General features: G+C 36.2%; 1 protein-coding gene, 2 long non-coding RNA genes, 2 other non-coding genes and 2 pseudogenes across 10 annotated transcripts; 3 read left to right on the top strand and 4 right to left on the bottom strand.

Moving 5' to 3' along the window:
• The first annotated feature begins 19,572 nt into the window (after positions 1 to 19,572).
• Positions 19,573 to 19,676, top strand: LOC114670196 (U6 spliceosomal RNA). Its single transcript, XR_003719679.1, has one exon. It is a non-coding gene; the product is annotated as a U6 spliceosomal RNA (small nuclear RNA).
• Positions 19,677 to 22,487: 2,811 nt separating this feature from the next.
• Positions 22,488 to 754,935, bottom strand: MALRD1 (MAM and LDL receptor class A domain containing 1). 5 transcript variants are annotated; one of them, XM_028826041.2, is made up of 40 exons: positions 754,596 to 754,935; positions 731,957 to 732,097; positions 711,582 to 711,676; positions 711,331 to 711,492; positions 699,047 to 699,143; positions 678,251 to 678,352; positions 677,208 to 677,354; positions 673,088 to 673,254; positions 667,489 to 667,581; positions 664,931 to 665,138; positions 655,452 to 655,598; positions 646,235 to 646,332; positions 635,590 to 635,763; positions 627,040 to 627,160; positions 600,135 to 600,287; positions 599,603 to 599,708; positions 598,764 to 599,131; positions 594,332 to 594,744; positions 541,005 to 541,092; positions 513,291 to 513,467; positions 510,344 to 510,506; positions 472,439 to 472,595; positions 468,686 to 468,796; positions 464,772 to 464,985; positions 440,103 to 440,350; positions 435,832 to 436,123; positions 404,206 to 404,451; positions 402,426 to 402,583; positions 340,144 to 340,327; positions 300,112 to 300,240; positions 292,809 to 292,970; positions 255,793 to 255,950; positions 229,825 to 230,026; positions 207,769 to 208,032; positions 195,154 to 195,279; positions 187,090 to 187,156; positions 113,761 to 113,840; positions 113,569 to 113,665; positions 79,344 to 79,419; positions 75,649 to 75,970 (listed from the first exon to the last, which is right to left on the bottom strand). In XM_028826041.2, the coding sequence occupies exons 1-40, from the start codon at positions 754,792 to 754,794 to the stop codon at positions 75,869 to 75,871; spliced, it is 6,492 nt and encodes a 2,163-aa protein (XP_028681874.2). In that variant the 5' UTR covers positions 754,795 to 754,935; the 3' UTR covers positions 75,649 to 75,868. The 5 variants fall into 5 exon arrangements, with proteins under 5 accessions (XP_077801610.1, XP_028681874.2, XP_077801607.1 ...); XM_077945484.1 differs by lacking the exons at positions 75,649 to 75,970; positions 79,344 to 79,419 and adding an exon at positions 22,488 to 22,540 and having other exon boundaries at positions 754,596 to 754,922; XM_077945481.1 differs by lacking the exon at positions 79,344 to 79,419 and having other exon boundaries at positions 754,596 to 754,922.
• LOC144330998 (uncharacterized) lies at positions 79,426 to 97,215 on the top strand. 2 transcript variants are annotated; one of them, XR_013397792.1, is made up of 4 exons: positions 79,426 to 81,363; positions 82,758 to 82,823; positions 91,318 to 91,409; positions 96,089 to 97,215. It is a non-coding gene; the product is annotated as an uncharacterized LOC144330998 (long non-coding RNA). The 2 variants fall into 2 exon arrangements; XR_013397791.1 differs by having other exon boundaries at positions 96,077 to 97,215.
• On the bottom strand, positions 204,750 to 204,963 carry LOC114670261 (small nucleolar RNA U3). Its single transcript, XR_003719734.1, has one exon. It is a non-coding gene; the product is annotated as a small nucleolar RNA U3 (small nucleolar RNA).
• On the top strand, positions 225,278 to 280,767 carry LOC114669902 (uncharacterized). Its single transcript, XR_003719186.2, has 5 exons — positions 225,278 to 225,425; positions 225,557 to 225,652; positions 228,184 to 228,311; positions 273,934 to 274,003; positions 280,208 to 280,767. It is a non-coding gene; the product is annotated as an uncharacterized LOC114669902 (long non-coding RNA).
• On the bottom strand, positions 301,759 to 315,638 carry LOC107000060 (non-histone chromosomal protein HMG-14 pseudogene; annotated as a pseudogene).
• Positions 749,949 to 752,581, bottom strand: LOC144330997 (ubiquitin-conjugating enzyme E2 variant 1 pseudogene; annotated as a pseudogene).
• Positions 754,936 to 861,840: the final 106,905 nt, after the last annotated feature.

Here is an 861,840-nt window from a genome sequence, read left to right as displayed (position 1 = left end):
TCCTCTCCCTCCTCATTTGGTAGGGCTAATTTTTGACCTCTGGTATGCAATTACAAGACTCGTTTGTTCATCTTGGCTGATCTGCTCTCAGAATAAACTGGAATTCTATTGTACTGTTGATGGGTAATTCCAGCTTTTTGTTCTTTAAAGTTTTAAGGAGAAAATTTTATCAATTCTGCATTTGAATTGAATAAACATCTTTTAAAAACTTACTTAACAGCTAACATAACTCTTTTTAATTGGAGCATTTCACATACAAGAATACTTTATGCCTTTTAGCCTCCTATAAATACTGCATGTACTATTTAGATGAAATTAACAATATAGGCACATTCATAATGAAACAATATCCTGCATTAACATGGCATACATGTTTATAGTCTCCTTTCTGAATCTGAATGAGCTACAGTGGTTTTGACCAGTAAATAGCAAAACATAAAAATGTAAAAAAAAAAAAAAAAAAGTAGAAAAGATGTTAATAAAATGGAACACTATATTCTCAAAAGGGGGTAGGAGCATTATGTTACCTTTATTTTTAAATGGCAACATTGTATCATAGAAACTTAAACCTTATTTCCAAATTGTGCTCAAAGATAGGTTAAATTCCTACATTTTGCAAATAAAGGAAAATGGGCAAGTGCTCAGCAAGCACTTAGTGAATTGAAAAATGAAATAAACATGTTAAAGAATATGCTGTACAATGCAGAGTGATGGGGCACCTGGAAAAGTTCTCAAGTGATTATTGCTTTGGACACAGTTGTCAGCCTTATAGCCTATCCAGATTTTGCTAAACTGATGGAAATATCTAAACTGCAGGAAATTTGACTCTCAAATATCAGCCCCAGGAGAAATTGTGCTTCTGCAGAGCCCCTAGTGGAGGCTGTTACTCCTGGCACAGATCACAGGGCTTCTTGTGTTGGAGGCAGGACTGCTCTGATTCCCACAGGCACCACCACTGCTAGTGTCCGCCAACATGACTTGTACTGAATTTCCTTTCCTCATCTTGCATTCATCCTGTTTTCTTTTGCCCTAGATTTCCAGTCTTTTTATTTCCATCTCTACAAAATTTTTATTGATATATAATTTACATAGCTTAAGATTCACCTTTTTTAAGTGTACACTATTCAGTGGTTTTTAGTATGCCCACAAGGTGGTAAAATCCAGACTACCATCTAATTCCAGAACATGTCATCACTCCAAAAAGAAACCCCATACCCGTTAACAATCACTGCCCATTCCCATTTCTCCTCAGCCCCTGGCAAACACTAATCTACTTTCTGTCTCTGGGAATTTGTTCCTTCTGGAGAGCTCACATAAATGGAATCATACAGTATATGGCCTTTTGTGTCTGATTTCTTTTGCTTAGGATGTTTTCAAATTCGCCCATGCTGTTGACTATATCTGTACTTTGTTCCTTTTTATTTCCAATAATATTCCATTGAATTATACTATGGAAAAATATGAAGTCCATCAGTTATTGGACATTTGGGTTGTTCCCACTTTTTGGCTATTACGAATAATGTGACTTTAAAAATCCAAGCACAATTTGTGTGAACATATGAGCAGTTTGGTAACTCTACAATTAACTTTGTGAGAAAATGACAAACTGTTTTCCACAGTGGTTGCACCTTTTTACTTTCCCAGCAATGCATGAGGGTTCCAGTGTCTCCTCATCCTTGCAAATACTTGTTAATTTTCATTTAAAAAAAAATTTCAGTGATCCCAGTTGGTGTGAAGTGGTATGACATTCTGGTTTTTATTTGCATTTCCCTGATGACTATTGATGGTAAGCATCTTTTCTTGGGCTTATTGCGCATTCGTGTATCTTCTCTGGAAAAGATTCTCTCTAAATCCTTTCTCATTTTTAATTGGATTGCCTTTTTATTGTTGAGTTGTACGAGTTCTCAACATAGTCTGGATGTTGGGTTCTTAAAATATGTAGGATTTGCAAACATTTTCTGAAAGAAATGAAATAATATGGGTTGTCTTTTCACTTTCTTGATAGTGTTCTTTGATGCACATTTTATTTTGTTTTGATAAAGCACAATGTATATATTTTTCTTTGGTTACTTCTACTATAGGTGTCATGTATAAGAAACCTATGCCTATTCCAACGTTGATTTATACCTATATTTTCTCCTAAGAATTTTGTAGTTTCGCTTTCATATTTAGATATTTGATCCATCTTATATAAATTTTGTATAAAATGTGAGGAAGGGAACAAAAATTATTCTTTTGCATATGGACATACAATTGTCTCAGCCACTTGTTGAAAAGATTGTTACTACATTGAATGATCTTGACATCATTGTTGAAAATCAGTTGGCCGTAGACATATAGGTTTCTTTCTGTACTCTCAATTCTATCCCATTAATATATATGTCTATCCTTATACCACACTGTTTTGGTTATTGTAGCTTTTTGGTAAGAGTTGAAACAAGGAAGTGTGAGTCCTCTTGCTATGTTCTTTTTGTCAAGATCGATTTAGCTAGTCTGAGTCCTTTGCATTTTCATATAAATTTTAGAATCCGATTGTCCATTTCTCCAAAAGAGGCTGTTGGAATTTTTATTGGGATTTAATTGAACCTCCAGATTAATTTTGGGACTGTTGCCATCTTGACAATAGGAAGTCTTCCAATCCATGCATATGAGATATTTTTCTATTAATCTTGCTCTTCTTTAATTAATTTCAATATTGTTATGTACTTTTGTAGCTTCAATGTACTAGCATTGCACTTGTTATATTTATTTCTAAATATTTTGTTCTTTTTGATGCTGTTATAAATGAAATCGTTTCCTTAATTCCACTTGTAGATTTCGAATGGCTCTCGTATTAGTTTGCTAGGGCTTCCACAACAAAACACCACTGACTGAGTGGTGTAAACACTCACATTTCTGGAGGCTAAGAGTCCCAGATCAGGGTGCCAGCAGTTTTGGTTTCTTCCGAGGCCTTACTTCTTGGCTTATAAATGGTCATGTTCTCACATGATCTTTTCTCTGTGTATACATCTTCCTTCGTGTCCAAATTTTCTTTTATCATAAGGACAGCAGTGAGATTGGATTAGGAACCACCATAATGGTCTCATTTTAACTTGAACACCTCTTTAAATGCTCAATTCCCAATTACAGGCACATTTTCGGGTTCTGGGAATTAGGTCTTTAACATATGAATTTGGAGGGGGAAAAATCCAGCATATACCAGCTAATAGATAGGAATACAACTGATTTTTGTTTATTAATTTTGCAAACTTGCCAAATGTATTTATTATGTCTAGTAGTTTTTTACAGGCGTAAGAATTCCTTAACGTTTTCTTTTAGGTATAAGATCTGCAAATATCTTTTTTTGTTTTTTTGTCTTCATTTCCCATATAGATAGATGCCTTTTGTTATATTTTCTTGCCAAATTACCCTGGTTAGAACCTCTGGTACAATGTTAAATGGAAGTGTTGACAGTAGTTGTCTTGTTCTTGATCCTACAGGGAAAGCTTTAACTCTTTCACCATTAAACATGCCATTAGCTGTGGAGTTTTCACTGATGACCTGTATCAGGTTGAGCGAGATTCCTTCCATTCCTAGTTTATGAGTATATTTATCATGAGTGGGTGTTGGATTCTGCCAATTTTTTTTCTGCATCAACTAATAAGATTGTGCATTTGTTTCTTTTATTCTATTGGTATGGTGTATTACATGGATCGATTTTAAGGTGTTGAACCAACTTTATACATCTTTTTTTTTTTTTTTTTTTTTTTTTTTTTTTTTTTTTTTGAGGCGGAGTCTCGCTCTGTCGCCCAGGCTGGAGTGCAGTGGCGCGATCTCGGCTCACTGCAAGCTCCGCCTCCCGGGTTCCCGCCATTCTCCTGCCTCAGCCTCCCGAGTAGCTGGGACTACAGGCGCCGCCACCACGCCCGGCTAATTTTTTTGTATTTTTAGTGGAGACGGGGTTTCATTGTGTTAGCCAGGATGGTCTCGATCTCCTGACCTCGTGATCCGCCCGTCTCGGCCTCCCAAAGTGCTGGGATTACAGGCTTGAGCCACCGCGCCCGGCCGAACCAACTTTATATACTCAAGAGAAATTCTACTTGGTCATGGATATGGTCTTTTTCTCAGATACTAAATTTAGCTTTCTAGCATTTTAACAAAATTCTGCATCCATATATATAAGGGGCATTAGTTTTTATTTGTCTTTTCTTGGGAAGTCTTTGCGTGGTTTTGGTATCAGGGTAATACTACCCTCATAGAATGAGTTAGGAAGTGTTCCTTCCTCTTTACTTTTTGGAAACAATATGTGTTAATTTATCTTTAATCTTTTTAATAGAATTCACCAGTGAAGCCATCTGGGTATGATTTTTTTGTGTGCGTGGAAACTTTTTTCATTATTAACTTACTGTTTCTCCTTTTTATCAGTCTAGTTAGATTTTCTATTACTGTTTGAGCCTGTTTTGATATTTTCTTTGTCAGGAATTTTCCATTTGTTATCTAATTTATTAGTATACAATTGTTTATCATATTCCCATATAATGGTTTTTATTTCTGAACGGTTGGTAGTAATGTCTACTTTTTCATTTCTGATAACTTGGGTGTTCTGTCTTTTTTCTTGTTAAACTAAAGTAAAGCTTTGTCAATTTTGTTAATCAAAATCTAACAGTTTTGTTAACATTCTTGATTGTTTTTCTATTCTCATTCTCTATTTCTTTTATTTCCACATTAATCTCTCTTGTTTACCTCCTATTTATTTTAGGTTAGCTTACATTTTTTTCTAGTTTCTTAAGGTGGAAAGTTAGGTCATTGATTTTAGATCTATTCTTTTTAAATGTAGGCATTTGTAGCTATAATTTTCTTTCAGAACACTGTTTTTGCTGCATCCCAAGTTTTGGTATATTGTGTTTTCATTTCATTAATCTCAAAATGTTTTCTAATTTCCCTTCTGATGTCTTCTTTTATCCATCAGTCATTTAGGAATGTGTTGTTTAATATCTACATATTAGTGAATATCATAAATTTTCTCTATTATTGATTTCTAACTTTAGTTCCTTTTGGTCTGAGAACGTATTTTGTATGATGTCAAACCTTTTACATTTATTGAGACTTGTTGTATTGACTAATATGTAGTCTATTTTGGAGAACATTCAGTGAGCACTTGAGAATAATATATTCTGTTGTTTTACAGACGTTCTACAGAAGTCCACAAATATAGAGAATGTTCTGCAGAGGTCTCTGGTCTAGATGGTTTATAGGTTTGTTCAAGTCTTCAGTAGTAGGTTTAATTTTGTGTTTACTTGTTCTAACCGCTATTTAATGTCTTCAACTATTATTTTTTAATTATCTTTTTATTTTTTCAATTATTTCAGTTTTTCTTTATGTCTTTTATGCTCCATTGTTAACTGCATATATGTTTATAATTGTGATATCTCCTCAGGTTGACTCATAATTATAAAAAGTTCTTTTGATCTCTGGTAACAATTTTTGTTTTAAAATCTTTTATTGTCAAATATTAGTATGGACTCTCCAGCTCTCTTGGTTACTCCTTAGATGGTGTATGTTTTCCTATTCTTTTAATTTTTTATGGGTGTCATTGAATCTAAATTTTGTCTCTTAGAGTTAGCATATAGATAAACTTTGCTTTAAAAAAATCTATTATGCAATATCTTTTAATTGGAAAATTTAATCAATTTAAATGTCATATAATTACTGATAAGGTAAGGTTCATATTTGCAATTTTCTTATCATTTTCTTTTTTGTTGTTGTTTTTTGATGGAGTCTTACTCTATCACCCAGGCTGGAGTGCAGTGGCACCATTTTGGCTCACTGCAACCTCCATCTTCCATGTTCAAGCGATTCTTCTGCCTCTGCCTCCTGAGTAGCGGTGATTACAGACGTACGCCACCACACCCAGATGATTTTTGTATTTTTAGTACAGACAGGGTTTCACCATGTTGGCCAGGCTGGTCTTGAACTCTTGACCTCAGGTGAATCACTTGCCTCAGCTTCCCAAAGTGCTGGGATTACAGGTGTGAGCCATCACGCCCGGCCAGTTTTCTGTATGTATTTTTCCCCCTTATTTCTGACTTATTTAGTGTTTAATAGATATATCGTCTAGAGTACCATTTTAATTCTTGTGTTATTTCTTTTCTTTTATATTTTATTGTCCTAGCAGTTGTCCTGTGAATTATAATTAATATCTTAATTTATAATGATCTAATTTTAATTAATGCAAAATTAATTTTAATAGCATACAAAAATTTTGCTCCTATATAGCTTTGTTATCCCCCGCATGCTGTTTTTGGCATAAATTACATGTTTATACATTGTGCACCCATCAACGTAGATTTATAATATTGCTTTATGCAGTTGTCTTTTAAAGTCAGGAGAAAAAATTACAAAAAAAACCCCACAAAACCTTATACTGTCTTTTATGTTTACGTATGTAGTTGTTTTTACTGGTGCTTTTTAGAAAAAAAAGAAAATTCATGTGAATTAGAGTTACTATCTAGTATTCTTTCATTTTAGCCTGAGAACTCCTTTTAGTATTTCTTGTCAGGCAGGTTTTCCAGCAATGAACTCCTTTGGTTTTTGTTTATCTGGGAATGTTTTATCTTCACCTTTATTTTTGAAAAATAGTTTTGCCTGCTATAGAATTCTTGGTTGACAAAGTTCTGTGTTGTTATGTTTTCTAGCACTTTGCATATATCATTTCAATGCCTTTTGGTCTCCAATATTTCTGATGAGAAATTCAATATCAGTCTTATTGAGAATTCTGTTTATGTGATGAATCATTTCTCGCAGTACTTTCAAGATTCTTTCTTTTCCTTCAACAGCTTATTATGATATATCTAGGTGTGGATTTCTTTGATATTTTTCCTAGTTGGAGTTTGTTGAGTTTCTTGGGTGCATAACTTAATCATTTTCATCAAATACAATAAATTTTTCCAACTACTTCCTCAGCTATTTTTCTATCTCTTCTCTTTGTTCTCTCATTCTGGAATTCTGTTTTGTATCCATCAGTGCACTCGATGTTGTCCCACCATTCTCTGATATCTGTTCATTTTTCCTTAATTTTTTCTTCTTTTTGTCTCTCAGAAAAAATAATCTCAGTTGACTGTATTGAAGTTTACTGATTCTTTCTTCTGACTGTTTAGATAATCTGGTGAACCCCTCTAGTAAATTTTTCATTTCAGTTATTATATTTTTCAAACCAGAATTCCTTTTTGGTTCATTTTTATAATGCCATTTATGAGCATGAATTCTCATGCTTAAAAAAAACTTATTTACACATGGTTTATTGCAGGTTTTTGAACATATTTGAACTAGTTTGTTTAAATTTTTGTCTAGTGAAACCAACATATGAGCTTCTTCAGAGATAGTCTCTATTGATTGAATTTTCCCTGTGCATAGGCCAAATATTCTTACTTTTGTGCATGTCTCATAATGTTTTGTTGGAAACTGGACATTTTAAATCATACTGTGTGACAACTTTATAAATCAGACTCTCTTCCCTCACCAGGGTTTGTTGTTATTGCTGCTTGATATAGCCATTGTTTATCTAGTAAATTTTCTGAACTAATTTCATAAAGTCTGTATTCTTTGTTAAAAGTGGCCTCTTAAGTCTCTATTTGGTTAGCCAAGGGGTCAGCTAATTGTTAGACAGAAGTTTCCACACACACAAAAAAAATGGATTGAAAAATTATTTCAGTCTATGCCAAGGGGCTGTGTGTGCCTGTTGGGGTTAGCCTTCAACACTCAGCCTGGCAGTCCGCAAATCTGCTTTAAGCCTTCACTTTCTGCTGATGGTCAGCCAGAAGTGAGTCCTTACAGGCTTATAAGGTCTTTCTGTAGCCTTATGCATGCACGTGGCCTTCTACAGTCCAGAAATACATTGTAGATTCTCAAAACTCATCTAGATTTCTCATTCTTCAGTTTCTCCTTTTAAACTTTTTGGTTAGTCTATTATTTGCCCCATCAATTATCAATCTCCATAGGCAACCACAAAGGTAAAACTCTTGCTTATAATTGTTTCTGACAAATGCCCCCACACTCACCTGCCATATGGCTTTTAGTACTGGGAAACTGCCAAGTTACCTTCTAAGTGGGTCTTTCTGGAATCTGTCAGGCAGGTCTAATAAGGACAGATATTCGGAAATGACTCCAGCTCTGTTTTCTAATTCCAATAGCTAGCAAGGTGCACCAAGAATGCAGACTGTTATTTTTTATGGTTGCCACTGAGTTGAAGAGCAAGACATAGAACTAGAGCATGATAAAATTCCATAAAACTCCCAGGTTTTTGTTGAGTATCTATTTTTTATTGAATAAACATTTTCTGGGTTCCTTCAAGCATTTGGTTAATTTCTAGAATCCTGAAAAAGATGATTCTGTTACCTTTGCCAGTTGCTTTTCTAGAGGAGAAAATTTTTGAGATCCTTATTCTAACATTTTTACTGATGTCACTCCTGCACCTTTTTAAATAGTCTGAAAACTTTAGAGATTAAGGATGTTTATAAAAAATAAATGTGAAATAATTAAAGTATAACAAGAAGATATAGTACATGAAGTTATAATATCTGGTTTAACTTTAACATTAAAGTAAGTTAAGTCTTTCAAAATAGGTGGGGATAGAATAGCATCACATTTGTATATTCTTTTGACTTAAGAATATTTGTTAAGAGATTTAAAAAATACACTAGTTCCCCCCTACCTTTTTATGCATTTTGGTTTGAAAATGTTAATATATGTCATAATAGAAAATATTTATATCTTTAAACTCATTAACCTTATACTGCCTGCTCCTACACAATGCAGGACTGCAAACTACTGCTCAGCATCCCTTTGCATAATTTTTAACTAAATAAGTATTAACTTTTAATCTGTAAGATAAAAATGAGTTACATCAGGCCAGGCACAGTAGCTCATACCTGTGATCCGATCACTTTGGGAGACAGGTGGGAGGATCACTGAGTCTAAGAGGTCTAGACCAGCCTGGGCAACATGGCATTACTTTGTCTCTACAACAGTAAAAAAAAATAGCCAGCCTAATTTTCTGTGTGGTGGCATATACTTTAAGTCCAGCTCGAGCCTGGGAGGCTGAGGCTGCAGTGAGCCAAGATTGTGCCACTGCATTCCATTCCAGCCTGAGTGGCAGAGCAAAATCCTGTCTCCGAAAAAAAAAAAAAAAAAAAAAAAAAAGCAGCATGAGTAGCATAGATGAAAGTTGACTTCTGAGTTATTAGAAATCTTAGCAAATAGTTCAAATAAATATATTCATTTTCTCACTTGACTTATCAATGTATTCTCATAAAAAATTAAAATCTTTTATTAATCAATCCAGTCTCAACAAGTAAACAGATGAAGAGCATGTTATCATATTTTGAACATTTCTTAAAAGAGGTAGATTGACCTTAAAGACATTTCTTTATATACAGATGTTCACTAAAATGACTCATTAAAGTGATTTGTTGTAATAGCTCTTTTAACACTAATGGATATTGACCTCAGCCCATTATTTTGTGCTTCTCCATACTCTTTCTGGTTGGATTTTAGCATGTTTCCAAAGTGATCCTAAGATCTTAAATGTACTAAAGATGTTTCAAGTTCTCTAACTTCCTTTTATTGTGGTGAAATATGCATAACATAACATTTAGCATCCTAACCATTTTTAAGTGTCTAATTTCATGGTATTAAGAACTTTCGCATTGGATCAGGTGTGGTGGCTCACACCTGTAATCTCAGCAATTTGGGAAGCCAAGGAGGGCAGATCACTTGAGGCCAGGAGTCTGAGACCAGCCTGGTCAACACAGTAAGAACCCTGTCCCTACTAAAAATACAAAAATTGGCCAGGTGTGCTGGTGTGCACCTGTAGTCGCAGCTACTCAGGAGGTTGAGGCAGGAGAATCACTTGAGCCCAGGAGGTGGAGGTTGCAGTGAGCCAAGATCACACCACTGCACTGCTGCCTGGGTGAAAGGGCAAGACTCCATCTCAGAAACCAACATCATTCTCTACCTTCAAAACATTTTCATTATCCCAAAGTGAAACTCTGTGTTCATTACGCAATAATTCCCCATTCCACATTCCCCCATCCATTCATAACCCCTATTTTACTTTTCATCTTTATGAATTTGACTAGGCTAGGTACCTCATATAAATGAAATCATATAATGTTTGTTCTTTGGGGTCTGGCTTATTTCACTTAGTATAATGTCCTCAACATTCATCCATGTTGTGCCATGTATCCAATTTCATTCCTTTTTAAGACTGAATAATATTCCATTGTTTGTACATAACACATTTTGTTTATCCATTCATCCATTGACAGACATTTGTCTGACCTCCTTTCTTGAGACGATTTTCAACAAAAACGATGGCATATAATTAGTTCATATGTTCAAGCCAAACTAAGTTGGAAAAGAAAATTATGCTAGCAAGTGAAGAAGAAAACACATTCCATATAAATCCCTTAGGCCACATTCATATTTCAAGGTACCATATCTACATGACTAGAATGCAGATACATTTGAGTTATTTATCTGTTTACCTGTATATGAACCATTCAACACTGACTGCTGGCTGAAAATTAACTTTTACTTGCTCTTTTATTTCATGTTAATAAACTTGGTGTAACAATCTCTATTCTCAACATTAAGATTTGTAAAACATATACTCTAGAAGTCTTAAGTACTACTTAATAATATATTCTTTATAGCAATGGTTTTGCAATATACCAATTTTAAATTTTTAAAAGACAAATTAGTCCTGTTTGTTTGCTTTGTAGTCTTGTCACTCTGGTTTCATTCTTGTTCTAACCTACCCTTCTATCGTCACTTGCTTCAGAATTTTCCTGGCAATCTGGTTTTACCCCCTAAAACTCTCCTTTGCATCCTCAAATATTACTACTTTGTTTCTTAAGATATTGCACTTCCATTTCTATTTTATTTTTCTTTTATCCTCAACTAAGACAATACCATAGAATTAATTTGCTATAAACATATTATTGCAATGAAGGAAATTGAATATCAACATGATTGCAGATATGAACCATTTAAATGTGAGAAATGTTACTGGATTATCACAACTTATCCACTTTTATTAAGGAATAAAGGCTAAATCTCACATGGGATGTGGATAATTAAAATCAACATACACAAGAGTCAAGATTGCTCATGTAATGTGATGTGAAAGCTTCAGAAGGCAAGAAAAGGGTGTGGTGAAAACTCTTTCTGCTGTGTATACAGTCACTGGAAACTTGATGGCTTCAGCAAGTTTCTGCACACTCACATCAACAGGTTAATATCAACCCAGTCATCTCAGGATTCTTCACTGTGCCTATTTTTTCGCCTGGATAAAAAGATAAACCTGAATTTTTTTTTTTTTGAGGTAGGATCTCTCTCTGTTGCCCAGCCTGGAAAATAGTGGCACGATCTTGGTTCACTACAGCCTTGACCTTCTGGGCTCAAGCAATCCTCCCACCTCAGCCCCCTAAGTAGCTGGGACCACAGGCACACACCACTACACCCAGCTAATTTTTGTATTTTTGTAGAGACAGTGCTTCACTATGCTGCCCAGGCTGGTAAACCCAGAATTTTATAGAAAATCATATTTACTTCACACGTGATGCTTAGCAAATCTGAATGTATATTTCTAAATTTAAAAACAATATAATGTTCCCTCTTGTTCTGATAAATGAATAATTTATTAAATAATTAGATAAACAGTGTTATACTAGAAGAGAATTCATAGACAAATATTTGGGAGATCCGTTTAGAATAAGCTAATAAACAACCCCTCATTTTAATGGAACAAGTTGAACATATCTTTCACATTGAGTTGATGCTGATGGCACAGGCAAGTCAGGCGGAAGACTTCTTTTCACAGTGTATCAAACCAGATAGGACTAACTAGCGTCTTTCAAAAGAGAAATATACAAAATCTTGGATCAGAAGACATTATGCTCCAAAGGTCCACACCTGTCATTTTTAATTTTTAAACTGCAACCTGTATTCCCATTAGCAAATATGTTGTGATAAATGTTATGAAGTATGTCAACACCAAAGTAAGTTGCCAGGACAGTCAAAAATATGTTTTTGGTTCATAATAGTACTGAAATTGTACTTATAGCAGAAAAAATGACAAAAGTAAAACATATAACCATTAGTTATATACATGGTTATATACGTATAACCATATACCATATAACATACATACATAATAATATCCTATAAGTTAACTACAAACAAAAAAGGATGGGAGATATTTCAGAGAAATACATATGATAATATTACATTGATCTAATAATAATATGAAAAGCCATGTGAGCAAAAAAAGTAATATGTAACTTTCAAGTAATATGTTATTGTACACTTTGACCTTTCCTATAGCTTCGTATTGAGTTTGTCAGGGCCAAGTACTTTAGAAGTTACAGAATTTGGCCACCAATGCTTTTTTCCAGTAGAACATAAGTATTATTTAATCATGACTAATTCACTGAAATACGTATGCACTATTTATTGAAATCCTGCAAAAGATGAAGGAACAGTGAAACTCAGGTATTCTCTGACCTACTTAAAATGACAGACAAATCACAGTGTAATTTGTGTATTAAAAGGCAAATGAAAGCTTTAGAATCTCTTAAGAGCATCCAAGAAATTTTAATGAATGCTAATGTGCTATTGTTAATGAATGCTTTTTGCACATAACTGGAAAAGTCTATTCGTTTCTTTTAATACTTAGAGGATTCCATTTATTATTAAAGAATTCAATACTCCCATTTTTTTCTAGCGCTACAGAATATGTGGTCTGACATATTTTACTATCTGTGTGCAATCTCTCCTTCTGGTTTAATTTTAGTTGTCCTGATTAAATCATCCATCATTTTTAGGATGATTTTTCTCCTTATTGGTTTTTGGGACCGTCTCACTAGCTTTAGCTGTTTGCAAGTTTCTCTTTCTGATATGTCACTTTGAAAATAGTTCAGTGACTTTCTTATTTAAAATTTTTCGAATAGCATTTTAGTTTCAGTTCATTTTTCTATTTATTATTCTTTATGCTTTTCCTGTCTTTTCAGTAGTCAATATGACTTGGGTTTTGAAATTTTGAATTTCTATCTCGATTTGGGGCCTTCAATAAAATAAACAGATCCCCCAAATAAAAAACATCATCTCTATATTTTCATTATACAACTTGTAAATATTCCATAACCTCTAAATCCTGTGGCAATGAGAGAGAAAAGCTTTCTAATATATTGGATTAAGATGATCATGTTAGTTACTTACTGTATGTTAGGGACTGGAGAGTTGAGGTTTGGCTCTGTGTCTCCACTCAAATCTCATCTCTAACTGTAACCCCCACGTGTCAGAGGAGGGCCCTGGTGGGAGGTGATTGGTTCATGGGGTCAGATTTCCTCCTTGCTGTTCTTGTGATAGTTAGTGAGTTCTCATGAGATCTGATGGTTTAAAAGTGTGGCACCTCCCCCTGCGCTCTCTCTTTCCTGACGCCATGTAAAACGTGCTTCCTCTTTGTCTTCTGCCACGATTGTAAGTTTCCTAAAATCTTTCCAGCCATGCAGAACTGTGAATCAATTAAACCCGTTTTCTTTCTAAATCAACCAGTCTCAGGTTGTTCTTTAACAGTAGTGTGAAAATGGGCTACTACAAGAGTGTTTTGTATTCATCCCCAAAGACCATTAAACTTTCTATTTTGTGTAGTAGGGAAAGCAAAAAGATATATTGCTTAGGGACCTGAGAATTCACTTTTAAACTTACTTGATGAAGGCCAACCAAGATCAAAAGTCTAGGCAAGAAATGCTTGCACTACAGTACAGAGTGCATACACTATCCTTGGTCATATCTGAACATGAAGACAGAGGATGTGTAAGAGGAGTAGGAGCAAAGAACTCCATGCTTGAGTGGGAGGAAGTTCATTGAAAGATAAAAATCAAGAGGTAACATTTAAAAGACTCTGAAGATCTGTGAGAAGCTATAACAACTGAGCATACTCTGGATAGATACATATATTAGCAAATGATGATCAGAGATAACTGACATGTAGTTCTGGAGACAGCACCAAAGAATGATTCCTGATACAGGACAGGGAGAAATATAGAGATAATATAATGAGAGGATAGACACAGAGTTACAACCACATAATGATCCCTCTCTTGGTTCCAAGTGATACCCGAGAGTCCTCACATCATTAACCTCAAGCCTTGTGTAGCCAATTTTATAAACTCTAAAATTAGATCCAAGATTAATAATGGCCACTTGACTTGGTATCTGCATTTTTATTTGATGTTCATTGGTATCTGAATTTTATTTATTTATTTTTGAGATGGGGTCTCACTCTGTCACCCAGGATGGATTACAGTGGTACTATCATGGCTCACTGCAACCTTGACTTCCCAGGCTTAAGCGATCTTCCCACCTTTGCCTCCCAAGTAGTTGGGACCACAAGTGTGTGCCACTATGCCTGGCTAATTTTTATTTGTCTTTATTTTTTGTAGAGACAGGATTTCACTATGTTGCCCAGGCTAGTCTTGAACTCCTGGGCTCAAGTGACCCTCTTCCCTCAGCCTCCTGAAGTGCTGGGATTATAGGTGTGAGCCACCATGCCTGGTCCTGAGATTTTTACATAAATGTGATTCTTAACAGGATGAACTTGTCATTATTTCCTGCAAATCTGATGATATTTTAGGAAAAGGACTCTGATCATCTGAGTGTTCTTCCTGCCCACCACACAAATGAAAAGCATCCACTGAGACCACAGCATGACAGTAGAGAAAGAGTTTAACTGATGTGAGGCTGGCCCCTGAGGAAGAATTGAAGTTATTACTCAAATCAGTCTCCCCAAAGGCTCAGAGGTTAGAGTGTTTATGGATAATTTGGTGGGTAGGGGCTAGGGAATAGGTGCTGCTGATTGGTTGGGGATGGATTCATAGGGGTGTGGAAAACCATCCTTGCGCACTGAGTCTGCCTCTGGGTGGGGCCACAGGATCAGTTGAGTCATGAGTCAGGAGTCCTGGTGGGGTCAGTCTGAAAGATATCTCTGAAAACCAATCTTAGGTTCTACAATAGTGACTTTCTCTATATGAGCAACTGGGAAACTCACACATCTTGTGACCTCTGGCCACAGAAGCCCTGAGCAATAAAAGATTATAGAAACTATGCCTAGCTTATCATAATTCAGGTACCTCTCATAATCCTATTCTTGTGGCCTTTTATTAGTCTTCCAAAGGTGGTTGTAGGCCCCTGAACAAAAAGGGGATTAGTTTTAGGGAGGGACCATTATAATTCTTGCTTTCAAGTAAAACTATAAACTAGATTCCTCCCAAAGTTAGCTTGGCCCATGCCCAGGAATGATCAAGGACAGCTTGGAGGTCAGAAGCAAGATGGAGTCAACTATGTCAGATTTCTCCTACTGTCATCATTTTGTAAAGGTAGTTTCAAGGATATGTAGATAGAAAAACAAATGATGTTATAGTTTTGCTTTTGAGAAAGAAAGGAAGTCTATTTTTAAAAATACAAACTACAATATAAAATCTCTGTTAATGGGAATATTAAAAAGATAGTTATTCCTTTTTGTTTGTTTTGTTTTGAGGCCGTGTCTTACTCTGCAGACCAGGCTGGAGTGCGGTGGCACAATCATAGCCCACTGAAGCTTTGACTTTTGTGCTCAAGCGATTCTCCCTGCTCAGTCTCCCAAGTAGCTGGCTAACACACACACACACACACACACACACACACACACACACACACACACACACACATATATATTTTGGTAAAGTTGGTAGTCTCACCCAACTGTCATGGCTCACTGCAACCTTGACCTCCCAGGCTCAAGCGATCTTTCCACCTTAGCCTCCCAAGTAGTTGGGACCACAAGTGTGTGCCACCATGCCTGGCTAATTTTTATTTATCTTTAGTTTTTGTAGAGACAAGATTTCACTGTGTTGCCCAGGTTGGTCTCGAACTCCTGGACTCAAGTGATCCTCCTTCCCTGGCCTCCCAAAGTGCTAGGATTACAGGCCACCATGCCCTGCCAAGAAAGACAGTTATTCTTAATGGGGCTGTGGTGTAGCTGCCATACCCTAGAAGTGGGGTGTATGAGAAAGGAATTAGATTTTTATGCTTATTAAAAGAGACCATTAAATAGCACACAAAATACCAATCATGTATAATGGCTAATCAGTGCCGTTACACAACTGCTTGCAGGAGTCAGCATTTAAGTAGCTTTGAATGACTCAGTATCAAATTGGGGATGGGACTAATTTAGTGACTCCGTAAGGACTGCCATTATGGGCAGTTCCATTCGCTGTCAATCATTAGTTTAAAAAGAAGCCTCATGGACTGGGTGCAGTGGCTCACCCCTGTAATCCCAGGGGTGATTTGGGAGGCCAAGGTGGGTGGATCACCTGAGGTCAGGAGTTCAAGACCAGCTTGGCCAACATAGTGAAACTCCGTCTCTACTAAAAATACAAAAAATTAGCTGGGCATGGCAGGAGGGCCCTGTAATCCCAGCTACCAGGAGGCTGAGACAGTAGAATTGCTTGAACAATTGCGATGGAGGTTGTGATGAGCTGAGATTGTGCCATTGCACTCCAGCCTGGGCAATAAGAGCGAAACTCCGTCAAAACAAAACAAAAAATCCTCACTTAATATACAATAGAGATCCTCCGGTATTACATCGAAATGTACTATAAGAAAGCTTTATAGAGTAAACCTTAGATAAATCTGACATTAGCCCCTAAAGCAATGCTGCTTGGAGGTCCCTCCTTCCACTGCCTCTACCAGTATCACCAGATAGTCTTGTTTCAGATGCAGACTTCTGAACCACACCCGGCCTGGTGATTCTGATTCAGTGAGTCTGACTCTGGGCGGAACGTGGGAAAGTAATTTTTTAACAAGCTTTTTAGGTGATTAAATTATGCAAGTCATCCCAACACCACACATCCAAAAGAACCCTAGGTTGAAGACATCACAATAAATTTCCATTATACACGTGTATATGAATGCATTTTTTATACTCTCTCTCTAATGTTAATGACGAATGAGGATAATCTTAAAAGAAAATGTACTTCTATAAAATAACAATGAATAATATTTATTATTTTTATTTTTCGTAGAGATGGGATTGCCCAGGCTGGTCTTGAAGTCCTGGCCTCAAGTTTTCTTTCTACCTCAAACTCTCCAGTAGCTGGGATTATAGGAGCAAACCACTGTGCCTGGCTAATGAATGATTTTTTTTTTTTTAACACTTCACTAGTGTCTACATTTTTTGTTTTGTTTTGGTTTGAGATGGAGTCTCACTGTTGCCTAGGCTGGAGTACAGTGGTGTGATCTCAGCTCACTGCAACCTCTGCTTCCTGGGTTCAAGCCATTTTCCTGCCTCAGTCTCCCGAGTAGCTGGGACCACAGGCATGCGCCACCACACTTGGCTAATTTTTTGTAGTTTTAGTAGTGACAGGGTTTCACCATGTTGGCCAGGCTGGTCTCGAACTCCTGACCTCAGGTGATCTGCTGGCCTCGGCCTCCCAAAGTGCTGGGACTATAGGCATGAGTCACTGTGCCCGGCATAAGTGTCTATATTTCTGAAGTGGGTTTTATTTGGATTAGAAAGGAAGAAGCATACATTAAAAATTAAATATGAAGCACATTCCCCTAAGATGAAACCTGTTTATATAATGAATTGTTACTCAGAATTTAGGAAGGACAGTAACAGGTAAGTTGAAGACCAGCCCATCTTATTTAATGGCTCCTCCTTGATTATGTTTACATGTTACCAGTCAAAGCTTAAATCCTTTTGATTCTAAAACAATAGTTTCTCCTATAGGGCTTTTTAGAGGTATTTATGGAAACTTTCTTCTTCCTTGCTTCCTTGCTTCATTTATCAGAATAAGTAAAACATACCTATAGAGGGAGGTGCATTATTCATATGGTCATTATTTTAAACAGGGATATAATTGATGTCTTGGCAAACTAGCCCTTTAATTACACATAAAATCTCTCATTGCTTATACATACATATAATGACATCTATTATTTGATTATTTATTTTAGCTTTAAATAACTTTTTAAATTATTGAAAGCAATGAAAAAACACATTATTCATGGCTTTATCTGAGAAAATAGTACAGACTGTAAGAAATAAATACTTTGTGTTTCAAGAGTTCACTGTTACCCAAATACTAATTTTTAGCTTTGTGATGTATGCTTTTGGTTACGTAAAATACTTTATAGGAATTAATTCCAAATATGTATCATTTAAACGGCAGTAAATTTATATCTTGTTGTTTTTGTGTAAGCTGTATTATCTAAATCTTGTGTTAGAATATTTATTTATTTTATTTTTATTTTTTATTTTTTGAGATGGAGTCTTGCTCTGTTGCCCAGGCTGAAGTGCAGTGGTACAATCTCGGCTCACTGCAGCCTCACCTCCCGGGTTCAAGCAATTCTGCTTCAGCCTCCTGAGTAGCTGGGATTACAGCCGCATGCCACCATGCCCAGTTACCATTTTTTTTTTTTTTTTTTTAGTAGAGACGGGGTTTCACCATGCTGGCTAGGCTGGTCTCGAACTCCTGACCTTGTGATCCACCCACCTTTGCCTCCCAAAGTGCTGGAGTGAGCCACCACACCCGGCCTATTTATTTATTTTTTAAGACAGGGTCTCACTCTGTCACCCAGGCTGGAATGCAGTACCATGATCTTGACTCACTGCAACTTCCACCTCTTGGCCTCCAGTAATCCTCCCACCTCAGCCTCCCTAGTAGCTTGGACTACAGGTGCACACCACCACACTTGGCTAGTTTTTTTTTTTTTTTTTTTCAGTAGAGACAGGGTTTCACCATGTTGCCAAGGCTGGAGAATATTTAGATTGATGAGGGTCTGAGACTTGTTCTTCCAAATGAATCAACATAGTAGTTCAATAGAAACTGATACTGTTATAAATACAGTTTGGAATGTAAAACTTATCAAACAGTTACAGACCTTGAGAAAATCTTATATTTGATTTTTTTTTTTTTTTAATTTGGGGATTCCGTTAGGTCAACTTCTAGTTTTGTAATATTCTACAATTGGAATGAATCCTCATCATCATAACAGAGCTGTGTTCTGCCTAAGTAGAGAGTTCATCCAAATTATGATCAAGCTTGACAGAAGAACCTCTTCTCAAATCAGATTGTGAAGTAGGCACTATGACACTCGAATAAAACAGTGGAGTTACAGTAAAGGGAACAATATCCTCTTTATTGCCTTTTCTTCACAGTTCAGAACACAGACCAGTCTGGCTAATTCGGGAATGGTGACAGTAATGGTTTGTAAATGCATAATTAGAAGATTTTAAAAATTTTAACATTTCATACTTTAAATGTGAGGTAAAATCAACAGTGAAAATGAAATGCCTATCCAGCAAAAATAGCTCCAATTGGCTCATTATTCAATTCTGCGTTCTCTTTCTCATTCAAAAGGCCCGTATTTGCCTTTTCTTGTCTATGAAGATATTTTGGAGTCTAAAAGGATTGTTGTCATAAACAAGCTATAATGTATAACCTTGGCTACTTTCTTCAAGGGTGTTTTTAAGAATAAAATAAAACCCTGGTGCTTGCTTCATTAATATAGACACTAAAATTAGAACAGTGCAGAGATCAGCACTGTCCCTGTGCAAGGGTGGTTCACACATTTGTGAATCATTCCATATTTTTCAGTCTTTGTATTGGAGGAGATGAGAGTATGGAGAGAGGATGGAAAAGGGGATTCAATGGTACTTGATCTCTATCACGAATATTTTACTTATATTAATAAAAGTTCATCTTCACGTATGAATCGAAGTGTTAGTTGTATGTTGCTCTCTACTGTCTTTGTGTTTAAATATTTAAAAAATTTTACAGCAGTCATTTCATTTCCAGGTTTTTATTTCTTCTAATTTTATTTATTTATTTATTTATTTATTTATTTATTTAATTTATTTATTTAGAGACAGAGTCTCAGTGTGTTGCCCAGGCTGGAGTGTGGTGGCCTGATTACAACTCACCGCAGGCTTAGCCTCCCAAGCTCAAGTGATCATCCTACCTCAGCCTCCTGAGAAGCTGGACCACAGATGTGTGCCACCACACACAGTTAATTTTTGTATTTTTTGTAGAGACGGGGTTTCACCATGTTGCCTAGGCTGGTCTCAAACTCTTGGGCTCAAGCAAGTCTGCCTGCCTCATCCTCCCAAAGTGCTGGGATGACAGATATGAGCCATTGTTCCAAGCCATTTCCAGTTTTTTAATCTAAAGAAAAGAAATCAGAAGTGTATGCTAACATGTATGCATAAGGATATTCACTTCAGCACTATTTATAATAGAAAAAGATGGAAACAAGCTAAAGTTGAACAACACAGAAATGGTTAATTATAGCAAAGTTATGTGATTATTATGTATTTATTTGGAAATCTTACTTTCATTATGTTTCTTATTGCTGCTGTGATATATTACCACAGGTCTGGCATGGTGACTCACACCTGTAATCCCAGTTCTTTGGGAGGCCGAGGCAGAAGGATTGCTTGAAGCTGGGGAATTGGAGTCCAGCCTGAGTAACATAGCAAAAGCCTATCTCTACAAAAACACACACACACACACACACACACACACACACACACACACACACACACACACAAATAAAAAGCTAGCTGGGCATGGTGGCATGAGCCTGTAGTCCTAGCTTCTTGAAAGCCTAAGGTAGGAAGATTGCTTGAGCCCAGGAGTTCAAGACTGCAGCGAGCTATGAGTGTGCTACCGCACTCCAACCTGCAGGACAGAGCGAGACACTGTCTCTAAAATAAAGAAATAAACACAAACTTTGTGTCTTAAAACAACACGAATTTGTTACCTTACTAGTCTGGTGGGAGGGCAGAAGTCCAAAATGGGTCTCCAGGGAAAAAGAAAGAGATTGGCAGGGCTGCGTTTCTTCTCGGGGGAATACTTTTCCTGACTTTTCTCAGCTTCTGGAGGCTTCCTGCATCTATTGGCTCATGGCCTGAACCTTGCATAGCTCCAGCCTTTTGCTTTTATCGTTACACTTTCTTCTACTGACTCTGATTCTTCTCCCTCTCTCTTGTGATTATATCATGCCTATCCAAATAATCCAGAATCATCCATCTCCAGGTGCTTAAATTAATGTCTTCAAAGTCCCTTCCACCATGTAAAGTAAGATATTCATAGGTTCTGGGAATAAAGATGTGGTCAACAAACCAGTGGGAAATTAGGATATCTCTTCAACTTTTATATCATTGGATATAAATGTGGATGCAATTGGATGCAATTCACTACAAAGCAAATTAGCCCCTCTTAAAAGTTGTAGTCTTATTAACTTTTATTTTTAAGTTGTGTAAAGTATAAACCTCTGTTTGAAGTGCATCCTTCAGTGTGTAACATGAATTCTTGACCCAGATATCAGGTGACTTCAGTCTCACATGTATATATCATGCAGGCTGGCAGTTTTCCATTCATTTTGTTGGACAACACCCAGATATCTACTTTTAGAAATTAAGCAAGCAGGGAAATGAATCATTTATAAGTAAAGGTCTTAATCTGCCTGACTGGCACTTTCTTCTCTTTTCCATGTATCAAGGACACTTAAGTGTTAGAAGGAACAATCTGATGCTGTATCATTCCAGATATCTTTTAAATCAGAGTGTATGTAGTACACACCAAATGATTGGCATGCAAGTTTCTGGTTTCAACCACGAGATTAACAAAGCCTGGATGAGATTAACAGAGACTGGAGAATCTATCATTTACTCTTCCATTTCACTTGATTTTCTTTAGTTATGCTACATGTTTTGTTTTTTTTCTATTACAGAAAATAGTCTATTGAAATTAACAAGTGTAACTATTAACACTATAATTTAAAGATTCATTAAAAAGCAAAATTTAAAGAAATTCAACCACATGAGTATAATAATCAATCATGCCCTTTTGGTGGTTTAAAATGCTATTAGAGCCTTTCCCTTCACATTTTGTGAGAAAATACAAGTCCTGATTTCTCCTCAAATACCAATGAGATAAGTGAAAACAATGTAATCTTTCAAAAGGCAGCCATTATTTTATGTATTTGTGCTCTGTGAAAACCTATTAATCTTTCAAAAAATTATTTGGTGGACTTTTTAAAAATAAAATTTGGAAAGTCATCTGATTTTTGGAAAGGTTGGTAAAGCCTGTCTCATTCTATCATCAACTATGATTTTATTACTTTCAGATATAATTTCCAATTATAATCCCAAGCCAATAACATGAGAGCTATTAACGCACAATTAACTATACATCAGATAAATTTCTTTTCTTTTTTACTTAAAATATTCTATAGTGTCATATGGAAACTGTGTATTGCTTTGAAACCAGAAATGTTAAATTCTGTATTTTTAAATCCCAAATCATTGATAACTCTAAATAACTGTTAAATTGTTGTAATTTCTGTTGTTTTTTCCTATGTTTCTAGTTTCAATTAAAAGACGAGATCGAAATTTTACTTATTACCTGTGTCTTGGAGCTTGTCACCCACACCCTCTGAGTATCACATTTCTCCTCTGTAAAGCAAAAATAACAATCCCTTCCTTAGTTCAGAAGGTGGTTGTAAAAAATAAAATAATATAAAACTACATAGTTAACTCTACTGCAACTATAAATGCAGTATTATTTTCTATTGGAAATATTAAGTAGTTAGATAAGCATCCCAAATTTATTATTTTAGGCACTTGAAACCTTAGGCTTGGAATGTTACAATGAGTAAGTTATACCTCTTCCTACCACTCTTTCTCCATTTTGTCACCAAAATTATTTTCTCAGAGATGTTATGCTCTTCACTAGAGTCAGCCTCCTTAGACTCTGTCTTTCAAAGCTGTCTTCGATATTGCCCACATTTCTTGGATCTTCTCCAGTAGCCCTGAAACTTGATGACTTGCTCTTCACCCAAGTCATCAAGTTTAAACCTGTATTCTTTCTGCCTCTGTTAACTTGCTCATGTAATTCACTTTAATGGAAGTACACAGTCAACCTCTTATGGTGTCTTCACTTCTTGTCCTATCCATTACTGAATATGTAACCCTGTCGCTTCTGAGAGAAACCCTAGTACAGAATGTGCTCCTTCCTCTATATATGCCCACTGCTTTTAAAAATACCAACAGTTTTCAGGCCCATAGTTTGCTTTCTGGAGCTCACACTTTTATCATTTAATAAGGTTGGTACTAAGCTCAAGATGTTTTCAAATTGCCCTTATATCTTACAGTGTAGAATCAACAGACGAACCATAAATAAAAACAATCATGAAAGAGGATGAAAAAAGAAAAAGAGTGGAGGCAGTTTTGAGGTGTTGGGAAAAGAAATCACTATCCAGGTCAGAGGACTAAAAAATATTTGGAGGAGAAGAAAAAAAAATATATATATATAAACAATAAAATAAACAAAGAAATGAAACAATTCAAATTCTTCCCTTGGCTGTTGATTCTTGTTTGTTTTAATGGTTCCCCTGTGTTTTCCTCTAAGGATTTAAAGACCTTTTTAAAGTTGGATCAGTGGGAAGAAGGAGACATTCAGCATTTCTTACTGCTTAATTTTGAGATGTAAATTCTTTGAATTTCACTGTTTCTGAACATTTTCTCCTTTCAGTTAGTAAGGATAAGGAGAGTGGTCATGATTCAGTACCATTTTAGTATCTCTGAGTTATGAGAAAATGGAGAAACATTTTGTTCAATGTCTTATTTTTAAGGAAGAGATCTGCTTTCACAATTAATTTATTCACTGTCTTAATTATTTGAGCTTTTGTCACTGATACCCAAGGCTCTTCTGTTAAACATTTATGAATTTATTAACACTTTCTTAAAAATCAGATAAAAATATGAAGTGACAGTCAATTTTGCTTTTAATTTTCAAGATTTTCTTGAGGGGACAATCTTCAATTTCATTTAATTGTACCCATGTTTTAAATGTAAAAATAATTTAATCCAGTGTAATAGAAAATATGAACATTATATGAACAAAATATGAACATCATGATAATAACTACCATTTATTTAGTATCTACTATATGTCAGGTGCTCTATATACATATATCTGATTCTTACAAAAATCTGAAGTGATCAGTATCTTAATAGACATTTTATAAATATGGAACCCAACTTTTTAAGTGAATATGTTGCTCAGCTGATCAATGACAGAGTCACGTTTTTAATCCAGTGCGAACACACATACACATTTTCGACTGTGCCATACTGAACTAGCCAAGCATTTTAAAAATTATCAAATGTCTTCAAACTCTCTGTAGCATTTGTAAAAATGAGACAAAAGAAAACATATAGGTTCCAAAACCTCTAATTATTTAAAATTCATAGTAGCGATCAACTCTTTTATCCTGTGGTATGCCATGCCTGCAGATACCTCTAGGTGTCACTAGCAAGCCTAATGCATAAGTAGAGAATATACAGAAAAACAAGGAGACAGAAGAAAAGAAAAAAAATGAGAGAAATAAAAGAGAGGATACCACCACCAGTTGGCTATCAGAGACCCCTGTTGGATAGATATACTTTCATATCAAATGCATTTTTGAAAATGTGTGTGAAAGTCTCATGCACATCAATCAGATAATAGTCAAATATGGGAAGAGTGTCTCTTCCCAGAGAGTTTAAAGAAAAAATAAAAAAGCAACCTCTTTTTGTTACACTTAATCCTCCATGATAAAATTCCAACACTCTATACATATTAAAGTTGTTTTTTTGTTTGTTTGTTTTAATTTAACAACCAAATACAGGGTAGACCTGCTTAAATCTAATCAGAATCTGGGTAAGATACATTTTTAAAACCTTAAAAGTTTTCTACTGCTATTTAAAATGTATTAGGTTTATGAGAGCCATAGTTCTTGTCAGCCAAGTCAGCATGTTTTATTTTTCAGTTTTCATATTTTTTTGTCAAGTGTTAAGGACAAAAATGAAATAAGATTAAAATAATTATAAAACCTCTGGTGCACATAAATGGTGATGTCATCAAAATTGAATAGCCTAAGAAGAGTTCTTTTTCGTGATAGCTTAAAATGTGTGTCTGTTGCTTATGAAAGTCTGAAATCAGAATTCTGAAGGTCGTATAAAGGACAGAGATGTATAATTTGTGAAAATTAAACTTCTATGGAAGATGAACACATTTAGAAAAAGGTAACTGCCTATAATTATCTACATTTTGTCTCCTTGGTTCAATGTCTCTGAGGCCATCTGGTGTTCCTTTAACTATAATGTATCAAAAACAAGACTGCATTTCAAAATCTGAAGTAGTGAAAAGTTCACTTCATTAATTTTTTTTTGTGTGTGTGTCTACAAGGCAAATACCCTCTTCAGACACCATGGAAAAATGTAAGAATGGATCAGACTGAGTCTTCTCTCAAGGAATCCATGAGCAGGCAAAGATTTATTTGATATTGCTGAATTACACTGGAAGAGTGGGTGATAAGTCTTCAACAAATATTGGTTGAATGGGTGAATATGGTCTGAGAAGGAGAATATATGTTATACAGACATAGAAAGGAAGGAAAGAGAGAGAAAAAAAGAAAAAGGAAGGAAGGAAGGAAGGAAAGAAGGAAGGAAGGAAGGAAGGAAGGAAGAAGAAGGAGAGAGAATACTAAAATGAAAGGATTTACAGTTTACAGCCAGGAGGAACTTTAGCAGTTATGTAATAAATGAAAAACCATAGAAAATCTATGAAAAACCATAGATTATTAATAAGTGCTAATAAGTGATTGAATTGAGAATCATTTTTCCATTTCAATACAATGTTTTCCCAACGATGTAGTAAAATAAATATGTATTAAATAACCAAGGTGAACTGAGGCAGGATCAGGCTTTATAAAGGATACAGGAAAAATGTGACTAGATTTCTTTGCGTATTACCGTGATTATATAATAAATGGTAACTATCATTTATTAAGTAGTTCATGTCTAGAATTCTGAGGATGCCTCTTATTAATAAAACTATAGCTACAAATACTTCTCAAGAAGTAAATAGGAAAATAAGAGCAAAAAGAGTCAACATAATTTTATTTTCTTTATTTTATGTATTTATTTAACTTTTAGGTTCAGAGGTACATGTGCAGGTTTGTAACATAGGTAAACTGGTGTCATGCGGGTTTGGTATACAGATTATTTTGTCATGTAGATACTAAGCATAGTACTAGATAGTTACTTTTTTCAGGTCCTTTCCTTCCTCTCACCCTCCTCCCTCAAGTAGGACCCAGTGTGTGGTGTTCCCCTGTATGTGTCCGTGTGTTCTCATTATTTAGCTCCCACTTATAAGTGAGGACATGCAGTATTTGCTTTTCTATTCTTGCATTAGTTTGCTAAGGATGATGGCCTCCAGCTCCATCCATGTTCCTGCAAAGGACATGATCTCATTCCATAGCATTCCATAGTGTATATGTTCTATGTTTTCTTTTTCCAGTCTACCATTGATGGAAACTCATATTTCTTTCAGGTCTTTGCTATTGTGAATAGTGCTGCATTGAACATACAAGTGCATGTGTCTTTATGGTAGAACAATTTATATTCCTTTGGTTATATACTCAGTAAAGGAATTGCTGGGTAATATGGTAATTCTGTTTCTAGCTCTTTGAGGAATCTCCACACTGCTGTCCACAATGGCTGAATGAATTTATACTTCCACAAACAGTGTATAAGGGTTTCCTTTCCTCCACAACCTCACCAGCATCTTTGACTTTTTAATAATAGCCACTCTGAGTGATGTGAGATAGTATCTCATTGTGGTTTGATTTGCATTTCTCTAATGATCAGTGATACTGAGCTTTCTTTTTACGTGCTTATTGGCCGTTTGTATGTCTTCTTTTGAGAAGTGTCTGTTCATGTTCTTTGCCCACATTTTAATGGGGTTGTTTTTGCTTGAAAATTTGTGTAAGTTCCTTATATATTCAGGATATTAGACCTTTGTCAGAAGCATAGTTTGCAAAAATTTGTTTCCCATTCTGTAGGCTCTGTTTACTCTGTTGGTAGTTTCTTTTGCTGTGTGGAAGCTCTTTGGTTTAATTAGATTCCATTTGTGGTTTTTTTGCTTTTGTTGCAATTGTTTTTGGCATCTTCATCAGGAAATCTTTGCTCATTCCTATGTTCTGAATGGTATTTCCTGGGCTATCTACAAGGGTTTTTTATAGTTTTAGGTTTCAAACTTAAGTCTTTAATCCATCTTGAGTTGATTTTTGTATATGGTATCAAAAAGGGGTTCAGTTTCAATTTTCTGCATGTGGCTAGCCAATTATCTCGGCACCATTTATCAAATAGGGATTCATTTTCCCATTGCTTGTTTTTGTCAGTTTTGTCAAAGATCAGATGGTCGTAGGTGTGCAGTTTTATTTCTGGGCCCTCTCTTCTGTTCCATTGGTCAATGTGTCTGCTTTTCTCCCAGTACCATGATGTTTTGGTTACTGTAGCCCTGTAGTACACTTTGAAGTCGGGTAACGTAATGCCTCCAGTTTTGTTCTTTTGCTTAGAATTGTCTTGGCTATTCAGGCTCTTTTGTTGGTTTCATATGAATTTTTAAATAGTTTTTTTCTAGTTTTGTGAAGAATGCCATTGGTAGTTTGATGGGAGTATCACTGAATCTGTTCATTCCCTTGGACAATATGGCCTTTTTTAACATTACTGATTCTTCCTATCCATGAGCATTTGTTTGTGACATCTCTGTTTTATTTTTTGAGCAGTGTTTTATATTTTTCATTTAAGGGATTTTCACTTCCCTGGTTAGCTGTGTTCCTAGGTATTTTATTCTTTTTGTAGCAACTGTGAATGAGATTTCATTACTGATTTGCCTCTGGACTTGGATGTTGGTGTATTGGAATTTTGTTGATTTTTGTACCTTGATTTTGTATTCTGAAACTTTGCTGAAGTTGTTTGTCAGCTAAAGGAGCTTTTGGGCAGAGACTATGGGGTTTTCCAGATATAGGATTATGTCCTCTGCAAACAGGGATAGTTTGTCTTCCTGTCTTCCCATTTGGATGCCTATCAAAGTAATTTTAAATAGCACCATAACATTGCTAGACTTTGCCACCCTTTACATAACATTTGTCTGGGTTCTTTTCAATAAACAGCTTACTAAACATCTTTCAATGTATGAGGCATTTATTCTTTAAGATAAATTAAGGCTATTAAATGTTTCTTTTTAACTTCAGTTGTACCTTATCTCTAGTGTTCTTTGGAGGTCTTAAAGATTTTCAGCTTTGATTTCCAAATGGTGCCTTTCCCTGAGGCTGTTATCCTGTAGAAAAGGCAGATTAATCCAGCATATATCAAATAAGCTGCTCATTTTCCCTGAAGTAAGCTGAACAGCATTGCTGAGTTAGACCAAGTGCTGGAAAATACTTGCCTAGTATCTAGACAGCGATTGCATGCATACTTGGGAACTTACTTCAGAGACTGGTGGTTTTCTTTGTTATTTGTTTTTATGTTTTTTAAAATTCTTTTCTTATTTTTATGTTAGATTTGCTTTTAGGGTAAATAATAATAAAACATGAACTAAGATGGAGAAATATTTGCTGTAAGATCAAGCAAGAACTTGAATGTTTGCTTTTGTTGCAATCATTTTTGGTATCTTCATCAGGAAATCTTTGCTCATTCCTATGTCCTGAATGGTATTGCCTTGAATACCTGAATGGTATTGCCTTGAATACCTGAATGGTATTATCATTCCAATACCCTAATAGTATTGTTATGTTACTTCACATAACAGCTGCACAAGGGACTCACTCACTATCACAAGAACAGCAAGGAGGAAATCCACCGCGATGATCCAATCACCTCCCACCAGGTCCCTCCTCCAATTCGACATGAGATTTAGGCAGGGACACAAATCCAAACCATAATATATGGCTAAATGGAATTATCTGTAACACCTGCCATCACAGTCTTAATCAGTGGTACAAGAACAGTCTTAGAACTCTTTGTTTCAATTGGCCATTTAAGTTTAATAGTAAAAAACTGGGTAATGGTAACAACGCATCACAAAATCTTTAGAAGAAAAGAAGAATGTTTTGTGGACTATTTTGGCATTTTCTGCATGGGGCAGTTTTAAGTTATTAGTTTTTAAAGTGAGTAATTTTTAATGGAAACAACTTGATCAAAACTCTGCCACAGAATTTTGAGACCCATTATAACAACATTTAATGAGAAAAAAATCATGTAGTAATCACTCACACTTAACTTATGTACCTTTTCTAGAACTTAAAAAGTCTGGATTAGAATATAGATAGCTATGTTTATTTCTTAGCTCTCATTTCAGAATCATAAGTTCCTCAAAGTTATAATGTGTGTTGATTTGTCTGTTACCTGATGTTCCTACACTATATATTAAGTATTCTAGGTGCTGCTGCAAAATATTAGTTGACATTACTAATTGATTAACTTCAGACTTAATAATTATACATGGCAAATTATTTAATGTAGTCACTAAATTAAACCTTTTTAACATTCAAGAGCAATCCATGTTTGCTAAAGAATACTGAGAATATTTAGAATAGAGTATAAGCCATAATAAGAAATCAAAATTGTTCATAGGCTCACAAATAAGAGATGCATTTGTTCATTCAGCATTGTTCACCACCACCAGGGTTTAGGCTGGTCCCCTTCCCATTGGGTACAGAGCTCAGACAAGCCCTACATTCACAATGCCTACGTTCCCGTGGTGGGAGACAAACTGCAAACAAAACGAGCAAACAAAACCATAAAACTTGGAAGGAGCATGTTCTGGGGCAAAGATCATGAAGTGGGAAAGAATTTGATGTATGTGAAGCTTTTGTAGCTGGAGCAGAGGATGAGAGTGGAACGAACGTGTAGATGTTCAAGAGGGCCAGTGTTAGGAAGTTGAGTTTTTACTGTAAGTACAAAAGGAAGCCATTGAAAGCTTTTAGATAGTGAAATAATGTGGCATTATTGGAAGGAAATAAACCCCCCAAACAGGAAGGCAAAACCAAACCAAACCAAACCATACTGATTGCTATAAGGATGGCGGGGGAGCAAAACTGGATCAAAAGAGCTCCAACAGGACAGGAAGCGGGTGCAATAGTGCGTCTCTCTAAGAGATGATGCAGGCTTATATTAAGGGGATAGCAGAGGAGGAGAGAAGATGATAGAGTCGAGATGTATTTGGGAAATACAAGAAGACTTGCTGATAGACTGGAAGGGGGTAGGAGGAGTGAAGAATGACCCTGGGATTTTTTACTGGAACACTAAGTGGACAATAGTTTATTTCCTGAGATGGCAAGGGCTGAGGGAGAGTTAGTGTGGCAGAGACGTGTGCTTGTCACGCATTACCAATACTCCCTTTCTTTTCTGGTGTCAGGATTCAGAATTTATTAAGGATGCGAGTGGATCCAGCCAAAATCCACTGCTGCCTTCCCTTTCTTGAAGCTAGGTATGTGGCCTTCAGCTGGGTTATGGCCAATGAGATACACATACTCAGAAGTATTATGTGAGATTTCTAGAACAGTGTTGGAGACTACGTGATGTGACCCTTTTGTATTAAAGCTAAGCATACGTTTATCTGAAAACATAGCACATCTTTTCTTAGATAAATTCCTAGCAAAAATGCATACATATGTTTACCACGAGGCATGTCCCAGAATATTTAAAATAGCACTATTTCTATAAGTTCAAATTAGAAACAGGCCAAAATGTCCATGAAAAAGTAGAATGGATAAGCAATTTTTGGTATATTCATTCACAATGAAATCTGCTGCGAAATGCCGTGAGACGAATGAATTTCACAAATACAATGTTAAACAAAAAGCAAGATACAAAAGAATATATATTATTTCATTTACAAAGGATAGTAACTAACATATGATGTAGGAAGTCAAAGAGTAGATAGCAATGGGAAGGAGGTGGGGTTGATGATTGGGAGAAGCCACTGGGGGAGGTTTTAGGGGGTGCTGGTGATGGTCAATGTTTTTATATGAGTGCTGTTTCGTAAGTTGTCATTCACTTGGCAGAGTGTCAAATATAATAGGCATTCATTAAAGATGTGTGTTGAATAAACTTGTTGAATTTAAGGTGAAAAGGAGTTTTATCAGTGAGAAAATAGCTGTTGTATTATTGCAGTGCTCCATAATAATTTATACTTCTACTGAAACCAAAATAACAAATGTGGTTAGGTTGTGCTTCACATATTCTTTTTAAAGCAAGAAAATATTTGTCGACTGTATATATTTTCCACATTTTGAATATTTAAATTAGCAAATTCCTAATTTCTGGAAAATTTCTTATTCAGATTATTTCTTCCCTGATAATTGTAGATTAACTAGGTAATGGGGGTGAAAACATGTACATTGGTCACTAAATTCATTTCTTGTGGTAATATCCAAGACAAAATGATTTTCATTAAATTTCAGAAATGCAATGTTAAAGTTAACGCTAGAAGTTTTAGAAAGTGCCAGGAGAGAAAAATAGGAAAGCTTAAAAATGTCCCTAAAATGATAAGGCTTTCAACTCCACACTAATAGATTCTGAAGAATAAATTGGAATGCTCAGGAACTGTTACATGACAAATGAGAGTACAAATATTTTCTTTTTCTAAATGTGCTAAGAAAAACAAACAAACAGAAAGATAAATACTTCCTGAAGAATAACTAAGCCATAGAAATTCAGAACATTTCAAATTTATGAGATATTAAAGCCAGGAAGTATTGCACATGAAATAAATTCTAATAATCTTAGAAAAAAATTATAATAATCTTTTGTTTCTATGGTAAAGGAAGGTGATGGATTTCAAAGGCAAAGAAAAAAACAAGTTTGCACTTTCATGTTCTTCTTTCCTATAACTAGATTTCAGATTTTCTACTTGCAGAAAAGGAGTGAATTCCCTTTTGTATTATAAGATTAAGGAAGAAGGAAATCATTTGAACTCTTGATTATACTTTGAAGTGGACTCTGATTGTAATAATACTTTATAAACATTCAAACATCCCCCAAAGGCTATTAATAAGTAGTTATCTTAGATTTAACAACAAACAAAAAGCCCCTAATGTTTCCTAACTACAGATTACATTTCCAGCTCCATTTAGCCAGCCCCACAAGGGTGCTCCTATTTGGAGGAACCAGGGGAGACAGCAAATAATTTAATTCAGTGTAATCCATTCAACTCATTGAAAAACTACTCAAAGCATGGGCCTTATCAATGGGTATCTATAGTGTCATCGATACTGTTATTATTTACTATGGGATGTACATTATGAGAGGCAGCTGGAACTTATAGTTCAGAATGCAAATTCTAGAGTCAGATAGAGTTTAAATGCTGCCTTCACTTTTAAGCTGTGAATTTGGGTAAATTGTTCAACTACTGAGGGCCTCAAAGTCATTAACTGAGAAATGGGAATAACAGAGTCATATGTCACTTCTTGATGGGGATATATTCTGAAATATGTATGGATAGGTGATTTCGTTGTTGACAAACATCCTTGGGTGTACTTACACAAACCTAGATGGTAGAGCCTCCTACACATCCAGGCCATAAGGAATGAATAGTCTGTTGCTTCTAGGCTGCAATATTGCACAGCATGTTACTGGACTGAATGCTATAGGCAATTGTAACAATTGTAACACACTGGTAAGTATTCATGTATCTAAACATAGAAAGGAGACAGTAAAAGCATAGTATATAAGAAATAGTATACCTATATAGGGCAGTGACCATGAAAGGAGCTTGCAGAATTGGAAGTTGCACTGGGTGAGTCGTGAGTGGGTGGTGAGTGATGGCCTAGGACATTACTGTACACTACTTAGACCTTATAAACACTGTATACCCAAACTACATTCTTCAAAAATATTTTTCTTTCCTCATTAATAAATTAACCTTAGCTTACTGTAATGTTTTACTGTATAAACATTTGATTTCTAACTTTTTGGCTCCTTTGTAAAAACACTTAGCTTTAAAACACAAATACATTGTACGACTGTCCAAAAATGTTTTATGATATCCTTATTCTACAAGCTTTTCTTTTTCTTTTTAAAATTTCTCATTTTTAATTTTTTAACTTTTGAAACACTTTTGTTGAAAATTAAGACACAAACACACATATTAGTCTAGGTCAATACAGGGTTGGAATCGCCAATTTCACTGTCTTCCACCTCCACATCCTGTCCCACTTAGAAGGTCCTTGGGGGTAATAATATGTATAGCACTGTCATCTCCTATATAAACAATGCCTTCTCCTGGAATGCTCCCTGAAATATATGCCTGAAACTGTTTTACAGTTAACTTTTTTAAAGTAAGTAGAAAGAGTACACTCTATAATAACAATAAAAAGTATAGTATAGTAAATGCATAAACCAGTAATAACATTGTTTGTTATCACTAGCAAGTATTATGTATTATACACAGTTACGCTATATGTGCTATACTTTTATATTACTGTCAGCACAATAGGCTTGTTTACACCAGCATCACCACAAACATGTGAGTAATGTGTTTCACAATGACATTAGGATAGCTACAGTGTCACTAAACCACAGGAAGTTTTCAGCTTCATTATAATATTATGAGATCACTTTCATTTACGCAGTTTGTCTTTGACCAAAACATTGTTGGGGAGCACATGACTGTCTATTTATCTCATGGAACTATGAAGATTAATGAGTTACATGGTAAAAATGGACTTATTATCTAGCACCTAGTAAGTTCTAACAAATGTTAATTATCATCATTGTCACTTTTCTTGCTATTATTGTGTAACCCAGAGAATAGGAAAGGTCAGAGACTTACGAACTTTGTCCCAAGGAAGAGGGACGCACGAGTCATAATTGAATTGATCCAAGTAATCACAGCATCCCCTAGGGCTTCTGTGAGAGCAGAGTGTGGAAGAAAGAATCAGTCACCAAAATAGCTTTCTCTATTGCTTCCTGGTCTAAGCGGGAGTCGTCCACCACCACTGGGGCAGTTACAGCTCTTCCTATGGATGGTGGGAAAAGACATGGGAAGCCCCACTATCTGCTGAACCAATCACCGTGAGGCTGAGAGATAAGACCTTGAAGCTAGGTGATGTGAGAGGCATGATGATGGCTGAGCAATGGGTAGAGGACCCAGGTGAGGACAGCGAGGGGAAAATGGGACTCCTGCTTAGTCTGCCATACCTCTAACAACTTTAAGGAGCTCTTTTTTTTATTGTTTGTTTGTTTTTGATACAGAGTCTCACTCTGTCACCCAGGCTGGAGTGCAATGGCACTATCTCAGCTCATTACCATCTCCTCCTCTTGGGTTCAAGTGATTCTTCTGCCTCAGCTTCCTGAGTAGTTAGGATTACCTTCCAAAGACAACCTCCAAATATTATCACATTGGAAAGTAGGTTTTCAACATATGAATTTTGAAGCAAAACATTTAGTCCATTCCATGTATGTATATGTGTGTGTGTGCGCGCATATGTGTGTGTATGTATATATATATGTGTGTGTGTATATCTGGTTTCTTTTGCTAGGTAGGGTAGTGAGGGAGGCATAAGTAAACATAATGTGTTCTTATGTTTTTGATAATGGTAAATTAATTCAACTTTCTAAGCTCTCCCCTCTTTTTTATTTGTCTAAACATAGAATTTGTTTTGCCCAATGAGTCAGTTGTGACGGGCCTGTCAAACACAGGAATAGACTGTTGCCAAATAGCCTCCAAAAAGCAAGTGCTGCTTTACAATATGAATGCATGCCAGCACAAATGCTCCTCTATCAAAGCACTGAGCCAATATTTCCTAAAACCTATAGTAGACTATATGTTTTACATCAAGTTTATAACAAAACAACAATAATGAAGAACCCCAAATGCATTCTCTGTAAGGCAGCATGCTTAGCCTTGCTGTGGATAGAAAGACATGCAAAGACCCTACTCTCTAGGTACACAGTAAGAAAGTAGAAACACTGGGGAATGAGAGATGTATTCATTCCTGCCATGCAAACCTGTGAATGTGAGGCATTCATTTACCCCCTCTCGGTGAGCCCCAGTTTCCCATACATTCTCAATTCCCAGGATTGAACTGAGACAATGTGGAGGCTGTTCTTACTCTTGAAATTCTTGAAATCAATCTGACTAGAATGTATGCACAAGAAACTTAGCCAATAATGTCTAAATATAAGGGAGGTTAAGTATGCAGTGAGTATTACCGCTACCGTAAGAGTTCAGGGCAAAGAAATCACTGAAGGCTGAGAGGTGGAGGAGAGGCTTCCTGGAGAAGGGAGGACTTCACTGGAAGCTTCAAGATAGAGTAAGAGATGGATACACAGTGAAGACAGGACAGGGAGTTTTATTCGGTTGACATGGCAGTAGGATTGTGGGTGATAAAGATGGAGGGTAATGACATGAGGAGAAAGTTTTGTTGAAAATTAAAAAACACAAGATAAGTTTGGGAAAATATGCTGAAACTTGGCTATGCTTCACTCATTTCCTACTTTTCTGTGAAAAATCTCAAACAAAGAAATATATGATGCCTTGTGAGATGAACTCATTCTGGCAACGTTATTAGTTGCTTATTTTTAAAACTTTCTAATTGTGTTATATGTTTAATAAATTATGAAACTGAGAACAATAATCTTTTATGACATTTTCTAGTTTTTAATTATTTTCTTAAAGCAAATAAACAATAAATTTGTATAAAAAACCCTTTATCATCAAGAATAATGTTAAATATCACATGAAAAAATAACAAATATTGATTTTGTAATATATATAATTGGTCTAGATGTCAGCAAATATTTATTTGGAATCTGCTATGTGTCAGGCTGTGTGGCAGGTGCTGGGACAGATACATATCAAAATGCTTTCTGAATGGAGTGAGAAATAATTTTTCAAACCAAGAGTGAATGGAATACGGAAGAAGTTTTGAAACCAACAAAACTCAGTCAATAATATAATGTAAGTAGGTCTTTCTGATAAATGAAGAGTGATTCGATTTATATGTACTTTATTCCAAAGAAACCTGACAAATATTTTTTGCCTTGATTTATTAACATTGATCGACTGATACATAACTATTAATTTCATTCAACAAACATATTTTTACAATATCAATACAGAATATTTAAATTAGATTGATTATTCTTAGCTTGTAGAGGTGACCAAATTTATCATATAATTATTTCAAAATATCAATTTAGTAGAAAGAAGGAAATAAAAACTCTGGAAGTGCCCAAAATGCCTACGAGCTCTGTTTCCTTAACTACCAAATAAAAAGTTAGTGACAGAATGATGACATTACTCCCTGGGAGAAAATTTTACAATGCCATGAATTTGGCAGGGCATATCCTGATCTATCAATTTTCAGACTTAATATGGTTTGATTGTGTGTCTACTCCAAATCTCATGCTGAAATATGATCCCTAGTGTTGGAGGTGGGGCCTCGTGGGAGGCACTGGAATATGGGAGCAGATCCCTTATGAATGGCTTGGTGCCATCCCCCTGGTAATGAGTGAGCTCATTCTCTGAGTTCATGCAGGATTCTGAATGTTTAAAAGTGTGGCCGGGTGCAGTGGCTCATGCCTGTAATTCCAGCACTTTGGAAGGCTGAGGTGGTCAGATCACATGACGTCGGGAGTTCCAGACCAGCTTGACCAACGTGGAGAAACCCCGTCTCTACTAAAAATACAAAAAGTAGCTGGACATGGTGGCGCATGCCTGCTATCCCAGCTACTCGGGAGGCTGAGGCAGAAGAATCACTTGAACCCTGGAGGCAGAGGTTGCGGTGAGCCGAGATCGTGCCATTGCACCCCAGCCTGGGCAACAAGAGTGAAACTCGGTCTCAAAAAGTAAATAAATAAATAAATAAAGTGTATGGAACCTCCCACTTCTCTCTCTTGCCATGTGACATGCAGGGTCTCCTTCGCCTCCTGCCATGACTGTAAGCTTCCAGAGTACCTCATCAGAAGCAGATGCTGGCACTATACTTTGTGTACAGTCTGCAAAACCATGAGCCAAAGTAAAACCTCTTTTCTTCATAAATGACCCAGCCTCAAGTATTCCTTGATAGCAATGAAAAAACAGACTAACAGAGTGTTTTGAATTTTCCTTGAAGAAACAAGCTACAGCAGCAGGCACACACAAGGTCAACTGCATAGTTGCTTTTCAGGGAATAATTTGTTAAAGCAGATAGACTCAGATAGTGACACAAACCATGACACAAGCTTTTCACTTGTTATATAAGTCCCTTTCCTTATTCAATTCTCCGAGATTTTGCTTCTGTAATTTCCCTGAGTCTATAAAATACCCATCAGTTTCCTCCTACAAATGACTAAATAGTCATATTTTAATTTTTTAAGCAAAGCGTTTAATGTTAGCATTAACAATGGTGGTTATTTGTGGGGTGTGGCTCAAATGAGATTAAGAAGATGGAAGAAAGGAGTGAAGACTTGGAAGTTGGGGACAGAGACAGGAGATATCTCACTGTATATATTTTAATGCTTTCTGGTATCTGAAGCACATAATTGTAGCCCCTTGACAAAAATACAAGTAAGTGCCTAACAATAACAACAACAAAACACCAAATACCTACCCCTGGCAACAATAACGCATCTGGAAAGAACAAAATTTACTCTTCAATATGTATGGGGATTATTAGTGTTAAGTTATAGTAACCAGAAGTTGCTAGTGATATATAGGTAAATTAGGTAAGATATTTCAACTGTGAACTTTTTCCTGTAAAATATACAACCTACACAACATTTTAAATATTTCTAATGGCTGGATGCAGCAGTAATTCCAGCACTTTGGGAGGCCAAGGCGGGTGGATCACTTGAGTTTAGGAGTTCAAGACCAGCCTGGGCAACATGGCAAAACCACATCTCTACTGAAATATCAAATTTTGCTGGGTGTGGTGGTGCACACCTGTAATCCCAGCTACTCAAGAGACTGAGGCACGAGAATTGCTTGAACCCGGGAGGCAAAGGTTGTAGTGAGCAAAGATCATGCTACTACACTCCAGCCTGGGCAACAGAACCAGACCTTGCCAAAAACAAACAAACAAAACAAAACAAAACAAAACAAAAAGAAAGAAAGAAAATGGAAAAATGTGCTTATGTTTTAAAATATTTATTAATTGACATGCTTACACCATTAGCCATCTTCCCAAGCCCCAAATACCTCAAATCATATTACTGCCACTCTACATGTGTGGGAAGGATATCAGTCTAATTACTCACAGCTTGAGCTAAGGTTAAATATTGCATGCTATTAGTCAAGTATGATTTTACATATGATAATTAACAAAGAAAGCCAACATTTCTCAAGTATTTTCTATTAAAAGGAAAGCTTTCTTTCAATTCTTTCTAAAAGTAAAGAAGAGAGGAGTTTTACTCATTTTCATATTACATGCTGCTTTTCTAGTAACGAAAACATTTTAAGTACTTTTGCCATTCCTGGGTTCTAAGAAGAGTGGTAAATAAAAAACACTGAATGATTGTGGCTGCTCTAATGCCTTAGATCTCCAGAAAGTCTTCCATAGGCAACTTCAAATACATTGTATTTAGAGTACTATAGTACTATCCTTATTTTACACACAAGTCAACAAAGGCTGAAGAGGCTAAGGGAGTTATCCACAATCACAGAGTTAGTGGGGAAGTATGTTCTCTGAGAAATCCTCAATCAGGCACTTTGCTGATGACATCTGACTACAGGGTGGAAAGAATGAACTATGACAATGTGGAAATGTATATGCCTCCACAGGGTTAATCAGTGATATTATGATTTGAGAGGCTTTATGCTACAGACTGTATGCTTGGGTCCCCTCCACATTTATATGTCTAAACCTAACCCTGAATGCAATGGTATTTGGACATGGGGCTTTGGGGAGATGATTAGGTAATGAGGGTGAAGCCCTCATGAATGGGATTAGTGCCTTTATGAAAGCAACCCCATAGAGCTGCCTTACCCCTTCTACCATATGAGGACATAGCAAGAAGAAGGTCATCTGCAAACCAGAAACAGGACCTCAATATCTACCAAATATGCCAGAGCCTTGATCTTGGACTTCACAGCCTCCAGAACTGTGAGAAATACATGTCTGTTGTTTATAAGCTACTCATTCTAGGATATTGTATTATAGCAGTCTAAATGGGCCAAAAAACTTTTCTACTTAAATATGTATCTTCCCAGAGCTTGGATTCCACTGAACCTTGTGGCTGGAATGCCTTCTCCTCAGTCATTGTTTTCCATTAGGCACCATAGGAATACTGCATAAAGAACATGAGTTCTCCAAGAGTGCAAGAAAGTGTTGGAAAATGGGGAAGCTATATTGTATTACATATATTTTAAAAATCATAAAATTGAGTTGATAAACATTTAATGTCTACAAAGTGTACATTATAGTATCTTGTCAAATGTAATTCAACTCATATGATCATGCATAAATGGGCACATTTTAAATATGTTTCATGTCATTAAGTACTTCAAAGAATGTCAGAGGCTCTGAGGGACTTAAAAGAATGCCACCTCTTACCCTGGCCTGCCTGGAGACAGCTCTACATTGGTCAAATGCCAGCTCAAGTTCACTTCCTCTGAGAGGCTGTTTACTAATCTGCATTTCTGTTTCCTCTAGGCTAAAAGTTAAGCATGTATTTCTCTGTGTTGTGATGATAATTTATTCGTATTATGACTTCGGTCATTTATTGTGGTTTTTGTTGTTTGCTTGTTTTGGGGTGTGCTCTAAAATACTGCCTGGATTTTCAGTTTATCCAGAACAGGGACCAGGTATTACTCATCTCTTTATTCCCAGCAGCAAAAACAGTACAGGTAAGATAGTAGGTGACCCACAGTCATTTACTGGATTAAATTCCATTTCTGTTCAGATGCCAGAGCACCTAAAATTATACCTAAATAATTATACTTTTTTGGAGTTTACCTATCCTTATCACAAAATGCACATAATCTTGAGTATTATATTGGAGGGTTTTTCCTGCATCTTTTGCATACCTTACTATTTTACCTAGGAGTGCATAGACACAGAATATTAGAATCATATTTGATCGTTTAATTTTACTCAAAGGATGATGGATAAACTGAAACTTCCTCTCTCCCCCATTTACTTTTTCTATTTCTTCTCTTGATTATAATAAAATGTTTTCTCCTCATTCCTTCCAATTTGGACCTATCATAAAGGTTTTTACCAAGAATCAGTTTTCTTGAGGGTTATTTATCTCAAAACTTTGAAGATTTAAGATTTTCTTTCAAATAAAACCTTTTCATAATTTACTGTTAATTCTAATATATTCATGTTCTCTTTTAGTGAATAGGAAAAAAACAAGCGACAGAGAATGCTTATCCTCATATTTAATATTTTTACATTTACCAATTCTTCATTAATTACAGCTATATGCTACAGATGTCCAGCATAAACTGGATCATTTAATGCATAATTGCTCTTCTTAGATGAACTCAAGACCTATTGCTATTATTTTCCATGGACTGCAGCAATTATGTGCCTGAACAGAATTAAGTTCCCATCTTCTCATGTCATGGGACATTGTCTCATGGAATGTAAGAAAGAAATAGAAACTAACTGGAGGAGAAAGTGTTCTTATCACAGCCGAAGTGGTACTTTCATGAATGTTTTGAGGTTCCTGAAAGGAGGAAAACTGCAGATATCACCATTAACTCATGTAAAACACAAATTTTATTTTGCAGAAACTGATGGTTCACATGATAGTAATATTGTCACTAGACTAGTAAGTTTTCAAGAAATGCATCATGGACTTGGTAACAAAATATTGTTCATATGCTTAAACTTTCTTCGATTAACAAAAAAAACCTAAGAAAAAATTTAGAGTGTTGAACAGATGAAAGAGTCGAAGGAAGAAAAGTCTATAGCATATATTTTTGCTTCATTTTGAATTTTATTTTTCATATTGACATATAGCTAACAAGATGTGTTAGTTTTTCCATAAGGATAACTATTATTTACGACAGCACTGAGTGTGTGGGGGCTGAATTTTTGGCAACAACAGTAACCTTTTTACAATTTGATTGGTTTTATGTCATAACAGCATTAGAATTCCAACACAGACTTTTGAAAAAAACAATATCACCTATATTTCCAAATTATTTAATTGAATCGTTCACCTAACACCTTCATTTACTTGTTGGTTTTGATCTCTTGTCTCCTTGAAGGCGGTTTTTGAATGGTAATAACAAACTGCTAATGTGCTTTCGAGCCAAAAAAGTTACATGTCAGAGCTGCCTTGCAAAGGCCCTCTTTCATAGAGCTATTTTATTGAGGTCTAAGGTAAGTTTCAGAATAGGAGGATGAATGTGGAGCCCATTGAGTGGCAGGTTTGATATGACAGAGTTGTAGGCTACAAGCCAGAAGCCAGACTTGAGCGTTCAGTTCCATAACTACACTTTGTGATTGACTTTAGGCAGGCAAATCATAAATTGTATAAAAGTGGGGTGAACATACCTCATTCAAAGAATGGCTTTGAATATGATGAGATGATACATAAGAAAGCACTTGAAAAGTGCAAAAGACAAAACAAATCTCAAACTCTATTTAGATTTTCTCCTGCTCTGCTACCTTAAAGGATCAAGCTTGACCTAAGGCTGAAGTATTCTGTTAAACCACAAAACTGTACCAAGAAGCACTTCTTTGGATTTAACTTTAAACACATTACAGGTTGAGTGTCCCTGATTTGAAAATCCAAAATTGGAAATGCTCCCAAATCTGAAACATTTTTGGTGTTGACATGATGCTCGACCCTAATTTGATATCCAAATTACAGATGCTCAACTCGTAAGTATAAATCAAATATTCCCAAATCAGAAAATAACCTGAAATCTGAAACATTTCTGGTACCTAGCATTTCAAATAAGTGATACTCAACCTGTATGTACTCTGTTTGGTTCATTTAATTAATCTCTATTAATACAAATCAGACTTCATTAACAAATAGCATCAATACTTAGATGGGGAGAATACCTTCCAGTGTTCTGTTACATAGTATGGTGACTAAGAACAATGTATTGTTATGTTTCAAGATGGGTAGAAAAGACGATCTTGAAAGTATCATCACAAAGAAATGATAAAGGTTTGAAGTGGCGGATATCCTAACTACCCTGATTTGATCACTATACATTGTACACATGTATTGAAACATCACCCTGTACCCTATGAACATGAACAATTATCATATATCAATTACAAACAAAATAAATAGCATCATAGCTGTCATTTATTGAAGAACTGTCCACTTGTAATTTAATCACCCACTAAAAGTTCTGTGAAGTAGCTCATATTACTTGTACTTTAAAAATGAAAGTAAAAGAACTTGTTTAAGAAAACCAGAATGTAGGGCGGGTGCAGTGGCTCACACCTGTAATCCCAGCACGTTGGGAGGCCAAGGCAGGCAGGTCACCTGAGGTCAGGAGTTCAAGGCCAGCCTGGCCAACATGGTGAAATTCTGTCTTTACTGAAAATACAAAAATTAGCCGGTGTGATGGCGCATGCCTGTAATTCCAGATGCTTGGGAAGCTGAGGCAGGAGAATTGCTTGAACTCAGGAGGCAGAGGTTGCAGTGAGCTGAGATCACACCACTGCATTCCAGCCTGGGTGACAGAGTAAGACTCTGAAAAAAAAAAAAAAAGACAAAGAAAAAGAAGAAAGAAAGAAAGAGGAAAGAGAAAGAAGGAAAGAAAGAGACAGAGAGAGAGAAAGAAAGGAAAAAAGAAAGAAGAAAGAAAGAAAACAAACTAGAATGTAAATTCAGGTCTGCCTGTTCTCACTTTCACACTTGCACATTGGTCTAGAACCGCAGATCCATGTTACCTACAATATATTACAGTCCTCACTGGAATATCTAGATTACCCAAATTTAACATGTTGAATTCTGAATTCATTATTTTCCTTCCGAGATGAGATTATCTGCCTTATATTAATAATTTAGTTAATTATTATAACACTACCTACTTAGACTTGCAAGCCAGAAACCTACAGTAGTTTTACGTTCTCTTTCTCTAAACCACCGTGGCCAAATAGTCAAAAAAAAAAAAAAAAAAAAAAAGCCAATTCTACCATAAAAGTAGGTTTCAACATCTTCTACCCACACAGCCACATTTTTAGTCCAAATTCAAATAATTGTTGGTTGATATGATAGCCTTTACATTGGTCTCCTTGCTACCAGTTATTCTCTATCCAAAAGCACCTGTCACATTGTAACTCCTTATCAAGACACAGCATCCTTTATTAAGGTGCCTTGATCTCTGTTTCCGGTTTCATTTTCGCCATATTTTGTATCCAATCCTCGGACACATGAAACTTGTGTAGAAAGTGTTTGTTCTAGCTTCTACTTCCATGGGCTTCCCCAATATTTCTTGCCTTTGAAACTCTCTTCCATTCTTCAGACTTAGCTTTTCCTAGCTCCTTTATTAAGTCTTTCTGTAGTTATCTTTCTACATGCATGTGTCTCCTGGTAAACTGACATCTCCTGGAAGGTAAGACTCAGGATTTAGTCCCCCATCCCTGAAAACTACAGTATTATCATATATAGAAGTGCTTAATAATTTTTTTGTGAAATAAATGATTGAATTAATAGTCTACATCTGAATACACAGGAAATTCAAAAGGTTATCAAAACCATAATTTATTTTAATAAGGTCTGGACATATTTATACTCAGTAATATTGTATAGACATAAAAAATGTTAACTTTAAATAATGAGATTCAGAAAATATGATTAAGTATAGAGTGTATTCCAGCTCAAAGCTTGAGGATAGCCACCTGGTAACACAGATTCGTTTCCCTGAATATATACTCCAATTAGCAGCAGTTCCAATCAGATTTTTAAAGAAAAAATAAGCCATTCCTAAGTTGTTTTCCAAGAATTTACCTTAAAATAACATCAGCTCTTGATTGACTGTAGATTGTTTTTGGTGTCACAATTTCCAGGAACATGAAGGTAATGGAGGAGGCAGCTAGTCAGGAACAAAATGCCCTTTAACAATTGCCCTAGCATTAGTGTGGTAGATGTGGAGTGGAATGTGACTGAAACCATGAGTAATGCCCCACCCAGGAAATGAACGCTGATTGAAAGTCTTGTTGCCATTGGCCAGACTACCAGGTGGCCCATTACTCAAGATAACCATCACAACCAGGTAAGCGACCTGCAGCCCCTACCCCTCACCCGCTTTGCCTAGTAGAGCCTGCATACCCTATCCCTGTTGTTGCCGCGGGAAAAAGAGGTCCTAATCCAGACTCCAAGATAGGATGCTTGGATCGTGTGCAGGAAGGAATGCAAGGCGAGTTACAGAGTGCAGTGAGAGAGTTTATTGAAAGCTACTCAGTTACATAGGAGGGTGTTCTCAGAAAGCAAGAGGAGGAATGCAACATCTGTGTTTTAAGTTTTTCTTATATAGGGGTCTTATCTATGTAAAAGCTAAGCTAAATTGTGTCTGCATGTGGGTGGGCTGGCAGAATGACAGAATTTATTACTTGATTTAAAGAAAGTTATCCTTGGCATTTTAGTGCATAAGCACAAAGCATAAGTATTATCACTTAAAAAGTGCATATTGTTAGGTAATATTGGAACATCTGGGTGTTTTGTTGTCCCAGGTGTTTATCCTTGCAGGCATTATTAAGCTGCATCCTCAGCCTTAAACATCCTATGACCGTGGGTAGTGGCTGGCAAGGAATGTGTCTTGATAGTTTTAAGATGGAGTTGATTTTTAAAAACGTGTTACTCGGCCGGTCGCGGTGACTCACGCCTGTAAACCCAGCACTTTGGGAGACCAAGGCAGGTGGATCACGATACCCGGAGACAGAGACCATCCTGGCTAACACGATGAAACCCCATCTCTACTAAAAATACAAAAAATTAGCTGGGCGTGGCGGCGCATGCCTGCAGTTCCAGCTACTCCGGCGGCTGAGGCAGGAGAAACGCTTGAACCCGGGAAGCGGAGGTTGCAGTGAGCCCAGATCGCGCCACCGCACTCCGCACTCCAGCCTGGGCGACAGAGCCAGACTCCATCTCAAAAATAAATAAAACAACAACAATAATAATAAAAATAAAACAACGTGTCACTCTGGCTTTCCTATGCTCCCGTTTTCCTAGCAAAGTCAATTCCTGCACTTTGCCTAAACAGGCTTTTTGTTTGTTTGTTTGTTTGTTTGTTTGACAGAGTCTCGCTCTGTCCCCAGGCTGTAGTACAGTGGTGCGATCTCGGCTCACTGCAACCTCCGCCTCCCAGGTTCAAGCGATTCTCCTGCCCCAGCCTCCCGAGCAGATGGGATTACAGGCACGTGCCACCACGCCCTGCTAATTTTTGTATTTTTAGCGGAGACGGGGTTTCACCATGTTGGCCAGGCTGGTCTCAATCTCCTGACCTCGTGATCCGCCCGCCTCGGCCTTCAAAGTGCTGGGATTAGGGGCATGAGCCACCGCGCCTGGCCCCTACTGGCTTTTTAAGGAGCCGGCCAGAGGATCCTTGCACCTCTGCTGTTTCCCTTGCACTGGAGCACAAGCCCTGAAATAACGCCTCATCTGGGAAATCAGCTTGGCCCATGTACATTTCCATTACATAAGGACCCAAGGGCCTGGTGTCTGTAACAAAAGCAGGTAAGAAATTAGGTGATGGACTTCCAGCGTGGCAGCATGAGGAGCCATGCTCCCCTGTTCCCTACTGAAATGGGTGAAAACTACAAGAAATAACAACCGTGTAAAACCTCTAGAAATGATCCCAAGGACAAAGTGCAAATGAACATCTATTCAAGAACATCTCTGAAAATTCTGCAATAAAGGCAAGTATTTATAGTACTTGAACCCAGACCAGTTCCTTTCGACTCCCTGTCATCTCAGTGAGGCTGACTCCACACTGCTGCCTCCAAGAACGCTGGGCTGCCTCTCCTCCCAGCTGGCAATTGGAGGGCTTTCCTCCCAGGAGGAGCAGGGCATCCTTGCTTTCCATTCCTGATCCCAACCACCAGCTGCTGAGGCAAAGTTCTGTGTGAGTGCAGTGGAGGAGTGGGGATACCCTTCTGCCTAGCCATCACTCCTGGGTCAGAGACTCTAACTTGGGTGCGTTCTGCTGAAATACTGGGGCCCTGCTCACTCTTGCTCTCATTCACTGAGTACTGGGATCCTAGAGCAGGGATGTCACTCACAGAGACTGCCATCCTCTCCGCCCATAATTCCAGAACCTTAGTTCAGAGATTTTGCCTGAGTGAAAACAAGCCAAAAAACAGATAACATCTGATTTATTTATTTATTTATTTACTGAGATGGAGTCTTGTTCTGTCACCCAGGCTGGAGTACAGTGGCGCGATCTCAGCTCACTGCCGCCTCTGCCTCCCAGACTCTAGCAATTCTCCTGACTCAGCCTCCGGAGTAGACTAACTGGGATTACAGGCACGCACCACCATGCTGGGCTAATTTTTGTATTTTTAGGAGAGGTGGGGTTTCACCATGTTGGCCAGGCTGGTCTCGAACTCCTGACCTCAGGTGATCCGCCTGCCTCAGCCTCCCAAAGTGCTGGGATTACAGGCTTGAGCCACTGTGCCCGGCCCACCTCATTTATTTTTAAGGAACTGACTTCATTTGCAACAGAGAGAAGAAATTCAATCCCAGATGCGCTGTCAAGAATAATGGCAGTTGTGGCCAGGTGGATTGCTTGAGTCCAGAAGTTCAAGGCCAGCCTGGAAAACATAGTGAGACCCCCATCCCTACAAAAAAAATTTTAGAAAATTAGCCGGGTGTGATGGTGCACACCCATAGGCTGAGCTACTCAGGACGCTGAGGCAGGAGGATCGCTCGAGCTCAGGATTTTGAGGTTGCAGTGAGTTGTGATTCTGCCCTTGCCCTCCAGATTGGGTGACAGAGTGAGATCTTGGATCTAAAACAAACAAACAAACAAAAGATAGTCTAAACTATAGGACAACAAGTTTGAAGGAGAGAACCAGGGAATCTGGAAAGAGTCTCCCTGGAGTCTGCCTGAGGTCTGAGCAAAAATCAGTCACTTCAGTAACTATTCTGTCAGAGAAGCCACAATTTGATTGGATTAGTTCATGGAACAATTTCTGTCATAGGGCATTGTTAAAGACAATAGAACAATCTGCCAGTAATTGGTGGAGTTTAATAGCTAAGAGTGGTCAGTGGAAGAGATGAAAATAGTCCTACTAGTACCACTGTCATTCTAGGGCGACTACAGGCACACCTGAAGCTATACCTTGCAGAGGAAAAACATCAAAAGCTAACACCAGAGATGAAGAGACACAGATTTTGCTGAAATAATTCACTTAGGCAAATAATAACAAGTCCTCCCTGGGGTTGGGTAGTACTCAGAATTTCTGAGTAGTCTTTTAAATTAATTAATATATACATTAAATATCTATATATAGGTAATTATATATACTATGGAAAATTTTCAACAAAAAAATTGTGAGGCATACAAAAAAAATTAGGCAATAGAAACTGCATGTGAGAGACACCAGATGTTAGATTTTTCAGAAAAAGACTTTGAAGTAGCCATTATAAGCATGTTCACAGAGCTAAAGCAACAAAAAATAAAGGAGTAAAGAAAGAATAATAACAACATTAAGTCAAATATACAATATCAATAGAGACAGAAATTTTAGAAAACAAATGAAAATTCTAAGTAATTACTAAATTTAAAAAATTCACCAGAAGGGCTCAACATTAGATTTGGATCTCGCAGAAGAAACAATAAGGAAGTAGAAGACAGATCAATAAAAGTTATGTAAGCTGAAAAACAGAAATAAAAAGAATGAATATAAAGACTAAAGAAAAGTGACAAATGCTTCAGAGAAATGTGGGACATCATTAAGCATATCAATATATGTGTAATGGGAGTACCAAAGGAGAGGAGAGAAAAGAACGGAAAAAGAATAGGCCAAAAATCAATAGCTGAAGCGTCCCAAATGTATTGAAAAACAGTATCGTACCCATCCAGAAAGCTCAATGCATTTTACATAGGATAAACTCAAAGAGAACCACAAATGTACAAATCATAGTAAAAATGTTGACAGGTGAAGACAAGGAAAACATCTTGTGGGCAGTAAGAAAAAAATTACTCAGTATTTAAAAGGGAGCCCTAATAATATTGCTAAGCCCCAAAACAAGCCTCAATAACTTTAAAAGGATAGAAATAATGCAAAATACGTTCTCTGACTACAATGAAATGAAATTAGAAATCAATAGCATTCAAAAAATTGGTAACTCATAAATATGTGGAAATTAAATGCACTCCTGAATCATCAGTGGGTCAAAGAAGAAATCAAAAGACAAACCAGAAAATACTTTGAGATAAAAGAAAATGAACACACACCATGTCAAAACTTACTAGATGCAATTGAAGCACTGCCTAGAGGCCAATTTATTGCAGTAAATGCCAATCACATAAAGGAAGAAAATATCTTAAATCAATGACCTAATCTTCTACCTTTTGATGCTGGAAAAGGAAGTGCAAACTAAACATAAAGCAAGCAGAATGGAGAATATAATGAATACTAGAAAAGAAATTAATGAATTAGTGGATAGGAAAATAATAGAGAAAACTCAGTGAAACCAAAAGCTGGTTCTTTAAAAGAATAACAAAATTGGCAAGTCTTAAGCTAGATTTACCACAGAAAAGAGAGAGGACTCAAGTCACTTGAATCAGAAATTTAAAAAGGAACATTACTATGGACCCTATAGGAATAAAAAGGATTTTAAATGAACGCCATATACAATTGTATGCCAACAAATCAGGCAGCTTAGAAAAAAATGGACTAATTCCTGGAAATGTATAAATGACTAAAACTGACTCCAGACAAAAACAGACCATCTGACTAAACCCGTGATAAGCGGCTAGACTGAAGGAGAAATAACAATAATAATAAACTACCCACAAAGAAAAGGCCAGGCCTAGAGGGCTTCACCACTAAATCTTACCAAATATTATATTTAAAGAATAATTGAAACCAATTATTTATAAACCCTTTCAAAAAAAATGGAAGAGAAGGGAATACTTCCCAACTCTTTTTATGAGACTTCTATTACCTTGATACCAAAATTAGACAAAGATATCATAAGAAAAGTATAGCTTCATATATCTTATAAATACAGGCACAAATTTCCTTAACCAAGAAAACATAAGAATAAAATAAATCTTTATGACCTTGCATTTGGCAATGGATTCTTAGGCATGATACCAAAAACATGAACAACAAAACAAAAATTAGATAAATTAGACTCCAACAAAGTTAAGAAAAACAAAAAAGCTTTTGCGCTTCCAAGGACACCATCTAAAAAGTGAAAAGACAACCCTCAGAATGGCAGAAAATATTTGCAAATCATATATCTGATAAAGGACTTCCATCCAGACTATATAAAAACTTTTCCAATTCAAAAATTAAAAAAAAAATTTAAAAATGAACAAAGGATCTGAATAGACACTTTTGTAAGGAAGGCATACAAATGCCTAATAAGCACATGAAAAGATTCTTGACATTATTAGTCATCAGGAAAATGCAAATAAATATCACAAGTTACCACTTCCTAACCACTAGGATGGCTAGAATCCTAAGTCTGATACTATCAAGTGTTGGTGAAAATGCAGATAAATCAGAACCTTCATACACTACTGGTAAGAATGTATGATCATGCAGCTGCTTTGGAAAACAGTCTAGCAGTTGCTCAAATAATTAAATATGGTGTTAAAAAATAACTCAGCAATTCCACTGCTAGATTTCCCCCCAAATAAATAAAAACATATGTCTACATAGAAACTTGTATAAGGATATTTATAGAAACACTACTTGGAACAGCCAAAAGGTGGGAACAAACTAAATTTGCATCAACTGATGAACAGATAAATCAAAAGGTTGTATAGAAATACAATGAAATATACTCAGCCATAAAAAGGGAACATAGTACTGATACGTTCCACAACACAGATGAACCACAAAAATAGCATGCTAAGTGCTAGAAGCCAGTCACAACATACCACCTATTATACAATTGTATTTATATGAAACTCCAAAACAAGGACATTTGTAGAGACAAAGTAGATTGGTAGTTGCCTTGGGCTGGGGTGACAGCTTGGGTGAGGATGATAGCTTGAAAACTATGAGGTTTTTGAGAGGAAAAAATGTTCTAACATTGACTATAGTGATGGTTGTACAGAAATCTGTGAATATGTTAAAAACCATTGAATAATTGTACACTTTAAATAAGTGAATTGGTATGGTATATGAATTGTATCTCAATAAAGTTTTGTGGTTTTTTGTTTTGTTTTGTTTGGAGACAGAGTTTTGCTCACTGCAACCTCCGCCTCCTGGGTTCAAGTGATTCTCCTGCCTCAGCCTCCAGAGTAGTAGGGATTACAGGCGCCTGCCACTGCGCCCTGCTAATTTTTGTATTTTTAGTAGAGATGGGGTTTCACTATGTTGGCCAGGCTGGTCTGAAACTCCTGACCTCAGGTGATCTGCCCACCTCGGCCTCCCAAAATGGTGAGATTACAGGCATAAGCCACCGCACCCGGCCAATAAATTTGTTTTAAAAAAGAAGAAATCAGGCAAAACTTGAACAATTTTTAAAAGGCCAAGCATGAGTTAACATGTGAGCTGGTAGAAGGTGGAAGCCTCAGGCAAAAGTTGCATTCACAATTACTTTTCCATAGGCTTCTGTCAGGTGCTCACAAAGACGTCTGGAGGCAGAGCAAGAAACTGGAGATTTCCCTTTGACAGCAACGAGGGTAATTGCCTGCTGGTGGTGGACAAGCTTGGAGTACTACCACTTCGATGGTCTCTGCTGCAATGTAGAAGGCTTAACTCACTGGAACAGGGGCAGCAATTCAGCTCTTTGTCCACACACCAGGAGCTCAGCTGAAAATCCATGTCCTCTGGGGAAGAGGAAAAATGAAACCCATCTGCCTGTAGAAGGGTAGGTAAACCTCTTGTATCTCAGGACACAGACAAAGGTTTATTGCTGCTAGAGAAGTGGGGTCAAAGGGAATGTACTGGTTTGAGAAGGTTGTCATAACAAACTACTGCAGACTGGGTGGCTTAAATAACAGAAATTTATGTTTTCAGAGTTCTAGAGGAAGTCCAAGATCAATCGGCAGGTTTGATTTTCTCTGAGGTCTATCTCCTTAGCCTGAAAACAGCCACCTTGTGTGTTCTCACATGGCCACATCTGCCCAGGTGCACATCCCCGGGGTCTCTATGAGTCCAAATTTCATTTCCTTATAAGGGTACCTGTCAGATTGCATTAAGGCCCATCCTAACAACCTCATTTTAAGTTAATGGACTCTTCAAAGGCTCTGTCTCCAAATACAGCAGCATTCTGGTTACGGCTTTGACATACTAATTTTGGGTAAGACAAAATTCAGTTCTTAACAGGATAGAAACAGTAACTCCCAATCCTTAGAAAGACCAGAAAACTGTCTTGCCTGGGATCCTAAATCAATACCCGGAAGAGATCTATCAATGCTGGGTTAGAGGCAGAGAACTCTCTCCTCCTTAAGACCAGTGCCACAGTGAGGACACCCGGGAGTGCTGAAGTTCCACCCCTGAAGGCCAGTCACACACACAGGCCAGAAGGAGACCCACCCCCGAGGGCCAAGAAGGAGACCACAGAACTCCCTCCATTGCTGCTCCCACCCTAAATCTAGCACCTTGTGGGGATAGAAAGTGAAGCGAGACTCAGTTTTTCAGCTTAGACATGTAGGTGTTGCTGAACATAAGGGTGGAGTGTGAGCACAGAATAAAACCTCGAGTGCCTTAGTCTGTACTTAAAGTTCAAAATAACAATATCTAATTGCTAGAAGATTTGAAGTCTGTGGTAAACTAAAGAGTATGAGAACAGAAACAAAGATGTAAGCTTCTGATTAAAATATCTCAAACCCAGGCACTAAAATCATGACTAAAGAAGAGGTATATGCTCGTTTGTACACATAAATACTATTTACTTTGGTCTCTGCTGTTCTGTGTATGATATCTAGCATTCTCTAAAAATCGACCAGGGTCAGGTGCTATGGTGGCATGCACCTATAATCCAAGCACTTTGGGAGGCTGAGGTGGGAGGATCGCTTGAGCCCAGGAGTTGGAGGCTGCAGCAAACCATCATTGTGCCACTGCACTCCTGTCTGGATGACAGAATGAGACCCAGTCTCTTAGAATAAATAAATAAATAAATAAATAAATAAATAAATAAATAAATAAAGCAAGCTATTTATCAGACAGATTAAAAAAAAAAAAACAACAAGGAAAACAATACGTCATGAGGAGATAAAGTAATCAAAAGGTCCAGTTTTGAAGTGACCGAGATGTTGAAATTGTCTGATAGAGAATTTTACATAAGCATAATTCACAGGAAGCTTGTGGAAAAGTAAACACGTATGAGAAGAAGGGGAATTTCAGCAGACAAGAAGAAATCATTTCTAAAAAGTACAATGAAGACATTAAAAATAAAATGTAGAATATCAGAGGTGAAAAAGTCCTGCACTGGGCTCATCAGCTGGCTAAGTGTAGCTGAGAAAATAATAAATAAACTTGAATATGGGTCAGTAGAAATGATCCAGACTGAAGCTCAAAGATAAAAACTGTAAAAACAAACCCAAAACAGACTGAGCTCCCAGGAGCTTCAGCCCAGTATCAAATGGTCTAACATATATGAAATTGGAGAGAATGGAACAGAATAAACATATGCAGAGAAAACAGCCAGACATTTTTTCTTTTTCTTTTTTTTTTTTTCTAGACACTAGAAAAGGCAAGAATTGTTTTCGGAAATTTTTCAAAATTAATGGAAAAAATATAAGCCACAGATCTATGAAGCTCAAAAGAGCCCTAAGCAGGGTAAATTCCTGAAAACACACCTATACACATCATGATCAATCAGCTAAAAACGAGTGATAAACAGAACAATATAGAAAGCAAGCAGAAAAAAATATAAATATTACAAAGAGAGAAACAAAGATAATAATTTCATTAGATTTCTTAGAAACTCTTTGTAACTCCTCCAAAAATTAGTGATATCTTTAAAGTAATGCAAGAAATCTTGCAGCATGATTTTACACTAAGCAAAAAAAAATCTTTAAAAAGTTAATATGAAATTAAAAGTTGATTAGCAAATAAAGGTTTAGAGGATTTGTTGGCATTAGCCCTTTGTTTATTAAGGAAGTTCTTTATTCTTTAGACAGAGGAATATGACATCAGATTGAAAATTAGAAACTATTCAAAGAAACAGTGTGCCTGGAAGGGTAAAAATAACGGTAAAATATAAAATATGTTTTTCCATGTTTTGAATTGCTTTAAAAGATAATAATGTAGAAATAGTAACAATGCATTGTAGAGTTTTGACATATACAGATGCAAAAGTATACAAAAAACAGCACACAGGAAAAGAGGGAGAAGATAGAAAAATACTGTTGTAAGGCCCTTATGCTATACATAAAATGACATTTGAAAGTTTACTGTGATAAGTTACTGATGTATAGCATAAACATCTACATCAATCACTTAAAAATAATGTAACATTTTACCTATAGTGGAGTATAAGAAATCCTTAAAATAAAAGTATAACAGTTGTTTAAATCAATCTTGATAATAATTAGTGATCTGCTGCTCTCATAAAACCTTTGCTATCAGTTGAAAATGTAAATATGTTTTAATGTAAGTCTTTAATTCTAAAACCAATACATTTATCTTTTTACATGCTGTAGTCTTTCTGCAAATTCAAACATAAAATAACTAAGATTAGCTGGGCACGGTGGTCATGCCTGTAGTCTCAGCTACTTAGTAGACTGATGCAGGAGGATCACTGGAGCCCAGCCCAGGAGTAAGTTCAGCCTGGCAAACATAGCAAGAGGCTGTCTCAAAACAAACAAACAAACAAACAAACAAAAACACTCACACGAATAAAAATCCCCTCCGATTTTTATAGTAAAGGATCTTGTGGAACAAGTCAACAATATTTTGTTAGCAAGTAATAAGATGCATTCTTCTCCTTTCCTCTCCTTATCATGGTAGAAAAAATAATGAACTTGCATTATAAAATCCCTTTCCAAGGCATTATATTTCTAAATATGCCACTGAAAATATATAGACAGTGTAAAAACCTTCAGCAAAAAGGAATTTTATTTGTGGAGCTTTTAATGGGAAGAAAGGACATTGTTTATTTGGTCCTAATGCGTTTTACTCCACTTTAATTCATACTGATACTTTAGATCCAAAAGACATCAAGATAATATAATATTTATCTTTTTAGTTCCCATCAAACACATTTAGTTCCAATAAAACATAAAAGTTGAGCTTTTAATTGTAATATCAGCTTTGATAATTTTTCAGCTTCCAAATTACAGTTATTGCTGTGATGTGATTCATAGACACCCATCAAACACTGGCTCCTTTCTTGCACTAATTGATCTAGATTCATTCTGTTCTTTGGCTTGGTGGTGGTTTTATGCTCTGCATGGAAATAAATACTGGCCAGGCTGGTTTTCAGAGATCTTTTTCCATCATTCTTCCTTTCTTTTCAGTTCTGCCTCTAGATGCTGCAGTAGATCAAAGCATCTCAAAAACAGCAATGTGCTCATTGTCTTTTGAGTCATGGTATGATAGAGAGTGACGAAGAAGAACAAGAGTATTTGGAACAGCTACAATAGTATCTATTATGCATCAATCATAGAAGGATGAGCTGAACTGTGCAGAATTGATATGTGCCTATTGTAGAAGCTTTTTCTGTAATGTCAGAAAGAAATAATCATTTGGAACTAGGATTTTTGGGGAGAAGACAGCCTCTGTTGGATGAGCATTTTCAGTGTGGTAGGTGGTTCTGCAATTAATGTAAGACACATCAAATGAGCAATTCAATTTCAAAGAATTGGTTTTAATTACTTTGGCAACACTAAATGACCAAGCATTGAAATGTATAATACCAAGCACTGGTTGGCAGTCTTTTGAATCAGAAATGGTCTATTTTCATATTTGTGTCTTGCAAGCATCTTAACTGTGGAAAAATGCAAATGTTTCGGCAAACTACAAATGGGCATCTGCCAAACAGGTATCAGGAGAAAAAATTCTAGTGCTCTCGAAAATTTTAAAATTTGCTTTCAGAAATTTCTAGATCACAGAAATCCTGTTTGGCACACACATAATTTGTCTTGTCTCTTATATGTAGGGCACAGGCGACTGCATTGTTTTCCTCTGTTAACATTTACAATTTTAAATAAAAGTGTTCCCTACCTTATTCCATTTAATTATATGATATAATATCTCTGAATCTGATATACTCCATCAAATGTTCTTCAAGAAGTGAAATTCCAAGGTCCTTTTTCTAATCAAAATTTTCTAGCAGAATTTATTTTGTAGAAAAATGTACAAATTTAAGAAAAACTGGTGGATTTTTGTAGTTTTCTGAAGCTACCAAAAAATACTTTTTCTAATAGGCACATTATTAGAATGAAACCTGACCGATTTTAGCGACTTGAAAGGTGACTAAAAAGAAAAAAAAAAGTCTCATACGAGAAGTTGATCTTAACTTATAGACTAAGGAATCTATAAGTTCCTTACTATTTTTTACATGTAAGGGAAAGATCTGCCCCCAGACTCTCACATGGGATTCTTCCCAAGAAACAGAGCTCCCAGGACCCAAGAACTGTGCAGGCACAGAGAGGGCGACCTAAGAATTTGCTACCAGGGACGCTGAGACACTTGGCTTGTCTGGGCAGGTGCGGAGAGGTGATGTCTTTCCATCATGGCCACAATTAGACTGGACTAAAGAGGGTAGCAAAAGAAAGGACTTAAGCCTCAATTTCATGATTTGACACAGACCAGAACCAATCTCTCTCTCTCTCTCGCGCGCGCGCTACACATATGTACATACACATAGACATATATCTCTATCTCTATTTCTGTCTCTCTATATTGTCCTTGAAAAGGCTACACTTTTATCAGCACTTTGTTCTACCATCACTACAAAGTTCTCTGTTAAACTGCACATTTTCTGGACTAAAGGAGTTTTCCTTTTGCAGCCTGTAATGTGTACAGACATGGGATAGAATTATATATGGGTTTGAATGTGTTACTTATATACCTGGACAGAATTAATGTCATTTAAATGAATGCATTTCCTTCTTTCTTTAGCTGAGAAATCATTACTAATTTTCAGGCACACTGACATAAATTATTATCATTTTTGATATTAATGTGATTATAGTGTCGAGTTCTATCACAAGCCTGCTTTAATTTGACATTAAATACCCTCTACTTCTTGAAATTTGTTTCCATGAGCAGATTAATAATGAATAGTATTGTGACATGTATTTTAATGTGTTTCAAGATTTGTACAGTTCAGTACTTTACACATTTGCATCGGCAGCAAAAGTAAGGTCCTATAAATTGATTTGTGAGGAATAACATATCACCTCCTCAGAATCTCTCACCATAGAATGTTTATAAGGAAAGTCAAAGTAAAGTGGAATTGTGCTTATTGGAGTCTACCAGACCAAATGAATGCAAAATTTACCAAGTAAATATTTATTGTGATCCTTCATGATTTATTTTAAAAGCAAGTTTAATAACTTTGCTAATTCAGTGATAACCTTTCATGAGTTTTATTTTTAAGGTATTTTTATCATTCTGCTCTTACAGTCTGTTCTCAAAGCATGTAATGCCTTCTGTATTAGTCAAGGGTTTTCTAGAGGGACAGAACTAGTAGTATATATGTATATATGAAAGGGCATTTATTAAGGAGAATTAGCTCACATGATCACAAGGTAAAGTCTCACAATAGGCCGTCTGCAAGTTGAGGAGCAGGGAAGTTGTGGGTCAGTACAAGTTCCAAAACTTCAAAAGTAGGAAAGCCAACAGTGCAGGCTTCAGTCTGTGGCCAAAGGTCTGAGAGCCCCTGGCAAACCACTGGTTCAAGAGTCCAAAAGCTAAAGAACTTGGGTCTAATGTTCGAGGGCAGGAAGTACCCAGCACAGGAGAAAGATGAAGACTCAAGTCTCCTTCATTCCACTTTCCTCTGCCTGCTTTATTCTAGCCATACTGATAGCTATAAGATGGTGCCCACCCAGATTGAGGGTGGCTCTGCCTCTCCCAGTCCAACGACTCAAATGATAATCTCCTTTGGCAACACCCTCACAGACATATCCAGGAACAATACCTTGCATCCTTCAATCCAATCAAGTTGACAGTATTAACCATCTTGCCTTCTGAAAATCTATCAATATAATATTTTTGGCTGGGCATGGTAGCTCATGCCTATAATCCCAGCACTTTGGGAAGCTGAGGCTGGAGAATCACTTGAGCTCAGGAGTTTGAGACCAGTCTGGACAATGTAGTGAGATGTTGTCTTTACAAAACAATTTTAAAAATAGCTAGGTGTGGTGGCACATGCCTGAAGTCCCAGCCTCTTGGGAAACTGAGATGGGAGGATCACTTGAGCCTAGGAGGTTAAGGTTGCACTAGGAGTGATAATGCCACTGCAGTTTGGCCTGGGTGAAAGAGTGAGACCATCTCAAAAAAAAAAGAAAAAAAAAATCAAAAAATTTTTTGTTACTTTAATAATATTTTTTTCTGAAAAACTTATCTTTTGAATGATTATGATTAATCCTGAATAACAGGCAATATGCAGAAGTATCTGTAAAGAAGACATGGAAGAATTATTGGAAACCTGAAGGGATATATTTCCTAACACATTCCTTGTCTGCATTCTTATTCTGTTATATTCTCAGCCAATTCATAATATATTTCCCACACATATTATCTATGCACTAATAATGGCAAAAGTGGCAGGTTCTTATAACAGTACTATTATGAACTGAATGTCTGTGTACACACAAAATTCAAATGTTGAGGCCCTAACCTCAATGTGATGGTATTTGATATGAGGCCTTTCAGAGATTAATTAAGATTAAAATGAGGTCACGAAGGTCGAACCCTCATGATAGGATTAGTGCACTTATAAGAAGAGAAACCAGGCTGGGCACAGTGGCTCATCTGTAATCCCAGCACTTTGGGAAGCCAAGGCGGGTGGATCATTTGAGGTCGGGAGTTTGAGACCAGCATTGTCAATATGATGAAACCCCATCTCTACTAAAAATACAAAAATTAGCTGGGTGTGGTAGTGCATGCCTGTGATCCTAGCTACTTGGGAGGCTGAGGTAGGAGAATCTCTTGAACTTGGGAGGCAGAGGTTGCAGTGAGCCAAGATTGTGCCACTGCACTCCAGCCTGGGCAAAAGAGCAAGACTCCATCTCAAAAATAAATAAATAAATAAATAAATAAATAAATAAATAAATACAGAAGAGACAACAGCGAGGTTGCTTGAGTGTACACAAAAAAGAGGTCATATAAGGACAAATGGAGATTGCAGCCACCTCCAAGACAGGAGGCCTCACAAAGAAACTTGCCTTGTTGGCCCCTTGATTTTGGACTTCCCAGCCTCGAGAAGTTTGAGAAATAAATGTCTGCTTTTTAAGCAACCCAGTTGAGGATACATTGTTACAGCAGCCAGAACTAAGAAAAGCACCAACTTATGTTGCTTAAGTTGGTATTCTTTGGTTGTTTAGCAACAGAAATTAACCTTAATATCTTAAGCAAGCAAAAAAGACACACTGAAAGGATACCAGGGAGCTCTCGGAATTAAAGAGAAAAGTAAAACAACCAGAATCCGTGAAGAATATGATGTAGGTTTGCTTTGCATATCGCCATATCAGGAGTAAGGTCATCATGTTTCCAGGCATTTCTCTCAGGTGCTTCAGCCTTGTTCACTTCATAACCACTTTCCATTCTATGTCTTTGTTTAAGATGCAAATTCCCATTAGAGAGAACTTCATTACCTACTTGGATTGGCAACATTTATTTCATAATTTTTATATCAATTTCTATAAGTAACATCTGTCAAAATTATATTTTCTTTGCTGTATTCCAGTTTTTTGACATAATAATGCAGGTATCACAATTGAAAAAGGAGAACAATGGTACAGAATTGTTTAAATCGCATGTAAATATCCTTCTTCTTCTTCTTCTTCTTCTTCTTCTTTTTTTTTTTTTTTTTTTGAGACAGAGTCTCACCCTGTTCCCCAGGCTGGAGCGCAATGGCACAATCTGGGTTCACTACAACCTCCAACCCCTGGGTTCAAGTGATTCTTATGCTTCAGCCTTCCAAATAGCTGGGACTAAAGGTGAGTACCAGCATGCCCAGCTAATTTTTGTATTTTTAGTAGAGACTGGGTTTCACCATGTTGGCCAGGCTGGTCTCGAACTACTGGCCTCAAGTGATCCACCCACCTCGGCCTCCCAAAGTGCTGGGATAACAGGCATGAGCCACTGTGCCTGGCCAAATCACATGTACATATTTTTCTAGAAAATCTGAAATAATTTTCTTTGAAATCATCTTTGCTTTGTGATTTCTGAATGTCTGCCATAGTTATTACTCCATGTTTTCTGTTATCTGTTGCCTCAATTTTTTATTGACATTTCCCTAGAAAATCATTAATTTTATCTAGGTTTTCAAATTGATTAGCCTTCACTAGTACAAAGTACTTTTTACAGTTTCAAAATCTGGCCAGTATTTGTAAAGCTTTTCCTTATCCCACTCCCCTTCTTGATTTTCATATTTTCTTTATTTTATTGGACTGGTTGGTAGCTTATCTCTTTTATTACTGTTGAAGTGCATGGGTCTCATAATCAGTTTTAATATATGCCTGTGTGTTATAATTTGTCAAATTTCCCATTTGATCTTTTTTAGTCAGTTTTTAATGTGGTCCATAGGATTTTTTTCTTTTGCCATTTTTAATTGAATTAAATACATAATTAAATTATCCTTATATTTACTGGCAAAATAAATAAAGTGACAAATCTTCACGTGCATGCATCTTTGGTGACATCTCATAAAAAGATAACTCTTTGTCACCAATCCCCAAATATATTACACAATCAAACTGTTATTTTATCTCTTCTTATTAACAGTTGTCTCTGAGACGTATTTTAATTTTCCATCAGGTAAATTAAGTTTTGGTTTGGTTTCCACCTAGGCCATAATGATTTCCATTGCTTCTTGAAAAGAGAACATAATCAATTCAGTTTATGTTAATTTATTGATTTTTTAAAGATTCTTTTAATGATCAATTTTTATAAATATTTCATGGAGCTTGGAAAGATATGTTTTTGATAGGGTGTAGATTTTCATGTATTTCTAGACTACCCTTATTATTTATACCTCATACACTAAGTTTATGATGTATTTGATTTGCTAGTGACAGGGATAATTATGTTTAAACCTCTCCCTAGTATTGTTTTCTACTCAGAGGATTTTTTTCTTTATATATTTAAATACTATGTGATTTGGTAAAGTGGGTTCATGGTAGTTATGCTATCACTACTGATCATATTCTTTATAAGCATAATAAAAGCTCACAGTAACACTTAATGATATTTCCTTGGCTTCAGTTTTTTCAAATATTAATTTTCCTAATCAGAATTTGATTTTGCTGACATTAAAAAAAATATGACTTAGTTCACCACTCTACTTTCAACTTCACTTTACATTAGGTGTATGTTTTGTATACAGTAAGTGTTTTTTGTGTTTTTAACCAATAAATATTCTTTTTGCTTTTACTAAAATATCTATGGTATTTATAAATTTTATTATTTTCTTTACTGTCATTTTTAAGAGTTGAAATAAATCATGTGTAAAGACCTAAATGAAAGTATAAAAATTAGGTCTCACCAAATGCAGAATATCAAGAAAGATATTGAAATTATAAAAAAGAACTAAACTGCAATTATGCAGATGAAAAATACAGTAACTGAAATTTTAAAAAGATTACTAGAGGGTCTCAAAATCAGATTCCAGCATGCAGAAGAAAGAAGCAGTATATTTAAAGATCATACAATTCTCTAGTATGAGAAACAGAAAGAGAAATAAATGAAGGAAAATGAATAGACTTCAGAGATCTGTGGGAACTATGAAGTACACCAACAGCCACTTATGTGAGGCCCAGAAGAAAGAGGAAAAGTAAAAAGGCCAGAAAGTAAAAAGGCCAACATTTCTCAAATTTGATTTCAAAAAACTATACACATCCAAGAATCTCAAGAAAAACTCTTAGAAGAAAACAGTATAATCTTCTTGACCTTGCAATTGGCAAGAGTTTCTTAGATATAACATCTAACACACAACCAAGGGCCAAACATAAAGAAATCATACATCATAAAAATAAAAACAAATTGTACATCAAAGGATACAATTAAGGAAGCGAAAAGACAACCCACAGAATGGTAGAAAGTGTTTGCAAATCATCTATCTGATAAGGGTCTAGTATCTACAATATATAAAGAACACTTATAACTCAACCATTTAAAAATAAGTCCATGAAAAATGGCCAAAGTATTTGAGTAGACAGTTTGTTTTTGGAGCTCCCAGCTAAACTGAGGTTCTAGTACTAGAGAAGCTAGCAACTGTCCCCTAACAGAATATGAAGAAGAGCTAGATGTGGGTGTTTACTTTGTGCTATTCATGGGATACTTCTTTTACCTGGCAGGTGACCTGAAGCCTTGTTGTCCAACCTGTAACTAGGGGGCTGTCTCTCACATGGGAAACCTGTTTATACTGGCAGATGCCCTTGTGGCTCTTCTGCAATGTGTACAGCTTATGCTTCTCTGACGAAGGCTCTGGTGCTAGAAACCTGACCTTGTGTTCTCTTCTGGTGTCCCAGGGAAAGCTCAACCTGGAGCAACGCTTGGTCCTTTAGGTGGAAGGCACAAATTTAATACACCACCACAATAGGGAACAAGTTCAAAGGTTTTTACTTACAGATCCTGGTCAAGGAGGGGGCGATGAGTCAGAAGGGTGATCCTTAATCCCTGTATCATGTAGGCAGGAATGAAGAGTCAGGCAGAGAGAGAGTGAGCTCATGAGAGTATATATAAGGAAATAGGGTGTGGATCATTTTAAGTTTGTGGACAAATGTTTGAATAGTGCATTCAAAGGAAGTGGCAGGGAATCCCAGTCTCCTAGACAGAAAAGGCCTCCCTAAGTTCTCATCTCTGGCCACCAGCTTACATAATTTGGGTGTGGCCTAGACTGGACATTGTGTCAAGGGTAAATGAGTGCTGCTTCTGGTGTGAGAAAGTTAAACTTGTATTGAAAATTGATACAGGTGCAACATAAAAATTTAAGAATTCATTACACAGTTCTCCAAAGAAGATATACAAATGGCTAACAAGCACATGAAGAGATTCCCAATATTATTAATCATTAGAGAAATCCAACTTAAAACCACAAAATACAACTTTATCACCACTAGGGTGGCTATAATAAAAAAAATACAGATATTAACAAATCTTTGTGAGACTATGGAGAAACTGGAACCCTCATGCATTGCTGGTAAGAACGTAAATGATGCAATCAGTGTGGAAAATAGTATGGTGATATCTGAAGAAGTTAAAAAATATAACCCAGTAATTTTACTCCTTGATATATACACAAGATAACTGAAACTGAAACTATTTGCTCACACAAAAACTTATACATGAATGCCCATAGCAGACCTATTCATAATAGCTGAAAAGTGGAAATAATCCAGTTTATCAAAAACTGATGAATGTGCAAATAAAATGTGCCATATCTATACCATATAAATATATCCATATATCTATATATTATTCAACAATAAATAGCATTAAAGTACTAGAACATCCTACAACATTGATAATCTTGAAAACATTAGCTAAGTGAAAGAAACCAGACATAAAAAGTTCCATATAAATTCCCTTTTTTTCTGTGAATTCTGCAGAAAGGTAGATAATTTCATCTATATTAAGTATCTAGAATAGGAAAATCTACAAAGACGGAAAGTGGATTAGCGATTGTCAGGTAATGTGGGAAAGGGAGAATTGGGAATAAGGGCTCACAGATGTGGAATTTGTTTTTGAGGTAATAGAAACAGTTTCTGGGATTAGACTGTGGTAATAGATGCACGAGATGAGAATATATATAAAACTCACTGAATTTTATATTATATAGGAGCAATAAGGCTATTGTTTTTTGTAGGTTCTTGGATGATGATTCATTTAGACAGGACCCTGTTAATGGGGGTAAACCTCCTAGGGATAGTAGAGTTAGTGGAATTACAGGTGTCAACCACGCTAATTTGTTTCAGGCATGAGATAGTGACAGGGTTGTGGTGCTTATACTCAGGTTGAGCGCTAGAAATGTAGTTGTTGTTAAAGTAAATAATCAGGTTTAGGGTGGTAATATTTGTGTTACAAATTAGTACTGCTATTATTCAACCTATGTGAATGATTGAGGAGTAGGCCAGGATTTTATACAGTTGTGTTTCGTTAAGTCCCGCTCAACTGCCCACTATAATAGGATTCTGATAGATAGAAGGATGTTCATGTTTGTTGATGGGAAAATTTGAAACATAATCGAGATAGGGGCTAGTTTTTGTCATGTCAGGAGAAGTATACCAGACATTAGAGAGATTCCTTGGGTTACCTCTGGGACTCAGAAGTGAAAAGGGGCTATTCCTAGTTTTATTACTAGGGCCACTATTATTAAGGATGAGAATTGATTGACAGTGTTTAGAATTGTTCATTGTTTGGAAGCCAGGTTATTGGGAGGGATGCCTATCATGAGAATTACAGATGTGCTTGCTTGTGTAAGGAAATATTTAGTGGCTGCCTCTGTAGAGCAGGGATTTATTTTTTTAATTAAGATTGGAGTAAGGCTAGTTTGTTTATTTCTAGGCCTGTTCAGGTGAGAAATCAGTGTAAGCCTAGCATTGTGATGAGTTCCTGTGAAAATAGTAAGGGAAATACTAAATTGAGCTAAGGGATTAATTAGTGTGGGAAGGGTGTAACCAACATTTGCAGGGTATGGGCCCGATAGCTTATTTAGCTGACCTTGCTCTAGGACGTGGTGTAATAGGTAGCATGGAGAATTTTGGATTCTCAGGGGTAGATTCAATTTCTATAGAATGTAGGAATTATTTCAAAGTATTTCAAATCCTAGAAATAAGAGGATTTTAACCTCTATGGTTTACTCTATCAAAGTAATTCTTTTGTCAGACATAGTTCCTATGTTTGGGGTGGGATGCTGGAAATGAAGACAGGCACTGAGATACATCATATGCAAAAATGCTAGTGTAAGTGGTAGGTTCATTAAGATGGCAGAGCCCAGCAATTGCATAAAACCTAAGACTTAATAATCAGAAGTTCAACTCCTCTTCTTAACAATATGCCTATAATTAACCTTCTCCTTATCCCCACTCTTATTGTTATAGCGTTCCTTACACTCATTGAACGAAAAATCTTAGGCTATATACAACTACACAAAGGACCCAACATTGTAGGTCCCTATGGGCTGCTTCAACCATTCATTGATGCAATTAAACCTTTCACCAAATAACTTTTATGGCCTTCAATATCTACTATTACCCTTTATATTATTGCTCCAACCCTAGCCCTTTCTATTGCTCTCCTCTTACGAAGTCCCCTCCCTACGGAGGTTGAATTATGCTCCAAGGTTACCCCAACCAAATTTTTTAATGCAGGGATAGTAGGCTAGGGCCTCTAGGCTTGTTCGAGTTTTTATTTGCCTTAATGAATTAAACCTCCATACGCTCTTCTTATTTATTCATATCTGCCTCTTCACAGATAGGTCAATTTCACTGATTAAAAGTAAGAGACAGCTGAACCCGTGTGTGGCCATTCATATAAGTCCCTATTTAGGGAAGAAGTGATTATGCTACCTTTGCACAATCAGGATACCACGGCCATTGAACATATGTCACTGGGCAGGCAGTGCCTTCAATATCGGTAATGCTAGAGGTGATGTTTTTGGTAAACAGGCAGTGTAAGATTTGCTGAATTCCTTTTACTTTTTGTAATCTTTCCTTAGAGCATGGCTGTGTTGGGTTAACAGTGTAAATAATAGGGTGCTTATTATATCATTTATTAATATTAGGCTGTTAACTATCAGTGAGTTATTCCTGTCTGATGTAAGCTTATGCAATGGAGAATGTCTTCATGTTACTTGTATAATAGGCTAAATGGTAAATGTTATGGTATATGAATTATCTCAACTTAAAAAAATCAAAATACATAGTTTCATGAATTATCACATAAATCATGCTTGTGTAATAGCCTCTAAGTCAAAAAGTAGGTCATTGTCAAGATCTCTTTTTCATATGTTCTTTCATAATTTCACCACCTAGGCTTGCACACCTAAACATTATATTCCTAATATATATGTTTTTGCATCTACCCTCTTTCCTGAACATTGTGTTTGTAAGATTTGACACTGTTGCATGTACTGTAGTTTGTTCATTCTATTGTTCTATTTTATTACTATGCTACACTTTACTTAATGTATTACACACACACACACACACACACACACAATTGACAGATATTTGGATTTTCCTGTTTATAATAATGTAGTAATCATTATTCTTATATATGTATCTCAATCCACATATGTATGCAATTTTGTGTACTGGTTGCACATTTTATTGGAGATACATATATATAAAATTCCTGGACTCACATATGTATGGAATTCCTGAAGCAGGTGAATGGTAGGTTATGAGGTAGCCATATGCTCAGCTTTAGAAAATAATGACACATTTACACTCTTAGCAGCAGGTATGAAAGTCTAGTTGCTTCATTTCCTAGGTATCGTCAACAGTTTGTTGGCAGTATCCTTGGTATTTGCCAGTTGTCTTAGTCAACTAGAGTTACTGTAACAAAACACCATAGTCTGGTGGCTTAGACAACAGAAACGTATTTCTCACAGTTATGGAAGCTGGAATGTCTGAGATCAACGTGCTCACAGGGTAGGTTTCATTTTGAAAACTCCTCTTGGCTTTAGGGGCAGCTGCCATCTCATTGTGTGTTCATATGATCTATTTTTTTTTCACATGCATGGCATAATGGAGAGCGAGACAGAGAAACGGAGACAGAGAAAGAGAGAGAAAGACAGAAGCAGGCAGAAAGAGAAAGAGAGAAAGAGACAGAGAAGGACACAGAGAGAGGTTTCTCTGGGTTTCTCTCATGAGGCCACTAATCCCATCATGGTGGTCCCACTCTCATGACCTCAGCTAACATTAGTTACTTCACAAACACCCTATTTCCAAATGCTATCACACCAAAGGTTAGGACTTAACATATGAATCTGGGGAGGCATAGTCAGTCTATAACACTGACATTTAGTATTGTCAGTCTTCTTAAATTTTAGCCATTCAGATTGGCAAGTAGTAGTATGTATGAACCTAGTATCTAGTGCTATCTAGTTGTACATTTAATTTGGATTTGTCAGATAATTTACAAGGTTGGGATGTATTCATATGATTATTTGCTCATTTTGTTTTATGAATTTCATGTTCAAGTATCTTGCTAATTTTTCTGTTGCTTGTTTTTATGGATTTAGAGTTAAAAAAAAATGTTCTGGCTGGGTATGGTGGGTCATGCCTGTAATCCCGGCACTTTGAGAGGCCAAGGCGGGAGAATCACTTGAGACCATGAGTTTGAGACCAGCCTGAACTACATGCTGAAGTACTATCTCTCCAAAAAAAAAAAAATAAAATAAAATAAATAAAAAGCACACACCGGTAGTCCCAGCTACTCCGGAGGCTGAGGCAGGAGGATTGCGTAAGTCCAGGAGATTGAGGCTGCAGTAAGCCATCATTGCACCATTGCACTCAAGCCTGGATGACAGAGTAATAAAAATACATTCTTTGTATATGTATTTCACTAGTTTTATGTAGTTCACTGTTTTTCATCTCTTAATGGCATCTTTTGTTGAACAGAAGTGTCTAAATTTAATATTATCCAATTTATCAATCTTTTCTATTATGGTTAATTTTGTGCTCATTTACGAAGTCTTCCTCTTATGGAGATAATAATCATACTTTTGTATATATTATATTCTGGGTCATTCTAGGAGGTTTACTGTTATGTCTTTCACATTTAGATGGACAGATGCTCCTCCACTTATGATGGGGTTATATCCTGATAAACACATTGCAAATTGAAAATATCATAAGCCAAAAATGCATTCAACACATCTAACTTACCGAACCTCCTAGCTTGGCCTAGTCTACCCTAGACATTCTCAGAACACTTACATTAGCCTACAGTTGGACAAAATCATGTAACACAAAGCTCATTTTATAATAAATTATTTAATATTTCCTGTAATTTATTGAATACCATACAGAAAGTAAAAAACAATGGTTGTGTGGGTACTCAAAGTACAGTTTCTACTGAACATTCCTTTCATAGCATTTTAAAGTCAAAAAATCCTAAATGGAACCATCATAAATTGGGGAACATTTGTTCAATAAAACCCACCTAATTGATGTTCACATAAAGTAGGTGGGGGATGTCAAGTTTCACTAATTTTTCTGCATGGAAACAAAGCTTTAGGCCATCACTGAAAATGCCCTTTCTGCACTATTTTGCAGTTCCCCATTGGTTGGAAATCAGGTACCCCTCTATGTGGGTGTCTGTTTCTGGAATCTCTATCATTATAGATAGACAATATCACAATTTGAAAATTATTCTAACTTTATATATAATCTTCAATTAAGAATTCCTCACACCACATTCTTCAACACTTTCTTGGCTAATTTTAGGTCACTGCATTTCCATATAGATTTTAGAATCAGTTCCTCAGGTCTTTAATATCTGGCAGAAATTTGGTAAGAATTTAATTGAATTTTTACAGATCAATTTGAAAAAAATACATAGTACATGTCTCTATTTACATGTCCTCTTTAATATCTCTCATTAAAATTTTTAAGTTATATGTGTCTTTTGTAAAATTTATTCTAATGTATTTATTTTTAACTTATGATTTTACTTATTTTATATTTGTTTCAAGATCTATAGAAACTCAATTAAACATTATATATTAATTGTATAACAAACCTACTAAAGTCAATAATTAATTTATTGACCTTGAGATTGCTCTAAATTTTCTGTGTAACCAATCATACTATCTGTAAATAATTACAGTATTTTTTTTCCTTTTCAGTTCTTATATTTCTTTTTCATGTCTTATTTTCTCACTAAGATGTCCAATAAACAGTTAAAATATTTTGAAAGAAGTGTCAATAGTGGGTATATTTGGCTTATTCCTCACATCAAAGTGAAAGTTTTCAACATTTTACCATTAAATATAGCTGTGAGTTTTTTTGCAGATGCTTTTTATCATATTAATAATGTTAACGTCCCTTAATTTCCTAGTTTTCTAAAAATTTTTATTATGAACAGATGTATTTTACCAAATCTTTTCTCTGCACTTACTATAATTATCATGTACTTTTTTCTCATTCTGCTGATGTGTTGAGTTACACTGAGGTTTTAAGTTAAACCAAATTTGCATTCATGGAGTAAATATAAAAACAGTAATATATATTTGGTTATTCACATATATCGTATATTTATATTATAAATAACATGTATTTAGTACTTCATATATTACATAATATATAATATATGCACACACATAATGCTTCACATTTGTGTTTATATGTAACATTGGCCTAAAATTTTTCTTTCTTACAATGTCTTTGTCAGGGTTTGTATCAAAACTATGCTGTGCTCATGACATGTATTGGGAAGTATTACATCTTTTCCTATTCTTTGAAAGTACTTGTATAAGTTGGTCCGTTCTTAAATGTAATTAATTTAAATGTAATTAAATTAAATTAATTAAATGTGATTAGTTCTTAAAAGTTGCTAGTGAAACTTATGAACTTAGAGTTTGTTGAAGGAAGATTATTTAACATGAATCAATTACTTTGTTATAGGACTACTTAGCTCTTCTATTTCTTCTTATGCTTGTTTTAGAAAACTTGCATTTTCAAAAATTTATTTCCACTGAATTTTGATTATTTTTATCATAAAGCTTTTTAATAAACAACATTTTAATTATCCTTTTAGTGTTTGTAAGATCTGGGGTGATTATATCATTTTTATTTCTGACATTGGCTATTTGTACATTGTCTTATTTCTCTGATTTTTAAGAGTTTATTATTCATTTTATAATTTATTTTTACCAAAGGTTTATAAATTTTTGTTTCATCAAGGATTTATCACTCTTTTAATAAAACCAACATTTAATTTTGTTTACCGACTTCATTTTATATGTGTTTCTATTTTATTAATTTCTTAACTTGTATACTTGAAAAAACTCCAGTACTGATGAGAGAATAATTATGAGGCTGGCATCTAGAAGGTAGATGTTCTAGGAGGATAGATGGGTAATGGCCACATTATATACATTGTTTGTTATTCAGCTGTCATCTCACTTCCTCACTGCCTTCTCTTACTTCTTTCACCATAAAAATTCTTTATAAAGATTTGTTGAACAAATTAACAGCAAGGCAAGTTTTGTCACAGTGACTAAATCTTTAACCATTAGTTTATGGTTATTAATATATTAAATATTTACTTAATATTTTCAGTAAGAATCTGGATTAAAAAACTAGATTTGTCATGGCTTATCTATTAGGATGGCATTTCTTTTATTGGCCCTAAATTATATTATCCTAATTTACTGAGCAAATTTCTCAGTAACAAAACTCTGGACAGATATTATGAAGTTCCAAGGAAGTTACCTCTAAAAAAGCCAGACCAGGCCTAAATAAATAAGCAAAAATTTTTAAAATTAGGAAAACAAAAGGCTCTTTATTATTGCTTCTCCATTCCAGAGAAGAACACATGCTTTTTAGAGCACTTTACTTTCTCAGAATGTTTAATGACATGTATCACTGTGGATTTTTAAGTAGGTCCTAAATATTATAATCAATTATTTTTTGTTCATACGTACTCAAATTGATTCACAGATATAGAGTTCGTTAATTCAAGATATAGCTTGTACTTAGTTTCATTAAAATTTTACAAGTGGATGCTTGTAGAAAGTGGTGCCTTTCCACTTGTAATTAATTATTTAAAGAGTAGGTTCTTGAGTTTGATGATTATTTGCTTTAGGTACTAACCCTTGCATTGGTTTTCTAGACATATTAGCAATGAAATGCAAAGCATTTTGCAAGTTGACACAAAGAAAAGCAGAATAACATTAAGAATCGCAAAGCTGTCATTGGTTTAACATTGAAAATATACGTTGACGTTTGATTTTTTTTAAAAGGCCATTGGGGGAAAAAAAGCCCAGTCTTTTTATATTTCATGATGAATCTTCCCTGGTTTTTATTTATAAGAATGAAATTTAAGACTACTTATTGCAAAAAACATTCCCCTGGATATAGTAATTGGTTTATCTAAATGCATACCCTTAAAAGCCAAACACAATGCAGTTAGTATTTCAAGGAGAACGTGAATCTTCAGTTCTTAGTGTGATAAATATGAAAAATGATTGAAAATCAAGAAGCTAAAAAGGGAAAAGCAAATTCTTATGTAGTTTTTTCAATGTTCCATCTAAATATAAAAAGGAATATTCAAAGATGATGCGGGTATAATAGAATGACATAACACATTTATATTGTGAGAAAACATTATTAAAATGAACTTCATCACATAGGTTTGCTAGTTTGCTTTCAGTTCAATATACTTTGTATTATTTTAAATTTATTATCATGTGAAAATGGGCTGCATCTGGTTAAAGTACACATACTGGGAAATAATCTAAGTACCAATTAGATTAATAAAGATTACTGTACTATTTATAGTACATTATTTCAACCTTGTTCTAAGCCAATGCTCACCAAAGTAACTTATTGGGATGATGGCAGTGTTCTCTAGTTGCCGAATATAGTAGCTAATGGCACATTTAGCTACTGAGCACTTGGAATGTAGCTAGTGCATCTGAGGAACTACATTTTAGGTTTAATTTTATTGACATGTGGAATCTAATTAAACTAAAGAACTTCTGCACAGCAAAAGAAGCTATCAACAGAGTAAACAACCTGCAAATGGAGAAAATTTTTATAAATTATGCATCTGACAAAGGTCTAATATCCAGAATCTATAAGGAACTTAAACAAATTTACAAGAGAAAAACAAACAGCCCTATTAAAATGTAGCCAAAGGACAAGAACAGACTTCTCAAAAGAAGATATACATGCAGCCAACAAGCATATGAAAAATATGAAAAAAAAAAAAAAGCTTAACATTACTGATCATTAGAGAGATGCAAATCAAAACCACAATAAGATACCATCTCACAACAGTCAGAATGGCTATCATCAAAAAGTAAAAAAGTAACTGGCAAGATGTTGATGAGGTTGCAGCAAAAAAGGAATGCTTATACACTCTTGATAGGAGTGTAAATTATTTCAACCGTTGTGGAAAGCAATGTGGTGATTCCTCAAAGAACTAAAAATAGAACAACAATTTGACCCAGAAATACCATTATGAGGGATATACCCAAAGGAATATAAATTGTTATATCATGAAGGCACATGCACACATATGTTCACTGCAGCACTTTTCACAATAGCAAAGACACAGAACCAACCTAAACGCCTAGTAACGGTAGACTGGATAAAGAAAATGCGGTACATATACACCATGGAATAGTATGCAGCCCTAAAAAAGAATGGGATCATGTCCTTTGCAGGAACATGGGTAGAGCTAGAAGCCATTAACCTTAGCAAACTAACATGGGAACAGAAAACAGAATATGCTTAAGGGTATGCATATTATCACTTATAAGTGGGGGCTAAATGATGAGAACACATAGAGGGGAACAACAGACACTGGGGCCTAATGAAGGGTAGGGGGTAGGGGGAGGGAGAGGATCAAGAAAAATAACTAATGGGTACTAGGCTTAATACCTGGGTGACAAAATAATCTGTACAACAAACTCCCATGACACAAGTTTACTACATAATAACCCTGCACATGTACCCCCAAACATAAAAGTTTAAATATATATATATATTTTATTAATTTAAATTTCAAATTAAATAGCCACATGTGGCTAGTAACTACAATAGTATACAGTATGTTATTTATATTTACATGAGTTAAAATACATAAAATACTTAGAACAGTATTTGGCAGATAATCCATACTTACTTGTGTTTCTTGTTGTTATTGTTATATGATTTTGTGCTTAAAGTATGTTTTGGAAGATAGGTTATATAATTGTGGACACCGTGCACTGCCGGTTTTCCCTTCTTCCACCTTTGCCTATTTTTACAATCACAATGGTGCAAATTTGGACTTATGCCAAAAATTTTTCCAAAGACACATGATACAAAGAAAACTAAATTCTTCATTTCTGAATCTCATGTCAAATAAAGAAAACTGAACATGGGCACTGAACCTATTTTACATATTGGATAAGAAAAATCAGTTTTATTTTTTAGTTTCACAGAATTGCAATCTGTATTTATAACACCTTATTAACTACTTGCTTTAAGCAGTTTAGGGTGCATATAACTTGCACCTGAAGAAAAATTTAAATACCCTTAAGAGTACTCTCCTTTGGGTGTATACCTAGTAATGGGATTGCTGGGTCAAATGGTATTTCTGGTTCTAGATCTTTGAGGAATTGCCACACTGTCTTCCACAATGGTTGAACTAATTTACATTCCCACCAACAGGGTAAAAGCGTTCCCATTTCTCCATATCCTCTCCAGCATCTGTTGTTTCCCGGCTTTTTAATGATCACCATTCCAACTGCCCTGAGATGGTATCTCACTGTGGTTTTAATTTGCATTTCTCTAATGACCAGTGGTGATGAGCTTTTCTTCATGTTTGTTGGCCACATAAATGTCTTCTTTTGAGAAGTGTCTATTCATATCCTTCATCCACTTTTTGATGGGGTGGTTTTTTTCTTGTAAATTTGTTTAAGTTCCTTGTAGATTCTGGATATTAGCCCCTCGTCAGATGGATAGATTGCAAAAATTTTCTCCCATTCTGTAGGGTGTCTGTTCACTCTGATGATAGTTTCTTTTGTTGTGCAAAAGGTCTTTAGTTTAATTAGATTCCATTTGTCAATTATGGCTTTTGTTGCCATTGCTTTTGGTGTTTTAGTCATGAAGTCTTTGCCCATGCCCACATCCTGAATGGTATTGCCTAGGTTTTCTTCTAGGGTTTTTATGGTTTTAGGTCTAACATTAAAGTCTTTAATCCATCTTGAGTTAATTTTTGTATAAGGTGTTTAAGGAAGGGGTCCACTTTCAGTTTTCTGCCTATGGCTAGCCCATTTTCCCAACATCATTTATTAAATAGGGAATCCGTTCCATATTGCTTGTTTTTGTCAGGTTTGTCAAAGATCAGATGGTTGTAGATGTGTGGCGTTATTTCTGAGGCCTCTATTCTGTTCCATTGGCATATGTGTCTGTTTTGGTACAAGTACCATGCTGTTTTGGTCACTGTAGCCTTGTAGTATATTTTGAAGTCAGGTAGTGTGATGTCTCCAGCTTTATTCTTTTTGCTTAGGATTGTCTTGGCTATACAGGCTCTGTTTTGGTTCCACATGAAATTTAAAGTTTTTTTTTTCTACTTCTGTGAAGAAAGTCAATGGTAGCTGGATGGGGATAGTGTTTAATCTATAAATTATGTTGGGCAGTAATCATTCCACTATAAAGACACATGCCCACACATGTTTATTGTGGCACTATTCACAAAAGCAAAGACTTGGAACCAACCCAAATGCCAGTAATTGATTGACTGGATAAAGAAAATGTGGTACATATACACCATGGAATACTATGCAGCCATAAAAAGAACGAGTTCCTGTCCTTTGCAGGGACATGGATGAAGCTGGAAACCATCATTCTCAGCAAACTAACACAGGAACAGAAAACCAAACACAACATGTTCACACTCATAAGTGGGTGTTGAACAATGAGAACACATGAACACACGGAGGGAACATCACACACTGGGGCCTGTTGGGGGATGAGGGGCTAGGGGAAGGAGAGTGTTAGGACAAATACCTAACGCAGATGAGGGGATGAGGGGTTGATGGGTGCAGCAACTCACCATGGCACATGTATACCTATGTAACAAACCTGCATGTTCTGCACATGTATCCCAGAACTTAAAGTAGAATTTAAAAAAAAAAAAAAGAAAGAAAAAAAAAGAGTACTCTCATCTCTGTTCTTTGTTGATTTTCTGTCATTAACCTGTATTTGGGGTTCCTTATATGTCACAAATTCAATATCCCTGTGAAGCAGGCCAGTTGAAGTTGTAGAATAATCTTTATTATCTTTTGTGTAAGGAATTGAATTTTCCTACATTTTTCATGTAGTAGCCTCAAGAGTTCTTTACTGAGACCATAGCTGAATTTTAATTCTATTCTTTTTAAAAGAATACTGTATGCTTAAGCAAATATGCTAAATCTATGTGGATAATATTAGCAGTTTTAAGCTAAAACAAATGCAACTTTCAAAAGCGTCTATGTCCCACAATTCCAGGATTCAGACTGAGTCAAGGACAAGAATAACACCTGCTACTACTACTGACCTTTCCTCGTTTGAATATTTCTGGAATCAAAAACGTTAGTGTCAATATGAAAGCAGCAATTAGAAAAAGATAATACAGAGCAAAACAATAATGCATTCAAAAAATTAATTTAGATAAAATTTGAGATTTACTGCAAGATGATAAATACTATTTCCCCGCCAGTCTGTACTTTTACAAAAGACACTAATAGAATAATGAAACTTACACGGCATACAACTGACTTTCTATTCTGCTTAGAAATGTCCCAGATAATCGCGTGGTAGTGACTCCCAGCTTTTTCTCCTCTTCAACCCCTTGAGGGCAAGGGCTGGGCAGATTGCTAATCCATTCTATCTAAATCCCCTGAAGTGATTGCAGGGCACATTACTAGAGAGGAACATTCCTTTCCTTTAGATGCTGATTGCTGCCTAATAGATATAATCCCCTTCACCTTTCCTAACTTCAATTTCATTTAAGCACCTACAGTCATCTGCTTCACAAGGTGCCTCACAGATACTCTCAGCCCCAAGGGGTATAAGCGAAGGGTTCCAGCCAATCACGGTGGGTGGCCGCATTGCCTTCGAAGTAACTGGCTCAGCCTGAGCGCCACGTCTATGCTGGCCAATAAGAAGAGTGCTGTGGCGGGAAGTGCGTGGGGGAAGGGATTTTCCTCCTGGTCAAAAGTGAAAAGCAGAAAGAAATGGGCCTCTCTGTCTCCGAACTTTACTGCGAACACAACGATGCTGCAGCTCATTGTGCTGGAGCCCTCACCTAAGCTGTAGGGGAGCTAGCCTGAGAGCACAGGCTGGGAAGTGAAACTCAGCAACCAATAAGGTCCTTAATGGGGTCATGGAAGTGTTCCAGCGACCATTCTAACAGGGGCTCCATCTCCTAATTTCCTGGTTTGTGGGGTAATGATTGTCACACGATTCAAGACATTCGCTTGGGGGGTTTTCAGTTTCTTGCAGCTACAAGCTTCTTAACTCCTAGCTTTAGCATTATTTTTATGTCTGTAGAAAAGTATTAATTATTTGAAAAAGGCAAGAATAGGAGGATAATTTATCACATTTTTTTACAACATGCTGAAACAACTTATGATTATGTTGCCTTGGATTGCTGTGATTTGTCCATTTCTACCCGTATGTATACCAAGTCAGTTCACCTGTGTTTCCAAGCTGTACGGCAAAGAAAGAGCATTTTAAAACTTCTTTGTATTCAGAATCTGAAACAAATTGATTCATCATTTAAAAAAAGATAAAATCAAAGCAAAACAAGAAACTTGATTAAGTAGTAATTTTATTAAAATATTCAGATGTTCAGTGAAGATAAGGTACTGATTCTGATTCCATATAAACATTCTCTATATTCTGTAAGAAGATTCATTCATAAATGTTATAATTACACTGGCATTTAAATCCTTTCTCTTTTTACCATTGTAGAAGATGAGTTTCTATTAGATTGTGGAGACTTCAATTTTCTAGCAACTACACATTTTGGATCAGGCTTGGTCTTGATGCTGCTGTTTGAGATGATGTGACAGGGTGTCCAGGCTTCCTGATGTTGTGCCATATAATGGATTTGAGAAGGAATAGACAGAACTCTGAAGATGAAAAACACATTTGAAAGGGTAGGATTTTAGGCATTAAAATAAGAAACCTCTTTAAAGATCACGCAGAATGCAGCAAAGGTCCTAATGGATTTTCACTGGAGTAATAACTAGAACATCCTTGACTCTTCCTCCAGCACTTACAGCCCACACTGCTTGAGTTTCTGACACAAGCCTAGATTCCATGTATCCTGGGGTCCTCTGGACTTAGGCACCACTGCCTCACCTCTGGTGGGGTGGGGAAATGCAATGACCAATATTTTGACTACTTCTTTCTCTGATGCTGGTTTCACTAAGCCTTCTGTATTGAATATAGTTAGGTTAGACAAAACAAAACAAAACCAATGACTTTAAGTATACAAAGCCATTTTATGTAAGTTTAAATGCCATTTCATTTAAGTTTCCTGTAAACTATAATTATATATAATTATATAGTTTACAGGAAAACCTAAAGTTTGTGAAATTCTATAGGACAAGCAGTCTGGCTTCTTCAACAAATAATGTGCAAGAAAAAAAAATAAGAGAGAAAATAGAACCTAGAGATAAAAAGAGATTTAAGAGACATATCTACCCATTTGGATACATCTACCTTCTAAAATTTCCGATTTTTAAAATACAGCAACAACAACAAAACCCCCGTAGAAAACCCTTTACATTTTAATGAGGCAATTGGGGTAGGTTGAACAGTGAGTGAGTGATGGCCTCAAGACATTCTTGTTAAATGTTTAGGTATGATCCTGCCGTTATATTTTTAAAAGTCCTTGTCCTTTGAAGATACAACTGGAGTCTTTACGGTTGAAATTAAATGATATCTGAGATTTGTTTGAAAACCTTCTGGGGGGTGAGGAAATGGAGGGCAGTAGAGGTGAAACAGCAATGACCATGGGTTGGTGGTCCTTGAAGCTGGCTGATGGGTACATGGCAGTTGCTTACAATGAATATTGCCATGAATATTGGCATGAATTGCCAACGAATGTTGCCATGAATATTCTCTCCATTTCTGTATCAGAATGTGAGCGTTTTCTCCAAGAATTAAAAAAAAATAGTTTGAAAGATAGATTTAGAGAAGTCTGTCTTTCTGATGATAGGGAAAGTAGACCTAGTTTGATTAATACAAAGTCATTTGCTTCTGAAACAATCGAAATCAAAATAGCCACAAAGGCCAGGAGATGTGCCAGGATTTCTTCTTTAGCCATTCATAATGAAAGGAAAACAGAAAACGAAAAAGGAATTTTTCTTTTATCAAAATAGAAAATAAACATAAGTCACTTCCGAGGTGCTCTCCAGTCATCCATTACGCCACCACACTCACACACAGTGGAAACCATCTTGAAAGTAGACTGAAAGGTGGGTCTTTGATGGAGACCCCTCCTGTGCTTGCTGAGAAGTACAGATCTGAATGCAACAGAACCCATCTCCGTAGAAAGTAAAGAATCCATAACACCTACCGAGCCACTTTTTACTTACTACAAGTTTATGAGACACTAATATAAAAAATATAAAATTTAAAATATCTCACTTTAATTCCTTATCTCAGGTGTATCTTTCAGGCAGTAAAAGTTAAACTAAGTTGAGGATAAAAAATACTAAATGTTCTGACCAGGTACAGTGGCTCATGCCTGTAATCCCAGCACTTTGGGAGGCCAAGGATGGTGGATCACCTAAGGTCAGGAGTTCGACATCAGCCTGGCCAACATGGTGAAACCCTGTCTCACTAAAAATACAAAAATTAGCCAGGCGTGGTGACAGGCACCTGTAATCCCAGGTACTCAGGAGGCTGAGGCAGGGGAATCACTTGAACCCAGGAGGTGGAGGTTGCAGTGAGTCAAGATCATGCCATGGCACTCCAGCCTGGGAGACAAGAGTGAAACTCTGTCTCAAAAAATAATAATAATAAATTTTCTTTCTCTAGTAAAAATGAAAATATATTTATATTATACCATCCTAGTTTGTCAAAAAGATATATTACATTTGTTTTCTTAAATATGTATGTGTTTTTTATCCATGAAGTAGGTCTACCTTTTCATTTTTACTCTGTCTTACTTGTTGAATCATCTAAATTCATTTTCTCTGTGCTTTAGGAAATCGTTTACTTTCTGTTTTCATTCCTCCCAAAACAATACTAAAAGTGTGTATCATATCATTATTGATTAAAACGCAAAAATAAAAAAGTCAAGTGTTTTGTTAGGCTTCAACCACAGCACTCAAGGCTCTTAAACTACTAGAAACCACCTGACCTGATACCTTGCTACTCATTTTCATAACCAAGAGCAAGATAAAAAACTATGACCTATTTTCATAAAGAAAAAGAATAATTAAAACTTTAGCTTTATATAACACTCACTTTATAAGGAGTGAATTTTATATAGCTCTAAAATCAAATGTAATAAAACTTTTAGAGTTCAGAAGTGGTGTGTCATAACTAAATTTACTTTATATCCAGATGAAGTCTCATAACACTTACTTAAGAAAGGAATGGGAAAAATAAAAAGAAAGGAATGAGATGTTGATCAAAGAGTGCAAAGCTTTTGTGCAAGATGAATAAATTCTGGGGATCTAATGTATGACATGTGACTATAATACTGTGTGATATACTCAAAATTTGCTAAGAGAGATCCTCAATGTTTGCAGCGCGCACACACACACACACACACAGTTAACTATGTGAGGTGACAGATATTTTAAATAGTTTTGTTGTAGTAATCACTTCACAATGTATACTATAGTAAAATATAATGTATACTTTAAACATATAAAAGTTGTATTTGTCAACTATACCTAAAAATGACTTAAAAATTAAAAAAATCTAAAAAAGTAACAAGAAAGGTTTTCCTTGCCATTTTCTCCCTGCTTATACAAATAAGGGATAGCCCCAAAAAGGTCCAAGGAAGATGTAATACATTCTCACTTCTTTTTTCTCTTCTAAGTTATCAGGTAATGGCCCTCACTAGTCACTCTAAATTTAAACAGAACATAGAATGCTATCCTCTCTTTTGTTTTTGAAAATAAAATATGAAAGACATTCAATTAATAGTTACTATAAGTAACTGACTAATACTCTGTTGGTTAAACTGATATTTTCCAGATTTGTCAGCTCTTTTTGAGTATAAACAGTGACCACAATGCCATTTAACAGTGAACTGAACTTACAAGCAGACTGAAGCTGTCCTGAAATGGACAATTCTCATGGCATATTTGTAGAGACGGAAACTCCTTTCTACCCCCAACTGAAATAACTCCACTAAAACGTTTCTTTTAGTTATGACGTAGAAACATGTTCAAGCAACACTGGTTCAGTGTGTGTGTGTGTGTGTGTGTGTGTGTCTGCATTTCTGTGAAATGATACAGTTCACCCTTTGCCACTTACCTCTGTTTTCTCTGGGTCGCTCCAGTTCCCGTAAACTGGATTGACAAAGGCACAGTTACCACTTCCCTCGGTTTTCCTTAAAGCACACAGGCCATCAAAAAAATTAAAAAATAAAAAGTATTCACATTTACCATAGTACATTTTCAGGTTATTGTTTGTTAGAAACTTTTGAGACACGTTGTCTAGCCAGCACACTTATTTCCATGAATGTATTACCATGAGTAAAGTTAGCTTGTTTTTTATTTTTTTTTTGCAGGACACCAAGGCAACCACATTCATGAAAGCAAATGTAATTTGAACTCTGAGTATTTAGATCCAAATGAACCCAGGCAAGTAAAAGAAATGGCAAAAGTTAGTAGTCTGAATGTTGATTTCTTAAACTATTACTCAGTGCAAAGCGTCTAACATTTGAAAGAACAATGTAATATGAAGCTGTACTAGTGATAAAGAAAGGTCATCTTGAAGTCCTTGACACTGCAAAGTGCCAAACCACTACATCCTGAAGACTGTTTTCCATGACAATATCTGTCATAAAGATCTGTAGCACATGAGTCATAGTCCTTAACATTTTCATCAGCAAAGTTAAGTACAAGTGTTCTGAAAAGTTCTTTAGGGTAGTGTTTCATGAAAATCAAAAACAGCAAGCCCTTGGTAATATCCCATATCAGACTAGATGTGCATAATTCACTATAATTAACTGGGTTCCATATGATTATTTTCCTTTTATACTTAAGAATTAATAGACTTATTAGAAGACACACAGCCCTGGACTACTTGGTGACAACTGATGAAGAAAAAATGTCCATCATAGGAACAACAAAAAATAACCAAAAACTAAATACACACACACACAAACACACACACGAAAGGATCCTATACCTGCCTGTGTATACGTGCACACACACACACACACACACAATGGAGAATGGAAGACCAATTCCAGGATGATTTTTTTAAGGGTTTAATGACAAGAGTAACAAGTATATAATGTATGATAACTGTATAATACAATGTATAATGTATGTATAATATATATTTCTTGCCTAATCAGGACATAGTGAAAATTAATGTTTGTCAGTAATATAATTCTAAGTCCCAAAATAAAATGTACTAAAAAGGAGGCTCTTACTGATTGGATTTCTAAAAACAAACTGCCATAGGCATAACTGCCTATTGTCATCTACCAAACCACATGGTCCTTTTCAAAGAAACTGCAACATCAGTGAGCCTAACAGTCTAATCTGGCTAATTATGTTTGGCTGGCAATATATTTTCCCTGTGGATTCAGTGTCTTTTAAGCTTCCTGATCTCCACTGGCTTAAATATACAATAGATTAAATGTTTCACCCTCACTGCGGGTACATTTTGCTTATTGATGAATCGGGCCATTTGCATCTATTTTGTGGGTTATTCTTGAAAAAAGTCTGAACTGAGGCAACAAATATCTGTTAATTCCTTAAGCACTAATTGAATGCTTATTAGTTGCTCTGATTAATTTGAATAAGTTGTGTTTGACTCTTTGCCTTTACTTTGTTCAAGACTAGTATACGTTAAATTCTTGGAGTAGTAATCTTAGTACACAGCAGGGTTAGCGCATGAGCTGAGCCAGGGATGATCTTAGAGTTGAGACTGGGTAGGGAGTGAAATATAGTTTTGAAATGTATCAAAATACCAAAGCAGGAAAAATTGGACACGGAAGTAGGGATGATCAAAACAAAATAGAAATTAGGAACCAAGTAAAGATAAGACAGCCGCTGACACCAAGAGCTCAGAAAATTAATAGAGGCTGAAATCAGGCATGAAATCAGGAAGCAGGAGGAAACCCAAACCACAGGGCTAGACAGGACAGATGGCCAAAGGCCGAGCATGCAACCAGGAGCTGAAGGGACCAGCTTGGCCATCAGTCACAAGGATGTGAGGCAGAAGCAACACAAAAGATCTTGATATGAAGCAATTATTTTTGGCCTTAAACTGCTGGGACTCCAGATGACCCAGACCATGGTTGGCAGGCAGAAGCCAGGTAAATTTATGTAATTCTCAGCCCTCTTAATTCAATTATTGAAGCTGCTTGTCTTCTGAAAGGGTTTTAAGTCTGAAATAATTTTCCATTAAAATGAAAAAACAGCATTTGAAGGTGTCTGGCCTTCAAGATTTGGGTAACTACAAAGAAGGAAGATATTTAAGAGTAAGGATGTGGAGTTGTAATAAAAGAAGAAAGGGTTTCAGTGTGAGTATTGGGAGGTGAGCAATGGCAAATCCTTCCTACTGCAACTTTTGTTTTTTAGTAGTCTCAAATTGCTTTTATTTTTCCCAGATCAAAGATATATCTCCCATTCTTGAAAATCCCTGGATAATTAGACTTACATTTTAATGTCTTTCCTATTTATTTATAAGGTAAACTATTATACACACCGTCCACAGATTCTTCCATGAAGGAAATTGCTAATGTCACTCTACATATTTACTATTTCAAGTTCAATACTATGATTTTCCATCTTCATCACCTATGCCAATTTGATATTCAAATACAGGCAATTTTAGTTAGAATGGTGGATCCTTACATGAAGGAAATAAAATGTTTGTTTCATTATAAAGTTTTTGGCCAGTTCTGAAACTCAATGGTGTAATGAAGAGTCTTCATCAGGCCAAAAAAAAAAAAAAAAATGCAATGTTTGACTTACTGTATTTGTCAATATGCTGGTAGCTCTTAAGGAGGAGTTGATTTTTTTTTTCCCCCTACCAATGAATAAGTGAGTTGTAAGAATTGAGGTTCTAAAGAATATAACCACCTCTAGGAATAATGATGATAAAGGAATTGACTTAGAAATTTTGAGTAGAGGAAAGGAAATTGCATGGATCATATAAGTTTTTCTCCCTTGACTTATCATGCATTCACATAAATTAAGTTTATCTTAGATCCATTATGTGCAGATACCGTGTGAAGTGGAATTCTGAATGTGCGAAAAGAGACATATGTCAGTGCAAAACTAAGATAATTCTCATGGCAATTTCCAATTTTAATTTAGTGAGCATATTTATAGTTCTAATGCAATTCACTTATTAACTGACAACATTGTTTTAGTGTTGATAAAAGCATGGAAGTGTTTATAATAGTCTGAAATTATTACAAATGGGAAGGAAGAAAAGAAGAATAAAACAAAGACCAATCTATGTTACATCCAATACCAATAAACATGACTTTGAGGGGAATGTTTTACATTTTTATTTTTAACAGCTTTATGGAGCTATAAATCACATGCCATACAATTCACAAACTTAAAGATACAATTCAATGTTTTCAGTAATGTTACTTTTATTAATTTCTAATTAAGAGTGGTAACCTATATATCACATAAAATTTGCCATTTTAACCATTTCGAGTATACAACTCAATGCCATTAATTCCATTCACAGTGTTGTGCTACCATTACTACTATTTCCAAAATGTTTTTATCACTCTGAACTGAAACTCCATGGCCGGTAAGCATTAACACCCCATTCCCGTCCAACCAGTCCCAGGTAAACTCTGATCTACCTTCTGTCTTTATGAGACTCTAGGTACCTCATCTAAGTGGAATCATACAGTATTTGTCCTTTTATGTTTGGCTTATTTCACTTAGCATAATGTTTTCAAGATTCATCCATATTGTAGCATGTATCAGAACTTTAATCATTTTTATTGCTGAATAATATTCCATTGGATGTATATGCCACATTTTGTTTATTCATTCATCTGTTGATGGAAATTTGGGTAGTTTCCATCTTTTGGCTACTGTGACTAGTGCTATGGTGAACATTGCTGTATGAATATCTGCTTAAGTCTCTATTTTGATTCTTCGAGGTGTATAACTAGGAGTTGAATTGACGGAACACTTGGTAATTCTTTTTTAACTTTCAAGGAACTACCAACTGTTGATAGTGCTGCACCATTTTACATTCCCACCAACAATGTGAGGGTTTCTATTTCTCCTCATCCTCATTAACACTTGTTATTTTCAGTTTTTAAATTATTATTATTATTGCTATCTCAGTGGAAGTGAATGGTATCTAATTGTGGTACTGATTTTCATTTCCCTAATGACTAGTGATGTTGAACATCTTTTTATGTGCTTATTGACTATATGTAATCTTCTTTGAAAAAATGACTATTCTAGTCCTTTGCCCATTTTGAAATTGGGTTGTCTTTTTGTTCTTAAGTTGTATGGATTTTTATATATTCTGGATATTAAACTTTTATCAGTTACATAATTTTGAATATTTTCTACCATTTTGCAGATTGTTTTTTCACTCTCTTGATAATGTCTTTTGTTGCACAAAAGGTTTTGATTTTGATAAAGTCCAATTTACTTATTTATTTTTTGTTGTTGCTTGTGCTTTTGGTGTCATATTTAAGAAAGAATCAATTTCCAAATCCAAGATCATGAAGATTTACCACTATGTTTTCTTTTAAATGCGTTATGGCTTTAGCTCTTACATGTAGCTCTTTGATCCATTTTGAGCTAATTTCTGTATGTGGTGTGAAGTAGGGGTTCCATCTGCATTCTTTTGCATGTCAAAATCCAGTTGTCCCAATGTCATCTATTGAAGAGACTATTTGTTCCCCATTGGATGGACTTGGCATCTTTGTCAAACATTGATCATGATAGATGTATGGGTTTATATTTGAATTTACAATTCAATTCAATTCAATTCAATTCAGTTGATCTATATGTATGTTCTCATGCTTCATGCCAATACCACACAATTTTGTTTACTGTATTTTTGTAGTAAATTTTGAAATTAGGAAGTTTGAGTTCTCCAACATTGTTTTGGCTATCTGGTACCCTTGCAATTTATAAATTTGAGAAGAGGTTTTTCATTTTTGCAAAAATGGCTGTTGGAATTTTCTATAGAGATTGCCTTGAATATGTAGGTTGCTGTATTAGTCTGTTCTCATGCTGCTGTGAAGAAATACCTGAGCCTGGGTAATTTATAAAGGAAAGAGGTTTAATTGACTCACAGTTCCACAGGGCTGGGGAGGCCTCAGGTAACTTACAATCATGGCAGAAGGGGAAGCAAACATGCCCTTCTTCACACAGTGGCAGCAAGAAGTGCAGAGCAAAAGGGGGAAAAGCCTCTGATAAAGCCATCAGACTTTGTGACAACTTACTCACTATCATGAGAACAGCAGCATGAGGGTAAGCACCCCCATGATTAAATTACCTCCCACTAGGCCCCTCTCACGACTTGTGGGGATTATGGAAACTAGAATTCAGGATGAGATTTGGGTGGGGACACGGAGCCAAACCATATCAGTTGCTTTAGTTAGTATTAACATCTTGACAATATTGTCTTCCTTTCTATGAACTTAGTGTGTCTTTCCATTTAGTTAGGTCTTATTTAATTTCTTTCAATAATGCTTTGTGATTTTAAGTGTATAAATCTTTCACCTCACTGGTTAAATTTATTCCCAGGTATTTTATTCTTTTAGATGCTATTATCAATAGAACTGCCTTCAAGATTTCCTTTTCTGATTGTTCATTGCTAGTATGTAGCAATACAACTGATTTTTGAGTGTTGTTTTAATACCTTGTAACTTCTCTGAATTTGTTTATTTGCTCTAGTAGCTGTCTTGTGGATTCTTTGGGATTTCTTATATGTAGAATCATGCCATTTGTGAATACTGAATTTTACATCTTCTTTTCCAATTTGAATGCCTTTTACTTCCTTTTTTTCCCAGTTCCTCTGGCAAAAGTTTATTTTTGATAACCACATTTATCCCTAGCTAAGTGGGGCTATAAAACTTCCTTAATATAAACAATTTTAAAGCTAGTGTATAGGAAAATTATTATGGCAATGTTTGGACAGTTTCAGGGTAGAATCTGATTGCCACTTAAAGTGAACATCTTTAGACTAGCTAAGTGAATAAACCTTTATCTGGGTTGAAAGGAAACAAAGGTGACAGTGAGACTAGCTGTCACTCCAAATGCTGACGTGTCTAGGACAGAGTGACAGCACAATGTTCCTGCTGAGAGGCCTGTTCTTCAAAATGAACATCCTTTTATACACGTTGCAAGTTTGTTAATTTTTAACATACACTTTTATAATTTGTTTTACTGAGTATTTTCACTTTATTTACTAAATTGATTGCCATTTTTGGTGATAAATGAGTGATTTAATTTCTTTATGTTAACTACAGACATGTGTTTGTTTTTGTTTTTGATTTTCCCCCTAATTTACGAGTAAGTCACTTGGTGTGTCTGTAAAACTGCTCCTGCTGCTTAGTGAAATTCACCAAACACCAAGTTTCCACTACCATCTCATGGGAGTAACACTGTGACAATATGTTCATATTTAAAATTAGGTTTAGAAAATATTCAAAGAAAAATGAGCTCAAAACTTTAACTTTTTTTTATTTTTTATTTTTAGAGACAGAGTCTCACTCTGTTGCCCAGGCTTATATACAGTGGTGTGATCATAGCTCATTGCAGCCTTGAACTCCTGGGCCCAAGTGATCCTCCGGCCTCAGCCTCCTGAGTTGCTGGGACTATAGGTGCATGCCAACACACCTGGCTAATTTTTTAATTTTTTTGTAGAGATGGGGTCTTGCTATATTGTCCAGTCTGGTCTTGAACTCAAAATTCCTGACTTCAAGCAATGCTCTTGTCTTGGTCTCCTAATGCACTGGGATTAGGGTGTGAGCCACTGTGCCTGACATGAGCTCAAAATGTTAGCACAGATTTTTTAAGTGAAAGGGAATACCATTTCTGAGGGTCATGGATGATTGTTTCCGTCATATCTTGGTGGATTGTGCTATAAAACTTCAGTGTCGAAACCTGTCCACGTGAAAGTATGAAGAATCATACTGACTGAAATTAGGATAATTACAATGCAGGTGTCAAACGATGTTAATGGATAAACAAAATAATTTATCTATCAAAAGGTATTTTCCCTGTATTTCTTGTGAGGAGGCGTTGGTCCTCATGCTTCCATGAGGGAAATGATTTCTAAACATTGTTTGTAAGATGTCAGACAATATCCTAAAATCCGAGACACAATTGTCATGAGTTAAGTGCCTGAAAGGAATTGATGCTCTCCAATGTGGTAACTCACTCCTTCAGATGGTGGAAAGAGAATTTCTTAATGTTACTTATCATTTTTCTTATTTACTTATCGACATTCACCTAACATGTCTAGGACACATACTATGTGCCAAACGTTGCACTGGGTCCTAGACTTACAAAGTTGATTAGTATACGGCTCCTACCTCTAGAGCTTTTCAGAGGGTGGCAACTGCTGGTTTCTGTCCTTAGATGAAATGCCATGTTTATAAAGTGCTTATCACAAGTAGGTGCCTACCGATAGTTGAGTGCCATTCTCTTCAACTTCTTTCCTTATGCTTTCCTCCTTTTGTCATTTACATCTTCTTTTAAACTTCCTACTTCTTTCTCCTGACCCCCAAATTTGTGAAATGAAAGGACATTGGTATAAAGAACAATAATAAGGAGGTGTCAAAATTAATAATCACAGTACTACTTTGAACTTTTTCCACCTTTTTTTTTTTTTTTTAGAGACATGGTCTTGCTCTGTCACTTAGGCCATAATACAGTGGCATGATCCTAGCCCACAGCAGCCTCCAACTCCTGGGCTCAAGAGATCCTCCTGCCTCAGCCTCCTGACTAGCTGGGACTACAGGAATGTGCTATCACACCCAGCTAATTTTTTAATTTTTTGTAGAGATGACATCTCACTATGTTGCCCAGGCTAGTCTTGAACTTCTAGTTTCAAGCAATCATCCCACCTCAGCCTCTGAAGGTGCTGGGATTACAGGTGTGAGCCACCATGCCTAGCATTACTTTTAATTTAAATAAAATAGATTTATTAATTTAGAGCCTGGCAAGAACCTTTGCAATCATCTTGTCTCTGTCTTCTATTACAGATGAAGCAACTGAGATTCTCCCCTAACTAGACTCTTAAGTCCTCTGAGGGATAAGGAACATGTCTGGTTTCCTCATCTCTCTGTCACAGCACCTTGTGAAGGCCTGGAAGACAGTAGGAATCAACTGAGTGTTTGTAGAAAGAATGATGATAATTATCTATGGTCTAAAGGTTTAGTGATGAAATGAAGCCCACTAACTTCTCTCTGCTTATTTCCACCCTCAATGATATATTTCCTCAACCCCCACGGAGGAAAGACAATTCATTTTTTACTATTGTTCAATAGAGCCATGTTTGTATGTAGCTTCCTGTTCTGCTTAGCCCAAGACAGTAAGTGGGTCAGGAGTACCCTCTGCCCTCTGTTTTTGTTTTGTTTTGTTTTGTTTTTCTTTTTCCATTCCTTTTTCACCTGCTTAAGTGGCAGCCCAGAGTAGCTTGGAGGCTTCCCTGAAGATGAGCAGAGTACAGTAGATTAGGCATGGCCTTTCTATTTATTTCTACTATGGAGAAAATGAAAAAGTTATATGGCTGGAAAGAAAAATCACCTGAGTACTAATTTGTTATTTTACAATATTTGAAAAATAAAGACCTGTGTTCCTCCTATGTATTTCTTTTAAACAATGAGGGGTATGGAACATCTATGCATAAACATCAAGGTCTTCAAGTGAATTTTCAGGCTGTGAAGAGTTTGATTTGTTACTACTAGGGAGAGATGTTTCCTAACCATAAAAATGCATGTGACTTTTTTTTAAAGGCTGCATCTAAATTATGTAAGACAATAATTTCACTAGTGGAAATAGAATTCATTTATTCTGGAGTCATGCCTATTACATTTTATTTCGTTTAGTGTAATTAATGGTGAATCTGAGTTGTCCCAGGGAAGTAAATCTTAATTCTCCTCTTCCTACTTCCACCTCTCTCATTTTAAAGTCTTCAATTAGTTTTCCCCAAATGTTTCGAGTCTTAAGATTTAAGGAATTTGAAGCCTTTCCCAACGATCTAATCTTCCAGATAAAAGGAAAATACAATACAGCATTCCAATCAAAATAAAATATTCCTGGGTTTGTTTTTAATTATACCTATTTTTAATGTTCATTAAATATATTTCCCACTGCCAAGAAGAGATCTTTTTAGAAATGTTTGTTTCTTGACCAGGGTACTGTTTTCTTCTTCTTCTTCTTCTTCTTCTTCTTTTTTTTAACTTTGTCTCATCCTAAAAATCAATGAGCAATGTTCTTTAATTTTTTTTCTTCCCTGGCTTTATAACCTAAGGAAATAGGTTTTATGGTTTGTTTACTTGTTCATTTTTCACTTGCAGTAATCATGAGAGATTGGTGCCCTGTGTTTCCAATGTAACGCTCGGTCTCAAATGATTCAATGTATCATCTTTCTTTTCTCAAAACCTTAAAGTGTTATTTTACACCTGCTTTCTGATCATTTACAGTCCATTTTTTAGCCTGTTTGACTAGACTGGTTTTTTCAAGGAAAGTAATCATAAATTTTAATTTTAGGCACTATTTTGTCCTTTTTGTAATAAAGACTGATTTATAGCATTTTACAAAAACAATAGCACAGTAAAACAACAGAAAACAGATAAGAAGTAGGTAGGAAGTTGGAGAAAGGGAATCTGAGAACAGGAAAATAGAATTGAGGCAAAGGTAACAAGATGGACAGTTCATGAAATGGCTATCATCGGAGTATGTATATTTATTAGAGGCAGGACGCAACTTAAACTTTGAGATTCTAGAAATCAAATTTAAGCAGGACAATCAATTACGCAGGCTATAATTTCAAAAAGAAACAAACCAGATACTTAGAAGCACTTTTTCTCTAACTCAAGAGATAAAGTATTTATTGTGTGGATCCTGTTACTGCAATCTAATGTTACAAAGTAACACGTCCCTAACCATGTTATTTTAGGAAAATCAGCAAAGGGTTACACTAGGTTGTTTCAACGAATACTTTTCAAACATCAAGCTGAAACGATGCCAAGATGTGCTTCAGTAAAAGCTACCCAGAAAGTGTTGGCAAGGAGGGAGGGGAGATTTTATGGAGATCTTGAAGCACAACAATGCCTTAGAGAATTTGATTTTGGGGGCATTTTCATATATTCATGTTTATAATAAAAAAGTCAACACCAAGCTTATAATTTATAGTGCATCATTGCAGTGTAACACATTAGATCTGTTGTAGAAGTCTACAGGTAGAAAAATGACTTTGTGCACAAAGTCATAAGGTAATAGAAGAAATAAGTTGAGTCTATGAAGTCAACCTATTCTCATTGAGTGTACACTCCCATAAAATACGATGTTATCTGACTACTGCTGAGAGAGAGAGAGAGAGAGAGAGAGAGAGACAGAGAGAAAGAGAGAGAGAGAAATTAGAATGTAAATAGCAAACTATCTAATGGTCTCTATTCCTGTCAAATGATGATTTTTTTTTTTTTTTTAATAAACAATCTGGAGGAAAAGAAAGAAAAGAAGCCAATTTGAAAAAGCAACGATACATTAAGGGGAAATGTCTATGAGCTCACATTTTCATTCCAACTCCTTGTTCATTTCAGGAACAAACCGAACCAAATGTTTGGGTGAAAAAGTTCCGAAAGAACTGGGTTTGCAAACACAACCAGAAATGCCACAAAAGGCAGAGAAAAAGATTAATCACCCAGGGTCACAAAACCAAACAATTGGAACACCAAGTTTTGCTAAACTCATTCGCATGATACAGCAGCTGCTTTATTTTTCTTCCACTCTTTTCGGGCAGGAAATAAATATGCTGACCACAAAACCGTCACTGTTTAAGCAGTCTTGCTGTGGCAGAGCATTTTAATGGGAACATGCCCAGGAATATGGAGGCAATTAGTAGGAATAAAGCTGACCCAGGTTTCTGTAATTTAACCTTAAAGAAAACCCAGGCTGCCAATGGGAGCTCCGTCTTCACTCCACTTCTCAAGTGCAGTGTTAGCAAATTCACAACCACCTAATAGAAACCAGATGCCTAGCAGGAAAGTTCCTTTGGAAATATATTTGATAGTGTATATATATTTTATATATATGTATATATTTTTGGACAGTGTCTTGCTCTGCTGCCCAGGTTGGAGTGCAGTCGTGGGTTCACAGTTTGACCTCCTGGACTCAGGCAATCCTCCCTCCTCAGCCTCTTGGGTAGCTAGCACTACAGCCATGTACCACCATGACCAGCTAATTTTTTGTTTGTTTGTTTTGCCGAGATGAGCTTTTGCCGTGTTGCCTTGAGCTCCCGGACTCAAGCAATCCTCCTGCCTCGGCCTCACAAAGTGCAGGGATTACAGGCCTTAGACACAATGCCTGCCCTAACAGCACGTTTAAAAAATATGTCTTGACCTAGTAAAATTATTGGAGTCAGTCTTTAGGTAATAATTACAGAGAAAGACAAAAATGCATATAGAAAAAGGTTCATCACAAATTATCAATAATAATGAAAAATTAGATGCAAGCTCAATGTCTAATAGGAGAATGGTTAAATGACGATCTATGTACTTGACACATCAACCTTTTCAAGTCATACTTTAAAGAATATTTAGTGGTATAGGGCTATGATATGGTTTGGATATTTGTCCCCTTCAAATCTCATGATGAAATGCGATCCCTAATGTTGGAGGTAGAGCCTGGTGGGACCTGAGTGGATCATGGGGGCAGATCCCTCAGGAAAGGCTTAGCGCCACATCCCCTTGGTGATGAGTGAGTTCTTGCTCTGAGTTCATGCGATTTGGTTGTGTAAAAGTGTGTGGGGCCTCCTTCCAGTCTCTTTTGCTCTTGCTCTTGCCACATGATGTGCTTGCTCCTGCTTCGCCTTTTGCCATTAGTAAAAAAGCTCCCTGATTCCTCCCCAAGAGCTGAGTAGATGCTGGCACCAAGCTTCTTATACAGCTTGCAGAATTGTGAGTCAATTAAACCCCTTTTCTTTATAAATTATCCAGCCTCAGCTTCAAGTATTTCTATTTCTCCTTCTTTCTTCCTTCTTTCTTAAATAATTGATGAGGTTTTGTTTGTTTGTTTGTTTGTTTGCTATATTGCAGAATGAAATGGGTCAACAACTGACATACTGCATAAATCAGTGAACCAATATTTTCTAAATGTAACATGCATGATACTACAAAATCACACATAGGTAAGTGATCCATTCAAAGTGAAAAACAGACCAGTGAATTTTTAATGTAACAGTTCAAAAATTCTATGGATGTGGTTTCAGATTCTGCATTACAACTGCATTTGAAGAAACTACCCCATGTAAAGTTTTGGTGTAATAGAAAAGTATCAATAATTATCTCAAAAGCTAGTAAAATACACCTTCTGTATTTTTCCATTCTTGCATTGCTATGATGAAATACCTGAGACTGGGTAATTTATAAAGAGATGAGGTTTAATTGGCTCACAGTTCTGCAGGCTGTACAGGAAGCATAGTGGCTTCTGTTTCTGGGGATGACTAAGGAAATATACAGTCAGGTGGAAGCAAGCATGTCTCACATGGCTGGGGCAGGAGCAAGAGAGAGTGGGGGCAGGTGCCACACAGTTTTAAACAACCAGATCTCACAACAACTCACTCACTATCAGTAGAACAGCACTGGGGGGATGGTGCTAACCCATTAATGAAAACTCTGCCCCCATGATTCAATCACCTCCCACCAGGCCCCATCTCCAACAATGGGGATTACAATTTGAGCTGAAGTTTGGTGGGGACACAGATCCAAACCATATCACTTCCTTTTTAAAAATACGTATCTGTGTGAGGTTGAATGTGGTTCATATATTTCAACAAATCCAGATAACGGCTTTAATGCAGAAGTGGATATAAGAATCCCACACTAGCTCTCACGAAAGGTTTGTTTTAGTTGGAGTAGTGATATGATTTGGATGTCTTGTCCCCTTCAAATCTCATGTTGAAATGTGAGCTCCAGTGTTGGACAGTGGGCCTACTGGGAGGTTTGGGCCATGGGGTCAGATCCCCCGTGAAGGGCTGCTTAGTGCTACCTTTGCAGTAATGAGTTCTCACTCTATGAATTCATGAGAGATCTAGTTGTTTACAAGAGCATGGCACCTCCTCCCTCTCTCTCGATCACCCTTGTCATGTGATGCGCCAGATTCCCCTTTGCCTTCTGCCATGATTGTAAGTTTCCTGAGGCCTCACCATAAGCAGATGCTGGCATCATGCTGTTTGTACAGCTTGTGGAACCGTCAACCAAATAAACCTCTTTTCTTCATAAATTACCCACCCTCAGGTATTTCTTTATAGCAATGCAAATGGACTAATACAAGTAGCTTTGTTCTACTAAGCACTGCGGGTTCAAATATGAATAAATACTTATTTATTTGGCTAACATACACTTTTCCTTTGATAAATTTTTGCTAGTTACCTGTTGTGGAAATATTTTTTTCTCTCTCTTTCTTCAACAAATGTGATATCCCAAAGCCCCACAGTTGCTAAAGGTCACTTTTAAATAGAATGTTATATTTCTCATATATATATATATATATATATATATGAATGTTACATTTCATATATATATGAATGTTACATTTCATATATATGTATATATACACCATATACTTTAAATATACAAATATGTTTTCATAATAGGTTATAATGGATATCTTGTCACTTAAAAAGCTATTAATAAATATAATTGTATATATTTCTTAGTTTAATTTCATATATGGTAAGTCTTGATAGGTATAAACCACCTTAAGAAAACTCTTTGGGGTCTTCAATAAGTTTTAAAGGTGTGATGGTATGTTTAGACCAAAATGTTTGAGAATGGTCAGTATAGCGAAATAAGGAGAAATAAATTTCACAGCAATTTCAATTTTAAGAGGAAAGAGTGCATGTACATATTTATACATTGATAAAAGTTCAAAAGAAGATACATCAAAATGTTAACAGTATGTAACTCTGGGTGATGAGATTAACCAACATTTTAAATTCTTTTAAACCCGTGTAGTTGGATTTCCCAAGTTCTATTTATGTGTCAGTTGTGCATTGGAATCTCAGGGTAGGGGTGATAGTTTCACAATTTGGAAAGATCACAAGATGTGTCCCCAACTTGAGCTCCCCACCTCCACCCTGCCCACACACCTTGTAGGACATTTGCCTAAATAAAAGATGAGATCTGCACGCCTCATGATTTTCACGTTCCCTGTTTTGCTGATTCCCCTCTTTTATCATCTCTTCTCAAGCTACATCCTAGCCCTGCAGTACTACTCACCACTTTTTGGATGTGTCACATTGATACGGCAGGGGGACAGGGAAGAGCTGGGTAGAGAAGGGCAGGTCCCTGGCGAGGGCTCCACCCCCAGGACTGTGCCAACGGACCTAGGTGAGGACAGGCATTTCTGTGTTCTTGCCCAAATGTTGCATTTCCCAGACCATCCTGGCCTGCCAAGCCCCCATCCTGTGCCTATAAAAACCCCGAGACCCTAGCGGGCAGACATACAAGCAGCTGGATGTCGAGAGGAACACACTGGTGAAAGAATACCCAAACAGACGTCAGTCAGCAGAAGCCGGTAGACACTGGCAGGCCGACCAGCAGAACGAGGCGGAGTTTGGCCGGGGTGGTTGGAGGGGAGCCCGGCCACTGGGCAGCCTTACTCCAGGGGAAAACCACCTTCCCAATCCATTCCCTTCTGGTTCCATCATCTGAGAGCTACCACCACTCAATAAAAACACTTGCACCCATCCTCCAAGCCCAAGTGTGACCCGATTTTTTCCAGTACACCAGAGCAAGAATCCAGGAAACAGAAAGCCCTCTGTCTTTGCCATAAGGCAGAGGGTCTAATTGAGCTGGATAACACAAGCCGCCTACAGACAGCTAAACTGAAAGAGCATACTGTAACACACGCCCACTGGGGCGCTGTAAAAACTCAACCCCAGACACTGCTGTGGGGTCGGATCCCCACAACTTGCCTGTCTGCATGCTCCCCCTAGAGGTTTGAGCAGCAGGGCACCGACGGAGCGAGCCCCACACACCCACTGTACGCTCTGCAAGAGGGATAAGGGGACTTTTCCCACTTCAACATTTTTCTTAACTCTTGCATTTGCTTTTGAATGCCTTTCTCATTGGCCAGAACCTTTGCCAACTCTGGAGTCAGACTGACCACTTCTCTGCATGCCACTGTGCATTGTGCATTTTACCATGATGACGAGTAGTACTTTCTCTCCTTGCAATAAAATATTTTTCCAACTAGATTGCTCTATATGCAAACTCACTCTACTTTCCTTATTATATTCTCTTAGACATATAATCTCTTGGGTTGAAAATGAATTGCAATACCACTGTCTTTGTGATTGCCCTTAGCAACCACCTACCTAACAACTTGCTTCTTAAATATTTTTCAGACAATTAAAATTTGACAACCTATGTAAGAATCTGTCCAGAAAAATGGACTTAGTGGCATCAATTTATTTACATTCATGTCTCTTGAAGATTAACTTCCCATGGGCGGAGCCAAAGTCTTTATTTTCCCAGCTTGCTTAGGAAACATTATTTGAGCTCCAACTATATGCCTTATCCCCTACCACAGAGCTACTCAGAGTGTGGTTTATGTATGGTTTTGGTCTTATCTGGATATGGTTCCAGGATCAGATAAGTATAAGAATGGAGAATATATGTTTAGAAACATTCATAGCAATTTGACAGAGTAATTTTATGTCTGTTGATGATAAGAATAAGAAAGTTGGACTAGTATTTTTTGTCTTTTTATTTCCTGTTTCTTTTTTTGTGTGTGGTTTTAAGGACTGGAGAGTTTAACAGGCAAGAAAGAAGGAAGAGGGCAGAAGGAAGAAGACAGAGACAGAAGGAGGGGGGCTCCTCCAAAGCCAAAAGAGGAGACCCCCTCTTTATTTCTTTTTTCTAAGAATTCTTTTTTTATTATATTTTACAAAACATTGGTATATAATGGATTGGAAACAAAAACAAAAACAGAGCTGTTCCTTCAACACACATCATTTGAGTGGCTCTGTTCTATTGACACAGACATGAGTAAATATTGACTTACCTGGTTGACTTCTTTTTTTCATTCAACTTGGTTTTGCTAGCTATCTCTTCGAAAAATATTCTTTTATCTTCCTTTCCCCTTATGAATGTGATATCTCCAAGTTTCCACGGTTGGAAAGGTCCAGGTACTGTCTAACCTTCTCTGACCAGAAGGAAATATTTTTTCCTTACAAATTACTCTATATGAAAACTCACTATAATTTTCTTACTGGATTATTTTAGACACATAATCTGTTTAATTGAAAACTAATTCAATGCTGAAGTTAATTATCAGCTTTCATGATTTCCCTTAGCAATCACCTAGCAGCTTCCTTTTTCCTAAATATTTTTAGACGATTTAAACTTAATAGCCTTATGTAAGAATCTGTCTAGAAAAATGATCTTATTTCATTATGACTCCTGAATATCCACAAATTCCTTCACATATATCTCACTTTGGGTTTATTAATACATTTAAACTGTTCTGAATCTACGAACAATTTCAGCTTTCAGGACAATGGAAACATTGAAAAAGGCAATAAAACTGCATTTTCTTGTAGTTATTTTTAAATATCCTATTTAAAAACAAATTACAGGCATACAAAGATACAATTAGGATTTTGTTTGGTTTCTTAAAAGTGATCTTTCTCTATTAAACTCCTAGTCAATTGCCCACTATTTTTTCATCCATGACCTGTGTTCTGTTCACACTAACCATGCAATTCTGAAGCTGACTCAAGTGTTTCATAGAGCTGATGTTTATGGTTTCTTTGACTAAACATAGAAATTGATATTTGTCTTATTTGAGTTCCTTTCTCAGGAAACCAACCATCAGGCCTCCCAGATAGTATTGAGGACCTGAAACTCATCAGACGACTGGATCTGGACAGTGAGATGTCAGACCCCTCACCCATTACGATTTTCCAACTGACCACCTGCTCCCTGTTGACCAGCTCCTCTTCCTTACCCCTCTCTAATTCCTGTTTTCCCACAGATGGTTATATTTCTTCTTTGCTAATCCCTGATTTTAATTAGTCAGGGAGATGCATTTGAGGCTGATCTCCCAACTCCTTGGCTACAGTACCCCATTAAAACCTTCTTCCCTGGCAATACTTGTTGTCTCAGTGATTGGCTTTCTGCACAGCGAGCAGCAGGGCCTAGACCAAACCCCTGGTGTTTCAGAAACAATTCCCTATCACAGTCTGTGCCATACACATGTACACAGGCTGCTCTATTTTTGGGGATGGTCTTCTTTGACACTTGGTGGATTTCAATCCATGAGTCCAGGTTGGAGTGATACAGCACCTCTGCAGCAACCCTTTCTCAACCTTCCATAGTACCATTACCTTCAAACCAAAGACTGTCTCTCCTCTCCCAGTGCTTTCTATGAAGTGCCTGTATATGTTTGATATATGCTTACTGCAGTGCTGAGATTATTTGCTTTTATATATACCTCCGCCATTAGAGTATAAACTACTATTTATTCTTATATTCCTAGCCCCTAACACAGTGACTAGCAAATAATAAGGGCAGATGTTTGCCAAAAAAAAAATAGAATGAATTGCTAAGAGTTTCTGATTTATGTGTTTCTTTCTTTGAAAAGATGAAAATAAAGTGGTCTTTGAAGAACTTTGATTCATTAGTGAGCTTGAAAACCAAACACAAGAAACAGATTGTGGAAGTTGGAAGAGGGTCCCTAAGGATGCATGTAAGGAGAAATGATGTGACAGAAGATTTGAAAGTAAAAAAAGAGTCTATCAGGAAGATAAGAAAGCAATTATTAAACAAAAATTAAGATGCCGATCTCCCTCCCAAGTTTCTAACCTTCGGTAACATGATTGATTCACACTAGTCAAAGGTGCTGAATATATTTGCTGCATGCCATTGGAAAACTATATAACTTAAAACTAATAAAGCACCTCACTTCTCTTTACTGTCTTTCTTCATTTACCCAAGTCACCTCTTTTAAGAGCCATCTCTGATTTGGCTACAGCACATTCATCTACACTGATTGCTTGTACAAGGAAACAGTGCAACCCAGAAATGTCAGAAACTGAAAGGTTGTCTTCTTGCTGTGTAAGATTTACTGTGAACGGAGGGAGGATGCTGAAATATGCTACAACCGTCGCTCCAGGGACAACCTCTGCCAAACAGAGATATTATACTGACGAAATGATAATGGTGAAATAGCTGACAGACCAAATAATTAGAATATGGAGCCGTAATACAGTAAAGTAGTCTTCACATATTTTATACAGTTTGTATTGTTCTATAGATTGTTTGGAGTTTGTGTCCAATGAAAATGGATTAAGAACAACCTGGGATACTCAGCAATAACAACACACAAACACGTGTATACACACCAATGAAGCTTGCGTTATTCAATAAAAGTGTTCCTGATACATTGCATGTAAACTGATTTTGTATGGTCGAATAATATCTTAAATGACGAAGGAATTCATTAAATAAATATGAGATATTAGTTAAAATACATGTGAAATTTTAAATCATGTTCCATCAGTAAATACAATTATTACTTTTTAAAAAAGGGTTCATTATGCACTCATTTCTCTAAGAAAAATAATGCAAGAGTGACATCCTTATTAGTAAAATTGGTAAATAGGTTGTCAGCTGCCAGGCACTGCTTTTCAGGAACTTAGGGGCAGAATCTGTCACACATAGACATCCAAATTAAATAGTCTCAAGTGAGGGCAATATTGGAATGACTGAGCACAGTCCCTCTGCTTGTTTTGTTTTGTTTTGTTTTTCAGATAGGGTCTTGCTTTGTTGCCCAGCCTGGAGTGCAGTGGTGTGATCATGGTTCACTACAGCCTCCAACTCCTGGGCTCAAGCAATCTTCTCTCTCAGCTTCTGATTTTGCACCTGCCCAACATGTCATTTATAAAATTCCCACAATGTGTTAGGGAAGATGCAAGACATGCCAATGGTGTCCCTACTTTCCAGAGATTTTTCAGCAAATAGAATTACAACACATGAGCCCCAGACTTTGTTGTTTTAACCATCAGCCTGTTGTGTAGTTAAGACCAGCATACAGATAAAGTTGCCGAGTGTCTCATCTAATCGTGAATTGTAAATTAGGCATCTTTTTAATTTTTAAAATGAGCATTAAATCTTTCAGGGAGTTGTAATGCAAAGATAAGTGTAGAGCACTACTCAGTCAAATTAAAGACACCCTTATAGCTGAAAGATTTAACGCCGAGTTACACTGCAACTAGGGAATACTTAGGACCCAAAAGAACTAAGCTCAATATTCTGTTTAAATCATAGAATTTCAGAGCTGGGAAAGAACCGTAAAATAATTTATTATTTCCCATTATGTTGTTGGAGTGAATGGCTCATAAAAGATATTAACTTTAGGCAACACAAAGATTATAATTTTATAGTTAAATTTCATATTGAAAGTATAATGAAAAAAAATACATATTTAGACAGAATCTTGCTCTATCATCCAGGCTAGAGTGCAATGTCCAATCTCCAATCTTAGCTCACTACAACCTTCACCTCCTGGGTTCAAGCAATTCTCCTGCCTCAGGCCCCCAAGTGGCTGGGACTACAGGTGCGCGCCACCATGCCTGGCTCACTTTTGTATTTTTTTAGTACAGATGGGGTTTCACCATGTTATCCAGGTTGGTCTTGAACTCCTGGCCTCAAGTGGTCTTCCCACCTTGGCCTCCCAAAGTGCAGGGATTACAGGCATGAGCCACAGCGCCCAGTCATAATGGAAATATTTATAAATGGCACACCAAACCCATGACTTCATGAATATTTTTGCTTAGGAAAGAGCAAAGAAGTCAATTTAAAAAATGAGAGAGAAAAAAAAAAGGTGGATCCATGTTTCCATTTAAAAATAAATGTGGCTGGCTGGGTGTGGTGGCTCATGCCTGTAATCCCAGCACCTTGGGAGGCTGAGCCGGGCGGATCACCTGAAGTCAGGAGTTCCAAGACCATCTTGGCCAACATGGTGAAACCCCATCTCTACTAAAAATACAAAAATTAGCCGGGCATGGTGGCGGGAGCCTGTAGTCCCAGGTACTCGGGAGGCTGAGGCAGGAGAATGGCATGAACCTGGGAGGCGGAGCTTGCAGTGAGCCGAGATTGCGCCACTGCACTCCAGCCTGGGCGACAGAGCGAGGCTACGTCTCAAAATAAACAAAAATAAAAACTCAGTGTGACCCGGCATGCTGGCACAGGCATGTGATGATCCCAGTACTTTGGCAGGCCCCGGCGGGAGAATCACTCGAGCCCAGGAGTTTGAAACCAATTGGGACAATATAGCAAAACCATGTCTATACACACACACACACACACACACACACACACACACACACACACACACACAGAGCTGGGAGTGTTGGTATATGCCTGTGGTCCCAGCTATGAAGGAGGCTAAGGTGGGAGAATTGCTTGAGCCCTGGAGTTTGAAACCAATCTGGACAATATAGCAAGACCAAGTCTGTACAAAAAAAAAAATAGCTGGGAGTGTTGGTACAGGCCTGTGGTCCCAGCTATGAAGGAGGCTAAGGTGAGAGATTGCTCGAGCCTGGGAGGTTGAGGCTGCGGTGTGTCATGATTGTGCCCTTGCACTTTAGCATGGGCAGCAGAACAAGACCCTGTCTCAAAAAAAAAAAAAAAAAAAAAAAAAAAAAAAAAAAGGAAAGAAAAAGAAAAGAAAAGAAAAAGAAGGTAAAATTAAAAAAAAAAACATCATAACATCATATGTAGTCATGGTCTAAATTGTGAGGGTGGCCTATAAATGATAGAAGTTTGGATAAAACTGATTCATGCCAACTTCCTCATTCTATGCATAAGAAAATACACATTATAAAATAATTTCCTTCCCTACTGCCCAAATAAGCTTTCCTCTTCAGTTTTCAGATCTCAGCATTATCAGCTGTGCAGTCATCTAAGTATGATACTCCGGGATCATCTTTGATGCTTACTTTTTCATTTTTTTTCTCACTTCCTGTATTAAGTCAACCACTGCTGCTCAGGTTCAAGTCCTCATCATCTCTCATCTAAGTCTTTTGAACAGGCTTATGCCCTCTAGACTGAAAATCGCTTTCTCAATCTTTTAAAATCTATTCTCACGCTCTGTGTTCTTCTCTTAAACACAGACATGCTCTTGTCTTCTGCTTAGAACACTTGCCTTGTTCATATCAGTTAGGGCCCTAGCAGGAACCAGCTGACATACTTAAACTGGAAAATTTGAGATTTTTATGAAGTGGCAATTTACGAAGGTGTGGCCAGAATGAAGAGAAATCATAAGTGATGTGCATTGTGCTGGGCTAATAATATCAGGCCTGTTACCACCTTAAGCTGGAGGGAAGAAGAAAGAGAAGGAGAAGAAGGAAGAGGAGGAGGAGGAGGAAGAAGAAAGGAAGAGGAGGAGGAGGAAGAAGAAGAAAGGAGGAGGAGGAAGAAGAAAAGAGGAGGAGGAGAAGAAGGGAGGAGGAGGAGGAGAAGGGAGAAGTAGAAGAAAGGAGGAGGAGGAGGAAGAACAAAAGAGGAGGAGAAGGAGGAGGAGGAGGAGGAAGAGGAGGAGAAAGGGTTATTGGAAGTTGTCAGTGTAAGGGTATGCTGAGAAACCTGTCGCTCCAAGCAGCCAGCTAGAATTAGGTTGCAGGAAGGAATCCAGGGTTATGAATATCCAGTTCTCCCTCTTTTTCCTGTCTCAAGGTGCTCCAGTTTGGTTAAACATAAGGCAAATTCAGAAGACAGGGGCCCATTAATGCAATTCGTAAAAGCCAGCTCCTAGATCCAACTGCTATCCTTCTCTGTCTTGTTCAGTGGACAATGGGTGGAGGATGGATCTGAGAGGGAGACAGGAGACAACACTCGGCCTTTTTTTTTTTTTTTTCCTTTTTAACAATAAATTACAGGCGGTGGCTCATGCCTGTAATCCTAGCACTTTGGGAGGCTGAGGTGGGCAAATCACCTGAGGTCAGGAGTTCGAGACTAGCCTAGCCCACATGACAAAAACCCCGTCTCTACTAAAAATACAAAAGTTAGCCAGGCGTGGTGGCAGGCACCTGTAATCCCACCTACAAGGGAGGCTGGGGAGACTGAGGCAGGAGAATCACTTGAACCCGGGTCCGGGGGGGGTGGGGGCAGAGGGTGCAGTGAACTGAGATCATGCCACTTCACTTCACTCCAGCCTCTAGCCTGGGCAAAAGAGCGAAAGTCCATCTACATAAAATGAAATAAATGAAAATCTCTTTTGTTAGCTTTCAAACGCCTTAACCACGTCTCTACAACACACTTTTCTAAGTGTGATCTGTTTCCCCTCCCATACTCTCTGGCTGTGTTCATCGTTTTTGAAACCATAAGTTTCTGCATTTTCTTTTGTTTTCTTGAACTCCCTTTCCACATCTCTACCAGATTTCTCCATCCTTCAGATCTCAATCCAAGTGCTATCTCCTTTTACAGCCCTGTGAATTCATCCATCCGAATTGCTGGCTCTCCAGTATCCATTGCCTTCAAGTCATATATCAAGGTGCACCTCTAATTTGACTCTGAACAAGGAGGTCTAACTTTATGAAATCTCTGGAAAAAGGGTAAGGGGTAGAATGTTTTATGGGTGGAATAAATAATGACTGGCTTGAAAGAAATGCTTTCTTTCCTTTGAAGCCTCTCTTGTGGGCTTTTTTTTTTTTTTTTTTTTTCCCAACTATTGCAGGACATGAGAACAAGGTCTAGGTCTAGGGATTAAGGAAAAAAATCAGAGATCAGGCTGTTTAGGCTTCTCTTTTAAAATAGAAAAGAAGAAAAAAGAAGGAGGAGGAGGAGGAATAAGTGATGCAGGAGGAATAGGAAGAGGAGAAGGAGGAGGAGGAGGAGGAGGAGGAGGAGGAGGAGGAGGAGGAGGAGGAGGAGGATGAGGAAGAGGAGGAATCCCATTGGTGGCCTAACCCTGTTTTTAAGGGTAAGATCTCAAAATCCTGTTCTCAATTTCACTTTTCTGGCTCAAAGTTAACATTTAGCAGGATTGTCAGAGCATGGCCAATATATGCACAAGGGACTAGGATTTGGGAGTGAGGTTTGTGGATCTCAAACTGTGAGAACAGCTTTACTTCTTGTAGGCGAAGGCACATGTGGACACGTGGAGAGAGTAACAGTTTTGCAAGCATTATGAGATGTCCTCGGCCACTGTGCTAGTGAAATTCCAGTCTGCTAAGGCTAAGTATTTCTGGAACCAGGACAGGCTCACTTGTGACGCTGTAGCTGCAAAAGCAGCTGTATGCCTTGAGGCACAGAGTAAGCAAGATTTTGATTTTTGCTAAGGATTAATATTCATCAGTGGGTGCAGGCTAGGCCTATCTAGGATGTCAGGCTTGGATAGCAGCTAAACTTCTGCCTTTAAGGATTCACATTATCATACAATGTTTGCAGTGAGAAAGGGTATGATACAGAGAATATAATAATACAGGAATATATATTTCATTTGGGGCCAGAGCCAACCATTCAAGAATCTCAAACAATGTTCTGTACCTCCCATGGGTTAGCTCCTCCAAGATTTGGGATCCTAATCACCTCTCTTTCTTTCTTTTTTTGTAGAGACAGGGTTTTCTCATGTTGCCGTGGCTAGTCTTGAACTCCTGGGCTCAAGCCATCTGCCCTCCTCAGCCTCCCCAAGTGCTGGGATTACAGGCATGGGCCCCACTCCTGGCCGCTTTCTTTCCTTATCAGAAATATAAACAAGCATCATTCTCTTGATCATTCTTTCCTTCCATTTTACCCTCAAAGTTTTTTGGTTTACATTTCTATCATAACATTCATCAGAGTCAAACATATATTATAACTGAACATATTCAGACGAACCAGAAAGTGGAGGTATTATTTGCTGACACAAAGGAAGTCTTAATAAATGTTTGTGGAAGGGAATTATGAGACTTGCTCCAGATCACATTCACATCTTATAATTTCCTACTCAACACTCTTTCTACTGTTGCGTACTTACTGTGATGAACTGAACGTTTGTGTCCCCCCAAATTTATATACTGAAGCCCTATTAAAGCGATGGCATTATGAGGTGGGGCCCTTGGAAGTAATTTGGCTTACATGAGGCCACGAAGGTGGAGCCCTCATGCCCTTATAAGAAGGCAAAGAGACTCCAGATCTTTCTGTCTTTGCCATGTAATAATACAGTAAGAAGGTGGCTGTCTGCAAGCCACAGAGAGAGGGTCCTCACCAGAAACTGAATCTGCCAGTTCCTGGATCTTGGACTTTTTAGCCTCCAGAACTGTGAGAAATAAATGCTTGTTTATACCACCCAGTTTATGGTATTTTGTTTTAATAGCCCAAACTGACTTATGATTCTATGAAATTACTTAGAATATTTCCAGATCTAAACTTTTCAAACAACTTTTCACATGAATATATGTTATTTCTCAGCATAGCTAAAAAAATTCTGATTTTTAACCTTTGTTAGTTTATTTACTAAATTAGTACAGTGCTTCAAGGGGATGTGCCCCAATGCTAAATAGTAAACAGTTAATTATTGCAAATGTTTCCCCAGGCAAAGATGATACAGTCTGAAAAAGGAAAGCAATGGGCATAGTCAGGCTGCTGGTAAGGTAAGAATAAATGGCTTACTGTTTATTTTTACCCTTTATGTTTTAATATTTATTTATTTATTTATTTATTATTTATTTATTTATTTTTGAGTCAGAGTCTTGCTCTGTCACCTAGGCTGGAGTACAGTGGCGCAATCTCAGCTCACTGCACCCTCTGCTTCCTGTTCAAGTGGTTCTCCTGCCTCAGTCTTCTGAGTAGCTGGGATTACAGGGACCCTGGCTAATTATTGTATTTTTAGTAGAGATAGGGTTTCGCCATGTTGGCCAGGCTGGTCTTGAACTCCTGACCTCAAGTGATCCACCTGTCTTGGCCTCTCAAAGTGCTGGGATTACCAGTGTGAGCCACTGCACCAGGCCTATTTGTACCCTTTAATCGTGATTCACAGATATAGATCTGATGATTACATCTCTCTTCTTTTACTATGAACTCTTGAAGCCTGCTGTATTTCCTGCTTCCTTAAAGGTGTCACTAATGAAAATCTGGAGTATTTTGAACCACGAGGATAGATGTAGAAGACGGCTTTCAGAGATCTTTCACAATCACCTCTTTTTTGGCCCGTCCCGGCCACAAGAATGCCTTGGTATGTTTCCCTGAAGCTATGGTGTGCTGTGGCCCTTGCCGCATATACAGTTATCCTCTAGGCAATACTAGTTTGTTACAGGGACAGGAAGCAGAGGAAATATACCTGCAGAGAGAGAATCAATATAGACAAGCAGAAAGAAACAGAGATGAGAGGCAGATGAAGAATTCCTCTGGCTCAGGCCTTTCTGAGGCTCTACTCATTCATTCCCACCCTTGAGCTCTGTGAGACATCCTGTGTCTTCACCCTAAATTCTTTATTTTGAGCAAATCAGCTTGAGTTGCTTTTTTTCCCCGTAATCAAAGTGTCCTCACAAACACATTAGGTGGCAAGTAGCTAACAGAAGAGTCGCAGAATGTATAATAAAATCCAGGAAATCAAATCTCCAACAACAACTTTAAGAGGCTGGTTCCTGTGCTTAGCTTTGTCTGAGCACACCATGCTCCATTCCCTGTTTTTAAAAAGCAATGAAAAAATTTTTCTTTCAAGTTACTGAAGGCCTCTTATGCCACAGATTCTTTGTACAAAATCTAATGGAAAAATCTTAAGGTTAAGGTTAATGTTGAGAGGGTGACGGTTTCCTGCTTACATGAAGTTCTGTGTATCTCAAGGTTTGGGCATTATTTTCAAGGTAAGCCACGTTATTTCACTGAGCCATCCCTTGACCAAACATTTTAACTTACTTTAGGGCTTAAACGATTTCATGCAAAAAGACTGATTTTGAGGTTTAACTTGTAATAACATTATGTGGATGTAATCATTGGATAAGCAACGTTTTTGGTGATGCTTTCAAGTAGATAATCTTAAATAAAGTCTAGATAATCTTTGGCAATCATATATTAGATACAAATTATGCACACAATCCCAGATACTGGAAATATAAAAATAAGGATTAATGTGGAAATAGCTGTTACAACATGATGTCATCATTGCTATAACATTGTTGCTGAGGACAGCGCTCTGAGTGACTCACCCCGACAGGATGGCAGGAAATATTTGCCTGGTATCAAGTATATATGCGGTTGAATAGCTCTGCCAGGCAGAGGTCATGAATAGTCATATGCTTCTGGGGAATAGTGAGACTTTTCCCAGGAGTAGGGTGTGGAAGAATGGGAACAGTGAAAAATTAAACTTGCTGTATTATCACTTGAATATTTCATGAAATAATTTTGAAAAGCTATGCATCTCCTTTTGCATATCTAAGTTCATATTTAAGACTTTTATTATATGTTTACATTTCTAACATATTTTATGTACATGTGCTTTAAATTTAATAGCACGAAATTTTGAAGATGTAAATTGAGCTTCTTAAAACTAGAGAAATTGTTTTTCACTTAATCTAAAGGACAAAGCCAGTCAGGCTGTCTGTCCAGTCAATGAAATCAGAATTTTCTTTTGAGAAGTTTAACTTTATTGTCCAACTCAAATAGAAATGTTAAAGTATGTACTAGCACAATCATCTCTATTGATTGTGATTTGTAATTCTAAGGGGTGAGAAGGGAAAGGAGAGAAGAGGAGGGAGGAGGGAGGAGGGAGAAGGGAACAGGGAGAAAGGAGAAGGGAGAAGGTGAGGGAGGGAGAAGAGAAAGAGAAAAGAAGGAGGAAAAGGGGGAGGGAGAAGAAGAGAAGGGGAGGGGAGAGGAAGGGAGGGGAGGGAAAGGTGAAAGGGGAGGGGAGGGGAGGGGAGGGGAGAGGAGGGGAGGGGAGGGGAAAGGGAGGGAAGGGAAGGGAAATACAGAAACTTGGCAAAGGTTTATCTCCTGCTCCTTTTTCCATATTGCTTGTCTTGAATCTCATCTTTTGCTACTTAAGTTTATTTTTTGGGTGCTTCAGTCCCTGAGTGTCCCTCTGCTCCCTTCTTCCAGGGCATATTCCTCCATCTCCCCAATATAGTTTTGAGATAAGGAAAAGGACATTTGAGAAAGAGGAAATGACAAAGAAGGCACAGCAAGCTGGTACACATTCCTCAATTAGATCCCTTTCAGAAGATAATACATAACATTTGAGCATCCGCAAAATGATTCCCTAGAACTATCTGGGCCACATCCCCTTATGAGGTCACTGAGGCCTGAGAGTAAGGATCTGAGGATCTGAAGCCCTTGAGTAGAGTGAACCTTTGGGTCTGCCTAGCCATCTGCTGAGGCTGGTCTGCTTCCTTTGAGGGATTCCTTCTCTCTCTCTTTAATTTTTTTAAATTTTATTTTTAGAGAGATGGAGTCTTGCTTTGTCACCCAGGCTGGAGTGCAGTGGCACAATCACAGCTCACTGCAGCCTTGACCTCCCAGGCTCAAGCAGTCCTCTCACCTCTGCCTCCTGAATCGCTGGGACTACAGGCACGCACCACCACACCTGGCGAATTTTTGTATTTGTTTGTAGAGGTGGGGTTTTGCTATGCTGCCCAGGGTAGTCTTGAGCTAGAGATTCCCTCACCTTGGCCTCCAAAAGTGTTGGGATTACAGGTATGAGCCACTGTACCCGGCCTGAGGGAATCCTTCCCTTTTGAGTACAACTTGTAAGAACTTCATTATCTTGGTCTTAAGAGCAGGTGCGGAACAAATGACTCAAAAGGTCACTAATTTATAATCCTTTGGGTATATACCCAGTAATGGGATGGCTGGGTCATATGGTACATCTAGTTCTAGATCCTTAAGGAATCGCCATACTGTTTTCCATAATGGTTGAACTAGTTTACAATCCCACCAACAGTGTAAAAGTGTTCCTATTTCTCCACATCCTCTCCAGCACCTGTTGTTTCCTGACTTTTTAATGATCACCATTCTAACTGGTGTGAGATGGTATCTCACATGCACACGTATGTTTATTGCAGCACTATTCACAATAGCAAAGACTTGGAATCAACCCAAATGTCCATCAGTGACAGACTGGATTAAGAAAATGTGGCACATATACACCATGGAATACTATGCAGCCATCAAAAAGGATGAGTTTGTGTCCTTTGTAGGGACATGGATGCAGCTGGAAACCATCATTCTTAGCAAACTATCACAAGAACAGAAAACCAAACACCACATGTTCTCACTCATAGGTGGGAACTGAACAATGAGATCACTTGGACTCAGGAAGGGGAACATCACACACCGGGGCCTATCATGGGGAGGGGGGAGGGGGGAGGGATTGCATTGGGAGTTATACCTGATGTAAATGACGAGTTGATGGGTGCAGCACACCAACATAGCACAAGTATACATATGTAACAAACCTGCATGTTATGCACATGTACCCTACAACTTAAAGTATAATAATAATAAATAAATTAAAAAAAAAAAAAGGTCACTAAAACTGGCTAGTCTTGGGTGATAATTGTTTTCGGCAGTCATAGGGAAAAAAGCCTTTTGTTTGGAGATGAAGGACATCAGAAGAGAAGGTCTCCAGGAAGGTAATCAGAGGGTTAGAGATAGATATTATCTTGGACCTAACCCGCTTCTATTAGGTAGTAGAGACTAAGACTTGAGTCACTCATAGATCAAGTATCACAACAAAGTAGTTTAAAAACATGAAAGTGCTTCTATTTTTTTGCAATTATTCATTTCTTTCATATTTTATCAACCTCCTTTCTTCCTGGTCCAGTTCATCTGTCTTGGGCAAATTTCATAAATTTATGGTCACTTTTAATGATTAAAACTTAGTTCAATCCACTTTAAGGCTGTCAAATAAAACCAAAGTCCAACCTCTATTTGCCTCCTACCCTTTCCTCATGGCAGATGGCAGATTTGTACAAGGTTGCTGCCTGGAGCAAGGAAAGTTGGGAAGGTTATGTTTTGGCTCTGAAGCATGCCCCACTCCTTTGTCAAGGTTTGGCTGAACAGTGTAGACACAGAGAACAGATGGAAACAGGCTGGAATCTTCTTTGGTAACTTGTTACTTGTCAATAGTAGGGAGGGGTCTTCTATTGCAGTGGGTTAATGTAGTTCTGACTTCTTGGCTTGACTTTTCTGTTGTTGTGGCCTTCATGGTGACGTGTATGGGTTTCGTGTGTGTGTGTGTGTGTGTGTGTGTGTGTGTGTGTGTGTCTAAATCAATTTCACTTGGGACCCTTCTATCATTGGATGTCTTTTGATATACTATGATATATTGATCGTTTGGTTATTTGTTGCCACCCAAATCTCATGTTGAATTGTAATCCCCAGTGTTGGAGGTGGGGCGTGGTGGGAGATGTTTGTGTCATGGGAGCAGATCCCTCATGACTTGATGCTGTTCTTACTGTAGTGAGTGAGGTCTCACCAGATCTGGTCATTTAAAAGTGTGTGTCACTTCCCCCTACTCTCTCTCTCCTGCTCCTGTTTTCACCATGTGACATGCAAGCTCCTGCCTTGCCTTCTGCCATGAGTAAAAGCCTCCTGAAACCTCCCCAGAAGCAGATCCTGGTGCTATGCTTCCTGTGTAGCCTGCAGAACTGTTAGCCAATTAAACCTCTTTTAAAATAAATGACCCAGTTTCAGGTATGTCTTTGCAGCAATGCAACAATGGCCCAATACACCTTTTAAAGGAAAGGTAGCTGTGTCTACCTTCAGCTCAACCCTGCCCCTATTGCCCTCTCCAGGAAGGGCTTCACCTCACCTGAATGAGCACTGCCTGAACAACCCTACAATTTCAATTTATCTCTATTTTCCGTGTTTCCTCGAATGGACTGAAAGTAAACTCCAGCTTCCACATCTTCTGTGGATCTGCATAACTGAGACATAGTACAATTTCCTCCCTCCCTCCTTTCCCCACAGTACAGTTTCCTCCCTTCCCAGGTACATATTACACCATGGTCTTTATTATTATTATTATTATTATTATTATACTTTAAGTTCTGTGATACATCTGCAGAATGTGCAGGTTTTTTACACAGATATACATGTGCCATGGTGGTGTGCTGCACCCATCAACCATCTAGGTTTTAAGCCCCGCATGCATTAGGTATTTGTCCTAATGCTCTCCCTCTCCTTCCCCCCATCCCCCAACAGGCCCCAGTGTGTGATGTGTCCCTGCATCCATGTGTTCTCACTGTTCAACTCTCACTTATGGTGAGAACATGCGGTGTTTGGTTTTCTGTTCCTGTGTTAGTTTGCTAAGAATGATGTTTTCCAGCTTCATCCATGTCCCCGCAAAGGGCATGAACTCATTCTTTTTTTATGGCTGCATAGTATTCCATACCACAGTCTTTTTAAGACTTGCTGGGGCAGAATACTCCAGTGGCCATCTACTTTCAAAACATTAAGCCAACATTGTCTTTACACTCCTAGAAACGTTTTCTTTACACTCTACTCTGATGCAGCTCCAGGGAGTAGATTTTTGTAGATTTTGTACCTGTTTTCTAGCCATCATCAATCTAAACTATTGATTCTTTTGCAGCCTTTCCATCATTAATTTTGGGTAGTGCTGGTGATGGTATCTTCCTCACCTTCCCCATTTCTTCTCCCAGGAAAGAGGAAAAACTTCTCACCAAATATACTGCACTATTCCAAGACAATAACTTCAAAAACTCTCATCCTTCTTTCTTTCCAGTCATCTCTTTGTATAGACTGGGGAGAAGAAAGAGATGGTTCAACAGAGATGGTTCTGCTTCCTTTTGTGAGCCTCAGGGATTTGTGTCTGACCCCAATTATTGGTAGTCTTTGTATAGAACATGTGTTACTTGAACCTCTTATTTGAGGGGTGTAGCCAATTTCACTCAATTCCTTGTGATACTTGTGTATGAGGGATGGATACTATTAGAGTTCTGGTGTGTTTGGTAAGACAATAAAAATAGCTATATCTGAGCTTTACACCTCAAATAATGATGCTACCCTTTATTCCTCAGGCTTCAAAGGTAGATTCCAGGATATGGAAATTATAAGCACTAATATCTCATATGTTAAGGTCGAAGTAGTTCGAGAAATATTCAGCTGGAAAGTCTAACAAATGGTTGAAAGCATGGTATGGATCTGGAGCTTGGAAAAATATTTCAGTAAGAGAGAGACCTGACTTGAAGGCATTTACATCTAGATGTCACTTAAAATCTTGGAAATGAATGACATCTATGGAGAATGTGTAGAGGAGGAAGAAAAGTGGATGGAGAGGCAAACCCTGGGGAATCTAAATAAGTTACTGGAAGAAAATACTTAAAAAAACAGCGAGACAGAAGAAAATTTGAGGTTAAGAGAAGAAGGACAAAGAAATAGGGAAAGGGTAAATAGAAGTAGAGTCTGGCAAAGAAAGACGGTAAGAAGCAAAGAAAAAGGAATATGTAAAATTAAAGAAAATGAGAGAAATAGAAGAGAGCAAGAGAGGCGGCTCTGTCGGGCTTTGGCATAGTGACACCAATATTTGCATGAGGGTCCTCTCAATAATTTCCAATGACAGGCTGTTCAACATGAATCTGGAGAAATTGTGAAATTTAGAATTATTTTCGAACGCTCTTGCTGGTGGTATGAAAATGACAGCTTGCTTATATATCATGAAAGTTAACTTTTTGTGTCAACTTGGCTAGGCTATGATGCCCGATTGTTTGGTCAAACACTAGTCTAGAGGTTGCTGTGGAGGTAGTTTTCGGACGTGATTAACCATTATAATCAGTTGACTTTAAGTAAGGCAGATGGTCCTCCATAATGGGAGTGGCGGCGGGGGGCTCAAGCGCAGACTGGGATTTCCTTATAAAGAAAGGGTTCTGCCTCAAGACTGAGAAGCAAAAACTCTGTCAGAGTTTCCTGCCTGGTGTTTTGCCCTGCAGATTTTAGACTCAAGACTGGACCATCAACTCTTACTTGGATTTCTACTCTGCTGGTCTGCCTTACAGTTTTCAAGCTTGCCAGTCCCCACAATGGCATGAGACAAGTCCTTAAATCTCTCTCTCTCTCTCTTTCTCTTTCTCTTTCTCTCTCTGTCTCTATCTCTATATCCTATTTTTTTTTTTTAACGTTTCTCTGGAGAAGCCAGACAAATACATGTGTGTATTCTAGCACACAACTAGTATTTCACCTAGTGGTTTATGTATCTGCTTCTTTCTCTAGCTTAGAAACTTCTTAAAGTCTAGACTGCTTTTCATTCATGTTTGTGTTTATGTTGTCTAGCATATTGTAGGCTCACAAAAAATAATTACATAATTAATACTGAATAACATAGTCTTTTTTTTTTTTTTGAGTCTCACTTTGTCACCCAGGTTAAAGTGTGGTGGCGTGACCTCAGCTCAGTGCAATCTCTTCCTCCCAGGTTCAAATGATTCTCCTGTCTCAGTCTCCCAAGTAGTTGGGATTACAGGCATGTGCCACCACACCGGGCTATTTTTTGTTGTTGTTGTTGTTGTTGTATTTTGGGTAGAGATAAGGTTTCCTCATGTTGGCCAGGCTGGTCTTGAACTCCTGACCTCAAGTGATCTGCCCATCTTGACTTCCCAAAGTGCTGGGATTACAGTCATGAGCCACCGCGTCCGGACCAAGATAGTCTTAATAGATTACAAGTATCATTTTTTTTCCTTACGAACACCATAGTTCTATAATAACCTAGCTATAATTCCTGTTATCAAGATAGGTGTCTATTTATTCACATGATTGCAGGCTGGAGATCTGAAAATAATTCATGAGGAGGGATGTACAAATTGACACCAAGGAAAAAAGTGAAGAATCCTTTGCTCTGTGACATATTTGGTATTGCAGCAGATCTAAATTTCTGCACAAACTCAGGTGTTCAAGATATGATGCATTTCTTTAATTTCTAAAAATGCTATTAAATCTTTTAGTGAGCCCTTATCTTGCTGAGTTCATAAAAGCCAATCACATTCATTACTTGGTTTACTTGGAACCCATGCTAGGAATGAGAAAATGGGTAATGGGTAGAAAAGATCCAGGACCCTTGGTGGCACTGTTGATTGTGAGGGTCTCTGAGTCTTGCATGAGCCCAGCCTGCAGAGTTCCTTCATGCAGATGCAGTAGCTCTTGGCCCTGTTTTGCGCATGCTCAGTACATGGGGTGCTAGGGCTAAAACATTAGTGCTAAGAGTCCTGCCTCCCTATGTGATATGGTTTGGCTGTGTCTCCACCCATATCTCACCTTGAATTGTAATAATTCTCACGTGTCATTGGAGTGACTTGGTGGAAGGTAATTGAATCATGGGGGTGAGTCTTTCCCATGCTGTTCTCATGATGTGAATAGGTCTCACGAGAGCTAATGGTTTTATAAAGGGGAGTTCCCCTACACAAGCTGTCTTGCCTGCTGCCATGAAACATGCCTTTGGCGGCCAGGCACGGTGGCTCACGCCTGTAATCCCAGCACTTTGGGAGGCTGAGGCGGGTGGATTACAAGGTCAGGATTTTGAGACTAGCCTGGACAAGATGGTGAAACCCCGTCTCTACTAAAAATAAAATTAGCCAGGCAAGGTGGCAGGTGCCTGTAATCCCAGCTACTTGGGAGGCTGAGGCAGGAGAATCACTCGAACCTGGGAGGCGGAGGTTGCAGTGAGCCGAGATTATGCCACTGCACTCCAGCCTGAGCAACAGAGTGAGACTCCGTCTCAAAAAAAAAAAAAAGAAAGAAAGAAAAACATGCCTTTGCTTCTCTTTTGCCTTCCACCATGATTGTGAGGCCTCCCCAGTCATATGAAACTGTGAGTCCATTAAACTTCTTTCCTTTATAAATTATGCAGAAGTCTCAGTATGTCTTTATTAGCAGTGTGAGAACAGGCTAACACACTGTGTAAGCAAAGAAAGAATTTCCTTTGCTGTTCTGCTGTCTTCCCCAGGCACCACCAGAAGTGGCAAGTCTAGCCCCTCAAGTCTTTTTAGTCTGTGGATAATGTCATACACACACACACACACACACACACACACACACATATATATACACACACACACACATATATATGATAATGTCATATGTATATGATAATGTCACATATATATAGATGCCCTCAAAAAGGCTCCTAACATAATCTGAAAAGTAAATTTTAGGCTTTATACTAAAAAAAAGAAGAGCAATTTTTGTTAGGTAGCTCCTCCTTTCTGCCCAGAAAAATAAATCCATAAAGCATGAAAACAATAAAGTTTCCTGCATGTAATACGGAGTGACAGAAAAAAATAGCAAAGGAAATGTTGCAGAAAATTTTTCTGCTATGGTATATTTCATTTAACAACTAAAGGCATCACTTACCTTACTGGTACTTTTCTGTTTGCAAGAAAACACAAGACCGCAACTGTGATATGAGTCATCAGGAATGCTGATCCAATACCAAGGAGAGCCCATGTATCTGGAATTTTAAACCAATGAAAAAGATAAATATGCAGTGAAATATATTAGAGACCACCCAAACCAAGCCATTTGTTTAGTCATAATGTCACCTACTATTCTGAGCGTACGTGAAGTCTGTAGTAGGGGGATTAAACTTGATATGGCATCGATTTCCTTTCCATCCTTGTCCACATCTGGAAATGAGATAAAATGAAATAGTTGGAAAAAAGAAAAGTGAAAACATATTTGAACAGAACTGGCATGGGATAAAATGATGAATGTCAATAAATACCGAGATACTAGGAACATGGATAACTTCGATAAAAAATGAAAAATGTTAAGCCAAAGCAAAACCAAAATTGTTTTCATATTGTTGTGTAAGAGAATTTTCTTCAATATTCATCTTCTTGACTTTATAAGGTAGAAACATGGTTTCCCCATGGCTCTTTGTTTTTAAAAATTGACTCATTTTTCTCCAGTGTCCAATATTACTTTACTTTATCCATAATTTGCCTCAAATCCAAAGGGGGTGCATTTTTCTATAGTGAAGAGATTTAAGTTATTTCAGAACACTAATGGAGCAGATTCAAATTTTACATTACCATAAATACAAACCAGAGAACACATTTATTTCTCATTACAAAGAGATAATCCTTCAAGTGTTTAGACTTGGAAACAGGTTACTAATCTCATTTGATGTACTAATAAAATCTCAGATACTTACTACGGTTCCATTACCTTTGTTTTATTTAGGGATGTACATGATGAAACTTTTAACACTGGTGCGGACGGTCTTGAGAAAGTTAAGAATGAAAGAGTACCTTCTGCCTCTAAGGGAGATAAGGTTTATCGCTAAGCAGTAAATGTAATGAAATTTTTCTGGTAGTATCTGAAAGTTCATGTACACACACTTGTTTACCAGTAGTAACAGGATACAAATTACAAATTATAATGGGTCTGGTCAAATTTCCTGCCAACTTCACAGTACATGCTACAAAATAGGATGAAAACGTCGCTTTTGAATATGTATGTATAAAAACTGAGTGTTAGAAGCAATGCTTCTTCAACACAATGTATCGAATTTTCACTTAATCTCTCTTTTAAATTTGAAAATGTGTATGCTCAAAAGTATTTCCTTCACAAAAGCAATCAGCTTCTTTAAACATAAAAAGCTTAGACGTTCATAGAGGCCTATCAGAATGCCTTTCTTTCTTTAGCAAATATTATTTTAAAAGTAGAAATGGAAGACAATTTCATTGTTTTAATGTTTCTTCAATTCAAATTAAAATAAATTATAATTGTGGGAGATTGGGGTATTTCTCATTTTCCCTCACAATCCTTAAGATGCATTCCTTGTCAGTCCTCATCCGACCTTGTGAATCCTACCTGTCAATCTTTCGTACATGCACACACTGGTATGATCTAGATATGGGGACGTGTTTTCACTCTGAGTTAATTCAATTCCTTTAAATGTTGAAAGTGCCACTTTCCTGGCATCAGGGCTACAGTAATCATCTGAGACAAATAGTACACGTTTGAATGTGCCTATTGATAAATTTTAGTGGAAACTGTCTTGGAGTATCAGTTAAGAAAATAATGGAGAAACCCAAGACATATGGAGAAAGAATATGGATGCTGTCTGTCTATCTATCTATCTATCTATCTATCTATCTATCTATCTATCTGCCTACCTACCTACCTACCTATCATTCTTTCATTCTATCTTCTATCCACCTATCCGTGATCTATATTGCCTATTTATCTAAATGTATATTTATATTTATATATAAAACCTGGTGATGAACAAATAGAGTACTGAGTGGCCTTTTGATAGTTCTATGGGGAGTTCAACTAGACTGAAATAATTCTTACGGTAATTTTACAGAAAATATGCATAGAACGAGGGATAAAACAAAAAAAATAAAGACAGAAAATTTGTTCTTATGTTGATAAAAATTTGCCTATAAAAATAAAAATAACAGAAAGATTTGGTGAGAAATAAACCTTATCACCCATGTAGAGGCCCAGGATATTCTCCAATTCTGAACTTTGTAAAGACCCGCCCATTCTAGTGTTAGAAGTTTTATTATGTATGTTTCTAAATAAAACAAAGGTATTGGAATCTTCGAAGGGGTCTTCCTTCCAATAGCTATGGAAATATATACTACTAATTGACTGATTTTACCACAGAGCAGTTATGTTATAGAACAAATCAAACTAATATCATCGTATCAGCTAACATGAGAAAATAATAGGAAATAAACTACGGTAAGGGTCAAAAGTAGTTTCAAAATATGTTGAATTTTAGTCATTTTTGGCATACGAAAATACACTACCCCCCAAAACTTTCCACTTCAGTTGTTTTTGTGTATCAGCCTGCCATCTTGAAACAAAATGATTTCTATACATGTTTTCGAGAGAATTTACCTTCTACAAATTTTAATACATGTCAGTAAATTTTTAAATGGGAGTAGAGATTACTGAGATTTTAAACTTACATGGTGAAATCTATGATTCCAAAAATTTTAGTCAGTAAGTCTGAATATAAATGGATATGTTGCTACCTGAAGCAAAAATTGCAATCTCCATGCTAAAATTCCCAAATTATCCCCTCCTGTGTAACAAGTTTCCTTGTAAAATCACAGAACTGTCATGGGATAAAATGATGAATGTCAATAAATTTAATGAGATACCAGGAACACGGATAACTTTGATAAGAAACCAAAAACGTTAAGCCAAAGCAAAACCAAAATTAAATTGTATTATTTTCATATCATTGTGTAAGATAATTTTTTTCAATAGTCACCTTGTTGACTTTATAAGGTAGAAACATGGTTTCCACATGGTTCTTTGTTTTTAAAAATTGACTCATTTTGCATCAGTGTCCAATATTACTTTACTTTATTCATCATTTGCCTCAAATCCAAAAGGGAGTGCATTTTTCTACAGTAAAGAAAAATTTTCTATAGTGAAGAAAATTTCCCTTGTAAAATTGTCACTTGATGTTTATTACATTAAAAATAATATATACTTGAAGTGACAAGGAAATTACCCACAAATGTATGTTAAAACACAAACCATCATTCCCATATGCAATTCCATCCTCCCAAGGTAACTAAGGTATGTCTCCTTCTACTACTTTTACCTTCTCATAGAACACACACACGTACAGATACACAAACACATAGAGCTATCTATATATTGGTTTTGTATGTGTGTTTCCTATAATAGAAGCATATACTTCTCTCTGCACCTAGCTTTTTCTCTCAACGATGTATCACGCATTTCCTTAAGATCAGATATCTGTGCAAATAACTGTCACAGACATTTATGTTTAGAAATTATCATATTGTACATGTATACATAAATATGTATTTTTAGTTCAAACTTTTTATTGTTGTTGCTTTTCTTTCCTCTTCACCCCAGTATATAAAGGTGGAGGAGGAGGAGAAGGGAGAGACATTTGCTAGGTTGCAGAAAGAAGCAAGTGAGAATATTAAACACGCATTTTCATCTTTGTTAAACTAAACCTCCTCCATGGAATATCCAGTGTTCAGAGTAATTGTGGCAGTCTGATCCCTGGATTTCTTTAAAATCTCCCTGAAAGGGGTGAGATTCCAACCCTTCTAATGGCACGCGGAGAACAGCATTAATCACATGCGAGAATGGTGTGTTGAAGTTCCACCCATTCTTTGAACAACAGCAGTGAAAGAAATTTCTCTCCTGCCATCCCCCTGTGTACTGTGGGCTGGAAGCAAAAATAGAAAATCCTGTCTGCACTAACTAGAGCTTGGTGGACTCCCTTATCTTCCAAGCTAACCATAACTAACTAATAAGAATCATTAGGGTCGGACATGGTGGCTGAGGCCTGTAATTCCAGCACTTTTGGAGGCCAAGATGGGAGGATTACTTGAGGCCAGGAGTTTGAGATTAGTCTGGGCAACAGGGAGAGACCTCTTCTCTACAAAAATTTTAAAAATTAGCCGTGCAAGGTAGTGTGCCCCTGTAGTCCTAATTACTAAGGAGGTTAAAGTGAGAGAATTGCTTAAGCCCAAGAGTTGGAGGCTGCAGGGAGCTATGCACTGCATTCCAGCATGGGCAACAGAGCAAACCCTGTCTCAAAAAATAATGATATTAATAGGCCGGGCACAGTGGCTCATGCCTGTAATCCTAGCACTATGGGAGGCCAAGAGAGCAGATCATCTGAGGTCAGGAGTTCCAAGACCAGCCTGGCCAACTTGGCGAAACCCCGCCTCTACTAAAAATACAAAAATCAGCCGGGTATGGCAGTGGGCACCTGTAATCCCAGCAACTTGGGAGGCTGAGGCAGGAGAATTGTTTGAACCTGGGAGGTGGAGGTTGCAGTGACCCAAGATCACACCACTGCACTCTAGCCTGGGTGACAGAGTGAGATTCCATCTCCAAAAATAAAAATAAAAATGAAAATAAAAATAAGTAATAATAATAATTAAGGTGTTTTACAAAGAAAATACTACAGCGATTTTCTCCATTATTTTTCACATGGAATCTAGGTAGAGAAGCTTAGCTATCTCCCTCATCTATTTATTAGATTGGTGCGAAATTAATTGCAGTCATTGTTTCTAAAAGGAAGGGTCAAAGTGCAATTACTTTTGCACCAACCTCATATTTCTCAATAGTAAATCAGTAAGATTTGTATAACAAATGAAAAGTGAGAAAATGTCTAATCCTGAAGGGATAAAGCAAGTATTTGTTTTTAAGTGGTGTTTTGGGTATTTTTATAGTTGGTTGGGGTAAAGGGTGAAGGCTCCTGTAGAAAGAAATAGGACAGGGAGAGTGGATAAGCTAGGTGGAGGTAATTCAGTGGGTTTAGGCTAGGCTGATGCCAACCAGAGAAAACCAGTACAAGTAGGGATATTTTAGGCATAGCTGTGGGGAGCTGAGTGGCTGAGTCGTTTGGTGGGTGGGTATGGGAAATGCTGAACCATTGTCTGAGGCCAGAAAGAAGGATCCTAAAGGAATAGCACAGTGAGATTCACTTTAGGAGCCTGACAATTTCTTAAGGACTAGAATAGCCCCTTGCAGGTAATCTCTTTGCTATTTTATGACTACACAAGGCTGAATGCAAATATGATTCTGCCCCTTGTGTAATCCAAAAAGATTCATAAAGACCATAAACATTAAATAATACTTGTACTAAGACACATCCATCTAAATTAGAATGCTTGTTTGTTTTAACGTCAAGAAGAAAAAAAATGTTAGATGTGATGTAATTACTTTAGCAGTCATATTTTTATAGGGAATTATTAAAATCAGTTTTACTCATAAAATTAACAGTTAATCTTAACAGGAGGAAAAAAAAAAAAAACACTTGCTATTTTTTTTTTCAAAAAGCACTTGTAAGTAAAAAGCATCCCAAGAGGACCTGACATATTTTGAGCTTTTATGGGGCTCTACGTTTTACCACTTCTTTCACATGTCTAATATGTGTGAGTGTAACACTGCAGCATTTAAGCCTTATTTTTTGAACTCTGGAAATTTAAACTATTACCCAATGTATGTTGCACATGCTGTGGTCGCCTCCTTCAAATTCATTTAGCCTTCCATCCTCACTCCCTTCCCGCCACAAATTGTTTAGCAGTTCCATGATTTGGCTGGGATTGTTACAGTAGGTCACTAGTCAGATATTAACAGGGCAGAAGGCGGCACCCCTCCACCAGAAATGCCAGGTGGGTGACCATCAGGTGATGGTTAGGCAGTTATTAAGCTGCCTCTCTAAAATAATAATTGGCCACAGCCGAAGCAAAGGCAGTTTCCCAGTAGATAGAAACACCTGAAACTGGAGATCAGCAGCTTCCTAATAAGATTTCTGGAGTTGAGCAAATGGGCTCACACATGCACACTAAGAGGCAAAACGGCAGAGTTGAACTGGTATATGACCTTCCTCTAGGGATGTTGGACTGGTAAGAGAAGAACGCCTCAAGAGAGCATGCACACAGCTGCAGCAAACAGACCACGCACGGCCCCTCCGAAGTGTCGGTAGGCCCCCACACATGCAGACAGCCCACCCCAAGGGAGGAATCAGGGGAGATGGGATGCAAGACCCTGGAAGTATGCCAACATGTAAAACTTCAAGTTAAACGTCAAACTGTGCTCTTGATCTCTCAAGTTTCCCGCTCGGCCCTCTTCCAAGTATACGTTACTCCTTTTCATTCCTGTTCTAAAGTTCTAAAGTTTTTTAATCAATTTTCACTCCTGCTCTAAAACTTGCCTGTGTCTCTCCTCTGTCTCAGGCCCCTCGGTGGAACTCCTTCTTCTGAGAAGGCAAGAATGGAGGTTGCTGCAGACTCGTAAGAATTTGCTGCCTACGGTAACATACTTAAGTGCTGCATGACTCAGATACTCTCCACTGCTAACAGAACTGAACCCTCAACCCAGTTCCTAGGGTCATGCCATTTTTCTTGCTCGAATGTGGGCTCAGAACCACACCTATCACCGCACGGCACTGCTAATCCACGGGATTGGTTCATAGATAGACATGGATGTAGGTTTGTCCAGTAAGAATTCTGTCACAAAAGGGTACATTTCGATGGATAATTGTGGTAAGAGACCTCTTCTTCCCAGCTCTGATGTAAAAGAGGAAGCATGCAGCCCTCTTAATCTCAGGTACTCATCTGCTACCACTGTGCTACAATAAACAGCCAAGGGATAAAATCAACTAATAGGAAGACAGGGCCTCCAAAGTCATGAAGAAATAGCAGAATAACTTTGATGGCATTGCGAACTTTTCCATCAGTTCATGTTCCAAGCCTGCTCTGCATGTAGACATTTTAATTGTATAAGTCAATAAATTCCTGTATCATTTGAGCCAGTTTGAATCGGGTCTTTGATTACTAGCACACACACACATCTACACACAAACTTTAATTCTTCTACTTCTCCATTTTACTCCCTACAGCTCTTCTCATTAAATTAATAATCCTATGTTCATAAAATATTTACTGAATGTCTACTATGTACAAAGTACTCAACCAGATATGTTGGGGATATAAAGATGGATAAGCCATGGCTGAGAATTTGTAGAAGCATGAACTTAGAGAGAAAATGAAAAATACATGTAAAAATAACTAAGATGCAAAATAGAAAATAAAGTAAAGATAAAGAAAAGTTCTTAAAGAGAGCATCAAAGAATTGCTTCATGAATTTTTATTATTCCAGACCTAGAAAGTGAAAAATGTGCAATCTCACCTGGAAATTTATGGACCATATGATATATTAAATTATATGTATTCTAAAGAAGGAAGTGTTTATATATGTATACTGTATCTGTGCTTTGAAAATATTGGTTATCCAAGTATATAGAAATCCTATAACTGATTTTTTTTCTGGAGAGATGTGTCCAAATATGAGTTGTTAATAGGATCCTAGACTAACCTGCAGATTTACTAATTCTATATCATAGTATACTGATTCCATACCACGCTCAGTCTCTAATTTTGTAGTTTTGAAGGATGTGGAGAAAAATTCCTTCAGAAGCAGTATGTTTGGAATATATTCCAGATTCAATTTATATTTTAGTTTTATAGTATGTAGCCTTGTTTTTCTTTTTAGCAGGCTATGTTTATTTATTTATTTATTTGTTTGTTTGTTTTTAAGTTAGAATCTTGCTCTGTCGCCCAGGCTGGATTGTAATGGCACAATCTTGGCTCACTGCAACCTCCATCTCCCAGGTTCAAGGGATTCTCCTGCCTCAGCCATTTGAGTAGCTGAGACTACAGGCATGTGCCATCATGCCTAATTTTTGTATTTTTAGTAGAGACAGGGTTTCGCCATGTTGACCAGGCTGGCCTCAAAATCCTGGCCTCAAGTGATCCATCTGCCTCAGCCTCCCAAAGTGCTGGAATTACAGGCATGAGCCACCATGCCCAGCCATTAGCAGGCTTTTTTTTTTTTTTATAGCAACATAACTATGAAACTCATGTCTATCATGTTGAAAGGTGATGGTGTCATTCTTCATTTACATTATATGCTTTAGAAATTATATAAAGCCCACCCAATAAGAAATATTTATTGAGCACTCATGATGTGCTAAACAAGGTTCTAAATGCTTTCTAGATTTTTAATAATATGATAATGTTACAAAGTCAGGATTATTTCCCCATTTCATAGAGCAGAAGACGAAGTCACAGAGAGATTGAGCTGTAAATCACCAAAGGGTACAATCTGATGGAGATTTTCAACTTTGGCTCTGTTGACTACATGGTTTTGCTTCTTGTCATCTTTCTAAAGTTAAAATATGCAGACATAAAAAAGAAGAAGTTCATGTCCTTTGCAGGAACGTGGATGAAGCCGGAAACCATCATCCTCAGCAAACTAACACAGGAACAAAAAACCAAACATTGCACGTTCTCTCGTAAGTGGGAGTTGAATAATGAGAACACACTGACACAAGGAGGGGAACGTCACACACCGGGGCCTGTCGGTGGGTGGGGGACAAGGGGAGGGAAAGCATTAGAACAAATACCTAATGCCTGCTGGGCTTGAAACCTAGATGATGGGTTGATAGGTGCAGCAAACCACCACGGCACATGTATACCTATGTAATAATCCTGCGTGTTCTGCACATGTATCCCAGAACTTAAATAAAATAAAAGAATGCATAAAAATCATTTGTAATGCTAATTAACTTCACAATTTTTATCTGTTATGAGAGCAACACTCTCATAACATAATACATTGCTGGCTGTAAAGGTCTGAAAATGTCCGTTTATCACATTAAGCATCACCCTGCAAACATCTCAAGATATAGAGAGGCAGCTGTGATGCTGGAAAGAGAAAGGAATGCAGGACTCAGGGCACCTGGAGTTCAAGCTAGACTCTGCTGCTTTCTAGCTATGTGGCTTTGGGATAGTCAGGCAGATTCAGTTTCCTATTCACAAATGGCAATAAGTATCACTCTCAGAATGTGTATGAGAATTAAATATTACGATGCACATGAAAATACACTGTAGACTGTAAAGTGCTATGCCCAGCTGTTTGCTACACAATTTTTAGCTTTCTGCTATAAATTCTGGTTGTGGCTTTTCCCAGCTGACCTTAGGCCCACATTCCCTAACAGCCTGGTCTGTCAAGGAGCTGGATCTAGCAAGCACAGTCTCTGATCCCATTGTGAGCACTCGGTTAAGACTTAGAGTTAGAAAGTCATTGCCAGTTTCCGTTTTCATGGCTTACCAATTCTGTTATTTAGAAATCCTTCCTACCTCCCTCCCTTCCTCCCGCCCCTCCTCTCCCCTCCCCTCCTCTTCCTCCCCTCCCCTCCCCTCCCCTCTCCTCTCCTCTCCTCTCCTTTCCTTTCCTTTCCTTCCTCTCTCTCTTTCTCTCTTTCTTGAGATGGGGTTTCCCCATGTTGGCCAGGCTGGTCTTGAACACCTGGCCTCAAGTGATCTGCCTGCCTCGGCCTCCCAAAGTGCTGAGATTACAGGAGTGAGCCACTGTGCCCGGCCTCAAACCCATTTTGGTGTCTCAGTAGCCTGGAGACTTTTGATCCTGTTACACAGGAAAGGGAAGAATCAGCAGATGCTGAAGATGCTTAGTACCTGCCATGTGCATGACTGTTCCCCATGCCCAGGTGAAGTTTCTATCCCATCAGAAGGGCTCTAGGAGGGAGAAAGTACTGCTCTTCCAACTTAACCTGAAAGCTGCAGCTCAGACCGAGTGTTTTCTGGGCCATATGCTGAGCCTCTGTCAGCAGAAGGGAAAATTGAGGTAATCCTCAGCAAGCCATTCTCATTGTCATGGGTGAATTATATCGTAACAAAATGAGAAAGCAAGAAGTCACTAAATAATCTCTGAGCCACAAGGCACTAAAATTCCACTTTGAGTAGCAGTGATTAATTTGCTTGGACTAATTTCTTGCACATCTAATTAGCTCTGGCATGTTTCATAATATTTATAAGTATTAGGCAGAGCCCACCTGAAAGAGAGAGATAAACATCCCGCTCCATTCATGCATAAGAGCCTGCTTTCTTAACATGAAGAGGAGAAAGGAAAAAATAAAATATAATTGGACGCTTTCAGCCACAGCCAACCTAATCAAATATTTCCTAAATTCTAACAGGTCTTTTGCTATTAGTAGGTTATAACGAGGGAGTTTTGGAAATAACTTATTCCTGAGTGTGCTTGGTAACACCCATTCATTATACTAACGCCTGGAACAAAAACTTCTCCCACCCTTATTGTCATTGTGTGCCCATCTCAGCTCATTTGTCTCATTGTCAGAGAAAACAAATGAGGAACCTCAAGTTTTCTAAGCATGGGTTCACAATTAATTTGATTGGAACTGGCAGAGGGTTTACTCCAGTCTTTTAATCGACCTGAATTGTTCTAATAAGTCTAAAGTAAAAAAAAAAGTTTTATTTATAATTGTTCTAATAAGTCTAAAGTAAAATAAACTGCTAACACAGAGATAAAGTTATTTCAGAAATTAGCTGGGCATGGTGGTGCATACCTGTAGTGAAAGCTACAGCTAACGTGGGGAGGCCATCCTGAGACACAGAGGTAGCAGTGAGCTGAGACTGTGCCACTGCACTCCAACCTGGAGGTAGAGCAAGACACTGTCTCAAAAAAAAAAAAAAAAAAAAAAAAGTGACAGTTCCCTACAAAAACCTCATCCAAAGGTCAGTAGCCTTAAAGATCAAAGATAGAGAAAGTCATGAAGACGAGAAGGAATCAACGAAAAAATGCAGAAAACTCAAAAACCCAGAGTGCCTCTTCTCCTCCAAATGACTGCGACACCTCTCGGGCAAGGGCACAGAACTGGGCTGAGGCTGAGATAGATAAACTGACAGAAGTCGGCTTCATAAGGTGGGTAATAATGAACTTTGTTGAGCTAAAGGAGCATGTTCTAACCCGATGCAAAGAAGTTAAGAACCATGATGAAACATTACAGGAGGTGTTAACCAGAATAACCAGGTTAAAGACAAACATAAATGACCTGATGGAGCAGAAAAACACAACACAAGAACGTCGCAATGCAACTGCAAGTATGCATCTGACCAGGCAGACTAAAGAATTTCAGAGCGTAAAGACTATCTTGCTGAAATAAGGCAGGCAGACAAGATTAGAGAAAAAAAGAATGAAAAGGAATGAACAAAACCTCAGAGAACTATGGGATTATGCAAAAAGGCTGAACCCATAGCTGATTGGTGTACCTGAAAGAGATGAGGAAAATGGAACCAGGTTGGAAAACATACTTCAGGATATCATCCAGGAGAACTTCCCAAAACTAGTAAGACAGACCAACATTCAAATTCAGGAAATCAAGAGAACCCTAGTAAGATACTCCAGAAGAAGATCAGCCCCAAGACACACAATCAGATTCTCCAAGGTCAAAATGAAAGAAAAAATGTTAAGGGCAGCCAGAGAGAAAGGCCAGGTCATCTACAAAGAGAAGTCCATCAGACCAACAGCAGACCTCTCAGCAGAAACCCTACAAGCCAGAAGATAGTGGGGGGCCAATAGTCAACATTCTAAAAGAAAAGAATTTCCAACCCAGAATTTCATACCTGACCAAACTAAGCTTCATAAGCAAAAGAGAAATATTAATAAGATCCTTTACAGACAAGCAAATGCTAAGGGAATTCATTACCACCAGGCCTGCCTTGCAAGAGCTCCTGAAGGAAACGCTAAATATAGAAAGGAAAAACTGTTACAAGCCACTACAAAAACACACTGAAGTACAAAGACCAATGACACTATGAAACAACTACATCAACAAGTCTGCAAAATAACCAGCTAGCATCATGATGACAGGATCACATCCACACATAACAATATTAACCTTAAATGTAAATAGAATAAATGTCCCAATTAAAAGACACAGAATGGCAAGCTGGATAGAGTCAAGACCCATCAGTGTACTGTATTCAAGAGATCCATCTCATATCAAAGACACACATAGGCTCAAAATAAAGTATGGAGGCAAATTTACCAAGCAAATGGAAAGCAGAAAAAAGCAGGGGTTGCAATCCTAGTTTCTGAAAAGACACTTTAAACCAACAAAGATCAAAAAAGACAAAGAAGGGCATTACATAATGGTAAAGGGGCCAATTCAGGAAGAAGAGCTAAGTATCCTAAATATATATGCACCCAATACAGGAGCACCCAGATTCATAAAACAAGTTCTTAGAGGCCTACAAAGAGACTTTGACTCCCACACAATAATAGTGGAAGACTTCAACACCCAACTGTCAATGTTACACAGATCATTGAGACAGAAAATAAAGAAGGATATTCAGGACTTGAACTCAGCTCTGGATCAAGTGGACCTGATAGGTATCTGTAGAACTGTCCACTGCAAAACAACAGAATATACATTCTTCTTGGCACCACATGGTACTTACTCTAAAATTGGTCACATAATTGGAAGTAAAACTCCTCAGCAAATGCTAAAGAACTGAAATCATAACAAAGAGTCTCTCAGACCACAGCACAATCAAACTAGAACTCAAGATTAAGAAACTTACTCAAAACTACACAACCACATGGAAATTGAACAACCTGCTTCTGAATGATTCCTGGGTAAATAATGAAATTAAGGTAGATATCAAGAAGTTATTTGAAAACAGTGAGAACAAAGGGACAATGTACCAGAATCTCTGGGACACAGTTAAAGCAGTGTTAAGAGGGAAATTTGTAGCACTAAATCCCCACACTGAAAAGCTCAAAAGATCTCAAATCGACACCCTAACACCAAACTACAAGAACTAGAGAACCAAGAGGAAACAAAGCCCAAAGCTAGAAGAAGACAAGAAATAACCAAGATCAGGGTGGAACTGAAGGAGGCAGACATGAAAACCCTTCAAAAAATCAAAGAATCCAGGAGGCGTTTTTTGGAAAAAAAAAAAATAATAAAATAGACCACTAGCTAGACTAATAAAGAAGAAAAGAGAGAAGAATTAAATAGACACAATAAAAATAATAAATGGGATATCAGAACTGAACCCACAGAAATACAAACAACCATCAGAGAATAGGGTAAATACCTCTATGAAAATAAACTAGAAAATCTAGAAGAAATGGATAAATTCCTGGACAAATACACCCTCCCAAGACTGAACCAGAAAAAAGCTGAATCCCTGAAAAGACCAATAAAAAGTTCTGAAATGGAGTAAGTAATAAATAGCATACCAACAAATAAAAGCCCAGGACCAGGTGAATTTGCCACTGAATTCTACCAGAGGTACAAAGAGAAGCTGGTACCATTCCTTCTGAAATTATTCCATACAATTAAAAAGGAAGGATTCTTCCTTAACTCATTTTTGGGGCCAGCATCATCCTGATATCAAAACCTGGTAGAGATACAACAAAAAAAGAAAATATCAGAAAAATATCTCTGATGAACATTAATGCAAAAATTCTCAACAAAATAATGGCAAACTGAATCCGGCAGCACATCAAAAAGTTTATCTACCATGATCAAAGAGGCTTCAAACCCAGGATGCAAGGCTGGTTCAACATATGCAAATCAATAAGCATAATTCATCACATAAACAGAACCAAAGACAAAAATCACATAATCATGGATTGTCTCAATAGATGCAGAAAAGTCTTTCGATAAAATTCCACAACCCTTCATGTTAAAAACTCTCAATAAACTAGGTATTGATGGAATGTATCTCAAAATAATAAGAGCCATTTATGACAAACTCACAGCCAATATCATACTGAATGGGCAAAAGCTGGAAGCATTCCCTTTGAAAACCAGCATAAGACAAGGATGTCCTCTTTCATCACTCCTATTCAACATAGAATTGGAAGTTCTGGCCAGGGCAATCAGAGGAGAGAAAGAAATAAAGAGTATTCAAATAGGAAGATAAGAAGTTAAACTGTCTCTGTTTACAGATTACATAATCCTGTATCTAGAAAACCTTACCATCTCGGCCCAAAAGCTTCTTAAGCTGAAAAGCAACTTCAGCAAAGTCTCAGGATACAAAATCAATGTACAAAAATCACAAGCATTCCTATACACCAACAATAGACAAGCAGAGAGCCAAATCATGAATGGACTCCCATTCACAATTACAACAAAGAGAATAAAATACCTAGGAATACAACTAACAAGGGAAATGAAGAACCTCTTCAAGGAGAACTACAAACCTCTCCTCAAGGAAAGCAGAGAAGACACAAACAAATGGTAACACATGCCAGGCTCATGGATAGGAAGAATCAATATTGTGAAAATGGCCATATCACCCACAGTAATTTATAAATCAATGCTATTCCCATTAAACTACTATTGACATTCTTCATAGAATTAGAAAAAAAATACCTTAAAATTCATATAGAAACAAAAAAGAGCCAATATAGCCAAGACAATCCTAAGCTAAAAGAACAAAGCTGGAGGCATCACGCTACCTGGCTTCAAACTATACTACAAGGCTGCAGTAACCAAAATAGCATGGTACTAGTACAAAAACGGAAACATAGATCAATGGGACAGAATCTAGAACTCAGAAGTAAGATCACACATCTACAACCATCTGATTGTTGACAGACCTGACAAAAACTAGCAATGGGGAAAGGATTCCCTATTTAATAAATAGTGCTGGGATAACTGGCTAGCATATGCAGAAAATTGAAACTGGACCCCTTTCTTACACGTTATACAAAAATTAATTCAAGATGGAATAAAGACCTAAATGTAAAACCCAAAACTATAAAAACCCTAGAAGAAAATTTAGGCAATACCATTCAGCATATAAGCATGGGCAAAATATTTCATGATGAAAATGTCAAAAGCAATTGCAACAAAAGCAAACATTTACAAATGGGATCTAATTAAACTAATAGAGCTTCTGTACAGCAAAAGAAACTATCATCAGAGTGGACAGACAACCTACAGAATGGGAGAAAATTTTTGCAATCTATTCATCTGATAAATGTCTAATATCCAGAATCTAAAAGGAACTTAAACAAATTTACAAAAATAAACCCCAAACAACCCCATTAAAAAGTGGGCAAAGGACATGAAAAAACACTTCTCAAAAGAAGACATTTATGCAGCCAACAAACATATTAAAAAAAAGATTTGCATTTCTCTGAGATGCAGCTGGAATCCATCATTCTTAGCAAACTATCACAGGAACAGAAAACCAAACACCGCATGTTCTCACTCATAGGTGGGAACTGAACAATGAGATCACTCGGACTCAGGAAGGGGAACATCACACACTGGGGCCTGTCATGGGGAGGGGGGAGGGGGGAAGGGATTGCATTGGGAGTTATACCTGATGTAAATGACGAGTTGATGGGTGCAGCACAGCAACATGGCACAAGTATACATATGTAACAAACCTGCACGTTATGCACATGTACCCTACAACTTAAAGTATAATAAAAATAAATAAATTAAAAAAAAAAATAAAAAAAAAAAAAAAAAAGAAATAAAGATTTCAATAAAGGTAAATATACAAGCAATAAAAAAAAAAAAAAAAAAAAAAAAAAGATCAACATCACTGATCATTAGAGAAATGCAAATCAAAACCATAGTGAGATACCGTCTCACGGCAGTCAGAATGGCGGTTATTAAAAAGTCAAGAAACAACAGATGCTGTGAGGCTGTGGAGAAATGGGAATGCTTTTACACTGCTGGTGGGAATGTAAATTAGTACAACCCTATGGAAGGCATTGTGATGATTCCTCAAAGACCTAGAACTAGAAAGACCATTTCATCCAGCAATCCCATTATTGGGTATACACTTTGGTCTGGGGTACACACTTTGAGAACCACTGCCTTAAAACAGCCCTGTGAAAGATTGTTATTCCCAATTTACAGAGGAAATTGAAGTTCAGAGAGCAATAGCTTTGTAAGTAGTAAATTCAGGGCCTCTGAACTGCTTGTCTGCTTGTCATTGTACCATGTGAATATTAGTGAACTGCTTGTCTGCTTGCCATTGTACCATATTAGTGAAATAGTAAATTTATTTCAGTTCTTCATAAAAAGGCAATTTATATATTATCAAATTCTGTCCTTAGATTATAACTTGAAAATGCAAATCATGTGCTCTTGTGTGGTTTTTATTGCAATTTTCATTTGAATTGGTAGTCAAGTTGTACAGAATTGCAAATGTAGGAAGGAAGCACATTTCAACATTATTTCAAAATTATTACAGTACATTTGAAATAACTTGAATTACTTGAGTAGAAATGCAGCAGATAAAAAGCATTCTTCTTTTCCCTCTTTTTTCAAACAGGTTGATGATGTGATTCTATAGCTGAGATGATACTAAAAAAAATGTTTTAGTTAAAAAAAAAAGTCCTGAGGTTGATGTTTTGAGCTTTCTATTTCTCCTGCCTTTCCTTTTTTTCAAGCTGTTATGAAGTAATATTTCCCTGGAGTTGGAAAGAAAAAAAAGGAAGAAGAAATAGAGAGGAAACTAAATAATTCACAAACTGGGCAATTGAAAATGGATGCAAGTCAATAGAAACCAGTCTTGTTTTAAGATGAAGAAGGTGAAGGCATTAAATTTTTGCTGTGGAGTGTAGTGCTTCCAAGAAACAGGTTTTTGAAATTTTTCTTCTCTTTTCATAGGAAGTCTGAAAGATTTTTTCCTTTAAAATGTATATTCTGGCCTCTTATTTCCAGTAAGATCTTATTCATGTTTTCTATCACTTGAAATATACATAAAAGCACACAAATAAACAAAAATGGGAATGTTGAAATTAGAAAGAATAAGCAATGAATTGCTGGGCTCTGGAAGGAAGGAATTTCCACCAACTGCAGAATCTGTGAGGGGCCAGACTTGAGAATCTATGAGGCTCTAAGACTCTCTTTCACCTTTTGGGAAAACAAGGAGGTTCTCTACTTGGTGAACATAAAACAGGAAATTTTTCAATGGCTTTCCATCAAATGGAGATAAAAAGTGTAAACTCTGAACATGTTGGCCAGTGAGTAATCATTGAGTACCTTCTATTTGCTAGGCTTTGCACTAGGTCATAGACATCATATCCTATCAAACCATGTGCTTTCTGGCCTCTGAACTTACTCAGTGGAGATAAGGTTACGCCATTCCCTAAATATACTAAGCTTATCCTTTTCTTAGTGACTTCATGTTTGCTCTTTCCAGTGACAGATGCACTCTGCCCAAATCTTAGAATATCTTGCACTTTCATGGAATTGTGGTCTTAACTCTAATTACACCCTCTCAGAGATGTCTTAGTCAACAAGTCTAAGACATGCCACTGCCATCAGCTCCTCCCCATCTCTTTCTGACATCTGCTTACCTTAATTTTCTTTATTGCAATTTTTACTACCCAAACATTATGCACACACACATGCACCCAGACACATACATGCACACGCATATAAATTATGTATATATATTTAAAATATGTAAGTTTAATAAAAGTATTTAAATATTATGTACATATATTAAAAACAGATATATCAATAGAAATCTGAAAACCTGAACAAAATGAATGCTTTTAAAGAGATACTGTAAATAATAAAAAAGTAACAGAAACTGTAGAAATTCATGATAGTTCAATAATATTTATGATACTGAAAAAGTCTTACCACATGCTTCAATCTAGGCTATTTTGCTGTTTGTTCTTTCAAAGTTTCAGGAAAAGGTAATCTTCATGCTATACATTTGGAAAATAAGCCAATATTTGCCTGATAATAGAGCTCAAAAAATCTTATGCACAGAAGAAAATCTGAGAACAGTGCCAGTTATAGATGTCAACATCTTAATTAAATTACCGCAATCTGAATATAAGAGCATATAGTGCTGCAGCATTTAGTGAAAACTGCCTCTTCCCTCAGTATACAGTTCTAACCCATAAGGAAAAGGCAAATAATTTTTTTTTTTTTGCAACGGAGTCTCGCTCTGTTGCCCAGGCTGGAGTGCAGTGGCGTGATCTCGGCTCGCTGCAAGCTCCGCCTCACAGGTTCACGCCATTCTCCTGCCTCAGCCTCCCTAGTAGCTGGGACTACAGGTGCCCGCCACCACATCTGGCTAATTTTTTGTACTTTTTTTTTTTTTTTTTAGTAGAGACAGGGTTTCACCATGTTAGCCAGGATGGTCTCAATCTCCTGACCTCATGATCCACCCTCCTTGGCCACCCAAAGTGCTGGGATTACAGCTGTGAGCCACCACACCCGACCAAAGGCAAATAAATTTGTATAAAAAGCAGAGGGCCTTGTGGGAGAGAAGTAAAAATATAGCAGAAAATCTATTGTCCTAAGTTGTCAACAGACTACCTCCAATAAAATTTCCACCAAAGAGCACTGTACTTATGAATTTCTTCAAACTCTTAATGAATAAATATTCTTCATATTATATAAGCTCTTCTAAACACATAAAATGAGTAAAATCAAAACTATTTTCCTATTAATGAAAAATCTCCTAAGATATTTTCTGGCCTCCATCAATTTACTGGTGAATGATCTCAAAAATGTTCAATCAGGTTATATGTACTCTTTTAAAAAGATGAAGGTTAACTGATAGGTTTCAAAAAGATATATATCCGTCGGGTGCAGTGGCTCACACCTGTAATCCCAGCACTTTGGGAGATCGAGGCGGACAAATCACCTGAGGCCAGGAGTTCAAGTCCACCCTGGCCAACATGGCAAAACCCTTTCTCTACTAAAAATACAAAAATTAGCCGGGCATGGTGGTGGGCACCTGTAATCCCAGCTACTCGGGCAGCTGAGGCAGGAGAATCGTTTGAACCCAGGAGGCGGAGGTTGCAGTGAGCCAAGATTGTGCCACTACACTCCAGCCTGGGTGACAGAGAGAGACTGTCTCAAAAGAAAAAAAAAATACAAAAAAACCAAAAAGCTATATATCTCTGTTGCATCAATCAAATATAACACATCTACAAAATCATAGATCAGCCTCAAAGTTGATCTATGCAGTAGATCATCTCCTATAAAGGAGTCTAAAGAGCTGGCAGTAATATAATACTATATATATAGAGAGAGAGGTCTAAGAGCAATTCCACTGTTTATATATCTTTGTTGTTAGATGACTTAATGATCTTTGAAATCTTCACATCATTGGAAAAAATGAAGAATGATGGTCTTTAATGTGCAACACCTGTGAAGATGGGGCTGGAGATGACAGAGACGTGGACTCTCTGGAATAAGAATAAGGTGGCATGGCTAACAGTGGAAGAAAAATGAGTCTCCTAGGAACTATTCCATGTTGTAATAATCTCATAAGTTTTAAGGACAATAGGACATTTACCACCTGGCCTGTGGACACTCTAGTTGGTTAGGGCAGGAGAAAAATTGGAAAAAAGAAAGAATGAATGGAAAAAAAGGCAGAGCAAGAGATGATTGCCACCAAAGAAAGGTTGCCTTATCTTCTACTTAGGGTTCAGCAGTTTCTGTCACAATAAATCCTGGTACCAAGTGATTTTGCCCCATCCCATCTACAGAGCAACAGGAATTTTCTGTTAAATTAAAAATGTATAGAGTTTTCATTATTTCCTTAGTTTTCCACTACATTTTCCAGGAAACAAAGAGATACTAAAATTCTAACTTTTAGGCAATGGATACATAGAATGTATTGGTGGTGTTTGTACTGATAAATATTTACCTTTTTTTTTTTTTTTTTTGAGATGAAGTCTCACTCTGTCACCCAGACTGGAGCGCTGAAGTGCAGTGTTACCATCTCAGCTCACTCTATCCTCCGCCCCCTGGGTTCAAACGGTTCTCTTGCCTCATCCTACTCAGTTGCTGGGACTACAGGTGTGTGCCACCACACCTGGCTAATTTTTGTATTTTTAATAGAGGCAAGGTTTTGCCATGTTGGCCAGACTGGTCTCGAACTCCTAACCTCAGGTGATCCACCTACCTCAGCCTCTCAAAGTCTTGGGATTACAGGTGTGAGCCACCATGCCTGCCAATATTTAGCTATTTTTGTAGCATGTTATATTTACATATGTAACATACACACAGATTGATGCAAAATAATAAATGTATATCAGCATGGGATTCACATTCCATATTTACACTAAATAGAAGGGGTTTTAAAGTTTAGATCTTAAAAATCTATTCAAGTAGTCATCATACTGTACATTCCACAGTGTATACTATACATTTTATGCTAAAATATCTTTTAGAAAATCATTGTCTTATTGTGAAATAAAGATATTATAGTGGTCAAAATATTTATTGAAGGTTAGGTGCTATGTGTTAAGAATCAGGATAGCAGCACAAAAGATAAACTCCCTGACTTCATGAAGCTTACATTTTATTGATGGGGGTGTATGTGTATCGAGAAAGAAAATATGCGAAGGTGTAAGTAACTAGGTTCACGACAGAGTCACGGGGGTTGCACTGCCAGTGTGAGGACCAAGTTGGAAACAGCAATGTGGTCAACGCTTTCGAGAAGTTTTGTTATGAAATGAACAAGATGAATCTGTTGGAAGCTGGAATAGAAGTGAGGACAATTGAGGGTTGTTTTGTGTTTTTCTTGTTTTAGGGTAGCCATGTGAGCCTGCTTGTTGATAATTCAGCAGACAATTCAGTAGAGAGGCTAGTGTCTGAGAAAGAGAGCAAGAGCATAATGAAAATTCTTGGGAAGAGGAGGAGGAATGGGTTTCTGAGTGTTGGGAGGCAAAGGGTCCTTTCTGAGGGAAGACATGGATCACGACAACAGGTGAAGGCTGGCTGATGGATTTGCTGATGGAACAACTTGGGAACTCTTTGATAATGAATCCCTCAATAAAATTTATGGGTAAATAATTTGCAGAAATGTGGAGTGGGAGGATTGAGGGGAAGAGAAGAAAGCATACATTTGGAGTAATTTTTAACTTCCAGAAAGCATTCAAACCAGAAACATGTAGTGAAACTTTAAGGCAGTGCTGAATGCCTATTTAAGGTTATAACTAAGAGAGAGAGAGAGAGAGAGAGAGAGAGAGAGAGAGAGAGAGAGAGAGAGAGAGAGTGTGTGTGTGTGTGTGAGAGAGAGAGAGAGAAGACGGCATTATATTTTATTTTCATTTAATTATTTTATGCATATTGTTCAAAAATTCAAGTTGCACTGGAAGTCTTGAGCTCTGAAGACAAAAAATTTTGATTTGTTTCTTCTAGTGGGCACCTCTATTTTGATAAATCATATACATATAGGAGGTTCTTTATCTATTTCATTGTTAAAACTAAAATTTTTTCTATACTATATAACCAGCAGTTTCTTACTCACTCACTGCCTCCTAGCAGCCTCTCTCTACCACCTGATGTAATTAAATTCATATTCAGAGTTTATAACATTATTACTACATATATAGTATGGTTTACTGCTGAGTCAATAGTGTATGAGGATTAATGATCATTTATTTTTTAGTTTTTTTCTGGAGTTAATTATCTAATTTATTTTCATTTGCTCAGCTCTTTATGCTTTATGGCTAATTCCTAAACTCTCCAACAACTTCTCAACATAATTTTGTACTAGATTAAAGTACTAGATAAACTATGATTACCCTTTTCCTTTAGGAAAGGGAAACGTATAAAAGTTTTAGAAGAAGACTTCCAAAATCCCCTATCCCTTTGCTCCAGCCTGAATGGCTTGCTCTTGGGGTCCTCCCCTTAACAACCTGTGGGCCTTCTCTCAAACTTCAGCCCTGGGTCCCATATCCCATGTCTTCCTCTTCCTCAGCTTCCTCCCTCATTTTGCTAGTGATTCTTTCAGTGTTCATGAATCTTTTGATGTGGACAGTTATATTCACAGATAATCTTTATGGACAGTGCTGCCATCTCAGTTTCCCTGAAATTTCCCTATGGAGCACCTTGGCATAAATCTTTCCTAATTTATTGTACCTGGAAGTTAGAGACCTTCATTAATCTGGGGAAATTTTTGCATTATTTATTTTACCATTTTCTCCCTGATCTATTTTCTCTGTTCTCTCCTCCTGGAATTGCTACTATTTGGATATTGAACTTTCTGAATTGACCCTTAAATTTTCTTATTTTTTTCCATATTTTCCTTTTCTTTATACTCTTTTTTCTGGAGGAGAAGGGGTTGAATTTATATTCCAGTATTTTTGTCAATGTCTAAAATTTTTGAGTGTTGTATTTTAATTTCCTAAATCCCTTTTTTCCCTCTGGTCAATACTTTTTCACAGATACCAGGTATATTTTCTAACTCTCTGCACATATTAAATAGAATTAAATGTTTCTATTCAGATCTCTATATCATTTCTTTTTCATTGGGGTTATATTTTTTCTACCAGAATCTGTTGATGTATTAGTTTTATCTGGCTTTCTTATTAGTGGCGTCCTCCCACATTTGGTTATTCTCAGCTTTCTGGGTGCACTGATGAGTAAAGCCCTGAAAAAATGATCACAGGGTGTCTAGCATGGACTGGACTGGGTGATTGAAGGGCTGTGTTTTAGGTCATCAGCCTCCATTTCTTGGTGCATGCCCTATTATAGATTTTTCAAGGCTTCATTCTGGTGTCATTTCGCCTCCCCATTGAGAGATACTTCCATCTTTCACTCTGTGGTGGCAGTGGGAGTTTGGCATGGGGAAGATCTAAGAGTGGCTGCTGGTCTCCCAGGAACCAGGGAGGAAATGAGAATAGGTTTCTCTCCAGTAAACATGCAAATAGGCAATTCTTGGGTGCTATGGTTTGTATCGCCCTAAATTTATTTCTTGAAAACCTAATTACCAACTGGATTATATTCAGAGGTGGGGTCTTTGGGAGGTGTTGAGATCATGAGCGTAGAGCCCTCATTAATGGGATTAATGTCCTTATAAGAGGCCCCAGAGGACTGCCTTGCCCCTTCCATCATGTGAGGACACACAAAAAAGGCACCATCTATGAACCAGAGAATGCTCACAACAGACACTGAATCTGCCAGCACCTTGATCTTGGGCTTCCCAGCCTCCAGAACTATGAAAAATAAATCCTTCTATGATGTATCAGGTCATCATGGCATTACTCTAAAGAAATACCTGAGACTGGGTAATTTATAAAGAGAGGATTGGCTCACAGTTCTGCAGACTGTACAGAAAGCATGGTGCTGCATCTGCTCAGCTTCTGGTGAAACCTCAGGGAGCTTTCAGTCATGGCAGAAACCAAAGGGTAAGTCAGCACATCACACAGTGAAAGCAGGGGTAAGCAAGCAAGGGTAAGCAAGAGAGAAGGAGACAGTGGCAGGGAGGTGCCACATACTTTTAAATGACCAGCTCTTGTGAGAACTCACTCACTATTGTGAAGACTGCACCAAGCCACAAAGGTTCTATCCCCATGATCCAAACACCTTCCACCAGGCCCCAACTCTAGCATTGGGGATTACAATTCAACATGAGATTTGGGCAGGGACACAGATCCAAACTATATCATGTGGTATTTTGTTACAGCAGCACCAAAGGACTAAAACATTGGAACAGTGCCTCATAGCTGCCCTCTGCTAAGTAAGCTGTTACTGAATCCAAAGGCTTTTTTCTTTTCTTTTTAAAATAGAGATGAGATCTGCCTGTGTTGCTCAGGCTGGTCTCAAACTCCTGGCTTCAAGCGATCCTTCTGCCTCAGCCTCCCAAAGCACTAGGATTACAGGTGTGAGCCACAGAACCTGGCCTCAGTCCAAAGTTTTTGGCACAATTTTTCTAGAGAATAAATCTCCTTTATTGAGAGGCGGTGATGGGGGTGGGGCCTCATGGGGTGCAGCTGGAGTTTGGATATCAAAGAACTCCTTACAGGGTAGCAAGCAATTTTATGTCCAATTTAATGCTCCATTCTGCAGTGTGAGGTGCAGGTTACCACTAATTCCTCGGCCTCCTAGGGTGTCTGTAAAGTGAATGCATTTGCTCCTCCCTGATAGCTTCTTCTACAGATACAAAGGTTCCAGCTCTTCCACTCCAATAAGTCACTCCACCATCTACAGCTTATCTTCTAAAATGTTATTAACTTTCCTTGTTCATTCTTCACTGCCCTGCCCTTGTGGATTTATATGGCTTTATTCTTTTTTGTTGTTGTTTTGGTGAGTCTCGAAAGGGAGAAATGATAAAGGCTTATGCTACCAGCTACCTACCAGCATTTAAAATGTTCTCCATCTACTTTAGCTGCTCTAATGCAGTCATAGAAAAGACAGGTAGTTGGGTTCATTTGGAAGTCAAGTTTTTCCCAATAAACATGATTCAGGGAGAAAGGTAAAAAGAAATTGACAATATTTCCAAGAGAATACTCTCAATAATGGATCATGGAATTTAAGTTTGGTAAGAACGGAAGTAAAGGAAGATGAGGAAAATAACGAAATATGTAAAAACGGGTTTGAAGTCAATAGTTTGAGAATCTGAATAAGAACAGGGAATACTGCAGTTAAAGTACTAGACTGATTCCATAGTCTAAAAGTATACAGCACTATAGTCAGAAACAGGGATATCTGAAATGGAAATACTATAGCTGTAAGTGGTGACAACATCCAGAATATGACAAAAAGAATGAAAAGATCTGAAAGTATAGAAGAAAAGCTAATTAGGGAGAGGTCAGACAATTGAAAGGACCAAGAGCATTTGGAAGATAAACTCATGGATGGTTAGGTGACTAAGAATGATTACAGGAATGGAAATAAATACAGGTAAAAAATACAAATCTATAAATGTGAGGAGGCTGATGCCAGGAACTATGAGGAATAGCAAACAGGGTAGCCAGATGGCACATGCCTCAAAGAAGCTAGCGGCTTTGAAAGAAGAGGGAGGACAAAAGTTTTGGGGGAAGCAAGGAGGGATGAGGAGGACACCTGTTTCCCTCCTGGGTTTGAATGCTAACCATTTGACTTGTGAACACATAACCAGCTTGCACTGAGAGGGCCACAGCGAAAGCACTGTCCTCCAGGGACAGCCTGTTTTCTGTTAGGGCAAAGAATTAAAAAAAAAAAAAAAAACATTAGAGAAGATCTCAAGGCTACAGGACAGTTAGTTAACCACAGAGCCAGAGATCCAGGGGACACAAAGAAAGAGTTTGGGAAAATGGAGGGAGGACAGGATTAATTTAGATGAGCAAATGTACTCTATAAAATGGGATCAGAAATCCTGAATGGTAATTGATGGCTCTGAGAGCAAAAGCATAGAGAAGTTAATGTTTAAGTTAAAGCCCTGAATGCCCATGTTTTAGTAGAATTTCAGGGAAGCTGCTGTATCAGTAGTGTGAAATGGTGTGATGTCTTGTGGGAGGAAGGTGAAGGCGATCTGAGTTCTGTCACCCTAAAATGTGCCACTTTGGAAAAAGGATCACTTTGGGGCAATTGATAAAAAAACCACAGAGAATGAACTCTACCATTCCCTTTATCTGCCTGAAAACAGAACATAAATTCCCCTTACGAAGGTCCTACCCCCACTCAGCTTCCGGTATGAAGAATGGGAGAACGACCTTATCACCGTAGGAAAGATGGCACTGAAATGCTACGCAAAGGAACCTTATTAGCTAGCCATCATCTACCATTAGTTTCCCTCTATTTTTGTCCCACAACTTTCCACCCCAGAAGCTCAAAATCCATTTTTTTGTTTGTTTGTTTGTTTTGTCTTGTCACTTCTCTGTAAATGTATTGTTCTTTTGTTAGGATGTTATGTAAGCCTAAATTCTAACCACCTCTGAGTTACTCGTCATGGAGTTCTCCCATGTGTATGTATGTGTTAATAAACTTGTTTTTTTGTCTTATTACTCTATATTTTGTCAGTCTAATTTGCAGAGCCCTAGTCAATGAACCTAAGATGGGTAGAGGACAAAGTTATTTTCTTCTCTTACAAAAGGTATAAATACAATCAATCTTAATAAGTGCCTCTTGATCTGCTAAGATTCAAGGTAATTGGCCTTTGGCTTAAATATAAATTTTTGATGATAGGTGAATAATTAATATTATTTTACGATATTTCTAATGAAATGAAAAAATAATGGTCATGATAAAGAGTACAAAAAGAAGCACTCCAAGCACTCCAATGGTTAACAAACTGTATGATCCCACTTTTAAAGGTAAAGATATATAAACATATTAATTTTGGTTATTTCTGAGGTTTTGGGTTTAAACTAGATAAGCTTCTGAATTTTTAAATTTATAATAAATATATTAAAACAGCTCTTTTCAATACAGAAACAACACAAATTTAAAAAGTATATCAGAAATACAGGAATTACATCGTTTTTCTTCCTTAGCTGTGGGCCTCCATTTATTTAAAGAAAGATGTTGTTATTCTGTGAAGCCTTTAACTTAATAAACAAGCTTGCTTTTGACATATACAAAGGCCATTAAATTAAATTAACACTTGAAGCCAGCAATTTACAACTAGACTCATCACCAGAATTACTAGGAAAGCAATTAAAAAAAGAAGGAGAAAAAAAAAGAGATCTCCTGAGCCTGCCTGAGAATTACTGAATCAAAAATCCCTGGAGTGCATGATTATTCTGATGACTAGATAATATATAAAATTCTGAAACCACTGTCACAGGAAAGGTACAAAGCAAAAGAAATTACATTAGATCTAATAAATCATTAAATTAACAATCTAAATTAGCAGGTAGATGGAACTAGTCACCATGTTTCTTTATTTTCTTTTGTTTTATTTTATTTTATACTATGACACTACAGTCTTAGATGGTGCTAAGGCATTTCATTTTATTCTTGCAGATGATCACAAGAAAACCCTGGAGAAAATACGAAAGTCACCTATGGAAGACTCTGAAAGCAGAGAAGAGAAGGCAAATTGTTCAGGGACTTCAGGAATCAATGAACCATTTGGGGACGAATTCCCTCTTGTTTTTGCTTGTTTGTTTGCCTTTTCCTTGTTTCTTATATGTCCCTGCCTGGCCAGTAGAAAACGCCACAACCCAGAAACGTGTGTGGGTGCAGCCAATAAAAGTTCCCCAAAAGGCCTGTTCTGTCTAGCCGAGAAAACACTGGTCAAAGCTAGCTCAGCAGGACAGAACATTTTAACCATATCCACCTGTTGTCCAGACCAACATCAGGGAAGAAAACTCCCATTTCTCTACCCTAACAAGTGAATTATTCTGAAATGGTCTGAAAGCAGTTCACTTGTTTCCCAGATGAAGGGTTTGAAAGCCGGATGCTGTCTGTCTGAGGGTTGTGGTAGCTCTGTGGAAGCTGAGTGCAGCCCCTGTCATGCAACCTGGGTTCTGCTCTATCTTCTGACAACCCATTAAAAATTGTGCTCCAATTTCTCAAAGAACTAAAACTAGAACCACGATTTGATTCAGCACTCCCTCTACTGGCTATCTACCCAAAGGAAAAGAAGCCATTACATTAAAAAATACACCTGCATTTGTATGTTCATTGCAGCACTATTCAGAATAGCAAAGTCATGGATTCAACTTAAGTGTCTTTCAGTGGAGGACTGGATAAAGAAAATGTCATAGATATATACCATGGAACACTACTCAGCCATAAGAAAAAATGAAATCATGTCTTTTGCAGCAACATGGATGAACCTGGAGGCCATTATCCTCAGTGAAATAACTGAGAAAAAGAAAGTCAAATATCACACGGTCTCACTTATAAGTGGAAGCTAAATAATTTGTACACATGGGCATAGAGAGTGGAAAATAGGCACTGGAGACACAAAAATATGGAAGGATGGAAAAGGGGTGAGGGATGAAAAATTACCAATTGGGTACAAAGTCCATTATATGGGTGATGGTTAAACTAAAAGCCTAGACTTTGCCACTATGCAGTATATCCATGTAACAAAAGTGCACTTGTACTCCCTAAATCTATAAAAATAAATAAAATAAAATACAGAAATCCAGCAATTACAAAAAATCCCACTACAGGGCCACTCAAGCCATCCATGGATATGGTATACTCCTCTTCTGAGGGTCAACATTCCATGATTAATGAAAATCGGACTCTTCTCTTGAAGCTTTTTACCTTGGCTTATTCTAGAACAAATTCTTGGCCTCCTTGTCACACTATCCTGGTTGATCTCTGAGAGTTTTCAGATTTTTGATTCACTTTTCTTACTCTTATTGCTTTTGTTATGGAATTGGTATGGGTGATAGACCCAGTCACACCCTGATGAATCATAATCAGGATCATGTTTTCCAAAGTTATATACAGAAATGCACAAAATGGTGCAAAAACATGAGCAGTTGAAAATTTAAAAACCGAACTTTTCTCTTTCCTTGAATAATTGGATGACCTTGAGTAAATCATTAAAACTCTTAATATCTTGGTCTGCACACACCACTGTATATTCTTTACATCTTAGGAATGCTACAAATATATAATGTTTTAAGAGTGGGAGAGTATTTTGGATTCTTCAAAAAGAATGATAGTATATTAAACTCGACAATAGTATTTAATTTTGTTAAATAACAAATAGTGAATAAAAGAATTAGTTATCTCTTTGCTTTTTGTTTCTGCAACCTGCTGCTCTGTGATGAAATTAGTGTGCTTGTTAATCTCTTTTAAAGATCAGGTGAAGGAGAGCCTCAATGGAGACTTCCATCTTAAAGGTCCTTTAACTTCCATTCACGCTTTGATTTTGCTGTATGCATTTTGCTTCAAATAACAAGTTAATTTATGTGTATTCAATTATAAATACAAAATAGTGTTGGTATTGAACAGTACCCAGTCAATATCAAGAATACATTAAAAAAGTCTTATTCAATTATTTTTTTTCTTCCTAGGACTTAGAATAGTACATAATAATTATACTCTTTCATATTAAAATAGTCTCTGATTATATTAACAGATGCTACTTCTTTGGATATTTAAAAAATGAAGGAATATGTGTCATATTGAATCCCTTTATATTATTGGAAAATGAATTTAGAATCTCAGTTTTTGAACCTGAAGTACTTATTTTGTTCATCTTGGTGTTAGCCATGGTGTTTAATAGATGCATCATTTCTGACAATAGCAGTTAAGGCTGTTTTCCTTGGTTTGTTCTGTGTAATTATATTCTGTTAATTTTCATCTGTCATTTGTTTTCCTTTTCACCAAACAAAAATTCTTAAGTGTGTTACGAAGAATGATGTTAAAGTAACTGAAGTATCTACTACTTCTTTCTTCATGGAAAGATAACAGGCTGAACTTAGGGGAAACATAGTTAAACAAGGAAATTCAATTGTAAAATAAATTCTTTGAGGAACGATGAGAACTGTGGCTAACTAGATTTCTCTTTTATGAAAATGTAAGGAAGTGGAAAAACCTGCTAGAATTAATACCACTGGTATTTTGACACATGCTATTTTATTAGATTAGATACTTATGGGAGAAAATATTCCATGCTTTCAAGTGAAGACAGCTACTCTTTACTCTCAAAAGCAAGTCAAGTCAAAATAAAACAAAACTACTTTTCACATGGAGAAAGGTGAAGGTAGTGCATAAGGAACTTTGGGCATTTTAACATGGTGCCTGATGACTGTAAACATGCCTAGGACGCTGTTCTTCCACTCCCATTAAACTCATCATGCATATAGAGTGACTCATTAAAAGTGTATTTCTCCTCTCAGGCTCTAAGGTCCAGGCAGGCAGTAGTACCATCTGCCTTGGTCACTGCTTTGTCTACGGGTTTGGATAGGTTTGGTTTTTGGTCAATCAATTTACACATTTTGAATTAAATTGTGTTGATGTGACTGTATAACCCAGAATATCACAGAGAAAAAGAAGAAAACTTAAGATCAATATTGTCTGGCAGAAATTTCTCCAAATCATAAACCCGACAGATTAACACAAACATACCCAAGCTCTGACATATCATCTGTGTCACCAGACTTTAATCACAAGTTCAGAGTCAGTGCCTAGCAGAGAACAAAAAAGTCATTTTGTTTCTACAAGGGTGTGCTTTTATCTCTATGTCCTTTCCGTGGAATTAACCCCCAGAGAGAAACACAACCCAAAGGTATCGACTGGGGCACATGACGACTGTGTGATTTAGTTCTTACAGCTAAAGTCACTGTAAGTGGGGATGGAGTTAGGGAGAAATTCTCCTAATAGCTCAAGCTGTTCTCTGTATCTTAGAAAATTCACTACCTGTTACTTACCAGTTCAGCAAATCAGAGGACAAAATAGCACGGATAGGAAATTTTCTACCTCAGTAGAGTGTGGAGCTGAAAATGGAACATTCATCATTTGATTTGAGACGGGGCTTCAAATTACCCAGGAAGAAATGCAACAGGGACATGAGCACCTTATATATTTTATTTATTGACTTTATATAAAAACATGAGAAAATTAGGCCGGGCGCGGTGGCTCAAGCCTGTAATCCCAGCACTTTGGGAGGCCGAGACGGGCGGATCACGAGGTCAGGAGATCGAGACCATCCTGGCTAACACCGTGAAACCCCGTCTCTACTAAAAATACAAAAAACTAGCCGGGCGAGGTGGCGGGCGCCTGTAGTCCCAGCTACTCGGGAGGCTGAGGCAGGAGAATGGTGTAAACCTGGGAGGCGGAGCTTGCAGTGAGCTGAGATCCGGCCACTGTACTCCAACCTGGGCGACAGAGCAAGACTCCGTCTTAAAAAAAAAAAAAAAAAAAAAAAAGAGAAAATTAAATATGTAATCTTACAATTACGTTAGGAAAAGCTGAAAGGAACATTATCCTGAAGATCCAAACAATGTGTTATTATAAGAAGAAATGGCTTTTATGAGGCAGACAACTGGTGAAGAGAATGAAATTGATATGAACAGGAAAAATATATGGAATCCCATATTAAAATTTAAAATAATGGTTTAAAAATGTAAGGTTATCTATGTATCAGTGGTAATGAATATAGAAATAGGTATTTCAAAAAATAGTTGATTGATGAGGAGTAACTTAAGAATCTCATCGTGTAAGTAAGAAGATAAAGATAATGATTGACTTCCTTTGTGCCTCTGTTTCCTTATTTGTAAAATACACAAACATAATAGCACCCATCTCCTAGGGCTATTGTAAGTCGTAACTCATTTAACACATGTAAGTGCCTAGAACTGTACATATTACACACGCTATGAATATTTGCTATTATTACCAAAAACAATAATTTTATTAAGCTCCTAATATATGCAGTGTATAGTGCTAATTATTAGAAGTATAAAGGCTAAAGCAACTGATATATTGATAAAAGTTGTTCAGATAACTAGCAGAAGACTGAAATAGACAGGAAGAGCTCTCTGTCCTAAAATAACCCTGATGGCTAAAGAGCAAAAAGTAGGAAAATACACAGACTAGTCATTTTTTGGTCATGTGGTAAACAGGCAGCTTTCTGCTTTGCCAATTAAAACACTTATACAGATAACAAACCATTTGTTTTCCAAAGTAAATGTTTGGCTGAACTGATTTTTCATTTCTTTCTTAAAAAAATATCAAGATTATTTTTAATGGCATTCTTCTAGGAAAATTCATGCAGCAATGACTACTGTCTGAGGTAAACCATCCAGAGAAATCGAGCGTGGTTTTCAACTGTGGCCAATGGTACAGTGGAAAAGAAACAGTATGAAACTGGAGGTCATGCCAAGTACCACGGTAGGTAAATAGGAGACAGTAATAGAAATTCAAGCTGGCAGGGACCTTAATTGTTCTTCTTGTCCAAGTCCCTGCCTCTACTTTGATTTACACATAAGAAAACTAGAGATCAGAGAAGTGAATTAACTGGAGAGAAACAGCCCGGCTTTTGACAGAGCAGTTATTAGGCCGATAACTCTTGACCCTTACTTAATATAAAGCTCTCTCTAATATTCCAAACTGGGGTGTGTGTTTGTGCGTGTGTGTGTGTGTGTGTGTGTGCGCGTGTGTGGTGTGTTTTCCTAACCACTAGACTACCAGGGGTAAACTTTTTAGCTCTCTTTCAAAAGCTAAAATATCTTTGATGCTTGATATCTACAGAATAGAAGTTTCAAATAACTTCTATACACATCATTTTATTCAGATCTCAGAAGAGCCCTATGAACCACCCAAAGCAAACATTGTTACCACATTTTACAGATGAACATATCAATGTTTAAAGATACCTCAAAAGCAAAAATAGCAGAAGGCAAGATGTGTAGACTGAATGAATGTATAATGGAGATTCTTAATGCTTTATGACTTGTACATTTTGAAATTAGTGGGGTTTTTTTGGTTTGTTTTGAGATGGAGTTTCGCTCTGGTTGCCCAGGCTGGAGTGCAATGGCACGATCTCAGCTCACAGCAACCTCTGCCTTCTGGGTTCAAGTGATTCTCCTGCCTCAACCTCCCAAGTAGCTGGAATTACAGGCACCTGCCACCATGCCTGGCTAATTTTTGTATTTTTAGTAGAGACAGTGTTTCTCCATGTTGGTTAGGCTGGTCTCAAACTCCCAACCTCGGGTGATCCACCCGCCTCGGCCTCCCAAAGTGCTGGGATTACAGGCATGAGCTGTTGCACCTGGCCATAAATTAGTGGTGTATTTAACTAATTATTAGATGCATGTGTATATAATCTATATTGTTTGATTCTTCTTTTTTCATTCCTTTATTTTTGAAATAAACAACAAAAAAACCCTATGAGACTACAGTCAATAATAATTAACTGTTTATTTTAAAATAGCTAACAGAATATAATTGGTTGTTTATCTCAAAACATAAATGCTTGAGGTGATGGTTACCCAATTCTCCATGATGTGATTATTACTCATTCATGCTTGCACCAAAATATTTCATGTGTCCCATTTATATATGCCTAATATGTACCAACAGAAATTAAAATAAAAAAATTAAACATTAAGAAAAAGTCCCAACTCTGTAATTTACTGTGTTTGCAGTCCTTTCTCAGTGTGTAGGGAGGGTTCCCTCTTGACTGGGTTTCCTGACCCCAGATACAGAGGCCCTGATGTGGACCCCTGGGCTGGAGTGTGTTCTTCCTGGATTCTTCTGGAAAGTCACTCTGAGCTCTGAATTTTTAAGAAAGAGAAAGCAAAGACCTGAAGATTGAGTATGGAAGAATGCACATTGTTAGGATGTGGGAAAGGGGAGTTAATTCAACAAAGAATAAAAATTCAGTTCGTGTAAAGGCCAGATTGGTCTGCAAAGCAAAAGCTGAAGACAGGTCAGAGAGAGAAAAGACTGAATTAGCTAATTAGGGAGTGGGCGAGGAGTCTGAACATCTTTGCCAGTGCACCACAGTATCAAGGGTAAAGGAATGAAAAGACTGTGAGAGGATGAGGATAGCAGCTGTGATCTATAGATTGGAAAAATTTGGTGGATGGAAGGAAGGATACAAAACCATCATAATTTTGGCAAAATATTATTTGATCCATATCTACATTGGTGCAATGCATTGATTTAGTAGTAACTATGCCCTTAGATCCTCTAAATTAAAAATAAAGACACACCAGATCGATAGATAGCTCACAATAAAACTGCAAGTGCTTGTAAGCAGAGTGAAGAAAGGTATTACAGCAAACGAGATTGAGTGTGTCATAATGAAAAAAGCCCCAAAGTAAAATGCTTCATGAAGACAAGGTCAAGATCACTACTGGACAAGTTGATAGACACCCTAATGAATAAAAGGTTGTCTGCTCTAAAGTCATCATACCATTCATAAAGCAGGTATACAGCTGAGAAACGTTCCCAGAATGCCAAATTTGTATCTATTGGGAAAGTTTTTATAAGATTACATGGAGGCTGCAGAAAAATACACAGGGCAGAAGTTAATTTGAGTCAGACAGAAAAAAATAAATGTTTGCTGTGTGAAATATTGCCAGGGTTTCTTGGACCACAGTAGCAAAAGGAATACTGAGAATAATTGGTGGCCCTTCAGCAAGAAGTAATTGGCCCTTATTATTTTAAATTATATTTAATAAAGAAAAACATTTATAGAATTAGTAAATTGGAAAGTTTAGGTGAATGTATCTGATATTGTTCTCACAAAACACTAATTATAAGAGCAATATATAGTCTGTTGTAAATAACACCAAATAAAGCACTCTAAAATAATTGAACTTTCATAGATATTTTTCAAATATGAGTTTATAAGTGGTTAGCATAAATAAATTGAAGAATGGCTTGGAATCTCTAAACACCTCAAGCAGTATTAGGACTCACATATTTGGGTCAAGATATAAGATACTCTGCTTTTTGATAAGTTCTTAAAATGGTAGAGTTTTTCTTAGTACAAATAAACTGAAATAATTATAAATAGTTTCCAGAATTGAGCACTTACTATATACCTGGCATTGTTTTACCAATTTCACTCAGCTAATCCTTACACTTATACTCTGAGATGGGTTCCATTACTGTCTACAATTTATATATGAGAATATCAAAGAGAATGTGATTAACATGTCCAAGCTCCTGCAGCTAGACAGCATCAGAGCCAGCTACCAACTCAGACATTCTGTCCCCAAATTCCATACACTTAATCAGCTAGATGGCATCAGACCCAGATACTTACTCAGACACTCTGTCCCCAGATTCCATACACTCTACTGCCTGAAATCAATGAAGGTAAGTGTGCGGCCCTTTAGCGGAATAGAAATAAGTGGAAATTGGCAGAAGGTAAATTAGAGATGTGGTAATAATGGGTCTTTCTATTTGAGTCACTACCTGCCTTAAAACAAAATCTTTATTCTAGTGGTATTTTTTTTTCAACAATGAGTATGTCATATGTCTAGATATATCTCACAAAGCAATTATGTTATATCTCATGTATTAGAATTAGAATAATTGTGAATAAAATTATCTTATCTCCATAAATAAATATATACACATATATACACACACACATATATATGTACACACACACATATATATAACTTCCTGGGATCTCTACGCTCTTTGATGTCAAGAATATCTTCAGATCAACAATAATTACATTGAAGAAAGTAAGATCTGGAGGGCCAAATAATATGGATAAACTGGGGCCAGAAATGGTTTATACAATTACTTGTCTCTTCCTGCCATTCAGGCGTAGAAAGGACAAACTTCTAGAAACAGATCATTTTTCTCAAGTCTTACTGCAGAAATTTAAAGTCTCCAATTTGCATTTCATTTTCAAAATTAATTTAACCACAAGACTGTGGCAGAACAACAACAACAACAACAATGACAACAACAAAACGTATGCACGTTTCTTTTTGATCTCAAATGCAGTTTCTATACCGTTGCAGCTTTATTCTGTCTACAGATTCCTATTCTTCATGATTCTTATTCCATAGAACAGGGCAAAGTATTGACAAATTGCATCGCATTTGTTTCTAAAATGCATCTTCAGTCTCACATAATTCTGATTTATTTAAAGTTATTATTAATAGGGAATAATGTGGCACTTCTTTAATCCCTACTGAACTCAAATAGCTCAAATTTTCATAAGACTTTTATGCAGCAGGGCGGGTAGGAAGCTGAAAGAGTCCATAAATATGTAAGCATCCAGCCCCAGCACACACAGATGTGTCTATCTTTTACATTCCTTTCTTGTGTCTAATTCTCTTGGTAGCCACTTTCTGATTTCCCTTCTGTGCCTGGATATTTTCAGCTTCAATTTTCATTCTGTCTCATTTGTATTTTACAGTACTCAACAACAAAGGTAGTTTCTTTCGGGAACTTTGTTTCCTAAGCTCTTTTTACTTTAAGAACATTGGATTTCAGATTTAACTGAAAGTTATTTGTTCGCAATTGAGAGTAAGTGAAAGTAAAGAAAAGGTAGTCATTTATTACCAGCAAAGGTTTCCTTTCTCAAATATAGTCAGAACAAGCAACTGCACTATTTAATATGACTCTCCTTTTGGGTTCATCTATGTAGAGATATTGATAATGGTCATTTGTCCCAGCTGAAGTCAGACTTTATATTTGTTTCCATTGATGCTTACACTATAAATCATTAAAGCACTGATAAAATTAAACAGACATTCACATACAGGCTTGAATGATGACTGTGTTTGGTTAAATGTGTTCTGCTACACATCTTGTTAATAAGACATGCTAAAAAAAGCTCCACTTTTTTGATAACATTTTTTTCTTTCCCTTTTCTTAATCTTGGTTTAGTCTTTTATCCATCAAACTTGTTTGTTCCCACTGGATGGAGGATGCCAGGGGATGCATCATTCCTGCCAGGTAGACGGCAGTGCTTATGGGAGGTGATAAATCATTTTGCCATTTCAAAAAAAAAAAAATCACGATTCCATCTGCTCCCACAGGAGACAATATTATGCTGTAAAATAGCTATGACTGCCTATTTTTAATGTGGCACATGTCAGGAAGCTACTCGCTGTATTAATAACTCTGCTCTTTGTTAACAAACAGATTAATTAAAAAGTTAACACTCGTGATTACAGTTGCACTTGGATTTCACCCATCTGGGTGACTCTGGGTTGAGATCTAGAATCATTTCTTAGCAGCAAAGGAGTGCCCAAATTAGCTCTCCAACAAAGTCTCAAAAAATAGAGGAGGAAGACAAGACCCAATAGTGGAAAAATTACTGAAATGAATCACCATGGACCACCAAAGAATAACTTTGATATTACTCTGAAATTTACATAGACTATTCGGACATTGCCTCTGAGTTACCTGCTTAGAGGTAAGAAACAAAGTCTCCCAGAGGCAAGAAGAAAAAATTTAAAATGAACAAATGAAAACTTTAATACAAGAGGACATAGGAGCTTTAATCTCTTTCCCAAGGGTTTCTTTCTGCTACTATTTTTGTTTCACTTTAAAACCTATGGAACAACAATTTAGATCCAAGGAAACAAAAAATCTTGCTTTGGAAGGCTGAAGTGGGTGGACTGCTTGAGGCCAGGAGTTTGAGATCAGCCTGGGCAACATAGTGAGACCTCCCTCTTTCTAAAGAAATTCAAAAATTGGCTGAGTGTGGTGGTGCATGTCTGTACTCCCAGCTATTCAGGAGGCTAAGGTGCGACCATCACCTGAGCCCAGGATTTCGAGGCTGTAGTGAGCTATGATTGTGCCACTGCACTCCAGCCTGGGTGACAGAGTGAAATCCTGTCTTGAAAAAAGAAAAAAAAATTAATAAAGTGTAAAAGAGAAATCAGCAAGAGATGGAAACTGATCAGATGTTTCCAGCTGCTCAGGGATGAGAGAAAATGAATGGCTTCCCCAAACACTCAAGATTGCTGATTTGTACAATAGATTGCTAGGAATAATGGTCTCTGAATAAGAGAGGCAGATACATTAGAAGGTTTTGCAAGATGATGTTTAATTCAATCTTAGACATACCGATATATAAATTATGCCTATGGTGATTTCCCCTGGAGAGTTCTAAATGAATGTCTGGCACTTAGACAAGATTGTTGAGAAAGAAGTAACGTTGCATGGTGGCAGGGGCCAAAACTTTTGGTCAGACTGTCTTTGGTTTGAGTCTCTGTTCTACAACTTATAAGCTATATGATCTTGATAAGTTATTTAAATCTGTAAACCTCAGTTTCTTCAACTATAAAATGGGAACAATCTCACCCCTAAGGTTTATATAAAGAGTTAGTTAATGTATGCCAATCACAGGGTATACAATTTCCTGCTAAGCTGGTAGTTCTTAGGTGTTGGGGTTACAGGTGTGAGTCACTGCACCGGCCAGTTTAATCACCTCTGGACAAATCCTCCTTGCTTCAGTGCAGTATTGACCCACACTTGGGTCACAGAGCATCTCCCACAGCACACAGTGAATTTCATAACACTCAAATCCGAGAATATCTCTTCCCATTTCTCCGAGGATAAAGCTTATACTCTTTACAGTATCATACGCAAACTTTCATGATCTGGGTACTATCTACCTTTGGAATTTCACCTTCCATGCCTCTCATATGGGCCACATACTCGAGCACTACTAAACTACTCGCACTTTGAAAATTATGCTTTTGCACATTTGGCTCTTTCTTCTTAGAACATGTAATTCCTTGCCTATTTAGTAAGAATGAATTTATTGTTCAAGATTCACCTCAAGAGTGCTTTAAAAATAAAGTGGGAGGACAAACCAACCTTGTATGATAAAGTCGAATGCACCTGACACTTGCTTTTTTGGTTTCCACGTCAGCCAGGGTGTCAGCACATGACATAGGCTCTGCCAAGGACAGGCTCTCATCCTGGACTTGGAATTTGGATCTAGTGATGCATCATGGTCACCCTCGCTGGCCCTACTGGCAGTTTCATCAGTTGTCAGTTTCTGAGACAGTATCGTCACAAGGCTAGCCCTAGGTTCAAGTGGCAGCCACACTGGTGCCCCTTCTCCATCAGCTCTGTTGCATCAATTTGGCCCTTGTGCCTGGCTTCATAGACCCCAAGCCTTGTTCTCCAGACCTCCAAGTGTTTCTGTGGGTCATGCAACATTTAAAAACAAAAAACAAACAAACAAAAAAACACCTCATCAGCTGTATTTAAATTTGTCAGATTTATTTTTTTTGCTTGTAACTAACAGCCCTGACATCATGCCGAGACAGAATGAATCAAGCCCCACTCTCTGATCTCATGGCATTCTTTCTACAGTGCTTACATGTCTTTTATAGTGAGATGTTGTGCAACATCTCATTATATTGTGGCTCTGTTGCTCATCTGTCTCTCCCACTCTCTTAACCATCTGGGAGCTTGGATAGTTGCCTTCTTTATGTTTTTATCCACATCTGATCCCAGGTCCTTGTACATAACAATGCTCATTAAGTGTTGTTTGTTTTGTGTGAGGGAACTATTTAATGAATAACTGAATAATTGTGGTTTTGAAGTAGTCTGCTTTTTCACGTTATGCTTTTTCTCCTTCAAATAATGGCCTTCTTTTAAAAATAAGAATAATATGTAAGTAGGATGCATTGGCCTACCTTAAATCATTATTTAGAGTGTTGTCTAAAGACACATTGTTGAGGGATGAAACAATCCTCTTGCTTTTAATTTAGAAAGAAACATTAACTTTTTTGAAGTTAGATAAGAACTAGATCACCATAGCACACCCCAGCATATTCAAGGATGCTCCAGAACCAATCAATTTTACTAACTAATCTTCAGTTAATCAGAAATATCAATTTCCTAACCATGATAGTTAATTAAAATTTTACGGTAAGACAGTAACTAAATTCTTTGGACTTGTGGCCATTTAACATTTTTAAACAGAGAAAAAGAAGAGAAATGGTATTGTCTAAAAGATGCCATTATTGACTTAAAGTATTCCCTTTGGGTCAAGAGCAGAGACCATCTTTTGATATGGACAAGGGATTCTAGAGATAGTGGGGAAACTGGCTTTCTATTATCCACTCAGTGGGTTTGCAAACAACTCCTGATGCATTCTCTAATTTGCAGTACACTCTCCTGCTGTCAGCATTGACTGTCAGGCCAAAAGGACACCTATTCTCACTCTTAGTAGAAACTGCTGCTAAACTGCTCTAATGGGAGACAAAGGAGGCAGCTTGGAGAGCCTGAGCTGAATTCAAAGGTGCTTGAGAATTGGTTGGAAATCTGGAATGTTAAGATGTATTAAAATGCTATTACGGAGACATTAGTTGAGGCTGCAGTCTATTTTTATTGACTTTACACCTCCCTATTATTGAGAAACTCCCTATCTTCTACTTTACAAATGTAATAAACTCACAACAATATAATTCCATTTCCCCACCTCATCATGATTTTGCTATTATTATATCTCTTACTCTACATGTTTCCTATTTCCTACCTTACGATGTTACAGAAAACTTATTACAGATTTCCTATAAGCTGTTAGTTGTCTTTTAAGGAAAAATAAGGAAACACAACATAGTCTTCTAGATTTATTTCTTAATTGCCATTCTTGATGCCTTTTTTTCCCTCTAGATGCACGTTTCCATTTTGTATTATTTCTCTTCAGCCTGAATGTTATTTTTATGCATTTCTTATAGTAGACAGCTGCTGAGGACACATTTTCACAGTTTTTTTTCTATCTGAAGTTGAGCTGTATTTCATGTTTGCTTTCAGTGGTATTTTTATTGGACAATTCCTTTTTCCTTCATCACTGTAGACTATTCCAGATAGGATAATTTCTGTCTTCAAAGCCACTGAATCTTTATTCTGACATCTGTAATCTGCTAATCCTACTTAGGAAAATTTTCAGTCCAATTATTGACTTTTCAGTTCTAGAGTTTCCATTTTGTTCTTTTTTATAATTTCCATTTCTTTGCTAAGATTCCGTATCTATTTAAAAATCAAGACCATACTTTCCATTAATTCTTTGAGCATATGACAAAAACAAGGAATGGGGAAAAGACTCCCTATTCAATAAATGATGCTAGGATAACTGGCTAGTCATATGCAGAATATTGAAGCTGGAAACCTTACTTACACCATATATAAAAATCAACTCAAGATGGATTAAAGGCTTAAATGTAAAACAGAAAACTATAAAAACCCTGGAAGACAACCTAGGCAATACCATCCTGGACATAGGAACGGGCAAAGATTTCATGACAAAGACACCAAAAGCAATCACAACAAAAGCAAACATTGACCAATGGTATCTAAACTAAAGAGCTTCTGCACAGCAAAATAAACTATCCACAGACTAAACAGACAACCCACAAAATGGGAGAAAATATTTGCAAATTATGCATCTGACAAAGGTCTAATATCCAGAATCTATAAGGAACTTAAAGTTACAAGACAAAAACAACTCCATTAAAAAGTGGGCAAAGGACATGAACAGACACTTCTGAAAAGAAGACATACGTGTGGCCAAGAAGCGTATGAAAAGAAGCTCAATATCACTGATCATTAGAGAAAGGCAATCAAAACCACATGAGATACCATCTCATACCTATCCAAATGGTTATTATTAAAAAGTCAAAAAATAACAGATGCTAGCGAGGTTGCAGAGAAAAGGGAACACTTACACACTACTGGTGGGAGTATAAATTAGTTCAATTATTCTGGAAAGCACTATGGTGATTACTCAAAGAGCTAAAAGCAGAACTACCATTCAACCCAGCAATCCCATTACTGGGTGTATACCCAGAGGAATATGAAGCATTCTACCATAAAGACACATAAACATGAATGTTCATTGCAGCACTGTTCACAATAGCAGAGACATGGAATCCACCTAAATGCCCATCAATGACAGACTGGATAAAGAAAATGTGGAACATACCCACCATGGAATATTATGCAGCTGTAGAAAAGAACAAGATCATGTCTTTTGTGGGACCGTGGATGGAGCTGGAGGCTATCATCCTTAGCAAACTAACGCAGCAACAGAAAACCAAATACTACATGTTCTCACTTATAAGTGGGGGCTAAATCATAAGAACTTATGAACCCAAAGAAGGAAACAACAGACACTGGGGTCTACTTGAGGTGGGTGAGAGGAGAGAGAGGAGCAGGAAAGATAACTACTGGGTACTGGTCTTAACACCTGGGTGATGAGATAGTATGTACAACAAATCCCCATGACACGCATTTACCTATATTACAAACTTTCACATTTACTCCCCAAACTAAAGGTTTAAAACATGTTATAATGATAAAAAATAATTTTAGGATATATATAAAATGGATGCTAACTGCAATAATCAGATATTTTGGAGTTGGTTTGTATTGGCTGCTTTTTTCTTTGACTAAGGGTTTTCCTTTTTCTGGATCTCTGTAAGTTTGTATTCACTTGATCTGTAGGTTATATACTGGAGATATTTTGGTCATCTTCCTCTGAAGAGTGTTGATGTTTTTCTCTGGCAGACCTCAGTTCATTTATTGGTTGATTCTCTTGAAACTCGGGAAAGCACGGTTTTAAGCTATGATAGGGCTGATCTGTGAAAGCCTAAGGGGTTTTCCAAGCTCCTCTAACTTGGTGGACTCAAACTCCAAACTTTCTCTCCCTGGTGCATTTGTCAAGGTTTGATTTTAGGCTTTGTTGTGATGATCTACGGAATAGGCCTTATTCTGAGGTGTGATTCTTACTCTAAAGTAAGGCTCTTTCTTGTAACAAATTTTATGTGTCTTGAATGAATACCAGTGATGCAAAAAAATGTGTTAATAAGATCTTTCTACTTGGTCATGTTGGACTTCCAACGCTTGTCAGGACTGCTTGATCTCTAATATTTCTCTTTCATTTCTGGTCCCACAGCAGTTTCTCTCTGGTAACCCTTGAGGAGTTTTGCACTGTGCTTGTGGAACACGGCCTTTACATTCTTCTAGGCCTCTCTTTTATACAGGTTCCTTCTCCCTGAGTCCTGCTTTGCAAATTCCGGTAGCTCCACCTTCCCTAGTCATCATGCTCTGCTTGGACACTTACATTCTGTGCCACAATTGGGAAATTATCCCCAGGCAAAGAGTCCGCAAAATCATGGGACTTACCTCCTGAGTTTCCCTTCTCACAGGGATTGCTGTGTGGTGCAGCCCTTTTGTCCAATGTTGGAAAAGAGTGTGTCATGTATTTTGCCTAGTTTTATGGTTGTCGAAAACAAGATGGTTAAGTCTTATGTCAGTTATTCCACAACAGCTGGAAGCAAAAGTTTTAATATTTCATATTATTGATTTAATGACTTCATTTAGTCTATCTCCTGCCAATCTTTTTGATACATAAAATGTCAATATCCCTGGTTAAACCAGTTGGACAGTTCTTGCTCTATCCGTTGCACAATTTACTTAGGATCTCCCTCTATAACTTAGATTACCATATGTCCTGGTTTACCTGGGACAGTGTTGCTTAATTTGTCCTGGCTAAATTGTGACCCTTTCACATTCAAATGTGTTCCACTTTCCACTTTCAACTTTAGAAAACAAGTCACTGGTCACTTTACTCGTCTATTCTTATTCCTATTCAGGTGCAGCCCATTTGTAACAGTCACTTTCCTATGGAAAGCCTACTTGCCATGTACTCCCAAGGAGACTGGGCATGGTAAGCTCCTCTAGCTTGGTTTTCCTCTAACAGGCTGGCCTAATAGTGGCATGCTAGGAATATTCAAAATACAGTAGAAATGGCATACTTAACTGTGAGACATCAATTAGATTCAATGAGTTTGGAAAAACATTGCTATCTAAATATACATGCAGACAAAATAGGGCGTACACTGCAAATTTGTGTGACTTCTTCAAGATAAAACAGGGCACTCTGATGAAATGTCATGTTTGCAAGGAGCTGCTTCAAGCTGTACCCTCAGATTTCTCCAGGAAAGTGCATTCTTTTCTTCTTGATGCTAGGGCTCTATTGTTGAAACATATTTAAGAAACACTTCTAGGTCACCTGAGGACATTTTTCAAGTTTCATCCAGCTTTTTAAAGTGATCTCTGTCCCTTTCTCCTGTCTGCTCAATTACCTCTCATAGGTCTTTGACTACTCAGTGCTCAGCGGAGCTCAGTTAGGAGTTTTCAGTTGAGGATGACACCTCCAGCACATTTCATGTCTTAAACTACAATGCAACGCCTTCTGTCCCTCTCTTCTCTCACAAACAAGAGTGAAAGATTATATATGTTATCTCTCATTCGACACACAAAACAACTTTATAAAAATGATTATCATTAGCATTATATATATATTTTTAAAGCACAAATTTGCCAGACCCTGTTCTGAGTGTCAGGGATACAGATTTTTCATTTTAGTCAAATAATCAATTAACTTTGGTTAATTGAATAAATAATAGACACAGTCTTGTTCATGAACGCTTAAATGGAGTTTCTTTCTTGTTGCCCAGGTATTACATCCTATTGTTGAGAAACTAATAGAGTCTAACAGAAGAAACTTCAAGACCTACTTTAAACCTAATTTTTTTTTTTTTTTTTTTTGAGACACAGTCTCACTCTGTCTCCCAGACTGGAGTGCAGTGGTGCGATCTCGGCTCGCTGCAACCCCCACCTCCCAGGTTCAGGCGGTTCTCCTGCCTCAGTCTCCCAAGTAGCTGGGATTACAGGTGCGTGCCACTACACCCAGCTATTTTTTTTTGTATTTTAAGTAGAGATGGGGTTTTGCCATGTTGGCCAGGCTGGTCTTGAATTCCTGGCCTCAAGTGATCTGTCCCCATCGGCCTCTTGAAGTGCTACCATTATAGGCATGAGCCACTGGGCCGAGCCCTAAAATATTTTATGTTCTACAAATATTTTGGTCATTGGTTAACCAAAAGCTGGAAATGATGTAGTAGATCAGACAGTGTAGTGAGTTTTCCTATTAGTAACCCCAGCCAGCAGCCCCTACATGCCAGCACTCTTGCTAATGAACTGCTATAAAGGAAATGCTAACCTTTGGATAGTCTCAGAGAAAATAAACAAAAGAAGTAACAGTCTCATGTTTTAAAAAGAAAAGAAACATTTTTGAAAAAACGTTATCCATGTTTGTTATAAAAATAAATTGCTTTTTCTATTTCTACAAGCTACAAAACTTACATTTAGTCCACAAGAACAAAAACAAACATAAAGGCAAACCAGAATTTGTTTTCATAGGAAAACAGACAAGTTGTTAATTTACTCTTTAAAAATTAAAAAAAAAAATAATTCAACTCCTATCCATTTCTTATATACTGAATTCAGAGGTCTCGTCTAAGATTTTACGAGATATAATGACACTATTAAAATGAGAAAATAAGAAAAATGATCTGATAATGTCTTTGAATTCGAATTAATGTGATTTATTCCAAGTTTTAATCAGTACTAGATAATTGCTTCATTCTATTATCAAAACAAAATTAATTTTTACAGGATCTGTTACTTACTCCACATGGACAATAAATAGATTTGTGAACTATTGCTTTCTTATCTGCACTAAGAGGCTAGTTATGAGGGTTAAGAGTTACAGTAATATTACCTACAGGTAGAAAAATTTGGTTTACATTCCAATTTTGCTGCTTGTTAGCCACATGACTTTAGGAATGTATGTCTAATCCTCAAATTCATCATCTGAAAGCAACACTCTCATTATTTTCCTTAGAATTAAATGAGACAATGGTGCCTGATTCATAATATTAAAAAATGGTAATCATTTATATTATTAGATGATATATTATCTACTAACACATTTTTTTTCAGGTCTTATCATGGGATAAGATCTTCTTGGAAAGTCCTCATCTTTAAGACGGTCCTGATTTAAGTCCATTTCATGGTTTAGAATCAGATGCTATCTTGTATGGAAGGATAAAGTCATATAACCTTTACTTACATAAGCACAAACTGGCCCCCATCACTATGCATGATCTAAATGAAGTAACTGCTTCCTTTCATTCATGTCTAATGACCGTAAGCAAAGCATTTGGGGGCATAAGTTTCTTCTAGCAAAGTAGATTGATAAGGCAGTTGCAGTAAGAACCTTCTAAGCCTCCAGGCAACGTTAATGTCTCTTTCAAATGAAGGATGACGGGATTTCTTCACCAGATCAGGTATCTAAAATGAGTTCAGGAAGATAGTATCCCACAGAATTTCTGGTTCCTGTAGTTAGGGAACCTACACACCAATAAAGCATTGCCTTTGAATCTTATCCCTTCTTAACATCAAGAGTTTGAAGATGAGGAGTTTATCAGGGTTCCAGCAGAACACAGAGGACATAGTCAAGTTGGGTTTTTAAGGAGAGTCTATTGAAGGGAATTTTACAAAACACTGGAAAGGTTTAGGCAATGCAACAAAAGATGGAGCAGTATGTTAGGTCAAGCAGCAGTAAAAAGACGAAGAGGCAAGAGGAGAGAGCTTTGAAGAAACAGATCTCTAGCAGAGAGCTGCGTGCCGGAAGCTAGCTCTTATTAAAGCATAGTCTACAGTGGTGCAGAAGGAAGGGAGCTGGGGAAGATACTCTCATTCTCCCTCCACCCTCTGACCTTTGCCAATGCATCCCATTGGCTGAATTCAATTAGAAGCTAGAGGATAAGGGAGCCTCTTGATGCAGTCCAGGATGGCCAGCATCCCAGGCACAGAGTATGGGAGAAGAAAGGGAGGGAATAGACAGGAAAGGGGGAAACGCAATGCGTGCTTCAAGGAAGGGGACAGGATAGGCAGTGTTTCTCGACTTGACACTGTGTACTAATAAATACAATTCTATTTAAAACATTCTGGTGTCTACACTTTAATTTCATCTATTATTGGAGTAGTGTGGGAGCTCAAATCAGAATTAGTGCTGATTTTTCTACTCTAATGTCTTAATTAATATGAGCTCCTATTATAAAATTTTGTGGAAACTATTGAACATTTTAGTCAAATAATCAATTAACTTTGGTTAATTGAATAAATAATAAACCCAATCTTATTCATGAATGCATAAACAATTTTTTTTTTGAGATGTAGTTTCTTGTTGCCCATGCTGAAGTGCACTGACACAGTCTCGGCTCACTGCAACCTCAGCCTCCCAGGTTCAAGCAATTCTCCTTCCTCAGCCGCCTGTGTAGTTGGGATTACAGGCACCTGCCACCACACACGGCTATTTCTTTTTTTGGGGGTTTTTTTTTGGTATTTTTAGTAGAGACAGGGTTTCACCATGTTGGCCAGGCTGGTCGCGAACTCCTGACCTGAGGTGATCCACCCACCTCCGCCTCCCAAAGTGCTGGGATTACAGGCGTGAGCCACCGCGCCCGGCTTAAACAATTTTTATTTTACCCACATTACTACTTATTAATTACCATGCTAGTTGATATACAATATTTTTTTCTACAACAGAGAGAATATAAAAAAGAGATATGAAGACAAACGGGACTTGATCACTAGCCACAAGGATGTGATAAGATAGCAACGTTCAAACTAACTACAAAATTACTACAATTATTAAGTCATAGTGTGAATAAAGTTTAGTGAGAACCTGAAGAAGAAGGAATTTCTGGAGCCAATAGTAATAATCCCTTTGTTTGCTCATGCCTATCAGCATCTACTCCCTGAAACCTATTAGAAATATTCTCTCTCATGTCCTCCCTCTTACCTAACAACCTTATACCCACTACTAGTAAGATGCAATAATCTTTGACTCTTTCCCTCCAGGCTCTCAAACTTGAGGCATTTAATCAAGGACTTCAAATTTCAGAAGCCTCAGATCTCGTAGGAATGTTACCTGCGTTGAACTTGAGGATTTCTATGCAGAATGTGTTTCTTGTTGTTGTTTTTAGATCTTTCTAATTTGTTCCTAGCTTTAGAAGTAGGATGAATCCAGACGGATGGCAGGTATAGTTACTGTACTGCTAATTTTGATATTTTTCCCCCTGTGATTCTATTCAATATATTCTATCTTGTTTTGTATTATTTTGCTTTTCCTTTATCTTCCACTTTTACTGAGGAATGGGAAGTAGCAATGTAAGAGGGTCAACTATGCAGGCAGACTGTTTCAAGTAAAGAAATTTGACATTCTTGTTTGCTTTGGTTAGCTTTTCATAAGTACTTTCTGTACCTCTGAATGGATTTCAAAAGCAGGAGTACAGTCTCATTAAAAAAAGAAAATTTTAAAAATTACCCATTTGCTAATTCTCGAGATCATAGAGTTCAATACACCTTCACAGAAGAGTGATACAATTAACTACCAAGATTCATTAGGTTTTCTGGAATAGTCTGTCATCTGATTTCTACAATTCAAGCCAATATGTGGAGATGCATAAGCTAACAAGCAAAATATATGTTTTACTGAGATAACTCTTTGAAACTAAGCATGTTATGAACTTTTAATAAATTTAGTTTGGGGTTGAGTTTGTAATGTATCATTTGAAGACATTTTTTAGAAATGTCCTCCACATGATCAAGATTAGTTTTAATTTTGAGGCAAAGTATGCATTAATCTTTTTTTTCACTCAAAGACAATCTTTGACTCCTACTATTCTGAACTACTTGTTATTGCCAATAATAAAGGGACAGAGTTTAGATCTGTGGGTTGTAACACCACTTGGGTCATTTAACATACATGAGTGTTAAATTTACAATTTCACTCTGGGAAAGCTATGTCTAGTCATTGGGAAATATTTTGTAAAATGCATTTGTAATTAAATTTATGCTGCTTGTACCAGCCATTAAAAATCAACTAATGAGCTTGCATAAGGGAGAGGCAAACTCACATTAGATTATAAATTGAGAAACATAGCCACAATGCTAATTCCTTCCTAACAACGGCTCTTGACTCCAAGAATATAACAAATGGTTTCTGAAGGTCCTGTTTTTTTCTATAATTTATATGTTGCCTCCTATGATATGTAAAGAAGAACTAGAGTCTAACAAAGGGTTCTAAATGATGTCCAATATGGTACTGGGGAGAAGACATTTGTTCAATAAGTAAAACAAAATTATACATCTTTCTTAGGGCAGGTGTCTTTTGCTTGTATGAACCATATTTTTAAAATAAAGTATTACCCACTACTTTGTTTCCTTTTTGTATTTCAGAGTGTATCCTTTTTGGTTGCATGTAAAGCCTCTGTTTAGTGATCAAGGGGCAATGACTGGTATATACATAACTATTGCTTTATACTCTGACATGTACAGTTTATCTACAGTATCTTCAGTGTTGCATTATTATTTTATCCAAGAATAAGGTTTTGAATGCTAACTCTAGAATGTCACTATGTATCTAGCTGTTTTTCACATTCATCCTACCATATTTGCTGTCCAAAAAAAAAAAATTACCCATCATCATAGAAAGTATATTACATTAAATATACCTTTAGGGATGTTTTAACCTGATAAATGCATGCAATTGTCTTTTTCTCTTATTTAAGCCTATCTTTTTTTTCTGCCAAGGGACCATTAGTAGAAGTGAATGTCCAAGATAAATAAATGTACATGGCATTAAAATGATACTATGGGTAGAAAGCAATTCTTAGATGATTTCCTATTGGATATGAAAACTAATTTTTTCAAATACAGAACTCCATTATTCTAACGAATTATTTTATTTGCCTTTTAAAAAAATTTCATTAAACAAGAACTTAATATATCACTTCCACATTTCAGCTGTTTTGCTGTGTAATACCACAAATACAGTTATTTCTGGATTGGGTAGAAAGGGGAAAGGAGGAAACTAGATAAATAAGTTCAAAAAACGAAATTTAAAAAAAAAGAACCCTTTTAACCACAGGGTAATAGTGACCTAGAGAGACACAAATTAGAATTAGATGCTGCTGGATACCACATTTTACAAAATAGTCTAGTGCTAGGAAACTCCATAAAATACCTTACATAGGACAGGGTTAGGGTAGAAAGGAACACAAATAAATGTTATTTCAATTAGCAACTTTTTTGAAATTCCCCACAGACATTTATTTAGTTGAAAAAAAAAATGAAAACATACTTTCTTATCCTGGTTCTTCTTCTTTTCCAGGAATGAAAGTGCCTTTGGATGTTGCAATGGGACCGTAAGGAATGGCAGCCAGTGAGTAGAAGACAACAAAGGCCGGTTGTGGTGGCTCACTCCTGTAATCCCAGCACTTTGGGAGGCCGAGGTGGGTGGACTACCTGAGGTCAGGAGTTTGAGACCAGCCTGGCCAACATGGTGAACCCCGCCTCTACTAAAAATACAAACATTAGCTGGCTATAGTGGCGCACACCTGTAATCTGTAGGCTGAGGCAGGAGAATAGCTTGAACCCGCGAGGTGGAGGTTGCAGTGAGCCGAGATCGCGCCACTGCACTCCGGCCTGGGTAACAAGAGCGAAACTCTTTCTCAAGAAAAGTAAAATAAAAAAGATGACAACGAAGCATCCCTTTCCCCGACAGTGGGCCTCACAGTCAATGGGGAGTAACTGCATTTACTCCCTGTGCATTGCGGGGAAAAAAAGTGACTTGACCCATTTCAATGGAATCTGCACAGCTTTCCTGTGCACTTAACCACCATCTCTGCTCTCACCACTACCCCCAAAATCCCATATTTTCTAATATATGTGAAATATAGACACAAAGCCACACATTGACTCTTTAGGGCAATGGTAACTCTAGATTTAGCTAATGGTGACTGAAACTACATCTTGCCCTGTTGCATTAAAAACATTCACATTATCTGTATTCTGAAAATGATACTGTGCTTAGCTTCCCACCAGAGGTATTTATGTTGGAAATAGGATCAGAGCACATACTAACATTCAATTGCTATACATTTATACTCTTTTAATTTCCTCTCTCAATAAAATAATTTGTGTCTGTCATTTCTCACACTAATATGGTGGAAGGCTTGAGATGAACACTAATGGTTCCTGTGCGCTATAGGAATGGACCACTGAGATTTAAGTGACTCCTTCAGGGACACTGTGCAGAGTGAAACTCCAATTTTGAAGTGTTATTTTTGTTGCTAATTTCTCAAAATGTATGGTGTGAACTGAGGAAATGTTACCTTAAAGGGTATGGCATCTCCATGTGTGCTGGTTAGAGAATTATTTTACAGGATTCTTGTGGAGATCAAAGAGATGTGCCTATTTCATTTTAACTCCATCTCAGCCACTTGCCTAATCAAGATCCCTTAGAGATGACTATATCCTGCAGTGTTCTAGAGACAAATAATAAACTCATAAATTTCACCCATCTGTGTACAGCTGAGTCCTCCTTGATGATATAACGGATACTTTTTCTGAAATAAAAGTCCAGGATCAAGACTATTTTATTTTTCTTTGCTACACAACCACTTTTTGAAGGAGAAAAATGTTGCTCATTTTTAACCCTATATGTGTTTCTACATCTGAACTTTCGGACCATGCCGTACTTCCATTTCCTAATTTTTACTTTCAGTTTGGTTTTCTTTCTTAGGGAGCTCTGGTTGATTTCTTCCCCAACCTTCACCCCCCTCTCACCCCCAAACAACCCCTAGATAAAGCAAATTTTGAGAACTTAGTATTCATGAGGCTTCAATTACAAAAATAAAACGTAAAATAAAATAAAGTCAGGCTTCCTGTTATGATGGTTGCCCACATGACAAAAAGGAAGTTAAACTGTTTGCTGACATGTCTCTTATGGTTTGAATCAGAGCTCCCTTCTTAGGAGCCTTGCCAAATACCCAGCTTCCACAGACAATCTTCTGTGGGTGGTGACCTCACTGGAATCTGAGGGCAAAGGCTAAAATATATGCCATAATCATCGCAAACAAATCCCAGCTCTGGTGCAGGATTGCTTGACTCACATTCCTGAAGTAGCTGGAAATATGCTTTTTGGACAGTTTAATAGAACAGTAGGTCTCTTCTCTTAAAAACAACAGTTCTTCTAGATATTCCACTTCCTGCTTACAGTACTACCATTTTCCAAGTGATTAAGAAGGCTCAGCGTACTTTGATTTTTCTTTCTTCTTAATCATCCCTCACTCATACCCAATTAATTATTACATTTTAAAATCTCTTTTCTAAAATAAACCTTCTGCCACTCCCTTAATGCAGGATCACTTTACTTTTAGATGACTAATAGAGTGTCTGTCACTTTTATTATTATTTTCAATCTCCGTAAACAATCTCTCTACTTTCATTCCCACCTCCATTTGTTTTCTCTGTGTCTGTAACACACTTAACATGTTTATATAATTCATGGAAAGTAACAAAAAGGGGAAAAAAGTAGCCTCTGGCATGTGACCTTATTCACAGCCTTTGCTTAGATACTTACCTTATAAAACCTTGGCATTCCTTTTGTTGACAAATTAGCATGGACAGTTTTGCCATGGAGACCAAAATCTTTTTTTTTTTTTTTTTTTTGAGACTGAGTTTCTCTCTTGTTGCCCAGGCTAGAGCAGTGGCACAATCTCTGCTCACTGCAACCCCTGCCTCCTGGGTTCAAGCAACTCTCGTGCCTCAGCCTCCTGAGTAGCTGGGATTACAGGCGCCTGCCACCACACCTGGCTAATTCTTGCATTTTTAGTAGAGATGGGGTTTCACCATATTGGCCAGGTTGGTCTTGAACTCCTGACCTCAGGTGATCTGCCTGCCTTGGCCTCCCAAAGTGCTGGGATTACAGACATGAACCACCGCATCTGGCCTACCAAATTCTTAAATGTGCCACATAATGCTCTCTCTCTAGGATCACCTGGCTGCTCTTCAAGGAAGTGATCTCAAACCGGTTTTGGGAACTGCATCTACTTTCACTACTTCATATCAGTGCCCTGACTTAGCCCCAGGTATCCACTACGTCATGTAGCTGGATGTTGGCTAATGCATTTCTTTTTTCTACAAAGTGAACAAGACAATAACCTCTCCAAAAATAATTTTAATCATGTGGCTTATCTAGTTACACATCATCAGCAACTCCCCTCTCAAGTGGAATTCTGGAGCTGGGTCAGCATGGTATCCAGTTTTATCATGCGCACAAGGGCAAGCTTCTGAACCTCTCTATGACTAAATCACCTTACCTGGTGACAATTAATAAATTCGATTTTCTAATACTTTACTTTTAAGATTAATCTATACTTCCTTTGTAGTGTCCTTAATCATTGTTGATACCAACATTATCTCAAGTCTTATCAAATAGGTAGGATAGTTTTCTACCTCTTTTTTTTTGTTTGTTTCTGAGATAGGTGGCATGAAACTGCCATTATTGTTCCATTAAAATTTGGTAAAGTTAAGTTTTAAAACCATCAGATATGGGAGTTTGCTTTGCAATTATTTTGTTAGGTTGATATATGTATTTTCTTCACTTTTCTAAATGTATATTTCACATTAAAAGGTGAAGGAAAAAAATAAACTTATCAAGTCTTATTGGCCATTGAATAGGATGACTTTTTGGTTATCAATTTAATTTATTTAGGGTGACAGGTTTACTTTTATTTCATCCTAAGCCATTTCTGGTAATTTAAAATTTCCAGATAATTACCAATTTTGTATAGTTTTAAAATTTATTGACAAAATAATATAGTAATCTCACATTTAAAAAAAAAATCTACTCTGAATTAGTTTTATTTATTTATTTATTTATTTATTTATTTATTTATTTATTTTTTATGAGAAGGGGTCTCACTCTGTCGCCCAGGCTGGAGTGCAATGGCACAATCTTGACTCACTGCAACTTCTGCCTCCTGGGCTCAAGCGATTCTCCTGCCTCAGCCTCCTGAGTAGCTAGGATTACAGGCACATGCCACCACGCCTGGCTAAGTTTTGTATTTTTAGTAGAGACAGGGTTTCACCATGTTGCTCTGACTGGTCTTGAACTCCTGACCTCAGGTGATCCACCCACCACAGCCTCCCAAAGTGCTGGGATTACAGACGTGAGCCACTGCACCGGGCCTAAGTTTTATTCTTTATTCAATCCTAGAAATATATTTTTCTTGTAATTTGGTCAATTTTTACTATATATATTTATTTTGAGGCTGTATTGTTTTGTGTAGTTAAACTCATGAGGAATTTTTTTTAATCCACCTTTATTCATAAGAAAGATTGGTCTATACTTCTTTTGCTCTGTCCTTAAGCATTGTTGATACCAACATTATCCCAATTGTTTTGTTTATCTTCACGTTCCCTTTGGGGATAAACTTCTCTTTTTGCTTAAATACATACCAAGGAATTATTTGCTTTATTGGAAAGTCAATGAGTAGTAAATATTCCTAACTCTGTTTGGCTGACGATGTCTTTATGTCACCCTCCTGTCTTCATAGAACTAGTTTACTAGGGCATGAAATTCTAGCTTGACAATTACTTTGCCTTAGTATTTTCTTTCTGTTGTCTTCTGATATCTATTGTCCTAAGAGAATTCCATGGTCAAGGTAGTTGTTAAAACTATATAGGTAATTTGTATTACTTCTGTGAAGGCTTTTAAAATATTTTATTTTCCAAAAAATTAGATGGGTGTGGTGGTCGTGTCTGTAATCCTAGCTACTGAGAAGGCTGACGCAGGAGAACTGCTTAAACCCAGGAAGAGGAGGTTGCAGTGAGCCAAGATTGTGCATTGCACTCCAGCCTGGGTGACAGAGTGACACTCCGTTTCAAAAAAAAAAAAAAAAAATTAATACTAAATACAATAAAAAAATTAAATATTTTATTTTCCTTGTTTTCTTGCAATTTTACAATAATATGTCAAGGTGTGCATTTTTAGTTTATTTCAGTGTATGTTTTGCATGCATGTATATGAGAGAATTTTTGAGGTTATTTTATGCAAATTTTATGTAAATAAGAAATTCTGAGATATTTTATTCTTTCACTATGTTTAAAAAATATTTTAGCCAACACTTCTAGAAATCCTAACAGCTGTACCTTGTAGCTTTCCATCTATTCATCCATATATCACATATATCATTACTCTTCTTCTGTATTTTTAAATCATTTTTTCTTTCTGTGTTGTATTCTGAGTGAATTCCTTAATGATATCCTTCACTTTATTACTTCTCTCTTCGATTGTATTTAACTCATAATTGGATTTGATTTTAAATTTCCAGGGACTAGTTTTTACGCCTAATTTTTCTTTAATCAGCTGCTTTTGAACTTTTTATTTTAACTCTTTTTGTTTCTTATGAACTATTTTTCTTTAAGTTTTTGAGAATCATAAACACACTTATTTAAACACATTTTCAGCTGACTTACTCTTTTTATTTTATCAGGAGCATATTTTTCCAATTGCCGATTTCACTTTCTGTCTCTTTTACCACAAGATTTTCTCACTGTCTTGGAGTTCTATTTTTGAGCTTCTCTTGAATTGAAGTTTTCTCCCTTCTGATGTTTTTCTGTGCAGTGATTTTAGGGTTACTTTCCTTAGGTTTTCTTCCATTCTCCAGTTAAGTCTTTTGTTGTTTCAAGGCCCCTGTGCTGCCATCATCTTAGGGATTATTCCTATAGAAGGTCTGATCCAAGTACTAGTTGCAAGGCAGTCTGTGATCCTTGCTACGACAAATATTCAGTTCTGGAAAAGCTACAGATCAAGGCAAAACTGCACCATTTCTTCATACTAATTTCATGGGTATAGAACGTTGCTTGCACACCCAGTTTCATACGGTGAACCTCTATTTCACCAATCTGGAAGTACTTTTTGTTGATTCCTTTAGTGGAGTCAGATATCCAGACAATTTAGCTTTTTGTTGTTGTTGTTTTTCAAATAGGTCTCTGGAATCCAACTCTTCTTGCTAAGTTTTTATAGCGTTCTTACTTTTCATAGCATATGATTATTGTATAGCTGTGCAACCATGTTGAGGTCCCTGGTCTAGTTCACTCTGCTTGCTTTGCAGATGAGTATTATGGGAAAGACTGTTGTCTTTCCCATGTCTATTTTTTCCTTTCTTACCAACAGAATCCAGAACAATGCCAAACTGAAAATCTAAGTCTCCATATTCCACAAGCATGACTTATGGAATATAAATTAAAATAGAAATCCATTGTTTCTTCCATGATCTTTAAACCTGCTACACATGAATAACATTTCTACTAGATCTCACGACTTCCTTGATCAGTCTTGGGTAAATCAATAATGTGATGGGCACTCTAAGTCACAAAAATGGACCTAATTTTGGTGATTTAAATGCTCAGTCTTGTGTAACAACCAAAACCTCACATTTAGCAGCATTTCTTCCCCTCCAGAAGGTTGACCACCATCTGAGTAGGTGAGTTGACATTTTCATTCTTCTTCAGCTACTCCAGTCCCAGTGTCTTCTGCTCATCTGGCATTGGAGTCTGGGAAGGCAGCAGGAAAGGAGAGGAATAACTTTTTGATCTGAGCATACTTCCAGTTCTCTGGACCTGGCAGGTGTTTTAAGAAGAAACTGTGTGGCCGGGTGCAGTGGTTCACGTCTGTAATCCCTTTGGGAGGCCGAAGTGGGAGGATCATTTGAGGTCAGGAGTTCAAGACCAGCCTGGCCAACATGGCAAATCACCATCTCTACTAAAAATACAACAAAACTAGCTTGGCCTGGTGGCGCCCCCCTGTAGTCCCAACTACTCGGGAGGCTGAGGCAGAAGAATTGCTTGAACCCCAGAGATGGAGGCTGCAGTGAGCTGAGATCACCCCACTGCACTACAGCCTGGGTGACAGAGCAAGACTCTGTCAAAAAAAAAAAAAAGGGAAAGAAAAAAAGAAAGAAAGAAAGAAAGAGAAAGAGAAAGAGGAAGGGGAAGGGGAAGGGGAAGGGGAAGGGAAGGGAAAAGAAAAAGAAACTGTGGCCTATAACCATACTATCCTGAATGTGTTTGCGTGTCTGATCTCATCTGGTCTTGTCAAAGCTAAGCCAGGGTTGAGGGGTTGAGACTGGTTATTACCTAAATGGGAAGCTTCCTGGGAATACTGTGTGCTGTAGGCTTAAAAAAAAACCTGTAAGTTTTTTTTCACAAGGCTTTTTGGAGTTTCTTTACTTTGGGTTCTCCTCAACTTCTGACAAAACTATTTGGGGAAATCTTTTTGAAGCCACCAGGCTGGCATTACTAATATGGGTAGAATATTCTGTGTCTAGGATTTGTATATTTTTGACTCACTTCTAAGGGGAGACGTGGAGTTTCCAATGTTCTAGCTACTCTTGCTCTGCTTTGATATGATGGGTTGACAGCCACAGCAAATATTTTCAAATATCTCATGTGCTTGACAAACATTCCTATGAGCTTTTACTACTATAAGAAACATATCAATACTCTCTGGGAAGTCCCTTCGAAATGAATTACACTGTGCTTCTCCTTTGGGGGTGGTGTAGTGTGAAACTCACAACATGGCCAAGAAATCTTCAGAAGTCCCCTCTCTCTCTCTCTCTCTCTCTCTCTATCTATTTTTTTTTCTTTGAGACAGAATCTTGCTCTGTTGCCCAGGCTGCAGTGCAGTGGCACGATCTTGGCTCACTGTAACCTCCACCTCCCAGATTCAAGTGATCTCCAGTCTCAACCTCCAGAGTAGCTGTGATTACAGGTGCACATCACCACACCCAGCTAATTGTTGTATATTTAGTAGAGACAGGGTTTCACCATATTGGCCAGGCTGGTCTTGAACTCCTGACCTCAAGTGATCCACCTGCCTCAGCCTCCCAAAGTGCTGGGATTACAGGCATGAGACACCGAGCCTGGCCCAGAAGTCCACTCTCTTAACATTTATCTCTCAACACTTTTCATAGGCTCAATGTAGCACAAAAGGTCTAAAAATCACACTCTTATAATCTGGATAATCTCTTATTTATTGGTTACTGTACCTTAATCTAAACATCCACTTAACATTTTTTTTTCAGCCTATTTCTTAGGAAAATGAGACATATGTAAAAATTGTTGGGTGAGGCCTCTGGTTAAGCTCTTTTGGTTTTTCTGCCCTGCCTTTTTTTGGGTTTCTCTAGAAAGGGGTTAGGATGGAGTTCTGGGCCCAGCATGTAAGATTGGGAGAATCACAGATTTGTTTCTGATGTCCTTGAATAAGTGAAACAATATTGGTAACCATTTACCACTACAATTTTTGTTATCAAAAAAATCATAATTCCTTAGGTTTTTAAGCCAGATTTTTATTCCTAAAAACCGAATGTTCTTTATAACTTTTGCATATACTAAGATAGAGATAAAAAGATTCACCAACATCACGGTGCTGGCTCAGAGCCTCTTCTGTGCCCTATTCAGAGCCCTAGGAGAAAGGAATCTATGGGCTGCTTTCCTATCCATGTTGCCTGGTTGGCTGGCTTCCTGCTTCTCTTGGCCAATGGAAGACAGCAGCTGGAGATTGGAAGGTGGAAGGACAGGGAATGTGGAATACATTTTGCCTGCTTCCTCCAACTTCTTCACAATGGCAGTAACCAGGTTGTCCTCCAACTAAAGATTTTTCTTTGAAGCTCTACCACAGTGCCAGTTCTCATTAGAAGCTAGTTAACAAAGATCTACTCTTTGTCTCTTTAGATTTAGGCTTTCTACTGTCGCTAGTTTCCTGGAGCCTCAATATGTTGTTCTTTCAACCTTGCTCATACTTTCATTAAAGTAAGAGGCCACTTCATGAAAGTTTTCTTATTTGGGCCGTCTGAGTTGAATTCTCTTTCTACCAGGTTCCTGGCTGATACTACTATACAATTATTAAGTGCAGCAGCAAAAGAAACTATCAACAGAGTAAACAAACATCATATAGAATGGGAGAAAATCTTTGCAAACTAGGCATCTGACAAAGGTCTAATATCCAGCATCTATAAGGAACTTGAACAAATTTACAAGAAAAAACAACCCCATTAAGAAGTGGACAAAGGACATGAACACACTTTTCAAAAGAAGACATACACGCGGCCAACATGCAGATGAAGAAAAGCTCAATCACTGTTCATTAGATAAATGTAAATCAAAACCACAATGACATACCATCTCACACCAATCAGAATAGCTACTATTAAAAAGTCAAAAAATAACAGATGCTGGTGAGGTTGTGGAGAAAAAGTAACTCTTATACACTGTTGGTGAAAGTGTAAATTAGTTCAACCATTGTGGAAAGCAGTGTGATGATTCCTCAAAGAACTAAAAAGAGAGCTACCATTGGATCCAGCAATCCCATTACTGGATATGTACCCAAAGGAATAGAAATTGTCCTACCATAAAACACATGCATGTATATGTTCATTATAGCACTATTCACAATATCAAAGATATGAAATCAACTTAAATGCCAATCAATGGTAGACTGGATAAAGGAAATATGATACATATACATCATGAAATACTATGCAGCCATAAAAAACAAAGAGATTATGTCCTTTACAAGAACAGGGATGGAGCTGGAGGCCGTCATCCTTAGTAAACTAATGCAGGAACAAAAAACCACATGCCACCTGTTCTCACTTATAAGTGGGAGCTAAATGATGAGAACACATGGACACATAGAGCAGAACGACAAACACTGGAGCCTACTTGAAGGTGCAGGTTGGGAGGAGGAAAAGGATCAAAAAAAAAAAAAAAACTATTGGTTATCAGGCTTAGTACTGGGTGATGAAATAATCTGTCAAACAAATCTCCATGACACGAGTTTGCCTATATTACAAACCTCCACATGTACCCCTGAATCTAAAATAAGTTTTTCAAAGTGCAGTCAAGGCAGGTCTTTTAATTCCAAGGCCAGTCTTCCTTCCCTTGTATATCATGATGTTTCATATACTGTATAGCCAATGAATGACTAATTTAATTTTATGTATTATGATGTTTTGCCATAAAAACAAACCAAAAAATATAGGCAAATTCTTGTCGATATAAATATATGTTTGCTAGGGCAATTTATCCTAGTTAAATATATACTATAAATATATATTTACATATATAAAATGCCTTTCAAATATTCTTTTTATGTATATAACTTGTGTTCCCTTGACACCATAAAATCCATAAACAACAGGAAAAGACAATACATCATAATTTACATTACTATGGAGAAAATTCTTACAATATAATTTTTAATTCAACAAATGGAAAAGAATAATATATGTAAAGCCTTATTCTCATTACTGAAGTCTTTATTCAAACTAAACACTCTTATTCTAACACTGTAACAGGAAAATATTGCTTTTTGGTTTTTATCTACAGAAAGAAAAATGTAATTCTTAGAAAATGTTCTTGTTTCAAAGTTAGAATTCTCCCTATATATTCAGAAAGCATGCTATATTAGTCTTCAAAATTGTTAGATGGTAGTAGCACTAAAATGAAAAGACTTACTATGAAGTGATATTATATGTTTTCATTCTAGATGCCCAAGCAATAAATTTGAAAGAGATGTATTTTTTAATTCAATACCAAAGTGTATGTTTATATAACCATATATAAAAACTCTAACCACTGATCATGAATACTCGTAATTTAACCTTAAACTTGGGAACATAAACCAGTTTCATTATCTCCTTCTTTTGCCTGGTGGAAATAAGGAAAGTAAGTCTTTCTCTGAAAAATACAAAGGGATTCATGGCAGAATTACAGACAGAAGATTAGGGCAATGGCAAACATTAACTAGTGCTTTCAGAGGATAAGAAAAGTCCCACGGGGGTTTCAAAATTAAAATGCATTGAACTACTTAGATCTGTCAACATTTCTCTACTAAGAGGGATAAGTTCAAAAAGTTCTACCTCATTTGCTAGATTTTGCTTCTGTAAGGCAGAGATCAGCCACCTAGCAACAGCACAAAAGCTTCTACTCTGACATAGTTAAACTCATGCTGGCTGAGCAGGAAGAAAAGCTGTGTAGGATCAGAGCAGAGCTGGATGGCCTGCCGTTCCAGGGCCACTGGGGAGGCCTGGTTGGGGAAATTGTGAAATTCAGTCTGAGGAGTGACTTTTTGTCAGCATTCTTAGAAGCTCCAGTCTCTTGAGTGCCACCACTGAGCTGTGTCTCTTGCTTCTGTTCAGTAGAGTGCATTGGCCACATGCACACACATCACAGACAGCAAAGAAAGAAGAGGTGTCATTTTCAACCAACGGCTACCCCATGAAGCTTGGTCATGCACATACTAGGAAAACTGATAAAGTGAAAACTGTGTAGAAACATTTTCCTATGCAGCTACTTTAGGATGGGGGATGGAGTGAGTTTTTTGAATCTCCTGATTCTTACACTCTAGACAGCTATTTCTTGTTCTCTCTTTTAAAGCAAGTCCTCTGGCATTAGATACTGCCCCACAAATAACCCACTACTCTTCTCAGAGGACAGAAATATCTACTTAGCAGTCAGGTCATACTAGAGATCTTGGAAAATATCTGGATCACAAATCCCTGTCAGCAATGACCAGTGAACGGAATCTGGGCCATGCCTTTCCTTAGAGAATGCCCTCCCTGGTTGAGTCAACAGGTCATTCATTCGGGAGGTACCAACTGCGAAAGCTTACGGCTATCACCGGGAGCCTAAAAACCATTTAATAGCTAAGTGTACAAACATATCACGAGGATTTCTCTCTGGGAAAGGAGAGCAGAGAGGGGGAAATTAGGTATTACTGTGCTTTTCGTTTTTGTGAGTCTGTTGGCATATGTGATTGGAGTACAATCCAGCTCTGCAAATGAGGCAGGGAAGAAGGCTCGGTGAGCTTGGCAAGAGCAGTTTGTTGCTTCACCTTCAATCACATTCCTGGTCTGTCTTGCTTGCTTGGCTCTGCAGGAGGCAGAAAGTGTGTAATGCTTTCTGACAACATGGAAAGAAAAACTGAGGGACGGGCACATTCATCTGCAGGACACTTTGTTAGAAGCAGCCAACTGACTGCCTTTTACTGTAAGAGATGTTAGTTTTTTTAAAACATAAAAACTATTTTTTTCTTTTGTTTCTTACCTGAAAAATTAGCAACATATGTTTTAAAAAATCTTTTTAATGCCTTTTTAAGTTATAAAAAGCAGTACCTGGTAAAATAAAAATGCAAAAATTTAAGTATGAAATCTCTCTTTCCCCCAAGCCAGTCTTCCACAGAGCTCACTAACCATTCTTAACAGTTTGATGTCTAACTCACCAGTCTCCTTTTTCTTTTTCATACAGTTACACATTTTCTCCCTCTCCAAACAGGATCTTAATATACATATTATTCTGGCATTTGCCTTTTCACCTAACAATATGGATACTTTTCTATGTCAGGATTTATATCTTCTATTTAAAAAAAAATATTACATAGTATTCCTTGACACTATTTGGAACACTTAACTGTGTTTTCAATATGGTGCTATTGCAAAATGCCAAAAGCAATACATTTGTGTTTGTATTTCTTGTTAGTAGGCTACAATCCTAGGATTGAGATTGTTAAATTAAGGAATGTGTATATTAAAACATTGAATGAATATTGCCACTTTATTTTTCCCAAAAGTTGTATTTTTCTCCATGTTGTATATTTAGAAAAGTTATAGTCCCATTGTCACTTTAATAGGTAAAAACAGGATATCCATGACTTACTTTGCACTTATTTATTAATTAGGTTGAATTTTTTTTCAGATGTGTGTTGACCATTTATTTTCCTTTTTCTGTAAATAATGTTGGTCTAGTTTATCCGTTACATAGTTTTTATTGTTTTGAGGGAATACGGTATATATTATGAGTAATCCCTAGCTGTAGTGTATCCTGTATATCTTCCTCCTGGCCTGTTATTGTTTTTTCTTTCCTTTTTTTTTTTGGAGACAGTCACACTCTGTCACCCAGGCTGGAGGGAGTGGTGGAATCTTGGCTCACTGTAAAACCTCTGCCTCCACCCGTGTTCAAGCCATTCTTCTACCCCAGCTTCCCGTGTAGCTGGGATTACAGGAACCTGCCACCACACCTGGCTGATTTTTGTATTTTTAGAAGAGATGGGGTTTCATCATGTTGGCCAGGCTAGTCTTGCACTCCTGACCTCAGGTGATCTACCCTACCTGGCCTCCCAAAGTGCTGGGATTACAGGTGTGAGCCACCACACTTGGCCCTGGATATTATTTTTTTTTTTAATTTTGTTTATGGTGTCTTTTACCACACTAAATACTTTTGTTTAAGAATCATCCATTTGATCAAGTTTTCAAATCTGTTTATCTTTTATTTTATGGCTGCTTAGTAAGTTTAGAAAAGACCTTCATACTTCCAGATTTTAAAATATTCTTGCATGCTATTTTCCCTAAAAAATTTTATACTTTTCCCCTATATATACTTTTAATAATTCTGAAATTAATTCCTGCATATTATGTCAATAATAATTTACATTTTAAATTAATGGCTAGCTAACTATGTTAATATCAATTATTACATATTCCAACTCATCCATTCTCATTAACTTGAAATGCCACCTATTTTATACTAATTTTATGTAACCACATTAAGCTATTTGTAGACTTTTTATTCTTTTCCAAGGGTCTATTTGTCTATTTCTGTTCCAGCTTCATAATATTTATTACAATGACTTTATAGCAAGCTGTATCGTCAAGTATTATAAATACTATTTCATAATTTTGACTTTAAGTTTTATTTTTCCAAGTGAACATTAAAATCCATTTGCCTATTTCAAAATCAAACAAAAATCTAAAGTATTAACTAGATTTAATTACTCAATGTAATTAATTGGCTAATGGTCATTTGTGCAATATTGAAAATCACTAACTCTAGAAAGTGGTTTGTTCATTTTTTTTTCTATCCATTTATTTAGGTCTTCTGTGAGGGTCCTTCATTTGTGCTTTTTAGGGTTCTTTATGTGGGTGATGCATGTGTACTGTTCAGTATAGGCCTCTATATATTATAATAATTACTACTATTTCAGAATGGAGCCCTTTTCCAATTATCTACTTTAATTATTATTACTACTGGTGAAAAGGAAATTCATCTAGTCTTTTATATTTATCTTATTTCCATCTATTTCGCTGAAACCTGTTTTCAATCTAATAGTATTGCAGTAAATTTACGTGGATTTCCTAGGCTGTCAATATCTGCAAAAATATTTGTTTCCTCTTTTTCAATATGTTTAGCTTCTACTTATTTTGGCTTGTACCTTTGGCTAAAACCCCGTGAGCAAACAGAATAATCCAAGGCCGGGCAGACCCCCTGACTTAAAAAAAAAAAAAAAAAAAAAAATTCTTGGTTTTAAGGGATAATGCCTTCAGTTTTTTGACAGAAAACACATTGACACTTTTTGGAGGGAGAGACTACAGTTTTGACTTTTAAATTTCTCCTATGTCTACCAATGTACTCAACTTTTATGCCTATTCTTGGGCCAATTTTAGTAATTTATGCTTTTCTACAAAATTGTCTTTTCCATAAGTTAGATTTGAAAATAATGCATCACCCTGCATGGCCTCTCAAGCTTATTACCTAAAATACATCTAAATATTCTCTACTTTAAATTGACTTTTTTGAAACTTTGGAATGATTTTTCTTTGCAAAGCATCCCAATGTTATTATGAGGATTTTTGTTAGTCCTCAACATTTGAGTACTACGTTATGTTTGAAAAAACAACAGCAGAGGCCATGGTCTTACATTTTGATTATGTGTTTTATATTCCACCTAGTAAAGAATGATTGTTGGTTGCTATGGAGGTAATTTAGCTGATGTTAAATATGCAATTGGCAAACAGATTACTAGTGTCTCCCACTTAGATACACAATTTTTTAAAAAACATTCTTCAGTAAATAAAACAATTATTAATGATACATTTCAGCAATTGCAGTATCCTCTTTTAATTCACAGCTTCCTCATGGCAGAGAAGGTTAGTTTTAAGCAAATGTCCATTTTCATCCTCTGCCTTAGTGAGAGGTTAGGTAATTTTTTAAAGTCATAGAGTTAGTTAGCAGTGGAGCTCATACCTAAACCTGGGTCTGTCCGTTTTTAGAATCATATCTCTTTCCTTTATTGTACACTGCACTGCACACAGGATATGATCTATATGCCTGTGGGTTCAGGGAATGTTCTAGAGAGGAGATTCTACATTAACTGGGAAGTAAAGGATGAATCTGGAGTTTTTCAGTTAGTCAAGGTGGGAAAGCATAAAATAGGCAATATGAATTCTCATAGGAACAAAACTGCACAGCATGTTAAAGAAAAGGAAAGAGCCAAATGCAAATAAAGCTAAGTTTTAGATTTTCTTTAAGGCATTTTATTCAAATTTGTACTCATAGTATCATGCAACCCTAGAATCATAAGCCATCTAGTCAGATCTCCAAAGAGGTAGCATCCATAAGGGTTGAGCATAGATCATGGCCAAAGAACTACGTTTGAATCTGGACTCAAGCAACTGTTTTGTTTTTTGTCTCTGCGAGAAGTACTTAATTTCACCATGTCTCATCTCTCTCTTTCTTTTTCTCTCTCTCTTTTTAAAATAGGATCTCATTCAGTCACACAAGCTAAAGTGCAACAATGCCATTATAGCTCACTAAAGCCTGTGCTCAAGCAATCCTTCCACTTCTGCCTCCAAAGTGCTAGGATTACAGGTGTGAGCCACTGTGCTCAGCCTCATCTAAATGTTCCCCATCTTTTTTTTTTTTTTCTTTTTTTGAGACAGTCTCACTCCGTCACCCAGGCTGGAGTATGAAGTGCAGTGGTGCGATCTCAGCTCACTGCAACCTCCACCTCCTGGGTTCAGGTGATTCTCCTGCCTTAATCTCCAAAGCAGCTAAAATTATAGGCATGTGCCATCAACCCCAACTAATTTTTGTATTTTTAGTAGAGATGGAATTTCACTATGTTGGCCAGGCTGGTCCCAAACTCCCGATCTCAAGTGATCCACCTGCCTTGGCCTCCCAAAGTGGTGGGATTATAGGTGTGAGTCACCGTGCCCGGCCAAAATGTCCCTCATCTTAACTGCTGAATTACACATACTATTACCTGTTCTACAGGTTTATGTCATGAGCATAGGCATGTCAAACACTTAGGTGGTGCTTGACATGTAATTATCAATAATAACACACTTTTTAGGTTATTTTAAAATCTGAGTCAAATGAAAGAAAGCTACAGAACAGTTTCAGTGATGATAACTATATTTTTTTCATTTTCCTTTAGCTTGGCCCAGAAAATAACTTTTCTATACCTGGCCCAAGGAAAGCTTCTTAACTGTTCTATGTTCCCCTTGCATTCCATGGTATGGGTATATCATATAATAGATTTTTCATCTGTGGGCATTTAGGATGTTTCCAATATTTTGAAATTATAAAAGTGACAGAGGCCTTATGGACATGGATTTTCATAGTGTCAGAACTGTGCGCCTACAGAATAAATTCTATAAATGGAATTGTTAGGTCTCAAAGTAAATGAATATGTAGTTTTGTTAGAGACTACCAAATTCACCTCCATGAGAATTACACCAATTCGCATTAGCAATTAGCAAAGTGTGTGTTTCTTCATATCTTTGCTATCAAAATATGTTGCTTACTCAAGAAGTGAGAAATGACATCTTAGCATTGTTGTAATTTGCTTTTTTAAATAAATGAATCTTTTTTCATATGTTTATGCATTGTGATGGTTAATTTTATGTTTTAACTGAGCTAAGGGATGCCCAGATAGCTGGTAAAATATTATTTCTGAGTGTGTCTGTGAGGATGTTTCCAGAAGAGATAAAAATGATTCACCTTCACCAGTGAGGGGAGGTTTCATGCAACCTATTGAGAGCCCAAATAGAATAAAAAGATGAAGGGAGGGGGAACTGGTTCCTTCTTGAGATGGGACAACCATCTTGCTGCTCTTAGACATCAGAGGTCTTGGTTGTCAGCCTTGGGATTTGGGATGTACAACATCCATCCCCAGTTCTCAGGTCTACAGCCTTGGACTGGGAGTTAGAGCATTGGCTTCTCTGGTTCTTAGTCCTTCAAACTGGGACTGAATTACATCACTGTATTTCCTGGTTCTTCAGCTTGCAGATGGCATGTTGTGGGATTTCTCAGCCTCCATAACTACAGGAGCCAATTCTCATCATAAATCTTTGCTTATATGTCTATGTATATCCTATTAGTTCTGGTTCTCTGGAGAACATTGATAAATACAAGCATCATTCTCTACATTTTAAAATTAATTTTTTATCTCTTTCTTCTCTGTGATATTTGGGCTTTCTCTGTATATTAAAATAGTTCTTTATGTATTAGGGATATTTGTCCTTTTTCTGATACATGCAACGTAAGTATTTTCTCTCAGATTTCCACTTATCTTTTGATATTGCTTATGGTGGTAATTTTTGTCATAAAAAAAGGTTTTTAAAAATACATTTTTATATAATTAATTTTATCTGTCTTCAAATACAATTGCATTCGAGTCATTGAAATAAAGCTTTTTCCTACATTCATAATATAAAGAAATTTACTGTGTATTTCTTTAGTGTGTATGGTTTCACTCTGAACTCTGATTTAAGTGAAGATTATCTTTGTGTATATATAGTGTGAGGTATGGTTCTAATTTTATCTTTTTCCAAATACTTAACTAGTTGCCCCAATACTCCCTTTTAAAAAGTTCATCTTTGTCCAGAAATTTGAGATGCCATCTTTATCATTTACTAAGTTTTCATATGTACTTGGATTCATTTTTTAACTTCCTACTCTACTAGTCTGAAATGTTGAATTGTCTATTCAAATGCCTGCATAATGCTGTTTAACAATAAAAGCTTTATTCTATTGATACTGGTATTCTCATAGCTTCTCATGGCTACTCAGATTCTCATAGCTTGGGTTTTTGTTTTTTTCAGTGTTTTACTAGCTATTGTTCCACTTATTTTTCCATATGAATGCAATATCTAATTGTTTACCCCTACAAAAAGCTTGTAGGTCTTTTTGTTGAGATTGTGTTAAACTTACAGAATTATCTAGGGAGAAGTGACACCTTTATGATGTTAAGTCAACTATCCAGGAAAGGAAATATTTTTCCACTTGTTTAAGTTCTTCTGGATTGTTTTTATTATATAGCTTTGCTCTATTTTATTAAATGTATTTCTAATATTTTATCTTTTTGTTGTCAATGTGAATAGAGTTTTGTTTTTCATTTTTTCCTTTTAATAGTTTTGTCTATGTATGTAGACTATTAATCTAAGAATACTAATTTTATATCCTCCAAACCTGCTTACTAAATTGTTTTTATTGTTTGAATTAACTTTTATCAATTCTCTAGGGTTTTCCAGGTATGCCATCATGATAACTTCTTTTCTAATTCTTGATAATTTTTTTCTTATTGGTGACTACCTCCAGTGCAATATGAAATATCAGTTTAACTAGTGGTTATACTTGCTTTGTTTCTAATTTTAATGGAAGTGCTTTTTATGGTTTTCTCTTAAGGAAGGTGCCACATTTAGGAATAGGGAATACAGAGTTTACCATACTTAAAAAATATCCATCAATTTACATTTTCTGTAGTGCCTCTTTTTAAAATATAAAGAATGGATGTTAAATTTTTTCAAAGACTTTTTCACAACTCTGGAGACAATCACAAGAGTTTTCTTTGTTCCTTCGCTTTCAGAAGTCTAATGCCAGCCGAATCCCTTGTCCTCCTGTGTTATTTGGTTCTTTTCCTAGAGGCCATGAACATTTTTTTCTGTATCTTAAAGTTTAATATTTTTCCCAGGATATGCATTAGAGTTTTTGGTTTTGTGTTAAAATTTTCAGGTACTTGCTGACTTTTTCAATATGTAAATTCAGGTCTCTTTTCATTTTTTGAAAAAAGTTTACTTGAATTATAGTTCAAATGTGAGTTCTGTTCTACTAGTTTATTTTCCTCTTTAGGGACTCCAATCATATGAGTGTTCTTTTTCTTCCATTTTAATTACTTTCTCTTTGATTCTCCTTACTTTATCTAATTTCCATTTCCTTATTTTTCCACTTTTGTTAAAAATTTCTTAATACATTTATATTTGAATATATCATCCTTTGGAAATGATAATTTAATCTTTACTTTTTCAATTTCATTTTTTCCTGGGTTCAAGCAATTAAGTTAATTCAGCCAATTTATTTCCTTGGGTTCAATTGATTCTTACTGTGTGTGTGTGTGTGTTTTGTGTTTTTTTTAACCCATTTTTATACTTAGACTTTAAAATTTTAAATTAAAGCGTTGCATGTATTTGTTTTCAAATATCCCCAATTGTATGTTTTTTAAAATAATATTTAATTTAGCCTGGAATTGGACTTAAAGGTCTTAATGTATTTTATTTTTTACACGTTTCTTTGTTGTTTTTTCGGTGGGGAGAGGAAGTGTTCTAACTGAATTTTATTTTTAACAAAGGCCTTGTATGAGTGAAAATTTCATTTGTCCCTTCAATTTATGAAATTTGAGATAGTTTACAAGATTTCTAATTTAAGAGCACCCTCTTCTGTCATTGTAGTAAAATGGAATTTCTTTAATAGATGACAATTTTTTTTTTTGGTAGTTGCTCTATCCTATAAATTGGAGAGTAATTTCTTTTTAGCATGATGAACACATCATATGCTTACTCAGTACTTCTTGCTGCATACATAGGAAATCCCCCACTAATTCTTTTTTGAATGATAGTTTGGGTTATGGTGAGGTCATTTTCTCATATTTCAATACATTTCAAGAATATATTTCAATGTATTGATGCTTTTCTTTGAAATTTCAGGACTTTACATTCATTCATCATTTATTTTGTGAGCCACCTACTAAAATAACTCTTGCAATGTCAGGTATACATTAGGGACTGGTCATGAAAAGGTACTGAAGACATGACCTTTGTTTTCTTGGCCCATGGTCTTCAAAATTTTTGCCCATGAACTCTCCAAAGGAGTTTTTGAAAAATTTCACAGTCCCTTTAATTTTAAGTCAAAATTAATGTTTTTCAGGTTAATATTAATAAATTACAAAAGATATAATTTCCAGGTTACTGTAAATGAAACTGACATCACTCTCTTAAATGTAGACGTCGAAAATGTAATTACAATGGTGATTGAATATGCGCCATCTTTCAATACAAAATACCTAAAAGTTTTTAATAGTTAGACATTTTAATTGGGAGCTAAACATCAAATATACATGAACACAAAGAAGGGAACAACAGACACCGGGGCCTGCTTGAGAGTGGAGGGTGGGAGGAGGGTGAGGATAGAACTACTACCTATTGGGTACTATGCTTATTACCTGGGTGATGAAATAATCTGTACACCAAACCTCTGAGACATATAATTTGTTTATATAACAAACCTACACATGTACCCATGACCCTACAATAAAAGTTAGTAAATAAGTTTAAAAAAAAATTAAATGTACCTTTCTTCCTTAAACTAACCTTTTGATTTCTCTTCTCGACATATTTTTATCCTAATCTATTTTATACTTTAAGGTCTTTGATTATATTATTAATTTTTTTCTGTCACAAAATATGAACAATAATTTATTATTATTATTATTGAGACAGGAACCCACTCTGTCACTCAGGCTGGCACGATCACAACTCATTGCAGCCTCTACCTCCCAGGCTCAAGCAATACTCTTGCCTCAGTCTCCCAAAGTACTGAGACCATGAGGGTGAGCCACTGCGCCTGGCCTTTATTTGGATGAAATGCTTTTTATTAACCATGATGTTTTCACGTTGTCACATTTGTCAGATAGTAATTTAGTTTTGATATTTTGAACAAATTATCAGGCCAGAAATACAAATTCTTCCAAAAGATAAATAAGAATTAATAGCTAGAAAAACTTTCAATGCAATGATGTCAATATATAATGTTACACTTTACAATGTTTCTTTCAGAAAAGCAACTGATCTGTTGTGCTATTGTTATTTATTCCTTTCGTTCCTTTTTTGTGTTAGATTTAAACATTTTTCACTCCCGTTTCATTAATTTATATAATGTGTACTTTGTAAGAAGTCAGCATATTTAACAATTTTTTGATGACCATACTTGTTGGAGGTATCCTTAAAAATGAAAACTAGCAAAAATTTGGGCAAAACAAATTCTGATCATCATAAAGAACAGAATTTTACTGGAAATGCATTTTTTAGATAGATGGGGCTGATTTTCAACAGGTAGTTTTGTAAAACTAATACTCGTAAAATATTGTGGAAAGGGAAGCAAGAGAGGAGAGGAGTCAGAAGGAGGAAAAAGCGACCGTCCCTGGGTGGGATGGAATCAGCTTCCCAGAAAAAACGTCACCTATGTTGGATCTAAAGGATGAAAAGGCATCCTCTGGGCAAATAGGTTAAAAAAGAGAAAGTTCTAGACAGAAGGATCAGTTTATCCAAAGCTTAGAGAAATAGAAGAACATGGCCTGTCCAGAAAACTGGTCTTTTAGAACACATGACATTTGCGATGCCTAGGAGATATCCAAATAAAATCTGAATGAGATCTGGCATTACGTCGCTGGTTAAATGTGGAGTCTGGTCTGCTGGTAAGCTGTATGCAAAGTCTACAAATTTTATTCCCAGGTCCAAGGCTAGACAAGATTAGATAGTGAGCAAGTGTAGACAGACAGGACAGAAACTGCAAGCATCGTCTAACATCCCAATATTTAGACAACAGGAAAGAAAAGGAATGGGTGAAGGAGAGTGACAGGCATGATCAGTGATATCCCAGAAACCAGGTAATGAGAAAGAGCAATCCACGCTAAACACTGCCAAGATGAAAAGGTGAAAAGTAAAGATTATCACTTTATTATAAATTCCAGGTTAAAGTGCCTTTTTAATATGAGGGGTTTCAAATTTACAAGAAGAAAACAAACAACCCCATTAAGTAGTGAGTAAAGGACATGAACAGACACTTTTTGAAAGAAGATACACACACAGCCAATAAGCATATGAAAAAAGCCCAACATTACTGATCATTACAAGAATAGAAGTCAAAACCATAGTGACATAGCATCTCACACCAGTCAGAATGGCTATTATTAAAAAGTCAAAAAATATCAGATGCTAGCAAGGTTGGGGGAAAAAGGAACACTTATATACTGCTGGTGAAAGTGTAAATTAGTTCAACCATTGTCAAAGCGGTGTGGTGATTCCTCAAAGAGCTAAAAACAGAACTACCACTGGACCCAGCAATCCCATTACTGGGCATATACCCAAAGGAATGTAAGTTTTTCTATCATAAAGGCACCTCCACACATATGTTCATTGTAGCACTATTCACAATAGCAACAATGAAGAATCAATCTAACTGCCCATAGATGGTAGACTGGATAAAGGAAATGTGGTACATATACACCATGGAATACTATGCAGCCGTAAAAAAAGAATTAGATCATGTCCTTTGCAGGAACATGGACGGAGCCAGAGGCCATTATCTTTAGCAAACTAACGCAGGAACAGAAAACCAAATACCACATGTTCTTACTTGTAAGTGTGAGCTAAATGATGAGAACACATGGATGCACAAAGGGGAACAACAGACACTGGGGCCTACTGAAGCATGGAGGGTGGGAGGAAAGAGGGATCAGGCAAAATAAAAAATGAGTACTAGGCTTAGTACCTGGGTGATGGAATAATCTGTACAAAATCCCCCATGACAAGTTTAGTTAATAAATATTTGACTCAATAAATTTTTAATAAATAAAACTACACATGTAGGTTTGTTACATAAGTAAACTCGTCATGGAAGATTTTGAACGTAAAATAAACCCTGAACCTAAAATAAAGATTAAAATAATATACAAGGGATCTAAGAATTTAAAATTTTGTGTGTATGTATGTTTGTGTAAAGAAAAACAAATCTAAATGGATACAAACCTTACTACTACAGACTAGGATTTGACTGTCAAGAGTTCTACTTTTTGCCTGATACACTACTGCATGTTTTAAAAAGACTTATGACAATCCACATATATTACTTTTTTAGTTCATAATTTTAAAGAAAGAAAACTGAATGAAATGGCTAAGCTATTACAATACGGAAAAAGTTTCAAAAGTCATTTTTTCATACCTACATTCTAGACAGCACTAATTCCAACATTTGTTTGCACTGATGTTCATTATAGTTATTTCACTATTTGTAAAGTATGATTTGCTATCAAAAATAATACTTTAGGACATTTGATTGACTTTCTTAGCAGTAAATTCCTTTCTACATTTTTCTCCATTGACTTCCTTTCTTCTCTCGATTCTCTGTCTCATTTCCCTCACCTACGAGTTCTCCCATTTGAGAGAAGTTTAGGACTTCACCATCTGGATTTTAATTTTTAAAGTTTATTTAAGACCACGACAAGAATGTAAAGCTCTTTTCTTGCTCTTTCTGGGAGTCTTCTGGCCTAACTGTCAGTATTAAAGAGGACAAAAATCAAACCTCTTTACTGTAAGCAGTTGACATTAATTAATATTATTTACTCAGTTGATATTTAGTAAACATTATTTATGGTATAATTCACACTTCTTTCAGAAGATTTTAGAAATCAATATTATGTATCCTGTTTTCCATCAAGTAATAGTTTCTGATAAATTAATTTCCATAGAAGCTGACATGGGGAAAAGTATAATTCTGTTGACATGCTGAGAAATAAATTATGTAAAACATTGAAAGAGAAAACAGTTCCAAGAAACTCATTAGTAGTTACATTTCAACAATGTTAAACTAAAGCAGTGTCTAAATATAGTCCATCATAAAATTTTTGTTATTGTTTTAATTGGTAGATTTTTTTATTTTTTTAGGAATAAACTACTTTTTCTAAATTATGTGTGTTGATTCAGAAAGAAATAAGGACTCAAACAACTATTAATCATTGTTTTTCAGATACCTTTGTGTGTTTTGTAATGATTTGAGTAGCAACCTTCAATGAGTTTTCTAATAAGGAAAGTGATATATCCATTGGTCTGCTAGCTTATACAGGCATAAACACAAATATAATGAAATATGCGTCATTTCCTTTGGAGTTCATGAAACTGTTTTGCACAATTCCCCAAAGGGTGAGAGAAGAAATCAAGCCATCTTTGATATGCAATATAAATATCTCCCCAAAGAAATCACAAGGCCTATTTTTGTTTACTCTTGCTTTGAGTCTGCAAATGTATTTCTTATCTATACCTTAACTTTACTTTAAATACCCACTGCATACACAAGCAAATGATTTTATTTATAAATTAATTTCATCCTTTGTTGTTAAAGAGAAATATGAACTTTGAAATGAAGACAGAAAATATAGACACAAAGTTCATCTGAAATAGAAAGATATTCATATCAGAAAAAAATCTTTTAAAAACCTGATAGAAATATTAATGCAAGGAATAGTATTATTAAAATTATATATTCCACATATAAAATGATGAAAAACATACACAATCATAATAAATAACACATATTTCTCTGAAATGTACTCAGATATTCCTTTACCTTATTCAGACAGATAAATGTAAATATGCCATTATCCACTGTTTTTACATCAATTACTAGCCACCTACTAATTGATGCTCTATTACAGCAGCCTATAGAAAAATAAGTAAGCCAGCTTCAAAAAATCGTAAAAAAAAAAATTAAACAATGCTTCTTACCGACACATAGGACCATTTTTCTCCACTACACAAGTCCCACCATTTCTGCAGTAATTTAATGGACATTCTAAAAAGAAGCATCACAAAGATGCCAGTTAATTATAGATAGTATTAGGAGAGAGGAGAAGATATCACCATTTGTCATGACATTAAATCTAATAATCTCTGAGAGTAAATTCCTTTCCAGTTGCAAAAAGCAAAAGAATTTCCGTAGGTTACTTTCCTGTACTCCCTTCAAATTTGTCCAGTGGCCCCTGCTGCCCTGAATGTGTTCATGCCCTTCACATGCCTGAATGATCCACAAAAAGAGAAGACTTAAAAAAATTATTTACTTGTTTAATTTTTTAAATTTTTTTAAGCAAAAAATCTAGTCACTATACACTATATATACACATACATACATATGTATGTATGTATATAGTGTGTGTGTATATATAGTGTGTATATATAGTCTGTGTGTGTGCGTATATATACACACACACATATGTACACACACACACACACACATATATAGTATAGTGACCAGATCAGGGGATTAGGGAAGTTGGCATATCCATCATCTCATAAATTTACTGTTTCTTTGTGTTGAGAACATTCAGTATCCTCCTTGGAACTATTTGAAACTGTATGATATATTATCGTTAACTATAGTCATCTCACAGTGCTTTAGAACACTAGAACTTCCCCCCTGGATTGGGTATCATCCACTTATTTAGAATGTGTCTGCATGACATATTTGTGATGACAATAAAGTGTTTTGTTTACTGAAACATTTCTCTAGTTCTCATGTCACGGCAGGCAAAAGCCTTTGATACGTCACTCACTTATGAGCATGCAGATGTCCTACCTCTGCATCCATGATCGATGTCAGTATAACTCAGGTTTGCCCCTGGTCTTCTTATTTCACTGCTTGTGTTACTCCCTAGTTCTAGTTTAACAGGAACATTTATTTTCAAAGGTGGTTTACTTAATAGGTTAAAAAGAAGCTAAATATCTTCATAGAGTAACTACTGGGAGAGTGGTGAGCACATTTAGCTCCTGATGCTGTGTTCATATGAACTGCCTCCTTATACCCTCACGAGACATCTAGACCCACCAATCCCTGTCAATTCCCCTATTCAGTTAAGACCCAAGTTGTTCCTAGGCTTTTTATTTTTACTTGACACATTGCAATTGTACATATTTATAGGATATAATTCAACACCTCTCTTGCAGGATACCAGTCCTCCCTCGGTGGATTACTTTAACTCCAACACTTGATTAAAATTTCCTGTCTTTAATTTTAATCGAATAAATATATTCTGAGCACCTATAAAATGTCTGGCACTGGGCTGGGCACTGGAAATATACTAATAAATAATATAGGCATCTTAGTATAGTTGTTAAGACTGAGGGCACAGGAGCCCAGTTGCTCATCTCAGCTCAATTTATTAGCTGAGTAGTATGGGGCAAGGTAGTTAACATCTCTGTGCCTCTATTTGCTTTCTGTAAACAAGGTTAACAAATAATAATTATCTCATAGGTTTGTGAGACTGTTAGAAGAACAACCAGTTCATAGTATGAGTTTAATAAATGTTGAGTTTAAAAAGATATATAACCATGGTCCCTGCTCCTACTGTCCTTCCAGATGCAAAAATAAAATAAAATAAAATAAAATAAAATTTTAAAAAGTGAGTGTGGCATTAAAATGCAGAATGAAATTATTCTATTGGGATGGATGTTCTAAGGGTGATGGGAACACCAAGAAGAGCACATTTGGGGAGTAAGAAAAAGCTTTCGAGAGAGAATCAGTAGCCATTTATTTGGGCAGTAGTGGTAGTGTGTGCGTGTCAAGGTGAGCATAAAGACCCAGAGGCCACAGAAGAGGGTGTAGCATGATGGAGGAACTGAAGACAGTCCAGTCTAGTTGAACTGCTCATAAATACAAAGATAGTGTAAAAAAAAGTCAGAGACACACAGTTTTTGGGTCACATCAGCCCAGCCAAGATTTTAAGAAGGGAAGTGCCATGTTTCATGTGTTAGAATTCTGGCTGCAGTGCATCAAGTCAACAAAAAGACTAAGCCTAAAATTTGAGAGCCCCATTAAGAGTCTTTTTTGTAATAAACTAGCAAAAATATAATGGTTGCCTGAATTAAAGGATTAGGATGGGTTTGGGGGTAGAAAGTTGTTGACCTTTTAAGAGATATTTAAATATTAGGATTGAAACATCTTGGTGACTATTTGGAAGAGTCAAGGATAATGTCCACCTTTCTGGCTGGGTCACTGGCTAGTTGGTGGTTTCATTCACTGAAGGGGATTTATGGGGAATTAAGATTTTTAAAGGAAAAGATAATGTTATGTTTTAAGTGCATAAGGCGCATCCAAGTGGAAGTGACCTGACCTGTGGGCATTGGAATTTTCAGGTCTCAACCTCAGATGAAATATTTAATACGAAGTAGAGATATAGACTTGAGGCTTTTCTTCAGATATTTTTCTCTGCCTTTTAGATAGCATCACTGTTTGGAGTTTTTCCTCAAGTCATTTTGAAATCATTGTTTCTGGTACTATAGGGTCACATAGATAATGTTCCTTGTCTTTGATAAGCCCAATCTTAGCAGAGACAGAGAAAACACTTACTAGAACAGAGAAATGATGATAATCATGAAGGATAGTGAGAAAATAGAGAACTAGAAATTTTATGTAAGCAATACATAATGAAGTAAAACAAGGAAAGGGTGGCATGAGAGAGCAGACTGTTAAGCAGTGATAAGGTTTGGTTTTGTGTACCCATCCAAATCTTATGTCAAACTGTGATCCCCAGTGTTGGATGTGGGGCCTAGTGGGAGGTGACTGGATCATGGGAGTGGTTTCTAATAGTTTAGCACCATCCCCCTGGTGCTGTCTCATGGTGGAGTTCTCATGAGATCTGGTTGTTTGAAAGTAATTAGCACTTCCCCCTTCTCTCCCCCTCTCCTGCCAGCCATGTGTATGTGCTTGCTTTGCCTTTGCCTTCCATCATGATTGTAAGTTTCCTGAAGCCAGCTTAGAAGCAGAATCCTGTCTAACCTGCAGAACCATGAGCCAATTAAACCTCTTCTTTTTTTTTCTTTTTTTCAAATAAACTACCCATTCTCAGGTATGCCTTTATAGCAGTGTGAGAATGGGCTAATAAAGGCAGTCATTGCACACTAGAGAAGGAATAGCAGGCATTAAGAAAGAGGAAAGCAAGGAAGGAGGAAAGTTGCAGTTTAGGACCAAAACTGAAATATATCTTGAGTCTGGCATCATTTTTGGTTTCAAAAAAAATCAGCAGTTTGTTTTCCCAGGAATGTATTTCCCATCTTGCCCTCCCTTAGTCCTCCTTATTTAACTAATTACATAAAACAGGGGAGTAACGTGCCGAAGATGAGAGTAAGGAGCTCCGTCCCTCAGGACTGGTGGCATGCTCCACTGAACAGAACGGACATGGGATCTCCTTTACAAATAAGCGATTTGCTGATTTGACTGAACAATAGCCACCAATATGATAAAGCATAAATTGGTACAAACTTTGTTAGATAAGCTGTTTTATGGTGATTTTTGATCTTAGGTATAATTTCAGTCTTCCTCAAATATGGATTTTGTTTTATTGAAAAATGAGAACAGTGTTGGAGACTGCAGAGTATCAGAAAACAAACAGCACAGCAGAGCTGCTCATTTTGGGGTGGGTCATTCATATTTAAATTGATTGCAGAAAATGAAACATAAGCTTGCTTTACATCAGAATGATTCTGTGTGAATCTAAACATGCATTTTTGTGCTGTATAGTGGAGCACGGTCCAAAGAACACAGATGTTCACTGGAAACAGAGGTGAGTCCTGTTGTTTTGCAGGGCAGAAAACTCACAGGTTGTCTCTGTGATAAGGTTTTATAACTTTCTGCTTTAGACCCAGGTTCTTTATCCATAATACAGAAAGACACAGCACCAAGTATTTTCAGCTTTGATTTACTCAAAACGATTTTAAGCAGAGAGCAAATGAAATGGGGAAGGAGATGGATATGGCTAATTAGCCATGAAGAGGCTGAGTATTTCCAGGAGATAAGTAGATATAATTCCCAATATGGGAACTGGGAATCTATGGGGCAATATTACCATTAGCAGAGGTTTCCAATCTTTAGCCACAGCAATGTCTCTCTGGCTTGTAGTCCTTTGTGTTGGTTATTATGAATATGTGTCTGGAGGCCAATACAACTGACAACTGGTTACACAGAAATATCATTCTGGGTATTTCACATTGAATCCCAAAGAGGAACACACATATAAAAACAATAGTAACTTTTAAGCTTAAATAGAAATAATTTGCAAGTAAGCCTCCATTTTTCCCCCTTAATGTACATAGAGACTAGGGAAGTGACAGGTGCTATATACTAGTTTTCTGGGAAGATTGATACCACGTGAATCCTGGTGCTCCCTGATGATACCTGGCTCAGTCATGTAAGAGTTATGTGACTTTGAGCTAGGTACTCTAAGTATAAGATTCTTCATGTAGAGGCCAGGCACGGTGGCTCACGCCTGTAATCCCAGCACTTTGGGAGGCCAAGGCGGGCGGATCACGAGGTCAGGAGATCGAGACCATCCTGACTAACATGGTGAAACCCCGTCTCTACTAAAAATACAAAACATTAGCCGGGTGTGGTGGTGGGCGCCTGTAGTCCCAGCTACTCGGGAGGCTGAGGCAGGAGAATGGCGTGAACCCAGGAGGCAGAGCTTGCAGTGAGCCGAGATCGCGCCGCTGCACTCCAGCCTGGGTGACAGAGTGAGACTCCGTCTCAAAAAAAAAAAAAAAAAAAAGATTCTTCATGTAGAAATATATATGATAGCACTTCCTTATAGGACTGCTAGGAAGGTTAAATTAAATTTGTGAGCATTTTTATACTAGTGAATGGTGTGTATAAGGTATTAAATAATTGTTCTCAATCATCTTTCCATATTGGGGGAGTATTTGCATTGCCTATGAAACCTAGTTTCCTTGACACTGCTCTCTCCATCTTCTTCTTCTTCTCTTCCTTTTCTTCCTTTGTGGTTATAATCACCATCACCACTACCATTTATATAAGGCCTACTATGTGTCAGGGACTGGTCTAAGAGTTTTACATGTGTTATCTCACTTAGTCCTCATAACCTTGTGTCTTATATACCATAATTATCCTCATTTTGCAGAGGAGGAAAGTGAGGCCTCAAGTGGTTCATATAACTTACTTGAGTTAATAGCAAAGAAGCATCTGAACTAGAACTAAACCCTGTCTTCTGACTCCTAAGCCTGTTAGAGCAAAAATGTCAAATGACTAGCTATTTAGCTCAGAATTTCTACAACTGCTTGCAGTTTTTGATGCTGTGGGCATACGAACCCCTTTGAATCACGTGGCATTTATGTACTGTCCCAGATAAGTATGCATATACACAATTATTTGCACATAGTTTGAAGAGATATATACACCTTAGGAGTCCACCCGAAGATTTTGTGCAACAAACCAAGTCCCAGAGGGAAGAGATTATTCTCTTTATCTTGAAATCCTGGCACAGGGACTACAGGAAAATCTATCAAGCCTCAAAAGTTGATATCATAGAAGCAGAGAATAGAACAGTGCTTACCAGTGACTGGAGAGGGGAGGAAAAGGACAGGCAGAGGTTGGCCAATGGGTACAAAGTTACTATTAGATAGAAGGAACAAGTTTTGGTGTTCTATTGCACAGTAGGGTAATGGGTGAATATTAAGATATTGTATATTACAAAATGGCTAGGAGAGAGGCTCTTCAAAGTTCTTACCACAAAGAAATAATTAATGCATGAGGTGACGGATAAGCTAACCACCCTGATTTGACCATTATACAAAACATATGCACTGAAACGTCAAATTGTACCCCATAAATATATACAATTATGATGTGTCAATTAAAAAATAAAAACAATAATAACAAACAAACTTGAAGTAGCTCCACAGTACTTGCCTGAGAAGTGTTTGCATTTGTTTTGTTTGGTTTTTAAATACTTCTGAAACTTTATTAAGCTGTATCATCATCATCGTCATCATCATCATCACCACCACCACCATTGTCAGTGTTTTTATGTATAGTATTATATTTATAATGTCCCATCCTACAATTTTACATTTTTAGTGTCCTTTCCTAATTCTCCTTCAAATGAATGAATATCATAATTATAGTTTCTCCTTAGCATAAGCTTTATTAACCTCTACTACCACAAATGACTAGAAAAACACTTTCAGTTTAGATTTAGCCAGACAAATTCTAGCCAATAATTTCTGGTTGCAAAGCAACCAAAACTGGAAAATAATATACTTTCATAATGTAAGTTAGGCATGAACAGGATTCATTGAAATATGTGTAGCCTGCAACATTTATACAGTGCCCGACCTTAATATTCTTGTTTATGACTTAAACCTCAAGGTGGGTGAGGCCAGATTCTGATCATGGTGAGACCACTATGGATGCTGTAAAGATTGAGTTCACAAAAGCCTATTAAATGCTGACCTTAAAAGAATATAATGTTGGAAAGAAAGAGTAATGTGTAATGTACATTGACAAATCTTTAGTGTGGATCAGGCTTGAAGACATCTTTAAAACAGAAGCTTGGCTTTATTATACTTGATTGACAGGCCAAAAAGCATACAACATGTAAATAGATAAAACATAATATAATAGGGATTTTATTTCTGAAAACTGTATTTCACTAGTTCTTTATTTTACTCTAACCCAATAGCTGTGTCAACATGACCTACACTTTGGAAGTGAACTGTAAACATGACTGGTGACTGATGAAGAGACGGACAACAAAAATGTGTTCTATAGTACTACCTGCAGAGTGTCTGTTGCTGGGTATGAATGACAAGTATTCTGTTTTTCTGATCCCACTTTTAAAAGTAGACTATATCAAAGAAGCTAACAAATTATAACATATTATATTTGTGCTCATATAGGACCATGCTGAAGATAATCTCATCTTTATGTAAATAAGTTTGGGTCTGGCATAAATACTGACTCTTACTAGTGTCAAAGAATGGAGCTATTCAGTAATGGCTTTCTTACTTTCTGTAAAGAAAATAATACTGGTATCTTATCTGAAGTACATGCATTCTGAGTGCAGAAAAAGTGACAAAGAGTATCCATCTTTGCACATTTTATGGGGCCAGATTTGGTCACTTTTTCATTTGCTTTTGCACTCATAAACTGCAGTGCTGTGTGAGTACTCACTTCCAGCATTATTTAAAAAAAGACGTTTTCACAATGTGATTTGATTACAATTATCATGCTTCTACCACAGATCTCATAATGTTCTCCTCTCTTGAAAGATACAGAGTATTTTCTTAACAGTTTTGATATAAAATATTTCCAACTTATTTAGGAAATCTCACTGAATATATCTCTATCATTAATTTATATTATCCTTTAGCTAGGACAAAACCATATTGCCTTTAATGGTCTGTTATTTTATATGTCACCTAAGTGAAATAAAAAAAATCATTTACTCAGGAGAGATGTTAACAAGGGGCTACAATAAATCAGAAAATTTTAAAGCAGCTTTGATAAAAGTATAATGACAGATATATACTGTCAGTTCTTATGCTATATAAATGTTCCAAGATCAGAAGAAAGAAAAATGTTTAGAAGTCAAACTAAGGTTTAATAAATTTAGTTTTAAATATGTAACTAGATTATGCAAATAGAAAACTCTTATAAAGAAGTGGACAAAAGAAGACCACAATTTAAAAATAAAATAATAGCACTAGATTGTATAGGTTATTAGTAAATGCTAATAATCTTAAATTACATTGTGTTAAGATTACATATTTGATTTTTCTTTTCTTATCAAACATTGTATAGATCTAGCATGAGCTCATTATATGTTTATAATTTTTAGAAATGTAGCAATTAATGTCAACATTCTTTCTGCCCCCAAACCAAGAATAGAAATCCAATTATTCCATACTTGCCATTATTTAGAACCTCAAGTTTTAATATTTTCATTGTGTGCAGGTTAAGTTGCTGGTTCATATCACAAGAATATTTTAATGGAAATGGGGTACCTGAGCAGCTGGACTCATCAAGCTGGAAATCCATGCAGTCGGCAAAACCATCACAGCGCTGGTGGGCTGAGATACAGCTATTAGAGGAGGCACATACCAGAGCTCCATTAGAACAGCTCTTGTTGGCTGCAAACAAAAAGAATAATGATCAGGGATGTAAGCATTTTTTTTTTTTTGTCTCAGTGAATTATCACAACAAAATAATATGTAACAGTTTATTATATTACTCTTTTTTTAAATTATACTTTAAGTTCTAGGGTACATGTACACAACATACAGGTTTATTACATATGTATACATGTGCCATGTTGGTGTGCTGCACCCATTAACTTGTCATTTACATTAGGTATATCTTCTAATGGTATCCTTCCCCCTCCCCCCACCCCACAACAGGCCCCGGTGTGTGATGCTCCCCTTCTTGTGTCCAAGTGTTCTCATTGTTCAATTCCCACCTATGAGTGAGAGCATGCAGTGTTCGGTTTTTTGTCCTTGTGATAGTTTGCTGAGAATGATGGTTTCCAGCTTCATCCATGTCCCTACAAAGGACACGAACTCATCCTTTTTTATGGCTGCATAGTATTCCATGGTACATATGTGCCACATTTTCTTAATCTAGTCTATCATTGATGGACATTTGTGTTGGTTCCAAGCCTTTGCTATTGCGAATACTGCCGCAATAAACATACGTGTACATGTGTCTTTATAGCAACATGATTTATAATTGTTTGGGTATATACCCAGTAATGGGATGGCTGGGTCAAATGGTATTTCTAGTTCTAGATACTTGAGGAATCGCCACACTGTCTTCCACAATGGTTGAACTAGTTTACAGTCCCACCAACAGTGTCAAAGTATTCCTATTTCTCCACATCCTCTCCAGTACCTGTTGTTTCCTGACTTTTTAATGATCGCCATTCTAACTGGTATGAGATGGTATCTAGGAATCCAACTTACAAGGGATGTGAAGGACCTCCTCAAGGAGAACTACAAACCACTGCTCAACAAAATAAAAGAGGATACAAACAAATGGAAGAACATCCCATGCTCATGGATAAGAAGAATCAATATCGTGAAAATGGCCATACTGCCCAAGGTAATTTATAGATTCAATGCCATCCCCATCAAGCTACCAATGACTTTCTTCACAGAATTGGAAAGAACTACTTTAAAGCTCATATGGAACCAAAAAAGAGCCCGCATTGCCAAGACAGTCCTAAGCCAAAAGAACAAAGCTGGAGATACCACGCTACCTGACTTCAAACTATACTACACAGCTACAGTAACCAAAACAGCATGGTACAGGTACTGAAACAGAGATACAGACCAATGGAACAGAACAGAGCCCTCAGAAATAATACCACACATCTACAGCCATCTGATCTTTGACAAACCTGACAAAAAACAAGAAATGGGGAAAAGATTCCCTATTTAATAAATGGTGCTGGGAAAACTGGCTAGCCATATGTAGAAAGCTGAAACTGGATCCCTTCCTTACACCTTATACAAAAATTAATTCAAGATGGATTAAAGACTTAAATGTTAGACCTAAAACCATAAAAACCCTAGAAGAAAACCTAGGGAATACCATTCAGGACATAGGCATGGGCAAGGACTTCATGTTTAAAACACCAAAAGCAATGACAACAAAAGCCAAAACTGACAAATGGGATCTAATTAAACTAAAGAGCTTCTGCACAGCAAAAGAAAACTACCGTCAGAGTGAATAGGCAACCTACAGAATTGGAGAAAATTTTTGCAATCTACTTATCTGACAAAGAGCTAATATCCAGAACCTACAAAGAACTCAAACAAATTTACAAGAAAAAAACAAACAACACCATCAAAAAGTGGGCAAAGGATATGAACAGACACTTCTCAAAAGAAGACATTTATGCAGCCAACAGACACATGAAAAAATGCTCATCATCACTGGCCACCAGAGAAATGCAAATATTATGTTACTCTTGATGTTTTTCTAGTCTGATATTCTGGAACACAGTTCTTTTTGAAGAATATTTCAAATGCATTAACTTAAAAATTTCTGGAAGGAAAACCACATTTGCTTGTAGAATCACTTCCCAGATGTGCACTCTTAGGGACTGAATTGTGTCCTCACCTCAATGTTCATATCTTGAAACCCTAACCCGCAAAAGGACTGTATTTACAGATAGGAGCTTTAAGAAGGTAATGAAGGTCTTAAGAAGAGAGAGACATCAGGGATGCACTTATATTGAGGAAAGGCTATGTGAAGACATAGTAAAAAGGTGGCCATCTGCAAGCCAATGAGAGAGGCCTTAGGAGACACCAAACCTGCCTACATGTTGATCTTGGACTTTTAGTCTCCAGAAGTTTGAGAAAATAAATTCCTATTGTTTTAGCTATCCTGTGTGTGTTATATTCTTATGGCAGCCTGTGCTGACTAATACATGCATTACGTAGTGTTACACATGTCATCAAATGCATTGCATGAAATGCAAGCAGACACTGATCTGACTTCAATAGGCAAACATTTTAATAGCTGAGAGATGCTATTGCTCATAAGACTTCGGTTGTTTCAGAAAAGTGTCCTTATTGATGCCCATCGCATTGATGCCTATTCAATGGCTATCTAGTCTTGCAAAGCACTTTACCTTTCTTGTATGCAACTTGATTAATTTAATGATATCTGATTTGTCTATTAGGAAGCTCAGTTTTCAGTTCTAAAATTGTACTATGTTCTTCCTTTCTTTAGGATTACAACTTCCTAGAAAGAAGAGGCTGTGGTTGGCACTAAGTTAGAGCTAAATGAGAACTTCTCATTTCAGGCTGCCATCGAGTGTGAAATATGGTTCCTCTGTTTTCCTGCTTGCTTCAGGACCCGGAAGCTAAGAATTCCGGGTTGCAGGCCTGATCCCTTTTGTGGTTCTACTCTGGTTCTGGTCTGTGCCAGTGTTGATGTTCATCTTGTTTCTCAGAGTATTTAATGGGATAACTCTACTATCTAGCATTGTTCTGTGTCTGGAGCACAGGGAATGTGTCAAAGCATGAACTTACTGCACTATTTTGTCAGAAAGTCTGGATAGATTTCAAAAGCTCTAAATAATAATGGTATTGATCTATTCTTGTTTTCTAACCCTGCTCCTCTGAGTACCAGGGTTCAGCAGAAATATGTCAAAGGCAGCAGTAGATAGTCAGAACTGTCTCGCACTTAACCCAGGTTCAACAAGAACAGCTTTGTTTTCCTCTGCTTTACTTAATGGTATCATATACAACTTCTCATTTGAACATTTTACTCCAAACCTGCTACTAAAAGCTTAAAGATGATTAGTCTGAAAAATTCCTTGCACATGAATAAAGACAATGAAGTTACAACCTTTTCAAAGTAAATTATTTAAAGGACCCAAGAATAAATGTCCCCATGTATGGTTCTTATACAGATATTGCCAGTTCTTTCATAAATTATTTTTTTCTTCAAGTATAATTATGGGTTGGAACAAATAATTTATTTTATGTATCATAGATAATTGACACAATTAATTTTGAAAATGGCCCATTAAAATATATTTTAAAGTTGTACATAAAAAAATCGTGTTTTTAAGAATATGTATCTCCATTGACTGAAAATGCTGACTCTGAAAAATTTAGGCAATAATCTTTATTGAGCAATTCTTCCTGAGGTGCTAGACTATGAATTCACACCAAAAAATATTGAGCTTTCACCATATGTAACACAGTGTCTTAGAACTTAGAACGTAGAGTTCAGGGCAGAAATTTAAAAATGAATGACCAGAATCATACATAGTGATGACAAGAGAACAACAATACAGGAGTGATAAACAGCTCAAAACAATAAGAAAAGAAATTCTGTGAGGTGAAACTTAGTAGGCAAAGCATTACTGTAGAGAAGCATTTATAAAAACGAAAATTCCTTTAGCATACAGAGATCTATAAAAGCTGAAGGTTAAGATCAGAATCTTTAAACCTATTTTAAATTTTAATATTTCTAGAGAAAAGCCATTTAGTAAAGTAGGAATAAAGTCTACAGATGGAAAATCAATAAGCTTTCTATTGGTTCAGCGAGTACAGCAGGTCGCTTTTGACTAGGGAGGTTGGATAAGGAAGTAGTACAGATAAACCAAAAAAAAAAAAAAAAAAAAAAAGCTGGTCCAGGCACAGTGGCTCACCCCTGCAATCCCAGCACTTTGGGAGGCCGAGGTGGGCAGATCATATGAGGTCAGGAGTTCAAGACCAACCTGGCTAACACGGTGAAACCCTGTCTCTACTAAAAATAAAAATAAAAATAAAATAAAATAAAATAAAAATAGCCAGGATTGGTGGCTTGTGACTGTAGTCCCAGCTACTTGGGAGGCTGAGGAAGGAGAATTGCTTGAACCTGGGAGGTGGAAGTTGCAGTGAGCCAAGATTGTGCCACTGCACTCCAGCCTGGGAACACAGCAAGATTCTGTAAAACAAAACAAAACAAACAAACAAAAAGCTGTAATCAAACGGCAGAAATTGTCTAGGGTTTCAGGAGAAGACTGATCTTCAGCATTCCCAAACGTTTAAATCATTTTAGGATATACATAGACAAGATAAATTACATTGCAAACCAAGTAAACTAGGAAATAATAATCTTCAAACTCTTATAAGATAAACTCTTAAAGCAAAATCTTATAAGATAATGTCTGTTAAAAATGAAGAAGTACGTAGGCATTTCTCAGCGATATGGTAGGCTCAGTTCCAGATAACCATAATAAAGCTAATGTTATATTAATACAAGTCACATAAAATTGTTCTTTTCCAGCGCATATAAATGTTATGTCTGCACTATACCTTAGCCAATTAAATGTGCAACAGCCTAATGTCTAACAAAATAATAACTAGAAAATATTTAGTTTTTAGTTAAGCCAGACATTGACTTCTCCTCTCTAGCTGTGGAAGTCCTACATGGCATCTTTTTCCAATAGAAGGCTGTTTCATTGACACTGTAGATCTGTTGCGCAGCATAGCCACCTTCATCAGTGATTTTAGCTAGATCTAGATAACTTGGTACAGCTTCTCCATCTCAGCATTTGGTGACTCATCTTGTACTTTCATGTTATGGTGATGGCTTCTTTCCTTCAACTTCATAAACCAACCTCTGCTATCTTCCAGCTTTTCCTCCAAAGCTTCCTCACCTCTCTCAGACTTCATAGAATTAAAGATAGCTAGAACTTTGCTCTAGATTAGGCTGGAGCAGAGGGAATGTGTCAAAGAATGAACCCACTACACCATTTTGTCAGAAAGTCTGGATAGATTTCAAAAGCACTAAATAATAGTGGTATCAATCTATTCTTTTCTTCTAACCCTGCTCCTCTGAGTTCCAGGGTTCAGCAGGAATATGTCAAAACTTTCTCCATATCCACAATAAGGCTGTTTTGCTTTCCTATCATTTGTGTATTCACTGGAATAGTGTTCAAGACTACTCCAGTGTTCACTGGAGGAGCCTTCAAGAATTTTTCCTTCACATTCACAACTTGGCTGTTTGGAGAAAAAGGGCCAGCTTTCAGCCTATCTTGGTGTTCAACATGCGTTACTCACTAATAATCATTTCTAGCTTTTGATTTAAAGTGAGAGATCTGCATTTTCTCCTTTCACTTGAACACTTAGGAGCTATTGTAGTTGGCCTAACTGCAATATTGTTCAGCCTCAGGGAACGGGGAGACCCAAAGAGAGGAAGAGACAAATGGGGGAATGGCTGATTGGTGGAGCAGTCAGAACATACACGACATGTATCAATTAAATTTACCATCTTATATGGGCATGGTTCACGGCACCGCAGAACAATTACAATAGTAACATCAAAGATCACTGATCACAGATCACCAAAACAGATATAATAGTCATGAAGAAGTTTGAAATATTGTGAGAATCACTAAAATGGGATACAGACATGATATGCGCACATACTGTTAGAAAACTGGCACTGATAGACTTGCAGGATGCAAGGATGAAGAGCTTCAGTTTGTAAAAAATGAAACATCTGTGAAGCGCAATTAAGCAACACACAATAAAACAAGGTGTGCCTGTTTATTTTATTTTGTATGCACACAAAAATGTGTATATATGTATCTGATATATATGTGTGTGTATATATACACATATTTTGTGTGTGCATATATATTTTTATCATCATTATTTTTCATTGCAAAAAGCTGAGAGATAATATAAGATCATAGTTTTAAGGTTTTAAACAATATAATATATTAACATTTGTATACAAATATGGCAGATACTACTCATCTTCTTGAAAACATATATTTTGAACCCTTCCTCTATGGGAGATAGGAATTTATCCATATTTCTTCATCCAATTTCTAATGTGACTGGTAACTTGTTTTCAAATTGACTGTATAATAACGAGCTCTAACTTGTAAATGATATAAGTTCACAACTTTGGCACAAATGCAGTTGAAACACATTAAAAAATCAGAAAATAAATGTTTTCAATATAAAAAGTTTTACTTTTGTCTTAGAAAGTTAACAGTTTAGATAGTTAAAAACTGACTTTGGCTTCATGAAATTTATAAACAAAATATTAGTTTCTGTTGCATTTTAAATAGCATTAACATTATATTTAATATTCATAAATTTTCTTTTAACAGTAGGTGGCAAATAAATTATGAATGCATCTAATATTTATTGGCATCCATAAGGCAAATAACATTGTACTGAATATAGGAAAATAATCTGAGCCATTTACTTTCTATTTTTCCTTCTTTATTAATATATGTACGACATAGAATAATTCCAATATTAAGCCAAAAAATTCATACATAAAATTCATAGAAAACTCGGGTTTCAAAATGCTTCCATGAATAATATCTATTTTTTGGTACATTCTCTTTCAGACATTGTATTTTAAAATCTGTAAAATACTTATTTGGCTGAGCATAGTGGCTCACACCTGTAATCCCAAAACTTTGGGAGACCAAGGCGGCAGGATCATTTGAGCCCAGAAGCTTGAAACCAGCCTGAGCCACCTAGCAAGACCCTACCTCTACAAATTTTGTTTTAAAAAATTAGCTAGACCTGGTGGAGCATGCCTGTGCTGCTTGGGAGACTGAGATGGCGGGATTACTTGAGCCTGGGAGGGCAAGGCTGCAGTGATTTACAATTGTGACACTGCACTCCAACCTGGGCAAAAGAGTGAGACTCGCTCTTAAAAACAAACAAAGAAACAAACAAAAACAGTTATTACATTTCTCATCCTAGAAATTGGTATTCTTTCTTACCAAAATAGGCTAAGTAACACAGGGCATTTTGTGCCACATAGCTCATTCACTCAGGTTGATGATACTTTAAACAATTTATGAATGGTTCATTGGCACTACTTCCTGAAAGCAAAATTTCTCAATTGGTTATAGTTGCTGCATGGAAAATATATTTGAACATAAAGTAAGCCTATGGATGTACACCTATTTTCTAGTAAAATAAAATCTATATGCAGCAGATCAATATTTCTAATGGCAGAGAAACTATGGTCTTGGGCCATGAGAATGAAGGCTACAAGCCCTTCAGGGCACACACACCTAACATATAGCAGGATAGATATTTATTTTATTCTTGATTTAAATTCAACCAGTACTCTTATTAAAGTATCTTAGCAGTTTAAATAATATTCAATGAAACTATGAGATAATTTAATGGGGAAAGGATAATAATTTATTGTGTGTATTATGCACTCTACCATATCAATTTCATTTACTCCTCCAATACCTCCCTAAAACAGATTAATTACCATGATTTTTAATGTTGAAAAAAACTGAGGAACACTGTTGTAAGAAATGAAGCAGGTAAATGCAGAGGAATAATCTTCACACTGTTGTTGAAAAGCACTATCGGATGTTGAGATCATAGCTAACATATTTAAAAGCCAATTGCAAAAATATTGCTGATAAGGTGTGATCCACAAGTCTTAGGAATGTGACCCATTCCAAATCACCAGAAGTGGTATGCACTTCACAGGACATATCCATTACCATCGGAAAGGAGGTAAAACACCCACTTATGCCCTTTGTTTTTCACAGTTGTTCTGTCATTGATGCATAGTTTCCATGTACTTCTCCTGATCTATTCTCCACCTTCTCTCCCCATCTGGGCCCTGGAAGGCTGGACGATAAGGATACATTAATAAGCCTTTTAAACTTCTGGTGTATGATTGGATTTGGCCAATGGGTAACACCACCAGCAGATTAATATGGAGTGAAGAGACCCTTTGAGGTCAGCATGGACTAACTGCTTCCCTTAACTAAACATCTTACCATGTACTCCCTTCTCACTCTAGGCTCAGGTAACTGAACCTCCTCTCACACTCTTTGGTCTGTAGGTGATAAAAGCCCTCACTCTTACTATCTCTTATGGCTTTGCTATGCATACTATTTCTCTAATAAACAATCCCCTTATTAATATTTTTTCAACTTATGCAATATCAATAACTATTTCTTGCCAGGATATTGACTGACACAACCGCTGATGAAATCTTGAAACTCTCCTGGTGAATAGAAGATGGCTATCAGAGGAATATCAGTGAAAAGAGTGTTTCTAGTTTTGTGCTGTTCTTCCATATAATTAACCATGTTTCTTCTTTCTTTTCTTTTTTTAGGGAAAGGAGATATGTTTGATAAACACTATATTGCTGCAGTCCATGAAAAATTAATGTTTCCAATGGAAAGACAATATTCAAATATGAAGTGTTTTTAAATGTTGAACTCACAGGTTTATCTAAACATTTCTAATACTAGAAAATTTATTTCTGCAAAAATAAAGGCCTGTAAACATCTATTATTGTTGACTTCCCTGTCTAAAATTGTAAACATCTCCAAATCCTTAGTCCTACAACATTTAAACATGAGAAAGCCACAGAAATCAAAGAAACCAATTCTTTTTTCCTGCATTCCACTCCAATTACGACTTCTTGAAAGAGTTATCTACAATTGATTTCCCTCTTTGACATTTCCCATTTGCTCTTAAAAAAGAGTAGCTTCAGAATTCTGCCCTTCCACTCCATAAAAAGTTCTCTCTCCAAAATCATCAAAAACCACTTTTTTGGCTTTTTCCAATTTATATTTTTTAGGCCCTTTTTTATTTGATCTCTCAGAAACATTTCAACCTGTGAAGATTTTGAAACTAAAGGATTTTTGCCTTTAAGATCCTCAGTCTCTTGTGACCCCACTATGTCTAGGACCACATCTTCTCAGTGTCTTCAATGTCTGCTTTTTTCTAAACAGTCTTTTAGCTGTTCCTTCAGGTTCTGCCTGCCACTTTATCTCTTTCCTCTCTCTTTGATCTCATCTACACCCACAGCTTCAATAATCATATGCTGATGGCCATGCATCCTTATATTATCTTATTTTTAGCTCTCTCCTGAGCTTTATATATACACTTCCAAACACATTCTGAACATTTTCATGTGCACGGGTCACAGGTATCATATACAACACATCTAAAATTGAAGCCACATCTTCCCCAAACATGTTCTTCTCCTATTTTCCCTAGCTCAAGCAATGGTACATTAGCTGACCTGATGTCCAAATTAGAAAGTTGGAAGTCCTTCTTTTCTTTTTTGATTAACAAAAATCACTCAGACTACATTCTCTCCCTTTTACTTTCTGGAAGGAAGAGAAGGACATAATCAATGGCAAATGGTAGTTGGAACAAAGCAAGACCAAGAGCCAGCTTCATGTTCAGGAGAGAAGGCTGTACCTCCTCCTTGTGCTTCTGGTGCCCTATGTGTTCAGAAAAACTTCTCTAGTAGCAAACTATAGACGTGATCCCTGAAAGCACAGTCTTGAAAGTCACTGCTGATTCCTTTCTCTTCCTCATCACCTGACCATCCCTTAAGTCTATTAATAATCTTTACCTTAAAGTCTAATCAATTGCTTTGTATTTGAACTGTTTACATCTCCTAACCAGTCCCTCTTCCTCACTGCAATCCATCTCATATCCAACTTAAGTGCCGTTATGTAGCACTGGCATGGTTGCACGGGGGTGAGGATTCTGCAAGATGTGGGTCCCGCTTCACTCTCCAGGATTCTTTCTACATTTCCAACCACAGGCTCTGCTCTAGCAACACAAAATATGCTTCACTCTAACGACTTGTTCTCTGCTCCTGGAACAATCTTCACTTCACTTGAATCCAGATCTCTGCTTTATTCATCCAATGACTATTTGTCTTTCCAAGTTTGGCTGTGTAATCACTCCTCTCGTGAGAATGTAAAGACTCCCTAGCACCATAGAGAGTTCCCTGTGTGCCTTCTAACATGAGGTGCTTGTCTGTGTCATAGGATTGATCATATAGTATTCCTCACTTTCACTGACTAGCCTCCTTCACTAATGTATAGCACATCTTCAGCCTGAGCTCTGAAAGTGTCATATCTATCTGTCTCATCAATATGTAACATAACATGTGGCATCAGTTAGGCTCTTAATGAGGTTTGTGAATAAATGAATGAATGAATGTGAGTTTACAAAATCACATTCTAAACCAATAGGAAAGTCCCCAAAGACCATTATATCTTCACATGTTTGGTGAATTTTGACCACTAAATTCTCTTATTCTATAATTTTGTTCTAGAATTTTGTCCCCCGTCTATTCCTAACATGGGCTTATTTCCCTTTTGGAACAGAAATTCATAGGACTAGGCAAACTCCATTTTTCCAGTGAATGCCTAGCATTATAAGGACACAGTACTTCCCTAAGCTTCTCTTTAAATAGCAGTCTTATTTGAAGCCAAATATCATATGGCTATACTGAACTTAATATGATTTCTATCAGCCAAATTACATTAGAGCTCTGATGGGAACAGGGATAAGTAATTTGACAGGCTTTCTCTTTTCTATTCACCTCCATTTGCTTACCTTGCTTCTAAGAAAAGATTATAAGACCTGACAGGTTGACTTTATCTCAGAGAGAATATACAGGTAGGAAATAACAGGGAGTTGGAAAACCAATTTGTTAGTCTGAACCAGGAAAATAGTTTCACTGATTTAAGGCTAAAGCCTTTAAACATCCCAAGGTCATCTCTCTTTTCTTTCATTCATCTTTACTCCTCTTCCAATTGTTCCAAATTTCTAGAGGTCCCATACTACACAGGTCCCTGAAATAGCCCTTGCTTTCTTCCTTCCACCTTTCCTTCCCTCCTTCCCTCCTTTGCTTCCTTCCTTCCTTCTCCCTTCCCTTCCTTTTCCTTCCCTTCCCTTTCCTTCCTTCCTTTTCTGTCCCTCTCTCCCTCCTTCCCTCCCCCACTTCCTCCTTTCCTCCCTTCCCCTCTTCCTTCTTTGTCTCTCTTTCGTTCTTTTCTTTTCTTTTCTTTTCTTTTTTTTGAGACAGATTCTCACTTTGTCCCCCAGGCTGGAGTGCAGTGGTACAGTGGCACAATCATAGTTCACTGCAGCCTCAAACTCCTGTGCCCAAGAAATCCTTCCACCTCAGCCTCCAGAGTAGCTTGGACTACAGGCATGCACCACCCCACCTGGTTATTATTATTATTGCTATTTTTGTATAGATGGAGTCTCACTATGTTGCCCAGGCGGGCTTAAACTCCTGAGCCCAGGGGATCCTCCTACCTCGGCCTTTCAAAGTGCTGGGATAACAGGCCTGAGCCACTGCACCCAGACTCATTCAATGTTCTCCTCTTGTAGTTACATTTCAAACTGCCTTTTACTATTCCAAAAAGTATGATCATTAACATATAGTTTATGGACCACTATCACTGCAGCACTAATCCAAAAATATAATATGGTATAATAAAATATAAAATAAGTAAGGAAGCAAGCAAATAACTAAACAAAATGCTAGGCGTTTGGACACCACCATGATTATGTACTCACTTTAAGATGTGTGTAATTACTTCTTACCTAACATTCTTCCTTCCCTACCTGACACTAGCTTATTATACTAAAAATCAAAGGTACTGAATACAAAGCTTGGGATTTTACATGCATCTGCTCAAATCGTCACAGCCTTGTAAGTTAGGTATTACTGAATTCATTACCTGGATGACAAAACAAAACTGGTAGCGCTCAAATAACTTCCCCCAAGACTGCACACATAGTAAGTGACAGGGATGAAATTCAAACCCATGTCTCTAGGATGCATTATCCCATGAACTCCTAATGACATGACATTTACTCAGGTAACGATCCAGATCCAACCCTTAACTATATAGATCCATTAAAATCAATATTTGCCACTTGATCAAAAAGGAAATATCTATCAATATGCCCGTTACTTGAGCCATCTTCATGAACCTTTGTGGTAGGAAGAAACTCTAACTGAATTTCTTCAAACCACTTCCATAAACACGTTAATGAGATAAAAACACATAATGGCATCTTCCATATCAATGATTTGATGTAAATGGGAAAGGAAATAGATAGGTTTAACAAAAATTAGCATGACCGCAAACACGGTGTTTCTAGAAACACTAAGCAGAGGACAGATGCCTTGTTTTGCAACATAACACAGGAAGCTGTGTTATTAATGATACAATCACAGTAAGGCTCTAGAGAACTTCATTTTATCTGTGGAGCCTTCTCTCTCATTCTAAAGCAGCATTCCTTCCCTGACACACTGAGTTAGTGAAAGTAACTCACAGCAGATGAGTTCATCTTCATTGAAGTGGCAATCAGGCACTCCATCGCATAGCAGGAGGGAAGGGATGCACTCATCTGTAGAGCACGGGAACTCCATGTTACTACAGAGTGGAGGGGTGGGGCTGGGAGGACAATCCATTTCATCGGATCCATCTGTGCAGTCTTCATGTCCATCACATTTCCCTGAGAGAGGGACACATTGGAGTGTGTAGATACAAGAAAAGTGATCAGCTTCACAGGGTGATGGCTGCGCTGGGACAGGACCTAAAAAAGAGAGCAGGTCAAGTCATGTCGGCATTAGGGAATTTCCCTCCATCCAGTGTTGGGACATTACAGGTTGCATTTATTACTGTATAAAATGAATTTTGTTAATCGAAGTAAATTAATTTCCAATTAGGATTAATAGGAAGCCCACAAAACAGGCAAATGTGATTCAATAATATGACTTATCATAATGTCAGGAACATAAAAAATTATTTTAATTTCAATAATTTGGGGGGAACAGGTGGTTTTTGGTTACACTGATAAGTTCTTTAGTGGTGATTTCTGAAATTTTGGTGCACCTATCACCTGAGCAGTGTACACTGTACCCGATATATAGTCTTTTATCTCTCACCACATGCCGAATCTTTCTCCTTGAGTCCCCACAGTCCATTATATCATTATTACGCCTTTGCATCCTGATAGCTTAGCTCCCACTTATACATGAGAACATACAATATTTAGTTTTTCATTCCTGGTTTACTTCATTTAGAATAATGGCCTCCAGCTCCATCCTAGTTGCTGCAAAAGACATTATTTCATTCCTGTTTATGGCTGAGTAGTGTTCCATGATGTATATACACTGCATTTTCTTTATCAACTTGCTGATTGATGGGCATTTGGGTTGGTTCCATATCTTTGCAACTGTGAATTTTGCCGCTATAAACATGCATATGGATGTGTCTTTTTCATATAATCACTTTTTTGGGGGGTAGATACCCAGTAGTGAGACTGCTGGATCAAATGGCAGTTCAACTTTTAGTTCTTTAAGGCATCTCCATACTATTTTCCATAGTGGTGCTACTAATGTACATTCCCACCAGCAGTGTAGAAGTGTTCCTTTTTCACCACATCCGCACCAATATCTATTGCTTTTTGACTTTTTAATTATGGCCATTCTTACAGGTACAATATTTTTTAAAAACGCATCATTGACACGGAAACTGACACCTTCAAATTAAAAAAGACATTTTGATTTCTATGCCTTCAATTGGACTATTAAATCAGATTGTGCTCAAGAGTAAAGATACTTTCATGCAGTAAATTAGAAACTTTGGAAAGATGCACTCACAATTTTAGAATTTAACGGAATTGTTACAATATCAGAGTATCATTTATTTACTGTCTCTTAGTGGCCCCCACCCAGGGAATCTGGCTCTTGAGACCCTGGCCAGGTTTGAGCCACAGACGTAGAGATCTGCTATGGTTTTGTCACACTGCACTCCGTCCTTGAATCTTCACTACAGGTGAAAGGCCATGTGCTGCCATATCTAAAGCCAGATAAAATCATAGCGTAATCTAAGATGTTACACTAGGAATCCTGAAGGTAGCCTGCTTCAAATCCAACCAACTCATTTTACAAATGAAGACCCTGAAGCCCACAAATTTTAAATATCCAAAGACTCAATGCTAGTGTAATAAACTTTGGTTACATGAAACTTTTCTGCAGCAAATGTTTGAGTCCACATTAAGCCAAACTTAAAGCAGAGGCTGACTGCTAAGTGTTGACTATCTGATGTTTCTAAAGGTCAGAGAAGATATGTGAATATATAGGACTTCACTAATTGGTGATTAGTGGGATGCTTCTTACACTCTGTATTGTCCCTGTGCTAGTTAGTGAGGGACTCAACAATATATTAAGGGGAAACTATAGAGCCAGGTAACAATGGAGGCCAGTTCAGGAATGGTATATTTTGTTTTCTTGACATTTTAAACTATTTTTATTTATGGGTTGTATGAGAATAATTTGTATTATATGTAAAGATGATATAGTGAGTTCATTTAAAAAATGAGATTTGAAAGTCCCTCTCCCTCCTCACTAAACCAATAGTGAAGATATATCTAGAAGGAATTTAGACTCTGACCCTATGACTAAAGTTACGTATATGGGATACATGTGGCTGTGCTTAGGAAGCCTATGTTCGTAGAAATCAGTATATTTAAGTAGGAGATAGATAAATGTATGACTTGGAGACATCGCTATCATGTTTTAACCTAACTGCCTGAGATCACAGCAGCATATAAAATTGCAAAGTTCCAATGTACAAATTATAAATTCAAACTTTGAAAGTAAATTGGATTTAAATATTTATACTTTTATATATAGCTCTTCTAGTACCCGCCCATGGTCAAATAAATAGTTTCTCTGCAAACTTTTCATTAGATTAATCTCACACTTAAGAAGGACAGAAAATCTTTTTTTCTAAAGTATTTTATGTATGAAACTTTCATCTTTACGAGCTCACCAAAGGTCGAAAAGGTTTAACAAATTCTTTGCATGTAACAAGAATCTAGAACCAACTTTAGTAATATATCTATGACTTAGCTAAGTCTTAAAAAAATGAGGAAAGTAATGTCTCTATTTGAAAACAAACACAGACTTCTTATGTTTCCCAGTTCCTATTCAGAATGATGTGTGTGTGTGTGTGTGTGTGTGTGTTTCTCTATATTTTTTTCTTACAGTGGATATGCAAAAATAAAAATTTCTCCTTTTGGAGGTAGCCATTGCATTAAATGTCAAATTTTTTTTTATTGAATGATACTCAGAACTCACTTGTTCTAGACCCTTCTTTTCAAAGACTCTGTTGGGCTTGTCCTGCCTATAGTGCATACTGGCTTGTTGCCCGGCTTCCTCCATCCACATCAAGGTGTCCATTCCCCCAGCTGCTGGGAGGTTGCCAGATGACAGCTCATGTTTGAGTCAGGCTCCAGGAATTGCCCTCCAGAGTTACACCACCTCCTGGGAACAGCTCCATTCATTGACCGGTGAGTTGGAGATAAGATGGTCTAGGCCCTATGCCTCAAGGTAAGACATCTACAAAGAGCCAGTGCAGCTCCAGAGCTCCCCATGGTATCAGTGGAGGCTCTCACTGCACTTGCATCACAGCTAAACCCCACCTGCCACCAGGCAGATGCCCAGTTCTGTTTCCTCCCCTCCTTTGCAGGGATGTTCCTGAGACAATTTCTAAGAAATCTCTGTTTTAGAGTGTGCCTTAAAGTCAGCTTCCCAGAGAACCTCACTTGTAACACTCTCCAAACATAAAAATGAATCTAGTTTAAATTAAATCTGCTCTGAATTGCTCCTCAAATTTTCTAAAGAAATATTTCTGATGTAGGGAGAACATGACTTTGCTTCCTATGGAGAGTCTAGGTAGTCTCTTAGCCAAGAGCAGTCCTTCATTCACTCCATATTTATTTTGTCTCTTGTTTTAACCTAATGAAAACTCTGTATTCTACTATAAATCCATACTTTTTGATATAAGTGGTTTCCTTTAGGTAATCAAATAAACTAATTCTCCTGGAAGATGTACTATGTTTATCTTTCGACTTGGATGCACTCTGCCATATACATGCTTTAAGAAGTGTGGCTAGATGGTCATGGTGGCTCATGCCTGTAATCCCAACAGTTTGGAGGCTGAGGCAGGCAGATCATCTGAGGTCAGGAGTTTGAGATCAGCCTGGCCAACGTGGTGAAACCCCGTCTCTTCTAAAAATACAAAAATTAGCCTGGCGTGGTGGCACACGCCTGTAATCCAGCAACTCAGGAGGCTCAGGCAATCGATTTGCTTGAAACCGGGAGGCAAAGGTTGCAGTGAGCTCAGACAGTGCAACTGCACTCCTGCCTGGACAACAAGAGCAAAACTTTGTTGAAAGAAAGAAAAAAAGAAAGAGAAAGAGAGAGAAAGGGAGAAAGGGAGAAAGAAAAGAAAGAAAGAAAGAAAGAAAGAAAGAAAGAAAGAAAGAAAGAAAGAAAGAAAGAAAGAGGAAGGAAGGAAGGAAGGAAGGAAGGAAGGAAGGAAGGAAGGAAGGAAGGAAGGAAGGGAGGGAGGGAGGGAGGGAGGGAGGGAGGGAGGGAGGGAGGGAAGGAAGGAAGGAAGGAAGGAAGGAAGGAAGGAAGGAAGGAAGGAAGGAAGGAGGGAGGCCGGGAAAGAGGGAGGGAGGCAGGGAGGGAGGGAGGAAGGGAGGGAGGAATTAACCATAAAGTGTATCTCATGTTGCAGTTTGCAGTTGATTTATTCTTTATATTTTGGAGCTGATAATAATATACAATTCCTTTAACTCTGTAAAATAAGAACAACATTCGTTGTTCTCTTTTTAATACTCTGAAAAACCTCAGCACTACCTTAAATGCATGTTACTAGTGAAAGAAGCCAATGTGAAAAGGCTACACGCTGTCTGATTTCGAAGATATGACATTCTAGAAAAGGCAAAATTATGGAGACAGGAAAAAGATCTGCCAGGAATTATGGGGTGGGAGATAGGGCAAGGAGGAATGAAAAAGTAGAGCACAGGAGATTTTCAGGGCCGTGAAACTAACTATATGTATTGTATTATAATGCTGGATACATATCATTGTATGTTTGTCAAAATCCGTAGAACTTTCAACACAAAGAGTGAAACTTAATGTATACTATGGACTTGGGGTGACCACAATGTGCCAAAGTAGGTTCATCTCATTGACTGTAACAAATGTACCACTCTGGTGCAGCATGTTAATAGCGGGGAAGACGATGAGGGTGGGGGCAGGGAGTATATGTGAAATTTTCTTCTCAATTCTGCTGTGAACCTAAAACTGCTGTAGAATATAAAGTATACATATACACACACAGAGAGACATACACACACTGTATATATACATGTATTAGCTTTGATATATAAAAATAGCAATATTGGTGGTGAGATATCTATCTATAGATCTGTCTTATGAAAATTTGAGGAGCAATTCAGAGGAGATTTAATTTAAACTAGATTCATTTAGAGTGTTATAAGTCAGGTTCCCTGGGAAGCTGACTTTAAGGTACACTCCAAATCAGAGATTTCATAGAAGTTCTCTCAGGAACATCCCTGCAAAGGCATAAGACAGATCTATAGATAGATATCTCACTACCTATATATATATATATATATATATAAAATGAATATATACACATATAAAATATATACATATATAAAATATGTCTATATATATTATATATATCACCACCAATATTCCTTAGAACCTACATTGTAACCAACACCTAATATTTGGTGATTCTCTTAAAATTTCTATGTTCTAATTTCTCCAAATTTATTTGAGAATGTAGCAATCCAGCAAGTAAATGCATAACACTTTGATAAATGTACTGTGCCTTGATCAAGCACATTGATCCATTTCTTACTATGCCCAGTGAGCTGCTTGGTCAGGTTGCTAAAAACCAATGGCATTGAGGTGCAAGGCTGGTGACTGTGCAAGGGAAATGCTTTCAGGTCGGTCCCAACAGTAGTTAGCCTCCTTGGAAATTCATGTTGTCGTTCATTACGTGAGACAGTTACTGTGCGGAAGAGCCTAACATGCTCAGTGCAAAAATAAAACTTAGATCAGGAAAGCAAATGAAAATAGTACATTCTGTGTTGATAGTGTCGTTTGCGTATTCCCCAAAGAGTACCATCAGAAAGGATGAAGGGATGTACAAAAGAAATGTAGAGGGGCACTCAGAAATGTTGGTGACTGTGATGGAGGGAAAGAGATGAGAAAATAAAGACATTCCAAGAAAACGCTGATTCATCTTGACAAGATGACTCATTATATATCTTAAGGGTGTTTGTTTGTTTGTTTTTGTTAAGTCAACAGTTTTCAAGCTACATCTGATTAGGGGTATTATACAGACCTAATGCTGGGGTGAGAAGAACAAAGAGATTCATATGAAAGCTTAGTTTATATGCTTTAGGGAGTGTTTCTCAAAAGGAGGATCCCAAGTTTCAAGTGTGTTGGAATCAGCAATAAAGTGTATCTCATGCCATTGTTTGCAACTGATTTATTCTTTGTATATTGGAGCTGATTCAAGGCTGTTCCAGCAATAAAGTTACTCTCACTCACTTGTACGCCACCAAATATGCTTCCTTCAGTAAGGAATAAGGGTGTGCATTCACAGCTATATATACAGCTACACATATTTAGACATATTTTATTTATATATACTAATATTGGTACACATAAATACCAACATTGGTATTGAGCTATCTTCTATCTATCTGTCTGTCTGTCTATCTATCTTGTACCAATATCCCTTACAACATATATTTCAGTCTGTACATCATATTTGATACTTTTCTCTTAAAATTTTAATTTTTTAATTTCTCTGAATCCCTTTTAATATGCAGTAATCCAATGCCTAAAATGTACAATAAAATGTTTACCCTGAAATTGTACATTATTCAATATATACAATTTCACTCTCTTGTCTTTACATTGTGCAACTAATGTGACAAGCACATAAACATCAGCTAGCATGGGTTTCAGCAGAAAACAGGTTAAGAAATGTTGCTTTGGGCCAGGCGCAGTGGCTCACGCCTATAATCCCAGCACTTTGGGAGGCTGAGGTAGGTGGATGACTTGAGGTCAGCAGTTCCAGATCAGCCTGGCCAACGTGGTGAAACCCTATCTCTACTAAAAATACAAAAATTAGCCAGGCATGGTGCCGTGCACCTGTAATCCAAGCTACTCAGGAGGCTGAGGTGAGAGAATCACTGGAACTCAAGAGGTGGAGACTGCAGTGAGCAGAGATCACGCCATTGCACTCCAGCCTGGGTGACAGAGCGAGACTCCATCTCTAAATAAATGAATAAATAAGAAATATTGCTTTAGAATTTAGGGAATTAGTGTACAAATTAGTTTTGAGAAAAAGGATTCTGAAGCAACAGAAAATCCCACAATCAAAGCTATACTTGGGCTTTGTCAGGAAATTGTAATTATATTACTATTATAGCATCTTCACCAGGCCTTTACTCATGTTTTGCTCAAAATTGTGACTCAAATAGAGCTTGGACACTCCAAATCATATTGGACAAGTTTTAACCTATCTTTGAGAATACACTGACATCCTAGTGCCCAACAGAGTAAATGGCATGAGGTATGTGTTCAATCAACATTTCTTACATTGATGAATAATACATCAATGGTTTAAATAGGAATTATACTTTTCTTGATAATTAATATGAAGTTAGATAATCAAAATGGATGAACTGAAGAATTCTTTCATTGACTTCATTGACTCTTTCCATGGACTAAATCATAAGTAGTAAAAGGATAGATTAACAATACAGAAACTGGAAAGCTCTTTAAAAAACAAACTTTCTAATATATTTGAATATAAACTTATATTTAAGTAAAGAATTCTGTCATTTATTTCATATGCATCCTACAGGTCTTTACCAATTGCTTCAGAAGTTTTATGTGATTTTACATAAAGGACTTTTGCAAATGATGTTGTATATGCATGCATATATATATATATGTATATATGTGTGTGTATATATATATATGAATAAACCTGCCATTTTTGTTTCCTATAGATCTTATAAGAGAGCAAAAGAAAATATTTAAGAAAAGAAAAACACCTAGGATAAGGGATTTAGGAACTGGCATTTAGGAACTTCGACATTCGTAGTAACCAAGACATGTCTCTGATTACCATCACTTCACTTTGTGCTATGCAGACAGTTCCAATCCCTGACATTGTGGGTGTTTCTTTGTCCTCCACAAGACGTTAAGTTTCATTGTTCATTTAATGTTTGCATAGCAGTAGAAACATATTTCTTATAGCAATAAAAATTATTTCACACTGATAATTTGCAGTGAAAGTCAATGAAATGTTCTCATGAATTTCATACAAGTTCCATAAAAGCTTAAAGTGCCCAAGGATAATCTGATGGATTTTTATCTTTATGATTAATATGTTTAGAGAAAAGGAAAATTGTCTGTCTTGAAAGAAAAATGATATGCACGTAGAACTTCAGTTTTAAAGGGCAGAAATTATGTTGTTGCCAAATATTGTCATACTCAGTGATAGACAGTAAAAATGCTCATTGTAAAATATAATACACCTGTTACAAATGGGTAATTGTCTCTGGGAGGCATTTTATTAACAGCATTCAAAAAGATTACAAAAAAAAATCTATGAGGGGAAACTATTATAATTTAGTAGCTGCAATTATAAGTACTCTTGTTTTCACGTTATTGTGAATTATAACTGTGGTTATGTCTCCATAAGAGCCCCTCATAAAGTATACAAATATTAATTTCTTCTTTAGTTTAAAAAATCATCCTCTGTAATGGGGACAGAGAAAAGAATAATTTGATCTTATTTCATTTCCATATATTTAACAGCTTAAATATTCCTAGAAAGATGGAACATGACCTCTATTTGTCTAAAGACTCAGAAAGTCCTGGCATGTGAGGAAAAGTACACAGAGTGCATGTAGTAAAAGAAATCAAGAAGGCTCGTTTGGCCATGACCAAAAAGTCAAAAGCCAGACAGAGAGACAAGAGTGAAGAAAATGGAGAACTTTCCAGAACTTACGTCCAATGTGGAAGCTAACAAGTATCTGAGAAGAGATGCCAACTACAAAGTGATAATTATTTTCAAAGTGAATAACTGCAGCTAGTTAAGGCCAAAGCTAAATAAAATCAACATAGGAGGGAGCTGGAAAAAATTCAAACTTAACACAAACATAAATGCACATATGTATGTATATGTTATTTGTACAAATATGTGTGCATGCATCCAGAGGCAGGTTACCTGAAAGCAGGAAGCTACTCACTAATAATAGAGGAGTTTTGGAGAAGATAGCCAGGCAGTGAATGATGGGCAACGTCATTCAGAGGAAAGATGAGATGGAGGTGGAGAAGTGAAAACCCTATTATCAGAGTCCTTCCTTTCCCCCAGCACATAAAGAGGCTGCAGACTTGAAAGAAAATAGGATCTGAAGAAACAGAATGTCTTAAGAGGCCCCAAAAGAGTTATCGCTTTTACCCAACATCAATATTTGCCGGGATTTTAAATAATTCCTCCATATCCATAAATAGTGATACCACTGCAAATGACTGAAATTGCATACATGATGAATTTACTGCCTTCATATAACCCCCAATAATCTAAAACGTATGTAAAAGTGATAAAATATATTAAAAATATAAAAAGGAAGGGTGGTTGCTGGCCATTTTTTTTCCTGCCATGAGCCCTGGAACCCAGAGGGACCCCTGTGCATTACAGATTCATTCCTGTTTAATCATTTCCAGATGGTGCAATAGTTCCCAGTCTGACATATCTGTGTTAGCGTGGCCGCAATTATATGCAATGTTGGACGAGGTTGTGTACTTGGCCTAATTTAATGCTATTGCTCACTGATAGCTCTAGTCCATATTTACTGCACGTTTATTTAATAGCTAAAGCATTCCTCAAATCCTCAACTCTTGACTTCTAACTTTAGGCCCAGTATTATTAAATACTTTCCTTTTTTAATTCAACATTTACATTTCTTCCAGCACACATTTCCCAAAGGAAGAACTCTGCTCAAAAATGGTTCTCCAACGCCTTACAGGGTTAAGTCCACCATTTTTAGTTGGTATTCAACACACTGACATCTGATTCAGACTCACCTATGCTCACGTTCTTCTCCAGAAAACCCTAAAATTACAGAGGAAATAACGAATATTTCAGACTATAGGACATGCATTATATTCTTGGCTAGCTGGTGTAGGCTGAGAAAGAGAAAGTCATCATCGGTCCTATGTGTGGAAAGCTGTTATTTACAGAAATTATGAGCAGGTGCTTTGGCACCAATCAATAATCAGATCTTTCTCTTAGTATAAAAGGCTGAGAATGGAGAGTGAGAAGCCATCTCTCATCACACACCATAAATATATACAATAAAAAACTTCTAGGAGTTTTAGACAATCTATCGGTGAAGGAAGAATGCTAAATTTCATATGCACTTTGGGAACATCTGTTTTACCTGTCTTAGAAAGGTCAAATGGGAGACAAATCATTTGGTGAGACGGGCATTAGAGAAGACCACTCAAGAGTCAGGTATTATTCTACAGTTGTCTGTTATTCTACAGTTGTCTCTAATAGATACCTTCCAGGTGCAATATCTCAACCACTCTATGATGCAACCAAATAGAACAAGTGGCTGTGATACCATACCTTCCAGTTAACAGTGATCGGCACTAAAGACAAAGACAAATATAGCTATATTTAACTGAAGAGTAACTTTTGAGGAATGTGAATGAGCCCCTTAACCTAACATTTAAAGCACTACATATGACTACATCATTATTTTATAAAACACAGAGGTTGAGACTAATTTCTGCCTTCCTAATAGAAACAACTAAATGTTATTAGATTAAATTCTGTTGGGTTATCTTGTCCCATTATATAACACGCGTTCCCTGAGATTGTTGGTCAGAACAGGCTGACTCAAGTATGAAGATGTAAGCTAAAAGATGTATATGGAAACCCACAGGGTGCACATCTCACCAGCATGCATAACATGAGTTACAACACCATCAGAAGAAGAAGGAAGGACAAAACACAAGGTTTAGATATTTTGGTTCTTGGACTGGTCTTTAAATCGGTCAATCGTGTATTCTGTGAAAACAAAACAAAACAAAACAAAACAAAACAAAACACCCAGACATGAGCTTGTCACCTCTTTTTTGTTTTCTTTTTCTGTCCCCCCAGATGGAGTGCCGTGACATGATCTCAGCTCACTGTAACCTCCATCTCTCGGGTTCAAGCGATTCTTTTGCCTCAGCTTCCCAAGTAGCTGAGATTACAGGCATGTGCCTCCACATTAAGTTAATTTTTATATTTTTAATAGAGACAGGGCTTCACCATGTCAGCCAGGGTGGGCTCGAACACCTGACCTCAGGTGTTCCACCTGCCTCAGGCTTCCTAAGTGCTGGGATGACAGGCATGAGCCACTGCACCCGGAACTGGGTTATTTCTCTAATCCCATGTTTTCTATTTTGAGCAAATTTACAATGGTGAAAAATGAAGACTCATATGTGTATGCACAATCACTCTTTGTTGAACCATCAATCCCACCCAGGCCCCCATTTTCAGCTATTTCTACAAATAGCAACTGGTTCTTTCTGGGTAAAATAGTCTTACACATCAATAAGATGCTATTGCAAAAAAAAAAATAAAAATAAAAATAAAAAAAAGGCCATTCTGGGAAAGTCTCTTCTTTTTCTATCTGAAAAAAAAAAATTTTTTTTTCTTAAAACTTAGACTATTAAGTAAAACAACATTGCATTCTCCTATTTCTTAGACAACAAATTAACTTTTTTTTATAAAGTCTGGATGTTTTCCAGCAAACAACATATGTGTTCCAAGGAATCAGAAAAATCCTAATAAAAGTAGACTCTCTTAGCCCAAGAGAACAAAACAGGGCCAGATTGACCCTGGCTGTGAAAAGCCCACAGAATCTCTCTGACATGCTTGGCCTGGTAAAACATTTGGATGCTGAGCTTTTCTGAGTGAAAATAAGAGTCAGCAAAGGTTATAATTTCCAAAAGTGACCAGGAATTTAGGAATTGATGATTGTTTCCATATGGTTGTGAAATGACTAAGTTACCATGCTATGTTTTATTTTATATATATGTTATGCTGCATATATATTAATGCATATGTATTTATGTGACCAATATCATCGTTCACATAAAAGCCTTCATCTTTAAGACAGAGTGTTGGGACAGTGGTTTGTGTTTCATCTTTGAGTTCTGGATGAGACACTTGTGAAATTCAAGCTAATGGAATATGATTCACACTGAGCGTGATTTTTCCATGGTTGTCATTTAGAGTTCTTCCCCCTAATTCAACAAAATTCCTTCCAGCCTGATGAGCAGCAGGCAACCAAGTAAGAACCACCTCCTAGCATAACAGGCAGACTCCTCTAAAAGCTGTCAAGCAGGGAATCCAGGTTTTGCTCCCTTAAGCCTGCCTGGTATTAGCATTTAATGCCATTTTCTGGCTCTAGTGTTTTTGCCTTCAAATCTAATATCCCTTCCAGGAGCAAAAAGGAATTAACCCATCTTCTGACAAACAGTAAGGACTTCATGACCCACAATAATAGATTTAAAATCTAATAATATTCTATAATCCAATAAGTGAATCAGGATTGCCTGGTAATCATTTCCTTTCGGCTTTTATACATTTATCACTATTCATTTTAAAACAAGGCCTATGAATCACTAACTGAACCAAAATCATAAAAATGACACTCATATTAAAACAAAGTTTTAAATAATTCATCTACAATTGCTATATTATATACAATAGATACCTACTCTATGTTATATACCGACTTGAAATTTATTTTACATTTTCTCAATCCATTTTGAAGTTAACGATCACTCATTCTTGCTAAATCAAACTCACATACCAGGTCCTACTGTGGGGATGGGGTAGTGAGGAGGGATAGCATTAGGAGATATACCTAATGTAAATGACAAGTTAATGGGTGCAGCACACCAACATGGCACATGTATATATATGTAACAAACTTGCATGTTGTGTACATGTACCCTAGAACTTTAAGTATAATAAAAAATAAATAAATAAATAAAAGAGAAAAAAAATCTAAAGATGAGGAGAAAGTTATCCATAACCCTATCACCATATATCTATAAAAAAAAAGACAATGTGGATTTTTCAATGTGGAGAAACTAAAAATGACGGAGAACAAGCTACAGATATCAACAGTATCTTGTAAGATATACTATAGAAGAACTGCAAAGTTAAAGCTAAGACAATCTCAGAGCATGGGTTCCTGTGGGGAGGATTAAGGATAAGTTCATGAAGAAAGCAGCTTTTGTTCTGCCCCGAAATTGGAGGAGGATTTACACAAGAGGAGATAAAGGGTTGTGCTTTCTCAGCCAGAGAAGTGGTAGGACTAAAATCATGGAGATGAGGGGATATGGGTAATGACTTGAGAAAGACAAAGGATCCTGTTTAAAGGGATCATTTTATAGACAGAGACAGATAAGTCAGTAGGTGTACTAAAGAATAAGAAACTTATTTAGTAGGCAATTAACCACTAAGCATTCTTCTCCTCTTTACAAATTGCATGAATTTATGTATTTTGATTAATTTCCCTTCTATTTGTGTTCTATTATACAACATGAAAGTATACATAGAGGGTTTATTGTTGCTGGTTAATGTTATAATTTGGCACAAATGTTGCAGAATTTTCAAGCTTAACTCTGATAAAATGAGAATAAGAATGGCTATCATCCAGAGAGGCATGTTGTGCAAATTAAAGATGATAGAGTAACTTAATGTGACTTTGAAGTGTGGAAGTATGACTTGGGATTGGAAATGGTATGCTCCAACCAGCACTTTCAATTTTGGAGGAATGACATAGGGAGTATTTAAGATTATTCATAGTGATGGCAGAGGGGTACAATTCTTCAAGCAATTACTTAAAGGCAGTGGCATTAGCCAATCTTACCCTCAAACGTTGTCTCACTTACTTCCTGCTCATGTCCCTGGTTTGGATTTTTAACCTTACTTCTGAATTTTGGAGCAATCCAATATCCTTTCAGTAAACTCACTTTCTGCTTAAGTTAGCCCAAGCACAATTCTGTTGCTTGCAATAACATATTATTTTCTCTATTGTGGTAAGATAGGGGAGTGGTCTACCTTTCTGGAACTGACAACATAATTGGTACTAGAGGACTAATTTGGGAGTTGTATATGTGTGAATAAATTAGATACATCAGTTATGTGGTCGTTACAGAGAGTCTGATGAATAATCAGAAGGTCTCAAATGAGAACTTGGGCAGTAAAAAGAAACTGGGAGAAGAAAAGATGGCAACATTTATAGAACTTACTGACTGAGCTGTATTGAGAGTAAGGATATGGAGCAGTGGATAGTAACTGGTTTCAAAGTGGATATTTACAAAGGTATGCACAGGCACTGAAGACACTAATGGCATTTCCTTATCATTCATAACCAAGAGACTTCTGAGGCCTTCTTTATCAACTGAAACAAAAGGTACAAATATCCTTATTATGAAAACATTATTGCTCATTGGCAATAATATCTATTAATAATGCTGAGTAAATGGGCTACTTTATTTATTTATTTATTTATTTATTTATTTATTTATATTTTTTTGCCATGAACCATGGCCTTTGCTTTCATTCCCAGTGTCTAGCTGGGAGGGAAGTGGCGCTGTTGAATCTGGGGCTCACTCCTCTGACACTACTAGCATCCTGTAGCATGCTGCTTGTACTGGTTCACCAGATGATGCTGAGTATCTATTCCTAATATCACCTTCAGGAATGTCACATGAGCAGCCTGAAATCAACCATGCTGGGAGTATTTACACCAAATAGGCAAATGCTACAAACTGGGGCTTTGGTTAGCCCTGCTGGGTCTTGCTTATACCAATAGTTGCCCTCTGTATATGTGGGTTTTGCATCCCACGAATATTGCATTTTCCATCTGCATTTGGTTGAAAAAAACTCCACAAATAAGTGAACCTGGGCAATTCGAATCCATGTAGTTCAAGGGCAAACTGTACTTTAAACTTTCAGATATGCATCATTATAACAGTATTTTCTTAGATTGTAAACTCCTCGGGAGCTGTAGACATTGCTACATTCCTACCTGTCTTTCCAATCCAACTTGAGGGCAGCACATTGATTGTCAACTAGCATTGACTGTATGAATGGCAAACTTAAATTCAAAGACACATCCAGTAGTGAGAAGTCTTCTGCATCTAACTGCAACGACATTTCTACTTTTACCTCGCTCCTCTAACTCCCAGATCTCCTTTAATTCCCTCCTCATTCTCTCTGAATTCTCTACTCTCCCATGTCATGCTCTGTGCCTTCTTTCTGTTTCACTAATCCTCTCCTCCAAATCTAGTCTCATATAATCACAAAATGGCAGAGTTGGATGGGATTTAAGCAATCATCTATTTCATTTCCCCGATGACATAACATGGTATAGAGAGTTTAAATGATTTGTCCAAAATTGTACAAGTATCTAGTGGTTCAACCATGGTTTAGACCAAGCTCTCCATAATTTTATTCCAGCAGTCTTCTTTCCACCACTCAATACAACCACACAGAGCCTGCTGGACTATTCACAAAATTCATTCTCTCTCTCTCTCTCTCTCTTGTTCTTGATCTCTCTTTTCCCCAAACACAAAATTGAGACAACTTTGCAGGCTGAGGTCATTGGTGAGTATGAAGAGAGAGGTGCCACATAAATTCAACTAATGGTGACTTTTACTTAATTATCTCTTCATTCAACATATTTCTCTAGTCATACAACATACTCATTGAGTGCTTACTACATAACAGGAACTCATCCAGGCATATAGAATACACCATTGAACACAACTGACAAAGATCTCTGCCTTTAAATAATTTGTGCTTAAGAGATTACACCTGAAAATTCTAACTTGGACTTGCTAGTCCAGCCTAGAGATACGAAAGAAGAATGGGAGTCTCTATTCATTAATGAAGTGAGAGCTCTTATTTTTTCAGCAGTGAAACAGAATTTGAACTACTCCCCTTAACTTTATTATGAATTTTATTCTTTATTTTGTTTGGCACCTTGCTATTTGCCATTAACTAATATTTATCAAGTCAAGACAAAAAGGATGCCCTATGATGACATTTCTTTTCTTTAGAATCTCCATTCACTCTCTGAAGGTCTATTTTCTTTCAATTCAGTAACAACAAAACCTAGTCACTGGGGGAAGGGGAGAGAGTGCCCATAATGTTAATCTCCCAAACTGGAGTTTTCTCAGCGTTTGACCATATCATAGCACCTCTTGTTATTTACTGCCTTTATCTAAGGGAGTTTCAGATGCAGCATGTTTCAATGGGGAATATTAAGTGATATATTAGGTCACTTAAGAATGATTCGTAGGTTTTTCAAAATGATTCCTCATTTGCGTGAAGTGATTAATGCAACTCTTAGGAAAGGCATATTACTAAATCCTGACAATAATCATTTCATGGATGAGAAAAATCAGGTCCATTGAGTAGTAAGTTAGCATAATGAAGATTTTTTTTCTTTTTGTGGGGGAACGGGGTGGCTGAGCACGGGAGAAGTTTAATGATTATTCTGGGAAGAGAAAGAAAATGAGGCAGGGGGCGAATCTCTGCTTTTCCTGCCTAAAGTTGGATGAAATGTGCTTTGTTTCTCATTTCTCTGCTCCACTGGGCTTCCATGAGACCACTTCCTAGCTGTCTCTTCTGCCCAGGGCTGCTGCCGCCACCTGGTTCAGAGGAAGGGGCACCAGGGACTGGCTGAGCTGGGCAGGTGCCCTGATCCACCATGCTTGCCATGCAGAGCCATGCCAGCCTTGAGTCCCTCCTAGGAGAGGGCCATGGTGATGCGAGGCCAAGCCTTAATGGCTTCCAGGTCCAGGGAGGGTTTCCAACCACCTTGACCTGGGGCAGGATCCAGAAGGAAAATGTCCCATGGTCAAGGTTGTCTGCCCGCTGTACAGAATCTAGAGCTCATGGCTCAGTGGGGTCCCATCCCAGATAGCAAACAAGAGAGACAGAAAGCAAACAGGAAGCAGTGCATAATGAAGATTTGCCCCCAGTTCTTGACTATAAAGTAGGCTTCAATGCTCCCAGTTGTATTAGTTTCCTAGTCACAGTAACAAAGTAACACAAGGTAGATGGCTGAAAACACTAGACATTGATGCTTCCATAGTTGTGGAGACCAGAAGTCTGAATTCAAGGTGTTGCTAGGGTCCTGCTCTCTCTGCAGACTCTGGGGAGAAGCTGCTCCACTCCTTTCTCTTAGTATCTTTTTGGCTGACCATGCTGGACATTTCCTGGCTTGTAAATGAGTTACTCCAATCTCTGCCTCCTTCATCACATGGTATTCTCTGTGTGTTTTCTCCTCTTCTTCTAAGGACATTGGTCATATTGGATTAGGGTCTATCCTACTCCAAAATGCCCCTAATTCACTTCTTAATTACATCCACAAAGGCCATATTTCTAAATGAGGTCATATTCTGAGGTCTTGCAAAGAACATGAATTTTTGAGAAGATACTATTCTACCCAGTGTACCAGCCAACTTCTATATGGAAATAATCCACTTCCTAGCTATGGCGCAATCTCTATAGGGTTGTGTCTGTTGGTATTTGCCACCTTATTAAACTCCTGACAAAACGGCGCAGATATGCACAGTATTTTCAAGCCATTGTTATTTCAAATATTTTTACAACCTCACATTTAGTTTTAAAAGTATCCATGTCCTAACAGTGCTGTAAAATGTTTCTTCATCACAGAGACAGATGAGATCCTCCTTGTTTCAAATGATAGAAGTAAAACAGAAAACACATTTCTCTCTTGGAAACTCACATGGCTTAAGGAAAACAGATGCAATAAAAATAAACACACTCTTCTGCTGACTCAGAATTTCTGGAGATTTCCTATTTCGTCAAGTTTGTCTCGTTTACAAAATGTTGCCCTGGGAAACGTAAAGGAATTAAGGCAGGACAAAGAAGTAATAATGCAGAAGGTAAAGGTTGGTGGGGGATAGGACTGCTGTTTTTAGTGGAATCTTCTACATGGAAAGAAAACTGCAGGTAACTTGGGGTGACAAATGTTGTTCTATATTCCTTCCGATTATGGGAGTTTGTGGGGGTGATAAAAACAACAACAAAACACCTAATATGAGGTTGAAATGAAGTTGAGAGTTTGCTGTTTTCAATCGTAGGATGTTAATCTGGACCTGAGCAGAAAGCTGGCATGTTCAACATACAAATCTGGATGTCTTGTTATAAGATCCGAAGAAAGTTATCTGTTAATTCAGGTGCCTTGGTTCATTTGTGTCTTGTCTGTGTTTACTAAGGAAAGACAAACAAAGCTAGTAGTTTTAATGGTATAGACTTTTTCACATTTCCTAAGGGCTGAAGTATGAACACATAAATGGATACTGAAAAAAAAAATTAATTTCTGTTTCTTGCTTTATTCAGTAAACATTCATTGTGGTAGGTCTTGTACTATAAGAATTCTTGCATTTTTTAACAACTATATTTCACTGGTAAACTGCATCCTATTCTGGAGATTTTTAGCCTATAAAATAGAAACTTTAAAGAGGAATGTCTCAATTTGACCTATTTTAAATGTTATGTGAAAAAGAATGCTTCCTTTATCCAGCATTTCTGGGAAATGAAGTTTGCCTTGCTAAGTACTAACACTTAAAAGATAATTTTTGCCAAATGTCTCTGAGGCATATATATAATTGCTATTTTTGTTTCCTTCTTGAACATCTAAAACTTCTGTCTAACTTTGTTGGCTGTTATTTGGAAAGTTAAGGCAACTGGAAGAAAAACCGCTAAGGCAAAACTAATTCTAGATTAGTCATTCTTACACAGGATAAACTAATTCTAGATTAGTCATTCTTACACAGGATAAAGATTTGCTCCTGAACAGTGAAACATCAGATGCCTGAACTACTAGCAGAACAGCTCACCCGTAATGTTTATTCTGCCTGACGTTCCCTAACCTTGGCAAGTAAGAAGAGCTAATTATAATCTGTTCTCACATTTCTCAAAGAGTTTCACAGATAGGAGTTATTATTAACAGGAATAACTATTGGAAAAACACAGGACTCAAAGTAATAGAAATAAATCCATCTATGCAACAGTGCCCTATAATAATCTCAATAAATAACTTCATTTAGGGCAAGATTAAAACAATAATTAATCCAAAATATGTGGTTCTTAATTATATGTATCATGACATTATACTTTTACTTGATAAAGCAACATCATTATTTTTTTCCCAATTACAAACAACACAGTTCTAAGCAGACATTTTAAAACATGGAAGAAAAATACCATGAAGAAAAGAAAAATAATTCATATTTCTATTTTTCAGAGACAGATATTATATTTTGTATATCTTTCAGGATTTATAGATAGATACCTTTTTTGATGGATATCTTATTAAAATTGGTTTTACACTTTTATCATTTTTCTACACTTAACAATAGACTCTTGTATTATTTAGATCTTGCATTGGTTGTAACTTTCATATTCACCAATATATTATGCATATTGTCTATTATATGACACAGGTGTTCAGTGTCTAAATTATCTATTAGGCACCTTTCAAAATTTTCCACAATAGTGCCAAAAACCACAGGGAAGAGGACATTAGTAACAGCGCTAAAGGACCACATTCCTTTAAAGCTTTCTGTTTTCTCTTTGACATTCCACTATATAGTAGATTTGTGTTTACTTCAAATGTCACATAATAAATTATTTAACTTTTCTCCCAAAATTTTCAGATAAACCCAATGAATTACATCGGATTTATTTCGTGGTATTGCATACTCCCTAGGACATTGCTGTGGGCATCTGTACACCCCAGTTTTAGGAGTGCTGATTTAATTTATGATTTTCTAAAAGCAACTGCCTGAATCAATAATGAAGTCGTGCTGCAGAAGCTATGCCTTAAGATTTTGGATTTTGGAGGAGAGAATGGGGCTAGGGAGAGGTACTTTTATTACACAAAATGACAAAGTTCAAGGTTTAATGCCAAAGGTCACAGTGTTTTGTTTTTTTAAAAATAGTCCTTGACAGTAAAATCTGTTCTATAACATACTGGGAAAGATGAACCTTTATACTTTGGTGAATGTTAGGTTGTTGTTCACACAACCAGTTTTCACTGTCATTATGCTATTTAGAAAAACAGCAATTTCTTAGGCTACATTTCCTAGGCCCTATGTTAGAATCTGGAGATGAAATATAAGCTCTCAAGCTTCTCTTGCTCTTGAGGAGCTCAAAATTCATAAAATACATATAAATATGTATTATTCCATTATATACATATGGAATAACATATATAAGAAATATATGTAAATATATATTCCAGTATATATATAATATATATAATTATATAATGATGTATGTAGAATTATATATATGAACTGCATGTTAATATATATGTTACTAATGAATAATATAATAATGTAATTAGCAATATATATTATAATATATAATAATACATTTTATAATATATATACATATTATGGAATATATATATATACATATTATGGAATATATATATATATATAAAAGACAGAGCCAAGAATGAGTGGAAGAAGAGGTATTGAAGACATGAGCTACAGAAGACTTTTATGGAGCAATGGCTTAGAGAAGTTGAGAAAGCAAATGTTCTAAAAATATATATTCATGCTTGGGAAGATGAAGAATTTTTTTTTCCTGAGATAAATGGTGAAAAAAAGAGTTTGGAGGCAGATGCAGGCCCATTTAGGGGGTGAAAATGAGGAAATTAAAGGAATTTATCACAAAATGGCTTTACTTCTATTCAAAGGACACAAGAATACCAGCAGAGTGAAGAATGTGCCTGGGAGAAATGGGAGGATTTGAGGATTGCTGGAGAAAATGGGTGCCAGGAAATGAGAAACTCATGTGTCTGGGGCCCTAAAAGGCCTAGCTAAGGTAAGATACCAGCACATTTAGTGGTTCCAATCAGCATGACTAGCAACAGTTTTGGAAAATTCAGAGGTTATATGACCTCAACTGCAAAGACGATTAAAGCCATTATGGCAGAATATGGGATGAATAATTTATTCATATTATTATATGAATATAGATCTAGAATCTATTTACAATAATAGATTTACTTATTGTAAATAAATTATAATTTATTGTAAATAAGTTTATTTACCATAAAGCCATTATGGCAGAATATCAGCTGAATGATCTATTCATATTATTATATGAATGTGTATCTAGAATCTATTTACAGGAGTGTGCTGATAAATAAATGTATTAATATGTGCAAAATGCTTAGCAAATTGCCTGGCACATAGTATTCAAATTTGTGTGAAAAATTTAAGAAATAGGACATAACAGAATTCAAAATTCAGAATGTGAATGGATTTGGATAAGGTGTTAATCATTAAATCTATAATTATTGGGAGAAAAAGTAAGAGGCTGTTTATGGAATCCCAAAAACCAGGAGGCCTTGATGATCTAGAATATATTTTTCTTATTATTAATGTTACTAGAAAACAGCCTTCGGAGGAGTAATGAAGATGAGAAAGTGGTGATTATATGAGATTTTTAACCTTAAGATTTCAAAGGGGATGCTCAGGCCCTGAATGTAACTATGAGAGTGACTTATTGCAGAAGCAGGTTTGCACTACCTATTAGACTCAAAGAAGTTGATGTTTTAGATAGGGTGTCTCACCTGAAGTTGAAATTGCCCAGGATTTAGAATCCAGAGAAAAACTATGAGAAGAATAAAAATTCAGATGTGTGGCCTTAAAAGAAAAGAAACCTTTGAGTAGGAGTGTTAGGGGAAAAAAAAAAAAAACTTTAAAAGAGGCACTGAGTAGCTAGAAAGACAATGACCCTACTATTTAATATTTTAAATGGAAGACTCAGTAAGGGAACAAACAGCCCCACTTAGGGGCGAACGTCTTAAATAGCAGAAATTCAGATTTCATTTAAAGGGGTGACTTTTTAAGAAAAGGTGTTTAGAATATAACTTTTTTTTTCTTTTTGAAATAGAATGAGCCTTCTAGCTTGTACGGTAGAAATGGTTAGGAGAAGGAACGTGGCCTGGGGAAGGGGAAAGGTCAATACAGATGGAGAAAACAGTCTGGAAGATAACAGGTAGCCACGGGGGCCTTTGCCTTGTGCAGTTCTTGTGAACCTTTGGGAATAAGGAAAGCAGAAAATAAAGCTACATTCACCGAACAAAATTTCCTCAGGGTTTCTAAAACAACTTTAGTGCAAAGTTATTTCGTTGCCAACAAGACATGAAAATTTCATGGCAAAGTTCACGGGCAGATAAACTTTACTTCTTACTATATATGACTCTTTTCCATGTGTAACTAGAACTGGACCTGGAAATAAATGTAATTCCTCAGAAATCCCCAAACATTTAGTATATTTAGATACTAAAAATAAATACTTATTCCCATTTTCTGAAAGAATCACTTACCTCCAGTCACACACTCTGGGGTGAAAGAGATGTCATCAAGAGCAATAAAGATGTCCTCATTGCCATCCAAATCAGCTTCAAATGCCACCTTAAATGGACTGTTACTGGAGAGAGGCACATAGCCATATGTCCATCCCGTTCTTTTATTTCCAATCACTGACCACACCAGGATGTTTAGCCCCGTTTCTTCAATGGTATACACCTTTAAAAATCATTAAAAAACAACTTCTTATGATTGGATATTAGAAGTATCAGGACATCCAGATGACTGATGAAAGAATGAAATCTCTGGCTATGTAACAGCTCGATATATTGACTATTGTATTTTCTATCTGTAGAAATTGTGAGTTATAAAGTGAGTCAATGGATGTTATATTTTCCTTGGTTAGGAGGACCTTTGTTTGCTTCTGTCATCAACTTCTGTATGTCAAACTGGACATAATAAAAAAAAAACTGTAAGTGTCTTAAGCATTTAAAAAGCTGGAGGAGATATAAACACAATTTTTTTATTGTAAAGAACTTTGTCTGTGTTACACTAAGGTTCTGTAACTGCAGAAAAAGAGGACCCTCAAGATACATGAATATGATAATGAATATGAGATTACAGAAGTCATTTTAAAAACCACAGTAATGTGCAGAAAATATTTTAACATTTTGAAGATGGAAATCTTCCTGGATTAACTAGCATCGATATTCAGCACTTTTTTTTATAGTTCAGTGACTAACAAATGCAACAAACAAGAAATGAAAGAGAAATAGTTAGCTTTGAAACCAACAAACATGCTAGATTTAGTATTTTTGTTTATCAGCAGAAATAATTTAAAAAAATATGGCATTTTCTAGTGCTGTTTAAAACATCTTATAATTAATGAGGAAAAAGATAAGATTAAAGAAATATTTCTATATTCTCTTTTTGAACCTAAATTTTAAAGTTAGATACCAAAGTTATGTATAATTTGGTAATATAGTGATATTTATATATCATACCATATATAATTAGATACTTATATATAATACTATCTATATATCTCTATATATTTATATTTGGCTTATAGTATACTTCAGCAATCAGTTATACAATGCTTTTTTTCACATGGGAAAATAAGACCCAGAGAAAAGAAAATACATGGATATTAATTTTCTTCTATTGCAATAGTACATTTTTCCAATGACCTCCCTCTTACTAAAAAATCTTACTGTGTCACTGTTTTCTTAGTGTCAAAATTTATCTACAGTTAACTTATCCTATAAAATATGGTCTGGTGCGATGGCTCATGCCTGTAATCCCAGCACTTTGGGAGGCCGAGGCAGGCAGATCTGTCAAGAGACAGAGACCATTCTAGCTAACACGGTGAAACCCCGTCTCTACTAAAAATACAAAAAGAAAACAAAAAAATAGCTGGGCATGGTGGCGGGCACCTGTAGTCCCAGCTACTCGGGAGGCTGAGGCAGGAGAATGGCGTGAATCCAGGAGGTGGAGCTTGCAGTGAGCTGAGATTGCACCACTGCACTCCAGCCTGGACGACAGAGCGAGACTCCATTTCAAAAGAAATAAAATAAAATAAAATAAAAATAAATAAATAAAAATATATCCAAAATTTATACTGTAAGGAAAGAATACCAGTCATCTTATTACATTTTATGATATTAAATTGACATTCCAGAAATACTACCAAGAATCACCAAATATTCCAGAGCCAGAAGTTAAGCATGTTGCTAGTGTCCCCAAGTACAAAAGAAATCTAAGATCAATTTCAGAAATCTAGCTGTTAATGCAAATTAAACAAAACAAAAATAAATCAAGATGACTATAAACTAAAGAAAAATTTAAAACTTGCCCAAAGTTTGGAAACCTGAATGTGAGACTTAAACCCTAAAGTCAAATTGGACATTTTGGAAAAGATGATTCTCGAGACATTTCTTAAGCCAAAAAAAAAAAAAAAAATACTTTTAATGTTGATCCTCTAATTAACAAAAGAAGCTAAGATTCAATCTGAAGGGAATTTGGATCTGTTGACTACTTCCAGTCTGACACGTAAGCACTCATCCCAAAGAATCTTCAGCCCCAGCATCTGGTGGATACTTGGTTTACAAGCTTATCCAATTACTTTTCCATTTCTTAAAAATTAAAAATAAAAAGATGTGAAATGTCTAATTCAATTTGCTGATAACAGAGTATACTATACAGAACCTAATTAAAGTGAACTCTGAGTTTTACAAAAATCTTGGTTTATATCACAGTAACTTAAAAATAAATGGCTTTATTATATTTATTTTGTAAATTTTTTTCTGGCAAAATTACTTTAGAAAGCAAAATTACATGAAAATGTAACTGCAACACTTTGTTTTTTTCCCCAAACCTCTGCACATATTTATTAATGTATCTATTTTTATTGGTTTTACAGTTTATTTTTCTCTCTGCATTCAGTCTTTTAAATCTTCAATCCTACATGCTCTTGTCAAATTCATTTTCCTTCCATTCTCTTCCTACTCTGCTTCTCAAAATCATACCATGACTTTTTCTCCCCCATGTCATGAGCATTAAACTCTCCAATACATGTCAACACATCTTACCCCATTATTTGACCCTACCACTAGTCCCAATTAATTCTGGTCAACTTCACTAACTCGCTATTTATTTCAATGAAATTTCGGCCAGTTTGTAGGTTATTTCATTAGCAACATGTATTTATAATACCTCCAGTGTATTAAATTGAATAATTACATGTTATGGCAAGTGATTCCATAGTCACTGTGGTCAATGAGGAAAACTAGGAGTATTATTTAAGAACTCATAATGTTGTTTATTCATTATGTCTAATGGGAAGCCCATTAACAACTAAAATTACAGCATATATTTTTGTACTTCAATGGAATTGATATTATTGTATTCTGAGGGTTTCTGTGTGATAACTCTCAACAAAATGTTTATTTTTAATAACTTTTAAATGTCGATAATTTTGAAAAACCACCATGCTAACTTCCTTGAAAAATAATTAATTCCAGTGTCATTTGTTTCTAATTTTACATTTATTAAACATACTCTACTAAAACAGCAACACATATCACAGTAATAATTATTTGAAATAGTTTTCTAAAAATTAATTGCTGGATGAATTTGGCTATTTCTATTTTAATATTTTTTCAATTTTAGTCAAACACAGACCCAGTAATATATTAACTGTCAACATTTTATAATGTAAAGTAATAATTTTAGCATAATCTTTGTCATAAAAATATAGATTCCAAGAATATATAAAAATATTAAATTATAGTACAGTTTATGTTATCATCAAGGTTATATTATATGTAAAGATATTATGTTCAAAGCTACTGCTTATAATGTAGAACATTAAAAACTTAAAGAGAACTTGCTAAATTTAAACATTATTGAGTTTCTGAATAACAAAAAAGGTTTTAATTTAAGTAGGGGATTTAACACTAGAAATAGGGAATTTAGTTATGAAGAATATAAAATTTTTTAAAAAACAGTACAAGCTGTTGAAATAATAAATGGATTTTTAAAAATGATGTAACAAAATATTTTTATACTTTGACATAATGGTTATTAACCAGAAAAATAACACAACCAAATGTCTTGACTTAAATTGTATTGAAAACATGAGATATATGAAAAATTCAATATATAAACATATCCATACATGCAGAAAATTATTATTATTATTATTATTATTATTATTATTATTATTTGAGATGGATTTTCTGTCACCCAGGCTGGAGTTCAATGGCACGATCTCGGCTCACTGCAAACTCCACCTCCCGGGTTCACGCCATTCTCCTGCCTCAGCCTCCCGAATAGCTGGGGCTACAGGCTCCTGCCACCACGCCTGGCTACTTTTTTTTTGTATTTTTAGTAGAGATGGGGTTTCACTGCATTAGCCAGGATGGTCTTGATCTGACCTCGTGATCCACCCGCTTTGGCCTCCCAAAGGGTTGGGATTACAGGCGTAAGCCACCGTGTCCAGCCCAGAAAATTATTTTTTAATATTTTCCTACTGATAGGAAATTTTAAATTGGAAATTTTCTGAGTGTTTTCCTTGTCCAACCATAGAGCCCAATTGTTTCTGTTTTTAGTTATTTAACAGCTTCTTGAGGGCTGCACCTTTAAATTCCCAGATTGTCAATAGCCATGTACAGTATATGGTATAAGGTGAACACGAGTACATATATAAATAAAATAGTCTTCTTAGGACTTTTAACATTCATTTCTAGTAGGAGAGTATCTAGAAATCATCATCTACAAGTCATAATTAGGTTGTATGCCTACTATAGTTTTTTCCATTTATGTATTATATAAATAAATATTTGCATATTAAAATTTGTTTTCTTCTAAGGACAAGTACAATATAATGTATCTACACTTAGATCTAACTGTTATAACATATTTATCAGAAAATAATGTTGTGGACCATAGCTTGAACATGTGTACCGGAGGCAACATGGGGAAGGAGGGCAGGAGAGCAGAACTTGATTTTTATTGTGTATAAGTTATTATAGTGTAACTATTAATTCTTTACAAAAGCAAACACTGAACAAAAGAAAAACAAAATAATTTTTTTCTTTTGAAATTAAAAAATGTTTCTACCATAATCAATTCATCAACTTATTTAAAAGACAAATCCATCTACTTATAAAAACCAGGATTATTCAGGTACTGCTGTGAGAGTTAGTAGTGTTCTTACCCTGTTTACAGATAAGGAGACAGAGACACACACACACAACATTCAAAACATCAACAAATCCAGGAGATCGCACTTTGAAAAAACTTAATATAGTAGGTAGTTGCTAGCTAGACTAATAAAGAAGAAAAGAGAGAAGATTCAAATAAACAATCAGAAATGATAAGGGTGATATTACCACTGACTCCACAGAAATACAAACAACCATCACAGAATATTATAAATACCTCTATGCATATGAACTAGGAAATCTAGAAGAAATTCATAAATTTGTAGACATATACACCCTGAAACTGATTCCCTGAACAGGCCAATAAGGAGTTCTGAAACTGAAGCAGTCATAAATAGCCTACCAACCAAAAAATCCTAGGATGAGATGAATTCACAGCTGAATTCTACCAGATGTACAAAGAATAGCTGGTACCATTCCTACAGAAACTATAGTTAAAAAATTGAAAAGCAGGGACTCCTCCCTAACTCATTCTACTAGGGCAGCATCATCCCGATACCAAAACCTGGCAGAGATACAGCAAAAAAAAAAGAAAACTTCAGGCCAATATCTTCAATGAATATAAACGCAAAAATCCTCAAAAAAAAAAAATACTGGCAAACTCATCTGGCAGCACATCAAAAAGCTTATTTACCACAATCGAGTAGCCTTCATCCCTAGGATGCAGGGTTCATTCAACATACAGAAATCAATAAATATGATTCATTGCATAAACAAAACGAAAGACAAAACCACATGAGTATCTCAATAGATGCAGAAAGGCTTTCATTGAAATTCAGCATCTGTTCATGTTTAAAACTCTCAATAAACTGTATATTGAAGGAATATACCTCAAAATAATAAGAGCCACATAGAACAAACCCACATCCAATATTATACTCAATGGGCAAAAGCTAGAAGCGTTCCTCCTTCAAGACAAGGAGGCACTCTCTCACCACTCCTATTCAACACAGTACTGAAAGTCCAGACCAGGGCAATCGGGAAAGATAAAGAAATAAAGGCTTCCATAAAGGAAGAGAGAAAGTTAAATTACCCTTGCTTGCAGGCGACATGATCCTATATCTAGAAAACCCCATTTTCTCAGCGCAAAAGCTTCTTAAGCTGATAAGCAACTTCAGTAGTCTCAAGATACAAAATCAACATACAAAAATCAGTAGCATTCCTATATACCAGCAACAGTCAAGCCGAGAGCTGAGCCAGGAATAAAATCCCATTCACAGTAGCAACAAATGAATAAAATATCTAGGAATACATTGAACCAGGGAGGTGAAAGATCTCTACAATGAAAATTACAAGACAGTGCTGAAAAATATCAGAGATGACACAAACAAATGGAAAAACATTTCATGCTCATGGATAGGAAGAAGCAATATTATTAAAATAGCCATACTGCCCAAAGCAATTTATAGATTTAATGCTAGTCCCATTAAACTACCATTGACACTCTTCACAGAACTAGAAAAGACTATTTTAAAATTTATATGGAACCAAAAAAGAGCCAGAATAGCCAAGACAATCCCAAACAAAAAGAACAAAGCAAAAAAGAGCCCAAATAGCCAAGGCAATCCTAAGCAAAAAGAACAGAGTAAACAGACAAGCTACAGAATGTGAGGAAACATTTGCATACTTTGCATCTTATAAAGGTCTAATATCCAGCATCTCTAAAGAACTTAAGTTTACAACAACAAAAACAACCTTATTAAAAATGGGTAAAGGACATGAACAGACACTTTTCAAAAGAAGACCTACATGCAGCCAACAATCATATGAAAAAAAAAAAAAGTTCAATCACTGATCTTTACAGAAACACAAATCAAAATCACAATGAGATATCATCTCACACTAGTCAGAATGGCTACCAGTAAAAAGGCAAAAAATAACAGATGCTGACAAGGTTGTAGAGAAAAAGGAACACTTATATTGTGGAAGACAGTGTGGTGATTCCTCAAAAATCTAGAAACAGAACTAGCATTTTACCCTGCAATCCTACTACGGGGTATATACCCCCCAAAATATAAATCCTTCTACTATAAAGACATACATATAGGTATGTATGTTCATTGCAGCACTATTAATGGTAGCAAAGACATGGAATCAACCTAAATCCCTATTAATGATAGACTGGATAAGGAAAATATGGTACATAGACACCATGGAATACTATGCGGCCATTAAAAAGAATGAGATCATGTCCTTTGCAGGGACATGGACGGAGCTGGAAGCCATTATCCTCAGGAAACTAATGCAGGAACAGAAAACCAAATACCGCATTTTCTCACACTTAAGTGGGAGCGAAATGATGAGTACATGTGGACACAGAGGGGAGCCCACACACACTGGGGCCTATTGGAGGGTGGAGGGTGGAAGGAGGTAGGGGGTCAGGAAAAATAATTAATGGGTACTAGTTATTTGGCTTAATACCTAGGTGATGAAATAATAATAATAAAAACCCATGGCACACATTTACCTATGTAACAAACCTGCACATGTACCCCTGAATTTAAAATTAAAAAGTTTAAAAAACTTAATTACTTTGTTGCACTAAAACTTCACCACAATTTCTGGGTTTGGATGTCACTGAATTATAAATAATCTAGGGCATGTTATAAAGAATGCACCATAGGCAAGTAGGGGAGTGGGTAATAATAAAAAACAAATCTTAGAACAATTAGAATTAGGATGAAATAACAATCTACAATTCAGCTGAGTCATTAAAGATTGAGGAAATAGATCACTCTTATCTTTTTCTTCACCTTTCTTATTTAAGACGAAGACCAAGAATCCCACAGTTTCCTTCCTAACACCTCAAAGCAAATTAAACGGGTTTATATATATGAAATACTTTTTCAAACTATAAAGGACTGTCCAAAATTGGTTGGTGATTATTTGTGATATAGGGAGGCATTTCTGTTAATCTCTACTATATTTCAAAAGCATAGAACTTTCCCCCAATGTTTAACCTACCTGTTAGCCAGAAAGCTGAGCAACATAATAGGAATTAGGACCCAGATTCCAATCCTGTCTTTTCCCAGATTAATTGAATGTTATAGGCCAAGTTACTTAATCTCTTTAAATTTCAGTTTTAATGGCTATTAAATGAAAGACACGTTAATAAGCACAGCTCAAAGATAATGCGAGTTCAGTTCCAGACTACTGCAATAAACTGAATATTGCAATAACATGAGTCATACAAATCTTTTGGTTTCTCAGCGCATATAAAAGTCATGTTTACACTACACTGTAGTTGGTTAAGTGTTCAACAGCAGTATGTCTACAAAAAGCCATGTATATACCTTAATTTAAAAATATATTATTGCTAAAATATGCTAATGACCATCTCAGCCTTCGGGTCATAACCTTCTTGCTGGTGAAGGGTCTTGCCTTGTTGGGCTACTCACTGATTAGGGTGGTGATTGCTGAAGGCTGGAGTGGCTGTGGCAATTTCTTAAAGTAAGACAATAAGTTTGCTGCATGATCGACTCTTCCTTGTTCAAAAGATTTCTCTGTAGCAAATGATGCTATTTGATTGTATTTTACCCACAGGAGAACTTCTTTCAAAATCGGAATCAATCCTCTCAAACCCTGCTGCTGCTTTATCGCGCACTTCGTCAGCACTTTCTGCTTCACTTTGTACTTTTATGTTAGGCAGGTGGCTCCTTTCCTTAAATCTCATGAACTAATCATCCTCTACTAGCTTCCAACTTTTCTTCCACAGCTTCCTCACTTCTCTCAGCCTTCATAAAACTGAAGAGAGTTGGGTCTTGCTCTGGATTAGGCTTTGGCTTAAGGGAATATTGCAGCTGGTTTGATCTTCTATCCAGACCACTTAAACGTTCTCCATATTAGCACTCAGGCTGTTTTGCTTTGTGATCATGTGCGTGTTCACTGGAGTAGCACTTTTAACTTCCTTCACGAACTTTTCCCTTGCATCCCCAACTTGACTAGCTATTTGGAGCAAGAGGTCTAGCTTTCAGCCTATCTCACCTTTCGATATGGTTTCCTCGCTAAGCTTAATCATTTCTAGCTTTTGATTTAACGTGAGAGAAGTGCTGTTCTTCCTTTCACTTGAACACTTAAAGACCATTGGCCTTTAAGTGTTGGCCTAATTTTGATGTGGTCTTGTCTCAGGAAATACGAAGGCCCGAAGAGAGGGAGAGAGACAAGGGATCCACAGGTCAATCTAACAGTCAGAAAAAACACAGTATTTATCAACTGTATTCACCATTTTATATTACAGTTCATAACACCCCAGAAAAAAATACAATAGTAGCATCAAAGATCACTGACCACAGATCACCATAAGAAATATAATGAGGCCAGGCATGGTGACAATTTTAGTAAGTCATAGAGCTGTTAGGGAGGATGATTCAGGCCAATCAAATCTTGCCAAAGATCTACTTTTACTTGGGTGGTAAGTTACAAGTGTGCAATTAATTTTCATTCATAGTATGTAAATAATTTAATAGACAATAAAAATGATGTCCACTTTAGAAAAAAAGACACAGCAATTAAAACTTATAAACACTGGGAATAAGGAAGAACAAAGAAAATCTAACCAACACATCTAAAGACTCAAGTAGGCCAGACGTGGTAGTTCACGCCTGTAATCGCAGCACTTTGGGAGGCAGAGGGGGCAGATCACCTGAGGTCAGGAGTTCGAGATCAGTCTGACCAACATGGTGAAACCCCATCTCCACTAAAAATACAAAATTAGCCAAGGGTGGTGGCGCATGCCTGTAATCCCAGCTAGCTGGGAGGCTGAGGCAGTAGAATTGCCTGAACTGGGAGGTGGAGGTTGCAGTGAGTTGAGATTGTGCCATTGCACTCCAGCCTGGGCAACAAGAGGGAAACTTTGTCACACACACACAAAAAAGTATAGTGATAAGAAGAAACCTTGAAATGTTGGGAGAATTTTCAAAATGTGACACAGAAACACAAAGCGAGCACAAGCTATTGGGAAAATAGAAGCCATACATAGACTTGCTGAATGCAATTTTGTTATAAACCTTCAATTTGTACTCTCTCTCTCTATATATATATATATATCTATGTATCTGTGAAGTTCAGTAAAATGGAGTACAATAAAATAAAGTGTGCTATAGCTCCCTGATAGATCTGTTACTAGGTTTAAATTTAAGTGAAGTATGTCAACTCAGTACCAACACTAAGCACATGTTATTACTATTGCTATTACATATCATATATATCTTATGGTGGAAAAAAAGGAGCTAATATACAAGGATAAGTCACGTCATGATAATGAGAGTGGTAACTGGGGAATTTCATTATGAGAAGTTGGCATTCTTTTGTGGGATTAAAACAGTAATAATTTCAGATGTAGTTTTAGGTTTTTCAGGTTTTTTTTTAAAGTATTACTAAGGTACTTGCAAATAAGAAGGACGCGAAGCAGAGAGCTTTAGAAATTTCTGAGTTTCTAATCCTTAGTGACTTTCTAAGCTGGGTGTTGGACACAGGTTTCCTGTGTTCCAGTCGGGTAGTCTTTCTTGCACCTCACTTGGTTTGTAATAAACATCACTGAATGTCTCACAGGAGGAAGAACTGAAAAAAAACTTATAGCTACTATGGATGTGGAAATTGAAATGGCTGATTTGTATTTAGCTCTTCAACTTTAACATCACATTATGTGAAAGAGACCAAGTAACTAGAAATAGGAGTAATCAGAAATAAAGCACCAAGAAAATACCTCTTCCTAGCAAAATGACCCATTTAATGTTAGTTAGCCTGACACTTACAGGCTTTTCTCTCAATGAACAATATCACTACACAGACAACCTTCAGAATGCCTTCAAAACACCTTCCCTCAAATTGAAGGAAAATTTATACTGCAAGGCAGCAAATGGAGAAAAAATGAATTTCTGAGCTGAATTACTGTTCTTTTAGTAGGTTCTTCAAAAGTTGTAAATATTTAGAAAAATCATTTCTGTCTGATGGCTAACTGAAACACACACTTACCTATACTCTCCAAAAATGTTCCACTGGAAAGACAGGAAAAACACTGACATAAATCCACAGAAGCACAGGAAAATCAGGATCACAGGTACCAGCTTACAAAAATAGTTAGGACTTTCTGGAAGTTTTAAATCAAATGGAAACTGTTTGATGAAAATACATAAACAGAACTGAGGCATTTGGAAACACCTACAAGTAAAAGGAAAGATCAGTACCAATGACAAAAATGTGAACTGTTCCAGCCAAATTCTGGAATAACTCAAAGAGACGAAGACTAAAGAGAAAGAGCCGTGTATACGTCACCATCTGGTAATTAATCCAAGGACTCCAGAAAAGCCAGGCTGATTCCTTGGGTTAGGAGTTGCTGATTCTAGCATTCGTACCCAGAACAGACAAGATGGGTAAATATTGCTGAAACGGAGCTCCGACATAGGAGTTTCCAAGAGTTTGTACTGAGACCAGAGAAATGATGCAATGTCCCTTATGACTGCCATAAAAATACGTGTACCTCCTTCAACACATAAACAAGCTAACAATACATCATAAACATAAACACACTAGAAAACAGCTAGTCCTTTACATCAGAGCATTATGAAACCAGAGATCCTGAATCAGAATGCATATTCACTGTTAGGGAAAGGAAATTTCTTACTTGGTGGGAGAAGATAAAACACATACAGTAATAATATTCAGTGTAGACTCATCTACCTATAGAAATAGAACACTAATACTAAGTAACCAGACAGTTGTGAAAAACTGTAAAACAGAAACTCTACACTAAACAGAATACTGAACACCATGGGGAAGACAGTTAATAGAACCAATGGGAAAATGAAGAAAGAAATAAAATTAACTTCCTTGAGAGATCTGGGTGTCAGTCATATCTAACAGGCAAACATGAAAGGGGGGAAGCATTCAGAGTTCTTGGAAATTAACAGTATGATTGTAAAAATAAAACCCTCAGAGAGAGACTGAACAGCAGAACTGACCCAGATTAAATACCAAAAAGTGAATTGGAAAACTGAAAGATGTTATTGTCCAAGACCACAGTGCCAGAGGACTAAAAGCTGAAAACGTTGTGAATTTATGTGAGGGGTTGGTGGGGAAAGGTCCAGAAGTTTGCAGATCTGTCTAATAGTTTTCCTTGAAGGAGATAACCAAGTAAATTACAGAGGAAAATCTCCCTAAGGTGACAAATGATGAGGGCTCATTAAATTTCCAGGAAAATTTATGGATTCCAGGGAATAAAAAGAACATTTTATTCACTTATGAGGAAAAGTAGGTAGTGTAAAAATCCTGAAGGAGAAATAATCAGACAGACATCAGTCTTCTAAAAGGTAGGCAGGTACTGGATATTAGCATGCAGTGCAGCCACATCTTCAATTACATAAGGAAAAATAATTTTCAACTAGAATTCTATACCCAACCAATCTTTCCAATATAGACACATGATTGTTTTTCTCAATCAGGAACTCAAAAGGTTAGCATTTTGCACTTATCTGAAATGCATATGAGGAAAATATACTGTTACAGGATGAATGTGTTCCCCTAAAGTTTGTATGTTGCAACCCTAAACCACAGAACCTCAGAGCGTGACTGTATTTTGAGACAGGGCCTCGTTAAGTTATAATGAGGCTGTTAGGATAGGCCCTAATCCAATGTGAATGATGCCCTTATAAAAAAAAATTAAGACATAAGAAGAAACATGAGGGATAGATATGCCTACACAGAGGGAAGACCTTGCTGAGGACAGTGGAAAGGTGACCAGTGACCAGTCAAGGAAGAAGCCTCAGAAAAACCCATACCTGCTGACACCTTGATCTTGGACCTCCAGCCTCCATGACTATAAGGAAATATATTTCTATTGTTGAAGCCATCCAGTCTATGGTATCTTGTTATGGTAACTCTAGCAAGCTAATACGCATATCAAACAAAAAGAATCCAATATAGTAGATTGCATAGGCATTAATAAAGAGTGGTAAGCAAAGATAACTTGCCCACTGCTTGATATTATCATCCAGTAAAATGCATAGTTTTACTTGATGATAATACCCTGTGAATTGAAAAACTGAAGAGAGATCTTGGTGATTTTTATGAATATGATTGCCAAGAATGTAGGGAAATTTTTTACACTTTAGTTCCAGACAATTTTAATAAATCATAGAACTTTTAGGGAGGATGATTCAGGCCAATCAAATCTTGCCAAAGATCTACTTTTAGTGGGTGGTAGGTAGGTTATTAATTTTCATTCATAATAAATACTTTAATAGACAATAAAAATTGTGTCCACTTTAGAAAAAAAAAGGCACAGCAAGTAAAACTAACAACACTGGGAATAAGGAAGAACAAAAGAAATCTAACCAATCCATCTAAAGACTCAAGTAGGCCTGGTGTGGTGACTCACGTCTGTAATCCCAGCACTTTGGGAGGCCTAGGTGGGTGAATCACTTGAGGTCAGGAGTTCGAGACCAGCCTGGCCAACATGGTGAAACCCCGTCTCTACTAAAAATACAAAAAGTAGCCAGGTGTGGTGGCAGGCACCTGTAGTCCCAGCTACGTGGGAGGCTGATGCAGGAGAATCATCTGAGCCCAGGAGGCAGAGGTCGCAGTGAGCCAAGATCACACCATTGCACTCCAGCCTGGGTGACAAGAGACTCCATCTTAAAAAAAAAAACAAAACACCCAAAATAAAGCAAAAAGACACAAGTGGGGGTGGGGGGGGGGGGTAGAAAACACACAACCAAAAGATTTATATGACAATGAAACCGTAACCACAACATATAAAAAGACTGAATTGATACATTTAAAAAACCAGAAGCTCAGATTGTGTGGAAAAAAAAACAATCCAGCCATATACTGTTTATAAAAGGCATAACTAAAAACAAGAAGCATGGAATAATTAAAAGACAAGAAGCATGGAATAATTAAAATAAAGATAAGATATATATTGATTTAAAAAGAAGAAGGTGAGGTGAAATTAATGTGAACAAGAGAGTTTATTTGGACCAGGCTTGAGGATGGAAACCCAGGAGCATAGATTCCAGTTGCCCTGAATATACACTTCATTTAGCAGCAGTTACAAGTGGATTTGTAAAGGCAAAAATAGGGATATGGAGCGAGTTGACACAAAGTTGTCTGCCAAGAATTCTCCATTGGTTTGCAAAAATAACACTGATTAGTGATTGGCTATGCATTGTGAAGCTACAGGGTGTGGGTTACAGTGTCTGGTGTGGCATTATTAGGTTGATTTATAGATGCGTGGGGCAATCACAAGCAGTTTGAAGAGATAAATACATAACTCAAAAAGGGGAGTAAGTCTAGTATGGTGGCTCAGGCTTGTAATCTCAGCACTTTGGGATTCTGAGGCAGGAGGATAGCTTGAGTCTAGGAGTTGGAGACCAGCCTAGGCAACATAATGAGACCCCATCTCCCTCTCTCTCTCTCTCAAAAAAACAAAACAAACAAACAAAAAAAAACAATTCAGCTGGGCATGATTTTTACATCTGTAGTCCCAGCTACTTGAAAGGCTGAGGCCAGAGAATTGCTTGAGCCTTGAGCCTAGGAAGCCAAGGCTGCAGTGAGCTATGATTGCACCACTGTACTCCAGCCTGACAGTACAAGATCCTGTCTCAAAAAAAAAAAAAAAAAAAAAAAAAGGAAAAAGAAAAACCCAGGGGAGTAGGGTGTGATTGCTATCTCAGTTTAATGTCTCCCTGGATGTAATAATTAATAGGACTCTTGCATTGCTCAGATAAAAGTTCTTTTATTTTCTTATATGAATCCGACAAAAAATGAAGACAGTAGAACATGCATTTTACTAACAAATAATACAGGATTTCCAGAGAAAGAATAAAGAGGGCCATTTACTGTTGATAAAAGTTGTAATTCCCCAAACAGACATAACTGTCTGAATCTTTAGGCATTCAACATCATAACTTCGACACAAAAAATTCTAAGACAGATAAAACAAAAAGACAAATAGACACTTTTATAATTGTATTGGAGGCTTCTAAAATACCTTTTTCCTACACTGACAAATTAAGCCAATAACAGTAAGGATAGAGAGGATTATGGTTTGTCTCTGTATTTCTAATATCTATTTATCTACCTATCTTTGTATCCAGCTGAGAAGCTATCATTCTTTCACACATTTAAAGAAAATTTACATCTGTGTATATAAATTTACCATATGATAGTGGAGGCAGGTCCAATCCACAGGAGAGGACAAAGAATTACATCAATGATATTGGAACAACTATACTGCAATTTGGAAAAAAGCCATCAGAAGATTCTAACCTCTCACCACTCATAAACAAAAATGAATTATAACTAGATTAAGTAGTTAAAACTAGAAATCAGAATTATATAATTATTAAAATCATAAATTATATAATTATTAAAACAAATGAAAGTAGTTTGTTATTTTATGACAGGAAATGGTTTCCTAAACAAGGCATTAAACTCAGACTCTGTAAGTAAAATAAAGGTGGGTAGCTTTCGTGAAATAAAAATGTAAAAGAAAAGTTACTTGAGCTTCACATATATTAAATGGTCTTTATAAAGAAATAATATTCAGCTCCAGACCCAGACTTCCAAGTGAAGCTGATTTAGGTTCTTTCTCAAGATGACTTTGCACCTAGTCTATCTGTAGTCAGGGGTAAGAAAGACCTTCTTTTGCAAATTCCCATGCCTCTGTCTTAAAACTGTGACTTGATTTTGATTTTTAGTTGCATAACTCTTCAAGTTGAGTTCACTTTTATTTTTCTACTTTTATTATATTGTGAAAGGAAAGTCTACTTTGAAGGTCAAATTAGATTAGCTCTTTCTCTTGAGTGTCGACCTTTGCATTTTGTGTGGTGCTTTCCCATCCTGCCTAATTTATATTTCAATAGCAAACTTAATAGCAGTGTTTTTTTTTTTTTGCCATCCTATGGTTTATATTTTCTATTATTAACAATGGAAGACACATAGTACATTTTAGCAAGGTTTACTCTGGCACAGCTGTCAGAGTATCTCTTTGCTATCAAGACCTATTCAACCATCTTTGCTAAGGTGTTAATATGAGCTGGTGATTCTTACTATGTGATAGATCATGTTTGTATGCTTGACACACTTTTAAGTGTACACTGCTGCAGGATCCTAAGTGTCTCTGGCACACCAGACCAAACCTTGCCTTTTTCTGCTATTCAATAAAACGTATTAGATTAAAATAGAAAACATTGATATTATAGAGGGAGAAACTTGAATCTATTCTTTACAAAGAGAAAAAGAAATCATTAAAAAATATCTTGCTTCATTTTAACTATTGCTATAACACATTACTCATGTCATATTGTACAAATGATTTCAATGTGCCAGGATGAGTGATACATTAAGAGCTACTGCCCTAGAACATTACTTTTCATGTTTCTGCTGAAAATAGTAAGGCATGCTCAGATTTAAGGTATAATCTAGGTTTTCTGCAAGTCTATTTATAAATTTGTTAAGTATGCTTAAAAACTTCTACACACATCTCCCTACCTTTTAGGCATGTGGATAATTGCATATGTCTCTTAAATACTATCTAATATGATTCTCCAAAGCTACCATTGATAAGCAATTTAACACCACTTGTAAAAACACTGGCCATGAAGTTCAGCATAAAAAGAATGAAAGAGAACTGGTTAGTCTAGAAAATTAGTTAAAATGTACTTTGAAAATGAATAAAATTAGAGACAGCATACTGATAATGCCACTCAATAACTTTCATAAGAATGCATTTTTACAGTGTCAATAATAAAAGAAACACAACAAAAAGTCCTGATGTTTATATTGCCTTAAGCATATGTTATACAAACTAGCACCCACTTAATTCCTTTCATTTTTTAATCCTGAATATATTTTTATTTTTAAAGAGACAAGGTCTTGCCATGTTGCCCAGGCTGGTCTCAAATTCCTGGCATCAAGCAATCCTCCTGCTTCAGCCTCCCAAAGTGCTGGGAATACAGGCATGAGCCACTGTGCCCGGCCTTCCAATTTTAATTTCTGAAAATATATGTTTTTCGTAAATATAAGTGAATATTCAACTTCACATATTTTTTGCTATTGAAACTTCAAGTTCTTTTTTCTACTTCTCTTTTCACTCGACATATGCCTGGAGAAATTTCTGCGGCACAAGTGATAACTGGGAGATGGGCTGGTCCTAATTTGTATGGTCACATCTCATGAGAATAACCAGAGCCTTTTCAGCAGCTAAGTAACAAGGGTTATCATTTTCTAAATTATTACTTCACTGCAATAAATGACAACCTAGTACCTGATTAAGGGAACGTAAGTATCAATGCATTTCCTCTATTATTAGAAACTCACTATGTGCCATATTTCATTGGTTCATTATTCATATTTTTTGCTGTGTTATCCATTAGGGGTTGTGAGAATCGTTGTTGAATGATATATCAAAAGCCTTACTAACTCAAAGACCTTTCACTGTGGGTGCCACGTGTCTCTGCACCACACCCCAGAGGGCCCACAGTCATTCTGCATTCAAGAGAGGCTGAGTAGGGGTAAGACTCTTTTTCTTCTCTGCTAAACTTCCTATTAGGATGATGAGATGTCTGCTATCATCACAGGGAATAGAATTTCCTCTTGCACTAGCCTAAAGAATGGGTTCCAGAAACGTCTGCCAATTCTAACAGGACAACTGTAGATCTAATGACAAATTCTAGATGATTACAAAATCGACCAGAAGGGCCCTCAGTGAGTTTGACAAAGAAGATACAGTCTTGGTGGCCCTTGACCTTGAGCAGCTCATTCAAAAGTTAACCATCTCAAGCAGCAGAACACACTGGGCGTGTGGCTCACACCTATCATCCGAGCACTACGGGAGGCCAAGGTGGGAAAATCACTTGGGCTCAAGAGTTCAAGACCAGCCTGGTCAACATGGCAAAACCCCATCACTGCACACACACAAAAAAACAAAACAAAACAAAACAAAAAACAAATTAGCTGGATGTGGTGGCGCATGCTGGTAGTCCCAGCTACTGGGAAGGCTTACGTGGGAGGATAACTCGAGCCCAGGAGGTCGAGACTGCAGTGAGTGAAGACTGCACCACTACACTCTAGCCTGGGTGACAGTGAAACCCCGTCTCAAAAATATAAAAAATTAAAAAACAAAGCAACAGAACAAAAGGATTGCATGGCATGTCTTATAGGCAACTATTGGTAAAACAAATACTTACAGCATCCCCCATACTAAACTCACACACACTAAGCATTTGGGGACACATCTAACTAAGCTACCATGATGCCATTTTGTAAAATTTATAATTCCAACCAAATGTATACTGAAAAGTATAATACGCAGAACACGAAATATGTAAAATACCTTTTAAAGAATTAAATTTTATAACTACTGGTAGAAAATATAAGACAGTTTTGAATAATGAAAATGCAAACCCTAAATATATCATAAAATAGCCCTCTAATTCTGAAAGGCAGAAAAGCGCAGTAGTTATAAGCATAGAGTAGAGATAGGCCATGTGGGAAAACCTGCCCAGCTCTATGACCTTGGACAAATTCCTGAAGCTTTGTCTATCTCATTTGCCTTCTCTGTTAAAATATCGACAATGTCAGTACTTGCCTCATTGGAGGGTGTGAGAATCAGATTGATTAATTTATGATAAAGGACTTTGGTGTATGGCATATTGTAACCATCTGATATTATTAAGTCTGACTGATATTATTCTGTTTTTTTTCTCTGCTTTTACTATCTTCCTAAATATTACATTGAAATAAAACAAAACAAAACTCAATAGCACCAGCTCACAACAATAATGGTTTTCTGAACTGGAACATTTACATGCTAAATGTCTTATCCTATGGGTTTTACTGAAACTCATTGGGGCCTAAGAACACCTGAAATCTAAGATAGAGACTATTTTCAACACCATAGGCTACTTGTTCTGAAATACGAACAATTGGTTTCTGGAATCCCATTCATATATATACATGTATATGTATATGAATATATATATATATGTGTATATATATACTTATCTGTTATCATGGAAGTTTTAGAAAGTAGCTTTTTTTTCCCATGAGCAATTAGAAATTTATATAAATTACAAAAAATTACGAAATATAAATTGTGAGTTACCTATTCATTTTCCTTTTATTTCTTTAAAAATAAGTCTGGAGTAATAAAATATATTAGTTATTTTTAGAGAAATCATCTTGTCCAGTGCCAAATTAACTGCTTTTTATAGACCAATTCAATTGAGATAGCATTAAACATCAAAACAAGACAGAAGGTAGGAAGCTGAATAACTGTAATTAAATAATATAATGGGAAATTAATTTGGTTTCATTCAGGGCTCTTTTGGCAAGGTGGATCAAAAAGTGACCACATCATTTTAAAGAGTGCTTTTAATTTGACATGTAAGTAGGTAATTGAAAGACAGAAAGAAACTGATCTTTGGAAGTTCTTCTGGTTTGTCATTACTAGAAAATAAAGCAATTATTAAGTAAGTACAAATTAGCATTGTTCCCTAATTCCTTCAGCCTTTAATTGAAGGATATTGATGCCTATGTGAACATTTTATTATTCTGATTATCAGTCATTTACGATGAAAAGATATTGAAGTCTTCCTAATTTCTATAAAATATTTTCTTTATGCAGCCCTCTACTTTGAAGGCTGAGATAAATCAGCATAGTTTGGCTTTTTATCCTAAAACATAATAGGAAAATCATAACTGAATTTCACCCTGATCTCATCAACTATACAAGTAGTTGATCGCTTTCGCTTTACATCATTCACTTCATTAATATGCTAATAAAATTTAGATATGCTTTATTTAGAAAATTATCTTAAATGTCAGTGAAGATCTAAGTCCTCTGCATTATTTATAGACATTGGTTTTCAGTTTATCTTTATATTGCATTTTAAATCAAGCCACATCTTTGTGGCCCTGGACTTCTGAAATTATCTTCACTTTTCTCCCGTGCAATGGACTGAATATTACTCCCCAAGATTCATATGTTGAAATCCTAACCCCGAAGGTGATGGTATTAGAAGGTAGGGCCTATAGGAGGGACAAGATCATGAAGGGGGAGACCTCATGAATGGGATTAGTGCCATTATAAAGAGACTGAAGTCAAGTAAGAGAAATGACAAACAACAACACAGGTAGCTATGAAACTTTCCATTTGTGATATAGTTCTCTGGAAAAAAAAATCAGTTTCCCTTGATAAGTAATTACTCATCTTCTGCTGAGAGAGGTATTTTATATCAACTGATAAGGAAGCCCCTCTGAGAAAGATGATGTTTGAATACAAGAAGCCAGCCTTGTGAATATCTAGAGAAAGAGGAGGGAGGAGAAAAAGGAGAGAGAGAAGAGAGCTCTCCTGCCTTTTCCATCATGTGAAGTCACAGAAAAGGTCTGGTGAGATATTAAACTTGCCATTCCCTTGATCTTGGACTTCCCAGCCTCCAGAACTAGAAGAAATAAATTTATGTTGTTTATAAGTCACCCAGTCAATGGTATTTGATAATAGCGACCTGAAAGAAGACATCAAGTTTCACTTTCACTTCGGCCTCCTCCTACCCACCAGATTCCAGCCCTTTTCCATACAGCGGCCCAACAGCCCTTTTACATTTTTTTAATTAGATTACTCTTCATGTTAATACTTTCTGACGGTTTCCCATGGTTTTTAGAATAAAATTGAATCTTCTTATCATGTACAAGGTCATAAATGACCTGGTCTCTTCCTACATCTTCAATCTTATTTATCTCTCTGGTCTATGTTGTTCCCGCTATGCCAGCCGTAGAAATTTCTACATGGGAGCTTTTTCACTAGCTTGTAACCTCTGCTTAGAGCAGTCTTTCTCCAGATATTCACAAAGCTGGCTCTTTCTTGTTTTTTCAACTCTAAATCCAAATATCATCTTTCTGAGAGGGGCTTCCTTACCATTCAAAATAAAATGCCTCTCTCAGCAGGCGATGAGTAATAATCACGGGAAACTTATTATTTGCTCCAGAGTTCTGTATGGCAAATAGAAGGTCTCATAGTTACCTGTTTTGTTTGTTTACATGTTTTCTGTTATCACTTACTAGAACCTTATTCAGAAATAAGTTCATGTTATGATGACAAATTGAAGCTGTCACTCAATTTTTAAATTATTATTTTGTAAGGTCATAGCATCAAAAGATTTGTGTTTTCTTTACAGTGCACACTTATATCAGACAAAATCAAGTTTAGAGTAGCTAAACTACTCTAACATATTTCAAATAAAGGAAGTTTAATATAGAGATATAGGGGACTGATTACAAAGGTTATGGAGCAGATGAGAAGTCAGCAAGGAAATTATGATGCAACCTACCATATGTAGAATGTTTCCATCCCTAAAACGAGAGGGACAAAGGAAGAAAGTTTCCAAAGTCAAGCTGCTGGAAGAATAGAAAACTTTTCGGGCATGTTCTATGGCAGCTGGAACTAAGGAAGCATGGCCTAATTGGGGGAAGCTGAGTCACAGATAAGGCACAGTTAGAGATTCAATCCAAAATAGGGAGAGAGAGGAGGAAGGCTTGTTTTCTCTTCCTGTCCTCAGGTCTTTGGTGGGTACCTTCCATTGACCAAACCTACCTAGGAAGGCAGAAGGCAAAGGAGCCAGGGAAGTGTAGTTCTCTGGAATACAGAGCAGATCCTGGAAGGGCAGGGAATGCATAACCTTTAGTGAGATTTCAGAAAATTTATGCTGACAAGGAGACATACTCCCACAATCTACAATTCAGAATCTCTTTTGAGAAAGCCTTCCTATTTTTATTGCCTCATAAACCCTTGCCTCTGAAAATTCATCTTAGGTATTTTCTTTGCCATATCCCTTCTGAAGGGTTTCTATAATCAACGTAAGAAATAGTTTCAGACGATTGTAAGCTACCATGTACTCTGGAACCACATTTGCTATTATTAACCCAAGAGGTCATGTGTTTATGGCACATTCTGGGGCAGTGTCTCTCAACCCTTCCAAGTATGAGGACCCTTTAGAAATATGTAATTTTTATTAGAAAGCTAATACAAGTTTCAGGTAGAAAAATCATAAAATACATAAGACTGCAAAATAATAAACTTTTTCATCTCAAAAAGTACAAAAAATTCTTTTAACCATTGTAGTGTGTGTTTCTCCGTTTATTCCTTTTCCCTCTCATATATATACATACATATATTTATATAGGTAAATGTCTATAGCCATATACACATTTTCACACAAAATTTGATGTTTTTAAATTGCATACTAGTATACATATTCCTTAACAATCTGCTTAGATCATTAAAGAATAATAAACATTTCTTTTTATCACTAATTATTCATTCACAGAATTGTTCTACAGTGTTTCCATATGACTGAATGTATTATATTTTAGTAATTCCTACTATTTGATGCTCAAGTGGTTTCCAATATTTACTAGGGTGAACATTGAGATTTAAAAAAAAAAAAAAAAACTTTGGTCGGGTGCAGTGGCTCACGCCTGTAATCCCAGCACTTTGGGAGGCCAAGGCGGGTGGATCACTAGGTCAGAAGATTGAGACCAGCCTGACCAACATGGTGAAATGCCATCTCTACTAAAAATACAAAAGTTAGCTGGGCGTGGTGGCACTTGCCTGTAATCCCAGCTGCTCAGGAGTCTGAGGCAGGAGAATTGCTTGAACCAGGGAGGCAGAGGTTGCAGCGAGCTGAGATCGCGCCACTGCACTCCAGTCTGGTGACAAAGCAAGACTCCATCTCAAACAACAACAATAACAACAACAAAAACTTTATAAATAAAATAGCATATATATCTATATTTCATTACAATAAATTTCTAGATGTAAAATGTTTTAGTAAATATAAAAATTATAATTTTTTAATTGTCAAAATAGTCTTCATAATTGCAAATTGATAGTCCAACTAGCAATAAATATCTATTTCTTTACATCCACACCAACAGTAGATATGATCATTTATTTTATTCTTTTAAGATTTTTTTATGGTGTCAACATTATTAGAGAAGGGGAATAAAGGACTTCTTTTTTACTTACAAAAAGAAGTTTTTTTCCCACTGCAAGTCCAGATTATATTAATTGGAATTTTAGTGTCAATTATTTGTGAAAATAGAGCCACAAACATGGGTCCACATCCTATTTATAAGGAGTGGTCCTGCAGCACTATAATACCCAAATTTGAGATTGTAAGAAAGCACCAAGTTGCAGGTAAAAGAAAAGCATGCTAATGGAAAGCTTCAATCCTAAGAGCAGGGAGAATGGTTTCCACTTCATTGGTTCCTCCACATGTAAAATTACTGCATGCTTAGGAAGGTTTTCAGTGTGTGAATAACTCAAGATTTTCCACAGCAATAGTTGAGAAAATAAGATTTGCCCAGCTGCTATGATCCATCAGTGATATAAGAACACATTAGGAAAACAGTTTTTGCTGAGTTTCTGTAATGGTTAGGGCTTTTTCAGCAGCAAATAACAAAAGGAGAATTCTACCGGAGCAGAAAAAGTGGGATTGAGAGTTTAAATAGAGCAGGTATGTTTCTGTTTCTTCCCCTTTTTTTTAGCTCTGTGTCCCCCTGTGTGTTAGCTTTTTTGTCAAACAATCTGTCTCCCTTTGTGGGGAAAGATGGCCTCCAACAGCCCCACACCTAGTCTATGTTCCTACAACTTGTAATCCAAAAGAAAGAGAAATACCTCTCTTCCTCTGCATCAAATGCTTAAAGTAGCTTATTATTGGCCCTACTGAGATCACTCATGGACGTGGTAAAAGAAAGTCACTGTGGCAGTCAACCCCACTGACGTAGTTTAGATATTTGACCCCGTCCACATCTCATGTTGAACTGTAATCCCCAATGCTGGAGGTGGGGACTGGTGGGAACTGTTTGGGTCATGGGGGCAAATCTGTCATGGCTGGATGCTGTCTTCATGACAGTGAGTGACTTATCATGATACCCGATCATTTAAAAACGTTGGCACCTCCCCCTCTTGCCTCTGCTTTCACTATTGCGACAGCTCCCACTTTGCATTCCACCATACTTAAATGCTTCTTGAGGCCTCATCAGAAGCTGAGCAGATGCCTGGTGCCATGCTTCCTGTACAGCCTGCAGAACTGTGAGCCAATTAAACCTATTTCCTTTATAAATTACCAGTCTCAGGTATTTCTTTATAGCAATGCAAGAATGACCTAATATACCCACTGAGACCATTGCTACAGAAAAATCAGTTTCATGCTGGTTATCAATTTCCTGCCACTATTCTTTCTACCAGACCTCTCTGAAAACTGGTCAGAGTAGAAAAGCATCTACTTAACTGCTGCCTTCTGGTGAGAAAAACCAGTAGGCACCAAAGCCAAGTATCAGAAATCAAGACATGAGGCCAACATTTCTATTTCAAAGGTTATTTACAGAAACATGGCTAAACACAGAGGGCCAATTAACTGGGTAACTAAGGAACTGAAGGTCCAGCTGGTGAGTAGCTAAAGAACACACAAATGATCTTTTTGAATTGAGGAAGCAACAATTTCTTAGAAAGTGACGGAAATCTGCCTATATTATACGGAAGGGTCTAGTGGCCTTTCCATTGATACTTGCTTTGGTGAGGAACTGTAGACTAGTGTCCTGTTCAGTTGTAGCAATCTGTGTTTCATAATGTCAGTAGAAATAAGGTGTTTTGGAGTTTCTTGAAGCTCAATGGTTATAAATTACAATGGATAAAATTTAGCATAAGCAATAGGCTAATCTACTGAATATTCATCGATTAGATGTAAAAACTATGAAAAATAAAATTTTTACATACTCTGCATTTACTCATGTGCTCCCAGACTGTTAGAAATGAACCTCTTTCTCTGTTGTTTTACTGGCTTCCTTTGAAAAAACAGACATCCTCATAGAGTCAGGATAAATTCTCAACTTTCTTTGCACGTTTAGATTTTTACTTAAGAGTTTCAATTTCTGTCGATGTCTAGAATTGATAAGGCCATTTTACTTTCTCTCATTTTCACATGTTTCTCTTCTGACTTCTCTGGTTGACCACAGAGAATCTGAGAAACGAAACTGGGCAACAGATATCATATTTTTGAGGTGGGGGCATGGCAGCTCACACCTGTAATCCCGGCACTCTGGGATGATGAGGTGGGTGGATCATGAGGTCAGGAGTTTGAGACCAGCCTGGCCAACACGGTGAAACCCCATCTCTACTAAAAATACAAAAAATTAGCTGGGCAGGGTGATGCATGCCTGTAATCCCAGCTACTTAGGAGGCTGAGGCAAGAGAACCACTTGAACCTGGGAGGCGGAGGTTCCAGTGAACTGAGGTCACACCATTGCACTTAAGCCGGGGCGACAGAGGAAGACTCTGTTCCTCCCTGCCCCCCACCAAAAAAAGGTACCAGATTTTTGAAATCAGAATTTTGACTGTGAAATCTTGAAAAAGTTACTAAGGCTCTTTGAATCTCAGTTTCTTTGTTGTAAAATTGGGAAAAATATACTTTCCTCATCAGGTGAAGGTGAGAATTAAAATTGATACCATAGAATGTTTCTAATACATGTAAATATAAGGCAGAACTTAATAAGAACTGTTATTTACAGAGGACCATTTAACATAAGGACAAAAATCCCAATTGCATTTATTTAAAAAACAGGATTGGATAAACTGTAAGTTAATAATACTAGGTGTGGTGTGTTGATATGTAATCATTTAATTAGAAACCAGGATCTTAAAATTGGTTCATAATGATTGAAAAACTCATTGATACAATGAAAAATATGAGTGCAGCAACTTGTTTCATTAAAGGTATCTGCATTTGGTACAGATTATTGCTTTAAATTAGGTAAAAATAGAGCATGCATGTTGATTTTACTGTAAGCAGATATATACTTAAAATCTCAAATTTGCTTTTCCTTTACTGAATTTTGGGTAGAAAATTATCTTCTTCACCATTATGCCTCACATCACATTTCTTTACTGTCCCTAGCTAAGCTGCTAAAGAAGATACATGTGGAATCTGCCCAAATTCTTTTACCTCCAGATGATCTTTTAAATAGCATTCGACATAATTGAGTTCAGGTGGCAGCTGTCAGCGAGATAAATCTTGAATGAGATTAAGATGAATGACAGCACAGCTTGCCAATGTCCCATTGCCCCAGAAAGAAATGAGAAATTAATGGCATCAGCATTGGTGGTGTGACCAACGAAAATACAAATAAGACAAGGAAAGACAATGTTTAAACATGCCATGCATATTTCAGTGATCATAAATCTCTGGCTTCCTTTTGTACCTTTAATATTCCCATACTCCTGGGATCGATCGTGTAGAACCAGAACCGAACAGTACACATTCCGAGGCTTGCTGGGAAGGATTTGGAGGTAGTAACTCTGGCAATGGATCCTTCCTTGGAGCCAGATGAGTTGACGTACAGGAAGTGCTTACCACTACCTTGAATAGATGAACACAATTTTTTTCAGTGCAATGATAATATTGCATGAGTCGGAATATATTGCAACCATTAACAGATATCTTTTTATCCTCATACATACACACAATCAAACAGAACTCATTTTCATTTTGGGAGTCATATATCAATAACATTTCATTCTTTTGAGCCAAAAAAGTGTCACTATGATCATGTGATTCACAAAATTCCCTTGAGCCAGTGACTCATAAGGTAATCAAATACTGGTTTTGAATATGAAGGTGTATTACTGTTCTCCTAATTTGCTCAAACCTGTCAGATTCCAGCAATAAAATACTTCGTATGCTGTGCATACAGCAAGTACAGAGTAGGTACTGGGGACTGACTAGTATTGTATCTTATTTTCAGTTGCTCTGATTCCCACACTGGCCAGGGTAGTAGTGAATGGCTATAACTGCAAAGTGAAATGTGATTCTTCGGGTCATTACATTAGTTTTTTCTAGGTAATACACAACTTCTTTTCTTCTCAAATGCATTAGTATGTGAAAGATTTCTGCATTTAAACACAATTGCATTTTTTTCTGTTGCCATTGTCAGAAATTCATCATAGATACCATTCCCCTTTGTGGATAGGTAAAATATATATATATATGTGTGTGTGTATTTTTTCCTTAAGTTAAATATTTATTTGTAGTCTCATTCAAAACTATTAATGTTTTCTATATATATAAATATATATTTAATTATCTATAATATGTAAATATAAATATATTTATGTATAAATATGTAAATAGAAATATATATTATATATTTAATTATATATAATGATTATATATATTTAATTATATATAATGTATTATATATAATTATATATAATAAATAATATAAATATATATTTAATTATATATAATATATAAATATATGAATGTATAATATATTTATATGTAGAAAATATATTAATAGTTTTGAATGAGACTACAAATAAATATTTAACTTAAGGAAAAAATACACATATATATTTTTTATATTTATAATATATTATATATTTACACATATATATTTATATTTATATTTATAATATATAATAAAATATATAATTAAATATATTTATCTATTATATATTTATCTATCATATATTAATATATAATATATTAAAATATTTTCTACATATATTTATATGTTACCTATGTGTATGTGTATTTTTCCCTTCAGTTACCTATTTAATTTTAGTTCAAAATTGAGACTATTAAAATAATGTATAATTAAAAGTATTCTTGATTTCTTGTGGTATTTTAGTATTGTTATTCAGATACATGTTTTTAAAGCATTATTTGTGAGTTAGTGGTCCACTAGGCTTCTCTTTTGAAGTTTTTCTTTTAAAAAACTTGTTGTCAGGTCAATTGAGTGCTCTTCATATAATCAGCATATGTATTAGTTTACCTTTATCTCTCAGCATTTAATTCTTCAGTGCAAGGAATACTCATGTGCTATATCCTTGAATATGTATTAGAATAATCAGCATATGTATTAGTTTACCTTTATCTCCCAGCATTTAATTCTTCAGTGCAAGGAATACTCATGTGCTGTACGCTTGAATACAATTGAAACGGAATACAATTGAAAATTGAAGTGGCTAGAATATATTGCAAAGGAGAATTAGATGACCATGTCACACCACTTAATGGCCTGGATTTTTGCCTTTTCATTTTTTTGAAGGACATTTCAACAAAGTGTGGCACATTAGTTACAATTAATGAGCCAATACTGACACATTCTTATTAATTAAATATTGTTCTGGCTATTCTGAGTCTTTTGCCTTTCCATGCAATCTTCAGAATCAGTTTATTAATATCTACAAAATAACTTGGGATTGGAATTGCATTGAATTTATACATCATGTTGGGAAGAACTGACATCTACAAATTATTGTCTTACTATCCATGTACATAGAACATGTATGTTTTGACTTCTTGGAAGAATGATCTCATTATTGCTACATAATGTTATATAATGTTTCTTTTTATCCCTGTAATCTTCCTTGCTCCAAAGTCATCTTTATCTAAATTTCTACATTCTTTTGATTAATGTTAGCATGGTATATGTTTCTCCACGCCTTCACTTTTAATGTGTGTGTATATTAAATGTAGGTTTCTTACTGACAATATATAGTTGGGTCTTGTGTTTGTATCTATTTTGACAAACAGGTGAATTTAGATGATTGGCACTTAAAGTAATTATTCATATAGTTGGAGTAATATTTATTCATCTACCATATTTTTCTCTATTTTGTATTCAATACTCTTATATTCTTAATCTTTGTTTCTTCCCCCCCCTTCTGTTTTTTCTGTCTTCTCTGGCTTTAATTGAATATTTCACGATTCTGTTTTCATCCTCTCTTAACATGTCAATTTTACATCTTCTGTTTTTCCATTCTTTTTCTAGGAATTGACTTTGAATTTGCAATATACACTATAACTACCAAACCAAATCCTCTGTCAAATATCATACCATTTTATAAGCAACTTTACATAACAACATAACTAACCCATTTCACGGGTAGTACAAGTACTGTAAGACAGTATTTTCAATTATTCCCTGTCACTTCTTATAACATAGTTGGGTATTTCTATTCCCCTAGGTTGGTTAGGTTCCGGGAAAATGTTTTTCTTGAAGGCAGGCCTTGTTAAGAATAGAACGCTCTAGCAATATTTCAAAATGGCTACTTTTTCCTTTTTCCCTGCTGAAAACTGAGATTTTTCTTTCATCTTTGCTGTGAGAATGTGGGAGGGCCCCTGAAGGGAACATTGACCAAAGTGTGTGGGCTGCCAAGGACTGGGTCCCCATCACATTGTTTTCTCTCAAACTTGTCCACATTGAGGCTGCAGCAATCTGTCGGTTACAGTTAGGATTCCTACACCAGTACTTGTTCCCTGAAGAGTTCCCGTTCATGGGCTACTTGCCCAGGTAAGTTGCGATACTCTGTGTCTGGCTGTCTGGCTGTCCAATGTTGGGGGTAGTGGTTTGCCTGTGACCCCAGTTCTCTAATGAATCTAAAAAGAATTGATTTTCAGTTGGTTCACCTTTCCTTCTATAATGATAGGAATGATGCCTTCCAAGCTCCTTACATGCTGGACTGGAAGATGCAAATAACTTGCATCTATTTTTTTAAAAAAAAACCTATTTGACTGAAAATATCTCTTTTCACTAACACCCCTTTACAAAGGCTGCCAAAATAAGAAAATTTCCATAAAATTTATTTTTCTAATTTATTTATTTATTTATTTATTTATTTATTTATTTATTTATTGAGACGGAGTCTTGCTCTGTCGCCAGGCTGGAGTGCAGAGGCACGATCTCGGCTCACTGCAACCTCTGCCTTCCAGGTTCAAGTGATTCTCCTGCCTCAGACTCCCAAGTAGATGGGACTACAGGTGTGTGCCACCAAGCCCAGCTGATTTTTGTATTTTTAGTAGAGATGGGGTTTCACCATGTTGGCCAGGATGGTCTCAATCTCCTGACCTTGCGATCCCCCCGCCTCGGCTTCCCAAAGTGCTGGAATCACAGGTGTGAGCCACCGCGCCCGGCCTAATTTTATTTCAGTAAGATAAGCAGGGAACTTTGAGAATTATTGCAGCAAAATTTTCAGGACAAAAGAGTACACATGAAAACAACTTGAACTATTCCTGTAGCATCGGCAAACTGTTTTCTATCCGCATTGTCCTTTGAAATATATTGTATGTACCACCAAATATTGGGTTAAGAAAACTGAATATAGTATTTAATTTAGCCACAGGAACAAAAAAAGTTTTCTAAGTTTCACATTTTGTTCCCAAAATACTGCTTGTTTGTTTTCTTATTTGGAAAATCACAACACAGGTGGCATGCAAAGCCAGAATACCTAGACAGCACCTGTCAAACATACTGCGAACAGTGGCTTAGTCATTAAAAACGTGCTTTCTTTAAATCCATGGTATTTTTAATTAAATAAGAACATCTGGATTTCTCTACATTCTATTGCCTTTTATACACTTGAGAATTTCTAACGCATTTAGACTGCACTTTATCAGACCAACTTTAAAACATTGTCTTCAGTAAGAAAAATATGGTATAATTCAATGAGCTATAATAACTCTTCATGTACAATAGGGCTTAATGGAAAGTATCGAATATATTCATCCTATATTGGACGTGAATAAATAGCCTTGACTTTGTCCCAAACAGTTAAATAACTAACATATTTGTATAAATTATTTTTATAGTTCAGTTCTCAAATACTATAACATATATAATGATAACTAATGTACTTCCATCTCAGAAGCAGATCCTATTTAATTCAGACTTTAAATATTTCTTTTTCCATTTTGTAGTGTCAACCCAACGTTGAAAGTCAAATATTTAAAGCAGTAGGAAAAGTAGTAATTAGGTTCATTGACACAAATTCAACCAATTTAGCAAAGTTAGGAATTGAATTCTGACTTAAAATTTTGTATTTATGTAAATTTATTCCTCCAATTGCATAAATACATTGAAATTTCACTAATTCAGATATTTCTTTTCAATACTTTTAGTCCAATACTTAATTATAAAAGGCCAATTTTAAGTTTCTACAACAACCTGAATTAAGTCCAACCAAATGCTCCATCCTTTGTAATAAGTTACAGGCTCCTAAAGTAACTCAAGTCACAACATCTTTAGAGTCTCAGTAATTTACTAATAAAGAAAAGTACTTAAAAAACAAAATTGAGATATTTCTTCCAGCCTGGTACTTAACATTTCAAGTACTTGAAAAATATTCTAACAACATTGCAGGTACCTGGAAAATTACTGCACACAGGTGGAAACAATAACATATGCATTATTTCTTTCTTGAATAGCCACAGTTATTTTCTAATGTGTTATGTGTCTTTTGGGCACTACACAAATTTCCAAACCTTGAAATTGGACTGAGCATCACCTCCTTTTGCTATTCCAAATTTTCCCCAGTAAATGTCACTTTTGTGACAGCAACTACTAAAACCAGTTTAGCAAAGGTATTGACGTCATAGAAAGAAATGTTATACAATCTAATGTTTGCATTTTAGGGTTATATCATGAAACACAATGTGAAGAAAATTAATTCACTGTGAATGATCATCCACCATTTCACTGCAGGATATTTATTTTGGCACAGGACAATCAATGTCATGTAAGGCCCAATATCAAAGCTAACCATTCCAATTATTAATTAAGGGACTCTGGGCTGAGTTATCGAAGTATATCCCCACTTAATATCTTCAAATTTGCATACTCAATTTTGCTCTTATAAAATTCCGCAGTTTAACACAAAAGTCAGAAAACTGATTCTTGGCTGAAATATTAATGCATGCCAAGGTATTCATTTTTTTTTTTTTTTTTTTTTTTTTTTTTGAGACGGAGGTTCGCTCTGTCGCCCAGGCTGGAGTGCAGTGGCCGGATCTCAGCTCACTGCAAGCTCTGCTCCCCGGGTTCCCGCCATTTTCCTGCCTCAGCCTCCCGAGTAGCTGGGACTACAGGCGCCCGCCACCTCGCCTGGCTAGTTTTTTGTATTTTTTTTTTAGTAGAGACGGGGTTTCACCGTGTTAGCCAGGGTGGTCTCGATCTCCTGACCTCGTGATCCACTCGTCTCGGCCTCCCAAAGTGCTGGGATTACAGGCTTGAGCCACCACGCCCGGCCCAAGGTATTCATTTTAAAATTTGAGAATGTAAAAATGTACCTGGGAAGACATCATTGCGAATTTAATCTTTGGTAATTTTTAATTCTGAAACTCTGGCATATCTAAGTTTGACTTTATAAGAGGGAAAAACTTTTGTGATTTCATATATATACATGCATATATATATATATAGGAGAATCATAAAGGTGAAAAGTTGCTTAGCTTCTTCAAATTATTAATAGAAATACATGAATTATTCAGAAACTATGTACTGTATCTCCATGTTATAATACCTTACATTGAATTATACTTTCAGAAATAGACTCATTCTTTATCTAGCGAGCTCAGACCAGACCCACTTTCAAACATTTATAACCTTTCAGTTGCTTCATTGAGACCTACCTATTTGTATCTAGCAAAATCCTTGGGGAAGGTCAATGTAGCCTCTCGCACAAAGTTCAGAATTTATTAAAGCAGATAATAAAGTTTAATTGTCTGAACTGCCACAACATATTTAGAATTTAATGGTAAATCATTAAACCAACTTGCTTTATTTATATGACTCTATGAAAAGATCAACAACAGTCACAGGACAGGTATTTATAGAAGCAGAATTTTTGTTTGTTTGTTTGATTTTGGACTGTTTTACAGCTTACTACTTGCCATTTCAAAAGCTACTTAACTCTTCATATAGTAAGATCAGAATGCATTCAATTAATTTTGTAAAATCGATTACACTTTAATTGAATACTACCAGGTGTAGTATTCTGGAATATTGTATTCATTAAATATATCTGAATTTTACCTCTCCCAAACTGACACCAAATATTTTCTGGACACTTTTCATTTAATACTTCACTTTTGCTTGTGTAAATTTATGATTATAAATTCTTAAGATTCCTGGGGCACAGATTTTATATTTTGCGTCTTAATTGGCTACAATTAGTCAATGAATAGAGATTTCCAATTAATATTCAACTTTTACCTTAAAACCTCAAATTCAGCATCAAAGTGTACTATCCTCAAATCACAATACTTAGTATCAGAGTGCCAAATATATATTAGCCAAATTCAGAATCAATCACTATGCTTCATGGACATTTTTTCACATTGTCGTCAGCAGAGAGTAAAAAATTCTAATTTGTTTTTTAGATGTGATTAGCTACAATCTTGAGATTTTAAAACTGTTTTGTTGAGTCATTCTACTATAAGGTAATTAATTTTACATTTTTCTGTTAAAAAAAAAAAGTTGGTACTTTTAAAGGAAAGCTAGCCGGGCTTGGTGGCTCACGCCTACAATCCCAGCACTTTGGGAGGCCCAGGAGGGCAGACTGCCTAGGGTCAGGAGTCCGAGACCAGCCTGACCAACATAGGGAAACCCCATCTCTACTGGAAATACAATAATAATAATAATAATAAAAATTAGCCAGGCATGGTGGTGCATGCCTGTAATCCCAGCTACTTGGGAGGCTGAGGCAGGAGAATCGCTTGAACCTGGGAGGCAGGAGGTTGCAGTGAGCCGAGATTGCGCCATTGCACTTCAGCCTGGGTGACAAGAGCAAAACTCCATCTCAATATAATAATAATAATAAAATTTAAAAAATAAAGGAAAGGTATGCTTTGACAGCTTCAGTGCCCTAAGAAGAATCATACTTATTGCACTAAAGGAAAACAATAAAAGATAATTTCTCACTTCTAGTGATCTGAATTCTCTCCCTGCTTTAAATTAAGAGTCAATTTTAGACTTTTTTTCCCCTATTTTCCTGTTCATAAAATAAAGCTGGCTAATAGTTTTTTTAAAAACTATTTTTTTAAAAAAAATAGTTTTAAGACATCATGCTGTGCATGATGTCTCTTTCAAAATAGCAAAAGCTCCATTCTTCAGAGTCAGATTTATTCAGTCTACCTCTGCATCCTCTGTAATTTCTGCCTGTCTCTCACTCTCAATAGAAGGGTGTCTAATGACTATCAGGTGAAATGCTCTCAATCTCTTTTGTGCTTTTATTTTCTTCCCTCAGATTTTCAACGTGTATCTGCAATTTTTTTTTCTCACTCTGTCTCCCAGGCTGCAGTGCAGTGGCACAATCTCAGCTCACTGCAACCTCCGCCTCCCGGGTTCAAGTGATTCTCATGCCTCAGCCTCCCAAGTAGCTGGGACTACAGGCACACACCACGACACCCAGCTAATTTTTTGTATTTTTAGTAGAGACAGGGTTTCACCATGTTGGCCAGGCTGGTCTCGAACTCCTGACCTCAGGTGATCCACCCACCTTGGCCTCACAAAGTGCTGGAATTACAGGCGTGAGTCACTGCACCCGGCTAACATCTGCAATTTTTAAAGGCTGTGAAATGTAAATATGGCCAGCGAGAGAACGAAATTTCCTCAAAGTTGTCAGAATGGAAAATATAGATGCAGTGTTTCTGGAGGCAAATGAATTTTTCTCATAGCATTTGATAAAAATGTCTGTCGTTACATTATTTCGATTTGCTTTTTAAAGAGTGATACGATGACTATTTCCTTTAAATGTCATAAATTGTATTTCGTTCCAATAAGTTATGCTTTAGGAATTAATCTCCTTTGAGACTAATTATTGCCTCTTTAAATAAAAACACTTTTTTTTTTACCAGAATGTCTTATTTTAATGCTATTAACTGTTATCAAAATCAATATTATAAACTCCCCCCTCCATCCTGCCCCCCACAGTATGCATTAATCTGATACAAAAAGGAAGCTTCTGGTTGTGGCATGCCAACACAAGGTAGAGTCATCTTATTCTGAAAGCTCCTAATATACTTAGCAGCAAGAATTCCTCAATCACAGGAAGATGAAATACAAGTGAAATTGGTTGCCATTTCCTGTAAGTTACAGCTAGAGACAAGGGATTCTGAATCTCCACATCCTCATATTCAAAGAACCCTGAAAAACCTCTTTATGAGACATTTATTTCTCAAGATGCCTTTGGAAACATGAATTCGCTTAATAACATTTCTGTAACTTTATTTTCCAAACTGAGATTACAAGTAAAACTTGTTTCATGGTCATGCAGGAAGGCAAAACTAGGCCGGGCGCGGTGGCTCAAGCCTGTAATCCCAGCACTTTGGGAGGCCGAGACGGGCGGATCACTAGGTCAGGAGATCGAGACCATCCTGGCTAACACGGCGAAACCCCGTCTCTACTAAAAACACAAAAAAATTAGCCGGGCGAGGTGGTGGCGCCTGTGGTCCCAGCTACTCGGGAGGCTAAGGCAGGAGAATGGCTGGAACCCGGGAGGCGGAGCTTGCAGTGAGCTGAGATCTGGCCACTGCACTCCAGCCTGGGTGACAGAGCGAGACTCCGTCTCAAAAAAAAAAAAAAAAAAAAAAAGGAAGGCAAAACTAATAAAATAAATGATAGATGCTTTTATTTAGGTAAAATGGTAAGTGGTCACTATTATAAAAGAGCTATGACTACATTTAAATTTCAGATACATTTTACCTGGAGGAGTGTGGAAAGCAAGTAAGAACAGAAGAATAGTTATTTTCATTGAAACTGGGAAATATATTATCACATTATTTTAATGAATATGTAATGGGCAGAACTGTAGGCAGGATTGTCCACTGGTTAAGTCTGAAGGCATCGGAGCGCTAGACTTTGATTTGCATCCTGACTCTACCACTTATTAGGTATGTGACCTTGGGTAACCTACTTAAATTCTCTAGGACTCTGAAGCAGTAAGAGATAATTATAGTATATACTTCAGCCTCATGGGGTTGTGGTAAAAATTAAATCATCTACGACATGTAAAGTACTTAGAACATAGTTGCAAATTAAGGCTACTCTCCTGAGAAATTTAGAGAACAGATATAAAGATGATTCTATCAGTGGAAATAAGACAACTAATTGCAAGTTATTGATTGAATAATTACTATAGACAAGGTAGCATGTCTTTCATTTGGATGTAGACTGAGGTACAAGATAAAACTGGTAAAATACGAAACAAATCCAAAAGAATCTTACAATACAAGATAATAATATGTATTGTTTTAAAGGCAAGCTCTGAGTCAAACTGCCTGAGTTAAAAGCCACATGCTGATACTTATAATCTTTGTGACTTTGGGAAAATTTCTCAATCCCTACTATGTCTCATATTTATCATCTATCAAAAGAGGATAATAATAATAATTTACAGCTCATTCGGATTACTGGGATCATATAATATCAAATATTGATGTAGATCATAAATGCTACATAGTTCAACCAATAAAAGATGGCTTAAATTTGGTGGAGGAGGAAAAACTTCATAAAAGGTGTGTACTAATGGGGGACGACCACCGAAAGACAGGCCATCTTGCAGTCCTTACTTAAGAAGAAGCTTCCAAGGAAACTCAACTATCGTAAGGTAGACAAAGACAAGGATACCAGAGGAAATGTTACCTTCTGACACCTACTGCTATAACAAACAGTAAATACAATCTTAGTCCTAAGGCAGATAAACATAAAAATCTCACACTAATGGCCTTTAAATCTCAGTTTCTTTTACCCAGTATATAGTGTCTACTATCAGCCAAAAATTACAAATCATATAAAAACAATGATACTATGAAGTGTTGATATTAATAAAACCCAGAGTACTTTTGAGGTACAAGAACTCAGTTTGTAAAAGAAGAACATAAGATTTAGAATGAAAAATACAATTTGGAGGAGAATGCAGAGAGTCCTTGATGCTAAACTGAAAGGCAATGAAGAGCCTCTGATCATTTGGAGGACCAGGAGTCACCAATTATAAATATTAATCTTGCATCAGTGTGAAGAGTGGCTTTGTACAGAAGAATACTTGCATTGTAAATGAGCGGTCTTGACATCTACAATAGCCCAGAAGTGAGTATGGATGACAGATGTGAAAATGCAAAGATATGAAAACATATAATCAGCTGAGAAAGAGAGCTGACAGAATTTGAAATCAAGAGAGAATTAACAGTGTTAACAATGATGATGACAATAACAGAAATACTAGGGTCATGAGAAGAAGATGCTTTCTGCAAGGAAGGCAAGTTTACATTTGAATATGTGACTTGGAGATATGAACAATTACCTAGTGTGCAAATGATAGTATGGAACTCAAATGTGGAAATAAGTGATTGATTAGTGGTATTAAATACATATAATAGCAAGAATCAGGTTGCTACAATTTAAAAAACTGTAAAAGTCCTTGAAGAGAACTAGAATATATTCAAGAGGACAGAGACTGCATTTTGTAAAATATCTTTACACTATTTAGATCAATGACCAAGAATGAGTGACCAATGATTATTAGTTGCAGAAATAATATTTTGCAGAAGACAGATTGAAGGGCACCAAGGAAGGTGTGGATAGTGAGGGGGGGGGATACAAAGTACATGAGCAATGGTTATTTTTTTATATATATATGTATATTATTTATTATATATACATTATTTAATATATATATCAAAACAATAATCAGAAGAGAATCTAGACTAAGTTTATTTCATTTTTTCTTTTTTGATTAAGGTCAAAGAGAACTATGATGCTTGAAGACAAAAAGTATGATATAGTGATAGAGTAACAGTTTAAGGACGGTCAATGAAATAAATTCAAGGAAGTAACATTTTGGGAAGATAGAAATGGTTAAGTTTAGTGGTTTATTATTTTACTGGGAAATAGTGTCTAAATAAATATATATTTAGGAGATTGTTTTTGGAGAAATTACAGTTTCTAGATGCTTATAAAATGATGAAGTAATTTATCTGAAAAGTTTTCAGATTACATATTCACAGTTTAATCATGCCCTCCAAGATTCCAAATGAATTGATTCACTCACATATTTTTCACTCAATATCATCTCACGGCATTTTGGCATAAACAAAAAATGCAAGCAAGCAAGCATCATTTGGGTCCTGCTTGAAACAGTTGTTAAGTATTCTTGGAAATATTTTAAATAAATATAGACAAATATACCAAAGAATATTTGATTGGGTATCTGATTCAGATGGTACATGTGGATGAATAGAAGGGGTTCATATTTTCAGACCAGCATTGCTTTTTGGCAGCAAAATGAAAGTTACTGTTTATTTGATGCGGTGAATATTCGAAGAAATACTGAGCAGCTATAGATAATCAGGGTTTGTTCTTGTTGTCTAATATCACTAAGGTAAAAAACCTGTCTCAGAGAAAAATAAACATGAAGGACCCTAACCTAAACACTCACTATGGTTTCATAGAGAAACACTTATATTCTAATTATGGTTAACTAGCAAACAATGGCTACCATTTATTCCTTTCCACAGAAAATTTTTAAGAAAACTAAATCTGCAAGACACATTCTGAGGCTTATCAGCCAACAAAGTCACCTGGATTTATTTTTTGACGGTATTGTATGTATGGAGTGGAATACTTGTATTTCTAAAAAGTGAAATAAGACAAGGAGAAAGTAGAAATGATACTGATATATAGGAAGAAAACAGCAACTAGAGTAAGAAGAATAGAAAAAACATACTTACTTGTTTTGAGCCATTTGGTATAGACAAAATGCAATGACAAAGATAATATCAATTGCAGCATTTTTTTATACAAAACAAACCATCAATTACTAACCATTTTTATGTCATCAGTTTTACACATTTTGGGATGTTCTGAGAAATCCACATTAAAGGACAGTGGTCTAAAATTCTCTTTTTTAGTTGTGTCTCCACGAGGCTTTGGTATTAGGATGATACTGGCCTCATAAAATGAGTTAGGCAGGATTCCCTCTTTTTCTGTTGATTGGAATAGTTTCAGAAATAATGGTACCAGCTCCTCCTTGTACCTCTGGTAGAATTTGGCTGTGAATCTCTCTGGTCCTGGACCTTTTTTTGGTTGGTAGGCTATTAATTATTGCCTCAATTTCAGAGCCTGTTATTGGTCTATTCAGGGATTCAACTTCTTCCTGGTTTAGTCTTGGGAGAGTGTAATGTGTCCAGGAATTTATCCATTTCTTCTAGGTTTTCTAGCTTATTTGTGTAGGGGTGTTTATAGTATTCTCTGATGGTAGTTTGTATTTCTGTGGGATTGGTGGTGATATCCCTTTTATCATTTTTTATTGTGTCTATTTGATTCTTCTCTCTTTTCTTCTTTATCAGTCCTGCTAGTAGTCTATCAATTTTGTTTTTCTTTTCAAAGAACCAGTTCCCAGATTCATTGATTGTTTGAAGGGATTTTTGTGTCTCTATCTCCTTCAGTTCTGCTCTGATCTTAGTTACTTCTTGCCTTCTGCTAGCTTTTGAATGTGTTTGCTCTTCCTTCTCTAGTTCTTTTAATTGTGATGTGTCAATTTTAGATCTTTCCTGCTTTCTCTCGTGGGCATTTAGTGTATAAATTTCCCTCTACACACTGCTTTAAATGTGCCCCACAGATTCTGGTATGTTGTATGTTTGTTCTCATTGGTTTCAAATAACATCTTTACTTCTGCCTTCATTTTGTTATGTACCCAGTAGTCATTCAGGAGCAGGTTGTTCAGTTTCCGTGTAGTTGAGTGGTTTTGAGTGAGTTTCTTAATCCTGAGTTCTAGTTTGATTGCACTGTGGTCTGAGAGACAGTTTGTTATAATTTCTGTTTTTCACATTTGCTGAGGAGTGCTTTTAGACCAATATTCCTGATAAACATCGATGCAAAAATCCTCAATAAAATACTGGCAAACCGAATCTAGCAGCACATCAAAAAGCTTATCCACCATGATCAAGTGGGCTTCATCCCTGGGATGCAAGGCTGGTTCGAAATATGCAAATCAATAAACGGAATGCAGCATATAAACAGAACCAAAGACAAAAACCACATGATTATCTCAATAGATGCAGAAAAGGCCTTTGACAAAATTCAACAGCCCTTCATGCTAAAAACTCTCAATAAATTCGGTATTGATAGAATATATCTCAAAATAATAAAAGCTATTTATGACAAACCCACAGCCAATATCATACTGAATAGGCAAAAACTGGAAGCATTCCCTTTGAAAACTGGCACAAGACAGGGATGCCCTCTCTTACCACTCCTATTCAACATAGTGTTGGAAGTTCTGACCAGGGCAATCAGGCAGGAGAAAGAAATAAAGGGTATTCAATTAGGAAAAGAGGATGCCAAGTTGTCCCTGTTTGCAGATGACATGATTGTATATTTAGAAAACCCCATCATCTCAGCCAAAAATATCCTTCAGCTGATAAGCAACTTCAGCAAAGTCTGAGGATATAAAAACAATGTGTAAAAATCACAAGCATTCCTATACACCAATAACAGACAAACAGAGAGCCAAATCACGAGTGAACTCCCATTCACAATTGCTTCAAAGAGAATAAAATACCTAGGAATCCAACTTACAAGGGACGTGAAGGACCTCTTCAAGGAGAACTACAAACCACTGCTCAGTGAAATAAAAGAGGACATAAACAAATGGAAGAACATTCCATGCTCACGGATAGGAAGACTCAATATCGTGAAAATGGCCATACTGTCCAAGGTAATTTATAGATTAAATGCCATCCCCATTAAGCTACCAATGATTTTCTTCACAGAATCGGAAAAAACTCCTTCAGAGTTCATATGGAACCAAAAAAGAAGCCATATTGCCAAGACAATCCTAAGCCAAAAGAAGAAAGCTGGAGGCATCACACTACCTGACTTTAAACTATACTACACGGCTACAGTAACCAAAACAGCATGGTACTGGTACCAAAACAGAGATATAGACCATTGGAACAGAACAGAGCCCTCAGAAATAATACCACACATCTACAACCATTTGATCTTTGACAAATCTGACAAAAACAAGAAATGGGGAAAATATTCCCTATTTAATAAATGGTGCTGGGAAAACTGGCTAGCCATATGTAGAAAGCTGAAACTGGATCCCTTCCTTACACCTTATATGAAAATTAATTCAAGATGGATTAGAGACTTAAATGTTAGACCTAAAACCATTAAAACCCTAGAAGAAAACCTAGGGAATACCATTCAGGACATAGGCATGGGCAAGGACTTCACATCTAAAACACCAAAAGCAATGGCAACAAAAGCCAAAACTGACAAATGGGATCTAATTAAACTAAAAGAGCTTCTGCACAGCAAAAGAAACTACCATCAGGGTGAACAGGCAACCTACAGAATGGGAGAAAATTTTTACAATCTACTCATCTGACAAAGGGCTAATATCCAGAACCTACAAAGAACTCAAACAAATTTACAAGAAAAAAACAAACAACCCCATCAAAAAGTGGGCAAAGGATATGAACAGACACTTCTCAAAAGATGACATTTATGCAGCCAACAGACACATGAAAAAATGCTCATCACCACTGGCCATCAGAGAAATGCAAATCAAAACCACAATGAGATACTATCTCACACCAGTTAGAATGGCAATCATTAAAAAGTCAGGAAACAACAGGTGCTGGAGAGGATGTGGAGAAATAGGAACACTTTTACACTGCTGGTGGGACTGTAAACTAGTTAAACCATGGTGGAAGACAGTGTGGCAATTCCTCAAGGATCTAGAACTGGAAATACCATTTGACTCAGCCATCCCATTAGTGGGTATATACCCAAAAGATTATAAATCATGCTGCTATAAAGACACACGCACACGTATGTTTATTGTGGCACTATTCACAATAGCAAAGACTTGAAACCAATCCAAATATCCATCAATGACAGACTGAATTAAGAAAATGTGGCACATATACACCATGGAATACTATGCAGCCATAAAAAAAGGATGAGTTCGTGTCCTTTGTAGGGAAGTGGATGCAGCTGCAAACCATAATTCTCAGCAAAGTAACGCAAGAACAGAAAACCAAACACCGCATGTTCTCACTCATAGGTGGGAATTGAACAATGAGAACACTTGGACTCAGGGTGGGGAACATCACACACTGGGGCCTATTGTGGGGTGTGGGGAGGGGTGAAGGATAGCATTAAGAAATATACCTAATATAAATGATGAGTTAATGGGTGCAGCACACCAACATGGCACATGTATACATATGTAACAAACCTGCACATTGTGCACACGTACCCTAGAACTTAAAGTATAATTAAAAAAAAAAATTTAAAAAAAGGACAGTTGTTAAAATACAGGCTTTTGCTTTACATACACACGAGTTTCAGTGCTAAGTTCAATAAGTGCCTTCTGTGTAGCTGGGGCAAAGTTAGTAACCCTTTCGGCGCATCAATTTCCTCTTCCGTGAAAGACTCAAGGTTGTTGTGAGGATTAAATGAAAAAGCCTGTTCAGAGCCAAGTGCACGGTGATTGACACTCAGTGAATAGTAGCTACAAAGGGTCACATCAGTTTTGACAACAAGACATGTTCTATTTAGGTGGACATAACAATGATCTACCTTTAGTTATATGTTATTCCTTTAAAAAGTGGTAAACAATAGCAACTGTAAGAACGCCTCTTCATTTGCTTTGTGTGGAAGTAGACCGTTTAATAGTCTTTTGTTCCAAACTAAATAAAAGTATTTACTTAATCATTGAACAAATATAATATTTAGAAAATATCAGAACCAGTTTTTTGTTGTTGTTCGTTTGAGAAGGCACCTTGCTCTGTTGCCCTAGCTAGAGTGCAGTGCTGTGATAACAGCTCATTGCAGCTTCAACCTCCTGTGCTCAAGTAATCTTCTCACTTCAGCTTCCCAAGTAGCTGGGACTACAGATACACACCTGGCTACCTTATTAAAAAAATTGTAGCAACAGGGTCACACGATGTCTCCCAGGTTGGTCTCAAACTCCTGGGCTCAAGTAGTCCTCCTGCCTCCTGCGATGGCCTCCCAAAGTGGTAGGATTACAGGTGTAAGCCTCCGTGCCTACCTAGAACCAAATTATTTTTAAAAGATGATACTAAAGATTTTTCAAAGTATATAATGAGTATAGGAAATATTAGTAATATTAATAACTATTCATTTTATACTAATAGTTTGTCATTTTCCTTGATAAAATCTCCTTTCACCTCATGCTTATATGTTCTGGTTGGCATAACAGAAGAAAAGTCAAAGGAAAAGGAAAAATAGGAGGCAACAATAGAAGAAAATGAGAAAAAAACTAATGTTCATAGTGTAGATAAATGCTACTATGCAAAACTTTACTATGCTGAAGAAAAATGTTGACAATGAAAAAAATTAGAATAAGTATATACAGTTTTTAAGTAATGGTAAACATGAAGGGGATATTTCTAGGGCATCCAAAGAAAAGAGACAAAAAGAGAGAAAGCTTTTAAAATAACCCGAGATACATTCATACATCATTAAAAAGTGAGATCTTGCGTTACATACACCAAACGACATTATAGGGATAATGCTGTCTAATTCATTGTAAAAGCAAAACAACTAAAGCAAATCAACCTTATGATTAGTGTTGCACTGGCAGTGCTGATGGTCATAATTATCATAGTGGTTGTGAGTGATTCATGCATGGCAATTGCCACTAAAATTGAAACTAATTATGTAGTAAGTCAAAGTTTGTTCCATTTAGGAAGTTTCAGAACATGACTGTTGGTAAAACAACTAAACATTTTATTAAGAAAAGTACCTTTCTGCTGCCAAAGATAATTGCATTTTAGTATTTATGAAAAAACTGTTCACACCATTACCTGAAAATGCAGAGTCTGTAACAATTAATACAAAATTTGGAAATAGAGATCTGGATGATTTTGTATAATTAATTATGAAGGAAACATATGTCATTATAGAGATGTCATTGCATTATCATAAATACTATCTCACAGGTCAGTAGAGACTCTGTAATTTCAAAAAATAATAAAATATCAACTTTGACATTATATAAGAAAAAGAAAAACATATAAAAGATAAAGAAAATAAAAAATTAAGAAAGTCATTGGTTTTTCTCTATGGAAATTATAAAACAGAAATGATAATATCTGCACAATAATTCAGAAGACAGTTATTTATGGACATTGAAATTGCTGATATATTCAGATTGCCATGTAAATGTTGTTAAATTAAATTAGCAGGAGGCCATTAGCCTGAGGTTGTCTCTTTGAGTTTCTGCAAAACAAACTACAACCTAACTTAGTATGTACACAAACTATAATAAAACTTAGGAGTATAACAAACAATAGAGCTTCAGCCAGTCATAGGCAGGCAACTAATCACAACATTCCGAAATAAGGCAGATGCCTAGCAGTATAGCCAATCACGGGATTCCCTAAAGCGCTTCTGTGTTTCACTCATAAAAACTTGCTCAAACTCAGGCAGAGCTCTCTGAACCTTTTCTGGTTCTGAGTGCTACCTGATTTATAAATCATTTCTGCAAAAATAACTCTGCTAAATTTAATTTGTCTAAATTAACAGTTCGGTGTCAGAAGTGGGATGTGGAGGAAACCTCACACGACCCTCAGAAGCGCCAAGTGATCAAGCAAAGGTACTTGCTGCGTCCATTATGTCCATTGCTCTCTTGCAACAAGTAAAGGTTGTGGGTGAGTTTTCTCTTAGATTTGAGCTCCTCAAATTTGTGTTTTGAGCTCCCTGATTTTATTTCAACAATTATTTGATATGACTGTGCCCAGGCTCATATTGAACCTCACAATAAAACTAGACTGGATCCAATAGCTCAGGTTACTACCTAAAATTGTAAGTTCATCTGTGTCCAAGGTATCTAGAACTCCCCCATCTAGAACACCAGCTGATTTCCTATATAAGAACTATGGACCTAGAATCTTTGTTTTTGTACAGAAATGGGTAAACTTTACCAAAGGTAACTTAGAGTTACATTGGCTACAGTGAGAAAACTCTTTAGAAAAGTCATGATGCATGTCTTTGTATCTATGGGACTAAGAGGTCCACCTTGTGTGTATTTTAAAACCCAAACTGAGAGATTTCAAACTAGAACCTTGTGCCCTGAGATTTCTGCCTTTACTGTAAACTGCCAGGCTATTGGAAAAGAAATTGCCCATATTTTCACCAGCCATCTGATGAATGCACTCACATTGGCCTGGAATGTTTCCCTACTAGAAAAAGTACTTAAGGGCTTGACTCCCAGGACAATAACCAACCAATCCCTCAGATTAAAAAAAGCATATTTCTGTGGTGCGAGTTTCAAGTCAAGCCCCCAAAAGTCTATAGTTTTAATCTATCCAATTGATATTTGTATATTTTCAGAAAAACGTTTGTCAGAATTAATTGTTTTTTTCTATTCAATCCTGCTTCACCCAGTGGAATTACTCAGTCAACTAAAAAGCCTTATTTTTGTTTTAAGTACTTGCCATGGCCATCTTGTCTTAACTGGGCTTTTAGCTATGCCATTCTTTCTTGGTTTAGGCAGACTACAGTATTTAAGCCATTCTTTCTTGATTTAGGCAGACTACAGTATTTAAGCCTAAAATTTAAGCTCTGTGACTTTAAAATTTAACCCTGACTTCTGTAGGACCTCATAGATATCATTTTAAAATGCAAGAATAGAGAAAATGATAATGATGAAGGAGAAAGAGGAGAAGAGGGAGGAGAAGAAGGGGAAGGAGAAGAGGAAGAACAAAGAAGGAAGAGGAAGGGAGGGAGGGAGGGAGGAGATGAGGAAGAAGAAGAGTGGTAGGAGGAGGAAGAGTAGGAGGAGGAAAAAGAAGAGGAAGAGGAGGAGGAGGAGGAGATATTTGAAAATTGAACAAATGAAAAAATCTTAAAAGTTTTCCCACAAATATTAGTAGAATATTTAGTCATCTAGGAAAGCAATCTTGTTCCATGTATAAAAAAAAGAATTTGACTCCTGATCTTTAATAAATTAGTGAGTTTCATATTATTGTACCTGAAACATGGTTTAACTTTTCAAATAAAAGCTATAAGAAAGGTTTCTGTCTGTCTATATATTTTTGTCTAATTGTCTGTATGTTATGTATGTGTGATATTTTTCTACCACCTTACAGGATTGCCAAAATCAAATTGTAAAAGAGCTCTTTTTAATGATGGCCATTCTAACTGGTGTGAGGTGGTATCTCATTGTGGTTTTGATTTGCATTTCTCTGATGGCCAGTGATGATGAGCATTTTTTCATGTGTCTGTTGGCTGTATGAATGTCTTCTTTTGAGAAATGTCTGTTCATATCCTTTGCCCACTTTTTGATGGGGTTGTTTTTTTTTAAGTCAGGAAACAACAGGTGCTGGAGAGGATGTGGAGAAATAGGAACACTTTTACACTGTTGGTGGGATTGTAAACTAGTTCAACCATTATGGAAAACAGTATGGCGATTCCTCAAGGATCTAGAACTAGATGTACCATACGACCCAGCCATCCCATTACTGGGTATATACCCAAAGGATTATAAATCATGCTGCTATAAAGACACATGCACACGTATGTTTATTGCGGCACTATTCACAATAGCAAAGACTTGGAATCAACCCAAATGTCCATTAGTGACAGACTGGATGAAGAAAATGTGGCACATATACACCATGGAATACTATGCAGCCATAAAAAGGATGAGTTTGTGTCCTTTGTAGGGACATGGATGTAGCTGGAAACCATCATTCTTAGCAAACTATCACAAGAACAGAAAACCAAACACCGCATGTTCTCACTCATAGGTGGGAACTGAACAATGAGATCACTTGGACTCGGGAAGGGGAACATCACACACCGGGGCCTATCATGGGGAGGGGGGAGGGGAGAGGGATTGCATTGGGAGTTATACCTGATGTAAATGACGAGTTGATGGGTGCTGACGAGTTGATGGGTGCAGCACAGCAACATGGCACAAGTATACATATGTAACAAACCTGCACGTTATGCACATGTACCCTAGAACTTAAAGTATAATAATAAAAAAAAATACTACAGAAAAAAAAAAAAGAACTGTAGAAAATACAGGTGATGGAGGAACACGTTAAATAATACCATTAAGAAACAATCAAACAAATCATGATTGTGGAATATTCTATAAGACAGTTGGGCTGGGTTCTTCAAAAAGTCATTGTTGTGGGAAAAACAGTATTGGTGGTGGACTGGTACCAGTCTTGATTAAGAGAATAGACATTATAAGGGCAAAAAAAAAAGAAAAAGAAAATAAGAGCTCTGTAAAATTGGCTTAAAAAAATGAGCACTTGCGTAAATTAGATATTCCTTAAACTCTTAGAAAGAAACTAACGCAAATTATTTTCAAATTTACATGAGCTGGGATACTCTTTGGTAAATAAAAGTTAATTAAAGTGTGTGAGTTTGATTAAAGCAGGTACATCTCCAGATTTTTCAACACTAGATATAATTTAGATGCACAACTTTTTCTACCTAGGTTTATTAGTAAAACAAGCTTATGTTATCTCTATATTAAAAAAATTGTCAGCAAGGAAAATAACTTACGATGATGGCTAGTTGTTTAATGTCTCATCTTCATAAGCAATCCAAGCATAATCATAAAAACAAGTGAATTAAATAGATGTAAGTAATCTAAAATTCCCAGGAGAATGATGTCCTTCCTATACTAGCTGGTTTTAACGTTCTTTTATCATCAAGAAGAGAAAGTTGGCCGGGCGCGGTGGCTCACGCCTGTAATCCCAGCACTTTGGGAGGCCGAGGCGGGCAGATCACGAGGTCAGGAGATTGAGACCATCTGGCTAACACGGTTAAACTCCATCTCTACTAAATAAATAAATAAATAAATTAGCCAGGCATGGTGGCAGTCGCCTGTAGTGCCAGCTACTCGGGAGGCTGAGGCAGGAGAATGGCATGAACCCGGGAGGCGGAGCTTGCAGTGAGCCGAGATCGCACCACTGCACTCCAGCCTGGGCGACAGAGCGAGACTCCGTTCCGCCCCGGCACTCCCGCCCTGCCGGGGAAAAAAAAAAAAAGAGGAAGTTGAGGCTAAATCTGTACAAATAACCACTTAAAGTGACCTACTAAAAAAAAACTCTGTAAGGACAGAGATAAAATGTTGCCTCTTCTATAGTTTCTCATTACAGAGACCAAAGGTAGTTTAAACTGTTAGTACACATGTTCTGTCATACCAAAAAAAGTGTACTATGAAAAAGCACATGTTTCTAGAAATTATGATTCATGGATTTGCCAATCTACAGAAAGCTGGTGTGATATACCTCAGTTGCTTGCTTCCTTCCTAGTGTTCCCTGTAAATTAAGGTCACTAAGAGTTCATTATTTGAATTCATACATAAAACTAAAATTACTAGAAATAATGAGAAAAACCATTCTAAATTCAAATATATAAAGATGGCAAGCTATGTTTTTGGTAAGAAAAGCTATAAAGTATAAAGTTGTGTTTTTGTTGTTTGTTAAATAAAAATATATATATATATATATTTCTTTGTCCTAAAGCATAAGAAATGGCTGTTTCAAAATGGGAAAAAGAAAAAGTATAAAACAAAAACTGAATGGATGTAAGGGTGTTGTAGAAGGAATGGACAGATATTTTATGTGTGATCAAACTGGCCGCAATTAGTAGGGAATCATTTTTAAGTCTTCTAAAAAATTAAGGTTTTATATCAAAAGTATGCTGATACAAAACAAGAATTTGATTCTCTGTGTTAAAACAACGAGGTTTACTTGGAGTCTTGGTCTGCTTTTAGTAGAAAATTGTGAAAGGCTTTCCTTTTAGATAATTGATCTAGGAAAGAAATATTCTGTATTTTATCAAGATAATTTCTAATGCTTCATGCAGTCTGTAAAGGATCTTTCATTTCTTAAGAAAAGTGAGTTCTGTTTACTAAATGAACTAAGGTTTTTCTTTCCTATAACTATGTACCTTTCTGCATTTGTCTTTAAATATTTTAATTATTACTCTAGCTAAATGAGTAAGCATTGTTTCACAGTGCCATGTAATCCTATTTTAATCAAGTATTTAAAACCTCTTATTTTTCACGACTTCCCAAAATCAAAGTCTAAATTAGGATCTTTTGACTTTGAACTAACTTAGGGAGTTTTCCCACAGGCCATAGAATTATCTCAAAATGATTTTTTTCTTTCTTTCTCTTTATTTAAAGAGAGGTGTAAAACTAATTAGGCTTATCTAACATGTTAAATGGCATGGGAAACACTGTCAAATAAGTGATACTAAACCTTATTAATGTGATACTAAACACATATTAATAACATATCATGTAATATAACAGGTTTCTGATAACTGTAAGATCCCACTATTTGACTAGATAAGAATTCCCAGAATTTTAATGTAGAAACTGATTGGCACCTAAATTGCTAACCCAACATCAAGTAGAAGAAGAATTAATTTGAATGCCAAGGAAATATTGTTGCAGATTTTCGTGGTAAGTCAGCCAATACTGAAATTGTTAAGATACTGTGTTAATTTTGCATTGCTATAAATGAGTACCTTAGGTTGGACAATTTATTTAAAAAAAAAAAAAGATTTATTTGACTCATGGTTCTGCAGGCTGTATAAGCATGGCACCAGTATCTGTTTGGCTTCTGGTGAGGCCTCAGGAAGCTTATAGTCATGACAGAAGGAGAAAGGGGACCTGCTGTATCACATAGTGAGAAAGGAAGCAAGAGAGTGAAGGGGGAGGTCCCAGATACATTTTTACCAATGAGCTCTCATATGGACTCATTACCAGAGGCGGAGCACCATGCCATTCATGAGGAATCCATCCTCATGACCCAAACAGCTCTCACTAGGTTCCATCTCCAACACTGGGGATTACATTTTAACATGAGATTTGGAGGGGACAAACATACAAACCATATCATATATGCAATTTAAGTGAACACAGTAAGATTGACCCAAGTAAAATTATCTATGACAACCTATTTAATAAACAGTGCTATATACCTGAAATGAAGAAACAAAGGTGTTATTTACAAGTAAATTCAATGTTAATTGTACACCCATGGAGGACCCAGATGACTACTTGGTCCTTCCTGAGTCCTTAAATCTTCCATTATTTAAAACTATGCACTCCACGAATCATTATGGAAATTTCAAAATGTCTTAAATTATGAAAAAAAAATCGGAGTGACTAGCCTAAAATTGCTAAAATGATTTGTAAGCATTTTTTGGTTTGTCAAACCCATAATTCTGGGAACACAATCAACTCTTTAGGTGTTACATTTCTACCAATAAACCATTTAAACTTTTACAAATGGATTTCACTCAATTGCCACCTATCCCATTGAAGGGATATCAATGTGTTCTTGTAGTTTGTATGTTTCCTGGTTGGACAGAAGCTTTCCTGTATGGGAAAGTCAATGCTATGACAGTAACTAAGAGATCATTATAAATGTTTTTCTTTTATGGGGTATTCCTGTATTTCCAGTGATGGAGGCACTCATTTCAATGGGCAGATCATCAAACAGTTAAAGATATCACAAACACAATGGCATTATGCAAAACTAACTGAATAGACTGGATTGCCTTGGGCAAATGTATTACTGCTGTCCTTGATGGAAATAAGATCCACTCCCCCTGGAAAACACCAATTATGAAATCTTATAAAATAGTCACTGGAAGGCCTTTACCCATAATAATAGAGCTGTCTGTACCTCCCGTTCTTATAAATGACTAAATATTGCCAAGCTTTAATGTGTTATGCCAGAGTATATGTTTACCATGTAAAAAAAAAAAGCCCTCTGTGACCCACCAACTGATGATAACCAAATTTTTCATGATCCAGGACACAGAGAATGGGTCTATTGGAAATGACACCAGGGAAAGACTGCCCCTGAGCCCCACTGGAAGGAATGATACCAAGCTCTTTTAAGCAGTCATACTGCAGCAAAACTTTATAACCTTCAGTCTCGGCTCCACATCTCTCAACTCAAGAGGACTCCTCCAAGACTGCACTTCTGGAGACCTCAAGGCAAAACTGACCAAAGAGATTTCTCTTCAGAAGAAGATGACATCCTAGATGTGGCCAATTTTCCCAAAACAAGGATCAAAACTTCTCCCCACTCTCATTATGAAAACTTTGTCTTTTTTCCAAGTCTTTGCTATTGTGAATAGTGCTGCAATAAACATACGTGTGCATGTGTCTTTATAGCAGCATAATTTATAATCCTTTGGGTATATACCCAGTAATGGGATGGCTGGGTCATATGGTAAATCTAGTTCTAGATCCTTGAGGAATCGCCATACTGTTTTCCATAAACCTGATGTAAATGATGAGTTGATGGGTGCAGCACACCAACATGGCACAAGTATACATATGTAACAAACCTGCACGTTATGCACATGTACCCTACAACTTAAAGTATAATAATAAATAAATAAATAAATAAATAATAAAAAATAAAAAATAAAAAAAATTAAAAAAAAAGAAAACTTTGTCTTTTTTATTTTTTCTCTGTGTTTCTTTTCTGTTTACAAATGGTAAGATAATGCCAAAATCCAGATTTCACAGTTGATAACTTCTGTAGAAAACCTAACTGCATGTTGACTATGTCATGTTAAACCAGTATCCCTACATGATCTTAGAGATCCTCCATTTCACACTAAAACAAAATTTACTGATATTCCAAATGTGACCATTTTCGCATATTGTAGATTTGGTTCTTCTATAGGGTTAAACTTTTAGATTCACATATTCATATTCCTTGTTTAAAGCTACCAGTAGCCAAAACATATAGTGAGGGTTTTGCAGTTAATTCTGCCAGAAATTAAATAAGAACAACAAAAGATAGTTTGACATTTTGTAGACAAATATATACCCTAATTGTTGATGGCCTCTAACCATGCAATGATTTGATAATAAAGTCCTGGATAAATTTTACTAGTGCTTTCCTACTAGTGACCCTTAAATCACAAGACATCTTAAAGGGAACTGTGGCTGTGGCCCTTGAAGATATATTTTTATTTGTAGAGAATTTAACAATCAGCCATATGCATAGAAATTCCATGTCTCAAAAAGTGGCTAATCTGGGTTAAGGATTTTAATGGCACCACTCACTCCACAATCAATTGGAAACTGATAATTGATCTATACATTTCATTTTTCACTGTAAAATAAATAAGATTTTTCTAGCAGGTGTTAATAGCTGTAAATGAGCATCTTTGGGTAGAACACTCCTTTCCTGGCTGGGCATAAATATAATAAAGTTATGGTTAGAAATCAGTCTCAAATATTAACTGATAGAGCTGACTATACTGCAAACACTATGACTGCCTAGTACATTTCTTTAAGTTCTCTTGATAAGGTTGTTTTAGATAGCAAGATTGCTTTGGACTACCTGTTGGCTGAACAGCAGGGAGTATCTGCAATAGCTAACACCTCTTGCTGCACATGGATACATACATCTGGTATAGAAACTAATTTGCAAGAATTCAACAAACAAGCTATTTGGTTAAAACAAGCAGATTTCTCTTCTGGTTTATTTTTTGATTTATGTGATTTTAGTTCATTTGATTTACAGGGCTCCTGCTATGGAGTAAACTTCAGTGTCTTGGTATTATTCTTCTGATAGTCATCATAGTAGTCTCCCTGGTACACTGTATTCTCTCAAGAGCTTTAAATGCTTGTGTGTAGCCATTCACTGTGTATCAAACGGTCTTACTTTGGTTAGAACCACAAAAGCACAAAGAGAACATAATCATTTAGCTGACTCGATGTTGTACCTAGTGAGTTCTATACTGAGACCAAAAATGTCCACTATGATGGTGATAAACAGTAGCATCAGTGCCCAAGGTTTGCATCAATCTCTCAAGATTGAGAGGCTGACCAGAAAAGGGAATTGTCAAAGTAAATAAGCAAGAGGCCATTGCCCTGAAGTCTTCTTTGTACTTTGAGTTCCTAGATAACCAACTGCAACCTAACTAGTACAGAAATAAACCAAAACTAAATTTAGGAGTATAACAGACAAATTTCAGCCAATGAGTCGCAGCCAACTCATCACACCATGCCCAAATGAGGCAGGTGCCTAGCTCTAGTCAATCAGATAATTTCCCTACTTTGCTTCTGTTTTTGGCTCATAAAAGCTTGTTGCTCACACTGAAAGGTGGAGCTCTCTGAACCACTTTTGGTTCTGAGTGCTGCCCAATTCATGAATTATTCATTGTGCAAATCAACTCCGCTAAATATAATTTGTCTAACATTCTTCTTTTAATAATGTTTAATTATTAGGATACACTTTGTTAATATAGATAATGTAATATAAAGATAATAGACTAGGCTAAATTGTTACAATTATACCACTTTGCTTTTCATTGTTCTGTTTTTCTCCAAAGTACTTTTGGCTTAAAGTGAATTGGATGTCAAATAGACCATCTTTGCCACTTCTTGCTGCAAGTGTGTAAATTTATAAGTAAAAGACTACTCATCTTCAAAGTTATATAGGGACAGCTTTTTTCAATAGTTCTCTAGTCAATTCCAGTGTTTCATTCACTCGGTAGACAAGAAAGCCTTCTTTACCTATGCAGTGTAGTATTAAACAGGGTTGCCAATGAAAACAATGTGAGCCACATATGTAGTTTTAGCATATTTAGTAGCCACATTTTATGAAGTAAAAAAGGTAAGTTTGTAGTAATAATTTATTTAATCTAATATATCCAAAATGTTATAATTTTAACATATACTCAATGTACAACTTACTAGTACAATATTTTATATTCTTCGTTTGTTACCACATATTTGAAATCCAGTTTGTAATTTACACATAGAGCACATCTCAATTTTTACTGGCCACATTTCAAGGGCTCAATAGTTCCATGTAACTATCTGCTATCACATTGGACGGTGTAGGTTCAGAAGAAAGTGTTTTGAGTCAGAAAATCTGGTATTACAATCTACCTGCTCAGTCATCCATGTAACATGGTAAAGGTTTTTAACCTTTCTAAAAAAATAATATGTTTTACATCACAGTGTTTTAAAAATACTAAATGTGACAACATATATAAATTCTTTTTCTCACAGTTTCTGACTCTCAGGAAACATTTAATAAATGTTAGTTCTCTTCCTATAAATCATTCTGAAATTTCTCATTGTGTTTGAAAAAAACTGTTTTGTTTATTCAGCATACATCACACATCCATCCATCCATCCACAACTCTTTGGAAAACTAAAAACACTAATGAAAGCATCTTTATTGCAGTAGTTACATGTAACATCTTATTTAACTCACTCTTCTTCCCCCACTATCATCCAGAAACTCCTACTTTTCTTTTGTTTCCTATAGCACTTATCAACAACCAACAAACTATATAAATATGTGATTGATAATGCTTCATATTGACTTTCTTTCCCCCTTTGCTACAATGTCGGCCACATGATGGCAGAGATTCTTCTCTGATTTATTCAACAGATATTTCAAGTACCTAGAAGAGTGCCTCAAAAAATGGACTTCAAGAAATATTTCTTGGATGAATGAATGATTGAAGAAACATTTTTTTAATCATGCCAATGTACATTATTTTACTTTTGTGTCACCCACCTGTGAAAACGCCTCCATTTATTCACATACGTTTTCAATGTGGTGACTGAAGCATCACAGAAATCCCAGATGTTTCACTTTAACACTCTCAGGATTTATTGTTATCATGACTATTCATAGTAGTTAACTCCTCTTGAGTATCCAAACACTAACCAGTATTAAACAGAAATTTGTTCCGAATTGGCATCACAATAAATTCCAATGTATTGTTTAAAAATCATATTAAATTAAAGAAGAATTTATGTATCACATTCTTTGTTACGTTTCAATACAACTTGAAAACCTAGTGAAGAGATACTATTATTTCTTGTCTTCTATCTGGTGTACAACTCCCCTGATATTTTCTAAATAATCAGTTCTAATTCCACACTAGGTTTCATATTGTTAGGTTTTTTCACTACATTTGATCGCATTCATACTTTGTGGGAACCATTTTTCTAAACACCTTTATTTTGAAAATTTTTACATTTATACCAAAGTGGAAATAATAGACTAATGAACTCCTACCTACCCAAAACCCAGCTTTAACCATCTTCAACCCATGGTAATATCATTTGGATATTGGTTCCTGCCTAAATCTCATGCTTAACTGAAATCCCCATTGCTGGAGTTGGGGCCTGGTGAGAGGTGACTGGATCATGGCGGAAGAATCCTCTCTCATGGCTCAGTGCTCTCTTTGTGAGTTCTCTGGAGATCTGGTCATTTAAAAGTGTGTGGCACCTCCTCTCCCCACCACTCTCTCTCTTGCTCCTGCTTTCACCATGCAATGTGCCTGCTCCCCCTTCACCATCTGCCATAATTGCAAGCTTCCTGAGGCCTTCCCAGAAGCCAAGCAGGTGTTGGCACTATTCTTCCTGTAAAGGCTGTAGAACTATGAGTCAACTAAATCTCTTTATCAATTACCCCGTCTCAGGTACTTCTTTATAGCAATGCAAGGATGGCCTAATATACATGGTCCATCTTGCTTTGTCTCTATTTCCACCCACATTTTCAATACTACAAAATTATTTGAAAGCAAGCCTGGTATCAAATTGCACCATCTTTAAATACTTCAGTATATATTTTTATCAGATAATGACTTCTTATTAGTAGCATATTACAGTTAACAACACTTATAATATCTAACCAACAGAAAATATATTTTATGTTAATATTTACTTAAATATATACACACATTTGCATTGGAATATACATGTATATATGGGAATACATATATATAGGTGATATATATATCACCAATATTTAAATATCATGATAAAAATGGTTGCACTTGTATGGTACACTGGTGTCATTAGATAATTATGATTGATGCTGACTTCCAAATCAATGCCTTCTACAGGTGCATCTGATTGATAGTTTTCATCCTAAGTACACAAGAAGTTGAATGAGATTGGGCTCATATATCTGGATAATAAACCCAGTGACAGTTCTCTAAAGAGCAATGAGCAATATGATTTTTGTCCATTGTGCTGAGCTCTATTTCTTCCAGGGATAACTGTTCTTTTCACATCCTCTACTTTCTCTTTCATGACATTAGTTGTCTTCAAATGTGTGGTGATTCTTGGTTGTTTATTTAAGCTCATCAATGAAAGTCTTTGTTGCTTAGGACACAATAATGGATTTCAATAGTCAAAATAAATAACTGTTTTCCTAACAGACTTCTTTGAATGGGGGATGAACAGCAGGTGCTTTGGATGTAGGTTGAGCATGCAGGCAAGCACGCTTCCCTGTAGGGCAGGCGTTCTCATCCTTCACCACACACTAGAATCCCATGCGGAATTCTTAAAAATCTTCATGCTCAGCCTACAGCATAGACCAATTAAATCAGAATCTTTGTGGGTGGGACCCAGCTATTAGTACTTTCATTAAGTCCCTAGATGATTTGAATATGCAGCCAAGGTTCAAAACCACTCCCTATTGTGATGATCCTGTGTAACCCCAACTATGACATTGACTAATTTTCAGGCTATAATTATCTCATGATTATCTTTCAACAGGCAGATGTCCAAATTTCTTTAGACTGCCCTTCCCTGACTTAATCCTGAGAAGAAAAGCAATTTATGCGAGCGGTTGTGTTTGGAAGCAGTGATCATTGGTGGGAAACTTGAGAAGCGGGGCCAACTTCACAATTCCTCCAAGTGGTCTGAGTGAGCTCCCCTGCAGAGTTCTTCGCAACCTTTCTTAGCATTTTTATTGGTTTGCTAGCGCTGCCACAACAAAATGCCAGAGGCTTAGTGACTTAAATGACAGAAATTTATTTCCTCACAGTTCTGAAGGCTGGAAGTCCAAGACCAAGGTGCCCAGAGATTTGATTTCTCATGAGGCTCTTTCCTTGGCTTGCAATGACTGTCTTCTCTCTGTGTCCTTACCTGGCTTTTCTTCTGTACTTCCTGGTGTTTCTCCTTCATTTTATGAAGACAACCGTCCTATTGAATTAGGACTCTTATGACCCCATTTAACCTTAATTACCTATTTAAAGATAGTTTATCTCCAAATAGTCACACTAGGATTAGCACTTCAACATATGAATTCTGGAGGAAGGCGGCACAATTCAGTCCTTGGATGTTAGGATATCTGTATATATGTGTAGCTTCTTTGGGAAGACCTAGAGTGAACTATTTTTCCTTAACTTAGCATTTCTGATGTTCTTCCTCCATTCACTCTGATCCCATTTGCCTTTTTCCTGTTCCTCCTCCTATTCCTGTTCCTCTCCCTATTCCTCCTCCTCTGCCTCTTTCTCCTTCTTTTCCCCCCACCCAGCTCCTCCCCCATCTTCTCCTTCTTTTTCCTGGAATGCTTCAAAAATTTCTTGTCCAACAGTTTAATCTTTAAAATATGTGTTACAATAGAGTCATTATATGTTTCTGTATGTGTGTGTATGTGTCTGTGCACGAGTGTGTGTGCAAGTATGTCTTTAAGTGTATGCGTGTGTTTAAGTGCATGTGAGTAAGATCAAAGTGGGTCTAAGAATAATGGTCTGGGAATCATGTGAGCGAGGGCTGGCTTTTTTATATCCAACTCCATATCCCTGTCCAGCCTTCCCAAACAAATGAATATAGGAGTCTCCCTCTACTCGATCAGAGACCAGGGTGATATAAATCTAGAGTGAAATCGAGGTTTAGTGGCCCTGAATATGAAGGTTAAGGGGATTCAGGTAGAGTTATATATAAGGAAGGAACACACTACAGTGATGTCCTGGAAAAGGGCTTGGATTAGGATCCATACACCAGGGTTTCCACTCTGGCTTTGTTACTCATTTTACAGGTTGATAAAAATCATTTAATATCTGTGTTCCTCATCTCTGATATCAGAATGATAATGTCTGTCCTATCTGCCCATAGGAAGTACAGTTATCATCTGCGTTACCTGCAGGACACTATCAACCAAATATCAAATTGAGTTGTATTTATTGAATACTATATGTCTTAAATTGCTATTATACATGAGAGCATCAGCTTGCTAAGATTATTTGGGGATATTTTTTGACCTTGAGTGGTTAGTATAGAAATGCACGATAGTAAGCATGTACGCTATATCAGTCAGCATATTTGATTCCTCAGTTACTTACCAAACATTTAGTTAATTCATATTCTCGGTTCCCAACACAATGAATGGTACTCAGGCACCATTCATTTCCATGGTACCAGGCACTCAGGAAATGCTTAATGCATTAAGTAATCCAAAATACTTCACTGTCAATAAATATAGTAGGGGATAGTTCCAAGTAACCTACAAAAGTATCAGGTGCAATTCAGACATTTAAATGCTAGAGGAGACGTAACAATAGCAAAACATGTGACACTTGTCTTACTAGAGTTGATAGTCTAATTGTGGAGATGGCCAATTATATCATTAAAGAGAGCATAAAGTTATGAAGGGAAAAAAAGAGACAGCAGCAGCTTTGTGCCTTACGCCTTCATTAATTCATGCTACATAAATGTCACTCTTGCCATTCAATCTTGTATACATTAAGTCTAAACAGTATTCATGTGTAGACCAGAGAGTGGATTGATGTTTGTAGTTTCTCTCTCCAGCTTCGCCAATGTCTCCAAAAAGGCTCATAAATAGCCCTGTGACGGGCATCGAAAATGGCCCCCTTACATATCTAATTCTTTGTCTTGATAACAATAAGTGCAAAACTCCATAAATACGATTTTAATTAACAACTATGTTGTGATGCTTAGAAATAGATCATAGGCTCATTGAATTTGTTGGCCTTCTCATAAAGAATTTTGTTTTTCCCAGAGGGTCAAAATTAATTAATGTCCTTACAATTTATTCAGCATCCCATTATCTCAGAGATGCCTAAACAGTCTCACTCAGCCGTATTAGTGTATCAAGAATGATATAATCAGGCTGCTTTGAAGTCAGCATTCTGTAAAAATACTGTCTCAAGTAGTGATTAATAAGGAGGATAATAAAGTGTTCTGTCAGAATTATTGCTTTTTTTAAAATCTGCGGACAACATTGCTTATATATAACATTACATAAACAACCAGATTCAAAATTTGCATGTGGTCTTTAATGAACATACATAAGCTCTAAAAGTTCAAAAAAGAAAAATTAATACTCTTATTAATAGTCTTTAATGTTTCCATTAAAAGGTATCCATTGATCACTCGCGTTTTTCTTTTTGAACAACAGATGTAAACTTTCTCATATCTATTGACTATACTTTAATCTTGTTCTCAACTGAGCCTGCAGTTTTTTTTATCTTTAGTATTATTGTAGCAGAAGACATGCTAGTAGTTTTCAAATACTGTCTTAGCATAAGGGAATATTGTGGCAGATAATATCTAACGAACTCACAGGCATTTGTGTCCACATGTTATTGTCTAGATCTAAGCAGAATAAATGAAAATTGGCTTGTTTCTCATATTTTCTCAAAAAATCCCATATATTCAACTTTGGGAATTACAGAAGTAAAAAAGTTCCATCTAAATGTCAATTCGTTGTTGTGATATTTATCATAATGGAGAAAATAATGTTTATAAATAGATTTTGTAAATTTTGATATATTCAAAAAGTAAAATACTATAAAACTATGCTGTGCAAGATATTTCACTACATATAACCTTGTTTACACTATATTTTTAGAATTACAAAATCAACTAGAAACTATTTCTCTTTGAAAATGCATACATTAAGAAAGAATGGGAGTATGAACAAACATGAAGCTTATTGATGGCTTTATCATTACTCTGAGGTTACTAGAAAAGTTTTTTCTGCTTATTTATATTCTAAAAATTTTAGAAAAACTATATTATTTAGTAATGTAAAATTGATAAACAGAAACATTGAAGAAAAAGTAAATATTAAAAGGACAAGCAACAGTTCAGACCTTTCAAGTGGCAAACCTTAATATATTCACCACATTTTTCACAAGCACACAAATGTGCTACCACCATGTATGTTGGATTTTCTTTTCAGGTACAATTCCTGTTATTTGCTTCTTATTTTGTTCTTTTTTTTGAGACAGAGTCTTGCCAGAGTGCAATGGAGTAAACACGACACTGCAGCCTCAACCTCATGGGCTCAAGCCATCCTCCTGCCTCAGCCTCCCGAGTAGTAGGGACAAGAGGCATGCCACCACACCTGGCTACTTTTTTATTTTTTGTAGAGATAGGGTTTCACCATGTTGCCCAGGCTGGTCTCAAACTGCTGGGCTCAAGCAATCCTCCTGCCTCACCTTCCCAAAGGACTGGGATTACAGGCATGAGCCACTGTGCCCAGCCTTGTTTGTTTTTATATTGAGTTTATTTCTTCCTCTTCTCCACTTTAACCCTATCACCCATTCAAGTAATCTATGTTAATAAACAAGTATGTATCCTTTTATACTCTCCTCCATGGCTACAGTCATTCACAGAAATATCTATGCACAGATTTATACATATGCACAATAAGGGGGTACTAGCTGTCTGCTTTAGAAAAACTAGATCACCTTATCTTAACGTTTTGCATAGCGCTTTACTCCTTCAACACTATCATTTGGAAATCCTTTCAAATCGACTATACATGACTAAATTCTTTTTAGTGTCAGCATAATATTGCATGTTGTAGATTTTACAAGTTACCTTGGCTTCTAGGCTGTTTCTCTGGGTTCTCAACAGGGGCAATTTCTAAAGACATTTTGGCTTTATTATGATTAGAAAGAGGAGTGCTTCTGACAGCTAGTTGGTAGAGGCCTCAAGTGCTGCTAAACATCTTACAATTGCACAGGTCAAACCCCTAATTAATTAGACTGCCCCAAATGTCATTAGCAACTGGGTTGAGACACCTTCCAAACACAGGTTGAACGAGCTCTGGAACATTCTTTCCTTAGGTAACCACAGGTCACTTCCTCACAGCTCCTTCAGGTCTCTTGTTGAATGGCATTTCTATGCAGGGTCTAATTTGACCAGCCTATTTACATGGCCATCCTCCCAACTCCAAGGCACACACCTACCTACTGTCTTTCACACTCTTATGTAATCTATTCCTTCCCTTTTCTCCCCTTAACTTCTAATACGCCATCTAATTTATTTATTTATTTTGTTTACCCATTATCTTTTCCTCCTTCTGTAACGTAAGCTCTACTGTGACAGGGATTTATGCCTGTTTTATTCACTGATGCATCCACAGGACCTGGCCAAGTGCCTGGCATTTGATAAATAGCTAAGTGAATGAAGGAAGGAACACATAAATGATCATATAATAGGCATTCATTTATTTCCCATTATTTCTGCTAAAAGCAATGCTGACGTAAATATCCTCATATAAGTCATTATGTGTCGGCCCTTCTAGGTGCAAGAGGCCAAAATGCTTTCTAAATTGGGTTTAGAAGCTGACTTCCAGGTTTAAAAGTTGACTTCTATGTCAAAGAGGCCAAAATCCTTTCTAAATTGGGTTTCGGAGGTTTTAAAATATTCGCTCTAAATTACACACAGTTTACTCTGTTTCCTTGCAAGGATTTTCTTGTTTTTATTTGTTACATTTAAGCCTTTATCTAGATTGTATTGCTGCATATGATATAAAACTTGGATTTAATTTTAAGTCCTTCCAGGTGGATAACCAGATATGCCAGCACCATCCTGTATCATCCACCTTTTTCCTACTATTTTAAATATCTACCTTTGTTATATACTAAATCCTTATAATTACTGACCTTAGTTTCTTGATTCTTTATCCTGTTCAACTTATAATCTAGTATACATTAACTTCATGTTTTTAAGGGAAACAAAAACTTGTGAAAGGAAAGGGAGATACAACATGACAAGTCAAAAGGAGTTAGAATATTCAATTTAAAGATTAATTCTACCAGACATAAAAAGAAGATCTGGTGACAATTCTACTATTCTAAAAATTTGAGGAGGAGGGATTCCTCCCTAACTCATTCTACGAAGCCAGCATTACCCTGATACTAAAATCTGGCAAACCCACAGTGAAAAAAGAAAACTACAGGCTAATATCCCTGATAAACACAGACATAAAAAATCCTCAACAAAATACTAGCAAACCAAATCCAGCATCATATCAAAAAGTTAATTCACCACAATCCAGTAGGGTTCATTCCTAAGATGCAAGGTTGGTTCGACATATGCAAATCAATACATGTGATTCACCATATAAAACGAATTAGGGAAAAATCTTTAAAACAAGAGTGAACGCCCATATTGTAATTAAATAGCATGATACATTCAATCGGCCTGAAACATACAAATAATAAAATTAATGTGCTCTTTTCCCTAGTCATATAATGGCTAGGACAATCTTTTGAAAGTTACTTAAATTTCACGTAATCTTGTTCTTTTCTACTGTGCATATGTTTCAACTGTTTTGAAGAATATGGTATTGATTAGGGTCCTCCTAAGAAACAGAATCAATAGGATATCTGTACATCTAGAAAGAGATTTATTATAAGGAATTGGCTTATGAAGTTATGAAGGCTGCCAAGTCCAATATCTGCAGGGTGGACTGTCAGGCTGGAAAACCATGAAAACCTATGGTGCAGATGAAATCTGAAGACATTCTCTTGGGGATCCTTCTTGCTGCATAGGCTGGTGTTTTGTTTTGTTTTTCTATTCAGGCCTTCAGCTGATTGGAGGAGGCCACATTATGAAGGGCAATCCACTTTACTCAAAGCTCATCAATTTAAATGTTGATCTTATCCAAAACACCTCCAAATTGACAAATAAAATTAGCCATCACAAGTATCTTAGGTTTTTTTAATCCCTAATAAAAGCTAGATTTCTAAGATAAATTCTGAGTCAGTAGGACTTCTTCGTAAGAGTAAATAAGATTACAAGCTTACTCCTACTTTGAGTCTATTAACTGTAAAGCCATTAAAGATTGCATAATCTGAAATCACACGGCAGAAAGCAAAACTTGTGAAGTCTGTGCTGATGCTCACTCATTCCATCACCACTTAGCATTTTACGCTTTGGCTCCTGTACTTCTAAATGATGGAAAGGAAACTGGTGGTCAGCCATTTCATTGTTGTGACTGGCCATTGTCACGACAGGATAACTTTTAGCATTGTCAGTTGTGTATCTTTGGATATCGCAATCATTAATCTGAATGCCACCCACCTACCCTCTCCCAATTGGGGAATTTAATGGCACCTTTAGGGTAGAGTAAAATCTGTGAATCTCTTAAAATATGAGTGGTGAGCTTCTTTGTTGTAGCAGTGTCAGCTCTGGGTCTATTTAGTAATTCAGAGTTTGCAATAGAAGGGACTAGCCCTCTTTCCGTAAAAATCTACTGAGCTCTGTCCCCACATACACATAAGAAATGCACACTGAAATTCACACAAATTGTTAAAGCAGGTTTCCAGATAAGTGGATTTCATGGTCTGGGGATGGCTACTAGACATACCTGGCGTGTGATCAGAGTCTGGAATTAATGCTTCGGCAGGAATTCTGCTGCCAATGGCCCAGTCCAAGTCATCCTCAGAGTCTTGAGTAAGACTGCAGGCTGTGGTCCAATTTCCTGAACTTGTTTCAAAATTGCAGCTTCCTGTTGTGCTTGTATACTGTGCTGGGGAAGCAAAAATATTAATGGAAGTTTCTGGAAATGTCTATCACCTTTGCTGTTACCCTATATTTGGGATCATTTAAAATTAGTATCTGCATATTCTAATTCTTTATAAATTTATTTACAGCATCAAGACATTTGTACTCATTGATAATATTTTAATTGAAGGATCTAGAAGCAGTGTATGAATGTTGTCACTTATCCATTAAGGAGTTATATGCATTGATGAAAAATATTTATAGATGATAGTTAAAACTGTGTCTACACATGAACAATGAACATAACATTATGCTAATACAAGATTATTCAGGTCAAATAAATAAACAGCTTCAGTTGTCTGGATGTTTAATTCACTTCCTTCCCTTATTCCGATGTTTGAATAGCATAGCCTATCAGTGACACAAAGTCATTTACTAAAGAAAAGGCACTTTGGGAGAAGTAGTAAACTATATAGGACACAAATTATCTCGGACACCATACCAGTCACTGCAGCATCACATATCAGAGCTAGTCACTAAAAAAGAAAGAAATTCTCTTCTAAAAGTGTTGATTGATAACTCCTTAAAAATTAAATTATTCACAATGAGAAAAATTAATAGATAATAACTGTATCTATTTCTAGTCACCTGTGAAAAGTGCCATCATGATACCCAGATCTAGGCTTTCATTTTTCTTTCTCTTTTTTGTACATCAGTTATTACTTTTGAGTACCCACTGTAAAACCAGACTGTGTTGTACAGACAGAAAGAATGATAGGGTGATTTAATCGGTATGAATCAACTGAGGTCATCATTTACTTTTCCTTTCTTTTTAGAAAGAAAGTTTGTGTTATTTTTAAAATTTCTTCTCGTTCACAACTTTTCCTGAACATACAACTAATGTTAGCATATAGAAATGTAATCAGAAAAAAAGCCTTGCTGTAAAAATAGACACTAAATATATAGCAAGCAAAGCTTTAATATTTCCATACAAAACTTTCTGGATCCCTGAGATTATTTAAATAAAATATTAGCATTTTACTTCTCAAGCATTATTGCATCTTATCCCTACAAATTACAACCACTTGTATTCATGTACATTCCTTTCATTCATTCTATATAACTATATCATCTATTGCTTCTTGTATGCTTATTTATGGGCTATGTGTGTCTTTTTTGTGTTTGTCATGCCAGTGTTATATAATATAGAATAGGTTTTTATTATATGATATGGATAAAAAATGAGACATTCTGTTCTGCTGGTGTTTAGCCAACACATCTGTAAAAATTCAGAATCTTGCAATGGATATAAAAGACAGCCATTATGTCTTTAGAATGATGTCACCTGCACATTCTTTACTAGTGTTCTGTGTAAGTGACTCCCTGATATACAGCCCAACAATATTAATTCTACATCCTTTTTTATTCTCTGTTATCATCCTTGCACCCTCTGTCCCGCCTTGCTTAATATATGACTTTATCTTTGACTCTAAAGATACTTATCCAATCAGGATAAATTCTCTTACATTTCATTCTCTCAATCTCAAACTATGCCACTTTTCTCTTTCCTAAGGCTAATCTCTGTTTATGATCTCAACTCCTTATCAAAACACTGCTATTGACATTCCACAGCTTCATTTTCTTCAAAGTTACATATTTTTCCATGTCCTTCAATTTCACATTCTCTTCTAATTCCTTTCTTCTATTTTGCAGTCAAACAGCCAGGCTGCCCTTATTAATTTAAAAATATTCACATATATTTGCTTGCTTACATTTCTCACTCTGTATTGGCCTTAGTCATCCCTTTCCATGGGCTTTCACACTTTTACGCAGATGTCCCACCAATCAACGACCGCGATGGTTAATTTGAAATTATTTGAGGTTATTAATTTGAGATCTTTCCAACTTTTTGATGTGGGCATTTGGTGCTATAAATTTCCCTCTTAACACTGTCTTAGTTGTGTCCCAGAGATTCTGATATGTTGCATGCATGTTCTCATTAGTTTCAAAGAACTTCCTGATTTCTACCTTAATTTCATTATTTACCCAAAAGTCATTTAGAAGCAGATTGTTTAATTTCTGTGTAAATACATTATATTGGGAGATCTTCTTGGCACTGATGTCCATTTTTATTGTGCTGTGATGGTTGGTATAATTTCATTTTTTTGGAATTTGCTGAGGATTATTTTATGTACAACTGCGTGGTCAATTTTAAAGTATGTGCCATCTGGCAATAAGAATGTATATTCTGTGGTTTTGGGGCGGGGTGTTCTGTAGATGTCTATTAGGTTCATTGGTCAAGTGTTGAGTTCAGGTCCTGAATATCTTCGTTAATTTTCTGCCTCAATTATCTGTCTAATACTGTCAATGGGGTGTTGAAGTCTTCCACCATTATTGTTTGGGAGTCTAAGTCTCTTCATAGGTCTCTAGAAACTGGATTTATGAATATGGGTACTCCTGTGCTGGGTGCATATATATTTAGGATAGTTAGGTCTTCTTGTTGAATTGAATCCTTTACCATATCTACTGTCATTGTCTTTTTTGATCTTTATTGATTTAAAGTCTATTTTGTCTGAAATGAGGTTTGCAATCTCTGCTTTTTTCTGATTTCCATTTGCTTGGTAGATTTTTCTCCTTTCCTTTATTTTGAGCCTATGGGTGTCACTGAGTGTGAGATGGGTCTCTTGAAGACAGCCAACCACTTGGTCTTGCTTCTTTATTTAGCTTGCCACTCTGCGCCTTCTAATTGGGGCATTTTGCCCATTTATATTCAAGGTTAACATGATATGCATGGATTTAATCCTGTCATCATGTCATTAGCTGGCTGTTACGCAGACTTGTGTGTCTGGTTGCTTATAGTGTCACTGGTCTGTGTACTCAGGTGTGTTTTTGTAGTGGCTGGTGATGGTCTTCAGAAGCTCTTGTAAGGCAGGTTTGCGGATAATGAATTATCTCAGCATTTTCTTGTCTCAGTTATTTCTCCTTCATTTGTGAAGTCTAGTTTGCCTGTATGTGAAATTCTTGGTTGTAGCGGTTTTTTTGGTTTTGTTGTGTGTGTGTGTGTGTGTGTGTGTGTGTGTGTGTGTGTGTGTGTTTAGAATGTTGAATATAGGCCCCCAATTTCTTCTGGCTTGGAGGGCAAAAGATTCACTGCTGAAAGATTCACTGTTAGTCTGATGAGGTTCCCTTTGTAGGTGACCTGCCCTTTCTTTTTAGCTACCTTTAACATTTTTTCTTTCATTTTGACCTTGGGAAATGTGATTATTATGGCCAGGTGTGGTGAATCATACCTGTAATCCCAGCACTTTGGGAGGCCAAGGCAGGCAGATCACTTGAGATCAGGAGTTCGAGACCAGCCTGGCCAACATGGCAAACTCCCATCTCTACTAAAAATAGACAAATTAGCTGGGTGTGGTGGTAGACACCTGTAATCCCAGGTACTAAGGAGGCTGAGGCAGGAGAATTGCTTGAACCTGGGAGGTGGAGGTTGCAGTGAGCTGAGACTATGTCACTGCTCTCCAGCCTGGGCGACAGAGCAAGACTCTAGCTCACAAAAAAAAAAAAAAAAAAAAAAAAGTCATGATTATGTGTCTTGTGGATGATCTTCATGTGTAATATCTTGCAGGGGTTCTCTTCATTTCCTGAATTTGAATGTTGGCCTCTTTAGTGAGGTTGGCGAAGTTTTTATTAACAATATCCTGAAAGCAATTTTTCAAGTTGCTTGCTTTCTCCCTGTCTCTTTCAGGGATACCAGTGATTCATTGATTTGGCCTCTTAACATAATCACATATTTCTCAGAGAATTTTTTCATTCCTTTTTATTCTTTTTTCTTTATTTTTGTCTATGTTATTTCAGTAAGCCAGTCTTCAAGCTCTGTGATTTTTTTCCTAAACTTGTTCTATTCTGGTGCTAATACTTGTGATTACATCGTAAAATTCTTGTAGTGTGCTTTTCAGCTCCATTAGGTGAGTTAGGTTATTTTATTATACTGGATATTCCGTGTGTCAGCTCCTGCATAACTTAATTGTTATTCTTAGCTTCTTTGGATTGGGTTTCAATGTCGTCCTGAATCTCAATATTTGTTTCTACCCATATTCTGAATTCTGTGTGTGCCATTTCAGCCATCTCACCTGATTAAGAATGCTTTCTGGAGAACCAGTGTGGTCCTTTGGAGAACAGAAGACACTCTGGCCATTTGAGTTGCCAGAGTGCTTTCACTGGTTCTTTCTTATTTCTGTGTGCAAATGTTCCTTTAACTTCAGCGTAGATTGAGTACAGTCATTAGAATTCTTTTCTGGATGTTTCCAGAGGACTTAGGCTTTGTTCAGGGTCCTCATTTGTAGCTGACTTCTTGCCTTTGGTTTGATGGAGGGTATGTTGGCAAAGCACTTTGGCGTTGAAGATTTGGGGTGTAATCCAGCCAGCATGTGGTGCTAAGTGCAGGGGTCAGTAGGTAGGCTCTTAATCATGTGGTTCCTCTGTATTTCCTCACAGATGCAGCTGTGCTCCCTCTTAATGCTCTAAATGTGTGGGCTCCTCTTTCACCTGAGTGCTGACTGCAGTTTATGGGCTTGAATTTGTCCAAGTTTTTACTGTTTCATGGGTGACTATTAAATGCCCTGCTTAGTACATCTTGTGGGGAAAATGGTGATTTCACACGTTTTAGAGACTTCCATTGAAATTAATTCCTTACACTCAGTATTTTTAAAAATACACTTTTTTCGTGAATTTTTTTTTTTTGAGATGAGTCTCACTCTGTTGCCCAGGCTGGAGTGCAGTGGCACAATCTTGGCTCACTGCAACCTCTGCCTCCCAGGTTCAAGCAATTCTCTGCCTCAGCCTCCCGAGTGGCTGGGATTACAGGCATCCACCACCAGGTCTGACTATTTTTTTATTTTTTATTTTTAGTAGAGATGGGGTTTCACCATATTGGCCAGGCTGGTCTTGAACTCCTGACCTTGTGATTCACCCACATCGGCCTCCCAAAGTGCTGGGACTACAGGTGTGAGCCACCACGCCTGGCCGGTGAATTTAAAATAAGCTAGAAATAACACTAGAAAATGTTACTCAGTGCACTATAAGTTTTATTTGAGAATGTACATACTATGAAAGAAATACATGATATTTTATAAAATTAATACTATAATTCTCTGGTATTAGTAATAAAGTCTTAAGATGTGTTGATTGTTTTGACTTTTTAAAAATACTTTCATTTAAAATTAAAATACAAAATGAACATTGAAGACATTATGGTAAGTGACATAAGCCAGTCACAGAAAAAGAAAACTACTATGTGATTCCACTTATATGAGGTACCTAGAAGAGAAATGAAAGGTCTTTTATAGAGATGGAAAGGAGAAGGGTAGTTACCATGGTCTAGGGGAAGGGGTAAATGGAGGGTTATTCTTTAATTAGTACAGTTTTAGTTTTTTGGATAAAAATAGTTCTAGAGATGGATGGTGGCAGTGGTTGCACAATACAAATGTACTTAATGCCATTAAATTATACATTTAAATGGTTAAAATGGTAAATTTTTTATTACGTATTTTTTACCACAGCTTTTTACAGTTTAAAAATGTATTAAAAATTTTAAATAGAAAATGAGCCCATTGGAAGCATCAGTATAAGATTCTAAGAAATAAAAATTAAATTGAGCTATAAAATAAAAATGTAAATATGCTTGTGTGTTAGTTTGTCTCCAAAAAGATCACCCTACAACCTTCTCTACATTTGACGTGTGATGTTTTCCCACTGAAAGTCTAGTCTAGACTTTGTTATTTGCTTGGCCATTAGCAGGAATCAGGTATGGTATTATGGAACATCTGAGGCTAAATCAAAGTAACGGTTGCTATTTTTCCTGAGGGTCAGGGGACACTTTCTAGTAGAAGCCAGCCTTGTGTACAATGGCTTACCGCCCTGTGGTTGCCATGTTATGTAAAGCCCAAGTCACATGCACTACTCTGGAGGATGAGACACCATCTCTAGTAAGACAGAGAGACCAAAGAGTATCAAGAGAAGAAGTCATCCTGGATGTGATTATCCAGCTCCACCCTATCAGTTCGACTCAGGCCATCACAGACAAACCGCCCAGAAGAGCCCTTCCTGAATTACTGACCCAAAAAATTGTGAGCAAAATGTAACAGTGGCCTAGACCACTAACTTCTGGGGTAGCTTGTTAGGCAGCAAATGGTAACTGCAACAGTAGCTCGGATGGTATCAATATTCTCTAGCAAAGATAAGATATATGGAAAAAAGATCCTTTTTTTCCCAATAAGATATATGCAAAAAACGTTGGGAGGCTGAGGCGGGTGGTTCACGAGGTCAGGAGATCAAGACCATCCTGGCTAACATGGTGAAACCCCATCTCTACTAAAAATACAAAAACTTATCCGGGCATGGTGGCAGGCACCTGTAGTCCCAGCTACTCGGGAGGCTGAGGCAGGAGAATGGCATGAACCTGGGAGGCAGAGCTTGCAGTGAGCCGAGATCGTACCACTGTACTTGAGCCTGGGGGACACAGCAAGACTCTGCTTCAAAAAAAAAAAAAAAAAAAAAAAAAAAAAAAAAGATATATGGAATAAAGATCCTTTGAATTTAAATATCTGCTCATATTTTAAAATTATATACTTAGTTTTTTATATAAGTTTTAAAACATTGCTTGAATTAAAGCTTGAATAAAAATCCAATGGGGCCCATCCAGTCCTCAGTGCAATGTAATTGATAAAATTAATTACTAAACTGGTATTTATTAAAAGTGCTGATTTTCAGCCACATATACAAAATTAACAATTTTTTGGAAAAAAAAATAGAAGAAACAAATGAAGACCAATAAAGAAAGGCAGATTGCTACTGCAGTTCCTAGAAACTTTAATTCTAACCCTACACACAGTGTGCCTAATTACAGAATGGGATTATTTTTTGGTAAAATGATTTTCTATAGACTTGTTGCAGTTCTCAGTATAGGGGTAAAGAATATGAAAGGACTGCCATTTATATTTGTATTTGGTACTTGTATACAAATTTGGGGAAATATTTGGGCTATTCTAAATCTACTCTAGTGCATGAAAATAATACTTCTTCTCCATCATCAATGCCAATATCTAACACTACTTATAAAGGAAAATCTCTGCTGAACTGGCTGCCATACAGCAGACAGATAAACTTACCACAGTGAGCTTCATCAGACCTATCAGAGCAGTCTGGCTTATAATCACAAACAAGGTGGGATGCAATGCACTTCTTGTCCCGACACAAAAAATCAGTGGTTTCTGGACAAATCTCAGAGATCTCTCCCACTAGAGAAAAACAAAAAAAACCCAAAAGCAGTATTTAGCCAATATTTTCATTAAAGATTCTGGTTAGGTATATTACAGATTTCAACTAGTGAGCTGGTTAAGGATTTCAACAGTTACCTAAGGTGGACTTCCCCAACTTCCTCTTTCTCAGTCCCATCATCAATAGTTCAACAAGTTATACTGATTCTACTTCTGAAATACCTTTTATGCACTTTGATGGTGCTGAAAATCTCCTTGCCCATGATTCTCATGGATAAGATGCGCAAGTTTGTGGCCCGTAACTACCTAGAACCTGGTAAAGGGTGTGTGCAGCCTGCCACCAAATCCTACTCACTGTCAGCATGCACTGATGGGATTTCCTGGCCATTTGTGCTGCTCATAATGCCTCTGGTGATCTGGGTCTATAGCACAGACACGAACTTTAGCGGTATGTTCCCGTCTTGACTATTTTACATAAAGAAGATGTTCAACTTAACTAATTTTTTTGTTGTTCAAAGCAACTGTCTATTTCTGCTGAATTTTCACATAAACATACTGGCTTGTGGAGGTTTCATACTCTAGATTTTATTTTGCTTTTTCTGACTCCCATGGGGCAAGATTTTCCTTTTTATACACACAATTAAAGTGTCCATTGGCAAGTACAGAGAACTAACACTATCTTAGGCAAAAGAATGGAGTATTTAATACACATCCTTGTATAAAAAATAGTCGAGCCAGCAGACACCGTCAGCAAATTAATTGGCAGCAGATTTTAGGAAATGAATGTGTGTTTTTTTCCTAAAACTAAATAGCATGTATTGTGTCTTTTGACATGATGATCTGAATTTAATTTGATATCACAGTCTAATTTTTATTCATAAGCCAATTTTTCTGCACTGAGCAAAGTCCTGCTACCTCAGTTTGTGTTGTTTTGGTTTGTCATTTCCCTCTTCCACCTTGGCCTCCCTTCACCTCACCCCCACCCTACCCTCACCCTCCTAACCCCCACCCCCTGCCCCACTTGGCTCCTTCTGTAGGATTTGATGTTTCATTCTGTTTACATCAGTTTTAACGAGAGGTATGCCTGTACTTGCTTGTGCAGAAAACATCGTTCCAGATTCCATTGACTGGGTTTATGTCCCTTCACCTGGTTTTTAAGGTTATTTAAATGTCTAATGTATTTTATTGTAACAAACATTGTTTTGCCAACATTGCCTATTTCACTGGCACATCACAGCCTAATTTAGAAAGAAAAATCAAACATTTTAAATGGACGAAGAAAAAAAAGATAAAAAGATATTTTTTTCTTTCATAATTGAGATTGTATTGGTCGAGTACAGACATTTCAATTTGTACACCATTCTTAACACATGTACCAAAAATCTAAAAAGCTATATATTGTAATTCTCTTTTAAAGTTATTCCGACTGAATAGCATGTACACTACATATTCAAATTTTTGATCTTTCACAGCACAGTAACAAAGTTATTAGGAAAATAGGACCATCACAACCAAAGAGGCTACAGAGTGCCCACAATTCTGACAGGGAGAGCCAGGATCGAGGAGTAGTTTTCTTCAGGAAACAATTCTACTACAAAACAACATGGGAATAGAAGTACTTTAAAATGTTAACGACATTAGATACAGGATTGTGACTCCATACTGCCATTTAATATGCTTTGTATTATAGGATATGAAAACTAATCCCTCATCTATGGAATGTTAAGCTGACACCCAAGGCAGTGAAAGCCTTCCATAATTCAATATCACACACTATTCTCTGGTTGTAACAAAAAATAAACAACCAGTGAATGATTTCACCTCTTAAAAGAAAGCATTTACACTTTAAAAATAGGATGAGATGGGATTCCCTCCTTCTTAAAAATGTTTCTGGAGCTACTAAACAACTTACATTTACAAAATAGCTGATAAAAATATTTCCCTGGATTATACCAGAAGGGAGACAGGGACCGCTGATAAGACATGGTACTTAGTATTAATCAGACTTGGCTTCTTTCTCTCCTGCTTCATCAGAGGCTGGACTCTCCACAGTTTTCATTTCCCAGTTTTCTGCAGGTAACTTTTCTTTACTTTCTTGGTTAACCACTTAGGCCTGTTTTCCCTTTGCTCTCCTTTTCCCTTTTGTTTGTGCTTTTTTGTCTGAAGATGTATCCTTCGCTGCTGCCTTTTTCGGCTTCGCTTCCACTTTTGCAGGAGCAGGTTTACCTGACAACCGCGCTGATCTCCTGTTGGGCTCTTCCTTTGGCGGCCCCTTTAGCGGAGCTCACCTTCCTCTTGGGCGTCCTGACTCTGGAAGGGCCTGTGCGCGGTGCCTGGCACTGCCGCTCCTCCTGCCCTCTGAGCTGCTGAGACCCCTGGTGGGGGATGGTGGGAGAACTGGATGGAACCGGATTGGGAGCCCGCCTTCTCCTCTGACCACCAAAATTTTTCAGTACACGGGATCTTAATAACCCATGTAATAATCCAAACTACTTCTTAGTAAATGCAAAGTACTCTTAACAAAAATCCTAACTCTGCAGGGAGGCCATTCATGACATTTGACTTCTTTGCATGGCCACACGCCTTTCCATAGTTGTACAGGTGGGGACTGAGGCTGACCATTACCTAGCACATAAATCCAAACCCCTAATAAAGACATTAAAAATCCTTTGTTCTTGGTTCCAGCTCAGTTTTCCAGTCTCATTTTCTGTGCCTCTTAAGTACCTGCAATTGCTCTATATCCTATGACTGAAGGTTTCACAAATCTGTCCCTTGCTCTTCTTGTTTTCATGCATTCACAGGAGGTACTTCCTCGGTCTGCCCTGACTATTCCCCCCAGAGCCCCGGGTGCCCGTTCCCCAAACTTACCATTCAATGAAATGACTTCTCTTTCTCTACTTTTGTCTTGCCTTTCTCATTGCCATCTTTGCCCCAGGTGAGACACTCCTGTTTCATGCCACCTAAGTACCCATTTATTCCTATATTACAATGAGTATCATCACATATAAGAGCTATTTACACATGGCTGGCTGTCCCCCCAGACTCCAAGCTCCTTAGAAGCAAAAGTTTTTATTGTGTTCTCTTGGGCCTCACACAGAACCTGATATATAGTTGGCTCTTTATAAATCGTGGTTATCATAATTTCGGAAACAATAGTTTCATCTAAAGGGGACTAAGAAAAGTGAATTGACATTGAATTTTTAGAGTAATTCATATATTTAAATATTATTTCATCAGATATGTAGTCAAATGATAATACTTCACAGATTCATAGTGACTTATATTAAAGGTTCACAATTTTATCAACTTCAACAAATTAAATTCAGCAGTTCCTTTGTTACATAGTGATTATAGGTTCAGAGGTGATGTACCTGAGGTGGAGGTAATTTTCTGACAGGCAGTACTTCCACAAATTAAAAAAAACACAACTCTACAGACTTGACTAAAAGTGCATATCCAGAGTCTTTGGATTATGCCCATAATACAATAGATAAAACCTGTATGACATCCAAAACCAATTTACCAGTAAAATTTAGTGTTTACAAATATGAAGACTGAAGAGAGAACATCTAAGACAACAGCAAATGGTCCAATTATGGGCATTAACAAGACAACAACTTAAAGGTCATGTTTACTGAGTAGTTTAGGAATTTTGCCACATAATTTTAATTAACACTAGTAAGAATTTACAGTTAACCCTAGGGCAGTATGTAGACATTTTTTCCATATGCAAGTCTATGCATTTGAGATTATTTTATTTTTCCATGCCATAGGATGTAAAGCCATATAATTACTCTACAGGGGAAATATGCTTTGACTCACTCTAAATAATTGGTTCTTTGGTTTTTATTTTTAAAAATGGCTGAAATAGGCTACATCTCTAAATAAGGCTTCTTTTCTTTGATAATATAGAATAGCAGAGCCATGAAGAGAAATAAAGTGATGCTTTGAACTGCAGTCAACTGAACAATGACTAGAATATCTATGAAATATTAGGTGTCCAAAAGAAAAAAAAAAAGCCTCACATATCTTTTTTAAGACAAGAATACAGTAAATTGAAAAGATCGATTTTTTTAATGAAAGACTCTTTTGCATGTGTTTAGCCATTTTGTATTTTTTATTCAGCCAAAATGGTAATGATAAAGGCAATAACTATTCACCTGGTTGTCAAATATATGAAATGAAAGATATCTCACATATTTCATATTTGATGATACAAGAATGGATAGAACATTGGTGCTCATAATAAAAGCTGAAAATAACCTGGCTAGCAGATTATGGCATATGAAAAACTAGAATATTTACTTTGCTATAAAAAGACTGACAAATAGAGATCTAAAGACGTAACTAAAACATGAGAAACTGAAAGATCCGATGAAGGCCCTGGAAAACAATGCAGCCATAAGGAAAGAAAATTTAATCCAGTAAGAACATAAGGTATATATAGCACTAATCTACTGTAGATATAAACAAACTCTCACCAACCTGAAAGTGACACCAATTGGAAACTAGTTCCATTTTACTTTGAAACAAAACTTACAAATCCTCGACTCCATAAATTTCAATTTGGATTAAAATAATTTTGTACACAGAGCTCATTACACTGAACTAGATACAATCATTCTATAGATAATATTTATGAAGAAACACTTGTTTTATTACTTTCTTAAGCTGACGGCATTCAATATGCTCTGAGATTCCAGACGGCAAGTTTCACATGGGCATGTGTTTCTAAGCACCTTTGTTTTTCACATAACCACATGAAGAATATTAAACATAAAATGGGCATAATCCCTGCTTTGGAAGACCATGTTATTTAGTTGACAAATCCACATATTCAACTTTGGAATCAACTGAAAAGAAACAATTGGAGTTTTTAAGGCTACTATGTATCTGTGGAAGATCTAGTGAAATTCCAAGTGCAAGAGAAATTTCCCATGGAATACAGTGAATCAGGAAACATATCTAAGAAAAGTCTTAAGCAAGTAAACATCTAGATGCATTGAAGGCATGAAAGGAGTTTAGACCACAACAAAGAATTTTAACTATCAAAGACTCAAAGACGTCCATGAGTGAGCAGGAGTTAAAAACACTGATCCAAACAAAACAAAACAAAACAAAACAAAACAAAACAAAACACTGATCAGACTTACAAAGGTATGTTGTTCTGTGAAGTATTGAGAAACTAAGTCTTTTGGTTCTGAAAATGCAGGTTGACATTTGATTTAATGTGATAAGTAAATGGAAACCTCTGAGTCTTTAAAATATATTTTATTATAATAAGAATTTAAATAGATAATATAGAAAAAAATCTCTCCTCTTTACAAAATGTCTTTAACATTTTGTCACATTTTTCTTTTTAAAATTTTTTGTAAGTCGGTTATACACTTGTAATCATATACACAATATTTTCTCCACTTCTTTATATTTATATCATATTTCATCTGATTTTCACTAATGTCTATAAAATATAATGAAAACTGAATATACCCTTACTTTAGTTAACAATTCCATTATGACGTTATTATAGAGTTTTCACATTATTTTACATTTAATCAAAACCACATTTAGCTTCTTCATAATTGGAAGTATTTATGTAAGACAGACTCCTAAAATGCCATTATTGGGTATAAAAATGTATTGATGAATTTGTGTCTTTTAGGGCTTCTGATATCAATAAAATTGCTTTTCAAAAAAGCTACACTGATTTATTATTTTTAAAAAATTAATTTCAATAGCCTTGGGGTGGAAATGGTTTTGGTTACATGATGAATTGTATAGTGATAAAGTCTGGGCTTTCAGTGCAACTGCAATACAAATAGAGTACATTATATGCATCAGGCAGTTTTTCATCCCTCGACCTACTCTCTCAGCCTCCCTCTTCCTGAGGTTCCAGTGTTCTTCATACCACTCTGTATGCCACTCCATATATCCATAGCTTAGTTCCACTTATAAGTGAAAACATGCAGTATTTGGTTTTCCATTCCTGAGTTACTTCGCTTAAGACATTGGCTTCCAGTTCCATCCAAGTTGCTGCAACAGACATTATTTCATTATTTTGTATGCCTGAGTAGTATTTCATGGTGTATATATATCACATTTTCCTTATCCACTCATGGGTTGCTGAGTTCTTAGGCTGATTCTGTATCTTTACAGTTGTGAACTGTGCTGTTGATAAACCTACACAATTTTATTTTAGATTCCCAGGGTACATGGCACAAGTTTGTTACATGGGTATATTGTGTGATGCTGAGGTTTGAGATACAAATAATCCTGTCACCTAGGTAGTGACCTTGTCACCAAAAGTTAGCATGTCAGTCCTTGCCCTCCTCCCTCCCTCCTCTCATCAGTAGTTCCCAGTGTTTATTGTTGCCATCTTTATGTCCATGAGCACTCAAGGTTTAGCTCTCATGTTAAGTGAGAAGACGTGGTATTTGGCTTTCTGTTCCTACGTTAATTCACTTAGGATAATGGCCTCCAGGTACATCATGTTGCTGCAAAGGACGCATCATTCCTCTTTATGGCTGTGTGTTATTCCATGGTGTATAATATGTACATTTTCTTTATCCAATTCACTGTTGATGGGCATGTAGGTTGATTCCATGTCTTTGCTGTTGAGAATGGTGCTATGAAGAGCATATGCATACATGCATCTTTTTTTTAGTAGACTTATTTTCTTTTGAATATACATCAAGTAATGGGATTACTGAGTTGAATGGTAGTTCTATATTCTTTAAGAAATCTCCAAACTGTTTTCCACAGTGGCTAAACAAATTTACATTTCCACCAGCAGTATATAAGCGTTACTTTTTCTCTGCAACCTCACCAGCATCTGTTATTTTTTGGCTTTCTAATAGTAGCCATTCTGACTGATGTGAAATGGTATCTCATTGTGGTTTTAATTTGTATTTCTCTGATGAGTGGTGAAGTGTAACATTTTTCATGTTCATTGGCCATATGTATGTCTTCTTTTGAGAAGTGTCTGTTCAAGTCCTTTGCCCACTTTTTAATGTGTTTTTTTTTGTTATCAACTTCAGTTGCTTATAGATTCTGAATATTAGACCTTTGTTGCATGCATAGTCTGTGAATGTTTTCTCTCATTCTGTAAGTTGTCTGTTGACTCTGTTGATAGTTTCCTTTGCTGTGCAGAAGCTCTTTAATTAGGTCCCATTTGTCAATTTTTATTTTTGTTGCAATTGCTTTTGAGGACTTAGACATAAATTCTTTCCCAGGGTCAATGTCAAAAATGGTGTTTCCTATGGTTTTTTTTTTTTCCTAGGATTCTTATAGATTGAGGTCTTCCATTAAATCTTTAATCCATTTTGAGTTACTTTCTGTATATGGTAAAAAGTGTGTGACCTTATTTTGGGTTCTGTTGGTCTATGTGTCTATTTTTTGTACCAGTACCATGCTGTTTTGGTTAACGTAGCCTTATAATACAATTTGAAGTCAGGTAAGGTGATGACTCTAGTTTTGTTCTTTGCGCTTAGGATTATTCTGGCTATTTGGGCTCTTTTATGGTTCCATATGGATTTTAGGATAGTGTTTTCTAATTTTGTGAAAAATGATATTTGTTGTTTGATAGGAATAGCATTGAATCTCTGGAATTATTTGGGTAGTATGACCATTTTAATGATACTGACTTTTCCAATCCATGAACATGGAATGTTTTTCCATTTTTTTGTGTTATTTATAGTTCTTCTTGTAGATATCTGTCACCTCCTTGGTTAGATGTATTCCTAAGTTTGTTTTGTTTATTGTTATTTTATTTTATTTTTTTTAGTGTGTGGCTGTTATAAATGGGATTGTGCTCTTTAGCTCTCATCTTGAACTTTATTTGTATATATAAATGCTACTATTTTTTGTACATTGTTGTGGATCAGTTATAGGGTCCTTCTGGAAGAGTCTTTTGGACTTTCTAGGTATAGAATCCTATCATCAGCAAAGAGAGATAATTTGACTTCTTACCCTGTTTGGATGCCTTTTTGTCCTTTCTCTTACCTCATGGCTCTGGCTAGGACTTCCAGAAACTTTTCTACAAAATTTTTTTTTGTTTGATTGATTTCTTTTTAGCTTTTTAATACATGAATTTTCCTTGTGATATATCTGTTTTGACTTGTTGATAAATTATCTTTGGACAGTTTTTATGGTAGGCATCTCTCAAAAGTTTTGAATTTACAAGCAAAAGTTAACCTCTAGTTAGACCTGGTAATTCTGGAGAGTAAACACTGATTGCTATTGAGCAGTGCAAATATGTTGACCAAAATAATGATCTGAACCCTAGTTCTTATAAAAGCTGTAATCTTTAATAAGTCATTTAATGTGATTTCTAAATGAGAATAATAAGAATAATCACTCTCTCATACAAAGTACAGTGTGTTTATATCTAGTGATGCCAACAATTTAGAACCTTCCATTTATTCATGCCAGAAACATGTATCGAGCAACTATCAGACACTATGGAAAACACTGAGATAGCTCTCACCTTCGAGGAATTTATGATCCAGTGATGAAAAGTTATTAGTAAAACAGTATATTTAGTGCTATAATTGAATATATTTATGAGTTGTTGTCAGAAGACAATAAAAGTAGCCCTAGTTTGTACTGGTGTGTTAATATAAATTGTTGATGACATTTCGAATTACCTATCATCCTAGCGGGTCATTTAACCAAGTAGAATAATAGGCCAGACACTCAATAGAAAGGGATCAATTCCTTTTTGAGTTTCCTTATTTATAAAATTCCATTCTTCTCAGTTTCCTTATAAAGCAAGTTTGGCAACCTATTGCAAATAAATATGACTAGAAGATTCATACTTATGTGAAGGAAGAACAACATTTGAGAAAATAAACGGGACATATATTTTGGGAAGATCATGCACCCAAATGTCTCTTCACAGATGAACTACTTATTTCACTCGGTTGCTCTCCTACTGTAGAAGGAACTATCAGAGGCAAGTTTGCAAATAAAAGGACATCTCAGCACTGCCAATGATTTGATATCACATGACCAGTATTTTCAAATATCTAGAACATACACATAATAGAATATTTTCGATTCACCATGATAATTTAAGTCTATCTTAAGTTCAAAAGAATTAGGTTTATAGGTCAATGCACATATCAGGCAATTAATAGCAACATGTCTGAAACTGTAACCTTAGTGATCTCAGTGACAGCACACTTCAGTTTGCATCGAAATTATCAAAGGTGTTATCAGAGTTACTGGACCATGTATTAGTGTACAGAAATAGTTTAGAAAAATATTTTAAAATGTGATTTCACTGGCAATACACAGAGGCAAGGGGCATGCTGAAAGGAGTATTTCCTGAAGTTTGACTTTTCATATTTTAAATAAAAAGATGACTTCATAAACTGTATGTATACTTGTTTGAAAGAAAAGTATATATACCAAACTATCTTTTCTGACATGAAACTCATTTTATCTTTAATATTTTGTGTATGGACATATTTTAAATATCCAGTTTTTAAGGACATAGCCATGGGCAAGGACTTCATGTCTAAAACACCAAAAGCAACGGCAACAAAAGCCAAAATTGACAAATGGGATCTAATTAAACTAAAGAGCTTCTGCACAGCAAAAGCAACTACCATCAGAGTGAACAGGCAACTTACAGAATGGGAGAAAATTTTTGCAATCTACTCATCTGACAAAGGGCTAATATCCAGAACCTACAAAGAACTCAAACAAATTTACAAGAAAGAAACAAACAACCCCATCAAAAAGTGGGCAAAGGATATGAACAGACATTTCTCAAAAGAAGACATGCATACAGCCAACAGACACATGAAAAAATGCTCATCATCACTGGCCATCAGAGAAATGCAAATAAAAATCACAATGAGATACCATCTCACACCAGTTAGAATGGCGATCATTAAAAAGTCAGGAAACAACAGGTGCTGGAGAAGATGTGGAGAAATAGGAACACTTTTACGCTGTTGGTGGGATTGTAAACTAGTTCAACCATTGTGGAAAACAGTATGGTGATTCCTAAGGATCTAGAACTGGAAATACCATTTGACCCAGCCATCCCATTACTGGGTATATACCCAAAAGATTATAAATCATGCTGCTATAAAGACACATGCACCCGTATGTTTATTGCAGCACTATTCACAATAGCAAAGACTTGGAATCAACCCAAATGTCCATCAGTGACAGACTGGATTAAGAAAATGTGGCACATATACACCATGAAATACTATGCAGCCATAAAAAAGGATGAGTTTGTGTCCTTTGTAGGGACATGGATGCAGCTGGAAACCATCATTCTCAGCAAACTATTGCAAGAACAGAAAACCAAACACCACATGTTCTCACTCATAGGTGGGAATTGGACAATGAGATCACTTGGACTCGGGAAGGGGAACATCACACACCGGGGCCTATTATGGGGAGGGGGCCGGGCGGAGGGATGGCATCGGGAGTTATACCTGATGCAAATGACGAGTTGATGGGTGCTGACAAGTTGATGGGTGCAGCACACCAACATGGCACAAGTATACATATGTAACAAACCTGCACGTTGTGCACATGTACCCTAGAACTTAAAGTATAATAATTTAAAAAAATAATAAATAAATAAATAAAATGAATTCTTCATATAATTTTAGAACAATTGATTGCTGAACCCTAGGCTATGCATACTTCAAATCACTGGTTTATAGTTTCAGACTGCTCCTCCCCCCCAAAAAAAAGCCTGTTTAGAAGGCCTAGAAAGAAGGAAGAAGAGATAACAAGAAATTAAAGCAACACAAGAACAAAACTCAGAACTGGTATACCTGACAAGGACCACTATGCTGTTACACAAAAGGAAACATTTTCAGTGCTTTAGTGATTCAGAAGTCATCATTCACTCCTTGCTTCTTAGCAGTTTCTACTACTGCACTAAAAGAACCCTTGCTTAAATATCTAATGATGTCCTAATTACCATTTTAAAATAAATGTCAACCCTTCCCATTCTGGATTTATTGCTGCTGCTGATACGCTGAAAACGCCTTCTGCTTTGAAACCTCAATTCCTTAAGCTCTTTGGCATGGTATTCCTGGTACTCTGTCAAAGTCTCAACCTTCCTTCTCCTCTTTTGGTTCCTTTTCCAGTCCAGACTTTTAAAACAAACTGTGACCCCCAACTCATTTTCCTTTGTAGTCTCACTTGATTTTAACTGCTATCTGGAGACTGATGGCCTGATGTCTACAATGGCAACCTGTTCCTTTTGCTGAGATCTAAACACTTATTGTTTAGATCTGTGAGATTTCTCTGCAACATATCAGACATACTAAACAGGATTAAAAATTCACACACTATCTTCTTTCTTTGCCTCCTAATTTATTTATCATTCTCTACTCCTTGACTCATGAGCAATCTCAGGATAACCATCCATGTATGGTCCGGAGATGCACACCATCTTCTTTCATGCATTTGTCCCTCCTCAGCCACGTGGTTGAGAAGGATGGTTATTTCAGGTCCTGTGGTCACGCTTCTATAGCACATGCTTGTTTCTGGGCTGTGGCTGCTCACACAGGCACTTTATCAGCTCGTTTTGCTACTAGGTGAGCTCATAAGGCTGAGTTCTAACCCACGGAATGTGAGTAGAAGTAATGTGCACACATCCAGGTGAGGCCACACAGACTTCTGCACACTGTTCCCCATGTTCTGTACCTCTCCATGTGGATGGAAAAGTCATGATCAGCGGGATGGACCTTGAAGGCCACAGACTGAAGGCCTGGGTCCCTGAGTAAATACAACAGAAAAGCCGCTTCACCAATCTGTTTACATGACAACTACTGTAAAGGGAACAGGAGATACACTTCCTGGATTATGAATTTTTTTTTGGATCGATTTTGTTATAGCAGTAGCCTGATATGATAAGGATGTGACAATGATGACGGTGACACTAGCACTTATGGAGAATTTATTACATGCCTTATTCAATTTAAGCACGTTACATATTAACATATTAACTCATATAATTCTCCAAACAGCTTCGTGAAGCAGGTACTAGAATTCTTACTATTTCGCTTACCTAATTTCATGTAGTTACTTAATAGCCAAGCCAGAATTCATGCTTTGGCACCACAGTCTTTACCCTCAGCCAACAAAATCCATATATTCTCTCATCCTACTCAAATATGGACTCCTATAACTCACACCTTAGGTGCTGTTCCTTCCATGAAGAATTATCTGACCTGCCTCAGACCCATCTATCCATCTGGCTCTTCTGGGGCTCCAGATATCCTAATTATAGTACATGATATTGAAATGCTATACAATGGTGCATTTTCTATTTGATTTCTTTACTCTGTAACAGATAAACTAAACATGCCCATTCTGAAAGAAAATGAAGGATCCTTAAAGGAAGAAACTGTATTATAATCATCACTATATACTCAATACTAGCACAAAACACAGATATCTTTTGAGTGATCAAATAATATTTTATGGAACTGTGTTTAAATTTGGTAAAACTGCTTGGGCTGGCTTCACCACTGCAGTGAGAATAGGTGGCTATCTGAAACACCAGATACATTCTAAACATGCTATTAGTACTAGGCTAATTCCTACATTTAATGAATTTAAAATACTTTGGTTAAAAGGATTCTTAGATTATTTTACAGGTAAAAATGGTTGCTAAAAAAGCTCTCAACCATTGAAAACCTTTCAGAGGATAAAGAGCCTGTGTGATAATTACTGTCATTGCCCAAGATAATTTCTGAAATGTGATGTATTTGGTGACTTTGATACTCTATATAAACACAGCTAACGAAGCAATTTACTGGTTGTTACATAGACAAGGAGGCCCATGGTACGTGATGAAATGAGGCAGAAAGCAAAGGTAAACAAACCAGAATCGGGTCACAGCAATAAGGAGTATTGAAATAGTAAATGCTCTTGTTGAGAAAGGTGAATTTAGTATGAGATATAAAATTGCAAAGAAAGAAAAGAAATCAGACCAGGAAACTGTAATCCTCATTAAAAAGAGGCCCTTCATTAAAGGTACCTTTTCACATGCTGAATTTAACTCTAACTTGAAGAAAAGCATGATTGATGAGATATGTTATGTGTTTAGTCCTAATTAATATTTTCTAATTGCTATATTGAGAGGGGAGTGCACACATTGCTCCTGGCTTATCTCCACTCTACTGAAGGTGAGGTGTAAAATGAAATTTGTACAATAAAGCATCAATGTCATATATATCTGATAGGGAATGGCAAAAGGAGGCAGGTTCAACTGAGCATCTTACTTTTGTCTTGGGAGATGATTATTTCCTTTGTTCAGATAGCTTTTGCTTAGGATTTACATTGAAGCAATAATTCAAAACAATAATGCGCAGTAAGAATATGTGTTTAATTGGCTATATTGGTGATAAAGTTGATTTATTCTGATGGAGTTTGAAAATGTTAGGGCCAGAGAGTCCTTGGTAAGATTTCCCTTTTAATAAAAGCAGCCCCCAAATCATTTCCTTTCCAACAAAGAGCAGCCTGTAAAACTCAGCTGCAGACATAGAAAGGCAAACTAGAAGCCTGCACAGGTGAATGCTGGCAACTGTGCCAATAGAAAAGGGTTACTTGGGAGCCAGGCATGTTCAACATGGCAGCTCCAACTTTCCTTTTGTCAACCATGTGTACAGTAACGAACAGACAACATGGTGATGGCCAGGTAGAGACACCATCTGCATAATAAAACATTAGGGTGGGATGACCAGCTTCTTCATGTGCTATGCAAATGTCACACCTCGTCCGACCAATCTCTTGGGCCCTGTGTAAATCAGACACTGACTCCTCAAGCTTATCTATGAAATCTGATGCATTTCAGCACAAATCTAGAAGTCCCACTTGGGAGTCCCTCTCTCTCTGCAAGACAGAGTGCTATTCTTTTTTCTCTTTCTTTTGCCTACTAAACCTCCACCCTTAAACTCACTTCTTGTGTGTCTGCATCCACAATTTCTCTGGTGTGAGACAATGAACCCCAGGTATTTGCCCCAGACAATGATGCCACTTCATGACGAAGCGAGTCAACAATTATTGAGTTTATTTATTTATTTATTTCCAACTACTCTAGAGTAGCACAACAGTCACTCAACTAAGAGCCAACAGGCCTTATTTCTATTTTCCCATTTGTAAAATCCCCCGAGTAACTTTGAAAGATATCATTCAATTACTTTGGATCTTTAAAATTTTATGGAGTTTTGAATATTACCTTGAAGATACTTAGTTAATTCATTGGCTATTCTCTTGTAGCCTTTAAAATATATAAATGAAAGTATAAAAATTTCTATAACAAGTAATATAAGAGTATCATTTTCAGCTATGCAATAATATATTCCTCTTATGAGGTAAAAAGTAAGATTAAAATTCTATTAATATTGTTGAGCACTAACAGGTTAAAACATATTCTTGTAGTGCATTTCAAGGCCTAGGCATTCCCATCTCTGAATGTATGTTTCCACTGGAATGGAAAAATCAAGAATTATATAGAGCTAAGAGTTTAGTACCATTGATTCTAAAAAATGAGATGTTGGAATACCTGGAAAAAATAAAAACATGAATGTTTTTCAGTAGAAAACATTTTTTTTTTAATTTGACAAAGAAGTTAGGTTAATGAGATGGAGAGTTTGGAAGCATATGTTGAAATGTAGAGATGTATTTCTGAAGGGTACATACCTCCAAGAAAGACTCACGAATGTTCTATGTTCATTGTGTAAGAACATGTCATATGAATAAAAAAACATAGCTAGAGTCTTGTAAAATAAGTGCTATTATGTGTAGCCTGGAATGGTGTCCAAAGTAAACACAAAATGAATGTGTATCCTGGTTCAAGATGACCACTCAGGCTATGGTTGTAAATCCATGTCTAACCTGTTCACATACAAATGCCTCAAATCCACAGTCATTGCTTAGCCACTCCAGCCTGGGGTAAGCACACCAGCAGGGCAATTCATCTGACAGAGGACAGAGCTGGGGAAGAGGCCTACAAAGACCTCTGAGGTAGACGTGAACCACAGAAACCTGAGATCCTGGATCTGGAAAAGGGAGCATGTCTCTGAGTGGGTGTGTCCTCTTAGCTGGACACACCCCTTGCCAAGTGAGGAAGGGTGTAGCTCAGAGAGGGACAGAAAAGAGCCCTGAAATACTCATTATCCTGTATCTCAAGATGATATTACATGGCTAATTGACCTAAGGATAGACAACTGATCAAAGACAGAATGACAGGACTATTCTACTTGGGATTGAATGCTGTATTAAGACACCTAAAGATGCAAGTTTGGCGGGGACAGGCATCTAGTGGGCAGCTCATTGGAGCAAATTTCCATACACACCTACTGCTGAGATCCTTGGACCTTACTCTCCCCAAGGATGGCTTCCACAATTGTTTCTTCACTTTTCTGACCCATCATCCCCCAATCTTTCGCAAAAATGCCCTTGATTTATTGAAGGTATGTGCACTAAAATGAATATTAACTATTAATTGCATCTATTATTGATCTTTTTAGGTCCCACTCTCAAAGTGAGGAGAGGAGCGGCATCAATAATCATCACTGATGTGTGTAATAAAAGAAAAACAATCCCACGTTAAAGGAAATACAACTTTCCCAAACATGAGGTTTTAGAATCTCTCTGATTTTGATAACATTAATGGGCTTTAATGAAGAAGAAGAGATTTTGAGAAGCTGAGCAATCAGATTGAGACCTTTTAATTAGCCTTTCTTGTCTATTATTGATGTAGACAGGTCACTGCAGAACACAGTTACATAATTTTCAATTTATGTGCAAATTTCAGGGTCAAACAATGAACAGGTTATGTTTTTCTGCATAAAATGAATACAAACAAGTCTAATCACAGCATAATATTATCTTTGACCCTTTCCATTGAACTTGCTTATATTTAGGGGCTGTGTAACAATTTAATCTTTACTATACTTTTGACATAGTATTTCAATCATGCCTTCAGAATTCAATAGGTTTGCTGTGAACTGAGGATTATTATTGACACTGGGACTCAAGATTAATATTTTTACCTTATATTCTTTATTTTGTAATTGTTAACAAAGCTACAAAAAAGAAAATTTAAAGAAAGTTCAAAATGTTTTTAAATGAAATCTTAAAATCCCTCAGCAAAGTCTGCCACAACTGTGTGACTGGGTTAAATTTAACAAATCTTTCTGAGCCTCATATTTCTCATGTGATAAACAGGGATATTGAACTTCCTATATGAAGTGGTGCGTAAACATTTAATGAGCTGATGAATGCAAAATTTTCAGTACATGTTTGGCATTTAATAAATGTTATATAACATTCATTTTTCTAGGTTTCTTTTTCCTCCTTGATTCTTAATTTCCTGCCCTGTTACACCCTTAGTTCTATAAAATGGGTTCTAGTACGATTTTGCCAAGATAAAATAAAATATACAAAGTTGACAAAACAGTTCTTGATTTATAGGAAATGTTGAAAGTTCTAATTTTTTTGTTTGTTTGTTTTCATCCTTGGCCGGCAGTCTTTTAAGAACAAAATGCTTCTTTGAGAAAACACAAATAATATTTTATATTATCATTTACTTTCTAAAGTTATAAAATAATATTAGTAAATGATATTAAAATCGGTAACTTACAATGGGCTTATTCCCTGTAATGACACCAGGGAACAACATCAGGTGGTGAAGGAAAAGGATGGCAAGAAGACATTGTTCAAAAGGCTGTGTCGAAATGTTTGGTAGATTAGAAAGAAAAGCTATGCCTTAGAGCAAAGGAGATTTTGTTACGAATGAGATTATAGCAAACAAAGACTTGACTACTTGATGAAGAGATTTTTAAAACTTGGACACTTTTATTCAAATCTCTTTGGCTGTACATTGGGAATAGGATAAAATTATAAATGTTTCTATATTTATAACTGCATATATATTTATATTTTATTAGCTGCTCAATGACAAAGCAAAAGAGTGATCCTACTGTTCACATTCATCTCTTTACTCATTTTTTAAAAATGATTGCTTAAAACTTGACAAAGCAATAACAAAAAAGTAACCTGACTAATCAATGGGCAAAAGACTTAAGTAGATATTTCTCCAAAGAACATACACAAATGTCCAATAAGCACATGAAACGATGTTCAACATCACTAATCATTAGGGAAATACAAATGAAAACCAAAATTAGATAACATCTTACACCCATGGGAATGACTACTGTGAAAAAAAAAAAAAAACAGAAAATACGTGTGTTGGTGAAGATGTGGAGAAAATGGAACCCTCATGCACTTTTGGTGGGATTGTAAAATGATAGAGCTGCTATGGAAAAGAATGTGGTGGTTCTTACAAAAATTACAAATAGAATTACCATATAATCAAACTGTTCCACTTCTGTCTTATATTCAAAGAAACTGAAAGCAGGGATTTGAACAGATATTTGTGCACTAATGTCATAGCAGCATTATTCACAATAGTCAAAAGGCAAAAGCAACTCAACTGTCCACTGACAGATAAACAAAGTGTGGTATATGCATACAATAGAATATTATTCTGCCTGGAAAAAAACAAGTTTTCACAGAAGTTTTGACACAGGCTACAACAGGTTAAGCTTTGAGTACATTATGCTAAATGAAATAAACCAGTCACAAATGGGCAAATACTGTATGATTCCACTCACGTGTGGCACCCACAGTAGAAAAATTCACAGAGACAGAAAGTAGAATGGTGGACATCAGGGGCTGGAGAAGGAGAAAACGACGAGTTATTGTCAACAGGTACAGAATTTCAGTTTTGCAAGATGGAAATTCTGGAGATGGATGATGATGATGGTGATGGTTGAACAATGTGAATGTACTTACGGCTACTGAACTGTACTCCTAACAATGATTAAGAAGGTAATTTTATGTTCTATATATTTTACCACAGTTTTAAAATACTTTTTAAAAACATTACGTAGTTATTTGCTTGTTGTCTGTAGTACATCAAGCACTGTTATAGGAGCAGGGTATACGTCATAACCTCACTTTATCCTTAACTTAAATTTTGAGGATAAAGTGAGGTTATGAGCAAGCTTTCATATTTTCCTTTTTTCTTCTTTTTTTTATTTTTGTATTTTTGTATTTTTTATTTTTTATTATTATTATACTTTAAGTTCTAGGGTACATGTGCATAACGTGCAGGTTTGTTACATATGTATACTTGTGCCATGTTGCTGTGCTGCACCCATCAACTCGTCAGCACCCATCAACTCGTCATTTACATCAGGTATAACTCCCAATGCAATCCCTCCCCCTCCCCCCTCCCCATGATAGGCCCCGGTGTGTGATGTTCCCCTTCCCGAGTCCAAGTGATCTCACTGTTCAGTTCCCACCTATGAGTGAGAACATGCGGTGTTTGGTTTTGTGTTCTTGTGATAGTTTGCTGAGAATGATGGTTTCCAGCTGCATCCATGTCCCTACAAAGGACACAAACTCATCCTTTTTGATGGCTGCATAGTATTCCATGGTGTATATGTGCCACATTTTCTTAATCCAGTCTGTCACTGGTGGACATTTGGGTTGATTCCAAGTCTTTGCTATTGTGAATAGTGCCGCAATAAACATACGTGTGCATGTGTCTTTATAGCATGTGTCTTTATATTATGATTTATAATCCTTTGGGTATATACCCAATAATGGGATGGCTGGGTCATATGGTACATCTAGTTCTAGATCCTTGAGGAATCGCCATACTGTTTTCCATAATGGTTGAACTAGTTTGCAATCCCACCAACAGTGTAAAAGTGTTCCTATTTCTCCACATCCTCTCCAGCACCTGTTGTTTCCTGACTTTTTAATGATCGCCATTCTAACTGGTGTGAGATGGTATCTCATTGTGGTTTTGATTTGCATTTCTCTGATGGCCAGTGATGATGAGCATTTATATATGAACAAGCTTTGGATGCCAAAAATGTTTAGCTTCAATTTCCATTGAATGTGGAATGTTGTCACTGGAATGGCAAATATTATTGTCTAGGATATTAAAATTGCATATTTAAAAATATATGTGAAAGGTATGAGATAAATTCATATTTATCAATTATTAAATTTAGAAGTCAGAAAATCATGATGAGAACAGAAATAAATGAAATAGGGAATGATAAAAAAATTAAAAAGATCAAAAAAACTACAACTTTGTTTTATGAAAAGACATACAAAATTAATAAACATTTAGCTAGACTTAGAAAGGCCAGACAACAACATAAATAAAATTATGAATGATATTACCACTGTTACCACAGAAATACAAAGGATCATATGATTCTACTATTAACAAATGTATTCTAACAACTTTGATAACCTGAAAGAAATAGATAAATTCCTAGTAACATACGTTCTACCAAGACTGAGTCATGAAGAAAGAGAAAATCTGAACAGACCAATAATGAGTAAAGAGATTGAATCAGTCATCAAAAACTCTCAACAAAGAAAAGCCCAGGACTAGATTGCTTGACTGGTGAATTTTATCAAATTCTTCTTTTAAAAAAGATTGATGACAATTCTTCCCAAACTTTCACAAATAATTGAAGAGGAGGAAATACTTCCAAGTTCATTTATGAGACCCACATCACTCTGATATCAAAGTCAGATAAGAACACTACAAGAAAAAAAAAATACAGACAAATATTCCTGATAAACATCCACGCAAAATCCTCAGCAAAGCTCTAGTAAACAGAACTTAACAGCACATTGAAAGGATCATATACCATGATCAAGTGTGATTTATTCATGAGATTCAAAGTTGATTCAACGTAGGTAAATCAAGAAATGTGGTACACCGCATTAACTGACGAAGGATAAAAATCATACAATCATTTCAATAGATGGAGAAAAAGCATCTGACAAATTTCCACATGTTATGATGAAACCTGTCAACAAATTTAGGTATAGAGGGAATGTAACTCAACATAATAAAAGCCATATGTGAAGTTCGATAGTGAAAAAGAAAAATATTTTTCCTCTAAGATCAGGAACAAAGCAAGAATGCCCACTCTTACTACTTTTATTTAAAACAGTACTGCAAGTCCTTGCCAGGGAAAATAGATAAGAAAAGGAAATAAAAAGCATTCAAATTTGAAAGAAAAAGTAAAGTTGTCTCTGTAGATGACATGATCTTATATATATAAAACCCTAAAGAATCCACAAAAAAACCTGTTAGAATTATTAAACAAATTTTGTAAAGATGCAGGATATACAAAAATCAACTTGCAAAAATCAGTAGTGTTTCTTCATGATAAAAATAAACTATATGAAAAAGAAATTAGGAAAACAAACCCATCTATTAAAGAATCAAAAACAGAAATGTAAGCAGAGGTGAAATATATGCATACTGAAAAGTTAAAAAAAATCCTGAGAGAAATAGGAAAAGGGACAAATAACTGGGAAGAAATCCCATTTTCATGAATTGAAACATTGATATTGTTAAAATGTCTATACTACCCAAAGTGATCCACACATTCAATGCAATCCTCATCCAAATTCCAATGTCGTTTTCCACAGAAAAAAAAAAAAAGTCCTAAAATTCACACCAAATTACAAAATACTCTGATTAGACAAAGCACCCTCAAGAAAAATAAAGCCAAAGGCATCATGTTTCCTGATTTCAAAACATATTACAAAGCCACAGTAATGAAAACAGTGTGGATACTGGCATTAAAACCAGGCCCACAGACCAATGGAACATAATCAAGAGCCCAGAAATAAGCCCATACATGTAGGACTAACTAATTTTGGACAAGGGCGCCAAGAATACACAATGAAAAAAGAATAATCTCTTCAGCAAATGGTACTGGGAAAACTGAATACTCACATGCACAAGAATGCAATTGAACATTTATCTTACAAACAAAAAAAATCAACTCAAATGGATTAAACCTAAACATAAGACCCAAATGGTAAAACTCCTAAAAAAGGAGAGGGGAAAATTTACTTGACATTGATCTTGGCCATAAATTTTTGGATGTCAACCCCTAATGTCAGGCAACAAAAACAAAAATAAACAAGTAAGACACATCAATCTGAAAAGCTTCTGCATAGTAAAGGAAGCAATCAACAAAATGAAAAGGCAACCTACATGACCCAAGAAAATATTAGGAGAAAATATTTGTGAATCATATATCTGATAAAGGATTAATATCAGAAATATATAAGTAGCTCACACAACAGAAAAAAATAATAACTTGCCAAAATTGCCAAAGGCCGTGAATGGACATTTTCCCAAAAAAGACATAACAAATGGACAGCAGGTATATGAAAACATGGACAATATCACTAATCATCAGAGAAACACAAATCAAAACCTCCATGAGCTATCTCCGCACACCTCTTGGGATGGCTACTATTTTGAAAAATAAAAGACAGGGGGGAATGTGGAGAAAAGGAAACCACTGCACACTGTTGGTGAAAATGTAAGTTGGTACAACCATACAGAAAACAGTAGAGAGTTTCCTTAAAATATTAAAAATAAAACTATCATAATAAACCGACAATTCTACTTCTGGGTATATGTCCCAAAGGAACTGAAATTAGTATCTCAAAGAGATTTATACCTGGTATCATAATTGCAGCATTATAACCAAGATATGGAAACAACCTAAATGTCCATGGAATGGATGGATGAATGCATAAAGAAAAGGTGATATACACACGCAGTGGAATATTATTCAACCTTGAAAAATGAAGGGAACCCCGCCATTTGGGACAACATGGGTGACTCTGGAAGGTATTACCTAAGTGAAATATGCCAGACACAGAAAGATAAATATGACATGACTTTAGTTATATGTGGAATCTTCTTTTAGATTCACAGAAGCATGGAGTGGTGATTGCCAGAGTCTGGTGGAAGGGGGAAATGTGGAGGTAATGTTTAAGGGGTACAAAGTTTCAGTGATGCAAGATAAATAAGTTCTGAGATTGCCCTATATTGTATAGTGCCTCTAGACAAAAACACTATATTAAATATTTAAAATTTGCTAAGAAAGTAGACCCTATGCTTAGTGTTTTTAACCATAAAAATTCCAATAAATGGGATGGGAGGGAACTTACGGATGTGAGATATATGTCTATGGCCTTGACAACGGTGACTTTTTTCATGAGTGTATACTCATCCCCAAACACATTGAGTTGTATACACTAAATACAACTTTCTATGTGGCAATTACACTTGAATAAAGTTTTTTGGAAAGAAAGAGAATAACAATTTTTGATTATGCAACACTGATTTTTGGCATGTAACTTACTTTTGGCATGTAACCCAGTTCAGACACCTGCAGGACAATGCAATAGCAAAACTCAAATCTCAGCAAACATCCCAATTCTATGTGGATTAGGTTTCTTATTACTTACTTCCATAAAAGCAAAAATTAGAAAAAAAATGGAATTCTTTCTTAGTTTAGGAATATTCATCCATGATTACATAAAGTAATTGATGAAATGAATGAGTCACAGCTCTGTGCTTAGTGAAGAATCTCAAACACATATCACTCAGAAATAAGCAAGTCACTAAAATGCGTAACTATCTATATGAAGGACAAAAAGTGGCTAAATTAAATAGCATTATTTAGGAATACAATCAGCTGTGCTAAAACTAAAAATAAAGTCAAGAAGATCATTATCATAAAAGAAATGGCAATGATTTCCTCTACCAGAAGAGAAAAGTACGTAATTCGACAAGAACACATAAAAAATTTCCCAAAGACAGATAATATACTTAATTTGTGTGGAGTAACTAAGGGGAACATCTTATTTTATTATTAAGCTGAAAGTGTACACTAAAAATATTCTTTTATGTGTATAATAAGGGCTCACATTACTGTATTCACCTTATAATAATTTGAAGTTTTAAAAAGTATGGATTCTAGGACCCCATACCCAGAGAGAATGATTTAATTGGTCTGCCCAGGCAGAAATAGTATTTTATGTTCCTTAAAAGATTCTGACATGTAGCCAAGTTTGAGAACCACAGTCACTGATGCGTTTCACAATGGGAAATAAATATTATTTATTAAAAAAATAAAGAGGAGGGAGAGAAGAGTCAGAGAGAAATAAAGAAAACTGAAAGGAAAACAAAGTTTTACCTTTTCATAGAAATACATTTGTCATGGAGGGCTGTGGGTAACTTTAGTATCAGAACCAATGAGAACAAAGGGCAAAAAATTAAAAAAGGAGTGTATTTCTGGAAATGGGTTTTCTGGGATCTTGTGAAGACTGGGAATACAGAATCTTTCAGATTATATAAACGCTGAGGTTTTGGTAGTGTAGGGCCCCCAGCTAACCTCACAGAGGCTGTGTTCTTACACAGAGTCTGTTTCAGATATTCCCTAGCAGTCTGTATCAGATATTCAGATACTGGAAAATTGTATCTAGTTCAAAGAAAGCTGTATTCTACTCCGCTTCATTTCAATGTGCTTATGATATTTAATGCATACCAAGATAACTTTCAATCAGTGACTCAACTCATGAAAATATATGAAGGAAACAATAACTTATACTAAAGAAGATCTAGAAATATATTAACAAGAGTAAAACATTAGTGAGTGATAAAATTATTAATTTCAAAATATGTTCATTTCTTTTTTGTTTTCTTTTTAAAATTAATTCAACTAACACATTTAGTCTTAGATTAAAAGAACATTTTAATATTTTGGACTATGCCTACATTTAAAGCAATTAATAAAATAAAAGCATCACCTAGTCAAATGAATTCCTGTGATCCCGTGATAATCAGGATAATCACCTAATTCTACAGTTTAGTTTCCACCAGAGTGGGACAATTAAGGGAATTCTAATTAACCATGAAGAAACAAACAACTAAAATGAATACAGGATGTTCTCTTCCTGCAAAGCACAGTAGATTTTTTTGTTGTTGTTTTCAATTATCTAGGCCAGGCATGGTGGCTCACATATGTAATCCTAGCACTTTGGGAGGCTGAGGCAGGTGAATCACTTGAGGTCAGGACTTCAAGATCAGTCTGGCCAACATGGAGAAACCCAGTCTCTACTAAACATACAAAAATTGGCTGGGCATGGTGGTGCATGCCTGTAATCTCAGCTGCTTGGGAGGCTGAAGCAGGAGAATTACTTGAACTCAAGAGGCAGAGGTTACAGTGAGCCAAGATCATGCCACTGCACTCCAGCCTGGACACAGAGTGAGACTCCATCTCAAAAAAATTTTTTTTAATTAAAATAAAAATTTTTTAATTAAATTTTTTTAACTATGTAGATTATGCAACAAGGGAAATAATATATACTAGCATTTTGTAAAGGGAAAAAACCTTGTTTGACAAAAAAAGCCAAAAAAGCCTTATGGTACATTATTTTGGTAGGGAACTTGGGAATAAGGTATGGTTCAAGGACATTTACATATGAGGGCTTTAGCATTATTGTGAGGTGAATTACATCCTCTCCCCCAAAATTCCTAAGTTGAAGTCCCAACCCCTGGTATCTCAAATGAAGTCATATTTGGAAATAAGGCCTTTAAAGAGATAATAAAGTTTAAATGAGATAATATGGGTAAGCTATAATCTATGTTACTATATTTGGAGATAGTGCTGAAAGAAAGGCCCTTTTTTTTTTTTTTTTTTTTGAGGCGGAGTCTCACTCTGTCACCCAGGCTGCAGGTGCAGTGGCACAATCTTGGCTCAGGGCAAGCTCCACCTCCCAGGTTCACACCATTCTCCTGCTTCAGACTCCCGAGTAGCTGGGACCACAGGTGCCCGCCGCCACGCCCCACTAATTTTTTTGTATTTTTAGTAGAGACGGGGTTTCACTGTGTTAGCCAGGATGGTCTTGATCTCCTGACGTCGTGATCCAACCACCTCGGCCTCCCAAAGTGCTGGGATTACAGGCATGAGACACCAGGCCCAGTCAAGAAAGGTCCTTAAATTGAACTGAAGCCCTAAGGGTGGAGCAGTAATCCAATGTGACTTCTGTCCTTAGAAAGCAGGAGACAGATGCCAGGCATGAAAATGTTAAATATCCCTAATCTGAAAATCCAAAATTGGTAATGCTTCAAAAGTCAAAATGCTTTCAGCACGGAGTAATGATGTCAGTGAAAAATTCCACACCTGGTCTCATGTGATGGGTCACATATATTATTTAAAATATTGTATAAAATTACCTTCAGGCTATGTGCATAGGTGTATATAAAACATAAGTGAATTCTGTGTTTGGATCTGGGCCCCATTCCTAAGATATCTGATGTATATGCAAATACTCCAAACTCTGAAAAAATAAAAAATTCAAAACACTTCTGGTCCCAAGGATTTCCAGTAAGGAATACTCAATGGGTACATGCACAGAGGAAAGAACCTGTAATAACACAAGTAGAAGAAAATAATCTTCAAGCCATGGAGAGAGGCCTCAGAAGAAACCAATCCTGCTAACACTTTGAACCTGGACTTCCAGCCTCCAGAACTGAGAGAAAATTAACTTCTCCTGTTTAAGATTCCTAGTCTGTGGTATTTTATTATGACAGCCCAAGAAAACTAATATAGGCCCTAAAATGTAAAGATAGAAAATATAGAAACATATGAATAATATTGATTTAATTTTAGGGGGCTTCTTAAGCCTAATGACAAAGGCAAAAGCAACAGAAGAAAATCTTGACTAAATTAAACAAATTGGGAAAAAAGTTTTCATCAAAATTACTAGAAACAATATGCAAAGACAATGAAAATCAAGAAAAACATATTTACATTATATCTTATAAAAAAGGTTAATATAGTTAATGAAGACAGACCACTTCTGAATGAATACAAGAAAGCAAGCAGCTCAATAGAAATTCTTGGCAAGAAAATAAATGGGTAATTCTCAAAAGAAGAAAAATAAATGTTTAATAATTCGCACATGAATTTTAAAAAAGATTCAACCTCATTATTAATCACAGATGTAAATTAAAACAATCTACAATTTCATCTGCTTGATTAGGAAATTTTTCTATTTAAAAAATTGAAATTTCTTTTTAAAAAGTTTGGTGAGAATTTCAAGAAATTGACAAATTATTGCACCTAAATTAAAAAAGGAAAGGAACCTGATGGGAGTGGTGGGATTATAAGAAAGGTTTAAGTTTTTGAATTACAGAGACAGGGAAAGACATCCACAGACTCTGGAGAGGCCAAGCATGGCTCAGGAATCACAGAACTTTGGGAGGCCAAAGCAGGTAGATTGCTTGAGCTCAGGAGTCTGAGACTAGCCCGGGCAACATGGCAAAATCCTGTCTCTATTAAAAATACAAAAAATTAGCTGGACGTGCTGGCACATACGCCTGTGGTCACGGCTACTTGGGAGACTGAGGTGGGAGGATTGCTGGAGCCTGTGAAGTTTAGGCTACAGTGAGCTGTGATTGTGCTATTATACTTCAGCCTGGGTGACAGAGTGAGACTATGTCTCAAAAAAAATTTTTTTAAAGACTCCAGAGAATCAAACAACAAGCAACCTCAACAGAGAGTATGTGAAGAAACAGCCCTAAGAACACGGGGTTAGGTGAAACTTTACATTTGATACAAATTCTTAATTGACAGTATATATTAAAGTCATACTTTTACATATTTTTAAGCTCAGAAATTACCTTATAAAAAGCTGTTTATGACAAACTCACAGCCAATAGAATACTGAAAGGGGAAAAGTTGAGAGCATTCCCTCTGAGAACTGGAACAAGACAAGGATACCCACTCTCACCACTTCTATTCAACAGAGTACTGGAAGCCCTAGCTAGAGCAATCAGACAAGAGAAAGAAATAAAGGGCTTTAAATCAGTAAGGAGGAAGTCAAACTGTCACTGTTTGCTGATGATATGATCGTATACCTAGAAAACTCTAAAGACTCCTCCAAAAAGCTCCTAAAACGGATAAATGAATTCAGCAAAGTTTCAGGATACAAAATTAATATACACAATTCAATAACTCTGCTATATAACAACAGTGACAAAGCTGAGAATCAAATCAAGAACTCAACCACTTTTACAAGAGCTGCAAAAAAAAAAAAAAAATGAAATTATACGTAACCAAGGAGGTGAAAGACCTCTACAAGGAAAACTATAAAACGCTGCTGAAAGAAATTACAGGCAACGTAAACAATTGGAAACACGTCCCATGTTCGGGGATGGGTAGAATCAATGTTGTGAAAATGACCATCCTGCCAAAAGCAATCTACAAATTCAATGTAATTCGCATGAAAATACCACCATCATTCTCATGGAACCAGAAAAAAAATCCTAAAATTCATATGGAACAGAAAAAAGCCCACATAGCCAAAGCAAGACTAACCAAAAAGAACAAATCTGGAGGCATCACATTACTTGATTTCAAACTGTACTATAAGGCCATAGTCACCAAAACAGCATGGTACTGGTATAAACATAGGAACGCAGACCAATGGAGCAGAATACAGAACCAAGAAGTAAACTCCAAATTCTCACAGCCAACTGATCTTTGACAAAGCAAGCAAAAATATAAAGTAGGGAAAGGACACCCTATTCAAAAAATGGTGCTGGGATAATTGGCAAGTCACGTGTAGGAGAATGCAACTGGATCTTCATCTCTCACCTTATACAAAAATCAACTCAAGATGGATCAAGGACTTAAATCTAAGACCTGAAACTATAAAAATTCTGGAAGACAACATCAGAAAAACCCTTCTAGGCATTGGCTTAGGCAAAGACTTCATGACCAAGAACCCAAAAGCAAATGCAACAAAAACAAAGATAAGCAGTTGGGACTTAATTAAAGAGCTGCTGCATAGCAAAAGGAACAGTGAGCAGAGTAAAGAGACAACCTACAGAGTAGGAGAAAACTCTTCACAATATATACCTCTGACAAAGGACTAATATCCAGAGTCTGCAATGAACTCAAATTAGCAAGAAAAAAACAACCCCATCAAAAAGTAGGCTAAGGACATGAATAGACAATTGTCCAAAGAAGATATACACATGGTCAAGAAACATATGAAAAAATGTTCAGCTTCACTAATGATCAGGGAAATGCAAATCAAAACCATAATGTGATACCACCTTACTACTGCAAGAATGGCCATAATCAAAAAATCAAAAAATAATAGATGTTGGTGTGGATGTGGTGTGTGAATTCCACTTATTAGGAATTCAAGATACTTTAAACTGTACTAGTAGCTTGAATGTAATTGCTAGTGTTTATATTAGTGCTGGGTAACTAGGTTACCTATGATTATAGTGGCTTGCTCCAACCCTATTTTTCCAAAGGCTTTCTTCTTTTCATATTATTCAAAACATGAGATTTTTCAGAAACTTATAGATTATGTTATAGTAAAAAAAAAATCTGTGTGTGAGTATGTGCATTGTGTATGCGTTCCATCAAGTGTAATAGACAAGAAAATTGGTTTGTAGTCCTGGCTTAATATCTGTGCATGTATAAATATCTGTAGATTTTATTGTTAACTGTTTCTTTATGTTTGGCTCAACTAGATGTAATTTTCATGTGTTCCACATCTACTCAAGTTCAACCGTAGCTTATACATCTTATATACTATTATATATCTGTACTGATATTTCAGGACTAAATAGTATATACTTCAATTATGTAGTGGAAAAAAAATATATGAGTATAAAGTAGGAGTCTTCTTGATAAACATCAATATTCATTTTGCATGAAAATAAGTAAAATATAGTTCAGTAAAAACTGAAACACCATATCGTCACAAAAACTCTATGCAATGGTCCTACGGACCTAGATCCTGAATATGAAAATGTTCATTGTAATTGAAACAAATTCTAATTAGAAATTACATGAACTGAGGATAATGTTAACATTCAGATTTACAGTTGCCTCTATCTGAACCTAGGGATATTTCAAGGGCTATTTAAACTTTACTAAAATGTCTGCTCAAATAATTATTTTTTCTTAATAATGTAAATGAACCAAGGAATAGCATTGTGCTTGGATTATAATTATATTAATAGTAATATTTCTGATATGATTTAAATTACATCTTTAAATATAGACCTTTTTAACATTCAGATGCTAATTTTCTTAATTTTATTGAGAGATAAAGCAGTATTTGATGTTTTCAAGGTATGTAACAAATGGTTTACTTGAATACAATGTTAAAGTAATTAGATTCATCCATGGTTTTGATTTTTTTAATTTAAAAACACTGATTAAAAGTATAATAAACTGAATCACATAGTTCTTTTGTTTAATGAATGGCCTTGGACCAGAAACAAAGAACTAGTCCCTGATTTTATAAGAAACAAATTATTTGGCTCTACGGCTTAATGAAGAACAATGCAGTTAGTTGACCATGGCAATGAAGCCTCTCTTCTGAAGCCTATCTCAAATCAATTGAAGCAATAAAAGAAAGTTAGATTTATAACTGGCAATGACTGAAGGTAGAGAGTTGATGTCACAAAGACTATCTCCACCTCTTTGTTCAGAATTTTGTTTAGTGTCAACTTTATTCACTGAGGGTACTTCCTCAAAAGGCTGAACCCAGGAATGCTGGGAGCTTCTGGTTAACACCTTCAGACTATTAGAATCTGAAGGTAAGTATACTTCTCTCTTACATCTTCAGGTTGAATAAACCTGCAAAGGATTGATAGCTTGGTTGTGGTTTCTTTTTGTTTATTAATTAAGCAACCACAATCCTCAGACTGTGACCTTAAATACAGCAAATGTATTTGCTTCCAAGGTAGAGAAGCTGGAAAACTCAATGTTAAATAATGTCTCTTTATGTAATATTGCATTGTGTGTTAGGTAGTAAATTGCATGTGTGTTAGGATGGGCTTGATGGTATACTTTTAAAATACCACTTAAATCTTTAAAAATACTATATATACACACACACATATGTATACATATATATACACACACATATGTATTCATATATATACACATACGTATACATATATACACATATATATACACACACACATATATATATAGATACATATGCAAAAAACAAGTTTGCTAAGAGATTCTCCTCTATAGATTCAGAAAGATGAGGTAGATGTAGATATACTATCTGGGATATAAGGCCCCTTTTAACATGCAAGGGAGATCTGATGAGATTTACTTTTGAATCCAAAATAAATCTGTAATGACGAAAATTGTACACTACATTTTAAACACTTCAAATGGAAATGACACATGCTACTTCCTCACAGCACATTGGCCAGTTCTCATTCACATTGTCCCATTTAACTAAAAGGGAGACATGTGGGAAAGAAACTGAGATTATTCAGAGTGTCTCTACCACATGTGGTGATACGTTTTTAAAAAGATAGCATCTGTCTATAAATCAATGACAAAGAATATCACCATTCTTACCTCTTAATAATCAAAATTCTTCAATCAATAAAAATCAGTTACCTTTCGTTGAAAAGTCAAAATTAATCTTTGCATCCATATATAATACATATTTAGTAAAATATACATTCATATATGGACATTATTAATATTGATAAGTTGGAAGAGAACATATAATCAGGAAATAAACTAATTATACAAAGCTATTTTTAAACACGACTTTTACACTTTCTGTTAATCAATATTTGCAGGGATGTAGTTACTTCAAATAAGACTATTCTGTCATTTGAGAAGCATTGCGTACTTCATCCTGCCATTAAGTAAAGTGCAGGTTTCATTTAAAGTGCAAGTTTAAATGTATGAATTGATTCTTATACAAAGAGCATATTTAACAAATTATATCAATTTTTGGCAGAAAATTTTAGCTCTAGGTACAAAAGGTGCATTGCAGTGTATAAAGAAACCTAGTATAAAAACAGTCATATATAATCAGGTAAAGAAAGAAACTGCTATGACCTGGGTCTGGTTCAAGTTAAATAACATTTGTAGTTAAGGATCATATTCTTATCCCTCCCTTTCCTTACTGAAAAACTTTTGAATCCAAAATAAAACAAACCTGTAACAATAAGAATTATTTGAATATTAAAAAATTTTAAAACATCACTTACAATGTTTTAAAATACTTAAACTAGTATTACTAAAACATTCTACTATTAGAAACACTAATGATATGTCTGATATCACTTGTTTTCTTTCAAGACCATTTGAAATCATTGGCAAACTAGATATTGCTGAACATTTCTCCCTGTGGCCTTGGACCAACCCAGGTCTCCCTAGTTTCTTGCCTGCAGTTCTCAAGAAGAAATACAGAATGTGCTGGGAATGCAGCATTCTGAGGTAAGAGGGACACTCTAGAACAGCCTGGTCTCGGTTCCAACTCCTTTTAGAAACAGAACATTCTTTCATGTTTTCACCTAAGGTATAGAACCCAGGGTGGGCTTCACCAGATCATCAGCTGTGGTGCAACAGGGTCTTGCACAGATGAGATTCCATCCATGCTGGGCAGCTTTCCTGAGCCTTGGGGGACCAGTTGAATGATGAACCCTAATTTTCTGTTGTCCCTTGCTGTCTATCTGTAGGTAATAAAGCTGCTTTACGTAACTAGTGTATGAGGATTCTGTCTCACCAGACTCAGGCAAGTTGGTAACCAGTGGACAGTGAACCTGTTTGACAGATATGTCAGTTGTTATGTGACTGCTTTTACCTCCAAGTTCTTTATCATTATTTTACTAGTATTCTACAATTTTATGGTTAATAAGGCTATGTTTCCATGCCATTAAGCATCAGTAAGGAAATCAGTTCAGCTGTTATTTGGTGTAATGTCTAGCTATTTCAATTTTTCAGAGTCTTAAGGATTCAATTAAATATGATGGTGTTGATGAACGATGGCAATCATGTCAAACATTGCTTCAGTAGCTACCGTGAAGAGTTATTGTATAAAGCACTTGGCATATAGTAACTTTTAAATCCATAGTATCATTCTAATAATATAAGGCAGGTTCTTTTTTTTTTTTTTTTTTTTTTTTTTGAGATGGAGTCTCTCCTTGTCACCCAGGCTTGAGTATAGTGGCACAATCTTGTCTCACTGCAACCTTTGCCTCCCAGGTTCAAGCAATTATCCTGCCTCAGCCTCCTGGGTAGCTGGATTACAGGTGTGTGCCAAAACCCCCAGCTAATTTTTTTTTTATTTTTAGTAGAGACGGGGTTTCACCATGTTGGCCAGGCTGGTCTCGACTCCTGACCTCAAGTTATCTGCCTGCCTTGGCCTCCCAACTGCTAGGATTACAGGCATGAGTCACCTTGCCTGGCTGGGAGGTCCTATTTTCATTGCCATAAAGAAACTGAGGCACTGAGTTGCTAAGCACTTATTCAAGATCACACAGCAAGTAAGTGGCAAAGCCAGGATTTGAACCTGGGAAGTCTGACTCCAGGTTTGGCTTGCTTAATCCCTATGCTGTAAGCAGGCATTTCTGATACCAAAGCTCTGCATGATGAGGACCATCACTGTCTGTCTACCCTTCCCTTTCACTCCAGCAATTTGCTCTTCTAGCAAATCTGCCTCACTGATTGCTACGCCTGGATTTCTCTTCCCTGACATGTTTGCATGGTTACCTCCTCATTTCACTTAAGCCTTTGTACAAATACAACCTTCAAATAGGCTGTTTCTGCCCACTCTAATCAGGGAAATATTTCTGTATTACTTTTTCCCTTTACCATTTGTAGCACTTATCACTACTACATAATATATCATATATTACTTTGCTTATTATCTGCATGTGCCACCAGAATGTAACTCAATAAAGACAGGAACTTGCTCTATTCTGAATTTTACACATATAACAAGATTTGAATGCATGGTCTCTATTAAACCATCTGTCTGGCCATCCACCCATGCATCCATCCATCCATCCTTACATCCATTCATTTATCATTTATCCACCCTTACATTACACAGTACTACATATTATCTAGCCATTCACTTTTAAAAATAAAAGTCATTTTTAATTATTTTGTTAGGGTAGGATGTGCATTAGTTTTCCACTTATTACCATCTTCTTTTTCTTCTTTTCCTTTTCTGACAATATTTACTTAAAGCAATGGGCACAGTGGCCCATACCTGTAATTCCAGCACTTTGGGAGGCTGAGGCAGGCAGATCACGAGGTCCGGATATCAAACCATCCTGGCAAACATAGTGAAATCCTGTCTCTACTAAAAATACAAAAATTAGCCGGGCATGGTGGTGCATGCCTGTAATCCCAGCTACTCAGGAGGCTGAGGCAGGAGAATCGCTTGAACCCAGGAAGTGGAGGTTGCAGTGAGCCAAGATCGTGCCTTTGCACTCCAGCCTGGCGACAGCGCAAGACTCTGTCTCTAAATAAATAAATAAATAACTATCACTTTTAATTATTTCATTAGGGTGAGATACGCATTACTTTTCTACTCATTGCCACCTTCTTTTTCTTCTTTTTCTTTTCTGACATTTACTTTAGAAGAAGCCTGCAAGCGATCTGAATGCAACACTCAGAGCACTCGCCTGTGAGCAGAAATACAGCTTTTCATGTAAACTAAGTGAAGAAGGTAAGTTCTGAAGTTAAAATCTATGGAGTTCTCTTTATAGATTTATTTGTGTGTGAACTTTATGTAGAGCAATCACCGTTTTGTGATCTCCCAAGTTCAATTTGAATCCAGAGTGATGCTGCACTGAGATCATTATCATCATGCCACAATTTTTCACTCCAGATCAATCACTGTTTAAAGGAGTCATACATACAGTTTTTAACAGGAAAACATGAAAGATGGGAAAGTGGCTACGATAAAAAAGAATGCCTTTTTATATTATGTGTGAAGACAACACCTAAGACATCTGAAATTATAACAATGCCAGCTTATTTTATTTTACCCTCAAGGTATTTTTTTCTTTTCACAATCAAGATTATTTAGGGGGTATGAGTGTTTTGCTATGTATGAATGTAGGGAAAGATTGAGTAACTACTGTCAGAAGATTCTGGAAATATTCTCTGTTCCCTAAATTATCTCTTCCTTTTCCTTGAACTGAAAACTGGTCATCATTAAATTGGATTTTCTAGATATTCAGTTGAAAATGCAACATCTTATACCATTATTGGATTCTACCCTGAGGTACTGGGTTTACCAGTGTCTTCGAGCAGTTCACAGAGGGGTCCTGGAAATAGAAAACATGGGGGGAACACACTGGGGAAGGAGACAAATGCCAGGAATTAAGAAAGGGGTACTGAAAAGGGAAACAGAAAAATCCACAAAACTGAACACTCTGAAATGCGCACATTTCAGCCCAGCTCTCCGTAGATGTGTGCAGTGCATTGCACAAAGCTTTCTGCAGACTAGAAAATCGATAATGTTTGCTGAACATGTGAAAATGAAGGAACAAAACAGAATAGGATTCTAAATGTGCTATAAAAAGTGTTGTCCCTAAAACAATTAACAAGTCTTGCAGTGTAGTTCATTTATACTTATTGGCCAATGAATATTCAGATGCTTGCTATATCTCATGCATTTTTCAAAGTACATTGTATAGAGTTAATAATTTAATCTTCATAGGAACTTTATGAGATAGAAGCATTATTATTACAATTTTATAGATGAAAAACATAAGGCAAAAGAAGATCATGTCATTTGCCTAAAACCATAGAGCAGATAGCAAACGCGTAAGCTAGGACTCACACCTAGTGGTCTTATTGCTGATCTGGGATCTTTACAGCTGACATAAATGCTACTTAGTATTTATAGTAAGCTCCCTGAGTATCAGGTGAATGACTGTGCTTAAGAAATGATTGTACTTTAAGTAACATTCTGAAATTTCAGAAGTCATTTAAATTTAGAACTTTAGAATTACAATGATAGGATATTCCTTTCTTTTCAATATGAATTGTCTTCCTACTTCTCTGTTCTGTGGAATGGTTGCTGCATTTTATAAGATTTCTGTACAAATCATTTTTAAACCAACTTGAATAAAAAGGAGGGACATCAAATTTATAAACTGTCACTTATTTTTATATGAATAAGCTACTTGCTTCCTTATTAACTTGTCCAAAAAGGAGAGAGGCTTCTTACTGTGTTCCTGGACAGACTACAGAATATGCCCATTATTTTGCTTTATTTTTCTTTTTAGAAAAATACATTTGATAATAAGTTGAAGATAGCACCACAATGTATTCAGAATGCAAAGAAATAAAAAAGAATATATCTAGCTTTATGTTGGCGATTTTCTAAATATTATCTAATAAATTGAATTGTAAGTTTTTGAATAGAAAGAAAGAAATATGAAACTTAAATAGCTTTCCTATTTGCACGTAGATAACTACCAAATATGTACCATACACATTATGGTATGTATAATGTGTATGTGTGTCTGTGTGTATGTGTGCACAGACAGTCCTCAATTTACAATGGTTTGATTTATAATTCTTCATCTTTACGATGGGTTTATCAGGACGTAACCTCATCATAAATCCATCCGCATTTATAATGGTTTGACTTAAAATTTTTTGACTTCATAACGGGTTTATTGGGTATGGAATGCATTTTTAACTTATATGGGTTTATCCATATATAACACCATCATAAGTCTAAGAATATTTGTATATGCCATTTTTTATATATATGATTTATATGTATCATATATATATACAGTATGTATAATCTATCTTTCCTCATTTCTACTCACAACCAATTTAAATTTGCTCTCAATGATACTGAAATTTAAAAACATATGCATAAATTCCAGACTTATATCAGGTAATTGCAGGGAAATCACAGACATTCCTATCACGATCCTGTTGTTTTGTGGATAAGGAACCTGAGGCTCTAAAAGAATATCATTAAATTCATATGAGTAGGGTCAAAATCTGAAAAGAGTATATAAGTCTATAAAATCTATATATATCCATAAAAATATGGTGATTGCTTTTTGACATTTCCTGACTAAAGTTCTTTAATGTTCCTTTATGTTTACATTTCCTGGCTAATGTTCTCCCACACTTTGAAGCGAATCTTTTCTCATCTTCAACTGTCCCTAGACTGTTCAATTTGATTCCACTCCTGGGAGCGTTTTTATTGGCATCTTTGTTTTTTAATTGTTTGGTTTTTTAATGTGGGCTGTTTTTATACAAGGGAATCCTGTTGGATCAATTTTGAGAGTTCAAATTGTTCCAGCCCCACAGACCTCATCACAGATACCTTGGACCCATTCAGTTCTCCAAGTCAGAAAACCTGTCCACTGTTAGTTGCCATTCTCAAACCTCGCTGTGTTTTCCAGTATCTGTTGACTCTTTTGTGATTTTCCTGCCTTCCCCCTTATAGAAATAAATAATACACAAGTCTTGTCACTGTTTGTGGTTTGTCCTATTAGTTTGTATTTTGGATTTTGTAGAGCTGTATTTTCATTTAATTTTGTTGTATATGTTTTTCATGACTTGCTGACTTCGCCAATTAGGTTCTCTGATCGTTTTGTGTGAGGACTTGGGAAAATCCAAAAACTGTTATGGCACTACTATCACCATCTTTCCAGAATTCTTGATCTTTTTTCTTTGAGACAGGGTCTGACTCTGTTACCTAGCCTGGAGTGCAGTGGCATGATCATGGCTCACTGAAACCTCCAACTCCTGGGCTCAGCCTGCTGCAACTCTCCTGCCTCAGCCTCCTGAGTAGCTGGGGACTACAGGTGCAAGCCACGATGCCTGGCTTATGTTTTAATTTTCTATTGTTTTTTTGTAGTTTTTGTTTTGTTTTGTTTTTTGTTTTCTGACAGAGTCTTGCCCCATCACCCTAGTTGGAATGCAGTGGCACGATCTCGGCTCACTGCAAACTTCTGCCTCCGTGGTTCCAGCAATTCTCATGCCTCAGCCTGCTGAGTAGCTGGGTTTACAAGCATGTGCCACCACGCCCAGTTCATTTTTCTATTTTTAGTAGAGTTGGAGTTTCATCATGTTGGCCAGGCTGGTCTCGAACTCCTGGTCTTAAATAATCCAGCTGCCTCAGCCTCCCAAGTACCTGGCCTAAAATTTTTATAGAAATGGCAGTTTTGCTGTGTTGCCCAGGTGGGTCATTCCTTTCATTTAAAAAGTTTTATTGATTTATAATTTACATGCCATTAAGTTTAGCCATATGACATTTAATGGTTCTAATATGTTTATGAAGTTGTGCATTGATCACTATAAACAACATTAGAATATTTTTATCACTCCATGAAGAAATCCAGTATCAGTTAGCAGCCATTCCCCTCTCCTCATTCCCTCATACCCTCATACCTCCTCTCTGTCTCTATACATTTGTCTATTCTGTACATTTCATATAAATGGTAGCATACAATATGTGTGGATTTTTTGTGATTAGAATGTGACAGAAATAAACATTCACTGATTTTTTAAGTTATTTATTTCAAATGCATAACATCAACAACTTCATGATCAATTGTGTGGTGACCTGGTAGTTTACGATTTGAAGTTGGTTTCCTAACACAGGACAATAAAGCACCATTTTAGAATATGGCATGTTAGTAGTAATGATGATCACTGTAATAATAAAAACCATTGATGAAAATACTATTTTCATCTTCTCAATTTTATTGGTGAGGAAATTGATGCAAAGCAAAATGAAGAAACTTACCTGAGCCAGATGACACAGCCAAATGCCATGCCCACATAGTTTGACTCGAGGCTCCTCATTCTTAAACCCTATGATAAAGTGCCTTTCTGACTTTGAAGTGTTTGGCTAAATACCATTCTCATCTTCTAAAGTGGCAACTACAGAAAGCAACTTAGTGTAACTTACACTCTAAGCTCCTTCTGATCATCCACATTACACAGCCCTGATATTTCACTGGCATAAAGCTAAAAACTAAGATGATTAAAAAGAATGTCATTGAGTTCCATTCACAGTCTTTCAAACTTTCTCATAATTTTTTCATGTTTTCTATTTTTACTGAAAAACAATTTGAAAATCCTTGTTAATTGTAGCTGGCTGGGCTGTTAAAAACCAGTGGCTACTTTTTCTGAATATGTATTAAATGTGCAATAGACCATATTCAACTATAACTGAAAACATGATGCCTCTTTACTTGATGACAAAGAAAGAACTATAGGCCTAAAAGCAATTGGTCACTAAATATACAATATTAAAGTATAACTTAGCCAAGTGTTGGCTTCAATTGAACAAAATTAATTGTAATCATGTAAATTCTCACAGAACTCTATAACAAAAAGGGGAAGAAAGAGTGCAAACTTCTACATGAAACTGGCAAAGCCAGAATAATAACTCTCAGTTTCCTTCTGTCCTGAATCAACCCATCTAGGAATCATTCTGCTTCCCTTGAGAGGAAAGGAATTTCTCTTATTGAATAAAGCTTCCTCCTTTCTAAAATCTCAGAGAAAATTTTGAAGAATTTTTCCTTTTCGAGTGGCCAAAATCATTTCTAGATTGAGTTACTAACCATAATAGAATTTCAACATATTACTTGGAAAGTTACTAGGAGAGAGTTCAAGAAGCATATTCTCATGTCTAAGATTCCCTTTACATGAATATATGTGCAAAACCTCAACTTCTTTCATCAAGACACCCTCTCCCCAGCATCTTCAAGCCCAAATCCTGTCACTTGCATGACACAGATACCTGGAGCTATATGCTCCTTAAATGGTCTGAAACACATAATTTCTGATTTTATGTAACATAAGATAACTGAGTAACAACCACCTTTTCTAGAAACATAGGTTGGAGGAGAGGGATATAAAAGTTAAAAGAATGTATTTCTAAGCAGAATCTTTTGAAACAAAACTGCTCATAAAAAGAGCAGATGCTGTAACACTATGAAAAAACCAAAGTCACATTTTTTGAACTGCCTCAGTGAAATGATATTTTAATATGAGAGCAACAATAAAATTAAATAGCATTCAGGTTTAGCTCTTTTAGTCGCAGAGGCTTGCTGCCAAGTGAATCAGTATAGAAAACCACAGAAGGCATATATTTCCTTGGCAGTATATCTCACACAGGATTATTTTGGAAACCAAATGGAATAATTCCTCTGGAAGAACTTTGAAAACTGTGAAATTGTACAAATGTATTTATAATTATTTTTGACATTTTCTGGGTAGTTTTGTAAAGAGAATCTAAGTGTAGTTATACTTTTCATTTAGAAACATGATAAATGGAAGTACTTTTTTTCAAGTTACTGTTCACAGGCTGGAGTAGCATCTTTAAAACTCCCAAGTACAGCTCTCAGCTCAATTTCTGCTCGAATTTTGCCTGATTGAATTTATTTCTTATAGAAGCACTAACTACCAGATTTCTAACCCATTTTTACTGGTTCATTTATAATTAGTTTAAATTAGGTAAATACATGTAAATATTAGGCTCACATTTAAAATTGTGTTAAAAACAAATGCAGAAGGGAAAAATTATTCTTGTTAGAAAGTGGATAGTATGGAAGGAAGTGGGGAGTCACTCGTGCAATTGAATGATGAAGAAGATATTGCTATGGTCTGACTGTTTATTCTCCTCCCTTCATTCATATGTGGAAATCCTAAACCCAAAGGTGACAGTGTCTAGAGATGGGGTCTTCAGGAAGATGACTATGTCATGGGGGCAGAGTCCTCATGAATGGGATTAGTGCCTTTATAACATAGGCCCAAGGGAGCTCATTTTATAAGGGCTCCACTTGGACTCCACCAAGTGAAGACACAGCAAGAAGGTGCCATCTATTAACCAAGAAATGAGGCTTCACCACATACCAAATCTGCCTGTCTTGATCTTGGCCTTCCCAGCCTCCAGAACCACAAGGAAAAAAATTCTGTTGTTTATATGCTACCCAGCTTATGGCATTTTGTAATAGCAGCCCAAACAGACTAAGACAGGTATTATCTCTTAACACAGAGTTTTAAGTTCACAATTATAAAATTATACCTTTCAATTGATTTTTGTATGTGTACAAAATACAAAACAGTAAAGCATTTTAAACATGTGCAACAAAGATAAAATGGTTAAGATTATCAATGTGCTTCAAAATGGAAGTGCTTTCTGGAAACTTACCAGTTGTGCAGTTTTTAAATTCAATATCATCAATTGCAGCTCCTCCTCCCAGATCTCTTGTTCTGATACCTTGAAATATGACTTCAAAATTCCTTAACTTTCCTAGCAGGATGTTGGCCTTTTGCCAATGATTACCAGGGTTCTGCTTACTTTCTTGCCATACTTTTGATAGTCCTTTCTCTGTCTGAAAGTAAAGAAGTTTGTATGAGGGAAATAATCAAACATGAAAGAAGATGACACAGTGTGGGGCAAAACCCAGTTATTTAGCTCAGAAGCATCTGACCAATAAAAACTGAAACAACAAAGAAGCACTGAACCTGTGAAAGCTGATCTTACGAACTGAGTCATTCTTGTCAAACCCAAGTCAAACAGAGTCAAGAGGTCAGGGGTCGTGGAAAGCACTCAGGGCATGTAACACTGCTCCAAAAATAAAATTCTCTGCAAACCCGGCTCCTGAAACTGACAGTTGTAACCTGAAATTAGTTGTATCTGACAGATACTGAAAGAATCTGCTGAGACTCTAAAACTAGTTTTACCCATCATGCACCAGTTAGAGCTTGCCAGCTCTGCATAACTTTACCAGTGCCAATGAACTTTCTTTCACAACAATATGGAACATTTCTCTCTCTTTTTTTTTTTCCTAAAAAACTTTTATTTTAGGTTCAGGGGTACGTGTGCATGTTTGTTATACCGGCAAACTCGTGTCATGGAGGTTGGACGTACAGATTATTTTGTTGATCAAGTACTAAGCATAGTACCAAATAGTTATTTTTACATTACTCCTTTACAAAACCTCCAATCTTCTCTTTGTTCTTCAGATATACTGAAGACCACCTTGTCTGTGTATATGCCCCAAATTGCAACTCTTGCTTCCCTCAAAAAAATTTTTTAGATATTTTAATCTATATTTTATTTGACTTTAACATATCTCTGATAATAACTAAGACATAGTTTATCTCATCCAAACAGAGGCATATTAATCTACTAAAGTACTTCCCAAAAGAAAAACTAGCAGAATTAGCAATACATTTATTTTGGAACTTTTAGAGACACCATTATTATAAATTGCTCTACTCGGATCATGAGGTCAAGAAATTGAGACCATCCTGGCCAACATGGTGAAACCCCATTTCTACTAAAAATACAACATTAGCAGTGTGTGGTGGTGTGTGCCAGTAGTCCCAGCTACTTAGGAGGTTGAAGCAGGAGAATCGCTTGAACCTGGGAGGCAGAGGTTGCAGTGAGCTGAGATCGCACCACTGCACTCCAGCCTGGCAACACAGTGAGACTCTGTCTCAAAAAATAAATAAAATAAAATAAAATAAAATAAAATAAAATAAAATAAAATAAAATAAAATAAATTGCCCTACTCAGTAAAATCTACCTTTCCTTGCATTTACATGAAATTATGGATATTTGATAAAATCTGAACAGTTTACTGAGGCCCTGGGTTTACAGTTTCAGATGTCACTAGCTATCCAAACTTCTATTCATATTTTTTAATTATTCAAGTTGTACCTTCTTCAGAAAGCTTAAATCACTGACACAGGAAAAGAGAAAAGGAGAAATATGTTGGAGAAATCACTTATCCCTGAATGATGTAATAAAGGATTTATTAAGTGAATTGAGAGTGGAGGAAAAGTGATAATTTTAACAGCAATAAGATTTCAAAAATTATATTACATATTATTTTGATTTTCATAAATTCTGTTATAATGTAATTATTATATAAGTAACAACTATAATTGTTTTCACATAAATTTTTTTAATTGAAAAGAACAAATTTATTTTCTAAAAATCTTACATAAACATCAATATCTGAGGTTGGTTAACTAGTAATACAATATTCTAATATGTGAACTGACCCAGTAAAATGTAACATGACATAAAATGACATATAAGCCCAATGACCAAGCAAAAATGACAACTTCACTAAAACAGCATATTACCCAGTTGAGCACAGGGCAAGGCTTAGATTGTATACACTGTTCTTTGGTATTCTAGGTCTAGCCCTTTCTGGGCACTAGATGATTTAACAAATCATAATGATGGATATTTGGCAAAGAAAAAAATATACATATATACACAGTATTACGTTTATGGTTAGTTCCCAATTAATATTCCTTGGTCCTGGGTCACAGCATTTTCATGATGATTCACAAGAAAAACTTTGTCTCTGAAGCTTGTAATCAAAACAGTAGACTAGAGGAGAAGATTTAGGGAAATGGCATACAGAAGTGAAGCAAAATGTTCCAATAGATTTATAGCATACAGTTATGAAATGTGTAATTTACAGATAATCTAAAAAATAAAAGCTAAAGAGGAAAAAACTAAAAGGAATGTCTGAAGAGGGTATACCAAGGAGCTAGACATTCATAACTTCATGTTTTCAGGGAACTAATGCTAATAAATATGTCTGATGCCTTGTTCTGCTGAGGTAGACGAAGATGTTGGATCAAGTGGTTCTTCCTTTGCATGGTTACAGAAAGCACAACTATGCATCAGTTAATCTAAAATTAACTTTGCAAAACAACTAACAGTTTATAGATAGATCATTAACATCCTTAACAAAACAACTACAAATCTGACACCTACAGATTCATGTAACTTCTGTACTGAAAAGGGTGGAAAATTCACACCAAATTAATGGAATTTCATATCTTTTTGATGACTAAAGAAGATAAATCCTTCTCAAGGTTAGTCTTTGACTCTCAGTGATGTCTTAGTGATTTGAAATCAAAGGGATGGTTAGTTAAATTAAAAATTAAAGGAAAGGGTGATCTGTCTGACTTCTAGCAATATTAGAGGTTGGATATTGATAAAAGCCTGTCTTGATTTAGAGACTTAATTCACTTTACTAACTTTTCCTTTTTATCTGCCTATGCAGTTTATAAAGCCACTCATTAGCTATGCCAAATCCCCAAAGAATTTTCAACAAATACCATCAAAGAAGAGCATATGATCACACTAATCAAAAAAGGTGAATCATTCCTTAAATCTTACAACTGGTCTTCTAGTAAAAACAAAGAGACAAATAATGTATTCACTGTCATTTTATGTGTTAGAAAAAAAATGAGGGTAAATTATTTTGCAAACCAACCATGGATCAACCTAATGATGATGTATTACAAGACATCATTCTAATACATTAGCTGTTGTTTCATAACATCAAATGTTATCCCTACAATTAACAAAAATATTCATCCTAATGTGCAATGGAGATTTATTTCCTTATCCATTCATTCATTCATTCATTCCTTTATTCAGCAAACTTTCTATGCTCACACAGTGCCAGGTACTAAGTTAGATGCCAGGCACAAAAACATGAAAAGACAGGGAGCCTATCTTGGAGATGTAATAATTTAACACAGGAAAAAGAGTCATTAAAAAACTACTATAAAAGCACTCACGCTTGCACGTGCTCTCTCTCTCTCTCTATCTGTGTCTGTATTACTAACAGACAAACTTTTTAAAAAGTGATTATGTAGTCAGTTCCCAAATTTTATTCCACGTATGTCGTTACTTCACCTATTTACTTAATATCCTGATTTAAATTCGTTTTAAATTGTGAAAGTGAAAAATCTCTCACTCCCAACTTGTAACTTTGCCTCTGCCAAAGGACTTCTCTCTTGCATTTATATAGATTTTAATCTCAATACCCAGAGGAAATAAGCCTATGAAAAGTGATTAACCACATTAATAATAAAAAATAGACATTAATACAAAAATGGTTAGAGATATTGAAGAATTACTTTCTTCTTCTAATTTAACCTTTTTCCAAATTTTGAATTGATTCCTCATACTTATGCACATGGACATTTATCTCAGATATTGCATATTTATTTTATAGTGTGTTTGTCTTCATACTTTACACCAGTCTTTCTTTCTTGGGCTGTGCAAAGTAAGGCAATAAGAAACACTAAAAAGATCGAACCACTTCAAATTTTACAAACATATTAATAGACAGATCTACTTGGAAGTTCCATTTCATATGTTTGAAGGGAATATACAAATTTTTCCCAAATAACTAGCCATTTTTTTTAAACCATTTAAATAATACCTCTTTTTTTTTTTCCAACTGACATCTTTATCATACTCTGAATCTGTTTCTAGAGTTTTCACTATTTAATAAAGGTAAATAAATACAAGAATTTTTTTCCTACATTTCCAACTGAGGTACCGGGTTGATCTCACTGGGGCTTGTTGGACAGTGAGTGCAGCCCACAGAGTGTGAGCCAAAGCAGGGCGGGGCATCGCCTCACCCAGGAAGTGCAAGGGTTCGGGGAATTCCCTTTCCTAGCCAAACTGGGACACTCCCACCCTAATCCACGCATTTCCAACAGTCTCAGCAAATGGCACACCAGGAGATTATATCCCACGCCTGGCTCGGAGGATCCTATGCCCATGGAGCCTCGCTCACTGCTACCACAGCAGTCTGAGATCAACTATAAGGCAGCAGCAAGGCTGGGGGAGGGGCGCCTGCCACTGCTGAAGCTTGAGTAGGTAAACAAAATGGCTGGGAAGCTGGAACTGGGTGGAGCCCACTGCAGCTCAAGGAGGCCTGCCTGCTTCTGTAGACTCCACCTCTTGGGGCAGGGCATAGCTGAACAAAAGGCAGGAGAAACTTCTGCAGACTTAAACATCCCTGTCTGACAGCTTTGAAGAGAGTAGTGATTCTCCCAGCATAGAATTTGAGATCTGAGAACAGACAGCCTGCCTCCTCAAGTGGGTCCCTGACCCCCGAGTAGCCTAACAGAGAGATACCTCCCAGTAGGGGCTGACTGACACCTCATACAGCTGGGTGCCCTTCTGAGATGAAGCTTCCAGAGGAAGGATCAGGCAGCAATATTTGCTGTTCTGCAGCCTCTGCTGGTGATAACCAGGCAAACAGGGTCTGGAGTGGACTTCCAGGAAACTCCAACAGATCTGCAGCTGAAGGTGCTGACTGTTAGAAGGAAAACTAACAAAAAGAAAGGACATCCACACCAAAACCCCATCTGTACATCACCATCATCAAAGACCAAAGGTAGATAAAAGCACAAAGATGGGGAGAAACCAGAGCAGAAAAGCTGAAAATTCTAAAAATCAGAACACCTCTTCTCCTCCAAAGGAATGCAGCTCCTTGCCAGCAATGGAACAAAGCTAGATGGAGAATGACTTTGACAAGTTGACAAAAGTAGGTTTCAGATGATTGGTAATAACAAACTTCTCCGAGCTAAAAGAGGATGTTCAAACGCATCTCAAAGAAGCTAAAAACCTTGAAAAAAAGATGAGACAAATGGCTAACTACAATAAACAGCCTAGAGAAGACCTTAAATAACCTGATGGAACAGAAAACCATGGCACGAGAGCTACGTGATGCATGCAAAAGCTTCAGTAGCAGATTTGATCAAGTGGAAGAAAGGGTATCGGTGATTGAAGATCAAATGAATAAAATGAAGTGAGAAGAGAAGTTTAGAGAAAAAAGAGTAAAATAAATGAACAAAGCCTCCAAGAAACATGGGACTATGTGAAAAGACCAAATCTACTTTGATTGGTGTATCTGAAAGTGACAGGGAGAATGGAACCAAGTTGGAAAACACTTCAGGATATTATCCAGGAGAATTTCACCAATCTAGCAAGGCAGGCCAACATTCAAATTCAAGAAATACAGAGAATGCCACAAAGATACTCCTCAAGAAGAGCAACTCTAAGACACGTAATTGTCAGATTCACCAAAGTTGAAATGAAGGAAAAAAATATTAAGGACAGTCAGAGAAAAAATTCCGGTTACCCACAAAGGGAAGCCCACCAGACTAACAGTGGATCTCTCGGCAGAAACTCTACAAGCCAGAAGAGAGTGGGGGCCAATATTCAACATTCTTAAAGAAAAGATTTTTCAATCCAGAATTTCAAATCCAGCCAAAATAAGCTGCATAAGTGAAGGAGAAGTAAAATCCTTTACAGACAAGCAAATACTGAGAGATTTTGTCACCACCAGACCTGCCTTACAAGAGCTCCTGAAGGAAGCACTAAACATGGAAAGGAACAACCAGTACCAGCCACTGCAAAAACATGCCAAATTGTAAAGACCATCGATGCTAGGAAGAAACTGCATCAACTAATGAGCAAAATAACCAGCTAACATCATAATGACAGGATCAAATTCACACATAACAATATTAACCTTAAGTGTAAATGGGCTAAATGGTCCAATTAAAAGACACAGACTGAAAAGTTGGATAAAGAGTCAAGACCCATCAGTGTGCTGTATTCAGGAGACCCATCTCACATGCAGAGACACACATAGGCTCAAAATAAAGAGATGGAGGAACATCTACCAAGCAAATGGAAAACAAAAAAAGCAGGGGTTGCAATCCTAGTCTCTGATAAAACAGACTTTAAACCAACAAAGATCAAAAGAGACAAAGAAGGCTATTACATAATGGTAAAGGGATCAATAAAACAAGAAGAGCTAACTATCCTAAATATACATGCACCCAATACAGGAGCACCCAGATTCATAAAACAAGTCCTTAGAGACCTACAAAGAAACTTAGACTACCACAAAGTAATAATGGGGGACTTTAACACCCCACTGTTCAACATTAGACAGATCAACAAGGCAGAAAGTTAACAAAGATATTCAAGAACTGAACTCAACTCTGCACCAAGCAGACCTAATAGACATCTACAGAACTCTCCACCCCAAATCAACAGAATATACATTCTTATCAGCACCACATCACACTTATTCCAAAATTGACCACATAGTTGGAAGTAAAGCACTCCTCAGCAAATGTAAAAGAACAGAAATTATGACAATTGTCTCTCAAACCACAGTGCAATCAAATTAGAACTCAGGATTAAGAAACTCACTCAAAACTGTCAAACTACATGGAAACTGAAAAACCTGTTCCTAAATGACTACTGGGTACATAACATGAAGGCAGAAATAAAGATGTTCTTTGAAACCAATGAGAACAAAGATACAACATACCAGAACCTCTGGGACACAATTAAAGCAGTGTGTAGGGGGAAATTTATAGCACTAAATGCCCGCAACAGAAAGCAGAAAAGATCTAAAATTGACACCCTAACATCACAATTAAAAGAACTAGAGAAGCAAGAGCAAACACATTCAAAAGCTGGCAGAAGGCAAGAAATAACTAAGATCAGAGCAGAACTGAAGGAGACAGAGACACAAAAAACCCTCCAAAAAAAATCAATGAATCCAGACGCTGGTTTTCTGAAAAGATCAACAAAATTGATAGACCACTAGCAAGACTAATAAAGAAGAAAAGAGAGAAGAATCAAATAGACACAATAAAAAATGACAAAAGGGATATCACCAGTGATTCCACAAAATACAAACTACCATCAGGTGATACTATGAACACCTCTACACAAACTAGAAAACCTAGAAGAAATGGATAAATTCCTGGACACATACACTCTCCCAAGACTCAACCAGGAAGAAGGTGAATCCCTGAATAGACCAATAACAGGGTCTGAAATTGAGGCAATAATTAATAGCCTACCAACCAAAAGAAGTCCAGGACCAGAAGGATTCACAGCCGAATTCTACCAGAGGTAAAAACAGGAGCTGGTACCATTCCATCTGAAACTATTCCAATCAACAGAAAAAGAGGGAATCCTCCCTAACTCATTTTATGAGGCCAGCATCATCCTGATACCAAAACGTGGTGGAGACACAAGAAGAAGAGAATTTTAGACCAATATCCCTGATGAACATCAATGCAAAAATCCTCAATAAAATACCGGCTAACCAAATCCAGCAGCACATCAAAAAGCTTATCCAACACAATCAAGTTGGCTTCATCCCTGGGATGCAAGGCTGGTTCAACATATGCAAATCAACAAACATAATCCATCGTATAAACAGAACCAAAGAAGAAAACCACATGATTATCCCAATAGATGCACAAAAGGTCTTCAACAAAATTCAACAGCCCTACATGCTGAAAACTCTCAATAAACTAGGTACTGATGGGATGTATCTCAAAATAATAAGAGCTATTTATGACAAACCCACAGCCAATATCATACTGAATGGGCAAAAACTAGAAGCATTCCCTTTGAAAACTGGCACAACACAGGGATGCCCTCTCTCACTACTCAGATTCAACACAGTGTTGGAAGTTCTGGCCAGGGCAATCAGGCAGGAGTAAGAAATAAATGGTATTCAATTAGGAAAAGAGGAAGTCAAATTGTCCCTCTTTGCAGAGAACATGACTGTATATTTAGAAAACCCCATCATCTCAGCTCCAAATCTCCTTAAGCTGATAAAGCAACTTCAGCAAAGTCTGAGGATACAAATCAATGTGCAGAAATCACAAGCATTCTTATACACCAATAACAGAAAAACAGAGAGCCAAATCATGAATGAACTCCCATTCACAACTGCTTCTAAGAGAGTTAAAATATCTAAGAATCCAACTTGTAAGGGATGTGAAGAACCTCTTCAAGGAGAACTACAAACCACTGCTCAGTGAAATAAAAGAGGACACAAACAAATGGAAGAACATTCCATGCTCATGGATAGGAAGAATCGATATCGTAAATATGGCCATACTGCGCAAGTTAATTTATAGATTCAATGCCATTCCATCAAGCTATCAATGACTTTCTTCACAGAATTGGAAAAAAAGTATTTTAAAGTTCATATGGAACAAAAAAATAGCCCTGATTGCCAAGACAATCCTAAGCCAAAAGATCAAAGCTGGAGGCATCACACTACCTGACTGTAAACTATACTACAAGGCTACAGTAACTAAAACAGCATGGTACGGGTACCAAAACAGAGATATAGACCAATGGAACAGAACAGAGTCCTCAGAAATAATACCACCCATCTACAATCATCTGATCTTTGACAAACCTGACAAAAACAAGAAATGGGGAAAGGATTCCCTATTTAATAAATGGTGCTGGGAAAACTGGCTAACCATATGTAGAAAGCCAAAACTGGATCCCTTCCTTACACCTTATACAGAAATTAATTCAAGGAGGATTAAAGACTTAAATATTAGAACTAAAACCATAAAAACCCTAGAAGAAAACCTAGGCAATACCATTCAGGACACAGGCATGGGCAAGAACTTCATGACTAAGACACCAAAAGCAATGGCAACAAAAACCAAAATTGACAAATGGGACCTAATTAAACTAAAGAGCTTCTGCACAGCAAAAGAAACTACCATCAGAGTAAACAGGCAACCTACTGAATGGGAGAAAATTTTTATGATCTTCCCATCTGACAAAGGGCTAATATCTAGAATCTACAAAGAACTTAAACAAATATACAAGAAAAAAATCAAACAACCCCATCAAAAAGTAGGCAAAGGATATGAACAGACATTTCTCAAAAGATGACATTTATGCAGCCAACAGACACATGAAAAAATGCTCATCATCACTAGCCATCAGAGAAATGCAAATCAAAATCACAATGAGATACCATCTCACACCAGTTAGAATGGCAATCATTAAAAAGTCAGGAAACAACAGGTGTTGGAGAGGATGTGGAGAAAAAGGAAGACTTTTACACTGTTGGTGGGACTGTAAACTAGTTCAACCATTGTGGAAGACAGTGTGGTGATTCCTCAAGGATCTAGAACTAGAAATAGCATTTGACCCAGCCATCCCATTACTGGGTATACACCCAAAGGATTATAAATCATGCTGCTACAAAGACACATGCACATGTATATTTACTGTGGCACTATTCACAACGGCAAAGACTTGGAACCAACCCAAATGTCCATCAGTGATAGACTGGATTAAGAAAATGTGGCACATATACACCATGGAATACTATGCAGCCATAAAAAAGGATGATTTCATGTCCTTTGTATTGACATGGATGCAGCTGGAAACTATCATTCTGAACAAACCATCACAGGGACAGAAAACCAAACACAGCATGTTCTCACTCACAGGTGGGAACTGAACAATGAGAACACTTGGACGCAGGGTGAGGAACACCACACACTGGGGCCTGTTGTGGAGTGGGGGAAGGGGAGGGATAGTATTAGGAGAAATATCTAATATAAATGGCGAGTTAATGGGTGCAGCACACCAACATGACACATGTATATATATGTAACAAACTTGCATGTTGTGCACAGGTACCCTAGAACTTAAAGTATAACAATTAAAAAAAGAATGGGTTTTAAGCTTTAGATAAAAACCTTCATAAGAACAAAAATAAAATGTAAAATTTGGCCGGGCGTGGTGGCTCACGCCTGTAATCCCAGCACTTCGGGAGGCCGAGGTGGGCGGATCACAAGGTCAGGAGATCGAGACCATGGTGAAACCCCGTCTCTACTAAAAATAGAAAAAATTAGCCGGGCGCAGGGGCGGGCGCCTGTAGTCCCAGCTACTCGGGAGGCTGAGGCAGGAGAATGGCGTGAACCCGGGAGGCAGAGCTTGCAGTGAGCCGAGATTGCGCCACTGCACTCCAGCCTGGGCGACAGAGCGAGACTCTGTCTCAAAAAAAAAAAAAAAAAAAAAAAAAAAAATGTAAAATTTGAAAAAATATGATACAGAATAGCAATAAGCCTTACCATAATAAAAATAGAAATATAAATAGACTACGGACTAAAAACTAGTATTAAAAAAACTCTCCTCAAAGTCAATGCAAAAATGACAGAAAAACAGAAAAATGTGAAAGAGATCTTTTTAAACAATTTACAGGAAACAACAGCTCAACAAGCATAAAAGGAGATGCTCAGACTTGTTGGCAATCAGGCAGTGGTAGGATGGACACCTAAAGTGTGATGAGTACGCCCCAGGAATTGCTTTGCATCAGTGAGAAGCAATTGACTGGATGTATACATCAAAGCCAAGATGGATCTTTAAGACATAGAATGAAAGGGAAAATGTAATAAACAAAATGTAAATTTTGACACACTCGAAGTAATAGCACACATATTATAAAATGTATACAACCAAAGAATATACATTAGAAAGGTTGCCTATGGAGTAAAAGGGAAATGGAGTGGGGAAGGGGGAAAAATGGTAAAAGAAAATACATAAAATACAAAATGAAAAATACGAAACATTCAAAACAACAGTCCACATATTATATATTTATTACTTACATCTATATATACACACTAAATACATTAAAATAAAGGAAGAAAACTATTTTATATATTTAGCTAATTAGTATAGTTATATAGCTAATGTACTGCACTCTAAATACTTTGACTTTTAATTATACTGTCTTGTGCATGACTTTTATTTATTCCTTGCTAATATCTATCCCCTCCCTCCTTTTTTTTGAGACAGGGTCTTGTTTTGTTTCCCAGCCTGGAGTGCAGTGGTGTGACTCTGGCTCACTACAGGCTCTGACCTTGCAGGCACAAGTGATCCTCCAGCCTCAGTCTCCCACCCTCAGGACTGTAGGGATGCACCACCACAATCGGCGAATATTTTTTAAATTTATTTTTTGAGGAGACCGGGTCTTACTGTGTTGCCCAGCCTGGTCTTAAACTCCTCGGCTCAAGCCCTCCTCCTGCTTTGGCCTCCCAAAGTGCTGGGATTGCAGGAATGAGCCACCATGCCCAGCTTCTTCTCTCTTTTAACTTTATTTGTACATTGCCTTAATCTTTCAGAACAATGTTTAACAGTGAACATAATAGTGGCTGTTTTATGTAACTTTTAAATTAAATTTTAATTAATTAAAATTCTAATTTTTAAAAACAATTACAAACTTAAATTCAACAGATGGGTAGTTTTCAAGTATAATCTGTGAGAATTTTGAGGAAATTAGCATTTTGTAAACATATCCATGACCTCATCATGCTCCTAGTTCCTTGATGGAGACACATAACCATGACAGTAAACAGCCAGTGGATTCAAGAAAAAGCATCGGTTGCCCGTGAATCTTGGATGAACAGTAACCATGCTACAGGCATTGATTTCAGAAGAGCCTGGGATAGGTCCTGTGGAAAGTGTTTTTACTGAACATTATTCATGCTGCAATCAACAAAGAAGGCTTGTCTGTCTGAGCTGTGGGGTCGGCTGGGCACAAGAAAAAAAGCCACTCACAACTCAAGAGAACCCAATAGCTTGTATGAACACTAAAGTAAACCATCAAAAGCACATCAAGTCTATTTCACACTCACTGAGATGGCTACTATAAAAGAAAATAACACGTGTCGGTAAAGAGGCGAAAAAATTGGAACTCTTGTGCACGTTGCTAAGAATATAAAATAGTACAGTCACTGTAGAAAACAGTATGGAGGTTCTATAGAAAACTAAAAATGGAATTACTATGTGATCCATCAATTATGCTTCTGGGCAAGTAATTGAAAGCAGAGACTTGAAGAGATATATTTGTAAACCCATGTTAATAACAACATTATTTGCAATAGCAAAATGTGGAAGCAATCTACTTGTGCATCCATGAATGAATCGATTATGGTGTATATAATCCATTATGTAACATGGTATATACATAAAATGGAATATTATTCAGCCTTAAAAAGAAAACCAATTCTGACACATGCTACAACATGTGTGTACTTTGAGGACATTTTTATATTTGAGAACATATTTATATTTCTATTATACAGTGCACAGTAATGACAAAAGGACAAATACTCCATGATTCCACTTATATAAGACACCCAGAGTAAAAAAAGAAACATAGAGACAGAAAGTGAAATGGTGGTTTCCCAGGGTTGGGGGAGGGAAGAAAGAAAAGTTAAGAGTGTAACGGGTACAGAATTTCAGTTTTGCAAGATGAAAGGAGCTCTTGAATAGATGGTGGTGAGGGTTGCACAACAATGTGAGTGCACTGCAAGCTACTAAAATGTACCACTTAAATGATGGATAAGACAGTAAATTTCATGTTCTATATATTTTACCACAATTTTAAATAAAAAAAAATCTAAAAGTCACATCAGGGACTTCTATCAAGGCATATTTAATAGCAGAGAAAGACATGTTTTCAAAAAAGAAACTACCAGAAATTGTAAGGAAGGACTTGGAATGGGGAAATTTGAGGATGTAAAGAATTGGGTCTATTAAGACAAAATTATTTCAGGAAAAAAAGCTTAAATCAATAATAGAATTGAAATTTCTAGAAGCCAAATATGTGATCTGAAATAACTGAAGTAATCTCAAAATACAGCATGTATCACTGTAATGACGGGCCTCTAGGCTCTGAAGGTAGACTGCCAGGTCTAAAATTAAGCTCAGCACTTATCAGTAGCTAGCATTAGCATATAACGTTAGTTGTTGATATTATATTCAAACAATATTTATTATCAATACTATTAATAAGCAAAATGCAAAAAAGTGAATATTGTGAGTGAAAAGACAAGCAATGTGAATGGATTCAGGAAATCTAGATCCAAATGTGAGTTCCAGAAAGAGAGAAATAGATTGAGGAGAAACAATAACAAAAATAAAATAAAATAAAAGATAATTTCTGGGCTGAAGAATAGTTCAAAATGTTAAGATTGAAACACATCCTGGTGACATTTCTAAACTCCAAATTTAAGAGAAAATGTCACGAGCTTCCAGAAATTGGAAGTAATTTACTTACAAGGAAAGAAAATCATATTGGTATCAGGGCCCTCTCAACTGAAACATTAAATATACAAAGCAGTGGAACAAACAAACAAAAACAAAGAAAATATAAATAAATAAAAAGAAGAAACAAAACAAAGAACAAAGAAACAAAACAGGTGATCTTAGGACCAATACCCAAGTCATCATATCATTTATCTGTTAACTACAAAGATTTAAGTTCCATATTGTGGCCTTGTCCTTTTGAGGTGTTTGTCATTTTCTTCTGCTACAGAATCCTGTCTACAAAAAAAGGTCACATTTGTTTTGTTAATATTCGTTGCACTTTCAGTGTTTGAAGAGTCATTATATTCCCCCTCAAATACTCCTCTAAATGCAATTGTCATAATATTCTAGAAAACCCGAAAGTATAGAGATGATAAAGCTATCAGTGACTGTCAGTGGTCCAGGAGTATAGGAAGATAATTGAATAGGTGAGGAACAGGGGATTTCTTTAGAGCAGTGACACTTTTCTGTATAATACTGTAATGGTAAGCTCAAGATACTAAGCATTTTTCAAAACTCATTGATACAACTTAACAGCATGTTATGCCATTAAAAGTAAGCCATTTTATGCCATTAAAAGTAAGTCATTTAGAAAGATCATTTAAGAGTCTGAAGTATGCCAGGAAGAAATGCAGAATCTGACCAATCAATGCAAATGTATTACAAATGTATGAAACAACCTCATAGAGGGATGAGTGGAAATAAGTTATTGACCTAAGAAAATGTGAAAATGAGTTGGAGTCCTTAAAACCAAAGTGAAAATGAACTGCATGTAAGCACTGTACTCTGGTTACTAAAGCTGTTTCCTACAGGGGTATAGGTCTACAATTCTGAAAGCACTATCCACGTCTACAAAAATTAAATGATTAATTAAATGGTTAGGGGATGGAACCATTTTAATGGAATGTTATATAGAAACCAGGTTTTTTGCTGTTGGAGTGAAAGATTACATTTAAGCTAATGGAGAAGACTGGAATGATCCATGTGGTAATAGACTGTAGTTGGAAATAATATAAACTTGTATTTAGATTAATTTAGATAAAGATGATTGCATATACAAATATTTATAGATATGTGTATATTCACGGATCTGTACATAGACTCAGGTCTCTTAGCTCTGTCAGCTGAGAGGCTCTCCAAGCAACACAGTGCTCAGTTGTCATTTCTAATATTATTCTCCAATAAAAGAACCAGTGATCCTTGGAGAAAAGACTGATTCTAGGACTTGGTCTTGCAATCTACAAGAGCCTAGGACATCTTGTAGGGCTGAAAAGTCAGAAAGTGCTTAAATAAATAAATTCCCACAATAATGGGGATACAACAAGTGACACAGGTGCTGAGAGTTCCCAGTGCCCAAACTGGAACAACTTGAGCAACAAAACAAAAAGAGTGCTATTGAATTATAACCCACATTACAAGATAAGTATCAATGAGCCCATACTAATATTAAAAAAAACGGTTGAATAAAGAAATAAATGGGAGAATAGATAAACATCCCATGCTAAAGAATTCTAAATGATTTACATAGATCCTCCACCCTTACGGAGGTGGACCATGATTTCTCACTCCATCACCGTGGGCTGTGCACAGTGGATTTCTTCTGAAACGCACAAAAAGGGCGTAAGGGACAGCAACTTTCCAGGGATATGGGAAGGAACTTGACAACTTTATCAAGTCTGGTGATCAAAGTTACTATCAACCATGACCTTGCATTTTGATACTACGGACTCTTGACACAATGTGATAACAATGGGACCTCTGTGGTCTTATTCTCCAACATATTACCCCAATCCATTCATTTTTTAAAAAGCATCAGATTAAATACCAGTTAATGGACATTCTAAAAAATACCTGATCAGTATGCCTTAAAACTGTCATGATCACCAAAAACAAGAAAAAAAATGGGAAACTGTCATAACCAAGAGGAGGCTAGGAAGACCTGAGTACTACAACAGAAAATGACATTAGTCAAAAACCAAGGTAATCTGCATAAGGTATGGACTCAGTTACTAATAGCGGACATTATTGGTTCATTAATTGTGACAAATGTACCATTCTAATGTAAGATGTTAATACCAGGGGAAAATGAATGTGAAGTACTATCTTCGCAAGAATTACTTAAATCTAAAACTTTTCTAAAATAAGGCAGTTAATTAAATAAATTTTAAAAAGCTGCTCTATATATAATATAGGATATTATTATAAAATAAAATATATATTATAAATTAATTATGCATATTTTTGTATAATTCCCACATGTAATGAGAATTTATCCAATTGAATGTGACAAAGTCAGAAAAATTAATAACTATAAGAACTGTCTGACCTTTATTCATTTTTAATATAATAGAGCATAGCTTTCAATGTTTTAATTAAATAAAACTTTCTTTTTGTATCTGGTATGTCCAATAATTCTTTTGTTGTTAATTTTTTTGGTATTTTATCAATCAAATCTTAAGTTATGTTTATGGTGGACCATGCAAATAATAAATAAAAAGATTCAGGACCATTGAAAAAGATTCAGGAATCATTTTGAATCTAATCAACAACAAAAGAAAAATCATTTTATACATGTGTGGCCCTAATCACTGCCATGAAGGTCTAGTTTTATCTTTTGCCTCAGAAAAAGACTGGAACATAAAAATATTTCAAGCTACATAGATGGTTTTCTGATATTAAAATCCTCCATAGTTACAATAAAATATTTTTAAATATCTCTAAAGAAATGGAAAGGAGTGGCTTGAATGTAGAATAATATCTGAATCTAGTAGATCAATAAATATAATTCTTTAAACCATTTAAAATATTAAAAATTTGAAAAACATTGAGTAATAGAAAAGTTATATTTAAACTGCATTTTGTAATGTTTAAAGTTTATATATATGTTAATTGTATTTTGAATTTTTAAAAATAAAATGAAATCAATGTAGACTATTTAAAATTTACATAAAATCTCGTCTACAGAAATATCTTGCAAACAGCTCTTATTGTTGGAGAAATACCTGTATCAGTGGCTCTTGCATTTACAGGAAATTTTCTTCCCTGAGAAAATAATTATGAAGGTTAGATCAATATACACATTGGGTAGACGTGTGATTTTAGACATACATTTTATAAAATCGTTTTAAACAGACAGAATATCCTCTCATTCTTTACTAGAGTAGTGTTCTTTAAATCTGAAATACTTATTTACTGACACTTTTCTTTAAAGATTTGGGCCAATATGCGACTCAAAGGCGAAGGAGGCATTTTAATGCAAATTATAGAGATCAAAGTAGAGGAGCTGAAGAGGTAGAAACCATATTTAGTACTCATTTTCCTTTTTACCACACCAGTCTTTCTCTGTTTCCCAGGGTTTCCAATTACAGAATCAGAAACTCATTTATATTATATATGATAGAAAGTTTAGTGTCTCTTTCATTCACACAAACACATAAATATGATATAAATATCCCTGTGTGTGTGTGTGTGTGTGTGTGTGTGTGTGTGTGTGTTTGGTCCTTCAAGGGTCTTCCCATGGAAATAGAAACCACATTCTCACCCTGACCATTATTTGCCCCCTGTCTGTCTACAGAATGGTCACAGTTCCCATGCATGACTCTCACTGAGCCTTTCCATTCTCCACACAGATGTTCATTTTTTTTTCCTCCATGTTCAAATGGTCATTTTCTGCCATGCTCATGATTGGAAGTTAATAAAGCAACATCTGACAGCTGCCTCTAGATCTTCGAAATAGTTAATGGAGTTAAAAAATTTTCACAAAGTCCTAAAGCATGTCTAGTAAGCCATCTGACATGACTGTTGACCAAAATTGGACTTATCAAGTGATCCTATGAAATTGATACCATAATATGACACTAAGAGGCTGTCGTGTTTAAAGGGCTCGGAGGCCCTCTGCCGAACCTCATTTTCTATCATGCTTCTCCTCACTCCTGCTCCAGTCACACACTCCCTTTCAAAGAGTCTTCCAATGACCCAAGATCCCTCCCATCTCAGGACATTTATAGGAAATACTCTTTGTCTTTCCCCATTTCAACCTCCTTAATTTCTACATATTTCAGCAGAATCACGTCCTCATGGGAGCCTTCATTGATCCCCTCAACAAAGGCATGCCTCCCTGCCATACACTCTGAGAGCAGGATATGCTTCTCCTTCTTAGCACTTACTACACTTATATACAGTTTTCCATGGTATGAAAACCTGATAAATATCTGTCTCTTTCATTAGATAAAAATAATATAACGATAGGTAAAATCTGATAAGGAGTACCTAACACAGTGCCTTGCACATAATAAGTGTTCAATAAATAACTGCGAGTGGAATAACTGTATCTATATATACATATATGTGTGCAGAGGTACTACAAGTGCATTACATAACAGATACTGAGTGTGTATGTAATGTAAAGAATGTAATTTTAAAATGTGCTTATTATAAAGCATCCAAAATTATTCAGTTTTCTTTTTGAAATGTTCACAAGAGTCTTTGGATATTGCAAGTTTAGGGGAGAAAGAGAAAACATATCAGGAATGCAATTATCAGAATTGCAGAAAAGCAATATTTAGTGATTGGCTTTTTCTCTTCAAATGTCACTTTGGAGAAGCTTTTTCAGAACTTTCAAAATGGGCTCCATTCTTATTCATATTGAATCAACCTGCTTTTTTATAGCACCTTTCACTTCTCTTTTCAAAATCACATTTGTTAATTGTCTGTCTTCCCCTTCACAATTTAAGATTCATGAGGATAAGCACTTTCTCCACTTCATTCATTTCTGGATCTCCCATACCTAAAACAGAGCATTGTGAAGGCACTAAAGAAGTATTTACTAATTCAATTAATTTCAACTGAATGAATTAAGGCATTTCATGGAACTGTAACCACTGGCTAAAAGTTGACTCAAAACTTCCCTATCCAACTATTAGATTTCAGATTCTTTGTCTGATATAGGTAAAAATTAATCTTAATTCATTTAAATTGCATGCCTAAATTGCACACATGTAAAATAAACATTTCAAAATTCACTAAAGGGTGTTTTCCCTAAACAGTGAATTGTTGCATTTATATAGGTGATTTTCCTGAGGCATACTATCATTGTTCTCAATCTTAGGTAACACAAAAAAGAGTAAGCCTTGTCTATAGCAGACAATAGCCAATGTTGCTCATTGTTCTGACAAAGTTATATTCAGAATGACTCACGCCAGGTCCTTACTCTCTGTATAGAAAAGGCTCACTAACCTAATTAAAACCCCAATCCATGACACTCAAGATGATTTCCCACTTAGTGGCTGATGGCTGATTTTCACTGTCTTTCACACTACATTTGGTTCCTGAAGGAGAAAAAAAAAATTCGTATGGTGGAACATACAAGAACAATGGGAAAAAAATAAGAATGAAAAGTCCTTAGGAAGCACCTGACAGGAAGAGTAATAAGTAACGGCAGCAAGGTCAAAAGCAAGGTGTCAGTTATGAATGATTGTATCTGTCCTGTGGCACACTGTCGTTCATGAAGGTTGATAACCATTCAATGCAAACAGAAGAACAGTATTTTATGGCAAAATTATTGGACATAACTCAGCTCACTTGTCTTCTTTGAGGGGTGGGGAATGACGAGAGAGAAAATAAAACAAATGTATGCAGGTGAAACGGCAACTGTGTATAAAGGAACAATAAATTTCAAGCCAAGATTCTTGTACCAATTTCTCTTCCCAGAGGAACACCTGCATACATTGGATATAAATGGATAAAAATTGTTTGAGGAGTGCTAAAAGTAAAATGTTCAATGTGAAAATTTCTGAAAACCAATACTATCTAACAGTACATAAAAATAAAATATAGAAATACGTTACTACTCAGAAAAGTATCTACTGTATATGTATAAGGGAATGGGAGAATTTCCTGGCTTGAATAAATCGCTGGATTCTCCAAAACAAAAATGCTATTGTGTATTTTCTTAACAATAGACAAGTCAAAATATCCAAACTTTTACTCTGAAAATATATTAATGAATTAGAAAGACATACTGAACAAAATAAGTATAAACCTAAAAAATGGACCTTATGCTAAAACAACAAAGTATTAAAGGAAGAATTAAGTCTATAACAAAAGACAGAAGTCTAGCCATTAATTTATGCAGGATGGGAATTAAGTAGGATAAAAATTGGTTTATTGTTCATGGGGTCAGGGGAGGGAGAGAGGTAGGAAAAATAGCTAACATATGCTGGGCTTAATACGTAGGTGATGGGTTGATAGGTACAGCAAACTACCATGGAACACGTTTACCTATGTAACAAACCTTCACATCCTGCACATGTACACCAGAACTTGAAATAAAAATAAAAATTAAAAAATGGTTTATTAACTAACGATTAGAATCCCAACACGATAACTTTATTTTGTTCTTACTTACTCAACCCATATATGGAGCATCAAGTATATATTAGGCACCCTTCTATTTGCTGATAAAATGTTACAATTATAGAAACACAACTTAAATTTATGCTTGTTTTACACAAACTTGAACGAGGCATATTTAACTTGCTCAATACGTTTTAATACTCCTTAGCATAGGTGAAGACACATAATGAAACCTACACAGATACAATCCACATTAAGGTCATCATTTTCATTCAAATCCAATTAATATTAAGTGTCTTTTATGTGTCAATAGAGCTGGGTGTCACATGGGAAAATAAGAATACATGATTTAAGGAGCTCACAGATAAAAGGCAATGAAAACATGTAATGATTATACTTGTGTGTGAGCAAATTTTATTATATTATAACAAAAAGGGAAAGTACTTTAGTGGGCTCTCAATGAAATGAAGGACCTGTATGAAATTAGCAAGTTGTAATAAAGTGTGTAGCACTTGAAATGGGCTTTGGAAAGTGAACACGATACCAGCAAGAGCATAAAGAAAATGAGGAAATTCCAAGCAAAGAAACCGCATGATTGTAGATACTGAAGTATGGAAGTGTTTAAATATTTTAGGAACCTTGAATAGTCTGAGATGGTAAGAACATCAATAGTGAGTTAAAGACCTTAAGAAGTCATGACTAGGTACATAGGCCATATTCTGAAAGTGTCTTTAATTGTATTACAAGGATTTGTGGGATGGGTCAGGGCAGGAATCTTAAAGACGGCAGGGAATTTGTGGAGGTGAAGCTGAGGGGCCCGAGAGTAGGCAGAGCCTTGGAATAAGTGGGAGAACTGAAGGGTCACACTGAAGATCTAGTTGACATTAGATATCACAAATTCATTAATGGAACTGATAGATACAAGCGCAATATCAAGAACTAGAAATCAGATGAAGATAATTGAACATATGGGGTTAAATATCTAGGGTAGGGCTGAGAAAACTGGGGACTACAGCAGGTATCCAAAAATCCACAGGCTTAGCAGCAACTGGACGCAGGCTCTGGGTACCAAGTGACTCTATTTGTTTTGTTTTGTTTTGTTTTGTTTTGTGATGGAATCTCACTCTGTTGCCCAGGCTGGGGTACAATGTCACGATCTTAGCTCACTGCAACCTCCACCTCCCGGGTTCAAGTGATTCTCTGGCCTCAGCCGTCTGAGTAGCCAGGATTACAGGTGTGTGCCACCACCTAATTTTTGTATTTTTAGTAGAGATGGGGTTTCACCATGTTGGCCAGGCCGGTCTTAAACTCCTGACCTCAGGCGATCCACCTGTCTCGGCCTCCTGAAGTGCTGGGATTATAGGCACGAGCCACTGCACCTGGCCTAAGTGACTCTATTTGACTCCCAGTCACATCACACTAGTATGTGACTTTGGGCAAGTCACTCAATTTATTCTGGCTTTGTTTTCCTCAGTTGTAAAATGAAGGTAATAATAATACGTATTTACAGTCCCTTAATTCAAGTCTTTGTGGTCAAGCGTGTTTTTAAATTCAGAATTGCTTAAACTTTAGAAAGTTCTTATAATACACATACCATATATTAGATGTAATAGCCCAGTAAGTTTGTAATAGCAGTTCCATAATAAGACACAGGAATACTTCCAAAGTAAAATATATGGCTATTTATGTTCAATGGAACAAAATCAGACTACAAATAGGCTTATGTCAGTTTTTGTCAAATGTGATGGCAAGTGAGTTATAATTTTTTTTAAAAAACTTCAGAGCTTTTTAGACTTTGAATTTATGGTTATTCCTGTAGAATACATTTTATGCAAATCTAAAATAGTCTACAGTTAATTTCATCTTATTTCTGAAAATTCAAAATGGGATTAACTTATACATAAACTTTAAACATTTCAGTATGCTTGCAGTTTAAATAATGTAACTTTTCTATTACCTGATCTTTTTTCAAATTTTTGACATTTCAAATGTTTGAAAGAGTTTATGGATAGGGGTGTGTGGACTTTAGCACCTAAATCATAAGGTTGTGATAATTAAATAGATAATATATGTGAAGGATTTTGGAGAGCATCTGGACCTGAAGCCCTCAGTAGCTCCTGTAGTGGTGATGATGGGGGTGTTTATGAAGGAAAAGAACAGGCAGAGATTAGGAGAATAAGGGGGATTTGGGGTTACCATGAGATAGAAAAGTCATTTGAGAAATAAAATGGCAGAAGATCGTATTCAGGGATTAGAATTTCAGAGTTAAACATTTCAGAATCAGATCAGAACAATTTCAGGTGAAGACGACTTTTCTGAAGCGGTTTCCTAGGTTCAGGTCTAAGAGAAGAAAACAGGAAGTCAGATAAACCTATGCATGAGCCTCATAAAGAAGGAAAACTTTTGATGAAATTAATTAAACATGGAGCTTGCCGTGAAATCTCGGTGAAACTCTTGGAGATCATCCACTCACCTCCTAATTGCCAACACCTCATCTCCCAAAATCTCCCTGCCCACCCCCAGGAGAAACTAAGGCAGTAGAGGAAAGTGACTCTGGGTCAAACTGTTCTTTATTCTGTCCACAAAGTGGGGTTGTTGATGCTGGTCAGAGATTCTGGTCAGGTGAGAGAGGCCAAGTATTTACAGCTCTTGATGCTTCTAGTTCAGGAAATTAGTGTATGCAATTTGAGATTTAGGCTGCATTCATATGTGTATACAGTGATATGCAGCATACATAAGCTTCACACTGGGATTGCGTTCAAGGCAAATTCCATGTCTTAATTCTCTGTGTTCCTCTATCAAAGATGCCTAGTACAATACATCCTACACAGAAGATGCTCAGTAAATCGCAAAATGATTGGGACTCTTTTAGCTCTCATGTATGTATGTTCTATAAATAAATTATAATAATATTAACCCCAAAATAGACGTAACTATACTAGAATCTTACACACAGTCTGTATAATGGCAATAATAACCCTGAAAAGACCTATTATTTAACCATTTTACAAATAAGGAAATTGAGGCTCAGACTACTTAGGGGATGAGGCCAAAAACACATTGCAGGAAATTTAAGAGATTGAACCCAGATTTGTCTGAATTTGATGTCTGTGCCACCATCCACTACTGGGAACTAGAGAGCTAAATTAACAAGAGGCCATCTGCAAGACATGGTTTAAGCCCCTGCTAGGCAATTGTCATATTTCTTTTTAAAATGGCTATAACAACACTCCCTCTATAATCTGTTATCTGGACATTTTAACTGCTGAAACACCAGGGGGAGAATGAAAAATAAAATGTTGATTTGGTTTAGGCTTTCAATTTATTATGTATATAAAATTATGATAGCCATGCTCATTAAGGTTTAATATTATGAAAGAGCTGTGTATGTCCCTTAAAGCCTTGGGCAATAGCACTGAGACCTAAATGCCCATGAATAGTGGATTAATTACTTAGCAATAAATGGGAAGACATTTACTAACAACAAGGATGCCATACAGAAAGAATAATTATTGCTTTTATGAATTCATATCCTTGTTCTAAGCATTAAAAATGGAAATACTAGAATATAACAATATAAAACTAAGTGATAAAACTGGTTGAGTGAAAATTCATGTAAAAATTAAGCAAATCCTAGTGCACCGACCTAGGTGTCAGCATCAACATTCCTCATAGCGACAGTCATTATGGAAAAGAAACCGCAAATATAGATATGCACATACAACACACATTTATATAATTGAAAAGATGAAGCTAATTAGAAAAGTGTTATGAGACCACATTTAAAAGGAAAAAATACATATATAAAATCCTACCCATAGACTTGAGATGCCAGAATTTATTTTCATTTATCAAAGCCTGAATTTTTATTTTATTTTATTTTATTTTATTTTATTTTATTTGAGATGGACTCTTACTCTGTTGCCCAGGCTGGAGTGCAATGGCGTGATCTCGGCTCACTGCAACCTCTACCTCCCGGGTTCAAGCGATTATTTTGCCTCAGCCTCCTGAGAAGCTGGGACTACAGGCATGCCCCACCACGCCCAGCTAATTTTTTGAACTTTTAGTAGAGACAAGGTTTCACCATGTGGGCCAGGATCGTCTCAAACTCCTGACCTCAAATGATCCACTCACCTCACCCTCCCAAAGTGCTGGGATTACAAGTGTGAGCCACCATGCCCAGCCAAAGCCTGAAGATTTTTAAACTGCATATGGCTAGTAGGAAAAAAAAATTGTCATGACTGATTAGTGATGTCTTTCATAAGTACTGAATGGGAAAAAATCATGCTTTCTGCAGGTATTTTCCATCCCTTAAACTTCATGGCAAATGAACTGAACTCTTTCACCATTCTCAAACTCCACTCATCTGTATTTACTTTATTTTGAAGTCAATGGAGTAGAACAGAAATAATCCAGCTCTCTATTTATTTGACATGTTTTAACCACTAAGTACCCCATTTTCCTCATTCTGAAACATGAAAACTGTCACATTTACCATGCAGGCTATTGTGAGGATTGGAAATCAAGGACTTAAAGCTTCTAACATGATGCTTGGCATATGGAAGACATTAACATTTTGCTGATATATATACATATGTCAACACTCATTAATAAGACTGTTAAAAATATTTTTCTAGAAACAATAATTGTTTAAAAAATAGCATCCCTCATCTTATTTTCTTTCCAGTGAAATGTTTTGGGAGAGAGATGAAGAAACAGAAAACTAAGGAAAAATATACATGTATGTCTAAATTTTTCATGGATTAGATTACTGCTCTGGGATTTGGGCAGGAGGCAAGACTAATGAATGAGTTGGTAGCCTATGGTTCGAAGGAGACTCTAAGGACAAATTATCACCCTTATTTTAATTTTTAACAATTCAATCATCCTCCTCCATAACTCCCAGGACCACAGACATTTCCATGTTAAAACTGTATGTTTCCATGTTAAAACTACTTGTTCTATCAAGAAATAGAGTCAAAGGCGGGCTGGAGATCTTTTCCCTCTTACTCCCCTCTCCAGTTTTAAACATCTCAGGAGAATGCGCTGAGCTCCCTTAATACAACAGAGAACAGGTACATTGTCCCTCACTTCGCTCTGCCCTTGCAGTTCTCTGCAACCCATGGAGAACAGTTGTATCTTTCCTCTAATGCACTCTTGTCAGCCTTCAGTTTGATAGATAAATAGATAGATAGATAGATAGATAGATAGACAGACAGACAGACAGACAGACAGACAGTCAGTCAGTCACAGACAGATGTGTGGGTATGGATCCATATATACATACACACACACCTATATACTTCCACACACATGTACACCCTTCTACCAGAACATATTCAATGCTACTATTCCTTAATAGTCACTGGAGACCAATTTTCCACAGGACTGACTCACTGATGGTGAATAAAGGGAAGAGGTGGAAATCACAAATAATATATTAAGATCAAACTGAGGTAAAATGTCAAAAGCAATAGCCAAAACTCTATTATTAAGGCTAATAAGGAAAAGACGAAATTTTAAAGGCTAACAAAAAGGGCTTGGGTTTACTTCACATTGTCATTTAATAGTTGCTAAAGGGCAGATCGTCACTCTCTCAGAAAGCCACTCTGGCAGATAAAAAGAGAAGAAATGGCCCCCAAGCACTTTTTAATGACATGATTAAATATAAAACTATCATATTTTAAAAGGCAAATCCAAAAATAATTCATGTGAACCATGAATATGATTTTTGGAAAGTGTTCTCCCTGTTGTAATCCTATCCTTTTCTCCTTTGTTGCTTCTTTTTTTTTTTTTTTTTTTTTCCATTTCACTCTTTGGTTCTTTTGACATTCAGTTTTAAAGAGCCACCCTTTTGTCAGCTAGAGACGTAGAATTTTCTAATGCTTGATATTAATCCAGTTGCTGGTATCTGCTCCCAAGCAAACTCAGGTCAGAATTCTACTGCTTTTGGATAAAAGCCATATCAAGGCTTACAGAAAAAAACCAAATGTGATTCTTAAAGCAAATATGAATTCTCACCACCAAACACAATTGGAGGAATTTCTGAAAACCAAAGCAGGCAATGCTGAATTGTCCATTTCACAAAGGCAATGGACACGTTTCCGTAATATTTTAATTGTAACACTGAAAATTACTTTAGCTCTGATTTTTGAAATATCTGTGAAAAAAGCAGATCTCATATTAGTGTACATTTTGCGTAGAAAAGTATTATTTTTAAATATTGTTTTAGAACTGAAATTAGTTAAGGTTACATTAAAGAATAATTGGCAGCCGGGCATGGTGGCTCACACCTGTGATCCCAGAACTTTGGGAGGCTAAGGCGGGTAGATCACTTGAAGTCAGGAGATTGAGACCAGACTGGCCAACATAGCAAGATCCTGTCTCTACTAAAAATACAAAAACGAGCTAAGCGTGGTTGTGGGTGCCTGTAATCCCAGCTACTTGAGAGGCGGAGGCAGGAAAATCGCTTGAACCTGGGAGGCAGAGGTTGCAGTGAGCTGAGATTGCGCCACTGAACTCCACCCTGGCTGGGCAACAGACCAAGACTCTTTAAAGAAAAACAAAAAGAAAAAAAAGAAAGAAAGAAAAACAAAGAACAAGCGGCATAATTCCAGAAACATACATGAGCTAGATTTCCAAACTCTTGGCTCAATTTATTTCATTAAACTGATATTCAAAACAAATTGGATTTTTTTTCTGTTTTATTTTCGACTACAGATGTTATGTCCATCTCTTAATTGGTTGCATTGATATTTGTACATGTCATCTCTGTAAGATTAACATCCAACATAAATGATCCATACGAAATAATCATCTCCATTTAGTCCCGTGACATTTGAATCAGCTCTTCCTATGTCAAACTGTGTTCATTGTTAGGATGACCGCCCATATGCAGATTGAAATCAGCCTCCCTGCTGCATCCTGGCCCTTCATGAACAGCAGAAGGAAGGGCTTCAGGGTGACATGATTCTGCCAATTTTGCATGTCTCTCTGCAGTTTTTGGGATGGAACACATGACCTCCCTCCTAGGGCCTCAATCCCTTGATTTCTCCTCTCTCATTCCTGGCAGCTGAATGGGTGCTCTCATCGTTTGACACACACGATGACCTGCCACAGTAACCTCTCCATGCGCCTATATTCTTACATAGACACTCAGAGCACCACCTGTACTGCATAGCTTGCAGACAGTGACTCATGGCTTAATGTATTTCATTTAAACTTTGCCACCACCATTCACTTAGAGCACTGCATTGTAGGTTTATGTTTCTTGGGGGGGTGGGAGGGCATTTTTGTATCAGATTAACCTACCTATCATTTAATCTATTATTTAATATTTATTTAATAATAAGCTTCTTAATTATTGGGGGGGAATAGTCTACCTTAAAAATAGTACAAATCATCATTATAATATTTGTTCCTAGATTGGTAATAACTTCAGGTCCACAGAGAGACAAATTTAGAGTCAAATTGAGCAAATAGGATTGCATTTTACCATGGAGTGAGTGGTAGGTGTGTACAATATCCTAGATCTGTTTGTTGGAACAATATAAATTGCAACCTGACAAAGTCTTCTACACGAGATTTAGGTGATCCTCAAATAGCCATAGCTAGGCTTCCCAAAACTTGCTAAATTGGAATTAGCACATTTTTTGGTTGATATCAGTCTTTCAATTCTAAAGGCATTCTCTAACCTGACAGCATAGGACAGGAAGCCATGAGTCTATGGTGAGCACTGCAAGGGCTTAAGAATCTCACTTCTTAGGAGAACAGTAGATATGAGCAGTACAAGAGATACCAGAGCCTACTTACTGATGGGATTGCCCTAAAGTGGGATAGAAACAGAGTGCAGGCCCTCTTGGAGGCATACTTGAAACACAAGAGGCAAAAATGAAAATGCTATCATTATTCTGCACTTTTTGTCATTGAAATTTCCAGCCTAATTAGTGAGGCTTCATAAACTTCCCCCATTGAGGGGGAAATGAAAACTCAGACAAAATAAACTTCAGGAAAAAATTATAGACAGAAGGTGAAATCTGGCTTAGAAAATGAAATAATATAGTAATTATTTTACAGGGTTCCAGTAAACCATAGACCCAGGGTATTCTACATCTAATCATGAAGTATAAAAATGCAATTCTCATTTGTTCAGTTTCACTCTAGATCTGTATCTCTGGGGCCAGAAAGCAATTACTTCTCTATGCACAAATAATACAGAGTAATAATTCTCTTTACTATCCTTAAATCCTCTCTAACATTTTTGTCTAACACGCCTTCAGGTTTTATATCATGACTGATGCAAATGTTGTAAGTCTGGTTTTGCTCTATGTTTTGTTGTGTTTACTTTCTATATGTAACATTTTAAACATCTAAAATATATTTTCTCACCAATATCTTTGTTATTGTTTTGTTTGAAATTTATTTCTCATACATTGATTACTCTGTTCTGGCAGGAAGGTATTTTATTGATTATAAAATTGCAAAGATACTGCAAAGTGGCATTCCATCTCAGGGCTTCACAGAAAATTTTACTAACTATTAGTAATGTCAACTTGAAGTTAGAAAAGAATACGATCTAAATGGAACCTAATAGAAGCAGTAAGACTTTCTAAAGGTTAAATCAATGTGGTTTCCTTTTGAAAATGTCTTCCTGGAAGAAATGCTGTTTTTCTGCACCAGCATCTTTATCTGTCTTCCAGAGGATTCTGCTCATTACTGGGATCATTCGCTATTCTTTGTTGTGTTTTAATTATTTTTTGTTGCATCATCAAAGGCAATTTGCTACAGATGGGTCCAGTCATATGCTCCTTCCATCCTTCTTGGCACAAACACACTCACTTTGGCTCTGATCTTCAAAATCCCTGCATCTAAGCCAAACTCTCAACATGTCTTTCAAGTAGAGGATTTAACCCTTTACTGGCCAGGGGGGAAAAGGCAATAGCAATCTGCCTCTGAAAAGTGGAGAGAAAGATGATTAATTGTAAAAATCGCCTTTATGAGCTGCTGACAATCCAATACTATGATAGTGGGAAAAACACAAATGATGTTTTTAACCTTATTAACATGACTAGAAGATATGGGATATGTTGACTAGTGCCACTATTAATCATTGATGCATTTAGCAAAATTTGCAATAATGAAATGTGTTTCTCATACTCTTTAGTGTGTAAAGCTTTTAAACATTCTCTAACTGGGGCATAATTATCTAGGGACACAGTAATTACAGGACTTAGTATTCGTAATGTCTCATACTTATTTTACTGCAGCCTCTAACCAGAAATTAAAAATACTTCCTTTTAAGATTGCCCATCTTTTCCCACAATTACCTGTTATTCCCTACTTAAGTTAGTGACTTTCTCCATTCATCTTCCAAGTTAGCATTAGAATGTCAGTGCTTAGAATCAGAGTGCATCGGAGAGCAAGGGTTCAAATCCTGGTGTCACTGGCAGAGTTTCTCAAACATAGCATTTAACAAATTCTAGGATTAAAGTGGGCACAGACATGCACACACACACACACACAGATACATCAAAAGCATCTTCAGAGACAGGAAAAGACAACAGGTATTGTTGTTTTGGCTGATTTGAAGGGAACACTAACCCTCTGAGGTGGCTGATCACAGAGCAAGATCTCTCCCATTAGCACAGACTCTGTGTCCCACATATCCTTGGGAATATTCATCTTTATCATTCAAATCCCATAATTGACCAATGGGTAGAGTCATTTTGCAAGTGTAAGAGAGGGTACTCAGGTAAGTCTACGTGAACAAAATCAAAATGAATGGCAACTAAAAAGAGACAAGTATCCCTGTTTCCTTCAAAAACGAAATGCACCCTTCTGATTCCAGTGGTGAAGATGGTTTCACAGCCTTGCCCACTTTGGAGTTGCCCATTTGAGGGATGCTGCAAGCCTCTGATGACTTTGCTACCCCTGTGCATCGCATTTATTGTGTATCTCTCTACCCCTGGAAGTTTCTGTAAGTCAAATGCATTTTTTAAATTGTACAATATTGCTATGCAGCATGGGAGACAAAGCTCTGATCCAGGCAGAGTGTGTGTGCACAAAAGACTCTAAAAGACACAATAACAAGGATTTAAAAATAACATCCTCCTTATCTAGTTGCAACTTGATTAAATGGCTTGTTACCCAGAGCATGAATCACTGATGAGCGTTAGTTAAATATAGACAATGCTTTAAGAGAAAACTTATTCCTCTGTTTTTCATATTAGATGTAGGGAATAGAGATCCCATGGAAACAAATATATGATTGCTTTTCCTTATGCAGATAACTTTTGTTAGATATAAGTTCCAAATTTCTTTTCAAAGAATCAATATGTCAGTATGTTCAATTCTTTGCCTTCTACTTTTAAGCTTAACCTCTTCATAAAGCAACCTTTTTCGATTACCTGCTCCACCTTGACTCATTTCAGTTGAAAGGACACAAAGATAGATGTGTACCCGCCCCCCACCCGCTACACCCTTGTTCTGCTCTCTAATCTTTGCACGTACCAGAGGTTTCGTAAGTTCTGTAAGTACATGTTTTTCTTTCTGAGGCCAGGTCACAGGGAATGTTTAAGTAAGATAGCCAGGTCACAAGGTGTGTTTAAGCAAGATAGCCATAAACTGGTCGTGCAACCTGATGCAATATAATTAACTGCCTTTGTGTAAAACTGCTCTTCCGCCTCAAGGGTTGTACTGAAATATCAGAAATGGCGGGAACCAATCATAGTTTGCCAAATCGCTTTGTTCAAACTCCAGCCAATCATACCTCTAATTTGTATAATGATTCTATGCCTACTTTCCTTAGACTATATAACATTGTTCGGAGCTCAGTAGGGGAGCTCTCCTGCCCGTCTCGTTTCACGAGCAAGTGAGAGCTCCAGGTTCGAACCTGTAATAAAGATCCTTGCTGCTTAGCTTTGACTCTGGACTCTGGTGGTCTTCTTTGGGGAATAAACGGTCTGGGCATAACACAGTCACCTACTCCACCCTGACTCATTCTGATTACCTGCTCTGTCATAATCATTTTTCCCAACAAACTACTCACCCTGTCACTCTCTTTAAATTAGCCAATCGGAATTAGTTTAGCCTGCGCGGTCTAACCCTAGCCAATAGGGGAACGACACAGCATCAGGGGCCACGTGCATTAGGGATAAGAATCCCTTCGCCTCCCTTGTCCACGTGTGCACTCACCATTGCTCCATCTGTAAGGGTGCACCCTTCTATAGAAGTATCTTGCCTTTCTGAGAATTAAAAAGAAAATTTTATATTTTGGTGCTATTTATTTTGCAGCACCGAAACTTTATATATAACACTTTTATCTTTCTATTTAATAGGGGACAGTGAGTGACACTTTATGTCTTCTTTTTATTTTTTTCCCTTTCCTAACAGTAGGATAGTATTTAGTTTATTGATCCATTCAATAAATATTTATCATACCTGGCTCTAAGCTTTACGAATAAGAGAAGTTGACAGCCATTCAGGAGTTCAGAGTCTATTGGAAAAGATAGCTGTAAAATACAATAAAATACTACTACAATTAAAGTATGAATATATTACAGTGATCACTGTTTTGGGCTGGAATGTTTCAGAGAAGTGGTAATACTGAATGGGATTTGAAGAGTAAAAGGATTTTTCCATTTGAAAGAAGGAAAATCGGCGGGGCATGGTGGCTCATGCCTGTAATCTCAGCACTTTGGGAGGCAGAGGTCGGTGGATCACCTGAGGCCAGGAGTTTGAAACCAGCCTGGCCAACTACTCTTTTTAGTAGAGACGGTACAACCCCGTCTCTACAAAAAAATAAAAATAAAAAAAATAAAAATAAATAAAAAAAAAAAGAAGGTGACGACGGAGAAGAAGGAAAATCATTTTATTTGTTTGTTTGTTTTTTTTTTGTTTTTTTTGTTTTTGAGACGGAGTCTTGCTCTGTCACCCGGGCTGGAGTGCAGTGGCCGGATCTCAGCTCACTGCAAGCTCCGCCTCCTGGGTTCACGCCATTCTCCTGCCTCAGCCTCCTGAGTAGCTGGGACTACAGGCGCCTGCCACCTCGCCCGGCTAAGTTTTTGTATCTTTAGTAGAGACGGGGTTTCACTGTGTTAGCCAGGATGGTCTCGATCTCCTGACCTCGTGATCCGCCCGTCTCGGCCTCCCAAAGTGCTGGGATTACAGGCTTGAGCCACCGCACCCGGCCGGAAAATCATTTTAAAACGACCATGTTTAAAACCAGGAAAGTGTAAGGGATCATGAGTTAAGGGAAATGAAGGCATTAAAAGACAAGAATATATAGATCACGTGGGAGTCAAGTGGCAGAGGTTGGAGATGTGGAAAGGAAGGCGGTTAGCTGGAGAAGGTTGTGCATATTGAAATGGTTTGAGTTCATCCTCTGTGGTTATGGGGAACCACCAAATGATTTTGAATAATGAAATGATCATTTACGTGCTCCACCATACTACTTTTTTTGTGGCAGGAAAGAGGGAATAGCTTTCAAGGAGGCAAAGTGGATATAGAGCACTGTCCCAGGCACTAGGAGAGATGTGAAGTTAGAATGAAAGGAGGCCAATCCCAAAGCTGCTATGTGATAACCTGGGCTAAGATGTTGGTTATAAGGATAGAAAAAAATTATGAAAGCCTTAAGGGTTTAATGGATAGAAAAATCACAATTTATCGACCTTAAGATTTGAAATATATATTTTTTCCATTGGCAGATAAAGAGATATCTCTTCTATGTGGCTTTGAAAAGAAGCTTTTATATCACATTTCATGATTAAAATATGACGTCTTAATTTTGCAATTATTTTAGTAATCAGAAATGTATCTAAGGAAAATCATATGATCATAACAGTGTAGCATCCACTGAAATCCACTGAAATTATTCACTGTTATAGTAAACAATTTAGACATCATGGAAGGCACTAAAAACATTCATTACAATGTTTCTACATGTCAGGCATAGCAGTGACTGTTGGAGTTCATTTAAAGATGAATAAAACCTTAATCTCAATCTCCAAAAAACGTATGCTGAAATGCCAAGAAAAATATAAAACATACCTAAAAAGAGATTAGCTTGAAAAACATAATCTTTCTTTTTTAATTATTTTTAGTTTAAAATCTTCTAAATCATGGCGTTTATGTTTGAAAGCAATGTGTATTTGTTGGGGGCCGGAGGGAATGGTGCATATTTGATCTATTATCTAGCTAGTTTACTGAATATATGTCTTTCCTAGGCACAGATAATCTATAATGATAGTTTATCAGCATATCTATATCTATAGATAGAGACAGATCAATTGATCTACATTCATCCTAAGGCTTTATTTTATGATGAAAATATTCATATGGGCTCATCAATATTAAAAAAAAATTGTCAAGACTTTTCTTAGATAACTTTGTTTTCCTTAAGAGAAATTAATCCAGAGGGCAGATGTGTGTATAGGGGGGTGTGTGTGTGTGGTTTGCTGTTGTAACACCAGTGCACTGTAGGCACTCAGGAACTCAGTTTGTTGAACAGTAAGGAAATGATGTTTTCACTATATCATACATTTATATGATGTGATACATAGTGTAATCCATACAATGTTACATGCATTCAGCTCACTCCGAATTGAGATCTTTACATTGTATTGAATTAGTGAGTAAAAACAGCACTCAATTAACTGCTGCTTAAGGTGTACCTAAAAATGAATGATCTCAGTCTAAGAAAAGCATTCTGGAAAGCTGATGTGACACTCAATATCATATTCATTTAAAAATATTACATATGCTGACTTAAGATACAATTTTAGAGACCTCTGCTTATGTAAATTAGTAAAGCTAATTAAAACTTAAGAGTAAATTTGTTCCACTGCCTAAAGCTGTGGAACAAATTTATTTCACAGGGTTTGTCTTGCCATATTGATATGTTAATGGAATTCAATTAGTATTAAGTACCAAATAGTCCCCTTTCCTGGTATATGTCATAACAAGTTGAAAAATACAAAATGCTATTTCAAAAACTCTTAAGTATTTACAACTAATTTGGGGAAGATAAGTCATATACACATGAAACTATTATAAAATAGGGAAACTTAAAAATGTCCACCAAAATCAAAGTTCAATTTGGTATGTTAAATTTATTGTAAATCCAATTGATTAGGCAGTTTGATAGGAGTTAAAGAACAAAACAGTGGACATTTATAGCTATATGAAAAGATACAATGACCCAGAGAGACCATTTGAAGAGAAAAACTAAGGAGGCAAAGACCCAGTCCTCAGGTAATCCAGTATTTAGAAATTGGAAGAGACATAGTTGGAAAAAGGGATAAGAATAAAAAGCTGGGAAAGTGGGAGGACAACCAAGGAGGTATGGTATCTCATAAGAAGAGAAACGGCTTCCAAGAAGGGCTGACCATAGCTGTTGAATATGACTGAACAGTCAAGCAATTTGGTGACAGATAGCAAAGTGTTCATCGCCTGTTGGTGAGATGAAACTGATGGCCTTTCCAAGAGTAGATTCTGCGGAGTTTTAGGGATTGATCAGTGAATACAAATTAAAGAAGCAAGAGCAAGAATGGCAAGTTTTTGAAAAGTTTTCCTGTCCAGGGAAGCAGAGTAAAGAAGTGATAACTCAAGCCAGGAATATGATAGATTAAAACCTTTTAAAGATGTTTGTAGGTTCATTTGCTGATGCAGTGAGAGGGTGAGACTTGAAATAGAAGAAAGAGTATCAAGAAAACAAGGTCCTTGAGCAGAAGAGCAGGATTAAAACCTAGAACATAGCTGGATGGTAAATAGAGAGGTATTGTATGAGGTATAGCTGCAAAAGTTGACTTCTGTTGCCAAACTGTTGAGTTATACACAGGAATTACAGGTTTGGACTTTTTTTTTTCCATCTGGCAAAGAGGAGCTGCTGAATATATTTGAGCAGATGAGAAGGGTTAGAACTCACATCAATGAAGATTAAGCTGCTAGTAGTTATCAGGATGTCCCTCGGGCAATCAGCCTCCAAGATGGACCTTACTCTCTGCCTCTCAATATTCATTTATTTCAGCCTGTGGTGCTCTTAGGTAGCCCCTTCCCACATTGAAGAGTGCTGGCTGATACCACAAATCACATATTGTGGAAATGCAGATTTGTGGCTTTTCTGATTCTCTCAATTTGGGTTACTTTCAGATAATTTGGGGAACAGATCGCTTCCTTGTAACTCTCATTTAGTTTAATTGGCACAACCATTATCTTGCTTTGTCTTTTAAATCTAACCTACTTCAAACACAATTAAGTAGAATTCCAGATCCTAAAAACCTAACACAAACTACATCAATGGTAATAGGAACTTCAGTTTCTCCTGGAAGTTAGGCAAATTAGTTAACAAGCAACCTGCACTTTCTAACTAACATTTAAAGAGTTTGTTTATAACCAGAGAAAAATCAGAAAACTCTCTTCACTCAGTTTGTACTTTTACTTTAAAAGCCCACTTCATGAAATAAAAGGTTGAGTTTTACCAAATTTATCAAGCCCTCTTCTTAATACTTGGATTTCATGTGTGAACAACACAGAAAACTGATGACCGCTGTTTACAAAGATTTATTGTCTAGAGATTATAAAGACCATGAGAACACCCCTTTCTATTGGCAGTATTACAAAGCAGGGTTTTTCACTTAATAAAATTTTGGTATTGTCTCTCTTTGATATGAAAGCTATCCTAGGGTCTTTTCAAAAATAATGATCTTGTAGAATTCTATAGAAATCACCTATTCTCTAGGTCCATTTCTTAAAACAGCACACTTACGAATTTTTTAAAAAATTAGCCAATTTTAAAATAATCTGATAATTTGAATATGTCTTTTTTTAAAATCTTGCTTTCCTGCTTGGTCTACATGCAGAAATAGTACATTGATTGCCGTTTACCATGTTTAAATATGTGAATTAACTTAATTAGCCTTAAGCTAGTACAATAACACATTATTTATGAAGATAAATCATCTTAACAACAAATAAAAAATTAGAAGGATTATGTCTTTAAAGTATTGATTTTGTCTAATAATTCACAAGGGGGAATCACAGTATCATTAACTATTTAAGGAAAAGTTTATATAACCACCTTTACTGAAATGGATACAAATCTTATACTAATCTTGATAAGGTACGGTAAATGCCCAAATAAATAAATCCTTTGTATGGATGTGCCTTATTAGCATGCTTTAGTTATCTCTAATTTAACACATTTAAAAATTACTGTATCTACTAAAGATTATTTTTTCTGTCCCATGTACTGAATTATAATTTTGGTGTTTAAACAACAAAAAAGATGTTTTCTATACCTATTGGTTTAATTTCAAATGTAAAGCTACATTATGGTTTAAATAGGGCTTCATAGACTAACAGGTGAAACAAATCATGGCTTATTATATTATTTCTACAGAAAAAAAAGTGTTATGAGTTCAACTAGAAGGTATGAAGATGATTTTATAGAAAATAAGATCATTTGGGGCTGTCTATAATCAATACGAAACCTGTATATATGACTTTCTTTTACATTTACATAGAAAGTTATGCCATTTATAAATTTTGCAAGAAACTCTATGAAATTGCTAGCCTGCTCTCCAGGAAACTGCTAGCTTGTAGAGTTCTTGGGGGAATCGCTTGCCTCAGAAGATGCTGACTACAGTACTGATTATCAACAGCTTTCACGAAGCCCTCCTTTCCCTTCCCCTACACTCTGTAACTTAACTATGACATCCTTTCCCAACTTTCACTAATACATTTCTGAGAATAAATACCAAATTTTCACTCCAATTTTAATATCTTTCTGGACACAGCTGTACAATTCATATTACTTGCTAGATGTCATACAAGCACTAAAATTATATGACAATCTAAAACCAATTCATCATTTTCTTCTCCAAAACTAGGTTGATCGTCTTCCTGAGTTTCCTATTCTAAGTTTTACCCCAATAACTCAAATCAAAAACGTAGGATCTGTATGCCTCTCCTTCCTTGGTTTCCCAATTCTGAGTCACAAACCAGTTACCTGACAATATATTTTTAAAAATTTATCACATAGGTTGTTATTTGTGACAAAATGGCTTATCAGTTATTGCTTTGTAATAATTTTAAGTTGCACCTGAATGAATTTTACTTCTTGCCTCCCCTCTAGTGTGTCCCATGTGCTACCACTACAACAACCTTCTGGACAATATGTAGGAATTATTTATCCATAATTTTAATCGTTGAACAGAGTACATTATTATATAAAGTTCTGCAGAGTCTATAAGAGAACGTTCCTGATAAAACTACTAAATGATCTATTACATTTAAGAGGAAATTGTACTTAGAAGGAAGGAGAATCAATTATGAGGAAAACAATTGGTAAAATCATTGTTTTTGTTTTGTTTTGTTTTGTTTCGTTTCAGATGGAGTCTCGCTCTGTCACCCAGGCTGGAGTGCAATGGTGTGATCTCGGCTCACTGCAACCTCTGCTTCCCGGGTTCAAGTGATTCTCCAGCCTCAGCCCCCCAGGTAGCTGGGACTACAGGTACCCGCCAGAGATGGCATTTCACAATATTGGTCAGGCTGGTCTCAAACTCCTGACCTTGTGATCCGCTCACCTCGGCCTCCCAAAGTGCTGGGATTACAGGCATGAGCGACCACACGCAGCCTAAAATCATTAAAAAACAAAAAACAAACAAACAAAAAAAACCCGACTGGCTATGTGGTAGTGCAGAAAAACAAGGAGAAACTAGAGAATAATAATCTGGTAGATGGGTGGAAAAGATTGGGAGGTAATAAATTAAATTGCCCTAAAATTCTCTTTTTTTTTTTTTCATGATTAAAAGAGAAGTAACCTAAATTATTTCTATTAAAATTATTAAAATTGGATACTTAGTTTTCAAAGCATAAATCAAAAATTGTAAATAAAGGAAATCTCTCTCAAAATCAATCTAGTAGAAAGCAGAAAATTGGTGAAAGAAGCACAGGAAAAGTATATTAAACTGAATATTACTGTTGAAGGGCTGGGTGCTTTTGCTGAGAACATAAATCTACCAATATCTCAGACCTAAATTTGAAATAATATTGCAAGATGATAAGAAGTTAAAGACATTTTACACAATGGAATCATGGTCAAATCATTAATAGTGCCTCAATTTCAAAACTATTTAGTATTTTTTTGTTATCAAGGGTTGTGAAGTTAGAGACTGAAAATCTTTGAGTCTCAGTTTTTTATTTGTAAAATGCGAGGATAACTGCTTCATAATATTGTTAAGAGAACTGGGTTACATCCTATATATGATGGTGACCTTACACATAGGAGGGATTCCACAATTGACGTTAACTATTACTTTTTTTTTCTAAGATTTCAATATTTTTACATAAAGAGATTCAATTTTTAAGAATAAAGTTATGTTCTAAAATACATCATATATAATTTATTTTCTTTCTTTGTAAAATAAAATGTTTGATCTACATAGTAATAGCTTTTAATTTACTCAACACATAAGATGTCTACACTTAACATTACTATGAGAGAAAACAGTGATAGGTAAATCACAGAATTAATCCCCTCGACAGATGAGTAGGATTTTCATGGAGAAAGATGGCAAGACACCAGCTCAGGAGCAGTAGTGGAATGATGATGCTTCTGTTTTATGGTTGGCAGACTCTGCCTCCTGGTGGCTTATTTCTTACATTGGTTTGTCATTTTTCACCATGAGTTCATCATGAGCAGGAGGTTGTGTGTTTAAGTTATCCATTTGTCACTATAGGGCTTCAGGTTCCACCCGAAAGATCCCAGGGTCCCACATTTGTTTTAATACTAATTTCTTAGCTCATCATGTCTTCATTATGCAATAATATACATTTGGGACCGGGCTCGGTGGCTCATGCCTGTAATCCCAGCACTTTGGGAGGCTGAGGCAGGCAGATCACCCGAGGTCAGGAATTCGAGACCAGCCTGACCAACATGGAGAAACCCCATCTCTATTAAAAATGCAACATTAGCTGGGTGTGATGGTAAATGCCTATGATCCCAGCTACTCGGGAGGCTGAGGCAAGAGAATTGCTGGAACCCGGGAGGCGGAGGTTGCAGTGAGACGAGATTGTGCCACTGCACTCCAGCCTGGGCAACAAGAGTGAAACTCCATCTCAAAAAAAAAAAAAAAAAAAAAAAAAAAATATATATATATATATATATATATATATATATGCGCACGCGCGCACGCACACACACACACACACACACACACACACACACATTTGGATTCCCCACTGAGTCACTGTATACATTTGGGTTTTCTAATTATATCCGAGATGTTTTAGCCCCCATACAAGACTCCTGTCAGGTGACAAACTACTCTTTTCCTTGCTGGTTGATGGGGTTTTTCTAGTATCCCTTCAATTGATTAAGTAGTTTAATTGATGCAGGCTAAAAGCTCATTGCCGTCATTTAAGAGAGTAAGTAATATTATAAACTTTTATTTATTTGTTTGAGATGGAGTTTCACTCTTTCACCCAGACCGGAGTGCAATGGCGCAATTTCGGCGCACTGCAACCTCCGCCTCACGAGTTCAAGTGATTCTCCCACCTCAGCCTGCCGAGTAGCTGGGACTACAGGCACCTGCCACCACACCCGGCTCATTTTTGTATTTTTAGTAGAGACGGGCTTTCACCATGTTGGCCAGGCTGGTCTCGAACTCCTAACCTCAAGTGATCCACTCACCTCGGCCTCCCAAAGTGCTGGGATTGCAGGTGTGAGCCACTGCACCGGCCATAAACTTCTTAATACCATTGCGTGTTATACAATTTACTTAAGTAATGATCAATGTAAAGATATTAAAAAAAACCTTAAGTGTGCAGTCGGATGTCCCACAAGGCTTATACTTTAATTTTTTAACAGCTTACACATTTAATCAGAAAGTTTTGGCAGCTGCAACATTGTTTTTACATCCGTGAACCTAATTTAGCTCTATAATTAAAATTTTCTCTTACCAAGCTCCAAATCACTGCTATGCTTAAATAATTCTAGGAAAATACTAGTGTCCCTTGGTTGCCTGCTAAATGTTGGGTAATGGCTGTGTGTGGAATTAGTAAACCTTTGAGTCCTATACCTCGACAGCCAGTCTGGGGTGATGGTTAAGTGCTTGGATCTTAGAACTGGACTGTCTGGAGTTGTACTTCAGTTCCACCACTTACTAACATTAAAAAGTTAATGAGTTCTCTGTAACTTAGTTATCTGATCTGCATAAAGTATGATCACGGTAGCTTTTTTGCACTTATTATGCACATTAAATGAGATCATGTAGTTAAAAGAGTGCTTAGTTCATAGGAAGAGATGAATAAGACCTAGGTACCACTAATTGTTCCATTAAGCAAACATTTATTAATTGCCTATTATGAGCTAGGTTGTGTTTGGATAATATTGGTATTAGCTCCAGGGAAATGCTAGCTGCTGCTGCTGCTGGTGGTGGTTTTTGTAACTAAGCATATGTCTTCACAAACCCAACTATTTTAGTTTGTGTTCTTCATCTCTTTACCTAGCTGACCTAAAAAAGGCAACCTCATGGAGTCTAAACAATATCTTCTCAAAAGTCTGAATTTTATATTTTCTGGATTGGGTCACACATTATTGTGGACAATTGCTACATAATATTTTAAAACCATTCGTCCACTTACTGCTGCCTAAGAGAATGGCCTGATATTTAAAGTCTTCTCATTCAAAAAGTCTCAGATTTGATATTATATTAATCCTGTGTTTGTTGAAAATATTTTTCTGAAAAAGAAATTATAGCACATTTACCAAAAATTCCCAATTAAGAGTGAATAAAATGGAAAAATCCACATGGTCATATATCTTATCAAGATGGACTATATTACTAGGCAACATTTATGTCAAAAAGATTCATTTATGTTCTTGTACACAAATTCAGCTTTTGACATAGTAGATGTCTAAATCTATATATTCTGCATTATCCCATAAGCTAAATGGAATTTCTAGAACATTAATTAATCATCTATTTTCTGCTACCATGCAACATCTATTCTTGATTCTTCCTAGATTAAAGTAGGTCCTCACTAAACACTTGTTAAAGAAAAAAAAAGGAAGGAAGAATGGATGGGAAGGGAAAGAGGAGGGAGGGAAGAAGGAAGAAAAAAGAAGGAGGGGAGGGAATAAGGAGGGAAGTTGTTCACTAGCTTCTGTCTAGTTCTACTTTCCTAGCATCCATTATCAAGGTTATTCCCTGAAGTGTACAATGTTCACACTTAACTGAAAGATTTAATTTAGATTTTCAGAGGTCAAGACCTAGGCTTGTACTATGCAAGTTTTTTGGTTTGAAATGCCTGACTACAGCTTCATTCCAGAGTGCAAATTATTTCACCTATATTTTCTAAGTAGTGAGAAAAATGACTGTTTTCTAGACTTGAGGTTCATGAAGACTGCCTTAAGGTTCATTTAGAGTGGTTTGTAATGAGGTGAAAAAAAATCTATACTAGGGTGTAGGATATCAAAAACTATTTATCATACTAAATCTAGCTTAAATCTACAACTTGACATTGGATAATACAGGCAATATGAAAAACAGAAAGCACAAAAATAACACATTTGGAAAATGTTTAAGAATTGCTTAAATGAGGGTAAAACTGACAAAAAACTATAAGCAGTCATGGATGTTATCCACGTATTAATTATGTGACATGGCTTGGAATAGACACAAAGCAAGCTACTAATTAACCAAAACCTGAAATGTCAATGGCTAAGATTATTTTGTTGTCCATTTTGTGATGATATTGTGGACTACAGAGTTTACAGATCTAAATACATCATGATCACCATATATTATATGCATCAAAATATCACTATGCACTGCATGTGTATGCATTATTATTTTTCAACTAAAATTAAGTTAAATTAAAAATTAAAAAAAGAAGATGGAGATATTTTCACATTGTACAAATTGGAAGTAAATTTTAGCTGTATGTAAACTAAATGAAACTAAACCACCACTAGAATTTAAATTTAACAAAATTATTTTTAATTAAAGTTCTTATTGTGAGATAACTATGAATTCACATGAAGTTTTAAGAAATAATATGGCAATCTCAAAATACCCTTTATCCAGTTCCCCCATTGGTAACATCTTTCAAAACTAGAGTACAATATCATAACTAGGATATTGACACAAATACAGTGAAGATACAAAACATCTCCATTACCACAAGGATTGATAATATTCTTCATGTTGCTCTCTAATAGCTGTACCCACTTTTCTCCTATCCCATTTCCCTCCTTAACTTTTTGAAATCCCTAATATGTTATCCATTTATTTTTATTTTATTTATTTATTTTAAAGACAGGTCTCACTCTGTTGCCCAAGCTAGAGTGTTTTGGTATGATCATAGCTCACTGAAGCTTTGATCTCCTGAGTCCAAGTGGTCTTCCTGCTCCAGCTTTCCGAAGCACTGAGAGTACAGGGGTAAGCCACTGAACTCACCTAGCCTGTCATCCATTTCTAAAGGAATTTGGTCATTTCAAAAATGTCATATGAATGGAATAAAAAAATTAGTCACTTTTTGGAATCCTCATCTTTCACTCAATCTGATTCTCTGGTGATTCATCCAGGTTGTTGCATGCATCAACAGTTTGCTTCTCTTCATTGCTGAGTGGTATTCTAGGGTATGGATGTGCCACAGTTTATTCAACCATTCACTCAACTGAAGGCCATCTGGGTTGTTTCTAGAAATTGGCTATTGCAAAGAATGTTGGTTCTAGATAACGGCTAGTACAGTTAACAGAATGCTGTTATAAACATCTGTGTACAGGTTTTCGCGTGAACATAACTCTTCATTTCTCTGGGATAAACAACTATGAGTGTAACTGCTGGATTATATGGTAGTTGCATGTTCAGTTTTTGGTTTGTTTTTAAGAAACTGCCAAACCCTTTGTTACAAAGTTTCTATACCATTTTATATTCTCAGCAGCAATGTATAATGATTCAGTATCTCTATATCGTCCCAAGCATTTGGTATCGACGTTATTGTCAGTTTTTTTCACTATTCTGGTCAGCATGTAGTGATATTGCACTGTGGATTTGCCTGGTATTTCCCTAATGGTTACTGATGTTGAAAACCTCTTCGTGTTTTTGTTTTGCCATCTGTATATTCTCTTCAGTGAAATGTTTATGTTTTTGCCCATTTTCTAATTGGATTGTTTAATTTTTTTGTTAACGCATTTCACTGATGTATGATTTTCATTGTTTGACTATATCACCCATTATCTATTCATTGGAAGGACAGAATATATTATTCCTTTAAAATACTCAAAGGAGAGTCAAGCATGAAGTCAAGGATCAAGGCTGGGAACTAGAATGTGCTTATGAAGAGAAACCATGTGTGAAGTTTGATATTTGTCTTTCCTTTCGTGTTGAAACTGGCCCAATTTTCCAACAAGCCAGATGCCCATGGAACTGAAGATTGAGAAGCCTACAGTTTCATCTACAGATGCACCTGCTGCCTCTGACCAATTCCTATTCCTTACCCTTCCTTAATTCCTGTTTTCCTTCACGTGGTTACCATGAGACACTAGACCCTTCATTCAAGCATTTGCTGCCTGTTGAACAACTTCTCTTCCTTTCCCTTCCTCTTTTCCTTCCCATCTATATAAATCCTTTAGTTGGGGAGGAGGAATGGAGTTGAGATTTGGCTATCATCTCCCTGGCTGACATTATCTGTAATATAATAAAGCCTTCTTCCCGGGCAATACTCATTGTCTCAGTGATAGACTGAATCCATGGTGTTTGGTAACAGCGGTATGGAGACACCCATTTTCAGGGATTTTCAAAACTCTCTGCTTTGAACATTTTTGCTTATACCTCTTGGACACACAGATAAATATTTTTTCTAGAGAACATACAAAGGAAGAATATGGCTATGTAATAGGATAGTATGTGCAACTTCAATTTTACTTACTACTGCCAAATTGTTATTATTTTACCAATTTATACTCCTGCCAAGAGTATACTAAATTTTTAATTGTTTGTTCCACATCCATAGGAATCCTTGGTATCAGCTTTTTAACCCCGCTTTTGCTCAACATTTGGGTATTTAGGCTTTATTTGCATTTTCCTGATCACTACAGTGGCAGGGCATCTTTTTATAGGTTTATTAGTTGCCTTTTCTATTTCCTCTTAGGTGTGATACCTATGTATGTCTTTTGTCAATTTGTCTATGCTAAAGCAATTAGAAGTTATTTAATTATTATTATTATTATTAAAGAAACAGGGCTTACTCTGTTGCCCAGACTGGAGTGCAGTGACACAATCACAGCTCACTGTAGCCTTCAACTCCTGGGCTGCAGTGAGCCTCTTATCTCAGCGTCCTGGGTTGTTGGGACTACAGGTGCACACCACCACATCTGACTATTGATTTTTATTTTTTGTAGAGATAGGGTCTCACTATGTTTCCCAAAGTGGTCTTGAACTCCTGGCTTAAAGGCATCCTTCTGCCTCAGCTTCCCAAAGTGCTGGGATTACAGCTGTGAGCCACCATGCCTGGCCAGGGGTTATTTATAGAGGCAGTAGTATATGGTGGTTACAAGCACAGGTATTGAAGCTTAAATCTTGGGATTTGATCCATGCTCATAAAAGCCAGATTCCAGAATTGGGGAGTGGGGAGTAGAGTCAAGACAAAAGGCAAATTCATCAGGAAGACAGACCCCGCCTCATTTAAGACAGGAAGCAGCACGTGTTTGGTGGTAGAAGGTATACACAAGGGTTCTATATGAAAAACTAAAACAAAAATCTGATATCATATTAATCATCAGATTATCCTCCTATTTTGTGCTTTTATGGAGAAGTTGGCCCTCTAATAACAAGTGAGGGTACTGTATTTTTTCTCACTATAGACCTACTAAGTGAGTTGTACATGGCACTATATCATGTTAATACTCTTCTGTCTGTGAGATATTATTTGAACATTCATCATGTACAAGAGCAGCATAATTTTTAAAAATAGAATATGTCAACAGATCTTAATGCCCTTCCTTTGCTTTAAAAACAAACATTTTAGTTTTCCTTGGATATTTATTCGTCATGAATAACTCACCCGCTGACAACATTCTCCCTTTCTAACATTACCTCCTAAATGACAGACACCCTTAGCCAGGTTATGGGAGGCAAACAATAACAGCTTGTGCTCTAAGCTTACCACCTGACGGGATCTCATCAAGGCCCAGCTATCAGTGAACACAGGCACGAAGTTTAACGAACACCCATCCAACCAGACAACGTGTGAGACCAAACACATAGAATGAATTCTGGCCACAAGTGAAAGGGCATTTAATGGAAATACAATGAAAACTCCTGCTCAGAAAAGTAATAGATGGCACAGTTTTAGATGATACAGATATTAATGCAGTCTATTTTAACAACACAACTAAACAAATATTCTGAATTTTACTTTTTCTCCCTTTCCTATGCTTACATTTCATGAAGGATTAATTGAAAACTTTACCTAAAGTGTGTTAAACGCTTTATAGTTTCCAAAGTACTCTTTCATCCATTGTTATAGCATTTGGTGCCCCTGAAAACAATTTGCAACTCATTATAATCATTATTTCTTAAATGTAAAGAAAGTGGCTTATGGATTCTAAGTAGTTTGCCCAAGATCATGAGTAGTAAGCGGCAGAGTTGACATTCAAATCCAGGTCTGTCTCCAGCTACATGGCCAGTGATCTTTTGTCACGTCTAGGAGCCCACTGTGAAATTCTCTTGGCTAAATATCTCATACTTCCGGAAATAAACTCAATAGGTCACAGGGTCTTCATCGCTCCAACAAAAGGAAAACAAAATGCATCCTAAGGCAAAAGTAATCCCTATGTTTAGTGAGTGGTGTTACCTGAAATTGGAGTCTGTGTATGCATTGGAAGAATAGAACATGTGGTTCCTTTAATAGATTCAAAGGAGGGTCAACATTGATGCAAAGGAATGAGTCTAGGAACTAGGATATTTGTATGGAGAGAATCTCTGTATGAAAGTTTTGAGATCTGATTTTCCTTTTGTACTCTCAGTACAGCCATATTCTGGGTTCTAAGATTCTAATCAGGATCAATGCTTCTGTAAAGTCTATAACATGCAAATAAGCCATGTGTTGGTGTTTTTGCTTTGAATTGACGGATGGGACCAAAGAGAGATGTGGTTTTCCTCCCATTGAATCTTTGTTGTAAACAGTATGTTGATTGTAGCAGATGATCAAGTCAGGGGTCTCAGACTCTTAGGCAGCAACTAGAACAGAATAATCCATGGCCAAAACTATTGTTGGGAGTTGCAGGGAAAAGTACACAATGCTGAGAAGCAGCGCACAGTAAACAACTCTGTGGGAGATATAAAAATAAACTCAAAAATATAAGAGAATGGTTGGGACTTCAAAGAGGGAGAGGAGGTGACCCTTCTTGTTGAACGTAAATTTCCCGTAAAGGTAATAATTATGTTCATATTTCTCCTTCTACATTCTACCAGTAGTTTTAACTTCCTTGGTACAAAATAACAAAGGAGATGTTGAAGCATTCTTACCAAATTAAGAAATATTTAGAAAGTTGGGGTAATGTGTATATATGCAAAAGACCACCAATGCCTCACTTCAAATTTTGATTATTTTCACAAACTCTGCCTTTCAAAGGATTTTTTGTCATGAAAAACCTACTAAATAAAATGCTAGTTCTCTTCATGAATATACATAGGACATGCATTTTCATGGACTCATTCATAAGAAGTTATAAGGAAAAGCAACTAGTACATTTGCTTTCTCTTCTCTGTGCATAGCGTTTCATATATTTTCAGAGCTCACCACATATGAGAAGATACAATGGATATATCGAGTGCTCTGTTATGTATAATGATTTTGATCCAGGGCATTCACATTGAAGTTATTAAATTTAACAGAAATTTTCTGAAGTGCTAGTTTTTAAACAAATTATTTCAGAAACAGAATTTTAAGTAATTTGCAGTATGTGTGTGCAAAATAAGTGAAGCAATATAAAACGATCACTTCCCCAGAGGTCTAGGAACACAAAGTGACTCTATTATGGATATGTCAGTTATTTGCTACCATTGATTGTTTGCCTACTCAATGATCTGGCTATATTTACATTAACAAAATTTTCTAAAATATTTAACAGTGCTTAAGCTACTTAGAAAAAAAAAACCATATATTTGTGGCTTGAAAGTGTAGAGGAAAATAAGTGGAAGATTTTCAAGGGAGCAACATATATCAGAAACTTCTAATATGAAATAGAATATACTACGTCTTAGCCAAAGATAAATTATCTGTAGTTCCAGGTCAACACTCTGCCCTTAATCATTCTACAAGGCATAAAAAAAATTAAGTACTGAAATATCTGCTTGAAATTATTATATGAGTTTTTTTTCCTAATGATGTTTATTACTACATGGATAAAGTAATAATAAAAAAGCATAAATGCATTCTGAAATCACTGCAAACCATCTATCTATAAAAATAAAACTGTTCACAATCTCCCTACATTTAAGGAAACATAGTAAATTGTTTTACTTATATGCTCCCATTATATTTTGTGTTCAAATGGAAAAACAAAATAAAAAGTATTTTTTTCTCTAAGCTTGGCTATATTTTTAATTTATCTTCTGCTTAGACATTTTTTAAAAACCTCACGAGAAACAAAATTGCTTAGTAAAAAGCTTAACGCCATTTGAAGTATTATTTTATGCTTTTTCACAATACACTTTTTGTTATGTTTTATATTCTTTTGACTACCAAGAAAATTCAGCTCTGATTCTAATGAAGCCAACAAAGTAATTAATTTCAATGTTCTGCCTTATAATTTGGGGATTTTTCTGAAAAACAACTTAAAAGAAAACCATAAAAAGACTAAAGAATATTCTCACCATTCTTTCATCATTCAGGAGCCATATTTACCTCTAACTTTGGTAAAATTTTATTTGCTGAATGATCCCCAGTGAAGTCAAAAAGAGTCAAGATAACTCATTAAAAATATGACCTGTAAAATCCTTAGGGCTCATGAATGCTGATGAAATGAAATCCATGAATTCACATAAAAATATTATTTTACCCTTCTTTTTAACCTTAAGTCTCTATGTCACTTCAATTGCTAGCACTCAGAATAATGATCCCTCAGCTCATAAGTCTGAAGAACTAAGTATGCTTTCTTGCCACCAACAGGTGAGCATAAAAGACAAAGCAATGATCAATGATTATATGTGGATATATTAAATGGCACATTGTGAATGGAAAATAAAATGTATCAGCATTTGTAACCCGTAACAAAGTCCTCAATGAGTCATTCATGGAATTTTTAATGGCAAAACCCTAATACATATGGTCTAATCCATAAAGTAAATTCATAACCATATGGTCTAATTTATAAAAAGAATAGTAATTCGTCCAAGTCCATTTTTAATAACTTCTATTTTTTATTCATGAAGGCATAATACTCACCACAACATGATATAAGGGTTTTAAATCAGGACTACAAAACTAGTCTTTTTTTTGGAAAACATAATTTCTTTTTAGACTGCATAGATAATACCATCATCAGCTCCCAATTTCCCCCAAATCTTTCACTTTGTAAATTATTACTATAGGTTCACATATTTTTCTCCCTGTTCATAGTTAAGCTTCTTTAAGCACTATAAATGTCTTATTTTTTCTAACATTATATGAGTCTACAATGAGCCATTTATTATGGAGGACACAAAACTAAATTGTACCTACATCTGACTCTCAAGATAACGGTAGTAAGTGACAAGATGCAGAAGGGAAAATATTCAATCTGGGTCTAGAAAGATGTTCAGGATTTGGTTATGTCAAAATCTACATGTGTGTGTTGGCGGGGGAAGGATGGAGAGGAGACAAACATTCCAAATGTAGAAAAGACATGGATTTAACAAAGTCACAGATAAGAAAAAGGCATAAATAAGAGCATGGAAGACACATGTGTATCCATAATATGTGGTTACCCTGGCTTATTAAGAAAGATTGTAAGGGAATAGTTTTTTTATTTTATTGATGTTTTTTGAGATGGGGTATATTAGTCTGTTCTCATGCTGCTAATAAAGACATACCGATGAGTGGGTAATTTATAAAGGAAAGAAGTTTAATTGACTCACAGTTCCACATGGCTGGGGAGGCCTCAGAGTCATGGCTGAAGACAAGTGAGGAGCAAAGTCATGTTTTACATGGTAGGAGGCAGGAGAGCTTGTACTCCCACTTATAAAACCATCGGATCTCCTGAGACTTATTCACTACCGGGAGAACAGTACAGGAGAAATCGTCCCCATGATTCAATTATCTCCAGCTGGCCCCGTTGTTGACACATGGGTATTATTACAATTCAAGGTGAGATTTGGGCGGGAAACAGCCAAACCATATCATGGGGTCTCGCTATGTTGTCCATGATGGTCTCAATCTCTGGGACTCAAGTTTAGTGATTGTGTTAAGTTTGACAACTTGCTCTCTGCAAAGGTGAAGAATGATGGCCTTTCCAGAAGAAAGAGAGTTCTTAGAGACTGAAAGATGGGACTTGGAGAAAAAGTAGACGGTATAACACGCATTCTTAAGAGGGGCCAATATTGCCCCCAAAGGGACAAAAATTGGTTCTAGGGGGAGCAGAATTTTAGATATCAAACAGTTTGTGGCTTTCCAAAGCTCAGTGTTATACATGCAAGTCTCATTCTTCAAAATTTAATTATTCTTGTTGGGTTTATGTAAGTATCATGTTTTCTTAAGTATAAACATGAGTGGTATTGGAGTTCTCCAAAATTACATGAAAAGTGCACAAGACAAATGCTACAAAGTGTTGGCAAATAGATTGTTTTGATTAAATAACTCTCTTTTGATTGTTTGATCAATCTTAAAGTCAGATCACTAGAGGTGGCCAGCGTGTGCCTGTTGGCTGCCACTGACTGTTGTGTTAATGCTGTTTATGCTTGATTCTCGATGATCTTGTGTGAACTTGAGTTATAAGAATTAAACATTTATATTTTCTTCATTCTACAAAAGTTATTTGATCTGTCATCACATCCATTGCTGCAAAGAAAATAATGTCAATGTCCGAATGAATATCTAGCAACTAAGTTGAAATTTGTTTTCTCATATCAAGAAAAAATTAAAAGTTAAGGTCATTCAAATAATATTCAAGGATTTCATTTTTCAACTGTTTTTCTTCTGCCATTCCAAAAGCAGTTTTGAATTAGTTTTCAATTTGATTACTTCCTATTATCTGTGTTTATACAAACTGCTAATTTGCATATATAATTTGGTACATCATATTTAATTTAAATACATTACATTAGAAGTTACCCAAAAGAAATGATTACAAAGTTAAGTTAAAGCCAAATATAAGTTAATAAGTCAGAAATAATTGAAAATTACAGAAACAATGAAAGCAGTGCTATGTTAAATGACACAAATAGAATCACAGTATCGGATATGCAAATGTATGATGTAGACTGTAGAGGGTAGAATAAATGCTTATTTTTTATTGTCATTAACATCATATCCTTAATTACTATCCAATAATTAGTGAATTCAGGGTCCACTCAATACATCCCAGGCTTCTCTTCCTCTGTGTATTCTCATTTGAAATAATGTTCTCCTTTCTTTCTTCTTTTTTATTTTTATTTATTTATTTATTTATTTTTATTTTTGAGACAGAGTCTCCCTCTGTCACCCAGGCTGGAGTGCAGTGGCGCAATCTTGGCTCATTGCAACCTCCACCTGTTGGGTTCAAGCGATTCTCCCGCCTCAGCCTCCTGAGTAACTAGGATTACAGGAACGGTCACCATGCACGGCTAATGTTTGAATTTTTAGTAGAGATGGGGTTTCACCATGTTCACCAGGCTGGTCTCAAACTTCTGACTTCAAGTGATCTGCCTGCCTTGGCCTACAAAAGTGCTGGGATTATAGGTGTGAGCTACCACACCTGGCCTCTTGCTTCTATTTATCCAAATTCTACTTGTCTTTCAAAATCCAATTTAATTTTTTTATTTCTTCTAAACACTTTCAGCCTATAAATATTTCAGTAGCTTTTTAATTCTTAGAATATTGAATTATTCTGTAGAGTTGGCATTTATGTACCGCTTGTACATTCAATCTTTCATTCAAATAAAAAATATGTGTTTGATACCTACTATGTGCAAGGCACTATGCTACTTGCTACAGATAGGATAGTAAACAAGGTAGATGAGGTCCGCATCATGAAACTTCCCTAGTCACTGGAGAAGGTAACTTTTCACATACTCAGTCATCAAGCAGCGTGGCAGTGCCAGGAGACAAAGACTTAATCACATGGGAACACAGCGCCACTTAATTCAAACCCATTCCATGAACCTCAGAGAGGTTCCTGTGCCAAGAATGTAGCACGTGAAGTCATAAACCACCTTTTCAGGAAAAGTATGACTTCCGAAGGAGGAGAATTAAATACTGAAGGACATTCAGGGTCCAATAAGAAGCTCTTACAACTTCTGATAGAAAGAATCCGTGCCATACCATTGCTTTTTGTCAGCAGTTAAGCCTACTTTAAACTCACAAGCTCCATGAGACCAGAGTGTATTTAGGAAAAGCTCACTAACTATGTGTTTAAATTGTAATGAATAAAAGCAAGGGTGAAAAAAACTGGGATGGAGCTGGAAACTCGGTACTTGCAGAAGAAAGTTGTAATCCTAAATTAAAGGAATTGTTAGTTACAAATAGTCTAAGTTGGGCATAGTATATCCCAAACTGCTCAGCTTTTTTGTTGTTGTTGTTTGTATCTTTCATATAATACTATCCACAGTGAGAGAACCATAGCAGAATTTATCAATGAGCTTTATTGTCACAACAGATTATCAGAAAATATTCCTGACTTCTTTAGAAGATGTAAAGAAATACACTAATCTAGAAAATGTAAGTTTGTCTAAACACTTCCTCATTTGTTAAAAAAAGTTTAAAACATTTATTTTAATAAAAATTCCCTCAGAGATTACAAATGCTATTGTTTTGTACATTCATTTCTTACAGAGATAAAATATCTAAGATTACTGCCATTTTAATTGCTTATTTTATCGATGCATACGAAAGTGAATCACAAGGATTTTCTCTGTACTCCAACTCTGTGATTTATATTGGTAAAAATGGACTGCCAAACTTATAGCAGCATCTGAGTCAGAAATGTGATTCAGTTAGAACAATCAGACCACTGATAAGCAATTCTACCCTACTTTGGTTGCAGCACGTATTGAAAACTGTAGAAAATGAAGAGTAGGCATTAACAATTAATTAAGAACTTATGAATTCTACAAAGAGTTACTATCATGCGCTGAAAATTGTTACAATTTTTCAAGCAATGCCATGTGCTGAAAACTGTTAGAATTTTTCAAGCAATGCCCTAGAAAAATGAGAAGAGAAAAAAAGAAATGTTTCACCATGAAAAATTTGTTTGAAATAATCCAAATTCAAATACTATCAGTAAATAAGCAGAAGTTAAATTGAAATTAACTGGCTCTCAGGACTCCTACACAGACCAGTTGTGTGTACAGCAATTGTACCTAGAAAGTTTCTGTGGGCAAATGGACAGTACCATGTGAAGCCACTGGCCTATTATATTTTAAACCAGACAAGCCACAATATTGCTTTTCTTCTCTTCCTTCTCTCAGATCTTATAATAGCTAAGATGACAATGTCTATGACTACTTATGACATTTGGAGAGGCACTCTTGAGTTCGGGTGACAAATCTCTCACTATATTAATCCATGAGCAGCCAGTTTAGAAGTTGCTGACTCTACCTGGCTGCAGGCCTGATGCCTAGTTGGCTGAAATAGCTCTTTGCTGTGGCAGCATTTAAACTCATTTATACTTTGTCTGCTCTAAACTTGGCTCAGATAGAATGCTATCTTCAGTGACTTAATGGATCTCAAATGTTAGAAGCTGGAATTGCTTTTTCATATAAGAAATTCCTCCACAGACAAGCACACTAATATTTCTTAATAAATAAATGTAAACACTGAACACATAAGATAGATGTCCTCATAAAATTGAAAATTCTTCAGGCTTCTTAGAAACAGAATATTAATTTTCAAGAGAGTTATAACATGGATGGAGGAAATACATCTTTATTTTCACAAACTTCAACTAAAGTTTTGGTATTTTCTTCACATTGTGAATACAGGCAACAGATCATGGGTACTAGTAGTACCTGTGACTTTCTCACCAATAGTAATAGTAGATATTTTAATATCCTATTATAATACTTTGGCTATCTCAAAAGTATCATTTATGTTTATCACTCCTTTAAAATAATGGTAGTTACTTCTTCCTCCATAAATCTTGTTTAACATATATTCACAAAGTCACTATTACAGATTTTAAAAAATATTTTAATAATTGGTATTACTTTGTTTCTAATTCATTCTTTCCTAACCAACATTAAAATGCAGCTATTCCTACAAAACTACTAAAAGAAAATATTGAAGAAATGCTTCATGACATCAGAATGGACCAGGATTTTTTTGGATAAGACCTCAAATTCACAGGCAACAAAAGAAAAAATAGACAAATGAGATTGCATCAAACTACAAAGCTTCTGCACAGCAAATGAAACAATCAACAGAATGAAGAGACAATCTACAGAATGGTATAAAATATTGCAAACTATTCATCTGACAAAGGGATAATATCCAGAATAAATAAGGAGCTCAAAAAATTAAATAGTCAAAAAAGCAAATAATCTGAATAAACAATGGGCAAAAGACCTTAATATACATGTCTTAAACGAGGACACATACATGGCCAAGAGATACATGAGAAAAAAAATGCTCAGCATCACTAATCTTCAGGGAAATACAAATCGAAACCATGATGGATATCACCTCATGGCTGTTAGAATGGCTATTATCAAAAAGACAAAAGATAAAGAAGTGTTAGCAAGGTTGTGGAACTTGGATAAGACCTCAAATTCACAGACAGCACAAGCAAAAATTGTATAACAAGTGTTTTACACCCAGTAACACTGTCCCCTTGCACACTGCTAGTGGGATTATAAATTAGTACAGCCATTATGGAAAACAATATGTTGGTTCCTCAAAAAAAAAAACAAAAACAAAAACAAAACAAAACAAAAAATTCAAACAGAGCTACCATATAATCTACCAAACCCACTACTGGGTGTATATTCAAAGGAAATGAAATCAATAGGTTGAGATATCTGTCCTCTCATGTTTATTGTAGCACTATTCACAATAGCCAAGATATGGAATCAACTTCAGTGTCCAAAAATGAATAAATGGATAAAGAAATGGGGTCTACATATACAATGGAATATTACTCATCCATTAAAAAAATGAAATCCTGTTATTTGCAGTAACATTGATAAAGCTGGAGGAAATTATGTTAAGTGAAATACACCAGGTACAGAAAGATAGACACCTCATGATCTCATTCATATGCAGCACCTAAAAACATATATCTCATAGAAGCAAGGAGGAGAATAGTAGTTACCAGAGAATGCGGAGGGGACAGGGGACAGGGGACAGGGGAGGTGAAGATGGGGAGAGATTGGTGGAGTATGAAGTTACAGTTAGTAGGAATAAGTTCTGGTGTTTCTTGGCACAGTAAGATGAATATAATTAAAAATAATGTACATTTCAAAATAGCTAGCAGAGAGGATTTTCACTGATCTTACCACAAAGAAATGACAGATACCTGAGGTTATAGATGTGCTAATTACCCTGATTTGATCATTATACAATGAATACATGTATCAAAACATCACACTGTACCCCATAAATATGTGCAATTATTATGTGTCAATTAAAAATAATTAAAAAAATAAAATGCAGCTGTATTAAACATGATTTTAAAATGTCTGAGTTATATTAAATATGATAAGGAATAATTTAGATAAACGCAATAACTGTTACTAGAAGTTGGCAAACTAAGTTAAAAAAAATAAAACTGCTGAAGTTGATGAACACAAAGTAGTCACCTCTCCTCTCTAACATGTGGAATACATCTATAGATTTATTAATATGTAGAGACAGAAATTTCTGATTTGTATGACTTCAGAGCCACTGAAAAACTTTGAGGGACAGTAACCTCTCTGACTCCTGAGTATTAGAATATTTTAAATTCTAATAGTAGAAGTTGAGTATTGCAGTTAAGAGCATGAATATTGAAGTTAGAATTGTTTTTTAATCTTGATTATTCAATGTACTGTTTGTATGACCTGGGTCTTAATTTTGTGGTCTGTAAAATTAGAAAACAAAATATCTTCCTTGCCATCTTATTTTGAAGATTAAATGGATTCATACAGTTGGAAGACATCACATGATACAGAAAAAAATGAGACCAGACCTGTTGGCTCACGAATGTAATCTGGCACTTTAGAAGGCCGAGGCGGGAGAATCACGAGGTCAGGAGTTCGAGAGCAGCCTGAGCAACATGGTGAACCCCGTCTCTACTAAAAACACAAAAATTAGCCAGGCGTGGTGGCATGCACCTGTATTCCCAGCTACTCAGGAGGCTGAGGTGGGAGAATCGCTTGAACCAGGGAGGAGGTGGAGGTTGCAGTGAGCCGAGATTGCATCACTGCACCCCAGCTGGGGTGACAGAGCTAGACTCTGTGAAAAGAAGAGAAGAGAAGAGAAGAGAAGAGAAGAGAAGAGAAGAGAAGAGAAGAGAAGAGAAGAGAAGAGAAGAGAAGAGAAGAGAAGAGAAGGAAAAGAAAGGGAAAGAAAGGGAAGGGAAGGATGGAAGGTTGGAAGGGAGAGAGAGAGAGGGCAGGAGGGAGAGAAAGGAAGGGAAAGGGAAGAGGAATTAGTCAATATTTGGACTGCACACAAGAGTAGCAGCGCTAGTGGGAGTAGAAATAGAAACATAATGGCAACAATCATAGTGATAATGTCATTCTTTAGAGCTGACTATATACTTCTCTGTAAAGCAAAAACTCCTGGGCTCCTGGGATAAATTAAACTAAGGTGTTAGCATCCTAATGGACATCTTTTCTTCATGACAGAAGAGATTCCAGTGGAACTAGCTTCGTAGGAGTCCTACCTGGAAATAGTAGAGACACTGAAAGGTAAAGAACATGGGAACAGAAGTTTAAAAGGAAAATCTCACATATTCAAAAATATGCCTGGAATAATTATTGCCATGTTCTCTAAGACGATATAAAGAAATATTTATTTTCTATAACTAGAGTATTGTGATGTGGCAACTAACTAAATTAAACTCTGGGTGTGTTGATATCTTGCGCGGTTATACCTTATTGAAAAGAAAATAAATCTTGGGGCCCTAGAATCACTTAGCTAAAGGGAAAAGTAGAGCTGGGAACTGCTTAGGGCAATTCTATCCAGTCATCCCTCTGCTCACTGAGATACATGCATATCCGATTGCCTCCCTTGGAAAGGCTAATCAGAAACTCAAAGGAATGCAACCATTTGTCTCTTATCTACTTATGACCTGGAAGCCCCCTCCCCACTTCGAGTAGTTCCCCTTTGCTTTGAGTTGTCCCACCTTTCTGGACCAAATCAATGCTCATCTTACATATGTTGATTGATGTCTCTTGTCTACCTAAAAATGTATGAAACCAAGTTGTGCTTGGACCACCTTGGGCACATGTAGTCAGGACCTCTGGAGGCTGTGTCATGGGCACATGTCCTTAACTTTGGTAAAATAAACTTCCTAAATTGACTGAAGTCTGTCTCAGATACTCAGTGGTTCACACTTTAAAATGCAAAGATCAACTTTTCTCCAATTATTTGGCCAAGTACATTAGTACAATACAACAAAACTATGCAGATTACACTGCTAAGATACTGAAACAATTCTGAAAAAGCACTAAAAATGTAGTTTAATTGATTTATAGTCCAAAATCCACATGACAGTCTTGGAGAAGTCAAATTCCCTATCCAGATTCTATGTATCTTCTATATTATGTATACCTTTTTTCTGAAATAATGAATAAAATGCAAATAGTATACTCAAAATAGCATAAAATAGTCAGTAGCTTGTCAATATCAAAATAAACCTAATTCTGAAAACCTGTCTAATTACTACTCTAGTAAAGCAGTTATAGGATGAGTATCCCTAACCCTGCAATCCAAAATCTGAAATGCTCTAAAATCCAAAACTTTTAAGAGGGTCAACATGATGCTCAAAGCAAAGGTTCACTGAAGCATTTCAAATTTTGGATTTTTGGATAAGGAATATTCAATCTGTGTTGTAAATCTTTTCAGATTAGGGCAGTGATGAGTATGCATGCAGAGGATGTGGTGGAGATGGGTTTGGATGGATGCAGAGAGCTTACCATGCTTACCATGAATTCAGTTGACCCTTGTCTACAACCAAGGCTCATTGCTCCCTAGACTAAGGTTAAAAGTGGACCCAGAACAGCCACAGTATTTTACTTAAAGAAAGCTAGCTTCTCTTTATCTGATATTTTCCACAGCCTCTTGAACAAAATATTTATTTCCCTATTACATATCAAAATCGTTAGATAAAATTTCTAGGAAGACAAGTAGATGAGCCTTAAGTTAGAATTCAGAAAAACTGAATTCACATCCCGACTTTTTCCTTAAAATATCATGTGAGCTGAGACAAGAAATATAAACTCTTACTCTTGCCTCCTTCATCTGTAAAATGAATAGCTGAGAGTAAGACCCCACCAACTCTAAAATTATCTGAACCACTAAGCAAGATAAAGCAATGAACTAATTTAATTATGGTCTTTCAGCATAACTAGGTTGCTGTATCAGGAGGGCTCTCCTGAAACACATTATTTTTCTCCACTTCTGGCTTGAATATATTATATTTTCTATCATGACTGCATAATGGATAGTCCTGAATGCCTTCAATTAAATATATTCAAATTCCCTAAAGCATGCAGTAATCTTGATTAAAATATCAACAGTTTATTACAGATGGAATAGTTCCAAAGGAAGATAATGCTCTTCAGGTAGCAGGTGTTCTTGCATTTTATTCAAAAGGCTGATTGAAAAGACGAAAGGTCTTTTGTTTCTTGTAGAGGCTAGACAGATTTTACCCAAAGAAAACAAATTATCGAAAACAAAGTCCATTTCAAAATTTCCCTCAAATTACTTTTAGTGTATTCATGTATACATATTACTCATCATTAATTAACCCTATCAGGGCCGGGCGCGGTGGCTCACGCCTGTAATCCCAGCACTTTGGGAGGCCGAGGTGGGTGAATCACGAAGTCAGGAGATTGAGACCATCCTAGTTTACACGGTGAAATTCCGTCTCTACTAAAATTACAAAAAAAAAAAAAAAAAAAAAAAAAATTATCCAGGAGTGGTGGCGGGCGCCTGTAGTCCCAGCTACTCGGGAGGCTGAGGCAGGAGAATGGCACGAACCCGGGAGGCGGAGCTTGCAGTGAGCCGAGATCACGCCGCCACTGCACTCCAGCCTGGGTGACAGAGCGAGACTCTGTCTCAAAAAAAAAAAAAAAAACCAACTTTAACCCCATCAGGAAACGAGTGACAACAGGTAAAACAGTGGGAGTAAAATTAAATATATTTGCAAAATGAGTTAACTTTCATCTTGTAAAATCCCTTTTCTACTCTTGAGTGCTTGTTTTATTTTTTGTTTTAAATCTTACCTGGTCTGGAAGGTAATGCATTTAAATTTAATAAGAAATTTAATACTGAATATACATGAGTTAAAAAGGAAAAATGAGAAATGTTAGCAAAAATAAGGATGGCATTTTAAAAATGAACTATTACAAAATTCAGAAAAAGATAGGGCCCAGTTATTTTTACTTAGATTAACATCCAGATATCCTCCTTAGAAAGAGATAAACCAAACCAATTATGCAGACTTTCTAAACTTAATTTCAGAATACCTGAGTTCAAGTCATAGTCGATCCACTTACTAGTGACCTTGAGTTTATAACTTAGCCCATCTGAGCCTTTCTTGACTCACTCATAAAATGAAGGAGTGGAGTAACAGAGATTGTGATTGCTTCCCGCAGGCTGAATCTCATCACACAGTGTTTGGCTTGGCTCAAGCAGAGCGTGAGAGCCAGTCATCCTACCTGGTAAACTCTCTGATCTCATACAAAACAACTGTATTTAAAAAATTGTTATTCCTTCCAAAAAGTTAACTACATCCTTTTAAGGGTTATTTTTTTTTTCTCATTCATAACTAAAGCAAACTTCAAGAAGAAGAGAAAATTAACATCAATTTCTCAATTTTTTGGATCCTCTTATTATTCACCCATTGCTTGATTAAAGACACAAAAACTACATTTGTTTCAGTTGCATCTCTCTAATGAAAAGTAACTCTCATGTAACCAAAGGCAAAAAACGAAGAAATAGGTAATAGGTAATATGGTACTGCTTTTTACCAAATGTTCTCAAAAGCAATAGCTTTGCTTTATTGAAGTTTCTCTGAATTTACTTTTTTATTACAGGAGTCATTTAAGAATCATATATGGCCATTCTAAGAACCATGATTCATTTTGGTTTTTTTTTTTTCTAAAAATATATTCTATGCAATGTGTATAGATCTGGGTAAAAGGGGATCTTCATTTCAATATTAAAGTCAGTGTGGAACACTTGGGGCTTGGGGCTGGGAGTAAACAAATGAGTTCTGGACATAGACATACTTGGATTCACGTTCTCACTCTGTCCCTGACTGGGTATTTAGCTATAGGGTGGTAAAGTTATTTCTGTGACCCCTCTACCCCTTTAGTAAAATAAGGCTCCCATTATTTAACTCAGAGGGGTGTGCTAAGAATTCCATGAAATAACATAAGTAATGGTGTTCTATAAATGACATATTTATGTATGCATTGTTGTAGTTATCTATAATCAGTATTACCCTATATAAATGATGCTACTAGTAAATTATTGTTCAATGGCACATGCTTTTATATCTGATTCCATGTTCGTTTCTGATTTAGATGGCAGACTCTTCTTCAGGCTAGACTTGAATGTCACGCATGTAAGGCACAATGGCCATCCCTTCGCAAGCATTGTCCTAAATAAGGGTTGGCTCCAGCCCAGCCACAACCTCTGGGAGGCCACCACTTTTTTGCTTCATCCAGCAGACCCTTTTCTGAAGATCTGAGAGGGACACTTGGCGCCTACAACTTCAGTGCCTTGCTCTCAAGACTTTACAATCAGTTTGTTGAACTAGAATAATTTCTAATGAACAGCCAGTTAGTAGGAATATTTCTGGAGCTGCAAGACACTCAGAAAAGGAACCACTGTGGGAGGCTAGGCAAATGTGGTCAAGGAAAGTTCTGCAAAAGGCCGAGTTTTCCTGATTGGGTGTGACTCCGTGTGGAGGGAAAAGATAGAAAACACAGAAGTGGGCCTACCTAAGAAAAGAGAGGGAGGGCCAAGCCAGAGGGAGCGCATGTGTATACTAGAACATTTTAAAAGATGAAGAGTAAAGAAAGAAATAATTCGGAGGCAGAATTCTTGCCTTTATTGGGTTTACTATCTAGCTAGGATGCTTTCAAAAGAATGAGCAAGGTAAAATCCAGCGTGATTCCACACAGAGACAGCCAAATAACTACTTTGTAATGCTGGTTGGAAACACATATCTTATTAATCACCAAGATGAAATGATTGCCCTAATATTCATGAATATAAAATCCAACTATATTATGACAAATTTCTTCACAATCAACATGACTAATTAAATATAGGCATATACTTTTTAAGTGTGTGTGTGTGTGTGTATAGTAAGAAGATAGGCTTTTTAAAATGCTGTTAAATTTCCCTAAGAATCAATTAGAGGAACCACAGGAATTCTATTCCTTGGTAGGAAGACTAATATCACAAAATGGTTTAATATTACACTTTCTAGAAATATAAAGCTTGTCAGTATAACATAATTGAAATGTAAATACAACTGAGGCAAATAATAAAAGCAAAGCCCACAGAGCAGTACCAAATCTCTTACATGGTGCACACCATAGAATCAAGTATAACATTCCAAGAGTGCCAGTGAAGTCCTCTTACGAGAACTTTAAGTGCTATATGTTTGTAAGTTTCCATCTTTAAATATAAGAATGATTTGTTGTGGTTCTTGCAACATGTATTTTATTAGGCAGAATTTTCTGCATCATTATCGAAGACTCTTAAGTTATAAAGTCAATTCTGGTTTCCGATGAAACATAAGACTCTGCAGACATAAACTGTTCAGAGGCAAAAGCTCTTTGGTATTCAGCTCAGGCATTTTCTATCAGTGCCAGGGCACTTAACCAAAGCTCATGTGTGAGGAAAAAAAAAAAAAAAAAAAAAACAGCAATGGTCTTCACGGCATGCTTTAAAGAAAGCTTTCTAGGAATTCCACCTAGATTCTTCAAATAAATACACACATACCTGTGCACGCACACATATATCTCCTTTCAGCTGCTGTTTTAACTCAGTAAAGAGTAAAGGTGTTTGACCAAGTCTCATTAATATTAATATTTACTATGTTATTTTGTTCCCTGAACACTGTCACTTTGTTATACTAAATTAAAGCTCTGGCAGAAACATCCAATTAATACTCAGGAAGAAAATGCATTACCGTGTCACAGTTAATAAGCAGTTCCGTGTAATCATACCTTGATCATTCTCCTGAGTAGTTCAGCCCTTTGCACAGTGTGCTTCAAACCAGAATGTCTATTATTAGTTCCCTTAATGATTGCTCATATGTGAGGAAAAATGGATAGCCGCTCTTCTTTCAGATACACAAATAATCTATTTTCTTTTATTGGAAAGGACAGGGAAGGAAACAACGAAATAGGAAGAAGAAATGTACATGTCTTAATTATTATTATATAAGGAGTCTCTAGGATTCAGTCATCATCACAGGATATGATGTTGAACTCAAAGCTGGTTCTCATGCCCCAGCTTACCAAACCCCATAGATCATTTCAGCCACAGGACATGGCACCTTTGAAAAACAGGGGGCCTTCTCTAGCCAAGTCAACTCCCTCAGGCCACATGATACCTAGAGAGAGGGGGCCAGGTGTGGTGGCTCATGCATGTAGTCCCAGCACTTCAAGAGGTTGAAGTGGGAGGATTGCTTGAGCCCAGGAATTGAGACAAGCCTGGACAACATAGTGAGACCTGATCTCTACAAAGAATATAAAATTAGCCAGGCATGGTGGTGCGTGCCTGTAGTACCTAGCCAGGCATGGTGGTGTGTGCCTGCAGTCCCAGCTATTAGGGAGTCGGAGGCAGGAGGAGTGCTTGAGTCCAGGAGTTGGAGGCTGCAGTGAGCGATGACTGCACCACTGCACTGCAGCCTGGGTGACAGAGCAAGACCCTGTCTCTAAAACAGAACACAATAAGCTCAGAGGCATTATAGGCCATGTTCCTACCTTGATGAGAATCTGAATGGATCCTGTTGCCTTTGCAGATATGAAATACCAGAAGCTCATGGTGCAGGCTGCACTGGATTCCCGCCACATGGTACTCCTGATGTGTGCTTTGTCACCCCGAAGGCCCACTGGAGTGGCCTCCAGATACATGAAGTGCCCTAGGAACAAGGACAGAATTCAGAAAAGACCAAAATAACAATGATGGGATTATTTTTACATTTCCATCATAGTTATGGTCTTTAATTACAATTCATATGATCTGAGCTGCCAAAAGTATTTTCATCTGGAACAGAAAGAAAATCGAATAGCCTTGCCTCTAGCTTGCTGACAGAACAATTTCCAACTGTCTGTGCTTTTAGCACATGCTTCACAGTATGCAGATTAACTGATCTGATGGGATATTTACGCCATTGAATCCACAAGATAGTTACAAAAATTATTTTATTGATTTCCCAACTATCAAGTGATTGTAAAATAATGTAAAGACTACCTATGAAATCTAAAAGAAAAGAGTGATAAAATGTGCTTTTAAAAATTCAGTCATCTGTTGAGTGTGTAAATACTGAGAATTTTAGTAAGTAACATGGGAAGAAAGGTATTGAGTTTTGTTCTTGCTCATTGACATATCCAAAACATTTCATGTATGGAGAGCTGAGTGCTTGAATGAGACTTTGGTCTTGCTCTCCATGGCTTGGTCAGTTTTTTTGTTTGTTTGTTTGTTTTTTCAATAGGCCTATGGAATTTCAGTATTTAGACTTCTTTGCCTATTACGTAGCATCCAGGGATTCAGGGTCCCTTCTTCATTCTGCTACTGTCCTTTATTCCTTCACCAAAGAGGCTGAGACTTAATCTCAGCTACTCACTACAAAAATGAGCCATGCCCAATACCCTTAACATATGTGGTTTTACAGTGAAATTTTCATGCCATCTCTATAGGTTTCAAACTCTTATCCCTTCATATACATCATCTCCAAATCTCTGTGAGGCACACAGATCGAATTTTATTATCTCAAAATGACAGATGAGGAATCTGAGAATCTGAAAAGTTACATGACTTGCTGATGATCATATGAGTGGCAGAATTCAGGGTAATCGATTACAAGTGTATGCCATTTAGGAAAGATGTTTGATGGCAGCATACATTCTCATCTAACTTCAATGACTGAATTAATGATTAATACTGAATTCTGGCTAAAAGCTCTTATGGTTTGAATTGTGTTCCCCCCTTCCCAAAAATATGCCAAAGTTCTAACCCCCAGTTCTTATGAATGTGACCTTATTTGGAAATAGGGTTTTTGCTGATGATTAGGTTACAATGAGGCTATTAGGATGGAGACTTATCCAATATGACTGGGTCCTAATAAAACAGGGAATTTGGACCAAGAATCAGACATGCTCACAGAGAAGACGATGTGAAGACTTAGGGAAAACCACCATCCACAAGCCAAGGAACTACTGAAACTACCAGAATCTAGGAGGGGACATGGAAGAGATAATTCTCCCTCACAACCCTCAGAAGGAACCACCGTTGCCAGTATCTTGATCTTGGACTTCAAGCCTGCAGAATTTGAGACAATAAATGTCTGTTGTCTAAGCCATCCACTCTGTGGCCCTTTCTTACTGCAGTCCTAAGAAAAAACATACACTCACTACATGTTTGATCGTCTTGCAATATCATCGTGGTGGTCTCTCCAGAGCTCCCCAGGTGCTGTCGGAAAAGACATTTTGATGTACGTTGTGAATATCATGTGAAAGCAATTACGACAATCTAATCACCTACCATTTTCATTTCCAAGTGTGTGGTCTTTGGGAGGTCTTAAGCTTTGATGAGAACCAACCCCTAAAACCCAATCAAAGTTGTCAGCCAGGGAGTTGTGCCAGCCACACCAGCCTTTTTCAAAAGTGCAGGAGCTACCACACTCATTTTCATCAGTATTATCTCCACAGTCATCTACGAAGTTACAGCTTTGTTCCAGCCTATAGCATTTTCCATTCTGACATTCCCAATAGCCAAGTGGGCAGAAACCTAAAACAAAAAACAAAACAAAACAAGAATGAGCGAACACTCCTAACACATTCGGTGAGGTCAAAAAGCAGTAAGAGTGGATTCATTTTAATCTATAAAGGAACATATTGTTCTCAGGAATTTCAGGTACCTGAACCCCATCTCTCTCTCTCTCCCAGTCTACTCCAGAGCTCTAACTATAGAAGCTTATTCATGACTATGATTATTTACAAATGCTAAAAAAAAAAAAAAGCATCACTTTATTGATCTAGGAAAGTATCCCTCCGTCTCCCCAAATGCAGCATTCCTTGTAAACTGTGTTCAAGGATGTAAATTATATCTGAGAGCCAATGTGAAGCCTTCTATTTTTTCATCTGGAAATAAAATCTTTAAGGAACTAAGAGGTCGTGAATTATGTGGCATTTGGAAATACATTCCATTAGCATCCATTCACTCCAATATTCTTCAGAAGCCACGATATGTAAGACACCTCCTTAGAAGCACGACTGCAAATATATAACTAATAACTGACATTACAACAGATTTTTCTCTAAAATGCATATTTATTTGTCTATAATTTGGAATTTTTAGAAGCAATTTTTCTACAACACAATGTCAACCATAGAGATTTGTTCATAAAACATGAGAAAAAGCAATGCCTTTGAAGACCTGAGTTTGACCTCTAGTGCTGATATTTATTCGTAATGTGACTTGGATCATACCAATATTTGATAAACTTTAGTTTCCTTATCTCAAAAGAGATAAAAAGAGCAAAATCCTAGAGAAGTTAAGCTAATTTAAGACAGTATTGTGTGTGTATGTATGTGTGTGTGTGTGTGTGTGTGTGTGTGTGTGTGTGTATATATATATATATATATCACTGCTGCCTAGAACAGTGCATGGCTCTTAGTATGTGATTACTAAATATTAGTCAAATAAATGAATGAGTGAAATAAAAGTGCTTTGGAATAAGGTTATTTAGAATGTATACTGAAGGTATTATTATTATACTACTCCAATATTACAATAGAATTTAACTGTCATGGGTAACAATATTTCAATAGAAAAAGTTGTTTAGAAATCCAACTTGGGATATCAGCTTCACATTTTTTACTCTGACACTACAGGATCTGACATTTTCTTTCTTCTTGTCTTCCCTTTCTTCCAGGTAGAGGAGCTGATAACATCACTCCTTGTTTTACTGTAATGGTGGTAGCCTCCCCGCATGAACCTCTGGAGGCCAGTTACCTGGTGGATGAGGGTTGATGTGGGTCAGAGGTAGGGAATGAAGTTCAGTGTTTATTATAAGGTTTTCTGGCATCTGGAAACGGCTGGTGATAAAACCTCATATAGAAGCATGTATCTCATGGATAAGTCTCACATTTTAGACAATAGATGGTCAAGAGGGAAGAGAGTAGAAAATGAAGATGAACGGAATGCCACATTGAAGCCACTGGAGAGGAAACTGGTGTTATGAAGGCTTCTGGCAATTTTGTGTACTACGCTGTTCCAGAACTGTTTGAGCTTGCCTAATTAGGTGAACTTTCCATTACGAAGCCATTGAAAATAAGTTTCAACCATGGACTCCGTCTCTGACAAAATTTTTTTGGTTAGATTAATTATTAACATTTTATGAAATGAAAACACAACATAGCAAAACTTGTGAGACGCAGCAAAAGCAGTACTAAGAGGGAAGTATACAGTGATAAATACCTACATTTAAAAAAGAAATACCTATTGTGAATAGTGCTGCAATAAACATACGTGTGCATGTGTCTTTATAGCAGCATAATTTATAATCCTTTGGGTATATACCCAGTAATGGGATGGCTGGGTCATATGGTACATCTAGTTCTAGTGACAGATTGGATTAAGAAAATGTGGCACATATACACCATGGAATACTATGCAGCCATAAAAAAGGATGAGTTTGTGTCCTTTGTAGGGACATGGATGCAGCTGGAAACCATCATTCTTAGCAAACTATCACAAGAACAGAAAACCAAACACCGCATGTTCTCACTCATAGGTGGGAACTGAACAATGAGATCACTTGGACTCAGGAAGGGGAACATCACACACCGGGGCCTATCATGGGGAGGGGGGAGGGGGGAGGGATTGCATTGGGAGTTATACCTGATGTAAATGACGAGTTGATGGGTGCAGCACAGCAACATGGCACAAGTATACATATGTAACAAACCTGCACGTTATGCACATGTACCCTACAACTTAAAGTATAATAATAATAAATAAATTATAAAAAAAGAAATACCTTAAATAAACATCCTAACTATATTTGCCAGAAAACTAGAAGAAAAAGAACTAAGTCCAAAGTTAGCAGAATAAAAATAATTATAAAGATTGGAACATAAATAAATAATATAAAGAATAAACCATAGAAAATGTCAATAAAATACATAGTTCATTTTTTGAAAAGATAAACAAAACTGACAAACACTTAGCTAGACGAACAAAGAAAAAAGGAGAAGCCTCAGATAAATAAACTTAGAAATTAAAGGAGGAGTTATTACAACTGATGTCATAGAAACATAAAGGATCACTGAGACCACTATGAACAATTATACACCAAAAATCAAATAACTTGGATAAATGGATACATTCCTAGAGATTCCTACAGCCTACTAAGACTGAATCATAAGAAACAGAAAATCTGAACAGACTAATAATGAGTAATGAGATTGAAATGGTAACAACCCTCCCAATAAAGTCCAGAACCAGATGGTTTCAAGGGTGAATTCTATTAAATATTCAGAGAAGAATTACCATTAATTCTTCTCAAACTCTTCCAAAAAATTGAAGAGAAGTGAACATTTCCTAATTCATTTTATTAATCCAGCATTACCTCAATACCAAAGTCATGCAAAAACACTACCAAAGAAGAAAACTACAGCTAATATCCCTAATAAATATGGATGCAAAAATCCTCAACCAAATATTAGCAAACCAAATTCAACAGCACTTTAAGAGGATCATGCATCATTACCATGTAAGATTACACCTGATATGCAAGAATAGTTTAACATCAGGAAATTAATAATGTGATACCCCACATTAACAGAATGAAGAATAAAAATCTTATGATCATTTAAATAGATGCAGAAAAAGCATTTGATGAATTCAACACCATTTCATAATAAATTCTCTTAAATTATATATAGAAGGAATTTACATCAACATAATAAAGGTCATATATAAAAAGCTCAAACACAACATTATACTCAACAGCGAAAATTTTTCAGTTCTTTCTCCAGCACAAGGAGTAAAGAATTAATGCCCAGTCTTGGCACTTCTATTCAAAATCGTACCAGTAGTACTAGTCTGAGCAATTAGGCAAGAAAAGAAAAAAAGGAAGCATTAAAATATAAAAAGAATAAAATTATATATGCTATATATAATATATACTACATATAATATACACTATATGTACTATATAATATAATATATTATAAAATGATATATAATTAATATACAATATATAATTAATATATTATATATAACTTATAAAATATATTTAAATGTAAAATACATAATATATAATTATATATGATTATTATATAGTATGATATATAATATATAATTATTATGTAATTATTATATAATATATAATTATTATATAATATATAATATGTAGCATTATTTATATATATTAATATATAATTATGCATTATATATTATATCGTATATATACTATATAGGATATATTATATGTAATTTATATATACTACATATTAGTATATATAATATATATAAAATATATATGTATAATATATATTATATGCTATATATAATATATATGGTTGCTTACAAATATGTTGTTTGATTTCAAATATTTGGGTGATTTTTCAGATATGTAATTTGATACTGATTTCTATTTTAATTTCAACTCCTGGACTCAAGCGATCCTCCTGCCTCCGACTCCCTAATAGCTGGGACTACAGGCACGCACCACCATGCCTGGCTAATTTTATATTCTTTGTAGAGATCAGGTCTCACTATGTTGTCCAGGCTTGTCTTAATTCCTGGGCTCAAGCAATCCTCCCACTTCAACCTCTTGAAGTGCTGGGACTACATGCATGAGCCACCACACCTGACCCCCTCTCTCTAGGTGTCATGTGGCCTGAGGGAGTTGACTTGGCTAGAGAAGACCGCCTGTTTTTCAAAGGTGCCATGTCCTGTGGCTGAAATGATCTATGGGGTTTGGTAAGCTGGGGCATGAGAACCAGCTTTGAGTTCAACATCATATCCTATGATGATGACTGAATCCTAGAGACTCCTTATATAATAATAATTAAGACATGTACATTTCTTCTTCCTATTTCGTTGTTTCCTTCCCTATCCTTTCCAATAAAAGAAAAATAAAAGCAAGAAGCTAGAAAAATAAAAGTAAATTTATCACAAAGTAAGTAGAGGAGGAAAATAATAGAGATTAGAGGAGATATCTATTAAAGACAAAATGAACAATTGTGAAAAACAGCAGTTCAACCAAAAGCTGTTTTGTTGAACATATCAATAAAACTGATAAAACATCGTCTGTACTGATGAATAAATAAAAATAAGACAAAGATTCCCAATACGAAAAATGAAAGACAAGGTATCACTACATGTTGCATAGACTTTAAGAAGATCACAAAGGATTATTATGAGCAAGTTTATAACACTAAACTTGATAACTTTGGTGAAATATATCAATTCCTCCAAAAACAAATTACCAAATCCAACTTGAGGAAAAAAATAAAGGTGAATAGCCCTACAACTATTACATGGATAGAAACCATAATTAACAGTCTTGTCACAAAGAAGACGCTAGGGCAAAATTTAGCTGATGAAGTCTACGACACATATAAAGAAGAAATAATAGTAATCCAACATGTACTCTTCCATAAAACAGAGGAAGAGGGAGCACTCCCACGTGTATTTTATGATGTCAATATTACTCTAATACCAAAAGCAGAAAAAGACATGACAAGAAAACGATAGACCAATATTTCTCATGAACAGAGGCACAAAATTCTGTACTAAATTAGCCAATAAAGTTCTGCACATAAGACAGTATGTCATGATCATGTTCATGTCAGAGTTCAAGGAATTCACTTGAATATCAAGTAATATAAATAACCATAAACAAAATAAAGGGAAAAACACAAGATATTTTTAATAGATTCAGAAAAAGACATAAACAAAAAATATTTGTCTTCTGAAATATCTGGCACACATCAGAGCAAGAGGTAGACCACACACTGATTTATCACAGGCCCCGTGTTCTTTCAACTACTCGTGCCTTAAGACTTTGCTGGTGCAGATTAATACTTCTTTCCATGGCCACCAAAAAGATGCTGTCTGAATCTGGAAAATATTTGTTGATACAGTGGTATAGAAGGAGTTTTGACAGCAGATTCATTCAACCAAATCCACTTCTACCAGTGGATTTCATTTCATCATCATCGTCACAAGTGCATGTGATAAATTACAGTGGAGAATTTATTTTCAATAACGCTTTTGGAAATGCAAAACTAATTCCCTTCTTCGTTAACTGAATACATATTGTTTAAGCTTTGGTATGGTTCTAGTTCAAGATAGAGAGGTAGCTTCCATACAGTATAAAATCTAATACTGGCCCTCTAGAAATATGAAGTTTAGAGTGCAAAAACTGTATATATTTGAAAAGCTAAATACATAAGGTTTCTAATAAAGTAGGGAGAGAAAAATGTCAATTAATCCAATTATGTTTTAAAATCTGTGTGTCCAGCTTACTTTATCACAGAATTCTTGATTCTTAAATTGACAAAAATGGTGAAAATTGTGAACGAAAGGGATTGGGATTTTATTGCTGGCAATTATCAATGGTATTTCGTAGAACTGGGCAAAGCTTTGTGCATAGAGTATTTTAAAATCTACTGAAAGGAAATTATATTTCATTATTTATAAAGCTTAGGGTTAATTTGTTTATAGAATACTGGCAATGCAAACAAAACACTCAGAAATATTAATCTATTAATTCCTGAAATCACCTCATTTTACACCTGATATTTTCCTTTAACATATATGTTCACTGTAACAAATTTGTTCTTAATTCATTAATGGTTAAGGAACTTGTATCATAAAAATGAAAAAAAAACAATAATTTATGACTGAGACTTATAATTTTCAGTTGTTAGTCATGCTTATAAGAATTTTATGTATCTTATTCAATCTTCACAACAATCTTATGAAGTAGTTCTGCTTAATACTCATTTTACAGATGAAAAAACTAATGAGCAGAGAATAAAGCATCTTCCTCAATACTACACAATTGAGTAGGGAGCAGACCTGAGATCTGAATCTAGGTAGTTTGGTTCCAGAAACCATTCTCAATAACTTTGTGTATTACCAGTTGCTTAAGGACATGAAATATATTTCAGTAAGAAAATGTTAGTTTCTTTAGTAAGAAAATGTATTATTTTTTACTTAATATATAAAGATCACCCATGTGTTATTCCTTTCCTTTTTTAAAAAACACCACAAAATAACAAGCCATCTTTTCATTTTTGAAATGATCTTACTATTTCTCTTCATTTTGCAAAACATAACCAACAAATTATCTAGCAATGGAATTAAGGGCTTGAACATCAGTTTTGAGCCCAACAGTTGTGTATAGTTTTATTTATGCCTCAGCATGATATGTGGTAATAATATGTTATACTTTGGATTGACTATTTTGAATGGAATAGAATCCTGTTCTAAGAATTGTACCACATAGTGTTTCATTTATTTTACCATAATCATTCTCCTTTTACTTAATATAATTTGAAAAATAAAAGAGTCCTCCTTGCTATTCCTGTTCAGTTTTTCCCAATAAATCAACTTATTGCAAACAGTCTTTTCACAAAAGAGGGAGTTCCTTGCTTGGATATTAAGGTGAACTAGAATAATGTATCAGCACTCTGGGAGGTCGAGGTGGTCAGATCAGTTACTGTCAGGAGTTTGAGACCAGCCTGACCAACATGGTGAAACCCCGTCTCTACTAAAATACAAAAATTAGCCGGGTGTGGTGGCGGGCACCTGTAATCTTAGCTACTCGGGAGGCTGAGGCAGGAGAATCACTTGAACCCAGGAGGCAGAGGTTGCAGTGAGCCAAGATCTCACCACTGCACTCCACCTGGGCAACAGGAGCAAGGCTCCCACTCACAAAAAAATTCTATAAAGAATCTCTCAACTCTTTGGCTTTCAAACATTTTTATCCTCTATTGTTTCTTCAAATAGTACACAATATCAAAGAACACCTACCCAGCTGCTGTGAGGGAAGCAATTTGTGATGTCTAGAGACCTCCCCCTCCTCTCTGTCCCATGTTAACAGTATTTTGCCCCTGCACATGTAATTGGTTCTTAAGAGGCTCCTCAGAGAAGCAGGAACTCAGTGCAACACAACTTAACCATCTTATTAACCAGAGATTCATAAGCCCAGATTAAATAAAGGTAGAAATCTGAGGAAATGAAATATGAGATAGTTATAATTTGAAGAAGCTGAAGGCAAGGAAAGGAAGAAATATCTTCTTTAAATGTTTGGTAGAATTTTTTTTTTTTTTTTTTTTTTTTTTTGGAGACAAAGTCTCGCTCTGCCACCCAGGCTGGAGTACAGTGGTGCAATCTCGACTCACTGCAACCTCCACCTCCCTAGTTCAAGTGACTCTCCTGCCTCAGCCTCCCAAGTAGCTGGGACTACAGGTGTGCATCACCATGCCCAGTTAATTTTTGTACTTTTAGTAGAGACAGGGTTTCACCACATTGGCCAGGATGGTCTCGATCTCTTGATCTCATGATCCATCTGCTTTGGCCTCCCAAAGTGCTTGGATTACAGGCGTGGGCCACTGTGCCTTGCCGCCTGGAGATTTTTCATTTTGGGAACTTTTTAATTGTAAATTCAAGTTCCTTCTGGTTTACAGGATTGACTAGTCTGTTTTGTTGTTGTTGTTGTTGTTTTACTTTCATCGTGGTTGAGTTTTGTTAGTGTGTAGCTTTCAAGGAAGGAGTTGGTCTCTCTCCTTATAACAAGGAACCAATAATTCTCACATCTTATAACAATGGTTCTCAACCAGTTATGTATCAAAATAATCAGTGTATCTTTAGAAAAATACAGATAGCAAGGTCATGCCTGAGACCTTCCAACTTAGTAGGAGAGCATAGAGGGTGGCAGTATGGTAAGGATGTGTGTCCTTATCCAGGGCCTTGCAGGTGATTTTGGTATAGCAACAAGATTAACATCTATTACCTTAAAGCCCAATATATTGTTCTATAATTAAATTTTTCTCCCAACTCTCTCTCACCACCAGAGAAAAACCCTTTCTCTATAATAAACACAACACTAGATCAAGCTATACCATCTTACATCTGGGTATACATTAGCTGTCTAACTTTGCATTCCTCCATTGTTGCAATGAGTGAATTTCACCTTGGCATGTATTGAGAAACAATATTTTAAAACATGAAATATTAAAATTACCTATTGTACCTACTTGGGGGAATATTGGAAGTATATCAATAGAAAATTTTATCAGATTCTCAACTAATATAAGTTGTGTTTCTACTGACCTGGTTATTGGTTATAGCGATGAGTATTCAACCTCATCACAATTTTTTCTTTTCCCTCTGGTCAATAAGAAGCTTATATTTTCAGTCTATGTCTAGAAAATGTGCAGGGCCATAGCATCCCATGGCCAATTTCACTTTGTGACCATTCCTTCACAATGTGTTATCACTGCATGTGGTAGGGACTAATGTTTGCCCCCTATATCTGTCCTTTGTTTCTGATTTACAATTCTTAGCTGGTTATATGGCTGCCCAGAATGAAATCCATTTTCCAGAAAAATGTAGTATGATCACACTACTAGGTTCTGGCTAATATCATATAACCCTGCGGGTCCTGTGATGATCTCCAGATACTTTTCTTAAAGGACAGCTGGCATGCACCTGTTGGCCAGTTTCTTTGTCTCTTCATCCACCCTGCTACCTGGAAGGAGCATACCACCTTTGTGGATCCTGAAGACTGAGGACTGTAAAGGGCTGCCCAGGACACTAAGTTGGTTGAATCTTGATTCTATAAACCTTCAGTATATATACATGTGTATGTATATGTGTGTGTACACATTGGCTAAACTATATGCATGTCATTTACGTGATACTTCAAATCACTTATGAAATAAGATGTGATACTAAATGAAATCACATAACTCTTTCAAAAATTTGCATAGAACATCAGGAAATAAACTAAGTAGGTTTGTTACAGCTTGCAGAAAGCAGCCTATAGTAATTGTGCTACTGGGCTTTGTACCAACCATCATATTTTTAATGTGAACATTTATCATGTAAACTATTACGTTGAAAATTTTAATTTATCTGAAACAGGCTATAGCATTAATATGAATTGAAATCTGAGCTGTATACTCTAGCAAGATTATACAGTATAATTTCCAGAATATTAAAATGTTCTATGTATCACAAGAAAATGGATTTCTACATTAGTACTTTATTGTACTGTGTGTGCAGTCTAAATTACTAAGGCATTTAAAAAACAGTAGTACGTATTTATATATGCAGAGTAAGTCATTGAAAACATTTAGAAAGCATCTAGTGTATGCACATATTTAAATGAACTTTCTTTGGAAAGGTAATAAAGATGCCAAAATTAAAGTCCCCTCACAAATAGCTGCTTAAACAATTTCCCAGTGCAAAGAATAATTTATGCTAAGAGAGCAGTAAAGAACTGTATTTCATTTAGTTCTATTGGTTTTGCACTATTCAGGGTGAAAGAGTAACAGACCAGTCATGAATTGTTTTGAATTGATAAATGTGTGTTCTTGTATATCTAGTGCAAATCTAACCAAGAGAAAATTTCAGTTTTTCAGTTTGCAAGCTGAAGTCTGAGTTATACCCACGAAACAGTGTGAAAACTGTCAAAGCTTCTTGTTTAATTGACCTTTATAATTTTTTAGAAATAGCAATGTCCAGCCTATGGATTCAAGGGTAATGCAAAGTGAACAATAGCACACATACAAGTACACATGTGTGAGAAACTTAACAGTGACAAGGCATGTCCTAAGAAGGTTATATAGAAGTGTTTTCCCTTGTGTTTTATGTTGTCATTTTTTTCTTCTTCCATCCCTCCCTCTCTCCCTTCTTCCCTTTCCTCTTCCTTCCTTCCTTTTCTTTCTTTCTTCTTTTATTTTATTTTGTTTTTTGACAGAGTTTTGCTTTTGTCGCCCAGGCTGGAGTGCAGTGGCATGATCTCGGCTCACTGCAACCTCCGCCTTCTGGTTTCAAGCGATTCTCCTGCCTCAGCCTCCAGAGTAGCTGGAATTACAGGCGCCTGCCACCACCACATCTGGCTAATTTTTTTTTTTTTTTTTGTATTTTTATTAGAGATGGGGTTTCACCATGTTGGCCAGGCTGGTCTCAAACTCCTGACCTTGTGATCTGCCCACCTTGGCCTCCCAAAGTGCTGGGGTTACATGCATGAGCCACTGTGCCTGGCCCCTTTAATTAATTTGTTTATTTTTTGTATTTAGCGTTTGTTGAAATGCAAGGAGGAAACATCCTGGAAAAAAATGAGAACAACTTTTATTTTTCTGCTTTATCTACTCAAATTTTCACCAATGAATTATTTTTTCTCCAAAAGTGTAAATTCACATTTTCAAAGACCTTTCATCTTTAAAATTCACTTGAGAATAAGCATGGCCAGGGAACTTTCATTCACATGACCATCCATATTTATGTAATTATCTTCACAGAGATTATTTATGAGGAATATAATGATAGTGAAAAATATATGAGCTGATTAGTAATCTTGTAATCTTGAGAAATGTGCTGAGCTTTTAAAAAACTACACCAGTCTTATGTATTTGTTATATATAAGCTCTCTTATCCAGTTAAATTTACCTTTAATTTAATTTATATTTTTATTAAAGTAATACATAAATGGAGTTTAAAAATTGAATATTGGCTGGGCACTGTGGCTCACACCTGTAATCCCAGCACTTAGAGAGACCGAGGCAGGTGGATCACTTGAGGTCAGGAGTTTGAGACTATCCTGGCAAACATGGTGAGACCCTGTCTACTAAAAATACAGAAATTAGCCGGGCGTGATGATGGGCACCTGTAATCCCAGTTACTTGGGAGGCTGAGGTAGGAGAATCACTTGAACCTGGAAGGTGGAGGTTGCAGTGAGCTGGGATCACACCACTACACTCCAGCCTGGATGAGAGAGCGAAACTCCATCTCCAAAAAAAAAAAAAGATTAAATATTATTTCAAGAGGCCTATGTCTCATCCTACACTAACTCTATGGTACACTTTGGACACAATCACTTTTAATATCTTTCTATTTTTCTAATATTTTCTGCATGTGTCTAAATATTTATCATGCTAATTTTTGATTTTTCAATTTTACCTTTGTCCTATGAAGGATAAGGATATAGGTCTTATGCTATTTCTTTCCCCAAGATGTATACTTTTCTCCCCTCAACAATCCAAGGGTTGTTATAATTTGTGTTTAATTATATCTTCAGTGTTCATATACCCATATAAATATTGCAATTAACTTAGTCATATAGTATGTTATATTTAAGTTCTCATACAAATATTATTTGTCTTAAATTATTTTCCATTTTTATTTAACTTAATTGTATAACTGAGTTACAGAACTCCTCTAAATATAATCAATTCAATGATGTAATTGTTCACTTATACGTGTTCTGGAACATACTGATTCAGTTTATGGCTCCAGACCCAATCTGGATGAGCTACAGCTAAGACCTTCTGTATACTCATATCTGTAGGAATTCCCTTTGCCCTTCTCATTCGTTTATTTAAAGAGTATTTACTGACCTCCAACTATGATCCAGGCAGTAAGCAAAGCAATTAACAAATTATCCCTAGCACTATGAAGCTGCAATTGTAGTGAGAGAAAATACAAAGTAATTATATAAATATATGTTTCATATATACTTTATATATGCACATAATACATATTATGAGTGAATATAATTGTAAGGAAAAAGCTTTGAAAAGACAATTATAGAACAATGCCTTTCAGAAATATATGTGCAAAAATTTCAACAAACCACTATTAGCTAAAATCTAGCAATATATAGAAGGGATAATAGATTCTGACCAAGTAGGATTAATTCTAAGACTGCAAGCCTGGGCCAAGATCTGAAAATTGGTTAGTGTAATACCCACAGCTAGATATACAAGTAAAAACAAAACAAAACAAAAAAAAACATAATTTTCCGCATAGATTCAAAAGAGAATTTGACAAAATGTAATGTTCAATGATGATAAAATCTCTTAGGATATTGAGAATGGACGGAAACTTCCTCATACTGATAAAGGGCACTACATAAAAAATGTAAAGCTAATATACTCCATGGAAAAGATGGCTTTTCTCTAAAATCAGAAGCAATGTCAATTATGTTTTTCTTCTTTTCTTTTCCTTTTTAAGAGACAGGGTCTTGTTGGGTTGCCCAGGCTGGAATGCAGTAGCGCCATCATAGCTCACTGTAGCCTCCAACTCCTGGGCTCAAGTTATCCTCCTGAGAGCTGGGACGACAGGTGCATGCCACCACACCTGGATATTTTTTTTTGTTTTGTTTTAATTTTTGTAGAGAGAGGGCCTCACTATGCTGCCCAGCCTGGTCTAAAACTTCTACTACCTCTTAAAAATATGGTCTTGGATATCCTAGCTAACAACGACAACAAAAATAAAGGCCTAAAGTTTGAAAAGGAAGACAAACACTTTTTTAAAAAATCACAGCTTTCGTAATTTTAAATTACAAAGAATTTGTGAAAAGGTGACTATTAAAACTAACATGTGGGCCTGGTGCAGTGGCTCATGCCTGTAATCCCAGCACTCTGGGAGGCCAAGGCAGGCAGATTACTTGAGGTCAGGAGTTTGAGACCAGCCTGACCAACATGACAAAATCGAGTCTGTACAAAATGTACAAAAATTAGCCAGGTTTGGTGGTGTGCCCCTGTAGTTCCAGGTACCCAGGAGGCTGAGGCACAAGAATCACTTGAACCCAGGAGGTGGAGATTGTAGTGAGCAGAGATCACACCACTGCACTAAAGCCTGGGTGACAGAGCCAGTGAGACTCCATCTCAAAAACAAAACAACATGTGAATTTAGCAAAGCTGTAAAATACAAAATTATCATATAAAAATTAACTGTAGTTTTAATAGAGCAATGAATGTCAGTAAAATTAAAAAAATATGACTTAATAGCATTAAAAAATAAAATAGTTGGAGATAATTTATATAGACAAGATCTATACAATCAAACTAAAAAGCAGCACTGAGACAAATGAAAGACTATTTGAATAATTGCAGAGATATATCATGCCCATGGATAGGAAAAGTCAATATAATTCATACACCAATCCTCCCAGATTAACAGATGTAATAATATGATAATCAATATCCCAGTAGGGTCTCACACTTATATAAAAATATATAGGTCACAAAATCGGTGGTGAAATAAGGCAAACAGACTGATGAAAGAGAACAAAGTACCAGTTGTAGATCTATAAGTATATAATTAATTTTCAACAAAATCTTCCAGGCAATCAATAGGTAAATGAGAGTCATTTCAACAAATGAAGCTGGAACACCATAATGACATTAATTCATGATGAATCAGAGGCCTATATGTAAAAGCTAAAGCTCAAAAACTTCCAGGAAAATATAGTGGAATATCTCTGTGACCAGGGTGGAGAAAAATTATTTGCAGAAGCATAGAAAGCAGCAACCATTATAGAAAAAGGTTAATAAATTGTATGTCATCAAAACCAAACATTTCTAATTATCAGAAGACACCATTATGAAAAAAAAATAGGACACTTACTGAAGAAAATAATATATCAGTAATATATATAATGATACTGGCATCCAGAGTATATGAAAAATATCTACAACTCAATGTTAAGCAGACAAATAGATACTTTAACAGATACTCCATAGAGGAATATATGTGTGTGTGTACTTACATATATTTAAATATATATATACATTTGTGTACTTATGCATATTTGTATACTTATGTATATTTAAATATATTCATGTGAATATATTTATATGGATATTCACATATATTTATATATTGTATGTAAATATATTTAAATATTTGTATATTTACATATATCTAAATTTATATATACACACACACACAATGACACTTGCATCCAGAGTATATAAAAAATATCTATATCTCAATGTTAAGCAAATAGATACTTTAGCAGATACTCCATAGAGGAGTGTGTGTGCATTTATATATAAATATATTTAAATATGTTGTATATTTAAAATACACAGATATATAATATATACACATATTTTATATTTATATATTTTATATTTATATCACATTAATATACATTATATACAACATAAACATGTATATTTAAATATAAATATATTTATATACAAGAATTAATATTTAAATATGTTATATATAAATATATTTAAATATATATTGATACATACACACACATATATTCCTCTGGAGTATCTGCTAAAGTATTTGTCTAACATTGAGTTAGAGATATTTGTTATATATACTGGATGCAAGTATCATTATATATATTACTGATATATTATTTAAAGAAATATATTTAAATTATATATATACACACACACACATACACAAATCACCAACAAGCACAAGCAAAAATCTATCAGGAAAAAGCAAATTGAAGTCTACAAGGCAAACTCCAAAACACTGAGGAAAGAAATTGAAGAGGATACAAACAAATGGAAAAACATCCCATGATCACTGAGAAGAATCAATATTGTTAAAATAACCATACTATATAAGAAATCTACAGACTCAATACAATTTCTATCAAAATATCAATGACGTTCTTCACAGATATAAAAAAATCTTAAAATTGATATGGAATTACAAAAGACCCCAAATAGTCAAAGCAATCCTCAACCAAAAGAACAAAGCTGCAGGCATCACACTACTGAACTTCAAAATACATTACAAAGCGTAGTAACCAAAACAGCATGGTACTGGCATAAAAACAGAAACATAGACCAATGGAACAGAATACAGAACCCGAAAATGAATCCACAATTCTACAGCCAATTGATTTTTGACAAAGGTATCAAGAACAGACATTGGGGAAAGGACAGTGCCTTCAATAAATGGTGCTAGGGAAACCTAGATATCCAGATGCCGAAGAATGAAACTAGGCCCCCACCTCTCAGCCTATACGAAATTAAAATTGATCAAAGACCTAATTTAAGACACAAAACTAAGCCTACTAGAAGAAAACATAAGGGAAATGCTTCAGGAGTTTTGGCTGGGAAATCAATTCATGAATAAGACCAAAAAAGCACAGGCAATAAACAAACAAAACAAACAAACAAAGATAAAACAAAGTAAATACACGGGATTATATAAAAAGTTTTTGCACAGCAAAGAAAACAATCAACAGAGTAAAAAGACAGCCTGCTGCATTGAAAATATTGCAAACTCTCCATCCAACAGAGGACTGATACCCAGAATATATGAGGAAACCATACATCTCAAAAGCAAAAATAATAATACTCCTCCTCCAATTTAAAAATAGGCAAATGATCTGAACAAACATTTCTCAAAACACACAGAAATGGCCAACAATTGTATGGAAAAAAAAGATCAATATCACTAATCACCAGGGAAATGCAAATCAAAATCACAATGAGGTATCACATCACCCTTGTTAGGATGGCTATTATACAATAAGACAAAAAATAACAAATACCAGTGAGAATGCAGAGAAAAGAGAACTTTTATACCCCGTTCTTGAGAATGAAAACTAGTGCAGCCACTATGAAGAACAGTATGGAGGCTCCTCAGAAAACTTCAATCCCCCTATGGGCATTTATCCAAAGGGGGAACAATAATTAGTACATCAAAGAGATATCTGTACTCTTATGTCTACTGCAGCACTATTCACAATAGTCAAGATAATAAATAAGCCTCGGTGTCCAATAACAGGTGAACGGATAAAGAAAATGTGGTATAAATACACAATGCAATCTTATTCAGCCATAAAAAGGAATGAAATCCCGTTGTGAGCAGCAACATGGATGGAACTGGAGACATTATGTTAAGTGAAATAAGCCAGGAATAGAAAGTTAAACAACACATGTTCTCACTCACATGTAGAAGCTAAAATAAAGTTGATCTCCAAGAAGTAAACAGTAGAACAGAGAATACTAGAGGCTTGGAAGGGTAGGAAGAAGAGAAGGATAAGGAGAGATTTGCTAAAGGTATAAAATCACAGCTAGGGAGAAGGAGTAAGATCTAGTGTACCATACACACTAGGATGACTATAGCTAACAATAATATATTAAGTTTCAAACAGCTAGAAGGAGGATACTGAATGTTTCCAATACAAATAAATAATAAATATTTGAAATGGATATGCTAATTACCCTCATCTGATCACTACACATTGCATGTATTACAGTATCACTATGTACCCCATAAATAAGTACGATTATGATGTGACAATTTTAAAATTTCTTTAAAGCAAATTGAAAGCACAGTGTGAGACTTTATGCCCACTAGAATTGCTAAAGTTAAAGACACTGACAAACCAAATACTGGTGAAGATGTGGGGCAACTACAAATTTCACACACTGAAATTTGTCAGTGAGATTATAAAGTGATACACATATTGGAAAATTGTTTAGTTATTTCTTATAAAGTAAGTCATGCTTCTGAACCCAGCAATCAAAGTTCCAGGTACTTACAAGGAGATGTGTACAAACATTTTCACAGCAGCCTAATGCACAATATCTAATGGTTTGACTCAAACCATATGTTCATCACCAGAATGCATAAGCACATTGTGAAATAGTCATACAATAAAATGCTATTCATTCATTTAAAATAAACAAATTAACAATAGAACAATATGAATATGTTACAAAAATATTATGTTGAGATAAAGGAGTCAGACACCCTAGAAAAGGGGTCCCCAAACCCTGAGCCATGGACTAGTACCAGTTCATGGCCTGTTAGGAACTGGGCCACAGAGCAGGACGTGAGCACCGAGTGAGTGAGCTAAGCTTCACCTGTATTTACAGCTACTCCCCATCGCTCACATGACCACCTGAGCTCCACCTCCTGTCAGATCAGTGGCAGCACTACATTCTCGCAGGAGCGCAAACCCTATTATTTGCTGCGCATGCGAGGGATCTAGGTTGCATGCTCCTTATGAGAAGCTAATGCCTGATGATCTGTCACTGTCTCCCATCACCCCCAGATGGGACCATCTAGTTGCAGGAAAATAAACTCAGGGCTTCCACTGATTCTACATTATGGTAAGTTGTATAATTATTTCATTAGATATTACAGTGTAGTAATAATAATAGAAATAAAGTACACAATAAATGTAATATACTTGAATCATCCCTAAACCACCCCTTCCCCCTACTCCTCGGTATGTGGAAAAATTGTCTTCCATGAAACTGGTCCCTGGTGCCAAAAAGATTGTGGATCGCTGCTCTAAAATTCACAGAATTGATAGGAAGCTCATGACAAACAAATCTAATGTATGGTAATAGACATCAAAATACTGGTTGCCTCTGAGTGCTGGGGTGGAGGGCAGCATTACTTGGAAGAATAGGAAAGTTTCTGGGTTGATGTAGATGTTCTCTGTTTTGGTGTAGTTGAACTTATGCTGGTCTGCATTTGTCAGAATTCATCGTATTGTATACCAAAATGAAAGGATAAGGGGAGAAGACTCAAGGTAAGTCTCATCAGAGATCCAAAGGAGAGAAAAGAGCAAATGAGAGAAAGCAATATTAAAAAAAATAGTAGCTTGGATATTTTTTTAGAATTTATAAAACATGTCAATTCTCAGATTGAGAAATCTTAATGAATCTCAAACAGGACGAATAAGAAACCCATACTAATACACATCATAATATTGAGTGGAATACCAGAGACAAAGAGAAAATCACAAAAGCTTAAAAGGAAAAACAAAAACAAAAACAAAAACCACTTTGCTTAAAAGGTGTGACAACTAGACCCAGAGCTGATTTCTTGATCTCAAAATTAGAAACCAAGAGAGTGATAAAATGTCTGTCGAAAATATCTAACAGAAAATAACTTCCAACCTAAACCTGTAGTATGTCCAATTCAACTATTTTCAAACACTCTGCTGAAGTAAAAATATTTAAGTTAATTACAGGTAATCCCAAAAAAAAAGCATCATTAAAGGCATTTCTTAGAGTTAGCATATTTAAAGAATGAAGAAAATAATCTTGGAAGGCAGAACAGAGATGTAAACTACAGACAAAAGAGCAGGAAAACTGGATCTAAAATTTTTAAGCATCTTTCCTTTTTATTTTATTTCATTTTAAATAAAATATATTTCAAAGAAAAAACATGTATGTGTTTTCGTTTTTATGGTTTGACACAGAATTTTATATAAACAACTTAAAAATTTTAAATGACATTCTTCTAAGAAATGTTATTTTTGTAATCTATTCATATATCTGTGAAAGCAGATGATGTGGTGGTAGGTTGGGAAGACCAAATATCTGTTAAAATAATAGCACTCAGATATGCTAATCCCCAATATTCTTTCCACAGAAATGAAAGAAATGGCTTATGTGGAAAGAATCCTAAATTGAATTAAGGACATTTTCTTGGAACAATGATAGAGTTAAAAATTAAAGTATTTTAAACTGCACATCTCACCCCTATTATATAAGTAGAGTACAGCCAATTGGCATTTCAAGTGAAACTGAAGTTTTCTAACAAATTAAGTTCATTGGGATATGAAACATATTCAGTTTCACACAATAATATTTTTCTTCCAAGAGAAATGTATTATGTTGTTTCACTTACACTCAACCATTCAAAATAGATTATTATATTACCATTTTTGGTTTTTATTTAACTAGAACATAGTTTAGGAGCTCACACAGTAAAAAATAGTTTAGTTTTAGCTTGATAACCAAGATAATGCCAATAATTCTGTAATTTCAAACTTGCCTTATATTTCAGTAAAGATTAACTTTATCAGAAACACAAACACATATATTATTTAGGAAATTAAAAATGTAGTCTTTTGGTTTTTAGAGCTCCTAAGAAGGAACCAAATTGTGAGTGCTAAGGAACATATTTGTGACACAGAAGCATATTTTGGGGAATTATGCAGTGATTTCATTCCTACCAATCATTTAACAGGAAATAAGGTAGTCATTTTAAGTTAGCATATCAAGTAATAAATTTAAATCATGTCAGTTGTTATTAAACAATTACAGTGCAAGGTGCTACCTTTGCAAGATCCACAGAGCATCACCCTCAGTTAATTTCATCCTTGACAATGATCACTATGATCCTTACATTTTTATCCCAAAAAAGTGATTTCCAGTCCTTTCTTGTTCTCTAATGCAAAAACTGTTTTCCCCTTCCTCCTCCCATGCTTATATTTTTTAACTTTTTGGCCCCTTCACAATCCTTTCCATCATGCCCTAGGATTCTGTGTTTGTAAACAAACTCCTTCATATTCTCAGGGCCTTCACAAAACACTACTCTCTTTTTTACTGCAATGCAATATTTTCCATCCTGGTTGCATATTAGAATCACCTGATGATCAGTCCTTAACCACAGAAATACTGATTTATTGGACATTGGAAGTGGGATGTCTTGGGAGTTAGAATTTTTAAAGAAATTCCTAATGATTCTTTGGAAGCCAGGGTACTATATCCTGGCTCTTCTCACAGGACATACCCTCCTTCTGTAACTCCTAGTCTCATCAAGACTCATTCATCCTTTAAGACCTGTCTCCCACTTGTGAAACTTCCAGTTGCTTCTTATTTACTGTCTTCTCTCAATCTCCTGGTCAACCTCTGGCATTCTCTAAGAATTTGGGCCATTTCTTACAGTCTCATTTCACTACAAGTTCTGTCATTATACAAGGAATTTCAAGGTTGAGGAATAAGATACACACAGTGCAAAACTGCTCTCAAAAAATTCACCACTGCCTTGCACACTGCTAAATCCAATGGCCAGTTTCAGACCTCATTTTGTTTAACCCAGCAGCAACATTTGACAGTCACTCCTGGGTAATACTCATTTTCCTTTGGCTTCCAGAACACTGTTCACCTGAACGTCTTCCTTTCACTCTGGTCTCTCTATGTCTGTTTCCTTTGTTGCTTTGTCTTTATCTCTTGATCTCATAATGTTGAATGTCCCAGGGCTTAGTTCCTGGTTCTTCATTCTTCTCTGGATCTTCTCTTATCCTCTATTATTCATTCTTCAAGGAATAAATGTCTATTCATTCTTTGATGATTTTATATGCATATGACTTTAATTCTGACAACCCCTAGATTAATGTCTGCCTCTCAGGCCTCCCTCAAAGCTTAGATTTGTATTCAGATGCTAGGTTGACATCTGTACGTGCCTAGATGACGGACATTTAAACTGAACATGTCCAAACTGAATGCCTGAACTCTCCCCTATTAAATCTGCTCCTCCCACAGTCTTCCTCATTTCCTCTGATGGCAAATTCATCCTTCAAGGGCCTCAGATCAAGAATCTCTCTTAATTCCTCTTTTTACCTCTCACCTCACATCTTGTCTTTCACTTAACCACCTCTTGCTATCTTCCTTGCCACCACACTGGTCTATGGCATTATCATTTCTTGCTTGCATTATTTCAACATCCTCCTAACTAGTCCTGCTGCTCTTACCTGGTTATTCTGAAATCTCTCTACATTACTGCCAAAAAGATTCTTTCTAAATGTAAGGTAGATCACATCACTTGCAGAGTTTTTTTTTTTCTCCATTTTGCTCAAAATGAAAACCAAAGCCCTTGTAGTAACCTACAAAACCTGCCTCTCCATCTCCTCTCTGACCTCCTACCCCACTACCTTCTTCCAGCTTTAGTTTCTTAGCTACACTGGCCTCTTTAAATTTGTCAGGCATGCCCTGTCTTGGTACCTTCACCTGGGATGCTTCCTATGCCTGGGATACTCTTTTGTCTGATGTCTGCTTAGCTAATGTCCACGTCTCCTTCAAGTCTGTTCAAACAACCTCATATGAAATTACTTTTTCATTGTCTTTGCTTATGTGTGTTATTTATATGACCTGATTAGATTTGGAAGCAGTGAGGGTATGTTACCATTAGAGGAACGTTACTAGTAATACACCTCACAAAATAATACTTTCAATATTATCTACAGTTACCGGGAAAGAAGTATCCATCAAAGGCAAAGTATTAGAATACCAAATGGTGGTTTCCATAGCAGAGTGAGCGGTATAAGAAATTCAAGCACTATAGGAGTGAATTGGATACACTGAAATTGATAACCAGAGAGTTTATAAAAAGAAATAACTGGCTCTTAAATTTAAATTATTGACTCACAGGCTGGTCAGAAATTCAGAGTATTGCTACGATAGCCCTAGAATTTATTCTTGCTTATAGGCACAAAGTTGATGTAGGCAAAAATCAGACACAAGATTTGACTCACCAGATTGCAGAATTAGAATAAAGATTAAAACCAAGCCTGGAAAGGTCCTATAAGTAAAATTTGGGGCACTTTCTGGGGGAAAAAATTTGAATCTTTAGAATCAGAATGACACATCTAGAAAATGTATACAACCACAAGTGATTCAAACAATAAAACTCAACTTTTGATAAGTAATGCTGGGGTTAGTCAGGCTTTAAATGCAGATGATATAAATCACTGTAAATATTTTGAGCAGAATGTAATTTTATGGAGAGAATTTTACACAGATAAAGTGTTGAAATGGTTGGAGGAATGAGCTCTATTGAGGTCTTCCAGAAATGGCTCCCAGAATTGGCTCTCCATGAAACCGACTAACAATACAGAAGTCAGAGAACATCTTTCTTGATGACTTCTGGGAAATTAGAGATCTTCTGAGTGTAACTAGGGATAAGTCAACATTCAAGTAAACATCCTAGTTACACAGCACATGATAATGAAAAATAGTAAGTTCCTTTATTAAGATGTAGGCTTAGCTGCTATGCCAAACCACAAGATAGCAGTGAAAAGGTAAGAGATTATTCTCTTTTTCACAGAAAATATGAGCTAAGAAATCGTAGGCTGATGTGGCAGCTCTTTAGTGTTTGGGGGATAGGACCCAGACCCCTCCTACCATTCATGAACTGAGATCAAAGCTTGAGTGCCTACCCTCACATTCACAGGCTGGCCAGTGGGAAGGATAGAAGGGAAATGGAGGGAATGCCTCTTCTCTTTAATTGCACAACCTATAGATTGTGTATAGTATCTGTTTACATTCCATTGGCAAAATACATTCACGTGTTCCACACTGGTGATAACAGAGACTGGGAAATACAGTCTTTACTCTCTTTGACTATGTATCTATATCAGTATTGGGAGTTTTATCACTACAAGAAGCAGAAGAGAATGGCTGTTGAGGAGCAAATAGCAGAGTACCACACCTCCAGTCTTGGGTGATTTGATAAAACAATGACACCTTGTTTAGGCAGCAGTGCTTACTTTTATATAGTTAATCTATGTAATAATCAGACCACAGTAGAGCTATATGAAGGAATGAATTTCAAATAAAAACTTCACTGGTTACCTTAACTAGAGATTTTAAAATAATACTATGCTACTGTGAGTTAATATTGCAGTGTAATAATATGCAATATAATTGATAACATGTAACATGATTACTATTTTCTACTAAATCGTTCCATAATTTTAATACATAATGATGTCATGCATTTTTAACTTGATGCACTGGGTAAATAATGTGGGAGAAGCTGCTGTTTCAATATTTATAAGGCTGTTTACTATGTATTGTTACATTCAAAACCAATTTTAAATATATTAAAAATATTAGCTAGTATTTTCAGGAATGTTTTCCATGTAGGCCATGCAGAATTTTATACAATTCCTTTCTATAACGTCTGAAATTGGAAGAATGAAGATAGGTAAAATATAGTTATCACCAGCAAGATTGGAATTTGGGAATGAGAGTGAGGAGGGATGGGCAGACAATCCAGCTGCCATAATGAAGAAATTTTAGTTCTTAGGACAAACATACAAAAAAAGCAGGTTTCCAGGAAAATATCTTGTATTTAAAGGAGAGAGGCTGTGGAGCTATTTAGGCTACTTGTTATTAGATCCACGAACAGAAGATAAGTATTTTTAAATAGACCTAGGTAGCAGAAAGGAAACAGAGCTTTCAGACCTTAAAAGGCCCAGTTCATCCCTGGCCATTCAGACATCTGAAGTCTCACAAGTCCAAGTGCTGACCAAATATATATACCAGCATGCCCCAGGGAGAATTTAAACAAAGTATAGCCCCCACTCATATACTTTTAGTAATGTGTTCCTGAAAGTCAGATGTCCTGCTTATACAAATGAAATGCTATATCCTAGAGGCAATTTCCTTTTATAATTAGAATAATTATTTTAATTTCTCTCTTTTAAAATTTCCCATTATGTAAATGGGGATAATTATAATGTATTCCATATCTACCATCTTTCTAAGTTCTTAAAATGCAGATGACATCCAGTGAAACTAATAAAGGTGTAATGCTTATCACGGCATTTGCAAGGGCCATAAATTCTTTTAAATCAGTGATGCTCATCAGTGAGATGAGCTGGTTTATTGGGTTTACTGCTGTCTTCTTTAGACTAACATTACATGTTGATATGAATAAACTTGGTAGTGAATCCCTTAGTTAGATTTTCCAAGAGTTCTTTAATTATTCTTTTTCATCTACTTCATCAAAGCCAGCTCTCCTGGGTCAAAATCCTGTATTCTTTTATCTTCTCCTACATTGTGATGTTTTTCACTTGCTTTGCTTTCCTCTCCACAACTTTTTCCAACACTTTCTCAACTTCTAGGGCCATTTATAGCTCAAATTAGACAAAAACATGACTACACAGGAAAGACAATAGTGAATTTATCTGGAAGAACTGCGCAATGGAGTATCGGCCCACAGTGCATCTAATGCTGTGCTGTTTCTCCCAGTTCCAGCAACATCCGTGATAAAAAGCCTCCATTGCCACTCCACAAAATCTGCAAAACGTCCTTGTCTACCAGTTTGGAATGGAACTTGTATTTGGAATGGAACTTGTGATTTTTCTTGCACAACATACTGTATGAACAGTAGTCTAGTGAGTTTGGGGTGATGTCAATGTGTATTTCCAATACAGATATTAGTCAAAAACCAAACACCAAAAGCAAAAAGAGGCATTCTGTGAAATTTGGATATTAAAAACCAGTAAGCGTTTTATTGGGAAAACATTAATTTGGAAAACATTCTGTGGAGCATGCCAATATTTTTAAAAATGAACTTTTCTCTCCCCCCCACACATCATATCCAGCCAACTCATCAACTTCTCTGAATCTCAGTTCTATTTTGTAAGGTTTTCCAGGTTCAAAACTGTAATCTTTTCTTTATCTCCTTCGTCCATCAGTGGCCGTCATGTCAATTCTATCCCTGGATCTTTATTGTGACTATTCTTTCTTCTCCATTTCTTATTATGAATAATCAATTAAACCACCACATTTAGCAGTTAAAAATTTTAGAGACTTTTTGAAAGCAATTTTTTTTTTCTGAAGAGAAAATGAAGGCAAAGGAGATTTGAACCCTTGCTCTAAGTAGCGAATAGAACATGAGGAAGAAAGAACAGCAAGTATAAAATATGCTTTTAAGAAATGTCAACATGTGTACAGTTTAATTTCATAGTCTCCTTAGCGGGAATAAAGAGAGGCAAAGAAAGTTACACCTAACACTGACTATATGCCACACATTGTTCAAGAAGTGCTATATGTTACTCTCTGATTTATTTTTCAAATCACTCAGAAGTAGATTCCAACAGTCCCAATTGTACAGAACATAAAGATAGGAATTAGAGAGGTTTAAGTAGATTAGCTGACATCACAGTTAGTAAGCAGTGTCAAAATCCAAGTTTATGTCTTTAAATCTCAGAATGTAACACATGTACTTTGCGCGAAACAGCATATGTAGGTTTCACTAAATTATTTAGCCATATACGACCAGCCAGATATTCCTAACTCAGGACTCTGAGTTGCTACTCCAACAGTCTCATCACCAGGCATTAGTTTTAAAGCACTGCTAAATATTGCAGAGAAATGAGTGACTTGAAAGATGAGCTATTCAGTCCTCACTGTTTTTCATATATTTTTAAAAGAAATTCATTACCATATTATATCCCAAAACAAATACATTGAATAACTCCTATTTGGAGGTAGCTGTGGTGATTAAACTCACTCTCTCTCTCTCTCTCTCTCTCTCTCTCACACACACACACACACACACACACACACACACACTTGACTCCTGCCCTTATTGCATATATATGTTTTATTAAATACCTGTCAATAAGTAGAGAATATGACCATGATTTAATTTGCATATGGACATTTAGAAGAGGAAAGTTGGTTGTCTTTTTCTTATTAAAATTCATAAAACAATTATTTTTATCTTTCATCATTTAGCAATTAACAAAATTGCCATCAAAGTAAGCTCTTAAATATGACTCCTAGGGACTTAATAATAATTTAATATTACTTTTGCTAATAAAGCCCTGGGTCTATTTTGATTAATCAGAATTACTGATTCCAGATTCTGCTCAATTGCATCTTCCTAAATATATACATTATTCCCCTCTTGTCTTTTCTATTTTAAGCTATCCTTGATGGAGTTGTTAGCCTAAACACATGAATATAGATGAAAAGTGTGTGTGAGCTAGAGTCATTTCCTAAAGTTTAATGGATCTTGTTACTGTTGATGGAACATAATGCCATTTATCCCAGTTCACTCTGTGCAAATTCCAAGTTAAGTGTTTTTGCAGTAATGAGAAATTAAGAATCATTAAACATTCTAAAGATACACACACATACACTACTCATGAGACATCAAAAATAAATTAGAGATGTTTTCAATAAATTATAAGATTTTATAGTTATAATGTAATATAAAATAAGGATATGCTTGTGATATCGGCAAGAAATATAATTTTGCCAAAACAAATGAAAGAAACATGTTCTTAATAAAATGCAAATAAACAAGGTTTACTGTCAAATGTTTATGCCACCTAAAGAATATGGGTAAAGACATAAAAAATATAGGATAATGTAAAATGAGATTTTTTTATTGAAAAATACCTACCATACGCCACACATTAAGAAAATTATGTGGGCAGTTACCTCTTTTGATTCTTAAGAGTCTTAGAACCTAAGAAACATGTGGGAATTATCTCTGCTTTATAGATGAGGAAACTGTGTCTCAGATAAATTGGGTAAAAATAGCTAATAAGAGGAGAGTCTGATATTAATACCTATTCCACTAGAACATGGTGCCTGTGCTTTCACATTTGACCTTGAGGTGCATTTCCCTTTTTTTTTTTTTTTTTTTCAGATGGAGTCTCACTCCGTTGCCCAGGTTGGAGTGCAGGGGCAAGATTTCAGTTCACTGCAACCTCCGCCTCCCAGATTCAAGCAATTCTCCCTGCCTCAGCCTCCCAAGTAGCTGGAATTACAGGCACCCGCCACCATGCCTGGCTAATTTTTGTATTTTTAGTAGAGATGGGGTTTTGCCATGTTGGTCAGGCTGGTCTTGAAACTCCTGACCTCAAGTGATTCACCCACCTCAGCATCCCAAAGTGCTGGGATTACAGGTGTGAGCCACTGTACTTGGCAAGGTGCATTTTTGTACTTCCATTAAACGGGAAAACAGCTGAAATTCTTGGAAATTTACAAATATCACATCAACTAACGGAGCTCTTTGGTCAGAGACAGGCCCAAAAGTGCCCTAGAGTGTTGATTTTATCTCCTTTGTTGTCCACTGGAGTAACCAACAGACATGAGTAGCTATTGGGTAATTGAAATGTGACTAATTCAAATTGAGATGTGCAGTGAGTGTACAATACACACTGGATTTAAAAACTTCATATGTAAACAATAATGCAAAATATCTCATTAACACTTTATATTGATTTTGTGTTAAGCTGGTAAAATTTGGGTAGACTGAATTAAAATATATTATTAAAATTAATATATTTTATTATTTATTTTTTATTTTATTTATTTTTATTTTATTTATTTTTAAAAATGTCACTATTAGAAAATGTAAAAGTAAATATGTGGCTTACATTTGTGGCTCTATTGGAAATTTATGCTATTCCTTAACTCGCTTGCACCAACTTCCATAAATAGCAAAAGAAACATTCTGGCCTTTTATTTGTTCAAGATACCACTATTCCCACCTCTGGCTTTATCCTCCCCTCCATATAGATATAGATAGATGTCAGATGTAGATATAGATACACACAGATATAGATATACCTCACCAGGAAAAATGTTCTGTAACTTCATATAGATATACATGGTAGATATAGATATACATATAGATATAAATATATCTCACCAAGAAAGATGTCCTGTAACTTCTCTAGTGGTAGTTGGTCTCATGGAGAGCCAATTCTGGGAGCCATTTCTGGAAGACCTCATTAGAGCTCATTCATCCAACCATTTCAACAATTTACGCATATAAAATTGTCTCCATCAAATTACATATTTAGAGTGACTTATATTGTCTGTATTCCAACCCTGACTAACCCCAGAATATATACACATATATACATATATACACATATATACACATATATACACATATATGTATATATACATATATACATATACATATGTATATATGTAAATACGTATATGCATATAAGTCTACATATGTGTGTATATACATATATGTATGTGTGTATATATACACATTTATGTGTATATATGTATATACACATATGTATATGTATATATGTATATACAGACATATATGTGTATATATGTAGATATACATATATGTATACTTATATGTGAGTATGTATATACACACTTCTCTAAAAATATCGGAGACTCCTACAGAGTCTTCTAAACTCACAATGAAGTTAAGGTGTTTCAGAATTATTTCACAGCTTGAGTCTCTAAACCAAGTTTAGCATTTCACTTTTACCAAGAAATGGGTGTATACTTTTAGTTTCTGAAGGCACAATTAAAGGTATATCAAGTAGTTTATAGGAAAGTGAACTCCACATGCATTTATTTGTCATCTGCTTCACTTGAATGTAAGCGTTACAGCTGAGATAGCTATACAAATATTGCAGTATCTCACCTTAATTTTCAGAATGCTCTAATCATAGAAATAAAGGTATTCAGTTGTTTTTCTTGGAGTCTTTCTACTGCAGACATTCCCACAAGTTATCATACTTCATATGAATGCTCTTTTTTATTTTAATGTAATAAATTATATTAATGTTTAATATAATTAGCCTTTTATATTAACTTTTCCTATTCTTATATTAAATTCTTGTTTATTCTTTGTTTTCTAAGACCATTTAATATCCTTTTGATGTAGGTTCATTTTGAGAAAAAACTAAACTGATACCCAAGGTGGTCCACAATTTGACTCTATTTCCCTTGTAATATCTCAGTAGCTATATAAGGTGCCCACCTTAGCCAAATCATCACCCACAGCCCACTCTGCAGTGTGCATGACACCATCCCTGTTCTTTCTTACACCATTTAGCCTGCCTACAGCACTCTCACGACCATATCCTTTATCTGGTCCTCCAGGGCTCAAATTCCACCACCCCTGCCCTACAAACCGAAGGGATCTTTCCCTCCTATGAGCTCTAAGTGTGGTTCCAAATTCTTGAGCACCCTATAAATACATTTCAAATTAGATATCCTCAGCTGAATGTTTTATTTATTTTTCTCTACAACCTCATAAAATATTTTTGCTTACTTTTCTCCAAATTTCTTTATTATTTTTAATATTTACAGATACACAATAGCTGTACATACTTATGGGGGACATGTGATATTTTGATACAAGCATGCAATGTGTAATGATCAAATCAGGGTAACTGGGATAACCATCACCTCAAACATTTATCATTTTTTTAAATGTTGGGACCATTCCAAATCCATTCCTCTAGTTATTTGGAAATACACAGTAAATTACTGCTAATTACATTCATCCTATATACAACATGAATGGAACTGGAGGATATTATGTTAAGTGAAATAAGCCAGGCACAGAGACAAATATCACGTGTTCTCACTCATATGCGAGAACTAAAAAAAATGATCCCACAAAGGTAGAGAGTAGAATGGTAGTTACCAGAGGCTGGAAAGGGTAGTGGGAATGGGGGGATAAAGAGAGGTTGGTTAATAGGTACAAAAATACAGTTAGATAGAAGGAATACAATCTAGTGTTCAGTAATGTATAATGTTTAAATATTTCTCCTGGCATTTAGTTACATCCTACTCAATGTTAAAGTTATTCAGGGAATTTTTTTCTACCCACTTGCCATCTTGTATTAAAGAGCAATTTTTTTAAAAAAATAAATTCATTAAAAATTGTAATACACCCTCTCAAATATTATGATATTCAAAGAGCTCTGGTGTGATTCCTTTGTGCCCTTAATTTGTAATTAATGTACAATCAATACTATTTTGTACATACTTTAAAATTCTCCTGCTAGATGTTTCCTAAAATATGACCTCATTCAAGATTTTACTAGTTTAAGGTCTTAAAATTCCCAACAAGATTGGTTTGTTCCTTTTGTATCCCACTCAATAGTTTTTTATTAAATTTTAAAGCAGTTTAACTTTTTCTTTTAATGTTGCTTCCTTGAGTCAGGCATGTGGCGCAAGCCTGTAATCCCAGAATTTTGGGAGGCTGAGGCAGGTGGATCGCTTTGAGCTCAAGAGTTTGAGACCAGCCAGGCCAACATAACGAAAACCCATCTCTACAAAAAAAAAAAAAAAAACCCAGAAAATTTTTGCTCCCTCATCAATGAGATGCTACAAGATTATTTTTTATTGTGATCAAATAATTACAAAGGACCAGACTTATCTAAGACCTATATCTGCCATCAAACATCCCACACAGAATGAAAGGCAAAGCTTTTCTTGGAGAAGCAGAGTAGTCTTGGGCATGTGAATCACCTTTGCATTAAATCCACCTATGTATATTTCCCTTTCATTACAGTCTTAAAATGTTTATTTGCTTTCCTCTATACTATTTCGTATAGTGTTAGAAGCTTGTCAGGCAAAGAGCCTGTTTAACTAATTGTCCACTGGGAAACATTTATCTAGAAACTTCTATGTAACCAAATGAAAAGACTCCCTTTGAAATAAATGGGGAAGGCAGAAATGGCAACATTGTCCATTCCACCTACTATGTTACAAGCCAGAGCAAACAAATTAGTTTGCTTTTAATAAACCATTTTTATATTCATCAATTATAATAAATATAATTTAAATATCAATGAAACTGTACTTCTGTTTTCTACACTAAACTCATGGTTAAAAAAATTAATATCTGCTGGGCATGGTGGCTCATGCCTATAATCCCAGTACTTTGGGAGGCCAAGGCAGGTGAATCTCTTGAGCCCAGGAGTCTAAGACCAACCTAGGCAATACAGCAAGACCCCATCTCTGCAAAAAACACAAACATTTGCCGGGTGAGGTAGGACATGCCTGTAGACCCAGCTATTCAGGAGGCTGAGGTGGGAGGATCAATTGAGCCCAGGAGGAAGAGGTTGCAGTGAGCTGAGACTGTACCACTGCACTCCAGTCTGGGTGACTGAGCTAGACTCTGTCTCAAAAAAAGAAAAAAAGTAATATCTATCATATCATTGGCTAACAAAATTTACTCCTTTGTCATGTTAATAATATTTATTGCATTCATTTTCATCTCAAACATTTAATATTATATGGGTTAATGGTGCTTGCTAATTATACTACTTATAGCATTGTCTCTGATTGTCTCTGTAGGAATTACATTGAACATGTGTCAACTCAACATTTGAGTAAAATTCTTTCAACAAATTATCAAAAGTTATTTTAGGTTAAAAGGACATATGGACACATTCAATTATCTACTCTGTTTCAATATCAAATTGGCTTGCTCATGGGTCCATGAAGAAGGTGGCAAACATCATAACCACAAAAATGTCTAATTAAAATTGAATAACCCTGTCCTAAGTTTACTTATGTTTTATTGGAAGTGAATCAATGTTTGCTTAGGATTAAATTCTGAAGCCGACGCAAAGAGGAAGCTGACTAAACAGAGAAGGTGGGAACTGACAAACAGACCAAAGCTTGGAGAAAATGTGGAAGACATTTTTATGAGTAAAGGCTTGAGAAATATTTTTTTAAGTTTAAAAAGATCTTATATTTTCTTTATGAAAGTGATAAATGTAGGTGTTTATGCTATGTCTTTTGCATCTTCTTTCTTCCTTTTCACCTTTCACCATGCAAAAATACCAAACACACACAGATTAGAATGTACCTGTTGGAAGAGGCACTGCCAGTTCTTCTTGCATGGATCCACGGAGTGATAGACAATTTTCTGTAAGCACAATGTCATCAAGTGCAATGTCGCCACGCTGACCTTTCCCAACTCTCCCTTCAAATTTGAGTTGGAAGTCTTCATCACCAAACAGTGACAGTTCTTCCCTCCGCCAAAAATTGCCTTGTTCTACAGTGAGGTTAAGTAGAACCTTCGTTTGGTTTGTGACTGACACCTGCATTAAGGTGAGTGCCCCAATGCCATTTCCATACATGTGATAATGAAAAATAATCTGTAATCAAGAATAGGAATATACATATGATACGATTAGTATAATTAATATATTATTTTCAATTCTATCCCATTGCCCTCTTCTTTATTAACACATTTCTGGAGGAAAATTACACCTATTTATTCTCTTGCTCTGTCTACACTTTAACACTGAGTGAAGTCAGACCAGCCTTGAATCATATGTTGCAATGTATGAGAGACAGCAGAGGAAGAATCAAATATAAATTTAGTAGGAATAAAAGGGCTGAGTTTATGTTCTTTCTGTGACTTCTAAAAGCAAGATTCCTTCATAAACTCTTAGAGCCCATTGTCAAAGGAATACAAGATCATTAAACTGCAATGCATTATATAAAAAGACTTTTCATGATTAAGAAGTAACAGGAACAAAAGAAGATTATTTTTAATCTCATGAAACTTATTTTCTTTTCTTCTTTTGCTTATTCCACTGCCATTTTTGTACTTGAAACACTTTCTCAGTTCTGTAACATTCTCTGGGCTTCATTTAAATACAGCAAAACCCCAGAACAGTAATTACCCAAATTTTACTTAAAATGCTACCAATGGACTTTTGCAGAGCAGCCTGGGGAGCTCTTCTCTGAATAAAAATTAATAGAAAGTATTTTCAGGGATTAATATTTCAATGTTGCAAAGATGAAATTTACCAGATTTTGAGCAATTGTTACACAGTGAAAAAAGTCAGGAAAATTCTGGGAAAAGAACAGAACAGCTTAGGAGCAGTAGGAATTCAAAGCCTTTAAAGCTTTTGTCTTGTCATTCGTGTGAATGAGGGAAAACAGTGACAAAAGTGCTCTGCACACAGGAAAAAGACATGTTTGAAACACTAGCAGTCATATAAATCATACTCTACAAGAAGAAAAATGAACACCATTAAATCACATATGCAGTGCATTACTCCAAAAAGGATCAACCAAGAATGGGTGAGCCATGCAGTGACTCTACCCATCTCCCAACTGATTAAATATTTAAATATTATTCTATGACCCCAAAATACTTGTTCTATGGAACTAACTTTCCCAACATGAGCTCTATGATCATTATAGATTGTCCTGGTACTGGTGAAATTTGGGTACCATGACTCATTTGAGTGAGAAATAAAGTGGCCAGGGGCCAACCTCTCAGACAGCATCCCAGGGCCACCTGTCCAGCACACTTCTGCAAGGACCCCTTGCAGCTATAAAGAGGGTCTTCTCCTTTTGTGTTTGTCTTATTTGTGCAACAAATATGAGGCCTATGTTTTATGTCTCAGTAAATACGTCTGTATCTTCTTCAGGTCATTTGCTGAATGATGCCATCAGTTTAACATGCAAACAGATGCACCAATACCCCTATATCCAGGGGGAACACTGGTGACAACAAAGCCTAACACAGGGTAGTGAGAGTGAATAAAAATCTTCTAAGCATTGGTAGGCCCGGTGGCTCACACCTGTAATCCCTGCACTTTGGGAGGCCAAGGCAGGCGGATCACCTGAGGTCAGGAGTTCAAGACCAGCCAGGCCAACTTGGTGAAACCCTGTCTCTACTAAAAATACAACAACAACAACAATAATAACAACAACAAAATAGCTAGGCTTGGTGGACTGTGCCTGCAGTCCCAGCTACTCAGGAGGTTGAGGCAGGAGAATTACTTGAACCTGGGAGGCAGAGGTTGCAGTGAACAGAGATCACACCACTGCACTCCAGTCCAGGCAACAAAGTGAGGCTCCATTTCAAAAAGAAAAAAAAAACCATTAAGGTCTGATCTATTCTCTTATCACCCTCTATATGCATCCTCCCTACACACTAACCCCCACAAAGAAAAAATAATTGATTATCTCTGCTTGAAAGGTATTCCACAAGGTGAAGGGGCAGAGGTGATTCTCATAAAAATCTGGGAGATCAATCTGCTTACCTGATGAATATATTTTTAATATGGGAGACCCAATATTTCCCAGCACAATCTTTCCTTACATATTCTTATTCAATCTATATCATAAATATTCATAAAATGAACCATTCATCATTAATTTTTTGACATTTCTTCCAGGCATACTTCATTATTCTCACACAGATGTTTAAAACATTGGGGACTCTAGTTCTGGGACAAGGGGAATATAGCAATGGATGAAATCTTAGTTACTACAGTATGAAAAAATATTCACCAGACATTTTCAGAAGTGTCTCAATAGAAAAGCTTAGATGTCAACCTGGAATTTTCATATTTTGTATTTAATATTTAGTTAGGTTTATAAGACTAAAACTAATTTGTGATTTTCAAAATATCTATAGATGTATAAAGCTAAATTTATAGATGTATAGCCAACATACAGAAAATCTGGTATGCTTGGGTTTTATTCCTGAGAAAGTACCAAGTAATCTGGAAGATAGCAAAAACAGATAAAAACTATACTTGATAAAAACTCAATTTTTGCCAAAATAGTTTTGTATGATTTACTTTCATTCTAGACTGCTGACCAAGTTCTATCACTAAAACTCTCATCTGATCATGTCACTTCCCTTGCAGAAAATCTTCACTGTCTGTGTGATAGATGAAATTGCTCTATAAGAGTTAAACTATAAAATCAACTCACGATGAGACAGAAAAACTTTTAAGACAAAGTAAAAGTTTAACATGTATTAATACTGTGGCAGTGCTAAGGTGTTGAAGGCTGTTTGATATGTCTCTCTCCCACGGTTAGGGCTCTGTCAGCTGTGGACACAGGCACGGAGAAGTGTAAGTTGGACCGGGCAGAGTGGCTCACACCTGTAATCCCAATACTTTGGGAGGTCGAGGTGGGCAGATCACCTGAGGTCAGGAGTTCGAGACCAGCCTGGGCAACATGGTGAAAACCCTGTCTCTACTAAAAATACAAAAATTAGCTGGGATGATGGCGCAAGCCTGTAATCCCAGCTCCTCAGGCGACTGAGGCAGGAGAACCACTTGAACCTGGGAGGTGGATGTTGCAGTGAGCTGAGATCACGCCACTGCCCTCCAGTCTGGGCAACAGAGTGAGACTCTGTCGAAGGGCAGGGGAAGAGAAAGGGAAGGGAAGAAAGTTTCTGGATGTAATTTGTTTGCTTTTCAGAGTTCAAACATTGGGGAACACTCTAGTCAAAATTAGACTAGAAATTAGAGACTGCATTTCTTATTGTAAATATATTTATTTCTGTATCCATCTCTTGTAAGCAAGAGATCTCTGAGCACTTGTGATCTCTAAACACTTAATTTGTACTATATGTAAAGCTAAATTCAGTTCTTAGCCTAGCTGACTCAAGTCTTTTATGGAATATAAACAAACAAGCAAACAATAAAAAAGGAAAGTGGAAAACCCCGTAAATACGTAGTTATCGAATGAGGCTGCTGCTTTTCCCAAAGAGCCATACAACCTTATTTATACTTTTAATTATCCACAGATGTTTTTGTGAAATTTTCACAGGCTAATAACCAAGTCATGTTTTATTCCTGCCTATAGAAATTATTCTACTTGTTTTAGGAGTAAGTTCAGGGTCCTTTTTGTTTTGTTTTTCATGAAGACTTACTCAACAATTTTTGTGGTTCTAACTATCTCTAGTATTCATTCTTGTAGATATTTAATTACATACTGACTGTTGTTTAATTCTGTTTCTGTTTGTAAAATTTCCATAGTTTTAATAAGCACTAAACTTCTTAACAGAAAGCAACTGGTATCTTACTTCTGTATTATACATGGCTGTGAATAACAACCATGGTATTTTCCAATGGTTTCCCAAACTTCAATATCCATGGAATTTATCCATAGGAGAAATTGTTCTAACAGTTATAGCAATCCTTCCCTTTCCTTCTGAACTTCGCTTTTTCCCTCCCTCACATATCCAAAGTTGAATAAATTCAAACTCATCTTTTCTCTGGCCCCAGCCACTCTATTTTCTGTATGTCAATTTATCAACAGTTTCTCACAATAATTCTGTGTTTGGTTGGTTGGTTGGTTTGATTTTTCCCATACCTTGCAGTTTTTGCTTCTCTTACTTATAACTGGACTTGAAATTCTGGCAGCTCTCATGGGCTGCTGAGGGAACAAACTCTTTATAAAGATGTAATGACCAGATGAATTTCCCAAAGTGTGATCTGCCGCTGGCTCTGTGCCTGCTGCAGGGATGCTGCTAGCTTTCAGATTCCAGTCAAAGTCCTCATCTTTCTCCTGCTCCCAGGAACAAAGATCAAATTCGAAATCACAGCGCCCACTGGAGGTACCTGGAAAATATTTCCAAATATATGTTACGGAAAATGGAAATGTACTGACTTTAAAACATGCAATTCAAAATTGCAGTGATCTTGCTGTATCATGTAATATTTGAAACCTTATAATGCTATCCTGATAGCAAGATATAAAGAGACCAATTTGGTTTGCTATACACACAGCTACTTCCCTGGCTTCTGTAAGTTCATTTCTCTACAAATCTGGTCCCAGTTTCAAAGTTGATAAACTATTTTAGTATTATACACATTTCCTTCTCTAAATATCTATTTGGTCCATGTAATTTATTTATTCTGTCTTCTCATCTATGCTTCTCAGGTCTTGGTAAGAAATTTATGAAGTTTATTATTCTGCAATACATTTTAGCTTGGGTAATGCTGCCCCGAGCAAAAGTTATCATTAATCATAGTAGTTATTTTATTTTAGAACAGATCTTTATTTTAGAGAAAATTGTGAAACAGAAAAGTGAGGTAAAAAGGTGTGATAATTTGAATGAGCTTATTGTAATAAGTTGCAGAAATTAAATATGTTAAGTTGCATCAAATACCAAACTATTGCATCAAATACCAAACTATTTCCCAGGTATTTTTTGAAGTATTTTATTACTGTCATTGCTTAAGTTGCTTTATTTTTCCATTTCCAAGATAGTAGAAATTATACAGGAATCTTTTTATCATTCTGCAAGTAAATTATCAGCTGAAAATGGTAGTGAAGATGTTATAAAACTGAGCATTGTGGTATGAAGGTGTCATACCTTATACATTTATATATTTAGGACTTTTGATACTTTTCATTTTTAAGTCAATATTCATGATTCTGCATAAAACCAATGAGGGAGGCCGGGCATGGTGGCCCACACCTGTAATCCTAGCACATTGAGGCTGAGGCAGGTAGATCACCTGAGGTCAGGAGTTCAAGACCGGCCTGGCCAACATGGTGAAATCCCATCTCTACTAAACATACAAAATTAGCTGGGTGTGGTGGCGTGCACTTGTGGTCCCAGCTGCTCAGGAGGCTGAGGCAGAAGAATCACTTGAACCTGGGAGGTAGAGGTTGCAGTGAGCCGAGATCGTGCCACTGCACTCCAGCCTGGGTGACAGAGCAAGACTCCATCTCAAAACAAAAACAAAAACAAAAACAAAAAACAAAAAAAACAGTGAGTAATTTGATCATAAGTAACAAAATGTACTGTTTAGAATTCTTTAATGACAATAATTCTTTATGAAGTTCTTTTTGAAGATTACAACTGCAATAAAAATCTGTAAAATCGTGAGATAAGTGTCCAAATATTAAAAATACTTGAAAATAACCTATGGTAGCATGTTGATATATCTTCAGATAAATGTTTCTCTCTTAAATAAACCTCATTTAAACAATTGCTCAAAATTTTTAAGGCAAATGAGGGTAAGAATGACTCTGTCATCAAAACATTCAGGGACTTGCTCTCCAATGCACAAGCCAAAGAAAGGCAGGTAACTCCATAGAAGCTATGGTAATTCCTGGACAAATCATCCACTCTATTTTATTACACATGACTCTTTAAGAATGTCCAAGTTCTGTTGCATGTGGCATCAAAACAGTGAGGTTTTTGTTTGTTTGTTTCTGTATGGATACATTCTTACAGTTACCCCAAGTCAGATAAAATTGTCTCAATGTGCAAAACAAACCCTAAACTCTTTGTAGTTTATAATGTGGAGAATATGAAAACATATGAGGCTGGGTGCAGTGGTTCACCCCTGTAATCACAACATTTTAGGAGGCCAAGGTGAGAGGATCACATGAGGCCAGTTCAAGACCATCCTGGCCAACAAAGTGAGACTGTCTCTACAAATAGTTAAATTTTAAGAATTAAAAATTAAAAAAGAAAACATACAAGTTTTACCATTGTTTCTATGCCATTTGGGGATATATAATAAAATACTAAAATAAAATATAAGCTAACTTTATTACACCTCTGAGCAAGGAACTTACACAATAAAGAAAAAGGGCTTAAAATAAGCACTTTCAGCTTTTGAAAGAACTAAAGACATTGCTTTAAGAAAACATCAAGACTGATAATTTGTTTTTGTAAATTGTTTACCAGTCAAGATAATACACATTTGTAATGTCTTCAAGGATAGAGATAAATTTTCTGTCATAATTTATGTCATCAAATCAACAGAATGCCTTTTTAAAATCTAATAGCTAATTCAGTTTTCAAATGTCATTTGAAACATATTTTGTAATTTATTTTGTTCCTAGAATAGACTGTAATACTTATAACCTATTGTAGTGTAGAATACTGAAGTTCTAAGTATCCTTTCAAAGGACTGGGGAGTAGATGTCAGGAAAATAATAATGAACTCCAACGCAGCATCTAGTTTAAGAATATGAACCGCTGTCTTGGTTCAGAACTATAAAATGAAACAAATAATTCAGTTGCCTTGTGTTGGAAAATTTAGCAGCCTCTGAGAAACAGATTAGCATATAGAGCAGCATCTGGAGAGGCCATTCATATAAGAAAATAATGTGTGCTGCTGAAAAACAGATTTGATATTTTTATTCATGTAAACACTGTTACATGGATCTTTACAATGTAAATCATATTTTTCTTTTGATCTTTTCCCTCGTTTTGAAGTTATATTTTCTTGGAAAGTTTATTTCTAATATACCAGTGGGGAAAATAAAATAAGTAAAAATAAGTTGTTTGCATTTCACATCACTATGATGAGGGGGAACAACTTATAATTTCATATCCTATTATTTCCCATAGGTACCAGGTAAAAAACATAACATAGTCTTGAGAACTGATGCCATTTCCTGGCATTTCTGGTGCAGTTAATGCCAATATCAGACAGCTGTGCCATCAGGAAGACAATGAACACCTTTGTCTACAGCTGTGTCATCAATCAAACTAGTTTCTACCTTTCTAAATCCTATAATTTGTCCATTGATGAATATCACTATAGGTATAAAATATGTCTTATTTGAAAAGGCATATTTGGAAGGAACATAACATAATTCCTTTTAAGGTCCTACCATCAAACTCAAAAAATTAAAATCTTACCATTATATTCATGTATTCATTCAATATAAAATTACTGAGCATATTCTATAAATAAAGCACATTGAGGAAAATAGGAAAAGAGGGGTACTGGGTATGAAATATATTGTGTTCCAGGTCCTGAAACATTCTCTTTATATCTGTCATTTCATTTAATCCTCACTTTGTCTCTATATAATAGTTATTATTCTTATTTTGGTTGATGAGAAAGTTGAAGTTCAGAATTAAACTTTGCTTTGCATTCCACTGTAAGTAGCAGAGCTGAAGGAGGATACAACACACAGCTCCTTTAGTACTACTCCCTTTGATAATGTGGAATGTAGCAGTTAGGGGTGAGAGTTAAAATAGAACAAATTTACAAATACAATGGGATAAGAAAGTACATGTATGTATAGAAAACATTCTCTAAGAGACTCCTGCCTCTGTGAGCTGGTAGCAACATGAAGACAGCAGTCATTCAATTCAGTGTGATTATTCTTGAGGTATTGTGGCATGATGTAGTTCATCGCTTCTTTAACTGTTCTTCTGAATATGAATGTCCTACAGGTGTCAATTTGTCATTCAAAGGAAGAAGATTCTGCATTCAAATGAATGGGATCAATTCTATAAATTTTGTCTTTGAAAGATTTTAAAAGATGCTAGTATATTAAAGGCTCTGAGAATTCCCACAATACACAGACTATTTCTTTAGGCAAGAGAGGATATTCCCAATGTATTTGACTAAGGAACATTTTTACCTTTGGCAGAACTATTAACATATTGTAGAATAGTATGCTTATGATACGGGACAAGACTTTCAAATCCTGATATTAAGACAAACAAGCAAAAGGCATAATTAGAGAAGCTGGGTATTAGTTTCCTATGGCTGCATACGAAAATATCACAAACTGGGTGGCTTAAATCAACAGAAATTTTTTGTCTGACTCCATTTTCAGGCTGGAAGTCTGAAATGAAGGTGTTGGCAGCATCATGCTCTCTCTGATGGCTACATAGGAGGCCTTTCTTTCCTTGTCTCTTCATAGCTGCTGGTAGCTATGGGCCATCTTAGTGTTCCTTGGCTTGTAGATGAATCACATCAATCACCTGTCATTCTCCCTGTCTGTTTTCACATCATCTTCTCTCTGTGTCCAATTTTCCCTCTTCTTATAAGGACACCAGTCATTGAATTAGGACCCACCTTTATCCAGCAGGACTGTATCTTAACTAGATGACATCTGCAAAAGTCCTATTTCCAAATAAGGTCGCATTCTGAGATTCCAGGTGACCATGAGTTTAAAATTCCAGGTGACCAGGTGTAACTAAATTTTCAGTGGACATTATACAACCCAGTTACTTAAATGTTTACTTTTTCAAAGGTAAATCTCTTGGGCTTTTGTGCTCTGTAATCATATCATTCAAAAATAATTATAATTTGGCTATCCTTTGTTTCATTTCTTGTGTTAAATATTGACCAGGACCACAAAGATAATATTAAACAGTAATACTAATAGTAGATATTTTGACATGTTCTTGATTTTAATGTAAGTATTTTTACTCTTTCCTACATTAATTTGATAGAACACCTTTAATGTCTTAAAAATAATCATACGCATGCTCTGCATAGCGTAAGAAACGGCTGCTTAATTTAAACAATAATTTTCAGCATCTATCAGCTTGCTATTATTTTCTTCAGTAATGTGGGTACATTGACATATTATGACATCAAAATACACTTAAAATGTTATAAGATCTTCATCTCAAATTGCATGATATATTACTATGTATATACTACATGTATTATGATGAATTTAGTTTGCTAGCATTTTAAGCTTTTCTGCATGTATATTCACAGGGCGTTTGAATATCACTCGTCTGATTTTTGGAGGCTTCATAATCAGTGATATATTAGCTTAATAAAATAAATTCTACCTTTTCATATGGTTGAAATAGTTTCTTTGGGCATTATTAGTTCATTAAAATTTGGTAGAACTCCATAGTATCTACCCCAGGAGAAAGAACTGGAGGACATTTGTTGATAACTTATTTGATAGTTAATGGTCTTTTCAGGTTTTTTACTTTATTAGTTAATTTGGTTATTTTTCCCCTAGAAAAGTAACTATTTCATTGACATTTGCAAATTAGCACAGAGTTATTGGTCTCTATATCCTTTTTATGTCTCCTTTAGCAAAACTACATTTATTTGTATCTTTCTTCCTTTTTTAAATTAAAAATTAGTAAAAGTTTATCTACTACCTCTATTTTTAAAAATAACAGTCTTGGACTTATCATTTGAATTTTTTTTTCAAGTTAGCATTTCTCATTTTCTTAACAAAATTTTTGCAACCTTTTATTCTGAAATAGTTTCAAACTTGCACAAAAGTTGCAATAATAATAAAAATATCTTTCATCTACCCTTTAACCAAGTTCACAAATGTTTATATTTTCCTATTTCTATCTAAATTCATGTGTATGTGGATACACAGGCACACCTCTAATGTATTGCTCTGTCAATTCCGGGCCATTACAAAAAAGTAAATACCACAATAAAGCAAATCACATGAAATTTTGGGTTTCTCAGTGCATATAAAAGTTTTGCTTACACTATACTACAGTGTACTAAAAGTAACATTACGTCTAAAAAGTGTAAATGCCTTAGTTAAAAATAATTTATTCCTAAAAAATGCTATCATCTGAACATTTAGTGAATCACAATGCTTTTGCAGATGGAAGATATTGCCTTAATGTTGATGGTTGCGGAATGGTCAAGATGGTGGTTGCTGAAGGTGGCTGCTAAGTTGGCTACTGTAGCAATTTCTTAAAATAAGAAAACAAGTTTGCTTGAAATAAGTTTGCTACATTGGTTGACTCTTCACTAAATATTCTCTGTAGCAGGTAAAGCCGTTTGTTTTGTTTGTTTAGACATATCTTCAGGCTCCACTTCTAATTCTAGTTCTTTTGCTGTTTCCACCACATCTGTGTTACTTCCTGCACTGAAATCTTGAAGCCCTCAAAGTCATCCATGAAGATTAAAATCAACTTCTTTCATACTCCTGTTAATGTTAGCATTTTGACCTTCTGCCATGAATCACAAATGTTCTTAATGGCATCTAGAATGGTGAATCCTTTCCAGAAGGTTTTTGATTTACTTTGTCCAGATCCATGAAAAGAATCACCCCCTATGGCAGTTGTTGCCTCATAAAATGTATTTCTTAAATAGTAAAACCTGAAAGTCAAAATTACTCCTTGATTCATGGACAACAAAATTAATATTGTGTTAGTAGGCAGGAAAGCAACATCAAACTCCCTTTATATCTCCATCAGAGCTCTTGGGAGATCAGGTGTATTGTCAGTAAGCGGTAATATTTTGACAGGATTTTAATTTTTCTGAGCTGTAAATTTGAACAGTGGGCTTCAGTAAACCATGCTATAAACAGATGTGCCGTCATCCAGGCTTTGTTGTTCCATTTAGAGAGCATACTCAAAATCCATACTGGGAAAATATGGAAACGTGGATTCATATTAGGAAAAACATTATTACAACGGGGGAACCTGACAGTTGAAACGGCCTTTGGTATGAGTCAATGTACTCTCTCTTATGAAAATGTTGAAGCAGGAATTAGGTGACTTCCCTCCACCTCCATTGTCAGCCAGGTCATGGAAGTTACAGAAATGATTCCTTTATTGGTTGGTGTTGCATTTGATCAATTAATTTAACAATGTAACAGATGTTGGGGCTGGTTCATCAATAAGCATGTCCTAATGGAGTTCTCTCGCATTTTAATAGAATGGGGTAAGTGCTAGGATGGAGATGGAAAATTTATGATTAATTGTAATTGAGTACAATAAACACTATACAAAAGTCTAAATGTTGAATCCCCATTTCAATGAGCTTAAACTAAGAAAGACTTAAAACCTGCTGGGCATGGTGGCTCTTGCCTGTAATCCCAGCATTTTGGGAAGCCGAGGTGGGTGGATCGCTTGAGGCCAGGAGTTTGAGACCAGCCTAGGCAACATGTTGAAACTCCATCTCTACTAAAAATACAAAAATTAGTCAGGTATGGTGGCACACGCCTGTTGTCTCAGCTACTCAGGAGGCTGAGGCGCCAGAATCACTGGAACCCAGGAGGCAGAGGTTGCAGTGAGCCAAGATCTTGCCACTGTACTCTAGCATGGGCAACAGAGTGAGTTCCTATCTCAAGAAAAAGAAAGAAGGGAGGAAGGGAGGAAGGAAGGAAGGGAGGGAGGGAGGGAGGGAGGGAGGGAGGGAGGGAGGGAGGGAGGGAGGAAAGGAAGGAAGGAAGGAAGGAAGGAAGGAAGGAAGGAAGGAAGGAAGGGAGGGAGGGAGGGAGGGAGGGAGGGAGGGAGGGAGGGAGGAAAGGAGGGAGGGAGGGAGGGAGGGAGGAAGGGAGGGAGGGAGGAAGGAAGGAAAGAACGGAGGGAGGGAGGGAGGGACGGAGGGACGGATGGACGGACAGAGGTTGGTTAAAAACCATCTTTATTTTCCGAAGGCACAACTGTCCACAAAGAAAATCTAAGGAGTGTACTGGGAAGGAGGGAGGGAGGAAAGGAGGGAGAGAGGGAGGGAGAGAGGGAGGGAGAGAGGGAGGGAGGAAGGGAGGGAGGGATGGAAAGACTTAAAAGCCATTACGATTTTCTGAAAGCATGACTGTCCATAAAGAAAATCTACAAAACTCTGATAGCTAATAAATGAGTCAGCAAGGTCACAGGACACAAGATTGACATACCATATTACTTAAGGAAAATTAAATAATTAAATTTTATTTCTGAATCCTAGAAATGAAGACAGAAATAAAAATTAAAATATAATACCATTTATAATCCTTCAAAAAATGAAACAAGTGTAAATATTGTAAGACATACATAGAATTTGTATGCTGAAAACCACGAAATACTGATGAGAGAAATCAAAGATCTAAATAATGGGGAGAAACCTACTGTGCTGATGATTGGAAAACTCAATACATTAAAATTATGACTTCTCCCCAAATTGACGTTATTAAATGCAATTTTTATCAAAGTTCCATCAAAATAATTTATAGCTATATATTTTTATAAGATTCATATAGAACGTCAATGGAACTAGAATAACTAAAACAATTTTGTACAAGAAGAATGCATTAGAAGGAATTAATCTAACTGATTTCAAGATTCATGACACAGCTTTTTTGATTTACTTCGTCCAGATCCATCAAAGAAATCACCCCCATGGCAGTTGTTGCCTTATAAAATGTATTTCTTAAATAGTAAAACCTGAAAGTCAAAATTACTCCTTGATTCATGGACAACAAAATTAATATTGTGTTAGTAGGCAGGAAAGCAACATCAAACTCCCTTTATATCTCCATCAGAGCTATCCAGACTGTCTTGTACTACTGGAGGAATAGATACCTGGATCAATAGAACAGAAAAGAACCCAGAATTAGCTCCATGTAAGTACAACTAAGTTTTGACAAAGGTACAAAAACAATTAAACAAAAGTAGAACAGTCTCATTAACGATGCTGGAGTAGTTGGTTATAGGCAAATATACAAATAAAGAAACTGTGACCAAAATTTGACACTTTATACAAAAATTAACAAAATGATTCATAACCTTAAATGTAAAATGTAATACCATACAACTTTTTAAAGAACCCAAAGGAGAAAATCAGGGACCTAGGACTTGGTGAAATATTCTTAGATGTGATATCAAAAGCATGATCTCAAAGAGGAAAGATCAATACATTGAACTTCATCAACATTAAAAATGTTTGCTCTGCAAATGATCCTGTTAAGAGAACAAAAAGGACAACCTAAAGCTGGGGAGAAAATATTTGCCATTCATATATCTGTTAAAAGACTTATACCAATAATGTATAAAGAATTCTCAAAACTCAACAGTTAAAAAAAAGCCTGATTCGAGAATGGGCTAAAGAGATATTTCAGCCAAGAGGATATATGGATTATAAACAAGCACAGGAAATAATATTCAACATTACTAGCTAATAAGGAAGTGCAAATTAAGACCATGATGAGATATCACTCCTCACTTATAAGAAGGGTAATGTAAAAACAAAATAGTAACACCATTAAATGTTCACAAGGTCATGGCAAAACTTGTTCTTGTGTACATTACTGGTGGTAGTGTGACACGAGGCAATCACTCTGGAAAATAGCACCAGGGTATGTTACCTCCATAGCATGAAACATGACTAAACAACACAGAGGAAAACCTGATTTATACATACAACAACTTTGATGGATCTCAAGAGGATGACACTGAGAGAAAGAAGATCTTTGAGACCTATTCTCAAAGGTCACATCCTGTATAGTTCCATTTATACAACGTTCTCAAAATGATAAAGCAAAGAGATATAAAACAAAGTAGTGGCTTCCTGAGGTTAGAGATGATGGGAATGACTTTGACTGTAAAGAAGTAGCTCAAGGAAGATCTTTGTAAAGATGGAGTATCTTGATTGTGGCAATGATGCTTTACATAAATTTATGCATGTAATGAAATGCTGCAGACTTTCAAACATTGAGCCAATATTAGTTTCCAGGTTTTAATATTGGACCATAGTTATATAACCACTGAGGGAAAAATGCATGAAGGGTATCTTTGAGCTTTTGAACTTTTTTTTTTTTGACTGAGTCTCGCTCTGTCGCCCTGGGTGGCGTGATCTCGGCTCACTGTAACCTTTGCCACCTGGGTTCACGCCATTCTCCTGCCTCAGCCTCCCGAGTAGCTGGGACTACAGGCACCCGCCACCACATGCGGCTAATTTTTTTGTATTTTTAGTAGAGACGGGGTTTCATTGTGTTAGCCAGGATGGTCTCGATCTCCTGACCTCGTGATCTGCCCGCCTCGGCCTCCCAAAGTGCTGGGATTACAGGCATGAGCCACCGCGCCCAGCCTCTCTTTGAACTTTCTATGAATTCATAAATATTTCAAAATTAAAGGCTAAAATATTAATATCAATTGCTGATTATCATTAGGAATTTATGATAGAGTGGTTTCCAGTGTATTTTGTTATTCTGTGAAGTAATAATCATAAATACATTAAACAAATATTTTCACACTGTGATATACAGAATGACTGTACTACAAAGCATATTTGTGTTCCTACAAAGAAAAAGGCAGTTTTGAGGATAAATAATTTAGAAAAGCCCTATGTGCATCAACCTTTTGAAAATCATAAGGCACATTATATATCAAACATTTGGAAAATATGGATTATCTCATGAGTGATTCAGAGAGGTCCTTCACATATAATTTTTTCTTCTCTGTCGACGACCTGGGTTTATAATCTGGAAAATATTATCCTAACACTTGCCACTTAAGACACTGTGATAGTAAGAGGAGGGACCACTGTTGGTAATTTTGGAAAGACGATGAATGTGGTCTTAGCTCCCGTCACTCAGCTGCAGCCGGATCTAATGAATTCCTCAAGGTCAGGACAGCAGATCCTTCCCAGAAAGCCTGCCTTAATAACATCATGATATCTGACTTACTTTCCAACATAATTTCTCAAAGAAAACAAAAGCTATTCTCAGTCCATGCTTAATAACAACTCTGAAAACACACTGGTTGTTTTCAAAGCAGTGTGTTACTTTTATGAAAACCTACGTTGGGATTAGTATTTATATATGACCAAATTATCTTCATTTCACCCCTCCAAAAATACTTGGCACTTTCTCTAACTCTCAAGAAATGCAAATGCTTATTTATGTATCTCTTTTACTATACAAGAAGCTCTACAATTATTCAGACCATATCTTGTTTTTCTTTGTTTTTGCCCTAGGGCCACTTCTGTTGGGGGTGCCTAATGTTTACCAAATAAATAAATGAAAAGGAAATCTGGTAGTAATATGTCAGATAATGTGAGTGTTAATTATAAAATGCTTTCTTAGATTTTAAATGGTTATTGACTAAGAACGAAGTAATTACCCAGGTCAGTGGTTTTCAGTATCCAGGATAATGCACACTGGTGTACTCCCTAGCCCAGAGGCAGTGTACACTGTGAAATTCATTTTTGCCACAACTGAACACTAATTATGAAAACATAAAAAGTTTCATATGGAACGTCGACCTTACTATAATAAATAAATAATACATGTAATATAACCTCACTGCAAAACTAACAATTACACCTTAAAATCATAATCCCTTCTCCACCAGAATTCATCTGTTTCCTTGGAAATTAGAGAATGCTATATAGTCATATGCCATAACAATTAAAAGAGGGCAGTCAAGATGTAAACACATCAACTCAAAAAACTAAGTAAATAAAAGCATCCTGAGGGATAAAGTGGGTAGTGAAATTCTCCTTATGCATTTATAGAACCCAAAGGACATTGTTATTGACATAGTGATGACATAAAAGGGGCTGTGTTTTAATTATTCTTGGCTTTTAAAATATTTCATTGATTTTTTAAATTCCTTCAATTACATCATATATCCTTTGGCTTGATTCATCATTTTTCATTCTTTGGTCAAATATTAATTTCTCAATGAGAATTTCTATAAGTGCCTATTTAAAATTGTAAGCCACCACCCCAAGCATTTTGCTTTACTTTTCCGTACTTTTTGCTGGACCACTAATCACTGTAGTGTGTGTGTGTGTGTGTGTGTGTGTGTGTGTGTGTGTGTGTGTGTGTGTATAAATACAGATACATGTATGTGTATATGTGTGTGTGTGTGTATATATATAGTGTTAATTTACTTATTTTCTTTGATGTTTGTGTCCCACCCACCACCAACAGTCAGAATGGAAACTCCATGACAGCAGGACATATATATGTATTGTTCATTTCATTATTCCAAGAAATTAGAAAAAATACCAGAAATATCATAATAAACACTTGCTGAATGAATGCTCATTTTTACAAGTTTCTCAAAATCTTCAATAAGTTATATTAGAAGGCAAACACACGTATATGAACTATGTCTTGACTTGAATATATTTCAGTCTATTCAATTAATAAAACCAGAGAGAAAGTGGTAAAAAATATAGAAAGAAAGATGTACAAAATAAAACACAAATTATTGCTAATGGTTAAAAAATATCGAATATTAAAACCAACAGATATTTGCTTATGTTGACAAGGAACTAAAGAGTACAATAACAGCTCCCTCTTCCACCAGAAAGCTTTGTGAAATTGTTGTATTATCGAGAGCAACACTTTTCAAATTTTAATACACATATGAATCACCTGAGGAACTTGCTAACAAGAAGTTTATGATTTCGTGAGTCTCAGATGGGGCCTCAATGCTAGCAAAGATGCTGATGCTCTCTAGACCAAAATCTGATTGGAAGTAAGTTTAATTCTTTAGCAATATTTAATTTTGCTCTGCTATGACGTAAAAAGTAATAATATTTTGAGGCACATTTCATCCAGTGGAAAATAACCTGTGTTTAAACATATCTGTAATAATTGTGAAAGACTGCTAGTAAGTGACTGAGTATAAGAGTTTGGTTGATTTTTTTTTTTTTAATGTTCTTTCCCCTCATCCTCCCAATCTAGGCAGAGTACACTTTTCTATCCCATTGATTTTGGAAATGGATTTGTGACTTTCTATGGCCAATGAAATATTTAGAGACATGACACAGGCAGAGAATAAACATTTACTTTCATGTCTGGATTTGTGCCTTTTTCCTTCTATTTTCTGCTCAAAGAACATGACTTACGTAGCTGCTGGCTCAGGCATGAACTCCACCCACACCTTACAACTAAGCCCTGCTAAGGTTAACCCAAATCACAGAACCTTTTGGGAGTGTTAATGGGTACAAAAAAAAAAGTTAGAAAGAATGAATAAGACCTACTATTTCATAGCACATCAAATTGACGATAGTCAATGATAAATTAATTTTACATTTTAAAATAGGCAAAAGAGTGTAAATAGATTGTAACACATAGGATAAATGTTTGAGAAGGTGGATACCCCATTCTCTGGAATCTGATTATTTTTCATGGCATGCCTGAATCAAAACATCTTATGTAACCCATAGATATAGACACCTACTATGAAATGGTTTGGATCTTTATCCCCACCCAAATGTCATCTCAAATTGTAATCTCCATGTGTCAGAGAGGGACCTGGAGGGAGGTAATTAGATCATGAGGACAGTTTCCCCCATGCTGTTCTTATGATAGTGAGCGAGTTCTCAGGAGATCTAATGGTTTAAAAGTAAAGCACTCACTCTCTCGCTCTCTCTCTTCTGCTTCCATGGAAGACATTCCTTGCTTCCCCTACACTTTCCACTGTAATTGTAAGTTTCCTGAGGCCTCCCCAGCCATGTGGAACTGTAAGTCAGTTAAACCTCTTTTATTTATAAATTACCCAGTCTCAAATATGTCTTTATAGCAGTGTGAGAATGAACTAATATAACACATACTATGTACCTACAAAATTTAGAAATTTAAAAATTAAGAAAACAAATCATAGAACCTCACCATTACAGGGTGAAAATAAGAAACGGTTTTTAAATTGACAATGATTTTTGCTGTAGATTGTTACACAGCATTATCATGATACAGATAACTTATACAGAAATTAGTACTTTAATGGAGTGCTGACATAAAAATTACCTAAAATTTGTAGCAATGACCAGGATGGCAGGCAATAAAGGAATTGTTACAGGAGACTGAAAAAATTGAGATTTATATTATGTAACATCAAAACATTTGATAAACCTAGTGCCCAAGATATTGTGGAAAGCTGAATATGTATATAATTACATTACAAATTTGTGTGAGGAGTTTTCCGGGCAAAATGTTGAAAACATGAATTGGTTACTACTTGATGTATTTGATATGATGCCACAAGAAAAATATAAGCTCAGGAAAGAACTGATAAGCTAGTAAACACATTTAAGAAGGCAAGGAGAGAGGTCAGAAATTCGGAGATTTTAAACCTCGGAAGTAGAAACTTTAATTGATCATTTAAATAGTGGAATGCTAAAACATATCTTCCAGAAAAGACCAAACCCAGGGCTCCATCATGAAAGCATGGCCTTGGGATAAAGTCCAAACCAAGTGTAGAGCTGGAGACTGTTTTTCAGACTTTTGACAGGAAAAACATCCTCCTAGGTATGTGTGTGTGTATGTATGTATGTATATGTGTATATATACATACACACACAAGTACACTATATATATATATAGTCACCCTGATGTGCTATTAAGTAGTAGGTCTTATTAATTCATTCTAACTATATATACACAAAGTTTTATATATAGTATATAACTAGTATATGTATATACTAGCATATAGTATATATGTAGCTATATATATATTGTGTAAATATGTATATATATGTACATGTGTGTGTGTATATATATAGTTAGAAAGAATTAATAAGAGTTACTATTTAATAGCACATCAGGGTGCCTATAATCAGTAATATCTTAGTTTTACATTTTAAAATAACTTAAAGAGTGCAAGTGAATTGCTTGTAATTCAAAGGATAAATGCTTGAGGAGATGGACGCCCCATTGTCCATGAGGTGCTTATTTCACATTGCATGCCTGTATTCAAACATCTCATGTACCCCATAAATATATATACCTACTATGAAATGATTTGGCTCTTTGTCCCCACCCAAATCTCATCTCAAATTGTAATCCCCACATGTCAGGGAGAGACATGGTGGGAGGTGATATTTTTTATGGTTTATTTTGTTATGGTTTTACAAAAATCTGAGACATCAAAAAAAACTGTGATTAAATTTAGAGAAAAAGGCACATCTCACAGAGAATTTTACAGTGGGTGAGAAGCAACATGAACTGCAGACCTTGCAGGTAGGGAGTCTCTTGCAAAAGCAGAAGTCACATCAGCAAACTGGTGAAGAGGCAGCTCTAAGCTCCGTTCAGCCACAGACACATCAAAATGCAAGCAGAAAATGTCAGAATCAATGTTGTCAGAACTCTGGAAAGCAGTCAAAAGATTACAACAAGCAAGCAAATGCTGAATCAAGAAGACAGCAACCTAAAAATGGTAGGAAGATTCTCCACAATTTCTTATAGAAGATAGAAGCAGTGGGAATATTTTCTCATTCATTGTTTGAAGCCAGTATTACTTCTAATACCAAAACCAGACAAAAACTTGTAAGAAACAAGAACTAAAGAGCAACATTTCTCATGAACATAGATCTGAAAATATTCAATAAAATATTAGCAAATCAAATCCAACGATGTCTAAAAATAACTACATGGCATAGCCAAATGGGGTTTGTTCCAGGTTTGTAAGGCTGGCTCAACATTCGAAAACCAAATAATGTAATCCATCACATCAACAAGCTAAAGACGAAAAATCATATAATCATATCAATACATGAAGAAAAAGCATCTGACAAAATCCGACACCATTCATGATAAAAACTCTCAGCAAACTAGAAATAGAGGAAAACTTTCTCAACTTCTTAAAGAACAACTACAAAAAAACCTACAGCTAAAACTACATTTAATGGTGAAAAGCTAGACGCATTTTTGCTAATATCAGGAGCAAGACAAAGATGTTCCCTCTCACAACTCCTTTTCAACATCACACTGACAGTCCTAACTCATGCAATAAAACAAGAAAAGGAAGTAAAAGTTACACAAATTAGGAAGGAAGATACAAAACTGTCTTTCGTCACATATGGCATAATTACCTATGTAAATTCTAAAAGACAAAAATATTCTGGAACTAATAAGCAATTACAGGGGTTTGCAGGATACATGATTAATACACAAAAGTCAATTGCTTTCCTATATATCAACAGTGAACAAGTGGAATTTGAAATTAAAAACATGATAACATTTATATTAGCACTCTCCGCAGAAATGAAATACTTAGGTATATGTCTAACAAAGTAGATTTAAGATTTATTTTTATTTTATTTGTTTTTTTCTGAGGTGGAGTCTCGCTCTGCCACCCAGGATGGAGTGCAGTGGCACGATCTTGGCTCACTACAACCTCTGCCTCCTGGGTTCAAGTGATTCTCCTGTCTCAGCCTCCTGAGTAGCTGGGATTACAGGCATCTGCCACCACATCCAGCTATATTTTTTGTAATTCTAGTAGAGATGAGGTTTCGCCATGTTGGCCAGGCTAGTCTCAAACTCCAGACCTCAGTGTATCCATCTGCCTCAGCCTCCCAAAATGCTGGCATTACAGGGGTGGGCCACTGTACCCTGCCAGATGTAAGATGTATATGATGAAAACTATTAAACTGTGATAAAATATATCAAAGAATAACTAAATAAATGGAGAGTTAATTCATGTTCATCAATAGAAATGGTCAAGGTTGTCAAGATATCAATTCTTCCCAATTTGACCTTTAGATACAATGCAATCCCAATAAAATCCCAGCAAGTTATTTTGTGGATATTGACAAACAATCCTAAGGCTTGCATAGAGAGGCAAAAGATTCAGAATAGTCAAGACAATAGTAAAAATAAAACAAAACAAGACAGCTAATACTACCTGACCCCAGGCCTTACAATAAAGTTTCAGTAATCAAGACAATGAAACATTGGCAAAAGAATATACAAATAGATGAATCAAACACAATACAGAGCCCAAAAACAGATGAACAAAAATATAGTTATTGATATTTGAAAAACAACAAAACAAGTCAATGGAGAAAGAAGAGTCTTTTTAGTAAATGGCGCTGGAAAAACTGAACGTCTACATGCAAAATAATGAATCTAGACACAGAGTTTATAAGTTTATATTCTCCACAAAAATTAACTCAAAATGGATAATAGACATGAATATAAAATGCGAAACTATAAAAATGCTGGCAAATAACATCTGAGAATATCTAGATGATCTTTTGCTATAGTGATAGTTTTTTAAATACAACACCAATGGCACAATTCATGAAACAAGTAATTGGTAAGTTGGACTTTCTTAAATTTTAGAAGTGATGCTTTCTGAAAGACACCGTAAAGCAAATTACCAGTAGAAGACTAGTCACAAACTGAAAGAAAATAAGTGAAAGACACATCTGAGAAAAAATTATTATCCAAAACATACAAAGAACACTCAAAACTCAAAAACAAACAACCTAATTAATAAACGGACAGAAGATCTGAACAGATACCTCATCAAAGAAGACATACAATGGCAAGTAAGCAAATGAAACGAAGCTCAACATCATATGTCATCAGGAAATTGCAAATTTTAAAAAGTGGCATACCACTAAATACCCATTAAGATAGCAAAAATTTAAAAAAGCTGAAAACATCAAGTGCTGGCAAAGATATGGAGTGACAGAAATTGCCATTCATTGATGCTGTGAATGCAAAATGGTACAGTCACTTTGGAAAACAGTTTGGCAGTTCCTTGCAAAACTAAACATACCTTACCATATAACCCTGCAAACTTGGTCCCTGATATTTTCCCAAAGGAGTTTAAAACTTATGTCCACACAAGAACCTGCAAATGCATGCTTACAGCAGCTTTATTCATAATTGCCAAAATTGGAAGCAACCAAGATGCCCCTCAGTGAGCGAATGGACAAATAAACTGTGGCCTATTCAGACAACAGAATATTATCCAGCTGTAAAAAGCAATGAGTTTTCATGTCTATTATCAAGTGAAAAAAGGACATTTGAAAAGGCTACATGCTGTGTGATTTCAACTACATGACATTCTAGAAAAGACAAAACTATGCAGACAGGATCAAAATCAGTTGCCAGCTGTTTAAGGGTGGAGAGGAATGAACAGGCGGAGCATAGATGATTTTGAAGGCAATGAAACAACTCTGTAGGATACTATGATAGTCGATACATGTTATTATACATTTGTTATAACCCACAGAATGTACAGCACCAAGAGTGAGACCTAATGTAAACTATGGAGTGTTAATGATGTGTCGTTTTAGGTTTATCGAGTGTAGAAAATGTACCACTCTTGTATGGGGAAGGCTGTGGGTATATGGAAATAAGGGGTATATGTTCGTTCGTTTGTTCGTTCTTTCTTTCTTTTTTATTTATTTATTTTTTTTGACGGAATCTTGCTGTCACCAGACCGGAGTGTAGTGGCACGATCTCAGCTCACTGCAACCTCCGCCTCCTGGGTTCAAACAATTCCCCTGCCTCAGCCTCCCGAGTAGCTGGGACTACAAGCGCGTGCCACCACGCCCAGCTAATTTTTTGTATTTTTAGAAGAGACGGGGTTTCACTATGTTAGCCAGGATGGTCTTGATCTCCTGACCTCATGATCCGCCCGCCCTGGCCTCCCAAAGTGCTGGGATTACAGGCGTAAGCCACCGCACCCAGTTGATAACTGTACTTTCTACTCAGTTTGTTGTAAACCTAAAATTGCTATAAAACTAAAGGTATTAAAAATAAACATGAAAAAAGACAACCTACAAAATGATAATGAATATATGCAAATTGCATATTTGATAATGATTTAAGATTTAGAATTCTAAAGAACTCCTATAACTCAACAAAAGATAATTCTGTGAAAAAAGTTGGGCAAAATAGACATTTCTCCAAAAAAGATACACAAATGACCAATAAGATCAAGAAAAGATGTTCAACATCATTCATCATTAGGGAAATGCAAATCAAAACCACCATGAGATTACACTTCATACTCCCTAGGATGGCTATAATTAAAAAGCTTAAAAAGGAAAGCAGCAGGTCCCAGACTTCCTTCAAAAATTTGCTTGAATACCTTCTCATCTAGGCCTGTCCTTACCATGATACTTAATATTTTAATTTGCCATCCTCCCATCTTATGATTTCTTATGTTTTATCTTTTTATCATAGTACTGATCACCTCTTAACGAGCTGTGTAATTTTACATACACATATGTAAGTATGTACCTATTACTTAACAAGCTGTGTAACTTACTTATATACACATATGTAAGCATGTACCTATACACATATTATATACACATATGTAAGCATGTACAAATACACGTTTATATACACATATGTAAGTATGAAAGTTTACTTACATATACAAAAGTGTAAGTTTGTGTATTATATATACAAATAAACACACACAATATATTTTGTGTAATATATATACACACAAAATATATATTTTCTGTTTAACACAAAAGAAGAACATGATATTTTTTCTGTTTCATTTAATGATGTATACTAGGTGTCTCAAACATTGCTTGTCATATAGCAACTGCCCAATAAATATATATTAATTAAACAGTTTTGTCTTTATTTTCTTTATTCTTGGCAGGGTTTTGAAAATTTATTGGTCTTCTGAAGTCCTCCATCTTAGAGTTGTGTTCTATTTCATTAATTTGTGCCATTACCTAACTGGTTTCTAATATAAATTTTTAAGGCAATATATTTTTCTCTATCTACTGGCTTAGAAAAAGCGCATAGTTTATTCCATGCAATATTATTGCTATTTCTGTTTCAAAACATTTTTTAATTTAATGTGATTTAAGAGGGGGACATGGGCTATTTAAAGTGTCTTTCTCCTAAACAATGGGAGTTTCCTAAACATTGCCTTATCATTTAAAATTATAACCCTTTTTTGTTCCTTGCTAAATGTTCTGTGTGTGCTTGAAAATCATATATATCTGAAGCTGGTAAATTGCGTTACATATGCCCATTAGGTATAGATCACTGACTATGCTGGTCAATTCTATTGCATCCTTACCATAGCACAAAATTAAAACATTTTGAGAATGCCTGAAGTACTCTGAATTGTGACTCATCAGTAAATAAGCTAATTAGAATGTATTTGGAAACTAATAAAATGGTTGTTTCTGAAAGAAGTCTCTGTATCAATGGCATGATTATATTCAAATAAGATTTTAGAGTTCCTAGATACACAAATCACTTTGACTACATCCTGTATTACAGAAGTGATATTCAGATTATTTTTTTAAAATTACTTTATAGATTTTGCTTTCAGAGTCTACATTGATCTACAGATAATTAAAGCAGGATGTACACGTTTATATTACAAAGGATTTCTAGGTATTTTATTCACTTTGTAGCAATTGTGAACGGGAGTTCACTCATGATTTGGCTCTCTGTTTGCCTATTATTGGCTGTCGGAGGGTGGGGGGCTAGGGGAGGGATAGCATTAGGAGAAATACCTAATGTAGATGACAGGTTGATGGGTGCAGCAAACCATCATGACACGTGTATATCTATGTAACAAAACCTGCACGTTCTGCACATGTACCCCAGAACTTAAAGTATAGTAATAAAAAATATTTTTTTCTCCATGAAACGTCTTGTATCTTTAAAAGGAGTTGATTTCTTTCATTCTTTCTGCTGTTCCTAGATGGTATATTTCTACCTAATCAGATTTTCAAAGCCTTCTTAGAGTTGTGATATGTGTTCAAGCTTTACTTAGAATTCTCAAAACAAAACAAAACAAAGAAAGGAGACTATGGAATTTAAACCCAAATACATGGTTGGTTGCCAGCCAAACTTTTGAAATCAGTTGCTATGGAGATTCTTTTGTCTTTCTCTTCTTCTGGGTCTAATTAGGGCATCAAAGTTTATAGCATATAAATATAATAACACCACTCATAATTCCTATGGCAGATTCCAGTCACTTTATAACTAAAACATAACATTTAAGACCAGTAGACTGGAAACACAGTTGAACTTCAAAAAAAAATTAGCAATGCTATGTTAAAAGAGATAATTCTCATGTAATGGCAACCAATGCCAAAATCAGGTTTATTCTAATTTCTTTGTTTGTACCAGCAGCTGAAAAAGTTTTATTCCTGGGCATTATTTGGAACTAATTCAGCTTTCTTGCTCTAATATTACTGGTATGAATATGCCCACTCAAATCTAAAAAAAAAAGAACAAGAGATTTTGCAATCATTCACCAAAAAGCACCTTCTGGTACAACTTATCCTCCAAAGGCTCATGATTACTTTGGCCTTTAGGTTTGAAACAGAAGAACTACCAAGACAGTACATTTTTAATATGTTTCTGATTCCCTTGGTAAATCAGCATACTTTCCCTCATACAGAGAGAAATTCCTAGAAATATGCACAACTTTAGAGCTTAAATACAAAGAGCTCACGAAATATTTAGCCAGAAATAAAATGATACTTTGAATTCTGAAAAATTACACTAAACTATATCTCTAGGAAAGAGATACACTAGTGACATTACAAATAAAATTCAAAAGCATTATGTGTGCTCTGTTAACCTTATATGTTTGTGTGATATTTAATTGAAAATGACAATGAAGAAAATGTACAAGCATTTGATACAGAAATAACTAAAACAACAGCAGAAAATATTCATAAGGTAAAGATAAATATTAACAAATACAGAATTCCAGAGTAGCAAAGTATTTTTCCTTGTTCATATAATAATGTATATAATAAATAATCCAAAATTGAAAGAATATATAGTCATGTGATTTTAAAAGGCCATCTATGTCTATAGAGAATAAGTTTTGTTTTCAACCGACACATTAATTGTCATATTTATGGGGTATAGTGTAATGTTTTAATATATGTATATATTATAGTACTGATCAAATCAAAGTTAACACTTATCATATCTCAAACACTTGTCATCTCTTTGTGGTAAAAATATTAAGTTTTTTTTTTTTAAGATTCAGTTATACACAAAAGTGGTAGGGTATATGCAGGAGAATGAAGCTGGAACTATACCTTTTATCATATATAAATACAAACTCAGGACGGATTAAAGACTTAAAAGGCAAGACCTAAAACTATAAAAATTCTAGAAGAAAACCAAAGAAACTGAATTTTTCACAACAGCCCTGGCAAGGAATTTATGACTAAATCATCAAAAGCAATTGAAACCAAAAATTGACAAGTGGGATCTAATTAAACTAAAGAGTTCTGCACAGAAAAAACAAACAAACAACAACAAAAAACCTCTCAACAGAGTAAACAGAAAACCTACAAAACGGGAGAAAATAGTCACAGACTACGCATACAACAAAGGTCACACTTCATGAATCCATAAAGAATTTAGTCAATTCAACAAGCAAAAACAACCCCATTAAAAAGTGGGCAAAGGACATGAACAGACACTTTTCTAAAAGAAGACAAACAAGCAGCCAACAAACAAATGAAAGAAATTCTCTGTCTCACTAATCATCAGAGAAATGCAAATCAAAACCACAGTGAGATTCCATCTTACATTAGTCAAAATGGCCATTATTAAAAAGTCAAAAAATAACAGATGTTGGTGAGGTTACCGAGAAAAGGTAAAGCTTACACACTGCTGGTGGGAATGTAAATTAGTTCAGCCACTGTGGAAGGGAGTTTGAAGACTCTGAAAGAACTCAAAGCAGAATTACATTTGACCCAGCAATTTCATTATTAGGTATATAACCAAAGGAAAATAAATCTTTCTCCCAAAAAGATACACGCATTCCTATGTTCATCGCAGGACGAGTCACAATACAAAGACATGGAATCAATCCAGGCGCCCATCAGTGGTGGACTGAATAAAGAAAATCTGTTACATATACACCATGGAATACTACACAGTCATAAAAAAAGAATGAAATCAAGTCCTTCGCACCAACATGGATGCAGGTGGAGGCCATAATTCTAAGTGAATTAATGCAGGAACAGAAAACCAAACACTGCATATTCTCACTTGTAAGTGGATGCTCAACACTGGGTAAACGTGGACATAAACATGGGAACAATAAGCACTGGGGACTACTAGAGTGGGGAGGGAGAGAGGAGGAAAAGGGCTAAAAATCTATTGTGTCCTATGCTCACTATCTGGCTGACAAGACTAATCATACCCCAAATTTCACCATCACACTATACAAGAAACCTGCACATGTACCGCTGATTCTAAAATAAAAGTTGAAATAATTTGTTTTAAAAGAAGTGGTATGGTAGCTTGGGCAAAACATTGGATCATAAATCAAAATACTTAGTTCTAATGAGAACACATGGACACAGGGAGGGGAACATCACACACCAGGGCCTGTCAGGGGCTAGGGGGCTAGGGGAGGGATAGCATTAGGAGACATACCTAATGTTGATGGGTGCAGCAAACAACCATGGCATGTGTAAACCTATGTAACAAACCTGCACGTTCTGCATGTGTGTCTCAGAACTTAAAGTATAATAATAATAATTTAAAAAAACTTCTGTTCTAGGACCAACTCTATCCGTACAAGTTTTATGAACTTTGACAAAACCTAAGCCACTCTTGTTGACAGCTTCATCTGTTGATTGCACTAATAATATCTTTCCCACCTAACTCTCAAGGCTTCTGAAGTTCAAATGAAGATTAATAAATAAAAAAGGCTTTGAACATTAAAAGTTCTATGTATATGTGAGCTGAAGTTGTTCATGATATTTCAGTTTCGGTTCCAAGAAGCAAATAATATTAAACTGCAATATTCTCGTTCAGAAATTATTAAAGGTAATGGTGACATAATTTGTCAACCTTCATTTTGACAATTTATATTCACCTCATTTGCAGTTAAATGAAGCCACAAATGGACTATGTTGCACAATTTTACAGGCCTAGCAGAATGAGTACATACAGCCCATTTAGCTAAGGATATTTTAATATATGGTGTTCATTATGAGTTGATCTCTTTCAACCATATCACCCAGCTGATATGTATCTCCTTGAGAGATCACTATGTCTATTTTATATACAGGTATTTATCAGGGTGTTGATTTTTTTTAACAACCTATCACATCTGACAACATACACAGAGAAATGACAATCCTCTGAAATGCATCAGAGCTTGTAGGCTCACCAGCCCTGCATGAATTGTCTTTAATGAAAATTTTGGCTGTAATTTTTCAAAAAAAAAATTTATTTCAGGCCGGGCTCAGTGACTCATGCCTGTAATCCCAGCACTTTGGGAAGCCAAGGCAGGTGGACCATGAGGTCAAGAGATCAAGACCATCCTGGCCAACATGGTGAAACCCGATCTCTACTAAAAACAGAAAAAATAGCTGGGCATGGTGGTGCGTGCCTGTAGTCCCAACTAATCGGGAGGCTGAGGCAGGAGAATCACTTGAACTCGGGAGGCGGAGGTTGGAGTGAACTGATATCATGCCACCGCACTCCATCCTGGCAACAGAGTGAGACTCCGTCTCACAAAAAGAAAAAACTTTCATATGAAAAATACTTGTTTCCATTCTGTTTTTCTTTGAAGACACCTGTTTTCCAATTTATCTCCAATTAATACACACATACACTCACACACAGAGTCATCAATTGGTTTTAAATGAGTTATGAGTATAAATGAGTTATGAGTATAAATGAATTATTCAGAGAAAAGAGGAAAAGAATCAAGTTAAATCACCTTACCTTCCCCCGGTATTGAGATACACACACTCTGCATGTTTCAACAATAAACGCAGCATATTGAGTAAGGCTATGGCAGTTGAAGGTAAAAGTAAGAAAACAGAACCCTTTACTTACGACAAATGAAAGTAGTCTCATCTGAATTATCAGCACAATCATTCACAAAATCACAAAGCTTGTCCTTTGCAATGCAGTGCTTATTAGCACACATGAATTCGTGAGCATTACACTTTCTATCTGGGTCAAGCAAAGGGGAGCAATCTTGGAAGGAAATATCATCCACTGCTACATCTCCTATGTAACTGATACCACGTTTGGCTCTGAAGACAATCTAAAAAAAAAAAAAAAAAAAAAAAAAAAAAAGCCAGTTACAGTTACACTGTCAATCAAGAAGTTCAAAACCTGGACAAACACTATTTATCAAGCACATCAAGCTGGAACCTGTTTGTTTTGCCTTGTTTTTTTAATATCCCTATGTTGAAAATGACCCAGGAAATTTAAGGACCATTTAAGACCTAGGTCATCCTCAACACCTAAGAATGTGGGAGTGGCAACACCACTGGCTCATGTCTAGATTTTTAGGAGATAGGTCTAGAAAATTGGCAGGAGACACCGATCCACTACTGCCTTTGCCAGCTGTCAGATGTCAAACAAGACCTACTCCTGTTTCAGAGTATTGCTGCACAGGAAAGCAGTAGGTCGATCGGATGACATAAAGTACCAAGAGTGAAAAGAGTGAAAAGATACAAGTACATTCCTTATTTTGCTCAATTCTTGTCATTCCTCAGATCTCTCCATTCCTACTATTTGAAAGCTAAAAGATAAGTCTTCAATACCATGAGTGTTTTTTTTTTTTAATTGGACACATCTTTGGAATTGACTTTGATTTGCTTTTGATTCATATATGTGATGAACAGAATCTTCACGTGTCCTATTGTTTGATGACGATCTCCCACATATGTGGACTTCAGTAGAATCAGGAAGAATGAAGAATAGCAACAGGAATCATTAATGGTTTTACAAATTCCATCTTCAATTTGTTAACAATACCATTGCTTGAAATAAAAATGAATGCTGTTTCATAACTACATAAAACATCACATATTCTGTAGTTTAGGATATTTCAGTGAAATGAATTCAGTCTTTTTATTAAGTTTTTCTGCAAGCTAAGTATGTATATGTTAACATAAGAAATATTCAGATATTTCAAAATAAATTTAGAACAATTAGAGGTGAGTTAACAAGGACAGTTTTACTTTAGTGATGTTGTACAAAATATTTACTGTTACCATATTTAGAAATGTCTTTTGACCAATTCTGGACGATTATTTTTCTTAAAATAAATAATTATAGTTTTTTTTTCCCTTCAGATGTGATAGGTCTTTATACTGTTGTGTGAACCTAGGTGTTCTCCTCTTAACATGAGAAGATGGAATAATTGAAATCATGCCTCTCACATTATCAAAAGAAAAATATAACTGTGTTCGTATAGTGAATTTACATAAAAGGAATAGACTGCTCTTCATAGTAGGTGAGCTTGGAAAGAAAAAAATAAATTAGTAAAATAGATGAAGAGCTTGAAAGTGATTAAAAAGAGATGAAACCAAAAAGTATAATAAGGACTACGACTTTCTTAAAAGGGAAATCGAGCCATGGAAAAATATTGATATGCAAAATAAAAAAGATCTGGATAGTCTAAAATTTCAATATGTGCTGTAATGCTCTGTGAATAAGAAATCAGATAATGCAATGAAGGTTGCACTATTAATTTGCTTATCTTCTGTCGTATAGGTCCAAACTCAGTTGCTTGCCTTGTTCAAATAATCAAATCATCACTTACATCTCAACATTTCACACAGTGTTGGCTGGGATTCCCTAGACTTTAACACTGAATGTGATTAACTGTTCTTAAAAAAGAGAGAAACTACAATGTATCCTTTTTTTTTTCAGACAGAATAAAGTCAGGGTTAATTATTTTTGTAAAATTTGGTAGACAATGTAGCATGGCAGTTGCACTGTGGACTGGTGGAAGGCCTGACCATGTCTACAGTCAGCCTCTGCCACTTGTAGTTACATAACTAGAGCAGAAGACCTAACACCTGGGTATTTCTGTATTCTAATTTATAATATGGAGATAATAATACTATGTAACTTGCAAGATTATTGTGAAAGCAAGATGAGTAAATATTTTAAAAATTCATATAATAGTATGTAGCACTCAGTAAGTGCTACATATGTGATTGCTCTAATAGTAAAAATTATAATTAAATATTTTGTCTAAATTTGGGGGTGTTCCCAAATAAAATTATACAAACTTCCCAGAGATGTTCAGCATACCATTTCTAAAAATATTTTATATGTTTCCTCAAGGGCTAGAGGCACTCATCTTTGTGAGACTAATGAGAATAATCTTGTAAGAAACGGCAGAATCGTGAAGAGTGTGCCTAACTCATCACTGACTCTCTCGTGCATGGTGCATAGCAATGTGCTTTGCATGCAGTAAGTGCTCAATAATATTTTATGGAAGAAATCACACATAAAACAGCAAATATTCACAAGCCATTAATATTTAGTTTTAAGAGTCAAAAAAATCAGCGGTATACTTCTCTTTAATCTCAATATGTGAAAAATTAGAAATTCAGAATGGCTAAATTAATAATGATTATATGTGCTGAAATTCCCCTTAATATTACTTCACTATTTTACTATACAGACATTTTACATGCACAGAACTAGTTAAGACTTCATCACCTGGGGTGGAAGCCCAAGTGTGACAGAGTAAAACCTTCTACATGTTCTTGATGAGATTTCTTCTCGCCTCAGTTTAAAGACCTGAGAGGCAGAACAGTTGGGATCCCTCTAACAAAACTTTCATATTGTGCAAGGCTATGAAATAGCTATTCAGCCTTTACTGCTTCATGTTGAACTTCCTTCTTATACACATCCTAAATTATCTACAAGTGATTCATAAGAAAACTGGATTCCAGAGAGAGGCAAAAGATACATAGGATTTACTACACCTATCATTCTAAGAAATTGGCTGTAATACTTATCAATGCTTTTATACAATGGAAGCCTGTATACTCCCACTGGAGTTGGGAGCAGCTGATCTATCAGAGAAAGCACATGGTTGTAGATGTATTTATCTGAACATTCACAGCCAACTTGACTACCCCAGCTGCACGGGGAAGAGTGAAAATGCAATATTCAACAAGAATTTTATCCTTTCTATCTGGAGATAAACGGCTCTAAATTCATGGAATTAAGACCCAGGCAGTTAAGACTAAGAAGAAAATGCTGTACATAAATGGCTCTGTGTTCTCACTCTGCCTATTCAAATTTTAACAAATCTTCAGAGCTAAGCCTCATCTTAAAGAAAATTCCCAATAAAACAGCAGCCAATGGAGGCCTTGCTTTCTTGGTAATCCATAAGAAATATGCTTTGTGCCAAACATTTCAGCACATGCTTATTTTCAATTTAAACATTTTCAGTTGCATACTAGTACTTTTCTTTAGTTATTAATATGTATAGGTCTGATCCTCTTACTATTATCACAAATTCCATGAAGACAAGTAGAGCATTACATAATATTGTGCCTCCCAAAAAATATTTTTAAATTAGGTGGATCTATTGCCTATAATAAGGTTTAACAATATAATATGTTTTCCAAAGACTATCTTTTAAATTGGGTTTGAAAGAATTAATTGCTGTACAAGCTCTAAGAATATATTTGCAAAACAGAGGGAAACGTTCTTTATATGTGTGGGGCTGGTTGGGGAGTGAAGGAAGGTTGTTATTCAAATTAAATGTTCCTAGAAGTACGAATATCTACTTGGAAGAAATTGGAGTATTCTGAAGTTGTCAATTCCTTATGTAAAATGCCCCATGGAGTGTTAAATGTCATGTCTACGCATTCATAGAACATATCAAAAAGGGAATGGGGAGTAAGAAGACTATGAGTATGGAAGGAAATAGGATGAAAAAAAAATCAGCAGAACTCACTCACCCCATAACTACCTGTATTACACACCTGTGTATGTGAACGAATGCCTAAAAACACTTCTGCTCTCTTCCACTGTGCACCTTGCCATCCAGTTTGAGCCCACAATTTAGAAGTCACATTATCTTTCTTGATGAGTACCTGCAGAGATAAATCAGGTAAAAGGCATTGAAGTATTTTATCTTGAGAAATTGCAAACATGTAGAATTCTTCCAGTGATTCTTTTTTAGTTGCAATATCAACATGAAGTTCCGGAGAGAAGAGCTAAGACATTTTTTTATTAGATATCTTTGTTTTCTACAGCATTGTGCCCCTAGGGTACCTCACAAGCTTTGTACAATAAAGATGAGCATGAATATCTGTCAGTCAAGTCCTAAGGTATCTGGACACCACTTAATTAAGAACTCAACTACATTAACTTTTTAAAAATCTGGTGGCAGTAACAATTGCTGTTTTACATATTATATAATATTCTTGTGGTCAAATGAGAAAGTATGGAATGCTTACTAAAACACTCTTTTGAAAATGATCTTTCTCATTAGATGGTTCCAGAGGGGCAGTAATGTTACAATGTCAGCTCATTTCATTGTAAGCGCACAGATGGGTGAGATGAGTGAGCATCTATTTATACTGCACCAGTAAGAGCTTCCTGCCCAACAGCCGTGAAACCAACATATTCTCATCAGTACGGTACCCTCACCGTAAAGCAGAATCCAGATTACTCTCAGCAAACTATTATGGCTCTTCTTTTAGAATGATAAAAAATGAGCCATGAAGTGAGTAACTAAGGCTCATAGGAGAGTGGAACAATTTCAGATTGTAAAATAACTGACTTAGATAGTGTATTAAATGATTTCACAACACTACTTTTTAAAAATAGAATTTATACAACCAAAGAATTATTCAGATAAAAGATTTGTGAAAGTCCTGACTTTTAAAAGTGAAGATGAATTTTAATGATTTCATTATCTGTTTTTTTAATGAAATTCACATTTTAAAAATGTAATTGGAGTTTCCAGAGTCATAGAAAAAAATGTGTTACCAGCAAAACTATCATTAAATTATCAGTCTATAAAATTCAAATTAATTTGGAACACTATCAAGGTCAAGAAAATATCATTTCTAACCAATAAGTAAAAATCAATTTTGAAAGGCACTGGAAAAAATGTATAGCAAATGAGTCTTCTTTATATTAATACCACACTATATACAAATCACAGAGAAAAAACATGTTCAAGAAACTTATTAATGCAACATTTAATGTTATTTTATTTATCTATGCACAAAAAAATCAGGCATAGATATCATTTTATTCATTTTATAATTCCATACTTATAAAATTTTAATTCTTTTAAAAAAGTTAATCTACCAATACCAAATTTTATACTGAAAAAAAAGAGAGCATATTTCAAATCATCAATCCTAACCCCACAATATTCCAGGCAAATAATTCTCATTTCATTGACAAAAATCGTACAGTAAATAGTAGTAATTGCTTTGCCTAAAACCATTTTTAAAAAGTCACTTTACAACAATAAGTTATAACATCAATCCAGAAGACCATTTGGATGCCTTTAGATTATTAAACAAAATCATGCATGTATACACACAAATATACTTTTAAACTGTTTTCAGACAATAAATGTTTCCAATAAAAAAAAAACAACATTTTTGAAAGAAACTACGTTTGTCTAAAGTTTCTTTCGAAAAATGAGTAACAATAGCCAGGAAAACCCTAGAATAAAAGAAAATAGGAGTCGGGGTAGCACCTACTACTAATATTGCAATCAATGTTTTGGAAAATAAATGACCTAGCAGTTGGTCACAGTCTGTATCTCTCTACTGGGGAAAAAGCAGGAAACTCATGTCTAATCTTGTTGCAAATATGCTCAAGATTTCTTGGCAAGCTAATAGTATTTAAGAGGGGGAGAGTCCTTATCAATAGATTGCTTCTAGCAAGATAGCCCTACTCTAAAACTGCTCATAGTATATACAATTCTGGAATTTGTGGATTTATTTTCAGACAAGGTTTCCTGGAAAGTAACACATAAGCTATGAAACAGAATAAATGGAGATGCTCCAAATTTTAGTTGGCTTCTTCAGTATAACTGATGTGTCTACGCATATTACTCATGAACCTTATGCATTATTCTCTACCAGGGAATATACAGTATGGGAAGAAAGGACTTGGGGCTCTGAATTAACATGCCAGAACTGCTCTCTGGCCTGTATATGTTGGATCACCCAGAATAAAAAAATACAAGACTTCCTGAAACAATAGTTAATTCCAGAGACAGGACAGGATAAAAAGAAGGTGAAGTTTATAACATCTTGGCCAAAAAGAAAGAATATGCTCAAAGAACAATGGGCCTTTTTAGAGAGACATGGAAGTTGGTTAAGAGGGACTCTTATTTCCAAATGCGAGACAATTTGAGGACCAAATAAATAATAATACTATTATGTTGACTAAAATAGAAACTTATGAGTCCACATTGATATAGAACAGTAAATGAACAGACAAATAGAGAGATGAGAATTTTTTTTCAACATGAATCCAACCTACAAATGTGGACAGAATAATGGAGTTAGACAATCACAGTTAGGGGCCGGGCGCGGTGGCTCAAGCCTGTAATCCCAGCACTTTGGGAGGCCGAGACGGGCGGATCACGAGGTCAGGAGATCGAGACCATCCTGGCTAACATGGTGAAACCCCGTCTCTACTAAAAAATACAAAAAAAAACTAGCCGGGCGAGGTGGTGGGCGCCTGTAGTCCCAGCTACTCGGGAGGCTGAGGCAGGAGAATGGCGGGAACCCGGGGGGCGGAGCTTGCAGTGAGCTGAGATCCGGCCACTGCACTCCAGCCTGGGCGGCAGAGCGAGACTCCATCTCAAAAAAAAAAAAAAGAAAAGAAAATCACAGTTAGGCAATCAGCATTGTAAAATTAATTCAGGCAAAAAAAAAAAAAAAAAAAAAAAAGCCACCACTGAAGGCAAAACTTTGTGGGTAAAATGGAGATGAAATCAATATTCATACTGATTTCTCTTCGCAAAATATTTATTGATAGGGAAAAAAGAGTTTAACACAGTAAAATTAAACTAAGAGACATTTTACGAAATGATGTGGCTATTGGCTTTTTAAATAGCAAGTTTATAAAAACCAAGGGAAGATAAGGAATTATTCCTGTTTGAAAGACTGTAGAAAGAAATAACTTGGTATAATCTATTATCCTATACTGGATTTTTTTTTTCTATAGGGGACATTACCAGGACAACTCATTTAAAAAAAAATAAGATCTCTGAGTGAAGGATATATTGGAGTTGTCTGTGCTATTCTTGAAACATTTTATGTGTTTAAAACAGTTTAATTTTTTTAAACAGAGAAACATTTTGAAAAAGACTATTGCAGAATGTAGTACTACTACCATCAAAGGCAACAAGAAGACACATCCAGATATTACCCAAGTGTATATATTTATTTGATTGTGTTATACTCAGAAGACTGATATTGAAACATGCATATGTTTCAAGTGTAAAATAGTATTACCCAGAAGCTGCAACCTCAGCATAGAGACAACATTCATAATTAAATAGAATAAAAATTACCTACTAGTTATTCATGTCCAATTCTGCTAAAGTTTTTACTCCATCATACCATTACAAATCTAGTGAAGTGTTGATAATTGTCCATTTTCACTTATTAACAGAATATATTTTAATGATACCAAATTATGCACTATGAACTTTTACAGAGAAAATTCAGAAAATGTGATTGCCTAAGTAGTACCTGAAGAGAACCAACGGTGGCCCCATTCATATGTGTCCAGAACACCAAGGTACATTCTGGTCCCGTGAATGAAATGACAGGAGTAAGAATGTCAGCTGTGTCACCAAATTTCCCATTAGAACTGTCAGCATACAGGTACCAGCCATCTGTGGTATTTCTGGAAAAGGAATTTATCATATTATAAAAAGAAGAGGCCGGGTGCGGTGGCTCATGCCTGTAATCCCAGCAATTTGGGAAGTTGAGGCAGGTGGATCACCTGCGGTCAGGAGTTCAAGACCAACCTAGCCAACGTGATGAAACCCCGTCTCTACTAAAAATACGAAAAAACAAGCTGGGCGTGGTGGCGTGTGCCTGTAATCTCAGCTACTTAGGAGGCTAAGGTAGGAGAATAGCTTGAACCCAGGAGGTGCAAGTTGCAATGAGCTGAGATCGTGTCATTGTACTCCCGTCTGGGCAACAAGGTAAAACTCCATCTCAAAAAAAGAAGAAGAAGAAGAGAAAGAATATTGCAAAACATAGTATAGTTTGGTACTAACCATATTTTATTGCTTTATATTTTTTCCTAAAAGTATAATGTGTTATATAGCATAATTATCGCCCATTACCTTCATCAGAAATAATACTTTTGCCACTTTGATTTTGAACCCATGATATCAGTTGGTACAATGTGTATAAAATTATGACAAAGGCTGAAACTACCAAATCTGTAACAACTTGGTTGATATTTTTACATAATACCACTAATACTCTAATTAGCATTTTAGAGCTAATTTTAATGTGAGTAAAATGAGGCCCTAAAGCACTGATTGCCTTTAGAAGAAACATTAAAGGAAGGAAAAACATGAATAAGTAGGGGATAAAAAACAGGAAACTGGTCTGTCTCAAAGGGTTTCCATTCAAATTTACTTTCTCTATATTGATTTAGCTCAGTTTCACTTCAACATATTTTAGTAACCTTGTGCATAATTTTAAAGAATATCCTTTCTTTCCTAGGCCTAAATTAAAAAGGAAAAATAATGATGGAAATGATTAAATATCAATATATTTTCTGCTATAAAAGAAAGAATTTATAACTGTACTTGGAAAATTAATTCAAAAGAGAATAAAATATTAAAGTCATTCTAGGTTATATACAGCTTTTTGAAGCATAAAGAAGTGATCCACACAGTTTGGTATTCTGGCACTCTGTTTTGGATTAACTTGATTTCTTGCCACTTTCTAATTTAAATGTAGATGCTAGAAACTAAAGTTTAAATTTGCTTCTTATTAAAGCTATTTATTTTGAAAATTTTTATCATTTTGGGGGAATTATGAACAGCAAACAGATGGAAAGAGAGGTGGAAGTAGTCGTTCAGTCACCATGTATTTACAGAGGGCTCAGTCTTGCAAGTCTTGCCAGTGGCTGTTCAAGGTTCTAGGAATAGAATTGTCTGCAAAAGACACAGCAGGGTTTGGCCTCAGGCGTCCTCATTTCCTAGATGGTCAATTTAGGGCAGATTATTTAACTTCTCTAAACATCTTAGTTTCTTCATTTCAGAAAATGAGATAGTTCCATGTATGGTGTTAATAAGAATCATAAATAAAATATGTGGAATACCTAACACCGTACCTGGCATATTTTATATATTAAAAAAATGGTAGTTGTACTTTGTGGTTAGGTTTATATCATTCATTCTTCCTAATGAAATAAGGACTTTAGTGTCCTGCAAACCACAGAGTTATGAGTTAATTTTTAAGAGGCAGAATTATCATTTGTATTTGTCTGAATTATGTCTCAGAGAAAAAGCATTTCCAGCTTTCTTTCTTATATGTAATACGCTAAATATCCCAGTATAACAGGGATACCCAGAACAAAGATAGATATACTTATACATTCAGATATATAGAAGCAATAGTCAAGAAAAAATTGCATGCACATACCTATATGCATATGATTTATTTAACCTGCAAATCTTTCTTTAAGCAAATGTCAGGATTATTATAATTTTATTACACTTCATTGAAAATTATTTCAATGTGCTACATCTAAATGTCCACCAGGAAATTGAGTTCTGCTTATGAGATGTAGCTTGAATTGTCCATTCCTCTCCAATTTTAATGCTATCACTTCATCACATTTTTACTACCTCTTGCTTAGAATAATAAATCTCATTGTTCTTTCACATATACTGTTGATTCACTCTATTCTTTCTTCACACATCACTTAGAATAATTTTTTAATGGATATTGGATTAAATCATGTCCCCCAATGCACGTCTTAAAACCTGCTAAAGTATTTTTAATTGACATAGGACACCAGGAAGGGGGAGCAAGAAGGAATAAAGAGGAGCTGATTAATGGGTGCAAAATTACAGTTTAATGGAAGAAAAAGACCTAGTGTTTGATAAATCAGTAGGGTGACTATAGTTTATAATAATCTACTGTACACTTCAAAGTGGCTAGAAGGGAATCATTCAGATGTTTCTAACATAAAGACAGACAAATATTTAAGGTGATGAATATCCCAGGTACGCCGATTTGATCTTTATGGTTTAGTTGAATGTATTAAATTATCACATGTACTCTGGAGCTACATACATCTATCATGCATGAATTAAAACATAGTTTTGAAATAACTGAAATATGTTTAATATGCCTTACAAATCTCTACATAACTTGGATCTCTGTCTCCCAGTTGGAACGGGAGTTGGGAAGAGATGATTCCCATCGCCCCGCCTGAGGCAATGCAGTCTGACTCCAGAGCAACACCGCATGTGTGAATTATCAAACTTAGTGTTTTAAAAATATCAATTCCTCACAAATTGGTTTAAAGATTCAATGAAATCCCAACACACTCCTGATAGACTTTATTTTTCAGAAATTGGGAAACTAATCTTAAGCTTCATATAGAAATATAAGGAGACGGGAATAGCTAATTTTATCATGAGAAGAACAGAGTTGGAGGATTTAATCAGATATCAAGACTCATTCAGGACACAGGCATGGGCAAAGACTTCATGACTAAAACATCAAAAGTAATGGCAACTAAAGCCAAAATAGACAAATGGGATCTAATTGAACTAAAGAGATTCTGTACAGTAAAAGAAACTATTATCACCGTGAACAGACAACCTAGAGAATGGGAGAAAATTTTTGCAATCTATCCATCTGACAAAGTTCTAATATCCAAAATCTACAAGGAACTTAAACAAATTTACAAGAAAAAAACAACCCCATCAAAAGTGGGCAAAGGATATGAACAGAAACTTCTCAAAAGAAGACATTTATGCAGCCAACAAACATATGAAAAAAATATCATCATCACTGGTAATTAAAGAAATGCAAATCAAGACCACAATGAGATACCATCTCATGCCAGTTAGAATGGCAACCATTAAAAAGACAGGATACAACAGATGCTGGAGAGGATGTGGAGAAATAGGAACACTTTTACACTGTTGATGGGAGTGTAAATTAGCTCAACCATTGTAGAAGACAGTGTGGTGATTCCTCAAGGATCTAGAACCAGAAATACCATTTGATCAAGCAATCCCATTTTGGGGTTTTTACCCAAAGGAATATAAATCATTCTACTATAAAGACACATGAACACATATGTTTATTTTAGCCCTATTTACAATAGTAAAGACTTGGAATCAACCCAAATGCCTATCAGTGATACACTGGATAAAAATGTGGCACATATACACCATGGAATACTACGCAGCCATGAAAAAGAATGTGTTCATGTCCTTTGCAGGGACATGGATGAAGCTGGAAACCATCATCCTCAGCAAACTAACACAGGAACAGAAAACCAAACACTGCATGTTCTCACTCATAAGTGGGAGTTGAATAATGAGAACACATAGACACAAGGAGGGGAACATCACATACCGGGGCCTGTCGAGGTGGGGACAAGGGGAGGGAGAGCATTAGGATAAATATCTAATGCATGCAGGGCTTAAACCTAGATGATGGGTTGATAGGTGCAGCTAACCACCATGGCACATGTATAACTATGTAACAAACCTGCACGTTCAGCACATATATCCCAGAACCTAAAGTAAAATTTGAAAACAAACAACAAAAAAAAGTAGTTTTATAAAACTCAGGTTAGCAGTTTACAAATTCCATTTCATATGTGGCTACAAAAGAAAATAACTTTAAAATTAAGATTTTTTCTGCAAATGCATTAAATGTTTTAAATCAATAAATGCTTTAAGTTAAAAAAAAAAGGCTCATTATAGAGTTATCAGGGGCTATGGTCTGAACATTTGTGTTCCCCCAAATTCACATGTTGAACTCCTAAATACAAAGGTGATCATCTTAGTATGCAGGGCCTTTAGGGAGTCAATTAAGTGACTTTAATGAGATTAATGCTCTTATAAAGGAGATCACAGAGAGCTAGCTAGTCCCTTCCACCACAAGAGGAAACAGCAAGCAGGCACCATCTATGAAGGAAGAAATAGGTACTCATCAGATAACAAATCTGCCAGCACCATGATCTTGGACTTCCAGGCCTCCAAAACTGTGATAAATAAATGTGCTTCATTTATAAGTCTCTCTGTTTATGGTTTTTTTTGTTTGTTTGTTATAGCAGCCTGAATAGGCTAAAACATTAAGACAGAGTGGAATTAGAACAAGAACAAACAATCCAGAGAACTATAAGAAATAGTCCTGAAACAGATCCACATGTATTTGGACATCTGATTTATGAAAACTGTGGCTCTTGTGAAGTAGTTTTGGAAAGAATAACGTTTTTTATAAATGAACTGAGTAAGTTAGTTAGCCATGAGAGGGAAAAATGAACCCTAACCGGTATTTCACAGCATTCAAAAATAACAAATTCCAGGTAGATTATACTTGGAATGAAAACTTATATAACAGTATCTTCATGATGTGGGAATAAGAAAGTTTGTCCTCAACAGGATACAAAAATCACTAACCATAAAGGAAAATATTGAAAAAATGAGAATGCATTCAAAATAAGGATTTCTGTTTATCATAAAAATCAAGATGATGATGAAAAGGTCAACCAGTCAATGGGAGAAAACATTTGTATCATGTTAAGTGAATATAACATTTATTGATTGCCTTCTTTGTAGCATGCGGTACGCCAGATGTTCAACTGTGTGTGTGTGTGTGTCTGTGTATGTTATTATATGCACATATTTATTTAACTATATGCCTACTAGGTAGAACTGGATAAAATATCCCAAAATGTTGATATATTTATTGCTTTACTTAGGGACCATATCCATTTTGTTTTCTACACAGGGTCTAGTAGACCTTAAAAACAGGTAAAATAACCAAGTGAACTTAAAATTAATAAAGCACATGTATAATAAAAAATCAGAGTGTGACAAAAATTGTAGACTCAGATGAAATTATACATAAAAAGTTGATCATTGTTCCAGACTGTGGCAAACATAAAAGGTAAGAAGAGACAGAATAAGGCTAATAGATCTGGAGACCATGGAGAAATTACATGACTAGTGGTCACAACTGTAGAAACGATAAAAGCATTTGTCACTGGTTCTTCAAATAGAGGTCACTGTACTAATTACCCAGAAACTACACAAATAATGAAAAAAAAAAACCTTAAGGTAATCAAGGTATAATTTCCCCAATTCAACAGAATTGTAGAAAATTCAATCATAAGGTCAAATATAAAATAAATTATTGAAACAATTGTCTAATATTATATATCTCTGAAATATTCCTTTTGCCTGCAGGGAAAAGAAAAAAAAAGGAGATACGTCAGGAGATCAATTTGAAAAATGCAAACAACCAAACTGCATTTGTGTTTTTATCAAACTGTGAACACAGTACAATGTAGCAATATATCATTTGGTCGCCAGTCTTATAGGCATTAATTGGGGGCACATGATGTATGTATGATCCCTAATGGAAAAATGAAGAATTGCATAAACACTTGCCTGTGTCTGCAATGAGATTATTCAAGCATGCACCTGCAGAGGAAATCAGCTCCTCTCCTGGAATGAGTACAGCAGTAATGACCACAGCTAACGGTACTGTCACTCATAAAATATCAGCGTCCCTCTACCAACCTTCAAATTATCTTTTCTCATACAGAGCGGGAAGTAGGGTGTTTTATAGAAGCATATCTTTTTCTAATAAAACATATCATAAGCCACACTGTAGTAAAGGTTTAAGAAAATCGTGCTTTACTTTCAGGTGTCGCAAAAGTAAAGATCCAAGGTGATAATGTACAAGTCCTTTGAAAAGTCATTATATAAAAAGAGATCTGATTTATAGTCCATGCTATTTTCACAAAAGTTGCTTAGGTCTTACAGGATAATCATTTCTAAACTCTTACTATCACACAGATTAAGTAATTAAAACACTGACTGTTTTTTCCTTTGTTGAGAATCTCCTGAGTAGTTACTCTAATTCAATGAGTAGGAAAAAAATACCCATTCGTGAACAAATCAAGATATTCTTCAGTAAGGCCCATCAATCTTTGGGCCTGGGCACACACAGTATGAGAGACATATTCTCCAGGATCAGATGGAATCTGTCCTTTGATTTACGGTGCTAGCTTAGGCTGTTTTAGCATATCTGACATGACATAATCCACTAAAAGAGCTGTTGTGAACAATACTTCAAGCAGCAGAAAATACAAAGAACTTGCAATGGCCTTAATGTTTAGAGTCCATACCCCCAAATTTATATGTTGAAATCCTACTCTCCAAGGTAATGTTATTAAGGAGTGGGGCCACTGGGAGGTGATTGGGTCTTCAGGGTAAAACTTCCATGATTGGGATTACTGTCCTTAGAAAAGAGACCCTAGAACCATCTCAGCTTTTCACCATGAGAAAACACAGCTAGAAGGCTCTATCTACCAACAAGAAAGCTCTCAATAAATATGTCAGTGCCTTGATCGTAGCCTTATTAGCCTTCAGAACTGTGAGAAATATATGTTTGCTATTTATAAGCAACCCAGTTTATAGCATTTAGAAACAGGAGCCCAAATGAGCCAAGCCAGTGGTCAATAGTGCTAATTTTCTTTAAAAAAATTTTTTTTTAGTTTTAATTTTTGTGTATACATAGTAGGTACACATGAGGTACATAGTAGGTAGTCATGTGCTTAACGGGCACATGAGATATTTTGGTATGGGCCTGCAATGCGTAATAATTACATCATGGAAAAATTGGTATCCATCTCCTCAAGCATTTATCCTTTCTGTTGCAATCCAATCATATTCCTTTAGTTATTTTAAGGTGCACAAATAAATTATTGACTATAGTCCCCCTGTTGTGCTATCAAATAGTAAGTCTATTTGATAGAATAGACTAATGATAGAAATCATTCTATTTTTTGTACCCATTAACCATCCCCACTCCCCCCTTGCTCCCCGTACTACCCTTCCCAGGCTTTGATAACTACCACTCTTCTATTCTGTATCTCCATGAGTTCAATTATCTGATGTTTAGATCCCACAAATAGGTGAGAACACTAGACTTCTCATAGTTTCCACAGCATTACTCTGGTATCTGCAGATCATTCCTCATTGTGCGGAACTGCACCCCATTCCCACTCCCAACCCCATTGTGTGATGAAAAGTCCCTGACCCACCAACTGCTGGAGTAAGTGGGCTTCGTAAACTTGCCAGAGCAATCAGAGTTCTTGCGTGGGATTTTAGCATGTAAATTAATGAAAAAAGAACATTGCGTATTGTTTGCCCAGTCTTCTTACTGGCTGACTCCCCAGAGTTTGGAAACAGCTGTGGCCAACTCCATAGCCCCATACATGACCTTTCTACTCCTCTGTGGTATTCCAGAAGAAACCAAGACAGTCTTGTTTTTGACTTTATTGGTCCTTTCCAAAATACACATCTGGTCCTAATATCCTGCACAGAAATGTTCACCACATCTTGACTGACTCAAGGTGAGGTCCTTGAACTAAACTGTATAGCATTGCTCTGCAAGTAAATACACAGTGTTACTAGAACATATATATTTACGTGCAGAGCAAGTGTGCTTAGTAAATTACATAAATTTACTAATGACTTTAATAGTACCAATATAAAGGAGGCACAGAGAAATAAAAGTGCATGATTTATTTAAATAAAGGCATGAACCCATGAAATGGGTATATCTGGATGTCTGAGTAAATTCACAGGTATATGAACTTAGTATAATAGTATACTACTATACTATTTTAGTAAAATTGTACTATTTTAGTAAAATAATATACCTATGTATAAGTAAACATTTTAAATAATAAGATAGTGAAAAAATTTCAGCTAATATGGACTGTGTGCCTAGTAAATTATATAAATTATACATGATACATACATATTATATGCATACATATTATATATTAGATATATATTATATAACATAATATGCAGTATACAATTAAGTATGTATTATATATAATTAAATATTATATAACTATAATCATATAAATTATATAAATTTACTAAGCACACAGTCCAGATCAGCTGGAATTATTTTTTTCATAGCAAGATTTTCTTGGTAAAGTGAATTAATTTGCATTCTATGAAAGCTGTTTATCTGATCATATACAATACTTTAACAATCAACAGACTGGCACTTCACATTGCACTGGTCTACAACTGGGGTCAGAAATTTTTTTTGGTAAAGATCCAGATAGAAAATATTTTAGACTTTGAGGCCATATGGTCTCTACTACAACTATTCAACTCTGCCTTTGTAGTACGAAAGCAGCCATGGATACTACTTAAAAGAGTGATATGGCCATGATTCAATAAAACCGTATTTACAAAAGCAGGCATCAGGTTGGATTTTGCTTACAGGTTATAGTTTGCTCACTGCTGTTCTACGGATAAAGACTCAACTTGCTAGGCTCTGAGGAATAACTTTCTACTCCAATTTCTGCCTTCAATTTTTACATATGAATTTATTCAGATACCCAGATATGCCCATTTCATGGATTCATGCAATTACTCAAATACATCATGCCTTTTCATTTCTCTGTGCCTCCTTTATATTGGTCTTTCTTCTAGGCACACTTACAGCTTCTGCTACTGGTCCTCCCTCCATAATACTTACTAATCTTCCACAATATATTTCAAATGTACTCTCATTTTCAAGCCTTTTTAGAATCCTAGACTCAAGTTTCTAAACTCAAGATTTCCTGATTCACCAAAGAATTCTACAGCACCTTCTATGTAACTTTTTCAATGCATTCAACATTAGAGATATCAATTCATTGACTACATAGCTGTATGCCCAGTAAGTTATAAACATACCGACGTGCACATTTTAACTTATCATAATATCTACAACATCTTGAAAAGTAGCTTGAGTTCAAGTGGCACTCAATAAATATTCACTGAATCTGTTGCTAAATAAAAGTGACAGAGGATTCTTGCTTTTCTATATAAAATTCTCCTTTATGAATGTAAGGCATCTTGATTTTGAAAATAAACTTACAATTTTAGCAGAGTGCTTTTGGAATTCTCTTTCTCGGTCTCATGAAATAAAAATGATGTAGCGACAACAGTTGTTGAAATGTTACATAACCACCTAGGGCTTAACCAACTAAAAACTTCAATAACAAAGCTATCAGAGCCAACTATTCTAGTTAGGAGTAACCACAGTTTCTGTTTCAATATTGTATGATATTCACTGGAGAAAAACACTTTATGGGGCAAGTATAAACACATAAATAAAAAAGTATAAGAAATTACATGATGTAATGTGTTTTTATTTATGATCTTATTTCAAATACGACTTTAAGAGTCTCACTAAAGAAATATTAGACCTTTATAAAACATTTTAATTGATTCATAATAGATGTACATAGTTTGAGGGTATGTGTGATCATTTAATACCTTCATATAATTTGTCAAGATCAAATTGGAGTACCAGGGATATCAATCACCTTACATCTTTGTGTTTCCTTCATGCTAGAAACATTCAAATTATTCTATTCTAGCTATTTTCGGGGAAAAAGTCCCATTAAAGTAAATATAATCTTTGTAAGTTAGATTTTAGGCCAAAAACATTCACATCTGAGACATATGAATATTTTAAATCACAGATTTTAGATCAGTCTTTAAGTTAGGAGGCTTTTAAGTTAGTATCAATATTTTATTGTTTAATATTTTCAATAAACATCAGAAGTTAGGATTATAATCATGACTATTTCCTAGATGAGATAACTAAAATTAAATAATCTGCCAGTGTTAATTTGCATGGTAGTGCTGAAGCCAGGATTTGAGACAGATTGATGTGCAAATGTTTTAGACTTTTGGTGAATTAAAAGAGCATAAGTAATAGCTATAAGGTCTAAAAGTATCCACTCTAATGTGTTATACACAGAAAGCTGACCCTTGGATATAAACATTCAATGGAAGAACAGATAAGTTTGTTCTAGTTCTTAACCTCCTCACAGTCACATTTAGGTGAGGGAATTCACGTGGTGTCATTTCTTCCCTGTGTTTTGCCACCAGAGTTCAGTTTCAGTATTTAATGCGTGGTATATGTACTTCGTTAAGATGATCATGAATTATCATTCTTTGACCTTTACATTACCCTACAGCTTTGCTCATCAGCAACTGCCTTTATCGGTTATTTATAGCATCATGGCCCATGATGGAAAGGCCAATCTAAATTCAGAATATATAAAAGATGCAGATCATGCTGGAAGTATTTCAGAAGGCAAACAAATACCACCACAGTGTTTTGTGGCCTATCCCTGTTCTTATAATAACATGAGTACAAAATGTCACAACTGGAATTTATTCTAAGGCAATGCTAGCAGTGAGATAAAAATTTTACTAGCTTTAACAGTTTAAGTACTGTTGAAAGGAAACTTTTCTTTGATTTGAACATGACAGTGAATGGGTCTAATCCAAAGGAGTCTAATTTAGGATAATTTAAGAGCCTATTTTCCCATTTCATAAAAATATATCATTGCATTTCATTTTTACCCTGAGCTTTGAAACAATGTTGATTATATTGACAGAAATATAGATTGTTCATAATTTACATGTTTTAGAATTTCATTGATAAAAATATTAAATTCTTGAACTTAATGACTTAATTAAAAAATATATTAAAGTAAAAATTATTTACTTTTAAAAATCTGTATTTTCTCATTAACTCACTAGAATACTTTCAGTTCATGACATCCTAGCAAATGTTTAGTTAGAAAATTTAATTTTATTTAATTGTATTTAATTTAAAAGGGAATAAAAGGTAATCACTAGCAGGAAATTTAGATATTTACTTTAAAGTATATATGAGAAAATGTAATTTTAAACCTAGGAATTTCCCCAAATTCTAGTTCAATACATTTTTCTGTGTCTTTCTTCTTTTTTTATAAGAAACTTCCTACATACTCATGAAAAATACAACCAAGGTTAATAAAAGTAACATATCTGTGCATGAGTTAAGAATATAACTTATAAGGGAATAATCCACAGAAGCATTAAAACCATATCTACAAGCAGCTTAGAAAAGAGAACTAATTTTATCTGAAAGATGTTATTATTGTTACTACATCTCTTTTGCCCTTGTCTTCAGCTTCTCCTTAACATAAAAGAACTATTCTCTTTTGTCCAAATATTATGTGTTTCAACTTTTTATTTTTATCATTCAAGGTATCCTTCTCTTCTCATGGCCTAGTCTGAGGCCAGCACTAAGACAGATGTTGACTAAAAAGTAAATTAGTGTCATTTCCCTTGAGATGCTTACAGATTCATGTGGGAGTTAAGTGAATTAATACCGATGGTATTCTGGGACATGCACTGTAATATAGATGATACCCAGAGAAGGGACTGTGGGATCAGACTCAAGAGCACCATCAAGGAAAGTTTCCCAGAAGAGTTGATCTTGAACTCAGTTTGGAAAGATGATTAGGAGATCGTTTAACGAAGGCACTGTGGCACAAAACAGAGTCATATGGGAAGAATAAATGTATTAATTGCACAGATGGGAGAGTAGGCTGCTGACTGAGTCCAAAATAAGAAGATTGGGCCACACAACGGAAGATCTTAAGAACAAATTTCGGAGATGAAGAGCAGCTATTTGGAGGTCTTCTAGTTTTCTTAAACTAAGGAATTCAAAAATAAGATGGATTATCTTCTGTGTTCACAGAACATTCCTAATTGGACTTCTGACAATCCAGTTTTGCAAGTTTAAAGCTAATGGTCCTCTTTTATCTAGCTGCTTTTTGGGTTTCAGCATGCATTTCCGATTAACAATCATACTGTATTGCCTTCACATCATAAATGTATCACAATTCAGGATTTAAATGTAGTTATCCCTTCAACTGTCCTTTCTAACACCGCTCCTTATTCATCACTTACCCAGATGATTTCAACAATGAAGCGGCTCCCATGCATAAAATCATGCCCTACTCAAATCAGTCTGTTACCAATAACGTCAGAAAAAAAGCAAATCTCAGCACATCATTCCCTTCATTTCCTGTCTCTTTTATGACTATACTGTTTGCAAAATAGTCCCAACTGTGAGGACCTTTACGTAGTGCATCACCCAGGTCCATTAGCCTTCTGACCTTGAATTACATTTGGCCTGTGTGAGACACTGGCAAGAGATTGGAAAGTGAGAGGAAAGAGCTCAGAGTATCTATTTCCACAACTCCAATCCCTTTCCTTCCTGCCTTACGGTAGGAGCTTGTCTCTTTTAAAGCCTTTTTTTTTTTTTGGGATGGGGCAATCTGGTCTCCTTCCCTTGCCCCTTCAGATTTAGGTGTTGCTGGTCTTTCAGTGCATCATTCAATCCTTTGTAGTCTTTGCAGTAAAGTCTCTTTGATTAAATTCTTTGTGCCAACTGTTTCCTGCCTAGGCCCTAACTAACATAGTCCCCATCCTACCCTTTACCTACCTTATTTTTCCGCATGGAGCCTACCATTATGTCACAGGTTACTTAACACCACTGTACAGATAACCTAGGACTCTTCATTGATCCCTGTTTTTGCATAATCTGTCAACTCTTTTTAGAATACTTTTAACCAGCTAGTTCATGCCATACATTTCTCAGTATTAAACACCAACATCACCTTCTCGCCTGTTCACACAGTCTCTACTTACTTTCAATCTGTCTTTGTCTATCTCAACTAAGCAAATACTTTTTTTTATCATTTTCCCCAGAGCCTGGAATGGTGCCTGTTCAATATAGTACCTTTTAAAAATAGTGGCCCATAACACTACTATAGATAGACTGTAGAGAACCCTATATATAATAAATTTCAGTTACAGAGGTATAAAATATGGTCTGGTAAATAGATATATTTTGGTAAAAATCCCATCCCATCTTTTATAAAAATGAAGTAAGCAGAGAAAATAAAAGAGGTATTATAAATTCTTAAATATTGGTGAGTGTTGCTCTTTAAAGACCCTAAACAAAAGGTAAAGGCACCACATTGAAGGAGGCCAAGTTTCTACTATGGTTGCCGTCTCTTTACTAAAAAAATGTATGCTCCATGAATACTTCTGTGAGAATCCATCTCCACTGAATTCAACAGGCAAGCATAAAAACAAAAGAAATTCTGGTTCATTTAACAATGATAGAACAATCTTAAATTTAGATTTATGGTAATAGAACAAACCTTAAATCCTGTAATTTCCAGTGCATTTGTCTTTCCTAATCCTGATTTGCAATACAAGCCCAAAACCCAGATTATAAAATACAGCTTCATTTTTAAAAAATCTAAAACAGAAACATACTCAATATATTAGTCTCTGATACTACCTTCTCAGTTCAGCTGTCTTTGATTTATTACATTCTTAGTACAAAATAATTGTTTTTAAGATTAAATTATATTTCTTTCTCTGAATTTGGAAATTTACATTAGGTAAGCTCTTTTGTTGTAAACACTGGACTAAAGCCCAAAGGGCCTGAAATAGAAAAGACACACTTTTTCTCTAATGGGTTCACAACGTAATAGGAGAAATGTGTTCTTAAGTCAGCAATTACAGTAGGACACGTACGGCCAGGTATACTGTCTGACTCTGTGACGTCATGCTAAACTCTACCTGGGGATAAAATATGGTAGCATCTCAAATCAGTATAAAATAGAGAATTATAGTATCTTCTTAGAAGAAGAACAAAACAGCCTGCAGAAATTATCATCTGGACTGGACTAAGCTTAAGACTCCCACTAGGCCAAGTTTATCCTCCTCACTCTGTCCACTTCTGCTAATCATTCCCTAGTCTATTACTTCTTTTCCTATTTCTGGATATGAAGAAACTCCTAGTATTTTACATCACTGTAGAATGAGTATAGATAACAATAATATACTAGATAGTTAACATAGGATGAGGATATTGAATGTTCCCAACACAAAGTCGTGATAAATGCTTAAGATGATGAATATGCTAATTACCCTGTTCTCATCATTACACATATGAAATCAAAACAGTTGAACACAGACATAGATAATAGAAGGATGGTACTCCCAGAGGCTGGGAAAGATAGTGGGAGTCTAGGGGAAAGGTAGGGATAGTTAATAAGTACAAAAAAAAAATAGAAAGAATAATACCTACTACTTGACAGCACAATGGGGTGACTATAGCCGATAACTTAATAGTGCATTTTAAAATAACTAAAAGAATGTAATTGGACTGTTGGTAACACAAAGGATAAATTCTTGAGGGAATGGATACCCCATTCTCCATGACATGATTATTTCTCATTGCAGGCCTGTATCAAGACATCCCATGTACCTTACAAACATGTACACCTACTATGGACCCACACAATTTTTTAAAAAGATAAAATCATGTACCCCATAAATATGTGCAATTATTGTCAATTAAAATTTTAATTAAATCTTCAAGAAAGAAACAACTTTAGAGTAAGTTTAGCAGTAGGTTGGTAGGTGGCAAAATTCTCATTCAATTTTTTTTCATTCTAAACTCGATTCTCTATCCAATATTTTTCCTCCCCACAACAAAACTATGGAGGATAACTATGTCTCTGGCATTAGCTTCAGCATATTGTTTTCATTACCAATTTGCCTCAAAGAACCATGCCATGCAGTTTGCAAGTAGAAATGTGCCTCAGCCTGTTTAAGAAATTATCATACTCTGAATTAATAATATCCACACCACTAGTGAGTTATATATCACTGAAACTGTATTTTATGACTGAATGTGTCAAATTCTCAATTTTTCACATCTCCCAAGCTAAAAAGTTAGAATTACTAGCTGTGTTCAGCTCAGTTCTTCCAAATCTGATGGACAGACTCCCTCCTGACAGTTGAGGGCTCATAGAAATTGTGTCCCAGCAGAATCACAAATCACAGCATATGGTACAGACAAGGCAGTAGTGTCAGGCAGAACTAATTCATCAAGTATCTGCCTTAGACAAATTAATGGAATACGGGTAAAAACCCTGTGGTTCAGGTGAGAGAGTTTGACGTTTCTGTAGCCGAGAATAGTTATGTCCTACCAAAGTATATAATGGGTCAAATTCAATAAACAATAATATTGTTTATGTCATAACTGCAGACTCTATGCAGCATAATTTTTAAAATGTTGTTCCCTTACAATTCCAATATCTCTGTCGTATACCCTCTGTTCAGCACGATTTGATGGTCTTCCTTCTGATATGGTTTGGCTGTGTCCCCACCAAAATCTTATCTTGAATTGTAGTGCCTTGGGAGGACCCATGGGAGGTGACTGAATCATGGTGGCAGTTACCCCCATGCTGCTGTTCTCTTGATAGTGAATGAGATTTCACGAGATCTAGTGGCTTTATAAGAGGCTTTTCCTCCTTTCACTTGGCACTTCTCCTTGCTGCCATGTGAAAAGGATGTGTTTGCTTCCCCTTCTGCCATGACTGTACGTTTCCTGAGGCCTCCCAAGCCATGCTGAACTGTGAGTCAATTAAACCTCTTTCATGTATAAATTACTCAGTCTTGGGTATGTCTTTATCAGCAGCATGAGAACGGACTAATACACCTTCATTTATTTTTAAGTGTGTGTGTGTGTGTGTGTGTATTTGAATGAATGATAATTCACCCAGCAGAATGCTGAGGACAGACAACATCAGGATTAAGTTACTTTAAGAAGTAGGTATTATCCTCTAACAGGGTAAATACAGAAACAATGAAATGAAGATACAGGCTGGAAAAGAAATGAAAGATCATCAGTTAAGCTGCCCAATAATTGCCCATAGAAGACAAGATCTTTCTCACAACAATAAATTGGTTCAAAATTGAAAACTTGCAATACTTTTATTTAACTTTATATTGATTTATGCTGTATGAATAACTCCCCAGTGTCTCATCTTAGAGCATATTAGGTCTCAAATTACATCAAAATGTACAAAAACAAACACAATGTTGTCAAGTCATAACCTGAAAACCTTACTTGGGGAATAAGTATTTCTTATTCGTATAATTTTCAAAGAAGAATTTCAGCTAGATTTTTAAGAAGTATTTTCTATTACAACAAAGGTAGTACTTCACATCAATGTTAGACTGAGATTAGATTTCTTGGAATTTTTAAACAAGAGATCAATGTTTTTCTTATTGCCTGATTCCACTGCATGATATATGTTAAAATAGATATGATTTGCTTTCTGAACAAGACTCCATATAATTGTAAAAATCACAATTACTTTTACACCAACCTAATAAAAAGTTTCATGGATTCAGTTGTTAAAGTCATTCAGGATTTGCATAGTAATGCTATGAATTATCTCCAGCTCAAGGAACCATTGAAAGAAGCAGAAGACAATGACTTCAATGATTGTGGATGCTTTGCCAATACTTTTTAGTTGATGAGATAAGGGTTCTATAAACATCCACCGTACTATTAACTCCAATTCAAGCTTTTCTTGACAAAAAGGAATGCTTGCCAAACAGACAATAATCAATGAAAACAAAACTGAAGTTGTGATTTGCAGTTTCTCACTGATATCACAATGTGATGAACAGGCTAAATGTGAAGCTTGAAGAAATAAAGAAAAGCTTGTTTATGACCTTGGTCACAAAGGTGACGAGTACTAAAATCTATGTTGAAATGGAAACTTTTCATAATACAAATCAATAATAATGATGAAACATATTTTTCAAACATAAATCAACATGCCAGTTAATTTAAATCCAATCAATAGGATTATGTAATTGGCTACAAATCTACAAGAAAAATGTGAAGAATGTTTTGTTGACATTGATAAATTTAGAGTTGGTTTTCAATTTATGATGTATCCCTTTGAAGTTGATGTCAATAATACCAATTTAATGCAAGGGCTAGGGAATATATTTGACTTGTACAAATGTAATTTTGAAACTGATATGCTATATTAGTCAAGAATCTCCAGAGAAACGGAATCAATAGGATATAGATAGATAATGATGATGACTAATAGATAGATGATAGAGAGAGAGAGAGTGAGACAGAGAGAGATGATGGATAGACAGACAGACATTGTGGGAATTGGCTCACACAATTATGGAGGCTGAGAAGTTCCATGATATGCCACGGAGCATGAGAAGCTGATGGTATAATTTAGTCCAAGTCCAAAGGTCAGGGAATCTGAGTGGCTGCTTGTTCAAGTCAAATTCACCTTCCCGCTGTCTTTGTTCCTCAACGAATTGAATGGTGCCTGCTCACTTGGTGAGGGCAGATCTTCCTTTCTTAGTCCACTGATTCAAATATCATTCTCTTCCAGAAACCCTTGTAGGCATACCCAGACATAACACTTTACCAGCTACCCCAGGAACCCTTAACCCAGTCAAGCTGAAACTTAAAATTAAGGATTACATATGCTTTTGTTTTAAGGTAAAAATGATTCTTCTAAGAAGATGACCCAGTTTTTCATTTTTGGTAATGGACTTTTAAGTATATTTGAAATAACCTGAGTATATGAATCTACTTTTTCAAATGTAAATTTTATGAAGTCCAGAGAACAACTAATTCCAATGGGACTTTAGTTTTTAAATTACAATATAATATGTAATATTCACACTGGATTTTGAAGATTATTTTAAAAAGGACATAAATATCTTAACTTTATATTGACTACATGTTGAAATGAAAAGATTTGTATGTATTAATAAAAATAAGTTAATGTATTATAGAAATCATCTCACCTATTTATTTTTGTTTTTGTATGTTGTGGCTACTAGAAAATGTAAAATTACACACAAGGCTTGCATTATATTTCCATCTGATAGCAACAGTATAGAGTACAAAAGATAGCATTAGTTCAAGTTTGCTAAGTTCATTAATTATTCTATGTATTTACTGATTTTTGTCTATTCATTTTCTCCCTTTCAAAGTGTCTTAACATTCGCATTTTAATTCTGAGTTTTTCTATTTATATCTGTGACTTCTGATCATTGCCAAATATTTATTTATATATTAAGTGATAAATTATAAGAGATACCCTAACTTGGGGTTATAATACATACTTGGTATAATGACTATTTTATTTATCATTATAAAATGAATTGTTGTCTCAGTAGTAATTCTGACCTAATGTCTATTTTCTCGGATATTTATATTGTTATGCCAGCTTGCTTGTTTTGGTCTTGAGATAGTATACATATTTTTAACATACTATTTTCAAACTTGTTGAATCCTTTTATTTATTATGTTTATTTTTTAAGTACCATATAGTTGCATTTTGGGGTGTGTATGTATAACTTTTCATCCAGCCTATCTTTGTCTTTCAATTGAGTAATTAGCCCTCACATATTTAATTTAAATGTTGTACTTTAGGGTTCAATTTTACCAACTTACCATTTTCTACTCTTTGTTCCAACTTTTTTGCATTTCTTCTTTCATTTTCTTCCCTAACTAATCTGAGTTAAAGATAATTTTGCTTTACTTTTCTACTTTATTAGTTGTTAGTTATAAAATCTTACAATTTTCACATGAGAAATTAAACATGTATCTTTGATTTAATAGTTTTTAAAAATTCACCCCTCACCTATTGAATGTTTACCTCTTCTTTTTATTTTTTTAAAAAAATTAGCCTTGAGTTGTAATTCACATACCAAAAAGTTCATACTTCATGTAATTTTTGAAGTATACAATGTAGAGAATTTTAGTATATTCAGAATTGTCAATCTCTATTTAATCCAGAATATTTTGATCACCCCAAAAAGTAACCCCTTATCCATTCTACCTTTCTCTATCCTTTGGAAGACTTTCTCTTTCTGTAGATTTGCCCAATCTGGAAATTTCGCATCAATGCAATAAAAATACATGTGGTCTTGCATTTGGCTTCTTTCACTTAGTAAAATGTTTTCAAGGTTCATCCATGTTGTAGCACATAATGGTCCTTCATTCCATTTTACAGCTGAATAGCATTTCCTTATATGGATATAACATTTTTGTTTGTCCATTCATAGGATGATTTCCACTGAGGCGTGGCCACATTTTATCTATTATGAATAATGCTGTTATGAGTACTCATGTACAAGGTTGTGTGTGGGCATGTGTTTTCACTTCTTTAGGTATATACCTATGAATCATATGGTGACTCATTCAATTGGTTGAGGAACCACTGAGCCATATAATTCTGTTTGACTTTTTAAGAAACTGCCAGGCAATGTTCACAGTTGCCTGTATAATTTTACATTACCACTAACAAGTATGAGGACTTGAATTTCTCCATGTTCTCATCAACACCTGTTACTGTCTAATTCTCCTCATGCTTATTATTGCCATCCTCATGGGTGTGAAGTGGTATCTCACTCTGGTTTTGATTTAAATTTTCTATTGACTACTGACGTTTAGCTTCTTTTGTTTGACTTTTAGCTGTTTGTATAACTTCTTTGGAAAAACACCTACTCAAATGCTTTCCCTATTTTAAAGTAGGTTATCTGTCTTTTATGGCTTAGTTATAAGAGTTATTTATATATATTTTTTCTTTTATTTTAGGTTCAATGGGTTACATGTGCAGGTTTGTTACATGGGTAAATTCTGTGTCACTGAGGTTTGATGTACAAAGTATTTTGTCATCAGATAATGAGCATAGTACCCAATAGGTAGCATTTCAATCCTCGCCCTCCTCCCACCTCCACCCTCAAGAAGGCCCCGGTGCCTGTTGTTCCCTTCTTTATGCCCGTGTGTACTCAGTGTTTAGCTCCCACTTCTAAAGGATATGTGGTATTTGGTTTTCTATTCCTGTGTTAATTTTCTTGGGATGATGACCCCCAGCTTCATCCATGTCACTGCAAAGGGTATGATCTCATTCTTTTCTATGGCTGCATAGTGTTCTATGCTATATATATGTACCACATTTTCTTTATCCAATCTGCTGTTGATGGGAATTTAGGTTGATTCCATGTCTTTGTTATTGTGAATAGCGCTGCCTTGAACATACATGCAATGCATGTGTATTTATGGTAAAATGATTTATATTCCTTTGGATATATACTCAAAAATAATGGGATTGCTGGATCGAATGGTAATTCTGCTTTGAGTTCTTTGAGAAATCACCACACGGCTTTAAACAACAGCTGAACAGATTTACATTGCCACCAACAGGGTACAAGCATTTACTTTTCTCCATACCCTCATCTGCCTGTGTTAATTTTTGACTTTTTAGTAATAGTCATTTTGACTGGTTTGAGATGGTATCTCACTGTGGTTTTGATTTGCAATTCTCTAACGATCAGTGATGAACATTTCTTCATCTGCTTGTTGGGCACCCATATGTGTAACTTTGAGAAGTGTCTGCTCATGTCCTTTGCACATGTTCTAATGGGATTATTTGGGTTTGTTTGTTTGCTTTGTTTGTTTGATTCAAGTTCCTTATAGATTCTGGAAGTTAGGCCTTTGTCAATGCAGAGTTTGCAAATATTTTCTCCCATTCTACAGATTGTCTGTTTACTCTGTTGATAGCTTCTTGTGCTGTGCATAAGGCCTTTAGTTTAATTAGGTCTCACTTGTCAATTTTTGTTTTTGTTACCATTGCTTTTGGCATTTGCTTATGAAATCTTTGCCAGGGTCTATGTCCAGAATAGTATTTCCTAGGATTTCTTCTAAGGATTTTATAGTTTTAGCTTTACATTTAGGTATTTTTCATCCACATTAAGTTAATTTTTGAATATGGAGTAAGGAAGGAGTCCAGTTTCAATCCTCTGTGTATATCTAGCCAGTTATCCCAGTATCATTTATTGACTAGGTGAGTTTTTTCCCCATTGCTTGTTACTGTCAATTTTGCCAAAGATCAGATGGTTGGAGGTGTGCAGCTTTATTTCTGGGTTCTCTAACCTCTTCTCTTGGTCAACGTGTCTATTTTTGTAACAGCACTATTCTGTTTTGGTTACTGTAGCTTTGTAATATAGTTTGCTGAGTAGTATGATTTCTCCTGCTTTATTTTTGCTTAGGATTACTTTTGCTACTCAGGCTCTGTTTTGGTTCCATATTAATTTTAGAGTAGTTTTTTTAATTCTGTGAAAAATGTCATTGGCAATTTGATAGGAATAGCATTAAATCTATAAATTGCTTTGGGCAGTATAGCCATTTTAACAACATTGATTCTTCCTATCCATCAGCATGATTTTTTTTCTCCATTTGCTTGTGTCATCTCTGATTTCTTTCAGAAGTGTTTCATAATTCTTGTTATAAAGATATTTCACCTCCCTGGTTAGTTGCATCCCTAGGTATCTTGTTCTTTTTGTGGCCATTGTGAACGGAAGTGCATCCTTGATTTGACTCTCAGCTTGGATGTTGTTGGCATATAGAAATGTTACTGATTTTTTGATTTTGTATCCTGAAACTTTGCTGAAGTTGTTTCTTGAATCCAAGAGCCCTTGGGCAGAACCTATGGGGTTTTCCAGTTGTAGAATCATATTGTTTGTAAAGAGAGATGGTATGGCTTCCTCTCTTCTTATTCAGATGCCTTTTATTTCTCTTGACTGATTGCCCTGGCTAAGACTCCAGAGCTATGCTGAATAGGAGTGATGAGAGTGGGCATCTTTGTCTTGTTCTGGTTCTCAGAGGAAAAGCTTACAGCTTTTGTCCTCTCCATATGTTGTCTGTGGGTCTGTCATAGATGGCTCTTGTTATTTTGAGGTATGTTCCTTCAATGCCTAGTTTGTTGAGGGTTTAACATGAAAAGATGTTGAATTTTATTGAAAGTCTTTTCTGCATCTATTGAGACAATCATGTGGGTTTTGGTTTTAGTTCTGCTTATGTGCTGAATCACATCACATTTATTGATTTGTGTATGTTGTGTGTAAGTCTCTTTGTAGATCTCTAAGAATTTGTTTTATGAATCCAGGTGCTCTAGTATTGGATGCATATATAATTAGGATAGTTATATATTCTTTTTGAGTTGTACCCTTTATTATCTAATGTGCTTCTTTGTCCTTTTGGATAATTACTGGCTCAAAGTTTGTTTTGTCTGAAATTAGAATAGCAACTCCTGCTCCCTATTGCTTTCTATTTGATAGATCTTTCTCCATCCCTTTACTTTGTATTTGATAACTTTTGCCTGGTTTTATGGAGAAGCAGAATTCCCAAGGCACTTGTCATGTGAAGTGCCCCTTCTACTGCTTTTTATACTATTAATTTTGTGTATCTTAATCAATATATGATTTACATATTATAAATCCATAAATATTATTTCATATAGCCTATGTTAATTTAAATTCATTTGTACATTTATCTCTCAGCTTTTCATTCAATAATGCATTCCTTATTTCTATCTAGGATTATTTTCCTTCTGGTTGTAGACATTTCTTTTGTGTAAGCCTGCTGATGACAAATTTTCTTGGTTTCATTTGTCTGAAAAAGTCTTCAATTTGCCTTCAGTTTTGAGGAATACTTTTACCAGGTATAGAATTCTAGTTTTGATTTTTTTCTCCGATACATTGTGACTGGAACTACGCAAAGGATTTGAGGGTCTGGATGATGTTATCTCCTCTCTAAGAAGATAAATGTTCACTTCTGGCCAGCAAAATGTATCCCAGCAAATCATCTTAAATATGGAGTGAACTGATTGAAGGTGGGCTTTGAGGTTTCTACCCCTGTGAGCCAAAACTCTGCGTTCTTCTTAACTTCTCACTCACTCATGCTGCTGAGCATCTTAACGTGCTGAGTACCTCTCTGTCAAGGCACACAAGGCACACTCTTGTGTCTCTTTTCTAGTCCTGCCTATGTTTTTAAAAAAGGCACTCTCCAAGGTTCCACAGTCATTATCTTCTCTTACAGTTTAGTCATGACATTACCCATTTGACATTAATAATTTCCTATAGTCTCTCTCACACACGTTCCCCTTAGAGTTCCCTTTCTCTTTTTTTCCCTTTCTCCCTTTCCTCCTTTTCCCTTGCTTCCCTTCCCTTTCCTCTCTTTCCCTTTGTTTCCCCTTGTTTCCTTTTCTTTCCTTCTTGTCTTTCCTATCAGTTCCCTTGTAAATCACGTCCTTTGTCCCATTCCAAGCAAGTATGTTGAAATTTGATCTCCAGTGTGGCAGTGTTGGGAGATGAAGCCTAGTAGGAGATATTTGGGTCATGGGCACTGATTATCTATGAATAGCTTGGTGCTTTTCTAGCAGTAGTGAGTGAGCTCCCACTCTCAGGAGACTGGATTGATTCTTGTGGGGAAGGGATTAGTGGGTTGTTATAAAGCAAGGAAGCCTCTTAGGCTTGGTCCTTCTTCCCATGTGCCCATTTCCCTTTGACCTTTTCTGCCATGTTTTGATGCAGCACAAAAGTCCTCACCAGAAACTGAGCAGATGTGGGCACCATGCTTCTTGTACAGCCTGCAGACCATGAGCTAAATAAACCTGTTTCATTTATATATTACTCAGCCTCAGGTATTCCTTTATAAAAAACACAAAATGGATGAAGACACCTTCCAAGCCGTTGCTCTTAGATACTAAGTTTTTAATACAATAAAAGAATCATTTATTATTTCCCCATGCTGGGTGTAGCCATCACTTTGCTTGATGAAATTCTATGCAACGCTTTACAGCCAACTCAAAAATTACCTTTCCCATAATGCTTTGGGAGCCTCTCTCCTCAGTTCCCATAGAATACTTTGTATCTTCTTTCTGGTCCTTACATTGTTTTAAATGATACAGTTTTTAAAATCTAAATTTAAAGACTTTGCATCTCCTGTTACTTGCACAAAATATTTCTCATAACTTGTATGCAAAACAGCTATAAAATTGCATTTTAACACGCCTTTGAAAGTAATATATCATAGGGTATACAAATAATGCTATAAATATAGTTTATACATTTGTGAGGCAGGGTATGCAGTCACTACATTCTTTTAAAAGTGTAACTATATAAATAAAAAGTCTTAAAAATAGCCATGATGATCTATACTCTTACCCCAAACTTTATTATTCCAGAAACTGCATTACTTTTACTGTCATGCCACTAATAAAATGTCTAAATATGTTTTAGTTACCTAAAGAAAACCCAATCTATATATACTCCCTCTTTTAATCTTATGATTATAGAATTAACTCTTGTAAATTATTTTATAGTGAATGAGAAAATAAACTAGTTCATAAAATGAAAACAATTATAAGTAAATAATTATTTCAATTAAAACAAAGTTCACAGAACTTGTGTATTTCTAATGAGATGATTCATAATGCTTATATTTTTTAAATTTAATTTATAGTTTACTTAAAACTCACCTTATTCTCAAAAATATATGCAATACAGTACAATATAATAAACTAAAAGATACACTCACACAAACACACACACACACAGACACACACACACACACACACACACACACATATATATATATACACACACATATATTTACATATAAATAAAGATAATACCAAGAGAAAAGAGTTGGGGCACTAAATGGAGTCAAGGATAAAAGTAGATCACAAAAGGCATTACAGAAATTTCACAGACTTACTAACTATATATGAAAAAATCGGTTCTAAGCTTTCTATGAGTCAATGTAAGGAAGAAAACATAATTAGCAATAATCATGAGAGCCTTATGAAAACACAAAACCAAAGTGATTCTTCAGTAAAATTACATCACGTGCTCATAAAAGTCTGGAAACTAATTTCTCACAAATGTCTTCTCAAAGAGAACAGGTATAACATGATGAACAATTACTTCAATCACATTTTTACAATGAATAATGAAGGGCTTCCAACAGACTATTTCATATAACAAATACTCATCAATTCAATAAATCAATACATGAATAGCCAATAAGATATTTAAATGTGTCCTTCATAAATCAGTCCCAACTTACCTTGAAATGATAGCGCAGTTCTTCAGAGTAAGCATATGCCTTAAATCCATTTCCTTTTAACACTTAAGTGCTGAGGAAAAGGTGATAAAACCTCCAGAAAATATTTTGAGATTTAACAATTATTTAAGAATAATTTATCATTCCTGAAATTTTCCCCACAAAATGATGAAGACAGCAATGTTTTTCTAAATTGGAAAAATCATTCCAGAGCCGGCTTGCTCCTCTTATAAAACACATAGCTAGGAAAGTCAGATTATCAACTTGCCAAATAAGAAACAGTCAGAAACAAACAAACAAACAAAAAACTAGAAATTTAGTAAAAGGACTATAACTCTAGGAGAAGAAATAGTTACATTTGAGGAAAAAGTGTAACAAAAGTACAGTCATGTGAGCGCATACCCAAAAAGGTGATAACGGTGAAAAAGTTATAAAGAAACCATTTTTTGGAGCATGAAATATATTCCCTGGAACTGTGTTTAAAGTTATCTGCCTAGTATGGATAGCAATTTCCAAAGAGTTGGCTGCCCACCCTTGCAATGCTTTATAAAATACAACCACATCTACCATCAAGATTCTGATTTCATTGAATGAAACAGGACCTGGGTATCAGTATCTTTCAATTCTGCCTCCAAGTAATTCCAATGTGCTGCCAATTTCAAGAACCAGATCTTGACTAAGTAGTTCTCAAAGTAAGGTTCCCACACCAGTAGCATCAGCATCACCTGGGAATTTGTTTAAAATGTAAATTCTTAGGGTCTACCCCAGACCCACTAAATCAGAAACTCTAGAGTTAGCCCAAGATTCCTGTGTTTTAACAAATATCCAGGCAATTCTGATGTGCTTGAGAATACAGTACAGGTGGAATGTGCTTTTCTAAGTACTAGGGCTACAATGGTGAACAAAATAGCCTCGTTTCTACCTTCCTGGAGCTTGTGGTCTAAGAGACACATGGAAGATCCTCCCTTTGCAAAATTCTTCTTTCTGTCTAGTTTATGCCAATAAAACCTGTTCAATTACTTCAACTAATTTTCTAACTTCCAACTTTTTTCTTTCTCAAACCTGTCTACACACAAATATCACAATAAATATTTAATAAACATCAATTATCTTCTGATTCATTTATATTAAAAATTCGGCAATGGCTCCTGAAAGGGCCACCCCCCACAAAGCTCCTGTTAATCTTCTTAGCACAGTGCTTAAGACTCTCTGCAATTTGATCTAATATATTTTTTCAATCTTATATCACAACATAATAAGTAACATTTCACATTGTATTATGAGACACGTACTTTTGATCCTTATTTTGTCTGCATTTTCTTACTTATGGCTGACAATAACCATATGAAATATGTATTTTTATGCCAATTTTTCAGATGAATAAACTAAAGCACAGAGTTTATATCATCACCTAAGTCCATACAACTAATAAATGCTGGATCTGGGATTTGGATCTTGTGTTATCTGATTCCAGAACTTAGGCACTATAACAGACTAAATCACAGACTCCAAAACTATCAGTCCTAATCCTTGCAAACCATAAATTTTACCTTACATGGTTAAGCCTATTCCACTATGATTAAATTAACAGACTTGAGATAGGCCATTACCCTGGATTATCTGGATAGACTCTAAAGGCAATCATAAGTGTGATAATGAGAGAAGCAGAGGGACATTTGATGCAAGGAGAAGAGGAGGCAACATGAACAAGGAGGCAGAAGAATGACAAGGCCACTAATCCAGGAATGCCGGCAGCCACCAAAAGCTGGAAGAGGTACAGAACAGTCTCCCCTAGAGCCTTTGGAGGGCACAGCCCTGCTGATACTTTGATTTTGTCCCAGTAATAACTGATTTCAGACTTTCTGCCTCTACGACCAGGAGAAAAAACATTTGTATTGTTTAACAGCATCAAGTCTGTGAAAATTGGTAATAGCAGCCACAGGAAACTAATGCAGGCACTGAAACCCTGCTCTCCACTGCCACCTACAGGCAAAACCACTTGTTCCCAAATCAGAATCCACTTAAGAATTTGAGGTTGATGGCCACAGGATTAGGTTCAATGGCATTACTCCCATGTCTATCCAGCAGCCTGGAGACGGTATCAAACAACATAAACCTAAAAGAAATGGGATGCCCAGAGGCTGGGAACACTTTTCCAAAATAAGGCACCAAGTCAGAGTAGGAGAAGCATCAAAGAAGACTTATGCTGAAAGTAATCCTAAATACTTGTCAGGTTCCTTCGGTTACCACATACTGAAAGGAGTTCATCCCTGAACTTGTGTCAGGGAGAATCCTGCAAGATGAACATCACTGGTTGACCTAGAAGGGAGTGGTGCCCATGTAGCAGCAGCCTAGTGAGACAGGTTAGATTACTGCAGTCGTGGGATTCCCAGCTGGGTCAGCAACCACAAGCACATGTGTGGTTTAAGGGGACAAGCAACATAAAAGCATCATGTGGATGCCTGGCTCCACATGGTAGGACTTTATCTTGGACTGATGCTACTCAATATGCTCAGCAAGACATGCTAGCCATAGAAAAACTCCAGGATCAAGATGGAGATTCCATCACCTGGAACTAGAGGTCTCTCAGTGGCAAAGGATACTTAGTGAAACAAGACTGCGTCTATTAAAAATGCCAAAGCATGATGGGGTTGTTTACAGCAGCACTATTCACAATAGCATAGACTTGGAACCAACCCAAATGTTCATCAGTGATAGACTGGATAAAGAAAATGTGGCATGTATACACCATGGAATACCATGCAGTCATAAAAAAGAATGAGTTCATATCTTTTGCAGGGACATGGATGAAGCTGGAAACCATCATTCTCAACAAACTAACACAGTAACAGAAAACCAAACGCTGCATGTTCTCATTCATAAGTGGGAGTTAAACAACAAGACCACATGGACATGGGGGGAAATATCACACACCGGGACCTGTCGAGGGAGTGAGGGGATAGGGGAGGGATAGCATTAGGAGAAATTCTTAATGCAGATGACGGGTTGATGGGTGCAGCAAACCACCATGGCACGTGTATACATACGTAACAAACCAGCACGTTCTGCACATGTACCTGAGAACTTAAAGTATAATAATAAAAAAAGTCAAAGCAACTAATCATTATGACAAAAGAGATTCTTTTCACATAACAGTCAGCAAAATAAATTGCCAGAAGAATTCAAGATATTATTGTAAAAACACCAAAACTACTGAAGTAAAAGTAGAAAATACAGATGAATTGTATATAAACTTCAGTGTAAAATGTCCTTCTAGGCACAATAAAATATAAGCCATAAAGAATAAGATTGGAAGACATAACTATATAAAAAGTAAGAATTTTAAAACATGAAAATATGATAAACAGTAAAACAAAGGCCAACAAAAAATGGAAAAAATCTTTACAACATACATAACAGATAAACACATCAATACTTTAAAAAGTCTTACGAATCAATGATGAAAAAACAAACACTGCACACTTCAAACCAAGCCAAGGGCACAAACAGGAAAAAAACACACACACATGCAAAATATACTTGGGCAAGGCATAAAAAATGGTGAGCTTCATTAGTACCAAAGGCATAAAAATATATATATATGATTGGATACTATTTTAACTTGTCAAATTAGAAAATATGAAAAAATACTTATATATTCAGCATTAGCAAGCATACAGAAAAACAGGCATCTCAAACTGCTTGCAAAAGTGGTACATTTTTGAGGAGTAATTTAGACTTACCAAATGTCTAAATTACGAGTAATAATTAACAGAAAATTCTACTGTGTATGGTTTCATTTTCCTTTCAGTACATGATGTGAGATGTGTCAAAGCTATACATTGTTCAATGAAGATTGATTAAAATTGTTTATCACCAAAAGCAACTAATAACAGCGATGACTTGGCCTAGCGAATTTTGGCACCTTCACTTAATGGGATACTCTTGGCCCATAAAATATTAATAAACAGTTGATTACAGGTTGCAAACAAAATTAAAAGCATAGTCAAAAACAGTGTGGTCAATATAAATGCCTATTTATTAAAAATATATATGCATATATGCATAATGTTCATATCATGGTAGTAGGGTTATGGTTAATGTCATTGTCTTTCTTATCTATATATAAACACTTCTCTAAAATAAAAATGTATTTTTCTTTTCATGGTAAAAAAAAAAAAGAAAGAAATTTTGTAGCAATAAAAAAGCTAAGAAATTCTTAACAGTATATGGTCTTTACCCATAGTATTGTTTTAGTTAACTTGTATTATCCAACAAAATCCAAAGATAGAGAATGCCTTGGGTATCTTTAAAGACAGACATACAACCAAGAACATCGACCTGACAGGTCATTATCTAAGTGGACCACCCTTTCAGTAAGTAACACTTTCTACTGGGTTTTACACATCTACTTATATATATCTGGTTCCATGCCCAAAGTTTTCTGTTCTCACAGAGTAGGGGCTCAGGAAATACATGCCTAATGTTAAGGATAAATGGTATGCCTACTCGATACCATCTATGAATCTTTTAGGCAATAAAGATGTTTGATTTGAGTAATTAATGTATCTGCATAAATCATTATGTCAAAAGATCATACTAATGTCCTAAAAATAATTCATATTTCATATGGCATATTCATTTTTTCAAGTTCTTGTCTCATTATAGGGAATCGAGTCTAATTTGCATTTACTTAGTATAGGAAACATGTTTTTCCTACAATCTTTTGGGCAATTATAACAATTCTTTACAGGAGTTGGAATGCAAGTATAATTATTTCATTTTAACGTGGCTAATGGAAAAGCATATTTAAAGATTATACAATGAAAATGAATTTTTAATTTTTGAATGAAATTGTAACTGTGATATGAAAGTTATTTTATTATTAGTCAAAAATGTTGTGATCATTGGTAACATAATTTTATAGACCTTTTTACGACTATCTTCTTAAAAGTTTACCTTGTATAGTAAGTATGCTACCTAACCACTCTCTCTCTCTGTCATTTTAGATATGGTTTGTACATTTTCAGCACAAATTTTTCTTAAAGCCCATGTATTTCAAGCGACTGCATTTAATTTTTTTGTATTTAAACATTTAGGTTCAGGGGTACATGCATGGGTTTGTCATACAGGTAAAACTCACGTCACGGGGATTTGTTATACAGATTATTTCATCACCCAGGTAATAACGCTGGTACCCAAGTTATTTTTTCTGGTTCTCTTCCTCCTCCCACCCTCCACACTCAAATAGGTCACAGTGTCTGTTGTTCCCCTCTTTGTGTCTAAGAGTTCTTTTCATTTAGCTCCCACTGCATTATAGTTCGCTAAACATGATGGCCTTCAGTTCCATCCATATTTCCACAAAAGACATGATCTCGTTCTTTTCTAGTTAATTTTAAAAAATCATCCAGCAAAAATACTTTTGAATAAAATGCAAATTAAAGTGATTTAATTTACTTACGCACCAGAAATTACTGATATATATGAAAATGCAAATAACAGGTCCTTAACTCAAGGACAATCTAAAATAAGGGCATTGTTTTGTGTGTTTAGAGGGATAATTACGTTTTATATTCAGTCCTATGGCAATACTGCCAGAATACTACTGGACAACAAGCATCAAAACAGTTAAAAGAAAATAACTACATATTTGCACTTGTTGTCTTGGCAAAAAAAAAAAAAAAAGACTACAGTTAAATTTCAGCTGTTTGCACCACTTGCTTTTTATTGCAGTAAAACTGTTTCTAATGACTGGTATTTAACCATTATTTTAGATTTAAAAATCTTGATCTGTTAGAAATTATGCTGGGAGAATGTTATGCCTTCTAAACTGGCCTATAAAATATTGGCTTATCTTCTTATGAGAGAAGGCAATACTTCTGGTATTTACTGTCTAAGGGACTAAAGCTTTGAAAATTATTATTGTTACGAAAAAAATTGTAATATTTTTCTCTTTACTGACACTTTTATCCACATTCATATCCAGCACTAGATATAGAAGGATACACAGAGTTAATGTCACATGGACATAGTCTGCATTATTTGTATGGCTTTTAGTTTGTCATGATGTCAAGTCTGCACAAATGTATAATACAAATAGGAACGTAGGTGCATGAGCAGCAGTGGGGACCATAACTCATTTCCAACTGAAAGATAATGATCAGTGTTATTTTTTTTTAATGTGGGTACTTCTACTCTTCAAGATAGTGCATATTCAAACAAATAGTTTCTCAACCACCTGTAAGCCAAGTCCTAATATTTTAAGCAAATCCACAACATTTTAAAATATCCATCACCTCCAGATAATCATGAGATTGGTTAATCATGAGATTGGTATGTGTGTTTTTGTTTTGATCCAACAGAAGGACAAAGGTAATTTTGATTAGACAGAGAAGAAATCACTTATGCAAAAATGATTGAGAAAAAAACATCGTGTATTGTACAATAAATGAAGCAAGCCAAAGGGTGCCTTGAAAGGATATTTTTTAGAATGACTCAGGGTAGAGTTTTCCCTCAAAACTATTTTACAATTATAATAGTTCCCCTAGGACACACAAATTTGATTTTTTTTTTTTTTTTTTTTTTTTTTTTTGAGACAGAGTCTCGCTCTGTCACCCAGGCTGGAATGCAGTGGCACCATCTTAGCTTACTGCAAACCCTGCTTTCCGGGTTGTAGCTATTCTCCTGACTCAGCCTCCTGAGTAACTGGAATTACAGGCACGCACCACTACGTCTGAGTATAATTTTTTGCATTTTTAATAGAGATGGGGTTTCACCAAGTTGACCAGGCTGGTCTGGAACTCCTGACGTCAAGTGGTCCACCTGCCTCAGTCTCCCAAAGTGCTGGGATTACAGGTGTAAATCACTGCACCCAGCCCCAAAATTTTATTTTATGTTCTTTAATGGAAGGACCTTAGAGCAATTTTTCTTTCTTCTGAAACTTTTTTAAATTAGTTATTAGATTTAGAGAAAAATGAATCTTCTCTGATCAAAATTGGAATTAGGTGAGAAAGCCACCCTCTCTCTTTTAGCAATACCTTCCCCACTTCTTGCCTTGAAAGCCCCTAACAATGAGATTCTAGAATCATCCAGGAATTATACCAAAAATACAAATTCCCAACTCTATTTCATGATTTTTTTTTCTTTTTAGAGATAAAGTGTCATTCTGTCACCCAGGCTGGAGTGCAACGGCAATGATCGTAGTGTACTACAAAGCTCAATTTCCTGGGCTCAAGTGATCCAACCACTTTTCCCCATTCAAGGGGATTATAGGTGCAAGTGACTGCACCTGGCCTCATTCCCAGAGATTTTAATCCAAGATTTTACAATCTGCATTTAAAAATGTATAAGCAAATTTATATATAAATTTTCATTGGTCCTTAATCACCATTTTGAGAATTTCCGCCAAGGGTTCTATGAGCATAGTTAGAAACCAATGACCTAGAATACACGTAGATATTCTACTAGACATCATGTCACATGAATGAAGTGTGAGGAACTTTATTTTGCTTGAGGGGATAATTTTATAGTCCAAAAAAATCTTGATATTAAACATTATTTAACCAACAGATTGGCATTTAGTAAAATAAAATGTATTTGAGGACAAAGAACTTAAAGCTTTGCTCTCTAGCTTCCAGCAATAAAAATGAATAAATTGGATCAAAAAAGGCTTTTCTTATGAGATAAAAATGATCATAAAATTTACAGTGCTTGGCTATGAGCCAGTTTACATACTACAGAAACACTGCCTGGGCTAAGAGACTTGATTAAATAAACTAATTGTGTAGGTCAGAGTACAGGATTCTGAGATCATATAAAAATCACAAACTGAGAGGAACCATTACATGAGACCTGCAAATATACAACAATTTAAGCATATTTAAATGTGAACGATAAGGCTCAGATTCTAGATGGTCCAAGTATCTTGATTCAATGATAAACAAATAACAATTTTTTAAAAAATTTCTCAGTTGAGTAGGACTCATGATTTTGCCAACTGCCTTAGTAGTTGTTGGAGCACGAATGGGTACAAACTGATTTTATTTAACACTAGATTATAGTTCTTTTCTCAAAATACTAGGAAAAATACTTTTCTACTATTCTCCTTCCCTACATAATTTAAAGGAAATGGAAATCTTATTCAACCCCAATCACAAAAAAAAAACAAAAAAAAACCATAAATTGCAACTGATGATATTGAAATTGAATGATTTTTACTTTATCTTTCCATTGCATTATAGTTGAGAGCAGTATTTCCATATACCTTGATTATAACCCTAGAAAAATCACACCAGGTAACCTCAGTTGAGCCCTGCTGATCAGGACAAAGGGAGAATCCACCCCCCGAACTCTGTGCTGAAAATGCCTCCGTCTACAAGAAGAGATGCCTTTTTCTAATTCATGTAAAAATTAATAAATTCGCTGCATGGAATTGTGTTACTCTCCCACAAACATAAAAAATAAAGATGCAATCTTAACTTCATATCACAGAGTTCACTTCAGATATGCCAAGGATAGTCCATTAAATTGTGGATGCAAAAAAAAAAAAAGTAGAATATCAGGTAGTTGTGTCATTTCATGATAAAAATGTGCATTTTAAGACCTTGCCTAAGACTCAACTACACAATGAAAACTTCCCTACATATTCCTACCCTACTACGGCTTTTCTAGACTTTTTCATTGTTTCATTAAGTGCATAACGTGAGAAAATATTTTGAAATATATTATTGTGATTTTTTCCTCTTATACTTGCTTATAAATAATCCTTACTTTACTGAGCCAGAAGCAATCTTTTTCTCCAAGAGAGATGGGATCAGAGAAAGAGACAAGAAAGAATTGACAGAAAGCCTTTCAATTTTTAAAACTAATCTTGAGAACTATTTCCAAAACAACATCCTTAAAAACCTAGCTTTAAATTTCTACAGCAAGATGCCCGAGAGAGAAAAGCCATTTTAAAATTAGTAAAGTTTTCCTTCAAACACAAAAACCAAAATTTGGAAACCTGAGCTTAGAATCTTACTATAAGCTATAGAGTAGGCTATCTGATGCACAAGAACTATTTTTTAAGAAAAGAAAAAATATCAAGCCTTCCTTGGCTGAGGAACGAGCCCAGAGAGAAAAGAAGAAAAGGAGAGGGGATGTAAGGTTAGGTGCCGTTCCCTTCTCCACAATTTATTGTCATGTAGAGCACATATGTTAAATATTATCGGACTATTAAGCATTCCTATTTAAAATTTAATTTTGTATTCTGTAGCCTATAATTATAAAACACAAATATGTTGATGCTAATTAGAAACTAATTCATTCAACAAATAATTATTGAGACCTATTATGCACCAGACACCTGAAAATAATGCAACAAATTGGGAAATCAGAGTTCCCAGGATTCCTCAGGAAATTTTCAGTCTATTGAAAGTGGTAGGGTGAGAGGAAATACAAATTACTGCCTTATAATACTTTGACACATTGCTACTTCTACCTTTACCACTTACACGTGAAATTCTAGTCCACCTTTTCTTAATGTACTTACAGATTATTCATAAGATGTCATTTATTGATATAAGCCACAAAAACCTTCTGTAAGTGCCCTTTGCTTTTTTTGTGTGTGTGAGTCAGAAGCAGCCCAAGGAAAAAAAAATAAAGAAAAACATTTTTTAATAAAAAAATTAAAAATTAAAAAATATGGAATAAAAAAACGGAGCCATCCTAATAGAACAAAAGCAGTGACAAAAGAGAGCTTCAAAAGCAGGGAGAGGGGAAATCAGCCTAAAGAAAATAATTAGATGCTGAAGATGTTGTGAATCTCTTGGGTGTAAGGCCCACCTGCAGAAGGAGGTCCCAGACAGAGCAGCAGAGACACCACTGGTTTTCTTTGAAGCAGCAGCTACAGAGTTTGGGGGTTGTGAAGTTTTAACTGTGGAGAGGGATGTAAAGGGCATAAAGATTTTGAAAAGATTATTTATATAAGAGCATCTGCAATAACATTTCCCCGGATTTATCAGAATGAGAGGAGGAAGGAGGGGATCTCACAGGACTTGGGCACACAATAGAATTGTGGACTACAAAACGGGAAATATACTAGTTACCGAACCTCAGAAAAAGAGAAGATACCAAAATAAATGATAACAAGGAACAAAATGAGGTCACAAAATCCCTTCTTAAAATAATTATTACCATGTAAATGTGAGGAGCAAATGAACAAGGAAAAATGTAAAGAAAAGGTAAAGAAAATGACACGTGAAAAAGAAGCCAGAGAAGGATGAATACTTGTGCTGGGAAGGGCAGTGGAAGCTGGTAGAGGGAGGTAGGTATGATTAATGGGTACAAAAAACGGAAAGAATGAATAGGACCTATCTGATAGCACAACAGGGTTATTATTATCAGTAATAATGGTACACTTTAAAATAAAGAGAGTAACTGGACTGTTTGTAACTCAAAGGATAGATGCTTGAGGGTATGGGTACCCCATTCATGATGTGATTATTATACATTGCTTGCCTGTATCAAAATACCTTATGCAGTCCATAAATATATACACCTATCATGTACCCACAAAAATTAAAACTAGAGGTTTCAGTGAGCTGAGATTGAGCATTAGAGTGAGACTCCTCCAAAAAAAAAAATTAATAATGAAAACTAAAAAACAGAAGATGAGTACGTGAAAAATAGATACTTGAAAAAATCCATTAAATTACTTTGTATGTCACGTTGCTTAATTTTTTTAAATTCATAAATTCATCTGAGTCGGTAGCAATACATTCTTTCTCCCTGCTTGTTATACAGCAAGGAATATCCTTCTTCCAAGGTAAAATTAATACTTCCACCTACATGTTAGATTCTGCTCCCTATAAACAAGTCCTAATAAAAAACAGGCTGAACAACTATATAACTGCATATAGTCACGTGTCAATTAATGACGGGAATAAGTTCTGAGAAATGCATTGCTAGGCAATTTGTCTTCACCTCAACATCATACAGTATAGTTACACAAAACCACATAGTATAGTTTTTAAATTTATATATGTAATTTTTATATGAAAAATCAAATATCCCAGCAGCATTACTAAATATCAATCATTTTCCCTACTTGGTTCGGGAGAATGCAAATTGATATTGCAACTGATATTGAGGAAAAGCACATTAAGTTCAGAAAACATCTATGGAAAATAAAAGGTAAGGAAACTATTAATTTTCACATAAAATACAAACAAAAGAAGCAATCACCATGCAATATCTAGCTCAGAAATTTCAAAAGAGTCAGAATACTGCTAAGCTAAAAACGAAACAGAACTGTGTATTAATACACAGTCGGAATGATGGGAGGGAGAGAAATAGGATTTGGGGAAAGGAATAGAGGTTCCATTCCTCATAATAGGATGTCAATAGAGGAAGCCAAAATTTTTGAATCAAGAAATGACTATATATTCTTTTATAAATATGGACTAGCACCTATAACCAGTCCCTAATAAAAGTGAGAAAGTATAGAGGAATGATCTTGGACATAATAGGGTATCTCCAGGGAATTGGATTGACGTTACTGAAGGAATGTCAGCTGTTTGTCATTATAAGACTGTCAATTCTCTTTGACACTTTTAGACTAGACGCATGCAGTCACTGTGATAAAAATGTGTTACATGTGATACATAAAGATGACAGTGGTAAACAGAAAAAGTTGGTACGTAAAATACAAACATGCTTACAACACTAGAAAATATTCACGCATTTCACAAAAGTGAAAAAAGTTCAAAATGGACAAAAGCCTTAATAGTCAATACAATAAAGAAGAAATATACATTTGCTGTGTAGTTTGCTCTTCTTATCCCACCCCAGCCATGCTGGTCTTCTTGCATGGGCCTTTCCCTCTGGGTTCCATTCAGAGAGAAATGCTCCATCACTAACAAACCCTTTTCTTGTTTCCATTCTGCTGTGTAGCAGTTAACAGCATCTGCAACGCTTTCTATTTATTGACTTACTGCCTGTCTCCCTAATGAGAGCCAAAGACCATCTGTTTCAGTCACTCCTTTATTTCTAGTGCCTACAGCAGCATTCTCACACACTAGGTATTCTATTTCTTCTTTGAAGCAACTTTACAATATTGAGACAATATGAAAATAACTGGGAAATCCACTAGTTGAGAACAGATTAGTAAACTGTTGAAAGTCATTACAGTGAAATACAAATAATGATGAATATTTAATGGCATGACTTACTGAAAAGTAGAAAAATATTTTCATCTATGTTGAAAATCCGCACATTTACCTGTGTTCATACATGTATAACAAATACGCATCAGAGAAAAAGTAGAAAGAGAGAAAGGGGAAGGTGGGGAGGGGGGAAAGGAGGCTGAAGAAGAGGAAATGGGAGGCGGAGGTGGTGGAGGAGATGGAAAAGGGGAGAAGGAGAAAAGAGATTTGGGGAGGAAAGAAATTCATAGATCATTTATAAAACAACATATTAACAGGGCTTTTCAAAGAGTGATAATATTAAATTATTTTGTTCACTTATTCATGCTCTTCTCGGGTTTCTATGAGATTCACGAGAGCATTCGTTGCTTTTATAATTGATATTTTTTTTTCCATTTTATATGAAAGAAAACACACAGCCTTCTTTTCAACTTAACATTCACCTTTACAATCACATTGGCCTAGGATAAGGTGGTGGGGGCAGAAATTTGGGAGACACTTAATAAATATTTCCCAAGAGACATGTTCAAAGTACACGGTCACTTACTGTGTATGATCCACCGATGGCCTGTGGTTTTCTTCCCCATGATGAATGCTAATCCCGTTCCCAAGCCCCCATCTGAATGTGTTTGAATCTTGAAGTAAATGTACTGGGATAGGTTGATACCATTTACACAGGCTTCTTTTCTCAAAGCTGCAAACTTCCATAACTTGGACAGGGTAGAACAAAGAAAAGGTGAGCTAATAAGTGGCAATTTCAATCCGTACAATCTTAATCAGCACTTTCTTACTCTTGTTTTTAATTATAATGTAACTTTCAAACATTATTAAAATAACTAGGCAAGTGGTTTGTAAAATCACTGGAAGAGTTTCAAAGAAATCTAGGTTTTTTCTAGTCAAATATTTATGGGAATAAAATATAGAAAAAATACATATACTAATGATCCGGTTTCATGAGGTGGTGAGATTTTAATTAGCTTCTACAGCAGCAATTTAAGCAGTTCCATTAACCAATTTCATTCCTTGCCTGATCTCCAACTTCTGACAAGTCTGTTCTTTTCTCAGCCTCTGAAGGGGTTATCGCAAATTCCCAACTACAGTTTAAGCAACGAGATTTCCAATAACTTTCATATTGGACCTGTTTCCTAGAAAGTTTTATAGTTTCTTGTAATAATTTTATTTTAATATCACAGGAAATTACAGGTCCACTGATTTTTTTAAAAATGTACAGGTTATATGTAAAACTGTTATCTGAATTCTCTCTGAATGTGTTCATATGTCTAAAATCTTCCGCTGCTGAATAAAAAAGAAAGATTCAATTCAATGAAGTTCTTGTGTATACTATAGAAAACCTGGTGTGCACTCTAGCTTTTAAATGACATTAACAGGGCCAGCATACCACTATGACCATTTAGAAATTTGGGTATATGAGTTAATGTAAAATCTGAAAGGGAAACATTTATAAAAGTGCTTTTAATCATGACATTCAGGTGTATTAGTTAATCTCTGACATTAATTGTTTATCTTGTGAAGGGATTTAGGATCCAATATATCTCTGTTCTTCATATCATTTAAAAGATATAATTTGTAGGCTTTTAAAAGAACCGTTAGAAAATATAACGTGTCAAGCAAGATGAATAGGTTCTAGGGATCTGCTGTACAACATTGTAGTAGAGTCAACCATAATGTATTGTACCCTTAACATTTTGTTAAGAGGGCAGATCTCTTGTTATGTTTTTTTTGTTTGTTTTTTGTTTTGTTTTGTTTTGTTTTTTGAGACATGGTCTCACTCTGTCACCCAGGCCAGAGTGCAGTGGCACGATCTCGGCTCCCCCTCCTAGGCTCAAGCAATTCTCCTACCTGATCTTCTTAAGTAGCTAGGATTACAGGCACACACCACCACACCCAGCTAATTTGTGTATTCTTTTTGTAGAGATGGGGTTTTGCCATGTTGGCCAGGCTGGTCTCGAACTCCTGGGCTCAACTGATCTGCCCACCTTGGTCTCCCAAAGAGCTGTGATTACAGGCATGAGCCATTGCACCTGGCCGTGTTATGTGTTTTTATCACAATTTTCAAAATCAATTTGAAAACTTGCACAGTTTATAAGCAGATTTGTCATAATATTTTATCTTACAAAAGGATGGAAGAGACAAAATCTCAGTTTATCCATAAATAAAATGGTAATAATTCATTTATAGTTGTTCAAAATTATAAAAACTCTTTGATTCAAAATAACTTAATAGTAGGCATTCATTTAGACATTTAAAGGATTTATCAAAACTTTCCCTCTAATCATAAATGACATTACTAAAATGGCAAAGTTGAACTTACAGGAAATTCAGTATTCCCTAAAGATACTCATTATGTGTAATTTATTAGGTTTTGTATAAACTCTTACAAACACTACAACTTATATAAGATCATAAGGGGATTAGAATGCCTTCCCATGAGGAAGTCTGACCACCACCACACTTTCCATTGTATTATTTTCCATCTGTGGTGCATGACATAAATCCCTGGGTAGCTTGAGTTAATTACTGTCTCATCTTCTGCACAAAGTGAGTCGGCTTTGCTTTTATAATTTTTTGGTCTAGATTAGATAGTTAATTGGTGGTGTATTTGTACATTAAGGAACATTTTTTTTCTGGGTTGGAAGAATAAATATGAACCTCACTGGATTTCTTAAGTCCTAGAATTTCTTCACAAGGTTGCCATAAAATAAGGGTTTCACTACTCTCTCTGTGTTATCTGTCTGTTCTGAGCCCTTAATATTATCAAGACACTTGAGAAATATGATGGTAGAGTCAATTCGCAGGCTACTCCATGAAGAACAGGGAAGGGAAAGATATTACAAAGTGTTTACTCCTTCTGATCTTATGCTTTGCTCATTCAGACACAGATTGATCCTTCTCCTCTAAGACTGTATCTTTGCTTACAAATCCACTTTTAAATTGAATAGTTTGTCTTTGATCCATTTAGGAAAAGCCACTGAATTGGCAGGTAAAAACTAGGACACAGGGGACAAAGGTCCCATTTGCATTAAGATAGGTTTTCTCATTAATTCTGCATATTTTAATAGTACTAATGTTATATGTGCATTTTGGCAATGGCAAAATTTGAATGAATTAATCTGACAGTGCTATAAAGCTACCTCCCTAAACATTCCCTATTTTATAGTGTGAGGAGTACAGAACAAAGGGAATGGATGGAAAGAGCTACTAAATGCTACTCCCAGAGTCAAGTAAAGTTTGTGAAAATGAGTTTTCAATCCAAAACATTAATCTAAAGACACGTATCTCTTACTGGGCCTGATAGAAAATGCATTCTGATTCTTCCATTACAATTTTCTGTATGAATAACTGTTACATTTAGAAGTTGCACTAACTCATGTTGAAAATATCTAACTATGATACTAGGCTGTGCTATTTAGATATTACACTTGTATTTTCTTATCTATTTTGTAGCAATAAACAAATTTTAAGAATCCACCTACCACAGGATGCTTCATCTGATTTGTCAGGGCAGTCATATTTAAAATCACATTTCTGCATTTTTTCGATGCAGTGACCATCAGACCTGCAGACAAATTCATTGTCTGCGCAGTTGTGTGGAGGTAATGTTACAGGAACTGAGATTTCGGGTGGAGTTGGGAAGTCTGCTGGCAAATTACCTTGATAAGAAAAAATATACAGGCATCATTTAGCAGGTTTTCTACTTCTTTAAAGATTTTACACAATGAAGCTTTCTAAATATGCCTTACAATTAATATCATAGAGAACAGTGGGTAGTATTGATTACTCTGCTAAAATAAAATTGAGGTTCTTGATTTAGTAACAGTAAATAACTAAATAACTTTGATCATGAAAAATGATTAAGGTACAGATGGAACTTACTGAAAAGTTATTCAGAGCTCAACAAATACATGGGAGGCCCAAGGCCAGGGCTTAGAGAATCAGCAGGAACCAAGGGAGTTTCAGATTCTGGAATTAAGAACCAGAGTAAAGATCTAAATAACTTTCTAATCTACTAGGTAAATAACCTTTGTTCTTCCACTGCTACAATAAATCTAACGTCTCCTCATCTTTGTTTAACGTATTTTCACATATTCAAAATGCAAGGCTTCAGGAAAGAGTCAAACCAGAAATCCTCACCTAGAAGTTTTGTACAAGATTACAATTTCTGAAATTACTGAGGATGGAAGACATTTATAGATGTTGACTATTAGTTATTCAATAAACGTATATTGATAACATGTCTGTGCCATACACATGGTAGATGCAGGGAATCCAAGCTGTGGAGAAAAAGTTAAATATTAAATCTGAACTCAGTTGAACATGGACACAAAGAATGATTACCAAGTCTCAGAACGGGTTGTGTGAGCCCCTTGAGGCTTTCATCCAGCGTCGTTTCGAAGAAATCTCTATGTCAATCTATTCCTATGTGTTAGTTATTGAAAAACAACAGACAATAGCAAAAACAAGTCGACCTTTTTGTGTTCCTTAGGCCCCATCAGGAAGGACCCTTGTGACTGAAGCTCATGCCAAACAGCTCATTACAAAAAGAGCTAGGGTCCCAGACTGCGCCGAAGCTTCATGAGACCTCTCCTTGTCTGTGCATGGATGAGTGGCCAACTCTGGAGCCCAGGCTGTTGCTTCCCAGTTTGGTGGTGAATCCTCCATAGTCTGGTGAGTGTATATGTATGTATGTATATGTGTGTGTGTGTGTGTGTATATATATAATTTTGTTCACTTATTCATGCTCTTCTCTGGTTTCCATGAGATTCACAAGAGTATTCATTGACTTTTAATTGATATTTTTAATTGATACATATATTTTTCCTTTCTCCCCTTCCAATTACAATTTGCTTATTATATCATTTGCTTATTATATCTGCATTACCATTTATGTGGGATAAAGTTTGTTTACCCTTAAAGGTACTGTGTGTGTGCCTTTTCTTCTCCCCTCACACATTTCCTGCACAGAACACAAGTCAAATATGCCATCTCTGCCATTATATAGTTAACAGTCTAGTAGACAAGGCAGTCAGATATATCTTTCATTACAGGCATTTGGGATAAATTTATGGTAGAGATATAACTCCAGGGAAGCAAGAATGGCATCTTTCACCCCTGCATCCATAGTAAAATTCACAGACCATGGTACATGGTAGGTATGCTAACATGGACAATTGAATAGATGGATGGATGGATGGATGGATGGATGGATGGATGGATGGATGGATGGATGGACCAATGAAAACCAGAGTGAATGAATGAACAAAATAACAAATGGAAGATTTCACAGTATATTGAAAGCAAACAGAAGAAAACCATATATCAAATGGGAGTCAAATAAGATGCCTTGGCAAGCTGATGCTTAAACTGACTTTCAAAGGTTGATGAGCTCATCTTGCTAGGTGAAAAATAATACAAGGTTTTTATGGGCAATGAGAAAAAACTTGTGTGAATGCATGGAAATATATTAAACTGTTTTTTTATTTTAAATACTGTGAGAGTTTAATATGATAATATCTTGTGATATGATAAGCATGCATCTGATTGACTCATTAGATATGGAATGGGAGAGTAGACAGTTACCATAAAGAGCCAGGTGAAATCAACTTAGGAGTCCGAAATAAACACACAAAAATGTGGAGAAATAACAAGATATAAAATGTCTACTTCAAGATACACTTTTTGGCATCAGTGTGAAGCATGAATTGTAGGTTGCTCTAACATTGGGAAAAAAAATAGTTGTAATAGTTAACCTTTTCCTTTAATCCAGGCAACTAATAAACTAAAGCAGAGATGGTTTAAAGAAAAGAGCAAAAATCTGAGCAATATTAAACGTCCAGTATCTGGAGGGCTGGGGATTTACATGCAGTTGGGAATTCAGGGAAAATCCAGTAACTAGTACTTTATTTCTTAGTTCAAGTGTGGAGGCAATTAAGAACTAAGATTGAAGATAGAACAAAATATCAACTTTTTATTGATATAGCTAATCCTGAAGAAAATTGCCTATTTCTGTAGATAAATGGTCCTCTAAAATGCAAAACGCAGAAATAAGACCCAGAACTATGCCTTACAGGCTACCCTGGGTGAAACTATAGCAAGGAAGAGGTGACCAGATTTCATATTTCCTTAGCTAGTAAACACTAAAAAGAAAAGAGGAGGTGAGGGACCAGGCAGGCATACTCAGGTTCTTCTTGAAAACCCACCAATCCATTGTTGCTCTTCCTTCCTCTGGGAAGGAATGAATAAGAGGATGAAGAGAGACCAGGAATGTTAGGCTACCAGATAGAGCTCAGTGTACATGAGAGACTAAGACCAAGGAAATAGTATTCTGATCCCATAGGGGTGAGTTTGAAATGATTAATGGATTGTTAAGCAAATCAACATTCTATTCCCCAGATCAGATATATAAAATACAGAAGAGAAGGAGTCAGTTTTTAGGAATAAGAAATATTTTCTCACCACATGTGGTGGCTCACATCTGTAATCCCAGCTCTTTGGGATGCCACGGCAGGTGGATCACTTGAGCTCAGGATTTTGAGACTAGCATAGGCAACGTAGTGAAACCTCATCGCTACATAAATGAAAACTACAAAAATCAGCTGGACATGGTGGCCCACACCTGTAGTTCCAACTATGTGGGAGGCTGAGGTGGGAAAATCACTTGAGTTGGGGAGGTTGAGGCTGCAGTGAGCCAAGATCACACTACTGCACTCTGGTCTGGGTGACAGAGTAAGATCCCGCCTCCCCACCCCCATGCCAAACTAAAAATTAAAAATTAAAAAAAAAAAGTAAAATAAATGTAAAAATAAATATTTTCTATCCTAGAATCCTAAATATTTTCTATCCTAGCCAATGACAACACAAAAAAAGCAGATCCTAACAGGTTGGAAAATTTATCCCACATCCAGTTTGATATACTCACGTCTAAGTCATTGAACAAAAATAAGAACCCAATTAGAGGTGAAAGTTATTACCTTCCACAGAAATCTGATGCATCCAACATTATAAAATTTGAAAAAAAAATTTAAAAGAGAATCATTTTATCATGTTTGAATACTGATGATTTTTATTTTTTTTTTATTATTATACTTTAAGTTCTAGGGTACATGTGTACAATGTGTAGGTTTGTTACATATGTATACATGTGCCATGTTGGTATGCTGCACCCATTAACTCGTCATTTACATTAGGTATATCTCCTCTGCTGATGATTTGGAAGATGTTGAAGGACAGAGTTTGAATCAGAGAAAGAAAACTTCACTAACCTTGTTGGAAAAATATTTTCAAATAAATCTAAAATGAGATTATAAAAATTACTTCTGAGGGAATTTGCTGAGAACTGCAAAACATTCAATGGCCAGGCTGATGGATATTTTATATATCTCAGTGGAATATACTGAACAAATTTCTTTGAAAATCATCCTTTCAAAATGTTCAAATACAAGGTCTTAAAAATAATCTTCTAATTTGATTGCTAAATTTGTTGTGACATTTCAGAGCATAATTCACTTACATAATTTTATTGAAAATATATATAACTAAAATGCATTAGAAGATGCATGTAAACGTTTTATTTGTATGTCCTATATCAAAAATGTCATCTGGAAAGTGACGTATTTTGTCAAAGTTTCAGTGAGTGTTTGCCTTTAACTTAAGCAGGATGTCATGTTCTTTCACTTTAGCACATGCTCATCCAAGCTGGTTTGTTCCATATTTAGATAATAAGGTTTTAGTTGAAGACAAAGATTGTAATTCCACAGAGATGACTGTCATTTGCACTGAGAAATGCGTTCTATGCTCTAATTTAGGCAGCCATTTTGACATGTGTTAATTTCAAGAGAGAATGGGTAAATTTGTGTTCCAAGCTCAGGGTAAATACACATTACTAGACCAATAAAAGTCTTAAAAAACAGTGGATCACACATGTTTTGCTATTCTTCAAAACAGAGATTTACAATTAATCATCTTGCCTTAATACACAGAAAAGTCAATAAACAGCTAAACGGAAACACATATATGATGTTCTTCACTGACTGTACTACTTTAAACTTGCTCGATAATGCACTTCTAGTCACAAATACCTAGGATTTACTCATTTTTGATTTTATTTATTTATTATTTTTATTTATTTATTTATTTATTTTTGAGACAGAGTCTCGCTCTGTCACCCAGGCTGGAGTGCAGTGGCAGATCTCAGCTCACTGCAACCTCCGCCTCCTAGGTTCAAGCGATTCTCCTGCCCCAGCCTCCCAAGCAGGTGGGACTACAGGTGCCCACCACAAGGCCTGGCTAATTTTTTTGTAATTTTAGTAGAGACTGGGTTTCACCGTGTTAGCCAGGATGGTCTCGATCTCCTGACCTCGTGATCCGTCCGCCTCGGCCTCCCAAAGTACTGAGATTACAGGCGTGAGCTATCGCTCCTGGCCGATTTCTGATTTTATTACTCTTCCTTCAAGAGAAGAGCATTTCAGGGTAGGATAGAAGCCCAGTGAATTCAGCGTCAATAACTTTGCATTTGAGACAAAGAAGACATCAACTGAACTGCTTCATATTCAATTACATCTTCTTTTCTTTAAAAAATACCTTTATGAATAATTTTAAACATTCATAAAAATTAAGAAAATTATATAATAGATACATGACTCCACTAAATAAATTGTTATTGCAGCATTGCTTCAGATCTTTATACTAACAAAAAGAGGAAGAAAGAATAGAAAGAAAGAAAACATTTCTATAAAGCTCAGACCTCATTCTTCCTCTTTCCACTCCTTCACTAATGCCTTCAGAGGGATTCTTATCCAAATACTAGTTTGTACCAATTTGTATTTTCTCATGTTTGTTTTCTAATTGTTTTTATTGTGGTAAATAGAGTTAAGGCTATTCACATTGTTGTACAACAGATCTTTAGAGCTTTTCTTAATCTCAAAAAATGGAAACTCTATATCCATTAAACACTTGTTCTCCTTCCTTCCTCCTGCCAGCTCTCGGTAAACACTTTTCTACATTTGTTTCTATGATATTGACTACCTTAGATACTTCATATGAGTTGAGTCTTACAATGGTTGTACTTTTGTGACTGGCTTATTTAGCTTAGCATGATGTCCTTGAGGTTAATCTATCGTCCTAGTCAGTTCAGGCTGCCATAACACATTATCACACAGTGAGTGTCTTAAACAGCCATTTATTTACCTTAGTTCTGAAGGCTGGGAAGTGCATGCTCAAGGTGCCCGCAGATGTGATGTCTGCTGAGGGCCCACTTCCTGGTAGGCAGCTGGCCATTTTCTCCTTGTATCCTCACATGGCAGAGAATAGGGAGAGAAAAAGCAAGCTCTCTCCTGTCTTTTTATAAAGGCATTGATTCCACCCATGAAAGCTTTACTCTCCTGACGTAATTATCCCACATACAAACACCATCACGTTGGGGGCTGGAATTTCAACATATAAATTTTGGGAAAATACATTCAGTCAACAGCATCTATGTGGTAGCATGTGATGGGATTTCCTTCCCCCTTAAGACTGCATAATATTCCATTGTATGTATATACCACATTTTCTTTATCCAATCATCTGTTAATAGACATTTGGGTTCTTCTACTTCTCAGCTATTGTAAATAATGTAGCAACAAACAAGGGGAGGCAAAAATCCCAAGATTCTGCTTGAAATTATTTTGGATATGTATCTCAAAGTAGGATTGCTACATCACAGGATAATCTTATTTTTAATTTTTTGAGGAATGGTCATACTGCTTTCCATAATGGCTAAACCACTTTACAGTCCCACCGAGAATGCATAAGAATTTTGATTTCTCTATATTCTCACGAATGCCATTTTTTATTATTTGGATAGTGGCCATCCTAATGGGTATGAGGTGATGTCTTATTGTAGTTTTGATTTCCATTTTCCTTAAATGGTCATGTTGAGCATCTTTTCACATGCTTGTTGGACACTGGTGTATCTTTTTGTTCTCAGCAACCCCCAATCTGACACTCTATTCCTGTCAGCACTTAGATCAGCAATTATAGTATCATGGAGACTAGTTTCACTGCTCTAAAAATCCTCCGTCTATTCATCCTACCCTTTCCCCTAAACAATGGCAAACACTAACGTTTTTACTATCTCTATAGTTTTGCTTTTTTCCAGAACGTCATATTGTCAGAATCATAGAGTATGTAGCCTTTTCATATTGGCTTATTTTGTTTAGTAATAGGAAGGTAAATTTCTTTCATACCTCAGCTTGATAGGTCATTTAGCACTGAGTAATATTCCATTCTCTGGATGTGATCCAGTTTATTACTTATTTATCTACTGAAGGTATCTTGGTTGCTTCCAAGTTTTAGCAATTCTGAATAAACCTGCTATAAACACCTTTCTATATCGAGGTTTTTGTGTGAATATAGTCATTTGCGTAAATACTAAAGCACCTGATTGCTGGATGATAAGGTAAGGCTATGTTTAATTCTAGAAGAAAATATCAAACCTTTTTCAAAGTGGCTATATAATTTGGTATTTCTACCAGCAATGAATGTGAATTCCTGTTGCTCCACATCCTTGCATTTGACATTTGACATTTTAATTTGTATTTTCCTAATTATTGAAATTATGAAAATTATTGAGATTGTAAAAGTTATATAATTTTTACATTAAGAAATATTTTTAGTGGGAATGTAAATTAGTTCAACCATTGTGGAAGACAGATTACTCAGGGATCTGGAACCAGAAATACCATTTGACCCAGTAATCCCATTACTGGGTATACACCCAAAGGATTATAGATAATTCTACTATAAAGATACATGCACACATATGTTTATTGCAGCACTATTTACAATAGCAAAGACTTGGAACCAACCGAAATGTCCATGAATGAAAGACTGGATAAAGAAAATGTGGCACTTGGGGGGCAGAGCAAGATGGCCGAATAGGAACAGCTCCAGTCTCCAACTCCCAGCGCGAGGGACACAGAAGACCAGTGATTTCTGCAGTTTCAACTGAGGTACTGGGTTCATCTCACTGGGGAGTGCTGGACTATCGGTGCTGGTCAGCTGCTGCAGCCCGACCAGCGAGAGCTGAAGCAGGGCGAGGCATTGCCTCACCTGGGAAGCGCAAGGGGGAAGGGAATCCTTTTTCCTAGCCAGGGGAACTGAGACACACAACACCTGGAAAATCGGGTAACTCCCACCCCAATACTGCACTTTAAGCAAACAGGCATACCAGGAGATCATATCCCACACCTGGCCGGGAGGGTCCCACACCCACAGAGCCTCCCTCATTGCTAGCACAGCAGTCTGATCTACCGGCAAGGCAGCAGCGAGGCTGGGGGAGGGGCGCCCGCCATTGTTGAGGCTTAAGTAGGTAAACAAAGCTGCTGGGAAGCTCGAAGTGGGTGGAGCTCACAGCAGCTCAAGGAAACCTGCCTGTCTCTGTAGACTCCACCTCTGGGGACAGGGCAATAACAAACACAGCCGAAACCTCTGCAGACGCAAACGACTCTGTCTGACAGCTTTGAAGAGAGCAATGGATCTCCCAACACGGAGGTTGAGATCTGAGAAGGGACAGACTCCCTGCTCAAGTGGGTCCCTGACCCCTGAGTAGCCTAACTGGGAGACATCCCCCACTAGGGGCAGTCTGACACCCCACACCTCACAGGGTGGAGTACACCCCTGAGAGGAAGCTTCCAAAGCAAGAATCAGACAGGTACACTCGCTGTTGAGAAATATTCTATCTTCTGCAGCCTCTGCTGCTGATACCCAGGCAAACAGGGTCTGGAGTGGACCTCAAGCAATCTCCAACAGACCTACAGCTGAGGGTCCTGACTGTTAGAAGGAAAACTATCAAACAGGAAGGACACCTACACCAAAACCCCATCAGTCCATCACCATCATCAAAGACCAGAGGCAGATAAAACCACAAAGATGGGGAAAAAGCAGGGCAGAAAAGCTGGAAATTCAAAAAATAAGAGCGCATCTCCCCCGGCAAAGGAGCGCAGCTCATCGCCAGCAACGGATAAAAGCTGGACGGAGAATGACTTTGACGAGATGAGAGAAGAAGGCTTCAGTCCATCAAATTTCTCAGAGCTAAAGAAGGAATTATGTACCCAGCGCAAAGAAACTAAAAATCTTGAAAAAAAAGTGGAAGAATTGATGGCTAGAGTAATTAATGCAGAGAAGGTCCTAAACGAAATGAAACAGATGAAAACCATGACACGAGAAATACGTGACAAATGCACAAGCTTCAGTAACCGACTCGATCAACTGGAAGAAAGAGTATCTGTGATTGAGGATCAAATGAATGAAATGAAGCGAGAAGAGAAACCAAAAGAAAAAAGAAGAAAAAGAAATGAACAAAGCCTGCAAGAAGTATGGGATTATGAAAAAGACCAAATCTACGTCTGATTGGGGTCCCTGAAAGTGAGGGGGAAAATGGAACCAAGTTGGAAAACACTCTTCAGGATATCATCCAGGAGAACTTCCCCAACCTAGTAGGGCAGGCCAACATTCAAATCCAGGAAATACAGAGAACGCCACAAAGATACTCCTCGAGAAGAGCAACTCCAAGACACATAATTGCCAGATTCACCAAAGTTGAAATGAAGGAAAAAATCTTAAGGGCAGCCAGAGAGAAAGGTCGGGTTACCCACAAAGGGAAGCCCATCAGACTAACAGCAGATCTCTCGGCAGAAACTCTCCAAGCCAGAAGAGAGTGGGGGCCAATATTCAACATTCTTAAAGAAAAGAATTTTCAACCCAGAATTTCATATCCAGCCAAACTAAGTTTCATAAGTGAAGGAGAAATAAAATCCTTTACAGATAAGCAAATGCTTAGAGATTTTGTCACCACTAGGCCTGCCTTACAAGAGACCCTGAAGGAAGCACTCAACATGGAAAGGAACAACCGGTACCAGCCATTGCAAAAACATGCCAAAATGTAAAGACGATCGAGGCTAGGAAGAAACTGCATCAACTAACGAGCAAAATAACCAGTTAATATCATAATGGCAGGATCAAGTTCACACATAACAATCTTAACCTTAAATGTAAATGGACTAAATGCTCCAATTAAAAGACACAGACTGGCAAACTGGATAAAGAGTCAAGACCCATCAGTCTGCTGTATTCAGGAGACCCATCTCACACGCAGAGACATACATAGGCTCAAAATAAAGGGATGGAGGAAGATTTACCAAGCAAATGGAGAACAAAAAAAAGCAGGGGTTGCAATACTAGTCTCTGATAAAACAGACTTTAAACCATCAAAGATCAAGAGAGACAAAGAAGGCCATTACATAATGGTAAAGGGATCAATTCAACAGGAAGAGCTAACTATCCTAAATATATATGCACCCAATACAGGAGCACCCAGATTCATCAAGCAAGTCCTTAGAGACTTACAAAGAGACTTAGACTCCCATACAATAATAATGGGAGACTTCAACACTCCACTGTCAACATTAGACAGATCAACGAGACAGAAAGTTAACAAGGATATCCAGGAATTGAACTCATCTCTGCAGCAAGCAGACCTAATAGACATCTATAGAACTCTCCACCCCAAATCAACAGAATATACATTCTTCTCAGCACCACATCGTACTTACTCCAAAATCGACCACGTAATTGGAAGTAAAGCACTCCTCAGCAAATGTACAAGAACAGAAATTATAACAAACTGTCTCTCAGACCACAGTGCAATCAAACTAGAACTCAGGACTAAGAAACTCAATCAAAACCGCTCAACTACATGGAAACTGAACAACCTGCTCCTGAATGACTACTGGGTACATAACGAAATGAAGGCAGAAATAAAGATGTTCTTTGAAACCAATGAGAACAAAGATACAACATACCAGAATCTCTGGGACACATTTAAAGCAGTGTGTAGAGGGAAATTTATAGCACTAAATGCCCACAAGAGAAAGCAGGAAAGATCTAAAATTCACACTCTAACATCACAATTAAAAGAACTAGAGAAGCAAGAGCAAACACATTCGAAAGCTAGCAGAAGGCTAGAAATAACTAAGATCAGAGCAGAACTGAAGGAGATAGAGACACAAAAAACTCTCCAAAAAATCAATGAATCCAGGAGTTGGTTTTTTGAAAAGATCAACAAAATTGACAGACCACTAGCAAGACTAATAAAGAAGAAAAGAGAGAAGAATCAAATCGACGCAATTAAAAATGATAAAGGGGATATCACCACCGACCCCACAGAAATACAAACTACCATCAGAGAATACTATAAACACCTCTACGCAAACAAAGTGGAAAATCTAGAAGAAATGGATAATTTCCTGGACACTTACACTCTTCCAAGACTAAACCAGGAAGAAGTTGAATCCCTGAATAGACCAATAGCAGGCTCTGAAATTGAGGCAATAATTAACAGCCTACCAACCAAAAAAAGTCCAGGACCAGATGGATTCACAGCTGAATTCTACCAGAGGTACAAGGAGGAGTTGGTACCATTCCTTCTGAAACTATTCCAATCAATAGAAAAAGAGGGAATCCTCCCTAACTCATTTTATGAGGCCAACATCATCCTGATACCAAAGCCTGGCAGAGACACAACAAAAAAAAAGAGAATTTTAGACCAATATCCCTGATGAACATCGATGCAAAAATCCTCAATAAAATACTGGCAAACCGGATTCAGCAACACATCAAAAAGGTTATCCACCATGATCAAGTGGGCTTCATCCCTGGGATGCAAGGCTGGTTCAACATTCACAAATCAATAAACATAATCCAGCACATAAACAGAACCAAAGACAAGAACCAAATGATTATCTCAATAGATGCAGAAAAGGCTTTTGACAAAATTCAACAGCCCTTCATGCTAAAAACGCTCAATAAATTCGGTATTGATGGAACGTACCTCAAAATAATAACAGCTATTTATGACAAACCGACAGCCAATATCATACTGAATGGGCAAAAACTGGAAAAATTCCCTTTGAAAACTGGCACAAGACAGGGATGCCCTCTCTCACCACTCCTATTCAACATAGTGTTGGAAGTTCTGGCTAGGGCAATTAGGCAAGAGAAAGAAATCAAGGGTATTCAGTTAGGAAAAGAAGAAGTCAAACTGTCCCTGTTTGCAGATGACATGATTGTATATTTAGAAAACCCCATTGTCTCAGCCCAAAATCTCCTTAAGCTGATAAGCAACTTCAGCAAAGTCTCAGGATACAAAATTAATGTGCAAAAATCACAAGCATTCTTATACACCAGTAACAGACAAACAGAGAGCCAAATCAGGAATGAACTTCCATTCACAATTGCTTCAAAGAGAATCAAATACCTAGGAATCCAACTGACAAGGGATGTAAAGGACCTCTTCAAGGAGAACTACAAACCACTGCTCAGTGAAATCAAAGAGGACACAAACAAATGGAAGAACATACCATGCTCATGGATAGGAAGAATCAATATCGTGAAAATGGCCATACTGCCCAAGGTAATTTATAGATTCAATGCCATCCCCATCAAGCTACCAATGAGTTTCTTCACAGAATTGGAAAAAACTGCTTTAAAGTTCATATGGAACCAAAAAAGAGCCCGCATCTCCAAGACAATCCTAAGTCAAAAGAACAAAGCTGGAGGCATCACGCTACCTGACTTCAAACTATACTACAAGGCTACAGTAACCAAAACAGCATGGTACTGGTACCAAAACAGAGATATAGACCAATGGAACAGAACAGAGTCCTCAGAAATAATACCACACATCTACAGCCATCTGATCTTTGACAAACCTGAGAGAAACAAGAAATGGGGAAAGGATTCCCTATTTAATAAATGGTGCTGGGAAAATTGGCTAGCCATAAGTAGAAAGCTGAAACTGGATCCTTTCCTTACTCCTTATACGAAAATTAATTCAAGATGGATTAGAGACTTAAATGTTAGACCTAATACCATAAAAATCCTAGAGGAAAACCTAGGTAGTACCATTCAGGATATAGGCATGGGCAAAGACTTCATGTCTAAAACACCAAAAGCAACGGCAGCAAAAGCCAAAATTGACAAATGGGATCTCATTAAACTAAAGAGCTTCTGCACAGCAAAAGAAACTACCATCAGAGTGAACAGGCAACCTACAGAATGGGAGAAAATTTTTGCAATCTACTCATCTGACAAAGGGCTAATATCCAGAACCTACAAAGAACTCAAACAAATTTACAAGAAAAAAACAAACAACCCCATCAAAAAGTGGGCAAAGGATATGAACAGACATTTCTCAAAAGAAGACATTCATACAGCCAACAGACACATGAAAAAATGCTCATCATCACTGGCCATCAGAGAAATGCAAATCAAAACCACAATGAGATACCATCTCACACCAGTTAGAATGGCGATCATTAAAAAGTCAGGAAACTACAGGTGCTGGAGAGGATGTGGAGAAATAGGAACACTTTTACACTGTTGGTGGGATTGCAAACTAGTTCAACCATTATGGAAAACAGTATGGCGATTCCTCAAGGATCTAGAACTAGATGTACCATATGACCCAGCCATCCCATTACTGGGTATATACCCAAAGGATTATAAATTATGCTGCTATAAAGACACATGCACACGTATGTTTATTGCGGCACTATTCACAATAGCAAAGACTTGGAATCAACACAAATGTCCATCAGTGACAGATTGGATTAAGAAAATGTGGCACATATACACCATGGAATACTATGCAGCCATCAAAAAGGATGAGTTTGCGTCCTTTGTAGGGACATGGATGCAGCTGGAAACCATCATTCTTAGCAAACTATCACAAGAACAGAAAACCAAACACTGCATGTTCTCATTCATAGGTGGGAACTGAACAATGAGATCACTTGGACTCAGGAAGGGGAACATCACACACAGGGGCCTATCATGGGGAGGGGGGAGGGTGGAGGGATTGCATTGGGAGTTATACCTGATGTAAATGATGAGTTGATGGGTGCAGCACACCAACATGGCACAAGTATACATATGTAACAAACCTGCACGTTATGCACATGTACCCTACAACTTAAAGTATAATAATAATAAATAAATTAAAAAAAAAAAAAAAGAAAATGTGGCACTTATATACCATGGAATACTATGCAGCCATAAAAAAAGAATGAGTTCATGTCCTTTGCAGGGACATGGATGAAGCTGGAAACCATCATTCTCAGCAAACTAACACAAGAACAGAAAACCAAACACCGCATGTTCTCACTCACAGTGGGAGTTGAACAATAAGAACACATGGACACAGGGAGGGGAACATTACACACCGGAGCCTGTGATGGGTGGAGGGCAAGGGGAGGGATAGCATTAGGACAAATACCTAATACATGCAGGGCTTAAAACCTAGATGACAGGTTGGTGGGTGCAGCAAACCACCATGGCACTTGTATACCTATGTAAAAAACCTGCACGTTCTGCACATGTATCCCAGAACTTAAAATATAATAAAATAAATAAAAGATAAAATTTAAAAAGATATAATTTTAAATACATATTTTTAAAGGGCCACTTTGGTATTTTGCATGAGTTAATGTACCCAGTCAAACATTTTTAAATTCTAATAATAGTGACATAATATAGTAAACATCAGGCAGGTCCTTTTTAAATGAAATGGTATTTGGGTTTTGAACTTTAGATGAATGGAAGTTTTCTCTGTATCATTAACAGAGATTATAACCATTAGAGATTTTAACCAATGCAATGTGGTATTTTCCTCAAGATAGTACTTTAATTCATTTCATTAATGTTAATGTGTATATTATAATTCAGTAATTCTGAATGCTAATATTTTATTATATGAAAATATATTGTAGTTAGCCATTCTACCATTAATGATTTTGGGGTGATTCTTCTAAGGTATTGCTTTCTCATTTTGTACATTTCTCCTTATGTATCTAGAAATGGAATTGCTTGGTCACAGGGTATGTACAATTTCAGCTTTAGGAGATAATGCCAAACTGGTTTCTGAAGTAATTCTATACTTCCCAGCAGTATATAAACATTCAAGTTGCGTTATGTACTTGCCATCCATTTGTATATTTAGGTTTATCCATGTGTTTGCCATTTTTCATCACATCCCTGGTTTAGCTCATTTTGTTTCTGAGATTCACATTTACATAGTTCATTTGTCTGAACTGCAGAATCTGCTGCAGTGAAATAATATTTGTGTGTGTGTGTGTATATGTGTGTGTGTGTGTTATCCTTTGAATGCCATCTTAAACCTCTTTTCTGAAAAAGTTTTGCTTTGCTTTAGGCTAACAATTAATAGCTTTCAGAACTCTGAAAATTATATCTGTCCTGTGACTTCTGTTCTTGCTGTTGAGAAGTGAGTCATCAGCCTAACTGTGGTTGTTTTGCAATTGACTCACTTCTGGCTCTCCTCTCCCATTTTTCTCCACCTTGTCCATCCCATATGCTCTTACTCCCTAACTCTGGCACTGGCTTTATCTTTCCATTCTATTTCTCAGTACCCTCTCTTTTTTTCTCTCACCTGGAGATTTCTCCTTTTTCAGCTCAGCTTGACATTTAAATCAATGCATGTTATGTTATATTTGACATTTCTAGGAATAAATAGTGTTACAGTTTTTAAGTTATCTGGTCTTCCATACTACTAAAACCAGTAGTCTGTTTGGGGTGTGTGTGTGTGTGTGTGTGTGTGTGTGTGTGTGTGTGTGTGTGTGAGAGAGAGAGAGAGAGAGAGAAAGAGAGAGAGAGAGAGAGACAGAGAGAGAGAGAGAGAGAGAGAGAGACTGATTCACTGTTGCCCAGGCTGGAATGCAGTGGCGCGATCTCGGATCACTGCAACTTCTGCCTCCCAGTTCGAGTGATTCTTGTGCCTCAGCTTCCTGAGTAGCTGGGATTACAGGCGCCTACCCCCATGGCCATCTAATTTTTTGTATTTTCAGTAGAGACGGGGTTTCACCATGTTGGCTAGGCTGGTCTCAAACTCCTGACCTCAGGTGATCCACTCGCCTTGGCCTCCCAAAGTCCTGGAATTACAGGCATGAGCCACTGTGCTCAGCAAAACCAGCAGTCTGAACTGCATCTTTAGTCCTGATTTCAACTTAAGTGGAAAATAACCCTTAGAGAGAAATCATGGACATAAGTTGGATGACTTGAAAGAGAGACCAATGAGTTCATACCGAGGAAAAGTAGAGACAATTCATTTTTATCTTAAAAAGGTTTCAGAGAATAAGTAAAAGAACAACTACTCTAAGCGAAAACATTGTAAAAGTTTATAATTCTTAGTCCTATTCTCATTACTTCCTTATTTATTACTCCACCAGAATGAGGAAATTTTACAAACTAAGTAAGTCCAATGTCTTGCATTGAAGAGAAGAGCACTAAAAGGGCTAACTGAGAAAAGTGTTTCTCCTTCTGGAGCTGAACTTTGCAATTGGTGGTGGTTGTAACTGGGAAGATGGAGTTGCAGCTGATTTCACAGATTCTGTGATGTGGAAGTAAAACAGAATCCAGAAACATGGTCAGGCCAATTCTTCAAGTGTGACCAAGGCATGACAAGGACTGTAAGATTCCTGACAGACTCTCTGGTCCTCACACATTGTTTAGACTTTCCTCTAAGGTACATGAGGTCAAGTCATTTAACTTTGCAAGTAATTAGAAGAGTATTTTCTAAAGTATCACACTCTTAACTCAGGTGATGCTAGACATGACTATGCAGTATATGGAAAAAGAGAGAGAGAGCGAGAGAGAGAGTACGCAAGAGCTCCTGTCTCATTCTCTTTTTATAGGAGTACTAATCCCATCAGGAGAACCCCATCCTCATGACCTAATCTACTCCAAATTACCTCTCAGAGGCCCCACTTCCAAATACCGTCTCATTGGGGATTAAGGTTTCAATATACGAATTGTGGGGTAGGGCAAATATTCAACTTGTTGCAAAGCTTTTAGGGTTTTGTTAACCTATAATTGCTTAGAATAAGGCTAAAGTCGGTAGCAATGATAGATTTAAGTCTCTGTAAACAAAGAACACTAAAAGCTTTGCAGATGAAACAAAAATTGAAAAGATGAAATGCCTATGACTCAAGTTTGCACTCACTAAGAAGTAGAGATTAGTCTGGTTTGATCTGATCTTCTTCCACATCCCTGAGCCACAGGGGAACCAAACTACCTGCACATCTGTCATGTGGAAGATTTCATAAGTAGATGTCTCAGGCTCCAGAGGGACTCAATGTTCTAAATCCTCACTCTGTGAATTCACTGTAACAAATATGATAAACTTCAGGCTACACTAATAATATAACCTCTCTGGTGAAACAGATTTTCCAACTTGTTTTATACTAGACTCCTCCACTCCCCAACAGTCATTCCCGCATTGATAGTTAAGCAAATAAAATCAACATTTTAACATCCCTAGTCCTTGATAAATTGTTACCAACTTTAGCCATACTATCCCTGAATTGCTTAACCAATATGAATCATTGTACTTTATGTCTATCTGTAGGTAACAGTCTATGTTTTCCCTGTGACTTTTAGAGTGAAGAAATATATTTAATGTAAAAATCTAAAAGCATACTTGAAGCTTAAATAGTCTCTTTAGAAAATTTAAAATTTTTAAATATCTATAGCTTTTGGGGAATATCATACCTTTCTTCTATTTCACTTAGTACAATAACTTAGAGTTATATCCATAAGCTGAAAGAATTATGTGTAGTATGATTGTATTGAAGTGTCTGTGTTAGATCTACTTTCTAGGAGAAAAGGTTTTATGAAAGCATAGCTATTCTTTGGATACGATTATAACAACTGTGCTATAGCTGTTTGCCACAAACTATGCAATTTTTTTTTCTGACTCTGGTAGCCAATCAATAATTTTTGGAATACTTTTGCTTTATAACAAAGATTCAATGACATTTTCCATCTTTACAGGTATTCTACTATATTTGAATGTGACTACAAATGACTGAAGTAGCAGATGGAAAATTTGTAAGCTGAAAACTAACCATTTAGACAACTTTCTCCATGTTTAATATTTAGCATTTCTCTCAATTAAGAGAGAATGTAAAACAATGTAAAAGTTTTAACTTATAATAGGTTAAGTGAAAAATTTGTCCAATTTTATTTTCTAGGAACACAATAAAACTGCTAATTGAACATATCACAGACTTTGGCCAATTTTTTCTTTCCTATGTATATGCCAAATCACTTTACAGATGACACCAAAGAAGCTAAAACCAAAATATTTAAGATTGCAATCACCAAGGCTCAAATTTCTTTATTTTTGTCCTGAAATCTTAAACTGCAAAACTTTCCAATAATTTGGTATTTTCTTCTGAGTCTATACCTCCTTTAGAAAGTACAAAAGAAAGGCATATTTCAAAACACAGTGCTTTCACGTAATTTATTATTCTGAGACAAATATAATGAATATACCAGACAGCATATTAGAAGATGAAAAGCTGCAAATGATATCTTAAAAGTAAAGCCAACAGTATTTACACTGTTCCCCTTGCTTTTTGATTCATACTGAAACAAACATTCATCTCTGCAAAATAAAGACTTGAACACCATTTGTAAATAAAGCTGGTGAGACATTGAGGCTTATGAGAGAGGAATGCCAAAAATGTAATCAACTCAGTTCAACGACAACAACAAAACAACACATTCAATGTGTGAGGGGTAGGGGAGGACATCATAAAAATTATGTTAAGCATCCTTAAAATAGTCATCATATTTTATCAATTTTAAGGCATCATCAGTTGTACAATGTGCCACTGCTTTAGTAACAGTTATCCTGGAGAAAATAAAGTACTAATAATACCTTAAACATGGATATTCATATAATACTTACATTCTAATAACTAATCATTTTAGTAACTAACAATTCTAATGTGCATGCTGAAATCTGAAATTTTAAAAGAGAATAAAAAGCACATAAATTATTTTTTAATTTGCAGACAGTATTTTGTGATGTATTCAATGTTTTAGTTTTCTACATAAACCAGTTATCTCACCATTAATCCTTAGTGCAAGAAAGAAAATTCTTGCCATGTGTGTTCAGCTAAAGAAAATATACTTCTGGCCTTTCTAATGAAGGACAGAAAGAACAATGAAAAGCAAATACTTCTTTTGAGATACACACTTTTTAATATAAATGTCTCAAGAGTAATTCCTAATCTAATCTAAAGATCTGATTCAAGATATAAGGAAATCTCTTTAACTCTATCATCATTCCTCACAATTGTCTCCTCAGGTAATAGCATCATTGTACAGTTATGCAAAGAACCACAGAAATGTATTACATGGCTAAGTTCCTACCATCCCTGGAAATGTAGTTAATTTCATCTAATGGATTAGATTAAAAATAAGAATTTCTTTATATATTGCATATCCATTAACAAATTACTGAAGTTATAGTTATTTTTAACATTTATCTTTTAGCATTTAGAGTTATAAGTGATTTACATATTAACATTACAGTACTAGTGTGTATTCTGTATTTAGAGTTATTAAATATTATAAATGTAAAAAGATGTAAACTGTGAAATCAAAAACATAAATGTTGGGGTAGGAAAACGTGTAGGGTTTTTGTATGGAATTAAAATTAAGTTTTTATCAGCTTAAAATGAATTGTTATAACTATAAGCTGGCTTTTGTAAGCCTTATGTTAAACACATAGCAAAAACCTATAGTAAATACACAAAAGGTAAAGAGAAAGCAATCAAAGCATACCACTACAGAAAATTATCACATCACAATGGAAGATAGCAAGAGAGAAAGAAGGAAACAAAAGATCTATGAAACAGCTAGAAAGGAATTTTTTAAATGGCTATAGTAAGTCCTTACCCATTAAGAATTACTTTAAGTGTAAGTAAATTACACTGTACAATCAAAAGACATAGAATGTCTTAATGGATTAAAAGAAAAAAAAAAGCACGATCCAACAATGTGCTGCCTACAAGAGTCTCACTTTGACTTTAAAGACAGATATACAGAAAGTGAAAGAACGAAAAACACATCCTATGCAAATGCAAACCCAAAAAGAGCACCAGAAGCCAGACTTATATAAGACAAAATATACTTTAAGTCAAAAATGGTAAAAGGAGACAAAAAGTCATTATATAAATATATAGCAGTCAATTAATCAAGAGGATATAATTGTAAATACATATGTACTTAACATGAGAGAACCCAAATATATAGCAAATATTAATAAATCTGAAGGGAGAAAGAGACAGCAAAACAATAATAGTAAAGGACTTCAATGTCCCACTTCCAACAATGGATAGATCATACAGACAGAAAATCAATTAAGAAACATTGAACTTAAATGATACTTCAGAGCAAATTGACCTAACAACAATGTACAAAACATTTCATTCAACAGCAGCAGAATACACCTTCTCAAGAGCACACAGAACATTCTCCAGGATAGATATTATGTTAGGTCACAAAACAAGCATTAACAAACAAAGAAGTTTGAAATCATATCCAGCACCTTTTCTAGCCACAATGGTATGAAACTAGAAATTAAAGACAGGGGAAAGTTGGAAAATTCACAAACACGATAATTAAAACAACACACTCCTTAAAAACCAATAGGTCAAAGAAGAAATCAAAGTGAAATAAAAAATCTGAGATAAATGAAAATGGAAACACAACATACTAAAACTTATGGGATACAGCAATAGCAGTTCTAAGAGGAAAGTTTGTGGTACAAAATACCTAAGAAATAAAAAATTAAAAAAAAAAAAACAGAAATTTAAAAATCTCAAAGAAAACATGTATCTTTATACCTCAAGGAACTTGAAAAAGAATAAGCTCCGGCGGGGCGCGGTGGCTCACGCCTGTAATCCCAGCACTTTGGGAGGCCGAGGCGGGCGGATCACAAGGTCAGGAGATTGAGACCATCCTGGCTAACACTGTGAAACCCCGTCTCTACTAAAAATGCAACAAATTAGCCGGGCGAGGCGGCGGGCGCCTGTAGTCCCAGCTACTCGGGAGCCTGAGGCAGGAGAATGGCGTGAACCCGGGAGGCGGAGCTTGCAGTGAGCCGAGATCGCGCCACTGCACTCCAGCCTGGGCGACTAAGCGAGACTCTGTCTCAAAAAAAAAAAAAAAAAAGAATAAGCTCCAAGTTAACAGAAAGAAGGAACTAATAAAGATCAGAGCAAAAATAATTACAATGAAGATAAGAAAAAAAAATAGAACGATCAATGAAACTGAAAATTGATTTTTTGAAAAGATAATATTAACAACCCTTTAGGTATAAGAAAAACAGAAGACCCAAATAAATAAAATCAGAATGAGACATTACAACTGATGCCACAGAAATACAAAGGATCATACAAGACTGCTATGAACAATTATGCTCCAAGAAATTGAATAGCATTAAAGAAATGGATAAATTCCTAGAAACATACAACCTACCAAGATGGAATCAAGGAGAAATAAAAAATCTAAACAGATGGAATTATGAGTAATGAGACTGAACAATTAACCAAAAATCTCCCACCAAAGAAAAGTTGAGGGCCTGATGGATTCATTCCTAAATTCCACCAAATATTTAAAGAATTCATACCAATCCTTATCAAACTCTTCCAAAAACTGAAGAGGCAGAAACACTTTCAAACTCATTTTTTATGATCAGCCTGATTCCAAGCTAGAAAAGGAGACTACAAGGAAAGAAAATTACAGGCCAATATGACTGATGAATATAGATGCAAAAATCCTCAGCAAAATACTAGCAAGCTGATTTCAACAACAGTGTAAAAGAATCATATATCATGACCAAGTGGAATTTATCCCTGGGACATAAGGATGCTTCAACACATGAAAATTAATAAATGTGATACATAACATTAACAGAATGAAGTCTTAAAATCTTATGATCAGGTAAAAAAATGTAGAAAACGCATTTGACAATATTTAACATCTTTTCATGATAAAAACTCCAAACAAATTAGGAATAGAAGAAATACTCCTCAATACAGTAACAGTCTTAAAGCTTTTAACAAGTATTGGGAGGATGTGGGTAAAAGTGAACCTCTGTACAAGCCCAAAGTTAACATCACACTCAATGGTAAAAAGCTAAAAGCTTTTCCTCTAAGATCCTCAAATCTTTGTCTCTAAGACAAAAATTCATACAGAACTACAAAAGATTTCAACTAGATAAAGCAATTTTGAACAAGAAGAAAAAAACTGATGGCATCATACTTCCTGCTTTCAAATTATATTACAATGTTATAGTAATCAAAACAGCATGGTACTTGCATAAAAGCAGAAACATGGACCAATGGAGCAAAATAGAAAGCACAGAAATAAGCCTACACATATACAGTCAAGAAATCTATAAGAAAAATGACAAGAATACACAATGGGAAAAATAATCTCTTCAATAAGTGGTGTTAAAGAAATGCAAAGCAAAATGAAATTGGGCTCTTATCTTACATCATGTACAAAATCACAAAGGGAGAAAGTATTTCCAAACCATATAACAGATAAGGAGCTAATATCAAACTACGTAAGAAACTTATACAACTCAACAGCAAAAACAAACAAAACAAAAAACAACAACAAATAATCCAATTTTAAGAGGGGCAAAATACCTGAATAGACTTTTTATCCAAAGAAGACATAGACAACAGGCATATGAAAAGGCACTCATTATCAGTAACGATCAGAAAAATGCAAATCAAAATTACGATGAGATATTAATTCTCATCTGTTAGAATGTCTATTATCAAAAGTTAAAAGATAGTCAGTGTTGGTGAAGATGTGCAGAAAAGGGAACACTCACACCTGTTGGCAGGAATGTAAACTGATACAGCCATTATGAGAAACAGTATGGAGTTTGCTCCAAAAATTAAAAATGTAACTATCCACACGATCCAGCAATTCCAATTCTGGGTGTATTTCCAGGGGCAATAAAAAATCACTATTTCAAAGAGATATCTGGACTCCAATGAACTCCCATGTTCATTGCAGCCTGATTCACAAGAGCCACAATAGGGAAACAATTTACATGTATGGAGATAGATGAATGGATAAAGAAAATGTGATATATATGTACATTGGAACATTATGCAGCTTAAAAAAAAAAAGAAATCCTGTCATTATGAAATTAGAATACTGCCATGTCCTTTACACTAAGTGAAATAAGACAGATGCAGAAGACAAATACTGCATGATTGCACATGTAAAAGGAATCTAAAAGTTGAACTCAGAAGAAAGTAGAGAGGTAGTTAGCAGAGGTTGAGAGATGAAGGAAATGGAGATATGTTGGTAAAATGGTACAAACTTTCAGTTATCAGAAGAGTAACTTCTGGTAAGATATTGTACACTTGAAATTTGCTGAGAGTAGATTTTAACTGCTTTTTTTTTTTTCTTTTTTCGAGAGTCTTGCTCTGTTGCCCAGGCTGGAGTGCAGTAGCGCAATCTTGGCCCACTGCAATCTCTGCTTCCCAGGTTCAAGCAATACTCCTGCTTCAGCCTCCTAAGTAGCTGGGATTACAGGTGTGTGCCACCATGCCTGGCTAACTTTTGTATTTTTAGTAGAGACCATGTTTCACCACATCAACTGGGCTGGTGTTGAACTCCCGACCTTAGGTGATCCACCCGCCTCAGCCTCCCAAAGTGCTAGGTTTACATGCGTGAGCCACCACACCCAGTCAAGTTTACTTACCACACATACAGAGGATGAGTAACTATATGAGGTTAGAGATGTGTTAATTATTAATAGTTTGATTGTGGTAACTATTTCATAATATACAGACATGTCAAAACATACCATTTTGCCAATTATATCTTAATAAAGTAGGAAAAATAAATTAACAATATCATAAAAGTATTGAAACAAAGCAGGTATAATTCATAATTGAGAAAGATTTGAAAATTAAATCAGAAACATCTATAGCTTAGAATATGAGAGAGAAGACTTGGAAGAGCAAATGATGATGTTTTAAGACAAAGTGAAAATAAACTCAGTTAAGGGCATAAAAACTACTGGGGAAAATTAATAACATATTTAGTCTAATATTCGCTTTTCATTCAAGTCAATACTGTCTCGAGTCAGAGTAATGGAAAAAAGCAGGTCTGAGAAATATCTTACGGTTGTAGTCAGTGGAAATTGCAACCGAACAAGCTTAAGAAGAATGTCAAAGATGACTGGAAATTCAAGCCCAGGTTGCTGTAGAACACTGCTTTCATTAAAATTACAAGGAAGGCATGAGGGGAAAAGGTTGATTTTGAAGTAACAAAGAAAAGTAAAATAATCTACTGCTCAGTCATTTTCTATAAAATAAAAGTTGTAGGTAAGATAGAAATCCACATTTTGGGGATTAGGTCAACATTTTGGTTTGTGTGTATGTGACTTTGAATTTTTATTTATTTTTGCTTTGTTTTATTGGCCAAGGAAGAATAATGCTATAAACAAATAACGAGTTAATATTGAAAGGAAATCAATGCCCTAAGTGAAGTTACAAGCATGATTCTTACTTCACATAACATGATGCCATGAAAAAAAAAAAAAAAAAACACAAGACTGGAAAGCATCAAGAGTAACATTTTTTGTGAAGAGCCCAATTTTATTTTTGTTTCATCTTATGGCAAGATTACATCAAATTCCTTTATCAAACCTAAGGATTCAACAAGCCTTGTGGTTTAGACCCATAGTTTATTTTGTTATAAAGCCAATGCAAAAAACACACAGTTCATACAGTTTTTAAAGTTTTTTATTTTTCTTCCAAAACTTGGGACTAACACTCTGTAACTGATACATCACATCTGTGTCTGTGCCTCTAGTAGCTATTTTACCTCTCCTTGGAACTGTGAGCCACAGAATGGATTTAGCAGGATAATCAGGGCAACAACAGTTTCAATGGTGACTCACGTTTCTTTTCTGTATTCTCTTTTTGGTCTCTTCTGCCTCTGAGGTCACAGTGATTCTCTCTAATCTCAGATTTGGGGGCAATGTGGGGGAAGCCCTGGCCATTGAAATCAGACCAGCTTAGGTAAAATCACAATCCAATCCCTAATTTGGTATTCTCATCGAGGCTACTTACGCTCTTTAAGTTTAATGTTTCATATTTGTAAATTGGAGATTGTAGCCTCTTCCTTGCAGATTTGATGAGCAGTGTAACACTAGTGGTGAACACTATGGTCCCAAGAGGCAGTCACTGTGTTCTGCCACTTTACAGCTAGGTACCCTTGAGCAGGTTATCTCCTTTTCAATTTCCTCTATAAAATTGGTATAATAAAGGCATTAATCCTACTCCATATACAACATCTATTCACCTATGTTGGACCAGGCACTCTTCTAGACTCTCTAAACATTGTAAGATTACGTAAGATAAAATATGCATGAGTGACCAGTTGTAATACTGTCCCTACATACCACCTCCCTTTCTTGTAAGATTTTCTCTCTCTCCTACCCTTGCTGAGCTCCCTGGAGGTGGAAAATACTTCTCTGCCCCATTGTTAGGCTCTGATCAATGGATAATGAACATGAACAGACACAATGAGATGTATACCATGTCCCAATAGAAATTTCAAATACACTTTTTTTCCCCATCCTCTATGAAATGTGTCAAATAGGGATTTGATCTTTTAGCCAGGGTCTCAGAGAGATAGGACCACATGAAACAGAGACACATAGCTAAGAGCTACATAAAATTACATAGAGCTATGATTAGGATCTATCTGTCTGTCTATCTGTGTCTTTGCTCTTATTCTCTATGCCAACCCACACGCTTGAGAGCAAGAAATAAATGCAGTCATAAGCTACTGAGACCTGGCTTTCAACAAAAGCTGACTGATATATAATATAGTCTCTGGCACATAGAAATATTTAATGTTTTAGCAATAATATTAAAACTAAACTAAAATACATAACAAGAGTACATAAAACATCTAAAATTACTGACATTCCTCTATCTACTTATCCATCCAACAAATATTTGTTGAGTACTAGTATGTGTCAGATACTGTTGTAGGTGTTGGAGATGAAATAATGAAGAGGTAATACACCTGCTCTCATGCAACTAACATCAATATGGGGGAAAATATAAATTTAACTATAAGGGTGATATGTGTTATGGAGAAAAATAACACCAGGAATATAAATAGAAAATGCCAGATAAGAAACTGTGTGTGTGTGTGTGTGTGTGTGTGTGTGTGTGTGTGTGTGTGTGTGTGTTCAGAGGAGGTTTCCCTGAAGAAACTCTGGCAGAGACCAGAAGGAAGTAAGGGAGGGAGTAAGAGAGACATCTGTAGGAAACCTGTTCCAGGAACAGGGAAAAGTAGATGGAAAAGTCCCAACCATATGATACGGTTTGGCTGTGTCCCTACCCAAATCTCATCTTGAATTATAGCTCCCATAATTCCCACATGTCATGGGAGGACCCATTGAGAGGTAACTGAATCACCCTACACTGTTCTTATGAAAGTGAATAAGTCTTACAAGATTTGATGGTTTTATAAAGGGGAGTTCTCCTGCACACACTCTCTTTGCCTGCACCATGTAAGATGTGACTTTGCTCCTCCCTTCACCTTCTGCCATGATTGTGAGGCCTTCCTAGCCATGTAGAACTGAGTCAATTAAACCACCTTTCTTTATAAATTACCCAGTCACGGGTATGTCTTTATTAGCAGTGTGAGAATGGACTAATACACCATAAATTGGCTGCAGTACTTAAGAATTAGCTAAGAGGCCTTTGTAGTAGGGAAAAGTGAATGAGATATACACTGATGAAAGGTGAATTCAAGAGGTATAAGGGGTTATTCATTTATTCCTTGGAAGCTATCATTAGTTTGAGATTTGCTCTGAATGAGATAGAGTCATAGGAATTCTGACAATTGAATGACCTAATCTCATCTAAGTTTGAAAAGGAACATGTAGGCTGCTGTTTTCAGAATATAGTGCACAAGGGTAGGAGCAGAGAGATCATTTAAAAAGCAATTGCAATAATCCATGCATAGACACTGGTTGCTTGGACCAAGGGGGAAGTGGTGAGGGCAATGAGGAGTGAATTCTAAACTGAGTTTGTTAATATAAATCAGATTTGTTAATATGGAATAAGCAGCTAGACATAAACTGTCATTTGCTGAGATAGGGAGGTATGCAGGAATGGCAAGATTGAGAGACAACTGGGATTCACTTTTAGGCCTTGAGAGGTAAGGGTAAATTTGCTCAATTCTGCCTCTTGTTTTACTGGCCTTCAAGAGAAGGATTTGGCTGTCTCTAGAGTTCTATGAAAATCATAACACAGAGTGGTGACACCAACAGATCCTGTTAGGACGCTGAGTGGTGGGTAGGATCAGAGCTGTGTCACATAGCTACAGCTGAAAATATTGGAATTGGCCCCATCCCCTGACTGACTCTGCCTGGGATGGAGCTGGTGCTCCGCTGACCAATGAGGCTAAGATGACAGAGCGGGGATGGATGTTAAGTTTTCAGCAATTGAGAATGTTGTTGGGATCCAGCCTCTGATCACTCCAGGGAGGAGATCATGTTCCCTCTTATCGTGCACTTTAAGAGTTCTCAGTCTGAGTGCCAAACTCCATTAGTTTAATACCCAGTCTTCTTAGATCACTATGTACTTCCCAGAATGGGTTTCTCCTCATAACACTATTCGAGGCCTGGGTTGTGTTTATTTTAGGTTATTTTCTATTATTATCTTTAAGATGCCTACTAGACATCCAGGTTAAGCTGTTGAGTAGGTAGTTAGTATATAAGTCTGGAGTTCAGGGGAAAGTTTGAAAGTGGATACATAAATCTGGAAAATATGTCATTTATGTCATTTTAATAGACATAAATCTGTAATATAGTGAGCAGATGATTGACAACAATCCTTAGAAATATTTAAAGTGTTTCCAGAGAGTAAACTGAGAGGTTAATAAAGTATCCAATACGATGTAAATATAAGGCAAATGGTTGGGTTATTATAACTCCTTAAATATAATGGAATCACATTTTAAATTCAGACATGATTTTCTAGTACTTTGCATGTGATAAGACATAGACATACATGATTCAAACAGCTTCACTATGTTTGACACTTTAAAACTAATTACTAGCAAGGATCTAAAAATATCTTTTCCAGAGTTAATAGATTTGAGAAAAAGAATAAAAGCAAGGTCATGTTGGAAATTTTGTAGAAATGAAATATTGATTTCCTTGGAAGTTTTCCAAGTAAACAGATTTAGAGATAACTCCAAAGTGAAATATTCTCCCTTACCAGGGTAGAGGGTGCAGTCCAGGAATGACAGATCATCAATCGCAATATCTCCAGTGAAGCCATCTCCCACTGAAGCCTCCACCAATATCTTAAATAAATAAATAAATAAATAAATAAATAAATCTGAAAAAAAAAAGAAGAAGAAGAAATGTGTTTATGTGGTAAGGGAAATTTATGGAATGGATGAAGAGGAATTTAGAATTTACCCAAATATAACCTTCCGTGCCATTAAAAAATTACTTTGCAGTAGTCTCCATAAGTGGTCATCTTGCCTTGAATAATTCTAGTAACAGAAACCTCCATACTTCACTGAGCCTGTTAGACTCATGGAGCTCATTGCCTTTCTGATGAGTTTCCATTTTTGAAATTTCAGCATATTAGATTGATATCCACTGCCCTACAACTTTCAGCCATTAGTTCCAGATTTGTGTAGTTTTCTTCTGGTCCTTTAAGTATTTGAAGGCAAATAATTGTCCCCTGATCCCCCTGGGTCATCTATTTCCCAAGTTAAACCTCTTCATCTTCCTAGAAACCCAATTTTACCAGAGTTACTTGCTAGGATATACATTTTTAAAAGCTTTAAAGGTTTCTCACATGACACTGATTCTGTAACACTTTATTAAATTGGCTAATCGTGATTAGATCTCCTTCAGGACTACATTAACCACAGTGAAGTCAGATGACATTTGTGCTGCTACAGGAGCTGCAGTTCCACCAAAACTTAGTAAAATACGAAATATCACATATAGACAAACCACTGTAGTATATGGTAGATTGTGATTAGGGTTGAGATTTACTGTAATAGAATTAATCATGATGAATTATTTTAATACTTATGCAAATGCATTGCATGCTTACTAGGAATCCCAGCATAATTTAATAATAAAGAACTTCTAGCAAACTCAAACTTAGAAAAATACATTATGTTTTCCCATCATTATACGAACATATGTTTTCATTTCATTTTCCTCACAAATGTTATATGTGGGAGTTGCAGTTTTACTTTTCAAGCTCTATCCTTCATTCAAAGTTACCACATACATTATTTGTTGACATTCTCCTTGAGAAAGAAAGTTTTAAAAGGTCAAATTGCTGACCTCAAACCTCATAACACTTTCCCCAACTTTCTACTCTTTCTTGAGGTCTACCAGGATTTTCTCCCTGATTTGTCACTAAGGAAATTAATTAATTTGGGAAATCTTTCTGCATAGAACTAGTGGGCAAAGATAGTCCACCTAACATTGTTTGAACAACATTTAATGGTGTTATACAGGAAGTGTCCTGCTGTTTTACAATGAGTCTCTCCAAACATAAAAATGCATCCTTTTTCCCACCATCATCATGAATGAAAGGCATTATAGGAAGAGAAAACAAAAATGTGTAAAGAATATTTAATACAAAATCATACAATTAATTTCCATAAACCTAAACTAGCAGACAGAATTTGAAAGAACATACTACAGAAAAACATTTTCTGTTTTATTTTTAAAAATAGAGTTGGCTGAACAATTGGTGAAAAGGTACAAATACAAATTAATCACTAATAAATGTCCTGTACTGATACATGCAAATCCCACTGCAATACAACACAGAATATGCTTACAAATGGCTTAGAAGAAACAGCAAGATAAAGAAGAAACCAGGGTAAATAAAAATAAATACTATTGACTTGGTCTTACTCCTCATGATTATCATTACCTTATTAATAAGAAGGCATAGAAAATTGGTATTAACATCCCACTTCACAGAGAGTGAGGTTGTTGTAAATATAAGTAGCTGTAAACCAACTTTAGGGATATATACACATTCATAGCTCCATTCTGGTGTTCGGAGTCAATTGTTCCAAGATGTTTTTATTGTCTTTATATAGTCACAAATTAAATAATTGACTATCTATGAAAACTTCAGACAAAATTCTGTAACCCAGAGAGGGCCGTAACATGCTAGAGAATGTGATTTGCACAAGGCATTTTTCTTTTGGAATTTACTTGATGTTGCATGAGAAGTATTTTAATATTGTTCCTGTCTGCATTCAAAGCCAATGGGAGGACACAGAAACAATCCAAGACAGAAGACAGTTTGGTTTTGCTCTAATACACAACTTAATCATAATTTTTACCAAAATATCTTCAATTTGCTAACCCCTAAATGTTAGCATTCTTGAGAATTAATGAACAATAGTTATAATTCGAGATACCAAACTTGTCCATTTGTATGATAGTCTCAATCTCTTTTGAATATTTAAGAAAAGCATTTTTAAAAGACTTTTTGATAATAATCACACCTCAGGAAAAAGTTATGACTGTTAAAGTTTAACCCTACTTTAACCCTATATTTAATTTAGTCTTGCAAAAAAGCTTGGTAAATTATTCTAAAATACTAATCCTAAGAAAATGACCACAAGAAGTATAAACCCAAGTGCCTCTATTATGAAAATGTCACTTTCATTTATGATGTTTTTTTCCCCCAGAATGAATAAAAGATTATCAAAACACAAGCATTATACATCGTATGTAAGATAGTATTGCTATTCTGGAAATTAGGGAAGCCAAATTTTACTCCTAAGTCCCATCAGTACCTTATGGAGTACCTCAAAGGACAACTGAAAATCCAGTTTAGTTTAAATGACCTGCCTTATCTGTACAGGTCAATTCTACTAATATTTGGAACTATCATCGTCTTGGAAATGTTATGAAGTGAACCAGCTCATCCAAGTTGTTCTTTGCATGGGCTGCCACCTGCTCCAAGTAAAGACAGACTGGCCTTTCCAACCATGTAGGAACTTTGAGGTTTAAACATTAACAAGGCTCTAGCAACTTTCCTGAACTCATCCTTCTATATATTTAGGAAACTCTGAATGACTGACCAAAAATTTTAAATGATATGGAAACGATTGTCCTCACACACAAACACATGTTTTAGGCTCCATTAACTCATAAGAGAAACTGAATTAATTCAACCTGCTGCTTACTGTCCCTTTAGCCATCATGTATTTGTAAAATATTACACAATTCCAATACAACATATCAGTTTTTTGGTATGTTTTATAACTATAATGTATTTTCAGATACATTATAAATTTATAAATTTTAAACAAGAATTTCTGTCTCAAATATATTTTATATAAAGATACATTATATTTAAGGCAGAAATTCCAGTTTAAAATTTATAAAAAGCACATATTCTCTGTGTAGCAACTGGGACTCCAATGCATTCCTGATGAGAATCCTAAATGGCACAGCCATAATCATACAACTAATTTGGCAGGTTCTTATAAAATTAAACATACACTTTCAAATGACATGGCAATGAACATGTAAGTATTTCTTTATTCAAGATAAATGAAGACATGTCTAAACAAGAACCCATTAATAAGGTTTATAAGGCTTTATTAATAATCTCCAAAAGCTCAAATCAATCCAAATATCTTCCAACTGGTAAGCAGACAAGCTAACTGCAGTACATTCATACAATAGAATACCACTCAGCAACAAAAAGGAACAGTGATGTATGCAACAACAGCTGTGAACCTCAAAAGCATTATAGTAAGTGAAAGAAGCCAGACTCAAAAGCCTGTATCATTTATCAACTGCTTTTATGCCGTTTTAGAAAAGTTAGAATTATTGGTGTATTAGACTACTCTCATGCTGGTATAAAGAACTGTCTGAGACTGGGTAATTTGCAAAGAAAAGAGGTTTAACTGACTCACAGTTCTGTAGGTTTGGGGAGGCCTCAAGAAACTTACAATCGTGACAGAAGGGGAAGATAACATGGTGACAGGAGAGAGAATGAGACCCAAGCAAAGGGTGAAACCCCTTATAAAACCATCAGATCTTGTGAGAATAGTATGGAGGAAACCACCCTCATATCTCCACCTGGTCCCACCCTTGACCCATGGTGATTATTACAATTCAAGGTGAGATTTGGATGGGGACACAGAGCCAAACCCTATCAATTAGGAAAGAAATCAGATTTGTGTTGACAGAAGCTGCGGGTATAAAAGGAGGAGATTGACTATATCAGGAAATGCAAGATTTGGGGGAATGGAGGAGATATACTCTATTTTGGTTGTGGCGGTTGCTTACACAACTGTATACAGTTGACTCTTAAACAACATGAGTTTGAACTGCCTTGGTCCACTTATGTGTGGCTTATTTTAAACCACACACAATAAAAAATATTTGTGGCTGTGAAAGATGTGTATACAGAGGGCCAACACTTTGTTCCCAGTGCAGGACTTGAGTATGTACTGATTTAGTTATATGGGGGCAGTCCTGGAGCTGATCCTCTGAATCCCAAAAGACAACTGTACATTTGTTGAAATTCATAGAACTGCTCACCTAAACAGGATAAAATTGACCTTTAAATCATATCTCAATAAACAAATACAAAGCATTTATTCTATATCTATTGCCATAAGTCATCAATGTGTCTATTACTTTCACTTTTTTCTCAAATGCTAATTTAATGTGTGGCATTTTATAACAATAAATTACATATAGTAATCTCAAGAATCTCAATCTATTCTTCAATTTGGCTATGAACAATCTTCTCTGGCTATCCACTTATAATTTCCTAGAGGAAAAATATTTACACTCTTTCTTATACTTCTTAATGACACCCACTTATTTTTCACTGGATTTTCCAATAATTAAAAATGCACAAACAGAATGAAAGGCATTACATGAAGCTCTCTTTTAGCCCATTTTAACACCTGACTAAGGTGTTAAGTAAACTCTTATAAACACATCCAGACAACTATCTAATATTTAACCACATAACCTACAATTCTTGGGAATTTTTAGAAAGTCACCTTAGAACTGCAAACTTTTTAGGTCAATACTGAGGGAAATATTTGCTGGATACAATTTATATTGTTTTTTAAATCATCTTTGCAATTGTTTACATAACCCTGAAACCAATCTCTATGAAATAAAACTCAGATTTGGCCTGACAAATTTTATGACTCTAACTCTGTGGCTGACTTATCACATACACAAGACTGCAGAATAATTGGAGTTTTTCAATTACTATAGTAGACATATGAAAACCATTTATCATAAAACAAGAGCCATAAGTGCCATATTAAAACTGTGTGAGAAACTGGGCGCAGGAATGGATAATAATAATAACATTGTGGCAACAGTAGAGACAAAATAAAATGCTGGGATAGATAAGTAGTCAAGAACTATAAGAGGATTACTGACCGAAAAATATGATGTCTACCAAATCTATGTTCTTATTTTGGGAAACAAAATCATGACAAAATTTATGTTGATCTTTTGGCATTACATTGTATTTCTTCTTAGCTAACGTCTGGCTTATAGCTTGCTGAGAATTTTTGATTCAAAAAAGAAAAATGAGTGCCTACTTAGGCATTGTGCCAAGTGATCCCATAGTTACCAGGAAGAAATAAATTCATCCCCATCCTGACTATCTCACCATTCACGACAGAGAAGACTAAATGGTGGCCCTTGGGCTGAACTCAGTCCATAACAGTTTAGCTTAACTCCATCAGTGTTCTTGAGTCAGACTGGTTGCCAATATTTTAAAAGTAGGGTATCTCACAAGAAGACATTGCTCCTCAGCTGCTGCAGACACTAGTCTACCCTATTATGCACCCACATCAAGGTTGTCAGTTGCCATTCATTATTTTAAACCTCACCTACTGTATTAGTTCATTTTCACATTGCTGTAAAGAACTGAGACTGGGTAATCTATAAAGAAAAGAGGTTTCATCAATTCACAGTTCCACAGGCTGTACAGGAAGCATGCCTTGGGAGGCCTCAGGAAACTTACAACCATGGCAGAAGGCAAAGGGAAGCCAGAATTTCCTACATGGCTGGAGTAGGAGGAAGAGAATGAAGGGGAAAGGGGGAAAGTGTGACACACTTTTAAATAACCAGATCTCATGAGAATTCCCTCATTATCATGAGAACAGTAAGGGGAAATCCCACCCCCACGATCCAATCACCTCCCACCAGTCCCACTCCCAACACTGGGGATTAAAAATCAACATGAGATTTAGGTGGGGACACAGAGCCAAACTGTATCACCTACTTTTTTCAATTAATGTCCCATGCCTGGTTCCCATTGGGTTTGCCAGTCCTTGTGCAGTTTAAGGCAGAAAGAATGAAGGGCCTGAGATTTTACCCTACTTGGAAGCTAATGAGTTAATCTGCCACTATTTTATTTATATATATATATTATAGAAAAGACGAGAAAAAGCAACAGCCAGAGAAGTACCTTCCATTTCCACAGGGCAACATGAGGAGGCCTGGATGTTTACCTGCATGTGACACAGTCACACCCATAGGAGAGGAATCCAAAATGAGGAGACTGTAGCTGGAATAGGCTGCTGGCAAGTCTGCCCATTCTCCCCTCCAGAGAAAGAGAGGTGGCAAGGAGAGCTTATTTTTACTCTGGAATGTAAGCAAATGTCTCAAGGTAAAGACCATTTAAATATGCCCTTTGCTCAAAGGCTGAACTGTGCCAAACAGAAGAAATCCATGGAGAATTATCTCCAAACAGCGCAGTTGGATGGTGCTGCATGGTTGAAATATTTCATTTTTGGAAGCATTATGATCCCTTAATTGTCTTCTAATATATCTGCACATTGGAATGGTTAAATCAACTCAGCCTCCCTTCCCCTAATAAAATGTCTCATTTTATACTCTTCTGAAGGAAGGAGTCTCATTTGTTAGTGTCTTCCAGATTCGACCACCCACCTGTCGCTTGCCCACAAAATCTTTTCCCATCAAGGCCTCTGCTGTGTTGAGGGCAGAGAGTAAATAATAACAATATTAAAACAGAAATCAAAAAAGGTTTAAGAAATTGGGTCATTCAAAACCTCAGACATGTTTTTTTACTTACATAGAATTCTTTCTGCTAATCTTACTGAGTGAAAGAGAATCCACACATTGAGAGGGAGAAAGAGGGAGGATGTGGGGAGCTGATCTTTATTTGAAATGTAAACAAATGTCTTACATTACACATATCATCACACATATCATCTCTAAGTATTCAAGTCATATGAGATTAATTTGCTTTTTGCGGTTTTTAAAGGATTCACAAACCACAAAGTTCATTTAAGTTCCATTTTCCTCTGTGTGTTTTTAGGCGTACAAAAAAAAAAAAAAAAAAAAAAAGGCCAAAATTGGGTCACATCTCTGTTTTTGCCTCCAATACATAACAATGCCTTCCTGAAACCTGTCTAAGTGAATTTTAAGAAGAATAAATGTTGATCATCTTGAAATTAGTTTGCTACTTGAAACTCTGCACACTCATATGCTATTTTAAAATACCCTCAGAGAACCCATATACCCTGTAACCCACTTCGCATCTCATATATTATTTGAATGAGGACAAATCAGTTTCAGTTTTTCCAATCCTAAAAATTATATGGAACCTATTTGACTAAAGGTTACAAAGGATTTAATTTAAAAAGGTCCAGTTGATACTCAAGAAAAAGGTGAAGACGGTTCAGAGTTATTGATTAAAATTTTCAGTAAATGTTATTATTATTTTAAAATGACCTAATAAGGTATAATAAGATTTTAACAGAATATAATGTAATACTGTCCAATCAATAGGCTCACACATGCCAAAATTAAATTCTTATTTAGGAAGCATAGTTTTAAAATTATTAAATGTTATTTTTTCCCATCAACAGACTAAATTTTTTATCTTCCATACCATTAAAAGTATTTTTAAAGAAAAGAGTTGAACTCTAATTTATTATTTTTAATATACGAGTATTTTTACAAAAATCATAAGCCTTTCATTCTCTTTGTAAAGGGAGACACCAAATCCCATTTTTACCGCTATTTTTATGTTTCTATGTAGCAGCTTAACACTGATGCAGACCTAAAGCAGAAATAAAAAAAAAATGATAGATTTAAACCCTACTTAAACCTTAACTAACCCACATTTGTCTTTTGTTTTAGCTCAGTGTCCCATATGCCCACCCATTAGTTACTGTGAATTAGAAATTATATCTGAAGTTCCAGGTTAGATGTTACTTCCTCAGAGAAGCCTTCCTTGACCACTCAAGGTGAGGTTTATTTTCTTTTTATTTTTACAAACTTCTTATAGTTTATAATCACGTAAGTATTTGTGCGTTTAGTGTTTGTCTTCCCTATGAGACTTTAAGGACAACCTCCAGGAGGGACACTGAAGGACACAAGGGCTGCAAACACAGCATCTAGCACAGTAACTAGCAATTATAAGCTCTCAATGTATTTTAAGGAAAAATGAAACTTCTCCTTTCAACTAAAACTGTTGGTGTTACACTTGGTGCCATGTCATATCCCACCTGTTTTACATAACATAAAACTATCAAAAAAACAAATATGTGCCAAAGACACTGATTACGTTAATATTTCACACTACTATCTAAACTGCCGACAAATCCTGCATCCTTTTGCTTTGAAACCGTGTCTTTCTCTTCCTTACACAGCCTAGTTCCTGAATTCCAATTCGACTTCTACCTACATTTATACAGTTTTGTCATGACCATCCTCCTTTTACCATTCCCCAACTTATGCCTTCATTTCCAAGTCCTTTCCTTCAATCTTCAGTTATTTATCAAGCATCACTTTCTATCTGGAGTAATATCAATGTCATTTGTTAGATGAATTAAAATATATATACACACATACATACATATGTGTGTGCATATGTTTTAATTTATATTATACAGAATTATATTTAATAATACATAATATATAATTCATATAAAATAATAAATATAAATTAAAACATATATACACATATAAGATATACATGTATATGTTATATATCTGATATACATGTATATCATATATGTTACATATCTGTATAATAGCTATTAGTTGTGGCCAGTCTTACAACATATTTTTTTAAATCTATAATTTTAATACTAAATGGGTCCATAGAGAACATTTAGAATCTAAAATTCTTATTTTACATTTGAATAAACGAGAACCACAAAATTTAAGTAACTCATCCATAGGCCCATAGAAAGACCATTGGTTAAATGATGTCCAAACAGTCAAAGAGTCTAATTCTTGACTGGTTTAAAAGGTCCAAATGATTCAAATTTTTACTTTCACTTTCTCTTTTACTAGGCTTCTTAGCTTTTTTTACTGATCACATAGTCACTAATAGGTGTTAAATGACAGAGGAAGCTATACAAATAATACAAAACCAATTTAGACAGTTATTTATATTTAAATAACTATTCTTACTATAAAATTTTAACATCTACCAAGTGGTTAGCATTATAATAATAATATAACATTTTCTACATGTGTCACACTTTATTTTTTTTTTTTCATGGCACCTTAATATTCATTATGTAACTGACCTTGGACCCTTACAAGAGGAGCAAGTTCTGTAAAATAAATGTTTTTCCAAAATAAACACTTTTTTCAATTTAGATTTTAAAATCTCATTTTAGTGAAAATAATAACTGCTTTTGAAACTATCAGATTAAATTAAATTTGGCTTAAAGCTTCCTCCATACTTAGTACCTTAGTACTTTGAATCCCTACATAACAAACAGCAACCTAACTTATTATGTAAACAACCTGCAATTAACTAAGAGTATACTCTCATAGCCGAGTGTCAATCACAGCAGCCAAACTTCAGCACAAATGATTAGACCATGTCCATATAAAGCAAACGCCTTATCACACCATGCTCAAATAAGGCAAATGCTGAGCTCTAAGCAATCAAGCTGTTTGTGTATGTCACTTCTTTTTTCTGTCTACAAGTACTGCCTGCCCATGTTACTGGGTGGAGCTCTCTGAACTGCTCCTGGTTCTGAGTGCTGCCCAATTCATGAATCTTTCCTTCCTCAATTAAATTATGTTAAATTTAATGTGGGTAAAGTTTTTATTTTAACAAAAACCAATGCTGTTAATAATATTTTCTTCTTTAAAATTATAGTATTTCATTTGAAATGTAACTTTAAAGTTTTTTATTGTCAAGTTCTTGTCCACTTTGTAATTGCTCTTCAAATTTGACATCCTTGAAAATAAAAATATAATGTTAATGCTGTCTTTTTTAATACTTACACATGGAAATGCTTTGGTGTCATCTAAGCCACTGATTCCCAAATTTGAGGGTATGTTGAACATTAACCGTGACATCATGTGTACATTATAATGTAGTTCGGGAGTGGGGGAATTTAGCTCATCAAAGTCTATAATTTAACATACATTTCTCCTCACAATAAGGCTAATATATATAACAGACCTTACAAGACCAAAGAATCATAAGAACACAGGAATATTCATAAATGTTGCAAACCCTTTAACATAGAAACTAAACATCACTCCTTAACTACTTGAAAAAAAATAGATAATTTTAATTCTAGAAATCTAGAGTAAAATCTTTTTGGTGGTTTAGACCTTGCAACCCAAGTTATCCTTGAATATTTAAGAGATATTTCATTACTTATGTGATTTGAAGTAATTTAATTTTTCAACATGTTGAGGGTCATAAATTTCTTAACGCTTTTTGTTTTTGTATTTCTTTTTCAGTTTCTGAAGATGTGGCAGTAGAACAACCAACTGCTCTTTCATATGAAAGCCCTTTGGCTTTTCTATTAAAAATATTCCATTTGCAAGAACTTTCTGGATCTTCAGTTCATGAGATCCTAGGTACTTTGTAGACTAGCTATGCAAATTAACTATTTTTGATTATATATTTGGTCAAAGTTTTGCTAAACATCTTTCATCATAATTTCACTAAACTATGTTGCAGCCTTTCTCATTATACACATTTGTATAATGGGATTTTTGATGGCAGTAAGTCACACAACTAAGAAAAAAGAAACACACTGTTGTATAGAGCCACATATTCATATTAAGCTAAGTGATAGAGAGCATCTCTATACATCAAACTGATGAAATTGTCCATTAATGCTTTTCCCAAACTCATCAAGTATATATCTGTACATACAAAAATAAAAATTAAGTATTCAATTCTGAAACATTAGTATACTACTTTCCCTGAAAACTGGGAATTAGTTATGAAAACCATTCTCATTGCATTATCTGGCAGCTCAGCAGGATGGTCCTTTATCTCAGTTATGCCTGGGGTAAATATTCAAGCAGTCACCTCAGCTTCATCTGTCACAAGATAAGCCTGATTTCTACTTTTTGTTCATGTACTCTGGGGTCCAGCCACTGCCCCAGGGTCCTATTTAAGAGGATGAGTTTGTCTCAAGCAGTGCCTCAAATCAGAAATCCGTTTAAAGCATTAGGTCAGAAATTCCAGATCAAATTACATCCAGGCCTTTTCCCCTTCATGCCCAGGCATTTTATAGTAGAAGAAAATAAGCACTAGCGCCTCATGCCAGCCTCTTACAGTGTCTCCCCCTATATTCAGCTTGCATCTGGTCTTCAGTGGACAGTATCCCCAGAAAGTAACCATAAAACAAAATGCCAGTTACTTAATACAAAATGAAAATGTAACTCTACATGTGTCTGAATATTTATGCTAGCTGGTAATCAAAATATGGTTATCAGGAAAGGAAATCTACTTGAACAAAATCAAGGATAGAACTGTTTGCTAAGCAGATAAAACAGAGGGAAGGAGGTGTGGAATATTCTATAGAGATAGTAACAGCAAACTAATACAGTCAGTTTTCTACCAGCTAGAAACGGATAGTGCATTGACACCCTCTCCTTTCTACAGAACTAAAAGCACAGATAAAATCTTCACCATTAACAAAAGCTCTTATTAACTGTAAGACACACCATCATTTTTTGTGATTCAGCTACCTTCCACTGACTGCATTTAAGTTAGCATCTTTGTAATGCAATTCAAAGAGATAATATAGGGTCCTTGATGCTATTTAGGAGATAAGCTAGAATGAATTGTCACATTTACAATTCATCTCAAGAAATGTTTAAAATAAATTGTGACATTTAATCACATGGCACTTACTTTACACATCATTTAATCTAATGTTTCCCCAATTTGTCTTTCTTACCATCAGAACCACTACCAGCTTTTGCTAAAAATACAGATTCTTAGGATTCTCCTCTGTAGCTTTCAATATTGGTGCTTGTAGGGAATCTGCATTTTTGTATAAGACTTTAGGATTTTCTGATAATTAGGAAAATTTAAGAGCTAATAATCTAATCTAAGTTCTGTGTTAAAGAGGACAAGTGGATTCCCAGGGACATAAAGTCCTTTGCCTGATAACTGAGATATTTTATAATTTTTCACACACATGCAAATAAAAGTCCTATAAATATAAATTACTTGACCTAATAACTGAGATAAGAGTGAATCATCAATTCCTCTTAAATCAAATTTCTATCTATTCAACCACGCAATGTGGAGAGAACACAGTATGCATACATTTATTTATTTTATTGTTTACAAGAAAATTTTTGCTATGTTTTCCCTAGACTATTGAGGATTCATAGTTTGTACCTTGTAGCCTCCTGTAAAACCAGTTAAAGCCTACACAAAAAATTCATTTGTAATTTAGATGAGCTCTCTATTTCTACTTCCTAAGAATCTATTCTGCTTTCTCTAGTTCCTCACATTACCTAGATTATAGTTCAAAATAATGCTGCATCTCATTATGAACTCTCAGTGTATAAGCTCATGTGGAATCTAGGACTTCTTCAATGACAACATTTCAACATTGAAACAAAATTAATACTACTGCAGTCTGAAAGTCACTCAATACACAATTTATTTGTACCTGCTTTTCATCCCTTGGATTCTAAGAGGTATGCTCCAGCAATGCTGCAAGCGCACTGACAGAGTTTATGAGTTACTGAAACATAATTTAACGTCATCTAAGATACTATTCTGACTGCTCTCTTGATGGTCTTAGTTCACCGCCACCTATGGGAGGTGCAGAGAAGCAACCACCTGACAAGGACGTCTGTATTTGCTCTTAATTTATACCCAAGGCTGGGATGTTTCATATGATAAAGAGACCAAATGCAGAATTAATCTATATTTGGTCTGGGAGTTGATCTCTGCAATAATTAAACCTCAAAGGCAACCTGAAATCTAAGCTACATATTAAATAGCTTGGTTTTTAAGTTGCATGTTGCATGTATGCTGGCTTCACAGAAAATGCAAGTAGCAATGACCTTTTTTTTTTAATTCTTTTTTTATTATTATACTTTAAGTTCTAGGGTACATGTGCATAACGTGCAGGTTTGTTACATATGTATACTTGTGCCATGTTGCTGTGCTGCACCCATCAACTCGTCAGCACCCATCAACTCGTCATTTACATCAGGTATAACTCCCAATGCAATCCCTCCCCCCTCCCCCCGCCCATGATAGGCCCCGGTGTGTGATGTTCCCCTTCCCGAGTCCAGGTGATCTCATTGTTCAGTCCCCACCTATGAGTGAGAACATGCAGTGTTTGGTTTTCTGTTCTTGTGATAGTTTGCTAAGAATGATGGTTTCCAGCTGCATCCATGTCCCTACAAAGGACACAAACTCATCCTTTTTATGGCTGCATAGTATTCCATGGTGTATATGTGCCACATTTTCTTAATCCAGTCTGTCACTGATGGACATTTGGGTTGATTCCAAGTCATTAGCCCTGGAGCTATCCTAGTTCTGAACCACATAGAAATCAAATCTTACCAGACTTTTTTTTTTCTTTTTTTTCTTTCTTTTTTTTTTTTTTTTGAAGCACGGTCTGGCTCCGTTGCCCAGGCTGGAGTGCAGGGCATGATCTTGGCTCACTTACACCTCTGCCTCCTGGATTCAAGTCATCTTCCCACCTCAGCCTCTGGAGTAGCTGAGACCACAAGCATGTGCCACCATATCCAGCTAATATTTTTATTTTTGTACAAATGGGGTTTGTCATCTTTCCCATGCTGGTCTCAAACTCCCAGACTCAAGCAATCCACCTGCCTTGAATTCCCAAAGTACTGGGATTACAGGTAACAGCCACTGTGCCCAGCAACTAAACTTCCAAAAATGAATTTTACATAAAATTATCTAAGCATGCAAGGAAAGATAAGAAGCCTAAGGAACCAGTGAGTTGAAGAATAAATGCAGTTTAAATCATACATTAAACAGCATGATGTGATGTGGTAGGAATATCACTTTACATGCCTTAAAGTATGAGTAAAAGGTCTTTTCTTAGAAAATTGGATCTTAGTTTAGGATATCTTTAGATAGGAGTATGAAAAGCCGTATCATATTGATGATTAAAGTGCTTCCTTTGGCTAATTTTAAGGATAGGACATTTACTTTCATATAATTCATATGAATCTTAGAGTTAAAAATAAAACTTCCCTTCTCAAGTCCTTACTTTCATACTTTTTTTGCATTTCTTTCACTTTTGTGTTAATGGCCTGTGTCTTAACATATTCTATTAAGCCTTGTGAAAACACATACTTTGTTTTCAGCCTCTTCAGAGAACCATCACTCCACCTCCTAGGCTTCTGAAGAAGCAGACCCAAGCTTATTGTTATTACATATTTCTAAAACTAGGTGACCAAGAAAAATTGATACAATTCCAATCATACCTTTAAGTTAATAATCAGGTGTATTCTGTCCCCAGGGCAAGAGGTAAAGACCCAAGAGTGTTGGTTGTCTCATTGTGCAGCTGGATAAACAAATCTTAATGCTTGAAAATGTTCAATGGTTATTCTCACATTGATTGTTGATAACTATGTGTAACAACATGAAAAGAAAAAAAAATCAAAGAATTACATCTGAGGATAACATACAATCTCTAAGGGCAAGAACAGCACAAAAATTCTGCCTCAATTACTATTGAAATAATATATTTATCTTGTGAAGTCTACAGTGGCTGGTTGTAAAGATTAGGCATTAGCAAACTTTTATAAAGACTTTTTAATGAAAAAGTTATGAAATACAGTTTTTAAAAGCTAAATACAGCCACACCAATTTTTCACATTCTCTGGGCTGCTTTAATGTTGCCATTAAAGAATTGATTTAGCTGTGACATAGATTCTATGTTCCATGGAGTCTACCATTCATAAAGATGTAATGTAAGGTAACAAAAATATAAATTTTGTGTGTAGAGGGGAGAAGTCAAGGGTATTTTTATGTGACAAAAGTTAAGTTGTTATCAGTTTAAAATAGTGTGTTATAAACATAGGACTTTGTACGTTAGCTTCACTAATGAGAAAGAAACAAATTACAGCAGATACACAAACAAAAATGGAAAAAGAAACAAAGCTTAGCACCACAGAAAATCACCAAACTACAGAGGTAAACAATAAGAAAGGAAGACCTGAACAAGTAATCTAAAAAACAATTAATGAAATGGTAGAAGGAAGTCCTAATTTATCAAAAATAAACCTGAATATAAGTGGATTAAACTCTAATTAAAATATATAAATTGGATAAATGGATTCAGATAGCAAAACCCCCCTATATGCTGCCTACATGATACTTACCTCACTATTAAAGACAAATAGACGGAAAGTGAAGAGATGGTAAAATATATTTTACGCAAACAAATGAAAAGCAAGCAGGAGTAGCCACAGTCATGGCAGATTTTAAAAGGCTTTAAGTAAAAAACTATTTAAAAAAAAACAAAGAGTGTCACTGTATAATGATAAAGGGGCCAATTCAACAGGAGGACGTAACATATCTTAGGTGCAACTATATAGGTACCCAATACCAGAGCACCCAGATATATAAAGCAAATATTAGATTTAAAGGTAGAGATAGACTGCAATACAATATTAGTAGGAAACTTCAACACTCCACTTGAAAAATGGACAGATTATCAGAAGAGAAAATCAACCAAGAAATGACAGACTGAAACTATACCACAGACCAAATCGACCCAGCAGATAAAGAAGATCTCATCTGTTATGGTTTGGCTCTATATCCCCACCCAAATCTCATCTTGATTGCAGCTCCCATAATTCATACATGTTGTGGGAGGGAACCAGTGGGAGATAACTGAATCATGGGGGCAGCTTCGCCATACTATTCTTGTGGTAGTGAATACGTCTCATAAGATCTGATGGTTTTATAAGGGGGAACCCTTTTCACTCGGTTCTCATTTCTATTTTGTTTGCCACTATGTAAGACGTGTCTTTCACCTTCCACCATGATTGTGAGACCTCCCCAGTTACATGGAACTATGAGTCCACTAAACCTTTTTCTCTGTAAATTACCCAGTCTCGGGTATGTCTTTATCAGCAGTATGAAAACGGACTAGTACATCATCCAACAGCTGCAGAATACACATTATTCTCAATTGTACACCAAACGTTCTCCAGGACCAATCATATATTAGGGCACATAGTAAGTCTTAACAAATTTAAGAAGACAGATATCTTATGAAGTATCTTTTCTGACTACAATGATATAAAGTCAGAAATCAACAACAGGAAAGCCCTTGGAAATTTTATAAAAACATGGAAATGAAATAGCATGCACCCAAGAAACCAATGGGTCTAATTAAGACATTAATAGGAAAATTTCAAAAGTCACTGAGACAAGTAAGAATGAAAATCCATCATACCTAAACCTATGGAACATGGCAAAAGCAGTTCTAATAGAAAAGTGTAGTAGTAAAAGCGTACATCAAAAAAGAACAAAGATTTTCAAATTATACAGCAAAATTACACACTTCAAGTAACTAGAACATCAAGAACAAACTGAACCCAAACTTGGTAGAAGGAAGGAAATCATAAAGCTTACAGCAGATATAAATGAAACAGACACTAAAAAATATTTCAAAGACAAAAAAAAAAGTGTAAAGGTAAAACTGACAAAACCTTTAGCTAAACTAAGACAAAAAGAGAGAAAATTCAAATAAATAAAAGATGAAAAAGGAGACATTACAACTGATACACTACAGAAATACAAGGGATTGAAAGATATTACTCTTAACTATATGCCAACAAATTTGATAATGTAGAATAAAATGAATAAATTTCTGCACACATACAACTACCAAGATTAAATTGTGAAGAAATAGAACATCTGAACACATCAATAATGAGTTTGGAAATTGAATCAGTAATAAAACATCTTCCATCAAAATAACCACCACCACCACCACCACCACCACCACCACCACCACCACCACCACCCAGGACCTGATGGCTTCACTGCTGAATTCTACCAAACAGTTGAATACCAATTCTCCATAAATTTTTCCACAAAAGTAATGAGGAAGGAATACTACCATGCTCATTTTATAAGGCTCACAATACCCTGATTCTAAAACCAAAGACACACACAAAATGAAAATGATAGACCAATATTCCTGAAGAACATAGACACAAAAATTCTCGACCAGATAATAGTAAACTGACTTCAACAGCACACTAAAAAGATTATTCACTATGATCAAGTGGGATTCATCCCAGGGATGGAAGGATGGTTTAATATGCACAAATCAGTAAATATGATACACCACCATAATAGAAAGAAAAACAAAAACAATGTGATCATTTCAATAGATGCAAAAAGAGCACTCAACAAAAGTCAACATTCCTTTATGATAAAAACTGTCAACAAAGTAGATATAGAAGGAGGGTACCTCAACACAATAAAGGCCATATGTGACAGAACCACAGCTAACATCATATTTATGGGGAAAAGTAAAATGCTTTTCCTCTATGATATGGAAGAAGACAAGGATGTCAACTTCCACCACTTCTATTTAGCATAGTACTGGAGGTCCTAGTCAGAGCAATTAGACAAAAGAAATAAATAAGAGGGATCCAAACTGGAAAGAAGGAAGTCAGATTGTCTCTGTTTGTAGAAAATATGATCATATATATATATATATGTGTCACATATGATATATATATGATCATATAGATATATATAGATAGATATATATGAGCTCTCTCTCTTTAGGGTTCTTTCTATATACACTTATAGATATATAGAGTGAGAACCCTAAAGACTTTACCAAAAACTACTAGAAATAATAAACTCAGTAAAGTTGTAGGATACAAAATCAACACAGAAAATTCAGTGGTGTTTCTGTATGCTAATAGTGAACTACCTGAAAAACTCATCAAGAAAGGAATTCCATTTACAATAGCTACCAAGAAATCTGCAGATAAATTTAATCAAGGTGATGAAAGATCTCTACAATGAAAACTATAAAACACTGACGGAAAAAGAAATTACAATAAACAAAAAATGGAAAGACACTATATACTAATGGATTGGAAGAACTGATACTGTTGAAATGACCATACTAACAAAATGTCCTAGAGATTCAATGCAATCTCCATCAAAATACCAATGAAATTCTTCACAGAAATAGAAAAAAAAATCCTAAAATTTGTATGAAACCAGAAAAGACCTGAAATAACCAAAGCAATCCTGTGCAAAAATAACAAAGCTGGAGGCACCACTCTACCTGACTTCAAAATATACTACAAAGCCATAGTAAGCAAAACAGCATGGTACTGGCATAAAGCAAACACATAGACCAATGGAACAGAATATACAGCTCAGGAATAAATTCTCATACCTAAATTCAACTGATGTTCAAAAAAAGGAGTCAAGAGCACACATAGGGGTACAGACAGTCTCTTCATTAAATGGTACTGGGAAGACTGGATATCCACATGTGGGAGAATGAAATTAGACCTCTATCTTTTAACTTATACAAAAATCAACTCAAACTCAATTAAAGACCTAAATGTAAAATTCAAAACTATGAAAAACTACTGGAAGATAACATACGGGAAATTCTCCATGACTGGGTTGGACAAGAATTTTTTGAATGAGACGTCAAAAGCACAGGCAACAGAAGCAAAAATAGATAAATGGGGTTTCATCAAACTAAAAAGCTTTTGCACAGCAAAGGAAACTTAATATGAGTGAAGAGACAACTTACTTACAGAATGGGATACAATATTTGCAAACTATACATCTGCTAAGGAGTTAATGCCCAGATTATTTAAGAAACGTAAACAACTCAACAGCAAAAACACAAGTAACTTATTTAAAAATGGGCCAAATTGGGAGGCTGAGGCAGGGAGATTCCCTGAGGCCAGGAGTTTGAGACTAGCCTGACCAATATGGTGAAATCCCTTCTCTACTAAAAATACAAAAATTTAGCCAAATGTGGTGGCGTGTGCCTGTAATCCCAGCTACTCAGGAGGCTGACCCAGGAGAATTGCTTGAACCAGGGAGGTGGAGGTTGCAGTGAGCCCAGATTGCACCACTGCACTCCAACTTGGGCAACAAAGCAGGACTACATCTAAAAAAAAAGGGGGGGGGGAACAAAATACACTAATAGACATGCCACAAGAGAAAATATAGAAATGACCAAAAGGAATAAAAAAAAAAAAATGTTCAACCTCACTAACCATCAGGGAAATGCAAATCAAAACCACAATGAGATACCAGTTTACCCATTAGAATGGCTATTATCAAGAAGGCAAAATATAAAAGGAGTTGGCAAGGAAGTGGAGAAAAGGGAACCCTTACACACTGTTGATGGAATTGTAAACTAGTGCAATGATTAAGCAAAACTTTACAGAAGTTCATTAAAAAAACAAAAAATAAAAAAAACAATCATTTGATCACATAACCCAGCAATCCCACTACTGGGTATATATCCATAGGAAATGAAATCATTGTGTTTGAGAAATATCTGCACTCTCATGTTTACTGTAGCACTATTTCTAATAATCAGATATGGAATCAACCTATGTGTCTAAAAACAAGTAAGTGAAGACCATGTATATATATATTTATATGTTATATATTTATAATTACATGTATATTATATGTTCTATTATATATTATATATAATTACATATTTATAATTATGTGTAATTTTATATATATATATATATATATATATGGATACACACACAATGAAATACTATTCAGCCATAGAAATGAATGAAATTCTGCCAGTTGCAACAACATGGATGACCCTGTAGGATATAATGTTAAGTGAAATAAGCCAGACACAGAAAGCAAACACCGCATGATCTCCCTTATATGTGGAATCTTAAAAAAAAAAAAAAAAATAGTTAATAGAGAAGTAGAGTAGAATAGTGGTTACCAAACAGTGAGGAAGAAGTGGGGAGGGGAAAATGGAGGAAGGTTGGTTAACAGGTATGAAATCACAATTATATAGGAAGAATGAGTTGTAGTGTTCTTTGCACAGCAGTGTGTGACTATAGTTCAAAGTAAAGTATTGTATATTACAAAATATCTAGAAGAAAGGATTTTGAATTTTCTTATTACAAAGAAATGATAAATGCATGCGGTAATGTATATGCTAACTATCCTTATTGGATCATTATACAACATACATATTCATTGAAAAATCAAATTGTATCCCATAAATCTACATAATTACAATGTGAAAATTTTTAAAAATAAAGTAACGAATTAAATAGCAATTTTAAAATGTTTTCAATCACCAATGCAAAGTTTAGGAGCTTTGTTCTTGACTCAGCCTTAAGACTGAAAACTAATGTATTAGAAATATTTGTAGATCCTCTCAATTTTGAAAGAATCCTAGCTAAACTATTGAAATATAAAAAATATTTTATGTAATATGCTCTTAGGTATATTCTTAGATGAACTCTGCTTTTAGATGAAGCTTATAAAAATGAAAAACATATCTGAAATAAAATTTTAAAGTATTTGGAAAATTACAGCTTAATCTATTAAAGACAAATTTTCTGTACAGTAACCTTCCTTTTTATGTGCTTTTGAAATGTGATATACAATTATTTTCCCTGATGTGAAGCAAAATATGGAAAGTTGGTATTTTATCCAAGAAGTTAACTTAGAAAGAGTGAGAGGCAGAGGAATGAGGGAAGAAAAGAAGGCTGATTATGGGATGCCTTATCAAGTTGCTTAATGCCGTATTGGAACCTAATAGGCCTTCTAAGGAGTCTTATTACATAATGCAAGACTTGTCAACTGGGAGGAGGAAAGGGCTTTATTTTTGACTGGTCACAGGTTGCCCCATGGGCATAAACTCTGCCAAGCTTCTAGGTTACACCTGCATGCGTATCCCACCTGGTTAAGTGAGAGAAGCCACAAACTGTGGGCCATTCCAGGTAAGTGTCATATCACACCTGCACCAATTAGTCAAAGCCTGGGTCAAAGCCTGTGCAGAATTGATTGCTACAGCAGAGGCTAAAATAAGAAATGGGGCTGAGAAAGTGAAAAGCAGTGCCCACATGTATCCAAAAACAGGTTGAAGATATCATTAGGAAAGAACAGATAAATTTTTTTTATTCATACAATAAGAGATGCATATGAACACCTCGAGGAGTCACCCATTTCTACTGTCAGCCTTTGGGCTTCATAACTGAAATCATTCTTCCTTTGTAATCCAGTCCCACATTTTCAACTACCCCATACGTTTATTATCTTAAATCTCTTTGCTTTATACTTTTCCCCTAGACTTCAACCAATTTTTTCCTTTATTGTCCCAACCCATGGACTGTTATTTCCACTGTGATGTCCCACAGAAGCTTCAAGGGTTTGAAATAGCTAAAAAAACAATGCATCTTTCTCCCTAAAACTCCCTCTCCCACTTCTAAATCTCAACTAATGGCTCCTCCTGTTATTCCCACCAGAATCCTGAATGATCCCTATTTCTCCTCATTCACTCCATACATGTAAATCTCATTAATGTTACTTTCTAGATATTTCATGAATCCTTTTCATTCTGTCTGTACTAGACTGTGTTCCCAGTTTAGACCCTGGTGGTTGGTGGTCTCTTACCTAGGTCTCTAACCTAGGGGTGTGTGTGTGTCCTGAGTATTTATTACTTCTGGCTTTTGTTCGTTGTTGAATATCCAGAATCTACAGAGAACTTAAATCAATTAGAAAAAAAAAACCCAATTAAAAAATAGACAAAGAACATGAACAAACACTTCTCAAAATAACATATACAAATGGCCAACAAATACATGAAAAAATGCTTAGAATCACTAATCATCAGAAAAGTACAAATCAAAACACAATGAGATACCATCTCATACCAGTTGGAATGGCTATTATTAAAAAGTCAAAATACAACAGATGCCAGCAGGACTGTGGAGAAGAAGAAATGTCCGTATATTTTTAGCTATAGCCCTACTTCAAACGTCTCCCCCTTACAGCCAAGACAGCAGCCTATCTAAAGAACGCTTACCTGATTGAAACCTTCAATGGCTCCCATGGCCTACAGGTCAATGCACTAATTCATGACTGTAACATCTGAGACATCCTTGATCTGGCTACTGGTCTAGCCCTCTCTGACTCAAGCTTTATAAACCGTGCATTCTGGAACTTTTTAGTTGTTTCCCACATCAGCATGCTACTTCCCATCCATGTATATTTGCAGAGACCTTCTCATCTTTTTAATTCCCAACTCCCACTCTCAACATGGGCCATCTCCTACCCATGCTTCAAAACCTAAACAAAACAACACCTTCCGTGACACCACCATACGTAGTCAGATGGCATCCCCTTTGTAGTGTAGTTATTTGCTTGTGTGTCTGTCTCACTTTGATCTCTTTAAAATGAACTCCAAGAGGGCAATGATCATCTACTATTTGTGTTAATATCTCCACCAAGTGGCATAGTGTCTGCAGTATAGTAGGAGCTATTTTCAAGGAACAAAAGATTGTATCTATACCAATAGACATGAATTAGCACTTTTTTTTTTTTTTAAGATAAGCTCCCTTTGAACTAAGTCAATGTTTACAAGGGGAGTTATACTAAAAAGTTCACTTTTGCTGCTTATGTTTCATTTCTTTCAGGCAATTAATTCATTGTTATTATCAAATCGATACTTTTCATTGATATTGAAAAGAGAGAAATAAACTAATGGCTATCTCTATTAGAGTACATTTGTTCATATCTATCAGTAAAATGTTAATTATCTGAAAGTCAATAATAAAATATAAACTGTGATCTTAAATGTTTTTACGGCCTTGAAAATAGTTAGAATTCATGTCAGTATACAAAAAAAGATAAGGAGGGTATTTTTAAGATATGAAAAAAGTTTATTTTAGTTTCTTAATAGGGATTTTTGTGACCCTTACAACATGCAAGAATTATAGAGTTCAATTAATTATAATTTTTAAAATAGAATTTATAGTTTTAGAATTAGAAACAATTTACAGATCATTTTATTATTCTTTTGAGGAATCAGGTCATCAGAAGATCAAGGAACACCTATAAGGTCACTAGATCCCTTGATGGAAAAATTAAATTTTAGAATCCAGGTATTCTAACTCCTGTCTTGATACTATTTCTACTTTATTATGTTGCTTCCCAGGGCTTTAAAAAATAAAAAAGCTGGGAAATTACCTTTGCTTTGCATGTAGAACACCAAATATCAAACTCATCATAAAAGCATAACATGCATACATCAAAAAAAAACATAAAAACTTCATATTAAAACCATCTCAGAACAATCGAATATAATAGGGAAACCTTTTACAAAGGCAACACTCCCCTTTAAAAAAAAGGAACCAATTGGAGAAAAAAGAAATTCAATATAAACATGTTGGAATATAACCTAATTCATTTTAATCCAATGCTTCAAATTGAAGCAAACTGGCACTAATGTTATTTTCCTTGATCATTACAATCTTGTTTTGCATTACGTTATGCTATGCTTTGTATTAAACATAAAATCAATTTTTCATCTTAACACATGCTAGAAATACATGTTGGAAATCAGTAGAAAGTGTATTTGTTTCTAACTATTTTTTTTCTTTGAAAAAGGTTTGGAAGAAAAATCTTTTACGATTTTAAATTTTAATAACTTAAAGAATGTAATTTTTTATTTGTTTTTGAGATGGAGTTTCTCTCTTGTCACTTAGGCTGGAGTACAATGAGCATGATCTCAGCTCACTGTAATCTCCACCTCCCAGGTTCAAATGATTCTCCTGTCTCAGCCTCCCGAGTAGCTGGAATGACAGACACTCTCCACCACACCTGGCTAATTTTTGTATTTCTAGTAGAGACGCGGTTTCATCATGTTGGCCAGGCTGGTCTCAAACTCCTGACCTCAGGCGATCCGCCCACCTCAGCCTCCCAAGGAGCTGGGACTATAGGCATGAGCCACCGCACCCAGACAACTGAATGGTTTTTAACTCAGAGGATAAATGCTTGAGGCGATGGAAAGGCCATTCCTCATGATGGGATTATTTCACATTGCATGCCTGTATCCAAACATCTCATGTGCCCCACAAATATATACACCCACTATGTACCCACAAAAATTTTATAAAATAATTAAAATATTTTAAAACTAAATTTTTTTTAATTAAGCAACCATATTTAAATAAAATCATTCTTCCTCATTCCTCAGTCCTGGGATCTACCGGAAAGAATTAGAAACATCTTAAAGATTACAAAGTGTTAAACATAAGATGCTATTAAGTAAAAGTGTGAAGTGTGGAGGGGACAAGCTGGATGCCTGAACCATTTTGTTCTATCTCTAGGACAGTGAAAGAGCAAGAAGCAGGGTCAGGGTGGGGGGCACATATTCTGTTGGGCATTCTCACCACTATATTCGCTGAAATTCATCTGCATGCTTGTACGTGTACTTTTGATTCTGCCTGATATGCTGAAAATTATATGAAATTGTTCTCTATTCTTTAGGTAATTGTAACCTAAGTGCTAATATTAAGCTTAGAATTTATATGAAATATTTATATCCATAACAAAACATTTCAGCTATTTCCTGGATAACAATCTCACTTCACCCTGCACAAAACATGCACGTAATCATGTTACTCTGCACCAGTTTGAGTCCAAAGAGACTTTTGTTTTTAAAATAATTTAGGTTAGTAGTTACAACATGAAAACTTGGGCCAGGCATGGTGGCTCGTGCCTGTAATCCCAGCACTTCGGGAGGCCAAGGCGGGCGGATGGCTTGAAGTCAGGAGTTGGAGACCAGCCTGGCCAACATGGTGAAACCCCATCTCTACTAAAAAAAATACAAAAATTAGGTGGCTGTGGTGGCAAGTGCCCATAATCCCAGCTACTTGGGAGGCTGAGGCAGGAGAATTGCTTGAGCCTGGGAAGTTGAGGTTGCAGTGAGCAGAGATCCCACCACTGCACTCCAAAAGAAACAACAAACAAAACAATTCGAGAGTCGCACTGAAAATCTTAACAACCTGCTTCTACTACTCATTGTTGTTTTAATTTTTATTTTGACCTGATTTTAGACTGATAGTAAAATGCGCAAATAACACAAAGTGCCCCCTATGTCCCTCACCCTACTTCCCCTAATGCTAAATTTTCAGAGCCATCGTTGTTTTCTCTATAAAAGAGCAGAATTCTCCTTTTAGAGATTTGGAAAGATTATTAAAATATAAGTTAGAAAATTCAGTACCTGGCATGTATAAAATATTAAATAAATATTAGCCATGCTTAATTATTTTGTTTTAAGTCTATATGACTCAAGTTTTGGTAGAAATATAGGCTAGGAAAAAAAAAACAGAAAGCGGGACTCTGTGATTCGACTTGGGCTTATAGAACAGACTGTACTAGTCTGTCCTCATGCTGCTAATAAAGTCATACCCAAGACTAGGTAATTTATAAAGGAAAGAGATTTAAAGAACTCACAGTTCCACATGGCTGGGAAGGCCTCACAATCATGGCAGAAGGCAAAAAAGAAGCAAAGGCACATCTTAAATGGTAGCAGAGTAGAAAGCCTGTGTAGGGAAACTCCCTTTTAAAACCATCAGATCTCATGAGACTTACTCACTACCACGAGAACAGGATGGGGGAAGCCAGCCCTATGATTCAATTGTCTCCACCTGGCTCCATCCTTGACATGTGGGGATAATTACAACTCAGGGTGAGATTTGGGTGGAGACACAGGAGAATCATATCAATGACTAATCAGGGTTATGCCCAGAACCTAATGAAAACCTGTCTGAGGCCAAGTTCCCTGTAAAGCAGACTTGAGAGAGACATTTGTGTAGAGAACATTTATTAGGTAACTTCCTAGGAACCAAGGACTGTGGGGGAAAGGCTGAATTGGATAAAGGGAGTTGAGATACGAGGCAGTCACAACAAATACCTCAGCTAATCTCAAGGGGGAGCTGAGAAGCTGGGGTGACCCTTCAGAGTTGCCCTAAGTTGAGGCAGGAATATAGAGTTTTAATACCTTTCATTGGCCATTCTTCAGACATGAGTTGTCCCCAAGGATGGACATCAGCTTGACAAGTTTTTAATTCATTCTCCTGAGAATAAATTCTAGAGAGAATCAGCTGAGAGGCATGATCTGCCAACACTCCCAATAGCTAGGCAAACTTCAGTTTTGAGGGAGGATTTGGGTCACACACAATAGTCTCCACAACCAATTATTCATGAGAAATTTTATGTAGGCAGAGCTAATTCATGGCCAGTGAATCAAAACTACATAATCTATTTGGTTAAGCAACAGAAACTAAAAACCATCATTCTGAGCAAACTGTTGCAAGGACAGAAAAGCAAACACCACATGTTCTCACTCATAGGTGGGAACTGAACAATGAGAACAGTTGGACACAGGTTGGGGAACATCACACAACGGGGCCTGTAGTGGGGTGGGGGAAGCAGGGAGGGATGGCATTAGGAGATATACCTAATGTAAATGACAAGTTAATGGGTGCAGCACACCAACGTGGCACATGTATACATATGTAACAAACCTGCAAGTTGTGCACACGTACCCTAGAACTTAAAGTATAATAATAAAAAAGATAAAATAAAATCTATATATTGACACTCAATGTTTTTAATGCATTTCATATGTTTTGCCTTGCATTTGTTTATTTGTTTTTAAGAACCTTTAGAGAACAATAATTACTAATATAATATAGAGTAGCACATCACAGAGGTGGGAAGCTAACTCGCTCACTCTTCCCAGAACCTGTAACAACTAAAGATCCTAAGCATTGTCAGCTTTGGTATCTGATATAGTTTGGATGTTTGTCCCCTTCATATCTCATGTTAAAATGTGATCCCCAATGTTGGAGATAGATGCCTCCTGAACGGCTTGGTACTGCCCTCTTGGTAATGAATGAGTTCTCACCCTATGAGTTCATGCAAGATCTGGTTGTTTCAAAGAGACTGACACCTCCTCCCTGTCTCTCTTGCTTCCTCTCTCACCATGTGACACACTGGTTTCCCTTCACCTTCCACCACGACTGGAAGCCTCCTGAGGCCCTCCTGGGAAGCAGGTGCCAATACTATGCTTCACGTACAGCCTGCAGAACCAGGAGCCAAATAAACCTCATTTCTTTATAAATTACCGAGACTCAGGTTATTTCTTTATAACAAGGCAAATGGGCTAACAAACTATCATTCATAGATAGTGTATTAGTCCATTCCCATGCCACTGATAAAGACATACCCAAGACTGGGTAATTTAAGTAAAAAGAGGTTTAATGAACTCACAGTTCCACATGGCTGAGGAGGCCTCAATTATAACAGAAGGTGAAAGGCACATCTTACATGGCAGCAGGCAAACAGCGAATAAGAACCAAGTGAAAGGGGTTTCCCCTTATAAAACCATAAGATCTCATAAGACTTATTCACTACCACTAGAAGAGTATGGGGAAAACCATCCCCATGATTCAATTATCCTCCACCGGGTCCCTCCCACAACATGTGAATTATGGGAGCTACAACTCAAGATGAGATTTGGGAGGGGACACAGCCAAACCATATCAGACAGTAATAACTTTCAACTGAATATAGCTAGGCTTTCTGTCAGTGGGCCATAGCAGTCTAGAGAATACTTCGAGAAACTCTGGGAACAGCAGATATAGAGGTTAGATCTAGAGATTTTGAACAAAGTTTAGTGTTACAATGCATTGGTGACCATAGACAAAAGGTGTTTGTTGTTGTTATAGTTTGTTTTCTGTCTTGTTTTTCATCACGGGAGGACAAAAGGAAAAAAGGGGGGCAACGGTGAAGGGGAATGGAAAAAGACCTGCTTTTGTATGGGTGGAAGTTACTAAACAAGAGAATAAATTTGGATTACACAACAAATGCAAATCAAGTTAGAAACATGAAAGGCATGATTGAGGCCATGGTTCTAATAGAGATCAGTCAGTGGAACCAGAAGCATCCCACACCCAGAGAGGCTGCAGAGCCATTGTCTTCTCTCCTGTCAATGCTAAACTAATGAAATGGAACTCACAGAAGCACTATGTAATTAAATATTCATGGGACACAAGCCAATTTTGAAAAAGTTGCATTGATCAGTGAAAATATCTTTTGTTGTAAATATCTCCTCAAAACATTTCAGGAAAAAAAAATAAAGCTATAGTTTTCCTCTAGAAATATTTAACTTCATTACACCAGTTTTCTTATTTTTTACCTAATACATTCTGATATATTATTACATGGGTTAAAGATGTTCGATTCATGCCATTGTGGAAAGCACACATAATTTAGGCAATAATGCAAATTCTTTCCAAATTCTTTTATCGGTGTCACTTTATTTTTATTTCAAACACAATACAAAATTACAGGATGCTATCAAAGTGATGCTACAAAACCCCACTAAAATTTTTTGAATTCTTCAAATCACACACATACGCACACACACACACACACACACACACCATACATGCATTCCCCATACAGGCCGTTTTTGTGGGGTCTGAGTAAATAACTGTCATTTTATTTTCAATTTTTCATTTTGAAATAAAGACTTACCAGAAAAGTTGCAAAAATACATGCCTTTTTGAAGTAAAGTCTTGAGAAAGTTGTTTGGTGTATTCTTTTTTTTTCTTTTTTGAGATGGAGTCTTGCTCTGTTGCCCAGGCTGGAGTACAGTGGCACAATCTCGGCTCACTGCAAGCTCCACCTCCCAGGTTCACGCCATTCCCCTGCCTCAGCTTCCCAAGTAGAAGTAGCTGGGACTACAGGCGCCCGTCACCACGCCCGGCTAATTTTTTTTTTTTTTTGTATTTTTTTTTAGTAGAGACGGCGTTTCACCGTGTTAGCCAGGATGGTTTCGATCTCCTGACCTTGTGATCCGCCTGCCTCGGCCTCCCAAAGTGTTAGGATTACAGGCGTGAACCACTATGCCTGGCCTAGTGTATTCTTTATAGTAAAAAAAGAAATCACGTGTATATGTTGTGTATTAAAAGCATGCTAAGATTGTTAGACATGCGATTTCATCAGAGACTCCAATATAGAGCATAGCTGTAAGGACAGCCTAAGAGTGTTCTAATTGAAACATGTTGGAAGAAGATTCTAATTTCTTTCAACCCTTCTCAAGTTTGCATTCAGCAGATTTCCACTCTATAAAAATAACTCCTGCTCTGCAACTAATCTTCACAGATAAGCTCCAAACATATTTACAGCTCCATTTAAGTATAATGTACACACAGTAAAATTCAGCCTTTTAAAAGTGCAATTTAATGGGTTATGGCGGATGAGTATCATCATTTGACCACAATCATGATCAAGATACAGAAAATCTGCATCATCACAAAATGTTTTCTTTTGCTGTTTTGCATTTGATCTTTTCTCCATTCCTGAACACAGGCAACCGCTAATCTGCTTCTGTTGCTACAGTTTGCATTTGCTAGAGTATCTTATTAGTGCAATGATACATTGGTGTCTTTGATGGCTAGCTTCTTTCACTGAGCATAATGCTTTTGAGATTCATTTATATTGCTGTTGTATCAGTTTACTCCTTTTTATTGTTGAGTGGTACTACATCTATGGACTTGCCACAACTGGTTTATCCATTTACAAGTTGATGGATACATCTGCTATGAACTTCAAGGATGAGGCTTGGCATAAATATGTTTTTTTTTTTTTAATTATTATTTTTCTTCTTTTTTTAAATTTATTTATTATTATTATACTTTAAGTTGTAGGGTACATGTGCATAACATGCAGGTTTGTTACAAATGTATACTTGTGCCATGTTGGTGTGCTGCACCCAACAACTTGTCATTTACATCAGGTATAACTCCCAATGCAATCCCTCCCCCCTCCCCCCTCCCCATGACAGGCCCCTGTGTGTGATGTTCCCCTTCCTGAGTCCAAGTGATCTCATTGTTCAGTTCCCACCTATGAGTGAGAACATGCGGTGTTTGGTTTTCTGTTCTTGTGATAGATTGCTAAGAATGATGGTTTCCAGTTACATCCATGTCCCTACAAAGGACACAAACTCATCCTTTTTGATGGCTGCATACTATTCCATGGTGTATATGTGCCACATTTTCTTAATCCAATCTGTCACTGATGGACATTTGGGTTGATTCCAAGTCTTTGCTATTGTGAATAGTGCTGCAATAAACATACGTGTGCATGTGTCTTTATAGCAGCATAATTTATAATCCTTTGGGTATATACCCAGTAATGGGATGGCTGGGTCATATGGTACATCTAGTTCTAGATCCTTGAGGAATCGCCATACTGTTTTCCATAATGGTTGAACTAGTTTACAATCCCACCAACAGTGTAAAAGTGTTCCTATTTCTCCACATCCTCTCCAGCACCTGTAGTTTCCTGACTTTTTAATGATCGCCATTCTAACTGGTGTGAGATGGTATCTCATTGTGGTTTTGAATTGCATTTCCCTGATGGCCAGTGATGATGAGCATTTTTTCATGTGTCTGTTGGCTGTATGAATGTCTTCTTTTGAGAAATGTCTGTTCATATCCTTTGCCCACTTTTTGATGGGGTTGTTTGTTTTTTTCTTGTAAATTTGTTTGAGTTCTTTGTAGGTTCTGGATATTAGCCCTTTGTCAGATGAGTAGATTGCAAAAATTTTCTCCCATTCTGTAGCTTGCCTGTTCACTCTGATGGTAGTTTCTTTTGCTGTGCAGAAGCTCTTTAGTTTAATGAGATCCCATTTGTCAATTTTGGCTTTTGCTGCCGTTGCTTTTGGTGTTTTAGACATGAAGTCTTTGCCCATGCCTATGTCCTGAATGGTACTACCTAGGTTTTCCTCTAGGATTTTTATGGTATTAGGTCTATCATTTAAGTCTCTAATCCATCTTGAATTAATTTTCGTATAAGGAGTAAGGAAAGGATCCAGTTTCAGCTTTCTACTTATGGCTAGCCAATTTTCCCAGCACCATTTATTAAATAGGGAATCCTTTCCCCATTTCTTGTTTCTCTCAGGTTTGTCAAAGATCAGATGGCTGTAGATGTGTGGTATTATTTCTGAGGACTCTGTTCTGTTCCATTGGTCTATATCTCTGTTTTGGTACCAGTACCATGCTGTTTTGGTTACTGCAGCCTTGTAGTATAGTTTGAAGTCAGGTAGCGTGATGCCTCTAGCTTTGTTCTTTTGACTTAGGATTGTCTTGGAGATGTGGGCTCTTTTTTGCTTCCATATGAACTTTAAAGCAGTTTTTTCCAATTCTGTGAAGAAACTCATTGGTAGCTTGATGGGGATGGCATTGAATCTATAAATTACCTTGGGCAGTATGGCCATTTTCACGATATTGATTCTTCCTATCCATGAGCATGGTATGTTCTTCCATTTGTTTGTGTCCTCTTTGATTTCACTGAGCAGTGGTTTGTAGTTCTCCTTGAAGAGGTCCTTTACATCCCTTGTCAGTTGGATTCCTAGGTATTTTATTCTCTTTGAAGCAATTGTGAATGGAAGTTCATTCCTGATTTGGCTCTTTGTTTGTCTGTTACTGGTGTATAAGAATGCTTGTGATTTTTGCACATTAATTTTGTATCCTGAGACTTTGCTGAAGTTGCTTATCAGCTGAAGGAGATTTTGGGCTGAGACAATGGGGTTTTCTAAATATACAATCATGTCATCTGCAAACAGGGACAATTTGACTTCTTCTTTTCCTAACTGAATACCCTTGATTTCTTTCTCTTGCCTAATTGCCCTAGCCAGAACTTCCAACACTATGTTGAATAGGAGTGGTGAGAGAGGGCATCCCTGTCTTGTGCCAGTTTTCAAAGGGAATTCTTCCAGTTTTTGCCCATTCAGTATGATATTGGCTGTCGGTTTGTCATAAATAGCTGTTATTATTTTGAGGTACGTTCCATCAATACCGAATTTATTGAGCGTTTTTAGCATGAAGGGCTGTTGAATTTTGTCAAAAGCCTTTTCTGCATCTATTGAGATAATCATGTGGTTCTTGTCTTTGGTTCTATTTATATGCTGGATTATGTTGATTGATTTGCGAATGTTGAACCAGCCTTGCATCCCAGGGATGAAGCCCACTTGATCATGGTGGATAAGCTTTTTGATGTGTTGCTGAATCCGGTTTGCCAGTATTTTATTGAGGATTTTTGCATCGATGTTCATCAGGGATATTGGTCTAAAATTCTCTTTTTTTGTTGTGTCTCTGCCAGGCTTTGGTATCAGGATGATGTTGGCCTCATATAATGAGTTAGGGAGGATTCCCTCTTTTTCTATTGATTGGAATAGTTTCAGAAGGAATGGTACCAACTCCTCCTTGTACCTCTGGTAGAATTCAGCTGTGAATCCATCTGGTCCTGGACTTTTTTTGGTTGGTAGGCTATTAATTATTGCCTCAATTTTAGAGCCTGCTATTGGTCTATTCAGAGATTCAACTTCTTCCTGGTTTAGTCTTGGAAGAGTGTAAGTGTCCAGGAAATTATCCATTTCTTCTAGATTTTCCAGTTTATTTGCGTAGAGGTGTTTATAGTATTCTCTGATGGTAGTTTGTATTTCTGTGGGGTCGGTGGTGATATCCCCTTTATCATTTTTAATTGCGTCGATTTGATTCTTCTCTCTTTTCTTCTTTATTAGTCTTGCTAGTGGTCTGTCAATTTTGTTGATCTTTTCAAAAAACCAACTCCTGGATTCATTGATTTTTTGGAGAGTTTTTTGTGTCTCTATCTCCTTCATTTCTGCTCTGATCTTAGTTATTTCTAGCCTTCTGCTAGCTTTCGAATGTGTTTGCTCTTGCTTCTCTAGTTCTTTTAATTGCGATGTTAGAGTGTCAATTTTAGATCTTTCCTGCTTTCTCTTGTGGGCATTTAGTGCTGTAAATTTCCCTCTACACACTGCTTTAAATGTGTCCCAGAGATTCTGGTATGTTGTATCTTTGTTCTCATTGGTTTCAAAGAACATCTTTATTTCTGCCTTCATTTCGTTATGTACCCAGTAGTCATTCAGGAGCAGGTTGTTCAGTTTTCATGTAGTTGAGCGGTTTTGATTGAGTTTCTTAGTCCTGAGTTCTAGTTTGATTGCACTGTGGTCTGAGAGACAGTTTGTTATAATTTCTGTTCTTGTACATTTGCTGAGGAGTGCTTTACTTCCAATTACGTGGTCGATTTTGGAGTAAGTACGATGTGGTGCTGAGAAGAATGTATATTCTGTTGATTTGGGGTGGAGAGTTCTATAGATGTCTATTAGGTCTGCTTGCTGCAGAGATGAGTTCAATTCCTGGATATCCTTGTTAACTTTCTGTCTCGTTGATCTGTCTAATGTTGACAGTGGAGTGTTGAAGTCTCCCATTATTATTGTATGGGAGTCTAAGTCTCTTTGTAAGTCTCTAAGGACTTGCTTGATGAATCTGGGTGCTCCTGTATTGGGTGCATATATATTTAGGATAGTTAGCTCTTCCTGTTGAATTGATCCCTTTACCATTATGTAATGGCCTTCTTTGTCTCTTTTGATCTTTGATGGTTTAAAGTCTGTTTTATCAGAGACTAGTATTGCAACCCCCGCTTTTTTTTGTTCTCCATTTGCTTGGTAAATCTTCCTCCATCCCTTTATTTTGAGCCTATGTATGTCTCTGCGTGTGAGATGGGTCTCCTGAATACAGCAGACTGATGGGTCTTGACTCTTTATCCAGTTTGCCAGTCTGTGTCTTTTAATTGGATCATTTAGTCCATTTACATTTAAGGTTAAGATTGTTATGTGTGAACTTGATCCTGCCATTATGATATTAACTGGTTATTTTGCTCGTTAGTTGATGCAGTTTCTTCCTAGCCTCGATCGTCTTTACATTTTGGCATGTTTTTGCAATGGCTGGTACCGGTTGTTCCTTTCCATGTTGAGTGCTTCCTTCAGGGTCTCTTGTAAGGCAGGCCTAGTGGTGACAAAATCTCTAAGCATTTGCTTATCTGTAAAGGATTTTATTTCTCCTTCACTTATGAAACTTAGTTTGGCTGGATATGAAATTCTGGGTTGAAAATTCTTTTCTTTAAGAATGTTGAATATTGGCCCCCACTCTCTTCTGGCTTGTAGAGTTTCTGCCGAGAGATCTGCTGTTAGTCTGATGGGCTTCCCTTTGTGGGTAACCCGACCTTTCTCTCTGGTTGCCCTTAAGATTTTTTCCTTCATTTCAACTTTGGTGAATCTGGCAATTATGTGTCTTGGAGTTGCTCTTCTCGAGGAGTATCTTTGTGGCGTTCTCTGTATTTCCTGGATTTGAATGTTGGCCTGCCCTACTAGGTTGGGGAAGTTCTCCTGGATGATATCCTGAAGAGTGTTTTCCAACTTGGTTCCATTTTCCCCCTCACTTTCAGGGACCCCAATCAGACGTAGATTTGGTCTTTTTACATAATCCCATACTTCTTGCAGGCTTTGTTCATTTCTTTTTCTTCTTTTTTCCTTTGGTTTCTCTTCTCGCTTCATTTCATTCATTTGATCCTCAATCGCAGATACTCTTTCTTCCAGTTGATCGAGTCGGTTACTGAAGCTTGTGCATTTGTCACATATTTCTCGTGTCATGGTTTTCATCTCTTTCATTTCGTTTAGGACCTTCTCTGCATTAATTACTCTAGCCATCAATTCTTCCACTTTTTTTTTCAAGATTTTTAGTTTCTTTGCGCTGGGTACGTAATTCCTCCTTTAGCTCTGAGAAATTTGATGGACTGAAGCCTTCTTCTCTCATCTCGTCAAAGTCATTCTCCGTCCAGCTTTGATCCGTTGCTGGCGATGAGCTGCGCTCCTTTGCCGGGGGAGATGCGCTCTTATTTTTTGAATTTCCAGCTTTTCTGCCCTGCTTTTTCCCCATCTTTGTGGTTTTATCTGCCTCTGGTCTTTGATCATGGTGATGGACTGATGGGGTTTTGGTGTAGGTGTCCTTCCTGTTTGATAGTTTTCCTTCTAACAGTCAGGACCCTCAGCTGTAGGTCTGTTGGAGATTGCTTGAGGTCCACTCCAGAACCTGTTTGCCTGGGTATCAGCAGCAGAGGCTGCAGAAGATAGAATATTGCTGAACAGCGAGTGTACCTGTCTGATTCTTGCTTTGGAAGCTTCCTCTCAGGGGTGTACTCCTCCCTGTGAGGTGTGGGGTGTCAGACTGCCCCTAGTGGGGGATGTCTCCCAGTTAGGCTACTCAGGGGTCAGGGACCCACTTGAGCAGGGAGTCTGTCCCTTCTCAGATCTCAACCTCCGTGTTGGGAGATCCACTGCTCTCTTCAAAGCTGTCAGACAGAGTCGTTTGCGTCTGCAGAGGTTTCGGCTGTGTTTGTTATTGCCCTGTCCCCAGAGGTGGAGTCTACAGAGACAGGCAGGTTTCCTTGAGCTGCTGTGAGCGCCACCCACTTCGAGCTTCCCAGCAGCTTTGTTTACCTACTTAAGCCTCAGCAATGGCGGGCGCCCCTCCCCCAGCTTCGCTGCTGCCTTGCCGGTAGATCACAGACTGCTGTGCTAGCAATGAGGGAGGCTCCGTGGGTGTGGGACCCTCCCGGCCAGGTGTGGGATATGATCTCCTGGTGTGCCTGTTTGCTTAAAGCGCAGTATTGGGGTGGGAGTTACCCGATTTTCCAGGTGTTGTGTGTCTCAGTTCCCCTGGCTAGGAAAAGGGATTCCCTTCCCCCTTGCGCTTCCCAGGTGAGGCAATGCCTCACCCTGTTTCAGGTCTGGGTGGTCGGGCTGCAGCAGCTGACCAGCACCAATAGTCCGGCACTCCCCAGTGAGATGAAGCCAGTACCTCAGTTGAAAATGCAGAAATCACTGGTCTTCTGTGTCGCTCGCGCTGGGAGTTGGAGACTGGAGCTGTTCCTATTCGGCCATCTTGCTCCGCCCCCCTCCTCATTCTCGGCATAAATATGTTTTTATCTATTTTGAGTCGCAGTGGAGTTATTTAGCCATACGATCAGTACTAAGTTTAATGTTAAAAGAAACTACCAAACTGCTTTCCAAAATGTCTGTACCGTTTTGAAGTCCCACCAGCCAGGTGTGAATAGCAATTCTTCACATCGTGTGGTATGGTCAGTTCTGTTCATGTCAGCCACTCCAGTAGGTGTACAGTGGTACCTCAATGTGGTTTTAACTTGCATTTCCCTGATGACAAGTAATGTTAAGTATCTTTTCATCTGCATATTGGGCATCATCTCTTTTTAAATTAAAATGTCTTTACAAATATTTGGCCCATTTAGGTCAAAATAATACGTTAAATGAGTTGTGTTTTGTTCTTTAGTTTTTTACTTATGTGTACATTCTAGATACAAGTTCTTTGTCAGACATATTTAAAATTATTCTGTCCCAATTTGTGGTTTGCCTTTTCATTTTTTGATGCTATGTTTTAAATTGCAAAAGTTTTAATTTGATGAAGTCCAACTTACTATTTTTTTCTATTTTCATCTATTCTTTTCTTATCTAAAAATGTTTTAGCTATAGTAAGAGTATTAAAAATTTTTCCTATTTAGTAAGCTTTATACTTTTTATATTTACATTATGTATATGATACATGTTGAGTTAATTTGAGGATATGGTGTGAGGTAATTCTGAAGTTCATATTCTCCATTTAATATCCAGTTTTAATAGGACCATCTTTATAAAGACTTTTCCTTATTGAATTATTGTGGCAACTTTGGCCATGTAAGGCTGGATATCTTTCTAAATCATTCATTCTGTTTCACTGACACATACTATCTCTTCTTCATGCCAATAACTTTACTGTATTGGTAAGTGTAGCTTTACAATATGTCTTGAAATTTGGAAACATACTATGTCTTCATGCCAATAACTTTACTGTATTGGTTAGTGTAGCTATACAATATGTCTTGAAATTTGGAAAGTTCTCCAACTTTGTTCCTCTTCCTAAAACATTCTCTGGCTATTCTAGGACTTTTGCATTTAAAAGAAAATAGAATCTGCTTAGTAATTTCTCCAGAAACGCCTATAGGTTTGATTTGGATTGTGCCAAATCTGGAGATCAGTTTCAGAAGAATTATCTTCTAATAAGTATTAAATATATATTTATCAATGAACTTGATACATATTTCTACCTATTCAATTTCTCATATTAGTGATTTGGAAATTTTGGATTGGCATACCTTTCATTAAATTTATTCTGAACTATTTTATTATTTTTGAGGCTATTATAAGTTGAATTGCTTACATAATTTTATTTTCTAGTTGGTGTTGATTGTGTATAGAAATACAATTGATTTTATTTATTGATCTTTCATCTCACAGCTTTGTTAAATTCACTTCATACCTCTAGCACGTTTCTGCAGATGACTAAGAATTTTCTATGTATATATTTACATCACATGAGAATAGTTTTTTTCTTTCTTCCCAACTTGGATATCACTTATTTCTTCTTTTCTTTTTCTTTCTTCCTTCTGTCCATTCCTCCTTCCTTCCCTCCTTTCTTTATCCCTGTTTTAGAATCAGTTTTGTAATTCATCCAAAAGGACCTATAAGGTTTCATAGGAATTACACTAAATCTGGAGATCAATTTCAGGAGAATTATCATCTCATAAGTATTAAATATTTATCAATGAACTTGGTATATATTTCCACTTATTTAATATTTAATGCAATACTTCAAAGAACTGGGGAGAGATGACATCATTGCATTTTTCACCATCTTATGTAGAAAGTATTAAGGCTTTCACCATTTTAAGTAAGATGTTTGCTATAAATTTTTTGTAAACACGTAATCAGTTTGAAAATGTACTCTTCTATCCTCAGTTTGCTGGGAGTTTTTAATTTAAAAAATATGTTGTATTTTGTAAATTCCTTTTTTGCATCTATTGAGAGTGCCATGTAATTTTTCTCCTTTTTTCTGTCAACATGGTAGATTTTCAGTTGTTGAAACCAACTTGAGATAAATCCCATTTTGTTAAGACACATTATCATTTTTAAATATTCCTAGACTCAACTTGCTAATATTGTATTAAGAATGTTGCATCTAAGTTCATAATGGTTATCAGTCTGTCACTTTTGAGTTGTGATATCTGTATTTCTTTTTGGTATCAAGATAATCCACACAAAACATCTACTTCTCTCATCAGTAATAATCTGACCAGGGATAACACCAAGAGTTATAGAGGAAGCTGTCATTACCTGTGGCAGCAGAGATACCAGAGATGCCAAAAAGGAAAGCAAGGCTAAATTTTCAAATATAATCACATGAAATGTCAGAAAGCCACGTGATGGAAACATAGGAGAGCAACGTCTTAGAGGTCAAAACAAGTAGTTAAGTACTGCACATGATAATAAAAAGTGGAGTCTTTTCCTAAAGCAGAGCCTGGCTGCTGCCTAGCTTCTTCGACAATTCTTGGTAGGTTTTCATGGCTTTAGAAGGGTTTATAATTTAGGTAAAGTTATAGTCAGGGAAACGGTGGGTGTAGGTTGGCTCTGTACAAATGAAGCAATTATAGGAGCACTGCAGTTAGAAAGAAAATGATACTGATGATATTTTGGTCATACTAATACATGCTAATGATAATCATAGCAATCACGCTAATGACAGAAAAAATACATATGTAACATTAACATGCATCTATTTGCACATATACATATGTGAATAGAAACATGGATTTAAAGATATGAAAGTATAGAAATAGCCTACACCTGATAAAATTTGCTTATACACAATAACAAACATCAGTATAAAAAGAGGTTTTGGTGTATCACAGAATTCTCCAATAGATCACAATTTTGACATTATGGGAAGTGACTTCTATTTTTATCATTTTTAGAACTTTTCTTTATCTCCATTATCTCCATTCTCTACTTCCAACATTCCTGGAGACCGAGTTCAAGGATCAGTAAATATTCTCAACCTTAACCATAGCAGACTTCATTCATTCCATGTATGTTTGTTATTTTTCCCCATTGGCAGAAGGCTTTATGCCATAAAATATAAAACATATCTTTGACAAACCTGACAAAAACAAGCAATGGGGAAAGATTCGCTATTTAATAAATGGTGATGGGAAAACTGACTAGCCATATGAAGAAAACTGAAACTGGACCCCTTCCTTACACTTTATAAAAAAATTAACTCAAGATGGATTAAAGACTTAACCATAAGACCTAAAACCATAAAAACTCTAGAAGAAAACCTAGCCATATCATTCAGGACATAGGCATAGGCAAAAACTTCATGACTAAAACACCAAAAGCAATGGCAACAAAAGCCAAAATTGACAAATGGGATCTAATTAAACTAAAGAGCTTCTGCACAGCAAAAGAAACTATCATCTGAGTGAACAGGCAACTTACAGAGTGGGAGAAAATTTTTGCAATCTATCCATCTAACAAAGGGCTAATATCCAGAATCTACAAGGAACTTAAACAAATTTACAAGAAAAAAGCAAACAACCATTTCTCATTCCATTCTGCCAAATCTAGTCAGAAGTCTAGGTGAGGTGGCTTGGCAGTATCTATGAGCAGAAACCATTCACGTGGCTGGTATATGTGCTTCCGTGAAACTAAGGGAAAAAGAGAAGGAGGGAGGGAGAAAAGAAAGAAGAAGGAAATTCAGGGCAAAGGATATGAACAGACACGTCTCAAAATAAGACATTTATGCAGCCAACAAACATATGAAAAAAAGCTCATCATAGGCTGGGTGTGGTGGCTCACGCCTGTAATCCCAGCACTTTGGGAGGCCAAGGAGGGTGGATCACAAGGTCAGGGGTTTGAGACCAGCCTCGCCAATATGGTGAAACCCTGTCTCTACTAAAAACACACACAAAAAAACACTTTAACCAGGCATGGTGGCACATACCTGTAATCCCGGCTACTCAAGATGCTAAGGCAGGAGAATTGCTTGAACCCATGAGGTGGAGGTTGTAGTGAGCCGAAATCATGCCACTGCACTCCACCCTGGGTGACAGAGTGAGACTCTTGTCTCAAAAAAAAAAAAAAGCTCATCATCACTGGCCCAACGAGATACCATCTTGCGCCAGCTAGAATGGCAATCATTACAAAGTCAGGAAACAACAGGTGCTAGGGAGGATGCAGAGAAATAGGAACACTTTTACACTGTTGGTGGGAGTGTAAATTAGTTCAACCACTGTGGAAGACAGTGTGGCGATTCCTCAAGGATCCAGAATTAGAAATACCATTTGACCCAGCAATCTCATTACCAGGTATATATACAAAGGATTATAAATCATTCTACTATAAAGACACATTGACATATGTTTATTGCAGCACTATTCACAATGGCAAAGACTAGGAACCAACCCAAATGCCCATCAGTGATAGACTGGATAAAGAACATATGGCACATATACACCATGGAATACTATGCAGCCACAAAGAAGGATGAGTTCATGTCCTTTGCAGAGACATGAATGAAGCTGGAAACCATCATTCTCAGCAAACTAACACAGGAACAGAAAATCAAACACCGCATGTTCTCACTCATAAATGGGAGTTGAACAATGAGAACAATGAGAACAGGGAGGGTAACATTACACACCAGGGTATGTCAGTGGGTCGGAGGGCTAGGGGAAGGATAGCCTTAGGAGAAATACTTAATGTAGATGACGGGATGATGGGTGCAGTAAACCACCACAGCACGTGTATACCTATTTCACAAACCTGCAAGTTCTGCACATGTATCCCAGAACTGAATATACATACACACACACACACACACACACACACACACACACACACACACACACACATATCTTCTATTCAAGTACAAAACAGGCCTAATCATATTTAAGTTTAATTTAAAAACTTCAAAACGGTAAAAATAGAAATATGCTTCTCACACAAACAGTGACATAATAAAGCAAGCTAAAATGTATGTTTGAGTTAAAAAAAATTGCTTAGGAGACATCTTGAATTCCATTCCAAGGAACTAGTTTTCAAAAGTTTACAATCAGATTTCAGTTTGGCAAAAGGCGACAATGCTGTTTTGAAAATAATTTCTGAAAATAGCTTCCCCAGCAGTTCCAAATGGCAGTCCTGATACAAGGAAGTCTGGGCAATTTTGTTACCACCAGGAACATTGAGTTTCTTTTCAGACCTTGAAATTCTGGGAATCCCTCGAATAATAATAAACGATAATCTTTTATTTTACATACAAATATTTTTTAATGTTAATATAAAAGCTTGTGTATGAACTAAAACTGTCAATCTGCCACTTTTAAGAAAGAAGAATCCATTACATCCCTAATCTATAATGAGTTGATATGTTCCATAAGCCGTTCTGGAAGAAGGCTACACTCAGAGCATAAATTGGTATAGATCGCTTTGCTCTCACAGATAGCAACATAATATTTTCTGCTGAATGGGAAAAAGTTTAAGGCATAAATCAAGATAAAGCAATCAGCTGATAAAGAATTACAAAGAGGCCCCATACCTTTTCCTTAGTGAACGCCATGTGACATATTGATTTTCCACTGAAGATAAAAGCCAAAATCATGTGTCATCAATATAAGCAAGCAAAACTATTTGGTTCAATATGTTATAGTATTTTACAACAACAACAAAAAAAACTTGCAGAGAAAAGACAAATCTGAAATGTTGCACGTGATTCAAACAAGTCTGGACCAGCAGAGACATTTCAGAGGTCATTGCTAGAGAGTCAAGGATACATTAGAGAGAAATAAACTCCTGCTTTTTTTGTTTATCTACCTATATACACAGATACCGTCTGATTAAGATGATTGATACCAGGTATGGTATTTGACGGTATAGTTACTTACAAAATAATTAATCCCTTAGGATCTAATGCAGTTTTCTTCATATTACACCTTTACACATGTATATTTAAATACTTCCTTGAGAAGTGGAAGCTAGCCAGGAAGCTGTTAGCATATGCAGTATATTTCTGCAAATTCCAAAATGGTAAATAAATCCCACAATCAAAATTTCAAGCCTATCTAGAGGCCCTCAGCTGGATAGCGTCATCACAGCAAAAATCTGCAAAATCAGACGTGGCCGCCCCGGACACAAAGTCTATGTTTCTCATTCCAGTCTACTAAATCCAGTCAGAAGTCTGGGTGAGGTGGCTTGGCAGTATCTATGAGCAGAAAGCATTCAAATGACTGGTATCTGTGATTCTGGTGAACTAAGGGAAAAAGAGAAGGAGGGAGGGAGAAAAGAAAGAAGAGGGAAATGCAAGGAGAGAGGAAGGGAAGGAGACTGGGAAGAAGGGATGGAGGAAGCAAGGGAGGGAGGAATAAAGGAAGGAAGTTACACCAAGTTTCAAAACTCGCCACGGACTGAGAAGGGTTAAGAGACAAATCGAATTTAAAGCATTTATGTTCCTACTTTTCCTTATTCATATTTTTCTTACCCATTCTAGGAAATGGGTAATTCCACTGTGCTCTGATAGCATCCTTCAATAAAGAAGAAAAATATATTTTCCCCCAGGAGGATTTTGTAGTGAAAGAGACAGCATAATTTTTTTAAAATGTTGTTTATAATATAATTTGTTTTTTCATTTGTAGGGTGTGTCTTAAATCCTAAATGGTACATCATTTTTTAATACTTCTAGTAATAAAATGTTTCTGAAGTTATGTTGCAAATAACATAGGACCATGTTTAATAATGTTAAGTTGATCCCACTTTCCCTGAAATTATATACAGAAATGCTGAAAGTATAAATTACAAATGCAGCTTCATGGAATATTTTTCTTCCAAGTGTGAATTTGCTAGAATTTGCATTGAAAGAGGTTGGAAGGAGGCTGTTGTTATGAATCCTGTGTAAGCAACACTCAGATTTGTTGCTTACTGAACAGCATGCTAAATCTTGCTTCACAGTGCAAATTCTAGCATAGATCTAGAATGCATCTGGGTCAAATTCTTAAAAAGAAAGTTCTTCTCAAGTTGGTTGTAATGGTAGCTAATTTAAAAATTAATGTTCTGTGATTCTGATAAAAACATTTGTGGTGAACCAACAATAAAGGCAGCTGAAGATAGTGGTATGAAAAAGTTATTTTTCATGATGTACTTGGATGTTCTTGTAAGAAATTATACTTTTGGAAGGTCGGTAATATGCTCATTGTATAAGAGTTAAAATGTTTTTAGAAGTTATTGTCAGAATTTTGCTTTAATAGTGTTGTAAAGTGTCCATTCTCTCTCTCTCATTTTCATTCAACAGCCCCTACAAATAGAGCCTGGTTCAAAGGTCTTTCCCTCTTGGAATATGACTCCTCCCATGTCCCTCTACATAGGCTGTTCTATAACAAATTATTTTGCTGTCTTGATTTTTCACAGAGACATGCTAGTAGTAGAGAGCCAGGCGAATGTAAGATGTCCTATATAAAAGGTCTGCTAGAAAAAGAAATCAGCACTGAGTTCTAAGGATACTAAACAACTTTTAAAAACTCAAGCAAGCCATACTAAACACATTAATTATAACCAAACTAGATAAAACAATGAAACTTATCCAAAAAGAAAAAGTACATCAACTTTCTAGGTTTAAAATTGTTTAAGGCTGCCATCCAAGGACCATCTATGATAACAAGTACAGTAGTCTGTATTGACACAAAGTTTTAGTGATAGACGTAATTTCATTCTTCCGCTGGTGGTGTTCTGGAATAAATGGAATATCTGCTGATCAAATCTGAATGCATCCCATAATATTAGTATCTAGGATCCCAGATCTGCAGACACTATCTCTTTCTCAGATCTACACTTTCAATATTATGTTAGTTAAAATGAGAAGTATGTTACAAAATGTCTTTTAGAAAAGAAATATTGGCTGGGTATGGTGGCTCATGCCTGTAATCCCAACACTCTGAAAGGCCAAGGTGAGAGGATCTCTTCAGCTCCAGAATTTGAGACTAGCTTGGGTAACATAGTAAGACCTCCTATCTATAAAAAATCTTAAAAATTAGCCAGGTGTGGTCGTGCATGCCTGTAGGCGCAGCTACTTGGGAGGCTGAATCAAGAGGATCACTTGAGCCTGGGAGTTTGAGGCTGCAGTGAACTATGAACACGGCACTGAACTGCAGTTTGGGCAACAGAGTGAGAACTTGTCTTCAAAAAAATTTAAAAAAGAAGAAAAAAAATTGGAACTATTGTGTTGACATACACTATGGTACTCTTTCTTATATAAACTATTTCTTTGTAGTATTCTAGAGAATTCAAGACCAATTTATCATTTAATAATTTAGTATGGCATATTATTGCATTAGTATAGGATGTTATTATATAATTAGTATAAGTGACCAGTGCTGCAACAACCACATTCCAAAAGGTATTGTGATCCTCCAAAGTTACAATGTCTAAATGCCATTATTCTCCTTAGTAAGAGCATTATACCATAATTTTTCAGCACCATGAAAATCTACAAATGCCCTCTAAAATATATTTAGAAAACATGTGGAAAAAAAATAGATACAATTTCAGAAGATTCCAATATTTTGAAAATTAGCCTTTTTGGAATAAACAATTCTTTATGACATATAAATAAACACATTTTTCAGACTAGTGGGGTAGCATGTGGATCAGTCAAAATAATTAGATTACTAAAACTTGTAATCTTATTAGAAAAATGGAAATCATTGGAATTATTAGCCTTCAAGTTGCTATGTATTGAATCTGATAAAAATAATTAAGATAATACTTCATTTTTCAGTATAATAGCTCCCTAGTATTTTTTGTTTCTTATTTAATATGGATTATATTTACTTCTGTGAATAATGTGGATGAAGATCATTACAGTGTCAAGATCACTGGGTTCAGAACCCGGAAACCTCAAATCTATTCTTTGTTCTTCAATACCTACTAGACTTTAAAGAAGACAGTTTCTGGACTCTAATTTCTCTATCTGTAGAATAAATGGGTTAGACCAAAGAACTCCTTTCTGCTTATAAATTTTCTAATTATATGACTGAGTGTACACCAGGAAAACAGTCTATCTCCTGTATAAATTAATGATGGAAATGAAAACCACCATGTCTCATGGAATTAACCACATTAATATTAACATCAACTGCTCAGAAGGACTTAAGTGCAAGTGTCACAGGAATTCTGAAGCACAGAGAACTAAAAATAAGAATATAACACTCTTCGTATTTTCAAAGAAGATTTTAATAATTTATATAAACACAGTAGCCTGTTCATAAAAAAAAGAAAGGTGATGTCTTAGCATATTCAGGGTTCAACCAAACTACCTGAATATAAATCAAAGTAATATTCACCTAACTGACATAATTGGCATGAATAATTTTAAGTAAAACACCTTTATTTGATATTAAATATGAATAAGCCAAAACAGAGAAAATTAATAAATTGATCATTTATTGAAACTGAAATAAAATATATAATTATTAATGCCTCTTATATACATAAACCAATCATTGCTTAAATGAGCTGACATACTAGCTCCATAGTTTCAAGTCACTAAGGAATTCTTATGAACTCAATAAAGAAACCAGAATTAAGCACAAAGAATGATGAACTGGAAAGTAGTCCTCTCTTTCTATCTACTAATTAGGAGTACAATCATTCAGTCAAATAGTCATTCAACAAACATTTAGCATACAGCTTCTGGATACCAGGTACTGGGGTAGGCACTAGAGCAACAAGGACATAGTCCCTACATTCAGTGAGCTCACAGGCAAGTAAACAAGTAAATATAAAGATTGCATGATTGGCCGGGAGCAGTGGCTCATGCCTGTAATCCCAGTACCTTGTGAAGTCAAGGTGAGCAGATCACGAGGTCAAGAGATTGAGACCATTCTGGCCAACATGGTGAAACCCTGTCTGTACTAAAAATACAAAAATTAGCTGTGCATGGTGGCGTGCACCTGTAGTTACTCGGGAGGCTGAGGCAAGAGAATCACTTGAACCTGGGAGGTTAAGGTTGCAGTGAGCCAAGATCGTGCTACTGCACTCCAGCCTGGTGACAGAGTGAGACTCTGTCTCAAAAAAAAAAAAAAAAAAAAACTGCATGATAAACGTATATCTACAAAGGGCACAAAGGAATAAGTAGCTAATCCCCTAAAGACACATGGAGCAGTCAGTGTAAGTTTCAGGAAAAGGTAACAGAAACTGAAGTAAAAAACTAACCTGAATCTGAAAAAAATGAGTATTTTCCAAGCATGTTTCAAGGGAGAAGTTGCAGGATGCAGAAGTCTTCCCAAGTACAAAAAGAGAATGAACTCTGGACTATTGGCAACTTAAGGCACACAGGAATCAGTAAATGTAGGGATGAGAGGCACACAGAAATACGGGCAAAAACAGGAATTTTGACTTTATTCCATAAATTATGGAAAGCCACCAATGGGTTTTAAGTAATAAAATACTAAGACCAGGTTTCCATTTTAGAAAGATCAATTTGATTTCAGTGAGGAGGTCCAAAAATGAGAGCAGCAAGGCCAGATAGAAGGTACTATTGCAACTAACTGTGGTTGGAGATGCGGACTAAAACTAAGGTGAAATCATTTAGAAGAAAGAGCGTGGATATAAGAGCCATTGGTTTGGCCTCTGCACATCTTTACTGTTATACTGATAACATGGGGATAAAAATAAATATTATTTGTGTTTAAACTATTATCGTTACGTGAAGATTAAACAAATAACATATTATGACAACATCTGATATTCAAGAAATATTCATTAAGTCTTGAAAACAGGGAAGATGAAAGGAAGGAAGAAAGGAAGGAAACAGGGAGAGGGGAGGAAGGGAGGAGAAAGGAGAGAATATGGGAAGGAGAGAGGGGGAAAATAATAAGAAAGAAGTAGAAAGCCAGGTACCGCTGCTCACGCCTGTAATCCCAGCACTTTGGGTGGCTGAGTCAGGCAGATCACAAGGTCAGGAGTTCAAGACCAGCCTGGTCAATATGGTGAAACCCCGTCTCTGCTAAAAATACAAAAATTAGCTGGGTGTGGTGGCATGTGCCTGTAGTCCTGGCTACTCAGGAGGCTGAGACAGGAGAATGGCATGAACCCTGGAGGCGGAGCTTGCAGTGAGCCGAGATCACGCCACTGCACTCTAGCCTGAGTGACAAAGCAGGAGTCTGTCTCAAAAAAAAAAAAAAAGAAAAGAAAAGAAAGAAAGAAGCAGAAAAAGATATAGTATTTCTTTCTTAGCAGAAGCTACTCTCATTTTTCAATACTCTGCCTTTCTAATGTATCACTGACAAGGAAAGAGGCCTTGAATAATTGACTGAAGTCAGAATAGGTAAGGCACTCCACCTGTGAATATATGAGAGGCCTTAAAAAGTTCATGGAAAATGTATATTATGAAAAAAACTATGCGAATATTTCAATTTTGGCAGCAAAATAAACTTATACTACTTTATTATAGCATGTCCGAACAGGATCTAGTTTGAGACACTAAGAAGGAGTAGACATTAGTCTGAAAACAGCCCCTATCAGAGCAATGTAAATTCTGCTAAAACTGAAGCAAGAATAAACCTTAAATTATGATAAAGCTTGGGTGAAAGAATGGTGAAATCATTGATGCTTTACAAGAAGCTTAGGGGGACAATGCACCAAAGAAATTAGTAGTTCACAAGTGGACAGCTTTTTTAAAGAAGAAACAAGATGATGTGGAAGACGAAGTGCACAGGGACAGACCATCCACATTAATTTGCAAGGAAAAAAATTAATCCTGTTTGTGCCCTAATTGAAGAGGACTGATAATCAACAGCACAAACAATAGCCAACACCATAGACATCCTAATTGGTTCAGCTTACACAGTTCTGACTGAAAAATTAAAGTTGAACACACTTTCCACTGCATGGGTGCCAGAAGTGTTGTGCCCAGATCAGCTGCAGACAAGAGCAGAGCTCTCAAGGGAAACTTTAAAGAACTAGGGTCAAGATCCTGAAGCATTTCTTTGAAGAACTGTACCAGAAGATACTTTCCCAGTATGCTTTCCCAGTATGATCCTGAGGACAAAACACAATCAAAGTAATGGCTACCAAGAGTTGGAAGTGATTCAGTCAAAGCAAAGGGGGATCACTGAAGAGCAAAGGTCATGGCAACAGCTTTTTGGGGACATTCCAGGCATTTTGTTTGTTGATTTTGTGGAAGGTCAAAGAATAATAATATCTGCTTATCATGAGAGTGTTTTGAATAAGTTACCCAAAGTTTTAGTGGAAAATACCTGGGGAAGTTTTAGCAGAGAGTCTTCTAACACCACAATGTTTCTGCTTATTCCTTTCATCAAGCAAAGGCAATTTTGTGAGAGTCTCAGTGGGAAATCGTCAGGGATCCACCTTACAGCTCTGATTTGGCTCTTTCTGACTTGTTTTTGTTTCCCAATCTCAACAAATGTGTAAAGGACACCCATTTTTCTTAAGCTAATAATGTATAAAAGACTGCATTGACATTGTTACGTTCCCAGGACCATCACTTCTTTAGGGATGAAAAAACGAAGATCACATTTTCAATGTTTATCTTTTAACTTCATTTATCCACAAACTTTTTGAAGTTCCTCCATACAAATGAGCACTTACAAAATAAGCAGAGAGTCTCATTCAATGAACAGGAAGTTCTGAGCCATCTAAAAATTATTTTAAGCAAGTTCAGTGTGTAGCAACAGACTGTATTGGCAAATACCAGTTAGGTTGACTTCTGCAATGACCATGATGGAGTAACAAGAACTAGACTTTCTCTCCTTCCTGAAACAACCAAAAAAATGGCCAAAATATATGCCACAAAAGTTTGCAAGACGCTGTAAAGTCCAAACAAGGTGAGCCCAACAACTGTTCTAATTTATGCCTGGAAAGGTTTTCCAGCCCACTACTCCAAGGAGAAGAGCCGAGGAGGAGCCCATTGTTCTCCCTGACCTGAGGGGACAGAGCTGAGAGTCCACAGAAACCATGTTGACATGAGCTCTCAGGACAAAGTTTCAGAGAAGAAGGGGCTGCACAGAAAGAGAACTCCGGAGCTCTACAAAGGGTCCCCCTAAAGTACATAGCTAAGTACTTGTTGGGACAGGCCTAGAGAAAGGTACCTGAGGTTGGGGAAAGAACACCCAGAGAGGATGAAAAGTAACAGTACACGTGCTCACCAATGTCCAGTAATAATGCTTATTTTACCAGTCAGACCAGAAACACTTCAAGATTCACAGGGATACTCAGAAGGGTCTTGCCTCACTAGTTGGGCGTAATTAGCTCTAAAATGAGAACTGGTCTGATCCCACCTAATGAATTTTTAAAGCAAGACCAAAAAGAGTCAAACTCTTTCCAACTAAACTTAAATACATACCAATACAAAGATCAAGAATATTTATATATACTTCCAGCACTCAATAAGATAAAATTCACCATATCTGACATCCAGACACAAATTAGCAGGGAAGCAACAGTAACAATAAAAGACAGAAAAATATGGCTCATAATAAGGAGAAAAATCACTCAGTCAGAACTGATCCAGAGTAAATCCAGATGCCAGAATTATCAGTTTAAATACATTAAAATGCTTATTTAAAACAGTATTCTATAAGTTCTAAAATAGAGATATGCAAGATACACTAAAGGGGGCCAGGCACAGTGGCTCACGCCTGTAATCTCAGCATTTTGGGAGGCTGAGGCAGGCGAATCACAAAGTCAGGAGTTCAAGACCAGCCTGACCAATAAGGTGAAAGCCCATCTCTACTAAAAATACAAAAATTAGCTGGGCATGGTGGCATGCAGCTGTAGTCCCAGCTACTCAGTAGGCTGATAGCACATTAGTCATTAAAGAAGAAAAAGATAGACACCTCTCAAAATAAAATACAGAGAGAAAATAAATTTTTAAAAAACATGAACACAGCAATAGTAGACAGTAAATTTCAAGTCACTGAATTTATGTGTAATCTAAGTTCTCAAAGGAGAGGAGAAAGAAGATGTGCAAACATTTGGGACTTTGAGTAAGGCAAAGCTTTCTTTGATATGACCCCACAGCATGATTTATAAAATAATATATTGATAAGAAGAACTCATCAAATTTAAAAAAAAAAAAAACCTGCTCTTCAAAAGAATCCATTAAGAGACTGAAAAGACAAGCTGCAGGCTGGGAGAAAATATTTGCAATTCATATATCTGATAAAAGGCTTGCATCAAAAATATATTTTAAAAGCTCCAAATTTAATAATGAAAAACAAACAACCCCATTTAAAACTTGTGTGCAAGACTGGAACAGACATTTCAAAGTAGACATTTGTTTGGTAAATAAGCACATATGCTCAACATAATTAATGCTCAGGTTAGGGTAATGCAAATTAAAACCACAATGAGACGCCACTATCTATTTTTAAATAGCTAAGATTAGCATGACTGATAATAGTCAGCCAAGCAGTGGCTTGGATGTGGAGAAGCTGAAACTCTCATACACTGCTGATGGGAATTTAAAAAAGCGTAAACTTTGTAAAACAGTTTAAAAGTCCCTTGAAAAGTTAAATATACCTCTGCCATAAGACTCAGCCATTGCACTCCTGGGTATTTACCCAAGAGAAATAAAAGTAGGTGTTCATATAATGTTATCAGCACAAATGTTCATAGCACATGTATTCATAATAGCTCAAACTAGAAACAGTCTAGATATCAATCAGTACATTAATGAATCAACTTGCTTTGTCCAAATTATGGATACATGCTATGACATGAATGAATCTCAAAATAATTGTTCTAGATGAAACAAGGCAGACTCTAGAGGCAAAACATGCAGAGAAAAAAACAAAATGTCAGACAAAAGAGTACATAGTGTAAAATTTTATTTATATAAAATTTTGACTGTATAAATTACTGTCTAGTGAGAGAAAGCACTGCGGTGGCTGGTAAGTGCCAGGAATGAGGGGCCAGAGAAATGTATTATAGAGGCATCGGGACTGGAGGTGAAGCATATTTCCATTACCTTGATTGTGTGTTGATAGTTTCAAAACTTTCAATATATTTAGTTTATTATACGTTATACAAAATAAAATTTGTAATATAAATCAAAAGATTGAACTGAAGTTTCATGTGTAATGATTTCCTGAGCCTTTACTGACCATGGTACACATGAAAGCATTGGCTGATTATTTCAACTGACGTTAACAAGCAAACTGGTTCCTGTACACCTACATGTACAATTTATTCCTATCCTATTTCTTTCATGTTACACGAGTGATCTTGAAAAATCTCTGCATTTTTCTTTACACAAACACAGCATGAGTACCTCCTATCTGCTGGGCTCTATGCTAGGTAATTTCATCTACCATATCACAGTTAATTAAAATGCTGGTTGTTATTGCTGCTGTTTCTCAGCAGAACAGAAACTATGTCTATCCATTATTCAATGGATAAAAAATATCCTGTTCCTTAAATCAGCGGCCCACTCTGCCCAGCTTCTTTTTTTTTTTTTTTTTTTTTTTTTGAGGAGTCATGCTCTGTTGCCCAGGCTGGAGTGCAGTAGCACATCTCAGCTCACTGCAACTTCTGCCTCCCAGGTTCAAGCAATTCTCCTGCCTCAGCCTCTCAAGTAGCTGGGATTACAGGTGCATGCCTGGCTAATTGTTTTGTATTTTTAGTAGAGATGGGATTTTGCCATGTTGCCCAGGCTGGTCTTGATCTTCTGACCTCAAGTAATCCTCCCACCTTGGTCTCCCAGTCTTGGGATTACAAGTGTGATTCAGGCCCCATTTTTTACTCACTAGAATGACAAATCCACACAGCATGGAGAATCTCTGATTTCATCTTTTTGGGCCTGAATCTTATTATTATTATTATTATTTAAGACTAAAAGGAGCCTTAGATAAAATCAATCAGAACACTCCATTTGTAACCCAACGTGGGTCTCAAACCTCAAGTTTCATGTTTAAGGTTCATGACGAAAGTGTTCCTTGGTTAGTCACACATCGATCTGGCTATGAAGCTACTTTCCTGTAAAGGTGATTTTCTCCCGGAAACCAATCCTTGAGTAAATATCATAAGAAGGGTTTATCCACTACATACTTGCTCAATGCAAATTATAATTGACCCAATAAAACCTTAAGAATTAATCTGAAGTGGATAAGCCATTATTACATAAAAGTCAAAGGACCTCCTTTCCATTTCATTCCATATGATTACATGTACCTTACGCTGTGGCAGAGATGAACGATTCCACACTATAGATGGGGGATTCATTCTCACGCTTACACGTACCTTACCCTGTGGCTGACCAGAACGATGCCACACTATAGATGAGGGATTCATTCTCAAGCTTTTGGTTTATAATCTGGACAAATCTCCCATTCCAATTTGTTCTTCACTGTACAATCTACATTTATGACTTTTAGAAGATTTCAAAAGGTGACCTGGAGCTAAGTTCTTGGTTACAAAACTGTTAACTAGATTTAGATATTTAGATAGATATACTGCTTTAAATATGGGTAACTAAAGAAGTTTAGCACATGCAAAAAAATAAAAAAAGTTTAGCCAGGGACAGGTAAGAACTTTTTTCCAGTATGTTATGTGTAGATCAATTTGACTATAGGATGAAAGAACAAATATTCAAGCCCCCTGCATGTTATAGGCTGTATGATATGCTGGAAAGTAAATACATGTTCATTAATCAGAAACTGTGAGTTCTGGTCCAAATCCCAGTTCTGCTGCCCATAAGCTATTTGGCCAAGGATAAACAATCAGCACTCTAAGATTTTTTCTTTGAATCTACAAAATTGGCTGAAAGGACTTCTGACTTACCAAAATCAGGAAATTGCTGAGATAATCAGAAAGATAATATATAAAATTCCTTTACAAAACTGTTAACAGCCACATACGCATTTGAGCTTGCTATAGTAAGTCTGACCAACATGTGAAATCTGAAGTAAAGAATATTCCCCTAGGAGTAAGGAGAATGATATTCAAATTCTAGTTATTCCTCAGAGAAGCTGATTGTTGAATAAAGCCTGGATTTCTGTTACTTACCTATAAAAAGATAAAAATAAAATGAAATAAGGAAAATCACAGATTTCAGAGTCTGTGCTTTTTGCAAAATATCAGAGATTATGCAAAACTCTTCCCTCCACTTCCAGGGTGTTCATTTCAGTAGAACAATTACTTGAAATTGGAAGGACCTGCAGCTGTTTCCAATGGCCACATGTTCAACTTCAGAAATTCTAATCTTACATTATTGGAGATAGTCAAGGAGGAAACAATGTAAAGAGCTTTGATACACCCTCAATTAAATGATTAATGTGTCTCAACGTAATTTTGATCAAATTCCACTTACTTTTAATTCAAGAATACAGTGATCTTTCATATTCCTTAGACATTCAGATGCATTTCAAATGTACATTATAAAATCCATTATCCTTACCTGAAAGGGCTGCCTGCTGGAAATGTTGAGGTGTTTCCTAATCCATCTGTTGCCTTGATTCCCAAATATCTGCCACAGCAGCTGTCCCCTTGAGTCTCTCCAGATTCGTTGGTAGATTGCCAACCTATAAATCTGCTTTCCAAACATGTGGTAATAGAAGCGGAAGGTGCAGCCTTTTGTATCAGTGGCATTAAGGATTGGGCTGAGTAAGGCAGCACTGTCTTGAAAAGCCTGTGGCTCTGAAGATTCTATGTAGAGATAGTGTCCTTTAGCTGTGCCCAGAGTGTTATCTTTCATTGGCCCTGTGTTAAGTGTTGGAGTTGGACCCTGGCTCCTGGTCCAATCAAAGTCATCTTTTGTATCTTGTTCCCAGTTACAGATTCCATTTTCAAAGTTACACTGCAGCTCAGGTGCTGAAATCCACATTAAAAAAAAGCAACAGATAATTAGGGACAAAAATACATGCAACCACATTCTATTTATTAATATTTAAAGAATGCTGATACTTTGCCCATGCCAAGGTAAGCCACTTTATTTTTAAAAATCCAACACCAAAGCTTTTTTTTTAAAAAGAGTTTCTGTTTCTAAGTGATATATCAATTAATAATATTTTATGAACTAAAGATGGAATTGCTTTGGACATTTTTTTCCAAACATTTTTGATGCACATCTCTTCTCCGTTTCTATGACCATAACTCCAGGAAAATGATCAAGACCCCATGCCTGGCTCACTGTGAGAAACTTCTGGCTCAGTAGATTTCAACCTCAAATGAATGTTTCAATTGCCAGGGAACATTAAAAAACATACAAACACTAAAGCCCAGAATTCATCTCCAGAGGTGTTGATTTAATTGCTCCTAGTGGTAAAGCCATGCATCAGGATTTTTTCTAAGCTCCCTTGGTGATTCTAACAGGCAGAGCTGAGAACAATCATATGTTAAGAATCACCTGGGGCTCATGGTAAAATTGCTTACTTCATAGTAAAACACTGAAACAGATACCAGCTTGTTAGATATAGGGTGAAGCCCAGAAATCCACATTTTTAACAAGCACCCTGATGTAGATGTTTTCCTGACCTCATTCCCAAATCTCTCATCTTTGATTCCATCCCATCCCAGATCCTGGTGTCCCTACGCATCAGTGCCAAGGTAACAAACTTCAGTGACAGTATTACCACTTCCTTCTCGAATCCAAATTCTTTCATCCATGCTCATAGAATCCAAACTTTAAATAAAAACTCCTCTGTCTTTCAAACTCCATTTTCCCCAAATTAAAATGACTGCCTGGTCCCTACTACTCTTCCCCATACCCTGCACCATCTTCCCCATGTATTCTAAACACCCCACCTCTTCCTCTACCTCTGTTTGCCCTAATGTTAGGTATGTGCCTTGCCATTTTTTTGCTGTGATTCATCAGTTTGGGTCTTTTCTTCTCACTGGATTGTAGCTCCTTTGAGTTGCAGCTTTTAAACTTCAGCTTCCTTCAGTCCCTAGACCAATTCAGACTTAGGAAGAATCTTACAGGAGTCCTGCCTTATCTGATGTTTTGCTGTTAGCAGTTACAGTAACCCACAACCAACTGTGGTCAAAAAATGTGAAATGGAGAAATCCTGAAATAAGCAATTCATACATTTTGAGTTGTAGGTCATTCTGAGCAGCCTGATGAAATCTTGTACCATCACAAACGATAGTTATCTCAGTTATCAGATCAACTGTAACAGGATCACAGTGCCTGTGTTTAAGTGTCACCCTTATTTTACTTAATAAAGGCACCAAAGTGCAAGAGTTATAGCACAGGCATATTGTTATAATTGTTCTATTTTATTACTAGTTGTTGTTAATCTCTTAATGCCTAATTTATAAATTAAACATTATCAGGCTGGGCGCAGTGGCTCGCTTCTGTAATCCTAGCACTTTGAGAGGCCAAGGTGAGTGGATCACTTGAGGTCAGGAGTTCAAGATCAGCCTGGCCAACATGGTAAAATCCCATCTCTACTAAAAATACAAAAAAATTAGCTGGGAGTGGTGACAGGCATCTGCAATCCCAGCTACTCAGGAGGCTGAGGCAGGAGAATTGCTTGAACCCAGGAGGCAGAGGTTGCAGTGAGCAGAGATTCTGCCACTGTACTCCAGCCTGAGCAACAGAGGGAGACTTTGTCTAAAAAAAAAAAACACAAAAAACAAAATAAAAACAAACAAACAAAAAACTTTATCATAAGTATGTATGCATAGGAACAAAACATAGTATCTATAGGACTAGTTACTATTCTGTTTCAGGAATCCACTGGTGATCTTGGAAGCCCACAGGTAAGGGGGAAGTCTACTGTAGTCAATGATTGAAAACTCTTATCTAAATTTCTAGGGTAATATAGGAATGTGTCCATTTTTCAAATGATACTCACTGTATTGAATAAATGGTATAAAATGGGCATTTGACAGTATTTGGGAGAAGGGGACAGGTTTTAGAATTAATAAGTAGTTCTAAATTTTAGCTTCATTTACATGTTAGTTTTTTGTTTCAATAAATGTCAACCGTCCTTTAACTATTCATCTTAGTAATGGCACTTGGTGCCAAAAGTGAACAAATACTCTGAAACAATAAATAAAAGGGTATGCGAATAAATGCAGCCAGGCGAGAACAAATCATCTGTCTTGGAAAATCACAGAAGAGGAGCTTAGACCTAATGAAGGGAACCAAGTGAGTAAATGTCAAGTGGGAGACGAGCTTTCTTTTGATATTTCCTCACTTGTGACTAATCAAGCCCAGCTGTGATGTGAACTGGGGAGACACAGTGTACCCTCCAGATGTCAGTCTTCAGCTGTAGGGCAGAAGGTGAATGGCAAGTTGCTGCATTTCTGACATAAAACTGACGCTAAAGCAAACACATTTTTCTATTGTCTGTCTTGGTGCTGACTGCACACTCAAACTTCATTTCCAAAGGGAATATGCCTAGCTCCACCTTTCCGTAAAAGACTGCATCTCTCAATATATTTCAGGAAATCCAACATGGATTTGTGGATCTCTAATGTACACTGTGTAATGAAGTAAAATGCCTTGATGGAAAGCCATGTGGGAAACTGACATTCTTTCACTAATCCATAATCAGAAGAAGTATTTTTATACTATAGTTGTATTCCCATTATCATATCCTACTAAGTGAATATAGGGAAGCTTGAGGGGTAATTTGCTTATTTTTAGCAGTACATCAACATTTTTTAATGAGTAGGATTTAGAGAGCTTGAAAAGATGAAAAGGCTTTCTAAATTTGCAAAAATAAATTGGCCTTAGGAAAAGTTACACTTCATATGATAGTCATTGTCAAAATTACCGATTTTAATTATATCCACTCAAATATTGGTGTGTAAATTTCATGAGATGCATGGTAATTCTGAATTTAATAGGCCTGACTTTGACATGCCTTTGATAATATGTGTACCGAAGATTACATATATGCAAAACTCTCTACAATGATTTATATGGAAATTTCTTAATGTTTTCTATGATGTAGTATGCATTTTATGTTTCTACTTTGGTTTGCAATTAGCATCCCTATTTCATGAACATAAATTTAATACATAAAATAAATAATTTACTTATAAAATAAATTTAATAAATAAAATAAATTGCATAATTTATACATTTTTCATACATAAAATATAAGTAATTTATAAAATAAATATACTATTCAAGTATCTTCCATTTTTAAAATCATTGCTATTTCTGGATGAGGAATCTTGAGTCCAAGGAAAGATGCAAACTTTTCCTTTTCTTGACAAGGTTTTGTAATAAAAAAAAAATCCTATTAACTTCGAACTTATTTTCTGCACTGTACCACTAAGTGCAGTGGGCAATAATGGAGCTAGGTTCATATTGTACTCCTATGTACTACAAAGGCCTGTGAATCTGGCCTTCCCCACACCTTCATCCTTATTATATTTTGGGCCCTCTTTCCCCTTCATCTCCTTGCTCCAGCCACACTGGCTATTTTCCATCTGCCTTGCAGCCACATCTCAGGGCTTTTAGTTACATGCTTTGACTTGTGATTTTTTTTAGATCTGATCTAAGTCCTAATGTCTAGAACGTCCAGTGCCATTATTATGTAAAGTCACAGCACTCTTCTTCATAGTTCCTATCAAAGCTACCATTTTTGTTTATTAAATATTTAGATATTTGTTTTTCAATAAGATTGTAAGCTCCATGAGGGCAGGGACTCTGTAGCTGTGTTTATCATTGTATGTCTAGTATTTGGTATCTAGTATCTAATAAATTCACTTAATAAATAGTGATGGCTTGACTAACTAACCACACATACCATTCATCAGTTTTGGAGCTATGCTTACTGTTATCGGTTTGATTGACAAGATAAAAGTGAATTCATCAAGGTTGACACTTTCAAAATGAGAAAGAGAATCCCCCAACAAAAAGAACTTACTGCAGTTGACTTCATCAGTACGATCACCACAGTCATCCACCAGGTCACATAGCCGAAGCTTTTCTATGCAAGCCCTGGTGTGGCGACACCAGAAATGATCCAGCCCTTCACAGCTCTCAGCAGGAAGGGGTAGAGAACAATTTTCAAATCGGATGTCATCAATAGCTGAAATCCCATCATAAATGCCCAGACTAACTTTATCTAGTGACAAATGGAAGGGCTGAGAAAGGCGCCCTAGCTGAATGGTTGCCTCTGACCACCGTTCGCCCTGATTGTATAATACTCTCCAAAGCACGGTTGAGTCATGAGATTCTTCCATATGTAGCTGCAGCTCAGCTGCTCCCACTGACAGGCCATAGTTATAGAACCTAAAAAAGAGTAAATGTAAGAAATGGAAGTGATTTATAGAATAGACTACATATTTAACCTTTAGACTTTTCCACTTGGTCAACAGTCAATTTTAATGAGTTATCCTAAGACATTTTACTTTCATGCAATAACTGTGGCTGTCCATTTGCAAGAGCTTATCTGCTGAGGCACACACTCTGTGGTTCTCACAACCCTGGGAACTTGTCTCAAGGAGCTCAGTACTGAACAAGAGGATGTACTCTTAATTAAATTATAATCCATGGTTGGAGGGAAAGAGCCCCTTTCATCTTAAGAAAGAAAACAACATATACTGAGAACACACTCCTAGGTAAAATGAAAATCATATGAATTTAATGCAACAGCCATTTTTAGAGTAAAACCAGCAATAAACCACAGAAATGAATAAGTGCAGAGGTATGCCTGCAAACACTTGACCACTAGGGTAACTGACCATTTTGTTTAATATTTACCAGAAGGAAAGTATGCATCCGGGTCCTGTCTGGCTAAAAGTTGGGCTCTGAAGCTTAGCAACTTGCCACAAGCTACTGCCTTTCTTCAGAATGAACATAAAATGCCCTGTTGAGATACAAAAACAAAGCCTTCATTAACCTATTGGATTCTAAAATGAGACATCTGTCTCTTAACCCTACACTAAGCAAGATCATTGTCCAACTGAAATTAAAATTATACAATAAAAATCAATCAGTGACTCTTGGTCAAATTTGCTCTGATAAATGTTGAACCACTATCTACATCTCATGTTAAATGATAACCAAAGACAATTGGTAATCTCAGCTAGTTCAGTCAAAAGTATATCTATATGCCATCTGTACCACCCATAAGGGAATCAGTCCATGCAGACAGCATAACTGTAACTGACAATATTCAACTATCCAAATGTTCGCTGTAGTTGTCACAGAACTGTACCAGCTTCCCTTTCTCTTCTGAGATCTAACTAAATAGTAAATAGCAGTGGTTAGAGAGTCCCTGTTTGCTTCTTACCTTGAGATGTGTTGAGACTATGATCCCGAGGAGGAGCCTGCTGCTCAAAATCAGCAGAAAGTTCACTCCGAGAGCTCCACATCCAGTCAAAATGGTCACCACTAATTGCTTCAAACCAACCACAGCTGTTTGCTTCAAAATCACACTTGGAAACTGAAGAACAAAAATGTGGCTCTTATGTTGGCTCTCCAAACTGCTCCCACACCTTGAAAAGGCAGAGCTCAAATGGAAATCACCTTATTATGCTTCTCTACAACATGAAGGGCAATGAGGGACACATTTCAGAAAATAAAAAAGATACTTTTGCATTTGCAAAAATGGAGCTACCCTTTCCATACTGGAGACTGAGAAGACAGAATTCTCAATTTAAGAAATACAAATTTTTTCCAAATGTTCTGAGAAACAGCATCATTCAGCCCGATTGCTTATAGAATTGTCAAGGTATGCCTAATTCATTCCGATACTCACGTTAGTTTCCCTGCTACTATTACATCAGCTGGGAGGCATCATTGTTCCTGCAGGGTATTTTATGTTAAATCATGAAAAGCTGCTACTTCTAAACAATTTAATATGTGAAGAATCCCAGATACACTACATTTAATACAATGTGTACCCCAGATTTTTATAGAGCTTAATATTTCACAAAGTGTTATATGCATTGCCTAATTGGTGCAGAAAAGAATAATTTGAACTATTTTTCAGATAAATATGCAGAGAAATCAGTTAAATTCCACAGAGATATTCTAGAAAAGGAAGAGGAAAAAAGGAAGAAGAGAAAGAAAAAGAAAGGGAAATTATAATGTTAGTAATGTAATAGTACAGCTAATAGTTATTGAACACTTTATATCATAGACTCTGTGTGGAATATATATCTATCTAACTTTCACAAACAGCCATATAGGAAGGTATTATTGTTGTTATTCTACAGAAGAAGAGAGGTTGAGAGAAGTTATTAATGTAACCAAGGTCAAATATTTAGGAAGTTATAGAATGGGACTGTAATCCAAATATTAGGCTAATATTCTTTCTGCAACTGTTGACAATAAGTGTTAACTGTCATTAGATTTTTAAAAAAGTAAAGCAAAAAGGTATAATCTGAATTTGCTTGGCATGAACATTCAGCCGTTACTACATAGACCAATGTAAAATGAACTTCATTTTCATTGACGATGATTACACTGAAATTCTTAGCCATTGGCTATTTTTATCAAGGAATATACTAATAAACTGCATAGACATAAACTTGTAAAATAAATTAGGAGGTAAACAATGAGTTTAGGGAAAAAAGTATAAATGAACTCACTAAATGAGATTACAAAATGTAAAATTATAAGGGCATTTTAATGTAATAATAAAATTATAGGGAATTTAACCTAATTGTAACAGCATTTTAACCTAATGATAAAATTATCATTTTGAATCCTGAAAATGCCTCTTCTACATGGAGAAGAATGTGAGGGAATAATATTACAAACATTAAGTTTTTTATGCTTTCTATGAAATGTCTAATTTCAAAACCTAATTTGCTTTCTATCAAATTTCCTGACCCAAATTTGGCCAACAAAGTAGTTCTGAATCTTATCAGAATCACAGGGAATGTATAAATACATCTATACATCTAACAATAAATACTTTTAAAGCGTCACATCTACCTTAATATGCAAGAGATAGCTATACTTCAGTATATAAAGACAATTAGAAACAAGTGAAATGAAAAAAGTTTTACTGTATTTAGAGTAAAGATTTATCAGTCAGGCACAGTGGCTCATATCTGTAATCCCAACACTTTGGGTGGCCGAGGCAGAGTGATCACGAGGTCAAGAGATCGAGACCATCCTGGCCAACATGGTGAAACCCCGTCTCTACTAAAAATACAAAAATTAGCTGGGCATGGTGGCACGCATCTGTAGTCCCAGCTACTCGAGAGGCTTAAGCAGGAGAATCGTTTGAATCGGGAGGCGGAGGTTGCAGTGAGCTGAGATCCTCCACCGCACTCCAGCCTGGGTGACAGAGCGAGGCTCCGTCTCAAAAAAAAAGATTTCTCAAGTAAAGTTTAGAAATCTGTGGCAAAGCAAAATTATATACTGCTCAAAAATTAAAGATAATAATAGTAAATAACACAAGTTAGAAATAAAATGCAAAGGATATTTGTCTTCGTATTATTAAAAGCCATCTCTGTAAGTAAATAATATGCAAACAACACATAAATATACATAGAGTCCAGAGTTTTCAAAGTGTGTGGATGTCATTTCAATACCTGGGAAGCAAATGCTTTCCATTCTTATTTCAGACAATCCAGGGAACTGGATATAGCAGTTATTATTATGTAAATATAGGGATAAAGCAGGTTATTGCTAATGTATAATATCTATCTCACATAGCGACCTGGAAAGGGAACCTTATTATCTGCTATCCAGGGAGATATTGCTATAGAAATAAGTGAATATTCGAATGGTAGTAAAATTTAAGAAATCATTGCAGTGACTTTGTAGTTCTCTTACATAAGACTCTTCAAAGACAGTGATTTTTCAACAGATAATTATGCTGTTAAAATTCAAATATGCTTTTCTAGTATTCTTTATTCCTACTTAGATTTAAAAACTCCCCTTGATTGATCATAAATGTAATAGTCAATTAAATTAGTCTCCTAGTTAGTCATTAATTGAATATGTGCTTCACTAGGACAGTTTTGAAAAATTATACATATAATTCATACATAGAATTATATATAAATTGTATATAATATATAAATATATATGTGTATATGTAAGCACACACGTCTACAATTATAAAATTTCTAAGTTAGAAAAGGAGAAATACAATAGCCTGGGTATGTTTTTAAAATTGAGATCCCAGGATTTTTCACTGTTTCTGAAGCATTATTGACTTTCTCAGTTATCATCATCAGAATCCTCATTTTTGCAATAATAACTGCAATTAGCATTTACTCAAGGTTTAGTGTATAGCCAGCTTTGTGCTAGGGGCTGCTACAGGCCTAACAGGATGCCCATTGACACAAAATTTCTATTTAATAAAAATTATGCCTGTCTGTACTATGGCTATAGGTTGCAAAGCTAATGATTCTACAGCAGCTTTTAGTTACTGTGAGAAAAATTAACTGAATGGCCTCTATTAATTATGTAAATATCATTACAGCAGTTGCCCCTGGAGAAATGGCGTTAGGGGATACTTGCTGGGCTGGCTCACAGTCCATCCCTGTCATTTTTTGAGCTCTTCATTGAGATAAAAGAAGATGAATTTATGTAGAAGCCAAAAAAAAAAAAAAAAAACCTCAAGCAGGGAGGGAAACAAAAAGCCCAGAATCAGATTCTTTCTTATTTCAGATTCACTGTCTTAGAACTTCTCTGATGGTTTAGGGTGATTCTACTGAGGTTTGTTGGTAAGGAATAAACACGAAGTGTACAAAAGAGAAGTCTGAAGTCTGAGCTGGTAATTTGGGCCTCACACAAGGATTTAAACATTCATAGGAGGAAATACGTCCTGACTCATCACGTGGCTGAACTTTGAACAGTTGAACTCCTGGTGTTAGCCACAGAGGCAAGATGCTCATGTTGAGTGAAAAAAAAAATAAAACAAAAGCTGAACATGTGAGTGGTAATTGTAAAAAGTTAAAACCTAGAGCTACCATTGTGACTTACAGAAAGATCTGAACCAGAAAGAACATAAATGCAAAGTGAAAAACATTTGTTAATACATATGTCATCTGATTTAATCCTCATGAAATATCAAAGAAAATATTATTGTCCCTATCTTATTTTATTTTTTTTGAGACAAAGTCTCATTTAGTAACCCAGGCTGGAGTGCAGTGACATGATCTCGAGTCACGGCAGCCTCAACCTCCCAGGCTCAGGCAGTTCTCCTGCCTCAGCCTCCTGAGTAGCTGAAAACACAGGTACATGCCACCATGCCTGGTTAACTAAAAAAAAAAAAAAAAATTTGTTGAGATGGGGTCTCCTCATATTGCCCACACTGGTCTGAGGGCTCAAGGGTCCTCCTGCCTTGACCTTCCAAAGTACAGGGATTACAAGTGGTAAGCCACCATGCTTGGCCATGTCCCTATTTTATTTTATTTTATTTTATTTATTATTTTTTTAAATTTGGAGACAGAGTATTGCTCTATACCCCAGGCTGGAGTGCAGTGGCCACAATCTCAGCTCACTGCAACCTCCACCTCCCAGGTTCAAGCAATTCTCATGCCTCAGCCTACGGAGTAGCTGGGATTACAGGTGCCTGCCACTACACCCAGTTAATGTTTGTATTTTTAGTAGAGATGAGTTTTTGCCATGTTGGCCAGGCTGGTCTTCAACTCCTGACCTCAAGTGATCCACCTGCCTGGGCCTCCCTAAGTGCTGAGATTATAGGCGTGAGTCACTGCACCTGGCCCATGCCCCTATTTTAGAAGATATGAGAAATATGAGGTTGAAAGAGGAGTGACATGTAATTTTTCAGTGCTCATTATTATTGTCAGGATTCTAACCCAAACCTAATGGCAAAGCCTATGCTCTTAAAAATTATACAGCTTCTATTAAGTTAAATCATTAATAATGATAACAATTTTTAAACAGCTATTCTATAGCAAGCATTATGCTATGTGTTTTTAATGGATAATGACACAAAATCAAAACATGTATGACCACAGGACACATTCTGGAAATACATGTTACACCATACAATAATAATAGCTGTTAAGTCCACCACATTGACTCTTCTTGCTCCTTTAAAGACTTTTTTTTCCCTCTAGATTTTGTGACCTTGCTGAAAGTTGCATGAAGGAGGACAAAAGTTAATTGAGTATTCTAGTATGTCGGCTTAGGTTCATAGACGTTGTCCTTTATTTGATTAAACATTTGCTATAAACTCCAAATACATGAATACTGTATTATCTATTTTGGAACAGGTTCTGTAACATTGTAATTCTTTTGAGTTTCAGGCTTTTCCATGCATTCTAATGGTTATGTGTTTGAAGTTATCATAAGGTTGAAGCAATTAAACTCTAGACTTCATCAATAGTTAATAGTTATTAATTATTTAAAACAAAATATACAATAGTAAGACAATGTTTGCAAAAGTACCATAAAATTATTTTAAAGATGTCTATATAAATGAATAGAAATAATTAAATCTTTTAAAAATGCCAATACATAATTAAATCATTATTGTATTTGAAATAAGAATAATTAATTACACTATTCTACCTATGGCTTAAACGGTCTCCTGAGATCCAGACAATGGCAGATAATGCCTCATGGGTCTCTTATGCTTCTACACAGGTTATGAGCAGGGCCATTAACTGCCCCTTTGTTCCAGGTTATCCTTTCAAGGATATTTAAATAGCAGAGCTATGAAAGTCAGATAGTGACTCCCTCTACAACAGAAGACAAGTTATTATCCTGTAGAATAAAGATAATGTCTCTTTCTAAAGAAAAGGTCAGACAAGTTTATTTGCAGCCCATTATAAAAGATCTGAGTTCAATAAGTTTAGGCCTCTTTAGTGGTGATGCAAGCCTGCTTCATGTGTACATCTATCTACCTCGGCACCTCTCTATTGGCCCCTTACTTAGGGGACATGGGGAGCAAGGAGAACCAATGGAAATATGTTGCTCACAACATTTGCTATACCATTAGTAAAAAGTCATCTGCCTGTGACACAGGAATCTCACCTCTTCTGTCAGCATCCATGAAACAATGGCAGGCTAACTTGTTTCCTTATCAGTCAGGTAAAATTGTAGACCCTTCACAATACTTGACACTATATTCAATATCTATGTATACTACCACTTTGCCGTGAGCCGAGATCGCATCACTGCACTCCAGTCTGGGTGACAGTGAGACTCCGTCTCACAACAAGAAAAAAAGGAAAGCTTAGACTCTAGTGTGGGAAATTCATAAGCAAGTAGGCAACCATCAGAGAGTAAAAACCACTATGTGCTCATTCATTCATTATTCATTCATTTGACAAAAACTTAGCAAATATATGCTATATGTCTGCACAAGTATAAAGTCTAAGAGTATAGCAGGGAAAAGAAAGAAACCTCTGTACTCATGGATTTTTACATATGAAAGCCAGGGGGTTGTGGACATTAGTGGAGATAACAATAAAAACACAAGATAAGTAAGTAATGGTAAAAGGGCTAATAAAAAAATAAAATAAGGAAGAATATTGAAAATGTTAGAGCAAAGGGCTGTAATTTTGTCAATGATCAAGGAAGACTTTATAGAAAATTTGGCAACTAGGTAAATGGCTGAAGGGGGTAGGTGAGGAAGCAAGTTGTGCAGCTATGCAAGTAAAAGACACTCACCACCAAGGGAACCACAGGGACAAAGCCTTGAGGCCAACGCATGCTTCTCATGTATTTTAGATGTATTCAGAGACGAGGGCATCACAAGGACAATGAGTGACAGTACAATAATAAGATATTAAATTAGACAGGCACTTCAATTTTTTTGGCTATAATTTTGAATGAGATGGGAAACAATTGGGATGTTTTAAGCAGAGATGTGACAACATCTGACTTTACTGAAGAGAGTGAAGGACAAACAAGGAAGGGGAAGAATATTGCAAAAATCCAGACAAGAATTGAGAATTCGAGGTCAAGGTGTGATATGGTTTGGCTCTGTGTTCCCACCCAAATCTCATTTTGAATTGTAATCCCCACGTGTTGAGGGAGGGACCTGGTGGGATGAGATTGGATCATGGGGGCGGTTTCCCCCAATGCTGTTCTCGTTATAAGGAGTGAGTTCTCATGAGATCTGATGGTTTAAAAGTTGTACTCCCTTCATTCTGTCTCTCTCCTGCCACCATGTAAGACATGCCTTGCTTCCCCTCCACCTTCTGCCATGATTGTGAGTTTCCTGAGGCCTCCCCAGCCATGCAGAACTGTGAGTCAATTAAACCTCTTTCCTTTATAAATTACCCAGTCCCAGGCCGTTCTTAGAGCAGTGTGAAAACAGACTAATACAGGGTGGTAGCAATGAAGACAAAAATGAGCCCTTTTGGAGACACTTTGAAAGCAGACATGACAGGATTAATTGGTATCAAAGGTGCAGTATGAGAAAAAGAGAAGTTAATATGATTTCAAAGTCTTTAACCTGAGCATTTGGAATAATGAAGGTAGCATTCATGAAATGGGGAAGACTGTGGGGAGGCAGGTTTGAAGGCGATTAGGGGAAACAGAATCTCAATTTTGGACATGTTGTACTTGCTGTTCCTATTGGGTATTCAAGTGATCCTGTCAGGTCGAGAGCTGTATGTATGAGCCTGAAGTTCACATGAGGAGTTTAGGCGGGAGATATAAATTAGAAAATTATCAAAGCGACAAAAAGAAGGCATAAAAATAGGAGAAAAAAAAAAAAAAAGAGTGGTGCCTCATGGCCATGGGAGCCAAGTCAAGTTTAAGTATTTGAAGGAGGAGGGTGATACCATCTGCGTCAAATGAAGATTGAGAATAGGTCACTGGATCTAGGTCACTGGTAACTTGGATAAGAACAGTTTCTATTGAATGGTGACAGCCAGAGCCTCACTGGACTGAGTTAAAAGGAGATTCAGAAGAGAAAGGTTAAAGAAAGTGAATACAGTGAATTCTTTGAAGTACTATAAAGGAAAGGGGGAAAATGTAAAGGAAATGAGAGAAAAATGGTATATTAGCTGGAAGGAGAAACTAGATCAAGACAAGATATTTTTAAGATGTGAGAGGTAAAAACCTTTTTTTTTTTTTTTTTTTTTTTTTGCTTATAGAAAAGACTGGTAGAAAAACTTTCAGGAGTAATGCTGTTGAACAGGCAAACAGAAAGGGGTTCTACATATAAGAAACACGGACAGTTTACTTCGGGTACAGGAGAAAAGACTGACTTTACAAGTGGGTAGAAGTGGTGCTGGAACTTCTAAAAGTTCTTTTCTGGTTGTTTCTATTTTTTCAGTGAAATAGTATGTAAGATCACAGTTGAGGCTAGGAATAGAGAAGTGGAAGACAGATGTTAAAGAAGACAGATGAAAAATGTGTTATTCATTGAGGAAGGCAGGGGAGGCAATGGATTGGGGAAATTGCATATGCTTACCGGGTAACCTTGAGAATACACTTTAGGTCAGCAATCCCCAATGTAAAGTGAGAACAGATGGCACTGGGTTTTTGTTTGTTTGTTTTTGTTTTTCTATCTCTAGCCACACTCAGCTATGCTTGTTGACTGGATGTAGAGTATAAGGAAAAGGGTGGAGTTAAAGATGAGTACAAAGTGTTTACCTGTAGCAACTGAAGAATGGCGTTGTCATTTCTAACCCTGGGCATACTCTAAGACCATGTTTGGAGGAATATCTCAGAAGCTTGCAGGTGGGTATGAAAAATTTAAGATCCCAATTAAACGTCCAGGGGAAGATGTTTAATAGAGAGTTAAATCTGAGTCTGGAGTTCAAGAAAGAGGTTTAAACTAGAGATACAAATTTGGGAGACATGATCGTATCAATGGCATTTAAAGCTGAAGACTAGATGAGTTTTCTACAGTAGTGAAGATAAAAGATCTAAGGTCTAGACATCAGAGCCAGAAAGAAAAACAAGCAAAGATGAGAAAGAACAATCAAGGAAGTTGAGGAAAACCTAGGGAATTTGCCATCTTGAAAGCCAAGTGAATAAAATGTTTTCAGGAAACGGAAAATGTGGTTAGCTGCAAATATTGCTTTTAGTAATCCCCATTTATTTACAAGGGATATTTTCCAAGACCCCCTAGTAGATGGCTGAAGCTCTGGATTATGCTGAACACAACATACGCTGCTTTTCTATCTGACAATCAAGTTGGCTACCAAGCAGGGTGGTCATAGACAGCCTGAATACACTGGACAAAAGGATGATTCACATCCTGGGCAGGACAGATAAGGACAGCATGAGATTTCATCACACTACTCAGAATGGAGTGCAATTTAAAACTTGTGAATTTATTTCTGGAATTTTCCATTTTATATTTTCAGACTGAGGTTGACTGTGGAAAGCAAAACTGCAGATAAGGGTGGACCACTGTACAAATCAGGATGAGGGCTAAGAATTGACTTTTAGATGTAACAATATAAGGCCCTTGTGGGTCCTGATTACAGGGGGAAAAGCCTGAATAGAGAGAATTTAAGTAAATATTGGAAAAGAGAATAACTTTTGACAACATCTTTCTAAGACTTTATCAAGGAAAACTGAGAAATAAGGTAGAAAGCTGTCATAGAAAATGGGGTCAAGAGAGTTGAACAGCATGTTTATCTAGGCTCATGGGGAAGACACAGTAGACAGGGACAAAGTGGGTGGGATTTGCTGGAGAGACACCGTTGAATAGTAAAGAAAAGATGGGATCTAGTTCACAAGCAGAAAGTATCGAAGTGTCCAGACAGCTCATGTATGGTAATAGAGTGACAGTGTCATTATGGAAATTGTATTTTAGAAACTGGGAATAATAAAGAAACCAAGGCTGCTTGAGTAGCACTAAAGACTGACAGTGAAAAAGAAGAGAACATTTTGTTGTTACTGGATAAATGACTCCCATGAGGAACTCTTGTTACTCCAGAGTCCTTAAAGAGGACTCAATAGGCTATGGAAAATATTACAAAAATACAAGCAATAACTGTATATCAATTCATACCAAATTTGTACAGGCTTACAAAAAACCTATGTTTATTTTCTTTATGTTTATATTTAAAAGCAAATATAACTTAGGCTCATCAGGGTCTCTAAGGAGCACCCACAATTGTGTTTGAAACGTGAAATTGTATTAATGAGCTCATGTTAAAAACGGTACCCATTATTATGCTTATATTTATGAGAAGACTGTTAGTGCTATAGTGACATGAGGTGGGTTGTTATTAGACAAATAATTTTTTTTTAGATAATCACATTAAGAGTATACTATAGTAATATAGATGAACAAAATGTATGATTCATAAAAGACCCTACTATTTTTTCTCTGGGGGTAGGCAGAAATTAGTGATACATTTTTAAAATAATGTAACTTTTTTTCTATCATGCTAAATGTTTATTTATATTGTCTTTGCAATACATATATATGCATATATATGTGTGTGTGTGTATATATATGTATTATTTTTTGCCCCAGACCAAGCTAATGATCTCAAATGTTTTATACTTCTTGGTAAAAGCTCAATTACCTAAAGAGCCAAAATATGAATATTTTAAGTTAAAACTCAGGTTGCTTGGTTAAAATTTATAGGGATCTCTTATTACCCAAGATAACCTGCTCTCCAGGATATAAGGAATTATTTATATTAACCCTACCCATGTTTACAACCCAAATCAAGTGCAATTGTATTAATATTCCCATATATTGTAGCACTATTTAACAATTCAATCTTTCTTTTTTTTTGAGATGGGATCTCACTGTGTTGCCCAGGCTGGAGTGCAGTGGCATGATCATGGTTCACTGCAGCCTCAACCTCCCAAACTTTAGCGATCCTTCCTTCTCAGCCTCTGAGTAGCTGGGACTACAAGCATGTGCCACCACGCCCAGCTAATGTTTGTATTTTTTGTAGAGATGAGGTTTTGTCATGTTGCCCAGACTGGTCTGGAACTCCTGGGCTCAAGTGATCCTCCTGCCTCAGCCTCTCAAAGTGCTGGGATTATAGGTGAGAGCCACCGAGCCTGGCTTGATAGTTCCATCTTATTTCATGACTATGTATGCCTGATGTTGTAAGTTATTTTATCACCCTCTTACAATTCTATTGTTGATCGTTTGTTGAAATAATGTTGGCCTTCTTTCAGAATTCATTGTGAGGCATACAGTATTTCCAGGAACTGAAGAAGTATTAGAAAAATCTGTCTAATAAATTTCAAAACTGAAAAGAGTATAAAGCCATATTTCAAGTATCCCTGTGAACACAAAAGAACAAATACAAAGAAAACCCACAAAGGCACACCCTAGCCAAACTGCTGAAAATCTATGCCAGAGAGAAAAATGTTAAAAGCAGCTGAAAAAAAAAAAAAAAGCATAAATCACCTTCAAAGAATAATTATTAGACCTCTTTAATAGATGCAATGGAAACCAGAAAGAAAAGGAATGTTATCTTTAGAGTGTTGGAAGAAAATAACTGCTGGTGCATTTGTTTTCTATTGACACCCAGGGCATTGGTTTTATTTTATTTTAGTTGGTTATATTTTATTTTAGTTTCTATCAGTTTTCTACTGCTATGTAACAAACGACCGCAACCTAGGGACTTGCCACACTCATTTATTACCTCATAGTTTCTGTAGGTCAGAGGTCTAGGACGGCAGGGCATGGCTGTCTGCTTAGGGTCTCAAAAGGCAGCAATAAAAGTGCAAGTCACAATGGCTCTTATCTGGAGGCTGTGGGGGGAAATCTTCTTCCTGGCTTATTCTCATTTATGCGGATGGCAGAATTCAGTTTTTTGTGGCTGTTAAGACTGAGGTCCTTGTTTTATTGCTGGCTGTCTGCTGAGGATTTCTTTTGTCTCCTTAAGGCTGCCTGTCCTATCTTTTCATGTGGCTCCTTCCATCTTTAAACCAGCAATGGCATACCAAGCCCTCTTCTTATTTGCTTTTTCCCCTACTTTTTCTTTATTGTCATAAAATACACATAACATAAAATTATTATCTAAACCATTTTAAGTGCACAATTTAGGAGTATTAAGTGCATTCATATTGTTGCACAACCATCACCAACATCCATGTCCAAAACTCTTTTCATCTCACAAAACTGACATCTGTACCCATTACACAAGAATACTCCACTTCCTTCTTCCTCAGGCCCAGGAAATTACCATTCTACTGTCTCTAAGATTTAGGCTATTCTCTGTACCTCAGATAAGTCTAACCATATCATTATTTCTTTTTGTGACTGGCTTATCTCACTAAGCAATATGTCCTCAAGTTTGGTTTTTTTGGGTTTTTTTTTTGTTTTGTTTTTACTTATTTATTTTTGAGATGGAGTTTTGCTCTGTTGCCCAGGCTGGAGTGCAGTGGCATGAGCGATCTCGGCTCACTACAACCTCCACTTCCCAGATTCAAACAATTCTCCTGCTTCAGCCTCCTGAGTAGCTGGGATTACAGGTGCACACCACCACACCCAGCTAATTTTTGTATTTTTAGTAGAGATGGGATTTCACCATGTTGGCCAGGTTGGTCTCAAACTCCTGACCTCAGGTGATCCACCCACCCACCTCAGCCTCCCAAAGTGCTGGGATTACAGGCATCAGTAACTGCACCCGGCCATGTCCTCAAGTTTTATTCACTTTATAGCATATGTCAGAATTTCTTTCCTTGTTATGACTGAATAACATTCCACTGTATGCATTCACCACATTTTTCTTATCCCCTCATCTGTCAATGAATGAATGGGTTACTTTCAGCTTTTAGCTATTGTGAATAATATTTCTATGAATATGAGTGTACAAATACCTCTTTGAGATCCTGCTTTCAATTATTTTGAGTATATACCCAAACCTGGAATTGCCAAATCATATGGTAATCATATTTTTAATTTTTTTGAAGAACTACTTTCCTCTTCCACAGTAGCTATGCCATTTTACATCCCCAACAGTGCACACGAGTTCCAATTTCCACACCTTCACTAACACTTGTTAATTTCTGGATTGGTTTTTTGTTTGGTTGTTTTTTGTTTTGGGTTTTTATTTTTTTGGTAGTAATCAAATGGGTGCATGGTGGTATCTCATTGTTTTGATTTGCATTTCCCTAATGTTGGTGATGTTGGATATCTTTTTACATGCTTATTGGTCATGTGTTTATCTTCTTTGGAGAAACGTCCATTAAAATATTTTGTCTACTTTTGAATTGAGCTGTTGGTCTCAATAATAGACCAATATAGAAGTTCTCTCTATATTGTGGATATCAATTCCTTATCAGATATATAACTTGCAAAAGTTTCTCCCCTTCTTGGGGTTGCCTTTTTACTCTGTTGATAGTGTTTCAGGATGCAAAAAATTTTAAAGTTTTCATAAAGTCCAATTTGTCTATTTTTTATTTTGTTGCCTATGCCTTTGGTGTCATCCATTAAATCATTGACAACCTCAGCATCATAAAGTTTTTGTCCTATATTTTCTTTTAAGAGTTTTATAGTTTTAGGTCTTATATTTAGGTTACGGATTGATTTTAAGTTAATTTTTGAATATGAAGTTAGGTAAGTGTCCAACTTCATACTTTCACAAGTTGGTATCTAGTTTTCCCAGGAGCATGTATTGAAAATACTGGTTTTTACCAATTGAATGGTGTTGGTACCTTTGCCAAAAAAAAAAAAAAAATCATTTGATCATATATGTGAGTGTTTATTTCTGGACTCTGTAATCTCTTCCATTGATCTATACATTGGTCTTTTTGGTAGTACCATACTGTTTTGTTTACTGTAGTTTTGTAATAAGTTTTGAAATCAGGGGGTGTGTGTGTCCTCCAACTTTGTTCCTCTTTTTCAGAATAATTTTGTCTATTTGGGGTTGAGATTAAATATGAACTTATTTTCTATTTCAGCTAAAAAAATGTGATTGGTATTTTAATAGGGATTGCATTGAATATGTAGATCACTTTGAGTGGTACTCATATCTTAAGGATATTAAGTCTTCTAATCCATGAACATGGAATGTCTTTTCATTATTTATATTTTTAAAGTTTCTTTCAGAAATTTAAAAAAAATTTTTTATTGTACAAGTCTTTCACCATCTTAATTCCTAAAGACTTTTTCTCTTTTTTTATGTTATTGCAAACAAATTGGCTTTTTAATTTCCTTTTTGGATGGTTCATTGCTAATGTACAGAAATGCAACCAATTTTTGTATTTTAACTTTATATTTTGTTGAATTCATTTTTTAGTTCTAATAGGATTTTTTTGTAGAACTTACAGGGATATTTACATATAAAAATTCTTTCCAATTTATATGACTTTTATTTCATTGTCTTTATTCCTATTATTTTCTTTTTTTGTTATGTTTTAAACTAATTGCTTTTGCTAGTACTATGAATAGAAGTGGCAAACGTGGATATGGATGGACATCCTTGCCTTATTCCTGATCTTAAAAGAAAACCTTTTAGTCTTTCACCAATGAGTATAATGTAGCTGTGGGTTTTTCATATACGGCTTTTATTATGTTGAAGTGGTTTCCTTTTTTTCCTGGTTTGTTGAGTATTTTTATCCTGAATTGAATATTGAATTGTATCAAATGTTTTTTCTGCATCAATTGAGGTGATAACATGTTTTTTTCTTTCCTTCATTCCGTTAATGTGGTGCATTACATAGATAGATATTCCTAGATTGAACCATTCCTGCATTCCAGGAAAAAATCCCACTTGGTAATGTTGTATAATCTTTTTAATATGCTTCTGATATAAATTTGCTAATATTTTGTTGAGGATTTTGCATAAATGATCATAAAGGATATGGGTTCATAGTTTTTGTGTGTTTTTTTGTTTTGTTTTTTGGTTTTTTTTTTTGCAGTCCCTTTGTCTGGCTTGAGTCTTAGGGTAATGCTGGCCTCACTGAATAAGTTAGAAAATATTCCTTCTCTTCAAATTTTTGGAAAAATTTGAGAAGGACTGTTGTTAGTTCTTTTTTACATATGTGGCAAACTTCACCACTGATACTAATGGGACAGTTCCAGGGCTTTACTTTGTTGACAGATCTTTTATTACTCATCAAATCTCTTTGCTAGTTGTAGATCCATTCAGATTTTCTATTTCTTTGTGCTTTAGTCTTGGTAGGTTTTACATTTCTAGAAATCTGTTTATTATACTTAAGTTATCCAATTTTGTGGCATGCACTTGTATATGGTACTCTCTTATAATCTTTTTTATTTATGTAGAATTGATAGTAATGTCCCCACTTTTATTTCTGATTATAATAATTTGAATCTTCTCTCTCTCTTTGTCTCTCCCTCTCTCTGTTTCTCTTTCCCTCTCTCTCTCTTTCTCTCTTGGTCCATTTAGCTAAAGGTTTGTCAATTTTATCCATCTTTTTGAAGAACCAATGCTTGATTTCTTTGATTTGCTTTATTATCTTGATTTATTCACTTCTATCAAAGCTTTTCACTTCCACCTGCCTTCAAAATAGATCCAGAATCTGCCCACTTCTGACCATCTCTACTGCTCTCACCCTACCTAGTTGAAGTCACCATCATTTCCTTATTCAGTACTTGGAATACTCCCCAACTGCTCTTTCTGCTTCCATTTTTGCCACTGGCCATCAGTTGGGAGCTTGCTGGTAATGTCATCTAGACTTTGGTGTTGCTAGTACCTGAACCGACAATAACAGCTAAGCTGTAGTCATCTTCCGTTGAACATAAATATTTGCACAGATCAACAACATCAAACAAGGTCACTCTGTAGACTGAGAAATAAAACCAGACAAAAAGAAGGTCACTCTATTCATTTCTGAACACAGACAAAAAAAAAGATCACAGTGTAAACTCGAAAGTGCTCAAATATTCATTCCCCTTTCCTGACTGACATGAGTATTGTATTTTAACCAATGATAACTTCAGTTCAATTTCTCTCACCTCCTAAATTTTATTTAGATACACAATTAAAGAATTATCCTATTTTTTGAAAAAACATCCAATCAAAAGAAAATTCTTGCTTCCTTGAGCCCTTCTGTAAACCACCCAACACAAGTTCAAATCCTAGAACAAGTTCCTCTTGCTAAGCCACATCCCAGTTTTTCCTGGTAGGCCATTTTCCTTGCTTAGCAACTATCAATAAACCCAATTTTGTTACAGGTTGTCATTGATGATGGGCATCAACAACCCCCTTCTATCCCTTTTCAATGTAGCAAACACAGTGATTGTGGCAAGTCAGATCTTGCAAGTCTTCTGTTCAAAATGCTCCCGGTCTCATTTAAAAGCTAGTGTCCTTACAATGACCCACAAGGCCTCAGCTGAAATGGTCCTCAACCTTGGTTGCACATAATTTAAAAATTATGAATGCCAGGATTCTACCCTAGAGATTGTGATTTAATTAGCCCTGCCTCAAGACTTTTCGTTTCGACTTTCATTTTAGATACAGTGAGTACATGTGCAGATTTGTTCCACGGGAATACTGCACGATGCCAAGGTTTGGAGTACAGATCCCATAACCCAGGTAGTAAGCACAGTACCCAACAGGTAGTTTTTAAACCCACCCACCTGTCCACCCTCAAGTAGTCCATTGTCTATTGTGTCCATATTTATGTTCATGTGCACTCAATGTTTTAGTTGCCACTTACAATTGAGAACATGTGGTATTTGGTTTCCGTTTCTGTGTTCATTTGCTTAGGATTCTGCCCTCCAACTCAATCCATGTTGCTGCAAAAAACTCGAAGTGCCTCTCACACACAGCCAATGTTGGGAACCATTGCTCTAGGTGGGCTGCTCTTCCTCAGCCTTATTATCCTATACTTGTTCTCTTTAATCAACCTCTTCCAGTCACACTGGTCCCCTTGCAATTGTTCAAACTCAGCAGGTGTGTTCCTGTCCCAATCCCTTAGTTCCTTCTTTCTTCTTAGAACACTCTTTCCAGAGATATCTCAAAGCTTGTTTCCTCACCTTCTCAAGTCTTTGTTTCAATGCCACCTTGTAACTGAGATGTACTATGACCACTCTCTTGGAAATTGCAAAGTTCCCTTGCCTTCCCCCATTGCCCTTTCCTTGCCTCATTTTTTCTCTACAGCATACATCCCTTCTAAAAATAGTACATAATTTATTCACTTATTATAAGTGTCAGTCTCTCCCCAGCTAGGAAGCAGGGCCCTAATATTAATCCTCTTTATACCTTATTTTACAGAGCTATAAATTAGCTTGTGCATGCAAATTTACTTCAAACACTGTCAGCTATAAAGTAAGTGCTTAAAAGTAAGCATGTGAGTATTTATACTATATAAATTAAGTAAATTATTCTGTGGTCTTTTAGGTGTCTTTAAACCTATATTCCAAAGAGATAATTCTATCACATCAGAAGCAATGTACATTTCACTCCCTACAGTGGTGTGTTTCTGCAAGGCAGGGAGACATCAACTGCTTGGATGCTTGGAACACTTAGTGTAAGATGAGGAAGGCTCTGTACGCCCCCCTTTTACCTATCACACACATTGCTAACCTGAAAATGGAAACAAAATCAACAAGAGTAGTGGCATGGGAGAAAAGAGAAGAACTGAATAGTTTCAGCATATAAGCAAAAAAAAGAAAAGGAAAGCTGCTAATACTTCTAACACAATTTTAAGAGTGAAGAAGAACAATGATCTTGTCAAAAAAATAATATCCCATCCAAGCTCAAAGTAAAGACACAGAAAAAAAAATCCAGTCTCCATAGTCACCATTAATAATCTAATGTATTGGAATTTAATCTTAAATAATCACAGAAAAAGCCTTTCTTATTAAATGCCTGACTTTTATTCTAAATAGAATTTTCAACTGAGGAAGAAGAATCACTTATTTTCACTACTATCCTGAATTCTCCTAATGTAACAACATGATTATCTGCAACTAAGATTGATCAAAATATCATGGGTTATTTATCAGATTTTACCTGTCTATAGAAATACTTTTCACTTTTCTTTATCAGTGATCAATGACTTCCATAAATGAGGGTGAATGGACGTTTTCTCCACTTCTTGGTTTTATGCCACAGAAATGACAAGCCTTCACCAGAAACAATCTCCCATTAGGGTCTTTCACAATGACGTCTGTCTAGAGGGATTTGTCTGACTAGAAAATAGTTGTCAAGATTTTAAACTTGAGGACAATGAAAAGAGAATGGAAATCCAGTCTACTAAGGAAAAATAACCAGATAGCCTTTTTCCCTACAGGGACTTATTTACCAATATGCATTTAATAAAAAAGGAAGATACTCAATAATTAGCATATTTATGCATATTTTGAGACTTTTTTTCCTTGTATTCAGGGCTATGGAAAAAGAACATAAGATAGAACATAGAAAACAGCAGCTAATTTTCCCAGGTCTTATTAAATTAAAAGTAATTTGTAATTATACAGAGAGACACATCATAGAAAGCCTTTAATATTATAATTAAGATTAAATATCTCCACTCTAGCCAAAAAGGCCTACTCAGAAACATTTTTCAGAAAATACACTGAAAAAATAGTACTAATTCAAAGACTAAGACACACACACACACACATACACAAACACTTTTCAAAAAAATATAGAGCAGAGAGTTGCTATAGGAAATTCAAGCCTTCTCTCTGAATTTATGTAATAAAAGAAAACATAAGACTCAGTGCAGAGTAATGCAATTATTCTTGATCAGTAGCATTATTTATTTCAGTCTTGAAGAAACTAAGTATTTGCTCACAAAAATAGGAACTTATAAATAGTATTTCAATAACCTATACTAAAGAAACAATTTAGAGTAACAATTTTGATATAAGAAAAATAAAGATAAGTTTTCAAAAATGATAAGGTGGCATTATGATTGGCCTCTACATCAAATAACCTGTCCAGGAGAAATGGACTTTTCAGAACACTGGAATTATGGGAAGACACCTAGGTACTGGCTCTGCTCTCTGGAGCTCACTCCCAATCTGCCTCCTTTTAGGGTTTGTCCTGATGCCAAGTTTGGCTTGCAAGCTAAGATGTGCACATCATGTTAAACACTCCCTTAAATGAAAACATACAGAGTATTTGTCTAGTTCCTCATAAATGGCAACATGAGTCCAGGTCTAAAATCCACTCTTGGCATTGAACTTTTCTGATACGTTGTAATTCCACCCTGCCCAGACAAAAATTGTATCCAACAGTGATTCACCCTGCAGCCTGTCCCTTAGAGTTTCTGAAGGTTCAGAGAAGTTTTGTTGAAATATGTTGTATGTGTCATGCTATGTAGGTATTTCAGTCCTTCAGTTATTATGATTAAAATATCAGAGACAATTTAACATCATAGTCAGTGTGTGGTATTTTAACTGGCAGAGAGAAAGAGACTCCTTGAAAACCTGGCCACCTGGGTTACAATTTAAGTAATTGTGCTTTTATATCATAATATAAATAAATATGGAAACATTCAATTAAATTATCCAAGGCTATCAAAATTCTGCAAAACTTCCTAACCTCTATGTATCCCAAACAGTTCTTGAACAAATCCATTTTCTCTCATTTACCAAAACTGGTTACAATTTATACTTGCTATTTTTGTCTATAAAATCTGAAGATATTTCAAGGCACTGAAGATCTAAATTTTTAGCAAACTTAATAACCCGTTTAAGGTAGGCCATAATCAGTCTCATGTAAAAGAGAAAGTAAATTGTGTTAAACATGGTTGTGAAAGTGAGAAAACTTCAAGTAAATAGTATTAAAATATTAAATGTTTGAAATTCAAGAATAGCAATGGTCCTTTTAGGGGGATTTAAGTTCATAAACAGAAATCCTGAGAGTGGCATTGCCTCTTCCTCCTCATAAGAAACCCCTGTTTTTTCAAGCAATTAAGGTCTTTATAAGAAAAGTGATATGTTCGTTTTTTCAACGCTAGAATCGCAGCCTAAATTTTGCATGCTTCCTTCAAACCTTTTTGCTGCAAAGAAGACAAGAAAAAAAAAAAAAAAGACTCCTATTTCTCCGTATTCTTCACTGTGTCTTTACCTCACCTCCACTCATTGCCAGAATCTTTAATGAAAGCATTCACAAAAATGGGATGAAGAATTAGCATTTCTATGAATAAACAGATTCACAGTATAAAATTAGCTTTTTCAAAAAAAGCAGGCAAAAAAAAAAAAAAAAAGAACTTAAAATAAGACTTTAGAGAACTGGAGCTCATTTGCTAATTTTCTAATTCAATTCCATATTAGGGTGGGTCCATTATCCAAATAGTGATCTTTTATTTTCCTTTTATGTCTGAAAAAGTATCTTTTAAGTCCCTGAAAAGCACTATAAGAATTAAAAGCTATTTAATACATTTCAGATTTATAAAATGTAATGTAACTAAAGAAATAATTACTAAGGACAAAGGATTAAGTATTATTTTTTAAAGACATTCATTCATTAAACTTCTAGACATTGGAAGGCTGAGGCGGGCAGATCACGAGGTCAGGAGATCGAGACCATCCTGGCTAACACGGTGAAACCCCGTCTCTACTGAAAATACAAAAAAATTAGCCGGCCGTTGTGGCGGGCACCTGCAGTCCCAGCTACTCAGGAGGCTGAGGCAGGAGAATGGTGTGAACCTGGGAGGCGTGAGCCCAGACTGTGCCACTGCACTCCAGCCTGGGCAACAGAGCGAGACTCCATCTCAAAAAAAAAAAGAAATATAGGTTTTGGAGGCAGACTGTGTTTAAAATGGAATTCTAACTGATAAGAAAACTAAATGATAAGAAAGTTTGTAAAATGCGGAAAATAGTACCTATTTCTTATATTTGATGATTAAAAGACTATATAGGTAAGGTTCTTAAACCATGTACATTTGGTAACAGTCTTAATGTATATCAGAGACAGGCCTAGAACTTTTAATCCCTGGCAGAACTTGCAATAGACACTCTTCTTAAACAGCAAGAAAACTAGAAAACATCTTAAGAAATTCCTGCTGAGGACTTACATACCTTCTATTGAATATATTCTCCAACTTCCTAGACTTAAAATAGCTACTTGTTTACATCTCTAATCCAGTAATCATTACAAAACTATTAAACCGATACATTTCTTCCCTCATAGACTAAGCTTCTTTTCTTAATTTTTAAAACAAATTTTATTGTGTATATCAAACATACATGGCATAAGGTTATGAGATACATATAGAGGTTATTACAGCGAGGCAAATTAAATATCCATTATCTCACATAATTACCCCTTTTTTTCTTTTATTTTGTGGCAAGAGTAGCTAAAACTCACTCATTTATCAAATCTGAAAACTCAAATCCAGGAAAGTATTATTAACCGTAGTCCTCATGTTGTACATTCCATCCCTAGATACATTTCTCCTCCATATCTGCTACATCATATCCTCCGATCTACATATCTCCATTTCTTTCTCTTGGCCCCTGCCTCTGATAACCACTGTTTCATTATCTATAACTGTATACAATTTTTAGATGCCACTCATAATTGAGATAATGTAATATTTTCCTTCCTGTGTTTGGCTTATTTCACTTAGCATAATTTCCTCCTGATTCACCCAGGATGCGAAAAAAGGCAGAATCTCTTTTTTTTAAGGCTGAATAATATTCCACTGTTTTGTAAATACCACAGTTTATCTATCTGTCCATAACAGACACTTAGGTTGTTTTCATGTCTTGGCTATCAAGAATAATCCTGCAGCAAACATGGGAGTGCAGATAGCTTTCTGAGGTGGGAATTTCATTTCTTCTGGGTATATACCCAAAGGAGGGATTGCTAAATCATAGGGTAGTTTTATTTTCAATTTCTTTAGAAACCTCCATACCATATTCCATAATGGCTGTACAATTCACATTTGTACCAACAGTATATGAGTACTCTTTTCTCCACACTCTTACTAAAATTTGTTACCCTTTTTTTATTATAGCCATCCTAATTGATATGAGGAGGTATCTAAAAGAGTTTTGGATTTGTATTTCCCTGATGATTAATGCCAAAGAAATGTTGAATATCTGTTCATATACCAGTTGATTATTTTTATGACTTCTGTGGAGAAATGTCCATTCAGAGCCTTTGCCCATTTTTTATCTATTTATCTATTTCTGAGTTGTATAAAATCTTCATAAATTTTGAATATTGACCCCTTATCAGATATATGGTTTGCAAATATTTTTCCCGATATGCAGGTTGCTATTTTATTTTGCTGAGTGTTTCCTTTACTGTGCAGAAGCTTTTTAGTTTGAGGTAATCCCATTATATATTTCTGCTTTTGTAGCAAGGGCATTTGGTGTGATATTAAAAAATCATTGCCAACCCCAATGCCAAGGAGTTTTTCCCCTATGTTCTCTTCTAGGAATTTAATGATTTCAGGTCTTAAATATAGGACTTTCTTACATTTTGAATTTATTTAAGTGGATGCTGTAAGACAAAGGTCCAATTTCATTCTTTCGCATGGGAACGTCCAGATTTTCTGGCACCATTTATTGAAGAGACTGTTTTTTCCCTGTTGTGTCCTCTTGGTGCCTTTATCAAAACTTAATTGGTCTTTTATGTTCAGATTTATTTCTGAGATCTCTGTAACAGATTACATTTCTTGAGGGAAATGATCAGACTTTCTTCTTTACCAAATCTCTTGATATAGAAAAGATGCGCATAAGGTTTCTTGTGGGTCACAGAGCATGGCTGCTTGCCAATGTATTAGCACTCAGCAATGGCCCTGATTGTTCTCATCATTCTCATGTATGTTTTGAATGCAGAGGAAAGAGTCTCTCCAACTCTTTGCTCCACCACACTTCCGGAAAATGTCTGTGTTCCTCCATTGTCCTGACTCAAAACCACCTTGGTTTACACCTCGGGTATGGGTAATCAATAAGATGGAATGCTTCTCTTGCTTTTCCTCTTGCCTTTTTTATTGTGTTCAATAGCACAGTTATTTAAATACTTCCGGAAAAGCTTATCCACCAACACACACCCTTCTTTTTTTTCTTCTTCTTCTGTATTACTTTTTCAGGGATGCTACGATAGTTTTAGTATTGTTTTAGTAGAATGCAGAAAGAATGGAGGCATTGCCCTGGAAAAAGACAAACTGAAAGGAGACTCTCAAAGGTGGAAAAATATATAGAACTAGCCAGGGTCTACAGTTTTGTGACCACAGAACTATTTATTTGTACACTATCATTTGAAATAACATTCGTAAGCATTATAAAGCCTTCTACTGCTAGTTGTACTGAAATAGCAAGTGCTTAATAAGAATACTATGATGTTAAAAATAATTTAATAAAGAAATGTTCATAATACATATATTGTGATAAGAAAATATGAGATCTACCTTTTTTTAATGGGGGGGGTGGCAGACAGGGTCTCACTCTGTCACCCAGGCTGGAATGCAGTGGGTATGATCTCAGCTCACTGCAACCTGCCCCTCCTGAGTAGCTGGGATTATAGACATGTGCCACCATGCCCTGCTAATTTTTATGTTTTTAGTAGAGAGGGTTTTGCGATGTTGGTCAGGCTGGTCTTGAACTCCTGGCCTCAAGTGATCCACCTACCTCAGCCTCCCAAAGTGTGGGGATTAGCAGCTTGACCCACCACACTCAGCCAGATCTACCTCCTTAACACATTTTTAAGTGTACAATACATTGTTATTGACTGTAGGTACCAGGTTATACAGCAGATGTCTAGATCTTATTCATCTATTCATCTTGTTTGCCTGAAAATGTATGCCTGTTGAATAGTAATTTTCCACTTCCTCTCCTCCCAGAACCTGGTTCCCACAATTTTACTCTTTGATTCTAGAAACTTGACGACGTAGATACCTCATATAAGTGGTATCATGTGGTACTTATTTTTCTATGACTGGCTAGATACATCCTTGTTCCTGTGTTTTGAGCTCTATCCTGCATTTATTTCAAATGTTATACTCCGACACAGCAAAACTGAAAGTTAGCAGGACGTTTTCATTCATCGCCTCTAGCTTAAAGCAAATCTGGTTTGTTCTCGCTGGCAAGTCATTTCCATCAGGAAGAGGTCTCTGTTCTGTCTTCATCAAACAATGCTCACTTGAGTAGTATGCACTTTACATTCAGAGAGTAAATTGTACATATAAATATTTGCCGAAGGAGTCAGTAATGCACTCACAGCAATTAGTGTCATGTGCTCCCTTTGGGCACTCAGGTGGAAAACCATGGATCTTCCTGAATGAAATACAACCTGCATCCTCACCTGGCACAAATCTGGCTTCAAAATTGAGATTAAGAGCGTAAAACAGGCTCTCTCCCTTTAACAAATAAACAGAACGCATAATTGTTTCATCAACACTAGCTTTTAAATATTCTGAAGGAGAAGCAGCTTGATTAAAGGTGAAATCAAAGTAGTACTTGCGATTTTCATCATGTGAGCTGTGAGCAGAAAACTACAGCTCGAAGACTGCTTTGAAGTGGTGCGGCCATTTTTATGCCAATTAAAGATTTCAAAAGCTTCAAGTCCTGTACGGGGTCTGGGTAATCTGGGTAAATCTTTGGCCATTCTGCTCCATACATATAACAATTTACTGTCAATGGAGCATGGCGCGTTTTTAAATATTCCTTTCAGTTTCTCTCCATAAACTTCTGCCCATCACTAATACTGAATTCTACAAATGAGATCCTATAATTGTCTACTGGACATATTTGCAAAAACAATAAGAAACCCTTTTTTTTCGTTTATGTACATCCATTGATCTTTCAGGAATCGTTCGTGTAATTTGTCCTAATTAGATATATAATCAATTCCACTGATCTGCTGTTCACATAGAAGCACGCATCCATGAATCCTGAGTGAATTTATGAAAAAGAACTCTCCATAAGCAAGATCAAGTAGTCTCAATAACTTTAGCTAAGGTTAACTTTAGGAATGATTTAAAACCTTTAACCACACGTTTGTCTTGGTAAGAGCTCAGGAAAGGCTACCCCAAAGTACATTGAACTGAAGGAGATCCGGAGGTACCCCAGGAGCAAGGTCACTCTGATCTTCCCTGACCTTTCTTTGTGAGCGCTGGTCATAAAGAAATTATCTAGCTTATCTTGCCTGAAATTACGTAACAAGAGCCTCATTCTAGAGGGGTCCTTCCCTGTTCCCAGGGGTGGGAAATTCTACACAAAGGAGTCAAGGAGACTCTGAACACAGAGGCTTTGCTAAGTTTCCCTGCTCAGTCTGTTACCATTGGATCATACCCTTTTATCCAGTCACATTTTAAAATGGTTGGTTGTTCTTCACCAAAACTAAGCAGAAAAATACACAGTTTTCTGACTAGGAAAAGGGGCTGAAAAACAAATAAAAATGAAAAAATAAAAGAAAACACATGGTTTTCTCTGGGTCTTTGCATCTTCATTTCTGAAGGCTCCTGTGTCAAGTAAAACTTTGATAAACAAATTGGTTATGCTTTTCCCCCTATTAAACTGTCTTTCATTCTGAGAGTGTCAGCTGTGGCCCTTATGATGGGTGAGGAAAGGTTTTTGTCACACCTTTCTTCCCCTACACTTCCAAGTACTACATTACAAGGGAATGCTCTTCAATGTCAACTTTAATGCCGTTCAGCTATTGCGATTCTGGTGATGTGGTATTTAATTCGGAGAAAGAAAATCTTTAATTAAACAACAAAAATAAGGTAATCCTGCTTAAACTTTAAAAACTAGTAGAAGTGTTTTGTTTTTTTGGGGGTTTTTTTTGTTTTTTTTTTTTGTTTTCCTGAGACAGAACCTCGCTCTGTCGCCCAGGCTGGAGTGTAGTGGTGCGATCTCGGCTCACCGCAAGCTCCGCCTCCCGGGTTCCCGCCATTCTCCTGCCTCAGCCTCCCAAGTAGCTGGGACTACAGGCGCCCGCCGCCACGCCCGGCTAGTTTTTTGTATTTTTAGTAGAGACGGGGTTTCACCAAGTTAGCCAGGACGGTCTTGATCTCCTGACCTCATGATCCGCCCACATCAGCCTCCCAAAGTGCTGGGATAACAGGTGTGAGCCTCTGCGCTTGGCCGAACTCGTGAATCTTTAAATCATTAAATCTGCTGCTCTGCACTCCTCAGTGTCTATCAGAATCATACACACACACACGTGCACACACATGCATACATGCATGCACACATGCATGGACACACACATACGCAGACATACAGGCACACATGTGCACACATGCACACACACACTTGCATGAACACACACTTGCATGAACACATATTTGCATGAACACACACACAGAGCTTAGAATGGTCTATTATGCATGCAGAACACGCATTCTGAATAAAGTAAATGCACGTTAACCCAATATAAGTTAGTACCCAGAAATATACAATCTCTCGAATGAAAGATGTCTTTAATAAAGGACCTTTAATTAAAAATTCTTGAATCTTCATCTCAATCCAGAATCATGTGCCCCAAATTTTTCTTGATAGCCCATTCAGCTCCTGTAAGAATGCAACTGTTCCACTCACTAAGTATGTTGTGTAAGTAAATATAACTCAGGAATATACACTATGTCTGATTTTCACATGCAAATACTTTCCACAGATATAGATTAAGAAAAATAAAGTGTGACACTTTTCAGAAAACTTTTTTTAATATTGTCTACTTATTCATTGAGATCTGAGGGTAGGAGTGGTCAGAGAGAAACATCAATTAGTACTGGGAAAAGAAAGTAATCGAAGATACACTGGAAACTCTTTCAGTGTGTACACTGATCCCAGAATCTAAATAATGATTAGGTTTTAAAATACATAGTTGCCTATATGAGATTCATTTTTATGGCAACATTTCTGGCCTTTAATTGATATTCTCTCCAAAAAATTTAGTCAAAGAATTAGACAAACTCCATCTGTGATTTGAAAATACTAAATTTTGAATAGAAACACAGAATTTTAAGGTCTAGTTTTAAATTTTTGGTTGGCCTTACATCATTTTTCCAAACACAACGTTTTTGTTTTTTTTGAACTCCTGGGTGATTCTTAAATATGAATACTATTACACGCTCATTTGAAGTTCTGAATAAAATTAATGGAGATGTGAATATTTAAAAAGTGTATTTAAAACATGCAAAACAATTATAATTTTTTCATAACATTTATAATTTAAATATTTGGATGTAATAATTTCAGCTGCAAGCATAGAACATTTTCCGTATTACCAGAAGACAGGGCTAAGGACTAGACTATGGTAGACCAGATGTTTACCATTTAAAAAATGTATATATATCTTAGGTTTCAAGAACAGGTGATATAATCCACACACTGTATTAGGTATTCGTGACTCTAACATATTTTATATTTTGATATGGAGAAGAGCTTAATTCAATGTTTAAAATAGCAACAGTGACAAGGAAAAACTTACATTTGCTTTGTGTACTGGTCCTTGGTAGTGATTTATAGGAAATTTCACATTCCTGGGATACACTGATGTCATCTAGAGCAACAGTAGCATTTGACGAAAAAACAGTAGCTTCCAAAATTAACTATAATTACAGAAAGATAAAACTGTTAAAAACACATCACAAAAGTAATGTCTTACAATCGTATTTCTTTGTGTAGAGGAACTCTATTTACATCTGTCCCATTTTCCAATCTAATTTTAGAAACCTGTTCTGACCAGAACATCCTAATTTAAATTTATAAAGCCATAACGGCTTTGACAGCATCTTATGTAACCTTAATGCCAAAGGTAACTTTGTTTCAATTAAAAGTGGTAACATTCATCATTAATGAAGGGATCTCTTCCCATTGGAGCCATTAAGAGTCATATGCGTTTATAATGAACTCTTTGGAGCAGTCAACTGTGTGGCTTACAACTCAATTTAATTGAGATATGAATTCATTTGTAATGAGTGTGCTGGAGGCAATGATTTATTTCCATATTAAAATATTTAAGTATTATATACATACATAGAAACATAATATATATTATATACATACACAGAAACGTACTCAACGTAGTAAAGCACACATCAATAACCACATATACAGTGGTTGATAATATTCATCTGCTTACGCACTCAGAGACATCTATTTAAGTTTAATTTATTCCAACACTCTGAATAATGTCTGATTTAATTTGTTTACTTTCTTGTTAATTACTCCTATTATTATGTTGTTATTCCAAGAAAAGAGAGAGAGAGAGGAGGGAAAGGAAGAAGTAATTTATGCCTGGAATCTTATGAACCCATATAGTGGACCACCAGTCCAGGACACAGACAGAAGGTACATCTCTATCTTATCAGGGAGGGTCTCTAATCTCAAGGATCATTAAATTTACTTGTGCCAGGGCTCAGAACATGCTATCCCAAAATATAGCACCTTGGAGTCACTCTCTGACTTCCCCTCTCTTTTCTTTGTGAGAGCCAGCTATAAAGCAATTATCTGGCTTACCTCTCCTCAAAACAGGTCATAAGAACCTCATGTAACTGGTGTCCTACCCTATCTACACCTGGATGAAACAGACACTACACAGAGAGGCCAATAAAGATCTCTGCTCAGTTCTCTCCAATTTATTACAATGAGATAATACTCTTTTTGTCCATTTATATTTCTTCATGAGTGTCCACTCATCTTTGAACCTAAGCATAAACATAGAGAGTTTTCCCTGGTCTTTGGGCCTTTGTTTTTGAAGGCCCCTATGTCACATAAAATATTAATAAATTTGTTACTTTTTTTCCTTTTAACCTGTCTTTTGTTATAGGGGTTCCAGTCATGCCCCTTGTGATGAGTGAGAAAACGGTATTACTTTTTCTCTCTTACACTTGGTATGATACATTCACTATACTACATCATAAATGCTGTATAAGAAATAAGTATAAGATACTAGGAGACTCAAAGAAGACAATTCATTCTTTTTGCCAATAATGAGAGTTTGGGAAAAGATTTGATGGAGAAGTAATAGCCTCCATGATACCAGATTTTGTTGGGCAAAATATTTTACCTCAAGAAACTGAGGCAGCAATTTCAGCAAAAACACAGAGATAAGAAAGTGCATGGTGTGTTTAGAAAATGTTGATGGGTGTCAAATGTCCATCAATCATGGACTGGATTAAGAAAAGGTGGCATACATACACCATGGAATACTGTGCGGCCATAAAAAAGGATGAGTTCATGTCCTTTGTAGGGACACGGATGAAGGAAACCATCATTCTCAGCAAACTATCGCAAGGACAGAAAACCAAACACCACACATTCTCACTCATAGGTGAAAACTGAACAATGAGATCACTTGGACACAGGAAGGGAAACAACACACACCGGGGCCTGTCGTGGGGTGGGGGGAGGAGGAGGGATAGCATTAGGAGATATACCTAATGTAAATGATGAGTTAATGGGTGCAGCACACCAACACGGCACATGGATACATATGTAATAAACTGCATGTTGTGCACATACATCCTAGAACTTAAAGTACAATAATAATAATAAAAGAAAATGTTGATGGGTGTTATAGGAGTATAAGATTTTAAGAGAACAACAAATGAATCAGATAATAGATGGAGAGAAAAATTTCATGAGTTGGTACAGCTCAATTGGATAGCAACTAGATAGCATCTATTAAAAAAAATTGCATAGACCATAAAAATTGAGTTAATTTCTTAGCATTTATCCTAGAGAGACACTCAAAGGTATACACATGAAGGCCTGGGAAGGAATGTTTATTTCAGTGCTAGTTTTGATGACAAATGACAGGAAAGAACTTACATGTGAATCAATCAATAGTGAGAAATACTATACAAGTTAAAAATAACATCTATCTACATGTGTCATTATGGAAAGAAATTTAACATGTGTTTTGGAGTAAAAAATTAAGTTACAGAAAAATATTATAGTATAATATTACTTAGGCTGAAAACATCCAACCATTCAGATTTCCAAGTATATGTGGTACATTCATACATGTTAAGTAAATAGAAAATGGACTGGAAGTAAAAATAAATTGTTATCTATAAATACTCAATACAAAATCTATGGTGGGTGATGAGGATAGTCAGCAGGGACTGTTGCTTTAAAAGCAACTGTTGCCAAATAAAAGTAATATTAGTTCGTCTACATTTTGCTTACTTCTACATAATGAAATTCATAATTATACAATTAGAAATTGTAATTCTACCATTAATTAAAATCATACAAATTTTAAAATACAAGCAATTACTTCCTTCAAGAAATGTACATTATACCTGTAAATAATGACCATTTCATGGCTTCAAAATCATCATGGTTGTTACTTTTTTTTTTATTGCTGGTTTTAACAAAACCACACACACACACACGCGTGTGTGTATATATGTATGTGTGTGTGTATATAAAATGCTGTGACCAATTTCCTTTTGGAACTACAGTCAGCATCAACTGGTAATCAGTAAGTGAGAAAGAGGTCACTCAGAAGAGCTGTTTCAACCACGGATGGAGGAAGAGTGAAAACCTCATTTGATAAGATTCTCAAGGTAATTGGAGAATTTACATTTTAAATTAAATTAGATGACTCTCTCTTCTAAAACTATTTTTTGGGATCTTGTTGATTTTTGTTTTATTCAATTATATTACTCCCCCTAAGAATAAAACAATTTCTTGCTTTCAGGAACCACATAAATTCATAAATGTTCACAATCAAGTGATTACTTTTTATAAGTATAAAACTCAAGTGCTTTTCCAGAAAAATACACAATTAACACAGAAATCTTGTTTTCAAAAAAATAACAGGAGCAAAAAATGAATATGAATCCAAGAGAAAATAGAAATACAGTAAGAAGGAGTAGAGAGGAGTAGGAATATATTAATTTTTGAAGGATGATGATGGTATCAATAATAAGAGCAGCAGTCATCTTTTATTTAGCACTTACTACATGCCAGTCACATTCACTTGCTTTAATCCTGTGAAGATGATGCTATTTTCATCTTATTTTAAAGTGAAAGAAACATATTATAGAAGTAATTGGTTGAGCATCACATGTCAAGTAAGAAAAATACGTAAGCTGAGCCATTAATGATTACACCATCCTGTGTCTCTCTAACGAAATAAAGAGATAACTGGGCTTTAGTGGATGCTGCAGAATAGGGCGGCCTGGAGAAACGAGATTGCATACAGCTCTAGATTAAGCAGGCCAAGGACACAGCAACTTCACGGAGACTCGATCACCTTTTACTTTTGTGTTATGAATCTTACCCTTCACTGAATCATCAAATAATGTCAGGAAATTGTTATTGATTTATATCATTGACTCCGATAAAGACAGAACATGGTATCCATCATTGTGGGAAATTTCACAAAAGGGTCATTTTAAAACGAAATCTAAAATATGATACAATTACATTTTAATGGGAAGCTCGAAGCAAGTAGAGCTACTTGAAATCAATGGACTACTCAGAAAAAGTGCCACCTTGAGATACGAAAACAGCACAGCAGTTAGGGGGAAAAGAAATATTAAAAGAATATATTTATGTGAAAAGCTGAACATAGCAAGTGAGCAGGCCAAGTTAAAACAGGTTTGAAAATTACTATTAACTCTTTGGCCTAAATTTTTCCAATAAAACTCTCACAAGAAATGGAGGGAATATTGAAATGTCATTAATTTGCTGTTCTTACAGAATAAACAGTAAACCTAATTCTTTGCCAGCAAGAAGAGCGAATGCCCTACCTAATTAGGGGTGTTGATTTCCTATGAAACCCAAAGCAATATGTATTCTGTTATATTGTCTACAACTGACATCAAAAGAACCACACTGAATCAGAATTTCATGGCTAAAAGGGAACACAGAGGTCACATGATTTGATGTCTTTCTTCTTTCCAATATTTGGACTGGGTTACACTGTACTGTATAAATATGTTCAGAGCTCAGTTACATGGAACTGATGACTAGGCAATGACTAAGGTCACCCTTAAATGATTCAGGCTATTAACCTTAAATCCTAGCCTATTTCCAAGAAGACAAACTTTAAATATTTGAATATTTAAAAAGCTAGATTAACTACTTGTAGGTGTAATATCTTTTTCATTTGTTGTTGATAAAAGAACAAAGTAGAACTGTACTTAGCTAGAATCCTCACGTATATTTTCACATCTTTAAAAATACACTGAGAGAAATCAGGTTAAAGCCAACATATTAGCGTCTTTTTTTTTTTTTCCAGAGGATAAGAAATGGGATGGAGAGACATACAAGGAAGACAAAAGTTGCATCTTCATGAGCAAACAAACTTTAACATTATAAGCAAATGAAATATTAACATTAGTTAATACTGAGGTGCATTTGAGTATTTGTTTCTCTCTGTATTAACTACTAGTTTGAAATATTTAATAGTAAATACATGCGATAATCGTGTATTGAATAGTACCATGTATATATCTGTGCCAGTGTATCTATTTATTTATATTGTGTGTGTATAAAATCCAGACTAATTCACAACAGAACGTCAATACAAGTCCACAGTTCCTTATCTAAAGTCTTTGGGGCCAGATGAGTTTTGAAATGTGAATAGCTTAGAGCTGAGAATGGTAACATAACACTGAGAGTGTTTATTACATGATACCCTCTGGGAGATTGGGGGCAGCACTGTCAAATCAAACCTATCATGAAAGGAGCTGCCTAAAGGCCTCACAGTGGTTCAGGGCAGCTTGGGTTTTGCTTCTAAACTCATTTTTAAAAAGCTTATTGCTTTCCAAATTTAATTTTCTAAATTGCTGATTAGATATTATAGGGCCGTCATGGCCTTCTTGAGAGTGAAATTTCAGGGAATTTTTTTTTTATTTTTCTTTTACTCATCTGTAGTTTCCAAAATAAACATGTGCTGTAGCCAACTCATAACTGGATTAAGTGGGGAGACACAGAGGAAAAATCTTAGCTTCTCTGGGTTGAATTAAACATGACTGAGACCTTGAAAGAACTCAGCATTGAGGCTGATTGGAGAGAAAAAGCAACACAAGGTACTGAGCCACCAGCAGGGGGATGAAGGGAGAGGGAACAGCAGGGCTGGGTTAGAAACCCTCATACATCCATTGCAACAAAATCACAGAATCTAACCAAACCACTGCCCATCTACAAACTAGTTAATATGCCCCCCAGATAATAAGGGATAGTATCCATTTGCACTGCAAAGCAAAATCATTACTATATCCAAAAAGGAGAACATTAAACAGAAAACAAAAACTGCATTCACTGAAACTCTTCAGTAATGGTGATGGGTCAATGAGAGCTTCCAGCTGTAGACAGAAATGGCATGTGCTTCAACTCATATTTCTAAATTACCTACTGCTAGAAAGGACATTCTGTTTTCTTCTCAATATGTCAATTAATGACAAACTCTGAACCATCTTTTTGGTGAGTTTCATTCTAACTAAAAGCAACCTGAATGAAAACAATTTTCTATAGAATATAAATGCAGGAGGCAAAAGATCAAATTGTTCTGATTTCGTTGCCCTGCTCCTTGCAGTGGAGATTGACACCAAAATGATTTCATGACCAGCCTTTGCGTCAAATGCTTCCCAATTTAGAGCTGCTAGTATTCACGATGTCTTTTTCCATTAAATATGAGAATAGAATAAATTGATCTTTGAGAAGGGAAGTTGGAGACTGTCACTGAGTGAAGAGGCCTTTAATGATTGAGCCTAGAGTTCTGATCAAGCAGAAATTCCCTTTTTAAAACAGAGAATACTAACATTTATTGAGTGTCTACTATTTCCAGACAATATCCAAGGAATAACCACAGCAATAAAAATAGCTAAATCCCGTGTCTATGCCAGATTCGCTTCCACGTGCTTTACAAGTATACACCATATAATCCTCACAATAACTCTATAAAGTAGAGAACAGTAATTGATTACAGTTGATGCTTATTCCCTATTCTTCCTGCTTCCATGGGAAGGCAGTTCCCTGTAGTAACATTGCTGTTACTTACCCCTCACTCTGTAGCAGGAGGAAGATTTAGCTGACTGTGAAGTTAGAAGAGTAACCTGGGGGAACTCGACTTATCCTCCTCTCCCATTCAACACCCCCTGTTGGGAGCCAGTCTGTCCTCAGGAGGCATGCATTCTGATATTATCTCTGGCTAATGGTAAGAGACTTCTCCTAGAGTATGAGCTCTATATTTCTCCAGCACAGTCAGTTGTTCTCTGGGTAATTCTATTTATTCTAAGATCAAGCATTATTTTAAACAAGTGACTCTACATTCTAAAGCCATCTGCTCCAAAATATGTATTCCCTACCTGTTTAACTTCTATATTTATCTCAATTTGTTCAGAAATGAGGACGAGATGACCTTAAAGCCCCAACTATTATCCTCACATCCTACTAGTGAAAGAGGCATAGAAGACTTGGGTAACTTGTCTGTGATCATACACTTTTTTGTCTTTGTTTTTTTAAGATGGAGTCTCACTCTGTTGCCCAGGCTGGAGTGCAGTGGCGCCATCTCGGCTCATGGCAACTTCCACCTCCTGGGTTCAAGTGCTTCTCCTGCTCCAGCCTCCCCAGTAGCTGGGACTACAGGTGCGTGCCATCACGCTCGGCTAATTTTTTGTAGAGATGGGGTTTCACCATGTTACTCAGGATGGTCTCAATCTCCTGACCTCATGATCTTCCCGCCTCAGCCTCCCAAAGTGCTGGGATTACAGGCATGAGCCACTGCACCCAGCTGATCATACACTTTAACTTGAACCCAAGGTTCCAGAGCCCATGTTCATGGCTGCCATTTTAGCTATATCATCTTTAATATTCAGACTCCCCTGGAGTATTGCTTTTATCATCACTGGTTTTCACACATTAGGAAATTTGATGCTCAAAGACAATATTTACACAGTCATTTAGCAAACAATAAGCAGAGCAGAGACTAAAACTCAGACCACCTGACTCCAAAACAGTGTGCTCTCCATCATATTCCACTCCATCCAATCTAGTTTCCAAAATTGCTCTTTTCAAATGTCATCCAGAAGACTTATGTACAAGAGAGTAGAAATTAGAATGCCCATTTGACAAGATACAATTGCCTTCTATTATTATTATATTTTATTAATACATAGTTGTACATATTTAAGGGGTAAATGTGATATTTAGATACATGCATACATTGTGTTATGATCAGATAAAGGTAATTGGGATATCCATCACCTTACACACTTCTCATTTCTTTGTGTTGGGAATGCTCCAAATCTTATCTCCTAAATATTTTGAAATACACAATAACTTGTTACAGTTGCCTACTGTGCTATCAAACACTAGAGCTTATTCCTTCTAACTACAATTTTTAACCACTAACAAACCTCCCTTCCTAACCTCCTCCTCCCCACCACCCTTCTCAGCCTCTAGTAACCATCATTCTCCTCTCTGCCTCCATGAGATCAACTTTTTAGCTCCCACGCGTGAGTGAGAACCTGCCGTATTTGTCTTTCTGTGCCTGGCTTATTTCACTTAATATAATGTCCTCCACTTCCCAAAGGTGGATAACATTCTCAATGTTACCAGGCAGCAGAAAGTGAGACAATAAGATTAATATATTACAGCCCAAGTCAGATTTTATTTTCACTACATCATATAATCCAACATCTTTACTTCGAAAAAGAAATCATTTTAAGGTACTCTTCTCTCTGCCATCTTATTCATTTCTTATCTCCACTTTTGCTACTATTCTACACATACTTCTTGAGCGCATAGTCAAAACAATCTCTCTACTCATCCCAGATCGTGTGTTTGATCTCTGAATGTGTTTGCTTCATTAATGTTGAATAAATTCATGAGCTATGTGTACTATTTTGTTATCTGAAAGGATTAGCATTAAATAAGTGTCTTCTGTCGCATTGTATTAATTTCTTATGGGCTTACCTGAAAAGGTATGAGCTATATGTGTTATATTGTTATCTGAAAGGATTAGCATGAAATAAAGTGTCTTCTGTTGAATGGTATTAATTTCTTATGTGCTTACCTGAAAAGGTAGAGTAGATTCTCCCGCTTTTGCAATGAGATCAATTTTTGCGTGGCTCCACTGAGATTCGGAGAATCTGATTATTTTGCCTTGCTTTTGCAAGTTTCCATCTAGAGATGTTCTTGTAAAAACTGAGAGATGTGAATGTTGAGACAAATGATACCAAAACTGCACCTGTTGAAAACATATTTTCAATTATATAAATATTCCATTGACCTGTCTCTGGTAGTTTTTCCTATAATTTGAAATATTCATGACCTCAGGTGATCTGCCTGCCTCCCATCTCTACTAATAATCCAAAAATTAGCCAGGTGTGGTGGCATGCGCGTGTAATCCCAGCTGTTTGGGAGGCTGAGGTAGGAGAATCGCTTGAACCCAGAAGGTGGGGAGGTTGCAGTGAGCTGAGATCATGCTGTTGCACTCCAGCCAAGGCAACGAGAGCGAGACTCCAGCTCAGAACCACCACCACCACCACCAACAACAACAACAACAAACTATGTATATATATTCCAAACAACTTCTGTGTTAAATATAATCTTCTCAATTCTCCTTTCCCCCAGATGTATAACCCAGTCATGGCAGTACTATTGTTTCCATGGAAGTTTCCAGAATCCTTCTCTGGCTTCTTATAAATCTGGGAGGTACACGTTGAGACTCAACATTAAAAATCAAGTATCACTATACATACTTCATGTTTCAAACAACAAAAAGTTTCCTTAAAAATTATTTTTAGTTTAATTTTAAAAACTGTAATTAATACTTTATACTAATTTAGTCTCTGTGGTAACATTACCAAATTACTTGGAAGCTCACAGGGTACTGTTAATCAATAATTGAGCCAAGTAAGACAACATTCTTCGAGGGCAGGGAAGCTTAATCATTTCACTTCCTATTCACCATCAAGAATAACACAATCTAAAGGTCTGATGGCTTAACTAAGTAGTAAAGAGAATAGAGAGGATTATTCCAGGTGCTGATAGCAGTAGCCCTAAAATGAAATTCCATACTGTTACTGATTCAACCAATATTTACTGAGCACTTTCTAAGTACCTGGAGCTGTATGAGGCAAAAATTAATTCCCTTAATGTTGTTTGGATGATTCATTCTGTAAAATATGCCCACAAAACCTCCATTAAAACAAGTTCAGATATGCTGCAGTCAAATCTTTTTGCTTCTTCTGATTATCACATAACAGGTCCTAAGGCTGTATGTTTTAAAGAAAAACCCAACATTTAAAGATGAGGTCCCTCAAAAGTGGAACATTTCTCTTTAGATTGAGCGATATTTTTTCAGGTTCGTTATATTTTAAATTCTTTTTAAAAAATGTTTTCTTATTCATCATTGTGCTTTTATACTGATACATGGACAGATACTAGCATATATATAGGCAAACCATGCATTTCACTGTTGAGACCCAATTCCAGTGGTGAATGTTGACCGAAAAACATGTTTTAAATGCTTTTAAAAAAAAAATTGTTCATTTCATAACATCAAGCATTCTATTTGGTACAAATTTTTATCAATGTCTACTTAATTGTGACCACCTGATTAAAAAATTCTGATTGTTTAATTTCATTTTAGATTTTATTACTGTACTTACCTTAATTCACACCTTGACAGGTAAGTTAGAAACAAAAATAATGGAAATGTTTAATTAAATTCCATGGAAAGAGATGATTCATGTTTCTCAACTGCAATTAAATTTTAGATCCCTGCTGTAAGTTTCACTATGTCCCAAGCTTGTAAATATGCAAAACACAGCTTGAAACCTAGTTGTACAAGAGATGTGCATGTCCCATTAGAATTTCGAGCTGTCAAACTGTCACTCAGTACATCACCAGTGTGAAGTCATTTTAATAGTGTATTAAGTATAAATGCCAATGGGATCCATATTCAATGATAATATGGATCGGAACTTATATATAATTTACTTTTTTACAGAATTTGCATTATGGAGACTTAAATTCTTAAGTTATTAGATACCAAGAAATGTTCCATTATCTTTTCAATTTCTGAGGGTCAAATCACTGAACAAAAGTTATTGATACAGCTCACAATTTTTTTAAATTCGTTGTTTTTTCCTCTTTTTTTTTTTTACATTGTTGCTATGAACCATAATTTTATCTCATTTTATTTTACTTATTTATTTTATTTTATTTTTGAGACAAAGTCTCGCTCTGTCAGCCAGGTTGAAGTGTGGTGGCACAATCTCGGCTCACTGCAACCTTCGCCCCCCAGGTTCAAGCAATTCTCCTGCCTCAGCCTCCCAAACAGCTGGGACTACAGGCTCATGCCACCCCCGACCAGCTAATTTTTTGTATTTTTAGTGGAGACAGGGTTTCACCACATTGGCCAGGCTGGTCTCGAACTCCCGACCTCAGGTGATCAGCAGACCTCAGCCTCCCAAAGTGCTGGCATTACAAGTGTGAACAGGCAGTGTCCTGAAGGCTGTCTTCATCCTGGTGAAAAATAACTGCCTGTGAATTCTAGTCTTGCAGATACAAACTTGATAAAGTATCAGAAAATACCATGTAATGTAATATTGAAAAGGAATTTAGGAAAGTCTGAAGTGCTTTATTAAACCACAAATTGGAAGTAAGTTACATTTGATGGGGAATAAAAATATTACTTCCATTAATCGGGACACTTGAAAAGTGATTTTTGCAAATTTTCCAAGTGACCTGAATGATTATAATGGTCCACTGCAAAATCTATTAACCCAAAACCATCCAATCTAGTATTATGGGAAGAATGGTAACTCTCTAAGAAAATAAAATATGGCACATCAATTACAGGATTACGTATTTCTTCTGTTGCTCTTCTTTTTTTTTTTTAATTTATTTATTATTATTATACTTTCATCACATCATCACTGGCCATCAGAGAAATGCAAATCAAAACCACAATGAGATACCATCTCACACCAGTTAGAATGGCGATCATTCAAAAGTCAGGAAACAACAGGTGCTGGAGAGGATGTGGAGAAATAGGAACACTTTTACACTGTTGGTGGGATTGTAAACTAGTTCAACCATTATGGAAAACAGTATGGCGATTCCTCAAGGATCTAGAACTAGATGTACCATATGACCCAGCCATCCCATTACTGGGTATATACCCAAAGGATTATAAATTATGCTGCTATAAAGACACATGCACACGTATGTTTATTGCAGCACTATTCACAATAGCAAAGACTTGGAATCAACCCAAATGTCCATCAGTGACAGATTGGATTAAGAAAATGTGGCACATATACACCATGGAATACTATGCAGCCATCAAAAAGGATGAGTTTGTGTCCTTTGTAGGGACATGGATGCAGCTGGAAACCATCATTCTTAGCAAACTATCACAAGAACAGAAAACCAAACACCGCATGTTCTCACTCATAGGTGGGAACTGAACAGTGAGATCACTTGGACTCGGGAAGGGGAACATCACACAACGGGGCCTATCATGGGGAGGGGGGAGGGGGGAGGGATTGCACTGGGAGTTATACCTGATGTAAATGACGAGTTGATGGGTGCTGACGAGTTGATGGGTGCAGCACACCAACATGGCACAAGTATACATATGTAACAAACCTGCACGTTATGCACATGTACCCTAGAAATTCGTTGTTTTTTCTATTTACTTTTAGGTTCAGGGGTACATGTGAAGATTTGTTACATAGGTAAACACATGTCACGGGGGCTTGTTGTACAGATTATTTAGTCACCCAGGTACTAAGCCTTGTACCCAACAGTTATCTTTTCTGCTCCTCTCCCTCCTCCACCCTCCCCACTAAAGTAGACCCCAGTGTCTGTTGTTCCTTTTCTTCTTTGTGTTCATATGTTCTCATTATTTAGCTCCCAACTTGTAAGTGAGAACATGTGGCATTTGGTTTTCTCTTCCTGTGTTAGTCTGCTGAGGAAAATGGCCTCCGGCTCCACCCATGTTCCCACAAAAGACATGATCTTTTTCTTTTTATATGGCTGCATATTCCGTAGTACATATGTACCACTCTTTCTTTATACCATCTGTCATAGATGGGCATCTAGGTTGATTCCATGTCCTTGCTACTGTAAATAGTGCTGCAATGACCATTCACATGTATGTGTCTTTATGATAGAATGATGTCTTTTTTCTTTTTCTTTCTTTCTTTCTTTTTTTTTTTTTTTTTTTTTTTTTTTGAGACAGGGTTTCACTCCAATTGTTCGGGCTGGAGTGCAGTGGCGTGTTCATGACTCACTGCAGCCTCAACCTCCCAAGCTCAGGTAATTCTCCCACCTCAGCCTCCTCAGTAATCGGGACTACAGGCATGCACCACCACGCCCAGCTATTTTTTTTTTTTTTTTCCAATTTTCAGTAGAGATGAAGGTTTCACCATGTTACCCAGACTGGTCTTGAACTCCTGGACTCAAGCAATCCACCCACTTCACCTGCCCAAAGTGCAGGGATTACAGGCATGAGCCACTGCCCCTGACCTACAGTAGAATAATTTCTATTACTCTGGGCATATATACCCAGTAATAGGATTGCTGGGTGGAATGGTAGTTCTGCTTTTAGCTCTTTGAGGAGTTGCCATACTGCTTTCTGCAATGGTTGAACTAATTTACACTCCTATCAACAGTGTATAAGCATCCCTTTTTCTCCACAACCATGCCAGCATGTTATTTTTTGACATTTTAATAATGGCCATTCTGACTGGTGTGAGATGGTATCTCATTGTGGTTTTGATTTGAATTTCTCTAATGATCAATTTTAAGTTATTGATACAAGCTGTGATTTCACACAAGCAGTACTCAAGTACGCAAACTCTGTGCCTCTCAGCCTGGTATATGCCAGTAGCAGAACACTAAACCTTAAACTCCAAATCATGAAACATGTCATAAATTCCTCACAGAACTTATTATAGTAATTTGTGTTTTCCAGGTATTCACTTAATATGTATTGGGAAAAAAAGAAGAAATTAGTGGCCTGTTAATATCGGTGCTTAAGTAAATGCCTGTAAACATTCAGAAATATATATAGAGAGAAAACAGACAGAGAGAGAGAGAGAGTGAGAGAGAGAGAGAGAAGAGAGGAAGAAAGATAATCTGTTTTATGTCAAAAACTGTATAAGGCATTATGGGTCCTTAGGGACCTTTGAGTCTTTTGGAGGAAGAGTGGCAAAAGAAAATGAGCATTTAATTATAATGAGCATAACTACAAAAGTGTGAAAATAGGGTGGCTATTAAATTTAAATTAATTCAAATGAAAATGAAAAATTCAGTTTCTCAGTTATGTTTTTGTTGTTGTTATTATTGTTGTTGTTTTTGAGACAGAGCTTCGCTCTGTTGCCCAGGCTGGAGTGCAGTGGCGAAATCTCGGCTCACTGTAGCCTCCGCCTCCCAGGTTCAAGCAATTCTCCTGCCTCAGCCTCCTGAGTAGCTGGGACTACAGGCACGTGCCACCACTCCCGGCTAAGTTTTGAATTTTCAGTAGAGATGGGGTTCCACCATGTTGGCCAGGATGATCTTGATCTCCTGACTTCGTGATCCATCCTCCTCGGCCTCCCAAAGTGCTGGGATTACAGGCATGAGCCACTGCGCCCGGCCTCTCAGTTATGTTTTAAATGCTCAATAACTAGCTCTCTGTAGCTAGTAGCTACTATACTTAACATAGGGGACATTGTCCATCATCCCAGAATGTCGCATTAAACAGGTCTGCAAAGCATGTTAAGTGAAAATGACACCAAACATTCAAATTTTATTTACTACTTGATCATTTTTAAAGGAAATTTTCTTGACGATGCCTGAATCATTCAAAAGCAGTTAAGTAAAATGTTAACAAAGAGGGCTTGCTTTTATTTTTCTTGGGTCTCCACTAAGGCAGATTTTATATACAGTATGACTATATTCAAGACTTTGAATCAATGCATTCAAGAGAATTTCATGTGGTTAAAAAAGTTTCCAACAAAGCAGTTCTTTTTGAATATTGAAGACAAAAATGGAAGCTCCAATTATTTTATTTTTAATTGTATTCTTATGATTTTAAATTATTTCTATTTTTAAAGTATCTAAATATGTATATATTAAATCATATATTTTACTACTAAAGGAAGAATATCCAATGATTTACAGCAGTTATTGTATATGGGTAAGTACCTAAGCTGGAGAGGGGGTGACAGTCTTAGTTCCATTGGCTCTTGTTTCTGTACAGTGCCTCTGGGGCCTTGGACTCTCTGATACTTCAGTCTGGGACACCCAAGGTGTCCCAGGTCATGATTCAGAAGTTTAAAATGACACCCAAGGTCATGATTCAGAAGTTTAAAATGATTTCTTCCTTATTTTTCTGTTTTCTTTTTTTTTTTTTTTTAATTTTGATCATCTCTTGTTGAAACTCTCCTCTTCAAATTTTCTGCCAATTTTTTCAACTTGCCTATGGCCTTTGTTCTAATTCCTTCTCAATCTCAGATCTCCTTGGTCAGATCTTCATGGCCATTCTCTATTTTATTCCAAACCCTCAGCAAACTCTGCCTTCTCTGCTTCACATCAGACCCTTTACGCCTTCCTCAGTCTGTTTATTGCCACACTTATTGCACCTTTATAAGATCTAGAATACGAAGATACAGAAGAACAAGCGTAGCCAAAAAAGCAAAATAAATAAATGGGAGAAATGAAAAAAAAAAAACAAGCTAAGATATCTACAGCTGCTCAAAATTCAGCTAGGAATAAGTATATATTGAAAGAGGGAATCATTCATCACATACATAAACACACAGACACACAAACACATCCCTCACCATTACCATAGTGATTTTTATGGCTCCTAGTCAATTACACTTTTTCCTGGGCATTCTTTTCCTGAACAAGCTTACATTGAGGTTTAGAATCTTCAATAAAACAGAATCTGTTTTTCTAGTTTAAATGATTAATCTTCAGGTGCTTTGATGTACAGAGTGGAGAGAGAGCACCTGCTCGCCCTTTCCTCTGTAGACCGTCGCTTCCTCTAGAATCCATCAGCTATTGTAACATTGATCTTTGGAATAAACACAATGACCAGGGACTAGAGCACAACTGTACCATTCCAGGACATGCTCCAAAATTATTTTTTTTTTCTAAATTGTTCTTTGACTCGAGTTCATTGTCCTACTTTGGGGACATTGTAAGACATGGCCTTGAGATTTGTAAGTTCATTGTCCTACTTTGGGGACACTGTAAGACATGGCCTTGAGATTTGTAATCTGAACTCCTTGAGATTTGTAGGTAGAGTATTATTATTATACTGGACTTACCCTCTTGTAGCTTGGAGCATTTTACACTGAATTGCTGTCAGTATCCCCCACTAAACTACATTTTATTAGAGCAAGTATGTGTTTAGGTTGTTGCCATTATATTCCCTGCATCAAGGACTGTGATCAACACACAGTAGATAAGCAATATATATGTGTTGGATCGTGGGCATAATGTTTACTTTGGTATCATAGCAAGCACTCAGAGGAGAAGTCTCAGAATAACTATTTTTAGTTTTGTTTTTTTCTTTTTACTTCCTTGAATCTGAACCACATGTGGCCCTCTCTTCATTGGCAGACTCAAATGTGTAGGCTGGCCCTAATAAACCTTACTTTGGGATCCAACCCATCTCTGGTTTCATCTACCTTTGTCCTGATTTTCTCATTCATATTTGTAAAACAATCTATGGATTATCTTTTACTGAAGGAATATTAATGTAATTGTAAAACAAGTTGGAGAACTAAAAACAAAAGAAAGATCAATAGATGAACATACAAATTTTGAAAGCAAAAGCTTCATATTATCCATCTTCCTGTATTTAATTGTGAAGTCCTAAAAGTAAGAGATTATGTTACTTACACAGTAACTCAAATATGAGAATTCAGAAAATATTAGTATCCACATTAATTCCCTTCATACTTTATGTTTCCTAGTTAATTGTAAACAGTAACAGCATTTCAACAGCGTAAGATAGAATAGCTTTGGGCTTCCTCGTGTTCTGTTAGTCCTATCTCATATTTCAAAGAAAAATGCCAATTTTCCACTAGTGGCTGAAGGGACTTTTGAAGCGTAAATTAAAGTCCACATCTTGAACAATGATTAGCTGCGGGAACAACTGTCCATGCTGATGCCATGTGTTGGCCACATATAAAGTACAAAGTAATCCATGTAAACTGGCCCTAAAATTGTGCTGTTACAGATGGCAACTCACAAGAAAGCTCAAGTTGCTTTAAAGTCCTTTCAAAAAAAGAAAAAATTCTTAACTGTATCAGCCTGATAGGATTATGTAGGAAAAAAAAAAAAACATAATTTCAGAAAACGAAGGCTTTAATCATGTCAAAGTACCCCACACTGGTTATCTCACTGCTTGACTCTACTACCTTATAATGAAGAACACTGGTTCCATGAAAGCACTATTACCAATACGTTCCAATTCAGAGGACTGGCTAGATTTTCCAATTACCCAAGAAGGTAAGAATTTGTTTTGTTTGCTTATTCTGTAACTTTTATGTAAGAAAATATCACATATTGCCACAAACTTATAAAAACAGTCATATTATAGTCTTAGAAAAATCCTGAGAACCTTAGCTATGTGTATCTCAGACTATCAATAACATTCTCCTACAGTCTAGTCCTACTTCCTAAACTGGAAAGCATTATAAAGCAAATCAAATATCCTTCCTGCTAACTCAACGACTCCTAAAATTCAAGCACATAGAGAAAAGCATGAAAAACAAATATCTCTTCTGGTAGTCTGTAGTGGCTCCTTGAAACAGTCTCAGTTTTTCAAAAACCAAGGCAAACCATGAAGTCAGCATCCACAGCCTTTAGAAATCGAAGCCTTGGTTTCGACATAAACTAGCAAGCACTCAAAGTGTCCATGACAGCATTTTCACTGAGACCCCACCTAAATAACACCCTCAACCCCAACTAAGTCACAAATTTAAGCAAAAATTAAGTGTCCTCAAGTGGAAACAATGATAAACTGAAACTCAATCCCGGCGACCACAAATCAATGGCTATCAGGAAGCATACAATGATGGGAAATATAGATTACCTTTTAAAATCATATACATGCATTTGATTTCTCAGGGACTCTAGGTGAGTCATAGGAATTTCTAATACACTCTTAATATCTTCAAATTTGTGTAAAGCAGGCAGAATTAACACATCGTATTCCTTTACATTCAATTTCTTCTATATAACTGACATTCGTGGTCTCATCACATTAATGTATGACCTTGAATTAAATCTAAGTTAGCTTGTACTTTCAAAGAACAAGTGCTTCTGGACTTCTGGATTTTTCCCTCCAAAAAAAAAAAAACAAAAAAACCAAAACAAAACAAAACAAAAACTCTGTATCTATCTTTCTCTTTTTCTATCTTATAGGATTTAATTAAAATAAAGAGGTGGGAATGGGTAAAAGGCATTTGGATAAAATGGAAACGGAGACCAGGCAGTTGTTTTAATTCTTACTCTCACAAAGAAATGGGAAGAAACAAAAAGAAAAAAGAAAGGAAAAGAAAGTATCTTTAGGACTTTAAAGTATCTATGGGACATCACTATTAAGAACTCAGGACACTCCCACTTAGACTTATTCCAAACTGAAAGTATAATTAGGTTTATACCTCGGAATAATATGTCACTTATCACCAGGGATGCCCAAGCAAATTGCTGTAACACTATACTTACAGGCAGTGAATGTACTGTGTGGCACTATTGATCTCTTCAATATTTTCTGACAAGTAAAGATCAAAAAATGAGCTGAAATCCTAAGGGCGAGAGGTATGTTGGAGCTCTCAAAAGGACTGAAAACAAGACAAGTTGAATAGAGACCCCTGATTTAGGTGTTACTTTTATGGAAAGCAAAGGAATTATGTTGACTGAATTAAGATTATATTTGGTACATATATACCAATATTTAATACAAACATTGTTTACCTATTAGGTACCAAATATTTTGCCAGGTGCTTTATTTAATCACATTTTAATCCTTGTCATTATTCCATACAATCGTGTATGCTTCCAGTGTAAATGCTGACATTTAATCCATAGAATCATGTATGTTTCTGGTGTAGACACTAAGTCTCAAAAGGAATATACAATTTGTCTGAGCCACAATTACAAAGTGGCAAAAGAGACTTAAGCCAAGTCTGACTCGTCCGTCCTCTCTAATATGCTGCTGAAATAAAATGAGTATTTCACTGCTTGGTTTGTGTTTACCCGGCACCAGAGGACTCATTTGAAGAACTCAAATTTCAGTAAATATAATCATTTTTTCTGTATACATTTATCTTTACTTATCCATTCGTCTTTCTTTCAACAAACACTTATTTAACTGACTTTATTTTTCTCAATGCACATTGTTGGCCAAATATTTTGGCAATATGTATCCACAGCTTTAGATTATTGAAATGACTGTGTGAAAAGAATATAAAATAACAGAAAGCTTCTTTAATAGCCGCCCCCAAAGAATGGTGCCAGTTACGTGTTACAAATGGTCTTTTAGAAGGACATGGCATTTCGTGTTGAAATAGCGCATATAAATCTCTTAATTCGTCATTAAAGTGATAGTAAAACATGGCAAGCATTTACTAGCAGAATAACCCAAGCCCAGCGATTTACAACCACAGAATGGCCAATGGAAATTCAGAACAGTTGATTACCTGACATGGGTTAGAGGCAGTGAGCAATTTTGTAAGAACAGGACTTCCAAGCTTGGCCACCCCGGGGGAGTGCTGTGCCTCCAAATAAATAAATGATCCTGCAAAAACAAAGGGAAAGTCATACGGATACAAGTTCTCTTACACATTTAGCTGTTCTTTGCTCCAGAATCTTATCCTTGCACATGTTAAACTATCAATTAGATAAGGAAAATTACATTTTTACATATTTACTATTATGGTTTGTAGATAACAAATAGCATTTATACATGTATAACATTAAATACCTAAAATAACATTTAATCAATTAAAACAAGCTCTTGATCCAAATCACCTGAACAAACATTTTTATTGGCTTCATTTATGTCATAGAGTTTGACATCAAATTAAATGAAGCTTCTAAGCTGACAATTAGATATTCAACATGCCCTTCTTGAAATACCCACAAGAGCTTTATTTTTTAGTTTCCTCACAAAGTACTGAAGGATATGAGCTTATGGAATGAATTTTAGTTTCTCAGGTTTGACATTGTTGTCTGTGCTAGAGGGGATGAAAGCTTAATTAAAGATCTAATCTGAACATTAACAAAATAACCGCTTTTAGATTTTAACTACGACGGATGTGCTCATAGCAAATGTGCAGGGGATAACATCTCTCAGCAGCTTAAAAGATCACATGTTCGGAGCTGCTGTCTGGGGTAGTTTCACTGAATATTGAAGACTTACAAGGAAGGCTATACCCAACAATGTCAAGGTCTGATCCTGCCCTTTGATAATCACAATGATGGGCAATTTGGAAAACCAACTATTTTCACTGGAAAATACCATATTCAGAGAGTGATTTTCCTAGAGACAAGTTAATGCTGACTGCACAGAAAGGAAAGGATTTAGAATTAGAATGTATTATTTTATAGACTCCACCATGTGTTAAACCAAACAACCAAGGGTGTGAGTCAGCAGTGCCATCTTTGAGTAGGAAAAATATAAACCCAAGTTTATATTGTTTTTAAATCTCAAAACCAACTTGGAAAGATAAAGATTATTGTTCCCAAATTCCAAACTATGGGTAATGGAAACAGCATATGCAAGCAAGTTCAGTAAATTCTCTATGCTTCACCTAGAAAGGAAAAGAGTAGAAAAAGGTCACTTTGAAAAATTCTTCCACCTAAAAGCGCTCAGGTTTAGGTAAAATTCAACTGAATATTTTTAAAAAGACAATCCAAATTCTAAAAACAAATGAACCAGTATTCAAAGACCTTACTCCTCCAGTCATTTAAAAGAATATACACGATTTCAAACAAGCAGTTAATGAAGGTGAGAACATGTACACATTAAGACACCAAAATCTGAAAGGAGCAAAAGGTCTGAATAAATCATTTAGACAACAAAAGTAACTGAAAAAGTAATGAAAAGAAAACCTAACAAGAAATGTATGGTGCCACATCTGAGTTAAATTTAATTTTCTTTCTTTTCTTTTTTTTTTTTTTTTTTTTCCTGAGACAGGGTCTGGCTCTGTCACCTAGGCTAGAGTGCAGTAGCATGATTATGACTCACTGCTGCCTGGAACTCCTGGGTTCAAACAATCCTCCAGCTTTAGCCTCCCACTGGGACTGCAAGAGCACACTACCACATACAGTAAATTTTTCCATTTTTTTGTAGGGACAGAGTCTCAAACTCCTGACCTCAAGCAATCCTCTTGCCTTGGTCCTTCAAAGTGCTTGGATTTCAAGCATGAGCCACTGTACCTGGCTCCCTATTTAATTTTTAAAAAACAAACATTTGCAACATTATTCGAGGAACCTCAGATCTTAGAAAAATATGGAGAGCTTCCTGATTCATTTTAGGTTGCCAGAATATCTTTAATTTTTAGTAAAACTGATGAAAACAGGACAAAATTTAAAACTCTAGAGAGCAACCTCACTTGTGAGCATAGGAACAAATATTCTAATTAAAATGATATCGAATAAATTTGAAATCATTATCCAAAAATAGTATGTCTTGATTAATCTGAGCCTTCTGAGAATGGAGGTTTGGTTTAATTTAGGAGCTCGGTCACCACATTCAATTACATCAACAAAATGAAAGTATCAAGTCATAGAATCCTATCTAAATGCTGAAAAGACTATGGAAAACCAGTGAACAATTTCAAGTCACAAACCTTAATAAAACAAAAGGAAATAATTAAATAAAGACTAATGAACAATCCCAAAATAAATAGCATTCTAAATGGCAAATGACAAAACAATAATTAAAATAAGAAATGACATAATATATTTCTGTCATAATTATCAATTAGAGATAATAGTAGACAATATATATTATCTTAGACTAATATTATCTTAAAGGTCTGGTGAATGTAGAAGCCAAGGAAATAAAACATCTAGTAGACATTATAGAAAGAGAGAGGCAAATTTCTCATGTTTTACCAATATTATAATTGTAAAAATGGAAAGCCAAAGTATTCTATTTTTTATAATTATAGTATCATTTAAACAATTTGGCAAGCTAAATGGAAACAGATATGTTATAAAATTACTTCTCTTAACTTAGCAGTAAGTTTCTAGATATAGAAACAGCAAGAAAAGTCCAACTCCTGATAGCAAAATTAACTTTTTTTAATGTAGGAATAAATTTAACAGAAAAGGGACATGATTTATATGAAGAACATTAAAAACTTTGTGAAAGACTACAAACTCCCTGGTTAGATGAAAAGAGATAACATGTTTCTAGATGGAAAGATAATATAATTAAAATATGAAGTTACTGACCATTGACTGGAAAGCTAAATGCTATCCTACGATAATTTTAACCAAATATTTAGAAAGTTGATAATACTGTGTTAAAATTAATATGTGCAGGTAAGGGGTATAGAGAGCCTAAACTCTGACCACAGGCCCAGGGACTTCTAGAAATATGTCCCTTGATTTATCTTCCTACAAGCCTGCTCTAAACAATGAACCAAGTTGGAGAAATGTGGAATTTAGCAATTGTATTCCTGGTAACGGCAAGGAGTTTACTTCTGGTAATCAGAATTGTTTATTGTAAAACTCTTACACACCCACATATCCCAGAGGGGCTATGTGATCCGCACAATATAAAACTTAAAGGAGGGAGTGAATAGTCTCCCTGGGTTAAAGTGTTCACATCTGGCTCGACCTCATCTTCTGCACAACATGCATCCTTGTTAATGCACAGGCCTAAAAGTAATACCTCACATGTTTTGAGAACATTAGAGGCCAGTCTCTATAACTTTGACAAATGCAAAAGTTATAACAAAGCATTACCATATAGAATGAAGAAATAAATAATAAATAAAACTATTCCAATTAGGTTTGGTTCCGGAGTGCAAGAGGGGTTTAATATTTAAAAAATCAATTTACCTTATAGACAAAAAAGATAATCTGACAATCATATGATCATAATAGATGCTGAAAAATACTGAAAATTTTTAACATACATTCAATTTTTTTATTTTTTTTAAAAGTACACTCTGAATAGAAGGGAGCATTCTTATATGATAAAGAATACAATTTTTCAGTAAGAATGGAACTTAAGGTTCAACTATTGACAGCTTTTCCTCTGAGACAGAAATAAGACAAGTCTAGCAGCTATCACCAGTTCTATTCAACACATTCTAGAAATTCTATCCAGTACATAAAACAACAAAAGAAAAATAGAAATGTTAATATTTAGAAAAAAGGAAATAAAATTGTCATTATTTGCAGACAAAATAATTGTGATCCTAGAAAATAAAATATATATGTATAAGTTCTTAACTACAATAAATAAAATTACCAAGGCCACTGGATACAAGGTCAATATTTTCTATAAAAAATGCATTTCTATATGTCAGCAATAATTAAAATAAGAAGTTCTTTAAATGTAACATTTATAATAGCACAAAAACCTAGGAAAATATTAGCAAAAGATTTTCAAAATCTCTACACTGAAAGTTGTAAAATATTATTTAGTAAAATTAAAGAACCCAAATAAATTGATACATTGGAAACATTTGAAAAAAATATTTTTCAGTGAAATGCAAATAAATATTACATATGAGAAAGCATTGTATACCCATTAATTGGAAATTTTTAAAGAGAATTATAATGCCTCTTGCTGGTAGGAAAATAGGAAAAAGTACTCCCATTTTGCCACTGAAAATTGAAGTACTAAAGTTTCAGGGGAAATGAATCTATAAATATTTATTGAAAGTATAAATACATATCTTGATTTAAAAATATAGGAATCTCACTCCTAGTTATCTGTTGCATAAAATCGAAAGTATCCTACGTGAGGAAATGTGTAGAATAATAAATTTGAAACACTGTCATGATATTGATGTCACTGGATAGGGGAATGGCTAGATACATTATAGTATATCCAAATCAAATAAATTTAGCTAAATAAACAAACATGAATTAAACTTCTTCTGATTCCAGGTAAGACTGAGTATCACAGACCAGATTTTATCTTCTGTCTTAAACTAGCAAAAAAATTAGATAAAAGCATATTTAGCATGGATTGTCAAATACAGGATGTTGAGAATGCAAGATAGTGACAGATCACAGGATAGTGATCTCTGAGAGACGGGAAACAAATGAGTTAGGTCCTGTAATTTCCACAGCTTACTGCCTAGATAGAGTTTCCAGGTGCCTGTGCAGAGGGGAAACACAGGAGTGTGGTGGTCTCCTCGAGTTGAAACAGATAGAGTCGGTGCTTTGGGGAGACCCACATGAGTAGAATTCGTAAGACAGAGTGCCAGCTGCCCCTTTCAGGTACGGAGCTTTGTAAAGACAGCAAGCTCCGGAGATCTGCAGACAGTCCCCCCTAAATCGCCATGTAAGGACCAATCGTGTGCATGGATTGGAGAAAACTACCTGAGTCTGGGGATAAAAACACCCGAAATGGATAGCTGGAACACTTCCTGAAGGTCACAGAAAGTCAGGAATGGTGGAGTTCTCTTACCACCCAGAGTCCAAAAAAACAGACATAGGCATTGGATAGAGAACTCAAACCAAACACTTGTGCCCAGACAAAAACACGTATGCAAATTTGACAATGTTTTTACTCATATTCGACAATATTTGGAAACAATCCAAGTGTCCTTCAGCTGGTTAGTGGATAAATGAAGTATGGTTCATCCACACAATGGACCCAACTACTCAGCAGTAAAAAAGGAAGGAACTGTGGCTGAAGCCAGTGACATGGATGAGTCTCAAGTCCTTTATGCTAATTGAAAGAAGGCAGAATCGAAATGCTACATATTATATGATTCCATTTTCAAGACATTCTGGAATAGGCAATACAGTAGGGATAGAAATCAGACCATTGGTGTCGGTGGTTGGAAGTGGGAGAATCATTGAGTATAAAATGGCACTGAACAACGTGTGGGGCAGGAATAGAATTGTTTTATATCTTCATTTTTGTGATGGTTACACAATTGTATATGTTTGTTAGAACTCAGTGAACTGTACACTAAAATGGTTGAATTTTACATTTAACCAATACTTTACCATAAAAAAATGAAAAAAAAGACAGTATTTGATGACTTGAAGCAACTGCCATAAGCTATCTTTAGTAACAAGACAATAGTTACAAGATAATATATTTCTTATAAAATAAACAATCACAGAAACACATATAATTTTGAATATGTATGTATCTACTATGTATATATCTGTGTGGGACTATATGAACTTAGATAAAAGTGGCAGATAATTAACATGAGTTGCCTACTTTGATGGAAATTTAACAGAGTAGGAATAGTAAGGTAGAAACCAAGCAAAAAAGGAAGGAAGGAAATTCGAGACTTAATTACACACATATGCACAAAAACTACATAATTATCAACATATTTAGCCTGGTCAACACGGTGAAACCTCTGGCTCTACTAAAAATACAAAAACAAAAAATCAGCCAGGCGTGGTGGTGTGCACCTGTAGTCCCAGCTACTTGGGAGGATAAGGCAGGAGAATTGCTTGAACCTGGGAGGTGGGGTTTGCAGTGAGCATAGATCACACCCCTGCACTCCAGCCTGGGCAACTGAGTGAGACTCTGTGTTAGACAGACAGACAGACAGACAGATAGATAGATAGACAGACAGGCAGATAGACAGATAGATAGATAGATAGATAGATAGATAGATAGATAGATAGATAGATAGATAAAAAGAAAGAGAAAGAAAGAAAGAAAGAAAGAAAGAAAGAAAGAAAGAAAGAAAGAAAGAAAGAAAGAAAGAAAGAAAGAAAGAAAGAGAAAGAAAGAAAGAAAAGAAAGAAAGAAAGAAAGGAAAGAAGGAAGGAAGGAAGGAAGGAAGGAAGGAAGGAAGGAAGGAAAGAGGGAGGGAGGGAGGGAGGGAAGGAAGGAAGGAAGGAAGGAAGGAAGGAAGGAAGGAAGGAAGGAAGGAAGGAAGGAAGGAAGGAAGGAAGGAAGGAAGAGAAAGAAAGAGAGAGAGAGAAAGAAAGAAAAAGTTTTAAAAGCTGCAATCTATGTTTAAGGCTCTAAGAACAAAATGAACTAGAACTTCACTTTCTTAGATATCAGAACTATTAGGCTGCCTCTGACTCTACCAGAAATTTCCATTTCACTTTCCTTTCTCTTCCTGGTCCTTTTTTTTTTCAATTCTCCTCCTCACTTGCAATTTAAAATCACTACTGATTCTCTTTAAGGTTTGATCATGGCAATCATAGGTAAAGAAATGCTGACTCCGTGATCCAGATACACACACACACACACACACACACACACACACACATATATATATATATATATATATATATATATATATATATATATATATATTGGCCCTTTCTAAAATGAAAAAGACAGAGTTTTTGTCCCTCACACTCTGGGTGAGACCAGCTGCCCCTAATTTTATCAGTCATATTGTTATCTTTCACTATTCTTCATCTCACCAGAAAAGAATGAGTCTTTCAACATCTAACACAGGGGCTCTACTAGAATCTTTTTAATGCAAATCATAGTTATGTAGTAATTATAAGATAGTAAGAGATTAAAGGTGAATTATAAACATATTTTCTAAGTGTCTTATCTGGTACTATTCCTAGTCTTATTAGAATAGACAACAAATATCTATTACTATTTATGGAGCTCTTACTATATGGAAAATCTTCACAGGTGTTATTTCATTTAATCCTCATGACAACTCCACAGGGAAGCTACTTTTCTTTTCTCTATTTTCTATCTAATAAAACTGAAGTACCCTAGCATTTAGACATGGGTGCAGTGTCAATATCCTGACAGAACCCTGGGCAGCCCGTGCTCTTCCCTAACTGACTACGGTAGTGCTCACAACAGACCACCATGACACACTGCCTGCACAGCTTCCCTTTGGGAATCACTGCCTTGGCTTAGGCCTTCATCATCTCTCACTGATATTTCTTCAGCACATCCATGTTTTTTTCCACCCCGGCCTTTCACCCTCTCCATTCCCCTCATCTCAGCCAGAACAGTCGTTTAGAGCAAATTTGATTGGTCACGTGCTTTAATATGACTACCTGGGTCACCATCATCCTGCAGACACATTTCCAATTCCTCAGCACTCTCTAGAGTCCCCTTCCTTCCTCCCCTGTTTCATCACTTCTGTTCTCCTGTCCAATCATACATGTCTTTCATCCCTAACTACTCCCATCTTTCTGCCCTCTTTTGGGATTCTTTCCTCCAATTAGGATATGATCCCTCCCACCTCTCTTTGGTTCTGCCTTCTCTCCATAATTCCTTACTTCTGGCTCCCCAACTACTTTTCATTTCCCTTCAGTGCTCAGTTCAGGAGTCATTTCCTTCAGTAAGGCATCTCGAATTCATCTGAATCATCTTCCATCCCTCTTAAAGCATCCTCATAACTGACTGCAATTCCTTGCTTATCTACTTCAGTTACCAGACTCAGACCACCTCAAAGGCAGGGATCATGGTGTCCATCTTTGTGCATCCAGGTATTGTATATGCTATGTATTTAATAATTGACTTGAACAGAGGAAAAGAAGTAAAATATTATATAAGTTTAGAGAAAATGCGCTGTTAATACATAGTTCCAATGATTTATAGCCCCCTATCTATTTTAAACTTTAAACTCAATATAGTCTGCCACAAATCTTAAAGAAATGAGTCATGGCACAAAAGCAAAAATTAAGAACTTACCACACTGTTAAACAACAAACTGGGTTTACGGCTGTAGCCAACAGATGGATGGTTAAATTCTCCCACCCCATCCCCTAGTACCCTCACCCACTACCACCAACTCTAATTTCCAATGGCTGTAATTAAAAATATGATCAATACTTATTTTTGGTATAATTCTTTGGAAGTCTGAAAGAAAAAACAAATAGGATAATGTTTAATGAGGTTGAAAGATGATCTACAGTACAAGTACAGTTGTGCTATTATACGGCTGGCCAGGTGTGGTGGCTCACTCTTATAACCCCAGCAGTTTGGGAGGCTGAGGTGAGAGGATTGCTTGAGGCTAGGAGTTTGAGATCAGCCTGGGCAACACGGAGAGACAGCGTCTTTACTTAAAATATATACATTTAAGAAGTAAAATTAATATGATGCTAACTTATATGGGGAATGACATCCAATGATTAAATGTAAACAAAACAAAAAAGAGAACAAACCCTTTCTGTTTTATTGGTGTTTCACAGATACTTATTGGAATACCACAGGTAGTTATGGTTCCTATTTTAAGAGGATATGTAAACACTGGAATGACGGTTAAAAATATATATGTGGAAAAATAAGACTGTTTGTTATAAAGAAGCATGAAGAATGACTAAATTGCATTCAAGTATTTGTAGATTTATGTTACAGATAGTGCTAAATCTCTGTTCCCAGTTCCCAGAAACAAGATTAGACTATTTTTCTTCCTGTTTTGAAAAAACTGGATTGCTCTAAAAAGAAGGCAAGTCTACTGTACTCGATTCTGGGCAACTTGAGAAAATGATCAGAAAACTTTTCCACCTCTTTATGCCTTTAACCCAATCTTATAAAAATTGCAACAACAAAAATGTTGGTGATTAAAACAACGCTCCTTTCAGGGAACTCAATTACCCACTAATTATTAACTTGGTCAGGAGGTTTTAAAGCAAGACAAACCAGAGTTCCATGTATATAGCCTACAGAGGAAAAATGAAAATACATAGTATCATCATCCCACAACATGCAAGAAAGAAAACTTTTTTTTTTTCTTAAAGAGGAAAATGTCCTACCATGATTTATGTTTGCTGTGTGATCAGCTGCAGGGAAGTGGTGCTCTCCACTATTCAATCCTTTCATCAGCTTCCAGTGTGAATCTTCTGTGAGAAATCGCTCCCAGCCACAGAAACCCGACTCAAAGTCACAGGTGAGATGCTTTGCTGTTACACGTGGAAGAGAAAAAGGTGAGGAGAAACGAAGAGCATGCAGGGAAACACTGCTCTGCATTAGCTAATCATCTTAGGAGGCCTGCAAAATTATTCTTCTTGGTAGTGAATGTTCTCTGATTATCAGAATAGCTTGCCTTTATCCAGTCCCACACCATATCGCAGGTGCTGTGTGAGGCATGACCCTTCCACATGCTTCTATCTGTAAGTCTGGTACATTTCATTCCAGTTGGCCATTTCCATTGTATTTAATCATGCAAGGTGGAACTCCAGAGCTTTTCAGGGAGTAACTAATTTGCTTGCCCAGTATAAACCTGCTGAGATGGTAGTTTAAAGGAAGAAAATCCATTGGGAAGGGGAAATTTAAATTAATTCTGGACACGCAAACAACTTGAGGTCAGCATCTCAGTATTCATTTTATTATTCTATCCTAACACTTTCTCAAAAAAAAAAAAAAAAAAAAGCCTAGCCGTTTTGGAATTGCAGGTAAATTAGATATTCTGAACTGAGCTTGTGTTATCTTTTGTCTTTTCTTTTTCTTTTTTTTTTTCAGGTGGACTCTCGTTCTGTCACTCAGGCTAGAGTGCAGTGACACAATCTCGGCTCAATGGCTCAATGCAATCTCCACCTCCTGGGTTCAAGCAAGTCTCCTGCCTCGGCCTCCCAAATAGCTGGGATTACAGGCACATGCCACGATGCCCGAATATTTTTTGTATTTTTAGGAGAGACAGTGTTTCACTATGTTGGCCAGGCTGGTCTTGAACTCCTGACCTCAAGTGATCTGCTCATCTTGGCCTGCCAAAGTGCTGGGATTACAGGCATGAGCCACTGTGCCCAGCCTGAGCCTGTCTTCACTTAATACATAACTCAAAAGTTGCCAAGTACTTAATTTCCTCCATTTATCATAAAAGAACTGGTTCTAGAGAAAGTCGGTGTTTGGAGCATACTTTATAGGCATCTTTCACAGCTTTGACACCAGATTTATGAGAGAAAAATAGACAGTTTCATAAGACTGGGCATTCAACTAGAAAGTCTAATAGCTTGATTTGTGCTTTCAAGAAATTCATTTTTATGTGCTTAAATTTCATTTTCCTAAAATAAGAATCATAGTATCAGACTATCTTAGATAGTACTTTTGGGGAAAAATTAATACAATTAATTTATAAGCTTATTCCTAAATATTCCTCTTTATGCTGAGGCACTTTTCAAACAGTGGGGGAGAAAAGGAGAATTAAATTGATTGTCAGAAAACATCCAAATTTTTGACAGGATTCTAAGATCTTCATGGTATCGTCTTTAATAACAATAAAAAGAGCCGTACTACCACTGAGTTCTAAGTATGTAGCAGGTATTTTACACATATTACCCTTAATTCTTACACTCTACATAGTAAATACCATTTCCTAAAAGAGAAAATTGGAACTCAGAACACGAAGCAACTTGCCTGTGATACAGTTTAGTAATTGAGACATCGAGACTTTGAACCTGACACCAAAAGCTCATACTATGAAGCCTCCTTAAACCAGGAACTCTGTTTCATAATTTAAAAGATTCCATTGCCATGGGTTTGCTTCTGACCATTATATTCAACTTGTAAATTTTAAATAATATGGCCAATTTAACTAGCATATCGAATAAGCTCACTATATCCTAATAATCAAAGCATCTTCAAATCTCCATAAATAGGGACACCTGATTTTATGACCACATATTTTTACCCCTGATATGTCAACTATTAAAACATTGAAGTGTGGTATGCAAATGATAATGCCACTTCCAATTTCTCTACATGCAAATTGAACCTTTAGATCTGAAAGCCATGCTTGTTAGACTGTCATAGAATAGACATGGGTCTTCCATATCTGTGGGTTCCTTGTTGCAGATTCAACCAATTGTGATTCAAAAATATAGTATTAGCAGGATGTGTAACCTGCAGATACAAGGGCTGACTTTTCCCCGGGGCTCAAGTTCTCCAGGAACTTAAGCATTCATAGATTTTGGTATAACATTTCTTTCATTACAAATGAATATTATTTTTTTCCTCTAAATGGATTTATCTACAAATAAAAAACAACTAAATTGACTACAGTATAGTAACAAAAACATGCTGCATATCGAATAATGGTGCACTGATATGACAAGGAAGTGCAATTTGCCCATATACCGAGCTGGAAATCTATTGCTCTTGGCTATGTTTTTCTTTTCTCAGGTGTGTCTACACAATTTATTGGATATGGTTGTTGACAAAACATTACTCCCCAGGGGAGAGTGCCTTTTGTTTTTGACACAATCTTGAGAACTTATAACACAGCTGTGACTTTCTCCTTGGGCATTCACAGAACCCTCTGGTCTAATCCTTTGGTCCTCTGTGAGCTCTGCCACCTTCTAGGCCACCTCCAAAATTTTCTGTCAGTTGGTGGAGTGTGGAATACGGCATGTTCTCACTCATAGGTAGGAACTGAACAATGAGATCACTTGGACACAGGAAGGGGAACATCACAGACCTGGTCCTATTGTGGGAAGGGGGTAGTGGGGAGGGATAGCATTAGGAGATATACCTAATGTAAATGACAAGTTAATGGGTGCAGCACACCAACATGGCACATGTATACATATGTAACAAACCTGCACGTTTTGCACATGTACCCTAGAACTTAAAGTATAATCAAAAAAAAAAAAAAAGAAAGAAATATTTAAGACTCAAAGTACATATTTGGCCTCCGAAATGTGCTTCAAAGTTCCAAATTCTTGGCTGTGGATTTGACCAAGAAATTCTTCCACTTCACTACATGGGTACCCCCAAATCCTAGAACATACTTCCCTGGAATACAAAATCTTCCATAGGTAGAGTGACCACATGTCTGGCCTGGCCCAGGGTTGCTTCAATGCATGCCTGTTGTCCTAGCATCTTTTCCCTCTCTCAGTCCCTGTTTGAGTAATAAACTCAATATTGCACTGTTAGGGCAGCAAACTATGCATTGCTATACAAAGGAAGCAAATCCATGCAAACAGCAATCTTCTTCATCGCAGAGAGCTGCTGAAGTCACCAACCTAATTTCCCCAACAAGGCAGTGGTGTGAAATGGCAATGAGATCGATGAGTGTGAAAATGGAAAGTACCATATGACTGATGCACCCCAAACCCTTACCCAGACTCTTCACAATTGAGCTGGTCACTCAACCGCAAAGACGTAAAGAACGAAGCTCTCAAGATAAAAGCAACTTTTGATTGTATATATGTTGAAATTTGGCTTTAGGACGAAAATTCAAACCATTTCTTTCATTACCTAGATGTTTTATCGGTTAAAAAATGTCAATCACTGTGCTTTTTACAGAACGCTAAACACCACTATCCTTTGAAAAATGAAAATTAGCTTTCAAAATCCATCACTGTAAAGATTTGTGAAAGCAACATGGTGACATGGTGCAACCACCTCTGTAAAAACCTTGGTGAATTGCTTGGCTGTTTTTACTAATGTGTTCCTGTACACGTAAAAGAATATTTTTTAAAGCTAAAAGTTCAAGAACTTCACTGTGCTGTAAAATATAAGTCAAGTTCCAGTAACCAAACTGAAGTTCTTCCATTAATATCTCCCCTGTGTAATTCAAAAACTTTAAAGTGAACTTATAAATATCTGAAGAAAGCCAGGAGAGTCAAATGCATTATAGCAATTATTAAATGCCTTATCATACTATATGTGTTAAATGTAAACATTTGCAAAATCTAAAAAATATCTATTCATGTTATAAATAAAGTACTTTCATTAAAATAATGATTTTGATTACTTGGTTGCTTTTATTTTAACTTTCTGTGATTATAGAATACGCTTCACCATCTCTAAGTGCAGTATGAGATATGACACTGTTCACAATTTTAGAAAAATTTTACTCGCGAGTTTGGCAGTTAAAGTAATATCTTAAGATTATGACAAAGCTTTCTCTTGCATATTTAACCACTGCAGCATATGGGCAGACAAGAAAGAATTTCATTGTTCAGCTGAGAAAAAATCTGGATCATGAAAAGTAAAATATTTTATGAATCCTCTAGAAGCTAATCAACTCTCTGTGAAATAAAGGGGAAAAAAAGCTATGTAGGGGAAATGAATGGGGAATATTTCACTTAATAAGAATATATAAGATTTCAACAGGATTACATAAATATTTTGTTAATATGTATTGCAAACCCACACAGATCATTGCTACACTAAATACTTTTATGTTGGTATTTCCTTTCCCTTGATGAAGTGTTTTAGCATTCAACTTTTTTCTAACATGAAAGATTTCTAGAGACAATATCACAGTAAAAATTAATGCATTATACAAGATTCTTGCTTGAATTTCTTTCATTTGACTATTATGCCAACGTTCCCTTGAAGGCACACAATTCACATTAGCATTTAAAATTGTTTTAAAAGTCCTATAATAAGAAAAACCCTATTTCATGGAATTTCCTGAACTATTTTGATTTGAAGATATATCTATTACGCCAACTTTTCTGGAACACAGTGAAGTAGATTCTATATATATATTTTTTTCCTATACGAGTTATTGAAAATTTTATATATAAATACAAATGTGTATTTTATTGTGGTAAAATATACATGACATAAATGTAATATTTTAACAATTTTTAATGTAAGGTTCTATGGTATTAGGTACATTCCCATCGTTGTACAACCATTACCACCATCCAACTCCAGAACTTTTTCATTCCCAAACTGAATCTCCACCTCTATTAAATAATAACTTCCATATCCCCTCCCCTCAAACCCTGGCAACCATTTTACTATCTGTCTCTATGAATTTGCCTCCTTTAGGTACCTCATATAAGTGGGATCCAACAATATGTGTCCTTTTGTCTCTGGCTTACTTGACTTAACGTCTTCAAGGTTCATCCATGTTGTAGCATGTGTCTGAAAATTATATCTATTTCATGTATAAACTGTTCAGGGATCCAATGTGTATCTTTGGATATGTTTGGCACGTTGCATTTTAATTATTTTGATAGAAATTTTTTAAACATATTGCATATATATGTATTACTTTTTTAAGCTTTACTGATGTTTACATGACAAATAAAATTGTAACTAAGGTACACAATGTAATATTTTGATATACATATACATAGTGAAAGGATTACCACAGTAAAGCTAATTAGCATCATTTCATCATATAGTTACCTTTTGTGTGTGTGATGAGAAGATTTCAGATCTACTCTCAGCAAAGTTCAAGAATACAATACAGTGTTATTAACTGTAGTCACCAGGCTGTGCACTAGACCCCCAGAACTTATTCATCTTGTAAGTGAAAATTTGTATCTTTTGACCAACAGCTCCCCATTTCCGCCAGGCTTCAACCTTGGACAACTGCCATTCTACTCTCTGTTTCTACAAATTCAAGTTTTTTAGATTCCATGTATAAGTGAGATTGTGCTGTATTTGTCTTTCTCTGTCTGCGTTATTTCACTTTGCATCATCCTCTGCAGGCTCATCATCGTCGCAAATAGCAGGATTTTTCTCATTATTGCTGAATAATATTCCATTGTGAGTACATATATATTTTATAAATACACACACACACCACTTGTTTGATCTATTTTCAGAGACTTCAGTTGTTTTGGTTGGATATTTTGAACAATGCTGCAATGAACATGAGGGTGCAGATGTATTTTAATCTTAACTGCTCTCATTTAATACAGGATTATGTTAATAAACATAGAAAACCTATTGTTTGGTTTTAGAGAAATTTTACTCAGAGTTCATCAGTTAAAGTAATATTTTAAGATTATGACAAAGCTTTCTCTTGCATATTTAAACACTACAGCATATGAGCAGACAAGAAATAATTTCATTGTACATCTGAGAAAAATTCTGGATCGTGAAAAGTAAAATATTTTATGAATCCTCTAGAAGTTAATCAGCTCTCTGTGAAATAAGAAAAAAAGCCATGTATTGGAAATGAATGGGGAATATTTCATTTAATAAGAATATACTAGATTCTAACAGGATTATATTATAACTATTTTGTTAATATACATTATAAATATACATTATAAATATTTTGTTAATATTCATGCTCTAAAGGACTAGCAAAGTGATAAGAGTTTTTGCTTCTACCCTGAGAGAACTCTGACCTGTTTGCCTTTAGTTTTTATCAATTTTCTTTAGATGCCATCTGTTTCTTCCCCTAGCTGTCTTCCTTCCTGAAGCCTCTTTGGTACATGGTTCTCAAAGTTTCACATGCAGACAAGTCACCTGGGACCTTGTTCCATGTGGCTTTTGGTTCTGAAAGGCTAGGCCGGGGCCTGAGGTTCTGCATTTCCACTAAGTTCCCAGGTAATGCTGATGCTCTGGTCCGTGGAGTTTGCTATTGCAGCAAAACCCACAGGCCCTTTTTATTAACTGCTTTTGAAAAGCCACTGGTCTGGAGGCTACGTTATGCCATATATTAAAATAATGCCTAAAAGTAAGGGCAAGTTGATAATGAGAGAAGACCTGAGTGAGTCTGCCTTTGGGGAAAAGCACACTGTGGAATACCAACTGACAATCCTCACGAGTTCATATTTACCCATTCTCTAGAATTCGGTAAGTATTCCCAGTGCTATTCAAACTGCCTGCACAGACTATACCCTCCTAGAGATTCATTCCAAAGTGCAATTAAAAAAAAGATAAAAACGTATTTTTCTTGTGCTTCATGAACATGGAAGAATCAATCGTTTATGAAAAAAACTTGATATTGCAAACTCAAATTTGTAAAATACAAATGCATATGTATATGTAAAATATTTTAAAGTGGTTTTAAATTTCAAAGGAAAGCTTCTCTTATTTTGTAAGAATATACATATGCACGTATCTATATGCACAAATATATTAAATACTTTAGTGCAGCAAAAAATGTAAATTTATATCAGTTCTAATAATCCAAATCTATATAACTTCACAGCAGAAATAACTGTATAAATACATGAAACACTCATTTTGGTATCAAAATACATGAATACACATATATACTGTATGCAATATGGCTACATTTTTATGACATATTCCCTATATCAAGTCAATCTCAGTCATGCAAACATGACAGGTTTGCTTTGGACAAATGAGGTTATACTATTTAAAAACTTAAAAGATTATTAAGTAATACTGTTTTTGTTGAGAAACACAATTACCCGTTCCTGCACTCACCCAAAGAAAATAGCAGAACAGTATCAAGATCTACTGAATTGGAAAAATGTCATATATATAGTCAATGAAACTTCAGTAAATGAGAAAATATGTCAAAAATCAAATGCTAAAAAATTTTTAAAAGGTGAACATAAAGAATGATTTACTACGGGGAAAACAATGGAGGGGAAAAAAGCTAAACTTTCAAATACACAAGTGCCCAGGTGCAGTGGCTCATGACTGTAATCCCAGCACTTTGGAAGGCCGAGGTGGGTGGATCACCTGAGATCAGGAGTTCAAGAACAACCTGGTAAACACAGTGAAACCCCGTCACTACTAAAAATACAAAAATTAGCTGGGTGTGGTGGCACACACTTGTAATCACAGTTACTCTGGAGGCTGAGGCAGAAAAATCGCTTGAACTCGGGAGGTAGAGGTTATAGTGAGCCAAGATCATGCCATTGCACTTCAGCCTGGGTGACAGAGCAAGACTCTGTCTCAAAATTAAATAAATAAATAAATAAATAAATAAATAAATAAATAAATATTATGTAAGTGGAAAGAAAGGAAATATATTTTCCTTTAGTTATTGACATTAAGAATTATAGAAACTGTTAGAAATATTTTCCCAATAGAAATGCACCAAATTGTCTGTAAAAAATTTAAATAAAACATAGAAAGAAACATCACATACACTGGAGTAAATAAATTGTTCTTACATTGTTTGTTTTGAACAAAAGAAGGGAGCCGCCCAAAAGCTCCATTGAGCTCACAATGGTTAGCTGATTACTTGGTCTAAAGCTAGGAGTCTGAGGTATTAACTGGATTGCTGTTGATGAACATGGCAGAAGGGGATTTTAACCTTACTTTCTCATCTCATCTCTCCCATGTCCCTCTGCGTTGCTCTTAATAAAATCCAAGCTTCCCAAGAGAAACCTATTATACAGAGCTTTTCACTTAAAAGGTGGCATTTCTCTTATTATAATATTTTCACCTCTGCTCAACCAAACATCTCGCAAAAACACTGCAGTAAAATAAATGTCAAATTTTTAATATCTTTTAAAAACCACCTGTTTGTGATACAGAAACTGGATTCATATCCTTGGAATTCATGTTTTCTAAAGAGACACAGGGATCTCAGTTGCTAAGTTACCTCATATGAGAACCATCCTGTGGATTGTAAATTAAATTGTATTTTTGTTGAAATATGACTATGCTTGAATAGTAATGGGATCTCTTGTCATCACTTCTATCAAAGACTCTTCAGAAAAGGCCTGAAAGGTGTTGGGGCATTTTGGCCCTCCCAAACGCCAGTCATGGCTGAAATGATTTCTTTCTTTTCTTTTTTTTTCTTTTTTGAGATGGACTCTCACACTGTAGCCCAGGCTGGAGTGCAATGGCGCGATCTCAGCTCATGGCACCTCCACCTCCCGGGTTCAGGTGATTCTCCTACCTCAGCCTCTGAAGTAGCTGCAATTACAGGTGCCCACCACCATGCCTGGCTAATTTTTTGTATTTTTGGTAGAGACGGGGTTTCACTATGTTGGCCAGGATGGTCTTGAACTCCTGACCTCGTGATCTGCCTGCCTCGGCCTCTCAAAGTGCTGGGATTACAGGTATAAGCCACGATGCCTGGCCAGCTGAAGTGATTTCTAGGCAAGTAGGAGGAGGGTGGCCCTTCCTCCAGAGCAGCCATGATGGCTGAAGGCTGCCCTGGAGGAAGGGCCACCCTCCTCCTACTCGCCCCTCTCTGCTACAGCTTCCAAGATGATTGACTAGAGAAGGAAAAAGCATACACTTAATAAAAGTTGGTAACCCATATTATATACCTCCAAGGGGAAGGTACAAAAAGGTTCCCTCTCCTACCCATCTTCTCTTTAATCAAAGCACACACATTCACGCACCCAGCCAACAATAATCACAACTATTCATTTGTAGAACACATTGAGAGAGATGTTGCAGTTTTTGCAACAAGCACCAAAACATTAAGTTAAAATAGAGATCCCTGAAGGAATAGTAGTAATAGTTTCAGAGCGATAATCCATATTTATCATATTTCATACATATGACTCACCTTTGCCTTGATAGAAACAAGGACTATTTTAAACCCAACTAACAGTCATGAATTAGAACGTGTAAACTAGTAAGCCATTCAGTCACTTACCGCAAGTTTCTGGGTCTTCATCACTCCCATCGGAGCAGTCCTGCCGAGAGTCACAGACAGATTCTTTGGCGATGCACTGGCCACGAGAGCAAGGGAATTCATCTGCAGAGCAAAGCTTTCTGGATTGGGCCTGTCCACAGGCATAGACCCAGAGGTGATCAAGCCCAATAAAACTTCTCTGGCTCAAAAGAGTCCCTTCAAAAATAATCTTCAGGAAGAAAAAGATCAATTTGTGAGTTTACAATCTCCTTAATAAGACAAAAAACTAAAGAAGGTTGATAAAGACTAAACAGTTATTGAGGAAAAGTGTTTAAAGCAACCAAGGCAATATATAACGAAGTTCCTGTTTGATAAGCTCAACTCATGCTCATAAGACTGATGGAAACATCTGCTCCACTAAAGGCTCAGAGACACCTCCCAGGATCAGGCAAAACACAAGCATCCCACTTAACTATCGAAGATGTCCCTGACTGCAGACTTGTTACTTGGTCATCATCCTTAATTTTCAAGGAAAATAAGAAGTATTGTCATTACTTATAGAACAATAGCTGTAACTGCATCTGACTTAGTTTTTAACTACTGAAATTAGTATTGGAATACATGAAGAAAAATATCAGGCAAATTGAAACAGCCACAATATAGGAATAAAAAAATGTAAGGGAATAAACATAAAACTCTAGTAAACTTACATAAAAGAGTAATTTATGTGGTCACCAACTGAATTGCTAGCTTTTCTGAAGATAAGCAATATTAGCAAATGAAACAACCACACATTGCTAGTCAAGTGTAAGATAATGTCCAAGTATTAGTATTGCTTGAGTTTCTACCAAGAGCAATTATTACTTAAAACCAAAAGTGCAGAAGAATAAATAGCTGACTGTATCACAAATAACTAATTATTTGCTGTCCAAAACATTAGCCATGAGCCAGAGATGACTATTTCAATTCAAATCAATGAAAATAAAATAAAATTTAGTTCCCTCAGTCATAGTAGTCAAATTTCAATTGTTCAATACTCTCATGTGATCAGTGGCTACCATATTAGACATCAGATATAAAGCATTTCCATGATGCAGAAAGTTGTACTAAACAGCCCTAAATGTGGTTAAAATTCCTGCCAGATACTAAGAATTAAAATTGACTTCCTTCAGTTTCATCCAGCTTAAAGTTTCTGAATAGATTTTCTTTTCAAAACATGAGGGATAGGCCAGGTGTGGTGACTCACACCTGTAATCCCAGCACTTTGTGAGGCCAAGGAGGGTGGATCACTTGAGGTCAGCAGTTTGAGACCAACCTGGCCAACATGATGAAACCCATCTCTACTAAAACTACAAAAATTTAGCCAGGTGTGGTGGCACATGCCTATAGTCCCAGCTGCTTGGGAGGCTAAGACAAGCGAATTGCCTGAGCCCAGGAGGTGGAGGCTGCAGTGAGACAAAATCCCACCACTGCACTCCAGCCTGGGCAACTGGGCAAGACTCCATTAAAAACAAACAAAAAAACACAAGGGATATCTATTTGTTTGTTCATTAAGAATTACTTAAGGTCAAATTTTCAGTTTGCAAATATGTCTAATAATTTGGTTTAGAAAATAATATTAAATTCAAATCATATCCAACAATGAGAAAACTTTGTATGCCGCTACATACTTTTCCCATAATGAATTATCATACACATAAAAATTATTAGTGTATAGCTGTGTATTTTCATAGCAGCAAGAGATCAGATATGCAGAAATGATATCAATTTGGGGTTCAAAAATTGATGGGTTTAAACTTAGGCCTCAAAGGCCTATAATTATTGAACAGCTAATTATATTACATATGCACTTGAGAACCCGGAATAAATCTCAAATTCATTTTCTTTACATTTTACTTTATCTTTGAGTTAAAACAAAATTTAATCTTCAGTTTATGAAAAAAGAAACTTGTTTAGTACCTGAGAAGTTATAAAAACAGACATCAGCCTAAAAAAAATTAAAGTGTCAATATGTTAACTCAATAGGCTGTGATAGGATGTATGAATGGAAAATCACCATAAAGAAATGAAATGGATTTCATAACCCACACATATAATCAGTATCATCATTTTATACTCACACTCCAGCAAAAATAAACTTACACATTCCATATAACATGTTGGTGCAAAAGTAATTGAGGTTTTGGTCATTGAAAGTAATGGCAAAAGCCACAATGGCAAAAGCTGCAATTACATTTGCACCAACCTAATACAAAAACAAAATATCAGTGTAATTTTTTAAGAGACAGCATTCCTATTGAGCCTATGGGGAGCAAGAAAGGAAGGCTGTGGAGACCAAGGAAGCTGTGAACAAGAGTGGATACACTCAGTTTCCTCTGCCATCAAAAATTTGGTCTGAGAAGGAAAAGGTACAATTTAAAAAGTAGGCACTCTCCCCAAATATACAAGTACGCATCCCTAACTTAAATGCTAATTTAACTTTAGCAGCCCATGATCAATTTATTACTGCAAAGCTAAAACTTAAACCATGATTTAAAAAAATACTTGTTTTGTTTTGTTTTGTTTTGTTTCTTTCATACCTTAAATGTCTTCAGACCTTCTGGTATTAACACATCTGCTTTCACCCATTGGCTGTGAGTTGATGTGTTGTATGTCCAAAATATTTCTTCTTCCTTTGATTTGAAGAGAAAGACATCACTCATTCCCCATATTCTAATCTTCACATTTACACACATGCTCTCTTAATTACATTTTAGTAGGTATTACCTTACCTGTAAGATATAAAGTACTAGGAAATCTAAAGTCTTGGTAGTAAAATTGAAAAAGCTGAATATCATTTTAAAAAATAGGAAAATAAAGCATGTTCATGCAGTAAAGCTGCTTTTTGCAGATAAATGGTATTAGGATGGAACAAAAATTTGGATGAAATCTTTAAAAAAAAACAGTAGTGAGCTTCAAAAATAAAATTCTAAGTAACAGCTAATAAAATCAGCAATTTAAATGCTGATCTCAATAACATTTTTACATTTTGTTATATTGCCATGATACTAGTAAAGAAAAATATTACAGGAAAACAATATAAAGGTTAAAAATGTTATCAGATGCATTATCTGCACAATTTCAATTTATACTAAATACTTTTTCCTATGGAAACATTTGGTCCAAGTTCCAAACCACACAGTTATTTTCTGAAAATTACATTCTTAATTTGGTCATTCTATCAAAGGCCTATTTACATCTTTTGGAGAAATCTATGTCATGCACCTGTACAATGATCATTTTTCAGATTGCAAAATGTACATAAAATTGTTACTACATGCTATGAGTATAGTAATGAGCCTTTACTGCATTCAAAATATTTATTGAGTGTAAGAAGCTCAATAAAAGTCTATGGTGAAACTCCATCTCTACTAAAAATACAAAAATTAGCCAGGCATGGTGGTGGGTGCCTGCAATCCCAGCTACTCAGGAGGTTGAGGCAGGAGAATCACCTGAACCTGGGAGGCGGAGGTTGCAGTGAGCCAAGATGGCACCACTGCACTCCAGCCTGGGCAACAGAGCATGAATTCATCTCAAAAAAACTAAATAAAATAAAATAAAATTAAAAAGTCTATAAGTTACCCAAAATTTTGTCTACTGCATGTATGGCATTGGTCTTTATGATTTATGATAATGCTTTTATGTTCTGAAATCATCTTATTTTTATTTACATTTTATCATTCAAATTAATTTGAAATTTCTCCCCAAAAATAAACCAAATTGTTTATAATGTTACATATAGAATGCACTAATTTTTTAGGTAACAATATGATAAAAATGCGAAGATTGACATAATTATATCTCAGGTCGAGCTCTGAGCCTGGCTTTGTCCCACTTGCTAGCATGAGATAGAAAGCAGCCCTGAAAGGCAACATCTTGTTGTAATCCAAATGACACGTGATATCAATATTTGTCTCCTCACTCAGCGTCACATATTTTATTCATGCCCAAGATTTTCTAAAAATGAATCTACTTTCAACTTAGTCCTGCACCCTCAGATGCCTACTCCAAATTTCCAAGTCCTAAATATTTCAGAAGATAGTCTAAATCCATTACAATGTACTTCATTACTTATTCATATCAACTGCGAATATTTCCACAAGACAATGAAGCACATTGGGTGGACATACTGTCGGCTGATAGCTTTCATGGCGGATCAGGATGAACTGGAGTTATAAAAAGTTGAGACAAGCAACTAATTTTTCTTCTACTTATTTCTTACACAACTTCAGTTATTTAGCATCAAAACACTTACACCCTCCACAGATGCTTTCAGTGACACCTCTTGGCAAACTGCATTCACCACTTTCCCCCACTTTCATTTTATGAAAATAATTTAGAACTACTGTGCTCTTTTTTCAGAGTGACTAATTGATTCCCCTCTGCTCCCCCTGAAGATGGGTGCACTCACATTTTTTTGAAAAGTGAGCAGTGTTCTTTCCAAACTTAAATGGTTTTTCATAAGCCAAGTTCATAGCACACAGTGAATAAGATCTAAATTTTTCTATACATTTTCCAGTCTGATGGCACTAGCAATGTTTTGTAAAAAGAATTTATTCTAAGTGAAATCAGGTTTCATTTTATTTCTGTTCTTACTCTCCCTCTTTCTAGTTACTTTTCACATGTGTTAATGCAAAAAAAGAAATCTCCAACTCAGCAAAGCTTTTCAAATGATGTCCTACTTTTCTTTTATCTTAAAATCAGTAAATAATTTTTTAAAAAATATATCTTTGCTCCCCTAGTCCAGGATCAATAATGCTGATTTAACTTTCAAGAAAAATATTTAACATATTTATTAACACTTTATCTCTTAGAGATGCCAGTCTATGCTTTTCTCTTCCAGTAAAGAAATCAAGGGTACCAAAGTCAACGTTGTTGAGTTTCACTACTTTTGATCACATCTAGGAATAAGACCATGTAATCTCGTAAAGAATTACAAGTAAATTTGGTTGTAAAGAAAAATTACACGTAATTTTTTTTGGTAAATAATTATATGGAAACTTTACACAGAATAAAAAGTAGGCTGTTGCTATGAGTGTTATTTTATAGATCATGGACACAGATCTAACCCAAGAATAGTTAGATGGTACAAACTTTAATTGCTACACACTTCAGTGAACTTTGTATTTAACAACTTGCCTTCCCCTGAGTTTTTCACTTCTTAAGTTTTAATGTCCTCTGGAAATAAAGAAAACAACTTTCAGCATTCTTGCTAGATATTTCTTGGCTTACCTGCTCACATTTATAGAGTAATAGATGTTCATAACAGAAAACAGCATTCTATTCATAGAAAGACGTAAATCATCATTTTCATCAAGAGCTATTTTTTTAAATGATAGCTTTAGAGTCCTTTTAAGTGTGTGATAAAACACTGACTTGTGACTTAAATGTACTTTGATGCAGATTTTGCATCAGTGAGTAACATATGTATAGAGGATAGCAAATAGTATCAGAAAAGACAGGACACCTCACAGAATACTGTCTAACGAATCAAGCATCAGTCAACAATCTCTAAGATGTACAACCATTTGGTTCTGGTTAATGCACTAGATCATTTCCCTATGATTAACTTCTTTTCTTATAATATGACAGACAGAATCTCGATAACTGTATTACTGATTAATAGAGTTAACGATGTGTGGTATCTAACATCATTTATATATGATGTAATACTTAAAGCCAATTTGTTTTCACTCCTTTCTTGCATAGTACTAAAGCCACCGGAAGAATGGCACTGCTCATTTTCAGTAATTTCAATCTACACACATTCATAAATACATACATACTATACATACACATTCATAATTACAATAATACACACACATTCATAATTATATACACAATACATACACACATTCATAATTAAAAACATAATTCCATTCTACATGCAATGAAACTTCTAAAATGCATCACTCATTTTCAGAGCAGATTAAAATAATCTTCAGGATTAGATCACATTATAATACAAATTTCTACTTAAATTTAGGCTAAGAACTCATTCAATTTTAATGAAATAATTATCTGCCATCTGAAAAGCATTACCATAGGCCCACATATATAATTTAACCATTTTTAACTATAATTTAAACTCAACGAAATTATTCTAGAATTTATCTACTATGGCTTTACTGAAGAAGGAGCTGGAAATTATAGAATGTTGCAGACTGCATGGAGGCTCACTGGGATTGGTTCAAACAGCACAGGTGACAGCAACTGAAATACTGAGGCCTGAATGGTGGAACGTACATGGATACAGTTAAATTTTTTCTCTCTTCCTTTTCGGTAAAATTGATGCCATGTATCTGGACAGTTTGTAGTGCTGCAGGAAGGATAAGGAGATGCTGTCCCCTTTTCTTCCTCCCCCCACACCTTACCAAATGGAATGAAATATATTAAATAGATTGCAGGGCAGCGACTACAAAGTACTAGTGCAAAAATCACAAAAACATAACAAGTTCTAGAATGCCAGAAAAATTATATCGCATGCAATTAAAAAAGAATTTATATGCATATGTATATTACTTTACATATCTATATGTATGTATATGAATGTGTGGGAAGATATATATATATCACATCCACATCTATAGATATGTGATATATGTATATATATCACATCCATATTTATCTATATTTTTACATCTATGTAGATGTGTAGAGATATATATCTATATCTATAGATATCTCACATCCACATAGATGTAATTATGTGAATCCATATAAATCTGGATACATTAAATAATACATTATTTGTTATATATTATATTACATATGGTTATACATTATGTATTATTTATTATGAATATATTTATTCATCTCCAGTTTCTGGCAGAGAGTTCCCAAAAACCTGTAAATTTCCTAATCAATAGGGATATTAATAGAATCTTAGGGGACTCATCACCAAAAAGATCAAGCTATGATTAGAAGCTTGGAACCTTCAGTCCCACCTCTTCTGGGAAGAAGAGAGGGGCTGGAGATTAAGCTAATAATTGATCATACCTACATGGCAAATCCTCTATAAACATTTCTGGAGTACGGTTTCAGAGAGCTTCTAGATTGCTGAACATGTGCTGATTCCTAGAGGGTGCACACCCGGGGATGCATGGAAGCAAAGCACCACCCCTCTTCCCACATACCTTGCCCTATGCATCTCTTCCATATGATTGTTCATCTACATTTCTAATAATAAGTGGGTAAACATGAGTAAAATGTTTTCGTGAATTCTGTGAGCCATCCTAGCAAATTATCAAACCTAAGAAGGGGGCCATGGGAACTGCGATTTATAGCTGGTAGGTAAGAGACACTGCTCACAATAGGAAGCTTGTGATTGACATCTGAAGTAGGGGTAGTATTGTGGGCCTGAGACCTCAACCCGTGGAATCTGCACTATCTCCAGGTAGCTAGTGTCAGAATTGAGGCAAATCATAGGACACTCAGTTGGTGTCTGCTAGAGAAATGAATTGCTGTGTTGGAAAAAAAAAAAAAAAAAAACACGAATCTGGTGTCAGAAGTAAGATATTGGGAGTGCTGAGGGCATACGAGTAGAAAAAGCAGGTTTTTTTCCTATACTATGGAATCAGCTGTCAGTTTGTTTTTATCTCTTTTTCTAATTGGAGTACTCACCCAACTTTACACTTTAGAACTCATTGAGCATGTTAGACAAGGAGAGAGAGAAGAAGAATGGACTCAGTCCACCCAGTGTGCCATTTTTTCAATATTTAATCGATAATTACCAGTCTTGAAAATTATGTCGACTGCTACCCAAACAAGTTTCAACCATTATAGTTTAATGATATATAGATGTAATGCCCAAAACAGATCACATCAGAGCTTCAATACAGAGCTCACGATACAGAATCTCAGCTATCTCATTTTTATTAGATCTACAGTTTCTTTAATTCACTTTGATGAATTTTGAAAACTTTATGAAAAAATATTGGGCAGCTTATCACATTAACTTTTGTACATGAGCATGTCCCCTATGCTTGTTTCTTAAAAATTCTTTTAAAAAGTATACCAAATAAAGTCAAGTTAAAGAGTAAAAGCTTATGTGCAACTGAGAAATGAAAACACAAGCTGCCAAGAGTTAGAAACTTCACTGATTCAATGAATTTGAAATAAATGCAACTTTCTTCTTACCTTATGATTATACAGTCTGACTCTCAGGACACTGCTTTCCATAGTATAATAGAATTGAAGATGACAGCTCTTGCCCAAGCAATGACACACAGAGCTATTTAGGTAAGCCCTGCTGTCTAAATGGTTAAAAGGAAAAGCATGCTTAGCCCCTACCCATACATAATAACCTGAAATATAAAAGAAAAAAGAAGCAATTTAGGAAAACATTAGTTTCTTTCTGTCTGACTAAAACTATTACATTTCTGAAGTGTTCAAAACCGGACTTAAAACACAAATATTTCACTTAAAAGGACAGAATGTTTTCAAATGGTTACATCAACTACAAATAAGAGGTTTTAATTTTTATATTAGTTCCAGTATGTACAGAAATCTTCTCCTAATTTCTATAAACAAAATTTGATAATACCTTTCTGTAAAAGTTCAAGATTCCGCGGTGGCTCAAGCCTGTAATCCCAGCACTTTGGGAGGCCGAGATGGGCGGATCACGAGGTCAGGAGATCGAGACCATCCTGGCTAACACGGTGAAACCCCGTCTCTACTAAAAAATACAAAAAAAAAAAACTAGCCGGGCGAGGTGGCGGGCGCCTGTAGTCCCAGCTACTCGGGAGGCTGAGGCAGGAGAATGGCGGGAACCCAGGAGGCGGAGCTTGCAGTGAGCTGAGATCCGGCCACTGCACTCCAGCCTGGGCGACACAGTGAGACTCCGTCTCAAAAAAAAAAAAAAAAAAAAAAAAAGATTCCTATAAAAGAAATCTACATATACAAATTGCTACACCACCAAATTATCATCATTTTCTTTTAAATATCACAATTCAATCCTTTTTTTAATCAAGAATTTCTCTTCATCTTTCCCAAAATTCTTGCCCCTTTGGATGATTTTATGATTTACTTTTTGTAGAAAATCCTTTATAGTTTTAGGAAATACAACTTAAAATGCCTTCTTTCTTACCAAGCCACACAGAGGTATGAGATATCTATGGTCCTTTTAAACGTCACTTATGGATTTTGTTTTACATAAAGATATTGTAGATAAGTTTTTCCCCATCTGACATTTAAAACCAATTTGAGCTGTTCTTGAACTTAATAACATTGACAACACAGATTTATAAAGAGATTTCTGTAATTTTACTTCATTTTCAAAAATAAAGTCTGAAATGCTTCTTCATGCTACTGAAAGAGCTGCATGTCCTAGACACAATTTTAAAAGAAGTCTCTAAGGAAACCCAAATACAATAAGAAAGACAAAAACAAGAACATTAGACAAAATTTCAGCCTCAGATATTTACAGCTACAGCAAATACTAAGCATCACATAATCCTTAGCTGGATAAACATAATGTAAAAGCTCACACTATTTACATTAATGCCTTTTCCACGTAAATCATGTCTGACTTTCAACAAAAAATTACAAGGCATCTGCAAGGCAAAAAACACAGTTTGAAAAGAATAATCCTAAAAAGTAAAGTCTATTAATCTTTTTGAAAATAGTCTGTACAATATTCACAATATCAAAGACAGGGAATCAACCCAAATGCCCATCAATGATAGACTGGATAAAGGAAATGTGGTACATATACACCATGGAATACTGTGCAGCCATAAAAAGGAATGAGATCATGTCCTTTGCAGGAGGATGGGTGGAGCTGGAAGCCATTATCCTCAGCAAACTAATGCCAGAACAGAAAGCCAAGCACCACATGTTCTCACTTATATGTGGCAGCTGAACAACGTGAACACAGACACATGGAGGGGAACAACACACACTGGGGCTGTTGAGGGGTGAGGGAAGGGAGAGCATCAGGATAAATGGCTAATGCATGCTGGTCTTAATACCTAGGTAATAGGCTGACAGGTGCAGCCAATCACCACAGCACATGTTTACTTATGTAACAAACCTGCACATCCTGCACATGTAGCCCAGAACTTAAATAAAATAAATAACAATAATAATAATATTACTACTACCTCCCAAAAATAAAAAAATAAAAAACAATAATCTGCACAATAAAACATATAAATATAATGCTAAAGACAGCAAAAACTAAATACATTTATAAATTGTACAAAAAAGAAATTAAATTTCATACAATTCTAATACATTCTATTTAAAACATATTAAGATACACTAGGAAATAAATAAGAAAATATTAGCAAGTATAAACTTAAAACAAAAATAAATTAAGACTTTAAATTAAATGCCCAATAGGCAGAATATAACGCAGACTGGCCATAGTGTCAAAGAGAAAATTCATGTACCAGAAGCCCTGAAATATAACTCAAAATAGAGTAAATTATATAGAAAATAAAAAGGAGTGGTCAAGTTATGGAGTGTGAACAATAGTTGTCTTTAATAGAAACTCAAGATGAAAAGATTAGAGGGAGTAAGAGAATTACTTGAATAAAATAATACAATTTCTGCAAATGATGATATATGTGCATTCTGAGCATTAAAAATTAAATATATACTCATTCCTGCACTCATAATATTGAAATTTTCAAGTATCATAGATAAAGAAACATTTTTAAAATCTGCATTAAACTAAAAAAACATTACTTGCACTCAGACTTCTCAGTCACTACAGTACATATCAGGAGCTAAAGAGGGAAAATCACCCTGTACTTAGAAATTAAAAAAAAAAATTTCTAAAATTGTATGACCAGATAAATTATTATTTAGAAGTGAGAACAATTTTAAAACATTTTAAGTTTACAGATACTGTGGGAGCTCATCACCACAGATCTTTTCTAAATAAGAGAACAATTGATTAAGAACAATTGATTAAAGAGTCAACCTTTGCAAGGGGATAAGGGAACCAAAAAGGAAAGCATAAAATCTAAAAAACAGTGGTGAGCAAGAAAAATAATGGAATATATAATCTTAATAGTTATAAGTATCATAAAAAGATAATGACTTTAAAACTCTTTAAAATGTTCAACTGTAACTCAGGACCAAAAAATAATTAAATGGTACTTTGGTCTTTTTCACGTTCAAAAAAGCAGAAATACTAAATCACTTTAGGCTTTGTTAAAGAAATTTCATATAAAGAATATATCCTAAAATTAAGAATAGTCATAACAATAAGATATATAAATTAAAGCTTCCAGATCAGTGAAAAAAATAAAAATAAAAATGTAACAATACTCACCCCTCAAAGAAAAGGAAGAAAGAAAAAAAGCAAAAAGAATAAAAGTAAACAGAAAATACAAATTAATATGTTAGCAAGAGGAAGAAACTCATAGACAACATGGCAGTGTTAAAAAAAAAGAAAGAAAGAAAAAGGAAGAAAGGAAGAAAGGAAGGAAGGAATGAAGGAAGGAAGGAAGGAAGGAGTGAGGGAGGGAGGAAAGAAGGAAGGAAGGAAGGAAGGAAGGAAGGAAGGAAGGAAGGAAGGAAGGAAGGAAGGAAGGGAGGGAGGGAGGGAGGGAGGGAGGGAGGGAGAGGGAGGGAGGGAGGGAGGGAGGGAGGAAGGAAGGAAGGAAGAAAAAAAAAAGAAAAAACGAAAAGAAAAAGAAAAAGCTAGCAGACTTGGCCAGGCACGATGGCTTACACCTGTAATCCCAGCACATTGGGAGGCTAAGGTTGGTGGAACACTTGAGGTCAGGAGTTCGAGACCAGCCTGGCCAACATGTTGAAATTCTGTCTCTACTAAAAATTCAAAAATTATCCAGGCATGGTGGCACGTGCCTGTAGTACCAGCTTCTTGGGAGGCGGAGGCAGGAGAATCGCTTAAACCGAGGAGGCGGGGGTTGCAGTGAGCCGAGATCTCACCACTGCATTCCAACCTGGGTGACAGAGTAAGACTTTAAAAACAAAAAGAAAAGAAAAGAAAGCTAACAGGTGTAACAAAAAAAAAGCTTTTTAATACTTTTCCTTTTTGTTCACACAATAATAACTCCTGAAGGAAATAATAAAATGTAAAAAAAATTGTTAATCTAGTACAACTCTTCTTTTACACTGTTGGAAACATAATTGTTATTTTCACCTTCAGCTCCTATTACAGGGTGTACTTTCAATAAAATATACTCAGGATATTCACCAACACGCCCTATGTAATATCTTATAACTAGTCACCATAAAGCAGAATTCTAAAAGTAATACACAAAAGATATTTTTTTTCTACCTTCATCATCACCTCCTTGATCCTGCTGAGGTGTGGATTCTAATGCAGGGACCTCTCTCGCTTTTGTGCGCATCCAGGAAATGTGGCCAACAGATGCTTCTGATGTCCACTCACACATGTCAAATTCAAACCCACAGGCCTGACACACTAAACAGGGGAGAAAAAGATCTTGGTGGACTATTAGTCTGCTAGAGTGGCTGCTTAACCAGGTTACGTATTGTAATCAACCAAAAGGCTTATATACACACACACTAGCACACACTAATTTACGTCTGGAAGTTGGAATTCAACAAATCTTAGAGTGTACCAGCCACTCTATTTTGCAAAAATGTTTCAGTTGATACACATGTACGATATCCTCTCAAATGAGAACCATTGCCATAAATAAAAGGAGATTCCTAGTTTTTCTTGTATGCGTCACCACTTCAGTCACAATATGTTTTAATTTTGTTAAGAGACAGGGTCTCGCTCTGCCACCCAGGCCAAATGCAGTGGTGCAATCAGAGCCCACTGTAGCCTCAAACTCCTGGGCTCAAGCAATATTCCAGCCTCAGCCTCCCACGTAGCTAGGACCACAGGTGCACGCCACCATGCCCAGGTAATTTTTTGGTAAAGATGACATCTTGCTATATTGCCCAGGCTAATTTTGAGCTCTTGGCCTCAAGCAATCCTCTCATCCCAGCCCCTCAAAGTTCTGGGATTATAGGCATGAGCCACCATACCCAGTCAACAATTTTTAAAATGGCTTTATATTTTGCCTTACCTACTTTATGGGATTAGATTAGTTAAATTATTTACTATTCATAATCACACTGAAATATTATAGAAGAAACACTGCATATAATTCCAAGATAGTTTCAGTTTGTTTTACAAAATGACATGGCCTTAAATTGATGTATTTGGTATAAACCACCATAGCCTCCCAATAACACTCCAGCTAAAACTAGGACATTAATGTCAACATAGGTTGGCTTGTGAATGGACTATGGGTCTCATATATTGCATATACACCAGAAAAGTGAATATCTCAATTTAACACTTACATCTCAATTCTTCATCTGTAATATCAAATCTGCAGAGATCTGTATCTGGACGGCACAGCTCCTGCTCAGCATTCAGTGCTTCCTGACACAGTAGAATTCCATCTGTTAAATTTAAAGATTGGCAAGAAGTGAAATGCAGGTGCAACTGGAAAGACTCAAGTATTTTTTTTAATGTTAATATTCATTCTACAAAGCACTCTTTAACCAATTTCTCTACCACCCTTTAGGTAACCCTATCTCTCTCTCTCATTCACACACACACATACACACACCACTCACATAGAGACAGAGAAAAACAGAACAAAACAACCATGCCAATGTTTTTGGATTTTAATCATATCTCCATAGTGACTGGCAAGTCCCAAAGCCAATCCTTCACAGGAGTGAAAAAACTCTAATGTTAGAACTCAGAGTCTACCATTTGAAGGACAGTTATACATATGTCCAATACAAGATATGGTGTCCCGTTAAACCTGAAGGTGGATCTTCCCTGGAACTGCTTTCTCTGGAGCTTTCTCAAATTGTGCCTGTTGGCCGGCCATGGTGGCTCACACCTTTAATCCCAGCCATGGACCAGCCTTTGGGAGGCCAAGGCGGGTGGATCACCTGAGTTCAGGAGTTTGAGACCAGCCTGGCCAACATGGCAAAACCCCGTCTCTACTAAAAATGCAAAAATGAGCTGGGCGTGGTGGCATGCATCCACAATCCCAGCTACTAGGGAGGCTGAGGCAGGAGAATTGCTTGAACCCAGGAGGCGGAGGTTGCACTAAGTCAAAGTCATACCACTTCACTCCAGCCTGGGCAACAGAGCAAGACTCCATCGAAAAAAAAATTGTGCCTGTTTTTTTGTTTTCTTTTCCCCAAGCCCTCCTAATATAAGACTTGAAGGTAGACTAGGAGTCCTTCCTGCCCATACCACTTGCAGACAGTTCTCCCTCTGACCTTCCTAGATACCCAAGCTTTGACTCTCATGATGTCAAATGGCACCCCTCAGTGTTCCAGCTTGTTATAACCACCTACAGACACTGTGGGTGATCCCTGAGGGTACCCTGTCCCTCAACCCCTGAAGATTCTAGCTCTAGCTCACTGTCATTCTTTGTCATTTCAATATTCACTTTTATTTGCTTCTCAGTTTCTTGATATCTTCTTATTGATGACCTTGAAGGAGAACTTTGATGAAAAACAACCTCTGCCACCACTCTTCAAAAGGAGTATTACCATTACTAATGATGATAACGTTTCCTTGTCTTAATTTCAAGTGGTCCGCTCCCCAACCATCATCCCTACCTTTCCAGCTCACTTCTTTTCATATCTCTACTCTAACAATATTTTGACTGGGCCAGGTTCTACAAGCCCAGGGTCCTAAATTCTTTTCAATTATTTCCCTCATATATCATGTCTTCATTTCCTTTATTACAGATGTCAGACAAGCAATCACTCCTTGGCCATGCTCATATTTCTCCATACTCTCATGGCAAAAACTCTAGAAAATACATCCCTTCACTTATTCTAGCCTGTATCTGTACAGCTGAATGGAGTGAAGAAATCATGCAGATTTCACTTTGTTCACAATCATGTAAACAGAAATGACATCGTATTGATGACTACTCACTGCATGGTGTCATGGTGACCCTCATTCTTTCCTTTTCCACATTCCTAGACAACTGTTCAAAGCCTTTTATTCCCTCTTTTGACTTCCAGCTCTTCCTTCCCTATCATTATTCTCAGCTTACCATCTTGCTTCATATTTCATTGGGAAGATGAGAGAAATCAGAAGAAAACTTTACAAGTCTCATCATCAATCTCACTGGCCAGCTGTCCACATGCTTTGCCCTCTGTAGGAACGGGTCAACTCTCCATACCCTTCTCTGGATGACGTCTTCCATTTAGACAGAAATTTCATCTCTGTTGGCTATTTAAGGAATCATGCTGCCAATTTCCTCTCCTCTCATTTACAACAGTGTGTTCTCTTTCTCAACAAGATAATTTCCTTCAGGACCTAAATGGCTAAAACTTCACCCATCTTAGAAAAACACTCTCCTGACCCGACAACCTTCTCCAACTAACTTCTCAAAGTTCTGCCTATTTTCACACTGACTCCAACACCAGTTCTTTCCCCTCCTATTCTCTCTTGAACCTATGTCAATAACAGTTTTTTAAAAATTGAGATAAACATCACAAAACATATCACTTACCATTTCCATTTTATCTATTTTAAAGTGTAGAAGTAGGCCAGGCACAGTGGCTCATGCCCGTGATCCCAGCACTTTGGGAGGCCGAGGCAGGTGGATCACTTGAGTTCAGGAGATTGAGACCAGCCTGGCCAACATGGTGAAACCCCATCTCTACCAAAAATACAAATATTAGCAAGGTGTGGTGGTACACACCTGCAATCCCAGCTAGGAAATCTGAGACAGGAGAAAAGTTTGAACCCAGGAGGCGGAGGTTGCAGTGAGTCGAGATCGCACCACTGCACTTCAACCTGGGTGACAGAGCTCCGTCAAAAAAAAAAAAGACTAGGAACAGTGGCTCATGCCTGTAATCCCGGCACTTTGGGGAGGCTGAGGCAGGTGGATCACCTGAGGTCAGGAGTTTGAGATAAGCCTGACCAACATGGCAGAACTCTGTCTCTACTAGAAATACAAAAATTAGCCAGGGGTGGTGGTGCATGCCTGTAGTCCCAGCTACTCAGGAGGCTGAGACAGGAGAATCACTTGAACCCGGGAGGCAGAGGTTGCAGTGAGCTGAGATCGCGCCACCACACTCTAGCCTGGGCAACAAGAGTGAAACTCTGCTTCGACCAAAAAAAAGTGTACAAGTCAGTGGCTTTTATTAAATCTGCAATGTTGTGCAATTATCAAACTACCTAATTCCAAGACATTTTCATCACTTGTACCCCTCAGTCACTTCACCGTTCTCTCTTCTCCCCTCCTCCCCTGGCAGCCACTACATCTGATTTCTATCTCTATGGATTTCCACCTCTGGCTATTTCACACAAATGGAATCATGGAGGTTGTAGCCTTTGTGCTTGGCTTCTTTCACTCAGCAAAATGTTTTTGAGGTTGATCCATGCTGTAACATGGATCAGTATTTTATTCCTTCTTTGTTTGTTTGTTTTTTGGTCACCTTTACCACTCCCCTGAAACTGCATATATCAAGATTGACCTCTATATTGCCAAATCTCATATTTAACTTTTTTTCTTCAACATACGTGACATATCATTATTATTGGACAGAGCTGCTCACTCCCTTTTTCTTGAAATATTTTCTTCACCAGGCTTTTGCATAAATCTCTCTTCTGGTTTTCTGCTCGTGTTGCCAGCTATTTTTTTCTCAGTCTCTCTTGTGGTTTTCCCCCATCTGCTCAATATGAGACTGCCTCAAAGCTCAGTCCTTCCATCTCTTCTCCTCTTTACAAACCCACAACCTTGTTAATATCACCTAGTCACATGCCATTAAATCCTCTCCTAAATGCTGATGACTCATAAAATTATACCTCAGGCCCAAAATTTTTGCTGGACTCCAACTCTACACTCCAGCAATATCCTGTTACTGACTTAAGCCTCCTCCCTCGGGTCACAGAAATAGGTCTAAATCTTGAAACCACCTTTGCAAAAGTATAACTGAGACAGTGAAAGAGATCTAACTTAATTGACTCCATCTTACTTCTACCTTCCAAGCTCTCCTTGCTCATTCCTGGGTGTAGGCTGGACTAACTTTGGGAGGAACTTAGTTTATAGTTTAAACAAAGTTGGTAACAGCCCTTTCCCAAAGCAGACCTCCTTCTTGCCTGGCGACTAGATGGCCTTTGTAGGACTAACATTAGCCACAAGATTAGAAATTATGGTTTTGGAGTCATGCAGCTAGAGGCTATAAGATTCTGACCCTCCCTAAACTGCTCCTAAGATCAGTGCTTGACATATTTTGCAGACCCTGCACTTGATGGATCAAATGGCACCACCCAGGTCAATAACCTGGCTCATCTGATCTTGTAGCCTCATCCTAGGAACTGACTGAGCACAAGAAGACAGCTCCGACTCCCTGTGATTTCATCTCTGACCAGTCAGCACTCCTGGCTCACTGGCTTCCCCCCGCCCACCAAGTTATCCTTAAAAACTCTGCTCCCTGAATGCTCAGAGAGATTGATTTGAGTGTTAATATAACTCCAGTCTCCCACACAGCCAGCTCTGCGTGAATTACTCTTTCTCTATTGCAATTCCCCTGTCTTGATCAATTGGCTCTTTCGAGGCAGTGGGCAAGGTGAACCCTGTGGGCGGTTACTATCTCAAATAAACTTCTGATTTTTCTCAACCTAAATTTTCTCTTCCCACAACCTTTCTCATGCCAGTTAATGAAACCCCATCCTTCTAGTTAAGGCAAGAAATTGGGAGTCTTCCATGACTCATCTATTTCTCTCTCTCTCACCAAACATGCAATCCATCAGCAAATTTCTGCATTATCAATAAAGCACATCCAGAATCTAACTACATTTTATAACCTCCACTACTACTACCAACTCTGGCTCAGGAAACACCATCTCCTTCTTGATCGTCTTAGTAACTTCTTAATTTGTCTTCCTGTGGTTGTCCTTGCTCCACTATAATCTTAGATATGTGGGTCAGATCATGTCTCCTCTGCTCTTCCAGGGTTTTCATCCTACATGAAGTAAATATCAATGCTTTACTATGGCCTTCCTCATATAAACCAAGGCCTCTTTCCTCAAGGCCTTGCATTTATCGCTGGATCTATAAATAAAAAAATTAAACCCTAAGCCCCCAGCCATCTGAATGGACCCCTCCTCTCATCCACGGACATTCCAAAGTTAACCTGTAAAATTGGTTCAGGCCATGATGGGAAAGTGAAGCCAGACATGCCTCATTATACCCTCCTCCCTTTTGCAATTACTGGTAGAACAAACTAAGTCTGATAAGAAACATCTACAGTCTATTCTCTCTGAAGCTTGCTACCTGGAGGCTTCATCTACATGATAAAACCTTGGTCTCCACCACCTCTTACTGTAACCTAGAATGACTTCCCATATTCCAGGTCTTTAGATAATAACTCAACCGATAGTCAATCAGAAAATCTTTGAATCCACCTATGACCCGGAAGCCCCCTCTCCCAGTTGTTCTGCCTTTCTAAACTCAACCAATGTACATCCTGCATGCATTGATTGACATTTATGTCTCCCTAAATTGTATAAAACCAACTTGTAGCCCGACCGCCTTGGGCATCTGTTCTCAGGATCTCCTGAGGACTGTGTCATGACCCATTGGTCACTCATGTTTGGCTCAGAATAAATCTCCTTTAATATTTTACAGAGCTTGACTCTTTTTGTCAATACATCTAATATTCACATGGCTTGCTTCCTCTATTCTTTGGCTATTTTTCTCAGATTATATATTTTAATGTGAACATACTGACGATTTAAATGGAATCATGGAGGCTGTAGCCTTTGTGCTTGGCTTCTTTCACTCAGCAAAATGTTTTTGAGGCTCATCCATGTTGTAGCACAGATCAGTATTTTATTCCTTCTTTGTTTTGTTTGTTTTTTGGTCACCTTTACCGCTCCCCTGAAACTGCATATATCAAGATTGACCTCTATATTGCCAAATCTCATATTTAACTCAAAAAAGTTAAATATGAGGTGAGTGAAGGTGAGAAATTGGGAGTCTTCCAAGACTCATCTCTTTCTCTCTCTCTCACCAAACATGCAATCCATCAGCAAATTTCCACATTATCAATAAAATGCATCCAGAATCTAACTACATTTTATGACCTCCATCCTTCATCTCATCCTCATTTCTGGAACTTCTCACAGTTTTTTGCTTTACTGTTCTCCATAGCAAATATCACCACTTGACGTAAACTATATTATTTATTTGCTTAGTATCATTTTTCTCCCTGACTAAATTGTAAGCTTGGAGAATGCAATGATTACTATTTGTTTTTTCATTGCTATCACACCACTACCTAAAAAAATTATTGGCATAATAGATGCTCAATGTATACTTGTTTGATAAATGAATAAATGACCTAAGAACAACCTGATGAAAATTTTTAAAAGACTGTAGACTCAATATACATCATTTTCACTTTTATTTGTGATAAAACTGAAGCAATTGGTTATGGAAATGATTTATGAATGCATCCACAATCTGGTTTCTCATAATGTGAGTTTACAAATGATGAATATGCAAATCCTCTTGAATGTAAGATCCCCTGAAAATAAAGCTGCATATGCAATTAAGGGAATGTTGGCGATAAATGAAGCTAAGATTGCATAATAATGATTACTATGAAACAATTAAAACTGTAATTTTTGTAGATTCATATAATAGCTACAAATCCTCTATCCCTAGAGCTACAAAACTAAATATTGGTCATAGTTCAATTAAATGTTGTATATTATCTCTAATTTGTCACTATTTATACTAGACAAAAAAAAAAAACACCCAGAAGTACTACAAACAAAAAAGCAAAACAGTTGAGTACAAATTGCATGGAATTAAAAACATAGCTTTTGTCAAATGTATTAAATTTCTTTCACCAGGGTCTACCAATTTTACTAACTTTAGCCTGAAAACTGGAATTTACAACCATAAAAACAGTGGCATATGAGTTTGTATTTTGGCCTGGCATGCATAAATTGTTGATCAATAAAACTGGACAGCTCTTTTTATTTTAGTGCATTCAATCCCAGAGCTCAAAGCTATTTAAATATGTTAGTTATTTATATGCACATTAATTTTCCCTCCTTCACTCTCTCCTCTCCCTTTTTTTTTTTTTTTTTTTTTTTTGAGACAGAGTCTCACTCTGTTGCCCAGGCTGGCTGGAGTGCAGTGGCACAATCTTGGCTCACTGCAACCTCCATCTCTCAGGTTCAAGCAACTCTCCTGCCTCAGTCTCCCAAGTAGCTGGGATTGGTGCATGCCACCACACCTGGCTAATTTTTGTATTTTAAGTAGAGAAAGGTTTCATCATGTTGGCCAGGTTGAGGTTGGTCTCGAACTCCTGACCTCAGGCGATCTGCCCACCTTGGCCTCCCAAAGTGCTGGGATTACAGGCGTGAGCCACCATGCCCAACTCTCTTTCTCTTATTCTTACATTGTACCACAATCTGGCCGTAGAATATTATTTTAGGGGTTTTCAAATCCTCCATCAATGATACATGATTAGTGGAATGAAGCTTTGCCAACCCTTTCAAGGTGTCTATACCACTGAAGCCACATGTCTAGGGCCTGCCATCCTTCAAATATTATCTAGCACAAACCGATTAAATGAAATTGTCCAGACTCTCTGAGGGTAGAAAATGAAGTCCAAGTCTCAAGGCCATTGAGGTAAAAGTTATAACTGACATCCAGTTTTTACTCCAGAGGTTTTAGACAATTTGTCAATTTTCCTTAATTAGTAGTGGATTTCAAGGAACAGTTACTGTCTCTTAAAAGAAAACTGGAAGCAACTAAAATAAAAAAAGGTCCTTAGTTATTTAACTGGATAATATATATGCATCATTCAGATTCTAATAAAGGGATGATTGGTACATTTGAGGGATTTGCATATGAGACTTAGGAAAAGTCCTGAAAAACCAATCTAAAAATATTCACAGAATATTCACAATATTCTGATTATGAGCCACTGCATGAAATCATTATACAAAATTATAATCAGCTGTTTCTTTAGGAATCAGTGTTATTCAAGAATCAGTGATTGACCATGTTCTTATTTAATCACAATAGCAAGTCTTGATTTTTTTTTTTCATACTAGCTACTTTGGTAAAATCTAAAGTGATCCTCTTTTCAATAAATGTACAATAAATTTTCACATCTTGGAAGGGGCAGAGGTTAGAATGGTATTGTTTGAAAATCTGAAAATAGTCTCAATAATTTCTTTCATATTAAAAAATTAGTTTTATTGTCCAACTTGCAAAGTGTTCAGAAACTGCGAAAATACCTAATACTAAGCAGTTTTATAAATAAAATAGCTTATATGTACTTTTTTTTTTCTTTTGTTTGTCACCCAGGCTGGAGTACAGTGCCATGATCTCTGCTCACTGCAACTTCTGCCTCCCGGGTTCAAGCGATTCTCCTGTCTTACCCTCCCCAGTAGCTGGGATTACAGGCATGCACCACCACACCTGGCTAATTTTTATATTTTTAGTAGATACAGGGTTTCACCATGTTGGCCAGGCTGGTCTCGAACTCCTGACCTTATGATATATTTTTATAGTAAAGAGAAATATATATGTTAAAATAATAGTTTCATTTTCATAAATGACAGTATAATAAATAAGCTATATATTATAAACTTCCTCATCAGAATTTTTCACCTTTAAAAATTGGTCATTTCATTTTCAAATTACTTATAAATTTACATATGGTAAAGTTCCTATTTTCCAGTATTCAGCTCTATGAGTTGTTTTCTCTTTAAAAAAAAAAAAAAAAAAGCAGCTTTAATTTTAACTTCGGGATACATGTGCAGGTTTGTTATATAGGAAATTCATGTCATGGGGGTCTGTTATACAGATTATTTGGTCACTCAGAGTATAGACCTCGTCTTGGGTGTCTCTAGACACCCCCTCTCCAAGAAGAGGGAGCACATGGGAAAGTCCCAGCGTGAGTCAGTCAGGAGGCAGAGGAAGAGGAGTGAAATGTGGGCCAGAAACTTTCTTCTGGTTTCTAGGAGAAGCAAGGGAGGCAGGGTTAGCAGGCCTAGGACTGGCTAGTTTAAATGATGTCAGCAGGCCCTAGAACATAGAAGCTGTTTCTAGTTGTCTGGAACTTGGTTATTATGGGCCAAATCACGCCTCCCGAAATTCCGATGTTGAAGTGCTAACCCAAAGTACTTCTGAAAGTGACTGTATTTGAAAATATGTCCTTTATACAGCTAACTAAGGTAAAATGAGGCAACCGGGTGGCACTAATCCAATTTGGCTGGTGTATTTATAACTAGAGTGTAGGTCATAGTCAGGTATAGAATGACCATGTGAAGACACAGTGAGAAGACAGCCATCTATAAGCCAAGAAGAAAGGACACAAAACTCAATCAATCCTGTTGACATTTTGAACTCAGATGTCTGGCCTCAAGAATCAAGAGAAAATAAATTTCTGTTGTTTGAGTAACACAGTCTGAGGTACTTTGTTATGGCAGCCATAATAGACTAATATACTAGCCCTGGGGTGAGTAGGGCAGGTGCGTAGTGGCCCGGGTATGTGAAAGTCCAACAATAGAGGAAGTGGATGGGGATGGGGGCTCTGGATTTGTTGATTTGTATTTGAAAAGCACACTGGTTAAGTGAAAAGGGTGAGCTGTTTACTATCTCTAGGAATAAGCTTACCCTGTGAGACCCCTCCAGGTTCACCAAGACCCCAGAATTCACTGCGTCAGAATACAGGAAAAAAAAAACACAGTTAATACAATCGCTTCCTAGTGTCATTAAAAGAAGTAGAAAAAAAATTGAAAGGCATATTGGTTTGAAGAAAGAAGAAAAGAAGTCTTTTTAGGAAACCTAAATATCTTTTTCTTTTCTTTCCAGGACAGAGTCTTGTTTTGTCACCCAGGCTGGAGTGCCATCTCCAGTGGTGCCATCTCAGCACACTGCAACCTCCGCCTCCTGGGTTCAAGTGATTCTCCTGCCTCAGCCTCCAGTGTAGCTGGGATTACAGGTGCGCACCACCACACCCAGCTAATTTTGTATTTTTAGTAGAGATGGGGTTTCACCATGTTGGCCAGGCTGGTCTCGAACTCCTGACCTCAAGTGATCCACCCATCTCAGCCTCCTAAACAATCATTTCAATAAACCAAAAAGATTTATCAAAAGACGGCTATGTTAGAACTTAACTCCACTCATTTTCTTTAAGTCCACTCATTTCTAAATACAATATTTCTGTTATAATGTGGCAAAAGCACCTGTATGTCTATTAAAATATGGAAAATGGTTGGCCCAGATTAATTCTCCTTCAATAAAGCCTCCTTATGTAGTTTGAGGACCTAGCTTCATTTTTCATACTAAAACAAAAACCTAGAAATAATATAATATTCTCAGCACAAATGTAAGTACTGTTAAAAACATCTTCCCCTGATATTTTATTTAAATCTATTTTTTTATGGAATGGAGCATACGTATCTCACAAGGAAGAAGAAATCATCCAAAATCTCAAATATTTGGCATTTGAATAACTGCACATGTTCTCTGTTCAATCATTTGGTCAATCTCTATTCACGAAGTGCTTGTTCTGTTCTAGGGTTCCACAAGTGAATTAGACAGGATAGGAACTATGCCTCAAGGCACTTAGAATTTAGTCTAGAAGATAAATCAATAAACGTGTGTGTGTGTGTGTGTGTGTGTGTGTGTGTGTGTGTGTGTGTAGGGGGTGGCAGTGGCAGTGTGGAGGGATAGTCTATAAGGGAAAATCCCCTGCACAAGAAAACTCAACTCACAAGAAACTTATGCTCAGAAACCTGAGCATATAAAAAAGAAGAAAAGGAAAAAAGAAAAGGAAGGAACAAAGAAGGCAGAAGGGAGAAGGAGGAAGAAAAAGGAAAGGAGAGGAAGAGGGCAAGTGAAGTAAAGGAAGGAGGGAGGAGAAATGTAGGAGGAGGACAGAGGGGAGAAAAATGGGGAGAAAAGAGGGAAGAGAAGGTTGAGGATAGGGAGAGGTGAAGGAGAGGAAAAATGAGAAGAAGAAGAAAAAGAAAAGTTATGAAATCAGGCTTTCAGGCAGAGGAAAAGAGGTTTGCATAACGCCCAAGAATTAGAGGACCCTGTGTTGCTGAACTCGCAAGTAATTTGTTTTGACCAGAGTATGGGATTCTTGGGGGAACTGTGAAGTAGGACATTGGACTACTGAAAAAGAGCAGTATCATGAGAAGCTAATATCATGATAAAATATTTGAATTCTGTCCTGGAGGCAATAAGACTTACTGATGGATTTATGAGAAGTGGAGACCTGGCCATAGGTGTCTGTTATAAAGTATAACCTGTTGGAAGTAGATTGTCGAGTAGAATACATTAAAATTGGAAGAAAAAATGTATCCCACAGGAAAAAAAAAAATGTGGGCTGGAACAAAGTCGGGGTTAGATAAATAATAGTAATAAATAAGAGGAGAAAATTTAAGAAATAAGGTAGGACATTCCCTCAATAATATTTTTTAGCCAAATTGATATAAGGGTGAAAAAAAGAGAAGAATATGTAAAAATGACTCTTAGCTTTTTGAGTGAGACAAAATAACTGGTAATGACTAAAACAGGGAATGAATGAGAGGGAACAGATTTTGAAAAAAAATTGGAATTTACTTCTTTTTTTTTAATTAATTTATTATTATTATACTTTAAGTTGTAGGGTACATGTGCATAACGTGCAGGTTTGTTACATATGTATACTCATGTTGATTTTCAGTTTCTGTAGCAAATACGTTTGCTTATTCCACTCATAAATCTGTTCTCCTTGCTTACCTCTATTCCAGAAGCTAAAAGCTAAATATTCAGTTTTGTTAGCCTGACTAGCAACTAAAGTTATCCAGATAAAATAGTCAAGCCAATGATGTGGCCAAAAACATTGCCCCTTCTTATTTATGCCTTCTTCCTGCCCAAAATTTGAGATGTATAGGCCTTTAACCATCACCTTATAGCCATAAAGTGACAAGCATAAGGTAATAAGGCAAATACAAAAAAATAAATTCCTTGATCCTCAACTCTAACAGTATTGGGACTGATGAACATTTGCCATAATTATCTCCTCCATTTCCTTAGGTAATTTAAGTAAACTTTCCTGTTTTCTTGCATCCAAATGCAAGAAGCCCTATACCTACCCTCCATAGGAATAGGATTTTCTGATGACGATGTCCAGAAGATGCTGGATTGTATGTCCGATGCTCCCTCCACCCCTGCCGCAACCACTACCACCAGTATTGCACGAGACTAAAACTACTCATTCTAGTTAGCTGGGACTCTGCCCCAAGTACAATCACCAGCATGATACCAGACCTGTTCCCAAATGCTAGTCCTGTTCTTAAGCCTGGGCTCCAGTGGCTTCATAAATAAAAAATATATATATCCTGAGAATCTTATTTAAAATTCAGGCTCCACTCACAGTGATTCCCATCTATCACTGGAGTGAAGCCCAGAATCAATCACTCCCCGATGTGATTCTGATGATTAACTAGGTTTAGTCTGTTACAACAGTGCCTGAACTTGGCTAGAGAGTCCCACTTGGCAATTTAATGCTACTTAATTTTACAATCTCTCACATTTCTGCCATTTACGAAGTGCAGCCCCAGTCAAGTGCCAATCTCATCCCCTAATGCTTTGTTTTTCCTCTATTATTAATCTTCGTGCTGCTGTGTTTTCCTCCCAAAAATGTAAATATGCCCTCAATCCTTACTTTATTCGAAAAACAAAAACAGAAACAACTCTCAGTGTCCTCATCTTCAAAGAACATACCAGGTGACCTCATCTGAATCCTGGCTTTCTCCGTAAGAAAACCACTTCCTTTGCAGCTTTTTTCCCAGGAGATGACATCGTTTGCAATGCCCCATAAAAGGCAACTCCTATAAATAGGGTTGCAGTTCATCTAAATCCCCAATGTTGCTTCAACACAAGTATTTATCTTTGAATGTGTGCAAACATTTTGGTTCAAGATATTCAGCTTATTGCCCTCTGTCATACATGTAGGTCTACTTTCCATATTCATTGATGACTTCAGCCTTAGATTTCAAAGTCCTCCTCTCCAGTCCCAAAGCTTGTCATGTTATGTAAATTTCGTATTCATGTGAAAGGCTCGGGTAATAAATGAACCTTAAAATTTATTGATGCCTCATCTTTAGTAAATTTCATTTCCATACCACCTCCAATACATTATGGTTATAATAATGTCTAGAACAATTATCTTAGAAATTGTAGATACTCATGTTTTTCTATTGGATCACAATTTTCCTTTGAATATTCATCTTTCTGAAGTCTCACTTGTACTATGATTGCTTTTATACTTTTGCAGTGATTTTATAGTACTTGGCAATTTAATGCTACTTAATTTTTAGCACTTACTTAAATACTTTAAATACTTACTACACATCTGACATTTGCTTTCTGAATATATATGATGGCCCATCTACTTGGTCTTTGTCCCAGTATATAGATAATGGGTAATTAGGGAAATGGCTTTAGTTCCCAGGGCCAAATATACAGAGAAATTTATATCTAACATGATAGCAGAATCTTATTACAGGCCATCTCAACTCCCAAGCACCACCCAAGCATGTGTGTTTGTAAATTTGTAATACAAATACAATTTCAATGGCAGCAACCTATTCCTAACTTCCCTACAGTAGGAAAGTCCAGCCAATAGGTGATTTCCTTGCCTTTTTCTCCTTTGAACATGATTAGCCAGACTAGCCAATTAAAAACACTAGTACACTAGTCAGGGATCATTTTATTTGACAGACCCTGACCTCTGCAGAAACTATAAAATTGAGATATACAAAGACATTCCTGAAGGGATCAGGGTCAAGAACCAGATGTCTCATTAAAACTAAGCTGGCTGTGCTCTGGACCCAGGAATGCCATGCAAAGTGACAGAAGAGGGAGTATTAGAGATTTTAAATAACAAATCTGTCAGCAGTAGAGGCTGCAATGCCTTCAGTTAACCATATATTCTCTATTGATATATTGTATCCCTTTTGATAAGTCCAATAAATGTTATTTTCTAACAGTAAAAAGGCACTGAGGATGATACTTTAATTATTTACTTCTAGGTATGAGGCAGGGGGGTTATAATCTGTTCCCTTAAAGTTCTCTATTTCAATTTATCTACTTTTAAATGTAGCATATAGTGATTTCTCACCTGATAAACACTGACCACTAAAAATACAAAAGCAAACAGGAATTTTACATGTTCAGTGTTAGAAGCGACTGTCACCAGCTTCTATAAAACCCAGGCTTGGTCCACATGGCAAGAAACATCTATCTGTAAGCTCTTATACTAACAGAAGGGATGTTAAAAACCCAAGCACAGACAGGAATAATGTAAGCAAGACAACTGACTAGAGATGCCTAATGTATTTTCCCTCCACTAAAAAGGACTAAAACAATGAATAAACAAGCACATTTTGACTACAGTAGTTGAGGGAAAGCACCAGAGTGTTGCAGGGGAATAGCAGGGACCCTTTAGAGCATGGAGACTCAGAATAGATTCCTAGAAAATGGAAGAAAATACCTTATTTTTACTGCCCTGTCTCCCCAGTTGGGAGTAGCTCGAAATCAGAAGTAATCATCCTTGCAAACAAAAGGTAAGCAGGGGCTGGGTGTGGTGGCTCACATCTGTAATCTCAGCACTTTGGGAGGCCGAGGCGAGCAGATCACAAGGTCAGCAGATCAAGACCATCATGGCTAACAGGGTGAAACCCCATCTCTACTAAAAATACAAAAAGTTAGCCAGGCATGGTGGGGGGCCCCTGTAGTCCCAGCTACTCGGAAGGCTGAGGCAGGAGAATGGCGTGAACCTGGGAGGTACAGTTTGCTGTGAGCCGAGATTGTGCCACTGCACTCCAGCCTGGGTGACAGAGCAAGACTCTGTCGAAGGAAGGAAGGAAGAAAAGAAGGAAGGAAGGAAGGAAGGAAGGAAGGAAGGAAGGAAGGAAGGAAGGAAGGAAGGAAGGAAGGAAGGGAGGGAGGGAGGGAGGGAGGGAGGGAGGGAGGGAGGGAGGGAGGGAGGGAGGGAGGGAAAGCAGGAGGCCCCCAGCATCCCCCATCAAAGATCAGTTGCCACGGTTTTTGATGCTATAGAACTCTGTGGTCATCACAGGCCCTAAGCCCAATCTAAGATCACTGCCAGAAGTTGACATGGTTATGCTACTCCAAAGAAGGAGCCCACATTGTGCCTTCTCTTCCCATGATCTACACTGCTGCTATAAAGTGCTATCTTGAGACTGGAGCCATGACTAGAGTACATCTTTCTCTGGGGTCCAGTAGCCACTGCATCTCCCCATCCATGAGGATCTGATGGCACTACACTGTGCTCACACATGGTAGTGTACCATTCTCCATCCAAGAAGCTATAGCTCTCTACTTCTGTGAATAAACTGCCAGCAGGCACTCCAACCTTCCAGTTCAAGGGGATGCAGCACACCATCCCAGCTATTTGAAGCCTATACCTAGTGGTACTGCTGCAACCCCAGTGGCCAAGCTTATGAGATGCCTTGCCCCCCCAAATTATAGGCAATCTTGCCAACCAGGGAGGTTATGACTGACCAGAGATACAGCAGTCCCAATGTATCCTTGTATGTGAAACAGTCTGGCACCATGAACATCAGCAAAGAAGCCACATTCAAAGTGGAGCAGCCCTGACAAACCCTCAATACACAAAACAGCCCAGCATTTCTGTCCCCGACAGGGAGGTAACACTTGATCCAGTAATAGAGCAGCTCTCACATACACTTGGCATTCAGAACAGCCCAGCATCCCCACCACCAGTAGGGAGGCTTGTCCAAGGAGCTGCACAAACTCCCACAACCTAAGCCAGTGAGACCCCTTCAGGTATTACTGATGTTGACTATAGCTGAAGAAATTGCCCAGAGACTACCCTACTGTGTCCACCTGGAACCAAAATCAGTGTACCCTACCTAACCAATACTCTAAAGTACATGTGCAATCAAGGTATCCTACCTAACCAATATTCTAAAACACAGGTGAAAATATTTCCCCCTGAAAGCCATTCCATAAAATTGGAAGGGGCAATTATTCCACCAGTTGCACAGATATCAACATAGGGAAATAAGAAATACAGAAAAGCAAAGAAACATGATACCACTAAAAAAACACAATAACTCTCCAGCACCTGACCCCTACCAAAATGGAAATTTATAAATTGCCCAAAAAGGAATTCAAAATAATAATCTTAAGGTAACTCAGTGAGATAAAAGAGAATACAGACAATTCAACAAAATTAGAAAAACAATTCATGGGTTCAATAATTAATTCAACAAAGAGGTATCATTTATAAGACAGAAATCTTGTAGCAGAGGATATCAACTAATGAAACAAAAAATACAATTGAGGATGTCAATAACAGCCTAGTAGAACAAGGATTTTCTGAATCCTTGAACTTGACGACAAGTCTTTTGAAATAGCTTAGGAGGGAAGAAAAGAAAGAAGAGAGAATGAAAAACAGCAAGTAAAGCCTATGTGACCTATGGGAAATCATTAAGCAGACAAAGTTTTGCATTATACAATTTCCAGAGGGAAAAAAGATGAAGAAAGGCACAGTAATCTTATTAAAATAATAGTTAAAAACCTCCCAAGCCTTGGGAGAAATATGAACGTCCATATACACAAAGCCCAGTCTCCATTAGATTCAACATAAAGATGTCCTCTTTAAGACACATTATAATCATATTACCAAAAGTCAAAGACAAATAGATAATTCTAAAAGTAGCAAGAGAAGAGCATCAAATCATATCTATAGGAATTCATTAGACTATGAACAGATTTCTCAGCAGAAACCATGCAGGCCAGGAGAGAATGGAATGATATATTCAAAGTTCTAAAAGAAAAAGAAACTGTTAGCCAAGAACATACTATCTGTAAAGCTATTCTTCGGAAATTAAGGAGAAAAAAAGTATTTTACAGACAAGCAAAAGCTGAGGGAATTAATCACCACTATACTGGTCTTACAAAAAATGCTTAAGGGAGTGTTTTAACTGGAAATAAAAGGATATTCATTATTACTATGAAATCCTATGAAAATATAAAACTTACTTGTAGAGGTAAATTTATAATCGAATTCAGAATACTTAATTATTGTAATGGTGTTATATAATCTTTCAAATCTCTAGGATGATGACTAAAAGTCAAAATCATCAATGATAACCACAGCCACAATATGTTGTTAGAGGACATGTAATATAAAAAGATGCAAATTAAGGTAACATAATTACAAATTGTGGGAGGAAAGTAAAATTCTAGAATATTTGCATGCAACCAAGCTTAAGTTGTTATCAGTTTAAAATAGTGTTCTGTAAGATTTTTTTAATGTAAGCCCCATGGTAACCAGAGAGAAAAAATTACAGCAGATAAACAAATGAGAAATAGAAAAGAATCAAAGCTTATCACTACACAAAACCACAAAGCCACAAAGATAAACAAGAGAAGAAAGAAACAAATTTCTACAAAATAACCAGAACATAATGAATAAAATGAAAGGAGTAGGGCCTTATCTGTCAATAATAACATTAAATGTAAATGGATTAAATTCTCAAATTATGTAGAGTGGATAAGTGGATTAAAAAACAAGACAAAATTCTATGCTGCCTACAAGAGACTCACATCACCTGTAAGAATACCCATAGATGGAGAAAGTAAAGGAATGGAAGAAAAATATTCCATGCAAATAGAAATCAAAAGAGACCAGCAGTAGCTATAACTATATCATATAAAATAGACTTTAATTTGAAAACTGAAAAAATCGATAATGATGGTCATAATATAATGATAAAGAGATCTATTTAGAAAAAAGAGAAAACACTTGTAAATATACATTCACCCAAAACTAGACCTCCCAATATATAAAGCAAATATTATTAGATGTACAGAAATAGATAGACTGCAATACAATATTAGTAAAGGATTTTAATCCCTTACTTTCAGTAATGGACGGATCATTCAGACAGAAAATGAACAAAGAAACATTATATTCAAACTTAACTCTAGATCAAAGAAACCTAAAATATATTTGCAGAACATTCTATTCAATAATTACAAAATATACATTTTCCCATCAGCACATGGAATTTTCTCCAGGATATATCATATGTTAGGCCACAAAACAAGTCTCAACAATTCTGTAAAAATCAAAATCATATTAATTATCTTTTCCAGCCACAATGGAATAAAAGTAGAATTCAACAACGAAATGAACTTTGGAAGCTATACAAATACACGAAAATTAATCATACCTTTGAAGAACAAAATAAGCCAATGATAAAATTAAAAAGAACAGTTAAATATTCCTTGAGACAAATAAAGATAGACACACAATCTACCAAAACTATGGGATACAGCAAAAGCAATTCTAAGAGAGAAGTTTATCGCAATAAATGCCTACATCAAAATATTAGAAAGTTCTCAAACAACCTAAAGTTATACTTCAAGGAATTAGAAAACACAGGAAGAAACCAAACCCAAAATCAGTTCAAGGAAATAAATAATAAAGATCAGAGCAGACTTAAATGAAATAGAGACTAAACAAAACAATACCAAAGACAACAAAGCAAAAAGTTGTTTTTTAAAAAAGATAAACAAAATTGACAAACAATAGCTGGACTAAGGATAAAAAGACAGAAGATTCAAATAAAATGAGAGATGAACAAGGAGATATTATGACTAGTTGCACAGAAATACAAAAGATCATAAAAAGCCATTATGAACAATCATATGCTGGAAAACCTAGAAGAAATACATAAATTTCTGGACACATAAAACCTACTAAAATTGAAGAAATAGAAAATCTGAACAGATTGAATTAGTAATAAAATGTCCCCCACCAAAGAACAACCCAGACCCTGATGGCTTCACTAATCAATTCTAGCAAACATTTAATTAATAACTAATAACCTCTCACTGATATGTCAGAGCTAAAAGAATTGATCTCACGGAAATAGAGAATAGAATGACAGATACTAGAGGCTGTGAAGGGTGAGTGGGTGGAAAGGGAATGTAAATGGAGGCTGAACACATTCTATGCATGTAACAAACTCACATGCGCCCCATAAATATGTAAAATATTTCACTCATAAAATAAATAAATAAATAAATAGTACCTATCATTTAAAAAAATGAAATTACATCAAAATAAAAGGTTTCTGCACAACAAAGAAAATAACTGAGTGAAGAGACAACCTACAGGATCGGAGGCAATGTTTGCAAACTGTGCATCTAATATGGGGTCAATACTCAGAATACATAAGAAATTCAAAACAACTCATTTTCAAGAAAACAAATAATCAAATTTGAAAATGGACAGAAAACCTCAATAGATATTTCTCAGAAAAAGACAGAAAAATGACCAATGAATAGAATACGAAAAAAATTCTCAGCATCATTAATCATCAGGGAAATGCAAATTAAAATCACAATGATATATCATCTCATACTTCTCAGAATGGCTATTATCAAAAAGTCAAAGTTAAAAAATGCTGGTGCAGATGTGGATAAATGGGAATACATATATACTGTCGGTAGAAATGTAAATTAGTACAACCATATAGAACAGTACGGAGGTTCCTCAAAAAGTTGAAAATAGAACTACCGAATGATTCATCAATCCCACTTCTGAGTATTTATCCAAAGAAAATGAAATCAAAGAGATATGATTTCAATCTCTGTCAAAGAGATTTTTGCATTCCCATGTTTATTGCCGAACTATTCACAATAGCCAAGATATGGAATCAACCTAAGTGTCCATCAATGGATGAATGGATAAAGAAAATGTGGTAATACACAAGCAATATAATTCTTTTTTATTTAACTATAAAAAGAATAAAAGCCTACCATTTCTGACAATATGGATGAATCTGGAAGACATTAAATGAAATAACCAGACACAGGAAAACAAATACTATATTATCTTACTCGTTTGCAAAATTTTCAAAAATCTATCTTATAGAAGTACAGGGTAGAATAGTGGTTACCAGAGGCTGGGGGAGATAGCATGGATGGTGTGTGTGTAGAAACTGGTCAATGGGTAGATCAGAGGAATAAATTCTGTTTTTCTATTACACAGTATAGTTAACAATATTATATTATTTCAAAATAACTAGAAGAGAGAATTTCAAATGTTCTTATTACAAAGAAAAAATAAATTTTTGAGATAACAAATAATTACCCTGATTTAATCATCACACAATGTATACATGTATTTAACATCACATCACATAACATCCAATAAATATGTACAATTATGTGTCAACTGAAAATAAAATAAAACTTTTTAAAAACCAAGCACATTGTCAAGATCCAATGGTCTTTCTTAAGTAGATGAAGACATCTCTTCTTGTCTTGAAATATTATTTACCACAACAACTATATCTCTGTACCAAATTGAACTCAGAAGCCTTATCTATAAAATAGCTATCTTTATTCTGTTACAACATGCCACAATATAACAAAATTCTTAAAAGAAAAAAACCCTGAAATATATATGACTGACTCTTTTTGATAATTAGATTAAGCTTCATATTTTATGCTATTTTAATTATAATTTTAATATTGAATTGTTTTGGAATAATATAAATGAAGAATAGAATATTATTCAGTTAATATAATCAAAGGAACAATAGAAATAAAAGTTTATATCTGATATATGTGGTTTATTGATATGTCAAAATAGAAAATAGATTATAACTAATATCTCTATTTTGTATCTTTCAGCAGAATAATCAAACCAATTGTCCAAGAAGACAATTTCAAGTCTATGGAGGCTAGTTTTCTCCCAGTCTCCTAGAAGGAACAGAGTTACCTTGTTCAGATTTAACTTTAGCCACTCTAAACATTGCTACAAGATTTCAAGTCTGAGACTAAATTATCCCATTCAGTTCTTTACAGCATCAGTCAGTGAAAAACAGCCAATCTTCACTCCTAGTATAGATCCAGTCACTGTTATACAATGTACTAGAACAAGGAAAAATAGCCCACATGAAAACATCAGACAAAAATAAACAGGAGATTAAAGTCATTACAATGTTTAAATTGCACTGAAATCTTTATACACAATAAAGGTCAAAATGAGAGAAAAAGTTCTTACCATTGGCAGGCAAGCAGCCTGAATTGAAAGATATATCATCAATAGCAATGACTTCATCCTGTTCATAAGTTGAAGTCATTTGACCTTGAAAAACAACCTACACAAGAAAAACAAAACAAAACAAAAACATAAACCAAGGAACATCACTGTCTCACAGTGTTATAAAAGAGAGCCTGCAATAGGAAACATGTCACTCTCTAGAAACACTTGAGTGACCATGCCAGTTCCAGGTCCAAAGAAATCAAAGCAAACACTCTGAAAAACAAAGAAGTGTAGGGTCATCACTGTATCTCAAATGTCTGGCATAGGATAGGTAACATGTTAGTGAAATGCAGCAATACTCACCTGGATTTTTCCCTACAATTATCTCCTATGTTCAGTTCCTATGTGTTCATACTGTTTCACATTTACCAGCTTTTGGATCCATGCTCCATCTTGAGATCCAGTTCTTTTTTTTTTTTTTTTTTTTTATTATTATACTTTAAGTTGTAGTGTACATGTGCATAACGTGCAGGTTTGTTACATATGTATACTTGTGCCATGTTGGTGTGCTGCACCCATCAACTCATCATTTACATCAGGTATAACTCCCAATGCAATCCCTCCCCCTCCCCCCTCCCCATGATAGGCCCCGGTGTGTGATGTTCCCCTTCCTGAGTCCAAGTGATCTCATTGTTCAGTTCCCACCTATGAGTGAGAACATGCGGTGTTTGGTTTTCTGTTCTTGTGATAGTTTGCTAAGAATGATGGTTTCCAGCTGCATCCATGTCCCTACAAAGGACGCAAACTCATCCTTTTTGATGGCTGCATAGTATTCCATGGTGTATATGTGCCACATTTTCTTAATCCAATCTGTCACTGATGGACATTTGGGTTGATTCCAAGTCTTTGCTATTGTGAATAGTGCTGCAATAAACATACGTGTGCATGTGTCTTTATAGCAGCATAATTTATAATCCTTTGGGTATATACCCAGTAATGGGATGGCTGGGTCATATGGTACATCTAGTTCTAGATCCTTGAGGAATCGCCATACTGTTTTCCATAATGGTTGAACTAGTTTACAATCCCACCAACAGTGTAAAAGTGTTCCTATTTCTCCACATCCTCTCCAGCACCTGTTGTTTCCTGACTTTTGAATGATCGCCATTCTAACTGGTGTGAGATGGTATCTCATTGTGGTTTTGATTTGCATTTCTCTGATGGCCAGTGATGATGAGCATTTTTTCATGTGTCTGTTGGCTGTATGAATGTCTTCTTTTGAGAAATGTCTGTTCATATCCTTTGCCCACTTTTTGATGGGGTTGTTTGTTTTTTTCTTGTAAATTTGTTTGAGTTCTTTGTCGGTTCTGGATATTAGCCCTTTGTCAGATGAGTAGATTGCAAAAATTTTCTCCCATTCTGTAGCTTGCCTGTTCACTCTGATGGTAGTTTCTTTTGCTGTGCAGAAGCTCTTTAATTTAATGAGATCCCATTTGTCATTTTTGGCTTTTGCTGCCGTTGCTTTTGGTGTTTTAGACATGAAGTCTTTGCCCATGCCTATGTCCTGAATGGTACTACCTAGGTTTTCCTCTAGGATTTTTATGGTATTAGGTCTAACATTTAAGTCTCTAATCCATCTTGAATTAATTTTCGTATAAGGAGTAAGGAAAGGATCCAGTTTCAGCTTTCTACTTATGGCTAGCCAATTTTCCCAACACCATTTATTAAATAGGGAATCCTTTCCCCATTTCTTGTTTCTCTCAGGTTTGTCAAAGATCAGATGGCTGTAGATGTGTGGTATTATTTCTGAGGACTCTGTTCTGTTCCATTGGTCTATATCTCTGTTTTGGTACCAGTACCATGCTGTTTTGGTTACTGTAGCCTTGTAGTAGAGTTTGAAGTCAGGTAGCGTGATGCCTCCAGCTTTGTTCTTTTGACTTAGGATTGTCTTGGAGATGCGGGCTCTTTTTTGGTTCCATATGAACTTTAAAGCAGTTTTTTCCAGTTCTATGAAGAAACTCATTGGTAGCTTGATGGGGATGGCATTGAATCTATAAATTACCTTGGGCAGTATGGCCATTTTCACGATATTGATTCTTCCTATCCATGAGCATGGTATGATCTTCCATTTGTTTGTGTCCTCTTTTATTTCACTGAGCAGTGGTTTGTAGTTCTCCTTGAAGAGGTCCTTTACATCCCTTGTAAGTTGGATTCCTAGGTATTTTATTCTCTTTGAAGCAATTGTGAATGGAAGTTCATTCCTGATTTGGCTCTCTGTTTGTCTGTTACTGGTGTATAAGAATGCTTGTGATTTTTGCACATTAATTTTGTATCCTGAGACTTGCTGAAGTTGCTTATCAGCTTAAGGAGATTTTGGGCTGAGACAATGGGGTTTTCTAAATATACAATCATGTCATCTGCAAACAGGGACAGTTTGACTTCTTCTTTTCCTAACTGAATACCCTTGATTTCTTTCTCTTGCCTAATTGCCCTAGCCAGAACTTCCAACACTATGTTGAATAAGAGTGGTGAGAGAGGGCATCCCTGTCTTGTGCCAGTTTTCAAAGGGAATTTTTCCAGTTTTTGCCCATTCAGTATGATATTGGCTGTCGGTTTGTCATAAATAGCTGTTATTATTTTGAGGTACGTTCCATCAATACCAAATTTATTGAGCATTTTTAGCATGAAGGGCTGTTGAATTTTGTCAAAAGCCTTTTCTGCATCTATTGAGATAATCATGTGGTTCTTGTCTTTGGTTCTGTTTATATGCTGGATTATGTTTATTGATTTGCGAATGTTGAACCAGCCTTGCATCCCAGGGATGAAGCCCACTTGATCATGGTGGATAAGCTTTTTGATGTGTTGCTGAATCCGGTTTGCCAGTATTTTATTGAGGATTTTTGCATCGATGTTCATCAGGGATATTGGTCTAAAATTCTCTTTTTTTGTTGTGTCTCTGCCAGGCTTTGGTATCAGGATGATGTTGGCCTCATAAAATGAGTTAGGGAGGATTCCCTCTTTTTCTATTGATTGGAATAGTTTCAGAAGGAATGGTACCAACTCCTCCTTGTACCTCTGGTAGAATTCAGCTGTGAATCCATCTGGTCCTGGACTTTTTTTGGTTGGTAGGCTATTAATTATTGCCTCAATTTCAGAGCCTGCTATTGGTCTATTCAGGGATTCAACTTCTTCCTGGTTTAGTCTTGGAAGAGTGTAAGTGTCCAGGAAATTATCCATTTCTTCTAGATTTTCCAGTTTATTTGCGTAGAGGTGTTTATAGTATTCTCTGATGGTAGTTTGTATTTCTGTGGGGTCGGTGGTGATATCCCCTTTATCATTTTTAATTGCGTCGATTTGATTCTTCTCTCTTTTCTTCTTTATTAGTCTTGCTAGTGGTCTGTCAATTTTGTTGGAGATCCAGTTCTTGGCATTTTGCAATTGTATCCCATCTTTCCCTTTGGTTCTCTAAATCTTATCCACTCTTGCCTTAGATGTCATCCTCATGCTATCCTATTGCACATTTTCTGCCATTATCTAAACATTGACTGGAAATGATTGTTCTGTGACTTATTGTTAAAATGACTGAACGTGGCCTGTCACAGTGCCTCACACCTGTAATCCTGGCACTTTGGGAGGATTAGGCGGGTGAATCACTAGAGGTCAGGAATTCTAGACCAACCTGGCAAACATGGTGAAACCCCGTATCTACTAAAAATACAACAAATTATCTAGGAGTGGTGGCAGGCGCCTGTAATCCCAGCTACTCAGGAGACTAAGACAGGAGAACTGCTCGAACCAGGGAGGCGGAGGTTGAATCGCTGGAACCCGGGAGGCAGAGGTTGCAGTGAGTGGAGATCGCACCACTACACTGCAGCCTGAGTGACAGAGCAAGCCTCTGTCTCAAAAAAAGAGAAAAAAAATGACTGAACGTGACATTATGATGTGGAGCCCATCCAAGACACCACTAAGAAAAGATACTCTGGTATGATTGATCTGAGAAACTTAAAAAGAAGCCACTCTCCGATTTTCTAATTACCCAAATCGATAGAAAATTGGCATGTTGATGGTAGACATTATCCCATCCGTATTAATGAATATCACTAATGTTGGAGGCTTTGTTCATGGATGTGATAAAAACATGTGCATTATTCAGTCTTGTTTACAACATAAACATTGTATTTCTCAAGAAGTCGGCCCAGATTTTTAGGTTTACAATTGATCTAGATGCAGCAAAACATAACAGATCATTTTTCTATGGTAAATTATTTCGTCCCTGTACAATATGCTGTACCAATACATTTCCTTTCAAACCATATGCTATCTACCACTCTATTACAAATCCACTGAGAAATATCCACGACCTACAGAAAAATCTGTCAATAGCCCTAAGAAAGTCATATTCTCTTTATACAAAAATAAGTGTAACTACTTAGAAAATAGAACCATGTTTCAAAGGACTGGCAAAGATTGTGTAGAGAGAGTTTTATACACAGGTGGTATAACATAGTGATTAAAAGTATGGCTAGAATCTGAATCCAACATATAGCTAGGATCTGAAACCAAGCAGTTTGATTCAAAATATATTTTTTCAAAAAAAATATATCGTATATGTAGTTATATAATATACATTATATAATTTATATCATATATAATATATGCTATGTTATATCATATATGTTATATATGTTATATTATAACATAACATAGATTAATATATATTATATAGATAGATACAGATATTTTTAATAAAACTACTTGGAGATATACAATATATAACATAAAATATTATATATTAATAGTATATATTAATAAATTATGTTATATATTAATAAATACATAATAAATTTGTAATATATATGTTACATATCTCCTTGTAGATATATATCTCCATATATATACAAATATTATATATGTGATATAATGTATATATTATGGAATAATATATATTATATATACGTATATGTATAAGATACATATATGTATTGTATAGATTTTGCATATGTATGTATACATACATAAAATTATGTATTATATACAGATTATATATAATATACATATTATATGTTATATTTTATATGTTATAAATATATATTTTATATATAATATATGTTATATATATTTATATAATATACAAGTATTAATTATATTATATAAATTATATAATACATAATTATACTGTATTATTAAATATATATGTATAATATACATACCCAAGTTGGTTATATATAATATATAACTACATATATACATCCAAGTAGTTTGATTCAAAATATCTATTTATAATATAGATAAATTATATACTTATTATATATTATATATATATTGAATATATATATATGTATTTCAAATAAAACTATTTGGTTTCAGTTCCTTGTTATACTACTTAAGAGCAACAAGACCTTGGAGAACTTATTTAACATCTCTGTTCTTCAGTTTTCTTCTTTGTACAATTGTAATGATAAAATGATGGCCTACATGATAAGGAAAAATTAGTTGCAAACATGTAAAACAGCACCTGGTATATAGTTAGCATTAAAAAATGTTAGCTACTGTTATTGTAACATAGTTATTAAAATATTTAAGCTATTATATGAATTGTGTGTTTGTAAGTAAAAATATATTCTTTACAAATTAACATTTTATTCTTTCTGAAAGCTTTTTCATAGAGATAGTCCCTAGCTGTTGCTGAGTTAAGGATATGTCGACAGTCATCATATTTTAAAAAAGAAGTAGAAATAAGTGTTAACTATATCACATGTCTCTTGTTTTTTTTTCTCCACACTCCTCACCAAAAAAACAACATTCATCTTCAGGGTCGATAAATCAGAAACTTACATTACAAATGTTAATCTCTTTCCTGAACTCTCCTCCCCAGTTTCCAAAGTCTGCTGGAGATTTTCACTCAGATGACACAAGTCATTTATAATTCACAACACTTTGTCCTTTCTCCTCGGATTGGAGCTCTCATCTCACTCTCATTTCCTGACAATGGTACCAGAAGACTGGTGCTCTCCAATGCTCAAAACTCCAAACTGACCTTGAGAGTCCCTTTCTCCTCCATTCTCATTTCCAATGAGACAAGCTCCATTAATCCCTATTTTCCTTTCATTCTTATTTCCTCTCCCATCTCCTCCCCCTTGACTACTAAAGTAGCTTTTAAATTACCTTCTTGCCTTAATCCTCTCCTCATTAGAGTTTGCAATAGATATTACATATTTATTTGATTCTGTTAAATTACATGTTAACTTGGTATAACTGATGAAACGTCATTGTGAAAATTCGCTGCCATTTGAGTCCACTAGCCTAGCAGGAAGGAACATTTTTCTTAGGGAAATAATTATTTCTCTAAGTGGAGGGAAATTTACTAATGGTTCTATGTGGCTATAAAACACAAGACCCATCAGGCATAATCAAATAGTCTAGCTAAACAGATTTAAATGAAAAGAGTTGACAAGGATTTGGGTTAGAATCTGGAAAATTAGCTAAAGAAAGTGGAACCCCAGGATGATTAAAAAACAAGAAAAAATAAAGGCAGGACGTAGTGGCTCACGCCTATAATCCCAACACTTTGGGAGGCCAAGGCAGGCTGATCACCTGAGGTCAGGAGTTCAAGACTAGCCTGGCCAACATGGCAAAACCCCATCTCAATTAAAAATACAAAAATTAGCCAGGTGTTGTGGTACACATCTGTAATCCCAGCTACTCAGGAGGCTGAGGCAGGAGAATTGCTTGAACCCAGGAGGCAGAGGTTGCAATCTGAGATGGTGCCACTGCATGCCAACCTAGGTGACAGAGTGAGACTCCATCTTGGAAAAAGAAAATATATATATATGTAGGTTCTACGGAGGGCCCTGGTCAGAGCTGTGTTGCTGTGTGGTAGTTGTATTTTTAGGAAAAGTAGTATCTAACACACATTCTTTGTTTTCTCCAAAACATCAGCAAGATTATTTTCCAAACACCCACCTCATTTTAATAACGTTGGAGGACAGATAGGTAGATAGATTTTTTTTTAAAGGAGCAAAGCAGCAAAATAAAAGTGGATCATAGGACAGATGATGGAGTTCCGACACCACAGAAGTCAGGGACGGCCTGCACTAATCCGACAGCGAACATGAAACAAATTCCTTTCACCCCAAACATTTTAAGAGAAGATGGATGACCTCTGAATAGAGGTAAGCAGTCAGCACTCAAGCCACTTGATTTAAATGTTAGAGGAAATGGTGATGACATATGGATAATACTATCTGGATGGCATTGATACAGGAGCTAGAAAGTAATTATTTAGGCAGATAGTGAAGGTAAAAGAGTCCTTGGCAAGGCTTCCCTTCTACCAAAAAGCAGCCCAATAAATTATTTTTTCCAACAAAGAGCAGCCTGAAAAATCAAGCTGTAAACATAGATAAGCAAGCTGAAAGCTTGCACAGGTGGATGCCGGCAGTTGCATCAATAAAAAAAGGCTACCTGGGGGCCAGGCATTGCCAATATAGAAGCTCCGTCTTCCCTTTTATTACCACATGCACAGTAAAGAAACAGGCAACATGGCACCAGCCAGTTAGAGAACCCATCTGCATAATAACAGATTAGGGTGGGAAAGGCCATCTTTTTGTGCCCTATGCAAATAGCACACCTACCTCTAACCAGTTTTTTGTGCCTTATGCAAATAACACACCTAGTCTGACCAATCTTTAGTGCACCATGTAAATCAGACACTGCTTCCTCAAGCTCATCTATAAAACCCCCCTGCATTTCGCCATGGACTGGAAACCCATTCAGGATCCCTCTCTCTGCAGGAGAGAGCTCTTCTCTTTCTTTCACCTATTAAACCTCCATTCTTAACCTCACTTCTTGTGTGTTCACGTCTTTTATTTCCTTGGCATGAAACAATGAATCTCAGGTATCGCCTCAGACAATGAGACTGCTTCAGCGTGAGTATAAACATTAGAAACATTTATGGTTATATGTATTATGTAAGAGTTTTCTTAATTAGTAGTATGCATTCATTTCCCAAGCAAACATTTGAGACACAAAATGATGACAGTAATTATTTCCTCATCATGTGTTATCATAAATATTATTGAATTAAAAGGGAAAATACCTCAGATAATGATTTTGAAAAGTGACGGTAAAATTTTAAAAGTTAAGGTTAAAATTTACATTTTTTAAAATGCAAAGCTCATCTTTTGTCTTTATTAATAAATACTATTCTTTCTAAATAGGAGGCTGCTGAGAACTCTCCAGCATTTCTCAATGAAATATCAAAGAAATGAAAAGTAAATAATAGCGTGTTAAAAATGCTTCAGTATCTTTTTATACTTAAGGCACTGATTGTTCATTTAGTTTAACAATCTAGACATTCAACGTGAAAATTACAGTCAGTGATATACTTAGTAGTAAGGGATAGTATTCATTCCTTCTTACCCATAAAACTGTCACATGAGCTTCTTTCAAGAACAACAACAAACAGGAGTGAAAGTGTTACCGAAAGGAAGTCCCGATCCAGACCCCAAGAGAGGGTCTTGGAGCTCATGCAAGAAAGAATTGAGAGAATGTCCATAGAGTAAAGTGAAAGCAAGTTTATTAAGAAAGTAGAAGAATAAAAGAATGGCCACTCAATAGACGTTCCCGAAAGTAAGAGGAGGAACGCGTCCACCCTAGGTACAATACTTGTTTATATACAGGATAAAAAAAGATCACAGGGAGATGTGCTCTGCTATAATCTTTTGCGATAAAGGATTAATTTTCTTAATTACTATATTTTGCAAGAATCGACATTATTATCTATAAAGCAAAATTAGGAATGATTTTGTTCTCAAGGTGTCGGGATACCAGGACACTCCCAAGTCCAGGTCTGTTTAGTAAATGTTATCAATCTGTTCCCTTAACAGTAAACATCTAGAGGCTAGGGATACCTAGCTTTCTGGGGATGCAACCCAGCAAGCTCATTTTCCTAGCCCTCACTCAAGATGGAGTCACTCTGGTACTAATGCCTCTGACAAAAGAAGGTTTCACCTGAATTAGGGGCTACATTTCTACTGCATGTTAAGTTTGTTTTATTATTTCTCTCCTTGAATATTTTAGGACAACAGTAAAATTAATCGCTTATGTCTGCAATTTTTTAAAAATGTGATTGCAATTAATCAGCAGCATGCAATGCCTAAAATTGTTGTTTTACCCAGCACAGCAGACAAAAGAATATATAATAAGTCACACACAACAGATTTGACCAAACTACAGGTTCGGCTTTTTTTCCCCTATGTATTCTAAATCCCTGTAATGCTTAACATAATAAAAAAAGTTATTATGGCTCAGTGACTCAGTAATTGAGATCTGACATCAAACTACCTTAGAGTCTAAGCCGGTATGGGATTTAGTAGGTTATTTAACTCTCTAAAGCTTGTAATTCTTGGAGTAAATCATCTTTCTACCTTAGAGGATTTTTGTGAAGGGTCAATAAAATTATGTATCCAAAGAAGTAAACACAGTGCCTTACATATAGTAAGTGCTAAAGAAATTTTAGTTGTTATTATTCCTTAAATATCTTCAGAAACTCTCTGAAATGCTTCCGTCTTTGCTAAGTAGATAAACAGCAATCCTTGTGTATGCAGCAGCATTCCCTCAGAAATTAACCTGCTTCAATTTCATTAAAGGAGAGACCTAGTCATTCACAGATGGAGGTGATAAAACCCCCAGGTGAGCATCAGCTACAGAGGCTTTGTCCTAAGCCCATGCTAAGCTGGGATCCAGCTGGGACCGAAATCTCCTATTTGGACATTTTTAAAGGAAGGATGCATGGCTTTTAAACTATTAGAAGTCAGCATGGAAAGGAAATGGCAGAAAATGAAATAATTCTCAGAGGCTTGTAAGTTGTCGAGGCAGCAGATACTGTCTGGAGACTCTGATTACAGAATTCCCTCGAATAAGCCCCTCACAGAATCTTTTCAGGAGTGAGATACTAGATGGTGCCAGGCCGTATTACAAGTACAGCACTTCTCTGTGGCCCACCAAACAAAAGCAAATGAACATCTGCTCACTTGCTGACAGGACAGAACTAAAGCATACCTGCAATCCGAAAAGGCTGGTGTAGCCGAGGTATCCTGAGAGAGTCATATAGTCTCCTAATTTTTGCAAAGCCTTTAAGGTAAATGCACTGTTTTCACATCAGCAATAATGTATTTTGGGATATAAAATTAATATATTGCACATGCATCTGCTTTAGTTGAAGCCACTGGTACATTTAAAGCACTCAAGTGAATTACCTTGCTGCCTCAGCTACAGTCGAATCACCCTGGATATTACATATTCTGGAGTTTTACTTTTTTTTTTAATTGATCTACTGCACATATTTAATCATCAGAACTCAGGATGTATCACTCGAGAATAGGAAGCTGAGCAAAACAAGGACGTTATTTTGAAAGGTTTGACCTACAAGATATAGCAAGTTCCAGTTCTACTCCACACTCTGATCTCTTATGCTTCTAATAGAGATCTGGACCCCAAAAGACATAGACAGGTCTAAGAAGGCACAAAGGTTGGCAAAAGTAGTTTAAGACTCCCACACCATCAGCTCTGTTTCAAAGTTAAAAAGATGTGTAAATAATGATGGAGTCGACCCATAGATAAGATTCTCATCTTATTTATTAAGTGTCTACAAGAACAGAGAGAGATGGAACTTCAGCAAGATCAACCTTCAGTCTACTCAATGTGACTCAATCCCCATAAACACGATCTTGGCCCGGTTTTGTTGCTTTTGTTGTCATTGTTGAGACAACAAGCAGACACAGGGAATTAAGAAGAGAAGGGTAAGAAATAAAATAACTTCTCCAGTGGTTAATAACACTTGAGCATCTACAGCAAATTAAATATATTATTGGTGCTCAGGGGGTATTCATCAGCATACCACAGCCCTTGAAAGCCACAGATGTCTTCAGGGCCCAGGGACACACAGTATCCCCTGCCCACACCTATCAATAATCTTCCCTTAACATGCTGTAGGGAACATTTCCCTCATTGTACCTACCACATCCAAGAGACCCAAATTAATATTTCTTAAGTGAATGAATGAATTGTTGATAGAAAGACTTAAGTGCCTGATGACTTAAGATGCCTTTCCAACCACCCACACCCCCAACACTGATATTTGACTTCAATAGAGTACAGTCTCAGTCTCTGGTTAGTGTTTCCAGTGGGAGTTTCTCTGAAGTCCTGCCATATAGGTGTCATTTAACCACCTGTTAAGGGATTTTTTTGTAGCCTTCTTTTGATCCCCATTAAGTTTATCAAAACCTGAAAATTCCAAATTACAGTGATTTATGATCAATCAATTAAGAAACTATGCCATTCTTATATCTTATAATTCAACTTTTACAATGAAGATCCTGTTCATTTAGCCATTCTTTTTCTCTTAGACACTCAAAAGAATCAAAGGTAAAATTCAATCCAATTTAATCCCTATATTTAAGCAAGTGCTAAATCCACCATATAACAAATGATTTGATTTATATCAAATTTATAACATTGATTATTATATCATTCTAATAATAGATGATAAAAAAAACCGACTTGGGTTAAATTGACTCACAGAGAAGGATTAGAAAGTTTTAAGGAATAAAATGCTTTAAAAATCTCATGTTTAATAGGAAAATTTTGTTTGATTGTCCCAAATGTTAAAATAGGCAATACTGCTTCAAGAACTGGTAATAATCATTAGATTATCATTTCAACCATGCATACGTTTTATTAGGCTGCATAAATAAGTTGTGTTTTATAGGCTTGCATTGACTTTAATTCTCTAAACTACTTTAGAAAATAAAGGCTGTGTTATCTATGAAATGAATATGACAATTATTCTACTTCAACAGCATTTGGAATAAGTATTTAAACATTCTCCTTCCTCATTACCCAGCATTCCCCTCTCTCAAAAGCATGAAAAAAGTCTGGAAGGAAAAAGTAATGAAAAGAAAGAAGAAGCTGGAGCAGTAAGAAAAGTAGAGAGGAATGGAAAGAGTTCAAGAAATTAGGAGGAAATTAAAAGGTTGTATTTTACTGATATATCAGTACGTCTTAAAATATATCACCTTTAGTTTTCATATATACAATTCAAAACCTTATTGTAAACGTGTCTTTCAGGGTGGCTAGCCATCCCAAATTGCCTGAGATGTCCACTTTCAGCACTTGAAAGTCTTGGGAAATCCCTCAGTCGCTGGCAAACTGGGACGGTTGCCTTACTTTTAGTTCACCTGGTGTTAAAGATCTGTATCTTATTTTTTCTTTAAGGCCATAGTTAGAAAATAGAACACACATACCTGAAATCTCTGTGAACTCTGGATTTTGATGACATTTCTCTCCCACTGATTTGGGAGTGCAGCTGTGTTTTGCCATAAATGCTGAATAGGACCTCCACATGCAGTTTGAAGCCCAACCATTAATTTGCCACTCACTTGGCTGGAGAAGTAATAAAATGTAATCTGTGAAAGACAATTAGTACCCAAACAGTTATGATAAAGAAGTCCCCAAATGTGACAACATATTTAAAATGCTGTGTGCTTTCAAATACCTGGCAGTCATGTTGATCATTTGTCGGAAGGAAAACTCTGCTTCTTAAACTTGAGGAAATAGAATCCACTCTGGACACCAGTAAAAGGAAGTGAGCTATCAGAAAGAAGAGACAGAGTACAAAAAAAAAAAAGAGAGAGAATGAATAAGACCTACTATTTGATAGCATAACGGAGTGACTGTAGTCAATAATAATTTCATTGTACATTTAAAGATAACTAAAAGAGTGTGATTGAATTGTCTGTAACATAAAAGATCAATGCTTAGGGGATGGGTACCCCATTCTCCATGATGTGATTATTGTGCATTGCATACCTGTATCAAAACATCTCATGTACCCCATAAATATACACATCTACTATGTACCTACAAAACTTAAAAGACAAAAAATAAAAAGAAACAACAGACAATGTGTTAGATTCAGAGTGATCACTGGCAAATTTAAGACACCAAGTGATAATTCAGGCCCACATCCTCACTAGATTAATAATTTTTTTTGTTTAAAGAATAATTTAACCACATCATTTACTTTTGCAAACCATCTGATATTTTTACTTCTTTCTATTGCCCAGTGATACAGCTAATTGCAATTATACTCCCTATAATATGATCATGGACTATAGTTTACAACCCAATTTATCACATTTAACATAGAAAGATACATCCCTGCAAAGATGCTATCTACATTATACTATCAGGACTGCCTACCAAAATAAGCAATTCAATGAAGACCTGTGACAGAGCAGGTGCACCATTATCTTGGACAAACACCACTATTTTAAGCTCCAGCTCCCTTTCTAATCTCATGCATTTCAAATAAATCACTTCTAACAATAAGCAGCTAGAAAGAGCAGACAGTACAATACAGATAAAACAGCTGCATGGTGTAAAGACCAAACTTCACACTCATACAATGGGCTCAAGTAAAACAGTGGGCCCTAATAAGCACATTCCTTTCTCTTTAGGTTCACTAAGACCGGGAAGCTAAAAGCAGACTTGGGGGGTATGCCTGCAGTTGCAGAAAGATGTATGGGAACAGACACAAAACTCTCCCTCCCAGATAAGCAAGACAAAGAGACACAGAAACATTCTGAGCCTGTGATAAGCTCTCCCGTCCTAAAATACTCTTAGTCTGTAAGAGAGAGGGCTCTTGACCTAACTCGGCCAGAGGCCCCTCTCAGGTTTATTCTTTAAAATAAACCTGTTTCTGACTGATGAGTCACTTTTCATGTTTCTTTTGTCCTTCTTCAACTCTCACAGCTTTAGAAGAGATCATTGCTCACTGTACTTTTGTTCAGAAAAAGTTGGATCAGATAGTCCCAGCTTTTCCTAGGATTATGGAAAACAACTCTGAGCCCTGATGCTTTCCTATGCACTGCAGTATGGATAATACCTGTGGACTCTTATGGTTTAGAAGTCTGTAAAATAAATGTTGCGCATTCCCTGGACTCTCATAGATTTCCTGTAATGTTTTATGCAGGTTCAAGCATATAATCTGAAAACCATTGTCTTCTGCCACTTTATTTCATGTGCTTCTCTTTGTCAAAAGGAATGAGAAATATGATGATGATGACTATGATGACATAGCTACCTCAGTTATTCAGTGGTATTTTAAAGTCAGATTGGAAATGAAACCTAATTGTCACATCATTAAAAGAATCAATAGTAAAATTATGAGACCTAAGGAAGAAACCTCTCTTCCCTACTCCTATTCCAAAACTGCATCCTAATTAAGCAGCAAACAGTGACATTAACGATTGCTTATGAATATAGTCAGAGACATAACTGAAATAACTGTAATAACACACGATTATTCTAAGAATATACTTAGTGGAATTATTATGTAAACACAATTTAGATGAAGAGCAGGTATCATGGTGATGCAAGTGGACTATCATTAGTTGGCTCCTGCAGCAGGTAAACAAATGTTAAGCAAATGAATAATCAAATAAACAGAATAAGTCATATGCATATATTATTGTAAGTTTATTATTATTAGCAATACAAATGGTAAGAGCATTCAGTCGGCTCTAAATTGTTCTTTATAAACATTCAACTACTAAAAAGAATCCCTGAGATACTCAGAAAAATTATTTTTATTTGTCAATGATATTACCTAAATTATTCATATTTTTTAAAGCTTGATATTAAAAATCAGATTTGACACATTAAGTTATTAAATAATAAAAGCAGCATTTTTCAGTGATATTTTTCAACTCACACATTAATAAATTATTTAAATATTTAAACAGAGTGTTTCATAAATAAAAACTGTCATTTGTTATGTGTTATGGCACTATAAATTATTCTGTATTGTATCAAATATTCAATAAAGGTCAATCTTCAGGTTATAGTAGAAAGTAAAGGTTTAAATTCAGAAACAGCTTGATATCTTTTGACCTTTGTTCTAGTAATAAACTTTTTCTTTGTATGGGGAAAAAATTGTTCAAAATGCACCCAGTGGCAATATCTGTTTTCTATGTTTAATTTTAACTTAGTGACAATCGCGATTTTTTTTAGTGTGCACTTCATTTACCTTGCTCCTTTAGTATGAGTATAGAATTTCCTGAATTCACAGATGGAGATGTTCCCTAAAGAAAAATGTCACTTTATAGAAAGTTCCCTGGCTTTCCAGAGAACATTTTTTATCATGGCTGTCTATGAGTTTAAGAGAAAAAGGCAAATCTTTGACAGCATAACTTTTCTCCACATGACCATCCCCTCATTTAACACTCACATCTACTACAGCTCTAACCAGCCAGAAAAGACTGCATAAAGCTCTTGAACAACAAAGTTTATATTGAATATTTTCTCTATAAACCTCTTGTACTTCCTTTAGCAGCCCAATATTACAGATATCACACGCAAACACATAATCACCATTATCATCATATATCTCCATTAATCTCTACACCATCCTCATTATAGCTTGTTTACATGATACTTAAATTCCCATTTTGTGCCTGCATTTATAAAAGTCAATGCATAATGTCTTTGAATCACATGTGTAACATAATCTTGTGACAAAGGGTTAATTATTAAAATGACGAAATAACATAAATAGCCCAATTTCATTTATAGTCTTAAATGTTTATGTTAGAGGACTTTTAAAAATACTTTTTCTCAGTTACTGGTTAAGTATTGGAATGAAATCCCAAGTTTGATGACAAAAAAAAGGAGACATATAAAATATGAAAGCAACAAAAACCATGAATCAAGGTTTGAGAGCTAAATCCAATAACTTTGGCAGTGAATTCCATCAACCTTGATCTTCAGGAAAGATAAGGAAGAATTTTCGGTTTCACTTTCCTCAACCATTGATGGGCAGCCTTGTACTTCCTCCATTTCCCATATTCTGAGAGATTAATGGACCTGAATGTGAGCAGGAGAGACATAAATCCTGTTGCATGCTACAGAGTAACCAATTGGTTCAAAGGAACTCAAAAAAGGAGAATTTTAACAGTGAGATAATATCAGTTCTCAAGAACGTTCAAAAAAAATCAGGCTGTAGGAATGGATCATCATAACAAGATCCAAGGCTTGCAGCAAATGTTAAAATGTCAAAACTTATGGAAATATGAAAATGCACTAATTTCTGACAAAAAGCATAGTTTAATTCAGATAATACAGAGCAAATAGTAGTATTAGATACAAACCTCTTCAAGTTGATAATTTGACTATTTATTAAATTCTGTTTCCTTTGAATCATAAGTTTTGACTCATACCAATTTATTAAGCTAGCAAGCTCAACAGAACCAGGTAATATTTGCTAAAATAGTATCACTTAAATAATACCCTCAAATAGTAATCCCTTCTCATTACTAGCAAGTTGTACATGGATGCTACCATATCCACTTATGTCTGACTTCAGTGACAAAGGGCTATGTGAGTCACTTTAGGAGATGATAAAATATATAGTAAACCACAAGAGTACTGTCAATGAAAATGCCAGAATAGAGACCTCTGAAACTTTTGCCCCCACAAAATCAATTTTAAAACTGGCAAAAAAGTCAGAATCAACTTGTCTGGAACTCTGGAAATCAGCCAAGCTTTTTGGGAATTTGGAGGGCTTTTATTCAACAAATGGCTAAATCTCAGTTTTAAAAAATGGTGAGCTTTATGGGCTTTAACTTGCCCTAGTCTCATTGCCCACTCTCCAGTTTCACATTTAACTTTGAAAAATAGCAGCTTGCATTCCTGTGCAGCCTGGCAGCCACAAGAATGAGTAAAATGGTGCTAGACCTTTTTCAAAGCCTCATTCTCAAATAATTGTCATTAGTTGATCTGTCTTTTGGTTCCCTGAAAGACCACAATTAAAACGCCATCTGAAATTGACCATAATAATAGCTTGCTCAGTATAAAATGCTTTTTCTACATAAGGGGTTTGTTGAAAACAATTACCAGCAAGTGTTATAACTTCATAGTCACCTGAGGCAGTGTGTAACAGTTGGTGAAAATAACAAACTAATAGAATGAGACATTGATAGAGAATTTTTAAAGTTCCAACATATCCCTGCAAATCTAGCCAGACATGGGCATGTGTAGGGCTGTACACATGCTCTGGAAATACCTGAAAAGACCCTAAGCCCTAACATCTGGCTTATATTGAGGTTCTATGAAACCAGGAAATGGAAGCTAAGGCAGAGTTATCAGCTGCCTGGATGAGTATGGAAAGTGCACCCCAACATACACACAGAGTCCCTCAGCAAAACATAGAGATTTATTGGTCCCAGGCTGCTTTGGTCTGAATGTTTGTGCCCCTGCACACACACACATTCATATGTGGAAGCATAATCTTTGGAGATGAGACTTTTGGGATGTGAGTAGATCCTGAAGGTAGAGTCCTCAAGGATGGATTTAATTCATTTATACAAGAAGGACTAGAGAGTTGCCTTGCCCCTTCCACCATGTGAGAACTCAGCAGGATAGTACTGTCCTATGAACCAGGAAGTGGTCCCTCATCAGACACTTCAATCTGCCAGTGCCTTGATCTTGGACTTCCCAGCCTATAGAACTGTGAGAAATAAATTTCCATTGTTTATAATCTATGCAGTTTATGGCATTTTGTTCTAGCAGCCAAAATGGACTAAAACAGTGACATCTAAGAGACTCCCAGTAAAGTTACTAAATTAACAACAAAACAACTATAACTACAACAAACAGTAACAGAAGCAAATGTGTGGGAGTTTTTGGGAGACTGAGCATCTGATTTCCAGAGGTCCAAGAGTATATTGTTTTAAATGTCTAGGATTTTTTTTAAGTGAGAAATGCAAAGAAACAAGAAGATATCTCCCATGTAGAGAGAAAAAAAGAAAAGCAATCAATATACAATGTCTCTGAGAAAGGCCAGATTTCAGATTTGTTAGACAAAGACTTTAAATCAGTTATGTCAAATATTTTCAAAGAGCTAAGGAAACTGTATATAAAGAACTACAGAAATCATAAGAATAATGTGTCATAAAATAGAGAATATTAATAAAGAGGTAGATATTATATAATCAATTATAATCATTATATAACTGATAAAAATCAATAATAATAACAGGTTATGGGCACAATATGTAATGATATAATTTGTGGCAATAACAGCATAAAGAAGAAGTGAGCAGAAGTATATAAGATCAAAATTTTTGTATATTATTAAAATTACACTGGCATTAATCCAACCTAAGTTTTCATAGATTAAAATGTTAAATGTAATCCCTAAGGCAACAACTAATAAAATAATTCAAAAATATATAGTAGAAAAAGAAAAGGATATTAATATAATACACTAGAAAATATCTATTTAACAAAATAAGGTAGTAATGGAGGAACAGAGTAATAAGAAAAAAACATAAGTCATACAGAAAACAAGTAGGAAAATGGCAAGAAACAACCTATCACTGTGATGATAGGTGTAAATCATAATTATATAATATGCAAATAGATTAAATTCTTAAATTGAAAGTAAGAAGTTGGCATATTGTATAAAAACATGATCTAACCACATGTTGTCTACAAGAGACACATTTTAGATTCAACCACAGAAAAAGGTTAGCAGTAAAAGGATATAAAAGACATACTATATAAACAATAACAAAAAGAAAGCTGAAATGGCTATATGAAATTCAGAAGAATGATTTTCTTTCTTTTCAGCTTTTAAGTTCTGGGGTACACGTGCAGGATGTGCAGGTTTGTAACCCAGGTAAACGGGTAAACGTGTGCCATGGTGGTTTGTTGCACAGATCAATCCCTCACCCAGATATTAAGCCCAGCATCCATTAGCTATTCTTCCTGATGCTCTACCTCCCTTCTCCCCTCCTGACAGGTCCCAGTGTCTGTTGTTCCCTGCCATGTGTCCATGTGTTCTCATCATTGAGTTCCCACTTATAAGTGAGAACATGTGGTATTTGGTTTTCTGTTCCAGCATCAGTTTGCTGAGGATAACAGTTTCCAGCTCTATCCATGTCCCTGCAAAGGACATGATCTCATTCCTTTTTACGGCTGCATAAAATTCCATGGTGTATATGTACCACATTTTCTTTATCCATTCTATCACTGATGGGCATTTGGGTTGATTCCATGTCTTTGCTATTGTGAACAGTGCTCCAATGAACATATGCATGTATGTGTCTTTATAATAGAATCATTTATATTTATTTATACCCAGTATGTGCAGTAATGGGATTGCTGAATCAAATGGTACCCAGTAATGGGACTGTTGAATCAAATGGTATGTCTGGTTCTAGATCTTTGAGGAGTTGCCACACTGTCTTCCATAGTGGTTGAACTAATTTACATTCTCATCCACTATGTAAAGCATTCCTTTTTCTCTGCATCCTCGCTAGCATCTGTTGTTTCTTGACTTTTTAATAATCACCATTCTGACTGGTATGTGATGGCAATCTCATTGTGGTTTTGATTTGCATTTCTCTACTAATCAGTGATGTTGAGGTTTTTTTTCATATGTTTGTGGGCCACATGAATATTTTATTTTGAGAAATGTCTGTTCATGTCCTTTGCCCACATTTTAATGGGGTTGTTTTTTTCCTGAAAATTTGTTTAAGTTTCTAGTAGACTCTGGATATTAGATATTTGCTGGATGGATAGAGTGAAAACATTTTCTCCCATTCTATAGGTTTTCTGTTCACACTGATGATAGTTTCTTTTGCTGTGCAGCAGCTCTTTAATTAGATCCTATTTGTCAATTTTTGCTTTTGGTGCTATTACTTTCAGTGCTTTCATCATGAAATCTCTGCTCGTGTCTATGCCATGAAAGTTACTGCCTGGATTTTCTTCTAGAATGTTTACAGTTTTGGGTTTTACATGTAAGTCTTTAGTCCATCTTGAGTTAATTTTTGTATAAGGTATAAGGAAGGGGTCCAGTTTCAATTTGTTGCATATGGATAGCCAGTTCTCCCAGCACCATTTGTTAAATAGGGAATCCTTTCCCCATAGCTTGTTTTTGCCAGGTTTGTCAAAGATCAGATGGTTGTAGATCTGTGGTCTTAATTCTGAGTTCTCCATTATGTGCCATTGGTCTATGTGTCTGTTTCTGTACCAGTACCATGCTCTTTGGGTTACTGTAGCCTTGCAGTATAGTTTGAAGTTGGGTAGCATGATGCCTCCAGTTTTGTGCTCTTTGTTTAGGACTATCTTGGCTATTTGACCTACTTTGGGTTATATACTAATTTTAAAATAGTTCCTTCTAATTTTGTGAAGAATGCCAATGGTAGTTTAATGGGAATAGCATTAAATCCATAAATTACTTTGGTCAGTATGGCCATTTTTACAATACTGAGTCCTCCTATCCATGAGCATGGAATGTTTTTCCATTTCTTTGTGTCCTCTCTGATTTCTTTGAGCAGTAGTTTGTAGTTCTCCTTGAAGAGTTCCTTCACTTCCCTTGTTAACTGTATTCCTCTGTGCTTTTTTCTCTTTGCGACAATTGTGAATGGAAGTTCATTCATAACTTGGCTATTTGCCAGATGTTAGGATATAGGATTGCTAGCAATTTTTGCACATGGATTTTGTATCTTGAGATTGCTGACATTGCTTATCAGCTTAAGGAGTTTTTGTGCTGAGAAAATGGAGTTTTCTAGATATAGAATCATGTCTGCTGCAAACAAAGATAATTTGAGTTCCTCTCTTCCTATCTGAATATGCTTTCTTTCTTTCTCTTGCCTGATTACCCTGGACAGAAGACAGAATTGTTATTAGAGACAAAACAGGGCATTTTATAATGACAAATGAGTCAACCAATCAAGAATATATAAAAACTATAAACATCTCTGCATGTAAAAACAGAGCCCTGAAATGTGTGAAGCAAAAGCTAAAATAATTGAAAAGTAGACCATTTTACAATAATAGTTGCAGACTCTAATACTCTACCTTCAAAAATAAATATATAGAACTATTAGATAAAAGATCAGCAAGAAAATAGAATACTTGAGCAATTCTGTAAACCAACTAGACCTAACAGATACATAAGGCACACTTACTCTATCCAACAACAAAAGAATATATATGATTCTAAAGCACACACAGAACATTCTCCAAGAAAGAGAATATTTTAGGTCATAAAACAAATCTCAATACATTTAAGAGCAGACAAATCATACAAGTATGTTCTCCAGAAATAATAGAATGATTTAAATTAATAACAGAATTAAATTAGAAAAATTCACAAATACATAGAATTAAATAACAGTCTCCTAAATAACCAATAGGCTAAAGAATAAATTGCAAGAGATGTTAGAAAATACTTTACATACATGAAAATAAAAATACAACATATAAAAATGGATGGGATGCTGTTATCTCAGTGCTTAGTAAGAAATGTATAGGTATAAATGCCTAAATTTAAACAAGGAAAGATCTAAACATTAATAATAAGAAGCTAAAAGAAGAGCAAACTAAACCCAAAGCAAGCAGAGGAGGAAAATAATAAGTATTAGAGAAGAAATAAATAAAATAGGAAATAGAAAAACAACAAAAAAATTAAGAAACAAAAGTTCGTGGAAATATCAATAAAACTGACAATCTTTTCACTAGATGAACCAAGAAAAAATAAAATTAAATACTCAATTTACTAAAATGAAGAGTGAACAAGGGTCAGAATTTCTAACCTTACATAAATAAAAACAATTACAAGGGAATACTATGAAAAATTTTATGCTACCAAATTAGATAACCTAGATGATGGGCAAATTTCTAGAAAGATACAAACTACCAAAACCAATTCAAGAAGAAATAAAAAATCCAAATAGACTCTAACAAGTAAAGAGAATAAATTGGTAATCAAAAATCTTTCCACAAATGCTCCAGCATGAAAGACTTACTAGTAAATTATATGAAACATTTAAATGATTAACACTAATACTTCACCAACTCTTATAAAAAAACAAAAGAGGAGGAAACACTTCCCAACTCATTCTATAAGGCCACTATTACCTTAATAAACCAAAACCAGACAAAGACATCACAAAAAAAGGAAACAACAGACCAACATATCTGATGAATATACATCGAGCAACACATTTAAAAAATTTTTCACCATGGTCAAGTGGAATTTATCCTAGGAATGCAAAATTGGTTCCACATATAAAAATCAATCAATACAGACACCATATTGATCAAGTAAAGAAAAACCACACGACCATGACAATAGATGCAAAAAAAGATATGACAAGGTCTTAACACTCTCTTATAATAAAAGAAACACTCAGCATACTAATAATAGAAGGAAACATGCTCTGCTTGATAAATGGCATATATAAAAAATTTACAGCTAATATCATACCTAATGGTAAAAGACTGAAAAAGATTCCCCTAATAGGAAAAAGACAAGGCTGTCTGTCACCACTTCTAGTCAACATTGCACTGGAGTTTCTCTCAGACAATTAGGCAAGGAAATAAAATAAAAAGCACCCAGAATGAAAACAAAAGTAAAATTATCTCTATTTGTAGATGACATGATCTTGTATATAGAAGATCCTGATAAACCACCAAAAAATAAATTAATTAAAAACTATTAGAGCTAATAAGTTGGTAAGTTTATAGGATATAAAATCAATATACAAAAACCAGTTTCATTTCTATACACTGGCAAGGAACAATATAAAATAAAATTAAGAAAAAATCTCATTTAATGTTGCCTCAAAAACAATAAAAGACTTAGGAATAACTGTAATAAATAAAAAGCAAGATTTGTACAACAAAAATTTTAAAAATACAATGTTGAAAGAAATCAAAGAAGACCTAAGTAAACAGAAAGACATGATGCATGATAGGTTGGAAGACTTAATATTGTTAAGATGACAATAGTTACCAAATTTATCTACCAATTCAATGCAATTCCTCTCAAAATTCCAACGACCATTTTTGCAGAAATTTGCAAATTAATACTAAAATACATATGGAAATGGAACAAACACAGAATAGACAAAAAAATCCTGAAAGAAAATAACAAAATTATAGGACTTACTCGTCCCTAGTAATTTCCTTTCAAACTACAGTACACGGCTGCAGTAATCAAGAAGGTAGTGTGGTACTGGCATAAGTATAGGCAGAAAGATCAATGCAATCGCATTGAAAGTTCAAAAGTAAAACAGTACATCTATGAATTTTGACTGTGTTAAGATAATTCAGTGGGGAAAGTATAGAGTTTTCAATATATGGTGCTCAGACAACTGGATAGGTACATTCAAAAGTGGATACCTCATACCATATTAAAAATTAACTAAAGATGGATTAAAGACCTAAGTATAAGATATAAAGATATAAACTGTTAGAAGGAACTATAGGTATAAGTCTATGACCTTGGATTAGGCAATGGTCTCTTAGATACAACACCTAAAACAAGAGCAGTTATATAAAGAAGTAAATAAATAAAGAAGTAAGTACATAGATAGATGTACTATGAGAGAGAGATGGACGATGAGTAGACAGATAATTAAATTTGACTTTATCAAAATTACACATGCTAGGTCAGTAGGGGCAAGTGGCATTAATGGAAGATAGATCCTTAATTTTGGGCATGATCTAAAGGAAAACAATGAAAATAGGAGTAAGAATAAAAAAAATTAAACATATAAATGAAAAACTAGAGGAACTGGAACCATGTAAAAGAGAAAAAAGAAAACCCAGGGATTTTCCCATATATCATACCATTAATTAGTGTTTAAGGAGAATCCAGGTCTCTAGATGACTTTTAGAATTGTTCCTCTTTACCCAGTAAAAGGGAGATTTTACTCAGTGCAAACGTTCATTATTAGCAAGAATAGACAATCAAGAAAATATAAACCTTTCTTTCCCTAAAAATTTTGAAAATTAGTGTACTCATTTTATATTGCTTCCATAACAAATTACTACACACCCCGTGGCTTAAAACAACACAAATGTATTATATCACAGCTTCTATAGGTCAAAAGTCCAGGCATGGTGTGGCTTAGCTGGTTCTTTTCTTAGATGCACAAAAGGCTGAAACAGAAGTGTAGGTTGGCTGTGCTACCTTCTGAAGGCCCTGAGGATGAATATGCTTTCAAGTTCATTCAAGTGGCTGGCAGAATTCAATTCCATGCAGCCATAAGAATTCAATTCCACACAGCCTTAAGACTGAGATCCCTGCATCTTTGCTGGCTGTTAACCAGTGATTGTTCTCCAATTTTAGTGGCCCCTGTATTACTTTCTTGTGATCCTCTTTCTTCATTTCCAAAGCTAGCAATGCAGGTCAAGTCCTCAAACTTCAAATCTCTCTAATCTTCCCTTCTGCCTCAGTTCTCCTGCCTTCCACTTCTGCTTTTAAGGGCTCATGTGATTACACTGAGACCACTTGAACAGTCCAAGATAATCTTGTGATTTTTGAGGTCAGTTGATTAGTAACCCATTTACGAAATCTCTTCACACAAGTGCCCAGATTAATGTTTGATTGAACAACTAGAGGATAGGAAATTGGGGTGGGGTGGGGAGGCGCAGATTTTATAATCTGCCTGCCACAATTACGTAGACAATAATTTAATTCTCTTTTTCCATTTGCAATATACCAAGGTATTGATCAAAATCTGTAAAGCTTAGCTAAAGTAGTTTGAGTCTCTGTAAGCTTCCTGGACTAATTCGCTTGTAAGATACTTAAAAACAAATTACTGTTCATCATACTTCCCAGAGTTCATATGTAGGTAATTGACATCTATTGGGTACATTCCAACCAATTTCATTAGTAAAGTATCATGATCACACTCATTTGACAGAATCTCATTCAAATGACCCTCAGATCATGGTTCAAAATATGCATCTTCTGAAATTTGTAATATTTTAATTTTAATATACTATTATGGGATTTTTATGTATTTCTGTTGAGCATGAATTTTTTTCAATTGTGTCTAAATTAATTTGAAGAATATATCATCTACAAATTCAACAAATAATCAAGCCACCTGCCTATAAAAATAAAAATTGCCAAATGAAAAGCAAATGATGCATAGAAAAATATATCTATTTTTCAATAGAGAAATTAGGGAATATATCATTTTTAGCTCTCATAGGAACTCTAAGATATTTGACAGCTTGACTATTAATATTATATTGCAAAATTTCATTGATATGGTATCAGTTAATTCAAATAAGTATCTAAGTTGTCAAGTATGACATATAACTCTGAATTTGAAATAAGTGGAAAAATAGAACAAATATATTATCCAATGCACAAAAGATGTCAAGATTGTTGAGGGACTATGAAAATCTCATATAGTTCACCCATTTCAAATTCATGTACACACACAAACAGACAGACATCAAGGACCTTGGCAATATTAACTTAACAATGAAAGCATTTGTGCAAGAAACTAAAGCTCTCTGGAAAATACTGCTTGAGGCAGAAGGAATCCTTAAGCACCAAATATGCATGTCCTTGAAATTCCTTACACTATTCCTCAACCACTGCTATTATATCCATCAATGTCCCTCATTTCTGCTGCCTGGTTGGACAGTGGCAGAATACGACTGTCAACTGTGAAGCAGTTTGGGTATAGGAGGAAAAAGAAGGCAAGGAAACAGTTCAGGTGAGCAAAATCAGTAACCTGTGGATGACATAATTCTTGACATTCACAACATACACTTTGAGCCTATCTTCTTTATTTCCAGTCATTTCTAGTCATAGTAGACTTCTATGTCATCGCCTGAGCACAGCAACTATCTCCACCTCGTCCTTACGTGGTTCTTTCCATTTGAAATATCATTTCTCTCATCTCTCCATCCATTGAACTACTACTCATGTTTCAACTATTTTCTCAAATGCTCTTTTGCTTTCTGGAGTCGGAATTTGTCTCTAGTCTCAGAGAAATTTATTCAAACCCATATTTTGTACCTTGTTCTTTCTCCCAATAAGTAATTGTTTTATTCCCAAACATGTATCTCAAAGACATCACAAACACCTTGATATATAGCCTGTAACTTAATACAGGTTGAGTATTTCTTACCTAAAATGCTTGGGACCAGAAGTGTTTTGGATTTCAGATTTTTTCAGATTTTGGGATATTTGCACATACATTACAGATGGGATACAAGCCTAAACATAAAATTCATTTATGTTTAATATACACCTTATTCACATAACCTGAAGGTAATTTTGTACAATGTTTTAAAATAATTTTGTGCAAAAAACAAAGTCTCTGCACATTAAACCATCAGAAACCAAAGGCGTCAGGTACAGAATTTTCCACTTGTGGCATCATATTGGCACTCGAAAAGTTTCCAATTTGGGAGCATTTTGGATTTCAGATTTTTGGATAAGGGATGATAAACCTGTAGTCCTTATTATCTTAACAACATTATCATGATGTCTTACACTGGAATTAATAAAAGCTTTTGCATTGAAATTAACAATAATAATCAGCATATATAAATCTAACAACATAAATATACATATGTAATAAATTTTTATTTTAATAATTTTACCTTTAAAATAACACAACTACCATACTAAAAATGGGGTAAGAGGTCTGGTGTGGTAGGTCACGCCTGTAATTCCAGCACTTTGGGAGGCCAAAGTGGGCAGATCACTTGAGGTCTGGAGTTCAAGACCAGTCTGGCCAAAATGGTGAAACCCCATCTCTAATAAAAATACAAGGATTAGCCGGGCATGGTGGCACATGCCTATAATCCCAGCTACTCAAGAGACTGAGGCAGGAGAATGGCTTGAATCCGGGAGGGGGAAGTTGCAGTAAGACGAGAGCATGCCACTGCACTCCAGTCTGAGTGACAGAGTAAGACTCTGTTTAAAAAAAAAAAAAAAACAGGGTAAACGAAAAAAAGACACTGTAATTCCATTTCGTTAACACATCTTGTTTGTACTCTCAGTACAAGTAAGCACTAAACATATTTATTTTAAAGAAAGAGGACTGACTACTATAACAAAATTTCCCCCTTAATTGAAAGTTCAGATACATGTTTAAATAATAGCATAATAAAGCTGATTCTGACACAGAAACAAAGTTTGCTTCACTTATGTTTGTTATAAATGTGAACACTGGGCACTAAAATTAAGATTATAATGTATCTGTGTTCTTAGAGGAAGAATTATATTCTTTATTCATTTATGTCCAATATTGAATAGTGTCAGACATAAAATGCTCAATTAATGTTTATTGTGAACAGACCCAGGGGCAGCAAACTATAACCCACAGACAAATCCATCTGCCACCTAATTTTGCATATCCTACAGTTAAGAAGCATTTTTACATGTTTAAATCATTGAAAAATTCAAAAAAATATTTTAAACATGTAAAAATGATATTAATTATACATTTCCATGTTCATAAACAAAAGGTTAACATAACACAGCCATGCTTAATCTTTATGTATTGTGTATGTATGACTATTTTTATAGAGTAGATGGCAGAGTCGAGTTTTTGGGATATGGACCATATGGCCCAAAAAGTCAAAAATATTTACTATCAGCCCTTTCAATGAAAAGCGTGCAGATGCCTGGAATAGATGAGCTGTTCAATGGAAATTTCTCAGATTACAAACAACATAGATGCTCCCAAACAACATCTGCAAAGCACATACATTGTATCCTTGTCACATTGTGAGCTTTTAAATGCGTACGTGCAGACAAGAAAACAGTTGCTAGTTGCTTTTTTCTAACTCTTAATATATAATCATAAGTACGTGTAAATGGTTTATGTCTCTATCACCAGATTGCAAGTTCACCAGGGACAAGAGCTGAATTCTTGTTCACTTTTATATCTTCAGGTCCTGGAAGAGCATGTGGAGCAATGCAGATGTTCAGTAAAGAGTTTTCAAAGTAAATATAGAAAGGAAGGAAAGGACATTAAATTTTCACTGATTTAAAAATAAACAGATATTCAGACCATAAAGGCTGCAGAAACATAATCTAGAGAGTGAGAATGTGGGATTCTTGTCTCCCTGTTTGGTCTTTTACAATTTCTTCTTAATAAAAGAACCCAACTCAACCTGTATGTAGCAGAGCCTACATATTACTTAGGAGTGGATTATGGCTAAGTTTCCCTTCAGAAAGGGCAACATAGAGCAGCTTAGGGGATGCTGGTGTTCACTCAGTTGGGAAACTCAGGGATTGACATAATGACTATGGTAGAAAAACAAGAAAAATCTATAAGCTGGGACACAAGAGTACTTTGAGATAAAGAGAGGAGGCATTATTTTTAAGGGATAGGTAACTTAGGTGAAGGGCTCACAGCAAATTCCATTCTGTCAGGCTTTGGTATAGGGTCCGGCTGCAGCTGCAGGTGGAGTGCAAGGCTAAAACTCTGAGAGAAGGGCTGCTCTCTCCTTGGCCTGAGGAACTAGGAAGGGAAACCTGGAATAGCCAGGTATGACCAAAAAAAGAGAAATTTTATAAAGAAGAGAGCCAGAAAAAAATAATAAAAAGAGTGCCCCAATGTTCTATGAATAATCTCTGTCCAAGTCTCTGGCCAAAATGGAAACCTGTATGTGCAGGGAGCCCTTCTAGCAGCTAAGCCTAGAGGAATTGAATTGATATTTGGACTGCTGCCCAGAGCAGAAAAAAGTTTGTCATTTGAGGCTAGACCTGGTGACTCATGCCTGTAATCCCAGCACTTGGGGATGCTGAGGCAGGATCACCTGACGTCAGGAGTTCAAGACCAGCCTGGTCAACATGGAGAACCTCATCTCTACTGAAAGTATAAAAATTAGCCAGGAGTGGTGGCGCATGCCTGTAATCCCAGCTACTCGGGAGACTGATGCAGGAGAATTGCTTGAACCTGAGAGGCAGAGGCTGTAGTGAGCTGAGATCATGCCACTGAACTCCAGCTTGGGCAACAGAGCAAGACTCTGTCTCCAAAAAAAAAAAAGAAAAAAAAATAGTTTGTCATTTGAGTCTATGCAACTTAATCACTTGCTTAAACAAATTATCACCATGCCTCAAAAAAAATACAACACATCCCAGAGCCTCCATTCACACATGCAGGATAAAACTCAAAATTATATGACAAAGAACTAGGATGACATAATCACACATGGGAAAATGTAATCAGCAGCAGGTAAATCTGAGATGATGCACACAAGGATTTTAAAACTTCCAACATAATTATGCATAATGAAGTAAGGGAAAATATTCTTATCATGAATGAAAAGGTAACGGAGAAATTTTTATTTTAACTAAAACAACCAATTAAAAATTTTGGAACTGAAAAACAGAGTGCAGGCAATCCCTGACTTATAATGGTTCCACTTAAGATTTTTCTGCTTTATGATGGTGCAAAAGTGATATATATTCGGAGGGACATAACCACTCTATTTTCACTTTCAGTACAATATGCAATAAATTACATGAGGTATTCAATATTTACTGTGAAATAGGCTTTGTGTTAGATGATTTGACCCAACTATAGGCTAACGTATATGTTCTCGGCAAGTTTAAGGTAGGCTAGGCTTAGCTATGATTCTCAGCAGGTTAGGTATATTAAATGCATTTTCAATTTATGATGGATTTATTGAGATATAACCCTATTATAATTTGAGAAGCATCTGTAGTTGATTTCTTTTTTAATCACTGCATAGGATTGTCAGTAGAATGAAGATAACAAAGGAAAAAATCACAGAACTTGAGGACGTATCAATTGCAATTATGCACTCTGAAAAACAGAAAACAAAATCAAAATATATGGTGAAGCCTCATCTAACAGCCTCTTAGACTTACAGATGATTGTAATACAAAAAGGAAATGAAAGAGAGAATGGGTCAGAGCTATTTGAATAAACAAGAGCAAAATACTTTTCAAAATTGGCCGATAGCATACATTTCAGATTCAAGAAGCTTAGTTAACATAAGTATGATAAAATTTAAAATGCTTATGCTGAAATCCAACAATAAAGACCAAATTTTGAAAGCATCAAAACAACAGATATATTACACACAGAAAAAAATGAAATTGTGGATATCACATTAGAAACTAGGTGAAGACAACAAAATAATGCCTTTAAAGTACTAAAAGAAAAAAAAGACCATGAAAAATTATATATTCAGCAGGAATACATTTCAAGAATGACGGCAAAATAAAAACATTTTGAGGAGGAAAAACTAATATAATTTATCCTTAACAGAACTGCACTACAAGAAATACTAAAGGAGTTTCTTCAAGCTGCAGAGAAATGATACCAGAAACAAATTCAGATAGTTAGAAGAAATAAAGACTGCTGCAAATAATAAATATGATAAAAGAATATCTTCTTCTTCATTCATTTTAATGCTGTCTAAAGCAATATTATAACATTGATTTGTAGGGTTTATAATATGTAGAGATTATAGACACAATATATGTGAACACTGTAGAACAAAATAAAAATATCAGATGCTATTTCATAGTGTACATGTTTCATAATATATGAATTTTAGATCTAACAATGGATCAGAATAACAAAAGCTCTAATATCCTCATTTAAAACTGATTGTAAATGCCCAAATTAGAAAATAATAATTTGTGGCATAATGGGAAATATTTTTTCAAATAAATTGTTTTTTAATCTTTGATAGACTTAAAGTGAATTATACATTAAAAAACCCTTTATCATCTTTAATATCAGCTGAGCTTCAGAATTACTTAAAACTTTCATATTTGTATTCCCATCTTTAAAAGTAGTTTTACCATCCTTACAAAGATGTATTTGATTTTGTTGTAGTACAACTATTTTATCTAAATGCAATGTTACATTGTTTTAAAAATTAGTACTACATTTTAACCATTCTTTCCCTGAGCTTTACTAGATTTCAAATATCGACAACAGTGATGTTTTTAATGTTCTAATCGATTCTCAAACTTGCCACTCAAGGCATTGATTACATAATGAAAAATATAATTTTGGAGCACTGGCAAATCATTTCAAGAGTAAGTTAATCAAAAATTTGGTTAATACTTATGAAATAAGAATTTTTGAGTAAAGACAGGATTCAGACCATTTTTCTATAAATATTTTCCAACAGCTAATATCTACAGCCAGAACACTTGCTTACTTAAAATTATTGCTAGAGAATACTTACATGTTAACATTTAATTGTATTAGTAAGAGATGCATGACTATTACCAAAGTTACCAGCCTTCAATTAGTTATGCAGGCAATATTTTGTCTCTTTTTCCTATGTAGCTTGCATTATTATTATCTTTGTTTTACAGATGAGGAAACTGAGACTACAAAACTAGCGGAATGGCAAGGCTGGAATTCAAACCCATCTAGTCTGATTCCAGAGATTTTAAGTCAACCCAGATGATATCATTCTATGGCATCTGCCTATACAACACCTCAGTTTTGATGTGGATTGCCCCCATTTTATCTCTTGACTAGGCAATCAAAAATATGCATGAAAAAAAAAATGAGGGAAAATGGCAGACAGGAAAGAGAGAGAGAAGAAAATTGGGAAGCACAGTGTCTTCTGAAGTTATTTAACTCCGCAGTAAGGAGGCAAGCAAGAGGCATTCAGTAAGAGCCATCAACAAACAAAAGCCTAGAGTAAATAAATATGTGCTGTGAAAAACCTTCTGAGTAAAAGAAAGAAACAGAGGAGAGGTACTAAAGGAGAGACATATGGAATCAGCCATCTGTAAGACTGCAATGGCCGTTAGGTTGGGAGCAAGATTCACTATCACCATCTAACATAACTAAATCTGTAATAAAAGTTTCCTATGTTGCAGTTAGTGCTTGTTACTATTTGTGAGGCTGGTCCCTTTTTGGTAATAAAACTGGCTGATTCCTAAAAATTGTTAGGAATTCTAAACAAAAATAATTTTTGACATTAAAGCCAAACAAATTAAGAAACTCCATCTTATCAATGTAGAGGTAAAATTAGCAACACCAAAATTATTCAGAAATGGACTAAACATCTACTTTTTTGAGTTCTGGGTTTTCTATAATAAGCTCTATCCACAATTTCTCATGTAGTTCTTAACCATCCTAAAAATTTAGCATCATTATTTCCTCTCTTAAAGTTGTGAAAAATAAGGTTCAAAAATTAATTTAAGATTTTACAGCTAGGGAAGGACAGACCAGGGAGTCTAATCCACATGTGTAATAGTTATGAAAACTCTGCCAAACTAACATCAAATGCCTGAATATTTGCTTGTTTCAAATTACCTCTAGGGTAATAACCATATTTTAACATTAATTGAATTTATTTGAGGGAAGTATCACTTATAAAAATAACTAGCTTTTAGTTGTGCCAGGAAATGTGTTCCTTCTTTTCCTAGCATGTGTAAAGCCATCAGATGAGGGCAGGCATGGAGTCCATTTTTGCTCTCTAGTACATCTTAAACACCCAGTACCTGATGTTGAATGAATGGAGTTCATTAGTTAATAAATGAAAAAGTTTCTGGCTCACTCCAGAGCTACGTCAAAGTCTACAGAGCAGTTCAGCAGAGCTTTCCAGTCAACTTGATTTAACAAGTGGTACTAGACAGAGCTGAAACCAGTCCAGCCAAAATAAAAGAAATTTGTCAAATTAAGCTGTGTATATTGTCCCAAAGCTAAAATCAGTACAGCCAAAATAAAAGACATTTGACTGTCTAATTAATCTAGGTATATTTTCCCATTTACATTTTACAATTTCCATAAAGAGTAAGAAAAACTGGAAAATTCCAGTTATCTAAATAGGCCCATTGGAATCCCAGGAACCCAATTGTGAGAATCCGATGTGACATTTTAAAATCATAAATATTTCGAAACTGGTTAAAGAATGTATAAAATTGGGCATTTTAACTACTAATATGTAGTTAGATTCTACTTCCCTAATTAAATATTTGGGGGGAAAGGAAGAAACAGAGGTGGAAAAGAATGAAGAAGGAAGGGAGGGAAGGAAGGAAAGGAGGAAGGGAGAGAGGTGAGAAAATAAATTTAAAGCATTTACCAGACACATCACCATTGTGATCATAAAACGGAGGTGATAGACTGGTCATCCCATTTCTCTTTGTCCAATGAGGTTGCAGACTCTGATCTTCAGTCATGTTACAGAGACCATCCTCAAAATCACATCTTTCATAATTCAAGCCTAATGAGAGAGAAGAGAAACTGGTTTTCACAACTGTGTTTAGCTTTTTAAAAAATAAGACAATAGCAGAAAAATAAAGTTTAGCAACAAATGACAAATGTAAGTTAACATAAGAATTATTCCTTACAAATCTAAGTCTACTTTATTAATGCAAAGCTTTTCATGCATCCAATATTCTAGTAAGTTACCGCAACAAAAAACAGTGTGTTCAAATAGAAAGAATGCCACACGACACAGGGTCAGAAGACTGAGGATCTAATCCTGATTTTGATTCTTACTGAGTGTCTTAGCTTAACTATTCAAACATAGCAAGCCATTCCTTTATTTGCAAAATCAGAACAATAATATCCTGTCCTGTGTCTCTCAAGCAATTGCTATGAAGATCTATAATACAATACAAATAAAAATGCAGTTGGCCCTCCATGTCTATGAATTCCTCATCTGTGGATTCAATCAATGGCAGATCAAAAATATTCAGGAAAAAAATGCATCTGTACTGAACACATACAGATTTTTTCTTGTTATTTCCTAAAGAATACAGTATATCAACTATTTACATAGTGTTAATATTTACATTGTCTGAGGTATTATAAATTGTCTAGAGACGATTTCAAGTATACAGGAAGATATGCATAGGTTATATGCAAATACTACATCATTTTATATCACAGACTTGCTATCCATGGAGAGCAAGAGACCATTGGACTTTATAACTCTTAGGTACCATAACATATATGGAATTATTATTAAGGTTACATCTTAAAACTCAACTTCCATCTTCATGCCATGCAGGCATATCAGAATTTCAGGTTTTGGCAGATCAAATCACAGAGACCCCGCTGATGAAAACTCAACCATTAGTGGCCGAGACATACTCCTGAAATTACGTACAGCACCTCATCATTGAATCTCAGTGTTTGAGGAAAGTTTAGTGTTTTAAATCACAACAAAGACATTTCTGACTCTTTCTCTGGGTGATCTAAGAGGCTAGGGAGAAACAGAAGAATTCAAGCATGTGGTTGTTCCCAATACCTACCCATGTAGGGCTTTATTCTATTATCCAACGTCTAAGAAAGTCACATTCTAAAAATAGATGATCTCAACCACAAATGGCCCCTCCCCAGGTTGTGGTCCTCAGCAACTGTAAAGATGGTCCTTTTGAGGTAGGAGAATAGCAGGACTTGTTTTATGGTCTCAACCCTGCTGACCAAAATAGGATCTGGTCGAGTCAGGATAAAGTGAAGAAGCTGGCAGAAACCAGCAGATGGCTACAGAAACAATCCCAAGCTGCTCTCATTGCTCACTAGCATAAGACACTCCTACCAGTGCCATGACAGTTTGCAAATGCCATGGCAATGACCCAAAGTTACCACTCCCTTTCTAGAGTTTTTTTTTTTTTTTTTTTTTTTTGAGGCAGAGTCTCGCACTGTCGCCCAGGCTGGAGTGCAGTGGCGCGATCTCGGCTCACTGCAAGCTCCGCCTCCTGGATTCATGCCATTCTCCTCCCTCAGTCTCCCGAGTAGCTGGGACTACAGGCTCCCACCACCACGCCCGGCTAATTTTTTGTATTTTTAGTAGAGACGGGATTTCACCATGTTAGCCAGGATGGTCTCAATCTCCTGACCTCGTGATCCACCCACCTCGGCCTCCCAAAGTGCTGGGATTACAGGCTTGAGCCACCGCGCCCGGCCTCTAGAGATTTCTAAGTAGCCTGCCCCTCAATTTGCATTAACCTACTCCTTGATTTGCATGTATGTAACAATGGGTATAACTACAGTTGCCAACACCCCACAAGCATGGCTCCAGGTGTACTACCTATGAGTTAGCCCTACTCCACATGAAGCAACTACAATTCAATAAAAGACTGATGTTTACCACCACCAGCTTATCTGTGAATTTTTTTTTTTTTTTTTTTTTTTTTTTGAGATGAAGTCTCATTCTGTCACCCAGGCTAGAGTGCAGTGGTAAAATCTCAGCTCGCTGCGACCTCCACCTCCTGGGTTCAAGTGATTCTCCTACCTCAGCCTCCAGAGTAGCTGGGATTACAGGTATGTGCTACAATGCCCAGCTAATTTTCTTTTGTTTTGTTTTTGTATTTTTAGTAGAGATGAGGTTTCACCACGTTGGCCAACCTGGTCTCCAACTCCTGACTTCAAGTGTTCCACCCATCTGGGCCTCCCAAAGTGCTGGGATTCCAGGCATGAGTCACCATGCCTGGCCTGAATTTTTTTTTTTAATTTTCACAATTCACGTGTAATACTCTTGTTGTAGCCAATATATGTTATATAATGATTTGTTTTCCTTTCCCCTTCTTTTAACCTTTAGTGTAGAATAACATATTCCACAGTAGTAAAAAGGAGCAAAGGATATTCTCCTAATTTCTTTAATGCTCTTTTCAGCTTGATTCAGAGTTGCCTAACAAAACAGCTGTGTAAAGTTATAAGATTACTACAGTGAGCTTGGAGAAAGTAGAAAGAACAAACTTTAAAAAACAGTGGAGATTTTATACTTCCTGTTCCATCACCAGAGCCACTTGGCTTTGAGATTTCAACAGTCTTTTTTTTTTTTTCATTACTTGAACAAAACTGTTGCAGAACGTGGCTTTGAATTGCTTTGAACTTGAACTCTGCATCTGCACAGAAGCAGGCCTTGAGCATGATTTTAATAATTGTTGAACAATTAACTATATATCCAAAGCACTGCCCTATGACTCTGAAACTTCTTTAAGTGAATTCTTTCCTGAGTGAATCCAAGAACCCTCCCAGCCTAAGCCCTAATTTCAGCACTCACCTGCATATCTGCATCACTCTGACAAGTTCCTTCACTTCCTGACTAGTTGCACTAGCTGTAGCTGGAGCAAATATGCTGGTTAATAGTTAAATAGTGCTTGGCAACCCAGTCAAAAGAACATAATTTTCATTTCATCCTATCACAAAACAATTACCTCAATAAAGTGCAGCAATGAGGAATCTTATTATTACAGAATACCACTGGCTGGCAAAATATTTCAAAATAAGGGACCTAGGAGCAAAATCCACAAAACAGGCCACTGGTAATGAGGCTTGTATGTCTGTGGTTTCAGCATCTGTGGATTCAGCCAATCACATGCCATGAAGCCTGCTTCCTCGCCATGGCCTATTTCATTAATTTTACTCCTAGATCCCTTATTTTTAAAAAATTTGCCCACCAGCTGTATTGTATAATAATAAGAAGAATCCTCATTGCTACAATTTATTGAGGTAATTATTCTGTGCTGAGATTCCACTTGAAGTAACTTATTTCTTATGAAACAAGAAGAAAGCCTCATGAAGCAAGCCTGTTCTTCCATTTTAAAGATGAGAAAACTCAGATAATGTCTTACAGACATTAAGTAACTTGCTCAAGATAGACCAGCTAGTGGGTGCTAATGTCAAGAACAGAACACAAGTTTTTGTACTCCAGAACCATAGCTCTTAAAGCTCTCCTCTGAGGCATAATTATTAATCCACTGTCCCATTTTTATTACTGAACTAGAATTAAAGCTGTATCAGAGCTCCTAGTTGGCCTAAGGAAACTAGTATTTCCAGATAGAGTTGATATCATTCTCTTCAAAAGCAAAGAAATTCTATTAGTCTATGAATCACACTATGATCAAATACACAATTCCTATAAGGCCTTGGACATACTTAGGATAGCTGGAATATCCAGATTATTACCTTATAGACTCCTAATTATCCAGGGAATCTGATTGAACAAAAAAAGGAACTAAATTATATAGTCACTTGTATATGTGTTTGTGTGTATGTGAGATTCAATTAGCTATGCATGTATTGACATAAGTATGTATCTATTTTCAAGTTTCTTTTAGTTCTCAACAATTTTTACAATGATCTGATTATAAAATATTCTAAATTATTTTATCACCATATTTCAACAATTATGTGTATGAAAGGTACACACATTCTCACACAGGTGGTCAAACATTTTTTAAATACCAAGAAATTTTCCTGCAAAAAAATTACTTAGTTGATGTCTGTTTGCAATGTTCTTTGTTTTTTTAATACACAAGATAATGGTAATTTTTTAGTGTAAGAACCAGAAAAAAAAATAGCTAAATAAAATATTTTTTCATCGAAATAGTCTCAACAGGGGTTCTTTTTGCTATAAAATGAATCCAATGGGCACAGGTTTTCAATTAATTTTTAGCACAAAAAGCAATCCTGAACATCTAATAACTGCCAGATGACTCAAAAATACATCAGGAAAATTTTCTAAATACTCATTTTCCCCAGTAGAGAACTGCACATTTTAAACAATTCGAATAATTTTCCTTGAATTGTAGCTGGTTTACCTTTAAACTTCATATTCCACACAATCGCATTCAAGTCTGAAACTATCTGCTGTAATAAAATCTGTCACCATGTAGATGACAGCCATCACTAAATAGTGTGAAGTAATAACGCCACAGTTGGACCATATAATGAACAATTAGGAGTGCTATACAGGAACTTATCAGTAGAATCCAAGTTTCTGGACTTTTTGAACTTGTGCAATGTATCACTTTTTTTTCAATTTTATAATCCCAAAGGTCAGATGTACTGCAGTCAAAGAGGGAGGATTGGAAGGTTGCTTGGAAGCCACAATTATCTCCTGAGTTGGGTTCCACACTGTCAGATTCTCTCATTAAAGAACCACTAAAGAATTCCTCCTAGTTTTGATCTTTAACACGATAATGGAAAGAAAAATATTAAATAATATGCCAAAGTGACAGTCAGCTTGGTGCATGCTTTTGAAAAAATGGGAATGAATAGGATAAAGTTTCCATTGTAGTAATGGTGAAGAAACTCAGATAATCCAGAACTCAGGATTAACTCTGGAAAGTATGGTCTGGGTAAAGCATCACAACGTAATGTTCTTAGAAGACAGAACACAATGTAAGAATTATGAAAAATCTAGCAAAATTATGAAAAATCTAGCAAGGGAAGAGATGAGATAGAAACCACACTTATTTCAAAATCTTCCCTGGGTCAATATTAATAATGTACATTTCTCCTCCTCCTACAGGTTCTATGAGGCACAGTTGCAGTCTTCCCATCAGAGTCCTACTCTTTTTTTTATTATTATGGTAAAATATACATTACATAAAATTTACCATTTTAACCTTTTTTTTTTCTTTTTTAGACAGGGTCTTGCTCTGTCACCTAGGCTGGAGTGTGATGGTGCGATCGTGGCTCATTGCAGCCTTGATTTCCCCAGGCTCAAGTGATCCTCCCATCTCAGCCTCCCAAGTAGCTGGAACTACAGGTGCACACCACCACACCCGGCTAATTTTTTGCATTTTGTAGAGATGGAGCTTTGCCATGTTGCTCAGGCTGATCTCAAACTCCTGGGTTCAAGCAATCCACCAGTCTTGGCCTCCCAAAGTGTTGGAATTACAGGCATGAGCCACGATGCCTGGCCCATTTTAACAATTTTTAAGTGTAGAGTTCTGGGGTATTCAGTATATTCACATTGTTAAGCAACCATCACCATCATCTATCCCCAGAAGTCATTCCATCTTGCAAAACTGAAACTTCGTACCCATTAAACACCACCTTTCCATTTCTCCCTCCTCAACCCCTGGCAACCACAATTCTACCTTCTGTCTCTATGAATTAGAGTATTGTAGGTAACTCGTATAAGAGAAATCATACAGTGGATGTTTTTGTGTGTGTGTTGCTTGTTTCACTTAGCATAATGTCTTCAAGGTTAATCCATGTTGTAGCACATAAAATGTTGTTTATCCATTCATCTATCAATGGACACTTGTGTGGTTTTCAGCTTTGGGCTATTGTAAATAACGCTACTGTGAACATGGGTGTACAAATACCTATTCAATTCCCTGCTTTGGTTTCTTTGGGGTATATATCAAGAATTGAAATTGCTATATCATATGGAAATTCTATTTCTAATGTTTTGAGGAATTGTCATCTGTTTTCCAAAGTGGCTAAAACATTTTACATTCCCAACAGAAAAGCACAAGTGCTCCAATTTCTGCAAATCTTCATATATACATTATTTTCTAGGAGATTTTTTGGATGGTTATAATAGCCATCATAATGGGTGTGAAGTGGTATCTCATTGTGGTTTTTATTTGTATTTCCCTAATGATGAACAATGTTGACTATCTTTTCATGTGCTTATTGGACATTTATATATCTTTTTTGAGAAATGTCTATTTAGGTCTTTATTCATTTTTTAATTAGGTTATTTGTTTTGTGTCGTTGTTGAGTTGTAGTTATTTTTACATTCTGATATTAATCTGTTATCAGATGTATGATTTGCAAATATTTTCTACTACTCCATGGATTGCCTTTTCACTCTCTTGATACTGTCCTTTGATGAACAGAAGTTTTTAATTTCGATGAAGTCAGTGTATCTGTTTTCTTTTGTTGCCTGTGCTGTTGGTGCCATATTGAATATATCTTTACCACATCTAATATTATGAAGTTTGTCTCCTATGTTACTAAGTTTTACAGTTTTAGCTCTTATATTTAGGTCTTCAATCCATTTTGAGGTACTTTGTTGTATATGGTATAAGGTAAGGGTCCAACTCCAATTATTTTGCTTGTGGCTACCCAATTTTCACACCACCTTTGTTGAAAAGACCGTCCTTTCCCCATTGGTCTTGGGTCCCTTCTCAAAACTCACTTGACCATATATTTGAAGGTTTATTTCTGGGCTCTCTATTCTATTCCATGGTCTAGATGTCTGTCTTTATGTCAATACCACACTCGGGTACTGTAGCTTTTTAGTAAGGTTTGAAATCAGGAAGTGTTAGACCTCTTTCTTATTTTCTCAGGTTTTTGTTTTTGTTTTTGAGGTCCCTTGAGATTCCACATGAATTTTAGGATAAATTTTACTACTTTTGGCCGGGCGCGGTGGCTCAAGCCTGTAATCCCAGCACTTTGGGAGGCCGAGATGGGCGGATCACGAGGTCAGGAGATCGAGACCATCCTGCCTAACACAGTGAAACCCCGTCTCTACTAAAAATACAAAAAACTAGCCAGGCGAGGCGGCGGGCGCCTGTAGTCCCAGCTACTGCACTCCAGCCCAGGCAACAGAGCGAGACTCTGTCTCAAAAAAAAAAAAAAATTTTACTACTTTTACAAAAGAAAAATTATTGAAATTCTGACTGAGATTGCACTGAATCTGTAGATTGCTTTGGGTAATACTGAAATCTTAATAATATTAAATCTTCCAATCTATGGACACAGAACATCTTTTCCATTTATATCTTTGTAAATGTCTTTCAACAATGACATAGTTTTCAATATAAAAGATTTTTGTCTCTTTAGTTTATTCCTCAGTATTTTATTCTTCTTGATGCTATTGTAAATGAAATTGGTTTATTCATTTCAGACTGTTCGTTAGTGTACTAAAATGCAACTGAGTTTTGTGTGTTTGTTTTGTATCCTGCAACTTTGCTGAGATTTTTAACTAGCTCTGTTTTTTTTTTAAATAGAATCTACATTTAAGATCATGTTGTCTATGAATAGAGATACTTTTACTTCTTCCTTTCCAATTTGAATGCCTTTAAATTTTTCTTGCCTGATTACACTGTCTAAAACTTTCAAAACTATGCTGAATAGAAGTGATAAAAATGGCCATTCCTGTCTTGTTCCTGATCTTAAAGGAAAAGCTTTCAGTCTTTCACCATCAAGTGTGATGTTAGCTGTGGGTTTCTCACATATGGCTTTTATTATGTTGAGGTGGTCTCCTTCTTTTCCAAGTTTATGAGTGTGTTTTATCCCTTTTTGAGGAAAGCTATGTGATATAATTTGGATGTGTGACCCCTCCAAATCTCATGTTGAAATGTGATCCCCAGTTTTAGAGGTGGAGCCTGGCAGGAGGTGTTTGGGTCATGGAGGTGGATCCCCTATGAATGGCTTGGTGCCCTCCCCACGGTAATGAGTGAGTTCTCACTGTTAGTTAACAAGCGAGTTGGTTGTTTAAAGGAGCTTTGCACCTCCTCCTCTCCCTTGCTGCCTGTCTCACAATGTGGCACATCTGCTCCCCCATTGCCTTCTGCCATGAATATAAGCTTCCTTACCAGAAGTCAAGCAGATGCTGGTGTCATGCTTCTACAGCCTGCAGAGTCATGTGCCAGATCAACCTTTTTGTTTTTTAATAAATTACCTAGTCTGAAAGATTCTAGAATAGCAATAGAAAATGGACTAACACACTATGTATTACATTGTCACAAAATTGTACATACAATTCATTGTATTGTTCTGGAAAACCATTTCCTTCATTTAGATAACATACAAAAATATTTTCATAAAGAATAATTTCCCTACTCTCAATTAATGTAAAAATTAGCGGCCAGTTCCTGAAAAGAATGAAATGAATCCAAAATATTCCAATTAAATGAAAGTAAAATGTCATAATTCTCAAGAGTAAATGTCAATTAAAGACCTACTATTTGGCTTGGTGATTTAAAAGTATTAACTAGTTTTTATCAAGGATATATTTGTTATCATTTACATTGAATTAATTTTAATATTTTCATTGACACATAAACAAGAAAAACCCTAAGTCACAAAGGTATACTATAGTGAATTAAGTGAGTACTGTTAAAGTTCACACCAGAATTATCCAATATTCCTTCAGCAGGATTCTTGTCATATATAGTTGCCTTTATCCTTAAGTCTTGAGAACATCTTTGGCAAGGATTGTGTCATCAATGGTATCTATATCAGTGAAAAAAGGATTACCAGACCATGTTTCAACTTTATTATTGCCTGATGATTCATAACCTTCAAAGGAGGTCTTCAGTGTTTGCAGGTGTCTGATGATATTTGCAGAAATATTAACAAGGTATAGCATTCACTCCAGCTTACAGCAGTATTCACTCAAGTATTAGAAGTGTTGTATAGCTGTTTACAAATAATTCTCTATTCCAGAGTAGCTATTTGGCCAGAAGATGTAATGGCTTTTCAGTAGTTTCTGCAAGGATAAATACAGGGCCCTAAACAGAAAGTTTAATCTTTTACATGGACAAATTTTTCATTAAGCTAATTCATGAACAAATGAACTCCTGTCACTTTTTCCCCAAATAGGTTTTCAATTTCTCTCAAAATAAGTAAAATTTCTTTTCCAAATTCAATCAAGCATTTCAAGACCTACCCAGTGGAAAGTCACAATTATTTCTGGGTAGTAGAGAATATTATATTCTATTCATATTTCTCTGATGGAAACTTATTTAAAAACTGTGATTCAAGGTCTTTGCTGTCATAAATTTGATAGCTTTCACAACAGAATGCCAGGCTTCTCTCAGAATTCCTAGCCAAGCTTAAAGTGTCAATACATACATGAAGAAATGATATTTAGTTACAAACATTTTTGCTTATAAGCAGAAAAATGTACATGGGATGACAAACATGGCAGGAGAGCTATCTATGCACAGATATGGGCTCAGAAGACATTTGCTTTGGAAGAAACGATTCACCATTTGATGTTGCCAGGTGTCTGAAATCTTCAAAGGGAGCTCACAAACTGAATATTCTTCTTGTGTGACATCAATTTACACACTTGAGCCATAAAATACGAGCAGACTACATTGCAAGAGTAGTTTTATCCAATTCCATGGTGAAAGAAAATAGTGCAACTGAATATTCCTCCATTCACTCAGTCAGTAAACCAGTACTATCAGCCAGTCTATTAAATATTTATTGACTGTAAGTGCCAATCAGTCTTCTAGAAGTGGAAGAACTAGGTAAATTTCCTGATCAAATGGGGTTACTATTTTGCATTTTCATGAGCTCCTTAAAACACCAGAGAAATTGTTTGCAGCTCTGGAAGAATGGTATCATTTCATTCAGAAATACTTCTTTTTTTTTTTTTTTTTATTAAAATCTCACTAAGGTACATGACCCCACCAAATTTTCCCTAATCGTTATAAGGCATCTTTTACCGGAATTGTGATAAGAAACTCTGGAAGATGGGTCAAAATAAAATTCCAGTAAAGTTTTACTTTCTCCCTAGAAGAAAGAGTCACTGCGCAGCCAATTTTCAGAATATGCTGAGAACACTTCCCCAGTTCAATGCTTTCGTGTGTTCACAGGCTTTGGGAAGCACTGCCAGTTTTGTACATCATACCCAGAGATGAAAGAACAATCCACATAACTTATGGTTCATCTTTTCTTTTATATTTCCATTGCCCGTTATGACACAAAACAGTCTACAACTAGGAAGCAATTATAGACATCAAAATATATTAAAGAAAATGATTTATGTTACACCACTGTATACACCAGCATCTAAGTCATAAAACAATTACAAGAGTGAAAAGTTCCTAATGGTGTTATTTGACCTAAAAAGTGTTTTATGAACACTGTTTTCAAAATAACAGAAGGAATCTAATAGACATACATCCCAAAAGAAAAAAAAAAAAGACATATCCAGTTCAAGGTCTCTCTGAAGTCCATCCATGGGAGCAAGATTAAAATCAACTCTCTTGGAAGAAAAATAGCATTGAAGGAAGGAGAAAAGATAGCATAGAAATAAAAAGTATTGAATAAATAATAATAAAATAGCATTGAAGGAAGTAGAAAAGATAGCACAGAAAAAATAAAAAGCTTTAGTAGGTATGTTTATTTTAACTAAAATAAACGATAAAATTCCCAATAAAGATTCATACCATTGACATATTAGTTACAAGTAAGTACTTGTAAATTTCATTTGCTATGCCTCGTTCACTGGAAAATTTTCAGAATCTACATCAGTAAAAGTTTCAAAAAGGAGTTCAGTGTGGTGGTGGTGGTGTTGTTTGACCATAAATGTAAGGATTTATTTCTGTTTTCTTAATTCTATTGTTTACATATCCAATTGTACTATAATGCAATATTTCTTTCCTTTTTTTTTTTTTTGATTTTCAACTTTTATTTTAAGTTCAGGGTTACATGTGCAGGATGTGTGAGTTCGTTACACAGGTAAACATGTCCCATGGTGGTTTGCTGCACAGATCATCCTATCACCTAGGTATTAAGCCCAGCATCCTTTAGCTATTCTTCCTGATGCTCTCCCTCCTGATGACCCCCACAACCTCTGACAGGCCCCAGTGTGTGTTGTTCCCCTCCCTGTGTCCATGTGATCTCATTGTTCAGGTACCACCTATAAGTGAGAACATGCGGTATTTAGTTTTCTGTTACTGTGTTAGTTTGCTGAGAGCAGCTCCAGTTCCATCCATGTCCCTGCAAAGGACATGATCACATTCCTTTTTCTGGCTGCATAGTATTCCATGATGTATATATACACCACATTTTCTTAATCCAATCTATCATTGATGGGCATTTAGGCTGATTCCATGTCTTCGCTGTTGCGAATAGCGCTGCTGCACATGACACAAGGCTGCTTTGACACTCTAGAATCTTCAAGGTAGATAACTTTGCTGACAAACCTTGAAATCTTAAAAATGGTGTTTTTCTTTTTTCTTCACCTTCTACTCTGTGACCTCTCTCTTGTCATTGCCTCTAGAAAAGTTAGAACCATTATAAATGAAATACAAGGAAAAATAGACTGTCCAATTTTGACTAATAATTGGTCCTTGAACAGCTAAAATGTCTGAATGACAGAGGGCATAGGCTTAACTCCATAGAATTAGAATTGGAAAACCACAACAGGAGAGTGAGAAGACTCCATCCTGGGGAGGCCAGGCAAGGGTAAGGGGTCCGAGAAGAGGGTAGGAAAGATGGACATGACTTTGCAGAGGGTAGACTGGGGGAAGGGACCGGGGAGAGAAAAAAGAACCTGATTTCCAGAAATTACATCAAAAAGGAACTGTGTTCACCTTGTGTGATGGTTAAGCAACTTCTAGGCTGGCATCAGGGACCAGCAGGGAAACTGAGCTCAAACCTGCAGACAAGTTATTGCCTTCAAAGAAACACCAGCACAGAGGCACCACAATGAGCTCCTCTTACTGCTGTAAGGTGATGTACATAAAACAACTGCATGGGGCAGAAGGCTCAAAACCGGAAACATCGGTGGATACTAGTGGATACACACATGCACACACACACACACACACACACACACACAAACACACAAGAGAGAGCCCAGACACTGTGCTCCAAAACAAAAGAAAAAGACTGATATCCAGATGGGCAGTTGTGATGGGGAAGGAAAAGTCCCAGGCTCTGAACATGAATAGGACTGGACAATGCATGGATTTAACCCTGCTACATAAACACGTTTCTTGCTGATATTGACTGCCTTTGCTAATATAACTTTGACATATTATTTTACTAGCAAATTCTCAATTTCCTTACTCTGATTAAAAAATAACATCTGCAACAACAAAAAATAAATAAAACCTTTTTCATTAGTTTGAGAAAAAACATAGAAATGAGAAAGAAAGAAAAGGAATCCTGTTACATGGTATATATGCCTAATATTAGCTTGCTCTCATTACTAGAATAAGCACAATTGCTAATGGGAAGGCTGTTTATTAGATCGTTTTAAAATATAATTTTATCCTCATTATAAAAAACAGTAGATGCAGAGGCCAGCACGGTGGCTCACGCTTGTAATCCCAGTACTTTGGGATGCCACAGTGGGCGAATCATTTGAGCAGGAGTTCAAGATCAGCCTGGCCAACACAGTGAAACCCCATCTCTACTAAGAAAAATACAAAAAAAAAAAATTGCTGGGTGTAGTGGCATGCACCTGTAGTCCCAGTTACTCGGGAGGCAGGAGAATCACTTGAACTGGGAGGCAGAGGTTGCAGGGAGCCAAGATCGTGTCACAGCACTCCAGCCTGGGCAACAGAGCAAGAATCCGTCTTAAAAAAAAAACAAAACAAAATCCCAAAAATAATAGATGCTATTTTAGAAAAGTTGAACCCATAAAGATATACAAAAAAGAAAAGTGATGTATAAGCCCAACACACAGACATAATTCCATCTCATATTTTATGTGCAATGCCATACTATATTTTTAAGTATAATACATATATTGATGGGTAATCATGGTTTTTCTCATAACATTGTATCATGAGCATTTTCTCATTTTTAAATAGCATCAAAAATTATGACAGATGGCTGCACAGATGTCCATATTATCGATGCATCATAATTTATTTAAACATGAATCTAAAATCATAAAATTAAATGACTTCCCATTTCTACCATATTAAATGGTATTGTGAGGAGACTTTTTGCATGAATTCATTTTGTTTCTTAGAATAAATTTCTAAAGCAAAATTACCAGTTAGAGGGCATGAACACTTTTAAAATCCTCTTACATATTATAAAAATACTAAACAAAGGAAGGTAGGGTTTATAATTCTCTTGCCTGCAGTAGTATCCATCTTCTTATGCCCTTCCCAACAATGAACATACTTTTTTATTTTTCACATTTATTTTATTTTAAAAATATTGGCAGCTTTTTGTTTTCAATTGTGATTTACAATTAATAGTGAAGTTGATAACTTCATCATACATGGTCATTTCTCTTTGTGTGTGTGTGAGTTGTTTACAAGAATTTTACCTACATTTTTACAAAAGAAAAATGCATCTTTGATTTATAGACTTGGAAAAGAATTATTGGTGTGCTATATTGCAGACATTTTTCCTCTTTCATTTTACTTGCAATGTTTTGATATAATGAAACTTTTAATTTATATATTCTAATTTATTGACTTTTAAAGTTTTTTCTTTCATGTAACACTTACAAATGTCTTTCCGATCCCAATACTTATTCAACATCAATATTCAACAAACATATTTTGAAAATCTATTACACGTCGAAGAAAAAGAAAAACTTTCCTTGACTTTTCTGATTATTAGGGGCAATAAAGACTATGGCTTCATTGTTAATATTTAACATTTTATCTTTAGAAATTTTTGTTGTGTGGAGTAGATAAGAAATGTATTTCATGAAATTGCCTTGTATTCATTTGTTTTATGTAATAAAAACAGCATGGTATGGTGGTTAGTATTGACAGTTTCAGGATCCGATAGAATTGTTTGTGAATTCCAGCAGATCCATGGAACAGCTCTGTGTCCTCTGGCATTTTATTTTAGCTAGTCTAAGCCTCATTTCCTCAAGCTGTAAAATAGGAACAATAATAAAACTACTATTCCTACTATGTTTGTGTTTGGTAAAAATTAAATGAGACACTGGATGGAGATTATTTAACAGCGCTTGGCATACAGTAAGTACTGTATACAAATCTGCTGGAATTATTATTAGCTATTTTGTTTTCCCAACTAATTTGGAAGGCCAAGTTTATTTGTTAAATATATTACGCATATGCTTAATATTTTTAACAATCACATTCTTTTCTAATTATAAACTTTCATAACGTTAGTGTAGTTTACATGATACACTATCATACCTATTAATGAAAATTCTTTCTCTTTTTCTTCTCCCTCTTACTAGCTATTTATCCCTCATTTTTCTAGATAAACTTGGAAAACACTTTATCAGGTGGCAAAGTTTATCCTTGTGAGATTTTGTACTAGAGTGTGATTAAATCGATTCCATGAAAATGGACCTATTCACACCATTGCAACATCCTATTAAGAAGCATAGTCTTGTCATGAGTCTTTTTTCTGCATATCTGTGTTTTTTTCTGATTTTCTTCAGAGAGGCTCTACATATTTATTTTTAGATTTCTTGCATACCTAATTCTGTGGTACTATGAGCTGAATGTGTGTGTCCCCTCAAATTAATATTTAAAACCCTAATTCCCAATGTAATAGTATTGGAAGGTGGGGCCTTTGGGAAGTTATGAGATCATGAGGATGGTGCCTTCATGACTGGATGACTGCCCTCTCAAGAACAGCCACGGGAGATGTGATCTGTCTCTGTGCCATGTGAGGTCTCAATAAGAAGGCAGCCATCCGCAGACCAAAAAGAGGGCACCAGACACTGAATCTGCTGGCACCTTGATGGTGCCAGCAACTAATAAATATACTTAATTACCTATCAATAATTTCCTTGAATGTAAATGTACTGAATTCATCAAAAGACACAGAGTGGCTGAATAGATAAAAAGTCATTTTATGAGACCAGCATTACCTTGATAATAAAGCCAGATGGGGACACTTAAAGGATAAAAGTTGCAAGCCAATATTCCTGATGAACACAGATGCAAACGTTTTCAACAAAATATTTGCAAACTGAGTTCAACAACACATTGAAAGAATCATTCGGCATTGTCAAGTGGGATTTAGCTGAGGACTGTAAGTATGGTTCAACATGTGCAAATTAATTAATGTGATACACCACATTAACAGAATGAAGGATAAAAACCATAGAACCATCTCAATAGATTCAGAGAAAGCATTTGAAACATTCAAAATCCTTTTATAATAAAATCTTTCAACAGATTACTTATAAAGAGAAGACAATAAAAGCCATATGACCAACAGGTAGCAAACATCACACTTAACAGTGAAATGTTGAAAACTTTTTTTTCTAAGATCAGGGACAAAACAAAAATACCTATTCTCACCACCAATTTTCAGCATAGTCCTGAAAGTCCTAGCCAGAACATTTAGGCAAGAGAAAGAAATAAAAGACATTCAGATCAGAAAGAAAGAAGTAAAAGTGTATACCTGTTTGCCAATGACATAATCTTATATGTAGAAACCCAAAAGACTTAACAAAAAACTGTTAAAACTAATAAAAAATTCAGTAACATTGAAGGATACAAAAGCAACATAAGAAAAATCAATCGTTTTTCTATATACTAATAAGAAACTATCCAAAAAATATTGAGAAAACAATCCCATTTATAATAGCAGCATATCAAGTATAATACTTAGGTAAAAATTTAATTAACAAGGTGAAAGATCTGCATACTGAAAACTATAAAACACCGAGAATTAAAGTGAAGGAAACACAAGTACATGAAAAGGTATTCCATATTCACGGATTTAAAAAATTAATATTGTCAAAATGCCCAAAACACTCGAAGCAGTCTACAGATTTAATGCAATCCCTATCAAAATTCCAATGTAATTTTCACAGAAATAGAAATAGAAAAAAAAAAACTTAAATTCATATGAAATCACAAAAGATTCCAAATAGCCAAAACAATCTTGAGCAAAAAGAACAAAGCTGGAGGCATTACACTATCTAGTTTCAAAATATACTATAAAGCAACTGTAATCAAAACATAAAAATAGACCAAGAAAAGCAGACACAGAGACCAACAGAACAAGCTAGAAAGCCCAGAAATAAAGCAACATTTTTTTTTTTAAACTCTAATTTTAGGTTCAAGGGTACATGTGCAAGTTTCTTACATAGGTAGATTGTGTGTCATGAGGGTTTGTGTAGATTATTTTGCTACCCAGGCAATAAGAATAGTACTCAATAGGTGGTTTTCGATCCTCACCCTCTTTTCTCCCTCCTCCCTTAAGTAGTTCCCAGTGTGTGCTGTTCCCCTATTTGTGTCCATATGTACTCCATGTTTAGCTCCTGCTTATAAGTGAGATCATGCAGCATTTGGTTTTCTGTTTCTGTATTAAGTGTCTATCAACCCATACATTCATGGTCAATTGACTTTGGCAAAAGTGACAGTAACACACAATGGAGAAAGGACAGTCTCCTCAGTAAACGGTGTTACAAAAACTGGACATTGGATATCCATACGCAGATGAAGGAAATCGGACCCTTAAATTACACCATGTAAAACAATCAATTTGAAATGGATTAAAGACTTAAATAGAAGACCTTAAACTATAAAACTTCTACCTGTAAAAGTAAATATGGAGGAAAGCTCCATGACACTGGTATGGGCAATAGATTTTTGGCTACGTCCCCAAAAGCCCAGGCAACAAAAACAAAAATAGACAAATAGGACTGCATCAAACTAAATAATTTCTGCACAGCAAAGATGACAATTAACAAAGTAAAGACAAAATCCACAGAATGGTAGAAAATATTTGTAAACCACACATCTGATTATGGTTGATATTCAGACTATATAAGGAGCTCAAGCAACTTCATATCAAGAAAATAATATCCTGATTTAAAAGTGGGCAAAGGACCTGAGAAGTTATTACTCAAAAGAAGACATACAAATGTTCAATAGGTACATTAAAAAATTTTTCAGTATTACTCATCATTAGGAAAATGCAAATTACAACCACAATGAGATATAATCTCATAACTGTTAGAATGGCTTTTATCAAAAATAGATGAAAGACGACAAATGCTGGCAGAATGCAGAAATAAGGGAGCTCCTGTACATTGTTGGTGGGAATGTCAATTAGTACTGTCATTATGGAAAACTACACAGAGCTTTCTCAAATATTAAAAATTAAGCTACCATATGATCCATCAATCCCAATTCTAGGTATATTTCTGAAGGAGAGAAAATCAGTTTATTGAAGGGCTATCTGCCCTCCTATGTTCATTGCAGTACTATTCACAGTAGTCAAGATGTAGAATCAATTTAAGTGTACATCAATGGATGCATAAAGAAAATGTGGTATGTACACACAATGAAACACTATCAGTCATAAAAAGAAGGAAATCCTGTCATTCGTGACAACACGAATGAACCTGGAGGACATTATGCTAAGTGAAACAAGCCAGGCACCAAAAGACAAATACCACACAATCTCACTACATGTGGAAACTAAAATCACTGAACTTAGAGAAGCAGTAAATTAAATGATGATTACCAGACACTGAGGTATAGGGGGCAATAATGGGAAGTTAATAAAAGCCACAAAGTTTAGGATAAACAGAGTAAGTTTTGAGATCCATTGCACAACAGGGTGACTACGGTCAATATTAATGTATTGTATATTTCAAAATAACTAAGAGTAAATTTCAATGTCTCATCACAAAAACAAATGATAAGTGAGGCAATGGATTTGCAATGTTTTGCAAGCAATGGATTACTTTGCTTGATTTAATCATTCACATTATACACTTACATCATCACTGTGTACCCCATAATTGTATACAATTATAACTTGTCAATTAAAAGTAATATTGATAAAAAGTAAAAATAAAAATACCAAAAGAGAACGAAGACTAGCCAACGTGAATCAGCACAGAAGCAGAGAATGTAGCACTTAATAATTTTTTTAAATATGACTCAAAAGCTATTTTTAAATCATTTTAAAAAATTTTTTTAATTACACAGACCAGTATGACAACTTATATTTCCCTTGCTAAGCATGTTAATGGATCCTAAAAGAGGAATTCTCATCAACACTAGACCCAAACAGTTATTAGACCTACAAATTACTTTTTTAGTTCACTATAGATTAAGTGCTTAATATCATCTGAAAATAGAATTTATTTAATCTTGAGGACTCAGGTTTTTTTCTAATTTCTTAAAACAATACTGAGTAAAAATAAAAGGTTTATATATTCTAAAAAAGAAGTTCATGTAAAATAAGAACTTATTTTCTTTTTTAACACACAGTTTTTTATTATTATTATTATTATATTAAAGTCAGGCAACGGTCTGACAATAGAAAGACTACCTGTGGAATACTGTTATGTTAAACTTCACTTACAAGATGTTAAATCCTTAGAACTAAGGTTTTCCCCCAGAAAAAGATTAATGGAAACATCAATTGCTTTTCAGACTTGATAGTTGCTGCTTCAAAACAAACAAACAAACAAAAAAACTTTAGTACACAATGAATTGCTTGTAATTCTGTACACATCCACATTTCATCATTTAGTGATCCTGAACAGAAAGTGGAAAGACAAAGCAATTTGCCAGGAGGTCAAGCCCGCCAATTTCGGGGATCTGCTGTCCACACCGGCTTCTTTCTTAATCCCTGCTGAGGATCTGGAGAAGCAGCAGCAGCACCAAAACCAAGGCAGGCACCAGATTCAAGGTTCTTTTTGTTCCAGTTGTCAGATTCCAAACTAGACCCCAATGGATTGCAAGGATGACCAAATAAAAGCCCTGTTTAAAACTTCTTCAATTTTTGAAAACAAAAGCAGTTACAGGAAAGTAAAACAATTCAGAGGGATCATGTGCACTTACAAGTGTCTTCATGTGGCCTTTCTCCAAGTTCAACCACCAAGGACTCTGAGAGCTGGCAGGTCTGAGTAACCCTGGTGACTATTATTTTCACCTTATCAAAACCTGAGCTAAAAACAATGCATCAGCTGATGACAGCAGAGTGTGACACGGCTGAGGACCCAATATTCATTTCCCAGGCTGGTGGACAGTGAGTAAGTACGGTTCCAAAACTAATCAAGGGAGCTGAGAGATTCTTTCCAGCCTTACCTGATGGCTTCTGGCCAAAGCAAGGAAGTGTCATGGAAGGTGTTGGGTGGTGATAGTGCAAAACGGAACTTGAGGAGGAGGGAAAAAAAGTATCACCCCTCGATAAAGGTGGGGGAAAGAAGATATGGGGAAAGCCCTGAATTCCTCACCGAAGGCCAATCTCAGAGGGGAGCGGAGGGGTTACAACCTACACTTTGGCCAAGGGCAGGAGTAGATGAGCATGGGAACTGGATGATGGCTTGGAAGGTCATCATTTAAGACTTAAAGAAACCAGGGGTGCAGGCGAAGCACCCCACACACCCAGCTGCAGTCCCACAGGCTGTAACCTGAAACCTTCACATATACTCTAACAAGCCCCCCAGGCTAGAGGGCTATTGTTGCAGGGAGGGTGGGAGGTGGGAGGGTAAGGGGAGAAGATAGAGACCCCAGGCCATGTAATTAGCAGTAAGGTGATTGTGTGGTGTGTCTTTTCACAGTTAAGTTAGATGTGCCCCACCAGTTATGATGGGAATCAATTTAAATAGACTTTCTTGATCCCAGAAGTTCAACTACATGGACAGTGGTTACACTTGACAGGATGATTTGTTATAGCACAACTTATATATTCCAAATGGACAAAAAAAAAATAGTATCATTTACAGTAAGTTAAGGTAAATTTCCTTTGAATGGGAGCTTCCTTTCCAGTACTTTGAGGTCTACAAGACATATCTAGAAAATGTACTACTGTGGAAAATGAAGACTATTTAAATCGAATGGAGGAGAAATGGGAAGGGCCTGTGGTTTTTCTTTTTGATTAATTGCTCTAACACTATCCTTCAGGTGGCTCAGGGAGTTTCATATTTTCTTTCGACATCATTAGGCTCTGAAGCTCTTGCAGGACAACTTTGATGCTATATGAATTCTGCCATTTTGCTACTACTGACATGGCTCTTGGATCCACCACACTATCAGAGCTATTAACTCCATTCATATTAATTTTTGTTACAACTCTTACAAAGGAGGGGGGTGCTTCTGGGTATTTAGGTCCACATTCTATTTTAAGGCTGTATATTCAGTTTTCACAAATTGTTGTTGGAGGCCCAATTATCATCCCTGTCCATCTTGTAAATGTCATCTCTTCATCATCTTCTAGACCCTAGCTAACCGCGCCATCTCCTACTCCTTTCTGGCCTTCGAGTTCTTCCAACAGTCGGAAATTGAGAGGGACTTTTACTCCTAATCCTGTGGTGACTGCCATCTTGCGTCGCTGTCCAAGAACTTATTTTCAAAAATGTATTAATAGCACCAGAGGCACCAGAAATTTAACTTCAGCTATGCCAATTTTATTCAGAAACGTTGACATATTAATCTATTTCTTTAAAGGTCACACAAGTTGGATGTTAAAGGGGACATTGTTTTTTTCTTAAATGTGGCTACTGCAAATCCTTATAAAGCTAGTTTAAAAAAAAATCTAATCTATAAGTTTAGCATCACAAGTTTCCATGAGTGAAACTGCTTGGCCATTGTTATTTCTTCACAGTAGTTTTCTTCTAGTGTGATATACAAAAGAAATTCATGCTTTAATGTAATTCTCAATTTTTATCTGCAGATTCTCACCCACATTTTAAATAAAATGCCAGAGAGGAAACTTCCCAGAAATGAAAATGAAAAGCAAGAATGCCAAAAGGTGACCTCTCCATGTAACATTTAATATGAAATCTGTTTATTCGACAGATTTATGCCTTCACTTCCTTCCAAGGCTGAAAGTTATTAGAATTTTAGAATCTTTCATGCAGCCAAGACCTTTCCTACTCAGCGGCTTTCCATTTCTTCACGTTAACCTTTTCTCTGAAGCAGGACCGTGCATGTTATCACAGCCAGGGTACTGAAGGAAGCTTCATAGAGATTAATAATGGAAGGGACTTGGCACTACTTGTCCAACCAGCCAAGTCATTCCTGTTTACTGCTTGCTCATCAAGGAACAGTAAGGGTTCTTCCAGACAGTCCAGAGTAAGGGGCAACAAGCCCACAGTTAGTGTCTCTGGGGAAATTGGACAAATACAAATGAATCTTTGCCCTTGGCTGCACTTGGTATTGAATGGTTACTGAGTAGTAACAGTATGACAGCTATCCCAAACTAAGAGAAAAATATTATTAGCCTGTTTCATTCTACAGAGAAAAAAGTTTTTCAGTAATCACTCTTCTGGTTTTAACGTAATAGCAACTGAATATATAAATGGAAGGCAAACAGTGGCAAAATCAAATATGTAGAACCTTATTTTAGCAGAAGACAATGAATTCTGTAAACAGAATTGATATTTTATCTGAATAAAAAAAAGAAGATATATGTTTGCATTAAGTGACCTACAATAATGGAATTCGTGCCTCTGGATAATTAATTGCACCAATAGCTACTATGAACCAGCAATGAGCCCCTGGTAATTTTATGAAAATGTGGTTTATGAAGGGTGAATGTGTGTAAGAACGACACTAGTCTCCATTACTGAAAGATGGTGTACCCTCAAGATTGTATACTGCAATAGAAATGACAGGAACATACGTGTCATTACCCATGTCTTCCCTTGGTAAGCTTCTTCCTGTTTATTAGCGTTCTCCCAGTATGTCATGGGGCATTTTCCCACCTGTGAGAGCTGCTTTATCTCATCTCACGACCTCTTACAATAAAACAAAGGTTCAAAATCACACAAGATTTGGGTCCTGGATGACTCGTCCAGGACGTAAATCTAGGTCTTGTATTCTCCAAAGGTTGTGCCCTTCTACTACTCTGAAATCAAAGGACAAAAGCCAGAGTTGTACCCCACATGCAATTGGTACAAACTCACTTGGTAGCAGTGCTCTGTAAATGAAAATAAAATCTAGCCATCCAATCTAAAATTCATTTCAAATATTTCCACATTAAATTCACACTTAAGCTGTTGATTTCCATCATAGCATTTTACAGCTGCATTAATGAGTTCTTTTAAATTTTGTTTCACTCACATAACATCAAAAGCTACATTTTGTTTTGCATTCCTTCTTCATAATCAGTAAAAATTGACTGAAAAATATATTCCATCAGATGAAAATCTTCATGATTTGATAGTTTTTATATACGGACTCATCTCTTTAGTAAACAATATATCTTAGTTTCTGATCTACACTAAAGGTATATAAAATAAAATCCATACAGAGCCAGGTATCTAGCCAAATCTTCCAGACTGTTCAGAGGCCCTGGTTTCAGGATGGACAGGGAATTGAAACTGGAGAAAGGAGAATGTCACTTACAGTGCCGTTCATCACTGTTGTCCCCACACTGATCTGTGAAGTCACAAATGCTGTCAGGAGGCAAGGAGACTCCATTGTCACACTGAAAGCTTTCTGTTCCTTGCTGACCCAGTATAGAACTGAAAACACAGGCAATCCATAGGAAACAAAAAGTTTCACTCATTGGGAATGCCAACCTTCTGTCCAGGAAGAACAGCATTACTTGGTATTGTCTATTAGAGATTAGGCAGTTGTAATAAGCAAGCCCATCATTGGAAATATTCTCTTTTTTTTTCTCTATTCTTCCTTTCCTAGGTTTGCTTCTTATAACTGGGTACTATTGGTAACTATCTGCAACTCTAACAAATTACTCCCCAGGCAGTTAATTTACTCTTTCAGAGGAGTGACTTTAGAAAATATTTAACTTGAGTAATTGCACCGGTTCTGTATCTAGCTAACCATAGATTATTATTGCCCCCTGTATGCCATATTTACACAATTTAAGCCTTTATGGTCATGCTATCTCCTGAAAGACATTTGTAAAAAATAAAGGCCAGGCAAATAAATAGTAGGGGAGAGGGAACCACAATAAAGCTATAAATTACATAAAAATGGTCTGTCTTAATTCCCATACTCAATCACATTCATGTAATTTAGAACATTACTGAGGACACTAAGACATATTCAAAATTTCAGGCCCAATTATTAGAATTGCTCTATGAAAATAAAATGCTTATCCATTATTATCAAATAGAAAACTCACCTTGCTTGCTTTTGTTTTGTTTTGTTTTGTTTTGTTTGTTTGTCTATAGCCCACGGGTGCAAGTAAGTGCTTCTTGAGATAAATTAAGAACCATAGATTTTTAAAAGTTGAGAGGACATTGGATGTTATTATTTTATAAATCATATAACTTCAACCCAAGGAAGTTATGAGATATATGTGAGAAAATACAATAAGTTGGTGTAAGAAACGAGAGCTCAAATATCCTAATGCTAAAAACAGTGTTCCTTCTTCTATAGCACAAGAATTCACCTGTCAATTCATCACAATTTACTTTTACAAGTGAAACACATGATTTCAGGATGCATATTCAGAATGAACGATATATTGAAGTTGAGATCACACAGACATATTAATTACATAATCTTATGAACGTGAATATTATAGAAATTATGTGATGTTGAATGTTCTATACATTGCTTTATATTTGATTTCTTAAGGGGATGTTAAAGTTCTTTTTCAACTATTTTATTTTAATTTCTGCAGTGTAACCACAAGAGGCAAAAATAACTGGAGAATGTAGAGTGGAAAGGACCAGAGACCAGGGACAGAAAAGGCATCTGATAATTTTTTTAAATGTTCTAAAAATTACGCATATTGTAGGGGGTGTGTGTGTGTGTATATATATATATATAGTGGACATTCTGGATTCTAGGGGGTAGGGGGACAGGAATTCACAATTCTGCCTTACCTCTGAGCACTCCAAATAATCTAACATTTTGTTGCACTGTGCTTCAGCCCTGTTTCAGACATTTATTCTTCTTACCTCTCTGTTTTGCAAATAAATACTAATAAATCCTTCATCTACCTCTTTTTCTTTCCTTGTCCCTTAAATATTGACTATCTTTATGGTTCCATTTTAAGTTCTCCTTTCTCCTAAGATTACAGTAATACTTTTTTTCTAGGCTCTCTCTTCACTCTCATGATTTCAAGTAAGATATCTTTATTTTTGTTTCCTCAGTCTCTGTCTGCAATCCTGATATGCACTTCTTCCTGAGTACACGCATACACACACGTGCATGTGCGCGCGCACGCGCACACACACACACACACACACACCCCTAATTAACACATCTACTTTAACAGAAAACTAAACTCATCTTCCTTTCCCCCACCAGCCAACCAGCTCTTACTCCCATGTTCCATATTTCAATGAATGGTACCTTCCTCTGTCCAGTTACCCAAGTAAGGAACCTCTATATTGTTCCTGGACTACTCTCACCTATCCTATCCGTCTGGTATTTTCTGTGTTTCCATTGAAGACTCTACCCATTCTCATCTCAGCACGTTTCTAGTACTCACAACTCGTTTCCTGGTCTTTGGGTAGGGTGACCATTCTGAAGCACAAATCCACTCCTACGTATTTCCCTCTGAAATCAGTAGAACTGTCATACTCTGAATGTAGCTTACAAACAGAGTGTACTTTGCAAGGCTCAATGCTTCCCTATCCTGTCAGCCACAACCTTACTGAGCGACTGTGCTTGCAGTTTTCTAAACATGCCATCTCTCAACTCCAGATCTGAGATCCCTTCCCCACCCCAATCACCAGGTTAATTATTATTCTTTATTTTTCATCTTAGGAGACTTTCTCTAAGGTATCTTGGCTGATTTACCCAGGCTGAGTTACATTTCATTCCTAGGTTCTCTCACAGCCTTCAATACTCATTCTTAGCACCTGAAAGTCCAGTATAGTCATTGTCTCCTCATGTGATTCCTTCCCTATCCTATGAGAATGCAGTAGACTATGCATTAGATCTCTAGACTTGTTCATTCTACATACATGCTACATTGCATCCTACGAGCTACATTTCCCCATTTTCTTCCTCCGATCCTGATAAACACTGATTTGTTTTCTACATCTGTATATTTGAATTCTTTAGATTCCACGTATAAATTAGATTATGCAATATTTTCTCTCTGTGTGTCTGGCTTATTTCACTTAGCATTGTGTCCTCCAGCCAGGCTCATTTACATTGTGGCAAATGCCAAGATCTTGTTCTTTTCAAGGGCCAAATAATATTTCATTACATATATCTACAATTTCTTTACCCGTTCATCTGTCAATGGACACTTAGGTTGTTTCCATATCTTGGCTTGCAAGCAAGTGTAAAGATCTACATGTAATCCTAGCACTTTGGAAGGCCGAGGCGGGTGGATCACGAGGTCAGGAGTTCAAGACCAGCCTGACCAACACGGTGAAACCCCGTCTCTACTAAAAATACAAAATTAGCCAGACATGGTGGTGTGCACCTATAATTCCAGCTACTCAGGAGGCTGAGGCAGGAGAATCACTTGAACCTGGGAGGCGGAGGTTACAGTGAGCAGAGATCATGCCACTGCACTCCAGCCTTGTGACACAACGAGATTCCGTCTCAAAAAAAATAAAAGAAAGAAAAGAAAAGAAAAAAAAAATCTAACATACAACATGAGTACTATAGGCAATACAATTATACTGTATATGGGGTTCATGCTGAATGAGAAGATTTTAACTGATCTTTCCATACACATACACACAAATGGGTAACTGTGAGATGCTAAATATGTCTATTTGCCTCACTATAGTAACCTTCTTATGTTCTATATGTATTCCATAACATCCTATTGTGCATTTTAACTACATGCAGTAAAATTTTATAAGATGGCAAAATATTACAATAAATATATCTGACATTGAAAAAATCAGATATTTGCTTGCTTTTTTCCCTTAAATATACGATTGTTAAACTATCAAATTTCTTCTGTTTCAGTGTGCTAAAAAAATTTTTTAAAAAAGATGCAGCAGGATTTTGACTTTTTCACTATTGAATCCCCAGGCATCAGCATAGCAGCACAGTATCCTGGCAGATAGCAGTTGCTCAAACAATTCAATTCAATTGTTAATTAAATGAAATTAATGAAGGATTACCATCATATCAACTTTGCTAGGCACATGTAAATAATGCAATAAAGATGTGAAAATTTTAAATGCCACTAGGTGAAAGATACACAATTCTTAGGTTCAGTGTTGCTTTTCCATGTCTAAGTCTTTTTAAAGACACTTTAGGTTTTGAAACTGCAATTTTGTATTACAGTGGCAATACACTTCATCATCCCTCAACACTAAACTCAGCCATTATATCGAGACAAAAGTCATGTCAAGTTTTCCTCTTTAAGAAAGAAAGGAAATTAGGGAGGAAGAAAGAGAGAGAAAACGAAAGAAATAAAAAAGAGGGAAGAAGAGAGAAAAGAAACAAAAGAATGTAAGGAAGCATGTGAAGATATAGAAACATTTCAATTTTACATCCTTATTCTAAATTCAGGTCTCGTAACATTTTTCATTTGGAAAAAAAAATCACGTATTTTGTTGCTGTCATAGCTGTTTATTGCCTAGTATCAGCCAGTAAACTGCTTTATTAACTGTTACTATCTACTAAAAATAACATTTCTCTATGGTGTTTCAAGTGTCATTCATCATTTAGACAAGAAATGAACTGGAATGTGGCACCCAAAGTAACTCAATATCATCCAGTAGTATAATATTTTATAAGACAAATTTATATTTTGTTTCCAAAAGATAAAATTATTTTCCACTGATAAATCTTTATCACTTTTTCTCTAAATGTACCAGAAGGAGCAAGGAATAAAAGAATACTGATAGCACCTAGGGTTGCTTTGATCTAGTTTATTGAGGAAGGGGAAAAAGTCTGATTCAATACTAGCGCCCTAACACTGTGCTGGATGCTTCATAAACATTGCCATTATGTCTGATGTTTCCTCCTTTATTGTTCCCTTCTTTTACTTTAAAAACTAATATTCAGGCTGGATGTGGTGGCTCATGCCTGTAATTCCAGCACTTTAGGAGCTGAGGCAGGTGGATCACTTGAGTTCAGGGGTTCAAGACCAGTCTGGCCAACATGACAAAACTCCGTCTCTACTACAAATACAAAAAAGAGCCAGGTGAGGTGGCGCACACCCGTAATAATCCCAGCTACTTGGGAGGCTGTGGCAGGAGAATAGCTTGAACCTGGAAGGCAGAAGTTGCAGCGAGCCAAGATTGTGACACTTCACTCCAGCCTGGAATACAGAGCAAAATGAGCATCCATTTTATGCTAGATATTGGAGATAGGTAAAAGGAAGACAGAAGAGATACAATGAATAATAAAGCCATGTCCTTGACATTAAAAATTTTCAAACATAGGGAAGGATGTATAAAGGCACTTGCAAAATATATACACACATTACTTTTAGTTTTGGCAAAAATGGTTGACTACATTTTCTATTTTTAAAAAATCCAACTCTCTAACCACAAGAAAAGCTATATGTTGGATGGAATGGAATATAAAACACTCTTAAATGTATAATCAAGTGCTGAGCTTGCAAAATGTAAAGCCAATTTCCAAAGTGGAAAAGGAGATTGGAGGATATAGAGGTGACACAAAAGAGAGTTTATTACTAAAACATCATGTTCAAGAATATTTTAAAGAAAATTCCAGGATTAATGTAAAATAAGCATTGAATAAAGGTTTGAGATGCAAGAAGAAATGATGACGAAAGTCTAAAGACACATTTGCAGACAAAAGACCCCTAAATCGTAAAAGATGAACTGGGAACTGTGATAAAAGGACTTGAACCTGCATAAATGGAGAATTAGAACGAATATCTTTGCATAAAGCCAGAGGAAGAATTTGCTAGGAAAAAATTCCTGGCACCTTCAACAAGGCACTTCAGGACTCCTATAAATTATGATAATCTAAATAAGAGCTTAAGTGAAAAATTAACCGGCATACAGGAAGGAAGCCTCTATGACTTACAGCCAAAACAATCAAACGAGCAGAGGCCGAAGTAGACACTGAAAGTTGTCCACTGGCATTGTGAGACAGAGAAGATAAAATAACTATCAAATATTCTAAAAGATTAAATTTTTTAAATTATGCACAATGAACAATAAACTAACAAAATAACCAACAGTGATTTTGTTAAAGAATAATTAAAAATATAGCTATAGAAAAGAAAAATAACAAAGAAAAATAGAAGTGAGTACAGAAAAAATAGACGTGAATACAGCATTTAATGAATTGCAAGGTAGGCAAAAATAAATTACATGAAATGCAACACAGATGTATAGAAAATATGGAACATATATAGTTTAAGAAACCTGGGACATAGGCCTGTCATGGTGCCTCATGCCAATAATCCCAACACTTTGGGAGGCCAGGGCAGGTGGATCACCTGAGGTCAGGAGTTTGAGATCAGCCTGGCCAACATGGTGAACTCCATCTGTACTAAAAAATACAAAAAATTAGTTGGCCATGGTGGCAGATGCCTTATGATAATCTAAATAAGAGCTCAAATGAAAAATTAACTGGCATACAGGAAGGAAGCCTCTATGACTCAGAGCAGATCCCAGCTACTTGGGGGCTGAGGTAGGAGAATCGCTTGAACCCAGGAGGCGGAGGATGCAGTAAGCCAAGATCTCACCATTGCACTCCTCCCTGGGCAACAAGAGTGAAGTTCCATCTCAAAAAAAAAAAAAAAAGAAAGAAAGAAACCTGGAACATAGAATGACAGGTCTAACATAGGACTATATGACTACACAAAGTTGGCAGGGGAGATAAAGGAGAAAATAGGGAGAAGCAATATATATTAATTATACATATAAATATATATTATTATATTAATTGTAGATAAATTATATAAACATTAATATATTATTGATTGATGTATATTAATAATATATGACTTATATGAACAATATATATGTGAATATATAATTTGAATGTATTATTAATAAATACTATATATTTATTAATATACATTAATGGAATTAGTGAAAATATAAATTTTCCAGAAATTAAGAAAACATGCACTCTAAGAATCAGAGTGCAGAATAAATTTAAAACATATTCAGCTGGATACTTTGTAGTCAAACAGAAAATTACCAAGAAAATAAAAATTCTTAAAATCAATTAGGGAGACAAAACATATTACCTACAAATAAATATTATTTAGACCAGCAATTAACTTCTCAACCAGAACAATGCAAGCAAGCAGATGGTGGAATCATGTTTTCATAGTGATGATAAAAAAATTACACTTGGACACTTGTAGTAGCAAACTAAGTGTTTACTCAGAATAGGGAACAAAGTAAAGAAATTTGGGGACAATTGAAAACTGAGAATGTTATTCACAATACCAAAGACATGGAATCAATGGAAATGCCCATCAATGATAGACTGGATGAAGGAAATGTGGTGCATATATACCACGGAATCCTATGCAGCCATAAAAAGGAATAAGATCATGTCCTTTGCAGGACCTAAGTGGATCTAGAAGTCATTATCCTCAGCAAACTAGCACGGGAACACAAAACCAAACACTGCATGTTCTCATGTATAAGTGAGAGCTGAACAATGAAAACACACAGACACAGGGAAGGGAAAAACATACACTGGGGCCTGTTGGAGGGGATGGGGGAGGGAAAGCATCAGCATAAATAACTAATGCAAATGGGGCTTAATACCTAGCTGATGGGTTGACAGGTGCAGCAAACCACCATGGCACACGTTTATTTATGTAACAAACCTGCATATCCTGCACATGTACCCCAGAACTTAAAACAAATAAAATTAAATAAATTAAATTTTTTCAAAATCTGAGTGTTTATTCCCAATAGCCCCTAACTAATGAATATGTTTTAAATTCTGCATCAAACAAGAATGCATGCGAATAAAATACTAGTTTCTAAAACTAGTTTCAAAATATCCCAAAGACCTAGTATTACACAGATGACATGTCTCTGATAGCCATGACATTCAGTGCAAAACCAGAAAATAAAATAGAAATTAAAAAAAATGTAAAAGTGAAAAATTTAGAAAGCAAAAAATATATGAGTGATAAAGCATTTTGTACAGATGTCCTGGGAGTGTGAGCTATCTGCTTTTGGAATTTATTTGAGACTTCGTGGCCTGTTCAAGTCTGGTATATACTGTTTTACCGAAACTTGTATCACTCCATTGATGATAGAGTGCTGCTTGGCACACTCAAATTTATAGCTTGGTGTATCTTATTACATTCCATTGATTTTGAGCAGTTCAAGTTGCAAGATCATTAGTGCCTCACGGTGAGGAGTTTAGTCTCTATCTGAACCCAATAGTTATTTCTCAAGAGAACAACTATTTGCTGGCCTTGCTCCAAAACTTGAATGGGTCTTGGAAAATAATGGAGGATTATTGAAAGCATAATTAGATTGTGACTCTGAAAACAGCTGCTCTTCCAATCATAGTTTCTTTACTGAATATATTGGCAAAGCCCCCATACAGCTATCAATATGGAAGATGTATTGACTCATTTATTCCAATAAGCAGAGAACTCTAGACATATTTTTTCAGTCAAGAAGACATCAATATATCTTCACTATCTTAATTCAGAGCACTAGCAGCTCACCTCCTCTGAGTCACATGTAGTTTGCAGTTCTTTCAGCGCCTCACCTGCGGGAGAGGGCATCTGCTCTTCCTCTATAGACATGGAATTTTTATAACAGCTTCTAGTAAACATGGATTAGCAGGTTCTCTAAAGACCTAAGCATGGATTAGCAGGTTCTCTAAATTGGTGGAAGCCATACATAAGAGGGATATAGAAACCCTGTGGATATATAGGGTTCTGACACTTTCATGAATTTACTGGGAATGAAGATAACTCTCAAAGTAAGATGATTTGTTGCATCTCATACTACTGGGAACGTCAGCAGCATATGCCGGACTTCTGCTTCCCCAACTGTTCAACTGTGGCTTGACGCTAACCCTTCCCAAACCTTCTCTGACCCCTCTCTAGTTGTCAGGAGCTTTCAGTTTTAGGGGGTTATTTATTTATTTATATTTTTATTTTTTATTTTTTACTTTTTTTATTTTTTTTGAGATGGAGTCTCGCTCTCTCGCCTTGGCTGGAGTGGAGTGGCACAATCTCAGTTCACTTCAACCTCTGCCTCCCAGGTTCAAGTGATTCTACTGCCTCAGCCTCCCAAGAGACTGGGACTACAGGTGTGTGCCACCACCCCAGGCTAATTTTTGTACTTTTAGTAGAGACAGCTTTTCACCATATTGGCCAGGCTGGTCTCAAATTCCTGACCTTGTGATCTGCCCACCTCGGCCTCCCTATATATTTTTTTAATTCACTCCATCCCTATATTGATTAACCAAAATGTTAACAATGGAATGGCCTAGGAATGGCCCAGTTCTTCTTCACTGGGCACTAAACTGTGATGAATCAGGCCAGTATATTAATAAATCACTGCCTCGCTTGGCATGCCAGCCCCATGTGCTCTGTCACTGGCTATCCCATACAGGGGTGGGTCTGGTGTGAGGATTCCTCTGTGGCCCTCTGTTGAGCTGTCTCAAGAGACAAATCCTTCTCTAGTCAAAAGCATGGCCTTTGTGAGAGCAGAGGCTATCGTCAAGACAAAAGGGGTCAGAATACCCTTTATTTTTGACTCCAAGTTCACCTTTCAACTTATCCCTTTTTTATCCATTTAATTATTTAGGTCACTGGAAAGAAAAAATTTGAGGGGCTTATGAAGCTAAACACCTTCTTTTAAAAACAGGGCAAATATCTTCAGAAATACCCATAAATAATTTCAATATTGAATTAGCACTGAGTTACCACTGACACAAAGCAAAAGGAAGTTGCATTGGGCCAATATCACAATAATTACTATGAAACTGCCCAGGAGTCACTAATCGAAGCATTTTAATATTGTGGATGCTGCTTGCATTGCCTTCTATATCTTCTTCTAAGTTATCTGCCTGAACAACTCCCGTTCATCCCTCAAGACGCAACCATCATAACATCCTCAGAAAACCATTCCTGACTTCTGCTACCTCCATGTTGTCTGTTTGTTTCCATAACAGCCCGCTTACCTTTCTGCTATAGACTGCATCTTGATGGTTGGCTTCAATGTCCAGTGCCTACCTCAAAACTGTGACCTCTTTAGAGCTTTATTTATTGTATTTTTTATAATTTCCAATCTTATTTTAGGCTTGGGAGTGCATGTGTAGATTTGTTACATGGGTGTATTGCATGACAGTGAGGTTTGGGGTGCAAATGATTTTATCACCCAGGCAATGGGCATAATACCTAATAGTTTTCCAGCCCTGCCCCCTCCCTCCCTCCTATGGTAGTCCCCACCATCTTTATGTCCATGAATACCCAATGTTTAGCTCCCACTAATAAGTGAGAACATGCAGTATTTGATTTTCCGTTTCTGCCTTAATTTGCTTAGGGATAATGGCCTCCAGCTGCATCCATATTGTTACAAAGGACATGAATTCCTTCTTTTTAATGGCTGCATACTATTCCATGGTGTATATATATATTTTCTTTAACCAGTCTGCTGTTGATGAGCACATAGGGTGATTCCCTGTCTTTACTCTTGTCAATAGTGCTGTGAGGAACATACAAGGATTTTACATTATGTTTTATCTTTTTATCTCCACTGCTAAGTATATATTATTCACCACATATTGGTGCCCAATAAATATTCATTGAAGGTACACGCAAATGAATACATGTTATATTATAAAAATGATTGCCTCTAATTCTCAGTAGGGTTGTTTATTTGTTTATGTGAGTACCTCTCCGGCGCACATTTCTCCTTTCGGCAATAACACACTGATGTTCTTTGAGAAACCACCCAAACTCGTTTTAAGCCCCTATGTGGTTTCACAGGAGTTGGAGGTGTTAGCACAAGTCTTAGTCAAGAGCAGTCAGGTCTGTGCATCTTCCTGGCCATAGTGATTGGTTCATACATAAGCATGTGACCCAAGGGAGGCGAAGGAGGAGCAGTCCCCAAGTGTCAGAAACTGTCATGGAAGAGGTGCTCTCCCCTGCTGACCTGGCTAAACTAAGACAATGTGGCCACATCGTCCAATGGCCCTCTTTAGCACCATTTGGGAAGGCTCTCTCTGAGAGTGAGGCAAACACAGATGCTAGCTGAGTCAAGACATGAAGATGAATAAATTCCTATTTGACCCTGCATAAGCCTCTACATACAGCTATGCCTAAAGCTGAATTATACCTGAGATTCTTCAATAACACAAGATGATTTTGTGACCTGATTGAGTGCCTCTTCCTGTCAACCAAAAATGTCTGAACTAATACATATGGTTTATTTCATTTTATTATATTTAATGTTTATTTTGAATTTAAAAAATAAAGTATTAATTTTGAACTTAAGGGGGAAAAGGCATATTTTAACACAGATCTTTTCTAACATCTACTCAACTTGTTTTAAGAAAGCTTTATTCTATAATTATTAAATTTAAAGACATATTTTCTAAAAAGTATAATCAAACCACCAACTACCTCATGATTTTTAATACAAAGCTACTTAAAAGAACGTTTTGTGTAAGATAAATTTTCAGCAAGTTATACTGAGAATTCTGACAGCAGCCTTATGGTATTGTTGGAAAGTCATAGGAAATCCTAGTCTCATTGTTGGAAATAAAATGTCTGTGTTGGAATTTAAAAGTGGCTCTTGAGTAGAATAAGATGGTAGGGAACCTAAGAAATATAACAAATGCAAGAAGGAAGAAATAGGTTCTTCTCCATTTAGGGTGTGCATTCTATGTAATAGTTGTTCTCATTGTGAACAGGGTCGGGGCAAGGATGGGTGGGGATCACACAATTGAGGCTGAGCAACCAGCCAGTGCTCATCAACCCACAGATCATAGAAGAGGAGAAATTAGCATACATGATATTCAAATGTAAGCATTGGGATCTCATGCCAAAACAGCAAGGAAGCTTAAATGAAAGACATCCCACAGTTCTCACAATCTAAGTGAGACTACACACCTGTATAACTGCTGGGATGCGACAAGGATGGGAAACAGGAGAAAGCAGCCACCTACAAGATTACTTTATCTGAGTTTACCTCATTTATTTAATTCTGTATCTAATTATGAATGGCACACAGGGAAAGAACACTCTCTGATTTAGTATGACAGATATTCCCAGGTATAACTCTATACCAAAGAAAGTTGGCGGTTTAGGAAATCTTTAACCTTGGCAATGACTGACGCCCTGTTTAGAAAAGGAATCCTACTTAAAGTGAAATTCATGTAAGTGCATGAAATGTTGAAAACGCGTTCTAAATAATTGAAAAGAATCTCACCCTGATCTTCTTGCAATTGTTTCATTTTTATAGTTAAATCACATATGCAGCTCTAATATAGCTCCATTGTTCCAAATAAGAGTTATTAAATATATATTATTTATCAGGCATTCGGGGGTGCTGGGCATACAGACCTAATTACAATCTTGCCCTACTTCAAGGAAATAACGGTAAACTTTAAAGAGCTGCATATGAGTTAGTTCTATAAAATATGTGCTTTAATAGGTTCGACCTATACTAAAAAATTATCTGAAACTCTGTTGAAGATACAGAGAATACTTTATTTAGAAAAAATCAACAACACTATAAAAACCTGTCACCTCTGCAGGTGCAATTCCAGAAGCAGAAGATGCTCTCATTACTATCTTCCAAAATTTCCCCCAAATTGTAGGCTTACAGATAATTTTCACGTAATGCGTATTTTTATCAAATATTAACAAATATAATTTCAATTAAAATATAAAGAAAATGTTTAAAATTTTACATTACAAGATAGCACAGTATGAAATCTAATTTCACATAGTAACAACGAAAGTCAGAGTTAGTAGTAAGAATGTGGTTTCTGGCTCAGGGGAGACACTTAGATGGCACCAGACTTATTTTCAAGTGATGAAATACAGCCTCAAAGGCTGAAATAGATCACAGAAAGAAAGTTTGATTTCAACTTATCATAGCTCCTACAATACCCATCTGTTTAAGACCAGAACTCATTTTGTCTGTTTGATATAGAAGTTGACATATTCAGTGATAACAACACACCTAGAGCAGTATTTTCAAAAACTTCTGAAAGATTTATTTCCACTGAGTGACATGTTACTCTGTACACAAAATGCAGCCAGCCCTTGAAACCAGAAATTCACCAAACCAAAATAAAAGAATTATAGAGTTTTGTTGTTGTTGTTGTTGTTGTTGGTTTTCAGACAGAGTTTCCCTCTGTTGCCAGGCTGGAGTACAGTGGCATGATCTCGGTTCACTGCAACCTCCTCCTCCCTGGTTCAAGCGATTTTCCTGCCTCGACTTCCTGAGTAGCTGGGATTACAGGTACGTGTCACTATGCCCAGCTACTTTTTGTATTGTTAGTAGAGACAGGGTTTCACCATGTTGGTCATGATGACCTTGTGATCCACCCGCCTTGGCCTTCCAAAGTGCTGGGATTATAGGCGGGAGCCACGGTACCTGGCCATCATAGAGTTTCTTAAGGTAATGATGCTTTCACAATGTTCTTGAAATATCACTTTTGAAATCTTCTCTCAATATCAAAATATACCGATTTTGTTTATCCTTCCCGTTCATTTTAATTGTTAAACAGAAAATTCATAGTCTGGTCTCAGAATTCAGAGCCACTATTGCTGAGAGCTTACTTAATTGAAACGGATCAGTCTACATTTTGTTTTCTGTTCAATCCATACAAGTCTAAGACTTTAATATATCCATAAAGTTAGCTCTGTCTGCATCCACTGGGTAGATGGCAGTGTCATAATTAGTGCCTCCAAATCAGTTCAGACCTTCCAGGGCATTAAGATAACCTACTGAAAAGATTTCAGTTAGGCATATTCACAGAATCTTGAAGCTGATAGGGGCTTGAATATGTTTGCCATACAAATAAAGTGTTGGCTTGTATGAATCTCCTGCTAATTATCAGATTGAGTTATATTGACCTGCTTGGCTGCTCCCCACTAGAATTGAGGAAAAGGGGTGAGATCTTCTACATAAATGTATCCCCAGGGCATGACAGGGTGGACCCAAAGAGGAAGTACTCCCAACAAATAAACCAAGGGGACTCCACAAACTGCAGACCAGGAAAATATTTCATAAGAACTCAAAGAATGTGGGTGAGTATTTAAAAAAAGAAAAATGTTTAATACATTAGTAAACTTAAGACTGTTTGCAGCTCATCTTTTGATGATTTCTGACATTATTAGGATTTAGACTTGTTTTTTTTGTTTTTTTTGAGATGGAGTCTCGCTGTGTTGCCCAGGCTGGAGCACGGTGGCATGATCTCGGCTCACTGCAAGCTCTGCCGCCCAGGTTCACGCCATTCTCCTACCTCAGCCTCCCGAGTAGCTGGGACTACAGGTGCCCGCCACCATGCCAGGCTAATTTTTTGTATTTTTAGTAGAGACAGGGTTTCACTGTGTTAGCCAGGATGGTCTCGATCTCCTGATCTCGTGATCCGCCCACCTTGGCCTCCCAAAGTGCTGGGATTACAGGTGGGAGCCACCGCGCCTAGCCAAGATTTAGATTTTTTTAAATGTATGTTTGGTGTAACTACAGTTATTTAGAATTCAGTGCTTGCTTAAAAAGTTTCAAACAATTCTGAAATTATGCTGTCAAAGTAAAAGTGGACACTATTCTGCTGCCCTCACACAAAGATTAGATATAGAACTGGTGAAGACATTCTCCAATAACTAGAAGCTATGGACAACGAATAATAATTTAGATGACAGAATCAGGCTCTTACTTTAATGTATTATACTTAGCTTCAAAGATAGTTTCAATATGTATCAAAATTTAATCCAGTAATTCCACTTCTAAAATTTTCTCTAAAGAGAAAGCAAAATTGTTCAAAAAATTACATAAAATTTTTATCCAAGAGTTTCTTAAAATAGAGAAAATATAAATAGTTGAAAAGTTTATGAATATGATACATGTATCCAATTTAATTATTGAAAAATCATAATACAGATCAGGGATGGCCATGCTATGGGCTGCAATCCAAATTTGGCCTGTGGCCTGTTTCTACATAGGATGCAAGCTAAGAAATAGTTTTTATATATTTAAAGTACTGTAAAACAAACAAGAACAACAACAAAACAAAAGGACTATATATAATATAGGCTGCATGTGGCTCAGAAGACTAAATAAAGTATTTGCTATCTATGTTGTTAGAAAAAAGTTACTGACTTCTGTGATAGATCAGTACAAATTGACGTGAAAAGTATTCATAAAATAAATAGTATGGAAGACATCATGTGTAGTATTTACTTTTATAAAATTTTGCAAATGTATGTCTGTAGACATGTAGAAACATCTGAAACATGATGAGCACAATTCTGAGAGTGGTAATCTCTGGGGAATAAAATTTTATGTTTTCTTTATTCTTTTCATTACAGATTGATGTTTAAAGTAACTTATATTTATCATTTTTATAATAAAAGGCTATTTTCATTTTGAAAAATAGAGCTATCTAAAATATAATAAATGCTAATACTTTTGTCAGTCTTCTATCTGTGCCAGGCACTGGCACAAATAGTCTCAGGACTTATCATGCATGAATCCTCACAATATCCAAAGAAATAGGGAGATTTTTCATTTTATTTTAAAATTTCAAAAACTAAGGGTCAAAGACTTCATTCGTTGTCTACGCTTGCACAACTGGTAGTGAATAGAGCTAAGGTCCAAATCTCAACAATCCAAAGACTATGTGTTTAACCCCTAGACTGTATCGCCATGTATGAAACACATGTGGCTTCACAGCAACACTTGGGCAAAACTCCTGGGTCTTTTTTGATATTAACATTATATCATTTAATGTGTGATACGGTATCTAGGAAAAAGCAAATCAATTTTTTGGTTTTTTTGAGACAGTCTCACTTTGTCACCTAGGCTGGAGTGTAGGGGCATGATCTCGACTCATTGCAACCTCCACCTCTTGGGTTCAGGCAATTCTCCTGCCTCAGCCTCCCGAGTAGCTGGGTGGTGTGCGCCACCATGCCTAGCTAATTTTTGTATTTTTAGTAGAGATGGGGTTTCACCATATTGGCCAGGCTGGTCTCAAACTCCTGGCCTCAACTGATCTGCCCACCTCAGCCTCCCAAAGTGCTGGGATTGCAGGCATGAGCCACTGTGCCGGCCTGTAAACCAATCTTTGGTTTCACAAATAGTATCCAGGACCAAGGAAGCTGCAGTTTTGCTCCTCATGGAGAGTGACCAAGAATACTTTGAGAATTGTGTTCAGTTCTGAGGATTCTGCTTGGGGAGAAACATTGACATTGTGAAGCATTTCAAAGAGAGAACAAGGGGACAATCAAGATGGCACAGTTACCCAAATGTTTGTTCTAAGATAAACTAAAAGTTTAGCAGAAGAGGAGATGAATTAAGGAAACAGTTATAAAGGAAGGCGAAGCCTTGTTCTCTTTTGTTCCAAAGAAGAGAAATAGGACCATTGGGTATAAGTCACATAGAATTCCCTCTCACGCTTGCACATGTAAGAAGGTATTTTTTAATGCCTACAGCACAAGAAATGGACTATTCACTTAACTGGTATGAAACTTCCAAAAAGCATAAAAATGAAGACTGGATTACATTGCTGAGAATGATTACTTCTAGCTTTATCCATGTCCCTGCAAAGGACATGATCTCAGTCTTTTTTATGGCTGCATAGTATTCTATGGTGTATATGTGCTACATTTTCTTTATCCAGTCTATCATTGATGGGCATTTGGGTTGGTTCCAAGTCTTTGCTATTGTAGATAGTGCTGCAATAAACATATGTGTGGGCATGTGTCTTTATAGAAGAATGATTTATAATCCTTTGGGAACAGAAAACCAAACACCACATGTTCTCACTCATAAGTGGGAGCTGAACAATGAGAACACATGGACACAGGGAGGGGAACATCACACACTGGGGCCTGTTGGAGGGTTGAGGGAAAGGGAAGGGAGAGCATTAGGACAAACACCTAATGCATGCGGGGCTTAAAACCTACATGACAGGTTGATAGGTGCAGCAAACCACCATGGCACATGTATACCTATGTGACAAACCTGCACATTCTGTACATGTATCCCAGAACTTAAAGTAAAATACAAATTAAAAACTGAAGACTAGAACACTAATTCAAGGTTATTGAGTGTGCTAACTTTGAGATGGCAGCCATCAATGGCATTGTAAAAATAGCAATAGGCTAAAAGGTAAAATAGTTCCACATACGAGGGGTATCTTGACAACACAAAAAAATCAATCAATGAGACCAGTGTTTTGAAACTCCATACTAGGAAATACCCATCAGTGGATAGAATATTATGATCTCCTTTTTCATTATAAGGATGCCAAAAAATGTACATTTTTAGACATTTTAGTTCTTCAAGGATGTGCATATAATAGAAGATGAGACCAAGATTGTCAACTTCAACATTTGGCCTAGATATTGAAACCAAAGCCACATGTTGCGTCTTCATTGGCATTTCCTTACTCTTCCAGGACTGTCCTTGGGTTTGCATTCTAAAATACTTTGAATTTTGCCTCAAAATCCTCATCTGGCTGTTTCTATAAATTCTGAACTGTTATATCAGTTCCAATTCTACTCAAGTCCTTGCACTGAAAGACCTGCCTTAACTCAAATGTCTAATTCTTGATATATCTGACCTTATCTTTCCTCCTGTGACACACCGCCAAAGCTTTGTGACTTAGCATTCTCCCTTTCCATAATAAGCATACAGTCAGCTTAGTTTTATCATTCGGTTTCATTGGTAATGTTTGGAGAGTTCATTTTTGACAAAGGCATTGAGGGGAAAGTGACACCAAAAAATAATAATTACACGGAGAAAGAAAAAAATTGACATATAAGGAAACATAAAAGTTGTAAGGTCTGAACAACTTGGCAACATCACAAGAATGACACTCTAATGTGAAGGTGATTCATTCAAGAAATATGTGAGGATGAATAAACGAAATAAATTGTGCTTCCACGTAGGTGTGTTTAGAAAAAAAGAGAAGTGGAATTATGTGTCTTCTGTTATCTAACAAATGTCTAAAACACTTATCCCTCCACACGACATATGGAGGACCTGGCATGGTAGGCTTAAAGACAGAAGCTAGACAAATAAATCAGACATGGAATATGCCAAATGTTGTGATTAAATCTTGGTGATGTGCAATGCCTTGACATTTGCTTTTGTACTTGGCCTTTAACCTTCGTCCTCCAGCTGAAGTGAAGAGGCAGAATTGGGGGAAGGGAGTACAGGATAAGCTGCTTATTGTTATTGCGAAACTTCATAAAATTGAGTTTCAAAAGCTTGAAAGAGAACAGCAAGATGTTCAAGTAAATAAAATTTTTCTTATAATTTTTATTTTGCCCTCTAGTGATAAACAAAGACATGTCTGGTCTTTCTCAGTCTATTCACCATTCTACTTTTCCCTAAGTTACTTTTGTTTCCATCATTTAAAGGCCCAGATCTGTTTGGAGTCCTTAGAGTTACAGTTGAATAAAACCTAAAGTCAGAGAATATATGATGTGTATGCCATGAGGTTGAGATGACAAAGCGTGGGTCAGAGACACTCACAAGCCATTGAAAGGTAAGTTTAAGGCAGATAATTCACAAAAATTAGCAGAAATGGGAGAAAGACCAGAATAATTCAATAAATAAAGATCAATCATCAAAAGAAGTTGGAATTCCACCTATATGAGAGACACTATATCTGTAAGGGTTTAATTAGAAAGAAGAAACTGGACTTAGAAGAGAAAAAATGCTATCATTTATTATGTGTGGACTTCTTATAGAAATATAGAGAAGTTGCTTATGAAACAATACAAAAGTATACAGTTCATGGAACGTACCACAAAAGATATTTAGATACAGCAGCTAACCAGAAGAATATGATTGTTGTTGACAATTCCAGAATCTAACGGTAAGATATGTAATACTTTACTTAAAGCTGTATTTGTAGTATTTTACAGGAACATAGGAAAGGCCTTCTTTGCTCACTCCCATTCTCAGAACAATTGTGAAGGAGTAAAAAACACGAAGCACCAGGGCATGGAAAGGTGAAAATGCCTGTAATGGGAGAGACAAAATGTGAGAAAGAGGAAGAAATATATCCACCAGGTCTCACCTTCTATTAGTGTTAACCTCCCTGCTGGGCTGCACAAGTGTGGCCGCGTGGCATAAGCAGAAAGGTTCCCCGGTGACATAAACAGAGACAGGAGGCAAAAACAAGCAAACAAGAGGCACAGAACTGGAACAAAAGACAGTGAGGATCTGAAATGGTACACAGAAAAAGAGGATACACAAGAGGTACACAAGGACAGTGGATACCAACAGAATTGAAAGCCATGATACAGGATTAAGAGCACCAATGCAGTGAGAGGAGATAGAAACTGCATTCATGGGTTACTCCAGTGTTTAGAGGCCAGAAAGACAAAAAGCAAAAGTGGTGGAGAGGTTGGGGAAGTAGGATGAAAGCCAGGAGAGTGTGGGGTTCTAGAAACTAAATTAAGAAAGGAATTCAGCGGGCAAGGTGGCTCACACCTGTAACCCTAACACTTTGGGAGGCCAAGGCAGGAGGATCACTTGAGGCCAGGAATTTGAGACCAGTCTGGACAACACAATGAGATCCTGTCTCTATAAAAAAAGAAAAAAAAATGTTTTTAATTAGTCAGATATGGTGCCGCATGCCTGTAGTCTCAGCTACTAGGGAGGATGAAGCGGGAGGATCATTTGAGCTCAGGAGTTCAAGGCTGCAGTGAACAATGATCACGCCACTGCACTTCAGCCTGGATAACAGGGTGAGACCCTGTACAAAAAAAGGAAAGAAATAAAGACAGAGAGAGACAGAAAGAGCAGGGAAGGTAAAGTAGAAGGGGAAAGGGGAAGGGGTAAGGGAAGGGAAGCAGAGGGGTGGGGAGGGAAGGGAGACAGTGATCAACTATATCATGGCAAATGCAGCCAAGAGATTAACTAAGAAACTAGCCAGCCATTGCATATAGCAATGATGTGAAGGTTATCAGTGACTTTGTCAAGAGCAGCCGAAAGAGCCTACTTGGAGTAGATTAAATGGGAAGAGAGGAATTTGGGGAAATTATCATAGGTAACTCTTCCCAAACAGTTTTTTTATTGCTATGATAATATTTTTAATCAACACATAATCATTGTACATATTTATGGAATAAGATGTGATATTTCAATACATGTATACAATATGTAATGATCAAATCAGGGTAATTAGCATATCCATCAGCTCAAACAACATTTGTGTTGAAAACATTCAAAATTCGCTCTTCTAGCTATTTGAAAATATACAATAAATTGTTGTAAATTATAGTCACCCTGTAGTGCTATAGAACACTAGAACTTTCTCCTGTCTAGCTGTACTTCTGTATCCCTTCACCAGCCTCTCGCTATTCCCCCTTCCCCAATCCATCCCCACTTGTAGTAATCACTACCCTACTGTCTACTTTTATGAAATCAACTGTTTTAGCTTCCACATATGAGTGAGAACATGTGGAATGTATCTTTATGTACCTGGCTTATTTCACTCAACAACTCAAGAGTTTCATCACAGTAGGAGAAAAAGGTGGAAGAGTAGCTGAAAAGAAAGTGGGTTGAAGGTGCTGCTTCTTTTAAGAGTAAAGTAATTACAAGATGGCTATGGGAATAACCCAGAAGAATGGTAAAAATTGAGAATGCAAAACAGGAGAAAACTGCTGAAGGATTATCCTTGAGTGGGTGAAAGGAGATGTACTCTAGTGCTCACAGTAAGGAGGTACAGGGCAGTTTATCCATATTCACTGAAGATGAGGCAAAGCATAGGAACACAGATTTAGACAGGTGAGTAGGTAATGGTGGTGATTAAGGACATTCTCTCTCTTTTTTTTTTTTTTTTTTTCTGATGGAGTCACGCTCCGTGGCCCAGGCTGGAGTGCATTGGCACAATCTTTTCTCACTGCAACTTCCGCCTCCCGGGTTCAAGTTATTCTCCTGCCTCAGTCTCCCAAGTAGCTGGGATTATAAGCATGCACCACCATGCCCAGCTAATTTTTGTATTTTTAGTAGAGACAGGGACTCATCATGTTGGCCAGGATGGTCTCCCAAAGTGCTGGGATTACAGGCGTGAGCCACTGCACCTGGCCCGCATTCCTTCAATTTTCTTTTTTTATTTTTTATTTTTATTTTATTTTTATTATACTTTAAGTTCTAGGGTATATGTGCAGAACGTGCAGGTTGTTACATATGTATACATGTGCCATGTTGGTGTGCTGCACCCATTAACTCATCATTTACATTAGGTATATCTCCTAATGCTATCCCTCACTGCTCCCCCCTCCCCCCTCCCCACAATAGGTCCTGGTGTATAATGTTCCCCTTCCTGTGTCCAAGTGATCTCATTGTTCAATTCCCACCTATGAGTGAGAACATGTGGTGTTTGGTTTTTTGTCCTTGCGATAGTTTGCTGAGAATGATAGTTTCCAGCTGCATCCATGTCCCTACAAAGGACACAAACTCATCCTTTTTTGTGGCTGCATAGTATTCCATGGTGCATATGTGCCACATTTTCTTAATCCAGTCTGTCACTGATGGACATTTGGGTTGATTCCATGTCTTTGCTATTATGAATAGTGCTGCAATAAACATATGTATGCATGTGTCTTTATAGCAGCATGATTTATAATCCTGTGGGTATATACCCAGTAATGGAATAGTTGGGTGAAATGGTATTTCTAGCTCTAGATCCTTGAGGGATCGCCACACTGTTTTCCACAATGGTTGAACTAGTTTACAGTCCCACCAACAGCGTAAAAGTGTTCCTATTTCTCCACATCCTCTCCAGCACCTGTTGTTTCCTGACTTTTTAATGATTGCCATTCTAACTGGTCTGAGATGGTATCTCATTGTGGTTTTGATTTGCATTTCTCTGATGGCCAGTGATGATGAGCATTTTTTCATGTGTCTGTTGGCTGTGTGAATGTCTTCTTTTGAGAAGTGTCTGTTCATATCCTTTGCCCACTTTTTGATGGGGTTGTTTTTTTCTTGTAAATTTATTCGAGTTCTTTGTAGGTTCTGGGTATTAGCCCTTTGTCAGATGAGTAGATTGTAAAAATTTTCTCCCATTCTGTAGGTTGCCTGTTCACTCTGATGGTAGTTTCTTTTGCTGTACAGAAGCTCTTTAGTTTAATTAGATCCCATTTGTCAATTTTGGCTTTTCTTGCCATTGCTTTTGGTGTTTTAGACATGAAGTCCTTACCCATGCCTATGTCCTGAATGGTATTGCCTAGGTTTTCTTCTAGGGCTTTTATGGTTTTAGGTCTAACATTTAAGTCTCTAATCCATCTTGAATTAATTTTTGTATAAGGAGTAAGGAAAGGATCCAGTTTCAGCTTTCTACTTATGGCTAGCCAGTTTTCCTAGCACCATTCATTAAATAGGGAATCCTTTCCCTATTTCTTGTTTTTGTCAGGTTTGTCAAAGATCAGATGGCTGTAGATGTGTGGTATTATTTCTGAGGGCTCTATTCTGTTCTTAGAGATATAGAAAGCAAAGTCATAAGCTGAGCGTGAGTATTGGAGAGGAGGTACTAGAGGTTCGAGGAGAAAGGATATGTATATAATGGGTCTACAGAAGAAGAGGGGGAGTAAATTCAGTAGAGAAAACTGGATAATAGTAAGACAACATTAAGAGCCCCCAGAGGAATGATGCAGGGCTGACAGAACTGACTCTGGAGCAGACAGACAACCTGATCATAAAATTTCCACCAGCTTTTAGCTAAGTGAACTGGGGAAGTGAATGAACCTCTCTGATCTGCCCTTTCCTGCTCCATAATAATACATTCCATATTGAGTATTAGGAGAATATATAAAATATATATATGGTTTATATATGTTTATATACATATATGTTGTTTATATATTTATATATGTATACTATATATTGTTAGTATATATTAATATGCATATATTATTATGATATATACATAATCTATATTTTAGTATATATGTTGTTTATATATTATATGAGCATGTTATCTATTGTTTATATATAAGTATATATAATATATATTGTTTGTATATATAAGTGTATATATGTTGTTTATATATTGTAAATATATTATACATATTATATATAAGTATATTATATATAGGTATATGTAATGTATAATAATATATAAGTATATATAATACATATATATACACACATATAAATTATATATAGAATTGTGCCTGAAACAAAGATTATATGTGATGACTATTGTCTATATTAACATTAGTGGCCATGAACTCAAATTCAAGAGAAACACCAAAGATCAACATTTATCAAAGTCACTTAACTCTTTTTTTTCTTTTGCCACTAATAAGTTATCAAGTCCTGTTAATTCTAATTAAAATAAAACTCAAATGTCACATCGAATTATATAAAATTGCCGATATTCAATTGCTAGTTTTCTACAAAAGCTATATACAAGTAGACCTATTTAGTGTTCTAATTTGTGTCAGACCAACTCTTATGGAGGGACCCAAGCTCTAGCAGACTACAAGATTTACGCAGTGCTTTACTGGCAAGTTGTTTTAGCTAAGATAAAACTGTCTTTACAACTTTCCCATATATTTTTCTATGTCTATTCCTATTTGATTCTAGAACTTAATGACATCTACACACAGCACCAAAAAAAATGTCTTCTAAAAACTCTCTTTAAAAACAAATCACAGCAAAAACTATTTTTCTAAATTGAAGAAAGAGGCATCTAAGTTATGAGAAGAATGAGCGATGAGTTCTCGGAAGCCTAAAGGAAAGTAATGGATGTACAGCGAAAATCAATTGAGCCCTGGAGGGAGGAAAGGAAGCTTCAGCAGGGACCACCCCAGGCCCATGCCTGAGATTTCCCTGAAAAATATCACGAAGATGAACAATGAACCGGGGAGAGGCAAAAGCCTGAAAATGAACAAACAAAAACCTCTAAAACACACAATGCTCATTTTAAAAAAAGGAAGAAACTGAGACAAAATGACTTGCATTGTTTTTCCTGCAATACATAATGCAATGCATTCTACCCAAACATTCACTCCATCCTGCAAACTTCCAAATGATACTGCAGTTACTCCAGTTCCCACCAAAGGAGTCCATTAAAAATGAACCTAAATTCTTCTGAACAGCCTTAGGTACTTGATGGATGATAATTTACCTTTTAAAAAAACGTAGTTACAGTTTCTGAAGAGTGAAAATAGCATTGCAGTTCCATCTGCTGCTTCAGCGGTAAGGAAGCCTGTGCTTGCCGCGTCTCTCCGCTCGTGTTCCATCTAATTGGAGAGCACACCAGAGTCGACGTGCAGGCTGCAAAGTCTGCCTAGGCTCCATGCTGAAGGGCAGCATTTCACAAACATAATCAGTTTTTAAATATGCAAGCTTCTGCCTGTGTTTACACAGGGACCATTTTATTTTTGAATTTAAACTAGCAAAAATAAGTTTTATTTCCAGAAGAATTCACTATCAAACTTCATTTCGCAGCTGAGGTGCCAAGATGCATAATGCATATGTAATTTATGGAATTCCTACACATTTTAATTGCCAAATTCAAATTAAATAAATGATATTAATGAAAACCCAAGCAGTTGCAGGAACCCTTGGCTGAATCTATATTTAACAAGTATTGACAGGCACTTTTTTATTAAGAAGGCAATAATCACACACCAGCTGCTGCCAGTTAAATGAAACTAACTCAATTGTTAAATTACAAATGTAAGGACTGAGTTATAAATATGTTTGATTTAAATGGACCTTGGGCAGATTTTTTTTTTTTTTTGTAGCATCTGGTGCAGCAAATTCTCAATCATTTAAGGATGGGTAATTTGGACCCTTTGCTTCTTTCTCCTACATCTTTGTGCTTTTAGTGTATTAGCAACTTTTGCCAGAGAAAGGGCAAAATGAGAGATAAGGAACCTACATCCATTCCTGCCAACGATTGACTCCAGTGTTAGAAACAATAACACTACACATTGTTTGAGCTTCTTTTCAAATAACAAGAAAATGACCAAAATTGTGTATAATAATAAGTCCTCTATCTGGTAACTACAAAATGGTATTTTTCATTGTACCATATAGTTTTCAGATTAGTGACTTTCTACTTAAAGACATATTTTGTGATGAAATTCTTATTAATCACTGTTTCTTAATTTATTCAATTCTAAGTCCATTTATAAAATTTACATTGTCCTGGGTGGACTTATAAAAATGGCTAAGAATTTTAGTTAAATTTAAGATATTTTCTTTGATTCCTAAGCCTCTGAGGATAAGAGACAAAAAAAGATATAAATGAAAAGTACAGAGATTAGGAAATAAGATAGCATAAAATAGACCCCAATGAAATGGTGAAAGTTGATGGAAAAATTGTAAATAGTTTAGCAGAGAAGAGGAGGATAAAAAGATATTTGTCTCATGGAAATCCTGAGCATTCCAATAACTGGAGGCCATAGTACCTTGGAAAGCAGAGTTGAGTTGCAGGAACAAAAATTTGGACTTTACGTTAGGCACAGTGGCTCATGCCTATAATCCCACCATGTTGGGAGATCAAGTTGGGAGGATTGCTTGAGGCCAGGAGTTTGAGGCCAGCCTGGGCAACACAGCAAGACCTCATCTCTACAAAAAAAAAAATTTTTAATTAGTTAGGTATGTTGGCACATGCTTGTAATCCCAGCTACTCAGGAGGCTGAGCAAGAGGATCACTTGAGACCAGGAGTTCAAGGCTGCAGTGAGCTGTGATTGTACTACTTCACTCTAGTCTGGGCAACAGAGAGAGACCTGGTCTCTAAAATAAGACTTTAAGAAGTAGGACTTTATAAAAAGCCTATATACAAATATCAGATTCTCTCAGACCTCTTCCTAACTCAGGACACTCAGGCCAATGTACTTGATTCTAACCCTTTCTCCCTCTATTCTCCCAAAGATTGGCCTCCAAGAAATACTAGACTCTCCAATTAGCTTTTAATTGCATCATTCACAAATGAGTAGCTAGCCAAAGATGAGTACTATTTTTAAAAGGCTTTGTGCTGAATATTCTCTATTTGTCTCTCCACAGACCCCCCACTTCCTTTTCTACCCTGTACCATGACCCAGGAGGCTGAGCCCTAGAGAATGCAGGAGCCAGGTCCTGGAGTCCTGGCTGCCAGGTAGATTGAGTTAAGGAGAGGCCCCAGCCAGGGATTGCAAGAGAAGAATGAAGTCTCTCTCCCCGCCGAGCCAGTTTGGCTATAGTTATATTACTTTATTAAACAATATACTAATATTGTTTAAAAATAACTGTAGCTACTTTCAGGCAGCTTTCTTCTCCAGTGGCAACCATAGTGTTCTAAGTCTCATTAATTTCTCCCTTCTCTCACCATTCAGGCCTACAGCAGTAAGAGGGCCTCACTACTGCTAACCTCTGTTTTTTTGTTTTGTTTTGTTTGTTTTGTTTCACCATCTAGGGGTTGTTTACCCTAAACCCTGCAAACAAACCCTTTAAAGAAGCCTTTCCATCACCTTGCCTGAGAGTGACAACTATTACCTACCAGGATCCTGATAGAGCCTGTGACTTGAAAGATACAGACCAAATCAAACCAGCAGAAAAAGAGACTTTTTTAAAAAAAATAGCTATAGTTTGGAAGAAGAGATATAAAAAATAACATCAGAGAAAAAAGAAAAGATATTAAGATATTACATCTAACAAACATTAGCAAGAACAGACTGCTGGAGAAAAGAAACAATCAGAAAAAGAATAAAACTCTCTTGGAAATTAAAAATTCAATCAACTGAAATTTTTAAAAATAGAGATGACAGAAGATAGAGCAAACAGAATTCACCAGAAACTAGAAAAAAAGGATCAAAACAAAAAATGGGGAGAGAAGTGATAAGAAAACTTGAGCATCAGATCAGAACATCCAACATCCCACTACTAGATGTTCCAGAAAGAGAGAGAGCAGAGAAAACAAAGGCAGAGAAATTAAGAAAATAATTTTTGAAATTTAATTTAAGGAAAAAAAAATCCCAACTGAAGAGCACAAATCTTCAAAACAAAAGGGCCCACAGATTGTCCAGCACATCATTGTGAAATTTCAGCTCATGGAACTTTTCCAGACTAAACAAACAGGAGTAAAGAAAACTGATGCTGAATTCTGGGTATGAAGCAATAAGGCTGTGTCTCATCTTGGACACATCCTAGATCAGGAATTTTTTTTTTTTTTTTTTTTTTTGCTACAAAATAAAGAATCTGTAGATTAGATAAGAGTATTATATCAAAATTCTTTTCCTCATCTAGAAAATGCAACTGTGGTGAAAGAATGTCCTTGTTTTTAGAAAATACAAACTGAAGCATTTAAGAGAAAAGGGGCATGATATCTGCAACTTACTCTCAAATGGTTCAAAATGAATAACAATATGCATATCAATAGAAAGACACATTGACAAATACACTAATTACAAATATATTTTTTAAATTGGTAACATTCAGAGAATCTGGATGATGTATATGGAACAATTATTTTTACTATTTTGGCATCTTTTTCATAAGCTTACATTATTTCAAAATGAAAAATTTACATATATGATATATATGTGCATACATATATTATACATACAAATTTATTTTGATATATGTATTTTAGTTAGAACAAACATTATCTGCAAAGATCAGAGTGGCACTAGACAGAATTCTCAACAGAAGCAATGGATCAATAATGTCAAAATGTTGAGGGAAAATTATTTTCGACCTAGAATTTTGAACCCACTCCACTGTCAATCAAGTTTCAAGTGTAAAATGAAGACATTTTGAGACATATAATGATGAAAAGAAATGTATCATCGATGATTCCTTCCGTATGAAGCTACAATAAGATGTGCTATAACAAAAGGAGGTAGAAAACCAAGAGAGGACAACCTAGGATTTAAGCCCAAGGATTTCGAACACTGGGGCTAGAGAGTGGGAAGTCCCAGAACAACAGCTGTGCGGCAACATCAGGAGCAAGCATCCCAGGCAGGAGCCAGGGAGAGGGCCACAGCAGGAGGTTTCCAGGGAAAGCAAAAGATTGTGGGTTAATGGGTTTGTTTAAATACTTGGAAAATTATTGACCTGTTAAGTATTTCGTGTCGAAAAGAGGTAGATAAACAGAAAACTAAGCAAATGAGGAGAGAGAGAGAAAGCCATTAATTTCAGAAAACAACAAAAGGTTGTGCCGTGAAGAAATCTATCAACGGTATTCACGTAATAATGATCATATGAAATTGACTAATGGTGTAAATGAAAACTATATTACAGTTACATCAAGACAATAAGGAGGGAGTCGGTAAAGGAATGAGGTGGTATATGAGAGGCATATCATTGGCCACCATAACAGGAAGCAAATAAAATCTAAAATCGATAATCAAGAAATAATAACATTTGCATGTTGTTTATCATGAACGTAAGTATCAGAAGCAACGGCAAGAAAGTTGGAAGTTTTGCCTTTGTAGAAAGAGACCAAGGGTTGTGGGGAGGGAGGTGTTATTTCGAGTAAGCTTGGTGTTTTAATACTATGTATTATATTACCTTGATAAAACTAAAAATTTAAAAATTAAAATATGATCAAGTACTCCATATATATCCTATTATTTAATAGTAAAACATATTTTACATACATTTGTATCTATAGATATATTGCATTTTCTTCAAGGAGCTTGGTAAAATAAATAAATAAATGTGGAATGGAAATAATGATGAACCTTGAAATCCCATAGATTCACACTCACCTATTCATATCACTTAAGATTTTCTGCAATAGTCATATTTTCAAAGATTATATCCAACTATCCCAACAAATATGCTTATGCTTGTCAGACAATGTGATCTGGTTTTCTGATTAAAAATTATTGTTATTCTAACCATATCTTTAACCTTTTACTAATTCAACTTAGGCATATCAAATAATTTAATGTTAGTGCAGTTGTAAACTTTTACACAAGATATGGAAAAATCTATTGCCTCTATCTTTAGTGTGATAAAAGGTCATCTTCAGACAAAAAAAAAAAGTCACTGTCCTGTTTTGACCTTGGTATTTAAAGAATTCCAGCTATGTTCTAGAAAGATAGATCCATTTTGAAATCACCTGCCACAGTTTACTTATCCCTTTTGGATAGCTAAATCGTAAAATGTGTTGAAAGTAAGGTAAAGAACTTCAGAAGAGAATAAATGGTGGATGATGAACAAATGGGAAAAAGGAAACAACAGTACACACATATCTATCAGTTCACTAAACTCTCTTAACTGCGTGAAGTTAATTATTCACAGATTACAGATGAGGAAACTAAAGTTCAGAGAGCAGGTAACTTGCCACAGATCATCTATCAATTTAATTGAACAATTATTAAACAATTATTGTGTGCCAAATACTGTGCCACCACACATTAGTAATGTGATAGTGATGGTTTTCAGGGAGCTTACAAACTCAGGGGAAAAAAAAAAAAGATAAGAAAATGGATAAGAAGTAAATATACAGTGTGCTATGGAAGCACCTGAGAGGGGCAGTGAACCTAGGGCTTCCTGGAAAGCTGACAGCTAAGCTGAAACCTGAAAACTAACTGAGAAGTAGCTAGACAAAATGGGTTAGCTTAAGGGTGCTTCCAGAAGAGAAAAAAATGGAAAGTATTTAAAGCCAGGATTTAATTGACTTCAAGATGTAGGTCTGTATTTGAATGAAATTGACATCATTTGTTCATTCAAGTAGCATTGCTTCAGCATTGGTTGGTAAGTATTTTAGGGAATATCCAACATATACAATGTGTGGTTCCTATCTGTTATGGACTGACTGTGTCTCTCCAAAATTCTTATGTTGAAGCCCTTACACCAGTATGATGATATTTGGAGGAAGAGTATTTGGAAGGTAATTAGGTTTAGATGAGGACAGGAGGGTAGTGTCCTCATGGTGGGATTAGTGAGCATATGAGAAGAGGAAGAGATCAGAGCTCTCCCTGTTTCTCCACCATGTGAGGACACAGTAAAAAGGCAGCCATCAACAAGCCAGAAAGAGGATCATCATCAGGAACCAAATGGACCTGCACCTTGATCTTGGACTTCTCAGGCTCCAGAACCGTGAGAAATAAATTCCTGTCATCTAAGTCCCCCGGTTTATGGTATTTTGTTATGGTTGATAAATATACCATCCTTTATAAAACTCAGAATATACCTAGAAGGCAAGATAGAACTGCAAAACACATTAGTAAGTCAAAAATGGGCTGAACTGGATCCAGTGAAGAGTACTGTCTGCTATCAAAATGACTTGGTTTGGGATCCAAATCCCTCAGTAAAGTGACTGAACCTCTCCACATTTCACATCTCTAAATTAGTAAGTATACGTATCTCGTAGAGTTGCTGTGAGGATTGAATGAGGTAATGGAGTCCTTGTAAAGGCTTGAGAAATGATAACCATCACCATCCCAATTAATGACTACTTAGTATTTTAATAACATGCTTGTTTTTGTCTTCAGCACCTTTATTCTTCTGTCTGGCTCAGGCTCCCACTATCTCTTCCAAGGTCCAACCTCTTCTCATCTTTCAGATTTTTATTTTATTATCACCTCCTATTATCACCCTTCCTGTCTTTAATGGTACTACCCTCTTCTTAATGGTACTATCTCAGCCCTATAAAGACTTGTCACTATATCCAACTACCTGTTTTAAATGTGTAATTGTGTTATTTATCTGCTCCTAACAAGGTAAATTCCATGAAACTAGAGTCATTTTCTTATCTAATGCCCCATCCCAACACCTAGAACAAGTATCTAGTACACAGTAGTGACTCAACAAACATTTTTAATAAATAAATAAATGCCATTCGATTAAAAATTATAAATCAGATATAGAGAATGCAATGGTTTCATGGGGAAATTGGCATCTATGTGAAATCTTGATAGTATTTATGAGGTTCACCTCACGGAGAATAATATTCTGTCCAGGAAACCAGTGCCCACAAGTTCAGTAGCTGTGCCCATATAACATTAGAATTTACCTTGATCTTGACACACAGTCCATCAACTTGACATCTTTTCATCTCACCTATAGTTCTTGACCAGGGACAATATTACCCCCTTATGGCATATTGTCTCATTTTATTTTGTTTTGACTGGGAGGTATTTTTTTGATAAATACATGCAACGAATACTACCTGGGGAGTTCTGCTGGCACAGAGGTCCTGAGAATGAGGAATGCCATGTGTCCTGCAATGCATTAGACAATCTCTCACAATGAATGATTGCCCTGAACAAAACTCCCTTTAGAGTAGAGACAGTGCAGAGCTAAGCTTCAGAGTTTCTCAGCTGTCAAGGCTGGGAACCCGAAAATGTGGGGTTTCTTTTTTGAACAACTGTACCTGCTTGCTCCTAGCTAACGAATACTCCTCTCTGCTCCCACATTTACCCTTATCCCAGAAACAATTTCTGAACTCTCTTGTCCTAGAATTCCCCACTTCTGATTAAGGTAAATCTCTCAGTTGTCTATCTTGTGCTTTAAGTCTGCAATATTTTAGTGAATATCTGAAAATCAAATTTTTCCACAATCTAAAGTCCCAAAAGTAGTTTAACTGATAGCAGTACAGCATTTAAATTTTTTAGAAAACAAGTTTTTATAATACACTAAATTGGTATTAATCTATATTAACAGGATTTGAGAAGATGTAGACATAGGAATAAGTAATTTATCAGGCATTTCATTTACTCAATATGTATTATATTGCTCCTCTAATCATATAGGCATTGGACTAGGGACCCAGGTGGTATAAGCATATATAGGTCTCTATACTTTCATTAAAAATACTGGGAGACAATTTTCCACAGCTTGTTCATGATTCTGTATATTGTGCTAGCAGAAGCACTAACCACCTTTTCGTCTCAGACTATCTTTCCAAGGATGTTTGTAGAGTGAACAACAATTGGAAGATGCAGAGACCAGAAGTCAAGTTTGCTGATTGTCCAGTATAATAAATATACTGTCTTCCTCTGGAGCAAAACAAGCTGAAAGGCTTATTTACAGCATCTTATATAAGATTCAGCTCTCCTACATTTGGGGCTTCTCAACTGTAACACAAAGCCCCAGAGTGCACAATATCCAACTGGGCTTCTCTCTGTTAATCCCACTGGACTTGAGGAACAAGAAGAATCAACAAAACATGAAGTCCATGTTGTCTGCAATGCCATCTGTATTAAGGCCATTTGTCTCTGACCCAGGAGTCTCATGTCTCCTGGGTCCATGGAGTTGCAGAAGAGTGTCCACGAAACTGTAACTTGTTGTTATTAATACCTTGCAATTAGGATAAATTCCCAGGCTGTTCATAGTACTTGCCAACAAATAAATAGTAATTACAGTGTAGACGAACATACAATATACACCTTGAAACACATAATAGATAAAACTGTATCAGAAATGAGAGGAAGAAAAAATGACTTTGATAGCATTTGATTAAGATCTCAAAAAAATAAATGTTTCAGTGATAAAGGAAATACATTTCAAACAGGAAGAAGTGTCATGTGCAGAAGTACAGAACTGGAAAATATGATACAAGTTTAGAAAGTGACAAATAATTATTTTAGCTGGACTATGAAATTGATGAAAATAAAGCTAAATATAAAGGCATTGCTTTCTGGCATGCAATATTTATTCTGGGAACTTAGATGAAGTCAATGATCTATTGCCTCAGAGACCACTGAATAACCTAGAATTTGTTCCTTTTGGTTTTGGAAATCTTTTAGGCTGTTTTCAAGATAAAGACTAGCTGCATAACCAGCTCTCAGATCACATCAACACTCATTGGCATGACGGCGATGTCCTTCTAGCTCATCTCCCCACCCCCATGTCTATGTTTGTCCCGCCAGCTACACTGCATTCCTGTCCACAAACTGGTCAGAAGAATCCTTTTTCCTAAATTGAAAAAAGATTGTATATATTTATTAGGTATAATGTAATTTTTCAATATATATATAGTAGAATAATTAAATCAACCTAATTAACATGTTCGTCACCTCAATTGTCATATTTTTGTGGTGAGAAGATTTAAAATCTACTCTTTTAGCAATTTTGAAATGCACATTGCTGTTAACTATAGTCACTATGCTATGCAATAACAGATCAAAAACTTACCCCTGTCTAACCAAAACTTTGTACCCCTTGACCAATATCTCCTCTTTCCTCATTCCCCCGACATAACCACTAGCCTCTGGAAATCACCATTCTAATTCTCTGCTTTTATGAGTTCAGCTTTCTAGATGAACCTGGAGGACATTATGCTCATTGAAATAAGCCAATCACAAGAAAGACGGATACTGCATGATCTCACTTACATATGGAATCTTAAAAAGATTCATGTGCAGAATATGCAAGTTTGTTACATAGCTATACGCATGCCATGATAGCTTGCTGCACCCATCAATCCTTCACCTACATTAGGTATTTCTCCTAATGCTATCCCTCCCCTAGCCCCCAATTCTCCAACAGGCCCCAGTGTGTGATGTTCCCCTCCCTGTGTCCATGTGTCCTCATTGTTCAACTCCCACTTATGAGTGAGAATATGTGGTGTTTGGTTTTCTGTTCTTGTACTAGTTTACTGAGAATGATGGTTTCCAGCTTCATCCATGTCCCTGCAAAGGACATGAACTCATCCTTTTTTATGGCTGCATAGTATTCTACAGTGTGTATTCAATGCTATCCCCATCAAGCTACCATTGACTTTCTTCACAGAGTTAGAAAAAAACTACTTTAAATTTCATATGGAACCAAAAAAGAGCCCGAATAGTCAAGATAATCCTAGGCAAAAAGAAGAATCTTTTAAAATTACAAATAAGATCCAATAACTTTTGCATTAAACCTTCAAAGGGCTTTTAATCATACTTGGAATAAAATCTAAACTCCTACATAATCTAGTCCTGGTGTAGATTCCCTTCCTTCCCTTATTCCATTTCAGCCACAATGAGAACTTGTACCAGCTTTTCCTAATTCTGTATAGTCTATTCTCATTAAGCTTTGCAAAGCTAGCTCCTTCATCTCATTAAAGCTACAGAATAATGTTACCATTCAGAGCTATCTTCTCTGACCACACAATGGAAAGTGGCCACCCAGCTAAGGCTGCTGCATTGCACAACTCTGGGGTGCCTCTGACACCAAAGCCTATGTGGATGACATCCTGGGGTTCTCCAACACACACCCATTCAGACATAGATTAAATTCCCACAATCACTCTCTTGCACATTTTCTTGTTTTATTATAATTACATCACTTACTACAACATGGTATTTTTTGCTTTTATTTTTTATCTGTTATTGTCTATCTCCCTGCCTCAGTCTGTTTTTGCTGGTATAACAGAGTACCACAAACTGGGTCATTAATGAAGAACAGAAATTTATTTCTCAGGGCTCTGGACACTGGGAAGTTCAAGAGCAAGGTACCATCATCCAGTGAGGGCGGCTCTCTGCTTCCGAGATGGTACTTTGAAATGCTACATCCTCCAGAAGACAGCAAAGCTGTGTCTTCACATGGACAGAAGAGTCAAAAGGGGGCCAAATTCCCTCCATATGTTCTTTTATAATGGCATCAATCTATTCACGAGAGTGGAGCCTTCATGACCTAAACACTTTCCAAAAGGCCACACCTCTCAATTCAGTTACACTAGGGATTAAGTTTCAACATGCATCTTTGGAGGTGACAAAAACATTCAAATCATAGCACACTCCCCCTACTTGGATATAATCTCATAGTACTACTATTTTTCCCAAAACTGTGACATCGTGTTATACATGTTATTTAATGTTACTCAGATGAATCAAGAAATATGGCATTGGTTCATATCATTTCTCTCAACTTTATTATTTGGTGTATATTCACAACGTATCAGACAAAATTCATTCTTAGTAAAAGGCAAATAGATATTTTGCCAATTGGAAAGCAATACTAAATAATGAGAGGGTGAGTTTGCTACAAGTTTTCTTAACCAACTGGGAATGTCACAATTTGATGAGACATGTACTTGTTCCCAAGGTCACCACAGATTAATAAACTTCTAAGGTTCTGATACAAGCAGCAGTACAACCATGTTTCTAATACAGATTATAAATACTAGGATTCTATTAGAAAGTAATATGGTATCTGAAAGCCTACTTCAAATAACCATGGGATAGTGGAGAAAAAATTGGTCAGATTAATCTTCCTATATATTTTAGAATCTGGAATAAAGCTTACATATATTTATGCAGTATAAATATGCATGTGTGTGTGTTTGTATATGTGTGTGTGTGTTTGTGTGTGTATGTGCATATGTGTCTGCGTGTGTGTGTGTGTGTGTGTGTGCGCGCGCATAAATGTCCTAGGGATGCTTTAACAATGTGCCACAAACTGCATGGCTTAAGTAACAGAAATGTATTGTCTCACCGTTCTGGAGGCTGGAAGTTCAAAATCAAGGTGTTAGCAGGGCTATGCTCCCTCTAAAGCCTCTAGAAAGGTGGATTCTCTGCTTCTTCCCACTGCTGCTAGCCCCAGGCACTCCCTATATTGTGGCTGTGTAACTCTAATCTCTCCCTCTGTCTTCACATGGCCTCCTTCCCTCTGTGTCTGTGTCTAAATTTTCCTCTTCTTTGAGTAACAATTCTGTCTTCTTAGATTGGATTTCCCTCATATTGGATTAAGGTCCAACTCCACCTTACTCCAGTATGACCTCATCTGATCTAATTATACCTGCAATGATCCCATTCCCAGATACAGTAGTCTCCTCCATCCATGGGGGATACATTCCAAGACCTCTACTGGATACCTGAAAACACAAATAGTACTAAACCCTACATATACTATGTTTTTGCCTATACATACATACGTATGATAAAATTTAATTATAAATTAAGTACAGTAAGAGATTAACAATAACATAGAACAATCATAATATAAGGTAACAAAAGTTATGTGGTTGTGGTCTCTCTCTTTCTCAAAATATATTATTGTAGTCCCTCTTCTTTGTGTGACAATGTGAGATAAAATGTCTGTGTGATGAGATGAAGTGAGGCAAATGACACAGACATTGTGATGTAATTATTAGGTTACTGCTGATTTTCTGACTATACATCGGAAGGATCATCCACTTCAGGGAGTCCTGGAACAGCAAGCCATGATGATGTCAATGGCTGGATGTCAGAAGCATACATGTCAATGACTAACGTATAAATACTGCATACAGTGTGGACACTCTGCCCAAAGGGATGATTTACATCCCAGGGAGGACATAGAATGGCACGAGATTTCATCATGCTATTCAGGACAGCATGCAATTTAAAATGTATGAATGGTTTATTTCTGGAATTTTTCATTCAATATATTTTCAGACTATAGCTGACTGTAAGTAACTGAAACCACAGAAAGCAAAATCCTGGGTAAGGAGGGACTACTGTGTGTGTATGTATATAAGAATGCACTAGAGAAACCAGGTAGAAACTGAAAAAGAGTCCGTCCTGAAAAGCTGAGGAGCAAGGGTAAGATTTGTAATTTTGCAGTATTTTTTCTTGAATGAACTTCTCAGACTGTCCACTGCTCAGATGTACCACAGATTTGTACCACAGAGGTATTGGCTTGAGGTGTCAAAGAAGAGTTAGGGGCTGACAAAACAACCATAAATTTGGGGCGGGGATTAAATCCAGAAAAGGAGGAAGAGGAGTCACTGAGGTGCTGAGCCCCAAAGATAAAATTCATCTTAATCCTGGGCTAACTTTTAATCTATATATGCTTAAGAAGATGGTGGGATCCAGGAAACTTAGCAATAAATAAAACAAAACAACAAAAACAATAACAGCAGCTTGGAGCTGAAAAAACAGAGCTAGTTCCCCAGACAAAAGAGACAGAATTGAGAGTACAGTCCAGCCTAATTAACTGACTCAATAACAACAACAACAGCAACAACAAAAACATGCCTCAGGAGAAAATACTAATAGAATCAAGAGTACCTACACTGTATCATTTATGTTAAATCCAATTAAAAATTACGTCATTTACCAAAAAATAAGAAAAGGTACCCATACTCAGGGTAAAAACAAAAACTACCCTAAGCTGAACCAGATACTGGAATTAGCAAAGATTTTAAAGCAACTATTTTAAACACATTCAAGAAAGATTTGCTTATGGCGAGTGAGCAATGATTTTGAACAATCACATGGGCTATCTCAGCAAAGAAACTGAAACTATAATACACAACCAAATTTAAAAAATTATAGAACCAGGAATTGTAATAACTATTAATAGAATAAAAAATTCCCTGGGTGGGCTAACCATAAGATCTATGGTAGCTGAAGATTCAATCAACTTGAGAATATATCAATAATTATTATCCAATCTTCAGAATAGAAAAAAAAAAGATGGACAGAAAACTAAGAGACATGTACACAATACAAAGTAATCCAACCTATATGCAACTGAAGTCCCAAAAAGCCAGGAAAGAGAATGAGACAGAAAAAAAGTATTTGAAAAATAATGGTGACTTCTAATTTCCAGTCTGATGTGTAAGGATTTTAGAAGTCATTGGTCCATCTTAACAACGAGTAAAAAAAACTGAATGAGCTGAAAAATCAGCAGTTCTTCTTAAATTTATCAGAGAAATGAAGTCATAGGACAAACTGTTTGGAGAGACAGGTGGATACAGAGAATCCCAAGACCTGTCTTCAAGAGAAACTATTTTACCATAATCTGAAAGATAAGGGTGTGATTAAAACCTAACTGACTTGGGTGAAGGAAAATACCCAACTTCAGCCTCCTGTAGCCAGCCTGTTCCACCAAAGGGGGTGAAGAAAATAAGAATTGAGAAGCACTTGTGAAGCTCACAGCTGGAGGGCTTAGGCACACGAAAACACTGAGACCTAACCATAGGACTATAGGACACATCTTACCCAACACCTTACAACTACATTGCAAAAGGCCTACTCCTGCAGTTCCTTTCATCCAATACATTAATAGCAAGTGTTATAACAGTCAATGGGCTTGCTGCCCAATGCACATAGAGGCCAATACCATGGCATTGTCTGCCTTTCCAAACAAAAATTCAAGGCCTACTAAAAGTAAAAAATAAATAAATAAATAAATAAATAAATAAATAAAAAGTTCGAAGCAACAGAACAAGCATCAGAACCAAAGGGAAATTTTTGTGCCACTCCTTGGTAATGGCCAAAACAACTAGACTATCAACCATCTTGAAACTGTTAACATTTATAAGCACTATATTCTCAAACTGTAGAATACATTGCTTTTCAAGTGCATGCCGACATTCAGCTAAATAGACCATATGTTGAGCCATAAAACAATATGAATCAGAATCCCAGTGAGAAATTTTTATAGAAATTAATAAGGTATTTCTAAAATTTATATGGAAATACAAAGGAACTAGAATACCTAAAACAATTTTTCAAAAGAAAAACAAAGTCAAAAAACATACACCATTTAACTACAAGATTTATTATAAAGCTATACAAATCCATCTGGACTTGGAATACAAATAGACAAATAGGTTATTGGAATACAATACAGAGCCCAGAAATAGACTCACCCTTACCACAGTTAATTGACATTTTACAGATTCCAAAGCAATTCAAAGCAGAAAGGAAAATCTTTTCAACAAATGGTGTTGGAACAACTGGACATCCAAATTAAAAAATCAATAAATAACCTCCATTTTTCACACCATATACAAAAATCATGCTGCAATGAAGCAGAGTTCTAAATGTTAAAGACAACATCATCATAACACTTTCTTTTTTTTTTTTTTTTTTTTTTTTTTTGAGACTGAGTCTCGCTCTGTCACCCAGGCTGGAGTGCAGCGGCACGATCTCAGCTCACTGCAAGCTCCGCCTCCCGGGTTCACACCATTCTCCTGCCTCAGCCTCCTGAGTAGCTGGGACTACAGGCACCCGCCACCACACCTGGCTAATTATTTGTATTTTTAGTAGAGACAGGGTTTCACTGTGTTAGCCAGGATGGTCTTGATCTCCTGACCTTGTGATCTGCCCACCTCAGCCTCCCAAAGTGCTGGGATTACAGGCATGAGCCACTAAGCCTGGCCATCACAATACTTTTTAAAAGTTAACAGAAAAATGTCCCTGTAGGCAAAACTTCTTATACAGAAAGAAGAAAAAAAAAATCACAGAAAAATAAATGATAAATTGCACTTTCTCAAAATTAAAAATTGCTTATCGAGACATCATTTAAAAAATTAATAGCAAACCACAGACTAGGAGGAAATAACCACAAAACATATAGCTGACTAAGGTCTTATATCCAGAATATATAAAAACCTCTTACAATAGACACTTATCAAATAAATAACTAGTGGCACATGAAAAAATGTTCAATATCATTTGCCATTGGGGAAATGCAAATTAAAAGTATAAAACATTACTAATAAAAAAGTAGAGTGCTACAACTACTCTGTAGATATATTTGGCATTTGTTGTACAGTTAATCATACACCAACACCTTGGTATAACAATGCTACTCCTAATTATTTATCTACGAGAAATGAAAACATATGTTCAAAAAAGAGACTTGTACAATTATATATATATATGTGTATGTATATATATATTTAGCAACTTTTCATCAACAGCCAAAAACATTACTTTCAATTGCCCATGAAGCATTCAGTTAGAATGCTAGCTAGAATGTGTTGGGCCATAAAACAATCACAAATAACTATCATTGGAAGAATGGAATGACAAATTGCCATATACTCATAAGATTGAATGCGGCAGAGTACGGTGGCTCAAGCCTGTAATCCCAGCACTTTGGGAGGCCGAGACAGGCGGATCACGAGGTCAGAAGATCGAGACCATCCTGGCTAACACGGTGAAACCCCGTCTCTACTAAAAAATACAAAAAACTAGCCGGGCGAGGTGGCAGGCGCCTGTAGTCCCAGCTACTCGGGAGGCTGAGGCAGGAGAATGGCATAAACCCGGGAGGCAGAGCTTGCAGTGAGCTGAGATCACGCCACGGCACTCCAGCCTGAATGAAAAGGAATTGATGACTAATACATACAAAACATGAATGAATGTCGTAGCTATTATTCTGAGTGAAAGACAGCACAGAGAAATTAAGGGTCCCCAAATTCAAAGCTAGACCAGGAGGGAAAAAATAGAGTTTCTATTGTATGATTCAATCCACATGAAGCTCTAAAACAGGTAAAACCAAATTATGGTGAGAAAAATCAGAATGGTCATTACCTGCCTATGAGGGATGGTGGTGATGGCAGGAAGAGATTGCCTTGGTGATACAGGAGGGGGCCAGGGAAGTGAATGGTAGAGAAAGGCCCCTGGTGAGGGCTCTACCCTTGGGCCTGAGCTCACAAACCTAGGTGAGGACAGGCACTCCTGTTTTCACACCCAAATGTTGAATTTTCCAAGACCACCCTGGCTTGCCATGCCCCCAATCCTGTGCCTATAAAACCCCAAGACCCTATCAGGCAGAGACACAAACAGCTAGACATTGAGAGGAACACAGCAGCAGCAGAACCTACAGACGCTGGCAGGCCATCAATGGGGGAAAAATATAAACACTTCGGGAAATTTGGCTAAGGGCAGTCAGAGGAAAGCCTGACAGCTGAGCAGCCCAACTCCAGGGGAAGACCACCTTCCCACTCCATACCTCTTCTGGCTCCCCATCCATCTGCTGAGAGCTACCTCCACCATTTACTAAACCTTGCACTCATTCTCCAAGCTCACATGTGATCCGATTTTTCCAGTACGCTAAGGCAAGAACCTCGGGTACAGAAAGCCCTCTGTCCTTGTGATAAGGCAGAGGGTCTAATTGAGCGGATTAACACAAGTCACCTGTGGACAGCTAAACTGAAAGAGTACACTGTAACACATGCCCACTGGGGCTTCAGGAGCTGTAAACACTCAACCCTAGACATTGCTGTGGGGTCGGAGCCCATGCTCCCCACAACCAGTCCATCTGCATGCTCCCCCTTAGGGGTATGAGCTGGGGGGCACTGAAGAAGTGAGCCGGACCCCCATCACACGCCCTGCAAGGGGGATAAGGGAACTTTTCCCATTTCATTGGAAGGGACATAAGTGAACTTTCCAGGCAGATGAAAATGTATTATAATCACGTTAGAGGTATAGTTTGTCTAAGTATAGACATTTGTCAAAAATTGTACTGATAACATTTATGCATTTCCATATATGTAATTTTACCTGAAAAAAGCTTTAAAAAATAAATAACAATTGAGTCTCCACTCAGTTATTAAGTGATAGGGAGACAGGATGACATGAGAATGACAGAATGATGATCATTATTGAATCTGAATCGTTGGTATAAGAGGTTCATAATACTATATTCTTTATTTTGCATGTGCTTGGTATCTCTTGTGAGTTTTAAATTATTGTACAATGATTCTTTCATTCAACAAATTTTTCTTTGTGGTTTTGATGTGGTAAGTACTGTTTTCTGTTCTGATGAGAAAAGGAACCAATACAAAAAAAAAAAAAAACCCATGGCTATTGTCATAGAACTCACATTGTGGTGAAGGAGGACAAACAAGAAATAAAATATTGAGTAAATAAATAATAAATAAGTAAAAGATACAATATAATGAATGGTTCTAAGTGCTGTAAAGGAAAAGCAGACAGGGAGGGGAAATAGCAAGTGTTATACCAAACAATCAATGGGTTTGCTGCCCAGTGCACATAGAGGCTGATACCATGGGATTGGTATTTCAGAAAAGAAAAGCTTTATTTGGAGTCTACTGGCAAGGGGAAAGGAGGAAATGCTCAAATACATCTCCAAGTGCTGGGGGTTGGGTCAGGTTTTATAAGCATAATGTAATGAGGTGTGATCCAATTGGATCTTTCAATGAGGTGATACCAGCAGGCATGATCTAATTGGATCCTGCCATGGGGTGGTGCAATGGCTCAATCTGATTGGATGTTGGATCCTGCTATGCGGTGTCCACTTCTTAATTCAGTCCCTGCTCCTCGGTCTGAGCACCTAGGTCCCCCTGCGGTTGCACACTTTCTTCATCTGGGCATGCTCAGGCTGCATGACCCGAGAGTCCATGGCAACTGAGAAACAACTCACAACACTAATACATAAAAGTTGAACCAGATTGCTCTGATGCAGTTACATAAGGAACAGGGGCAGAGGATATCATTTTAAACAGAGTGACAAGGGCCCACCGAGAAGCAGACATTTGAGGCATGGCCTGAAGAAAGATCATGGGTGCCTGGAATAAAGGAAGAACAAATGCCTCAATATGGCAGCACCCCAGTGTGTTCAAGGAGCAGCAATGCAGGACGGAGGGCTGATTGTTTATCAACATCTTAGGCCAGGGCAGCAACTTTGGCTCTCAACTGTAGTGCAATGTGGAACCACTAAAGGATTTTAAAGAGTAGGGGCTTGATCTTATTTACATTTTAATAGAATCGCTCTGGTTCCTGATGGGGATAAATTTAAGAAGACCAAGGTGAGGACAAGAAAAAAATTCAGATAAGAGAAGGTTGACTTGGACTAGTGTTCTATTTATGAAAGGTGTGAGAAATGGTCAGATCGGGGCATATTCTGAAGTCAAAACTGCCAAGTTCTGCTAAAGAATTATTTCTGGTGTGCAAGAGAAAGAGAAGAATAGAAAATAACTCCCATATATTGGCCTGACAACTTAGAGATGGAGTTATACGTTTTATGGAAATAAGACTGTAAGAAGGGTAGATTTGGAGACATACTCCATTCTAGGAGGGCAGGGTGAAATCCTGGGAGTTCTAAACACTGGTACCCCTATAGACTCAACATCTGATCTGGTAAACTTTGGGGCTTTCTAGTTTTTGAGAGTAGAACTCTGCAAGGTAAATTAAGATTTTATTATGTCTTGTCTGAAAGCTTCTTCCCCATAAGGGTAAAGGGGGGAATTTAGGATGACAGGAAGGAGAAAGGAAATCCAACTCTGCTCCATAGAAAGTAAGGAAAAGGCATGTGACTCTCAAAATCAGAACTGCAATTATTTACTGTCTCAAATGTAATTTAAAATTTTTAGTGGGTGGGAAGAAGGAAGTTAGATGAAAGCAGTTAGTATTAAGAGGTGGTGAGAACAAGAGTACATTATGGAGAGGAAGAAAAGGAAGGAGGGAGGGAAGGAGAGGAGGGGAGGGGATGGGCAGGGGAGAGGAGGGGAGGGGAGGGGGTGAGATGGTTAATACTGATTGTCAACTTGATTGGATTGAAGGATGCAAAGTATTGATCCTGGGTGTGTCTGTGCAGGTGTTGCCAAAGGAGATTAGCATTTGAGTCAGTGGATGGGGAGAGGCAGACCCACCCTCAATTTGGGTGGGCACCATCTAATCAGCTGCCAGCACGGTTAGAATAAAGCGGGCAGAAGTTGGAAGGACTTGATTATTGAGTCTTCAGGCCTCCATCTTTCTCCCAGGCTGGATGCTTCTTGCCCTGAAACATCAGACTCCAAGTTCTTCAGCTTTTGGACTCTTGAGCTTATACCAGTGGATTGCCCTGGGGCTGTCGGACCTTTGGCGACAGACTAAAGGCTTCACTGTCGGCTTCCCTACTTTGAGGCTTTGGGACTGGCTTCCTTGCTCCTCAGCTTGCAGACAGCCTATTGTGGGACGTCACCTTGTGATCACGTGAGTCAATTCTCCTAATCTCTTCTCATATATATATAACTAATTATATATATATATAAATATTTATATATATATATAAAAATAAAAATTAGTTCTGTCCCTCTAGAGAACCCTAACACAGGGAAGGAGGGAGGGAGGTAGGCAGAAAGGAAGGCAGGCAGGGAGGGAGGCAGGGAGGCAGGGAGGTAGGGAGGGAAGGAAGAAAGGAAGGAAGGAAGGGAGGTAAAACATAAACAATCAATGCCTTTGTGCTGTGGAACCTTGTGGAAAACAAAAGTCAGAGGACCTTTTCCTAACATTGTTGTCAAGGTTGCCTCTGATGGTTGTTGGTTACCTGTCAGCATCATTCCAATCCTTTCCTTTCTTCCTCTTTGTCTAAGAGTGCTTCCCCAGTAGAGATCAAAAAGATCTCCTATTCTTCCATTTGTCTGCTTCTGAATGCTGTTGTGTTGGTACCTAATGCCTGGAGCTGCTGTAGTCATCCAGTGATATGTATACGCCATATCCAGGGATATGAAGAAGTCATAACCAACACAGTGAGGACATCACACAAAAGTAGAAAGAGTGGCACCTACTGTGCCACTGAACCAACTCTGAGACTTACTACTTCTGGATTTATTATGTGAGGTAATTTGTTTAGTTGAAGCCACTTGAGTCAGGAGTTCTCTTACATGTCGCATAATGCAAACCATCTAAATCACTTCCTCTGTAGCACAGCAGCGGTTCTCAAAGTGTGATCACTGTACCAGCAGCATCAGCCTCTCCTAGAAGCGCTACAGAAATAGACATTTCTTTTTTTTTTTTTTTTTTTTTTTTTTTTTTTTTTTTTTTTTTTTTTTTTTTTTTTTTGAGACGGAGTCTCGATCTGTCGCCCAGGTTGGAGTGCAGTGGCGCGATCTCGGCTCACTGCAAGCTCCGCCTCCCGGGCCGATGCCATTCTCCTGCCTCAGCCTCCCGAGTAGCTGGGACCACAGGCGCCCGCCTCCGCGCCCGGCTAATTTTTTGTATTTTTAGTAGAGACGGGGTTTCACCGTTTTAGCCAGGATGGTCTCGATCTCCTGACCTTGTGATCCACCCGCCTCAGCCTCCCAAAGTGCTGGGATTACAGACGTGAGCCACTGCGCCCGGCCAGAAATAGACATTTCTACACCTCCTGCCAAGTCTGTTTTAAGAAGCCCTTGAGAGGATACTGATGTACTTGCGGTTTGAGAATCGCGGCTCTGTGCCTAAATGATCGGAACCAGATGGATAGGAACATCTTCATTGGATGCCTCTAAACTGAATCTAAAAAGCAGGTTCTATCAGGGCAGCAATGAAAACCTACTTTAATTTAAAAGATCTATGCTTCTACTTCAGAAACTTCAAACAGTAAGTCTAAGATTAAAACGGGCATAATCATGAAAAGTTTGCAGCAAATGTGTGGTATTTGCCACAGGTTTATCCTCCTAAGAATAATTATTCATGAGAGATATTGAAAACTTAGCTATTAGGAGGAGAACAAGGTATTAAGCCCAATACAGGCTCTAGAACAGCCCTGTCCCTGAACACCCACATCATGGCCAAAGCTAATTTCACAGTCATCGCTAAAACCCTTTCTATATTCACATTTTAACTACCTCACCTGTAATCCCCAAACTTGGTCCCTACTGCTAAATTTATATATCAGTTGCTGGCAGCAGCCAGGTTTTTTAAGCATTGCCAATCGTATTCCATATATTCTGAATTTAAATCACTTGAAGCTAATTTAATGGTTATGCTGAGCATTAGATAGTTGAAGTCCAGCAATAAACTCTTATTGCTTTCCTGACTGATTGAACATGTAATACAATTGCCACTTTGTATTCTGACTGTCAAGATGATTCATGATATCCCATATACAACTTCTTTCAAAAAGAGAGAGCAGGTTATATCAAATATTTAGAATAAAAATTTAAACCCAAAGTCATCAAAGTGCTTGAGACATCTTTTGAATTAGCTGAAATGCAGGTATGGTCACTGAAACGATTTGGAAGTCTCTTCCCAAATATACAAGTCGTCTGAAAGCAACAACTTACCACCATGCTAACTGGACTGTTAAACAATTATCAGTGACAGCTGTAGCTTAGGGATATGCCCGGCAAGATTTGCACACAGCCAACTCTTTAATTCTTCCAGCTGACAGCTACTGAATTAAAGTTTGACACCGTTCTCCTTTACTGGTGATAATGGGGACCCAAGATGCAAAATCCTCTGATATCCTACTAAGTGCAGAGGTCTGCAGTGTATCCATTTACACACCTCTCCTCACACTACTTCACAAAAAAGAAACCAGAACTCAAAGAAGACAAATGGTTTTCCCTGGGCTCTGAAACTATTGATATTCTGATGTCTCTGATTCCAAAGTGCTTCTTCCCCCTAGAGCATGTCAGGGTTTTGTGTACAATAATTTCCCTAATTCTTAAAGCCATTTTGTAATGTGAGATGCCTATATTGTAATGTGTAAGAAATCAGACATCTTTCATGTTTCACTGTAAATTTTAGAGTTGTCCTATTATAAGTTCTTTGAGTGGGGGGTGGAAGGGGATAGAGGAAGGTAGAGGAGGAAGGAAAGGACACAACCAGTCACCAAGCCCCTACCATATGGTGTTCAATAATTTTTGCACATGTGAACTCACTTGATATCATTATCCCCACTATCCTATCCTGTGATGTTGATGTTCTTTTTTGTTTGTTTGTTTGTTTGTTTGAGACGGAGTCTTGCTCTGTCCCCCAGGCTGGAATGCAGTGATACAATCTCGGCTCACTGTGACCTCTGCCTCCCGGGTTCAAGCTATTGTCCTGCCTCAGCCTCCCAAGTAGCTGGAATTACAGGCATGTACCACCATGCCCAGCTAATTTTTGTATTTTTAGTAGAGATGGGGTTTCACCATGTTGGCCAGGCTGGTGTTGAACTCCTGACCTCAAGTGATCCACCCACCTCGGCCTCCCAAAGTGCTGAGATTACAGGTGTGAGCCACCGTGCCTGCCTGATGGTCATTTCTCATGGTGAACTTGAGTCTTTTTTGGTGAAATGAATTTTCCCACAGATTACAAAACTACTCAAAGGTGCAATTTGAATTAAAATTTAGTTCTGCATGATGAAAAGCAATTGCTTTTTCCATTACACTTTAAGATATATGCACTCCATCCCACCCCCACCACTATTCCTGGAATAAAACTCTAATAATAGAATTTCAGACAACAAGGTAACTTCCTATTGCCCTGCTGTAGACAAATGCCTCTTTCGGCCACCCTGGCTTCAGTCCCGATTAATACTGAAAAATATATAACTGTATCATTCAAATACTTCATGTTCAGCCAAGCACTTTAACTGCTATTCTTCCTCTGTCTCCTGGCTGCTGAGCTCTGTAGTTGAGTTTCACTACCGTTGATTTCCCCTGGGCATCCTTCTGATGGATGCACTGTGAACTGACTATGAGCTGAAAAGAAGAAAACGACCAACTGAAGAAGTTTATAACATTGTTATTGGAAAATTAAATGCAACTCCCTTACAACAGATTTTATTTTTAAATGAAATATTAATTACAGATTGACGTACCTTAAATGTTGTGTAGGCATTTTCACTAAGGAACTGCTAGCTTCTAATCCATTCATTCACTTACCAAACTTTTCAAAATCTAGCATGCATTAAACAGCCTACTTTCTATAACAGACTGAGAAATTTTTCATTGTAATATTTTCCCTCACTTTAATGACTTTCTCAGCAGTTCTCAGCGCTGTATTTATCAGTGCACATTTATCAAAATAAAAAAGGTTTATAATTCCACATACAGTTAATCTGCAATGATTGTCAAATGTATTCTAATTGATTTAATGCCCATTAAAATTCTATTTTGAAACATAAAAAACCCAGACATGTAATAAATAAATGATCAGTCATCTAGCACAACCAAAAAAACCCACATTGATTATAAATTATTCAAGGTGAAGTGGTATCTCAGCAAAATCTTTAGACCATCTCTGTCTGTGAATTAGATAAGGAAGAAGAAAAATCAAGATTTTAAAATGTATTTTCATAGTCAAATTGGTATTGTGCTTCAAAAGCCTATTACTAGTTACTGGAAAATAATATTAAGCCCAAGTATTTATATTCCTTTTGCAATATTTAAATGAAGGAAAAAAACACAAAAAGTGTCCATTAAACTTATGAAAATTATTTACTTCAAAGTTATATGTTAGACCAACTGAGAACAATAATAGATACGATCGTATACCCTGCAAGATGTTTTTATTTTTTTATTTAAAATTTTACTTTACTAAAGACATATGTAACACAAACATGCTATTTAAAAACCAAACTGGCCAGGTAAAGTGGCTCATGCCTGTAATCCCAGGACTTTGGGAGGTCCAGGCAGGTGGATCACTTGAGCCCAGGAGTTTGAGACCTGCCTGGGCAACACAGTGAGATGCAGTCTCTTCAAAAATTTTTAAAGTAGCTGGGCATGGTGGTGCACACCTGTAGTCCCAGCTACTTGGAAGGCTGAAATAAGAGGACTGCTTGAGACCAGGAAGTGGAGGCTGCAGTGAGCTGAGATCATGCCACCACACTCTGGCTTGGGCAACAAAGCGAGACCTTATCTCAAAAAAAAAAAAAAAAAACTAAAAAATTATAAACAAAAATGATGAAAACTGGGAGAAAATGGAATGGCATCTTCCCATTGTTGCAAAAAGATAACGGACAAACTAGAATGCTGATGCAAATGAAAACATCCATTTATGTCTGGCTTATTCCATTTAGCATAGTCTTTCAGGTTTATTCACATTGTCACAAATGACAGGATTTGCTTCCTTTTTTAAGACTGAATAGTATTTTGCTATATGTATATACCACATTTTCTTTATCCATACATCTGCTAATAAAAATTTGGGTTGCTTCTCACATCTTGGCTATTGAAAATAATACTGCAACGAACATGAGTGTGCAGATACCTCTTCAGGATCCTGACTTCAATTTTTGGAATATATAAATACTACATAATCCCATTTTTATTAAGAATCTAAAATAGTCAAACTCACAGAATTAGAGAGTAGAATTGTGGTTGCTAGGGGCTGGGGAAGGGGGAAATGGGGAGGTATTGATTAAAGGGTAAAAGTTTCCGTTATGCAAGATGTGGGGGAATTCCACCCATATTTAACTGGCCAAAGTGAAGGTCAGCTTATCCTGAATGTCTCCTATGCCATATGGGATTTACTGCACTATATATAACATAGTATAGTAGCATGTGGTAGATCATTATACAGCATAGTGCTATTGTTAACAATACTCAAAAATCTTCTAAGAGGATAGATCTTATGTTAAGTGGTTTTTGTGTGTTTTTTTGTTTGTTTTTTGAGACGCTCTTGTTGCCCAGGCTGGAGTGCAATGGCACAATCTCAACTCAACACCACCTCCACCTCCCGGTTCAAGCAATTCTCCTGCCTCAGCCTCCCAGGTAGCTGGGATTACAGGCGTGCGCCACCACACGCAGCTAGTTTTGTATTTTTAGTAGAGATGGGGTTTCTCCATGTTGGTCGGGCTGGTCTCGAACTCCCAACCTCAGGTGATCTGCCCACCTCAGCCTCCCGAAGTGCTGGGATTACAAGTATGAGCCATTGTGCTTGGCCATGTTAAGTGTTCTTATCATGCACAGAAAAAAATCTTATCACAAAAATAAAATGAAGAGGGTGGGAGGAAACTTTTGGATATTCTGGATATTCTATGGCATTGGTTGTGGTGATGTTTTCATAAGTGTATACTTGTCTCCAAATTCATCAAGGCACATGCATTAAATATGTACAGCTTTTTTAATGTCAGTAATACCCCAATGAAGTAATTTTAAAAATTCATCAAAAATAAAGTGGAGGAATTCCATTTCAGAATGGTGACATAGCTTCTTGTTGACCAACCTTTTCACAGATTGCAACAATAAACTCTAGACAAAATGTAAAAATACACTAACCGAAGTCAGGCTAAGTTTTCAGATCTGAAACCAACAGAAGCAGCCAGCTTCTTAGCCCTGAACTTCAGAGAAGATCTTGTCGTGCTGTATGTGGACATTTATGGATTTCCCACTTAAAAACATGTTCAAGTAAGTCTGGAAAATATTAAGGCAAGCAAAGTTTATCATGGGTCCTTTCAGTTTTATTATGTCTAATTTTCCTCTGTGCATTTCTAAAAGAATAGCATATTATAGTTCATTTTCTAAACTTATTTGAACAAGTATAACTTTCCATCAAATGCCCCTTAACATCTCAAAAAAACAAAATTTGAGAATGTTTTTGACATAAAGTTTACATATTTTAAAATACAAATATATTAAAATTTATTACCAAGACAACTCAAGAATATTATATTGAATATGCTTTTTTCAACCTTTGTAAATATAACCCCCTTTTCTCCCTAAGAAATACCATCCTCCCATCCCTAATTGAGAGGCATTGTCCCAGATATTCCAGAAATATGGGAGAGAGCAAAAGTTATAAGAAAACCTGGGCAGGAATATGACTTACAAATAATAAGAGAAACAAATACATTTAGGATGCAGAAAATCCATAAAATATATACCAGTCATTTTTTAATTGAGTTCTTGCTATAGGGGCTGGGTCTGTATTAATTATAGACTACATAACAGATGGCATTAATTGTTTCTTTTTGTTGTATAGCATACCTTTTTAAATTTTTAAATTTTTGTGAGTACATAGTATGTGTATATATTTATGGGGTACATAAGATGTTTTGATACAGGCATGAAATGTGAAATAAGCATATCATGGATAATGGGGTATCTACCCCTCAAGCATTTATCCTTTGAGCTATGAACAATCGAATTACATTCCTTATTTTAAAATATACAATTAAGTTATTATTGACTATAATCACCCTATTATGCTATCAAATCATGGGTCTTATTCATTTTTTATATGTTTTTCTACTCATTAACCATCCCCACTTCTCCCACACTAATATAAGAAGTAGGAAAAGCCACAGGCTCTCAGATTCTTGGTTACTTTATTTACCAGTCAAGTAATTGAACTTCTATTACGAGCATTGCTTCCAATCTCTAAGATATTATGATCCTGTCCTATGTTTGTAATGATTAATCTTTTACTTTCAGGATAAAAGCTAGTGAGAAAGAACTTGAGTTCTGGAACCTAAGTTCAAGTCATTGCCCTTCCACTTGCTGTCTAGAGCATCTTCAACAAACTGCCCTACTCCTCTTTGCCTGTTTCTTCAACTCTAAATGGGAATAATAATAATACTTACATTATAGGGATTTTGTGGGAATTAATGTAATACATGTATAACATTTAGAACAGCACCTAGCAATCAGCTCTGATAAATGTTAACTTTTATTAAAGTGGCAGTATTGAATAAGGATGTATCTGATGTGTCAATATCTCCTAATTTTTGGTGTTAAAAAATTCAGATTACTTAATACAGTGACCTCTTGTGATAATTATCCAAATGACAGTCTCTGTATTCAGGGAAAGTTCCTGGATGCTCTCCTTTTTTCATTACATTAATAACTAATATTAGCTATTATTTTGCAGCAGTTTTATTACATGCAAGCCCTTCACTAGACACTTCCAGTTTATTTCCCATTTCATCTCTGAAATGCCTTTGTGATAGGATTTGGCTATATCCCCACCCAAATCTCATCTTGATTTGTAGCTGCCATAATTCCCAAGTGTCATGAGAGAGACCCAGTGGGAGGTAATCGAATCATAGGGGTGGGTCTTTCCTGTGCTGTTTTTGTGATGGTGAATAAGTCTCATGAGATCTGATAGTTTTGTAAAGGGGAGTTCCCCTGCACATGCTCTCTTGCCTGCCACCATGTAAGACATGCTTTTGCTCCTCCTTCACGTTCCTCCATGATTGTGAGGCTCCCCATTCATGTGGAACTGTGAGTCTATCAAATTTCTCTTTCTTCATAAATTACCCAGTCTTGGGTATGTCTTTATTAGCAGTATGAGAACAGATGAACAGAGTCAACTGGTACCAGTAGAGTGGGGTGCTGCTGTAAAGATACCCAAAAATGTGTAAGCAACTTTGGAACTGGGTAACAGGAAAAGGTTGAGGTTGGAACAGTATGGAGGGCTCAGAAGAAGACAAAAAGATGTGGGAAATTTTAGAACTTCCTAGAGACTTGTTGAATGTCTTTGACCAAAATGCTGATAGTAATATGGATATTAAAGTCTGGCCTGAGATGGTCTCACATGGAGATGAGAAACTTGTTGGGAACTGGATCAAAGGTGACTCTTGCTATATTTTAGCAAAGAGACTGGTGGCATTTTGCCCTTGCTCTAGAGATTTGTAGAACTTTGAATTTGAGAGAGATGATTTTGGGCATCTGGCAGAAGAAATTTCTAAGCAGCAAAGTATTCAAGAGGTGACTTGGATACTGTTAAAAGAATTCAGTTTTATTCATTCGCAAACATATGGTTTGGAATAGGAACTTATGTTTAAAGGGGAAGCAGAGCATAAAAGTTTGGAAAATTTGAAGCCTGACAATGTGACAGAAAAGAAAAACCTATTTTCTGATAACTTCAAGCCAGCTGCAGAAATGTGCATAATTAATGAGGAGCCAAATGTTAATCAATGGCAAGACAATGGGGAAAATGTCTCCAGGGCATGTCAGCGGTCTTCACAGCAGCCCCTCCCATCACAGGCCCAGAGGCCAAGGAGGAAAAAATGGTTTTGTGTGCCAGGCCCAGGGCCTTGCTGCTTTGTACAGTCTTGGGACTTAGTGCCCTCCATCCCAGTCATCGCTAAAAGGGGCCAACAAATAGTTCAGGCCATTGCTTCAGAGGGTGCAAGCCCCAAGTCTTGGTGGCTTACACATGATGTTAGGCCTGCAGGTGCACAGAAGTCAAGAAGTGAGGTTTGGGAACCTCTACCTAGATTTCAGAAAATGTACGGAAACGCTTGGATGTCCAGGAAGAGGTGTGCTGCAGGGGTGGAGCCCTCATGGAGAACATCTCCTAGAGCAGTGAGGAATGGAAATGTGGGGTGCAAGTGCCCACACAGAGTCCCCACTGGGGCACTGCCTAGTGGAGCTGTGAGAAGAGGGCCACTGTCCTTTAGGCCCCAGAATAGTAGATCCACCAACAGCTTATGCCATGCACCTGGAAAAGCCACAGACACTCAATGCCAGCCTGTTAAAGCAGCTGGGTGGGGAGGGGGCTGTACCCTGCAAAGTCACAGGGGCGGAGCTACCCAAGACCATGGGAACCCATCTCTTGCATGACCTGGATGTGAGACATGGAGTCAAAGGAGATCATTTTGGAACTTTAAGATTTGACTGCCCCACTGGATTTCAGATTTGCATGGGGCCTATAGCCCCTTCATTTGGGCCAATCTCTCCCATTTGGAATGGATGTATTTACTCAATGACTGTCCCCAAATTGGATCTAGGAAGTAACTAAATTGCTTTTGATTTTACAGGCTCATAGGCAGAAGGAATTTGCCTTGTCTCAGATGAGACTTTGGACTGTGGACTTTTTAGTTAATGCTAAAATGAGTTAAGACTTTGGGGACTGCTTTGGGAAGGCATTCATCTGAATTGCAGGTCCCATAATTCCTACATGTCATAGGAGGGATCTGGTGGGAGTTAACTGAATCACAGGGGCAGGTCTTTCCTGTGCTTTTCTCATAATAACGAGTAACTCTCACAACTGATGGTCTTATAAATGGGAGTTCCCCTGCACACACTCTCTTTTCTGCTGCCATGTAACATGTGAATTTGCCTTCCTCCACGATTGTGAGGCTTCCCCAGCCATGTAGAACTGTGAGTCCATTAAGCCTCTTTACTTCATAAATTATCCAGTCTCAGGTATGTCTTTATTAGCAGCATGAGAACAGACTTTTGTTACATTAATAACATTAGCTATTATTTTGGAGCAGTTTTATTATATGCCAGCTCTTCACTAGATACTTCCAGTTTATTTCCCACTTGATCTCTGAAATGCCTTGTTATTTACCCTCAGGTTGCAGATAATAAAATTAAGACCCAAAAAGATTCATTAAAATACCCAAAGTCACAAGGTTAACCAGGTAAGTAAAGCCAGGAATCTCTTAGCACATTGTGATGGATAGATTTTCCTAAATTGACAGCACAGCAGTGATATCTCTTGTCCTACCTGCTCTTCAACAACGTGCTTCTATGGTCTTCCCATTTGCACCTGAATCTGGATTTGCTATGTGGTTAAACTGGAACCAAAAGAATGTGGCAAAAGTGATGCCATGTGACATCTACTGCTACTTTAGACAAGGCAGTGCAGAAGCTGAATGGTTCTTTTGACACACCTTCTGGGGAAAGTCAGCTATCATGTAACACTTTAGAATACCCTGAAGACTCCCTGCTGGAGAGGCCACATATAGGTACATTTGCTGACATTTCCAGCTAAGCCCACTCTGTCAGTCATCCCTCCCAAGGCCCCAGACATATGAGTGAAACTGAGTTTGGTGCTCTATACCAGTCCATCTACCAGTTGAGTACCACCTAAAGACTCAGTTGACTGCATACATTACAGAGGAATTACCTAGCTGAACTCTGCATGAATTTCTAACCTACAGAATCCTGAGATATAATAAAAGGGTAGGTGCTTTAAGTTGCTACATTTTGAGAATGTTTGTAACAGCCACAGTAACTGGAGCACACATGCATTGATTTCAGTGTAAATTGGTTTTACTTTCCTGTCAATCAATGCATGGGTTTGCTTTTGTGCCAGTACTCAGGCCATTGTTCACATATGTATTCCAGTCTCTTCCAACTAAAATAAAATCTGAAGCATTTCTTTAAAACTTAACATTCTGCTCTCTGGCCGGAAAACGAATTTATTTCAAATCTCCTGTGCTTTTAAATTATTCTACCAAAATAGAAAAAGTTTAGCTCTGAAGTAATCAAAAGTTAACAAAAGATAGCAATCAACTTCTAAATGCAAATAAGAATACTGTGTTTGCTCTAACAATTAACTATCATCTTGGTGAAAGATAGTTCTCTTGCTTTCCTGAATAAGTTTGCCATCTGAATTTACTGTATTGACCCTGTTAGACTGTTAATGAAAGAAACAGATATCTACAATTGATTCTGAATGATTGACTTTTGCTGGTAAGTTTCATCAGAAATATTATGAGATATACAGGAGCGACTGAAAAATTTGTAGTCTCATCCTGTATTATTCACTGTCTACTATAAAGGTCACTATTTAAAGTCCGTTTCCTTCTCTAAGTCTGAATTTCTCAGCATAAAAAGAAATAAGGGATTATTACTGAAGTATCTTTTATTTCACAGAGGAGTTTGGAGAATGACTGTTTGTTTAGCACTTGGTTGAAGGTGAAAAACAAAAGAATAGTTAAGGTCAAAGCATTTTTTGAATCAATTATCAGCTGAAGAAAAAAATGTAGTAAATTGCCAATAAAGAAACATGTTAAACGTGTTAAAATCAGAAATAATTTTATAGTAAAAGCTTTTTACCTTGTGTTAATGTAAGTATATATATAGTTATATAAGATTTTGAATAAAATTACATTAAAATACTAGAAGCTCTGAGAATATACTATAATCTTTATTTGGGACATATGTAATTAAACCTCTTAGTTTTAAGGTTTGTTTAGATGAAAGAAGGAAAAACAACTGTTTCTATCTAGGTTCCTATCTACATTTGAATTGAAAAGACTCGAAGACCCAGTGCATGCATTTTTAATATCCTGATGAATAATGAAACTCACAGCATTGTGAACAACTTAAAGAAAACATTCTATAATACCATTGCTGGCCTATTACACCACCATTAGTTACAAACTCAGTCTATAACCACTTGTTAAAGGATTTGAGCAACTGAAATTGCTTCCTAAAGACTTGATGGGTTTAGTTTTTGGAGGAACGTATGCAAAGAACACAGAAGTTTCTTTTTGCATTTTTAAAATAACACCTTATTGGCTGGGTGCAGTGGCTCACGCCTGTAATTTCAGCACTTTGGGAAGCCGCGGCAGGTGGATCACCTGAGGTCAGGAGTTCAAGACCAGCCTGCCCAATATGGCGAAACCCCGTCTCTACTAAAAATACAAAAATTAGCTGGGCATGGTGTCATGCACCTGTAGTCCCAGCTACTCAGGAGTCTGAGGCAGGAGAATCACTTGAACTTGGGAGGTGGAGGTTGCAATGAGCCAAGATCGTGTCACTGCACTCCAACCTGGTTGACAGTGAGACTCCGTCTCAAAATAATAATAATAATAAGATAAAATAAAATAAAATAACACCTTCTTTAAATAAGGAGGAGGAAAGGAAACTCTCAGTTAAACACAGATTGCATTTAAGTGTTAACCTCTGCCCTAAACCAAAATCCATATTAACATGAAGTTAAAGGACTTTTAGAAAGGAAATTCACAATTTACAAGAAAAGAAGAGGGCATTATAACAGGTAAGACACCTCAAACGAATATTGGAGACAGAAAAGAGACAAGCAGTAACTGATTCAGCATTTAGCAGAATGATGAAACCCAACTGCTTACAAAAGAGTACAGTAAAAAGGAAACCAATTTCCATCATGACTCAGAGCAGAACAAGAGGTCAAGAGACCAGATAACATACCACTGAAAGCTGAACTTTGGCTGGGGTTTAAATAGACGACCCGTTGAAGAAAATACTCCAGACTTCAAGCTCATGCAGACAGAAGGCTGCCCCGATCCAAAACAAAGAAAGGGTACTCTTAAGAGATGTTGAATCTGAGACTCTCAGGACTCAGGAAACCAGGAATAACTGAAGGCAGGAGTAAGGGGTACTTAAATTTTAAAATTGAAGTTGTAACTGGTTTATGTAATTATGGTGCCTGATGAAGCAAATCTGAAATCTATGGGTCAGGCCATTAGGGAGGGCAGGCTAAAATTCTTGAACACAAGCTGAAGCTGCTATCCATAGGCAGAATTTCTTCTTCTTCAAGGAAACCTCAGTTCTGCTCTTAATTCCTTTCAATTGATTGAATCGGGTCCATCAGATTATATTGGGATATTCTCCCTTGTAAATCAACTGATTGTGGACTTCAATCATAGTTACAAAGTACCTTTACAGCAATACCAGAATTACTATTCATTGAATAACTTAGGACTGCAGCCTAGCCAAGGTTACAGGTAAAACCGACCATCACACTAACATTAGGAGGATGCTCCTATGAAATGACCAGAACACCATCCTAAGGCCTTCATTTGATAAGCACCACTCATGTACACAGAACATCTGATCAGATTAATAGGGTCCCAATGGTTTATAATAAAAATAAGAATAAGGATAGTAATAAATATTTAAAGAAAACATGAAACAAGAAACTAGGAATCAAAGTAAAGAAAGAAAAACTTCAATGAACAGAAAGTTTACAGAGTAATTTTTTAAACTTAAAAGATATCTTGATACAGATGAGAAAAAAAAATGTATTGTGATATAAAAATAGAATGCTATTTTATAGTAATTTGCAACAAATTAAAAGTGAATATTGTGTTTTAAAATTTAATAACAGAAGTTAAAAATTCAACAGAAGATCCAGAAGAAAAATTGAGAAGCCATGGGGAAAAAACACAGGGTACAACCCATTGCTCCAAGAAAGTACTTCTCTGCAAGCCTGACTGTTTAAACTATTGCAACGTGAAACCAGTTTTTTCCACAGCTTTTGAGATAACTTGCTGCAAATCTAGAAATAATTTTGCCCGCCACCATTGCTTACCAGTTGAAGCTAGGCAGCTCCTTAATCCCTAACTAATGCCAATGAACTTTCTTCGAGAGTAATACGTAACATTTCTTTTTTGTAAAACCTCTAACCTTCTCTCTGTTTTTTGGACAAACCTGAGACCTGCTGGTCTGTGTGTATGCCCTGAAATGCGATTCTTTTTTCCCAACTAAAACGTTAAATTTCAAGATTTGTTTCTACATTTTTTATTTTGGCTTTGACATGTACTTTCGAATTATGAACTGAACATAATTTTTAACCTAGAATTCTGTGCAACATTAGCAGGGAAGGTTAAAGGGAGGAGAATAATATTTTCAGACAAATAAGGTCACAAAAACTTTACTTTCAAAGCAACGCTTCTCAAGAAGCAAAGAGACTATATGCTTTACAGAAAGCAAGAAGAAAACCAAGAAGGAAGACATGGGATCCGGGAAGGTGAAGTCTACATAGAAAAGAAGCAAAAATAATTTATAGATAATAAACAACAACTGTGGAACAGTCCTGGAGAATGTATCAGCAGAGAGGAGCCCCTACTGTAATTAGGTTATATCTCTCATCTCTAGGAGTTATGTCCCCAAAGGGAACTTGGGGGTAGGAGGAACCCAATATATTCAATCATGTTGAGAAGAGTTTTACAGTTTTGTCATAGAAAACTAAGAAAAACTGAGGTGAAGGGGGAGGAAGGCAAGTATTGTCCAAAAGAATCTGTACATCGAAGCAAATATTATCATGGAATGCAATGTAGTTCACTTTCCAAAAATACTCATGTTATCATTATTGTCCTATCAGCAATATTATCAAAGAGTTGGGACAGAGGACTGCTTCTTAAAATTATAATCCCTATGGTACTATTGACTCTTTAAATTATGTAGTTATTTCTTTCATTAAAAAAAACAACAACAACAAATTTCAGGCCAGATGTAGTGGCTCACACCTGTAATCTCAGCACTTTGGGAGGCCGAGGTGGGCGGATCACCTGAGGTCAAGAGTTCAAGACCGGCCTGGCCAACATGATGAAACCCCATCTTTACTAAAAAATACAAAAAATTAGCCAGGTGCAGTGGCAAGAGCCTGTAATCCCAGCTACTCAGGAGGCTGAGGCAAGAGAACTGCTTGAATCCGGGAGGTGGAAGGTGCAGTGAGCCAAGATTGTGCCACTGTACTTCATCCTGGGTGACAGAGCGAGACTGTCTCAGAAAAACAAAAACAAAAATAAATTTTAAACGTAAACTAAAAAAAATAAAACAAGTTGAAATCTTAAATTTATTTTTTCATTCTATTTCTAATGTGTTTAACTTTCTATCTAAAATGAGAGGTTTGGCCAAATTATTTCTGCGTAGAAATAATTTGGCATAGTTGTGCATAAAATCTTTTATGATGCACAAGCTTCAACTTTTTAATATAAATCATCTTAGAAACTAAGAGCAATTATATCTGAACCTTCCCACTGACACAACTAAAGCAAACCTCTCATTTTAGATAGAAAGTTAAACACATTAAAAATTCTATTATTTATTCTATTATTTTACAAATTTTATTCTATTCTATTTATTTATTCTATTCTATTACAAATTCTGTTTATTCTACGAATCTATGTATCTATAGATATGATTTATATCATTCCACTAGTAAAGAATAATTATAAATCTGTAAAAAGAAAAAGCCCACTGAATTTATTTTTGAGCTATTTTCTAGGGTTTACCTTTGCTGACTTAATAAGCTATTTTCAAGACCCATTTAGGCATCATCTTTAGATTAGAATTGGTGTAATATAGTCAATTCTCATCCCTGCATTCTAACCTTTAAGAAGCAGTATATCCTTAAAAGCTGATGAATGCCCAGTGAATTTCATGACTGAATTATCTTTTAGGAAGGAGATGGCTCCCTGGAATACCCAGTAGTGGCCAAATACTTGCAGTCTCTGAACTTGCCCATAGTCTCCCTAAATGACTTTTAAGTTATTAATATATTTTTCTTTTTCTGAATTTATTAGAGTTATATTTTTGAAAATGAATTTTGTACTAAAATTAATGAAATAGTACAAGAGGCCCTGACTAGTTTATGACAAGGTAAAATCCAAAATCAAAGAAGCACAATTTGCTTTTTCATGCTAAAGGTCAAATTTATAAAACGGCTCTCGAAGGCACAAGTCTGCTTGCCGACTTTATCAAGTAAGATCTAGAGGTATTCATTCAATCATTGTGATTGGCAACTCAACTGTACAGAATATGCCCTACTAGGAAGATTGGCTAATTCTATATTTCATTCTTGCAACAGATAAGCTAAAAAAGACAAAACTAATTTGGCATAGTTGTGCATAAAATCTTTTATGATACACAAGCTTCAACTTTTTAATACAAGTCATCTTAGAAACTAAGAGCAATTATATCTGAACCTTCCCACTGACACAACTAAAGCAAAATTATAGAGATTATCACTTGAATTTTTTCCAAATATTTTACAGCTGAGTCATCAACCTATTTGAACTTAATGAATGCAGACGTCTGTAGATTTTTCCTTAAAATAGAAAAGACTTTTCATAACACAATGGACATACCACTGATGCGTATTTGTAGTTAAAATATCCTAAGGTGAGAAGTACTATATCTTATTTAAAATATTTTCAGCCTTACACAAAAATTTAAGCAACCAGAAAAAAAAAATTATTATTATTGTTATTAATATTATTATTATTATGTTAAAGAAGTATTTAGGTCCAGGCATGGTGGCTCACACCTATAATCTCAACACTTTGGGAGGCCAGGGTAGGCAGATCACTTGAGACCAGGAATTCAAGACCAGCCTGGCCAACATGGTTAAAACCTCGTCTCTACTAAAGTTACAAAAATTAACTAGGCGTGGTGATGTACACCTGTAGTCCAAGCTCTACTAAAATTACAAAAATTAACCAAGTGTGGTGGTGCACACCTGTAGTCCAAGCTATGTGGGAGGCTGAGGCAGAAGAATTGCTTGAACCCAAGAGGCAGAGGTTGTAGTGAACTGAGATCATGCCACTGCACTCCAGCCTGGGCAACAGAGCAAGAGTTCACCTAAAAAACAAAGTATTTGGGTATCTCCTTGATGTATTCTATTTAGTCAGCCTCTATAGGGCCAAGGTTAAATTCTCTACAATGTCAAGAAGAATTCCCAGTATACTCCTTCTTCAAAAATATAATAAATTATTACTCACTTGCTTCTATATCATGCTTAGAAAGGTAAGATGTGAGATTTGATACTAAAGCATTCATCACTTCTGAAATTCAGGACTTAGAAGAGTTAAGTATCTGTAACTTAGGACACGTTTAGTTGTAAGAGTAAACGACCTGAATAAAATTGGCATTTAAAGCAAAATAAGAAATAAGAGGAAATTATTGCTGATGTAGCTGAAAAGTCCCATTCAGAGCATGAAGCATTCTCAGAACTCAATTTCCTTCCCTTAGCCCTGCCTTCCTCTATGCTGGGTTTATCATCAGATTTTGTCAGTAGCTCTGGGCAGAGCCAGTTAAGCATCCCCTTGGTGGTGGCAGAGGCCCAGTGCTGCAATGAAAACACACACTTCCCTTTCCCAACAGGCCCAGCAGATGTGCCCTTAACTCTGATTGGTTTTAAGTCCATCATCAAACCAATCCTTGTGGCTGGTACAAGGCAGTATTTGGAAAGGTCTATATTGAGTTCCAGGTCTGCCACCCCAGCACATGGACTAAGAATAAGAGAAAGGTGTGGTTCGCCAGAAGAAAACTGGAGTACTCTTCCTGGAGATAAATTAATGGAGACGGATGGCAAAACCAAAAGTCATCAATCACAGTCCCCGTGTGCTCTTTCATTCATGGTTTCCCTAACCTGTAACTTCCAATTTGCTCCATAAGTCAAGGAAAGACATTGTTCCCTGTTAGGTTCTTCTTTGCCAGTGCCATGCCAGAGAGGATTGATCATCTCCTTGGTTCAGTTTCATCTAAAGCATAATTCTGTTCACCGCTCCCCTTCCCCATGCTATCATAATCTTAAAAGGCATAAAGGAAGTTCTTTGTTATGGTAATGATATAGCAATAATGTACTATATTCTAGTGTGCTAGAATTCCTGGAACAGATACATATGTTTTAAAGGTCTAATTCTTAAACCTAGAAACTTAATAAGCATTCTTTTTTAATCAGCTTTATAAGGTATAGTAAATTCATTTTTCAAATCAAATATTAATGACACACTAGTTAAGAGAATATTTCCACTTTTTAAAAAGTTAATAGTTTTCTGTTCCAGAGTTTCAAAGCACTTTATATTATGTCCCTATGTTCTTCAATTTTATTCAAAAAAGGAACTGCGGCCAGGCACAGTGGCTCATGCCTGTAATCCCAGCACTTTGGGAGGCCAAGGCAGGCAGATCACCTGAGGTCAGGAATTCAAGACCAGCCTGGCCAACATGGTGAAAATCCATCTCTACTAAAAATACAAAAGTTAGCCAGGCATGGTGTTAATCCCATGATACTTGGGAGGCTGAGGCAGGAGAATCACGAGCATCACTTGAACCCAGGAGGCAGAGGTTGCAGTGAGCTGAGATTGCACCATTGTACTCCAGCCTGGGTGACAGAGCAAGACTCTGTCTAAAAAAAAAAAAAAAAAAGTAATCACAAATATTAATATTAACTCAATTTTTACAATGGGACATGATCAGATTTCTTATGATATTATGTAGTAATTAAAATATAGGACAACTTTCCAGGAAAAGATAAATAAACCCCACCATCTCAGTCTAATCAATAATAATTCAGGGGACAAATGGTACTCATTAGTTCTTATCAGATCCTTAGACAAAGAAGTGGATGTCAAAGCTCTTTCCAACTTTATGATCCACACCCTCACCCTTATACACAATTTCCATGCATTACCATTATTCAAATAAGGCACTAGGTTGTTTTTGTTTTTCTTTTGCCACTTCTTCCAAAATAATCAACTGAAAACAAAAAGACTTTACACCTACTGCATCAGACTAGTTGGACTCAGTCTAGTTTTTGTTTCTGACCCATTCAAAGCAGTTTTCATGTAACACACCACACTGAACAACCTTAAAATGTTGTGGACGCATCTTTCAAACACCCTAAGCTCCCTTTTTTAGCACATTATATATGGTTAATTCTCATTATTCCCAGCAGTTAGAGTCTATGAAGTCTCTACAAACACTAAATTCCTAAGGGATAGACCCAGTTAGATTCCTGTGTTTCTGGTCACATTTTCCTCAGCCAATCAGTAGATAACCTTGTTTTTATGTGTGTTTCTGTTTAAAGTTTCCCCTAGTTCTTGTTCATTCATTATGTATGTTTTTGTTATATATATAATAGATTCATTAACGTTGAACTCACAGGCACCAGCACTGTAACTCACACCTGAACTACGCTTACTGAACATCCATATTTTCTTCTCCTTTTTTTTTTTAATTGTACTTTAAGTTCCAGGGCACATATGCACAATGTGCTGGGGAGTGGAGAGGATGTGGGGAAATAGGAACACTCTTACACTGTTGGTGGGACTGTAAACTAGTTCAACCATTGTGGAAGACAGTGTGGCGATTCCTCAAGGGTTTGGAACTAGAAATACCATTTGACCCAGCCATCCCACAACTGGGAACATCCATATTTTCTCTGTGAGGCACATCACAGCCTTCTTGTGCTTAAGAACATTAGATGGCACTTCAGCACTATGCATGCAGGCCATTAACAGTGAAGTCACCAAAAAAAGCAAAAAAAAAAAAAATGCAAAACATATGGCACTAAATTAGACCTCAAAAAAGACACTTGTTGACAGTCTAAGGAGTGAAAAAAGAAACCAAAGCATTGCCTATTTGCACCTCAGCTGGAAACATGCATATTAGTGACTCAAATTTTTTACTGCTCTGCATGTCTGTGAATGACAAGGCATTGAGAGTATGGGGATCACATATACATTGGACTAAACAGATGAATTTGAAACTATGGTACCCATGAATAACTAGGATGGACTGTATCTCCCATCCATGACTTTTTAAAATACTTCTTTAATATTTTACAAAGTCCTTCTTTGGATATCCATCATGTAAACCAGTATTTTATTTGTTCTAAATTTATTTATCTCAAAGCTTTCATAGACATCTTTCAGTTATTCCTTTCCATGATTTTTTTTCAGATTCAAACAAAGCATGTTTGATTATTGTTGTTTATGTTCCAACTCCATTTTGGAGAAACTAGAAAAAATATATATAATCCTATTTATTAATACATGGTATTCTGTCTTACCTCCAGCTTTTTAGATTTCATTTGCTCTGTTTTTGTATTAATAGTTCATTTTCAAACTGTATATTGTATGTGGATTAGTTGACATTTTTAGGCTTCTCTGAAGAGGCAGCTTCTTGGTGTCTGAGGCCAAAATGAGATTTGCATAGTCTTGCATTTAGAGATTAGAAGTTAAACTAGAATTGAAAGCTTAATTGTGAGCAGCTCCTGCATTGTTGACTTTCATCTAATGCCAAATTGAAGACAGAATCAACAGATTCAAGTCCATAATGAAGAGAATTTATTTTCTTAACTGTAGATTTTAGGACTAGGCAGAGCCACAAAACCATTAGAACCTTTAAATTAGATCTCATAACCATCTTAACACTTGTTATAACTCTTCTCCAACTGCCTGGGCTAATTAGGCACAGAAAAAAATTGAGAACATACTGACTACCCTAACTTTTCAGTAAAAGATAAGCTAAAATTTTGAGGATTCCACCTTTCCTACTTAACCAAACTATTTATTTCTGAGGATTAAAATAGATACTTTGTGTATAGTCTAGATTATACTCTGAAATGTTGGCATCAAGAGATATGAAGAGAGAATCCTTCAGTTGAAAGGATGGTAGCAGATTTCTTGAATTTTCTTCATTGCTCTTGATGGTTTAATAGCTTTCTTTTATCCCTTTTCCCTCCCACTGACACATGATTTTTCTGCCTGGTGTCATTTCACTTGCCACTCAGTGAAACTAAATTTCTATCACAGAGAAGTAGCAGCATTTCAAAGTTCAAATTTATGTTGCTTTATCTTTGTTTCTTGTGTCTGAACTTCGGCCTAATAATCCACAATACTAACTATAACCCCAGGGAAGATCAAGATGGGGACAAGGGTCGAGTTAGTGCTATAAAAGATAAAAGAATCAAAAACAACAGTAATAGTGACTTTCATTTTAAGTTATCCTTCTGTAGATGGTTCTTATCTAAGTTGCAGTTGACTGGTTATTAAACTTGGATTTTCTGGTTTTATATGATTCACTCTTTGAGGGAACAAATTGTCTTCTTTGTTGTTGAAAATTCAATCTTGGGAATCACTATGCAAATTATCATTTTAGATTTTAATAGTGTAGGTAAAGAAGTCAAGCAAATTTGAAATAGGAATGTATACTAGTTTACATTATCTATTCCATCACACTCTCAAAGTTGAGGGTATGATATCATAAAGACAGAAAATCTAAAGAGGTCATCTCACTTCTTTTTCAGCCTCACTCACATCTGCCCTTCTGTTCTGACAGGCAAATACCATCAAAGATATTAGTGCACTGGGGCTGGTTCACACTGGCTCACCTGAGGCCATTTCTTCCCAAACTCACTTTCAGTGAGACACAATGATAGCCTGAAATTGACCATGGTGGAATAATTTTTACCTTGGATATCAGAAAATGCTACAAATGCAAGCATTTTTCCCCTGGGAAGTTCAGTTGTTAAACATTTATCATCACGCCACTGAAGTACAGAAGCCCTTCCTTATCTGTGGGGAATTAATTCCAAGACCCCTAGTATATGTCTGAAACTGTGGACAGTACTGAACCTTATATATACTGTTTTTTCCTGTATAGGGAATATAGTGTATATATACACATACCTATATGTATACATAAATGTATATACTAATGTCATACATACATATTATGATGAAGTTTAATTTGTAAATTAGACATAGTAAGAGATAAACAACTAGTAATAAAATAGAATAATTATAACAATATATTGTAATAAATGTAATGTGAATGTGGTCTCTCTCTCTGTGTGTGTCTTTCAAAATATCTTATTGTACTGTGCTCACCTATTTATGTACCATGGTTGATTGCAGGTAACTGAAATCATGGAAGCAAACCACCAGTAAGGAGTGACTACTGTAATGTATTCCAGGACTGGTAAAGGGATGAAATGTCTACCTCCCAGAGTAGCTGGTTTCAGAAAATAGTGAGACCATGGCTCTGCAGGAACATTCCTTAGGTGTTAACACCCCTAATTTTCCCCTTGAGCATACGCAATGTAAAAATCACAAATTGGCTCATGGGCTATTGAGTATTTAGTCACCTGTGACCAAAAATTACTACACAGACATTGCTCCAGAGTATAAAAGACTCAGGCTCTGAGAATGGCATGGACCTGCTATTTCCTGGATAGGTCCTGGAAGATTATAACCTATTACCCATAATTTAGACACACTAAACTGCAAAGGGACATTTCATAAAAATCAGATTTCATTTCCAGTTGTATGTCTTGGTGTTCGGTGTCTCAGGAGAATTTCGTAATTATTTTTCATTGAGATTTTGAGCTATCACTGCTTCTCCATGTTCCTTAATTTTTCTAGTATACTTCATATATTGGAAGCTCTCTGAAGATCTCAACTTTATGCAAAATATTGGTTGCAGCTCCTCACTCCCGTGCACGACAAAGATCATAAGCCCTGTCCTCATATTCTGGTTAAAACCAGAGCCTCCTTCCCCATGTCTACTACCCTGAAGATTGTCTTATCATTAACTACAATTTACAACTATTCCTTTGATTTTTGTCTTCCTATCAGGGGATTTCTCCCATATTTTTTTCTCTTGAGCTTGGTAATATTTAAAAATCATTTTGTTATTTAATCCAGCATTTCTATGTATTTATACCAGTAGAATAGGAATGTAGCAATTCAGACCATCCGGTTTCCTTAACACAGAGTGCCTCTTTTATCAAAAAATTTCAGGCCAAGTGCGGTGGCTCACACCTGTAATCCCTTCACTTTGGGAGGCCGAGGTGGGCAGATCACTTGGGGTCAGGAGTACAAGACCAGCCTGGCCAACATGGTGAAACCCTGTCTCTACTAAAAGTACAAAAATTAGCTGGACGTGGTGGCACGCACCTGTAGTCCCAGCTACTTGGGAGGCCGAAGCAGGAGAATTACTTAAACTCTGAACTCAGGAGGCGGAGGTTGCAGTGAGCTGAGATCACACCACTGCACTCCAGCCTGGATGACAAAGTGAGACTCTGTCTCAAAAAAATAAAAACATAAAAAAATAAAATTCAGATTCTTCATTCCTAAAATACATTTGTAAATCAGTGGATAGAAATTCAATTAACAACACCATGTTATATATATTTTATATCATCCACCCATAACAATAGCCTCTAATACACAACTGACTCAACCTTCTTACTGAGTCAAGCTTCTCTGCCTAACTCACTCTTCCTTTTACAGCAGATCTTCTTGAGGAATCATCAAAGTCCTCCCAATAAGCAGGATCTTGACAAGCATTCCCTATCAGTATTCAGACATATTTGAATGCAGTTCGTAAACTAAGCCATGCATAATCTGAGACTTCCTCCTATGCACAGAAATCATCTCACAAATAAAACATGTATGAAAGTAAGTAATACAGGTCTGAATCAAATAATGGACACCGAACACAGAGGAAGACAGATAACAATGTAGACCCCAAAGGAACAAAATAAAAAGAATACTGCTAAAATAATTCTCTTCGTTTCTCTGGTTAAGTGATACCACGATAGTAAGAAGCAACTGAAGATATCAATTCGATATAGGTGTTTTCTCTTCCTTTCTTTTAAATTTTAGATTCAGGGGATATATATGTTTGTTTGTTACGTGGATATATTGTGTAATAATGGGAGTTGGGCTCCTAGTGTACCCAACATCCCAAAATTGGACATTGTACCCAATAGGTAATTTTTCAACTCTAACCCTCCTTCTTGCTTTCCTGATTTTAAAGTTCACAGAGTCTATTTACCTTATCTTTATGTTCATGCATACCCTATATTTAGCTCCCACTTGTAAGTGAGAACACATAATATTTGATTTTCTGATTCTGCATTAGTTCACTTAGGATAATAGCCTCCAGCTCCGTCCGTGTTGCTGCCAAGAACGTGATTTCATTATTTTTATGGCTGCATAGTACTCCACAGTGTGTGTGTGTGTGTGTATGTGTGTGTATAATATATATAATCTTTGTCCAATCAATCATTGATGTATACTAACGTTGGTTCCCTGACTTTGCTATTGTAAGTAGTGCTGCAATATATGTATGAGTGCAGGTACCTCTTTCTATATAATGGTTTCTTTTTCTTGAGATAGATACAGTAGTAGGATTGCTGGGTCTAATAGTAGTTCTATTTTTAGTTCTTTGAGAAATCACCACACTTTTTTCAAGAGAGGCTGAACTAATTTGCATTCCCACCAACAGTGTATGAGTGTTCCCTTTTCTCCACATTCACACCATCTGTTGTTTTTTGACTTTTTAATAAAAGCCATTCTGACTGGTGTAAGATGATCTCTCTCTGTGGTTTTAATTTACATTTCTCAGATGATTCATGATATTGAGCATTTTTTCATGTGTTTCATGCTTTCAGGTTTTCCTGTAAATGATTTATGATTTTTCCAGTTGTGCAACTTAAGTCCAACATTTGACTGAATTAGTTCTTGATTACTAATCATTAACAATCTATGCCAGGCCTTATTTTATTTGCTCAATTAAAAATAATATAATGGTCAATTTTAATCTATTACTTAAACCAAAGAATTATCATGACAATAACTTAAACCTATGAGCTCATCTCCTCTCTTATCTCATTGTCCTTCCCCCCTTTCAAACATTTTCCAGCGATAACAACTAACCTCACTTTATGCTGACAATTCCCTTCTATCTATGCCAAAGCAGTTAGTATTTAGTGTTTGTTAGTTTTGAACTTTATACGCAGTATACAGTCTTTTGAGACTTGACTTTTTCTTTCAAAGTTATACCAAAAAATACTATCGGTGCTGCAATTTATAGCTGAAGTATTCCACAGTGGAAACATACCACAATTTATCAGTATTTGATGAATATTTATGTTTTTTCTAATTTTTTACTTTTGAACAGGAACATTACTCTTCATTTCTCCTGGTGCATCTGGGTAGAATGTTCTCTTGACTATATAGCTAGGATTGAAATTGCTTCATTATAAGGTAGGCAATTAAAATACAATGGCCAATGTTTCAAGTACCAGCATATAACTTATCAATAATATCTAAAGGATCCAGATAATCCATATCTCTAACGCTGGCAATTGTCAAACTTCTTAATTATTAACAGTGTGAGTTTCTCCATCTTTGAAATGCCAATTCATATATTTTACCCATTTTTATGTCATGTTGTTTGTATTTTTGTATTGACTTGTAGCAATTCTATGAATAATCTAGTTACTAGTACTTTGTCAGGTATTTGTAATATAATTATTTTTTCCTAGACTGTAGACTCTCTTTTTAGGTTAAAGTGTTTTGGTAAGCAGAAATTCGTAACTTTAGTATAAAAAAAATGTATCCATAGTTTCCCTTATGATTAATACATTTTCTATCAAAAAAAAAAATCCTCTCGGGCTGGGCATGGTGGCTCACACCTGTAATCCTAGCACTTCGGGAGGCCAAGGTGGATGGATCACTTGAGGTCAGGAGTTTGAGACCAGCTTGACCAACATGGTGAAACCCTGTCTCTACTAAAACTACAAAAAAAAAAAAATTAGCTGGGTGTGGTGGCACATACCTGTAATCCCAGCTACTGGGAAGGCTGAGGCAGGAGAATTGCTTGAACCCAGGAGGCAGAGGTTGCGGTGAGCTGAGATCGCACCACTATACTCCAGCCTGGGTGACAGAGTGAGAATCCATCTCAAAAAACAAAACAAAACAAAACAAAAAATCCCTCCAATCCTAAAGCTAGCAGAAGACTTCTTTATATTTTCTTCTAGACATTTTAAAGCTTTGTTTTTGATATTACGTCTTTAATCTGTTTCAGCTTTTAGTCTGGTGCAATGTAAGAACCCAGTGTCATTTTAGGTTTTCATATGGTCAACCAGTCCTTTTAAATCCCTGTAGGAATGGTCTCTGCTCCACTATGGATCTGCTTTATCACCTCTGTCAGATACCAAGTTCAAAATCTGTATGGTCTATTGTCATCTTTCTGTTCTCTTTCATTGTTCAATATGTCCTCTGTACTAACACCACACTGTCTTCATTACTATAGCTACATAAGAGTCTTGATATATAGTAAGGCAAGTCCTCTTTCATGCTTCTTTTTTTGTTGTGTTTTGACTTTTATTGACCCTTTGTACACCCCTATAAATGTGAAAATTGGGTTTTTCAAGTTCTATGAATAACTACTGGAATTTTTATTGACCCCACATGGACCTTATAGACAGATTGGGGTAAACTGAATTATGAATGATATTGTCTGCTTACACATGAATTTAGCACAACTCTCCACTTTGAGTTCTTTTAATGCCTTTAATAAAATTTTATTATTATGTATCTTGTTCATCTTTTGTTAGATATATTTACATGTATTTTTCAGTTTTTGTTGCTACTATAGGTGGTGCTAAAAAGACTTTTTTGTTGGTCAATGGAGATAAAATTGATTTGTCTATATTGATATTATTATATCTTGTCATCTTGCTAACCTTCCCTTTAGACAGAACAATTTATACTAATTTGTTAGGAGATTATTTTAAATTTGTATGCAGATGACTATATTAGGCAAAAACCAACAACAGTATTTCTCCCTTTCTAATCTGTATGTATTTAATTTCTATTTTTTTGACTTGATTTATAGCCTAAACCTCTAGTAAATTGTTTAATACAAATAATAACAGTCTGTATATATGTCTTTCTAGTGACTTTTAAAGTTATGCTGCTAATGTTTCTGCATTTAGGAAGATGATCGTTATGTACATATAATAAATGCTGTATATATGTTAGCAATATTATTTCCATTTTATTTTAGCTATTTTCACTGTTTTGACTTGATTTATAGAATTCTTTTCCTTTTCTTCAAATCAATAATTTCTGTATTTCTAGTAGTATTTATGGTGACTCTCATTTATTTGTGCTTGCCTATCATGTCTTCCTCATTCTTCTAAAACATAAACACTCTTTCTAAGCCACATTTTATGTGGCTTATGGGAAGGTGAAGTTTCATACTTCCACCACAGACTTGAACAATCAGCCCAGTTCTTCCAAGCCATGGTGATTACTAGCCCAAGAAGAAGTCATCTTAGCTGGAACAACAGAGAAAGGAGAATCTGTCCCCTTCTGGGATCATAGATGCTAAGGCTTGTGTAAAGCAGAAGTTACTAGGGGCTCTCTGGCTAGAATGTGGAGAAAGTCTGCCTGAGAATAAGCTACCTCAGAGGAAAACCAGCCCAGAAAATGGGGAGTGACAGTCCCCTAGTCCAACCATGCCAAAGAAATAACCTCCACTTTTTGGTTTTATGTACCAAAAATTCTTACCTACATCGACTACTTTTGTCTGTACTATGTTGATTTTTGTTTCTTTTGTTTACAATCAATCGAATCTTAAATATCACACTGTTTGTATTCAGTCTTTACATTCCAGTAGTTCTAAAACATGAAAACAAAAATCATTTCTGTTTTTACTCACCATTGTATCCCTAGCACCCATTATAATGGCTAGCGCAGAGTAGACAGTTCATTTTTAGCAAGTCAATGAATAGGCTAAATAATTATGTAAAAACTGTATGTTTCCATAGGGTGTAAGATGAGAACTATTTTTTTAACATCAACTAAATTTTTTGACAATTTAATCTTTTATGCACAAAATAATGATAAAGAATACATTTTCATAATCTTTTTCTCTCCTTTTATAATTGTCACTCCTGTGTTTTTGCTCTCATTTTTAAGCATGTAAACCCTTATTTCTGATCTTGTTCTCCTCTCCTTTGAGCATTCATTCAACAAGAATGTACCACTTCCCTCTACAACACCATGCTAGATGCTCCAGTGTACTCTAAATTGAATAAGGCATGATTGCCACCATCAAAAATCATCCCCATGATCTTGCCAATGAATTCCAAATGTCTTCTGTGCATATAATAGAAACAAAGTACAAGGAGGGAAGAGAATAGTGATTTCTAGATGGCTTTCTAGTAAGCCAAATAATAAAGTACTGTAGGTATGTGATCTTTCCTGAGGCAAGCATGAAAATAAACAGAAAAAAAAAGCAAGAAAAAATAGCTAAACATAATATGATGATGAAGAGGTAAAAAATAAAGAGAAATGATGAAAGCCAGAAGCACATAATTAGGACTGAAACAGATGCTTAATCACCAGAATCATTTTTAAAGTCACATTTTACCAACAGCCAATCATTTCCAAAATCTTAATCTATGAGCGTCCTTTTTCATATAAATTGCCTACATTTAGCTAGGGCTGCAATGCTCTGCATTTCTTCCAGGAGACTCAAGGAAGTAATACATTTACACATTTAAGGTTTTGGTGCTGCTGCTGCTGCTGCTGGTATTAATCTGGTCATTTATATTGTTGAGGCTAACTACAGCCTACACCTCAATTTCCTCATCTGTAAATGTAAAACATATTTCTAACATTCTAACTCACATTGATATTGGAGAAATTAAGTAAAATGCTACACTTGAAAGTACACCATACACACCATGGACTTGACGCAACTTAACAGAGAAAACTAAGAGGTCACTCCATCAAGAGAAATATTTTCCATTAAAACAAAAAAAATGCCCTAAGTTGTATATACCAAAAACGACTCTTTTTTTTCAACTTTTAAGTGCAGGGGTACATGTGCAGGATGTGCAGATATGTTACATAGGTAAATGTGTGCCATGGTGGTTTACTGCATAGATCATCCCATCACCCAGGTATTAAGCTCAGCATCCATTAACTATTCGCCAAAAGTGACTGTTTTCAGATTATTGTCAATCCCAGAAATTGTTCTTTTCCTCTCCAAATCCTACAGTCTCTTCTCATGGGCACGGCATACATCAAAGTTCACAGAGAAAAGTTTCAGACAGAAATCGATAGTGGATAGAAAACTCATTCCTAGGATAACAGGCTTCAGATGCATCCCAGGAACTTTGATAAAGGAGAAAGAATCTTCCTGTGTGCCATCTTTGCTCAGATATTCAGGGGAGTCATCAGAACAAAGAAGACGTGTTTAGATGATGCTCAGCAACCTACTAAGCCCCTTGCCTAGATCAGTACTATGCTGCCTGATGGGGCCACGCCACTCGACTGCCACAGGTGCCCAGACATGTTTGAATCCCAGCAGCTGAGAAGATTAAGCTAAAGCTGCACTTGTCTATACATGTATCTAGAGGTGACTAAAACAAGGAACACTATGGTAATATTAAAAACGGGTTCAGAGGATGGTGACACAGGATCAGGTCAGCAAAAATAAGACCAAGGCAGAGATAATATGGAGTTGCCCACTGGTTATATCTGTTAGATATTTGTTTTACATATACACACATAAGATAATGTATGTATGCATTGTGTATACATATATGTGAATGTATTTATATATACTCACATATACATTCATATTTTAGCTAATTGATAACAATAAATAAATAAGCGTAATTTATAAGTAAAAATAAAGACCATTTCCTTGTGTGGGCTCAGTCATTTAAACTAATTATAAGGTTACCTTTAAAATTTCTACATGAAAAAGCTCCCATTTTGGGCCAGGTATGGTGGCTCACACATCCAGCACTTTGGGAGGCCGAGGTGTGCAGATCACGAGGTCAGGAGTTCAAGACCAGCCTGACCAACACAGTAAAACCCCATCTCTAGTAAAAATACAAAACTTAGCCAGGTGTGGTGGCGGGCACCTGTAATCCCAGCTACTCAGGAGGCTGAGGCAGGAGAATCGCTTGAACCTGGGAGGCGGAGATGGCAGTGAGTCAAGATAGTGCCACTGCACTCCGGCGTGGGCAGCAGAGCGAGACTCTATGTCAAAAATAAATACATACATACATACATACATACATACACACACAAATAAAGCTCCTATTTTTTCTTGGCCTATACACAGTGCTGAGATTAAAAATTCTATGTAACCATTAACCTTTCAGTTATCAGACCTGAGTGATGAGAAAATCTAGACAGCTTGAGAGGGGAGAAGGGAGGTGATATGGTTTGGCTGTGTCCCCACCCAAATCTCATCTTGAATTCCTATATGTTGTGGGAGGGACCTGGTGGGAGGTAATTGAATCATGAGGGCAGGTCTTTCCCATGCTGTTCTAATGATAGTGAATAAGTGTCATGAGATCTGATGGCTTTATAAGGGGGTGTTACCCTGCACAAACTCTGTCTTTGCCTGTTGTCATCCATGTAATATGTGCCTTTGTTCTTCCTTTGCCTTCTGCCATGATTGTGAGACCTTCCCAATCACACGGAACTGTAAGTCCATTAAACCTCTTTCTTTTGTAAATTGCCCAGTCTTGGTTATGTCTTAATCAGCAGTGTGAAAATGGACTAATACAGGAGGGGCGGAAGAATACTTAGGAGTATCAAGGAAGCAGCCTTTTAGCAACCAGTTCAGAAATATTTCAATATTTTAGCAACTGGTATGACTGGGCCATGTATGTACCTTCTATGCATCCCTAATGACAACTGCAGTTAAGACTGTAGCACTCAAAATAGACAAGCCAAATAAACGGCCCCCTTATAGCCTAGTGACAATGAAGTCTGTGCTGCCTGAGTGAGCTATATTATGTAAGACAGCATATTATGTGACTCAGGAGGAAAACAAGAAATTATTCACTGTGTTAAAAAAAAGAGAGAGAGAGAGAGAGAGAGTTAGAGTAGGGTTAAATAGATTGCAGTGTTTAGGTAAAGAGTAGGAGACAGGAGAAGAATTTCATAAGATGTTAGTCAACTTGCCAAAAAGGGCTGAGTTTCATTGAAATATAAGACTTTCCACAGCATATGGGACTTGCAAATTAACTGCATCCCCTAAAACCAATTCAGATGAAGCATCTAACAACTTAGCTGCTGCTGCTACTGCTGCTAAGCAAGTGGGATATGCCTTAGCTTCTAGGTTTAGTTGCAGGCTATTACCATGCAATGGACCTAGGTTCTCCCCTCTGTTCTTCGGTAAGAACTGCTAATGCTTGATTTGTTATATTCATGAACAAATAAGGTAATAGGTTTAGTGTAATTTAGAAGTCCTAAATCCAAGGGCTGTTGTAAAGCCTATTTTATTTGGTTAAAAGCCTGATCATGACTGTCTTCCCAAGGAAAAAGCCCTCTTTCAAGTGTACTTTACTTCATTTCATTCCTGCTCTAAATATTTTTAATAAACTTTCATTCCTGCTCTAAAACTTGCCTCAGTCTCTCCCTCTGCCTCATGCCTGTCAGTCAAATTTTTTCTTCCAAGGAGGAAAGAACTGAGGTTGCTGCAGAACATATGAATTTGCCACTGCTAACACCTATAAATCTTGATCACATGTCTAACCCCGTTTGTTGGTTTGTTTGTTTGTTTTTTAAAAAAAAGAAAGAAAGAAAAAAAGAAAAAAACTGAAAGATTGGAGGATTGGAATGTTAGAAGGATGAGAACATGGAATTGTAACTCCTTGTTCAATTAAATATTCTATAATTGGTGACAGCCCTTGAATTTCTTTGGGTTTTCATGGATAATGGGGTAACTTACGCAAAAGTTACGAATGGTCTACTTGGACTTTAATAGGTTCCACACATTTAATTATTCCTGTATCAGTTGAAGAAGAAGTCCATAAGCATTCAGGTATTTTAGAAAGGTCAGAGGTATCACAGACCTGAGTTTTGATCTTATCAATTTCTGCCACAGAGAGCATAACAGTTCTGGTTCAGGAGAGACAGGAAACTCTCACGTTATTTCTCCCTCTGAGGAGAATTGTATGTGCCCTTTTAGCTTTAGAAGTAAGTCTTGGATGTAGTCCAGGCCCCCAGAGGTGGTGAAGGTGGAGGCCTGAAGCAGGGCCAGGGAAGGCCTGAGGAGGTGCCTGGGCTGCAGCAGGCCATAACCAGAGGCCACAGGTCACCCACTCACCTCAGGCCCATCGGCTGCCCCTCCCCTCACTACACCTAGTTCCTGGCAGGGCCAGAGAGGCCACCATTGCCATCCGGGCAAAGGGAAACCAAAAAACAGGTCCTTGGGGAAGAGCTCATGGTGACAAGATGGCAGCTCCAAGGGGGAGACAGAAGCTGAGTCACTGTTCTCCTCACTGGTGGCCAGGATGCTGCCTAACACAACCACCTTGTTCTCAGCCCTCACCATCAGGGCAGCTCTCACCATTTCAGGCTTGCTGCCCACACAGACTGCAGAGTTCAAGAAAGCGGGGTCCTGGCAGTCCCATGGCCTATATTCCTGGAAAGAGCAGGACTGGAGCATGTTGTAGCTGTGCCTGTGGGGAGCAGGATTCCAGGGCAGAAACCTCTGTAGGTCTCAAAAAAAGAAAGCAAAACAACCACAAATCCACCAACACTAAATATCATCTTGGGTCTAATTTGAAAACTAGGGTCAAATTCTGCAGAGGCATTCAAGTGGCCAGATACCACCCTGTAGCCAGATCTGTAGGGTTTATCCATCATGCCAGGAAAAATGCTGCCTTCAGCATTCCTTAGCTCCTGGTTCTGGTTTCAGAACCAGAAACCCTCTCTATATTGGAGTGGTTTTAAAGCTAGAGGGGCCTTTACCCATTTAGTCTTATTCACACATCTGAGTATGTAGTCAAGAGAGGAAAGTGGTATGTCCTAAGTGAGAGTAGAGTAGAGTCAACAAAAGAACAAGACAAACGACGACTGAGCCCCTAGTGTATACCGGACACTGGTGAGCTATTGGGGATACAGAGATGAAGAAAACATAGTCCCTTCAAGAAGCTCAATCCAGCAAGGTAGACAGCCTCTTTGTAGGTGGGACCAGGCTTCCTTGCAGCAGAAGGAAACTTGAAATCAGGGTAATGAGCCCCACCAGCCACCACATTGCCCGGAGAGGATCTTGTGTGGACACAGGGCTGTGTAACAGCCTGCTTTGACCCTCTAGCTGTGCTGTAGAGCCAAGTGGGGCCTGGAGTGGCCTGATCTAGGGACTGCCATGAACTCTTTCCACTCCCCCAAGGAACTGCATAAGTAATGACATCTTCTATTCACACAGCAAAATCAGGGACACAGTTTTCTAGCACACGGGGTGCCTCCCCTCGCCTCAGCTCAACGGATGGCCTACCCTGGTTGGTGGGCCCTTGTTCGTGTTAGAGGTGAAATATTCCACAGGGTTTTGAGTGGTCAGCTGTGGCTCACAGGTCAGTGACAAGTAAAGGCAGAGCTGCAGAGCCCTTAGGAGCCACAGAGGGCCTGCTGCCTACCACGAAATGCCTACTCAGTTGCTGCTGGCCCACCTGTGGGCAGTAGCACTAACATAGAATCCTGGGACTAGTGCCAGGAACCTTAAGGATACCCAGTGAAACAGGCGTGCACTGCTGTGGTGGCCTTGATGGTCAGGAGATGACATGTGGTGAGTAGGCCCAAAGGGATTTGGCCCAGCGTGAAGTCAACGGAAAGGCCAAGATGTGGTTAGCACCTCAGGCCAATGGTGGCTTCACGTTGTCCATGTCGGAGGCTAGTTCTTGATTGCCCCAAACCCTCTACTTGAGGATTCCAAATGAAATGAGCAGGTCTTCCCTTTGGGACTCAGGTGAGCTTCTGACAACAGCAAAAGAAAGCAGGCCTCCTGAACTTCCCCAAGTGACTGATGCAAACCATGTCCTGCACACTTCACAGCACAGTGGAGAGGATCTTCAGGGGCAAACAATGGACAACCTGAATGACATCTTGGACTGTCAGCAACCTGCAGAGCTACCCGATCAAGAAATTCCAAGATGGAAGCAACCTTTGCAGGCAAAGAAGAAAAAGCCAGAAGAGGCCAAGGCAGGAATGGACCAGGCTGCAAATGTTGGAGTGGCCTCCCTGGCCCACACCTCAGCTGGCATCCTGCATCTGCTTGAGGGTGGGAGAGACTACGTGGAAGATGGGGACTTGAAAATGGAGGGGAACAGGGAAGCAGGACATGGTGGTCCCTCAGCATTCTGACCACAAGTCCCTGTGAAGACTGTGGGTGATGATGGTGACTCAGGTGTGTCCTTCAAATGTCCTGAGGGGGAGACTGAAGAAGCAGGCATGCCATTGTGGGAAGAAATCCAAAGGAGTACAGAACTCACAGCACAAATCCAAGATCTGCTCAGGAGGCAGGACTCTGCAGGATGCAAGTGCAGAGCTGGAGAGAGAGCTCAGGTAGCTGCTGCTGCTGCTTCCTACTCTGCCTGAACTGCACCAAGAACACATGATGGGGCCTCAGCAGGAGTCTCTCTCATCAAGGTCCAGGCAGTATGTGTCCTCTTCCTACCTAAACCTTGATGAGAGACTTTGGCAAGCTGTATGAAAATTTTGAACTGTGAGTGTCAGACCGGCAACCACTACAAGAAAAATGGCCCAAGACCTAGCCCAGGAATTGAAGAAAGACACTTGCAATTTTCAGAGGGAGATCATCTTTTTTTTTTTCTTTTCTTTCTTTTCTTTTTTTTTTTTTTTTGATATGGAGTCTCACTGTGTCGCCAGGCTGGAGTGCAATGGCACCTTATTCGTTGTACAAAGTAAGACCTTCTGACCTATTGTCAGGCACTAATATAAAAGCAAACACTTTTTTTTTCTAGTGCCCTGGTTATTTGCCATAAAGGCAGTGAGTCCCTTGACTCACTGCAATGTCCACCAGGGAGGTCATCTTCTATGAGAAAATGGTCCAGGAAGGCTGGATGGCCACTGTGTCCACTGAGAGAGTGCTCCAGGCACTCCGGAAAGAACATGACCACAATAGGCAGAAGCCAACTGACTGCAAGGCCAACTTCTAGCCCTTTACCAGTGGCCTCTTGACTCCTAGGGCTCCACCCACATCCCACGGGGGCCTGGAAATGCCAAGGGGACCATGGGCTGCCAGGGACCACAGGACAAAGGCGAGCCACAGTGTGAGAGCTTGGGTCCAGAGCACCTGCTGGTTTGATTCTCTTTTCCCTGTAGCCAGGTCCTGAATGGCCAGAAACTTGGCAGAATATGAGCCAGTACTGCTCCCTTTAAAGAACTTTTGATTGATCTTTTGTTAGTTTTGCTACTGTTCATTAGTTGATGCCAAAATTCCTCTTACTGAAGTTTGATAGATAGCATTAGGATTATAAGGTACTATCTTTCTAATATTACCCTACAATTTAGGTAAGTACCAAAGTAAGACCTTCTGATCCATTGTGCGGTACTATTAAGTACGATTTAGGTTAGTACCACTAATCTTTTTGCTAAATTACCCTTTCACAATGAAGATGATAAGAAAAGAAAAATTAAACAAGATGCCTTACAAAGTAAGACTTTCTGAACAAAGGCAGGCCCTCCCGCTGCAACCATCTACACTTCATGGTCTAAAACTGAGCTTAGAGCCATTGTAAAGGACTTCCCCGATTCAAGGGAAAATCCTCAAAAATGTACTGAGGAATTTAGAATTATCATAGGAGATTATGACCCAGGATTCCCTGACCTTTACCAACTTATTCACTTGACATTGGGGCCTGGCAGCACCTGAAAACGGATGGCAACAATAGAACTGGACAAACCTGAGGAGGATATTAAAGACCTTTCAAAAACCTCCTCATGAGAAGCACCAAAAGGAGCTAGAAAAAAAAATGATAAAGCCTTTTAGATTCAATTCCTAAGATTTTTACACAAAACACTTGATTGGCCCATCATACAATCTTGCAGACAAAAAAAAAAAAAAAAAAAAAGGAGGAATCAACATACAGCAGAGTATTTCCTGCAGGGATTGGAATGACATTAACTACTCTATTTATAAATGGACTCCGTCTTGAGCTTAGCAGTTTAATTAAAAAACATAAACTGAGATAGGAAGTCACAGATACGATGGAACGGGTGACTGTGGCTGAACATTTTGTGAGGACTCCAGGGCAAGAACAAACCTAAAAGGCTAACAAGCTTATGTCTCTCCAATTATAACAGTTATAAGGGACAAAGCCAAAGAGACCTTATCATCCCTACTTTAAGTTCCAACCAAGAGGTCCTAGAACAAGAAATTTTTCACCCCAAGTTATCTGCCTTTATTGCAAATAACCAGAGCACTAGAAAAAAGAGATTGTCTGCTTTTATACTAGTACCTGACAATAGGTCAGAAGGTCTTACTTTGTACAACAAATACAGTGCAGTATATACTGCTCAGCTAATGGGTACACCAGGATCTCACAAATCACCACTAAAGAACTTACTCATGTAACCAAATACTACCTGGATCCCAATAACTTATGGAAAAATAAAATTAAAAAAAAGAATGAAATAAAAATTAAAAGGTTTATATGTCTTACTTTGTAAGGCATATCTTGTTTTTCTTTTTTCATCATCTTCACTGTGAAAGGGTAATTTAGGAATGAGCTCAGAGTATATAGGTAGAAATGGATAGAAAAGGGATAGTTGGAGTTGGTTTGGTCACTGTATAGCCCTTTTTGGTCATGTTCTTGGTCTCTTACTTAAACTTCTCATTTGCTCTTTTGCAAAAAAAAAAAAATATATATATATATATATATAAATATATATATATATATTTTTTTTTAAGTCAGCAATTTTTGATTTGGATAGTTTTTTAGATGCCTCCACATGCCAATTAAAGAATATATTCCATTGTGTTTGCAGGATTTTTAAAATCCTTTTCTCTTATGCCTCACAAATAAAGCATTTCATCCAATTTAAAACTTCTCTATTGTGGCCATATTAATTCTAAGTTTTCTCTAGTAAGGTTAACCTGTTTCTCTAAAAATACATACATTCTGGGCTCATAATTTCTATACATAAAACGAACTAGAATCCCAGAAGGTGGAGCCCCAGACAACTTGGATTGAGATAACCCATTATCAAAAATGCACCTGCCTGAGGTTCAAGGCCTCTAAGTAAATCTAATCCAGTTAATTATCAAATCTAATCTAATCCTGGATACAATGCATCTAAATATCACTCAAATAAATTCAGAGAGTGCAGAATACACATTAGTGGACTTCAGAATCTAAGAGAAAACTCACCCATGACCTGTAGTTTACAAATGAGAGAGCAGTGAGCAAAATTGGCTCTGGGGTCACCTCACCTGGTCCCCTGCTGTTCCTGGGGGCAACCAAAGTTTTACTTCAAATCTCACTTCTGATACCAGATCTGTTGAAATAAAAACTTTAGAGAAATTAAATTTAACAGAGTTTAATTGAACGAGACAAAAAACATGATTCATGAATCAGGCAGTCCCAAGAATCTGAACAGATTCAGAGAGACTCTGGGGCTGCCATGTGGTCAGAGGAGATTTATAGGCAGAAAAAAAGGAATGTGATGCACGAAAACCAGAAGTGAGGCACAGAGGCCGGGCACGGTGGATCACACCTCTAATCCCAGCACTTTGGGAGGCCAAGGCAGGTAGATCACTTGAGTTCAGGAGTTCAAAACCAGCCTGGTTAGCATGGCAAAAAAATCTGTCTGTACTAAAAACACAAAAATTAACCAGGGGTGTTGATGGGTGCCTGAAATCCCAGCTACTCAGGAGGCTGAGGAAGGAGAACCACTTGAACCTAGAAGGCAGAGGTTGCAGCAAGCCGAGATCGTGCCACTGCACTCCAGCCTGGGCAACAGAGACTGACTCAGCCTCAAAGGAAAAAAAAAAAAAAAGAAACAAGGCCCAGAAACAGCTGGATTGGTTACAGCTCGGCATTTGTCTTATTTGAAAACAATCTGAACCACTGGCTGCCTGTGTATGGTTGAAGTAGAGCTGCTGCGTTTGCTAAGACTTAGCTCTTCTTACAGAACCACTTTCCTAAATTAGGTTTTCTGTTTGTTTACTTACTAAGTCAGGTTGTAGTTCATATGCAATAATTCAAGTGTATGAGTTTGCAGACCAGATTTTAGTTTGATTTAACAAATGTAAAAATAAACATACATTCAATACAAACATGCATGTGTCGCCTGAGTGTTTGAGGAAGGAGAGAAACACTGTTATCTACCAGGATTAGAGCTGCACTTAAATCTCTTTCCAACATTGCTAACACCCTAGTGACATTTCCAGACCCCTGCAATTTCCCCCCTACAACTGGCTATATCCTATCACACAAACAAGATGCCTTACAGAGTAAGACCTTCAGCATTGTCTTGTGTTCCAACAAGCCAGACCCTGAGCAAAAATCAAGTGCCAGTAGTTTACCTGAAAGATATAGGAAACCTCTCTCAGGGAATAAGGATGTGACCACAAGGGGAGGGCAGCCCCAGAAGGCTGTGTCATGAAGCCAGCTACCAACGGGTGTGATAAACAATTTAGAACACACTCCTACAATTCCTTTCCAGAAGCCAGGAGTCAAATGCTGCAGCCCATAGTTGAGAACTGCTGAGGGTGGAGAATGCATTGGTGAGTTTCTTGACACTTCCAAGACCTCAAGCTGAGTTGCCTTTGGTTTCAGAGAAAGTCCTCAAACAACAAGTTAGAGACACTGGCCATTGGAATATGACCTTCAGCCACTGATGTGGTATCCTAACACTTAGTCAGGCTGCTGTAACAAAATAGCATAGATTGGGCGGCTTAAACAATAGAAATTTGGTTGTTGTTTGTTTTTCACAGTTCTGGAGGCTGGAATTTGAAAGTCAGGATGCCAGCATGGTTACTGGTTCCTGTTAAGGAATCTCTCCCTGGCTTATAGAAAGCCATCTTCTTGCTTGGTCCTCACTTGGCTGGGAGAGAAAGAGGAGGTAAGTGCTTTGGAGTTTCTTCTAATAAGGATATTAATCCCATCATGAGGGCCCAGCCTCATGACTTTATCTAAATCTAATTATCTCTCAAAGCACCTATCTCCAAAGACCATCACAACGGGAGTCAGGGCTTCAACATATACATTTTAGGGGGACACAATTTAGCCCATAGCATTAGTAAGATCATATCATATAAGATGATATTATATGACAACATAAAAGCAGGGCAGAGACTGTGAGCACATTTTCAAACCTAACTTGGTCACACAGAAACAGCCTATGATCTTGATCCACTAGCTTTCTGGTCTAACCACACACAGTCATAGGATACCAACCACTGCATCAAGGGCAGACTTGAAAATTGACCCTTTCTAAAACGATTACAGTCATATTTTCTCCAGAATAGTTTACTCACAATTATTCAGAAGATAAACTGAATTAAGATGTTCCCAATTTCCTATGCAAAGGTAAACTTCAGAAGAATTAAGTGAAATTTTTGTAAAACTGTAATTAGTGGTGATCATTAAGTCTTATCCTAGAGTATTTTATAACAAAGCAAAACTAAATAAAATATGAATGAATATGGTTTAAATTGGAAAATCAGTCACTGTGTAATAGAAGCACCAAGTGGATTTGTAGATGGAAACTAAATGAGCTGGAAATGACGGAGTAATGCACTAGGGATGCTGTTCATCATGTAGCATGTTTCCTGTATCTGATGGACTCTGAAGTGACCATCTTGTCAATATCTCAAAATGCCAGCATAGAAGAAAAATGTTAGAACTGAAATTCTTATTGTCCACGGTATTCCTTTAACTCTGATGACAGAAATTCTAGGGCATGAGTTATTTTTCCATGCATAAGTGTACTTACTATCTCCCTGCAATTAAGTTATAAGCCAAGCTCTTTAAGGATTAAGGTCATATCTCAACAGGTCATACCTTTCATTATTTAAACTATATAACTGTTTAAACATTTAAGCAATTAAGAAGAAATATTGATCACCCTTATTTCAACTAGGCTAGTACTATGTACATTTTTCCTGTCTTCCTTGACTATTCTCCTCCATACTCAAACAGTTTTATAGTTATCACAATAGCTTAAATATCATGGTAGGTTGCCAAGTTACTAGAGTATCTTCAAATATTTCATCAAGTTGACTTAACAATTTCTATGACCATTTCCTTTTGCCCCTACCATTTTTAGTCTTTTCAAAATTTTTATATCACAAATAAATTGTCAAAAAGCTACTCCATGCTTTTATTTTATTTTAAATTCTGTCCACATGGTAAACTTCTTTCTAAGTGGGATGCATTTTCTATACCAGCATCAAAGTATGAAACTACTTTATACACAGTAAGCACACAATAAATATTTGCTGGTAGCAGTGGAAAAATGATGATAAACATAAAAGTAGGCCAAACTAATTTGGTGAGCAAAATAAGACTGTGTTTACACAGGTAAATCGAGTTTAAAATCATGGCAATCACTTTGGGAGGCCCAGGCAGGTGGATCATGAGATCAAGAGATCAAGACCATCTTGGCTAACATGGTGAAACCCCGTCTCTACTAAAAATGCAAAAAAAAATTAGCCAGGCTTTGTGGTACGTGCCTATAGTCTCAGTTACTTGGGAGGCTAAGGCAGGAGAATCGCTTGAACCCGGGAGGCAGAGGTTGCAGTGAGCCAAGATTGCGCCACTGCACTCCAGCCTGGGTGACAGAGCGAGACTCAGTCTCAAAAATAAACAAAACCAAAAAAAACCATGGCAATTATTCAGATACTTTGATAAATGTAATGTTATAAATAAGGAAAAGGTAGTATGGTGGGCCTAAATTATTTATATTATTTTGAATTATTTTATATTATTTTATATTATTTAGTTGGGTTGTGAAAAGACTCCACCTCTTGTTATCTAAGCCTCTACTTCACTTTGCTAGAAGGAAACAAACAGTTTTAAAATCAGCTAACTGAAATAATTTTTTTCTCAAAGTGAAATACCACTTAAACGTGTTAGTAGTTAACATTATTTAATTACACCATTCTGACGCTAAAAGCAATAAAGTTTTATTGGAATTTCACACACAATTCATTTCCTTAATTTATTTAGTTAAGCATGTATTCATATCAACCATGTATGAAGTTCTTTACTAGGTATGCAAGATTCAAAATGAATATGGCATATGATTCTTGCCTGCAAGACTTGCTTTACAGTATATCTAACAGGCATAGAACAAATGTAACACTATTTGTTAATTGTTGTTCTTTAAAATTATGTTTTTATGTATAGTGCTATTTTATGCCCAAGAATGAGGCAGCTTATGGACATTTATTCTTAGTTTGATTCCTTAGAGGTATTCAGTCTAACTGTAGTTGTCTGTCGCCTGTTTTTAATGACCTTACTTAGTTCACAAAAGGACCCATATCACCCCACCAACCACTGTTGCATCCAAAATCTTCTCCAAAGACCTGCTTTTATCTGTAATATACCTAATTTCTAGTAGTACCAATAACAACAGGAAAATGAAGATGAGATTCAAAGTAATTTGTGCTATTATATGAAATGCCAATGTTGGTGCTTATCTTGTAGACATCTGTCTAGAATTGGAATTAAAAGCTTACTATCTTAGGCCTCTGGAAATGAAAGGGACAGTGATGAGTTTTGGCCATCAGTAAACTGACAATTTGAAAACAGCATAAAAATTGGCAGAAAAGAAAGAAAAAGCCTTTGAAAGGATGAAATATGAGATAGTGGGTTGAGTTGAAACTGTAGTTTAGGGCTGCCTATGCCAGGAAAGTCCCTAAGAACGAATTCACATCCGTTTTCCATCAATATAAGCAAAGGCAACAGACAATTCTTCACTCTTTTGTAATTCTCCAAGAGCCACAGGGATATGCTTCCCGAGTAAGTTAATTTTGGCAAATAACATAATCTAACCAAACACATTTTTGCTAAGAATAGTTTGTATCAGAAAAATACCAAAAAAGATTATTGTAACCATGAAAATAATTTTCTTCTATGCATAATATGTATATGTGTGTGTATATATATACACACACGCCTATAACGCAAATGTCCTCAAGTCTTCCTACCTTTTAAGGTCACCTGTTTTGGCTGTTTTTGGTGTCTCAATAAGATGGCTTAATCGTGCATCCTATACAATAGAGAATCCAGCTCCCAAGAGTTTCAGAATTCAGTAGCTGAGATTCTTCATGCAATTACAATTAAAACTCATCCCTGATTTGCATTTCTCTGATGGCCAGTGATGATGAGCATTTTTTCATGTGTCTGTTGGCTGTATGAATGTCTTCTTTTGAGAAATGTCTGTTCATATCCTTTGCCCACTTTTTGATGGGGTAGTTTGTTTTTTTCTTGTAAATTTGTTTGAGTTCTTTGTAGGTTCTGGATATTAGCCCTTTGTCAGATGAGTAGATTGCAAAAATTGTCTCCCATTCTGTAGGTTGCCTGTTCACTCTGATGGTAGTTTCTTTTGCTGTGCAGAAGCTCTTTAGTTTAATGAGATCCCATTTGTCAATTTTGGCTTTTGTTGCTGTTGCTTTTGGTGTTTTAGACATGAAGTCCTTGCCCATGCCTATGTCCTGAATGGTACTACCTAGGTTTTCTTCTAGGGATTTTATGGTATTAGGTCTAACTTTTAAGTCTCTAATTCATCTTGAATTAATTTTCGTATAAGGAGTAAGGAAAGGATCCAGTTTCAGCTTTCTACTTATGGCTAGCCAATTTTCCCAGCACCAGAGAAATGCAGATCAAAACCACAATGAGATACCATCTCACACCAGTTAGAATGGCAATCATTAAAAAGTCAGGAAACAACAGGTGCTGGAGAGGATGTGGAGAAATAGGAACACTTTTACACTGTTGGTGGGATTGTAAACTAGTTCAACCATTATGGAAAACAGTATGGTGATTCCTCAAGGATCTAGAACTAGAAGTACCATATGACCCAGCCATCCCATTACTGGGTATATACCCAAAGGATTATAAATCATGCTGCTATAAAGACACATGCACACGTATGTTCATTGTGGCACTATTCACAATAGCAAAGACTTGGAATCAACTCAAATGTCCATCAGTGACAGACTGGATTAAGAAAATGTGGCACATATACACCATGGAATACTATGCGGCCATAAAAAAGGATGAGTTTGTGTCCTTGTAGGGACATGGATGCAGCTGGAAACCATCATTCTCAGCAAACTATCGCAAGAACAGAAAACCAAACACCACATGTTCTCACTCATAGGTGGGAACTGAACAATGAGATCACTTGGACTCGGGAAGGGGAACATCACACACTGGGGCCTATCACGGGGAGGTGGTAGAGGGAAGGGATTAAACTGGGAGTTATACCTGATGTAAATGACGAGTTGATGGGTGCTGACGAGTTGATGGGTGCAGCACAGCAACATGGCACAAGTATACATATGTAACAAATCTGCACATTATGCACATGTACCCTAGAACTTAAAGCATAATAATAATAATAATAAAAAGAAAAACAAAAAACAAAAAACAAAAACTCATCCCTTCAAGGAGGCTGCAACCTCCCTCAAATTCCCCCATTTCAAGAAAAGTTAACAAGACAAGCTAATTTAAGAGTACTTTAATAATGTCTGATCACTTCTGTTATTTCAGACTCTGATTATCAGAATAATAGACCAGGCAGGGTACAAGGCAATAAGGCCACTAAGAAAACTATGTTTTGATGGGTAAATAGGCCCTCATAGCATCCTTCCAAATATAACTAGTAGGTGACTGCATAGTTCATCCAATTTTATCTTTTAAAAATCCTGTTTTGGCCAGGCATGGTGGCTCATGTCTGTGATTCCAGCAGTTTGGAAGGCTGAGATGGGAGGATCATTTGAGACCAGGAATTTGAGACCAGCCTGGGCAACAGGGCAAGACCCTATCTCTACAAAATATAAAATAACAAAAATCTTTTCTTTATTTGGGTTCTATTTGGTATCTAATTTAAAAAAAAAAAAAGTCTGAAAGATATCAGAGGAAATAAATACCTTATCTACCAAGGAGCAAAGACAAGAATGACATCTGACTCATCCTCAGAAACCACACAAGCAGTAAGAGTAAAATATTTAGAGCATTGAGAGCAAAACAACTACCAAACTAGAATTCTGTACCCTGAAAAATTTTCTTTCAAAAGTGAAGGAGAAGGGCGTGGTGGCTCACGCCTATAATACCAGCACTTTGGGAGGCCGAGGCAGGCAGATCACGAGGTCAGGAGATCGAGACCATCCTGGCTAACATGGTGAAACCCTGTGTCTACTGAAAATACAAAAAAATTAGCCGGGCGTGGTGGTGGGTGCCTGTAGTTCCAGCTACTCGGGAGGCTGAGGCAGGAGAATGGCGTGAACCTGGGAGGCGGAGCTTGCAGTGAGCTGAGATCGCACCACTGCACTCCAGCCTGGGCAACAGAGGGAGACTCTGTCTCAAAAAAAAAAAAAAAAAAAAAAGGAGAAAGAGAAATAAAGACTTTTCAGACAAACCAAACTTGAGGAAATCTGTTGCCAGTAGACTTGCCTAGCAAAAAAGATGTTGAAAGAAGTTATTTAAAGAGAAGAAAAATAATATATGTCAGAAACTTGGATCAACATTTAAAAAAAAGAAAAGCACTGGAGAAAGAATAAGGTAAAATATAAACTTTTATTTTTCTTATTTTTAATTAATGAACAGATACCAGATTATTCAAAATAATAATGGAAACAATGTATCCAATTACATGTGTTTTTGTTTGTTTTATAAATTAAAATATATAACTATATTATATATAATGATATGCAAATATTTATATATAAGGATATATGTGCAATATAGTTATACATAAATAATCATAATTTTTATATACTTATATATTATTTATAAGTTATAATTATAATAACCATAATTATATATGTATGTGTATATATATACTTATGTATCCTTATGCATAAATAAAATGTATAAGTAAAATGAAAACAGTGATGATACAAGGGATGGAAGGGAGGAATTAGAATTATTCTGTTAATATAAGGCACTTACACTACCCACAAAGCAGTATATTTGGATTAGTTGTAAATGTATACTGTGAACTCATGGGCAACAACAAAAAAGTTTATATATATATAAATATAGAGATATATATATATATATATAATGAGAAAGAAAAAAATGGAATCATGTGAAATACTCAATTAAAACCAAAATAAGCATAAAAACAGAAGACAAAAATAGGAACAAAGAATAATGGCAGCAAATATAAAACAGTAATGAAGATAGTAGATATTAATCTAACTATATCAATAATCACTGAACACTAATAATTGAAATATACCAATTAAAAGACAGAGATTGTCAGAGTGGATCAAAAAACAGTACCCAAGTATGTGCTACCCATTTTAAATATAAAGACATATATTGATTAAAAATAAGTGGATGTGGAAAGATAAACCATGCTAACAGTAACGAAAAAAAAAATAGAAGTAGTTATATTAATTTCAGATACAGCAGATTTCAGAGCAAGGAAAGTTATCAGAGATAAGGCAGGGCATTGGCAAATCAAACTCAAAATGTATTTTAACAGTTACATACCAGGACCAAGTGGGATTTATCCAGTTATGCAAGGTTGAGGGAACATGTGAAAATCAATTAATATAATCCAATATCTCAACAGACTAAAGAAGAAAAGTGACATAACTATATCAATAGATACAGAAAAAGCATTTGACAAAACCTAACACTCATTCATGAAAAAACCTCTCAGTAAACTAGGACTTATCTAAAAAAAAATATACAGCTAGCATCCTGCTTAATGATGACAAACTAGAAGCTACTGATAACAATACAGACTGAGATCTTGCTAAGATCAGGAACAAGGCAAGAATGCTACATTTTGCCACTGCTTTTCCACATTGTACTGGAAATCCTAGCAAATGCAACAAGACAAGTAAAAGAAATAAAAGTTATACAGTTGGGAAGATAGAATTCAAACTGGTTTTTTTTTTTTTTTTTTTTTTTTGATAGATGACATGATTACGTAGAAAAGCAAAACAAAAACAAAAACAACAAAAACTTCTGGAACTAAAAAGTAATTATAACAAGTTTGCAGAATACAAGGTTAACATACAGAAGTCAATTGCTTTCCTATATGCCAACAGTGAACAAGTAGGATTTGATATTAAAAACACAATACCATTTACATTAGCCTCAAAAGATAAAATACTTAATTATAAATCTAACAAAATATGTACAAGACCTATATGAGGAAAACCATAAAATTCTAATAAAAGACATCAAAGAACTAAAAATGAATAGGAAGACAATATTGTCAAGAATAGTTCTTCCCAATGTGATCTAGAGATTCAATGCAAATTCAATCAAAATTCCAGCAAGTTGTTTTGTGGATATTGACAAACTGATTCTAAAGTTTATATACAGGTGAAAGATCAGAATAGCTAACAAAATATTGAAAAACAAGAATAAACTCAGACAAGTGACACTATCAGAATTCAAGACTTACTATAAAACCACACTAAAAAAGACCACGTGGCATGAACAAAACAACAGACAAACTGGTCAATGGAACAAAATAGAAGCACCCAGAAATAGACCTACAGAACTATGGTCAACCGATCTTTGATAAAAAGTCAAAGGCAATACCATGGAGAAAATATAGGGTTGTTTTTTTGTTTTGTGTTTTGTTTTTTTCAGCAAATGATGCCAGATGAACCAGACATGCACATGTTTAAAAAAAAAGGATCTAGACACACAATTTCCAGGCTTCACAAAAATTAACTCAAAATAGATCATAATGAGAAGGGTAAGATGTGAAACTACCGAACACCTAAAAGACAGCTTACGAGAAACTATAGATGACCTTGGGTTTGGCCATGACTTTTTAGAGACAATACAAAAGGCACAATCCATGAAAGAAAGAATTGCTAAGCTGAACTTCATTAAAATCAAAATTTTCTGTCCTGCAAAAGAAATTATCAAGAGAATGAGAAGACAAGTCACAGACTGAGAGAAAATATTCAAAAAAAAACATATCTGCTAAAGGACTATTACCAAAATGTACAAAGGATGCTTAAAATTCAACAAAAAGAAAACAACCTGATTATTAACTGGGCCAAAGACTTAACTGACACCTTATCAAAGAAGACAGACAGATGATTAATAAGTATATTAAAATATTTTCCATATCATATGTCATCAAGGAAATGCAAATTAAAACAACAAGGTGATATCATTACATGTCTATTAGAATGGCCAAAATCCAAACACTGAGACCACCAATGCTGGCAAGGATGTAGAGCAACAGGAAAACTCCTTCATTGCTAGTGGTAATGAAAACTGGTACAGCAATTTTAGAAGATGGTTTGGCAATTTCCTACAAAAATAAACATGCCATTACAGATGATCCAGCAATCATGCTCTTTGGTATTTAACCACAGTAGCTGGAAATTTATATTCACACAAAAACATACACATGGATATTTATAGCAACTTTGTTCATAATTGCCAAAACTTGGAAACCACCAAGTTGTCCTTCAGTAGAATGAGTAAATAAACTGTGGTATATCCAAACAATGAAACTTTATTCAGCACTAAAAAGCAATGAGTTTCCAAGCCATGAAGAGATACAGAGGAACTGTAAGTGCACATTCCTAAGTGAAAGAAGACAATCTGAAAAGGCTACATTCTATATGTTTCCAAGTATATGATATTCTGGATGATACAAAACTAAGGCAATGAAAACATCAGTGGTTTTTAGGTATTTGCAGGATTAATAGAACACAAAGTATTTTTATAGCAATGAAAGTACTCTGTCTAATACTATAATGGTGGATGTACATCATTATAGATTTATCCAAACCCATGGAATATATAACACCAAGAGTGAAGCCTAATGGTAACTATGGACTCTGGGTGAAAATGACATTGTCGATATAGGTTTATCAATTACAATAAATGTGCTACCCTAGTGGGGGATGTTGATATTGGAGGAGGCTGTAGCTGTGTCAGGGATGAGAATTTATGGGAACTCTTTATGCCTTCTGCTCAGTTTTGCTGTAAACCTAAAACTGCTCTAAAGAATAAAGTTTGACTTTAAAAAATGCTGACAGGAAAAAAATAGAAAATGTTAACAGAAAGTAGAGTTGGTACTTGAGTGATGGCTCACAGCATGATGGAGAGAGAGTTCTTCAATGAAATAACATCAAGGTGCATCGATAACACTACAGACTGAGATGACCTGAATTACTCTTCTCACTATAAGCAACTAGGAGTTCTGGACAATTTACAAAAATGGTCTCTTAAAGGACTAATACAAAATACTAGTCAAGCCTGTAATCCCAGCACTTTGGAAGACCAAGGTAGGTGGATCACAAGGTCAGGAGATCGAAACCATCCTGGCTAACACGATGAAACCCCGTCTCTACTAAAAATACAAAAAATTAGCCAGGCGTGGTGGCAGGCGCCTGTAGTCCCAGCTACCCAGGAGGCTGAGGCAGGAGAATGGTGTGAACCCGGGAGGTGGAACTTGCAGTGAGCCGAGATTGCACCACTGCATTCCAATCTGGGTGACAGAGCGAGACTCTGTCTCAAAAAAAAAAAAAAAAAAAAAACTAGTCAAATTCAAGATATAGAAAGGAAACTCTCAAGACTGAATCAAGTTAATGTATTTAATTTATGAGATGGGTTACTATTATTATCCTCATTTTACATGTGAATAAACTGGGGCACAGAAAAATTGGATAAATATCCCAAGGTGACCCTAATGTGTCTGCTGGGTATCAGAGCCAGGATTTGAACCCTGATATATTGGCTCAGAAGACTATACTTTTGAATGCTAACCAGTAAACCTCTCTCTAGCTAACTGGTAAAGGTATTCATTACACACACACACACACACACACACACACACACACAACGAGATACTACTTCACATTCATTAGAATGGCTATTAGCAAAAAAAATAAGTGAACAAAAAAATAACAAGCGTTGGGGTGGTGGCAGGGTGTGGGGAAGGCGGGACCCTTTTTGTCTTGCTGGTGGTAGTGTAAAATGATGCAGCCAATGTGGAAAACAGCTTGGAGACTCCTTAAAAAGTTGAACATATACTTATCAATGATCCAACAATTCTACTTCTAGGCATATATACCCCCAAAGAATTGAAAGCAAGTACTCAAGCAGATGTTTGCATGTTTGATGTTCAAATAGCATTATTTGTAGCATTATTGCTATTATGAATTATTGTACCATTATTCAAAAGTCTTGATGTGAAAACAACCTGTGTCTATCAGGTGAATGAAAAAGCAAAATGTGGTAAAAACATACCATGGAATATTACTCAGCGTTAAAAAGCAATGAGATTCTGATACATGCTACAATATGAATGAACCTTGAAAACATTATGTGAAATGTAATAAGCCAGATACTAAAGAACAAATAGCATACAATCATACTTATAGGATGTACCTAGCATAAGCAAATGCATAGAGACAGAAAGTAGAATAGAGGTTACCAGGGGCTAAGGGAAGAAGGACCACAGAGTTATTGTTTAAGAAGTACAGTATTTCTTTTTGGAATAATGAAAATGTTTGGGAATAGATACTGGTGATGGCTGCACAACATTGTGAATGTACTTAATGCTACTGAAAAATAGTTTTAAGTGTTTTTTCAAGTTACTGGAAAAAAGTGGTTAAAATGATAAATTGTATGTTGTATTAGTCCGTTTTCACAATGCTATAAAGACATACCCTAGATGGGGTAATTTATAAAGGAAAGAGATTTAGCTGATTCACAGTTCTGCATGGCTGGGAAGGCCTCAGGAAACTTATAACCACGGTGGAAGAGGAAGCAGGCACATCTTACATGGCAGCAGGTGAGAGAGACAGAGAGCAAGAACAGGAAAACCTGCCTTATAAAACCATCAGATTTCTTGAGAATTGACTCACGATCAGGAGAACAGCATGAGGGAAAACATTCCCATAATCCAACCACCTCCCACCTGGTTCCTCTCTCAACATATGAGGATTATGAGAATTACAATTGGAGATAAGATTTGGGTGGGGACACAGAGCCAAACCATATCATATGTTATGTATATTTGACCACAATGAATGAAAAGAAAATTAATAAATAAAATCACAAGAGTTTTGAATAGTTAACAAAGTTACTGTTTTGTTCTTCTGAAACGTAGGTAATTCATCTTGCTCAATATACTAGATTTAAAATGAGCATATTCTAAAATTTGTAAAGTACTATCTAAGTGAGGATTGGGATTTCCTGTAGTTTTTTATTGCCTAATATTGCTTATTTGCCTGTTTGATAATGGAAGTGTGGATGAGAGGAGATCTCCAGTGTAAATGGAGAATAACTTAAATCCTTAAATAAAAATACACCACCACCACCCAACTCAAGCTGGAATAAATAGTTAAATTTATTTAACTAATAAATAGTATTTCTCACCCTGGGTCACTGGAAAGTGCAGAGATGGGCAGAAGCCAGAGTCAGGGCCAGCAGGGCCAGTTCAATCTGGTTCTGCTGCTGGGATTCCCCTGAGGCTCCCCCTCTTTGTGTATACCTGAGGCTCATGATGAGTGAGACAGCAGCCTTGGCCTCACATCTGCATCCCAGAACAGACAGAAAGAGGAAGATTCTGTCCCAGAAGGCTCTGGCAAATCTGTCTTTGAAGCTTATTGTTTCACCTTAAATCACAAAACCACTCCAATCCCTGACCAAGAGGGTATCATAAATCAACCAGCCGAAGCTCCCTGATCCCGAATCTATCAGTGTGGCAAGAATGATCAAATTGCCCTGTTGGCATAGATTAGTAAGGCCCTCTCCTCTAATGCTGGGGTCACCCCCATGTTACCTGACTATTACATACAGGGAAAAGGATAGAATGGATGCTGGGAAACACCCACAATGACACGTGAAATTCTTCATTTCAGACATTGGAGAAAGAACACAGTCACCATAGTCCAATATCTCTGCTTTAAGGGGGGAAAAAAAGCATTTATCAAGTAACTACCATGTTCTCTTTCTAGGCATTAATGATATATATATGAACAAGATGGACACAGTGCAGTCCAACGGGAGGATAAGACATTAAACAAAATTATACCAGTAAATGATTAGTTCCATTTAAATAAATGTTAAGGAAGGCAACCAGGATAGTGTAAAAGCTTATAAATGATAAAACTGAGATGTTCTGGACATCTTTCCTGAGGCAATGATTTTAAACTGAGCCCTGCAGAATACAGCAAATAGCCTGTGTGGAAAAGACTCAAAGACCCACAGGAGCCTGGCTCATTCCAGTACCAAAAAATGACCACAGTGTAGATTGGGAGGGGGAGTTATGATGGTTAATATTGAGTGTTAACTTGATTGGATTGAAGGATGCAAAGTACTGTTCCTGGGTGTGTCTGTGAGTGTGTTGCCAAAGGAGATTAACATTTGAGTCAGGGAACTGGGAAAGGCAGACCCACCCTCAATCTGGGTGGGCTCCATCTAATCAGCTGCCAGTGCAGCAAGAATAAAAGCAGGCAGAAGAATGTGGAACAACTAGACCGGTTGAGTCTTTTGGCTTACATCTTTCTCCCATGCTGGATGTTTCCTGCCGTCAAACATTGGACTGCAAGTTCTTCAGCTTTGGGACTCGGACTGGCTTCCTTGCTCCTCAGCTTGCAGACAGCCTTGTGATCATGTGAGTCAATTCTCCTTAATAACTCTCCTTTATATATACATCTATCCTATTAGTTCTGTCCAGCTGGAGAACCCTAATACAGGAGTCTATCTATAATGTACCTTCTAAGCACTCAACAGTTTTTCCTTCACAGCTGCAGTCTGTTACTATTTATTGATTTATGGAATTTTATTTAATATCCATCTTTTTCATAATCACTTATGAAAAATATAATGAGTTCCTTGTAAGGCAGGGACTTTTTCTGTATTGCTCACCAATGACACAGATTAGCATGTAAACCTGACACAAACTAGGTGTTCTCCAAATGTTTACGGAAGCAAAGGAGGGAAGAATGGAGGGAGGGAAGGAACCGGAAAGCACTGGGATTTGAGGTTTCAGCATTTGCCACACATTTTGACACAATAGCCACTGCATGCAATAGCCAAATATTTAAAATTTGAAAAGATGCAAAATCAAGTAAAAGATGCAAAATCAAGTAAAATCACCAACTGGGACATTTTGCAAACATGGGAAGATCCCATACAGTTATTGACACAGCACCTTTGCCTCAAAACCAGGCTCTCATGAATGGCATACACTCCTGTCCACATCCAGCATTCCTTACCCAGCTCACATTTAGAAAGTGACTCCTGATTCCTGTCAGTTTTAATTTTTTACACTTTATTTATTTATTTGAGATGGAGTTTTGCTCTTGTTGCCCAGGTTGGAGTGCAATGGCATGACTTCGGCTCACTGCAACCTCCTCCTCCCAGGTTCAAGAGATTCTCCTGCCTCAGCCTCCCAAGTAGCTGGGATTACAGGTGTGCACCACCAGGCCTAAAAAACTTTTTTTTTTTTCTAATTTTAGTAGAGACGGGATTTCACCATGTTGGTCAGGCTGGTCTTGAACTCCTGACCTCAAGTGATCCACCCACCTTGGCCTCCCAAAGTGCTGGGATTACAAGCGTGAGTCACCGCGCCCAGCCAATTTTTTATACTTTTAAAAGGAAACTTCTCAAGAGAGAGACACAGTCAAACGAATAATAAATCAAATCTCAAGAAGAATATCTCACAACTAAAGCATAGAACTCTTAAGGTAAGATAGAAATGTAGTAAATTTATATTAAGGAAGCTAGTCAGAGGAATTTTAGCAAAGGACCCTAGCCAGAAGACCTCTGTGACTGATCTGTGATTGATCTGTGATCACAGCATCACATTTGAGAATTCCCACAATTTTCTGGTGCTAATTCTGTAATACTTTGACTCTAGTTTAACTTGTCATAATTTAAATATCTCATTAGGTTTTAGGTGTTTTTTTAAATACCCAAATGGACTTCTCAGTGGATTTTTAATAAATGTATACCAAGTAATGTCCATTCTACATTTGTGACACTTTTTCTTTCTTTCTTTTTTTGAGACGGAATCTTGCTCTGTCGCCCAAGCCGGAGTGCCGTGGTGTGATCTTGGCTCACTGCAACCTCCACCTCCTGGTCTCAAGCGAGTCTCATCTTTCGGCCTCCCAGGTAGCTGGGCTTTCAGGCACACATCACCACACCCTGTTAATTTTTGTATTTTTAGTAGAGATGGGGTTTGACCACATTGACCAGGCTGGTCTCAAACTCCTTACCTCAGGTGGTCTGCCCTCCTCGGCCACCCTAAGTGCTGGGATTGTGACACTTTTTCTTACAGTACCTAAAAGAAAGAATTCATTCTGAGAGATTATATCATTTTTCATTTCAGGAGAGCTGTGAAATGCAACTCAGAATAAATTTCTCCTTTCTTTTCAATTCCAGGTATATTATCTTAATACTTGCCTCCATTCGTGCCCCAAAGAATATCTAGCTCAATAGTTTTTTTTAAAAGGCAATAAATTCATGTATCCATAGCCCCTCAAAGAGTCGACGCATTTCTGGAAAAAAAAAATAGGAGTCCATGCTAAGACTTAGGCCCTAGTTTAACATAGAAACTATTGCAAGAAGTTAAATAAAATTAACTGGTTGGCAAATCTTATAAGAAATCTGCCAGCATTCAGCGTGGATTGGGAAATTAAGGAGTAGGGTGGGGATCTAGATCTTGGTACCTCATCCAAACTTAGTAAATATTTGATAAATTAATTGATGACAGCCAATTTAGAGGTCAGGCAGAAGACAATTCACCCTATAAGCAGATTTCCCATAAGTGATTTGGTTGATGGAGTGAAAACAGGAGAGAGAGAGAGACTTATAATACTGGCAGTAGGCCAAAAGTCAAAGAAAAAGATTTGGACCCATTTCAAGGTACTACTACAAAATACAAAGAGTTGAAACAGAAAGGATTCACATAAAAGAAACATAGGTTATTCATGGCAGTGAATGTAGGGAACCGTTGAAACAAGGGGTAACTTCCAAGACTAAGAATGTTTTAATTCAAATACAGAGGTAGGTCGTAAGAGGGTGAAAGCATGTCACGCCAATTTAGGCACAGAGGAACAGGTTGAAGGCATTATGGTCTGTTAAGAAGGATATGGGAAGTGGAAATTTCGGCTTCCAGTTCTGCCCTGCCTTCCATTTGCTCTCCATTTCTGTTTTATTTCTATCCCTACGCTTCGTCGTGCTTGGTTTTTCCCTTTCCCTTACAACATTAAAACTCTAGTTACGTCCATGTTATCATTTAGTATATGTATTAAACATGTTATTTATTTCTGAATAGTAAAAGTAGTTTCAATGTTGTGTATATCATTCTACATTGCAAAAAAATATTTTTCAGTTGGGCACGGTGACTCACACCTGTAATCCCCACCCTTTGGGAGGCTGAGGTAAGAGGATTGCCTGAGCCTGGAAATTCAAGACAAGCCTAGGCAACATAAGCAGATCCCATCCCTATAAAAAACATTAAATAATTAGCCAGGCATGGTGGCACTTGGCTGTAGTCCAAGCTACTTGGGAGAGTTAGATGGGAGGACTGATTGAGCCCAGGAGGTCAAGCGAGCGGTTGACTGTGTCACAGCACTCCAGCCTGGGTGACAGAGTGAGACCCTGTCTCAAAAAAAATAAATGAATAATTTTTCAAGTATAGGACATTACCCTACATATTACTTTTATTCTTTGGATACGTGACTCTCAATAGTCATTATTTTCTACCTTTCCTTTCTAAGCAATTATGATGAATTTCATATATAATCATTTTTATGATCACATTTTCTTGTAGCCCCAAAAGAAAGACCTTCTGAATCAATATAAAACATATAGAACTGTATTATTTCTAAGAAGAGTCTAAAACTCTAGAAATTTCTCTTAAAATAACATTTTGTATTAATACATTCTTGGAAATTTTGATTATAAGCATTTATAACTAAAAGTACTATAATCCTTTATTTAAAATAGAGGATTAAAAAATATTTTGTATAAAAACTACACCCACCTAAACTTAATTAATTTGAACACTTCCCAATGTGTAAAAGTGAAAAACATCATGTAATTACAAAATCAGTAATATTAGGTAAGTTCTAAAACCTGTCCAGAGTGCCAAAGTCCCAATTTAGAAGAAAGTTAAAAAACTGTTAAACTATTATGATTTTTCAAGTACAGATATTGTACTGGACATTTATTGGGTTCTAGCTACTCACAGTCATTTCACTTTCTTTGATAATAACAACTGAATTTCCTTTCGTGGAGTTATTTCTTCTCTATTTTGATATTGTCAGAAGGAATTTTAATCAATGTATCTTGGCATCCCTTAGACAAAGGGTGGGAATTTAAATCCAGAAGGGACAACATGATACTCTATCTCTATATTTTGAATCTTGAGAAGTGTTAAGAAAAGACTGGAGCTGGTCAAAACTTATTTATAACAGCTGTGGTGACCAGAGCAGACTGTTCCTACCTGGTCTAATTTATAGTTGCTGCTACTAGCTCTTCTAGTCTCCATTCATTGCCAAACCCAGTTCTTCAAACTTTCCATCAATTTGTGAGCTTTGATTTTCTTTATTCGGCTCTTAAGTTTGTTTGTCAGTCTTTCTTTCTTTCTCTGTTTTTTTTTTGGTTTTTTTTTTTTTTTTTTAGGTTTGCCAAGTTTGTTTCTGTTGCTTGCAATTGAAACAGGCCTGTTTGAACCAACACTTGAAAATAGATATTTCTGTGGATTATAATGATAATAATGAAATCATCATTTACTAAGAGGAAACACAGAAATTCATCAAAAAAATCTTACACCTATACCATGATCAAAGTATGATATTGGTTAGGAAACCCAGAGTGACTACAGAAGTCAGAAGCAGCTTATAAAGGAAGAACAAAGTCCTAGATAGCGAGAAACAAGCGACTCAAGTCATAGACTGCAGGATGAGGAAGACCAGGTGCCACATGAAATCAATGGGGCTTAAGGAACTCGAAATTGCCTGTAGGAGCAATACTCTGGAAAAGTATTATAGCTCAATCATTTCTAAACTCCAACACACCTAAAGGGTGTTAAAAGAGATTCAGTTTTAAAAATCCAATGTCATTATCATTTTACTTTTCAAGTCTAAAATTTGTCAGACTGTCTATAAACTTCATAAAAGTAGCAATGTGATTTTGAATTCATTGTAAGGAAAAATAGAAATATACATATGCCAAATTCATCTTTATCATAATACATTTGCTCTTTAGGTACCTATAAGAAACTTACAGTCAACTATTGATAACCTTTACGTTTGCAGTAGCATAGACAGTCACAGCAGTCACAGTAATCGAGGTCAATATTCTTTTTTTCTTTCAACAGTGTTTTTTTTTTTTTAAGATACCAATTAATGTGATTTGCTTTTCCTGATTTTTGATGATCCACTTTTACTAAAGAGAGCAAGGGACATTCAAGAAAGGAACAACAAAATGGAAGAAGCATGAAAAATTCACAAACTGTACAACCATCTGCTCCAAATTGAGGGTTGCCTATAAAGTGGCACTCAGTTGTAGAGGAAGAAAAATTAAACAGAAAAGGGAATTATTCAAATAATCATGTAGTTGCTATGGCCACATAGCTGTGATGACCATATGGCATTGTCTCCTACTCATACAGAAGTCTCTGAACAAATAATACAACCAAGTATTTAGCTCCGGTTGAAGATTAAGTCCTTATTATGGAATGACAGAAATGTCGAGATTCCTCTTTTTGGTTTTATGAGTCTGGCTTTGTAAAGTTAAAGATTCTAAAAACTATTTTTATTGTTTTGCTGATCCAATTTAGCTAGAACAGAAGTTCAATTGTCATCCTATCTCAATCTTATAGTCTTAAAGAAAATTTCTTCAAAAATATTACATCAGCTGCTTTCTGAAATTAAAACATGTTTTCTTATGAGACAACATAATCTTGAAAAGGTAATGAGAGGGCACTTCTACCCAAGCAGAAGAACAGATGAGGACTATTTGCGCCCTACATCCACAGGGATGACATTTAGACAATGTGTTGAAAAGTAATTGAACAAAAATGGAAACAAGTAGGCCTTTTATTTCAGAACCTTTCCCTCAAAAATGGTCTGGAGAAGGAAGTAAGACAGAAAAGCCAATAGTCATTCAAAGATATTGATGCATAACAAAACTGTGAAATATTTTTATTCACAGAAGCATCTAGTTTTTTTCTCCTAAATTGAAAATCATTCTTAACCTTACACAGATATCTATGGCATAGATTTTTTAAATATTTCAGTTGAGAAATTATTGTAGCAAAACTCAAATTTTTCTGATTTCTGTCTTTCAACACATCCCAAAAGGTGTTATGTTATCTTACAGTGTCTTAGATGTTCCCTCCAGATTGAAATTCTAAGGTCCTTTCTTTTTATTAACAAAAAACTCCCACCAACAGAGAAAACTACATTTATTCTTATATTCTAGTTTGGTGGGGAAAAGCCCCCAGGTCTGATTAAGTTGAATGTTTCCTTTGAAGATATCCAAATCAATGCAATCCTGCAGAAAAGAAATTCATCACTGATTTCATTATTCCAGAGCAGAGATCACCAAGCTCTTACTGTACATGGTCAGAGAGGAAGTATTTTAGACATCGTAAGCCACGCAGTCTCAGTCATAGCTACGCAATTTTGCTGTTTTCATATGAAAGCAGCCATAGACAGTATGGAAAATAATGGATTTGGCTATGTTCCAATAGAACTTTACTTATAAAAATAGATGGGAGGCTGGATTCGACTCCCAAACCACAGCGTGTCAATCCCTGTCCTAGAGTATGACAGTGTTACAACACCCATCAAACCACGTTGAACTGGATATTCGCCATTTAAATAAGTTGAGCAGAATATTTCCATGAGAAGAACCAATAGAATATACTATTCAATAATTTCACCTTTTTTCTTCCAATAAAGAGGTCACCTATTTTCTTTCAATAAAGGGGTAAACTCTTACTTTTTAGGCTGGCTAGCTCCAAGTTATCTTTATTAGGATAAATTATTTCTTTCAGGTGGACTAAGGCAAGATTTCTGCCCTTAAAATTAAGTCTGATGATAAAGTATTATATATTATATATATACTAAATGTAAATATATATAACATATAATATTCCATTGCATGTATATATATGTATATACATATATGTGTATACATATACACACGCACATACATACATATAGTCTGATGGATAAATTTTTATATATCACAATATATAAATACATATGTATAATATTCCATTGTGTGTGTGTGTATATATACACACACACACACACATATTTTTTAATAGATATTTTTCTCTTTTTAATATTCTTTCCAGAAGTGACCAGTGTTGCTGAGTGACACTCAAGTAACTGGTGGCTTTTCCTATGCAGCTGGTTTCTCAGGACTGTTCAGGTAGAGTTGGAAGCTGATGCAAAAAGAGCATTATTGGTTTGTTCACAGTCTCCGCATTAGCATAGGAGGCTGCTGTGGCATTTGTGGGCATTGAAACAGCTGCTTGAATCTGAGCATGAGGAGGAATAAGGATGGTAGCCAGAGGTAGATTACCTGGCAGTTCTTGAATGGTGAAGTTGGAGAATGCAGGTGTGTCTCGCCCATTTGGTAGTTTGACATTTGGATCCTGTAATTCATCAAAAAATGAATGTGCACAAGCTTCCAGTGGTGTCAGTCAAGAGTTCGTGTATACTCCAGCAGACGGCTACATGGTGCCATTGCCTCCAGTGCAGTTCAGGGTCAGAAGACTATATAGCCCAAGGATGTGCCTTAATTTGAGGGAATTTAAATTCTGTGTAGTTTGAGTTCACTTCTCTAATTTGCTCCCTTGTTGGAGTTCCCAGGGCCTTGATTATTACATATGTGTATACAGAACACACACACAATGGAATACTATTTGGCAATAAAAAGGAATGAAGCATTGAAACATATTACAAGTTGTCTGATCCTCAAAAACATTATACTAAGTAAACGAAGCCAGATGCAAGATATATATTGCAGGAATCTTATTATATGAAATATCCAAAACAGACACATCTATAGAGAAAGAAAGTAGATCAGTAGTTGCCATATTATGGGGCAAAGGGGATAATGGGGAACATAATGGGTATAAGATGTTCTTGGGAGGTGATGAAATAATTTTGGAACTAGAGATGGTGGTTGCACAACATTGTGAATGCAGTCCCTGAAATTGTACACTGAAATTGTACACTTGAAATGAAATTTAATGTGTACAATTGGAATTTAAAGTATACAATTGCCCTGGAATTGTACATTTAAATGGCTAATTCTATGTTATATGAATTTCACCTCAATTATTTTTAAAATATCTGTTGCCTAAGTCTGTCTTTTAGCTTAAAAATTTCGAGCCTATGCAATGCAAATATTCCTTGTAGCAGTGCTCTTATAATTTATTTATAATGTCATTCTTTAAATAAATGTATACTGTGTTCTCTCACAGACTTGGCACTGGAGACATGTGGTAACAGACACTACCTTTGCTCTTCAAAGCTCCTTCAAATTCTTTAATTCTGAAAATAAATGAAAATAATTTTTCAAAAAGAGATAATTATAAAAAACAGGTAGTGATCTTGCTGATTTCAACAAGAATGGAATAAATGGTATGTACTGGTGTAAAATATTTAAAAATATTTAGCAGGGGAAATTACCAGGTCTTAGTCAGTGTTGGTGTATGATTATGGAACAGGATAATAAATGAGACCTTTTCTCTTTTCTGGTTCTACCTTCTCCCCCACATTGATTAGACTCTAACCAATATGGCTTTCACCAGAAATTCCCAACTCCAGCCCCCTCTATCTGTCAAGGTGAGGAATGGAAAATTCCCAACTCCAGTCCCTTTTAGTCTTTCTAACTCTCCTAAAAGGTGAAGAGGTATAGAAGGCTGAGAAGCACTTGTGAAAGTCACAGCCTAGAGAAACAGGCTCACCAAAAGACTGAGACCTAATCGCAGAATGATAAAATGTTCTCCCCGCCCCCACACCTTGCCAACACATCAATCAGCTACAACTGAGATTATAGCTAAAAGCACTGGAAACCTCAAACCCTATTTAAGAAGCAGTTTCTAGGGAAACCCAAAGACAACAAAGGAGACAATAATAAAGACACCAGAGGAAATTTTACTTTCTCTGACCTACAACTACAGCAAACAGTAGACACACCTCAACTTCTAGCTAGATAAATGGAAAAGCTTAGGCTAAAAGCCTACTGACCGCAGATCAATTTAATGAAATAAAGTGTGAAGACAAGATTAGAGAAAAAAGAAAGAAAAGGAATGAACAAAGCCTCTAAGAAATACGGGACTACGTGAAAAGATCAAACCTACATTTGATTGGTGTACCTGAAAGTGACAGGGAGAATGTAACCAAGTTGGAAAAAACACTTCAGGATATTATCCAAGAGAACTTTCACAACCTAGCAAGAAAGGCCAACATCCCAATTGAGGAAATACAGAGAACACCACAAAAATACTACTCAAGAAGAGCAACCCCAAGACACATAACCGTCAGATTCACCAAGGTTGAAATGAAGGAAAAAATGTTAAGGGCAGCCAGAGAGAAACATCAGGTTACCCTCAAAGGGAAGTCCCTCAGACTAACAGCAGATCTCTCTGCAGAAACCCTGCAAGCCAGAAGAGAGTGGGGGCCAACATTCAACATTCTTAAAGTAAATAATTTTCAACCCAGAATTTCATATCCAGCCAAACTAAGCTTCATAAGTGAAGGAGAAATAAAATCCTTTACAGAAAAGGAAATGCTGAGGGATTCTGTCACCACCAGGTCTCCCTTACAAGAGCTCCTGAAGGAAGCACTAAATATGAAAAAGATAAATTGGTACCAGCCACTGCAAAAACAAACCAAAATGTAAAGACCATCAACACTATGAAGAAACTGCATCAACTAATGGGCAAAATAGCCAGCTAGCATCATAATGACAGGATCAAATTCACACATAACAATGTTAACATTAAATGTAGAAGGCACAGACTGGCAAATTGGATAAAGAATCAAGACCCATCGGTGTACTATATTCAGGAGACCCGTTTCAAACGCAAAGACACATGCTAAAAATAAAGGGATAAAGAAAAGATTTACCAAGCAAATGGAAAGCAAAAAAAAAAAAAAAAAGCAGGGGTTGCAATCCTGGTCTCTGATAAAACAGACTTTAAACCAACAAAGATCAAAAAACACAAAGGTCATCACATAATGGTAAAGGGATCAATGCAACAAGAAGAGCTAACTATCCTAAATATATGTGCACCCAATACAGGAGCACCCAGATATATAAGGCAAGTTCTTAGAGACCTACAAAGAGACTTAGACTCCTACACAATAATAGTGGGAGACTTTAACACCCCACTGTCAATATTAGACAGATCAGTAAGACACAAAATTAACAAGAATATTCAGAACTTGAACTCAGCTTTGCACCAAGCAGACCTAATAGACGTCTTCAGAACTCTCCATCCGAAATCAACAGAATATACATTTTTCTCAGAACCACACAGCACTTATTCTAAAATCAAACACATAATTGCAAGTAAAACACTCCTCAGCACAAGCAAAAGGACAGAAGTCATAACAAATAGTTTCTCAGACCACAGTGCAATCGAATTAGACTTCAGGATTAACAAACTCACTCAAAACTGCACAACTACATGGAAACTGAACAACCTGCTCCTGAATGACTACTGGGTAAATAACGAAATGAAGGCAGAAATAAATAAGTTCTTTAAAACCAATGAGAACAAAGACACAACATACCAGAATCTCTGGGACACAGCTAAAGCAGTGTTTACAGGGAAATTTATACCACTAAATGCCCAGGGAATGATCTAAAATTGATACCTTAACATCACTATTAAAAGAACTACAGAATCAAGAGTAAACAAATTCAAAAGCTGGCAGAAGAAAAGAAATAACTAAGATCATAGCAGAACTGAAGGAGACAGAGACACGAAAAACACTTCAAAAAATCAATAAATCCAGGAGCTAGTTTTCTGAAAAGATTAACAAATAGATAGACTGCTAGTCAGACTATAAAGAAGAAAAGATGGAAGAATCAAATAGACACAATAAAAAGTGATAAAGGGGATATCACCACTGATCCCACAAAAATACAAATGACCATCAGAGAATACTATAAACACCCCTATGCAATTAAACTAGAAAATCTAGAAGAAATTGATAAATTCCTGGACACATACACCCTCCCAAGACTAAACCAGGAAGAAGTCAAATCCCTGAATAGGCCAATAACAAGATCTGAAATTGAGGCAGTAATTAATACCCTACCAAGCAAAAAAGTCCAGGACCAGATGGATTCACAGCCAAATTCTACCAGAGATAAAAAGAGGAGCTGGTACCATTCCTTCTGAAACTATTTCAAATAATAGAAAAAGGGAGACTCCTTCCTAATTCATTTTATGAGGCCAGCATCATTCTGATACCAAAACCTGGCAGAGACACAATTAAAAAAAAATAAATTTCAGGCTAATATCCCTGACAAACATTGATGTGAAAATCCTCAATAAAATACTGCCAAACCAAATCCAGCACTATATCAAAAAGCTTATCCACCACGATCAAGTCAGCTTCATCCCTGGGATGCAAGGTTGGCTCAACATATGCAAATCAATAAACATAATTCATCACATAAACAGAACCATTGACAAAAACCACATGATTATCTCAATAGATGCAGAAAAGGCCTTCAATAAAATTCAACGTCCCTTCATGCTAAAAACACTCAATAAACTAGGTATGGATGGAACATATCTCAAAATAATAAGAATTATTTATGACAAACCCATGGCCAATATCATACTGAATGGGCAAAAGCTGGAAGCATTCCCTTTGAAATCCGGCAAAAGAAAAGGATACCCTCTCTCACCACTCCTATTCAACATAGTATTGGAAGTTGTGGCCAAGGCAATCATGCAAGAGAAAGAAATAAAGCGTATTCAAATAGAAGAAAGTCAAATTATCTCTATTTGCAGATGACGTGATGGTGTATCTAGAAAACCCCATCATCTCAGTCAAAAATTCCTTAAGCTGATAAGCACTTCAACAAAGTCTCAGGATACAAAATCAATGTGCAAAAATCACAAGCATTCCTATACACCAGTAATAGACAAACAGTCAAATAATGAGCAAACTCCCATTCACAATTGCCTCAAATAGAATAAAATACCTAGGCATCCAACTTACAAGGGATATGAAGGACCTCTTCAAGGAGAACTACAAACCACTCCTCAAGGAAATAAGAGAGGACACAAACAGATGGGAAAACATTCCATGCTCATGGATAGGAAGAATCAATATCATGAAAATGGCCATACTGTCCAAAATAATTTATAGGTTCAATGCTATTCCCATCAAGCTACCATTGACTTTCTTCACAGAATTAGAAAAAACTGCTTTAAATTTCATTTGGAACCAAAAAAGAGCCTATATAGCCAAGACAATCCTAAGCAAAAAGAACAAAGCTAGAGGCATCATGCTACCTGACTTCAAACTATACTACAAGGTTACAGTAACCAAAACAGACAAACAGATATATAGACCAATGGAACAGAACAGAGGCCTCAGAAATCACACCACATGTGTACAACCATCTATTCTTTGACAAACCTGACAAACACAAGCAATGGAGAAAGGATTTCCTATTTAATAAATGGTGTTGGGAAAACCGGCTAGCCATAGGCAGAAAACTGAAATTGGACCCCTTCCGTGCACCTTATACAAAAATTAACTCAAGATGGATTAAAGATTTAAATGTAAGACCTAAAACCATAAAAACCCTGGAAGAAAACCTAGGCGATACCATTCAGGACATAGGCGTGGGCAAAGACTTCATGACTAAAACACCAAAAGCAATGACAACAGAAGCCAAAATAGACGAATGGAATCTAATTAAACTAAAGACCTTCTTCACAGCAAAAGGAACTATCATCAGAGTGAACAGGCACCCTACAGAATGGGAGATAATTTTTGCAATCTATCCATCTGACAAAGGACTAATATCCAGGATCTACAAGGAACTTAAATTTACAAGAAAAAAGCAACCCCATCAAAAAGTGGGCAAAATATGAACAAACACTTTCCAAAAGAAGACATTTATCTGGCCAACAAATACATGAAAAAAAGTTCATCATTGCTGGTTATTAGAGAAACACAAATCAAAACCATAATGAGATGCCATCTCACACCAGTTAGAATGGTGATCATTAAAAA

The sequence above is a fragment of the Macaca mulatta genome, chromosome 9 (genome assembly GCF_049350105.2).
Source record: "Macaca mulatta isolate MMU2019108-1 chromosome 9, T2T-MMU8v2.0, whole genome shotgun sequence".
NCBI classification, from domain to species: Eukaryota; Metazoa; Chordata; class Mammalia; order Primates; family Cercopithecidae; genus Macaca; species Macaca mulatta.
Note: the sequence above shows the minus strand (reverse complement) of the source record. Positions and strands in the feature narration are given on the sequence as shown.

Bases quoted from the DNA above. Each gene is read 5' to 3' on its own strand.
- MALRD1 (XM_077945481.1), bottom strand. From the start codon at position 754,794: ATGCTGTTCTTCCTGGACAGAAGGTTGGCATTCCCAATGAGTGAAACT. The intron at 541,093-594,331 runs GTAAGGATAATG...TATTTATTTAAG, and splicing joins CCAGCAGGCAGCCCTTTCAG to ATATTGGTGGAGGCTTCAGT. The intron at 468,797-472,438 runs GTACTACTTAGG...TTATCTCTGCAG, and splicing joins CCACCGTTGGTTCTCTTCAG to GTACTCATCAAGAAAGATAA.